This window comes from Balaenoptera physalus (genome assembly GCF_965194825.1).
Source record: "Balaenoptera physalus genome assembly, chromosome: 21".
NCBI lineage: Eukaryota > Metazoa > Chordata > Mammalia > Artiodactyla > Balaenopteridae > Balaenoptera > Balaenoptera physalus.
This window is the reverse complement of record NC_138902.1, coordinates 16,567,267-17,720,699: the sequence shown is the minus strand read 5'-3', so window position 1 is coordinate 17,720,699 and position 1,153,433 is coordinate 16,567,267. Positions and strand designations below refer to the sequence as shown.

General features: G+C 39.3%; 1 protein-coding gene, 3 long non-coding RNA genes and 1 pseudogene across 9 annotated transcripts; 4 read left to right on the top strand and 1 right to left on the bottom strand.

The window, feature by feature from the left end:
• Positions 1–336,440: 336,440 nt before the first annotated feature.
• Positions 336,441–927,310, top strand: UNC5D (unc-5 netrin receptor D). Of its 5 annotated transcripts, none has more exons than XM_082444612.1 (17): positions 336,441–336,925; positions 668,296–668,514; positions 680,316–680,459; positions 713,096–713,199; positions 810,685–810,865; positions 811,702–811,869; positions 813,645–813,809; positions 831,424–831,456; positions 848,278–848,424; positions 852,329–852,706; positions 857,975–858,059; positions 880,697–880,865; positions 882,555–882,782; positions 891,963–892,112; positions 898,960–899,124; positions 912,198–912,376; positions 924,380–927,310. In XM_082444612.1, the coding sequence occupies exons 1-17, from the start codon at positions 336,823–336,825 to the stop codon at positions 924,582–924,584; spliced, it is 2,823 nt and encodes a 940-aa protein (XP_082300738.1). In that variant the 5' UTR covers positions 336,441–336,822; the 3' UTR covers positions 924,585–927,310. The 5 variants fall into 5 exon arrangements, with proteins under 5 accessions (XP_082300738.1, XP_082300736.1, XP_082300737.1 ...); XM_082444610.1 differs by having other exon boundaries at positions 848,278–848,463; XM_082444611.1 differs by lacking the exon at positions 831,424–831,456 and having other exon boundaries at positions 848,278–848,463.
• Positions 468,802–471,636, bottom strand: LOC309651331. The gene is made up of 2 exons (XR_014258006.1): positions 470,179–471,636; positions 468,802–470,125 (listed from the first exon to the last, which is right to left on the bottom strand). It is a non-coding gene; the product is annotated as an uncharacterized lncRNA (long non-coding RNA).
• Positions 481,712–501,884, top strand: LOC309651615. Its single transcript, XR_014258255.1, has 2 exons — positions 481,712–491,166; positions 491,494–501,884. It is a non-coding gene; the product is annotated as an uncharacterized lncRNA (long non-coding RNA).
• On the top strand, positions 632,703–636,053 carry LOC309651769 (transcription factor BTF3 pseudogene; annotated as a pseudogene). The gene has a single exon. The product of its transcript is annotated as a transcription factor BTF3 pseudogene (transcript).
• Positions 927,311–981,860: 54,550 nt separating the features above from the next.
• On the top strand, positions 981,861–994,086 carry LOC309651757. The gene is made up of 2 exons (XR_014258368.1): positions 981,861–984,778; positions 992,604–994,086. It is a non-coding gene; the product is annotated as an uncharacterized lncRNA (long non-coding RNA).
• The last annotated feature ends 159,347 nt before the right edge of the window (positions 994,087–1,153,433 follow it).

Here is a 1,153,433-nt window from a genome sequence, read left to right as displayed (position 1 = left end):
GAGCTCTGCGGCAATGCTGGAAGATGAGGCACCGTGCTGCATCTTTTACTTTGATGGTTGCAAGGTTTTTAAAACACTTTACACATTGAGTGAGTAAAGAAGACTATAATGCTCAGAAACAACACAGTGACTAAATAAATTACTTGCCAGAAACCATAAGTATGGCAGAAATAATGTAGCAAACAAAGCATTTTCTCATTAACCATGTGCATCCAGTGAGGTCAAGGCTTTGAAAAGAACTAGCATGTGAGAGCTAAATATCTTTGTTTTCTTCCTGCCTCTCTGATTACTCTCTTTATGCTTCATAGAAAATTCTTCTTCCTCTACACAGGCATTGAATAATGTGTTGTCTTAAAGTTCAGAATCTCACCTTCCTTTCACTCTACAATATCACTTAGGAATTTTATCCTATCCCGTGCTTTTAAGTAGTATTAATATGCCAGTGACCTTCAGCCCAGGCCTCCCTTCTGAGCTCCAGAACCTTGTGTATAACTGCCTACCCAGGACCTCTACCTGGATACCTCAAGTATACTTTACATACAACATAATCAAAACTGATTCTATGATGCGCTGTCCGTGTACAGGGGGAAAACATCTGGTTCTTGTTCAGTGCCTTTGATCTCGGTAGAATAGCATTATCATTCACCCAGTTATATAAACCAGACTCCTTGGGGCAAAACTTGGCTCTCCCTCTTCACCAACCTACATTTCCCTTCATTGCCGCGGTCCCTTCAGAGCCTTTTTTACTGTGAATATCTTTCAAATTCCATGCCTTCTTTCCATCTTAATGGTTGCTAACATAGCCCAAGCTACCATCTTCTCTCACCTGGAGTCCTATAATAGCCTATTACTAGGTCCTCCAAATCTATAATTTATTTTCCAAAATGAAGCTACATTGATTATCTCAAAATATAAATATGACTGTGTTCCCTCAAGCCGTTCCTGTGAAAAACCGTTTAGTGTTTCCCATTCCTCTAAGGACAAGGAAAACAGAAAGTCTTCATGGGACTGCGGCCCAGCTCCTGACCACCGTTGACCACTCTTTCTCCATATTCTTTGCCTCACTCTCTGGAATCTTGCCACACTAGCCCTTCTGAAATTCCTCCAATGTGCCACATTCCCTCTGTAACAGGAACTTGACTCATGCAGGTCCCTATGTCTGCATACCCTTCCTTTGTTATAAAATAAATTCATAATCACCCCTGACCTCTACTCAGCTACCACTTCCTGAGACAAGCTTTTCCTGACCCACAGGCTAAACTAGATTCCTTTTCTTCAAAGCACCGATCTCCTTTTCACATGTACACCTCGGTCTTCTCACATGTTACTTCGGTCTGTGCCTGTGTCATCTCCACTGCCTCACAAGGTCGGATTTTCCATGAAACTTGGACAGAGTCTGTTGGGAACTTTCCTTTAGTAAGAACTCAATATATATTTTTGTTGTTGTTGAATGGATGGACGTGTGAATGGATGGATGGATGGATGGATGGATAGGAAAGTTTAAAGAGTATAACATCAGGTTCAAAATATGAACAATAAACTGGAACATACTTTTTTTTATATTTTCTTTATTTTTCATGTTTCTTGTTTCAATCAAGCAACATCTTTTAGTGACTTTTTAGTCTCAATTTTTTTCTAGTTAAGAAAAAAAGTGAACTTTTTGATTTTTTTTCTTTTACCTTAATCATTGGGCTTTTTATATAAATTCAGTGTTCTGGAATAACCTTTCATCTCCCAAACCACCTACTTTTCAATTCAAAATTCATAATATCCCACAGCAGGGAAGAAACCTTATTATTTAGTCTAACGAGAATAGTTTCCTTTTACTCAAATCTTTGATGTTCAATAATGGCCATGCTCTTGAAAAGGGAATTGTGATAATTTATTTTAATTCATTTTAATAAATATCACATGCCTACCATGTGTCACAGGGCTTGATTGTGAGAATATGGAAATGAACAGGACCAGATACTTGTTCTGGTATGAAGTTAACAGAAAAGCTGGTGGTCTAGAGATAACAGTTATGTTTGGAGTCATGATAATCATTTATTGTAACATTTAATTACTTTGTTGCTTGAGTTTCCTGGCCTTTCAAAACACTTAATTCAATAAATAATATTGACCAAGAGTGGCCCCTTGTTAGGACCATTCACACTCCCAATAATGATTTTTTAATAAATTTGGGAGTCCTCAGAAACAGACAGATAGACAAATGGTTATACATGACTAGAGGAAGAGAGACATGACTTTAAATTAGTGAACATTTCTAGTAGTCAGTCACTCTTTATGATAAGTCTTTAACCTAAAGTCTGTATCACAGCCACAAAATCTTAAAAATAATAATAATTTATGTTACTAGTATTATTATAAAGAACCCTGGGAGAGACAGAAAATATAATATCCATAATACCCTAAGCTTGAAACATAGTGTCTATCTGTGTGTTCAAGCAAATTAAATTTTGGCAAGACTAAGAAATTAAAGAACAAATAGTTTAAAAATATCAATATCAGAAAACTTGAAAGAAATACATTACCTATTGAATGTCTCCTTCTCCTAACATTTGCTTCTTGAACACCGTATTCCTTAAAGCAGTGATTCCTGTTTCTCCAGTTTTTACCCATTATTACTTTTAATATTGACTGAGACCTTGGTATATGCTAGAGAGACGCTAGGCTAAGAACTTCTATAAATCATCTCATTTAACTCTACAGGGAACTAATGAGCCAGACAGTTATTATCCCATTTCATTAATGAAGAAAATGGAGGTGCAGATAAATTTAAAAACTTTTCTAGATCATATAGCTAGTAAGCAATAGAGCCAAGATTTAAAACCATGCCATCTGACTCCAGTGCCCTTAGTCATTTTAGTATACTCTTCTCCAACAAAATGTTCTCAAGCTGAATTAAAATTCAAAGAAGTGAATAAAGCACGGATTTTAGAAGGAGGGAGGCATGTGGCTTAAGAATCAAATGATAGATTTCAAAATCTAAAATGTTGGAGGAATCACTGCCTTCCTCCTTCCCCATGAAAAGCGAATGGCCGTCTTGGTAAGATCAAAATGAACAGTCTCTATTTTAAATGGCTCAGTGGATCAGAAGCCTCCAACTGGCTTTTAGTACTTTTTCTTTTTCTTACGGTTTTCTTTCCCAAAGATCTAACTGAATTTGTGGGGAGAATAAATCAAACTTTATGGGCCTTCCCTATTTCTTGGGAGGTTTTCTTTGGTTGTTTTTTTGTTTGTTTGTTTTTGTTTGCTTTATAAAAATGTTTGCTACCTTTATCTGTAAATCTAAAATTGAAATCTTGCAACGGAGTCAGAGGCAAGCATCTTGAGTGGGTGGAGTTACACAGGGCTGAAAACTATAAAATGGAGTAAATCACAGACCAAAGAGTGTGAACTTTAACAGCTTGGTTGGGCCTGTATTCAAGGGCAGATTCACATGTCACAGAGAGTGTTTTCATCACTCAGAGAGGCAGTTCTGAAAAGGACAGCTTGCTAGAAATGAGTAAGGGTAGGTGAGGCCTGGGTCATGTGCTACAGTTAACTGTTTACTCATTGTAGCTACCTCAGGGGCATGCGCTAAGGTTTTCAGATTAACCAATTTTGACTTTCCCTTTTTATTTCTTTATGGTCAACAATGAACTCTGGTCCTTATCAGGCATGGTGGAACATGCTAATTGAAGATTAACCTACCTAACCTATCCAAGCATCTGTGTGAGTAATCTTAACTACTTGCTCATTTTTGGCAAAGCACCAAGCGTGTGCACACACACACACACAGGTGTACTTTCTACTGTGGTCCTCTTGGGAGTCGGGGACTGCAATTTGAGGGAGGAAGGGAGAGAGTGACACGTGGTATTTACAATGCAGCATATGTATAACTTCATATTAAATATTCGGCTTCCTCTTTTTAAAAATGTCCTTTATTGACCTCACTATGGGGACACTTTGATAACACATTAAGTCCCAGACTCACTCTATCCCATCATTGTTCTCTTTCTGTTTCTCCTCTGCCCTTTCTTCTTTCTCCTTTTCTTCTCCCTCTCAGGAGCCAAAAAAACAAAAACAGAAACAAACACTAGGAAGGAAAAAGGGAGGGGGGATGGATGGAAGGAGAGAACAGAGAGAGGGAGGATAAGTATACAAATGGACAATGGCCAGACCTTATATAAAAATAGAGTTCTGACCCACAACTTGCAACAACCTGCCCAGAAACCAAACTCCTCATCCACAAGAACCAGCTCAGGATGCTAGCCTGCTACAAGTAAGACTTACAGGAAGTAGGATTGCTATCTGTAGTAACAATCCAGGAAGCTAACCAGTAATTTCTCTAATGATCAACCCCAAATGACCAGGGTTTGGTTAATAACTGACAGCTTCTGTAATTTTTGTCCTCACTTCCGACTTAGCACCAACCAGCGAAAGTCAAATATGCACCCCTACCAACTGCATAGGATGCCCTACTTCTAGTTGGCCCACCTACAGTTTCCTCATGCCGACAGCCTCCAACTGTAGCATACCTGAGGCCTTCGCTTCCTTCCACTGTAAAGCTCTCCCACTCCTCTGCCTGCCCTTGAGTCTCTGCCAAATGCAAGTGACAGTGGCTCCCTTGCTGTAGCAGCTCTGAATAAATAGCCTCTGCTTTTCTCATTTGGTTAGTCTTTGTTTATTTCCACAGAGAAAAGAAAGAAAGGGAGAAAGGAAAAGAAAGAAAATTCAAAAATCCCATTACTGATTGTTACTTTTTATACTTTCTACATATCAAAAAAAATTATGAATTTATTGTGGGTGAGAATTATATTTCATATATATATTTGCATCCCTCGACATTCCTAGCTAAAGGTTTTTAATGTAGTAGATGATAACTTTTTAAATTTATTACTAAATGAAATAAAGCAGCATAGTAATGTGCAGACCAAAAGAACCTTCTAGGAACTTTGATGTGACTTCCATTTCAAATGGGAGAGCTGAATTACAAAAATATAAAGTTGGAGCTCAAAACACACAGCTAAACAGTAACTTTTTAAGACTCCTGAATTTTGTTTTTTTCCTACTACATCATGCTTTTTTCTGCACTTAATCTCTGAACATACATATAGAAATTATATTAAAGGATGTATGTATGTCTTTATCTCTCATATGTGTCAATTAATTCTTTCATAAAATGAATGATTCTTTCAAAAATCACACCCCAGTTTATATATTTGACCTAAAAAGTAATATTTTAGACGTTATGATTTATTTTGAATAGGGTAGCTTTTTTGACTCCATGATTAAACTCCTGTTTCACTCCAAATTCTACTGAAATAACAATGATGATGATAGTAGTAATAATAATAACACTTTATTATATAGCTATTACATAGTATTACTTTTCTTCTTTATACTTCTAGTATATAAAAGTATTAAAGGGAATAACACCACAAGAGTGCTGAAAGTAGTAGAAAAAACGAAGTGTTTGGGCAGGAGATTTTGACCCATTTGTATAAGACAGAAAGCTAATGGGACCAAGTAGAAAATTCCTGAGCACGCCAAAGAGCTTTTGTTTATAAAGTTATATTTATTTATCTATATCTTATTAGAAATTAACAGTGAAAGAAATAAATATTATTGATTTATTTTAAAATGGCAATCATAAGGCCATTAAATTAACATGGAGAGTAACTATGAAAAATAACAAAAAAATAATGAAAAGAGTGACACTGGTTTTACATTTTTGTAAATCTCTTTTATGGCCTAAATAGAAGACAACCAGATTCTCATATTTGCTTCTGCATTTAATCTGTTAGGACTTGGGTGTTTTTGGTTGCTATATATGCATAAAATCTGCCCTCACACAGACACGCAACTGGAGAAGGGAGGAGTAATTTAATAGCCATTTTAGATCATTGTAGATCGTCTTCTTTGATACTACATCAAAATAATTGTAAAAGCCGAGCATGGGGACCACTGCTGTGGATCTGCCTCAGAATGTCTAGGTTCTTTACAAAGCTTTCTTGGAATCAGAATTGCGAATGAATAAAAGCAAGAAAACTAATGACACTCATGTTAACGTGCGTAATGGTATAAAGTATTTGTTTCTATAACTTAGTGTAAAATGCATCAACAAAACAAGATGGACTGCTGTAGAGCGAGAAGGATGGTTGGTGGATGGTATTTAATAAGTTGAGTAAAACGTGAATTGTAAAATCTAGTAGAGAGTACATGGGTGTTGATACTACAAGCCTTCCAACTTCTCAATATATTTAAAGTTTTTTCATTAATAAAATGTTGGGAAATTTTTTGAAAAGTTGCACACAAACAAAAAACATAGTAAAAATAAAATAAATGAAATAAAAATCACCCTGTCCTTGCTATTGACAGAGTCTTTAGTGTCAGCTGTAGGCTCTCTTTTCAACAAAAGGCTCAAAAACTGCCTCTCTTTTGGTTGGCAAAGGAGCAATTTCAGTTCTGAGCAAAGATCTGAGGGGAGGAAAATAGACCTTTCAAAGGCTGGCTCCCTTTTCCAGTGGTGATTTTGTTACAGGGACTTTTTCAACATTTCCATTTTAGAAACTTGCCTTAGAGGTTCTTACAGTTTGCCTCCAAAATTGATTCTTGCTCTAAACACTACATAAAGTTCTTTGGCCTCAGGGAATAAATATTTAATTTATCTATAAAATTGAACATACCTATTTGATCTTTGTTGTCACTATTGTTGTTTTTATGAGAAACCTTAAAATTTAAGACCTGCTTATGAAACAATTACAAAGAGACCTCGATAGGATCTCAGGTTTGGGGGCCAAGAGGGAGGTGTTAGAAATTGGTGTCAGCAACAAAAAGTAGATTATTCAGAAACGTTAAAGGTCATCACATGGATTCATCTCAAGATATTCCTTCTGCTTTCAATTCTTGATTTCCACTACTAGCACTGAGAGACCTTAGGCAAACCATTCCACCAAGAGTAACTGAAACTTCCCTACATTTTGTATCTAATTTTCCAGAAAGGCTAAATAAGAAGAAACGAAATGAATGTAATCATTTTCCAAGTATCTTCCATATTTTAGGGTTCAAACATCCAGGGATTCTCCTCAGGGCTGTACCTGGGTAAGAACTTCTTATATTTTTTTCCTTCAGTCCTGCTCACTCTGACATCCATTTTCACAGAATGAGAAGAGAAATGTGGGTTCTAGACATGCCACAGTTTTACTATGGCCAGCATTCTTTGTACCCACTAAGCAAGACCACAGTAGAAAATACTGCAACACCTCAGTCTTCATCACTGTCCTCATTCAGAGAACTGGGTGCTGAGAGATTTGTTGTTGTTGCTCTTGTTTCTTAACAAATATAAAGTTACAAAACAGCTCAACAGCTCTTCAGCTTTTCCCTTAGTAGTGGAGATCTAAAGTTTTATCTGTTAAGATAAAAATTAAAATTTAGGAAATGCAGCCAGAACCTGCCAAATGATGAGTTTGGCTTTCCTAAGCAGTGCTAAAATATGAGATACATGTTTTGATCTAAGAGAGACTCTTTGCAGACCCTTTACTTCACTCCAGGTATTGTGGACAAGAGTGACTCACTATCAGGACTAAAGGATCTCAGAAGCTAATAGCTTGTTAATACCCAAAGCTCCTCACAAGCCTGCGCAAATCTCCTCAATTAACCTCCATCTTAAAACCCCAAAAGTAAATAGATAAGTAAATAAAAACCAACTGAACAGCATCTCCAAGGCATTAAGGAAACAAATGCAACATGTCATTTTGTTTTATAAAAAAATTGGGAGGGGGAAGAGGGGGGAAAGGGAAAAGGTTTAGACCAGGGTATGGATGGGGAGAGAGGTTTAAGGGTGTTAAGTCAGTAATGTGTATCAACTTACATCAAGAACCTTATTTATGTTTCTGTTATAGATCTCACTGATCCCATAGCATAATTATCCAGTCCATCGTGGCCCTGTTGAATGTGTAATGCCTAGTGTTTATTTTCACCCTTGCTATAGGATGGGTTGGATTGAGTATCCAGGGAACAGAAATTCCTTGAAGATTTTGTCTCACATTCTAACTGAGGTCATATCACTTCTCATGGTTTCTCAGTTTTGGTATCTACCAAGTGGAAGGAGCAAGATTCTCAGATTTAATGCAGAGTTCCAATACTTTGTGAAAGCTTTTGGAACAGGCTTTGGACAGACACTCATGAGGTTTAGTTTTGCCTGTAACACTATCTCATTTGTCTAGAGTAGAGTTTTTCCCTTCCTGGGTAAAAATTCCAAAATTGGTAAGATGGGAAACTCAGTAATGAACTATATAAAGTTCCACCCTCTGTCTTCAGAAAGGATGTTATAAAGGGACTGGGAGGGATGACGATGGTGTCAGCTAACATTGATCAGGCACTAATTATATTTGAACACTACCTTAAATATTTTACAAATAATATTTCACTTCATTCTCACAGAATCCCTACAGATGAGAGATCTAAGGCATATTCTTACATTGGAGAGACGGGTATTACAGGACTTTCAATGATTCATACAAATCTAATATTTTTTTTTACCTCCTTCACCCCAGATCTATTGAGATGTCAAAATAAGTCAATGTATATAAAAATTCTTTAGAAATTGTAAAACAAAATGTAAATGTGAATTACTATTTGAATCACCAGTCAGCACTGCATGCAAAATCTGGGGCCAGCCATCTGCCTCTTTCCCTGATACATTTTAATCTTGATTTCATCTGCTCTCTAGTCATTTGAACTATTCTCTCACTTCCTTCCTTTCATCTATCTTTTTTATTTCATTCTATTCCAACAAAACCTTAGACATTGCTTGGACCCACTACTGAAACTATATTTAATTTCCAGTTGTAAACAAAGTGTAAGTACATTGTTACAGATTATTTCCCATTATAATGGGATGAGTTTTTCAGCAATAAAAATAGCAGCTTTTACCAGCTGTCTCATGTGTCCGCATGCAAAAGGTTTATTTGGGAGGACTCTTAGGAAAAACAACCACTGAAGGAAAGGGTAGGAAGCAGAGTTGGTCAGAGGGAGAAATTGAACTGCAATGTAGACTTGATGGAAGTGGCAACCAACTCCGCAGAGAATTCTGAAGCTGCAGAGCTCTTCCAAGTTGATGTGAGAGGGCCAGTCCATTCTCCTCCCACACAGATCAGTCATTTATGTGGGCAGTCCCTCAGGAGGGGTAGATCTTGGCTCTTTTCAGCAGAGGCAAGCCCCAAAGCGAGCTGACTCCTGAGAGCTGGCTGTCCCAGCAGCTGTACTCAAACATGCATTTCTAAAGAAGAGTTAGATCCGACCACACATCTCAGGGTACCCCACCTAGATTTAGAGGAATACACAGATTCACCTCAGAGCAAATCTTTGTTCAGCGAGCACTCTTGAGTAACCCCCTTTAGTTATGCAAATGTAATTTTAGTAGTCGCCCACCGCCCTGGAAATGGGCAAGAGGACCTTTTGTGACCGGGAAGGCCTCTTTTCCAAATACACTTTGATAAGCAAAGCTGGTCACTGATAAATTTGCTAAAGACTATACTGGAGGGAAAAATTAGAGACCCTGACCCCTTCCCTTTTGAGATTTAATACTATAAGGAGACAATCTTCTGTCGACTCCAATATTCCTAATTGAGATTTGTCAGCAGGAAAGAACCAGCAAGAAAACTAAGGGAGAACTTAGCTGGACAGATATAGGGAACTGGCCCAATAACCCAAGGGTTTCTTGGACTCTGAAAGGTCATACTTACGATGAGGTAGACATATTTTCTCTTGTTAATCTGTCTTTTGTTATGGGAGCCCCAGCCAAGAATTTAGAAGGGTAGAAGGAAAATGATTTTTTCCTCCCTTACAAGTGCAAAAGCTGAGAATGCGATTAGGAAATAAAATTGGCTGCTACTTAGCAAATGTAAGCGTGCAGCATCACTGCAGATGTACAGGGGTGTGGACTAATAAAAGCAGTGCAGCAGTGGGCAAGGATGCTTAGAACTAGATGAGACTTATTTTCACTAGTGATATTGCCTTGACAATTCAGATATTCATTTAATAAATATTTATTGAGTGACTACAGTGTAATGAGATCTCATCTCATCTCCGGGCACTGGGGATATAGCAGCAAACAAAACAGACATAATCTCTGCCTTTAAGGAGCTTAAATTCTAGTAGCAGAGGCATAAAATAAACAAGCAACTAAGGAAATTCGATCATTTAAGATGGGATCAAAATGAGAAAAATAAAGCAGAATAGTAGTATAGAGAGTGGATGGAGAATGCTGGCTCCTGACAAAGACTGTCATACCCACTGAGATTCTTGGATTATTTGTGATGATGGAAAGCATTAGGAGACAGGTGCTGAATATTCCCTTAGTTATACCAGGAGGTGGTATTTTAAGTAATTAATTGGAAAAACTAAAAGTGACCTTACTTGTACCCCAAATGGTGAAACCGACATAGATCTTACACCAACAAAAAACTGTGAGCTGGAGGGCTTGAGTCTCTTTGAGAAACATAGTTTCTCAGTTAAGAGGTCCAGCTTCATCTTCCCTGCTTCCTTTCTCACTCCAAACTTAAATTAATATAACTAGGAGAAATGATACAGAACCACTGAATATTTTATAGACCCGTGAAGGTTAGTCATTATGTATGTTCCTGGATGTGCCTTATTCACAGCCATTTGCAGCTAATTATGAAAGAGCCTTAGAGCTCTGTCTGTGGTGGATGGGAGGTGTGGAAATGGAGGGAGCCTTTAATTGCAATTGAGAGCAAACCTTGTAAATATATATAAATATTTCAGAAGACAGGATTAGAAGAATATCTTCTATAGCGTGAGTCCAATCTCATAGAACATCTAGCATAATCATTTGTATATAATAGGTGCTCAATGACCATTTGTTGAGCAAAGACATAAAAGCCAAGAATAAGCAATGAACATCATGGGGTTCTACCCTGGGAATTATTGTTTCCTGATTTTCCATCCAGGAAGCATATGTTCTTGACAGACTCTGCTTTCAGTTTCTCTCATATCCTTTCCCATTTGGTCTTTGATTGCTTACTACATTGCTCCTCCTTAGATGGAAAAAGAAAACTTGTATCTCTCTTTTTTTGGGAGGAGTTGTTATGGTAGTTTTAGACATAAAAGAAACTGATATAACAAAATAAAATGAGGGGTTGATTTTTTTGTTAGCTGTCCTGCTTTAGCAATATAATTTCAAGGTGGCCCAAGCAATATAATTCGAAGAGAAAAAATTGCTTCAAATTATGCTATCTGTTTCAAGCTGAGTTAAACTTCATTCCATGGTTAGCTAGTTGCTATATGGAAGTAAATACTTTGTAGTTGCTTTAATCTTCTTGCCATGTCTTCATGCAAGAGAAGAGATGATTTATCAAGCCATGGAATATCATCAAAAAAGATCCAGGAAAGTTATATCTTGTCTTTAGGAAAAGTGGTACTTTATGTTAGTGTTTTACAACTACTTTTAGATCATTCTTTCCTTGCCTGAGACCTGACCAGAAGTGTTGGAGTCCTTTATCAGTGCAACTTTTTCTTTCCCTCAGGTAATTTTCCATCCAACTCTTTGTCCAACCAAGTGGCAATGTTCCCATTATCCAGCGAAAAAGACATTCGTGTTGGAAACTGGCTTTATGATGGGTATCTATCTATATTCCAGAGAATTTCAATCAGTCTATTTCTCATGAAATTGCCAAGCTGGAAGGAAGCTCATCTTTCTAGGGTTTGCATAATATCATGGCCCTTTCATGATTGCAGGGAATAATTTGTTATTGTAGGGAGGAAACATTTTTTTTCTCCACCCTCTTAGGGTCCCTGGCTGGGTGTGAAAATTAAACTGACAGACAAATTGACAGGAGAAAACCATATAAATTTATTTAATATAAGTTTTACATGACACAGGAGCCTTCATAAGGAAATGAAGACTTGAAGAAATGGTTAATCCCAAGTATTTTCATGCTAGGTTTGATGACGAATGGACAGTCATGGAGAAATACGATAGGTCAAAGGGTATGGAGTGAGTATAATAAACCAGGGGAAACAGTAAGGCCTGTTTGTTCAAATTATTCTCTGTGTCCCTTTGTCTTTGGGAATAAGGATGTTCCTTTCCTCCAGATGTAGGGAGGGCGCTGCTTACATGAGGGTTTATGACCAGTTTCAGGGGAGAAGGATAGAGGGAAAGTCAGACTAACCTTCCTGCTTCTGCTGTTTTCTCAAACTCCTTCAGCTTAAAATATTCAATATGCAAAGGTACCATATTTTGGAGTAGTGTGTCCCGAACCCTATCACTATCTTTGTGTTAATATATGCCCCTAAAAGCATCCCCTTCTAAGGGTAGCCATGAATAGAATTGACCTCAGAAGTCAAGAACATGAAATTATAATTAAAATGCAGATAGGTTCGCAGCATAGACTTGTGATCATACACAAAAGTTTGTAGGCTAACTTCCCAGTTGATGATACGCTTTCTGAGCTTAGTCAAGAAGTTTGAGGATGTGAAAGCTAGTGTTTTGGATTTGTTGTTGTTATTTTTTGAGAGAGAAGCTGTGTGTAGGTAGAGTTGAAAATGATCCTGAGACATGTTTCTTTAGATCATATGTTCTCAAGAGAGGTAATATGACTCCCCGAGGGACAAAAATCGATTCTTGTGTGGTGAAGAAAGTTACATCTATGAAATGTCGACCAACAAACACAGAAGGCTGCAAATTAGAAAAGAGTTTATTTGGGGTCTTAGGTATTGCAATTCAGGAGACACAGTAAAACCGAAAGAGTGTTCCAGGGAAGAGAAAAAAGTCAGGGACTTATAAAGGCAAAAGCACAAGGTTGTTAAAGTTGTCTGGTAGGAATTATGATTGACTCTGATGCAAGAAAGGAAATATTTGTCCTTAAGGGATAGGCTGACAGGAGTTATTTTAGGGTAAGGGTCTGATAAGTATCTTGTATTTCTGGAACACTGGGCAGATGTTTTTGGATGCCTGCGTTAAGACAATAAGTGGTCAAAGTTCAGATGCTATCTGGGCTGAGACGTGCATAAGTCCGCCTGCCTCAGTGGCCCCCCAGCTCCATTTTGGGGAGCTCTCCCTGCAAACTGGACCCCATTTTGATTTTCCTTTTACACTGTATACACACATATACATATATATGTATGCACACACCTATACATATACATATATATTTATATATGAGTACCTTTTTTCACCACAAAGGAATCAATTTTTGTTGATATACATATAAAATAGTATATATTATATGTATATGTATATATGTTATATGCTATAGTGTATCTGTAGTACTAAAATTTCATAGAGGGTGCAGTTAGGAAAAAATTATCTAAAAACATTCCGTAGGGGGAAAATAAAGTTAAAAAGGGGGGGGAAGGGAGTTGAGAAACACTGAAAATGAGAAAGAGTGTTTAAAAGAACCAAGTTAAAATCGAGAAGGGATAAACCTGGTATCAGACAAGAAAAGACATTGTTTGTCTAGGGAGTGAAAATAATGGAACATCTTCAGTTTAGGGACATAAGTAGGACAGACTAGCAGGTTAAACCAGTAGCTCCAAAACTTAGGGTTAGAGATGGACACTGCTAACAGAAAAACGAGTGAAAGCCAAGAGGGCTCATTTAATGAATTAAGCCTATGCCAAATTAATAAATAACATGAAATTACATTTTTAAATTATTTCAGTTCTAGGTAATGTGTTTTCTAAAGTACCTCCCCACTCTTGTGACAGTAAGTTGTGCATTTAAATTGACCAAGAATGCTGGACTTTAGGGGACGATGGGACAGAAAAGAATATAATATAGTCAGAGCTAGGTTCCTAGATGTGAGACTTGTGCAATAAAGGGGAGCAGAATTTGCCCACAAATATGCCTCTTTGGTGTAAGGCTGATTTTTTTTTTTTTGGCTGTGTTGGGTCTTCGTTTCTGTACAAGGGCTTCCTCTAGTTGCGGCAAGCGGGGGCCACTCTTCATCGCGCTGCGCGGGCCTCTCATCATCGCGGGCTCTCTTGTTGCAGAGCACAGGCTCCAGACGCGCAGGCTCAGTAGTTGTGGCTCACGGGCCCAGTTGCTCCGCGGCATGTGGGATCCTCCCAGACCAGGACTCGAACCCGTGTTCCCTGCATTGGCAGGCAGATTCTCAACCACTGCGCCAGCAGGAAAGCCCCCAAGGCTGATTATTTTTAAGAAACAGCAGAAGCAGGAGAAGCTCTGAAAACTGAGTAGGAGTTACCCTTTTGTAAGAGACATTGACATTTATAAGGGAAATCTCCATTTGTAAGGGTGTCCCCTCTCTGTACCTGGAAGAGGAGGATGACTTAAATCTCTGGAAACTCTTCTTGTTGAAGAAGGTAAGGACTTAAATATGCATAACGAGTTTGCCCTTGTTTTTTGTACTTTTCCTGGTCACCTCCCATAACTGGATACCACCCCCCGCACCCCACCCCCACCCCGGCACACACACCTCTTCTTTTGTCTTTCTTTAGCTGAAGATGGTGTTTAAGGTGGCTTGAACCATTTCAGAGTTACTTAGTTTTCTAGGGTATCTCCCATGTATATAGGAGGTATACATATTATTGTTTGTTTTTCTCGGGTTAATCTGTTCTTTATTATGGAAGGGGGAGGAAGGGTAGAGGAAAAATTATGTTTTCTCCCCAACAGCAGGCACAGGGGGGCCCATGCTCAGAAGGACCCTGTCTTTGGTTGATGACTCTGCTGTCTTGAAATTCTTAATAATTTTGAACAAGGGGACTTATATCTTCATTTTGCACCAGGTCTTACAAATTATGTAGCTGATGCTGAGTGTAGTGATAAAATAAGGGTGATTCCCAGAGGAACAGGTAGGTCTAGTCTTTGGAGGAGACGTTTCTCTTTCCCGATTTAATTTCTCAAGATGTTACAAGAAGAAAGCTTCCCAAGGGAAGCAGTGGGCCAGTGCTTCCTATTTGGGTGCTGTAGGAGCAATGCATCACTGAACATTCACAGAAACAAGATGCTACCCTATCTTCAAATGCCAAAATATATCGCACTTTTGGAAGAGCAATGCTGCCACCAACTTGAGCCTCACACTGTCTAGACTGTGGCCGGTTTCCACCACCTTTATTATATTGGCCATGAAGAGTTGCTGGTGTTGACTTAAAAAAATATATATGCACAATGTGAGAGTTGTGAGTTAAGTTTTATTTGGGGCAAAATGAGGACTGCATTCCGGGAGACAGCATTTCAGATAACTCTGAGAAACTGCTCCGAGGAGGCAAGGGGAGGAGCCAGGATATAGGGGAGTTTTGCCACAAAGAGCCTGTAACTGGGAACATCAAAAGATTATTGTTAAATATAGAAAACCAGATATCTCAAGTTAAGGAATTTAGCGCTTTTCTATGTATGGGAAGATGCAAGAGTCTGGGCTCACTGAAATCATTCCTTTGATATGCACCTTAGCCATCTGGGGCCTGTATTTTCACATCCTGAGTTTCCTCTGCGCTCACCGCAGGGAGTGGCTGCAGTCTGATGGCGGCAGATGGCAGGTGTTCTTTTCAGCCCGGAGTTTCCTCAGGGCTGACCAGCTCACATTGGAGGGCTGCAATCATTGGTGACTGTGACATCCTTTGTTTATTGATATGGCAGGAAATATTCCATTTATAAATATTCCGTTTATCACTGGATAGAAGTTAAAGGAAATAATCTACTAAATCAAATACAGCATATGCTCAATTGGCCTTATTCTTTGCATCTTCAATCACATAAGGTTATATTTTGAAACCAAGGGACAGTCATCAGTTAGAATCTTTGAACTATAACTTCCTTAACAAATAATATTCTATAACCTGCCGTCACCAATCAAGCTTGCCTTAATCGTTCCTGCAAATTACATACCCTCCAAGTGTCACATAACTTAGACAATATGTCACAAGACTCCTTTAACGGCCCCTCTGTAGCTAAGACCTTTGATATGAGTCGCTATACTAACAGTTGCTGAAATTGTTTTTCAGGAACTTAGAGTCAGCTCTTGTCCAGTTCGAGTTCAAGCCAGTTTATTTATTTTTTATTTATTTATTTATTTAAATTTATTTTATTTATTTATTTTTGGCTGCATTGGGTCTTTGTTGCTGCACGCGGGCTTTCTCTAGGTGTGGTGAGCGGGAGCTACTTTTCGTTGCGGTGCACGGGCTTCTCATTGCAGTGGCTTCTCTTGTTGCGGAGCACGGGCTCTAGGCACGCGGGCTCAGTAGTTGTGGTGCACGGGTTTAGTTGCTCTGCAGCATGTGGGATCTTCCCAGACCAGGGCTCAAACCCGTGTCTTCTGCATCGGCAGGCGGATTCTTAACCACTGCGCCACCAGGGAAGTCCCTGAAGCCAGTTTAGACTGGGTGGAACCACCACCCCTCTAACAGGCCTGGGCAGGTGTCCGATGGATGACCTTTTGATGTCAGAGGGACAAAAACCCCAACCTCAGATCATGCTAACATTGCCATTTTCTGAACATGCCTCCCATGAAGAAGCATGTAACTCAGAGCATCAATTACTCACCTTTTTCCTGCCTCCCATCACCTTCCCCTGCACTTCCGACCACCCTATGCTCTTTACTCATAAATATCCGAAGCTCCTTGCCTTTGGGCAGGCGGATCTGAGACTTGTTCTCCTGTCTCCTTGCTTGGCTGCCTTATGAATAAACCCTTTCTCTGTTGCAAACCTCGACGTTTCAGCTTTTGGGTTGCTGCCTGTTGGGCAAACAAACCTGGTTTGGTAACAATTTTATTGTTGCTATCATAAATAAATAAATTCCATGAAAGTGAGGCTATTCCAAGAACTTCACTCCCGCCAATTCTAAAATTCTATCATGTTATGATATAAAGAATGGGAGAAATTATGGATAATTATGAGAGATTTGCTTCAGCCAGTGTGAGAGATACAGATGAAAATTTGTGGGTGGGCTAAGAAGAAGTTTTTGCCTGAAATGTTTTGAAAACTGTCTGCAAAATCAAGCTGGAGCAGCTGTTTGCAAGACAATTGTATTTCAGAAGTGGAGGAACTTTTCATTGCTGGAAGTGTAACCGTGGCAGGGGCAGGGATGAATGCTCACGGAAAATGTTCTCTTTCCTTCCATGTGAATGCATCCTGTCCTGAGGCCTCTCAAGAGTAGAAACAAGATCCTTTCATGGCATCAGCCCTATTCAAAGATGTCAGCAGGGAGTTAGGAAAGAGGCACTCAGCCAGTGGAGCTGCCATTCTCCCTCAGGGAGCCTGCAGCTCTTTGCAGGTGATAAGAAGAAGGTGTGCTTCTCACATTTAATGAAATCCCTGAAATTTGAGGCTTTCAGTTAACATCTGGCCGCGATAGAGAACCTCTTGGCGGGCTGTGCTCCTACTGCTGGCTGGCTGAATGGGTCATGCAGACTTCCTGTCCTCCTCTCCAGTCAAGGTAGCATTAGCGAATGGTTCAGTTCCAATCGCCGCAGCAGGGGGAGAGCAGGCAGAGGGAGCCACTCAAAGTGCGGGAGACTCTCCTGTCAGCTGCTCCTGCCGTCCTCAGTCTGTGCCCTCTAATCAGGTAGCTGTTCAGTTATATGCAACGAACTCTAGCTGAGCAGTTAAAAAAGCAAACACTGGGGCTTCCCTGGTGGCGCAGCGGTTGGGAATCTGCCTGCTAAGGCAGGGGACACGGGTTCGAGCCCTGGTTCAGGAGGATCCCACATGCTGCGGAGCGGCTGGGCCCGTGTGCCGCGGCTGCTGAGCCTGCGCTCTAGAGCCCGCGCACCTACAGCTGGGGCTCCAAGACGAGAGAGGCCACCACAATGAGAGGCCCGCGCACGGCAATGAAGAGTAGCCCCTGCTCACCGCAACTAAAAAGAAAGCCCACGCACAGCAATGAAGACCCAACGCAGCCAAAAAAAATTAATTAATTAAAAAAAAAAAAAAAAAAAAAAAAGCAAACACTTCCCGAGAACGACATGGCCAGAAAAATTGATAAATTTACCTTTGCTTGTGACTCAAGACATAGTGTAAGCTGTTTAAATGTTACCTTGGAGCCCGCCTTAGTTGACCTTTGAAGAGGGCTTACCCTTCCCACAGGGAAGGGGCTGAAATCTACAAAGGACAGTGGGAAATTCCAGTCAACAATTGTCACAGCTCTCTCACCCTCTCATTTTCCCCTCCCAGTAAAAATTGTGTCTTTCTGGTACTGATGGCAGGTAATATTGCAGTTGCTCTGATTGGCTGGTCTTCCTGTAATATTCCATGCCCCACCATATCTCTTTTTTTCCCTTTAGTAATTGGGGTTGCTGTGATTGTAGTACTGATAACAAGGAGGGTTATTTCTGTGGTCTCTTTCTTCTGTTCTCAGTCCTTTTCCTCTCCCCTCTTCTGTCTGATTTCTGTCCACTTCAAATGGCCCTCAGGCTTTTCAAAACAAGAATGTCAAAAAGAAACAATGCAAGCAGGACACAAAGGGAGAGAAGGGAGCCTGAGATTGCCATCCTCTTACTGGGAATGGCTGTGCATTAAAGTAGTGATGGATCTCTGAGAATAGTTTTTCCTACCAGTGGAGCTGGTATAGATATACTTTAATAAAGAAATGCTGTTATATTGTATCAGATCTTTAAAATAATAGTTAGCTTTGACTTAAGAGATATCATGTGCAAAACCACATTCTTAGGAAAGAACCAAAGATGTGTGTAAATATTGTACAGCAAGGGAATATAGCCAATGTTTTATAATAACTTTAAATGGAAGACAATCTATAAAAATATTGAATCACTGTGTTGTACACCTAAAACTCATATAGTGTTGTAAATCAACTACACTTCAATTTAAAAAAAAGGTGTGTGTAAAATACTACATCTTGGGAATCTGAAAACTTTGAAAAATATAAGTGTCATGTGTAAAGGTAAAAAAATAGGGTACAACCTAAGTATTAACTAATAGCATTGGCTAAATAAATCATGGTATGTTCATGCCATGGATTACTAATGAGGTCATTAAAAAGAATTATGTAGATGTATAGTTATTAATATTGGATACAGTATGCTAAAGTTATACATGTAAGAAATTATATATATACATATATGCTACCTTTAGATGGTAGATTAATGAATAAGAGAAGAGGAGGGTCTTCCTCCTTTGAGGCCATCCTTTCAGCTCTGTTACAGGATCCTATGCCTTCATGAAGCTTCGTGCATTAATATCTCTTAGAAACTCCTATACCCAAGATCCCCGTTCTTTACTTGCTGACACACGATAATCATGAAGTAACTGGAAAAGAATGTGGACTAATTACCTTACCTCTAGCCCTCATATTCTCCTTTGTATAATGAGGGGGTTTGACCAGATGATTTTTCAAAATCTTTCTTCCTCTAATAGCCTATGATTCTCTATGTCATAATTATTAATGAGTGACCCTGCTGCAGTTTTGTTTTGTCTTTTTGGTCACTGAGACAGGCATATGATGAATCTATTTTTGGTGAAAGGCTGTCAGCAGCCCTCAAATCACAGGGTACAGGTTGTGCCCTCCCACCTAGTCAGCCCACACCCAGAACTAACCTTGCCAGTGTAGGGAAGAGAGAGCAACCCCAGCAAACAGGCATCTTGAAATCCAGAAACTGTTTATATATAGTATACATAGAGAGTGTTTCTTTGATATTTAGATGATTGTGAGCCGGGTTAAAAGGTATCATCAACTCTATCTCATTGGTGGCAGCCCAAAAGTTTGCTTCTCTTCCAGACAGAGGGAGGCGTGAAGCCCAGGGGAAGGTTAACCAGCGTGTACAGGGTGTGTGGTGGCCGTGTACCTGTATCTGCATGTATGTGTGAGAACTACGTTGTCTTTGCCCAGATACGCTGCACTCACCTCGCCTTCAGAAAAGCTTTCCTTCTCTGGAATTCATTGCTTACATTCCCCGTCTCAGTAAATACAAGGTTTCCCCTTTCTCTGCCATAAACATTGTTTCCTTCAGAAATTACGCTTTGTTGATGTCATGGCCCACTCTGAGCTCCATAGGTGATGCCGCAAGAATAGTCAGAGCTTTAGTAACTGCTCCACCTTGAGGCATTGGCTCCCCTCTTTCTCCAGCTGTTTTGGCTTTTCTAGTAGATTGTAGGCTATAGAATAGACTTCAGGTAAGCAAATTGCAGAGACTTTTATCTGTGAAAAAAAGTGATGGGCTTTTTATTATTTTCAGTTTCCTCCAAATCTCCAAATATTTATTTCTCTAATGACTTTCTGTATTTTTCTTTTCAAATGGGAGGGGAAAAAAAGTGTTCTTTTTTTGTTTTGTTTTTAATCTTTTTTAAAAATCACCAAGTCTACCTGTTTTTATGGCTAGAAGGCAGTGACCGTCCAAATACTAATATAAATGTTAATTCTCATTTCTTTAACACTTTGCCCAGTTGGAAAATAGACAGTCTGGAAACATGCTTTACTTCTCCCCCTAGACTAGGGAGACATGCCTGAATTTTCTTCAGTACTTTAAAGTTCTGTAGCTATTTTTTCTTTTTTTTTGTTTTGGTTAGGTTTGGTTTCTCTCTAGAAACCAAGCATTTTTTCCTTCCCTAAACACTTCATATATTTGATCAGAGTTAAACTGTTTTTAGCAAAGATTTACATTACTTATTCATTCACATGTGCCAAGCTCATGGTTAATAAGCTCTTTTATCATTCAATCCATGAGTAGGCCACTGATCATTCAACTTCTGAGCAGACCTAGTCTTAGACATCTGTTACCCACGGCCTTGAGCTATAACAACTAAGACACAATAGTATTTAAATTAGCACAACCTATAAGATCTCATGTGAAATGTACCATTTGAGGTAAGCCCTGAGTCCATATTCAAAGACCATCACAGATCTAGAAATAAAGTTTTTTAAAAGCGTAGCTCTTGAGAAGCTTATAAATTGAATGCAGAAATGCAGATGTCAGTGAACATAAATGTATAAGTAATACAAAAACATTAACCCTCTGTTATCTAGTACTGTTTAAAATGGAATATTCTGGTTAAATGCTGATATTTACCAAAGAATTATCTTTCACTGGCTTCTAAACAATAACTTCAAAATCCATTCTCTTAATTATTAAGCTATCTGACATTATTATAAACATGATAGTACTGTATATCTTCTGAAATGCCAGTTAAAAGAAAGTTATGATTAGCAGAATATCAGATAATCAAGATTATAGGGTTTGGCATAGAATCATTTAAAGCTGTGCTAAGCCTTATATGAGGAGTTTATATGTATAACTACGCTTGTATCTATATATAAATATGGTCACCAACATACATGCAAATATACTTGTAAAATGGGAACCACATGGTATGTTTGTATATATGTCAGTACAGGAAATTACTCCTTTCAAAGTGTGTAGCCTATGATTTGATGAGGAACTACAGCTACTTTCTTTCCACAAAAGTGTATCATCTCTGTGACACGTTGACTTATCTTCAGTTTGGTGTTGCAATGTTTCTGACAATTCTATTCCTTTACTGTGGTTGTTTCCCAGTTACCATGTTGTACTGTGTTTCTGGAGTCTGAAAAATTAGTAGTTGCCTTTCCTACATGAATGTCATACTACTCCCCTTTATCTTTCATGTCATTCTTGACATAATTATATTGCGATAGGCACCTGAGATATATAACCATTAATCATTAAAATAATATGCTAATTTCAGTTGATATAGAAATTCAGAAAACTCTTAATCCATTTTCTCTGTAGTATAGGACTTTAATGACCATGAAGTGGTCTTATAGTTGTGGCTATAAATAAGTGCCCTGAACTTCCAATATTCTGTGCATTATCACCTTGAATGTCCGTGGAAAACTATCATTCTCTGCACTGCAGTGCCTGACAAATAATATATTAAACCGCTGCTATTATATAGATACAATGAGTATCTCTTTTCCATCATCAAAAAAGAGCTCTGAAATATTATTTGTAGCTTCTCATATATCTTCATAACTTATGAAGATGAGTAAACTTATTCAGGGTGTTTTGGTTTCAGTTTGAACCAGGTCCAGGAGGTAATTGGTCAAAGAGTGAAAAGCTGGCATCACTGGTTTTGGCATATTATTATCTTGGTGCCTGAGCTCTAATGAATGCCATTCAAGGAGGCCAGATGCATCAGCCGAGGAAAGAGTCTGAAGAGGGACATTATTATAATTGATATTCATTGCTGATGTTGATGCAATTATTATGAGGAATAAGGAAATCTGCCAAGTGTGTGGTGAGATCACAAACCGCCATCTACTACAATAGAAAATGTCTTAACAATGAAAAAAAATTAGAAAAAGGATTTTCCTTTTTCTCTGGAAAAGAATAGTGTCTCATCCAAGGGCAGAACTAATAATACAGAGTCAATATGAATGAAACAAACACATTGGTTGAAGGGTGGTGAGCATACTTTTGGAGAAAATGATATAACCCAGGATTATAAAATAACAATGCATACTTACAATAGGTTTCTTTCCCTTTTTTATGGAATAAAACTCAGATCCACAAGGCTAAACCATATAATTCAAAGAATACTGTTAGGAGAGGGCATTGGCTTCTGGATTCAAAAAGCAAAATTCTGATGAAGAAAACTTCTGATTATGATGATGATGGCCGGGAGGCTGGAATCTATAATGTAAAGAAGAAAATATTTTCATTTGTTTCATTTTTTTCAATCATTTTGTATGTAAAAGGATACAGCAAGTTTGTTCCTGGAGCATGGTTAGTCCTTTAAAATGGTAATAAATGAAGAAGCAAACTTAGGTGACATTCTTATCCTTTACTACCTGTGTAACAGGTGGTTTCATTAAAATTTGAATTTGGCATTGCTTTGTCTTCACTCTCCTATGTTTGCTTGGCAATTTTCTAATTTTCTCTATCCCCAGGGGAAACTACTAGGTCTCCTGTTGAGTTCATTAGGATTGCCCAGTAAATTAAAATGTAGGAGACAGTTTGAAAGGGACAAAAGAACACTGTTTGTTAATGAAGCATCTTACCTGAACAAGTTTTTACTAATCAGTCTAGGGAAAACAAAGCTATGTTTAACAAAAAGTGCCCACGCAGGAGAAGGGAAAGAATCACTGATTATGTAAGTGAGAAAGTGGCTGGTATTCAGCCTAGCCAGCAGGGATGGCACTCCAGCTGCATCTGTGTAGGCATCCCTGGCATATTTGGTTGACTGCAGTGTCACTATAGCTTAGTCCATGAGGAGGTGTTACTCAATCTGCTGAAATGCAGACGTACTGAGACATACTAGGGAAAGCGGATTTTAAGGAACCATCTTTTAGTGATGACCAAGGGCAAAGTGAGGGGGTTGCATACTCACATGGATCTTAGTTCAGTCTCTCCTCATTTTTTCTGTGTAATGCTGCCTCAGCCATCTAGTCAGTATCTGATGTTCCTGCCTCCTAGCTGTAGGCTCCCACCCCATCCAAACTCCTCAGAGTGATTGTCTTAAAATAAAAGTCTGATCGTGTCACTCATCTGCAGAAAACCCTTCAGTTTCCCATAACCTAAAGGATAAAGATCAAAATCCTCAGTCAATCAGAGAAATCCCTGTTAGACTTGGCACCAGACGACCTTTTCAGTTCTGTCTCCTGCTGCTCTTTACCTAGTGCACACTTGAGCATCATCTGTGCCAAACCTCCTTAATTCTCCAAACTTGCCATACCTCATCCTACATCAGGTCATTGTACATGCAGTTCATCTGTCTGTGATGACCATTACAATCCTCTTCATCTCTTTTATCACTGGTGAGCAATTACCCTTCCTTTAAGACTGGGATCCAGTACCATCTTTTCTCACAGTAGGTATGTATAGATATATGTATGTCAACTGGGAAAAAAATGCACAACATAAGAGCTGTGAGCTGAGTTTATTCACTGTCTTAGTGAGGACTATATCCTGGAGACAGCCTCACAGATAACTCTGAGGAACTGCTCTGAAGAGGCAGGGGGAGAGGTCAGTGCATGTGTGATTTTGGCAAAGGGGTACATGGACTCAGTCACACATCTCAGTGAAGGTTACTGCTAGTCATGAGGAACAAATATCTCAGTCAGTCATTTTAGTGCTTTTCTAAATACGGGAAGATGCTAGAATCTGGGTTCATAAAAATTTTCTCCTGGAATATTTCTAACTAGCTGAGGACTTGTTCTGCCTGTTTTCCCAGAGCACAGAGCGCCTCATTCCTGATCTTCACCCTGAATTCCTTTCAGGGCACATTGTAGGTTAGTGACTGCAGCGGCTGACTCAGTCCTTGTAGGAGAAGATGATGGGCAACATTCTTTGTTTTACATCTATATATATACATATGTTTTTACATATATACACAGAGAGAGAGACAGTCCTCATTTTGAACAATAGTGCAGGACCATAAGATGACGGTGCAAGCTAAAACAAAACAAGGTTATCTTACTGATCTGTGGGAAAAACTATAATTGTTTCATGAACTTTGAAATTTTTTTTGTCAAAACATTAAAATGCCTCAGTGTCAGTTATAAATGTATAGAGAAGTAAAAAAATAAAACAAATATGTATTTAACACACTATGATTAAAAACATTAGAAATTGAACTTGAAAATATTTTATTTCTTTGTAAAGAAGGTAACAGTGCTTTCCTCCTCCTTCTCATGCTGTAACTTTCAGTACAGAGCAAGCATGTTTTCTATGCCTTGGCAAGTTGTCATATCCTTTCTAAGTTGGGATCAGCTTCCAACATTTTGTTCTTTGAACATTCAAGGTCATGAAGTATCTCGAAGGTTCTCTTTAACAGGAAGTTTCTTTGCCAGGGTCACTTCCTCTGGTACATCTTCATCCTTTTGTTACAATCTCTTTTCTCATTTATGTCGGCAAGTTTGCCTTTATTGAGTTCTTCTGGCTGCATAGCTAGGGTCGCTCAAATGGCAGCCGTGTCAACATTCCCTCAGCCAGCTATTTCTTCTGTAGTTCTGTTTAACTTCAATTCAGTTGTCACTTCCAATGTCATCACTTTTTCTTTGTTGAGATTTTATCTTTGTTAGCCACTTTCCTCTTTTAATTACTCATACTTATAAAATAACACGTGGATTTATAACTAGGAGACAAAAAACAACACAACTGCACACTTTTTTGTCTGTGCCTAAGTGTGCACAGTGAGGAGTCACTGACAGAACGTAAAAGAATTCATGTATTAGTCACTGACCATGATCACATCTTCACATCTGTTATCTACATTATGATTTGTGAATGGAAGAGCTGGCAGTGGAGTTTGTACTTTTTGCAATTACTCATAGTTAATATACTGTGGAAATTAAATTTAAACTGTGTTGTTGAGGGACTAGTGTTATTTGAGTAAACTATGTATCATGGTAACTAAAATTCACATATATTGGAATGGTGCAAAGCAAGGACTGCCTCTGTGTGTGTGTGTGTGTGTGAGAGAGAGAGAAAGAGAGAGAGAGAGAATTTATTTGCACTCTATCTTTCCATCTATAATGTAAATCCCTGTGTATCAGACACCTCTTATGTATCACTTCTGAGGTTTTTGGCTACTTCCTTTACGCCAGCTGGTCTGTGACAGATTTCAAATGAAAAAATTCAGTTGTGCCTAGCCTTATGCTCACATCAGGCACTTCTCACCTCAAGTTTTCCTGTTTTTATGGAGGTATGAGATGTCAGAGGATCTGCTTGATACCTATACACATGCACCCCAGTAGGTGAACCATAGAGAAATTTTTATTTCTTCCTTTAATTTAGATACACTTTTCAGACTCAGGAATTTGTACAGCCTCACAGGACGTTCTTGTAAGATCAAGCAATCTCTTGTGCTGAACCAAAGGCCAAGATTTGGTTCTGAGTCTTCAAATGTTAACACACATGGATCTGGGAACCATGGGAAATAACATTGGCCTTTCACCATCATCTCAGAGACCTACTTCTAGAACTTTGCTTGCTGTCTTAACAGACTTGGCTTCTGCTAGGTTACAGTTTCTCATTCCAAAAAGAGGAATAATTCTTTTCAGAGTAGGGTAAGTATTCCAATGAACTAGATTCTACCACTACCATTGTGGTTACGTTGGGCTGTTCATGCCAAAAGATCAATAGGCAAGGAAAGTGTTTATTTCTGGCTGTGTTGGGTCTTCGTTTCTGTGCGAGGGCTTTCTCTAGTTGCGGCGAGCGGGGGCCACTCTTCATCACGGTGCGCAGGCCTCTCACTATCGCGGCCTCTCTTGTTGCGGAGCACAGGCTCCAGACGCGCAGGCTCAGTAATTGTGGCTCACGGGCCCAGTTGCTCCGCGGCATGTGGGATCTTCCCAGACCAGGGCTCGAATCCGTGTCCCTTGCATTGGCAGGCAGATTCTCAACCACTGTGCCACCAGGTAAGCCCAAGGAAAGTGTTTAATGTACTCATGGGGTAATGAACCCAGAAAAATTAAAAACATATATATGGAATTGGAACTAACTACTGTAGGAAATTAGGAGTATATTTGGATCTTGGGATTTACTGAGAAACATCTCATGATGTTTTCCTGCCCACTAATAACAATAGAGAATTACTGGAACCATGACCCAAGAAAAACAAGTCTATAAGGGCTGAGACCCTTTAGGGATGTGATTTTGGTCATTCCACTAGGCAAGTTACCAGAACAGTCAAAGCACAAAATGCTGGCAAAGGTCGAATACCTATAGTGTGGAGGGTATAGGAGGGAGGATGAAAATCAGCTGCATCCTCAGAACAAATTGTAACAGCAGACAGTACAGCTTGTTTAGAGAAACTTCTTGCACTACCCTCCTTGAGAAAAAGGTGAGGATTATCTTTTTCTCTTGAAAATGGAGGCCACTATTGTAGAGTGGGAGCCAGACGGATTGCTCTTCTGTACCATCAATTGTGGTAGCCTGCTCAATGAGGTACCAGTCATATTGGCTCCTTCCTGCCCTATTTCACAAGTTTTCCCCTTATTTGGGGGGATATTGTGTTTCCTGATAAAGTGAGGTTGTGTGATTTTTTTGGTTTCTAGCTCTGCTTGCTGGGGAGACCTGGTTAAGATACCCTGTAAGGCAGAGAATGTGCTTGCTTGGCGTTTCTTGCCTTTTAGTATGTATTTAGTGCCTACCTATCAGGTGCCAGCTACTGTAGTAGGTATTTAGGCTATGAAAACATACAGACACAGTCCCTTCCTTGAAGGAGGTACAATTCAGTGGGGAGTTGGGGGGATGTGGTATAAGAGGAAATAGAAAGTAAGAACTATCCAAGTTTGCCTGGTAGTCAGTGAAGACTTAGAGAGAAAGTAATACTGCAGGTGAAATTTGAGGGTGACTAGCAGATTTCCAAGCAGACAAGATGGATGAAGTTCTTCCAGGCAGAAAGAGTAGAGCTACAAAGGCATGAAGGCATGCTAGAACACGGCATATTCAGAATAGCCAGTAACTCAGAAAGACTGGCCTGTGTGAAGGATAAAGGTGAGAACTGAGGTAATCTAGCAGTGGAGGCCTTGGGTTATGCAAAGAAATTAAAACATTATCACATGAGCAATAGGTGGCCATTAAGAAATTTTCATCAGGAGACCAACACAAACTGATTTTCTAGTTTGAAGGGCTCTTGGAAGGTAGGGAGAAGGATGGATTGGAAGTAGGAAGCAATTGTAATTGTCTAGCTAAGCGGTTATGAAAGCCTAAAGTAGGCAGTGCCAGTGGGTAAGAAGAATGAAGATGTTGAAGAGACTTTCAAAAGGTAAAACCAATACTGCTTGTTAATGTTTGGGATGGTAGGAAAGGGGATAAAGAAGAAGAAATAGTCTACGATGATTTCCACCTTTATGGCTTAAGCAGTACACCAAATTAGAAAATCCCCAAAAAGAACTAAGTTATTCTACCCTCAAGATCTAGCAGCAGAGTGTTTGGCAAGGAGTTGATGTTTGATAAACTTTAAATTGATTTCTAAATGATCCAGCTTCCTCTAGTACTACTGCCTATGCTACCAACCCTGCAAGCTGATTCCCATTGAGAAAGTCATCATGAACTAATATTGGTTTTTTAAGGAATAATTTAAATGTTTCTCTCTTAAATAAAAGTGATTTAAAATGTTCAGCAATAAGTAAGTAAAATGTTTTGACTATATTCAGGCCTTGAAGCTTAGTTTCCACATTTATGAGTTGAGTGTTCGGCCATCTGGATTTTCCACATGGATCCATTTGAAAAGGAAACTGCAAAGGTTTATAACGCTAAATTAACTTGTTTCAAGGGCCAAGCAACATATTTCCTTCTTCTTGACTATCTTGACAGCTTACTTCTTTGCATTTCATCTGTGCACATATTTGGGGAGAAATGCATCTTTCAGTGTGATTCCCGACAGCCATATTACTTAAGTTTCAAAGTGTGTTGCCTCCTGAGAATGCAAGTCACATTTGTTAATTTTGATTTATAGCTAATGTTTGGTACTCCACTCATGATTTTCACTTAACACACTTAATGAGCATCAGTTCTCACAGTGTCCCATATGTGGTCTGAAAATGTTATTTACAGCCTCTCAAGGAGGGAAATGTCACAACAAGAACTTAGATCTCAGCAGGCAGCAGAATAAGGCAGACTGGGATGAGCTGGGATCCAGGAACTTCACATACGCAATTTCAGTGGGTCACATGCTCAGAGATGAACCTTCCTATAGACAGGATGTGTCTGTTTAGCCAGGTAGGATTAGTATAATTATAGAGTTTCAAAATTCCAAATGTCACATGCAATCAAAATGCCATGTTTCTGTGTTACAGATTGGGGAGTTAAAGGGCATTTGAATTTAACAAGGAGGTCATGGGTGATCGCCACACAGATATGTTTAATAGGTTACAGCGGAAGAGGCCAGAGTGCAGCAGACTGAGGGAAGAATAAAAGTGAAGGAGGATGGACAGTGGTTGTAACTTCTCTTGTAAGAACTCAGTGGCAAAGGATAGAAGAGAGATAAGACTGGATTTTGATTATGAGATTAAGGCAATGGTGGAAAGGTAGGGTTTAACACTGTTTTTGTAATGGGGAATTCTTGAATCAATTTTTTAGTTTGAAAGGAAAAGAGCCAGTAAAGAGAGAAAGTTCGAAGAACAAAGAGAGAAGGGGGTTTGAATAGTGCTGGAGAAATGAGGAGAAATTAAGTCACGTAAAGGGAAAATCACTGCTTGTGTTTACCTATAATATTGAAGCAGGGCTATGGCTTATTAGGTTACACATGACTAAGGAAACCGACTTCAAAGGAGATTTATGGTGAAGCTAATATATATTATCTTCAGGAACTTTGACTTGCACGGGCTTCTTCTATTAGAGGGACCCTAATAATGTTATGCCTGGTCATATATGTTGGTACAATTTCAAAAACATATGATACTTTATAAGTAGCTGGTAAAGACTACTATGTGTTTCTACTCCAGCTTCATTCTCATCATGCCTCTCCTTGTCTCAGGTGGCCAAAGAATGGCTATGGGCATTTAAGGGATCTATCTAAGTGGAGTTTAATTCAGGAATATATTTAGTTTGCTTTTAGTGAGATAGAGATGTGGCTTATAAGATGTGGCTTACTCCCATGTACAAATAAATTTTTGTCCATCATTTCAACATAGAAATATCCTCCAGAAATATTCTTATCATCTACTTGTCTGTTCACTGGGAACCATCACATTCAAGTGCATGACCACAGGTTGTCCAGCCACATAAAGGTAACGCTATGTGTCTGGTGTACCAAAAGATGTGGACAATAGAGCAAAAACAAAATGCGAAATGCGTGAAGCCAGAAGTCAATCTTTGGCAACATTGTCCAAACTATACAGCTTATTTATGAAAAAAAAAAAACTCAAAAAAGGTCCTAAAAGTTGACAGTATTCTAAAAATTTTATATGACTTTATTAATGAGTTGTAAAGCTGATACTTTTTTAAACTATCAATCATTAAAACATAACAAGTTTAGTCAATCATAGCCAATTCAGTTATCTTTTTTTCTATAGGAAATTATATTTTAAAACCCTTATAAGAAGGGGCTTTCAAAGAGTGTGTAGCTAAAACATGTAGAATAAAAAGGAGTTTAGAAGTGTCAAGCAGTTAATTAGTAAAGATTATGCTGTTTTTCTGAATTTTCTGATGATTGTGCTATTTATCATATTTTAAATATATAATTTATTGCCATAGCTTTCTCTTTATAAATATTCGTTTTTGCACTCAATTTTGTATTCGTAACTTTGTAGTCTTTTTTCTCAGAGAGGGCTCCCCAAATTGTACACATTTTGGGTTGCACAGAACCTGGATCTACTGTGGCATGGGGCCTGAGTGTCCAGCTAGGAGTCAGGGGACTCCAGATTTGAGGATAGAAGGGATAAGAGACAAGGGAGCCTGGTGGTTCACTACGGAAGATGGAAACCTGGGTAATATTTGTAGAGCATTGCAGCTTTCCAGACACTATGGTAGACACTTCGTTTATGTTAATTCATTTAGTCCTCTCAATACTAATATCTGACCCTTAGTGAGCATTTACCCACTTACCATATGGCAGGAACTATTCCATGCATTTTACATACATTAACTCATTCAGTCGTCACAACAAGCCTAGGAGATGAGTGCTGTTATTACTCCCCATTTTACTGGTGGGGAAGTTGGAAGGACTCCTATCAGTAGTAGAGCCATGATCATGCATGGGCTCTTTGTCTTCAAAACTACAACTTTAGCCCCTATGGTATGCTTGCCTCATAGTGACGTAAGTAAATCTTTTTTTTTTTCCTCTGTTAATTCTAAGGACATACAAGATCAGATAATTGAAATAACTTGTTCAAGGTCACATAGTCCGTGATGGAACTAAGATCTGAAATTCTTCTGAGTGGTTTCAGAACCAGTACACGTTTCAGCTGCACCAAACTGTCGCTCATTAAGACTAGTTATTCTATGTTGTGTACTCACCAGAAAATCTCCAAATATGGAAATTCGGAAAGAGCCCTTTTCTTGTCTGGTACTCAGTCCTCAGACGGCAGCTGGGTGAGGAGGTTGGAGAGGAAATCCTGAAGCATTTGGTCTGTGCCTGGTAGGACAGTGCTCTCGGGCGAGACAGAGAAGGTCAACTAGATCAGAACTGCCAGGAGACATAACAGAAAAGCAAGCAGTGGATTAAGAGAGGAGTCAGTACTGGTTACAGCTCAGTGCAGGTGTAGTTTCACAAATGCTAAGTGACCCGTTATCTGACTATCAGAAAATAGTGCCATAGATAAATTCTTGTCACCTTTATTTTCAAAATTACTTTCTGTTTTGGGGGGATTCTTTTGTTTGCTTTTTTGTTTTTTAAGTCAAGAGAGAAGTCCTTCTCATTATATTTGTCATTGCAAATCACTTAGTAAACTATTAAGTGTCTGTGACATGACACAAAATGACAAAGTCAATTCTTGTTCCTTGAGCTTTTATCACACAGGACAGCCAGCGCTGGCTAAGGCAAACGGGAGAAAGATTTTTAAAAGTATATTTGTCATGAGTTATCAATAAAGTGTATTCAGTGCTGTGGCCATACTAATTTGGTATAAATTAACTAGATTGTAAATCACCTAGGAATTGTATTCTAGTTTTGGGAACAAACATTCATAAATAAAAATTCTGAACAAGCACAAGGGCTCATGACATGACATAGAAAGTCAGAAAACAGAGTTAACTAACAATGACACTTAATCTAGTTCTGGATAATAGTGATTTTGAAAAAAAAAGAGCAAAATGAGACTAATATTATCAAGAAAGGGGTAAAATGAAAACAGAATGGTATGATGGAAGACTGAGGGAACAGAGGTTTGCTTTTGTTGGAGACTGTGGCGAGTGATATTTGATAGGTAGGTTGGGTATAGATTGTCAAGACCAAACTGAGGACTCTGGACTTCATAAAATAGAGAACTATCAAACTTAAAAGAGGTCAGTTGCTGAGTGAAGTCTGTTGTTTTGAGAAAATTGATTAGGTGCCAATATGCAGAATTATTTGGGAAGTTCAAGAGTTCCAGAAGAGAGATTGAATGCAGGGAAATCTTATAAGATATTAAAAATTTCCAACAGGCAATGTTCAGAAGCAGAAGTAAGGTGAGAAGTACTGGAATTCACATGTTTTAAAGATGAGACAGGACTTGAAGACTCTACAACATAGCTGGTTGTGTGAAGAAGGATGAAAGGTAGATGCTATGTGGGCAGGATATGGTGTCCTACAAGTAGTGAGAGACAGAGACAGAGACAGAGGGAGGGCAAGAGGGAGGAAGGGAGGGAGGAGACTTAATGTAGTGAATTTCGGTGTTCATGGTAGAGATTGGCTATCTGTGGATGTAAATGAAGAGACTGTCTGCAAACGTGTATCCTGTATGCTTAGGACACTCAAATCTCTAAAACATTATCCACCTCCCTTTATTCTGTACCCAAGCTCACCAGTCAAATTTCTAATTGTTTATTTGGTTTCCTATATATATGTGTGTGTATACACACACACACACACACACACACACACACATATATATATCAGGAAAGTACTGGCTAGAGATCATGAATAATACAGACTCTAGAAAGTACTTTCCCCATGGTACAAGAAGCCTTGGCATTCTGGTTTACACATATGTTCCCTGTAGATTCGACTAGATGAATGTGTCTCACTGGGTCTGATTAACTCTGGGGCTTGGACAAGATAGAGGTTCTGAGACCAGTTCTGCGCTGTGCCCAATTAACCAAGATCACGCTTCCTTCTAGGGTCTGCCTTGGTGCTAGTTACACTAACTTTGCAGTTTCCTTATGTGATACACATTTCACAGTGCTCCAAACTGCAATCCTCTACAGAGACAGGACTATCCCTATTCTGGCTAAGATGTAACTTCTCTGTTTCATCCTTGGAGGCTCATTCAAGGAATTGACATTTCACATAAATGAATTGATATGATTTGATCATTTTGGAAGGTATGAAAGAGAAAATTATCCTGACATATGCTCACATTTTGATTGTGATTAAGTAGTCATAAGTGGATGTCACTTTTCAAAGAGAAAGTCTAACAGAATAACTGTGAAAGAGTCCCATGGTCTCAGTTCACGCAGTCTTGGGTGACCCATACTGAACTACCACATCTTCCTTGTCTTCCAGACAATAAGCAGTTGTGAGAAGTAATCAAATATGTTCCTGTTGATTTAAGTTTCCCTTATGAAAGGTGCTTGCATAAGGAAAACAAATACTATAAGAAACAATTTATGATTATAGAGATGTTCTTAAATGACCTACAGGTTTATAGTTTAATGAAGTACAAATGAACATACTTTGGACTTTAATCCAATATGCAGCAGACCATTAACCTATGACCATATGAAAGGCTAAACATTTCTTTCTTTTTCTTTTTTTCTCTCTTTTTCCTTTCCTTTCCTTTCTTTCTCTCTCTTTCTTTATTTCTTGCTTTCTCTGTGTTGGAGTCTATGATCTACTGGTTCATCATTTCTATATCTCGATTACATTTTAAAATAAGAATCAGAAATCCCATATGATCTATGAATGTAGAGAAGATAAGATAGAAAGAAAGGGTAGGAATGTCTGTACATATTTGTGAGATTAAAAAGAAAACAGAACAGTGTATCTGAGGAAAATAGGCAATATTTTAAAAAACTCAAGATGTAACCAGATTTCCATTCAATCTAGCATCTTTTCAAATACTTTGCATCTAATAACAGCAGAAATGGGAGTGCATTACATCAAAATGACATATAGAAGGGGCTCACCCAGCTGGCAGACAGCGGCTCTTAGTGCTTGGGATGGTGTTATTTAATGTGTTCATGACTGTTGCTTAAGCATGTTCAGAATTTTGTATACAGAGATATGAATAGGACTTACTGTATCTCAGTATAACCACATCTGCATAAAAGGCATATGGAGATGAATTCCCTCTGCACACTTTACCCCAAATTACCAGTGTTAATGATGTCCAGAAATTTTACTGGAAAAACAAATACTGGATATAAAAGCAAAGGTGTAGTTTTCAGGAAGATTGATCCTCAGATTTATTAGTAAGGGATATTTCAAATAAACATCTTATTAATTGCCAATTGATGACCTCATGATGAAATATGCTTCTAACATGGCTTCATTTCTCCCAGGCATCAAATGGATATAAAGATCCGTTCCCATGAAATGGGTCCTTTTGAAGTAGGAATAGAGCAGAAGAAATTCCCACTCTTCAATTTAGCCAACAAAGTCAAGAAGGGACTCAAGTGAAGAATGAATTCCAGGGAAAGCTGGGTGACCACATACTTAATGGCAGAATGCTGAGAGATTTTCTAAAGTATATTATAAACACAAGTAATTCTTACCTGTGTCAATGGCTGGGTGGGCGTACCCACAAACTCCTTGGACTGTGTGGAACGGTTTCATTTCTCAGTATTTCTTAGCTTCTGAATTCAGTAGGTTCCCTGTTTTGCCATAACTCTTTTTTCCATGGCAGCAATTTTCATGTTTTTATAGCATTTTTATGACCCACTGAAAGGCCTCTTGGCACGATGTTTGGCAGTGTTTCACCTCAGTTGCTGTCACAAAAGAATTCACAACAGTAGGGAGCAGAGCTTCATCAAGGAATCCAACCTACACTTGCCGCAGGTATAATGGATGTCAGCCCCCCGGTACCTCCCATTACCCTACAGCTAACTCAGTTCTACTCAGTTCCCCAAATCGATGGTAGCCAACTCTGGACGGAAATCAGGAGCGCCTTTCTCATGAGTAGGTGAGTCCGTAGCTTTCAGCCTCGGTGCGAGGGCACCCATGTGAGAACCGGACTGCTGTGTTACGTCCCAGTCCATCTAATTTGTCCTCTTACGTAGTTTCAGGGGAAAATTTAGTTCCCTGCCGAGACTAGAACCTTGGAGTAAACTGTAGATCAGTTGACTGAGGAACTTAACGTCCTACTCATTTCTTTCCATCTAGTTTATACCAGTGTCGAATGCCCCATATTCTGGATCTGAGCCCTGTAGTCTCAGAGGGTGAATGGAGCCCCGCTTGAACGTATCCAAATGCTGATGCCCACCCCTAAGACTGCCTAGACACTGCTGATGCTCTCTGCACCCCATGTTGACTCAGTCCTGATTTCCACCCCCTACCCTTCATCCTCACCTCTGGCTAACAACAGCAGGATAAGCAAGATCAGGTTGATTAGCTTGCACTTGGACTACTGATGTGGATTTCTGAGCCTTCCTTATGAGACAGCCAGTACCCTCAATCTTAGCACACCCCAAATATCATGCCCAGAGCATTACCCTGTTTGGCCGCTCAGGCAGCTGGAAGAGAAAGGTAGGCCCATTTTTCAAGAGGAGAAGGAGGCCATAGGGAACAAAAGTCCAAGGCATCTCTGACAAATGGGGAGCTGGAACAGGGGAAATAATTCTGCCTTCTCCATCCAGTCCCATTATCTAAAAGGGCCTAAATAGTATTGGTCTATTAAGAAGGAAGGGAGGGAGGGAGAAGGAATGATACTAGTAAGCCAGTAGATTAATTCGAAGCCTAGATAAGAAGCAGAGTAGATATGGAGAGCTCCATTTTCCTTTCATCCCTCCTCATTTCTTACTATTTAGTTGACTGTAAATTGGAAGTTGGGAGTGAATCTCTTGCTTTTGAACCTGATGTAGTCTGAATTAAAATCAACCTGAGAAGCCTGCTAAGTCTAGCCAAAGTTGAGTCAACGTTTATCCTGAGGATGCCAAGGAGATTGTATTGTTCTACTTTTTCAGATTCCTCCTCTCTCTCCCCCAACACTGTGCTTTAGTTATACCAAACCATTTTGTGTGTGTGTTCCCTACAATCTATTTTATATCTCTGTGCTGTTTAATGATAATGTTCTCTATCCCTAAAATTCTCTGGCCTTCTTCCTATGCAGGGAGCTTGGATTGATTTGCCAAAGCCAACATTAGATGTCACTTCCTCTCTGAGGCATTTTTTAAGGCACCCATCCCTGTTTCTGTTGTCAGAGTGAACCATCTTCCCCTCAGAACGTGGCACCAATTGGTATTATTTCACAGTATGGTGGGAGAGGGAAATATACAAGTGAATAAGTAGATTGCAGTTGGTAAAGTAGATATAAATGGTAATCAATAATTATAATAGATTATGGTGATTGTAAAAATACAGTACAAATATAGATGAGGTGGTGATTGATGGGTCATATTCAAAAGTATTATTAAATCAACAAACATTTTTCTGGATGACATTTTCATACGGCTTTCCCAAAGGCTCTAACCATACTTCACCTCACTTAACATTTTTGTAGTTGTTGTCTTGAATGAGGTAGATCTCATGCTTATTTTGATTCCCCAATCCATTAAGATTGCTGATGCAGTGGATAACAAAATAAAAGTGCAAATATGTTTCAACAAACTGGATTTGGTGGATGAAATTTAACTTGTGGAATGGGTGCCGGGTCTTCTCATACACTATTGATGAAATTGGAAATTGACTGATACAGTTTTTTTGGAAACTTGGCAACACATATCAAAAACATAAATTAAAAAAAAACCCTTTAAGCCAGACATTTCACATCTAGGGATATTTTCAAAGAAATAACCAGACATGCTGTTTAATTTTTGTGTTTTATATACTCAAATGTTCATTACATTGTTTGAAATAATAAAAATGAGAAATTGAGCACATCAGTGATATAGCTACATATACAAACATACATACATATAGAATGTATGTCAAAAACACACACTTTAAAAATCACATTAAATGCAACTAGAGATGATCATACTAAGTGAAGTAAGTCAGAAAGAAAGACAAATACCATATGATACTACTTATATGTGGAATCTAGAATATGACACAAATGAACCTATCTATGAAACAGAAACAAAATGAGGGACATAGAGAATAGACTGGTGGTTGCCAAGGGAGAGGGGGGTGAGAGAGGATAGTAATGGGAGTTCGGGATTAGCAGATGCGAACTGGTGTATATGGAATGGATAAACCACAAGGTCCTACTGTATAGCACAGGGAACTACATTCAATATCCTGTGATAAACCATAATGGAAAAGAATATGAAAAAGAATGTATATATATGTATAACTGAGTCACTTTGCTGTACAGCAGTAATTAACACAACGTTGTAATTCAACTATACTTCAATAAAAAATAAATCTAAAAAATCACATTATAAATAGTATGTAATTACAAGATAAATAATATTGTGCAAAACTGAAAGACAAAAGCAAAATACAAGATCATTTGAACAGCGTTGTATAAAGTCACATTACGAATGCATATACAACTCAGAGGTCATTCAGGAGCACACTGGCTCTCAGAGAACCATTAAAGCTTGATTTCCATCCTTTAGTCATGATTTGTGGAAATGCAAAACCTCCCAACTTTCTGCTCATTCCCAAGGGCTCAAGCACTCCTGATCCAGTGCCTAAATTTATGGATGATGTCTTTTTCAGGCTTCATCACCTCGGGTAAAATGTCCCACCCTTTTATCAGTTTCCATAAAGTATCCACTCACACTAAGCAAAGGATGAATTCTTATTGAATTCACTGAAGATAAGAGGCTGGGGGTTACAGGGAGGAGTTAACACTGCAGTGCCCTTGAGTTTCCACCACTTCTTTTGGCCTCCACACTTCCTACTCATCCACCCTTTCCCCTCCTCTCACCCCTGGTCCTCACTCCCTCCCTCTTGGTGCCTTGGTGCCATTTGATAACCAGGCCCTGCCTAGGGATCAACTTCTGCCTCAAGGATCAACAAATACAGTGTTGGGGAGGAAAAAAAACTTACCTCTACCCTTTAGGTTCTTCTGGCTGGTCTAAGAATTAAATTGATATAAAACAGATTAACAGGAGAAAATCAAATTTCATTACATATGTACAAGAATCCCACATACATGAGAGGGTTAAAGACAGGTAAAATGCGGTTTGTATGCCATCCTGAGCTAAGGAATGGACTAGGGGCCTGGGGCTTCCAAGGACAGGAGGGTCATTCACAGGACAACAAGAAGAAGAGCAGAAGTTTGGAGATCAGATGTTGTTTGCCCTACCATAGAGATGGAGCCACTTACATAAAATTTTTCTCTGATAATAACTCTTCTCTGGGAAAAATCCCCAATTTAAATTCTTCTAGGTAGCTAAGAGAGGGCAGTAGTTTCTCTTGAACCCCCAGGGTCTCGATTGCCTTTCGCTCAAAGTAATCCTAATCCTCATGCAAAAGTGCCACATTTAAGGGGAGGCTCATTCTGAACGCCTGCAACAGTTATATGTATGTTGGCTGTTACAGTGATAATATTCCCAACTAATTATATATATATTTGTATAGATGAAAGCATGGGGGCCTACCAAAATATTAATAGCAGTTAATTCTTGGTGGTAGAAATGAAAGTGATTTTATTTTTATTGTTATTCTGTAATTCTTAAACTTTCAAAACTGAGCAAGTGCTACTTTTTTATTATAAAGAAAAAAGTATTTTTTTAAAGTGGAATTGTTTGTTTCATGATATAGTGAATTCTCCAAAATTAGAGACAAGACCATAGTTTGGGGGACTATTTTAGAGGTAATGTTATAGGAGGGTCCTTCTAAGTGTACAATTTTATGATTCAAGGGTGTTGTTAAGATAAAATGATATAATGAAAATGAGAGTACTTTGAAAAGTACGAATCTCCATAAAAATACACTATTATTTTGATGTTTTGTAGTGTAGTGATAAGTACAATTGCTGGCACTGAATAGAATCTAAACTTCTAGAATAGGATGGAACAGACGATTTTAGGATAGACATATGCTATAATGGTTCAAATCCCAAAATTCATGTTTGAAAAGACGTCCTATCTCTTCATTTCTTTCCTTCCCTTACTTCCTGAGTCTCTCCTTTATTTTACCTAGGGCAATAGGAAGGAAAGAAGGGACAAAGTTTTACTTCATTATCATGGTAAATGTAGGAATTTAAATAAGTAACTATTGTCCTATGATGTTATGTTTACACCTATAAAACAGAGATATCTAATCCTCTTTTATGTCTTCCGGAATTTTTAATCCTTTAATTGTTCACAGCAGTCAATAAAAAGCAAGCTGATTCATGAATAAAAATTAAAGAAAGCAAAGTTCATAGGTAGGAGGATTGGTAAATATTTGGGGTCAGAAAAATAGGTCTTTTCCGAATGGTCTAAGGAGGGTTAAAATCAAACAAACATATTCCTTGCTTGTTGGACCTGAAAGTATCAGGAAAACTTTTCAGTCATGATGGGCTCTTGCTTGTTTTGTTTCATTTTGTTTTATTTTTTGCTTGTTTTAAATTTTGCTTGTTTTCATTTTTTTTAATTTTTGCTTGTTTTAAATTTTGTTTTATTTTATTTTGTCTTTTACAGTTGTCTAAGAAAGTTTAAACAGGGGTTAGGATGTAGGAAAAGATTTTTTAAAACCTTTAGAAATATGAGGTCCTTGTCATCATTTTCAGTGAGTGGCATCCATGAATATAAAGCATACTTTAAACTCCGTGAAACCTTAGCATTAAGATTATGGCACATGTTATTGGCCTTTCCTAGGCTCTGAAACTAGAAATTCATCTGCCTCTAACCTTTCCACCCAAGTCGACTTCATACATAAATAAAGAGCAAGTTGAAATTACAGGGAGCTGTAAAGAAATGGAAGTTCTCCGCTTTCTTCTTTGAAAACCAATATTAAAATATATGAGGTGCAATTGTCAAGCTAAAATATTGTCAGATGATTCATAAGGAATGAGTGGCCAGCAGGCTGGCCTGACTGATCCCTTACATTACTGATTTTTAATGGGTCTTTGGGAAAGAAGATGGTTATTTCCCATCCCAGACAGCAATGAAGGCGGGGACTGGCGGGCAGAGGGAGGGAGAATGGCCAGATACTGAGCACAAAGGGACGAGGATGCCACCCAGCACAGCATGTTCAGATGTTAAATTTTTCAGTAAACAGCTTGTAAATTAAATCCCAAAGGACTCAATTTCCCCTCTTCCCATGCCTTCTCTCTCCCACCTGACCCCCTCTTATCACCTCCCCAGGGAGGACCAAGCATACATGTCAGGCATCCTTTTAACTTGTCAGGGACTTAACTCTAGCTGAGGCAGCCAGATACTACAGCTAAATGGATTTACACATTTGAGGGTGACTATCTGCTTCTGTTCTCTGAGCTATGACATTTATGTCTGATTTGTTGCTTACCTGTCACAGCAGCATTGATTACTGTAACCAGTCTGTGCAGGAGGCAGGGGTTTGGGGCAAACATGGGATGCTGTCCCCTCGATTTGGCCAGGGGACTGCTTCTCCCTGAAAGGTCCTGGACCAGCATCTACTTGATCTATGTGATAGAGATAGAGTAAATATGTAGACAGGGACGGAGCATGTGCTGAACTTGGAAAGGGAGCAAAAGGGGTATGAAATTGTGCTCCTGTTCTTCAGAGCTCCCAGCTCCGCTTCTGTGAGCATCATGAGCAGTAATGTTTGAGGCCTTCACTTGCTGGTTGCCTTTTACTGGACACTGTTCACTGACTTCATTCATTCATCCAACGTTTATTGAGATTGTTTATAAGTTTCTAGCAACTGTCTTTTAAGACCTTGATTCTTACCAACATGAAATCTGAACTGAACAAATTCCTATGGATCTGTACATCTAGATCCCAGGGGAGAGGGAAAGGGGTTATTCTGCTGGAATTGGGCATCGTGGAGGTAAATTGTTGGAGATTCTCCTTATACAAAGACCTGATAAACCTAATGCAAGGGCTTCCCTGGTGGCGCAGTGGTTAAGAATCTGCCTGCCAATGCAGGGGACACGGGTTCGAGCCCTGGTCCGGGAAGATCCCACATGCCGCGGAGCAACTAAGCCTGTGCGTCACAACTACTGAGCCTGCGCTCTGGAGCCCGTGAGCCACAACTACTGAGCCCGTGTGCCACAACTGCTGAAGCCCATGTGCCTAGAGCCCATGCTCCGCAACGAGAGAAGCCACCACAGTGAGAAGCCCGCGTACCACAGCGAAGAGTAGCCCCCGCTTGCCGCAACTAGAGAAAGCCCGTGTGCAGCAAAGAAGACCCAACGCAGCCAAAAATAAATAAAATAAAATAAATTAAAAACAAAACAAAACAAAAACCTAATGCGAGAAACAGTTAAGGTATATGGTGGTAAATGGCCAGTGCCAGAGTTGGAGCAGTGGAATAACCGTATGTAGTAATAGTCCTTTAAACTCTTGGGAAGTTTATTAGCAGAGAAAATCGCTTCAAAGGAAAATAAAGTTGATGTGTATCGTACGATCTTGAATATCTTAAGAGCTTGTGATCTTATCGTAAATATCAGTATAAGAAATGATTTGACAGGCCAGGAGGATGCCTTCACCAACTTGCTGTGTCCCCTCCTCCCGCTTCCCGTGCCATCTCCACTGGTTTAACCTGGAGGAATGAACCAGACTGTGTCATTCCTCCCACGGTCACGTGCTCCTGGGAGCAGGCCGTGCTGGGGCCTGTGTGATATTAATTAAAGCATTTTGTGACCTAGTCCTTCAGGGAAGACATGCACAGGTTCTGTCTCAATAAACTGAACAAGCAGTATTAAATAACAGAAGTAATACCATGAGTGATGTTAAAGCAAGCAATGGATGTCCAAGCCCCTACTGTTGGCGGTTTAATAAGTAATTCTAACACAGAGGGGACAGAGTCCTTCTCCACTCGAGCATGGTGATTGTTGAAGTGAGACTAGACATTAGTAACTAGAGCAGCACTGGAGGTGACACATGAAATGACACCTACAACCCCTAAACTCAACTTCAGGACCAGCTGAGAGTAACAGACCCTACAGCAGGGAGCAGGAGTGGAGTTTCCGCGTTAGCAGGAGTGTACTCCATTGGGCAGAGAACGCTTCAGAGAGATCATAACTCAAGACAGCAACAGGGGTCAAGTCTTTTCTTGTAAAGGAGTGTTTCTCAACCCTGGCTGCATGGTAGAATCACCTAGGGAACTTTTTTAAAAACACTGATGCCTGATTGCTACTCTCAGGGATCCAGATTCAAATGGTCTGGCATGAAACCTTGTGATCAGTGATTAGGATCCTTAGGAGTTCTAATACGCAGCAGGGGTTAAGAACCACTTAACTTAAAGAAAAGGAGGGACAGCATAGGCTGGTTCAAACAGCTAAGCCATTGTGCCCTGGAGCTAAAGACTAAGGCTCTGATGAGCCACACCCACTCGTTTGAGGGTTCTCCTCCAGGTAGCTGTGGCTGGAGAAATGTAATTTACACGTAAAAGATCAAACAGGTACACGTAGTGTGTCTCCAGCAAGTATATTGGCTAAAATGAAATCATGTTTGTCCTATAATACAAAACAAGCCTTAGTAGACACCTATATCTATCTATATCTCTATGATTAATATAATGTAATATGTAATATATAAATGTAGTATATAACAAGTAATAATGTTATGAATATGTGTATATTCTTGAAACATTCTTAGTAAGTTGATCAATAAATTGTCTATTTCTTTGCAATAAGGCTAAAACATTGATGATCAAGAAAGATTTCAAGAGAATTTTTAACAGCAAGTGAGAGTCTGTGAGTAAAGAAACAAAATATTTCAGATACAGGGCACAGACGTCTGATAATGAGGGTCTGAATAATTAAAGAAAATATTTAATAGTTTGTTTTCAAATTAATCTTTTGGAAATAATCTCTCTTGCAAGGTGATTTTTTTCACCATTTATTTAGAACCTGTGTATCTCTTAAGATGATGCCTCATTTGTAAGGTGGAAAACACAGAAACCGTGAACAAGTATAACATGGAATCCCTCTGTAGGGTTAAATTAATACTTTTTGTTCTTTTTTTACATTAATTTATTTTATCATTATCAAGAATTGAAAATTATTGAGCCTTCTCTGCACATGCAGGATCACCTTAAGTATAGTCAAAATTCTGTCTCTTTTCTGTTATTTGATCTCTAAAATAACTTCTAAAAGATGGTTGGGAATCCATTCAGAATCAAGGTCAGGATGGGCAGTGTTACAATAAAGAAAACTTGGTTATGGTTACCAAAGGGGAAGGGTGTGGGGGAGGGATAAATTAGGAGGTTGGGATTAACATACACGCACTACTATATATAAAATAATCAACAAGGACCTACTGTATAGCACAGGGAACTCTACTCAGTAGTCTGTAATAACCTAGATGGGAAAAGAATCTGAAAAAGAATAGATATATGTATATGTATAACTAAATCACTTTGCTGTACACCTGAAACTAACACAACACTGTAAATCAACTTCACTCCAGTATAAAATTAAAATATTTAAAAGATAAAATAAAGACAACTTGGCAGTATCTATGATTGAAGTCTGATTGTTGTGTCACATATTACCTTCACAATGTCCATGTGAGGTTTACATGAACTTTAGTGTTACTGTTTCAAAGAAAGAAAAACTAAAGATGCACAGTAGATCAAGAATAAGACATTCACACGTTGGCTTTCATGAGAATGTTGCTGTTGAATTTAGATGACTGTTAGATAACAGAAAGACCCCTCAAAGGAGCCATCTGGAAGGAGATGTTGCTTACCACCCGTCTGATTTGACCATGTTAACCTCAGGGTCCTCATCTCAAACACGGTAATAGTGCCTATTTTACAGCATTGTTGTGAAGTTTTAGTGAGATAAGAATGTTAAGTGTGGAGTATAATAAGTGCTCAATAAATGGAAGTTACTATCAGTCTTAATAATTGTATTTTTTGTTATCAACAGGATCCAGTTGATGTTCAAAGTGACAGGCTCCTGGATCAGAACTAACCTTTAAATGGTAGCAATAAAAGAAGGTTTGTGAAGGTAGGTGCCATATTTTTTATTGTGAATGATTGAATGTATTACAATTTAAATTCTGCTGGAGAGGGCAATTCTTTCAGTTCCCACATAAGCTTATCTGGAGGTTGGAATGTGAGAGACAAAGAGGAAGCTGCTGCTGTGATAGCGTGGTGACTGTCCTGGGAACTAGAGCCTTGAGGAGAGGGGCAGAATCAGAGAGTTAGAGCTAGGAGGTTTCTTAAAGATCTTCTGGTACAGGCATCTTCATTATTTTTTAAACAGATGAAAACTCTGAATCTGAGCTAAAAAAATGTACCTAAAATCCTATTGCTATTTCATGGTATAGACAGGGTTAGAACCCAGATCTCTAGATTTTTTCCATCCTTCATTCAACTAAATCATTCTTTTCTTTTTATAAATTTTTGTCTATAATTAATTGCTTTCCAAGCTTAGCATTTCTAGGTTAAATTATTTACAGTCTTGCAGCTTTACTTTCTATGTCTTTAATATACCTTATCTATCCTATGAAAACTTGGGTCCTCTCTGTGGGGATCAGTTTATCACCACGAGAGGTGCTGAGATAATAGGATCAAACCAGTCCCACTAGAAGACATATGGAATGGGGAGACCTCATGTCCTTGGTACGAAACTTCCAGGTCATATTTTAATTGTAAATTCCAATGAAATTACATTATATATTTTCATATACAAGAAGACATTGGGAAACACCTAGACCAGATATGCTTAGAGGTTTCAGTATGTCTATTCACTATCCAACACCAAGGATATAAGAGATTATAATTTTGATTTAATGTGAAAATGGGAAGTGGTAGATAGGTAGACTACAAATCAAGTACCATTTATTTAGGAAATGAAGAAAAATTTAATACACTTTGATATTCATTGACAGCTTACAAATTAATTTTCCAAATCCAATATCATCTGTTCCTCAGTTCCATTAAGGTAGGCAGTGCAATTTTCATCAGAGAAGTTCAGTGATTTACCTAAAGTAACACAGCTCCAAGCTAGGACTCTAGCACCTTAAGAGTGGTTTGACTGCCAGCACAGTGTTCTTGCTAACATACTACTACCTAAGTGCCCCAGAATTGTTTGGAGCACTTTGATTTCTGGAATAAAAATGAAATTTAAAAAAATGAAATAAGTGTAGGGCTTTGAGGTTTTAAGAAATGATTTCCTGTAGCACTTTCAACAGAAACTGTATAGGCAGAATGCAAAGAGGAAACCAAAACTGGAAAAAGAATCTTAAAAGGTCGAATGGTTTGAGAGGGCAGCCAAGGAAGCCATCTCAATTTTAGTATGTTCTTGATATATGGATCTAAACACAATCTGAAAAGACTAACCTAATATATTTTTGACCCAGAGTTGACCCAAACCCAATCTAAACTTGCAAAAGGAGGAAAGCTGAAGTTGAAGGTTTGAGGCCATCAATCTTGTGGCATATCTTAGATGGAAAACATCAGCAAACTAGCCAAGAAAAGGATTACTGACCAAAAGTGAAGGAAAACAGCTAACAGGTAGGAGTATTTTAGATGTACATTAAAGAGTGTGAGTTTAAATATAATGAAGATCCTTTACATTTGAAAAATTCTCTGTATATGAACTGTCTATGTTTACATGCACACACACAGTAATATCTATTTTTTTCCAACCAAGATATTCTGAAATTTACATGGAAAACCAGTGCAGGAGACACTGGAAGATGGAAAACAATGGAATATTGAGGAATGGCCTACCTTCTCTCATGAGGAATCTAAAAGTACAAAATGTGACTGCCTGTATTCTTCAGCATTCTCCAGAGAAACAGAACTAAACAGATGTGTGTACATAAAAGTATGTTACATATATACACATATATCTATATCTATATATAGAGAGAGATTGATTTTTTATTGTGGTTATAATTGACATATAACATTATATTAGTTTCAGGTGTACAACACGAGTCAATATTTGTATATATTGTGAAATGATCACCACAATAAATCTAATTAACATCCAGCCACAGCTAGTTACAAATTGTTTTTTCTTGTGATGATTAACTTTCAAGATTTCCTCTCTTAGAAATATACAATAGAGTATTATTAACTATAGTCACCATGCTGTACATTACATCCCCAGGACTTATGTGAGATTGATTCATTATAAGGAATTGGCTGACTGGCTAATGCAACTGCGGAGGCTAACACATCCCAAGATCTGTAAGGTGAGTTGCCAAACTGGAGACCCAGAAGAGTTGATGGTTTATTTTGAGTACTTGGGGGAGGGTCAGCCTTTTGGTTCTATTCTGGCCTTCAGCTGACTTGAAAGGCCCACCCACAGTAGGGAGGGTAATCTGCTTCACTCAGTTCACCAACTTAAATGCTAATTCATCCAAAAACACCCTCCAGAAACACCAAGTGGAATGTGGACCTTCAATGTTATTTCCTTTTGGAAAAAAAAATATGTTCTTAACAATAATGTGGCAAAAATACTTATATGATGCCCTTAAGTCAAGTGTCTTTGAAAAGGACAAGGACGTCCAAGAAGAGAAATCCAAAACTAAGTTTAGGTGACATGAAAAACCAAACAGGTATGTAATCCAGTTGTCTTGAACTGAGAGTAAAAGAAACACAGAGTAGACATTTTACTCCTGCCGTGGCTTGGGGCATATATATGGAAGGGTTTGTATTGCCATAGAAATATATGTGAGTGTATCAAAATTGACTCTTGCATTTTTTCTTGATTATTCCTCCAGTGGCAGATGAGGCACACATAAAGTAGAATCAAGGCTTTCTTTACCTTTAGAATAGTTCTGGCGATTGCCATTTTCTTGGGAAAAGCACTGAAAAGCATTGTCTGTAATTAGCACTTTTTAAAAGAAGCTGAGCAGGTAAAAATCAAAACAAACAAAAATGTAAGAAGGCTTTAGAAGTAGTTACCTAAGTGATTTTCAAGAGCTCATTTTTAAACTCCTGACACAATACACATAAGAGTTTTCTGATATTTTCTCCCATGTATTAATGTAGTCAGACACTGAATATACTTTACCATCAAATTCCTAATATGAATACAATAATATATAGGTACATTTCAAAACACTTTCAGATCCATTAATGTATTTGATTCTTACAAAATGGCTCTGATGTTGATAGAATAAGTGTCTTATCTCCAATTTACAGATGAAAAAACTGAGACACAGTTCTGGATAATGTATTTCTTAATGTTACACAAAAATGGAGTGGCAGGCAGATCTAAAAAGGCATTAGACTTTTTAACTTTCCTACCACAATCCCATAAATAACTCCATGGTTTTCACATGATTTCTGTATAGATCATTCTGAGGGGTTTTTTTGGTTGTTTTATAAGAGGAGGTGATATGTTTTTTTCCCCTTCTGATTTTGCATGGGCTGAACAACTCAGTTATATCTGGATCACAGGGATCTGCCATTTTGTAGCTGTCTGGCATCCTCTTGTCCCCCCATGCCTGAGAGGAAAGCCTGATGCATTAGCTCGGCTCTTTCCTTCTGTTGCTTAAGCAATGAAGAAAACATTACCCTAATCACACTCAATGTGTGCTATCTCCAGGCACAGCTGTTGTATAGTCTTTCCAAGCTCAGCCATTAAGGAGTCTTACCAATGACAGAGCCCAGTGAGAGCTGCAGCGCCAGACACTTGCCCTCTAATAACATACATTTCTGCTTTCCTAGCTAATTCCCAGGAAAGAGAGCCTGTCGGGCAAGGTTTCACAGTCCATAACTCTCCTTTTATTGTCACTTTCCCTCCTCCCTTTGAGGGGCAGTTTGTGAGCCAACTCGCAAGCATAGCCCATGGAGCAAAAGATTACGCATGGCTTGGAGTCAGCCTCTTTATCAAATGAGCCCATAGAGTTTGAGCAAAAGCAAGCCTCAAAGAGACAGATCTGCTTTGGCAACTGACGCACCAGTGAAGATGACCGTAGGAGAAGCAATTGGTATTGGAGGCTAAAAATGGCAAACGGTTCTGGCTGCCGCGGAATACAACAGTGTCAAGGTGTCTCCTCCTGCCTAGTAAAGTAATTGGAACTGATTGTTCCTGGGCTTTGAAGATCATGCTACTGACCTGCTATGGGTAGGACTGGAGTTTTCTGGAAGTGGGAATCGGTGATGAGATTATTAGATATTTATAAAAAACTTGGTTTATAAAGCACACTCACTTCTATGAACTTCTTTGAAGATATAATGGCAAAAATATGGGTTTTCAGTCAGAGATCTCAGTTCAAATCCCAGCTCTGCTCTTTACTAGTTGTGTTACCTAGAACTAATGCTCTTTAAACACAAAAGTTTCTCTGTCTATAAACTGGAGGGTAATCATGCCCACCTTCCTAAAGTCATTGTTTGGATTAAAATCCATGTGTAATTTAAGTGTTATATCTAAATCTCACACTTCATAGAATATAGAGCTTCTCATTAAATGGTGACTCTTATGACTTAGCAAGAGCCATGTGATTTAGGATGATTATCATTTTATCAGTGAGAACGTGGAGGCTCAGATTTCAGTGATTCGCCCAAGATCCAGAGCTGGAAGAAAAAAAACCAAGACCCAAACACATCACTCAGATATATAAACAATTAGTTCCATCTCTCCAGAACTCAGAAACTGGACAAATAACCAAAAATTTTTAAAAGCCTCCAGTTCTTTGCCTTGGCTTTTTTCTCTGAATTGCATGAGATTTTAGTCCTTAATTGTGCTTACTGTTAAAGAGGTATCAATAGATTGGAGGGATGATGATGTAATTGGTCATGAGTAGCAGAAGAAGGAAGGGAAGTCAGGGGAGGGGGGATGACATAGGAATCAAATATATCCTGCACTCACTTAAATTATTTCGTAGAACAAGCTTAAGATAAACGAATAGAGACATAGCTCTTAGACTGAGAAAAAGTATAAGGAAGGACTGAACACATCATCTATAGAGAGGGGATATGGACATAATATGTGGTTCATTTACCTGAATCAGGAGGAAGGAGAAGAATTATATGGAAAAGGGTTAGAAATAGTTATTCACCTCTGTACCTTAGACCTAGTTAGCTTTTGTACAGCCTTGTTACCATCCATTGACAAGCTGAGATAGGACAGTGTAATTAAACTATTAAACTCTTGTGATATACTTTTTGAAGGGTTAGATCCCTTCAGCATATCAGAAGTCTGTTTCTGGAGAGAATCACTGCGGGATCCATTAGGCTGACAGAACCTTTTTCCTAGATTCCGCCCTCCTGAGTTCTTGTCATGACTGAACTACCTTGCCACAGCCTTGTCCCCTTAGTGTCCGAGGACAATAGGAGCCTCACAATGTACCAGACTCTGTTTTAAGCACTTTAGATTCTCAGACAATCTTAGGTGGTAATACTAATGATATCCCATAATGAAACAATGAAAGTGAAGCACAGAGAAGTTAAGCAATTTGCCTAGTGTCACACCACCAGAAAACAATGGAATTGGCACTTGAACTCATGAACGCCACCTCTATGGCACATGCTTATACCCAGGACAATGTATCTCACGCCAGTTCTTCTCCTACTATCTATGGTCAGAGGTTTATTTTGTTTTATAACATATTGTGAGCAAACACTTTTATAAACTACACTAAAAATCAGTTAGTAGAAAAATGAAGTTAAAAGATATCCAGACTGGAACTCAAATTCTTAAATTACCATTAGATTCAACATGCATGCAGTTACTCTGTAAATTGCTATAAAAATTTCTAAGTGCTTTCTCAATGCTTACTGCCACTTTCTTTATGTACCATGGACCATTAGCGCCCTCCCTCCCCCCAAAAAAAACCCAACACACTTTGAGTGGCACTGCGGTAGGCTTAGGGGACTGGGGATGGGCACATTTTGTATCATTGAAATGAGTGAGGTTGGCAACAAGGTCAACTCTGAAGCCATAAACCCCTAGGCCTGTGTTCTCTAATCAACTAAGTTAACCAGTCATCTACCCTGATTGAGAAATTACAGATGGAGGGGCCCTTCAGAATGGAAATTAGGACTTACTCCATGCCGTACTGAGGGGAGCTGAATGGTCCATGCAGTAACTTATAAAACAACGCTTGAAAAATTTCTTTCTTTAAGAGCTAGCAATCTTCTTTCCCCCAATTGCTCTTGTATCTTAATATGAATTTCCTATTTCCTTATGTTTTCTCATGGCCAAAAGCATTTGACACATTTCCTGAAAAATGAAAGATATCCAATCAATGTTTGTGATTGAAAATTCACATTTATTTCAATAAATACTATTTATATTAAAACTCCAGGGAAGAATGACACCATATGTATACTACACAAGTCTGAAATGATGACACACTCCCTATCTGGAACTGTAGTACTAAAAGGAAAATATTAATAGACAAAGATTTTTTTCATTATTGAAGTATAATTGACCTACATATTGTGTTAGTTCCAGGTACACAACAAAGTGACTCAGTATTTCTACACTTTACAAAATGGTCACCACTATAGACAAACGTTTAAAGTGACAATTTATTCAAATGAAGTTGGGGGGAGTAAGAAGAAAAGAGTTAAATTCAAAAGTGTTTACTACTTTGCATTATTAAAAAATTCAAATATTTTAATATTCATGCTATAAACTTAATGTTCTTGTTATTATAACTTGGAGGCTTTAAGCCGTGCATGATTGCTCACATAATAAAGACTGCCTTCATAATAAAGTTTTGTATAAATGTCTTTAAATCAAGAGCACCAAGTTTCACGTTAGTCTTCAAAAATACAATTAGTCATTATTTTTCTAACAATTCATAAATGTGAGTCACATAATGAGAGCATGCAGTTCGTCACTTGTGGAGACCAATAAATCAATCTCAGCACCTATTAAATGCTGAAAGCTTTCCTAGGTACGACTGGGTAGGGATGGTAAGGGGGTAAAAAAGGAATATAAAATTGAATTCTGCTGAAGTAGGGTATAGGTTAGTTGGGAACACATGAAACAATGAGGCAATAGTCATCCTCTCTTTGTAGAGTGGGGCTCTGTTCCAGCCCTGGCACCCACCCATCCTGAAAGCAGACAATGAGAGAAGAAGGCCTAGGCTTTCATTAAATGTTACATCATTCAGTCCACGCCACAAGGCCTGAGGTGGTGGAGCATAAGCAAATGCTGCATTACCATTGTCAGTATCTCTTCTGTTTCTTAACTATCCGAGTTTTAAACTTATCAGAAATTTTAGAGATCTTTAGCCTAACTTCCCTCCCAGAGAAGAGAGGACTTTGAAGCAGCTTCTGGAAGGTAAGGTACATTGACTCCTCTTCTCCCTCTTCTTTGCTTTTCCTGCTAATATAAGGTGACCGGCAGAGTTTAGGAAACCTTTGGGTCTATAATACACTGCAGTCTACATTGCCCTCTCCCACCCACACCAGATTCAAACCATAAAATTCACCTCCTTTTAGAGTTAGGCTTTAACCTAGTCTATGTATCAGAGTCATAACAGTCTCACCCTATTTCTCATAACCATTAAAACAATTGGGGACTTGCCTGGTGGTCCAGTGGTTAAGACTGTGCTTTCAATGCAGGGAGCCTAGGTTTGATCCCTGGTCAAGGAACTAGATCCCGCATGCCGCAACTAACGATCCCACGTGCCACACTAAAAGATTACGTGTGCTGCAGCTAAGACCTGGCGCAGCCAAATAAATAAATGAATGAATAAATATTAAAAAAAAAAAAAAAAACCTCACGGTTTCTTGGAACAATAAGCACATTTTTTTGTCTGCGTTGGGTCTTTGTTGCTGCACACAGGCTTTCTCTACTTGCGGCAAGCGGGAGCTACTCTTTGTTGTGGTGCACGGGCTTCTCATTGTGGTGGCTTCTCTTGTTGCGGAGCACGGGCTCTAGGCACGCGGGCTCAGTAGTTGTGGCTCGCGGGCTCTAGAGCACAGGCTCAGTAGTTGTGGCGCACGGGCTTAGTTGCTCCGCAGCATGTGGGATCTTCCGGGACCAGGGATGGAACCCGTGTCCCCTGCATTGGCAGGCGGATTCTTAACCACTGCGCTACCAAGGAGGTCCCAATAGGCACACTTCTGAAACTTCTCTTCAAGGAATGTAAGTATTCCTCTCTAGGTTTACTTTCTGAAGTATTTAGTTTTGTCTTTTCAGCATATCTTCCGCCTCTTGGAACAAATTTTCTATTATCGCCTATGTAGATGACTCTTACTTCAAGCCAGACTGAATCATCCTGTTCCTGATATGATGATGGACTTGAAAGAGAGCAGGGACAAAGAAAGCATGTTGTACAGTGATGACTAAACAGAACAGGAAAGTTACACAAAAGTTTATCTCACAACAGGGACACTTTAACGTGGGCATACTTTGAAGAAGAGAGGAGAAATACTCCTACTGATAAAGCTGGTTGGGAGATGAATTATCCAGTAGGCTAGGCTATTCTGTTAAATACTTAAACTCCCAAGTCTTAGAGAGTATGCACGAAAGTAGCTTATTTTTCCCTTCTGTGAAGTTAAGTGTGAAACCTGGCAATTCCCTGCCAAGTAGTGACTCTGGGATTTGGGATCTTTCCACTTTATGGCACTGCTAGCACCCAGGGGAGACTTCCTCAGGGTCCAGGAAAAGCTTAAGACCTCATGACTTAAGGCATCCTTGAATGTAATGAATTAACTTCTCTCTTATGCATCTAGAATACATCTACTAACTAGAATACATCTACTGAATAACCATCCTGGGAATAACTAAGGAAATAGTCACACAAATAATTTTCTGTGGATTTAACTTGCTCATGAAGCCGAATCCAGCCTCTGTACCCTGACACCGAATTAATTTTCAGAGACAGAGTTTTGGGTGAAGTAGAAAAGAATAGCTTTATTGCTTTGCCAGGCAAAAGGGGCCACAGCAGGCTAATGCCCTCAAAACTCTGTGTCCCGACCTGGAGAAGGTAGTGAAGAGTTTTACAGTAATGGCTCAAAGAGGGTGTGATCAGCTTGTGGACGTTCTTCTGATTGGCTGGTGGTGAGGTAACTGGGAGTCGGCGTCATCAACCTTCTGGTTCCAACCGGTCTGGGGTCTGCGTGCTTGTGGGTGGCACACAGTTAACTTCTCCCACCTGGCGGGGGTTTCAGTATCTGCAAAACAGCTCAAGAGATTGTTGTGTGTATCCCTTGAGGGGGAACCAGGACCCTGCCCCAAGGCTGCACTATTGTTTCTTGACTCTTCCTCCCTTGTCTCTGCATCCCCTTCCCTTCCCTAATTAGCAACTGTTTGAACCTGCTCCTTGTAACTGAGGGAAGATCGTGGAGGCTGGATGAAGCCTATTTCCTGCAATCAAGAAACTGGGGGGACGCAGAAAGGCTTTTGTGCCCAGGAGCCCCACAGGGTCCTGCTCAGTGTCAGTACCATTGCACCATGGGAGGTGCTCTAGCAGCTTGAAGCCTTAAGTAGCCGTGACAATAGAGGTCCCAGCCCAGAGTGTCAACAGCAGATGCTAAGAGGGGGGACACAAGACAGGAAGAGTAGGGTCCTCCAGACCAGGGTTTGGGTGTAGGCACTTGGTCTGAGTTCAGGCAGACCATGGCAGAAAGGAGAGAGCTTCTCCTTTCTGTGACACATTTTACAGTATTTTCGCCTGCATCACAGTTCTCCCAAGTGCTCTTTCCACTTCCCAGAACCTTTGGTAAAAGGTTTTGTTTATCCCTTCTCAGTCGATGAAATTTCATTGTCCCACTAAAACATCTTAATTCCCCAAGGGAGCCTTTCTTCCAAGCTTTAGTGCACTCTGGTTAACTCCCCAAACCCTCAATCTCAAGTGCCAGCCATGTGCTACTAACCACTGAACAGAGACTTCCCAGGGCAACACAGAATAGGTTTTTATTGCTTCACACCTCCCACCCCTTCCCCAAGAAAGAAAAAAAAAGAAAAATTCTACATCTTTACTGCTAAAAGGCTGAAAAGATTGGAAAGGTTAGAGACAGAAATATCACCTCACCTTATTGGATTTATCTTGTACTTTTTTGTCCTCTAAGAGTTCCAGTTACTTTGTAGTCATGGATTTAGTTAACATTTAAAGTGCCCCTTTGTTGTCATGTATACACTACTATGTATAAAATAGATAACTAATGAGAAACTACTGTATAGCACAGGGAACTCTACTCAATGCTCTGTGGTGACCTAAATGGGAAGGAAATCTAAAAAAGAGGTATATGTATATGTATAACTGATTCACTTTGCTGCACAGCACAAACTAACACAACATTGTAAAAGCAACTATACTTCAATAAAAATTAATAAAAAATAAAGTGTCCCCTTTGACAGGAGAATGAAGACGATGAAGAAATGGTTTATAATCCACCTTCCATGGAGGAAAGACGACCTGGACACAGTTTTAGAGAGCAGGCATCCTTCTGGACACATTCAGGTATGTTTCTGCCTGGGAGACAAATATGAGGGTCCATTGCCTACGACAGCTGCTATTTCCTCAATGGACCGTTCTTTCCCCTTCTCTCTTATAAAAGTGTACCCATCCTTCAGGACTCAAGGCAAATGCCTCCACCACCTTCTCCCCCCATCCTCTTGCAACTTTCATGGCACTTCACTCTTTCTTCAAGCAGACTTGAGCCCCTACCACCGTAGGAAGCTTTCAGGAATAACATTTGTGTCCGATTCATTTCTGTACACCTTGTAGGGACTGGCACAAATTGAAAGCTTAATAAATATTTTGAGATGATTCAAGCCCGTGTCAGCCATACTGCCTGAAATGAGAGTGAGCAACCAGATCCAGAACGTAGATGTATCACAGGAGAAAAGGTGAATTTGAAAAAGACAGTTCTAGGACATACATGAAATTCAAATGGAATTATATATCTTGATCCTCACTGTGAATGCATTTTTTCCCAAAGAGACAAGTTACACATTTCTACAGTAAAATATTTGTTTAAGTATCAAAATGTATAGAGAAGTGTTTATTTTTATCTCCTGGTCCATAACGTATCCAAAATATCTTACTAGTCCTATAGATTATTAGTAATAGCTGAGGGCCTTCACTACAGTGGGCACCTAAGGATTATCAAGTGGACGAATCTAGACACAGGTAAGAGATAGGATGACGGTACACATGACCTTCCAGGTGTGCGTTTAAAGCCAAGTCTTTTCCTCCACATTTACAAATGTCACAACAAAATTTTACTGACTCCTGACTAGATGCAGGTATTTGATGATAAATAGTTCAGGATTCGCGATGATGAATAAGCCCTACTTTAAAGATCTTCTATTCTACTGAAGAGGAATGAACAAATAGAAAAACAATAACAATGTACAGTGGGATATAATACATTTCATATGAATCATCGAAACAAAATATTGAGGGGTCAAAGGAGAAATCCCATCTGTTCGGATGAATCAGGTAAAAGATCATAGAGGTGGCTTTTGAGAAAGACCTTGAAACAATAGAATTTGATGTCAAAGTAAAGTGATTAGAAATAGGAAACAGTTAACAAAGGGACCAGCAACAGAGAATTCAGGCACGTGGTGAAAGGGTTTTCATCCTCCCGAGGAATTTTTGTGGCAAAAGAATCATGTCATTTTGTTGAATATACTTGGATGTGTGGTGTTTCCTCAACTTTATTCAGATGTTATTTTCTTTAATTGACTCAGCGTAAGTGAGGCTGTGTGAGGGATGTGTGTGTGTGTGCACGCGCGCACACGCGTGTTCCTGTGGGTAGGTACGTATTAGCTGAACTGCAGTGCCTTTTATGATTTTAATCTAAGAGCGACTCTACCCAAGAATCACTGGCTTCAAGAACATGACTGGATGTTTGCTTCCTTTGCTAGTTTCCACCATCTCTAGATATTTTCCTTTGCCTTGAACAATGATTGTTGTCTCTGCCTCTTATTTTTCTGTGATTTGGGAGGTTAACATATGTTTGGTTTCTCCCAAACTTCACTTCCAGCCTTTCCTTTGGATTTTCACTCTTCATCTTATCTCCCTACATTCACTGTCATCCTGAACTGGGAAACCAGGAATGCAATTATCACACAAAAATCAAATACCAATTGATGTGGCAAAAGATAACTTTTGGCACGTGTAAATTGGGGGACTAAATTTATTTTCTTGATTGAATCGAAAAATTTCCTGTATCAAACAAACATTTTTATTATACAACTAGACGTATCTTCCACACATAAGCAAAACTTTCCTGTGCTGACCCTGTTATATTTAAGATATGGAACAAAAATAAACTAACAGATAATAATTTGTGCTTTGGAAGTATGAACAGAACCATAGTTTGTTATTATTTCCCAGTTTATTCTCAATTCTCTAATCTCTGGTAGTATAAATATGGATGCATTATGAAATCATTCCTAATAAACTGTGATATGTTTTAAATCCATGCCAGTCCTGCCCTCTGTCACAGCTGTGCTTTTTAGCATGCCTAAAAGAAAAACAAAAATCAATGTTTGATTCATTCCTATTTGGTCTCTTTTGCAACCTGAACTTACAAATTAATTAATCATGATGATGATGGTACATTATACTTATTTTAAAATACAGAAAACACAGCAACTAGCTACAGGAATTCTTCTACAGGAATTTCTTCCGCAACTGCTGCTTCCCTCAGGCCATATAGCCTACTGCCTCGCCATCTGTTACCATCCCTTTTCTTCATTGCCTCATTCCCCTGTCCTTTTTCCAGCCTCCTCTACCTTCATTCTTTGCCAGGCATTTAACATGAGGCCCTCACAAAGAAAACAAGTTTAAGAGAGAAGGAGATAAATCCTGCAGTTTCATAAAGGTGGTGGTTGTTTGCTGCACTTAGGTAAAAAAATTAATTTTCTCTGTGTACCGACACCACTGTTGTCTGTTTTAGCAGATAAGCTTCTTGTGAGCAGGGACCATGTTTTTCTTAATTAGGTATAGGCTTTTTAAAAGCTTTTCATCCTGGACCAAGGTCTCAAGGTCCCTATTGGCGCTCAATAAATATTAAACACAGACAGTCATTGTCTAATGGCATTTATTAAACATCCCTTTGCACATACTTCTGTTCAGAGAAAGGTTCAGCAGCCGAAAGTCCTGCCTGCTAGGAATTTATGCTGAAAAATGGACAGCGCTGATGCAGCATGGCATTAAACCGATCAAATGAAGGAAACATTTTACATTGTGTTTATATACACAAATAATTGACAGAGTTTTCTCAAGTAAATATTCATATTCTTTGTTTTGACTGGCTTTCAATCAAATCAGCTGTCATTTGAGTGCTGAGTCTCAAGTCCTGTGTCAAGTTCAGAGAAATATGGAACAGACTCCTTCCATAAGAGACATCACAACTTATTCATAATGACTTAAATTTCTGTATTTATAAATAAGTTAACCGCTTGCATAAATGCTCTGACATGATGCATTAAAAGTCACTTGAATAGATGGTTTAAGTGGGGGCTAGGGTTTTAGAATTCTAAGGAAGTGTCATGTGGATTTCTGCAGCTGTCCCTTATTAGACCTAAACATATTTTTAAAAAATATGAGTTATAATTCCTCTAATCTGTAACTGAGAATGTCAATCAGATATCCACCATCTCTCCACCACCATCTACAACATCCTTTTAAACCATAACTATCAAAGAAGGTAATTCCTGATCATTTTCTTTAAAAGATAGAAAGTATACCTTCGTATGGCCCAGGCTGGCATTCGCTCCTGAGATGACTTTGGCACTTTATGAATGAAAAAACTGTTTACATGGTACCATAGCCTTTAAATCATTCGGTAACCAAAAAGTCACTAATATACTAACAACAATTCATATCCAAAAAACATTTCCTATTGGGTAATGATCATATATATATATATATATATATATATATATATATATATATATATGATAAGTGAGGGCATCTTGCTCAGATATTTTTCTAAGGCTTTAATGTATTCATTGATTCCTAGAAATTAACAAAAAGCATTCACTCATTTATTCACCTATTCAGTTATTTCTTGAATACAGATTATATGCCATGCACTGTCCTTTGTACTATGTATACATTATTGAGCAAAACAGACACAATCTTTACCCTTATGAAGCTTTCATTCTAATTAGAGAAGCAAATGAAGCAGGAAAGGGGGATAAGGAATGCTGGAACTGGGATTGCAATTTTAAAGAGAGTGTCAGAGAAGGCCCCCCTGAGAAAGTGACATCTGAGCATGGATTTGAAGACAGGGAGCTGGCCACATGAGTATTTGAGAGAAAAATGTTCCAGGATGAGGCAGATGCATGTGGTAGGGGACCCTGCCTGGCACGTTTGAAGGACTCACTGCAAGAAACCAGTGAGCCCAGAACAGAGTAAGTACAAGTATAAATAGCAGGAGTCTATAGAAGGGGTTAGCAATATGAGGGGGGAGGGAAGGATGTGAAAGGATGGGTACACGTTCCATAACCTCCGCAGGACTTTGGCTTTTACTCTGGGTGGAAAGGGAAGCCTTTGGAAGGTTTTGATTAGAGGTGGGATATAAGCTGACTTGGGTTTTAACACTATCACTCAGGCTGTTTTGATGTTGACATGAACAAGGCTAGCGACAGTGGAGGTAGTAAGAGGTAAGGACTATTTGTATCTATTTTGCAGGTAGAGCTAATAGTATTTGCTTATGAGAGGGAGAGAGAGAGTCATCAAGGATGACTCCACATTTTGTGGTCCAAGGAACTAGAAGAATCAATTGCCATTCAGTGAAATGGGGCAGACAGAGAGCGGCAGTCTTTGATGGGAAGGGCAGGGCCTCCGTACTGGATATAATCAACTTGAGATGCCTAGTATACATCACAAAGAAGATGCCAAGTAGACAGGTGGACATCTGAGTCTGGAGTTCAGGGAGGAGGTACAGCCTGCAAATATAAACTTGGGTGCTAGTAGCATACGTATGACATTTAAAGCCATGAGGTTTGATGAAATCACCAGAGGAGCAAGTATCAACAGAGAGTACGTTCATCATTTAAAAAATGTATGTGGTTGAATAACATATTACTTAGACTAAACAATTTCCTCAACTAGTACAGACGCTGGTCATCATGACTTCTACAAATTATAACACATTATAGTCTGATCTATTTTGTTTAAGTATTGGCAGTTTGCTGTCAAAATTATTTATTTATACAATTATTTTGTTTTATGGCATTTTCTTTATTTGGGGGGAAATTTTACAATAATTAGCATTTTTGAGGTAGGCACTTTAAGTTTTAGTCTAAAAAAAAGGAGACATTAACATGAAGTTTCAAATTATACACCAAAATTAGAGAAGGCCCTCATTGCATCTGGAAGGCACATGATAACTTTAATCATCCTCAGAAAAAGCTGTTTTGACTCCATCATATTTTCTACAGGCAAATTAAGATACAAAAGTAGATGTACGGTTAGATTTTGTAATAGGTGTGGGCTGACCAGAAAGTTAAATAAAGCAGCAGCTAAATGGTTGGAAAAATGGTTCCTTAACTCTAGCCGACATGTCACCCTAAATTGCTAAGGTGTCTCTGTGGAATTTCATCCTTATTTGAATCATGCAGTCTCCCTGTAGAGAGTCCCTTTAATTAAAAACTATTTTATTTAAGTAACTGGAGAGAAATCCTGGGAATGGAGGCAATAGAATTAAAGTTCTTTCTTTGTTACACATGTGCTTCTATGAGCAAGTGCATTACATCTAGCGCTTCCTGGTTCACACGTGCAGATTTTTTTAGGCACAACAGCATCTCATCTGTAAGATGTTCAAAGACAATATCTGGCATCAACAACCAGCATTTTGGACACTTTTTTGAGTTATAGTGGGTGAAATTAATTATTTTCTAGAAAAATCTTAGATTTCCCTGCTGGTAATCACTTTGACATTTCTTTTTGCACCACTCTCTGAAACCAAAGCTGGAACAGCTTTTTAAAATGAAAAGGTGTGAAGTTTTATCCAGAAAGGCTTGCACACAGAGTGTGAGTTCAGTTACAGAGTGATTATGGAGACGGCAGCAGGAGTATAGATCCTTTTCCATTTCCCAAGCTGAAAGCAAATAGAATTTGTTCTCACTGATATTGCTGAAGACTACAGTAAAATCAATAAGATCATTTGAGAAGCAGCAGTGTATGCTAGAATGAGCACAATATTTGGAGGGGAAAAATGAGAATTAAATTCTGAGTTGCTTTCTTACCTCTTACGTGCCTGAACAGTTATCTACGCTCCATGAGCATTAGTCTCCTCATTTGGAATCCAAAAGGGCTGTTGGTAAGCTTAAAGAAAGGATTATGCGAAAGTGCTCCTTATGGGGTAGGCAGTCACTATATTACTCCCTCAATTTACAACATATTTCATTAAAATTTTAACATTCTTAAAAGAAGAGCATCTTGATAGAACTGTTGTTTGTATTTATAAACTTATACAAGGATAGAATGTATCTATTTACCTAATTATCTTATTGTAACATTTGCACTAATAGTACCAAAGAATTACTGAGTTTTACATTTGGATTTCTACATTTAACTTAAAATGTTTTCAGAAAAATGGCACATTTGATGGGCCAGTGATGCTGCATTAAAACGAAAAGTCATTGTATATGCAGAGGAGCAGAGAAACAGATCTTCATGGCATAAATTCATGATATAAAAGTGTACATGACAGGAAAAACAAAGAGAAGACACCCACAAGTAGGCAAAGCTCTATGCCCTTGTCACTGAGTCACATGCAAAAAGATTGCCTGTCCTGGGACTTTCCTGGTGGCGCAGCGGTTAAGAATCTGCCTGCCAATGCAGGGGACATGGGTTCGAGCTCTGGTCCGGGAAGATCCCACATGCCGCAGAGCAAGTAAGCCTTTGCGCCACAACTCCTGAGCCTGCACCCTAGAGCCCGCGAGCTAAAACTACTGAAGCCCGTGCGCCTGGAGCCCGTACTCCGCAACAAGAGAAGCCACCGCAATAAGAAGCCAGCGCACCGCAACGAAGAGTAGCCCCCGCTCGCCACAACTGGAGAAAGCCCGCGCGCAGCAACGAAGACCCAACGCAGCCAAAAATAAATAAATAAATAAATAAATGTATTTAAAAAAAAAAAAAAGAAGATTGCCTGTCCCATGTCAGGCAAAGCAATTAAAAGCTATAGAAATTACCAAATATCTTGGAATAGACCAAAGAATTTTTAGGAGAGGTTATATGAACAAGTCATGACTCATGAAAAATTATCACTTGACTGCCGAACAACATCTGTCTTCAAATGCTTTCCAACTGACTTTCAAGAGTGTTTAAATTCTATAAATGTTTACTTCAATCAAGGCAAAAACGAAACTAATTTGACACTAAGTCTTGAGGTATCCCATCAGGACTAAAGGTTGTCTAGAAGTGAAGGCCTGTGATAAGTAAAGCACCCTATTGATACTCTACTTTCTTGCAAAGGACCAAATGTAATTAAAGTGTGAATGTAAAGAGATCTGAGACATAAGTTTGTTGTGCCTCTGTGGGAGAAAGTAAAATATAATTGCATTGATAAATGCATGTACTATTTTTGTTGGTTGACTATAAAAAAAATGGCGAAGTTTCTTTCCTTCAACAGACAAATGTTATGATAGTGTCAAACGTAATAATTCAAAAATTAATTAAAAGGCTTCTATTTGGAATGGTAAAAATTTAGATTTAAAGAATAATTTTTCTTTCTAAATGGTCAAGTATTCCGAATACAGTTTATTATTATAATTTTATTTAGAAGCTATTTCTGTGAGGTAGGTAAAAGTATGTCATATTATTTTATAGGTAGGAAAGTGGACACAGAGATGTTCCATGGCTTTGTTCGTGTGTTAGTTATCTGTCACATAACAAATCATCCCAAAATGTACCAGCTTAAAGCAACACATATTTATTATCTCACAGAGCTTTTAAGGGCCAGGAATCTGAGCGTGGTTTAGCTGGGTGATTCTGGTTCATAGTTTCTCATGAAGTTGTAGCAAGCTGTTGGCCAAGAGTGCTGTCTCTGAAGACTTGACCGAGGCCACACAATTCACTTTCATGCCCACTCACATGCCCACGTGACTGTTAGCAAAAGGCACCAGTTCTTTCCCACGTGGGCTTCTCCAAAACACTGCAACACAATATGGCTTCCCCCAGAGCAAGTGAGAGAGACAGAGCGGTCAAAACAAACTGTGATGTCTTTTATAATCTCAGAAATGACATACCATCACTTTTTCCTTATTGTATTGCTCACACAGACCTAATCTGGTAGAATGTAAGAGGGCACTATAAGAAGCAGTTGACTACTAAGAGGCAGGACCACCTCTGGGGCCATCTTGGAGAACGGTCTCCGCAGTTAGTGTACCATGACTGGTGACAAAGCTAGTTCCAGTGCTGCCAATCTTACTCTAAGAGTTTAGAAGAATATAGTTCTATTTAGAAACTAAATAACTGCCCTGCATCCTAGAAGGTTAAAAGATTTGGAATCATTTAGTTTATTTCTTTTTTGATGGCAATAGAGTTAATAACTTGATAACATTCACCAAGACTTTTCTGAAAGAATGATATGATCATTCAAGCCACGTGGATGTCCATGTACATGCAAATTGGGGACAGATCAGACAGTGCTTCTCAAATCACGCTAAGCTGAAAGCATGCTCACTAACTCCTCCTAGACTTGCAGTGCAGGGCAGGAGGTGGAGGGAGAGCCCTAGAATTGCTGGCATGGAGGATGCTAAATGGGTTCAGAAAGTCCATTTCCAGCCTGTGATTGTATGAGCTCCAAACTATATAACACCTAGAGGAAAATTCTGGTGGGCAGTTGTCTAATTTGCAAAGAAACTTGCAGAATAATATGAATATCTACAGCTTAGAGTAAAAGGTCTCAGTAGCAGCAGCTACTAAAAATAGCAGCGTATTTGTAAGAATTCTTAATGGTATCTGGTCCTCCATGCTGTTAGACTCCTTCAAGAACTTCTCTGTGGCTCTTACCTCTCCTGGCATATTTTGGCCTCAGTTTATTCAGGATAAATTTCCTAAGGATTCTTCTTTTATATCTCAAATTGTTTCATCAATTCATAGTGAAAACATGTGCCTTAACTAGTGTATAGGAGCTATTATATTTGGCTGTAATCTCATATTTCATCAACTGTATCAAACCACTTGGATTTTAGAGCCTCTGTATCAGAGAATTTTTGTTTGGGGTCAGTGGACTACTGTGGGGTTATTAGAGAAGTACCGTGGGTCCATGGTGCCCCCCCCCCCAAAAAATATATACATTCTCTCAAGTGTTTTTGACACCACCTCCAGTTAAAATACCACTTTATCAAGGCTTATAAACCTTCACAAGAGTTGTCTCCCTAATCTAGCAAACTTCCTTATGGTACACATTTCTAATGCCAGTGAGATTAAAGAGAATCTAATCAGATGGACTTGGTCCAACTAAATTTACAAGTTATTTCTCCCTCTTAAAATTCCATTGAAAAGGCAGAATAAATGAAAATATAAGAATAAACTCATAGTAACATTGGAAGAATGGAAGAATGCTACCTCCAGGCTGAAAGAGTGATTTCTGAAAGATATCAATATATTAGGTAAAATTCAACAGAAAGGAGGAACTTACAAACATATACAAATGAACAGAAGATTCTCCAAAATAAGGTGAGTCTTCTTGGCAGAAACTTGTAATCAGGACTTAGTTACTGGAATCCAGTTCAAAGAATGGGCCATGGGCTAGTAGGCTGGTGTATTAATCAGCTTTTGCTGTGGCAACAAACACATCCCAAATCTCATTGGCTTGCAACAGTTAACACCAGTTTCTTTCTCTTGGATATGAATGTTGGCTAGGGAATCTTAGCTTAGTATGTGGGTTAGGTTCAAGTCCTCTCTAAATGCTTTTAAACTCCAGGACCCAGGCTGGAGCACATCATATATGAATACATAGCACATCCTATCTGGGGTGTCCTGTTTTCATGACCAAAGAATGGAGCACGACAAGGTGAGTGCAAACATGTGATGCTTCCAAAGCTTGTGCTAAGAACTGGGACACATTCCATTTATCAAAGATAGTCACAAGACCAAGCCTCAAATCAGGGGGATGGGAAATATACTCCAGTCCACATAGGATAGGAAGAAAACAGTGTAAGTAGTGGAATAATAAAATCTACCACAGTCTTCCCCTTTAGTCACAAATAGTCCCTTGATTCAAAATATAAAATGCATTCACCTTATCCTCAATAAAGAAACTCCAAAATTCTACTCGAACATGCCATCAGCCTCGAAATCCAGGACCTCAGGATAGTCCTTTTATTGGTTCCAGATATAGGTCCTCTTGATCCAGAGACCTTTGACCTAAAACGTCAAGTTATCTGCTCTCATAACACACAACATACAGTGTTGGAACAGGAACAAGGTAACCACAAGAAACATTCATATTCAGAAGGGTAAGAATGGGAGGCACATAGTATTCACTGATCCACAGTAATTCTGAAATCTAGCCCGACAAACTTTGCAAGTTTCCCCTTTCAGGTGGTAGGGCACTGACTGGACACCATTCTTACTCCCTGGGAGTGACGATTATTCCGTTCTGCTCCATTAGCTCTTGACTCTGCCCTTGGAAATGTCTTCCCTTTTCATTTTTCTCCCTGGACATATCTGAAAAGGGCATCAGAGGATATTATTTCCACGGTGGCTGAACATCATCTCAGCCTGCTTTCTTCCTGTCTAAAGTTTGAGTGCCCAAGGGTCATTTTACATCTCAAAGAGGCATGGTACCTTTTAGTCCAGATTGGAAATGCATTTGTCAAATCTTGGTGTTTTTGTTTGTTTTTTGGTTGGTTGGTTGGTTGGGTTTGGCTTATTCTTAACCTATTTTATTTCATCAGCTCCATATGCAGATGTTCTTAACCAGAATTCTTTGCAAAATATGACTGAGTTTCTGATATGACTTTGAGTTTCTTGGGTGTCTGTGGGAACATGCTCTAAAACCTGTAATAAGAGTCATTTTGACCAGCTGAAAGGATAATCTTGGGTCAGATTAATCCAATCTATGGGTTCTTTAAAAGGTTCTACTGTCATGCCCTTGCTATTTCTTTGCTCTCAGGTCCAGTGTTGAACTTGATCTCACTAGATCTTTCTCAGTCAAGATGTTCTCAGTTTGATCTTTGACCAGTTGACCAGGAGAGGGAATTGCAGCCCTGCAAGTGACAACATTTATAGATTTTCTCTCTTTCTTCTCACTCCTAATTTCAAACAGTTTAAACCTTTTTTTTTTTTTCCTTTGAGTTAATATCATTTTCTTACAGAACCTTCTCAAAACCCTACCAGTAACAATCAACTCATCTACCAACATTCTCGCTTCCTACTGCATCAACCAAAGACAGGAGTTCATCAGACATTTTGAGTATGTTAAAGATATTGCAACAGGCAGTTAAATCAATTGTCTGCCTCTAAAATAGCATGGATTGGTTTTTTTCCCCAACTTTCTATAACAGTTTCCTTGCCATTCACTGTTGTGCCCTAAAGCCAATGACATATATTTTAGTTTAGCTTTATTGGTGTTTGCTGTTGTTGTTTAACAGCATCACCCCATTCCTCATACCAAATTTCATATTAGTTAACTTTGTTGCAGTACAAACAATCCCTAGATCTCAGTGCCTTACAGTAACATACATTTACTTCATGCTCATAGATCTGCAGTGGCTTTTTTCTAAGCTTTGGGGTGGGGAGGGAGGAGTTCAGGTCTGTTATATATGCTTGTTTTCCAAGACGCAGGCTAAAGGAGCAGCATTTGCCTGGGGCATTCTCTTCTCATGCTTGAATGGGGGCGTAAAAGAGCATAAGCAAACAGCGCAGATACATTTAGAAGGTCTCTGTACCAATGCGACATGTCTTTGCAATAGCCAAAGATGTGGCCAAGCCCAACATTACTAGGGTAGGTGAGTATAATTCTCCCACAGATAGGGTAAGACAGAAATGGATAGATACTAAATAATATTTCAATTTGCCATACCCAGGCAGTAATTAATAGCTGTTGTTGAGAAATTGTGTTAAGGATGCATTTTCATATTTGTACCAGTATTTGCCCTTAGGATAAAACTACAAGTCAAGTTTACTTCTCACAGAATAATTAGGAATTCTGCCAGGAGACTCTCAAAGCAGGTTCTAGTGCTGTAGAATTAGAATATTGTCCTGCATAAATTATAGGGACAGGAAAATCCTACACTGGGAAACCAACGCAGACCACAAAGTAGGATTCATTAATGAGACAAGTTAAGAGAGGGTCAGTCCTTATCAATACAGGAGTCTTTTTCATTTGGCCAAAAAAAAAAAAAAAGTTTAAACTTTTTTTTTTTTTAATTTGAAAGAATGTGGACATAATACACTTTACAGTTCTCCCCAGTAGCCAACAATCCTTACTATATAAGATGCTCAACATCACTAGTCATCAGGGAAAGAAAGACAGATACTGTATGTTTTCATTTATATGTGGAATCTAAAGAATAAAACAAAGGAACAACTAAACAAAAGAGAAAGAAACTCACAGATGCCAAGAACAGAATAGTGGTTGCCAGAGGGGAGAGGGGTAAGGGGAGGGGCAAAATGGGTGAGGGGGATTAAGAGGTATAAAGTACTAGGTATAAAATATTAGATAAATTACAAGGATGTAATATACAGCACAGGGAATATAGCCAGTATTTTATAATAACTTTATATGGAATATAATCTACAAAAATATCAAATTACTATGTTGTACACCTGAAACTAATATAAGTCAACTAAACTTCAGTTTTAAAAAATTAGCTTAGAATATTCACTTTACCTACTTGGCCTCTAAAGGCAATGTACTTTCTCCAATTCTGCAAGGACAGTCTGTCTGACACAAATCTCCTCCTCACTCTGCCCTCCATTATGCCAGGGGCAAACGCCACGTAACTGAAATCCTTGTTGACTGCCACGAAAACTGAGATTTTCCCCAAAGTTGAGGAGATTCTCTCTAGTGACAAAAATTGGTCAAACACAGGGACTTCCCTGGTGGTCCAGTGGTTAAGACTTCACCTTCCAATGCAGGGGGTGTGGGTTTGATCCCTGGTCAGGGAACTAAGATCTCACATGCCTTGCAGGCAAAATGCCAGAACATAAAAAAAAAAACCAGAAGCAATATTGTAACAAATTCAATTTTAAAAAGACTTTAAAAAAAATTGGTCAGACAACCTCACTCACAAAAAGTTTGAGAAAAAAATTATTATTACATTTAAGTTTTAAATATAAACTAAGTAGACCTTTAATTCTTAGATAGAAGGTAATGTAATAGGAAGAAAAGGAAAGTGAGAAAAGGAGTGAGAGAAAGAGAAGAGAGGGAGAAAGGATGGAAATGCTGTGAAAGAGCAGTAATCAGTTATTGGAAATTAAATTCTGAAATGATGCTGCAACAATAAAATAAATAGAACTAACTAGCAGAAGGTTCACAGGTTACAAACATTGAAATATGTAAATTTGAGTTAGTTTGCAGAAAGATCAAGCCAAAGTTTTCTTGCAGATTGCCAAGACAAGAGTAAAAAGAATAAAAATTCTGAGATTTAAAAAAAATTAAGAGGTATGGAGTAACTGTGTTGAACATTCAATATCCACTGAAAAGGGAAGATGTTTGCAATATTTAGCAAACCATATGGCAAAGGTACCAGACAATCAGAACAGATACCAGGCCGGTCAGAATGGAAGTCACCTTATACATCACGCGGAGACTTAGCCCACAATTAGCACAATAGGAGACCCTGGAGTAGAAAACAGAAAGAGCAAATGGGGAAACATACTCAAAGTTCTTAGGAAATAAAATTTTAATTTAGTTAGTAAGGAATAAATTGGCTTCAGAGTTCTATACTGCAGTGTGATTGCTGGAATACAATATATCAATATTGTGAAAGTTCTGAAGAAGAAAAATGGTGATGATTATGATGATAATTACTATTCCTTATCAGTGTTTTATTCCTTAATTCTGTACTCATGCAGTACCTCCAGTTACTTTTATCTTCAAGATGCAAGTAATATAATCCTAAAATTATATTACAGATAATCTTAGAATTTTCATAAGGAAGCCCTTGGTGTTTCCTAATACTGAATTTTCTTTCTCTCCTGCCCCTCAGATAGATCCAGCTGGCCTTCCTGTCTCGCATTTGATTCTTTTCTTGGCCCTAAGCATTGTCTCATGTTGCTCTGTGGGGTGATTATCACATCCTATTCCCATTGTAGCCCATGCCAGGCTCTCAGAATATCACAGTAATTGAAAAACCCTAATTTGAAACTTGTGACAGAGAGGAATTTGCTGTTTCCTTTTGATCAGAAATTAAGACACTTTCTTCTTGAGACACATAATGTCAAGCAAGTAGGAGATGATTCATTAAACCATGTTCAGAAAAACCCAAACCATCAAACCAACTTCTCCCATCATAAAAACCAGAAGTTTCTTTCTTAGACTTCATATTGTTTACAACTTTATTTTCACAGCAGAAGATAAGGGAACCAAGTGGTTCAATAGAAAGAGCCTCTCCTTTCAAACAATAAAGACCTAAATTAGAGCATGACTTTCTTCATTTACAGGTTGTATTACTTGAAAATTGTATTAACGTCTCAGAGTTTGTCTCCTTCATGTATAAAATGTGAATAACTGCTAACTTGCAGAATTGCTGGAAGAATATATAAAAACAATACCTGGTACTTTAAAAATCACATCTCTTTTTACTTTTTTAATTATTATTTTACTCCCAAAGGACTCTGATTTTCCATACAATTAGCATAGTTATAGAGGAAGCTTTCTACAGAAGGGAATGCCTTTCCTGTTTTGGCAGCCTGGTCAACAGAGAGATTTGTGAGCTGAGTGATGGGCCAATTTGTTGCCTGGATGAATTATATTCAAATAACTTCACCACATCTCCCCAGAGGACTGTTGATAAGGTTACAAGCTCATCAAGATACTGCCCTGTGTAATAGAAGCTGATTGGATTTGAACTGTGGTCCCTTAAAGCAAAAACCAGGCTGCCAGGGGTCTCACAAAGCTGATTGGAGTTCTGCCCTCCTTTGCCCTCTGCTTCCTTCTACTTTTGACAACTTAAGGTGGCACGAAATGTTTTTGGGCAGCTAATGTTTTGGGGGCTGTGATCAATTCTGGGAAAGAAATTTGTCAAGTGGCAAGTTTTCTCCCTCCTAGGAATTAGCATGTTCACTTGCCCCCTAATGCCATATCAAATGTATATAGAGGTGTTAAAGATGGGGCTGAGACCACACCATGCCTTCTGTGTAGTTTCTGCTAACTCTGATTCTAACATTAGACTTTGAATAGGGTGCTTGTTAGAGTAGTTGCTTACCTTGGTAAATAAATGTTAATTAATAAAATATTACCTAGAAAAAACTTGCATAAATCACGTTTCATAAACACTTCCTATTTTGTTTCTTCATGAAATGGTGGGGAACAATTACTTCCGTTTTTCTTTTTGAGGAAAGGTATATTGTGTGTGTTTCTGTCCATTCCTTAAATTGCTTCCACATGGAGCACCTCTTCTTGGCACCAACTTTCCAGGGTGACCTCTTGCTGTAGGTCATGCAGGAGCGGTGGTGCTGGCAGAGTACAGTCTGCCCAGCAGGATTTGTCTCATGCAGCCTTGGGTTTCCAGGGGGTTATTCTCCTAATCATATCTATTTCCTGTAAGCTCTTTAATCAGCCCTTAATCCTCCCTCCTTCCTTTGCCAGAGCTAATTAAATCCTTTATGGGAGTGGGCAGTCGCCATGATGTCTGCAGGATGGGACCCTTGGGAAGCAGGCCTGGGCTCTTCTGGTGGTGATGACCAGAGAGCCCAGCGCAGAGGTGGTGAAGACTGAGTCATTGATCCCAGCAGGATCGCTGAGCTACCATAATCTTTTGAGAAGGTGGGAATTCTCCATCAGGAAAAAGGGTCCTTTCTGGAAGAGTATTCAATACTGGGAGTTACACAGGAAGCAGGGAAGGACTCAGACGTCTAGCCTGAAGATCTCTGAAATCTTGCTTAGTGATGAAAGGGATACTGATGGTGTTGTACCCAGATCACCTCCACATCTGTCATCACAACTGGAAGGTGTTGATGACATCATTCACACTAAAATGATGCACAGGGCTTTGGTTCTTTCAGTGATCACCCACCCATTCATCCTCTCATTCTTCAGACTTCTTATATAACAATTACAATCCATCCAGCAATTAATCATGTGCTTCCTGATGGCATTTTTTATTTCACTGGCTTGAAGTATTATTTAGTTATTGGCATGTATCTGAATGTTTTAATCTCTCATTTCTCTGTAACCAGGTCATTTATTTTCTTCCTTACGTTGTTTTGCTAATTACATATAATTTCTCAAGATCTCTATAGGTGGAAGGAATGTTTCCTAACTAGAAAATCCCAATGAGTTGCAATTCAGATTGCCAGGACATCAATTCCATTCCTCTGCCATTCATGTATCAGATGGACTTTTTTTTTTCATTTTTAGTTATTTTTAAATTTAAGTATAGTTGATTTATAGTGTTGTGTTAATTTCTGCTGTACAGCAAAATGATTGTTATACATGTATACATTCTTTTTATATTCTTTCCCATTATGGTTTATCACAGGATATTGAATATAGTTCCCTGTGCTATACAGTAGGACCTTGTTGTTTATCCATTCTATATATAATAGTTTGCATCTGCTAACCCCAAACTCCCAATCCATCCCTCCCCTTGACAACCACGAATCTGTGCAGATGAACTTTTATTAAAGTAGGTTTACTTTTTTCACAAAGTTCCTACAGTATACTTATACTAGGCTATAAGGATGCTGTTATTTAAAAGGATTTGAGTCTTCAATAGAACAGAGCAGTGCCATCCAGTAGAACTTCCTGTGACAATGGAAATGTTCTATAATCCATATTGTCCAAATAGGTAGCAATGAATCCATTACAATTGACTACTTGAAATGTGGCCAGTGTGACTGAGGAACAAACTATCCAATTTTGTTTCATTTTAATTAATTTAAATTTAAATAGCTCTAGTATAGTGGCCTCTAAAACCTACCGTTAATTCCTCCCCATCAAAAAAAATAAGAATTGCAAAATGCAGTTTAGCTTGCAAATAAAAACGAAGTCTCCATCTTTTTTTTCCCACTTGGCAATTTACAACGTAAACAGAAAAACAAGTCATGAGGAGAAGGGAGACCAAACCAAGACCATTCTGGAGTTGTAGAGCCTGCTAGAAAAGGGAGAGCCCTGACTGTAAACAGCTAATGAACTAGCACAGAATCCCACAGTGTGTGAGAGGTGGGGAGATGAAAGAACACAGATTGAGTTGTTCAGCGGTGCGGAGCGCCTGTCTAGAAAATAATTTAACCTTTGATCGTTCACTCTGGGGAATAGGGAAGAATGGATTTTACTTTACAAAGAGAAGTGCTTTCTTATAATGGATCTCCATGTAGAAATGGATAAACTAGTAGCTTTTAACTAGATTGCAGATAAATGGAAATGATTATAGAAAGCCACGCAAATTAGGCAGTAACGATGACATCCCCACAGACACCTTTGCAAATACATTACCGCCTGAGACAGCTCTGCTCATTTATTACCGTCTTATTTGTATGCCTCTCCTTTCAGGATAAGTCACACAGGATGCTTACGTTGAAAAAGCAGGGTGAGATGATCTGGAGAACTTTTGGGCTCCTGCTGTCCACGCTGTAGCACAGAACGGGCACTGTGGTGGACTTCCTGCAGGCAGGCTGGGGACAGCTAGTTAGTCATGCCTCTCAGAGAAGTTCCTGTTGGCAGGAGTTGAGGAAGCTGACAAATTACTCTCCTGCTTGGGTGCTCCCTTTCTCTCATCTCTCTGCTCCTCTAGGATTGGGGTTTTGCCCAGCTTGTGGCTGATGAATTAGAATCTTACGTTGTACTCTGGGTGACTGCAAAGATGAAGGCATTGATGATGCGGATGACTTAAATTGTAAAGCTCAGAAATTCAGGTACGGAATCAGCATTGTGAAACTGTACATATTACCGAATGTAAAAACAGAAGTCAAACACAACAGTGAATGAAGTAGTACAAAAAAAACCCTGCAATTGTTCCTACAACATTAATGGTTAATGTTGACACTTCCCTGAGCACATAAAGAGAAGCACTTTGGGGAAACTTTACCCAGGTTTCAGTTCTCAAAAGACAGGTAGCCTATTTTGTGCTAAACCATCTAAACGTATTGTAATGTAATTAGAGCTATTCAGAGTTCTAGGGAACAGTGTGTCAATTCTTCCTGGATTTCATTTTTAATTTGCTTCGGGAGCATAGGACCTACTTCAGAGTCTATTTAAGTAGAGACAATCTTGCACAGGTAGAAATGTAAATATCCCTCCAGGGCTAAGTGGTGATGCTAAAATAAGCTGCTACACATATTTGCCAACTAGTTTGAGCTATACACTTGAGAAAATCTGTTCTCTGGGAAGACCATTTTGAATCTTATAATTGCCTAGTAATTTTTCCTCATTCCTAAATATGCTTTCAGTTCTGTTATTTTTAAATTTGTATAATTTTGGATCTTTTGACTAAGCAATTCCATTCCCAGGTATATACTCAACAGACGTGTGTGTGTGTGTGTGTGTGTGTGTGTGTACTCACCAAAAGACATGTACAAGAATGTTCATATGAGCACCATTTGGAAACAACCCAAATATCTACCAAAAGTAGAATGGACAATACATTGTGTGGTATAATGATATAAAGGAACACTACACAGCAAAGGAAAAGAACAGTTATGGCTGCACACAAATATATGAATAGCATTATATCACTAACATAATGTTGACAAAGGGAACAAATACAAAATAATATGTATTAATGATATATATGTCATTATATATATCTTAAAAACAGGCAGTTTTTGGAGCTTCAAGTCAGGGTAGTACAAGGGGACACAAGGAACTGTTTGAAGTTGTAAGGTGTTGGGAATATTTTATTTCTTGATCTGTGGGTGTGTTTGGTTTAGAAAATTTCATTGAACTGTGTACTTAACAACTTATGCAACTATGCTATCTGATATTATACTCAATAAAAACATACGAAAATAAAACAAGCTTGCTTTACATTTTAATTTTTTACTAAAAAAAAAATAAACTCATTTTAGGTTTTCATTGTTTTACTGAAGTTCAAGTGATATAAAAGCTTGTTTTATATAATTTATTAAAATTTTATTAGTATAAAACACAGATTGAATAAATCATAAACATGAAGTTTAATAAATTTTTAAATAAGATAGTCCCATGTAACCAGGACCTGTGTTTAAAAATAAAACAAACAAAAAATAGTGTAATTTTATACCATTGAGAAATATCCTATCCTTCCTTAAATATGGCTCTATGATAATTAATGAATAATACAGGGTGCTTATTTTATCATATTCATTGGTTCACAATCTTTAACTATGGGTCCATATGAAAGGGTAGTCAAAATGAAGAAGAAATAAAATATAAATTTAGTTTTGCTTTTTATGATTAGATATATGTCAATAACTACTTTAATAATATTTTAAGCTGATGAATTCGGTTTTAAAAAACTGTAAAAATAGAAACTGTCTATTATGCTCACTGCCTGGACATTTCAATAATCTCAACCATTTTTATCTTGTATGTATAACAGTGAACTTCACTGAACTTTATTCATTAGAGATTTGTGTCCTACATCAAACTGCCTGGCTCTGTCATTCACTAGATAAATGATTAGTATATCACATAGCCTTTATATGTTTTAATTTCATGAAGCAAAATTATGTCTGACATCTATTTTGTTCAGTATTATAAGACATTATGTTTGCTGCTATCTTTCTAACTTTTCTTTCCAAATAATTAGTATATTCAACAATTTGTGAATGCCTATTTTACTCTTAGCACTATGATAACAAAAACACATATATAACATAATTTTTCCCAAAGAGTTTATGTGAGTTAGGCAAAAAAATAGGCATGTGATAAACATTAGTATAAATCAAGAAAGGTTTCACAAGCAGTATATGAATGAGGTCGGAGAAGTACAGATTCCAAAGACAGGATGCCCAACACTAAAACGATTATCTCCTTGGCTGGCCAAACATTGCTAAAGCAAAAAGACCAAGGTTTTCCATGAGATGGTCTTTTCTTCAGGATTCTGTAAAGAGTTCCCATCATTAAATGGGTTCAATTAATAATACTCTAGTAATCATTTTAAAGTAAGGTTCTTGGTCCAAACAATATGCAAAACAAAAGTAAAATAAAACCCCCAAAATGTGTTTTATAAAAATTATAAGTGAAGCCAACTTCAACTCTTCACCACTTAACTGAGCTGGAATTGTGTTTTTCTTATATTCCTGCACTGAACTTCAATTCAGGTATTATGCTTTGGTTTCAGATAGGAGACACCAACTCTTACTCTTTTAAGAGTAAGAAAAAACACAAGTTTTCTTCTCACAGCAGAAGAAACACAAGTTATCAACACATACATGAAAAACCTGGCTACTTACTATTAAAATTAAAAATAAAGCAAATATGAGACTGTTTGATTCCCTGGAATCTAGAGCAGACCTGGGTATGTACAGTGTTTATGCAATAACTGTTCCATTAATGAGTATTCAGTTTACTGAATGAGTGAATGAATGATATAATTCCACTCTCAGTCATAAAATGGGCAGAGAATAAATTTTCTTAAGTAATATTTCAAATTTGTGGTGGGAGGATAAATAGGTACAACTTTTCGGAGAAACAATTTGGCAAAATGTACTAAAAACTTTAAGAAGTTCAACTATTCATTTTTTAATAGTTTCTCTATGAAATTAGTGTTTAAAAGTAACCAAAACTGTACATAAAGATTTACATACAAGGATATTCACTTTTGTGTTATTGATAATAGTAATAAATTGAAGATAATTTAAATGTTGAGAGATTTTGGGATGAAGATATTAATTAAATACACAGGATAAAATATGCAGCTATTAAAACGTTATCAAATTATATATTTCACAGTATAATTATTAGTAGAATGATGTTTACAGTGTAATATTTAGCAGGATACAAATCCAGGTATAAATATTATCCCAGTTCTATAATATAGACACAGATACACTCAAAAATTAGTAGAAAAAAATATATCAATTATTAAACAGTGGCTATTTATGAATATCTAGGCTTAACTTGGCTATTATTCCTTTTTTATTTTCTATATTTTTAATATGCACATATTAAAAATTAACAAAACAACGTATTTTTACTTCATTCTATTCCCTTTCAAATTTCAGAACTTAAACTGACTTTATAGTTTTTCTTTCATATATTTCCTATCATACCCTTTGCTCCTGATAAACTGATCTATGCTTCTGTTCTTTCAAAGGAACAATTTAGGAAGACCTACTCCAATATTCTAAGACACAAAAAAATAAGTCACAGTTATCTCTTTAATGATTCTGTTCCTATTCATCAGTATCCGTAACTGAGCTATGCCTTGGATCCTCAATAACTGACTTATCCAATGACAACTGGTTGATCTCTTTGATCTCCATGTATCACCAGCTGCTGAATTGCTATGCCCAGGACCCCCTATTCATTACTAACATCCCTCCATAAAGTCGACCACAACACACAACCACACTTCCTCAGAGTTGACACATACACTCTCTAGAAACCATGTTCCACCTGCTGGAATGGCTGTTCCAACCGAGACCATCTCTCAGCATCTCTCCCACTATGGAGGATAGCGATAGCTCTGGATTCTGTTGCTCCCAGGCTGCTCCAGACAACTGCAATAGACAAAGCAATGGGTAAACATGGCTTTAGATTTGAGAAGGCTCTGAAAAGTCACAATTCTTATTATTAAATTTGAACTTGGGTAAAGATCATTTTTTCTTTTAAATGTGGGCATTTAATAATTTTCTATAGCAATGTGCTCTATGAGCCCTTTACAAACTAAGGTAATAACTTTGACTTTGGATTCAGACGGTCTACGTCTGAAGCCCAGCTCTACCACTCACCGTATGAGTAATGTCTTGAGCAATTAATTTAACCATCCAGTGTCTCTGTTTTCCCGTTAGTACTATGGACATAATCAACGCTAACTACTTCATTGGGTTGTTATAAGGATAAAAGACATTATTATATGTAAACTGCTCTGAACAGTACATGGGAAATAGTGAATATCACAGGAGCTGTAGCTCTTCTACAGGTAGGATTACACAGCCTTGCTTCTTCAGTACAACTCCATAGCCTTAAATAATGATTTGAAAAAACTGAGGCATAAAAGAGCTCTGAATAATGTCAAGTTATCAGAAAAAGACTGAATAGGAATGTGCTACTATTGGAGAAGTTAGAACCCTTGAATAACACGGGTTGTAGGCAATCTCCAGAAAGGGAAGAATCATTATGAGTGTCTCAAATAGTAAATGAGGGTATTTTCTTGATCTGTGTTCTCATTTCAGCTACGATGAAATGAGTGTATTCTCTACTCTCCAACAGGAGGGTCTTATGGGCTTGATAACCTGGAAACTGGTTGAGATCGTGGGGCTTTAGAGACCTTAACAGCGAAGAGGCTTTTGATTCACAAACTCAGGGAAGGTCTATGAGTTATACCCAAGCCAGCCACAGGTGGTGATAAATGAAGTTGTGACTCAACAGTGGTGAAATTACCATTGTGCAAAATGGTAATTCACTTCTGTTCTTCCCTCAGCTCAAGTACTGCTGCTCTGAACATGGAGATATTACTGAGACTAATTCACACTTGCCCTAATTTTTCATCCTTCAACTGCTTGTTCTGTAACCTGTAGCAGTGTATTTCTCAATTCCTGGCTTTTATTAAATCCATCTTCCTTTCATTCAGTTTATTTTGCTCATCAACTGCCACAATATCACTGATATTCAGTGGCAATTTGAATAGAGGTAAAATAATTTTCCTATGCAGATTTTACCTGATAATATTAAAGCAATAAGAAAAATTCTTCTCTTAGTTTCAGCCTATAGGGACACTATTAGTTATGGCCTACTGCAAGGAAAAAATAAAACGAAGACTCTAAAAACTAAACGTCTGGTAATTCTGACATTTTTATGAATTATAAGGCAGTTTGCTTATTTTTTGAAGTAAGATGAAAAATGCAAGACAGTGGGATAGAAATTCCCTGAATGTGTATATCAGTGGACCCCAGATACCAGTAGTTTGAGGAACTGAGAAAGAGTTGGCTATATTAGAGTCAAAGCATTGAAAAGGCAAACTGGAGAAAAGGCACCTGTAAATCATCCTTTTCTCTTTTTTTCTTTACATTACTCACAAAATTAGGATGAATTCTCACATTCAGTCTCTCACTTCTTTCCAGTTCTTTCAAATAATTCTTTCAAAGAAGAGCATTTTTAAGAATATACAATGGAGAAAAGACAGCCTCTTCAATAAGTGGTGCTGGGAAAACTGGACAGCTACATGTAAAAGAATGAAATTAGAACACTCCCTAACACCATACACTAAAATAAACTCAAAATGGATTAAAAAGGGACTTCTCTGGTAGCGCAGTGGTTAAGAATCCACCCGCCAATGCAGGGGACATGGGTTCGAGCCCTGGTCCGGGAAGATCCCACATGCCATGGAGCAACTAAGCCCGTGTGCCACAACTAACTGAGCCCGCGAGCCACGACTACTGAAGCCCGTGTGCCTAGAGCCCATGCTCCGCAACAAGAGAAGCCACCACTCACAGCAACTAGAGAAAGGCTGTGTGCAGCAACGAAGACTCAACGCAGCAAAAAAATAATAATAATAACAATAAATAAATAAATTTATTTTTTTAAAAAATGGATTAAAGACCTAAATGTAAGGCCAGACACTATTAAACTCTTAGAGGAAAACACAGGCAGAACACTCTATGACGTAATTCACAGCAAGATCCTTTTTGACCCACCTCCTAGAGAAATGGAAATAAAAACAAAAATAAACAAATGGGACCTAATGAAACTTAAAAGATTTTGCAGAGCAAAGGAAACCATAAGACGAAAAGACAACCCTCAGAATGGGAGAAAATATTTGCAAATGAAGCAACTGACAAAGGATTAATCTCCAAAATTTATAAGCAGCTCGTGCAGCTCAATATCAAAAAAACAACCCAATCCAAACATCGGCAGAAGACCTAAATAGACATTACTCCAAAGAAGATATACAGCATTGCCAACAAACACATGAAAGAATGCTCAACATCACTAGTTAGTAGAGAAATGCAAATCCAAACTACGAGGTATCACCTCACACCAGTCAGAATGGCCATCATCAAAAAATCTACAATAAATGCTGGAGAGGGTGTGGAGAAAAGGGAACCCTCTTGCACTGTTGGTGGGAATGTAAATTGATACAGCCACTATGGAGAACAGTGTGGAGGTTACTTAAAAAACTAGAAATAGAACTACCATATGACCCAGCAATCCCACTACTGGGCATATACCCTGAGAAAACCAGAATTCAAAAAGAGTCATGTACCACAATGTTCATTGCAGCTCTATTTACAATAGCCAGGACATGGAAGCAACCTGAGTGTCCATTGACAGATGAATGGATAAAGAAGATGTGGCACATATATACAATGGAATATTACTCAGCCATAAAAAGAAATGAAATTGTTATCTGTAATGAGGTGGATGGACCTAGAGTCTGTCATACAGAGTGAAGTAAGTCAGAAAGAGAAAAACACTGTATGCTAACATATATATGGAATCTAAAAAAAAAATTGGTTCTGAAGAACGTAGGGGCAGGACAGGAATAAAGATGCAGATGTAGAGAATGGACTTGAGGACACGGGGAGGGGGAAGGGTAAGCTGGGACAAAGTGAGAGAGTGGCATGGACTTATATATACTACCAAATGTAAAATGGATAGCTAGTGGGAAGCAGCCACGTAGCACAGGGAGATCAGCTCCATGCTTTGTGTCCACCTAGAGGGGTGGGATAGGGAGGGTGGGAGGGAGATGCAAGAGGGAGGAGATATGGAGATATATGTATACATATAGCTGATTCACTATGTTATAAAGCAGAATGTAAAACACCATTGTAAAGCAATTATACTCCAATAAAGATGTTAAAAAAAACTTTTTTTTATAGGAGAATTTCTGGTACATTAAAGATGGCCCTTCATGCTTTGCTACTCCTCCCATTAAGAGGTAAAATCTAACTCCTCTCCCTTTGAATCTGGGCTGCTGGCCTTAGTGACTTGGCTGACCAATAATAATTCCAGTTCTTCTGAAATTAGGTCCCCTCCAAAAAAGCCCTGTGGTTTTCATCCAGGCCTGGGAACATTCCCTCTTGGACCCCTGAGACAGCTCTTCTGGCCTCAAGCCATTGGGTCAGCCATTCCGAGGCCCCAGAAACCACGAAACAGAGGTGAGTCAGCACACATCTTGCCCAAATTTCAGGAGCGTAAAGCCCCATTGTTCTCTTAAACCATCAAGTTTCAAGATTGTTTGTTATACAGCGATAGATAACATGAACATGATTAAATGGTGTATTACCAACTAGCTTGGCCAAGAAACAGGGACATATCTGGGGCATGTACTGCACTCCAGTGCCAATGACCTGAAGAGTATAATGACAGTATTTTTTTTTAATTGAAGTATACTTGATTTACAATATTAATTAGTTAATATTATATTAGGTGTACAACATAGTGATGCAACATTTTTTATAGATTATACTCCACTTAAAGTTATTACAAAATAATGGCTATGTTAGTATGTGCTATTACAATATATCCTTGTTGCTTATCTATAGGGGTATGGGGTCTAGAGGGATGGTATTTTTGAAGCAGTAAAGTGAAAGGGACATTCCAGCTTAGATCAAATACTCATTTATAATGAAATTCTTTATTTGGAGCAGACTGCAGAATAATAAGAGTTGCACACGCAGCTCAGATTGTCTTTTGCTAGATGCATATTTCCAGGGTAATCTGCAGTTAGTGGTTCTACCAGGGGCTGATGATGAGGTTCACAGCGAAGCTGGTCTCTAAAATGATGGTCAAGGTTTGGTGTCTGCAGTCTTCAACCATTCATCGAGTTACAGAATTAGCTTTTTTCTTTGTTAATAAGACTTTGTTTATATTTTATTTTATTTTTACAGTAAGCAGATATTCTAGACCTCAATGCCTGATAACATATTTTAAATCCTCAATACTTCCCTGTCATCTTTACTACATAGCAAGGAGTTCTGTTTTATTTTTTCTCCCTACAGGTTTTTTTCATTCCCATATTGACTTTTGCTTTGAATATATTTTTTTCAACCTTTTATTCACAATCCTTGGCTAAAGTAACAAAATCCCAGCAGCTAGTAGTAACTGCTTGCCAACAAATGCCTTTAAAAATATTTTTCTTATAAAAGTCCCCTCTGATTCATTTTATTGGGATTAAATCAACATTATCTCCCTTTCCCTTATTTTGAAATGAGATATTCAAGAATATGGAAAAATGCTGTTAGATAAAAAGAAGAAAGTAGTTTTAGGACTGTCTAGTGTATACTATATGATCCTAGTTGGAATACAGACACACATAAATATATACCAACACAGTGGAAAAAATTTCCCAATCATTTTTTTTTAACATTTTGAGTAGTGAGTTTAACCGTAACTTTTTAATTTTCTCTTTCAAGATACAGATTTTTAAAAATTTCTTTAGTTAACTTTTATTTCTTTTATAATTTGGAAAAAACACATTTTTCTTTTCATTTCATTTGGCATACATAAAATAATGAGTAATACTTGTGTAATTTCTTACAGTTTACAGAACACTTTCACATAATTTCACGCACACAATCCTCACAACAGTCCTGTGAGATAAAGTATTAGAATCTTTGGACGTGGTTTTTCTGGTCCTCTCACTTCAGCTCTCTGGCATAAGTTTTAGATTGATATTCCATTTTACAGATAAAGGAAACGGGGCTCAGAAATGCCTTCTATAAAGTCCCACAGCTTGGAAGGGGCAGACACCAAAAACTAATGCACACCTAATTCCAAAAGCAGGATTGCAGTATTCTACTGCAGTGTCTCCCTGCCTGCAGCTCACGCCTGTGTTCTCTGCGGCTGCATTTCCTTGTCTCTTTTGGGACACGTCTTGCCGTTCCTCTCTGAGGCATTCATTTGCCCAGATCAGTTTTCCTTGACACCACATGCTCTGAATGTCCGATTCTGGCAGCTTGGAGGTCGTTCCACCATTCCCCACACTCCAGCTCTGGCTCACACCCCGACCAAGACTCACTCCAGATCTCAGCCTCATCCTAACTACTGTAACAGTAGTTAGGTCCATGCTGTGAAAGACTGGCCCTGCTGGCTGAAGATGTTCCTGCAACTTCCAGATTTGAGTTTTATCACGTCAAATGAGAATTATGGACACGCTTCCCATTATTTTTGTGAAAGCTTCATGGGCCCTTTACCAGAAAACTCTAAATAATTGAGTAACACCTTGTTAATTCTATATTAAGGGAGCTATGAAATAAAGAACTTTAACTATATATTATCTGATATTTTATTTAAAAGACATTTAAGTCAACTAGGGAGAAATAGCTACTTCAAATTCATGCTGTTTTGAATAAAACTATATCAATTTAACAAGATTGCACTGCACCGAGAAATGCTGTCATTACATTGTTGCATACATTATGGGAAGGTGTATAGAATTATGTCGGCTCAGGCTACATTTTCATTTTTGTGTTAATCAAAGGTTCTGTGACATTTGCCATCATTTGATAAGTTTTGGGGGTTCTTCCCCCCCCACACCCCAAGCTAGGCCTCCCTTACTATGTGTTTCTGTTTTCCCTACTTGCTGTCTGTCCTAAATGTGATCCTTTAGCCAGTCCACATTGCGTAACACCACATACCACAGCCCATGAAGGCGAATTGAAAAGTTACTAGGAATCACAGCAATTGTCTTGGAAAGCCCACTTCAAAGATTCCTCCCACTGATGGGGAAATCTGGAGCTCGAAACACTCTGCATTGCTCTTCTGCATTCCCTGCGTCTTAAATTTGACATCTCGGGTTGGTCTATCCAGTGCCCAACCCTTGAATTCCTCCTGGGCTCTTTGACTGATACATACCTCATTCCCTCTTTGTCTTATGTTGTCACCTGCTATCTTGGAGGGAGGAGATGAGATGGATACATCTGCTCAAGCTTCATGAAACCACACCTCTACCCTGGCACTCAGGCTTCTAACCCTGTGAGACTGACTGTGGTCCCTCCATATCCCACCTTCCCATGGAGCATTGAAATGTCTGTAGTCCAAGTGGGGCCATGGAGTGAATTTTGGGGCCTGGGGTACTGGATCAAATCCTACAAGTAAGTTCTCCCATGGAGGAAGGGGAGGAAATGGCTGGTGGCCTTGAGAATTTAACCACATTCCTCCAGTACATTGGATTTCCACACTTACAGCTTATAATACTCTCCCTCATTGATCAGATGAGTATTCCTGTCATGTGGGAAGCATTGGTGATCTGTTTTATAGATGGAAAAAATTGAAATTTTGAAGTTTGTCTTACCTAAGGCCCCATGGATATTTATAGAGTCAAAATGTCTTGAAGGCCGTCTTTACACTGTTGCAAGCTTTTGGATTTAGGCTTTAGGGTCTGGGCTAGGGTTAAGATAGAGCTCAGATATCAAGATTCCTTAATCCAGATTTCCTGTGAAGGAAGGTGAAAGACAAAAAAAAAAAGATCTGAACCAGTGGGTTTGTTACTGAAAGCACATGCCATTTCAGAAGGGAGGAATCATGCAGTAGATCAGAAACAAGAGCAGAAAAAAATAAAAAAACAAGAGCAGAGAAGGAGAGTTCATGCAGATGACCATACAGGAACGAGCTGAATAGATGGGAGGTTAGGAACGCAAGACAAAGGTGGAAATGAAGTAGGCAGAAAATATTAAAGCGCAACATGTTTTGTCAAAGAATGATGAGATACCAGTCTTCAATTCTGGGTGCTTGCTGCGAACTTCACTCTGTGGTCAGTGTTGGTACAATTTCTTGGGCTGGAGAACTATCCAAGACGATGCAATCAACGCGATGCAGGTCTCTCCCCAGCTTCACTTTGTTTCTTAGCTTGAGGCTCCTCTGCTTTTCCACTCCTTGTCATTTATACTTCTGTGTTTTCTCTTTAGCACTTGATGGTTTCTGGAGACTAAGATTTGTGAGACTTTTGACAAGAAAAACAATGACAATTCTGAGTCTAAAGCACCGTTTATTGGTCTTGTTTAAATTTTTGAAGTACAGGCTGACAGAACACCACCTGACACTCCTTGAGACCAAATCCTAATACATGACGAAAAGGACTTGCTAAAGTTTTAGACTTCCTTCACTCCTCTTATGAATACCTATCAACTGTCTGAAGGGTCTCTCATCAAGCTCAGTGAGTTTGTTCAGTTTATTATAACCATTTATTTACTAACCCTTCACCATTATAACTCATAGGTAATTTTACAAAGAGGCCCAATTTTCTTGTTTTTGTCCGATTCTTTCCTACCACTTTGGTGCCACTGACCGCAGGAGTGCCAAAAGATCAATTGTTGATGCTTCAGAAAAAAGCAGTGGACTTGCACAGTCCTCAGAGCTCCATGGCTTCAACTGTGCATGACTTTAGGTATTTGTCTCAATCCAAAGTATTATAGACAGCTATTGATTTTGCTTGGCCACAGGGCCACGGACAACGTGAATAAATCCAATGTCCACATCATGCCTCAACTGCTTCTTAACCAAGAACTCACTCCAATCTCCTCCCACACAGATGTTTCCCACCTGAGTAGCAAACACTTGCCCTACTCCAGAGTTTCTCTTTTACTCTCACACTGCTGTTACACTCACAGCACTTCTGACACCAGATGTGTGGATTTTCCCCCCTGCACAAAACAGTTCTGCAATGCCAGCTGGTATACTATGATTTAACTAAATTCTGACACTGTCTACCTGGGTATAGTGTCAGATCCCACAGGTGAACGGCTCAGTGCCACAAGACTGCCCCCTCCCACTTCAGATGCCAATCATAAGTTTAGGTTGTTACTTGTGCTTCAGACTGATGGGCTATAAACCAGGGGTTCCCACTACCCCCTCTTCTAGGTTCAGTTGATTTGCTAGAGGGTCTCACAGAACTCAGGAAAACAGTTGACTTACTGTTTGCCAGTTTTATTAAAATATATGATAAAGGATACAGGTGAATATGTAGATGTAAGAGATGCGTAGGACAGGTATGTGGGAAGGGGCACAGAGCTTCCATGCTCTCTCTGGGCGCCCCCATCCCCATGTGTTCAGTGACACGGAAACTCTTCCAGCTCCGTTCTTTGGGATTTTTATAGGGGCTTCATCACATAGGCATGACTGATCATTAACTCCATTTGTCCTCCCTCTCCCCTCTCTGGAGGATGGGAGGTGGGACCTAAAATTTCAAGCTTCTGATCATGGCTGGGTGTTTCTGGTGACCAACCCCCACCCAGGAGCCCCTCCAGAGTCACCTTATTAGGACAAAAGGCATTCCTATTACCCAGGAAATTCCAAGGGTGTCAGTTTGGTTTCAGGAACTGGGATCAGAGACCAAATATTAGAACAAAAGATGTTCCTAGTTCTTTAATCACTTAGCAAATTACAAGGGTTTTAAGAGTTCTGTGCCAGAACAGAGAAGATATAGATATAGATATATTTTTTAATTATCTCACACTTCCTTCATGTAAGAGCCCCTCTGCCTCACCTTCTGGTGGAAGTATGGGCAGGTATAACCAGAGCTTGAAAGGAAGCTACAAAAATAACTCTAATGAGCAAAATCCCTGGAAAATTTATAGTCAATAATTCTTCCCTAAATGATGATGAGCTAACCAAACATACATATAAAACTCTATATATTCAGATGCATATGTCACGGAAGTTGGTGCTATTTTTCTCCTTTTACCCCTTGATTTACTGTGGTCTCTGATTTGGTGGATTGGACTGCAGTCTTGTATACATTAAGTGTCTGGTTTACTTTCACCGATGTATCCAAAAGCTGTAACATTTGTTTCATCTTTTACTTTTGCAAACAAAACCTCTCAAATTTACTGCAGGGATTTACTTTATTTTTTTCTGCCCTTTGTTTCTTTATTTTTCCCTTCTGTCCTGGCTGGTTAGAATTGGCAGCTGCTTTGCCCATTCCAGAGAGAAAATCTTGGCAAAGCTAATGATGCTGGTAGGGGTTCCATTCATTGCAGGAAAATGTCAAACAAGGTACTTAGGAAGTGGAATTGGCTAGAGAATGTGGCTGTACCTTATTATTTAGAGTGGAGGGGGAAAGGTAGGTCTGTCAGTTCTTTGCATTTAAATGTCATTCTTGTCTGTTTCATGGAGTTTTATGTCAGATTGAATATAACAGATTCAGCTAGTATGAATAAATGGAGCTACTTCTGCTACTAAGTACCTTTTTCCCTCTTGTTTTAGGAGGTTATATGAAAATCTGGGCAGTCTGATGTGAAATCAAAGTGTTTTTATGCCTTATACACACACACACACACACACACACACACACAGAGTCACAAACTCCATGTACTCTCTTGTGTCACTAACTATATGATTTATGTGAGAATCAAATTGTGGCTACTGCCCTATTCTATAAGTATTCATCCAGAAGACATGCTTTTATCCACCATATCATCTTACACTGAACTAGTCTTTCTTCTGTCTTCTCATCTTCCTCCTTGTTATCTCCCTTCACCTATAGAAAATGTCCATCAGTATATTCACTGTCTTTTTTTTAACATATGAAGATAATGAATCTAGTTGGTCCTTGTTGTGGAGTGAATCTTGTTACCCCAAAGAGCATATGTTGAAGCCCAAGCCCCATTGTGACTTTGGAGATAGGGCCTTTAAAGAATTAATTAAGGTTAAATGAGGTCATAGGGTGGGGCCCTAATTCAATAAGACTAGTGTCCTTGTAAGAATAGGAAGAGATAGCAGAGATTTCTCACTCTCTCAGCATGCACAGAAGAACAGCTGTGTGAGGACATAGCAAGAAGGCAGCTATCTACAAGCCAGGAAGATAGGTCCCACTAGAGATCAACTCTGCTGGCACCTTGATCTTGGACTTCAAGGCTCCAGAACTGTGAGAAATATATTTCTATTGTTTAAGCCACCCAATCTGTGACATTCTGTTATGGCAATTTAAGCAGATGAATATAGTTCTCAATAGAATTCATGTTCTAAATTGTCTTCTCTCTTCTTGGAGATGAATATATTTCATGTAAACGGACTCTCTCATAGAGAGTCCTCTTAGAATTATTTTCAAATGTTTTTATATTTTTAAACTCGATTTTCAGAATACTAGACTTACAGAAATTGTAAAAATAGGACACAGAATTTCTGTATAACTCTTCACTCAGCATCTCCTAAGGTTTACGTCATATATAACCATAGTATAATTACTGAATCCAGAAAATTAACATTGGCATATATGGGATATTAGTAAATAATCTATAGACTCTGTTCTAGTTTCACCAATTTTTCAACTAATGTTTATTTCATAGTTCTGGTTCCAATTCAGGATTCCATATTGTATTTCATTATTATGTACCCTTTTCCTCCAATTTGTGAGAGTTCCAGGTACTTGACACATTCGAAGAATACTGGTCAGTTGTCTTCTACAATATTTTAAAATTTAGATTTCCCTATTGTCTCAGGATTTGATTGAGGTTCTGCATTTTTGGCAAAAATAGCGCAGAAATGATGCTGTGGGCTTCTCACTTTATAACAGGGGGCACGTGATGTTGATATGTCTTGTTATTGATGATGCTGATTTTGATCACCTTGTTAAGGTAGTATCTGTCACGTATCTCCACTTTACAGTTACCGTTTTTCCTTTAAAACTGCTAAGTGTCTTGTGGGGAGATACTTTGAGATTATGAAAATGCCCTTTTTTCTCATATTTTTGTCCACTAATCCATCAGTGATTCTTGTCTGCAACTGTTATGACTGTTTTCCTAGTGATAATTTTTCATTTCCATTATTCTTCCACATTGTATAATTGGAATTTTTCCAGAGAAGGGGCTTTCCCTTCTCCCTAAATTACTTATTCATTCAATTATTTATTTATATCAGTACAGTCTCATGAATATTTCCTTTATTCTTTGTGTTATAATCAGTTAGTGTCATATTTTGTCATTGTTCAAGTTGTCACACATTTGGCCATTGAAGGATCCTTCAGGTGCCTCCTTAATTTAAAAATACTTTATTAAAAAAAATACTTTATTGCTAAAAAGTGCTAACCTTCTTGTGAGCTTTCAGTGAGTTGTAATCTTTTTGCTGGTGGAGAGTCTTGTGTCAGTGTTGATGGCGGCTGACTGATCAGGGTGGTGGGTACCGAAGGTTAGGGTGGCCATGGCAGTTTCTTCAAATAACACAGCAGTGAAATTGGCCACATTGATCGACTCTTCCCTTCACCAGTGATCTTTCTGTGATATGCAAGGCTGTTTGATAGCATTTTACCCACAGTAAAACTTCTTTAAAAATTGGAGTCAGTCCTCTCAAACCCTGCCATGGTTTTATCAACTAAGTTTATGGAATATTCTAAATCTTTTGCTGTCATTTCAACAGTCTTCACAGCATCTTTATTAGGAGTTGATTCCATCTCAAGAAACCACTTTCTTTACTCACCCATAGGAAGCAACTCCTCATCTCTACAAATTTTATTGTGAGATTGCAACGATTCAGTCACATCTTCAGACTCCACTTCTAACTCTAGTTCTCTTGCTATTTCCACCACATCTGCAGTTTTTTCTTCCACTAAAGACTTGAACCCTTCAAAATCCCTGAAGTTTGGAACCAGCTTCTTCCAAACTCCTCTTAATGTTGATACTTTGTCCTCTTCCTATGAATCAAGAATGTCCTTAGTGGCATCTAGAATGGTGATTCCTTTTCAGGATCTTTTCAATTCACTTTGCCCAGATTCATCAGAGGAATCACTATCTATGGCAGCTATGGCCTTAGGAAATATATTTCTTAAATGATAAGACTTGAAAGTTGAAATTAGTCCTTGATCAGTGGGCAGCAGAATGAATGTTGTGCTAGCAGGCACAACATTAATGAAAACATTAATCTCATTGAACATCTCCATAGAGCTCTTGGGTGACCATGTGTGTTGTCAGTAAGCAGAAATATTTTGAAAGTGATCTTTTCTGAGCAGTAGGTCTCCACAGTGGGCTTAAAATATTCAGTAAACCATGTTGTAAACAGATGTGCTGTCATCTAGGCTTTGTTGTTCCACTTATAGAGCACAAATAGAGTAGATTTAGCATCATTCCTAAGGGCGCTAGGATTTTCAGAATGGTAAATGAGCACTGGCTTCAACTTAAAGTTGCCAGCTGCATTAGCTCCTAACAAGAGAGTCAGCCAGTTTTTTGAAGCTTTGAAGTCAGACATTAACTTCTCCTCTCTAGCTATGAAAGTCCTAGATGGCATCTTCTTCCAACAGAAGGCCGTTTCATTTACATTGAAAATCTGATGTTCAGTGTAGCCACCTTCATTAATTATCTTAGCTAGATCTTCTGGATAACTTGCTGCAGCTTCTATCAGTGCTTGCTGCTTCACCTTGCTCTTTATATTATGGAGATGGCTTCTTTCCTTAAACCTCATGAACCAACTTCTGCTAGCTTCAAACTTTTCTTCTGGAGCTTCCTCACCTCCCTCAGCCTTCATAGAATTGAAGAAAGTTAGGACCTTGCTCTGGATTAGGTTTTGGCTTTAAGAAATGTTGTAGCTGATTTGATCTTCTATCCAGACCACTCAAATTTTCTCTGTATCATCAGTAAGTCTGTTTTGCTTTTTTTTTATCATTTGTGTGTTCACAGGGGGAGCACTTTTAATTTCCTTCAAGAACTTTTCCGTTGCATTTATAACTTGGTTAGCAAGAGACCTAGCTTTTGGCCTATCTTAGCTTTGGACATGTCTTCTCCACTAAACTTAATCATTTCTAGATTTTTATTTAAAGTGAGAGATGTACAATTCTTCCTTTCACTTGAACACTTAGAGGCCATTGTAAGATTATTAATTGACCTAATTTCAATATTGTGTCTTAGGCAATACAGAGGCTGAAGGACATGGAGAGAGGGGAAAGGCCAGCTGGTGGAGCAATCAGAACACACATAACATTTATCAGTTAAGTTCATAATCTTGTACCGGCATGATTCCTGGCACCTCAAAACTACAATAGTAACATCAAAGATCACTGATCACAGATCACCATAACAAACGCAATAATAAAAAAAAAGTTAGAAATATTGTGACAATTATCAAAATGTGACATAGAAACACAAAGTGAGCAAATGCTGCTGGGAAAAAAAAATGGTGCCATAGACTTGCCTCATGCAGAGTTGCCACACACCCTCAATTTGTAAAAAATGCAGTATCTGCAAAATACAGTAAAGTGAAGTGCAATAACACGAGGTCTGCCTGTTTATTCACATACACGTAGATATAGCCTTGTCCATTTTCTTATCTGTAACTTCTTTTTCCAACATTGAGAAACGTGGCTTTCATTACCTACTATATATTTACTTTTCTCAATCCTAATATATACATTAATTAGTTTTAGAGCCATATCCCCATGAAAATCAGATTTACTAACAAAAATGCCATGTCAGTGTACAGTTCTTTTTGTTGTAATCTTTATAGCATATAATCACAGTCTTCTTTTCCAAAGTTATGTAGGTCAATTCTTCTCTTTCCCTTGCCTTTCAGTGTAATTATCTTATTCAAGTTTTTCAGGCATAACACAGTCAGAGTCATTTGTTACAGTTTGAATTCCATTTGGGATCTCCCCAGCATCCTGGTTGGTTTCAATTATTTATTTATTTTGGAGGAAGGGGATCCCATCACCAAATTCTGATGTGGTGGTAGTAAGGCGAAGGAACCCTCCCCTCAGATCTAGCAAGCAATTCTTGGACAGCAGCTGGATGTCCTACAGTGTAACTCAGCTCTGACACTATCTACCTGGAGGTAGCATCAGATACCACAGTTTAAGGACTCAGTCCTACAAGACTGCCCCCCACACAGTTCAGACACCAATCTCAAGTCTAGGTTGTTACCTATACTTCTGACCAACTGGCTATAAATCAGAGATTCCCAGGACCCCCTTCTTAGGTTCAATTAATTTGCTAGACTGGCTCACAGAGCTCAGGAAACCTGTTTACTCATTATGTTATCAGTTTATTACAAAGGATTTTAAAGGATACAAATCAAGAACCAGATGAAGAGATACATAGGGCAAGGTATAGGAAAAGAGTACAGAGCTTTGTTGCCCTCTCTGAGAGCAGCATTCTTCCCAAATCTCTGAGTGTTCATCAGCCCAGAAGCTTTTCAAACCCCGTCCTTTTGGGGTTTTGTGGAGGCTTCATTATGTAGGCATGATTGACTAAATCATTGGCCACTGGCGATCAGTTCAACCTGTAGCCCCTTTTTCCTCCCCAGAGGTGGGGTTGGAGGCAAGGACTGAAAGTTGCAACCTTCTAATCGCAAGGTTGGTTCTCCTGGCAACGAGCCCCCATCCTTAGGCACTTTCCAAAAGTCACCTCATTAACACAACAAAAGACACTTTTATTGCTCTCATCACTTAGGAAATTCCAAGGGTTTTCAGAGCTCTGCCAGAAACTACACGAAGACCAAATTTTATATATACGTATATCGTATTATAAATCACATGGAGTGTGTTAAACTTTACCAGAGATATACCAAAAAGTATATTTAAACAGGTTTCCCTCTCTCCTCATCCCTTCCACCCTGTTACCATCCTCCCATTTTTTCTCACCCACTCTTGTTAGGTAACTTGTCTCATTAGTTTCTGGTTTATTCATTCTCCTTTTTTTTTTTTTTTTGCATAAGTTAGCAGATACACTCATGGTTTCTTAAATCTCTTTCTTACATAAAGAATAGTATACTTTAGGTTATCTTTTGTAATTAAGTCACATATATTTTGATGAGAAAACAGGGTACATTCCCCCAGTCGTATAAGTGACTAGAGCTTATAAAACAGGACACTAATACCCTGGACTTTGAGGCCAGAAGGACCTGGGTTTGAACCCAAGTTCAATCAAGTACTAATTGTGGTCTTAGAAAACTAACATATCTAAATATTAATTCCTTTGTCTGTAAAATAGAGATGATATTAGTATCCACATTACAAGTCTGCTTAAGGATTAAATAAGCATTACATCTAAAGCTCTCAACATAGTGCTTGACATTTGGTGAAGTACTCAAGAAATGTTAGAAGTATAGTAATATTAGTGTATTAGTACAGTAAGTATGAATTTGTAATTAGCTAATTGCTTATGGCTAGAAATTTTTTTCTGTCATAATTTCTTTCTTTAAATGAAGACCATCAGTAACTTTGCACACAGATTTTTCCCTAGAGAATTATATGAAAGAGCTGATAATACTATTAATTTGGAAGAAAATCCTCAACTCTGCCCTGCTAAAATTGCAGTATTTTTAAAAAGTTCAAATATCCTATTTGTACTAATCTTAATCTCTTTAACTTTATACTATAAGAGTCATAACGCCTCTCTGCACCAACTTCCTATGCTATTTGTGACAATGGAATTTGTAAAAGACAAGATCTTTATGACTAATACAATTTTTGTACTGGAAAAGGTAATGGTGAAAGTAGTTAATCTGTTGTAGGTATGCTGTTGCAGTAATTTTGATACGTTATCATATTTAAATATGAATTTAAAGTCTGTGGATCTTGTGCAAACTGAGCAGTACTGGTTTGAGAGAATCGCACCCTGTGTTGATGGATTTTTAATTTATTAACATTTATTAAGTCCCTGATACAGGTCATGCCTACATTAGGTGCTAGAGGTAAAACAACAGAAAAGAGGTAGTCCTTCCTTCAAAGACCTCACAGTCTAGTCAGTTCCCAGAAGTTATTTGAGTTGGTGGGAAAGTGTGTGAAAATTGGACTTCACATCTTAGATCTTCTTTGACACAGCCAGAATCTGTTTGGACCGTTCAGAATGAGTTGGGGCCATTCAGAATGAATTTAACCCGTTATAATCCATTAGAATAATCTTTTCGATCCTCCTTCATTCTATAAATATGTATTGAGTGACTATTTAGATGGAAGGCACTGTTCTAGATGCAGGATCTACTGCAGTGAAGTCCTCATTCTCAGGGAGCTAGAGGAAGAAGGCAGCTTGGCCATCTATCAATGCAGATCAGTCAGGTGATCATAAATACTAGGGACAAAGTAGATGGAGCATATGGAAAATGGATGAGTTTGACATTTTGTTCAAATTGGTTAGGAAAGGCCTCTCTAATAACAGAATATCTGAGCAAAGATTTAAGAAATGGAGAGTGTATGCTATGTGGTAATCTGGAGGAAGAGAGTTCCCTGAAGCAAATTCAGAGGTCCAGAGTTGGAAGTGTGCCTGACATATTTCATAATGAGCAGAAAGTCAGTAGGGAGAGAGAAAGGAAATGAGAGAGTGAGAGAAATCACGACAGTACGGTAGTGAAGGCCAGTTTCCTATAGGAGAAGCTATCGGAGGAATTTGAGCAGATAAATGGCATGATCTGCCTTACAATTGTAAAAAATTAATCAACAGAAATCTTAATTATTGATAAATAGAGTTGGGAGACCAGAAGGGGGAGCTCTCAATAGCAGAGCCCAACAGGAAGAGGAAAGACTCTGCTTCTTTCCTGGCAAAAACTCAGCTAATGAAAAGCCATGGACTCTTTGTTTACTATAACCCTCCCAACTTCTTTTCCCTCTCTTTAAAAATGTTCTCCTTCCCTTGCAGTATGGAGACTTACCATGGCTCGCCATGTTGCAGACCCTGAATTGCAATTCTCTGCTGATCTCTAAGAAATCCATCTTTGCTGGAGAAATTTCTGGCAGTCTGTTTGCTTCAGGTCAACACAGTTTAGAAGGATCCCGTTGGTCCTTGTGCTGAGAGTAGGCTGTCAGGGCACATGGGTGAAAGTGGGGAAATCTGTTGGAGAAGAGATCCAGCAACTGAAATCCAGTTGAGAAATACAGAGTCTCAGACGAATGTGGGTGCAGTGGAGTGTTGAGGTGGTGGTGTTCTTAAAGTATTTTTTACTTATATTCATTAAGGATGAATCCAAAGTTTGGACCTTAGCTTCCATAAAAATCAAGTCTGAAGCATTAATTATCCATTAAGGGCCCCATGTGGAAGCCATTCTCTCATTCCTTGTGGGGAAGCTGTATTCCATTTCCTGAGAGAAAAAAAAGGATGAGCTTAAATTAAACCATAGGGAAATGTACAATGTTTCAAATGGATGGAGGCCCATGCCCTGAAGTGCTCTGTGTATCACCTCACATAGGAGGACTGAGAAATCGCGCGGTCTTATTCACTTGCATAGAGGCATCCAGAGCTGCAGGGACATTTTTTGATGCTCAAGAATGGGGAAAAAGCTGAGGCTAGTTCAGTGCCATGAAGTCCAGTTCAAACCTGAGTCGGTGTGTCCACATCCTCACTCTGTAAGCTGATCCACAGACCGTGTCCTCTTCAGGGCCAGAAATATGCTCTACCCTCTGACCACTTTAAAATGTTTACTTTATTGGACTGCATATCTTGGGATTTATTTGCAGCTTAGGAATTACCATGCTTGAAATTGTCAGGCATTTACCCCTAAATGAGCTGGGGTCTAATGTCCATGAGATTGTAGCACTTTTTTTTCTTCTAATTATAGAGAAGAAAGGCGCTTTTTCTACCCAGATAGCTTGTCACAATCTAGAAAAATCAGATGTTTCTTCACCAAGGGTGGAGAAATACCAGACATATAATGTTCTATCTTATTTCTGGCTGTGAAAGTTTCCTGTATTCTTTCGATTTTTGAAGGCCATGGTGGATTTATTTATTGTTAGGAACTGTTTCTTGTTTTTTTTTTCTAGTCTCAGATATTGTGTTTTTCTTTTCCCTCCACAGTGTCAGGTTGCCTATGTTTATCTTAGAAAAATAATAAGACTGACTTGAGAAAATGAATTTATGTTGGCTTGGCCCCTACTGCACTGCCATATGCATTTTAAATGACCCAGAGGAATTATCTGTATTAATAAAAATGAATTATTAATTGGGTCTTAAATTTAATTGTTGAGGGCTGATTCTTTTATTTTAGAAAAAGGTTTCATTTAGAACTATACTAATCGCTATTTCAAACCCTGCTTTTGGAGAAGGCAGCTCTAGTTGCAAATCTTACTGCAGAACCAAAGGAGGAAGCAATAGATTCAAAGGAGAATAGGTTTATACATCTAATGTGACACCTGAGCTATGTTACGGAAAGCAGAGAGCAACCCTAAACGTTATTCCTGGCCATTTTGGCAATGAACCCTACTGGTGTAAACCTGATGAGCTTCTTAGGGTCTAATGGAAATGATTGTGCTTATTTACACATGGGCTTTATTTGTTCATTAAAAGCTGCAGGTAAGCAGTGCTCCCACAAGGATTTGGGGCTGGATTCACAAGAGACCATATGCGCTCCTTCTGTTTCCAGGAGTGATTCAGTTAATTCAGCGCAGTTGAATCCAATGATGTTTCAGGCGAGAGCATTGGAAAGAGTCCTGGAGTTAAGAGTGAGGAAACATAAATTAAATGGTATGACAAGTGTCAGGGCACCATCAATTTCCTGAGCCTCAGTTTCCTGAGGCTGAAAAAAAGAAGAGCGGGAGCATTGGAGTAGGTACATTTTAAAACAATTTCCAAATATGAGATGGAAAACATCTTTTTAATGTTTTTGTCCTTCAGGAGGCCATCAACATTTAAATGACTGTGTTAGTAATGAAAAACAAAAAAAGATTATTCATGGCCCAGTGATCATGCACACATCTGTGGCCACTTCCCCTTCAGTGTGACGTAGGGAAGGTTGTGTCATGTGTTGAGGACCAATGTCAGCCCTCCAGCTTTCCACCACATCTGAACTGGGATATGGTTAGCAGCTGCCAGGGATCTAATCCCTCGAACTCACACCAGGAGGGTGCATTACCTGCGTCTGATTTATATTTGACTCAGGAGCAAATGCCTTTTAACTCTAGGCCCTAATAATTTAAAACAAGCTCTGAAGCCAAGATTTCTTGGAATAGGACAAAAGTGGGCAGTTAAAATAATTTGTGTGAATCTCCTTCTGGGAAAAAGAGAATGAAAACATGCTTACTTCAAATTGTATCATCTAGGAGCATAAATCCCAGATTTATGGGAACGCTTTCAATACTAAGAGATTTCTTTTATAATTTTAATGCTGCAGCTTTGTGGGGTTTGAAATGATTCCAAAATCATTTGAGAACTCCCCAAGCCTTAGTTATAACTGGGGTTCGTCTATTGATGTTAGGAAAGTTAAAGGGGTAGCTGACTAACAGTTCTTTAACACCTAACCGCATAGCAAACATTGTTCTGGTTGTTTTACATAATCATTCCTGGAACTGTTATGTACCAGGAACTGTAATAATAACAGCAAACACAGACGTGGCACTCTCTATACCAAGTGTAAAAAGTGCTTTATATATAATAATTAGTTTAATCCTCACTGTGAGGGAGGTATTATTATCACCACTTACAGATGAGAAAACTGAAGCATCAAATAACTTTTCCAAGGTCACACAAGCTAATTTTTGAAACCAGCCACCTAGCACTGTAGTCTCTGCACTTGACTAGGCAAACAGCATATGTGTTAGTTTCTTCAATCCTTACAGCATCCTAATTTAGCAGTACTTACCATTCCACTTTTCATATGAAGAAATAGAGGAACAGAGAGGTTAAGTAACATGAACACAGTTACATAAACAGTGGTTCAGCCAGGTCTATAAAGTGCTTGATTTTTTTCCTACTGCATCCAAAAAAAAAAAAAACCAGAAGTGTACTTAGTTTTTTTTGTTTGCTTGTTTTTTGTTATTGTTGTTGTTCCTGAAATTTGATGGCTACGATTTCAGAATATGTATTTCTAAATAGAATTCCAAAGAGGGGGGTAAATGAGAGTCATGAATTTCTGAGCATTAGAGATATGGCCAACAATAGAAAAAAAATCTCAAGGTTATCAGAGCTTTGTAAGTAATAGTTCAGGCCCTGAAGTCAAACAGCTCTGGATGAAGTCAGCTCCATTGCTGATGAGTATGGACTCTTGGGTGAGTGACTTACACTATCGAAATTCTAAAAATACTTGAATATGAGTCAAGTTAGCAATTCAGGAGCCGAGAGAAATGGAGATCCAGTTATAGGAATCAGAGTGTAAGGTGAGGATTTGTTCTGAAATCCATATTGGAAGGCCTGGTGCTTAAATGTTACTGAAAAAAGAAAGAGGGTATTAGAACTAAGGTTGGCTTGACACTGAACTGAGTCCCTTCAGTTTTTCACTAGGGCTCCCTAAGGCCATCCCTGGCTTTGGGCACATTTGAATCAAGAGCTCATAGTCAGAGATACATGGTATTAGCATTTATAGCTCCAACATTGAGAAGAGGACAGAGAACCAATTAGATACCAAGTCCCCCCATAACAAAGGGTGAAATGCACTGAGGTTGGCTCTGGAGTGGTGTTTAACCATGCTTCTTTTTTATAGTTTGCTTGTTTGTTTGCTAATACTTTTACCTTCCTAGTTAGAAAACTGGAGCAGGTAAATAACTGCCTATTTTCCCCACTGGAAGCAAATAATCACCGAAGATTGGCCTTGTCTCACAAATCCTTTCTCATAAGCATTCATCATACTGAGAAGTACCAAACAGTTAGCTACTTATACCTTGCCACCCCTGAATGAGTGTTCATATGCCCATAATCAGATTAAGGAAGGTCTAAGTCAATCACAGACTGTTAATCTAGGGCCCTACTCATAGTAATAACATGAAGATCGATCTATCATTTGTTCCTCTAAGATCTTCAACTTGCTGAGAATTCCATGGAAACATTGGTGGAAGCTAGACCACCACCACCAGAAAAGAAAAGGTATGAAATTCAAAATTTATATGCGTATATCGATGACCAGCAAGTAACAATTGCCATTTAATAAATACACTGACATTCAAACAAATAAATGATCATGAAAGGCAAATACACCCTCCGAGAGTGGGCTTTCCTGCAACTCAAGGCAACTCACTTGTTTACCAGCCTCAAGGCAGAAACTGATTCATTTTCTTCTTTCCTAACTTTTTCTCTAAATTGAGTAAAACCTGATTATCAACTGTGATATGTCCAAGACATGCCTCAGCAAGAAAGATAAGTTCACCCCTCAGTTTCCACACTGCTCTGAAGTTTTGGGCTTATCCACTAACACTTAGCAGGAAACAGAGGTGATAGGCTGGCTGCTTGGTGGTACTGAGACACATCCAAATATGGAGACGCATGGGGACCATCCCCCAACCTGTACCACATGGCAATCAAAATGCTTGGAAATAACATGACGTGGGCTGTTCCATCGTGTTTATTGGGAACAGAGACCAACTCAATGTGAGAGCAACTTGGCTTACCCTAATAGGAGTTACAGAGTAATTAAATTCTTCCACATCACATGTAAGTATAATGTGTTAATAAAAAAGTAATCACACCTCCATTGTTTCTGCAAGTTCAGCTTAATTACATTGCAGTTAGAACTCTCTCTCTCTCCTTATTCATACTCAGCGAGGACTCCCTTTACCATCTGCTGATATTTAGTTAATATACATTCAACGCCCTGCTCTATTATTAAATGTAATGACTTCCTCTGCGCTCTAAATTCAGAGCAACATGAATGGAAGATGTAATGAAAGAAAATAGCATCTGCTCCCCTTATTAAAATACTATATACATATTTATCTACACATTATTTAATCCAATTTAGGAAAGATATTTTTCAGCTCTAAGCATGCAAGGACTCTTGGAAGCTTCAGGAGTTCATGGATTACTGAGAGCCAAGATAGAATTTTCTTGGTTAGCAGAGTTATGTGATTTGAAAGTAGTCCCCTGTTGACCCTATTGCAAAAGCTTGGAAATTTGAAGAATTGGTCGATGATTAGAAGAAAAACAGGGCTTCCCTGGTGGCACCGTGGTTAAGAATCCACCTGCCAATGCAGGGGACACGGGTTCGAGCCCTGGCCCAGGAAGATCCCACATGCCGTGGAGCAACTAAGCCCGTGCGCCACAACCACTGAGCCCACGCACTGCATCTACTGAAGCCCGGGCGCTCTAGAGCCTGCGCTCCACAACAAGAGAAGCCACTACAATGAAAAGCCTGCACACCACAACAAAGACCCAACACAGCCAAAAACAATAAATAAATAAATTTATATTAAAAAAAGAAGAAAAACAGTGTGTGTTTCTTCCTAGCTAATATTTTCAGTAAATGTTTAATACTAAAATGCTATCATGTATAGACTTCAGAGGTAAAAGAGAATGATGACAGGGCTTAGAGAATGCAGCTGCCCCCGTTACAGAAATTCAGATGATGTCAGGGTTTCCAGCTTAACTTATATGTACTTGGCATTATAAACCAAAGAGTATTAAACTTGCAAGTTTCTAAATGTTATAAATGGGGAAACAGACTCAGGTATTGGCATGCCTAAGATTAGAACATCGCAAAAAATGGAAACCCAAGCCAATGATGTAGGAGGTGGGGCAATTGGGGTGGTCTGCCTCCTGCCCCAGGGGCAGGCAACGAGGGAATAGTGTATGGTCTAAAGAGAAAGTATAAACAATTATAAAACTAATTAAAAGTCAGTCTGCTTTTTATTACCACCATGCAGTGGCAATCTCGTGATAAAATATCAACACCTCTCCCCAAGGGGTGGACTGCTCCCAAATCCCCCTCACTTCCCATTGATAAACCACTGCCCAAGCTCCTAATTCAATAATCCAGTCACACTTTACAACACTGTACCATCTGATCTCAACTCACTTTCTGAGAAAGGTTTATACTAACAATATTTCAAATGGGAGGCAAAAATCCATTTTAGTTATATCTGAGCTAATCCAAATACTGCAGATACCAGATCCTGCTTTGAGGAATTCTGGCATGATACCACTCTCTCCGAAAATATAACTCTCAACGAACCTCCCTGCTTACTGAGATACTAAGAAGTAGGAGAGGGACTTGTATCAGGAATCCCTGCTCTGAACTGTGCATTCCTAAAAACTGAAAAACCCTCCTGTCACAGTAGCAAGAGAAAGCATTCATACTTGAACTTAACATGTGCCCATATGGCGATAGCCTGGATGGTTTTGGGGGACAATGAGAGGCAACAGTGAGAGATGGGCTTGGTTAGCATGTGGTAGACCCTCCCTTAGGGGTCACGGATGGTCTCCCGGTTTGTATGCATCCTCACAGCCCTGTTCAACAGGTCTTGGGGCTCCCATTGTCTATGATGTGGGCAACACACCGTATAATGCCCTTATACTAAGGTTCATTGTTTCCCTGTTGAGCTCACAAGGTGATGAGTCCTGGTAATTCTTCTTCTTTATGCCCCTAGTACTATGTTCAGTGTCTTTCATGTAAGTAACTCTAAGTTCATGTGTATTAAATTGAAATTATTTGATCAGGACCCCTCTTCTACCAGGTGTTACAGAAAAAGTTAATCGGGATTAAATTGTTTGTATAAGGTCCCATGGCAAAAGAGCAAAAGTCTTCCTTTCTACCTCTGAGATTCTCTTTCCAAAGTTCAAACAGTATCCATCTCTCTAGTTCAGTGAGGGTTAAAGATTCGATTTTTTTCTCTCAGGGACTATCTTTCAAGAACTTCTCCCTCTTCCCTGCATCTCCAGCAAAATCAAAATCCCCTTAGGATGAGTAATTTAAAATATATGAGTGCCTATAAATCCCAGTTACCTTTGCAGAGATGCTAAACGGAAGATGCTTTCTTCATCATGGTAGGTGAAGCAACCTGTCAATCATTATTGACAAAAAGGAGCCAGCCAAAGCTATCCTTGGGACCAGCTATTTCCTGCTCCACGGGACACGCTCAGTGAACTTTCCGTCCCTGACGGCCAGTGCATCCCCAGAAGTCATACAAATGCCTCAGTCAAGGTATTGTTATCATTTCGGGGGTGCTTTTACGTTTTATTCAGTTATTTACTTTATTTAAATGATTGGGGAAATACAAAGGGAGAAAAAAACCCAAAGGAAACATTTAACTATAGTTTCTGATCGTAGATAACAGCTCTAGGCAGCTCCGTTTCTGTGTTTGATTTTTTTTTTAATTAATTTATTTACTTTTGGCTGCGTTGGGTCTCCGTTGCTGCTCGCGGGCTCTCTCTAGCTGCGGCGAGCTGGGGCCACTCTTTGCTGCGGTGTGCGCGGGCCTTCCATTGCCAGGGTCTCTCCCGCTGCGGAGCACGGGCTCCAGACGCCCGGGCTTCAACAGTTGCGGCTCGCGGGCCCTAGAGCACAGGCTCAGTAGCTGTGGCTCACGGGCCTAGCTGCCCCGCGGCATGTGGGATCTTCCTGGACCAGGGCTCGAACCCGCGTCGCCTGCATTGGCAGGCGGACTCTCAACCACTGCGCCACCAGGGAAGCGCTGTGTTTGATTTTACAAGGGTGAAATTGAATGCATTCGCTCTTCCACCCTCAGAGGGCTATGGGCAGTCCCACCCTGCTGCCTGCACAGTGATTCTTGTTCAGACAGAGAAGACCAGACATTGGTGTGGTCCAGCCTGGGGTGCCCCCACTGTGATGAGGTGATGGTATTTTGTGAGGCTGGGTATAGTTATTGCCTTGCCCTATGTTTTTCTACCTGTATGTACATGGCCGATCTCTAAAGAGCGTGTCCTGTTAACTTCTAACGTTAACATTTTCTCTTTCTGTAGTAAAATTTCTTACCTCTTACAGTAGCATTCAAACTTTTGAAACATAACCTAGAGTAGGAAATACATTTTACATCGCAATCCTGTAAATACACACAGTAGATTTTTTTGCATTTAAGTACACATCAGTGAAACAGATGTTTTATAAAACAATACTGAACCACACTGAGACATTTTTAATGTTCTATCCATTTTCTTTTCTTTCTTCCCCTTTTCTCTCTTTTCTTTCTTTCAGTCCTTTCTTTCTTTTTAATATGGCATGACCAACTAATGAGTCCCACTTCTTAGCTTGAGAAGCACTGCCTTATGCCACATTAGCAAAATTATTCCTGGACATAACGGTCCATTTTATAACTGGAACTGATTATCTTTTCAATAAAGAAAATATACCTAGCCATCATTTTGGAATGTTTTCGGATGGCTCTTGTCAAATATATTTCTGTGGCCAAAAGATCAATACAGTTTTTATACCAGACAAGAATATGGGTCATAAAACAAGAAAAAAATGTTTGTACAAAGTACTGGTTAGGTCACACTTGGACTAGTATATGTACTTCTGGTTAAACTACCTCAAGAAAGAGATAACGAAACTAGAGAGAGATGCCAGGGAAGGCAGATGACAGGGCTGAAGTCCCCTGAGATTCAGGGTAAAGGACATTGTGAACACAGAGGCTTCCTGCAAAGGGTCCTATTTGCATCTGCCTCGTGACATCATCGCTCTGCTTTGCATGCAGCAGTGAGCCTGGGATTTTTTTTTTTTTTTAACATCTTTGTTGGAGTATAATTACTTTACAGTGTTGTGTTAGTTTCTGCTGTATAATAAAGTGAATCAGCTATACGTATACATATATCCCCATAACCCCTCCCTCTTGTGTCTCCCTCCCACCCTCCCTATCCCACCACTCTAGATGGTCACAAGAGCCTGGGATTATTTTAATCTGATTTTTTTTCAGATTGATACCAAAGAGTTGGTTTGGAAATGAGTGAGTTCTTTTTTTGGACCTAAACAGTATGAATATATCTATGTCCTTCAACTATGCAATCATGTTGCTGCCTTTAAATTCCAAGACTTGTCTTCTCAATATTTCTGTCCTGAGAATGGTGTCCTTGGCATCTCATGATAGGGTTGCAAGTGAAATGACCTCACAAAGAGGTTCACTTCTTACTTTATTAAACACCTTCAGATGCCCAGAGACAAAGATAAAGACAGATCCACTATTTAGATACGCAGGCTGTAAGCCATGAGCAATTTTAGAAACCACACAATTCTTCCCCCTTCTTAACTCTCATTTTTCATGACTTGAGCAAAGGGTACCAAACATTTGTCAACATTAAGATTCAAATTCAGTTTCACTGGTTCTTAAGCCAATCTGTGTTTGTTTTCATTTTTTGTTTGTTTTTGGTTTTGTTGTTTTATTAAACCACTACATCTGATACCTCAAATGTGACCAGAGAATACTGCTATGGACTGGATGTATGTGCCTTCCCAAAATTAATACCTGGAAGCCTTAATCTCCTATGTGATGGTGTTTGTAGGTAAGGTCTTTCAGAGTTAATTGGGTTTAGACAAAGTCCTCAAGGTGGAGCCCCCCCTCCCCCATGATGGGATCAGTGCCCTGATAAGGAGATGAAGGAATCAAAGCTCTCTCTCTATCATATGAGCCTCATGTGAGCAAGAAGGCTGCTGTCTACAAGCCAGGAAGTGGGCTCTCACCAGACACTGAATCTATTGGCTCTTTGATCTTAGACATCCCAGCCTCCAGACTTTGGGGAATAAATGTTTGTTGTTTAAGCCACCCAGTCTGTGGTATTTTTGCTATAGTAGCCTGAACTACTGAGTAAGACAAATATTGTTTTAATTTAATCACTCTCTGGAGAAGAGGAAAAATATCACTTCACCCTCCATAGATTGCTTTCACTTCTTTGTCTTACTTATTCCCTGATTCTAATCTCTGCAACAAAACACCAGCAAGTCAAACACATGGATATGAGCAGGACCACCTGACTGCTGCTCAGCACAGGCATGCAGAGGCAGAGCAGGACAAGATTATGTCTGAGATCTCTTGTCATCTACCATCAAAATGATCATTGTGGGCTTGAGCAAATATTTGGGTCAAGGTAATTGTCTGGAGAATTTATTAATTGCACTGGTTAATGGATAGTTATCAAACCATGCCCAGATGCTCTCTCCTTCCTTTTGTCCCCCACTGGTACACATAATACAGCAACAATTTTTCCATTTAATATACTAATAGGTTTGCCTTATCTTGTGTTTTGCTGGGAATTTGTTTAACCAAGATGTCACTGATGTGAACCGTTGTTTAAATTGAAAAATCTCAATGCCTTCCCCAATGACCTTGATACAAATCTTATCTGTGCATGAAAGTGACAAAGTCACTGTTGTTGAGGCAGTGAGGGGATGAGCTAAGCTACATAGAGAAGTTACTTTAAATCTAGGACTGGAAATAAAGAGAAGGCTTGGTCCTTTCTTAGGGTTTACCTGATTGTCGACACAAACTTGATGTGAATGTGTGACCCTGTCACTTCCCTCTGGAACTGTGTCAGCAGTTTGAAGGGGGAGGGCACCATACTTCTGTAGGAAAAGGTGTAGGTTTGACATGTAGGTTTAAGAAGGGAGAAGACGATGGAGTCTGGAGAATTTTTATGTAGGCTTCGTAACTGTTAATTTCTTATTGGATCAACTACACATTTATAGGAGCATTTCTGATGCATTTTATGAGTTAATAGACTATGTTTTGTGGTAGCCTGAGTTAAGCATCAGGATAATGAACGGATATATTCAGAAGAGCCATTGGCAGTGTCACCAGGTGGACATGGCGTTGTAACAAAATAGCTTCAACCGAAGGCCCGGACCAGCAATCTTGGTTCCATGATAGTAAGCAAAGAATTGCAAGCTACCACATTAAGCTTAAGCACAAAGCAAAGTTTATTTAAGCGTAGGTACACTCTCAGGGAGAGAGAGAACGAGAGAGTGGGCTGTTTCTGAGAGCGGGCTGTTTCAGCGAAGTGAAGCAGGCCCAAAGCAAAGTTTATCAAAGCAAAGGTGCACTCTGAGAGAGAGAGAGTGGGCTGTTTCTGCGAATTGAAAGCAGCATTCCTGTACAGGCTGAAGGGCGCTTTTAAGGAGCATTTTGCAGGGAGGTGGGGTGGGGGGAGGAGTGACAGGGGATCATTATTTGATCAGCAATCCCTGAGCTCTGTAACAAGTTTAGGGCTGTGCATGCTCTCACCCTTGAATTGCTGAGAAACGCCCACTGGGGGGGGGGGGGGCAAAACCACCTGTAGATTTTATTATATGAGTTTGGGTTTACTGTAGGTTATACGCCTGTCTGGTCTGGGCATGCACAGCCCAGGGAAGTCCCCTTGTGTTACTGTGTCCCTCTTTACCAGGATAAGCCGCCCACCACATGACCATACTTTCACCCATTCTGGGCGGGGTCAAGGGAGAGTCCCCAGGTGGCTCTGGGTGTGTGACTTGATTTCTTCTAGTCTTTCTCACCACTGTCACCTCCTTGCTGCTCAAGTCTGGAAGGGTCCCCAGATGGTTGGGTGTGTGACTCGATTTCTTCTTGTTTTTCTCACCACTGTCACCTCCTTGCTGCTAGTGTCTGACTACCTAACAAAAGTGAGCAGGACCCTGTGGTGCTCCTGGGCACAAAAGCCTTTCTGTATCCCCCATTTCTTTCTTTCTTTCTTTCTTTCTTTCTTTCTTTCTTTCTTTCTTTCTTTCTTTCTTTCTTTCTTTCTTTCTTTCTTCCTTCCTTCCTTCCTTCCTTCCTTCCTTCCTTCCTTCCTTCCTTCCTTCCTTCCTTCCTTCCTTCCTTCCTTCCTCTTTCTTTCTCTCTTTCTTTCTCTCTCTCTCTCTCTCTCTCTCCCTCCCTCCCTTCCTTTCTTTGTACTGGAGTATAATTGCTTTACAATGGTGTGTTAGTTTCTGCTTTATAACAAAGTGAATCAGATACACCTAAACATATGTCCCCATATCTCTTTCTTCCTGCGTCTCCCTCCCTCCCACCCTCCCTATCCCACCCCTCTAGGTGGTCACAAAGAACCGAGCTGATCTCCCTGTGCTATGCGGCTGCTTCCCACTAGCTATCTGTTTTACATTTGGTAGTGTATATATGTCAATGCCACCCTCTCACTTCGTCCCAGCTTACCCTTCCCCCTCCCCGTGTCCTCAAGTCCATTCTCTACGTCTGCGTCTTTATTCCTGTCCTGCCCCTAGATTCTTCATGACCATTTTTTTAGATTCCATATATATGTGTTGGCAAACGGTATTTGTTTTTCTCTTTCTGACTTACTTCACTTTGTATGACAAACTCTAGGTCCATCCACCTCACTACAAATGACTCAATTTCGTCTCTCTTTATGGCTGAGTAATATTCCATTGTATATATGTGCCACACCTTCTTTATCCATTCGTCTGTCAATGGACACTCAGGTTGCTTCCATGTCCTGGCTATTGTAAATAGAGCTGCAATGAACATTGTGGTACATGACTCTTTTTGAATGATGGTTTTCTCAGGGTATATGCCCAGTAGTGGGGTTGCTGGGTTATATGGTAGTTCTATTTTTAGTTTTTTAAGGAACCTCCATACTGTTCTCCATAGTGGCTGTATCAAATTACATTCCCACCAACACTGCAAGAGGGTTCCTTTTTCTCCACACCCTCTCCAGCACTTATTGTTTGTAGATTTTTTGATGATGGCCATTCTGATTAGTGTGAGATGATATCTCATTGTAGTATTGATCTGCATTTCTCTAATGATTAATGATGTTGAGCATTCTTTCATGTGTTTCTTGGCAATCTGTATCTCTTCTTTGGAGAAATGTCTATTTAGGTCTTCTGCCCATTTTTGGATTGGGTTGTTTGTTTTTTTGATATTGAGCTACATGAGCTGCTTGTAAATTTTGGAGATTAATCCTTTGTCAGTTGCTCCATTTGCAAATATTTTCTCCCATTCTGAGGGTTGACTTTTCGTCTTGTTTATGGTTTCCTTTGCTGTGATAAAGCATTTAAGTTTCATTAGGTCCCATTTGTTTATTTTTGCTTTTAATTCCATTTCTCTAGGAGGTGGGTCAAAAAGGATCTTGCTGTGATTTATGTCATGCAGTGTTCTTCCTATGTTTTCCTCTAACAGTTTTATAGTGTCTGGTCTTACATTTAGGTCTTTAATCCATTTTTGAGTTTATTTTTGTGTATGGTGTTAGGGACTGTTCTAATTTCATTCTTTTACATGTAGCTGTCCAGTTTTCCCAGCACCACTTATTGAAGAGGCTGTCTTTTCTCCACTGTATATTCTTGCCTCCTTTATCAAAGATAAGGTGACCATATGTGCATGGGTTTATCTCTGGGCTTTCTATCCTGTTCCACTGATCAATATTTCTGTTTTTGTGCCAGTACCATACTGTCTTGATTACTGTAGCTTTGTAGTATAGTTTGAAGTCAGGGAGCCTGATTCCTCCAGCTCCGTTTTTCTTTCTCAAGATTGCTTTGGCTATTCGGGGTCTTTTGTGTTTCCATACAAATTGTGAAATTTTTTGTTCTAGTTCTGTGAAAAATGCCACTGGTAGTTTGATAGGGATTGCATTGAATCTGTAGATTGCTTTGAGTAGTATAGTCATTTTCACAATGTTGATTCTTCCAACCCAAGAACATGGTGTATCTCTCTATCTATTTGTATCATTTTTAATTTCTTTCATCAGTGTCTTATAATTTTCTGCATAGAGGTCTTTTGTCTCCTTAGGTAGGTTTATTCCTAGATATTTTATTCTTTTTGTTGCAGTGGTAAAAGGGAGTGTTTTCTTAATTTCACTTTCAAGTTTTTCACCACTAGTGTATAGGAATGCAAGAGATTTCTGTGCATTAATCTTGTATCCTGCTACTTTACCAAATTCATTGATTAACTCTAGTAGTTTTCTGGTAGCATCTTTAGGATTCTCTATGTATAGTATCATGTCATCTGCAAGCAGTGACAGCTTTACTTCTTCTTTTCCGATTTGGATTCCTTTTATTTCTTTTTCTTCTCTGAGTGCTGTGGCTAAAACTTCCAAAACTATGTTGAATAGCGGTGAGAGTGGGCGACCTTGTCTTGTTCCTGATCTTAGTGGAAATGGTTTCAGTTTTCCACCATTGAGGACGATGTTGGCTGTGGGTTTGTCATATATGGTCTTTATTATGTTGAGGAAACTTCCTTCTATGCCTGCTTTCTGGAGGGCTTTTATCATAAATTGGTGTTGAATTTTGTCAAAAGCTTTTTCTGCACCTATTGAGATCATCATATGGTTTTTCTCCTTCAGTTTGTTAATATGGTGTATCACATTGATGGATTTGTGTGTATTGAATAATCCTTGCATTCCTGGGATAAACCCCACTTGATCATGGTGTATCATCCCTTTAATGTGCTGTTGGATTCTGTTTGCTAGTATTTTGTTGAGGATTTTTGCATCTATATTCATCAGTGATGTTGACCTGTAGCTTTCTTTTTCGTGACATCTTTGTCTGGTTTTGGTATCAGGGTGATGGTGCCTCGTAGAATGAGTTTGGGAGTGTTCCTCCCTCTGCTATATTTTGGAAGAGTTTGAGAAGGATAGGTGTTAGCTCTTCTCTAAATGTTTGATAGAATTCGCCTGTGAAGCCATCTGGTCCTGGGCTTTTGTTTGTTGGAAGATTTTTAAGCACAGTTTCAATTTCAGTGCTTGTGATTGGTCTGTTTTTATTTTCTATTTCTTCCTGGTTCATTCTTGGAAGGTTGTGCATTTCTAAGAATTTGCCCATTTCTTCCAGGTTGTCCATTTTATTGGCATATAGTTGCTTGTAGTAATCTCTCATGATCCTTTGTATTTCTGCAGTGTCAGTTGTTACTTCTCCTTTTTCATTTCTAATTCTATTGATTTGAGTCTTCTCCCTTTTTTTCTTGATGAGTCTGGCTAATGCTTTATCAATTTTGTTTATCTTCTCAAAGAACCAGCTTTTAGTTTTTTTGATCTTTGCTATCATTTCCTTCTTTTCTTTTTCATTTATTTCTGATCTGATCTTTATGATTTCTTTCCTTTTGCTAACTTTGGGGTTTTTTGGTTCTTCTTTCTCTAATTGCTTTAGGTGTACGGTTAGGCTGTTTATTTGAGATGTTTCTTATTTCTTAAGGTAGGATTGTATTGCTATAAACTTCCCTCTTAGAACTGCTTTTGCTGCATCCCATAGGTTTTGGGTTGTCTTGTTTTCATTGTCATTTGTTTCTAGGTATTTTTGATTTTCTCTTTCATTTCTTCAGTGATCTCTTGGTTATTAAGTATTCTATTGTTTAGCCTCCATGTGTTTGTATTTTTTACAGATTTTTTCCTGTAATTGATATCTAGTCTCATAGCGTGGTTGGAAAAGATAATTGATACGATTTCAATTTTCTTAAATTTACCAAGGCTTGATTTGTGACCCAAGATATGATCTATCCTGGAGAATGTTCCATGAGCACTTGAGAAGAATGTGTATTCTGTTGTTTTTGGATGGAATGTCCTATAAATATCAATTAAGTCCTTCTTGCTTAATGTATCATTTAAAGCTTGTGTTTCCTTATTTATTTTCATTTTGGATGATCTGTCCATTGGTGAAAGTGGGGTGTTAAAGTCCCCTACTTCTATTGTATTACTGTCGATTTCCCCTTTTATGGCTGTTAGTATTTGCCTTACGTATTGAGGTGCTCCTATGTTGGGTGCATAAATATTTACAATTGTTATCTCTTCTTCTTGGATTGATCCCTTGATCATTATGTAGTGTCCTTCTTTGTCTTTTTTAGTAGTCTTTGTTTAAAAGTCTATTTTGTCTGATATGAGAATTGCTACCCCAGCTTTCTTTTGATTTCCATTTGCATGGAATATCTTTTTCCATCCCCTCACTTTCAGTCTGTATGTGTCTCTAAGTCTGAAGTGGGTCTCTCGTAGACAGCATATATACAGGTCTTGTTTTTGTATCCATTCAGCCAGTCTGTGTCTTTTGGTTTGAGCCTTTAATCCATTTACATTTAAGGTAATTATCAATATGTATGTTCCTATTACCATTTTCTTAATTGTTTTGGGTTTGTTATTGTAGGTCTTTTCCTTCTCTTGTGTTTCCTGCCTAGCGAAGTTCCTTTAGCATTTGTTGTGAAGCTGGTTTGGTGGTGTTGAATTCTCTTAGCTTTTGCTTGTCTGTAAAGGTTTTAAATTCCCGTCAAATCTGAATGAGATCCTTGCTGGGTAGAGTAATCTTGGTTGTAGGTTTTTCTCCTTCATCACTTTAAATATGTCCTGCCACTCCCTTCTGGCTTGCAGAGTTTCTGCTGAAAGATCAGCTGTTAACCTTTTGGGGATTCCCTTGTGTGTTATTTGTTGTTTTTCCCTTGCTGCTTTTAATATGTTTTCTTTGTGTTTAATTTTTGATAGTTTGATTAATATGTGTCTTGGCATGTTTCTCCTTGGATTTATCCTGTATGGGACTCTCTGTGCTTCCTGGACTTGATTAACTATTTCCTTTCCCATATTAGGGAAGTTTTCAGCTATAATGTCTTCAAATATTTTCTCAGTCCCTTTCTTTTCCTCTTCTTCTTCTGGGACCCCTATAATTTGAATGTTGGTGCATTTAATGTTGTCCCAGAGGTCTCTGAGACTGTCCTCAATTCTTTTCATTTTTTTTTTCTTTATTCTGCTCTGCAGCAGTTATTTCCACTATTTTATCTTCCAGGTCACCTATCCGTTCTTCTGCCTCAGTTATTCTGCTATTGATTCCTTCTAGAGAATTTTTAATTTCATTTATTGTGGTGTTCATCACTGTTTGTTTGCTCTTTAGTTCTTCTAGGTCCTTGTTAAACGTTTCTTGTATTTTCTCCATTCTATTTCCAAGATTTTGGATCACCTTTACTATCATTATTCTGAATTCTTTTTCAGGTTGACTGCCTATTTCCTCTTCATTTGTTAGGTCTGGTGGTTTTTTGCCTTGCTCCTTCATCTGCTGTGTATTTCTCTGTCTTCTCATTTTGCTTAACTTAGTGTGTTTGGGGGTCTCCTTTTCGCAGGCTGCTGGTTCGTAGTTCCCATTGTTTTTGGTGTCTGTCCCCAGTGGCTAAGTTTGGTTCAGTGGGTTGTGTAGGCTTCCTGGTGGAGGGAACTAGTGCCTGTGTTCTGGTGGATGAGGCTGCATCTTGTCTTTCTGGTGGGCAGGTCCATGTCTGCTGGTGTGTTTTGGGGTGTCTGTGGCCTTATTATGATTTTAGGCAGCCTCTCTGCTAATGGATAGGGTTGTGTTCCTTGATAGTTGTTTGGCATATGCTGTCCAGCACTGTAGCTTGCTGGTCATTGAGTGGAGCTGGGTCTTGGCGTTGAGATGGAGATCTCTGGGAGATTTTCACTGTTTGATATTACGTGGCGCTGGGAGGTCTCTTGTGGACCAGTGTCCTGAAGTTGGCTCTCCCACCTCAGAGGCACAGCCCTGATGCCTGGCTGCAGCACCAAGATCCTGTCATCCACACGGCTCAGAATAAAAGGGAGGAAAGAAAGAATGAAGAAGATAAAATAAAATGAAATAAACTAAAGTAAAATAAAATAAAATAAAGTTATTAAAATAAAAAATAAAAAATAATTATTAAAAAAATTTTTTTAAGTAATTAAAAAAAAGAAAGAAAAAAAGAAAGACGAGAGCAATCAAACCAAAAAACAAATCCAATGATAACAAGTGCTAAAAACTATACTAAAAACAAAACAAAACAAAACAAAAAAAACGGACAGACAGAACCCTAGGAGAAATGGGAAAAGCAAAGCTATACAGACAAAATCACACAGAGAAGCATACACATACACACTCACAAAAAGTGAAAAAGGGAAAATATATATATATATCGTTGCTCCCAAAGTCCATCTCCTCAATTTGGGATGATCCGTTGTCTCTTCAGGTATTCAACAGATGCAGGCACATCAAGTTGATTGTGGAGATTTAATCCGCTGCTCCTGAGGCTGCTGGGAGAGATTTCCCTTTCTCTTCTTTGTTCGCACAGCTCCTGGGGTTCAGCTTTGGATTTGGACCCGCCTCTGCTTGTAGGTCGCCTGAGCGTGTCTGTTCTTCACTCAGACAGGACGGGGTTAAAGGAGCAGCTGATTCGGGGGCTCTGACTCACTCAGGCCGGGGGGAGGGAGGGGTACAGAATGTGGGGCGAGCCTGTGGCGGCAGAGGCCAGCGTGACATTGCAACAGCCTGGGGCACGCTGTGTGTTCTCCCGGGGAAGTTGTCCCTGGATCACAGGACCCTGGCAGTGGCGGGCTGCACAGGTTCCCGGGAGGGGAGGTGTGGAGAGTGACCTGTGCTGGCACACAGGCTTCTTGGTGGCAGCAGCAGCAGCCTTAGCATCTCATGCCCGTCTCTGGGGTCCGTGCTGATAGCCGCGGCTCGCCCCTGTCTCTGGAGCTCATTTAGGCGGCGCTCTGAATCCCCTCTCCTTGCGCACTGCGAAACAAAGAGGCAAGAAAAAGTCTCTTGCCTCTTCGGTAGGTCCAAACTTTTTCCCGGACTCCCTCCCGGCTAGCTGTGGTGCACTAGTCCCTTCAGGCTGTGTTTACGCCGCCAACCCCAGTCCTCTCCCTGGGATCTGACCGAAGCCCGAGCCTCAGCTCCCAGCCCCGCCCGCCCCGGCGGGTGAGCAGACAAGCCTCTTGGGCTGGTGAGTGCTGCTCAGCACCGAGCCTCTGTGCGGGAATCTCTTCACTTTGCCCTCTGCACCCCTGTAGCTGTGCTCTCCTCCGTGGCTCCGAAGGTCCCCCCCTCCGCCACCGGCAGTCTCCGCCCGCGAAGGGGCTTCCTAGTGTGTGGAAACCTTTCCTCCTTCACAGCTCCCTCCCACTGGTGCAGGTCCCGTCCCTATTCTTTTGTCTCTGTTTTTTCTTTTTTCTTTTGACCTACCCAGGTACATGGGGGAGTTTCTTGCCTTTTGGGAACTCTGAGGTCTTCTGCCAGCATTCAGTAGGTGTTCTGCAGGAGTTGTTCCACATGAAGATGTATTTCTGATGTATTTGTGGGGAGGAAGGTGATCTCCGCATCTTACTCTTACACCATCTTGAAGCTCCTTATCTGTTCCCCATTTTTTGATTGCAGGAAATAGGCTTCATTCAGCCTCCATGCCCTTCCCTGAGTTCCAACAGGCAGGTTCAAACAGATGCTAATTAGGGAAGGGAGGGGATGTAGAGACAAGGGAGGAGCAGTCAAGAAACAATAGTGCAGCCTTGGGGCAGGGTCCTGGTTCCCCTTCAAGGGATACAGACGACAACATCTTTGAGCTGTTTTGCAGATACTGAAACCCCCACCAGGTGGGAGAAGTTAACTGTGTGCTGCTCACAAGCATGCAGACCCCAGACGGGTTGGAACCAGAAGGTTGATGATGCCGACTCCCAGTTACCTCACCACCAGCCAATCAGAAGAACGTATGAGCTGATCACGCCCTCTTTGAACCATTACTATAAAACTCCACACTACCGTCTCCAGCTCAGGACACAGTTTTGAGGGCACTAGCCTGCTGTGGCCCCCTTTGCCTGGCAAAGCAACAAAGCTATTCTTTTCTACTTCACCCAAACTCTGCCTCGGAGATTTAATTCGGTGTCAGGGTACAGAGGCCAGATTCAGCTTTGCCATCCTGTTCAATTAAACAGAAGTTTCAAGTATTAAATTTCTTAGTATCGATTAACACAACACCCTAGGCCGAAACACATCACACAGATGAGTATTTGTTCTGAAGGAGAAGACATTCCTTCAGTTTAAGAAAATGCCTGGCCATGTCATAACTTGTTTTCCATTGTTATGTTAACGTTTTTCCTTATTATATGTAATTGGAGAAATGGTAAGGCCCCCCCCAGTGTGGAGAAAGAGAACAGCCGTGCCTGTGTCAGTATCTGTTTGTGTGAGCGAGTGTGCGTGAGGGTAAGAGGGAGAGAGGCTGGGAGAGAAGGAGGAATGGTATGGTTGGATATTAAGGGTATAGATGGCCAGGTTTCTAGACCACAGGATATCTACAATTGGATGAGAAATGCTTCTCAGAGAATTACAGCTGCTTCACAGGAATGACACTTGCTGATAGATGCACCCGGAGCGTACCATTTCCTGACAAATCATTTCACAGAAGCCTATTCCCTAGGTGGGCTGTTAAGAGTAGATTACTAGAACTTAAAAAAAAAAAGGGAAAGATCATATGATATATTTTAGGGTCTTACACAGTCTCTCAGCCTCATAAAGATAAAATACAAAAATTTTTAAAAATTTAAAATGTTTGATCTCTCCGACTCAGGAAATGTATAGGTAGTTTGCCTCATTCACATGGAGTGGGCTGGGCTGGCAATAAGAAATTCATTATTATGAGATACTTTGAGATGTCTTTAATCTGTTAAAAAAAAAAACGTACACACACACGTATACTGTTGTTTTTCTGTACTTCTTTTCAGCAGCCAAATCATCCCCAAGAGGGTTGACTCACTGGTTTATTTCTATGTATGTGAATGAAATTTATCTGTGTATAAGAGAGTATAGTCAATGACCTTTACATGATATAAGGAAACACTATGACTCTTAGTTCCTAATCACTCACCCTTCAGCTAGTCTTCAGCCCACAAGGCATTGGTAAAACACTAGCCATAAGGAAAGGAAATTTTAAGAAGTCGGGTAAGGGAATGACAGTAACTAAAGACACCAGGTGCCTATTGGCAAAGTTAAGGGATTTCACACACAGCTGTTCATGGTGGCAGAATTAAATGCTTTTACAGCTTCAGAGCCTTGTCTTTGCTAAATTTCCTTCCATTTTTTTGCCTCCTGAGATTCAATTCATAGCCTGTCAGCATAACATTGTCTTTCAGTTATCATGAGAAATGGTAAAGCTCCTTTGAGGGAATCAGTATTAAAGAAGATGGTCTTGACTCAGACAGAGAGAGAATGAAGGCAAGTAAATCCCACACATCTCCCCGGGGCTCAGGACTGAAGTAGATGCAGACATGATGTCCTCCACTCTGGAGAGTCACAATCCTCACGACAGGGACGAGAAATGAGGGAGTGAAACAGTGGCAAAACCACCACATTAATCAGACACGTATTGTTTGGTTTACTAGCATTATCTTTAACTCACACAATAATCTTTGCAAGTAAATATTCTACCCATTTTGCACATGACTAATATGAGGCTTCAAGAGGTTACTTTATTTTCTCAGGGTCACCCAGTTTGTGAATAATGGCAGAGTCGGGATTTGGTCAGTGGTTAATTGATTCTAAATTTCGCCCTTACTTCACCAAGCCTCTCAGAGGTCAAGCTTGAGAGAGAGGAGCTGTTTTCATCCAGTCATTTGGCAAGAGCTTTCCTCCTAATTCCTAGTGTGTGCTGACCTAGTGTAGGAAAGTGTGCTGAGTATTATGGGCTCACCGTGCCAACACATTGTCATGGAAGAGAAAGAAACAGACACAGCGCAAGGAAATTGTAATACGTATACAGTAGACACACACACACGCACAAGAAAAAAAAAGTAAGTGGAGGAACAGGAAAGAAATAAATTAACTCTGCTTTGGATGATTAAGAACACTCAGGAGAAAGGTTTAAATTTAGTTATGCCTTGAAGGATAACCACACACGGGAAGAGGAACATTATGGCTAAAACAGAAAGGTGAAGATGAACTCTGTGCAAAAGTGTAGGGCAAAGTCCGGGAGTTTCATGACTCGGCTGGATGAAAGAGTACGTAAGGATGAAAGGACACTAATTCCAAAATTAGGAAATTTATAGTTGATTCTGCATACAAAGGGAGCATTTGAATTTTTCTTAAAAAAATATGGTATGATTGTTTTACAAATTATGAAGATAATCTGGCCCCTGGTTGCAGAAGGTAGAATTTAAAAGTTTTTAGGGTCTGGGAGGAATACGTAGAGTGTGATAGAAATAAGAATATCTGGAAAAAATATTTCTGTCTGAAAGCACAGATTTGAAAAGAGTAGCTGAGGGTGTAGCCCAGGAGCTTGACCCTAAGTGCTAATAAATAATGACCCCAGGTGGCACCAATTCAATTAGTCTCCATTCCTTGCACTAAAAACGTGATCGGTGTTACAAGAGGAATGGATTGGATGTACCTGCTCCAGAGAGTGAAAAATAAACATTGCCCCCACTAAACAAGCTGTGGGTAAGCCTTAAGGGCAGTGAACTTCCTGACAAGAGTCTGGAGAACAGTGAAGTGGAGCCTTAGCTCTTAACTGCTAAGGTAAGCTTTGGGCTGACATCCTCTTATAAAAGGTGAGAATCTGGAAAAGACACATCCATACTCTTAAGCGCTCTCTCTCTTGCTTCACAGAGACCTCCTAAATACACTCGGCACAAAGGCCACCATTCTCTCTGAAAAGTAGCTTCCTGTGGCCACAGTCAAACACCAAATAAGCTGCATATTTGCCTCTAAATCTTATGACTACGATCATTTAGGTCTGAAACTATTTAAAGCAGACAAACCCACATGCTGCATCATTATTCTTATTTTTTTCAATAAAGCTCCCAGGGATGCAGGTGGCTATACCAAGAAGCTAATGAGGATTAAGTCTCACTGCTCCTGATTTGCAGGATCCTTGTAAGGCTCTAGAAAGAGCCTGAAAATGTGTAAAGTCTGTGGAATTTGCCGGCCTTTTTTATTCTGAATTGTAATTTGTTGCGACCTATTTTTCTTGTCTAAACATTCACACTTACACCTAACTTTTTATACTATTTTATAAAGAGGGCCTCCCCAAATATTACAAGCTGCCCCTCCATGGTTTCTTTACCTTGGGCCATATAACTTCCTGATGTACTCTCTAAGCTATATTGGTTGAAAATATAAGCCTAGCTAATGAAATGAATTCACTCACTAAATACAATTACAGGTTTCCCCCGCCATTGGAAGGCAGAGTGTTCCTATGAAGCCTCTCCTAAGCTGAAATGGTGCAAAGTAAAGAAGCAATTACCTTAGGACACATCTTGCTAATGACACACAAAATAAATCAAGATAAAGCACAGATGCTCACAGACACCTTTCAAAGCTACGGCGGCTGGATGCTGGGTTGCTGAGTGTAGTTCCCTGGGAAGGAGCTTGTTGGGGCCACCCTCCCTGCTTGGGGTGCCCGCTGCCTCTATAACAGTTTGCTGCAAAACAAACGCTGAACGCTATTTTCAATTTTCACCTTTTTTCATAAAAGTGCAAGTCCTCTTCTGATTTCTTTCAGTTAGAGAAAACAGGTACTGATGCTGGTCTTTGGTAAAAGCAAAGTGGTGAAAAGTGAACTTTCGAAAAGCGAAGGAAACTATATTGATTTCCAGTCACTTAAATATCAGGGATCATATACCCATCATTAAATTGGTTTTGTAATATTTATTTTGCAGCCATTTGTGTCAGCAGTTGACAAGAAAAGCCAGTTGTCTGTTAAGGCCAATCCCTCCTGACAAAAATCTATATAATCCGCATAGAAGAGAAGGTAACATCTTTTTCTTCTCTGTGGTAAGTGACATACACCCATGTTTTTTTTCCTTTGAGTTTCTTTTTTTCTTTTTTTTTTTACATCTTTATTGGAGTATAATTGCTTTACAATGGTGTGTTAGTTTCTGCTGTATAACAAAGTGAATCAGCTACATGCATACATATATCCCTATATCCCCACCCTGGCTTGAGCCTCCCTCCCACCCTCCCTATCCCATCCCTCCAGGTGGTCACAAAGCACCGAGCTGATCTCCCTGTGCTATGTGGCTGCTTCCCACTAGCTATCTATTTTACATTTGGTAGTGTATATATGTCATGCCACTCTCTCACTTCGTCCCAGCTTACCCTTCCCCACGCTGTGCCCTCAAGCCCGTTCTCTACGTCTGCGTTGACATACATCCATTTTATCCAAGAGCGATTTCTAGTTATTAAGGAACAGATTAAAGAATGGAGGTGCAAAACACATCTCCATTTTTTTAATTGCTAAATATTGAATGGTTATCTGATATAGCTCGTCTATTATTATGATAAAGGTTTTGTATGAACAATAATAATTCATAACTAGAGTTTATATTGAGTGGCAGCAGTTTACCTGGCAACAATTGATGTCAACAGAGACAAAGAAAGTGGAAAGGTCAGTAACAGCTATAGCCTAGTTTCTTCCAGCGGATTTCTACGTAGGGTGATAAATAGTGCCATTACCTGGGGGTCAACAGCAATATAACTGTACATCAAGCTTGTTTCCCTCTTGTGCAGAATATCAGCCTTAGAATGAGCAACACAAGGATCAGTAAGAGAATTGGCAAATGTTTTACATGGAATACTTAATGAGCTATGGCAGCTAATTAGGAGGAATAAGGTTGGCTTATTTAAAAATTGATACATTCTTATTTAAAAATAAAACTGATAAGTTCTACAATGGATTCTAGCAAACCAGATGATGTTTGTGGAGTTTTTCAAGGTAAATAAATTGGCAAGGATGTGTGTCCATCAACCATGAAGAGTGGTATTTAGACAAGTGTAAGAGCAGAAAATCAACTCCATATTTTTTTTAAGTTTGTTGAGTTTTCTTCCAATCATGTAAATAAACAAATACTGTCAGCACCTAGTCAGAAGGTGGCTTTAGCTTTATGAAGTTCGGGGCAGTCGGCCTGCTTTGTGAAGCTTGGGAAAGCCAGCTCCTCTGTGTCACTAGGATCTGTACTTTTACATTACTCCCATCCCAGATCTGTTGTCCAACCAAAGTCTTGGGTTTTACTGCATATTGTGATTACACCTGAGGTTTTGTGCTTTTGAGATTTACAATAAAATTTAAGTAGAATAAAAATCCTAGAGGCGTTCTTAGTATTTTGCAGTGTTAATATATATTGTTTTATTACCTGCTAGTTCTTAAACTTAACTCCGTCTAGAACAAAAGTCTCCTGTTGACTGATGTGTTCTGAGGACAGGACTGATTTTAGAGCATCAGCAATCTGTTGATAATGAGTTGGAAGGGAAGCCTTGTTTTCCAGGACCTGAAGGAAATTTTTACATGTTAATGATATTTACTGCATTTTTCCTGATTATAAAGGCACTGTGTTCCTCTTAAAAACATGTGGTTTTTTTATTGTAATTGTCCATATTCCTACTTCACAGTTAACTTGAGATTCTGATTCAATAGGTATGGGATGGGACCAGGACGTCTGTGATTTTAATAAATTCTCCAGGTGATCCTGATCTATACCAATTTTGAGAACCAATTATGAATTACACATGCTGTCTTGTTTTTGTTATATCATTGTTAACAAAGTTGTTACATTGTTAACAAAATATTTTATGAGTGTGTTTTTATTTCATTAATACCTCTTTGAAAGTATGATTTTCGATGGTCTCATGGTTTCCCATCATAGAAATGGACCATAGGGAACTCCCTGGCGGTCCAGTGGTTAGAACTCCATGCTTCCACTGCAGGGTGCACGGGTTCGATCCCTGGTTAGGTCACTAAGATCCCACATGCCAGGTGGCGCAGCCAAAAGAAATGGACCATAAAGGTTAAAATTTTTTTAATTTTTAATTTATATATTTATTCTAATTTAACTCTTACAAATTATGTAGGAGGAAACATTTCTATATACAAACATTTCAAACCTTCTGATAAATTTCTTCAGATAGATTTTTAGAAGTAATATTAGTAGACCAAAAGATGTGCATTCTTTAAGGCTTTAAGTTTATTTTATTTATTTTTGGCTGTGATGAGTCTTCATTGCTGCACACGGGCTTTCTCTAGTTGCGGCGAGCAGGGGCTACTCTTCGTTGTGGTGTGCGGGTTTCTCATTGCAGTGGCTTCTCTTGTTGCGGACAACGGGCTCTAGGCATGTGGGCTCAGTAGTTGTGGCACATGGGCTTCGTTGCTCTGCAGCATGTGGGATCTTCCCAGACCAGGGCTCAAACCCGTGTCCCCTGCATTGGCAGGCGGATTCTTAACCACTGTGCCACCAGGGAAGCCCTAAGGCTTAAAAGAATGTTGCTATTTTCCAGAAAAGTTACAATAATTTATACTGGTAGCTATAAGATTGCTCTTATGACCTTACTCCACCAGTTTTAAATGTTATAATTATTATTATTATTTTTTAATAGTAATCTTTTATTTATTTATTTATTTATTTTATTTTTTATTTTTGGCTGTGTTGGGTCTTCGTTTCTGTGCGAGGGCTTTCTCTAGTTGCGGCAAGGGGGGGGCCACTCTTCATTGCAGTGCGCGGGCCTCTTCACTATCGCGGCCTCTCTTGTTGCAGAGCACAGGCTCCAGACGCGCAGGCTCAGTAGTTGTGGCTCACGGGCCTAGTTGCTCCGCGGCATGTGGGATCTTCCCAGACCAGGGCTCAAACCCGTGTCACCTGCATTAGCAGGCAGATTCTCAACCACTGCACCACCAGGGAAGCCCTGTTAAAATTATTTTTATCACTGCTAATTTGACAGCTGAAAACCGTTATCTCCTTGTATTCTTAATTTGCATTTGTTTGAGTATAGAGAGGTTAAATTTTTTTTTTCTATGTTTATGCGCTCTTGGTCATCTTTCTTTAGTGGATTGTCTATTCATATCCTTTTTCAAGGCAGAGTTAAAGGTCCCCGGTTAAACACAGAACAGGGAGAGAGTTTGAAATTCCCCCAGGACATCTGAATCTTCTCCTTCCTCTAACCTCTCAAGTCTTAACTAATGAGCGCAGATGGATTCCAGGCAGCCATAGCAACGTTACAACTTAACGGGTGGTCTCTATTCCAGACTATTCCTTCTCAGGGTGAAAGAAGACCTGGGAGGGGGGCGGGGATCAATACCTTTCCCTTGACCTCATGTTGCTGTAGGCAGGAGCGAAGTCAGGGCTGCCTGGCTCTGTGCGGCACTCCGTTCCATCTCCTGGGACACTCCCCGCCCCCGCCGCCACCGGGAGAGGAGCCCCTTCAGTCCCTCTGACCCTGTCTGCTACCATCACCCACTGCTACCAAGCAACTCAGCACTTGTAGTTTTTCGCTCACGCTCTGGACTCTGGTCCCGCAACATCCCCAAATCTGAACGCATCTCCCACCCTCTCTCAATGCCTGCCACCTTTCCATGGTGCCCTCTGAAACTCAGGATCCCTCATCAGCTACATCTCCTTTATTTTCAGGCCCTTCTCTGAATGCCTTGGTCCCATTTTGTTCTTTTTGGCTCCAGGAGGAGAGTGCTGCTTCTCTCCGGCAGCTCTCTGCTGGCAGCTGGTCCGTCTCCCACCCATCTTCTCACCCTGGGCTAGGATGTGTACTTGTGTCCTCCTTGCCCTTCAAGATCTTCTCGGACCATAGTCCTCCAGATGCTGTAAAGGCTTTTAGCTTTGACACTCATGCGAACTCTGCTGGTCTCCACGCCTCATAGTTGAGGTCACCTATACACCCTAGTTTTCTCACTCTCATTCCCTGACTGTTTCAGCTCATGGCTCATGCTTATTCTGTCAACCACTAGTCACAGGACGATTTTTGGTGATTTTTAGTAGCCTCAATTCTGACCCTTCCAAATCTCGATTGTCTCAGACCCTGACCTTCCTCTCTTCTGGTGACCTTGCACTTCACCCAGCCTCAGCCACTTTCTCAGATAGTTATACCTTATATCTTGACTTTACCAATCACCACACTCCCTCCATCTCCTCAGTTTCAAGCATCCCACCTTCTGATTTCCACATTCTGTCTTTTGAGCTCACTCCATCTAAACACCCTGATTCTTATAATTCTTTGACCCTACTGGGACCTTCAGTCCATTGAACCTATTAAATTTTCTCAGCAACCCATTCCTTTAATGTCATTGGTTCCTTCCTTACCCAGCTTAAATTCCATGTTCCATGCATGTGTCCTTAACTCCCTGCTTGTTTCTACTCACTTGTTTCTACTCCCTGGCAAAATCCCCAACCTGGCTAAGTGCAACCATCAGGCTAATCATTTGCAGCATCCGCCCAGCTGATGAGCTTAGGAGGAAACACGTCCATGCCGAGCGGTCTCACTTTGAACTTGTCCATGTGTTCAGCTCAGTAGTTGTATTATATTTCTGGCCCATGAATTCTCCCCTTTCCTGGGACCATTGGTATCTTCTCTCTTTCTGCAAGCACTTAAACCATCCTCAATCTTTGCTCATGACTTTGATTCTTATTTTTCTGAGGAAATAGAAGCAATGAGAAAATAACATCTACTTCATTTCACTTACCTTAATCTGTGCCTGCCTACTCTGCCTTCACTCTTGTCACTGTACATGGACGATTGCATTGATGGATTCTTCATCCCTCCCTCTAGACATCTTATTTGATGGTTCCTCTCACTAAGAAGTGAAATGTATTTCCTCACCTTTTGACTCTGGGTTTGACATTGTGACTTGCTTTGGCTGATTGAATGAAGAAAAAGTGACAGTGCCAGTTCCAAGCTTAGGTTGCAAGTGGCCTTAAATTTTTCCACTGGCATTTGTATGCCTCAGCCATTACCGTGGGCCCAGGCTCCAGAATGGGAAACGTCAATTAGACCTGCGCCCAATCCGTGAAGACAAAGCTGATTCACCAAACTCCAGCATAGAAATATTTTTGAATACTTAACTTATGTACATCTAATACCACTACATTGTATTCATCACTGAATACATATTTACTTTTTTAATTAAAAATTTTATTTTGAGATCATCATAGATTCACATACAGTTATGAGAAATAGTACAGAGAGTTCCCATGTACCCGTTACCCAGTTCTTCCCAGTTGAAATATCTGGCAAAACTAAATTATAGTATCACAACTAGGATACTGGCATTGATCCAGTCAACGTACAGAACATTTCCATCACCACAGGGAGCCCTCATACTGCCCTCAGTAGTGCATTCTTTTTCATTGCTGAGTAGTCTTCCATGGTCTGGCTGTACCACAGTTTGTTTGACCAGTTGCCTACTGAAGGACATGTGGATTGTTTCCAGTTTACAGCTGTTATGAACAAACCTGCTGTAAACATTTGTGTACAGGATTTGGTGTGAACATAACTTTTCATTTCTCTGGGATAAATGCATAGGAGTGCAATTGCTGAGTGGTATGGGAATTCCATATTTAGTTTTTTGAAGAAACTTCCAAACTGTTTTCCTGAGTGGCTGCACCATTTTTTTAAATATTTTTTTTGCTGAAGTATAGTTGATTTACAAAGTTGTGTTAGTTTCAGGTGTACAGCAAAGTGATTCAGTCATACACACACACACACACACACACCCCCCGCACACACGTTTTTTAGATTCTTTTCCGTTATAGAATATTATAAAACATTGAGTATAGTTCCCTGTGCTATACAGTAGGTCCTTGTTGGCTATCTATTTTATACATAGTAGTGTCTTTATGTCAATCCCAAACTCCCTCCCAAACTCCCTAATCTATCTCCCTCTCCTCCCCCCAACATAACCATAAATAATTTGTCTTCTGTGTCTGAGGGTCTATCTCTGTTCTGTATACAAGTTCATCTGCATCTTTTTTTTAGATTCCACATATTATCAGTATCGTACGATATTTGTCTTTCTCTGTCTGGCCTACTTCTGAGTGGCTGAACCATTTTACATTCCCACCAGCAGTGTATGAATGATCCAGTTTCTCTGCATCCTTGCCGGCATTTGGTGTTATCATTTCTTAATTTTAGCTTTTCTGATGAGTGATATCTCATCATGGTTTAATTTGTATTTCCCTAATGACTTATGATACTGAAGTTCATGACCGACTTTGATGAGAGATTTTATATTGAAAGCATATCTGTAACTCTCAAATAATGGCTTTTAGGAAATGTATCACTTCTCCTCATCAATCCCCAGTGGCTTCCAAAGCAGAAATTATTAACTCTACCATGGGTTATGTTGGTTAAGTAGTAAAAGATTATCAAAAATCTTATGTTTCACCAGCACTAAGATCCTTAAAAGAATATAACTGTTATGAAAAAATCACCGCTTCATTTGTAGGAAACCAGTTAAGGAAGGGATGAACAGATTCAGGTCATATGACATGGGCCATTCAATGGTAGGATCCTTAAGGATGACAGAGATGTCATATTTTTTTTCCTTGATAGCCAATGAGATAATAAATTCTAAAGTCAGGAGATCAGAATATTAACTGTTCTAAAATCTCACCTCTTGGACACAAATAATATCAGATTTATTGAGAAAACGACACCGATAGATCTTTATCTTTCATCTCTCAACCAATTATCATCTGAGAGAGATAATAAATGCTCTAGGGAGTCTCCTAAATTTTAAAAAATAGAGCTCTTGGGCTTGCTCTGCATCTTAGGTCTTTGAAACCAGCTATTCCCAGCAGAGTACACTGCTCCATCTCTATCTCTGTTCATCTGACCCAAAGTGGGTTTAATACTGGAAATGGGGAAGATTATAGGGTTGTGGGCTGGGTTTGGGTCTTCCAGGTAAGTCAGCCAAAAAAAGTTTTATTCTCAGGGCTTATGAGCACACCAAGACTCACGTAGGCACTGGAGGGGACAGTGGTGGAAACGATATCACTAGGGTAAATCATATGCACCGATGTGAAAAGAGAAGGCTCAGCCTCCAGCTCTCTTGATTTTCTGTGTAAGCTGTGTGACTGACTCAGCCTAACAAGTGAAACGCCTCTAAGGGTGCCTTGAGAAACAGTTCAGAGGAAATCATAGGTTCAGATTCTCATTTATGCCACCTCACCTTCAGCCATCCTCCTGGCCAGTCATTATAAAAACAAATTTAAAAATAAGAATAAATCTTAAAGGAGAAAGACTTACTTTTTACTCTTTAAGAATAATGACTGTATGGTAAATGACCCAATGGAAATTAAAACTGAGATACTGAGTGTAAGGTATGACAGAAGATAAAAAGAATCAAGTCAAAGTGAAAAATAAAAAATTCAAATTCCAATAAAATTAAAAGGTTAAAAGTTAAAAATAATAAGATAAAATAGATGAGATGTAAAATAAAAGATAAAGAGCAAGAAGCCAATGAGATAAAAGGTTAAACACATGAAAGTCAAGAAAATAAAAAATTAAGATAAAAGGCTAAAGTCCAAGAGATAAAAAGTTAAATATGTAAAAGAAAAATGGATTAAGGATGGAGAATAGAATGAGGAACTTAAAATGTAAAGTTGAAAAATGTGAAACTGAAACAAAAGCATTAGGAGGAAAATGTTTTTAAAGGAAAATGGAAAAAAGGGCTTGAATATTAGAGAAAAAGGCAGTCTTAAAAGCTTGAGAAAATCCTCCCATCAGTTGACTAGGAACAAGAATTTGCTGTAACTTATTTCTTAGGGGTATTGTGGCTTTCCTCTTCCTCCAGTGAAATTTGTCCTTTGAAGTAGTAGTCCCCCTCAGGAACTCTACATATAGAGAACTTTTCAGTCAAGTAGCTTTCATGGTAGCGCCTGGGTCTCATTTGTATAAATTAGGATCGGGCCCCAGGTTGATACCAGCAGCATCCAGTTTGGCCTCTGAAAAATTATAGGGAAAAAAAAAATGTGATACATAGAATCAGTACTCATCACATACATTTGCCTTTTGTGTAAATTTGGAAAGCACCCCCCGCCATTTATTATTTCCTTTTGACGTTTATACCAACTTCATGAGGTGAGCAGAGATCATCTGCACCTTCAAGAAGAAACAGGTTCCTAGAGATTGGAGGTTCACAGAGCTGACAAGCGTGGAGTAGATAGCATTACACTCTGAGGAAAGAGCACTGTTTTTCTGAAACCAAGAGGTAAAACCACATGTTTACACACTCCTAAAACAGTAGGCAGAACCAAGGGTGGATAAGGGAAAACCTTTCAGAATTTTGCAAAGAAGCCCGGTTGCTTGACCTGTGCTGAAGGACCTCTGTGAATTGCCTTAGTAAGAAGGAAGTCTCTATAAGGGCATCAATGCCATTTCGATATAATCCCTTTCCTGTTTTCTGCCTGTCCTGCCATATGCAGTCTATCCCACAGCCATTTGTGTGGCCACCTAGTGACCTTGCCACGGCAGGAAAGAAATGAGAAATTTTGAGGACGGCTGCACTCCCCGGATTTTCATGGCCTTGGCATAAAAATATTTAGTGCAGGTGCTGTGTGAGCAGTGAACTGGTGAGGAAGGGTTGCAGCCAACTGTGAGCCTCAAAAATCACCTTTCTGCCTACAAGGGGCTGCCCCAGCCTCGGGGGCCGTAGTTGTCTGTAAATACCAAGACCAGTAGAAGGGGAATTATTGTTTCCTGTCATCATTAGAGAATTTCCACCTTTGGGTGGGGGGATGGGGAGTCGGGGGGAGTGCTTTTCCAGATCTCAGTATAAAAAAAGAGTGGTGTTTTTGTTTTGGATTTTTGCTTTCTGCTGACCCTTGAAGGAGAGCACTTTATAATCAAGGATTAACATGAATTTGGATACCTCTTGGAGTTTAAAAGAAGCATCCTTTCGTGTTGATAAAGCAGGATATTTGACGTTGGAACATGTCTGAAAGGAGTAGGCAAGGACAACCCTTTCCTCTCTGCTTTCTTCTTCCTGCAATTCTGAATGTCCTTAATATGCTGCCTTGATTTTCCTTGCTCTTGAGCTGTTGAAAGATAAAAGCAACTAGGCATGAAAGGGAAAATTTAACAAGGGCAACAAAATAAAGAGAGCAAGACATAGGTAATAGAGGAAGACTCATATAAGACATTTTAATAGAGAGAGCCAAAGCTTTCTACGAATAATAAGTAAACCGTGAATGTCATAGAAAAATCTGAAAAATGTCTCCTTTAGCTCCTGTGTTATGGAGTCATGTTTCTTCTCTGCTCTGATTTTCATGCCTTTTCCCTCTCTTCCTTCATTTTTAAAAATTTTCTTGACTTTTTATTTTTTATTTATTTATTTTTATCTTTTATTGAAGTATAGTTGATTTACAATATTGTGTTAGTTGCAGGTGTACAGCAAAGTGATTTGGTTTAAAATAATATATATATTTTATTATTTTCCATTATAGTTTATTACAAGATATTGAACACAGTTCCCTGTGCTATACAATAAATCCTCATTTTTTTTATCTATTTTATATATAGTAGTATGTATCTGTTAATCCTATACTCCCAATTTATCCCTCCACCTCCTTGCCCTTTGGTAACTGTAAGTTTGTTTTCTATGTCTGTCAGTCTGTTTCTGTCTTGTAAATAAGTTCATTTGTGCTATTTTTTAGATTCCACATATAAGTGATATCATATGATATTTGTCTTTCTCTGTCTGACTTAACTTCACTTAGTATGATAATGTCTAGGGCCATGCATTTTCCTGACTTCTGAAAAAGCTGAACTCGAAGGCTTCATTCTAGCATCTTCACCTCCAGGTAGAAGCAGCATGATGACTATCCATTCATTCGTTTGTCTCTTGTTTGACAAATATTATTGAGTTCCTGTTATGTGCCAGGCACTGTACTAGGCACTGAGAGTGCTAATTACAATAAAGGCTTAAACTGAATATCTGCTATGTGCAAAAATATATACAAGTATTATAGAAAAATAGCCTGGACCGTCTTAAAGAAATGCTGACCCAAACTTGCTTCACTAAGACATTAATTTCCAGGGCAATCAGTTGGCTGCAAAGTTGCTTCAAGTACCATCCCCCTTCCCTGGACTCATGTTTTTCATTTGCAGGAGGGAAAAGTGGCTGATACTTCTTGTTTATTACTTTGTGCCAATTTCTTATTCACCCAAATATCGGCTCTATTGGCAGAAAAGTTATACCTGGCATCTGTTATGTATCTAATGTCAAAATATTAATGACGCCTTCATTTAAAGCAGAAGACAATGCATAGAAAGGGTAACCGTGTGAAGCAGCTCAAGATTTACATACAACTAAGATGGGTAAACAAAAATAATTTCTTAAAATCTTCTTCAATGTCTTTAATGAAACCCATCCTGCTATTGGACCCCCTTATAAAGGCTTGGAATGAAGATTAGAAGTCATTACATTGTGAGATATTTTGACAGCAGAAAATGTGTCATGGATGTTTGAGCCTGGAATAAGCAGCAAGTGCTAATGAGAAACCCAAAGGAAACCGGTGGGACCACCGCATCTCAGACGACATCAGCAAAGAACACCAAGGGATGCAGAGACCCAACAAGGTGATGGATGCCTCCAGAGATGTAGGGAGGACCACGTGTGCGAGAGAAGACCAGAGGCCATTCTCCCCACGTTTCCCCTGCACTCGGTCTCCATAATGGGAAGGGATGTGGAGTTGGTAGAGAATTTACATGCTGAGTTGCCTAATGGGAGCCTTCGTTACTATGACTTAAGATTATTTTTCTCAAGAGTAAGATGCGGTCATGTAAAATATAGAGAAAGTTACAATGTTTTGGACATAAGGGTCATTGTGTTTCAAAGGGTCATTGTGTTTCTGGTCTCCATACATTGACCTTCCTGGCTCTAACTGGGATTCTTTTGAGGAAGGAGAGTTACAAATGTAGATTTGGTGCCAGTTGAGCTGTTACCAGAATGCCAGAGAAGAAAACAGACCAATGAGTGATGTCTACTTTAGAATGAACTTAACCTTACCCTTCAAAAGGCACTCTAATCATGTCTTCTTGGTGACAATCTGGGCTCACACTCTGAACACATGGCAAGAAAGCCAATGTTAGAGGGAATAATTTTTTTCCTTTATAACTCAAATAAAAGACTATTTGATCAAATTCTCTCATATGTCAAATATACTTTTGTCTTCTACTACTAATGTCAGCACACCAAAAATAAAAGTCAAAATTAATAAAGAAAATAAGTTTGTTCTAATAAGTATATCACCGTTAGACCCTGTGTTGAAGCAAAGGTAACTGATGTATCACCTAAGAATTAAAGGAGGAAAGAAAAAGGTTCATAATACTGTTTCTCACCAACTTGGAAAAAGAAAATGTAATGGCACTGGAAATACATTCTGGCCTAATCAGGAAACTTTCATATTTCTTTCATGTTCTTCAGTCAAGCGTTCATTACAAGGACAGTATCTGGAGGTTTAATTAGGGGAGGAGCTCCGCATGGGACTTTTGTGTCTTAGTTGGATGCAAAATCTCATCTGATTTCCAACATTGTTTGATAATAAATATTTAATAGGAAGACATGCAGAGATGGAAAGTGCTCAACTCACAGGAAGATGTAGCACACCAGGCCAGTGGTTAAACCAAATTACTACATTTTGCAACTGGAAGCAGCAGATTTATAAACGAACCGACAGAAAAATTGAACCACCTCCTAAAAAGCATTGAGTCTGGATGGTGTTAATCCATCTGTCAGCCTCAATTATTTTCACATGTATTTCCATTTCATCATGTGTTTTCATTTAACTGTATATTTTCATTTAAACATGTATAAACATTTTATTTAAATATACATAACATTAAGGGAGAAAATTTATAGGTCCAGGTAATAGGGCTCAGAGAAAAGTGATCTTTAGAAGGGCTGTGTCTCACTTCACCACAAGTAAAAACCCCTGAAATGATTGTCTAGTTGGGTCTACACTGTAAATCATACAGGATGAACCCTCCATCAGGGATGAACAAGCTCTTGGTGAGTTTCCTACTCATTTTCAAAATCTTTTCAAATGCTGATATCATCTGTTTCCCTGAATCTCTTCATCATTGCTCATTCAGAAATTTGAAGATAAGGATTCAGGATGTAACAGGGTTTCCAGAGGATTTAGTTATCATTTGATAAGATGACAATGAAATAAATTAATAAATAAAGGAGGGATCTGGAAAGCTGTTTGCAAACTGATTTTCCTGCAATTTGAGTTCTCTTTTAAATACACCTAAGGAACTTTTGCCTAAAAGGCAGCCCTGTGTTGAATCCTATAAAAAGCAAAGATTGCCTTGTATTTGTTTTGCATGCCGGATTTCTACCTGTTGAATTCCCTAGAGAACGGAAATCATAAATAAATACCAATTATAAAACTCATGAAGTTTTTAAGTGATTCAAGCTATTTCTTTTCCTTCTAGCTTTCTTTCATCCCTTTGCTCTGTCTCTCCACACCTTTCTCCTTAAAAGGAGACTAAGTCTGATCTCTTGGGGCCATTATTTTTTCTGAAGACAAAAGAAAAAGCTGCATCCATCCTCCTTCCCATTCCATCCCCCACCTCCTTTTTGTCCATACCCCATGAGGGACCTAACTGTCCAACATGGGGCCAGATATAAATATACTAAAGGTAGATTCATGGGAGGTGGCCTCTTTCCACTTAAAATTCTGAAGCTACATACGTATTCTGGCAGGGTCTTATGAAATAGAATAGCTTCGATTCATTTAAATTAAAATCCTTCTCTTTTCCTCCTGTTAAAAAAAAAGTCACTCAATTCAAGTGACATTCTGCTAATAGTGATCATATCATTCAGTGAATATTTAAAACTCTGTAAGCTACTGACACTATTCTTTTTAGTTTTAAATACTGATTTATTGAGCAATAGGTACACACATTAAATATGCATTGAAAGATGCAATACTTTTCAAAGCATCTAAATAATGAAAGGGAAAAGGAACAGTAAGAATAACAATAACTAACATTTATTAAAAGAAAACTCTGTGTCAGATACTGTTCTAAGTACTTTACATGTATTAACTCAATTAATATTCACAACAGTCCTATGAGGTGAGTCCTGGTATCCTCATTTAACACAGAAGGAAACTCAGAGAGGTTGAGTCTTGCCTAGGGACCCATGAACAGGAAAAAGCCAGCCTTTGAACCTTGATAGTCTTCAGAGCCCGTGTTCTTAATGAAATGAGGAAACGAAGGAAATGAAAACACGTGTTAAAGAGAAAACAGGAAAGCTATCCGGAGGTGGTGTAGTGATCAAGAGAGTAAGAGACGCACAGTTACCCACCTTTTGATGACTGAAGAAGAGACGGCCAGGAATAAATATCATTCAGCACACAGGAGTCTCCCTCAGGTCTCTTCCAGACCAAGTGGAGCCTGGCGCTGCGGAGTGCAGGTGCTAAGACATGATTCCAAAATCCAAGGATAAGAAAAGGAATGGAGAGTAAAACAAGATAGCTTCCTGGGGTAAAGATGAGCTTAGGGAGAGAAGAGTCCATTTTATCCAAGAGTCACATCCATAAAGAGCCTTTCAAAGGGGTAGAAGGGCAGGTGCAAAGCTATGAGATCTGGAAGATTCTAGAGAGGAAACAGAATACAATGCCTGGGAAGCTTTAAAATGTGCTTTTAAGTGAGAGAAACGGCCTCTTCCACAGCGAACACTTACTTTAATGGGGAGGATTAGGGAAAAGTGGCATTAAGTTGAAGAGCCAGTTTCAGCTGTTTTCACAATTGACTGCTACCAAGATTCAGCCTCAACTATTCTCAGAGCAATCTATCAATAAATAGGGTGTTTCTCTACCATCTATTCTCAATAAAGCCAGAGTAATCCTAATGAAATATAAATGGAAACATGTGACTTCTCCACTCAAACTCTTCCAATGACTTCCCATCTGCTGCTGGGAACAAAATCCAAACCTTTGCCATAGCCCACAGGCCCTTCCACACTGGTCCCCACTCACTGTGCTCTGGCCTCCTAACTGTTCTTCAGTTCTGCTAAGTGATCCATCTGCCTCAGGGCCTTTGCACCTTCTGTACCAGTCGCCTGGAATTCTAGTACCTGAAACATCAGTAAGTTTCCTTTTGTCTCTTCTTTATGTCTCTGTTCAAATGGCTTTCTCTTTTGAGGCCTCCTACACAAGGCACTCTATATATTGTCTCTTTGCACAAGAATGCAAGCTTCATAATGCAGGCATTTTGTGTTCTTCGTTGCTGTATCCCTAGCACATAAAATAGCACTGGATCCACAGCAGACATTCAGTAATAATTGTTGAATGAGTAAATACAATCGACAGTGCTGAGAATTTTGAATAATGATAATGAGATTGAAAGGTAGAAAAAAGTCCTTGTTTTATTAGAGACAGTAGCATTTAGTCCTCAACCATGTTTCGTTTTATCCGCAGAACAATTTTTCAACAATATAAACCAATATTTAAATATCAAGAGAGTTCACATAAGAATCCAGAATTGTGGCCCTTGCCAAAAAGTGAAACGATTTGGCATCCACTGGACCTGTGTTCACGTATTTCGACAATTGTTCAAACTTGAATAGCGGCTGCCCTTTCAAGGCCGCCTTCTTCAGTTGGCACACACACCCTACAACTATCTCCCCAACATTGCAGCCAAGTGTTACTTGCCATTTATGATTTTTATTGTACTGTTGGATGGATTATGGGAGAGAAATATTTCTCTGTACCCATGTCTCTGTCAACACCAGGGAAACAAAAGAGCCACATGATTCAAGAAAAATGGGAGAGAATTTATCTCTTTGTAGAAGTGAAGACAGTCCTATATGTTAAAAATGCCAACATTAGGCCACCTGTGCCATATATTTTACCTGTCTGGCCCCTGTAATCACTTGAATTTGCCACACCTGTGCTCTACACAAACTGAGACAAGGAAAATAGTAAGCTGGGTCTAGCAGGCCATTTGATTGGGCTTCATGGTCTTAGGATAAGGAATTGTGACTCAGTATGTGTGTCTACTTGTGTGCTTTTGCGTTCAGTTTTTGTTTGTTTTATTTTTGCCTTCATTTCCTAGAAAAGCTTCTTTGGGAAAATCACAGTAATGCTAATTATTACTCTAATAGATAGGAAAATTGAGACGTAGATAGGAAAATTGAGACACAGATAGGAAAACTATCTTGCCAATAACATCAGAGCCAGTAAATGGAAGAGCCAGAATCTGTCTGGCTCTAAAATTCATGCTCTTAACCATCTCACTGCACTGCCTTCACTGTAACACTACAGAGAGTCTCACAAACCCCCTCACTGTTGACCTTTGTGAGTGGAGGTGCTGTCCTGTGCATTGGAGGTTGTATAGCACAATCCTTGGCCTCTACCCACTGGTTACCAGTAGCACTCTCCCTCCACCCATGTGACAACCAGAATTTCTCCAGACATAGCTGAATGTTTTCTGAAGGACAGAGTGGCCCTTGGTTGAAAACCACTTCACTAAAGGGAAGCTAAGGTTTGCTTGTCCCTCCTTGGCCACGCTAGTTAGGAGGCTCAGAGAGCCAAAAGGAAAGGTGGCAGCAACATTTGGAACTTGAAAGTTTAGATACAAAAAAAAACTGTAGATACAGCCCCAAACGTGGCATGTAAAGAATGAACCATGAGACGTAGAGAGATGTATGGGCACTAGTGATTGTCAATCCCTCCTCATCATGAACTTCCCCCTCTTGAGCAACCTTGGTATAATCAAAAGTAAAGGCGCAACTAGAGATTCTCATACTAAGTCAAGTAAGTCAGAAAGAGAAAGACAAATACCATATGATATCACTTATATGTGGAATCTAAAATATGGCACAAATGAGCCTATCTACGAAACAGAAACAGACTCATAGACATAGAGAACAGACTTGTGGTTGCCAAGGAGGGGGTGGGGGAAGGATGGATTGGGAGTTTGGGGTTAGCAGATGCAAACTATTACATATAGAATGGATAAACAAGGTCCTACTGTATAGCACAGGGAACTGTATTCAAATTCCTGGGATAAACCATAATGGAAAAGAATATTAGAAAAGAATGTATATATGTGTATAACTGAGTCAGTTTGCTGTACAGCAGAAATTAACAACATTGTAAATCAACTATGCTTCAATTAAAAAGAAAAGTAAAGGCGCTCACAGTACTGATCTTTGCTGATTTCAGTGTGAGCAACGGGCAAAGATGAATTGGAAAGTTAAAAGAGCCAAAAAAGAATAGAAATACTAAAATAGCCTAGCAATGCACCAGACACCTAATTAATTTTTTAAACATAGGTATTAATTGATAAGCTGATTGGTTTGCATTTTAAATCAAATGAAACATGCATTTCAAAATTTCACTTTAGGAGATAAATGTGTTTTTCTTCTGTTAAAGTACAATATGGTATAAGAGTGGAATTATGATCTTCCCTGCTCAGCTTTGCTTTAGTACTGCTGCTACTCCTGCGAAGTGCCTCTACTCACAACTGTCATTGTCTGTGCCCTTCGCTATGGAATGGGTGCACCATGGTTTAGAAGGGCTTGCTTCAGTAATATTTCAAGGCAATAAGTGTTATTTCAGTTTGATTGAGCAATGATGTCTTCTGGATTTAGGTATAAGATTTAGATTCCATAGTATATTTATATTTCATAAAAGTAAATATGTGTTGAAATACCTAAAGGAAATGTCTAGCTATAAAATAAGAAAACAATTGATAGGAAAAAAAAGTGAAATATGGCTAAAGCTCCTTTTGGGGTGTGTATTGGAGCACGCCTTCCCTTTAGTGAGGGAAGAATAATAGCATGTGTGTGGCTTAGCAAAATAATATTTATCCCTGGAGAAGTCTTTGACAGGTAGGCTGTGTGCACAGTGCCAGTGGGAGGCATGATGTCTTACATAAGATCCTTGCTTACAAGTCACAGAGGGCACCTCAAACTGGACTATTTTTTTTTTTGGCTGCACCGCGTTGCACATGGGATCTTAGTTCCCCAACCAGGGATCAAACCCACGCCCCCTGCCTTGGAAGCACGGAGTCTTAACCACTGGACTTCCAGGGAAGCCCCCAAACTGGCTTATTCATAAAGGAAATCTATTAGAAAGAGTCTCAGGGGCCACACAAAATCCAAGGACATTATTAATAATCAGGACTCAGGAAGATGGGAACCAGAGCAGCCTGGGAATCTTAACAGCAGGAGTTCACGAACCTTCCCTGAATTTGTGCTGTTCCCACTGTTCGCTGTCAGTTCCCAGCTCTGAGAATCTTGTTGGCCTTTCTTAGGTCAGGTTCCAGTCCCTGGTGAAATCAAATGTGTCCAAGCGGGCAGAATCCCATGGTAGGAAGGTGCTATGAGGGGCACATATCTTGCTGGGAGAATGGGCAGTTCTCAATGAATCAAGTCTAAGCAGTCATGCCAGTAGATGTCTGGGATTATGTTTTTGAAATAGAGAAAAAGCAAATGTAATACAGCAGTAGTAAGACTTCAGAAATCATGGGAGTACAACATAGTGGTAAATAGCATGGTCTCCAAAACAAGTGAGGTTCAAATTCTTGCTCTGCCGCACCCTGTCTGTGACCTGGAGCAAGCACTTAACTTCTCTGTGCCTCAGTTTCTCCATTTGTAAAAGGAAGCTGGTAATAATCTGGCTTATAGAGTTATTGTGAAGGTTAAGTAAGTTAATATATCTAAAATATTTAGATAGTGGCTGACTCATAATCAATGCTAGATAAATGTTAGCTCATATTAAGATGTTGACAACGTAACCCAGATGTGGCTGGTGCCTGGGTAGCCTTAGCTCTTGACTTAGCCCAACTTGAACCCAAACTTTGCATGCCCCCCCTGAAAATTTCCAACTGCAATATATTAGTGTGGTGTCGGGGGAGAGGGAGAGGAGGGATAAATAGATAGATAGACATATAGATAGGTAGATAAAGCTTTCATGGGCAGGCAAAGAGAAAGGTTTTCACATAAATCAAAATTTAATAAAGTATCTCTGATCTTTCCTTAAATTCCTCTACTGCTGCAAGTTTCTTTTTCCCCATGCAAACTTTGAAGACCGCTCTAATGGCTCCAACAATTCAACCTGACTCCAAATTTGAACTCTGCTGAGGAGGTAAAAACAAAAAAGTGCGGCAGTTAAGCAAACTTACACTCCACGCCAAGGGGCCTGTCCGAGGGCCCATACACAAATCATGCAGGCCTTGTCCTGTGCTGGATGCAGTGAGAGGGAAAGAGCAGGAAACTGAAGCAGAGGGATTACACTGCTAAGAAATCTAGGTTTTACGCCAAGTTTTTAAAATTTCAAAACTGGAGATCTAGAAATATCATTTGAAGCAAGGCGTAGGTCAGATAGCGAAACAGTATTTTAACTTATCAAAGGCAAAACAAGGACAACAGGCCTGAACTAAGGAGAGTGCTAGTCAGATGATCTCATTTTAATGGAAATGTAAAGCATGCAGTGGGGAATACTAGTGGAGCTGTGTGTGGAGGACCACAGGGGACACCAGGACCACTGACATTGGATGCCCTGCAGGGTGGGCTCAAGGGAGCCAGGAAAGTGTATGGCCTATAAGGCTTTGGCAAATTACTTGATTCTCTTCCATCATAGTTTTTTTCATCTGTAAAATTGGGATAAAAATAACACATACCTCATACAGTTGTTTCATGCATTTAAATAATATCATATATGTGCAGTACTTAGAACAGTGCCTGTACCTCACAAGAGCAAGCTATTACTAAAATGATTGATTATATTGATTGACTGATCTTGAGGATTGATACTATTATAATGATGCCTTATGATGAAGTTGTCTTTCCATGAGGCAGAAGATGTGCTGGGGAGGGGAAGTTGAGAGGGGGGATTCTGGTATAAAATTCCAAACTGGTTTAAACAATGGGCACTTTTACCTGATATTTGAGGTTATGAAATTACATACTTGTATATTGTTTTTTACCTGTGATTGCAACAAACGATCCTAAAGTAATTTTTCACCCTAGAGGATGAGGGGATGAAAAGGAAGTAAAAGACGTAGGTCACAATCCAGTAAACTGTGGTTTGAAAAGAAGAGTCCCCTCACTTACCTGCTCGTGCCCACTGCTGTCAGTGTGCTGGGAGCCTTGGCCTCAAACTCTGTGTCACAAAGTCACGTGTGGGACCCGGCGCAGGTGAGTCACAGGTTGAAGCCGTACCCGACGCCTCCCACGCGTAGTCATCAGGTTTCCTCATCATCACGATCCACTAGCTAGTTCAGTGCACAGCCCCAGGCATATTTCTTTACGAAAAGACTAGATACTACAGAAGGCATTTCATCCTCTTGACCTTGTGAAGGATGTATTATCATCCACATTTACCGACAATGAAGCTGAAGCTCAGAGAGCTACGTACTTGTGCTGTGCAGCTGAGCACATGCCGTACAGCTGAGCAGTAGAAACAGGGTTTCAGCTCTGACCTTTCTTCTGCTGTCATATGCTGCAACAATTTTTTTTTTTTTCTGGAAGAAGACAAACAAACAAAAAGAAAACCCTCCTACTGCCTCTCATGACAGGAAGAAGTCATTAGACGGACATGCCTGTTCCTACAACAACCTCATACCTGTTTGCCTTTCAAACTTCCTTTTCCACCTGTTTCTTACACTTGTTTTATCTCCAGCCAAGTCAGCCTGCTCTTCCTGAGTTCCTGAAATTGCTGCCTGTTTTGCCTTTGCTCTTGTTTCCACTGCCTGGAACAACTCCTCGAGTCCACGTTTCTTCTCCATGCAGGCTTATCTGACCTCCAAAATGGAAGTGACTTTTTTTTCCTCCTTCTTAACCAGTAGAGTATATTCTTTGTGCCTCTATTAAAACATCTTTAATTTCTTAATTATGAAATGATGATTAATGTGACTGTTTTATCCCTGGAAACTTCTTAAGAGAAGGGAACCACATCTTATACATCTCTGTGGTGCTTCAGATGTATAGTTTCTGCAGCCTCTAACCAATAGTCTTAAACATGGGGCATCCTTGGTCACCATGAACTGAGAGAATGAGTACAGGAGGTCACTTTCAGAGGTGGTCTGGTAGAAGAGTGAAGTGCTCAGCTATGGCACCACCTGGGTTACAGTACGTTTACAGGACTAGATAATGTCCTTCGGGTATGATGTGTGATTTGAGCCAACATGTAGCTAGGATGCATGAGTCTGGGAACCCAAGGGTGGAAATGAGAATGGATTGTCTCACTATAACACATAGTGACCCAGTAAAAGTGTTTTGCTTCTCATCCCCCAAACTTTGGGTTCCTTTTGATTAGAGGTCTTAGTTTCCAAAACCGTTAAGCTTCCAGGTGACACAGTAAGGGTTTCATTGACCTAAAAATTGAGACTGACACCTGGTCACTGTGGGTGCCTCAAACAAACAAAGGAGTTTATATGTTGGCTGGGTGACTAATCCTGATTTTCAAGGGGAAACAGCGCTAGTATTACTCAATGGGGCATAAAGGAGCATGCCTGGAACCCAAGGGATTCTCTGGGGAACCTCTTGGTATCCCCATATTCCATAGTAAACATTACTGAGAAACTGAATAACAAAATACAAGCAAAACTACTAAAAGCACAGATCCGTGAGGATAAGAACCGTACCATCTGGGGTACTGGCTGACTGCAAAGGAAAAATGAAATGAGCAGTGAAGGAAGAAAGTTACACATTGAAGTTATAGCCTATGACCAGTTTCAAAAATGAGAACTGGATTACTTATGCATATTTTTCATTGTTTTGTGTATATATAACACTATTTATTTTTTCCTTCTCCAATTCACTTTCTATCTAAGATGTGTTAATACTGGTTAACTCTATAACCCAGTGCTTAAGTTAAAGGATATCAAAAGGATTGTGACTTATTAGAAGAGTGATAAATATCACCCAGGGTAAATAAAGTAGCAACCAAAACGTGACGTCTCCATTTTTGTGAGAAGCTGAGGGTATGTTTGGTTGTAGTCAGAAGAGCTGCATCATGTCAGCCAGGTGTTGTTCTGGTCTTTCTCCAGAAGTTAAACATGGGTTACAGGGGTAGTATGGATGCGAAGTTGACAAAAGCCTGGACTGTGCTAGACTGTTAGATGCCAGCCTTTCACTAGCCCCTCCATGCAATGTCCATGAGAACAGGTTTCACAAACCTCCAGCTGCAGAGAGCTTCCTGAGGAAGGGCCCCTGCTGTGTGCTCTGAGATTCATCGCCACGTTTGCATTGAGACCACACTTGCCACGAGCTACTTCCAGTCAGTGACTGAGTGTGGCAGGGATATAAGGTAGACGTCTTTCTGGGAGACCTGGGATCCCTCTAGTGACCTACTTTGGCTTGGAGACTCTCTGACACCTTGGCGAACCTTCATTAGACTGCACAGTGGCCTATGTCATTTCCATTCAACTTTCCTTCCCTCTTTATATACTAATCATAATAGCATCATGGTCTGACATCTCTCCCGGCTTTCCCTAGCTCCCAATTCATATTTCTCTTACAGGCATTTCCCCTAATAAAAACTGCACATTTAACCCCATCTTGGAGTCAACTGCATGGAGGACCTGTACTAACACACCCCTACTCTAAGATTGCCTCTGTAATGCAGGGTGGAAGCCAGGAGCTACATTCCAAGAGACTCCTTTCCTGTGTGGCTTTGGGATAGAGTTTACCTATAAAAGTCACTTGCATGACATTTAGAAGGCAGAATGGAGGAGTGATCATTATCCTTTGGGAGTCATTGTGAGCAAATGTAGTGGTTTCTCTGATTTCTCTGTGAGCTATCTCTTTACTACAGTAAGCTGGAAAAATATCTTTCCCAAAGACTAAAAACTTGCAGTGGTTTATCACAGTGCTTTTGAAAAACACCCACTTTAGTGTTTCTAGTTTCTAGTTTTCAATGACTCTTTTCCCAATCTTCTAACTGCAGCCTTCCAGAATGTCATTGTTCGAGATGTGTAAACCCTAACTCTTATATTGAACCCTTTCATTCCAGGAATATTTGAAATAGCTCAATTTTCCTAACCATATCCAAACCGATACAAGAAGAAATTGAGGCTTATGTCTTTATATGATGCTTAAAATACATGTCTCCTCAGGGCCCCCACCAGTATTTGAACATGAAACATGCTCAATAACTATCAATTAAAAGAATGAAGAGAGTGGTTCATATTTATCCAGTTTTAAAACTAGGTAAAATACCTAGATACTTGACTTCTTGGGTTTCTCTTGCCCTGTTCCACCATCTCTGTAGACTTTTCTAGTTGTACTTCTACCCCCTCTCCTACCCATCTAGTTTTTATCCCACTCTTTCCCGCTCCCCTCACTCACATTGGAACCCCAAGCATTCACTGGAACCCTTCCATTCTGGAGTGGACCACAACCTCCCGTTGGCTCATTTTGGCTTCTCTATTAATGATCTACTATTTCCATAGAAAATACCACACATTCTCACACAGAGGCCAGTATGATCTTTCCAAATTACAAATCTGATTACGTCCAGTTCCATGCTTAACATGCTTAAATATCTTCCCCTTGCCTTTAGAATCCAATCCGATCCAATCCAATCCAGAATCCTTGCATTGCCTTTCATGGTGCTGTATGAAATTTCTCTTCTCATTTAAAACACTTTCCCGCTTGCTCTCTGTGCTTTCACTACTCCAGCCCTTTTCTGATTTCTCTAATATATATCCAGTTACTTTCCATTTCACATCTTTTTTTTTTTTTTACATTATGTCACTCTCCCTGAAATATTTTCCTCCTGATACACACTCACTGGCATGTGCATGCATGACGCACACGTCTTTCACTTTACTAATCTTACTCATGCTGCAGGTTTCAGTTTAAAGCTCACTTTATTAGAAAAAGACTTCTCTGACACCCTGTGTAGGTCAAGTCCTGTGTTACACATTCTCAGAAGGGCTGCTCCTGTAAAACACTTGTCACAATTGCATTTTTCATTTTTCTGAGATATTTTACCTCTTTCCCTTTTTCCATTTAAAAGTTCTGTGGGAAGAGACCACTACTCTTATATTTGCCATGATATTCGTGCATGTTAGGCATTTAGTAAATATTTTTGAATAGATACATATTCTTCATGTCAACAGGCAAAGTTCACAATCTGTGTTTTGTCAGTATGCCTATTTTCTGTGTTGGGGACCAAGAGTGAATTAGTGACAGTTCATCACCTTCAAGACAGAATATTGGAATTGGAGAGAATGTTAACACTCTTTATTTTATTTAATTATTATTTATTTTTATTTAACCCATCCTTATTTTACTAGAAATCACTATAACTTACTGGTTTATCAAGAGCCCAGATCATACAAGATAGAGTGACAAAATCATAAGACAAATAAAGCATGTTAATATCCTTAGATAACTTAACCCAATGTTATTTGGGAAAAAAAAACACTTTTATGTTCATAAAAGCAAATGAAGTTTTAAAACAAAGAGATAAAATTAGTAGTCTAGATTGAATTTATTATAAACTTCCTATAGGAAGAGCACCACCTATAAATAAGTTCTGATGAAACAATATTCGAAGAATCGCCCAGATTTGTCTTGGGCCACTAACATAGCATCATCAGATGAAAAAAACGTGCCCCTCCAAATTACCCTCCAGATGCACACTTGCCTCTTTAATATTTTATGAAACAGGCATACATACCCGTGCTTTACGACAAGACTCTCACTCTTCCTGCTGACTTTGAGATGAGCCATTTTATTGTGTACAAAGAAAAATACCATATCTATTGCATTACTAATTTCGAGAAAGAGGCAGTATCTGGGGAAAAAAACAATATTTCTGGCTATACTGAAAATCCAAACAAGCAAAAAGTCGCCCTTGGAAACCTCCATGGCTGGTAAATGGATTGTATTTATGTTTCATGCTTCATTTTTTTACCTCTCAACTGAAACATTAAGAGTTTCTCCAAACAATCTGACCTATTTGTCTAACAACACTTCAGTGGTTATATATCATTCTTTTGGACCTTGACCTTAGAGAAATCTTTTCTTTTCCCTTAGTCTTTTTTTTTTTTAACTTTTCACTTCAAAGTAGGCTAATATCACTGGAGAACGCTGTTCAAGCTTAACACTAAGATAGACTCTAACAAGCTTGGTGAATCATATTACATGCAGTCCTGGGCATCCACTACTTTTGGATGGATAAAGCCAGAACTCAGATGCCTGGAAAGCTAGGAACTGCTGCATTCACATCCTCCAGGATCGTAACTCCAAAGCGTGATCCCTTCACTGGGAAGATTGCAGTGAATCTTAGTGCCACCCTCAAGGGCTTCAAAGGTTTAGAAGTAGGTGGTTTCTGCCTCATTTAACTCACCTGTTTGCCAGGTACAAATCCCAGATGCACCTTAAAGAGTGACTATAGATTGTTATGAATTTAATCAGGTGGTGATCTATGGGGGCTATAGTTTCAGAGGTGGGATCTACTAGCTCAAATCAACCCAGCTCCTGGTACTGGATAATGCAGGTATTGACTCAACAAATGCTTTCTTTTCAGTCCACATCAACAAAGATAATCAAAAGCAGCTTGCCTTCAGAAGGCAAAGACTGCAGTTCAGCTTCATAGCTATGCTCAGAGATAATGAACTCTTCAGTGAGTTGTCTGGAGGACCTTGAAAATCTTGATACCCCATAGGAGACTGTACTGGTTCATTACATTAAGGGTCATTTTCCTAAATTGTCCTGGTTATTTCCAGCCATTGTTGTAAATGCTTAAGTAACACACATTCGCATCAGAAGACAAAAACTAAACCCAAAAAGTGCAGGACCTGCCACATTGTCAAAGTTTCCAATGGCCCACTAAGAGGGGGCAGGTCAATTGGCCCCTTTTAAAGTGGGAGACAAGTCTCTACCCATGTACTACCCATCCAATACACAATACAAAGAGGCACAAAATTTGGGGGGTCTCTTTGGATTCTGGGAGGTAACATATGCCACATTTGGATGTGTTGTGCTGTCCATTTTGTGAGTGACTTAAAAGTCTACCTAGTGAGTGGAGTCTGGAGGAAGGAGAGGCTCTGTATCAAGAGCAGCCTGCAGTGCAGTGTGCCCTGCCACTCCTCATGATCCAGGGGACCCAGTGGTGCTGGAAGTTATCTGTGGAACATAGCAGTGACTTACAGAGCTTCTGGCAGAGCTTCCTAGGGTTTTGGAGTAAAACAGTGCTTGATCCTGCAGATATATCTTCTTTTTTTTTTTTTTTTTTAATTTTATTTATTTATTTATTTATTTATTTATGGCTGTGTTGGGTCTTCGTTTCTGTGCGAGGGCTTTCTCCAGTTGCAGCAAGCGGGGGCCACTCTTCATCGCGGTGCGCGGGCCTCTCACTGTCGCGGCCTCTCTTGTTGCGGAGCACAGGCTCCAGATGCGCAGGCTCAGTAGTTGTGGCTCACGGGCCTAGTTGCTCCGCGGCATGTGGGATCTTCCCAGACCAGGGCTCGAACCCGTGTCCCCTGCATTAGCAGGCAGATTCTCAACCACTGCGCCACCAGGGAAGCCCATATCTTCTTTTGTAAAGCAAATTTTAGGTTACTCTTGAGCCCTGGTAGAGACTGAACACCTGACCATGAGGACAACTAGTAACTTTGCAGCCCAAACTGGGCATTATTTGATACACTGAATCATAAAATCGGATGGTGAAGCTGTTTTCAAATGGAAAATCTAAGAAGCTCCCAAAGTTACAAATCTAAGAAGCTCCCAAAGCTCCCACCTGATAAAGTTGCATTATCAGGTGATCGGATTTCCTAAGTATTCTCTGTTGCCAACTCTCCCTCAACCCACACATATGATCAGTTAACAGAGAAGGAAAAAAAACATGGTCCTGGTTTATGAACAGGTGTGAATAGTATGCTGGTACCAGTAGAAGTGGATAGTTGGTGAATTACAGCCTTACTGAACATTGGCTCTGAAAAAACAATGCTGAAAGGAAATCCTCCCAGTATAAAGAACTTCAAGCAGAATGATTCTGGTTGTCCATTTTCATTGAAGAAGATTTGATCTGAGGTATAGATAAACATTGATTGATGGGCAGTGGCTAATTTAGTGGTCAGGGACTTGGAACAAGACTGAAAGATGGATGATATGGGAGACTTGAGGAGACGTATGTAGTTGGGTTTCTTAGAATGGGAAGAGTATGTGAAGACATTAGTAAATGCCCACCAGAAGGCATCTATTTCAGAGGAGATGGACAAAATGGCCCATTTGCTAAATGTCAGTCAGCCTCTTTCCCTAACCACCCCTTTTTGCTCAAGGCATCTATTTTAAAAGTGGTCATGATGACAGAGATGGAGACTAATCTTGAGCTCAACAACACAGACTTTGTTTTACTAGGGTTGATCACATTATGGTCACTTAGTGAGTGCCCAAACTGCTAACAGTAGAATCCAACACTAAGCCTCAGTAGAGCATTATTACCTAGGAAAAGCAGACATCTACCTGGTGGCAGATTGATTACATTTGATCTTTTTCCATCATGGAATAGGCAGTTATTTATTCCTAATAGGATCCAGGGTTAGAGAGTTGTTTTACAAGGCGCCACATATGCCTTACATGTGTGGGCAATATATATATATATATATATATATATGTCTACCCATTGGCAAAGTGAATTAGTCCTGGAATTGAGGGCTGCGGATGGAAGAGGTCACTCTCATGATAACACCTCATACTGAAAAGATTTCTATTTCCCTTACCCATTAGCTTGTGGACAGTGGCTTTGGAGAGTCTAGTACTCAAGAAAGAAGTGTTCCACTGGGGACTACAGTTATCTTTCTGTTAAACTGAAGCTGAGGCCGGCCCCTGGCCATTTGGGGATTCTCATGCTGCTTAACCAATAGGTAGAAAAGATAATTATTCAACCAAAAGGTATAAAAGGCTGTGATGATTCATCCAGATTACTAAAAGAGAAATTGATAAATCAGGGACTTCACTGAAATGTAGCAAATTAATTTAGATACCTCTTAATCAAGCAGGTCAATCAATAGACAGTGAGGCACTAATAAAATCAGGATCACCAAGGACTCAGTTGCTGTGCAAATTATGCTTTGGTTCATTTCACCCGGTAAAGAACTTCCTCCAAAGGAAGTGTTAACAGAGAGCAAGACGATTATGAAATTGATGACAGAAAAAGAAAACTTTGATTTTCAATTTAGGCATTATGAACAGCTATGGAAGCAGAGGTTGTTGCATCTATATAGTATTTTAATTAATTTCTTTTTCAATAACTCTTTTCCCCATTTTTTACATAATACAGAACGTATTAGTGAGGGCTAATATTTGGGGCTTCATGTGGAAATATGACTGAAATTACACCATTCTGTGATATAGGATCGCTGATGGGACTCTGTCCCCTCTGTGGCAGACACACGTTGTTATCTATATAAAGAAACAAGAATAGATTCTGAGGGGAAAAAAATGAATGGACTATCCCACATACTCTCAATTTCTACCACATTCATCCCCACCAGTTTCACCCTTCATCTTCTCTACCCTTTTTTTTGCTCAAGAAGGCTAAACTCTATGGACTGCTTGAACCCTTTTGCCTCTGTTTGCGTTCATCCAAGGATAGGCAACTATGGGACATCATAAGGCAGAAGATTTATGCCCTTGGATCTTTGCCTGTCAAGCCAGGATTGGTAGAAGCTCCATTCCTCAGCTGAGGGTCATATCTCTTTAGCAACCTTCTCCTACAGTTATATCTCTCTGGTGGCTTCAGTAACCATTCCCTTCCCATAACCCTTTAGGTGGGGTGATAACTACTTTATCATCTCCTGATAGTTTCCAGTAACCTTGTCAACATCTTTGCAAACAGTTCCTTCCTTAAATTATCTTCAATTATACCTTCAGAATGTGCCATTTATTTTCTGCTGTGACTCTGACTTGAACAAATTCCATGCTCCCTCCATTCTGGAATTCTTTGTTTCTTTTCAGTTCTTCTTCTCTCTTACCTCCAGGGTTTACTTAGGCTTTTTCTCTTGCCTGGAAGATTATCCTCCAGTCATACTATTAAATGTACTGTAATTGTGTATCCATCCCCAAACTTGAAGCTCAATATGTACAATGAGTACATCCTTCCTACCCTCCTCTAATCCCCAGCACCTGTCATAGAGCTTGGCATATGATAGGTACTTAATCAGTACCTGGAATAAATGATCCATGCTCTCAACATTTCCTTCCAGAAAAATGTTACCTTTGAACTTTTTTTTTTTTCATAAAAGGGTTTTGCATAGCAGAAGATTGACAATTCATTTACATTCTCTGTCCTGCTTTCATTCAGCATATTCCCACATTTTCTCAATTAAATTCAAATTACCCTATTTGCTCCAGACGTAAATGCTTCTTTATTTTCATGATCAACAGAAGCTTACAGGATAAATAGAATACATGACGATACATGGAATACAAACCAGAATCTAAAGCTTCTGGGCTCCCAAATTAAAAGATAAAAAGTGATACATTGACTCTGGTTGGAAGCTTGGAAGTTGTCACTCCCCTCTTTACAGGAAAAACTGAACAAACTAAAAATCAGTGAATTTTCTTGGACCCATCAGAGAACTGAGTTTGCAGGACAGATTTCCAGTGTGAAATCTGGAGAGATGGGCAAGGCAAGAGGGTCTCTGCTTACCTAGAGCAGAGGTCACTGGAGTCAAAAACTTGTCGAAACATTTAAAGCCAGAACCTCCTGGGCGCTGCACTCTTAAGGGACCCCACCCCCACCCCAGACTTCTGTGGGTTTTACCTCCAGGAGCCTACTAGCTTCTCAAGGTGAAGATGCAAGAAAGATACTCTTGCCATGCCAGGGGCAGAGTAGTCATTGTGAAACATACCTAAGAATGTTCTCTAACAAAGCCTACTCTCCAGTGAAAAAGACTTCAGCAAAGCCTTATCCAAAATGAGGGAAGGGACTGTTGCCACTCCAGGACCTCTAGCTTTCCTGTCTCATCTAAGGGGAACAAAGCTACAAAAATGAAGAAATACTTAAGGAGGTCACAGCCCAGAGACCCAGGTCCTTGAAAGACTGAGATTAAATTATAAAATTGTAAGATGCTTTCTCTTCACTACTTACCACCACACTCCATCATGATAAAAACTCTCAGCAAACTAGCAATAGAAGGAAACTTCCTCAAGTTGATAAAGAACATCCACAAAAAAACCTACATCTAACCTCATCCTTAATGGTGAGGTACTGGATGCTTCCCCCCGCTAAGACCAGTAACAAGGCAAAGATGTCCTCTCTCATTTCTATTCCACTTGGTACTGGAAACCCTAGTTACTTCAATCAGATAAGAAAAAGAAATCAAGGATTTACAGATTGACAAGGAAGAAATAAAACAATCTTTGTTCCCAGATGACAGGATTGTTGATGTAGAAAATTCCAAAGAGTCAACAAGAGTATTCCTGACACTTAATAAGCAAGTAGAACAAGGTTGCAGGGTGCAGTGTTGATATACTAAAGTCAATTGCTTTACTGTATACCACCAATAAACAATTAGATTTTTTTTTAATTTTATTTATTTTTGGCTGCACTGGGTCTGCGTTGCTGCACACCGGCTTTCTCTACTTGCGGCGAGCAGGAGATACTCTTCGCTGCATTGCGCGGGCTTCTCATTGTGATGGCTTCTTTTGTTGCGGAGCACGGGCTCTAGGTGCATGGGCTTCAGTAACTGGCACGCGGGCTCAGTAGTTGTGGCTTGCGGGCTGTAGAGCGCAGGCTCAGTAGTTGTGGTGCACGGACTTAGTTGCTCTGCCGCATGTGGGATCTTCCCGGACCAGGGCTCGAACCCGTGTCACCTGCATTGGCGGGCAGAGTCTTAACCACTGCACCACCAGGAAAGCCTAACGATTAGATTTTAAAATAAAAGAAAAATACCGCACCACCAGGATAGCCTAACAATTAGATTTTAAAATAAAAGAAAAATACCATTTATAAAGCACCCAAAAAATTAAATTGTTAAGTACAAATCTAGCAAAATATGTAGAGGACCTGTATGTAGAAAACTACAAAACTGTGATGGGAAAAAAAATCAAAGACTATCTGATAATAAATGGAGAGATATTTTGTGTTCATGATTGGAAGACTCAATATTATTAGGATCTTGATTTTTCCCAACTTGATCCAGAGATTTAATGCAATCCCAAAGTCCCTGTATTTTACAAATATTAACATAAACTGATTTTACATTTATGTGGAAAAGCAAATGACCTAGAATAGCCAACACAATATTGAAGAAGAAGACACAGTTGGAGAACTCACACTATCTTTAAGAATTAACCATAAAGCTAGAGTAATCAACAGAGTATAATATTAGTGAAAGAACAGACATACAGAGCAATGGAACAGGGTAGAGATCCAGTTGAATATAGTCAAACTAATGTTTGACAAGGGAGCATGGGAGAGTCAATGGAGAAAGGAGAGTTTTTTCAACAAATTATGCTAGAAAAACTGGATGCCCAAATATAAAAGAAAAAAGAATAGCCTAAAGAAATATCTTACACCTTTCACCAAAATTAACTCAAAATGGATCATAGGCCTAAATATAAAATGCAATATTATATAATCTCTAAAAGAAAACACAGGAGAAAATTTAAGTGACCTTAGAATTGGCAATGAGTTTTTAGGTACAACACAAAAAGTGAGATTGAAGAAAAAGTAAGTAGGACTTTATTAAAATAAAAAGAAAACTTCTGCTGTGTGAAAGACACTGTTAAGAGAATAAAAAGATGAGCCACTGACTGGCAGAAAATATTTGCAAGACACGTATGTAACAAAGGACTGTTATCCAAAATATACAAAGACCTCATAAAACTCAACAGTAAGAAAACAAACAACCCAATTAAAAAATGGGCAAAAGTCCTGAGCAGAGACATCACCAGAGAAGATATACAGATGGCAAATAAACATATGAAAAGATGTTCATCATCATTTTTCATTAGGTAATTGCAAATTAAAACAGCAAATGAGATACCCCTAACACCTACTAGAATGGCTAAAATTAAAAAAAAAAAATTTTTTTTAAAGGACAGTACCAAGTGTTGGCAAGGATGTGGAGCAACAGTAATTCTCAGTCACTACTGGTGAAACTGCAAAATGGTACAATCACTTTAGACAATAGTTTGATAATTTCTTACAAAGCTAAACATAATCTTACCATACAATCCCACAATCAGGCTCCTAGATATTTACCGAACTGATCAGAACTTATGTCCACACTAAAAGCTGTGCTTGAATGTTTATAGCAGCTTTATTTGTAATTACCAAAAACTGGAAGCAACCAAAATATGCTTCCATATGTGAAAAGATAAGCAAACTGTGGTATATATCTCTACAATTGAATATTATTCAGCAATAGTAAAAAATGAGCTATCAAGCCACAAAAAGACATGAATGAATCTTAAATACATACTATTAAGTGAAAGAAGCTAGTGTGAAAGGCTACATGTTGTATAACTCCAATTATTTGACATTCTGGAAAAGGCAAGCCAAAAAAGGATGCAAAAACAATAAAAAGTTCAGTGGTTCCAGAGATTTGGGAACAGGGGAGAGAAAGTTCAATAAGTGAAACATGGGAATTTTTAGGGTGGAGAAACTATCCTGTGTGATACTGTAATGGTGAATACATGACAATATACATCTGTCAAAACCCATAGAACTTTACAGGATTTAATGGATGCAACTTACATAAACAACATTTAGGAGGTCAGGAGAATCCCAGGATGGAATGCAGAAAGTGACAAAACAATTGTAACACTATTACAAATGTATAAAATGACTTCATTATAGGGGATGGGGGAAAATTGCTGATATAACTAACTTTGGAAATGAGTGGAATCTGTTAAGCTAAAGGCAAAAGAAACTCTACATAAGAATTGTGTTCTAGTTGATAAAATTGTCCCACAGGGATATGGACTAATAATTCTGATACTTCTTATATACTAGAATTGAACAAATAAGTAAATGGGCAATGAATAATGGAAGCCAGGTTTCTCACTGGTTGAGAAGTGACGACAGATAAGGAAGGGGAGGAGACTGGAATGATTCATGTGGAAATGGATTTGAATTGGAGATATCAGTATGCACTCATGTTTAGCTTAATATAGATACAGATTGTTACATATAGAAATATTTTTAGATATGTGTCTAGACATGGGTTAGCATACACACATGTATTCCCTTGCTCTATCAGTTAAGAGGACCTGGAAGCAAGGAGACACCAGTAGCAGCAAGCATTCCTAATGCCTTGACCTTGGTTTCTAATACCATTCTCCATTAAAGGAATGAGGGCAACTTTGAGAAATGACTGAATCTAGAACTAGGCTAGGAAATAAACAAGATGAGGCCAGAGTATCTTGAAGTGACCAAAAATAAGGAACTGCTAAAAACAAACAAACTAACTAAAAACCAAAAACACAATGAAGGGACATGGGAAAGGGAAGTAGTGGCCAACTGATAGAGCTCCCAATGGCCAAAGCTGGAACAATTTGAGTAACAAAATAATTGAAAAGCATTGGATTATAACCAAAAGTATAAAATAAAGACCCATGGGTGCATACAGATTTAGCTAAATGATAAGTTGAACAAATAAGTAAATGAGGCAAAAGAATTCCAAATGATTTATGTAGATACTCTGCCCTCGAGGAAGTGGAGTATAATTCTCCTTAAATTTAGGTTGCATATGGTGACATCGTTTTAAAGAACACCATATGGAAAGTGGGGGTGGGAGTAGGACATAAACTTTACAGTGAAGAAAGCTGACGAACACTACCTCAGCCAGGTGATCAAGGTTCACATCAACAGTGATGTCATGTTGCTTGTGTGTACCCTTGATGTGATGTGATGAAAATGGCACTTTAGTTCTGTGGTCTTCCTCTCAAGAACCTATACCCCAGTCTAATGAGACAAATTCCAGACAAATCTCAGCTGAGGTACATTCTACAAAATACCTGATCAATCCTTCCCAAACTATCAAGATTGTTAAAAACAAGGAAGTCTGAGAAACTCTCACAAGACAGGAAGACATGATGACCAAATAGAATGTGGTATACTGGTTGGAATCCTGGAACAAAAGAGGACATTCAGATAAGACTAAAGAAATTTGAATAATGTATGGACTTTGGTTAATTAATACAAAACAAGCAAATGATTAATCTTATTAACAAATGTTACAGTAAATTCCACTTTTAAGTCTCTATTCATGTAATCTCCCAAGATGAATGCTATAGCCTCCTCCCTTGCTTATTTGAATTCATTCATTCTTCGAAGTTTAGCTGGAGACCTACCTTTTCCACCGATCCTGGGACTACTATTCTAAATTCCAGTGATCTCTCTCACTAAGGGCTTAGTGTGAGAGTAGGTGTCATACAATGTAGCCCTTATTTATATGTTATGACTTTCCTCCTTATTCTCTTTGTATCCATATCTTAGCTTCTTGAATGATCTCAAGGTAAGCAGATATGTCTTTGTAAACTTCCTTTATATGGTAATCAACTTTGAGTATAATTCTAGGCTTAATGTATGTGGCAGTTAAAATTTGTTCATTAATTTAAAAAAAAAAATAGTAAGTGATGTGCCCCGAGATGTGTTTTCAGGCCCAAGAGTATGTCTATCACTAGTACCAGTTTCCGGAGTGTGTAACCAATTACAATTGTGAAATTTATAGGAATGGCAAAGGCTAACTGATCTTTTTTTCCAAAGGGACTCCAAACTCCCTAATGACTAAAATATAAAATCTCAACTCTTCAATTCCTTCACAAATTGAGTTCTGCCAACAGCTTCAGTCTTATCTCCTGATGTTCTTGCACCCCAAATAGGAGAAATAATTCAGTTTATTTGGGGGAAAAGGGGCGGTGTATGGATTTCCATGCTCTTCCCTACTTCTACATATTTAGAAGTGCTCAAAGCACTTCAGCTGGTCACTCCTAACACCCCAGCTAGTAAGACTTAGGTACTTTTTCCCTGTTCTTCTGTATCATTTCAAAGTATTGAATCACATTATTTAAATGTAACTGTTGCAATACTATATTGATGTAATTATGTTTACTTATCCATCTTTGTGACCATACTGAGACTCTCAGTAATAAGGGCTGTATTTTCTTCATCTTTATGGCCACCGTAACTCATAGTGTAGTTGGCACTTAATACGTCTTCAAATGAAAACTTGTTGAGTAAATGAATGAATGAATATGAATACAGTGTGAAAGAAAAGAAAGTGTTCTAGCAGGTGTGATTCTCAATGGCCTAAAAATCCATAGAAAGTTGGCATCATTGATATATTTCCTGCAATATTTCAGAAAATGCAAACTCTCCTAAGAAATGCCTTGTACAAACACCCACTAACCACCTCAGTGAAGGGTCTGAAGCTTTAAAGCGCATATTCTATGTATGCTAAGCTGTAGATATCACCCTTCTTTATTACTTTATATTGTGTATTCCTTATTATTTTATACTTTATATGGATACTTTATATTCTATAACTCACCTATACTGTTTACTATAAACCTGTCCTATCCCTGGCACAAATCTTGAACCAACTATCTTTCAGTTGCAGGCTCCCTTTGAAATTTATCGATATTTTATAAGAATTTGAACTACCCAAGAATGTGGCCCCATGTTCTGTAAGTTTCCAACCAATCAAATGGAATTTGTAAGCACATTGGTCAAGTGGCTGATCCAAGCCAAGGCAGACACATCAGTAGATCATTGCTTTAAGATGTGAATTGGTGTCATACATAGAATGATAAGGCTGGAAGTAGTTTCCCTTCATTCATTTAGCACACACTTAGAAAGCACACCTACTGTGTGCAGGTGTAATGCTGGGCTCTGGGACCTTATGGCTCCAGACTTTCATTTTATGCAAGTGAAGAAAGAGGTCTAGATGGGTAAGTCAGTTCTCCTCAGTCACTAAGCTAATTATCACCACAGTAAAGATGAGAAGTCAGGTCTCCGAGATAACACCTTCATTGCATTTTCTATCTGTGAAGAGTCTGGTGAAATTCTCTAAAAGGAAAAGTTTACCCTTTCCAGAGCATCCTCAGTACTAAAATTCCACCATCCATTCCTTTTGGCCCCTTCTCTTTCAAATTCTCCTGTGAGAAGTAAGATACTAATATTAAAATCTGTAGTACTTTAGAATAAATTAATTTTTAAGTGTGGAAAAAATTGGAGCGGCATGGAAATTCTGGGCACCTAGCAGGGAAATAGATAATAAAAAGCAAGAATAAGGAGCAAGAAGGAAGGAAAAATCTAAGTGATGCACCGAGGAGACAGATGCCAACTACCTCACAACTTCACCTCAGGCCAACCCGGCCTGTTTCAGAACGGAGTAATTAGCTTGCCGAAGTCGGAGCCCTTGGTTCCTCTGTGAGAAGTTTTCTCCGTCGTTTATGAACTTCATCCTTCTGCCCATGAGTAGGCAGACCTAGTGAAAAATCACCATGACACAAAAGTTGGCTGCTGATTAACACAGTGACTGCAGGAGTGTCCACTCTGGAGCCCAAAGAACAAAGAGTTTCCAGTGTTGATTGCAATGCTCTTCCCTGTTTTGGGTCAGAAACATCAGCAGGAAGAAAGGACACTTAAGAAAGGATTTTTTTTTTTTTAATTGTTAAGACCAGAAGAAATTCTAACAAGAGCACAAGCTCTCTCATAAGAGACAGCCCCAGAATGGCTTAGCTTGGCTGCCTGAATTTTTCACCCATAAATTGATTAGGAACACTAGGTTAGACCCTGGGTGAAAGTAGAAAAGAATCATTCTGGACAGCCCAAAGGGAAAGCTTAATAAGGCCACGCCTGGGCAGGTGGCCAGCTGGGTGAGTGCATGCTGTTTAGAAAAGAATACCAAAGAGGAGGGACCAGGAAGGCTGATGCGCTGCTTCTAAATAAGAAACCATTTTCCTCCGAGTTTCGTCTAAATTCCAGCCACTGAAATCTAGGACCACAGATGATGAGAGTAGACCTATTCATTCTGCTTATGGAAGATCCCATGAGCATCACTGCTTGCAGCTGCCGCCGCCAATGACCCTCTAATTGAATCATTTGGTTGCAGAAAAGGCACCCTCCATGCGAGGACTTTGACGAGTCGATCTTGTGCTTGCCTGGCCTGCCATTCTCACTCAGCGTCCCCGTTTCATCACCACTCACAGCTCCTCAGAAAGAGTCTAGATACATTTACAAACTCTGTCTCAAAGAGGACAACAAGAAAGATGGATTTGGGTACATTTTGGTGCCATTTCATTCAGAATTGAGAACTTGTGTCTCTCAAGGGAGAATCACTTGTCAAAGAGGAGAGAAGATGTAGTCTTGGGAGTCTGTGCTGGGGGATTTCATCAGAAATATAATGCCAGACAACTCTGAATTACAAAGCTGCAAGGTGTTTGGTATTCTGCTGGTGCTAAACCTATACTTCCTTTCTTTTGCCTGTTTCTTTCTTTTGGCTTTTAATTGTGGAAGGATTCAAACGTAAATGTATAGAAAAGAGTGCATATGGGTACATTCAGGTACCCATCACTGAGATGCAAAATAACAATTATCTGCCAGTCTTGTTTCATCTCAGCCTCTTGTAGTTCCACTGTGTTATTTTAAAGCAAATCTCAGACATCATATCATTTTGTCATAAATAGGCCAGTGTGCCTTGCCTTTGTATAACCTGTATTTCTTGAGATGTATTTAACTGGTACAGAATAAGTTGGGGGGCTCTGCTGGAGATTAGATGCTGCATTCTTAGCACACCGTCTTCTCTGTGCCGAGAATGCTTTCCTCCACTGACGATGAAATCTAAGAGTGTCTGATTTGGGAGCTCAGGAGGTACGATTAGAGACAAGAGACCTGGTGACGGCCTGGTAACTGTTTTTTGCCTGGCCCCTCGGGCTGAGTTTAATATCTATGATTTGCAAAAAGACAGAAAGTAGATGGAACAGTTTCCACGTAAGGCTGAGAGTCTGAGTGTGGGGTTAGGGCTAGTGCCTGGAGGAGTTGTTTCCGGAAACTTGAGAACACTGACCAAAATAAATACAGTTTAGGAGCCCATGTGTGAGATGGGGGTTGGCAGAAAGTCACTTTTCTGACTTCTGCATGGAACTCAGCAACACACTGACATGGCGAGATTTATATAGTGATTGGAAATAACTTCACTGGCAGAGTCTTAGGCATTTACACGAGGGGCAATTTCAGCTCTGGCAAGAGCAAATTCCCACCATACATTCATTGATTCTTTCTTTTATTTATTCAAAAATGTATTAAGCCTGTACTGTGTGCTAACTATTGCTCATGTTACTGGGGTCAGTAACAGAGATCAAGATAAGAAAAACTTGCTCACATTTTAGAGGGAAAAAGAAACAATATGCCCTAAATATACAATGTAATGTCAAGGTAGATAAATATTATAACAAGGAAGGTAAACCAAATGAAAAGGAGACTAACTTCAGGGCTGTCTTTTACACACATGGGCATGGAAGGCCTCTATGAGGAGATAACTTCTGAAAAGAAATCTGAATAAATATGGGGACAAGGCGTGCACAGGTGTGGGTGAAGGAAGGCTGGCTTAAAGGAACAGCAACTGCAAATTCTCTGAGATTTAAATAAGGTGGACATGTCCAAGAAGACAAAGCCTGTGTGACTATAGTGTGGTGATCAAGGGGACAGGAAAGCAAGAGGCAGTCAGAACAATCTTATAGGGCTCTGGAGAATGAGTTTGTTTGTTTGTGTTCTTTGCAGGGCCTCTGCATTGCTTAATGACAGAGGCATGAGTTTGGGCTGTGGGCCTGAGGCTAAGCATTTAAAACAAGGGAATAACAAGATCTGTTTAGATTTTTTTTTAAGGACCCTGGCTTCTATATAGGCAAGGGATTGCAAGCAATACAATGAAAGCAGAGACCTTATAAGAAGCCATTGGAGTAATCTGGCAATGGATGATGAGGTTAAGCCTGACAAAGAGACAGTGAGATGTGCTTGGATTTAAGCTACATTATCACATAAAGCTAATAGGACTTGCTGATGGATCAGATGGATGTGGGTGTGAGGTAACGAGACTCAAGTATTTGGGGACCGGGCAATGAGGTGTATGTTGGTACCCTTTACCAAGGTGGAAAAGAGTAGATCTGAAGTGATGTAGACACCTTTAGTTGCTAGCTAATAAACCATATTTGCTCCTTGTTCTCTTTCTTCTGCATTATCAATTTGTCCCTTTTTACTGGTCATTCCTGGAAGTAAAGAAATGTACAGTAACATTTCCCGTATGCTATCTACTGCTTCGACCTCCCTGGCTTTGCAGGGTCTGGCCCCGACGGGCTGTGTTTCCTGCTGGGTTTGGCCAATGAGAGAAAATGGGTGGAAGATTGGAGGACAAGAGGAATGAAAACCAAGATGCTTCTCCCAGGCCCTCTGCCTCAGGTGGCATCATTGGTAGAATCAAGGACTGATCCCTTTGGCACTTTGACTCTACTTAGAGTTTAGGAAGTTCAAGAGGATCCAGAAAAAAGGACTAAGGTGAAGTGACCAATAGAAAAAGAGGAACCCCATAAACCAAGTGATAAAAGCCTTTCAAAAAGAGAGAGTAATCAACTTTTGTCCAATGCTGCTGAGAAGTCAAGTTAAGATGTGACAGAGTATCTATTACATTTCATAATTGATTCTATGAGAAGAACAGCTTGGTTGGATTGGTGAAGATAAAAGATTGATCAGGAAAGATTAAGGCAAAATATGAGAAGAGGAAATAAAAACAAATATTGATTAATTGTAATGGGAATAAGGAGATGTGATTGCAACTTGAGAGGAATGTAGTGTTTGGGGCAGAATGTTCTAAAGATGGGAGATATAGCCAGCAGAGGCCATCCAGTAAAAAGGAATCTCTCTAAGCATTTAAAATAAAGGTAATTTAACCAGAGCTGAGATGAGACACCAACAGGGACAGATGAAGGAGCCCAGGATTAGCACCTGTAGGCCACCAATTCCTTCTGGCCAAAAGAACAACGTTGCGTGGGGGAAAGATGTTACTAGAGTCCAAAATTTAGGATCACCTGCAGAAGGAGAGGTCACATGTCCATTTGAAGCTGGAGCCAAGGAGAAAGCTCAGCTTCCATCAGAGATGTTCCCCATTCAAGATTCTTCTCCCTCATGGCTCAACATTGACTTGGAAAATCTTACAGTGTGCAGTGATTCTCAACAATGTCTGTTCATACGAATCGTCTGGGGAGCCTTTAAGACACACCAGTGCCCAGACTGTACCTCAAACTGATTAAATCAGAATCTATGTGGTGGGGAGCAAAGCTTTGGTATTTTTTATTTTTTATTTTATTTTATTTTATTTTTTTAAATTTATTTTTATTTAATTAATTAATTTAGTTTTGGCTGCGTTTGGTCTTTGTTGCTGCAGGCGGGCTTTTCTCTAGTTGCAGCGAGCGGGGGCTACTCTTCGTTGTGGTGCATGGGCTTCTCATTACGGTGGCTTCTCTTGTTTTGGAGTGCGGGCTCTAGGTGCGTGGGCTTCGGTAGTTGTGGCTCGCGGGCTCAGTAGTTGTGGCATGCAGGCTTCAGTAGTTGTGGCTCGTGGGCTCTAGAGTGCAGGCTCAGTAGCTGTGGCACGTGGGCTTTGGTAGTTGTGGTGCACGGGCGCAGTAGTTGTGGCTCATGGGCTCTAGAGCACAGGCTCAGTAGTTGTGGCTTGCAGGCTCTAGAGTGCAGGCTCAGTAGTTGTGGCGCATGGGCTCAGTTGCTCCACAGCATGTGGGATCTTCCCAGACCAGGGCTCAAACGTGTGTCCCCTGCATTGGCAGGTGGATTCTTAACCACTCCGCCAGCAGGGAAGTCCCACTTTGGTATTTTTTAAAAGATCCCCAAGAATTCTAATGTATAACTAGATTTGAGAACCACCGCTCAAAATTCCACGTGGTAAAAGAGTACCGAATGCTTCCTTGTGGGAAACTGCCTCCAGTGCTTGCATCCAGATCTGAGGACTCCATCGTAGCAGTGAATGGTGAAAGCCCCAAACCTCTCTGTTGAATTAATTTCCTTAATGAAATAGGCTGCCTGAAAGCTCCATCCCTTTAATGCTGTTTTGAGGTTATGAGAGCAAAAGATGAAAAGCCCAGAAGCAACATTCTGTGTTTCCTTTCACCAGAACAGAATAATTAAGCGGTGTGGTTACCCACATGGCACTGAGAGATACATTTTCCAGGATGCTATAGGTCACAGCTGATAGAGGTAGACGGGTTTATGCTAGGCACGTGGAGGGAGGAATTAATACATCTGATCTCTTCCAACCACTAAAATGCCTTTCAAAGTGGGTCCTGTTTGTGCTTCTCTAATTTGGAATATATTATGTACCTCATAATTAGGGCTTCTCTCCTTCTTGGAGCCTGAAACGTTTGTCACTTTTAGAGAATCAAAATCTTGAGTCTGTGGATCAGAAATAAGCTCCTGGTCTTTTACTGAGAATCCTGCATTTTGGGTAAGTAATTTCCCCAAGCAGCTGGGATTTAGTCAGTGTTCTTAGTTATAATTAAATGATAAATCTTCACGTGGAAGGCATCCAACAGCAAGTACTACGTCAGTTCCATCAAAGTGGAATAGATCACAAATACATTTACCTAGGAAAATGATTCCACTTTGGAAAACTATATTCTCTTGTCAGAAGCCAGATGACAAGCCTGTGAATAGTCAGTAACAAAAGGTGCTTTAGTGGCTCGTGATGCATCTTTCACGCTCCGCATCCATGCAGTTTTCTGGAAATGATGAGCGCCTCCCTCTCTGCCTGACATTTCCTTATTGCCATCAGCATCCCCAATGTCCAGATAGGCTTAGCACTCAGCGTTGATTCAGGGATGCTGCACTGCTCAGCTGGGGCGTGAAGCACGTCCCAGGCAGCTCTTCCTGTGGCACTCAGATCATTCTGCCTTTCAGGACTGCTACTTTCAAATCTCTTCACTAAACAAACATTTATTAAATACCTACCGTGGACTGGGCTTGTACTAGGCAACGTGGGAGGTACAACCCTGACTATGACACTTCTGAGTCACTTGTGCAGTCAGGCACTGAGAGTTCATTAAGATGGGGGGAAGCGAAGAGCTTGGAGTTGGGGATTCAAATTGTCCTTTCCAAATTAAAAATTATATGGCTCTCTTTACATATGTGTGTATACATTTATATTTCTATGTTTATATATAGTACAGTTCAATTCATGTTTATATCCCACATGTCCTAGCACATGGCACTATATAAAGAATTCAGTAAGCTTTTGTTAATGTATTGCATGAATGAGATAATTATGATTATTGAAAATGCATGGCATAAAAATTTTAAATGCTAATGCATGAATTTCTTATTATATGAAGAACGTTATTATAAATTATTTAATCCTCACGACAACCATTGGAGCTAAGTAGTATTATTATTTTCACTTTTCAGATAAAAAACAGGAAACACGTAGAGATCAAGGAACTCAGTTCAAGCACACACAGCAAGGAAGGGGCAGAGGTAGGGTGCACTTTCAGGCTCTCTGGTGTCAGTTTTACACCAATAAAACTACAGTCAAGAGAAGTGTGGTAAGTTACGGTTTGACGTGTGCTAGGATTATTTGCAGAGGTAAAGCAACATGGGGTCCTGGAAAGGGCTTTGTCTTTGGTCCGATATACCCAGCTCCACATTTGATAGCTCTGTGTCCCTGGGCAAGTTCATGGACCTATCTGATCCTCAATTTCCTGATCAAAATTATAAGTGCATCTATCTTGTTAGTAAACAGAGTCTGGAATCATACTGTCTAACTGCATAACTGAGCAAGCTACATAACCTCTCTGTTTCTCAATTTCCTTGTTTGTAAAAGGGGTATAGGAATTGCAACTATCTCATATCCTCATATTATTGTTATCAGGGAAACATGTATTTATGTATGAAATGCTTTGAATAACACCTGACACCCAGTAACTGCTAAATCTGTCAGTTATTATTATATTGCTATAGATATTACTACTTTTATATGGCTCTAAATAGTAAAATTTTTTTAAATTTATTTATTTATTTATTTATTTTGGCTGTGTTGGGTCTTTGTTTCTGTGCAAGGGCTTTCTCTAGCTGCGGCAAACGGGGGTCACTCTTCATCGCGGTGCGCGGGCCTCTCACTATTGCGGCCTCTCTTGTTGTGGAGCACAGGCTCCAGACGCGCAGGCTCAGTAGTTGTGGCTCACGGGCCTAGTTGCTCCATGGCATGTGGGATCTTCCCAGGCCAGGGCTCGAACCCATGTCCGCTGCGTTAGCAGGCAGATTCTCAACCACTGTGCCACCAGGGAAGCCCAGTAAATATTTTTATTGCTACCTAAGGTCAGCCTTTCCACTTTGCAATAAACTCTCTCACCTACTCGAGTGTTCATTCCCAGAATTCCTCCCTCTTTGTCCTATACCATCCTCTCTACTGGATCATTCCAATCAGTATTCAAACATAATTTCTCCCATATAAAAATGTAACTCTTTATCCTCTTTCCATCCCAGCTGTCAGGCCCTTGTTTCTGCTCTTTGTTATAGCAATATTCCTTTTAAAAGTTGTCTACATTTGTTATTGCCAGTTTTTCTCCTCTCAGTCTTTTTATTTTTAATTCTTTTTGTAGTATATACAACATAAAATGTATCAACTTAATCATTTTTACTTGTACACTTCAGTGGCATTAAGTACATTCATATTGTTGTGCAACCATCACCACCATCCATCTCCAGATCTCTTTTCATCTTTCAAAATTGAAACGCTATACCCAGTAAGTAATAACTCCCCTATTTACCACTCCCCCTGGCCCGTGGCAGCTCCCGTTCTACATGCTGTCTTTATGATGTTGGCTACTCTAATTGTGACTGGCTTATTTCACTTAGTATATTGTCCTCGTTCATCCATGTGCCAGCTTCATATATTTGGGTGGTCTGCTATGAGGTGCATAAATATTTATAATTGTTATATCATCTTGCTGTAGTAAACCTTTTAATAATATATAATGTCTTTCTTTTCCACTTGAAAGTTTGATTATATTGTGTCTTGGTAATGGTCTCTTTAAGTTCATCCTACTTGGAATTCATTGAGCTTCTTCAATGTATATTCATGCATCCAATTTGTGGATGTATATCTAGGTATTTCATCCAACTTGGGAAGTTTATGACTATTCTTCAAATAATCTCTTCACTCCTTTTCTCCCTTCTCCTTCGGGGACTCCCACAATGCACACGTTAGTTTCCTTGATGGTGTCCCACTGGTCCTTAGGCTGTGTTCACTTTTTTCTTTGTTTTTTTCTGTTCCTCAGACTCAATAATTTGAATTGTACTATTTTCAAGTTCACTGATTCTTTCTTCTGCCTGCTCAAATCTGTCTTTATTTCCTTTTAGTGAATTTTTTATTTCAGTTATAATTTTCAGCCCCAGAATTTCTTTTTGGTTTCTTTCTAGGTTTTCTAATTCATCGTTGATATTTGCATTTGTTCATATATTGTTTTCATGACTTTCTCCACAACTTTCTTCAGTTCTTTGAGCATCTTTAAGAAAATTGCCATCTGGTCTTACTCTGGGACAGTTTCTGTCGGTTTATTTTTTTCTTTTGAATGGGTCATACTGTCCTGATTTTGTTTTTGTTTTTGTTTTTGGTATGGCTTGTGAATTTTTTTGTTGAAAATTGGACATTCATATATAATGATATGATAACTCTGGAAATAATGTTCTCCCCATTTTCTGGGGTTTGCTGTTTTTTGGTTTTGTTTTGTTTTGTTTTAATTTTAGGCTGTCTACATGCTGAGGATCAGCCTGAGGTGTAAACTTAAGGCCTTCTCAGGTCTCTCCTGAGTCTATGCCTTCCCCTGAGCATGTGTGGTGACTTCCTAATTTCCCCTATATATATGGTTGCTTTTGAATGTACTAGTCTTTAATATCTGGTTCCCAGAAGGAGAAAAAGAGTAAATGATGAAGAGACAAAAAATGCATACCAGCCCTTTAAATCCACTGGAAGTCACCTTAGCTGGAGAAGGAGGGGCTTGCAGCAAGGTTGGGAGAACAAAAATGTCTGCTCACCTCATTGTCTGCACCTCTGTGATCAGAAGGAACAATCAGAACGTGGATCCCCAGTACTGGAGGACAGGGTCCTTATTGCCCACCCTGGCTCCCTCAAGCTTTGTGCAAGCTTCTCCAGGAACAAGTGCACAGGGCAGCAACTAATGAGCTAAACACTAAAATTGACCAAAATTAACTGCAGTTTACTGTCCAAGCCTTACCCTGCAAGTTGTAAAGCTTTAGTAGAGTTCCAATATAGTTACATCAGACAGATTCTGCCAATGCAATTGTTGTTTCCATTCTCTTCTTTTTAAAAGTCAGGTTCATTGATGTATAATTCATTAACATTAAAATTTTCCCACTTTTAGGTACACAGTTCTGTGAATTTGAGCAAATGCATAGCTGAGTAATGACCACCATATTCAAAACATAAATCATTTTCACCATCCCAGATGTTCCCTTCAGCCCATTTTTAGTCAATTCCCTCACACACTCTTAGTCCCAGAAAATCACTGGTCTTTTTTTCTGTCCTTTTTGATTTTTTCAGATTGTAATATAACTAGAAACATGCAGTAGGTAACCTTTTGAATCTGACTTTTGTCACTTAAAATAATGCACATGGGATTGCTGAGTACTAATATAGTGTGATATTCTACTGTATGAGTGTACCACAGATTGTTTACCTTACACAAAATGATAACTATTTGGGTTATTTTTAGCTTGAGGTAATTATAAATAAAGCTGCTATAATCTTTCATGTAGAAGATTATGTGTGAACATAAATTCTCATTTTTCTTGGGATTAGGAGTGGGGTTGATGAGTAGTATAGTAAGTGTTTGATTAACTTTAGAAGTTTTCGACAATCCCTTTTCCATTTTGCTTACCCAGCAACAGTGTATGAGTCCCAGTTTCTCTGTTTCTTCACCAGCACTTGATATTGTCCATTTTTAAAAAAAGCATTCTAAGAGGAAAGGACTAGTGCAATAGGCTGAATGTCTGTGCCCCCCCCACCCCCTGCCCCAATTTCCTATATTGAAATTCCAGCCTCCCGTGATGGTATCAGAAGGTGGGGACTTAGAGAAGTAATAAGATCATAAAAGTGGAGCTCTCAGGAATGGAATTAATTTCCTTATAAAAGAGACCCCAGAGAGCTTCCTTGTCCTTCCACCATGGGGAGACACAGCAAGGAGATGACCATCCATGAACCAGGAAGTGGACTCTCACCAGACATCTAATCTGCTGGCACCTTGATCTTGGACCTTACAGCCTCTAAAACTGTGAGAATAGGGACTTCCCTGGTGGCGCAGTTGTTAGGAATTTGCCTGCCAATGCAGGGGACAAGGGTTCGAGCCCTGGTCCGGGGAGATCCCACATGCCACGGAGCAACTAAGCCCACGAGCCACAACTACTGAGCCTGCGCTCTAGAGCCCGCGAGCCACAACTACTGAGCCCACGTGCCACAGCTACTGAAGCCCGTGCGCCTAGAGCCCATGCTCTGCAACAAGAGAAGCCACCGCGATGAGAAGCCCACGCACCGCAACAAAGAGTAGCCCCCGCTTGCTGCAACTAGAGGAAGCCCGCAAGCAGCAACAAAGACCCAACACAGCCAAAAATAAATAATAAATTAATTTAAAAATTAAAAAAAATTAAAAAATAAAACTGTGAGAATAAATGTTTGTTTTTTAGGCCACCCAGTCTACTGGTATTTTTGTTACAGCAACCCGAATGAGCTCAGAAAGAAAAGAGGAGAGCTACAGAGAAAGCCTCAATCTTCTTAGAGAATACTTAAGTAATCCTAAACAGAAAGTCAATGAAAGCATGGATGGTAAAGGTCTTTCTGATGAGGTACCAGTCAAAATGGATGAACATGCTCTTGGACACTGGAGGAAAGATGATCCTTGTGGTAAAGTAGTAAATAACTTTGCTGAATTGTGTTCATGTTCCACTATTTTGTGCAAGTGAGGAAGTTGGAAATTCAGCTTCAGGAAGCCAGCAGCTATTCTCCAAGACAACAGAAGAATCCCCAGAAGGCAATTCAGAGATCAATAGGCCCATCACAGGTCCAGAGTGCAAGGCCTAGGGGGCAGAGCCATTTCAAAGGAGGGACAGCTGGCAATTGTGGACCTGAATATAGGCTGCCCAGTGCCACCTCCCATCATGGGCCACCCTCTACCCACCACAGTGCCACTCTGTACAGGGGTGATGTTGCCACCCTTGTAGGCCTGGAAGGCAGAACATTGAGCCAAAGAGGATTAATCTTGAGCCTTAAGGTTTAAGGTATTATTCTCCCACTTAGGTTCTGGACTTATCTGGGACCTGCCTTTCCTTTCTTCTTTCCTATTTCTCTTTTTGGAAATGAGAATGTCTTTCCTATGCTTGTCTCACCATTGTATTTAAGGAGCACATAACATGTTTGGTTTCCAGGTTCACTGTTGGAGAATTATTTGCCTCAGGATGGATCATTCCTTGGGTCTCATGTTTATCTGATTTCTATATCTAGCTGAGACTTTGAACTAAGACTGGAATGAGTTATGACTTTTAGTGTATTTTGCGTGTGAGAAGGACATGAATTTGGGGGATCAGGGGCAGAATGCTATACACTGAATGTTTGTGTACTTCCAAAATTCATGTTGAAATCCTAACCCCCAATTTGATAGTGTTAGGAGATGGGGCCTTTGGAGGGTAATTAGGTCTTGAAGGTGGAGCCCTCATGAACTGGATTAGTGTCCTTATATAGGAGACCCCCAAAATTTCCCTCTCCCTTGTGCCATGTGAAGACAAAGCAAGAAGATAGTTGTCATTGAGGTAGAAAGTGGGCTTTCACCAGACACCAAATCTGCCAGTGTTTTGATCTTGGACTTTCCAGCCTCCATAACTGTGAGAAATAAACATCTGTTTTTCAGGCCACCCAGTCTGTGGTACTTTTCTCATAGCAACCTGAACTGGCCAAGACAAGCGGTACCACTTTGTAGTTTAAATATGTATTTCCTTGATTAATGATGTTGAACACCTTTTCATGTGTTTATTTGCCTTTTGAATATTTTCTTTGGTGAAGTGTATATTAAAATTTTTTGGCTGTTTTTATTGGGTTTATTATTAACGAGTTGTGAGAGTTCTTTGTATATTTGGGACAACAGCCCTTTAGCAGATAGGTATTTTGCAGATATTTTCTTCCAGACTTGTGTTTTCATTTTCTTAATGTCTTTTGAAAAGCAGAAGTTTTCATTTTGATCCAAGTCCAATTTATTAATTTTTTCTTTCATGATTCATGATATTCCTATTTTATTTGAGATTTTTTTCCCTAAACCAAGACAACAATTTTCTTCTGTTTCCTTCTAGAAATTTTAACATGTTAAGTTTTATATTTAGATCTATGATACATATAAAATTCATTTTTGTTTATGCTGTGAGATTTGGGTGATTCCTTCACATATGGATGTCCAATTATTCCAGCACCAATGTTGTCATATAACACAACATATTCTTGGGAGTAATATCCCATTGTATTTATAGGTCTTGCCTACACTAGAAGTGTGGGGATTATACAAGGGTGTAGGTGACTGGAGGTCCTCTTAGAATTCTGCCTACCACAGTACCCTTGCCAAAACTCAGTGATTATATAAGTTTGGATCAACTTCTGAATAATTGTGTTTTATTAATCTATATGTCTATATTTTCACCAATACCATGCTGATTGTAGCTTTCCGAAAAGCCTTGATATCAAGTAGTATATGAGTCCTCCATTTTTTTCTTCTTTTTAAAAAATTATTTCCGGATATTCTAGCTCCTTTGCTTTTCCATATAAGAAAATATTAGAATCAATTTGTCACTTTCTGCAAAAGAAACCTGCTGAGATTGTGTAAATTTATAGATGAAGTAGGGGATAGTTGACATTATAACAATACTGAGCCTTCCAATCCATTAGGATAGTATACCTCTCCATTTATTTAGATCTCATTTAGTCCTCTCAGCAATGCTTTGTAGTTTTCAACTAAAAACCTTGCACATAATTTACTAGATTCATCTCTTAGCATTTAATGGTTTTTAGTGGTATTGTAATAATAATTTTTTAATTTCCAGTTTTTATTGCTTAATGCATAAAAATGCAAGTGATTTTTATACATTAGTCTACAATCCTGCAACTTTGAAACATTTACTGACTAGTAGGTTTTGGTGCGTTTTTGGGGATAGTATTTTTTTTTTAATTTATAATCTGTATGGCCTTTATTTCTCTTTCTTACCAATACTGCGCTGGATATGACCTCCAATGTAATGTAGAATAGGATTGCTGAGGGCATCCTTGTTGTACCCAGTGTTAAGGGAAAAGCATTGAATCTTACACTATTAAGAATTCACCTATAGGGACTTCCCTAGTGGTCCAGTGTTTAAGACTCCGCACTTCCACTGCAGGGGGTGCGGCTTCGATCCCTGGTTTGGAAACTAAGATCTCATATGCCTGCCGCACAGTGCGGCCAAAAAAAAAAAAAAGAATTCACCTATAGGTTTTTCATGAGGAAGTTATCTTTACTTCCTAGTTTTCTGAGACCTGTTATCTTTTTAATTTGTTTGTTCGTTTATTTATTTATTTGTTTGGCTGCACTGGGTCTTAGTTGTGCACGCAGGATCTTCATTGCCACTTGCAGGATCTTTAGTTGCAGCATGCAGAATCTTTAGTTGCAGCATGCGGGAGCTTTAGTTGCAGCATGTGGAATCGTTAGTTGCGACATGTGAACTCTTAGTTGTGGCATGTGGGATCTAGTTTCCTGACCAGGGATCGAACCTGGGCCCCCTGCATTGGGGGTGTGGAGTCTTAGCCACTGGACCACCAGGGAAGTCCCAAGACCTGTTATCTTGAATGAATGTTGTTTTGTTGAATGCTTTTTTTCCCTTGCATTCGCTGACATGATCATATTAATTTTCTTCTCCAGTCTGTCAATAAAGTGAATTATATCCATTGATTTTCAAATGTTGAATCATCTTTGCATTCTTAGGGTAAACCCCAGTTGGTCATAATATATTATCCTTTCTATATATTGCTGGATTCCATGGCTAATATTTTGTTGAGAATTTTTGTGTTTATGTTTTTGAGGGAAATTGAGTTGTAGTTTTCTTTTCTTGTAATGTTTTTGTCTAGTTTTGACATTAGGGAAATGGTGACCTCATAAAATGAGTTCTGATGTGTTCCATTTTCTTCCATTGTATGGAAGAAATTATATAAAATTGATATTATTTACTTCCTAAAAGTTTAGTGGAATTTATGAATGAAACCATCAGGATCTGGAGTTTAAATTGTTTCAATTATCTAAATAGATATATGACTATTCTTTTCTATATTACTTCTTAGGTGAGTTGGGAAATTTGTATCTTTCCTGATTTATTCATCTAAATTGTTAAATATATTGGCATAAAATATTTGTAATTTTCCCTTTTTAGCCCTTTAATGTCTGTTGAACCTCTAGTGATGCTTCTCCTTTTATTTCTAATATTGCTAATTAATGTTCCTCCACTCTTTTTTAGAAGATTCTAAATTTTATTGCTTTTTACCATTATTGATCATTGTTTCATTGATTATAATCAATTATATGGTTGCAAGTGCTTTCCTATTTGTTCCATTGATTCCTTTGTTCCTTTTTCTTCTTTTTCTATTTGCTTTTGAATTAATTGTTTTTATGATTCTGTCTTAACTCCACTATTAGCATAGTAGGTATACATCTTTCTAAAAATATTGTAGTTGGTTACCTTACAGTTATAACATACAGCTTTAGTTTATCACAGTTTACCTTCAAATAATATTATACCACTTCATATAGAGTGTAAGAGTCTTAAATCAGTGTAATTATAATTCCTCTTTCTCTTGGTTTTTGCTATTGTTGTCATACATTTTGCTTTTACATATGTTGTAAACCCCACAATATGTCATTACTGCTTCGTTTTAAGTCAGTTGTATTTTCAAGTAATTAAAGATAAGGAACAAAATGACTCTTTAAAGTTACCTTTATTTTTGTTATTTATAGGTTTTCTAGATCCATGTTCCTGTCTAATATCATATATCTACTACCTGAAGAACTTCCTTTAATATTTCTTATAGTGCAGATCTATCTCCTACTTTTTTTTTCTAATAGTCTTTTACTTTCACTTTACAAATACTTTATCCCTGGTATAAAATTATATGCTGACATTTTTTCAGTCTTTTTAAATATGTCACTCCACTGTCTTGCTTAAAAAAGATTTTGATCTGAAGTCTACTGTAATATTTATCTTTGTTCATTTGTATCTTTATGAATTTTTCTATAGCTTTGCTTTTCAGAAATTGGAAAATGGGTATATCTAATTACATGTGTGTGCATTTTGGTTTTTTGTCATTTGTTTTGTACTCCATTTGGGGATCTCCACTCTTCGCTCAATGGTTTGATGTCTTTTATTATCTTTGGAAAATTCCCATCCTTTATTTCTTCAAATACTTATTCTTTTCTGTTCTCTCTCTCTTCTGAGATTCCAAGCATTAGTATGTTAGATAACTTGCTACTAGTTAGATCTCTTGGATGCTCAGTTATGTTTTTTCTCTTTCTGCAATTTGAGTGATTTCTATTGATCTATCTTTAACTTCGCTAATTGTCAACTATGCCAAGTCTACTAATCAGCACTTTGAAAGAATTCTTGCTTCTGATATCATTCTTAATTTCTACACTTTCATTTATCTCTTTCCTATAGTATATGTCTCTGCTAAAATTCCTCATCTATTTATGAATATTGTTCATGTTTTCTACTAGATAGATCCTTTAAGATATTAGTCACAGTTATTTTTTTAAATTGCTGTCTTATAGTTCCAAAATCTGAAACAACTCTGAGTCTGGTTCTGTTGATTGCTTTCTATCTTGACAGTGCATTGTGTCTTGTTTTGTTTTGCTTTTTTGTGTGTGTGCCATAATTTTTTATTGAATCTTAGGCATTTTATGTAGAGCAGTAGATACAGGGGTAAATAATATTTATGCCTGAAAGTAGGATTGTTTCTTCCTCTATCAGGCCATTAGAGAAAAGTGTTGAGTCAATCTAGTCAGGAGTTGATCTGTTTGGGTTTCGTTGTTGCTGTGGTTACCCTAAGTGTACCATTAGCTCAAATCCCTCTAATTAAGGACTGTCACTGACTTCTGTTGAGAGTCTGGCCTAGGGTACTGAAGAGTTTTTCTCCGTGTTCCCAATTAGCCCAAATATTTGGCCTTCCCTTCATGACTGGATAACAGGGGGACTCTCTCCACACTCTTCCCCCACCTTAGTGGGGCAGGTGCTTTCTGATTGTCACTCTATGCTTCCTGTACATGGGGCAGGGACAGGGAAGATGCTCTGTTGTCCTGTTGTAGGCAAGTCTTCTAATAATGGGCCTCAGATATAGAGCTTTCTTAGGATTTCTGTTTCTCCTCCATGTGACGGCCAAATTTGCCCTATGTCTGTGATGGATCTTATGCAAAAGAGTTTCTTGCTTCTATCTCAGTAGTAGGAAACCTCCAGTATAGGTTCTTGAACCTAAAACTCATTACTGTTCTTCCTTCAGAAATAGAGGAATTTTTCTTCTATTCATTTCTCTGAAAAATAGGATTCACCACCCCTTCCCAGGAACCTTAAAGCGTTTACTTTGTATGAGAAAAAGGATTCTAACCACTTTAATTATTGCAACTAAATTATCATCATCCGTTGCCTGGCTTACTGTAAGAATTTTTTCACCAATCATCTTCATTCCACTTTTGCCCCAGTACATTATCATCATGCATTAAGAGTGAATTTTGAAAATACCGGTCAGATCATGTCACTTTCCTACCCAAAACCCTCCAATGATCCCTATTTAAGTCAGAATGAAAACCAAAAGAATTACAACAAACTAAAAGCTCTTTCTCTGCACCTCCCTTTTTTTAACATCATCTCTTACTGCTCTCCCCCTCACTCCCTGAGATGAATAATAATCTAGTCTACTAAAATAAATAATAAACTTCAGCTGCATTTGCCCCTTCAAAAATGCCAGGCATATTCCCACCTCATGGCCTTTGCACTGGATTTTCCTTTTCATTGGAACTCTCTTCTCCGAGATATCTATAGAGCTCACTCCTTCACCTTCAAATATTAGCTCAAATGTCATCTTTTCAAAATAATAACCCACCCACTTCCAGTAAGCACTCTTTGTCCTTCTTACTTTGCTTAATTTTCCTTCATAGTACTTTCTCCCAGAGTATATAATTATCACCTTCTACCATAGTACATATTTTACTTATTTACTATGCTTATTGTTATCATTACTCCCATTAAAAAAGAAAACAAGAATTTTTGTCTCTCTTTTTCATTGCTCTATCCCCAGTGCTTCAAAAAGCGTCTAGCAAATAGTAAACAGTCATTAAATATTTCTTGAATGAGTTGTCAATTCGGAGTTGATTGTATGAATTAAATTAGTAACATGTAAAACACCTGATATTCAAGAGGATCTCAGTAAATACTTTTCATGAGTACAACAAGCAGTGATGGGCACATATTATAAATATTCTATAATGAATTAGTGTACATTTTAAATTTTTAAACTTTAAATTTCCTATTCTAAGTGGAAAAAATGAGAAAGTACATATTTGAAAACTAAATCCCCATAAGTGAGAAGGTCAAGGTAGTAGAGGACAATGTGCATTTTACAATTTTTGTGAAGTTTTTAAAGTATGAATAGAGTATTTCTCTAAAAGACACAAAACTGTGTGTAAAAGTAGTTGTCTATGAAGGGGACCCTAGAGCACCAGTGAGGATCAGCATTATATAAGGACTTATTTTCCAGTGAATATACTTTGTTCCTGTTGATTTTTAAAAAATCATATGCATGTATAGCCTATTAAAAGTAAATAAAATCCAGTAATTACACTTACAGATGAATTTGAATTCTCCAGAGAAACAGGAAAAAAAAAGTGTGTGTGTGTGTGTGTGTGTGTGTGTGTGTGTGTGTGTATGTGTGTGTGTGTGGAGAGAGAGAGAGAGAGTTACTATAAGGAATTGGCTCACATGATTATAGAAGCTGGCAAGTCTAAACCTGCAATGTAGCCCAGCAGGCTGCAAACCCAGAAGAACTGATGATGCAGGTGAAATCCAAAGGCTATCTGTTGGAGAATTTCTTATTGCTTGGAGAGGCCAGTCTTTTGTTCTATTCAGGTCTTCAACTGATTAGATGAGGTCCACCCACATTTTGAAGGGCAATCTGCTTATTCAGAGTTAACCAATTTAAATGTTAAATTCATCCTGAAATACTCCTCCATGTTGACACATAAAATTAACCATCATAATAGGTATTTGCCCAAGACAAATTAAACACACATCCAAAAAATGTCTTGTACAAAAATTCATAGCAGTTTTTATTAATAAATTTATTTTATTTATTTATTTATGTATTTTGGCTGTGTTGGGTCTTCGTTGCTGCATGCAGGCTTTCTCTAGTTGCAGCAAGCGGGGGCTACTCTTCATTGCGGTGCACAGGCTTCTCATTGCAGTGGCTTCTCTTGTTTTGGAGCATGGGCTCTAGGCACGCAGGCTTCAGTAGTTGCGGCACGTGGGCTCAGTAGTTGTGGCTCATGGACTCTAGTGTGCAGGCTCAGTAGTTGTGGCTAATGGGCTTAGTTGCTCCGCGGCATGTGGGATCTTCCCGGACCAGGGCTCGAACCCATGTCCCCTGCATTGGCAGGTGGATTCTTAACCACTGGGCCACCAGGGAAGCCCTCATAGCAGTTTTATTCAGAATAGACAAGTCCATCAGTAAGAGAATGGATAAATAAACAGTCATATACTTATAAAGTAAAATACTACTCATGTATAAAAAGGAATAATTTCCTGATACACTCCAACATAGATTAATCTTGAAAGCATTAATCTGAATGAAGAAAGAATTACATAAAACAACATACAGTAAATCCCCTCCATACAAACAAGTTCCGTTCCGAGAGCACATTCAGAAGTCCAATTTGTTCGTAAGTCCAACAAAGTTAGCCTAGGTACCCAACTAACACAATTGGCTATATACTGCTGCTGCTTTTACCCTTGCTTCCAGACATCCTGGGCTTGAAATAAAGATACTGTACTATTGTACTCTATACAGTAAAGCACACCACTTGTAGAGGATGCACACACGTGACAGTGTACGCCAGACACGTGATATGATTGGATGTGCGAATGCACGTTCGCGTGTTTGAAAGTTCGCAACTTGAAGGTTCGTATGTAGGGGACTTAACTGTATAAGGTATAATTCAATTTATATAAAGTTCTAAAACAGGCAGAACTAATCTATAGTGGAAAAAATCAGAATGGTGGTGAATCTAAGGGCAGGTATCGATGAGGAAAAAGCATGAAGAAACTTTCCAGGGTATTAGAAATGTTCTGTATCTTAAAAGGATTTGGTTTTCACAGATATATGCAGATGCCAAACCTATCAAATGGTACACTAAAAATTTTTGCATATACTTAATAAAAATTTTAACTTAAAATAAACAAATGCTGAATACTATTTAATAGTATGTATGCTCAAGTGTTTAGAGGTACTTAATTCAGCATGCATATTATGAAATAGAGTTTAGTATTTGTTTATAGTCTACAACCTACTTTAAAATGCATCAGAAACTTAAGTGGATTTGTGGATAAACAATGGGAAAGAGATAATTGTGTGAGAAAGAAAGCATAGTAAAGTTAATCATATAAGCCATGTAGTAGATATATGGGTATTCATTGTACGCTTCTATGTTTTTCTATGTTTGAAACTTTTTATAATAAAATGTTGGGCAAAAAAGAAAACATAAATAAAATAATTTTTAAAAGTATCTCTCAATGCATTCAGCATAATTGACCCCTTTTTGGTAAAAATGAAAACATACTTTTCTAATTAATTTACATTTAAATAGAAAATCTCTACAGAGAAAAGCTATAATAAATTTTTCATGTACCTCTTTCAATTCCATTTTTTAATGTAGAGCAGAAGCAAACTATAATAAAAACTAAAGCATTGCTTGTGAGGAAATCCACGTGATTATTCCCTTCAACCGGGCATGAAAGGGAGAATTTTAAAAGAGGGTTCATGAAGCTTTTATCTCCCTGCCTAAAATGTATTGTTACTATTGCTATTGCTGTTAGAACTCTAGACCTAGGAGCCATGGCACATTATACTGAAGCTTTGATAACAAAGCATCCTTTGCATCAGTAGAATTCTCTAGTTGAAGGGTTCAGAGTTCTTCAGGTCGAAGGGGAGTGATACCTATCAACCCTTTAGTCTTATCCCTGATAGGAAAATGAAGGTCTGACTTGTACCAGAAGTTTAATAACAACTTGTACCAACCAGGCAGTGATTTTGCAAACTAAGGTTTGGGGAAAATAAATAGTAAAATTTCTTCTAACTTTGCAATGGCAATTTCAGATATGAAATAAAAACATTGCCTATGTCAGAATGACTTAAACTATGTTAATAACTGTACTAATCATGGTGAACTTGACCATAGACACTCCCTATTATCATCAAACAAGGACTCGATTATCCTTCTAAATTGGAAGCCTTCTGGAACCCCTTCCCATTTTTGCTTCTCTGTTATTCCACTTCCATGGTGTCCTCAGTGAAATACACACACACTAATGCACACAGACATAGCCTGGTAATGGTGAAGAAGTATTTTCCAATAATAATACATCAGTGCCCTTTCATTCACCTAGTGCCTTACATTTCAATATGCTTTAGTAATTTAAAGCCCACTAAGACTCAGTAAGGTAATGTCTTCAGCACTAGTTCTCAAATAGTTGTTCAAATAGAGCTGCATGAAAATCACCTAGGTGGCTTATTTTAAAAGCAGGTTTATGGAACCTGCACTACAGCTATTCAAACAGAATTCTGTATGATGGTGCCCAGAATCTTTTATATAGATATTTTCAGTCAATAAAATTTAAGAATCACAGTGTTCATACCAATTATGCTCATTCTTGGCATGAGAATCTTGATTGCAATTATGAGCTGGGGTCCAGCTAGTTGAGATAGCTGTTCATAAGAACACATGTAGACCTTTTTTTTTATTTAACCTGTGGACCTTTTGAACTTGGGAATTAAAAAGAAACAAAAGGATAACTGAAAATGCCTTCATGTCCACGATGGAATAACTTTAGAGTATATGTGTATGGATATAAGAAAGGGATAGAAGTGAAGACATTGAAATAGACAATAATTAGAGTGATATTTAACATGGTTCTGGTTGTAAGACCTAATCCCTTCTTTCTAGAAATTACTAATAATCCTAACCAAATGAGTCTAAAATATATCTTTGCTTGGTCATATTCTTTCTTTTCTTTCTTTGTCATCCTGGGCCACTCTTCTTTATCTCTGATTTTCAGTGCAATGGTGGCTTCATTACAGCAGCTATGACATTTCAAAGCTGGGAGACAATTCTCCATTTGTTTCTCATATTTCTGCCTGTCTTCTAAGCAGAGGCACTGACTGCCTTTGTTCTGAGCTATATTTTCAAGGCTGTGTACATGCAAACAGCCTTGGAAGATAGAGATGGTGTCTTCCTCCAGAGCAACAGGAGGGTTGGCTTAATGGTCATTATAAAGATTCAGGTTTTCTAAGCCCAAGGGTTCTCTCCTGTAATACAACCGATCACACGTACAGGCATCATCTGTCCCTCTTCACATCACCTTGGGGAACTGGGGATTGGGACTCCAGTGTAAGAAAAGACTGATTCTCTGGCTACTGTAAGTAATTATTTGTCCTTTGTGTCTAATCTAGAGGTTGTGTATCTTCTGTCAGCGTCCTCTTCCATAATCTATGGTGGGGTAATTTACTAGCTTGAAGGTAAAGTAAAATCCCAGAGGCTTTACAGTTTTGATAATTAATTGCATAACGTTTTCGATTTCTCTCTATTTACTAAAAGTTCAGACTAAGCAACAAGTCCTCGAAAACTTTGTGCAGTTCTAATTATCTCTGTTGGTAACATAAGATTTCAGGAGTTTTTATCAGCTTCAAAGCAACACTCTGAAAACACTTCCACACAGAGCATCACTCTTTTTACCAGGTCTACACTGGCCTACATTGTCTCTCTTGAGAATTCTGAAATGCGTTCTTCTGGAAGGAAGGGTTGGCATTTACCCCACAATGGCCTCTGCATATGCAGCAGCTTCCCAGTTGAATGTGAACTAAAACATACTCTCCCATTGATTTTATGATTGATTTTCTCAGTGTCTCTCATCAACTTCACCACAGCTGCCTAGGCAGTTGGAGAGGAAGGAGGATGGTAGTGATTCCTTACCAATTACATCTCTATGGTCATATATAGACTTCAAATTATTTAACTTTATTTCATTTTATGTGAGCATAGTATTATAGACTTAAATAATTTTAAAGATCAAAAAGGTCTTAGAAGTCATCTCTATGCAACCTCCCACACAAAGCAGATACACAAGTGTAAGCAGACATTGCTTACTAACCTACAGTGATGGGAGCTGATGGAATTCACAGTCAGTGCTTATCATGATAGAGCTTATTTAATATTTAGAAATGTCTGCTTATACCATCATAAATCAGTTATCTTAATCATCTCTAACCATTAGTCCTAGACCCATCCCCTGGAGCCACCACTGACTTTATCTGCCCTCTCTCAGATATCATAAGCGATCTCCTCCCCAAACTAAGCTTAGCAAATTACCACAATTATTTTTTAAATGGCATGGCTTCAAAATCTTTGGATATTCTGGCAAAACCCATACTAAAATGCATTCATATGTGCTTTTCCACACAACAACCTAATGGCAAAACTCAACACTGTATTGGTCTTTTCTGTGCAGATGCATCATATTGTTGATTTACATTACGTTGACAGTTAACTGGAAGCATCAGGTCTTTTTCATATGAATTCCTGACACACCAGGTTCATCACATTTTAAATTCCGGCAATTGATTTTTTCCTTTTATCTAAAGTAATCTATATGCACCATGCTAAATTAGTTTGGTGGGTTTTCATCCATTGCCATACTCTTAGGATTCTTTTTGACATTTTTTCTGCAATCAAAACCATTGGTAACTTTTCCAAGATTCATCATTTAAAAACTGTGAAACAAATGCCTTTATCCTTTATTTAAGTTATTGATTAAAACATCAGATAGAACAGGACCAGTAACAGAACTCTGTGATCTTTAACTTTAGCACCCTCTCATAATTGACATAATTCTAAAGATCTATATTTTTTATGTGTGATTATTTAAAAGGCTTTAAATTTACCTTACTATATTGACAGCTAGGATTCATACATTTATATTATTCCCAAAGTTACAATGACTTGAGAAAATTTAGTGTGTCTTGCTGAAATTCGAAAAAAAATTTTGATTAAGCTTTTGTTATAAAATGCATAAATATTTATTGTAGAAAATTTCAAAATCACACAGAAAATTTAGAGAGTTCAGTTGACCCTAGTATGAGGGTGGCTGTCAAAATCAGAATTGGTGCACATAGCTTGCAAAAAAACATATATATAAACGGAGAAGTGAAGATGAAAACACACAGAACACACATCTTTAGTATTATTAAAAAACAGATAATCCTACAAGCTTTAAATCACCTGTACCTAGAGAAATCAACCTTACAGGCCAACATAGCTACTATTAGACTTCTCACTGTCACTTCAAGACATTGTGTGTACAGAGTAGGGCTAAGTCTGAGGAGAACACATGGAAAATAGGAAAAGAGAAAAGGAGACACAGACAAAGCCAACATACATTCACCAAAGAAAAATCCAACACTGAACACAGGTCTGAAACCTGATAGTTGAAAGTACTAGATGCGAGTAAAGGATTCGAAAATACATAGGTGGCAGTCTTGCACAGACATTATTTCTGGGGGAGAAGAAGGTAATTAGAAAGGGAGAGACATTCTTTTAACTTGTAATTGTGGAGGCAGAGAAGCAATTAAGAGAAAAAATCAGGCTCTTGAAAAAATAAAAATAAACAACAAGACATAAGAATTATTTCCTCCCACTATCATCACCAACATTAAAGATACACATTAAAAGAGGTAACTTCATTAAACTAACAAAAAATGTACTTTTGAAATAGAAACTTTGTTTATGAAATGGATTGAATAAAATTAGCCTATTTCCATATAAAGCTCCTGTAAGATAAAGACAGAAAATGATAAATGGTATATGTGATAAAAATTCCCCTAAAAGAACCAACCATGAAGTGGAAAAAACTATAAGACAACAATCAACTGAATAAAATATCCTAAAACAAGTGTTTGAAGATAACATTTATATAACAAATGCAAAATTTAAGAACAAAAATAGGACAGCAAGAAAGGAAGTAAGAGTTGATTGAAATCAGAAAAGAAATTAAAGAAAAAGTCATAAAGGAAGATTAAGGGAAAAGATAATTAAGTGAGAATGGATTTAAATGAAAATGTAACAAGGGGAATTGAATAGAGACAGATTAACAAACAAAACAACAAGAAAAAGAAAAAAAAAGGGTCAGAAAGAAAGTGATTAAAATGGAATACAGGCAAAGAAGATCTAAGAAAAATAAATAAAACCCCTGAAGACGATTATCAAACAATGTAATAGACCTTGTATATAAAACTATAATCCAGAGAGTTCTACTTTTGGCCACATGATGTAAACAAGGTCCAGGCTTATATTCCTGTCTCAACAACTAGAAAACTGGAGAAAGACATATGTAAACTATTTTTCAACATTGAAGATTACACAGTGAAGGACTGTATGCAATCCATGAGAGAAGAAAAGCAAATGCAGTGAGCCTTATGATTAACCTTATGATTAGACGTGTTGGGATGTTTCTAGTAGAGTGCTATGGCCTCAGCTGAGCTGAGGCGGCAGAGATTTTAACACTTGCCTAATTTCTTGGCTGACCACAAATTTAGGAGACACGCCCAAGATCACCAAAGGAACCTAGCTTAAACGCAGCAGATGGTAGTTTTAGGAGCAAAACTGAGATACCCACTTTTTCATGTCAGGAAGTCATTTTTTCAGTTTGAATCCAAGCAGGTTAACCAACACTCTTCAGAAAGACACAACGGAATCCATAGTCACTGTAACATATTATCTATAATGTGTGCTTAACAAGAAAAAGTTACAACACATGCAAAAAAACCAAACCAAAAAAAAAAAAAAAAAAAAGACTAGGAAAGTGTGACCCCATACACAGGAAAAGGGAGTCAATTCAAACGTATTCTATGCAGGAGCAGCTGTTGGATGTAGCTGACAAAGACTTCAAATCATCTATTATAAATATGTTCAGTGAATTAAAAGAAAAATGTTCAAAGAGAGGAAAAATTATAAAAGTGAGTGAACAAATAAGGAATATAAATAGAGAAATGAAAACTTCAACAAAATGCATATTATGTAACTGAAAGTTACAATAACAGAAAGTTAAAACCCACTAGATGGAGAGTAACAGTTGATTGGTGCACTTGATCTTGAGACATATACGAAAGCAATAAAAGAGTGAAGTTTAACTTAAGAAAAGATATTTACGTCAATGGAAAAGAAAAGGGGGTCCAGAAGTAAACCCATAGATTTATGAGCAATTGGTTTTTTAAAATTTTTATTTATTTATTTTTTGCAGCCAAAATAAATAAATAAATAAATTTAAAAAATTTTAAAAGAACAATTGATTTTTGACAAAGGCGCACAGGTATTTATTTCCAAGAGGGAAAGAATTAACTTTTCAGCCAGTAGTGCTTGGACCACTTGATATCCATCAGTAAAAAAGTAGATCTCAAGCTTTACCTCCTATCATACACAATATTAATTCAAAATAATGCGTAATAGATGCATAGACCTATTATAAAGATTAAAACTATAAAAATTCTAGAAGATAGCACGGAAGACGATCTTTGTGATCTTGGGTTAGGCAGGATTCAGATTCTTTAGACAAGACCTAGAAAACTAGAAGCATAAAACAAAATAAGAAGTAGATAAAGTGAACTTTGTCAAATTTTAAAATGCCTTTCAAAAGATACTTCTAGGGAAAACTAATAGGCTGCCACAGACTGGGAGAAAATATTCACAATACATACATCTGATAAAGGAGTTGTATGCAGAAGACATTAAAAACTTTTACAATTCAATAATATGAAGACAAACAGCTTCCAAAAACCTGGCAAAAGATTTGAACAGAAACTTTACAAAAGAAGCTATATGAGTATCCAGTAATCACAAAAATAGGTGTTCAATATCATTAGTCATCAGGGAAATGCAAATTAGAGCAACGATTAAATACCACTACATGCCCACTAGAATGGCTAAAATAAAAAACAAATAAACAACAAAAAAGTGAAACTACAAAGTATTGACAAGGAGGTGGAACACCCAGAACACCTACACACTGTTGGTGGTGATGTGAAATGGTTCAGAAACTTTGCAAAACAGTAGGGTAGTTTCTTATAAAGTTAAATGTACATGTACACTTACGTGATACGGCAATTTCACTCCTATTTACACAAGAGAAGCAAAAGCGTATGTTCACACAAAGACTTGTACACAAATGTTCACATACGGCTTATTCTTAATAGCTCAAAAGTGAATCAACACAAATGTGTGTCAATGGGTAAACTCATAAACAAATAGTGATATATACATACAGCAGCATACTACTCATCAATAAAAAGGAATAAACTAGTGACACATGCAATAGTATGGATAAATTCCAAAATGATGCTGAGAAAGAGAAGCAAGACAAAACAGAAGCCAGACATATTATAGTTCATACTGTGTGATTGCATTTGTGTGAATTCTAGAAAAGCCTAATCTGTAGTGATAGGAATCAAATCTGTGCTTGCTTAGAGCCAAGAAATGGATTTTGGAGGTAGTGCAAGTGTATTGGGGGAAAGGCATTGAATAAAAGGGGTCTCAAGGGAACTTCCTTGAGTTATGAAAAAGTCCTATATCTTGATTGTCGTGGTGGCTACATGGGTTATATAAGCACACGTTTAACCAAAGTCATCAAACTCTACGTTTAAAATGGTTGACTCAATGTATGTTAATTACATATTAGTAAAACTGAATCAGGAAAAAAAATGTAATCAAAGAAAACTTTCTTGAAATAAAAGAAGAACTGCATCTACCTAATAAAAAGATCCACTGGGTCCCTCTGGAATAATCGACTTGAAATTCTGACTCTACCACATACACTTCTAAAGCTATTCCAAGTTAAAGATTAAGACAAAAATTCCCAGAACTTAGATACTAAAAGATCAAAGTAAGAAAATAATATTGGCATCAGACCTTTCAAAGTCAGCATACAAAGCAAGGCAAGAATGCAGCAGCAGTTTTAAGAAACTCAAGAAAAGAAAGTATGATCCAAAGATAGTATATTCAACTAAGCTACTGTTCAACTGTCAAGACCACAGATAATAAGTTTACACCTGAAAAGACTCAGGCTGTTCTCATGAGTCTTTCTGGAGGAAGCTACCAGGGGATGGTCTACATCCAACTAAGAGATAATGTGAAATTTTTGGTGAAAGGACTGATGGTGAGCATTCAGTATGTTTAATTATAGATATAAGACTAAAACAAGGATGAAGAAAAGGTTGAAAGAGTAGTGTGTAAGTATGATCTCACAAAGTACAAAGAATTCAACTTTTAAAATGGAGAAAAAAAGGGGATTAAAAATGGGAAAGTAAAATAAGTTCACTTATTGTTCAAGTGGGAAAAAAAAGATAATCATTTAAAGCTGACAGACCAACTACTAAAAGGGAAAATAAGAAAAAGGGGGATTAGGGTGCTTATAAAAGGAAAATATAAAAAGACAACTTCTAGGACAAACAAAACAAAATCAAACCCATTTTTTTAAAAAAGCAAAGAAATTTGTGTGGGAAAAAAAACACACTTATTTTAACTTCCCAGAAATAGTTAATGTTAACTAAAATCCTTTCCAATCTCTCCCTCCCAACCCTCTCTCTCTCCTTCTCTTTCTCTACCATCCATTCCTTCTCTCTCCAGGTGTATTTTCTGGAAACTTGGACTGTCGGATTGTATTTTCATTTAATATTTCATCATGAGCATTATCCATGCCAGCAAACGTTCACCAAAAACTATGACTTTTAATAGATTCGTATATATTTCATGTAATGGTTGAATTAATATATGTTTTCTTTTGAAATCTTGCTGACTCATTCTGTATTTATTATCGAGCACACATCCATTTATTCAACCATTCAACATGTTTATAAGCTGTCTATTGTGTGTAATACATCTATGGGCAGGATGCAAGTATTCTCTGCCCTCCCTAGGAGGGCAGTTAAATAATTATATGTGTGATTCATTTTAATAATGTTGAAGTTCAGAGAGATAAAGGAGTGTAGTTTAAGGGAATTTATCTCAATCTTGAGATAAACTCTAGGTCTAGTTTAGGCATCACTGTGGAAGGACGTGAAGTTTAAAGTGAAGCATAGCAATGTGAAGTGGGCCTGGGATCAGGAGATGGGGACCGTTTGGTTATACTTTCTCATCATCTCCATTTTTCTGTCACTTCTAAAGGTAACATCTTTCTTTGACTTTTTTCCTCTCTCTAAATAGACTGTATCCTTACTTTTTAATTCCAGAAGCCTTTACGTTTTTATAAAACATGTTGAACCTATTTTTTTCCCTCTAATTATGGTGCCTTAACTCTTCCTAACCCTTCTTTGTGTTAAGATGAGTAATTTTTCTTTCCTTCTCTGTTGCCCCGTCTTTATCAAATTTGTTGCTGTTTTGAACTGATTCAGATTTTGTGAATTATAATGTATTTTTCATCATATATATTCTTTAAAGAATTAGTTTAGACATTTGCTATATTTTATAAACATTTTAATGACTGTTAACTCTATGTGTAAATGATTGTTGAGATATTTTATACCACGACTTGTCCATTTTTGAGTTTCTTATCTTGACTAGTTTTATTTTTGGTGGACTGGAATATATCAAATGTTCTTTCTTCCAGAAAAGTGATATCCTTGTTGATATTTACATATATCTTGTGCTTAACATTTTTAAGGGAGATTAGAGTATTTTAATCAACAAAGAATTCAGTATGTTTGGGCAAGATTTATTCTTAAAAAATGAAATGCTGATCATTAAGAATCAGTTTAAATTCCATTTAAAGTCCAGAATAGGCAAATCTATAGAGACAGAGAATAGATCAGTGGTTGCCTGGGGCTCTGGGGCTGAGGAGATCAGATGTGAGGCTAAGTGATACGGTGTGGAGTTTCCTTTGGGGATAAGAAAAATGTTATAAAATACATTGTGGCAATGGAGGCACAACTATATAAATACATCAAGTCATTAAATTGTACAGTTTAAATGGGTTAATTATGTGGTTTGTGAATTATATCTCAATAAAGCTGTAAAAACTGAATGAGCTTATTATTTTCACTGTTTGGTTGTCTATTTGCTGAAATTCCTCTTCTTTTCCTGAAACCGGAGGCATCACCTGATCACCTCCAGGCTTTTGGCATCTCTTCTCTTTGCCATGGTTTCAAACTCAAAGTATGAACTAGATAAAAATCGCAGCATCATAAGCATTTCACGCAGACCCAGCTGGATATAATACTATGGAGTTAAAAATCATTTCTAATATTGACTCTTAGTTCTACTTTGCTTTTATCTGTCTCAATGAAGTCTGATGTTATGCCCTACACACTTTCACTCCTTAGCCAAATAAGCTATTATGAATGGATCTTATCAACTAATTCATGTTCTTGTATAAAGCCTTCCTTATGCTATGACCCCTAGGAAACATCACGTTCTGCAGAAACTTCATCACAATGGCAAAAACCCTCAAGCAAAAGAGCAAAAGTTCTAATGGTGGAATTTAAGGCAGTGGAAGAGATTGGAGAAGCATTTGTCAATATAAAGAGATTTTCAAGTACCCTGAAATCAGGACACGTGTGGGTGGGCTGGTCATGCCTCCCTCTGAGGCTGGCTCTTGAGTGCCCCTGGTTTACACTTCCATCCTCTGCATTATAATTCTGGGGCCATTGAGGCTGGCATTTCTCCAAGAAGTTCCTCTTGCCTAACCTGGGTGGGTTTAATGACACTTTCACATTTAGTGTGCTTTTTTCTCTCCCTCATGGCCGTCTCCCCTGCAAACCACTATAGATGAAAGATGTTTAAGGCCACTGTTATGAGGAAAGTAATAAGTTCAAATAATTATTTTTTTCATTTATGTTACTTTATTCAAACCTTTTATGAACTTTGGCATTTTTTCTTCTCTTCATCTCGAATAATGCTGAAGATACTTAAAATTTCAGACAAGACATTTATGAAGCCTTCGAAAAAGCAATAAGAAAAACACAACCAGAGAAAACATGCTTTTAAAAGATTACCTGTATTCTTCTGGGAATTTTTTGTAGTGACTAGAGAAGGAGAACAGAAGGCCATCCAGGGATATTTTTAAATTAACTCAGCACCACTCAGGAGCATCTGGAGGTCTGTGGAATGAAATCAGTATGGATGACCCTTACCAGTGAACATCAGCTAAAAGAGAAAAGTAGCATCCTTGGGAGCCAAAAGAATGAAGATAGATAGACTGTAGGGCTTTAGAAGAGATTTCCAAGACCCCACCATCCACTGCTCCCCCCACCCCCAATTCAATAATAATTGATAAAGCCCTCACTGGCAATAGTCAAGTCCTTTTTTGGAGAAAGATGCTACTTCAATCCCAGGTAATCTGCTGCTGTTTTACACACTATCAATTAAATCTTTAGCTATTTTTTGGACTATCTTAACATTCCTCTGCTCAGTATAGCCTCCCTTCTTCCTCTTGCGTACAGTGGAAATGAAAGTTTATCATCCTTTTCTGGGTTTCAGTGTTGTTCATTGTGGATTTTCAAATTAAATAATGTATTTTCCTTTATCTGCTTTGTCATTTTTGTAGGTGGGTCATCAGAAACTTCCCTTAGAATTTTATCTCTAACTCAAGCCTCAGAGTTTAAAACTTTCTGTCCTCTTCCAGTAGCAAATACTGTGACAGGGTGATCTCCCAGCACGTCTGTGGTTATACACCCTCGCTCACATCAGGCTTACTGTTTAATGGACCCTTTGCATTTCTGGCTCACATTAGGCTAACAGTCTACCACGCCGCCTCAGTCTTTCTCCCATTCATTTACACATAACTCCTCCTATTCTGATGATTTTTGGTTTGACCTCATAAGAAGAAACTTTTCTAGGGAACCCTCTCCTACACTGTTGGTGGGAATGTGAATTGGTGCAGCCTCTATGGAAAACAGTATGGAGGTTCATCAAAAAACTAAAAATAGAGTTGCCATATGATCCAGCACTCCCACTCCTGGGCATATATCCCGACAAAATTATAATTCACAAAGACACATGCACCCCAGTGTTCATTGCAGCACTATTTACAGTAGCCAAGACATGGAAGCAACCTAAATGTCCATCAACAGATGAATGGAGAAAGAAGATATGGTACATATACACAATGGAATACTACTCAGCCATAAAAATGAATGAAATAATGCTATTCACAGCAACATGGATGGACCTAGAGATTATCATGCTGAGTGAAGTAAGTCAGAAAGAGAATGACAAAAACCATATGATATCGCATATATGTGGAATCTAAAATATGATGCAAATGAACTTGTCTATGAAACAGAAACAGACTCACAGACATAGAGAACAGACTTGTGGTTGCCAAGGGGGAGAGAGAGTGGGGGAGGGATGAAGTGGGAGTTTGGGATTAGCAGATGCAAGCTATTATATATAGAATGGATAAACAACAAGGTCCTACTGTATAGCACAGGGAACTATATTCAATATCCTGTTATAAACCATAAGGGAAAGGAATATTAAAAAGAATATATATATAATACATATAACTGAATATGTTATATATATAACTGAATCACTTTGCTGTATAGCAGAAATTAACATTGTAAATCAACTATACTTCAGTTAAAAAAAAAACAATAACAAAGAAAGTCCCTTGGCCATAGGACTTTCCTACCCTAATAAAAAATTATTCACAAGAAATTTTTGAAAAGAAAAAAAAAAAGAACCTTTTCTTCGTTTCCCCTGCCCTTTTGCAGCTTCTCAGAGAGGCACAAGTGTCAGCTGTTGAGGCAGTTTTTAATTATTGACTCATCAGCCTTGGCCTTCCCCAGAGAAAAGGAATCTGCTTTTTCACATTTGTGTGATTGAGGGCAGTGTCTAAGATATGATAAATAAATAATAGCGCGTGATGAATGTCTGATCCTCTTTAGGCCACAAGAGAAAACTTCTGTCAAAGCAGCCATGCTTCTTTCTCCTTTTAACAAGGCATCCTCACCGAAGCAGCCACAGCTGCTGCTGTGGAACAATAAGCAAGTGCTTCAAGCACCCATTTTTCCTATGTTTGGGAAAAAAAGGTGGCAGCCTTCATAAATCCTAAATTGTGGGGCTTGTCTGTTTTCATCCTTTCTCTGGTTCATTTTAAAGGAAGAAGAACAAAAGTGAGATTTCCTCTCTGGAGACCTAGATGCCTGTCCTTGATTCATCATTGTGGGACTTTTAGCAACCCACTGGCTTTCTGATCTTCAGTTTCCTTTATCTACAAAATAGGAATATTACTTTACTCTGCTTACACTGCATCAGTGTTATGAGACCCTGATGAAATGATCTGCATGGAATATGTAAAAATGTGAATGTTTATTGGCATCATTATTAGGAGGTGTTTTTCTCTTTCACTCATTCTATCATTTGACAGGTGCTTAAGGTCTATGAAAGCTGGGTTTTTGTTTTGCTCACTGCTATATCCCGGTACCTAAGACACCACGTGACACATGGTGAGCACTCGTTAAATATTCAAGAAATAAATGGATGAAGGAATGAAGAAATGAGCTAAGCGTCCACCATGTAGTTACTGAGCCCAGTACTGGCTAATATAAAAGTGAATAAAACAGGCATGACCTCTTTAACAGTACCCCCTCTCCTTCATGATTGATGATTTTGCCCCCCAATTTAACCTCTCTTCCATTCATAATCTCATTTCCACTTTCCTTTTATTTTCTCTGGCTTGCTTTGTTTCCTCCCACGATTTTATCCTGGCACTTCTGAAAAATGTTGATTTAAAGTTTAGAAAGCTGTTTATTAATTCAGTGTGAAATTTGATTTTAGTTTTTGATGCAATCTAATTTTTCTAGTTAAATGTATTTAATTTATGTATATATTTTCAAAACATTTTTATTTTATAGTTTTGTTCTCTGTTATAAATAAGTCATAAAGATTTCTACATGGGAAAAAAAAAACAGGCATGACCTCTGCCTTTATGGGATTTACTCAATGGTTTATCCTTAAGTATGATGTTAGTTGTGGGCTTTTTATAGATGCCCTTTGTCAGAATGAAGACGCTTTCTTCTATTTCCAGTTTGCCGAAGGTTTTTGCTGGAATGAGTGATGGGCTTGTGCCAAAGACTTCTCTGCGTCTAATGAGATGGCAATGTGAGTTTTCTTTATTCTGTTAAAATGTCAAATTACATTCATTGTTTTGGTTTTTTTAAATTTCTTGATGTATAGTTGACTTACAATATTGTGCTAGTTTCAGGTGTACAGCAAAGTGACTCAGTTATACATATATATATTTTTTCTTTTTCAAATTCTTCTTCATTATAGGTTATTACAAGATATTGAATATAGTTTCCTGTGCTATATAGTAAATCCTTGTTGTTTATCTATTTTACATATGGTAGTGTGCATCTGTTAATCCCATACTCCCAATTTATCCCTCCCCCTTTCCCCTTTTCTAACCGTAGGTTTGTTTTCTATATCTATGAATCTGTTTTTGTTTTGTAAATAAGTTCATTTGTACTATTTTTTTAGATTCCACATGTAAGTGATATCTTGCAATATTTGTCTTTCTCTGTCTGACTTACTTCACTTAGTATGACAATCTCTAGGTCCATCCATGTTGCTGCAAATGGCTTTATTTCATTCTTTTTTATGGCTGAATAGTATTCCCAATTTTGCTTTTCTGGAGTAAGCCCCACTTGCTCATAAAATATTATCATTTTATATGTTGCTGGATTTTATTTCCAAATAGATATTTTTAAAGTTTGGCATCTGTGTTCATGAGACATATTTGTGTGTAACATATTTATTGTCAGAATATCTTTGTCAGGCTTTGAAATCAGTATTTTGCTATCCTAATAAAACAACTTGGTATGTGTTTCCTTCCCTCCTTTCTCAAAATATTTGTGTAGGATTAATAGTATTACCTTTTTAAATGTTTGGTAAAATTCATCACTGAAGCAATATGGTCCTGAAATTTTCTTCATGGGAGGATTTTTGATAAATAACTAAAGTATTTTAATGAGTATATGACTCTCAGATTTTATCTTTACCACTTTCGGTAGGTGTTAAATCTCAAGGAAATTTATCCATTTTTGTCCAAGTTGTCAAATTTAGTGGCATAAAATTGTTCATAACATTCCCTTAATACCATTTAATATCTGTACATCTATTCTGATATACCATTTTTCATTGCTGATACAATATTGATAATTTATGTCTCTCCTCTCTTCTTTGAAAAAATGCCTATTCAGGTCTTCTGCCCATTTTTTAATCAGATTGTTTGTTTTGATATTGAATTGTATGAGTTCTTTATATATTTTGGATATTAACCCCTTATCAGATATATCATTTGCAAATATATCTCCCAATCAGTGGTTTGCCTTTTAGTTTTTTTTTTTTTAATTTTTTTTTAATTAATCAATTTATTTATTTATTTATTTTTGGCTGTGTTGGGTCTTCGTTTCTGTGCGAGGGCTTTCTCTACTTGCGGCAAGCAGGGGCCACTCTTCATCGCAGTGCGCGGGCCTCTCACTATCGTGGCCTCTCTTGTTGCGGAGCACAGGCTCCAGACGCGCAGGCTCAGTAGTTGTGGCTCACGGGCCTAGTTGCTCCGCGGCATGTGGGATCTTCCCAGACCAGGGCCCGAACCCGTATCCCCTGCATTAGCAGGCAGATTCTCAACCACTGCGCCACCAGGGAAGCCCTGCCTTTTAGTTTTGTTGATGGTTTCCTTTGCTGTGCAAAAACTTTTTAGTTTGATGCAGTCCCATTTGTTTATTTTTGCTTTGTTGTTGTTGCTGGTGAAACAGATCCTATAGATATAGGATGCCAAGACTGATGTTAAAGAGCATACTATGTTTTTTTCTAGGAGTTTTATTGTTTCAGGTCTTACATTTAAGTCTTTAATCCATTTTGACTTTATTTTTATACATTTTTTGAGAAAATGATCTAGTTTTATTCTTTTTTTTTTTTTTTTTTTTTAAAGTAATAACATTTATTACACTTAGTAAACTGAACAATTATTCTCAATATCATCTAATACCAACTCCGTATTAAAACTTCTCAAACTACAGGACATTTTAATTTTTAAATTTTATTTATTTATTTATTTATTTATTTTTGGCTGTGTTGGGTCTTCGTTGCTGTGCGAGGGCTTTCTCTAGTTGCGGCAAGTGGGGGCCACTCTTCATCACGGTGCGCGGGCCTCTCACTATCGCGGCCTCTCTTGTTGCGGAGCACAGGCTCCAGACGCGCAGGCTCAGTAATTGTGGCTCACGGGCCTAGTTGCTCCGCGGCATGTGGGATCTTCCCAGACCAGGGCCCGAACCCGTGTCCCCTGCATTAGCAGGCAGATTCTCAACCACTGCGCCACCAGGGAAGCCCTGCCTTTTAGTTTTGTTGATGGTTTCCTTTGCTGTGCAAAAACTTTTTAGTTTGATGCAGTCCCATTTGTTTATTTTTGCTTTGTTGTTGTTGCTGGTGAAACAGATCCTATAGATATAGGATGCCAAGACTGATGTTAAAGAGCATACTATGTTTTTTTCTAGGAGTTTTATTGTTTCAGGTCTTACATTTAAGTCTTTAATCCATTTTGACTTTATTTTTATACATTTTTTGAGAAAATGATCTAGTTTTATTCTTTTACATGTAGCTGTCCAGTTTTCCCAACACCACTTGTTGAAGAGACTGTATTTTCTCCATTGTTTATTCTTGCCTCCTTTGTTGTAGATTAATTGACCAGAAGTGTGTGGGTTTCTTTCTGGGTTCTCTTTTATGTTTCATTGATCTATGTGTTTGTTTTTGTGCCAGCACTGTACTTTTTGATTATTACAGCTTTGAGGTATAGTTTGAAGTTAGGGAGCATGTTGCTGGTGCCAGCAGTGGTTTCTGCTTGTGAGTCCCTTTTCCAGTAAGGTGTTATTCTCTGTATTTTCCTGTCTGTCTCACCAGTGTGGGGCCAGTGGTTTGCTCTGTGTTCTCATTTCACTTATGGAGCCTAGAAGAGCTGTTGAGTTTTTTAGTCTGTTCAGCTTTTTACTTGCTGTTAGAAAGGAGTGGCAACTTTCAAGCTCCTTAAATGTGGAACCAGAAACCATGACTCATAATTTTCTTAATGCACCATCCCCACTCACATACACACATGCTGTCATCCTCTTAACTCAAAATCCATTTCAGCTATCATTTCTCATTCCCGTTTACAAGAAAACGTGTTTAAAGTAACATACGCATTGCCTTCAAATTAGGTTCCTTTCTTTTCCCTCGTGTCCACTCCAATAGAGTTTTTGCCTGTAACAATTTACTGAAATTGCTCTTATCCAATTCACATAAGCACTCCATGTTGGTAAACGTACTGGTCAATTATTAGTTATCTTACTTAATGTAACAGTAACGCTTAACATAATTATTTACTCCTTCCCCTTGGAACTATTTCCTTTACTTGAGTCTCAGGGTATCACACTCTCTTCTTTCTTCTCCTTCTCTGGTTGCTGCTTGTTCATTTCTTTGTCGGGTTTTTCCTCATCTCCTTGTCTTCTAGGTAATCTAGGACTCAGTCTTTAGGCCTCCACCCTTTTGTATTTACTCTTATTATTTAGTGATCTCATCCAAGAACCTAGCTTTAAATAGCATCTCTATGCTGATGTCTCTCACATTTATATGTCAAGACTGGTCCTTTCCCATGAATTCCTATGTATTTGCAACTCCCCAACTCTGTTATACTCAGCACATCCTTCAGGAAATAGACATTTCAAACTTAACCTAAACCAAACTGAATCTATGATTTTCCCCTCTAAACATATTCCATCCAGTCTTCTCCATCTCAGTTAATGGCAAGCGCATGCATCTGGTTGCTTAGGGAAATCTGTCGGGAAATTGGTTAAGAAAGCCTGTTACTTCCACTAAATATATATTCAGAATCCTCTGTTATCAAAATCCCTACTATAACCTTCTTGCCCAAGCAGCCATTTTCTCTTCTGTGAATTATTGCCATATTCTCATAACTTTTTCTATCTTTGCCAAACCTGAATCTACTCACAACATGCAACCAAGTAGGTCAGATCCTATTACTTCTCTGCACCAAACCTTCTAATGGCTTTTCTCCCAACTCAAAGTAAAGGTCAAAAAGCTTTCAAGAGCCTGGAAGGTCCAGCACAATCAGTCTCACCCATTATCTCTCAAATGTCATCTCCTGCTACCTCTGCTCACTTATTCTGTTCTAGCCACACTCACCTGCTTGCTTTTTATTTTTCCACATTTTATACACATTTAGGACTTTTGCATGCAATGTTTTTATTTCCTGAAATGCCTTCCTCAGATAGTTGTGTGCCTTGTTCCCTTTCCTCCATCAGATCTTTACTTAAATATATTATCAGTGAGGTCTCCCATGATCATCTTATAATTGGAATCTTCCAACTTCTCTAACTCCCTTCCCTTCCTTATTTTTCTTTTAAGAGTTTATCACCTCTCACCATGCTATATTTGTCTATTTATCATTCTATCTATCTATCTTTCCATTTTTTGTTTCCCCATCACTCAGCTCTATTTGCGGATAGATTTTTGCTTGTTCTATTTACACATTTAAAATTAATATATATTATGGCAAAGTATTACTTTCTGCATGCAATGGAAAATGGATCTGAAATGTAAATAATAAAATGGCCATTGTTTGTTGAGGCTTTAGAATATGCCAGCCTCTAGATTAGGAGTTTTACATGTCCTCTCTCTCTCGTTTAATCTTCACAACAATCCATTGGGGTAAAACTGGTCTTCCCCAATTTTTCAGGTGAGGATACTAAAGCAAGAGAGAAGAAATAAATTCCCCAAAGTCAAACAACATGTTGGCAATGTCAGTTACTATCTGAGCCCAGGCATTCTGATTCTAGAGCCCATACTCTTAGCCACCACTCTAACATTTGATCAATAAAACTATAATTGTGCAGATTAAGACCTTCATAACTAATTAATTAATGCCAATACACTCTTCTACGTTTGTGAGATAGAAAAAGATGATATAAATAAATTGTCTTTCAGTTAACTTTTAAAGATGCCAATAAGATGGTTGTCTTGGGAATTCCCTGGTGGTCCTGTGGTTAGGACTCCACGCTTCCACTGTAGGGGGCCACAGGTTCAATCCCTGGTCGGGGACAGCACAACCGAAAAAAAAAAAAAAAAGTTGGTTGTCTCTTTTTAAACACAAACTCTCTTTAAATATTTTTAATCAGGAAAATAAAAGCTTCTAAAATGTCTTTGAATTAAAAATATAGAACCATCATACTTTTCTTTGGTAGACACCCCGTTATGTGTTACGCAGTTGATAAAGTTACATTTTTTCTGTCTTGGGCAGCTTTGAATTTATAGCTCTTAAAAACTGCTAAAAGGACACAACTAAAAATTTAATGGGCATTTCAGCTAAGTCTTTTTGAATTTTGTATTAGATTTCCCTTTAGCCTTGGGTAAAGCCATAAAAAAAATTGCCTGCTTAAAAATGTAATCATCACACAGGAACCTTCCTAAAGTCAGCATCAAATAGAATAAAGTATATTTTATTAATGATACAATTCACAAAATTACCAGCCCTGCCACTCTCTGCCCTCCGGGGACACCTCCTCCTCCTATTACATGTACACCAGTCACTGGTGTTTGTTCTGTGTAATTTAACTTTCTGATTGCCTTGAATGCTTAATGAACTAGATTAAGTGAAATGCTGATGAGAATTGTTGAATTCTGTTGGCAAAGCGGACCACTTAAATCCTTGTCTTGAGACAAAGCCCAAGGAATGCAAAGTCCTGATTTGAGGAACTAGAATCAAGAAGGGACATGAAAACTGTTTGTTTTCACTTCTGAAGCGAAGTTTCATGAATGAATGGAGTCAATTTTCAAAGATCCAGTTAGGCCTGGGAATCTGGATCCCTCTCATGGAACAGTGGCCCTGTCTCTACTTAAATGCCTTTTTCTTCCTCAAAATGTAAGTCTAGGAAGCATACTAAATTATAATTATAGCCTCTTCCCTCCTGCCTCAATTTGATTGGTTTATTCTTATCTCAAAACTATGTAAGTTTCTTCCTCAAATTTGTCTCAAAGAAAGAGGAGGTGTATCTCCCTGGGAGAGACTACACAATGATGTAATAACTAAGAAATACCAAGTGAAAATTTAAAGTACTACTTGTTATGTTCAACCTTGAGAATTGAGATGCAAAAGATAAAGCCAGGGCAATTTATAATAACATTTTTCCAATATCTAACATGGATTTTGCTATTGAACTAGAAGAAATGGTCAAAATGGCATGCTGATTGCCTGATAGTAAATTTCTACTGGCTAACCAAACTTATGCAGAAAAATAATTTGATTTTTTTAAACTTATTTATTCCCCATTGAAAATATGACTCCACTTCAGAGGACATAAGCCAATGAGAAGGTAAGTTCTTGTTTCTGAGGTGTCTTGGCATGGAAGAAGAAGCAAATTGTTTTCACAAAAAGGAGCTTTTTGTGTGTATGTGTATGTGATGGCTGCTAAGGGATGTACACAGCAGCAAAGCCGTACTTATACACTGGAGCTTGTGGAATTATCATTATTTCCATCCTGTTCAGAAGCTACCCTAAAGATCCAACTCTCCACAGAGCCGAACCACATGAGTTTCAGAAGGAGCTTTTAACAAGCATCACATTTGCTGTAAGATACATACTTCACTAGTGCAGAATGCCCTTACCCTGAGATAATTCTACCCCTGATACAGGGTGGGAAATTAGGGAGTGATTCACACTACTTTCAACTGTTCCTTTATTCTAATGTTCCCAATAAGGTGGCTTTTTCTTTCCTTTCATTTATTTTTTCAGTGTCTGGAGTTAAGAGTACTTAATTGGGCTGAATCATGTACTTGGGCTTTAAAAGAATTAAATAGGCTCTTTGTAAATTGCTCCAGCTGGCCCCAAAACCATTTTGAAACACTGCATTAGACAAAGCAACAATTAAATACATGTCAGGAGGCAAAATACAAGTAGAGAAAGACAGATTTTTCTACTCTACTACTTTATGACCTCTGATAGAATTTTTTAACAAATTGTTTAATCTCCAGTACCTAAATATATATGTTCAGTTAAACATTAATTTGTTCAATAAATTAATTCAAAGGATGGAAGAAAATATCAAAAAAGGCACATAAGAGAGAAGATAATCTTATGACCATGTTTTGATTTTTTAATAATATTTTATTAATAGATGCAAAGAACTCTGATTATTCCAAAAAATTAGAGAGGATACAATTATCTGTACTTTATAAAGCTGTCTATTTTATAGTTGTGCTCAGTGTTGAAGAGCAATAAGATACAAAGTCATATTCAATCACACTTATGATTCATATTCACTCAAGTTATTATCCTAAGCAATTCTTTCTCACTAATACAAAGAAAGGTCCAGTTTCAAAGATGGGTGAAAGATGGCTACAGGTGATTAATTATGATGGCAAGGTTGAAATGTTTTCTGAAGAGTTGAAGAAAAACTTAATAATAGGATGTCTGACATAGATAGAGGTAAACTTCAAGAAAAACCTTCACCTAGTTGCAGTTTCAGGAATAGTAGAGTAGTTTATAACAATTGTAAAATGATATGTAACTATATATACATGATTATATACACTCACACACGTGCTCATTCATATACATACATTTATTGTATACTGGGGAATGACCCAAAACAAGCGAAACTTGAGAAGATTTAACCCTTGAAAGAAGTCTGAGAAGAGATTTCAGCTGATTCCCTTTGCATCAGGGAGAGTTTGGAGTTTGAACTGTGCCAGAAGGAGCTTAGAAAAGAACTCATAGTTATGTTGGAGCCCACCAGGGTCATATCTTAAGAGTAAACACTACATCCCAGGACTAAGGATATACCTAAAAAGAATGGCAAAGCATTAGATGCCCCACACAAAGTATAACCCATCTGCCAAAAGCAGGTAATCAACCAGTAATTTCACTGCTACTAGAATAAAAATGATTACTTTTCAGAGGAAGATAACTGAATTCAGAGTCTCTACCCTGTATCATCAACAAAATTAAGGATACAATAACATTATTACATACATTAAGGAACTGTGGTATTTGAATCATAGTCAAGAGAAAAAGTAATCAAAAGAAAGTGACTCTGGGAGCGGACCTTCAAGATGGAGGAGGAGTAAGGCATGGAGATCACCTTCCTCCCCACAAATACATCAAAAATTCATCTACATGTGGAACAACTCCTACAGAACACCTACTGAATGCTGGCAGAAGACCTCAGACTTCCCAAAAGGGTCTTGGTGCTCCAGCCTGGTGTCAGGCCTGAGCCTCCAAGGTGGGAGAGCCGAATTCAGGACACTGAACCACCAGAGACATCCCAACCCCAGGTAATATCAATTGGCGAGAGCTCTCCCAGAGATCTCAGTCTCAATGCTAAGACCCAGCTCCACCCAACATCCAGCAAGCTCCAGTGCTGGATGCACCATGCCAAACAAGTAGCAAGACAGGAACACAACCCCACCCATTAGCAGAGAGGCTGCCTAAAATCATACTAAGTTCACAGACACCCCAAAATATACCACCAGACGTGGCCCTACCCACCAGAAAGACAAGATCCAGCCTCATCCACCAGAAAACAGGCACCAGTCCCCTCCACCAGGAAGCCTACACAACCCACTGAAACAACCTCACCCACTGGGGGCAGACATCAAAAACAACGGGAACTACAAACCTGCAGCCTGCGAAAAGGAGACCCCAAACACAGTAAGTTAAGCAGAATGAGAAGACAGAGAAATACACAGCAGATGAAGGAGCAAGGTAAAAACCCACCAGACCAAAGAAATGAAGAGGAAATAGGCAGTCTACGTGAAAAATAATTCAGAGTAATGATAGTAAACATGATCCAAAATCTTGGAAATAGAATGGAGAAAATACAAGAAACGTTTAACAAGGACCTAGAAGAGCTAAATAGCAAACAAACAATAATGAACAACACAATGAATGAAATTAAAAGTTCTCTAGAAGGAATCAATAGCAAAATAACTGAGGCAGAAGAACAGATAAGTGACCTGGAAGATAAAATAGTGGAAATAACTACTGCATAGAGGAATAAAGAAAAAAGAATGAAGAGAATTGAGGACAGTCTCAAAGACCTCTGGGACAAAATTAAACAACTTGGAAGAAATGGACAAATTCTTAGAAAAGCACAACCTTCCAAGACTGAACCAGGAAGAAATAGAAAATATAAACAGACCAATCACAAGTAGTGAAACTGAAACTGTGATTAAAAATCTTCCAACAGGGCTTCCCTGGTGGCGCAGTGGTTGAGAATCTGCCTGCCAATGCAGGGGACACGGGTTCGAGCCCTGGTCTGGGAGGATCCCACATGCCACAGAGTGACTGGGCCCGTGAGCCACAATTGCTGAGCCTGCGCATCTGGAGCCTGTGCTCCACAACAAGAGAGGCCGCAACAGTGAGAGGCCTGCACACCGCAATGAAGAGTGGCCCCCACTTGCCGCAACTAGAGAAAGCCCTCGCACAGAAAAGAAGACCCAACACAGCCATAAGTAAATAAATAAGTAAATAAATAAATAAATAAATCTTCCAACAAACAAGAGCCCAGGACCAGATGGCTTCACAGGCGAATTCTATCAAACACTTAGAGAAGAGCTAACACCTATCCTTCTCAAACTCTTCCAAAATATAGCAGAGGGAGGAACACTCCCAAACTCATTCTACTAGGCCACCATCACCCTGATACCAAAACCAGACAACGATGTCACAAAAAAAGAAAACTACAGACCAATATCACTGATGAACATAGATGCAAAAATCCTCAACAAAATACTAGCAAACAGAATACAGCAGCACATTAAAAGGATAATACACCATGATCAAGTGGGGTTTATCCCAGGAATGCAAGGATTCTTCAATATGCACAAATCAATCAATGTGATATACCATATTAACAAATTGAAGGAGAAAAACCATATGATCATCTCAATAGATGCAGAAAAAACTTTTGACAAAATTCAACACCCGTTGTGATAAAAACTCTCTAGAAAGTAGGCATAGAGGGAACTTACCTCAACATAATAAAGGCCATATATGACAAACCCACAGCCAACATCATTCTCAATGGTGAAAAACTGAAACCATTTCCACTAAGATGAGGAACAAGACAAGGTTGCCCACTCTCACCACTATTATTCAACATAGTTTTGGAAGTTTTAGCCACAGCAGTCAGAGAAGAAAAAGAAATAAAAGGAATCCAAATTGGAAAAGAAGAAGTAAAACCGTCACTGTTTGAAGATGACATGATACTATACATAGAGAATCCTAAACATGCCACCAGAAAACTACTAGAGCTAATCAATGAATTTGGTAAAGTTGCAGGATACAAAATTAATGCACAGAAATCTCTTGCATTCCTATATACTAATGATGAAAAATCTGAAAGAGAAATTAAGGAAACACTCCCATTTACCATTGCAACAAAAAGAATAAAATACCAGGAATAAACCTACCTAAGGAGACAAAAGACGTGTATGCAGAAAACTATAAGACACTGATGAAAGAAATTAAAGATGATCAAACAGATGGAGAGATATACCATGTTCTTGGATTGGAAGAATCAATATTGTGACAATGACTATACTACCCAAAGCAATCTACAGATTCAGTGCAATCCCTATGAAACTACCAGTGGCATTTTTCACAGAACTAGAACAAAAAAATTCACAATTTGTATGGAAACACAAAAGACCCCAAATAGCCAAAGCCATCTTGAGAAAGAAAAACGGAGCTGGAGGAATCGGGCTCCCTGACTTCAGACTACACTGCAAAGCTATAGTAATCAAGACAGTATGGTATTGACACAAAAACAGAAATATAGATCAATGGACCAGGATAGAAACCTAGAGATAAACCCACACACCTATGGTCACCTTATCTTTGATAAAGGAGGCAAGAATATACAGTGGAGAAAAGACAGCCTCTTCAATAAGTGGTGCTGGGAAAACTGGACAGCTACATGTAAAAGAATGAAATTAGAACACTTCCTAACACAAAATAAACTCAAAATTGATTAAAAACCTAAATGTAAGACCAGACACTATAAAACTCTTAGAGGAAAACATAGGCAGAACACTCTATGACATAAATCACAGCAAGATCCTTTTTGACCCACCTCTTAGAGAAATGGAAATAAAAACAAACAAATGGGACCTAATGAAACTTAAAAGCTTTTGCACAGCAAAGGAAACCATAAACAAGACGAAAAGACAACCCTCAGAATGGGAGAAAATATTTGCAAATGAATCAGCTGACAAAGGATTAATTTTCAAAATATACAAGCAACTCATGCAGCTCAATATCAAAAACACAAACAACCCAAACCAAAAATGGGTGGGAAACCTAAATAGACATTTCTCTGAAGAAGATATACAGATTGCCAACAAACACATGAAAGGATGCTCAACATCAGAAATCATTAGAGAAATGCAAATCAAAACCACAGAGTGAAGTAAGTCTGAAAGAGAAAAACAAATACCGTATGCTAACACATATGTGTGGAATCCAAAAGAAAAAAAAAAGTTTCTGAAAAACCTAGGGGCAGGACAGGAATAAAGACACAGACATAGAGGATGGACTTGAGGACACGGGGAGGGGGAAGGGTAAGCTGGGACGAAGTGAGAGAATGGCATGGACATATATACACTGCCAAATATAAAATATATAGCCAGTGGGAAGCAGCCGCATATAGCACAGGAAGATCAGCTCGGTGCTTTGTGACCACCTAGAGGGGTGGGATAGGGAGGGTGGGAGGGAGATACAACAGGGAGGGGATATGGCGATATATGTATATGTATAGCTGTTTCACTTGTTATACAGCAGAAACTAACACAACATTGTAAAGCAATTATACTCCAATAAAGATGTTTAAAAAAAAAAGTGACTCTGAGGTGACGTCGTTATTGGATTTAGCACACAAGTGTTTTAAAGAAGCTGTTATAATTGTATTAAAGTGGTGTTAATAATGAGAGAGGCTATACATGTTTGGGGCAAGGGGATAGAAGGGAAATCTCTGTACCTTCCTCTCAGTTTTGCTGTGAACCTAAACTGCTCTAAAATAAGTCTGTAAAAAATAAAATAAAAAGAATTACTAATGATGTTGGGTGAAGGTGAATTACTATAGTCATGTCCTTGGGGAGATGGAATAAATTCTAATCCTGAGAACGCCCAGGATAGTAAATGAGGTAGCTGGACATTGTGGAAGCTTTATTCTGATTATATCTATTTTCTAAGATAATTAGGAAATAAATTATGCACTGAGAATTTAAGAGAGAGGAGAAGGTATGAAACATTTTATAGGACGGTGTTACTTTTTTCTAATACTTTAGTAATTATAATGAGCTATCTTGTGTATAGGAACTATCTACCAAGCTAGCTGATTATCTGGTTATCTCAAAATATTTTCTCTGCTGCTAAGGTGACTCAAAGACTCAGTTTTGCCTCTGTACTGTTTATGGAGAACAACAAGTATTTGTATCTCTGACACCTATTTCAGTGTCTGGCACACAGTGGACATTTAAGCAATATTTACTTAATCAATAAATATTTTAGAACCTTACTGTGTTTGCGTATATTGCTGATATTTTACATATATATGTGTTGAATGTGAATCATGTTAGATCATAACAATTACTGTTACTAATTACTGTTACCCTTTCCAGCCCCAATTATCTACCTATATCCAGAATACTCTTCCTTGTAAAATTAAAAAAGAAATATACTGTCTTTTAGGGAGTTTTTTAACAGCTCACACCCTGTAAATATTCAGATTTGGAAATAGTCTTTTCACTGATCTGTATCTTAGGGCAGATATTTCAACTGTTTCTAGTGTACTGTCAGCACGAATAATTCTGACATGGAAGAAAACACTGTTTGAAATCAGAGAAATTGTCATTAGATATTACAGTCCTGGGCTCCCCTTGTGGCGCAGTGGTTAAGAATCCGCCTGCCAATGCAGGGGACACGGGTTCGAGCCCTGGTCTGGGAAGATCCCACATGCCGTGGAGCAACTAAGCCCATGCGCCACAACTACTGAGCCTGCGCTCTGGAGCCTGCAAGCCACAACTACTGAGCCCATGCGCCGCAACTACTGAAGACCACACGCCTAGAGCCTGTGCTTTGCAGCAAGAGAAGCCACTGCAATGAGAAGCCCGCACACCACAACGAAGAGTAGCCCCTGCTTGCCGCAACTAGAGAAAGCCCGCGCACAGCAATGAAGACCCAACCTGCCAGGAATTTTGAAAATAAATAAATTTATAAAAAAGAAAAAAGATCAGGATTCCTATTTAAAAAAAAAAAAAGAAATTATAGTCCTATTTGGAATGTTGTTTTAGCACTCACATGTCTTATGTCAGTACACTGGGATCACATATTAAATGAAATATTATTGTCCAGATCAAAGTTAGTATATAGTGGGCATTTGATAAGTTGTAGCTAGGGAGCCCAGTATATATATATATATATTATATTCCTAATTTTAAGTCAAGTTGATGTTGAAAGTTGTCCAGTTGAAGACCACAAGTTACCTTGGGCTATATTTTGATCATGGAAGAATCAGTTGAGTGGAATCCCATTATAATATAAATGTGAGACTCATAGGTACCCATGGACCCAGGGGAAAAGACTGTGATCAAAAGGTTTATGTAGGCAGAAGAAGGCCAATCACATTCATTGGATGAGTTTTGAACGAGGAGACAAACTGAAAAACAACGGTGCGTGAATGGACCCACCATTGAAAAACCAGTGAGGCTTCTGTAGGTGTTTGGAACAGAAAGAACAGCAGCACATCAGTGAAGGAGATAGCTGTAAATTGCTTGGACCAGTACTTTACCGATTGGCAAGAGTATGAGAAGCAGCAGTAGAAGAAGCCCTCTAGGGGACTCATTATGCATTTGTTATGATGCGTAATGAGCAGACTAGGCCTCCATCATTTCACAGACAATTCTGCCCAACTGTCAAGTAGGCACTGAAGTCACTTTTAATCTGAGACTTTAAAATATATGTAACCTCTAAATGACAGGGTCCTACTGTATAGCACAGAGAACTATATTCAGTATCCTATGATAAACCATAATGGAAAAGAATATATTTTTAAAAATGTATAGTTATGTATGTATATATATAAATATATATATATATGTATAACTGAATCACTTTGCTGTACACAAATTAACACAACATTGTAAATCAACTATACTTCAGTAAAAAAAATAAAATTTAAAATTTAAAAATGTAACCTCATTTGATATTAACCAGCAAATTAGATCATAACAATTACTGTTACTAATAATAGTAAAACCAACAGTAGGTGACAGTTTCATAGAGGAACTCCAAGGGGAAAACAGAATGGATCACTATTTCCCTCTTATATGATTACCTTGAGTGCCAAGTGTTTCTCTGAAGCTTTTTTATCTCAGGCATCCAACTAAGACCAAGTTTAATCTTCTAACTTCCAACTTCTGAACCCAAGTTTCTACTAATTTTCAGTTAACTCTTCTTCCCTGCTTTTCCAGAATACTCCATGGGCAACAAAAAAAAAGCAGCTGGGAATTTTTACTCCCTCTTTGGAAAAAATGCCAGCATGTCTTTCCTTCCTAGAAAAGCCATAAGCTCCTAGTAGGTAAGTACTATCTGATGCTTGATTTATGGTTCTCTGTAACATCCAACACAATGAGTAGATTTATAATTGATGGATTGGTTAGTTGTAAAAACACATTTTATAGTGGGCAGTGAACCCAGGAATGAAGAAAACTCTCTGTCACAGCTGGAATTTCCAGTATCCCTGTGGTGCTAATCATGACTTCCCTGTTGCTTTACTTATCTGACATCGATTTCTCATCAGCCGTCACCAACTGCTACCACTGGTGTTTTACTGTTATTTACGTTGACTTTCTTAGCTGTCTCCCAATCCCCCCCAAAAAAATCACCCTGAAGACAATTTTGTGTTGCTCTTTGGTGTAAAATGCCAAGTCTGTAAAAATGTAGTTTATACAAAGACCAAAAAGGGAAAACTAAAGGCAATTGGCCTAAAAACTTCACTTGACATGTCCTAACATCACCTCTTTTGAACCTTTCCTCTTGCTTTTGTTATTCTGTTCTATGACAGCAACTATATTTAGTACCTTGTACTATCTCCATTCTTAAAAGTGAAGAAAATGTTAATTGTGTCAAAGGCTAAGCATCATTTAAATTACCCTTTTTAAAGAATGTTAAAGGCATTGAAAATATTTAACCACCAGGTGAACTTCAGAAAAGTAGCAAGATTAGGCAGTACAGTGTTCCAATTCAGTGAGCAGCAGTCTGGGTTTAAAGGATGTAAGTGAATGGAAGAGAAAATGTGATTAAAATGTCAGTCCCGCCAATGGTCGATTACTTTTCCCAAAATATACTAATAGAGTTCCTCAAGCAGTTTATTGTGTCTCTTATCTCCACCATCACCTTGCTTTTTTGGGCAAGTAAGGCCTCCAATACAGTTTCCCAAATAGTTTCTCACTACTGAAACAGAGGTAAGTCTTCAAAAATTACGTAATTACGATTTGACAATGAAACACTTGAATGTTCCATCCCGGTTTATCTTTCTAACAGGAATTTTAGCCCTGAGAGTTTTCAGCCACCCAATTCTCTGCCTCACATTCTTAATGGACTGAAAAAACTGGTGTGGGTGATTGGGTAAATGGGGTAGAAATGACTCAAAAGTGTTAGATCGATAGTAGGGTAGGGTAAAAGTTGATATCCAGATTAAGTTCACGGTTTAAAGAGCAGGTGCTCCCCATCATACCTCTGACTCTGAAGAAGCTCCTCTGATGTCAGGCTCCCCAGCATAACCCACTACCACCATCTGTGCTTTTCTAATCCACCGTCTCTAAGTTAGTACTTTGAAGTATTTGATTTCATTATCTATTCACTTCAACCACACGTGTGTGTGTCTGTGTGTGTGTGTGTTGGGGAAAGAGGATTAAAAAAATGAAATAGCATATGGTCCTTTTCCTAAAAGGCTCAGTCTTCCTAAGACACATTCATATAAACAAACTGAAGCCTGCACCAAATGCACTGGAACATAGAAGAAATAATACCCAACTCTACATGGGGAAACCAGCAAAAGCATCACAGACACAAAAAGTTTGAGTTTGATACAATAAATGATAAGGAAGACACCCCACTAGAGAGAACAGCAAGAACAAATGCACAATGGCATCAGAAAACGCACTGAGTTGGGATGGCGGTAGTGCAGGGTACGTGGGGGAAGGGCAGGGATTGCAACAGTTGAAACTATTAAAAAATCAAGGTTGGGCACAGACCATGATAAAAGATTGTTATCACTGATGGAAAACTACTGAAGAAGAATTTGGTAAAGAAAATTATGTAATTGCTTATTCTGATGGGCAAGTGTAGGTAAGACTCGAGTCAAGGAAACTAATTAGAAGGTCATCTCAAGGGTTCCAAAAAGAGAAGACAAAAACCTTTTGTGAAGGCAATAGCATTGGTTATGAAGAAGAGTAAACAGTTTGAGACATTTGAAATTGAAATTCACATAATTGAGTTGTACAGAAAGATGAAAAAGTATAGTAGAGGGACTTCCTGGTTTTTGACTTGGGCTTCTGCGTCATTTACAGTGCCTTCAATAAAACTGAGAATATAGGAGGAAGAGCAAGCTTGAGTGAAAAAGATATTGTTCAGATTTGAGCATGTTGATTTTGAGGTATTTGTGGGATTGCTCAGGCATTGAACCTGTCAGGCACTTAAATATATGTTTGTAATTCAGGAAAGAGTTCTGGTCTGGAAACTTGGATGTAAGGATCATCAGCAGAGAGGTGTTAATGGAAGCTGTGTCTTGGTATGAGAAAGCGTTCAGGATCCTTACCAACCCAGCTCAACGTACAATTCTAGAATCCCCTATCATTGTTTTTCTAATCAGTTCCTTTCCTACAGAGAGCATATTCTTGTCATTATCTTGACACAAACTATATGCATTTTTACCCCCATGCCCTTGTTCATACTATTGGTAGTTCCTAAAAAGTCCTCTTCCTCCTTCTTGACTTTCAATATGCTATTTTTCCTTTAAAATAAACCCAAGTCTCTCTTAGTCTAGGAATCGTTTCATGGCTAATTTAGTTACACTAAGTATTATCACTACTTATTTTGAATTCCTACAGGATATACTATCTGTCTCAACTATTAGTTACTTATATCCTAGTTAGTATTAATTCATAATTTTATAACAATTTATACTAATGTATAATTTAATGCACATATTCATAATATATGTGCAAATATTTTTTTTATGGTGTGTTAGTTTCTGCTTTATAACAAAGTGAATCAGTTATACATATACATATGTTCCCATATCTCTTCCCTCTTGCATATCCCTCCCTCCCACCCTCCCTATCCCACCCCTCTAGGTGGTCACAAAGCACAGAGCTGATCTCCCTGTGCTATGTGGTTGCTTCCCACTAGCTATCTATTTTACGTTTGGTAGTGTATATATGTCCATGCCACTCTCTCACTTTGTCACAGCTTACCCTTCCCTTTGCTTGTGCAAGTATTTTTTATGTCTTTGCTTGTGCAAGTATTTTTTATGTCTTTTGTAAATTATTATTTTTGAAGACTATAGATTATACCCTATGAAGGCATATGTAATGTACTATATGACATATGTCATAGGTATACCACAATTTTACTATCAGTTTTGTGATATACATATTGCAATAATTATACTACTAATGATGCTTACACAACCTCTTTTAAAAATGGTTGTAAGGGTCAAATGAAATAATTTGTAAAAAGTACTTTGTAATTGTGAAGAATTTTATGAATTTAAGAAAAATTATTACATTATTTAAATGATAAATATATGAGATTTATATACATTGTCACATCCTGTATGCACAATGAATGATCATTAGAAATAAAAAGTTTTGGATCAACTGATGTAATATTACAGACCAGACCTTGTGAAACACGGCTTCAGAGACTTAGACTGTTGGCCTTTAGAAGTAGGATCCTCATTTGGGGATGAGGGAAACTTTTGTGTTCTGAACTAACAAATCAGAACAAAAGAAAAGAATTCCAGATTCTCAGTTGTTCTGGAGAATGTCATGTTAGTTATTTCCTCCTTGTACTCTTTTAGAATTATGTTAAAAAAATAGTGTTCACTTATACACATTCTTTAGAAAGTAGAAATGACCATAGTAAACAACTTTTTAAAATAAGAAGAAACCTGGAAATCCTCTCTACCTGTCTTGTAGACTTATAAAATTTTAGTAATAAAGACAGTGTAGGGCTTCCCTGGTGGTGCAGTGGTTAAGAATCTGCCTGCCAATGCAGGGGACATGGGTTCGAGCCCTGGTCTGGGAAGATCCCACATGCCATGGAGCAACTAAGCCCCTGTGTCACAACTACTGAGCCTGCGCTCTAGACCCCGTGAGCCACAACTACTGAAGCCCACGCACCACAACTACCGAAGGCTGCGTCTCTAGAGCCCATGCTCTGCAGCAAGAGAAGCCACTCTAATGAGAAGCCTGTGCACTGCAACGAAGAGTAGCCCCCGCTCGCCGCGACTAGAGAAACCCCACGCACAGCAACGAAGACCCAATGCACCAAAAATAATAAGTAAATAAAATAAATAAATATAAAAAAAATTGTCAAGGTGAGGGAACACAGAAGAATTTGGTAAGGAATGCAGGAACAGTAAACCATTGGAGAAAGCCAATTTTCAATGAAAGTTAAGAGGTAGAAAGAGCACTAATGGAAAAGTTTAAATCATAGGGAAATTTCCTTGCTTAAAGTACCACAAAGTTTCCCTATAGCACAACTAAAAGGAGCTAGGAGGAGAGATGGAAAATGTGGAGAGCTCTGAAGGCAGGAAGTCTAACCCGAAAAAAAGTAGGAGTGGACAGGAAGGAAAGGATTTGCTCCTACAGTAGTAAGTGTTGATAATTGGCATGAAGGAAGTGTTGTATAAGAACTAGATATCTTAGCTCTATTCAACTCTTCTTTGCTAAATTCATTTCACAGCACTACTCATAGATAATACTTTAATATCGAAAAATAAATCATTGAGGGTTGGTAGAGAAAAAAGGTTAAAAAGGAAAGTGAGGAAGAAATTTAGATTTCAACCAATTTTTACAATAAGGAAAATGAATTTAATGAAGTTAAATAACCTGTCTAAACTTCCTCAGCTTGGGAATAGAATTCATGTCTTTTAACCATACTGCTCCTAATTAACTATCAATCAAAAGACTCATATTTTTGCCCCATCTGTACTGTTAGCTAGCTTTCTTTGATTTATTTTTAATCACTACATGCTTTTTTTCTTTTATTATTATTTTACATATAAGTCACACAAAAAGGCAAAGTGTTTGCCTCTCCCTGTGTCTCCTGGTGTTAGTGTAAATTCAACCTGGGAGCTTATGCTAGCAATACTGCATGGAGTTTCATTTCTTTTCTCAAGTAGAATGGTGAGGTTAACCTTTGATTTTGAATTCAGGATTCTCACATTTCCACTAAGTTTTTGATCAACACGTTATTTTATTAAAATTGCAAACAGCTGTGGGGTTTTCTTTCTGGCCTGCTATTTTTCTTTTATTTCTCATATTCTTTCCCTGTGGAATAGCATGTAACACATTAATCGACTTTGCCACTGACAAATGTTTAAACTTGATAAAGTCAGTTCCTCTTTCTGGTCTGTAAGTCATTTACATGTGAAGTGAGGAAATTGCACTACACTATTCCTCAAGTCATAAAAGAAGATGTAAGAATTTGCTGTGAAACCCTTCATCTATCCTATTTACTGTTCCTTTTCCCCACCAAAGCTCAGTGTTGGATTTTCCCCAACTTCCAGACATTCAGAATTCTGTTTAGTTCTGAAATGTATAGCAGACAGTGTCTACCCTAAGGTCATGCTGCAGTAACAAATAGCCCCCAAATTGCAATTTGTATCCAAAGGAGCACAATGTTTGAGTTATGCAGGATAAATAAGTTCTGCAGATCTGAAGTACAGCAATGTGACTATACAGTTAACAATACTGTATTGTATACCTGAAATTTAGTAAGAGAGTAGATCTAAAGTGTTCTTACCACAAAAGAAAAGAAAAAAAGATGAAGAAAGGTCACTAAATGAGGTAATGGATATGTTAGTTTGTGGCAATTATTTGACAACGTACATGTATATCAAAACATCAGGTTGTATACCTCAAATGTATACCATTTTTACTTGTCAATTAAAGGTGAAGGTAAAGGTTACTCATTCATACAAAGTCCACTGTGAGTCTGAATGAATTCCAGGTTAATTTTCTTCCACATGAAAACTCAACATTCCAGGCTGTTCTAATCTCATGACACCTCCACAGCAGCACATGCTATCAAGATCTCTGGGTGAACTAGAGAGTCAAGCATTGAAAACAAAATGCTTTACAAGAAAGTGACATGTAGTGCTTTTGCTCACATTTTATAGGACAAACAAGTCCTGTGGCCCTGCAGAAATTCAAGGGGTAGGGAAATGCAACTCTCCTAATGTCTCCTGATGAAAGAACTGGCTAATGGAGGATAGTTGAAATACCCACATGAAATAGAAAAGTAGCATTTAAATTCCATTTTTCCCTATTTTAAGTGCTCATAATAGCCAGTAATAATTCAATATTCTAGGTGGTCTTGTATTAACATGCTATTAAAATGTTTATAGTAATGTGCAGGTGCTCTTGTCTTAGTGTAAACACTAGCTTAGGGAAATTGGTTGCTTTCAAAATGGTTATAAACAAAAATTATTTGAGATTTATGAACTTTAAACCGTTAGTGCCCATGAATTTAATTCTCTGTGTACATTTTCAAATTCTGGGGGTTTTATTATTTGCTGAGTTGTTGTTTTGGGTTTTTTTAAATACATTTATTTATTTTATTTATTTATTTTTGGCTCCATTGGGTCTTCATTGCTGCGCGTGGGCTTTCTCTAGTTGCGGTGAGCGGGAGCTACTCTTCGCTGCAGTGTGCGGGCTTCTCATTGCGGTGGCTTCTCTTGTTGCAGAGCACGGGCTCTAGGCGCACGGGCTTCAGTAGTTGTGGCACGTGGGCTCAGTAGCTGTGGCTCGTGGGCTCTAGAGCGCAGGCTCAGTAGTTGTGGCGCACGGGCTTAGTTGCTTTGCAGCATGTGGGATCTTCCCGGACCAGGGCTCAAACCCGTGTCCCCTTCATTGGCAGGCAGATTCTTAACCACTGCACCACCAGGGAAGCCCCTGAGTTGGGTTTTTCTGTTTGCTTTTTTTGTTTTGTTTTGTTTTAGTCTGTAAAAACATGTAGGATCGAAAAGTCACTTATCCAATCTGGAAATCTTTTGTATTAAAATTATAATTATTGGGTGGGCCAAAAGGTTCATTCGGTTTTTTCCATAAGATGGCTGTATTAGCACTTAGTTGTCTTTAACTTCATTTGAAACAATTTTGTTAGATTGTATGTGACAGCTGTCATATCAGCGTGCATTTAAAAATGACTTATCAAAATCGGTAAATGTTTGTGTAGCCATTTTAATATTGAAGACGGAAGAAAAAAAGCAACATTTTTGGCATATTATGCTTTATTATTTCAAGAAAGGTAAAAACGCAACTGAAACGCAAAAAAAGATTTGTGCAGTGTATAGAGAAGGTTCTGTGACTGATTGGACGTGTCAAAACTGGTCTGTGAAGTTTCGTGCTGGAGGTTTCTTGCTGGATGATGCTCCTGGTCGGGTAGACCAGTTGAAGTTGATAGCGATCAAATTTAAACAATAACTGAGAACAATCAGTGTTATACCATGTGGGAGATAGCCGACATACTCAAAATATCCAAATCAAGCATTGAAAATCATTTGCACCAGCTTGGTTATGTAAATCGCTTTGATGTTTGGGTTCCACGTAAGTTAAGCGAGAAAACCTTCTTGACCATATTTCTGCATGCGATTCTCTACTGAAACGTAATGAAAACGTTCCATTTTTAAAACAAATTGTGATGGGTGACGAAAAGTGGATACTGTACACAAATGTAGAACGGAAGAGATCATTGGGCAAGTGAAATGAACCACCACCAACCACACCGAAGTCCGGTCTTCATCTAAAGAAGATGATGTTGTGTATATGGTTGGACTGGAAGGGAGTCCTCTATTATGAGCTCCTTTTGGAAAACCAAACGATTAATTCCAACAAGTACTGCTCTGAGTTAGACCAACTGAAAGTGGCACTTGACGAAAAGCGTCCAGAATTAGTCAACAGAAAATTCATAATCTTCCATCAGGATAATGTAAGACCACATGTTTCTTTGATGACCAGGCAAAAACTGTTACAGCTTGGCTGGGAAGTTCTGATTCATCCGCCATATTCACCAGACATTGCACCTTCGGATTTCCATTTATTTCAGTCTTTACAAATTTCTCTTAATGGAAATAATTTCAGTTCTCTGGAAGACTGTAAAAGGCACCTGAAACAGTTCTTTGCTCAAAAAGACAAAAAGTTTTGGGAAGATGGAATTATGAAGTTGCCTGAAAAATGGCAGAAGGTAGTGGAACAAAAGGGTGAATACATTGTTTAATAAAGTTCTTGGTGAAAATGAAAAATGTGTCTTTTATTTTTATTTAAAAAACTGAAGGCATTTTTGGCCCACCCAGTACAATAATATAAGGATAAAATTCTTAGCCTGTTTTTCCAGTCCTATATTAAAAGAAAATGTTCCCTAGCAGTACTCCTCAAAAAGGGAATTAGGAAGGAATTGCAAGATAAATATCACATGTGAAAAGTTTGGAGTTCTCACCACCTATGTGACAAAATTGCCCCACATTTACTCAGAATTAGGCAGAAATGAAATAGGATGTCTGGATCTATGCTTTGGGATTTTCCTGAAGATGTATCTTACCACTGGCCTCTTTATTTTCCTTGATTTGCACTTTATCTATGGAGAGTGGAGCCCTATACCAGGAGCCTGCCAAGACACAATGGCTATTTTCCCAGAATGCTTCATGGTGAAGTTAGTAGACTAAATAATCAATTTATATGCCTTTCCCAGGCCCTTTCTCATATACTGTGTTCCCACAATGATTGCTAAGTGGACAAGTGGGACTCATGATTCAGGTCCTTTACCCACAGTTAATTGGACCAGGCACAAGGAATCATGTGACCCCCCAAGAAAGTAAGAGATAGAGTCTATGCCTTGGAGCTCCTGAGGGCTTTCCACGTCTGGCTCAGGAATACCCTGAAAACCAACTACTCTACCATCTCTGGGTTCCTTAAGATATTGCTTTAACTTTGAAAAAAAATGTAGCTTTTCAGGTGTTTGTTTTGCTTCAAGTAGTTTCCACACCTTTATGTCCCTTTAAAACCAAATTATCCCTGATGAAGACACTAGGCATATGCCAGATAATAGCAGGTAACAATTTTGAGCGCTTACTATGTTTCAGACACTATTCTAAGCACTTTATATATATCAATTCTTTCAATCCTCACCACTGCCTAAGAGAGTTGCTAATATTATCCCAAATTTACAAATAAAGAAACCAAGGCCCAGGAACGTTAAATTACCTGCCAAAATCACAGAGCCTAAGAAGTGGCACAGCCAGGATTCAAACTGTTACTGAGTCCAAGTTTGTACTGCTCACCACATGACAGGCCGATAAATCAAGAGATGAGGTGTTGGGGCAGGGAATAGTGACTTGACTTGGAAAGCCAGCAGACTGAGAAGATGGACTAGTGTCCCAAAGAACCATCTCACCTGAGTTAGAATTCACGCTTCTTTTATCCTAAAAGGGAAGGGGTGTGGCTGGTGGTTGCGAACTTCTTGGTGCCGGAATCCTTTGTTCTTCCAGCTGTCCATGTGGCTCTGGTCACAATGTTCTATAAACATCTAAACATCTGAAATGTTTAAACATCTAAACAAATGTCTAAACATCTAAAATGTGGCTCTGGTCACAATGTTCTATAAACCTCCAACAAGACAAATGTTATTCTCTGTTCTGCAACTTTTTAATCTCTGTATGAATGGAAAAGTGTTACACATTTAACACTTGAGAATGGTCTTGAGAATGGGCTCTCCTGTATATTTCAGGCTACAGGCAACCTTCTTTTACAAAAAGTGCAGAGCCAGCATGACTCAGCACAGGCAAGAGAGCACAAGGGTTAGGGCTAAATGAATAGATCCAGTATGGAGTCAGGCTTGTTCTTCTCTGTTACAAAACCTATGAAGTCTGATTCTAGAGCACGTGCTTTAGCCTTTGGAGGTAATAGCTCTTGGTGTCTCCCTGCTTGGGTTTGTATTCACTAATGCCAAAAGCAGAAAATGGTAGGTCTGAGAAGTTCCAAAGTAGAGAACCTCCAGAATAAGACATCTGGGAAAGCAGTGGGGTGATGGGAGAGTATGAGATCTGGAGATGCCAGGAACTAGCATACAGTGATCAGAACACTCCATTGAATGCCTGAGAAGTTTGCTGAAATTCTTGCTTGGAGCAATGTGGAGTGGAGTATGAAAGCTGGGCCCGGTGGAGGTAAGAGTGTTGCTTTTGCTCTTGCCTTTTAGCCTCTTAAGAGTTTATAAATTAAGCCACCAGCTTATAAACATGAATCATTTGCTGAGTGACTAGGTTCTGCAAGGTTTTACTTTCCCCAGAACATAACTGATTCAAATGTTTTGAACTATATCCTTTCTATTGCTAATAAACTTTGAGTACTACGGTGACTGGTGAAGATTAAACAAATAAATAATAGAGAGTTTTTTAAATAATTTTATAATCAGGTAACTCCAACAGTTGAATTAGTCTCCAGCACTTCATTACCAGACCCGGTACAGACTAAACATTCTGCTACCTAACAGATTTCTGCACAGATACTGCCACAAGTCATGCTTCTGATTTCCTCCCCCCTGACAAGAGACATCGGATATGTTGTGAAGTGCGGCTGATTTTTATCCCCTGCATTAAACAGAGCAACTTTTTTTTTTTTTTTTTTTAACCTCAATCATACTCCATTCCTTCATGGGAAACACTCAGCATGACTCATGGTACCTGCCGGTGCTTGTTACCTTGGGCTGTGTAAGAGGTAAAATAAAAATGATCAGATTTAAAGGGCCAGAAGTAATGAGAATGTGGAAAGAAAATCATCTGGAATAAATTGTTATATAAGGACATGGTAAATGCCCCATAGCAAAGTGTTGAGCCTTGGCAGTGCTTTCAGGCCCCCACTTCATGTGAAGGTAAAACAACATTTCCTGTATTCTAGGCAGTGGGAAACAAGTCAGTGACCCAGCAGGGAGAAATGCTTGTGATTGCTCCAATACTTACATCTAGAAGTAATCTCGTCAGAATCATTGCAGGGTATAGAGAATACCTTACTAGTAACAGGTGAACACAAAGTTTAGTACCCAGGTTGGGATAAAGGAGATAATGTTGATGAATATGTCTATAAAATGTTCACAAATGGAGGCCACCAAGAAATATGATTCACTTTGCCTTTTATCAGTAAAGTCAACATGCTTTTTAAAAATTTGGAGACTGAAATTATGGACAAGCTACTTGTGCAACAATGTGTCACCCTTTCCGTACCTTAGAGGTACGGACTCCAGGAGTCTGTACACTTTGGACTCTCATTTGGGAATTTACAAAGTACTACAGCCCTTGTTGTGAGCCTTTCACTACTGCACTAATGGCCCCTTTTCATCAACTTAGGGGTTTTTTTGATTTTTTTTTTTTTTTTTGTTTTTTTTGGCAATTTTAGAGGATTATCCATCAATTTCAAGGGGAAAAAGGAGACATTTCATATCAATCGGTTTTATAATCTACAATTTTCTTATCTATTAGGCTCTTCTGTCATTGGTCTGGCTAGGGATTCCCAAACATGAATGAATATGAAAATTACTTGGAGAGATAAAGCATTTATACAGATTCCTGGGATTGTCCCCAGTAGCTCTGGGTGAGGTCTTGAAATCTAATTTTTTTAACAATGACTCAGTTGATTCCTACGTAGGTGCTCCAAGGACCAGCCTTTGGGAAACACGCTCCCAGAATGACCAAGTTTGCAGGGTGCATTGCCTAGGAATAACCCTAGCCTGTGCTCTGCCTAATACCAATGTGGGCTTAGGTTCAGAGAAGAGCTGGAGAACAAAAGAGGATTGAACAGGAGAGACTACCACAGGCCCATGATGCCTCCGTCTCCGTGCCTGGGCTGGCTGCCCTGCAGTGGGAAGTCTCATTTTTGATGAGTAGAGAGGGACTTAAAAGCAAGTTCCCAGGAAGGTGAAGTTTCCTAACATCTTAGATCTATCCATTCTAGTGGTCAGAATCTCACACATCTCCAATGAGATCACCAAGATTATTCAAGGAGATAAGATGATCCATCTCCTTATGGTGATCTGCAGACTCAAAACAGGACCCCTGCTCCTCTCTATTTTATTATGGCCTGAAAATCCCAGGGAAGAATGTCTGTCATTGATGCTGTTCTTTACTTGAGGTTACAAGGCATACCAACACATTTTGATATGGTTTTATTGTCACTGCTATCAGGTCTCCCAAAGTTCCACTTTTGATCAGTAGGAGACCTAAGTCCCAAGAGGAAACCTATGATCGTTCAGTCAGTGGCCAAACAGCTGTATATCACGTGGCTAGCTTTGCTCCGTATGCCACGTACCCTATTTGTGATCAGAATTGCACCTTAGTGCATATGAAAAAAATGGACCTACTGCAAAAATCAAATCCAAAATTTGTATTTTGTAAACATTTTGTGGGGAACTGTTACATTATGTACAGCATTTCACTTAAAAAAATTTAAAAACCTATTTTGCCAAACAATTTAATAAACCCCCCAGTATACACAGTCCACTAAACAAAGCCCTCTAATACTAGTATTTAAGGGAACCAAGTATGAAAGCACAGTGGAATGAGGACCTTGTAATTCGTTAAATTCAACCCCCAACTGCCTCTGTGAATTAACAGGAAGATGTTTCCCTTCTTAATAACCACCAGCTCCTATATGTTCCTTTCCTCTGAAATCTAAAATAAAAATGGGAAATATTTTTAGCTCCTGAATTGATTAACTGCTTGACCAACATTTACAGAAGGTATCCGTTAGGACCTATGAGAGCAATTTCTTAAAATAATTACTTACAAGTTGTCTTCTACTTGCCTAAAGTGATCCTTTCCCTTAAGTGCAGTGAGGTGACTGAATGTCAGTGCTATTTCGTTCATGGCCAACGACGAGCCTTGCTCTAAGGGCAGTGGCCTCATCCATTTTAGATGACATTCCCTGGTAACATGTCATGTCTGACAATTAACCCTTTTACAACTTGGTGAAACTTCAGGCCCCTGCTGTTTTAATGCCTATGGGAGAATCAGATGTGCTCAAGAATGTAATCACTCCTTGTTAAGAGAAATCTTAGCCTTCAAGTAGCCTGTTTTTAATGTTTTTTGCAAGCTCACAGCTGAGAGTAGATAAATCTGTCAGTATATTTCTCACGTTAAAGTTTAATTGTATTATTTTTGCAGAATAGTGGGCTAGTTCATGCAGTTGACTTGCTTTTACACCAAATATGGGAATATGAGAAGCAGAAGTCAAAGACACAAAAACAGAATCTTGGAAGAGTAAAGTATAATAGGGATTTAGAGACGATAGTGTGGAATCTCCTCATTTTACAGATGACGAAAATGAGGTTTAGAGAAAAGTGTCCCTACTCTCCAAATACATCACACTTTCCAGCGACTATTTGTCCTACCTCTACCTGGAACTTCCAGCTCTCATTCTTCCATTTGATCAGCTTCTACATACTCTAAATTCTCAACTCAAGGCTGCAAGTCCATATCACTTTTTTCTTGTGATGTACGTCTACTGTAGCCTAATAATATTTTATTAAATAATTGACTGCATGTTTATCTCTTTGGGGCAGTGTCTTAATTATCTTTTTATTCTCAGTTCCAACTACAATGGATTGTACAGAGAAGTTACTGAAAAGAAATCATCTGAGTGACTTGCTTGAGGTCACACGACTAGCTATTAAGAAGAACCACTGATTCATTGTGTATGTGTTAACTCTATTCGGCTAAGTACTATTTCTATTATACTTTGTTATATTGACTCAAAGATTGTAGAAGAATTGGCTATGTCTGTTATGCTTCTCATTTTATCAGGATACATCTGGAAAAGGTATAAAGTGTTGAAAAGACTTAGGTGCATTTTTTTTGAATGACACTGGATCTCATCTTTATAGAAATGAGAAACAGAACAAGATCTTGGAATTTAAACAGCATAGGATTAAAATTCTGGTTCTCCCACTATTTGTGGAATTATTCAGCTAATATGAACTGTCTGCCTGAGCTGCTATTCAACTCATTTGGATCTCCCTTTCTAAAAGGGATATTGTAAAAGGTAAATGAGATTTATGGGATTATGTTTGTAAAGCACTGAAAAACAGTAGGCATTCTATAGAGGTTACTTCTCTCCTGTCTTTCCCCGTAATTTGACACTTTATTATTTCCAGGTTTTTTTTTTTTAATATACATTATCTCATTTGAGTCTTATTATAGCTCTGTGAGGTGGGCAAAATGGCGTAGGATTACGCTCTAATTATAGACAAAGAAAATGACAAAGAAAATTACTCTCTAATTATAGACAAAGAAAATGACATATTTGAGATATGTTTCTGAGAAAATAAAACCAGGCATTTTTTGCATCAATCAACACAGTGTGTATCCAGCATCACAAATCAATGCTAAATCTTTCCATGTGCTAGAGCAGGGGTGCCCAACCCCCTGGGCCACGGACCAGTACCGGTACCCGGCCTGTTAGGAACCGGGCTGCGCAGCGGGCAGTGAGCAGCCGGAGAGCAGAGCTTCATCTGCCCCTCCCCATCGCTCGCATTACCGCCTGAACCATTCCCCGCACCCCGCCACTGGTCCGTAGAAAAATTGTCTTCCACGAAATCGGTCCCTGGTGCCAAAAAGATTGGGGACCGCTGTGCTAGAGTATAAGATAAACACAAGCTCTCCCTTTCACGGATACCTGTGCTTCCCTAGCAAATTCCAAGGGAATCCATGATGAGCCATGATGGGGTCTCAGAAATAACCACAATCCAATCTGACAAGAACTAATTTAAGTCAGGTATACTATTGATATAATAGGATTATGAAGAAATGCAACTGCAAAATGTAAATGAAACAGAGAGGTGATTATTGTCATTAATTTGTAAACGAAATATACAGAGAGATCTTTCTTCATACCACTGAGATACTTCAGGTTACCTACAGTCAGTGTTTTCCCTGGGTAGGTCAATGTCTTTATTTTATCCCCAGTCTTACTGATGGTTTCAAAAGCATGTGGATAGCTGGTGGCTCGCTCCATGAAGCTCTAGTCATCCCTTGTATAATATAGAAGACGGAGGTCAGATTGCTGAAGTACAATGTTGCCCGTGATTCCTTTAAGCAAAGGCGGAAGGGTAGGGGGTGAATTCACATTCCCCTTTAAATAAGACATGCAGCTAGTAAGTGACCACAGGCCTTTAAGTGAGCTGTTATGTAAAAGGGGATGTGAATAAATATATGTTTGGCTAAAGCTGGGACAGGACAGTGGCTGCAGTTTCATAGCCCAGTTGTCATGCATATATATGGCACTCACATAGAATAGAGTGGACTCGTGCTGAGTGGATGAGGTGGACCCCATTGTCCACACCCTCACTGGCTGTGTGCAGCTCATCTCATTTCCAAGCATTCTCTGTTTCACCCAGATATGGTCAATAAACACATGAAGGTGATTCTAGAGTTGAACACGATGGTGGCCCTCTGTTGGCCAAGCAGGATATAATATAAGGCTCCTGAATGTCCATTCCCACTGTAGATGTGCTCTTTGACTTTCCCCAGGCACTGCCAATAGGAAGAGTGCCCTAGTAAAATCTTTATTCTCTTTTAAGGTATAACATGGCTTTTCTTGTAACCCCTGGTTAAACTCCTCTTCAACTTCACCTTTCTTTGGATTACACCCTACAGTTCTTCTTTCCAGGTCCTGGAATAAACTGTAATTGGCATTGAAAAATATATTTATTTAGACATAGAGTTGGAAAGATGTGGTAACCTTTGAAATGATACTGGAAATCCTGAAGTCTTCTGAATGTGCTAAGTTTCATAGAAACCAACTATTTACCATTTTTCTTTCATTGCCACTCTTCTATGTGTTGCCTGCACCCAGATACTTTTGGACATTTGGAGTAAAAACGGAAGAGTAGGTGACCAGGAGCTTCTGGCCCTGGGGAGATAGACATCTGATATTTGGAAAGGAATCATGAAAACAAATCAATTTAGAGGCATGACTTTGTCATATAATTTCTTTAAATAAACTTCTTATTTTTTAAGAGTTGTAGGTCTACAGAAAAATTGCTAAAATAATATAGTGAGTTCCCTTATACCCCACACCCAGTTTCCCCTATTATTAACATCTTACATTAGTATGGCATATTTGTCACACAAACCAATGTTGATACATTATTATTAAATAAATATTAATACAAATTATATTAAATCAATGTAAGTTTATTAATATTAAATATGTATAATTATTAAGGTTTATACTTTATTAAAATTTTCTCAGTTTTTCCCTAACATATTTTGTCCATTCAGTATCCTATCTAGGTTATCACATTATATTTAGTAGTCCTGTCTCCTTAGGCTCCTCTTGGCTGGCACAGTTTCTCAGATTTTTCTTTGTTTTTGATGACCTTGACCATTTGTAATTTGTAGGATGTCCATCAGTTGGGATTTGCCTAGTGTTTTTTCTCATGGAGTTATTAGTTTGGAGGATAAGACCACTGGGGTAAACTGACATTTTCATCATATCATATCAAGGGTAATACTATCAACATGACTTATCACTATTGATTTTGACCTTGATTACCTGGCTGAGGTAGTGATTGTTAGTTTTTCTACTGTAAAATTACTCTTTTTCACCCTTCCCATACTGCTTCCTTTAGAAACAAGTCACTATATGCAGCCCATATTTAAGAAAGGGGGAGCTATGCTCCTCTCCCTGAGGGTGAAGTATTTGCATAAATTATTTTAAATTTTGCATGAGAGATTTTTTTATACTGCTCCATTTATTTATTTATTAAATCATGTCTTTTTAGCAGTATGGACTCATGGATATTATGGGATATTTATGGAACTTGGGATATTATCCAAAACTACTTTCTTCATTTTGTTGCTCAGTTGTTCTGGCTTTGGCCATTCCTCAGATTTTAAAATAATATTTTCAGTAAATATTTACTGAACATCTACTATGTAGTCCCACTTATTTATTTTTGCTTTTGTTGCTTGTGCCTCTGATGTCATATCCAGAAAAACTGTTGCCAGATCAATGTCAAGGATATTTTTCCCTGTTTTTTTCTAGGAGTTATATGGTTTCAGGTTTTATGTTTAAGTCTGTAATTCATTCCAATTTATTTTTTGCGAGTGATGTAAGATAGGGGTCTAATTTCATTCTTCTGCATGTGGTTATCCAGTTTTCCCAACACCATTTATTGAAGAGACTATCTTTTCTTCATTGAGTATTCTTGGCTGCCTTTTCAAAAAGTAATTGACCATATATGTGACTGTTTATTTATAGGCACCGGATTCTGTTCCATTGGTCTATGTGTCTATTTTTATGCCAGAACCATACTATTTTGGCTACTGTAGCTTTGTAGTATGGTTTGAAATCAGGAAATGTGATGCCTCCAGGTTTGTGATTCTTTCTCAGGATTTCTTTAGCTATTCAGGGTCTTTTGTGGCTTAACACAAATTTGAGGAGTTTTTTCTGTTTTTTAAAAAATGCAATTGGAAAAAAAATGCAATTGGAATTTTCTATGGATCACATTAATTCTATATATGGTATTGGGTATTATGGACATTTTAACAATAATCTTCTAATCCATGAACACAGGATATCTTTCCATTTGTTTGTGTCTTCTTCATTTTCTTTCAACAAAGTCGTTTAGTTTTTAGTGTACAGAGTTTTCACTTCCTTAGTTAAATTTATTCCTAAGTATGTTATTATCTTGTTGCTATTGTGAATGGAATTGTTTTCTTTCTTTATTTTTCAGATGTTTTGTTAATGTATAGAAACACAACTGATTTCTGTATGTTGTTATTGTATCCTACAACTTTACTAAATTTGTTGATTAGGTTTAACAGGGTTTTTTTGTTTGTTTTTGGTGGAGTTATGAGAATTTTCTATATATATCAACTGCAAACAAGAACAGTTTTACTTCTTCTTTTCCATTTTGGATGCCTTTTATTTATTTTTTCTTGCCTGATTGCCCTAGCTAGGATTTTCGGTACTATGTTGAATAGAGGTGGTGAAAATGGGCACCCTTGTCTTGTTCCTGATCTTTGAGGAAAAGCTTTCAAGCTTTCACCATTGGCTGTGGGTTTATCATATCTGGCCTTTATTGTGTTGAGGTATGTTCCTTCTATACTCAATTTGTTAAGCATTTTTATCACAAAAGGATGTTTTAGTTTGTCAAATGCTTTTGCTGTATCTATTAAGATGATCATATGATTTGTATCTTTTATTCTATTAATGTAGTGCATCACATTTGTTGATTTGCATATGTTGAACCATGCTTGCATCCCAGGAATAAATCCCACTTGACCCTGATACCAAAGCCATATAAGGACACCACAAGTAAACTAAATTACAGAACAATAACCCTGATGAATATACACGTAAAAATTCTCAACAAAATATTAGCAAACTGAATTCAGTAACACATTAAAAGGATCATACACCATGAATATTTACTGTGCATAAAAATTATTTTAGGAGATAGAAGTCAAATAAAGTACAAATAATGAAGTAATAATGAATGAAATATTCAAGGAACTTGAATCAAGGAACTAGAATCAGTGAGAGAGAGGAAATAACATATAAATAACCTTCATGCAGGCAAGACAAAGGCAGACAATCCCAAGCTTGAATCCTAGATCTACAAATTAATAGCCTGTGACCTGAGCGAGTCACTTAATCTTTCTGAAATTTGGAATATTCTGACAGAAACTTTAAACTTTACATTTTAGAAGATAAAATGTAAATCAATTTAAATTGAAAAGAAGGTAGTAGATCATTGTGGTTAAGAACTCAGCCTCTGGAACCCTACTGCCTTGGTTCATACTTTGCCTGTCCCATTACTAGTTCTGAGACAAGTTAGGCAACTTATCTAATTGAACAAGTTAGTTACTCTCCTAGTTCTCAGCTTTAATCACCTGTGAAATAGAAAAATGGGAAAAGCAGAAGATTGGGCAGGCTTGAGGGGTTACCAAGAACTTGGATTTATTTACTCTGAGTTTTTTATTCCTTTAAGAGGCAGTGAGGCTATTCCAAGGATAATTTATGACTGGAGATAATAGATGGAGGAGTGACAGGCATACAGGTGATATTGAGAGTCAGTATTAGGGATGGAGCAGAAGGTCAGATAAATAAGTGGGAACGAAAAAGAGCATTCACCTCTAAGGCTCTGTAGCTCTGCCAACTGACCAATGGCTGCTTAAGCCCAACCAGGATCAGATTCCACTTGTAGCATGAAATCTTTCCTTCTGTGACTCCAAAAGTAACAGTGCAGAAGCAGCAAACAGGATGTAGGAAACTCTGTTTCTTGTGGGTTTTTTCAGCTACCAGATCACTGAATTAACATGAAATAGTTTTTGATTTAAATGTCTGTCTTTCCACTGGAATCTAGGCTCCTTGAGGGCAAGGTTTGTATTGTCATCGCCCTAGCTTCCAGCACTGAGGAAAATAGACACCAAGTAAATATTTGTTTAAAAAAATGAAAGATCCATACAGGTTTCTTAGTGTTTGCTGAAATTTAACTTCCAATGCATAGGTGTTCAGCAGTGGAAAAAAACAAATGTTGACATCAAATGAATTACATTTATTATTAAAAGAATCAGAGGTGTAGCATGAAATAGTCAAAAAACAGATTGCCTAGAAATGAGACATTATGCCTGTTTCTCTGGATTCCAGCCTCATCACCTGCTTGTCTTACAAGAGTTAGAACTCTTTGATCCTTGTTTAAGCCCAGTCCTGTCTGAAGTTCTAGGTGAGGTGAATCCGATCCCTACTGGAGGGAATTTAAAGAGTCAGAAGTCAGATTAGTCGGGTCACCCTTTCACCTGAGGACTAGAACTTCTCTGAACCTGACACCTAACTTTCAAAATAGGACTTCTGCCTAGTTCTTGAAGCCCAAACCCCAACTCACTCTCTGGCTTTGGACACAGGGCCCCTGTTTTGTGGAGTATTCCTTACCCAGTTGTAAAGTTACGTTAGGACCAGGACTGCTTCAATCCTGTAAATCTCTAGAACTGGAAACAACATGTTCAAGTCTTGTTGTCACCTTTGAAAAGTAGACTTGAGTCTGAGGTCTACATGCCTACATTTCACGTATTTGATGGTGACCAGTCATCTGTCAGGCAGCCCATATCCACAGCCTATAGCCATCTGTCAGACAGGAGGCTGCATCCAGCCTGTATCCACATGGACCACTCCACAATTCCCGGACACCAATTCTGGATCTTATTACACAAGTTTTATGTGCTCATTGTCTCTGATTACAATGTCGCACCTGGATGAGCTTCCTTAGACCTTGTAGCCAGGGAAGCCTAATGTGCCTGCCCCATCATGGAGCTGCAGGTTTTTTGTTTTTTTTTCTAGAAAGATATTCGCCATGTATTTCTTCTTTAGGTCTCTTTTTTTTTTTTAATTTATGTTTATTTTTGGCTGTGTTGGGTCTTCGTTTCTGTGCGAGGGCTTTCTCTAGTTGCGGCGAGCGGGGGCCACTCTTCATCGCGGTGCGCGGGCCTCTCACTATCGCGGCCTCTCTTGTTGCGGAGCACAGGCTCCAGACGCGCAGGCTCAGTAGTTGTGGCTCACGGGCCCAGTTGCTCCGCGGCATGTGGGATCTTCCCAGACCAGGGCTCGAACCTGTGTCCCCTGCATTGGCAGGCAGATTCTCAACCACTGCGCCACCAGGGAAGCCCTGCAGGTATTTTTTGATCCCTTCTCTTGCAGTTTGCTGTAGCCTGCTGCAAACCCCAGGAGGTCAAGATCCTGGCCCTGACACTCCCTGGCTTTGCAACATTGGACACAGAACCTCTCTCTCCTTTTTGCACCTCATTTTACTCATCTCTAAAATGAAGCAGATGGACTGTTTTACCTTGAGTTTATCAGGCTTTAACCTTCTTGAGACTGTTCCAAAGCACTGATATAGTGTTAATACAAATAAGCCATCTTGACCTTCATCCCATCTTTCCCTGTGCTGCAGCTACTTCCTGTGCAGACCAGCAGATCCACCCGAATCCTAAGTAGTCAAATTTGAAAAATGTTCTTCGTTTCAAAAAGTCATTGGTTGACTGTGCATTCTGATATCAAATAGAAGTCTCTTCTCAAAACAGGAATTTGGCTGCCAAATAGACCTTCTTTCATTTACCATCTCCATTTAAAACTAGTCTCTTCTACACCTCTCCACTGGAAAAAAATTATTTTTTTCTATTCAGATATAATCTGAATCCTACTGCTAACTTCAAGGCATGGTCTTTGTATCCACGAGAAACCAAATGTAGAGGTGAGAATCTTTCCACTACCAAGATTTCCCTTCTTTGCCACAGCATTGACTTTTTATATCTGAAGTGATTCAAAGGCCTAATAGGAAGTTAAAGTAGCAATAGAGACCATTCCTTTAGGAGAGTATCAATGTCAATCTTGACCAAAAAAAAAAAAAAGATTGATTTAAAATTCTAAAAACTATTCTGATATTTTTGCTATTATGAATCCTGTGTTCAGAATTTGAATACCATTAGCATGAACTTTTAGAGAGATGATCAGTTCTTTTCAAGACTGCATGGATTCTGCTGCATATTAAGATTTAGTTACATAAATTATTAAGAGGCCGAGGTAAATGACACTGTAAAAGGAAACTGAACTTGGTAACCTCATTTCCATGACCACATTTCTGAGAGGTTGAGCATACGTGGGGATTGTGGAATTAGGAACGATATGGCAGGGATTCTTTCCTTTTTTTGTTGGTTTTTGTTTTATTTATGCTTTTTTAAAATATATTATTTATTTATTTATTTATTTTTGGCTGCATTGGGTCTTCGTTGCTGCGCGGGCTTTCTCTAGTTGTGGTGAGCGGGGGCTACTCTTCATTGTGGTGTGCAGGCTTCTCATTGCAGTGGCTTCTCTTGTTGCGGACCACAAGCTCTACGCATGTGGGCTTCAGTAGTTGTGGCGCACGGGCTTCAGTATTTGTGGCTCATGGGCTCTAGAGCTCAGGCTCAGTAGTTGTGGTGCACGGGCTTAGTTGCTCCATGGCATGTGGGATCTTCCCGGACCAGGGCTCGAACCCATGTCCCCTGCATCGGCAGGCAGATTCTTAACCACTGTGCCTCCAAGGAAGTCCCTATTTATTCATTTTTTATAAACCTCCTTTTCCTTTTCTTCATCCTTCCTTTTTGTCTTCTCTTCCTCTTCCTTTTTCCTTTTCTTTATTTGTTCTGTCAAAATAAATGAAGACCATCAAACGAGACAGTCAAAGGAGACCGATTCAGAGCTCGCTACAGCAAGGGAGTCAGCCACTGTCACTTGTGTTCTGACGGAAACTTAAAGGCAGGCAGAGAGAAGGAAAGTTTCATAGTGGAAAAGAGGGAAAGGTCAGGTGTGCCTGAACAGAGGCTGTTAGCATGGGAAGCTGTAGGCAGGCTAAGTAGAAGTGGGGCATCCCAGGTGATTGGTTATGGGTGTATATTTGACTTCCTCTGCTTGGTCCTAAGTTGGAATCAAAGACAAAAATTAGGGACGCTGTCAGTTATTAATCAATTCCTGGCCATTAAGAGACAATTGTTACGGAAGTTATTGTTCATCTTTCCGGATTGTTACTAGAGATAGCAATCTGACTGTACCAGTCTGACTTACAACAGGCTCGGTTCCTGGGCTATTCATGATAGATAAAGGGCTTGCTTTACTGAGCAAGTTGCTGTAGGTTGTGGGTCAGATTTCTGTTTTTCTATATGGTCTGGCTATTGTCCATTCATATATTGGGTTTCTCACTCCTCTTAATCTTTTCATCTCCCTCTCTCCAAATCTTTTTCTCATTTTTCCTTATTTCTTCTTAATATTTCTATTTATTTATTTATTTTGTATTATTTATTTTTTGGCTTTGTTGCTGCACGCAGGCTTTCTTTAGGCAAGCAGGGGCTACTCTTCGTTGTGGTTCATGGGCTTCTGATTGCGGTGGCTTCTCTTGTTGCGGAGCACGGGCTCTAGGCACGCGGACTTCAGTAGTTGTGGTGCGTGGGCGGGCTCAGTAGTTGTGGCGGGCGGGCTCTAGAGCGCAGGCTCAGTAGTTGTGGAATATGAGCTTAGTTGCTCTGCGGCATGTGGGATTTTCCTGGACCAGGGCTTGAACCCATGTCCGCTGCATTGGCAGGCGGATCCTTAACCACTGCGCCACCAGGGAAGTCCCTCTTCTTGATATTTGCCTTTTCTCATTGCTCAATAAAGATTGGAAAAGAGGAATGTGAAATGTGGCCAAGATTCAATGTGTAAGGAAATGTTTTCTTCATTCACATCAAACTCTCAATAACTCTTGTCTTAAATAAAGGATGGAGAATTGGGGAAATTTTGTGATCCAGAATGTGCAATAAAGTTTGTTTTCATGAACAAATATTAAATGCCATGTTATTATTTGGCTGTGAACACACATAACATTGAAATACTTCTCTGTATAAGTTTCCCAGAAAATAGAAACTTAAAATCTGAAAACATTACTTAGTATCTTCTGGAAGTGATGTTGAAATGAACATACTTCAGTTTCTCTGCTCTGGACTCGCGAACATATATGGAACCATTTTGAGATGAGTTATCAGAAAAAATAGCATAGCCTTCAGTATGTACCTCCAAAATATTTCATCTTTTTCATTTTAGAGACTCTGACTGGATCTTAAATGTGGCCATTTGGCCTAGCAGTGCTTCCTGTTTGAGATGCATTCAAATAAAAAAGTAGGCTTTAAAGAAAGTAGGTGTTTGTTGTCCTCTTGGCATATTACTCACTGGAGCAGTAAACCTAAGTGAATCAGTGAGCATTACGAGAGAGAAACTCATTTAAATTAAGAGCTAGAACTGATATTTTTATAGGACACCTGTTCCTGTATGCTGCAGATCTATGATCAAAGTGCTAGGAATACAGACGATTTTCATATTCATTGCAGATTTGCTGAGTTTGTGGATCACACTTTATTATGTGAAATTTATTTTTAATGGAATTATTCCTCTCTTCTGGATTTGTAAAGCTAATTAGGCATTGATACCTTCAGCTGTGAACACCTGCAGTGTTTTCTCTGATCCAATCTTTACCTAGGGTAACACTGGGTCTTTCCAAGGGAAATGAATGTTGCCATACGTCTCCAAACCCAAAGAGAAGAGAGTCAGGCTAAGCACCAGATCACAGCAACCTCCTACTGAAAAAAACGTGCCCAAAGCAGCATTTTTGAAGGTGATCCAGCTGTGCAAGCTGAACCGCTGCTCACAGTAATTTTACTAATGCATTCCATCCTGAATTTTAAAAGCCTGATGAGTCAACCTATATGGTCAACTGCTTACATTATTAAGCAGAACATAAAGCCATCTACATACATTGGCATAATTCATTGCTGGATCAACCAAATTAACTCCTACTTTTGTAACCCTTCAGACTTCACATGGACAAAATAAATGGTCCTTTAACCAATGAAATGTGCTGGCAAATATAGAATTAAAATGTCAGCTGTTTTAGTCCATCTTATATTTTGTCTATGTTGTTCTTCCATGAAAGTAGTTAACCAGTACAGGTGAATCTGAAGGAGAACAGAGGATTAGGTTAGGTTGTCTCATATGCTAAAATAATACCCATATGAGGATACAGGACATTTTCCTGGCTTGACTTATCCAGAGAGTCAATTAATTTAAGAGAGGCAGAGAGTGGACTAAGTACTCTCTGGATAGTACATTGAGTCTACACCATTTCCAGCTTTATGAGAACCAGATTTATATGAGGTTTCTTAAAGTCCTTTATAAAGAAATAACAATGTTACTGTGTTTGAAAAGAGGAAGCAACTTTTGCTAGGTAGCAATAGTGTCTCTTCCTGTGGCCATTCTCTACAATTATGACCGTCACTTATCATTTATGGTGCATGGCACTTTTTATCTTCAGAACATTTGAGGCATTTTATCAAATTTTCCACACATCGCCAGGAGGCACAGCTGTCTATAACATTCTGGATATCACACTATACTTTTGAAGATTATATGGGGATTTTATTTATTGAGTCATTAATGATAGGAACAGAACATCTATATTTATGATCATCTCAGAAGAACACAGTCAGTCATTTGTGCAAGACTGGAAAGTATTTGCTTATAGTAATCTCCAAGGAAAAGATGTGATTCTTTCCTATGTTACACTTACTTTGGTCATGCAGTACTTTCTCATTTTGCCTTCTGTATACTTGCTCTGTAACCATATCATGTTATCATGCTGTGTCATCAAACCTCAAGTATGATCTCTAAACATTTTACATGCATTGTTCATTAGATAATTGTCTCATACAAACAGCACAAATGATACAGTGTTAGATACTATTTATGCAGTTTTTGATCGTCTTAAAGTTAAAAGAGTCTTGAGGAATCACCATACCACTTTCAAAGATGCTTGAATATCTCCAGCATTAGGTAACTCACTAACTTGAGCCAGTTTCTGAAGCTGTACAGGAACTAGAATATTAACATGCATGAAAAGGCTAGAAATAAAGCTTGGCCTTTTCAAGGTGGAAAGGGGAAACTGAGATTCCCATATAAAATCAGAACCTCTGTAGAACTACAGACTTAGCAAATAGGTACAATAGGAAAAAGTCTAGACATCACAATAGGAAGAATCACAGAAGTTTGTTTGGGGTCTTCTATTGTTTGTTTACTTTATTATGGCCTACCTTCTATTCTTGGAAAAGGTCCCTTTCACTAAGAATTTATAATGTGCATTTGAGGTTTAAATTTATCATACCTGAATGGTCAAGAACACCTATCCCCAAATTAATAAAAAATGTTAGCATAAAACACATAACCTCTCATACATATCAAAGGAAGCCACCTAGAAATTGCCCCCCAAAATCTTACTAATTCCTTTCATGAACCAAAATATAAAACATATAAGGAAATAATCTACTGTAAGTGAGAGAGAGAGAGCTTTTGAAAGTAAAGAACTCTAAGATCTTTGTATCTTTCTGGAGGAAAGTGAGGTATACGTGAATTGTTGAATCTGAAAGGTCAAGTATGTGTGTTAAAAATTTAAGGATATTTATAAAAAAAAAAATAGAGAATGTATAATGTTAAATCAGTGGTGGTATGTGGGAAAAAGAAATAAACTCCAGAGGATAGGAAAAAAAAAGAGAAACAAGAAGCACCAAAAAGCAGGGAAAATAGCAACAAATAAGATGGAAGAAATAAATCCATGTATATTATAAAATCAGTATTGGAAATTACATTTCTAAGAAGATGGAGTATTTGTTTTCCCTATTTCTCCCACTAAGTACAATTTAAACTTGGACATTATAAGTAAAAATTATCATAAGGACACTCTGAAAGCTGGAGAGAAGGCAGATTGGCTGAGGATCTCAGAACATGAGGAACAGTTACAGTGATGATTTCCCTGAGTTTTCCTTTTTACTTTGCATAGTCCATGCTTAGAGCTGAAGTAGATAGAAACCTAGAAATACCACAAGTACAGAGAAAAGGAGCCCCCCAAAAGCCTGTTCTATCTTCTCAAAGGACCAGGAAAGTGGCAAACTAGAAAGACAGAACATTATTAGACAATAACCACTCTACTCCAGTCAAACACAACAGAAAAAACTGTGAGCAAACCCTCACCCGCATCAGAAAAGGCCAAGATGGGAACCTAGTGTTCCATCCTCATGACACTGTAGGGAGGTGACATAATTGCCTATGTGGTGCCTCACGAGAAACTTAGCAAAATCTCCTAGAATTAATGTGAGCTCAGTAATTTTTCAGGATATAAGATAAACATACAATACTCAATTATATTTCCAGATCCTAGCAATGAACCTGTGGACACCAGTATTATAAATCCAATATCACTTATAATCACACATAAGATATGAAATAGCTAGGTGTAAACAAGGAGAAAATGTACATGATGAGTATTCTAAAAAAGTACCAAACACAGGTGAAAAAACTTAAAGATCTAAATAAATGGGGAGATATACCAGGTTCAGTGATTGGAAGCTCAACAACATAATGATGTTATTTCTCCCCAGATTGATATATAGGTATAACACAGTTTGTATGAAAATCCCAGCAAATTGTTTTTGGAAATGTAGACTGGATTATTCTAAAATTTAATGAAGATGCAAATAAACTAAAAATAATTTGGCAAAGAAGACCAAAGTAGGAGGAATCAACCTACCTGATTTCAAGATCTTTCAGATATTTATAATAATCCAGACTATGTGGTATTGGTGGAAGGGCGTAATCGACCAATGGAACAAAATATAGAAGTCAGAAATAGACACACACAAATGTGCCCAAGTGATTTTTGAAAAAAGTGCAAAAACAGTTCAATGGAGGAAAGGTGGGCCCTTCAACCAATGGTGCTAAAGCAACTGGACATCCATAGACCAAAACACACACACACACACACACACACACACACGCACACACACACAACACCCTTGACCTAAATCTCACTCCTTATTTAATAATTAATTCAAAATTTAAAAAATAAAAAATAAAAATGAACTCAAAATGGATCATGGGCTTATATGTAAAATGTAAAATAAAACATTCTAGAAAAAAATAGATATCCTTAATACTTAGAGCTAGGCAAAGAGTTCTTAGACTTGACATCACATGCCTGACAACAAAAGGAAAAAATTGACAAGCTGGACTTCATCAAAATTTTTTTCTCTGTGAAAGACCCTGTTAAAAGTATTTTTTTTTTTTAAACAATAAAGCTATTCTTTTCCTTTTTTTTTTTTTTTTTCCTAATTTATTTATTTATTTATTTTTGGCTGTGTTGGGTCTTCGTTTGTGTGCCAGGGCTCCCCCTAGTTGCGGCGAGCGGGGGCCACTCTTCATCGCGGTGCGCAGACCTCTCACTGTCGCGGCCTCTCTTGCTGCGGAGCACAGGCTCCAGACGCGCAGGCTCAGCAATTGTGGCTCACGGGCCCAGTTACTCTGCGGCATGTGGGATCCTCCCAGACCAGGGCTCGAACCCGTGTCTCCTGCATTGGCAGGCAGATTCTCAACCACTGCACCACCAGGGAAGCCCCTAAAAGTATTTTTTAAAAAGTTACAGGGGGGTATAGATATTTGCAAACTACACCTCTGACACAGGATTGTTACCTAAAATATATGAGTTCTCACAAGTCAACTATTTAAAACAAAAATCTATTTAGAAAATGGGCCAAAGCCCCTGAAGGGAAATTTCACTGAAGAAGATATTTAAATGACAAATATGTATATGAAAATATGCAAATTTAAGCCATAATGAGATATCACTACACATCTATCAGAACATTTAATATATATATAATATTTTTATATGTATATATAAAATGGCAGCACTATATGCTGGTGAGGGTGCAGAGAAAGTAGATTACTCAACCGTTCTTGGTGGAAATGTAAAATGGTATAGCTAGTCTAGGAAATGGTTTGGAAGTTCCTTTTAAAAACTAAGCATTCAACTACTATATCCAGAAATTCCATTCCTAGGTATTTATTTCAGAGAAACGAAGATTTGTGTTCACACAAAAACCTATAGGTGAATGTTTGTAGCAGCTGTATTCATAGTAGCCAAAACCTGGAAACGTCCCTCCGTGGGTGAATACTTAAGCTGTTGTAATACATACACAATATCAAATACAACTCAGTAATTAAAAAGGAACAAACTATTGATACGTACAACCTGGATGCAGCTCCACATAATTATGCATATGGAAACAGAAAATCTCAAAGCTTACTCAGTTTATCGTTCCATTTATATAACATTCTTGGAATGACAAAATGATGGCTTTCTTACAGTTTATCTTTTCATGATATATCTTTCCCCATCATTTTATTTTCAACGTATCTGTATATTTGTCCATTGAAACCTGGGTATTTTTCTATTGTTATGAAACTTTTGATCCTGTTTACAACTTCTTCTTTATCTGGCTTTCTATGACACGCTCTGGCAAGGAAAAGTGGGATGGGATGGCACTGCATTGTTACTGCCAGATTGGATAAAAGTCTGCATCCCTCTCTTGGCGTTCATTGACCTCTAACTGGGGATGGAGGCTTCTCATTACTGCTGGGCAGGGCTGGGAGTTCCAGCTCCCTAGTACTCCGTCATTATACCACTCCTGCTGGGATGGAAGGGGTGCTTTTTTTTTTTTAATATTTTAATTTTATTATAGTTGATTTACAATGTTGTGTTAGTTTCAGGTGTACAGCAAAGTGATTCAGTTATACATATACATATATTCATTCTTTTTCAGATTCTTTTCTCACATAGGTTATCACAGAATATTGGGTAGAGCTCCCTGTGCTATACAGTAGGTCCCCGTCTGTCATCTATCCTATATATAGTAGTTTGTGTGTGTTCATCCCAAGCTCCTGATTTATCCCTCTCGCCGACGTTTCCCCTTTGGTAACCATAAGTTTGTTTTCCATATCTGTAAGTCTGCTTCTGTTTTGTAAATAAGTTCACTTGTATCTTTTTAAAATTAGATTCCACATATAAGTGATATCACATGATATTTGTCTTTCTCTGTCTGACTTATTTCACTTAGTATGATAATCTCTTGGTCCATCCATGTTGCTGCAAATAGCATTATTTCATTCTTTTTTTTGGCTGAGTACTGTTTACAATAGCCAAGACACAGAAGCAAACTAAATGTCCATTGACAGGAATGGATAAAGAAGTTGTGGTGCGTATATACAATGGAATATTACTCAGCCATAAAAAAGGAGTGTTTTAATATTGCTCCCCATGTAGCTTCCACTGATACACAAGGGGGTGACTTAGCTATCACTGGATGGTGGTGAAAGTCCTGAGTCTCCACTAGGACTCGTCTGATAACATCCCGGAAGGAATGAGTGGGGTTCCTTATTACTGCTGGGTGGGTAGGTGGGGGGAAATGTGAGACTTTCCATATGGTCTCAGGTGACACTGTGGGATGGCGGGGGGATAACATTACCATCTAGAGGGATAGTAGTCTCAGCTTGCTATTCAACACCACAGTGGTAAGGGGTTGGGGTGCTTCCTTTCACCCTGGTGAGAGTGGAAGTCTAGGCTTCTGATTTGGCCATTGTTGGATTGGATGGGAATGTAGTGTTCTCTGTGGTGTTTGGCTGGAGAAGAGTGATTATTGTCCACAATTTTTTCATCTTGTAGTAGTGCTTCTTTCCTGGACCTTTGGCTAGGGAAAGAAGACTTTGATTACTTCCAGTCTGGGATGTATGAGGCAAAATGAAAATCCAGGGAACTCACACGTGTTCTTTCTCAAGTTGAGGACCCTAGACATTCTGCCTTCTTCTTTCCAACCTATCAGAGTCTTCCTGTTTGTTTATACATACTCTCCAACCTGTTTAGTTGTACTCACTGGGAAGAATAGGGAAAAGTTCATCTACTCCATCTTCCTCAAAGTGGAAGTTTTCTAGTTTCCTTTTGAGTCTTCTTGCCCCAGGAATAAAATATATTATATGTTTATAAAATATATTACATATATAATATATAGCCAAGAGAATTTAATAGTTGCACAGCAGCTTTATATGCTCGCATAGTTTTTTTTACTAAACTTGGATTTCTGTTCTCCTGTTTCTACTATAGCATATTTAGTCCAGAAGAGCAATATCCAAAGTAGCGAAGGTTAGAGAAAAAAATTAAATTGTACTTTCTTTATCATACATCAACATTACATTATTGACAACTTCCCTCGCCCCTCTGGGCAGCAGGTTTATTCCTTTTTTGGTCTTATGGTTGTTAATGTAATTTTAAATACCTGTACTTATTGTTCTTAGAATTTTCAGAGGCTTGCATATTTTCATCCTACCTAGTATGATGCTTAATTTTTAAAAATAAGTTCTCATTTTACAATACCATTTATTTAGTGTTCATTAAGTGTTTTACAGGTGACGTGTTTTACTAAGTGACTCTACAATTATTAATTTTTAAATGATATGAAAATGGATTTTTTCTCTTTTTTTAACATCTTTATTGGAGTATAATTGCTTTACAATGGTGTGTTAGTTTCTGCTGTATAACAAAGTGAATCAGCTATACATATACATACATCCCCATATCCCCTCCCTCTTGCATCTCCCTCCCACCCTCCCTATCCCACCCCTCTTGGTGGACACAAAGAACCAAGCTGATCTCCCTGTGCTATGTGGCTGCTTCCCACTAGCTACCTATTTTACATTTGGTAGTGTATATATGTCAATGCCACTCTCTCACTTTGTCCCAGCTAACCCTTCCCCCTCCCCGTGTCCTCAAGTCCACTCTCTATGTCTGCATCTTTATTCCTGTCCCGCCCCTAGGTTCTTCAGAACCAGAAAATGGATTTTAGAGTTACTTCTTCATAAAACATATTTATTCATAAATCATACTGATTACACAGAAAAATAGACATGGCCTCTGCCTTCATGAGTTTTGCAGTCTAGTAAGAGAGAGACTAATACGGAAGCAAACAAAAATATCCAGTGATTGCATATTGTGGTGAATGCTTATAAATGGCTTGGAAACATAAAACAGTGGAGAAAAATAGGGTAAATCAACCTAGGAGGGTCACCAAGGAAGGCTGCACTGAGGAGGAAAGACTTGAAGGAACAGAAAGAAGTCAATTCTACAAAGAGTGAAATAGAGAGTGTTCTAGGCAATGAAGAGCAAAAGAGAAAGAAGACTACATCACCAACTGACACAAGAGATATAGAGAATGGCCCCATCACATTCTGAAAGTCTGTTCCAGGGACCATTTTCCATTTGGCCTTCTTCAGCTTTTCAAGATGCTGCTTCAGCCTACCATCTGCTCAAGCAGAAGGTGGTCAAGCCTCAAGGACACTTGGCAACCCCATTTCCCCTGACACTGCGGAAGCCTCTGGTCACTAGCTGACTACCCATTCCATCTGAATTCAAAAATCTAAAAACAATAACATTTTCTACTTTGTCCAGTCTCCAAAGCACAAGTCACAAGGGCAGGAACTAAATGAAAAGGAGCCTTTTGATGAAACAATCGCAGGCTGGGAATAAAACACCAGGGTTCCAATCCTAACTCTGCCATGCCTCATTTTTTATGTATGTGGGCTATTGCCTTTACTTGAGAAGTTATTCTTTTCTCCCCTGAAGAATAAAAATCTTGGAGGTAGAAAAGACCTTAGAAATTCAGTGGCACAACTCTCTTAGCAGAAAACCGGGTATACACCAATTTCCAGCCTCCACTCGCCAGTGATCCACTCACAGCTGTTATACATAAACCTGCCCTGTCTTAGCTGCCAGGAATTTAAACTAGAATAAATGCTAAGTAATCAGTCTACATGTGTGTGATACAGTATTTGTAAACATAATCTATATATATTTTTAAATACATGTACAAAAATAGTTGCATAAGTGTTGAGTTCCTCAGAATAACTGTATGTATCCAAGGAAATGTTAATGTTACAGAAGATGAAGCCAAGCACTGTAAGTACTTTCCTACCTCCATAAGTATTCCTACCTCTGCTGAAGGCAGAGATGGTTAACTAGTAATTGCCTTGGGAAAATGAGACACATAGAGCATTTTCTTTTTCAGATAATTCTGAGCACCTTTCCAGAGAAGAATAAGACTTGAGGGCTTCCCTGGTGGCGCAGTGGTTGAGAGTCTGCCTGCCAGTGCAGGGGACACGGGTTCGAGCCCTGGTCTGGGAAGATCCCACATGCCACGGAGCAACTGGGCCTGTGAGCCACAACTGCTGAGCCTGCGCGTCTGGAGCCTGTGCTCCGCAACAAGAGAGGCCGCGACAGTGAGAGGCCCGCGCACTGCGATGAAGAGTGGCCCCCGCTCGCCGCAACTAGAGAAAGCCCTCGCACAGAAACGAAGACCCAACACAGCCAAAAATAAATTAATTAATTATTTTTAAAAAGGGTTTAAAAAAAAAAAGGCAAGAGGGAAAAGCATGGAAGAGATTTGTTTTTAAGTGATCCAAACACCAACTGTCAGCCTCAAAGGAAAAGAATATGCAAGACAGAAATAAAAATGAATGATGAGTTAATTGGGACATTATTGGAAATGGCACTGAGAATTTTAACTATGCCACTTATAAATTTTTCTCCTTCCCAGAATCAAGGCATAATCTATGGCCAAACGTAGGAATCTAGCAAGAATTCAGATAAAGTTCACATTTCTGAGATTTAAAAAAATTTTTCTACTTTGGCCATAAGTAATTTTAAATAAACATATTCTGAGTCCAGTAATATCCCCCACCTTGTTCATTGCCTAGTGAGCTCATTTGACCTGACAATCTCCAGTCTACCTTTCCCAGGACCAACATCTTCCAAAGTATCTTCTGTGAGTTCCATTATAATTTCAAAATATATCTCAGAAAAAAAGATTCCATGTTAAGTTAAATTTGAGAAATGTTGAGTGAAACAAAGCTACATGTACATCTTCTTCAGAGCTCTACCAAAATGAGCTACGTTTCCCACATCTGTTTGAGCAAAGAACACCTTTATGCACCAAGAAGAGATACAAGTGTTCCTCAAAACATAACTAGGGAACCAAAATCCTAGGCACTCTAGTCAAGCTGCAATATCAAAGCATAATTCATGGAATCTTTGTGTGAAACAAAAAAGTATTGCTTTCATTTCTCCTTTCACATTGCAAAAATGCTCCACTGAATATGAGTCTGATATGATTTGCCACTTAGGGTGCATATCTTTGTGCAGAAACAAGGAGTGTGCATTCTTTTTACCTCCTCATCTGCCTCAAAGCTTGTATTGTACAACATGATTATCTAATCTTGCTTTCATATAGCCCAGAGCAGACACCAGGAACCTCATCCTCAATACTCTTACCCTTGTTTTTCTTTCTTCTTTTATATATCATGTATCTTTTGCTAGTCATAAATGACAAATTCATGCTCACTGTGGGAAATTCACCAGAGTATAAGAACATTACAATCATCTGATTTAGTATTGTATAAAATTATCTACAAATGTATATTTAGTAATAAATGCTTGAGAATAGCCAAAAAATGATGATTCAAAAAAATGGAAAGATATCCCATGCTCTTAGATTGCAAGAATTAATATTGTTAAAATGGCCATACTACCCAAAGCAGTCTACAGGTTTAATGCAATTCCTATCAAAATACCTATAACATTTTTCACAGAACTAGAACATGTAATCCTAAAATTTATATGGAACCACAAAAGACCCAGAATTGCCAAAGCAATCCTGAGGAAAAAAGAACAAAGCTGGAGGCATAACCCTTCCAGACTTCAGACAATACTACAAAGCTACAGTAATCAAAACAGTATGGTATTGGCACAAAACCAGACATATGGATCAGTGGAACAGAATAGAGAGCCCGGAAATAAACCCACACACCAAGGCAAGAATATACAATGGGGAAAAGACAGTCTCTTCAGCAAATCGTGTTGGGAAAGCTGGACAGCTGCATGTAAATCAATGAAGTTAGAGCACTCCCTCATACCATACACAAAAATAAACTCAAAATGGCTTAAAGACTTAAATATAAGACATGACACAATAAAACTCCTAGAAGAGAACATAGGCAAAATATACTTTGACATAAATTGAAGCAATATTTCTTAGCTCAGTCTCCCAAGGCAATAATAATAATAATAAAAGCAAAAATAAACAAATGGGACCTAATCAAACTTAAAAAGCTTTTGCACAGAAAAGGAAACCATTAACAAAACAAAAAGACAACCTATGGAATAGGAGAAAATATTTGCAGATGATGTGACTAACAAGGGATTAATATCCAAAATATACAAACATTTCATAGAACCCAATATTGAAAAATCAACCCAATCAAAAAATGGGCAGAAGACCTAAATAAACATTTTTCCAAAGAAAACATACAGATGGCCAACAGGCACATGAAAAGATGCTCAACATCGCTAATTATTAGAGAAATGCAAACCAAAACCACACTGAGGTATCACCTCACACCAGTCAGAAGGGCTGTCTCAAAAAGTCTATAAATAATAAATGTTGGAGAGGGTGTGGAGAAAAGGGAACCCTCCTATACTGTTGGTGGGAATGTAAATTGGTGCAGCCACTATGGAGAACAGTATGGAGGTTCCTTAAAAAGGTAAAAATAGAGTTGCCATATGATCCAGCAATCCCACTTCTGGGCATATATCCAGACAAAAATATAATTCAAAAAGATACATGCACCCCAATGTTCATAGCAGCACAATTTACAATAGCCAAAACATAGAAACAACCCAAGAGCCCATTAAGAGACAGTTGGCTTAAGAAAATACACACACACACGCGCACACACGCACACACACACGCATGCACGCACACACACACACACACCATGGACTATTACTCATCCATAGGAAATGAAATATTGCCATTTGCAGCAACAGTTATACTTAATGAAGTATATTATACTTTGCTAAGTAAGCCAGACAAAGACAAATATTATATGATATCACTTACATGTGGAATCTAAAAAAATAACTCAAATGAATCTATATACAAAACAGAAACAGACTCACAAAGAAAACAAACTTACGGTTACCCAGGGGGAGAGGGAGAGGGGTAGAGACAAACTGGGAGTATGGGATTAACAGATACTAACTACTATACATAAAATAGATAGGCAACAAGGATTTTCTGTATAGCACAGGGAATTATATTCAGTATCTTTTAACAACCTATAATGGAAAATAATCTGAAATATATGTATAAATCACTTTGCTGTACACATAAAACTGACACAATATTGTAAACCAAATATTGTAAACTTAAATTAAAAATCAATAGGTAAATGTTTGGCTTTGAGAAACAATGCAGATGACAAACAAAGTGCTTATAATTGTGATGCACAGGGATTCGTTATGAATACAAGATAAATAGAAGCAACTCTAGAGAAAAATTGGCAAAAATAGAAAAAGGCAATTCACAGGATAAAAAATTCCAATGACAAATTTAATGCTAATTAGATAAATTCAAATATAAAGTTATAACTTTATATTTTATGGTTACCTTGATTAGCACACATTTTTTAAAAAACTATTTATTGCTGGAAGAAATATGAGATGGAAACATTAGTTGATACTGTCATTGTAGAATGTGGAAAGAAATCTGGCAAGGGCAAGTAAAAGTAAATGTATACTATTTAATACTTAATTCCTGCTCCTGGTAGTATTTCCCATTGAAAAAGTATCCTCAGTGTGTACAAATGTATGCACATAGATGATTATTGCAGAATTATTTGTGGAGACAAAAAACTCAAATGAGTTTCTCCTCCACTGGGAAGAAGAAAGATGAGAAAAGCATGGATCCCACACTAGCAATGAGAAAAACCTGGATCAGCTAAAAAAGTCACAACTTTTCTTGACATCATCAGGGTAGCTTGAATAACCAGAAGTGGACAGGCCCCTTCGAGGAGAGACAAGATAGGCAGACGGACTTGGTTGTGACAGAACAGAGGAAGAGGAGCTGGTTATTCAAGCTACTCAGATGGGTTCACTTAGAGGCTCTTTTTCATGTAACCTCATCAGATGCTTACAAGAAATATTGGTGACAGGACAGGAGAACAGACGCATCCCCCATACACAGTGCTTTTTAGGCAGGAGGAGATTAGGAGCCACAGCAGAAAAGGCACAGAGCCTCACCACCCCCAGTCCCCTACCACAGACATTTTTCTCATTTGAAACCAAAGCCTTAAGCTTCTAAGAAGGGCTGATAAAATGCTATTACCTGCAGGATGCACATCAAGACTCATGATGGCTGATGGAGAGATAGAAGGAAAAATAAAATACAACAACCCTACTAAAAAGCAAAAAAGCAACATTGGGTTCTAGACCCTATACCAACGCCATGGGAGGTCACTTGCCACTGGGGAATAGGGTGGAAAATGTCTTCCAAACAATATTTTCCACGAAGAAGGCTTTGGTTGCCATGGAGAGGAGACACAAGAAGGCTGAGAAAGCCCTACCTTTAAGGCCTGCCTAAGAGTGAGGCTGGGCCAGAACCACCACCAGCAGCCTGGCAGAGCACTGAATAATAAGAACCATAGTCTAGCAGTGGCAGAGGGGAAAGAACTTGCCTCTGTGCATGTGTGGACAGGCATGAAGGGCTGAATGTAGGAATATAACACAAACACTAAGAAAAGCCCTCTGATGTAAACTTTTATATATAGAATGGATAAACAACAGGCCCTACTGTATAGCACAGGGAACTATATTCAATATCCTGTGATACACCATAATAGAAAAGAATATAAAGAATGTTTATATGTGTATAACTGAGTCACTTTGCTGTACAGCAGAGATTGGCCCAACATTATAAATTAACTATACTTAAATTAAAAAAATAAAATTAAACAATAAAATAGGACTTCCCTGGTGGTCCAGTGGTAAAGAATCTGCCTTACAATGCAGGGGATGTGGGTTCAATCCCTGGTCAGGGAACTAAGATCCCACATGCCACGGGGCAACTAAGCGCACGTGCCACAACTACTGAGCTCGCGTGCCTCAGCTAGAGAGCCTGCGTGCCACAAACTACAGGGCCCACACGCTCTGGAACCCGCGCACCATGACTACAGAGCCCACATGCCCTGGAGCCTGTGTGCCCCAACTAGAAAACGAAAACCCACATGCCACAACTAGAGAGAAGCCTGTGCGCCCCAACGAAAGATCCCGCGTGGCTCAACTAAGACCTGACGTGGCCAAAAATAAATAAAATTTAAAAATAATAATAAAATAAAATACACTTTAAAAAAATAATAATCTGTCTGACATGACATCCCTCTCCCTGAACACAAGGGAACAGCAGGTTAATGCTGGAATTTTTTTTTTTTTTTGATAGCAGCTTTATTGAGATATAGCTCACACAACATGTAATTCATCAATTTAAAGTGTACAATTCATGATTTTTAGTACATTCACAGTTGTGCAGCCATCACCACAATCAATTTTAGAAAATTGTCACCACCCCCCCAAAAACTCTGTACCTCATATATTATCCCCAATCCTTCTATTGCCCCCCTTTCCAGCTCTGAGGCAAGTAGACAGCTCTAGTCTACTCTCTGCCTCTGTAGATTTATCTGTTCTGGACATTTCCTGTAAACGGAATCATATAATTTGTGACCGATTTCTTTCACTCAGCATAATATTTTATATTGTAGCATGTGTCAGTACTTGCTATTTATGTCCAAATAATATACCACATTTTGTTTATCAATTTATCAGTTGGCGAACAGGTGAGTTGTTTCCACTTTGGGGCTATTATGAAAAATGCAGCTATTCTTTTGTAGAGGTATACACTTAGGAGTGGAATAGCTGGGTCAAACCATAATTCTATGTTTAACTCTTTGAGGAACTGCCACACTGTTTTCCAAAGTGGCTGCAGCATTTCCATTCCCACCAGCAGTGTATGAAAATTCTAACTTATCCACAAACTTGCCAAACCTGGTTATCCGTTTTTTAGATTACAGCCATCCTAGGTGATGAGAAATGGTGTCTCATCGTGATTTTGATTTGCATTTCCCTAACGACTGATGATGTTGAATATCTTTATGTATGCTTATTGTCCATTTCTATGTCTTCATTGGAAAAAAAATGTCTCAATAGGTCTTTGCCCATCTTTAATTGGGTTATTTGCCTTTTTTATTATTGAATTGTAAGAGTATTTTGTATATTCTATACACAACATTGTTATCAGATATATGATTTGCAAACATTTTCTTCCACTCTGTGGGTTATCTTTTCATTGTCTTTTCTTCCCAGGTTTCTTGAGATATAATTGACATATCACATAAGTTTCAGGTGTACAGTGTGATAATCTGATACAGGTATATATTGTGCAATGTTTACCAAAATAAAGTTAGTTAACACATCTTTGCCTCACATAATTACAATTTTTTTGGTGGTGGTGTTATAGTGAGAACATTAAAGCTCTACTCACATAGCAACTTTCAACTATACAATACAGTATTGTTAACTACAGTCACCATGCTGTACCTTACATCCCTGGAATTTACTCATATAACTGAAAGTTTGTACCCTTACAAACATCTCCCCATTTCCCCCACTCCTTAGCCCCTGGAAATAATCATTATACTCTCTATTTCTATGAGTTTGATGTTTTTAGATTCCACATAAAAGTGAGATCATACACTACTTACCTTTCTCTGTCTGACTTATTTCACTAAGCATAATGTCCTCAAGGATCACCCATGTTGTTGAAGATGGCAGGATTTCCTTCTTTATTATGGCTGAATAACACCGCGTCATAGATAAATATAATTAGATGGGTAGGTAGGTAAGTAGGTAGGTAAATAGATAGATCATATTTTTTAACCCAAATGTCAGTGGACATTTAGGTTGCTTCCATGTCTTAGCTATTGTAAATAATGCTGCAGTAAACATGGGGGTCTGGATATCTCTTTGAGATGGTAAATTTATTGTCTTTGAATATATACCTAGAAATGGGTTTGCTGGGTCATATGTAATTCTAGTTTTAATTTTTTGAGGCGCCTCCATACTGTTTTCCATAGTGGCTGCACTCATTTGCATTCCTGAGAGCACTGTCATGGTTTCCTTTTCTCTACAACCTCACCAACGTTTTTAATCTCACGTTTCTGTGATGATAACAATTGTAACAGGTGTGAGGTGATAGCTTATTGTGGTTTTGATTTGCATTACCTGCACTGGTTAGTGATGTTGAGTGCCTTTTCATGTACTTGTTGGCCAGTTGTATGTCTATTTAAGTCCTCTGCCATGATTTAATCAGATTATTTGGTTTTTTGCTAGTGACTTGTATGAGTTTCTTATACGTTTTAGATGTTAATGCTTATCAGATATATAGTCTACAAATATTTTTTCCCCGCTTTGTAGGTTACATTTTCATTTCCTTGATGCAGAAAGTGTGCAGAAGCTTTTAAGTTTGATGTAGTTTTAAGTTTGTTGATTTTGCTTTTGTGGCTTGTGCTTTTGGTGTTATCTCCAAAAAAAAAAAAATTGCAAAGACCAGTGTCAAATAGCTTTTTACATATGTTTTCTTCTAGGAGTTTTAGGGTTACAGGTTTTACATTCAAATCTTTAATCCATTGCAAATTCATTTTTTTGAGTGGTATAATATAGGGAGCCAATTTAATTATTTTGCATGTGAATATCCAGTTTTCCCAATACCATTTCTTAAAGAGACTATCCTTTCCGCATTGAGTATTCTTGGCTCCCTTGTCAAATATTAGTTGACCATATATGTATGAGTTTATTTCTCACAACTCAATTCTGTTCTGTTGGTCTGTGTGTCCGTTTTTATGCCAGTAGCATACTGTTTCATTACTATAGCTTTGTAATATAGTTTAGAATCAGAAAGAGTGACACCTCTAGCTTTGTTCTTTCTCAGGATTGATTTATTTATTCAGGGTCTTTAATAATTCCATATGAATTTTAGGATTTTTTTTTAATTTCTGTAAAAAATGCCATTGGAATTTTGATAGGGATTGCCTTGAATGTATAGATGGCTTTGGGTAGTATGGAAATTTTAACAATATTAATTCTTTGGATTCATGAGCATGGAATATCTTTCCATTCATTTGTGTCTTCTTCAGTATCTTTCATCAATGTTGTATAGTTTTCAGTGTGATTTTTCTCATCTTTGGTTAAATTTATTCCTAAGTATTTCATTATTTTTGATGCTATCATAAATGGATTTTTTTAAATTCTCTTTTTCAGACAGTTCATTGTTAGTGTATAGAAACACGGCTGATTTTGTATGTTGATTTTGTATCTTGAAACTTTACTGAGTTTATTTATTAGGTCTAACACTTTTTTGATGGAATCTTTAGGATTTTCTATATACAATGTTATATCACCAGCAAACAACTTTATTTCTTCCTTTCCAATTTGGATGCCTTTTATTTCTTTTTCTTGCCGAATTCCTCCAGCTAGGACTTCCAGTACTATGTTGAATAGGAGTGGTAAGTGGGTACCCTTGTCTTGTTCTTGATCTTGGAGGGAAAGCATTAAACCTTTCTCTGTTGAGTGTGATGTTAGCTAAGTTTGCAGCCTTTGTTGAGTTATGTTCCTTCTATACCCTCTTTATTAGGCATTTTTATCATGAAATAATGTTTTATTTTGTCAAATGCTTTTTCTGCATCTATTAAGATGATCTTCTAATTTTTATCTTTCATGTGATATATTAATATGGTGTATCACATTTGTTGATTTTCATATTTTGAAGCATCCTTGCGTCTCAGGGATAAATCCCACTTGATCATGGTGTATTATCACTTTAATGTGCTGTTGAATTTGGTTTGCTAGTATTTTGTTAAGAATTTTTGCATCTGTGTTCATCAGGGATATTGACCTATATTTTCTTTTCTTATAGTATCTTATCTGGCTTTGATATCAGAGTAATGCTGACCTCATAAAATCAGTTTGTGAGTGGTCCCTTCTCTTCAATTTTTTGGAATAGTTTGAGAAAAATTGGTGTTAATTCTTTAAATGCTTCCTAGAAGTCCCCAGTGAAGCCATCTCTTCCTGGGCTCTTCTTTGTTGAGAGTTTTTAAATTAATGATGCGACCTTTTTACTAGTAATTTGTCTGTTCATATTTTCTATTTCATGATTCAGACATGGTAGATTTTATGTTTTACAGAATTTATCCGTTTCTTCTAGTTTGTCTAATTTGTTGTCATATAATTATAGTAATCTCTTATGATCCTTTGTATTTCTGTGATATCAGTTGTAATGTCTCCACTTTCATCTGTAATTTTATTTATTTCAGTCCTCTTTTTTTCTTGATAAGTCTAGAAAAAGGTTTGCCTATTTTGTTTATCTTTTCAAAAAACTATTATTTTTGTTGATCTTTTCTATTGTTTTTTCTATTCTCTATTTCATTTATTTTCATTGTGATCTTTGTTATTTTCTTCCTTCTGCTAACTTTGGGCTTAGTTTATTCTTTTTCTAGTTCCTTGAGGTGTAAAGTTAGATTGTTTATTTGAGATCTTTCCTTTTTTAATGTGGGCATTTATCATTCTAAACTTCCCTTTTAGCCCTGCTTTTGCTGCATCCCATAATTTGTTGTATGTTGTGTTTTCATTTTTATTTATTTCATGATTTCTTCCTTTTGATTGTTTTTGACTCATTGGTTGTTCAGGACTGTGTTGTTTAATTTACATATATTTGTGAATTTTCCAGCTTTCTACCTGTTATTGACTTCTTGTTTCATACCATTATGGTCAGATTTCTACCTAAGCATTTAAATTTTGAAGTCCTAGTGTAAATGGTGTTGTGTTTTTATTTTTTTAAATACCTTTATTGGAGTATAATTGCTTTACATTGTTGTGTTAGTTTCTGCTATATAACAAAGTGAATCAGCTATATGTATACTTATATCCCCATATCCCCACCCACCTGCATCTCCCTCCCACCCTCCCTATCCCACCACTCTAGGTAGTCACAAAGCACCAAGCTGACCTCCGTTTGCTATGTGGCTGCTTCCCACTAGCTATCTATTTTACATTTGGTAGTGTGTATATGTGAATGCTACTCTTTCACTTCGTCCCAGCTTACCCTTCCCCTTCCCCGTGTCCTTAAGTCCATTCTCTATGTCTGCGTCTTTATTCCTGTCCTGTCCCTAGGTTCGTCAGAACCTTTTTTTTTTTAGATTCCATATATGTGTGTTAGCATATGGTATTTGTTTTTCCCTTTCTGACTTACTTCACTCTGTATCACAGACTCTAGGTCCATCCACCTCACTACAAATAACTCAATTTCATTTCTTTTTATGGCTGAGTAATATTCCATTGTATATATGAGCCACATCTTCTTTATCCATTCATCTGTCGATGGACACTTAGGTTGCTTCCATGTCCTGGCTATTATAAATAGTGCTGCAGTGAACATTTTGGTACATGACTCTTCGTGAGTTATGGTTTTCTCAGGGTATATGCCCAGTATGGGATTGCTGGGTCATATGGTGGTTCTATTTTTAGTTTTTTAAGGAACCTCCATACTGTTCTCCATAGTGGCTGAATCAATTTACATTCCCACCAACAGTGCAAGAGGGTTCCCTTTTCCCCACACCCTCTCCAGCATTTATTATTTGTAGATTTTTTGATGATGGCCATTCTGACTGGTGTGAGGTGATACCTCAGTGTGGTTTTGATTTGCATTTCTCTAACAGTTAGTGACGTTGAGCATCCTTTCACATGTCTGTTGGCAATCTGTATATCTTCTTTGGAAAAATGTTTATTTAGGTCTTCTGCATACTTTTGGGTTGGGTTCTTTTTTTTTTTTTTTGATATTGAGCTGCATGAGTTGTTTATATATTTTGGAGATCAATCCTTTGTCAGCTGCTTCATTTGCAAATATTTTCTCCCATTCTGAGGGTTGTCTTTTGGTCTTGTTTATGGTTTCCTTTACTGTGCAAAAGCTTTTAAGTTTCATTAGGTCCCACTTGATTAGGATCTTACTGTGATTTATGTCATAGAGTGTTCTGCCTATGTTTTCCTCTAAGAGTTTTACAGTGTCTGGCCTTACATTTAGGTCTTTAATCCATTTTGAGTTTATTATTGTGTATGGTGTTAGGGAGTGTTCTAATTTCATTCTTTTACATGTAGCTGTCCAGTTTTCCCAGCACCACTTATTGAAGAGGCTGTCTTTTCTCCATTGTATATTCTTGCCTCCTTTATCAAAGATAAGGTGACCATAGGTGCGTGAGTTTATCTCTGGGCTTTCTATCCTGTTCCATTGATCTATATTTCTGTTTTTGTGCCAGTACCATACTGTCTTGATTACTGTAGCTTTGTAGTATAGTCTGAAGTCAGGGAGCCTGATTGCTCCTGCTCCATTTTTCTTTCTCAAGATTGCTTTGGCTATGCAGGGTGCTTGTGATTGGTCTATTTATATTTTCTATTTCTTCCTGGTTCAGTCTCAGAAGGTTGTGCTTTTCTAAGAATTTGTCCATTTCCTCCAGGTTGTCCATTTTATTGGCATATAGTTGCTTGTAGTAAACTCTCATGATCCTTTGTATTTGCAGTGTCCATTGTTACTTCTCCTTTTTCATTTCTAATTCTGTTGATTTGAGTCTTCTCCCTTTTTTTCTTGATGAGTCTGGCTAATGGTTTATCAATTTTTTTTTATCTTCTCAAAGAACCAACTTTTAGTTTTATTGATCTTTGCTATCATTTCCTTCATTTCTTTTTCATTTATTTCTGATCTGATCTTTATGATTTCTTTCCTTCTGCTAACTTTGGGGGTTTTTTTGTTCTTCTTTCTCTAATTGCTTTAGTGTAAGGTTAGGTTGTTTATTTGAGATTTTTCTTATTTCTTGAGGTAGGATTGAATTGCTATAAACTTCCCTCTTAGAACTGCTTTTACTGCATCCCATAGGTTTTGGATTGTAGTGTTTTCATTTTCATTTGTTTCTGGGTATTTTTTTATTTCCTCTTTGATTTCTTCAGTGATCTCTTGGTTATTTAGTAGCATATTGTTTAGCCTCCATGTGTTTGTATTGTTTACAGTTTTTTTCCTGTAATTGATATCTAGTCTATAGCATTGTGGTCAGAAAAGATACTTGATATGATTTCAGTTTTCTTAAATTTACCATGGCTTGATTATTGTCCCAAGATGTGATCTATCCTGGAGAATGTTCCATGAGCACTTGAGAACAAAGTGTATTCTGTTGTTTTTGGATGGAATGTCCTATAAATATCAATTAAATCCATCTTGTTTAATGTGTCATTTAAAGCTTGTGTTTCCTTATTTATTTAACTTTGGTTATCTGTCCATTGGTGAAAGTGGGGTGTTAAAGTTCCCTACTGTTATTGTGTTACTGTCGATTTCCCCTTTTAGGGCTGTTAGCATTTGCCTTATGTATTGAGGTGCTCCTATGTTGGGTGCATAAATATTTACAATTGTTATATCTTCTTCTTGGATTGATCCTTTGATCATTATGTAGTGTCTTTCTTTTTCTCTTGTAATAGTCTTTATTTTAAAGTCTATTTTGTCTGATATGAGAATTGCTACTCCAGCTTTCTTTTGATTTCCATTTGCATGGAATATCTTTTTCCATCCCCTCACTTTCAGTCTGTATGTGTCCCTAAGTCTGAAGTGGGTCTCTTGTAGACAGCATATATACGGTTCTTGTTTTGGCATCCATTCAGCCAGTCTGTGTCTTTTGGTTGGAGCATTTAATCCATTTACATTTAAGGTAATTATCGATATGTATGTTCCTATTACCATTTTCTTAATTGTTTTGGGTTTGTGATTGTAGGTCTTTTCCTTCTCTTGTGCTTCCTGCCTAGAGAAGTTCCTTTAGCATTTGTTGTAAAGCTGGTTTGGTGGCACTGAATTCTCTTAGCTTTTGCTTGTCTGTAAAGGTTTTAATTTCTCTGTCAAATCTGAATGAGATCCTTGCTGGGTAGAGTAATCTTGGTTGTAGGTTTATATACACACGCGTACATACATATAATCAAATACATCATTGCTATTATTATTTTAAATAAATGGCTGTCTGTTAGATTAATCAAGAATAAGAAAAATAGAAATTTTTATTTTACTTTTACTTACTCCTTCTTTGATGCTCTTTTTTTCTTTTTGTAGATCCAAGTATCTGACCTACATCATATTCCTTCACTGTAAAGTGCAGTTGGCCCTTGAACAACAGGGGTTTGAACTGTGCAGGTCCATTTATATGCAGTTTTTTTTCAATAGTAAGTATTATATTACTACATGATCTGTGGTAGGTTGAGTCCTTAGATGTGGAACCATCAATACAGAGGAACCCCAGATATGGAGGGCTCACTATACGTTATACCTGGATTTTCAACTACACGAAAGTTTGGCACCCTAACACCCATGTTATTCAAGAGTCAACTGTACTTTTGAAACATTTTTTGGAAGGCAGATCTACTAGCAACACAGTCCCTTAATTTTTTCTGAGAAAGTCTCTATTTCTCTATCATGTTTGAGGGATAATTTTTGAGGGTACAGTCTTCTAGGTTGTTGAGTTTTTTCCTCTCAATACTTCAGATATGTCACTCCACTCTCATCTTGTTTTGCATGGTTCTTCAGGAGAAGTCAGATATAATTCTTATATTTTTTCCTCTATAATTAAAGTGGATTTTTTTTTCCTCTGACTTCTTTCAAGATTTTTTCTTTATCTTTGACCTTCTGTAGTTTGAATATGGTAAGCCTAGGTGTATACTTTTCTGGCATTTACCCTGCTTCGTGATCTCTGAGTTTCCTGAATCTGTGGTTCAGTGTCTGGAGAATTATCAGTTATTATTGTTTCAAATATTTCTTCTGTTTCTTTCTCTCTCTCTTTTCCTTCTGGTATTCTCATTATGCATGTTATACCGTCTGAAAACCATAGTTCTAGGATAGCCTGCTCTGGCCTTTCAGTCTATTTTCTCTTTGCTTTTCAGTTTTTCAGAGTTGTATTGATATATCTGCAAGCTCAGAAATTCTTTCCTCAGCCATGTGCAGTCTACTAATAAGCCCGTTAAAGTTAAGCATTCATTTCTGTTACAGGGCTTTTGATCTTTAGTATTTATTTTTTTAGTATTTAGTTTTCTTATAATTTTCACCTCTTTGCTTCCATTTCCCATCTGTTCTTACATGCTGTCTCCTTTATGCATGAAAACCCCCAGCATTTTATTCATAGTTGTTTTAATTCCTTGTCTGACAATTCCAATATCCCTGCCATATCCAGGTTTGGTTTTGATGTTGGCCCTGTCTCTTTAAAATGTGTTTTTTTTGCATTTCAGTATGTCTTATAATTTTTTTGATAGCCAGTTATGATGTACTGGGTAGAAGGAACTGTTGTGTTACATATAATTTGTAATATATATTACCACAATTTAAAAAAATAATGTGATATACCAAATACCAAATACTGTTGTATACTTTACATAGGTGAATTGCATGATATGTGAATTATATCCAAATAAAGCTGTTAAAAAATTAAAATGGCAAAATTATAGAGATGCAGAACAGATTAACGGTTATCAGGGGATAGTGACGAGGGGAGGGTGACTGTAAAAGGAAAGGCACAAGGGGTCCCTTTGTGGTGATGGAATGGTTCTGCATCTTGATCGTGATGGTGGTTACACACATCTGCACATGGAATAAAACTGCACAGAACTACACACACACACACACACATGCACAGACACAAATTTCCTGGTTTTAGTATTTTACTACAGTTATTTAAAAAAATAAGTTACCATCTGGGGAAGCTAAATGAAGAATACACAGGACTATGTTTACAACTTCTTGTGGGTTTGTAACTCATAAACTAGGGGTGGGGGTGGGGTGGGATGGGAGAAAAGGGAATAACTTAATCTAAAAAAAGAGAGAAACAAAAAGAAATAAAGAAATAGGCTAGTATAGCACAGGGAACTCTACTCAATACTCTGTAATGACCTATATGGGAAAAGAATCTAAAAAAGGGTGGACATATGTATATGTATAACTGATTCACTTTGCTGTACACCCGAAACTAACACAACATTGTAAATCAACTACACTCCAATAAAAATTTTTAAAAAAGAAATAAACTAAAATACACAAAATAAGAAATGATACAGCAGAAATAAACCAAAAAACAACATAGATTCAGGAAAAACTCAAATTCTGTGAGTGTTTTTTTCCATCTTAGGGAAGTGATTTTTGAATGAGATTGATAATTGGAATTAAGGGTGTAATTTACTGATTAACATCTGAAATCTACACTTTCCTTCCATCAGAAGCTGCTACCTTCATGCAAGGCCCCATCATTTCTCACCTGCACATTGCCATAGCCTCCCAACTCATCTCTCTGATTCCATCTTACATTTCCCAATCACTCTTCCCACAACAGCCAGAGTAAACTTTTTAAAATGTCAATCCTATCAGGTTGCTGAAAATGTCCCTTTCCTATATTAAAATACAAAAAAATGTAATTCTTTTGGGATACCTTCTATTTCCTATGGTTTATTTTTTACAATTAACTTTTAAAATTTTCATTTTTATGTAAGTTATGGAGTTTATTTTTCTTCCAAACAATTAACTATTTGTCCTAGATTCAGTTATTAATTAAGACTTTCTAAACATCTTTATTTGTGATGTCAGTTTTATCATTCAATAAATCCAATATGCTCTTGCCTATTTCTGAGTTATTTACTCTGTTAAACTGGTCTTTCTGTTAATCCATGGGCCATTACCACATTATTCTATTGTGTTTTTTTTAAGTTATACTATATTGCAATACCTGGTAATATAAACCCCTCATTATGACTTTTAATATTCAAATTTTTGAATATTAATTTTGGAATACTGAACCAAAATTTTTGCAGGATTCTCATTTTATTTTCACAGAATTCTTTACTTATGCTTGCAAGTTCCAAAAAAGAACTTTTGTGATTTTCAGTGCATTTGCATTTAAACACGTAAAGTAAGTTGGCATCCTTAAAATACTTAATTGTCTTGTGCAAGAATGAGATGAGCCTACTGGATTAATTCTCGATCATTTCAATATCTGCACTGGTGATACTTCCAGTATGAAGGCTCTCAGTTACTTAACGTTTTCTCCTCCAGTGATCTCATCTTCTTCCTGGCCTCATTCACCCACTACTATAGTCATATCCTAGGCCTCCTATGTCAATAATCACATCTCTCCTACATCCTCAATTTCAAGTACCACCTCCTACCTTTCCAGTTCACTGCCTTTAGGACCCCAACTCCAAAGTCCTTAAGTCCTTAGATCGTATAATTGTTTCACTTTCCTCTCACACTCCCTGCATCCTCGCTGAATTTCTTAACACATCTTAGATACGATGTTCTCATTATATTAATGATTATTCTCTTCTATAGATACACTCAACTCAGTTGCTTTTCTCTCCATTGATCCTATTCACCTTGAAAACTTTAACCCTGAGTAAATTCATTTCCCCTCCAACTCATACCAGCACACATGCAGCAGAATGTGGCTGGAGAAAAGCATAAACCCTGCAATTATCCTCACTTTACGTTCATGACCATCCTCCTCAAAGGACCTTTAGTGCCCCTTGGCAATTCTACCACATTTCCCTATTCCATTCTATCTCCAAATCACCTAGTAACTGTTTCGTACCTTTGTTACAGTCTCTAATCATCTTGCCCTTCCTCCTCATTTTCAACTGATGATTTTGCTTTTTTTTCCATTAAGAAAGTAGAAACAATTGAAAAAGGACTTTCACATGCTCCTGTCATAGAACTTTCAATTCATCTGTGTTTGTGCCCATATTTCCATTCCATTTCTAGAGTTCAACTGTTTGTGTGGTTTTCTAAGACCACACAATGGCAATATAAATCTAAATGTAAGCTGAATTCCATTCCCTCTTGCCTACCCAAAGACACTGCTTCAGTAAATGTCCCCTATCTTCCCCACATCACAAATTTTCCCCTCTCTATAGACTCATTCCAATCAGTATACAAACTTTTCCCATATTAAAAACATATTACGTTCTTTTATAACCTAAGGTTATGTGAAGGCCACTTTCACCAAACACCCCATTTATCAGCTCCTCTTTGTGACAGAGGAGTTGTCTGCATATGTGATCGCCAATTCTCCTCCCATCCATTCTGTTTGGAACTACTCCAGTTATGCTTTAACCCCCACGTTCCTGCAAGGAAAGATCTTATCAGTGTCACTGATGACCTCTATATTGTCGTCTGCATCTGACTCAATGATTACGTCCTCCACTTTGATTCTTTTTTTTTTTTTTTTTAGGTTGGCTTGTTAGCACAGTTTCTTTCTTCCTCTCCACTGCCCTGCTTCAGTCTCCTCTGCTAGTTCTTCATCTTTCCTCTACCTCCGAATGTAAGACTGTCTTAAGTCCCCATCCTTGGTTCTCTTCTGTAGCTGTGCTATCAACCTTGGTGATCTCTTCCAGTTCCAGAGATTTTTATTAGGTTGAATCATATGAAACTGCTATTACTTTCCATCAAAAAATCATCAAGTCTTGTGAATTGTGTATGGTTTAGCCTATATTCCATCTATATGGTGCCACTCTCAATGCAGATGTGTCCTCTCAGTCCCAATCAGTGTAATTAGATGCTACTCAGCATGTCCCAAAGCTAACAGATATAACAAACCTTGAGTGCTTATAACTGACCTCCTGCTCATTTCCACCAAACCATTCCGTCTTCTGCATAGCCCATCTAAATTGATGGCGATCCCATCCTTCCAGTGACCCAAATCAAAAGTCTTTGAGTTCTTCCCTCTCTTTCTTTTGCTCCCCATATCCAGGCTGCCAAAAACCCCACTGGCTCTACCTTCAAAATACATCAAGAATTTCAAGTCCCCTATTGCTCTCATCTTGGGACCAGTCACCATCATTCCTCTCCTGGCTTATTGCAGTTACTTCCTATGTCTCCCTGCTTCTACCTCTACCCTCTGTAAGACTCTATTCTCAGCACAGCAACCACAGTCATCTTTTTAGAACATATGTCAGATTATCTCACTTCCCTTCTCAAAACCACCCATCCTCCCATGTCACTTAAAATAAAAGCTAAATTCAATGCACTGATCTTCAGAAAACCCTACCAACCTGGCTTCCTCTGACTTCATGACCTCACATTGCTCCCCCTCCCTCATTGGGCTTCAGCCTTGACGTTCCTTCTGCCTGGAGCAATCTCCCCCAGTCAGCCAAGTGGTAGTGTAGCGAACTCCTACACCCACCCCATATCCTGTCTCCATCATCGCATTCTCAGTGAGAGCTGCCTGAGAAACCAACCCTCCCCACCCCCACTCAGGTGCTCCCAACCTCTGCAATCCTGAGGAATTTTTTTCATGATTCCTCAGCATTAATCACCGTAGAGCACACTACACAATTTACTTCTTTTTTATATTTATGGCTGATTTGTATCTGCTCCTGCAAAAATACAACCTCCAAGATTGTCTGCTTTGTTCATTGATTGAATTCTAAGTACATGGAAGAGTGTCTGGTACGTAGTAGGTAACAGACACTGGTTCACACCATAAGTGCTTTTATTCTTCAATTTCAAAAATATTACCTAAATATTAGAAAAATCCACACAATCTTAATTTCTTTATTGATTGAGCTGAACTATCTGCCATACAAAATTGTTGCAGTTTTACTTCTCCAATTAATAGCACCCAGATACTCTTCTCTTAAACTATACACCATCTTCACGTTTCCCCCCACCCCCCTTACATCCACCACTGTCTATTCATGCTTCCTTGCTTTTCCCTTTGGACTCCAAAATGCTGTCCAACATCTCAGCCACTGATTGTGTTGCCATCCAAATTTAAACAGAAATATCACCATATTTACAGGCTTTAAAACCTCTGAGCCAATTCACAATATAAAGTTTCTTTAATAACCACAGGTTTCCTAAACCAGGTTTACCAGAGATAAAATTTCTTTAACTGGTTTTTTCCCCTCTCCTTAAACTTTTCAGCTGACACACTAAATTGATGCACATCATGTGATGTACTGGAATATGAATCTGCCATCCATCTTGATACATCCCAATTCAATGTGTCAGCTGAATTCATTTTCAAAAGCCCTGCAGCTCCACAGAAATGCAGCTTTTTAAAGTCACATAAAGATAATAAAAGATTGCAGGTTGGACGTTAACTTTCTAAAACACCACAAGTAATGAAAGGACCTCCTCAACAGGAAGTGCTCTATACCCATCCCTTACAATGGCTCTAGAGTGATACCCATCTTGGACCTCTTCCATGTACTGTGTCTACAACGAGCAACAATATTTATTTATTTATTTATTTATTTATTTTTAAGTATTTTTTAAAATATTTTATTTATTTATTTATGGCTGTGTTGGGTCTTCGTTTCTGTGTGAGGGCTTTCTCCAGTTGCGGCAAGTGGGGGCCATTCTTCATCGCAGTGCGCGGGCCTCTCACTATCGCGGCCTCTCTTGTTGCGGAGCACAGGCTCCAGACGCGCAGGCTCAGTAATTGTGGCTCACGGGCCCAGTCGCTCCGCAGCATGTGGGATCCTCCCAGACCAGGGCTCGAACCCGTGTCCCCTGCATTGGCAGGCAGATTCTTAACCACTGTGCCACCAGGGAAGCCCAACAATATTTATTTAAAGTGATCTCATAGCGTCTGCAGTCCCACAGACAGGCCTCAAAGCTGTCATAGAATGTAGCATTCAAGTGTAACAAGAAACTCTTGTTCTCTTCTACTTTGAGTAACAACATTCTCTCTTGCCGCCCAAGCTGAGAGACATGTAACTGACAAATGTACCTTGCTATGTGTAATAGAAATAAATGGTGAAATCAGACATTATATCTTAAATGTTCATCTACTGGCACTGAATTTAGATACAGAAGGTAAGTGTCACTTTGCCAAAGGGGGGAAAAATCCTTAGAAGGAATTTTTTCATCGTTTGATGTTTAATTTTATGTGTAAATTTGGCTAGGTCATGGTACCCACATATTTGAGCAAACACTAGTCCAGATGTTACAATGAAGGTATTTTTAGGTGAGATTGACATTTAAATCAGTAGACTTTAAGCAGATTGCCCTTCATAATATAGGTGGGCCTCATCTAATTAGTTGAGGACCTTAAGAGAAAAAAAGACTGTTGGCCCCCAGGAAGAGCAAATTCTGCCCTCCGTCTGCTTTCACCAGCAACATCAGCTCTTTCCTGGGTCTCCAGCCTGCTGGCCTGCCCTGAAGATTTTGGACTTGCCAGCCTCCACGGTCGTGTGAGACTACTGGTTCTGCTTCTCTGGAGAACCCTGACAAATACACATGATGTTTAAGACCACTAAGGAAAAAGTTTCAAATTAATAGGAAGGAAAGTTAAAATTTGTTACTGTTTTCCATTCCCCTTTTTTCTTAAGGTGAACTAAATTTGGTATCAGTAAACCAAGAAGCTTATTTATTTGGTTATTTTTAAGTATCAGCGCTTCTAAGAAGGAAAATATTTCCTAATTTTGAATTTACAAAAGAATAGTATATGACTCTTTCCATGGTGTTATATTTCGTAGATTTAAAAGTTTCTCTTTACTGGTATAGGCTGTTAAGTATCTTTTTATCACAATAGTTATAAAGAACACAACCCTTGGTTGACAGTAGAAAACTTTTCTTAATCAAAATGTTTGAGAAGTTGGGCTTAAAATTTATTCTCAAAAGGCCTTTTTTTCCAAGTAACATAAGAAAAATAGATAGTTTTTTAAATTTATTTTATGGCTGTGCTGAGTCTTCGTTTCTGCGCGAGGGCCTTCTCCAGTTGCGGCAAGCGGGGGCCACTCCTCATCGTGGTGCGCAGGCCTCTCACCGTCGCGGCCTCTCCTGTTGCGGAGCACAGGCTCCAGACGTGCAGGCTCAGCAGTTGTGGCCCACGGGCCCAGCCGCTCCGCAGCATGTGGGATCCTCCCAGACCAGAGCTCGAACCCGTGTCCCCTGCATTGGCAGGCAGACTCTCAACCACTGCGCCACCAGGGAAGCCCCAGAAAAATAGATAGTTTTATGTCAACACATGTTTAATGTGCTTGAACCCAAGGGGTGGGGAGAAGTGAACTGCTTATTTGGGTGAAATACTGTCTTTTATACCATCGGGGATCAAATTTGGCCATCCCCTGCTTTGCTCTCAGCCAAACTATAAGACAAAAAAATAATGTATAAAATATTTTAAATCCCTTTTTGAGTCACAGTTTCACACAAAACACAACCCATCAGTATAGCATCATGTTTACAAATGTCTGAGTTTGAATCCTAATTTTACCATTTCATAGCCATGTAATGTGGGGCAAGTTTTAATATCTCTGAGCCTGTTTCTCATCCACAAAGAAAGAAAATAGTTGTATCTTTCCTTATGCTATTGTGTCACCTAAATGAATTTAATGCATGTAAAACCCTTAAGATGTAAGAAACTCTCAATCCATTTGGTCTTTGTATATAATTAGAGAGGTTCTAGTGTATATTTCTGATTTGTGTCTACACATAAAACTAGTTGAGATTAAGAGACACATCTGAGGTCAGTATAACAACAGGAACTAGTTACTAATTATTTGGTTTCAAAACTTTTGTTCGCTACATATATTTGTGCTTTTCAGCTAATTGAAATATGAGCTCTGTGCCTCCATGCAACAGAGTTATCCCTGTTAGGACCTCATCTGTGGATGCAGCCCGTCGATGGGACGCCTCAGATTTTTGATGATGGTGGCAATCATCTGCTCTTTTAGATACTGGAGGTCCTTCTGAGAAATTTTCTGAAAACCATGCCCCTGGGCTTTAGTCTCATTTTCTGCTGTTTTAACAACCACTTGTAGGCAAGTAATTTATCTTCAAATTCATTTCGGAAAACTTTTCCACGGACTATTTGAATTATTTTTCTTTGTTCTTTCACCTCCAATCCCTCTCCTTTGTTGTATTCCTGATGGGTTGCATTCTTCATTTGCTTTAGATTACGTCTCTTTTTTTGTTTATGCCTTGACTTCAAAGTGTCCTGTTGTGTAGAAGAATGGGCATTAAATGCTTTACTGTCATTTTACTTTGATTTAACTTTAGTTTTTCATTTTGTTGTGTTGTTTTTTCTTTTGTCTAGGGGCAGAAGATAAAACTAAAACCCACATTCAGATACCATAATATGAGCATATAAAACATAATTATCCACTAAACAATTCCCTCGTAAATAAATTAATTGGATCTCTGTTCTTTTTTTAGTCTATATTTTCTCTGTTGTCTTTTTAATTCATAAAATCAAACTAAATTCAGATCCTCCCCCACCTACAAGAGAAAAATAAATCTTCACCTTTTCCCCCACTTGTGTCACTTTTACATAAGGTAGTTGCCATATGGACATGTAAAAATCACATCTAAAATTATATGTATGCAGATGTTGCACAAATACTGGTTTTAGAGAAATAGATTTTTTCTAAAAATCTGGAACATCAGACATGTTCCATCTTTATTTAATGGAACAGTCTAAACCTTGCTAAAATTATAACTTTCATGATTGATTACATCGTTGATCAAACCAAAGCTATTCTGGCATTAACATCTGTTAATCAACCAGATGTTCTCTATGGTCTCAGTGCCTGAAGAAGACTCTTTCCCTGCTGGTTAAGGAGTAATGGGGAAGTGCTTTTTGCAAGGGACTCTTCTCAGTACTGAAGGAGAAACAATATAAATTCTAAAACCGCAAAAATGCGTGATGAGCCTCTTTTGATTTGTACTTGGTACACTGGAGTTGTACACAATCTGTGTTCCTCTTTGGGTTAATAAGTCTGACTCACTTTCTGACATCAATTCCAGTCTTATTTTAAGGGAGCGTATTTTGACTCCCTTTCAGTGAAACATCTGCAATCCACAAAAAAATAAGCTACTTGTAAATAAAAGATCTTTACCTGTTTTATAACTCAATCATCTCTTACTAACCCTTGGCTTGTCCAAGTACAATGTCAATGTGGAAATTTACCTACCAACAGTAATGCCAAACTCTCAGTGAGTAGTTCATAATCAGAATCTCTTTAGTTACATCAATGCCAAAAATTTTTTAAAAATGCTCCCATGAACTTAGCCTTATTGCTTATATATATGTATAACTGAATCACTTTGTTATACACCAGAAACTAACACAACATTGTAAATCAACTATACCTCAATAAAAATTAAAACAAAAAAAGAAAGAGAAAAGAAAGAAGGAAGAAAGGAAGGAAGGAAGGAAAGAAGGAAGGAGGGAAAGAAGGAAGGAGGGAAAGAAGGAAGGAAAACAATGAACATAATCTTTTTCTTATCCCTAAGGATGTCTTAAGTTGATTTAGGGCCCAGAGTTTTCCCTAGGAAGTATAAGGTCAGAGGAAATTTTTACCTTTTTTTTGATCTCCCCTTACACTTCATTCCATCCCTAACATTTATATAAGTTCTGTTTTAAATAAACCCAAAGAGCATTAGAAGTTATATAAGTTGCAGAACATTTTAGCTTTGGAGATCTAAAGGGAAAAGGGCACCAGTAAATAAAGGGAAAAGGCCCAATATCAAGGCTTGGCCTTCAGGTTATGGGAAAGCTAAGGAAATATTTGCACAGTTTTGAGCCCTGGCTTGTTTTAGCTGCAGTTAACAGATCAGCCTCGGCTCTCTCCTCTCCCCTCCGTTTCCTTGCCCATCACCTGCATCTAATCCCTGTCTAGGTAACCTAGCCATAGCAAGGGAAAAGCAGGACTGATCACACCTACCCAAAACAGTGCTGCTAATACCACAAGGAGCTGCGTGATGCCCTTCCCGTCACAACACTGTTTTCCTTACATCGTCTCATTTTCATCCTCACAACAAACCTGTAAGACAAGCATTATAGCATTGATTTCATAGCCCAGGGGCCTAAGGTTCAGACTTGTCAAGTGAGTACCCAGTGCCTACACGTTGTGTGCGGGAACTGCAATTCTAACCCGGTCTTCAATCTCCAGTTCGAGGAGTTCTTTGTCTCCAGAGTAAAGGACGTGGCTCACTGAAATGACAGTGAAAGGTCAGAAAGGATCAGGGTTGAAGAAACTGCCATTTCTCCTTCCTCTGTATCACAGATTCTCTCCAGATAATGTACACAGACCCAGAGATACACACTCAAACACACTCACAAATCCAAGGTGCTGGATCTCAAAAGGGAGGAGGGCAGGACATCTCCAGAGACAGTGGCCTGGCCATGTGACAGTTGTTTGTCTCTTGTATCCATGGAGAATGAGGAATGATGATGAATTTATGCTCACGAACAACCGTTCAAAAAAACAGAGAGTCAAAACCATTCCTATTTGTGAGTGATCTTTGCCAGGTGGGATGATGACTGACCTTTTCTGAAGCCACACATAGCGCTGAGCTGTATACATGTGTGTTTCACCTTAGAAAAGTCACAGTGAGAATTAATAACAGCTTTCTTGACGGCGGGGATGGGGGTGAAGGGACTTTGATTTTACAGCAGGGAGTTGCCAGGCCGTGACCATTTCTGAGCTTCTCATGCATTATGCTAGTGACATAGTATTCCAGAGCCAGGAAAAGCTGGCTTTCCAGGTGAAAGTACCTGGGAGAGAAATGTCTTGCTTTCCCAGCTGAGGGAGTTTCCAGCTGCAGCCAAACCCAGCCGGGACCATCTCTCTTCCTCTTTTTCACAAGCTGACCACAGACTCAGAAGGTATAAAGGAGGAAGGAACTCCACACCCTCATCTGGTCCATCCCACAGCTGAGAAGTAATAAGAATTTCTTCTAGTTCACAATCAGGCCCCTATTCTTCTTCCTATCTTTTGTCCATCATTCGTAAGAATTCTTCAGCCAAGTTGCCTCATGAAAAAATCATTATTCTAACTCCCTTGAAACTTTAGAAGGAGCTGTTCTGGATGGATCCTACAGAAATTTCCAAAGACAAGCTCAGCTAATTGTTGACACATGATTTAGCCCATCCTGAGTCTAAGTCCCTTTAAGAGTAATCCTTTCTTGGGCCTTTTCTTTCTTTTTTTTTAAATCATTTTTTTAACATTTATTTACTTATTTATTTATTTATTTATTTGGCTGTGTTGGGTCTTAGTTGCAGCACACAGGATTTTTTGTTGCAGCATGCCGGCTTCTCTAGTTGTGGCGTGGGCTCCAGAGCGTGTGGGCTCGATAGTTGCCGCGCACGGGCTTAGTTGCCCCACCTCATGTGGGATATTAGTTCCCCGACCAGGGATCGAACCTGTGTCCTCTGCATTGGAAGGCGGATTCTCAACCACCTGACCACCAGGGAAGTCCCTGGGCCTTTTCTTTAAATCTCCTAATATGTGGTCACTGGTAGGCTCTATAGCCCGGTGATTATAAAATGTGTTGGCTTGGGATATAAGTTTGTGTTCAAATTCCAGCTCTGCCGGTTCTTAGCCTCATTTTATCCATGTTTAGTGGGGATTCTAATAACTAACTTTTAGAGTGATTGTGAAGATTACAAGAGTAATATATGCAAAGCACTTATCATGTTCCCTAGCACTTAAATTTAATAAATAGTAACTATACAGATAGCATAGGAATATATGTATACCACAAAGAAAATTAAGGAATACATCATGCATTTAATAAAATGAACTAAAGAAAAAAATCGTTAAAAAAAGATTGTCACCACTGAACTCTAATTTTTTTTAATGTCCTTCTGAAAAGCTTTAATAACTTTAGAAACCTGCATATAGCTATAATAGTTATTGCACTAGGAAGTCCTCCTTACATCTCTTCAGTCTGCTCAGTCCTCATCCCGGACTCCAATGTTAGCTCTGCTAATTGAACTTGCTAATGCTGTTGGCTCAGAGGAACAAGGTAGCAGCCAATGAGGACATGGAAGGCAGGGGTCTCTTCACATTGTCCTTTATCATTTAAAGAACTTGAGTGTCTTGTATACTCAATGCGCAATTCAGAGCAATGTCAGGTTGATTTCCCGAAGGGTGGAATTCAGTGTTATAATCATCACACACGGATTACAGCTTCACATACTTGAAAAAGAGAGCAAAGCTAGAATGTATTCCTTGTTTGAAGTTAATTAAAGTGGTAGTGAAACAGCCCATAAAACACTGTCTGTAGCCAACTAATTCTACTATAGTGAGGACGTTGATTTATCTTGCTGCTGGCGCATATGTTTTTTTCAGTTCGCCTACTCAAGTAAACAAGAGTTTCTTTTTTGTGTGTGAAAAATGACCAGGGATGCTTAAAAGTGGATATTTCAAGTGCTTCCTGCTGGTCTTTTACAGGGTGCCCATTTAAGGTTACAGAAAAAAGGAACAAAACTTTTTTCCCATTTTATTTCCTCTCTGTATTTTAGTAAGTCTTTGGCCTTTAAACACTCACACAATGATTTAGAGAACAAGATCATTCTCCATTGTTTTAAGGACATCTAGGAAACAAACTAGATGCAAGTTAGGCATTTATACAAGATAAATATGGAAAATAGATTTTTTTCTATTTATCTACTTCTCTTTTCCTCCCTGCACCAAGAACAGAGTCCAAATAGATTATAAATCCTCATGAATCTTTGTTGAGGGAATACACAAATTTCCATTCTTGTTTTCTAATCTGTTTAAGCCTACACATGTTCTTTTCTGTATAATCAGTAAGAATCAAGCAACTCCTAGATACTGCAAGCTGATTCTTCTTTTTCCAAAATTTCACATCAAAAACCTCTGAATTCACTCTCTGTCATATCCATCCCAATGGCCTAACTGTTCTTCTATTGTCTTACTGGCACTCACACTTAGAATTATTTACTAAATATCTGGCATTGTGCTCTGTGTTTTATAATCAATAACTTAAAAATCTTTAAACAAGGAGGTAAATTCTATCATTGTCATTTTTACTGAAGCATAGTTGATTTACAATATTGTGTTAATTTTAGGTATATAGCAAAGTGATTCAGTTATACACTTTTTAAAATTCTTTTCCATTATAGGTTATTACAAGATGTTGAATATAGTTCCCTGTGCTATACAGTAAATCCTTGTTGTTTATTTTATATATGGCGGTATGTATCTGTTAATCCCATACTCCTAACTTATCCCTCCCCCTCTTGCCCCTTTGGTAACCATAAGTTTGTTTTCTAAGTCTGTGAGTCTGTTTCTGGTTTGTAAATAAGTTAATTTGTACTATTTTTTAGATTCCACATATAAGTGATATCATATTTGTCTTTGTCTGACTTACTTCACTTAGTATGATAATCTCGAGGTCCATCATGTTGTTACAAATGGCATTATTTCATTCTTTTCTATGGCTGAGTAATATTCCATTGTGTGTATATGTGTGTGTGTGTGTATATATGACATCTTCTTTATCCATCCATCTGTTGATGGACATTTAGGCTGCTTCCATGTCTTGGCTATTGTGAATAGTGCTGCTATGAACAGAACTATCAGTATCATTTTACAGAAAAGAAATGAACTTTAGAGAATTTTAATGGTTTGATCAAAGCTGCATCATAGGAATGAAACTAAGCAGAGTTCATTTCTTCACCTTCACAATAATACCTTATTGCCTTCACTAACAATATGACTCAAATTTGTGAAGAGAGAAGGAACTTGAAAAACATTGAGTCCAGTTGCTGCATTTCACATATGGGAAGCCCAAGTGAGATTAAATGTTTATCCCAAGGTTTCAAGGCCAAGCAGATCTAAATTAGAAATCTTAATCCAAACTCGTCTATTGCTCTTTTCACATTTCTAGAATTTGCAATCTACTATATAATTCAATTTGACAAGAAAATACTCCTTGCCAATGCTTGTATTCATTGCTAATTGATTCCATGCTTGCCCTGTTTTCCTGTCCTTTTACCTCTCCTGCACTTCTCAGCAAATGTTTCTATCTTCACTCGTCCTCATTTCTCCACCTTTCCTCTCCTCAGCCTCTCTCCTGCAGTACATGATGGTTTTCAACTCCTCTTCCTTCTCGCTGTAGTCTGCTTTGGCTACCTTGACTGCCTTTTCTCCATGTTTTCTCTCCACATACCTGACTGGTTTTTTCAATCTCCTTTGCTTGCTTCCTCTCCTCGACCATGCCTTATCATGTGTGGTCCCTAATGCTTCATCTAGGGTTTTCCCTTCTTTATCTCAGTCACAACTTTGTTTATACCATCACCTATATACTCATGATTTCCACAACAGCAATTCCACCCTGATATTCAAACTCAAACTGAACACTCTCTGCAGAATATTTCAACCATCATGAAGTTATACATACAACCCTAACTCAAGATGTCCAACTTCGAACTGACGTTCTTTGCTTCCCATCAGACTTGTTTTTTCATTTTCTTTTTTGGCTCATGGCATTACCATCCACTGACCATTTTAACAGAAACTGGCCAATTGTTCACCAGTATCCATGTTCTGTTCCTTAATATCACACTGCTAGACTACATTTCCTGGCTCCCTTGAGGTTCAGTGGATCATGTGACTGAGATGTGTTTAATGGGATAGAAGTGGAAGTGATGGCAACCTCTTCTGGGCGTGATCCTAAACCTCGTGAAATAATCCTTTCTGTCAGATGCAGAGGCTCTGGGGTAGGAATTCAAGATCCTACAGGGTCGTGGAGCTCACAATGGACAGAGCCTGGGTCCCTGAGTTACCTCACAGAACAGAGCTGGTCAGTCCTCTGTCAGATCTCATTAGAATGTCACTGAGTGTAAAATACATTTTTGTTGCGTTCAGCCACAGTTTATTGGAGTTAGTTGTCACAGAAATTAGCTTACCCTGACCAACATTATCACCTACGTGAATAATGTTATCACAAGTGACCCTCTTGTCTTTATTTCCTTTGCATACCCAATCATTCATAGTGCCCAGGATTCTCCCTGTGTATCTTTTTTTTTTAATCTCTCCATTTTTACCACTCTTATCCCCATGTAATTGTACCCATTTAGTCTCATGCTTTCATAGCTTTTATTAGACCTAATGTAATTTATTCTCAATTGTACTTTGCTTCAAATATCTTGTAAAATTCAGCCCTCTCTTCTGCTGCCTTACTTCTTAAACATAGCCAATATCTAAAATATCAGTGCCTAGAATCATGTCATGGCCTGAGATCATTGCTATGTGGGTAAAGTCCAAATTTCCTATCATGGTACCCAAGTCTCTTTGACAATTTTCTTCTCTATAATTTTGCCACTCCAATGTTTCATATTTTACTCAAAACTATTCACTTCCTTCTTCCCTCACTTTATTTATTCTATTTATAAGTATATAATTATAATGGTAGAGAATTATATATTTTTTCTCTGCTGTAAAAATTCTACTTACTCTTCAAGGCCCAAAGACTTTGTGGTACTGTGGTAGTTTCTCTAATCCCAAGGTCAGACTTAATTCCTGTACCCTTTGTGTATGTAACTATTCCATCACAGTGTTAACCTTGGCTCTAAAAACCCTTTGTCTCCTCATTATTTTGAGGGATTCTAAAAGCCAAGTATCAATGTCTTTTTCCAGTGTTTATTTCCTATTTCATGAGAGCAAGCTTTGTTCTTAAAGGAAGGAGCCAATAAAGATTTGGCAAATGGGGCTTCCCTGGTGGCGCAGTGGTGAAGAATCTGCCTGCCAATGCAGGGGACACGGGTTCGAGCCCTGGTCCAGGAAGATCCCACATGCCGCGGAGCAGCTAAGCCCGTGTGCCACAGCTACTGAGCCTGCGCTCTAGAGCCCATGAGCCACAACTACTGAGCCCGCATGCCACAACTACTGAAGCCCGCACGCCTAGAGCCTGTGCTTTGCAACAAGAGAAGCCACCGCAATAAGCCCGTGCACCACAACGAAGAGTAGCCCCTGCTCACCGCACCTCGAGAAAGCCTGTGCGCAGCAATGAAGACCCAGTGCAGCCAAAAATAAATAAATTAATTAATTTAAAAAAAAAAGATTTGGCAAATGACTGAGAAAATGAATGGAAGTACAAATGCAAGGTCAGACATATTTCACTTATGAAACATGTTGCTAGGTACTGGTGTTTAGATAAATGGCTCACGGTCTGCTCTGCTTTCAAAACAAAGTCTAACGGTTTCTCTCTATATATTCCAACTCATCAAAGATTTGTTGCTGTTGTTTTCTCTGGTTGTTCATTTATCTCAACTCTTTGAAGAGGTTGGAGTTCAAAGCTGCCTTTTAACTTTTTCTTATATTTTATGACATATTTTAGGCTTTTCTTGGATTAAGAAGCATAAACCACTTACCCTAGAAAAGGCATAAGAGATCAAAGTAAGGTACCTCTGAAGAGTACACTTAAGAACTAAGAAAGGGTAGTAATATTACCATATAGTTATTTCAATTTATCTTTCAAAGCCCAAAGAATCCTTCTTTGCTTTTCCAGACCATTAGAGATCACTCCCTCTTATAAACTCATAGAAGATTGTATACAACTGATTTACTAATTAATTAATCACTGCCTTATGTAATGTTCCATGTTGTAGCTTATGCTTCTCCTATTTAATTTTAATATACATAGACCTTTATCTCTTTGCTAGATTTTAAAGTCTTTAGGCATAAAATATCCCTTGGAAATTAATGCTCTGTTTCAGATTATTCAAATAATCACTCCAGTTTTGTTTTGACTTGTTTTAACCCTTAGAACACACAGTGAAATATTCATGCTTATTGTGTTTCATTTGGGTTAGGGGGTGCATTTCTTTTGCTTAGTTTGTTTAATTTAACTGTAGATTATATATTCATCCTTTGCTGTCCCTTACTTTTGTGATGATGATCAAGGCACTTAATTCCAGCAAGGCTCACCTGGTGTATTTTAATTGAACAGTGACTGGTGGGTTGCTATTAAAAGGAATCATCTTGCGATTCACATCATTTTGCTCAGGACTTGAGTGTTGAAGCATACATGGTTCTAGAATTGGTTCTGAGAAATGACAAGACGGAGAGGACCAGATTTACTCTGTATTAATAACAATGGAGTTTAAATGCCAAGTCTGATTTTAACTCACAATTTTTACCCTTTCGGGCCCTGGTATAGTCGCTATGGTTTCATCCATTTCATTGTTTGTGTTTACTTTGTATATACTGTTGGGAAGGAATTTGCTTCCTTCATGGCTGTACACTCACTTCAGATTCTTAGATCCATATATTATGTCAAGGAGGAAGAACTGGAATCAAATGAGGGCCTGAGGCTGGATCCTTGAAGCTATTTAGTTAACATAAATAAATGATCATGGGAGTCATGGTTATATGGCAGCAATAAACCTGCTCCAACTTAGGGTTTGAAAGCACGTAAAAAAGAAATGGTGTCTCTGCTCCTAACCTTCAACCCTGACTGTATCCTGCTTGAATCCAAAATGACCCGTCTGTCACTCTTCACCTCTCATTTTGAATTTGGAGTGGAAAAAAAGGGAAAGTGATCAATCAGAAGCAGAGGGTATAATTAAAGCTGTTCATAAGAAAAGTAGAACACGGGTGTTCTTTCATTTCTAGGACTCCTTCTTTCTCTTCTCCCCATAAGAACAACAACAACAAAAATTACAAGTGATTCCAATTACATTTGGAATGAAGAGTTAAGGAAATATTGGTATTCAATATTTTTCTGAATTTCTGCAAAGTAGCTCGTTTCTACCATCAACATGGCCATAATGCCTTCCCAAGCATCCACCAAAGCAACCATTTACCAGACTGGCATCACCCTGCCCAGGATGCAGAGGATGGACGGTTTTATATCTTGAACGTTAGTGCAGCCCTCTCTCCAAGGCCTCCGAAACCCCTAAGCCAGAAAGTCTGCTTGTGGAATGGAATTCCTTAATCGAATATTCAAAGCTCATTGCCTCTAAGGAGCTCCCAACTTCCTGCCGCACAGCCATCTGACAGATGGAAAAAGGAGAAAGCTCCTGCTAGGGGTTCCAAGGGATGAAAATCTTTGTTCATATTTGTTAGTAAGGCAAGGTCGGAATCCTCAGGCAGCATTTCCCTTCACTGAGTCCGCAAACCCCCTCCCTGTCCTTTTATGTGTAACAGAGTTAATTCCCAGAGCCAGCACTAAACTGACACGCGATGACAGATTCTCCCTCAGCTCAGTCTGGGGAACATGCAGCGTCAGGCTGAAAATGACAGTCCCAGGTCCTTTTGCCTTCTGTTCCCTCGCAGTGAGGAAACAATACAGGCCGAATGGAATGAAATCTGCCTTGAGGTTGATTTGCACTGGTCCGTCCCCTGCCCTGCGTTACCGACAGGTGGCGCTGCTGCAAAGCGGATCGGTAGGCTGGGAGTGCCTGCAGGATTGTATCCAGCGGCTTGGGGCCGGGTGTGCCGCCCGGCTCTGCGCTCTGGCCCACCGCAGCGGACAGCAGAGGGGCCAGCCCTCGTTCTCTCACCAGAAATGATATTTACTCATCACTAGGCAGGTGATTCATTCACAAATTAAAATAGCATATTTGCACAGGACCCAAACTTTGACCTACATTTAAATAAATCTAGGCTTTTCTTTAATCACTGTCAGATTATTTTCCGTAAATGAGCTTAACTCTAGTTTACCTCATTAAGATATCTTTAAATATTCATTACATTACAATTCCCTCGGTAAGTCCCGAGAGTGTTGTTGTTGTCTGTTTTAATATCTGAGAATCAAGATTTCATTTCCCGCCTTTTCTTCCCTTAACCTGGTGCTGTCTTTCTTGGCTTTGAGAGAAATAGTATCTAAGGGTGGCAGGGACCACGGACAAGAACAGAAGCTCTAACTTCAGAAATCTGTCCGTCAGAGACAAGGAAAAAAATCAAAACTGGATCAAGAAGAGATATACACATATACATATATATATGTGTATATGTATGTATTTATCTTCCCTACAGAATTCATCCATGTTTTATTCATTAATGTCTCTTCATATCTTGACAGAAAAAATGTAGTTATTTGATTGAAAGGATGTGCATGAAGATAAAGTGAGGTTAAAACAACAGCAACAGGGCTTCCCTGGTGGCGCAGTGGTTGAGAATTTGCCTGTCAATGCAGGGGACACGGGTTCGAGCCCTGGTCTGGGAAGATCCCACATGCCGCGGAGCAGCTGGGCCCGTGAGCCACAATTACTGAGCCTGTGCGTCTGGAGCCTGTGCTCCGCAACAAAAGAGGCCGCGATAGTGAGAGGCCCGCGCACCGCGATGAAGAGTGGCCCCCGCTTGCCGCAACTAGAGAAAGCCCTTGCACAGAAACGAAGACCCAACACAGCCATAAATAAATAAATAAACAAACAAACAAACAACAGCAACAAGTTGAAAATCACTCCTATCCATCTGAAATGAGTTGCTGATGAGCTAAAGAGAAGCTGCAAGGACATAAATGCTAAATAAGGCCAAGAGTCCTGCCCGCCCTATGCCTGTCCATCTCTTCTTCACAGCTCTGGGGATCATTAACCAGTGAGTGATTTCAGAGCTCAGCTTCCTGGAATTATGATGCCACAGAGAATGTAATAGGGAACTGTACAAACTCTTCCAAATTCACAAGACATTTATGAATTTTTTGCTTCACAGAAACATAACTCTAAGCCTTCTAAAAGGGTTCTGAACGTTTTTGCTCATAATTCTGGCAAAGCATCCGTTTCCACTGATACCCAACACAACTTCCCGCACAAATGATTCCCTTCCCCAAGAAGCTACTAAACCGAATAGTCTCCGGAAGCCAGCTACACAGTCCCTACCTGACTGAGAACCGGCAATTGTTAGTTTCCTGAGCTTAGAGGAACAGTAGTTATCAGGATGTCCGCAGAGCAGACATCAATAGCAATCGTCCATATTACAGTTACTGGAACTCGGTTGGTTTTAACTCCATGTTCATCACCAGTGAAGCTCATTTATCCCTGTCAAGCTCAGCCTTTCTAAGGGGGGGCCAACCCCCCAGAAACACATTTATCACACTCGGGGTTCAGTGCATCTAGAACCTTAGCTGGGCACCATCATAGATTTCTGGACATTCTCAAGTTATATTGTTGGCCAAAGTTCCATGATTAACATTTTAAAATGTCTAGTTTCAGGAAGTCTGTCTCTTCCTAGGTTAGGTAAATAGTGCATTTCTACATAAGAGAAGTTTGATGGTATCAGGAAAACTGCTCTGACACCCTGACCTCCATCCAAATGGAAAATTATTAAATCATAAATCTGATTTTATAAAAATCCATTTCTAAACCCCCTACAGCTAAACATTAAGTTCTTTCCTGCTTTCATGCACGATACTATACGTCTCTCCAAAGGATGTCTTTTAAACTAATTCATAGTTTTCTTTTAAAAAAACATTGTATCGTCCATTTCTAAAGACAAGAATACTCATAACCCAATTGAATTATTTTTCCTTAATAATATAAATATTATTTAAGTCACCTTTCAGTCAATGCAGAGTCTATCTTAGATGACAGTCGAGAAATTCCCTCTATTTCTGATATCCCTCCTCCTCTGCCCCTCTACTCTTTATTCTCCAAATTACATTTAAAAAACAGACAAATAAACTTAAAACAGATGCTCAAGCCCACTTCAAGAGATTCTTGTTCACTTGCATGCAAAGAAGAGATTTTAGAACCAGAGATCCAGTGAAAGGTTTAGTTTATTGAATTTTCTTTGAACAGCACATTTCCAAAACATCATGTCAGAACATCCATGACATATCCATTGGTCTCAGTGAATTTTTAAGTTCTTAGTCAGTGGGGCAAATGAAATTTTAATTCTGTAATTCTTCAAAGTGGTTCATCTCAATCACAGAACAATCGTCTTAATAGTATTCATCACTCTCCAAAATTATTTATTTGTATACACATTTATTTTTCTCTTCCAATTGAGTGAATCTTTATTAAAATACATTGGAATACTGGTTGATCCATAGGGACTCAATAAGTAATTGTGATGAGTAAATAATGTCCCACACGTTCTGGTGTTACAGGTGGAAACAATATAAGAAGTTAATTCTCCTTCATTCAGTGTTGGTAGGAATGCAGAGTGGTTTAGCCACTTTTGAGATCAGTTTGTTGGTTTCTTATGAAATTAAACGTACCCTTACTGTATGACTCAGCATCTGTGGGACTCAGCAATCCCACTTCTAGTTTTTACTTAAATGAATTGAAAATTTACATTCACCAAAAAACTGCACAAAATGTTTATAGCCACTTTTTCCATAATTGCTGAAAATTAGAGACAACCAAGATGTCCTTCAACAGGCGAATGCATAAGTGAACCATGGTGCATCCGTACAATGGAACATTATTCAGCAATAAAAAGGAATGAGTCATTGATGAAACAAATTCATTTTTGCTAAGTATAGGAAACCAAAACAAAAGACTACATATACCCTGGTCCATTTATGTGACATTCTTGAGAAGGCAAAACTACAAGAGTGGAAAAGAGATAAGTATTTGAGGGATTTGAGGAGGGGGAGTGATTGACTCAGGGGAGACACAGAGGAAATCGTAGGGTGATAGAACAATTCTGTATGGTGCGGTGGTGGGGTATACACGACTCTGTGCCTTTGTCAAAACCCACAAAACTATACACCACAAGGAGTTAACTTCATTACATACAAATTAAAACAAACAAACAAACAGAAAATGTTGGAGGATCCCAGATAAAATGCAGACTCGGACAAATGAATCTAACTGTATTACAAATATGGGAGAAAACCTCACTGCAGAGAATGGGGCAAAAAATGAGGTGACCTAAGTTAATGGAGTAAGCAGTGGTGACTAGAAAATAGAATACTAAAGACAAAAAAAACCTATACCTAGGGCTTCCCTGGTGGGGCAGTGGTAAAGAATCTGCCTGCCAATGCAGGGGACACAGGTTCAAATCCAGGTCCAGGAAGATCCCACATGCTGAGGAGCAACTAAGCCCGTGAGCCACAACTACTGAGCCTGCGCTCTAGAGCCCGCGAGCCACAACTACTAAGCCCACATGCCACAACTACTGAAGCCCACGCGCCTAGAGCCTGTGCTCTGCAACAAGAGAAGCCACCACAATGAGAAGCCCACGCACCGCAACGAAGAGTAGCCCCCTCTCGCTGCAACTAGAAAAAGCCCGCGCACATCAACAAAGACCCAATGCAGCCAAAAATAAATTAAATTAAATTTATAAAAACCCAAAACCTATACCTAAACATTGTACTGTAGTTGGTAAGTGTGTTTTTCAGGGGTGCAGGTTAGCAATTCTTTACATGTATACTAGAGTTTAACAAGTCAGTCAGTGGGTTGTGAATAGGGAGCCAAGTGTCTCACTGCCAAAGAGAGAAGTGACAAAAGCAAATGAAAGGTGGACTTGAGTAAGCGCTGTAGTATCTGAGAGAGAAAGAGAGAAGAGAGGGGTGGTACTGAAATACAGAATGAATACATAGTATCCATAGTATCCATACATATATATTACCTAGTTCTCTGCAGTGAGGGGCCTAAAAACAGTGACAGGCCAGTAGCAACAAGCACAACTGGTGCCCAAATCTTTGTTTCTAAAAGCCATTCATTGATAATAGAAACCAGGGCTCCTTGGAGAAATAGTTGATTCTAGGATCCAGGAAATACAAAATGATTCTGGAGCATCTTGAAGTGCCAGAAATTAAAGAAGTGCCCCCTCCCCAAAACAGAGGCCTGTCACAAAGACATACGAGCTTCCATGGCCAACAATGGAACAAAATAAATAAAAAGAATATTGGATTATAACACAAATAATAATATAAAAGTCCATGAAATGATGATATAAATACATGATTAAGTAAATGAATAAATGGGGAAATGGACAAATATTCCTTACAGAAGAATCCCAAATAATAAATACAGAAGGAATGAAGGAAATAGAAAAGCACCACTGGACCACTATAGTAATAATTGCTTCTTGCAGAATCCACTGATAGATGCTAAAATTTAGTGAGAAAAATGTGAAGGAGAAATAGGATCAATGAATAGCCTCAAAGCATGTCTCCCGTAACTTATTAATTGCCATTGTGGTTTTTAATATGTTCCCAGAAAGTCTTTGGTATTCCTCCCTACAGCAGGTGGACCTTAATTCCCCTCCCCTGAAATGTGGACTGATCTTAGTGACTAGCTTCTAATGAAAAGAATATGAAAAGAAAAATAAAAAATAACAGAAAAACCTGGCAGACAATAGCTTAATAAAGCGTTTGAGGCTAACATCACCGGTAATAAGTCACAATGATGTCACGTACCCTCTGGTATAATGTGATAATTAAGGGTATTTCATCTCTTTAATATTTTTCCCCTGAATTTATTACCTCCATCTAACCATGAGAAAACCCAAGACAAACACAAACAGACGTACATTCTACAGAATACTTGTACAGTACCCTTCAAAAGCGGCAAGGTTATACACCAAAGAAAAAAAAAAAAGAAACAGATTGGTGGAAATCAAGGCGATATGATGACTAAATGCAACGTGGGATCCTGGATTGGATCCTGGAACAGAAAAAGGTCATATTTTCATATTTGAAAAGCTGGAGAAATCCAAAGAAACTCTGCAGTTTAGCTAATAGTAGTATTGAACCAATGTGGATTTCTTAGCTTGGATAAACATGCCGTGATTATATAAGATGTTAACGTAAAGGGAAAATGGATGGAGGATATACAGGACTCTGTACTATTTTTACAACACTGTAAATCTGAAATCATTTCAAAATAAAACTTTAGAAAGCAAACAAGTTAGCTAGTAACATATGTCAAATGAGTAATAAAGACCAAAACTGATAAAGGATACCACTGTTGAATATGGACCTTATCAACAAGGGAGCAGATTAGAAATCTGGTGTTGGAGGAGTAGTTAGGACTCGGAGATCTAGAAAGTTAGAGGAAGGTGTAACAGGAACAGAATTGCAGCAGCAGAAGTTCACAGCTGGTTAAGAACGTCCTGAGTGAGCCAGTCCAACCGAATCTTGGGCTGGAGAATAACGGAGGGCAGAGTTAGCAGGACTCTCTTATTGTATAAATAATGGCTTTGCAATGTAGGTACATGATTTAATTACTTGCAACATTTATTCTTCTAAATGAAAATATCTTTGCCTTTATTCCTAGATAAAAGGATGAGTTCCTTACTATCATCCAGACATTGTCCCATCAACTTGTGTGACTAGTAAAAGTGTGTCCGTGATGATTTGGTTTGGGGCATTCTTTTCAGCTGTCAGTTAACCTGTTACTGCCCCAAATAGTTGATGAAACATCTATTTCAGTCAGCGTCTCAGAGGGAGTTTAGGAGGAGACGTTAGATCACAGCATCTGATTGAACTCTTATGAGTGGGTTACAACACTGAGAAATGATGTAGGCTTTCTGGATCACTATTTTTTTTTTTTTTTTAACAATTGTCAGTCAAAGTCTCTCCCAAGTGCTCCTGAGTCGCTATACTCAGATACTGGCTATTTCCCATCACAAGGCGGCCTCTATCCAAAAGTCTTGTCATCTTTGTGCTTGAGGGATTTGAGCCATCTTTACTGGAAATGTTAGTAGTGTTTCTATATGATTTAACATTTATTTTAGTTAAGGAGTCTGCCTGGAATGACTGTGGTATTGTGTATTGTCACATCCCCTATAATATCCACCTAGAAAGCTTTCTATGGCACTCAACAGCCCTCTGTGGTCTTCTTTGATGTGCAACATCTTTTCCACTTCATTTTATGGGAGACATTTTATGGGAGAAATACGAAGCCAAGTCCTCTAGGGTGTCGGCATGCTACTTAGTTGAAGTTCGACTAATGATAGGAACTGCAGATGAAGCACGGAAGCTAATTCCCTTCACTATCTTTGTTTCATTGATGATCATTAAATGCCACTGGCCATGTGTTTCGAAGTATCAATCCCTCCAGCCAAATGCAAGCACAAATTAACCCTTCTCATTGCAATCAGCCATTACACACACACACACACACACACACACACACACACACACACACACACCATAGATTCACACACATACTTAGCTTTCATTACAACAGAGAATCAAGCCTGGAAACAACGGTCTGCTTTGGGAGAGGAAAATTCTGTCTTTTCTGCTGGTAATGAAAAGTGTAAAAAGGTACCCATGAAACCTCTGTCTCCTAGGAATTCATTGCTGCTCAATCCAAGATTTCGCTGATAACAAATTCTGGGTAGGGGGTTAGGGGGTTGCATGGCTGGAGGTGTCTTCATCCAATTCCATGCTAAAATCTGGACAGCACGTGACACACTAACCCTGGAAAGTGAGCATATATTTTGCACCTCCCGACAACATGATCAAACATGGATAACTCTTAATAATTCTCCTTTTGTTCTTAAAATTAATTATGGGCTGGTCCAGAGAGCACTGAGGATCAGCTCTTGCCTGACAAGAGCGTCTCACTGTAGAGGCTGGCAGGAAAGCATTTCCTAGGATATGGACTTAATTAAACTGAAAATATAGAATGTTGAGGTTAAAACCTTAGATTCACAGTGTGGTTTGATTCAGCGAGGGAAAAAAAAAGGGGGAAGAGCTTTAATCCAAGCAGAAGATGATGGTGCAAAAGACTGTGAATTTGATGGCAATGAGGGACCCCAGCCAGAGTCCCAGAGGCCAAGAGAAAGCCCAGGTAGTTGTAATCAAGGGCTCTCACCATTTTTTCCCTACCTGCCTGGCACCTTGGCCATGGCCCAGAGGGGCTCCATTCGTTGTATAGAGCAGTACGATGCCCATTCAGACTTCGACATCACTGTGGAAATTCAAACAAAGTCTTCTTTGCAGAAGTGGTTTTCTTCCCATGGACACCCCATATTCTGAAGGGGAAAAGGACTGTGCCCCAGTCCCAATTTTTCCTGGCTCTGCCCTGCTCATGAATTTGCCTGCACGAACTCCCTTAGCTCTCCCTACGCGCCCAAATCCTTTTTCCCTGGTGCGCGCGCGCGCACACGCGCACACACACACACACACACACAACTCTTTGGAACTGAGTCCCTAAGAAAACGGAGACACAAGCCTCGTTTTTATGCGCAGTGCCAAACAGGAGCAAAAGCTGTCTGCCCCTACTCATAAATTCTGTTTCATTGCAACAAGAAAGCATGCTCTTTCTCTGGCTCTCTCGCACACACACTCACACACATCCACTCCCAGAAATGTTCCGACTTTCAGCACATGATCAATAGGAGGATACCCACTCAGGAAAGTTGCAGTTGCTGGTTGCATCTAGCAGGCAATGGAAACTGGCAAAGCTTCATTCTGGAAGAGCCATCAGAGTAATCAGCATGAAGCCTGGTTTCAGTCTCCAAGAGAGAAAACGAGTGAGCACTGACCAGGGTTAGTTGGTCCCCATGCGGCCACATCATCAGCCCAACTTGTCACAGGGTGTCCTGACATGCTAGCTTGACATTAGATAAATAGATACACAGGATGAGAAATCGCGGAGGAAAATAACTGTACCCAGCAGAGAGGGACAGGGAGACATTTCTGGATCCCTAACCTTCTTTACTAAGAAAATCATTCTCTGGCATCCCAAAATGCCAAAGTGAAAGTCTGATAAGGTTAGGGGATTTGATTATCTCTAAAGAAAAAGGAAACAATAGTCAAACAAAAAAGTTGTGTAATAGGAAAACAATACCCTGGTCTCTTTCACACCTCAGATGAGAAACTCAAAAATCAATTTGCAAAGAAAGTTCTTGCTTTTCTTGTGAATTAGGAACTCTGCAGATGAAAAATTCCTGTTTTTGACTTCAATTTCTGCCGCAAAACTGAGAAGCAGCTCAGTTGGTGTTCTTGAAAGCTCCCCCTGTCAAATTGAGGGCATATGATGTCCAATTTTTTTTTTTTGATAAGTTGGTATTTTCCTACCTCATGCATACCCCTTCCATTTTCCTGGATGCTTCAGCAAATACATGCAAGACCATTCAAGCGGATTTTGTCATCTCTCTCTCTCTAAACATCATGCCTAAGTCCAACCTGAACAATTTTGAATATTCCTTAATGAAGTCATTTTCTTTGCTTAAAAAAAAGCAGTATCAGGCTTTGAAATGTGATAATTCTGTTATCTCGGCTCATTACAATTACCCTCTAAATAATCAGTAATTACCTTCTTTGAACCTTTAGTTCTATCTTGGGCTACAGCTAAAGGATTCAGGACAGAGGAATGAGGGTTCTCACTCTCCATGAAGATATTTGTTCTTAAATATGTCCTTCAATATGCACCCTTTCATCCTTTGCTGCTTTGTTTTCTTTACTTGGGTGATTTTCTCTTCACTAGCACTCTCATTTTCAAAGAATGGTGTTTGTTTTAAAATGAAAAAGGGACTTCCAGAAGGAGGAAGACACCACCCTTTAAAAGGAAGAGAAGAGATACGTACCCGACTCACACTCCATCATGTGTTATTTTGCTTTTTCCTCATCATTGATCTCAAGTCAGTGGTAAGGACACTGAGGTACACAAAGTTTATATAACTCAGGCACGGCTCAGCTGAGAGGTGGAACTCCAACCCAAGCTTTTGAGAGTCTAACTTCCCTGTCCTACACTGTGAAGCTTCCCAAGGTCATGAAATGGGTGTGTGAGAACTAGCAGAAAAGATCTAGGATGTCTGAAACTAGGCATTTTTTATTTGCCTTCCTTTCCAATGAAATATTAAATCCTTAAAAACAGCATTTGCATTGTTTAAGCTTCAGTATTGAATATTAGTGTTGTAAGAGTTTTTGTTTTTGTTTTTTTTGAGCAGTAGTAGGAATCAGTTAATGTAAAATAATCTAAAATATTAGCAACAAGGACTTCCCTGGTAGTCCAGTGGGTAAGATTCCACGCTCCCAATGCAGGGGGCCCAGGTTCGATCCCTGGTCAGGGAACTAGATCCCATATGCATGCCACAACTAAGAGTTTGCATACCGCAAGGAAGATCCCACAGCTAAGACCCGGCCCAGCCAAAGTAAATAAATAAATAAATAAATAAATAAATAAATAAATAAAATATAAAATATTAACAACAAATAAATGTATGTTTTTTAATGCCAAGAAAAATAGAATTTCACCCTTTTAAGCATCTCCTGGATCTTTATAAAGAAGTGCCAAGAAAAGAAAAATGGCAGTGCTGAAAGCCAGAAACGTAATAGAAAGAATCTGACCCTTTAATTACTCAAGCTAAATGGAATTTAGAAGCACATCATGAATGATGAAAAATCTTCCTTTTCCTGTTGGGAAAAGAAATTTTATATTTTGTATTATTAACAACAGCAAGAAATATTTTTTAAATCTAAACTCTTTGTGTAAGGCATCTACAAATAGATCAAAAGGCAAAGAGTCACTTACTACCTACAAATATAAATATAATCTCAGTATCTTTCCCTTAAAAGTCCAACTCATCCAACTTAATTTATTGACAGTGTGAATTAAAACTTCGTTTATAGAGGAAGAAACCTCGGTAATTGTATGCAATAAAATCTATACAATAATGAATACATAATATTTAACTGAATTCTCATTTATTATTTTTTAAATTATAATACCTGTCATAGAGAGTGAATATCAGAGTACTGTTACAAAAACCAGCTGAATATCATACCTGTGTGAGAAATAAACTATATAAAAAGTAGAAAGGAAGTAGTAATATATTGCATATATCTGGTTATAATGTATGTGTATGTATATTGCTTCTATATCAGGGGTTGGTAAACTAAACTCAAGGGCTAAATCCTGCCCCACTGCTTGTTTTTGTCAGTAAAGTTTTATTGGAACACAGCCCTGCTCATTTGTTTACATACTGTCTCTGGCTGCTTTCAGGCACACTCAGTGGCAGAATTGAGCAGTTGCAGCAGAAACAGTCTAGCCTGCAAAGCCTAAAATATTTATTTTGGGGCCCTTTATGGAAAAACGTTTGCCAATCACTGATCTACATCTCATACATAACTACTTAGTTTTTGTGGAATTAATTTTCATTAAGGATCTTTCCTGGATTTACTGCAGTAACAAATTCTGAAGTTAATTGATGAACAGGTAAATTTATATACTTGGATAAACTCTGTGATTATGTTTCTGTTCAGCATGATAAAACTAAGTACATGTATAAACATATATAAATATATAATATATACCGACATATATAAATCCTAGACGTATACATAGAGATGTGTCATATAAACAAATATTCACACATGCAGGCAAATGTTCATATAAACTCTCCAAAAGATTGGAAGCTGCTCTTTGCTACCTGTGAGGCCTTGGCCTTTCTTGGCCTCAGTTTCCCCATTGGTAAAATGGTGATAATAACTGTTATATTATTGCGTACTAGCATAATATTGCCATAATGATTAAAGAAATGAGTGCTGAACGGAGTGCCAAGCACAGAGTAAACACCTAATAAATGTAAGTTACTAATATTTTAAGTTGCTTTATTGACAATCCTTGCCCACAAGGAGGCACCTCTATCTCTGAGAGAAGGTATGTGACCTTTCATAAGGGAAGATTAAAAGTCGTTATCAGAATGTTAGCTTTGCCATGAACCGTATGAAAACCAAAGGATGTGCCTTATCAATGTGCCAACAATCTGAACTCCAGATTCTTGTCAGAGCTTAATCTAGATTAGCTCTTCTTCTACTCGTGCAAAAGGAAAACTCAGGATGATTGGAACATACCTAGGGTAGTATAAGGCAAGCACTAATCATCCATTCTTACAGCCTTTTTAAAGTTTATTTAGCATCGAGTTTGCTAGTGAAGAGAAAACATCATCTAGGATATGTTTCCTTCACCTGGCATCAATTTATCAGGTGCTAGGGAAGACCTCTGGGGCATCACAAACAGTAGCCTAGCTCTATATGAAATTGCTGTAATTGGGCATTTTGTCTATCCAATGTCATTTGGAGTCTGTTTTTTCCTTGTACCTCTTTCTCTCATCAGTTACTGATGCCCCATGTTAATTTCTTGGCTCTATCTCTGTTTTCTCTCTTACATGGCTTTTGTCATCTTCTATATATTTCATGATCTCAGTGTTCAACTCGGTTTTTCCTTCACCACAGGGAATGAATAAGATTAATCTGCTGCTTCTCCAGCAAAGCCCTCACCACCAGCTCCCGCCAATCTTCATCCCTTTGCTGGTATCACACCAGATAGAATAAAATACTTTCACTGATTTAAAATCTAACCTTACATCCTTATTTTTGTTTAGGGTCACTATAAGAAATGTCTGCATGAAGTATGTTTTTGCATCTTCTAGCAAGTTTTCTTTTGAAGGATTCGTCCATTATTAATCAGGAACTCCGATGGCAGGATTTGTATTAGACTGTTTTGCACACAATTTAACGCCAGACACTTTCTCTTCTAAATAACTGAAATGTGTGGTTTTTTCAGACTATGAAGGCACTGTAACCTTTTCTTTCTATTAACTATCTATCTGTTGGCTTAATAACTGGAAGCTCAAGCTAAATATGACATTTGAATGTAATTACTGCCTAATCGAAGTTTCTCTGAGAATTTTTGTGATTTTCTATGAAGTCACAGATCTCTTTTGGGAACCTAGGAGAAATATGAAAACAACCCCCCAAAATACAGTTTTTAAAAAATTTTGCATGCCATGATTTCTGAACAGAATCCTAGAATTAATCATTACACTTAAACTTTTAGTGAAGTGATGAAGGTGTATCTATGGCTATTAGCCATCCTGAATTTTCCTGGAATCTTAGTTGAACAGATTGTCCAAAACTTTGACAGTAGGAAGAGGGGAGGCATATACATTTAAGAACAAACTAAGCACCATTTACAGAGCGGAGTTAGGTATTATTAAATACCATGGCTATTGAATTAGTTCCTCAAGGGGAGGCAGTTTATTTCACTGTGACCAGGGATCTCTAGAAGCTATGGAATCTCTCAATTTTGAGCAGACACATTTTAATTGAGGTATAATTGACATATTACGTTATATCAGTTGCAGGTGTACAACATAATATTTCACATTTGTATGTGTTGTGAAATGATCACCACGAAAAGACTAGTATAAACATCCGTTGCCATACTTAGTTACAAAATTTTTATTGTGATGATGACTTTTAAGATCTACTCTGTAGCAACTTTAAAATATGAAACCCAGTACAACCGTCCCCCTTATGCATCCATGGTTTTGTTTTCCACTGCTTCAGTTTCCCATGGTCAACAGCAGTCCAAATATATTAAATAGGAAATTCCAAAAAGAAACTCTTCATAAGTTTTAATTTGTGCACAGTGCTGATAAAATCTCATGTCATCCTATAAGTCACTTGATAGTCCTCTTGGTTATCAGGTTGACTGTCGAGGTATCACAGTGCTTATGTTCAAGTACCCATATTTTCCTTACTAATAGCCCCAAAGTGCAAGCGTAAGGAGGCTGGCAATTCGAATATGCCAAAGAGAAGTCATATCTCTAATGATTAGTGATGTTGAGCATCCTTTCATATGTTTGTTGGCAATCTGTATATCTTCTGTGGAGAAATGTCTGTTTAGGTCTTCTGCCCATTTTTGGATTGTTTGTTTTTCTGATGTTGAGCTGCATGAGTTGCTTGTAAATTTTGGAGATTAATCCTTTGTCAGTTGCTTCATTTGCAAATATTTTCTCCCATTCTGAGGGTTGTCTTTTCGTCTTGTTTATGGTTTCCTTTGCTGTGCAAAAGCTTTTAAGTTTCATTCGGTCCCATTTGTTTATTTTTGTTTTTATTTCCATTTCTCTAGGAGGTCGGTCAAAAAGGATCTTGCTGTGATTTATGTCATAGAGTGTTCTGCCTATGCTTTCCTCTAAGAGTTTTATAGTGTCTGGCCTTACACTTAGGCCTTAATCCATTTTGAGTTTATTTTTGTGTATGGTGTTAGGGATGGACTTGAGGACACGGGGAGGGGGAAGGGTAAGCTGGAATGAAGTGAGACAGTGGCATGGACTTATATATACTACCAAAAGTAAAATAGGTAGCTAGTGGGAAGTAGCCACATAGCACAGGGAGATCAGCTCGGTGCTTTGTGTCCACCTAGATGGGTGGGATAGGGAGGGTGGAAGGGAGACGCAAGAGGGAGGAGATATGGAGATATATGTATATGTATAGCTGATTCACTTTGTTATAAAGCAGAAACTAACACACCATTGTAAAGCAATTATACTCCAATAAAGATGTTAAAAAAAAAAAAAAAGAGAAGTCATAAAGTGCTTCCTTTAAGTAAAAAGATGAAAGTCCAGCTTTGCCTTCGCACCTCAGACTGCAAAAGATACAGCCACAGTGCATGATAAATGTTTAGTTAGGATAGAAAAGACATTAAATATATACAGTAAGATATTTTGAGAGAGAGAGAGACAACACTCACATAACTTTTAATACAGTATATTGTTACAATTATTCTGTTTCATTATTAGTTATTGTTGCTAATCTCTGCGCCTAATTTATAAATTAAACTTTATCATAAGTATGTATGCATGGGGAGAAACATATGTCGGGTTCACTACTATGCATGGTTTCAGGCATTCACTGGGGTCATAGAACATATCCCCCCATAGATGAGGGGGAACTACTGTATTACTAACTATAGTTAATACTGTACATTACATTCCCATGACTTACTTATTTTATAGCTGAAGTCAGTTCTTTTTGACTCCCTTCACCTATTTCACCTACCCACCCCACCTCCCACCCCTGGCAACCACCAGTCTCTTCTCTGTATCTATGGGCTTGGTCTACATATATATGAGACCATACAGTGTTTGTCTTTCTCTGTCTGACTTATTTCACTCAGCATAATGCCCTCAGGATCTATCCATGTTGTCGCAAGTGGCAAGATTTCATTCTTTTTTATGGCTTAATAGTATTCCATTGTCTGTGTGTATATTTCACATCTTCTTTATCCATTCATCCATCATTGGACACTTAGGTTGTTTCCTTATCTTGGCTATAGTAAATAATGCTGTAGTGAACACTGGGGTGCATGTATCCTTTCAAATTAGTGTTTTTGCTTTCTTCAGATAAATACCCAGTAGTGGAATTGCTGGATCACGTATATGGTAGTTCTAGTTTTAAATTTTGAGGCACCTCCATGCTGTTTTCCATAGCGGCTGCACCAATTTACATTCCCTTCTCTCCATATCCTCACCAACACTTGTTATTTCTTGTCTTTTTGATGATAGCCATTCTAACAGGCATGAGGTGATATCTCACTGTGGTTTTGATTTGCATTTCCCTGATAATTAGTGATGTTGAGCATCTTTTCATGTACCTGTTGGCCATCTGTAAGTGCTCTCTGCAAAAATGTCTATTCAGATCCTTTGTCCATTTTTTAATCAGATTGTTTGTTTTTTTTGCTGTTGAGTTGTATGAGCTCTTTATATATTTTGGATATTAGCCCCTTATCAGATATATGATTTGCAAATATTTTTTCCCATTCCATAGGTTGCCTTTTCATTTTGTTGATCATTTCCTTTGATGTAGTTTCGTTTGTTTATTTTCGCTTTTGTTGCCTTTGCTTTTGGAGTCAGACTCAAAAAATCATCACCAAGACTGATACATATTTTTTATCATGAGATTTTTCTGATTTTTTTATTCTTATGTTTCATAGATGAATTGGTCATAGTATTAACATACCATACATTCTCAATAAGTAATCACTACTTTAAAATGTATGTGATTATGCCTCTATACATGTTGAGAAAAAAGAACCCCTTGGTGAAAATGCATGGAGAGAAAATCAAGCGTTTCGAAATCTGTATATTGTTGTAGAGATCCATTGATATGGTATATTGGTATTTTAGTTTAATAAAAATATAAAAGGGAAATAATAGTCCACCTGTAAATAGTGATTTTTGCATAAGGTAGGGGGCTAGATCTTGTGAAATGCAAAACATGTAATAAGTAACACTTACTTAAAGGGAATCACCATCCTTTTTTGTGGCTTAAAAAAAACATTTATTATCGTCCCTCTTGGTTGTGGGAATTGACCGGGCCCACCTGGATGGTTTTGCTTTTGGTCTCCCATGCTGTTGCAGTCAGATGGCAATGAGGCTGGAGTCATCTGGAGGCTCTTTCCCTCACATGTGGTGTCTGGACTGGGTCGGCTGGAGTAGCTGGGGGCTGGCTGGGCATTTCTTCTCATTCTCATGCTCTCCCCATGCAGCCTTTCCACGTGGCTTCCTTCATTACATGGCAGTCTCAGCATAGCTGAACTTCTCACATGGCAACTGGCTTCCCCCAAGCAAGTGGACCAAGAGCTTAAAATCATTTTCAATGGATAAAATAAAATAAAATAATAGTTTAATGAACACTGTTCCCCATGCCAGATAGTATGAATATATTTTATTTCATTCTGATAACAACCCAGGAAAGTGAGTATCACTATTCCGATATTAAAGATGAGGGACTTCGCTGGTGGTCCAGTGGTAAAGACTCCGCCTTACAAGGCAGGGCACGCGGGTTTGATCCTGGTCAGGAGACTAAGATCCTGCATGCCGTGGGGCAACTAAGGCCCGCATGCCACAACTACAGAGCCCACACGCCCTGGAGCCTGCACGTCACAACTGGAGAAGAGAAAACTCGCACACCACCACTAGAGAGAAGCCCACGCGCAGCACGGAGAGCCCGAGCGTGGACAAAAGAGCCCGCGTGCCTCAACTAAGACCTGATGCAGCCAACCTAAATAATAAAATCATTTAAAAAAATTAAAAATAAAGTAAAGATGAGGGAACTGAGGGTCCAAATTGGTACCTAATTGCACCACTCCACATAGCTGTAAAATGGGCAATCCAGGTTGCTTTATCCCATTCGAATCCAGATTTGCTCTCTCTCTAAAACTCGCAACTTTCCTCCTCGGCTAGCCACCTCTTATCAAACCGTGAAAAGTTAAATGGCAATACAAGAGACAAGTATCAGTTCAGTACACGGAATGTCATGAATCGTATGGGATTAGTAGCCAAATTAAAGTACAGTCCGCAAGTTCTCTAGGACTTCAGCAGAGGCAAGATTCCCTATGAAGTAGGATTTCTGAGGAGCTTTCCTTGAAGGGGTTAAGTGATCTAAGTGCTACAAAGTTTTGTCCACAAACTGAAGATAATTTGACAAGGTTTACATTTTATTTTCATCAGATATTTTTGCTTACCTCAAAAATTCTGTATTTCCCTTATGTAAATATTAAAATTCCAGATATGTAAAAGGCAGAGCAGATACAGTTTTCTTTAAGTGGCTTGGATAATAACTCTTGGTCATCTAGATATTTTTGCTGATTTCCTTTTTACTGTATTAGACTATAAGACCATTATTATTTAAGCCTAAAAGGGAGTCCAATCCACTAATTAAAGCAGGAAGAAAGGTCTATTTCGTTAGAAGAGGCAGTTGTACTTTTCTTTATGGGAAGAATGATGATCATGATACTAAACTGATGGAATATTTTCTCTGCTGGTTGCAGACAGAGAGAGACTGGCCTTGTGAAATCCTAAAATGCACTTCAAACTTTGCCTTATGCCCACTAGATATGTTACCACCAAGTTTAGAGCTTCATGTCTATGTTGGCTGTTATTTCCTACTGTACCCCCATCCCAAGTGAGAGCCCCACTGAGAGACTATTCAAGCAAATACAGGTTCCAGAGAGGGAGAGAAATGACACACCCAGATGGGACATACAGGAGATTCATCTTCATGCTGATTAAATTGCCCAAATCAAGTCAAGTGGATCCATGGCAAATTAGGCAGTGGAACCCTTTGTTGAGTTTGTAAGAGCTGACATCATTTGCTAGAGCTGGGGGAATCAAGTTGCCTGGATAAAGCCTACATACAAGTTGTCCCAATCGTTTTTTTTTTCCTCTCATTATTCTTTCTAATCCTAGGCTTACAAGTGTTTTAAGACTTCTGTGCCACCATCCAGAGTCTTTTGGTTTGGTAAAAAGCAGAATCCAGTGAAGCTATCAGGCATCTAGACTAAGACACTGGAGGCAGGGATGTAGACAAGACAACCAGATTTTTCTAGGCATCTAAGGTAGTGCCTGTACACATTGTATTTCCTTTAGAAACAACTACCTTCTGAATGTTTGCCTGCTGCACACTTTACACTCAAGTGATACCAAACTCTGGCAGTTGGCTTCATACCAAAGTTGGGCTCTGGAACTTGGTTCAGTTCTTTGCTCTATCGTCCTTCACTTCTCTTACTACTGCTTAGCTTCAAGTTCTAGCTCAAATATCTTCTCCTCCAGGAAAATTTCCAGAGCCCCATTCCATGTCATGAACATTTCTGTCATGTCCCAGAAATAGTCCGCTGGAGGCATCTGTATATCATGTCTGTCTCCATAAACTTATGGAGAATAAAGATCATTTCTTATTCATCTTTGCACCTCCGTGCCCAGCTCCATGCTTGACTTGTACTTGGACCTCAGTAGTATTTGTTGAAGTAAAGAATGGATGAGACAGGAACTCAACGAAGCAAACCAGGGAGCTGGATGTTCCAGGCACCAGCAGTGTCCTCTGCATCCCTTAGAAAGGGTCGCTTATACAGGAATTTTGTTCAAATTAACTCCATGTTGCCTCACAGAGGCATAACTCCAATTTTTAACTTTCTAAAGTTCAAAATTGCTATGGAAAACACAATTGGAAGGTTCTAAAAATTGATTGACTCTAGCCTGCTTCCCTTAGGAGTCCTGGGAAGAGCCAAGAGGAAATAGGTAGAAACTCGTGTAACCAGAGGGGTTCAAAGGGTCTCAGAGCTAGAGTGGGAGTTTCTGATTCTCCCCAGAGAGGCACTAAATCCAGGAAAGCAGACAGAATGGAGTGATACCAAAATAAAGTGGTATGCTCTCCTGGCACAGGAGAAAAGACAGCAAGCCAAAGGGGTCAAGCATAAATGGAAAGGAATTCAAGTTAATTTCCTAGAAGAACTGACACTATTTGAGACTTGCTTGGACGTGCCAGATTTTCAATAGCCACAGGCTGAATGGATAGTAATGCTGACTGCCTTGCTGTGCTTTCCAGAGATGGGCAGCATACGCTGGCTGGCTCCATGGCAGATCGGAAATGAGGAACCCTGCGATGTTAGCTGTGAATGATCCCAGCGCCGACCAGCAGATCACAAATTTATTTAAGACCAGCAGGAAATGAAGTGGGTGTCATGGCCCCCTAAGGCTTTCTAATCAGCTTGGAAGACAAGAAGGCAATGAGATACAGTAGACAGTCTTCCAAAATCAGTGAACCTTTATTTGCATCTCCTTAGGAAATAGGAGATGGTGCTGACATGGAAGGACAGGAGGTCATTTCCTTCACTGTCACACTGGAAAGCCCCTAGGAGCTTAGTCCCAGCCTTCCTTGCTCCAATGCTGCTATTGGAATTAGATCTTCTGCATAAGGCTGCTTTTGCAAAAGATGCCACTAATGTTTCCCCTTGAGTTTCAAGAAGAAAGAATCAAAGAATTGTGTCATCTTCCATAGCCTCATCATCAGCGAATAGTATTCATGACCCTGGAGTGAGTGAGGTTTGAGTTTCTTCAGGTCAAATACTGTCCATGAGAGCAAGGCATGGAGGTTGCCCTGAGCTATTTAGAGATTCTTGTGAACAGAAGTGATGAATTGCAGTTCCTAGCTGCATACTGAATGTTTCCTATTAGCTCACTATCCTTTGCAGTAAATCAACTTACTCTCCATGACAATAGATGGCAATAGTGCCTTGCTTGTCAGCAGCAAGCTGCCATAATACGGCTCTTTCAGACAGCCTCTCAAATGCAGGTTGTGATGTCTGGAGAAATAGAACTGCTGTTAAAAAAATTATGAGCCATGGCTCTGTAATGAGGTCGGATCCAGTATTTCAACAGGAGGGTCCCTGAATTTTCTTACATCATGACAAGAAATTTATTGCAGAGAGTGTGATGAAAAGTCATTATTTAATTGAAAACTATTTATGAAGTTGAGGTCCCATTAATTCAGCCACAAAAATATAGCCTCCAAAATGTTCAAAGCCTTACAGAAACCACAAATTATCTGGTGGATTCTAGAAACAGTCAGAAGGCTTGGATTCACAGCTTGCCTCTACAGCTTACCAGCTGTGTGACCACAGGGAGGTTACTTAGACCCTGTCCTTATGTCCCAGGTCTAATGAAGGCGACAATCATCCCTCCTATACGGAATACACGATTGTGGATTAAATGAGATAACATCTGTAATGTGCCTCAAAAACGCCTATAACACAAGTATCTGATCAATGTTATTTAGTATTATCTTATGCCCAATGTTTTTAAGTCTGCAACATTGTAGGGCCAGAAGCTCCATTTAATTCAAGGAGCCGGGGAATGCCTGTTCCTTATCTCTTGCCCTTCCCCTCAAGCCAGTGTTGATCTGAATTCTCAGGAAATATTCCAGGGGGGTTGAATTTTGAGCTTCCCAAAGGAACAAATAAAGAGACCAAAGTCAGCTTGTCCACACTGGGTTGGCATCTGACAAACATTTGAAATGTCTCTGAGGCATCACGGAGAACAGCTGAAAATCACATTGTCAGCCCGAAATGCATCAAAGCCGTCGCTGGCTTGAGCCTCCCCCGGGAACATGCCCATCCAGTGTCATTTGTGCAGGGTCACGCTTGGCCCTGGCAGGATGGGGAGGAACTCACCATCCCATATGGTATCTAGCTTGTAGTAATCACTTGACGAGAAAGAAATAATGACAGGAATAACCCTTCTTCACCCACAAACAGGACCCCGTTAGGGACATCTTGTCACCATTGTCACCACTGACACAAATTCTGATATTACTTTGTCCTGCGGAAAACGTGAGGAAACTCATTGTGTAGCTAATGGGAGGCTATCTTGCCTTAGCAGTGAACAGGAAGGATGTCCACTGATGGTGACAAGCACACCGCCCCAGCTCTCTGTAGGTGTGTTGCTAATACAGAGAAAGAACTGACACATCCACTTCAAGTTATTTTGCTTGTGCTTAATTCTTCTTCTCTAGCTAGAATCTTCCCTGTACCTTAGTATAATCCAGATTCAGTGGTACCCTTATTTTTCCACTCGGCTGGGTAATGGATGTGTCTCCTCCTATCAAAAAGTTCTCTGCAAACTTTGGGAGGAATTTCCATCTAGGAGAACCATGACTGGTCCCTCCCTGCTCTCTGGCTGTGAAAAGCCCCTCCTGTTATACATGTCACATGAGCCTTGAATAAGTCAGCTTCTTTTTTTTTTTTTTAATTAGTTAATTTTATTTTATTTATTTTTAGCTGTGTTGGGTCTTCGTTGCTGCAGGCGGGCTTCTCTCTAGTTGTGGCAAGCGGGGGCTACTCTTTGTTTTGGTGCGCGGGCTTCTCACTGCGGTGGCTTCTCTTGTTGCGGAGCACGGCCTCTAGGTGCGTGGGCTTCAGTAGTTGTGGCACGCAGGCTCAGTAGCTGTGGCTCGTGGGCTCTAGAGCTCAGGCTCAGTAGTTGTGGCACACGGGCTTAGTTGCTCCACAGCATGTGGGATCTTCCCGGACCAGGGCTCGAACGTGTGTCCCCTGCACTGGCAGGCGGATTCTTAACCACTGCACCACAGGGAAGCCCAAGTCAGCTTCTTAGTGACCAGGGTCGACAGGGTCTCTGGATCAGTGGTTTGTAAGAAATATAAAATTGCTTTCAGTTTCCTCATAGGTTTAAGGCTGCGCTATTTCTTTGCAGAAGGAAGCAGGTTAATGATGGGAGGAGGCAGGTTTCCAAACTCCTGAGAATTTGACAAAGGTCAGCCCAAAATGTAGCTTTTTCTTTCTCGTGATTTCTTAGCAAGTGTCAATATTCTGGTTAGCTAGGATGAAATAAAAATGTTCATGCCTGATTACTCCAAAGCAATGAGCAAGTCCAAGTCCAGTAAAACGTCTTCAAGCAGGACCGACATGTTCCACAATGTACGTGATGCGTGATAAACCACATCTCCTGTTGCTTTGACACTAATGTCTTTGGGTTGTACTTGGTAGTGTCTCCAGTTTGACACTCACACATTTTCCTGATAGCCTCATCATTCTGCATAAAAGACTGGGTTAGTGGTAAAATGTTCTGAATCACAAAACCAGCTAAAAAAGTTCTGAGTTAGGTCTTTTGGCTTGTCACTTCAAATTGTTAGCCTACATGAACCCAATTCCATAAAGAACTGCCTGATGCATAGATAACATATTATGCTTTACATATGTTCTAAAGGCCTGAAAATAATAGCTGAGCCTTAGATGAGTAGGTAGTTATTGTTGACTAGTAAGAGACCGAGGTTCCATACTCTGCCTATTATTCAGGTGTGTCCTGCCATCCACCCCTCAAATGACCCAACCCCTCGAAGCCTCCTTTCTCATCTTCAAATGAGAATAATAATATTCCTATCTCCTAGGGCTGTCATAATGATTAAATGAGCTAATCCACAAATGGCACTTACCCATGTGCCCACAACATAGTCAGCCCTTAGCGAGCGTTACCCGTGACAATGGTGATGATTTCTATTTCACTTTGCATTTTACTACACGTTTCCATTTGTCTGGGTCGTTTTTGCAAGCTTAAATGGTTGATTTCCCATCAAAAGAAACACCAGGCTAGGTTAGTGGTGTGCTCTGGACCTGCAAGACTGGTTTCCTTGCATCCAGTCAGCATGTGGTTCCTACAGGATAGGGCTCCTTACGTACTGCTTGTCTTATGACACCATCAATATACTGTAAGTTTCAATATCTTGGACTGATGGGGCAAGTGAAGTCTTGCATTTCTATTCCCACTGGACTGACTATAGCTTTCACAGGATGGTGGTTGAGAGTCTGTGCTCATGGGACTTCAATGAAACATTTCATTGTAGTAAAAACAAGCTGATTCAGACATAGTGGATGAAAGCAGCTGGACTCAAACCTTGCATTGTATACCCACCGCTCCAACTTTATCCACCCAACAAGACTTCAGTTGACAAAGGAAGACATTTTTCCTTTTCTCTCTTCACTTAACATCTCCTGACATGCAGTCTCCGTAATCATTAACACTTGAAGAGATCCTCTTCCGCAGTTCAATGAGCCACTTCTGTGAGAACTGTTGGGTCTCCTTCCATCCATCCCCAGAGGTGCTCTTCAGCCTGATTCTCCTTCCCAGGGTTGTCTTACTCTAAGTAGGCAGGGCGCCCCCAAGTCACCTCTACTTTCACAGTTTTTCGTTTTTTTGTTTTTTGGCATTACTTTTTCTTCTTTTTTTATTCAAACAGAAAGTCACAAAAATTATAATCATCCTCATCAGTTCACTCAGTCCCATGTAATTAATTTTTTTTCATCTTGATCTTTTGTTAGCACTGTTATGAATTCATCAGTTTTCCATTAGAGTTCTGAAAATGCTTATTCATTCAGTTCAGCTGTATAGTCAGTTACCAGAAACCTGTACTTTTCAGTCTTTTCCATGAATTCCTTGAAGATGAAACCCTTTTATAGGAACATTTTTGAAAAAGCATCAGAGTACACCCAGAACTGTCTGTAAATGACAAAAGACTTCAAAATGACCATGGTTAAAGATTTGATGAAAGTTCATAATAATGCAATTGACAAGGAAATTTAGTTATTTCTGAGATATACATTTTAAAATAATAACTAGAAATATGACTTATAACATTATACCAGAACACATAAGATTTTTAGGAATTTCATGTAATGTCTGAAACATTTATATTAACATATTTCCATACAAATAACCCAAAGAAACTTTAGTATTAGTTGTTTTTTTTAATTTTTTAAATTTAATTTATTTTTTTATACAGCAGGTTCTTATTAGTCATCAATTTTATACACATCAGTGTATATATGTCAATCCCAATCTCCCAATTCATCACATCACCATCCCCACCCCCCCGCAGCTTTCCCCCCTTGGTGTCCATACGTTTGTTCTGTACATCTGTGTCTCAGCTTCTGCCCTGCAAACCGGTTCATCTGTACCATTTTTCTAGGTTCCACATACATGCATTAATATACGATATTTGTTTTTCTTTTTCTGACTTACTTCACTCTGTATGACAGTCTCTAGATCCATCCACGTCTCAACAAATGACCCAATTTCATTCCTTTTTATGGCTGAGTAATATTCCATCGTATATATGTACCACATCTTCTTTACCCATTTGTCTGTCGATGGGCATTTAGGTTGCTTTCATGACCTGGCTATGGTAAATAGTGCTGCAATGAACATTGGGGTGCATGTGTCTTTTTGAATTATGGTTTTCTCTGGGTATATGCCCAGTAGTGGGATTGCTGGATCATATGGTAATTCTATTTTTAGTTTTTTAAGGAACCTCCATACTGTTCTCCATAGTGGCTGTATCAATTTACATTCCCACCAACAGTGCAAGAGGGTTCCCTTTTCTCCACACCCTCTCCAGCATTTGTTGTTTGTAGATTTTCTGATGATGCCCATTCTAACTGGTGTGAGGTGATTCCTCATTGTAGTTTTGATTTGCATTTCTCTAATAATTAGTGATGTTGAGCAGCTTTTCATGTGCTTCTTGGCCATCTGTATGTCTTCTTTGGAGAAATGTCTATTTAGGTCTTCTGCCCATTTTTGGATTGGGGTGTTTGTTTCTTTAATATTGAGCTGCATGAGCTGTTTATATATTTTGGAGATTAATCCTTTGTCCGTTGATTCATTTGCAAATATTTTCTCCCATTCTGAGGGTTGTCTTTTCGTCTTGTTTATGGTTTCCTTTGCTGTGCAAAAGCTTTGAAGTTTCATTAGGTCCCATTTGTTTATTTTTGTTTTTATTTCCATTACTCTAGGAGGTGGATCAAAAAAGATCTTGCTGTGATTTATGTCAAAGAGTGTTCTTCCTATGTTTTCCTCTAAGAGTTTTATAGTGTCCAGTCTTACATTTAGGTCTCGAATCCATATTGAGTTTATTTTTGTGTATGGTGTTAGGGAGTGTTCTAATTTCATTCTTTTACATGTAGCTGTCCAGTTTTCCCAGCACCACTTATTGAAGAGACTGTCTTTTCTCCATTGTATATCCTTGCCTCCTTTGTCATAGATTAGTTGACCATAGGTGCGTGGGTTTATCTCTGGGCTTTCTATATTGTTCCATTGATCTATGTTTCTGTTTTTGTGCCAGTACCATATTATCTTGATTACTATAGCTTTGTAGTATAGTCTGAAGTCAGGGAGTCTGATTCCTCCTGCTCCGTTTTTTTCCCTCAAGACTGCTTTGGCTATTTGGGGTCTTTTGTGTCTCCACACAAATTTTAAGATTTTTTTGTTCTAGTTCCATAAAAAAATGCCATTGGTAATTTGATAGGGATTGCATTGAATCTGTAGATTGCTTTGGGTAGTATAGTCATTTTCACAATATTGATTCTTCCAATCCAGGAACATGGTATATCTCTCCATCTGTTGGTATTATCTTTAATTTCTTTCATCAGTGTCTTATAGTTTTCTGCATACAGGTCTTTTGTCTCCCTAGGTAGGTTTATTCCTAGGTATTTTATTCTTTTTGTTGCAATGGTAAATGGGAGTGTTTCCTTAATTTCTCTTTCAGATTTTTCATCATTAGTGTATAGGAATGCAAGAGATTTCTGTGCACACTTTTTTATATTGAACATGTAAATGCACTTAGTAATTTTTTTTTCCTAGTTATTTTGCTCAGTCAACATTCCTTGTCTGAGGTACAAGTTGATAGATAATCCAGGGTTTAAGTGATTTTGAAATAATGAGGTCTCAGGTGATTCCCTCTATGCAGGACAGCTTATACCACCATCAAGCGTTTTTCTTCATTTGTTTGTTTTCTCAGTTCTATTAAGATACCATGGATATATAACATTGCATAAGTTTAAGGTGTGCAACATAGTGATTTGATCCATGTATGTATTAAGAAATGATCACCACAATAAGTTAGTTAACGTCTATCACCTCATATAGTTACAACTTTTTTCTTGTGTAATGAAAACGTTTAAGATCTACAATCTTTGCAAATTTCAAATATACAATACAGTGTTAACTGTAAATCCATTCATATATGGCAAACTAATATATGACAAGGGAGCCAAGAATAGTCAATGGAGAAAAGACAGTCTCCTCAATAGATGATGCTGGGAAAGTTGGATTTCCACATGAAAAAGAGTGAAACTAGGCTCCTATCTTACACAACTCACAGAAAATTAACTCAAAATAGAATAAACATTTAAATGTAAGACCTGAAACTATAAAACTCCCAGGAGAAAACACAGGGAAAAACCTTCTTGACATCGGTCTTGGCAATGATACTTCTTATATATGAAACCTAAAACACTTGAAACAAGAGCAAAGAATGAAGAAGTTGGACTATTGTTTTATTAATAAAATAATAATGATGATAGCTAATGTTTATTTGTTCTTACTATATGGTAATAATATGCTAATTGCTTAACATGCCTTATAACATTCAATCTTCATAATAGCACAATGAAGTAGATGCTATTGTTATCCTCATTATGTAGATGAAAAAAGAATGAGGTTAAGAGGGTTGAATGACTTGCCAAGTGACAGACAAGAAGAGATGGTAAAGTCAGGATTTGAACCTCGGTGGGTCCAAATTCCAGTCTCTATATGTAACCACTATATTCAGATGATACACTGACCTCACATCTTTCTAGTCACACTTATCTTTTTCCATTACTTAATTTCCCTTCTCTACATTGTAGAGAAGGACTGTGGTGGTTGTGATTCATTGTGGCATAAGGCATTCATGTATTGAACAAATATTTATTATGGCCCATGAGTGTGTAAAGGTGATTTCAGCCAGTAGAGAGGAAATAAAGTGGATACATGAAGCATTATTTTCTAAATTCTCCCAGATAATTTCTTTCTCCACATCTTACATGTTAAGTACAATTTCTCTATCCTGCTTTCTCCTATAGAGACTCTGCAGCTTTTTGTACTTAACAACTCCTATTTTACCCTATGCAGTGCTGTGCAAAACAGCGTATAAGATATTTTAAAGACCACCTCAGGTAACTTTCCTGTAATGTTGAATCTGAAATATTTTCCCCTAAACCCTCAATTTTCCATACAGCCACGCTGCTAAATTGCCTCTCTGAGAGAAAGAAATTACTCTGTTGATTTGATTTCCTTTGTTTTCTTAAGCAAGTATAAGATATTACCAATTTCTTTTTAATCCCACCACTATTGCCATGTCTCCCTCCTCCCTTCTAAAACTCTAGACAATTTTCAACATTAAGTACTTGGCAGAAATTTTAACTTTTAACAAATGGGGAAAAGTTATGTGTTCTAATAATTTAATCAGCATCCTTAAGCCTCTTTAAGAACTTTCTAGCCCAGGTTAAAATCAAAAGAGCAGCAACAAACAAACAATCACAACAGCCAGGAGTTGGCATCCTTGTCTTCCTTCTATGCTTCTGTGTCTACTGTTTGTCAAGCAGCTATTATAAGGCTGCCTTAAAGATATCCCTTAAGAACCAGAGACAGGTGTTTTTGGTTTTGTTTTTTTCTTTTTTTAACTTCTGTATGTGGTAATGAGTCAATATGAGAAAATATAGACCTTTGTGTTTTGAAAACTTATCATAGATATGGCACTCCTTCTGGAAAAGATGCATTTGAACTCTTGCTTTCTGTAGATCAGACTTACTCAAACTTAGAAGCAAGCAAGTAGTTAATGACCAGTTCCTTCCCTGAACCCGGATCATGACACAATTAAGTCAAGAGAATATCACGTAGGGATAATTTCTCTCAGTTACAGAACAAGTAAAGTATTATAAGGATTTATGCCACTTCTTTAAATAACTGAATCCAATGACTCAAGAGCTTGAATTTGATTATGTGCTTGTGACTAGAATCCCAGCTCTGTACATACTCTGCTGACTATGCAGCACCTCCTATTATGTTCTGCTTTGATCAGAAGTTTCTCTATGGAATTTGGTCAGATTTTGAATGTCTGTTCACCTTCATTTTAGAATATTCTGCTTATTCACTCTCCGGGTTGGTTTATGATTGAAGCATATGTTGGCGTTGTTCTGTGCAGTCTGATTTGGGCTGTTTCAGAACCTCAAAAGTAAGTATTTCATCAGTTTACATGAGATATATATTAGTGATTAAAAACATGTGCACTGGAGGACCTTCAAGATGGTGGAGGAGTAAGACATGGACATCACCTTCCTCCCCACAAATACATCAAAAATACATCTACATGTGGAACAACTCCTATAGAACACCTACTGAACGCTGGTAGAGGACCTCAGATTTCCCAAAAAGCAAGAAACTCCCCACGTACTGGCCATGTGGCTAACAGGGTCTTGGTGCTCTGGCCGGGTGTAAAGCCTAAGCCTCTGAGGTGGGAGAGCTGAGTTCAGGACATTGGACCACCAGAGACCTCCCAGCCACACATAATATCAATCAGTGAGAGCTCTCCCAAAGATCTCCATCTCAATGCTAAGACCCAGCTCCACTCAACGACCAGCAAGCTCCAGTGAAGGACACCCCATGCCAAACAACTAGCAAGACAGGAACACAACCCCACCCATTAGCAGAGAGGCTGCCTAAAATCATAATAAGTTCACAGACACTGCAAAACATGCCACCGGATGTGGTCCTACCCACCAGAAAGACAAGAACCAGCCTCATCCACCAGAACACAGGCACCAGTCCCCTCCACCAGGAAGTCTACACAACCCACTGAACAAACCTTACCCACTGGGGGCAGACACCAAAAACAACAGGAACTATGAGCCTGTGAAAAGGAGACCCCAAACACAGTAAGTTAAGCAAACTGAGAAGACAGAGAAATATGCAGCAGATGAAGGAGCAAGGTAAAAACCCACCAGACCAAAAAAATGAAGAGGAAATAGGCAGTCTACCTGAAAAAGAATTTAGAGTAATGATAGTAAAGATGATCTAAAATCCTGGAAATAAATGCAGAAAATACAAGAAACGTTTACCAAGGACCTAGAAGAACTAAAGAGCAAACAATGATGAACAGCACAATAAATGGAATTAAAAATTCTCTAGAAGGAATCAATAGCAGAATGACTGAGGCAGAAGAATGGATAAGTGACCTGGAAGATAAAATAGTGTAAATAACTACCACATAGCAGAATAAAGAAAAAAGAATGAAAAGAATTGAGGCCAGTCTCAAAGACTTCTGGGACAACATTAAACACACCAACATTCGAATTATAGGGGGCCCAGAAGAAGAAGAGAAAAAGACAGGGACTGAGAAAGTATTTGAAGAGATTATAGTTGAAAACTTCCCAATTATGGGAAAGGAAATAGTCAATCAAGTCCAGGAAGCGCAGAGAGTCCCATACAGGATAAATCCAAGGAGAAACATGCCAGGACACATATTAATCAAACTATCAAAAATGAAATACAAAGAAAAAATATTGAAAGCAGCAAGGGAAAAGCGACAAATAACACACAAGGGAATCCCCATAAGGTTAAGAGCTGATCTTTCAGCAGAAACTCTGCAAGCCAAAAGGGAGTAGAAGGACATATTGAAAGTGATGAAAGGGAAAAACCTACAACCAAGATTACTCTGCCCATCAAGGAACTCATTCAGATTTGAGAGAGAAATTAAAACCTTTACAGACAAGCAAAAGCTAAGAGCATTCAGCACCACCAAACCAGCTTTACAACAAATGCTAAATGAACTTCTCTAGGCAGGAAACATAAGAGAAGTAAAACACCTACAATAACAAACCAAAAACAATTAAATTGGTAATAGGAACATACATATCAATAATTACCTTAAATGTAAATGGATTAAATGCTCCAACCAAAAGACACAGACTGGCTGAATGGATACAAAAACAAGACCCGTATATATGCTGTCTACAAGAGACCCACTTCAGACCTAGGGACACATACAGACTGAAAGGGGATGGAAAAAGATATTCCATGCAAATGGAAATCAAAAGAAAGCTGGACTAGCAATTCTCATATCAGACAAAATAGACTTTAAAATAAAGACTATTACAAGAGATAAAGAAGGACAGTACATAATGATCAAGGGATCAATCCAAGAAGAAGAGATAACAATTGTAAATATTTATGCACCCAACCTAGGAGCACCTCAATATGTAAGGCAAATGTTAACAGCCCTAAAAGGGGAAATCGACAGTAACACAGTAACAGTAGGGGACTTTAACACCCCACTTTTACCAATGGACAGATCATCCAAAACAAGATGGACTTAATTGATATTTATAGGACATTCCATCCGAAAACAACAGAATACACTTTCTTCTCAAGTGCTCATGGAACATTCTCCAGGATAGATCATATCTTGGGTCACAAATCAAGCCTTGGTAAATTTAAGAAAATTGAAATCATATCAAGTATCTTTTCCAACCACAATGTTATGAGACTAGATTTCAATTACAGGAAAAAAACTGTAAAAAATACAAACACATGGAGGCTAAACAATACGCTACTAAATAACCAAGATCACTGAAGAAATCAAAGAGGAAATCAAAAAATACCTAGAAGCAAATGACAATGGAAACAGGACGGCCCAAAACCTATGGGATGCAGCAAAAGCAGTTCTAAGAGGGAAGTTTATAGCAATAGAATCCTACCTCAAGAAACAAGAAACATCTCAAATAAACAACTTAACCTTACACTTAAAGCAATTAGAGAAAGAAGAACAAAAAACCCCCAAAGTTAGCAGAAGAAAAGAAATCATAAAGATCAGATCAGAAATAAAGAAAAAGAAATGAAGGAAATGATAGCAAAGATGAATAAAACTAAAAGCTGGTTCTTTGAGAAGATAAACAAAATTGATAAACCACTAGCCAGACTCATCAAGAAAAAAAGGGAGAAGACTCAAATCAATAGAATTAGAAATGAAGAAGAAGTAACAACTGACACTGCAGAAATACAAAGGATCATGAGAAATGACTACAAGCAACTATATGCCAATAAAATGGACAACCTGGAAGAAATGGACAAATTCTTAGAAAAGCACAACCTTCCGAGATGAACCAGGAAGAAATAGAAAATGTACACAGACCAATCACAAGCACTGAAATTGAAACTGTGCTTAAAAATCTTCCAACAAACAAAAGCCCAGGACCAGATGGCTTCACAGGCAAATTCTATCAAACATTTAGAGAAGAGCTAACACCTATCCTTCTCAAACTCTTCCAAAATATAGCAGAGGTGGGGGAATACTCCCAAACTCATTCTATGAGGCCACCATCACCCTGATACCAAAACCAGACACAGATGTCACAAAAAAGAAAACTATAGGCCAATATCACTGATGAACATAGATGCAAAAATCCTCAACAAAATACTAGCAAACAGAATCCAACAGCACATTAAAAGGATCATACACCATGATCAAGTGGGGTTTATCCCAGGAATGCAAGGATTCTTCAATTGATTGATTGCAAATCAATCAATGTGATACACCATATTAACAAATTGAAGGAGAAAAACCATATGATAATCTCAATAGATGCAGAAAAAGCTTTTGACAAAATTCAACACCCATTATAATAAAAACTCTCTAGGAAGTAGGCATAGAGGGAACTTACATCAACATAATAAAAACCATATATGACAAACCCACAGCCAACATCGTTCTCAATGGTGAGAAACCATTTCCACTAAGATCAGGAAGAAGACAAGATTGCCCACTCTCACCACTATTATTCAACAAAGTTTCGGAAGTTTTAGCCACAGCAGAGAAGAAAAAGAAATAAAAGAAATCCAAATCGGAAAAGAAGAAGTAAAACTGTCACTGTTTGCAACTGACATGATACTATACATAGAGAATCCTAAAGATGCTACCAGAAAACTACTAGAGCTAATCAATGAGTTTGGTAAAGTGGCGGGATACAAAATTAATGCACAAAAATCTCTTGCATTCCTATACACTATTGATGAAAAATCTGAAAGATAAATTAAGGAAACACTTCCATTTACCATTGCAAGAAAAAGAATAAAATACCTAGGAATAAACCTATCTAAGGAGACAAAAGACCTGTATGCAGAAAACTGGAAGACATTGATGAAAGAAATTAAAGATGATACAAAGAGTTGGAGAGATATACCATGTTCTTGGATTGGAAGAATCAACATTTTGAAAATGACTATACTACCCAAAGCAATCTAGAGATTCAAAACCATCCCTATGAATCTACCAGTGGCATTTTTCACAGAACTAGAACAAAAAATTTTACAATTTGTATGGAAACACAAAAGACCCTGCATAGCCAAAGCAATCTTGAGAAAGTAAAACAGAGCTAAAGGAATTGGGCTCCCTGACTTCAGACTATACTACAAAGCTCCAGTAATGATGACAGTATGGTATTGGCAGAAAAACAGAAATATAGATCAATGGAACAGGATAGAAAGCCCAGAGATAAACCCATGCACATATGGTCACCTTATCTTTGATAAAGGAGGCAAGAACATACAATGGAGAAAAGACAGCCTCTTCAATAAGTGGTGCTGGGAAAACTGGACAGCTACATGTAAAAGAATGAAATTAGAACACTCCCTAACACCATACACAAAAATAAAAATAAACTCAAAATGGATTAAAGACCTAAATCTAAGGAGAGTATAAAACTCTTAGAGGAAAACATAGGCAGAACACTCTATGACATAAATCACAGCAAGATCCTTTTTGACCCACCTCCTAGAGAAATGGAAATAAAAACAAAAATAAACAAATGGGACCGAATGAAACTTAAATGTTTTATCACAGCAAAGGAAACCATAAACAAGACGAAAAGACATCCCTCAGAATGGGAGAAAATATTTGCAAACGAAGCAACTGACAGAGGATTAATCTCCAACATATACAAGCAGCCCATGCAGCTCAATATCAAAAACACAAACAACCCAATCCAAAAATGGGCAGAAGACCTAAATAGACATTTCTCCAAAGAAGATATACAGAGTGCCAACAAACACATGAAAGGATGCTCAACATCACTAATCATTAGAGAAATGCAAATCAGAACTACAATGAGGTGTCACCTCACACCAGTCAGCCATCATCAAAAAATCTACAAACAATAAATGCTGGAGAGGGTGTGGAGAAAAGGGAACCCTCTTGCACTGTGGGTGGGAATGTAAATTGATACAGCCATTATGGAGGTTCCTTAAAAAACTAAAAATAGAACTACCATATGACCCAGCAATCCCACTACTGGGCTTATACCCTGAGAAACCATAATTCAAAAAGAGTCATGTACCACAAAGTTCATTGCAGCACTATTTACAATAGCCAGGACATGGAAGCAACGTAAGTGTCCATCAACACATGAATGGATAAAGAAGATGTGGCACGTATATATGATGGAATATTACTCAGCCATAAAAAGAAACGAAATTGAGTTATTTGTAGTGAGGTGGATGGACCTAGAGTCTGTCATACAGAGTGAAGTACGTCAGAAAGAGAAAAACAAATACCGTATGCTAACACATATATATGGAATCTAAAAAAAAAAAATCGTTCTGAAGACCCTAGGGGCAGGACAGGAATAAAGATGCAGAGGTAGTGAATGGACTTGAGGACACGGGGACGGGGAAGTGTAAGCTGGGACGAAGTGAGACAGTGGCATGGACACATATATACTACCAAATGTAAAGTAGATAGCTAGTGGAAAGCAGCCGCATAGCACAGGGAGATCAGCTTGGTGCTCTGTGGCCACCTAGAGGGGTGGAATAGGGAGGGTGGGAGGGAGATGCAAGAGGGAGGAGATATGGGGATATATGTATACAGTATAGCTGATTCACTTTGTTATAGAGCAGCAACTAACACAACAACGTAAAGCAATTATACTCCAATAAAGATGTTTAAAAAAAAAAAGAACATGTGCACTTCTGTGAATAAAAACAAAGATTAGTTGTAACAGAGAAGAATAAACCTGTCTCATATAGGATCTATTCCTTTAGTTCTAACCCTGTGCCCCTTGCCTGTGCTGAGTCATGCTGGCTCTGCACCTTTTGTAATAGAATGTTGCCTGTAGCCTGAAATATACAGGGTAGCCCATTCTCAAGGCTCTGCCTCACAGGCTTGACCTTGAAAGGTGTTAACACTTTTCCATTCACATAGAGATAATAAGTTGCAGAACAGAAAACAACAAGTGTTTTATTGGAGGTTTATAGGAACACTGTGATCAGACCTGCCTGGACATCTGCAAAAGGATTCCGGCACCAAGGAGTTTGTAACAACCAGCCACAGCCCCTCCCCTTTTAGTATAAAAGAAGCCTGAATTCTATCTCAGGTAAGATGGTTCTTTGGGACACTAGTTCACTATCTTCTTGGTCTGCTGGCTTTCTGAATAAAGTCACTATTCCTTGCCGCAACACCCAGTCTCTCAATTTGTTGTACTGTTGTGTGGGGAGCAGTACCAGCTTGGACTTGGTAACATGCTTAGAGATTTCCGATATAAACACACATGCATTTATATTACATACACAACCTAAACTTGAAATACGAACAAATTTCACTCTCTCACATACACACACACAAAATTTGGGTTTGTTCAGATTAAATTAGAAAGGACTAGAATATATTCTTCAAATAAAGTGATTCTTTCCAACCAAAATGTTTTCCCTGGTTTTCACCTACCTGAAATGATCTTCATATTGAGATAAATCAGAGCACTTAACTAAAGAATGAGTTGAACATTATTGGCCATAATCTCTTATGTAGAATTTTAGACTTTGGGTAATATTTATGTGGATACTCATAACTATGAAAAATAGCCAGAGAAGTTCATTTGTCTTTACATTTTATCAAGCCTTTCTTCTTTATTACTATATAGGCTGAACAGAGCTGTGAATGACCTGTGATTGATGGAGAGAGCTTTAGGTGAAGGCTAAAGTGCCAGATAGTGGCAGACCTTGTAGTTATAGCCTTTTTGAGTACTATAGAACCTCTCACCACCAACACCCACCCATGAACTTCTGCCATTCCTGTACTAATTCTTATCCCTGAGCCTTTCATCTTTCTTTTTTCTCCCAATCTTTTACTCCCAGATGCTAAACATGGAAAGTCGTGAAATTTCCTTTTCTGTCATCTCCTCACTCATCTATCCAAGTTCACTTAGATGCATGGACTGCCCAGAAAAACTTTTATTTATCATTTGTTAACACCTTTAGTATCTCACAGGAGGTGATTCTAAATCCTTTCTGTAGCCTTCGGATGCCCAGACTCATCTCTATATGCGTGACTCTCAAGAGGTGACCTTTTTGTTTGTTTGTCTTCTTCTTTACCTTGGTGAGAAATTCCACTGCAGCTAGCACCAATTCCTAATCTCATTTCCACTTCACCTAACAACAGAGGCTTCCCACCATCTCAGTATCCCCATGGATGTTGCCCTAATCTCTCTTCCCTCCTGTCTTGGAGGACAAGACATCTTTGTGTGTATTGACACTATAGTCTTTTGCATCTCTCAAGAACTTCTTTCTAGTTCTTTTAAAAACAATTTTAGTTTCTAGCTTTCTGTTGGCTTTTTTTCCCTTTTGCTTTTTACTGTGTTCAAGTCTCATCACATAAAAATAACTAAAAACTAACAAATGAAAACCACACTAGTATATACTGGGAAGAATTTAAATTAGAATCTCCTCCTTTCCTCTTGGAAACTATAGAAAGAAATAATGAAAGAAAAAGTGCCAGCAAAAAGGCTCACATACTCTAAAGTGAAACGAATATGGAAAGCTGATGGGGCAGGGTTGTAAGGGAGCTGGCATGGTATTTGACATCAAGAGTAGCAGTGAGCTGTGAAGGAAATGGTAAGGAATCTGAGTGTGGGATCCCCCAGAAAGCACTGGTAACAATCTACTTCCTGAAGATAAAGGGCAGCATACACTAAGGTACAACAGCTGAGAACAGAGCTGGGGATTATCCAGCAGCTTCAGAGATGGCAAGAAAAGTGACAGGGGAGGCTGGGACAAGCCATGGCTGATGTGAGAAAGTATTTTATGAAATATCCGTGAAATAAAGCCCATGGAAAGAGCCACCTGTGAGCCCAGAGCTGGTAGCAGAAACCCTCCTGGACCAAATTAATTTTGGAAAAGGGTGGAGGCCTCTTGAGAAGTCACATAGAGAAACACAAGGAAATGTCATACTGGAGTCAACAGTCTGCATATCTAGCAGCAGAAGATAAACCCTTGCTCTGTAAGGATTTTTCCTTGCCCCACACATCCTCCGTCCCACCCACCATGGAAAACTGCAAACAGCAGGTCCGGAAACATCTAATCCATTTATCCTTGAGTCGTAAAAGAACAGCGGCACAGAATCCATACAAAAATACCATTACAAAGGTGTAAAAAAGCAGTTAAGCTTTCCAACAAGAGAACAGTCACCAGAAAAATATTGCCAAGTTGCAGCTGAAGATTTAGCCAAAGATCCCACCATTAAAGTGAGTTATGAAGCCATCACTGCAAGAAGGAAGACCACAAGGCAGAAAAATAAGAACTCAGGGGCAAATGGCCACATGACGGGAGAGGTGAGCCTGAGCTGATGGAACCCAGAGAAAAAAGAGAAGAATGACGAGAGGATCACGGAAACGAAGATTACTGGAAAGAGTACAAGGAGAAGAGTGACTGTGGCTGTCAGTAGCTACTGAAGGGACAGAGTAAAAATGAGAAAATAAATAACATGGATGGAGAGTTAGAAGGGACACAGAGAAGAGAGGCAAAGGGCAGGCAACATAGTTATATTTGGAATTCTTTTTTTCAAATTGAAGTATAGTTGATTTACAATGTTGTGTTAGTTTCAGGTGTACAGCATAGTGATTCAGTTATACATATATGTTGGAATTCTTAAAAACAAACAAAAAAGCAATGGAATGAAACAAATGTTTTAATATGTAATTCAAAAATAACTTTTCTGAAAGTAGAGAAACTTTGAACCTACCTTTTGGTCCCAGAAAAAAAATGGACCAGAATAGTCAATTCTGTGATGCATACTAGTAAAGTTTTTGAATGTTAACGATAATGAAAGAATTTTCCAGATACAGGACACCAAAAAAAAAAAAAAAAAAAAAAAATTCTAAGGAAAAAAAGTCCTTTATATAATTAAACTAACATCAGACTTCTCTCTCTACCATGATACTCAGTGCCAGAAAACAATGAAGTAGCCCCTGAAAAATACTAAAGGCAAAAAGAGTATAAGTCAAAGATTTTCTATCTATGAAGCTATCCTTTAAGCATATAAAAGATGAAAAGCCATATACAATAACTACAAACTAACAGTTTAAAATGGAAAAATTCAGAGAATACTTTTTCCATAAGTTCTACTTGAAGAAAAAAATTATAGAAATTTTACTCAGTCTAGAAATGACTGGGGAAGAATTAGCAGCAGACTGGTGGTGAACAAAGACTCTGTTTTGCTACAATTAAAATTAAAACCAATGTGAGAATAATGGTAACAGAATCATTGGAAATACAAGATGGCTTGGTAACAGAAAACAGCTAACAAAAAGAAGAAAGTGAGAGGTGCAAGTAAAAACTTGCAGATGCCTCATCGTTAGTAGCTGGGAGGCAAAAGATAGCCTTTAGAGCTGGCAAATCAAATAGTGGAAATATAAGCATATTTAAGGGTGCGTTGGTGAACATAAAGGGGAAATACTGTTAAGTCATTGGCGGAACAGGGAGCAGAAAGGAGGGAGAGGAAGATGGATGAAGAACATAAGACGATATACATTTTCTAACGCACATACAAAGAAACTAAAATAATAGATACCAGGTATGATCGTAGTGGTGATCATCTGAAAATGTGAACTTTTTAAATATTGAAGGATGTACGATTTTTAAAAATAAAAGTCAACATAGTAGAGTCGGCCCTCAGGAGAAACCGGTTAACCAGAGCCTAATCTTCTAGGGCAGTTATCAGAGCCTAATTCACCTGGGGGAAAGGAAATACCCAACTCCAGCCAACTCTCCGCCTCCTCCTCCACCCATGCGAGAGAAAAAACTGAGAAACACTTGTGAATTTCACAGTCCGGAGGGCTAGATAGGGTCAGGAAAAGCCTGAAATCTGATCAAGGACCACAGATTACTTCTCCTTCCACCATACCTCACACCATGTGACTGAGAGCCTATTTACAGCAGTGAACACATATATTCATAGTTGCTTATATTTGCATAAAGAAAAATCAGTAAATATATTCAAGAAAATGATACATGTGGTTACCTGTTGGAGGCCAACAGGCAAAAACCAGAATAAATGAGGCTTTGCCTTAAAGGGAGACAGGACCCTTTTACATTGGTTTGATTTTTTTTTTTAACCAAAATGAATGTCTTACCTGCAAAAAAATGTATTTTTATTATTTAAAATAAAAGTTTAAAACATGTTAAATATTTAGATATAAAATAAATTTTGCTTTCCAAATGCGAAAATTTCATCAGAAAACTGTTCTTTTGGGAATTCCCTGGTGGTCCAGTGATTAGGACTGCACGCTTCCACTGCAGGGGGCGCGGGTTCGGTCCCTGGTGGGGGAACTAGGATCCCGCAAGCTGACTGGTGAGGCCAAGTGGCCCCCCAAAAAAAGGAAACTGTCCTTTGATCCTGTTGTGCCTTCATACTACCATCCTCCTTCTTTTTCATATACACACAAACTTGTTAACAGAGTAATAAATATTATTTCAATAAAAGTGTGAGTAAATTATATCAGCTTTTTTCTACTTCCTCACCATCTTCTGCTTACCACATTAATATTTGCAATTGACTTCCCAATGTCGCCCATGATCTTATGTGGATGAAGCTATAAAAATTACTATCATTAATAAACCTACTTTTACTTAACAGCTGTGTAAATGCTGTAGCTACAGCAAATGGTGGTGAATTGAGAATGTTAGGGAAGCTTGCTATTTAAAGGAAATCAGAAATGAATCTTTTTCTTAGTACATGATATTTAACTCCTAATTAATTTTTCTCATGTTGCAATTTTTGGTAGTTTCAGTGTTGTTAAAATAATGTTAGATGGAATGATTTTGATTTTTGAAATGAAATTTCAGGAAGAATATGAGTTTTTGATTACATTATTTTAAAAAAATCTGTGACTAAGTAGGTGTGTATTTACACAAGGCTTCACAAAGTGTTCAAGGGCGGCAATTCATGCATTACAATTCAGCCACCTCAATTACACACCACGTAGTGTCCATTCATGGAAGCTCCTTCATCTTCCATCCCAGGGTCTCTTCTTAGACCTCCCCACCCATACACCCACCTGTTTTGAAAATGTTTATCAAATCCACAAGCTCATTGGTATGTACTTGCTTCCTCTGGTTAATGTCAACTCCATTTTCCAGACTTAGTGTGCTGTAAAAGAATCTGAAATTGTATTTTGTCTAAGGTAATAGAGGAACACTCATTTTCATGACACAATTGAAAGAAAATGGGTTTTAAAAGTAAAAAAAGAACATATAACCTGAAAAATGGCCTTTGTTTTCCTTTCGGGTGCCAGAGCTTACTTCATTATGTTAATTCCGGAGGGCCAGCAAAAGAAAACTGACTTAAATTGAACAGTAATCCATAGTGAAATTGACTAATCCAGTTTCACTTATTACCAACTCTGTTAAATGCAAAAAGTAGCACATTGAATTGAAAATAACAAAAGTGTACACAGTGTTTCTAAATTGAAATTGCTAGTACATCGGAAAGCCTAGGTCTTTTTGCTAGGGTGTGCATGTATCAATAAGGGATGTGTGTGCAAATGGGAATTTTGCAGGCTGTTCTTATAAAAACCTGTAGGAAATTCCATCAAAATTCAAAAGAGTAATCTTTATCTCAGGCAAATCAAAGAAGCATTTTTATCTGGCAAAACCAGGCACAAACAAAGAAAAGCAAGTAAATAGCGATTAGGAATTTCATTAGGAAAAGCCATAAAACAATACAAATTGTTCACTGTACTATGTAATGAACTTCAGCTTTGTGTTTACCAGATACCTCGCATCCATATATTTCCTGCCCTTCTCTGCACATCAGCTTCTTAGGTACAGACTCAATGCCAATTAAAGAATCATTCTCAAAGGTACAGAAGAGTATGTACAGTTTATCATTTATCTAAGGAGGAAGGGAATACAAATACTTGTGTGTGTGTGAATGTATATATCTGTGTATGTGTAGGTATACACTATATACATATTATATAATATATATATACGCACACACATATATATCTTTGCTTACATTGTTAAGGGTGCCTGCGGTGGGTAGGTGAGAATAAGGTAAAGGGAACAACAATTCAAGCTAAACTTTTTTGACTATCCCTTGTTTTAGAAATTAGACTTTGAAATCATGTACATGTATTATATAATTATAAAACAAAATTAAAATTTTAAAAACGACCTTAGAAATAAACACTAAAGTGAAATAAAAAATAACTGTGTGATTCAAAGTTTGGCATAGCCAGTCAGAGAGGAAATACTCCAAGGGACTTCATAATTTAGCCACACATCCATAGTGGAATAGATCCCAAAGGAAACAAATTGCAAAATAAAAAATGTGGTTGTTTTCAGTAACCATATCATTGGTGGTAATGTTATATTATTCTTATGAGACCTTTGTGTGTATAATGTGAGATAAAGCAAATGAGTAATTAAGGCATTACTGAGAACTAAGGCATTACTGAGAACTAAGATTTGAGGCATGGGATAAATGAGATACTGATGTAAGGTCAATGATATTAAGTAAAATCTCTATAGTCTTGATTTTTAATTGGAAAATCAGTATGAATTCAAAACGCATCTTATTTATTTATTTATTTATTTTTACTTTATTTTATTTAATTTTTTTTTTTAATTTATTTTTGGCCGTGCCACGAGGCATGAGGGACCTTAGTTCCCCGACCAGGGATCGAACCCGTGCCCCCACTGCAGTGGAAGAGCAGAGTCTTAACCACTGGACCACCAGGAAAGTCCCACATCTTATACTTTGTAATGTGTATTTTCTAGTTCTGCCCACTGGAAAGGCCTAAAAACAATGAATGACCGAATAGTGGATTAAAACCCCTAGTGCCTAACTGTGGCCTTGACATACCAAAACCAATTGAAAAAAACCCAGGACTTCTCAAAGCAATAGCTGTTACCAGGCAGGAAAATATATCTTAGATACTTTTCAAAATAACCAAGGAGAGGGTACCTGGAAAAGTGAGGATAAAAGGAAACAAGATGAACATTTCTACACCAGAAAGCAAGGAAGCTATCAAATAGGACCACACTGGGTCAAAAAAACTTAGGAGCCAACTTAAACGGTACTCATGGGTCAAAGATAAGCCAATTTGAGCATCAGTAAAGATAATAATTGCAGTGGCTTGAAAAATATTAAACTATTTAAATCCATGAGTTTATAATGATTCAAAAAAAGTCATCACCTTTGGAAAATATTAAGACTAACTCATTACTTTGAAAACTCAGAGATAAAAGAAAATAACCAAGCATTTAACCCTTAAGAGCTATACCTTAGGGCAACCAAATAGTTGATGAAGACAAGTTTCCCTTTATAGAAGTATTCACAGTAATGATTGAAGAAAGAATGATAGAATTAGACTATTACCCTTCTATAACATCTAATGAATTAATGCATCTAATTAATGATTTTCAGTTGCTACTACTATCATAACGGGAAGGAAAACTGGAAACTATGTACCTTCTGTCGGAGGAATACACCACCACCTATGTATGAACTGGCCTGGAAAAATATCAAACTTGAATATGATAATTACCAATGTACGTGAAATGCAGAGAACAACAGAGCATGTGAGTGTTATGGAGATGAACTCCACAGCACAGTCTGCAAGAAATGCTACTGGAAAAATGATGATTCTATAACAATAACAAAAAAAATGTAAAAACAAAGAGAAATGGAGGATGAATCTGTAAATTAGAAGACACTTAAGAAACAAGTTATTGCAATAACACAACATTGTAAATCAACTATACTCCAATAAAGTTTAAAAAAAAATCTTTACACAGACAAATTTATGGATACCAAGGGGGGAAGGAGGCTGGGATGAACTGGGAGATTGGGATTGACATATATATATTACTATGTATAAAATAGGTAACTAATGAGAATCTACTGTATAGCACAGGGAACTCTACTCGATGCTCTGTGGTGACCTAAATGGTAAGGAAATCTAAAAAAGAGGGGATATATGTGTACATATAGCTGATTCACTTTGCTGCACAGCAGAAACTAACACAACATTGTAAAGCATCTATACTCCAATAAAAGTTTTAAAAATAAATAAAATAAAAAATAAAAAACAGAAAAAAAAAATCTCTACACAATCCAAGGAATATATTTTGTATTAAAAACATGGTATTGGGACTTCCCTGGTGGACCAGTGGTTAAGAGTCCACCTTCCAATGCAGAGGACGTGGGTTCGATCCCGGGTCGGAGAACTAAGATCCCACATGCCACGGGGCAACCAAGCCCACATGCTCTAGAGCCCGCACACCACAACTACTGAGCACACACGCCACAGCTAGCGAGAAGCTCACGAGCCGCAACGAAGATACCGAGTGCCACAAGTTAAGACCCGATGCAGTCAAATAAATAAATAAATAAATACTTTTTTAAGATAAAAATGTGGTATCAATTGAAATATGACTGGAGATATTTAGGAAGAAAATAAATTTAGTCTATTAAGAATCCTCATAGGATATCAAAATTATCAAAGAAATCCATAAAAACATTTATGTGAAATTACATGTGCGTATATAATAAACTCAAGAACATTTATAAATAAAAAATTTTAAGTTTGAAACACTTCAAAAAAAAAAAAGAAAGATGTTAACCAATCACAATGCATGGCCCTTGCTTGGATCCCAATTCAATAGGCAAAGAGTGAAAATAATATAGAATTCGTGAAATCTGTGTGATGTATGGGCTGCTGACTCTGCCCCAGGAACCTTCCTCAGTCTATCCAGGAGGTCAGAGGCAGTAGTTCTTACCTGGGTCTTCCTGAGTAGACCAGAAGTCCCAGGAGGTAACTGTCAACCTGTGAGATGTGACAGAGGATAAATGCCTTGTTTCCTTGACTTTCTGTGGAACTGTTCTGACATTTGCCCCACACGTCTCCAAGGGTCTCCAGCGGGGTTGAATCCTTCCTTCACACAATAGTGCCTCTCCATTGACACACTCTTCCTTGACTCCTGTCCCCTCCACTTGCACACTTCCTCCCACTGGTGTCACAAAGTGACATCCAAGTCTTTGTCTCAGGGTCTGTTATTTTAGGGACTGCCGGCTAACACCCTGGGAATTTTATAATAATAAATTGTTTTTTATTTGTCTGGAGGGTGATTATAGGGTTGATGCTATGCTTTTTAAAGGGGTCCTTTGAGAGATGCTCTTTAGGACATTTACAGATAAAAGTATATGATGCCTGGGATTTGTTTCAAAATAATTTATGAGAGGGTTGCTGGGAAAGTGGGTGGAGTTATAGACATGCAAGATCACCTCTGATTTGATAATTGGTGGAGTTATGTGATGGGTACATGGAGGTTTATTACACTGTTATCACTACTTTTTATAGGCGTTTAATATTTTACATAATAAAAAGCTTTATGAAATTACGTCCACACTAAAGGTATCTTTGGAGGGATTCAAAGAAAGTAGTAAAATTGTTTGCCTCTGGTAAGGAGCAATAAGGAGGTAGGAAAATATGGTGGGAGGAAGGTTTTTCAATGTATAATTTTTTTAATCCTTTAAAGCTGGACTAAGAGAAAGTATTACATTTTCAAAAAATAGAAAAAATGTTATATATAATAATAAAGCTGCAGCATTTAGAAGAGAAAGCAAAAAGCAGTATGATTGATCACAGCAGTTTTCTGCATAAAATCTTTCAAATGTAACCCATTGACCTAAACATAAGGACCAAAATCTTTTAACACATCCTAAAAGTCCCTACAGGATCTCGTCCGTGTCCATCTCTCAAGTTTTAGCTCTTTATAACTTGATCAACATGCCCCAAACATTTCGTTTTTTCATTTTTGTCAATCTCTTTCCCTTCTCAAAACCTTTGCACAAGCAATTTCCTCTTCCTTAGGGAAGCATTTTGTAATCCCAGACTAAGTCCTCATTTCATATACATATACAGTACCCTATGTCACCATTGTCACAATTGTGATTTCATTATTTTTATGATATATAATAATATGTACAGCAGCTATGATTTTAGTCCACGAATCCAGCTGTGTAAGAAACATACCTTTCTTTTTTTTTAATTAATTATTTATTTATATTTATTTATGGCTGTATTGGGTCTTCGTTTCTGTGCGAGGGCTTTCTCTAGTTGTGGCAAGTGGGGGCCACTCTTCATCGCAGTGCGTGGGCCTCTCACTATCACCGCCTCTCTTGCTGCGGAGCACAGGCTCCAGACGTGCAGGCTCAGTAATTGTGGCTCACAGGCCTAGTTGCTCCGTGGCACGTGGGATCTTCCCAGACCAGGGCTCAAACCTGCGTCCCCTGCGATGGCAGGCAGATTCTCAACCACTGCGCCACCAGGGAAGCCCTATACCTTTCTTTAACGTCTCTTTCTCCCCTGTTAGAACGTCATCTTAATGAGAACAGATGCTCTGTCATGGTCCCTTTGGAAATTCCAGCACATGGTGGGCACTCACTCAATATTTATGGGGCAGAGAATGATGAATGGATGGATGGATGGATGGGTGGATGTATGAATTGAAGAAAAAATAAGTAAATGAATGGATGCAACCATGAGCAGAATCTTTTGAATTCCAGCCATCAGTTTTGTTGCCCAAAGATTTGAATTAACATGTGGCTGATCTTTGTATTTCACTGTTTCTGAACCCCAATGAAAGCTTTGGTTGTATGCTATGAATAAGGAGAAGGAGAATACTCTAATTGTAGCAGATACCTCTACACTGAGGCCACTCCACCCCCATGTATCACAGTAAAAATCACTCACTGTCTCTTTTAAACTTTAATACAGCAGGCATTGCGGAGGGAACTCTGTCTCCTCTGCCATAATATGGGAATGTTAAAACTTCTTTACAATTTGATTATCAGTGTCAATAAGTAATAGTATATGTCAAAGTGCTTCGTACATATCAAGGATTTTAAAATCTAAGTTAGTCTGTACTAGTTCATTGTCCAGACTACCTAGAGGAAGCCCCAATTTTATTTTCAAATCATCTTATCTCTTGCATCATGTAAAGCAGCACTAACGTATCTGTTCAAATTCACTCTGAGTTAGCAGGGACATGTAAGCACACAAAACCAAAAGTGGGACTGCCTGCAAGAGCAATCAACTGAAAAAAGTAAATTGACTGAAAAATATATTTAAATAAGCAGACTCTTCTCAGGCTTTCCTACCTGTGGATTCAGTTAAAGGGCTAACTTAAAAATCTCTAGTTTTTCTCAGGCTTATAAAACCCAATTTCTCACTTTAAAAATATGTATATTTATATGGCCATGAACTACCCCTTCATTTCTATGTGGAAAAGGGGGACAGTGTGCTCAGAAATGAAGGAAGATTTTGAAATGTAGGTCACATAGTGGACCAATAAAAAGAAACCATTGATTTGCTGCCAGCAGGAGGGTCTGTCCTACCTTTCAGATAGTTAGAAGTTTTATATGTTACAGACTGATCAGGTGAAAGCAGGAACACGGAAGCAAGCACGTGATGTGTGAAAGAGGTGAATATTTCATCATCAATGGGAAGTAGCTGATGATATCGGGACCTGCTGTTTCAGATCAGCAAGGTCATGGGTGCTTTGCCCTAGTACCTGGACATTCTTCGCTCTGTTGGTGTTGAAAAGGGACAGTTCTTGCTCACACAGGAGTTTCAGCAAAAATGTTAACTCTTTACAGAAGCAAAACTGTCACAAAAGTCACAGAAGAAGCATGACTATTTTGAGCATTGCCTCGGACGCTGTTTGTACTGTCAAAAGTCAGTGAAAACAAGGTCATTTAATTTTGGTGCAAAATCTTTGTGGCAAGTTCTTGATGCTACAAGGTATAATATATGCTCAGGAAAGCTATTTTCTTTTAATAGGCACTTAATCTGATTTTTTTTAAACCAGCATAGCAGGTGCAAATTTATCCTCATATACTAAGCTGTATTTTAGGTTAATTAAAAAAAAATTTCTAAAGAGATTGAATGTGGTGATTCCCCTTTCAACTAGTTACAATGACTCACAGAATCATTCTTTCTCCTTTTTGTATGGTGTTAACCCGTACATCTGACTCAGCTACAAAATCAGTTGATTCATCAAGCTGAATTACACTTTGAGATAATCTATAATCACTGTAAGAAGTTCTTGTTCATCTTAGGATGTTTATTTGGAGTACCTAACCCAGACTCTGTGCTTATGGTGTCACTAATATTTTGACTCTGGTTGAAATCTATTTTTGCTTACTTATTCAAGTAAGGATTTTGATCTTATGCTTAAAATAGCTTCTTAAAATTAAACAACCTTCAAGTCAGCAAATTCTCAATTTCTCAAGATCCTGCTAAGATTAAACCATGTTTTCTTGGATGTTAAGGTATCAAATTATGTCTGGTTTAACTCCTTGCCTTTTATTTGATTGTTCACGAAGCATGAATAGTGTGAGATTGGTCTTTAAAAATTACCAGTTGCGCAGGGTCCATTGTCATGGAATTCCATCCACCTCTATTATGCCATGGAATAAGCATAGCTGTCATTGTATTTGAGGTTCTTCAACAGGACACCACCCTGACATATGGGAGAGATTTTTCTATGAGAACAACCTGAAACCATCATTAACAAGGAGACATGAACTAAATTCAGACAGGCCCAGTTACTCCCACATCCCTAGAACACAGGCTGGAGAAAACCTCAGCATAGCCAAAAGGCAGATCTTTTTAGCAACAACACTACCATTCAACTCAGTTCAACTCCCCACCACACATGATCGTTTATCATTTTGACAAGTTTTGCACGAGCAATTGTGATTGTTCACCAAAGAGTCATGCATACTCTTGAATTATTTTATCAGAGCTTTGCTCTCTGGTCTTACTTGGATCATAATAATGGGATTGTGAATGAGAATACCCTCAAAATATCAGTTGGTACCAAGGCAGAAAGTCAGTGCTAAGTGAGGGTTTAGCTCATGGGACATGTCTGTACTCCTTATTCCTTTTTTTAGATTTTAAATATTTTTTCTTTAAAATATTGATTTTTTTTTAAATTTAAATTAAATTTTATTTAGAATATTTAAAAGTTGATTTACAATGTTGTGTTAGTTTCAGGTGTACAGCACAGTGATTCAGTTATACATATACATGTATATATGTATATATATATATATATATTTATTTATTTATTTATTTATTTATTTTTAACATCTTTATTGGAGTACAATTACTTTACAATGGTGTTAGTTTCTGCTGTATAACAAAGTTAATCAGCTATACGTATACTTATATCCCCATATCCCCTCCCTCTTGCGTCTCCCTCCTACCGTCTCTATCCCACCCCTCTAGGTGGTCACAGAGCACTGAGCTGATCTCCCTGTGCTATGCGGATGCTTCCCACTAGCTATCTGTTTTACATTTGGTAGTGTATATATGTCCATACCACTCTCTCACTTTGTCCCAGCTTACCCTTCCCCCTCCCCGTGTCGTCAAGTCCATTCTCTATGTCTGCGTCTTTATTCCTGTCCTGCCCCTAGGTTCTTCAGAACCATTTTTTTTTAAGATTCCATATATATGTGTTAGCATACGGTATTTATTTTTTCTCTTTCTGACTTACTTCACTCTGTATGACAGACTCTAGGTCCATCCACCTCACTACAAATAACTCAACTTCGTTTCTTTTTATGGCTGAGTACTATTCCATTGTACATGTGTGCCACATCTTCTTTATCCATTCGTCTGTTGATGGACACTTAGGTTGCTTCCATGTCCTGGCTATTGTAAATAGTGCTGCAATGAACATTGCGGTACATGACTCTTTTTGAATTATGTCAACAGATATTTTAGATTAAGCATTAAAAGAAATTTTTAAAAAGAAAACAGTTCAACTGGGACTGATGACATTTGAGATGCCTTCAAAATATATATATACATTATTTGGTAATGTCGTAACACCAGAATACTTTGATGGCTCAAACAACAGCAAAGAAAGGGAATCCATGAATTAAATGATTTGCCATTGTGTTTATATATTTTCCAAAATACCTGGTGTAGAGGATGAGTCTATTGACCAGCCCTGATTATATAGTGGAAAGACCCTAAAATGAAGAATGGCAGTTTATGATGTAATGATAACGTGTCAGAGATATCTCTCAAGGGGCTCCCTCATCTTCAGTTCTATGCCTTCAAAACAACCACTGCCTACAGCATGCGGTTTACTATTCAGAATTCTCCAACATACACGCCACACACCACAATCCCACAGTAACGGGTAGGATTATTTATTTAGATATTCCTATACATTGTAATAATTGAGGATTCTTGTCTGTCAGTTTCCTATGGGCTTGGAATTACAGAACAGCCAAATCATTTCAGGTCAAACCATTGAGAATATGTTCTTGAACCCATCCAAGCGTGACAAGATTTGATTAGCAGTGACAAAAATAAAGTGCAGGTCATCCTTGTAGCCATGCTTTGAATTGAATGCTAAGTTCTTTCTGTCCAATGTAGCAAAATTATTATTTTTGTCACATGCTAGTTAGTAAGCAGTTAATGGAACTACTTACACATAACATGGTTTTTACAAAGCCAGGCCAGATTTTAGTTTCTGTGTCCTCAATTCATTTGTTCAAAAATTATGTCAATATTCAGAAATTTCCCAACAAGGACCTATTGTATAACATAGGGAACTCTGCTCAATATTCTGTAATAACCTAAGTGGGAAAAGAACTGGAAAAAGAATAGATACATGTATATGTATAACTGAATCACTTTCCTGTACACCTGAAGCTAACACAACATTGTTAATCAACTATGCTCCAAAATAAAATAAAATTTTAAAAACTATTCAGAAATTCCTCTAATACCCTATATTTCTTTATGATCATGATCATTATCAAAGTTGTCATCATTACAGTTATACAGACAAGAGGTCCCACTCAGGAAGACACAGGCAAAGAGAAAAAATACTTGCAAAGAAGTACTTCCCTTTACAACAGTGGAATCAAGGCGTTATTTTTTATCTCTAATAGAATGACCATAAGTCCAAGGACTGGTAATTTACACAATGATACAGCCTCAAATATTTAAAAATTTGTTTGACAATAGAATGATGTTGTTTACATAAAAAGAAATAAAATATAATTTTTCAAATGAGTTTTAATAAAAATGTTAACTACATATTAGACATAGTCTTTATTATTTTGTTTAATAATTGACCTCCAGAGTTCAAGATTCTTGCACTGGAATTTACCAGTGGACTGATGTCATGGGAGGTGTGTTGTGAATATTCATACTTTTTAAATAACTAGATAAATTGGCTCTATCAAAGCATGAAGCACCTCTTTGCCCTGTCAGGAAAGATGTAGTTGGTTCTTAGGGCTTGTGAGGAGTGCACTAGTTGTTGTATTAAAGACATAAAAATTACTTTAAAGTTTCACCTCCGTCTATTAACCCATAGGAAAGAAATTCAGAGAAGGTGATTATTTACCCCCAAAAATGGAATATGCCTATTATTCAAATTTATGAATTCATGGATTTTGGGGAACTGGAGCCTAATATATGTTTTTATATTATTTTATATAATATCCTATTACTAATCCTCCAGAACCTGGAGCATTGCATATATTATTAAAATACCAACTTGAATTACTTTCACTGGATAAGAAGCAAGAAACCATTGTATATTTTGAGGCCAGAAAGGAAGATTGTAATTGAGACTTCGATTTACCTGCCAGTTTGTAGGATACAGGAGGGCAGAGAGACATGGGCAAAATCATGCAGTAAAGACATGAGAGCTCAGACTAGCTGGGTTGTCCAGGAAAACAAAAATAAAAAACAAGAATGAAAAAAGACCCCAATACTTATTTGTGCATCTTTTATTGAACATTAAAAAGGGAGTTTCTCATAGTATGAGTGTGTTTCATGTTTGATAATTGCAATCGTTGTTGCTTTTGTTGTGGTCATCCATGTACAATGCTTGGTGTCAGTCTATTTATCTCTTGTAAAAATAAAATACAGTGTGTGTGTGAAAAAAAAAAGAGGGGTCTTTATTCAAGACATTAAACTATGGACAATTCAGAAATGTGTAAAATTAAAACACATTCAGGATATAGGATATAGGACAATGGTTAAGGATATGGGCTCTGAAGTCAAGAAAATCACTTACTGTATGGTTTAAGCTATTTATTGAGTTTTAAATTTTCATTACTAAACGTAAATTTCTGGAAATTCAACTTAGTCCTTTTATTTTTTTTATTTTTAAATTTATTTATTATTTACTTTTGGCTGCATTGGGTCTTCGTTGCTGCACACGAGCTTTCTCTAGTTGTGGCGAGCGGGGGCTACTCTTCATTGCAGTGCACGGGCTTCTCGTTGTGGTGGCTTCTCTTGTTGAGGAGCATGGGCTCTAGGCACGTGGGCTTCAGTAGCTGTGGTTCACGGGCTCTAGAGCACAGGCTCAGTAGTTGTGGTGCATGGGCTCAGTAGTTGTGGCACTCGGGCTCAGTAGTTGTGGTTCGCGGGCTCTAGAGCACAGGCTCAGTAGTTGTGGCACATGGGCTTAGTTGCTCTGCGGCATGTGGGATCTTCCCAGACCAGGGCTCGAACCCGTGTCCCCTGCATTGGCAGGAGGATTCTTAACCACTGCGCCACCAGGGAAGTCCCAACTTAGTCCTTTTAAATTTATAATTTACGTAAGACAATATCCACTTATTTTAAATAAACAGTGCTTTTGAGAAAATGCATGAGGTGGTGTAATTATCATCACAGTTCAGTTGTAGGACAATTCTTATCACCTCAAAGTGTTACCACACACAGGTTTACAAGCAATTCTTGCTCCCACCCTGCCCTCCCCACCTCCAGACCCAAGAAAACACTGAGAAAGCTACCTGCTACCTTTGAGTGAAATTGCTAGATTAGATGGTAAGTGTATTCTAAACTCTTGAGAAAACTGCCAAACGGTTTTCCAAAGTCACTGTATCCACCAGCAGTGTGTGAGGGTTCCAGTTGCTCCATATTCTCACCAAAATTTGGTATCGGCCATCTTTTTTATTTTAGCCATTCTAGTCATTAGGTAGTGGTATCTCATTGTAACTTTAACTTGCATTTCCCTAATGACTAATAATGTTCAATACATTTCCATATGCTTATTGTTCATTCAGATATTTTCTTTGGTGAAAGACTGAACATGAAAATGGACCATGGCCTGACCACATATGACACCCTGACCCACAACTTCTGCAGCAACAAGTCCAGGAAAGGCAAAGAAAAACCTCTGCAGCAATTGGCTCAGAAAAGTCAGGAATTGACCAATAATGGTCAGCTTTCCTTATTTTTGCCTCTGCTTTCAAATCAGGATCAGAGAAAGCCAGATATTCTCCCAAATCAATCACATTGACTGCCCCATTTCAGTTAGCCCACCTCCAGCTTTTCTGTGGCAATACTCTCTCACGAAAGCATACCTGAAACTTTTTCCTTTTTTTACTCTAAAAATTTCCCACTGCTTTGCCTGCATTTGTGTCTCTTCCAGACTCAGGGGATGGTGGCTGATACTCTTGCTATGGCAAGCTCTGAATAAATAGACTCTGTTCTATTTTGGGCTGTCTTCATTTACTTTTTTTTAAATTAATTTATTTTATTTTATTTATTTTTGGCTGCTTTGGGTCCCCGTTGCTTTGTGCGGGCTTTCTCTAGCTGAGGAGAGCGGGAGCTACTCTTCGTTGCGGTGCGCGGGCTTCTCATTGCGGTGGCTTCTCTTGCTGCGGAGCACGGGCTCTAGGCGTGCGGGCTTCAGTAGTTGTGGCTCACGGGCTTAGTTGCTCCCCAGCATGTGGGATCTTCCCGGACCAGGGCTCGAACCCGTGTCCCCTGCATTGGCAGGCAGATTCTTAACCACTGCACCACCAGGGAAGTCCCTTCATTAACTTTTGAATTGGTGAAGTGACTAAATTTTTGTGCATTCTTGGAGACTTTTTGTCCTCTTATTATTAAGTTATAAGTGTTCTTTAATTATTCTGGAGATGTCTATAATCAAATACATAATGTGCAAATAACTTACTCCCAGTCTGTAACTTATTTCATTTTCTAATGGTGTCTTTTGAAAAACATAAGTTTTAAATTTTGATGCCATCCAACTTTCGCAATTTTTATTTGTGGATGATGCTTTTGGTGTTATAGCATAGATATCTTTACCTAACTCAAGGTCACAAAGTTTTTCTCTACTTTCTTTTAGAAATTTTAGAGTTTCAACACTTACAGTTATTTCTATAATACATTTTGAGTCCACTTTTATGTATGGTGTGAGGTGATAGACTAAGTTTTGTTTGTTTGTTACATGTGTATATCCTATCGTTAAAGAACCATTCGTTGAAATTATTATCTTTTCCTATGTGATTTTCTTGGCACCTTTGTCAAATATCAATTGATCAAAATATGTGGTATATACTTCTGGACTCTCTATTCTGTTCTGTATGTATGTCTACCTTTATGCCCGTATCATTGTCTTGAAAAGTAGTGTTATATTAACTTTTGAAATCTAGAACTTTAAGTTCCTCAATTTGTTCTTCTTTAAAAAAATTGTTTCATTTTTATGAGTTCTTTTCCTTCCCATATACATTTTAAGATTAGCTTGCTAATTTCTACAAATAAACCTGCTGGAATTTTTGTAGAAATTGTGTTCAATATGTAGATTAACTTGGGGAGGATTCTATTTTTAGGTTGTTCACTGATTGTACAGCTGACCCTTGAATAACACAGGGCTTAGGGCCACCAGCCCCTGTGCAGTCAAAAATCGATGAATAAAGCTTTGACTCCCACAAAACTTAACTCTATTAATAGCCTACTGCTTACTGGAAGCCTTATTTATAACATAAACAGTAGATTATAACATACTTTGTATATTATACATATAATATAGTGTATTTTTACAGTAAAGTAGAAAAAAAAGTGTTATTAAGAAAATCATAAAGAAGAGAAAATACATTTACAGTACTGTACTGTATTTATTTATTTATTTATTTATTTTTTCACACACACACACACACTGTATTGTATTTTTACAAGAGATAAATAGACTGACACCAAGCATTGTACATGGATGACCACAACAAAAGCAACAATGATTGCAATTACCAAACATGAAACACACTCATACTATGTCATAATATTGACATTCAGTCCAGTAATCCTCCACTGTAACAGCTCCTTTACTTTGCAGTGAAAATTGATTTGTATATTCTTTGCCTCTGAGTCCTTGTGGGATTTTTTTTTTTTTTTAATTCAAACAGAAAGTCACAAAAATTATACTCATCCTCATCAATTCACTCAATGCCATGTAATTAATTTTTTTTTCATCTTGATCTTTTGTTAGCACTTTTATGAGTTCATCAGTTTTTCATTAGAGTTCTGAAAATGCTTATTCATTCAGTTCAGCAGTACAGTCAGTTACTAGAAACCTGTACTTGTCAGAGACTTTTCCATGAATTTCTTGAAGATGAAACCCTTTTATAGGAACATATTTGCAAAAGCATCAGAGTACACCTAGAACTGTCTGTAAATGACTAAAGACTTAAAAATGACCACGGTTAAAGATTTGATGAAAGTTCATAATAATGCAGTTCACAAGAAAATTAGTTATTTCTGAGATATACATTTTAAAGTAATAACTAGGATTATGACTTATAACATTATACCAGAACATATAAGACTTTTAGAAATTTCATGTAATGTCTGAAACATTCATCTTAACATATTTCCATACAAATAACCCAAAGAAAGTTTAGTATTAGTTGTTTTGTTTGTTTTTTTATGCTGCAGGTTCTTATTAGTCATCAATTTTATACACATCAGTGTATACATGTCAATCCCAATCGCCCAATTCAGCACACCACCATCCCCACCCCACCGCAGTTTTCCCCCCTTGGTGTCCATATGTCTGTTCTCTACAACTGTGTCTCAACTTCTGCCCTGCAAACCGGCTCATCTGTACCATTTTTCTAGGTTCCACATATATGCGTTAATATACGATATTTGTTTTTCTCTTTCTGACTTACTTCACTCTGTATGACAGTCTCTAGATCCATCCACGTCTCAACAAATGACCCAAATTCGTTCATTTTTATGGCTGAGTAATATTCCATCGTATATATGTACCACATCTTCTTTATCCTTTCGTCTGTTGATGGGCATTTAGGTTGCTTCCATGACCTGGCTATTGTAAATAGTGCTGCAATGAACATTGGGGTGCATGTGTCTTTTTGAATTACGGTTCTCTCTGGGTATATGCCCAGTAGTGGGATTGCTGGGTCATATGGTAAGTCTATTTTTAGTTTTTTAAGGAACCTCCATATTGTTCTCCATAGTGGCTGTATCAATTTACATTCCCACCAACAGTGCAAGAGGGTTCCCTTTTCTCCACATCCTCTCCAGCATTTGTTGTTTGTAGATTTTCTGATGATGCCCATTCTAACTGGTGTGAGGTGATACCTCATTGTAGTTTTGATTTGCATTTCTCTAATAATTAGTGATGTTGAACATCTTTTCATGTGCTTCGTGGCCATCTGTATGTCTTCTTCAGAGAAATGTCTATTTAGGTCTTCTGCCCATTTTTGGATTGGGGTGTTTGTTTCTTTAATATTGAACTGAATGAACTATTTATATATTTTGGAGATTAATCCTTTGTCCGTTGATTCGTTTGCAAATATTTTCTCCCATTCTGAGGGTTGTCTTTTCGTCTTGTTTATGGTTTCCTTTGCTGTGCAAAAGCTTTGAAGTTTCATTAGGTCCCATTTGTTTATTTTTCTTTTTATTTCCATTACTCTAGGAGGTGGATCAAAAAAGATCTTGCTGTGATTTATGTCAAAGAGTGTTCTTCCTATGTTTTCCTCTAAGAGTTTTATAGTATCCAGTCTTACATTTAGGTCTCTAATCCATTTTGAGTTTATTTTTGTGTATGGTGTTAGGGAGTATTCTAATTTCATTCTTTTACATGTAGCTGTCCAGTTTTCCCAGCACCACTTATTGAAGAGACTGTCTTTTCTCCATTGTATAACTTTGCCTCCTTTGTCATAGATTAGTTGACCATAGGTGTGTGGGTTTATCTCTGGGCTTTCTATATTGTTCCATTGATCTATGTTTCTGTTTTTGTGCCGGTACCATATTGTCTTGATTACTGTAGCTTTGTAGTATAGTCTGAAGTCAGGGAGTCTGATTCCTCCAGCTCCGTTTTTTTCCCTCAAGACTGCTTTGGCTATTTGGGGTCTTTTGTGTCTCCATACAAATTTTAAGATGATTTGTTCTAGCTCCGTAAAAAATGCCATTGGTAATTTGATAGGGATTGCATTGAATCTGTAGATTGCTTTGGGTAGTGTAGTCATTTTCACAATGTTGATTCTTCCAATCCAGGAACATGGTATATCTCTCCATCTGTTGGTATCATCTTTAATTTCTTTCATCAGTGTCTTATAGTTTTCTGCATACAGGTCTTTTGTCTCCCTAGGTAGGTTTATTCCTAGGTATTTTATTCTTTTTGTTGCAATGGTAAATGGGAGTGTTTCCATAATTTCTCTTTCAGATTTTTCGTCATTAGTGTATAGGAATGCAAGAGATTTCTGTGCATTAATTTTGTATCCTGCAACTTTACCATATTCATTAATTAGCTCAAGCAGTTTTCTGGTGGCAGTTTTAGGATTCTCTATGAATAGTATCATGTCATCTGCAAACAGTGACAGTTTTACTTCTTCTTTTCCAATTTGTATTCCTTTTATTTCTTTTTCTTCTCTGATTGCCGTGGCTAGGACTTCCAGAACTATTTTGAATAATAGTGGTGAGAGTGGACATCCTTGTCTCGTTCCTGATCTTAGAGGAAATGCTTTCAGTTTTTCACCATTGAGAATGATGTTTGCTGCGGGTTTGTCATACATGGCCTTTATCATGTTGAGGTAGGTTCCCTCTATGCCCACTTTCTGGAGAGTTTTTATCATAAATGGGTGTTGAATTCTGTCAAAAGCTTTTTCTGCATCTATTGAGATGATCATATGGTTTTTATTCTTCAATTTGTTAATATGGTGTATCACATTGATTGATTTGCGTATATTGAAGAATCCTTGCATCCCTGGGATAAATCCCACTTGATCGTGGTGTATGATCCTTTTAATGTGTTGTTGGATTCTGTTTGCTAGTATTTTGTTGAGGATTTTTGCATCTATATTCATCAGTGATATTGGTCTGTAGTTTTCTTTTTTTGTAGTGTCTTTGTCTGGCTTTGGTATCAGGGTGATGGTGGCCTCATAGAATGAGTTTGGGAGTGTTCCTTCCTCTGCCATTTTTTGGAAGAGTTTGAGAAGGATAGGTGTTAGCTCTTCTCTAAATGTTTGATAGAATTCACCTGTGAAGCCATCTGGTCCTGGACTTTTGTTTGTTGGAAGATTTTTAATCACAGTTTCAATTTCATTACTTGTGATTGGTCTGTTCATATTTTCTGTTTCTTCCTGGTTCGGTCTTGGAAGGTTATACCTTTCTAAGAATTTGTCCATTTCTTCCAGGTTGTCCATTTTATTGGCATAAAGTTGCTTGTAGTAGTCTCTTAGGATGCTTTGTATTTCTGCAGTGTCTGTTGTAACTTCTCCTTTTTCATTTCTGATTTTATTGATTTGAGTCCTCTCCCTCTTTTTCTTGATGAGTCTGGATAACGGCTTACCAATTTAGTTTATCTTCTCAAAGAACCAGCTTTTAGTTTTATTGATCTTTGCTATTGTTTTCTTTGTTTCTATTTCATTTATTTCTTCTCTGATCTTTATGATTTCTTTCCTTCTGCTAACTTTGGGTTTTGTTTGTTCTTCTTTCTCTAGTTTCTTTAGGTGTAAGGTTAGATTGTTTACTTGAGATTTTTCTTGTTTCTTTAGGTAGGCTTGTATAGCTATAAACTTCCCTCTTAGAACTGCTTTTGCTGCATCCCATAGGTTTTGGGTCGTCGTGTTTTCATTGTCATTTGTCTCTAGGTATATTTTGATTTCCTCTTTGATTTCTTCAGTGATCTCTTGGTTATTTAGTAACGTATTGTTTAGCCTCCATGTGTTTGACTATTTTACGTTTTTTTCCCTGTAATTCATTTCTAATCTCATAGCGTTGTGGTCAGAAAAGATGCTTGATATGATTTCAATTTTCTTAAATTTACTGAGGCTTTATTTATGACCCAAGATGTGATCTATCCTGGAGAGTGTTCTGTGCACACTTGAGAAGAACGTGTAATCTGCTGTTTTTGGATGGAATGTCCTATAAATATCAATTAAATCTATCTGGTCTATTGTGTCATTTAAAGCCTCTGTTTCCTTATTTATTTTCATTTTGGATGATCTGTCCATTGGTGTAAGTGAGGTGTTAAAGTCCCCCACTATGATTGTGTTATTGTCAATTTCCTCTTTTATAGCTGTTAGCAGTTGCCTTATGTATTGAGGTGCTCCTATGTTGGGTGCATATATATTTAAAATTGTTATATCTTCTTCTTGGATTGATCCCTTGACCATTATGTAGTGTCCTTCCTTGTCTCTTGTAACATTCTTTATTTTAAAGTCTATTTTATCTGATATGAGTATAGCTACTCCAGCTTTTTTTTGATTTCCATTTGCATGGAATATCTTTTTCCATCCCCTTACTTTCAGTCTGTATGTGTCCCTAGGTCTAAAGTGGGTCTCTTGTAGACAGCATATATATGGGTCTTGTTTTTGTATCCATTCAGCAAGCCTGTGTCTTTTGGTTGGAGCATTTAATCCATTCACGTTTAAGGTAATTATCAATATGTATGTTCCTATGACCATTTTCTTAGTTGTTTTGGGTTTGTTTTGGTAGGTCCTTTTCTTCTCTTGTGTTTCCCACTTAGAGAAGTTCCTTTAGCATTTGTTGTAGAGCTGGTTTGGTGGTGCTGAATTCTCTTAGCTTTTGCTTGTCTGTAAAGCTTTTGATTTCTCCATCAAATCTAAATGAGATCCTTGCCGGGTAGAGTAATCTTGGTTGTAGGTTCTTCCCTTTCATCACTTTAAGTATACCATGCCCCTCCCTTCTGGCTTGTAGAGTTTCTGCTGAGAAATCAGCTGTTAACCTTATGGGAGTTCCCTTGTATGTTATTTGGTGTTTTTCCCTTGTTGCTTTCAATAATTTTTCTTTGTCTTTAATTTTTGCCACTTTGATTTCTATGTGTCTTGGTGTTTCTCCTTGGGTTTATCCTGTATGGGATCCTCTGCACTTCCTGGACTTGGGTGTCTATTTCCTTTCCCATGTTAGGGAAGTTTTCAACTATAATCTCTTCAAATATTTTCTCTGGTCCTTTCTCTCTCTCTTCTCCTTCTGGGACCCCTATAATGTGAATGTTGTTGCGTTTAATGTTGTCCCAGAGGTCTCTTAGGCTGTCTTCATTTCTTTTCATTCTTTTTTCTTTAGTCTGTTCCGCAGCAGTGAATTCCACCATTCTGTCTTCCAGGTCACTTATCCGTTCTTCTGCCTCAGTTATTCTGCTATTGATTCCTTCTAATGTAGTTTTCATTTCAGTTATTGTATTGGTCATCTCTGTTTGTTTGTTCTTTAATTCTTCTAGGTGTTTGTTAATCATTTCTTGCATCTTCTTGATCTTTGCCTCCATTCTTATTCCGAGATCCTGGATCATCTTCACTATCATTATTCTGAATTCTTTTTCTGGAAGGTTGCCTATCTCCACTTCATTTAGTTGTTTTTCTGGGGTTTTTTCTTTTCCTTCATCTGGTATATAGCCCTCTGCCTTTTCATCTTGTCTATCTTTCTGTGAATGTGGTTTTTGTTCCACAGGCTGCAGGATTATAGTTTTTCTTGCTTCTGCTGTCTGCCCTCTGTTGGTTGAGGCTATCTATGAGGCTTGATGGGAGGCTCTGGTGGTGGGTAGAGCTGACTTTTGCTGAGGCGGTCAGAGCTCCGTAAAACTTTAATCCACTTGACTGTTGATGGGTGGGGCTGGGTTCCCTCCCTGTTGGTTGTTTTTCCTGAGGCAACCCAACACTGGAGCCTACCTGGGCTCTTTGGTGGGGCTAATGGCAGACTCTGGGAGGGCTCACGCCAAGGAATACTTCCCAGAACCTCCGCTGCCAGTGTCCCTGTCCCCACGGTGAAACAGAGCCAGCCCCCACCTCTGCAGGAGACCCTCCAACACTAGCAGGTAGGTCTGGTTCAGTCTCCCCCAAGGTCACTGCTCCTTCCCCCGGGTCCCGATGCACACACTATTCTGCGTGCGCCCTCCAAGAGTGGGGTCTGTTTCCCCCAGTCCTGTCAAAGTCCTGCAATCAATTCCCACTAGGCCTCAAAGTCTGATTATCTATGAATTCCTCCTCCCGTTGCCGGATCCCCAGGTTGGGAAGCCTCACGTGAGGCTCAGAACCTTCACTCCAGTGGGTGGACTTCTGTGGTATAAGTGTTCGCCAGTCTGTGAGTCACCCACCCAGCAGTCATGGGATTCGATTTTACTCTGATTGCGCCCCTCCCACCGTCCCACTGTGGCTTCTCCTCTGTCCTTGGACGTGGGGTATCCTCCTTGGTGAAGTCCAGTGTCTTACTGTCGATGATTGTCCAGCAGTCAGCTGTGACTCTGGTGCTCTCGCAAGAGGGAGTGAGAGCACGTCCTTCTACTCCGCCATCTTGGTTAATCTCTGTACTGTATTTATTGATACTGTAAGTTTACTTCCTCTGTTTATAAGATGAATCATCTGTCTCTCAGTGCCTACATGAATATTGTCTTATATGATGCAAAACACTGTAGAGGTTACATGTAATACTAATACAAAGACATCAAAAATGAAAAGATAATGTGAAAAATTCATCTTTATTTATAAGTATAACAACTTATGCATTGATACTGAAGAATCAGCACTATGATTACTTTATGGTAGTCTAGAGTAATCGATAAAACTGCTTCACAGTAGCCTAATATATACACTAATGAATGAATTGTTATAAAATTTTTATGGCATACAGTATTACAGTCATAATTGTAATACAGTATTGGAAACACTGTTATATTTTTAAAGAAATACTTACCTGTAATGATAGTTACATGTTAATGAAAGAAAGGCACACTGTACAATAATGTAATTCTTTGAAAGCAAAGTTATTAAAGACACTAACACGTTATTAATTTTATATTAAATATCACTCACGGGCTTCCTTGGTGGCACAGTGGTTGAGAGTCTGCCTGCCAATGCAGGGGACACGGGTTCGAGCCCTGGTCTGGGAGGACCCCACATGCCGCGGAGCAACTAGGCCCGTGAGCCACAACTACTGAGCCTGCGCGTCTGGAGCCCGTGCTCCGCAACAAGAGAGGCCGCGATAGTGAGAGGCCCGCACACCGCGATGAAGAGTGGCCCCCACTTGCCGCAACTAGAGAAAGCCCTCGCACAGAAACGAAGACCCAACACAGCCATAAATAAATAAATAAATAAATAAAAATAAATAAATAAAATTTAAAAAAAAAAAAAAAATATCACTCACCTTATGACTAAGTAAGGATAGACAGAATAGTAGGATCTACATAAATTTTATGCATTCATGACATACCTTTCTCTTAATTTTTCTGATATTTCTAGGCCATGTGGTTCATCTGCAAGATTTTTTAAATTATTGCAAATCTCAGAAAAATTTTCCAATATATTTATTAAAAAATCAGCATATAAGTGGACCTGCACAGTTCAAACCCATGTTGTTCAGGGTCAACTATATATAAAAATACAATTCCCTTTTTGTATATTGGTCTTGTATCCTGCAAACTTTCTACACTCACTCATTAGTTCTAGCAGATTTTTTTTTTTTGTAAAATCCTTAGATTTTTGCATGCAAGATCATGCCATCTGAATGATTCATCCTTCCCAATCGTATGCTTTCTTTTTTTTCTTTTTATTTCACTAATTGTAACCTTAATTACAATGATGAATAGAAATGGTAGAAGTAAATATCCTTACATTGTTCTTTATCTTAAAGGGAAAGAGTTCAGTCCTTTACTGTTAAGTATGATGGTAGCTGTAGGGTTTTTTTCTAGCTGTTCTGTAACAGTTTCAGTACCCTTTCATTCCTAGAGTGTTGAGATGTTTGATCATGAATGAATGTTGGATTTTTTTTTTTGTTTCTTTTTTTTTAATTGTAGTAAAATATACAAAACATAAAATTTACCCTTTAGCCATTTTTAGATGTACATTTCAGTGGCATTAAGTACATTCATTTTGTTATTCAACCATCACCATATCCATCTCCAAAATTTATTTTCCCAAATTACTCCTTTAAATTATTGATTCAATCTCTTTACTAAATATAAATCTATCCAGGTTTTCTATTTCTTCATGATTCAGTCTTTGTAGATTGTGTTTTTCTAGGAATTTGTCCGTTTCATTTATGTTCATCTCCCATAAGTTTTTGTATATTGTGTTTTCATTTTCCTTTGTTTCAAGATATTTTCTAATTTCACTTATGATTTCTTTGATCCATTTTTTGTTTGAGTTGTTTAATTTACACATATTTGTAATTTTTGAGCTTTTCCTCTGCTATTGATTTCTAGTTCTATTATAATTAGAAATTATACTTTGTATTATTTTAATCTTTTTAAATTATAAAATTGTTTTGTGGCCTAACATGTGGTCTATTCTGAAGAGTGTTCTATATGCACAGAGAAAAATGTACATTCTGCTGTTGTTGGTTGGAGTATTCTGCATATGTTTGTCAGGTCCATTTGGTTTATTGTGTTCATCTCCTCTATTTCCTTATTTATTTTCTGTCTGGTTGTTCTATCTGTTATTATAAATGGGGTGTTGAAGTCTCCTACTATTATTGTAGAGATGCATATTTCTCCATTAAGTTCTATCGATGTTTGCTTTGCATATTTTGGAGCTCTGCTGTTTGGTACATATATGTTAGTAATTGTTATATCTTCTTACTTAACTGATACTTTTATCAATATATAATGTCCTTCTTTGTCTCTTGTAACAGATTTTGACTTAAAGCCTATCTTTTCTGATATTAGTTAGCCACCTCTACTCTCTTTTAGTTACTATTTGCATGAAGTTTCTTTTTGCATCCTTGCACTTTCAACTTATGTGTGTTGTTTAGATATAAAATGAGTCTCTTGTAGACAATGCATAGTTGGATTCTGTCTTATATTCATTCTATGTGTTTTGACTGAATAATTTAATTTATTTACATTTAAAGCAATTACTAATGAGGACTTATTTTTGACATTTTGTTATTTATTCTTTGTATGTCTTGTAGCTTTATTATCCCAACTATATTTCCCATGTTTGTTTTCAATATAGTTTCTATTTCTCCTTTGGCATTCAGTTGCCTCTTTACTGAGTCAATTTATTCTATTTTGATTTAATATTTAAAACACAGTTACCTTGTGTCCTTTGAATAATTTTATAAACTGCTTTAAAAGCTTTTTCTGCTAAATCCAACCTCTTGGCCCACTCAGTCAGTTTCCATTGACTGTCTTTTTCCTTGAGTACAAGTCAAACTTTCCTGTTTTTTTTGGCATGGCTCATAATTTTTTTTTAATAAAAATGGGACATTTAACATAATATAGCAACATCCTGGGTTCTGTTCTGTTTTTTCTTTATTTTGTTTTGTTTTTAATATCTTGCCTAGCCTTAAGCTGTGGAATCTGTCTCCTACTCAGTGCAAGCGATGTTTCTGCTTAGTTTTTTGATTTTTCCATTTTATTTTTTAGCCTGGCTCTCTAGGGTTTGCTCTGGTGTTTACATAGCTTAGTGGTTAGCCAATAATTTCAGAAGAGCCTATATTCAAACACCTGAAGCCCATAAGGCTGCCATCCTAGGCAGTTAGATATCTTTGTGGTTTGGGGAACACATTCATATTTAGAGCCAGTTCCCACATCTCCTTTGACTTTTACTTCTTGCTGGATTCTCTCAGGTCTACTTTGCTCCTGTATGTAGTTTCCCATTCAGCCAGGTAAATACAGAGAACTTAACTCAGCACTTCTGTGGTTCTCACCTTTCCAGAATCTCACATTAATTTCTTCCTGATTGCCTGCTTGCCACACTGAGACCTCAATCTTGGGGTAGCATGGTTGCAGGTGTTTCCCATTCATTTCCTATTGAGTTTGCTAATTAAAGCTGACAAAGCTACAAGATGTCACCTCTGCCCAAATTGAGTCTCCCACTCGCAGCAAATCTGCTAGGATTTTTGGCCAGTTTTATGCTGGTAAAGCTACAGTTCTCACCAGTCAAGCTGGGGAGAAAAGATAGGAGCATCCTGAGGCCAGAGGCTCCAGACTCCTAGTGATCTTGCCCTCAAACTCTTCTCATTTTTGTCTCCTTGATTTGTCTCACTTTCCCCCATTTCAGAGCCCTGAAATGGCTCTTTTTATCCAGTTTTAAACTTGTTTTTTTGTTTTTTTTTTTAGGTAGGATTCACTGACCCTCAATGCCTCCACAGGCTGAAGTTTGTCTTCTTTATCAACTTTGGAATAGTCTGAAATAGTTATTGTATTCTACAGCCCGCCAAAGTAAGTTAGATAAAACAGTATCTCTGTGGATTTTCTTCTGTTTTGCTTCTTAATATTATTTATTTATTTTTTCATAAATTCTCCCCTGCAAAATTCTGTCTTCAGCTTCTTTTGGGGCAGCTATATCAACCACAAACACTTATGGAACAATTCCTGTCTACTAATTTTATGCTGGATTATAGTCATATGGAGAAAAATATGACACACTCCTTGAAAGAGAATATCTTGTGACCCTCCTGAAGGAAATGATATATTTAGTCCTTTTTAATTTAGTTTTTTTGGTATACATCTTGTTTATTTGGTTTTTTTGGTATACATCTTGTTTATTGCCCGTGTTTTCAGTTATTTTGCTTCACTAATACTACAGAAAGCCTTGTTTAAATTTTATTTTAAAAATTGCAATATCTGAATTCCTTAGTAATATGATTCTTTAGCTTGTTGATTCTGGTAATGCACTCTTATTGAGGCTCATTTCCAGGTATTTGTCATAAAGATTGTAAGCTCATATTTGTCTGGGTTTTATGGAGGAAAATCCCTGTGTTCAAGGGTTTGTTCTCCAAAGAGGACATTCTTTTCCTTTGCTATATAGCCCAGGACACTACCCATCTTGTACAAGTTAATTTCATAGTTTTGATTTTCTGTAACCACATAGGTAATATATTTTCGACCCTAAAACCTGTATTTGGAAAAGCCTCATTTAAAATTCTTAAAAACTTTTCTAACCTAGATCTTAGGCCAAGACAAATGAGTCTTCATGTGGCCTCTCTTTGTTAAGTGGATGTATTTCTGGTTCACATTTTCAGTTTTGTTGAAGTACTTTATGGGTCCCTGGTTTGTGTCCAGATCTCAAGTCTACTTCCTCCCCTTCTGAGGCCCCAAGAATTAGCCTCATGTCTCTAGAGTTAGCATTAAAATGCAATCCTATAGGCTGTAAACTTTGTTAAATTCCCCAGGACAACCCCAGCCTCACAGTAAGCTTGTCTTTTCCAGGTCTATTTCTGGCCTGTGCATTTTCTCCGTAATTTGAAGGGAACTATGTACTATAGAGAAGTATATGTTATTTTATACAACATTTCTAGGTTTTTGTTTGTTTGTTTTTCAGATGCCACAAGCAGAAATCTCTGTAGGGGTTTTGGTAATATTTAGAGTTTAGTTCTGGGATTTTCTAATTAGGATATCATACACATATAAATAATGTTTGTTCACTACTCTCCTTTCAGGTAAGTATAATTTTAAAATAACGTATTGCAATGGCTGAATCATCCTGAACGTTGTTAAATAATTAGAGTGATAGCATTCTAGTTCATTCACAGTTTTAATGAGAATGGCGTGCACTTTACTTTATAACTTTGGCTCTGGGTTTGGAATAGTCAATCAGAAAAGTGTCTTACTCTTTATAGTTTGATCATTTGTAGCCTGAATATATATGCAAAATGTCTTGTTAGCGCCTCCTGAAGTGACTGCAAGGTTTCAAGTGTTCAAATACTGTAACGTTTTTGTCTAGCACGTGACAGCTGGCACCACCTCCAGGGCAGGAGTCTTCATCTACCAGGAGCAGCGGCCCCAGGATGCCAACTCATCTGTGGTTTGGGGCTGCAAGAAAGATGTGAGTCACACAGATGTTACAGTGAAACAAGGCTTACTCCCACGGAGAACAGACGGAGCAAAACCAGCTTCAACAGTGGGCGTTAGGCCCCCGTCCAATCTGACACAGGGTGTTGGTCTGCAAGCACCCCTCTCTTTCTGCAAGCAGTAGACCCCGGCCCCTCCCCTGTGGGGTCTTGGGTCATGGGTCCAGAATAGTTGTAAGTGTGCTGGTTGTTCACCCTCGTGACCACGTGGCTGACAGAACCTGCGGCTGTTGCCACTGCCCAGCTTCACCAGAGAGCATTATATTGCATTCCAGTGGCCCCGGAAAAGATCAGAATTCAAAATTTGAAGTACAGTTTCTACTGAATGCATTTCACTTTCACACTCTCATAAAGTCAGAAAATCGTAAGTCAAACCGTTGTAAATTGGGGACAATCTATATAAATAAATGCACTGGCACAACCAGCCAGATGCCCATTGTGTGTGTATGTGTGTGAATGTGTGCGCGTGCGTGTGTGCGTATGTGCACGTACATGTGTAATTTGCTTTCTCTTCTCAGCAGAGGAGTATATTGTCAGTGGCTGAGTGTAAAGGAGTCAAAGGAATTCTACATTTATTTTGTTTGGATTAGTTTCTTACATAAGCACTAATAATGATCATGGCCTTCTAGTGATCCCCCAAATCTACTCTTGAACTAGATTGTCTGTCTCTAGGGAAGCTGGTACTTGAACGGGGTTGAAGTCATCCTTATACCTGACAAGTTGAGTGGAATATGTGGTTGAATTAAACTGTAAATGGTACTCTCTTAAATTTTATTTTTGGTAAAATACTACTTAACATGTAAAGCAGATCTTTCTTCTTCAAAATGTGTGACAGCCATTTACTAATGAATGCTTTTAAATCTACTGCCTGAGCCTTAAGATATAACAAATTATAAATTCATAGTTTTTTTTTCCCTGTAAAGATGGATAAAAGGAAGCAGGTATATGGTAGGATTTGGGTCGGGAAAGTCAAAGCTTTATTTGAAAATTGGAAACGACCCTGTTTGTTAAGCTAGCATTTTCTCTTTGTACAACTTTGATTGGAATCATGCAACAGTTACTTAAGTCCTGCTTTGAAGAATCCACGGGAGTTGTCGTCCTCCTCTTAGTGACAGGGAGTCATTTATGATATCTTATTCCAGAAGAGAGATCAAGGGAGCTGAAGGAAAAATGGAAATGAGAGAAGAAAATTAAAAAATAAAAAGAAAGAAAACTTACGCAGCTTATTTCTTTTATTTTACTTCTCACAGAAGCCATTCTTTGCACGAGTGGCTTCTTACGGTTAAAGGCTCTTTGATAAACTCCTTCAATAGCATAATCCACCCCCTAAATGTGTACACTACCATTCTGTTTGTCATACTTTTTTCCAGAGGCCAGACACCTGTTTCTTCTCTTGGTACTGCTACTCCAAACAGGCAATACAGGCCCTTCTAATCTCCAACTTTGACATACCAACTGCATCCATCTATTCCTTAGCCCTTGTTCTGCAGGAAAACAGGCAGCTTCAGTAAAAAGAAAGCCACTGGCTCTATTCATGTCTATATACTGGAAACTGTGCATCTAACCCTACGTTTCCCCAGCAATTGGCTCTGGGTAGATGTTCCAGTTCCAGAAAAATGAAACAGCTCTGAATCTTGTAATACTAATGAGGAGATGGAGAGGTTGGAATACAAGTTTGTTCCACTTGTTGTATTTTTGATCCTTGAGTCTGTTCTTGACCAGAACCTACAGGGCAGTTATCTCCTCACGCCTTCAGCCTTCTTCTATTTGGAGTGTGAAGGAAGAATGTCACTTACCAGGTCAATAAATGAAGGACGTTGCAGCCATCAAGCCATCAGCCACTGACTGTGCACCCTTAGGGGATTCAGGATGGAGAAAAGCAGGATACTGGCCCTAGATAGTTAGGTGCCTATCAAAGGAATGATTTCAATGAGCCCAGACTCTTGCATCTTCCCATACATAGAAAAGCGCTAAATTCATTAACTTGAGACCTCTGGTTTTTCTTTAATTAACAGTAACCTTTCAATGTTCCAGCTACCTGGTTTTTGTTGCAAAAACTCCTGTATATCCTGGTTCTTCCCTTACCTCTTTGGAGCAGCCCCTCAGAGCTATCCGAGAGGCTGCCTCCCGGGCTTAAGTCCTCAAGAAGAGCGTTGCATAAAACATCATTCTCAACTTCTAGATTGTGCATTCTTGTCCGTTGACAGGAGATAGCTGTGTGGTTTATCTGTGTGGTGTAGTGAAGGTGGCATGGCAGTCATGTGACTCTGAACTATAAATTTAATTATCTCGGGAAATCTCTTGCCTTGTTTTCTCTATTCACCAGCAGGCATAGTACCCACCAGAGTAGGTCAAGAGGAACAAATGAAAACACATACCCCACAGAAGGTTTGGCAGTATCTTCCACTTGACGGTTAAGAATCACAGCATTTTCTCCCAATATGGAAAGATACCAGGCTGTCCCTGAGCTACCATAAAGTGCTGGGATGAGTAAATTGTCACGTTTCTGATGCTCAGTGCCAAGGTCAGGTAACTCAGGGGTTGCATGTTACACTGTCATCAGAGGCTACATCTTTTATGAGTTTACACATCTTGTCTTTTCTCATCCCAGTTTATTATTTTTTAAAGCGCTAACACATTAATTTTACTGCCAAAGAATTGTGTTTCTTGTCATTATTTTTATTTTTATTTATTTATTTAAAACCTTTAAAAAAAATTTTTTTTAAAAAAATTTGTAATTAATTTATTTTTGGTTGTGTTGGGTCTTCGTTGCTGCATGTGGGCTTTCTCTAGTTGCGTCAAGGCGGGGGCCACTCTTCGTTGCAGCGCATGGACCCCTCATTGCTGTGGCCTCTCCTGTTGCGGAGCACCGGCTCCAGTTGCCCGGGCTTCAGCAGTTGTGGCTCACGGGCTCCAGAGTGCAGGCTCAGTAGTTGTGGCGCACGGGCCGAGTTGCTCCGCGGCATGGGGGATCTTCCTGGACCAGGGATCGAACCCTTGTCCCCCGCACCGGCAGGCAGATTCTCAACCACTGCACCACCAGGGAAGTCCTTATTATTTTTAAGTTCTTTCCTTTGTCTGTGTCAGCAGCTACAGCCGAAACTCCTAGACACCTGATTCCGGGAAGTAATTACCGGGGTAGAAAATGAGGAAGGCACGCTTGCGGTGTCAGGAAAAATGTGTTTAGTTAGAGTCTTATTTTGGTGCCCGCTGTCCTTTTTAAACAAATGTATTGGATTTCTGTACTTTATTGCTGCTTCATAGCCCAACATCCAAAATACACTTCTCTAATTTTGTGTGTGTGAGTTTCCTTAACAAATGATCCCATATTGCCTTTAACAGGGACGGTTGTTAACCTGGATTATTGTACCTGGATAGAACATTGCACGGGAAGCACTCAAGGCTTCCCGGCTCTCAACATCATTTTCTCCTCCTGTTCCAGCAGTTTCCTGAATTATGAGTGAGGCTGTGAGCACATAGTGGTGAATTAAATTCTGCCTGCTCTCTGTAAGTTGCATGTATTTCTGAAATGTGCTGCTCTGATTGAACGAGACCTTTCTGGGGTAATGATTGACACAGAGTATTCCCAATGGCAATATCGCTTGTAGACGATCTCATTTAATTGTATTGCCAAGTTCACCAATTGAAGTTGCCAGCTGTTGCTCTTCCGTCGGTTGATTTTTGGTCTTCACCTATTAATTATCATAATTGTATGATTAATAGAGACAGGGGCTTTTATCAGAAACATCCGGTAGTGGCAGAGCTAGAAATAGTTGTGTCTTCAGAATAGCAGTCAGGTTCCCGGAGGAGGAAAGCTACAAACGTGGGAAGATTGCTCCTCTCTGGTGCATGCTTAGGAAAGGATCTGTGTGCAGCCTACAAAGGCCCTAGAAACATTAAAAGAAAGATTCTGACAGTGGTTTTAACTAAAACTACCTATTCAGTCCAGAAGGTTAGGTAAAAGTAAGATGTAAAATTGTATGGTGGAGTTCTTTCCCGCTCTTTCCCAGTAAGTCTTCACCCAATGTTTCTAAGCCTACTGCCTCTCCTTTGCAGCTACAGCTGTGTTCTATTCCCAGGGGTCTTGAGCTCACTGACTTCTGACACCTGGCTTCAGATTTTTAAATAGGCACCTCCTGCTCCTAAAAAGAACTCAGTTCTGTTGTTAGGGAAGCCCTGCAGTGTCTCCATACTTTCTGAAAGCTTCCTTGTCTAAGGTCCTTTCTCTCTGTTCTGAGTTTCTGTTTGTCTTTAGTTATCTAGATTCAAACTATAATTCCTTTGCTCTTTTTTCATAAAGAATTCACTTGCCTCCATAACCTTAATGATGATTTGGATCTCCTGGGAGAAAGGCCACGTGTTGGCAGGTGTGGCTTTCCACCCACTCCTTGGCTCCTGTCCTTCCCCATCTCTTGAATGACAAATTCTTTCCTCTTACTCTTGTAGAATATTTGTACCTCCTTTAATGTCCCTTGGAGTTTTACCACTTACACCAAACAGGTGGGCCAAATCATTTAAAATATGTTTTCCAGGCAAATACACAGGTTTTCGTAAGGAGTTGTAGTAAACCACTTAAAAATAATTCATTGTATTTGGAAGGGCGTATCTCACCATGCAAAGTCTGTATCTCTCCTCCTCCAAATTAGACTCAAACATTTTCTATCTTTTGAGACTGGTTAGAGATGATCAAAAGGCTATGAAAAAAGAAGGAAATCCTACCATTTGCAACAATATGAATGGACCTTAAGGGCATTATGCTAAATGAGGTAAGTCAGACAAGAAAAAGTACCGTATGTTCTCACTTACATGTGCAATCTAAAACAGAAACAGAAACAAAAAATAACAAAACTAACCAAAGTCATATATACAGAGAACAGATTGGTGGTTGCCAGAGGGAGGGGTGGGTGAAATAGGTGGAGGGGGTCAAAAGGTACAAACTTCCAGTTATGAAATACATGAGTCTTAGGGTTGTAGGTATGGCATGGTGACTATATAGTTAATATACTATATTGTATATGTGAAGTTGCTGAAAGAGTAGATCTTAAAAGTTCTCATCACAAGAAAAAAATCGTAACTATGTAAGGTGACAGATGTAAACTAGACTTATTGTGGTGATCATTTCACAATACACACAAATATCAAATCATTATGTTGTACACCTGAAACATATAATGTTATATGTTAATTATTTATGCAGTAAAAAAAGGCAATGGAAGTGGAAATGTTCTACCTCTGGATCTTTAAGTATCAATTGTTAGAAAACAGTCATAGTCAACTCAAGCAGCAAAGAATGGAGAAAAACATTTTACTAAGCCTATTCATTAAATTAACATTACTTGGTTATAGCTAATACTTATAGGTTGGCTATAATCCAAAATCATTTCTCTAGAACACAATGCATTTGTCATATAATTGCCCCAATTTCAGAAGAAGTGGCTTAATTTCCAACTTGGTTGTATTGAGCATTCAAAATTATAATGTGCTAGAGTTGAAAATGATGGATCTTATATAGGGTTGATCTTAAGCTCATCTAGTGAAACACTCCCATTTTACAGATGAAGAAACTGAGAATAGGAGCTGTTGACTTGCCCCAAGCCACACAGTCCCTGGCAGTGTCAGGGCCCAGCACCTGGTTTCCTGATTCTTAGGTCAGTTGCTCCAGGCTGCTCCTTGGCCAGAGACAAGGATCCCAGGTAGTGACTACTCAATGTATTTCTCCAAATGGATATGGACATTTTCCCAAATGCAATGGAGTACAACTCACGCATCTTTTAAAATAGCCAGAATTAGATGAATACAGGGTGTACTGATATGTGAGACAGAGTTAGTACAAGATGTACAATGAATATGTGGTCTGTAATAGGTGTGGTAATACTGAAGACCCAGCCTCTCCCAACGCAATTGCTAAACAGTACTGAGGAGGATGAGGCAGAATGTCTATCTCTGGAAAACCCAATGGAACGGACAGGACTTCAAACTTCATCTTGGGTTTAGAATTGTGCAAACTGGTGCCTCATTCTTTTTTTTTTTTTTAATATTTATTTATTTATTTGGCTGTGCTGGGTCTTAGTTGCAGCACAGGGGATCTTCCTTGCGGCGTGCGAGATCTTTAGTTTCGGCATGCAGGCTCTTAGTTGTGTCGTGCGGGCTCTAGTTCCCTGACCAGGGATCGAACCGGGCCCCCTGCACTGGAGGCACGGAGTCTTAACTGCTGGACCACCACAGAAGTCCCTGGTGCCTCATTCTTAACGTTCAGCCCCTTGGTTATGTGACCTTGGGCGAATCACTTCTCTACTCAGCCTGACTCTCCTTATCTGCCCAACAGGGATAATAGTACCTGACTTCCAGGGTTCACTTCTGCTCTAAAAAACAACAACAATTACATATAATAAATATTTATATGCATAACAAAATATATATTTGTATATGTATATATGTGTGTGTGTGTGTGTGTATATATATATATATATATATATATATATATATATATGTATATATATCCCATTCCTTGAGCAGGGTACGCATTCAAAGGTTCTTAGTTTCCTTCCTTCTCTCTCAACTGTCATCGCAATTTTACTTGACTTATTAATCTCACCTATTAACCTTATTAGCTCATCTATTTCCTAGATATTTTTTCAAAATAAAATTGTTTTTACTTTTGCTCCCCTTTGGAGACAGTAGTAATACTTAAATACTATTTTGGAGAAACACAGTAATTCCCTTTTCTTTCTTTTTTCTTTTTTTTTCTTTAAGAAAATACTCATTTGTGATATAACTGCCACATAGTCTTGAAGAATAAAGAAAGTCAGAGGATGAATGACTATTTTCCAGAAGACAGGTAAAGCATATTTGGTAGATTAATTCCCAATTCACCTTCTCAGAGGAAAAGGACAAAACCCTCATTTACCAAGATTCTAAAGAGATTTTCAGGCGAGTCCCTAGCCCGCCCCACATCAGTCTTTGCTTTGAAGCCTTCATTCCCCAGAGCTTGGTTTTCTTGACCAGGTCCCAAACCTTTTATTGAGGGTAAGAAGCCTGGAGGAAGCAATTGCTGACAGTCACGTGTCTGGTGGCACTCAGGAGAGGGATGGCATATGTGCTTATCAGGGAATCAATCTTTCTGCCTATCATCCTCTTTTTCCTAGGAAGAAAGCGACTTAGCGCAATTACCTCATCCAGAACTATTACCCCACTTTAAACTGTTTATTCTCCAGAGAAAGGTGTTTCGGGTCAGGTGGCACTTTGACCAGAGAGATGGATTTTTTGCAAGTACTGTATTGATATTGACTGTGGGCAGTGGGGAGGTGTTGGGAACGCTGTCTTTCTTTCAAACCAAGATTTCATTTTCTATTGGGGTCCACCAGGCAAAAGGGGACACATATTCTGACCAGCTGAGTTCTGGCATCATTCTGGGGGCTCGAATACGGTGCTCTGACTATGGAGCCTTGAACTCAGGGCCAACCCCCCAAGCGTGTTCTTTGCTCTGAAACTGTGTGGCCCAAGGCAATCTCTCTTAAATGCAAATGGAGAATAAGAGGCAACCGGGAGGTACTTTCAAAAGCAGGGAAATAAAGATTTGACAACCTATTCAAAACAAACCACATTTTAAAGAAAAGTCTTTCCTTCTCCTTACAAAGGCCCAGCACGACTTCCTTTCCCTGATACTTAGGAGGAAGGCAGTTGCTAGGGCCCAGATTTAAACGAAACAGGAGCCATCAGAAACGAAAGAGCTTTCTGAAAATTTGGGGGCTTCCGGGATGATTAGGACCACAGACAAGGGAATTGGGGAAAAAAAAGAAAAAATAAAAATCGATCACATACCCCTCATGCACCCATGAGTTCCCCACCTCTTTATGTACATGCATGCACATTTAGCTTAGTTGCAATAATGGGTTTATTCCAGTGCTATTTTTTTCCCACTTGGCATTTGTCTTTTTTTTTTTTCTTTTGAATTTTTCTGGAGTGCTGTCTGATCTGATTTTAAAAAATGGAAGCAAGAGGGGCAGGGCTGTGAAAGGGCTCAAAGTTGAACGAAACAGTGGTTTCCAGGAAGCAGCAGACTCAGGCTGCCGAGATGCCCACATCTTTCTGCGCTGGGTTCGCCTCCAAGAGGCCCGCAGTCTTTGCTCACATCTTGGAGCGAGCGTGACCTCCGCAAGCCCAGCGGCGGCCCTGCTCCCGAGCTCGTGGAGGCACCTGGGGGCGCGCGCAGCCGCCGCGGGGCTCACCTGCGCCTCCCTGCCGCCAGCCCCGCCCCGCCGCCAGCCCCGCCCCGCCCCGCGCCGCCCGCCCGCCCGTCGCCGGTCGCCCGCCGCCCGTCGCCCGCCGCCTGCCGCCGCCACCGCCGCCGCCCCGCCCCGGCCCGGCTCATTGGTTGCCGCTCGGAGGGGAGGGGAAGGGGCGGCCTCTGGGGGGGTCTCATTAGCGTTGCGGGCTCCTTTCTCCGCTTCCTAGTCCGAAACCCGGCGGCGGCTGCAGCGCCGCGAGCGAGCGGTGTAGCAGGGACGGCGGGCGACTCGGGCAGTGACCGTGGCGGCAGCGGTCGCCCCGCCGTGGGAGGCAATGGGGACGCGCGCATCCTCTGGGTGCCCAGCGCGCGGCGGCTCGGAGCGCCCTGCCCTGCTGCTGTAGGGAGCGGCCGTGGAGCAGTCACTCGCCGAAGACCCCCGGGACCCACTTGCTTCGGCCCCTGCCTCGCCGTGCCTCTCCCGGGCTCCCGGGGCGCGGAAGAGAATCCGTACTCCCGAGCGGGGCAAGCAGCATGGGGAGAGCGGCCGCCGCAAGAGGAGGCGCTGGAGGGGCGCGCCGGTGGCTCCCTTGGCTGGGGCTCTGCTTCTGGGCGGCGGGGGCTGCGGCTGCCCGAGGTAAGCGCGGGGTCGAGCGGGCGGCGGAGCCGGGGGCGAGGCGACCGAGCGGGACCCGCACCTATGGCGTTGGCTTCCCAAGTTGCGCCCTGCACCTCTCCGCGCGCTGAGCGCAGCGGGGTGGGACTCGGGCGGAGGACCTCCGAGGGGACCACTGTCTCCCACCCCAAGTTCGCGATCAGCCGCAGTCCTACAGGTTGCTGGGACCGAGGCCCCTACCCTTCTTTTCCTCTCGTCGCTTTTGCTGCATTTTCCGAGCCCTCCCCAGTTCCTGCAGACCGGAGTCCCCACCTCTCCACTCCAGTCTCGCTCCCCCCAGTCCTCTTCACTTCCTTCCGTGGCGAGATCGTTCACGGGTGGGCGCCCGTAGGGGTGTCCGAGAGTTCCTGGGGAGGGGCGCCGGGTGATGAGAGTCTCTGTAGGGTGCGCTTGAATGGAGAGGGCGCCTTTTCTCTGGGGGAGCAGCACCCAGGCTCAAGTCCGCGAAGCTCGACACCTCTCGGGCGACAGCAGCCCGAGGTCCTGGGCGGCAGTGGGCTTTCTTTCGAGGAGGCCGCGGTGTGCGGGAGCTCGGGAGAGCTGCGTGCGCCGTCCGCGTTTAACTGCGCCGGCAGTGCCCAGCCGGGTTAGCAGTTGGCCCGAGGCCGCTCACCGGCGCCTCCTCTCCCTGCCCGGTGCCGGCTCCAGCCCGGGAGCTCGTGAGCGCGGGGCCCCCTGAGCGGCTGGGAAACCGCTGCTTCTTTCCGACTTAGAAACGTAGACCCCATTTTTCCTGGATCCTGTGGACTCCGGCAGAGTGACATTCTGCACCTGGTTTCAGCTCCACCTTGAGCGAGGACTGGGAGCGTCAAGTTAAAACCGCGGACTTGCTTTGAAGATGATCAGAGGCAGTTTTACACGTAGCTTGAGGAGTGTGGCTTTACCCTGGAAATATCTGGAAGCTGTTCCTTGCCGCTCTTGTTTGCCTTTCTTTATTCCTAGGTGCCATCCATTAGGCTTAGAATTTGTAATTGCCTTAAATGATTTACCTAACGCTTGACTGGCGAGGGGTGAAACTGATCTGCCCACCTCACCTCTACCTTGAACGTATTGCGAGTAGCCGGGAGACAGGAAAGGGTGGAAAGGGTTGAGGACGATCACAGAAAAACCAGTGTAATCTCATTTTTATAAAAGCTAACGGTGTGTTAAAAGCAGTCGTGCTGCCTGGAATGAAGAATTAAAAAAAGAAAAGTGGATAGAGGTTTTTCCCTTTTATGATCCTGTTCAGTGACTATTTGCATTTCATTTCCTGAAAAGTTTTTTTTTTTTTTTTTTTTTTTTTTAATGGAGCAGGCTTTTTAAAACGCAGGAAGGGTTTAAAAATGAGCCTTAAGTGATTGCACACACTGGGTGATGGTGAAGCATAGTTCTTTTCCTCGCTGGGAGAAGCACAAGCTTCAGCCATTTAATTTACTACAGAGAATGCCTCCTTACAAAGTCAGCTCTGAGTTGTTTTTAATACACTGTTAGGGGGAAAAGCGGGCCTTTTCTGAGTGTTGATTTAAATGTCTCAGTTTCCACTTGCTCTTCTATGCTGAATACCTAAGAGTGACTGACTCCACGTCCTGACCTTTGGAATTTGGTTGGTGGGGCTGTCTTGAAGCCAGCTTGAAACAAGAGGTGCGGACCTGCCAAAAGCCTCTTGGATGGAGTTTTGCTGGCTGTGAAACTAAGGCTAGCACCTCTTGTCTGCAAGCTGTTCTTCAAAGGACTCCTGGAAAACACACTGTACACTCCGCAGGCTTATTTACAACAAATGTCTTGCACAGATCATAGTAATGTTCAAGACACATGGACTGGAGTAGTACATCTGACTAATATTTCCCTTGTAGTATTTTACTTTCTGGGGCAGGAAGCCTATTATCTTTAGCACCTGTCAGAGATTTCCCAAGAAATGAGCAGTAAACAGGCTATAAAATCTGTGAAGCCACATAACCTGGCTTGGGACAGGTGGGCACAATTAGGGTTTTCAGAACAAAGGGTGTGTTTCAAAGTTATTTTAAGTTCTCCCAGACCAGGAAGGTGCCCCCTCATTAAAAGCACGATGAGATGCACCCAGGGGACATGTTTGCTGAGTAGTTTCACCGCATTCTCTGCGGTTGGCCCTACAGTGTTCTTACTTATCCAAGTAAATAGTTTTTTTGTTCTACAAGCCTTTTCATGTTGGTTTGAACCAAGGTGCTCCGCCTTCCCGAAACAACAGGATAGACAGAATTATGCCATTTGCTTTGATTATGTAAGAAGATTGAACAATTCAGTAGCCATTTCTTTACAATTAGTTATCATTTATTTGTTTCCAAGATGATTGTACCAACTCCTTTTTTCCCCCTTTTCTTTTCCTCCATACCTGATGTAAAACCCTCTGAAAATTGCAACGAGATTTCAGATGATTGGCTTTGAATGTCCTCAACGAGGAAAATACATGGGGCAAGGGACTGCCTGCAGAAACTAGTAGTGGCCCAAGGAGCCATGTTCTGGTTCCCTCCTTTGTAAGCTAGACTTAATTCTTGAGATTTATGTTCTTGATGGATAGCGTACTTACTGTAAGGAAAGCACTTGGGTACCATGATTACTGTATATTTTAACACCTTCCAAGTTAAAAGAAGGGGGTTTAAAAGTTATTCATGACCTGCCAAGTGCTAATTGAATCCACATCATGTTGTCACACTGATTTGTTTTTGTTCTTTGAAAAAAAGGAGCACTGCTGTTGATCTGGTTGTGATTCCTCTGTTAGATACTGTACATAGATATCCCAGTCTGAAGGCAGGGAGGAAGATGATCTTAGCTGGGCTGAGCTTTCACACAATTCCTTCTTTTAAAAATTTTCGTGGACAATGAAATCTTCCTTATGGTAACCATAGTGATGCATTAAGGGCAAGAGAAATACACATTTGTTTTAACAGGCACAATAGGGTCGCATGGTTTACGCGTACTTAAATCCATTTACCTACCTCGTTCCTGCAGTTTTGTATCTATGTTCACTTTCTCCTTAACGAACATAATTATTGCCTCTGCCACCCCACATTCTGTTTCTTTTTCCTCCAAAATCTTCCCCTCCAAAGGGCTATGAGAAAAGAGCCTTTTCTTGCAATTTCTTGGTGGGTTTTTCTTTTTGTGACTCTTGGGTTGTGCTCTCAATTTGAGCAGTCCAGTGGTATCTTTTTTTCCTGTCCTACAAAGGGTTCCGCTCAAGAAATCTCTTAAGTATCTCAGCTGATGAGAAGAGATTCATTGTTCTCACCTGACCTTATAGTGGCAGCATCTGTCACCCTTTTTCATAATCTTACTACGAAAAATAGTAATGTCAGCCTTCCATTCTTCCTCACTCTTTGAATGACCCATGTGTGGGTCTCTGGTTCCTTAAGTGGTACCCCATAGGTTGGGAAAACCTATGGAACCCCAGGAATCCTCCGTGAGTTCCATCAAAACTATGACTGAGTGGGTCTCGTAGTTCTAGACCCTGCTGTCCTAGTAGTTAGGGAAGAAGCACTTTTCTGTCTGTTGTCTCAATGACTTGTAAACTTTTTATCATCCTCCTTCTTTCTACCAAATAAGGACCCAACTTGAAATATTGCCAACTTTCAAGGTTTAACAAGAAATTGGTTGTTCAGGAGATAATGAATATTTGATATCACTCCCTCGGGTCTTTCTTTCTTTTTAAAATACGGAGGCTGGGGGCCCAGACCATAGGTGTTACAGTCTAATCCCAAAGACCAAGTGTATGAAGAAAGATTTATTCCATAAATCTTTAAGGAAGATTAACCGGCAGGCACAGATGTTCACAGAGAGCCCAGATGTGTTCCCCTCCTTGATTATACCTTTGCCATTAATTCTGATTGTCCCGTACACTGGGCAGTGCCACCTGACCAGCTGTGTCATTGTCTTCTGTCCTCCTTATTCTGCCGCCTTCATGAACTAACAGCATGACCGAATAACCAAGGGGGACTTACCTCTGTCATTCTTGGCCACATACTCTAGGTAAAGACACTTGCTCACCCAGTCATTTGCTTCACGGCCACTGCTGGCATGAGACCTATCATCGTGGTGCTGCCACTCTTTGTATTATGCCTGTTCCTTAAGAGACCGCATTTTTTTTTTTGATTGATTGATTGATTGATTGCTATGTCGGGTCTTCGTTTCTGTGCTAGGGCTTTCTCTAGTTGCGGCAAGCGGGGGCCACTCTTCATCGCGGTGCGCGGGCCTCTTACTATCGCGGCCTCTCTTGTTGCGGAGCACAGGCTCCAGATGCGCAGGCTCAGTAATTGTGGCTCATGGGCCTAGTTGCTCCGCGGCATGTGGGATCTTCCCAGACCAGGGCTTGAACCCGTGTCCCCTGCATTAGCAGGCAGACTCTCAACCACTGCGCCACCAGGGAAGCCCCAAGAGATGGCATTTTTGCAGTCTTGCTTGAATATTAGATAATAATAGTAATGACTGTCTTTAGCAGGTGCCATTCATTACTCTAAAGAGTTTTACACACATTAACTTACATAACCCTTAAAGTAACTTAACATAACTTAAAATAACTCTTTGAGGTGAGTACTCTTATTATCCTCCTTTTGAAGACAGCAGAAGAGCTGCACAGAGAAGGTAAGTACCTCGCTCAAGGCCACGGAGTTAGTATGTGGTGGCGCCTGGATTTGAACCTATGCAGTCCGACTCCAGAGCCCGCGATAAAGACGCTTTTCTAAACTGCGCCGAAAACAAAATGACTCTGATATTTTGGTGACATAAGTACTAAAATTATCTCTCTATAACTATGAGACTCGGAGAAGAATTTAGAGGAGCTTAAATAAATCTATAAATGTATTCAGATACATCGCAGAGATTTATGTTGTACGCAAAGAGCCACCCTCTCACCATTCAGCTTAATATACTTTGGGATCAGATTCACACTTAAAATTCCGAGTGCCAGCTTCTAATACGATCGCTTGCTTTCTTCCCCCCCCCCCCCCCCCCAGTTTTGAATTTCAGCACAAAATGTTACTCTGAACGCGCCATCCGTGGAATGGCAGATCCCAAGGGACTATTTGTTGCCTGTCTTGTATGTTCAGCCGTGTTTGCCGGGGAAACGTGAAGCGTGAGATTTGAGAATAGATCGTTAACACCAGAGGCTGCCGTTTCTGCTGTTTTGCGTATTCCTCCTGCGGCTCTTGCAAGGCAGATGGCTAGATTCATTTCCAGAAAATAGATATTCATTCTATTTCGCATTTCCACTTTGAAAAGAACTTTTAATTGTTTGTACCACATTGCGTTGTATGCTCTTACTGTGAGCGTACACATGCTGTGCGTAGATAGTTTTCAGAATTAGGCGGATGTTAATGAATTCACTTTGGACCGCGTGAGAAATCCACTGCACGCTCTCTTGTGCTTTTGGAGGATTTCTTTGGAAAGTGGGTTTGTGTGTAGGACAGTGTGGACCGCATATGTTTTTCTCAACACCCCTGCCCCCTCTGGACTTCACTGGACTAAGAAATTAGGGGCAGAAGTATTTGGGTTGTGTTGATGGGGCTAAAGTAGAAACCAAAACACGTAGTACTCTTCTCGGCTTATGTCGGACCACAACAGGATGTAAACTATTTCCTAATATTGTTTCCAAGAAGACAAGAGTACAGGGAGGCCTGTATTTTTCCTATATGATCAGTTTCTTCTGACAGTTTCCTTCCTAATTAAGGAAGCTGGAAGCCAAAAGCTGTCTTCCAAGGGAAGTCAGTAACAGCCTCACTTAATGCAGATACTGACTTTCTGCCCCTAAATTTCTGGTTCATCAAATGCAGAAGAGCCTTCCTCCCCAGAAAGAGAGACCTTGGCACTTGAGTGTATGTTTCCACTTGAACCTGGCCTTGTAAGGATGGGAGGAATAATATGGGGTAATTTCACCACAACACTGTGGAACTTGACTCAGAATGGACTTTACAAGATGCATTGTTTTGCTGATTGAATGGTGTAATTTCTCCGTCAGGTAAGTCCAAGGGAAAATGACATTGCAGACATCCCAGAAGGTAAGTGATTGGCAGACACGCACAGGAGGTACTAGAGGCTAAAGCGAAGAAGTCATCCTGACTATTTCAAGGGTCCAACCAACACTGGAATAACTATGTTTAATATCATTCATAGATTTTACTCACTTACTATAAAAGCAAATGTATTTACAAAATATTGGACTAGAAGATTTGCCTCTAAAGAAGTTTGTGGCACGCCTTTTAGAGTTGTTTGCACGTGATTGGTGGTTTCTGCCTCATCACAGTACTTTAGTAGTTAGCGTCTTTATTTGAATTTAATTTAATAAAACCTACTGGAAGAGGAAGGGAAAGCCAATGATCTTGGGTTATGAAAGCTAAGCTGGTAATATTTGAAACACACAAATCAGGGCTTTTCAAATGTTAATGTGCCTTTGAATCACTGTAGATCTTGTTAAAATGCACATTCTGATTTGGTAAATCTGGAGAGGGGCCTGAGAGCCTGCATTTCTAACAAACTTCTAGATGACACCATCTGACCACACTCTGAGTAGCAGGGTTATGGATGACAATAATTCAAGTTTTGGGGGGTTTGTTACTGATTTTCAATATTGATTTTCACTTGGAAGCCAGTACGAAGTGGAATTCTATGTAAGAATATTGTAAACATGCCAGTAGAAGAATAGGCAAAGACAAATGTCAGTTTTAACACACAAAAACCTAGAGCTACTCACAAAACAAATAGACATTCTGGGAGTACCATTCTGATGTACTATAGCGTCTTGCTTCCAGTATTTGTAAAGATGGATGCAGTATTTTCGAAGGCTTGGATTTTATTTTGAAATAATTGAGGACTTCTGTCTGCATCTACTTCATTTCCGTAAGAAAGAGGAAACTGAGTCCCCCAGAAGTTGAACAGTGTGCCCAAAGTCAGATTTTTGCTAAGATTCTACCCCCTTCTATCTTACTGTATCTCTTGACTGGCGCTGCACTTAAAAACGATCCCGGGTTCAGGATATTGAGAGAGTGAGGCTACACCTAAGGAAGAGGTGGAACAAAAACAGTTGGTTAGAAACAAAAGCAGAGGAATGTTCATATGGGATGAGGGTGCTTGCTCGCCAAGGAGCTGGATTCTTGTCGTCACAACATGGTGTGGGACTAGGTTTTGGGTCCTTCTTTGCTGCTGGACACTTACGTCTACTTGGCAATGCCCGTCAATGCTTACTGTTACTTACCCAGCACTTGGCAGTGCTGGTCCCATAGCACATGCTCAACAATCATTTTTACTCTAAGCTTATTGCGTTAAGGTATAAATAATATTGAGGATAACATTTCTAAAATTTACTCAATATGGTGCTGAAACATTCAGGAAAATTAGTTGCCAGAAAAAATTAAATAACTGTAAGAGGGTTTTACATTCCCGCCCCCCAACAGATTGAAAAGCCTACGTCCCTAGATAGATTATTCTACAAAGATGATTAAGTGCAAGATGTGACGCTATCACGGATGGCTCTCTTGCATAATAATTCATTTGCATGGAATTCGACATTTTTCAGGTGCATTCACAGTTTGGATTGTTTTGGATTTTTACATTCACCCTGATGTTGAACAGATGATGAAATTAAGGTTTAGAGGTTTTTTCAACCAAGGCTAGACAGAGAGCCATATCTAGCACTAGGGCCAGAAGCTGAGTGTCCAAATGGTTTCTGGGCCTTTTTGACTATGAGGTCATTCTATTTTATTACCAAATAGATTGGTTGCACTTAAGTTGGACCATACAACATTCCATTCTGCTCACGTTATACTTGAGACAGGGCATGGGTACATGAACACGTGTGACAGAGAAAGAAATGAGTAAAAAATTTCAGTGATACCGTGTTGGCTTCTGGGTTTATGTGGTGTTAGGTTTCTCGTGGTTATGAACAGAAGTGGTCTCATCTGGAAGAGGGGATGGTAGGAAATGTGGCAGCAGTGGTTTGAGGCAAGTAGAATTGTGAATATATGAAAAATGGTATACTGTGGTATGGCCTAAGGGGTATGGAAAAAGTTCTGAGGAACTTGCTGAGCAATAATATTTTCTATTCTTTTTTTTTTAATTCATTAAATTTAGTTTATTTTTGGATGCGTTGGGTCTTTGTTACTGCACGGGCTTTCTCTAGTTGCGGCGAGCGGGGACAACTCTTCGTTGTGGTGTGCGGGCTTCTCATTGCGGTGGCTCTCTTGTTGCAGAGCATGGGCTCTAGGCGTGTGGGCTTCCGTAGTTGTGGCGCGCAGGCTCAGTAGTTGTGGCTCGCGGGCTCTAGAGCACAGGCTCAGTAGTTGTGGTGCACGGGCTTAGTTGCTCCGCGGCATGTGGGATCTTCCCGGTCCAGGGCTCGAACCCGTGTCCCCTGAATTGGCAGGCGGATTCTTAACCACTGTGCCACCAGGGGAGCCCCATGTTTTCTTAAAAACAACAAAGGATTTAAAATTTAGTTCATTAAATAAAAATCACAATTAGTTCTGCAGTTTTATTTTAAAGTTGTCATTACAGACACCAAACACTCTTTAGAAATATAGTACTGGCTTCATAATCTGCATCGCTTTCTAAATACCTTGTCTTTATTATTAACTTTGTGCTTTATTTTTTTCTTTCTGTATATACTTGCGGAACAAGGTTAAAATATTTTAATTGGTATTTGGAAGGTGTGTGGTGGCACAGTGCGTTTGGACTTGCAATAATAATTTTCATCAACGTGTCTTTAAGAATTATCTAATCTATTTTTAGAAAGAAATAGAAAAAAATACAGACCTCAAAATAAAGTTCTTTGCCAGAGAAATATGTGTGTTGTAGGCCTTTTGAAAGGAGCTGAGGAAATTGTAACTGTCCTTCATTCGAATAGGTGACCCTTGTATCCCTCTCGGCCTAGGGACCAGAGGCTACAGTGATTGCCAGCAGCTTGCATCAGGAAGTTTCCAAAGTTGTCTCCTTTAAAAAAAAAAAAAAAAGCAGTCAAGAGGTTCACAGGTTTTGTCAGTGTGAGGTGTGTGGGTGGAATGTAAGTGTTTGGGGGTTTGCTTTAAAGAAAGAAAGGTTTTTAAAATGTCATTTTTTTTTCACCTAGGAGCAAACAAAAACAAAAAAGCAAAAAAAAAACAAACCCACCCACCCCAAATACAAAAATGAAAACTAAAACCCATTGGCTATTTTCTCAAGTTTAGCAGACAGCTTGAAATGTACATCCGTCTCGGATAGCAATGTGAAAAAGACAGCTCTCCCGTATCATATCCTGCATCAGACAACACCATTACTTGTGCAGCCAATTATTAATAATTGTCAAGGGGATAAGTGCTTAATGCATGGATATCTGTGTGTATGTATTATGTATTAGTAGAATGTCATATATCATCATTATTGCAAACTTACATCATTAAACTTCTGTGCTGTTAATTTAAATGCCATTAATAACACTTAAACTTGAGATGGAGACACAGTTTTGACTTGAAAGTTAGCTTCTTAATTTGAGTGTTCCCGTTTCTTTCTCCCTGGTCTCTCCCATCTAACCCCCAACTCTCAGTCTCCTCTTGCTCCCTGTCTCCTCCTCAAGTCAAAACTGCCTTCCCGTTCCAGCAGTGTGGTGGGCTGCAAAGTTCAAGGCTACGTGTCCTCCAACGTGTCACTTTTTTTCTGGTTCTTTTTATTTCTAAAATGAGAAGAAGTAACGAAATGATCGTGAAAGCTCCTTCCTGCTCTAACATTTTATGATGCTGTGTATTGTTTTCAGTACCCTTTTATTCATGGTATTTTTTTTTATCATTTCAGGAAGCATTTCTTGGCATTTTAAATAGGCATCAAAACCTTTGATAACAAATACTCTGAAAGTAGAATTTTCAGGACAAGTTTGCAGGACTTCAGGAAGGAGGCTGGTGAGCCTTGGCTTAAGCGTTTTCAAGAATGCATCATCAATAAAAGAAGTGTAATTTTATGTATCGGTTTCTCTTAAATCAGTGGTTGTACACTAACGCATACATATGCTGCTCCAGCAGCAGAAGCGAGATGAGTGGGAAAGGGCCGCGGGGGCCAGAATCCTCCACGGCAGCCCAGTGTTGCCCAGTTGGGTGCGTGGGCCCATGGTTGCTAGATTGACTTTTTCTTTTTTAGCAGAAACTATCTATATGCTATCTCATGGTAAATTTCCAGATTTGAACTCTTCTCACATCATTTTAATAAAACACCTTTAGTTAAAGCAAGAGTCACAAGATACAGCACTCCACCTTCCAGTTTGTCTCAAGTCAGTGACTTTTTCCACCTTCTGTTAAGAGATCTAAAGGATCAGGGAGTCAGTTGGCCCTCATTTTCAATAATTGTCTTTGAGCTCTGCCTATAAAGCTTTTTCTAGCTTTGTGGAGGAGCACTGTCTATTGTCTTCCCTTCCTCTTTTGTTCTCTTGTGATTTGATGACCATCTCTATAGTGTTGTGTTTGGGTTGCTTTTTCTTTTTGTGTGTGTATCGTAGTTTTTGGGTTTGCTGTTCCCATGAGGTTTTGATATAGTAGTCTATATATGTACAAGTTTGTTTTAAGTTGCTGGTCTCTTTCCCGCCTAGAGAAGTTCCTTTAGCATTTGAGGAGCATTGTCTAAAAGCGGAAGATCAAAAGCATTTGAGTGGCCTTTTATTTAACCTATGAAAAACACTAATTTGATCACTGAGTTTCTATGTGCCTCTCTATGCCATTTGTAAAGAAGAATCATACAATTATATTGCTGGAAAGGGCCCTAAAATTTCTAAGTGGAAGCTCAAATCTCTACATGGGCAACCAAAGTCTTGAGAAGCAGCGTAGCTTGCTGGACTTGTAGGAGGTCATTTCTGTCAGTGTTTGCCCACGAACCCAGATCTTCATTTCTCAATGTTGTTCTTGCCCCTTCTCCTTTTCAGGCCCATAATAACGAAAGCAATTGATAGAGGCACCAAGGTAATCAAAAGAATGATACCAGAAGACTAAAGCCTATTGATCATTTTACACTTCTGTTAGAGGATGCTTTCCTTTTATTTAAAATGTTTATATTTTTCTAGATACCTTTGAAGTAGGATACATTTTTCATCTTTGGCACTGTTCTGAATCGTACAGTGTTGGGGCTGTGATTTGAGGGGCTCAAGTTGGTTCATTGTAGCAGAGCTAATGGATATTGTATTACATTATTATCTATATTACATTATCTACATCTACATTATAGGTTTATTTTGTGTTTTTATGGAATTTACAGTGAGTCAAGCTTTTGTTCTAATTACTTACCTTCTGCATCCTTGGTAACAATTTTGTTCAGTATGAATCTACTAGCAGACCCTAAATACTTTCTAAATATAATTATTTAAAAAAATCTATACATAGGATGAAGATAGTCACTTCTCTTCTCATACTATGGGATGTTAGTGCCATGAATTAGAATAGGAAACCTTATGCTTCACCCAAGGAAATAACTTTAGAATGGTATTTGCCACACAACTCCTGATTCTTATCTGGATAAGTAAATTACTTCCAATTTCCATTTTTCCCTGTTTAAATCTGAGTTTTCATGTGTGATGAGAAGGTAACACTTTCCAGCTGGAATGCTAGGTCTGTTGTGCTGCAGTGGTTTTATTCAAATGGATTCAGTAGTTGGCCACTTAGAGGACCACTAGGTGGTGCAGATTTTAAAGGTGCACAAGCAATTGACTTAGCTTCTTCGCAGAAAACTTTTGATGTTGGCAGCAGCTTGCCAATGATACCCTCAAAAGGCCATGCATCTGCATCCAAAGAGAGTGAGGATAATAATTTTAAAAGCCTCAGTTGCTTCTTCTCATGCATTCTCTATTGTTCTTTATTTTGAAGCTGAGTTCTGCATTTCTGATGGTCATGATAACTTGTAAAATGCAATCCCTGCAGTTGAGCTGAAGCTTATATAAACCCTGGTGACTCTGTAATGATGATTATTCACGTTGAAGTCACCTTACTGGGAAAGTGTTAGATGTGGAGGGTGTCGAAAACTTCAGATTCTTGGAGATTAGTTGTCAAAATATTCAGGGTTTGGTTATTTTTAGCAGTTATCAGTGAAAGATCTTGCTGCTGGAAATGGTGATTAGGTTTTAAAGCTACAAATTCCCGGTCATCACCCAAAGCCATTATTTTTTTTTCAAACTCACAGAAAGGCTGACATCTTTAGTGTTGTCACCCGGGGTTAGGTGAGACGATCACACAGACAGGTGCTTTGAATATGTGTGGCCATCAGCTTTTTAAGTTTAAAATTGATGATTAATATTTAAACAGTTTTATTGAAGCATAGTAGATTGAAAAATGAGCACCAAAAGTTTAATGTAACCCCCGTTTAGAGAAAAATACGTGTGTTTGTAATTTAAATTTTGAAGAGAAGCTGATGCCAAGGGCAGAACAGTTAAGCCATCTCAGAATAGTTGAGCCCAAATCTCAGGGGAGAGGATCCACTGATATATATTTTTTTAAGTTCCTCAGGTTATTCTTAGTTTGGGAATCAAAGCCTGAGAGCCGCTGGTGTAATGGGTGGATTGATTGTGAGCAAATGTAGAAACTGATCTTTTTTTTGAGATTTAGAGACAGCAAAGTGTAAGGGATAAAGGTGACCACCCATGTTTCTCCCTCGCACACCCCTCCACATTAGGCGTTATATTTCCACGTTGGATCTCAAATGACTTGGATGAGTGAAACTTGATAATGGCACTCAACATTTCAGTCTTTAGGAGCTAGACTTTTCCTGCTAGGATGGAAGAACTTAGATATTCATGAAAGAGATGTGATTAAATAAGAAACATTATATAATCATGGAGAAGAGTTTTAAGAACCCAGGGTTGGAGGTTGCACCATATGTTTCCCTTCTGAACAAAAGCACAGGGGCCCACTAATGGACATTCCTGTTAACTCTCATCTAATATGTCTTAGGTCCAGGATGTAAATGATAAGTGATCACATTTATGAGTTAATAACTTTGTACTGGTCTTGGTGTCGGAAGGATGAAGGCAGTATAGTTCCTTACAGAGTAGGGCAGGGCCCCAGTCAGCACCGTTGTTCTTGACTAAGGAGTTGGGCGGGGACAGCTGGTGTGTCTTTGCTGTTTTAGGAAATGTGGCATAGGAATTCCAAATAAAGCAAATGTTTCTAATATGTCTGTTCACAACTGCCAACGGTTCCCTATTTGTGAAATCAAATGCAAGACATTTTGTGACCAGTTGTTGCACATGAGTTTAGTTTAAAAAAATCAATTTAAAATGGATATCTGTGCACTTAGCACCATATTAATAAACCATTACCAACACAACTTATCTGTATGTCTCTCTTTAACTCCCATCCCTCTGGTTCTCCTTCAGAAGTAATATTGCTTGAATTTTGTGCTTATCATTTCCTGGCCTTTAAAACTATTTTAAACAAATATGTATGTATTCTTAAACAGTATTTACTTTTGCTTCTTTTTGACATATACTTAAATTATAGTCTTCAGCGATTGTTTTTTTCACCCAGTATTAGGTTTCAGCTATGTTATTGGATGTACTATTGTTGTATCACTTCCCTCCTGTACAATATTTGATGCTGTGACTAAACCATAATTGACTTATTTATTTTACTCTCAGTAACATTAGGCTTGTTTTCAGGTTGTTTTTTTCTCTTATGAAAAGTGCTACTAGGAACATTCACGTACATGGCAATGGCACCCACTTTTCAAGTGTTTCTCATACATCTGAGAGTAGATTACTAAGACCCAGAGCATGAACATGTTAAGTTTTCCAGATAATGCCAAAGCATTTTTCAACAGTATGAGTTCCCATCACTTCACATCAGCCAACATTTGATATTTCCAGGCCTAGAGATTTCTGCTTATTTAGTGGGTATAATATGATTATCTCCGCATGGACTTAATTTCCATATCCCTGATTACTAATGAAGTTAAACATTGTTTCATTTATTTCATTGCCATTTATATTTCTTCTGTAAAACACCTACTCAAGTCTTTTGCTCATTTTTTCTATTTGTTAATAGAAAATAATAATTTAATTATTAAATTAATAATTTATTGAATTATAGGGAGCTTTAAATACACAATTGTGTATGTGTGTGTGTGTGTGTGTATATATATATATATATATATATATATATATATATATATATATATATATTTTAGTAAGCTTTAATGTGTTAATGTGTGATTGGAATTTCTTCCCCCAGTTTTTTTTTTTAACTTAATGGTATTTTCTGATGACTTGAATTTTTAATGTTAAGTTCTCATGAACTCAAGTTTTAATTTTGATGTAATCAATGTTATCAATGATTTTATGCTCTTTTGTGTCGTGCTTAGGAAATCCTGCCTAAATCTCATGAACTATATTCTCCTACATTTCTTCTAAAATTTTATAGTTTTGGTCTTTCGTATTTATGCCTTTAATCTACCTAGAATAGATTTTTTTTTTTCTGTGTAGAGTTTGAGTTAGGGATTTAATTTCATTCTTTTACGTGAATAACCAATTGTCACAGAACCATTGAGGGGTCCCCCTCCTTTTTCTAATGATCTGCAGTGCCACCTTTGTAACGTGCGAAGATTTCATAGATGCACGGGGATTTTTTAGTCTGGTGTTAAGTGTTCTTCCAATAGTTCCAGCAAACCTTTCTGGTTTTATTTTTTACTGCTTTTTCATATACCCTCTACTCATCTGGACTCCATGCTGTGCCTCAAAATTGTCCCATGATTTCCTTTGTCTTGTGCATTTTGTACATTTCTTATACCTCTCATATCCTGCCTTATGCTATTGTTTCAGGTATATTTATTTCTCTTTTGCTTCACATTGTATATCAGTTTTTGAAACCAGGCTTTATGTTTTGTTCATCTTTGATACTTTTGAGCAGAAACTGGTGTCTTTTACTGAATAGCTATTTGATAAATCATTGACCTAAATTGGGGTTTGGAATTGAAAGGATCTTAGAAATTATCCAGCCAGTCTCACTGTATTTGCCCACCTATGATCATTGGGATTTGCAGAGTTTAAATGCAATGCCCAAGGTCATATACCCTGGTGGGTCCCTGACTTTTTTTCTTGCGCTTATTCCAGAACACCTTTCACTTCAGTTCTTTGCCCATAGAACTGATAATATCGGATGCTGTCCAGAAGTAGGAACTAACATGAAGATACTGGAAAACAGGTGAAGACACACATGTGGCAGGTCCATGACCCCTTGGCTGGTTGAGTCAGACAGTGATGTTCGGACATGCACAGACAATGATGTTCACGTCACATCGAAATATTGAGCATCACGTAAGCATGCTCTGCTGACTCACATCTCTGGGCCTTTGTTCATGCTCCTTGTTCAACAGAACTGTTCTTATGGACCACTGGCCATGAGTCTCTGTACTCCTAGAGATTAATCTCTTCTTGTTGAATGCTCTGTTTCCATGCTTTGACATCACTTCTGTTCCTGCACCAGTCAGACCATATTTTAATTCTTTTTTTAATGTCTTTCACTCTTGATTTTTATCACCTGAGGTCAGAGACAATTTTCTATTCTGCTGTGTCTCCTCAGCACCTAGCACAGGGCTATGTCTGCTCTAAGTTAGGTTTTTAAGATGTTCTATACGTAAAAATCAGACAAGCAAAAAACCAAAACCTTCAAGTGAGCTTATAAATAAGTCCTGTCATTCCACTATTTAGATGTGTAATCTGGATGAAATTGTGCTTCCCCCGCCTAATAACATGTAAAAACTATAGGAAGGATAACCCACTTCCACAATATTAGCTGTTATCACAGTAGTCCAAATTAGCTAAAGAACTTGGAACACATCTTCAAAGATTCCTTGTCAGGGAGATTTTGCTGGGGAAAAAAAGCATGATACGTTTGTGATTGAATGAGGCTGTACAGTTGGGAATTTGTATAATCAGAAGAGAACTTCAGGCCCTAGGTATTTGGACTGAGGGTCCAAAACAGGGATAATTATAGGAAAAAAAAAATGAAGAGAAGAGGGCACCACCTACAGATAGCCCTTTGGCCCAGTGGTTGGTCCTGGAAAGCACATCCTGGGATGATCTCAGTTTTGGAGTGAGCGTTCCAAAGGAGGAAGAGTATGGGGGACTCTTAATGTTTATTTCACCTGACTGTTTACTGCTGGGAGCTTCCGGGCAGGAGAACGTCCAGAAGCTAAGTCGGGGGGCCAGCAGGGCTGACAGCAGAACTTCTTGGAGCGGATGCTTTCTTCTCCACTCTTTTACTCACATGTGGGCCGCATGGTTAGATGAACACAACTAACAAGCCCAGGGGAGCTTTATTTGCATCTACTCCAAATAGCTTTTTTGGATGGAAGTTTTCTTTCTGACATAAAAATATTATATGCTCATTGTAAGAAGTTTGAAAATACAGGAAGGTCTTTTTTGTTGCTGAGGCAAGGAATAGCGACTTTATTCAGGAAGCCGGCAGACCGAGAAGATGGCGGACTAGTGTCCCAAAAAACCGTCTTCTGGGAAAGTTTTAAAGAGAACGGAAATCCCCAACAGATCGTCCAGAAAGGTGCCTCCACCTCAGGGGAGTTCTCAGGGTGCCTCTGGTTGTCAGCAGGTGTCTGCTGTCCCTCCTATCCTTTATCTTTTGGAAAGAGGGACAACCAGTTACCCAAGTACTAAACCAAATACTTTAATTCTGCTCTTCCTGTCTTTTCGGAATGTTCACTTCTTGGTAGCAGACTCTGAGTACCTCTGTGACATACCTTCAGTGCTTTGGAAAATGTGAAATTATCACATATTTGTTATTTTTCAACTACTGACCAAAGATAGTGGACACACCCTTTGTAGTGCCCAAGATCGTGGGTTACATAGTAGAGCTTTGTGTTAACTGAGCCAACTAAATAAGATGCACAATTATTTTTTATCTCTCAGTATGAGAAGGGCAGTGATTGAAGTACTACTTTGACATTCAGAACAGAGTTTTAAAATTTCTTGTTTTTGTTTTTTTTGTTGTTTTTAACTCTCCCAAGATAGCTTTGAAGGATGGTTTTCCTTTTCCCTGTATGTTACCACATACTGGTTTTATCGCCGCATCAGAATGAATCAAACCTTGGCCAATATGTGTTCTTCTGACTATTGTAGATTTGAATAAATAAGGATACATTTATTTAGAATATTTATTGTTCTTATGTGTATGGAGGCTGTCTCAGTTGTGCTAAAGCCTTGTCTCTAGGGAGCCAAGGGCAACAATAGCATTACATATACTCAAATTATATTCTGCTTTTTTTTTTTTCTTCTTGGAGTTGGATAGAAACAAACAATTGTATGGAATTTTCCTAGGCAAAATTAATTAAGATTAGAGCAATTAGTCACTGCCAGGTCCCCTTCCACCTTCTTACTCTAATTTGTTAATAAAATGCATCTGATACAATTAAGATGTAGAATATGAAAATCAGAAGACCGTGTTTTATGGCACGCCATGACTTAACATGTTCTCAGTTCATCCATCCCTCCATCCCTACCCTATCTCCTAGTCAAAGTACTTACCTCCAAAGTGAAAACGTCTACAGTTCCTAACTTTCAAAAGTGTTTCCCCCCAGGTGTGTATATATGTAATGGTATCAGAGTTATGTAGCTGGTAGTTGTTTTTGTAGTGAGTTGAATGTCTGTTTGTGTTTCCTCATAAAATACTCTGATGACAGGGGCTGCTAGTTTTCTGAATCTTTGAATACTTGTTGTTTGGCCCGTTTTAGTAATTCAGGGAATACATGAATAGATGAATGGATGAATCGTTACCAACTACAATGGGTATTTGTGTGTTGGCTGAGCTCTGGCTTGATAATTATATATGATAATGGTAATGTTTGCTGTGTGCCATCCATCATGCTAGAGGCTTAACATAACATGTGCCTTAATTTCTACAGCAATCCTCTAAAGTAGGCGTTATTACCTGCTTTAGAAATAAGGAAATTAAAAGTCAAATATACGTATCCAAGTCCATACTTCCAGTAAGTGGGAGAGTAGCAATTTGGGCCCAGGTCAGTTTTCATTCTAGTGTGTGGATTCTTTCCTACTATCATATCAGTGTACCTTCTAACTTTTAAGATGTGGGGTGTGTGTGTGTGTGTGTGTGTGTGTGTGTGTGTGTGTGTGTTTGTATAGTGTGTACACACACACACACTAGAATATTACTCAGCCATAAAAAAGAATGAAATATGCCATTTGCAGCAACATGAATGGACCTAGAGATGATTATACTAAGTGAAGTAAGTCAGACAGAGAAAGACAAATATCATATGATATCACTTATGTGGAATCTAAAAAGTAATACAAATGAATCTGTATACAAAACAGAAACAGTCACAGACATGCAAAACAAATTTCTGATTACCAATGGAGAGAGGGAGGGAGGGATAAATTAGGAGTATGGGATTAACAGATACAAACTACTATACATAAAATAGATAAGCAACAGGGACTTACTGTAGAGCACAGGGAACTATATTCAGTGTTTTGTAATAACCTATAATGGAAAATAATCTGAAAAGATATATATGTATCTGAATCACTTTGCTGTACACCTGAAACTTAACACAATATTGTAAATCAACTATACTTCAATCAAGTATTACATGAGTAGTACAAGAAATACTATATGTATCCCCCAAAGTAGATTTTTGTCATTATAATGTATTAAAATAAATTTTAAATTAAAAAAATGATGCCCTCCAACTTGATAACAAAGAAGATGTACATGAATATCCAGGATTCTTTGGATATAATACTTCTTTCAGAGCCAGCTACGGTTGGTTTTCCAAAGTAATTTTCCCGAATCACTGTGCTGTACACCTGAAACTAACATGATATTGTAAATCAACTATACTTCCATAAACAACAACAAAGTAGCTTTCCCAACCACTTCTTCGTCACCACATATGATAGGGGTTTCCTAAGCAAATGTGTGTTGAAATCCGTCTTCTTGGTTCTGTTTTTGGCTGCTGTCTCTGGTATCAGCAGTTTATAGATTACGCTTTTTCCTAATGTGTGAACGTCCTTGAATATCAGTCTTGCTTTCACCTTTGATAGTTTAAAACGGTGAGCCTGGAAGTGGCAGCATCTGGCTCTCTGGGGCCTGGCTGGATGACAGACCCACTCTGCTGGTCTTATACTGGTGGGGACCGGACCCTAGCTCATACGGTCCTTGCCGTCCTCAGGGCCTGTCTGTCGCTTCCTGTACATCGAAAGGAAAATCGCAGCAGTGCAGCAGTAAGCCCCCTACCGTGGATACGGTATTGTGTATGACTGACCTTGCTTTGGGCAAAGAGTATGCCTGCGTTGATGTACAAACTAATAATAGTTGGCAATGTTAATTACAGGCCAAATGATCACCTCAGGTAAAATTAGTAACCTGCGTTTCTAACGGGGCTTTCATTGCTGAGATGCACTAATAGAATTGACCCCATTGGTGGGTACTTGGGCAAGGGAACTAACGTGTTTAGCACAGCCATGTGGCTTTCATTGCTGAGATGCACTAATAGAATTGACCCCATTGGTGGGTACTTGGGCAAGGGAACTAACGTGTTTAGCACAGCCATGTGGCTTTCATTGCTGAGATGCACTAATAGAATTGACCCCATTGGTGGGTACTTGGGCAAGGGAAGTAACGTGTGTTTAGCACAGCCATGTGTCATGCTAGCTAGATTATAGGACCTTTTAAATTTAGTCCTCAAAGGGAACAAGGTGAGGTTATAGATAAGGAAATAAAGTTGGAAGGCATTAACTAGCTTTTCTTGGGTCATTACAGATTCTAAGTGATGCATCTGAATATTTAAAAAAACTTCTTCCAAAAAACATTTATTGAGTATACTTAAGGTGTACACATATTATTTTTGAAAGAGGCAATGAAGAATATAGTGGTAAAGCCACAGTCTCTAGCATCAGACTGTCTGAGTGAGAATTCAGTTTTTAGCACTAATCAGCTGTGTGACCATAAGAAAATTGCTTAACCTTTCTGTGTGCCGTCTCCTCATCTGTAAAATGGGGATCAGTAATAGTACCTATTATCTAGGGGTATTGTGAGTAAATAGGGGTAAATCCATATATGCAAAGTACTTATAATAATTCTGATATGTAATATTTTATCTATATTTATTACTACTACTTCCGTGTTGAGTCACTGTGCAAGAAACTGGGATCTAGAAATAAAAGCTCTTGGGATTGCCAGCAGGGACCTTACAGTCGAGTGAGGGAGATGCCGGAATAAACTCTACAAGGCATTGTGGGAAATGCAGGGAGTGAAACATCACAGGCGGCTCTGGCAGCACAGCCAAGAGCCCCCAGATCTTGGAAGGGGGAGTTTACCCAGAGGAAGCGATAACCAAGGCTAGCTGAGTGATGAATTTTGAGTAGGAAGGGTTGGGAGACAGAGGGCATTCAATCAAGGCAGCACAAATCAGGGCAAGACCCCTTCCACTAAGAAATGCCCTTCCCCGTGGCTGGCTAGGCATCTAACAGAAGATAAAACCTTGTATTCCATGGAGAAAGGAAACATACAAACGTCCTTGGAAGAGGGTTCTGTTGGCTTGTTCTGAGGTGTTAAGTTCTGAAATCCAATCCTTTCTATAAAGTAGTTTCTAATAGTAGGGTGGGGAGGAGGGCAGAGAGAAGAAGCAGCTGTGCATTGAGGGCAAGACTTCTGAAAGGAAGGCGAAGGCTCACACCAAGGATGACCATCGGGGAGGGGGAGCTGGTGTTTGGTGGCGGCCGGCTGGCGGTCAGGGTGGCAGGGCTCGGGAGTGGACCTTGGTTTATTGTCCAGGGTGGAAATTAACGCAGGCTGGATGTTCATCATCCTCATCATAGTTTGGAAAAGGGTTGGTTCCTTTGGAAACAGACGCCATGAAGATTTGAGCGGCAGCCGATGCCTCGTGTTTTGTTTTCCAGCCACGGACTCCAGGGTGCTGTATATGTAGCTCCAGATGCTGTAACTACTCCCCGTCACATGGGTAGTTCATTTTTACCTTTTCCAAGTGAACACTTCAGGCAGACTGATTTACTTTTCTTTGTCCTCTCTGAAATAGAGAAGTGCTCTTTAGTACTTTTACCCTTTGAAAATATAAAATCACTCAAGGGCTTTCATATTTCCAAAGGGCAGAAGCAACTTCAGCGAGAGAGAAGAGTGCAGAAAGCTGACTGATCTTTTTTTTTCTTTTTAAGTGCTATAATGAAAACATGTATAAGACATATCCTCCGGGCCTGTACGTATGGACACTGGTTTAAAAGGTGGCCAAGGTAAGGAGGGGGAGAAGGCAGAGGAGGATGTGTATTTGGAAAGTGATACGGCTTTCTCTGTTGCTGGGATTTTATTCTTTTCCTTTTTAACTTACTGGAGAAGGAACAGTCCTTTTCATTTTCCCCCAAGTGCGTGCTAAGATACGCCTCAATATTTTAATTGAGAAAACGATGGCTTCCTTCTTTGACATTGATTTGCCAAATCTCTGACCCCTGAGGATGAACTCATGACCATCAGGAACTTGGCTGTGTTATTCCTGAGTGAGTTTTGCCTTCGGAGTGACAGGTATAGTTATGTCACCTCGAAGAGGCAGAGAGAACAGTTCGCCTGTCAGGTAAGAAACAACCAACCAAGCTACCATCCAGGCCCATTGTCTTAGCCCTGCACCACACCTGCGCACAGCAGACAGCTCTGGAGAGGTCCAGCGTTCAAAAGGGCCCCATTTTATCCAATGAGGTGCTTACTGTGAGCAGCCGTAGAAATGATCTACTGACTCAGGCTTCACTGACAGTCCTGGGTGATGGCATTCTGTGCTAGATGGGCCTCTTTGCCTCCCCAAAGCACAGATAAACAAAGTGTTATCTGCAGGCAGGATTTTACGTATTTATGTTTTATTATTAAATATAAACACGAACAATGGCCTATGGCGTTCGTGGCGGTTGTGGTTCTCAAGTGCCATTTGCCAGAGATGGTGTCTTCTGCTGGGGACCCCGGGGGTTACAGCATTAACCAGCAGGCTGAGGAATTGCCCCGGACTCTTGTTCTAAGAAGACACCCAGGACACTGCTGGCTGTTTCCAGGATGAGCTGGGTTGGGGGTTTGCTGGAGTTTAAAGCCAATAAAGAATATACTTTGCCGTTTCAGTGACTCAGGGGCATCGTGATGCTGCTCTTTTTCTTTTTTTTTAGACAATCAGATGTTTTTATTTATGTATTTATTTATGGCTGTGTTGGGTCTTTGTTTCTGTGCGAGGGCTTTCTCCAGTTGTGGCAAGCGGGGGCCACACCTCATCGCGGTGCGCAGGCCTCTCACTGTCGCGGTCTCTCTTGTTGCGGAGCACAGGCTCCAGACGCGCAGGCTCAGTAGTTGTGGCTCACGGGCCTAGTTGCTCTGTGGCATGTGGGATCTTCCCAGACCAGGGCTCGAACCCGTGTCCCCTGCATCGGCAGGCAGATTCTCAACCACTGCGCCACCAGGGAAGCCCTCTTTTTCTTTTCTGAAGTCAGCCTGCACTGCTGCGGTCCGGAGACAGGGAGACTCTTCTGAGTGGTAGAGTCCCACCCTTCCTTGGCTTTACTGCAGAGAAGTGATTAATTGTGAAACTATGTGAGAGTTCATGATGCTGCCTCAGATAGACTTGCCCATCAAAGTGCCACTTAAAATTCATGCACAGTAACAACTGTGAAGGAATACCTAAGACTCATAAATAAAGCAAACCTACCTAAATTTACGGCCAGGACCTTCTCTACCCATTGAGCTCTTCAGAACTCTGCACAATTGATGTTTCTTTCCTCCAGTTATTTCAATAAAAAATGAACTCTATTTTATGCCACACAAGAATACTAATAGACCAGTGTTTTGCTGCTTACAAAGGCAAACTGTCACCTGTTAAAATATGTAACTGTCACAGAAAGATAAAAAAGGATCATTTAATAATGATGAACAATGTGCGTGTGGCATAAATAGAATCCAAAAGGTAAACAGCAGTTTATTATGCTAGAGCCAGCCAGAGCTGTTCCTCAGGGGAGGGACCCGCCACTCGTCTTCACGCTCTTCCTTTTAAGGGAGATACAACCTGGCTTAACAGTGATGCATGCGCGCGCGTGTGTGTGTGTGTGTGTGTGTGTGTGTGTGTGTGTGTGTGTAACGGAGGCTCATTACTGGTTCAGAATCTGGACCGTTGCTCTCACCATGGAGGGAAAAATGGTTTTCAGACATATTTTCTTAACTGATGAGGAAAATCTTAAGTGTTCTGTTGTTTTCTAGAGGCTGATAATAGGGAATGTGTAGAAGTTTCATTTAGAAGTTCATGTGCTGGTAGGTTTGGAAAGGAGGTTGTTTTTAATGAAGCTATTCAGCTGCTTTTATTTCACTGTTTGAAGCCCAATATATCCCTAGCAAGAGTATATCTGATGTGACTAAATAAAGCCAGTGCTAGCAAACATAAAGGTGGGTTTATTGTAGCTGCCCAGGTTTCTTGATCTCTTTTTATTGACCTGTACGAATAATCCCTCCAAGGTACAGCATTGAAAATTCCAGAATTCTTTCATGATGTAAGGGGATGTTTATAGCCAGTGGACGGTATTAAAGTTGCATTCCTGGGCAACGAATTTTAAGAGGCATCAGAAGGGTCCTTTGGTTTTGATGCAACAAACAAGAGATTATAATGAAGCTTTTTTAACTTAATAAATTGTTCGGTTGTAGTCTATTAAACTTCAGGGAACCAAAAACCAGACCAGACCACAAGAAGAGCTTCTTCTCTTCTGGAGTCATTTCTCCTTCTGTTTCCAGGTAGCATGTATTTACGTTGACTCATGTCTCGGAAATGACGATTATAGTCGGCTGAATAAATATTGAATGTTTTAAAGATTGTGTAAGTATTTGCCCAACAGACAGCGCTACCTTCTTAAATATTTGGCCTTTCATATTAGGTTCAATTTGAAATGATTTAAAAGCTTACTCAACTATTGAACAGAGCCATACCAGCTTAAAACAAAAAAAAAGCCTTTCCAAGCAGGAAACAGATTTTCACCCAAATCAGAGCAGCTAAGACTGTGTTGAAAGAATTTAAGAAGGGCTTCATTGGAAAGCCAGTGTGAGCTAGTTTCTGGGATTGGGAATGACTGTTGCTTTGCGTCCCAGCCCCGCACCCAAATGTCCCCCTCACACTGAGGTTTCTTCTTCTGGAAATTTCATTTCTCAGCACGATGTTTAAAATAACGCTTGTTCGCCAAAGTGATTTGTAGACATAGCAGAACCATCATTTCATAAACTGAAGATGGAATCCTGAATATTAGGTACTGGAGCAAGATTTGGCTACCCTCCCATGTCCCATAGTCTAATTAATCTTCAGTACCAGAAATCTGTTTCTAAAACCCTCATTTTTATTATCCCCCCTAAATCGACAGCAGTTCTGTTGCCTTTATGATGAAGTACAAGCTCCTTGATGTGGTAGTTTGGCCTCAATCTCCTCTTCCAGCTTCATTGCCCACTACTGTGCACAGGGTACTTGGCATTCCAGCCACAAAAACACATCATGAACTTGTCACAGCTCTGCACCTTTGCATATGATTTTTTCCAGGACACGTTTGCCTGACCTCTCTGTCAGGTTGATGAACTCCTGCTTAGTCTTTAAACCCATTTCAAAGGTGAGCACCACTGACGATTCTAATAATTCCACTGCGTGGAACGCATCATTCCTCTCTGAAGCCAGTCCTTAAACTAGGGCATTGATGGTATTCAGTGGCACTGAATAGATTGCCTGTTTCTGTAAGTTTTTTCTAAACTTCAAGGGATTGAGTTTTATTCATCTGTGGGTGGCACGTCATAGATACTTAATAAATTGTTATTTTTCTTTGTGTTGAATAATGGACTTTTTCATTCAACCTAGTGGTGACGAAACTCCATGTCCGTAGCTTTGTATCTGAACATTACGCCTTTAGGCTTTAAAAGAGCATTTGAGTATTAAGCCTTGATCACGGGAGAGTAAATTTAAGAATACAAACAGAGCAAGTGAAGTGACGTTAGGAGTGAGAATTAAGTGGTTTATTTTTTCAGTTCTTCACATTCTTCTGGATGATCGTCCTTTGCCCACTCGCCTTGTGGCTGTCAGCAAATTTCCTAGCCTGTAACTCTCATTTGACAAATGAGAGTAAATAATATTATCCTTTCCTACTGTACCGGATGCAAATTCCAATGATAGAAAATTGACAGAAATTTAACTGAATGATGTTCACATGTGGGGTTTTTGTGGCTATAATTAATACCAGTATTCATTTTAATACATTTCCCAGAAAAAAGCCACGTTTTATTTTTTGAGACTAAGCTTACCTGGGTCATCCTTTATTTGGTCCAGGAACAAACATAATCAAACTAGGTTATATGAGCTCTAAGATCTGGTGGCATTTTGGAGAGTGAAAGCATGGGCTCGTTTATATCCAGCCACAGAATATACAGACCAGACTTACGGCACACGCTGTAGCTTATCAATTCATTGATGTATTTGCTCAGCACTGCAGATGTTGTAAGTGCAAATAAATAGAGTGATAAAATTCCTCCACAAGCCTTTGAAGTGGGTTTTGCAATGTGATCTCTTGGGCTGCAGGAGCAAAATATCTTTTTCTGTGAACTGTTGCAAGTATACAGAATGACATAGAGAATACTAATCCATATATGTCTGTTCCAAGCTTCATCAAATATCTACCTTTACATCTAGAAATTAATTTTAAAAATTAAGTTTTTTAAAAATTTATAAAGCATAAATTGACCCTTTTGCCCACTCAGCCTATAGGCAGGACCATCCTGGGGTCAGGAGATAGCCTGGGAGAAGTGGGGTGACAAGGTCCAAAGGGCTTGCCCTGGATGGCTAAGTGATGCTCCGGTCTTAACTGATCTGCACAAAATGGGAAGATGGTTTGTAAATGTTCCCATGCACAAATAGTACATTGGAAACAGTCCTAATAAGGCAACCACAGAGGAAACTCGAAGAAAATGGCAGAGATGTGCTTCTCCAGGTCTGAGTGCATACCTCCCCGTTATCCATATTGGGAGGAAAAACAGTAACAGTCGTGTCAGGTTTGACAAAAAGTTGCCAAATCGTTTTACAGTGACCTTATTTTGACTCCAATTCATAATAAATTCCACCCCTAGTTTGTAGTAAGACTACTACTTCATCATAGTATGAAGCTGTTACCTAATCATATCGCCGTAATGACTAGCAAGACATGTTATGTTACGTCTTTTTCTTTCTTTTTCTTTTCTTTTTTGTTAAAGATGGTGTATCTTTTAGAGCAGGAGTGGCATGCATTTTCTGAAAAAGGGCCAGATAGTAAAAAAATTTTAGGCTTTGCCATAGGCTTTAGGCCACAGCAGGCTAGATTTGAGCTGCAGAGTGTAGTTTGCTGACCCTTGTGTTAAAGATACATATAGAAATGCTTCTGGAAATGATATGATGTCTGGGATTAGCATTTAAGCACCCCGGAAGTGTGGGGAAAATGTATAGAGGTATGGATGAGGAAAGATGGGCCACGTGTTGATAACTGTGGGAGTTGGGTGATGGATGTATGAGGGTTAACTATATATTTCTGACTGTATGTGTTTAAATTTTCCATAATAAAGTAAACCCCCAGAACATTATGATAGACCTCCCTTTTTTTTCCTTGGAATGTTTAAAATCAGGCTTCAGTGTAGTAGCTTAAAAATTTCACTGTTTTTGATGATAAATGCTTAGAAGCTTATTTGAGGGTTTTTGAGACAAAAGATAGTTTGCTGTATACCATTGGAAGAAAAGTTTATTTCTCTTTTCCTTGTTAAAAATGGCCAAAATTATGTGCCTGAAACATTATGGCATTCAACTGAAATGCACTCCTTTGTTGGCAAGTATTGTTGTAAAACAGATCGTAAATACTGATGAAGACTTGAAGGAACAAGTATTAGAAGAAAGTAGACCACATGGGAAGTTGGCCAGTGTTAGATAAAAGTACAGAAGTTTCAACATCTCAGAGCTAATGTTTGTTAGACTGTATTCCAGTAGTGAAATATATAGAGATCTATGCCAATTACTGTTGTATAATGAACCTCCCCAAATTTAGTGGCATAGGACAACCACCGTTTTATTATGCTCTTGGATTCTGTGGGTCAGGAATTCTGTAGACGTAATGGGGGTGGCTTGTCCTCTGCTCTGTGATGACTGGGGCTTCATCGGGGAAGGCTTGGATGCCTGGAAGTGAGGAGAATGGGTGGGGCTGGAATCATCTGGCGATACCTTCATTCACATGCAGCACCTACACATAACCTCTGAGTAGTTGAGCTTCTCGCAGCATGGCAGCTAGATTCAGAGAGACGGCATCCCAAATGGGGCCTCTGGAGAGTGAGTGTTCCAAGGGAATAGACAGAAGTCATGACCTAACCTCAGAAGTCACTTCTGCCAGATTGTGTGGATGGAAGCCATCGAAATCCCACCTAGATTAAAAAGGAGGGGGCATAGACCTCACCTCTAGATGGGAAGAGTGTCAGGGTATTAGGGGCCATGTATAAAACTGCCATAAGGACTGAATTTTTCTTTTGATGGCCCATTAAGGGAAAGTTGTAGGAGAAAAGATAAATCATCAACTGTAAAAAATAAACCTATGTGAGTATAATCACTGGTGGTGGAGTAGCCACTTTGATGGGGCTAAAAACTTCTCTAGGGTAAGGTTAATGAGAAAGCACCTCATGTGAAGTGTATTTCCCCATCATTCATGACTGAGCTCTCTACAAATGAAGAACCTTAAACTTAGACAGCCACTAAGAGTGGCATCTTGCCTTGATACGGCTTATTGGCAAAAGAGCAAGACTGTTAAATTGTAGAATCTTGACAGTATTTTGTGCTGAGTTGGGAAATGATGGTGTATTTTTTGAACCATATAGAGATTCTCTGGTTATTTAAGCAAAGTAATCTAAAGAGTTGTCAAACTTGAAGATAAATACCACATATTTTTTCCAAAAAGAAGATTGTTCCAAGTTTGCTGACCTTTTCTGTGGTGACAAATGAGTGTCACCAGATTTCCAGCCAAGTTTTTGAAAAATTACATTTGTTGTTTTTCATCATTATAAAAATGAGTGAAAACAGAGGTGATTTTTTTATTAAAACTCTTTTATATTGACATATAGTTGATGTACAATGTTGTGTTAGTTTCAGGTGTATAGCAGAGTGATTCAGTTATACAAGCACACACATTCTTTTTCAGGCAGAGGTGATTTTTAAAATAAACTTCTACAACACACAGAACATTGAAAAATAAGATTTTGGAAGTGACTGTATTAATTTATGATTTTGTTGTCAAATACAATTTGTGTTTCCTATAAATTCCTATATCTATTCATTTAAAAAACTTAAAAGCAGAATTTTATAAACCTGCTTTAAAGTTTTCCAAATGATAACATGTTCAGTGGATTTCAAACTTCTGTTAAAAGTATAAAATTTTAGTGTCTTTCAATTCATTTTAAGAACAATTGAATGACGTCAGTGAAAATGAAAATTTACTGGATGAAACCAACAAAGAAATGACTGAAGAACATGAATAGGACTGAACAGTGATTAAACAACCTGGTAAGTGTATGCAGAAATGTAACTCTTCTTTTTGGTCTCCTGTTTTCCTGGGAGATCTGTTGGAACTCCAGTGGCCATCATCTAGCATAGGGATAAACAGAATTTAAACCCAGAGCCATGAATTCCTTCATCACCAAGTAAACCGAGGTAACCAAATTATTAAAAGCATATTCAATCACATTTCTCTAAAATTATTAGTAATTAATATTTTGTGAGATCAAACATTTTTGTGCTCTTAATAAAATCACCTATGTCTTTAAATATTTACTTCCTGTTTTCTAATTATTTAAAAATTTCTGTTTTGGGATGTATTTTATAATATCCTAATAGCTAACTTTTATTTAGAATTTCCTAGGGTCTGGGCACTGTTTTAAATATACTGCTTATATGAACACATGTAATCCTCGTAACACCTGCTTGAAAAAGATACTGTTATCTCTATTTTATGGAAGAGGAGAATAGGCATAGAGAAGTATCTTATGCAAGGTCCCACAGCTAAGCTATGACGTATCACTGTAAATATTTCATAAATAAATAAATGTATATTTATTAGGGCTGCATTAAAAATTGTTGTTGAGAATAGGTATGCAGAGATAAAGTTTGGCTACCACTGACCTAGAGGGTGATGTACACCCTTGGGCCTCTGCAGCCTGGTTCCAGTCTACAGTGACACTACCCTCTGGTCTAGTCAAGCCCTAAGTGGCCCTGAATACCTATCTTCTTTCATGCCTCCTTATCGGGGAGGTACTCTCTCCTTTCCTATACTGGCCTTTCCAGTCTTACTTGTGCTCACTCATCCCTTGAGATCCAGCTCAAATGCCCCTTCTCCAGGATGTCCTTCTTGACTACCTCTGCAAAATTCACAGCTCTTACTGTTGACTGTTCCCACTTCTTCTATGTAGTGTCAGTGTATTCCTGTATTATTCAGTTTTTAAATTTTTAAGAGTGTGAGCTTATAAAGGCCAAGAACCATGTCTAATTCATCTTTCTAATCCTCACTGGTTGGCACAATACCAGGCACGTTCTATTACTGTTTTTACCGCTGCTGTGCTGCTGCCTTGACGCCCGCTGCCAGTTTATGCATCGGGCACTGTGTTAAGCTCTTGAGTAGATTATTTCATTTAATTTGAACAACAATCCAGTGAGGCAGATCTCGTGGGAGACGGACTCACCCAGACAGGTAGGTGGGAAGATTTAAACATGGGTCAGTGACTGATGTGCAGGTTCGCATCCCCTGTGCTAGATAAAATTCCCTGTGCAGGTCAGCTTTCATAGCACCTTCCAACCACCAAAGTTTGAGAACTCTTTAGAGGTGCAGAAGAGGACTCTTATTAAGGCTTGGGAGTTGGACGGAAAGAGATACTCTATTCTCCCATTTGACATTGAGTGTTTTCTCTTCTGGATAAAATAAGAAACTTAAGGGTGGGGAGCAAGAAATGAAACAGAGGCAATCCAAGATATGATACTTTTCTTTCCACCAGCCCTGGGATTTAGCTCAGTGTCCTTCGGTAGGAAATTCTCCTTATTTTCCTCCTGTGATTTTCATCTCTCATTTTAATCAGTCGCCTCCTGGGTGCTTGAGTGTGGCCAGGTAAACTCAGTATGTGATCGACAGTCCATTTCTCAGGCTTCAGATACAAGATCGCCTGTGGTTGTAGCGGTTTGTAGCATTTGCTGCTGGATGCCACGGTACCTGCTCCATCCAAAACACTGATTTAATTCAGCCAGTGGCCATCATCTTGAAAGGGACTCATTCTTTCCTCCTTTTCTCAGGAGACGAACTTTATGAATTTGCTGATTTTGGTTCTGGCTGTATTGAGTTCCTTTTTGCCTTTTTTTTTTTAATAAATAGCCTTAATAATAACAACAATAATAATAAGAGGCTGTCGTACTTAATTAGTTACTATGACACATGGATAGACTGTATGTAATTATCTTTAGAGAAGTGGTTGGTGTGGTTTAGTATATTCTTCAAATTAAAAGTAAAACCTTGTGTCTTGTCAGATCTTAAATGATAAGATCTAAGAGCTGCACTGTTCATTTATATTTTTATGAACCTCTTAGCTTTGTACAAGTCTCCAGCAGACACCTGCTTCGTGGCCATTTAAAACAGTGGCTCGTAACATACAGTAAATTTATAGGCAGTCATTTCTTGCAGTTGCCAACTTTTGGTACTGTACTTGTGACTGCAATAAAAAAAAATCACTGTCTTCTTAACTTTTAACATCAAAACGTACCCCTAAGGTACATTATGGAGCTACTACTGTACTACTGGGGATGGCTTCTCGCCATTTCTCATCAGAGCACATCTGTTTGGGCAAGCTTTGTTTTTTGAAATATACAAATGTCACAATAAACACCACTGATCTTTTTTTAAAATTTTTATTTTATTTTATATTGGAGTATAGTTGATTTACAATGTTGTGTTAGTTTCAGGTGTACAGCAAAGTGATTCAGTTATACATATATATATTCTTCTTCAGATTCTTTTCCCATATAGGTTATTACAGAGTATTGAGTAGAGTTCCCTGTGCTATACAGTAGGTCCTTGTTGATTATCTATTTGATGTATAGAAGAAACACCACTGAGCTTTTAAGAGAGATGAATGACTTCTGTCCTGTACTTATATTGTAGGAAAGTCACTGTTCTTAAAGAGAGTGTGAAGCTGAATTTCAGATTCTCTCATTCAACAAAGATATGTATTGAGTGCCTGTAATTTGCTAGGTGCTGCTGTAGGCACTGGGGTAAGCTGGACAGGTTTCTCCCCTCATGGGGTTTCCCTTTGCATGGATATGTTTAAAACGAGTTATAACTGTACGGATTGCTTTTTACATGCTTTCGTGTCATTGCTGTACATAAGAATATTGTAGTGAACACAATAAGAATGGAAGTTCTTTCTAGCTGCGTGTGCAATGTAGCCGTGGTTAGGTGTGTCGTATGGTCAGTCTACCTACCACTGAAATAAAAGTCCAGAACACACAGAAGCTGTGGAAAGGAGTTAGTGCTCTGCTGTTTTTGGAATCGTTGGATTTTCAGGGAAGAAGTGAGGTTGAATTGCTGAGTATTTGTGCAGCCCCAAACAAAACTGAAAATGATGTTTAAAAAAATAAATGTTACTTAAAGTGTAATTTCAGTTGTCTAGCTGGGGAATGTGATCTTTTCTTCCATTTAAACATTTTTCCTTTTAAGTGACCATCATAGGTTGGATGCCCTGGGATGAAGCTGTTGGAGACCAGCTGTGGGGTGGGTGAGGGGAGCGGAAGTGGTGGAGGGAGAAATTGAAGGGCAATGTAGCTGTGACAGAGACCTCACAGATTCCACGGAGCTCTTAGACTGGAATGGGCCCTCAGAATTGTCCCAAACTGAGGCCAGTGCCTGCCACTTTAAATATACCCTTCTGTCCCTCTTCCGCCCCCGACAGTCACCAGATCTGGCCTGCCTATGGGGATGGGGGGGAGGTTACTTTGAATGAGTAAGACTTGAGTGAGAAGTCAGCTCAGGGCTGGTTTCCAAACCGTGCACCTAAGTGCCCTTGGCTCCCCGGTGGATTCACAGGGACCCTGCCTGAACTACAAGCTCAAGATAATTCACAGTGTCCACACTGCATTGCTATTTTCCTTTCAAGTCCAGGTTTCAGCAATCAGTAGGAGAAAAAGCAAGTACCATGTAAAAATCAGTGCAAAATAGAAAAGGAGGGTGGTGGTGTATAATCGTCCAGGGCTGGAAATTGTAGTGCCCAATGGGTGCTAAGTGGACTTGAGTACTTAGTAAGTTGTTTGACCTAGTTATAAACGGAAGGTCGGGTTTCTCTTTAATCTGACTGCCATGAAGGGCTCTCAGAAGGAATCATGCTTGAGGGACTTGGGCCTAGAGCACTTGTTGGGAGACAAGGGCTCAGCTGAAAGCTGTCAGCCACTAGTGCTCCCAGCTGGGAGAAAAAGTGTTTTGTCCTAAAGTTGGAATCTGGATGCAACCCGTAGCATTCATTACAGGGAATAAATATCGAGTAACCTTCCTGCCAGATACAAGTCTTAAAAGTCTGTAGACACCACATCAAACAAAACACCACTTCTTAAATTAATCTACTGGAGCCATTTAAAACAATCACGAAAGTGTGGAGATTCGTGTATTCTGTGATCCTTTGGTTGCTGTCTATCATGTTAACACACACTTAACAGTGAGGAAACATGTAGGCGTTTCAAGATGGAATCAGGAGGTGTGATTAAGTGCTGAAGTTCCTGGCTGCAGCTTTGTGCGTTGGATCTTGTTAGGATGAAAAAGCTTATAGCCAGGCTTCTTTTGGGCTTAAGGAATCCAACTTCCCTTGATTGAGGTCTATCTGAATTCTGCTGTGTTAAAAAGAGTTTCCTCTATGTTGGAAAGTTCCCCAAAATGTTGATTTCAGAAATATTTTTCCCCAGGGAAGTTAGAGGAAAAAAAAAACAAAACAGTGAAGACTCAGCAAAAACATACACCAACTTAATTTTGATGTTTTACTTCCACATCATAACCCCTCCACGTGGGTAATATTTGAGAATTTTCCATGTGACTGTTGGCTACTTATTGGTTTATGTAAATCCAGTTGATTTTCCATTGTAATCTCGGGTCAGAAAACTCTTACCAAGTGACCACAGAACCTGAAAAAGTTTGTTAAATGTAAATTTAACATCTTCCACATAAATTTTATTTATAACTCTGGGAAGAACACAGGCCTTAACAACGCACAGCATTTCATGTTTTCATAGGTTTCCTAGTACCATTTTTATGCCTATTATGGACTTTTAATAACTTATTGTCATTTTTTTTTAACGTACTCATGAAGGACTATGCATTTGTCTACTTCAGTTGACTGTGCGTAATTATGGTTTGAATGGAGCTCATTTTTACCATTGAGAACCCCAAATCTTGTCTCTTAAAGTTCAAAAGACCTTGCTCATTCCCAGGTGGCATTTAAAGAGTAAAATCTTTTCTTAGTCATCATTATATATAGGTTTCCTCCGATGACGGTGTGAATGTGAATTTTTTAAAGACACTGTAAAAAATAAAAAGAAAATAAAGACACCATGATGCAAAAGGACTACCAGAGTGAAAAGCTAAGAGCAAAATGGTTTCTTCAGATGATTTAGCAGATCTCTAGAGCAGGATTTGTCCTGGAATCCATTGCCTAAGTTGAGCATAGCAGCAATCATGTCCTAAGAAACTAAATTGTCTCACAAGGGAGAGAAAATGATTCTCTAGCCAAATTGAATTTGTAACCTGTTTACCCAGCAAATATTGGAAGAGGTCCAGCACCTCTGGGGTACAGCGTGTGTGTGTGCATGTGTGTACAGGGGTGCACATGTCCAGCTTAGATAACAGTGAAAGGTGGATGCATGACAGGTGTTTTGATCGGCCTAGAAGAGAACCTCCAAATCTCATTGCTTTGTGAGACACCTGATATCAACTTTAATTCATTATATGTCCCCTAAAACAGGTGGGCCGAGCAACAGCTTTGCCACTTCAAAGTTTGTTTGTTTGTGTCTGAAACATTGAATATGTATATGAACCATAGGTAACCACCGCCAGAGGACATTTTAGTAGGAAAAACGACTTAATATCGTGTTAAAAGTAATTTATATTTATCAATTCTAAAAACCTCTTCTTGATTATAATGAAATAGGAAAATAAATCGGCATGCCTCCTCTTTCACTTTTCTCTCTCATTTTGCCTTTCAAATTTTTACCAAATTTCTCTTTATTCTCATCCTCTGGTTTCTGTTTTTCATGCCATGACTCTTCCCAAAGACCTAGGGTAGAAGAAATGTAATATTTTGGATTGAAAGTTCATAACATATGTCCTCATCTGTTATAAGTAAATTAGTGTGTCCTAATTTCAGGCAAAGTGTTTTGGAAAAATAGTTTCATAAATACAAATCAATATTATTGTGACAAATCAATGTGGCAAAACATGTCTTTCATACGGAAGAATGTGATCTGCATATCTTATCTCTGGGGCAATATAATTGAAAATTGGTATTCCTTCTGTTAGTATATTTTAATTTTCTTTGTTCGTACTTCAGCTCCATGAAATTATGCTTATTTCACTTGTTTTCTTTATGTTTGGAGTCGGAGGTGACAAGAAGTGTGAGCTTTTGAGATCTAATCTCATCTTCAACATTTACTCACTGTGTGACTTGGAGGAAATCACTGTGCCATGGTTTTCTCATCTGTAAAATGAGTATCATGATACTTATTTCCTAGGGCTTGAGGTAGTATATAAAGTACCATTGATTTGCCTCTAACTGCAATTTTGTTTGCATGTCCTACCTTTCACACATCTGTATCTATCAATCAATCTATATTCCAAATAGTTTTCATTTGTAGTTTAAGATTTTTGTCACAGTACCCAGCCCTTTTGTAAGCAAAACAGTGCAGAATTTCTAAGGGATTAGGGGCAGTATGGCCAGAGAAATGGGATCTGTTCAAGGTCTGATTGTATTTTTGGAAGATGGGATAGATAGAGATATAATAAGATTTCCTTTGTGGTTTAATAGATGATCAATTCTTTGTTGATGGTTTCATGGAAATAAAAAATACTGTGCGTATTTGTTATTGGCAATTTATGAAGGTTTCCGAGTATATCCATCGAATCACACCTCTTAATAAATTTTTCAAGTTCTCTGGATAAGTTGTCAGAACAAGGGGTTATACTGATTTGCCTCCTGACAACATGGTTATAATGGCAGTGAGTTTGCTCCCTGAACATTAAATTTTTTTTAATTTTTTTCCTCCGGGGATACATGCAGCCCCTGCCCTCATGAAACTTTAAATCTGGAGGGAGAGGTAGACAATAATCAAATATCACTCAAGCAAACGAAATCTGCAATTTGCATGAGAGTTATGGCTGATGGGTAACTTTTTTTTGTTTGTTTTTTTGAGTATTTGAATTTAATTTAATTTTTTTATACAGCAGGTCCTTATTAGTCATCAATTTTATACACATCAGTGTATACATGTCAATCCCAATCGCCCAATTCAGCACACCACCATCCCCACCCCCCCCACGGCTTCTCCCCCTTGGTGTCCATATGTTTGTTCTCTACATCTGTGTCTCAACTTCTGCCCTGCAAACCTGTTCATCTGCACCATTTTTCTAGGTTCCACATACATGCGTTAATATACAGTATTTGTTTTTCTCTTTCTGACTTACTTCACTCTGTATGACAGTCTCTAGATCCATCCACGTCTCAACAAATGACTCAATTTCGTTCCTTTTTACGGCTGAGTTATATTCCATTGTATATATATGTACCACATCTTCTTTATCCATCCGTCTGTCGATGGGCATTTAGGTTGCTTCCGTGACCTGGCTATTGTAAATAGTGCTGCAATGAACATTGGGGTGCATGCGTCTTTTTGAATTATGGTTTTCTCTGGGTATATGCCCAGTAGTGGGATTGCTGGATCATATGGTAGTTCTGTTTTTAGTTTTTTAAGGAACCTCCATACTATTCTCCATAGTGGCTGTATCAATTTACATTCCCACCAACAGTGCAAGAGGGTTCCCTTTTCTCCACATCCTCTCCAGCATTTGTTGTTTGTAGATTTTCTGATGATGCCCATTCTAACTGGTGTGAGGTGATACCTCATTGTAGTTTTGATTTGCATTTCTCTAATAATTAGTGATGTTGAGCAGCTTTTCATGAGCTTCTTGGCCATCTGTGTCTTCTTTGGAGAAATGTCTATTTAGGTCTTCTGCCCATTTTTGGATTGGGTTGTTTGTTTCTTTAATATTGAGCTGCATGAGCTGTTTATATATTTTGGAGATTAATCCTTTGTCCGTTGATTCATTGGCAAATATTTTCTCCCATTCTGAGGGTTGTCTTTTCGTCTTGTTTATGGTTTCCTTTGCTGTGCAAAAGCTTTGAAGTTTCATTAGGTCCCATTTGTTTATTTTTGTTTTTATTTCCATTACTCTAGGAGGTGGATCAAAAAAGATCTTGCTGTGATTTATGTCAAAGAGTGTTCTTCCTATGTTTTCCTCTGAGAGTTTTATAGTGTCCGGTCTTACGTTTAGGTCTCGAATCCATTTTGAGTTTATTTTTGTGTATGGTGTTAGGGAGTGTTCTAATCTCATTCTTTTACATGTAGCTGTCCAGTTGTCCCAGCACCACTTACTGAAGAGACTGTCTTTTCTCCATTGTATATCCTTACCTCCTTTGTCATAGATTAGTTGACCATAGGTGCGTGGGTTTACCTCTGGGCTTTCTATCTTGTTCCACTGATCTATGTTTCTCTTTTTGTGCCAGTACCATATTGTCTTGATTACTGTAGCTTTGTAGTATAGTCTGAAGTCAGGGAGTCTGATTCCTCCAGCTCCGTTTTTTTCCCTCAAGACTGCTTTGGCTATTCGGGGTCTTTTGTGTCTCCATACAAATTTTAAGATTTTTTTGTTCCAGTTCCATAAAAATGCCATTGGTAATTTGATAGGGATTGCATTGAATCTGTATAGTGCTTTGGGTAGTATAGTCATTTTCACAATATTGATTCTTCCAATCCAAGAACATGGTATATCTCTCCATCTGTTGGTATCACCTTTAATTTCTTTCATCAGTGTCTTATAGTTTTCTGCATACTGGTCTTTTGTCTCCCTAGGTAGTTTTATTCTTAGGTATTTTATTCTTTTTGTTGCAATGGTAAATGGGAGTGTTTCCTTAATTTCTCTTTCAGATTTTTCATCATTAGTGTATAGGAATGCAAGAGATTTCTGTGCATTAATTTTGTATCCTGCAACTTTACCAAATTCATTGATTAGCTGTAGTAGTTTTCTGGTGGCCTCTTTAGGATTCTCTATGTATAGTGTCATGTCATCTGCAAACAGTGACAGTTTTATTTCTTCCTTTCCAATTTGGATTCCTTTTATTTCTTTTTCTTCTCTGATTGCCGTGACTAGGACTTCCAAAAGTATGTTGAATAATAGTGGTGAGAGTGGACATCCTTGTCTTGTTCCTGATCTTAGAGGAAATGCTGTCAGTTTTTCACCATTGAGAATGATGTTTGCTGTGGATTTGTCGTATACGGCCTTTATTATGTTGAGGTAGGTTCCCTCTATGCCCACTTTCTGGAGAGTTTTTATCATAAATGGGTGTTGAATTCTGTCAAAAACTTTTTCTGCATCTATGGAGATGATCATTTGGTTTTTATTCTTCAATTTGTTAATGTGGTGTATCACATTAATTGATTTGCGTATATTGAAGAATCCTTGCATCCCTGGGATAAATCCCACTTGATCATGGTGTATGATCCTTTTAATGTGTTGTTGGATTCTGTTTGCTAGTATTTTGTTGAGGATTTTTGCATCTATATTCATCAGTGATATTGGTCTGTAATTTTCTTTTTTTGTCGTATCTTTGTCTGGTTTTGGTATCAGGGTGATGGTGTCCTCATGGAATGAGTTTGGGAGTGTTCCTTCCTCTGCAATTTTTTGGAAGAGTTTGAGAAGCATGGGTGTTAGCTCTTCTCTAAATGTTTGATAGAATTCACCTGTGAAGCCATCTGGTTCTGGACTTTTGTTTGTTGGAAGATTTTTAATCACAGTTTCAATTTCATTACTTGTGATTGGTCTGTTCATATTTTCTATTTCTTTCTGGTTCAGTCTTGGAAGGTTATACCTTTCTAAGAATTTGTCCATTTCTTCCAGGTTGTCCATTTTGTTGGCATAGAGTTGCTTGTAGTAGTCTCTTAGGATGCTTTGTATTTCTGCAGTGTCGTTGTAACTTCTCCTTTTTCATTTCTGATTTTATTGATTTGAGTCCTCTCCCTCTTTTTCTTGATGAATATGGCTAATGGTTTATCAATTTTGTTTATCTTCTCAAAGAACCAGCTTTTAGTTTTATTGATCTTTGCTATTGTTTTCTTTGTTTCTATTTCATTTATTTCTGCTCTGATCGTTATGATTTCTTTCCTTCTGCTAACTTTTGGTTTTGTTTGTTCTTCCTTCTCTAGTTCCTTTAAGTGTTAAGGTTAGATTGTTTATTTGAGATTTTTCTTGTTTCTTGAGGTAGGCTTGTATTGCTATAAACTTCCCTCTTAAAACTCTTTTGCTGCATCCCATAGGTTTTGGGTCGTCGTGTTTTCATTGTCATTTGTCTCTAGGTATTTTTTGATTTCCTCTTTGATTTCTTCAGTGATCTCTTGGTTATTTAGTAAGGTATTGTTTAGCCTCCATGTGTTTGTCTTTTTTACGTTTTTTTCCCTGTAATTCATTTCTGATCTCATAGCATTGTGGTCAGAAAAGATGCTTGATATGATTTCAATTTTCTTAAATTTACTGAGGCTTGATTTGTGACCCAAGATGTGATCTATCCTGGAGAATGTTCCGTGCACACTTGAGAAGAAAGTGTAATCTGCTGTTTTTGGATGGAATGTCCTATAAATATCAATTAAATCTATCTGGTCTATTGTGTTATTTAAAGCTTCTGTTTCCTTATTTATTTTCATTTTGGATGATCTGTCCATTGGTGTAAGTGAGGTGTTAAAGTCCCCCACTATTATCGTGTTACTGTCGATTTCCTCTTTTATAGCTGTTACTAGTTGCCTTATGTATTGAGGTGCTCCTATGTTGGGTGCATATATATTTCTAATTGTTATATTTTCTTCTTGGATTGATCCCTTGACCATTATGTAGTGTCCTTCCTTGTCTCTCTTAACATTCTTTATTTTAAAGTCTATTTTATCTGATACGAGTATTGTTACTCCAGCTTTCTTTTGATTTCCATTTGCATGGAATATCTTTTTCCATCCTCTCACTTTCAGTCTGTATGTGTCCCTAGGTCTGAAGTGGGTCTCTTGTAGACAGCATATATACGGGTCTTGTTTTTGTATCCATTCAGCAAGCCTGTGTCTTTTGGTTGGAGCATTTAATCCATTCACGTTTAAGGTAATTATCAATATGTATGTTCCTATGACCATTTTCTTAATTGTTTTGTGTTTGTTTTTGTAGGTCCTTTTCTTCTCTTGTGTTTCCCACTTAGAGAAGTTCCTTTAGCATTTGTTGTAGAGCTCGTTTGGTGGTGCTGAATTCTCTTAGCTTTTGCTTGTCTGTAAAGCTTTTGATTTCTCCATCGAATCTGAATGAGATCCTTGCCAGGTAGAGTAATATTGGTTGTAGGTTCTTCCCTTTCATCACTTTAAGTATATCATGCCCCTCCATTCTGGCTTGTAGAGTTTCTGCTGAGAAATCAGCTGTTAACCTTATGGGAGTTCCCTTGTATGTTATTTGTCGTTTTTCCCTTGCTGCTTTCAATAATTTTTCTTTGTCTTTAATTTTTGTCAATTTGATTACTGTGTGTCTCGGCGTGTTTCTCCTTAGGTTTATCCTGTATGGGATTCACTGTGCTTCCTGGACTTGGGTGGCTATTTCCTTTCCCATGTTAGGGAAGTTTTCGACTATAATCTCTTCAAATATTTTCTCTGGTCCTTTCTCTCTCTCTTCTCCTTCTGGGACCCCTATAATGTGAATGTTGTTTCGTTTAATGTTGTCCCAGAGGTCTCTTAGGCTGTCTTCATTTCTTTTCATTCTTTTTTCTTTATTCTGTTCCGCAGCAGTGAATTCCACCATTCTGTCTTCCAGGTCACTTATCCGTTCTTCTGCCTCAGTTATTCTGCTGTTGATTCCTTCTAGTGTAGTTTTCATTTCAGTTATTGTATTGGTCATCTCTGTTTGTTTGTTCTTTAATTCTTCTAGGTCTTTGTTAAACATTTCTTGCATCTTCTCGATCTTTGCCTCCATTCTTTTTCTGAGGTCCTGGATCATCTTCACTATCATTATTCTGAATTCTTTTTCTGGAAAGTTGCCTATCTCCACTTCATTTAGTTGTTTTTCTGGGGTTTTATCTTGTTCCTTCATCTGGTACATAGCCCTCTGCCTTTTCATGTTGTCTATCTTTCTGTGAATGTGGTTTTTGTTCCATAGGCTGCAGTATTGTAGTTCTTCTTGCTTCTGCTGTCTACCCTCTGGTGGATGAGGCTATCTCTAAATATTGATACATAGTAGATCAAAGGTTAGGTATGCGGAAGGTTGCTTCGAGGTTGGGGGGCGGTAGTTCGGAATTGCTTCTGGGCCAGCAAGATTTGACTGGAAGCTGATTGATTAAATTAGCACAGCTAATAAATAACACATCAGAGTGTCAGTCAGACTCCAATGCATAGACAAGTGAGGTCAAGAAGACCCACGTGATCCCTGGCAGTGCAATCACTCTCCAAGCTAGGGTGAGCTTTGGCCAGTGGATTCAAACATTTTTGAGCCATTAGTGTAGCTATGCATATTTTGAGATGGCCATATCCAGCCACTTTAAGCAGATGCCATTAAAGTTTTGATTTATCCAGCTTTTCCCACTTGTTTTGATCCCATACTCACTAAGTAATTTTCTGAGTTCTGATATAATTTCCCATGTTGATCTGTATGCAAGGAGATGCCGTGTGAATTTTGCATGAGGTAGTGCTTGGGACAGTTATCTATCATTATTAATTAATACATAAGCACTGGAGCTATTGGTTTGTCCATCGGCAGGAATATATCCTTAGGACAGTATTTTAAAGACTGGTAAACGGACTGTGTATTTTCAGAGATTTTTCTCAGTGAAGAAGAGTTTTCAATTACTTTCTGCTTTGTTAATTCTTTTTCCGTGTCTGCTGTGGTCTCTGTCTGGTATTACTGTAACGCATATTGGCCGTCCTGTACCTGTTTTCTTTGTCATTTAGCTTTTCTTTTTTGATCTTCATCTCTTTACCCTTCCCCTTGAGTCTTGAGAGACTTTCCTTGAGCTTTTACTTAACTGATTTGATTTTTTCCACAATCCTGACTGCTACTCACTGCCTTTATTGTTGTCTCTAATTATGTAGGCTGGGCTTTCTATTTTTCCCCTGTTCTTGACTGCTTCTTTTCATGACCCTCTCCTCTCATTTCAGCAATGTGGTGTCCTTTTGAGTTCTACTAAGAGAATACATTTAAAAGAAGTTCTCCCATGTCTTTTTGTAACTGTTTCTGAGGAAGGCAGACACTTTGTTTCTTCAAAATTTTGCTATGTACAAGTGGAAACATCTATTCTTTTCAAAGATTGGGCAATTGCAATGTGTTCTTTTAGAGATGGTATTGAATACTTTTCAGTTTCTCAGTCTCTAATGAAAGAAGAAGGGAAGTTTTCAGATATTCATCATCAGAGGCTGGGATGACCCAAACCAAAGGAAGTACCCCAGGCAGCTTGACCTATTTGCCGGTTTCTATATTTGGAGTGGTCTGCAGGAATTCGTTGGACTACTGCCTTCTTCCTTGGCCTGGTCTAGTTCTTCCACTTAGCGGCCAGCCAGGACTGTACTCCATTCTTCATGCCCAGTGAAAGCCAGGTTTAGTGTAGCAGTGACTTCTGATCTCAGAGAGCCCTGCAGCTCCTTGTGTCCCCCAGATACACTGGGAAAGTCACTTGTGCCTCATACTACACCCACACTCATTATCCGCCTTGCCACTGTTACCTAATGGGCATTAGCAAAATTAATTTTCCGGGATCATTTCTATAACCTTCCCAGGTATATTCCTTCCTTCACATTTAAGATGTCTTCATCAGGTTGTGCTTTCTTTAATTTGGATCCATCTGCATTATGGCTATGAAGTCCTTGAAGTTTCTGGTGTGAAAAATATAAGCAGATTATTCTTTATTTTTAAAAATTCCAGTTGATGGTCATTTCAGTGGGTGTCTGAATTAGGGGATGGAGTTTCATGGGATTAAAGGCTGTATATTACCTGGAGAACCAAATGTCTTTGAAAAAAATCCACTAAATTTTAAGGTTTTTTGTTGTTACTATTAATTTTTATTTTATTGGAGTACAGTTGATTTACAGTGTTGTGATTACAGCAAAGTGGTTCAGTTATACATATACATATATTCATTTTTCAGATTCTTTACTCATATAGGTTGTTACAGAATATTGTAATATGATACAAATGAATTTATTTATAAAACAGAAACAGACTCACAGATTTCGATAACAAACTTATGGTTACCAAAGGGGAAACTTGGGGAGGGAGAGGGATAAATTAGGAGCTTGGGCTTAACATACACACACTGCTATATATAAAATAAATAACCAACACGGACCTACTGTATAGCACAGGGAACTCAGTAAATGTTAAGTTTTGTGCAATATGATAGGGTCCAGTTATTAGTACCAGTAGTGAGTGATTATCTGCCCTAAGAAAGATACAGGATTTACAGCCTTGAAGAAATCCAATTTCTGCTCTATCCTGGGCTCCCTGCTATGAGCCTGGGAGACTCTGCAGAGCCTAGCAGAATCCCTCACACCCTACCGAGATACACTGAGGAAGATGAGTATCTCCTGAATTCCAATGATGCGGAAGACGAGTATCTCCTGAATTCTGATGATGCTGTGTGGATTCAACGCCTGTGTGCTCAGTCATTTTGTAAACAGCAACTCACGCTTACAGACTTAAGGCATTATTTCCGCAAGAGGAAGGTAAATAAACTCAAGAGGAATATTTGGGACTTCACTCAATTGTCCTTCCACTGACAACTTGGTGTGTTCGTATTTACCGTGGGGAGAGATGGTGTTGGGAATGAGGGCCAGCTGTTTGTGAGATTTAATGAACTTGTAAACTATTCAGAGAACATAAACATAATATAAATTTTATGTGGGTGGCAAATTGCTCCCAAGCCGAATGACCCTTTGCAGTGAAGAGAATATTTGTCAGCATTTTATTTTCATTGTAGGTCACACTGGTGATTAATGAACATGGTTCCCAAATGTAAAATATGGAGGAATCAGTCCTCCATGGCCAGTAAATAACCAGGTCTCCTGCCACAGTAAACCTCAAAGGATGGTGGTGACTCTTCCTTCTCACCTTTATTCCAACTACCTCCACACACATATATATATATAAATGCTCCGATATTAAACAGTCCTGAAATGACCATGCTTTGCTTCTGAAAGACATTGGCATAGAGACAAGCCCAGGTGGTAGGTGTAGTGGGCTCTCCCGTAGGCAAAAGATCCTCAGCTTCCCATTAGCTGCAGCAAATTGGAGTCAAAACAGAAACAGAAGACAGACTCTATACACTCCGCCTTGTAGAATCAAGAAAAATGCAGGATTCTGGGTACTGTTATAATGGAAATGCAACATTATCTTTTCAATACAGCAGTTAAAGACTCAAACATACTACAGTCCTCCCTCAGTGTCCGCGGGGGATTGGTTCCAGGACCGCCATGGAGACCAATATCTGCAGATGCCCAAGTCCTTTATACTATAAAATGGCATCGTGCTGCGGCCCTTTGTAGCTGGGGGTTCTGTATCAGCGGTTGGTTGACTATGCGGCTGCGGAAGCCGCAAGTGTAGAGGGCCGAAAGTACTGTGTATGAAGAAATGCTACCTTTTCTTTATAGAGGTTGAGCTGTACTTTATCTACTCTGCAGAATACCTGTGCTAGAGGATCTTTTGGGAAAGACTATAGTGAAGTCTTGATATTTAATCATTTAGTGTTCAGTGAGAGTGCATGTCCCGTGTTATGTGTTAGATCCAGAGTTGACCTTCCTAATAATATTTTTTTCCTGCATCTGCATCAGCCTGTGAAATTGCATGTTCGCATGTGTGGGTGGAGGGATTGTTAATGTGAGGGTGTGGGCAGAGTAACAAGGAATGCATCTCTCTAGTTGGTGACTCTCTTTACGTGCTGTCACCCAGAACAGAGTTCCTACTGGCTAGGCAGTACTTGAAAACACGCCTGTGCTTCTTATACAAATTATATCTTTAGAAATCTGTATATTCTAATTTAGCACTGCCCTTTCTTTTCTTTCCCATTGCCATCTAGTTTTCTCTTGCCCAAAAGACTGCATTTAAGTGGACGTCTCTCCTTGGTGCTTTTTCCCCCATCAATTCATTCTGTCCTGGGTTGCCAGGTTAATCTTCCTAATGTTCAACCCGAATAATGTCTCTCCCTTCTTAAATTCCCTCTCCATTTCTCTGTTGCCTAACAATTAAAGTTCCCAAATGATATTTATTTACAGCATACGTGTGTCTTTCTCCGCACTCATTATCTCTCTCAGCTGGATTCTTTTTACCTGTCGCTCCAGGCACAAAGCCTCCTGCCTCTGCTTCCCCAGCCAGAGCTCGCTCAGTTCTTCAGCAGCTCTTTGCTTTGCCTCAGATCTCTGTTCTGTGATCATATTTCTGTGTATCCTTCTCCCTGTGGGCAAACTCCTCTCTATACTGAAGCCCTTGTTTCAAATCTTCTTCCGACTCTTTGCCTTCATGAAAATTTACCCCTTTCCTGACACTGCTGCATTTCCTCGTTTTCTCGTGGCTGTCAGTGCCCTGATTGAAGGGAGGAGAGATCCTTCCACGGCCAGCTCCACAGCTTCTCTGGGGTACGGGAGGGGCGCCGTTTATCAAAGACCCATCCCTCTGTCGCCGTGTGTGAATGTTTCTTGTGCTAAGTGAGTAATTACAACTCTTTCCTTTGAATATTTTTCTTGGCCAAAGTTCTCTTATTTTTGAAACTCTCACGTTGCTGTACCGTCTAGCTAGAAGACACTCTTCCGAGTCACGTACAGGAGGCTTTAGAGTGTCCCCTGTGGGCATGCCTTATAGCTGAGGTCTAGGATAACCCCATTCCACTGCCCCCTGTGACCTGCATCTAAATTATCACAGGAAATAAATCCTGCTGTGCCTTGATGCTTCTCAGTGGATACTATTTTTCCATTTCTCGCCTACTTGCTTCATTTCGTTTGGTGAATGGTGTCATGATAGTATCTTAAATTTAGGTATCCCCTTCTCACTTTCATAGTCTCTGTTTTATGAATTGCTCTTATATCACTTCTTGAATATCCGCATTTAATGACCTGTCCCCTCACATGTGCTCCGTTATTCCTTTAGGTACTAAAATATTACATTATTTTCTATTAATATTCATCTAAGCAGGATTCCATTGTTAAAAAAAACAGTTCTAAATGTCCAAAGGCTCAGAGCAATTTGCAGAGGCAGGAATTTGGTCTCAATTTTCTTTTGCTTTTCTTAAAATAAGTAGGAAACACAAACCTAGGCATAGTTGGTCTCTTTTTAAAATATCTCTTGAAATGGTGGCCAGTCTCTGAATATTGCTGCTGTCAGTGTTACTGCAGCACCCAAATCCCAGGACAGTGTGCTCTGGGCTTGCTGGTTACCAGCCCTTTTGAATAACCTTGGTGCATAATTTTCTCTTCTTCTTTTAAAAATTAATTATTTTATTTATTTTTGGCTGTGTTGGGTCTTCGTTTCTGTGTGTGGGCTTTCTCAAGTCGAGGTGAGCAGGGGCTACTCTTCATTGTGGTGTGCGGGCTTCTCGTGGCGGTGGCTTCTCTTGTTGCGGAGCACGGGCTCTAGGCACGCGGGCTTCAGTAGTTGTGGCACGCGGGCTCAGTAGTTGTGGCTCGCGGGCTCTAGAGCGCGGGCTCAGTAGCTGTGGTGCACGGGCTTAGTTGCTCCGTGGCATGTGGGATCTTCCTGGACCAGGGATTGAACCCGTGTCCCCTGCATTGGCAGGCGGATTCTTAACCACTGTGCCACCAGGGAAGTCCAATTTTCTTTCCTTTATACCTGTTTACTGCTAAAATTTAGTTGCAAATTATGTAAATGTAGTAAGTAGCGGCCTCTTACAGGAGCCAACAGCTCAAACTTGACTATACAACTCCATGACCCTCCTTGATACCGATTCTAATGACTTTCATTAAATGGATTATCAGACATTTTGGTTACATATGAGGTTTCTTCAGCAAGGAGGAGGGGTTGTTGGGAAGAGGGTAGGATTTCTCTATTTTTGTCCCATGTATATGATTTTGTGTAAACACCTCTATGTTACTGAAGTTGATATACGAGAAAGTTTACAAAACTTGACTCAGCATCATAATTTCTGAGGGAAAGATGCTCCCCATGTTCTTTAAAATGTGTTATTTCTGTACTGAACTTTATTTTGCTACTCTTAACGGGTCAGAAAAACAACAACAACATATTTCCTCCGTGGCGTCTCATCCTGGACTAATAGTTTTTATCAGCTAACATAAAATCAACTACTTGAAATAATCCTAATGGAAGTTTAAATATATTGATTATGGACTTTTATTTTTGAAATTTAGAGTGAAGCACTTTATAAATGATTCCCCTCTTTTTTGGCAAATCTTACTATATGGAAACATTAGTATGTTAATCTTAGTAGACTTTCAGTCTTGATACATGCTTTCGATGTTTTACGAATTCTTAGGTTGACTAAAACTAATACTGTCACTTTCCATGTGGCCTACACGAACATTACTCATTTGATGATTTAATGTTCTTGGGAGGTTATTTGGGGAAGGTTTTTCTCTTGAGGTTGTTAATGGCAGAGAATAAGAAAATGTATTTCACAAAGCTATGGAATAGTCTGCAGTTAAGAAAAGATTAAGATAGAGTAGGTAAAACTAATTTGTGTTTCTTTTAACTACAAATCTATTTACAAACAAAATTGAATTTCTAAATATAAGTTCAAAATAGTTCAGTAAAAATGTTTCTGAAGATAGTTTTAATTTAACACATTAACGTGAAACTACCTCATCATGTGCAAGGGAGAATAACTTTTACATGAGAAAATATGCTTGTGTAATCTTTATTTTTTTAATAGAGCATTATCTGTTCAGAGGTCCCTTGGACTCCCTTTGTCCCTATTATACAAATATAAGGGTTGATTTCTAACTATTCATAATAAGTCAGTGTCTGCCCATCAGCATTTAGTAGTCTGTTTCTCTGTAATACGGTCTGGGATGTAAGATGAAACATTAAAGAACTCTGTTCCTGAGATGTGCCATGTCAAGTCACAAATGAGCCTGGGGCCAAATTTTCAGATGCGGGTTGAAATCATTTGGGGAGGTTTGATTACTGATTCCCAGGCCCTAGCTTCAGAGGTTTTTATTCAGTTATGCTAAAATGGGGCCCAGAATAAATATTTCTTAAGAGTTCCCCAGATAATTCTAGCAGAACCAAGGTTGAGAACTACTTATATTAAGAATCATTCAAGTACCAAGACTCTTAAAAAAAAACTTGAAACCTTTTAACGGAAGTAATTTCTGTAGGTGTAAAAAGGAAGTCTTACTGGGGACGAATTCATTTTAAATTGAGAAAGGATTTAGTGACAGTACCAATAGAAGCTTGGTATTGGCCAGTTCTACGAATAAATAGAAAAAGACAAAGTCCACAGGAAACTACATCAAACTATATTATGCTTGTGTGTACTTTTTGCTGAAATAATCATACTGAGTTTAGAAATTGTATGTGCAAAACAATGACAGACTTACAGAAGGTATAAGCAGCTTTTATTAAACTAATAGCAAATATTTATCTCTTTAAAATATAGTTTACAAAACCTTCTTTTAACTAATTTTTTAAAATTCACTGCTTTGGTGATAGACATTTTCTTTGCACAAGAATGGCAAAAATACCACCTTTCTTTGCCACCAACAGCATCGTCCATCTAAACTCTAGGGTTAATGCAGTGAGTTGGAGATAGATGACCTTCTGGCAGTTTCAGTTATCTGTACCAGTTATCTCTGGTAAACAAACAGTTTATTTATTTTCGATGTAGCAGTAGAAAATGTCTGGGAAAATTATTTAAGAATATAATGTGTATTTTCTATAGTAAAACATTTCTAGCTCTGAGTTAGATACCCCACAGTTATCAGTTTGCCTCCCCTGACCCAGATCGCATTTTTCCTTTTTGATACCTTCCTGACCAGTGAGTTTAAAATAGACCCATTCTGGTTGGCTTTGAGATAGTTATTAACAGCTGAGTGATACACTCACTAAACAGTGACCTTCACGTTTCTGATTTTTTTTTTTTTTTACATTTTTGCTCTCATATAATAGCACTAATTGTATAATCATAAGACTTTCACCTCTGTGCCTACAAACCCCAAACTGTACCCAGACAGACATGAAACTGTTTGGCAGTGTTCATAGCCTCATTGTCAGGTTCACGGATGAGGAAAACGCCTGTGGGTTTCCCAGCTCCTTCTCTGCAGGAAAAGACCAATTTATCTTCAGGCACATACCTTTCCCTGGGCCTCCCTAGGGGGATTATAGCACTCATGCTAGGACATTCTGTAGCATAGGGAAGGTAACCATTATCGTTTGGCTGTAGAAGTAGTTACTGGTTTCACATGAAGCTTTGAGTAAGTTATGTGTTCATAGTGTTCTATGACTCTGTAAATAATATTAAAATTTCTCCATAGGAGATGATAGATGAATCTGAGTGAGCCTCTGGGTAGCGTTCACTTTGCTATTACATGAAATGAAGGAGAAAAAAAAAAAAGATCAAGCTAGTTGATCAATTATATTTATTTAGGAATCTGGAGTAAGCAATTTGTTCTTTTGCTCCCAATGACAGAATGGTAAAGAAAATCACTGTTCCACATCAAGGTAAGCTTCTTACTGAGGAAACCTTCCTGGGAAAATCCCAGCAGAAGTTACCGCACTGAGGGCTGGTGGAATCACAGATCTATCCTTCATCCATGAACTTGGCAATGAGGCTTCCGGCATTGTCCAGAAGTTTCACATCTGCCTACCTACAGTTTGGAGTTTGTAGACCACAGAGGTAAAAGTCTTGTGATTATACAGTTAGGGACTTTTATATGACAGTATATATTGGGGTGACGGAAAAGTTCGTTTAGGTTTTCTGTAACGTGGAAAACCCTGAACGAACTTCTTGGCCAACCCAATGCTTAAAAAATAACATTAGAAACATAAGTCACAATTTAGTGAGCGTGTCATTTTTTTAGGAAAAAATTCAAAGTGATAACTATTCATGGGGCCCCAAAGTTTTATATAAAGATGAAAAAGCTGTTTGGGAGTTATGAATTCCTGTAGCCTTCTGTTAAATCTGTCTTGACAATTGTTCAGAGTCATTATAATCAGAAAAAGGGCTGCATTTCACTGTCTGTCAAATATAACCCACATAGAGGACTTTAAGAAGGTGTGACAAGAAGGTGTGTCAAAGGAATTGGAAGAAATCACCAAAGATCAGCTACTTCTGGCTACTCTTGGGGAGAGGTTTTAGAATAACGCCCCCCAAACCAGCGCCAAGGACCCTAAGTGCAAACTAAGCTGTTCAGAATGATCATTCGTAAGCTGAGAGCAAAGAGAGTGAAGGAATTGGAAGCCACTTCTTTACTGTTGTACACGTCAACCTACCAACTATTCTAAAAATAAGTACCGTAGAAGAAACATCTCTACAAGTTCTCGTGGCATCCTTGGTGGCCTGAGGCTCGTTTGTAGCCAAATCGGGCATATCCGGCGGCCTTGGAGCTGCTGGTGGGAAAACACTGGCTTTTGCAACAGAAAAATCATTGAGCTGGGAAACTGAAGAGTTGGCTCTGGACCCAACTTCACTTGTCCCTGTGGTTGGCTCTTAGATACTTGGGTGACTTCCGGGCTGTTTTCTTTTTTATGCTTAACTGAGGTGGGCGGTGGATCCTGTGACCTTTAAGGCCATTCGACCTCTGATAGGCCTTGATTCTAAATTCCGTTTCTTCCATTCCATTCTTCCATCTCTACCTTTTGTGTTGCTGAACTTCAGCTAATCAGTTAGAGGTGTAGCTCACATTTGTTGTAATGATGGGGTTCAATTTGAAGTCTAACTGGGTACTTATTTTATACTTAATATATTAAATATTACCATATTAATATATTGTAATACAGATATTCAGAATTTAATATAGTAAATAATAAACACGTATAACACTACATTATTTATGATACATATTTATTTATAATATAAATATTTTTAATATATACATAGGTACACGTATATAAAATATAAAATCAATACTCAGACTTTAAATTAAACCTCATCTTTATAGCAAATGTATCACTTTTATATTTGGTTAGCTGAAGTTTAACAACACAAGAAGTATATATATAAAACATTATAATACTATAAATATTTATTATGTAACCTATTTAATTATATAATTATGTTATATAATATAGTAAATATTTATAATATATAGTATATAAAATAAATATAACTAATTAAATATACATAATATGTAAATAAATCAAATATCTATATTTATATAGATATATATGTATATAAAATATGTCATAAAACCAAATTTATTCTTCATGTACCAAGGAGAAATATGTACTTACTTGAAATGATGGCTGTTAGTTATGGAAAGATTTGTGCAGCCATGTCAAAAAGGATACATTTTCCCTAAAACATTTATCCACTGGTTTTCTTTTAGTTCCTGAGACCATCAGTTGTCTTCTGCATTTTGGCTACCTAATTGAAGTTAGGCTATTTCTAAGCAGTGAGATTCATTAAATTGTAGGTTGGCCAGTTTCTTGGGAGATTTTGGAAAGTCAAAATAGTTGGAAGGATTTTAACAACTCTCAAGCCCCAAATCCCTTTATGATTGTTACAATTCGATTTTTCTCTTATTCTTTTCCTGATTTGTCTTATTTCCTCCCTTCGCTAATTTTCCATTTCTGAAGAAGGAAATAAAGTGTCCGAATTGCATGCAGGGCATTTAAAAATAATTTGTTCTGCATCTCTAATTACCTTTATCTATTATGTTAGGATTTTACTCACTTTGCCAAATTGCATTGCTACAAAGCCCATTAGGGATTTTAAAAACCAGGATTAGTGCATGCTGCATATTCAGAACTTTAGTTATTAATTCAGTTCTAGTGGAAAAATTTTGTTCTAATTATGGTAGCATTGCAATGTTGGACATTGGTCAAAGCTTTCAGAGATGGTTATAAATAACTTGAATTTATTTTAAAATGAATTAGATGATTATATTCTAGAGTCAAAAATAAGTATGACACACCACTCCCTCATACCCCACACAGTATACTGTAATACCCATATTTTTAAGTCTATGGGAATTTGGCAAATAATGTCATACCAATTTGTGATATTCAAAGTCAACCACATAATAATAATGATATTAGTAGATTCCTTAGAGTTGAAACTCCTATAGTGAAATTAGTTCAGTTAAAAACACAAAAATATTTTATAAGTCATGGGAAAAACAGATGTCTAGGTGATGACCATCCCTGGGAAGCTTATGTTTGTCTCTATTCAGTTGAATCAACAGGGTTGACCCCAGACAGAGTTGTGAAGTATATCAGTAACTGCTTCTATCTGACCACTTCTTTTATGCCTCCGACAAAAATTAGTGTTTTATATCTCTCACTTTCCTTTTTTACTTAGAAAATATTCTCATAACTAATCATACAGATAATTTTTGGCTGTTGGATTAATTTTTAAGAAAACAATTTACTCTCAATTGTGGTTTAACCAGCCTTTCCATTTTTCAATAAATTGTAGGCATCTAGATAGCAGAAAATAATTTGAGTAGGACGGTGGAGGTGCCTCTGAAATGATGTTGTGTCCAGTTACTGGGACCTTCCTTTTCAGTGATTGTGTAGCGGAGGATAGAAGGAGCTAAATGATGGAATCACATCTCTCTAGGAGGTGGTTCCCCTTAATAGGTTGGCTGAGGCCACCTTGGGTAATTGAAGAGCCAGAGGAACCTAGAATTCACTCCAGCAAGTCTCCTGTCCTCCCACTAAGGACATAGTCCCAGACTGTCCTCCCCAAGGCCTAATCTCAACTCCCTTCATGACTACTTCAGAGGACTTATTGATGAGGGACATAGAGAAGTCCCAATCCTTGTTGCTTTAGCGGTTAATAACTGTGACAGGTGTGAATTGTGTTCCCTAGTATTCTGCTGTAAGATGTCTTTATTTTTTCTAATTCTGCATCAGCAGATGCTGAGTACTAAGACCCTGGATTTATTCAAGTTTGGAGGGCCCATGCCTTCCGTTGGGAGAGTTCAAAAACTGGGGAGCTTCCTTGGTGTCTGGAGCAGAGCATATATGCGCCTGGTCTTTAGTTGGTGGGGTTCCCCCTTAGCTGTACAGTCAGCACTGGTTACTGGTGTTCTTTCCGGTCAGTCTCAGAGATGTTGCTCGCAGGGCTGCCTTTCACGTGGGTCTTCAGCCTTTCCCGTGGGCTGCCTTTCACATGGGTCTTCTCTGCAATCCATAGGCTCAGCCACAGGGCCCTCCTCTGCTGTTCTGGAAAGTGCAGTTCTAGGGAGCAGATACGCCACTGTCTAGAGCCTTTTCTCTTTGATGGGGGCTCTGCATATAAGCAGGGTCCAGGCTCTGTAACAGAAACACCCGCACATCCCCTGGCTCCTTCCTAATCTCAGGAAAGCCAACCTTTTCTTCCAGGTTGAGCTCCTCTGGTCATCTCCTACCCTTGGACATTCCCTACCCAACTCACCCCTAACCTTGGCTCCATGGCCTCTTTGTGTATTAAAAAAAACCCCAAAAAACAAAAAAACACAACTGTTAGTTCTCACTTGGGAACAGAGAAGGTCCATTTCTCTTAGATCCAAAGGCTTGGGTATTCTCTTGAGAGTGTCTGTTGGAGACAAGGGGATCGGGAGGGATCCTATGGCACCACAACAGAACACGCATTAATATCTCAGTAGATGATACTGTTCCCGAACTCTTTGTCAGAGTGAATATTAATTGCTTAGACTGGTACAGAATGGCCATCATTAAAAAGTCTGCAAATAATAAATGTTGGGGAGGGAGTGGAGAAAAGGGAACCCTCCTACACTGTTGGTGGGAATGTAAATTGGTGCAGCCACTGTGGAGAAGAGTAGGGAAGTTCCTCAAAAAACTAAAAATAGAGTTGCTGTATGATCCAGCAATCCCACTACTGGGCATAAACCCAGACAAAACTGTAATTCGAAAAGGTACATGCACCCCTATGTTCACAGCAGCACTATTTACTATAGCCAAGACATGGAAACAACCTAAATGTCCATGGACAGATGAATGGTTAAAGAAGATGTGGTATATGTATACAATGGAATACTACTCAGCCATAAAAAAGAATGAAATAATGCCATCTGCAGCAACATGGATGGACCTAGAGATTATCATACTGAGCAAAGTAAGTCAGAAGGAGAAAGACAAATACCATATGATATCACTTACATGTGGAACCTAAAATACAACACAAATGAACTTATCTATGAAACAGAAACAAACTCACTGACAGAGAACAGACTGGTTGCCAAGGTGGGGGTGGGGCAGGGATGGAATGGGAGTTTGGGGTTAACAGATGCAAACTAGTATATATGGGATGGATAAACAACAAGGTCCTACTGTATAGCACAGGGAACTATATTCAGTATCCCGTTATAAACCATAGTGGAAAAGAATATAGGGGTTTCCCTGGTGACACAGTGGTTAAGAATCTGCCTGCCAATGCAGGGGACACGGGTTCGATCCCTGGTCCGGAAAGATCCCACATGCCGCAGAGCAACTAAGCCCGTGTGCCACAACTACTGAGCCTGTGCTCTAGAGACCATGAGGCACAACTACTGAGCCCACATGCCAGAACTACTGAAGCCTGCGCGCCTAGAACCCGTGCTCCGCAACAAGAGAAGCCACCACAATGAGAAGCCCCTGCTCGCCGCAACTAGAGAAACCCCTCGCACAGCAACGAAGACCCGACGCAGCCAAAAATAAATTTATGAAAAAAAAAGAATATGAAAAAGAATGTATGTATAACTGTATCACTTTGCTGTACAGCAGAAATTAACACATCGTAAATCAACTATACTTCAATAAAATAAATTAAAAATTTAAAAGAGATGGTGGGAATAAAGAATTTGTAGAACACTATGGGGTATCTTAAATGCAAACCTGTTTTGAGGAAGCAGGATTAACATTTCAGCTTGAAGGGTGAATGGAACTAAGGCATATCAGGTAAGTGGTATGGGTGAAAGCGTGGAATTGCAAGTGAAAAAAAGTATGGGCAAAGCTATGAAATTGTGAACTGATTGTGGAATATTTGAGGAATGGCAAGTCCTTTGATGGAATGAGCATTAGGAGAAAGTTGCTGAAGATGAAGCTAGTCTCAGACCTCTCTGGAGGGAGCCTTGTAGGCACTTGCAAAAGCGTGGGAGCTTCATTTCACAGACAGTAGGAAATTATCTACTATTTTTAAGCTGGAAAGACCTTTGTGTCAGTACTTCTTTCTTTCCTCCCTCCCTTTCTTCCTTCTAGATGATTTATGTGCTTTGTGGAGTATGTGATAGAAGAAAAATAAATATGTGGAGCCTGGCACTGTCACACATTGCTGCTGGGAATGCAAACTGGTATGGCCCTTCTGGAGATGAAGTTGGTAATTCAGGATCCCACTTCTAGGAATTTATGCAAAAGGTCCACCTCCAACAATGTGAAGACACATAGGAATAAGATTATTTATTGCGGTATTGTTTGTAAGCGCAAAATACTGGGAAGAACCTAAATTTCCACAGAGGAGCATGATTGAATAAACTATATTACATCCACACAATGGAGTGCAGTGCAGCTGTGAAAAAGAATGAGGATGATTTCTGTGAACTGATTGCTATTGAGTAATTCCCAGGATATACTATTAAATAGAAAGGCAAAATACAAAGGTTATCTATGTGCAACCTTTCATTCAAGAAAAAAAGAATACTTAAAACGATGCATGTATCTGCTAATTTGTGCCAAAGAAATACAGGAAGGATAAATTAGAAACTAATGAGATTAATTACCTATAGGAGGGGGTAAGGGAAGAATAGAAAGAAGGGAACAGGAATGAAGTAGTAGAAATGAGGAAATGACACTTCGCTGATTATATTTTTAGTTTGGCTCTGCCTTTTAGAACCAGAGTAATGTTTCATATATTAAAAAAATAATTAAAATTAACCAGGATGTGGGTGGAACCCAAAGGGGATACAAGCAATAATAAATGAACCTAACCATCATAAATGACTTAAACAACCACCTGAAGGAAAAACAACTAACCTAAGTAACTTTGGAGAACAGCATTTTGACTGGATACTGTAAGACTAAAGTCAAAAGAAGTGTACACAAAGGTAATGCTCCATTTAGTGAATTTGTTTCCCTTAGAGGTATGGTTAGCGATTGTGAAACTGCTTTGAATATTCTGGGACTGAAAAAATAGGTAACTATTTTGTAGATACTGGAGAGCTGGATTTTTCATTATTGCAGAAATGTTACAAATAAGAAAAGGGCAAAGTATAGAATAAATGCTGTGGTATTGGATTGGAATTGGAGATATCAATATGAGCACATTTTTGGGGATGGGAGGGTAAAATAGATGATAAATTTTAATGTCATCCATATCATTAAAATCAAGGAAAAATTAGTGGTTTTTAATATACGTGCAGATAGATACACACCGAAACATAGATATGTGTGTGTGTGTGTGTATGTGTGTATGTGCATATGTATATTTACTAGCTCTGTTCGTTGAGAGGGACGGACAGAAGCAGTGCCACCTGGGTAACAATGAACACTCAGCACCTAGATCTTGGTTGCTAAATACCATTTTTCAATAAAAGAAACTATATTCCAGAACTGGAGAAGAGAAAATATAAAATGACCCTGGAATATCTTATAGTGCCAGAAAGTAAGGAATTTTCAAAAGAAAGGCATATGTTGAAAAGACACAGGTGCCAACCTGAAAGAACTCCCAATGGCCAAAGCCATAACAACTTGAGCAAATAAATGAGCAATAATAGGATAAATAAATATCCCCAAGTCCATACTGATACAAATATAATAAATATTTTTAAAAAGAAAAATGGGGGAGAAGGGACTTTTTCAGAGAATTCCATTTAATAAATATAGAAAGAATGAGGGAAATAGAAAATTGTCACTGGGCACACAATGCAGTAATAATTGATGCAGATTGGATCCAAGATTTGTGGGTGAAAATTTGAGTCAAAACAGGATATTTGCAACATATCAGAGTATCTCCTTCAGGGTATTCATTGTGTTACAGATGGAAAAATAGAAAACTTACAGTGGAGAAATCCTGAAGGTACCACTTTCATGAAGTGATTAAAGTTAGTATCAGCAGTAATAAGACATTAGCATCATGTATACCTTGATATCCCTTGCATTGAAAAGGGCCCAACATCATTTTTGTGCTATTCTTGCCCAAAATGTGTAACCTCAAATCTAATCATAACATTCACAAAATTACTGACCAATTTTGTTTTTCGGTTTTTTTTTTTTGCAAAAGTGTCAAGGTGATGAAGTGTAAGGGAAGCCTGAGAACTGTCTTAGACTGTAGGAGACTAAAGAGTCATGACAACTCAGTGCAATGGGGGATCCTGAACTGGCTTCTAGACAGAAAGAGGACGTCCATGGGGAAACGGGTGCAATTCTAATAAGACCTGTCGTTGAGTGACTAGTGTTGTGCCAGTGTTAATGTCTTGGCTTTCATAATTGTGTAATGATTTTGTAAGATATTAACACTAGGGAAAGATGAGTGAGGAGTGTAGAGGAACCCTCGGTGCAATGTAAGCTTAAATTATTAGAGAGAGAGAGAGAGAGATGGAGCCTGAGACGTAGGTTGAGAAATTCAGCAATGGTGAGAAACCCATGAGTTTGAGAGACATAAAATGTGCCTGATTAAGTGGATAGGGTGAGAGATAGTCGGGGCTGGGGGCAGAGAAAAGGGTAAAATTTGACTCTAGTTAACCCAGTTTGGATAAATTCAGCAGCTCACCCTTCTGTTTGAAATATTTATTTGCCATTGAGCGGCTCAGCGGTGCCATTGGGTTTCAAAGAATGAGAGAAACCCTGACTCTGCAGTGGAGATGGGCCGAGAGCCAGATATGGAAAATCCTGTCTTGGGAGAAATTCAATCTCTCCACTATTTCCTTTTCTTAGGATTCTGGATGTTTCCTGTGTTATAAAAGGGGAAAGTTAACCCAAATGCAACTGAAATGTGGCGCAACCAAATGACTTTATTACCAGATGGAAAAACGGCAGGGCTCTCTCTCTACATATTTTCTTTTCCTTGGGTGCTGTGTGCCACCCAGACTTTTAGAGGATTTCAGAAGCTGCTTTAAAGAACCTTTTTTTTTTTTGTTTAACATCTTTATTGGAGTATAATTGCTTTACAATGGTGTGTTAGTTTCTGCTTTATAACAAAGTGAATCAGCTATACATATATATATATCCCCCATCCCCTCCCTCTTGAATCTCCCTCCCACCCTCCCTATCCCACCCCTCTAGGTGGTCACAAAGCATGAGCTGATCTCCCTGTGCTATGTGGCTGCTTCCCACTAGCTATCTATTTTACGTTTGGTAGTGTATATATGTCCATGCCACTCTCTCACTTTGTCCCAGCTTAGCCTTCCCCTTCCCCATGTCCTCAAATCCATTCTCTAGTAGGTCTGCGTCTTTATTCCCGTCCTGCCCCTAGGTTCTTCATGACCATTTTGTTTTTAAGATTCCATATATATGTGTTAGCATACGGTATTTGTTTTTCTCTTTCTGACTTCACTCTGAAAACAGGCAGAACGCTATGACATAGATCACAGCAAGATCCTTTTTGACCCACCTCCTAGAGAAATGGAAATAAAAACAAAAATAAACAAATGGGACCTAATGAAAGTTAAAAGCTTTTGCACAGCAAAGGAAACCATAAACAAGACGAAAAGACAACCCTCAGAATGGGAGAAAATGTTTGCAAATGAAGAAACTGACGAAGGATTAATCTCCAAAATTTACAAGCAGCTCATGCAGCTCAATATCAAAAAAACAAACAACCCAATCCAAAAATGGGCAGAAGACCTGAATAGAGACATTTCTCCAAAGAAGATATACAGATTGCCAACAAACACATGAAAGGATGCTCAACATCATTAATCATTAGAGAAATGCATAAAGAACCTTCTTTTCATGACCAGGTATAATAGTGGTAGCTCTACGTATATGAGTATGTGAGAGAGAGAGAGACAGAATACACATGGTAGAACAGAGAGTGGAAATTTTGAAGGGATGCTATGTGAAGGCAGGCCGGAAGATGAGATAATTTTTAAAAATTCCTTCACTTCTTTGGAGAACACACATTAGGCATTCATGAAGATCTTATATTGCCAAGTATTAAAGAAAAAAATAATGGTCTAGGGAATTCAGAAAATCTGATAGTTTATTAAGATTTTAAGGTATAAATGTTGTTCAGGGGACTTCCCTCGTGGTCCAGTGGTTAAGAATCTGCCTTCCAATGCAGGGACACGGGTTTGATCCCTGGTTGAAGAACTAAGATCCTACATGCCACGGAGCAACTAAGCCCGTGCGCTGTAGAGCCCATGCTCCACAACTAGAGAGAAGCCCGCGTGCCACAGCTAAGACCCGACGCAGCCATAAATAAATATATAAATAAATATTTTTTTAAAAAGTTCAAAGTAAGTAAGCCTTCTTCTGTACTGGGTAGTAGAATTAATAAAAATTACCGTTTGCTGAGTGGTATGCCAGATGCTAAGGAATATGATTTATTTATGTGCATTTTACTTTTATAAAACCCTACGGTGTTCTTTACTATTTGACGGATAAGGAATCTAAGGTTTGAAGCAGCATTGCCCAATAGGAACATAATGCAAGCCACCCATGTAAGCCACATATGTAACTTTTAATTTTTAGTAGCCATGTTAAAACAGGTAGAAAGAAACAGGTGAAAATTAATTTTAGTAATATGTATTATTTAACTCAATTCATCCAAAATATTATTTCAATAGGTAATCAATATAAATACATTATTAATGAGATATGTTTTACATTTTTTATACTAAGTGTTTAAATTGGAAACTTTTTACAGAGAACACATCTCAATTTGGATGCTGGATTTTCATTGGAAATACTTGGTCTGTATTTAGATTTCATGAAATGTACAGATTTACATACCCAAGTTGTTCCAACATGCTTAAAGGTTGTTTCAATAATTGAATTGAGTATCTGCTTTTAAATTTAAATTTTAATTAATTAAAATGAAATAAAACTTACAGTTCAGCCCCTGAGTCATGCTTGTCACTTTTCAAGAGCTCAGGAATAACCTGTGACTGCCCAGTGGCTATCATAGGGTATGGTGCAAGTTTAGAGAATTAAAATTAATTACCCCCGGCCTGGGAGCCCCTAAGTGCTGGAAATGACATTTCAATCTGAGTTAACACGACTCAGAATTCCATGATCTTAACTCTGACTTCCAGTATGAAAATGTTGTTGCTTCGAATGAATTGGTTGAATGCATGTCTCCTCTGCTTTTTGATAATTGTACTTAAGCTGATGGGCCTGAGTGCCTACAATCAGTTGTCTCCTGTGAGGCAGCTTGTTTATAAGCCTGAGGAAAAGCTGGCCTCCAGAGCAGTGTATACACTTCACAGGCCAAAATGCTAATGTATTTCTTAGTTGTTCTCAGTCATTGCCACAGTGAAATGGGGATGGGAATGCGAATGGTCAGCTGAAGCCATTTAACTCTGAGGCTGTTTCTGTCTTACCAGCGTTCCCTAGTTGTACTTCATTAACAGTCTGAATTGTTTGTCCTTGTCATAGTGCTTTTAATTTTGTTTTGTACATTTTGGGGCTCTTTCATGTTAAAAAATACAAAAGCCATTAGACTGCTCTTCTCAAGGGGCTCACATTGATTTCCCCAGAGAGGAGTTTTGGTTTCTAAAACAAGAGAAATCTAGACAGAATCCTTTGATTGGCAGGGAACATTGCCATGGCTTAATTTTTTTTTTTCTCCTTCAGCATCACTAGAGAATCATTTTGATGTTTTCGTATTTTTCACTAATAATATATTAAGAAAACCGTAAACACACTGGTTTCATTTCTTAATGCTGGCCTGTTCCAGACATGGTTCCCAGGTAAGACGCTTGCTTGTTAGTGATTTACATTTTTCAGAGCCCATTTTCCTCTACTTAGAAAAAAAAAATGTGCTGGGCAGTATCTGTCGATGAAAGCAGAAAACCCTGTTTCTTGACTTTGACCATTCTTTAGATGGTGGTTAATTGTTTTTGTACAGAGGGAAGGAAAAGAGTAAAAGGAGAGAAATTGACATGCCGGCAATTTTAGTTAATTTCATAATAACTTAATCTATGTCAGACAAAGTAAAATGAGTCACAACATAAAAGGAAATGAGTTTTTAATGAAAATTGTTCAGGCATGTCATTTACACTGTGTGTGTATGTGTCTGTGCCTGTTTCAGAGAGAAAAGCTGTTAAAGAGGAAAAAAAAAAGTGAATATTAAAAGGCTATAGTAATTTTGTAAGCCAGTGTTTTATTTTTCTGTTTCGCTTTCTATATGAAATGTTGGATGCATATTATATGGGATAAAATAATTGTTCTCTCCCTAACTATAGTCACAGTGTGACCTATTGGGTTTGCTCTGTTTACCGTGTCTGCAGCATAATTATGAAGACTTAGCTGCTCTCCCAAATAGTTACAGATGTGGGAGAAAAATAAATTACTTTTGCATGCTAACCCTGGAAGTCATGCTGTTGTAATATAATGTAATCAGCTATGAACAAAAGGAAGTTATTATATTCATTTATATTAGTTTGAAAGCCACAGAAATGTATTATTTTAGGCTGAAGAATTGAAGCAGGACCATTGATGATTTTTTTTTTCCCCTGGTCATCCGGCTTTCCTCTGAAGGTCCTCTTCATGAAATGTGATAATTTCAGCCTTTTCATTTTACTTAAGATATAAGCACATCATGATAGCTGTCATCAAATATTTGAAGATGTATGGAAAAGGGGTTATATTTGGTCTATATGACTTCAGGTGGGGAGAAATAGGATCAGTGGCTGAAGTCACAAGACAGATTTCAATTGAACATAAAGAAGAAATGATCTTGGACAGAATTATCTAAAAGAGAAGAGAATTCCTTGAGAGATGGTGAGTTTCTAGAGTCTTAACGTCCTACTTGTAGGTCCCTTCCTGGAGATGCTCCAGAGTCAGATCGGTGGATTTTTAAAAAAGCAAACAAAAAAATCATCTGAAGTCCTTTTCCTTCCAACCCAGAGACCCATGAAATCAGAACTCTAGAAGGAGCCTGGGTTTGTAGCAAAATATTGTAGAATTGTGAGTGAGCCACCTAGGTGTCATGATTTGGGAAAATTTGGGAAAACTCCTCCTGCCACGATTTCTGAATTTATATATATGGAGACGATGGTGATACTTACCCCCTTTACATGCAGAAATATGATTAGGTTAATATGGCTTTCTGTGAGATGTATTGATCTATTTACTGAACTTTAAATAAGTAAACCCTGCTTCAACATAAAGATAGTTAACTGTTTCATTCTTTACTGGAAATGAAGAATAATAGTAAGTTGACTTAAATTACGTGGAGTAGTGAATACATGATGCAAGTTAGGCAAAAAAATATATATAAAATTATGAACTTTGGAACAGGTGACAGATTTTTTACATTTTTTTTTCCATTTATGAGATGACTTACATATATTCTTACCTAAGGATCACCGTATGACTTTCTTGCTTAAAAATAACCCCTGAATTTTTACTCAGTTTCTCAAGGTTACTAGTTATATTGTTAGATTTGAAATAAAAATTTTTAAGCATAATTTTAATTATTTCTTCAAGGGAGAGATACTGTAAGTGGTGAGGTTTTACCTACATACCAAGAAAAGTATTTATTCACACAAAACACACACACACACAGAACAGGGCAGGGGGAGAACTATTCCTTCTGAGGGATTACTTTTAGTGAGCTTTCTTCATTATTTAGGTTTTAAAATTCTTATTGAAATGTTAGTAACTTGTTACTAACCAGCCTGGTAACTTTTATGAACTACCTTTGGAAGGGGGTTAGATTTATATAGGGCGATTGGAGGAAGAAGACCTTCTGTAATACATCATCACCATAATGAATTATCTCGGAAATTTGACATTGAGGTATTTCCACAGACCGTATCTGCTTAAGTTGGAGTATGCTTCTGGGATCAGTAGACGTTGTTCCAAGGCTAAAGTTCCATTTATGTTTCGAACGGTTTCAAATTGTTTAATTGGGAACTTGAAAACAGTATTGATCGCATTCATTCTGCTGTTGTCATTTTCGTTGTTTTTTGTCATTTGACATTTCCAGTTGAAAGACAATTTGGCAAATCTCAAATTTTGTTAGCAAAAGGTATTCACAGTCGGGAAAATAGAAATGATGGTTAACACCATAACATAGAATTCAAACCCAGGACTTACCTTGAGGTGAATGATGTCCTTTGCATTGACTCATTACTACTAAGTGATTACAGATCATCTGGACAAGATTCCTTATCTGCCTGCTGTCCTTTGATGTAGATTCTGCTCTTTCCCAGGGGACTCGGGTGAGGCGGCGTCATTCATCTAAGCTGTAGGGAGTCTTCAGTATTCCATGAGATCGTGTGACCCTGCCATTTGCCTGGTACTAGTCACTAATGGGACAGTCAGGAGACCTAAAAGTTCTTCTTTGGTTAAGAGAGGAGAGGTTCAAGAGAGTAAGAAGAAGGGATGAGTAGGGGGAAGGGAAGTCCCCAGTAGTGTAAAATCATGTAAATTGGCTTAGATTAAAATGAGAGAGTTTGAAATAGAAGGAAAAGCCAATGCACCATCATCTGCCGTGTACCTGGTTTAATTAACCTTGCATTTCCACTTGTGCAGTCTTTTGGGGGAGGTGCCGAGAGAATGCTCTGGGATAAAATTGACCTTGCTTTCCTCCACATGCATATGGAAATGTCAGGCAGGGGCTTTACAATTAATATTGATTCTGTGTCAGAAGCACAACATTGATTGCAATGGAAAAGCCTGGCAGGGGGAGAGTGGGGGGAAGGGGGGGCGGGGGACCTCCTGAAGCTTTCATTTGGGATGTGTAGAAGTGCAAGCCCGCATTATTGACTTTGGTGGAGATATCGAGGGTATTTGCTGAGGCCTGTGATCACTCACTTCTCATTTGCTATGGAGGCAGCTTCTTCTTCGTACCACTTCGATTATGCCTTATATATTTCTTACTCAGAAAGAAGGCCTTGTTTGCGATGGAAGCAATAGAGTTACCTGCCTTAAGCCTTTTTTACATAACAATGGAGAACATGCATCTCTAAATGTCAGCTTAGAGAGAGGGCAGCTTTATTCCAGCACATGATCTTTGTGTCTCATGGGTCTCTATCAAAAGGACATTTTGTCAGCAAGTAATTAACAAAGCCTTACATTGAGTAGACAGGCAGGACCAAATTCTTATTGGTTAATATAATGCTATATTCTCACCTTGGGACCACCTTTTGTGACATGAATCCAAGGACATTCTTAAAATGAAACTATAGACATGTTTTATGGCCACATAGTCCTGGCTTAACAACTACCATAGGGAAGTCCAATTAGCAATTTTTTTCATTTGGGCCCTATTTACACTTCTGCTGTCAAGTCTAATTACTTCTTTTCGAAATAAAAACTTTGGCCTTCACTAGGGTCTCTGGTGCCTGTCAGTGAATGATCATCTGTTTGCATCTCCTCAGCTATATTTGCATTTCACAGGTCTGCCATCTGGTCGTAGGAACCAAAACTCCAGCAATATTTATACATACAAAATGACAGTTCCTGAGAAGGGATGGTTTCAACTTAAGTGAACGCGTTGTTAAAGTTGATACTAGAATTACACACAGAAGCCATGATTTGCCAATCAATAACGATTATTCCATGCCATGGATGTTTCATCTTTATCAGGAAAGAGCCATTATGCTGTAAAACTTACAGGACATGAAAACTGTGCTTTTAGTGCTTGAAGGGGGAAAAAGAGGAGGGAGAGAGCCAGGCTGGATAGATGACAGCCCCCAGCAACACAGGGGTACTGATGGCAAGACAACCATGTCTGTGTATCATTTGTTTTATGCTTCCGGAACAAGTGCTCTCCGCAAGGACACTGGCCGAGAGCTGGTCCCTGCTCAGCTGGGCTCTCTCTCCTTCCTCAACAGGGAACAATTCTGGGACAATCGAATGCTTGGAAAGTTCCCCCACAATTTTTGGTCTTAGCAAGCAATAATGTTGCCAGTGAACCGAGCTCTATTTCAACCTATAGATTTAGAAACTTGAGGCATGACTCAAATTGATGACCTTGCTACCCAAAGTCATATTTTCAGGTTAGAAGGAACCGCGGTGAAAAGCCCTGCACACTCATGTTGCAGATGAGACACTGAGTGCAGAGGAGTTAAGCTGAGCATTAGATGGTGTGGTCACAGCTTCATTTGCTTGGGGACAAAGCCCAGAATCATTGCACGTTGCATCTTTCCCCCATAGCTCGTTCAGGTTCTTCTTAACCTTTGTGGGTCTTTGACTACATTAAATGGGAAATATGCATCTGGGAAAATAACTTTTCTTTGTCAGTATAAATACTGTTTAAGAGTGAATCCCCTGTGAAACAGACCAAGAACACTAAAACATAAATATTAATCCAAAAGGTTGATTGTGGATACTTATTAATAGTAGCTTTCAAAAATTATTTGTTTGGCAGTATGGAGGTTCCTTAAAAAACTAAAAGTAGAACTACCATATGACCCAGCAATCCCACTACTGGGCATATACACTGAGAAAACCGTAAGTCAAAAAGACACATGCACCCCAATGTTCATTGCAGCTCTATTTACTATAGCCAGGGCATGGAAGCAACCTAAGTGTCCGTCAACAGATGAATGGATAAAGAAGATGTGGCACATATATACAATGGAATATTACTCAGCCATAAAAAGAAACAAAACTGAGTTGTTTGTAGTGAGGTGGATGGACCTAGAGACTGTCATACAAAGTGAAGTAAGTCAGAAAGAGAAAAATAAATACCGTATGCCAACACATATATATGGAATAAAAATTTAAAAAAAAAGGTTCTGAAGAACCTAGAGGCAGGACAGGAATAAAGACGCAGATGTAGAGAATGGACTTGAGAACATGGGGAGGGGGAAGGGTAAGCTGGGACGAAGTGAGAGAGTGGCATGGACTTATATATATATTACCAAATGTAGAATAGATAGCTAGTGGGAAGCAGCCGCATAGCACAGGGAGATCAGCTCCGAGCTTAGTGCTGACCTAGAGGGGTGGGAGGGAGACGCAAGAGGGAGGAGATATGGGGATATATGTATATGTATAGCTGATTCACTTTGTTATAAAGCAGAAACTAACACATCATTGTAAAGCAATTATACTGCAATAAAGATGTTAAAGAAAAAATTTATTCGGGGGACTTCCCTGGTGGTCCAGCAGTAAAGAATCCGCCTTCCAATGCAGGGGATGCGGGTTTGACCCCTGGTAGGGGAACTAAGATCCCACATGCCTCAGGGCAACTAAGCCCACGTGCTACAGCTGCTGAGCTCACTCGCCTCAACTAGAGAGAGAAAACCCGCACCCCACAACTAGAGAGAAGCCCATGCACCCCAACTAGAGAGAAACCTGAGCAGACCGCACACCGTAACGAAAGATCCCGCATGCCTTAACAAAGATCCCGTGTGCCACAACTAAGACACAACGCAGCCAAAAAAAAAAAAAAAAAAAGAAAATAAATATTTTTAAAAAATTATTTGTTCGGGACTGAAATAACCAGAATTCCTATGAGTCATTTCTCTCACATTTTTGTCAATAGAACATACTGTTTTTACCTGATAATTTAGAATGTTCTCCGACTTTAAAAGACATAGGCCTCTTCTATGGACCTTATTGAAGATACAGATTCTATGCTTATAGTCCCCAGAGATGGCTTTTGAGCAGTTCTTGGGCCCAAGAAGTTACATGTTCAAAGATTCCAGGTGGTTCGGTTACAGATCATCAGAAGACATTTTGGTTCTCATCAATGAAGTATGCTAATTTTGAATTCTGATTAATTTTAATTTAGTCATTGTTTTTTGAGAAATTATATATTAAAGGTATTGTCTTTGAATGAACTGTACATAGGTGTTTCTGTAGTTTGGGTGCTATTGAAGATTTGTCATGTCTCTGCCTCTATTTTGATGACTTGATTTTTATACTTAGACACGTTATTCAAATATTCCTTGAAAGTTACAAGTGTCTTTTTTTTAGAAAGACCACAATGCCATAGCAGTTAATACTGAACTTTTAAATTTTGTTTATGCTCTAGTATATAATCCATTGTGAAAGTAAAATTCTGTTTTACATCTTTTTAAAGAAATCTCAGTAAATACATAAAATAAACAAAAGGTGAGGAATAGAGGGGGAGCTATACTTAAATTACATGAAATTATTAGGCCTTCAAGAATTTACCGCTAATTTCCAAACTCTCTATGGCATAAGAGCATTATGTAGGTAGCAGTTAGAACAGCACTCGTCACAGAGTTTTAATAATAATTAGAAAAAGAGGGAATAAGAGACTAAGGGGGAAGGAGAAAAAGGGAAAGGAAGGGAAAAAACTATTAAATAATTATATACTGCAAATATATTTGCATAGAAGCTTGGCTCTCACTATATATGGAGTATGTCATGAATATGTTGCTGATTTAATTCACTAAGTGTTGACAAGTATCTACTGTGAATGGGACAAACTACCACGGATGTATTAGTTTGCTAGAGGTGCCATAACAAAATACCACGGCTGGGTGGCTTAAACAATAGAACTTTATTTTCTCAAAGTTTTGGCTGCCGGCAGTTCAAGGTCAAGATGCCTTCAGGGTTGGTTGTCCTGTGGCTTCTGTTCTTGACTTGCAGATGGATGTTTTCTCACTGTGTAATCGCATGACCTTTCCTCTGGGGGCCCACCCACCAGTCCTCGGTAAGTCTCTGTGAATTCTAATCTTCTTCTAGGGTCTAGACAGGTCGGAGTAGGATGCCATCCTTATGACCTCATTTAACCTTAATTACCTCTTGAAAGGCCCTATCTCTCAATCAGTCATATTGGGGGTTAGAAATTCAACATGAGTTTTTGAGGGTACACAGTTCATTCTGTGACAAAGGGTACAAAGGTAAGAGTAAGACAGAGGTACAGATACATAATTTAATGGGCTAACTGGACTAAAGGCAATGTCCATTCTAACAAATAATGTGAAAAATAGAGCCTCTGAAAGCCTGGGGAAGAATGATAGGACCCAGGGAGAAATGCTTCACGGTGGAGATTATGTTTGATACAGATCTGTGGAGCTGAACCCAATTATGGGAAAGGAAGGGAGAGGTGGGTGGGGATTGAGGCAGGATGCATGGCATACAGAAGTGAGCATGCAAGCATGTGTAGAGGGAAGTAGTGGCTCATGAGACTGGAAAGGTTATTTCAGAGAATATTAGAAAAGTTGTCAATTCTCTGCCCAGGAGTTTGGACCATGGATGTTGGTATTCTTTTTGTGCATTGGATGGTAGGTCCTACAGTGATGATAGTCAAAAGTTCCAACTCAGATGCTGGGCAGGCCAAGGTTTTGTATGATCTTGGTTGGACAGATTACTGAACCTCAGGAAACTTTTGCTTCCTCATCTCTAAAATAGAGATAACACTCTCCCCTTCTTCACTGGGCTGTTGAGAGAACTAAATAAGATAATGCACACGAAGTGCTTGCTATACTGCAGACTTTCAACCTGTGCTAGAGTGGACAGTATTTGTTTCATTCCTCAAATAACTCAGCAGATGTGTGGTATGGATTTGGTGCTGGGGCTGGGGTTTAATAGTATCAAAATGAGGAAAATTGTAAAGAATATAAAATAATAAACAACAAGGTCCTGTTGTATAGCACAGGGAATTATATTCAATATTCTGTGATAAACCATAATGGAAAAGAATATGAAAAAGAATATACATGTATGTATAACTGAAATTCTTTGCTATATAGCAGAAGTGAACACAACATTGTAAATCAACTATACTTCAATAAAATTGAAAAAATAAAATAGAATACATTGTTATACCGTCAGCACCAACCTGCATGGCAAGTAATTTGAGGAATTGGGGGGAGGAAAAACTAGTGGGAGTGCTGGAGGCAAAGAACAGATCAAAGCTATTTGAAAAGTACAAGGAAGAGAACCTTCTGTTAGGTCCTCCAGAATTAGTGGGATATGTTTTATTTCTTTCTTCTTTTCTTTTTTTAAAAAATTTATTTATTTTATTTATTTGTTTTTGGCTGTGGTGGGTCTTCGTTGCTGTGCGCGGGCTTTCTCTAGTTGCAGCAAGCTGGGGCTACTCTTCGTTGCGGTGCGCGGGCTTCTCATTGTGGTGGCTTCTCTTTGTTGCGGAGCACAGGCTCTAGGCGCGTGGGCTTCAGTAGTTGTGGCACATGGACTCAGTAGTTGTGGCTCACGGGCTCTAGAGCGCAGGCTCAGTAGTTGTGGCGCACGGGCTTAGTTGCTCCGCAGCATGTGGGATCTTCCCGGACCAGGGCTCAAACCTGTGTCCCCTGCATTGGCAGGCAGATTCTTAACCACTGTGCCAACCAGGAAGTCCCAGTGGGATATGTTTTAAGCTGTCGTAGCTGCACTCCTTGTATCAGCACTCCTGACTCCATGTCAGCGTCATTTATTTCCATCTGTTTCCTAGAGCTTTTTTTTTTTTTTTTAAATTCCCTCATTCTTTTTAAAATTCTGGGCTTTTATGCTAGTCCTGTACTCCATTCAATCAGTATTTCCTCCTCGGAGGTAAAGTCATGTTTCCCAAGCTAACATTGTTTTTCAATTAATTAAAATCAGTTAAGAACAATTTAATTGAATGCTGTCACCAGCACCATAAATCTCTGTGATGCTTTGCTTTTAGCACCCTGCTTCTGAAAACACCTCTTGTGGCAAGATCTGACACAGTTTATAGTCATATCTCAAATGTTTAACCAGGATGACATAATTGTCAAATCTGTAATTGTGCTTTTACTGCCTGCAGCATTCACTACTACTGGAAAATGTCAGGAATGACTACTGCAGGCAAGTGGAACGTTTAGATACAGGTCCAGAAGCAAATCCTCTGCCGAGATTAAAAAGCATCATGACTCCTTGGTGTCTTTAAAGTTGAATGCCCTAAGTATCATAAAGTGTCTTTCGGTGTGTTCACATGGCATTTCAAGTTTGGGAAGAGTGCAGGGGAGTCCAGCCCTGTCAGTGCGACGAAGAATTATTAGGTGTGGAAATTGGATACAAGGATCTTTTGAACGGAGTAAGGATGGGTTTGTCATACTGGGTCATATTTCGGAATGAATTTTGACATGTTCAGTAGGCTTCATAACACATGATTAGCATCTCAGACTACTTTATGGACTCTGGTGACCCACTGTGTTAGCAGGGACATCAGATCAGAGCACAGATTCACGGATGTCAGAGGAAGTGTTGAATTGGTGTTGAATTTTCTCCTCTGTTTTAGCATTGGGCGTTTCAATTCAGGACCGTATTCCATGATATAAACTCCCACTAAATTGTCACCATTGTTTAGCCTTCATTTACTCTTTTGCTTTATAACCTAAATTGTCAAATTAGTACCGCGCACCCTGGCCAACTTCCTCCCCCCGCTAGCAGCATCCCTAGATATATCAACATGCACTCACTTGGCAACTGTGTATCAGATGACAAGAGGGTTCTGTCAAACAGCTGGGTAACCACATTAAAATAATTCAGCAGGTCCTTTGAAAGGAACAATCAGTTCAAATTCAATGGAAATTTCCACTTAAAGGGAGTACAGCCGTCACCACCGGAATAGATATTAGTCCACATTTATTTGATTAGAGCTCACCCATGATATGTCTGTCATTAGTATGAACTGTGCTTTTCTTAAACTACAAGGAGTGCAAGCTCATGTAAATTGCAAATATGATGCATCCATTCAAATATTTATCTGGAAGGATATAGTTCATGGAAATCGTTTGTTTGACATTGAGTATAATGCTCTTTAATATCATGGTGCCTTGTTCCTGTGATCTTGCATTTGACTGTGCCGAACTGCCATACAGAAAACATTTGAGCAGACTGTAGACCACTCATCAACTTTTCTCTTCTTTGGAGCCGTGTCGCATGTGATAGAAAATTACTACGATTATCCCGTTCCACGTGGAAGTTCTGTGATTATTTGCGGAAAGGAAACCTAAGAACCTTTCAAGCCAGAGATGGGCAGATTCTTTTATTGGTCTTCCACTGACATTTCTTCTAAATGGAAGAATGCAGATGGGAGGCTTGATTGATAACACCAGAGACTTACTTGAGTTGTCTCTCTTTGTTGCCCCCTACGGTAGTTAAGAGGATGGATGCAGGATAGGGCTGCCCTGGTCCAGGTCCTGGCTCTACCACTTAGGAGCTCAGTGACTTTGGCAAGTTACAACCTTTTTATACTTCCTTCTTCATCTGTTGCATAGACATAATAATAGTACACCCCTCATAGGATTGTTTTGAAGATTGAATGGGTTTACGTACCTAATAAGCTCACAGCAGTGCCTGGCACATAGTAAGAGCTGAGTAAACTTTAGCTATTATTTTTTTTTTTAACATCTTTATTGGAGCATAATTGCTTTACAATGATGTGTTAGTTTCTGCTTTATAACAAAGAGAATCAGCTATACACATACATATATCCCCATATCTCCTCCCTCTTGCGTCTCCCTCCCACCCTCCCTATCCCACCCCTCTAGGTGGTCACAAAGCACCGAGCTCATCTCCCTGTGCTATGTTAGCCATTATTATTATTATAACTTTTGTTAATATGAAGTGATGTGTGGAAGTTAAGTACTGTTAAAATGTTTCTCTTGAGCACGAGAAAGGTGTCATGAGAATGGAAATGTTTTAATTTTCTAAATTGATGGAACATTTGGATTCTGAAAATAATAGATTGTTACAGTTTCTCCTTAGGAAAATTTTGGTCAAAATTACTAAACAGATGGCTTTTGAGCACTCAGAAGAAACTGTGATGGTCACTAACCATCATGATGTGTTAATTAAAAGCAAGTCATTCCAAACTAGCCTGATCTCATTTTTTTGGAAAGAGTTACTGGGTTGTTGGAATAAGAGATGCCTTATCTGGATCTCTGCAAGGTATGTGGATTCTTTCATTTTGTACTTTGATCAAAATGAAGAAACATAAGCTTGATCAAGTGGAGTTACTATTTCATCGGTTGAATACCATAAGAGTGACTTATTCTCATGAGGGGTCCCTCAGAACTTAAAAAAGTACAGTTGTTTTGTCTGCTTCCATTCAACATTTGTATCCATGGTTTCCGAGAAGACTTGGAAAATATGCATATGTGAACGATACACATTTTGGAGAGGTAGTTAATGTTGGTGCCAAATGTAAGTTTCATAACAGATATACACTATTATATGTAAAATAGATAGACATCAAAGACCTACTATATAGCTCAGGGAACTATATTCAATATCTTGTCATAACCTATAATGGAAAAGAATCTCAAAAACTATATATATAGATATAGATATATAGATATATGTATGTATGTATAACTGAATCACTTTGCTGTACACCTGGAACTAATACAACATTGTCAATCAACTGTACTTAAATTAAAAATATATATATAAGTTTCAAAAACATAGTAAGAACAATGGTTGCAACAAGTGAGGTAACATTTAATAGGAATATAGTATATGTAAAATCATATTAGTATATTTTTAAAAACTCATGGTAGTAAAGTGGATTAGGTTTAACAAAAGTTTATTTAAACACATTTTGAACCTTGAAACACAATTTTCTTTTGGAGAGTCAACTCTGATGGGTTAGATAAGGTTGACTTAAGCACTATGCTAAGGAATCGAAAGTAAAGCAGTAGTTAACACCCAGTAGTGACATAGCCCCTACCCTTAAGGAGCTTGTAAAATAGTGTTGATAATAAAGCTATGAGTGAGAGCTGTACACTGTGGAAATAGTAACAACAGGGTAAGCACAGAGTTCTTGAGAATTCACAGAAGGGACATTTTTTTTTTCCTGTTTAATGCCTTTTTAAAAATTGAAGTATAGTTCTTTTTCAGATTCTTTTCCATTGTAGGTTATTAGAAGATATTGAGTATAGTTCCCTGTGCTATACAGTAGGTCCTTGTTGTTTACCTATTTTATATATAGTAGTGTGTATAGGTTAATCCCAAACTCCTAACTTGTCCCTCTCCCCCTCCACTTTCCCCTTTGGTAACCATAAGTTTGTTTTCTGTGTCTGTGAGTATATTTCTATTTTGTAAACAAGTTCATTTGTATCAGGGATATTGAACACCACACAATGGTGACAGGAAATGATTCTCAAAAAAGGATATAGTTTAAGCTAAGAGGGTTAGGAGTTTGCCATGTGAGGGTAGGGACAGTGGTATTCCAGGTTGATAAACTGTAGATGGGGATGTGAGAACATGTATATTTCAGGATTGTCTGTACCAGTGATGCAAGTGACAATGGCAAGTGAGGCAGAGACCACTGAGTTATAATAGCTAATGTTCATATATGCCTGAGTGAAACTTTTATAAGTGCTTTACGTATATTAACTCATTTAATACTGTTGTATCCATTCGCTTTTGCTTATTTAACAACCGGTAACTTAGTGGTTTATGTTAATAACAATCATTTACTGTTCCTTATGAGTCTAGGAGTCAGAAAGGTAATTCTGTTGGAATGGGACAGGCTTGGACCATCTTGACTGGATTTTCTCATTCATTTGTGCTCAGCTGGTGGTTCATCTAGTCTAGATGATCTAGAATGGTCTCACATGTTTGGCATTTGTTTTGCTTTTGGCTGGGGCAGTGGAGATGGCGTGGCCCTGTGTCTGGTCATTCAGCAGGTCAGCCAGGCTTGTTGACGTGACAGTCACAGGGACTCAAAATTAGCAAGAGGACAAATCTCAGTGTTCAAGCACATTCCAAGCCTCTGCTAAGGTCCAACGCAAGTCACATGGCCAGAGAGATATAAGTGAGATATAAGTAACTGCACATCTTGAGTGAAAATATGTGTGACCAAGTTTGTCATCTGTACAACTTAAAAAATCTCAGTGAGGTACAGGGAGATTTAACTTGGTCAAGGTCTGGGTATGAATGGCAGATGGGTCTGGGATTTTGCAACTAGACAATCTGATTCAGGAGTCTGATTCTTACCCACTCTGCTCTGCTGGTTCCTTGGGGCAGACGTAAGATAGGTACAGACCATGAGGAACACTGTGTGCCATTGCAGGAAGCTGGGATTTTATCCTGAAGACACTGGAGAGCCATTGAAGAATGATGATCAGAAGATTGACATGATCAGCTTTACTGCTTAGGAAGCTCACTTGAGCTGCATGATGGAGAATAAATTATAGGAGGGCAGTATTGGAAATTGACTGATCAACTGCTTAATAGCATGCTGATAGAACACTGCTCTAAGGTAGTGGTAGTTGAATAGCTATATAATTTTATCTAAACTAAGGAAACATTAATTTTTTTTCATACAAATATGACACTATTGACTGGGTGTCAGTAGCTTGGGGAAACTAGAATTTTGAGCTTGTAACACATTTAGGGAGGTACAATTTCTTTATCATTTGTTAGTCAGTAATGAGTAATAGAGGCAGATGATTTGAGTTGATATAAATAAATGATTGGACTTGACAGTAGAGGTGTGAAAGGGATTTTAATGAATACATTTGCTAATTGGCATTGTAAAGATGCCTGTCCCCGTTCCGTCTCCTTAAGTGAGATGTATAGATGGTACTTATCCAGTGAACACAGAACTCCTCTGTGATTGTCCGTCTGCCAAGCTAACTCACAAGGTGTGAAACAAATATTTCTACAGAATACTGACTGACTCAGCAGCTTAGAAAAATCAGATACGTTGCCCTAACTATTTGAGAATGAAATAACTCTGTTATCTTATTTGATTTAGCGATTTCTGGCCTCTCGGTTTCTGGAATGGTTCATGTGAGCCTGAATGAAAATGATTACAGATTTAATCGAGAGTATAATTATTTAGGTTAAGTTTTTATCGAGGCTACCGTTCGCTGTGATGAGTAAGTAAGGCCACAGATAATGCAGAAACTGTGGAGATGAGTTTTCCTCATTGCTTATAATACTTTGCGTTCTTAGGAAATATACTGTCAGATGGGTTGGCGACATTAGGGGCCACCAGAGGACATTCATGTAATCAGTGAGAGCAGCCATGACAGCCCAAAAGCTAATCTTTGAAAGAAAGTCAAATCATACAACATAAAATAATTGTTCGGACTTTTAGAGGACAAGCTCATATCTAAACTTATAGTGAGAGAATATTAGAGCTTGCAAAGTCCTGAGACAGCATATATTTCACTTCCTCCATTTTATGGATAAAGACATGAGGCTCAGAAGACTTAAGTCACATTTCCAAGCTTATGTAGCTAATTAACAGCAGAGTTGGGAAAATAACCCAACTTTCTAGTTCCCGTCTAATGCGTCGTCCATCATCATTTGCTACTTCAGTGGTGTCTAATAGTTATGAGTAATTCACCCCCAAATAGTATGTGTCAGAAGGGGGTTGGTGTACCTGTTACTACTGTAATTAAAAAACAAAACAAAACTGTCCATTCACTGATAGAGAACATCTCTTGAATTGCTCCATGGGGTCCGAAGATGTTTACAAGTACGGGGTTTTTGGTTGTTCTGGTCGCCAGCTGATGACCAGCTGACTCCACCGGCTACAAAGGACATTATAACAATATCTTGGTAAATTTATCATGGTCAAAGGTATAATTTGTAGCTTACCAGCCAAAAATTAAATGATAACAATATCAGGATGAACACAACTAAGGATGCTGAATCACGTTAAAGTACTTGAAAGAGACTAACAGATCGAAAGCGGCGTGCCCGTCAATCAACGATGAGAAGCACAACGAACAACCTGTCAAAGTAGACGTTCCCTTCAGCCTACTGTGTACTCTTCTGCTTCCACTGAGCTGGGAAAACCAGGTTACTTGGTGAGCTCGGAGTTAGACTGAGAGTAGGTGTTGGTAATGGACAAATATTTCATGGTTCCAAGCTAATATTGCCTACCGTGTCCATGTTTGCTGTAGGAACGCCTCCTGCTGGGACAAGGCAGCTTAGCTTTGGGGCGTGTGTGACACAACTTCTGGTCAATAGGAGGACAGGCACTGCCGAAGCTTGTTTTGGTGGCCCTCTTTCCTTTTACTCAACTTCTGACTATCCTCTCTTCTGGTTGATACTCTCTCCACCTCCCGACCACCATATATATTAATACATTTTCAAGTCTTGTTGGGCAGAAGAGATAGTCTCTCTCTGAAAGGGGATTTTACATATCTCTGGTCTAATTTTACTATTTCACTCTCAGAAGACAGCCTAATTCGCTTTATTTCACAGTTCTTAGAAGATATCACATCACCTCGCTGTCATTTCCATGTTCCATGTGTCCAGCCTGTAGGTTGGAGTACAAATTCTACATCTGTGTCAAAATACTTTGACAGGGTTTAGATGGACTGATACATAAAGAGCAGTTTTTCTTCCTGGTGCCCAGTAAAGAACCAGAAATACTAGTTGTCTTTTACCCATTAATAGTAACGAGGCAGACAGATTAGGTCACTTGTAAGCAGTAGAAGAAGTAAGCACATGATAAATGCATGAATCCCTAACGTAGAATCAAAAAGCATAGGCTTGGAAATCAGATTCAGGGTTTGAAGTGAGCCTCACTTCTTACCAACTGTGTGATCTAGGGCAGGTATTTTTGCGAATGATTCTGTTTTATCACCTATTACATTTTAATGATACCTGCCTTTTAGGGTTGTTTTAAGATTTAAAGCAGTTTTGTACATTTAATGCTTTATTGATGTGACTAACACCACATAGGTGTTTAGTAATTATGTGTTTTCTCTTCATCTGAGAACTGGAGATTGTCAATATTTAAAGATGGAGAAAGTCACTTCCCATTGGATTACACTTTATTATCCTAAGCAAGTTATAATAGCCTGAACACAAATCAGGCTGGGCCCCAGTGTGGCATATTCTCAATAAGAACACAGATTTCACCAGTGACCTTTGGATACCAAAGCTGCAAATGTGTGGGTTTACGGAATAGCTGTAACCTATTCATTCAGAGTGTATCTGAGTACACACTCAGATCCTTAGAATGCACAAAAATGAATACTCCCTCAGGAGGTTCATGTAACAGAAAATCTACCCAAGTACATAGAATCTTAGAGAAGGATCTCACCAGCGTTCACCAAACCAGGCATCTACTCTTCCTTCAGGTCTTTGGAAAAAGAAAAAGGGATTCTGGGCTCTCCCGTGGTAGCATTTCATAATCATAACTCGTCTGCATGCCATGCTTTAACCTGATAAAGCATCTTCGAGCTCGGCTGCACTAGTATGGTGACCAAGTCTGGATTTTCTCCCCATATGAGGGGTACAACCACATTTTAGCTTCCTATTAAAATATACCCTTCAGGCCAACTTAACTTCTCATTTATGGAAACATGGGTGTATCTCCCTTTGCTGTGTGTGAGGCTGTCTGAATCCTTGATCCAGTGTGCATTTGGGTAAAGGTCAGATGAATCTGTATTCCTTAATAGGATTTTCTCTTTCCCTATGACATAATAGGTTCTTGTCTCTCTGAAACGTGTTCTTCGGTGAAGACCATTCCACTACCACTTACTTTCCACGAGCTTCTGCCTTTTTCTCTTTTAAAATAGTGTTTTGCTAAGAGAATCACTAGACTGAAATACATTGATTTCCATTTCCATAGTGAGGAAGCCAGAAAAGAACAAGACGCTATTTTGGCTATAAGTTTCTGACGTGATCAGAACTTTGTAAAGTGACCACATACAAAATGTTCCATCACAATTGTCATGTTCTCCCGGGAAATAGCAGCAGCACCTGGAGACCAAAGAGAGGTGAGGACTGTATATTCTCGGCATCACAATTTGCTTTTGGGAAGTGGGCCATAGTGATAGCAGGTCTTACACCAAACTGTGTTCAATACATGAATATTTGTTAGCAGGCAGCCCCAGACTGCCATACTGCCTTTCCATAAGCTCGTGTAGAACCTGATTCTGTCCTCGGGACTGCAACGGGCATTGTACCTGAAAGGTGAACTCTGTAGCAGGTTCAAGAATATGCTGATCCACTACTCACAATAGCCAAGACAAGGAAACAGCCTAAATCTACACCGACAGATGAATGGATAAAGAAGATGTGGTGTATAATACAATGGAATACTACTCAGCCGTAAAAAGAATGAAATGATGCCATTTGCAGCAACACGGATGGACCTAGAGATGTTCGTACTAAGTGAAGTAAATCAGAAAGAGAAAGACAAATACCGTATGATATCACTGATATGTGGAATCTAAAATATGACACAAATGAACTTACCTACGAAACAGAAACAGACTCACAGAGAACAGACTTGTGGTTGCCAAGGGGGAGGGGAGGGGTGGGGGAGGAATGGATTGGGAGTTTGGGATTAGCAGATGCAAACTATTATATGTAGAATGGATAAACAACAAGGTCCTACTGTATAGCACGGGGAACTATATTCAGTATCCTGTGATAAACCATAATGGAAAAGAATATGAAAAAGTATGTAAGTATGTACGTATAACTGAGTCACTTTGTTGTACAGTAGAAATTAACACAACACTGTAAATCAACTATACTTCTATAAAATAAGTTTTTTAAAAAAGAATATGCTGATCCTAGGACCAGCCAACTGCAAAGGCAGATCAGGGGCCAAAGTCTCCCGTGAAGCTGGGGGTCCCTGGGTGACTAGGGTTTCAGATTGCAAGTGCTGCCTAGAAGTTACTAGAAAGCTGCTGCTTTCTGTGTCTTTTAAATTTATTTTATTTATTTTATTTTTGGCTGTGTTGGGTCTTTGTTGCTGCGGGTGGGCTTTCCCTAGTTGTGGCGAGCGGGGGCTACTCTTACTTGTGGTGCGTGGGCCTCTCACCGAGGCGGCTTCTCTTGTTGCGGAGCACGGACGCTAGGTACGTGGGCTTCAGTAGTTGTGGCTCGTGGGCTCTAGAGCGCAGGCTCAGTAGTTGTGGCGCACAGGGCTTAGTTGCTCCGCTGCATGTGGGATCTTCCCGGACCAGGGCTCGAACCCGTGTCGCCTGCGTTGGCAGGCGATTCTTAACCACTGCGCCACCAGGGAAGCCCTGCTTTCTGTGTCTTGATCACCTCTCCTTTCACCATCCCTTATGCTGATTAACAAACATCGTGGTCCAGTTTAAGAAAGTCTTTTGAACTGCTCAGTGGATATTTTTATCCCCATTTTATAGGCAGAAACCTAAAACCCACAGTACCTATTTCACAAGTTTCTTATGAGAAATATATTAGGAACGTGTATGTGAAACCCTCAGCCCAGTGCCGTAAACATCGCAGATGTAGCTTTTATTATCCTGTATATGAACAAGAATCGGTTGTTGGAGGACAAATATTTTTAATGACAACTATGAATGAAGTGCGTAATATTATATGAGCAGATTCTGGTGTTAAGAGTTACGCATATTGAAGGGGTTATTTATTTACTACTTGGTCAAGGATTTCTTTTTTCTTTAAAGATGGCACATATTAATATTTATTACCTGCTCATTTCGTAGACGTGCGAAATTGCACAAATTAATGGTTCTTATTCCTTATGTAAAGAATTGAAAACAGATAGGGGTTTTCTTTTTTCTTTTTTCCTTCCTTCTTTCCTTCCTTCCGTCTTCCCTTCCTGCCTCACTGCCACCCTCCCTCTCTCTTTCTTTCTTTTCCTTTAAATTAGAAAACTGTTCTTCTGCAAGAGTACCCCTTTAAATTGACTAAGACACACAACATGTGTAAATCTTCATTTTACAAACTCACCTTCTTAGTTTCTTGGGATTTGCATCTGCTTTGGATACATCCCTTTCCTCCTGGTCTGATACTCCCTGCTTCAATCCGTTGCTTTCACATAATATTTTTGGATTCCCCCAGGGGACTAAGTGAAACATTATGCTTTAATCCCCTCTCCGATTCTGCCTTCTCAAGAGGATTTAATCATGATGGGAATAGGCAATAAGTGTATGCGAACGTCCCTCATTTGCAATGCATGTTGTGTCTGCCTCTTTAACTAAAGTAAAGGTTAATATGTTGATTTCCTATTTATAGGTAACTTAATGCTTCTAATTTTTTCTAATCATGGCACAAGGTTTTGGCTCAGTACTACGACTTCTTAAATGATCTTTCTAAATCGCTGTAATGATATGATGAGTTTACTACTCTCCCAAGAGGTTGGATTGACAGGTTTAAAGAGAGAAATCATATAGTACTTTTTTATTTTTGCCACATAGTATCTAGTTGTAGCGGCAAGTCCTTCCATTAAGCAAGCTGTATTTCTAAATCATTTATCTTTAGGCTTTTTTATTTTAGCCCAGACATTTCTGCTTTGGCAATCCAGATTTAACAGTAGGGCTAATATGACCTTCACATATATCAGAACAGAATCAGACAATATTTAACCTGAAAGCTGAACTAATACTCTCCATCAGAGGAAGTGGATATTAATTCATTACATGATTTCCATTTCTGACATTAAAAAAAAACAACTTGACATTTTACTGTTTTCTCTTTCTACTTTCCTTTTTTACATGGATTACACTTTGGAAAAGCCTTTCTTCAGTCGGTTTGAGACCTGGGACCATCTTGAGGATGTAATCAGTACTAAACTATACGTGGTCTCTGAAAGGGAATGGGCTGCCTAATTGGTGGCTTTATGTTTTTGTTGACTCTACTTGACACACCTTTCCTCGGAGTCACTTGGTTTCTAGGGAAATGCTGTGTACCACCTTTAATGAGTTTCAAAATCACCTGTGTGCTCCCCTTCCACTCTGTCCTTTATCATCTTTGAGTGATTCCAGAGACTACAAACTCTGAAAAATAGACATTTCTTCCAAGTAGAAACAAGTCTGAAGGTTCATTCATTTGTCCAACAAATATTACATTATCAGCTCTTTGTGGTAAGCATTCTGTTAGGTGCTGGAACGGAACTGGAAATATTACTCCTGTTAACTCCTAACACATATGTGGTGCCTATAGTGTATGGAGCTCTAAGCATTTTTCCGTATATTAATATAGTTTTCTTTGGAACATCCGTATGGGGCAGGTACTCTTATTATTCCCATATTAGCGATGAATAAATTGAAGCCCAGAAAGTTTATGTTACTTGTCCAAAGTACTCCTAAGTGGTGAAGCTGAATCTTACCCAAGCAGTATATCTTCAGAATCTTCTTTCGAACTCAATATACATTTAACCACTTGTACAAAGATGATTGATAGCAAAGTCATGGGCTTCCTCAGGCTCGCAGATTGTCAACTTGTCCATTTTTGTTAGGCAAAGTCCCTGTTCAGTCTCTCAAGAGCATGTCATGTGCACACAGGTTCTGGGTAAACATGAGAATAATGACGAGTCATTCCATCATCTATTCATTTAATGGATGTTTATTGAGTACTTACTATGTACCAGGTACAGTACAAGACACTTGGAGACAAAAAGAGGAATAATAAAAATCCTTTTCCCAATTTCCTGTGCCATTTAAGTTGTCCCTTACGTCATTTTCATCTTTTGTTTTCCTGCTGTTTTCAAGTATTTAAAATGGGTAATGTAGATATTAGAAAAGCACTTAAGAAGTTCTAAACTGCTATGCAAATTTTCACTTTTATTTTTATCATTGCTTGTTATATTGAACAACAATATAACGTATAATATGTGCCCTCCTCAGAGGTAACTTCAGCCATTTGTTAATTTCATTTATATTCCAGCCGAATAATTCAACTTGGTGTTTGTGGTTACTGAGTAAAAGACACATAGTCAATTAAAATTTCAAAACTAATATTCAGCATGAGATGACCAAGTTGCTAAATGAAAATGAATATGATATGATGAAGGGAAGCTTCAAATTTACTTAGGTTTTTCTATCAAATTAGCAACTTGCTTGTTACAGAAAATGAATGCTAATTAGTTCTCTGTGCTGCAGAAGGCATCCTGTACTTGTCCCAGGACAGTGTTTGTTAAGCAGTCTCATTTCTTTAAGGTCTTGGCCCCTTTTTTCTGGCACTGACATGAGAAAACAGCAGGGGAGGACCAATGTCGTGTGCCAGGCACTGTGTTGAGTGACACCACCCATCCCCTCTTTTATGGGCAGCTGATATAGTCATGTTTCTTGAAGTAGAAGCAAACCTCGGGAAGACTGTAGGTTGTTCCCAGCCAATGAAAAGTTGAAAGTGATAAAGACCAAGAGATGGGAGACCCCTGGATTCAGGCCTAAAGCAAGTACATAGAATCCAGGAGGGAAATGACACAGCAGTCTTGTCAGCCTTTGAGGTTAATGGTAAAGCAACTAATTCTTCAAACACATACGTTTAAAGCACATACATTAAAAGGCTGGAGGTTGGAGATGAATAAAAATTTCTTCTAGTGATTGTTTTAAAAGGACCTTACCTTGATAATGCTCCTCAAATGCGTCTAGGTTGAAAATCTGAGACCACCAGTGAAAATTCAACAGGAATATCCATGGTTTTGTAACAAAGGGAGACAGATACAAGCACCAGGACAAGGAATACAGGCAGAAAAGTAAGATTGAAAAAACTTAGAATCACCTGGCAAGCGGGTGGTGGCAGAGAGAGTATTGAACCTGAGTCTGTGTTAAGTGAGCAGGTGGGGTGTGTAAATCAGCACAGTTCTGCCCCACACTGGAAGGCACGTGAGGCAATGCATTCATTCTGGGTACCATGTTACAAACAGAATCAACTAGATTTGGAAGCAAGAAGCTGTTTAAGGAAGGCGTCATGGCTTTTCACGCTTCTGAGAGACTGACTTGCATGTGGAAGAAGCAGAAACAGAAAAGTAAGAGCATCTGTTTAATGTCCTCTGTGCTCTGGTCCCTGGACTAGATACTAAAACACTGCAGTTAATCTTCACCACCTCCCCCCAAATCATAGCTTGGTGGTTCGGTGTGTAGTCAAAGAAAATGATGCTTGTCGAGTCTGGGTGTTATGCACAAGCTCACACAGCAAGTATTGGGTTGGCCAAAAAGTTTGTTCGGTTTCAAGTAAAAATAAAAGACATTTTTCATTTTCACCGAGTACTTTATTGAACAACATATTCATTAACCAAACGGACTTTTCTTGGCCAACCCAATACCATGGTATTACTACGATCCCAAATTGGATCTTTTGGTCATCAAAGTCCATATTCCTTATCCCCCACTTTGTTCTGTCCTGAAGGGTTAGAAATGAGACCAATGAGTACAGACTTTTAACAGTGATTTATATTCAGTATAATAAATACTTTCTACTATATTCTTTTACGGCAGAATAGGTTTTTGTAGGAGAAAGGAGGTATTCAGGCCTCAGCAGGGTGTCCCCTTGACTGAAATGTTGTAGGGTGATTGTGAATGTCCTTTAAGATTCTTTCCAACCCTGAAAGCATGTATGTCTTGATTTTATGAATAAACCGATAGAACATCAGAGTGTAGTGACATATCCCTCATGTCCCTAAAGAGGGAAAGTCAAGGCAGGGGGTGAGAAACCAGAAGACTCCTTTAAAAGGCAAGACAGGGAGAGCTCAGCTGGTAGTTAGGACGCAGGAGAGCCCGTGGGACCGCAAAGATCAGGGTTTCAAGTGGAAAAGAAGTAAGATAGAAGCCATCAGCACCCTTAGAACATTGATCCTGAGGTGAAGTTCTGCAGAATCAGCCACCCCACCCCCCAACCCAGTGACAGGCACGATAGTGGGGCGTGTGTGATACAGGACCCTGGATGGTGGCCAGTCTATAAATGTGTTCAGCTCCCAGAAGTAGCATCATTTTAATTTGTTTTTAAGGTTCAGCTGCAGTAGAGTTGTAATGAACATTGCCCCCAGTTGGATTGACTTGTGGAGGGGGAAATTTCTCTGAATGAGTGGAAATGGTCAGATATGTATTTCTAAGAAGGGCAAAGCCACGAAGGTGCATTATCCCAGTACCTCTGCAGAGAGATCAACGGGAGGAACGGCCGTGAAAATTAGACGCCCACTGAGTTCTGAAACATACAGCCGTAATGATATTTTCTAAAGCATGTTTCCCAAAGGATATTTCAGTGACGAGCATGCTTGAAACTATGTAAGTCATTAAGTTTTACATGGACCAAATGGCCTTTGCAAATGATCACAGGGATGATCTTGGCTCTGGAATGCACTTTCTGCACGTGTGCTTCCCACGTGGGGCATGTTTGCTGACCCATCTCCTGCCGGTGACCTGGACATACAACTGGCATCAGTTCATCCCAACATCCCAAGATCGAAGAGAGAATTCCCAACTTATGGAAATTGCCACATAGGCTGTATTTGGCAGGAAGACTGTTTCCTTTCATCCAGACCTCTGTGATGGCAAGTGGGGCTTGGCAGGGCTCCTTTGCCAGGGCGAGTGTCCGAACTCCGTCGTCTGCATTTACTCTCCGTGTGTCTCCTTTAAAACAGAGGCTTATCTTTTGCAGGAGGAACCTGGGAAGTTGATTCCTTACCTGCTTAATTGACTGCCACTGCTCTTTCTGAGTTTGGCAAGCTCCTCGGTTTGAGAGCTGTGATTCTCTTCCAATCCACAATGATAGATTGAAGGTGACAGCCCGAGTTAAAGTTCTAAGCTCCCAGCTGGTCAGTGGATTTCACAAGTACAATGTTGCAAGAGTCATTTATCAGAAGTGTGAACCCAGAGATTTGGATGTTTGAGGTGACAGCTGTTAGACACACTACTTAGAGAAATAACTCACGGAAGATTAGGATAAGAAGGTCTTTGATTTTTCGTCTGTGTGACTGGGAAATCAGGGTAAGGAAAGGTCTCCATGGACATTTCTACTGTTCAAGTGCCAGGAAAGATTTGGGTGACCTCAAATCTCCGTTGATGGAACCTTCATATAGTGTATGTTGTATGTATTTGTAAATAAATTTAAAACCCTGGAAAAGATACCCTGGAAATCATTTTTTTTTTTGTTAACAGAGATTTACTTTTGTGTATGTACCTAATGCTGGTATTAGCAGTGGGAAGATAATCCCTGTACAAAGTCACAGATAGTAGTGGGCCCAATTCTTTTAGTCACAGACTGTAAACTCCCTGACAGTTTTGTGCTTTAGACAACGAATACGTTTATCCTCCACAGGGAAGTAAAAGGAAATCATCGTTTGCAATGCTGTTTGTTTTTGTATTGTCAAGTCTAAACACTGGCATTCAGCAAGACATTCATTCACTTCCTGGCAGGGACCCAGGTTCACCTGATTCTTGTGACCTAATAGCTTCAGTCCAGACAAAGGTTCAAGTGCTTTCTTTTCTTCCCACTGTAAATAATTCTCCAAATTCCATTTCAAAAATAGGTCAACGGACCTCTTTTTCTTGTAACCTATAGCTGGTATTGGGCCTCCTGATGTGATATAGTAATTCCCAAGGCAGACAGGACTCAGATTTCAGAGAAAATTTTAATGTGCCAGCTCACACATCACATATAAATTTTAAAAAGTTAGATTGGCCCAATGTGAAAACTCCTTCTTCTGAGGCAGGCCGTCTATATCAGGAGCTGCCTTTTACTCTTGGAGGCCCCAGGGGTATCCTTCCGCTTATGACCCTTGAAGTGAATTGGTTCTTTCATAATACATTTTGGAAGGATTCTATTTCTGTTTCTTCCCCAGTCACATACCCACATACTTTTTACACTGTCTTTCTCTGTCTTTTTTTGCATCTCCTTGCCCCAAATCCCTGCTTTAAAGCACACACTCCTGCCCTGGCCTCTTATCTCAACTGTATTTTCTGAGATACTGATGAGTGAGTTGGTAGCGTCCCTTTACTCATAAGGTCATCTATTTCTCCAGGTTTTCTTTTATAATTTTGTGGGTAATAGACTTTTTTTTTTTAATCTCTTTTGTGTATTACATCCTCTAATCATCACTGGCCCCCATACAGTAGATATGATTCCTCTCTTGTATAGGAAAGTGCACTCAGAGAGGTTAAGTAATTTGCTCAAAATCGGATCCAAAATTTGATTTTGGAATTGTTCGTGTCCCAAGTCCTATTTTTTATTTTCCATGCTGTAGTCTCCAGTGCTTTGGCCCCTTTTACATCATATAGGAAGACTGCATATTTCTGATCAAAAAAAAAAAGATAGGACTCTTTCAGCATATAAAAGTTGTATAGGTAGAGAATATTCCCAGTTTCTTGGTTTTTATTGGGGTGACTTATATCTGAAAAAAAAAGAAAAGAAACATGAGATGCCAATCCTAAAAACATTAAATTAGATTGGAGTTCTAATAAGACCAGAGAATAAATCACCAGGAAAATGCTGAACATCATATTAAATTCTGTTAATAATGGCTGACGTCTTGCCTGTTGTTATTATTGTTTTTTAATGTTTACTGCATTTTTTTTTGGCTGTGCCACACAGCACGCGGGATCTTAGTTCTGCGACCAGGAGTCGGACCTGTGCCCCCTGAAGTGGAAGCACGGGGTCTAACCCATCAGACCGCCAGGGAAGTCCCTTGCCCGTTATTTTAGTTGTGTTTCAATATTTCTTCCTCCCTGACTCCTTCTCCTGTATTAGGCCATGATTGGGTTTGCTGTAAAACTGAATCAGTAAAAAATAAAATAAAATTAAATTAAATAAAATTAAAAAGTTATAAAAACAAAAAGTCTGTACCTGAGGCCCAGCCCAGCTTGCCCAAGGATGGCATTTCCATCAACAGAATCGGTGGCTCTGTGCCCTTCATGCAGGCCTCCAGGATTGCACTGAACTCAGTACATCATTATTCACTGTTGCCCTGCATGTCTCTAGATTTGGATTTCTAGCACTTGAGCAGGTATGAGCAATGCTTTCTTCAACTTACCATCATCGTAATAATAATAATAGCTAACATGTAATGAATCCTTAATAAATTCCAGGCACGGGGGCTGAGCACTTTAGTTACATTATCTCATTAAATTGTTCACACTTATGAAGGAGAGAACTAAATCCCATTTGGAAATTTAGTAAGTTGTCTGAGCTTCCACAGCTGCTAAGTCATTTGTCCAAAGGCACAGAGATAGCAAGTAGTGAAGTCAGATTTAAACCTTTAGTTTTTCCGACTCCATCGGCCAAGTCCTTAACCCTGGTTCATACTCGATTTCCATGATCGAATGCGGTATTTGTCACATACTGATTGCTCAACAAATGCTTCTTGTATTGAAAAGTAAGACAGAGGCTGGATGCTATTGAAACACACACGAGACTTATAATTAGTGGATGAAGGATTGAGTTAGATGGGTACCGCGTTTAGCTTCGTGACCTCAACAGTTGACATCACCTGTCTGGACTGTTTTTTCTTCATCTGTAAAATGAGAGGGAAAGGGTTAAATGAACTCTAAGATCTCTTCTAAACTCTGGTGAATAAAACCACAAGTGGCGACTAGCGAATAATTCAGAGCCGCTCGCTGATGCACCAGTTACTGGGCAAATAGCTATTGCATTATTCCAGTTGCTCTTCAGTTCAGCTGTAGTGGTATAATTCCATTTAGATCCAATCTAGATACGTTTTTGCAGGGCCTCTTTCATTTTTCAGACTGTTTGAAAGACAAAATACATTTAGGCTTCTAACCCTGAGTTTGGAAATCTGAAATATACATAAGATGATGTGAAGGAGACTGACTTTGATTACCATAGAGTGGCATCGCTGGGGGCTGCAATAAAAAAACCTATAAAATTGAACTTGATCTGAACCATGACTGGCCTCCTTAATGCACGGACGCTTTGGCTTGCAAGTGGATCCTTGCACTGTAGTATACAAAATGTGGATAAAGTGATAAGTGAGTTTAAAAATGATTGTATATATATATAAAAAAAAAATGATTGTATAAAGTGAAGTGCACTGTCGCATAGGGAAGCGTTTTGCCCCAGGGAGACCAAAAATGTAAGGCAACCTCATTTCCTTTCTTTTAAGGACTTTCTGGGTTGCTCAGGGTTGCCAGGGTTGGGTGGGTTGGTTTGTTGTTTGCCAAGTTAAGATAATCTTCGTCTTGATTTTTTTTTTTTCCCTGAGGAATTGTTACCCAAAAGGGATTTTTTAAGAGAAACTGAGAAAGAGCCAGAAAAAAGAAGGACCAGAGACAAAGAAAAATGTGTGCGTGTGTGTGCGTATGAGAGAGATTAATTCAGAAGCCTATATAGATGTTTGAAACAGTTTAAAGACACAGGGCAGTTATATTGGGGAGGCCTTTGAGTCCAATGATCCAAAAAAAATTAAAACACAAGTGCAGTTGCCTTCTCTAGCAGTTTACAGACCTCCCCCCCAAGCACTGATATTGTCCCTCCCCCAGCCCCAATGGCATGACTATTCAGCACAGATTCCTATGCTCCCTGCCTATGGTGGAATGCCTCATCCATGCAGGACCTTCGGACTGATGCAGCAGGCGAACGCTGTGTCCACTTGTCTTATCTTTATCTCTCCTGTCGTTTGCATTGCTCGTCTGCTGGTTCAGGAGTTAAGCAGAGAGAAAGCAGCGTGAGCTTGCATTACCAGTCGGGTCCACTAGCCTTTGAATGTGGACCAACTTTAACATATACATAATTCTCATGTTTCCTTTGTATTGTGAACCAGTTCTTGTCAAGAAGGATGATGAAAGTGCAGTGAACACAGTCAAACTGCTTGATATAAAATAAGGTTGGGCTACGGATTCAGCCTTACCTCCTGCTTCTGTCACTATGACCTGTAGGATATTTGCCAAATGCTTCTACTCTCTGTGCCTCAACTGAAAATAGGAAACCAACATTTCCTTTGCCCAGATCTCAGGAAAGGTGGTGACAACAGTTATAGAAGGTATGGTTCCTGGCATAAAGCACGTGTTCACTATTTGATGGTCATTATTATGATTTTGATTGCTCTTGTTTTCTCGCTTGCCTGAAGGTAGTAAACTTTTCTTCTCCTGTTAAGTATGCTGTCCATTGACCCATATAATACGTGGTCAGGCTTCAGCATGACTTGGCGAGTGCCCCCTATGGAGGATAAAATCATAAGCTTTCTGATTCAGGCCAAAATTTGCTAAAATTAGGGTGGACGCTAGGAGTATACTAACTTAACAGTGTTTTGAAATAATAATGTTAGATCAACATTTAACTTTCAGTCTGAATCCATTTTGGAGGCTTTTACCATTCTACTTTAATGCAGCACAGCAGGTTTATTAAAAGCTCAGGTTCAAAGTTCTTGGTCTGATGTTCTCAAATGCAAATCTTCAGGTTCAAGTGAGGATATTGGCCTTAACAACCACAATGAGAAGCTATCTCTTTCCTTTGTTTCTTAGGAATACCTTGCGAAGCATTGTTCGAAATGCAAAGATTTCATCTGAGCTCTGGTTGGATTTTGACAGCTCTTTTGTTTTTGTTGCTACAGTTAAATATGTTGAATTCTGGTGGTCAGAACATTGTTATAAAGAGGATCTTGTGGTTTTAAAACATAAAATATTGTTATTTGTCTTTCTCTGTCTGGCTTCACTTAGTATGATAATCCCTAGGTCCATCTATATGGCTGCAAATGGCGTTATTTCATTCTTTTTTAAAACATAAAATATCGGTAATTAGACAATACAATTATACCCAATCAACCATCAGTTATATAGAGGCAGATTAGTCATGGTTAAGACCAAACAAGTTCTAGACAGTTTATTTCTGGGCCAAGGCATTTGATGATGGGGCCACAGGTGATTAGTGCTAAATGCTCCCCTCTGCCCACCCTCACACGTTAACTGCAGTGGTGTCAGAAGGAGGAGGGAGTCTAGTTTGAGGTCTGGGCAGTTGGAGTGTGGAGACCACGAAGAGAAAGCCCTGGTCCTCAGTTCAGCATTAACTGAGCTGACACAGTCACCCTCAGAGCTCCCAGCCTTGATTATGCTTCTGAGTGGGGTTAATACACGGTTCTGATCAAGTGCTGACTGCATAATTTTCCAGTCAGCCGGGCAGAGGAACTGTCCCAAGTCTCTGATGCCCTTATGAATAAGCTGCTCTGAGATCAGAGGTGGATTTTCCATGTAGCTAAAGACATGTAAGCTTTAAAGCTCTTCCTTGTATGTGCCCCCTTCCAAATTCTGATTTGTGTCTGACTTTTAGCTCTCTCAGAAACCGGAAAATTAGTATTTGTTTCAGTTGTGACTTCAGGGTAAATCTCTTCCTACAAAACTAAAATTAGAACAGGAATAAAGACGCAGACGTAGAGAATGGACTTGAGGACATGGGGAGGGGGAAGGGGAAGCGGGGACGAAGTGAGAGAGTGGCATGGACATATATACACTACCAAATGTAAAACCGATAGCTAGTGGGAAGCAGCCGCATAGCACAGGGAGATCAGCTCCGAGCTTTGTGACCACCTAGCGGGGTGGGATAAGGAGGGTGGGAGAGAGACGCAAGAGGGAGGAGATACGGGGATATATGTATACGCATAGCTGATTCACTTTGTTATAAAGCAGAAACTAACAAAAAAAATATTTGGAGACTTGGAAAAATTATGTATGTATTTGAAAGTAAAAAAAAAAAAGAACATGGCATGCTTTACTGCAGTGTTTTAAAATGTTAATACTATAACTTGTATCACTAAATTACCAATTACCCAGCGTTCAGATCTCGGAAACTTTGGGAGTGTCTCAGACTCAGCTCTAAGTGCTCTAAGTGAATTAACCGTCAGTGTCAATAAAAATTCCTCTAACAGAGCATTTTCCTCCATAGAAAAGGTGTAACAGAAGCCCTTCTTCAGCACAGAACCTTTTTGATATTTTTTTACTTAATTTTATATGCAGTGTATGCTTGCCACTCTTATTTAACTTCACAACCCGAGGGATTAGAATAGCAGACAGTGAAGAAAATAGATGAAAAGAATAAGTAAGAAAAAAAAAAAAAGAGTCTTACCTAAACAAGCAAAAAGTAACTGGAAAGATCAGAGACAGCTGGGAAAAGACAGAAGCCGCTTCAGTGAAAACAGCAGGAAGGTGGGACCATTCAGTGTAGGGCAACAGGGATCAAAACTGAATTTGTCCTTCAGGATTTAATTTGCAGGGAGGGGACAAAATCACTAATTAGAACAATAGGCATCTATTAGCCCTTTATAGCTTATAGACTAAAATAAGTGATGTTGCACTAAAGTAAAACTGAATTAAAGTCAATATTCTTTTTCTAAGTAGGACATTTTATAACATCTGAGGCCATATACTCTGGTGGTTAAGGGCACAGACTTTGGAGTTGGACTGCCTAGATTTTAAAACTTAGGTATAATTAATGTACAGTGAAATGCACATCTTTGAAGTATCCACTTTGATGAATTTTGACCTACATGGTCACATGTGAAACCATCACCACAGTAAAGATAATAAACATAACCTTCACCCCCAAACATTTCCTCATGCCACTTATGAATCCACCTCTCCCTTTTCTGCATTCCCTTTCCAAGCAGTCATTGATCTGCTTTGTGTTACTATAGATTAGTTTGCATTTTCTAGAAATGTATATACATGGAATCATACCGTATGTGTTTTTTTGTTTGTCAGAATTCTTTCACTCAGCTTGATTGATTTGAGAGTTTTTTCCATGTTGCGTGTATCAGTGTTGGTTGCTTTTTATCAATGAGTAAGTATCTCATTGTATGGCTTTGTGACAGTGTTTATCCATTCACCCGTTGATGGACATATAGATTGTTTCCATGTTTTGGCTATTACAAGTAAGACTGTTAAGAACTTACCCGTGTGGGTCTTCATGTGTACATGCTTTCAGTTTCTTGGGTAAATATGTCAGAGTGGTATAGCTGGGTTATATGCTTGATGTATGGTGACTACTTGGATTTAAATCTCTATTGTACCATCAACTGCCTTATGACATTCTGTTAGTCACTTAACCTGTTAGATGGTAACTAAGGCACAAATTTGTTGGAATAATTAAATGATATGATGCATGCAAAGCACTTGGCACTGTGCCTCGCCTGTCGTAAGCATTTACAGTCTTAAATAATTATTTTTTTAAACTTTAACAATTTAAAAACTTTAGAAGATTTCAGTCCTGAAATACGTTTTTCTTCTCAGGAAAGTTTGTTCATGTGAAAAGTGATTATTCCATCATACTGCATCGTAGTGGGTCTAACTCTATTTCAAAGCTATATTTGCTTAGAACATGAAGTGTGTGCGTGGTTACCAGCTAACAACATACAGAGAATGATAGGCAATCGACCTTTGAAGTGACAGGTTGAAATGAGAAATTTCAGTTTCTAAAAGACTATTATATATGGAGAGTCAATGATAAAAGAACTAAGATAAAGAAAATGCAATTCTGAAGCTTCTCCTTTAGTGTGTAGTAAATTGAGGAGTGATCTCTAGATTGAGGGCTAAGACCGTTTTCCTTATCAGCTATGTTGCTTTGGGGACATCATTTAACCTCTCTGCCACTTAGAAGAATAAGCCTCCAGCTCAAAAATCTATGATTCCGTGACATATGATGTGACAAGATACCTCCTTAACCATTCTGGCACTCCCTGAAATCTAAATATTGAGTTGAATCGCTGTTAATTATGCCCATGGAGAGGTTTATGATTGCTAAGGAGACGCGTAGTATCTTAATGCATTTATGCAGGGGTCTTCACTGGTCTCCAGATTTAGTGCTGTTATCTTTTTGGTCTGAATGCTGAGGACCAGGCAAATATCACAAGTGATGTAGCCGAGCTCTCGGGTTATGGAGAGGGTCAGAGCTGGGTAGCTACCGCCCTGCTCCATGTCTGCTTGAAAGTAGACTGGACCTGGGTAGTATGGAGACCTCTTTCTTTCCTCCCAGGAGTACTTGAAGAAAGGACTCTTTCCCGAGCATGTGGTTTTTCAGACACAAAGCCCAGAGAGATTCAAGGACATGGTGATTTTTCTTTGACTTTATTTTTAGTTTTACTGTTGTTTTGGATATTCTTTTCTTTTCAGCCCTGCCTTATGTGAAATTAACTTCAGTGCTGCACTGAAATTGACACCTGCTTTCTGTCTTTTCAGCTAACAGCTGGATGAACAGATGCCTGTAAGCCATTGCCGTTCAGTAACCCCCCTGAACTATTTTGTCAGGCTGATCACATGCATTTTTCATATTTATTTATTTATTTATGTATGTATGTGTTTAGCTGTTTTTCCGTGAGTAATATTCAAAATGCTGACCCCATCATAGGAGAGTAATGATTTAGAAATACTGCAGTGGTTATAAATTCTGATACAATACATCATGGGCTTCAACTGCTGAGTGATCTTAATGTTGTCTTTTTTAGGCATACACTTGAGGAGACATCAGTGTCTTTAATAAATTTCAATCTCCCTGCTCCCCTCATCGCAACATCACCACCTAATAGTATGCAGGAGAGGATTTTTGATTGGAGTTTCCAAGATTGATGCTAATAACTCTTCAATTAAAATTTGGTTATTTTCTTGGAGGAATCCTCAGAGGCAGGAACAGCTTATTTGGCAGTACCTTATTTAGATCTTGCTTTTAAACAGAATGCTTTCTTTCCATTCTTCTTTTTTCATATATAAATTTATTTATTTTTATTTTTGGCTGCATTGGGTCTTCGTTGCTGCACGCAGGCTTTCTCTAGTTGTGGTGAGCGGGGGCTACTCTTCGTTGCGGCGCGCGGGCTTCTCATTGCGGTGGCTTCTCTTGTTGCAGAGCATGGGCTCGAGTCTTGCGGGCTTCAGGACTCGTAGCACGCGGGCTTCAGTAGCTGTGGCTCGCGGGCTCTAGAGCGCAGGCTCAGTAGTTGTGGCGCACGGGCTTAGTTGCTCCGCGGCGTGTGGGATCTTCCCAGACCAGGGCTCAAACCCGTGTCCCCTGCATCAGCAGGTGGATTCTTAACCGCTGTGCCACCAGGGAAGTCCTTTCTTTTCATTCTGACATAAGGCAGTAATGTTTTGGGTCACTACTGACATTTTATTTAGGCATTTAGCCTATGCAGTGGGTCTGCTGGGATGGAGCGTGTGTATTTACTTCAGTTTTCAATCATCAAGGAAGCAGTCAGCTTTTTCTACTGAGTTAAGAGAATCTGCCCCAATCTGTAGGCAGTTCCTCTTAGCATTCTGGTATGGTACACAGCACACATTGAATTTTACTCCCTTCAGTAAGCCGCTAGAATGGTTTCTCTTAGACAAACTCAACTTCCAGTTGTCTTTGTTGGAAAAACTGTAAAAGGTTCATTCTATGCAAATATGGAAAAACTATTCTCTTTCTATATTCCGAGGGGAAAAAAAAAAAAGCAAATCAGATAGCCAAGAAAGTCAATTGTTGGTCTAATTTCAACATTTCCCAAGTGGTAATCATATTTTTAGTTATTACTGTCAAACTTATAAATTATTAAAGGTTTGTGTTTGTGATGTTTTTTTCACTCCTGCATTATCCAGATTGATTGGCATGCGGTAAAAGTTTAATTTGCCTTTTGCTGTCTCATTGCTTTAAAATGTTTGCAGAATGCAAATGATTATATTAAAATTATTGTGCAGTATTCCTAATCGGAGTTCTAGTTCAGTGTTTTAAAAGGAAACTTGAGAGGAAACCTCCCAACGTTCATCCCTTTGTTCTTGAATCTCTATATTTTTCCACTTAATTTCTGGAGAGTTAAATGATCATTTAACACAGAAGTAATATATTCTCCTTTAGAATGTAGAAATTTCTCTGGACTATATTCTCACAAGATAGGCTGCCAAAGGCCAGTCTTCCAAAGGGGAAATTTGCCCACATTTTCAAATTTACTATTCTTTAGGTTTTTTTTTTTTTTAATGCTTTTAGCAACTAATAACAATTCACAGGAGTGACTTTGTGTTTAAAATGTAGTGATACCTTCAGCAATATTCATTTTAATCCAGTTTGGCTTTTTGTTTGCTTGTAAAACAAGAGAAGCCAGTGAGATGATCTCCCAAAGAACAACATTTGATTCCCTAGGATAGATTAAGAACCGGATCATCTGAGCTGAAGAGCAGTGGGTGTATAACTCGTATTCAGATTTTCCAGCAACCCTGGAGATTTTCTGTTAGAGACCAGCTTACTGGAGACACATTGCAGTGTTGGCTTTGGGCCAGTGGGGCTGAGGAAAAGTTCTGGAGGGGAAGAGGTTCTCTTCCCATCTCTGACTTCAATACGATTTTCTTCCTGGCTCATTTAGAAAAGACATTGCAGTTTCCTCACTGCTTTCATGCCTGCTATTCACCCTTCTCTGGCCTCTGCTCCAGTCCTTTGTCTCCATGCCCCAGCCCTGTCCTGCCTTGTTAAATGCACTGTGACCTACTTCTGCCCCAAGTCCCATTCCCCACCTTCACAGGATCAAGCCCTTGAAAGCCACCAGACAGGCATCCCATTCTAGGTTCCCTTGATAGAAGTCTGTATGTACCTTGGGGATGCTGTTTTCACTCTTTTAGGGCTTTTTACTGAACATCATTTTGTAAGGGATGCTTTCATGCCTAAAATGGCTTTCTGATAAACTAGTTGGAAGGGAAAAGAATGAGAACATAGGAAGAGATAAGATCCATCTAATAGTGTCATAGAGTGAAAAGCATTTTGCCATTTGGCCCTAACTCTACCTTTGAACTCCAGAGTGCTGTACAGTGGTATGAAGGAATTTGCTTACTTCTCCTTCCTCCCTCCCTTCTTCTTTCCTGCCTTCAGTAGTTATTGAGAGTCAACTGTGTCCTTAATAGTGTGCTAGATCAACGAGTAAAAAGACAAGAAAACATTTATTTCCTCAATACCACCCGCTACTAGGAGGTAATAAAATAGTGTGACAGAGTGAGATATATAAGCAAAACATTACTGTAAGGTGCGACCAGTTTTCATATCATGAGGCTGTGCACACAGCGATACTTTGAGTAACAGAAGATGGTGGGACTCCCAGTTTCCTCTCCTTCTGTTTATTATCCATGCTTGCAGTGAAGTCTGCACAGAGAACATGACGTTTGATTTGGGATTTGAAGAAAGGGTAGGAATTCTCCAGGGCATCAAGAGGTGAAAGAGAATTCCAGGAAGAAGGAACAAAACGTGCATAGAAATGAAAGCCTAAAAGTTCATGGAAGGTTTAATTATACACTGTTGGTGCAGCCACTGTTGAGAACAGTATGGAGGTTCCTTAAAAAACTGAAAATAGAGTTACCTTTTGATCCTGCAATCTCACTCCTGGCATATATCCAGAGAAAACCATAATTCGAAAGGATATGTGCACCCCAATATTCATTGCGGAACTATTTACAATAGCCAACACATGGAAGCAGCCTAAGTGTCCATCAATAGATGAATGGATAAAGAAGATGTATGTATATATACAATGGACTATTACTCAGCCATAAAAAACAATGAAATAATGCCATCTGTAGTGACATGGATGGACCTAGAGATTATCATACTAAGTGAAATAAGTCAGACAGAGAAAGACAAATACCATATGATATCACTTATATGTGGAATCTAAAAAAATGATACAAATGAACTTATTTACAAAAAGGAAATAGACTCAGACATGGAAAACAAACTTACGGTTACCAAAAGGGAAGGGGGGGGGAGAGATGAATTGGGAGTGAGGGATTAACAGATACATACTACTATATATAAAATAGATAAACAACAAGGATCTACTGTGTAGCACAGGGAACTATATTCAATATCTTATAATAACCTATAATGGAAAAAATCTAAAAAAGAATGTGTGTATATATATATATATATATATATATATATATATATATATACACACACACACACACACACACACATATATACATATATATAACTATCACTTTGCTGTACACCTGAAACTAACACAACATTGTAAATCAACTATACTTCAATTTTTAAAAAGTACATGGAGGGTGTAGGAAACCTGGGGTAGTTGTGAGCTGCTTTAGCAGAGAGTGGGTGACAGATGGAAGAATGCGTCTAGACCGGAAGACAGGGACAGATGATGGGGAGGGAATTTTCAAACCTCCATTCCCACAAGATACACACAAAGCACTTTATCACGTTAGTACAGATACTTCTCTGTGTGATAGCAGGGATACGTTTCTAAATAAAAATATTCTTGGGAATGCCTTGGTGCTGGATACCCTGTACAAGATCATGGACAAATACAGCGAACTGTTGAACGACAGATACAGCAAGTAGCAAATTGTTGTGTGTGGACCAAAGTAATTTTCACTCTGTGGGTTTTCATTTAGTAACTACTTGCTTTATAAGTAGTTGCTTTACTTGCAGTGTGGTCACTCGTTTGGTACGTTCGAGGGTTTCCGTGGGCATTATAATATGCGGGTAGAAATGCTAAGGCAGTCGATGGGCTTGGATAAAGTGAAGATCCCTGGGTGGTCACTGGGATGATCTGGGATCTCCCATTTGCAGCTTACAGAGAATTAATCTCTCCTTCGTCTCTGGTACCCAGGTCCCATCTTCACAATGTGTTTGGTCATTTGGGATGTATAATTGGGAGAAAAAACTGAATTTGTATTTTTGTGTGCTGTGTGCAGATAACAAGTAGCACTCTGATTGGTGACCCCAGAGTTGAGGTTTATATAATAGCCACATGAGGAAACAAAGATTTGTTGACTTATTACTAGCTGTGAAACTCAGGGGCCAAAAATTTCCAGTCAGATGTTAGGTGGGTGAAAAGTATTTTGGTCAAAACTTTGCTCTTTGACACTCACTGTCCTAAGAGTAAAGTATAGTTTCAGGGGAAGAGAATGACTTTCTGAATCTAATATTCTATAGTTTAAAAATGGTTGATTTCAGAACCTAGGAACATACCCTGACCTGTGACTACTGTAATAGTGGTTATCTGTAATTAGTCGCCTGTTATAACTATGTTGACACAAAGTAATCACAAAGATAGGAATTTTCAGGAACACTCAGAGCAAAATCCTTAAAATTTTCTACTGTATACATCATATTGGAATGATTCGTATTTTTTCCATTATAATCTAGTCATGATTTTGTAAGTACTAAATGCTAATTATGCCAAATATTGGACATGTGTCACCCACTTTTTTTTTCTTTAACATCTTTATTGGAGTATAATTGCTTTACAATGTTGTGTTAGTCTCTGCTGTATAACAAAGTGAATCAGCTATACGTATCCTCATATATATATATCCTCATATCCCCTCCCTCTTGCGTCTCCCTCCCACCCTCCCTATCCCACCCCTCTAGGTGGTCACAAAGCACCGAGCTGATCTCCTTGTGCTATGCGGCTGCTTCCCACTAGCTATCTATTTTACATTTGGTAGTGTATATATGTCCATGCCACTCTCTCACTTTGTCCCAGCTTACCTGTCCTCAAGTCCATTCTCTACGTCTGCATTTTTATTCCTGTCCTGCCCCTAGGTTCTTCAGAACCATTTTTTTTTTAAGATTCCATATATATGTGTTAGCATACAGTATTTGTTTTTTCTCTTTGTGACTTACTTCACTCTGTATGACAGACTCTAGGTCCATCCACCTCACTACAAATAACTCAAATTTCATTTCTTTTTATGGCTGAGTAATATTCCATTGTAGATATGTGCCACATCTTCTTTATCCATTCATCTGTCGATGGACACTTAGGTTGCTTCCATGTCCTGGCTATTGTAAATAGGCGTCACCCACTTTTGATATATGCCTAAGGTGAGGGTTACTTACACATCTGTTTTCTTTCAGTAGAGTTGCGTGTTACATGGATTTTAATTCTTACTTGATCTATTACCCAGATAGCCTTCCACGTAGAAAGGTAGTAAACAGAGCAGCCAAACCCAAAATGGGGCAGTGGGGGTGATGAGGGAGAAGCCTTCATTTTTAGAGGAGACACATTTAAAGCTGTTTGAACTAACAGCCATTGTATTTATTTCTTCCTCTTCTTTTTACCCATTTTAAAACATTTTTGGCCTGTCATCTTGATATAACCTTTACACAAGTACTCAGAATAAAGTTGAGATGCTTAATAATCATGCAAATTAGGCAGAACAGACACATCTTTGATAGGAGAATTAGCTAATAGCAAAACTTGTCATTAACAAGTGGCCAGTGAAGTGACAAATACTTTGTGTAAATGGAATTAATAGTGAAACATGCAGCAGCCAGCTTTTATTCTAAAAATGAGAATATCATAGTTAACTCAGCTTTATGAGACAAATGCATATTAAAAAGATGTTGTATTGATGACTTATGCAATAGCATGCAGTTTTTTTTCCAGTTTTTTATATTTGGGGAGAATAGGGCAAAATGTCAAACACTGCAGTTTTACAGTAGCCTAAATATTTCACAGTGTCAGTACTGTAGAATATAGGTTTTATTTTCTTCTTTTTTTCCCCATCTTCAAGACTCTTGGCTATCAATCTTCATTCTGAAAAATTTAACTTGCCATTGATGCATTGAAGTGATTTTTGTCCCAGGTTATTTGCAATCTAAACAAATCCGTTCATGGATGTTTTAGGGCTCAGTGGAGCTCACAGATAGGAGTCTTATAAATAATATAAAATTCAACCATCCAAGTCTATGAGTTCTGACCTTTCCCTCTGACCTCAGAATCCCAAGTAAATTCGATCTTGTCTTGTGGACAGACAGGAAGAAGGAAAGATGCTCTTGTATCCCAATACTCATTCATTGTATGAGACTTGATTCTCTATTGAGTGACCACATACTGGGTTTATAAAATTGCTTGCCATGTTGCCTTCTGAATCAAAAAATGTTGAATCCACAGCATTGTAAATCAACTATACTTGAATAAAATTTTAAAAAAGAAAAAAAGATGTTGAATATGATCTTCTGTGATATATGCAGGAAAATAGGAACCGTCAGGAAAATTGTAACCCACTACCTGCAGATAATGGGCATTGTGAGTAAGAGAAACAACCCCCCAAAAACCATCCACAGGTTTGGTTTGTCAAATAGAAGAAGAAATTGGGGGATTGATGGCTGCTCTGCCAAATCCATCATTTACTAAGAAATACAGAAGATGTCTAGAGCAGTGTTTTTTATCAGTGTTTTTTAAAGTGATGTAAACCATCATCCTAAGGAAAACACAGGATACTTGGCAAAAACAAGTATTGTAACACAATCTCTGGGGCGACTGTGTGTCATATACTCTCCACTTAGATTCTATAATTGTTAGTATTTGCCAGGTTTCCTTTATATCTCTGTGTACGTCTGATATAGAGGGGGTGCTTTAAAGTAAGCTGCAGACAGTATGACACTTCACCTCTGTACAGGACCATCTTTTTTTTTTTGAATTTTATTTTAGTTTTTATACAGCAGGTTCTTATTAGTTATCTGTTCTATACATATTAGTGTATGTATATTGTACAGGACCATCTAGCAACATTTTATTGCATACATTTGAAACCAGTCCTCCAGGCAGTGGTTCCCACGTTGTAAGATGCATGAGAGTTGCCTGGAGGTCTTGTTAAAACACAGACTCTGGCCCCACCCCTGGAATTTCTGATCCAGTACCTCTGGGTGAGGCCAATGAGTGTTTGGTTTGAACAAGCTCCAGGTGATGTTGATGTTGCTGGTCTAGGATCCAGCCTTGGAGAAGAGAATCGCTTGTTGTAGTGTGTTGAGATACAAATTGTTGTTTTTATTAAAGAGTCCAAAAATCCTGTTTCTTATCCAGTCTATCAAGTTTCTCCTCTTTTTCTTTCCTGCCTCAAGTTTCTCTAAATGAATGAGAAAGGGGGGGGGGGGTCACACTTTCAGTTACACCATAAGTTTTTATTCCCATCAAATGCGTTCCTTCTCTTGTTACTTCCTGAGGTCATCAGATGAGAGCCAGATATCCTGGATGACAACACCAATTAAGACCAAGTACAGTGGGTAATGTTCTGGTTCTTCTCCAAGGGCTTGTGTTCTAAGGGCCTGAGATGTAGGACCCAGATGTGTTGGGTGAGATTAGTGTTAGAACACTTCTTTTTCACTTTGAGTGCTACTATGGGGATGGGGTAGCAAAGGAGGGAACTTCGAGGACAGTGTATGGCATTGTCACTCTGTAGCTGATACGTCATCATCTCCAAAGAAATGGGAAGACTGTGCCCTGCAACCTGCTCACGGGGGCATTCTCTGATGACCTTACTGGACCTGAGGGGCAGGTATGCTGGAAATGGAAATGCCAGAGTTGGTGAATAAGTATTCCGAGACAGGGAGAGCTCTGAGAGCACCTGACAGCCTCTCCCACGGGTCTCTGGCAGGACTGGGCCCCAGGGTCAGGGTAACCTGCTCAGGTATGTTCCATGTATAGACTTCCTTCCCTTCCCTGTATCCCTTTGCTCACGCTATACCTGCAGGCGTTGACATCGTCCATTCACGGCCCAGTGCTTCCTAGCAATATGTCTCAGAGAAACCGACTTTCACTTAAATCCCTGTCACATGGGTTGCTTTGCATGGGGGGAGGAAAGACAACCAGTGCAGCTGAAACTTGAGTACCACTGGGAAACTCAAGTGAACATCCATCCAGGGAGCATTTACGTAACAACTCGGGCTTTTAGTAACTTTTTGTCAAGTATACTTATTTTATTAGCGATGAGTGTTCTTACAGAAGAATTAGAAAATTCAGGTCACCCAAACCTAAATGTCATCTAGCATCTAGAGGTAAATGTAGGGTAAAATCTTGCACCAACACGCATCCCTGGCCATGACTCACAGGGTCCATCCAGGTTCAGAGCAGCATTATATTGAAGAGAACACATCCATCTATGGAGAGGAAATTCAAAGTAGCACAGATTCTTTAATTTCTTGGAGTATTTAAAGGTTAAGTGTGTGAAGCATGGTCATTTACCTCTAACATATTATAGGTGTCTCCTGTTCACACCCATCAAATACTGGGGCAGCTCCTGCATCTTTTTTTTTTTTTTTTAAATACAACTTCTCCCCAAATAAAACTCCCGCTAAAAAACCCCACCCATATCAGATGGGTATCACTTATCCTCCACTTCCTTCCTTTTTCTTCCTAAATTACAGGATACTAGAAATCTAAAAGCAAATGCCTGACTCTCTGGGCCCCTCTTTAGAAGGCTTAGGAGAGAAAGAATGCAGGAGCTGGGCCCCGGTCTCCCTTAGCAGGTTGGGGGAAGGCAGATCTGAAGACATTAATTAATAAATAATGTGTCCTATTACAGATACTTTTACCATGCCTTATTTTTCTTTGACAGCGTTTTTTTCACTTAGCAACACATTATATACTTTGCTCTTTAATAATTCTGTGTGCACAGTCATCATTACTTTTGGATTTCATAGATTCAGGTAAAGAGTATAATTTATTTGCCTAGTCTGCTATTCCTGAATATATATGGTACTTCCACTTTTTCTCCTGTTATAAGCTGCTGTGTGTATATATTTATGTACTAACTTGCTACTTTCCTTAGGATCGTTCACAGAAGTGGAATTACTAGGTTGGAGATAGCAATTTTCAAATCTTCTGATATATGTTGCTGTCTTATCTTCCAGCAATATATGGGTATGGTGATTTTGCCAGGACTTCAAAAACCCAAGAGGTCGTTATCCTATTTTAATCTTTGTCAATTTATAGGCAAATAACAAATAGATACATCAATAGCAGCTTGTGAAACATCTGGTTTCTTTTTTTGTTAATTAAATTTTATTGAGGTAACATTGGTTTATCACACTATGTGGGTTTCATGTGTACAACCTTGTATTTCTACTTCCGTATTCACTATAGCATGCTCACCACCGAAAATTTAGTTTCCATCTGTCATCATATGGTTGATCCCCTTTACCCATTTTGCTCTCCCTCCCTGCCAACCCCAGCGCTTTGGTAACCGCTACTCTGTTCTCTGTATCTACATGTCTGTTTTTGTTTTGTTCCATTTGTTTATTTAGTTAGTTTTTTATATTCTACATATGAGTGAAATCATACAGTATTTGTCTTTCTCCCTCTGACTTATTTCTTTTAGCATAATAATCTCTTGCTATTATCACAGATAGCAAGATTTCATCTTTTTTATGGCTGAATAGTATTTGTGTGTGTGTGTGTGTGCGCGCGTGCACACGCATGTGTGTGAGCATGTGTGTATCATCTTTATCCATTCATCCATTGATGGGCACTTAGATTGTTTCCATATCTTGGGTATTGTAAATAATGGTGCAGTGAACACAGGAGTGCATAGAATGTGCTTTCATATTTTTTGGATAAATACCCAGAAGTGGAGGATAGCTTGGTCATCTTTTCATGTGCCTGTTGGCCATCTGTGTGTCTTCTTTGGAAAAATGTGTGCTCAGGTCCCCTGCCCACTTTTCAATCAGGTTGTTTGTTTTGCTGTTGTTGTTGTTGAGTCGTATGAGTTCATTATATATTTTGGTTATTAACCTCTTTGGATGTTAACCCCAGATATATGATTTGCAAATATCTTCTCTCATTTGGTAGGTTTCTTTGTTTTGTTGATGGTTTCCTTTGCTGTGCAGAAGCTTTTTAATTTGATATAGTCCCATTTATTTATTTTGTTTTTGTTTCCTTTGCCCGAGGAGACATATCTAGAAACATATTGCTAAGACCTGTGTCAAAGAGCATACTGACTGTGTTTTCTTCTAAGAATTTTATGGTTTCAGGTTGTACATTCAAGTATGTTGAGTTGATTTTTTTGTGTATGGTTAGAGATAGTGGTGTAGTTTCATTCTTTTGCACGTAGCTGTCCAGTTTTCCCAGCACCACTTATTGAAGAGACTATCCTTTCTCCATTTTATGTTCTTTGTTGTAAATCAATTGTCTGTACATGTGTGGGTTTATTTCTGGACTCTCAGTTCTGTTCACTTGATCTAAGTATCCATTTTTCTGCCATTACCACACTGTTTTGATTACTATGGCTTTGTAATATAGTTTGAAATCAGGGAATGTGATACCTCCAGCTTTGTTCTTTTTTCACAAGATTGCTTTGGCTATTTGGAATATATTGTGATTCCATATAAATTTTAGAATTTTTTTGTTCTTTTTCTGTAAAAAATGTCCTTTGGATTTTAATAGAGATTGCATTGAATCTGTAGATTGTTTTAGGTAATGTGGATATTTTAACAATGTTAATTCTTCCAGTCCATGAGCACAGAATATCTTTGCATTTATTTGTGTCTTATTCAGTTTTTTCTCACAACGTCTTACAGTTTTCAGTGTACAAGTCTTTCACCTCCTTCATTAGATTTATTCCTAGGTATTTTATTCCTTTATTTCGGAGTTGAAAATGGTATTGTTTTCTTAGTTTCTTTTTCTGCTATCTCACTGTTAGCATATAAAAATGCAACAGATTTTTGTATGTTGATTTTATACCCTGAAATTTTACTGTATTTGTCTATTACTTCTATTAGTGTTTTGATGGAGTCTTTAGGGTTTTCTGTATATAAAATCATGTCATCTGCAAATAGTGACAGTTTTACTTCTTTCTTTCCAATTTAATGCCTTTTATTTCTTTTTCCTGCTTAATTGCTCTGGCTAGGACTTCTAATACTGTGTTGAATAAGAGTGGTGAGAGTGGGCATCCTTGTCTTGTTCCTAATTTTAGAGTGATAGCCTTCAGTTTTTCACCAATGAGTGGGAAAATCTGGTTTCTTTAATCACTCTTAATATTGTTAGGGTTTTTTTTTTTTTGTATGTTACAAAATCCTCTTTTCATTCCATAAACTGCTTTTCATTCTGTAGCTTACTTTTTTCATTGAGGTTTTAGTCTCGATGTTTTGCAGGAGCGCTTGATAGATAAAATAAGTTAGCCATTTGTCTGGGAAATATTTCCCAGGGTAGTGTTTTCTTTGTAAAACATTAAGCTGTTACATTGGCTACTTGAAGAATTACAGTCTTAATTAACAAATTAAAAATGTTCTTTGCTAAATGATTCCCTTTTACCTTGTGGCTGCTACAGGCCTCACTTCTTTAAGTCACAGCACATGTGGTACCATCTCACCTGTTGTGGCCCTTTTTCACAGCCTCAGAAACAAGAAGCCACTTTATATAATTCTGTAGCATTGCTGTGTTGAATATAAATGAATGTGTTTGCAAATTCCACTTAAGGATTGCATTTATCATTCTCATGGCTTAAAGTTACTAGGCTGCACAAGAATTTCATGAAGGATCCATCTGAAGGTTATATGAGATTGCCTATCCAAAGTGGTGTTACTGACAAATGCTGGAGAATTTCAGAGAAGGCTGTGACCAGGGTCAGCCTGAGCAGTTGCTGCTTGTGGGAGGCCCTGACTTGAAATGGCTCTGTTGTGATTTCAACAGGCAGAGAGAGAGAGAAAAAGACATTGTGGGTCTTGCTCTATCCTTGTAGAAGCAAGAAAAGCCTCTTCCAACACAGAGCAAGTAAATAAAAATAAATGGCAATGTCAGTACCTGGGCCAGCTGCTCACCCACAATTGAATTGCCCAGTAGCAAGATTCTGCTGCATGTGTAAGCCCAGATGACCTTCTGGGCTACTCTCTACACGCTAAGCACACAGTGGCCTTGAGTCTTGGATCAAACTTGGCAGTAAAATTACATGATCTCCATGCTTCTGCTTGGAGAGAATTTTGTTCTGTTCTGTACCTTTATTTCAGGTTCACATGCATGGGCTCAAATAGTCACACTGTGTAACCATAGAAGACTGTAAATGATATTCCTCGATATGCCGAATAGCCGTGCAGGAATATAAATGATATTTATGAGGAGTTGGGAGTGCTTTAAATATTGTGAAAATGCTGACTTTGACACATAGGGGATAATGATGCAGAAACAGTAGGCTTTTTGTAAACTGTTTAATGGCAACAATTTTCTAAATCAAAGCAATCTACACTTCCCCATTTACAATTTCATCTCCAACTACTACAGTCTCATAAAGAGGTTTAGTACACAAAATCTTTTGCTTTTCTGAATGGTTATCCAGTACTCCAATGCTTCAAAGTGTTTATATTTTATCTTTTAAAACTTAGAAATGTTTCATGGGGGGTTGGTAGGGTATGTCATTTTGGCTGAAATATGGTATTGTTAATAGATACAAAATTTAAGGAGCACAAGTTTTAAACATGTGAGATGATTTCCTTCTATAGTGTTTTATATCCTAGATAAATAATACTTAACAAGTGGGTTTGTGTGCTTGCATAGAAATAATATAGTGGTAATGTAAGTAATGGGTGTGCAGTTGTTAAATGCCAGAAGGATTACACTGTGCAACTCAATTTTGTTTAATTTTTCAAATATGGCAAAGTTTAATCTGTATATTAACTTCTGTATTTGCTAAATTATAGACATTTACCTTTATATGCACATTTTTCTCCATGTGTGACCTGAAAAGAATTCTTGTAATCTAATTATATTTGATTGTAGACAGTGCTGTTTACATTTCATAATGTCTGTGTTTATTTCTGACCTGCTGTATCTTCATTTAATGAGTTTCCTCTAGAATTTCCAGTGAACCCCCTTTGCTTGCATCAGATGAAAAAATAAGTTAATAAGAACAGAAGTATGAGAGAAAAATACCTGCGAGAAAACACTTGAATGTTTCTAAAGGGACCTAGAAAGAAGTTTCCTACTGTGTTTTCTTTTTGTCATACGGAACATTTCTAGAAGTAAAGATTCTGCTGTATTCTGCTCTGAGTACATTTGAATCACACATCTCGATGTTAGTAAGTTTTCTCTGGTTCCACTTTTCATTTTCATTTACAGGAAGAGATTTCTTTTATTCAGCAGAGAAACTTACATAATCTCTGTTGGTGTAAGGCATGAGAGGAAAAGTAAACCTAGGTTTGTGCTCAGAAACACAATATGCCAACTTTATATCTCTGGGACTTTGCAGTAAACTTTTATTTTAAATGTTTTTCCGCGTGCTCACAAAAATTTAGAGGATATGAAACACATACTACATTTTTTTTTACCGTCAAACACTGAATAAAAACTCATGCATGGAAGTGCCTAATAAAATGTATAAAGTCCAAAGGAAGGAAGAGGGATTTTATGAATCTGATACAGACCTGACAGAAAAAATTAGGTTAAAAAGCAGAACAGTCCCTTTGTGGGGAGCGTCACTAACCAATGGAAAGATGAAGAAGATTTGCACATTTAATTTCTGGTGGTCTTGACTGTGTATAACTTTTGGTTCATGATGTATATTTTCTCTGGAGGATTTCCACATCATTTTTATCATGTTGGAATTCTTAAAAGAAAAAAAAATTCTCTAAATTGAAAAACTCTTTGGCTTTACCTGATTCTCTCTTTCTACTTTGCATATTCTCCTGGGGAAAAAGAGGAAATGAACTCTAGCTTGGGGTATGGGAGGTAAAAACTGTCAGTGGAAGCCATGATATTATCATTATTTAGACTAATAGGAAATGACAGGAACTGTGTAGAAATAATCATTGTCTTTGTGAGAAGTTGCAAATCAGATTAGAGACTTTCAATCATAGTGACTAATTAAATATATATTTATATAGAAAGTAATGAAAACTCATTAGGACTGCAAAGATTTTTTTTCATAAATACGTTTGAGGAGTCAATTTAAAACACTGGTGATGTATGGAATTTCAAGGTGTATTTTCCTCGTTAATCATATGTGCTGTTTTACTGCTTTTTTTTTTAGTATATAGTTTCAGGATCAATGTATGGATTGTAGTTGGAGCAGGGTTAATTGTCAAAAAGAAAATGGAGGGAAAATATAGAATAGGGGAATTTTCACAGAACATCTTAACTTCAGGGAAAATATAAAACCAGGAAATGAAAAGAGTCATATATATTTACAAATATATGTAAAATTTGTATAGATATTTGTATATGTATACAGTTTTATATGTATAAATATTTTATTACATTTTCATATAACCAAGAATTTTTAAGCATAAATATTCATCATTTGATATAATAAAAAGTCAGATAAAAATTTGTATAGTGGTCTTCAATGTACCATGGAATCAGTGGCTCATTTGGACAGTAGATAATGGAGGGTCACTATTCTAAATATTTATTTCTTTATTAGCGTTATGAGTGTAAGTATCGTGAGAGGGCAGAAAGATTTCACTACTCCTTCACTTGCCCAGTTTTATGTTTTCTAATGATTCCATGTGTCACATGTTGGCATTCACAGCAATGATTTCGTCTTTGTGTTTGTTTCTGTAAAACCACGTTGGACCTCTTCAGAGTAACACAGCACATCACTGCAGACCAGAAAATCTATGCATTAGAGCACAATAGCCATTTTTCTTTAGGTTAATTGAAGCTTGATAGAAGTTGAACTAAAATTAAGCAAATATAAGAGAGGGATGCTCACCACCATATTAAAAGGAGAGTGAAGAACAACTTAATGTTTTAGAAAATGTCCTTTGAGGCTTGTGACGTGAGTATGGTCAACAGATCGCACCAATTGACAATTTAAAATAATTAACTCATTGGACCAGAAGTAGGTTCTTTGTGCGAAGAGCCAAAACAGAGGCTGACCCCTTGAGCAGCAGCTGTGGTAACTCAGGAGACAGTAACCTACCTACCCATGGAGTAGGTTTTGTAGGGCATATATTCAGCCAGTCTCCTTTAGAGGATTTGTAACCCATATATTTTTGAGATATTTTGAGAAGGAGATTGCTTAAACTGTGTGATGGAAATGTGGCATGCACCCAGTCGTCTTTAGTCTTCTCAGTTAAATCCAAAAAACATGTGGTCACTTTCATTGCAACTGACATGCGTTCTCTGGGATGAAGTGAGAGTTCTCTTAAGAATATTGTTGAAAGTTTTTGTTAGAGTCGTCATCATCGGTATCATTTTTTCCCCAAGTATGCTTAGAGCTCATTCTCCTAAACTTGTGACGTGATGTTTAGGATTTGGTTGGAAGGTATATGCGTGCCATCATGCATTGTTCATGCTCCAACACATTCCTCCTTGCTAAGTTCACTGCTAGGAGCCTTGACATGGTCACAGGTAGCAAAGAGAGAAGGCGACCTGGCCTCAAGGTCAGTGCTCCCAGCACTTTATGATTGCCTTCCTAATTTGTGATTTGTGTGTGGTGAATTTCACTCTGTAGAACTCTCTAGAATTCAATTTAAATTTATAATGTATAGCCAAAGAGGTCACATGATGGGAGACCAAGGATATTGACTAAAGACTAATGAAAGTCTAACATGAGCAGAGCTAAGGATAACCTGGGAACTAAATGCAAAGGAGAAATATTAATATTTTATCTTTCTTTATTTGGAATTCTTCAGATTACAAAAGTGATACCTCCTTGTCTGATCAAATGAAACAAGACAATTGAAAGATGTATAAAGGCAAAGCTGATTATCTTCCTTTCCTCCTGACTTTATCCTAATTTCCCCACCTGATAAAAGCAGTATTGACAGCTCAGTGTCTATCTATTATTTTTTTTATTTCACATTTTTGTTGGAGTATAATTGCTTTACAATATTGTGTTAGTTTCTGTTGTATAACAAAGTGAATCAGATATATGTATACATATCTCCCCATATCCCCTCCATCTTGAATCTCCCTACTCCCCTCCTTATCCCACCCCTCTAGGTGGTCACAATGCAACAAGCTGATTTCCCGGTGCTATTCAGCTGCTTCCCACTAGCTATCTATTTTACATTTGGTAGTGTATATATGTCCATGCCACTCTCTCACTTTGGCCCACCTAAAACTTCCCCCTCCCTGTGTCCTCAAGTTCATTCTCTACATCTGCATCTTTTTTTATTTTTAATTTTTGAATTTTATTTCATTTATTTTTTTATACAGCATATTTTTATTAGTTATCCATTTTATACATATTAGTGTATACATGTCAATCCCAATCTCCCAGTTCATCCCACCACCACCCACCCCCCGCCACTTTCCCCCCTTGGTGTCCATACGTTTGTTCTCTACATCTGCGTCTCTATTTCTGCCCTGCAAACCGGTTCATCTCTACCATTTTTCTAGGTTCCACATATATGCGTTAATATATGATATTTGTTTTTCTCCTTCTGACTTATTTCACTCTGTATGACAGTCTCTAGATCCATCCGCGTCTCTACAGATGACCCAGTTTCTTTCCTTTTTATGGCTGAGTAATATTCCATCGTATATATATACCACATCTTCTTTATCCATTCGTCTGTCGATGGGCATTTAGCTTGCTTCCATGACCTGGCTATTGTAAATAGTGCTGCAATGAACATTGGGGTGCATGTGACTTTTTGAATTATGGTTTTCTCTGGGTATATGCCCAGTAGTGGGATTGCTGGGTCATATGGTAATTCTATTTTCATTTTTTTAAGGAACCTCCATACTGTTCTCCATAGTGGCTGTATCAATTTACATTCCCACCAACAGTGCAAGAGGGTTCCTTTTTCTCCACACCCTCTCCAACCTTTGTTGTTTGTAGATTTTCTGATGATGCCCATTCTAACTGGTGTGAGGTGATACCTCATTGTAGTTTTGACTTGCATTTCTCTAATAATGATGTTAAGCAGCTTTTCATGTGCTTCTTGGCCATCTGTATGTCTTCTTCAGAGAAATGTCTATTTAGGTCTTCTGCCCATTTTTGGATTGGGTTGTTTGTTTTTTTGGTATTGAGCTGCATGAGCTGCTTGTAAATTTTGGAGATTAATCTTTTGTCAGTTGCTTCATTTGCAAATATTTTCTCCCATTCTGAGGGTTGTCTTTTCGTCTTGTTTATGGTTTCCTTTGCTGTGCAAAAGCTTTTACGTTTCATTATGTCCCATTTGTTTATTTTTGTTTTTATTTCCCTTACTCTAGGAGTTGGATCAAAAAAGATCTTGCTGTGATTTATGTCAAAGAGTGTTCTTCCTATGTTTTCCTCTAAGAGTTTTATAGTGTCCGGTCTTATGTTTAGGTCTCGAATCCATTTTGAGTTTATTTTTGTGTATGGTGTTAGGGAGTGTTCTAATTTCATTCTTTTACATGTAGCTGTCCAGTTTTCCCAGCACAACTTATTGAAGAGACTGTCTTTTCTCCATTGTATATCCTTGCCTCCTTTGTCATAGATTAGTTGACCATAGGTGTGTGGGTTTATCTCTGGGCTTTCTATCTTGTTCCATTGATCTATGTTTCTGTTTTTGTGCCAGTACCATATTGTCTTGATTACTGTAGCTTTGTAGTATAGTCTGAAGTCAGGGAGTCTGATTCCTCCAGCTCTGTTATTTTCCCTCAAGACTGCTTTGGATATTTGGGGTCTTTTGTGTCTCCATACAAATTTTAAGATTTTTTGTTCTAGTTCTGTAAAAAAAAATGCCATTGGTAGTTTGATAGGGATTGCATTGAATCTGTAGATTGCTTTGGGTAGTATAGTCATCTTTACAATATTGATTCTTCCAATCCAAGAACATGGTATATCTCTCCATCTGTTGGTATCATCTTTAATTTCTTTCATCAGTGTCTTATAGTTTTCTGCATGTTACAGATCTTTTGTCTCCCTAGGTAGGTTTATTCCTAGGTATTTTATTCTTCTTGTTGCAGTGGTAAATGGGAGTGTTTCCTTAATTTCTCCTTCAGGTTTTTCGTCATTAGTGTATAAGAATGCAAGAGATTTCTGTGCATTAATTTTGTATCCTGCAACTTTACCAGATTCATTGATTAGCTTTAGTAGTTTTCTGGTGGCATCTTTAGGTTCTCTATGTATAGTATCATGTCATCTGCAAACAGTGGCAGTTTTATTTCTTCTTTTTCCATTTTTATTTCTTTTATTTCTTTTTCTTCCCTGATTGCTGTGGCTAAGACTTCCAAAACTATGTTGAATAATAGTGGTGAGAGTGGACATCCTTGTCTTGTTCCTGATCTTTGAGGAAATGCTTTCAGGTTTTCACCATTGAGAATGATGTTTGCTGTGGGTTTGTCATATATGTCCTTTATTATGTTGAGGTAGTTTCCCTCTGTGCCTACTTTCTGAAGAGTTTTTATTGTAAATGGGTGTTGAATTTTGTCAAAAGCTTTTTCTGCCTGCATAGAGATGATCAGATGGTTTTTATCTTTCAGTTTGTTAATATGGTGTATCACATTGATTGATTTGTGTATATTGAAGAATCCTTGCATCCCTGGGATAAATCCCACTTGATCATGGTGTATGATCCTTTTAATGTGTTGTTGGATTCTGTTTGCTAGTATTTTGTTGAGGATTTTTGCATCTATATTCATCAGTGATATTGGTCTGTAATTCTCTTTTTTTGTAGTATCTTTGTCTGATTTTGGTATCAGGGTGATGGTGGCCTCATAGAATGAGTTTGGGAGTGTTCCTTCCTCTGCAGTTTTTTCGGAAGAGTTTGAGAAGGATAGGTGTTAGCTCTTCTCTAAATGTTTGATAGAATTCGCCTGTGAAGCCATCTGGTCCTGGACTTTTGTTTGTTGGAAGATTTTTAATCACAGTTTCAATTTCATTTCTTATGATTGTTCTGTTCGTATTTTCTATTTCTTCCTAGTTCAGTCTTGGAAGGTTATACCTTTCTACGAATTTGTCCATACAAATTACCTTGTATATTATTTGTTGCTCTTCCCGTGCTGCTTTTAATATTTTTTCTTTGTATTTAATTTTGTTTTTAATTAATTAATTAATTTATTTATTTATTTATTTTTGGCTGTGTTGGGTCTTCGTTTCTGTGCGAGGGCTTTCTCCAGTTGCGGCGAGCGGGGGCCTCTCTTCATCGCGGTGCACGGGCCTCTCACCGTCGTGGCCTCTCCCGTTGCGGAGCACAAGCTCCAGACGCGCAGGCTCAGCAGTTGTGGCACACGGGCCCCGCCGCTCCGCGGCATGTGGGATCCTCACAGACCAGGGCTCGAACCCGTGTCCCCTGCATTGGCAGGCAGATTCTCAACCACTGTGCCACCAGGGAAGCCCCTGTATTTAATTTTTGATAGTTTATTTAGTATGTGTCTTAGCATGTTTCTCCTTGGATTTATCCTGTATGGGACTCTCTGTGCTTCCTGGACTTAATTGACTATTCCTTTCCCATGTTAGGGAACTTTTCAACTATAATCTTTTCAAACATTTTCTCAGACCCTTTCTTTTTCTCTTCTTCTTCTGGGACCCCTATAATCGAATGTTGGTGCGTTTAATGTTGTCCCCAAGGTCTCTGAGACTGTCCTCAATTCTTTTCATTCTTTTTTCTTTATTCTGCTCTGCAGTAGTTATTTCCACTGTTTTATCTTGGTCACTTATCCGTTCTTCTGTCTCAGTTATTCTGTTATTGATTCCCTCTAGAGAATTTGTAATTTCATTTATTGTGTTGTTCATCATTGTTTGTTTACTCTTTAGTTCTTCTAGGTCCTTGTTAAACATTTCATGTATTTTCTGCTTTCCTTTTCCAAGATTTTGGATCATCTTTACTATCATTATATTGAATTCTTTTTCAGGTAGACTGCCTATTTCCTCTTCATTTGTTTGGTCTGGTGGGTTTTTACCTTGCTCCTTCATCTGCTGCATGTTTCTCTGTCTTCTCATTTTGTTTAACTTACTGTGTTCGGGGTCTCCTTTTCACAAGCTGCATTTTTGTAGTTCCTGTTGTTTTTGGTGTCTGCCCCCAGGGGTAAGGTTGGTTCAGTGGGTTGTGTAGACTTCCTGGTGGAGGGGACTGGTGCCTGTGCTCTGGTCGGTGGGGCTGGATCTTGTCTTTCTGGTTGGCAGGGCCTCGTCCCGTGGTGTGTTTTGGGGTGTCTGTGAACTTAGTATGATTTTAGGCAACCTCTCTGCTAATGGGATGGGCTGTGATCCCGTCTTGCTAGTTGTTTGGCATGGGGCGCCCAGTACTGGATCTTGCTGGTTTTTGAGTGGTGCTGGGTCTTAGCATCAAGACGGAGATCTCTGGGAGAGCTCTTGCCGATTGATATTACATGGGGCCAGGAGGTCTCTGGTGGTCCAATGTCCTGAACTCAGCTCTCCCACCTCAGACGCTCAGGCCTGACACCAGGACGGGGCACCAAGACTCTGTCAGCACACGGCTCGCGGTGCAAAGCCGGCTTTGTGCTTCCCTCCCTCCTTCTCTGAGGCTGCTGGGGCTGCAGCAGCCGTGCTGTCCTCCACCGCCGCCTCTTAAGAGCCACATGGCTCCAGGGTGGAGGGCACAAGGGGAGGGGGCGTGCAGAGGGATGGACCTGGGTGCCAAGCCCTGTGTAGCAGGAAGCGGCGACACCTGGGTCGCGATGCCTCTTGATCTCTCTCTGTTTTTCAAAATATAATTTAAACCCCCTTATTTCCCCTCCCGCCCAGCTCCCCTGCGATGGTTACTGGCAGGCGGCTTGCACGTGCGCTGGCCGGACTGGCCGAGTGCCTCCCGAGCATCCCCTGGCCCCACCCCTATTTTTTTTTTTTCCTTTTTTCTTTTTGGCCGCCCCACACTTCATGCAGGATCTTAGTTCCCCGACCAGGGATTGAACCCGTGACCCCTGCAATGGAAGTGTGGAGTCTTAATCACTGGCCCACTGGGGAAGTCCCAGTGTCTATCTTTACACCGTTTAAAATTGCTTATACAGATATATTAAAGCAGATGTAATCCCCATATCATTGGTGTTGTTTTACCAAAATAAAAATCATTCTGTATACATTAATTTGCTTTTTTCACTAAAGAAATGTGGAGTGAACAAATTGTGAGTACAAGGCATGCAGTCAGGGGAGCAAGTTTGGGAGTGTCTGGAATATTGTTACGCACAGTTGGGAGAGAAGCAAGTTCAGTGATTACAAAGGCTGTTGCACGCTATAGGATAAGATAGATATGCCAAATGTTAATTAATCAGTAAAGATTAGTTTCTTTATTTCTAGCAATCATAGATACAGACATGCTAGTTGGAGCTTTAGATTAGCCTGGGAAAATCAGTGTGGAGTTACCACACTGAGAAGTTCTCATCTATCCATGAGAAAAGGAACTTTAAGACGGCAATGAAATGCTGTTTCTCTGTGATCAGAATGACAAACATGAAAAGTTCTCATAATTCCAAAAATTGGATAGGATGTAAAGAAGAGTAACACATGTGCTGCTAGCTGTAAAAACAGGAAAATATTTTTTTCATTATCTAATAAGTTGAAGGTTATGTGTATCCAAATCCCTCATATTCATTCTAGAAATGTACTTGAGAACAAACGTTCTCAGATAGTTTTGTCTCAGGACCCCTTTACAGTCTTAACATTTATTGAGAACCCCAAAGAGCTTTTGCTTCTGTAGGTTTTATCTATGGATCTTTACCAGTATTACCAATCTTTACCAATTTACCCATCTTTACCAATATAAATTTTAGACCATTTTAAGGTATTTATTATTACATTTAGAATAACAAAAATATACCCAATACATAAACAGCATATTTTTATGAAAAATAGCTATGCTTTGCAAAACAAAAACTTACTAAAAAACATGATGTTGCTTTTCATTTTTGCAAATCTTTTTAATGTTTGGCCAAATAGGAAACAACTCATATCTGCTTCTGGATTCAATCTGTTGTGCTATGTTGTTTTGGTCCCAGTATATGAGGAAAGTTTAGCTCCACACTGATGTATATTTGACAAAGGAGGGGGTGTTTTAATAGCCTTTTTAGATATTTTGGGGCATTCTTTTTGATACTACATGCAACTTGACATGTGGTAGTTTTGTAAAGTTTAGTGGCAATGTAAAACAATGTCAAAGGAGATTTATACTCTGTTTCTATTCTGGTAGCTTGCGTTTTGGTTGGGTGTTTATCCACAATAATCTTGTGATATCATGCAACAGTCAATTAGAAAATATTGATTCACCGAGTTCTGCAGATCTTCCAAATGTGGACGCATTCATAATGCAGTAGAAAAATCGTGGGATAGGGAGGGTGGGAGATGAGGCTCAAGAGGGAGGGGATATGGGGATATATGTATACATATAGCTGATTCACTTTGCTATACAGCAGAAACTAACACAACATTGTAAAGCAATTATACTCCAGTAAAAATGAAAAAAAAAATTGAGACGCGAAGGAGTAAAAGAAAAAAAAAATTCTAACAATGAAGATGAATCTATGTTACATCCAATTTCAATACAAATCATAAAAATTAAAAAAAAGAAAAATCGCTTTCATTAATATTACTGCTAATTTCATCTGAATGGTCTTTGAGTATTAGGAAGCTATAAATTCACAGTGGCAGATAAAAGTGTTCAACAATTCTAATTTTCAAATGAAAGCACAAATTTTGTTACTGGCAATGAGTACTGTCAGTTGTTTAGTTTTGTTTGAAATGATAATCTGTTTATTTTCGAGAAAATTTCTGCTAAATACTCAAATTTGAATAATAGTTTTTTTTTTCAGTCTTTCTTCCAGTTTAACAGTGTTCCGTGAAAAAAAAAGCTAGTTTAGTTTATAACTCAGTTACACAAGGGCTTTTCTACTTCAGTATGCAAGAGGAGAGCTTTATGCATAATATTTGTTATTTAAAAAGCATGTACTCAAGAATGGAGACCTAATAAAATAAACGATTTTTACTGCTTCATCAAAGTCCTGAGGCTGACACTTTTTTTTTTTCTGTTGCAAGTGTGTGGCAGTAAAAGATGCAGTAGAGTATGGTGCCGATATATCAGTTTTGCCCTCAGTTTACTCACCATTGGTTTTCCACCATCAGTTGAATGTCAACGCAGTGGAAACAGAAAATCACACTTTAGTAGTATTAGTAGACTAGATTTTTCTTCCTGGTTCTGTGGTTGTTGGGAATTCTCAAGGCTCTGTGGATCATGTTTTGAGAATAATTATCTTAGAAAAACTTGCACGTGTTCACCACATTATAGGTACAAGTATGTTTTCAGTTTAATTGTGTGTAATACAAAAATACTTGGAAATAATTCCAGTGCCTATTAACTTGAGGATGGAGAAATACATTGTAGCGCACAGGCATACCTCACTTTATCACACTCCAGTTTATTGTGCTTCGTATATAAGGCATTTTTTTAAAATTGAAGGTTTGTGGCACCCTTGCATCAAGCAAGCCTGTTGACATCATTTTTCCAACAGCATTCGTTCACTTTGTGCCTCTGTGTCCCATTTTTGGTAATTCTCATAAGATTTTGAACTTTTTTATTATTATTATATTTGTTATGGTAATCTGTGATCAGTGATCTGTGATATTACTATTGTAGTTGTTTGGGGGACCCACAAACCACACCCATAGGAGAGGCCAAACTTGATTGATGAATGTTGTTTGTGTTCTTATGGCTCCACTGACTGGCTTTTCCCCTCTCCCCTTCTCCTCCAGCCTCTTTTTTCTGGGAGGTGGAAAAATATTAAAATTAGACCAATTAATAACCCTTCAATGACCTCTAAGTGTTCAGATGAAAGGAAGAGTCCCATGTCTCTCACTTTAAATTAAAAGCTACAAATGATTAAGCTCAGTAAGGAAGGCAAGATAGACGGAAAGCTAAGCCTCTTGTACCAGTTAGCCAAGTTGTAAGTGCAAAGGAAAAGTTCTGGAAGGAAATTAAATGTGCTACTCCAGTGAACACACAAATGATAAGAAGGGAGAACAGCCTTATTGCTGATATGGAGAAAGTTTGATTGTTCTGGTTAGAAGATCAAACCAGCTACAACATTGCCTTAAGCCAAAGTCTAATCCAGAGCAAGACCCTAACTGTCTTCAATTCTGTGAAGGCTGAGAGAGACAAGGAAGCTGCGGAAGACAAGTTTGAAGCTGGCAGCAGTTGGTTTGTGAGGCTTAAGGAAAGAAGTTTAAGGAAAGGAGGTTTAAGGAAAGAAGCCATATTCATAACATAAAAGTGCAAGGTGAAGCAGCCAGTGCTGATGTAGAAGCTGCAGCAAGTCATCCAGAAAATCTAGCTAAGATCATTAATGACGGTGATACACTAAACAACAGATTTTCAATGGAGACCAAACAGCCTTCTATTGGAAGAAGATGCCATCTAGGACTTTCATTGCTAGAGAGGAAAAGTCAATGCCTGGCTTCAATGCTTCAAAGGACAGGCTGAGTCTCTTATTAGGGGCTAGTGTATTTGGTGACTTCAAGTTGAAGCCAATGCTCATTTACCATTCTTAAAATCCTAGGGCCTTTAAGAAAGATGTTAAATCTACTCTGCCCGTGCTCTGTAAATGGAACAACAAAGACTGGATGACAGCACACCTCTATACAACATGATTTACTGAATATTTTAAGCCCACTGTGGAGACCTACTGCTCAGAAAAAAAGAGTTCTTTCAGAATATTACTGCTCATTGGCAAAGCATATGGTCATCCAAGAGCTCTGATGGAAATGTACAACAAGATTAATGTTGCTTTCATGCCTGCTAACACAGCATCATTTTGTAGCCAATGGATCCAGGAGAAATTTTGACTTTCAGGTCTTATCATTGAAGAAACACATTTTGTAAAACTATCGCTGCCAGAGATAGTGATTCCTCTGATGGTTCTGGGCAAAATAAAGTAAAAATCATCTGGGAAGTATTCAACATTCTAGGTGCCATTAAGAACATTTGTGATTAGATATGGGGATATATGTATATGTAGAGCTGACTCACTTTGTTATAAAGCAGAAACTAACACACCACTGTAAAGCAATTATACTCCAATAAAGATGTTTAAAAAAAAAAAGAACATTTGTGATTCATGGGAAGAGGTAAAAATATCAACATTAACAGGAGTTTGGAAGAAGGTGATTCGAACCCTCATGAATAACTTTGAGGGGTTCAGGACTTCAGTGGAGGAGGTAACTGCAGATGTGAGGGAAACAGCAAGAGAACGAGAATTCGAAGTGGAGCCTGAAGATGGGACTGAGTTGCTGCAATCTCACAATAAAGCCTCAAAGGATGAGGAATTGCTTCTTATGGATAAGCAAAGAAAGTGGTTTCTTGAAAGGGACTCTACTCAGGCTGAAGATGCTGTGAAGATTGTTGAAAAACACCAGGGATGGGGAATATTATACAGGCTTAGTTGATAAAGCAGCAGTAGGGTTTGAGAGGATTGACTTCAACTCTGAAAGATGTTCTACTGTGGGTAAAATGCTGTCAAACAGCATTGCCTGCTCCAGAGAAATTTTTCATCCAAGAGTCTATCCGTGTGCAGACGTCACTGTTGTCTCACTTTAAGACATTGCTACAGCTTCTTCAAAATGCTGCAGCCAGCAACATCGAGGCAGGACCCTCCACCAGCCAAAAAAAGATTATGACTTGCTGAAGATTTAGATGATGGTTAGCCTTTTTAAGCTATAAAGCATTTTAAAGTAAGGTATGTACATTTTTTAGACATAATGTTATTTCACACTTAATAGAGTACAGTATACTGTGAACATAACTTTTATATGTACTTGGAAACCAGAAAACTTGTGTGGCTCACTTTATTGCCATACTTGCTTTACGATGGTGATCTGGAACTGAACCTACAATACCTCCAAGGTATTCCTGTAGTCATATAATGGGGTTCTATCTCAAGATCATAATGTTAGGTGAAAAAAGAAAAATGAAAAAATTATGGCACACTACTAAACATGCCTCTACTAAAATATGATCTCTGTGAGATCGAGTGTCTTCGTGTATTTAATTCACGTTTGGACTGTAAATAAATACAAATTCCTAGCAAATAATAGGCACTCTATAAGTATTTTTTTAAATGAGAAATTTTTACTAATAAAATCCAAGGCCATGCAAAACTCAACAATATAATGTTTAGAGAACAATAATGGAATAATAAACTCCTTCACCACTTGTGGTTTCAAAACTTATTTCTAGCTTTAAAATGGACCCCAGAAGTGACCTTACATTTTCCAAGTAACTATTTTTGACATAATTACTTAAAAACAGTCAAATTTCCTATCCTCCATCTTCATTCTAAGTCTTTTTTTAACATCTTTATTGGAGTATAATTGCTTTACAATGGTGTGTTAGTTTCTTCTGTATAACAAAGTGAATCAGCTGTACATATACATATATCCCCCATCCCCTCCCTCGTGAGTCTCCCTCCCACCCTCCCTATCCCTCCCCTCTGGGTGGACACAAAGCACCAAGCTGATCTCCCTGTGCTATGCGGCTGCTTCCTACTAGCTATCTATTTTGCATTTGGTAGTGTATATATGTCAATGTCACTCTCTCACTTCATCCCAGCTTACCCTTCCCCCTCCCCGTGTCCTCTTGTCCATTCTCTATGTCTGCGTCTTTATTCCTGTTCTGCCTCTAGGTTCTGCAGAACCTTTTTCTTTTTAGATTCCATATATATGTGTTAGCATTCACTATTTGTTTTTCTCTTTCTGACTTACTTCACTCTGTATGACAGACTCTAGGTCCATCCACCTCACTACAAATAACTCAATTTTGTTTCTTTTTATGGCTGAGTAATATTCCATTGTATATATGTGCCACATCTTCTTTATCCATTCGTCTGTCGATAGATAATTAGGTAGCTTCCATGTCCTGGCTACTGTAAATAGAGCTGCAATGAACATTGTGGTACATGACTCTTTTTGAATCATAGTTTTCTCAGGGTATATGCCCACTAGTGGGATTGCTGGGTCATATGGTAGTTCTATTTTTAGTTTTGTATGGGACTTCCATACTGTTCTCCATAGTGCCTGTATCAATTTACATTCCCACCAACAGTGCAAGAGGGTTCCCTTTTCTCCACACCCTCTCCAGCATTTATTGTTTGTAGATTTTTTGATGATGGCCATTCTGACTGGTGTGAGGTGATACCTCATTGTAGTTTTGATCTGCATTTCTCTAATGATTAGTGATGGTGAGCATCCTTTCATGTGTTTGCTGGCAATCTGTGTATCTTCTCTGGAGAAATGTCTATTTAGGTTTTCTGCCCATTTTTGGATGGGGTTGGGTTTTTTTTTGGATATTGAGCTGCTTGTATATTTTGGAGATTAATCCGTTGTCAGTTGCTTCGTTTGCAAACATTTTCTCCCATTCTTAGGGTTGTCTTTTCATCTTGTTTATGGTTTCCTTTGCTGTGCAAAAGCTTTTAAGTTTAATGAGGTCCCATTTGTTTATTTTTGTTTTTATTTCCATTTCTCTAGGAGCTGGGTCAAAACGGATCTTGCTGTGATTTATGTCAAAGAGTGTTCTTCCTATGTTTTCCTTTAAGAGTTTTACACTGTCTCTCCTTACATTTAGGTCTTTAATCCATTTTGAGTTTATTTTTGTGTATGGTGTTAGAGAGTGTTCTAATTTCATTCTTTTACATGTAGCTGTCCAGTTTTCCCAGCACCACTTATTGAAGAGGCTATCTTTTCTCCATTGTATATTCTTGCCTCCTTTATCAAAGATAAGGTGACCATATGTGCGTGGGTTTATCTCTGGGCTTTCTATCCTGTTCCATTGATCTATATTTCAGTTTTTGTGCCAGTACTATATTGTCTTGATTACTGTAGCTTTGTTATTGTCTTGATTACTGTAGCTTTGTAGTATAGTCTGAAATCAGGGAGTCTGAGTCCTCCAGCTCTGTTTTTTTCCCTCAAGACTGCTTTGGCTATTTGGGGTCCTTTGTGTCTCCATACAGATTTTTCTATTTTTGTCCTAGTTTTGTAAAAAATGCCATTGGTAGTTTGATAGAGATTGCATTGAATCTGTAGATTGCTTTGGGTAGTATAGTCGTTTTCACGATATTGATTCTTCCAATCCAAGAACATGGTATATATCTCTCTATCTGTTTGTATCATCTTAAATTTCTTTCATCAGTGTCTTACAGTTTTCTGCATACAGGTCTTTTGTCTCCCTGGGTAGGTTTATTCCTAGGTATTTTATTCTTTTTGTTGCAATGGTAAATTGGAGTGTCTCCTTAATTTCTCTTTCAGATTCTTCATCATTAGTGTATGGGAAGTGTGCAGGTAGTCTTAACAGAGACGCCAATTCCAAATCCTTGAGACTCACTTTTTCCCAAAAGATTGTTGAAAGTCCTCTTTTCCTTTTCTTTTTCTTGCCCACCAAGTCCCCACATGGCTCATGAAGCCTTTAAACAATTGTAAACTTTTAAAAGTTATAAGTGATCTTATAGCAGATTTTCTAAAATATTCCTGATAGTGATATTTAAAGCACCTGAACTCATAGTATTAAATGTATCTATACAGTTTGATTGCGTTTTATAAAGGTAGACAAGTTGGCATATGCCAGTGTAAGTATTTTTCAGTCTCATATATTATGGAAAATGGCACCATCAGGATAGCATCTTCCTTGATAAATTGTAGTCAGGGCCATCCTACCTTTGGTGTTTTTCAAGATTATAGAAGCAAAGAACTGATCTTCTGCACATGGAGAGTGAGACTCGTTATCCCCTAGAAAATGTGGCATTACATAATATCGTGTTCAAAGGAGAAAATTTAGTGATCTCATTGCTCCCAGGGAACATTCATTCAGCTGTTGCCTAATATGAGAAGTTGTTTGTGTTAGTGGAAGTATAAATGGTAAGACTTTAATTTTATTTTTAATAGTATTGATAAGAAAAATTCAAGTTGAAATATGGAAGTGCCATTTTTCCCCTTTTAAGATTTAGAGAGCCTTAAAAGTTTGATAAAAACTGGTGCTTAGGGCTTCCCTGGTTGCGCAGTGGTTAAGAATCCACCTGCCAATGCAGGGGACACAGGTTGAAGCTCTGGTCCGGGAAGACCCCGCATGCCGTGGAGCAACTAAGCCCATGCGCCACAACTACTGAGCCTGTGCTCTAGAGCCCACGAGCCACAACTACTGAGCCCACGCACCACATCTACTGAAGTCCGCGCACTCTAGAGCCCGTGCTGTGCAACAAGAGAAGCCACCGCAGTGAGAAGCCCGCGCACCACCACGAAGAGTAGCCCCTGCTTGCAGCAACTAGAGAAAGCCTGCGCACAGCAACAAAGACCCAGCACAGCCAAAACTAATAAATAAATAAATAAAAATAAATTAATTAATTAAAACAAACAAAAAAAGTGGTGCTTATATCCTTTATTTATTTATTTTTTAATTAATTAATTAATTAATTTATGTTTGGCTGTGTTGGGTCTTCGTTGCTGCACGCGGGCTTTCTCTAGTTTCAGTGAGTGGGGGCTACTCTTTGTTGTGGTGCGTGGTCTTCTCATCGCAGTGGCTTCTCTTGTTGCGGAGCACAGGTTCCGGGCACATGGGCCTCAGTAGTTGTGGCTCGCAGCCTCTAGAGTGCAGGTTTAGTAGTTGTGGCGCATGGGCTTAGTTGCTCCACGGCATGTGGGATCTTCCTGGACCAAGGCTCAAACCCGTGTTGCCTGCATTGGCAGGCAGGTTCTTAAGTACTGTGCTGCCAGGGAAGTCCCTGGTGCTTATATCCTTGAAATATAACTTTCTTACAACCAAAAGTTTGTATACTTTAATTTACATATCCCTATCTCCCCTCATCCCAGCCCTTTACAACCACCAGTCTGTTTTCTGTTTCTGTGAAATCAACTTTAAAAAAATATTCTTCATGTAGTGATAACATATATTATATGTCATTCTCTTTCTGGCTTATTTCAGTTAGAATAATGCCCTGCAGGTTCTTCCATGTTGTTGCAAATGACAGGATTTCCTTATTTTTAATGGCTGAATCATTACACGTGTGTGTATGTGTGTAGATATGTGTGTGTGTGTATCACATTTTCTTTATCCATTCATCCCTCGAGGGAAATTTAGTTTATTACCATATCTTGGCTATTGTGAGTAATGCTGCATTGTACATGGGATTGCAGATATCTCTTGAGATACTGATTTCATTCCCTTTGGATATATACCCAGAAATGGAATTGCTGGATCCTATGGTAGTTCTATTTTTAACTTTTTGAGGAACCATTGTACTGTCTTCCACAGCGGCTGCACCAATTTACATTTCCTGTAACAGTGAACAGTGTTTCTCTTTTATCCGCATCCTTGCCAACACTTACTGTTTCAAGTCTTGTTCTTATTTTATTTTATTTTATTTTACTTATATATTTGGCCGCATCGGGTCTTAGTTGTGGTGTGTGGGCTGTTTCTTGTGGTGCGCAGGCTTCTCTCTAGTTGTGGCATGCAGGCTGAGTAGTTGTGGCGTGCAGGCTTAGTTTCCCCATGGTATGTGGGATCTTAGTTCCCCGACCAGGGATTGAATCTGCATCATCTGCATTGGAAGGGGGATTCTTAAACACTGGACCACCAGGGAAGTCCCTCAAGTCTTGTTGATAATAGCCATCCTAAAAGATGTGAGGTGATATCTCATTGTGGTTTTGCTAATATTTTAAAATTTATTAAGACATGTATTGTCACCTAACCTATGATCTATCTTGGAAAATGTTCTGTGTGTTCTTGAGAAGAATGTGTGTTCTGCTGCTATGGGATGGAATGTTCTGTATATATCTGTTAGGTATATTCGGTTGAAAGTGTAGTTCAAGTCCATTATTTCTGTATTGATTTTCTGTCTGCGTGATTTATCCATTGTTGAAAGTGGGGTATTGAAGTCCCCTGTTATTGCATTGCTGTCTGTTTCTACCTTCACATCTGTTAATAATAGTTTAATACGTTTAGGTGCTCCGATATTGGGTTTGTATATATTTATAGTTGTTATGCCCTCTTAATAACTTGACCCCTTTATAATTGTATAATGACCTTCTTTTTCATTTATTACAGTTTACTGCTGCTAAATTTGCTTCTAGCCTTATCAGGGTTCCCTTGTATGTGATTAATATTTTTTTCTTGCTTGTTCTTGAAATTCTGTTTCTGTCTTTGATTTTTGAGAGTTTGATTATAATGTGTTTATGTGAAGATCTCTTGGGGTTGAACCTATGTGGAGATCTTTGAGCCTCGTGTATCTGTATGGCTGTATATTTCCACAGTTTTGGTAAGCTTTCAGCTCTTATTCCTTTAAATAAGTTTTCATTTCCTTTCTCCCCCTTCTTCTTTTTGGGACTCCCATAATGCTAATATTGTTTTCTTTGATGGTATTCCATAATTCATGTCAATTTTCCTAACTCTCTAATTCTTATTTATTTTTTCTTTGCTGCATGATTTTGAGAGATCTGTATTCAAGTTCTCAGATTTTCTTTTCTTCTGCTTGATTAAGCCTGCTTTTGAAGCTCTCTGTTGCATTTTTCATTTTATTCATTATATACTTCAGTTCTATAGTTTCTGTTTGTTTGTTTTTTTTTTAATCATTTATGTCTCTTTGTTGAACTTCTCACTTTGTTCACACAATTTTTTTCTGAGTTCTTGGTTTTGCATTCATGCCTGTGCATTTAAGGGAACAGTTACCTCTTCCAGCCTTTTTTGGATTGGCTTTGGTGGGGAAAGAAAGACTTTTCCTTGAATTTGGGTACAAAGGCACTAGCTGGGTGGGGTTCAATGTCTCTCGTGTCTGGGAGGCCACAGAGGCATAGTCTCTGAGTGTCTCCATCAGCTGAGATCATCTTCTGATAAAACTACAGGAGTTTTCTGTGGTCAAGACTGCAGAGGTTCCCTGAGTGGCAGTGGCAGCTAGAGCTATTGTCATCCTCAGAGGTGAAGACTGCTGGGCTCTTTTTGGTCTGCGTTTTTATTTTGGGGAGGATATTTTATTTGAGGTTATCTCTCTTGTCCCCAGGTCTGGTGTGCTGGCTGTTAGTGCAGCAGCAGAGCTGGGATCCTGGAATCAGGTGCTTTTAGAGCTACCACAGCCCCTGGGTCCTGGGACAGAGATACACTTTTTATGGTGGTGGTGTTGGTGTCTAAGGTGCAGGCCTGTGCATATCTCCTGTGGAACCAGGACCTGCATCTCCAGGGCTCAGGGCAGTAACTTGGGCCTCGTGTGTGTGTGTGTGTGTGTGTGTGTGTGTGTGTGTGTGTGTGTGTGTGTGTGTGTGTGTGTGTGTGTGCTGGGGAGACTAGCAGTAGCACAGGCCTTGGGATGACAGGGTACAACATCGGCTTTGGTTCAGGGGCAGGGTATAGTAGTAGGCTCTGGGAATGGTGGGTCAGAGTCCCAATTCTGGCCCCCCAGGGGGTAGTTGGAGATAGCAGCAGCTTGGCTCTGATGATTGCGGGTCAGTGCCATGACTTAGAAGCCTGGGGGCGGGCACAGAGCTACTGCAGCACAGCCCAGTGATGGCAGGACAAAGCCAGGTGTTAGAACCCAGGGGTGGGTTGCAGAGCAGCATTAGTGCCCCACCCCCTACCTGTGTAATGACGAGTCAGAGCCACACCTTATAACCCTTGGGCTGGGGCACAGGACTGCGGCAGCACAGCCCCAGGATGGCAGGTCAAAGCTGTGATTTAGGAAGCACAGTGGGCAGTCACAGAACAGTAGCATGGCCCTGGTGATGGCCCATGAAAGCCTCATGGCAGGACCCAGAGATGGGGATAGAGCTGCAGCAGCTCAGTCCCAGTGATGGTGGGTCACAGCAGCCAGTGACTTAGGACCTGGGGTCTGCAACTGTGACCCTAAATGCATAAGCATCAGCAGCGCAGGCCTGGTTATTGGGAGTCAAAGCCCGATTGAGCCCCGGAGGGCAGGTACAGAGCAGCAGCAGCTCTGGTCCCGGGAAGAGACACGTTTGTGTGGACTCCAGGTGGCTCTGTCAGCTGGGTTCAGTGCTAGTTAAGACTGTGGGGTCCTTGGTAGCAAAGGCTGCACATATTCATGACCTCCTTTTCCCTCTGGGGTGAAACCCCTCTGAGTGGATCCCTCCTGGTGCTAAGCAGCTCTGGGTTCGGGGATGGGGTGATGCATGTAAAATGCTTCCTACATCTTTCTATGCAGCAATCCTTGGGTTTTGAGCTCTGCAGGGTTTTGAGCTCTGCAGGGTTTTGAGCTCTGCAGGGTTTTGACTGCTTTCTATTGTAGTCCAGAGCCTTCCTAGAGCTATTTTCATTGATTTGTAGTTGTTTGTTTATTGTTTTTGTAGGAGAGACGAGCATTGGGATCCTCTAGCCCTCCACCTTGCTGACATCGCCTTCTGAATAATTTTAGAAGTAAAAAACTTCCAACATCAAAAATTATAAGTAAAATTTTATTGTCTAGTGAAAGCCAAGAAATTGTCCCTGTTGTTTTTTTTAAATTGCACTATAATTACATTGATTCAAATGTTGCTGGAAAAAAATAATTCACTAATAAGGATCCTAGGAGACATTTTTATCCTATAAAGATTTTCTCAATGATGATAGCTCCTAATGACACTTGACTAATATCTTTTTGCAGGATACTGGACCCATTACAGCAAAATAGATCAACAAAGTGGTCTTTGCAACTATGCCCCTAAATGCGTAAGCCATTGGGGAAAAGTTTAAGAAATTCACCTGCGTTAAGAAAATTTTCATGGCAAAACCTCGATGAGCAAATTCAGAAGATGATTTGGGAAAATAATTTTCAGAACTCCTACCAGAGCCAAAGTGATCATTTCTTTAAAATAAAGAATTCCTAGAAATCAATAGGAAAAGGACCAATAACTCATTAGAAAAGTAGGCAAAAAATATGAGCCAATGATTCACAGAATAGGAAGCACAAAATGGCTCTTAAACATAGACAGTACATAAAAGAATTATAAAACACACCAAAACCCAATTTTTCACCTATCAAATTAGCAAAAATCTAAATAGTATTAATAATACTATTAATACTATTAATAGTATAGTACTGTATATGGTATAGTACATAGACAACATATATAATACTGTTGTCATATCTGTGGATAAAATCAACCATTGCCTTTGGTATTGTAACTTTATACAGTCTCTATGTAGGCAAAATTGAGAGGAATTATCTAAATTATAAATACATACACCCTCTTACCCAGAACTTTTACATCCTGGAAATGTTATATGTCGTGTGCTAGCAAATGATGGTTAGTCAACACAGCATTGCTGGTAAGGAGCAAAGACTACAGGTCTCCTAATGTTCATCCATAGGGTGCTGATTAAATATAGAGCAGTATACTAGACGTTACTCTAAAAATGAACATGATACCTCTATATGTATTAACACTGAAAAACCTCCAGAATATATATTGGGAATAGGAAGATGCAGGACAGTGCAAAATGATTGTGTAGAATAGGGGAAAAATCACACACATCTGCACATCCCTACTCACGTGCATAAAATTTTTAAATAAAGTGTACATATATGTACAGATATATATGGCATGTATTTAAGTACAGTTATATAAAAACATATGTACTTTCATTGAATAAAATATTTCTAGAAATGTTACAGGAAACTGAATATACTTGTCATCTCCAGGGAGAAGTACTGAGTGGCTGAAGGTAGGGTTGGGAGGGTGACTTTTCTCTCTATTCTATTTACAAAGTTTGGAGTTTGGATAATGTAAATATATTAGCCAGAAAATAAATGAAATATTTATTTTAAATACCATATAAATAAAATATTAATGTGACTCTGCATAGTTTGTTCCGGGTATATTTGGTAATTATTTTCAAAGTTGTGTTGAATACAGGAAAATTTATTGGAATCACAGAGCACTATTATTTTTTCTTTCCTTTTTTAAAGTCTGAATCGTGTTTTATACTGCAAATAGAATAAAATAAGTGGGTCATGTCTTTCGGTGTCGATACATTTATTCTTTTTTTTTCTCCTCTTATTTTTTCTCCTGATATACTGGGCAAAGCAGGAACAATACTCAAATACATGAGTGACAGCTTGTCACTGGAAAAGTTCATTGTGGGAATTTTTATGAGTTTATGACATCTTTGTTAATAAGCACTTAAAATTAACATCTTACAAGATGTTAACAGAGGGATGTAGTGAACTCCAGTGCAACTTGAGCTATTTCATATGCATGTGTTTTCAAGGTAACAGAGGATTTCCTTTCTGTTATGCAAAATTTACTTTATTTTGCCTAGTCTATATAGTAACTCCCATCACTGGCCTGGTCACTTTTTATCCTGCCAGTATGCTTTCACCAAGGTGAAGGAGAGGTTCTCTTGAGACCATAGAGGCAGTTTTTTACTTAGGATCCTAAAATGGTGGTTTTGTTTTCTTAGTTCACTTATAATTTCCTCCCAATTATCCTTTACTGCATAACGAACTACCTCGAAGCTAAATCGTTTTATGTAGCTCATGATTTTCTGGGTGAGGATGTTAGGGAGAGCTGGCCTGTGTCATTTGGTTTGGAGCCAGAGCTGGGGCTGAAAGATCCATTGCTACGACGGTTTCCTCACTCAAATGTGTGGCATCTCAATTCTCTGCGGCTTCTCTCCCCACACAGCATGTTGTCTAGGGCCTTTCTGTGTGGCTCGTGATTCCCACAGTACGGTGGTATCAGGATAGTCACTCTTCTTCTACGGCAGCTGGTTTCCAAGAGACAGAACTGAGAGCTGCCTGTCTCTTTAGGGCTGGACTGGAAACAGGCATTGAGTCACTTCTGCTAAATTCTGTTAGCCAATGAGGTCACGGAGTCTACTCAGATTCAAGGGGAGGGAACATGGACCCAAGCTCTAGAGAGGAGGTGCGTCAAAGAATTTGAGGTCAATTCCTTATTTTTGAAAAACCTGGACAAGATCCTGAGGACTCTGTTGGAAACTTATTGAATGAGATCATTCAGCTCAAACCCCAAAGTGCGCCTTCCTTCCTCCTTAACCCGAGCTTCTGGGCCAAGTCAAAGCAATTTAACTTTCTTTATCTTGTTAGGAGATACCTGCCCAGATGGGGACTCTGAACATTGAGTCAGCCTCTGTTCTTCTTCTTCATCCCAGCAGCCTGCAGCCTGACCCTCAGTCCCAAAGCTCTGATTCTTCTTTCCTGATAAAAAGCCTCTTAAAAACAGCTTTCTTCGTCTTCCATCTTGATATGGTAAGCAGATTGACTTAGCCCCTGGGAACCTTGTAATGCAGTGCCCCCATCAACAGGACCAGGAGGCTTGTTTCCAATTCCTTAACAATCTTGTTGGGGCTTCCCTGGTGGCGCAGTGGTTAAGAATCTGCCTGCCAGTGCATGGGACACGGGTTCGAGCCCTGGCCCAGGAAGACCCCACATGCTGCGGAGTAACTAAGCCCGTGCGCCACAACTACTGGGCCTGCGCTCTAGAGCCCGCGAGCCACAACTAGTGAGCCCACATGCCACAACTACTGAAGCCCACATGCCTAGAGCCCGTGCTCCCAACAAGAAAAGCCACCACAATGAGAAGCCTGCCCACCTCAACGAAGAGTAGCCCCCGCTCGCCGTAACCAGAGAAAGCCCACGCACAGCAACGAAGACCCAACGCAGCCCAAAATAAAAATAAATAATAAAATAAATAAATTTATTTTAAAAAAAATCTTGTTATTTAACCAATGTATGGGTATGCTTTGTATCTTATTTGTGTCTGTTTCCCCAGCACCATGCAGCTCTTAAGAACATGGTCAGTGCTGGCTGTATTAGCTATGGAAATGAATGGTGATAGACAATTATTCTTTCTTTAACCTCCTATGATCCTAACCCACCTTTTGTCCCTTTCCCTTTTACTCTGCCCTACCTATATTTTGGCTACCTTTATATCTTACCTAGTTCATCCAAAGTCTCCCAATCGATTTCCCCGATACCGGTCTTGCCTCCCTTCTATTCTTTCCTTCTCGTTGCAGCCGAGGTGAGCATCTTGATGTGAAAGTCTCACGAGGTGATCTCTCTGCTTGGATTTCTGTAATGGCTCTGTTGCTGCAACAGCAAAGTCACATAACTTACAAGCCTCTGAGTGATTGTCCCCTGCTTTCCTCGGGCCTCATTGTGGCCGAGTTCCCCTTCTCACCTGACGTTCCAACTACAGGGGCTCCTTTTGACCCTCTAGTATGCTCTGCTTATCCTTAACGGCAAGCCTTTCCCCATGACGATGTTCTGCTCGCATCCCTCTCCCCTTCCCTTTTTCTCTCTGTCCCCTCTACAATTTCCTGAGTCCCAGAGTTAAGGACAGTTCTTCCAAAGCCCTTACCTGATCCACCAAAGCTGGGTTAATTCCACTTCTGTGTGCTCTTTTTCTGCCCCCTTTTTTCCCCACAATAGATATCATTCCATGTTACTACATTCGCTTTGCTCACTTGCTGATCTATATCTTCTCTTAGTCTGGGAGCTTGGGGGGATAGAGACTGAGTTTTTTGAGAGTTATTGCCGATGCCTAGAACAGTGCCTGGTGCATCCTGAGCCCCACATAAAGATCAGTTGTGCGAATAAGTACATCTGATGGCAGATAGGCTGTGGATCTTTGAGGAAAGCAATTTAGCTCATTATCCTGACATGATTTTTGCAGACCAGAAGCTAGCTAGCTAGCTGTTTTTTCCCTCCCCTCCTCTCTCCCCTCTGCTTCTCTTTCTTCTCTCTCTCTCTCCCCCCCTTCCTTTCTTTTCCTTTCCTTTTCCCTCTCTCCTTCCCTCCCTCTCCCTCTCTGTCTTTTATTCTTCCCTCCCTCCCTCCCTTCTTTCCTTCCTTCCTTCCATCCATCCATCCATCCATGTTTTAATCTACATGATTGAAATTTTCATATGACTGACTTCCAGATGAATGGGATGTTACTGTAATTTGTAACAACACCTTTTCATATTTATGTCAGATTTAAGCACTGGGAAATTTTTCTCTGGACCCAGATCTTTGCTTACCATCCAGGTATTTTAGAACATTTTTTTTTTTCTGTTCTATACCTGCTATGTCATGTATTTAAGTCAGAATTCAATATCCATCTCTTCTTCAAGAAGTGTTTTAACCCTGAATCATTCCATTTCGACTATCATTTTCTTATGAAACATTCTTAAGTTTGTGATACACACAATTATGTCCAGTGACAGTCATTCTTGCTTTCCTTTTTATAGAATAAAATTTTAGGAGCTGGCAGTACATCTATCTTTTGGTATTTCTGTAGCGCTGGTAATACCTTAAGCCTTTATTGGGTTAAGTGGAAACTGGATTTTTATAGGAATCAGTCAAAAACTAACCTATATTAAATCATGATTTCTTATGAATATGTAAGATACAGTTGCAAAATGGACTTAGGGATTGTAAGTCTCTTTAAGCAGAAACTGTAATACTTTTTGAATGCACATATTTTTCTTTGGTTTTTACATCCTTGCTTTTACACGGTCTGAACACGTCTGGGACCCTTTTGGGGGGGTTTGTTTGTTTGTTTCTTCATGCACTTGGGCTATCAGTGCTCTCAAAACAGAAATTCTTTACATAGCTACCAACTTCCATATTTTTGCCAACTCATGGAATGAGGAGAATCCTTTGTTACTCCTTTAGAATACACATCCCATTGCATGTATCTTTATTTGTGGACATTCACAACATTATTGAAGTCCTTGTAGGTCAGGTGGCAGTCATCTGTAAACTCTATTCTTTGATATGAGTTGTTCTGATGAATTGAATATCCTGATTAATGAATTTACCATTTATACCATACGTGGATCATCAGGTTTAAAAAAATACAGTACAATATCACTAGGTCTCTCCTTTCTTTTAATTCCTACATTATGACCCTTATATTTTCTGGTCCCTCAGCATTGAGTTCAGTAGCTTATTCAAAGCATGCCCTACATTACATTCATTAAGTGGATGTGCTTCTGATGATCTTCTGTGATGATTCAGAGAGTAGTATGGGTTCTAAAATTATGAATACCAATTATCATTATATCATAAAAGCTTGGAAGTGAGGGTTAATGGAGAGTTTCTGTACATTAGCTGACTCTCTGATCACTTTCCTTTTTTTTTTTTTCTGAATTAGTTGAAATTATTCTGGTTCGTATGCAAACTCAAATAATACTGCACTGGAAATCCGATCTGTTCTAGTGGTTTTTTTCTTTGTTTGTTTCCATGTCCCTGCACCATTCCCAGATTCTTGCCCTGTCCTTGAAGGTTCTATCTGCTGCCCGTTTTTCAAGCCCAGGTCAGTGGCTAAGCGTATCTCGTCAGGTCCCTACATCAGCGTTGTTTCCTGTTTCCTCTGACCTGTAAATGTATATATCCCTTCCAAAGAGGAGTAACATGTTGAATTCCTGTAATTCACACCAGAAGCTTTCTCTTCTGTAGGAAGTGCTTTAATTAGAGGATCTCTGTACCCTAAATTTTGTCGAATGCATCTTCCTTTCAAGCAGCTTTTGTGAACTTAATTAAATCAGAGTTAGGGAAGATGTGGTCTCTGATCTTGGGCTTTGCTGAACTGCTGATTGGCTTGATGTGCTTCTTGGCGTTTTCTCTGGAATGCTGTGTTGGAGGATTCTGTAATCTGTCTTGTTTAGTGCACTGTCGATAGGTTACCGGTCGTTACTCAGAAAGGAAATTGTCCTCTCTGTTCCACGTATCTGAATCTTAACTGCAGGTCTGTTAGAAGTCAAGTATGTGCATTTCTGAATTCAATCTATTAATTCCTGCTCTCTGAGTACATATTTCAGGGGTAAGGAAGACTTTGTGGGCATGGTGGTAGGTATAAACTGTGGCTATATTCATATGAATATATATTCCAAGCACTGATATAAAATTGACAGTAGAGTTTTTAAAAAGCTCCAACTATAGGTACTGACAGTAGTTTAAAACTCCGACTGTGTTCTGGTTGGTCTCCCCAGATGGGAGACTTGTGATTGGGATACTGTTGCCGAATTGCTGTTGCTTCAGACAGCTTTATTTTTATACAAGTTACTTTAAAAATATTTTAAAATATATATACTCTCGAACATCAAAAGCACATTTGGACTCTTTTTTTTCAAAAAGAAAATAAATTTAATGGATGCCCAAATATCTGAAAACTAACATGTTTGCCAGGATTGTGATAATGGTATGTGGACAGTGGAGGAGTTTCAGGGTAGTTGCAAATATTAAACAAGCTTCAGTCCTCTACATGATGAAATGGAAAGAGTATTGGACCAGGAGTTAGAAGACCTGGGTTCTGGTCTGGGCTCTGCTTGAGTCTCGCTCACTTCCTTTTCTTTTTTTATTGTTTTTAATTGTTTTATTAAAGTTTAGTTGATTTACAGGTTTGTGTTAGTTTCAGGGTGTACAGCAGAGTGATTTGGTTACGTGTGTGTGTATATATATTCTTTGTCAGATTCTTTTCCACGATAGGTTATTACAAGATATTGAATATAGTTCCCTGTGCTCTACAGTAGGTCCTTGTGGGTTATCTGTTTTATATATACTAGTGAGTATATTTCAATCCCAATCTCCCCATTTATCCCTACCCCCTTCCCCTTTGGTAACCATAAGTTTCTTTTCTGTGTCTGTGGGTCAATTTCTGTTTTGTAAATAAGTTCATTTGTATCTTTTTCTCACTTCCTTTTCTTATGCACATGTTCTCACCTCTCACTGCTTCTATCTCCTTTGTGGTCCAAAGTAGCTAGACTTGAAAATATGAAATCTCATGGCCACCCTTGATTTTAACGTAGACAGTAAGCAATTAAGGCAATAAATAGGGCAATTGGACCTTATGTTATCAGACTGTGTAACCTCTAAGGAACAACAAACATTCAGGACAGAAGTCACAAGGAATTAGCCACTTATTCCAATGTCTTCAAGATGCCAACTCTGAATGTTAAGAAATCAGCGTAATGGGCTGATTTCTTTCAGGTGAGATATTGACTGTCATTGATACTAGGAGCAGAGCACGGATAGAAATGCAGAGACGTGGGAGAAGGTCAGTAGCTTGCGGCCTTACAGCACCTGTGCTGGAGGTCATTTGGGTTCTCAGAATCACTTGTGCAAGCTTCTTTCCTTTGACAGAGCTGAAATTTTCCAATCTTGACCAGCATTCCCATTAATATGAGTCTTAGTAACAGTTTTAACTGGCCATCTATTTTAGTCATTATTTTTCTTGGTTAAGTCAGACCTGGGATATCATTCTACATAGAACAATCCAAATTAGTAAAAGGTACTTCCAAAAATATATGAGATTATCATATGAAGTGAAGTAAGTCAGACAGAGAAGGACAGATATTGTATGATGTCACTTATATGTGGAATCTAAAAACATGATACAAGTGAACTTATTTCCAAAACAGAAGGAGACTCAGAGACACTACACAAATTTATGGTTACCAAAGGGGATAGCAGGTCGGGACAGGGGATAAATTAGGAGTTTGGGATTAACATATGCACACTACTATATATAAAATAGGTAAACATCAGGGGCCTACTATATAGCACAGGGAACTATACTCAATATCTTGTAATAACCTATAATGGAAAAAATCCGAAAAAGAATATATATGTATAACTGAATCACTTTGCTGTACACTTGAAACTAGCACAACATTGTAAATTAACTATACTTCAATTAAAACAGAAGCAAAAAAAAAAAAAAGTGTTGCTGACCATATACTGAGTACATGTTATATATTGTATTTCATTCAAAGGCATACATTTTAATCTCTCTGAATTTGAATTTGAAGTGTTTATAATTGATGACATTTTCCAATTAAAATGGGCAAAACGTTTTCTTTTAGGGGAAAATAAAATACGGGTGCATCTTGCAATCAATGATATCTAACATTTGATGGATTATGGCAGCAGTCCCCAACCTTTTTGGCATCAGGGACTGGTTTTGTAGAAGACAGTTTTTCATGGACAGATGGACGTGGATGGCAGGGGGGTGGGGGAGGGGTGGGGTGGGGGAGGGGTGGAATGGGGAGGGGTGGGGTGGGGGAGGGGTGGGGTGGGGGAGGGGGTGGTTCAGGCGGTAATGTGAGTGATGGGGAGCAGCAGATGAAGCTTCGCTCACTTGCCCGCTGCTCCCCTCCCGCTGTGTGGCCCGGTTCCTAACAAGCCACGGACCGGGGGGTTGGGGACCCCTGGATTATGGTATTAACCTTTATCACCAGCCGTGATAGCAGTCCCTTTATTCAAGCAGTATTCATAATAAAGTAGAGACAGAAAACCTCCATTAATATGTTTGGGATGCTGGGCATGGAGGGATTTCGCTAAAAATAACCCTTTTACAAGTTGCAGTTGAGCGCTGAGTCGCTATCTGAGGTTGGTCCTCTGTAGTCCTTGTTTGCTTACTTTACTATCTACTAAAACGTTTTTTTTTTAATGGAATTAGAAATCTCCAAGTAAATGGATTTTCCTTTTTGCAAATACACTTCTTTACAAGAAAATAGGTGTTAAGCACTTAGCCCAGAAACTGACACAGAATAAATGGCAACCATAAAGTGCCTTCTGGAAAAGAGCATTTTCGGGCTAAGTGCATGGATTTTGCATTTCCATATTTAGTCCTCTCTGAGAGTAGCCACCAGAGGCAATGAAGGGCCAAACTTCAATGGATGAAGCCAGGGAAGAATCCATCTTATAAATGACTGGACCACTCTGACAGTGGAAATAACTAAGCTCTAAGGTATACATTTATTTTTGAATTTTTCATTTTGAAACATTTTCAGACTCACAACACAGTGGCAAAAACAGGTTTCTTATAAATCCTTCTCTCAGATTCCTCAAACTAACATTTTTAAGAAAAACAGTGCAATTATCAAAATCATGAAATTAGCCTTGATCCAATATTATTTTCTTCATGTATTTATTTATTTACTTTAAACATGTTTTTATTGAAATATAGTTAATTTACAATGTTGTGCTAGTTTCAGGTGTACAGCAAAGTGATTTGGTTATACATATATGTATAAATATCTAGTCTTTTTCAGATACTTTTCCATTATAGATTATTACAAGATGTTGAATATGATTCTCTGTGCTATGCAGTAGGTCCTTGTTTATTTTATAGATCCAATATTATTTTCTATTCCAGAGTTTAGCATATTTTTTCAATAAGGGGCCAAAGAATAAGTATTTTTGGCTTTGTTGGCTATAAGGTCTCTGCAGCTACTACTCATCTCTGCCACTGGGCAAGAGCAGCTGTAGACGATACTTAAATGAATGGTAATGAATGTGTTTCAAAAGGTTTAATCCTAACCTTTCGCAAAAATTTGACGAATGACCTTTCTGTGGTCCAGAGTCCAATCTCAGATCAGGTGTTACATCTAATTATTATATCTCTTGGTCTCCTTAATTTGGAATAGTTTCTCAATCTGTTTTTATATTTAGTGACCTCAAAACTAGCATATTGGCCAGTAATTTTGTAGTTTAGATGTCAATTTGGGCTTTTGTGGTATTTCTTCATGGTCATATTCAGATTGTACTTTTCTTTTTTTTTCTGCTGTGCCTCTCGGCTTGAAGGATCTTAGTTCCCCAACCAGGGACTAAACCTGGGCCCCCTGCAGTGGAAGAGCCGAGTCCTAACCACTGAACCACCAGGGAATTTCCAGATTGTACCTATTTTTTTTTTTAACATCTTTATTGGAGTATAATTGCTTTACAATGGTGTGTTAGTTTCTGCTTTATAACAAAGTGAATCAGTTATAAATATACATATATTCCCATATCTCTACCCTCTTGCGTCTCCCTCCCTTCCACCCTCCCTATCTCACCTCTCGAGGTGGTCACAAAGCACTGAGCTGATCTCCCTGTGCTATGTGGATGCTTCCCACTAGCTATCTGTTTTACATTTGGTAGTGTATATATGTCCGTGCCACTCTCTCACTTTGTCCCAGCTTACCCTTCCCCCTCCCCGTATCCTCAAGTCCATTCTCTAGTAGGTCTCCGTCTGTATTCCCGTCTTGCCCCTAGGTTCTTCATGACCATTTTTTTTTGAAGATTCCATATATATGTGTTAGCATTCGGTATTTGTTTTTCTCTTTCTGACTTACTTCACTCTGTATGACAGACTCTAGGTCCATCCACCTCACTACAAATAACTCAATTTCATTTCTTTTTATGGCTGAGTAATATTCCACTGTATATATGTGCCACATCTTCTTTATCCATTCATCTTTTGATGGACACTTAGGTTGCTTCCATGTCCTGGCTATTGTAAATAGAGCTGCAATGAACATTGTGGTGCATGACTCTTTTTGAATTATGGTTTTCTCAGGGTATATGCCCACTAGTGGGATTGCTGGGTCATATGGTAGTTCTATTTTTAGTTTTTTAAGGAACCTCCATACTGTTCTCCATAATGGCTGTATCAATTTACATTCCCACCAACAGTGCAACAGGATTCCCTTTTCTCCACACCCTCTCCAGAATTTATTGTTTGTAGATTTTTTGATAATGGCCATTCTGACCGGTGTGAGATGACATCTCATTGTAGTTTTGATTGCATTTCTCTAATGATTAATGATGTTGAGCATTCTTTCATGTGTTTGTTGGCAATCTGTATATCTTCTTTGGAGAAATGTTTGTTTAGGTCTCCTGCACATTTTTTGGATTGGGTTGTTTGTTTTTTCGATATTGAGCTGCATGAGCTGCTTGTAAATTTTGGAGATTAATCCTTTGTCAGTTGCTTCATTTGCAAATATTTTCTCCCATTCTGAGGGTTGTCTTTTCGTCTTGTTTATGGTTTCCTTTGCTGTGCAAAAGTTTTTAAGTTTCATTAGGTCCCATTTGTTTATTTTTGTTTTTATTTCCATTTCTCTAAGAGGTGGGTCAAAAAGGATCTTGCTGTGATTTATGTCATAGAGTGTTCTGCCTATGTTTTCCTCTAAGAGTTTGATAGTGTTTGTCCTTACATTTAGGTCTTTAATCCATTTTGAGTTTATTTTTGTGTATGGTGTTAGGGAGTGTTCTAATTTCATTCTTTTCCATGTAGCTGTCCAGTTTTCCCAGCATCACTTATTGAAGAGGCTGTCTTTTCTCTACTGTATATTCTTGCCTCCTTTATTAAAGATAAGGTGACCATATATGTGTGGGTTTATCTCTGGGCTTTCTATCCTGTTCCATTGATCTATATTTCTGTTTTTGTGCCAGTACCATACTGTCTTGATTACTGTAGCTGTGTAGTATAGTCTGAAGTCATGGAGCCTGATTCCTCCAGCTCCGTTTTTCTTTCTCAAGATTGCTTTGACTATTCGGGGTCTTTTGTGTTTCCATACAAATTGTGAAATTTTTTGTTCTAGTTCTGTGAAAAATGCCACTGGTAGTTTGATAGGGATTGCATTGAATCTGTAGATTGCTTTGGGTAGTAGGTCATTTTCACAATGTTGATTCTTCCAATCCAAGAACATGGTATATCTCTCCATCTATTTGTATCATCTTTAATTTCTTTCATCAGTGTCTTATAACTTTCTACCTACCTAAGGAGACACAAGACCTGTATGCAGAAAGTTATAATTGTGTCTCCTTAGGTAGGTTTATTCCTAGATATTTAATTCTTTTTGTTGCAATGGTAAATGGGAGTGTTTTCTTAATTTCACTTTCAGATTTTTCATCATTAGTGTATAGGAATGCAAGAGATTTCTGTGCATTAATTTTGAATCCTGCTACTTTACCAAATTCATTGATTAGCTCTAGGAGTTTTCTGGTAGCATCTTTAGGATTCTCTGTGTATAGTATAATGTCATCTGCAAACAGTGACAGCATTACTTCTTCTTTTCCAATTTGGATTCCTTTTATTTCTTTTTCTTCTCGGATTGCTGTGGCTAAAACTTCCAAAACTATATTGAATAATAGTGGTGAGAGTGGGCAACCTTGTCTTGTTCCTGATCTTAGTGGAAATGGTTTCAGTTTTTCACCATTGAGGACGATGTTGGTTTTGGGTTTGTCATATATGGCCTTTATTATGTTGAGGTAAGTTCCCTCTATGCCTACTTTCTGGAAGGTTTTTATCATAAATGGGTATTGAATTTTGTCAGAAGCTTTCTCTGCATCTCTTGAGATGATAATATGGTTTTTCTCCTTCAATTTGTTAATATGGTGTATCACATTGATTGATTTGCGTATATTGGAGAATCCCTGTATTCCTCAGATAAACCCCACTTGATCATGGTGTATGATCCTTTTAATGTGCTGTTGGTTTCTGTTTGCTAGTATTTTGTTGAGGATTTTTGCATCTATGTTCATTAGTGATATTGACCTGTAGTTTTCTTTTTTTGTGGCATCTTTCTCTAGTTTTGGTATCAGGGTGATGGTGGCCTCATAGAATGAGTTTGGGAGTGTTCCTCCCTCTGCTAAATTTTGGAAGAGTTTGAGAAGGATAGGTGGTGGCTCTTCTCTAAATGTTTGATAGAATTCGCCTGTGAAGCCATCTGGTCCTGGGCTTTTGTTGGAAGATTTTTAATCCCAGTTTCAATTTCAGTGCTTGTGATTGGTCTGTTCATATTTTCTATTTCTTCCTGGTTTAGTCTCGGAAGGTTGTGCATGTCTAAGAATTTGTCCATTTCTTCCAGGTTGTCCATTTTATTGGCATATAGTTGCTTGTAGCAATCTCTCATGATCCTTTGTATTTCTGCGATGCCAGTTGTTACTTCTCCTTTTTCATTTCTAATTCTATTGATTTGAGTCTTCTCCCTTTTTTTCTTGATGAGTGGCTAATGGTTTATCAATTTTGTTTATCTTCTCAAAGAACCAGCTTTTAGTTTTATTGATTTTGCTATTGTTTTCTTCATTTTTTTTTCATTTATTTCTGATCTGATCTTTATGATTTCTTTCCTTCTGCTAACTTCGGGGTTTTTTGGTTCTTCTTTCTCTAATTGCTTTAGGTGTAAGGTTAGGTTGTTTACTTGAGATGTGTCTTGTTTCTTGAAGTAGGATTGTGTTGCTATAAACTTCCCTCGTACAACTGCTTTTGCTGCATTGCATAGGCTTTGGGTCATCGTGTTTTCATTGTCATTTGTTTCTAGGTATTTTTTTTAGCTTCCTCTTTGATTTCTTCAGTGATCTCTTGGTTATTAGGTAGTGTATTGTTTAGCCTCCATGTGTTTGTATTTTTTACAGATTTTTTCCTGTAATTGATATCTAGTCTCATAGCGTTGTGGTTGGAAAAGATACTTGCTACGATTTCAATTTTCTTAAATTTACCAAGGCTTGACTTGTGACCCAAGATATGATCTATCCTGGAGAATGTTCCATGAGCACTTGAGAAGAAAGTGTATTCTATTGTTTTTGGATGGAATGTCCTATAAATATCAATTAAGTCCTTCTTTTTTAATGCATCATTTAAAGCTTGTGTTTCCTTATTTATTTTCATTTTGGATGATCTCTCCATTGGTGAAAGTGGGGTGTTGAGCTCCCCTTCTATGACTGTGTTGCTGTCGATTTCCCCTTTTATGGCTGTTAGTATTGCCTTACCTATTGAGGTGCTCCTATTTGGGTGCATAAATATTTACAATTGTTATATCTTCTTCTTGGATTGATCCCTTGATCATTATGTAGTGTCCTTCTTTGTCTCTTGTAATAGTCTTTGTTTTAAAGTCTATTTTTTCTGATATGAGAATTGCTACTCCAGCTTTCTTTTGATTTCCATTTGCATGGAATATCTTTTTCCATCCCCTCACTTTCCGTCTGTACGTGTCCCTAGGTCTTAAGTGGGTCTCTTGTAGACAGCATATATACGGATCTTGTTTTTGTATCCATTCAGGCAGTGTATATCTTTTGGTTTGAGCCTTTAATCCATTTACATTTAAGGTAATTATCAATATGTATGTTCCTATTACCATTTTCTTAATTGGTTTGGGTTTGTTATTGTAGGTCTTTTCTTTCTCTTGTGTTTCCTGCCTAGAGAAGTTCCTTTAGCATTTGTTGTAGAGCTGGTTTGGTGGTGCTGAATTCTCTTAGCTTTTGCTTGTCTGTAAAGGTTTTAATTTCTCCGTCAAATCTGTATGAGATTCTTGCTGGGTAGAGTAATCTTGGTTGTAGGTTTTTCCCTTTCATCACTTTAAATATGTCCTGCCACTCCCTTCTGGCTTGCAGAGTTTCTGCTGAAAGATCTGCTGTTAACCTTATGGGGATTCCCTTGTATGTTATTTGTTGTTTTTCCATTGCTGCTTTTAATATGTTTTCTTTGTATTTAATTTTTGATAGTTTGACTAATATGTGTCTTGGCATGTTTCTCCTTGGATTTATCCTGTATGGGACTCTCTGTGCTTCCAGGACTTGATTAACTATTTCGTTTCCCATATTAGGGAAGTTTTCAACTATAATCTCTTCAAATATTTTCTCAGTCCCTTTCTTTTTCTCTTCTTCTTCTGGGACCCCTATAATTCGAATATTGGTGCATTTAATGTTGTCCCAGTGGTCTCTGATACTGTCCTCAATTCTTTTCATTCTTTTTTCTTTATTCTGCTCTGCAGTAGTTATTTCCACTATTTTATCTTCCAGGTCACGTATCCGTTCTTCTACCTCAGTTATTCTGCTGTTGATCCCTTCTACAGAATTTTTAATTTCATTTATTGTGTTGTTCATCACTGGTTGTGTGCTCTTTAGTTCTTCTAGGTCCTTGTTAAACGTTTCTTGTATTTTCTCCACTCTGTTTCCAAGATTTTGGATCATCTTTACTATCATTATTCTGAATTCTTTTTCAGGTAGACTGCCTATTTCCTCTTCATTTGTTAGGTTTGGTGCGTTTTTACCTTGCTCCTTCATCTGCTGTTTCTCTGTCTTCTCAGTTTGCTTAACTTACTGTGTTTGGGGTCTCTTTTTCGCAGGCTACAGGTTCGTAGTTCCCGTTGTTTTTGGTGTCTGCCCCCAGTGGCTAAGGTTGGTTCAGTGGGTTGTGTAGGCTTACTGGTGGAGGGGACTGATGCCTTTGTTCTGGTGGGTGAGGCTGGATCTTGTATTTCTGGTGGGCAGGACTGTGTCCGGTGGTGTGTTTTGGGGTGTCTGTGAACTTATTATGATTTTAGGCAGCTTCTCTGCTAATGGGTGGGGTTGTGTTCCTGTCTTGCTAGTTGTTTGGCATGGGGTGTCCTGCACTGTAGCTTGCTGGTCATTGAGTGGAGCTGGGAATTGGCGTTGAGATGGAGATCTCTGGGAGATTTTCACTGTTTGATATTACGTGGTGCTGGGAGGTCTCTTGTTGACCAGTGTCCTGAACTTGGCTCTCCCACCTCAGAGGCACGGCCCTGACACCTCGCTGGAGCACCAAGAGCCTGTCATCCATACGGCTCAGAATAAAAGGGAGGAAAGAAAGAAAGAGAGAGAGGGAGAGAGGGAGGGAGGGAGAGAGAGAGGGAGAGAAAGAAAGAAAGGAAGAAAGGAAGAAAGAAGATAAAATAAAATAAAAGAAAGTTATTAAAATAAAAAATAACGACTAAAAAAAATTTTTAAATAATTAAAAAATAAAAAAGAAAGGAAGAAGAGAGCACCGAAACCAAAAAACAAATCCACCAATGATAACAAGCGCTAAAAAGTATACTAAAAAAATAAAGAAAGAAATGGACAGACAGAACCCTAGGACAAATGATAAAAGCAGAGCTATACAGACAAAATCACACACAGAAGCGTACACATACACACTCACAAAAAGAGAAAAAGGGAAAAACATACATATATCCTGATCCCAAAGTCCCCCTCCTCAATGTGGGATGATTCCTTTTCTATTCAGGTATTCCACAGATGCAGGTACATCAAGTTGACTGTGAAGATTTAATCCGCTGCTTCTGAGGCTGCTGGGAGAGATTTCCCTTTCTCTTCTTTGTTCGCACAGCTCCCGGAGTTCAGCTTTGGATTTGGACCTGCCTCTGCGTGTAGGTCGCCTGAGGGCGTCTGTTCTTCGCTCACACAGGACGGGGTTAAAGGAGCAGCTGCTTCGGGGGCTCTGGCTCACTCAGGCCGGGGGGAGGGAGGGGGATGGATGTGGGGCAAGCCTGCGGCGGCAGAGGCCGGCGTGACGTTGCAGCAGCCTGAGGCGCGCTGTGCGTTCTCCCGGGGAAGCTGTCCCTGGATCGCGGGACCCTGGCAGTGGCGGGCTGCACAGGCTCCCGGGAGGGGCGCTGTGGAGAATGAGCTGTGCTCGCACACAGGCTTCTTGGTGGCGGCAGCAGCAGCCTTAGCGTTTCATGCCCGTCTCTGGGGTCCGCGCTGATAGCCGCGGCTCGCGCCCGTCTCTGGAGCTCGTTTAGGCGGCGCTCTGAATCCCCTCTCCTCGCGCACCAGGAAACAAAGAGGGAAGAAAAAGTCTCTTGCTTCTTCGGCAGGTCCAGACTTTTTCCCGGACTCCCTCCCGGCTAGCTGTGGTGCGCTAACCCCTTCAGGCTGTGTTCACGCCGCCAACCCCCATCCTCTCCCTGCGATCCGACCGAAGCCCGAGCCTCAGCTCCCAACCCCGCCCGCCCTGGCGGGTGAGCAGACAAGCCTCTCGGGCTGGTGAGTGCTACTCGGCACCGAGCCTCTGTGCGGGAGTCTCTCCGCTTTGCCCTCCGCACCCCTGTGGCTGCGCTCTCCTCCGTGGCTCTGAAGCTCCCCCCTCCGCCACCCGCAGTCTCCGCCCATGAAGGGGCTTTCTAGTGTGTGGAAACCTTTCCTCCTTCACAGCTCCCTCCCACTGGTGCAGGTCCTGTCCCTATTCTTTTGTCTCTGTTATTTCTTTTTTCTTTTGCCCTACCCAGGTACGTGGGGAGTTCCTTGCCTTTTGGGAGGTCTGAGGTCTTCTGCCAGCGTTCAGTAGGTGTTCTGTAGCAGTTGTTCCCCATGTAGATGTATTTCTGATGTATTTGTGGGGAGGAAGGTGATCTCCACGTCTTACTCTTCCACCATCTTGAAGTTCCTTCTCTGTACCTTTTTTAAGAGCAACACAGAGATGATATTGTGACCTTCTCTGTGCGTTACATCAGGAGGCATGTTATATCTACTTTTCCCATTACTGGTGATGCTAACATGGGTCATTTGGTTATTAGCATGCTGTCTGCCACATTTTTCCCCTTTAAGGTTATTCTTCTTCCATCTGTAATTTAAATGTTACTATTTTTACCTTTGTAATTATCATACTTTGAGACTATATACTCATACTTCTGCCCATCAGTTTTAGTGTTCATTAATGTTTCTTTCTTTAACCAGTTAATAATCTGTTGTGTGCCATATGGTGACTTTTTAGTTCCATTATTCCATCTACATTTATTAGTTAAAATTTTACAGTAAAGATTTGCTTTTCCCTTATTCCTTATTTGTTTATATTAATATTAGCTCATGGATTCTTATTTTATACTTTGGGCTAAGTTCCATTGCTGTCATGATTTATGTTGGTTTTCAAAACTATCCTAAGTTTCGCTTCTGGGAGGCCCCTGAAGTTAGTTGTGTATCGTTTTGAACGTCCCTGTCATTTCTTTAAGTGCTTTCTTATATTATGGCACCCCAAGATATTCCTGGCTCATCTTGTGCTTTGCTTGCCCCAGTCCTGAAATCAGGACATTTTATCACGGAGTTCTGGTTCCTTTTATTAAAGAATAATCTTCAGAAACCGTGATCAAAAGAGTTAGGCATTGTATTGTCCTGGAGGGCCATTGACTCCAAGCCCTCTCAGTGAACAGAGCAAGACAATGTATGCACAAAGTGTACACACACACACACACACACACACACATACACACACATTTGTATCTATGTATCTGTGTGTCTATATCAGTATGTATGTTAAAATCCGAGAGTATACCAATGCCTCTAATATCAATCCAACATAACAGAATTCAACCTTTCCCTATTCCTTATTTTTTAACAGTCTTCTTTTCCAGTGAGAAAGCTGGCTCTCATTATCCATGATATATTTAATTATTTGTTCAATCCTAGAATAACACAAGGTACGTTTGAAATTGCTAACCTATACCCCTGTGAAAACAAACCTATTATTTTTGTGCAATTCTTTGGCTTAAAAAAAAAAAATTATTGGAAATTCCCTGGTGATCCAGTGGTTAGGACTCGGCGCTTTCACTGCCAAAGGCATGGGTTCAATCCCTGGTTGGGGGACTAAGGTCCCACAAGCCATGCAACGTGGCCAAAAATAAAAATTTAGTGAAGTACAGTTGATTTACAATGTTGTGTTTACTTTCTGCTGTACAGCAAAGTGACTCAGTTATACATATATATTCTCTTTCATATTCTTTTCCATTACGGTTTATTACAGGATATTGAATATAGTTCCCTGTGCGGTACAGTAGGACGTTGTTGTTTATCCATTCTGTATATAATAGTTTGCATCTGCTATCCCCGAACTCCCAATTCACCCCTCCCCACCTCTCCTCCCCCTTGGTAACCACAACTCTGTTCTCTATATCTGTGGGTCTGTTTTTGTTTCATAGGTATGTTCATTTGCATCGTATTTTAGATTCCACACATAAGTGATATCATATGGTATTTGTCTTTCGCCTTCTGACTTACTTCACTTAGTATGATAATCTCTAGGTCTATCCATGTTGCTACAAATGGCATTATGTCATTTTTTTTAATGGCTGAGTAATATTCCATTGTATAATATACAACATCTTCTTTATCCATTCATCCGTCGTTGGACGTTTAGGTTGTTTCCATGTCTAGGCAATTGTAAATAGTGCTGCTATGAACATTGCAGTGCATGTATCTTTTTGAGTTATAGTTTCATCTGGGTATACGCCCAGGAGTAGGATTGCTGGATAATATGGCAACTCTATTGTTAGTTTTTTGAGGAATCTCCATACTGTTTTCCGTAGTAGCTTTTTGTGCAATTCTTTTTGTCTTGAGCCTTGGATTATATAGTCAATATATTAACTCCCAGGTTGCTTAGGTTATGCTTAAGTGTGGTTATGCTGTTCATTTATTATAAAGTTAGTTTCATTTGTTAATGTCTGTCCACCATTCTCCCATATGTATTTTAGTTATTTGTTCCGTAATACATGAAACATTGTCATAGTTCTAAAGTCAGAAGTATATGAAAAGTTATGCTCAGAGAAGTGTCCTTCCCCCATCCCTTGCACCTCAATCCCATTTACTCACTTCTTTCCATTCTGTTCCCACTTATTATTCCTTTGGTGTAACTTAACCCATTAGTTCCTTGCATATCCTCATATCCTTCCTATGTTTCATTGTATACAGTTGAGCAGATACATGGATATTTTTATACACTCTTCTATATCCAGCAATAGGCACATTTATGTATGTGTGTATGTAAGTATATATGTATATATAGTATTTTGTGTGTGCAGCATTGTTTGTAATTGCAAAATAATGGAAACAAGCTCCATGTGTACACAGAGGAGAGAGACAGAATTAACTGTTGTACATTGTTGTACATGCACACGATGAGACGCTGTGTAACTGTAACAAAAATGAAGATGATCTCTATGAACTGATTTGGAGATAATTCTAAGATACATTGTTAACTGAAAAAAAACTACATAAGGAATAGCTTAAGAGTGGGTCCCAGCAGGAACCCCCTAGAGCACTTGTGTCTCCAACACAGTTCTTTCCCTACCATTGTTTGTACCCAAATTTTCTCCTTGGAGGATTCTCTCTTTAGCTTGTAGTTTTCATACAAAAAAAAAAAAAAAAAGCAAATGTGAGGGATGAAGCGATGACACAGTAACACAGTTACCAGTCACTCACAGTTGAGGAGATAGAGGGTTTGAGAACTGCCTTGGTCAAAGATGGAAGGAAAAAGTCCTGCAGGTACCAGGCACTGGAGAAATGGGGAATGGGATCCCTGGAGGGGAATAGAATCCCAGTAGTAAGTGTTAACTGTTTTTCTTTCTAGACGCCAGCTAGGTTTAGGCTTAGGCAATGCTTTGCATGTACCCTACTGGGAAAAATAAGAGTTTAATGAACAAGTAACTGTGCAGATGCCCTAACCTAAAACTAGTTTGTATTAATTAGGCAATGAAAGAACTATCCTCAGTTGTTTGGGGAAGAAAATGTAAACATAACAAAATGTAATTAGATCTCTCGCCATAATAAGCCACTGAAACAAAAATTGTATCATTTCACACTTTATTGACTACCCCCAAAATGTCATGATTTTGGGTAGAGTGGGGAAGAGAGAGAGGAAAGAAGAGGGGAATCTTATATGGGCTCCTGGGGCGCTTGACCAAAACGTACTCATGCTTGGAATTGAATCCCATTTTAATTAACGAATTGCATTTGTTTTCCCTAAAGCAGGCAGACACCGTGGAGTGTGTAAGGATATGCATGTTGTTATATAGTAGACCCTCCGTATCTGCAGGCTCCATGTCCATGGGTTCCTCATCCGTGGATACAGACGGCCAGCTGTATACTTTTCTCACTCTTTATTCCTCTTACCTTTGCCCCTTCCTTGATAGAGATGCTAATGAACTTCTTCCAATTTTCCCTATTGTTCCCCCTCCCTATAGGCTCATGCTCATGCACTTTACCTATTTCCCTCCCCCCAATACACACACAATCACCCTTATTTTGGCTAATTCTTCTCAGTCTTCAGCTCTCAGTTAGATGTCATTTCTCAGGTAATTTTTCCCTGACCATCCAGAATTGGTGAGGTTTTTCTTTTATGTATTATTTTGTCTGTGCATCTAGAAATCTTACTGATTTGCTTACTTAAGTGTTCATTTACCCTTCCTCTAAGGTCTTTGAATAGTAAAGCTAGTCTGTCATCGACCTCTGATTATATCCCCCTAGAGCAGTATTTACCACCCATGACATATTTACTAAGTGAACGGATCCATCCGTGGTCCAGCAATCCAGGATGTGAGGTAATGTAAAACCTGGGTTCTCCTCTCCCTGAGTCATTTAGAGGCTATAAATATAATTGGAAATGTATTGAAAAACAGTTAATAAAAGACAACAGGGTTATTAAAGCATGATTACCATCATTTAAGATATAGTACATATTCTACTTTATCTCTTGATAGACAGCTTCATAAAAAGCCTCATCACCTAAGATTAATGGAAATTATTTTCTTAGCTCATGTCATAATAGAGATCATCAGCCTGGTGCAGTCTTCTTTTGCACAACTCCAAGTGGGATATAATAAAATAATGTGAAATGTGGAGCTATTTGACATGCCTGTAGTGGTTATAATTTAGTTAGCAGAAGTAACAACAGGGTGCAGATCTATTGACTTAATGGTACTAGTAATTTTTTTATTGTAGAACTTCTTAGAGCCTGTCATATACTACTCTTCACTGTGAATCTTGCAGAGGATATATTATACAGCATTTCCAAAATGATTATGGAGTAGTTTTTCTTTCTCCCCATAAATGAACATGTTCTAGAATTAGTGATTATTGGGACTTCCCTGGTGGTCCAGTGCTTAAGACACCACACTCTCAATGCAGGGGGTACAGGTTGGATCCCTGTTTGGGGAACTAAGATCCCATATGCTGCATGACACAGACCAAAAAAAAAAAAAAAGAATTAGTGATTATTACTATCTGTCTATCTATCTATATCTATCGTCTGTCAACTAATCATCCATCTACCCACCTACCTACCTATTGAGAGAATGATTATTGAATTCTTACCTCTTCCTCTCTCTCCCCCTGCTTTTATGCCATTCCACAATTCCTTTCTGCCATTATACTTTTTTTGTTTGTTTTTCTAACTTCTCATTTCTTCCTTATATAAAAAAAGAAATATTTCAGATACACTCCACTTTCACTACAGCAGGAACCTCGCCCTCCCCAGCTGACAACCTGATTATAAATAAATCATGTTGGGGGTCCATGTGTGTGGGAATATGCCCCTACACTTCCCCAGAGGGGAGAAACATTCATAATTATTAGGAACATAATAGAACTAATGAATATGCGTATCTCAACTATAAACTCTAAAATACTTCAGTTCTGATTCTATAACAGTATAAAAGAGCAAATAGAAAAATATTGAAGTCAAAAATGAAAGCAAAAAATATGACATTAGTCAGAGATAGCCATAAAACAAAATAGGCAAGAAGTGTGAATTTATCCTGGCAGTACTTTGGGCCTTGAAGTTTGCTCTCACAGGCTTGTCTGACCAAATGAGCCAAAGCAGTTAATCATTCTGTTGTGTGACGTGTGGTGTGGGACAGAACAAAAAGATTGGAGGTTCACGAGTCATTTACAGTCATTTCCTTCAGTATGTGCACATGGCCTTCCCTCCATGTGTACATACTGAGGGAAGGCCATGTGAGGAAGCAGCAAGAAGGCGGCCTTCTGCACACTAGGAAGAGAGCCCTCACCAGCACTTGACTGTGCTGGTAACCTGGTCATAGACACAGACGTCCCGTCTCCAGATCTGTGAGAAAATAAATTTCTGTCGTTTAAGCCACCTGGCCCATGGTATTTTGTTACAGCAGCTGGAGCTGAGTGAGGCAGTATTATACAATATACTGTATAACATATTATAGTATAAAAAGATCATATGTTTAAGATATATCTTAGTCCTACTTTAAACGTGTTTTATGTAATGGTGTAGGGATATAAAGTTCAGAAAAGCAGTGTTGGCGATTAGCATGTAGTAATGACAAGACCCATCTCTCCTGTTGTCTCTTTCCCTAGAGGGTGAGGTCTTCAACGTCAAGAGTCACGTGTAATTCAGGATTCCCATGCTTTTTATCTTTGTGTTCTCAGCAGCTAAATAACACTGAGTGGGTGCAGAAGATGTGGTAAGTTGAGCGATACGTTGAATTACAGTTGACCCTTGGACATTGCTGGGGTTAGGGCCCCCGACCCCCATGCCGTCAAAAATCCATCTATAACTTCACAGTCAGCCCTGTGTCCGAGCTTCCTCCGTATCTGCCTCTGTTCCATATCCTTGGATTCAACCAACCACGGATTGTGTAGTAGTATAGTATGTATCAATACTTATTGAAAAAAGAAATCCATGTATAATTGGACCCATGCATTTCAAACCTGTATTGTTCAAGGGTCAGCTAGTTTTATCTAAATTAACGGGTAGAATGATATTCCCTAAATAGTAAGGCTTTAGGGCTTTTGAAATAGAATTCAAGTGTATACACACTTCAGGTGATAGCACTTTTATAGTTAAGTGGAAAACCCTAATACGGGATATTTGTGAAGGGGGTTGGGCAGGTACTCTTGTTCCCTCGGATTTTTCTTGCCTCTGTCAGAGAAGGCTTTATCCACATTAAGGGTGTAAATTTAATTTCTCGAATGTTTCCACCTCTTGGCCTGGTCAGGTAGTCCTGAGAGTTTGTCTGGTTGGCTGTGTCCATCCGTAGGTGTGTCCTGGAGAGCTTTTCTTTCTCTTCTGGTTTGTATTCACTGTTTGCAAACAGCTCCCCTGGCAATAGGCATGATGGTTGCTGTGGGATGGTACATGGACAATTCCAATTTTTCCCTGTATAATTGTCTTCTTTATTTTCCCTCAGAATAGACTATAATGAGCAGACCTATGTCTCTGGAGCTTTTGTTTAGCAAAGATTTTATTGGACCTTGCTTATCATGCTTTCCTTGTATGTTCAATAATTATATTGTCAGTGGCATAAGGACACAGTTTCTGGGTGGCAATTTTCTATCTTTTTGCTTTACATTTGGAATCTGTCTCCCTCCTACTTCTTTGTTTCCCATTCTTAGGAGTATTCCAGGTATGTTTCCCTTTCTTCATTTTTCTTATGACTTGAGACCAATTTAATGATAAACTTTTAATCCAGAGTTTCTAAGAAGCTAACACACCTTCAGAGGGAGAAAACTTTTTCTAGTTAAATTGTATCTGTGGTCTTCCTAAAATGACCTAGCGAAATATGACTCTGTGATAATCTATAGTGCAGTATAAATGGTGTGTATTAACCATGGCCATTCGTGTCCAAGGTGGGTTTTCAAATGGAAAATTTAAAAAAAAAAAGCTTGGGGGCTTCCCTGGTGGTGCAGTGGTTGAGGGTCTGCCTGCCGGTGCAGGGGGCGTGGGTTCGAGCCCTTGTCTGGGAGGTTCCCCCATGCTGCGGAGCAACTGGGCCCATGAGCCACAACTGCTGAGCCTGCGCGTCTGGAGCCTGTGCTCCTCAACAAGAGAGGCCGCAACAGTAAGAGGCCCACGCACCGCGATGAAGAGTGGCCCCCGCTCACCACAACTAGGGAAAGCCCTCGCACAGAAATGAAGACCCAACACAGCCAAAAATAAATAAAATTAATTAATTAATTTAAAAAAAGAAAAGAAACAAGAAAAATCTCAAATAAACAACCTAACCTTACACCTACAGCAATTAGAGAAAGACAAACCCCCTCCCCCCCCAAAAAAAAGCTTGGATTTCTGTCATGACATATGGCAATGCTAAGATAAAGAAAAAATACAGTTTGTAGTAACAGATGGATTCGAACCACACTTGGTTCTGTTGAATACTTTTTAATATTTAATTTACAATGAATCTTTAATATAACATTTAACTAAGTGTTCTGTCACATTCTTTTTAAATGTATGAAGCCTTTTCAATGTAATTGTGTCTAGAAAATTTCATAAGAATATTGACTGTTTAAAATTAAAACTGTCTTCGAAGGAAAAAAAAAAAACAGTAGTTTTCCTGAGATTTTTATAGTTCCCTTTTAATTGTGCTGTTTTAAATGTTGTATATATTTTTAAACAGTCTGTCAGCCTCTTCTTTATTTTCTGTTTGCTGAAAAAAAATGGAACCAAATAATGAAAGTAACTTTCATCCAAGAAAATGAAACATACATGAAAGCCATGCTGAGGCCATTCAATCCATTCTGTTTGTTGGTATGGAGCCAAATACCACAATAGTTTTCTAACAGGACTAGAAATTATGGTGGTAGTATAATCATGGTTGCTGTCTCATGGAGATAATCTGAATAAATAAATCCCTAAGTAAGTGGTAAAACAGCCTAGTCAATCACATCTAAAGAAACCCAAGGAAAAAGTCTGTGGAGTTACTTATAATGTAGTTGTTAAAACATTTCATACAAGGTTCATTTTTAATTTTTTTTCCAAAAGTGTATTAGACAGTAAAGATGAAAATGGTAGCAATTAAGATGTGTTCTGATTTATACCTCATGTTACTTTCCATTGGATTGTTACATCTTGATCATGACTGTAACACCTTGCTCCCATTAATGTGGAAGAGAGGAATGTAAAGCTGTGTTCCAGGCCAATAATTATTAAACTGTTTCTTCCCTTGCATTTGATGATACTCTCTATAGGGGCAAGTGTTAGGTTGACATTATCTTTTTTAAAAAATTTAGGAGATGTTACAGACATGCAGAGTTTATTGAGGATTATATTTGAAAGTCAAGCCTTTGTTTGGTAAACATCTGTTATAAGAGGGAATAACACTGACTGAAGGTCTATCCATTTCTGGTTTGGTGAGAGGAACTTGAATCTAGTTACAGAGTGCTGTCTTGATAGCTGTTGTCACTTCAGGCAAAGCATTTCTTTCTTTATTTACTTATTTATTTGGCTAGTTGCTCCGCAGCATGTGGGATCTTCCCAGACCAAGGCTCAAACCCATGTCCCCTAAGTGGATTCTTAACCACTGAACCACCAGAGAAGTCCCTGTCGTCACTTCAGAAGACTCATACCGGAAAGAAAAATTGGTGCAGGTCATAATTCTTGAAGTCTGTATCTCTGGACATTTCTTATACATCCTTTTTTAATTCTAGGTCCTTGAGGTTTTTTTATTTATAGCTTTTTTTGCCTCACTGTGTATTATGGTGAGTATTTCTGAACAGTGTCCCATTAGGAAGTAGATGTTTAGGTTTGAAGACAGTTTTATAACCCTTCCTCTTAGCTAGGACTTGTGGGCTTATGGTCTTTTCGAACAGAACAAACAAGGAGGAACAATGAACTGTTGCCTAACCGGGTGGGTTAGGAGGAGTCATGGTGTCATAATGTCATCTACTCTTTGGATCCTTGATCTTAGGCTCTGATCTGAGTCTGCTGTTTCTTTCACTCTCCCCCCTTCCCAGACCATTTGATAATGACATGATAACATGTATTATTTAATTTGGTGCACCACTAGTTTTTGGCTCTTTGACGCCGTGTTAATCTTGTACATTTTTAGGGGTTAATATACTTTTACAGGGAAGCAGATGGGCTTTTCTACCATAGCCATTGTTTGATATTTGAAGCTGAAACTTCCAAATGAAAAGGAATAAGCCCCTGAGTTCATAATGGGTCAGACAAGCTGAGTGTTTTAATTCCCCCATCCCACTCATCTTTCCTTTAGTTGAATAGTCTCTTTCACCACCCCAGTGAGTGCCATAAGATGTTTAGTCCCAGAGCCCATGGTTTGCTTTATTTTATGTGCTAGGTAAACAGAATCTCAGTTCTCTCTGCCTGGTCCACTCCCTTTCTCTCACATTGGCTAACTTCGATATCCTTCCAGAAGGATATCCTTTCCTTTTGTATTTCTTCAGTGGCTTCATATGTAACAAAGAATAATTTCAGTAGTACCCAGCCTGTGCTGGTTCTGAGGGACGTCAAATGGCAGTGCTGCATCTCAGGACAGTTTTACTTTTTAAACAAATAAGAGTACAAAGTGTCATGAATTGTGTGTTATTCGTGCCCCACTGTTTAGTGACATTACCGCACCATATGGTGCTGCACTGAATGATTCCAAACATACTGGGAAATGTTACCTACTCCACAGTACAATAGGCATTTCTTTAAAAAATACATGTAGCAATAAAGCCTGGACATATTTATCCTTTTCCTGTCAGGCATATTCTTTTTTTTTTTAAATGTAAGTTTATTCATTTATTTATTTTTGGCTTTATTGGGTCTTCGTTGCTATGCACGGGCTTTCTCTAGTTGTGGCCAGCGGGGGCTACTCTTCGTTGTGGTGCACAGGCTTCTCATTGCGGTGGCTTCTCTTGTTGCGGAGCACAGGCTCTAGAGTGCAGGCTCAGTAGTTGTGGTGCACCAGCTTAGTTGCTCCATGGCATGTGGGATCTTCCCAGACCAGGGATCGAACCCGTGTCCCTTGCATTGGCAGGCAGATTCTTAACCACTGGGCCACCAGGGAAGTCCCAGGCATATTCTTATAACACGGCTTTTATTTTCTAGTTGATAAGCATCCCATACTATGAAGCTGCATACTTGTCCTGCTTGCAGTGGGCTATACACCTAAGCTGGTGAAGGTTTAATTCCTCTCTCTAGTGCAAGAAAGCCAACAGTTCATGCAGCCGAGGAGCCCACTGATAAGGCAGATGTAGTTATTTTGAACATACCCTGTCTTGAGAATGTATCAGCAGTACATTGAGGTTGGCTTATCCCAGGAGGGGTTTTGAGAGTTGAGAGAGAAGAAGCCAGAATCAACTATCGGCAGTTGTACATTATTTGAAAGTTTAAATCCCAGAGTTAACTCAGAATGCACGTGTCTAAACTCCTCTTCATTTTTTTGGATATCATTATAGGGAAAAAAAATAACATGGATGAATACATCAGTACAGACCCATCTTTTTTTTTTTTTTTTAATTTTTTAAAATTACTTAATTAATTTATTTATTTTTTTGGCTGTGTTGGGTCTTCGTTTCTGTGCGAGGGCTTTCTCTAGTTGCGGCAAGCGGGGGCCACTCTTCATCACGGTGCGCGGGCCTCTCACTATCGCGGCCTCTCTTGTTGCGGAGCACAGGCTCCAGACGCGCAGGCTCAGTAGTTGTGGCTCACGGGCCCAGTTGCTCTGCGGCATGTGGGATCCTCCCAGACCAGGGCTCGAACCCGTGTCCCCTGCATTGGCAGGCAGACTCTCAACCACTGCGCCACCAGGGAAGCCCCAGACCCATCTTTATCTCATTTGAGCACCAGGGTTCTGGAAATCAAACTGATTTTCCTTTCTCCGGCATGCTTTATTTTCCAAAATGGGTTGGGAATTATTTTGTCTTAAGGGAAGGGATAAGCAAGTATGTGAACGATATAGATTTACAGAGACGATTTTTTTTTTATACGATGGATTAGCTTCAAACAATACAATGAACTTTGCAGAGAAATCGTGTTTTTTTTTTGGTGGCATGCTCATCGTTTTATGTACATCTTCAATGTGTACTGATGATATTGCATTTCACTCGGAGAAATTACCACCATGCCTGTACTTGGCTTTTAACATAAACCGTTCCTTTGCTGTTTAATAGAAGAAGTAATTCACTTAAATGATGACAGAAGTATGTGTTTTAAATAGAGTTTGTCTGGTGTTCCGAGCCAGGTGTCCAAGGAGGATGATGTAATGTTAGGGGTTGAAAGTTGCACCGGTCAAAAGAAGTTGGAGGAAAGACATACAAGTGAGAATGATTTTGTGAAGGGTATTCCCCCATTTCCAGTTGAAAACAGTCTTCTGAGGGGTTACAAGAAGGTAATATACAGCTTAGAGAAGGCACAAAGCTTTTATGTATAAAGAAGGGACTAAGTATGGTAGAGCTAGGTTGGGCCCATAAAGAGACCAAACCAAAAGATGCTATTAAAAATTAGGGACTTCCCTGGCAGTCCAGTGGTTAAGACTCCGAGCTTCCACTGCAGAGGCTGTGGGTTCAGTCCCTCCCTGGTCGGGGAACTAAGATTCTGTAAGCCGCATGGCACCGCCAAAAAAAAAAAAATTAGCAACCTTGGTCCCTCTCCACTTCCTTCCACCCACATTCACATCCCTGTTGAACATCAGCAAACTCCCAAGTGCTTATTTGTTACTGTCTCAAAAGGACACACTGAATTCTTATTTCAGTTATACTTAATTTTCCTCTACCTTCTAATAGAGATTACAGACGTACCTCTGGGATCTTCATTGGTTCAGACCCTTTGTGAAAGAAGTGGAATTGGTGATAACTTTGGATAGTAGAATTTAAAAACACATTTTTATTGCTGTGTAATACATTGCAAATTAAATGCTCCCTGTTTTGTCTGAGATTCTTTGAGGCTCTGTTTTAATACAGAGGTAAGACGTGTTTTACTTAGCTTAGCAGGATCACATTTTAGCATAGAAATGAACCTAAGAAGAATGAGAAAATTTGTTTTACTCTAAGGAGCTAATTGTTCTTTTTATAACCTTTTTATTGTTTATTTTTGTAGTTGAGTTTTTTTTTTTTATCATGTGTACTATAAAGATGGAATTCAGCTAAGGATTGTACCTAAATTATTAGAGACTGTCATGAACAGTCGAAAGTAATGAGGTTGTCTTATGGAGGAAATAGGTTAACTACAATCTAGAATGAAAAAAAAAATTATTTATACATCAGTCTATGCCATCTCTCCCACCTGGAAAGGTGAGGGGAATCAAAGCTCTGTAAGTTTACTTTCAGTGTAAGACTGTCCACGGAGAACCACAAAGTATTTAAAGTGAATGGTGTCTCTTGCCGACACTTTGTTAAAGGGACCACGATGATTAGTAGGAGTCACTGAAGTACGCCTTACTAATGTTTCATACCTTGATAATTGCCACACTTGCTGGGTGCTGGTGAAGGAGAGGGATGAAGAAGAAAGTGTTTGTGATGAATTCCACTACAGAAATTAGAGATGGTCAAGAAACCCTCCTCCCACAGTTGAGCTCTTATCTAAGAAAAAAGACAACATGCACACACAACATAAAAGTTACAGTTGAGACCACGCGCAGTGATGGCAAACCAATCCTCATACAATAACAATAATAACAAATAAGATTAATGGTAGCGGCTTTACAATCTATATTTAATTTTAACTGTGGGAATTCCATTTGTTAGAAATCACCAACATTTTAGAGAAAGCAATAGAATAAAGAAAGGTCATTGAGAATTTTCTTCTCTAATCCAAACTACTGATTCAGCTGAATTTCATGGAGTCGGCAGTTCCTAAAGTTATAGAGAAATGGCTGGGTAATTGAATTTGTCCCATTTGTTAAATTGCATTTTTGAAAAGCGGAATTATATTTTTAATCCCTTGAGAGTAGGAGCCCAGGGCGGTATATGAAATCCTAAATGCTGATTACTTTTAGATTCTCTTACAGTATGAAAATTCCAGGTGAAGCCACCTCTTTATACCCTCCCACCTCCTGAAGCTCAGAAGAAATGTGGGACATTATCAGAAGTTCGTTTGTGCCAACTATCGTCTGTATCTCAATTATGCTGAACAAGTTCTTGGATTGTGTAATTTTTTAATCACAAAAAATCTGACCGCTTTCTGTCTTCAGTAAAGTTGAGGTTACAAAAATGAATTAAAATGTGCTTGAGTGGAGCTGAAATGGCATAAGCAGAGCATACTGAGTACCACCTTCTTGGGGAACTCTGATTTGGTGTGATCCATGGTACCGTACTTTCTCCTGGCACTAGGAAGCATGTAGATGCCAGTGATTGAGGTGAAGACGGGCACATGTGAATTTTAAGCCTCTCCCAAAAGCCCTCTGCTGAAAAGGCTTCGCTTATCATAACCTCTGAGAATAGGCCAGAGAGAGTTTCTGCAGAATGAAGTATTAGGTGAAGGAAATGACAGTGGCCTGTGACATGTCCTTTGCGAGACAGAACAAATGTAGGGCACAGTAGTAAGTGACTAAGACCCAAGGGATGGTGGCTGGGGAGCTTCGTTGGGAAGAATGTGGGACTAAGAAGCTCAAGTGAGATGTGTGTGAGGGAGTGTGGCTCTTTGGAGGGGAAGGAGGGAAGGCAGATGCTTTTTTGCAAGTTCATGCCATTGATACAGAGAGAGACAGTTGATGGAAATAGATGAGAAGACTCTCTTGGTTCTTCTTGAAAGTCACGATCCAACCAGGTCATGGAGTCTATTCAAAGCCTTTTCTACACTGTGGTCCCAACCTGCTTCTACAGGATCCAGTTGCTCTCCAATGTGTCTGTGCTCTATAACCAGCCACCCTCCTCCTCCACCTCTGTTCATAGTATTCCATCAGCCAGGAACAATCGCTCCCAACCCACCGTCAATCCCCGTACTTACCATCTTCTATGGGCAGTGAAAACCATACTTTTCTCATAAAAATGTCCCAACTGCGTCATAATGCTTGTCCTCTTTTCTACATGGCCTTTGGTAAACTGGGGTTGCCATCCATGGTGTCCTTACCTCTCCTTATGTACTTATTTTATGTGCGTGTCATCTTCTCGGGCGAGAATGTGAGGCTCTTCCGTAAAAGCATCACACGCTGTATCATTTGTCTTCTTCTCAGATCACATGCTGCCTGGTACTTTGTTGTCCAGCACATATTTTTTGTTCCTCCACACGGATCACTGCAAACCTTGATCACAATACTGCCATCCTTATCTGGGGCACAGGAGTCCTTTTAGGTTTGTAACGGAGATGCTTTCTGGTAGAACCCTGCCCTGGCTCAGGTGTGGAGTGACTATTGTCCTGTGCTGGGGAGCACTGGTGTCCTATTTGCATTTGAAATCTCCCGGGAACAGCTTCCTGCGGAGCACAGCGGGAGCACGAGGGCAGAGAGTGAGTGGTGTGCCTCTGAGGCTCCTGGCTTTGGGGTTATTAAAGCAGAGTGTTGCTGTAATTGCAGCACAATGGGAAAGCTCCCCACGTCACCTTCCCGGCTGCTGACCCCAGCCTCCTGCTGGGCAGCCTCGAAATACATTAATAAACCTCTGTGGGACCACAGGGACAGCTGGAGTGCCTTTGATTCATCTGCCCTTGTTCCTCTGGTTTATCTGTGTTTACATAGAAAGGAGGTGATATTTACTAGCAGAGTCTCCAGGTGAGCCACGGGGGAAGACATTCCGTATCTGTGATCCCTGAGACACAGCGGGTCACTTTTCTGAAGGCTTTAGCAAAAGGGTCACATCTGGCCTTTTTAAAAATGTGCTCTTCTTCTGAGCCTATCCATTTGCTCTGAGCTTACAGTTTTCCTGTGAGAGAAGTCGTCCATTTCTATTATATATACTTTATTTGTGTTTTCCTTTTTATGCGGTGCATCCTTTATTTTCTCACCATATTACAAACACTCTAGTGTCATCAGGGCTCTTGCTGCCTCTGTGTCTTCCTCCCCAGAACTCCTTGTGTAATACTTGGTGCATAGTGATGAGGTGATTACGAATCACTTCCAGCAGCTGCCGTCTCCTCACTCACCTCCTGTTCATCTCTACCGCCAAACTTTTACTGTTTTTTAAAAACTTTACTATGAGGATAAACAGGCTGGCTTCCTAATCCTGTCCCCTGTCTCCTCGCCTGTGATATCTTGTGACAGCCCTTTCTACAAGGGCGTGCACACGTGGTCCTTAAATACATCTCCTTAAATACAGATAGAATGACCTGTATGAATGCCGTTTTCTGCCCAAACAGGGAATTTTACCTCGTGACTCACTTTTCACTTGGTCTCAACCGTCCAGGTCTCTTGTAGTATTTCCCTGAAGCATCCAGCCTCCTGCATGGGTTCCAGGCAGAGCAAAAGGATTTGAGGAAACTGGCACAGTTCTGGTTTTGTTTTAAACATCTTTATTGAAGTATAATTGCTTTACAATGGTGTGTTAGTTTCTGCTTTATAACAAAGTGAATCTGTTATACATATACGTATATCCCCATATCTCTTCCCTCTTGCGTCTCCCTCCCTCCCACCCTCCCTATCCCACCCCTCTAGGTGGTCACAGAGCACCGAGCTGATCTCCCTGTGCTATGCGGCTGCTTCCCACTAGCTAGCTATTTTACATTTGGTAGTGTGTATGTGTCCATGCCACTCTCTCACTTTGTCCCAGCTTACCCTTCCCCCTCCCCATGTCCTCAAGTCCATTCTCTAGTAGGTCTGCATCTTGATTCCCATATTGCCCCTAGGTTCTTCATAACCATTTTTTTTTTTTTTTTTAGATTCCATATATATATGTTAGCATACTATATTTGTTTTTCTCTTTCTGACTTACTTCACTCTGTATGACAGACTCTAGGGCCATCCACCTCACTACAAATAACTCCATTTCGTTTCTTTTTATGGCTGAGTAATATTCCATTGTATATATGTGCCACATCTTCTTTATCCATTCATCCAATGATGGACACTTAGGTTGCTTCCATGTCCTGGCTATTGTAAATAGAGCTGCAATGAACATTGTGGTACATGACTCTTTTTGAATTATGGTTTTCTCAGGGTACATGCCCAGTAGTGGGATTGCTGGGTCGTATGGTAGTTCTATTTTTGGCACAGTTCTGAAGAGCAAGGCAAGCTTTGCATTACATGTCAGGCTGAAAAGGATGGGAAACATCACATTGGAAGCAGAGGCTCCTGTACTTCAGAATCAATAGCCAGGCCCCGGGTGTGCTGTTTGTCCCAGGTTCTCTGGCCTGCCAACCCCATGACCCAGGCTGTTTGAGACTGACTCCTGCTCCTACCCTTGAACTCCAAGCCCCAGAGAGTGTCGAGAGGTTCATCTCCAGTTTGCCCCATATCTAAACCCTGTCCTACCCTTTAAGGGTGCACATTCAAAGTCTCCTGCTAAAAGTGGGGAGCATACTTCCCCAACCTCGGTGCCCAGCCCCTGTTTTTGGCTGCACCTGCCTGATCCCGGCCTGGTTTCAGGTTCCCAGTTCTCCTGGAAAGCCCTGTGACCACCCAGGACATGGTGCTTATACCGTAAGTCCCTAAGTTTTTCTCACTTTATTTATTTATTTATTTATTTATTTTATTTTACTGAAGTATCGTTGATTTACAGTGTTGTGTTCGTTTCTGCTGTACAGCAAAGTGATTCAGTTATACACACACACACACACACACACACACATATTTTTTTTCATATTCTTTTCCATTGTGGTTCATCACAGGATATCGAATATAGTTCCCTGTGATCTACAGTAGGACCTCCTTGTTTATCCATTCTCCATATAATAGTTTGCATCTGCTAATCCCAGACTCCCAATCCATCCTTCCCCCATCTCCCCTGCCTCTTGGCAACCACAGGTCTGTTGCTCAGTCCCTAAGTTTTTGAACTCATTCTGCTACATTGGCTAGTGGGAGTGATAGAGAGCGCTGAGAAGTCTGGGGATTTCTGTTCCGCACCTGGATTTTCAAGGTGCTGAGGATGATAGAGCCCTGTGGAAGGAAGGCTGAGGAATGGCTCAGGTGTAGCCTGGAATCGTAGCGCTGGGCTGGGGGCTTCCCACCGTGGTCCCAGTCTAATCGCCTTCCCATCACTGTGCCTCACTGGCTTCGCTAAAGAGCAAAGGGCCAAGTCCCTGCTGGTGTCAGGTTGCAGGTGTGGAGGTGCTCTTTGGATCTGGGGGAGAGCCCTAGAAAAAAGGATGGAAGACATTTCTCTAGTCTTATTTTAGAGCTCCCTTCCGTGTCAAGGAGAATACATGTTTCTTTTGACTTCCTATATTGCTGATTGTGGACATGGGAGTGATAGATAACATTTGAGCTGTAGTCTCTTGAGCAGAGGAAAGAATACAAGTCATCTAATTCAGCCTGCTCATTTGACAGGAGATAACCGAGGCCTGTGGCGATTTACGTGTCTGCCAAGGTCACACAGCTGCTCGGTGAGGGCGCCTGACTCCCTCCCCAGTGTCCTTCCCATTGAGAATGACACTGCCCAGTTTGTTTAGCTCCATTTCAGCTAATTTCCCACCAACCCCATGAAACAATCCACCTTCCTCTTTTCCCCTTTGTGTAAATGGCGTCACACCAATTCCTTAGGCCCCCAGGATGGGGATCTTGACGTCATCACCCTTTCTCTTTACACCGTCCATCACTAAGCCTGGTGGATTCCACCATCTCTGGATCTGGTGTTATCTGTTCTGTTCCTTTCCTTCTCTTTGTATTCTTTGTACTTGGCATTTATGTCTGCATGACCCTTTCCCACCATTGCTCCCAGTGGGTTTTCCTGACTTCCTGGGGGGCATCCTGCCCTAAAATCTGTCTTCCAGATCCACCTCCGAATGCATGGCTGCAATCCTATCTATCTTCGGCATCCCCTGTCATCTAAGTGTCCCTGGACTCTCTGTTGCCTTAGAGTCTCCATCTGAGATCCCAAGTTAGGGAAGCCAGCGACTTAATGAGGAGAAAGCAAACACTGCGGCTCACCTTTACACAAAGGCTCTGTGAGGAGAGACGCAGGGGCTATCGGGGCTTCATAAGGTTAAGGCTTCCTCTTCTAGTAGCCTGAAGAATGTACACTTTGACGTGTTATATTATATACTTGTCTATATTTATATATACACGCACACATAAATATGTCTGAATATATTTGAATATATTATAACATGGGGCACACGAACACTCCATCCTGTCTGAAAGAATGATGTTGTTTTCTAATGCGTGATCTTTTATTTAGGGGAATGTTGAAAGCTTTTCAGGAGGAATACCGCTGAAGGATTCCTTGGGTATGATTTTTTATTAATGTTGATTATACTTTTTAATTATAATTTCATGCTTGTAAGAATCTGGCTTCCAGATTAGAAAGTTGAAAGGAAGGCTTATTTGAACTTGAGCTCATAAAGCAGAGGAAGCAAAAAGTTTTCTGTAAAATTACAAATTAGATGAGGAAGGAAGATTTGGGATCTTAGGCAATTAGGAGTGATGTACACTGACAGTTACAGCAATATGTCAGTTCATCTGTGTTTGTTGTGTGGAAACTGATAGTGCGTATATATTTGTGTCAAAGTTCTTATCTTAAACCTATAGCAGTTTTCATGACCATTTTAAAGAGAAATAAAAAAGTCCTGAAGATTATTGATTTGTCTCACATTGTTTGCCATCCTCTTGCTCTAGACATTACCTTCTGATCAACCAAAAGATGTTCACTGGATAATGAGTAGAAGGAGGGTATTGTGTTAAACTCTGTGGATAGACACAAAGAGCTGTGTGTACGTGAAAAAAAATTCTGCCAGAGAAATTATTGATCTAGTTAAATAGAGTACCTTATAGGTACTCAAATTAGTATGATAATCAGCATTAAAAATCAGCTTCCTAAATATTCCAAAGGAGTGGAAGAGAAAGCTTCTAGGAATTAGAATGAGATCTGTGTGGGTTGACTGGGGTGATCATGAAAGATTTTATGGAGCAAATGACACTTAAATTTTGCCTTTCGAGTCCAAATAATTTATCTTGTTCTTTTTACCTCTGCCTGTTCCAGGGCCCTGAATCCTAGGTGATTTAAAACTGCAGACCTAGGAGCCGGGCCAGCTCTGCCAGCTCTGTTAAGAGATGCCTGCCAGCTATTTGCCCCCCACAAGCCCCTCACTCAGTTCTTCAGCTTTAGTGAGATCCTCACCTAATCACCAGCTCTGCTACCCAATCTTCCACCACACTCAGCTGTGGGCCATTTGGATGTTTTTTAACTATTATTATTTAGAGTGAGTAATTTAATTCCAGAGATGATGATCTATATTCTTTTAAGTTTCAGTAAGTAGTCATTAGAATGCTTAATCTCAGGCATCTTTTTTTTTTCTCCAGTCTGAAGCACTGCCATGCGTTTAGATAGCGCTTATTAAATTTTTAGCCCTGCCAAGCCACTACGATAACAGGAAATATTGAAGTTTTGCTCCTTTGATTTTAGCCTAAAGCCTTATCACAAAGCATATAGTCACCCTGTGTTTGCACACTCGCCTGGGCTTGATTTAACAGAACCGTTGCTTCCTTTTCATGCTTTCTTGTCACAGATTTCTGCTGCTTTTGTTTTGTGCCGGAGTTTTCATTTCATATTAAATCTTTATTAACTTAAAAGGTGAGTGGATGTAGTTCAGCCACAGCGGCAGGACCACCTGTTTGAAGGTTGGATGTGATATCAAAATGAGTGTTGTAACGCTTTGAAGGGATACATTTGCCTTTGGGATTTTAATAGAACTTTGTAATTATGGATTATTTCAGTGCAAATACATTTTTAAGTAACAAGTTCCTGCAACTCTTGACATCATACGCCCAACATAAAGCAATCTCAAATAACCTTGAGGAGTTCTTCACAGCTCTGCAGAGGCTAAGATAAAATCTGTCAAGGTGAATTAAAAGGCATCTAGAAGCTTCGAATTTAAGGTTCTGTGTTTTCCCCTACAGGAAGTTGATGGCGTTTTTTGATATGTAATTGATTGATATGTAACTCAGGCCAGGCAACTGTATTTCTTATTCTCCTTTACATGTCTGTGATATCCTTAAAGAGAAAAGAAAAGAACATTGGCGAGACTTTCAGAATTGCCTCAAGTCACTTCTTCTAAGAGAAGACAGAACTTGTTCGGGGTCCTTAGCTTACACAATTATGAACAGAGATGCCCCTTTTTATTTTTTGATTTTAAAAAAGTAACGTTTCCTTTTGTTTATTTGGGATTTTACGGGATCTATTATTTACTTAAAAATATACAGTTTTTTATTCAACTTAGAATTTACTGGCTAAAGTACTTTATCTTTTGTGTTGTCTTGAGACTGAGCTTTAATATTTTATTGGTAATAAATTCTAAAAGGTGAATGAGAATTGCAAAGGAGTTTTTTGCTTTGTAGATTTATAGTGATGGTGACTGGACTTGGTTCCTACTGTCACATCTCAAGAAGGACATTCACACCTGCCAGCTTAAACATTGCTTGTTTACAGAGCCCAGTATACTGCGGAGGTTGTCTGTGCCCCTGTGCTATGACTGTGACTGTGAAGCTTCTGTGAAAGTTTGTGTCTCACTTTTATATCCTTGATCATAATCACTCTCTTAGTTTATAGATATTATAGACATTTTGTTAATACTTACATCATCTCCTTTTGACTGAAAGTGCCAGGAATTTTGTGCCATAAGACTGCAAAGGCCCAGTAACTTCAGATTTGGATGGAACCTCGCTTAAAATATTCCCCATTGGGAAGTACCAGAGAAGATCATGCATTTCGTGATGGTTTGATAGCCCGTTATAATTTAAAGAACACTTTCATATCAATGATCAGATTTAAGAAATTCAGTAAGAGGGCAGTTTATTATCATAATGATTTTCTGGACAAGGACCTTCATCACAGTGACCTGACCAGCATTTCACCCCCAGGAGAACCAGAGCCCAGGCTGGGACCCCCATGCCTTTTAACTTAGGACTAGTGTTGCTTTCACTAATCTGCACCATTTCCTGCAACGCTTGTCACAAACAAGTGTTCCAGTTAAATGTCCTAGTTAAGGGTGGGGAAAATCTGTATACATATTATAGTAGTTACATATTGCCTTTGAAGAGCCTGCAGTCATATAGAGGGGATGAAAATTATAGGACAGGTTGAGAAGTGCTATTAGAATTAGATAATTTTATACCCATTCCTTTGAGTTCATAGAGGGAGAACTGACGTATGTTACCTGAGAGGTTTCCGGGAGAAAAGATCTTTCCAGACGAACTAAAGGATAAATAAGTAGGTAAAGGACATCTCAGGAAGGGGGATGGTGTGGGCAAAAACATGGCGGCATGGAAGAGTGTAGCCTGTGTCTGACTGTAGGGAGAAGTAGAAACTGCGGCTGAACAGGTGGGATTTAAAATAAATTATAGACTAAAGCTTAGCTTCCGGGTTATGACCTTGTTTTGCAGTTGAAATGTCCTTAATTGTTTTTGTTTTTTAATTTTAATTTTTTATTTTTTACGGTAGCTCCTTGTTGGTTATCTGTTTTTTTTGTTTTGTTTTGTTTTTTTAAATTAATTAATTAATTTTTTTATTTTTGGCTGTGTTGGGTCTTCGTTTCTGTGCGAGGGCTTTCTCCAGTTGCGGCGAGCGGGGGCCACTCTTCCTCGCGGTGCGCGGGCCTCTCCCGTTGCGGAGAACGGGCTCCAGACGCGCAGGCTCAGTAGTTGTGGCTCACGGGCTTAGTTGCTCCGCGGCATGTGGGATCCTCCCAGACCAAGGCTCGAACCCGTGTCCCCTGCATTAGCAGGCAGACTCGCAACCATTGCGCCACCTGGGAAGCCCCTGGTTATCTGTTTTAAATATAGCAGTGTATACATGTCAATCCCAAATGTCCTGATTTTTTAATAAAGCTAAGTCCATCAAATATATGTGTGTGCGTGACAGCAGAAACACCCAACAACAGGAAAAATGTTGTCTTAGAAAATTATGGGTGTGTTTATAAATTAACTCTATTTGCCACAGTGTTTAGAATAGGCTGGGCACGTAGAATAGGGATTCAGTGAAGATTTGACACATGCGTGTACTGTCAGCGTAGAGGCATCTGCATCTGTACATTCAGACACGCCTTGCTTGTGTCCCCTTCTCTCTCCTTCCTCGCCATTTAGCTTGGAAGCATTTTGTATCTTTCAAGTCCATGCTGGCAGAGTCAACTCTCCAAAAGCCCCTTCTGTTGTTAATGCCCGTTTATTTGGTGGAGTTTTGCTTTCCAACAAGTCTGCTTGTTCCTTGAGTGCTTTGGACTGCCTAATGAAATGCAGGGCTCTTCATCAAAGTTACAGATGGTGGCAGTTGCACAAACCCAAACTGGGACAAAGGGAAGAAAGAGGTGAGCCATTGACCCACATTTATAGATCATGCAATTAATTATCAGGTAAAAGTGGCACTTTATTTCTTTCTGATTTTTTTAACTCTGACAGGTGCGTGGAGATATTTGCGCCCCCAAAGGAAGGCTTTTATCTACCTACCATAAATGGAGCCCTGGAGTTCGGTCTGACTGGAGTTTACATTTTTTTTTAGGTCTGTGGGGTTGGTAGTCTGGCAGCAGCTAGACCAGTCTAGATGCCCCAGAAGGCATGGGGCTTATCTTTGGAATCTGTGGGAAAGAACGGTAAATTACGTGGGAGCCCTTTGGGAGAGGCACTGAAGCTGAGGTGGTGAAGAGAGCCGTGTGTTGAAGTCGCACCCCAAGTGGTCTCCTGAGAAGGCCAGTGTAAGATCAGAGGAGACCTTGGGGAGCAGCCACGGCTCAGCACAGTTACCCTAGTGAAATTGGGTTTGCCAGTGCTGTGGAATCACAGAAATTAAGATGGGAAAGGTCTGTGCAATCTCATCCACACCTTCCCTGCCTGCCAGCCTAGGGAATTGCTCTTTACAGTTTGAGCCTCTAGGTCTTTGTCCAGTCCACTTTTAAACAATGCAAGTGATAAGGTATTGATCTTCCCTGGTGCTGAACTTCTTTTGATTTGTTCAAGCTGTCATTCTGCACACAAAACTCTTGTAGCTCCTCGTTAAGATTCTTGCACCGCCTGAAACCTACATGCCACCGAGTTTCCGGCGGGGATGGTTACTCTATTAGACAGGGTCACCCTAGTTGCTTTGTGCTCACATCCTTTTGTCTTCCTGTTCTCAACAAAGACAACAACAGTAGGTACCCTTTTCAGCTTTCGTGTTCCATTGGTCTTATCTTACCCTTTTACTGATACTGCATTCTCTTGATTACTGTCCTTTTATAGTAAGTCTTGAAACTGGGTCGGGTGTGTCCTCCAGCTTTGTTCTTTTTCAGAATTGTTGACTATTTAGTGCCTTTGCCTTTCCATACAAATTTAAATTCAGTGTGTCAATATCGACAAAAAAGTTGCTGGGATTGGGATTTTGTTGAATCAAATACAAAGGGATGGTCTTCTTTCTAGATGAAAATTTTTCTCATGTTTCGCAAGAATTTCTGACATCTCTAACCATATGCCAGCAACAATTTTGTATTTGGTTGTAGTAGATGGCCTCAGTTTCCTCTTCTAACCATGATTCAATGATGTCTATAATTGGTTTATTTTATTAATTTAGTTCTCAGGCATGTCTGGTAGCATAGAACAATTGTTGTATGTACTCAGAGTTATAAAAGGGATTATTCTATATTTGAAATGTCAACATTCAGGCCTAATATGACTTTTTTAACTTCTTTCTCCCTAGTTTTTCTTTTTTAGCAAAAATTTCTAAGTGGAAAAAGAAGAAGAAAGTTAGCTATCACTGATTTTCAAGCCATTTAACCCAAACTCTCTAAGAGCATCATGTGTTCAAAATTAAAGATGGACTTTCTAATAGAAATTATTAAAATTGCTAGCTAAAAGCAGAAATAGGGTATATCTTTCTTTAGACACACACACGATTTAAATAGGGACATCACTCAGCTCTGAGAGCCTGTACATTAATTGCTTGCCTTTCTAACCATAGTACCTCATTGTATTTTAACTGGAAGATTGAGTGATTTCTTCTGTTAATTATTTTTTTTTGTAAAAGGAGACTCAGTGCTGTGAAAGGGAAATCGATGAAAAGCCTGAGGAGGGAAAAAAATCGTCTAGGTTATAATTTTCGAAGAGCTCTCGCTGTATTTTTAACCAAACTCCGGCTGCATCGAATCTGTGACCTATGAAAAATTGTTTGGATTCCCCCCATTTATCGTGTTTGAGCAGTAAAGAAAATATAATTGAAGAAATGGCATTGAAGAGTATCCTGGGGTATTTGTTATCAAAAGTGACTCGCGGGAGGCTTTCCACATGAAATTTAAACATAAGAAGTGGTTAAATCTGTGACTGTGGAGAAGGGACAATTTGAGTTTCCTTTTTTATTTTTGAAAGTTCTGGTAGAAACTGATACGGGCAGAGTTAACTTTTTTTTTCCCCCCTTTAAAACTGAGACTCTTCTGAAGGAGATGATGAGGGGGAGTCAGACTGACAATGAGAAGTCACTTCTAAAATGTGATTATTGGAATTTGCAAAATGATAGCGAGAAAGAACCCGCCCCTCCCCCATAGCGGCAGCATCAGCACCACCTGGGTACCTGTTAGAAATGCAGATTCTCAGGCCCTCCAGGTCTGTCTGACACACACTGATGTATGAGAACCTCGGGCCTGAGCAGTTTTCAGAGATATGTCCCTTCTCTAGTCTCCTAATTACCTTCTTTGCCTGCTCAAAATGCTTGTATTTGGGACTTCCGTGGTGGCACAGTGGTTGAGAATCCGCCTGCCATTGCAGGAGACACGGGTTCAAGCCCTGGTCCGGGAAGATCCCACATGCCACGGAGCAACTAAGCCCGTGCGCCACAACAATGAGCCTGTGCTCTAGAGCCTGCGAGCCACAACTACTGAGCGGGCGCGCCACAACTACGGAAGCCCGCACGCCTAGAGCCCGTGCTCTGCAACAAGAGAAGCCACCGCAATGAGAAACCCGTGCGCAGCAACGAAGAGTAGCCCCCGCTCGCCACAGCTAGAGAAAGCCCGTGTGCAGCAACTAAGACCCAACAACGAAGACCCGATGCAGCCAAAAATAAATAAATAAATTTATTTAAAAAAAAAAAGCTTCTATTTGCTAATGCAGCTAAGTTCTTCAATATTAAGTAAATAATTTCGGTAAATAAAAAACAGTAGAGAGAAAAGCAGAATTGAGATGCAGCGTGAGGACCCTGGAGCTGATTCTCTAGCTAGGCCACATGGTGGTTGTGCAAGTCTGGATAACTTCCTCAGCATCTCTGATCTTTAGTGTGTTCGTGGGCAGGATGAGGGTGATGCAGTGACCATTAGATTATCCATCTAAGTAGATTTTCTGAGTACATATATTTAGAGAGGGTGACTGGGACCTAGTCAGTATGCAATAAAAGTCAGCTATTATTTTCATTATGACTAACACTAAAAATAATTTTTGAAAGGGTGTTCTATGTATTTGGGAATATAATAGTGTGTAAATGAATGCTATCTGAGTTCTTTTCTGAAAGCAGGCTGTGAAGGGATAAGTAGTTAGGAAGAGAAATAATACCAGATTTCCAAAAGAGTAGCACACAAAAGTATGAGGAAAGGGCCAAGAGTGAGTAAGGAATAATACTGACAAGGAAATTCTTAAGTCCTGTTCAGGAATCAGCTTTCTCTTAAGAGGGAAGGAAGATTTGGAAATGGAAGCTAATTCACAGCTCTTTAAATTGTCTCCTTTTCCCTAAGATGCTGAGCCCTGAATCTTCTGTCCGCCACACTTTGAGCAGGTTCAGTGTGTTTCCTCGTTTGCACAGCCTCAAAGGTTTAAATCAGTGTCCTACAGCCTTGGAAGAGTAGCCCAAGTAAAAGGGTTGTAAGATCAAATAGGTGCCTGGCAAGTGCATGGCGTGACTCTAGTGTTTCGATGGGAGTTAGTACTCATACCAATCAGTATGCATGCTTTCAGTGAATTCAGTTAAACACAAACATTCTTCCTATGTGTAATCCCCATGCTCAGTGCTGTAGATACAAAGATACATGAAAATTAGCCCATGCTATCAAGATTCTAACATGTTATTTTCTGCAGTGGCTGTTCTCTTTTGTTTGTTTGTCTGATTTTATGAATTGAGAGTGACTGATTTGTTCCAGAATGTGTTTGAATAAATTATCTTTGGTGGTAAAATTTGGGCATTGCTAAGAGAGTCAACATTTAGAAGTTGAAAACACACTCTTATGTTGAAAACCTAAGGTTTCCCAGCTTAGTAAAAATGAGTAAGATGCTTTTCTTTTTTAACATCTTTATTGGAGTATAATTGCTTTACATTGTTGTGTTAGTTGCTGCTGTATAACAAAGTGAATCAGCTATATGTATACATAAATCCCCATATCCCCTCCCTCTTGCGTCTCCCTCCCACCCTCCCTATCCCATCCCTCTAAGTGGTCACAAAGCACCGAGGTGATCTCCCTGTGCTATGCGGCTGCTTCCCACTAGCTATCTGTTTTACATTTGGTAGTGTATATATGTCCATGCCACTCTCTCACTTCGTCCCAGCTTCCCCTTCCCCCTCCCCTTGTCCTCAAGTCCATTCTCTACGGAATAACACACTTTTTAAAATAGATGTCAGCATCTCTTGGGGTGACTGGTGTGGTTCCTCTCACTGAATCCATTCATAGTTTATTTTGGTTGCTTTTTATGTTTTTTTCAGGAACTTCAGAGCTGACAAGTAGACAGAGGAACATTCGGAGTGTGTGTGTGTGTGTGTGTGTGTGTGTGTGTGTGTGATTATTTCTTAACTGGGTGGAAATAAGATTGTTTAAACTTTTACCTGTGGTTTTCAACAGTAATGACACATCAGAATCACCTGTGTGGAATTTTCTTTACAAATACAGAAACTCGGGGTCCATCGTGGAGATTCTGACTTTGTAGGTCGTGTTCTGCCATGGTGTCTAATAGCTAGGATTGAGTAGTCCTGCCTTTTTTGTTTGATTCCTGTTACTTATGGCTTTTTCAAGCTGTAAGAGAAAAGAACTAGGGCTTTGCTATCAAATTTTAATGTGCATGCAAATCACCTGGGCATCTTGTTAGAATGGGGTAAGGCCTAGAGCTCTGCACTTCTGAGAAGTTGGAGGTGATGCAAATGCTGTAGGTTCTTGGCCCACATTTTGAGTAGAAAAGAACTGGATCAAGATTTGCACTGTGGATACCATACCATGACTGTAATTAGGAGAATCTGATGCCCACTGTTTAACCTGCAAAAACCCCCATGTTCTTCCCCTGCCTATTTTATAATAAACAGAAAGGAATATTATGACTTGGTAAATGAGTTGCCCTTTCTTCCTTTACAAGGTGAAATATACATATTACCAAGCCTGAAAACTACTTTGTGGTATAGAAAGGATTTTGCAACCACGGTTCGCCTCCTTAATGTAATTCTAGAAGTTAATGTTCTGACTGATAAGAAAAAATCAGTCTTATAGGGCGATATATAGAAACAATGAGAAGTTAAAGGAAATGAGGAAGAATATGTATGTGGCTGTCTAGATACAGTTATAATCATCATTGCCTGTTAAAGGAAGGTACTTAGTTGTTATACCTACCTGTTAAGAGCATTAACTTAAAGTAGGTTTGAAAAACCCACCATACATAGTAAATCCTCCATAAATAGTAGTTATTGCCAATATTACTATTGTTGTGGCTAGCGTTATCATCAATGATGGCAGTGCTCATTTTTCGTAAGATCCTTTTAAGAGAACTCTCTTGGTGTTGAGTACGATATAAGGAAAAAATAATTCCGAAGAGAAGAATTCTGAGAATCAGAATCTTTAAGGGATAGGATCAAAGTGAAATATATAAAACCTTTAAAAAAAAAAAAGCAAGACCTACCTCAAACTCACCCACCTAACTAGGTCTTCTATCTTACAAATATTCTCCATCATCTTCCTCCTTTTGCAAGGCTACTCCCCAAGTAAGTATTCTTCTTTACTACAATAAGTCTACTAAACTTATTTTTGTTAAGTAAACATGCAAAAGAAATATTTTTCCTGTTCATTGATAACACTCTGGCACATTATTAATCTTAGCAAAGTCTCTCTAAATGTACTGATGCATGTATTCCATTTTCAAATATCTCATTAGTTCCTCCTTATTGATTAAATGATCATGTTTTCTAGGGAAAATCAGGTTCCAAATGATAGATATAACTTGGATGTAATGGATGATAACTCTTCTTCATTGTCATCTGAACTGGTTAAACCAATGCACTAACCTCCTCTCCTTATTGTTATGAGAGAGTTTAAAAAAAAAAAAAAACAGCACAAGAACAAAAACTAAATTCCATATGCAGAAAAGCAATTGGCTTTTAGCCACAATATCCAACTGCTTTAAGGCATTTGATGAGTCTTTTTGCTTTGTGAGAAGTTGGAGCTTATATGGATTCAGTCTCTGTCCTTTCATCTGTCACCGGCAACCAGGCACAGACTGGAGGGAGTTAAAGCTGGGAGAGTGGCATTAAGCATGTCTTATGCCTTAGGCATAGTTGGAACCGTCTTGATAAAGACGTTTGTGATGAAACTGGACCTCATTCTGTTGAGGTTCATTCAACCTTAATGTTGTAAACTACAAGGTTATGGAGGGGAGGAAAAAGCCATCTCATATGCTCCCCCAGGTAGATTCACAGGAGTCTTCTTCTCATCATTCCTCAGCTCCAGATCTGTTCTGTCCAGCACAAGCCAACCAAGTTATTCTTTGGAAATGGTCTTGTCCCAATATGAGAAACAAATACATCCAGAATTTGAGTGTATAATTAAAAAAATTCAACAACACACAAATGAATAAATGTAATATTTAATCAATGTACATTTTCATCTCTGGAATTTCATTGTTAAATTTCCTCTCTCAGCTTAGTAGGAGTCTAAAGTGTACTCTAGATCCACATGCCTTTGCCTTTACAGCCATATAAAGACATTTTCAGGTATACCCATGAAAGAAATACCCCATCTGTGTGTATCCTTCTCCAAAATAGGAAAATCTGTTGATTAAGCAAAATAAGTTTAGTAGACTTACTGTAGTAAAGAAGAATACTTACTTGGGGAGTAGCCTTGCAAAAGGAGGAAGATGATGGAGAATATTTGTAAGATAGAAGACCTAGTTAGGTGGGTGAGTTTGAGGTAGGTCTTGCAAGGTGAGGAACTGGTCAGGATTGGGCATTTCTGGGTATATAAACTGGTGTGGAGGGCACAGTGAGATCAGGGTGTGAGTATTGGTGAACAAGTCTTGATGTTGAGTCACGTATTTTACATGGTTTACAATATTATTTCCAGAAACAAAAACAAAAAAAGGATTTCCTTTTGCCTGGTTCCAGTATTCGTTCGTTACCACAGGAACTGGAGTATGTCATGGTTTCAGTTCTCAAACTTAATGATGGAGAAATGGTATGTATTAGTGTCTTACTGCTGCTGTAACAAACTACCACCATCTTAGTGGCTTAAAAAAATACAGGTTTATTAGTTTACCATTCTGACGGTGGGAATTCTAACATGGGTCTTACTAGGCTCAATTCCTGGAATCAGAAGGGCTATATTTTCTTTCTGGAGGTTCTCCAGGGAGAATCTGTTTCATTGAACTTTCCAGCTTCTAGAGGTTGCCCACACACCTTCGCAAGTGGCCCCTTCCTCCATCTTCAGTCAGCAAAGTTTCATCTTTCTGACCCTTCTTCTCAAAGTTATTGATATATCTCCATCTTCCTCTTTAAGGACCGTTTTGATTGCATTGCGTCCACTCAGATAATGCAAGATCTTCCTCCTACTGCAAGGTCACATCTGCAAAGTCCCTTTTGCCGTGAAAGGTAACATATTCCCTGGTTCTGAGGATTAGCATGAGGACATCTTGAGGAATAGAGAGGCTGCGTTTTTTGGCCTACCACATGGGAGATAGATTCCACAGCAGTTGGGTAAACCGTGTCCTCTTGCAGCCTTTGGCTACCAGAGTTACCTCATGGTACAGATAATTCTTTAGTAATTCTTGAAGCATTTATTTACATTCATAAAAAGCAAGAATTGTAGAGCTTCTCCTTGTAATAAGATGGATGTCAATGAGATCTATTTGATAACATTTATATATTTTGTTCTTTAAAAAAAAGTTTTCTTTTTTTTGGGGGGGGTGGTGGAAACTACTATTCTTTGTATGCTAGTTAGCGCCAACAGGACACTTAAGGTGATTATACAAATATAATAAATATCGAATACCTATTCCTGCTTTTTATCCTCTGTAATCTAATGACTCCCTTGACACAATAATATTTCAGATCATCTTCAGTGAGGAACGACTTGCATTTAGCTTTTTATATCACACTGTCATATAGATCATTCTCAGCAATGCTTTACGTAAATTAGGAATCTTTTCTGTCACATTGCAAATAGTACTCACCAAATTAAAGACCTCTACAGTGTAGTCTTTGCATAATATGAAAAGCACCAATGAAATGCATGGATTTGAGTGCCTGACTTTAATTACCGAAAATGAAGAGCACCTGTGATTCAGGGGAGACATGCCCCCCCCCTTCATTACCATAGGGTCTTTCAGACATGGATGCTATTCTCACCTCAAACCACCTCGTGACAATTTTGTGGCTCTGATGGGAAGTATTTAAGGGAAGGGGAAAGAAATTGAATTGTAACTGTCCAAAGAGGCATTTTTCTAGTTTTATAGAAGTTTTGCATTAGATTGGAATAAGCCATTGTAGAACTTAAAGTTGATCTCAGCTTTCAACTTTCATATGGCTAAAGGAATAAATATATATCTGGTTTAGGAATTTCTTTTCCTTCCCTCTTTTTCCTTCTCCTCCTCCCTTTCTTTCTTCTTGTTCTCCCTCCTCCATTTCTCCTTTCTTTCTGTTTCTCATTTTTTTCTCTCTTTTTCTTCTTAGCCCTAGATGTTTAAGTGAGGTAGGTATATTTTAAGCAAACCACTTGACCATTCTGTCATGGAACTAATGAGGTTTTCACAGAACTAGTTCTCCCTATGCAGAAGAAAATTCTATGTATAAGAATATTTATTTTATGAATCTTTACATGATGAAAAATTGGATATTACCTAAATGCTCACCAAATAGAGTTAAGTTAAATAATTTATGAAAGCAGTGCAATGTAGTCACTATATGCTGACATGGAAAGTTGTAGAACAGTAGAATTGGATTTGCGGTGGATTTATGTTTCTTCTTCTGGGAACTATTTTACAGACTTTGTACACTAACACAAACAGTTTGTCCACTAATGACAAGTGACTTTTGTGTATATACAGATTATTTGAAATAATATTCAAAAAACCACGTATCTCTATGCTGAGAAGAAGAATATGGAACGATACATTAAAAATTAAGAATAGTATTGAAGTAGTTTGGGGGGTTTTATTTCCTACTTTTTATACATCTGGATAACTTGAAATTTATGAACAACATTTATTTTTACTGTCTAAAGAAGGAAATGAAAATTAAGGAGACAAGTGAATTTATGGTTTATAAAGTACACCTCAATAAAGCTGTTTAAAGCAAACATAAAAGCGAAAAGTATGATGAGATCCTACACCAAAAAAAAAAAAAAAAAGAGATAAACTAATGCCAGCTTCTGTGTCATCCATAGAGTATGAACATAAAGGAAATAGAAGAATTTCTGTGTGAGTATGAAGAGGTATTATTTCTCCCATTGCAAGAAATCTTGTCATTATAATTGTCAGGTCACTGTAGTAATGAGAAAAGCACAGGGGCCAATCTTTATTTAGATCAAGGGTAATGTAAGTTGGGTAAGTATTCTTTTTGTATCTCCAGAATCTAGGTGAGAACCTGGCACTTGCCTCTAATGCATTAGTTGGATGAATAGGTGGATAGAGAAATGGGAGTACCTCAGCCTACCCTCAGCTTTCTTTGGCAAAATATTCATTTGTGTTCCCTTTAAAGTGCTTTAGGTATTCATATTTATAAACAAAAACAAAATCCCCAAAATATAGAGCTATTCTTCTTTCTTCATAGAACTACTGAGAAATTACATGGATAATATTTTTGAGCACTTTGGGAACCTCAGATCAGAAGGGAGACCTTTTATTCAAAGCAGTGGTGGTCCAATGTGAAAATGTTACAGAACAGGGACTATTTCTATTTTTACTGCTTTCTGCTAATATCTAGTACTCTCACTTGAATACTTGGACAGTTCATAATACTACTTAATTATGAAAATGAAGTAAATATTGTTTTTCCCTAAAGATATGGCTATCAGTAATAGAGGATTTAACCCAATAAAGTATTGGCATATCTGATAGAGTAAAAGACAGCATTCATTTGACCAGCCTTTTCAAGATCATGTAAAAGAAAAAAGAAAAAAAAAGAGGAAAAAAGAAACGTGGCCAGGAGAGATTAGGTAGTCAAGGCTATAAGATAATTATCTTTTTTTTAACATGTTTATTGGCATATAATTGCTTTATAATGGTGTGTTAGTTTCTGCTGTATAACAAATTGAATCACCTATATGTATACATATATCCCCATATCCCCTCCTTCTGCATCTCCCTCCCACCCTCCCTATCCCACCCCTCTAGGTGGACACAAAGCACCGAGCTGATCTCCCTGTGCTATGAGGCTGCTTCCCACTAGCTATCTGTTTTACATTTGTAGTGTATATATGTCCATGCCAATCTCTCACTTCGTCCCAGCTTACCATTCCCCCTCCCCGTGTCCTCAAGTCCATTCTCTACTTCTGTGTCTTCATTCCTGTCTTGCCCCTACGTTCTTCAGAACCTTTTTTTTTTTAGATTCCATATATATGTGTTAGCATATGGTATTTGTTTTTCTTTTTCTGATTTACTTCACTCTGTAAGACAGTCTCTAGGTCCATCCACCTCACTACAAATAATTAAGTTTCGTTTGTTTTTATGGCTGAGTAATACTCCATTGTATATATGTGCCACATCTTCTTCACCCATTCATCTGTCGATGGACACTTAGGTTGCTTCCATGTGCTGGCTATTGTAAATAGAGCTGCAATGAACATTGTGGTGCATGGTTTTCTCAGGGTATATGCCCAGTAGTAGGATTGCTGGGTCGTATGGTAGTTCTATTTTTAGTTTTTTAAGGAACCTCCATAATGTTCTCCATACTGATTGTATCAATTTACATTCCCACCAAGAGTGCAAGAGGGTCCCCTTTTCTCCACACCCTCTCCAGCATTTATTGTTTGTAGATTTTTTGATGATAGCCATTCTGAATGGTGTGAGGTGATATACCTCATTGCAGTTTTGATTTGCATTTCTCTAATGATTAGTGATGTTGAGCATCCTTTCATGTGTTTGTTGGCAATCTGTATATCTTCTTTGGAGAAATGTCTCTATTCAGGTCTTCTGCCCATTTTTGGATTGGGTTGTTTGTTTTTTTGATATTGAGCTGCATGAGCTGCTTGTATATTTTGGAGATTAATCCTTTGTCAGTTGCTTCATTTGAAAATATTTTCCCCCATTCTAAGGGTTATCTTTTCATCTTGTTTATGGTTTCCTTTGCTGTGCGAAAGCCTTTAAGTTTCATTAGGTCCCATTTGTTTACTTTTGTTTTTATTTCCATTTCTCTAGGAGGTGGGTCGAAAAGGATCTTGCTGTGATTTATGTCATAGAATGTGCTGCCTTTGTTTTCCTCTGAGAGTTTTATAGTGTCTGGCCTTACATTTAGGTCTTTAATCCATTTGGAGTTTATTTTGGCGTATGGTGTTAGGGAGTGTGCTAATTTCATTCTTTTCCATGTAGCTGTCCAGTTTTCCCAGCACCATATATTGAAGAGGCTGTCTTTTCTCCATTGTATATTCTTGCCTCCTTTATCAAAGATAAGGTGACCATATGTGTGTAGGTTTATCTCTGGGTTTTCTATCTTGTTCCATTGATCTATATTTCTGTTTTTGTGCCAGTACCATACTGTCTTGATTACTGTAGCTTTGTAGTATAGTCTGAAGTCAGGGAGCCTGATTGTTCCAGCTCTATTTTTCTTTCTCAAGATTTCTTTGGCTATTTGAGGTCTTTTGTGTTTCTATACAAATTGTGAAATTTTTTGTTCTAGTTCTGGGAAAAATGCCATTGGTAGTTTGACAGGGATTACATTGAATCTGTAAATTTTTTTGGGTAGTATAGCCATTTTCACAATGTTGATTCTTCCAATCCAAGAACATGGTATATCTCTCCATCTGTCTGTATCATCTTTAATTTCTTTCATCAGTGTCTTATAGTTTTCTGCATACAGATCTTTTGTCTCCCTGGGTAGATTTATTCCTAGGTATTTTATTCTTTTTGTTGCAGTGGTAAATGGGAGTGTTTCCTTAATTTCTCTTTCAGATTTTTCATCATTAGTGTATAGGAATGCAAGAGATTTCTGTGCATTAATTTTTTTTTAAATTAATTAATTTTATTTTTGGCTGTGTTGGGTCTTTCGTTTCTGTGCGAGGGCTTTCTCTAGTTGTGGCGAGCGGGGGCCGCTCTTCATCGCGGTACGCGGGCCTCTCACTGTCATGGCCTCTCTTGTTGCGGAGCACAGGCTCCAGATGCGCAGGCTCAGTAGTTGTGGCTCACAGGCCCAGTTGCTCCGCGGCATGTGGGATCTTCCCAGACCAGGGCTCGAACCCGTGTCCCCTTCATTGGCAGGCAGATTGTCAGCTGCTGCACCACCAGGGAAGCCCTGTGCATTAATTTTATATCCTGCTACTTTACCAAATTCATTGATTAGCTCTAGTAGTTTTCTGGTAGCATCTTTCGGATTCTCTATGTATAGTATCATGTCATTTGCAAAGAGTGACAGTTTTCTTCTTCTTTTCCAATTTGTATTCCTTTTATTTCTTTTCTTCTCTGATTGCTGTGGCTAAAACTCCAAAACTATGTTGAATAATAGTGGTGAGAGTGGGGAACCTTGTCTTGTTCCTGATCTTAGTGGAAATGGTTTCAGTTTTTCACCATTGAGAACAATGTTGGCTTTGGGTTTGTCATATATGGCCTTTATTATGTTGAAGCAAGTTCCCACTATGCCTACTTTCTGGAGAGTTTTTATCATAAATGGGTGTTGAATTTTGTGAAAAGCTTTTTCTGCATCTATTGAGATTATCATATGGTTTTTATCCTTCCAATGTGTATCACATTGATTGACTTGCGTATATTGAAGAATCCTTGCATTCCTGGGATAAACCCCACTTGATCATGGTGTATGATCCTTTTAATATGCTGTTGGTTTCTGTTTGCTAGTATCTTGTTGAGGATTTTTGCATCTATGTTCATCAGTGATATTGCCCTGTAGTTTTCTTTGTCTGTGACATCTTTGTCTGGTTTTGGTATCAGGGTGATGGTGCCTCGTAGAATGAGTTGGGGAGTGTTCCTCCCTCTGCTATACTTTGGAAGAGTTTGAGAAGGATAGGTGTTAGCTCTTCTCTAAATGTTTGAGAGAATTCACCTGTGAAGCCATCTGGTCCTGGGCTTTTGTTTGTCAGAAGATTTTTAATCCCAGTTTCAAGTTCAGTGCTTGTGATTGGTCTGTTTATATTTTCTATTTCTTCCCGGTTCAGTTTCAGAAGGTTGTGCTTTTCTAAGAATTTGTCCATTTCTTCCAGGTTGTCTATTTTATTGGCATATACTTGCTTGTAGTAATCTCTCATGATCCTTTGTATTTCTGCAGTGTCAGTTGTTACATCTCCTTTTTCATTTCTAATTGTCTCCCTCTTTTTCTTGATGAGTCTGGCTAATGGTTTATCAATTTTGTTTATCTTCTCAAAGAACCAGCTTTTAGTTTTATTGGTCTTTGCTATTGTTTCCTTCTTTTCTTTTTCATTTATTTCTGATCTGATATTATGATTTCTTTCCTTCTGCTAACTTTGGGGTTTTTTGGTTCTTCTTTCTCTAATTGCTTTAGGTGTTAGGTTAGGTTGTTTATTTGAGATGTTTCTTGTTTCTTGAAGTAGGATTCTGTTGCTATAAACTTCCCTCGTAGAGCTGCTTTTGCTGCATCCCATAGGTTTTGGGTCATCGTCTTTTCATTGCCATTTGTTTCTAGGTATTTTTTGATTTCCTCTTTGATTTCTTCAGTGATCTCTTGGTTATTTAGTAGCATATTGTTTAGCCTCCATGTGTTTGTATTTTTTACACAGTTCTTCCTGTAACTGATATCTAGTCTCATAGTGTTGTGGTTGGAAAAAATATGTGATACGATTTCAATTTTCTTAAATTTATCAAGGCTTGATTTGTGACCCAAGATATGATCTATCCTGGAGAATGTTCCATGAGCACTTGAGAAGAAAGTGTATTCTGTTGTTTTTGGATGGAATGTCCCATAAATATCAATTAAGTTCATCTTGTTTAATGTATCATTTAAAGCTTGTGTTTCCTTATTTATTTTCATTTTGGTTGATCTGTCCATTGGTGAAAGTGGGATGTTAAAATCCCCTACTGTTATTGTGTTACTGTCAATTTTCCCTTTTATGGCTGTTAGCATTTGCCTTATATATTGAGGTGCTCCTATGTTGGGTGCATAAATATTTACAATTGTTATATCTTCTTCTTGGATTGATCCCTTGATCATTATGTAGTGTCCTTTGTCTCTTGGAATAGCCTTTTTTTTAAAAATAAATTTATTTATTTATTTTTGGCTGCATTGGGTCTTCATTGCTATGCGCGGGATTTTCTCTAGTTGTGTTGAGCGCAGGCTACTCTTCGTTGCACTGCTCTGGCTTCTCATTGTGGTGGCTTCTCTTGTTGCTGATTCTGCAACTCTAGGTGCGCGGGCTTCAGTAGTTGTGGCTCGCGGGCTTAGTTGCTCCGTGGTATGTGGGATCTTCCTGGACCAGGGCTGGAACTTGTGTCCCCTGCATTGGCAGGCAGATTCTCAACCACTGTGCCACCAGGGAAGCTCTCTTGGAATAATCTTTATTTAAAGTCTATTTTGTCTGATATGAGTATTGCTACTCCAGCTTTGTTTTGATTTCCATTTGCATGGAATATGTTTTTCCATCCCCTCACTTTCAGTCTGTATGTGTCCCTGGGTCTTAAGTGGGTCTCTTGTAGACAGCATATATATGGGTCTTGTTTTTGTATCCATTCAGCCAGTCTATGTCTTTTGGTTGGAACATTTAATCCATTTACATTTAAGGTAATTATTGATATGTATGTTCCTATTACCATTTTCTTAATTGTTTTGGGTTTGTTATTGTAGGTGTTTTCCTTCTCTTGTGTTTCCTGCCTAGAGAAGTTCCTTTAGCATCTGTTGTAAAGCTGGTTTGGTGGTGCTGAATTCTCTTAGCTTTTTCTTGTCTGTAAAGATTTTCATTTCTCCATCGAATCTGTATGAGATCCTTGCTGGGTAGAGTAATCTTGGTTGTAGGTTTTTCCCTTTCATCACTTTAAATATGTCCTGCCACTCCCTTCTGGCTTGCAGAGTTTCTGCTGAAAGATCAGCTGTTAACCTTATGGGGATTCCCTTGTATGTTATTTGTTGCTTTTCCCTTGCTGCTTTTAATATATTTTCTTTGTAGTTAATTTTTGATAACTTGATTAATATGTGTCTTGGCATGTTTCTCCTTGGATTTATCCTGTATGAGACTCTCTGTGCATCCTGGACTTAATGGACTATTTCCTTTCCTATATTTGAGAAGTGTTCAAGTATAATCTCTTCAGATATTTTCTCAGGTCTTTCTTTTTCTGGGACCCCTATAATTCGAATGTTGGTGCGTTTAATGTTGTCCCAGATTTCTCTGAGTCTGTCCTGAATTCTTTTCATTCTTTTTTCTTTATTCTGCTTTGCGGTAGTTATTTCCACTATTGTATCTTCCAGGTCACTTATCTGTTCTTATGGTTCAGTTATTCTGCTACTGATTCCTTCTAGAGAATTTTTAATTTCATTTATTGTGTTGTTCATCATTGTTTGTTTGCTCTTTAGTTCTTCTAGGTCCTTATTAAATGTTTCTTGTATTTTCTCCATTCTATTTCCAAGATTTGGGATCATCTTTACTATCATTACTCTGAATTCTTTTTCACGTAGACTGCCTATTTCCTCTTCATTTGTTTGGTCTGGTGGGTTTTTACCTTGCTCCTTCATCTGCTGTGTATTTCTCTGTCTTCTCATTTTGCTTAACTTACTGTGTTTTGTGGTCTCCTTTTTGCAGGCTGCAGGTTCGTAGTTCCCGTTGTTTTTGGTGTCTGCCCCCAGTGGCTAAGGTTGGTTCGGTGGGTTGTGTAGGCTTCCTGGTGGAGGGGACTAGTGCCTGTGTTCTGGTGGATGAGGCTGGATCTTGTCTTTCTGGTGGGCAGGACCACGTCTGGTGGTGTGTTTCGGGGTGTTTGTGAACTTAGTATGATTTTCAGTAGCCTCTCAGCTAATGGGTGGGGTTGTGTTTATGTCTTTCTAGTTATTTGGCATGGGGTGTCCAGCCCTGTAGCTTGCTGGTCATTGAGTGCAGCTGGTCTTAGCGTTGAGATGGAGATCTCTGGGAGAGCTTTCTCCGTTTGATATTATGAGGGGCTGGGAGGTCTCTGGTGGACCCGTGTACTCAACTAGGCTCTCCCATCTCAGAGGCTCAGGCCTGACACCCGGCCGGAGCATGAAGACCCTGTCAGCCATACGGCTGCTAGTGTTGGAAGGTCTTCTGAGGAGGCAGGGAGTGGCTGTGGCTCACCGTGGGTACAGGGACACTGGCAGCAGAGGTTCTGGAAGTGCTCCTTGGCATGAGCCCTGCCGGTGTCTCAAGATAATTACCTTAAAGTTTTTTTGGATTCTCGTTTGCCTTTGTTGCTGGAATTGTTATTTCATACTCTGTGTTCAGTGCTTCCTTCTAGAATAAGTAGGTGATGGCTAATTCTGTATTTTCACAAGGTAAGAAAGCACCTTTTGGTCAGAAAAAAAAAAAATCCGCAAACACTTCCTCAGCCTCTGACATTATTTTCCTCTGACATCAGCAAGTACCCAGTCTCTCCCTTCTGTCACTTCTCTGTGGCCCACAGCTGAAGATTTAAACTTGATTCTTCAGCTCCGTGGAGCGGCCAAGGCATGGGAACACTGGGAAATTTACTCTGAATGTCAAGAATGTATTGTTACCCGTTATTTCTTTCCTTGGTATGGTGACTTTATCTCCCTGAGGAAGGGAAAGCAAAGCCCCAGTACATAAGCCATGTGAACGCCTGTTTGGAGAGCATGTAACTTTGATAGTCACTAGATAAAGTGGTCCCTGCAGTCATATCCCTGAAGTATTCATCCTGTATCATCCACTCTCCCTTCTTTGATCTCCTGTTTTACATTAAGTCCCCTACATACGAACCTTCAAGTTGTGAACTTTCAAAGATGCAAATGTGCTTTCACATGTCCAGTCACCTAAGTTAGTTCACGTGTCAGTTGTACATTGTCACATGCATGCATCCTCTGCAAGTGGTTATGCTTTTGTGTACTTTACTGTACAGTACTATATAGAGTACAGTAGTACAGAGTCTTTATTTCATGCCCGGGATGTCCAGAAGCAAGCGTAAAAGCAGCGGTAGATAGCCGATTGTGTTACTTGGGTACCTAGGCTAACTTTGTTAGACTTACAAACAAATTGGACTTATGAACACGCTCTTGTATGTAGGGGACTTACTGTATTTTAGTCTACATTTTGGCATTTGATCATTGTGCCAAGGGTCCACCCTAGGTTTCAGGATTCCCTAGAAGGATGCACAGGACTGAGCATATGGTGGTACTCATGGCTGTGATGTATTACAGTGAAATGTACAGAGTGAAACTGGCAAAGGGAAAGGGGCGTGGTGGAGTCCAGGGCCACCAGACATCAGCATTCAAGAGTCCTCTCCCAGTGGGGTCACGGAGGAGGCACTTAATCCCTCCAGAAACAAATTGTGACAACACGTGTGAGGTATTGCTGCTCAGGGGGGCTCACTGGAGACTCAGTGCCCAGGGTTTTCACTGGAGGCTGGTAAGGTGGGCACCTTCTGGCTGGCATGAACCAAGATTCCAGACTCCCATAAGGAAAGTAGATGTTCAACATAAACCATGTTGTTTATGTTAACAGTCTAGCCCAAGTGAGCCATGGTATCAGTTCTGGCAGTGTGGGAAACCCTCTTGAAATCCAGGTTCCCAGAGGCCAGTTAAAGGCTGACTTTGTAAACACGCCTTTTAAAGGATAGGTAATCTGGCCTGCGAGGTGAACCCTTTTCTACACAATCTATGTGTTAATATACAATCTTTTCAACTTGTGTACCAGAGATGTTGCCACTTGATATACAACAGGCACTTCTTGAAGACTCAGATGATACCTAACATCTTGCTGAAACTAACAGTTGCTTTCCTTGCCTGCTCCCTTGTCCCAGCACACAATCATCTAAAAGATAACCGGGGTTCACCCAGCTGTGTTCTCTGCCTGCACTGTCCTAGTTCATGCCACTCTCATCTCTAGATGACACTGCCACGGTAACCTCCAAACTGCCTTCTCTGTTCAGCGTGTGCCCTCTGCTAATCCACACGCCACAAGGCAGCCTGAGACTGTTTCTTACAAGTGGAGAATGTTACTTCTTTACTTAAAATTCTTCCTTGACTTCACATTGTTCTTAAGATGAACTCCTGTGTCTGGAATATGACATCAGCTAGCCCCGACTCATCCAGCTCCATCTGGAACCGTTCAGTCTGTTATTTTGCAGCTACGTGGGTCCTTTCTGACTTTATCAAATTCACTGAGCTCTCTCCACCCTCAGGCTCTGAACAAGCTCATTCAGACCCCAGGAACACTAGTGTTTCTTTCTTACTGTTAGGCTAACACCTATTAATTATTCGGAGCTTACTTTCAAAGGAGGACAACCACGTAATTTGTCATCCAAACCAGGACACTTTTTAGTGTGAAAAGGGGTGTTATTTATAATTATTCGTGGTCCACAGGTGTAACCTTGGAGATGTAACCATCCTGCTAATCAGTCCCTCCCCGGAGGGTCCTTTCTCGAGCACATCCTTTTAAATTGGATCACCGTCTCTATAACAACCTGCCATTTTCTTTCCTGCTGCTCATCTCATAATCACTAATTTTATACTAATTTATGTGATTATTTGTTTAATATCTTTTACCCCATAATGCTATGAAGTTTCACAAGTTCATGGACAATATAGCCAGCATTCGGCAGGGCCAGTAGACATTTTATAAATAGTCCCTAAATTCATAATTAGATAATAGCAGTGCTTCCAATCAGGCATTTTTTGATCTGTCTCTTCTTCATTCTACTTGCTTTATTTTTTCCCGCCACTGTTGTTGTATTTGGGAAGCTCTTCATTAAATTCTTGGGTTTATCTTTCAGCTGCTGTCTTACTGAATGTATAAAGAATTAATCTGGTTATGTGTTGGAATGTTTCACTTGTGCAAAAACTCTCAGGCATATTGGTTTGCTAGTGATTTGTGTGTTTTTTAAATTAAATGGGCATGCTGTGAATTTCATTTCATTCATTTTTTAAAAAAACAGGAGTACTATTTCATAAAAAAAAACCAATTTCTCTTTATATCAATTAATTCATTCACCTTATAGGAATGAATTTGCTCTGATCTCCTGGAAGTGGTCAAGCACAAAATAGGTTTCTGAACAAAGCAATATACTCCAGATGCTAGGAAGACCCTCTGGCATTTCCAGCCCTTCGGTGGGGTGGGGGTGGGGGGTCCAGACAATGCCGCCTTCTTTTTCTTCAAAGCCCTTAATAGTCAAATAGGTCTTACAAGTTGTGGGTTAAACTAAAAGTTTGGCTCGACTGCTATCATCCTGCTGTTATGATGCCATATTCTCTAGAGAGTGAGAGCTTCTATTTTGTTTTAGATTCAACCCAAACTGAAGGGTTTGCCCATCAGTTTTCAAGCCACGTATTTTCCACTATCTTTGGAAATTTGTTTAGACACTGATTTCCACATCTGGGCATCACAAATTTACATGCATACGGATGTCAAAAGTTAGTATACTTAACATCTGTGTCTCATTAAAAGATAGGAAATGAATGAGAATTGGAACTGAGACTGCTTTAATTACAGAATAAAGGCTTTTCATTGATCTTAATTCAATATAACGATTTAAATTTTAATCATCAAAGCTGGGTGTAGACACAGTTGATTGCCTACCCACTAGGGTTCCTCTTTGCCAGCAGAGCTCTTCTCAACTCTAGGGCTGGAAGGTGAAATACTTACTTCTTTTGAAGTCCCAGCAGCCAGGAGCACCTCATTTCTGTTTGCATATCTCCCATTAAGCCTTTCTACCATCAAAGGTTTTCTTTAAAAAAAGTTGCAAGAGGGACAGAGGCATTGCTTGTTCCAACTTCATTTTTCTCTTTTCCTACCCTGAAAGGTGGTACAGCAGACATTGGACGAGAAGGGAGAGATATCATACTAAATCCCTGTGCAGGCTAAGATCATCACCTGAGTTCATATTCTAGAAGAAATTAAAGAGAAAACATGTCTGATGTTTATGAGCCTTCTAGCATACTGCCTTGAATGAAAATAGCTGACAAAGACCCTCTTAGAAGCCTTCGAAAGAAACCAGCAAAGTTGGCATTATCCTGTACAAATACTGCCATCCTTTATGTTTACTTTCAATTGCTGGACTGTCCTCTTAGTAAAATGCGAGAAATATTGATCTTAATTTTGCCTTGTCAATTATGGATTTGACCTGGACAATTTTTGCTCAGTTGCATACCTGTGCACTCTCTGATTGGTCTTTGTATGATTGCATTTCTGCCCCATTATTCTCCTTCCAGGTGGGTCATTGAAAGGCCCCTGCCTTTCTGAATGTTAAAATATAACCTGCAAGAAGTTTGGTCTGGTAATGTCATGTTGAGTGGCTTAGAGAAAACTGAATCTTTATCTGATGGGTCTGTCATTATCTCCTATCCTTCTAAGTTGGAATTTGAGATTTATGCAAACTCTCTGTTCTCATGAGACCTTAAGAGATTGGTTTTCGTGGGCCATCCACCAACTTGACCTTTGCGTTTGCCTGGTAATGGCTGCCATCTTCAACTCTCCAAATGGAGGACGCATTAGGATTCTCCATCAGGAGCCTGTATGATTACCCTTCCTTTCTCCCTACTACTTACGCTTCTATCTTGGTTATCCTTACCCCTTCTTTGCCCCCAAAGAATAGTGAGAGGTTGAGAACTATGACCCATAAGGCATTGGGGGCAGTTTGATGCCCTTCAAATTATTCCACCCTGTTCTCTGTTCACTTAGGGATTCTCCATGTGTGTATCCCCCCTGGATTTTGAGGGTCCAGTGCTCAATTCTAGTGCCACCCCTATCTTGGAAAACCACACCCTCGTGGGCATTTATTTTGCCTCATAGACCTGTTCTTCCAGTGTCATCGTCAGATCCTGCAAGGTCGTTGAACACTGGCATTATCAGATCCTAAGAGGCAGGGAATACATGAGTTAACATTTGTAAGGTTTTTGCTTTTGCTGCTCCCTGTCACCTGTATTTATTAATCAGGCCGGGCTGTCACATTGCACTGTGTAAATCAAGGAAGTGAAGCGTAAGCCGTTTGTAATGCTCTCGCCTGTTGCCGAGACCTGTTGGTCAGGCACCTGTTGTCACCGTGTCACATTTGTAAAAGCTGCATTCAGGTCACCTCCTCAGCAAAGACGCCGTGTGTTAACACCTTTGAGTTGCTGCCTGTTCTGGGCAGCGAGGACGGATGGAGGAGGGAGCTTCTGGATCCAGCCTGTAGCTTCCTCCTTCTTGCCACTCCAAGAGCTGTCCCGTTGCATCTACTGTGGATGCCAATAAACTAAATAGTGGAAACAGTCTTGAGAGGTACTGGAAGCAGAAGAAAGTACAAATACTTCAGTGCCTTGAGTTCAGCTACGATAAGAACATTCTGCTGCTCATGTGGAAGGTGATCTAAGAAAGGACAGTCGTCACCATCTTCTTCAGCCATCCTCAGAATGACTAGACCAAGCTAAATCCAGATGGGCACTTCTGGTGGGGCCAGCATACCCTGTTCCGGGACAGTGCTTCCCGGACCATCTCGCCCTTTGTTCCCTCCTCTGGCTTTTCTCCGTTCCTCCCACCGGATCTTATCTCACGCCAGCTCTCTGGTTTGCTTGCGTGGAGATTGCCGTGTGGGTGTTGCCATGTGCTGCCTGCACTTGTTCTGCTAGGATGAGGTCCTGCAGATGGTGTTCCCTTCTCCAGGCCTGGCTCCCTGGGGCCTGAGACAGCCTGGGGGAGGTCGTGAAGTCCCTATAGCCTCTCTCCTATTGAAAACAGAAAGACAATCATTCAAATAAATGGTAACTTTTGGTAGGTCTATTAGAAAACACAAGGGTTTGTGGAGGGGGGCGTGGAAGAGAGGGTTTGTCTAGCAGGGTTAGAAATTTCTGGAGGAATCGGCCTCTTCATGGTTGGGGAAGAGGCCAGGAGAGCCGTTCAAGATTGAGTCCCCTATGTGAGGTACGCTCTACCATCCTGATGCCCTGCAGTGGGTTTGAGAAGGAAGAGGAGAAATAGATGCTAGTTATAAGGGGAACAGGGTTCTGGGGTGCTTGGACTTGGGAGAAAACTGGGGTTCAAGGTTGTCTGTGCTTTTGCTCCTCAAACTATGACCTGAGAAGAGCCGTTGTCGTCGCTGTCATCATCATTCTTAGAAATGCAGATTCTTAGGCTCTATCCCAGAACTGTATCAAATTAGAATGTGAATTTAAAAATATTTTATTGGAGTATAGTTGATTTACAATGTTGTGTTAGTTTCAGGTATACAGCAAAGTGAATCAGTTATGCATATATTTGTATCCTTTTTTTTTTTTTTATTTAGAATCTGCATTTTAGCAAGATTTCCCAGATGACTCTTAGACACTTGCAAATTTGATACACACTGGTCTTTACTAATAGTGGCTCAAGTGACTTTATATGTTAGACTCTTGTGCCTCATATTCTTATCTACAAAATGGGAATTGTAGTAGCTGCTTTACCAGTGTTGTAAATATTTTTAAGATAAAGAACTTACACAACTAGAAGCATTTTTTTTAAGTTTTTTTTAAAATTTTAATTATTAGCACCTTTAATTATTATTTATTTATTTATTTATTTTGGCTGTGTTGGGTCTTAGTTTCTGTGCGAGGGCTTTCTCTAGTTGTGGCAAGCGGGGCCACTCCTCATCGCGGTGCGCGGGCCTCTCACTGTTGCGGCCTCTCTTGTTGCGGAGCACAGGCTCCAGACGCGCAGGCTCAGTAGTTGTGGCTCACGGGCCCAGTTGCTCCGCGGCACATGGGATCCTCCCAGACCACGTCTCGAACCCGTGTCCCCTGCATTAGCAGGCAGACTCTCAACCACTGCGCCACCAGGGAAGCCCCCAGAAGCTTTTTTAAAAACAGTATTTGAACAGCAAGCTGTCAAGAGTTCAGAGACTTCCTACAAGGAATCTCATTTTCAACCCCGGCAGCAATTCCAACCCAAGAGATGGTAGCTGCTTTCACCCAGATGATGGAGAAAAGAGGAATCGTTAGAAGTCAAGGTTGGGAGTGAACGGGTGGTGTACATAATAGAAATCAGGCAGTATATGGTAAGAGTATATGGGCTCCCAACGAAAATATACCCTAGACCCTAATTCATATGTTGCGTTGTTCTGAAATTCTAGCGATCCAATGGCCCAAACCTCAGAGATGCTTGTGGATTCACGCTGAGTGTGGAGTTTGAGCCACTGACTTTAAATTGCATAGAAAGCTGACCTTGCGATGACAGTATATATTTTATGATAATTGGAAATAACCAATGTTAGATGTGCAAAAAGTTTAAAAAAGATTCACCCCACGTTCTTTACTTCTATAAAGATGCATGTTCATTTTGGTAATGAAGGTTCCCCTAATGTTAAACTGTTTTCAGGAGTTGACATTCTCTGTTCACAACTTCTTTTATAGGTTCTGAAATCACATTATCACAGTTGATTCATTTTCTAATTTTCAGCTTCATTTCTAGTTACAACTCTGACCAGCTTTTAGCACTTCTTTCCTGTAGGAAAATATTACGTGTGACTGTATCTTTCCTTTTGGTGTACTGAACTGGAGTATATAAAAATAATATCCATATGAATATAATTCGCTGAATTTAGAATTCTGACATACGTAACTCAGAGATGTAGCTATATTCTAGGTTTGCAGATTTAAATGGATTAAAAAGAAGACAAATGCAAAATTAAATGTTTCTGAGCATTCTATATTTATTAATAGAGCATTCATTTAGTTTAATTATGGAGTACAAATTAATTCAGTGAGGGTTTACCTCTTCTTCCATTTTATTATATTTTAGGCTTGTTAGTAAAATAGTGCCTCCAATAAGACTAGGGATAACAAACTTTGATCCTCCAGATTATAATTACCTTTCATTTCTTTAAAAAAAGCGATCATCATATAAGTGAAGTAAGCCAGACAGACAAATATCATATGATATCGCTTGTATGTGGAATCTAAAAAAATGATACAAATGAACTTTTTTACAAAACAAAAATAGACACACAGACGTAGAGAACAAATATATGGTGACCAAAGGGGAAATAGGGGGAGTATCAATTAGGAGTTTGGGATTAATAGATACACACTATTATATATAAAATAGATAAACAGCAAAGGACCCACTGAATATAGCACAGGGAGCTATACTCAATATTTTGTATTAACCTATATGGGAAAATAATCTGAAAAAAATATATATGTATGGGTATGTGTGTGTATGTGTATATATATATATATATATATATATATATATATAAGTATATATATATACACACCTATATATATATGTAACTGAATCACTTTGCTGTACCCCAGAAAGTAACACATTGTAAATCAACTGTATCTCAATTTAAAAAATAAACAACAACCAAAAAAAAAAACCCACTGAATCTTCAACAGTGTAAGTTGAACGCTGTACAGAAGATGACAAAAGTTGGTAAACCTTAATTATTTTTACATTGCCTACTGGGGTATTGATAAGTTATATATGTTCTTAAGAATTATGAGAAATACTTATTTTCAAGGATATCTTTACTGTGATAAAACTTAGCTATCTTAATTTTCCAAGACTTAGCTATCTTAGTTTTAAGAGTGAAGGACACTCCTAGCCTCGGCTTCCGAGAGTGTGTTTCCCAGAGAGCATTTGGTGCTGGGTGAGGAGAGAGGCAGGCTGGCAGGAGAAATGAGCAGGAAGTGCTTCAGTTCCCTTGAAGGGCTTTGTCAGGACTTTGATAGGATTTCAGAACTCGAGATGACCTTCTAGATTTAGGAAACTGAATGGTAAGGAAAACAAATGTCTTGTCCAAGGTCCCACAGCTGGTCGGTGGCAGTTAAGATCCTAGTCTTCTAGTGTATTAGTCTTGTGTTCCAGTATTATTTTCACAGCACTGCAAAATTACACATCCACCATTACATGGAACATACGGTATATTTTATGTACTGTTTGTGTATGTGTATGAATTAACATGTATATATGGATGTATGTGTATATATATGTAAAAAGCATATATATAAGTTAAAAACATTTCCTAGTAATATCTTTGAGCATAAACTAGTTTTGATTGTCCAGTGGGATACTTTCAGACACACACACACACGCACACACACACACACACACACAAACACACACAAACCGTTATGCTGAATTGATCACTTTCTGAGAAAAATCCCAAGGCCACATGGTAGAAATATGGGTTTTAAAATGGAAGACTAAACTATAATTATGCCTCTACTTTTAGGTCATTTGGCATCAACTCCCTGGCTAGGAAAGTTTGCAATCATTCATATCATTTTAACAAACTTTTAATGAAAATATTTTAAAAATTGTTATTTGGAAAGAAACCAACAGGATCTATTTTAAGCATGTTCACATGTAATGATTTGGTTTTTGAAAAATAAATTTATTTATTTATTTATTTTTGCCTGTGTTGGGTCTTTGTTGCTGCCCACGGGCTTTCTCTAGTTGCAGTGAGCAGGGGCTACTCTTCGTTGCGGTGCGCGGGCTTCTAGTTGTGGTGGCTTCTATTGTTGCAGAACACGGGCCCTAGAGTGCGTGGGCTTCAGTAGTTGTGGCACACGGGCTCAGTAGTTGTGGCTCACGGGCTCTAGAGCGCAGGCTCAGTAGTTGTGGCACACGGGCTTAGTTGCTCCGTGGCATGTGGGATCTTCCTGGGCCTGGGATCGAACCCATGTCCCCTGCATTGGCAGGTGGATTCTTAACCACTGTGCCACCAGGGAAGTCCTGTAATGATTTGTTTTCAGTGTTTTTCTTTTTCTAGTTCACTCAGCTTTTAAACATTACAGAGCTATTTTGTTCTCCTTCCTTCTTTGTAATTGCTTGTGTTCCTGAAAATTCTTTCATGTATTTTTAAAAATATACAATGTATAAATGACAATTCAGGTATAAGCATTCTTATTTTAATAATGATAGAGTCTTACCTCATCAGGCGAAAAGGACAGAGTGTAAAAGTTCATTACAGTAACCAACAACCTTTGTGTATATGTGTATGTGTGTGTGTGTGCGAGCGTGCGTGTATCTGTGTCATTTGTCACGTTGTGTTAATCTACAGTTACACTGGGAGTTAGCCCCAACGATACTTCTTTCTGACAGTGTTTGGCTGTTCATTTACATGGCTGCTGTCAGTGCTATCCTGGAGTAGAAAGAGGTGGTTTTATTTCATCAGGGCACCTGTTTTCCCAATGAAATCTTACCCAGACATGCAGTCAAAACAGGTAAAAGCAGAGCTGCTCAGGCTGAACTAGACTCTGCAGAGATATTTGAAAGCCTCATATAATGACTGCAGTGAGGAGAAAACTGAGCCTCAAAGAGATTATGTAACTTGCCCAAGGTCACACAACAGATTGTTTTAGAAGCGTAAATAGAGTTGCCATCTCCTGATTCTTAGGACAAAGCTCCAAATGACTGCCTTTTTAGATTTTACTCAAACTGGATTATATGTTTCTATGGAAACTGTTTTTTACTTCCTTTGTCCGCTATAATGAGACATGGGACTGGACTTGATCTTAGCTTCAGTATTTGATTGAGAGGAGGATGGCTTGAGGCCCCTCCCCCATAGTGAAGAAGCCCTCATTGATGGCTAAGTCTCCATGATTAGTATTTTATTATTTTATGTTATTCCTGTGATCCGGGTGGAAAATACTGACAGACTTGGGAGAGAGATTACTGAAAACTAGGTGTCAGAATAGTTTAACGACCCTTCCTGGTATAGGACAGCGCTTTTCCAGCTGAGACCCCTGGCACCCTGGGCAGCAGTGCTGGTGCCTCAGGGCTTCCAAAGTTTGTTTTTACTTTGGAGTAAAAGGTCTCCTGCTATCTCTGAATGGATGAAAGGTCATTTTAAGATATAGCAGTTAAGCTATTTAAACTGCTTGCATTTGTGATTCTTTAATCACAACTGAAAAAAATGCACAACCTAAAAGTTGAGAATTGTGTTTTATTCGGCAGACTTTCTGAGGGCTTAAGCCCAGGAGGCAGCCTCTCCTATCGCTCTGAGGGACTGCTCCCAAGGGGAAAGGGATGTAGTGGATATAGAGGGCCCAGGATATATAGGAGTTTTTGCAACAAAAACCAGGTAGTTGGAACATCAAAGATTATTGTTAATTAAAGAAAACCAGACATCTCAAGTTAACGGATTTAGCTCTTTTCTATGTATGGGAAGATGCAAGAGTCTGGGCTCACTGAAATCATTGCTTTGATATGCACCTTAGCTCTGTAGGGCCAGTATCCTGCTTTTCTCCATCCTGAATCCCCTCAGGGTGCAGCGTTGGGAGCAGCTGCAGAGGCTGACAGCTTAGTGGGCGGGCAGCCTGTTTGTCTCCCTCCTGAGTTCCCTCAGGGCTCACCATCAGGGGCAGCTGTAGCGGCCGATGGCTTGATGGCCGCAACATCCTTGGCTGACATGGCAGGTGGCATTCCTTGCCACAATGTAAATTGGATTTTCTTGATATTTTGTGAAGAAACAAAAGAACTACAGACATACATTGGATAAGTCTTACAGAAAACTGCAAATACCATTCCTGATTGCAGAGAAGCAGTATTATCTCTTTCTTTTCCTACCACTAAATATTTCTTACGGAGCAGAGGTTTTGTGAATGCCATTTTCTAATGCACAGTACTGGGCACATCGTAGACAGTCATCAAGTTTTTGATGAATTAAATGACTTGAATGAATGAAATAGTTCTCATTTAGATCTCAGGTCAAATGCTACCTATTTAGAGAAGTTCCCCCTGGCCACCTTACCTGTAAACACAGCCCCTGTCACTATTCCATTAACCAACTTTACTTTCTTTAAATCTCATCTTAGAAATAGCACTGGCACTGTAGTACATCTATATTTATTTATTGTCTCTCTTCCTCCTCTAGACTGTAGAGGGCAAGAGCTGTGTTTGTTTTGTTTACCAATGTGTATCCGTAGTACCTAGAACAGTCCTTGGCGTGGTGTGTTAAAAAGTGTGCCATAGGTGTTCCTTGACTGAATGAATCTAATGATTCTTACCTGCTTGGAAGGATTCTACTCAAAATGAAAGAGTAAATCACAGGTCACCTTGTGTCCTGTCCTATCCCTGTGACACTAGGAAAGTATTAAAGAGAGGGAAGGGGGTGGTCTTTCACAATCGCAGAACATCTTTTATTGAAAAAACTTTGTTATGTGCTGTTGTTTACCTCCTTGTTTTTCCTGATGGTTTTTATACCTCTGTTACTTTATTGGTGTCTAAACAGCCTCTGATAAATGTCAGTGTTCTGTTTTATATCTACTTCAGTATAAATGCTTCAATATTGAATGCAATATTGGCTTTTAGGGTTCCCTGAGCTCCTGCCGTGTCCTATTTTTAGAACTCTCCAGTGGGCACCAGTGAGGAATATCCTTAAATTGCCCACACTGACAGTAATAGGGACAAAGTGTTTGGCTCAGATGGGTGGTACTGCCTCTTCTGATCGGATCTTATGCTAAAATTGTAAGCACTATTGCGTTAAGTGAAAACAAATGATTTGGCAGAAACATCAGAGATGTTCCCCTGGGCTAAGGATGCTCCCTGTTTTCAATGACTACATCCTCTGCTTTTTGTATGCAATAACAGAAAAAACATGAACCACAAATCAGAAAGATCTGACGTCTAATCCCAAATACCAAGGGTTCTTTATGACCCCAGGCAGGATACTTAACCTCTCCCTGCCATGGTGTTATCATCTTTAATATGACAAAAAGGCATCTTTTTTTTTCCAGAATGGGAGTCCTAAAATAATGAATCAATCCATGCAAATAAAGCACTCTGAGCCTTTTAGAAAGGACATTCTCACAGTAAGACAAGACATTGGTAGAATGCCATTCAGTTCTGATGAGCCTTTCCTACTGCATAGACTGCTTGTTATCAGGTTTGGGAAACTGTCCTGGTGTATCCCTTCCTGTTTATCATGCACAACTAGTTAGATGTTTGTTCCAACTCCCATGACTAGTAATCTAGAAATAGATCCAAACCCTGACTCCACTGAGAGCTGCAGAAAACTATTTTAAGAAGAAGGCAGGTATGCAGTCTACAGAGAGAGAGCTTTTTAACTCACATATGGGTCTCGCTGGATTCCTTTTCAGCATAGAAAATGACCTGGTTCTATTGAATTTCACTGTCAAGGTAGTTTCTTGTTTACACTGAGCAGCTGCAAAGTCACTGGGTAGTGGATTAGTGCCAGGAGCTGCATACAGAGTTTGCCAGTACTGGTTTGTGTATTTCGAGGAGCAACCATGAATTAGTCTGTGCAGTCAATGCAAAACAAATCTACATTAGTCGTGTTCCATATCCCTGCCTCCTAGATTTCTGAAGATATTCCTCTTAGGTTTCCTAATTAGGGGCTGTGATTTTTTGCCCCCTCTTCTTTGCAGTCTTAGGCGAATTGAAGATGGACGTCTGGAGACTAAGATTTTAACAGACTTTGCCAAGAAAAAAAAAAACTCAAGCCATTCAGCTGTTTGTTCCTTTCCCTCTTAAACTCATTAAGAATGTAGCCAGAAGCCTGATGCTACCAAGAGCCTTTGACTGCACCATTCTAAGTGTAAAAATAGCAGCTATCACGGTACTGATAACAGGCATTAAATGGGCTGGTGATGATGATGATGATGATGATTATGATGATGATGATTACCCTTTGACTTTCCGCCATCATCTAAGTCACGTGACAAAATGTAACGGTAGACAATCTGATCTTGATGAAAGGGTCTCCCTACCCAGGGAACTTGTAATTGTGTGAAAAGCCCAAAATACTTATTTCAAGTTCTTCAAATCATCCATTCAACTTAAAGAATGGCTAAGATCTTTTCAAATACTATATGACAGTAGTGAGGCTGGCCTAAGAAATCACAAAAAGTGGAACTACTTTAATCCGTCTCTTAAATTGGGAGCAGAGAGTTCTTTTCTTTTTCTTCGTAGTGGAAAAGGTCTACACATTTTTTGAAGTATAGAATTTCATAGAGTATAAACTTTACATCAGTGGGTCTTAATGCTAGCTGCCCATTAGACTCATCTGGAGAGCTTTAAAAATTACCTGAGTCCTATAGCCATCCTCAGATTCCTGACTGCAGTGTGTTGTTTGTTTGTAAAGCTCCTCAAGTTGTTTTAAAGCACTGTTAAGGTTGAGAATCACCTGTTGTGGCATTAATTGATCCTACCAGCTCAGTTTCCCTTTAGCTCTGTTATATTAATCTCACTGGAAGGTCTGCAGTAAAGATTCCAATGGAAATCCAAAAGAAATCCAAGAACCTTTGCTGAAATTGTGATTCTGAGTTACTCACTGGCGGGAACTGTGTCTTATGTCTTCTTCGTGTCCTCTTGAATATTTATGTTGTATGTTATAGGGGAGGAAACATTTTTCCTCTATCCTTCTAGCTTCTTTTGGCAGGTGTAATAATTAAATTGATTTAAGACAGATTAGCAGGAGAAAGACAAATTTAATTACATACGTATGGGAGCTCCATAAGAATCTGAGACCCACAGGCAGTCTTGGCAGTTGAGGCTTATATGCCATCCTGAGCTAAGGAGAAGGGAGGCAGGGGTTTGGGGCTTCAGAGGGAGAGGAAGGCAGTTCACATGGAGATGCAAATGTTTGCCATGCCCTGTAGAGACCATGGGACTCGGAGAAATTTGAACAGACAGGCCCTGTGAGCTCTCCTGATGCACCACACCTAGCTCACACTCTTTGTAGTTATAACTGGTGATAACTCTCTTCCTGGACCAGTTCCCCTGTCTAAACTCTTTTAGGCAGTTAAGGGGAGGCAAAAAGCTCTTCCTGAGTCTTCTGAGCCTTAATTGTCTTCAAGTCAAAATAATCCACATGCCAAAGTGGCACTTTTGGGGGAAGCTTATTCTGAACCCCTTCCATTTCTTAGTATAGGACTTTTGTTGTCATTAAAGTTTAGAATTTATGGTGATGACTTTGTTGTCATGTAGCTATAACACATGATATCTGCATATATTCTCAAAGCGTAGCCTTCTTTTTCTACCTTTGATATATTATATATCCTTCTTACAGTCTTCATTTGTCATATTTAAAAAATCTTCTAGCCTAGCTGTGAATCTGATGGAGGTCTTCCAACTCCTTATTTACCAACCTAAAACTCTAGAATGAAAGCAAACACTATGAGTTACCATCATTCAGATTTCTTTTTTAAAAAGGGATTTAAGAACCAAAACTTTAAAATGACCATAATTGCAGAGGAAGTTGAACTTCTTGAAAAATAATACATTGTTTTTTTGTCCCATCTTACCAAAGACATGCAAGCTCTGACCTGGATGGAGACGTGCAAACTCTTACTTTTGAAGAAATTCTCTTGTGCATCACACTGGTTGTTTCATTTATTCCTAGTTTTCCTCCATCTCCTTAAGGGTCAGTTTTCCAAATCATAATAAACTTGATCTCTTTTTCAATCTCAGTAGTGAACATGGAAACATGCACTGGGCCCTGAACAGGAAGACTCATTATTTTTCTCTATCTCTTGTCACTTATTAGAAAATGCCCTCTAATAAACCGCCACAGTGCAGTTTATGGAACTCAACTAGGACTGTGAATCCAATTTATGCCAGGAATTTCTTCAAGGAACATATGGCTAGACCTCATCTCAGACCAACTAAATCAAAATTTTGTTTGGGGAAGGGAAGGTCTGGGATTCAGATGAGTGTATTAAAACAAAAAAATTATCTGAGATATTCTGCTTAGAAAAATGTTGCTTCTCCCAATATCATTACAAAAATTATTTTAGATTTTCTGCTGATAGTTTTACAGTTTGTTTTTGTTTCTAAGTCTGTAATTGATCTTGACATAATTTTATAGGTTTATGGTCTGACAAACTTGAGGATCTTGCTTTATTTTTCTTCCAAATGGATAGTCAAGTAACTCAATATTACTAGGTGATTCTGATGTGAAGTCAGGGTTGAAAAGTAAATTCCCAAACCCTCTTTGACCATGCAATCCATCTGACTTATTTATTTTTTCCTTTTAATTTTATTTATTTATGTATTAAATAAGCAACAAATGCACATCATGAATTATTTAAAATCTATTCAAGGTTAGCAGAGAGGAGAAAGTCTCCCTCTCTCCTGTTCCCTGGCCACTTAGTTTTCCCTAACCTTCCAAAGCAATCACTCTTAGGTTTCTTGAATATTCTCCATCTGACTCCTTTTTCAGCTAGGCAGCTATATACTTTTCTTACCCGTTGATCATGGAGAATGCATGCAGCACCCTCTCACTTGCTACTGGAGAATTATCTAGGTCGTTATTTTGAATTTCCAATCATCAGCTGTTTCTGCTACTCCCCTGATTTTTGTGTCCGCTTTTAGTTATACCATTTCAGCACTAAGTATTTCAGAAGACACACCACTAGTCACGAAGGCCATGATAGCTCTCCCTCTATGTCCCCTACTTTCTTAATCTCAACTGTGTAAGCAAGGACTTCCTTGGTGGTCCAGTGGTTAACACTCCACGCTTCCACCGCAGGGGGTGCGGGTTCGATCCCTGGTCAAGGAACTAAGCTCTTGCATGCCACATGGAGCGGTCAGAAAAAACCAAAAAAAAAGCCAGCGATCCCCAGGTTTAAGAAAGCTTCAACTATTCCACCCATATTTATAAAGAAGAAAAAAAAAACAAATCAACTGTGTGTAAGCTACATCAAATTTGGAATGGTTTTATGGATCAAAAATGTGAACAGCAATGGAATAGGAAGACAACTGAGCTTATGTTAAAAGATTTGGGTTTGATTTCCTCTGGGAATGCATCTTGCAAACTGTTAAGTATTTAACAAAGTGGAGTTTTGTTACCGCCACTGCTTTTGCCATCACCCTTATATGATGTGAGATTCCAGGGTACCAAGAAGGCTCAGGCATAACCATAGGAAGATTGATTTGGTCTAGGGGTTGCACCTGCTGGCTACATTGTTAAATTACTCACTAAATCAGAAAAGGAGAACCAGATTTTAGGACAGAAAGGAAATGCAGAGAGTAAGATAAAAAAGCAGACAGCCCAGCCAAAAAAAATTATTTTTGTATTGTACTCTACTGACTTTTTTGTTTGCACTTAAAAATGACTAATTGAGAGCACATTTGAATCTGGCATTTGCTTTAATCAGTGTTTCATAAGCAGGTTGATCTATAAAGGCCTGGACAACGTAAATACAAAAAATTAGTAGTTAGCCGTAAGAGGGAAAGTTGATGATGGCCCTCAGAATTTCTAATTAGGATAAATTCCTGAAGAAAATACAGGTGGCCTCACTGTGTTTAGCTTTGTGCTTTAGCAAGTATTTGAGTTTATGACATTCCGTTTCTCATAATAAGAATCAAGTCCGAAGTAACTCTTGTGATTTTCCAACTGGGAGAGAAGAAAATGTGCATGACCTTGATTTACAAATGATGACCTACCATATACAGGTTTGTCTCAGTTGTAGGCAAACTTCATCTGAAAGGCAGCAGATGAATATATAACAGTAATTGTATAGGTTTTTTAGAGTGAGTTTTTAAAAAATTGTTAACGTATAGTTGCTTTACAATATTGTGTTAATTTCAGGTGTACAACATAGCGATTCAGTATTTTTGCTGATTACATTCCATTATAGGTTATTACAAGATAATGGGTATAATTCCCTATGTGATACAGTACATCCTTATTGCTTATCTATTTTATATATAGTAGTTTGTATCTGTTCATCCCATACCCCTAATTTCTCCCTCTGACTTCTTTCTCCCCATTGGTAACCAGTTTGTATTCTATGTCTGTGAGTCAAATTGGTGCAGCCATCATGGAAAACAGTATGGAGGCTCCTGTAAAAACTAAAAATGGAACTACCATATGACCCAGCAATTCCACTCCTGGGTATATGTCTGGAAAAAATAAAAATACTAATTTGAAAAGATAGACACACCCCCATGTTCATAGCAGCACTATTTACAATAGACAAGATATGGAAGCAGCCCAAGTGCCCATCAGCAGAAGATGTGGTATATAATTGTATAGTTTTTAAAGTCCATGATTATCGAGATGGAACTGGACCATTTGAGGGTTCTTTAAAATGAACTGTTTGAATGTAAGATCTGCTACTGGGAGTTAATATCCAGAACTCGGCAGATGTGCCAGCTGATTTTGACATCAGATTCAGTGGGGCAAAATGAGTTTGGGGACTTGTATTAGGTTTGGATATACATTTTAAGTAGGATTGATGTGGCTGAGGAGTGGGCTGTCCAAATGATTTATTTTCTCCAGCAGAACCATTTGAAAAAAAAAAAAGGTGTGCAGAAAAGCAATATAACGTGGAATGAATCAACCCTTCTTATTTTGCTTGAAGTAACAGGTCAAACATAGAGATTTTTTTTTTTTTAATGACATGAGTCTAAGTGTTGCACAAATAAATTTTCTCTTTTAAACATGCTAATGCCTTTTCATTTGCTTATTTATTATGACATATGTTCACCTCTTGGTTATTGAATTTCCCTGTTGAAATGGAAACTGTCTCTTCATTTTAAAAGTGATTGCCAAAGAGACATCCCGGGCATGTTTCTACGTCCATATTTCTAAGCCAACCAACAAAAGAATCATTAACCCAGAGTCACAGATGTGAGAATGTCCAAGGCAGCGTATTTGTGTCACGCTGTATGGGACTTTTGACTCTGATTTCTGGATTTTAACTATGCGCATTTCCAACTCCACTGAACACTGCTTAGGTGAGCTAGTGTCAATCAGGTGAGTGCATTCATTTCTTTTTGAAAGCCCTGCGCTTTCCTCTTTCCAGGTGCCGAGCCTGCTGCAGAGCTGAGTGCTGAGTTTTGAAAACAGAGTTGGGGATCAAACCGCTTTAAAGCTAATTGCTGTTACATATTATTTTTATTTAATTTAAAAAAAGTCTGTCCTGTTCCTTTTGCCTCTCGCTGCCCAGGGCCCACATCAGTGGTGTTCGGAACTAATCTCAGAGGTTTATTGTAGTCACCTCGGCCTCCCTTGGTTTGCTAACTGCAGTCTCGCAGCCTCTGGGGAGCAGTTGTTATCAGAGATTCAACCTGTTCCCTCCCAGGGCTGGAGAGTCTCTGCCAGCGTTTCATTTCATTTTTGTTCCATCTGCAGGGGCTAGAAGCTGGTATCATACTTGACATGTAAAGGCATTGGGGGCAATATTGTTCATTTCAATATACATTAATGATGATTTTAAAGCCTGTATTGCAATCCGGCCTTTCCACATGCTGTAGACCCCCATTACAGGCTGATTGAACACAGAAGTACCTGTGTTGAGTTGGACAAATGCTAAAAGCATATTGTCTCCTGTCTTCAAAATATCTGTCAGAATGCCATTCACAGTCTGGTCAGGATTCCTGATTGTGAGGCCGACAAACAAACCAAAAAAAATCAAGAAAAAGTGGAAACTGATTGGAAGGAAAGCCCTGCCCCAATGTCATTCCATATCTCATTAATAGTATCAGGTCCTACATAAAGCTAACATGGTAAATAGGCTTAGTCTCATCAGCAGACTCTGGAATATTCAACTCTTCCCTCTGTCTCTACAGTGTCTTAAAAGTGGTGTTCAAAACTGTTGAACACACATTTCTAGAACTTTCATGGTTGAGTCAAGGAAGTATTTGGAAGGTTGGAAGGATGAAGGTGCACAGGTGTTAATATTTTCATATTTTTTTCTTTTGTTGTATTTAATTTTTATAGGAGTATAATTGCTTTACGATGTTGAGTTAGTTTCTGCTGTACAGCAAAGTGAATCATATATCCACTATATATAGTGGATATACCTATATCCACTCTTTTGTAGATTTCCTTCCTATTTAGGTCACCACAGAGCACTGAGTAGAGCTCCCTGTGCTATACAGTAGGTTCTCGTTAGTTATCTATTTTGTATATAGTAGTGTATGTATGTCAATCCCAATCTCCCAATTCATCCCACCCCTCCTTCCCCCCTTGGTAACCATAAGTTTGTTGTCTGCATCTGTGACTCTATTTGTGCTTTGCAAATACTTTTTGTGTGGACACAGTCTGAAAACCCATGGGATGCTTCCTGACTTCTGCTAGACATTGGGACTTTGAAAATCTGAATCCCCTGTTTGGATGCAGTGGCAGAAGCAGCCAGAAATCTTCAAGAATCACTTGTTAGTAGAAGAATTCACAGCTCTGCATGGTTCCCAAAATACAGTCTCGAGGAAAACAACAAACTGGCTCATTAGCACCTACTTTTAAACCCCTGCACTTAAGTGGCCTCACTGCCTTGCAGTGAGGATGATACAAATCACCTGTGGATTTCTGTGTAGCCGGGAGCTCCAGCTCCACAAGTCATGCCAATTAAACAGCTGACCGGACTTCCTGCGGGGAGGAATCTTTTGCATCTTTGTGGCCAGCTAATGAAGGATCCTTTGAGCAACTATTTTTTTCCTTTTACTCTTTTTTTTTTCTATAAGAAAAGAATTTGAAATTAAAGAACCCCCTTGTAGAAGCTGTGCAGTTTTTATTAATATGTATATAATTTACTAGCATTCACAAACCTGGTGAGTAACTCACACATATCCTCTTGATATTGAAGAACAAGATCTGACCTCCTAGGAAACTTCTCATTAGAATCAACTGACACAGTATCTTCTCTTCCTATTTCTTTCGCCTGCACTTAGGCCCTTCTGGCTGTTCATAAAGCTAGTTGCCAATATGGTACTGTACCAGCTGCCTCATGGTATATCTTAAAGTAAGATGTGAAAATGGAACCCAGGATGAAGTGTCTGTTGGCTCCATCAATTTGAGTACAATTAGTCTGGAGTCGGTAGGAGCCACAACTCAAGAATAGACTAGCAGATGTATTTGTGAAGACACCAGTTCCCCCCTTAGGGAGCAGAATGTCCTTCCTGCCCTCCCCTTCCTCCTGTAATAGCCTACAGTTCAGGGTGTAAGTGAGTGGAAAAATCATACTGATGCCATATTAATTAGATCCATTAATACCGTGGGTTTTTCCGGAGAGGCTGCTATTTCAGTGCATTGGAAGGGAGTGTGTGTCATTTCTCTCACGCCTTAGTATAGAAAGGGTAGACCCGGGAGAGCTATAAAAATCACCATTATATAAAGTGTCTGACAAGTCAAGTAGGATACAGGTCAGAAATGATGTGTGACTCCTTTGTTCTGGAATTACCCGAGACTGACTTAAGTTATAACTTGGTCGCTGCTATCTTTCTTTGCAAGGCTGGGTCTAGGCTACATTGTGAAGGTATAAAGCGTCCCCTTTTCCCACCTATGTTGTCCCACTTCTTCACCCCCCATCTAGGGACTATTTGCCGCAAAGCACTACTTCACCCGCCCCCGGCCCCGCCCCCCGCCCCCCCCCCCCCGCAAAGTTTGCTCTCAGGAAAGGTTATGACATTAATCTAAGTATGCGTCAGTGTTTTCTTCTCTCAAAAGCACGGTAGGAGTAGGTGAGAGAGCCGTGGCCTTTGGGGACCAAGCATGGCTTCTCTAGGTACATCTGCAATGGCACAGGCTGAAATGCAGTATCGTCCGCCCCTCTGTACTGGGAGGGGAGACTTGCCCCCGATCTGCCAGCGTTGCCTGGAGAGTCAGCTGTGACATTGGCCTCAAGACCTCACCTAATAACTGTACTGGAAAGGGGAGAAGAGAATTCCTAGTATTGGGGAATAAATAGGGTTTAGGAAGGAAGGCACTTTGTTGACAAATATACATCAGATTCCTACTGAAGCGATTCATAGAATGAGTACATCTCCTGTTTTTAGAGACTTTTAAATTATGCTTTCAGAGTGGGAATTTTTTTGTCATTTATTCATTTGTTACTTGGCAGCAGTTTTGTATACAAACTAGTGTTGTAATTTGTACGCTTCAATATTGATTGTTATTTGTTTCTTATAAGCATGTATTTTTACAGCTGAAAAGATTTATTTATCAGATATACATATATACGTATATAACCCCGCCCTTCAGTTTTAGATCACTTTTGACTAAACTTTGCTTAATACCATCATTTAGCTTTTAAAATGGTGAAAAAGAAGACTTAAACTCGGCATATATATAGCTCTCTCTACCTATCTGTAGTGGGCCTTTCTGAATAAAGAAATTTTCATTGAAGACCCGTGGAAGATACAAGATAAAAATCAAACTTTGAACAGGGTAATGTACCTTCTGCCTTCTTCATGTCCAGTAAAAGAACACTTTTTCAACATTGACTTTCTGGCTGTTTTACCTCTGCAGTGGTTATTTGTGTGTGGTTGAGTGTATATGTACCAGGATTGTCGGAGCCGTTTCAAGTATAGCGACCCATGCCCTTACACTCTCCAAGTTACCGCCAGTTATAACAGATCTCAGTATGGCCCCTTTCCCGTGAGTGTGTGACACACAATGATGGCTACAGTTGGGCCGCTGTTATTAGAACTCTGTGGAAATGGCAGAACAGAAGAATGTCTCATAAACACGTGTCATGCTTAGAAAGAACTTGGAGCGGACTGAGTTTCATCGGGAGACCATTCTCTCAGTTACTCTTTGTTTTGCTGAACAGAGGGTGTTCAAAGTGGTCCTGATGTGAGCCGGGGCTTGACCGTTCTCTAAAGAACCAATCTTCCATTGTCAGTGACGGTCTAGAAACTTAGTTGCCGTGCCTAGAGGGAGACCACTCATTGGACTCAAGCACTGACGAATGGAAGAATCGCCTCCATAATATACAGTGACATGCTCCCACGAATGTTGCCATTCTGCTTCCCTATAAGTTTCAATATATAGTCACACAGATAATTATTTGTTCATATTTGACTAAAACCAATGCTAATTTTGTGTGCATATAAATTTGAATGCGACTTGACATCACTTGGAATAATAACAATAGGGAGAAGAGCCCTGTTATTTATTGAGTGCATACTATGTGCCAGGTGCTTTATACAAATGATCGCATTTAATTTGCATAACAACTACATGAGTTACATGGTGTTTTCTCTCTTTTGAAGTTTGGGAACCGAGACTGAGAAGCAGTGGTTTACTTGTTTACCTCCAATGTCCATGCTCCTTCATGTCTGCTGTGCTGTGATCCTAGGAAATTAAAGTGGTGAAGAGTGCAGATGTCTTATTTGAGGCTCTCAAACAAATATCCCACAACGTGGACACAAAGCTTCCATGTTTTAGTGGCTTGCTTTGGATTATACAGTTACTATTTGAATGGCTGGCGCTGCAATCCAGGTCTTGTCACTCTTCCTTCAGTACTGACCTCCCGGACTTCCCTGATGGTCTAGTGGTTAAGACTCCGCACTTCCACTGCAGGGGGCACGGGTTGGATCCCTGGTTGGGGAACTAAGATCCCGCACGCTGTGACACGGCCCAAAAAAAAAACCAAAAAACTGACCTCCATCAAGTGAAAATGAATGACACTTTTGCTTCTGAGAAGCAGCCGCAGTGTGACTTTAGCCAGTGGTTTGGTGGTTTAGTCACTTTTATGGCAGGAGGTAATTCCACCTGCATGGAGACCTGTGTTTATAGTTGAGTTGGTGATGCAAGAACATATAAGGTGATTGTACTGAGCAGGGCACCACCTCAGATTGTACTGATACACACACACACACACACACACAAACCACTGTCACTGCTCGTGTGTCTTTAAGTACATTCACAGGAGCGAGGCTGGCCATGTCGTGCCCTACAGGTGCCATTATCACAGCAGCCTCTGACCTTCCCTCTTAACATTTCTTCTCTCTGAAATGTCCTCTCTCCCCCTGTCTTGTCAGCTGCTCCTACTCTAGATGATAGAGATCATCTCTTACACATATGAGCAGAGGTCTTCTTCATTCAGGTTAGAAACCATATAACTTATTTCTTTCCTTCTGTTGATTAGTAGACCCATGGGCATAGAAATTGACTCAAATTGTCAATGATTGGGTACAATACATAGGAAGGTGACAAATACTTGAGCTAACACCACTTTAGGCAAGTAGCGGTTGATCGCCAGATTTGTAATTATGACTAATTTTTAATAGGTGCCATATTTTGGAGATACAGCCATTGGAAAATATCTCCTGAAGGATGGAAAACTAGGTAGCATCTTTTCTACAGAAGTATGAAGGGTGACTGCTGTTGGCTTTAATTGAAACTAAAGAGCTCAAGCTGGAGTCAGTTAAGACGTAAAGTAGCAGCAAGGTGTTTATAAACTGAAAGAAGTTAATAAAGAGGATAGTACTGAGTGAGCTTGAGTGATTTCCTTTGGTTGAGCTTTTGTATGGATAATGTGGCAAGTGAGACAGTGGATGGCAAAGCACACACTTTGAAAATGCAAAAGTCTGTAGGAATGTAAGAGATCATTAATACAGCACCTATATAATTAGGTAATTAATACAGTACCAGTGTCATATATGTAATTTTTAATTTTTTATTTACCCCATTAAAAAATAAAAAGGAACAAGAGGAAGTAATTTTAATGATATATTTTATTTGACAGGATATATCCAAAATATTATTATCACTTCAACATGTAATCAATCTTTTACAATCTCCTTAGTACTAAGTTTGGGGACTCTGGTGTGTCTTTCACATGTACAACACATCTCAGTTTGGATTAACCATGTTTCAAAGGCTCAGTAACTCATGCGGCTATCATATTGGACCTGTCAGACCTAGGGTATCTGTCTAGGAGTGAGATACAAACCCCGGGATTCTTGTGTGAGCTGCAAAATCATCTATAAAGCTTTTACAAAATAAGCTTTCCTAGACCCCATTCGTAGAGGCTTTGACTTGGTAAGCCTGGGATGAGGTCTCAGCACCTGTTTATGAAGCTCTGTACGTGATTTTTGGCAGTGACTTTCAGGTTCAGCTTCGCACATGAGCCTCCTGAGGGGGGGCTTAGGCCTCACGCCTCTCCCCTACTCTAACTGCTCTTTTTTTTTTAACTCAGCAGATAACAAATTTGTTTTTATATTAAGAAGGGATTGACATATTAGCTGCTGTAACTTAAACAGTGAATTTTATAGGAGTGCTAACTTTTTCTCTCCGTTTAACCCTTGGTTGTGGGATAGAGGTTAGTGAGGCTATTTTTGGGGGGGTGGGGTGCATCCTGAGGCATGTGGGATCTTAGTTCCCTGACCAGGGATCGAACCCGCGCCCCCTGCAATGGAAGTGCGGAGTCTTAACCACTGGACTGCCAGGGAAGTCCCGAGGGGCTATTTGTTTAGAGTGTGGGTGGTCAAGTACAGAGTTGAAACTGCCCCTCTTCTAGCAGAGGTGAGTGCTGGGGAAGTTGTCTTCACTCTGTCTTCTGCCCCCTTGGATGCCCATTACTTGTTTAACTCTGTGTCGCAACAGAGTCAGTAAAAAGGCAGAAATCTGGGAAGGTTCTGTTTCAGCCCCTGGCTAAATGCATTATTCTTTTAGCTACCCTTTTAAGCTTCTTGGTGCTTCTGTTTATGCAGCCACAAAATGTGGTAAATGCTGATATATATACACTCGGAGACCCCCAGGTTAAAACACTGCTGTGCTCTGTATACCATGTTACCTCAGGATTATGGTAAGCTACCCAGCATGCCCGTGAGTTCAGTAAGTGTTTATAGAAATTTGAACAAGGCTGTGCTTGAGAAGGTCAGATTGACTTGCTCAAGGACAGTGCGTTTCTCTAGGGCTCTGATTCTTCTGCCTCAGAACCAGTTGACTTCCTCCTATTGACTACTATTCTAGTCATCGGCTTCCTTTTCTTCTACCCCTGCCCCTGCTCCCCACTTCAGAGAGATTAGATGGGCAGGCTGTGTGTTTGTGAAGATTTGCTCTCTGGTGACATTACCATGACCTGTTTTCTAACCCTCTCAGGGTTGGAAGAGACCTCAAAACCATTTAGTTAACCTCTAATGTGATTTTTGCACATCCTTTTGAATATCCTGACGTTTAATCCTCTAGTTTATTTTTTAGCAACGCCAATGATAGGAATCTCACCACCTCCTAAGGCAGTCCATTTCATGTCTAAATGACTCATTTTCCCCTTTAATTTAACTGAAATGTTTATTTCTGTAACTTCTACCCTTTGAAGCTGTGTAGGACATCTAAACATGACAACCCTTCAAGTATTTGAAAATAAGGATTTTGGCCATGACACCCCCACCTCCATCAATATATTCCACCTGCCTTTTCTTTTTAGATTGAGTGATTCTGAGTTCTTCCAAGTGTTCCTCAGAAAACATGGTTCTAAGTTTCTTTACTTTCCTCTGAATGGACTTCAAGGACTATATATTAAATGTGATACTTTAATTAGCATGGCCCCTGTGCAAGTATGACACGCAAATTCGTGAAGCGTTCCATATTTTTTAAACATAAACAAGACGAAAAGACAACCCTCAGAATGGGAGAAAATAGTTGTAAATGAAGCAACTGACAAAGGATTAATCTCCAAAATTTATAAGCAGCTCATGCAGCTCAATATCATAAAAACAAACAACCCAATCCCAAAATGGGCACAAGACCTAAATAGACATTTCTCCAAAGAAGATATACAGATTGCCAACAAACACATGAAAGGATACTCAACATCGCTAATCATTAGAGAAATGCAAATCAAAACTGCAGTGAGGTATTACCTCACACCATTCAGAATGGCCATCATCAAAAAATCTACAAACAAAAAATTCTGGAGAGGGTATGGAGAAAAGGGAACCCTCTTGCACTGTTGGTGGGAATGTAAATTGATACAGCCACTATGGAGAACAGTATGGAGGTTCCTTAGGAAACTAAAAATAGAACTTCCATACGACCCAGCCATCCCACTACTGGGCATATACCCAGAGAAAACCATAATTCAAAAAGAGACATGTACCACAATGTTCATTGCAGCTCTATTTATAATAGCCAGGACATGGAAGCAACCTAAGTGTCCATCGACAGATGAATGGATAAAGAAGATGTGGCACATATATAAAATGGAATATTACTCGGCCATAAAAAGAAATGAAATTGAGTTATTTGTAGTGAGGTGGATGGACCCAGAGACTGTAAGACAGAGTGAAGTAAGTCAGAAAAACAAATACTGTATGCTAACACATATATATGGAATCTAAAAAAAAATGGTTCTGAAGAACCTAGGGGCGGGACAGGAATAAAGACGCAGACATAGAGAATGGACTTGAGGACACTGGGAGGGGGAAGGTTTAAAAAAAAAAATGTGATACTTTAAATATAATCTGACCAGCACAGATTTACAAAATATGGATGAAATAAGGAAAATAAAGGAGCAACGGAAACCTCTGTGAAGGTTTTCTTTTCTTCTCTGAGTGATCATAGAATTCACAATGTAGAAAATAATTGTGCAGAAAACTTCTTGCATTACTTTTGTGAAACCAAGTAGGAGAACAGTGGGATCTTTCCTTTGCTATATATTGCTTTCTGGTATTACACTAGCACACTTGTTTTCAGGTTAACTTAATATATTAATATAATAAGTAAACCATCCTCTGAAGGTCTTCTATAAGCATCCACATGCTTGTATTCTTACCTTGAAGGCATTTATGTCTTTCTTGTTCAGGGAGCAGACTTAAAACTATTAAAAAGTGGTATTTTTAACTTCTGAGTCTTGTTGCCCCTGCATGCCCCTTTTTAGTGTTTGAAATTAAACAGCAGGGAGATTTTGGCTGAATGGTCCAGGACCATTATAGTGAGCTAGACCTCTGAGATGCATTCCGCTGTGCGGAGCCAACAGACTACTTAATCCACATCATTGCCTGGCCTCTAGGGTGCGCACCCAGTGGAAGGCATTTATTTACCAAATTAAAAGCACAGCAAGTAAAAGCCAAGATATTATGCAAGCCCATTTATCGACTCCTATTCTGCTACTGTTTACTAAATTTCTCAGCGATGGAACATGATGGACGAGTTGATTCTTATAGTCACTTGGCTCCACTAAAGATGAAATACATCTTCCCTGCTTTATTCCTCTTGCATTGACAAAGCAGCTTATGGTAGAATTGGCGGTTATCCAGCTCCAGCTGGAGAGAGTATGTAGATTTCAAGGTTTGTTTTTGTTCTTGTTTTTCATTTTTGAATTATTCTGTCAAGTCCGCTAGATGCAACTACATACAAAGAGATGCTGGCATGCCTGGGATTCAGTGCCTGGTTCTCACGTCTGCTTACCTAAGTCCCTTCTTTCTCTTCTAGTGGATGTTCGTATATACATAGGTGAGTACACACATACATGTACACGCATGGGTGAACATGGATCTCTGAAAACCCACCTGTAGCTACCTCGGGTAGCGTCCACCCAGTCAGTAAACAGAATGAGAAGTCCAGGGATTTTTCAGACTACCACTGTATTGTGTGTTAAATTCTACTTGCTGAAATGCTTTCATCATCAAAGAACCGCTCAATTTTTTTAGCAGGATGGATGACAGACAGAGCTGGATACCTTTGCCCACCATCAACCCTGAGAGACAAAGGGATTTATGCTGCTCTTTTTTTAAAAAAATTTATTTTATTCAAGTATAGTTGATTTACAATGTTGTGTTAATTTCTGCTGTACAGCACAGTGATTCAGTCCATTATGGTTTATCACAGGATATTGAATATATTTCCCTGTGCTATACAGTAGGACCTTGTTATTTATCTATTCTATGTATAATAGTTTGCATCTGCTAATCCCAAACTCCCACTCCATCCCTCTCCCACCCCCCTCCCCCTTGGCATATGCTGCTCTTTGAAGAGTAGGATATTAGATATAATAGTGATGAAATGTGGGTAGACAAGGGAGAAATTGTTTATGTCTTTATTTCAGTTAGGATCTTTCTGCACTATGCTTTCCTAACCCCTGCCCTTTCTTGTATACTGACCAGGCTGGATTAATTTCTTCTTGGTTCTCTTTGACAATTTTGCCCTCACTGATAATCTCCAGTATGAAGTCAAATTGATCAAACCAATGTTTTCTCTGGAATGCTCATTCATAAGTCACAGGCTTCTGGGATACGTTTGCCCTTTCCTGCTAATAAAATTGCAAGGCACTCTATGCCAGGGCAACTTAAAGCCTACGCATCGAAAACTCACGGGTACCCTGGGTCTGGTGAGTGTATCATGGAATTGTAGTTTACAAACACTTTCAACAGCAAACTTGTTTTTCAAACTAAATCTTTTCTGGAAGCTCAATATTGGATATAGATAAATGAAGTGTAGTTCTCAGGTGGAACTGAGGATGGATGGTCCAGAATCGCATGGCATGATATGCTGAGAAACTTGCTTATGTGGTTTCCTCCTCGTTCACTGACACAAGACTGAGGGACTCAAAGGTATGGCACATCATATTTTTAATCCTACTTCTTGCAGAATAACGGATGGTGCTTCTTCCTGGCACATTTGCGCCCCACTTAGGACACATTTTCTGTTGTTCAATATAAGGAAACCATGCTGGTGTTCAGAAACTATGACATACACACACATATAGACCACACACACACACAGTAAATTTTTGTTGGATATCCATGTATCTCATTGGATGCCTGAGGTCAGTTAACAAGTTACTGTTGAAACCTTGATCATCAAGGACTCAGCTATCAGTTTTCTAACATGGCTTAACTTGTGCAACACAAAACAAAAGAAAAATCTGTAGTAGTGAGGAAGTAGCTCACTCATGAAAAACAACAACAACTGCAGAAACCAACCCTCACTGGGGAGATAGTGGCTACTCTCCTGACCATTTTAACTTTTTGTTAAAGGCTTTAGTGCCTTCAAATAAACAGTAAATAATCACTGGAAAAGTAGGAAAGGAATCTAATATGGTAACTGATTAGTCACTGAGAGAATGGGAGATGTTGCTAACCTGTAGTGAATCCATCTCTTTGCCCCAGTTTGCTAGTTAAATGGAAAATATGGTAGCAATGAAAGTGAAATCTGTTGGCTATTTTATGCTTCATTTACATTGTATAAAACACACATCATAGATGATTGTCAGCATGAGTATGGACTGTGTTTTTCAAAAGTTACGTATCCCCCTTTCTTCTTTGGTGATGCAGAACAGGGTGTAGTGGGGGTTAGTGGCATTAAGAGGTCAAAAAGTGTTGTACCAGAGATTTTTAACTATAGATTTTTCATAGAGATGGCAGTAAACTGAGGTTATAAATTGAGCAATTAATTAGATTTTTCTCCATGTAACCTGTTCTTCCTGTATAAATACTTTAGTGGATAGAGTATTACTAACTTAATGTTTTGCCTCTGTAGTGATGACCAAGGTGAATTTATTCAAGCCCATTTGTTATTTACAATGTCAATGTCAAAATTTTAGATACTTTTGCCACAGTATCTCTAATGTGTTGAATTTTAACCTTTCCTGAATTTATTATGACATTGTGATTTTTTATTATTTAACCTTTTAGGTTGAAAATATTCCTTGGAGAAGTGAGTTTCATAAGCTTATTCTACATGTTATAAAATAAAAATTTCCCCCCATTTTGTCAATGTTATCACAGTATAATTTATGTACAATAAACTATATCTATTTAAAGAGTACTCTTTGATGAGTTCTGATACCACCACAATCAAGTAAAGAACATTTCCATCACCTCCGAAAGTTTCTTGGTATCACTTTTTGGTCTATTCCAATCCCAGCCCCAGCCTATGACAACTACTGATCTTATTTTTTGTCACTATAGAACCTAATATTTTGTTTGAATTTGCCTTAAAACTACTTTTTAAAATGTCAAGACCTAGTTTTTTTGCTGTTGGCAAACAATGGTAGAAAGAAAACTATAGTAAAAATTATATTGTTTGGCTTTTCATTTGGGAGGTATAAAGACTCTGTAAATATAATGGATTATTTGTGAAGAAGTGCTTGAAGATAACACCCTAAAACCTCTATTATGTCATCATCTAGAAATAGCACACAAACATTACAAATTTATACCAAAGGATTTTTTATGAATAAAGTACAAGACTCCTAAACATCAGATATTGAAAACAGGTTTGTACTATTTTGAGACTGTAGTACATAGTTAAGTTTCACTCTATATTTTTATAATGTTTGTTTGGTTTCCAAACTTAATACAATGTAATATTTAATTTAAAAGTCATTTATAAATTGTGCTTTATCTGAAATAATAATAGTCATAATAAATTATGCTTAAAATAAAGTGGCACGGACCACTTGTTAAATAGAAGAAAGAAAATAATTTTCTGTGCAAGTTATGATTAACTTTAAATACATAGAGTATTAAAAGGAAGTTTTTGATAAAATATTTAAAAACATATTGATTGTAACTTAAACTGTCTTCCTTATTATGTCACAGAGGTATGATTAAGAGCATAGGTTCTGGAGTTAGGATATCTGGCTTGGAATCCTGGATCTGCAGTGTACCAGGTGTGTGATCTTGGGCAAGTTATTTAATTTCAGTACACTTATCTATAAAATAGGGAAAGTAATGCCAACCTACATCATAGTGTTGTTGGGAGGAGTAAACAAGTTTAGCCATGTAAAATGTTTAAAATAGGATCAGACACACAGGAAGACGTCTATTATTATTATCCCTCCCCAAAACAGTTAATTCTCCCAGCTTTGAAAAAATAATATATTATTATGTCACAGTTCAACATTTCAGAAAAATTTGGGAAACACTCCACTGGAAGATTTCTCATTTTCATTCTCTTATGAAATATTTCCTCTCTTTCTGGCCCTATGGTACTGTCCCAGGTGCTGAAAAGTCCCAGGCCCTTTTTGCTATACTACCCTTTATACTGAATACTTTAATTCTAACTAGAATCCCTTGGGTTACAGCATCCTGAGGCTGGTGCATAATTCTATGAAATTAATGTTGTCTGCTTGGTAGTAGAAAAGCAAGGAAAAAATGTTTGATGATGGAAAGACGTGGGAAAATGGGTCACTTGTCAGTTAAATGACAAGCCATCTCTTTATCTCACTTGCATTGAAACCACATTTTGTGTATTTTTCATATTTACATGAGAGTAAAGGTTCCCAATTTCTTAATTTAATTTGCCAAATAGTTGGCTGTCCTGCCTAAGTACTTTTGATCTGCAATCACTTTCAAGGCCAAGGCAGCTTTGTCTAGTGCCAGGAACAATTAATTTCTCATGACTCTAATAAAGAATGTTTCACTTGGTTGCGCAGGTAAATAGTGAGTTTGTAGTCAAATAAACAAACACACAAACAAACAGAAAGGATATTCACAAACTACTTGTGAGATTTCTGGAGGTCAGTCAGTGTCCATGTCTCATACATTATTATATCCTTGGCAATCAATAATGTTGGCACATATTAGGCACATAAACTCTTGAGTAATTGAATTGACTTACTTGATTTCCAAGGCTAAGTCTGAAAGCTGAAACTTATCTTCATTGACTATCTTTTTCACATGAAGATTTGGATGATGAATTTCTACTGGCACGTCAAATTTCTCTAAAAATAGCAATAAGCAAATTGTAGGATGGATAATCTAATGTAGTGATGAGGGCTAGAGATGAAATTGTTCCACTTGGTCAGTAATATTCACAGGTAGCTTGGAATCTCCTCTTTCATCTCAAAATGTATATATTCTTAGTCCATTTGTTAAGGATATAACATAGAGCCTTAAATTATATATATTTTCCATATGGATTTTCTAAAATTTCTTTCTTGGTTTATGATGTGAATGATATACAAGAAGAAAAACTCACCAATTAATTCCTAAAGAAGGAAATAGTAGTTTATACATGTTTAAATGTGTAAATTCTATCAATCCCTCTCAACAAAAATATAATCATAAAAGTTTACTCAACTCTGTTGTGAAAGACTAGTATTAAAAATAGTTGTGTAATCGCGTTGTCTCCAGGGGGCACATATGCTGAGTTTATTATTTCAAGTGTCCTAAAGGCAGTGGTGCCAGATTTAATATGAGGCTCCTCCAAAGATACCAATTCCTATTAGGAGAATTTTGTATATTCTAATTTTGTTTCCCTCCAGATTTCTACTTATTGTACTAAAAACAAAATAATTCCAAAAGAAAAATAATAGTTGTGTATTTTATTAGCATAGGATATGAACAGAAATTTAATTGGTTTATAAACCATCAGTATTCAGATGCCATAAGAATAAAGAAAATCCTGAAACTGTTTATATTGTAATATAAAATCATTCTTGGGTTCATGTTAATGAAGAGAACCATTTTCACTGACAATCACCCTATATTCTAATTTATATCAGTGAAACTTTATCAGTTAAATTTTATTTAACAGGTTATCTTTTTCTGAATTCTAGTCTGTTTTGTTTGCAATATATTCTATTATTCTCACTTTATTTAGAAGATAATTTACTTTTTAAACTAGCATTTTTTTTCATTAAGGATTTAAAATACGTCTTTGGATAAAACACTAAAATCTACTACCTGACTTGAGAAAGGAAGAATTTTAACTTTTACTGAAAAACCTAATGACTGTTATGAAATTTTAGGATTTCATAGTAAGTTAAATCTAAACAATTCCATATGGATTTTTGTATATTAGCTGACTCATAATACTGAATTATAGAAATGAATTTAATAACATTTTAGTGAAAATATAGCAAGTTCTACTAATAAGAATCAGTGGTTCAATTTTGATTTTAAAAGCCATCAATTGTTGCCTTAGAATTGTTCCAAAATGAAAATATCTTTACTGGGGGCAGGGGAAATGTGGAAAATTAAAGGGAACGGTTTTAAAATTATTTTAATTTTAAGTAATAGCTGTGTAACAATAGAAATCATCTCTTCTTAACTTCGTAAATGAAAATATAGAACAGTTGCTTTTAGCTTTTTTAGATAATTTTGGTTTTTTTGAGAAGGAAGTGTTTCCCAGAAATAAAATTATCATTTTCCTTCCTCCTCTTCAATTCCCCCCGCCCCCCACCTCCTTGCATAATTGTGATTTTCTTGCTGTAAATCTTAGGTGGTTATCTAACTTAGAAGTGACTCATATACCATTTATTAGGAACCATGTATTTTTTTAAATTAATTTTTATTGGAGTATAGTTGATTTACAACGTTGTGTTGGTTTCAGGAGTACAGCAAAGTGAATCAGTTATACACGTACACATATATCCACTCTTTTTTAGATTCTATTCCCATGTAGGTCACTACAGAGTATCGAGTAGACTTCCCTGTGCTATACTGTAGGTTCTTATTAGTTATCTATTTTATATATAGTAGTGTGTGTATGTCAATCCCAATCTCCCAATTTATCCCTCCGCCCCTTACCCCCTTGGTAACTGTAAGTTTGTTTTCTACACCTGTGACTCTATTTCTATTTTGTAAATAGGTTCATTTGTACCATTTTTTAAAATTCCACATATAAGCCATATCATATGATATTTGTCTTTCTCTGTCTGACTTAACTTCACTCAGTATGACTGTCTCTAGGTCCATCCATGTTGCTGCAAATGGCATTATTTCATTATTTTTTATGGCTAAGTATATAGCCATATATACTCCATTGTATATATCTACCCCATCTTGTTCATCCATTCTTCCATTGATGGACATTTAGGTTGCTTCCATGTCCTGGCTATTGTAAATAGTGCTGCATTGAACATTGGGGTACATGTATTTTTTTTGAATTATGGTTTTCTCCAGATATATGCCCAGGAGTAAGATTGCTGGATCATGTGGTTTTATTTTTTTTTTCTGTTTTTAGTTTTTTAAGGAACCTCCATACTGTTCTCCATAGTGGCTGTACCAATTTACATTCCCACCAACAGTGCAAGAGGGTTCCCTTTTCTCCACACCCTCTCCAGCATTTATTGTTTGTAGACTTTTTGATGATGGCCATTCTAACCAGTGTGAGGTGGTACCTCATTGTAGTAATTATCTACTACAGTGCCACATTTAACTTATATACCCATTCATTAGGAACCATGTATTTTTAATGATATACCAAAATTCGAAAGCAAGTTAGGTACCTGAGAACTGTCATAAAAGTTCTTTACTAGATCAATTTCCATTAAATAAAAAAGCCTATAATTTATGTTACAGAGTTAAAATATTTTCTCTGGCAAATGATAGACCAAGAGCAATGATGCTGTCAATTATTAATGAAAGGATGGGAATCAGCCCTTGGTCTCTTCAAGTTGTGTGTGTGTGTATGCATGCACATGTGTGTGTTCACGTGTGTGTGTGATTTTTGTTCGGTTTTTCAGTACCCTTCATTATTCTTTTACATTAGCTAGTGCTAAACTTATTTTTAAAAATGTCAATGACCTTTAAAACTGGAAAGACTGTGGAGTATTATTTTTTGAAGGGGGTTCAGTAATTTGGGTCAAAAATGCTTTTTACTTGAGTTTATGGGGGCATCTCTAAATCATTTTATCTTTATTTTACATATGATCAACCATTTGGCAGATCCTTAATTTTGTTTTGGATATCTTAAACATGATAAACAGATAAATTTAAAAAGAAACTCATTAACAATTAAATATGATCCAAATACTAATACAGACAGTAAGGATTACATTTCACTTCAGGAATAAGAGGAGTGGCAATGGTATAACTTTGCAGTAGTAAAAATATATTTTCTGACTTTACTCTTAAGTTTTAGTCATTTCTTTCATGCATTTCTGGGGAAAACTGGAAAAATAAATTGCCTTAAAATGACTTAGGAAGAATGGCCTTGGAGATTGTGACAACACAGTTGTGTGTTGTGTGATATCCATGTGTGATGACCATAATACAACTGGATGTATCATTATAATGTTTCTAAGCATCTGAAACAGTAAAAAAAAAAAATCTGTACAAGGGGAAACAAACTTTTTTGAAGATAAAGTGAAAATATGTCTTAAGGGCCAAATAAATTTAAAATCCAATCATATGATATATCTAAGTCAGCTGTGAGTGGGGAGATACTGTAAAACTTGAATTTCAGGTGTTGGAACTTGCCTCTTTTGGGTTATAAAGTCATAGACATGGAAAGTATAAAGTGTTCGGAGTTCCTCTGAGGGTAAGTGTCAACGGTGCAGTCAGCCTCTTAGCTTGAATTTCTGGTCATTTTGAGAGCTGTAGAACACTGGGAAGTCAACTCCAAGGTTACATTGTGGGGACTGAAATAATTATTTCCTTGGGAGTAAGCATTTGTCAAACACTTAGAAAGTTTTATCATGAAGTAAAAGAGGTATTTATCTCTTTGTATTAATATTTATATAAAAAAGGATTTGTAAAATATCATACCTACAATATTTAATATTTGGATTATTATAAAAAAATAGATTAGCCTGTGACTTTAATTCTAACTTAATTATTCAAAAATTTAATAATTAATGTAGAACCATGATTTTTTTAATGACTAATAATTTATTTATTGGAGTATAATTGCTCTACAATGGTGTGTTAGTTTCTGCTATATAACAAAGTGAATCAGCTATACATATACACACATCCCCATATCTCTTCCCTCTTGTGTCTCCCTCCCACCCTCCCCATCCCACCCCTCTAGGTGGTCACAAAGCACTGAGCTGATCTCCGTGTGCTATGCAGCTGTTTCCCACTAGCTAGCTATTTTACATTTGAGAACCATGATTTTAAATTGAGTCTTAGTAAGCTTGTAAACATTATCAGAGTGCTTAATATATAAATGTTTTATTTCTTCACATTATAATTTAAATATATTTGATTTTAACAGGAATTTAAGTGCTCACTAAGGTCTATCTGTAACAGTATTAAAGTATTCAGAATATTAAATATATAAATAAAGTTTCAAATGTTTGAAGATGTTTAAATCTATGGTGAATATAAACATTATCCAGAGCACCATTAAAGGTAATATGTTTTGTAGATTTCTAAATAGGAAATTAAGATTCGTTTAGTTGTTTAAGAATTTAAGAAAGACTTAGGTTTGGAGCTTATAATTTTGTAAATTGAATTTTATTATAGAAACTAAATAGAGGGAATTCCCTGGCAGTCCAGTGGTTAGGACTCCACGCTTCTACTTCTGGGGTCCCGGGTTCAATCCCTAGTCGGAACTAAGATCCTGCATTCCATGCAGTGCAGCCAAAAAAAAAAAGATGAAACTAAATAGAGCACTGAATAGCCTTTTCTGTACTCAAAAACTATTCTTGAGAACACCAAAAACATGTATTTAGCTGAGAACGTTCCTGGTATTTTCAACAGTTGGCATTCAGTGTTGTTGACTAATGAATTCACCCAGAAGTCTTTGGAACTAATGCTGGATATCGCCAATCATTATCATTAATCAAGAACTTCACGTATGCGTCACAGTAGAAAAGAATCCCAATGTGTCCAGGTGTTGGGGAGACAGAAGTTTCTGGTAACTCAAACTGTTTAGGGACTATTACCTGAAAGTAATGACTACTTAGAGTTCAAATCTCTACTGTGTTTTCAGATAAAAAGAAAAAAAAAAAGCCTAGAGCTTTTTTCGTGAAAGAAACATTATATGCTAATTGGTATGTGATTTTACATTGGGGAAAAAATGGGGAGTATCTAGAAACGATTTATTTGTATTTTATATTTTGCCATTAAAATATTTTATTGTGAAATATACATACAAGAGTATATTAATGTAAGAATGTAACAAAAGGAATAGTAGTAAAATGTATATATATACCTAAAAGTAATAGATCTTTGATGTTCTGCTGTTACAACAAAATTTGTATGGTTGTGAATTTCTCTGTCTTATTTGAAATTTATTGTGCTTCTTAGAACTGAGTTTTGGTGTCTCTTAGCAATTCTTGGAAAATGCCAGCCATTATTTGTTTGAAGCGTCCCTCTGCCCCTTTATTTCTACAATCATCTCTCTGGAACTCCAAGTTATATATGTTAGACCTCCACACACTATCTTTCATGTCTTTTAACTTAGCTTGTTTTCCATATCTTTGTCAGGACTTCCTATTGGATTGTTTCTTAAGAATTATCTTGTTGAGGTCTATCCTGATGGGGCTTTTTCTGTAAACCTACACTGTTGGAAATGCCTCAGAGTAACTGTGTACTTTCCTTTACTTTAGAACTACCTGTTAGATCTGTGGGAAAGAACTACAAGACAGAGCTGCCAAGTAAACTATGAAAAACCTAACAGTCAAACTTTTTTTAAATCTTAGGTATTGGCATATCCCAATGATCTGTACTGTTCTAGGGTGTGATGGCTTAAGAGTGAATATGATTTGAACCTTATACATTTTTAGAGGATGTCAAATTCAGAACCAGGCAGATTGATCTCCTGACCCTAAACATGGTCCTAAAGTAAATTGCTTGAGGAAATTGGATCCCGAAGGTTACAGGTGGGGAATTTTGAAGTGTGTCCATATTCCATTGGAGATCAAAGAAACCTAACTAAAAGAATTGTGGGCTGACTCACATGACAACTTCTTTTTGAAAGGGCTATTTTATCTTGAAGGTTATGAGTTTGGAGTAACTAAGGTGATTGGCAGTGGAAAGAATCAGAACATGTGAAATTCCTTAAAAATTTATTGACTTAAGTAATTTTGTCTATGTTACACATAATTTAAAAAAAAAACCCTTTACACTTTGTGCGGAAAGTCAGCATATATTTTTGGCTCGAAGTTTCTCTGATGTTTTCTGTGGAAGGAATAATACCATTTATCAGTTAAAAAAAAAAGAATTTTTAGTTCATTAATTTTCTCTTCAGCTGTGTCTAATCCATTATAAATTCATCCACTGGATTTTCCATTTCAATTATTATGTATATTTTTCCTGGAACTTCTTTCTGGTTCTTTGATAAATCTGTATTAAAAAATAGAGTTCTGTACTCATATTTTCAAACCTTTCTTTTTTTATTGAGGTATAATTGACATATAACATTGTATTATTTCCAGGTGTACAACATAATGATTCAATATTTGTATACACTGTGAAGTGATCATCACAATAAGTCTTGAAAACATTTGTTAAAATACATAGTTACAAATATTTTTTCTTCTAATGAGTACTTTTAAGATCTACCCTCTTAGCAACTTTCAGATATGCACTATAGTATTATTAACTATAGTCACCATCCTGCGCATTACATCCCCATGACTTAATTATTTTATAACTGGAAATTTGTACCTTTTGGCCCCTTTCACCCATTTCTCCCATCCTGTCTCCTACCACTGGCAACCTCCAATCTGTTCTCTGTATCTATGGGTTCCTTTTGTTGTTTTTGTTGCTGTTGTTTAATTCCACATATAGTTGAGAACATACAGCATTTGTCTCTCTCTTTCAGACTTATTTCACTTAGCATAATGCCTTCAAGGTATATATATGTATATCTCACATCCATTCATCCATCATCAGACACTTAGATTGTTTCCATATCTTGGCTACTGAAAAAATGCACCTGGAAATGGAATTACTGGATCATATGGTAGTTATATTTTTAATTTCTTGAGGAACCTTCATACTGTTTTCCATAGTGGCTGCACCAATTTACATTCCCACCAACAGTACATAAAGGTTCCCTTTTTTTTTTTTACTTCTTTGCCGACAGTTGTTATTTCTTGTCTTTTCGATGGTAACCATTCTAACAAGTGTGAGGTGATATCTAATTGTGATTTTGATTTGCATTTCCCTGATGACTAGTGATGTTGAGCATCTTTTCATGTACCTATTTCCCATCTATATGTCTTCTTTGGTAAAATGTCTCTTCAGATATTTTGCCCATTTTCAAAAAATTGGATTTTTTGTTCATTTGTTTGTTTTTGCTATTGCATTGTATTGAGTTCTTTATATGTTTTTGGGTATTAACCCCTTATCAGATATATGATTTTGCAAATATTTTTTCCAACTCAGGAGATTGCCTTTTCATTTTATTATTTCCTTTGCTGTGTAGAAGATTTTTGGACTGATGTAGTCCCACTTGTTTATTTTTTGCTTTTGTTGTCTTTGGTTTTGGAGTCAGATTCAAAAACTCATTGCCAAGACTAATGTCAAGGATCCTACATTCAAGGCTTCAATCCATAATTTTTGTGCATGGTATAAGATAGTAGTCTACTTTCATAATTTTGCATGTGGCTGTCCAGTTTTCCCAGCACCTTTTATTGAAGAGACTATCCCTTCCTCATTGTATATCCTTGCCTCCTTTGTCATAAATTAATTGGCCACAGATGTGTGGGTTTGTTTTATTTGGGGAATCTCTTTTCTGTTTCATTGATCTATATGTCTGATTTTTGTGCTAATACCATACTGTTTTGATTACTGTACCTTTGTAATGTAGTTTGAAATTAGGGTGCATGATGCCACCAGCTTTGTTCTTCTTTCTCAAGATTACTTTGGCTATTGGGATATTTTGTGGTTCCATACAAACTTTAGGATTGTTCATTATATTTCTATGAAAGATGCTATTGGAATTTTGGTAGGGATTGCATTAAATCTGTGGATTGCTTTGGGTGATATGGACATTTTAACACAATTAATTCTTCCAGTCCATGAGCACAGACTACATTTTTATTTATTTGTGTCTTCTTTAGTTTCCTTCATCAGTGTAAGTTTTCAGTGTGTAGGCCTTTTACCTCCTTGGTTAAATTTATTCCTAGGTATTTTATTCTTTTTGGTGAAATTGTACATGGGATTGTTTCCTTAATTTCTCTTTCTGGTAGTTTGTTGTTAGTGTGTAGAAATGCAACAGATCTTTGTGTATTAATTTTTGTATCCTTCAATTTGAATGAATTCATTTATTAGTACTAACAGTTTTTTGGTGAAACTTTTTTTTTTTGAAATACAGTTGATTTACACTGTTGTGTTAGTTTCTGATATACAGCAAAGCTATTCATTTAAATATATATTCTTTTTCATATTCTTTTCCATTTAGGTTACTACAAGATATTGAATGTAGTTCCCTGTGCTATACAGTAGGACCTTGTTGTTTATCTATTTTATATATAGTAGTTTGTATCTACTAATCCCAAACTCTGAATTTATCCACCCCGTCCTTTCCCCTTAGGTAACCACAAGTTTGTTTTCTATGTCTTTGAGTCTGTTTCTGTTTTGTAATTAAGTTGATTTGTGTCATATTTTAGATTCCACATATAAGTAATATCATATGATATTTGGCTTTGTCTGATTTATTTCACTTAGTATGATCATCTCTAGGTCCATACATGTTGCTGCAAATGGCATTATTTTATTCTTTTTTTATGGCTGAATAATACACACACACACACACACACACACACACACACACACCTTCTTTATCCATTCATCTGTCGATGGACACTTCACTTAGGTTATTTCCGTGTCTTGGCTATTGTAAACAGTGCTGCTATGAACATAGGGGTGCATGTATCTTTTCAAATTAGAGTTTTCTCCAGATATATGCACAGGAGTGGAATTGCTGGATCATATGGTAGCTCTATTTTCAGTTTTTTGAGGAACCTCCATACTGTTTTCCGTAGTGGCTGCAAGTGAAACTATTTTAAAATACATGTTTAATAGCAATACTTGAATGTTGTTCTATTTACTACTGTCAGTGACTATAACAGAACTTCATTAAGAATATTTCCTTTTCATGCTTGGTTATTCTTAGTGACAAAGCATGCCCTCATGGTCTTAGGATGGATATTGGATATATCATTTTCATTATAAAAATCTAAACATATGGCATGACTGTTAGGTGTTTCCTTGAAAACTGTCACATTTTGCTACTATCAGTGGCTTCTTGATGTGTTAATGTATTACATTCCCTCTTCAGCATTGAAGAAATAGATGATACATCTGTAAGATAGAGCTGCAATGAAAAAAAAAGTAATCCTTTTGATCTGGGTAGAATGATCAACAAAGTTCTTTTCTGGCAATAGATAGACAAACATATTTTTCCCAGTATCTATCAGTGTGAAGGGAAATAAAACAACATTTATAGATGATTGCCTGATGAATACCCATTAAATGCTCCAGACCATTAAGTGTGCTAATATCTGTCCCAGGATTAGACTGAACCAACATTCACATACCTGAATGGTATGTTATTAGCTTCCTGTAAAATCACTCACACTTTCCTCTCTTCTGAATTATGCTTTGGAGTGGTGCCATTAGCCAATATCAAAAGATGCTATAAGAAAGAGACCTGTAGAAAAATTTCAAGTCTACTGTAAAGATGTTGTTATGATCTTTGTTCGCGGGATTGCAGTACCCCTTTTATGATTTCCCTTAAGGAGAAATGGTTTGCTGCTTTCTGAACTTTAGTATCAGGAACAGTTGGGTTTCTTCTGAGCAGTTGATTTTTTTATCTTCTTATGGATCCTTGGTTTGTAAACTGAGTAGCTTTCTTTCACGGGAAGCCAGAATACTGAATCATATGTTAACTTACTTGATATTATAGTTATATCTGGCTCCTTTTAAGTCCTTACTTTATTTTTCAGTACTTTTTTTCTCATTTCTTCAGATTTATGTTATCTTGGTATATTTTGTTTTTTTTTTTAATTGAAGTATAGTTGATTTACAGTGTTGTGCTAGTTTCCTGTGTACAGCAAAGTGATTCAGTTATTCTTCTTCAGATTCTTTTCCCTTATAGGTTATTACAAAATACTAATTGTAGTTCCCTGTGCTATCTAGGCAAAGATGTATGGTGACCTTATATATAGGAAACTATAAATGCCTTTTCACTCACATATGCTATCAAGTATCTATATGTATGTGTGTGTGTATATATATATATATTTTTTTTTTCTTTTCTTTTTAAAAAATTTTTTTGCTGAGACTATTTAACATAAGACAGACAAACCACCTTTACTGGGAAATTTGCTTTGACCCTGGCTTTTGCATAATTTGCCTTTGGCAAAGTCTTCAGCAAGTAGCAAGATTTAAAGTACAGGGTTGAAGTTCAGGTTAAAACTCTAGTAAGTTAATGATCAAGAATGTACAAGGTAGAGAATCAGAGATAGAGAATTTGGGATATCAGTTTATCCAAGTGTAGGGAACATTTAACAGAAGCACATTTACCAGAATTAGGGCATGAAGTTATAATCAGATATTGGGAAATTCTGAGGTCAGGTCTGGCTTTAGAGAGGCGGGGCTAAGCTTGTATTTGGGGCTAAAGAGAGCTCCATTTACAGAGAAAAGGAGACAGAGGCTGGAAATCTGAAGAGGTAAATGAGTCAGCCCAGGTGCAAGGACTGATTTTGCCACGCTGAGTGACCACGGGCAAGTGAATTAAACCATCTGAGACCTCTTTCTAGTTTGGGTAATGTAGATAATAATACCTACCTCACAGATTGCTTTAAAGACATGAAAAGTACTTAAAATAGTGTCTGCTCTCCAGTAGGCTTTCAGTAAACAGTGATTGTCATCGTGTCCCAGTGCAGTGGCTGCATTCTGCAAGCTGATCCACTGTGTGCCACTGTGAATAAAATAGCACGAGGGTAGCCTTTTCTTAATTTGCAGGGAACCCAATTTGGTTGGGATATTCTCAATTGGCAGCTTCCCTGAGATCGATGTTTTCACCCTTTGGTGTTTACTGCTGCCTGCCTGCCAGTGGGCGGCAATAGATGACAAAACAAATGAATGAACAGTATCAATATTTCTTGCTTTTCTTCCCAAATGAACACATTCCAAGTGTTTCACTGATTGGGTAAGTTTAAGAACCAATGCCTGGTTTAGAACCCTGTATCCATGACGTAATGCTGCTTGTTTTAGCAGAAGTCTCTTGGGGCCATGGGAAAGCATCTTCCTAAATTCTCAGGTTCGTTTTTTGCTAGCTGCACGAGGAGTGGTTGGACAGAAGTATATCTGAGATCCCTGTCATTCCCAGGAAGGGTGTCATTTGCTAGCTCTGGCAAGTATCTTTTCCTAGGACACTTGGCTATGCTGAAAAAAGAAATCTATAACTGTACTGAACTCCTCACTAAGTCAAAGTGTCAGAAATCTCTCAGGCTGTCATAATTCGCCTTTTAAAGGTAAACAAAAGGAGAGAGAGCAATTATTTTCAGTTGGAAGAAGATAGATCCAATTGTATGACACAGGGATGTAAAGGTCACAAAGCAGGTATTTGCAGATCGAGTACTCTTTTTCCCCAACCTGCTCACTTGTTCTCACTGTTTTCTTACCACAGTTGTCCCCAGGTTCACCTCTGTCACTCCGGTGACCCGTATTGCTAAGCAGTAGCAATAGACCCCAGAGGCCTCTAACTAACTCCATCCTTTCATCTTGGAGAAATGTTTCTTGATAGGTAAGAAACTAAGCATCGCCATATGGGCTTATCTGAGATCCTAAAAGCCCTCTGAATGTGTGTTGCTGACCTCATTTTAAAGTCCCTGGTGCATCATTGGAGCACATCACAGGTACATAAATCACCCTTAGAAAGTACATTCTTCCAAACTCTGTCAGCCTATGTCTCTCAGAAAATACATTCACTTTTGGCAGCTTTTTATGAAGGCTGCTTTATGAAAATTAATAGTAATAATAAAAGAGGAATTTAAAGATTTTTGTACTCTCTGTTGGGTTTTTTTTGGAATTTTTAGCTGCCATCCAGGCAAACAAATAGTCTAGTGACTGCTTCTGTTGGTGCCTTCATGATGCATTCAAGCCTTTTGTTAAATTTGAACCACACTGAACTTAGAAGCCCTTTGAATCTCACCTCCTCCACACAGCCTTCCTTGGCTACTCTTGTCCTGATTAAAGACAAGGAATATTAATGCTTGTGGAGGTAGTATGCAAATGTTACTTGCTGTTGCCAATTTTTATCTTCCCTAAACAGCTCCACCACATAAAACATGCATCACAAATTAATTTGTATATATTCCTTGATTAATGGGTGCTATTTTTGTCTTCCTAATATTGTTCCTGATCTGTGTGTTTTCTAATATGTTGTTCAGTGATTCATACATGGTGATCTTATCTCCATGGCTAGACTCTAAATGTTCTCAAATGAGGCCAAGGACCAGATTTTATCTGCTCCCTTAACTAATGTTTAAATAAGGGTCTGCTGTTTAGATGTTTTCTAAAATGTTGGCTGGGGAAAGATGGCGGGTCTTCAGGACATGCAATTTCCTGTTGGTATAACTAACTTCCACTCTCTGCCATGAGCATTGGGGTTTCTTGTACAAGAATATCTTTGTCTTCTTAATCACTTTATTGAGGTATGATTGACATGTAAAAAGTTGTATATATTTAATGTGTACAGGTTGATGTGTTTGGGGATAAGTATATACCTGTGAAACCATCACTGACATCAAGGCCATAGACATATCCGTTGCTAGTAAATGTTTCTTTGCATCCGTTTATTATGATTGTTTTATGTGTGTGAGTTTGTGTGTGGATCTTAATGTAAGATTACCCACCTGGCAAATTGTAAGTATACAGTACAGTATTGTTAGCTATAGGCACTATGCTGTATAGTAGCTATCCCTTATTTATTGATCTTGCATAACTGTAACTTTGTACCCTTTGATCATCGTCTTCCCATTTCCCCCTGTGAGTTTAACCATTTTAGATTTCACATATAAGTGAGATCATGCAGTATTTGTCTTTCTATGTCTGGCTCATCTCACATAACATAATGTACTCCAGGTTCATCCATGATGTTGCAAATGGCAGGATTTCCTTCTTTTTTAAGGCTGGATATTGTATATGTGCACCACATTTTCTATATCCATCCATCCTTCAGTGGGCATATAAGCTGATTACATATCTTGGCTATGGTGAATACAGAGCAGTGAACATGAGAGGGTAGATATCTCTTTAAGATCCTAATTTCAATTCCTTTGGATAAATACCCATAAGTGAGATTGCTGGATGGCATGGTAGTGCCAGCTTTAATTTTTTGAGGAACCACCACATTAATTTCCACAATAGCTGTACCAATTTACATTCCTACCAACAGTGTACAAGGGTTCACTTTTCTCCACATCTTGCCCATACTTCTTATGTTTTTATTTTTTAAAAATAGCTATCCTCATAGGTGTGAAGTGATATCTCATTGTAGTTTTGATTTGCCTTTCTCTGATGATTATTGACATCGAGTACCCTTTCATATACCTGTTTTCCATTTGTATGTCTTCTTTGGAGAAATGTCTATTCAGATCCTCTGTCCATTTGTTAATTGGGTTATTTGTTTTGTTTTGTTTTTGTGCAGTTGAGTTGTATGAATTCTTTATATATTTTGGATGCTAGCCCCTTATCGGATATATGGTTTGCACATATTTTCTCCCATTACATAGGTTGACTTTTAATTTAGTTGATTATTTCCTTTGCTGTGCAATAGCTTTTAAATTTGATGTAGTCCCACACTTTTATTTTTGTTTCTGTTGCATGTACTTTTGGTGCTGTATCCAAAAAGTAATTGCCAAGACCAATGTCAAGGAGCTTTTTCCTTATGTTTTCTTCTAGGGGTTTTACATTTTCAAATGTTACATTTAAGTCTTTAATCCACTTTGAGTTGATCTTTTTCTGTATGGAATAAGGTAGGGGTCCAATTTTATTCTTTTGCACGTGGATATACAGTTTAAGCAATAACATTTGTTGAAGAGACTGTCCTTTCCCCATTGTATATTTTGGTGCCTTTGATGAAATTTAATTGACCATAGAAGCATGGGTTTATTTCTGGGCTCTCTGTTGTGTTCCATTGGTCATTGGGTCTATTTTTATTCCAGTACCATAATGTTTGGATTACTGTAACTTTGTAATGTAATTTCAAATCAGGAAATGTGATGCCTCCAGCTCTTTTATTCTTGCTCAAGATTGTGTTGGCTATTTGGGGTCTTTTGTAGTTCCATAGGAGTTTTAGGATTGTTTTTCTCTTTCTGTGAAAAACGCCATCGAAATTTTGATAGAAATTGCATTGAATCTGTGGAACATTTGGACAATGTGGACATTTTAAGAATATTAATTCTTCCAATCCAGAAACACAAGCTATCAAAAAAAACCAAAAACCCAGTTTAAAAAAATGGGCAGAAAAGCTAAATAGACATTTCTCCCAAGAAGACATACAGATGGCTACAGGCACATGAAAAGATGCTCAACATCGCTAATTATTAGAGAAATGCAAATCAAAACTACAATGAGGTATCACCTCACACTGGTCAGAATGGCCATCAACAAAAAGTCTACAAAGAATAAATGCCAGAGAGGGTGTGGAGAAAAGGGAACCCTCCTACACTGTTGGTGGGAATGTAAACTGGTGCAGCCACTATGGAGGACAGTATGGAGGATCGTTAAAAAACTAAAAACAGAACTACCATATGACCCAGCAATCCCACTCCTGGGCATGTATCCAGAAAAGACAAAAACTCTAATTTGAAAAGATACATGCACCCCAGTGTTCATAGCAGCACTGTTTACAATAGCCAAGTCATGGAAGAAACCTAAATGTCCATCGACAGATGAATGGGTGAAGAAGCTGTGGTATATATATAATGGAATATTACTCAGCCATAAAAAAGAATGAAATAATGCCATTTGCAGCAACATGGATGGACCTAGAGATTATCATACTATGTGAAGTCAAACAAAGACAAATATCCCATGATATCACTTATATGTGGAATCTTTAAAAACTGATACGAATGAACTTATTTACAAAACAGAGATAGAGTCACAGACATAGAATACAAACTTATGGTTACCAAAGGGGAAAGAGGAGGAGAGGGATAAATTAGGAGTTTGGGATTAACAAATACACACTAATATGTATAAAATAGGTAAACAACAAAGACCTACTCTATAGTACAGGGAAGTATATTCAATATCTTGTAATAACCTATAATGGAAAATAATCTGGAAAAGAATATGTACATGTATCACTGAATCACTTTGCTGTACACCTGAAACTAACATAACATTGTAAATCAACTATACTTCAATAAAAAAATGGATGAAGAAAACCAGAAAAAATAAAGACAGAAGCAACCAGCAAGAAGGAGAAATTCTTCAAGGGCTTTGGTCAAGGACCCTGCCATGTGCCAGTAAACTTCTGATTCTAGGACCTGTTTGATTTACAGAATGATAACAAACTAATATTTTAGTATTGTCTATTACCAGGTACATAATATCACCTCTCGTCCTTACAGTCCTATATATCCTGTAGGTCCTGTATATCCCAGTAAAATATAAAGTTATTTTTGTCATTAATTATTTTTCTTCCTATTTTTTGTAAATTGACTTAACCAAATTTGGCTGTTCATAATCATTAGGTTTTTTCTGGTACTGGTTATTATTGTTTTTAAATATCAGGAACCTGCAGTCATTATAGGTAGGTGAGGGTTATATATATCTTTCTGCATAACCTTACTGCCACATACAAAGTTATATTTTGGACCAAATCTTGTTACAAACGCACATATTTTTTAGAAGGAAAGTATGAAATTAATCATAATCATGTTACATAAATAATAATATCCAGTGCTCTGTTCTTTTATGAGTTCTATCCACAGCTTGCATAAAAAAATGGTTGTAACAAACACAACAGTTATTCTAGAGACAAGAGTTCTTTAATTTTATAATTGGCCTTGGTTACCAGAATCTTATGAAATAGTGACTAGATTCAAGACTTTTTAAAAACCAAAGTTCAGGTCCCATTTCAAAGGAAGTCTTTGTACAACTTATTCATGCAAGAATATATATAAAATTTCTAGCCTATCCACACTATTTGAGGACCACAACATTTGAATACCCACTTCAAAAATAGTTTATGATGTTTAATAAAACCTATTTTGCTGATCAGAGATAAAAAGTGTTTGCAGTAGCTACTGTAACCTTTAGATTATACGAGAGCCAACACAATTTAGGCAAGTAACTATCTTTGATTGTAAATTAAAACTTTATTACACATTCACACACACACTCACAACCCCCCACATTATGCTTAAGTATTTTAAAGTGTATTATAGACATCACAACACCATTTTATAACAGAAACCATTAGGCTCAGAGAGGTTAAGCAATTTGCCTCTGGATTTACAACTATTAATTGGGAAAGGAGAGAAATGACCCCATGGCTTTGGACTCCATATCCATACATATTCTTCATACCATACTGTACATCCTGGGCTTATTCTTTCTCTGGGTGCTAAAAACCAAAATCTCTGTTTATTTGACTCAGAACGACCTACTGCTTGTTACCAAGAAGGAAATTCTAAGAACACTTGTAAAATATGTCCCTACTGCATCTGCTTTCTTGGGGCACGTAGAGACTTCTGTATTAGTGAGTCAGTTCTCTGTGTATGACAATGAGGTACGTTATCTAGGGGAAGAACATGGAGAAGATTCAGCAGGGGGTACAGTCTCAACAGATCACTAAATTACTGCTGGCAGGGGAAGCAAGCTGCAGAAGCTGGCATGCTCAGACTGGAATAAATGGGAAAAAGTAAGATGAGATGGGAGCATAAAAGCTCACAGCCAGACATGTTCTGACTCCATCACGATGCAGGTTTGTATAAATGATGGTGAATTTAGTGCTTTGGTGATTCTCAAAATATAGATGATGGATTCTAGTGAGAGCGTGGTAAATATCTAGTTCTAATCAAGAAAGCAAGCAATGCATTAATTCTGCTCCCGATCTTTGCCTGCCGATGGTAATAGCTTCACACTAGAAATAATTCTCATTTCTAACAAATTTTGGTTAAAAACAGCACTTTTTTAATGAATTGGTGCTTTCTGAAGTATTACCTTGAGGTTTGATTGTTGTCATAAAGTTAAGACCTGGAATGTAATACAGAATTCGATTTGCATATAAAAGTCTCTATGTAAACGTATCTGAAGGGGGATATATTAGAAGCTGATCGTCTTTCATCATGGGGAGAGAAAGTGGAGTTGTATGCTATTTGTAGATTCTCTTAGAATAGAGATATAAGAAAGGGTACAGCAGAAATTAAACACATTTTAAATCAACTATACTTTAATAAAATTTTTAAAAAGTTGTAATACCAGAGAAAAAGGATCACTTTCTTCACTGCTTCTAATGTGGAAATTGATGATATTTAGTGTTGTATTTTTCCTCACTCATTTTTTTAAACACACATATTTTGTTGAAAAGAATTCAATTATTTGATATAGCCTAATAAAATAATTTGATTTGTTATTATCTCTTATCCAATGTTCAAAGGCATTTGAGGGGACCTTTCCTTAACCCATCTCTGAATGTGCATCCTCTTGACAGAAGGTGACTGAGTTTGGAGGCATTACTGGAAGAAACATTAACTTCCCTATTCTCCTTTCTGCCCTACTTAAGTGCAGATGTGTTCCAGTGCTTGCTGGTATGCTTAGTTTCATACCCTTTGCATATTCTGCTAGTTCTTCCTACTGAACCAAGTGATAACCTCTTTGGGGGACTTAGCTAATTTTAGTTTGGAAGCACATTCAATCTGAGATTACTTGAAACATTTAAAGAATGCTTACCTCCTGGAAAGTAATCAGTCTATTGTAGTAGATTTCCTCTCAGTCTTTGTGGAAGGGCCTGATTTTCTTTTCCCCTTTCAAGTAACACATAGAATGCGTATTTTTCCCAATTTATTCATCTTCTAAACTCAAATAAGAGGAGGTGAAACTCTTGCCTTAAATAATCCCAGCCTTTGGAAGATCAATGACAACAGAAATTTAGAATTACATGTATATAAAATATAAAATTCTGACCTGGTCCACCCTGAACCTGGGTCTCTCAAGTTTCTATTCTTTTGTAGGGGAGAAAATCTTTTCCTTTTTTCTCTCGTAGGTTCTTTGGCTGGTCCAATGATGAAACTGATTTAAGGCAGATTAATAGGAGAAAAGTTTAATTTGTATGTGTGGGAGCTCATAGAAATATGAGACTCAAAGAAGTGACCAAAGCAGGAAGCTTTTATACCTGTTTTAGACAAATAAGCAATACATTTCTGAAGAACTGACAAGACAAAAAAGTGCGGATTTGGGGTAGTAAATTAGTAAAGAAGTGGACTTCCCTGGTGGCGTCCGGGAAGATCCCACATGCCGCGGAGCAACTAAGCCCGTGTGCCGCAAGTACTGAGCCTGTGCTCTAGAGCCCACGTGCCACAACTACTGAGTCCGCGTGACACAACTACTGAAGCTCACACGCCTAGAGCCCATGCTCTGCAACAAGAGAAGCCACCACAATGAGAAGCCCGCACACCACAACGAAGAGTAGCCCCCGCTCGCCGCAACTAGAGAAAAGCCCGCACGCAGAAACGAAGACACAACGCAGCCAAAATAAAATAAATAAATAAATAAATAAATTTTTAAAAATTAGTAAAGAAGTAACAAGGTTTGTTTATACAGCATTCTATGTGAATGGCACCTGCCTTCAGGGGGTAGAGGAAGGTCAGAGTGACCTTCTTGCATCAGCTGTTTCTTAAGCAGTAACTCTGTTTTGAAATAATCAGTATGCCAAAGTGGCATATTTTAGGATGGCCTGCCCTGAACCCCATCACTTTGAATACAGCATGCTTTCTCCTAAGACTATGTCAGAATCCCAAGTCCCCACAGTCATACAAACCTCATAAAAACTATCCTTTTTGACTATAGGAAAAAGGAGAAGGAATTTTTATTTGGTGATTTTGGAGGGTACTATAGCTAGAACTCTCATTTATGCCTTTTGACCCATTGTAACAACTCATATTACCTGCCTCTGCTCACTTTTTAAGTGTCCCAATTTGTATGAGAAATTATGAAGTCATCCTAGGTATGGGTGATGTTTTCATCCTGGGGTAACACTGTATCATTTAAATTATTTACGTTTCTCCTGACCCAGTGACTTGTATATCAGTCCTTGAACGTTTCTCCTGTTGACTTCAGAGCACAGCTCCCCAACTTCCTCTCCCTTGTGCCACCATCCAGTACTTCATAGGTCCAGTACTCAACTGGCCTTCCCTCCGACCTTATTCACTACCTGCCCTTCAGTAAACATAATTCTTTTGAAGATTCTGAATGACTTTATGGCAAGTACTTACAAAAGAATTGAAAAAAAAAGGAGTTATTAATAAATATGAGTAAGTTCCAAAATGTGATAGAAATTTTAAAACTGTTACTTGACATTGTTAGTGAAATAGGAAGTGATAGATTTGCATTCCTTCTAAAACAATGCATATAACATTTACTCTGTAATAAATGCTATTCTGAGTTCCCTTACATCTGTTAATTCATTCAACTTATAAATGAATGCTATAAATCTTAGAAATCTTATAACAGTTCTAAGGGGTAGGTACTGTTATGTACCCTCTCTATTTTCATTTTACAGATGAAGAAACTGAAGTTCAGGGATTAAGTACTTTACACACTTAGGAAGCATCAAGGCTGGGATTTAACCCTAAACAGTCTGGCTCAGAAGTCCATGATCTTGTCTGTTACGCAGTAGTTTAAAGCGTGGTCCAGGAACATCAGTGTCGCTTGAGAAGCTGCTAAATCAGAAACTCTGGATGCGGCCCAGTGGCAAACCCTACTGGTTATTCAGATGCCCCCTAATGTTTGCCTTCTTTTAGAGTCTTTCATTGATTGATCTCTCTGATCTCTCAATTATTTTTACTTTGCTTTTTAACAACAATAACAAAAAGTCTTAATTCTGTAATCGAGAGTTAATTTAGAAAATTTGGAAAATACATAAAAGTGTAAAAACATTGAAATCTAAGCAGTAATAATTATTGTGTTTACAGCTTTATAATTTGCTTGTACTCATGTAGAATACTGTGAACATTTTTTTCAGTCATTGATAATTCTAAAATACCATTAATCACCATAAGTGATTCCTTGCATTTTCAATATGCAGAAATTTTACTTGTGTTTTTTTTTTAGGTTCTTACATTTTTGAGAATTTTTTTATTGGCATGTAATTCACATATCATATTACATCGTCTTTACACTAAAAAGAGTCTACAACTCAAAATCAGATAAGCATTCACTTAGATTTTCGAGTAGCTGCTTCATGAATTTGATGTTTACATTTAGTTCTTTAACTCACATAGAATTTTTCATTTTGATATTAGATACAGAGATCAAATTTTGAAAAAGTAAAAAGCAAAACAAAACAAAACAAACAGTAATTACATTAACCCGATATCATCAGTTGACTAATTCTTTTTTTCTTTAAATTCTTTAAAGGTCCCTGGCAAAATAACTGGATTGGCTCGGTAAACATTTGTGGAATTCTTGAATAAATGAATGAGTTTCATTCGACCTCTCTGAATTTCAAGAATTTCTTATCTTTTTAAATGAAGATCTCTATTTCTTACCTCATTTCCTATCTTTGTAAAGTCTGAGGTAGGATATTAGTTGATGACTGAAAATGGTTCAACTTACACAGGAAGCCCAATTAGTTCTTCATATCTAATGCCTTCTTGCCCAAGACAGTGAACGGATGGTCCATTTTGGCTAGATCACTTCTTGCCTGACAGAACTGCCATTGCCTATAAGCTTTACCTTGAGGGTAAATGGGAATTACTATCTGTGTACTGTTCTACAGTTCATGCTTTCACAAGCATAAGTCTCTTTTATCTTTACACAGAGACATTGGGGCTGGATTGATAACACTTAGCATCGTCACCGTCACCTGCACTGTTATTATTATTATTATTATTATTATTTTTAATTTATTTATTTATTTATTTTTGGCTGTGTTGGGTCTTCGTTTCTGTGCGAGGGCTTTCTCCAGTTGCGGCAAGCGGGGGCCACTCTTCATCGCGGTGCGCGGGCCTCTCACCGTCGCGGCCTCTCTTGCTGTGGAGCACAGGCTCCAGACGCGCAGGCTCAGTAGTTGTGGCTCACGGGCCCAGTTGCTCCGCGGCATGTGGGATCCTCCCAGACCAGGGCTCGAACCCGTGTCCCCTGCATCGGCAGGCAGACTCTCAACCACTGCGCCACCAGGGAAGCCCTGCACTTTCATTATTATTACCAGTATCCTCAGAGCTAAGAATGAACATTATGGTGTGATTACTTTGTGCCAGCCAGGTCATTCTAAGTGCTCTCTATATAATAGCTCATTGAATTTATATATATATATATATATATAAAAACTCTATGAAGTAAATACTCTTATTTTTCACAATAGCAAAGAGGTGGAGAAAAATTGCCTAAGGTCACATGACAAACAAGTGGAGATGCTAAGTGTTTAGTAGATATAAGTATCTAGTAAATGCTTATCGCAAAACGTACTAAATGCCTACTAAATGCTTGTTGAATTGATGAACTTTTATATATGAGGAATGTGGCATCCAGAGGGGTTATGTGCTTTGCCCAAGGACAAATCGCGAGCTGTTGGTTGAGAGCTTCAAGTCCAACCAAGAAGTTCAGATTATAGAATTCTTGTCAGCTGCATGAAGGTATGGGTCTAGGAGAGCACAGATCTGAGAGTCCAGGCTTTGGAACTGTTCCTTGAGTCCTTCTACTAACATGTATTCCTTTTTGATCTACAAGTCATTTCTTCAAGTCTTTCTAAGCTTGTTACCTCATCTGTAAAATGGAGAAAATACTAGTATTTTTTTCTGGAGATATTGTAAGGCTTAAATGACATTTAAAGTGGCTACAAATGTGTCTTGTAGGCAATAATACCCAGTAAATGGGCATTTGCAATTAAAACAGTAGGTGGTTTGGGTGAGCTAAACTGTGGATGCTGACATAGCAGGGAGAGAGAAAATTATCCTAGAGGATTTATTATTCACTCCCTCCGCTCCATCTAGTGTTGAGATTTTCAGAAAATCTAGCTCCAAGTGTTTTCTCTGATGCTATAATTACAGTCTTAAACTAGTCACAGGAGAACTTCAGAAGATAGGGAAATTCAACAATATTCTACCAGGAAATAATACTCCTCTGTCTGAAAGTTTCTGAACTTTTCCCTTTAAACGTCCTCTCGTATTTGAAGGTCTTGGCCAACATTCTCCAAAATCTCCCCCTCCTGCCACCTCCCCGTTTGCTTGTTTCAGAATTTTTCAGCTATAGCAGCAACGCTTTTTGTCATCAATTTAGCAAATTAATTGAACCCAGGGAATGTGTTGGGGGGAACCTCTGATTTATCATCATTTCATCAGGAGCACAGGGAACAACGTGGACTTGTGATTGCCCTCTGAATTGGAGGCATTCTTGTGGGACTGAGCCCTTACCCTGTGGGATTTGATGCTGTCTCGGGGTAGATAGTTGTCTGAACTGTAGGACACCCAGCTGGTGTTGGAGAATTGCTTGGTGGTGTGGGGAGACATCCATAGGGATCGACATTGGTCCTGGAATCTTTTATCTTTCTTCTCCACAAAGCTTTTTTAGACCATTTTGACTCGTACTGATTTCTTTCTTATGAAATACTCTAGTCTGGATATTACTCTGTGTTTTTCTAGAACTATTTAGTGACACATTTTTGTTAAGTTTCTGTTATACTAGACACGTACCTCAGCTAAAATTTAAGCTCCTTGAGGGCAGAAAATGCCAATGTTTAGCACTTAGTAAGGTGTTTTGTTGATTAGTGCTGAATGAATCTGGATTGATGAAATGCACACTAAGGCACTTTGATGGATCGTTAAAAATTTAATCCTTGTTATTTCTGGTGACCATTAGTTTACATGTCCTGTGCCTTGCCCAAAACAGGTAAGTACTATCCTCTATAAATAAAGAAGATAATCTTCCATAAGATAGCCGACCATATACTTATCTGGGTTTTCCTATTCTGGGCTTACTCTTACCTGTTTATAATATCAACATCTATAATAATATCTCAGTTGGTTCTTTAGCTTAGAATTTAGGAAGGCAAAAATGCTTTTGAGCATGTCTAATGATAAAGTAATGATTCTTATGATGGCTTATGACACAGGTACTATACATTCTCTAGTGAGAGCTGTATAATGGTATCAAATATCCTTACAAACAAATGAAGATTAACTATAGTCGTTTCTGAAAGCAATCTGCTTTTCCTCAGTAAGACTCTAGTAATAATCTGTATAACCTAGGTGACTAAGTAAATAGTTCATTTATTAGCAGATCCTTACTAAACACTGTCTAGGCACTAGGCATGATTGTAAGTTCTTTAGATTCATTAAGACATTAGTCTTTACCATGGTCCAAAGCAGTAGGCATTATTATCTCAATTTTATAAATGAAGTTACAGGGTACAGAGAGGCAAGATGCTATGCCAAGGTCACATAGGCGGTTGAGCTAAGATTCCAATCCCAAGAGAAACCTTCTGGAGTTTTCATCTCTTAACACTTTTTTTTTTTAAGATGGGCTGGGGTGTTATTTTATTTTTTAAAATTTTATTGAGGTGTTGTTGATTTACAATGTTGTGTTAATTTCTTCTGTACAGCAAAGTGACTCAGTTATATGTATATACATATTCTTTTTCATATTCTTTCATATGGTTTGTCACAGGATATTGAATATAGTTCCCTGTGCTATAGAGTAGGACCTGGTTGTTTATCCATCCTCACACCCTTAAACAGTATGCTGCTTTGTAACTTTGGTCCTCCCCTCTTCTTGTCTGGGTGTCCCAAAGGATCTGGGCCCTGCTATGATGCTTCTTTCCTGTTATTACTGAATATAGGTCACTGTACGTCTGCACTTGTTGCTGGAACTCTCTAGGTCCATCACTGAGTGTTCTGTGCCTTTGGTCTTTCTGGTAGCTGAGTTCTCTCTGCAAATTCACATTGCTCTACACACTGTGATATTGAGAGAAGAAATCTGAAGTTCCTTTAAATAAGGGACAGCCATTTCCTGCTTGGAGGCAAACCGAAACTAGAGCTTTCTTTTGTGAAGCCCCTCACACTTCCTGTGAACCCTTCTCTCCTTCCTCCCCACTCCCAGGCAGTGAGCACTAGTTTAACAGATTTGTTTAATTCAAGATTGTATAAGTTACTTCTCCCTATACTGTAAGCTGTTTATTGACAAGGCGGTACCTACCCAATTGAAAGTGCAGTGTTCAGTGCCTGGCACATAGCAACCACTAAATAGTTAATGAATTAGTGTGTGAATCGATGCTCTGAGTCACTGGTGCATCATACGAATTTGTTAATTGCTTCGAGTTTCGGTGTGTGTGAGTGTGTGTGTGTGTAGAGAAGAGAATTCTAGTTTCCTTCATTAACCCATGTTTTCAAGTACCTAATCCACATGCTGCTATCCTAGTTACCACCCAAAGTTAGCTGAAAAGACACACAGTAGTAGCTTTCTTTGAATTCTTTAGGATTTAAGGCACAAAAAAACAGTGTTGCTGATGAATTTGCATAAAACATGCAGACAATGAAGGGCATTACATAGAAAAATTAATGGATATTACTGACTACCATTCCGTGAGCCACAGGTATTTATTGTCCAGATGGACTTATGTGAAAGGTTTCTAATGGAAAGATAACTTATGACTTATGGCCTCTTCAGATGGAGGCATTAGTATTCTGATCCAAGAGTTTCAGAGGCATTAGTTTACTTTGAATATTTTCATATCTTTTTACCACTGGGGCCTTTAGTATTGGAACAAATTGATGTCTAGAGTCCAAAAAAGCTGTTTAGTGTGTGATAGTGGAAAATTAAATAATGCATTTGTCCTGCACGCTTCTGGCTCTCACACTTATGCAGAATCAGAAAACCCACAGCCACTTTTTTGAATGCTGGATGTCTTCATTGGAAAGTGAGGAAATCTATTTAATTACTGACCTCAAATGAAGGGCATGAGGATGAAGTTGCAGGTTTCTACTTGAATTTCTGTTCTTGTGTCCAGTAGCATTTGCTGGTACTGGGAACAGTGAATTATCATCCCAGAATTCCAGAGGTCTTTTTGAGTCATCACCAGTGGTGCACATTCTACGCCCCGTCTCCATCAAAGTGGAGATTTGAGATTTATAAAGCAAATGTACCGTATCTTGAGGGTCTTGAAAAATGGGAGCATTACAGAGGCAAAGTTAACTTGGAAGTGTGTGGCATTGCCCGTGAAAGTTCCAATTTCTGGCAACCCCTAGTCACAGCCATCTGATTTAGTCTGATATAATCTGATAATTATAATGTGAGAGATGTATGGGGACCATCTTGAATAAAGAGTCCTAGGAACAGTTAAGAGAGGAACAAATCAAATAAGAGAATAATTGTTTCTTTAGTATTTAGTTGTAAAATTCTATTGGGGGAATGGAGAAAAAAAGAGGATAAAGTCCTCTGGCATTTTCTCAGTTAATTTCTACTCCTAATTGTGGTTTGGCCTAGTTCTTTTTTTGTCTGTGTTCCCTCCTTGCAGGCCTCTGCTGCTTTGCATCCCGAGGGGGTAGCACATTCAGGACTCTGCTTTCCAACATGTGTTTCTAAAAGGCAGAGTGAGACATCTGCCACCCGCCCACTCGCCTGCCTACCAGGACATTCCTCATCCTCCTTTAGCTGGAGCGTAAAATTAACCTCCTGCCCACACTCAGTACAAAGGGCTGGCTTTGATTTTTGTAAGCCATCTTTTTCTCCTCTCGCGCTCCCCACCATTTCTCCTTATAGCAGAAAAATACAGAATCAGAGAAATAGATGAAAGCATAAAAGAAAATTGTGAATACTGAAACTGTTTCCCTATAATTGCACACCACATTTAACTGCACATGATATACTTGGATCTTGGAGTCTTGGGTTTATGACCTACTATGTGATCCACCAACCCGACAAACCCTCCCTCTTTTGTCTCCCTTTTTCATGTTATATAGAACAGGGGTAGGAAGGAGTAGCCATAGTTGTTCTTGAACCTTCCCAGCCTGGACAGGCAGGGTTCTAGATTTTAAAAGAGGTTGCACACAAGAACATACAAGAGAATCAGCAAGTAGAGGCATTCTCTTCCCTCAACTCAAAGATTCAGGTGAAGGGGATCAGAATAGACCACCCGCAAATATGCCGCTGAGCTGAAGGCAGTTGAGAAGAAGAAAACCCAAGAAGAGCTTTGTGCCCTCCCCCTGTCTACCTAAAAGCAGAGCATCGATTTCCCTGTGTGAAGGTGTCCTCCTCCCCTCTCCCAAACCAGGAGGACAGTCACCATTATCAACCAGAGATGGAAAGTCAGCCCTGAGAGAAGGCTGCACAGACATGATTTGAATAATTATTATCTTGCAGTAGCTTCCTTATATACTTACCTTTTCACAGTTTACTGCATCTAGAAGCTCACTCAAACCCCTTTTCCCTTGTCTAGTCACTTCGACGCAATTTATCACCCTTTGTTAAAATGGTATATAAGCTCTCAAGTCTAACAGCTTCTTTGAGGTTTCACTTCTTTTCTGTGAAACTCCCATGCACATAAAATTTTAAAACATCAGTAAGATTTGTTGGCCTTCTCTCCTGTTAATCTGGCTTTTTGTCAGTTTAATCCACTGATCCCAGTTTAGAATTTAAACGTGTATAGGGAGGGGCTTCCCTGGTGGTGCAGTGGTTGAGAATCTGCCTGCCGATGCAGGGGACACGGGTTCGAGCCCTGGTCTGGGAAGATCCCACATGCCGCGGAGCAGGTAGGCCCATGAGCCACAACTACTGAGCCTGCACGTCTGGAGCCTGTGCTCCGCAACAAGGGAGGCCACGACAGTGAGAGGGCTGCGCACCGCGATGAAGAGTGGCCCCCACTTGCCACAACTGGAGAAAGTCCTCACACAGAAACGAAGACCCAACACAGCCAAAAATAAATAAATAATTAAAAAAAAAAAAGTGTATAGGGAAAGTTCTATGTCTCCTACCCTGGGAAAGAATCGTCTGTCCTTTGGCAGCTTCTCTTTTCTGACCCAGGAAACCTTCTTGAGCTCATTGATAAGTCTGAGTCTCAAATGAAAAATACCCCACATCATGGATTTCATTCTTTCATTCAACATTTGTTGAGCACCTTTATAAATAAGGCTTACTTCTTACTCTCATGTAGTTGACAAGGTAGCAGAGGCAAAATTTTAGGGTGTATAGAGACTTTAGATTTGCTCCAGTGAAAATTACTATATAGACAGAAGGTACAGTGCTGTCCATCAACCTACCATCTACCTATCTATCGATGTATCTATCAGTATGCATCTCGTCCTGCTTTCAGATATAAAGTAACTATATTTTATAAAGTAGTAATAAATGCGTGACCTTCCTAACTATAATTTTATTCCCTAAAATAAAGCTTTTACACTAGAGATGGACATTCTAATATCATGTACAAAAATACAGGATGGCTTCTGTGAAAGAAATACACAAAACAGCCAGGTATTTAGAGACTGAATTTCCTAGCAGTTAAGGTAAATCCCCAATGGCCTGCATAGTTTAGATGTTGTTTTATTTTAAGAAAGAGAATCCATTTATCAAAATAGGCAATCAGAATTCCACGTTCTGGAAGGAATTTCATTAGAAAATTACCTAGTATTATAATTCAATGGATCTTCTTATTTTTTTTCCCTCTTATTTAGAACCTGGGTTACTAGACTGTTGTTCTCTTTCGGTTGGCGGTTTTCAAACTTGACTGTGTATCAAAAACACCTGGAGGGTTTGTTAAACACAGATTGCTGGGTCCCATCCCAGCCTTTCTGATTGTTTAGGTCTAGGATGGAGCCAAGTATTTGCATCTCTGGGTGATGCTGAGGCTGCTGATGAAGGGCGCACACTTGGAGAGTCACTACTCAAGGACGCAGGAAGTCACAACAATTAGATAAGTTTGGGTGAAATTAGCTCCTGTTTGTGGATCCCTATGGGGTTTAGTATTTACTTGCAGATCTTCACTTTTACCTAACACTTATCATCGTGTCCTTAAAGCACTCTAAGAATGGAGGGGTAATGCTCTTTCAGAAAACTTTCAGTGTGACTTATGACAGCATCACTTTGCTTAAAAGTACCGACACCAATGTGCCAGATAAGGCAGAACCTGCCTAACCACAGTGGGCTACCAGAAAAGGAGTTATTGCTGTAATTGACCTTAGCTCTCAGAATGTTTGTTATGAGTTGTTAAATTCAATAGCGCCTCGCTTCATTCCATAGGAATCTGGACCTTAATGCTGCACTCCTTAGTAATGTTCTCTGGCTTGTTAGGAAAGGACAATGGGAAACATCACTTATTGGGCGAACACTCACCGGGGGTATTGCAAGATCACACCCACTAAACATATATCTCATTGTCAACGTCCTTAGGAGCTATAATTTGTGTAATGCATGAAACGTCTCTACCTGTTTTACTTGTAGGGCATTTAGACAAGGTTTTGGGTTATGGCTCAGATTTATTAACATATGTTCTTGAGCGAGTTTTTTCTTATTTTCTCTGACTGCGCCTCATTTTCCGCCTCTCTTAAGGGGATAATGATGTCTACCCTTAATTAGGGTTGCTCTGAAGATTGAATGGTGTAGCTTGTAAAATGACTGGCAAAGTAATAAACACTTAATTCTTCCCTTTTCTCTTTTCATCATTTGCCTAATAAATTTTTTTAAATGAATTGATGTTTCCTGATTCTAGTCATAATTGGAAAGATGCTTGAGTCTCATGGTGTCTCAGTTTTCTTCCAGCCTGAGACTGGAGGCCGTTCCAGTTTAAGAATTGGTAAACTTCCAATTCTGACTTTTGACCTCTTCTTCCTCCTTTGTTTTTCCTTTTCTGTCCTAACAGGATGGCAGTGGCCAGGGTCTAACTGTTGATTCTTATCATACCATTATCATCCCCAAGGTAACAAGTTTGACTATACCTTCGCAGTTCTGATAGGTACAGATAGCTTATCAGGTTCTATTGGAACAGAACCTAGCATTCCCCATTTAAATGAGTCTTTCAAGCTGTTTGAATATATCCATCCTTTTGGTTTAGGTGCTACCTGCAGGCAGGAAATGGGGCCTGATTCTCAGTGGGTAAATTGGAGATGGAATGGTGTCTAGCGTCCCAAATCCATGGGGCAGGGACACGTCTGTCATTTTAATAAGTTTCCTGGGTACTTATCTTTCGAGTCCCTTAGGAGCCCAGTGGAAAAATGAATCGGTGTGAGAACACAGACTGGGTCTTATTTACTTTCTTACTCTCAGTGCTTAAGTGTCTGCCCAGTACGGGCTCAGTCATTACTTTTGAATGAAGGAGTTTATTAAAATATCAATGTTCTTGGAATTCTTACACAATCCCAAGACATCCAAGAATCTCATGAAAGAAAAATGGCAAGCGTTTTTTCCAAAGACCTATTCAAATTGGCAGTAAAGCACAGAGCATCCTGTAAAGACCTTGTGAAGCCTTACCAGTTGATGAGCTCTATGGTGAACCGGGCATTGAGCCTTACGGGGATTGCTTAAGAGCATCGCTGCCTGCTCTGCGCCTTCACAATGTGGCTGCAGGAGAGTCCCCACTCGTACAGAACAGAATGTGAGAGCAGGGCCTTGGAGAGTGCCCAGTGCAACCCCTTCATTCTACGGAAGAGGAAGCTCACTGCCCGCATGGCGAGACCATTTTCTGGCATAGGAATCCCCACCGGTATCTTTCCCTACCTTGTAATGAACCCAGAAATGAGTTCTGTCATTGAGCACAAGTGATCGTTGGGATACGTTCCGCAAGAAGCACTGCTGACGGTGGTTATCCATGCTGTCAGCTAGTTGCTGCTGGAGAGGGCGCACCGCGAGTGGTAGTTGTACAGCGCTGCCATTTCCTGAGGCCACCAGCACTGACTCGTTGGCCATGGGATTCGGTCCCTCTTCACTCCAACACGGAATCTTTGATTAGTAGAGTTTAAAGGAAAACAAGAGAACAAGGCTGGCATGGAAAGCCCTTGCTTTATGCCACTAGGGAAAACTATGATGCCCATTTTAAATAACAAGACACTTCCAGATGTATGAAAACAGGTACGCCAAGAGCAGAGCCCGGGGATGTTGGGGACGGTTGGTACTCATCCAGGGTCAGAGGTGTGCTCCAAGAGGAAAGCAGTGGGATGAAACAGTACGAGCAGCCTTTTTAAAGCCAAGGTACCTAATGCAAGCTTCAGGCTCTATTGGGTTTTCCCGTTATGTCTTACTCTTATGCAAATAAGTAGCAGTTTCATCATCTAAGTACAAAAACTTTTCTCCCTTCTGTTTTCTGTACTTCTTTCCCCCCCCCGCCTCTTTTGGCCTCCTCTCCCATGCATGTGTGGGGAAAACATTTCAGAAGGTCCATGAGCTGGTAGAGTATCTCAGTTGAAGTCACTGCTTGATGTATTAATAATTCATTTTTTCTAGCTCTTTTGCAGGGTGGTATGAGGAGGGGGGAGGGTACAACTGGAGAGGCTAATTCTTCTGATTTCACTGAGGCTAATTCATCTGGTTCCCTCTGAATGACACCCTTTGGTTCTTTGTGCGCACGAGACACTGTTCCATTCATTCCATTGGGGCATCTTCCTCGGTTAGTTGAGGCTGGAGGATTTCAAGCAGCAACGCTGAGCCTCGAACCAGAGACGGTAGTGTTGCCAATAACGAGGAGAAGCAGGGTAATAACATTTCAATTTTTAAATTCTTGGCCCCATTATTCTTTCATGCTGAAATGTTATCGAAGTATAACTGCTTGTTGAACACACATTAATTCCGGAATTTGTGGTGAATCCAATCACACGTAGCTGAATTTGCCGGGCTCGCTGCACAAGCCTTTTGACATTTGAGGCCAAATGTTCAAATCACAAAGCTGAAGGTCGTGGCATGTATTAGACAGGGAGGAATTAAGAAGACGCGTGGTCCCCACAATCTCTACCAGAGTCTTTCCAAACCTGTCACCATCACCAATGCATTATTTATCAGATTAGGTGAAGGAAATGTTATCTTTTCTTTTTTTTTTTTAAACGGGGCTTATTAATAGGGGAGCGTGGTGTCCACATATACTGTCAAATGGGAAAGCATCTTATTTCAAACCTAGAGCCTTCCTGTTGCACTAATGAGCCTTCTGTTTTGATTTCTAACACACTGTTGCAGATATTTTTAGCTCGACTTTATGCCATTGGACAGTCTTTCTGTAACTGACAAACATTTGCATGAACATAGGCGTCACTAGGTATTTTTAGATCTGCCATGGCCTTTGGACAAGTGTAACTAAATGGGAAGGCTCTTTCCTGTAGGGTTCAGCTCAGTAGCTCATTAACATTGGCAATGGTGAGAGTAAGTAGCAATACCACCAGCTTATCTGAGCAGGAGAGCTGGTTTCTGAATAGTTTGAAAGTTCGGAGTGAAGGGAAAGGAAAAATAAGCTCATTTTTACATATACTAACTGCAGATTTACAAAACTTGGATTATCAAATTGTTTTTACTCCCAGAAAAGTTAAAAAATTCTGAATTGGGCAGTGAGATGGTAAATGCTGGCTCTGCCGCTTTCTGAGCAAAAGAGGGGTAAGCATTCCCTTTTTCAAAATATTCCTGAGGGTTGCTTTCCCTAAAGGAGGTTATAATCTCCCCAGGGAGACTGTCTTGACAGCTTGAGAGATACCAGATTCAAGATTCCTCGTGGAAATGTCGGTTAAAACAAACTCCCCATCAGGAAATAGTCCAGATGCTGCAATGAAATGCAAAGCCTGGATTTGCTAACTTGAAATTACACCAGGACCACAAAACCTCTGAAACACACATGGCTTCATCATATTACTCCAGATCCCCTGGGTAGATAAGGTTTAAACCAAGGAAATACAATGGCTACAGTGCAACACCACAATGCCAATTAATTTTTATTCATTGATCTTTGAGGCTATGTTTTATTTATCACACCTGCATCCTCCCCCCTCTTTGTTTAGCCTGTGATACAGAAACCTTTCAAGGTCTGCAAGCTGCTCAAAGCCTTTGCTCCCATACTGGAGACCATTTTTTTCCTTATCGGTCTCTTTCCGGCTGTTTTCCTCCCTTTCTTGCTCTGCTCCGTGTCTATGCCCTTCAGGCTAATTTGGATCACCCTTCCCTTTACTTCAACACATTTAGAAGGCTCATTTGTCCTCACTCGCCATCAGCAACAGCGAGTTATACTATTTATATTTTCCAGACTTTGTCCACCCAGTGGTCTATTTATTTGGAAAGCAGAACAGAAAGTGTGGTCAGGATGAGTTTCATTATTGGTTCCTGAGCAGATCTTTGCCTTATTATTATTCCACTTTTGCATTTAGGTGCCAGTAAAGCAAGCAGATGGGCTCTCTATGCTTGGGAGTTGCCGGGTGTGACACTGTGGTTTGAGTGTGAGCTGTGGTGGTTCTGAGAACAAGACCCCCCCCAGCAGAGGCTACTGTATTGTTGACTTGGTTGATGTGATGAGTTAGTTACCTGGGTAGTTAAAACAAAGTCACGGTGCATTACACTCTTGGACAGGAGTGGTGATGGGCGAGTTGGGTTGAGAGTGGACGTTTAATGCAGGAGATTTGTTGGCAAATTCATAGTCCACTGTTTCTGTAGATAAGCTGAGGCCTTTTAATTCCAGAGTTCTCGATCTCTGGGTTTATATCTCACGCTTCCACGTTGCTTTACGTTCTGCATCTCTTACTTCTGTGCTACACCCCGATGAAGAGGAATGAATGCTCAGGGTTGCGTCTGGAAAGATTCCGTGAGCTGAAGCAAAGCAGAGCTGTGTGAGGTGATGGCAAGCCCATCCATCACCTGGAGGAGGTGAAAAACTCCCAATATACGGGACCATTAATAGATCGTAACACATTGTAATAGCAATTCCATTCCTGCTGGAGAAGACCCGCATACATCCCGCCCTTTGGACGTTGTTTACACATGTTGTTCAGTATTGTAGGAGCAAACAAGAGAACGGAAAGTTGTTATGAGCACATCTTGGAGAGATACAGTCACTACATAAACGAACAAATCTTGCCTCATTGGTCCTCACGACAACCCCAGTAAGCAGGTGCTGGGAAGTCTGCTTCTCGCGGGAGTAGGAGAAATATCTTGCTTAAGGTCATAACTATGGTTCTGTGATAAGAATTGAAATTAGACCTGGTTGCCCTTTGTAGAAGACTATAAATATTACCTGCTATGGATAAGCTAACAAATTGCCCAGCAGGCCAGACACAAACCTTCAGATGCTTCGAAGGAGCTGGAAGGGATTTCAAAGGTTCTTTAATCCAGACCTTTCATAATAGACGAGGAAACAGACACTCTGGGTAGTTCGTGGTGTTTGGGTGAGCTTTTCGGTGTCCTTAAACATGGCTTTAATGCTTAGAAAGATTATTTAAGGGCTACTTTCATTTTGAATAGTAATATTCAATTTATTAAAATTACAAATTTAAAAACTGAGTTCTTTCTTAAGTCTTTAAATTCAATTTACAAATCTCATTATTCCTTTACTAAATCCAGCAACTTTAGCAATTGCTTTGAAAGGGTTTCTTTTTTTACCACCTAGTTACTTAAATCAAATTATTTTAAACTGCTTATAAATTTAATATATTCGATTTTCTTTTTAAGTACTTAAATTGTCTAACAAATAAACTTCCCCACGTGCTTAAATAACACTTGTAAATCTCATAAATTAAAGTTTTAAATATGGTAGTTCTTAATTCTTCTGCGTGTTACAATATTACTTGCAGCTTTAGAAAAACTTTCGTAGTGCTACCAGCTTAAATTTAGTTTTAAAAGTTACTCAGTTATGTACCATTTAAAACTTAAAGATCATAAAGATGGTGTCGTGTATATTCTACAATGTTGAATTCTCAAACGATACAAATGGTGTATTTAAAATACCAATTACACACAGACTATTAAATTTAACAAAAAATAATAATATGCTGGAAATGATTTATTTCATTATTTGTGTACTTTATTTTGTATTTCCCTAGGATCAAATGACATTTTCACTGAGAGAAAGAAAATATCATACCTAGGGAAATGGGGTCCCTATCCTACCAGAGGTGACTTATGGACCCAAAAGAATAAGATAAAACAAACAACTTGATTCTTGCTAAAGACGCTGCCCTAATGATGGGTGCAATAAAGTAGAGATTCCAGAACTTAAAAAGAGATTTGATCTCATAGCTCCAACCTCAGATAATTTTTTGGTCTCCTCTCTCAATGTTGTAACCACCTCTAGGTGTGTCGCTAACACAGGTGGCTTTTTCACTGTAGGTACTTTCTTAAGACAGGGCATGTCTTCCCCTCTGAAATACCACACCCTTATGTAGTGCTTCCGATACCTCTTTGGATTGGATAGATGTTCTATCTGGATTCTTGATGAATGTTTCCTTCCTGGCAGGACTACAACTTATATAGATAGTAAAAGTATTTCTGACTGGATTTGCATATGTCATGGCATTCATTGCCTGAATGTGTTCCCACCAACTAAAATGAAGTCCCATTTCTAGCACAAAGCCTGCCCCAGCCTCTATGCTGCTGGTTGAGGAGTCCTGGGATTTTTAAAAAATTGGTATAGCTACGAGCATTAAAAAGAAAAAAAGTTACAAAGAAGTACAAAGGCAAATAGTATTTACGCAAATCTGGAAAGTCGCTAAAGCTAATATGGAAATATAACTGTTTTTAAAAGTCTGATAGGAATCACTTTTTCACACTGGGCACTGATTATGTAACACGGCAGTACCTGCCGTGGTGATTCTGAAGCCAGACCGCCTGGCTTCGCTTCCTGCTCTACTTCCCATGGCTGCGTCAATAATACCTGCTTCCAGTTACTCATCTAGAAAACAATAGTAACAAGACCTGCCTTAGAGGACTGTTGGGTGAATTAAATCCATTAGAATGGAAGCTTTAACAAAGTTAGCAATTTTGTCTGTTTGATTATTGATATATTCTCAGCACCTAGAAAGGTGCCTGGATATTATGTATGCTCAAAAAAATTTGTTGCACTAAATACACAGTGCTTCTGACAGTGACTGCAATGTAGAAAATGCCCAATAAACGTTAGCTGCCATTATGCTTTGGTGACAACTTGCCCATAGTCACTTGCAGATTCTTAATTTTACACTGATTTCTTCGGAAATTGTTGACTAATGATTCCCATGCCCGTAGTTTCATACCTGTATTTATTTGTGATGTTACTTTCATCCCAAGAAAAGCCTTGGGAAAGCTGAATGACTCCAGCGCTTGGGTGCCCAGCTTATTTGTAATTTTCTGGGTTTGGAGGTCTTCTTTCTTATCTTGCTCAGCATTTGCGCACCTCTCAGTTTTCCCATTTGTTGTTTTCTTTAAGTGATCTCGTCCTTGAGTCTTCCTTGACTCTTAGCCTTTTTCCTGTGTTTTTTCTTTGTGCACCCTTTAAGTGGAGGTAGTCTTTGAAGATCCGTTTTTGTCTATTTCGGTTCATAGTTCATCTAGCCTTCCTGGCCGATCTCCCTGACATCTATAGCTTTAAGTAAACCTCCCTTTATCCCTACCTCTGACCGTCTCCTAAGTCACAGACCCTCCACCTAAGAAATACCTACTATGTTCAAACTCTGACAACAGAATAATATTTCTCTCACATTTGAAATTTGAGTGATGTTATTAGACTCCTCCATTCTCCCCTCCAGAACCCAGATTATAGTCAAAATCTTGTCTGTTCTTCCTTCGGAGTGTTTTGCACATCTGATGTTTCCTTCACACAATCAGTATCAGCTGAGACCCGTATCAGGAACCACCTGGGCTCTTTGATCTCATCTAGCTGGCCTCCCCAGCGCCGGTAGATACCGCCTTTGACCCCTCGTCCATACTGCTGCCAGGGTTATATTCTTCAGAACAAGCTCAAATCATATTTCTCCATGCTCAAAAGCCTCTGAGGAACCGCAGTTCTCACATTTCCTGTTGTATCTTCCCTTTCATCCTTCCTTTGTTTCTTACGTTTCCTCCTTCTTTTTGTTTCCCATCTACCCTCCCCCACCATTGTCTTATTAAATTCTTCTCCCACTGTGATTAGGTAGAATAATACCCTTCCCCCTCCTCCCACCAGGTCCTAATCGCTGGAACCTGTGAATATGTTAAGGTATATGGAAAAGGGGAGTTAAGGTTGCAGGTAAAATCGAAGACGCTGATCAGCTGACCTTAAATTAGGGCGAGGATCCCGGAGGGCTCAGGTGGGCCCAATGTAATCTCAAGTGTCTTTAAAAATGGAAGAGGGAGGCGGAAGAGGAGGGTCGGAGTGGGTGCGGCTATAGGAGGAGATTCCAGTGAGGAGATGTGAGACGAACCCGGCCTGCTGTTACCGGTTTTGAAGACGGAGGAAGGGGCCTTAAGACAAGACGTGTGAGTAGCCTTTTGAATCTGGAAATAGCAAGGAAACAGACTCTCCCCTAGAGCCTCTAGAAAGGAAGGTAAGCCTTGCTGGCACTTGGCTTTAGCCTAGTGAGACCCATGTCAGACTTCTTAATTAGAGAACTATAAGACAATGAGTGTGTGTTTTAAGTCACTAAGTTTATAGTAATTTGTTAACAGCAGCAGTAGGAAACTATTATACCCACCTTCATGCTTTTACTCAAGCTGATCATAATGTTGGGAATAAGCTGCTGCTTCACACCGACTTACTGAAGTCTAATAAAGACTTCAAGTTCTAGTATAAATCTCACCTGCTCTGAAACTGCCCAGATTCTTGCAGTCAAAATTCATCTCTCTAACCCTGCTTATTTAAAACCTTATGTCCTATATCGGCACTTTCTCTCTTTTATTAGATATGTGTATGCCTCCCTCTTTTAACTTGGATTGTGGGTGTTCAGAAAAAGACCCATATATTTCTTTTTGTCCCCCCATAAAAGCTTTACATTCAAGTCAGTACTTTTTGAATCAAACTGTAAAAATTCAACACATTGAAATGGTGCTAAATATGAGTCCTAAATGCCCACAAGATGGAGATATTCCCTTAACAAAAATTTTCATTATCCCATGAGATCATTTCTCTTTGACCCCTTTCAAAACCAGAAATTCAGTCCTTTTTAGTTGGAATTTCAATCCTGTATTGACAGTCACAATTTAGGATTTTTAAAAAGTTTATATACCGAAAATGTCCTTGACCATTTTAAAATGAGGATTGGTATGGACATATATTAGAACTAAGAAAAATCTTTGCCTAACAGGACTTCTGTAAACAGCATAACTGCACGTTCACAGGTGCAGTGTGGGTTGTTGTGTCTTGTGGAGCATAGTTGTATTATAGTAGTTTTGTGTGTCTCCTTTAGCGAGAGGTCAGGAGGAAATGCGGAAATTGTCTTGCTTGCTGCCATCTAATTTCACCTTTTCAATTGGAATACAAATTAAAGTCAAGGATGCTCTCTCCTAGAGATTCTTGGACAAGGGGTGAAATTCCAGGTTGTGTAAACATGTAAGACTGGAATAATATTAGCATGTGAAGCCACTTACGGTGTGTTCCGAAGCTTCTTCTGACAAGCAGCTTTTGAATATGTTAAGTTCAGACATTTATATGCTCTCATCAGTTCTTCAGATACCGTCCTTAAAAATTGCCTCTAACTCAAGTGCTAGTTGTCTTTCCATTAGGTAATGGATGGCTGGTCTCGAATACCTGAGAACCCAGCTGAAACTACCTGTTCTTTCCAGTACCAGCTTGGTCAGGGAAATGTGGTCTGGGAAGATTAAGTGGGGGAGGGGTGTGGACACAGGGAGTTAGTTGGTTTCAAACTGGGTGGATTGACAGTTTGAAAGAACAGGTTAAGCTATGAAGGCAGGGTAGAAGATAACTTAATTCAGCTGAAACACATGAGATTGCTAGATCCATCCCCTTAGGTAAGTAGCATTAATGTTCAGAGTCATCTAGGGCCATTTTATATCTGAAAGCATCCAGTCATATTGACACTGACAGGTCAAAAAATCAGGCTTGTTTGAGTAACCTATCAATAACCGTATCAAAATATTTAAAGAACTTCATATAGATAACAGAAAATTCATCTCCTTCAGTGTGGCATTTTAGGGTAAAGGTAGAACTTACGGGCAGGTGTTGTTAGGAGGTAGAATTCATTCACTATCACAAAGCATTATCTTACAACAAGAGCTGTGTAATGATAGAATAAGCTGCTGATAACCAAAGCCTTTCCCCCAAAGGCTGGGTGGTTCCTTTTTAGCAAAACATTGGGTGGGAAGTGGTATCGGATGACCTTTGTTCTTTTTCTCACCAAATCTAAAACTCTGTGATGTTATCAAAAGGACACACACTCACACAGAGACTTCATGAATTTGTAAGCTTCTTTAAAAGAAATCCAGAAATGTGCCTACTTATTCCTTAAGGATAATAACCCTAATTTAAATTAGTATTAGAGCAGACCTTACCTACTGTTGATTTTAATCAGAAATTCCTTAGTATCAAAATCAAGATGGCGCTCTTAACTCAATAGTTGATTAAACTAACTTAACCTGGAGGCACAGAGTTTGCCAGCTAGAGTGGTGAATAATCATTGAGAACACCTGAGAACGAACCCTCAGGTAAATGGAAACAGGAAGGTGCTTCTGACCATCATAAAGAAAAAGATCACCAGCTCCCTTTACCAGTCAATACTTCTGTTTATTTTGCCTGCACTCTTTAGGAAGCCATAATCATCCTTCATATTGGGTAAAATAACTCATAGTGGTAAACGTTGTATTTCAACGCTCTTTTTTCTTAAGAAGAAAAATGAGTTGTTTAAGTTGGATATTAAGTGCTGAGCTCTTTTGCACAGCCGTGATTCCCCATGTTGGTAGTGCTATTGTCTGTGGCCTCTTCTTCCTAGAGGGATTGTATTGATGGAGGTCAAGATTCTTCATTCCTTCAAGTTACGTCACCACCCAGAATGGTTTCCAGCACTAATTGGCTTCTCATCTGGCCAGTGGCAGCAAATTGCTCTGGGCCTTCCAATCTTGCAAAGTGACTAGAGTCCCATTTTGCTGTCATTCCCAAGGAACAACACATAGCGTTTCTGAACACCTCCTGGCAAAGTAGGTGTAATCTCCACGGGATAGTGCTGAGGACTTTTTAATTAGGATTCTTCTCTTCAGCACGCTGTATTCACAGGTGGGCTAGAAGAAAAGTGAGGGGGTAGGAGTGCTTGGGAAATGGGAGAGCCCTTGTTAATTGGAGTTAGAAATGGGCGAAAAGTGGTCAAAGGAGCCTCTGCAGAGAGAAAAAGAAAACATGCATGCCGTGTGCAAGGTGGGAGTTGTAGGGGGTGGTAGCTGATTATCTCATATTATCTATTATTACACCTTTCTCAGCAAGTTAAAAGTGCTCTAGTGATGTGATGGGAGCTATTAACCTATTCTGATCAAAGAGAAAACAGGTTTTATGAACATTCATTTTCAGACTGGCGTACGTAAAAACTTCTAATTATCAGGATAACATATACTTGGTTAAAGTTTGGAGCCAACCAGATTCGACTTCAACTTAGGCGATTCATTTAGGCTCCATGAAGCTCATTTTCTTCATCTTTGAAGTGGGAATAATACTTGCCTAATTGTATTATCTTGCAAGTTGGAGTCAGTGAAATCATGCAGAGAAAGCAGTTGGGCTAGTATCTATTCATAGGTGGTATTCAAAGAATGTGATTAAAGAGTGTTTTCTGGACCTAAGCTAAGGAGCCTGTAAGTTACCAAAAACAGTGTCACCTTTTACTGGAACAGCCCATATTGACCGCATAAATATATTTGGGGGTGGGGGGAACTGTGCAGCCTTGATTTAATAACTCAGAGTAACTCAACTTCAGATTCCCTGTTTATCATTTCTATACCTTAATTTGCCTACCATTCCAGGAGCTCGATAGCATTCACTACTCCCTTATCTGGCAGAGAAGCCAGAAATGTAGATGTCATGAATCTGCATAATAGTTCCATTCAACCGAAGAATGATGTTTAAAGGAAACTATAATGCTTTCTCCCAAGAAGACCTGAATGATCAATATAAGGTTTTCAGCTCAAAATCAGATCTCCCAACCCCATTATTACACTTAATGCCTGACATACATCAGTTTTTGCACCTTAAGAAGAAATCTCAAAATATGATGGGAGAGATTTAGGGATATGGCAGAGGCATTTTCTTGGGGAATGGGAATGAAGGAAAGAATGTTGGAACTTCTTGCCCTTCTTGAATGCGTGATGGATACATAACTGCTCACCCACTCCTTCCCTGTCTTCTGGGTACCACTGATGAAGGATGTTGTGAACAGTGTTGAGCAAATCACTGGTCTCAGTAACTACGTTTTGGGTTTGATTTTACAGTGACTTTCCAGCGGAACATTAAGTAACATCAGGAACAAATAATCAGCCAGGAGCTAAGGACAAAAAAGTAAATACATGTAGCTAGTAATCGAGAAGACAAACTTCTAATAATTATAACTGAGACGTGTATTAATGTAGGCCTACACAAAATGGTTTGGAGACACCACAAGGTGGTGTGCAGGATCTTAGGGAAAGACTCTACTCCTTTAAATATGCTTTTGTGACCAAAACATGTCTATGTAATTCTTTTCATAAATACAGCGGACATTTTTTAAGCATCTTTTCTTCTGGTTATGGCACTCCGGCCTGGGGGAAATCGACTGTGGACTCTCATTCAGGAGGTTATGGTTTAGCTGGGTAAGGAAGACAGACAGACGTATATTTAGTGTAAAGACTTAGCGGGGGGTTGGTATGGCATTGACTGAAGCACAACTTGGCAGCTTTGAGAACAATTCCCCCGCCCTACCCCCTCAAGGACTTTTGTCTTCTGTGTGTCATTAAAATGTGCTTCCATAGAGATTATCTCACTTAAGTTTGCAACAACTCTTTGAGTTCTCATTTCACAACTACAAAAACTGACTCAAAGGTTTCAAGAACACGCTTAAGTTCACACTGCAAGCTAATAGAGGTCCCAGCACTTGAACCTGGATTTCCCGTTTCTAGTAGCATGGAGCCCATTCCTTGATCACAGCTGTCTACCCAACTCACGCCCCTCCTTCGGAGTTCTTGGCTTGAGAAGGACTATTTGGTGACCTTCCTCTGCATGTAAAAGTGATAGATAGTGTTTAGACACTAATAACCTCATCACCTCACAGTTATTTCAAACACTCGATATCCAAGGAATGACTATTCCAAGAGATTCCTGAAGTTACCAGATCTTTCTTGATTTGTTTTATGCTGTAGTAGATTTGATTAAAATGTTTCACCAAGAATAGAGAATTCAGGAAGTAGGCAAAGCACCTCGCCATCCCCATCCCTGCAACTGGAAGGCATTGCATAAAATTCATCATGTTTTAAGAAAGCATTCAATGAAAGCTCTTATAATTAAAATGAGTTGCAACCCAGCCTTGCAACCCAACATAAAAAACATTGGGGAAGACACTACATAGTTTTTTACTGTATTAATTCAAGTTCCCTAGTGGACCTTAAAGCAATTCATACCGAAAGAAGCATAGTAAAAACATCCTACTGATGCTTTTATCATATAGTGTCATATTACATCTTTCTGTTGCTAGTGTGTATCCCTGTTTCCTCCATCTAATATTCTGGGATCTAGGGATGTTATTGGAGATGCAGTAGACAACCACTGTTTTTGTTTTACTTAATAAATTAAACACATTTACTGGTGGACACATTTTTGCCTGATGGCTACGGTACCCTGGAGTGTTTGGTTGAGTATTTAAGGATCCACTGAGTTATCAAAAGAGGAAGCTGCCATTACAGTGAAATATATTGACGCCTTATGGTAGATCACTGCCAACCATTTAATGGCTATATAAACTAAAACAAAACAAACACTTCAGTGTTTGCTCTGTGATTCAGTGCTGGACAAGGAAAGCTGTCGAATTTTCATAGTCTCTGTCCTTAAGGAGTGAAGGCAACAAGAACAAAGTGTAAAGAGACCGTAAGACAGACCTCAAGTATATAGTGTTCAAATGAAGTTTTCCACTGAAGCAGAAACTAGGGATCGAATCTACTATAAGGAAGCAAAACGAGTCTTGAGATTTGTGTAGTTCGACAAGAGGATCACCTCAAGGAACACTTCACTATTCCCACAGGTCGGGAGAAGCTTCACAGTGAAGGAGAGGGGATGTCGGTGATGTGTAGGCCTTGGCGTAGTCGGGGATGGGGTGGTGCCAGTGCAGGAGTAAGCAGTAGTTTATTTTTTAAACATTTATTTTATTGAAGTATAGCTGACTTACAATGTTGTGTTATTTTCTGCTGTACAGCAAAGTGATTCAGTTACACATATACATATATTTTTCATATTCTTTTCCATTAGGATTTATCACAGGATATGGAATATAGTTCACTGTGCTATACAGTAGGACCTTGCTTATCCATTCTATATACAACAGTTGGGCAGCAGTAGTTTTTTTTAAATTTATTGACATATAGTTGACTTACAGTGTTATGTTAATTTTCTTCTGTACAGCAAAGTGATTCAGTTATACATCTATATATTTTTCATATTCTTTTCCATTATGGTTTATTACAGGATAGTGAATATAGTTCCCTGTGCTGTACAGTAGGACCTTGTTGTTTATCCATTCTACATATAATAGCTGAGCAGCAGTAGTTTCGAACCTGCACTAATAAGAGAGAGAGAGAGCGCATTTGGTGAGCATCGGACCAGGAGATCAGTCCACAAATGAGGGAATATGAATAATTCCTGGAGACACGAGTAGGATGGCAGGATTGGCAGTAAGTTGACACGTGGTCTTAAGTTGAGATGAATGGAGTGGGAAGAAGCTAGAAAAAGAACTATTTAGGAAAAAAAAGAAAAAACAACTCTGAGCAAAGTGTGAAACTTTTGATCTGAATATAGAATGCCTTGGTAAGCACCTTATGAACTATAACTTGTGTTTTTAATGGAAACTAAGACATAGTCCGACAGGAGTGATAAGCATGCTTATGGGAAGGGATGTGGGAAATAGAGACCATTCTGGGGAAATTAAAATAGAGCATGCATTCTCCATCACCATAAAGCCCCTTGGTAAACAAAAGAGGGAGAAAATGTTCTTGGCTCAAATTCTGCACCAAGATTCCTCTTGAAGAAAAAAAAAATAGGAAAAGTGACTTGCTTAAAGTAGCAAGTATTTAGTTGCCAAGATAAGTATAGATCCCAAGTTTCCTCTCACCCTGGATCTTTCCATGATAAGTTACCTACCCTGATGTGAAACTCTGTGAGTAGAGATTTGAGAAAGAATGAAAGATAGTAAATAGTGACACTGGGATGGAAGGCATTGCATAAAGGTGGAGTGTTGGAAGCCAACTTTTCCACGCAGGTTCAATGGCGCAGGTGTGTGAGTAGCAAACAGAAATTAGAGGCGAACCTGAGTTGTCGTCCTGTCAGGCTGACAGAGCAATGAGCCAAGCAAAACAGGATGTGGAAAGAATATTCAAGTTGTCCATTGTAGCATGTAGTGTTTCGTTCAGTGTGATTGCCCTGACAGTTGGTGACAGAGCCTCCAAGAAACGAATGTGCTGATGACCTCGATTACAGGGAAAACGTCAATCTCAACTGACAACATGGGAAGAATAAGAGGGTGTAGGAACTGGAAATAGGCCTATCTGGTTCCCCTGTGGGGGGTTGGGAAGAAAAGGAAGATGAAAGGAAATGCCCAACTAGAAAGGTGTCTTATAAACTATGGAATCCAGATTTATTCTAGAAGGTGAATTCCATGAAAACAGGGATTTTTGTAAGCTTTAGTCACTGCTGTATCAGCAGACTTTAGTACCTGGCCTAGGGCAAGCATTCAACATTTGTTGAATGTTTAGTTGGATGGTTGGATGGATGATGAGAAGATGGTTGGGTGATCTGAGCCTATTCCTTAGATTCTTAGTGTTTCCCAACCATTGCACAATAATGGGCACTCATCCAGAAGTTGAAAGAGTTCCCTTCACAAGCTCAAGAGCCCCCTACAGCTCTAAGAATGATGTGAAGGACATCTAAGCTTTTTAAGTCAGCATTCTCAACTAAGGACCCCGATTGGTGGAGATTAGAAACCACCAGGATAACAATTAGATTGCATTCGCTTTGGAGTATTAAGAGCCTGCCATATGAGCAAACAACTGACAATGTAACAGTGGTGTTTTGGGGGCGTGTGTGTGTGTGTGTGTGTGTGTGTGTGTGTGTGTGTGTACTTGGACCCTAGGAGATTTACATTCAGATGCAAATCCATGTGATCTGTTCATCAGAGATAATACCACTTGGGACTTTTCCTTTTATGTTCTACTCACCCCTTTCCTGATTGTTTACCACAGTTCTTTTGTACTTTCTGGTCCTTAGTACATGCATAAACAAGAATTTCTTTCTGTTTGGCATTGTTTTGGTTGGTTTGGATTTCTTAAATGATTTTCAACTTACCCACACCTCATTAGAGCACCAGAAGAGAATGTCTCCTAGCTCCCAAAAGAGGGATGACAACTGTTGAGATGTGGGTTATGGGACTATGGATAAAAGATCCTTCCAGATATGATGTATATGCTACTATTATATGCAAATAATTACTGCTCTCTTAGGGTCTGTGCACGTTCAATAGTCCATGTGCTTCCTTATTTTTACTGGTCTCTCTTGCAATTAGGGTAAAGCCATGGGACTAATTCTGGCCCCTGAACATAAATATGATACCCTACTTCTGGGTGAAGGTAGTTAAAAGCCAGTGGGATGCCTTCTCACTTTCCCTGCCTCAGCAACCTTGAAGGCCCCCTGTTGAGATGGTGGCCTCACAAGATGGCAGGATTATGGGTCCCCGAGTCCGGGATGGAGGCTCTCCCCCACTGACCTGCTTTGGAGTTTATGTGAGCAAGGAATAGCCCTTCATTGTAGGAGGCCCCTGAGATTTCATGGCTTGTTGCAGTAGCTAAGACAAACTATCCTGACTAATAAAGTTTGTTTTTAATTAATTATTTTATTTTTGGCCGTGTTGGGTCCTTGTTGCTGCACACGGGCCCCCTCCAGTTGCAGCGAGCCGGGGCCACCCCCCCATTGCAGCGCGCCGGCCTCTCACCGCAGTGGCCTCTCCCGCCGCAGAGCACGGGCTCTAGGCGCACGGGCTCTAGAGCGCAGGCTCAGTAGTTGTGGCGCACGGGCTTACTTGCTCCGCGGCATGTGGGATCTTCCCGGACCAGGGCTCGAACCCACGTCCCCTGCATTGGCAGGCGGATTCTCAACCACTGCGCCACCAGGGAAGCCCAATAGAGTTTTATATAAGGCTCTAGTGAACTAAACTGCTTTACAGTGGTGGAAAGGAAGCCCACCAGAAGGATGAATCACAAAAATCTCCGTAGGTGGTTGGAGTTGATAAGCTGAGCCCCGGTGGGTGACGTCATTCATTATGTGAATTCCTTAAATCATGGGGGATTAAATTGTAGGGAAGAAACAGACTGAGGTCAGTGTCCCCCCCCCCCCCCCCCCAGCCCCCAGTGGGGTTTGGGAGGCTGAATCTGGACTTTCAACATTTGGAGGAATAAGAAAGAATATCCAGGAGTAAGGAGTAGAGTGTGTGTGTGGTTGGATTTGCTTTTGTTTTATTTTTCCTAAGCATTAATAAAAATGTTAAATAGAGGAGTTTAACTCGGGAGTCTCCCCTTGATGCTAACAGTGGCCATCAAAATGAGAGCACACCGGGACTTCCCTGGCGGTCCAGTGGTGACGACTCAGCACTTCCATTGCTGGGGGCACGGGTTCGATCCCTGGTCGGGGAACTAAGATCCCCCATGCCGCAGGGCATGGCCAGAATAAAAATAGCACCCCAATGAGACGATGAGACAAAAGAGGGTGAGTCTGGGATGGTTGCACGCCTAGTTTTCTCCATGGCCTGTTCCTTTTTGCTAGGCATGCACACACACCAGTCACACGCAGGCCCAAAAGGTGACATAAGAGCAGTGACCACAGCCACCCAGAGCCTGGCCGCCTCCTTCCCTGTGCTGGCTCTGTCCCAGGACTCGAATGTCGTGCTTGCCTGTGCTTCTGTACTTGGTGTGTGGGGCCTTGAGCCTTTTAAAGAGCTGCAGGCTTCTCTTGACTAGCTTTGAACAGCCCTTCCCAAAGGACCCAACCATAGCCCAGGCCTGGCCCCTCTGAACAGGTGTGTGGGAGAAGGGGGCGGGGGAGGCACATTTGGCACCTTCTTTTGGAATTACAGAACCTTCTGTTTTGCATTTTGTTTTAACAGGGAGGTGGGGACGAATTGGTCTAGGTCCTAATTTCTTGTTCTTCAAGTTTTTAAAAACTGTGGCGTAGATTCATGCTGTTGACACTTTGCTTACGGCCAGACCCATCCTCCTTTCTGTGGTGAGCGTATGTAGGGGGTTTGCAACCCGTATTATGCTTGGAGAGGTAGCCTTTGTTGCGACTGTGGAGCGTGTGCTGAGCACCAGTTGGCAGGTTCTAGCAACACCATTTTCAACTTCAGTTTGTAGAGCACGCACTGGATGCTTGGCCTGAAATAAGTGTGTTACTGGATTGGAAGCTGTTTGAAGGCAGTGTTTTTCCATCAGTGACTCCATCATCAGGCAGCATCTTACACACAGAGACCTCAATTAACATCTCTCCTGTTGGATTTCAAGTAGTGATGCTGTTAGCAACCAGGTTTCTTGGCCTCCTTAATCAATAGAAATTGGTCAGAGGCCAGACAAGAAATTCAGCCAAGGCTTCATTGGGGGTGCAGTAGGGGGAGTGAGAACATGTAACAGGTTCCCTTGCTTGCTTGCTCCCCAAGGGGGGTGAGCTGATTACTTAAATGGGGTGAGGGTAAGGATGCGTCCAGGGGCTGGGCTGGAGGGGTGGCTTAGGTGTTTTGCCCACCCCTTTGGTGGTGTTGAGTGCAGGTGGCATGCGCGGTACCCTGCTTTTGCTCCAGACCCCCTGCTTTTGCTCCTTTTGTTCTTCAGAAGTGGCAGTTGGGCTTTTTGGTCTCTTCGTATCTTTTCCAGAATTTGCCCCAACTGTGCATGCACACAGTTATTTTCAGTCCCTTACCGTTTCTTTGTATTTTGTTGCATGAGGAGATGTTTGTCCAGGTGCAAGCATTGCAGCACTGCAGCTGAGGGTCCCATGTCCCAGCCTGTCTCAATGCTGTGAGAGCTGGAGTTGTTCTTCCTGGCTCAGGCCTGCGTGCTGTCTCTTGCTGTTGCCTCAGGACCAATGTTGCTGCAGTTCCCTTTAGACAAGCGTCCAAATGACTCTGCTGCAAACACAAATTTTGAGAACCACTGAGTTGGGGCGTGGGCCTTGGCAGGCATACTGGAATCCACAAATCCCATCCTTGAGGAAGCGATGCCTGAGCTCTAGTCTTGGCTCTGCCGTGACATCAACTAGACACCTCACCTTTCTGGGTATTAGTTTATTCATCTAGCTATTAAAGTGTCTTACGAAATGCTTACAAAATTTTCTTCCAACTCGAAAATTGGATGACTATCTGATCTTTCATGTATATCAGTGTTTTCCCAGGAATGTAACTTGGGGAGTGTATATGAAGGCAGATGGGAGAGAGGGTATTTTCTGTGACAGAACTTGAACACGCTCTGGTCTTAACTTGGAACCTCGTGACAAAGGCTCAGAGCCACGTCTGTCCTCAGCACCACCACTGACAAGTGTCTGTCTTCCCTTAGTTTGTTTCCAAGCCAAGTTTCCCTTCCGTTTTCTCCCGCCCTGCCTTCTTCAAGACCTCTTGTTGTAGCTGAGCCTCACGTGAAATTCATGCCTTCTCCTGAAAATTAAGACAGCCTCCATTGATAGAAGTTCTTTCCTGTTTGTTTTTCTCCAGACTCAGGCTGGAAAAATAAATGAAGGATTATACGTATGTATCTTTTCATTTCTTTCAAGGTTCACAGCCCAGGGTCTGGATGCTTTGATCACCCATTCTGGCATTAATATTGACTTCCATTCTGCTCCCCTTTTTTGTTATTATTTTTCCTCCCTTACTGCTAGAATTAGGCCCATCTCTCCGAAGTCTGCATCTCATTCCTTCTGTGATCGTTTTAGGAGGGCATTCATTTGAATGGTTATGAACATCCATTTTGTTGACCAGGCAGCCCCCTTGTGGGTCCTTCTGGTTCACCTGAAGTGCTGCAAGACCCTCCTGGTCTTCTAAGATAATTTTCTTTGTACTTTAAAAGATATTTGTCTGTGTTTGTGATTGATTTCACTTAATTTTGAAGTTATTTGGGGGCCTAATTTTGTTAAATCTTAGAATGTAGCCTTTTACTTTTTCTCTTTGGTAGGTTTAAGAGTTTCCTTTTCACTTTCCATAATAATTATTCCTACTGTATATATTGCTCCCGTAAACTGAGACTCATCGTGTTTTTATCTTTTTTGTCTTTTTTCCTCTTTCTCATCCATTGCATTGCATTTGAGTATTTACCTGCATAATTTCAAAGTCTGTATCACATCATTGAAAATCAGCTGCTTTTCTCTTTCTTCACAGATGATTTTTATGATGCTCATTGTTTAAAGACGCCGCTGCTAATGATGTCGCTTTTTGCTCAGAAAGAATTATTCTTGAATTTGTGTTTGGGGGGGGCGGGATTTGAATGGAGCTATAAACAGGGTATTCTGATGCCCAATCAAAGATAATCATGGGTGGCAGTTATGCAACAGGGAAAGAAAAAGAATAGTAAAAACTAAAAACTAGCTATATTCACAGTGGACCAGAAACTTAATACCTTATTGTTCCTCTGTACTTTCTACCAAACATCCATTTATCAACACTCAGTGGTAACATCTGGATACACAGTGCAGCTTATAAAAATCATTACTCCACTATGTCCTGAACGTTTGCTGGTGACCACACAGACGGAAGTGATTAACCACTTTTATTGTTTCTATTTATATTTCTATTCCCCAAACTAGTGGTTTAAGTAGGAAGATAATCTTTGAACATGATCATTGATAAAGGTAAATATTCATAAGGAATTTTGAATTCCATGCCACAGAGCTGACATCACTAATGAAGATGGATAAAGGGCCTTATTTAATCAACAGATAATTCCATTTTAAGAAGGACCTGGGCGCAGACTTCATAATTCATGCGCTTAGCAATGCTCTTCCTCGCCATGGCCCTTAGATATTGACACATCTTAGGGCAATATTGAGAATCTCTAGTTTGGATTTTTTCTTATTTTATAATAATCAACACAGACGGGTTCACCACTTAAAGTTTTTGAATTTCTATTTAGCTTACTGCACAGTGTGATAGAAACTGAGTGAGCCTCCATGAGAAAGCCAACACAGGGGCCTTAGTTTACGTGCTGATATACAGACTTTGTTTAGTCGACAACCTAAAAGTACAATCTGTATCCAGATAACAGTCCATAGGTTAGAAGCACAAATATGAAAGCCCCCTTTCCTTTAGCAGCTTCTACAAAAAGTGAGTTGTTAGCATAAAATTGTTGCAACATTGTACTTTAATGTTCTGATAGAAATATATAAGCAAACTTAGCCTTCAACATCGGTTCTTAGTGAGATTCTTATTCCAAAGGCCTGTGGTCCCCATCCCTCACTGCTTGCTGCTAAGGTTATTTGTCCATAAGGGAATCACACTTAAAAGACCGTGCTTGACTTAATAGGCATATATCTGTCTCTGAAAGGATAGACCGAGTTCTGATCCTTAGTTTGGCTTTATTTTCAGTGTTTTTGAATATCAGCTCTGAAGCTGTACTGGTATTGCGATGTGTTAATAACATTAAACATTTTTGATCAAGTGTGAGTGAGGTATCTGAGGAAGCAAAAAGTCAAGTACAACTTTTTTTTTTTTTTTAACCTGCTTTTAATGAGGTCATTAGGGAGTTAAGGCTCTATTGGTTGAATTATACTGCAGTCTTCACTCTTAGCTATTGAGTTTATTTAAATTACGTCTCAAACTAGTCATTGTAGAAGACGGTTTTGGAGAATGTTCGGAGTGAAATAAAGGGCAAGGCTTTGAAGAGCATGATGTCTCTTTAGAATGAGAGACTTGGAGAAATGGTATTTGTGTTTGTAGCTCAGAAAGAGGAATGTGGTTGATAGAAACATCTTCAGTACTGGGCTGCTGCATTTTCTATCAAACCCAGACTGTTTGCTCTCAGAGGCTTCGAAAAGCTTTACTTGTGCCTTCTGATGATGAGGATACAAACACACAAACCAGTAAGCCTGCTTAGCCTCAAACCTGGGGCAGAAAGTCACCGGGGATTTCTAATAAATTAGTTGCTAGTCTTTGAGAGGCTTTGATTCTTAAGGTATTTTCTTTTGTTAGAGAAGGAATACAAAGGAATTGAAATCAGCTGATAACTGGGGCCAGAGTGTCAATTCCATGGCTGTGGAAGCCTCCATTAACAATATATGCATTAAAATGCGGCGAATCCATCCCTCTGTCCTCTGGAAGGCACTAGTCACTGACTCACTTGTAGTCAGTTTCCTAAAGGTGATCCCTGACAAACTATTACTGTGTCTTCTGAGTTATCAGTTAAATGCTAAAAGTCTATTCAAGATCATTTCAGCTTCCAGTGTTGTATTGTGTTTTATTTCAATAATAATGATTTAAATGTAGACTGTTGAACCCATGGTCTTCATAGACAAGAGATTTCTTTATATTTGCTCTTCAAGGTATGTGATTGCACTATCAAAACAATGTTCTTCCGAAGAATAGGGAAACCAGAGTTATAAATAGCATTTTGTCACTTACAAAATAAATTCTACTAAGTTAGGGAAAAATCGAAACTACAGAAAGCAACCCTGAGGCACTTTGGAATCTCTAGAAGAAGAAAGCCTTTGTTTTGTTAAAGTTGTCAGCGAGGCGAAGAACTCAAGCTAGATTTTGCGAATTATTTTGTTTAGGAATTACAGGGATCTGATCCTTGTTCTTTGGAGTTCCTGAGGAAACTTGAAGAGGTTTCTTGGTAGCGAGAGAGAAAGACAAAATCTTCACATTGTTCAGTTCTTTCAATTCGGGGTGGTATAGTAAAACAAAACAGATCATTATTAAACAATATTTTTTGTCAGCCTAGTAGATCTGGGGGTCTGTTCTAGAATGCTAGGATACATTGCTGATTAGATACACACAGATGTCCGTTCCTGTAGGGCTTACATTCAAGCAGAGGCAGGGCAGAAAACATATAATAAACCTTATAACTAAGTGAATTATAGAGAACCCCAGGGGTGGTAAGTGCTATTAAAAAAAAAAAAAGAAAAAAAGAAGGCAAGGTGAGGGAGATCAGGAGAGGCGCCACTTACTTGGAGTAGATAGGGTGGCCCTTATTGAGAAGATAATCTTTGAACCTGAAAGGGGAAGTCAGCAATGTAGGTATCAAATAACCCTCAAGGAAAAGCTCAAGCAGAGCCTCTACAGTAGGAGAAGTAAGTGGGGTTATAGGAGAGTTCAAGTAGGGGGAATATATGGGAATGAGGAGTTGAGGGTTTTGAACAAAGTATGAAAGGATGTGCTTTACCTTTTCAAACCATCACTCTGGCTTCTGTCAGACTGTTGGAGCCCAAGGGAGAAAGCAGTGGGACTAGTTATGAGGCTATTACAATGATTTGTCCAAGCAAGAAATTATCAGTGCTTTGATCAGAGCAGGAGCAGTGGACGCGCGGTAAGAAACAGATCCAATTTGGATGTACCTTGAAGGGAAAGCCCACAGGATTTCCTGATAATTGGATTTGAGATGTGAGAAAAAAGTCTACCAACAGTGACTCCAGACAGCTTTTTTAAATTTAATTTTTATTTTATGTTGGAGTATAGCTGATTAACAGTGTTGTGTTAGTTTCAGGTGTACAGCAAAGTGATTCAGTCATACAGATACATACATCCACTCTTTTTTAGATTCTATTCCCATATAGGTCATTACAGAATATTGAGTAGAGTTTCCTGTGCTATACAGTAGGTCCTTGTTGATTATCTATTTTATATGTAGTAGTGTGTATGTGTTAATCCCAAACTAATTTATCCCTCCCACCCCACCCCCCATTTTCCCCTTTGGTAACCATAAATTTGTTTTTGAAGCCTGTAAGTCTGTTTCTGCTTTGTAAGTAAGTTCATTTGTATCAAGTTGGATGGGGGATCTTGCTGTATCATCTTGGGTTGGGGGGTTAGGGCTTTCAGTTGTGGATATGTTTAAGGTGACAACTAGACTTCCAGATGGAGAGATGCCATGTGGGGATGTAGAGTTATGTCAGAATATCTGTAATTTTGGTGAACGGAGAGCCCGAGAAGTTAATAAGATCTGTGACAAAGTTTCTTGGCTGATTGTGTGGATTAAATAATCTTTGTCGAAAAGCTGTGCGCACATTTTGTCGGGCAAACATATCCTACCAGAAAAGGGGATTGACCTTTAACACTGAATAAAGTGCTCACAGCCCATCTGACGGGCAGAGGATTAGGAAGCCGAAGGCACGGAGTAATATCGTTCCTGGTATCAGCGCTGAGGCATTGTGTGTATGCTCTTAACGCCGCAATCAGCGTAATGAAAAACTACCATGAAAACATAAACATTAAAACAAAATCCGCATCTTACATGGTAGATTTGTAATAGCCCTTCAACCCCTACATACTTAACACTTGATGACATATTTGTTTTTCTGCATAATGTGATACTAAATTCTAGAATAAATACTCAACTCTTCACTGCCCATATATCCTTGTCGATCTCTGAATTCAGGTATAAAATAAGGAATAGCTTTTTGAAAAGTGTAATATTGAAAAAGTGTTAAAACAATGGATTTTCACCACCTTCTTAAAAACAAAAGAAGGTTTCATTAAAAAAATGCTACCTTCTAATAATCCTCCATATGCATACGTAATAATTGGTCTTTATGTTAATATGGATAGAATTTTGTTTGTGGGTTTTTTTTTTAAAATTTAACTTTAGAATATACTAGAGTCTTTTTGTTCGGTTGGGGTTTGGTTTGGTTTTAAATATCCCATTCCAGCACCTTCCAGTTTCCAAGATAACCAGTCTTAACAATCTGATGTTTAGCCCATCACACCTTGTATGTATAGTGTTGGGTATATGTGAAAGAGTAAGTCAAAAGAATTTCCTAAAAAATTGGATTTAAATATGTAGGTAGGTAGGTAGAGTATATATAAAACCTGTAGTTTTAGGGTCATACTATCTAAATTTCTCTGTAGCTAGACTGAATAGCGAATTTCTCTCCAGGCCTATAGATACAGATGTAATCACTGTTTTTAATACCCAATATTCCATATTATTTACTGTTTTAATTGTTCCTCTATGGATGGACAGTCCAGATTTTTTTTTTGGTACTGACCATAGTGTTCATAAAGCACTTTATGCAGCGTCTGACACAAAGTAAGCACGCAGTAAATGTTAGCTGGGATCCTTAGCCAAGTTGACACAAGCCACGGTCAGAACAGTTTCCATCTTCTAAGCCTATGGTCTAACATTGTTACTACACCTCTCCTGCTCCCTCTCTCTCCTTCCCTCCTTGTTTTGTAACAGCTGTAGCATTTACTGAGTTCCAAACTCGCCCTTGGATTGGAGAGCAACATCTTACCTTATGGTGGATATTTCCATATGCACAGTATTCACACTAAACTTACGATTTCAAGATCAAACTTGAGCTTTTCCTCCAAAGCTAGTTCTCCCCAGCATTGTAAGATTCCATCAATCTTTGCAATATACCTCTCCTCATTTATGCCCAGAACTTGATTAGCATCCTGTACCGTTTGACCCCTTCACCTTCACATCCAGTTAATCACAAGAATATGTGGATTAGATTCCTTCCATGTCCCTCAAATCCTTTTTTCCCTATATATCCTCACTTCTAACATCCTCGTTAAAATATGTATGACTTCAAACCTAATTCCTTGCTTTTGTCTTTATCCCATCAAATATATCCTACCGTCTACCAAATTAAGCAGTTAGAACACGCTGTATATATGTCGCTTTGTACCTAAAACAAGCCAAAATGCATCTTTTAATCTACAGATTAAAAGTCACCGAATTCTGACGTTTTAGGAGGAAGCGACATTCTTTCAAGGCATCTTCTCTTTAGCATCTCAGGTGGCCGTGGTCTTTGAGCTGCGGTTTTGATGCACCTATTAGAGGAATCTGCACTTCTTCCCAAGGGAGAGGTTTAACTTTTTAGATAATTCAGATTATGAGCATCTTCTTCCTAACCTTGAGTTAATGCCTTTCATTGCTTTCCCCACATTTTTTCTGAATTGTGCCTTTTGAAGTTCCAGAATAAGTCGAATTTCTCTAAAATATAACTTTCAGATCCATAAAGAACTCTGCTACATCGCCATCCCATTCCTAGATGGAACCGCTGACTTTTTTGTTGCTGGTATAACGAGCTTTCTAGTTTGCCAGTTCTGGGCACACTAAAAATCCTCTTAAAGTATGGACCTTAGAATTGAAAACAGTTGTCTAAATGAGGCCTAAGAAAAAATTCATTAATTCAGCAGTATTGTTTTTTAAGAACTTACTTGGTGCAGATTCAATGCTATGTGCTAGATAATGAAATAGAGAAACTAACCTTATGAAAGTTAGGAGAGACCACAGATGCAAACATTAAATCTAAAAATGAATGTAATTTGCAAAGTGACTACATTGGTAAATGAAGAATTCCAATTTTGGGGGGCTGCCGTCCAATCCTACAAGAATTAGGAAAGAGACGCTGCTCATCTGGAGTTTTGGATCTTGGTGGACAGGCCTGTAAGTCTCAGATTCATGAGTTGACAGTCCAAGGTGATACAGATCTCCTTGAAGGTTTGTGAACTAATTAGGTTCCAAAAGACCCTTCCCAAGTTCAGAAAGACATCTCAACCACCAACTACTAGTGCTGTTTACTGAGGGTGGCCAAATTAGAAGCATTTGTTTACCTGCTAAGTTTACCTGTCATAAAGGGATCAAGATAGTCAATCTTCATAATCCTCAGTCATCAGTGGGGGTGTGTGTGTGTGCGTGTCAGACGTAGGTCCTAGTCTTATGTCACACACCAGGCTGGTCTTCCTGAAGCATAGATTGGATTGGGTCACTCCTAAGGTGGGCTTATGTTGAGGGAGTTTGGCTTGAAAGGTGGAAACTTATCTAAGAACTAGTGCATTTTGCTTACCTCCTAATAGCAATATATAGCGTATGGTTCTTCTGCCAATGTTTAACTCCCTACCGACACAATGACCCAATGAACATTTATCCCTCCATTCATTGTAATAGGTCAGTTGGCACAAAGAAAAATTAAGGTTTTTGTTTTCTTTTTTTTGTTTGTTTGTTTAACCTACCTCCAACCTCCATGGTCCCAGGAGATACTGATTCATAAACACCATTCACAGGAGCAGTGGTTAAATCAATATATTAGCCTAGGATGCGTCTCAAGAACAGATAAAAACGTTTTAATTAATTTTGTCTTTAGGCAGTCACTTACACTGGTTTTCTGACATCAGAGGCTCAGAATGTGGTTAAGACAGGGCAGCTGGAGTAGAGATTCTAGGCAGGAAATTTGCACTGCATCCAGATGAGGGGAGGTGGGGCGGGGCTTGCGAACTAGCCAATCGATCGCTACCTCCAGAGACCCGGCTTCAATTTACACTATAATCTTATCTAGATAATGACCCTTAAGGGGAAGCTGAGTTCCTTTATCTCTGCCTGTAATGAATTAAGCATATTTATATTCAATCACCAGGACATCAGTGTCAAGCTCCTTGTCAAAAGCCTGCTAAGAAGGGAAAAGGAAAGAAAAATAAAGGAAAAACCCTGCAACCCCACAGAGCTGCTCTGCTCTTGTCAAAACATTCCCACTGAGCCAAAACTCGGGTGTTGCTTCTACTCACTGCCTGGGCTTCCACTGGGGCTGGCTGACCAGCTCGTCAAGCCAGAATCTCTAGTTACCCTCGTTTTCTCTTTTCTTCACTCTACCCCAATCTATCAGTAAGTTTTATCACTTATGCTCCAAAACATATTTCTATTACCTTTTTTATTTCTTCATCTTTACTACTGATTTCCTGTGCTGGGCACCATCTCTCCTTTCCTGTCGTTGAAGCAGCTTCCTAACTGGTCTCCCTCTTCTCACCTGGGCACCATCAAGGGCCATTCTTCACCCAGTAGAAAAGTGATCTTCTTAGAAGGTAAATGGGGTTGTATCACTCCCTGCTTAGACCCTGTGATGGCTTCTCCTGACCTTACAGTGAAAGGCATACCCTGTCCCTCAAGGGCTGCATGATTTGGCTTCTAGGATACTAATATGGCCCCTTCTTGAGTCGCTCTTCTTCCCTGTTGATCACTCTAGTTTTTCATTGCTTTGAACACACTTACCTCTCTCCAGCCTCAGGACCAGTGCCCTTTCCTCTGCATTGAATGTTTTTCCCTCAACTGTGTATAACAATCTCCCTCTTCCCTGTCTTTCCGGTCTCACTTGAAAGACCACCTATTCAGAGAGGCAGCCTTGACCTTCCTATTTAAAATAGGTCATCCCAACATTCTTTACCTTGTTTGCATCTCTCTACCTTGTTTCCTTCACACCATTCATTGCAAACTAATTATTGTTTCTTAATCTACTTTTGTTTCAGTCTCCCCCCCCCCCCCCCCCCCGCGAATAGAATATATATATATGTATTTCGTGAGATCAGGGACCAAGTCAGTCTTAATCATCGCTTTCCCAATAAAATGTTTATGGATAGACTTTTCAGTGGTAGAGATTTTCTTTGCTCTTATCTACAGGTAGAGCCAGAGAGAAGAATGAATTTAATGGTACCTCCCATGAGAAGGCAGGGCAGTTCTGTTTCCTGCCTCAGAATCTATGGCAGAATCCTAGTACAGCTTCTTAAGCAGATGCCACATGTTGCGTGTTTGATCCCAGCCTGTTTTATGGGTCCACGGTGCCAGTAAGGCAGCAGTCCCCAACCCTTTTGGCACCAGGGACCGGTTTCATGGAAGATAATTTTTCCACGGATGGGGTGTGGGGGACGGTTCAGGCAGTGATGCGAGTGATGGGGAACAGCAGGTGAAGCTTTGCTCACTTGCTTGCTGCTCACCTCCTCCAGGTTCCTAACAGGCCAGACGGGTCTGCAGCCCGGGGCTTGGGGACCCCTGCAGTGAGGTGTGATTTGGGCAAGGATCATCCTAGAGATCTTAAAGGCTCTCCTTGACTTAATTGACATGGAGTTTAGTGTTACGAGAAGGTAGAGCTAACACGTATCAGGTACATACTATGTGCCTGACACCATGCTAAGCACTTTCAATCCCTTGCTTAACACTTATAACAACCCTTTGAGTTCCTTGGCCAGCTTGCTCAATGTTAATAGAGCTAGCAAAGCCTGGATTAAAACCAGGTGGTCTGATTCCAGTTCTCAACATCTTAACAGCACTCATGAATGTATTTGCCTTAAAGAAAGAGACTCCTCTTTGAAATTGTTTTGTTTTTACTGAAGCAAGGATGTTATGATTGTAGCACTCTAAGTCACCAACATAATACTTTATGTAATTTCATTGGATTACTTTCTGATACGACAGGAAAAACCCATAAATTCATGAGAGAAAAACCCTGAGACGCTAAATGCACAGAAAACAGGAGGCAGGAGGTTAGTGACGTAATAAGTAAAGACTGATACCATGTATTTTTTGCTATTTGCCTTAAAGTTCATCCTGGTGCTGATGGTCATAAACAACAGTAATGTCTCCTACAGCCCTAGGACTGAGCCAGTATCTGTTTCTAGAATACCTTCAGGACAACCTTACTGAGAGATGGACAAATTGATTATTGATATATTTAAGAGAAATATATTCTAATCTCAGAATTTAGAGTTAGAAAGAAATCTTGTGGTTTATCATATTCTTACTGTGGGTTACACACTGACTTGTTGTGAAGAGTATCATTTAATTTCTATAACATAAGGCAAATAATTACTCCATTATATGGTAAGGTACTCTGCATAGAAAGCTTTAGGTAATTTTATATTTTAGATCCTGCATTAATGTCCAGTATGTTGACCCACTTCCCTTGCTGCTTTGTGGTACCATCCACCCAAATAGCTCTAATCTCCCAAGTAGCATGGGCAGTATGAGCAGTGAAAATAACGAAGTCTTTGAATTCAGACAGACTTTGCTTGTCAATCTTGATTCCCCCTTTTCCTAGTAATGAGAACCTGAGTACAGTTTTGGTTTTGCTGTGGTCTGGTTTTCTGATCTGTAAAGTGGACATGATCAGAATCTGAGTTGTTCCAAGAATCAGATGAAATAGTATATGTAAAAACCATAGTAGACACAGGGGAGATGACCAAACGATGGTTGCTCACCATGGACCCCGTTGTTGGCATTGATGTCTCAAGTATGAGCTGCACATGACCTGCCCCAGCTCTGGTGCCACCATGATGCTGATTTCACCCAGGACTGTGTGTACCTTGGAGATCGCATGGGGAAACTAGCTATTTCTCAGTGCTTTAAATGTCATACTGCTTTTTTAATTTTTTTGAGGCAGTAATTTACCTTTGACAGTGATGGATTATTATTCAGCTTTGATTCATAGCAGGGTTGCCATATTCAATGAGGAGAGGTGCCGTTTTAAATATGGGAAATATTTTCAGTAGTTTCCTAATTAGCATGAGCAGATAGAAAAACCATTTGCTGAGCTCTGTGAGGGGCACGTTCTAATTCCTGTTATGCATACGTAAGAACGAATTCCTTCTGCTGTAGTGATTCATCCAGTGCGTGCTGTTTCACGGGATCCATTCCCTAAACACAAACTCTAGTGCACGGAGTGGGGGGCAGGGAGCCAGAAGAGGTTCAGTCCCTGTATTGATGCTGATTCAGAGTGGGACCCAAGGAGACATGGAGACATCAGAGCTCTCGCTCTGAGCTTCTCCTCGTGATAAATATGAGAATGGTCTTTGACCCTTCCTACTCCATGGGAAACTTAAGAGGATTTGAATCTGAAAAAAAAATTCAAATTTAGAGTTGAGGTACAACAACAGAATGATTATTAACTTGGTTTTGTTTTAATCGTCGTCATTGACTGGTTTGTTGCATGAGATCAAAGCCAGCGGTAGTCAGAATGCCTATGCTTTGTCACCAAGGAATCAGGTTAAGGATATGTGATTGAATAATGTCTATCTTTAAAACTAGAAAAAAAAAATGCAAAATGAGCACCTACTTCAGTGAATTTAGTATCGTTATCGTCCATATGAAAGTATCATGTATGTCCAGTTTCTAACTCATGGAGATTCCCCAAGATGTCTGAAGAGGCTACCCTCAGTATTAGCCTTGTAGAGATGGATGAAACCTTATCTTCTAATGCACCCTTTGAGCAGTTAAGGAAATCCAGGCTGAATGATGTGAAGGGACTTTCTCTGGGTCGTAGAGCTAGTTGCTTTTGAGGTTGGATACTTTGTCTTAATATTGCTAGCCCAGGACTCTTGCAGAGAACAGTGACAGAATCCCAGGCCATACTATCCAACCCCAGGTCACAACGTTAGAGCTAAGATTCAGCAGATGGTTGTTATTATGCTCGATGACTAAGCAGTTATAGTCTAGTTACTCTTCTTAGAAGGTGAAGATTATCAGAGTCTTTGGAAGCTCACCATCATTGCTGATCTCATGATGGATCACGGCACTGCACCTGACACATATGCCTTATAAAATTGAAAGGATACTTGGTGTCATGGGTAATTTTATGTGTTAACATAGCTGGACCGTGGTGCCCAGATATTTGGTCAATCATTATTCTGGATGTTTCTGTGAATCTGTTTTTGTTTGTTTACTTGTTTAATGAAATTAACATTTAAATTGATAGACTTTGAATAAAGGATATTACCCTCATAATGTAGGTGGGCTTCATTCAATCAGTTGAAGGCTTTAATAGAATAAACACTAACCTCCCCTGAGCAAGAAAGAATTCTGCCAGCCGACTGCCTTTGGACCCAAACTGCAATTTGTCCCTGCATCTTCAGTCTACTCTCTATCCTTGCAGATCTGGGAGAACTAGCAGAGAGCACATATACATCCTGTTGATCCTGTTCCTCTAGAGAACCCTGATTAATAGAGATTTTGATACTGGGAAGGTAGGGTTCTGCTGTACCAAATGCCTAAAAATGTGGAAGTGTCTTTGGAACTGAGCAGTGGGTCGAGGCTGGAAGAGTTTTTGAGGTACGTGTTAGAAGAAGCCTAGTCTGTCTCGGAGAGACTCTTGGTAGAAATGGGGACATCAAAGGGAAGGATGCTCCAGTGGTGATTCCTCATTTCAGTGAGTGAGGACTCAGAAATGAGATACATGCTGTTGAAGGAAAGGAAGTCCTGGTTATAAAATTGCACAGAACTTGGCTGAATCGTGTTCTCGTGTTTTGTGGAAGGCAGGATTTGTACATGTTGTTGGGGATTAGTTGAGGACATTTCTAAGTAAAGCGTTGAAGGCATGACTTGGTTTCTCCCTGCTACTTAGGGTAAAATGCCAGAGTAGAGAAATGAAAGAAAGAATTGGTGGGACTTCCCTGGTGGCACAGTGGTTAAGAATCCGCCTGCCAATTCAGGGGACACGGGTTCGAGCCCTGGTCCGAGAAGATCCCACATGCCACGGAGCAACTAAGCCCGTGCGCCACAACTACTGAGCCTGCGCTCTAGAGCCCGCGAGCCACAACTGCTGAGCCCGCGTGCCACAACTACTGAAGCCCGCATGCCTAGAGCCCGTACTCTGCAACAAGAGAAGCCACCACAATGAGAAGCCCGTGCACCACAACGAAGAGTAGCCCCCGCTCACCTCAAGTAGAGAAAGCCTGCATGCAGCAACTAAGACCCAACAATGAAGACCTAATGCAGCCAAAAATAAATAAATAGATTAAAAAAAAGAAAGAATTGGGAAGCAAGAAGAAACCAGGACTTGGATACTCATAAAATCCTCAGCCTATCCGTGTTGGGAAAAAAATGAGAAAGCATTTTCTGAAGAGAACACCAAGGGGGTGGCTGGGCAGTCATTTGATAAAGAGATTACATGTGCGACTCATAGATCCAGTTGGCCATGTCAGCAGAAGTTAGGAATAGAGATGGGGTTGGACCAGCAGAAATACAGCCAGCTTGGGCTACAGGGGACAGACATGGGATAAAAATGAAGGAAGACTTGTCAGATTTCTGAGCCTCTACTGGATGAACAAGAGCTATCTGGCAGTGACCATGTCTTGTCCTTCAAGGAAAGGGAAGGATGGATGACTCCAAGGTGATTCAGAGTGGCAGAGGTGCCACCACCAGTGTGGGCTCAGATGACACAGGCCCAGGGAGTGAGTCTGTCCCCTCCTTGGTTTCAGAAGGCAGGGCTACCGCCTGTGTTTAGTGGGACAGGGTCAACCCTGTCAACCCAGTGAACCTGGGAGGTGGGGCCGCCATCTTGGTGGACCTAGACCAGAAAGCATCAAACCAAAGAGGATTATTCTCAAGCCTTAAAAATCTAATGGAATTTGCCCTGATAGGTTTCAGACTTGCTTGGGACCCGTGATTTTTTTTCCCCCTCTTTTCCTTTTTCTCCCTTTTGAAAAGGAAATGTCTATCTTATGCCTGTCTCACCATTGTGTTTTGGAAGCAGATGATGTGTCTGGTTTCAGAGGTTCATAGCTGTAGGGGAATTTTGCCTTAGGAGGAATTATACCTCGAGTTGTTCCCACATTTGATTCAGATGAGATTGGAGTCTTACATATGATGCCCATCCCATATCGGATGGTTTAAAACTTTAGGAGTTGTTGAGGTGGGCATGAATTTATTTTGCACACGAAAACATGCATTTTGGCGGGCCAGAGGGCAAAGTGTTATGAGCTGAATTGTGTCCCTCCAAAATTCATGTATTAAAGTCCTGGCCCCCAGTACCTCAGAATGTAACTATATTTGAAGATAGGACCTTTAGAGAGGTTAAGTTAAAATGAGGCCATTAGAGTGGGCCCCAATCCTATCTGAATGGTGACCTTATAAGAACAGGAAGTTTGGACAGACACCAGGGGTGTGCAGTACAGAGGGAAGACCATGTAATGATACAGTGAGAAGGTGGCCGTCTGCAAGCCAGGGAGAGAGGCCTCAGGAGAAAGCAAACCCGTTGATACCATGATCTTGGTCTGGAATTTTGTTAAGGCAGCCCTAGGAATCTAATACACTTGGGAACTTTTCCAATTATATAATTCTGAACTGTTCACTTATTAAAGAGTCAGTTGTATCTATGATGTCTGCTTCCACAAACATGATGCTTTGAGTTACTGCAAAAGTTAAACATTGCAATCCAGGGTATTCCATCTACTCTGGAATCATGAGACATCACCTGAGGTGTGTGCATGAAAGATTTATGCTCAGTTAAAATTACGTGCAGCTTTGATTGTTTTTATGTTTTTTTTGTTTTTGTTGAGGATCATTTTTGAGTTTCCACAATTAGTAAATATTGCCCATTTAAAAGATCACTATTCATACAAACTTCGACTTGACTTAAATATAACCTCAGGGGAAAGGATCCATTATAAGGATGTTATATAGTATGTTTTCTTAAAATTGTGAGTTGGTTGTTATTGTAACCAGAGATTTCCTTATTTAGCGATTCTATGTTCTCCCTTTTGGCAGCCACCAGAAACATGAGTATAGAAATCCCTTATTTGTTTGCTTCATTAAGGATTTTGGAGGCTCGTGGAAGAGAAATATCTAGATGACTGAAGTTTCCTTTGTACCAAAACTGAAACACCAGATAATCTTGGATAGAGATGTCTTTAAAGCACATTATATGAATCCTTAGCTTGGTATATCAGAGAGTGGCTCGGCATTAGACGTTTTGGGTGATTTAGGGTTTCATTATGAACATTATTCTGCTGGCCTCTGGAAGAGAGGGGGGCGCCTAGGAGACATTAAAAGGTTTAGCTCGGCTTGTCATTTCATTAAAAGGCTTCACGTGGCTCTCTGTACCTGGAGTTCTTAGGAACAGTTTTATCACTTTTATTATTTTTTTAACAAATTTTGTTAACTCTTTTTGGCTGTTTCTTTTCCTTTCCGTTCACTCACCTATAGCATTCCTTTTCCCCATTCCTTACTTGATTATTTTTTTTAATCACTGGGTGCTTAAATAATTGAATTAGCTATAGTTGCTTGCAAACTAAGCACATGTAGGCTGTGGTGATAGCCTAATTCTTAGTGTATGAATTTTGCAGCATTAATAGTAGTTTTTAAGAGGTTATCAGTGCTTTCCATTTGCTTGTTTACATTCAGATAGTTGAGGCTGCTGAGTGAACTTTAGGTAAAGAAAGTATCTTTATAATAAATATCATCAAGCCAAGGACACCTTTCTGGAAAGTATCTCTTTATGATGTTTGAAACCTTTGTGAAAGTGAAATAGAGATGCTCTCTTTTAGAAAAGGTATGATCATTTATTTACCATGTGTAATTTTTCAAAATAAACATTAACTGACTTAGGGAGATACTGACTATTAATGACCATTATTATGACAGACTTGGCTTTAAACAATCGGCTTAGGCTTGATAAATTGTTTCACTTGACTTAAACAGGAGATGTCATCATTTAAAGATACCTCAACTCTAGATCATTCCATCACCATGTCCTTCCATTTTAATTAATTTTTAAAAACTGGATGTTTTATATGTTTGTTTCCATAAAATAAGGAACCCCCAGCATTATCATCCTTGGTGGCTAGTAACATAACATACTCAAAATGTACTCCAAGAAGGCAACACTTTAGAAATTATTTCCTTGTGGGAGGGGATCCACAACTCAGTTATTTCTGTTTTGAAGCCTCTAGGAGTGGTATTTGGAGATAGACAAAATTGTTACAGAAATCAGGTTTGGCTGCTTGCCACTCAAAAGCCAATAACTGAGGGACAAGTGTTGATAGAAAGGACAGATGCTTTATTCAGAAAAGCCAGCAACCTGGGGAGAAGGTGGACTCTTGTCCAGAGACCAACTCTGAAGATTCTGCTCAGCCATGACAGTTTTTAAAGGGAAAAAGGGGAAATGACCTCAGTTCATCATTAAGGTAGGAGGTCAGATTCTTCATCATTTTTCCATTGCATGCAGACTCCTGGCTTCTCCTGATCTTTCTTTGGATGCTGTCTTGCCAGAGTGGTCCACCTGCACATTTGCTAAGGGGGAAGTTGGGGGTAGAGAAGCAGTCGTTCTTTTAACTACTTATTCTTCATTCTTACTCCTTCTAATCCGGGAAATGGATCAACAAGTTGGGCAAGGCATTGTGTACATTCAGTAAAGCAAACATCAGGAGTTAGGTTAAATGTTAAGTAGTGATCTCATTTTTATGATTAAAGTTTAAGGGCAACAGAAATAGACAAACAGGAAAGGGAAAAAAGAGCTTCCAAAATGTTACTTTGTGACATATGTATCCTTTGGTCTGATCCCCCCCCTCCCCAGCCTGTCATATGCTTCTAGTATTTAAACTCCTTTTTCTTATTTATTCTACACTCAGACTTTTATTTGCCAGACACTATGTACATTACTCTCATTAGCTTATGTGGGAATACTTATTAATCAAGTCTCTTGTTCCTTAGCTTTTTTTTTTTTTTTTTTAAATTTATTAATTAATTTATTTATTTTTGGCTGTGTTGGGTCTTCGTTTCTGTGCGAGGGCTTTCTCTAGTTGTGGCAAGCGGGGGCCACTCTTCATCGCGGTGTGCGGGCCTCTCACTATCGCGGCCTCTTTTGTTGAGGAGCACAGGCTCCAGATGCGCAGGCTCAGTAGTTGTGGCTCACGGGCCCAGTTGCTCCGCGGCATGTGGGATCTTCCCAGACCAGGGCTCGAACCCGTGTCCCCTGCATTAGCAGGCAGATTCTCAACCACTGCGCCACCAGGGAAGCCCCTCCTTAGCTTTTTTAAAAACCCGTTTCCTTCTCATCACTCTTGTAATGCTATAAGGGGACAAGAGTGCCCATCCACTTCCTTTTGGTAGATGGCTTTGCATGAAGCAAGTACTAGATAAACAAGAATTAAATCTTCTCAAATACTTTGATAGCTAATTTTCTTTAATTTCCATTGTTTCCTGAATGCTGCACTTTTCTTTTTTGGCTTTCTTTCTAGAGTCTGAATATAAGTTTACACTTTCTTGTCATTGGTAAAGAAAGAGCTTCAAGTTTAGGTCAAAAGAAACAGATTGCTATGTTATTACTCTGCTTCAGAGCTTAGATTTCTTTTTCTGATCTTTCATCTTTTTTAACTGACAAGATGTAAGGTAAAAGAAATGAACTCGTCAGGGTGCAAAGGAGGGAAATATAAAGGGACCACTAGCATTTTCATCCTTAATCTAGGAAAAGCTAGAGTTGGCCATCAGTGGTTGAGAACTTGGGGTCCCAGAAGCTGTCATATGCGTGACTGAAAATTTGCTCTTATCTATACTCGAATTTCATTAACAATTAAGATACACTTCAAGGAATCCTGTGACAAAAAAAAAAAAGGCAGTTCACTTTGTAGTTAAGTGTCTGTTCCTAGTCTTGAAAATAGGAATCTTGTTATCCGTCTCTCTGAGAGGGAGTGTCTAGGTTGTGTGTTGTATGAAATGTTGTGTCACAGTGTGTCGGGGAGCCAAATGCTTTAAAACTCACTAGAATTTCCTTACGTTGTTGGTCCTATGTTTACAGTTACTGAATTTGCTTTTCCAGTTGGCAAATAATTTCAAGGTATCTTTAGGTTGTTTGAATCATGAAACAAGAATTAGACAAACCAACAAATTCCAAACCCACAAATGGCATTAAAAAAAAAAGTTGTGGGTGTTATTACATTTTTTCTTTTTTATTAATACTGAGATTTTGTTATTTTTGAATTCAACAGAATATTAAGTTATATTAAGTTTGTAGAATTCTTTAGAAGGGGTTTTAATGGAGACTTATTTTCTTTCTTTAATTGATAAACTTTCTACCATATTTCTGTGAATAGGAGACCCTGCATTTCTAGGTTTTACTAGTTTATACCGGGAAAAAAGTTACTGAAAACGATACGTGAATTTTTTCTTAAGCAAAAGGAATATCCATGAAAATATTTAGAAAATTAACTTGATTTTTGATTATTTTGTTTTTAAATAACTGACATTTGAATACTTTGAAAGATGATTTAAGTCACCTTTTACTAGTAGATGGATCCCTTTAGTAAAATGGATGCCAAGTAAAGAGTCAAATTCTCAAAGTGACCTTTCTCACCTTCTCTCTCTTTCCTGTCTGTTCTAAATGTTTAAAGTGTCCCTGTAGTTGGTTTTCCCTCTCCTGAACTCTCAACAAATATGCAAACTACCTTCTCTGTGAGATTATTGGTGCTTAGTATTATAAAGTTAAGTATAAAATTATGTGTTTTCCAATAATTACAGAATCTAATTAAATGTTTCTCTTCAGAACAGCTAAGAATTGAGTTCAGTATTTTTCTAAAGAAAATGAAATAATGTATATTAAACATGCTGTTATGCTCTAACAATATCTTGCATTACTCTGAACTTTTTTGACATGCTAGGTGTGTTTACCCTAATTGGGTAAATGATATTGACAATATATTTTTCCTAAACTCCTAGAAACTTACACTACAATATTTTGGTTACTGTTCGGAAAATCCTATGAGAGCGCCAAGTGTTATGTTTATTTTAGAGAGACTATAATCTCTGGAAAGAATTGATTTCCTATGAATTACAGGTAGATAGTGACCGTGGTCAAAAGTGGTATTCTCCATTCACTATTTGCTATTCAAACCATTTGTACACACTGGCAGAATTCTAATTTCTAAAGTGTGAGCCTTGCATAAGTTGAGTCAAATGCTTGGAATATTTATTTAGATGTCATTGTCCAGGATGATGCTGACAAATCAGAATTTTGTCCCCATCCACAACATCAAAATTTGTCAGTTAAATTTTTGTGATTTTAGTTCTTCATCTTTCACATGTATTTTTTTTTTTAAAAGGAACTTTCCTTTGTCCTGTTTTCATTGTACTTTTCAACGATTTTATTTTAAAAAGTCTCTGATAGAAGAATCTTAGAAACATAGTTTTGGCACTTTTCCTACCCAGCATTTCAGGTTTCTTTCTCAGTCTGGTCTCTTAAGGGCTCCTGGTTTTGGATTAGGGGGTGGTGCTCCAGGAATGGGCCCAGTGAGGCTCAGAGCTCTGCCCAGGGCATAAGAAGAGTGTCTGAGTTGGGACCAGACGCCTGACAGCTAGCCTTATTGCCAGGTGATGGTTGGGAGCTTATTTTTAATCACAGGGAAAAGAGAGGCTGAGGAATCTGGCCTTGCCGGAGGTGCTGTCATACAGAAGCTTCAGGAGAAGTCGGTGTATGTAGAGATAAGGAAAGGATGTCAAAACATTTTTTTCCTAGCAGAATTTGAGGAGTGTGAAATTTCTATTTGGCTGGCAGAGGCTCATTCTATTAAATAGAAGAAAAGTCATGATTTAGAGACAAGCTTTAAAAGTAATTTCTGCCGGATATTTATGTGCTTGGTCGTATCTCCATTTAGCTGCTCCTCTCTGGGCCTCTGGGACCAGCTAGCTTGTTCATTTCAGTCCTCAGTTTACCTGGGTTCAGTGAAGATCAGGAAGCTAGATTATTTCACAGGTGTATTAAGGATTGTGTGTGTATGAAAATATCATTGAAATACTAAAAGTAACAGCCATGTCCTACCCTTTGACTGTCTTAAGAAAGGAATTATATATTAATACAAGTTGTTGATATTAACTATTACTATCAGAGAAGCTAGTCTTTGAACTAATTGTTTACATCCAAGTATTAGTCTAGGTGCTAAAGATACAATGGTGACCACAAGGGCAAATACATATGTACTCCATGCTTTCATGCAAATTCCATGGGTGGAAAAAGGGGCAGATAGTAACCCAAATTGTCACAGTGGTGGATGTTTAATTACAAACTGGAATTGGTTTTCTTTTTGTTTTTTAATTTTTTATTGAAGTATAGTTGATTTACAATCTTGTGTTTCAGGTGTATAGCAAAGTGATTCAGTTATACTTACATACATATCTGTTTTTTTCATATTCTTTTCCCTTATGGGTTATTACAAAATATTGAGTCTAGTTCCCTGCGCTATATAGTAGGTCCTTGTTGGTTATCTATTTTATATATAGTAGTGTGTATATGTTAATACCAAACTCCTAATTTATCCCTCCCCCCTTTTCCCCTTTGGCAACCGTAAATTTGTTTTCTATGTGAGTCTATTTCTGTTTTGTAACTAAGTTTATTTGTATCATTTTTTATATTCCACATATAAGTGATATATTTGTCTTTCTCTGACTTCACTTAATATGATAATCTCTAGGTTCATCCATGTTGCTGCAAATGGCCTTATTTCATTCTTTTTTTTATGGCTGAGTAATATGGGATTAGTTTTCTGAAGACAAGAATCATGGTTCTAGGAGGGCAGTAACCAATGGTTAATTTCCCTCAGGCTAATTCTTGGGCTGCTACCCAGAGGGGGAGTTGGAATTGAGCAGGTGAAGGAGGGGTGGAAGAACACTGCAGATAAAGACATGTAGGTGACCCAGCAGGATGTGGGGGAGGAGAAACTGTGGTGAAAGGCTGGAGAGGGGTCAGCTGGCCAGTCACACTGGGTCTTTCAGGTCATTTAAGGCATGTGGTCTTTATCTAAGGACTTCTGGGAGTCAGTAAAGGATTTCTAAGCAGAAAAGATCTTTCTGGCTGAAGTGTGGAGAACACTTTGTTATGGGTGCCAGAACTGAAGGGAGACTCTGGTGAAAAGTCCATTGCAATAGTTAGGGAAAAGATGATGCTCGTTTAGATTAGAGTGCGATAGAGAGAAATGAATGAATTGAGTAATATTTTAGTAGTCTAATGGGTGGGACCTAGGAATAGGTTGAAAATGGAGGTGAGAGAGAAAAGGGGGGAAAGTCAAATATAATTCCTACTTACGTAACTTTTAAAAACTGTTTTATGGAGGTACAATTTACATGCCACAAAGTTGATCCATTTTTAAGTGTACAACTCAATAAAATTTAGTGTGTTTTTAGAGTTGCACTGCTAACATCAGTCTAATTCTACAACATTTCTGTCACCCTAAAAAGAAACTTTATGCCCATTTTTAGTCACTCCCCTCTCCCATCTCTGGCCCTAGGCAACAGCTAATCTACTTTTTGATCTCTATAGATTTGCCTTTTACCGGCATTTCGCATAAATGGAATCACAGAATCTGTGTTCTTTTTTGTCTGGCTTTTTTCACTCACCAGACTATCTGAGGTGCATCCATATTGTAGCTGACCTACCCAATTTGAAACCTGGTGGGACCTTTCCTTTAGAGGGGCAGCACCAGAGGTGAGGCAGGGTTGGCAATGAGGAAGGGAGAGATGAGGGAGGTTTTGGACATGTCAAGTGTCAGGTGCCTTTTTTGTAAATTGAAGCTCAGAACATGGATAGAAAGAACACAAGAAAAAAACATGACCTAGGACTGGACCTTGGGGTGTTCCAACATTTTAATAATCGTGTCAGGGATGGATTTGAAGGAAACCATGAAGAAACATCCTTTGAGATTAAGGACAAACAAGAGCAAAATAACATCTGAAGAACAAGGGAGTTGTTAAATGTGTCAGATGTTATAAGTTAAGTTGGAGGCTGAAAATGTCCATTGGAGCTATCGTCATGGAAACCGTTGGTGATGTTGGTGGGATCTGTGTTGGTTGACTGTTTCTAGACTGAGTAGGTTACAGGTTGAGCATCAAGGAACCGTGAATGTAGGTCACTCTCGTGAAGGAGAAGAAAGATAGTGGAGTGTAGATCTTATACTGTTTTTGATTAACATGATAGAGATTTAATCACAGCTAAATCTTGACCAGAAGGATCACTACAGGGAAATGGGAAAGCTGTATACTATAGGAAAGAAAGGAAAATGTGATTAGGCAAGCGTCCTGGAAAAGCAGGAGGAATAGGATCAAATGTACCCTTGGAGGAAGAAGAAGATGGACCCCCTCCAGTATCCTGGGAAGAAAATGGGGCGAGATGTGAGCAGATATATGTTTAGTTTTAGGACTTGTGTTTCAGCCATGTTGGCACATCTCGTATTGATGTGGCTGGTTTCTCTTAAGCTGGTTGGCTGGATTTAGTCATCAGGCATGACCACAGAGTCGTAGTTGAGTGCACATAGATGCTCCACAAACCCAGCTTCATTAGCTTGAAACTCACAACCATGTGATGGTGAATCACACCATCGTTGGCAAAAATTTAGTATTTACGAACTTACCCTCTATATTCTCATTACTTTCATCCACATACTCTTCTTTCCCTGGGTAGATCCTGTTCCCCCCACACTAGCTTCCAAGCATTCAGCAATTTTCTGAGACTTCCTTGCTTGGAAACAAGAACTCCACCAGCTTAGTCTAAAGCATGATGTGAGTAACACTGCTGTAAGCACCTGGAATGTTTGAATCAGCATTTGGCTCCTTCAAATCCCTTTACTTTAATCACAACAATTGATCTACAAATCAAGTTGAGGGAAGAGCTTGGGGATTGGTTCAGACCAACAGCTTCCATAAATGAAGTGTTTTCTCTAGCAAAGAATCAACACCACACACCACAGGTGCAATTATGATCAGGGCAGGATTCACTTTCATTCAATACTGTCCTGCTGCCAGTTTGCAAGTCCATATATTAGCAGACAATTCAGACCGGAGGCCTGATAAGCACCTACCTTAAGTCTATAGTTGCATTTGGGAGGAATCTTGGTTTCAGTTATCCTTTGTGAAAGTTGGGTATTAGCCTTGCTGTTGGTTAATTCTCCCCCATGGAAGTTTCTTTCTTCGATTTATCGTAACTTAACTGACCAAAGTGATAAGTTTTGCCACCAAAGAAACCACATGTGATTCAGTGACTACACTGAGTTTAGTGGTTGGCAAAACTTTGTTCTCTGGGGTGAAGACTTTAAAATAACTGTTGTAAATATATTTTAATTATATCTGTTCTGGCACCATCTAGCCAGAGGAAGCAATTTTTCAGGAGCCTATTTCATCTCCCTTGAAAGTTTTGGTTTTAATGTTGAAAAGCTTTTAAGAAGAGTAGCTTGGAGGGAGGAACGGAGCAAAGCAGAAGCTGCAGGAGCATATAAGCTGTTTATAAGCAGCATGTAAAAGGCCTGTTTTCGCTCTCAAGCAGCAGGGCATTATTAATATGTAACAGTGAATAACCTATATTGCTTCTCAGCTGTTACTCATTAGTGGGAACATTGCATGATACTGGAAAAAAAAAATGTGAATCATGGCAACTCAAACATGTCATTTTCTCATCCCCCTCCCCCTGCATGTTTCATTAATGTCCATGCTGGAAATGCAAAACATCTGATATTCTAACTGAATTTTTGTGCAAGTGAAAATATCAAATTGGGAAGGCGTGAACTTTATCTCGCACCACTCAAACCCAAGACAGCATTAAACAACAGACAGATGAGTACATCACCTTTCATTTTAAAACCAGTTGGCCCTCTGTATCCGTGGTTGGTTGAATCCGTGGATGTGGAGCCTGTGAATACAGAGGGCTGACACTGGGGCTCGAGCATCTGTGGATTTTTGTATCCATAGTAGGTCCTGGAATCAATCCCCCGCAGATCCCGAGGGTTGACTATAATTGATTTCATGTTTTGATGGCATTAAGCGATGTATTCTAATAATATTACTTAGTTTTCAAGGATATTTGTCTTTATCTCTTCTATTGACTGATGTTAGGCTTGTAAGATGTGAAATGCTTCTATTATGTTTCTAGTCAAGCTGTGTATGCATGAACCAATGACTTAACTACTCCACTGTGAAGTAGTCTCTGGCATCTTCTCTTTTTAACATCTTTATTGGAGTATAATTGCTTTACAGTGGTGTGTTAGTTTCTGCTTTATACAGAGTGAATCAGCTATACATATACGTGTATCCCCATATTTCCTCCCTCTTGCGTCTCCCTCCCACCCTCCCTATCCCACCCCTCTAGCTGGTCACAAAGCACCGAACTGATCTCCCCGTGCTATGCGGCTGCTTCCCACTAGCTATCTATTTTACATTTGGTAGTGTATATATGCCCATGCCACTGTCTCACTTCATCCCAGCTTACCCTTCCCCATCCCCGTGTCCTCAAGTCCATTCTCTACGTCTGCGTCTTTATTCCTGTCCTGCCCCTAGGTTCTTCAGAACCATTTTATTTTTTAGATTCCATATATATGCATTAGCATACGGTATTTATTTTTCTCTTTCTGACTTACTTCACTCTGTATGACAGACTCTAACTCCATCCACCTCACTACAGATAACTGAATTTCATTTCTTTTTATGGCTGAGTAATATTCCATTGTATATGTATGCCACTGAACTTCCCATTATACTACTCATCAAATCGTACTCACTGAGTGTCTCCACCTTGCCTACTAGGCTAGGAGCCTCTTGAGGGCTGGTGGTTATCTTCATGCTCAGTACAAAGCCCGAATACCACAGATGCTCAGTTAAAGGATTGGTGATTGATTGAATGCATGCATATGAATGAAATTGAAGCAAACGATTGGGCAAGATCATTGTGAAATTGACCAGATATTGTCTACCTTGGGGAGTGGAGGCGGCTAAATATGACCTTTTAAAAATGGGTTAGTTAAAAATAAAACCAAAAACCCTATAATAGGGGTTCATGAAACTGTTATAAAAAGTGGTGGGGCCGGGGGAGTAGTGAGAAGGATCCCTTTCGGCATTTAGAGGACCACGATTCTTGGTGCCTCTGTGGGTGCTTTACCATAAGCTCGGGGACATCAGGGAACATGTCTGATTTGTGCACCGGTGCCTAGCACATTAGCTGGTATATGGTAGGTGCTCAGTAAATGTGATGTCTGATGACCGGAAGCAGGCAGACAGTCAGGCATGAAAGTGCTCTGTGGAAAAGTTTACAGGGTTCATAAAATGTGATTACCAAGGCAGACAGAATAAGTCCGTCTGTATAGAGGGGGCTTAGTGTCAGAAATAAATTCAAAGAACTCCATCACTTCTGGGCGCTGCCTGACAAAGGCTAAAAGCAGAAGTGCCCTCACTGGCTAGCCTGCAGCCTGCTTGTCCCCTTGATGTTGCTTTTGTGCTGATGGCTGCTTGCATTTAGGTGTCTGTACAAGAGATCTTAAACTAAGGAGAGGAGAGCTCTCAAAAGCAGATCACAATGGGCTGTGCCCCAGGTAGCAGTGGCTGAGTGTTGTGAGGGAGACAGAAATGAACTCCCTTTGCGGGGAACCTCTCAAGTTACCCAGAACCAAAGCTTCACTGCGTCTGTCTTGGTTTTTGAAGTCTCTGTGCAAGGGCAGACAGAAGACAAAACGGAAGGGAAAAAGAAACGTTTAGTCACCTCTTTTCTCATTCAGAATTAAACAATTTGGATTAAATTACCCCCATTCTTACCACCATTAGAATCTATTTGAATGAATGTAGAATTCCCCTGAGCTTATGGACTTCCTGCTTTGGTATTTTACCTATGAGCAAACACCATCTTGTGCTTTATTTGATGTCTTAACAAATAAAACCTTGTGTTTGAGGGACTGACTCGTGTCATTGGTGCGATTTCCTTTCTTAACCTCGGCATTAAATAAGTGTGGGAGACATGATTATTTGTTATAACTTGCATTCTACTTAATATTTAAAAATTGACTTTTGTAAATATATATGTAGGTAAAATATGGATTTAAATACAAAAGAGACTGCAGTGGAATAACGCTTTCTTCTCAGCCGGTGAGAGAGAGACAGCTGCTACTGGTGTTTTATGAGCATATTAATCCTCATTGGTAGATATAAACGTGTTGGTCTCACATAGCCAATTATAAACATGTTTTATGGGACGTTCCCCCTCTTCATTTCTGCAGAGCCTCGCTGAGGTAAGGACATCATGGCATAGTTTACCTAAAGCACAGAGAGAACTAGATAAATAAAGAGTCCCAGGGTGGGGTGAACTTGGAGATAAGGGCAGCCCATAAAGTTATCCTTCCTACAAGCCAAAGTCATCTTTGTTTTTATTTATTTTTATTTTTGGCCGTGCCTCAGGGCATGTGGGATCTTAGTTCCCCAACCAGGGATTGAACCCGTGCCCCCTGCAGTGGGAGCTCGGAGTCCTAACCACTGGACTGCCGGGGAAATCCCCGAAGTCCTTTTTAATATAAAGACTAGGTACTGTTCAGATCTAAGCAGAATGGTCACATATGCGTGTGAGCAGGAACAAATTTCAGGACTGCCCTTACGAGCTTGGATCAAAGTGAAGGCTCCCTGAGCTTCAGTGCTCCTAACATTTAGTAACTAGCCTTTCACATATACGGTTGACCCTTGAACAATGTGAGGGTTAGGTGTGTGCCCCCTCCACACAGTCAAAAATCTCCACATAACATATAGTCAGCCCTGGGCATCTGCGGATTCAACCGACCTCGACTTGTGTAGACTTGTAGTATTTACAATTGAAAAAAATCTGCCTGTAAGTGGACCCTCGCAGTTTATACCCGTGTTGTTCAAGGGTCAGCTGTAGTATCAAGAACTCTATGAGGTAGATACCTCTATTTTCGTTTTTCTTTTTTTATTAACAGATGAGGAAACCGCTTAAATTCCTTCTCAAAGTGGATCTGTAGGCCATTCACATATTACTTCGGAGTTTGGTAGATAGACAAAATGTCATGGCTTTCCCCAGAATGGCTTCATCAGAACGTGCATTTTAACAGCATCCCCGGGTGATTTGCAGCAGTGCCCAAATTCACACAGCTTAATAACGTGGCAAAGCCAGGACTCAAACAAAGGTATAGCTGGCATCAGAATCTGCCCTTGGGTGAAATGACTTGCCCAAGATCAGAGTTGGCAAATGTCAGAGATAGAGTTTGACCTCAGCTCAAGAATTTGTGTATTTCACTCTCTCTGTTAGAGTTGTGTTCTCTTACGCTACTCATTACTCTTAACTTCTCCATAAGTTTTTGTTAATTAGAATGCTTAAAGGCTGTGCTGGAAGTTTTCTCAATAGAAAGGGAGTTAGAATTTTAATTGCCACTCCCACCCCTAGTGTTCCTCCCTCTGAATCATCATTACAGAAGAGTGTATATTAAAAATGCCTCCTTGTTTGGCGCTGTCTTAGTATCTAAAGAAAGAGAGTGGGACAGTGAAAGGAACATTAAATATAGCTACCTGTCACCTGCATGCTACCTGTGTGCCCGGCAGAGTGTTCATTAACATTGAACACATATGACTTACATTCAAGAAACAATATTTCCTACTTTACAGTTTTATCTCCTGTGATTTTTAACACATGGAACCGTTGCCATGTTCTGCTGATCTTAATTAGCTTTAGTTCTCGAAGGATGGATAAGAGGCAGAAAGATAACAAAGATATGAGGGTCTCCTAGGCTGGGGAGGGTATGAGATCAAGTTTAGAGGGAGGTTGGGTCACATGTTCACAGGACTTTCTGGCTGGAAGGAAGCAATGGTTATTGATAAATTCTCACTTAGTTCTGGTGTTAACGACACTGTTGTTAAAGGGCACTGACTGTGGACCCAGACACCTGGGTCAAAGCCTGGGTTAGCTATGACCAGCTGTGTGGCCTTGGGCAACTTACATAACCTTTCTGTTTCGCCCTTTGTCATATGGAGAACTAACAGGAAGGTAGTACTGTATGGGTGATTAAAAGAGCTGATATACATCATTGCTTGGGCATTGCCTATCATAGATGATCTATCAATGCTAGCTGTTAGTTTTCAAGCCACCTTGGGAATACCAAGAAGTATTACATATAGTTGCTCTAAAACTATATAGCTAAGGACTCTGGTCATGGTGGTTTTGTGATGGCTCTTCCTTCCTCACAGGAAAGCAGAATCCACCTTCCCCCCACCATTCAGCAACCTGTTTCCATCCTCAAGTGCCCTCTGCAAATAGAGGAACAACTAAGCCAGATTCACAGAGGCCACTAAGAGATAGAAGAGTCATTATTCTAGACTGGGTAAGGATGGGATTATATGAACGTATTCAGGATCCAATTACTTGGGAATGATGGATAAGGATGTCAGAAAATTAAGGGAATATTTAGAAGACAAAAAGGAAAATGGGTCCTAGTACCACTGAATGTCCAGAAGCTACTCTGCTAAGCTGGCTTGAAGAGACTAAATCAATTGTTCAAAAAATAATTTTAAAAAATCAATGAAAAAATTGGGAGTCCAAGTGGCATGTAACGTTGGAAGCTCCAGAGAGAAGAAAAGCCAGCATTGAGAATCAGGCGTAAGTCGGGGCTCATTTGTGACCAGTTTGATGATGGGGGTGTAGACCATCAAGAAACCACTGGGAGGTTTGTGGTGAAGGTCAGTGCAAAAAATAAACTCAGATACTGGGGGATGAGATGAAGCAATTACAGTGGGTGAGGAGATTGCTGATACTGTCGGAAGCATATGAAACACATCATCATTAGTACAAAATTACCAGCATATTTAAGTTCCTCCAAGTTTGCATTAGAGGTTGTCTAGATGACTTTATTTTTAAAGCTAAGCCTATTATCCCCATATGTGATAATGTATGTAAGTAAGGAAAGAGATTTTGCACAGTGGTTGGCTCTGACCCGGATCGCCTGGGCTCAAATGCCTCCTTTTCTGCTCCCTACTAGGTGAATTGAGCAGGTAACTTAACTTCTCTGTGCTATTTCCTAACAGCCTGAAAGGATTGTTGTGATAATCAAATAAGCTAATATACTGACATGTTTCAAATAATACTTGATATTGAGACATTTGTTGTTAGGTATTGTCATAATTATCATTTAATATGCTTTCTGCCAACTTCAAGTGGTAGGAAAAAGCCCTGACTCAGATGATCTAGATTATAAGAATATTTATTATTCGATGCAACTTAAGTGATTAATTCAGCCATTCATTGAGGATGTCAGAAAACCGGGTACTTTGGAACATTATAATCCTCAGCGAGTTAACTGAATGTATACTCAGGCTGACTCTACTCATGGTAACAAGATAGCTGTAGCTGTTCCAGCCATCACATCCAGACACAACATTGTCTAGTTAGTAGAAGAAAGGTCCTTTCTACGTGAGTGTATCTTTTTAAGCCTCAAAGTCCCCTAGCATACTGTCATTCACATCTTAATGGTCGAAATTGTTTCCCATGCCTGTTACTGGTAAGGCAAATGGAATTGGAATTATCCAGATTGGCATAAAACGTTGCAGAGCCTTGCAAAGGAGAGTAGTAGATGGGGTTCCTCTTCAAAAAGAGGAAGAAGCTCGTAAGCAGTGGTATCCACTAGAGATGTAGGTAGAACTATTCAGCATCGGAGACAGAGTCTGAAGTTTGAAGATTTAAATAGTTTGCCTAAGGGACTTTCTTGGCAGTCCAGTGGTTAAGAAGGTTTAAATAGTTTGCCTAAGGGACTTCCTTGGCAGTCCAGTGGTTAAGACTCCAAGCTTCCACTTCAGGGGGCACAGTTCAATCCTGGTCGAGGAACTAAGATCCCGCATGCCTCGCAGCCAAAAAAAAAAAAAAAGCTTGCCTAAGGCCACACGGTTAGAAAATGATGGGCCAGTTGTTGATTCTAGAGCTCACAAAGTAAAGATTATAACTTACAACCTAATTCAGAGACCTGTTTGCTTTGGGTAGGACTCCCTTCTGTTGAGGAGTCTGAGAGCGCCAGTGAAGTCGTTGCAGGGGATGTTATCAGGGGGATTCGGAACAGGGCAGCTGTGGTCCAGCACAGGCTAATGACTCTGTAGGCATTCAAGGACTGTGGGATGGAAGGGACCTGTGGATCCCGAGTGGGACAGGCATGATTTTGTAGATCAGCACTGTTGAAAGAGGGCTGTCAACCTCCAGAAGTAGACGAGGGGCCGTATTGCTTTAACTGATTAATTTAATATTGTCCTGAGTTTTCAGAATCATGTTGGTCAGGTTAATCCATCCCTTTTGAAGGTGTTTTTGTAGGGCTGAGCCTTTCGGGCACCTCTCCATCAGGACCTCCCTTCCCATCAGCCCCTGTTGACAGACCCGCAGTGTGGGTGAAATGCCGCGGTTATCGGTGCCGTTAGACGCAGTCCGTCCTTGTTTGTGTGATTAAGAATGGCTTTGTGAACAGGGTTCTGGAGGACGGTGACAACACAGTCTGGCAGATGGAGAAATTGTCATGGGTCTCAGTTATTGATAAAACACAAATCGAGAAGAAAAATACATAGGAACCTTTCTTTTGGGACTGAATAGGTTGCTAGGGCTCTGGTTTGATGGAAAAATGCTGAAGTTGAAGTCAGAAGCCCTTGTTCTTGGCACTCACTGGTCCTGAGATGGCAAATTGGGCACTAAAATTTTCTTAGTAAAATGAACTTGATAATGACATCTCCCAGGGCTGTTATAAGAAACCAGTGGGTTAACACAGGGGGGAATGATTTAAAAACTTGAAACTTCCATCTGGAAACTTCTTGACACCCTGATGCTGTTTTCTCACTGTGTGGACTCCAGTGCATTTGTAAGGCAGTGACCTTGGAGGGTCTTTAGTTTGTTCTGTTTGAAGTTAATGGTTATTTTCAGATGCAGCTGGGAAGAGAAGTTGAAACTCTGACCTAGGTCTAGATCGTTTCAGTTTTTTAAATTATCTTCATCTGCTTAGGGCCTGACATTCTGACTTGATCAGGGAGCACCAGGAGTTTTCTAATGAGAAAGATTGTCACTCATTGGACTCTGAAAAGAAATACAGAGACAGGGAGAGTTTCTACCGAGCCACTGCCTTTGAGTCTTCTCTTGTAATCCCTAAACAGGCAAGTCAAGAGTGAGCCCTCCAAAAAGACAAATGGCACACTTCCCGCTGGGAAGTAGAAACTGGTTCTATGTCTTTTCCAACTTCCTCTCAAAAAGAGGCTTTCAGAGCAGGAAATGGCAGAAAACAAATTCTGATAGATTGCCAGGTGGCACCGTGGCAGGGGCTGTGCCTCTCAGAATGGCAGCCAAGCACTAAGCCCCTTAATTACACACACTGGTGATAAGCTTAGGCTGAGCAGAGAGGGAGAGCGTTGGAAAAGAAAGATGTAGGGCTTTGTCTGTAGTCTAGAAGTGAATCGGAGGTATATGGCAGAATTCTGCCACCTTCTGAAAATGAAATATAGCAGTATGCATGCCTCAGATTTGATTTTTTTTGTAAGCATATTTTTACCTCTTAAATAGTTTGAATTAATAATAGCTAATGTCTGAAATACAGAATTAGTTACTTAGATTCTTGCCACCGTTCCTTAAGGTGGATATCACCAACTCCATCTTAACAGGAGGAGGATATGATGCCCCAGGGAGGCTAAGGGACTAAAATTGTGCAAGTTCAGGTGGTGTCTGGCTGATGGCACATGCTCTTTCCTCCTATTTAATACTGTGTCGTAGGATAAAGGTCTATACGCAGAAATTACGTAGACACAGGGAAGTTGTGTAGGGTGGAGTGTGGGGGCAGGAGGGAGTAATCAATATCCCAGGAGGAGCACAGCTTCATTTCTTGTGGACTGATCAAGGAAAATATATTTCTTATTGCGTCAAAGTAGTAGGAATAAGGGCAAGTGGCCTTCACGGGAAACAGGGTGATGTACCAGGGCCAAGAAGTGGGAAAGGAGGTCCAGGAAAGGGTACAGATGAGTAGGGCCCTGCTGTTAGAAAAGGGTGCCAAATATAGAGCCTGTGTAAAGATCTGTAGCTTGGCTAGCTTGCCAGGGAAATTAAGAATTTTTTATTTAACTTATTTTTATTTTTTTTATTTTCTAAGAGTACGGTTGATTTACAATGTTGTGTTAGTTTCAGGTGTACAGCAAAGTGATTCAGTTATACATATATTCATTGTTTTTGAGATTCTTTTCTCATATAGGCTATCACAACAGAGTATTCAGTCAATAGAGTTCCCTGTGCTATATAGCAGGTCCATGTTGGTTATCTATCTTATATATAGTAGTGTGTATAAGTTAATCCCAAGCTCCTGATGTAACCCCCGCCCCATGTTTCCCCTTTGGCAACCACAAGTTTGCAAGTCTATTTCTGATCTGTAAATAAGTTCATTTGTGTCATTTTTAAAAATGAGATTCCATGTATGAGTGATATCATATGATATTTGTCTTTCTCTATCTGACTTAATTCACTTAGTATGAAAATCTCTAGGTCCATCCGTGTTGCTGCAGATGGCATTACTTCGTTCTTTTTTATGGCTGAGTAATGTTCCATTGTATATAATTGAGGCAAATGTGGCTCTTGGAGACCCTGGGACGTAGCACATGCTGAATTTCCTCCCTTGTATTCTTCCCCCGCTCTGGATACTTTCTCATCAGCTCCTAAGCTGAAATAGGCATCACTGGTTGGGTGGTTGCATGTGTGCACACCTGTGACCAGTTACCAGCTCCTGGCTCTGACTCCTTTAGGGAAAATACAGCCTCATTGTTGAGGCTGTGACAAATAGCCTCTTACAACCTCTGCCCCGTGTGGTTGCCCGGAGCCCAAGAAACACCACCATAGCTTCACCAGTGAACTCAAACACAGTTTGCCCAGCATCTTGGCTTGGCAAGACAAGTCAGGTTTGCAGTCTACTAATTGGAACCCAGTTCCTTGTCTTTTTTCAGGAGGTGATTTTTGCACTGTTTTTGGGTCCGTGTGGTTCACAGAGGTCCTGCAAAACTTCCTCCTGATCACCTGGCCTGCTCTTGCCACTCTCAAGGACTCAACGGGAATATTGATGTATACCGAAGATGATACACGTACATCAGTGTCTGGTATTTATGTAATGTCACACTTAACTTATTAATTCATTCTTGACAGGGACAAATGTACAGTAAAATTTACCAATTGGGACTAATTGATAGAAAGGCCAATTAGATAGTGAAGTCTCTATTCACTGGAATCCAACTAGCAAGACCCCAGTTCATCAATTGTTGAGTCTTCATGTGTAAGGGAATTCACAGCTCTTAGGAAAATCAAGCTTTCAGGGACTTTTCCTCTCAGAAGTGATTTCTAGATTATTCCTTAGGGTCAGTATATGAGCAGCGCCTCTTTCACTGAACTCTGGTCTTTCTCGGTAACCAGGCTTCATGGGGTACCAAGAAAATAGATGAGTCTTGTATAATTCTAATTGACATGATTTCCGGCTAATTCTCATTGTCCCAGTGTGCAGAATGATGATCATAACAATAGCAAAAACAGCACTGATTTCAATATCCTGAACACAATAATAAGCATTTTATATGGTTTAAATTCTAATTTTTGTGACCACCGTAGGGAGGAAGTTCTTATTTTGCATATAGGAAAATGGAGGTTTAGGTGTTAAATAAATGACTGAAGATCTCACAGTGATATGGGGTTATCTGAATCCAGGCTCTCTGACTCCAGAGCTGATTAAGCTTAACCACTGCCAGAATCTTCTGGGCCTCTGACTCGTAGAAGGAAAAGGACACTGAGAGACAATGATTGCCTCCTCATCTGATGTGCTTTGGCAGAAGATGGACAATATGTTGATAGAAGTTCAAGCCTCTGAAGGGTGTTGAGATAAGGTTATATTTAAATTTTATTCCAACTCTGAGATGCTATAATTCTAACCGGAAAACACACCCAACCAGAACACCTCAACCCCATACAATCTCAACTGTTATCTATGTACTACGGTAAGGCAAGTTACAAGCATAAAGCATAAATTAAAAAGACGTTTGATAACTTTCTCAATTCATAGCCATGCAAATACAGTTGAATTCTCTGAACAGATTACTAAGTGGATTTACTTAGCCCTCATGTAGAATGGAGGCTTCTGAAGTCCTTGAAAGATAGGAGTTTTTAAGCTAGTTTCAACAGTTTCTTCCTCCAGTCTTATTTACATTTTAAAAATTTACTTGGCAAACTCTCCTGTTATAGAAAATTTAGAGGTGTATCTGTATAAAGTATCGTTTCTAATTAGGGTATAAATTAGGGATACTCTACTACAGAATGTGTATGTCTACTAAGTTATCGAATGTGAGAGCAGATTGCAGATGTGTTTGCACTGTATCTCAGTTCACCATGTATTCTGAGGACTCGTTACTCAAAGACACACAGAAAAAATGAATAAGGGAAGGAAGTCTGTCTCTCCGCATATTAAAATATTAAAAGAGTAATCAGGCCTGAGGTCACTTCATTAGTTACCTGGCTGCATTAACCTTGGTTCTTAGAAAGTTTTACCATTATCTATTTTAAAAAAACTAATTGAATTTACTAAGAACTTAAATTGCAAGGGAAGAAATGTAATTTATGCGGTAGGATTCTTATAATCTGACCAAGAGCAATTTCTTGAACTTTGGAGGGTATTACAATCTTTTTTTAAAATTTAATTTTATTTATTTTTTATACAGCAGGTTCTTACTAGTTATCTATTTTATACACATCAGTGTATACATGTCAATCCCAATCTCCCACTTCATCCCACCACCAACTCCTCCTGCCACTTTCCCCCCTTGGTGTCCATACGTTTGTTCTCTACATCTGTGTCTCTATTTCTGCCTTGCAAACCAGTACATCTGTACCATTTTTCTAGATTCCACATATATACATTAATATACGATATTTGTTTTTCTCTTTCTGACTTGCTTCACTCTGTATGACAGTCTCTAGGTCCATCCACGTCTCTACAAATGACCCAATTTTGTTCCTTTTTATGGCTGAGTAATATTCCATTGTATATATGTACCACATCTTCTTTATCCATTTGTCGATGGGCATTTAGGTATTACAATCTTGAGGAGAAACACTGGCAAATAAATTATTTTAGTTTCTTTCTTACAGTGACCCATTTAAGGTGAGGACTGTTGACCTTTTTCTACCCTTTGTCTTCTTCCACTTCACAAACCTAGATGATTAAGAACTACTGATTTTTTCTTAGTACCTGCTTTTCCCCATATTTCCCCTTATCATTCAGGATAGAATAGCTTTCTAGAGCTGTTTGGAAATCATCCTTAGCATCCTTAGCAGATCCTTATATCAGCTTTCATGACTCAATAAGAAGAACGTATAAGGTTTGCAGCCTTACTGAGCCAGAGTTTCGTCCAGGTACTTGGGATTTGCCAGTGACCTAGAGACAGGTCCCTGCCTTTGTGTACCTGACATCCTAGTAGAGAAGCAGGGAATAGACTATGCTTTATAAATAAGAAAAGTGATTTAGAAACTTAGAAGGTGAAAATACTACGGAAAAAGAAAAAGTCAGGGCATGAGGGAGTGAAGAGGGGCATGGGTTTCAGGATTAAACAGGGTCGTCAGGGTTGGCCTCAGAGAAAAGGTAACATCTGAGCCGATGTAAAGAAGGTGAGCTCTAGCTGCCATCTTGCGTCCCCACGTGTGTGCGCCTTATCTCAGCTGGTCTGCCCGAGACCCCCTGAGCGCCAACCCTAGTCCCCCGGCGTGGCCCCATTTCCGCTCCAAAAAGATACTAAAAGGCTCTGGACACCGGCATGGGAGGAGGATGGGAATGGGGGTGGGAAGTGCCCGGAAGGAGCGAGACAGGGAGGGACAGGGCAGGAGAGGAAGGCGATGCTACGGACAGGCGCACCCACTCAGGCTGACCCTCGGGGTCGAGGTGGGGCCAGGGGTGGCCGCCCTGGGGGCGAGGCGATGCTGTCTCTTGTCTCTTCTTCCACCTCGCGGCGGAACCCGAGGACAGCAGCCTCGGAGGAAAGAAGTGATCATGCATCAGGAGAAACTCGCCAAACTGCAGGCACAAGTGCGCATGGGTGGGAAAGGAACTGCTCGCAGAAAGAAGAAGGTGGTTCATAGAACAGCCACAGAAGAGGACAGAAAACTTCAGTTCCCTTTAAAGAAGTTAACGGGCAAACGATATCTCTGGTATTGAAGGGGTGCATATGTTCACAAACCAAGGAACAGTGATCCACTTTCACAACCCTGAAGTTCAGGCATCTCTGGCAGCAGACACTTTCACCCTCACAGGCCATGCTGAGACAAAGCAGCTGACAGAAATGCTACCCAGCATCTTAAACCAGCTTGGCGCAGACAGTCTGACCAGTTTAAGGAGACTGGCTGAAGCTCTGCCCAAACAGTCTGTGGATGGAAAGGCACCACTTGCTACTGGAGAGTTGGAGGTTGATGAAGTTCCAGATCCTGTGGAGAATTTTGATGAGGCTTCCAAGGATGAAGGAAACAGAATTGAGTCAGCTTCTGACGAGGATAAAGCTCGAAGTTCCTGGGAGCTGCTATTTTATATTGTGACTGCTTTTTAAAATTTTGTTTACGGATCTGATAAAATCTAGATCTCTAATACTTTTAAGCCCAAACCCCTGGACACTGCAGCTCTTTTCAGTTTTTACTTATATACAATTCATTCTTTGCCACTAACTAAGGTGAAGAACCCTGGGAATAAAGTTTGAAACAAAGGTTAATAAAGTTTCTTTGCCTAGTTTAAAAAAAAAAAAGAAAGTGAGATCATGACTCGTCTGTCTGGAAATGCCAAAGGTTCGTCATCTTGCTCAGACTGAAACTCAAAAGTCCAGGGGCCTTAAAGGGCCTACACGTGTGCTGTCCCATTCCTTCCTTACTATCATCTCTTCCTCCTCTCTACCCTTTGCCACCTCCCCACCCTCCCCCATACACACCTCTCTCCACATTTGCTTCCTATGGTTTCTCTAGTATTAAAGGCACACTGTCGCCTCAGGACCTTTGCATATACTATTCCCTGTGCTTGAAATGTTCTTTCCTAAATATGCATTGCCTTCTTACCTCCTTGGCCATCCTAAGCCCTTCTAGCCGCACTGTCATCAATTGTAATTCCCTCTTTACCCAACAATCTCTTCCCTGCTCTATTTTTTCTACAGAACTTTGTCGTCATCTAACATGCTATATATTGTTATATGTGTTGAAAATGTGTATATTGTCTGTGTCTCCCTGCCCTAAAAACGTCAACTACTTGAAGGGGAGGGATTTTGTCTCCTGATACTCACTCAGTATTTCACTCCTAGCATGGTGCAGAAGCAGAGAAGGCATCAAAGAAATTGTCCTTGAGCCACTGAATGGTGTTGTGTATAATGGTTACTTACCTGTTAAATAGGTTCTTTTAAAACCTCTGAAAAGAGTTTGCTTTTTAAAACTAAATAATGCATGCAACTGGTCATTTTGTTTACATCATTCACTTAACATTTTCAAGCATTGCAAAAATACACTTCACCGACGGATTGCGTAAAATTCCATTTGAGGAAATTGGAGTCAATTGCTTATCATTACAAACACAAGCCACAGAAATAAGAAATCTGTTGGTGAAAAGGGTGTGGAGGTAGGAAGAGCCTCCAAATTAAAGTAGATTGAATTAATTTGTTCAGTATTAGTTTGTTCAGTATGGTGTTTCAGTAGAACCCTCACTCCCCACCTATCCTTCAACTGGATCCATCATGCATCTCAGCAGCCAGGTGACCTAAGAAGCGTAAGCCCCACACAGGAAAGAATGGTTAAACAGTTCATGTGCAAGACTGAGGACATGGAGTGCTGGTGTGCAATCCTCTCTCCATCATTAACATGCTGCAGACCCTTTTAGCCTCCCCTGCCATCACCTACCCACCTGCCAAGCTCTTACACAGTTAGGGAGTGAGCAAACGAGGGCTTTCGAGAGAAGCCTTGAAGAGACATTATCAGAACACCAGAGTGATCCAGGTCTGCATCACAGAGCAGATGGAACTTGTTGCAACCACCCAAGAAGGGTCAAACCCGACATCCATTTCCAGCCTGGCTTGTGCATAGCATCCTAATCTGAGCAGATAAGCCCCCGTTGCTGGGAACGAGGTAGTGGTAGAAAATGGTCTTTTGGTCCTTGCATCCCGACCTGGGAGATGCTACTAACCGAGTACAGCTTTCAACGTGCCTTTACTTTGTTTGAATGTAGCATTTCTTTGGCTTTAAAAGTCAAAGTATTTTCTTCTTCTTTAGTGGCCATTCAAACACAAGGCGAAATCAACATTTTAACATTCAGATAAGCAAGGAGTTCGTTTACAGTTCGAGATTTGGAGGACGCTGCTTTTGTGTGAGAATATTTGAAATTTCCACAAGTTATTGCACATTCATTCCTGGAGTTTTCATTGCAGAAAATTGCCAGAAGGAATGGATTTTGTCTTCTTCAGCTGGCAGGACAATTTTCCACCCGTCGCCCAAATATTTGATGAGAAGGGTCATGTTGCCGGCTCTGAAAGTTTATACTGTGGATCCTTCGGAAGTGAGAAGGTCTAATAGAAACTACTACGCTGATATGAGAGTCCAGCTTGCTAAAGCGTCTGTGAAGTTGTGGATGGATTTCTGATGGTTAGGGCAATTTCTGAAAGACTAGCTTCAATGATGCACACACACACACACACTCAACTTGCTGCCTGGCAAATGATGTTTTTCATTTTTTTTTTTTTTTTTTTGCTGTAACGATATTCTTGTATTCAGCAAAGCTCTTGTTTGGCCTTTCCAAAGATCTGAATTAATTGCCTGAAATTATTGTTGTTCATCTTCCTGGTAAATGGAACCAAAAAGAAGCACCGGTCCATGGGTGTAGATGAAATTGTCACTTGATTTCAGGTTCGAGTAATGTATTGTCTCCGTTGAGTTTTACACTCCTGTGTTGTTGGTTAGGTATGTTCAGCACAGTCAGTACAATCAGCAGAAACAGATTTCAAACTTCCGTGCGTAATGGCAGCAACCTTTTAAGCTGTCAGAGTAAATATAAGACTGTTCTTCCCTTGTTTCTTCAAACACTTTATGGACTTCGTAAGTAATAATATTGCTGCTGTCAGAAGAATTTTTCTGGAGCATAGATTTTACTGTGCCATGTCAGGACTCCACAGTTGCCACAGAGGGAAGGCTAAAATTCTTGGGCTGGCATTCCTGTCCCTGGCTAATGAGGCTCTGACTTAGCTATTTTAACTTATTTTTCATTCTCCCATGTACCTTACAAGTGAGTGAAACTGAACTACTATTTCCTATGCATTCTTTGTAGATTTCCTAATCCCCATACTTTTTCTTTTTTTTTTAAAGACTGAAGATGGTTTTTTTTTTTTTAAGTTGGCAAGCTTTTTTGGTATTTAATTAATTAATTAATTAATTTATGGCTGCATTGGGTCTTCGTTGCTGTGCGCAGGCTTTCTCTAGTTGCGGTGAGCGGGGGCTACTCTTCGTTGCAGTGCGAGGGCTTCTCATTGCGGTGGCTTCTCTTGTTGCGGAGCACGGGCTCTAGGCTCGCAGGCTTCAGTAGTTGTGGCTCGCGGGCTTCAGTAGTTGTGGCTCACAGGCTCTAGAGTTCAGGCTCAGTAGTTGTGGTGCACGGGCTTAGCTGCTCTGTGGCATGTGGGATCTTCCCGGACCAGGGCTCGAACCTGTGTCCGCTGCATTGGCAGGCAGATTCTTAACCACTGCGCCATCAGGGAAGCCCATCCCCATACTTTTGTTTGTGCTGTTTCTCATCTTTCTTTATCAAATTCAAATTTTACCTACCCCTCATGACCTAACTCAAATTCTACTCTCCCCAAAAAGCCTTCCAAAAACTATGCAGCTGGAGATAATATATTACTTTCTGAACTCAGACCACTTCATAGACATGGTTTATGAAATCTTTCCGTTTGTTTTTTATTCCCATCAGTTGCATACAAATCTCGAATAAGATAGATTCCATCGTGAAAAGCATTTTGTTGTGTTGTTAACATGAACATAATAGCCTTGCTCCAAACGGAATTGCGTGTTTCTCTTCTGAAAGTCTGCTCCGGTTTGTACTGGGTGTTGGTACAGTTGACACTTGAATCACACAGGTTTGAACTGCGTGTGTCCACTTATATGCAAAATTTTTTTCAATATTAAATGCTGCAGTGCCACATGATCTGTGGTTGTCTGAGTTGGCAGATGCAGAAACTGCAGATACAGAGGCAGTGCTTCAGTGGGGGGGCAGACGCAAATTATACCTGGATTTTCGATTTCACAGAGAGTGGGCGCCCCTAGCCCCCATGTTGTTCAGGGTTCAGCTGTTACCTCTCACAGCTCATTAGTGTCAGCTGGCTGGTCGTTTGGCATTTTGCCACCCCAACAGAGCTTCACCAATCTGCAAACAGCCACTGTGTTGATCATAATCTTTCCCATATGATGTTTTCAACTAATGGGAACAACAGCATTCACACCAGGAACACCCGAGACAGAACCGAAAAGCTGATCGTAAATCAACCCTTCAGCTCTCTTCCTCGCTCTGTCTCTGCTGCCCACCCCCACCCCAGATGCACCTACCCAGACCTTCCCCTTCAGGCTCAGCCCCTGCAGGGGCTGCTTCCTCCTCCCTCTCTCTGGGCACAAGTCCTTGAGGATACCTTTACTTTGTGCCTCCCAAGAAGAGCTGTGCCATCCTGTGTAAGTGGCGGTGTGCAAGTGTATAAGGAGCCCCAGGTTGGACATGCCACGTCTTCTTCGAGTGTTAATTTTACTTGAAAATATGAGGTCATTATTTTTTTGCTTTGGTTTTATTCACGAGATGTATTATAAAGCAAAACTCAAAATCTGGCTGAATTTTACGATGCAGTAGATACCGGAGAGATGTCTTGTTCGTGGTCCTGCTGTTCTCTTCGCCGACACTCTGTAGAGATCTACATTCATTCTTCTCTGCCAGCAGGATGATTTCAGTACAATAATTGAAAACTTTGATGTCATCAAGCCTCTTTAGTTGATTGATTTTTGTCCCCTCTCTTTGCCTTATTTTCTTTTTTAAAAAAAATTTATTTTATTTATTTATTTTTGGCTATGTTGGGTCTTTGTTGCTGAGCGCGGGCTTTCTCTATTTGCAGCGGGCGAGCTAGGATTCTCTTTGTTGCGGTGCGGTGGCTTCTCTTGTTGCGGAGCACGGGTTCTAGGTGTGTGGGCTTCAGTAGTTGTGGCTCGTGGGCTTAGCTGCTCCACGGCACGTGGGATCTTCCCGGACCAGGGATCGAACTGCGTTGGCAGGTGGATTCTTAACCACTGTGCCACCAGGGAAGTCCCTTTGCCTTATTTTCTAAGATTTTTTCTTTACTTCTCCCCCAAACCAACGGTTCTGCCCCAACTTCATAAATGTGCCTACCTTTAACTTCTCTGTTTGAGGCAGCCAGAAGGCTAATAGAGCGTCTAGATTGTCATGCAGTTTGGATCAAAGAATTTGGGACCCAGATTTATGGATGGAAAAGAGTGGAAAGGGTAGGACCTAGTTCTTGCTGGTGTCATGGCAGATCTGTAATAAAGCAGATCTTAACATGGGGGACAATAGGCGATATTTTTGTTTCCATTCTCTTTTAAAGAGAGGGAAGTAAGATTGCGAAGGTACACTTACTTGTTTGTGTGTGGATCTGTGCTTCTCTACAGCTGGGAGAGATTAAGAGAGGGGCTACCATCTGCTGAATTTTAACCTAGGGTCCTAGGATGTAGATTTGTAGAGCAATTGGGGGTGTGCACTACTTTCAACAGTTCACAAAGCATAATGAAAAGTGTGCCTTTACTCACAATGCATTTTCCTGCTTTTGGCTGGAACTTTTGAAATTCGGTAGAATTATATTGGTAATGATGGATTAATCAGAGATTCTGACTGTTGTTATCTCTGAGAATTTTTAAAAATACAGAAAAAACAAACACTTGTATACCCATCTTTCACCCTGCTGTTTCTTAATTATTTATTAATCATAAGTAGTATTTTCCATATCCGCTTGATAGATTTTTAACAAGAGAAATAAGTAGTATGGATAAAATTAAAGTGCTTTTTCTTCCAAACCCCTTTCCGTCTTCTTTCCCTTCACCATCTTCCCAAGAGCAGCTTCTCTCAGTAATTTAAGAGCCTTCTATTTTATTTTCATATTTTAGCATACATTTATATACTTGTGAGTACATAATTTTCATTGCATTGCTTTATGACTATAATTTATAAAAATTTACAGAAATGGAATCCTACAGAATATATCCTTCTGTAACATGTTTCATTCTTTTTTCCTCTCATGTAACATAAATTGAGATTTATCCATGTTGGTAGATCGATTGATGGTCCCTGCTGACTACAGTATAGTAGTTTATTCCATGAATACACCTTATTTGATTTGTTCTACTCTCATTAGATATATTTTATTTTTTCTCTAGAAAGCATCTAGAACATAATGTGTACTTATCTGGGCTCATGTCCTGATGGAAATTTCTATATTTCTTTAATCACTAAAAAGCAGTGGGGGAAATTATTTAACAAATGTCCTCTCCTAGGCAGAATCCTTTAAATCGTGGACTTCAAAGGAAGAACTAGTCAAAGGAATTGGTTGCCATTGATGTAATGCACCTCTCTGCCCATGAACAGGGCTCAATTTAAGTCCTCTTACAAATTTTCTCTCTACCCTTTGAAAAAATACCAGAGTATGGGTCCACAAATCCCTTTGGTTACATATTTTAGTTTCTCCGGACACTAGAGTTCAGAAGTTTTTCGTAGCATTTGACCTAAATTCCTACTTCTGTCATTGAAGCCCCATTGCCTCTTGCTTTCTCCACAAGTACTGAAGACCAGGTACTTAACGCCAGTCTTAAAAATAACCCTTTCTATCCCGATATGCTGATTTGAAATTCTTTTTTCCCTTAGCCTGCAGGAATGCGGTCTCTTTAAATCCTTCTCCTAGGATTTCTTCCCCTAGATCATTTGGGTAGTTCTAATGCAGGCCTTTTTTAGACTTATTTATATCTTTAGCTTTATAGTGCTTAAAGCTAAAAAAAAAAAAAAGAGATCTTATGATGGCCTTGAACAAGACTGCTAGGATCACCTCATAGCTTTTACATGTGACTTTCTGTGTTTATACTTATGTATACATGCATATGTATTTGTCTTCTTATTTAGGAAATGATATATTGTGTTCCTTCTGCTTAGCAAGCCTTACACATTTACAACACACATATACTCTCACACACACACACACACACACACACACACACACACACACACACACACACACACACACTCATAGTACTGCCTGGCTAGATTATACTTAGCATGTGGCCTGTTAGGTTGGCCAGTTATGTATGCCTTTTGATATGTTGCACAAAGACAGTTGTTACAGTTTTTACTATTTAGGCATTTTAGTTGATTTAAAAAAAAAAGAGGGGGGTGACTAGAGCATGCCAGAAAATGTGTAAAGAAAATTCATAGCAGGATTGTTTTCAATAGCAAAACAAAATGAAGTAAAATGGCCATTAACAGGAGAATGGATAAGTAAATCATGATGTAGTCACACAATGGAATACTTCAATGAAATGTATGAACCTCAACCACATACATTGGCAATGATGAATTTTTAAAAACAATGTTGAGGGCAAAAAGCAATCAAAAGAATAAGAATGGCCAATAAACATATGAAAAGTGGCCAGCAGCATTAGCCGTTAGGGAACTACACATCACAACCATGAGAAACTACTTCATATTAACACTAGGATGCCTGTATTCAAAAAGAAAGATAATAACAAAGCTGTATTCAGTAACAAAGATAATAAGAATGAGAGGATATGGAGAAATTTGAATCTTTATACATTGTTGGTAGAAATGTAAAATTGTATAGCCATTGTGGAAAAGAGTTGGTTGTTCAGAGTTAAGCATAGGGTAACCATACAACCCACCAATTTTACTCCTAGATATACCCGAAAGAAATGAAAACATATGTCCGTGCAAAATCTTGTTTATAAATGTCCATAGCAACATTATTTACAGTATGAAAAGGTCCCAGGTATCCATCAACTGATGAATGGATAAACTATTGTTTATCCATGCAATGGAATATTCCTTGATAATAAGGAAGGAAGTCTAGAGATACGCTACATGGATGAACCTTCAACGCAACACAAACGATCACATACTGTATAATTCAATTTATGTAAAATGTCCAGAATAAGCAAATTTAGAGAGAGAAAAATTGGATTAATGATTGCCAGGCGCTGGGGTCAGGGGAAGAGGAGGAGTAGCTGTTAATGGGTACAAGATTTCTTTTGGGGGGGTGTGATAAAAATAGTCCAAACTTAGATTGTAGTGATAGTTACACAAATCTGTGAATTCACTGAGACTACTGAATTGTATACTTCAAGTGGTGGATTTTGTAGAAGGGGAATTCTATCTCAAAGATTTTTTTTTTATTCAGAAGAATGAGTGTACTCTTCCAGTTTTTATAAAGTTCGAAACCAGTCAACTAAACAATATGTTGTCTAGGGTTGTATACCCATATGGTAAAAACATAAACAGAAAGGGGGAAATTATCTGAAAAAAGAAAGGAAAAAAACCAATAGCACAGAATGGTGGTTGTTAGCACTGAGTTTCAGATGGTATCACTGCAGAAAATTACAGAGCCATGGTGTTGGGAATATTCTGTTTTCTTAGGTTGAATAGTGTGTTCCTTTTACTGTCATGCTTCATTTCTGATGTTTACATATATTGTTTTAATCAGTGTGTATTACTAAAAATTTTATATGCATCAAGCACTTTATAGTAAAATTCTGAATGCATCCTTCTCTGCCTTATGAAGGACGTATATTGTTCCACTAATGTAACGTGTGCTCTGTTTATACTCTTTCCATTCCCTCAAAGAGACTAGTTAGGGAGGGCCTGTGGGTGGGCATCCAGTTGAGGTGGCCCATTGCTTAGCTGGCACATTAATGAGCTTTTGGTTGTTTTGAATTGTTATGTATTAGAAAATGGAGGGAATGCAAGTTTTTTCCCCTAAAAGTCAGTTTTGTTGTTGTTTTGCCCTTTAAGAAGGAATAGGCAGAGGAGCAATAGGTGAGGGTAAGAAGTGAGAGAAAAAATGACAAAATTACATGGGGGAGTAGACAAGTTATTTTCATGAAAATGGCAATCTGATACCCAATTTAAATTATGTTTTCCTGAAATTTAAATGCCATCCAGCTCTGGGAACATTAATATAATCCTGCTGTCTAACAAAGACTTTGTGTAAGTAAACTTCATTGAGCATTTATTTTTAATGTTTTGGTGGTTTTTTATTGATATAGTTTACATATAACATATTTCAGTTGTACAACTTAATAACTTCATATTTGTATCTATTGCAAAATGATCACCATAAACCTAGTTAAGATCCATCACCATCATAGGTACAAATATTTTTTCTTGTGGTGAGAACTTTTAAGGTTTGCTCTCTTAGTAACTTGGAAATGTGCAATGCAGTGTCATTAACTGTAGTCACCATATGGTACATTACATCCCCAGTGTTTATTGTATAAGTAGAAGTTTGTACCTTTTGACCCCCTTCATCCATTTCACCCATCTTCTACCTCCTGCCTCTGGCAAACCCCAATCTATTCTCTGTATCTGTGAGCTCAGTTTTTTGTTTGTTTGCTTTGGTTTTTAGATTCAACGTACAAGGGAGATCCTAGTGTATTTGTCTTTCTCTGTCTGACTTATTTTCACTTAACATAATACCCTTAAATTTCATCCACGTTGTCATAAATGGCAAGATATTCTTCTCCATTTTGGCTGAATAATATTCCATTGTGTATGTATATGCCACATTTTCTTTGTCTATCTGGCTATCAATGGACACTTAGGTTGTTTTCATATATTGGCTATTTTAAATAGTGCTTTAATGAAAAACATATTTTTTTGAGTTAGTGTTTTTGTTCTCTTCTGATAAATACCCATATATTGCTGGATCTCTTTTAAATTTTTGAGAAAACTCCATACTGGAGTTTTCCATAGTGGCTGCACCAATTTACATTCCCACCAACAGTGCACAAGAGTTCCCTTTTCTCCACACCCTCAACACTTGTTATTTGCTATCTTTTTGATGATGGCCATTCTAACAGGCATGAGGTGATATCTCACTGTGGTTGTGATTTGCATTTCCCTGATGATTAGTGATGTTGAACACCTTGTCATGTTCCTGTTGGTCATCTCTATGTCTTCTTTGTAAAAATGTCTATTCAGGTCCTCTGCCCATTTTAAATAGGAATTTTTTTTTTTTTTTGCTATTGAGTTGTATGAGTTCTTTGTATATCTTGAATATTAGCCCTTTATCAGATATATGATTTGCAAGTATTTTCTCATTTGGTAGGTTGCTTTTTCATTTTGCTGATGGTATCTTTTGCTGTGCAGATTTTTTTTTTTTTTCTCTTTTAAGAAATCATGGAAAAGAGCTATGTTTTAGGACTGATTATGTCAAGAGGAATGGCATCAATGACATAAAGATTTAGCTGATAAACTAATTTAGGGAGGGGGGAAAAAGAGCTAAGAAAATGCTCAGTCTCCCCGACTTCTCCCATAGGTTCCTTACAGATATTAGCAACAGTTGATCTTAATTTGTGATTTCCAACCCCACGAATGCACTCAGTTTGGTAGGTGAGAACCTCATTTGAAATCCCTTTTGAATCTTAAAAAATAGTAGTATATCCCTGGGTTACATGATTATTCTTCCATCTGAAACATCCCTATTGACCTCTTTTATATGTCTTTCTGTTTTTATATGCCCCCTTTTCAAAATTGTAAAAGTTACGTGACATTTTTAGTGGCTGCTCTAAGGTTGTGACACACTTATCTAAATTGCGTCTCATCAGCACCTTAATGAACCAACTCTTTATTAACCCAGCCTTAATCAAAATGTTTTTAAAAATTAGAGCAGTGATCAACCATCAGGCTCTGTGTGCTTAGATCAGATGTTAAAACTTCAGATTCCCTGAGGAACAATTCACATGATTGTTGGAGTATCCAAAGTCTTAAATCCATTCTCCATGTTCCCCATCCCCCAAGACACTGTACCCAACACCCCCACTAACCCTAATATCCTCATATAATATCTGCTAATTCTGATAATTAACATTTTAAAATGTTTATTTTGTTCTGTGGCTATTTTTGGAATAAATTCTGTGACAATGCTCTAGCTAAGTGGCATGGTACTTGGATGCCTAAAATCAGATTCAAGGAATCACTTTTCTAATCAGTTTTGTACCCACTTCAATAATCTGATCCAAACTCAATTCTCCTAGTCTTTGATGAGCTCTCATGTGGAGCCAACTCTAAATTCCCTCAAAGAGAGACGTTTCACTTGCCCTTTTTCTGATCAGTGGAGCCCTCACAGAGCTCCAAGAGTTTTCAAAGATGGTTACAATGAGCACCACGATTGCAACCAATTCCTAAAATGCCTTGGGATATTTTTACCCTGCAAGCTATTTATGCAAAGAGAGGAAGTTTCATCTAGAAGGAATGAAATAGTTTAAGGCATCTTTGGGTTTAAATGTCAGATTTTTTCACTTGAATCTCAGTATTCCATGATAGAAAGAACTCTGTTTCTTAAGAGAGGTGTTTCCAGTCCCCTAATCTTGACTCTGCCATTAACTAGATCAGTAAACTTGGACAAGTTACTTAGATTCCACGATTGGCACTTTTCTTGTCTGTAAAATATGAGTTAAAATGGATGATTTCTAGAATGCCTTCTAGCATTAACATGCAGTGTTCACAAAGATAGATTTAGACCACTGTGCCCCTTTCTGCTTTTTCTATAACAAAGACACCCCAACTATCCATCTAAAGTTTTTTTCTTAAGGACATGTGTTTTCAAAAACACAGCATGATGTTGACTTTTACCTTTGCTCTAAATACTTACAGAAACCTGGTTAAGAGCATTTACCAAGTAATGATTCTTTGCTGTCTACCAGCTTATCATAGTAAAGTATATTAAACAGATCTAGAAAGAGTTCCTTCTTTATCTACTTTTGTGATTCAAGACCTATTTTTACTCATAATTACAATGGCATCGTTGTTTTGGCTTATCTAGAACATTAATTCACAATCAAGAAAAGCAACTATGAAGAAATATATCACATCTGTGTCAATAGATAATTATGTATCAATAGATGATTTTTAAGAACTGACAGATCTGATTATTGGAGGGTCCCATGGGTAAAATCAAGTTGGAGTTTCAGAGCAACTTAAAATTCCTTTTGGAACTTCTAAAATTAAGAATGTACTCTTTCAGCTCTTTAACTTGTTTTAATTGGGCAGAAAGGCAATGTGTTACTTCCAAAGTTTTTAGTCATAGTAAAATCCAGTTCAGCTATTAAAAAAGAAAATCTTTTCTCTCCTGCCCTAGAATGTTCATAGAGTCTACAAATATGGTCTTATTTTGTGTGTGTCCCAAATATAAGTGGCATAATTATCTCCATATTTGGCTCATTAAACATTACATTCTTCTGTGAATCACTGCAGCGTGACAATGCCCCAGCCATGAAACAGTTGCCTGTGAGACAAAGGGAAAAAGCACACTTCTGTTCTAGTAGTTTTACCTTTAAGTCTATTGTTGTCATTTGAGAACATTGCTTTGATGTATAATTAATCTTACTGAAATCTAGTGTCTTCCACTAACTAATAGAAAACCCATAATCTGCATTTGTGGCAAGCCCAGACCTTCAACCAAACCTGGGGTCCACATTGATCTTGAAGGTTCGTGTTGTTCCCTGCAGTCATAGGGAGAGAAGTACATTCTTTAGAAAGCGGCCCCTAGAGTCCTTGGACACCAGAGTTATATAGTAAGAGCGGAAACTTGTCTCATCCATCTCGCCATGTTCTGTAACGCAAGACACAGCCTCAGAAGCATTTATTACTTTGGAAGCCAAGTGGACTCCTAGGTAGAGGAACACACCACCTGACTTGTTGAGCTTGTCACAGCTGTTTCATCTGGGATTTGTGTGGGGTAGGATGGGGACCTCGGGGTGGAATGCGAGATGAGTGAGTTATTTTGGTTTTTTGGAATGTTAACATCTTAATCTCTGCAGAATTATTTCTAAGGATTTTAAATGTTGAGAGATGAAGAATTTATTGTGTCTTCTCATATGAAGAAGATATTTCTACTTTCTGCCATGCAGGAAGTGGGAATTAATCAGTAAAGATAAATGCTTACCTTAAATATGTTGATATTTTACTGAGTACTCAAATGTCCCTCCCTCATTTTTTTTAATGACCTGTGAATGCCCAGTTTGCTCCAGTTAAGTGTTTGCATGTTGTGATATATCTCATCTTTCAGTACGCTCCGTGTCTGCCTCCGTCCTATAACCATGTGGCCAGGCACACTGGCTTTCTCCCTGGCTCGGTCTTCAGTCTGAAGAGTAATTCATTACTTTTATTCATCATCGGTCAAAACTTGGTGTGCCTTCACTTTCTTCACAGTTTATTCTGGGTTTCTCTTTGTCATGGGAAGTCACTTGGAGAAAAACTTAAAGAAATAAGAAACACCTTGTAATTTGCACTCTTGAGACCTTGAGTAGTAAACAGTTGTAGGCTCCTTGGTTACTTTTTTTTGCTCTTTGTTCCAAATTGAGACTTTTAGGATCTTCTCTTTTCCCTTTAAGGACCTCCAGAGCTATTCTGTTGTCTTGCCAGTGGCGTTGCATAGAGCAGATGACCAAGGAGGTGGTGTTTTGATTTGAGTCCCTCCTATGTGGTGATAATCACTGTACTGCAGTGGCTCCTTCCCTAAAGATGGACAACACCCAGTGAGGTTTACTGGATTTCTGGAATTAACTAGTCATTCTAAGAGTTGACATTATCATCCGTTCAGTGGAAAGAATCATTTCCATGTAGGTTTCATGATGCCACATTCCCCACCCCTAAAACGTTGTACACAACCCCCCACTAATCCAAATAACCTTATATACTTCTAATTCTAAAAATTAGCATTTAAAAGTATTTCGCTCTGAGACTCAGATTTGCTTTTTCAGTTTTGCATCCTAGGAATTATATATTAGTGATGAAATGGTACCATAGCGCTTACCTAGGGTTTTTTTCCAATGAGCAACAGCTTGTAATGTTCTTGTTAGCTTCCTCTGGCATTGCTGTGCTTTGTGTACATCGTACTGTCAACTCTAAGCACCGTCTTAACACTGATTTTTAATGTCTTGATATTGTTGTCTTCAGATAGAGGTACTAAGTGTGCTTTATTTCTGTTTTGCAGTTATGATGTTGAATCCTAACCCTAATCGACTGTAAACACCTTTGGCCTCCTGTTTGAGAGCCTTTGGGTTGATGGTGCTAGATTTTTTTTTATTGAAATATAGTTGATTTGCAATGTTGTGTTAATTTCTGCTGGACAGCAAAGTGATTCAGTTATACATACATATACATTCTTTTTCATGCTCTTTTCTATTATGGTTTATCGCAGGATATTGAATATAGTTCTCTGTGCTATACAGCAGGACCTTGTTGTTTATCCAGCCTATATATAATAGTTTGCATCTGCTAACCCCAAACTCCCACTCCATCCCTCTGCTATCTCCCCTTCCCTTTGGCAACCATAAGTCTGTTCTCTATGTCTGTGAGCTTGTTTTAATGTATGTTAGGGCTACAGAAAAGATGGAGATGGAGGAAAAAAATGATAGTGCAATGATGTTATTGACCAGGGTTCTTGGCACTCTTTAATCAATAGAAACTGATCAGAGGCCAGACAAGAAATTCAGGCAAGGCTTTACTGAGGCTTCTGCTGTAGCAGGGGGCAGTGAAAACAAGCAACAGGTTCCCTTGCTCCCTCCCTGAGAGGGGGTGAGCTGGTTCCTTATATGGGATGAGAGTAGGGATGTATCCATGGGTCAGGCCGGAGGAGTGGCTTAAGTGGCTTGCCCACCCCTTTGGGGGTGTTGAGTGCAGGAGGCATGTGCAGTATACTGCTTTTGCTACAGACACCCTGTTTTTGCTCCTGGCTCTTCAGAAGTGGTAGTTGGGTTTTTGGTCTTTTTGTATCTTCTTGTCTATAGTTTGCCCCAACTGTGCATGCACACAGTTATTTTTAGTCCCTTAGAATTTCTTTGTATTTTGACGCTAGTGGAGATATTTGTCCAGGTGCAAGCACTGCAGCAAAGGGTCCTGGGTCCCAGCCTGTCTCAACATATCAATACCCATTCTTTCCTTTCCCTTCCTATCCCAACTTACCTAACAAGAACATTGTGTTCCGCTCTGGACTGCCCACTGCTGCTCTGGAAGTCACCTCTAAATGTTGGGGAATGTCTCATTCCTTCTAGAGCACATGGCCGCATTTAACTGATGGTTTAATATCTGCCGCCAAAGTACCAACTCTAGTGTTGGTTGTTTCTTTTAGTTTTAAAACTTGTTCCATAGTAGCACAGGTAATTTCTGCTCTCCTCACCCAGACCCTAGGTACCAAGAAAGCTAAGTGCTTGCTATAGGCTATAGGTACCTGCAAGCTATCCACCTACTGATGACAAACAGCAAAGAGGAACGGCCTAACAATATTCACATGATTGACTCATGTTCATTTGTACGTGGAAGAGGATGCTGAGACAGCTGAATTAAATCACATAAAGTAATTAAACTTCTCTGTTAAGAGTGTTCTTTTTCTCCCATTCTTCTTGCTGACAGTATGCATACCAGGCTTCACCCTAGTGCAGTTAAGCTGATTAGGTAATACTAAGCTGCTCAAGTATGTAGTAGGCTTTTTTGTTGTTGCTTTTTTCCCCCCCTGAAATTCCTTAAATCAAATGCCAGGTTCTCAAGGTACAACTTCAGGTCTTCAAACGATGTACGTAAAGCTCTTGTCCAAACACATTCCAGCAAAGACGAGTGACCTTAATCTTCCAAGGACATCCAGGTCCCCAGTATTGGCCACTGGGTTTCGATCTTAGATATAGCGTTGTAAGGAAAAGGTATGTAAAATTTTCGGGCATTTCTTGAAGTGCTACTGAATAGACTGGGCTCTTGCTCTGACAGTTTCTTCTTCGCAAACAAAATAATCGACAGGATGAAAACCTACTACTTTTTCATCCTCTGCCCATCCATCCATCCCTTAGTTTCTGTTTAATAATTATAGTAATGTGCTAACAATAATTTGTTATTTATTGATTGCCTAATATGCCATATAATATCCTAGTAGGCTTATAATACTATATTATTCTCTTTCTACATGAAATAATATGAAGGATAAAGTAGCTTACAGTTAGATTCAAATCCACGTTTTCTTACTAATGAATTATATGATCTTAGGCCAGATACCTAACTCCAAAGCCCACATCAGTTTCCATGCATCAGGCTGCCCCTTGATAAAAGTTATCAGGAGGAACAGTATTTTGTGCTTCCAATACAACTTGGTATAAATCTGTTTCTGACGGTGTCTAGCAGCTTGTCTAAGGAGGATGAAAAAAGTAAGCCCCCGCTATTGTACAAGTTCCACCTCCCAATCAGATAACTGTCACATCAAATCAGGACACAGCTTCTATTGTTGGTCACTAGTGCCATGTGGTGTATTGTCAGTCTTTGCTGAATCCCACATCCCAGCAGGCTCAACTAAATCTGTGTATTAGGAAAAATAACAAAGGCATTAAAGCCTTTTACATGAGCATCAAAATTTCATCCTCCTATCAACGTCTTAGGTGATTTCCAGAAGGAGGACTTTGTTGTGCAAAGAAGGTCGTCTCATTAAGAAATGGAAGACAAATCCTGTTCCTTTTGCTATTCTTTATGGATCTCGTGCATAAAATACTGATTTTTTGTTTTAAAGGTGTCAGTTTTTTTCCTGCATAAGACCATTTTTTTGGTCTAGAGCTAGCCATTCTTGTCAATGTTGTTGATTTTGGAATAGTGAAACTGATCTCTTGATTGCTGTAACTCCAAATTGGAGATGAATAAAGGAATTAATGGATGGGAGGAAATAACATAAAAAGTAAGGTGTTATTGGTATTGCTTAGCACTTGATACTAAAACAATAGAAGCTATACATTTTTGAGATTCAAGTTGTTTTACTTTTAGAGATTATACAGTTAAACTTCCTAAAAATCTATAAAACATAAAATCAAAATGGTAAAAAAAATGAATATGCAATTCATAAAAAATAAATGAAAATAGTTGAATATTCTTTAATAGTCAAGTTTGCTAGTAATCAAAAAGTATATTTTAAACAATATTTGTTTTACCCATCAATTAACAAATATCCCCCAAACACGTTTCGGTGGTGAGGATGAAGAAAATTGGTAAACTCCTGTAATGCTGGTGGTAATGTCAGTTTGCATTGTCCTTTTGAAAATAAATTTAGTCACACGTGATATGCACTTAGTACATATTTATTGCAAAGATAATGGTCAAAAGTTTCATCACAGTTTCATTTATCTATGTAATTATTTATTTAGAATATCACACTCTTTGCCTTCATGCAACTTAAAATCTAGAGGAAGGTGCACTGATATATATGAAAAACTATGTATTAGTACAAAGCATTATGGAAGGACAGAGAAAAGGAAGGTAACCCAGAATTTTTGTTGTTCCAGAAGGGCTTCATATATGATGTGCCAACTAAGCTAAACCCTGAGGATAAGAACGGGCTATTAAGCAAAAGAGGGCCAAAATAGTACTTTGGACAGAAGGGGAAACTTGGATGCCAGTTCCAGATGAAGAGCATTTGACCCCTGAAAGAACTGAGCAATAGTCCCTCTAGCCTCCTTGTGGTGAAGTGATTTGGCATGAAGCTAGAGACGTAAGCACAGACCAGATGATGAAAGGTCTTGCTTGAAAACCATGTCAGAAAATAAGAATCTTATCCAAAGGATTGGAGGGTTTTTAAGACAGAATGACATGTTTGAATTTGCATTTGGCAAAGTTCATTCTGCTTGTAGGATGGATTGAAGGAGGGCAATCAAGAATGATGATGAAGACAGGACCAGTTGTAGTGAGTGAGGGGAATGATGGTGGTGGCCAGCGTAGTGGGAATAGGGATGAAGAGCTGGTCGTGAATTTAGGAGACAGAACCAATAGAGCTTAGTGATAAGTTGGATGTGGGAGAGTGAGCAAAGGAAAAGTAGGTGACCTCCAGGTTCTAGCTTGGGGGACTTAGTGAATATTAGGACTATTCTTTGACTTAGGGCATCTGGGCCAAATAGTAGGTATGAGGGGCTAAGCCATAAGTTCTGTTTTAGGCATAAGAAGTCTGTGAGATCTATGGGGACATTTAAGTGAATACATCTAGAGGCAATTTAATGTACAGGTTTGAAACTGCAGAGAGAACTGCTAAAGATATATATTCATGTGTAATCAGGATATAGATGATAAGTGGAGAATTAAAATATCAATGCTATAAACCTAACACTTAGAAACAACGAAATGTTAAAAAGTAAGGAACTACCAAGAACAGAACTGGCATATCTACTCTCAGTCATTAAGGATTGGTTTAATGAAAAGTTAATAATACCATGACAAAATGAGATACTATCTTGAAGTATACATACATATATATATCCTATTCACAGAAAGCCAAAATATTAAATATACATCTGAAAAAAGAAAGATGAGAGAATGAAATACACCTAATTATTAATAGTATTAGTCTTTGGGAACTTGGTGACTATGGATAACAATGTTCTTTTTTAAATACATATATTATTTGTACTTTTCTATAATTTAGCATTGTATACTAAGCCATGATTTTCAGTAGAAAATACATCATAAAATGTTAGATTTTTTTGCATTGTATTTGATTTTACAAGAATATTTGCAAGTTACAATGTCATCATAAAAGAGATTTTACAAGATTGTTTGCTTGGTAGAATTTCTCAATAGACAGTGATACAAAATGTAGTTGTAAATTTAATCTCTTGTGTCCCACCCAGACAAAAGCAGCATATATAATGGGGAAAATACTCTAGTAGATGTCAGTAGAGAGATTTCAACCAAGTCTGCTCCTTAGAGCTCTTTAGCAAGTTGTTGAACCTCTGAGGGCCTCGATTACTTCTAGGATAAGAGAGTTGGCCCAGATTTCATCGAAGATGAACTCCCACTTTACTTTGCCTGAGTCAAGGTCACATAGAAAAAGTTGTATCAAACCATGTTTCAGTTAAATCAGCCCATATTTATTCAGATATATGACTAAATGGTCACAGTCTGAGTTTGTTTTAAATGTGACCTGACATCTAATGGAAGTGTATTTATTTCGAAGAGAATTTAGTGTCTGTTCCTTATGTTTTTGTTTCCCCTCTTTTGTTGCTTGTTTTTGTCATAAAAAGATTGAAAGTCCCTACTGTGTTAATGTGTAGAACATAAAACACCAAACTCTTCCTGAAAGGTAATTTTCCAAGAATGAAAAATACGAGAATGGTGCTGGATTGTTTGGTTTTCTGTCATTCAGTGTTGCATTAAAAACAACCATTCTTCCATAACTGTGAATGGCCTCACTCTTGAAAACTGTCAGTTACAAATGAAAAGTGATAACACTCTGAAAGCAAAGCCTTTCCCAAATCCCACTAGGTTTTCAGATGAATTTGAAACCTAATCAATGGCCCACACTCATACTTAAATGTATCCATTATGGGGGGAAAACTTAAACAATTTTTAAGCTCCATCTTGAACACTGTTTTCAGTAAAATATTACCCTTTTATTTTTACATTTTAAAATGAATAATTTTTATCAACCTTACAGTCTAATTTTTTCTGTTCCCCCCCCCCCCAGGGACATATTTGTTGTTTGTTTTTGTCCTGATTGATTAATTTCAATATACTAGAACTTAGACACCATGAAGTAAAATCTAGATGTTGCCATAGTTTAGTTTACAGAGCCTTTTATATTCCTTCACTGGAATAGAAAAGTGTGTGTGTGTTCTGATTCTAAGTGTTTATTTAAGAACACATTTAAAAATGTTGAAAACGCAAAACAATAAAAATTTAAATCATCAATAATCCCACCACACATAGAAAACCATTGGGCTAAATTTGGCCTCTTACTTTAGAATCCCTTTGGACAAACTGTTGTTACGGGAACAAGCGTCTCATGCTGAATCTGACTGCACGTTGCTTGTTTCCACTAAGGGACAAGGCACCATCAGAACCAGTATAAAATCTCTGGCTTTGACCCAATTTCAGAAGTCAGTTTTGCAGATGACTCAAGCAAGAGCTGAAATAGTGGATGATTTAAAAAACCAAAACAAAACAACTTCCCCTGTGGTCTTGGGAGAAATGTCAATTGTGTTAGTGTGGCTAAAAAAAAATAACTCCTTCCTCCATATTAGAACAAACATCGTTTCTTCCTCATTGAAAGCATGCACATGGAATTACTTTAAACTGGCCTTAGGGCTCATGCTATAAACCAAGACAGCTGTCTTTCTTTGATATGCTGATTACTCTGTGTCTGCATCTCAGAAAACTTAAGGTGCATAGAAATAAAAGATGTTAGAGCCAAGTAGCTCCAATAGTTTAGTACAAATGTCAAAGTCAACTCTTCCAACTGTGAGTTCTAAGGAAAACGATATTTAACTCTGCGTAACTCTTCAACTGCCATTCCATGCCCTCATGGCACACGTGTGCACGTACCATGACCTCAGTTGGAATGCCTTCCCCATGTGTTCTCCTTTTCAACTCCTACACCTGAACTATGCTGAAATGTAACCCTCCCCGGGATGCCTGCTGCAGACCATCCCAAGGAAAGTTAGGCTTTCTCTCCTCTGTGCCCTGTGACATTTTGTTTATACTTCCAGTATACTGGTAGCATGCTTGTCATTGTTCTGTAATTATTTGTCTCTAATTTAATCTGAGAGCTCCTTGAGGAAATTAACTGTGTCTTAGTGTTTGTTGTTGTTTTTTGGCTGTAAAACAGTATACTGGTAGCATGCTTGTCATTGTTCTGTAATTCCAGTATACTGGTAGCATGCTTGTCATTGTTCTGTAATTATTTGTCTCTAATTTAATCTGAGAGCTCCTTGAGGAAATTAACTGTGTCTTAGTGTTTGTTGTTGGTTTTTGGCTGCGCTGCGTGGCATGCCGGATCTTAGTTCCCTGACCCAGGGATGGAACCCGTGCCCCCTGCAGTGGAAGTGTGGAGTCTTAACCACTAGACCACCAGGGAAGTCGCCTTAGTTATCTTTCGACTCAATGTCCAGTACCTAGAACATGGTCTAACCTGAGTACGCATGTACCCATATAAAAAGATTGAATATATTAAGGTAAATTGTGATAAGCTGGGGAATAATGAATGTGCTTTTATAAGCTCTACTGAATTCTGAAGTTTCTTGTGTGAGGAACTAAGAAGGGCTCTTCAGATTCCTTTGAATGCAGTGAAGTGTTGTTTACCATCTACTCTGCAGAATTTAAGATCTGCTCAATGGAACAATATCTTAGACCATGTATGAGAATGACACAGGTGACATGAACTACGCACATGCAGTGATATAAAACATTTCCAGTTTTATTAGAGGTTGGGAAGAAGGCAGATAATTTCTGAGTTTAAAAAAAAGGTTTTATTGGGGCCTAGGGGAAGAGTCTGTTTCATAAATTGCATTAAATATTTGGTACGTAAAATTCCGGCTGTTCTGCATTAAATGGATACAGTGCATCCCCCATCTAATTAAGTAACCATATGGAGACAAGTCATACTTACATAAACAAAAGCAGAGAACCCAGCTCTATTGTGTTGTCTTCGATTATGTAACTTGGTTTCCCTGGTATGGCTTTCTGCTCTGACTTGGATATTGCCGTGGACCAAATATGCTCCCAGACATTGAATGGAATTTAAAGAGCTATTTCTAAGGTGACTTGCTTCATTTAAATATTGCAGTGAGGGGGGCCCTGGAATACTATGCAGTTTCCTACGTTTAATAACTGCTTGCCTGTTAAAGCCAGTAGTTTTGGGATCTGGCCAACAGGAAATCCGTTGTGTATTATTACACTGCTTTGCAGGATAACCATGTGCCTGTTGTATGGTTTAACCATTCACTACGTGTTTACTGAATAGATAAATGCCTCACAGCGTGTTTTCCGAGTTTTTGACCTAACACGATTGCTCTAACATACATATGGGTAGCAAAGAGTAAAGATAGTTTATAAACAGTTCATATCATGAGGGCACTGGGATGAAAATAATAACCATCACAAAAATTGAAATATAAATTTTAGGGTAATAAGTTTTAGAATGGAAATCTAGATCATAATTATAATTCTCTCTCCTTTGTTTGCTGTTCTTTATCCAGGCAATGATGCTGATGGCGTTGGTAGTGGTGGCAAATTAAATTTATGTAACATTTTATCATTTACTGTATTTTTTTACATATATTATCTCACTTTACCATCACAAAATACTAATACATTTTTATCACCCATGTTATGGATGAGAAAAATGGAACCTCAGTATTAAGTTACCCAAGGTAATAGAGTTGAACCAGACTTTAAATCATGTTACTTGATCCTAAAGTTCTCTGGTTTTACCAGATTTAGACTTTGCTTTATGGCCGGGTCATTGGTTGGACTTGGGAACAAATCTGCGTGTTTTGTACCAGTGAGAAGATAAAAGTACTTCGGAGGTAGAAGAGAAAAAAAGAAATGAAATGTATTTCAAAGTACTCTTGGCAAAAAAGTATGAAAATAATTTAGAATTCCTCAAAATCTGTTGAAGCTCAACATCATTTATACTCTAACCCCATGGAGTGCCAGCACCCTTCACTGATGGTCCAAGGGTTTATGACTCCCAATTTGGAATGACTTTGGGCTCCAGGGTACCCAGTCCCATTACAAATTTCACATTTCAAACAGTCCAACATTGGCAGTTTTATATGGTTAAAAACATGATGGAATGAAAAAAGCCCCAGTTCCAGTTCCTTTATTTTTGCTGAAGTTCACTGTGTCCTGGTATATTCCTTGTATTTTAATTGGAGTTTTAGTGGTTAAATATTCCTGCTTAAAAGCGATGAAACTATTTCTAAATGCAACGTTGAAAAATCCTTCTCATTATTTTATTCTCAAACAGGCTTATTCTTTGACTTCTTTTTCTGTTCCTGACTTTAGCAAGGATGCCTAGTCAGTTGAATATAATTAGTTGAGTACTTGCTGTGCGATTCTCTCCAAAATATTTTCTCAAGACCTTCTCTAGGTGTGTCCATAACACACCCATGCTGACCTGGAATTACAGTCCAGCCAAAGGGATCACTGAGCGATCTTTAAGATGAATGTTAGACTTTATCTTGTGGGTCCTCACCACTTACATTATGTCTCATTTTCTCATTTTCTTTTGGTTTTATGCACTGCGCATAATTGCCATAAGGCAGGCACTCACTATATGACCCTATTCCACTTCTAAGGGTCCATTCACTTGAACTGAAATGGAATTGTGAGGTGTTTCAGTCAGATCTGCGTTCAGATTCGTACTAAGCTGCATAACGTTAGACAAGACATGTAATCGAAGTGTTTTCTCAAATGCAAAAGGGGGTCCTTGTGGTCCCCACCTTGGAGTGACGGTGTCAAACTTAAATGACTTAATCCATGTAGAAGCCTCATTACCATAACCTGTAACCATTCAATAAATGGCAGCTCTTATTTTTCTCTCTGCTAACATAGTTTCCGTGTTGCTTTAGCTTCCCCAAAACTACTTAACACTGAGTGCATTGGGATTTAATAGTGAAGCTTGGCGCTCTGGCTTTAAGAAGGGAGATCTGGGTGTATCAGTGAGGAGTATTTTCTGCAAAAACAGAAAACCTGATTTAAAAAAATAACAAATTATCTGGAGATAGATGCTTCTTGGTGTGTGTTCAGCCTCTTTGTTGTCAGAGCTGGTATCTGTGTCCCTCTTCAACTTTTCCTTGTGATCTTCCCCAGTTAAGACAGGAACAAAAAATAGAAAAGTCGATACCCACCACATTTATTCCTTTTATCAGGAAAATAAAAGCTATCTCAGAAATTTCTGTTTATAACTCATTTGCCATCGAGGGGTGTCACGTGGCCATTCCCACCTGCGAAGAAGGTCCGTGACTTTTCATACCTCTACCAGGTGGGAGAAGGCAGTTGGCAGGTCAGTCATCAGCATTTCTCACACCAGGTTTAAAACTATAATCTGAATTATAGAGTAGTAACCAATGTATTGAGATTACAAGTACATTTACCTTGAAGCCCAAAATACCCATGCAGTCTTCCATAAAACCATTTATTAAAGTAAGTCATCACCACTACCCCACACCCCACTCCCCTCCAAAGGATGGGATTTCTCAGCAACTTTTTAAAAAAAATTTTATTGAAGTATAGTTGATTTATATTGTTATGTTAATTTCTGCTGTACAGAAAAGTGATTGTTACACATATATATATTTTTTCATATTTTCAATTATGGTTGTCAGCAAATTTTTTTTAATTTTATTTATTTTTTTATACAGCAGGTTCTTAATAGTTATCCATTTTATATATATTAGTGTATACATGTCAATCCCAATCTCCCAATTCATCACACCACCACCCGCCCCCCGCCACTTTCCCCCCTTGGTGTCCATACGTTTGTTCTCTACATCTGGGTCTCTATTTCTGCCCTGCAAACTGGTTCATCTGTACCATTTTTCTAGGTTCCACATATATGCGTTAATATACAATATTTGTTTTTCTCTTTCTGACTTACCTTACTCTGTATGACAGTCTCTACATAGATCCACGTCTCTACAAATGACCCAATTTCGTTCCTTTTTATGGCTGAGTAATATTCCATTGTATATATGTACCACATCTTCTTTATCCATTCATCAGTCAATGGGCATTTAAGTTTCATTAGGTCCCATTTGTTTATTTTTGTTTTTATTTCCATTACTCTAGGAGGTGGATCAAAAAAGATCTTGCTGTGATTTATGTCAAAGAGTGTTCTTCCTATGTTTTCCTCGAAGAGTTTTATAGTGTCCGGTCTTACATTTAGGTCTCGAATCCATTTCGAGTTTATTTTTGTGTATGGTGTTAGGGAGTGTTCTAATTTCATTCTTTTACATGTAGCTGTCCAGTTTTCCCAGCACCACTTATTGAAGAGACTGTCTTTTCTCCATTGTATATCCTTGCCTCCTTTGTCATAGATTAGTTGACCATAGGTGTGTGGGTTTATCTCTGGGATTTCTATTCTGTTCCATTGATCTATATTTCTGTTTTTGTGCCAGTATCATATTGTCTTGATCACTGTAGCTTTTTAGTATAGTCTGAAGTCAGGGAGCCTGATTCCTCCAGCTCTGTTTTTCTTTCTCAAGATTGCTTTGGCTATTCAGGGTCTATGGCGTTTCCATACAAATTGTGAAATTTTTTGTTCTAGTTCTGTGAAAAATGCCAGTGGTAGTTTGATAGGGATTGCATTGAATCTGTAGATTGCTTTGGGTAGTATAGTCATTTTCACAATGTTGTTTCTTCCAGTCCAAGAACATGGTATATCTCTCCATCTGTTTGTATCATCTTTAATTTCTTTCATCAGTGTCTCATTGTTTTCTGCATACAGGTCTTTTGTCTCCCTAGGTAGGTTTATTCCTAGGTATTTTATTCTTTTTGTTGCAGTGGTAAATGGGAGTGTTTCCTTAATTTCTCTTTCAGGTTTTTCATCATTAGCGTATAGGAATGCAAGAGATTTCTGTGCATTAATTTTGTATCCTGCAACTTTACCAAATTCATTGATTAGCTCTAGTGGTTTTCTGGTGGCATCTTTAGGATTCTCTATGTATAGTATCATGTCATCTGCAAACAGTGACAGTTTTACTTCTTCTTTTCCAATTTGTATTCCTTTTATTTATTTTTTTCTCCGATTGCCATGGCTAGGACTTCCAAAACTATGTTGAATAATAGTGGTGAGAGTGGACATCCTTGTCTTGTTCCAGATCTTAGAGGAAATGCTTTCAGTTTTTCACCATTGAGAATGATGTTTGCTGTGGGTTTGTCATATATGGCCTTTATTATGTTGAGGTAGGTTCCCTCTATGCCCACTTTCTGGAGAGTTTTTTTCATAAATGGGTGTTGAATTTTGTCAAAAGCTTTTTCTGCATCTATTGAGATGATCCTATGGTTTTTCTTCTTCAATTTGTTAATATGGTGTATCACATGATTGATTTGCGTATATTGAAGAATCCTTGCATCCCTGGGATAAATCCCACTTGATCATGGTGTATAATCCTTTTGATGTGTTGTTGGATTCTGTTTGCTAGTAATTTGTTGAGGATTTTTGCGTGTATATTCATCAGTGATATTGGTCTGTAATTTTCTTTTTTTGTAATATCTTTGTCTGCTTTTGGTATCAGGGTGATGGTGACCTCATAGAATGAGTTTGGGAGTGATCCTTTTTCTGCAGGTTTTTGGAAGAGTTTGAGAAGGATGGGTGTTAGCTCTTCTAGAAAACTTTGATAGAATTCACCTGTGAAGCCATTTTGTCTGGACTTTTGGTTGTTGGAAGATTTTTAATCACAGTTTCAATTTCATTACTTGTGATTTGTCTGTTCATATTTTCTATTTTTTCCTGGTTCAGTCTTAGAAGATTATACCTAAGAATGTGTCCATTTCTTCCAGGTTGTCCATTTTATTGGCAGAGAGTTGCTTGTAGTGGTCTCTTAGGATGCTTTGTACTTCTGCGGTGTCTGTTGTAACTTCTCCTTTTTCATTTCTAATTTTATTGATTTGAGGCTTCTCCCTCTTTTTCTTCATGAGTCTGGCTAAACGTTTATCAATTTTGCTTATCTTCTCAAAGAACCAGCTTTTAGTTTTATTGATCTTTGCTATTATTTTCTTTGTTTCTATTTCATTTATTTCTGCTCTGATCTTTATGATTTCTTTCCTTCTGCTCACTTTGGGTTTTGTTTGTTCTTCTTTCCCTAGTTCCTTTAAGTGTAAGGTTAGATTGTTTGAGATTTTTCTTGTTTCTTGAGGTAGGCTTGTATTGCTATAAACTTCCCTCTTAGAACTGCTTTTGCTGCATCTCATAGGTTTTGGATTGTCATGTTTTCATTGTCATTTGTCTCTAGGTATTTTTGATTTCCCTTTTGACTTCTTCAGTGATCTCTTGGTTATTTACTAACGTATTGTTTAGCCTCCATGTGTTTGTGTTTTTTACATTTTTTTCCCTGTAATTGATTTCTAATCTCATAGTGTTGTGGTCAGAAAAGATGCTTGATATGATTTCAGTTTTCTTAAATTTACTGAGCCTTGATTTGTGACCCAAGATGTGATCTATCCTGGAGAATGTTCTGTGTGAACTAGAGAAGAAAGTGTAATCTGCTGTTTTTGGATGGAATGTCCTATAAATATCAATTAAATCTATCTGGTCTATTGTGTCATTTAAAGCTTGTTTCCCTACTAATTTTCTGTTTGGATGATCTGTCCATTGGTGTAAGTGAGGTGTTAAAGTCCCCCACTATTATTGTGTTACTGTCGATTTCCTCTTTTATAGCTGTTAGTAGTTGCCTTATGTATTGAGGTGGTCCTATGTTGGGTGCATATATATTTACAATTGTTATATCTTTTTCTTGGATTGATCCCTTGATCATTATGTAGTGTCCTTCCTTATCTCTTGTAAGATTCTTTATTTTAAAGTCTATTTTATCTGATGTGAGTATTGCTACTCCAGGTTTCTTTTGATTTCCATTAGCATGGAATATCTTTTTCCATCCCCTCACTTTCAGTCTGTATGTGTCTCTAGGTCTCAAGTGGGTCTCTTGTAGACAGCATATAAATGGGTCTTGTTTTTGTATCCATTCAGCAAGCCTGTGTCTTTTGGTTGGAGCATTTAATCCATTCACGTTTAAGGTAATTATCGATATGTATGTTCCTATTACCATTTTCTTAACTGTCTTGGGTTTGTTTTTGTAGGTCCTTTTCTTCTCTTGTGTTTCCCACTTAGAGAGTTGCCTTTAGCATTTGTTGTAGAGCTGGTTTGGTGGTGCTGAATTCTCTTAGCTTTTGCTTGTCTGTAAAACTTTTGATTTCTCCATCGAATCTGAATGAGATCCTTGCTGGGTAGAGTAATCTTGTTTGTAGGTTCTTCACTTTAATCATTTTAAATATGTCATGCCACTCCCTTCTGGCTCATAGAGCTTCTGCTGAGAAATCAGCTGTTAACCTTATGGGAGTTCTCTTGTATATTATTTGGCATTTTTCCCTTGTTGCTTTGAATACTTTTCCTTTTCTTTAGTTTTGCCAATTTGATTACTATGTGTCTCGGCGTGTTTCTCCTTGGGTTTATCCTGTATGGGACTCTATGCACTTCCTGGATTTGGATGGCTATTTCCTTTCCCATGTTAGGGAAGTTTTTGACTATAATCTCTTCAAATATTTTCTCGGGTCCTTTCTCTCTCTTTTCTCCTTCTGGAAGCCCTATAATGCGAATGTTGTTGCGTTTAATGTTGTTGCAGAGGTCTCTTAGGCTGTCTTCATTTCTTTTCATTCTTTTTTCTTTAGTCTGTTCCACAGCAGTGAATTCCACCATTCTGTCTTCTAGGTCACTTATCCATTCTTCTGCCTCAGTTTTTCTGCTGTTGATTTCTTCTAGTGTATTTTTCATTTCAGTTATTGTATTGTTCATCTGTTTGTTTGTTCTTTAATTCTTCTAGGTCTTTGTTATACATTTCTTGCATCTTCTTGATCTTTGCCTCCATTCTTATTCCGAGGTCCTGGATCATCTTCACTATCATTATTCTGAATTCTTTTTCTGGAAGGTTGCCTATCTCCACTTCATTTAGTTGTTCTTCTGGGGTTTTATCTTGTTCCTTCATCTGATATGTAGCCCTCTGCCTTTTCATCCTGTCTTTCTGTGAATGTGGTTTTTGTTCCACAGGCTGCAGGATTGTAGTTCTTCTTTCTTCTGCTGTCTGCTTTCTGGTGGGTGCGGCTGTCTAAGAGGCTTGTGCAAGTTTCCTAATGGGAGGGACTGGTGGTGGGTAGAGCTGGCTGTTGCTCTGGTGGGCAGAGCTCCGTAAAACTTTAATGTGCTTGTCTGCTGATGGGTGGGGCTGGGTTCCCTCCCTGTTGGTTGTTTGGCCTTAGGTGACCCAGCACTGGAGCCTCCCTGGCTCTTTGGTGGGGCTAATGGCAGACTCTGGGAGGGCTCAGGCCAAGGAGTACTTCCCAGAACTTCTGCTGCCAGTGTCCTTGTCCCCACGGTGAGACACAGCCACCCCCCACCCCTGCAGGAGACCCTCCAACACTAGCAGGTAGGTCTGGTTCAGTCTCCTATGGTGTCACTGCTCCTTCCCCTGGGTCCCGATGCGCACACTACTTTGTGTGTGCCCTCCAAGAGTAGAGTCTCTGTTTCCCACACTCCTGTCAAACTCCTGCAGTCAAATCCCGCTAGCCTGCAAAGTCTGATTCTCTGGGAATTCCTCCTTCCGTTGCCAGACCCCTAGGTTGGGAAGCCTAACGGGCTCAGAACCTTCACTCCAGTGGGTGGACTTCTGTGGTATAAGTGTTCTCCAGTTTGTGAGTCATCCACCCAGCAGTTATGGGATTTGATTTTATTGTGATTGCGCCCCTCCTACCGTCTCATTGTGGCTTCTCCTTTGTCTTTGGATGTGGGGTATCTTTTTTGGTGAGTTCTGGTGTCTTCCTGTCGATGATTGTTCAGCAGTTAGTTGTGATTCTGGTGCTCTCACATGAGGGAGTCAGAGCATGTCCTTCTCCTCCTCCATCTCGAACCAATCAATCTGGTTGTCAGCAACTTCTACGCCCCAGCTTGGAACTTCTGTTGGCAACTTCCCAGCCTGGTGGGTTAAGGAAGGGCCTACTTTCCTGGGGTAGCAGCCTTCTTGTTGCAAGGGAGGCATGTGAAGGGCAGGGCACTGCTATACCAGCAATTCAAGTCTGAGCATGGTGAGGATCCTGGGGAGGGGAAGGGGGGAGAGGGATCAGTATAAGGCAAACAGCACTCGTAACCCTTCACTATACATACGAAGCAAACAAACAAAAAAAAGGAAAATATGTAACTTTTCTATTTTCACTTACTGTATTTCATTTCTTAGGATGCAAGTAAATGGTAATACATATAGAAATGTATACCCACAGTGTCTCACCTTTCCACTCTTACCCTCATAAATTGATTTTTTTTGTTATTTTTTGCTTTCCTGGACCCTGGCCTGTTTCCTATACATACGTTATATTAACGTGGCTTCAGTAATAGTTAAGATAGAATGTTACATTCTGCCTCTTTTTTTCCTCCTCTGAACATTGATTGGTTCTTTTGTAAATTGTTTTTCCTTTTTTTAAAATTGAAGTATAGTTAATTTACAATGATGTGTTAGTTTCAAGTGTGTAGCAAAGTTATACATATATATTTTTTGTTTTGTTTTGCTCTGTACCTAGATTTCTTTCCATTATAGGCTATTACAAGTTATTGAGTATAGTTCTCTGTGCTATACTGTAGGTCCTTGTTGCTTACCTATTTTATATACAGTAGTGTATATATGTTAATCCCAAACTCCTAATTTATCTCCCCTCACCCCATATTCCCTTTGGTAACCATAACTTTGTTTCCTATGTCTGTGAGTCAATTTCTGTTTTGTAAGATTGATTGATTCTTAATGGAGGTCCTTGAGATAGCCAGGACACTTACAGCCAGTTTTCCCATTCCACTCTCCTGCTCTCTGTTTTAGATGAAGACTGAACTTGTTATTTTATCTAATGGGGATTTACTAAAATAGCAGGAAGGTAACCTAATTGCTTTCAGATCTCTCTGTTTTGTGACTCAGATGGTTAAAACTCGATTTATCTTATCATCCAATACCTTTGTATGTCATTTTACTTAAGCTGGTTAAATGTGGTCTCACTATTTACTTACAAATTGGTTTTTTGTGACTGCCACCCCATGTCAGTAGTTACTTCTGACATTTATGCATTGTTACTAATTAAGCAAAAACACCTCATTCAGCATTTAGCACTTACACCCGTGTTCACTCAGGCTACCACCATGGGGCTCTGCATATATTCTTTATCAGGTGACCCTTTTCTGCAACAGTGAATTACTTTGGACAAAACTCAAGCCCCTGATGGGAGTGTGAGCTGTTTGATGCCCACATAAAATCTTCTAATACCTTTGTCATTTCCTCTAATGCATGGATTTATAGAAGCCTGAGGGGACTTGGTATTTATTGAAGATGGAAATTGCTGTGAGCAGTCAGTAACAAAATGAGTTAATATATGATATATTTTATGAAGTCCATTGTAAATATAATTTAAAACATTAAAAAAAAACACCTCTCAGATTCTATCTTGAAACCCTTCTTATTCCATGTGATATGTACACATTTTATTTTCTGAGGGAGTTTATCTAACTTTTATAACTTAAACTGGTTTGCTCTCATTATTTGGAATATTTGCTTTATGATGCTTTTTTGGACCTTCTGTGAGTTAGCTTTTCTATTAGCGTGACTTAACTTTTCTATTACAAATGCACTTGAAAGCTTATAAATCTCAAACTCTTTAATATGTGAGGCGTTTCCCCCACCCCTTAAGTTGATACAGTTAATGAAAAAAAAAAGTTTGGAGAATCAAACTATTGTGTTTAATTCATTTCAGTGGCATGACATAGTGCTTATGTATTACAGTTGGCAAGCAGTCTTTTTCATAACTCAGTGTCTTTTATTTTCTTCCTTACGCAAACATATAATTATAGGCAGTCATTCCTTCTGTGTCCTAGTCCCCCCTCTTTTACATTTACTAATTCTCTCTACAGGTTCTTAAAACAGGACATTCCTCCTAATATTGTGAATTATGTTTATCCTTGACAGTGCTTACTCATTTAGGTTATTGACTTGAGTGGGAATAATAAGAGGCTCTGTTTGTTCAGAATTGCACTGATGGCACCCAGAAAGCCGGGTTAGGACACAGAATGCACCTGGTCTCCAGGCTCTCTCCTGTTGAACTAGATTGTTGTTCCAGTAGTTTCATTCGGTCCCTTTCTCCAGCTTAGCCCTAAAGACTGATTTGCTTTGAATGGGAGTAATCCTCTTTGGGGCATAGTTGATCTGGTTATTGAAATCTTTGCTTGCTTTGTTCTTTCTCTGGAATGGCCATGGGAAGGCACAAGATAGGGATTCTCTTGGCTATGCTCCACATTGCTCAGCAGTTACATCTTTCTTCCCTTGACTTTGTGCTAGTTTCCTGGGACTTAAGTCCTTGCTAAATGGAGTGAAGAGACAATGAAGCAAAGTCTTGGCTTATGCTTTTTCCTTTTCATATTGTTTCTCTCCACTCATCAGTTCCCTATACTTGGGGAGACACATCTGTTTCTTACCTTTGAACAGATGTAACTATAGATATTAAACTAAAAACTTACAGCTTGTAGTGATTTGTTTTAGTTCTTAGCCTTAAAAGTGAGGTAGCTTTTGGGGTCAGGAGTGCTGGGTGTAAAGAATGATGGTCAAAGACAAGCAGAAGAAATGTGTATTCCTTTTAGAAGGTTTAGTAAATTTTGGGAAGAAACGCTATCCAAGGTAGAATACCAGACAATCTCCACAGTTTCATAGGTAAAGAAAGTGGACAGTTTGGAATCTTTTGGACATGTCTTATGATCGACCAACGTCACCATTATTTACACTCATTTATGGGAAAACCAAATCTATTCCCTCCATTATTTCAAAGTTTTGAGGCAGCTTCGGCCCCTCATTGAACACTTCACCAGACTGAATCTTAAGATTTAGCCTGTCACCCCACAGATGTTTATCTCAGGTCTTTCAGCAAAGGCAGATTCAAAACTGTAGTTTGAGGGGGTCTCCTATTCATTGTTTTCACTCGTACAGTAATACTGAATGTGTGTCTGTCTAAAGGTACCATATCATGCTGATTCAATCTCTAGAAGATAATTCATCTGCACAGGCCTTACAAGCATGCTGTGTTAGGATGCAAAGTTTTCCAGCACAGATTATTAAAGCAGGTTGTTCTTTTTGGCCTGATGTATGTGCTGCCATTGTAGACTGTGTTCTAATATCTTCTTCAATTTCACAGGAACTGACAATGGCGAAGTCCTCCCTGAATCCATCCCATCAGCTCCTGGGACACTGCCTCATTTCATAGAGGAACCAGGCGATGCTTATATCATCAAGAGCAACCCCATTGCACTGAGGTGCAAAGCAAGGCCAGCCATGCAGATATTCTTCAAATGCAATGGCGAATGGGTCCATCAAAATGAGCATGTCTCTGAGGAGAGTCTGGACGAGAGTTCAGGTAAGAATGGGAAGCAATCAGAACCAACTACAGTAGCTTCTCAGATTCTCACATTGTTATATGACTGCTTAAGCCACCCCCATTACCTCATTTGAATGAGGTCACAGTAACATCATCTTTGGAATATCACGTACAGTCATATCTTTAAATGACTCCACAGCTCCCTTGCCTAGTGTACTCCAATATGGTAGAGTTTTTTGTTTTCCTGCTCTATATAATTTTAAGACCTAATTTTGTATGGAAGTTAATATTCTCACTGGAAATAAAACCAGCATTCACTGTTTTCATTTTTCTGAATTCTAAATACTTTTTCAAGACATAAATCTTTCACCAAACACCTTTTGAAGCAGCATAAATTCAGTTTCTCTAATCTTTCCTCCTGGATATTAGTTTTGTGTGCTTCATTCTCCACAGTTGGTGGTTTCTGTGTCCTCTTTAAGTTCTTTTGATTACTCTGTAATGATAGAGCCCAAATTAGAAGACCAAATTTGGATAGGATCTCCAGTATAAAAGAATTTCAGGACTATCTTTATTGGCTTGGCTAATTTGGCTGATGAGGAATTATGATGAGAATAGTGATCATACTAGCTAATGTTTGTTGAGCACTTACTATATACCAGGCCTTATCTAAGCATTTGATAGACATTATCTTACTGTCTTTTCAATTGCTCTCTGGGGCAAATAATGCTGTCACTGCCTTCTTATAGGTAAGGAAACTGAGGCTCAAAGAAATTAAGTAAACTATGGGCTTGTGCTGGATCTGAAAATAAGATCATTTGACTCAACTTTAAAGAATTATAACTTTTATATTTTAACATATAACAGAAAGAGTATATGCTTTTGAACTTTGTCTCCTCAGACTAACTGAAAATTTAGCCTCATCCTAAGTCCAATCTGGTGTCACCCTAGATTATTGATTTTATTAGTTCTGAACTTATTCACTAGATGTCAGATTTTGAATAAGTCAAAAAGCCTGAGTATAATTAAGAAGTTTCAAGATGGCTTAATTTATTAACTGTATGCCAGTGCTGTTTAATACACTAGGCTAGGCCTTTCAGAGTATTCCAAGAAGGGTAGGAGGCAAACACTGATCTCTAGACCTTCATAGCAACTAATAGGTATAAGACCAATACACCTGTAAGTGCAGTACAAATGAAGTTATGATAAATGTCTGAAGAGAGGTAGATGGCGCTAGGGAGGATTTTACAAAAAATCATGTCCAACTAGGACTCTTAGGAAAGGTGTGGAAGCTATAGTATTTGAAAGGGACATTGATGAATATGTAATTCAATTAGGCATAATTGATGCTAAACCCTATGGGGGAGTGAAGAGTCTCAGTGGCCAACATTAGCGATTGAAAGGTCAACATTAGCAAATGAAAGAAAGCTGAGTGTATGTTCCACTCAGCTTGGTTTGGTTGAAATATGAAATAGATGTAGGAGACAGCAGCTGATAGCTGGAAAACAGCTCAATCAGTGGCATAAAAGACCTCAAATATCAGAGCAAGGAGTCTTTTAATTAATTTTATGGCTATTTTGCTAATGGGGGGGATTGATTATATGGACACATGGGAATGCAGTGGCTTTGAAGCTATGCTTCAGAAGATGAATCCAGCAGAAGCCTTTGGAATGGTAAGGAGAAGTAGGAATGGGGAAGTTAGGAGACTGGGATAATTCAGTTGAGAAAGTAAGGTCTGCTTCTCGAGCAATGGCCACAGAAATAAGAACTAGATATCTGATGTGAGAAACTTCAACAAATCAGACTTAATAGCTGAATGAATAAATGAGTGAATGGAGAAATAAAAACTAATCTTTTAACAGAAGCAAAAGGGTAATGCAGTTAATATTAGTAATCACATTAGCAAGGAGAAAAGTCTAAGATCATTGTTTGGGGCTGTGTGTTTTATCCTCAGACATTGCTGCCCTAGATTTTGCCCAGTAATGAACTTAAAATAGCAGAACCCCTTAGGGTAAACTGCTCCAAATAAAAGATAGGAAGAACATTGAAAAATGATCAACTATTTTTTTATACCACTGCTAGAAAATCCTATATCCGTTCTCATTTAAAGACCTCTTGATAAGTATTGCAGGCCAATTTAACACTCTACCCTCTTGTAATTTCACAACATTCTGTTTTGTTATTGCTTCTCCCTTTTAATTCCCTTAGCATTGCTGGGCAGCTCCATGTCTTGCAGATAGCAGCGCTGATTACATTCTCTGCCTCCATGTAAAAGACTCCCCTCTTTGCTTCCTGTAAAAAAATAAAATAAAATAAGACCAATAAAAGTCACAAATTTCAAAGGAACTGGGAAGAACAAAAAAAATCATAAACGACAAAATCTGAAGAGATTATACACCGATTTTAAAAATAAGCTGTTGAGAAAGAATTTTAACAGCTACCTTTTGGAAAAGAATTTAATAAGCACAACCCTTTCTTCCAAGTCATTTTGACTGAATCAATAGGAAAGAAATGTCTCTCCCTAAAACTGTTTTTCTTCTGTGTGGTTAATGAAAATCACTGTCTACCACACACTGCAATTATGTTTCCTAAGCTCTGTAGTAATAGTGGAAAAATGGAAACTGGAGCAAGATGAGTGGAGATATTAGACCCAAAACTAATGCATAAGTGTAATTAAGGTTGGAAACGAAATGGCCTCAGGTATTGAAAAATAGATGCATTACTTCCCCTGGGTTCTTCAGCGTGGCGCTGGAGCATAGGGATTGACTACCTTTACAGCCTTAATGGCTTTTGATGGGGTCTGAAAAATAATTCCTGCCATTCCAGTGGGGAGTGCATGATACCGAGAGACCAAGGATAATGGGACCACGTTTGACCAGAGGTAGAGAATGTTCCATGCTCTTTTAAGAAGTTGAAAGTAACTGCTTCAATATCTTTGGCCAACATGGTCTCTATTTCTAAAATCCTAGGGAGCTTTGATTCCTTTTACTTACAGGTTTTCTTTCTTCACAGAACTAATGGGAAATACATAGGACCTGGGAGTGTTGGGAGTCGACACAGAATCTTTTGTATTTCCAAATTGGAACAATAAGTCCTCTCACTTGTTAAAGGCTGCAAACTGCCTTTGGTCTTTCTGGCAATTTGGCCCCGTCATCTAACAGTTCAAATAAGAAGAAAAAGGATTGTATGTTTTCATGCAATTTAGCTTGGAAAACCCAGAGCTAGAGTTCTTTCCTGCAGAAAGCACAATTTATTTGACGTGAGTTACTGTGTTTGCACAGACATGGCTATACCTCTTAGTAATGTACACTTTTAGTTCTCTGCACAAGCCGAGCGATCCTCTTTCATTTGTTCTGCCTCATTTCATTTGGAAATATGGGAAGTCTTCTTCCTTGTATTTTTCCTCTGTTAACATCTGGAGTTGAGAGGCAATCCCAATTCAGGAATCATGCCCCTGAGAAAGGGGTGGATTGTTCAGTAATGCACAAACGTGTACACACACACACACACACACACACACACACACACACACACACACACACACACACACACACACACACACACACACACACACACACACACACACACACACACACACACACACACACACACACACAGAAAAACAGCAACAACCGGCAAAACCCATCCTTGACAATCAGGATAATGTAGCCTGTGGGAAGCTTGAGTTATCAATAAGCTAAACCACTTCTTTACTGTTCAGTAAAAATGGAGTTCCCTTAACAAGGCTCCAAGGCTCCATGGTTTTTATTCTACCTTGGAGATACCGAAGTCTAATGAGTGAAATAATGCGTATTTCAACGTGTTACGGGAAAAGTCTCGACTCCAGTAAACTAATTTTTCTTCTTAAAGAATACCATTTCAGGGATTTCATTGTGTGTGATTTCCTTAAACAACTGGAGTCACTCTCTGGGAAGAAAAGGTTAATGGATTGTGTTGAGAAAAGGGAGACGGGTAGAATAAAAAATGTATTAAATCTTTAAAGTTTGTATCTAAGAACTTTGCTGGTGATGGGGATGTGAATATAGTATCCTCCAGAAAACCATTAATTTGAAGTTACCTTCAAAGATTCACAAATCACCAAGGTGCATTTGGGAAGCATATATTTGGGACCACAGAACACAGCAGTAATCCGTCTCTGAAGTGTTCCATTGACAGTTTGTGGGTTTAAAACCCACAACTGTAGAAGCATTCTCCGACCCCCACCCCAGATTTCATACTATTCGTCACTGCTGCTCAGAGAGGACTGACATATTCTAACAAGGTTTTCAGGAAAATATTATGAATTCCTTCCAAAAACTTGTGACAGAGCATGAAGACCTTGTGTCTAATTTAAGCCTTTCCTACAAAAAGGTAGAGACCGTTTACTATCATTTCATTCATAGCAGAGATAGAAGGCAGCTAACCACTTTATGCAATTTTGTAACTTCCTGATATTGGCCAGAGATTTGTTCTAAACCCTAAACTCTTGAAGAGTGTCTTTGGACTTTTTTATAGTCTTTTTTGTTCATACAACATTTTAAATGTTTTTTTTTTTTTTTTCTAATTTGAAGTGGGAATTATAAGGATATTAAAAAAAAGATGGTCTGGTGGTTAAGAGCATGGATATTAGTGCAAGATGATACCTCCATTTTTGAGATCTGGCTCTCCATTTACAGACGTGTTAAGGTAGATACGTTCCTTGGCATCCTTTCACCTCGGTTTTCCCATGTATGAAATGGCAGTTACAAGTATATCTACCGCATGGAACTATAGCAGGGGTCGTAGAACCTAATATACATGACATACCTTGCTCAGGGTCTGGTGTATAGCAAGTTACGCTATCAAGGTTAGCCTTCAAAATGATAAATATAAAACTGCAATTTTTTTTTAAATGGGGTAAGTGGCTGGTGATTATGCTTCCAAAAACAAAGAGAAAGTTATGAACTTTTACAGTTCCAAAAAGATGAAGGGACTAGTACTATTAACAGGTAAATCATTGTCTTTCGTAGAATGACATTTTATTTGCCTGTGGTTCACTCCCTCAGTTTACATTTCGTCTTTGTTATTCTCAGAGCCCCTGGTGTCACCATGGGAGATAGAATTGGTAGGATGTATGCCCTGATCTCAGGGGATGATCTACTAACAGGAAGTAGTTTTAGTGACTGCAGGAATGGAAAGCCATTGATTGGGGCAGCAAGGTTGGAAATCATGAGTGTGGTTCCCACAAGTTGTGAGTATGAGGTCTGAGTGAGTCATTCAGGGGATGCTGTCTTCTAACTAACCCTCCCCTCTCCACTTCCGCCTTTTGAGTTGCCCTGCTCTCTGTTATCAGACGACACTACCGAGTTAATTTGCTTTCCTCTGCCAGACATCTCTGTGCTGATTAATTTTAATCTCCAGTGAGGACGAAACTGGAGAGCTTGGGTGTGTTCTTAGTTTCTGTACTTAAGACTGAACTTGCAGTGCTTCTGAGGAATATGTGGAGCGGTTATTATCCAGGGGAAACTAAAGAGTATTCATTAGGCATTGTGCACTTTCAAAGGAGGACTATTTTTTTTTATCAAAATACATTTTAATCTTGTTGCTAGGATGAAGTGGCAAAAGACGTTTAGCCCTAATTAAGCATCTGCCGGTAAAATGAAATATGGTTCTGCCTTTTAATTATCTACATTTAATTTGCTACTTTCAGTAGCATGTTGGCTTGAAGACATCTAAGCTCCCCCAAGAAATGGAGGCACAGTTCCCTGAAAAGGTTTCTTGTATCTCAAAGTTTTTAAAACTCCAAATATGGATCAGATTCATGTGTCTTTACCAGAACCTCGCCCTAGACACTGAGCTAAATATTGGGTGAGGACGGAGCCTTCGAGTCATAGGTAGGATGGCAGCCATTCCCAGAAGCTTTTGGTGATGCTTTGGAGAGGTTAGAAGCCCCTCTTGTGTGATCTTATAGCAGTCTGTCCTCTGTCATAGCAACTGTCACATCACATTGCGACAGGTTGAAGTGTCTCCTCATCTAGCCTGCAAGCTCCTTGAGGACAGGAATATTTATCATTGACTTTGTCACAGTATCTTCAACACCTGGCAAAATGGCAAGCACATATGAGGCACTCACTATAACTTTTTGAAAATAATATACGTTGTAAACTGTATGACATCTTTGATCTATTTCCTATGATATGGAACCTGCAGCAAAATAATAATTATAATCATAAGAATAATAATAACATGGTTTTAAGATGAAATAAGATAATGTATGTGATGACATTAATAAAAGTAAAGGGCCATACAAATGGTATAATAATTAATCAGTAATGGTAATATGTTATTCAAAATATGGGGGAACTTATTGTTCAAGCCTATTTTCTAGGCTCTAAACCTGGGCCAGTAAGAGACAAATGAAAAACATCTCCTTATGTAAGTGGTGGACTCACTTCTTCCAGCTGAGTGGACTGTTTTCCGTCTTCTTAGGAAACAGTGGAGTAAGGTGGGGCTATCTCAGAGCCAAATCCAGGCATCAGAGGTACTGACATACCTAAGGAGATGACGGTCTATTAGAGAAGGCTCTTGAATAGGAGATGGTTGCTTTTCACGGGCTGTTTGATTTTTTTTTTCTCTCTCCCCAAATTGAGCAAGGCCCCATGCTACTCAATGAAGTTGTATTAGAATAGTTCTTTGGGGCTTCGTCTGTGGAAGCTAATTACATAGACTCATTCTCTGGGTTAATCCCCAATCATGAAACATCACAGTGCAAAAAAAAAAAAAACCAGGCACGGAGTAGGTCTAACACTGGGCGAAAATGGTCCAGGGAGACAGGCGCAGCGATTAGGGTGAGAAAACAATTCACCAAAGCCTAGTCTGCTAGCCTCTTACTGCTTTGGTGTGGTTTGGGAATACGACAGGAGGAAGAGGGATACTCATCTTTTTTCTTGAATCGAGTTATTTACTTTAGTAAGCCGAGTATCCTACTACAGAGAACTTCCAAAGATTGGACATCAAGTTGTGACGCGTCTGAGAACTGGTTGGCAGCAATAACCACGGCACGGTGCTCCTGATGGGCTTCGTAGACGTGTGATAATAAGCAGTAGCTCAAAGGCAGGGCGACAGCTGTTAGTGGGCACTCTTCTGCAGCTGGCATGGTGCCGAATATTAAGTTCTATTCCAGCACTCTCTTCTTTTCTACAGAATAAGTTAGGACTAGGACTAGAGCCCTTTTATTAGAAGTTGACCAGAAATAAATAATTTTCATCCTCTTTCTCTCTCCATTTCTTTCCTCCTTCCTTCCGTATTTCTCTTCTTTGAACAGTGAAACATATACCTTCAATTAGTTTGAAAATTCCCTTTTATTCTCCCAACAGGATTAGACCTGCTAAGAGTAACTGGTGTTTCCTATCTGATAAATAAGGGGATTATAGCAATAAGTGCTGTCAGCATTTTTCTCATTTAAACAAATAAAGCTGACAAATGATGAAGTTCTGTGCTGCTCTGTTCTGTTTAGTACATGCAGAGCAATTATTCATCCGTTGCCAACATTCGTCTCTCTACAACTCAACCATCCACAGCGTAGAAAGCTTATTAGCATTTCGGTTCCATAGTCATATTTTTATCTTCTGTAGGACTCTCCTCCATAACAAAGGCTGATAGTTATAATCGCACAATAATTTAAAGGGTTGGACTTTTCCGTGCCTATTAGTTACACAAGTTATCAGGTACAATGCTAGTCTTATTTATGAGATGCCATCTTCTATTTGCCTGGGGTTTTTGTTCCCCTGCAGCATTTCCTATGAATAAGTTAGCTGCCATCTCTTGAGATGGAGAAATAGATGGTTATCTCTGTAACACTGTTGGATGCACTTCGTTGTAGGACGGTGGGTGGAGGTGTCCTGAAATAGAGCCATTTTAAATGGATGCTTCTCAGGTGTGGTTTCTCGTGTGTGTGTATATACACACACACATACATTTTTACGTGTATATATATATATTTATGCATATATATAATACATCACCGGAGAGAGCAATAGTGAAGATTTGCAAGAGAATATACTATTTAAGATTTTTATTTTAATCAATAGTTATTTGTTATAGTGGAGAAAAGTATAATAGAGACAAAATATTTATGATTTCCCAAAGGTTTTCCTAGAGGGGATGGTTTCACGAGGCTAAAGGCCTCACGTTAGAAGAAAAAGACCTAATCCAGAGAGACACTATACTTTTTTGGGGGGGTGGGGATGGCGGTGGCGGGGCGGGGGGGTAGTGAAGTCACTTGTGTCCTTTTAAAGAAACCTGATACGCTGATGCTACCTGAAGCAAAATACACTGTGTTTGGATGATACTTGGTTGATATTCATTCTGCTTCTCTAAACCCATGGGGAACCTCTGTGAGGGACTTGAGACTGAGCCATCGTCATGCTGAAACCGTGACTTCAACAGTTTCCTTTCAGCTGTGTTTAGTCTGAATGAGAGGTTGCCAGACTTCCTGACATGAATGGGGTGAGATCAATTTTGACCTTCGTGGTGGGGGTCTGTGGCCTACTGTTACGCTTTCCAAAACAATTGTGTGGTTGTCCATGTGTAATAACCGTATTTTCAAGTGTTTGTATTTGATGCTCTGACATCTTAGGGTCTTGCTGACCCTGGAGGGACTGCCCTGCCCAGGGCTGATTAATTCCTAGAGATAGCAAACAGCTGGCCCAAGAGCATGCCTTTCATATGCAAACCAACCGATCCAGAGCTTTATCCCCAACCACTTCTTTCATTAAGCTCTTATACTGCTCACCCATATCCCCCTGCCCTAACCCAGTACCAGACAAGTAGGGACAGCTTTTCTGTCCCGGAGCCCACTGAAACGATGCAAACTTGCCAACTCTAAATCTTTTTACCCTGCCTCTCTGATTCCTTCCCGTGGAAACCACAATAAAGGCTCTTGCCCACATTCCCCCCTGCCCCCTCTGCCTCCTGACCCTGGTGCTTCCCCGTGTGGTCCTGGGTGCTTTGCCTCTTGTTTCTAGGGATCTGCGAGTGTAAACTTATTCTTTCATGATGCGCATTTCTGTTTGAGTATCTTACCTTAGCTCATTAAAACAGGCCCCAGGTACCCTTAAAACACTGTGATGCCTAGATTAAATCATAGCACATTTTAAGGTTTGGATGGGGAACTCTCTGCTTTATAAATATGATGATCTTGAACCATTTTGAGATGGTGTTTATCTTCATTTGCAGCCTAGAGAAAGCTGATGGGTTTAGATATTATAAGACACATGTATAAGTTGTGTGTGTATGTATATATATATATATATATATATATATATATATAAATTCCACATTAGCTTGAACACATTTCTGACCTTCTAAGCTTATCATGCTTCTTCAGTGAGACCTGATTCCCACATGATTGGTGTATTTTGCTTCATAGGTCTCTCCATCACATGACAGGGGAGCTCAGACATATCAAAGTTACTCCACCTGGAACCTGAATGTGCTGATTTAGGGTTTTCTCTCCTCTCTTGCACTATTCAAAGTAGATCATCCACGATTTGTCTCAAATCAAAGCTGTGAAATATAAACCAAGTCCTCTTATCTACAGCCTAGTTCCTTATTTTTGTTTATGCAGCCTAACTTTAAAATGTCCAATATGGGTGTCACGCTCCAGTCTGCTTTCTGTCCTCACAAACTTTTTTGTAATCTTACTTCCTTTTCCCTTTCCCTTCACCTGCCAGCTCCCCCTTCTCCTGGTCCTCTCATTCCCTCTTTTATTTAAGTGCAAATTTAAAAAAGCAGCCACAACAAAAACAATAAAAACCCCTCTAAGCCTTCTTTCCTATTCGATGCAGGAGGTGACTTTCAGGACTCTTACGTCTCTGACAGGTGAAAGGCATGCTTCTGCATTCTGCAGAAACAGAAGAAATGTGAACTATCAACTGTCATCAAGATGATTTTCTATATGCGGTACCTCCTACAAATTTAGGAAGTCTAACTCAGATTGTGTACACGGTGATTGATGTGGCCATAAAACTCTCATCACACACTATAAATAACATGTTATTGATTGGATAGAGGGGAATGTTTCCCCAGCCTGACTAATCCACCTCCGTTCTTGTTCTTTAAATCCTACCAGCACCCGGGATATAATCACATTCCACCTCCTCCACCAAGAGTCCCTGGCTCCTTTTGACTATACTGATGGTTCTGTCCCCTGAATTCCTTTTGAACGTAAAGGAAAAACCATAGTTATGCACCTAATTTTTCCTTAAATGTTCCATGCATTAGTCTTATTTCCATAATTATGTATAAGTACCTAAAGTACCAGGACAGAGTCGAATTTTTATGAGGGACCTGTGCAAAGTGCTGGTTTGGGTGTAAAACAGATCTAGCTTCAAACCCTGGATCTTGCATTTACAGGCTGCGTGATTATTGACAAATGACTCTCTAAGTCAGTTCTCTTTTCTGTAAAGTGGGGATACAGTAGCCTCTGCTACGTCAGGGCACTGCGGAAATGTAAAGAGGGAATAGGCTAAAGGCTTATCATGATGCTGGGCACTTAGTGGAGTTCAGTAAGCATCGCCTCCTTCTCCCATGCTGCCTGTCTCAGGGCAGGGCACAGCCTCGGCAGGTGCCCATTAGCTGGAGAGAGCATGCTGATTATAAAGGCTGCTCCCCTGTTTGTGGTGATTTAACTGATCCTGGTGAGGAGGGCGTCCTTTCCTCCTTGGCACCTTATGTGAGGTGGCTATCCTTCCCAAAGAAAGAAAGGCTGATAGTCCATGGCTGGAGGTTTGGAAGAAACTCAAACTCCTCAGTAAGAAACACCAGGCGAATTTTTTAACTATTAGATGGGAATGCAAAGATGTAGTAATGAAACGAAGACCTTGACCTTGTCATTTTTTATCTCACTTCCCAGATGTAGCCTTAACCGCTCTTTCTGTGAAAGCCTCTCTTTTCTTCACCTCCTCATTCTCTTGCTCCAGAGACCTTCCTGGGTTTTCAAGGCTTCAAGATCAACTTAGTTCAACTTGTCTGCATCCCATTTGTTGTCGGGAGTTTTTGGCTTTTCCTTGGATTCCCAGCCGTTCACCCGTCCCATGCATCTTTGCTGTCCTCTCGTTATTCTAAGCCACTCGTCTATAGTGACCCTCTCCTGCTGCCATACCCAGGGGTGGGAGCACTTTGAAGCACTTGGAACTATGTCCCTGGGGTTGGTTTGTTGAGGACTGTTTAGCCTCTAGAATCCCAGAAATTAATTTGGTGCTACTTTCTTCATGGTAGATGTTACACCAAGAAAGACAAAGAGGGGGGAAGCAGTGGGGAGAGATAAATTGGGAGATAGGGATTGACATATACACGCTACTATATATAAATAGATAACTAATGAGGACCTACTGTAGAGCACGGGGAACTCTTCTCCGTACTCTGTAATGACCTATATGGGAAACGAATTTTAAAAAGAGTGGATGTATGTATATGTATACCTGATTCACTTTGCTGTACAGCAGCAACTAACAGAACATTGTAAATCAGCTATACTCCAATAAAAATTTAAGAAAAAACAAAGAACAAAAAATATTTATAAGAGCTAAAAAAGAAGACAGAAAAAGCATGGTGTCAAGGTACTGTGAAAATGATTCTATTGTATGGGAACCACATTGGCCGATGATACTTTACACTTGTTCTTTCCAGCCTACTCAGCTGTTGGAATTTAATTAGCTGTAATATATTATTGTCAAAGTAATTAAAACTTCACCTTGATTAAAACCAGAATGGTTTCATTAACAGGAAGAGGTTGGGCTGGCCTTAACTTTCCGTTTGAGAAATACACCAGCCTCAGTGGATTGGTTCTATCTCCTCTGCAGGCTTGAAGGTCCGGGAGGTGTTTATCAACGTCACCAGGCAGCAAGTAGAAGACTTCCACGGGCCCGAGGACTATTGGTGCCAGTGCGTCGCGTGGAGCCACTTGGGGACCTCCAAGAGCAGGAAGGCCTCCGTGCGCATAGCCTGTGAGTATATTCTGGGTGACCTTCTTGTCCTGTAGGAGCACAGACTAGCCTTGCATAGAGCCGAAGAGCACTTGGACAGGCCAGGTGCTTCTGCAGAACAGGGATGAGAGGCTAGCAAGACACCAGCAGAACTGTCTCCACCTCTACTCAATGCACTCTTTTAAAATTGTATTTTAAACGTTTGATAATTTCCCCTAGAGAAGACAATCAGCAAATCAGTTGGGCTAAGAGATTCTGCCTAGGTTGCCAGAACGCAGGTGCCTCCACAATACCAGGAAAAATGGTTTCCGAAAAAGAAAAAAAAAAAACCCACACAAATGGATTCTGCTGTTCATCATGAATGACACAGTTCAAGGGGCGTTGATGAGAAAAGTTGAGCAGTGACTGTTTACTGTACTTTGCCAGCAAATCTGTAAAAATAAGACATTAAAGATTAAGGGAGTTTTATAGCCTCCTGTTAAACCTCCTTCCTCTGAATCTTAAAACATGGAAATGGGCTTTAAAACTGCATTTTTTTGACCCAAGTAGGAATGAAAAAAAAAAAAAAGATGCTTGAGGAAAAAAAAAAAAGAAAGAAGATTGCCTTTCAGGAGAGTCTAAGATTTCTTTATCATGTTTCAGCATCAGCGTTTTTATCATCTCAAACATGTTTAGAAATACACCAACTTCCTTTCTCCTCCTTAAATGTATCTTACCCACCCCATGGGTCCCCATAAAATCTCCTTTGTGAGCCCAGGAGTGTTACCCCTCCCCCAACAAAGAGATGGAGGGCAGAGATGGTTATTGTTTTCTTTTTTTTTTAATGCTGCTTTTGAGAATGCCGTGAAGAATACGGGACAAGGGGGATTTATTTAAGGACTCAAGGAATTCTTTGTAGCAGATGTTGATGGTTTAGGGATTAAGAATAGGAGTGAATTGCTCTTTGCAGAGACGTTTATGTTTCTTGGGAAATGAAATCTCCTTGTCAGCATATGCGTTTCACCTTCCTTATCCTGGTGATCTGGGAGGCTCTTTCCTGGCTGTTGACTGGGTCCTAGGAGACCAAGGAGGACCTTGCAAGCTGTGCTCTTGATGTAAGAGCCATGGGAAATATTTTTCCTATTGTTATTTAGTTAATTTTAGCCCACAGATGCTTTCTGACAGGTCAGTTGAGAAAGGGAATGTGTTTGATTTTATTCTTCCTTAACAAGTCCAGCTTTGTGCTCCTGGCATGGCCTCGCCTAGGCTAGCCGAGGTATTGTATTGTAACATCTTATGGATAAACCTCAACAAACTTTTTGGCCAACCCAGTATTTGATCCTGGTCAGGGTGAGGCAGATTATCCTCTGGATCCTGAAGAAAGGAGAGGCAAAACCGCGTAGGGAATTTCAACACAAGTTCCCTTGATTTCCTTCTCCTCAGTGTCACTTTCCCCTTCTTCTTTTTCCTCTACTTCTTTGAGCCCCACATGACCTATTCTATGAATTCCTACAAATAGCATCTCATTAATGTGTCGTCTCCAGTCTCTGTCATCTCCATACTTGCTCACTTCATTCCTGACTGTCACGTGCCTGCTAGAAACCTCCAGAGGTTTTCTCCCTGCTTATAAAGTTTGGCAAAGAATGGCTCAGACCCATTTTGTTAACTTCCCATAGGCTTTGATCGTGTACACTCTACTTCATCCTTCTAAACACTTGAATGTTCTGTGTTTCACCCTCACTTCTCTGCCATGCGCCTTTGCTCCTAGAGTTTCCAGTTTGATAAGTGTGTACCCTGGGGGCTGAGAACCCAGATACTGAAGTCCTGTTGGTTTCCAGTTCCTAAATCCACTACTTAGTGTTGTGATGGTGGACAATCGATTCATCTCTGTGTCTTCATATTATGATAAAAGAGTGCTGACTTCATAGTTATTGGAAGAGTCAGAAGTATTGATAACTATAAAGTGTTTAAAACCACACCTAACACGGTGTTAACTCTTATCAATCATTGGCTATTATTTTATGGCATACTTGATCCTCTGTAGCCCAAGCAACATTCACCAGTAAGTGTGTTAATACTTAAACTAATTGAACTGAATTACATTTCAAGTGCCTTAGTGATTTTTCTGTGGCTCATGGATATATAGACTCTAAAAGTCCATTCTAGGGCAGCCCTAGGTATCCAGCTCTCCCAAGTATGATAGGATCACAGAATGTTTTAAAAAAACATGGAAAACACTTTTCTATCACTTCCTACTTTTTTAGAGTCAGCTGATACTTTTGTGGTACTAATCTTGCAAATCTCTTCAGGGTTTAAAAAAATCATTTTGTCATTCTTATGTATGATATGCACATCTGAATATGATAAAGATGTGATTTTTAAATTAAAAAAAAAAGAATATCCTTAAAGCCTGTATTATGCAGTTAGCTTAATATAATCTCTAATATTTACAATATATTTTTAATCTCTTTCTATGTAGCAAGTGACAGATTCTTTATTTAAAATTATTTATGCAAGTCAAGATATAATTTGTCATTAAATATTGCATTTGACTTGGGGACCAGTATACATTAAAACGTACACTGAAATTTAACTATGTTTATTGGCATCGAAAGTGGAGAGGAAAAACTGCCTTTAGGACCTTGCTTGGAATTCTTTTGATTTGCTTGCAGGAGGGAAAAAAAAACACCACTTCTTATTTTTGTATAACTTTCATGTTTTCTTGAAATAAGAGATTTTTCGCTGCTATTTGCAAGCACTTCCCAGCAAATAACACATTGCACATGAGGATAGCTTTTATTCCCAATAAATGAAAAGCCAAATTGGACATAATTGTCACGATATTTCTGCTTTTTAAGATTGGTGTTTGAAGTGCTAAAGACATCTTCATGTGCTAAATAAGGATTTTGATATATGAATGTAGCTTACGAATCTGACAGTTGTCGTGAGGGGACTTTGCAAAATTAGTATCAGTTTTATATGATTCATTAAATTACTGTAGTTCAACATCAGAGCTCCTTATGCTTACTGCATTTAACCAATGATCCATTAAGAATTTAACAATTTCAGAACTGCAATGGGCAAAACCTTCATGGCATCTGGGCCATCAGCTGAGGGATGTCTTGTCATGATCATGTTAGCTCATCTCTATAATAACACCAGGAAGCTCGCTGGCATGGTATCACTCAGAGATCATTCGATTTTAAAGGGAAACAGTATAGACACAGTTATTTTATTTATGTCACTCATATTTTTATTGAAATGGACCCACCTGGAGTATCAGTTAACTATGCAGATTCCTGGCTTCTACCCCAGACCTGAGGAAGGACCAGGGAAGCTGTGTTTGTATGAAGTTATCCAGGTGAGTCTATGATCAGGTATCTTTGGGACAGCTTGGCCAGGAGCAGTGTTTCTCAAATTTTAACACGTATGCAAATCAACTGGGTTCCGATTGAAATGTAGATGATTCAGTTAAAATGATTTGGTGTGTCCAGTCCAAGGTCCGAGGTTGTGTCATGTCTAAGGGTTCCCGGCTGATGCGGATGCTGCCAGTTGTGGGCCCTACTTTGAGTAGCAAGACCCTTAGAACACCTTTAGGAGGCACTATTTGGGAAATACGGATTTAACCCATAGCTCCAATGTCATCATTAATAGCTGAGAAAGTGATATTCAGAAAGGGTAGATGGCTTGACCAGAGGTCCCCCAGCAGACATGGAACCAGATCTTATATTCATCCATTCACCCTCCCTGGGTGCTCTTGCTACCAAGCCGTGTTGATTGCTTTCTATTAAAGGGGAGTTTGAGAACCATCATAGAAAGATAAGTTCATGTGCCTTTGAGCGTTTCCTTGAGGAAAGCAGTGATGGCTTTCCTATTCTGTTTCTGAAGAAATTGAGTTCCTCCACGTGGTCAAGTTATTATATATATACACACATATACATACACACATATATAATACATATGTATAATATATATACTTTATATATATGTTATTATATATTATATATATATAATATATATTTTTATATATAAATCATGACTCATTGCTGCCTTAGTGGCCACAAAAAAATCAGTACAGATTTTGTTGTGGTAGCCAAAGTGCCTGTCATCTTAAACCATTTTCTTTTCCTTAATAATTCCACCCTGTGTCGGAGAGATGCTGCCTGCCCATCCAATCGCCTGGGGCTGGAAATAGCTGAGGCTCCATTTCAAAGTGATTTTCTGGAGGTAAAATAAATAAATAAAGCAACCCACATTCACCCCCAACAAGCTGGCAGAAGTCCACGTGCAGGGAGTGGCTCCCACAGGCCTCCTCTCATTTGTCTGATTCAGTCACGCTGGAGGAAGTCGGGTTGCTCTGGCATCTGTTATTTCTGCCGCTGGACAGTTGTCAAAAGGAGGAATATTCAGTTATTCGTAGTTGTTTATTCTCATGGGTGAACATTTGGCTGCTTAGCTGTTGCCGTTTTTCCCTCTTCTTCATCTGCGTACAAAATGTTTGGCCTCTATCATCACCCCTTGGTCGGGCAAACTCTTTTTTTTTTTTTTTTAATACATTTATTTATTTATTTATTCATTTATTTATGGCTGTGTTAGGTCTTCATTGCTGTGCATGGGCTTCTCATTGTCGTGGCTTCCCTTGTTGTGGAGCACGGGCTCTAGGCGCACGGGCTTCAGTAGTTGTGGCACGAGGGCTCAGTAGTTGTGGCTCGCGGGCTCTAGAGCGCAGACTCAGTACTTGTGACGCATGGGCTTAGTTGCTCCGCGGCATGTGGGATCTTCCCGGACCAGGGCTCGAACACGTGTCCCCTGCGTTGGCAGGCGGATTCTTAACCACTGCGCCACCAGGGAAGTCCCCGGCAAACTCTTCTTAACACCTGAGCCTTTTCTTCAATACGGGAGTTGGGGTTGGAGGGATGAGGGAAAACTTGGACTGTTATAGTCACATAGCAAGTTGGCCACTTGGGATAAAACGCAGCAGGAACCCATTGTTCTGCTGATTTTTTAAGAAAAGGAATCTATAAAACATGATGCATCCTGAATATAATTTAAATAGATGGCTTATTTGAGACACTCCTAAAATATCATACAGTCGTGCCAAGAATGAGTGAAGAACTTAGAGAATCTCATTTAAAAGCTATGAAACTCCCTACCTAATTACAGGCCCATAGCGAAAACAGTATTATTTTAATTTGCTTTGGTGGGGGAGGGCAGTATCTTTTTTGAGAACTTAGAGGAGATATCCACCTAGACCTCAGTTATGGATCTTGGCTTCATGGCTTTGATAAATAATTTCACCTGTTAAAAACTGTCCATAGCCCCCTGTTGATGGCAAAATTAAATATAAAAACAAACATCAGCACGTCTGTCTGGTGTTCAGTCAGCCTTAACCTCCGTTTTCCGTCTTATTACCCATTATATCCGTACAAGCGTGCTGGGCTCAAGCTGAGTTAGGACAGCTTAGATTCTGGGACATGGACTTTTCTTCTTCCTTGATGTGCTCATATTCTTTCTCCTTCCTGGAGTGTATTCCCAGCCCCATCTCGCACTCCTGCCTTTCCCCACCTAATTCCTACATCCAAGGTCTGTTGTGGATACCGTGTCCTTTATGAAACCTAGTTTAGCAAATCCCTTAATACTAATTGACCTCAGCAGCCTGACGTACCAACTGAGCCCTTAGAAAAAGGTCCCCTCCAGCATCTCCAGCTTCCAAATTGATAAAACCTAGATATCCACCTTTGAGCTCTCCTAGCATTTCTTTAGCGCTTCTCCCATGGTACTTATTATCATTTTCCCAGAATCATGGTTATCTTGAAGTTATTTGTGGATTGATTTTCCCTTGTTAGATGGTAACCTGCTTTAAGATTCCGTTGCATTACTCTCATTGTCTCGACCTCTGAGCCTAGTAGGAAGCCTTATCTATCACCTTTGTATTATAGATGTTTGTTTGGTTTGAAAGGCAACCCTATCAGTGCTGGGTATGGTTCTGTGAAAGGGCATTTGTGAGCTGTGTGTCATGATTGTGCCATGGGACTAACATGGCAACTGGCTTTTTAGCCAATCCATAGCTCACAAGGATGCTGTTATTACAAGGACCGTCTTTGTCCTCCCTGGCTTGTGTGGTACTCCTAATGTTTACTGCAATAAAGAAGAGGTCTAAAGGGAATCGGGACTAGGTGAGTCATCACAGCCCTGCCAAGTGCAGCATGTGGCCCTGAAAGCCCCCAAGGCTTCCAGGTTTATCTGCACTTTTCCCTTCCTTCCTTTTCAGAACATGGAATTTGTTCAGAGGTTATGGAAAATATGTTATGACCAATTCTCAGCACCTGGTAGCAATTGCACAAAAGTTTAAAATCCTCTTTCCTCTTCTCTTGGAAGAATGTGGCCAGAGTGAAGAGAAAATAAAATACTATCTACTTGGCCAAAGGTTGATCTTTCTTCCCTTTGGACTGAAATTAACTTCTGTGAATATTACTGAAAGATCTGAGAGTCCAGGCCTCCTGATGGAGTTGCACACTACACAGGAGCATGTAGCCAAGGAAGGGGGTTGGTGTTGAAATGCAGCCCGCATTCCACCAGGCAGGAATGCCCCCCAGAACATGGCTACAACCACATGAGGGTAGGGGCTGGTTTTTCTTGCTGCTGTTTTATAGCCAAGACCTGTGTTCTCACAGGCGTCCGGTTTCCACAAAGGTGCCACATAGGTTGGTGGCAGCAGAACAGGGTACAGAATTTGTGGTACTGAGTGCAAAATGAAAACTGTAATTCGAAGACACATGAACCCCAGTGTTTATTGCAGCACTATTTACAATAGCCAGGTCATGGAGACAACCTAAATGTCCGTCGACAGATGAATGGATAAAGAAGATGTAGTACATATATACAATGGAATATTACTCAGCCATAAAAAGGAATGAAATTGGGTCATTTGTAGAGATGTGGGTGGACCTAGAGTCTGTCATACAGAGTGAAGTAAGTCAGAGAAAAACAAATATCGTATATTAACACGTATTTATGTGGAATCTAGAAATATAGTACAGATGAACCTATTTCCAGGGCAGGAAGAGAGATTCAGATGTAGAGAACGGACGTGTGGACATAGGAGGGGAAGGGGCGGGTGGGATGAATTGGGAGATTAGGTTTGGTATAAATACACTAGTATGTGTAAAATAGATAGCTAGTGGGAACCTGTGGGATAGCACAGGGAGCTCAGCTCTGTGCTCTGTGATGACCTAGATGGGTGGGGTGGGTGGGGATAGGAGGGAGGTCCAAGAGGGAGGGGATATATGTATGCATATAGCTGATTCACTTCGTTGTACGGCAGAAACTAACACAACACTGTAAAGCAATTATACTCCAATAGAAAAAAGAAAAGAAAATGTGGGTCCCCTTGTTCAAAAATTAAGCATTTCAAGACATCAGTATTAGACCATTAAATCAAGCATGGGGCCCCGTGTGACCATACTGGTCCCACACCCATGAAGGTGGCCATAATGGCAGTAATGGTGATGATTCAAGAAATCACTTTATATGTGTAGTGCTACTATAAAAAGGAAATAATCGGCCTAGAAAGGCTAGAGACATATTCAAATTGATTCCACACGGAATTAGAGACAAGATTATTCTGTTTTTCCTCCAAAGCCAGAGGCAGTATCACGGGAGCTAAGTTTTAAGATGGCATATTTGGGGTCAAGCTGGCAACTAGAAATGCCCATTATGGAACATTATTTCTATGGCCACATTCTCCTGCAGTCTGTACAGAGGCAAGCGAGGGATGTATGTCTGGTGGTGGTGATACTGAAGAAGGAATTACTGCATTGGGTGAGTAGGTGACTAATAGGGTTTTCTTTAAAAAGCTATTTTGACATAATTCAGACTTGCAAAAAAGTTGCAATATAGTACCAAAAAATTCCCTTAAGCCCTTTACTGACAATCTTCAAATGTTAACGTTTGACCATATTCGCTTTGGCATCGTCTCTTTCTGTGTTTATCAGTATATGTATTTGTATGTAGACAATTACGGTTTATTTTTTGACTTGTTTAAGATTAAGTTGCAGACATGATGCTTCCTTTCCCCTAAATACTTTATGATGTATGTTTTTAAAAAACATGCCTTCTGACATTACTGTAGTATATTTATCAAGGAATTAACATTGATACAATTCTGTTATCCAATCTAAAGACCTTATTCATCTTTCATCAATTGTTCAGTAAAGTCCTTTATAACAGTAACAAATCCTAGATCATGGCTTACATTCAGTTGAGAGATCTCTTTCGCCTTCTTTAATCCAGATAATTGCTTGGTTTTCTCTTATTGTTCATTACATTGAATTTTTCAAGTGTAAAGTCAGTTATTTTATATAATGTTCCTCAAATTGAACATGTAAAAAGGAAATAGCAGTCACCTCGAAGGGGCTGCCACTGGTCAAAGAGATCATCGTAATGGTTGTAACTCATTAAATAAGAACCCATGAATCTACACTGGTATATTTTTAAAATGAATATTAAAATAAATGGAGGTTTCGAAAGAGAAAGCTCTTCCTTACAATAAATGAATAAATGTAGAAGGAATGATGGAAATGGAAAATTATTTAGCATCTATCGTAAAGTTAATTAAGACAAGTGTCATTGGATGCTAAAACCAGTGGCTGAAAGTTTTAGGAGTAACAGGATGTTTACAGGATCACAGAGTATCTCTCCACAAGATACTGACAAATTCCAAAGGGGGAGTTAGTAATTTAGCAGTAGAGAATCCTGCCATATACCACCTTAATCAAGTGGTCACAGTTGACATCACCAGCAATGGGACAAATCCACAAATTACTCCTGATGGGATAGAATGAGAAGATAGCATCACTTCAATGATATTCCTTCCAAATACGGTTCGTCTGTATTTAACCATAGGAAAACATTGGACAAGCCTAAAATGAGGACCATTTTACATAATTGGTCATTTTTAAACTACACACGTCTTTCAAAATGCCAGCCTGGTGTAGGCACACTGCTGGGGTGTTCTGTGGATATAAGAATCCATAAGCTAGACAAGCTACATCTTTTTGAAAATCAGTGGTATTCCCTTTGAGGTCAGTAAAATATAAACATGAACACAATTACGGAAAAAAATTTTCTTGTGAAGATGCAACTTGAAACGTCAAAGCCATTTTGTGCATTCCACATCTTTTTAGGCTCCATCTATAAATGCCTTGGGGATATGAATTTATCCTCTTCTGCCAGTGGGGGCACTTCAGTAGAAAGTATGAGTAACGCTGAACTATAAGAGATTGTGATTCTATGAACAGAGTAGGGTTATTTCTATGGAATTGGTATAAATTGTGCTACTTTGCTTAACGTGTACACAGTTGAGTACATCAGCCTTAAAGATGAGAACTGCTGGGTAGTAGTGCATTACTTTACAACATATCCTACAGTGGTGATGAAAAAATTCTCCAAATAATATTCCTTCATGTTATGGATTGCCAACTATTAGTTACTGAGAAGAATTTGTAGAAATATGGCCACCACCTTTTTAGGAAATCTCAGTTTATTCAATCTGCCATTCTTGTGAAATAAACCTTATTAAACTTCCTGGAAAATGGCCCTTTCTCTAAAAACCTCAGTGGAAGTTTAACAGGAAGAGGATATAGATTTTACTTCAATTCAGCTCTCATTTTCTCCACCGAAGAAACCTTCTGACAGATAATATGAGCAGACAATAAGCAAACAAAACAAAATGAAAAAACCCAAAACAGAAATACAACGTATCTTTGTTCATCTTTGAGGACGTTTTGAGCCTAGTGATATTATTCTTAAATTAGTTTAATATCCCTCTACCAGGATAAGTAAGGACAAGGGTGTGCATTCTAGAAACTTGTTAAGTGTCAAAGAAATGCTAACTAAGATGTGGAAGTGCCGGACAGCCATGAATAATTGTCTACATGTTCTAGATAGCATAGCAATAAATAAAATCCCATCCTTTCTTTTGAAGAGTTTATACTCTGGTGAGAGGATAGACTTATCAAACAAGTTTTTTTGAGGGAGCACGGTTAGATAAGCACAGTCTGTTTCAGGAGCTCACCAGAGGTTCAACTTATGGATCCTCAAGGTCTGTGATATGCTTCCTGAGCTAATTCCTTAGGAAGAAAGAGGGTTAACTTAAAGACCCCATGTTCAGGTTAAGGAGAGAGTTTGAGTTGCAAGCACAGAAAGATGGGAACAGTATGGAAAAACTACATGGAACTATGTGGGAAAACAAGGAGATGGAGCTACCAGGGAGAAGTAGGTCAGGTTATAGAGGGTGTTTGAATTCTCTGTTAAGATTTAGATTTATTCAGGATGTGGTCTAGGGCCACTGAAGTGTCATAGCAGGGTGGTGATGTGGTCATATCTTCAAACCCTCACCACACCTTCCCATTCAGCCACAGAAATTTAAAGGCAAGTAAAACTCAAGGCAAGGAAGCTTCATGCCAACCTGTGAAACTGCTGACGGGACTTGAACTTTTGCTGGGATGGTACATGTTAAAGGGGAAAGAGCAAATTGGAGATTCCAGGAAGGTGAAATTACCAAGGCTGTGTGGCTTCTTGCATGCAGAGGTGAGGAGAAATGAGGTAGGGATTGAGGAATTACCCCACGTTTGGGGCTTTGTTGATTTTGGGCTAAAGTGACTGAATTAATGGTGATTTCATTAAATGAGGTTATGATTAGAGTAGAAGAAACTAGTGTGCAAAACAAGATACTGAGTTTGGTTTTTGATCATGTTATGTGGGAACTACCCATGGAACATTCAACAGACTCTTTTCATCCTGCAGTTGTGTTTATGAGCCTAAAGCCCAGGGATCAGCATCAAACATTAGAATTGAAGGTCATTGGCAAGTAGGTGGTCATTAAGATAATAGATCTCCATCAGGAAGATAGGAGGATTTTATCTGAAATACTTAAGATGGTGTCAACTGAAAAAAATACACAACCTAAAAGTTGAGAGTTACGTTTTATTCAGCAGACTTTCTGAGGACTTTAGATAAATGCTGAGAAAAGTGTTCCGAAGAGCCAAGGGGGAAGCCAGGGTATGTAGAAGTTTTTGCAACAAAAGACCAGGTAGTCGGAACATCAGAGGATTACTGTTAATAAAAGGAAACCAGATATTTCAAGTTAAGGAATTTAGCGCTTTTCTGTGTATGGGAAGATGCAAGAGTCTAGGCTTACTGAAATCATTCCTTTGATATGCACCTCGGCCCTCTGGGGCCAGTATCCTGTGTTTTCTCATCCTGAGTGAGTTTCCTCAGGTGCACCATTGGGGGTGGCTGCAGCGGCTGACTGCCAGATGTGCTTGGCACTGGGCAGCCCATTTGTCTCCATCCAGAGTTCCCTCGGGGCTCACTGTCTGGGCAGCTGTAATGTGATGGCTTGATGGCTGCAACATCCTTTGTTTAGTGATATGGCAGGCAATATTTTATTTCTCAGTGGTTTTCCACACTACACGTTTTCTATCCTACCCCCCAGCACCCAAACTGCTGGGGAAGAGAAAGAGCAACAGACCATGAGTAGAATTCTGCATGTGGTTAAGGGGTGGACAGAGGGGAGCCATTAAGAAAATTAGGGAGAAAAAAATTGAAGAGGGACTGGGAGATTGAAGAGAGTGGAGATTTGTTTGAAGGAATAAATGGTCCATGGTGTCAGTGTGATCACCAGGTTAAAATAAGAAGTGGGAAGAGTGGATTGATTTGCTTCCACTGACCAGAGCAAAGCAGTGTTAATGAGAGGGTGATAGGAGGTAATGGTAGGTCTAGGAATCAGTGGAAGGTGAGAAAACAGAGATGGTATGGACACCCCTTTCCAAAAATGTGACAGAAGACAAAAAGTCTAGAGCACTAGCTGGAGTTAACCATTTGAGGAATGGATGGTATTTTAATACAAGCATGACAATTAGATGGGCTCATTCTTTAAAATGAGAAGGAAGAGGAGCAGCAGAAAGAGTGAACAAGTAAAGGTCAGAAGAGCTGGGTTTGCGTTCTGGGCTCGACTAACTGTTACTGACCCGGGTTCTTGGCCTCCTCAACCAGTAGAAATTGATCAGAGGCCAGACAAGAAATTCAGGCAAGGCTTTACTGGGGCCCCTGCTGCAGCAGTGGGGAGCAAAGGTAAGCGACAGGCTCCCTTGCTTGCTCTCACCGAGCGGGGGGGCGAGCTCGTTCCTTATATGGGCTGAGGGTAGGGGTGGCTTAGTTGGTTTGCCCACCCCTTTGGCGATGTTGAGTGCAGGGGGCATGCGCAGTACCCTACTTTTGCTCCCACCCGTCTGCTTTTGCTCCCAGCTCTTCAGAAGTGGCAGTTGGGTTTTTTTGGTCTTTGTGTATCTTGTCGTCCATAATTTGCCTCAACTGCACGTGCACATGGTTCTTTTTAGTTCCTTATACTTTGTTTGTATTTTGTTGGTGGAGGAGCTATTTGTCCAGGTGCCAGCACTGCAGCAAAGCCTGTCTCATAATCAGCTTTGTGCTCTTGTAATAGCGTTTCCTAAAACTTGCAGCACAGGTGAAGCACACCGGGAGCTCTTTAAAAATTAAGGTTTACTGGGCTTTGCTCAAGACCTGTGGAATCATAATCTCTGGGAGTGGGGTCCAGGGATGCTTTTGTGATTTTGCTGTCTTCTGTTTCTTCTCCTTCCCACTGTCCACAATTCAGTTTTCTCTGCAGATTCCTCCTTCTCTTCCCATTTCTAAATATAATACTCTAGGTCTCTCCTTCACGCACAGGTTCTCCCCAGGTGAAATCTCTTACTCCGTAGCTCCAATACTGGCTATATACTGATTATTCTCAACCTTGATCTTGCACCTCATCTCCGGATGACTTTATTCACTGCCTACCTGATATATCCACTTGGCTATCTAGTAGGCATCTCAAACATAATATGTCCCAAAGAGAACTCTCTTGGTTTTCACCCCAGCAGCACTGCTGCAAACCTGTGTTTATTCCCGCCTTTCCCAATTCAGTAATGGCGCCTCAGGGCTCATGACAAGACATAGGTGTCATCTTTGACTCCTCTGTTTCTTTCAGTCACATCCCATCCAGCAACAAGTCCTGCCCCATCTATCTCCAAAACACATCCTGAATTTGCCCACTTCCCTCCATCTGGTTTTTTCTCTGCTGTGATAATCTCCTCACTGCTTCCACTCTTGCCATCTTAAAATCCATTCTCCACACAGCAGCCAGAAAGATTACTTAAAAAAAAAAAAAAAAAAAAAGACAAATCAGATCATGCTATTCTCTTGGCTGAACTTGTCCCATTGGATTTCCAAACTCCATGATATTGGCCCCACAGGAATAACCAGCCCCCTCTTACCTTCCCTTGCACCAGAATGCTCCCCTTCACTGTGTCAGCCCTGGTGACTTCTTTTATTACTCAAGTACCCCAGGTTGTCACTACTTCAGAGCCTTTGCCATTCTCTTTTCCTGGAAAGCATCCTCCAGACCTCTGAGTGGTTGGTTTTTACATGTAAGCTTTAGTTTCATCTGCATTGTTGGTTAGGTCTCTGTAAGATTTCATATGAAATATGGAGCTTGCTACCAAAAAGGTGAACAACTTCTGGCTGGAGTGATCTCTTAGATTCTTCCTGTTCTGGCAAGATTGATTTAAAAGGCCAGGCAAAATGCCGTTCACCTTTCTTCCAGCCACTTGCCATGTGGGCCAAGCAGTAGGCTGAGTGTTAGCTGCTTAGTGGCATATTCCAGCCTTTACATGCTCAAGACACGTGGCCATGTCTTGTCCTGATCGACCTTCCTGGCCTCAAGGAGACCTGGAGTGAGGGGAGAATCAAAAAACTAATAATGCAGGATAAAAAATATTTCTTCCTGCTGCTAGGTTGGCTTTTTCTTTTTTACTCTTTCTCCCCTCTTTTTTTTGCCTCCCATCTCTCTCTAGTACTAGTACTGAATTACAATGAGATGGTGGCTATTGAAAGCTTAAGGTTATTTTTAGGTCATTTCTTTTTAAACTTATTGCTAGTTCACATCCCTCTAATTTCCTGGGCAGGGCTGGGAGGGCACCAGGGAAAGTCCAGAATGATTCTTCGTGTCTCTGTTCTTGAAATTGTTCTACTGACCATGTAGTTTGTTGGTATTCAAGTGTTCTTCAGGATGCTAAGCCAAAGATAATCTCCAGGGCTGCTTGTAGGGATGTGGGGTTTAGGCAACACCATAGATGGAGAATCCTGACAGTAGAAACATAAGGAGTGTAACTTTTCTATATACTTCTTGAGAACTGAGTTGACTAGTCTAGTCAATGGCTCCTGGGACTGCACTTCTTTTTTTTCTCTCCATCAAAAGCACTTTGGTTCAAGACTTGTGGTTGCCAAGGGGGCGGGGGGAGGGGAGAGATGGATTGGGAGTTTGGGGTCAACCAGGTCCTACTGTATCGCACAGGAAAGTATATTCAATATCCTGTGGTAAACCATAATGGAAAAGAGTTTTTAAAAGAATATGTATATGTATATATAACTGAATCACTATGCTGTACAGCAGAAATTAACACAACATTGTAAATCAGCTATACTTCAATTAAAAAGCACTTTGGGGGACTTCCCTGGTGGTCCAGTGGTTAAGACTCTGTGCTTCCCCTGCAGGGGGCACGGGTTTTATCCGTGGTCGGGGAACTAAGGTCCCACATGCCACGCGGTGAGGCCAAAGAAAACAAAAACACAAACAAAACAAAAAAAGTACTTTGGTTCAGTGGCTATTTCTGCATTCACCTAAAACTCAGTTTTCCTGTTAGAATCACAAGTAGAACAATAGTATTCTCAAACATACAGAATATGGAACTTCTGAGTATTTTATTTCCATAGCTTTCAGTGGAATGTGATGTAAAGATACAGAATGTGAGTTAACTTTATTTTAATATGATTTAATACCGTGAAAACAAGGTAGCAGAGAACTCCTATATTTTCACCTAATTTTTGTCAAGATGTGCTATTTAGGTCATGCTTCACCTATTCTTTATGTACTGACATAGCCAAATCAATATCATCAATACACAGAAAGAGCCTTTTATGGAACTTGGAGATAAAGCAACCTTCGAAATCTTTCTACAGGCATGGTTTCGTTATGGAATCCCCACCCCTAGTCCCTGCTGAGGGGAGTGGTGCTGAGTGCCTTCTTAAGCATAGGTGGCCATGCTGTGTACCACATATGTCCACTGGCATGTCAACTGGACCAAGAATGCACACCTAGGTGGGTTAGCTGCTCATGAGTAGACTCAGAGTGAGACTTGCCCAGGAAGGGTGAGGTGATTGTGTACTTGTGGATTCTTGCTCTTCTGAGTATGGCTTGATCCTAAAAGAGAATCAGCAGTTGATAGAGGCACCAGAAAAGTAAAGACACAAAGAAGCAGGCAGTAGTGACCGTGAGATATCAGAAAACATGAGTAAATGCAAGTAACGGATAAGCAGAGGCCATTAAGACAGAACGGAGCGAGAGGCAATTGGTTAGGAGGGACACAAGTGACAGAAGCAACATGTGTGCTAAAAGGACGATGAAATAACCCACTTCAGAGAATTACATTGGCTCTCTTGACCCCCTTGCTTGGCCATGTTACAGTCTCCTTAAGACCTACTTACTTTGTGATCCTTATTGTTTCCTCCAAGCCTGGTGTGCGGTCTTTCTTGGTTTCTAATCAATCCTGGCCTCAGAATTAGGATTGTCTTCCGAATGTTCAGTTAATCCTCAAATTTTGATAGAATCTGAATGAATTTTTGCGTGTCCTTGTAAACAAAAGAAGAAACAAATACAATGGAATGTATTCAGTTGGGAATGACTCGATACAGAGCAGGTTAAGTTAGTACTCAAAGCATTTTGTGAAACTGCAGCTATTTCTTCCCACTGTCATGTGTGTCCCTGCTGCTGGATGCTGTCTTCCCAACCACTGTTGCCTGACGAACTATGCTACTTGTTGTGAAAGGGATAATGATACACCGTGCTAGTTATGAAATGATTTATTGACGACAGCAATTTAACAGCAGAGGAATGGCCGAGCACAGGGGATCTAGCAAAGCCCCAGCGTTATTCTGTGGCTCAGAGAGACAGCCTTGAGGAGACTCTGCACAACAGGACCTGCCTGGCATCATCCAAACTCCTTGATGTCCCAATAAACAAAACCTGCGTGTTGCCTGGCACCAAGGTGGAGTCAGAGGGAACATGGAAAGGTTCACACAATCCAGCTATGATCAAAGTTGCCCCTCCTTCACTGTTGCTGCCAGATTTACTCAGCAGGAGTTAAGGCTACAGAATTCAGAAATCTTAAGAGAAATCTACAGAGGGATTGGTTCAAGATGGTGGGGTAGAAGGACGTGCACTCACTCCCTCTTGCGATAGCACCGGAATCACAACTAACTGCTGAACAGTCATCTACAGGAAGACACTGGAACTCACCAAAAAATATACCCCACATCCAAAGACAAAGGAGAAGCCTCAAGGAAACGGTAGGAGGGGCACAATCACGGTAAAATCAAATCTCATAACCACTAGGTGGGTGACTCACAAACTGGAGAACAATAATACCACAGAGGTCCACCCACTGGAATGAAGGTTCTGAGCCCCACATCAAGCTTCCTAACCTGAGGTCCGGCAACAGAAGGAGGAATTCCCAGAGAATCAGACTTTGAAGGCTAGTGGGATTTGATTGCAGGACTTTGACAGGACTGCGGGAAACAGAGACTCCACTCTTGGAGGGCACACACAAAGGAGTGTGTGCACTGTGACCCAGGGGAAGGAGCAGTGACCCCGTAGGAGACTGAACCAGACCTACCTGCTAGTGTTGGAGGGTCTCCTGCAGGGGTGGGGGGGTGGCTGTGTCTCACTGTGAGGACAAGGACACTGGCAGCAGAAGTTCTGGGAAGTACTCCTTGGCTTGAGCCTTCCCAGAGTCCACCATTAGCCCCACCAAAGAGCCTGTGTAGGCTCCAGTGCTGGGTCACCTAAGGCCAAACAACCAACAGGGAGGGAACCCAGCCCTACCCATCAGCAGACAAGTAGATTAAAGTTTTCCTGAGCTCTGCTCACCACCAGTCCCTCCCATCAGGAAGCTTGCACAAGCCTCTTAGATAGCCTGGTCCACCAGAGGGCAGACAGCAGAAGCAAGAAGAACTACAATCCTGCAGCGTGTGGAACAAAAACCATGTTCACAGAAAGATAGACAAGATGAAAAGGCAGAGGGCTATGTACCAGATGAAAGAACAAGATTAAAACCCCAGAAAAACAGCTAAATGAAGTGGAGATAGGCAACCTTCCAGAAAAAAAATTCAGAATAATGATAGGGAAGATGATCCAGGACCTCGGAAAAAGAATGGAGGCAAAGATCGAGAAGATGCAAGAAATGTTTAACAAAGACCTAGAAGAATTAAAGAACACAAAGAGAGATGAAATGAAAAATACACTAGAAGGAAGCAGTAGCAGAATACCTGAGGCAGAAGAGAGGATAAGTGACCTGGAAGACAGAACGGTGGAACTCACTGCCATGGAACAGAATAAAGAAAAAAGAATATGAAGACAGCCTAAGAGACCTCTGGGACAACATTAAAGGCAACAACATTTGCATTATAGGGGTCTCAGAAGTAGAAGAGAGAAAGGACCAGAGAAAATATTTGAAGAGATTATAGTCAAAAACTTCCCTAACATGGGAAAGGAAATAGCCACCCAAGTCCAGGAAGTGCAGCAAGTCCCACACAGGATAAACCCAAGGAGAAACATGCCGAGACACATAGTATTCAAACTGGCAAAAATTAAAGACAAAGACAAAGTATTCAAAGCAGCAAGGGGAAAATGACAAATACCATATAAGGGAACTCCCATAAGGTTAACAGCTGATTTCTCAGCAGAAACTCTACAAGCTAGAAGGGAGTGGCACGATATGTTTACAGTGATGAAAGGGAAGAACTACAACCAAGATTACTCTACCCAGCAAGGATCTCATTCAGATTCGATGGAGAAATCAAAACCTTTACAGACAAGCAAAAGCTAAGAGAATTCAGCACCACCAAACCAGCTCTACAACAAATGCTAAAGGAACTTCTCTAAGTGGGAAACACAAGAGAAGAAAAGGACCTACAAAAACAAACCCAAAACAATTAAGAAAATGGTCATAGGAACATACATATCGATGATTACTTTAAACGTGAATGGACTAAATTCTCCAACAAAAAGACACAGGCTCGCTGAATGGATACAAAAACAAGACCCATATATATGCTGTCTACAAGAGACCCACTTCAGACCTAGGGACACACACAGACTGAAAGTGAGGGTATGGAAAAAGATGTTCCTTGCCAATGGAAATCAAAAGAAAGCTGGAGTAGCAATACTCAGATACAACAGGCTTTAAAATAAAGAACGTTACAAGAGACAAGGAACGACACCATATAATGATCAAGGGATCAATCCAAGAAGAAGATATAACAATTATAAATATATATGCACCCAACATAGGAGCACCCCAATACATAAGGCAAATGCTAACAGCTATAAAAGAGGAAATCGACAGTAGCACAATAATAGTGGGTGAATTTAATACCTCACTTATACCAATGCACAGATCATGCAGACAGAAAATTCATAAAGAAACACAAGCTTTAAATGACACACTAGACCAGGTAGATTTAATTGATATTTATAGGACATTTCATCCAGAAACATCAGATTACACTTTCTTCTCAAGTGCACATGGAACATTCTCCAAGATAGACCATATCTTGGGTCACAAATCAAGGCTCAGTAAATTTAAGAAAATTGAAATCATATCAAGCATCTTTTCTGATCACAGTCTATGAGATTAGAAATCAATTACAGGGAAAAAAACGTAAAAAACACAAACACATGGAGGCTAAACAATATGTTACTAAATAACCAAGAGATAACTGAAGAAATCAAAGAGGAAATAAAGAAATCCCTAGAGACAAATGACAAAGAAAACATGACGATCCAAAACCTATGGGATGCAGCAAAAGCAGTTCTAAAAGGGAAGTTTATAGCAATACAGTCCTACCTCAAGAAACAAGAAAAATCTCAAACAATCTAACCTTACACCTAAAGGAACTAGAGAAAGAAGAACAAACAAAACCCAAAGTTAGTAGAAGGAAAGAAATCATAAAGATCAGAGCAGAAATAAATGAAATAGAAACAAAGAAAACAATAGCAAAGATCAATAAAACTAAAAGCTGGTTCTTTGAGAAGATAACCAAAATTGATAAACCTTCAGCCAGACTCATGAAGAAAAAGAGGGAGAGGCCTCAGATCAATAGAATTAGAAATGAAAAAGGAGAAGTTACAATGGACACTGCAGAAGTACAAAGCATTATTAGAGACTACTATAAGCAACTCTATGCCAATAAAATGGACAACCTGGAAGAAATGGACAAATTCTTAGAAAGGTATAACCTTCCAAGACTGAAGCAGGAAGAAATAGAAAATGTGAACAGACCAATCACAAGGAATGAAATTGAAACTGTGATTAAAAATCTTCCAAAAAACAAAAGTCCAGGACCAGTTGGCTTCACAGGTGAATTCTATTGAAATTATAGAGAAGAGCTAACACCCATCCTTCTCAAACTCTTCCAGAAAATTGCAGAGCAGGAAACGCTCCCAAACTCATTCTATGAGGCCACCATCACCCTGATACCAAAACCAGACAAAGATACTACAAAAAAAGAAAATTACAGACCAATATCACTGATAAATATACACACAAGAATCCTCAACAAAATACTAGCAAACAGAATCCAACAACAGATTAAAAGGATCATACACCGTGATCAAGTGGGGTTTATCCCAGGGCTGCAAATATTCTTCAATATATATAAATCAATCAATTTGATACACAATATTAACAAATTGAAGAATAAAAACCATATGATCACCTCAATAGATGCAGAAAAAGCTTTTGACAAAATTCAACACCCATTTATGATAAAAACTCTATAGAAAGTGGGCATAGAGGGAACCTACCTCAACATAATAAAGGCCATTTACGACAAACCCACAGCAAACATCTTTCTCAATGGTGAAAAACTGAAAGCATTTCCTCTAAGATCAGAACAAGACAAGGATGTCCACTCTTGCCACTATTATTCAACATAATTTTGGAAGTCCTAGCCACAGCAATCAAAGAAGAAGGAATACAAATTGGAAAAGAAGTAAAACTGTCACTGAAGATGGCATGATACTATGCATAGATAATCCTAAAGATGTCACCAGAAAACTAGTAGAGCTAATCAATGAATTTGGTAAAGTTGCAGGATACAAAATTAATGCACAGAAATCTCTTGCATTCCTATACACTAACAACGAAAGATCAGAAAGAGAAATTAAGGAAACAATCCCATTCACCGTTGCAACAAAAACAATACAATACCTAGGAATAAACCTATCTAAGGAGGTAAAAGCCCTGTACTCAGAAAACTATAAGACACTGATGAAAGAAATCAAAGATGACACAAGCAGGTGGAGAGATATACCGTGTTCTTGGATTGGAAGAATCAATATTGTGAAAATGACTATACTACTCAAAGCAATCTACAGATTCAATGCAGTCCCTATCAAATTACCACTGGCATTTTTTACAGAACTGGAACAAAAAATCTTAAAATTTGTATGGAGACACAAAAGACCCGGAATAGCCAAAGCATTCTTGAGGGGAAGAAACGGAGCTGGAGGAATCAGACTCCCTGACTTCAAATTATACGACAAAGCTACAGTAATCAAGGCAGTATGGTACTGGCACAAAAACAGAAATATAGATCAATGGAACAGGATAGAAAGCCCAGAGATAAACCCATGCACCTATGGTCAGCTAATCTATGACAAAGGAGGCAAGGATATATAATGGAGAAAAGACAGTCTCTTCAATAAGTGGTGCTGGGAAAACTGGACAGCTACATGTAAAAAATGAAATTAGAACACTCCCTAACACCATACACAAAAATAAAATGGATTAAAGACCTAAATATAAGGAGAGAGAGTATAAAACTCTTAGAGGAAAACATAGGCAGAACACTCTATGACATAAATCACAGCAAGATCCTTTTTGACCCATCTACTAGAGAAATGAGAATAAAAACAAAAATAAACAAATGGGACCTAATCAAACTTAAAAAACTTTTATACAGCAAAGGAAACCATAAACAAGATGAAATGATAACCCTCAGAATGGGAGAAAATATTTGCAAACAAAGCAACTGACAAAGGATTAATCTAGAAAATATACAAGCAGCTCATGCAACTCAATATCAAAAAAGCAAACAACCCAATCCAAAAGTGGGCAGAAGACCTAAATACACATTTCTCCAAAGAAGATATACAGATTGACAACGAACACATGAAAGGTTGCTCAACATCACTAATCATTAGAGAAATGCAAATCAAAACTACAGTGAAGTATCACCTCACACCAGTTAGAATGGGCATTATCAGAAAATCTACAAACAACAAATGCTGGAGAAGGTGTAGAGAAAAGGGAACCCTCTTGCACTGTAGGTGGGAATGTAAATTGAGACAGCCACTATGGAGAACAGTATGGAGGTTCCTTAAAAAACTAAAATTAGAATTACCCTATGACCCAGCAATACCCCTACTGGGCATATACCCAGAGAAAACCATAATTCAAAAAGACACATGCACCCCAGTGTTCATTGCAGCACTATTTACAGTAGCCAGGTCATGTAAACAACCTAAATGCCCATCGATAAACTAATAGATAAAGAAGATGTGGTACATGTATATAATGGAATATTACTCAGCTATTAAAAGGAACAGAATTGGGTCCTTTGTAGGGATGTGGATGGCCTAGAGAGTGTCATACAGAATGAAGTAAGTCAGAAAAACAAGTATTGTATATTAACGCATATATGTGGAATTTAGAAAAATGGTACAGATGAACCGGTTTACAAGGGAGAAATGGAGACACAGATGTAGAGAACAAATGTATGGACACCAAGAGGGGAATACGGCGGGAAGCGGGTGGTGGTGGGATGAATTGGGAGATTGGGATTGACATGTATACACTAATATGTATAAAATAGTTAACTTATAAGAATTTACTGTATAAAATAAAATTTAAAAAAAAACAAAACTGGGATTCTCCTAATCCAGAAGAAAAAAAATCTGCATGTGGAATTGTCCTTTATTCCTTCAAAGAGACAACAACATCAACACCAGACGATCCACAGCAAACCCATGAAGTGACAACTAGGGGCAGCCTGGCATCAGCAGGGATTAGTGGGTCAAGCAATGGGCAGAATTCATAGACGTAAGCGAGGCAGAGGTTTTAAGCCAGGCTGGCAAGAGAAGCATTGGTAAATGCACCAAAGACGAGGAGATTATCACCAAGGAAAGCACTGACCTGACAGAAAGCCTTTTATATGCTTCCTTTGGGAACTAAAGTTAGGAGCTGAGACCTCAGGTTGTAACCCTCCGGGGCTGGAGGATTTAGGCAGAACCAAATGGGGGCACCAAGCCTTGACTTTCATTTCGTTGGCATCCAGCTGTTCTGCATTTGAACCAGCCCTTTTATTACAACAAATGATCTGTATTTGGCTGAGTTACAAATTCCTTTTATGTATGACAAATGGGGTCTGTTGTTCCTTTGGTCATATATGGCTGGGAAAGATTTGACCCTGATTTGAATACCAGTGTATTTGAGCACTAGTGGTACATTGTACCATCCTCCTGCAATCTTAACAAATGACTATGACTACTAAAAAAAAAAAAAGACTATGATTTTTCACTGGCTGATTTGGTTTGAATGAGTAAATTATTTTTATTTCATTGCATTAACTGCCAGAACATTGAGTGAGCCGATAACTCCCTGGTGTTTCTGAGCTGCAAAGAACTATTATTTGGAATTGAATTTTTATTGATTTTCTTGTGCTACAATGACTTTTCTAACATAGTAGCATGAAAGGAAAATGAGAAAAAGGCCAAATAGGGAATAGGGTGAGGAAAGGGAGGCTGCCGCTTCCCATGGCCCGGCCCCAGATGAACTACTTATTGGCAGGTACTGCTGCTTCTGGTTGATCCTGTTGCTGATTAAATGATTTACAGGTTAGCCCAAATACCTGGCTTCATCACCTTCCCCTCCTCTTCCCGTCTGCTTTGTTTCTAGTCATCATGTGCCTCGTTGGCATTCTGCTGTGGAACTGAGCAGGGGGACGGTGAAGTGGGTGCAGAAGCAAACAGGGTCATGCTCCAAATCGGTCAGTGTTGATGATTGTTAGTATCATTCATACTAGCAATGAAGATGAGAATGAATAAGTGTTACTTTAACATCACTGTAGTACATTAATCTATTGTTGTTTTTGCTTCTCCTGGTCATTTTAACTACTGGAGACTTAGTTGTATATTAGTTTATAATAACCGTTCAGATGAGCTGAAATGGAAACTCACTGACTTATTCATTCCTTCAACGAATATTTATTAAGTGACTACTGTATACCCTTCCGGGTACTAGAGGAAAGGCAATGAACAAAACAGATGAAAGATTTTTTTCTCATGTGCAGAGATTTCCCATACGTAAAATCAAAGAAGACTATCTTAGCACTTACTAAAGATTGAAAAATATAGTTCTTCTTGCTTCCTTTAATAGATATCGTAGGAGTGAAACTTGATAGAATAAAATGAAACAAAATGTACTTCTTCCCTGGCTTCTGATTCAGTTTGGTCTAGTTTAGAGAATCTTGACAACTTGTAGGAAAAGTGGGTTTTTTTTGGACATTATTTTTTCTGGCTATAAAAGTAATCCACATTCATCACAGAAAATTTTAGAAAACGCAGAAACAGATGCAGAAGATACTGAATATACCCGTATTCATACAGTAGCAAATCTTTGAAATGCTGAGTGATTTCTCTTTAGGGCTTTTCCTATGACATATGTATAGTAATCCCATACCAGTTGCTATTTAAAATTTTTTAAATCTTCAATCTTGATGTGTATGTATGCAGTTTGGTTCAGTTCCCTTATACAAAATAATGTGAAATTATTATTTTTCTTCTTTCCATAGACCATGTGAGCATAAGTGAGATCGGAAGGTGGAAATCTATTTATGTTCCACCCTCTCAATATATATGAATAGAAGACCAAGTGTAATAAAAGAGTGTCCTTATATGATGTGATAACTTATGGAAAGAGAGGTAGCTAGGCAAGCATTTTGCAGAGACTTACAAGAAACAAGAGAGCCTCTATATGCAAAAAAAAAAAATTTTTTTTTAAGCCAGTAAAAGCCCTATTGAAACAGTAATGAGGTACAGAGAGATAAAGATTCTTATTAAGTCAAGGTGCTAATAAGTGGCAGACCAAGAATTCAAACAAATACAGGCATACCTTGTTTTATTGTGGTTCGCTTTATTGCGAATACCGCGTTTTTTACAAATTGAAGGTTTCTGGCAACCCTGTGTTGAGCAAGTCTATCAGTGTCATTTTTCCAGCAGCATTTTTTCACTTTGTGTCTCTGTGTCACATTTTGGAAATTCTCACAGTATTTCAAACTTTTTCATTATATTCATTATGGTAATCTGTGTAGTGATCTTTGATGTCACTATTGTAATTGTTTTGGGGTGCCATGAAGCACGCCCATGTAAAATGGTGAACTTAATCCGTGAATTTTGGTCCACCAACCAGTTGTTCCCCCATCTCTCTTCCTCTCCTTGAGTCTCCCTATTCCCTGAGACACAATGATATTGAAATTAGGCCAATTAAAAACCCGACAATGGCCTCTAAGTGTTCATGTGAAAGGAAGAGTTACACATATCTCACTTTAAATCAAAAGCTAGAAATGATTAAGCTTAGTGAGGAAGGCATGCTGAAAGCTGAGATAAGCCAAAAGCTAGGCCTTTTGCATTAAACAGTTAGCCAAGTCGTGAATGCAAAGGAAAAGTTCTGGAAGGAAATTAAAACTGCTACTTCAATGAAAACACAAATGATAAGAAGCAAAACAGCCTTATGACTGACGTGGAGAAAGTTTGAATGGTGCGACCAGACGTAACATTCTCTTAAATCTAAGCCTAATCCAGAGCAAGACCCTACGTCTTTTCAATTCTGTGAAGGCTGAGAGAGGCAAGGAAGCTGCAGAAGAAAAGTTTGAAGTAGCAGAGGTTCATTCATGAGGTATAAGGAAAGAAGGGCATTTTCATAACATAGGTGAAGCAGCAAGTGCTGAGGTAGAAGCTGCAGCAGGTTATCCAGAAGATCTAGCTGAGATAATGAGGGAGGCTGTGCTAAACAACAGATTTTCAGTGTAGATGAAACAGCCTTCTAGTGGATTTGAAAATTTTAAGTGGTTTTTATTGTCCACCGCCAGATTTTCTTTTTAAATCATAACTCAAATACTTAATTCATTACTTTGTCTTCTCATTAGTTTATATAAAAAGGTAATGTTTTCAGAAAGGATATATGGCTACCTACAATCTCTTGAAACTATCATGTCTGAGACTATATTGTTATTAGTTTGCTCATGAATAATAACTTATTTGGGAATGGAAAATTAGTTCCCGTGCTTTTTTGCTAAAAACAAAAACATAGATTTGGTTACATAATTAGAGACTCTGGTATTTGCTAATACAGGGAAAAGTTTCAGTTGTAGCCTGCTTTTTGTTTCATTGTCAGTTCTTTCTTTATTACAAATTTTATTTATTCATCGAGCTTTATGGAGAAGATATATTTGACAAATACCATTGTGTAACTTTAAGGAGCACAATGTGATGATTTGATATATCTTTATATTGAGGAATGAGGACCACACTAATGTTAATTAACAGTATCCATCACCTCACACAGTTTTATATGTATAGTAGTGAGAACATTTAAAATTTACTCTCAATAAATTTCACATATACAATACAGTACTGTTAACTATATCCACTGTGCTCTATGTTAGGTCCCCAGAACTTATTCATCTTATGACTTGAAGTTTTATCCTTTAACCACCATCTTCCATTTCCCTCACCCCTCAACCCCTGGCAACCAACAATCTACTCCTTGTTTCTTTGAGTTGAGCTTTTTTAGATTTCACATATGTGGAATCATACATTATATGCTTCATCTATGTGAGCTCATGCAGTATTTGTCTTTATCTGATTTATTTCACTTAGCATGTGTGTGTGCATGTGTGTATCATATTTTATTCATCTGTTCATCCATCTGTGGACACTTAGGTCATTTCCATATCATTGTAAGTAATGCTGCAATGAACATGGGGGTGCAGATATCTCTTCTAGATAGTGATTTTCTTTCCTTTGGATATATATGCAGGAATGGGATTGCTGGATCATATGGTTGTTTTTTTTTTTTTTTAATTTTAGGAACTTCCATACTGCTTTCCATAGTGGCTGCACCAATTTACATTCCCACCAACAGTGCACAACAGTTCCCTTTTCTCTACATCCTCATGAAAACTTAACTCTTATCCTTTTGATATTGGCCATTCTAACAGGAGTGAGGTGATATCTCACTGTGGATTTGATTTTTGCATTTCTCTGATGATTAGTGATGTTGAACACCTTCTCATGTACTTACTGGCCATTTGTATATCTTCTTTGGAAAAATGTCTATTCAAGTCCTTTGCCCATTTTTTAAATTGGATTATTTGATTTTTTTTGCTACTGTGTTGAATGAGTTCCTTATATATTTTGTATAGTAACACCTTATCATATAAATGGTTTCAAAATATTTTCTCCCATTCCTTAGGTTGGCATTCACTTTGTTGATCATTTCTTTTGCTGCACAGAAACTTTTTAATTTGTTATAGTCTTACTTGTTTATTTTTTTCTTTTGTTGCTTGTGCTTTTGGTGTTATATGCAAAAAAATTATCGTCAAGAAGCTTCTTTTTTTCCCTTTGTTTTCCTCTAGGAGTTTCACAGTTTCAGACTTTATATTTAAGTCTTTGATCCATTTCAAGTTAACTTTTCTGTGTGGTGTAAGGGAAGAGTTCTTCTCTTTCACATTTCATTCTTTCACATGTGCATATATCCAGTTTGTCCAGCACCACTATTGAAGAGACCATCCTTTCCCCATTTGGTATACTTGTATCCCTTGTCAAATATTGAACCATACATATGAGGTTTTATTTCTGGGTCCTCGATTCTGTTTCATAGATCTATTTGTCTGTTTTTATACCTATACCGTACTGTTTTGATTACTACTGCTTTGTAGTACAGTGTGAAATCAGGAAATGCAGTGCTTCCTGCTTTGTTCTTTTTCAGGATTGTTTTGGCTCTTCAGGGTCTTTTGTGGTTCCATGCTAAGTTTAGGATTTTTGTTCTGTTTCTGTGAAAATGACATTGGGATTCTGATAGGGATTTCATTGAATTGGCTTTGGATAATATGGACATTTTAACAATATTAATTCTTTCAATCTGTGAAATTTTTAGTTACTTCTGTTTATTTACTGTAAAATACTTGTAAAATTATTTTTACAATTTTAAAAAATTTTGTTAATTCAAACTTTCAACTATGATATGTCCAGGAACTTTTTTTTCTTTTCAGAATTATTTTGCTTGTATGCAATGAGCTCTTTTGTATGCTGAAGTTGGTTTGTTTTCCAGCTTGGAGAAGACATTGTTAGCATTATTAAATTAATTATCATTTATTTTCTTTGAGCTTGTTGTCTCCTTCTAAATTTCCAATGATATTTAAATCATATTTCTCTATCTCAACATTATCTTTTGTTATTTATTTCATCTTTTTTTCTGGTAAATTCATTATCATTTTATCATTTTCCTCTTAGCTCACTTATTCAACGTGTATTTATTAAGAACCTTCCCTGTATCAGCTGGTTAGTAGGCACTGGGACTATAAGGGTGAACATCTCAGTCATAAAGCCCACATTCACTGAACTGATGATCTAGTGAGGAAAACAGATACGGAGTAAGCAATTATTAGAGCCCTACTAGAGGACATTTCTTAAACTGGGTTTTGCTGGATGCTAAGCCATTGCCTTCTATCTCTAAAACCACTGGTTTGTAAATTTGTGAAGCTAAGGCTGGGACTTCCTTGCCAGATCCCGGCTCCCTGTAAGGTTCCACCAATAGGGGGTGCCACAGGAGACTGGACAGTGAAATAGGGAAGAAGGGTACTTCTTTCTGTTCATTTTCTGTCTTTGTCACCATCATCCCAGCAGAGTTTCTTTATCTTAGAAGTGGCAGCTTCTTCTTGTTTCGCACTTACGTTTTTTAAGTACTTCCAGATCCAGCTTTATTATGCTCTCCCTCCATCCCCTTCGCCCAAGAGATGCCAGCGCCAGTCTGGTGGACAGTCTTTCTTCAGAGGTCTAGGTCTTGACGCCTTGGGTCTGTCTTCCAAGTTCCTGAGGTGCCAGCACCAAAACCCAGTGCCCTCTCCTTGGAGAACTGAGCCATCTCTAAGCTTCAAAGTTCTATAACCCCAGCCTCTTCCCTTCGTTCCCCCATTCCCCATCCTTAGGGTGGGACCAGTTCCTAGCAGTTCCCCCTTTTGCCTTTTTAGTCCTTCAATTTTTACATTAATATTTTCTGTTAAAACATCTGGTGTGCTTTCTGTTTTCCTGTCTGGATCCTGACTGATAAATCTGTCTTCTGTTTCACTAGTTCAGTTTTCAGCAGTCTTCAGTCTGCTGTCTACCATCTCCATGATATATATATATATACATATATATATATGTATGTGTATATATATATATATATATATGTATATATATATTTCTAATTCAGCAGTTATGTTGTTTTTTTCTTCTTGCATAGTGGCAGTTTTCTTGATCTCAGATGTTATCCTATTTATAAATCCCTACTCTAGATCCTCAGTTACTATTTCTTTTTGATTTTAAAGAACTTAAATTAGAAGTTATCTAAAAATGCCTCTTGTTTCCAGTCTTAGAGGAAGCCATTTAATTTCAGTTCTATGGTTTGTCTCCTTCATTTGTAACATAATTCTTTTTATATGGCTGGGGATGTTTTTCCTACTATTAGAAGTTACACAGGTTCCTATCTGAATCTTTCAAGCCTTGGAACTAACATAGGTTATAAAAGTATCTAGTTTGCCAGTTCAGAAACTAATTAGGTTGGGAATTCCCTGGTGGTCTGGTGGTTAGGACTCTGCACTTCCAGTGCCAGGGGCCTGGGTTCAATCCCTGGTCAGGGAACTAAGATCCTGCAAGTTGTGCGGTGTGGCCAAAAAAAAAAGAGAAACTAATTAGGTTGGGTAACCTATTGTGAGACTCATAGGTAGAGTGGAAAGCATTTCCTTCTATGTCTAAGAATTTATTTCCATAATTTTTACTATTTTCAGTAGCTTTCTGGAATTTGTCTGGTGTATTTGCCCTCCTTGGGAATCAAAAATGCCAGTGTTCCTGCCACTAGTATTAGGCACAGGCCAGGACTCAGTGTCACTTGGGTTTCTCATTTGGTGTGATATCTAGTGTGTGGTGGGCTGCCTATGATGAGTTGGATCCATATATATGACACCCCAGTTGTTGCCTGACCCCCTACTCTACTGCCTTTAATCTTTAATCTTTGTATCTCCACATTTAGAAGTGTCCATATACTTCTTGTTGGAACCCTTCAGTGGTGATTGCAAATGTCAGTTGGGAAGATCAAGAAGTTGTGTGGGTCCTTTCTTCAATCTGATCCTGGCTGTATGAGATCTACCAGAAATTTCTCAAAGCTTCTTGTTTATAGACTATACCCTTTCCTACATCCCAGTGTCAGTACAGGGTTTTCCTTCTTTATATACATATTTGCTTAGCTAGTTCATTGAGCAGGTGGGAATGGGGAGGAAAAACGACTTCACTCTAGTTTTTCATCAGCCAATGTAGTTACTGTAGGGGAGTGTGGAAGTACCCGAAAACTCTACATTTTGTTACCTTTTCCATTTCTAGTGAGCAAAGAAAGGAAACAGAAGATAAAATAGAAATAGTATAAGGCAAAATAGAAATTCACGCTCTTCTTTTTCTGTGCTTCATTTGGTTGAATGCAGATTATTTGGTGTTGTCAAAACTGCAGTCATCATGTAGCAGCCCTGGGTAAGACTTCCTTTAGAAAACAAAGCAATCAAAGAAAAGAAAAACATGGCAAACAAACCAAACAAAATTAACCACAAAAACACAACCCTTTCTTTCCATTAACAAACTGATGTGTCATGTAAGAGTCACTCACACTCTACAATAGATTCATTTCAATATAGAGTCATCCCCTTTATCTGTGGTTTCAGTTACCCATGGTCAACCTTACTCTGAAAATATTAAATGTAAAGTTCCAGAAATAATTCATAAGTTTTCAGTCACATACCATTCTGAGAAGCATGATGAAATCTCATGCCATCCAACTACATCCTGCCCAGGAGGTGAATCATCCCTTTGTCCAGAGTAAATCGCCCATTAATCTCTTAGTAACCATCTCGGTTATCACATCAACTGTCCTGGTATCACAGTACTTGAGTTTAAGTAACCCTTCTTTTAATTGATAATGGCCCCAAAGTGCAAGGGTGGTGATGCTGGAAATTCGTATATGTCAAACAGGTGCTGGAAAGTGCTTTCTTTAAGTGCTTTCTTTAGGTGAAGGTGAAAGTTCTTGACTTAATAAGGAAAGAAAAAATTGTATGCTGAGGTTGCTAAGCTCTATAGTAAGCACAAATCTTCTATCCGTGAAATTGTGAGAAGGAAAAAGAAATTCATGCTAGTTTTGCCGTCATACCCCATAATGGCCAGAATACATGAAGAGTACTGAGTTAAGGTGGAAAAGCATTAAATTTGTACAATAAGATATTCTGAGAGAGAGATTACATTCACATAACTTTTATTACAGTATATTGTTTTAATTGTTCTATTTTATTATTAGTATTATAGATCTCTTACTGTGCCTTATTTATAAATTGAACTTTATCATAGGTATGTATGCATAGGAATAAACAGTATATATAGGATTTGGTACTATCTGTGGTTTCAGGCATCCACTGGGGTTCTTGGAATGTATCCTCCATGGATAAAGGGGGGGTTACTATAGTCCTGATGAGTATATTAGTCATACAGAAAGGGGATTTCTGACTCAAGGATCCCTTGGGGGAGAGCAAAGGAGAATCTGTGGTCACATTTTGCAGGAAATGTGAGATTTTTCATTCTGGGGGTTATTCACATTTTCATCACTTGTAGTTTTGTCATCAGTTATGTGAACTTCCTCACACTTGGAGTCAGAAATTCTGAATCGTAAAGGCTGTGGCAATTTACAGATCTCCAGTGGAACGAAGCTTGGCTTTACAATTTGGGGGACAGCAGAGAAATGGGAAAATGGATCCTGCCACCTGCCTACAGTGTGGGTCCTTGTAAGATCCTTTGCTTCAAATACACTCCCGAAGGATCTCCGAATAGACAGCACTACCAACAGAAGACGTCAGTTGCCTCTGGGAGGGAAACCATTAATAGTAAAATTCCGAAGAAAGTGAATACATGGATTGCTGTTCTTTTTATTCATGGCGTGTTTCTGACTTGCTAAAAGCAAGTTTAATGTATTTATACAATTTATAAAGATGTAACTGATTCTGAAGCTCTGCTCTTTACAGAGAACATATTTCATGTTATTGTAAGCGCTAAAGAAAATTAAATCAATAAATCCACAGCCTGTAATTTGAGATTCTCGATTGAAGAAAAATACATTGTCCAGGAGGGAGGGGGAAACCTTCGAAAGACTTGTAAAACTGTCTTCGCTCCACCAATCCCAGGCCTTCAAGTGCCAGTGGGAATTAAGCTCGTGCTGTAAAATTATCGAAGTGTTGTTATGACACCTCAAAAAGAAGCAAAGGCCAACTCCCACTCTTGTTAATGAAGCATATGCTTAAGTGGAAAGCTGTGCAAATGATGCTCTTTCTCTCTTTCGAACTGTCCCTGTATCCTTTTCCCTGAGAAAGCTTTGCTGGCGAGCAGTCAGATACTGATGTCTAGACACTTGGTGAATTTTTCCCCATCACTGGCACTAATACTCTCCATGACCACTGGCAAGCCAGTTAACCTCTCCGAGTGTCACCCTTCCACGTGTAAAAGGTTAACAGTGCAGCTTGTTTGCAGAGAGCCTGGAACCTTCCATGAAACGCACTACATGGATACCCAACATTGCCGTTGGACTGGAGAGCGTTGTATCTTTTAATTATATGTTTGGTTGGATAGGTTATAGATTTTGTTGTGGTTGAATGTTGCCTCTTCTCCCTGGTTACAAATAAAAGACTAATAGGTAATCTCACTCTGTTACCATCTTCTAGAGCTCCCTAGAGGGTTAAGGGAATGGCAGAGGTTACAGGTTAATAATGCATTCTTTAGTTAATAAAATAAAAAATCACATGCATCTCAACTGCATAATAGCTGTGGATGGCAATTTATTAGGCCAAGTGCTTTATCAGATACTAAGTAGGTAATGCTGGCACAGACTCATGAAATAATGAGGTTTGTTTTTTTTTTCCTGCTTCCTCCAGGAAATCTTTTATCCTTCACCTCAATATAGAACATTAGGGACAGTTTTGTTAAGATTTCTTTCTTAACAAAAATGCTTGTGAATATTTAGGAACTCCTGAAACCAGTGACTTGTGTGTGTATCTAGGTTGTGACGTTCAGCTCACTATTTTGTAATCTTTGGAGCAAATGTGGATCCTACATGCCCCAGAGCAAAGTGTCATATCTTTCACGTTCTTTGCAGATTTACGGAAAAACTTCGAGCAAGACCCGCAGGGAAGGGAGGTTCCCATCGAAGGCATGATCGTGCTGCACTGCCGCCCGCCCGAGGGAGTTCCTGCTGCCGAGGTAAGATGAGGCCTGTTCCCAAGAGGGAGGGCCCGAGTCCTGTGTGCTACAGGTGATGAAAGCCAGCCTGGGGATGGCCTTGTTGCTGCCTGGCCCCAGCTGCTAAAGATGGTGAAGAGACTGATGGAAATAAGTTCGAAGAGGAAATTGTCTCTCCTCTAATTTCTTGTTGACACAAGCTCTTGCTAGGCAGCCCGGGTAGGAGTTGTTCTGTGCCTTTGCTTTTGGGGACCTCAGTGGTACAGGCAACATCTTCTGTGTCCTCCATCTGACCTTGGCTTCTGGATCAATCTAACAGGCAAATTCACGTGAAAAAGTGCAGAGAGAAGGAGGTCAGGCCCTAGTGCCAAGTTTCATGGATGTCTGCAGTTACTCATCCTTTATTTGCTTACGGGACAAACATTCCAGGAGTACTTGTTGTGTTTTAGGTGCTGCGCTGGCATGAGGGATACAAGAAGTGTTGAAGTCACAGGTTTCTGATCAGTTATCCATTGTTCACAGTGAGGCAGCAGGAATCCAGAGTTACTGTGGTTTTTGCTCCTTGCTTGTTTTCTAGAAACTTCTATCATATGGTTAGAATGTAATTATCAGCAATAACACATTGTGGTAGTAGAGATGGTGTCCTTTCAGTGACTATTAAAAGACGTTCTGTTGGACTAGTAATATGGTTATTAAGGCAGTATTGTGCGGGGGTACTCAGAGGTATAAAGAACGCTTGGTAGAATCCTGTGTTTATAAATGTAGGCCTGAGTCAAGCAGTAGATAGGCCAGCTGTGGCTTCTCTCTGGGAAGCTAGGAAACTGGCCTAAGAGCCGTGGTGGTTTAGTCACTGAGAAGTAGAGATATTTAAAAGACGAAAAAAAAGGATCCTTTGCCTCGCCTTTTAGCAAACACTGCTATGGGATTTTGCATTTGGAAGGAAAAAAGAGTGGAAAGTATCAAGGGGAATGAAAAAACATACACACTTGTCAATCTAGACGGGAAGCCTGCAGGGTGGACACTACTCAAAGCTCAAATGCTTCCCTGTAATGAAGTAAACGGACTTGAAAATTAAAGTGAACATTCCATGCATGATGTGAAATGATGAGAAAGGAAAATGCTTTTTTTTAGATTTGTATTGGGTTGGCCAAAAAGTTCGTTTGGGTTTTTCCGTAGCATCTTATGAAAATCCCAAATGAAGTTTTTGGCCAACCCAATATTTAATGTGAAACACTGTAGAGTGTGCCCTGGATTCCCGGGCAGGGGGGCAGGCAGCGGGGCGTTAGTGCCCAGGTGAATGTCAGTCTCGTTGAGGATGCCCCTGGGGTCTGACTTGGGTATCAGCAGTTTGCTATAGCCACCACCGGCTCTCATAACCAGGCTTCCTTCCCGGCCTGGGCTGGGTCACTCTGTCACTTTTGCCAGCATCGGAGAGGACTGAAGATGGAAGGAAGGTCATGGTTTTATTAGCTGTCCTGTGGGAACCGAACATTTCTCTGGATGTCTAGAAATTAATTTTTACAACTGGAAGAGAACTTAGATATTTCCCTGGCACAGCCTTTGCATTTTAGAGGCAAGAAAACTGATGCTCAGACCAGTGACCCACCAAAGGTCTTGCACCTATTTAAGCGATAACTGTTCGGTCTTCCAAAAGGTCCCCAGAGCACTCAGAGTAAAAGTCTATTTTATTTTGGCACCTTATGTGGTCCAGCATAACCTAGCCTGCTTTTGCCTCTGACCTCATCTTCTCCTCCTTAGCTTCTGACCCTGCTATAGCCACACTGGCCTCCTCACTCTTCCTCAGCTGCACCAGCCATGCATCTGCCCCAGGGCCTTTGCACATGCTGTCGCCTCTGCTAGAACACTCTTCCCCGGTTATTGCATCGATTCATCCCTTCCTTCAGGGCTTGCTTAGGTATCACCTGCTCAGTGAGGCCTGCTCGGGGCACTCTGAGGAAAATGTCACTTCCCTACCCTATATGTATAGTTTCAAGCCCCTTTCTCTGCTTTATATTAACTCAGCTCTTAGCACAAACATACTAAATTTATTTGGCTTATTTTCTGTCTATTAGAACTTATGCTCCACGAGGGGAATTTTGTTCATTTTTTATCGCTGTATCCCCAGAACATAAAACAGTGCTTTTCATATCCAGGTGTTCAATAAATATCTGTTGAATATGAATGAAAAATTGTTTCCTGCCTTTATTCCTGAATATTTGAGCTTGTACCAGGACTAGCCCCAGACAAAACTGTGAAATCCACTAGACTCTTGTTTTTTTTTGTTTTTCTCCTATTCTGGGTACTAGAAAATGGGTAAGACCTTCTTCACTCGGTCTTTGAAGACATAAATAGAAACAAAGAACAAAGGAGAGAAGGGTAAAGAATGTGCAGTCTGGAAAAGTATATAGAATAATAGCCAAAGGGGAAAATACACCTTGGTGTGTAAATGCGTGCATGAGTGTGTACACATGCATGCACACCCACACACACGCATTGAAGCATCTTCCCAGAGACTGCAAGGATTTAGGAATTATAAGGACTCTGAGGCTGTTTGGGGCCATGGTTGGGAGGGAGGAGTCCTGTGGGGAAGGGGGTTAGCCTCTAGGAAGTAAGCAGCCTTCCTAGCTGTTCACCTACTTGGGAAGAGCTGAACTTGGGTTGAAGTTGAAGCAGCTCTCTGGACATCCCTGCGAAGGTTTCTTGCCCCAGCACCCTGTTCTTGAAGGCAAATGAGTCGTGCCTATTGGCTCAGTTCATTTTCCATCTTTATTTGCTTCTGATATGCTTTTCAGCTGTAACCACGGGAGCAGAACAGGATGTGAAAAACTTCCGATAGCCACACACACTGATGTCAGTAAAAACATTTGGAAGAGTTGTTGAACAGTGGAGGAGGGAACACAATAAATACAGACATGTCAGTAAGAAAGTATATTTTCTTTTCTGGTACCTACCCTCCTGCCAGATTTCCACACTGTAGGTATTTACTTCCTGTATTAGTTTCCTAGGATTGCTGTGTCCAATTACTACTTACTGGGTAGCTTAAAACAATAAAAGTGGCTTCTCTCACAGTTCTGGAGTCTAGAAGTCTGAAATCAGGGTTCAGGCAGGGTTAGTTTTCCTGGGGGCTCTAGAAAATGAGCTTCTCTCTTAGCTTCTGGTGGTTTCTGGCAATCCTTGGTGTCCTTGGTTAGTAGACACATTACTACAGACAGTTCACATGGTATTCTTGTCTCTGTATCTCCACGTGTCTGAATTTTCCTCCTCTTATAAGGACATGAATTACTGGATTAGGGCCGACCTCAACCCAGTAAGGCCTCGTGTTAATGTTCTGGGTCACAGTACACCCTTTTCCAAATAAGGTCACGTGCACAGTTTACGTGTGGACATGAAATTTGGAAGGGGGCCACTCTTGGACTCAGTCCACTCCCCATTCCCCTTTTGACATCATGTCACTCTTATTTTTAGGCATGTAGATGTCATTAGAAATAAATTTCAGAGCCAGGCTGGCTGAAAGTAGATAGAGGGCCATTTCAAGGAGCAGCTGTGGCTGTAAGATGGTTTAAAACAGAAATTCTGAGCTGAGGTGGGAGGTGGAGGAGAAAGCTTTGTTTTCTACATTATGTATTATAGATGAAAATAGAGAGTGTTTCAGCTACACTGTGGGTTAATGGCTGTTGTGAGGCCCTAACAAGCTTTTATAGCGTCATCTTAAGGCGGGAAAGCATCTGGGTTCCAAACAACTTGAGTTACTTTGAAATTTCACTTATTTGTGAGTTGGATACTACCTGTATCTGTGCACCAATATTTACAGCTGTTTTAGTTTCAGTAATAGCTTACACACCTGTTATTACCACCAACATCTGTGTTTTTGTTGAAGGGAAGGCAGACCCAGAGAAGAAAGCTGTGAGAGAGACGGACACAGAGAGGGAAGGAAGGTGAAAATGTTCATACCTTCCACAGTCGGGGTCTCGCAGGGTGGAGAATGTCTACCAGTGCCTGTCAGGGGGTCTTCAGGTCTCAAAGAGTATTTTGGTGCTTACTGACCTCATAGTCATGCGAGGAACCTACAGTCATGACTCTTCTGAATGGCGGTAACTGGGAACTGTGCTTGGAAATTGATTAGTTGTGAAATTGTCACTGTGAAATAGCATCCGTCAGAATTATCTTCTCTGAGCAGACGGTGTTCCACTCTCTCCACTGTACCACTGGTTCCCTTCCTGCCCACCTCCTGTGGGACCCAAGGGGTCATCACCAGAAGGAGTTGTGGCTGGCAGGGCTACTGATGTACCAGCTGGTTTTGTCCTGCAGTGGCATAGGAGGTGGAGGTCTCCTTGGCACATTGAAAGGAACCTTGGGGGCAAGTCTTATTTTCCCAAGACATATACGATTGTCTTCTCTCTGCAAGGTAGAACTTACTTGGCAATTAACTAACTCCATCTATATGACCAGAGAAGGTAGTTTGTATAAGAATAGAAAGAGCCACCATGTATGGAGTTATCTCCGTGTGCCAGGCACTGTGTTTAGTAGTTTCTCTGTGTTACTTGATTTAATTTGCAGAAGACTGCTGTGAGATGCTGGAAAGCTATTGGTACTTCGTCCATCTTACAGAACTTGTCCAAGCTCTCAGATCACCGAGAAGCCAATTGAACCTCAAAGCTCAGATCTTTCTTTTCTTTGATAGTTTGTGTTTCTTTCTAGTGAGACGGTGGGTTTTGTTAATTTCCCCCAAAGCCTTTATGAAACTTGGGAGCCCCTAGGCCAGTGATAGCATATCTGCTTGTTCTGCTGCCTGACATTCCACCCACCCTTAGAAATAGAGTTTTTTGTTTAAAATCTCTTCTAGCTAATTTGCTAATCCTAAATCTGCTATAAATGCTGTGTTTCTTTCTTTGAAATAGGTAATCTGGTGATAAAACTAAGAACAGAACAGAGAGAATAGAGACTTTGGGAGCTGAGGATAAAGGAGCCTGGAGCAGGGCAGCCCTGGAGTCTCTGCGCTCCCAAGGACCAGGAGCCTGGGTTGGATGCTATCTTAGGAAATGCAAAGTACTGAATGTCTACAGTTACAGAGAGGGTGCCTTGGAGGGGAAGAAAAGGGGGCATATGAAGGGGAGAGGATAAGGGTAATCTCTACTCTCATTACAATTTTCCCCACATTTGGCCATGGCCCCGACAGATCTCCTTGTCGTGAAGGGCCCTGGATATATTCTGATGAGCACATACTGACGTCTGTATCACAGGGGTCTGTCTCCTGGGATACAGCCATGGCGTCTGGAAATGGTCGAAAGGGAACTGAGGATCGTTAGTTTGGCATCGTGGGGGGAAAGTATGAACTTCAGAGTCGAACGGACTGGGGTTCGACACTGACTAGCACTTCCTAACTTCTAGGACCTACAGCAGTTCTAGCCACCCTGAACCTCAAGAGTCCTTATCTGAAAATAGGAACAGTACTTTTCCTGTAGGATTGCTCAAACCGAAGAAGAAGGAAACCCAAGAATTTGCAAAGCATCTAACACAGTTTCTAATACTAAATAAATAGTAGAGATTATTGTGACTTCTTTTCTTCCTCCTTTTCTAAAGCATCATGAGCCTTTGATTCTCAGAGGAAGACGTAGGGCTCCGTTATGGTTGGGAATCCAGATTAAAGCTGAAAACTCTTGCAGTTTCTAACACATTCTGAGCCCCATGAAGAAGGTTGCTGCTAAGACCATCCCTTGTCACCGTGGGCTCCCCAGCTTGTGCCCTTTGTTCTTGCCTTTGAAGCTCATCAGAGAATGAAGGCACCATAAAGTTTCCTGCTTTCCTCTCTTGTAATCTTGTGCGTGGAGGAAATAAAAGGTTATTTATAGAAGCTGGTGACTATCAATGTTTTTCACCTTGCTTACCCCGTGAAAGAGTCTTATGAATGGCATTATTGTTACTAAAAACACTTTTCGAAAAACGGTATAGGAACTCGGAGGTTCTCACCAGACTCATATAGACACAGGTTCGATGAAATAATTGGTCGTACACTTTTCCTAAAATACCTGAAATGGGAACAGATGATAATTCAAACTTTTCTAAATGCTATGAGCTCATCCTATCACTAGATGTATTAGAACGTATTTGTTACTGCAGTTGCTTTTAACCTTAACCTTGGGGCAGTTCTAACTAAAGATAGCCAACTTTTTAGTGTTTGACACCGTTGTTTAGCTAAAACCAATTTGCTTTTTTCAAAACAATTCATTATCCCACACTGCACTTTTTTATACTCCCCAGTTAAATGAAAAATCTATCTTTCATAAAAGTTAGAAATTATGTCCAATGAAAATCCGACATTTTAATGCTTTTCCACAGATTAAAATTGTAGAGTTCTCAATAAACCCTGATTTACTGATGTTGGTTGTAAAATGGTTATTGCTGTTAATAAAGTCTGTAAATCTTAATAGGTTATATTTGCCTTGGACAATAAAACTTGCCCTAAAGGCTTAGTGTCTAAGGCTAATTCTGCGAACATCGAGGTAAACAGCTTCCTCAAAATAGTTCAATGTCTGAGAATTAAAGCCCAAAGCCAAGCAACTGACAGATTCTAGCCTTGAGCCACTGCATGCCGGGCAGTCTTCTTGTTTTTATCTCGTCAAGGAGTCAAGATGGTGCTGGAATTAGGTCAAGAAGGTCAAGGGCCATGTCTTGGCTATTGTGAATAGTGCTGCTATGAATATATGGGTGCATGTTATTTTTTTGCATTATAGTTTTGTTCAGATATATACCCAGGAGTGAGATTGCTGGATCATATGGCAACTGTATTTTTAGTTTTTTGAGGAACCTCCATACTATTTTCCATAGTGAATGGATAAAGAAATTGTGGTACATATATACAGTGGAATACTACTCAGCCATAAAAAAGAATGAAATAATGCCATTTGCAGCAACAGGAGATTATCATACTAAGTGAAGTAAGTCAGACAGAGAAAGACAAATTCCATATGATATCACTTATATGTGGAATCTAAAATATGACACAAGTGAAGTTATCTATGAAACAGAAACAGACTCACAGACATGGAGAACAGACTTGTGGTTGCCGGGGGGAGGGGAGGTGGGGGAGGAATGGATTGGGAGTTTGGGATTAGCAAATGCAAACTATTATATGTAGAATGGATAAACAACAAGGTCCTACTGTATAGCACAGGGAACTACATTCAATATCCTGTGATAAACCATAATGGAAAAGAATATGAAAAAAGAATGTGTGTATATATATAACTGAATTACTTTGCTGTACAGCAGCAATTAACAACATTGTAAATCAACTATACTTCAATTTTAAAAAGTAATTTAAAAAAAAGGTCCAGAGCCTTAGTCAATGTAGTGTGAGCTTGGAGAATGTTCTCTTCTGTCTGCTGGCCACCAAGTGGGCTTTGGCATTCTTGTGTAAAAAGGGGAGGTCCCAGGAGCGGAATGAAAAAATGTATTTTCTGTTTTATAAAGTGTGTCAGAATCACACAAGTGTTAGAAGCCAAATTACTGTGGAAGGGGGAAGTTTAAGGGAAGAAGATCATTTTCCTTCCGGATGCCCATGTGGAAATAAAAGTTTTTTAAAGAAGCTCTGTTCATCTTGGTAGACTTGGTGGACGTTTGTCCTCTTTTCTAATGTTTAGGCAATTTCTTTTTAACTCTTACCTCCCTAAGGTAAAAGCTGAAAAACTAATTTTCTAGTCTTCTTTGTGGTGTGGCCCACTCATCAGGCGTTCTCACTCAAGATGGGATGGAGAAATGAGCAATGTGAGGTGGTACTTGTACAGAAATCCTTCTCTGGATAGGAGGATGGTGGTGGCGGAGATGCCCAGCCCTTAGGGGCAGCCAGAAGAACTGGCATCTCTCCCAGGTCTCATGGTTGCGAGCCGTGCCAGCGTCATGGTTTTTGAACCGTGAGGGTGTTGCCAAGTGACTGTCCCTTTCCCTATGATGCGGTTGGTCGTTGTTGCTGGCTTCTTGGCAGCCCGGTCGGGCTCTTTGGCCCTCCTGGAGGTTCTGGGCACTGCTAATATTCTTTAATAAAGTCTTTTCCTGACTGAAAAAGCCAGAGCAGAGTTAGTTGCTAGCAATCAAGAATTCTGAGCATGGCAGTGCTTGTGCCCTGTCTTACGCTTTCAAGGATGCCTTTGACGAATACCTGAAAGTGGCCATTGGAACCAAGCAAGTTACTGTAAGCTAAAGGCTGTTTGTGGGCTGTGATCTCTCTTTTTTTTTTTTTTTTTTTTAATCTATAAAATAAGGAGAGGGGCTAGAATCCCCCTAAGGTCCCTTTCGTATCTCTCATTATTCCTGATGTATAAACAGTAGGATCTGCATAAAATATCTCTGACTTGTTTTAATAATTCTGCGAGACTGGTGCCAGACAGTTTTCAAGTCAGAAGCCCTTTCCCCTTCTTCCCTGCGAGGGTATTCTTAAAAGTTCGTTTGTTTCAAATGTGTTCATCACCATAAAACCCAGGAGAGAATCTTATGACATTGAACTGTTTCATACAAGAATCATTAGGCTATTATGTTTAACCTCCAGCAAACAGACCATGAAATGAGGATTTTATTTAAAAAATGAGACTCTTAATAATCCACTGGAGAAATGTGGAGATGCCCAAGTTCTGAAGCGGTAGACCTCAGGTATAAATAATTAATCTAATTTGGTGCAGCCAAAGCAGAGTGAGAATGTCTAATAGTCCAGATAAACTTTGCTTTGAGGAGACTGACAGTGAAGACCTTTGCAGAAAGTGACATTTGATTGGAATGTATAATATTGTAACAGAAACCTAATGGACTCTTAGAAAAGAGAATGTTGAATTGGTTAAATGCTAGTAATTAAGTGCCCGTAAATTACGTCTCTAAAAACATTCCTGCAAAAAGAAATTTGCTATCATAAGAGAGATGGGAAAATGAGGTTAATATAAGTTATTTAAAAAGTGAATGTCTACAGCCCAAATACCCCCATCATTAATACTGGTCCTTAAGTAAATCTTATTAATGGACTGACTTTTACCACATCCTGATCTGAGAAGCTCTGGTTCCTTACCGAGGAAGAAAAGAAGCCATCTAAAGCTCCTGATTCATATTTATTTTCTTTTTTCTTCTTGTTCTGTATTTCTGGAGTGGGGGGGTGAAACATGGAAGATAGAATTACATTTTTCAAAGCCAAGGGTAGAGACACACAATGAGATGACAAAGGTAGTGTAGTTACTGGTCTTGCCTCCTCTTTACTTTCTTCTTTGACATTCTTCTAGGTCAGCTTCACACGCTCAGCTTTCTTTCTTTCCAAGCACTGCTCTCTGGCTGTATTATTTACAGTCCTATCTCTGTGTCCCCGTAACCATTTCTCTTTGGAAGGTCCTTGACAACCTCCATCTGTCTGTCATTTTCACAGTCTGGGAGGATCTGTACTAACCCAGCCAATCTCTGACTTCATCCCTGGCCGTCCCAGGTGACACTCATTTTTCTTTCTTAGAAATACCTAATTTAATTGGTGCGGCCTGCTCAAGTAAGGACAGCAGTTTCTCCCTTTCTCTAAACACTTATTTTTTTATTTTTATTGGAGTATATAGTTGATTTACAATGTTGTGTTAGTTTCAGGTGTACAGCAAAGTGAATCAGTTATACATATACATGTATCCACCCTTTTTTAGATTCTTTTCCCATATAGGTCATTACAGAGTATTGAGTAGCATTCCCTGTGCTATACAGCAGGTCCTTATTAGTTATCTATTTTACATATAAATAGTAGTGTAGGTATGTCAATCCCAGTCTCCCAATTTATCCCTCACCCACCTTATCGCCTGATAACCATAAGTTTGTCTTCTATATCTGTAACTCTATTTCTAATATTATTTTATTTTTTTGGCCATGCCACACAATTTGTGGGATTTTAATTCCCCGACCAGGGATTAAACCTGGGCCCTCGGCAGTGAGAGTGCAGAGTCCTAACCACTGGACCACCAGGGAATTCCCTAAACTCTTTCTTTCTTTCTCTTTTTCTCTTTCTCTCTTTCTCTCTCTCTCTCCCCCTCTACTCCTCCCTCCAGGGAATTCCCTAAACTCTTTCTTTCTTTCTCTTTTTCTCTTTCTCTCTCTCTCTTTCTCTCTCTCTCTCCCCCTCTACTCCTCCCTCCCTCTCTCTCTCTCTCTCCCTCCCTCCCTCTCCCTCTCTCCTTCTCTCCCTCTCCCCTTCTCTCCCTCTCCCCTTCTCTCCCTCTCCCTCCCTCCCTCCTTTCTTTCCTCCCTCCTTTCTTTCCTTCCTTCCTTCTCTCCTTCATTCTTTCCTGCGTTGGGTCTTTGTTGCTGTGCGCGGGCTTTCTCTAGTTGCAGCGAGCGGGAGCTGCTCTTCGTTGTGGTGCGCGGGCTTCTCATTACAGTGGCTTCTCTTTGCTGCAGAGCATGGGCTCTAGACGCACGGGCTCAGTAGTTGTGGCATGCGGGCTCAGTAGTTGTGGCTCATGGGCTCTAGAGCTTAGGCTCAGTAGTTGTGGCGCACGGGCTTAGTTGCTCTGCAGCATGTGGGATCTTTCCGGATCAGGGCTCAAACCCATGTCCCCTGCATTGGCAGGCGGATTCTTAACCACTGCGCCACCAGGGAAGCGCCTTCCAAAACACTTTTATAGCGTAATGCTATGAACACATTTTGTTTGTTTTCTTTTTTCTTCCCCCTACCTCTTGTATTTAAATTCTATGACGGTATGTCATATTTCCTCAGGCTAATTCCCTTCAGGATAGGAAATGCAAATGATACTTTTCAGTATCCTTTTCCACCCCATCCCTCCCACCTCCCACCTTAGCAGATAACACCCAGGCTTCTGGGAATAGTCTGGAAGCCTCTGTGTCTCAGTGGATGAATATTTACACAACCGCTCTTTGGTATACATAATAATAAACTGTTAAATTCAAATGATCACTTTCAAATTTACAAAGATTTTCATATATATTGACTCATTTGATCCTTAAAGCTACCATCTGTGGGTAGCCAAATATAGCAGTATCTCTGTTTTACAGAATCATTGATTCCATCTATAACTTCATGGAGAAACTACTCTATTGCTAACATTTCATTGCATTTGCACTCCATGCCAGGCACTGTTCACTGAATTCTCCCAGCAACTTTCTGAGGTAGGTGACAATGACATGCCAGTTTTATAAATAAGGAAACTGAGGCACAGAATAATTAAGCAGCTTACTCAAGGGCACAGTTACTGAATGATTAAGCCAATCGTTGAATCCAGACAGCCTGGCTTCCGAGCCTGTTCTCTTAAACTCGACCTGATGAAGCTTCTTTTTGTGCTGGACGTTGTATGCTGAGCACAAGCTGAGTAAGATAAGAAGCCTGTCCTTTACTTGCCCACCATCTCATTTCATGCATATGCAGCTAAGAGTATGGGCACAAGATAATGGCATAAGTGAATGCATATATGTATATGCACACACATGCAAGCCTACTGCTTTTCCTCAATTTCTTTTTTTTAACCTGTTTCATTGAAGTATAGTAGATTTATAATGTAGTGTTACTTTCTGCCGTACAGCACAATGATTCCGTTATACATATATGTATATACACACACACACACGTTCTTTTTCATATTCCTTTCCCTTATGGTTTATCACAGGATATTGAACAGTGTTTACTGTGCTATACAGTAGGACCTTGTTGTTTATCCATCCTATATATAATAGTTTGCATCTGCTAACCCCAGACTCCCAATCCATCTTTCCCCCGCCCCTCTCCCCCCTTGGCAGCCACAAGTCTGTTCTCTATGTCTGTGAGTCTCTGTTTCTGTTTCGTAGATAAGTTCATCTGTGTCATATTTTAGATTCCACATCTAAGTGATATCATACGGTTTCCTCCCTTTCTTTACTCTTGGCTGTGATTCCAGGGCTGAGCCTTACTGTTCTCCAATTGCAATGAAACCCCAGCATTCGATGGCCTTGGAATCTGCCTTGTTTTCAAGTCCCAGAGATGCACTGGCAGAGTTGCTTAGTGCCGGTGACCACTTTGAACAAACTTTGATGGGATGCAGAAGCAGTTGACAAAATATCTCTTTATCCTCCTCCCTCTCTTCCCCTCCTCTTTTTTTTCCCCCCGGCAGAAAATTACATGCTTTATCCTTTCAAAATATAAAATTTTTGTATTGTGCTTAAGGTTTCTCAAATTGGGAGCACAAACAAACAGATCAAGAGGGAAGGCAGTGTGGAGGAAAATATGAGAAGGTCAGCAGTCAATCAATCAGTAGTAAACATTGAAAGAAAAACACATAAGAAAAGGAAATGCGTAATTTCTGAGTTAACATAACGAAGGTGTAGAGCGATTTCTCTGTCCTGTGCCACCTTACACAGTTTAGCAGCCATAAACAGTGTTTATATCTTGAATTATGCAGACGTAAAAGCAGTCTGGGAGGCTTCCAGTAAAAAGCTGAGGTCCTGTAATTCACCAGTAATGCTCCATGGGCATGAATCAAGAACTCCGTCCTGATCCTGCTGAGGGAGCATGGATTTTAATGCTTCTCTGAAGCACACTACACGCCATCCTGATACACTTAGCAAATGTAGACTGCCTTTGTTTTTTAGGCAGAACTTATTCAAATAGAAACCACCAACCAGTGCCATCACAGCTTCTCCTGGTAATCCTTTGCTGTGATTCCCAAATTCTGATGGCTATCTGTCTGGTCTCTTGGGGAAGAAATGCCGCCTTCTCTAATGCTTTTTGTTTTTAGTTAACTTTGGGCAACTGAAAGGTACACCAGCACCCTGCGTGGTTTTTCACGTAACTGCTAGTCAAATAGCGTGCCCGTTTCTCCTTCATGGGGTAGTTAGAGACCCACAGAATAAGCACCTGCCTCCAGGGACTGTGGAGATACGCCCAGCTCATCTTATGACAAGTTAGCTTCAGATCCAGGATTTGTGTCTGTTTCAAGAACCCTAGATGGCCTCTTTCATCGCCCTGTACAGCTCTCACGCTTCTTCACTCTGTAAAATCTTAAGAAGCTGCGATCTTCCCACGGAGCCACCTTAGATTCAGCGCAGTAAGTACCTTGAGTGCAAGACCAACTTCATGAAACTCCCAGAGCTTCAGCTGGTGCGAGTCACAGTGGCTTCCACACCATAAATGACAGGCCTGCCACTCTAGCTTAGTAGCATAGCTCACATCTGCATATAACTCCAATTCACTTGGCTCTGTCAGTTAAGCTTCCAAGAAAAAACATCCAGCATTCAGAGCCGAACAGCTGATCATCCCCTGCTGTGGTGAATTTTGATTTAAATATAACTGAGTCTGTCTTGGCTAGGGCTTAACTGAATTGGAACTGTTCTTTTAATTGTTGATTCAGTCTTGCCTTACAGACCTGGCTGTCGATCATCCCAACAGATTCTCTCTCTAGATGTGTTCATTCATCACGTGTGAAAGTTGTCATCCTCCGTGCACCACCAGCGCTGGCCCTTGCTAGTTACAAGTGATGGTGTAAGCATCGATTTCTGTGTGCAGGAAGTGTCAGATGGGTGATTCGTGTGCCAGCTCCGTAGTATCATTTGGAGATCACCTTTGGGAGGCAGCTGTGCCACAGCAGGGGAAACAGAAGAGCAGATCTGCCTAATACCACCCCAACTGGACGGGAGCTGTCACTGGTCCATAAGTTCTGTATGAGGCTAGGTGGTCAGTTGGACCTTTCCTTGTCATCTGTGCACTGCTTGAAATACCTTAGCTACCATATCCGTGTATGTTTGGAAGGAGTAGAGTATTACGTGGTAATGAACGTCATGCATTTGCCCGGAAAAATGTGCCTCCTTGATAGGCAGGGAACTCACATTCTCATTTTTAATTAACTCATTCAAATAATCATTGATAGGAATTGGCGCTGTAGAGGGGTGATGGTAATGACAGATAGAGAAGAAAGATAACAAAGCTAATGGGGAGAAAAGACCTCAAAGCAGATGGGAGCTGACAAACGCTGGAGTGTGTGTATAGGTCGTTTCACTCAGAGCCACGATGCTCGAATCCTCACGAATGGGCGTGGTTGTCAGCTGCCATATACTGAGGACCGTGTGCCAGGCCCTCTGCTAGGCACTTGTCATATGTCATCCTATTTCATTCTCACAGCTGAGTTAGGTACCGTTATCATTTTCATTTTACAGATGTGGAGATTGAGGCTTAAATTAAGTAACTTCCCCAAAGTTCCTCTGAGAGTGAGGGGCCTTAGTTCTCTTTGATTTCAAAGCCCACATCTTTAGACAGCCCTACAGTGTCTTGCTGTTTAACCGTGTGCCCTGTGCTTGGTAAGCGAGGAAGCAGTGATTCCAGCAGAGGTGTATCCGATTCCCATGTTGGATCCTTTCTGTTACATCACACGACCCTCCCATTGGTGCTGGGTCAGCTTTGTTGTAACTGACACCAGAGCGTGATTTAAAGACAGCTCATGGACAAGTCTCTTGCTTGGTCTAATAGAGCTTTAATCTGTCACTACTTCAATAGATGGCTTCTTTGCCTCAAGGCGTACCCAGGAGTGAGGCACAGTCTCTATTCCTGACAAACCCAAGCATCCAATAAATGAAATGAGTATGTAAATAACTATCTAAAAGAGAGTGTGCTACCTCTAATAATAGAACATTAATAAAGTAGGAGGGACATGATTATTTCTCTTGGCCAGAGTGGTCAACCAAGACCTTGCCGAATGTAATTCCCATAGAGGTTTTGAAGGATGAATAAGAGGTCACCATGGTAGAAAGTTACACAGAAAGCTCAAGGTGCCAGATCAGCTTGATTAAAAGCAGGCAGGTGTCAAACAGCATGGTTGGCCAGGAAGTACAGTTAGTTTCGTTTTGAGAGAGCCTAAAGGACATGGGGGAGAATCACTGAAGTGAAGACTGATAGAAAGCCTTGTTGGCCATCTAAAGAACTTTGATTTTTTTTCTTTTTTAAATTTCTAAAAAATTCTATTGAAGTGTAGTTGATTTACAATATTGTATTAGTTTCCAAAATGCAAAATGATTTAGTTACACGTATATATGTGTATATATCGATATTCATTTTTTTCCATTGTAGTTTATTACAAGGTATTGAATATAGTTCCCTGTGCTATACAGTAAATCCTTGTTGTTTAGAAAAACTTTGCTTTTTTGCTCACAGGTGATAGGGAGCCAGTGAAAGATTCGAATCAGAGAAGTGAGATGCCAGATTTATGTGTCCGTCTGTATTTTTCAATGTCCATATATATTTTAGTTCAAGGACCCAATAGTTAGGTGGCAACAAGGAAGCGTGTAAGAAGTTGTAAATGTGTGTGTCTCTGTGTCCTCATGGGAAGTGACTTTCTGAAAATTCTTTATTTGTAAATAAGTCACTTCAAACTTGCAGAAGAGTCTCAAGAATGAGACCAAGATCAGTATCAGCTGGCGGCGGCGGTGGTCGCGATGCTGGAGTTCCAGGTGGACGAGGGCGGCGGCGTGGTCGTGTACCAGGACGACTGCTGCTCTGGCTCGGTGATGTCGGAGCGGGTGTCGCGCCTGGCGGGCTCCATCTCCCGCGAGTCCGAGCGCCTCATCCACTGCTGCGACGAGGAGGTGGTCAAGGAGCTGATGCCACTCGTGGTCAACGTGCTCGAGAACCAGGCGCACGAGGCGGAGCTGGAGCCGCTGCGCGAGGACGACGAGCAGCTGCTCCCCCAGCAGGAGCCGGAGAAGGCGCTGCGCAAGCCGGCCGAGGAGAAATTTATCGAGTTTGAAGATGCCTTGGAACAAGAGAAGGGAGAGCTACAAATCCAGGTGGAACACTGCGAGTTTCAGACCCGCCAGCCGGAATTGAAGGCCAGAAACTCTGCAGATCAGGTTTCCCGGCTGGAGGAGCGGGAGTCGGGGATGAAGAGCGAGTACACGCCCTGCACCAGCGGCGCACGGAGATGACCCAGACCTACGTGGAGCACATCGAGGGCTCCAAGATGCGGCAGGTCGGGGGGAGCGGCCAGACCGAGAGCGCTCTGCCGGGGAGGAGGCGGGGCGGGAAGCCGGGCGCCAGAGCCTGCAGCCCTCCCCCCAGAGGAGCCACGGCCCCCCGACTCAGGCAGAGAGGGCTGTCCGGTCGGAGTGTGTGGCTTGCGCCGGGGTGTGTGGTGAGGACGGCGCCGAGCAGGTGGGGGGCTGTGATGGGCCTGCTGCGGGCCCGCAGGCCGTCACGGAGACCCAGGGAAAATCGCATCGTCCATCCTAATACCTGCAAGTTCCGTGTTTCTGAATTCGCCTACTCTGTAAATTTATTTGTAGCCTCAAAATCACCACTCACGGCACTTTCGCAGTCATCTGCAGATGTGCGCAGAGCGGTGAAGAATTTGAGTCACCCGGTGCACGGGGTGCCAGCCGAGGCGGTGCCAGGCGACGCTCCCCCGCCTGCAGAGATGCCTGGGGATGGGGCCGGCGGGTGGCGCGGTGTCTGCGAGACGCTGGGGTCCGGGGGCTGGTCAGTGGGGGCTGGACGGAGCCCAGCTCTGGGCCCTGTCCTCTAAGACATGTTAAATACTTGCGGCACCTCGTTTTCTGTTTTGTAAAATAAAGGAAACAGAATGTACCAGGATGAGTGAGGAATGAAGATTCTAATCTGCATGAGATAATCTGCGTGAATCTGCTTATGTACCTGTGTACATGTTTCTTCTACGACGAGCAAACGCCGTGTTTGCGGTGACTTTGTAGAATACAACCAGCTGGACTCGCGAGGATCGACTCTAGGTGGTGGGGAGGCCCGCACACCTCGGTGACCAGCAGACGCGCCCCGCCGTGCTGGTTTTATTCCGGGAGCAGAGAGAAGCCTGCAGAGGCCAAGTTCCTGCTCTATCTTCAGTCAGGATAAAACCGCACCTCTGTACCCCGGGAGCAGACTGGCGGAGATATTCTCCAGGGCGTTGCCGTGGGAGGCCATGCCTCCATCAGGCTGGACGAGGGAGGAGGCACCGGAGGCCGGAACCCCAGGTCCAACGGATGGAGCTCGCCGTTCGTACCTCTGCAGCTGTGGCCCCTTGTTCCTGCAGCGAACACCCGAAGCCCCGGGTCTGGTCACGAAAAGGCTCTGTTTTCTCTGTACATGTCTCCTTGGTGGGTGATGTCTGTAAACAAGGAGATTCAGGCCCTTCCATGCCGGGCATCCTCTGCTACTCACTGGGCCATGGTGGGCGGAGCTGTGGAGTCTTCCGATTTGAAAACGGAAAGTGTAGTATGTCAGGGGAGGCCTAGCAGGGCCTAGGAAGGGCGGTCAGCCAGGGGACCACTGGCATGTTTTTAGACAGTCTTGCTGCTTCCAGTGGGGAGTAGGGGATACAGCCGTTGTGGATGCTTTCTTTCTGTAAATGCGTGCGCCCCAGGAAAGGGTATCAGCGGGTCCTTAGCTGACCCCCGCCGCCCCCCCACCCCCGGCTCTGTGAGAATTAAGTGAGGGAATGTGGATCAAAGAGGGTGTTAAACTACAAAACCCTTTGCAGATATTGTTTTTGGGCCAGTTTTATCTGAAGGTAGGAAATACCCATCTTCAAGCCACCGTTTCCCGACACACTATGAAAGCCTCACTCCTGGCCCTCAGAAGTCACCGAGGGAATTTCCAAGGAAGTGCACCGAATGCCAACATGGAATCGGGAGCTCCTCGTGTTGTTTTGGGGCTGCAGAGGCTGGCTGTTTGGGCATTACCTAGATTTTGGGCTCCGGCCCAGATTCCCGCCCAGCCTTGTGTCCCCACGTGATCCTCCTCAGGGCGTCCCCGAGGCCGAGGTGTGCGTGGCTGTGTGTCCGTCCTCTCCAGGCCCTGGGCGCGCTCTGCTGAGACACCGTCTGACCCCAGGGGGGTAGAGATGCCTGCCCGCAGGAAGGAGGAGCCTGGGGCTGTCAGCTGCAAGCTCCTGCGCCTTGGCAGTGAAGAGGCGCCTTCCTGTGTGCGTGTGTTGCAGGGAATGTGGCCGGCGCAGCGCGTGTTTGGGAAGCAGAGAGGCAGGGCCGCGTCTGGGCTGCCTCCATCGCTCTGCCAGCTGGCTGGCGACATTGAACCTCACACTGGCGCCCAGAATCGCTTGCCCTGCGGTTGCTGCCACAGCGTATGAGACTCTGGGCTTCTGCAGGCCCTGCAGCCGCCCCTGCCCTGCCAGCACTCCAGATCCTTTGGGCATAGACGTGTGTCTGCCCATCTCCTTAGTTCAGACTCTCCAGCTTCCCGAGGAGGCTCGTCCTTAGTGCCGGGGAGCCGCTGAGCCCAGACAGGCAGAGTTTTCCTTCAGTCCTGGCTTGGTTTCGTGAATCTGTGTGTGTTTAGAATAAAACTGGTGGTGAGGGCTTCCCTGGTGACACAGTGGTTAAGAATCCGCCTGCCAACGCAGGGGACACGGGTTCAAGCCCTGGTCCGGGAAGATCCCACATGCTGTGGAGCAACTAAGCCCGTGCGCCACAACTACTGAGCCTGCGCTCTAGAGCCCACAAGCCACAACTACTGAAGCCCGCACGCCTAGAGCCCGTGCTCCGCAACAAGAGAAGCCACTGCAATGAGAGGCCCGCGCACCGCAATGAAGAGTAGCCCCCGCTCGTCGCAACTAGAGAAAAGCCCGCGTTCAGCAACGAAGACCCAACGCAGCCAAAAATGAATAAATTAAAACAAAACAAACAAACAGAAAGAATGAGACCAAGAGGTCCATAGAGGAGCCTCCTTTCAACAGTGCCCTGCCCAGTGCTGGGACCACCGTCCCTGCCTCCATTGTCTGAGCAAGAGTAGGCCTGTCTCTCCAAGCTTTCTTGTCATTTCTGCTGTGGGGGTCACTTGGACCTGACGGGAAGAAGTGGACCTGATGTGGACGTCTGTGTTCACCAGCCTTGATGCCGTGCCTCAGAGCAGGATGGCCTTGACTCACTCCGTTCACTCTGCCCAGCTCACCTCATGGGCGCCCTTCTCTGATCAGAACAAAAGTAGGAGCTGAAGAGAGGGGTCAAGCATCCTAATGTCGTTCGATGCCCCGCACCAGCCCTTCACCTCTGTGTTCAGTGTGGACTTCCCAAACAATCTGACAGGACCTTTGAAGGTTTCTGTTGCCTCCTTTGTATCTGCTCCTCACTTTCCTGGAAACGTGCTGCGATCCCGCTATTTCCCAGTGACTCTGAGTCCATTAGAAGCACGCGTGAAGCACTGGCTTTTCAGGCTCCCCCAGTTATGAGGGTATTTCACGAAAGCCTGGGTTTTGGACAAAGGACAGTGGAGTGTTGTCATTCTTGTTTCCACGAGGCAGGAGCTTTTCATCCAGGTAACGTAGATATCCTCTCAAAGGCTCTTCGGTACCACAGCCAGGGGAAGAGCTTTTGTTTTCTCTCTCTCACCTCTGCGACCGACTCAGCGTGTGAAGTGAGTCTCTCCTCTCATCCTCCCCCGCAACTGTCCCATTGTCTCAGTTACCCTTTGTATCTGCTTTTACCCCGTAGGCACTTGTTCAGTGGGGCTTAGTCAATCAAGCCTCCCTCACGCTCTTCTGGCTTCCCTGATCTCCTGCGTTCAAAGTGCTGGGGCCATTATTCCTTTCATTTGCCTACTTTCAAGTCTGAAGTTTTGCTCACGTTCACTTCTGTACCTGGGCGTGATCATGCTCTCATTACGGGGTTTTCATCCCTGCGTTTCCTGGTTTCTGTTGCCTCCCTGGCTCCCAGTAGCAACTCTGGATCTCTAAAGAAACTGAGGACAGCTTCTATCAAAGCTAATCCCCTTCCCTTTTGCGGTACTGGGCAGTCAATACTTGACTCGGATTCAGACTCCAAGGAACATAACACAGAGCTGGGGTTCTCAACTTCAACACAGTTGACCTCTGGGGTTGGATCCGCCTTGGTTTCGGGGGCTGTCCTGCCCAGTGTAGGAAGTTGATAGCATCCTCGGTCTCTACCTATCAGATGATATTAGCATCTCACACCTCATTTTGTGACAACCAAAAATGTCTCCAGACATTGCTAAATGTCACCCCTGGTTGAGAATCCCTGATCAGTGTCTTTGTTGTATTTTAGAATCTCACAAAGATGCTTTACATGGTGTCTAATACAGTGGCTACTACAAAGCAGGTGCTCAAAATTTTTTGTTGACTTGAGCCCAACATCAACAGATAGTTGTTAATGTATGCCTGCTGGCCTGGGATCACGCTGTAGGCAGTGGAAATCATTCCGTATCCATCTCCTTATAGCCAACCCTGAGCAGAGCACCTGGCATGGAATAGGCACTCAGAAAACACATGTGGAGGCAATGCTTAAATGAAAAGAGGAAGCAAAAAGCTCCAACAAAAATGATTGTTAGGGACTTCCGTGGTGGCGCAGTGGTTAAGAATCCACCTGCCAATGCGCAGGGGACATGGGTTTGAGCCCTGGTCTGGGAAGATCCCACATGTCACAGAGCAACTAAGCCCGCGAGCCACAACTACTGAGCCCATGCGCCACAACTACTGAAGCCTGTGCACTGCAACAAAGAGAAGCCACTGCCATGAGAAGCCCACGTACCACAACCAAGAGTAGCCCCTGCTCGTTGCAACTAGAGAAAGCCTGCGCACAGCAACAAAGACCCAACGCAGCCAAAAATAAATAAATAAAATTTAAAAAAATGATAGACTGATTCATCAAGGAGTTACATGTGTTGGGTGGACATGACCTGGGCTCTGGAGGACATGATGAATCCATGTAAGAAGAGCTGGATAAAGAGAAAACCAGTATGAGCAACAGGGTGAGGCAGGCAGACAGAAGTTCTGTTCCCAAAAGAGGTGGTCCTAGTCTACACTCCGCCTCTACTTCTCCACACTGCACAGCTGTAGACCGCATTCGTGACCTTGAACCAGTGGGTCAAAAATGCACGCCATGGATGAATCACGTGAGACCACCACCCTGCTGAGGAAGTCGCCTCCAAGTAGGAAGCCTGCTGAACTGTATCAGAACCCTGAAGAGACACAGTGGGGGTGTGTGTGGGGGGGGACAACCTATTCTTGGAGCTTGTACCTCATTCTCCACCAGGGCAGACCCAAGATGGGCATGCTTATTCCACAGCTTTACTTGACGGGACTGTCAAGGGACTGTCACATGTTGAAGGTGGTAGACCTGGATTCTAGACCCCTTTCTCCACCTCATAATTAGAAAAGCTAAATCCCTTGTTTTGTTTTGTTTTAATGACACCGTTACCTTTTCTACTTGAAAAGACAGGGGGCTGGGAAAAAAGCAATCTTTGGGGGGGCCCCCTTAAAATCCAAGGGAGGCATTATTTACTAAATCACATTATTTAAGAACATGGACCTTGGAATCATGAGTCAGGTAGAGTTCAATCCAAGCCCCTCCTTTTATTAGCTGTCTGATCTTGGGCTAATTCTGTAACATTTCTGAACTTCAGGGTCCTTATGGGCGAAATGGGATACTAATGTCTCATAGGGATGCCGTGAAAATTGATTCAAATGAGATCATGTGGTTATAACATTTACCTGAGTTCCTACCACGTAGCACAGTAAGTGGTTATTGTTAATAGTAGTTGTGTTAGATAGATAATAAAATCCATGAACACTTTATTGCTTTATTTTTACCATTTCTCCATAGTGTATGATTGGGGAACCAGATCTGCCTCTGTGATGTTCTCCACATTGTTAATATGTTGTTGATGTGAGGTCATGTTGAGGTTTACATCCGCTCTTCTCTCTTCCTAAACCATGTCGTCCCACTTCATCCCCACCCGGCTTAACCTGTTTTCACCCTATTTCCGTCCGGGCTAATGCCTTCTTTCCAGGCGACCGTGATCTCCCTCGGTTTTAGGGATGTAGAGACAGTGGGAGTCATGTGTTCTCAGTGACAAATTCACTTATTTTCAAAGTAAAACAGTGAGGCATGTGAACAACTTGATTTTGTCATTGGAAGTGCTCTGTAGCAGTCAAGGTGGGAGAATCAGGATCAATATGAGGAATGGATCTGAGCTCCAAGCGGTAGAGTCAGCAAAAAGGATAAAGTATCACCCTGCCTCTCGGATGGTAATCTCTTCTCACTGTCTCATCTGTGATGGCCAACGCTGTGTTTGCCACAGCAGCTGTCAGACCAATCACAAACCAAGCCTGGGAAGCATTTGGTCAATACATCCCGTGCATCAAACTCTGAGTCATTTTTATGTTTGTTTGTTCCCCTTATTACTTTCTCTGGCTGAGTAAAATCTCTATTACTTTGGGCTCAGGAACAGAGAATGTGCTGTGAACACCCGAGGCGCACATTCTATTTTATTTTTATTCTTTTTTGTGATGACTTCATTATTCCCTTATGTGTGAGTTTTTCCCCAAATTGTTTTTCTCCCTTTTTCTTTCTTCAGTGCCCTCTTCTTTTGGCTTCGCTATTTATTTAGTCCAGCTGCATGGTAGTGAGCTGGTGCCATGGCTTGGCTTTCCTCCTTCAGAGCCGTCAGTGGCTCCCAGACTTCTGGATTTCACAGACCAATCAAATTAATCCCCTCCCCTCCCTGTAAGAGGATGGAGTAGCCGAGTGTTGCCAACTTTTTTTGTTTTTTTCAAGGAAGGACATTAAGACCTAAGAGCCATTTTCCATAACTGTTATTTCATTCAGAAAAGGGCATTTAACAACAACATACAATCACAGAATTATACATTTATTTTATTTTTTTAATTGAGGTATAGTTGATTTACAATGTTGTGTTAGTTTCTGGTGTACAGCAAAGTGATTTATATATACATATTCTTTTCCATTATGGCTTATTACAGGATATTGAATATACTTCCCTGTGCTATGCAAGTAGGTCCTTGTTTTTCTATTTTATATATAGTAGTGTGTATCTGCTAATCCCAAACTCCTAATTTATCCCTCCCCCACCCCCTTTCCCCTTTGGTAACCTTAAGTTGGTTTTCTATGTCTGTGAGTCTGTTTCTGTTCTGTAAATAAGTTCCTTTGTATCATTCTTTTAGATTCCTCCTATAAGTGATATCCTATGAGATTTGTCTTTCTCTGACTTTACTTCACTTAGTAGGATCATTTCTGGGTCCATCCATGTTGCTGCAAATGGCATTATTTCACTCAGAATTATACATTTTAAATTAGCTTTATAATGAATTTTACTGTTTTCGTTTTTCCTCTACAAGATTAAAAGAAATGTCATTGTAGTCCATGCGTCTTGTGAATGAGTGATACAAGGCACCTGTCACCTTCCCTCGGACAGCCCTGGTGGATTAGAGTTAAGAATAGTGCTCAAGGCTATCTATAATAGAAGGAGCAATCAAAGATCTCTTTAGTTCTTTAATCAGTTCCTCTGCGTTATTCTTATTTTCAGGAATACCTTTCTCCACATTTTGTCCACGTGTTTGCCATGAAATCAGTACTGCCCCAAAGAGAAATGAGCTTACATTTCCATTAGAAGCTACAGTCGTGAGTAAAGCATCAGAGTGCGTGTAGATATTTGCCAGAACACGGAGAAAGAGCCAGACCTTGTGTTGCCCACTAGTGCTCCGTGAGCGAACATGATGGCCCTTGAAAATTGCTGTCGTATATCATCCATTCACAGCATGCATGCACCGATGATGATGGTTTTAGTTTTCTATGTGATTTGTACCTTCCTGCACAAAAGCCCTGGGTTCTGGAATCAACAGCCAGGAATTCAAACCCTGCTTCTGTCCATCACGGGCTGTGTGATCTTGGACGACTTCCTCCTCAGCTGATTTTCTCACTTATAAAAACAGAAGAGATGCTAATAATGCCCACCTCCAGGTAGTCCTAAGATTTAAATGAAAGGACGTAGTAAGAATGACTGGTACAGTGCTTGGCACAAAGCCTTTGGGGATACAGAGGTGTTCCCTTATTCTTTTTCATTGCAACCCCGTGTAAAAGGGAAAACCTAAATAGGGCATCTCAGAGCCGTTCACGGTCTCTCTCTAAATTAACTAATTGCTATGGTTTTTCCCTTTCCTCCATCAGCCACCTGTTTGGAGTCGTGTTCTATATACGTATTTGCCTACATACACCTCCGTGTTAATTTATTCTTTAAAATAGGGCCTTTTTCAATTACAAGGATGTTAATTATTATTTATCACCCTTAATTATTGTAATCTGCTACAGTCTTATTTTGAGTGTGCATGCGTGTGTGTGTGTGTGTTTTAACCCAGTAGTCTGTGAACTTCAGCAGCCTCCGGTAGCTTTTTATCTGCTTTCTAATAACACTTGTTTCATTTCCAGCCCTCACAGGGCATTCCACGGTGATGAGCTATACAGCCGCTTTCTGACAAACATAAACTTCCCTTGATTTTTGAGTGTTCTGTAGAGGTTGGTACCGTATTATAAAATATCTTTAAAACTCTATCCCATGGAAAAAATGTTAGAAATGTGCCTTATAGGTGCTCTTTTATCAAATGTTTAACACAGGGTCTGGCACTTAGATGGTCTCCCCTTGATGTTCCACTGGATATCTACATAAGCTGTTATGGTTTATTTACTACTATAGCTTTTAATGGAAATGTAAAATAATTTCTCTTCTGGGCAGTACCGAATTTCATTGCAAACGCATCAACAAAATGTGAAATTCACATAAAAGCCAAGTTGCAAGGATCGCCAAAGCTGGGAGAGGCGTTGCTGCCTACTGTAGATGGGCTAGTCTATTAACGGTTCTTGTACACATACTGTAAAATGTAATGTGGCAGGATTGCTATATTGTAATAAAACAATGTGGTGCTCCTGGAAGGAAGAAAAGGGGTTGGTGAATTACAGCAGTCATTGTACCTTGTTTCCCGTTATTGAAAATGTAGTATGATTATTAAATGTGTGCAGTGTGCATTTTACACACTTCGTGATACGTCTAGGTTTTCATGTGTGCCTGGAATATCAATATTTGCTTTACTTTCAGGGAACATTAGTTACAAATACAATAAGCGTGTTTCATTTTTCATTGAGGACATACTGGCTTCAGTTTTCAAGGCGGAGTGTGCAATCGATGCCGATGATTATTGATCTAGAAACTCGGTTGAAAGTAAGCAAGACTGGTTGTGTGATAAGCAAACACGGATGCCGCTGCTCACTGAGATGCACGAAAGTGGGGTGAGGAGCAGTAAATAAGAGTTTAATTAAATTGCTCCTTGGCAGATAGTGGGACTATTTCTCAGCCTTGGTTTAGAACCCGTGGGGTCTCTTTTTCCTTTTGTTGTATGTCTGGCCTTCTCATCTATACTAATGGGAACTGTATGCAATAAACGGGAGGCTGACCCCATGTCCCACGGTGTCTGTAAAACACCACATGGATTTTTCCCCCTTGGGCTACTCAGATTTTTTTTAAATGCAAAAAAAGAGAATCAAATCTCAATGTATAAGAGAATCTCAAGTTATAAATTCTATGCGGTACTCTCAGAGTATCTTATAAATGCTAAAATAATAATCATAATATCTTAGAAACTCATAAAAGATCCATATGTGTGTTGCATAGGACTTTGTTTCAGATTGTAATTATAACCAAAAGATCAAAATATAGCCTCCCCTTGGAATTGAACTCTGATTAGCTATATGCATAGACGTGATTATGGTGCTTGGTAAACCATGCTCCTAGGCTAGAAACGAATGAAAATGATTAATTAGATTCTGTAAGGTATTGCGTTGATAGCAGGGCACACGAAGCCTTCAGCACATTTGGGTTCAAAGCCATCCGAAAGATATGAGTGCTTGAAAATGATTAAAGCAGAGCTCGCAAGGTACGATTTCCATTTGCTGTGTTGCTATTCCTTTCCCTAGAGCACAGACTGGGAATGTGTATCATCCAGGCAGCCTCAGTGCTCTAGCAAAAGGGATGTTTCATTATTTCTCAGTATTATCCAAAATATGTTTGAACTGGTACAATCAGGCAAACCTGTGTATCCATGTAGGGACCAAATCTGCTTATGAAACTGCTTTGCTAGTTTGTAATTGCTTATGTTTTCTGCCAGACATTGCATTTGTTGGTATTGGAGGTTATTTCACTTAGTAAAACTCTAGACTGGCTCTGACCACATTGCGGAACACTTAGTACTCATAACCTAGTATGCGCTCACTCTGCTTGTCTGTAGAAACCGACGCCTCTCTCCCACCGACCCCTCAGCACCCATCTACTAAGAAATGGTTAGAGTCGACACTTTCGTTCACCTTTCTAAATTAAACACAGATGTCAACAAAATGTATTCAGGGATTTTTCTTTTTTCTTTTTTTATTGAAGTATAGTTGATTTACAATGTTGTGTTAGTTTCAGGTGTACAGCAGAGTGATTCAGTTATACATATACCCATTATTTTTCAGATTATTTTCCCTTATAGGTTATTACAAAATATTCAGTAGAATTCCCTGTGCTATATGGTAGGTCCTTGTTGATTATCTGTTTTATATATAGTAGTGCATATATGTTAATCCCAAACTCCTAATTTATCCTTCCCCTTATTCAGGGATTTTTTTTTTTTTTTTTTTTTTTTTGGCCCCGCTGAGCGGCTTGTGGGATCTTAGTTCCTCAACCAGGGGTTGAACCCGGGCCCACGGCAGTGAAAGTGCCGAGTCCTAATGGCTGGACCGCCAGGGAATTCCCCAGGGATTTAAAAATATAAAACAGAAACAAGTGAAAAAAAGGTTTTCATAGAGTCCATCATATTAGCCTCTTCCCCAATTTTTCTTATCAGTTTTGTACACATCCCCTGGAATAAAACCCAGTGACCTTTAAGATAGAGTTAGAGTTCTAAACAATAACGTTCAGACATAATCACCTGGTTTAATTAATCTAGTAATTTCTGCCCTAATTTGTTTGATTCATCATCTTGTGAAGACAGAGGAGCTGGGGGCGGGCGTTGGGGGCAGACGCTTAGTACATTCAGGGCACCTTTATTATATTGATTTGTCACCATTCCCTTCATAGCAAAGCACGCAGTCTTTTTCCCTGGTGAATAATTTATAGTCTGTGGGTCTTCTGTCTGAGAATGCAGCCATCTTTACTTAGCGAAATCTAGCCCTCCTGTTTCTGTGGGAAGTAACCCAGGATTTTCAAATAGTCATCATGGCAAAAAACTCCAAATGCCATTGCCATTCTCCAGTTGATAGCACTTTATTTAAAAAAAAAAAAAAAAGGCTCTCTTTTTGTACTTACTGCACTGTCTTTTTTTGTTGTGGTTGGAAGAAAGGTGTGAGTCTGGTGTCTAGGTGACAGGCAATACTGCATTTTATAGACTTTAAGATGCCATCAGCTGTGAGAAGAGCAATTACTTTGTATACCACTAAAAGCCAGTTTTTAATTTTAAGATGTTATCAAGTATAAACACAGCCAGATTTCCAAGATGTCAGTGTGCAAAGTGCGCTTGTATATTTTAGAATCCGAGAAATATTTCTGTTCTTCTTTCTTTGCTTTTCCTTGGTATTATATTTTAGAAACTTTCCAACGCACAAACAATTGTCTTTTAAAAAGATACTCTGAACTTAATGTTTTCAGAAATGGATTACGTATTAAATGACTATGTCCTACATAACCCTAGAATGATAGGTTTCATAGGTTCAAACAGAAGTTAGGTTTAGGAAGGGGATAAAGAACAAGCTTGTTATCATAAGCACTATGAAGAGCTGGCTTAATGCTGTATCGCAGTATGAGACTCACTCTTGATGATATACTAATTAGAGATTTCCCACAGGGTGGCCCCTTCTAGAAAATATCTGTATACATCATAGAATTAGCGATTGTTAAATCTGGATAGGATCATAATGATTATCCAGACTTGTCCAACCCCTTGTTTATACAGATGAGGAAATCAACCTCAGAATGCAAACACAGTCAAATTCCAGTCTGGTGCTCCATCATTGCTGTGGATATTCTTGTGGATTTCTTTGGTGCAGAAATGGGGAGCAGACCCAGGGTACAGTTTACATCCAGAGCGTCTATCCTCTTGCCTTTTGCATTTTCCATTTTTCTCCCAAACTCCCAGCGCTGTTTCAATAGCAAACCTATATTTTCCGCTAAATAATGGTGGCAGTGTTTTTTTTGTTTTAAACCAAAGAGTGAAAAGCTACCTAAATATGGGCACTTTTTAAATCACTCGGTCATCTCATAATTAGGAAGGGGTATGTTTTAGTTTCACAAAAGTGCATACAAATTTTAGCACACAGCTGTAACTTCTGTGCTGTAATGTGTTGTCTGTTTATCAGTCTTAAGTTCCCCTCCGAGTCATAAAAGTGTTGAGATCATTATAAATGAGCTCATCTGTATGATGCCTAGACCCAGAATTCTTTTAATTTGGGGGTAACCATAAGATTTTGGTTTTCCCAGCTTTTTTGATTTCCCTTTCTTATTGAATTATTTGAACCCTTTCTTACCTGGCAACCTTTTTTTTTTTTTTACCTTGAAAATAAGAAATATGTAATATAGTTACATGTGGAAAAGGCTTTAATTTTGTCTTTTATTTTCTGGATTTAAGTTAATGAATCCAATGAAGTAAAGGTAATGAGTCGCTTCCCTGACAACAGAACTCTGGACCTTTTATACTGGACTTTATCTACTTATAGGAAAGGTTGTTATGATTGGAATTCGTGGTAAAGCTATTTCAGCAACTTGGAGCATCTACAAACACTCTTGCATTCACTGATCCGTACTTTTTTCCCCCCCTGCTTGCAATTACTTTGTACGATCAGTATATGATCAGGGATTAATAGGCCCTCATTTGAATTCTGAGCAGTCCTGATCTCAGAAAATAAGGCTAGCATTAGGGATGGTTTACTGTTCCTCTGACACTGGCTGAGTCGTCCAGCCTGGTTATACCAGGAGCAGAGAAAAAGCCAAAGCTAAGTGTTATTAGCCCCCAAGAAGCAGCAGAGTCCTCTGTTTCTGTGTCATCAAGCCAGAAATATTGTGGCAGTTAAGTGTGTTGAGAACGGTCTGGCTCTCCCTAGGGACTGCCTTGCAAACTCTTGTCTTGTAGAATTTCCCAGGATTTTCTCTAGAATTTTAGGACTGTACCATCTGATCCAATTTCACTTTCATCTAGTGATTCTTAGAGAGAGAAAAAAAAAAAAGGCTAGTTACATCGTCCCCATCTAATTCTGTTAACTGGTTTAAAGTGCTACCAAAGATACGATTAAATCAGAGCCAGAATAGTTTCCAAGGGAGAAAAAAATCTGCCAGAATGTTGCCAACTTCATCCCTACTGTAAGCCAGGCTTCTCCCAAGGGCATAATTTTGGGTCTCAAGGATTCAAGACAGCACCTGCATATCTCTGCTCAGCGATCCTCATTTGTGAACGACAGCAATTTCTCTGGATGGTGGGTCTCTGATCTCTGCTTTGTGAAAACTCAGACTATTTGATCTGGAAGGAAGGAGCCTCGGAAACCATTTGACCTGACTGCCTCACTTTAGGGACGATGAAATGAGATCCAGAGACGCCTGATGCTTTACTCAAAGTCACACAGCGAGTCGGTGTTTCAGCAGCCACTCCACACACCTCTTCCTGGCTCTCGGTCGAGTCTTCGTTCACCTGCACCACTCACTGCTGGATGGCTCCACTCTCCACTGTTGGAAAGTTGTTGACCCAGTGCCCGCAGATCATTAGGTGTTCAGCCTCATTCGACTTGGTCACCCCAGCACACGTACGGACCAGGGGAATTCAAGTTTATGGAAGCAGAAAAGTGCTCAAGATGTTCACTTCCGTGCCCAGTAGTCTGAACAGGGCAGATGAAGAGGAACTTCCTCTGATTTTGCTTAGAGCTCTTATTCAGTATACTTTACCTCCCTGGGACTCAATGTCTTCACCTGTACTAGGAGGATATTGATGACGGTCACCCTTAGGCCTGACCTTATAGGATTATGTACAGGGATTATGTATAGTTGCGATAGAGCTTTGGGATCCATGGTCCCTCACTCTTGTACTTTCTTCAGAGGGTGTTTTAACATGACTAACTTATTTTCCTATTTAATATGATTTCATATTAGCCAGAAAAAGAATTCCTCTGCATCATTTATCCAGTACTCTAAGGACAAGGTGAATTCCTAACCGGGGTCCGTGTAGGCACTGCAGTCTGCACGTGTCTGGCATCACCCACTATTCCATCAGGCTCATATCGAAGCCTTGCTTCCCAGACTCAAGCACAGAAATCAGCTGCGTTGCCACAGAGCAATCAGGGCCTCCTTGCACTTAAAACCAAGATCCAGCTGAAACTAGACGACTGACTGATATCTGCATATGTGAGATGCAACCAGTGGCAAATCTATAAACCTGTCCTGGATCTGTGATCCTAGTGGACAGAAAAGTTTTCTGTTTTTCTCCTATTTGGGGTGAGCTTCAGTCTCTTTTCCACTCATGCTTTCTTCTCAGTATGTGAGTGAGGAAAGCCTACATTATTTGGGAAACAAATCTCTTTAACATGGCATTGATTCCCTCCAAAACTTGGAGCTGAAAGACCAGCGACTTTTATTTTGTTTGTTATATGGAATGACATAGACAAAGAAATGAGTTCTTTGTGACCTCAGTGGTTATGAAGGCTGAGGAGGGGGGCCTTCGATCCCTGAAGGCTGAGTGTCATTTGACTTCAAATCCACCTTGGTGGTCCTCATTCTGTCCGGGTCACCTTTATCCGAGGAAATACGAGAACCTGCCACCAGCCACGGCCTCCTCCCTGTGCTGCTATGGCTGCCACATTCAGAGGTAGGAGGGGACATGGAATTCTTCTCTGAAGATCACATCCCTGCTCCCCTTTCACTGCAGTCTCGTCCACTGCAGGACGGTGCACAAGGAGGTCAATCCAAGGTCTCACCTCGCCTTTATGCCGGTGTCCTCAGACTCACTGTGGGCATTCTGCCCCTCCCAGCTGTTAGCCATCTTCAGGCCAGAAAGGCTCAGATGGGTCTAGGCTGACTCATCCTGTCGCGCCACGTGTGTGAGGTCTCTCCTCCTCCAGTAGCCCTCCTAGTTCTCACCTACTGGTTGTGGTTCCTTTAGAGCCCCTTTCCTAGTCCAAAACTAGCCCTTGACGTCCCACATCTCTACAAACTGCCTGGCGATGGATTCTCACCTCCTTTGTTTGGACTCGAGCTTTTAAAAAATTTTTTTTATTTTTATACAATTTTTAAAGGTTACTTTCCATTTATAGTTATTACAGAATATTGGCTCTATTCCCCGTGTTGTACAATACATCCTCGAGCCTGTCTTACCCCCAATAGTTCGTATGTCCCGCTCTGCCACCCCTGTGCTGCTCCCCCGCCGCTGATAACCACTAGTTTGTTCTCTGCGAGTCTGCTTCTTGTTGTTATATTCACTAGTTTGTTGTATTTTTTAGATTCCACATATAAGTGATATCATACAGTATTTGTCTTTCTGTCTGACTTATTTCACTTAGCGTAATGCCCACCAAGTCCATCCATGTTGCTGCAAATGGCAAAATTTCATTCTGTTTTATGTCTGAGTGGTTTTCTGTGGTGTGTGTGTGTGTGTATATCTCACATCCTCTTTATCCATTCATCTGTTGTTAGGTGCTTAGGTTACTTCCGTATCTTGGCTATTGTAAATGATGCTGCTATGAACACAGGAGAGCATGTATCTTCTCGAATTAGTGTTTTTGTTTTTGTTTTGTTTTTTTGGATCTATACCCAGGGGTGGAACTGCTGGGTCATATGGTAGTTTCCAACGAGAAACTATTTTTAGTTTTGTAAGAAACCTCTGTACTGCTTTCCACAGTGGCTGCACCAGTAGACTCTAGCTTTAGTAATCGGCTCCCTCCTTACAGAAGAGAAGTTGGTTCTCAGGCGCCAGCTTGCAGTTCGGATGGTCTGGGTCCCAGTTAATTCCCACGGAGTCAGTGTGCCTGGGGTCCCCTCTGCGGGGTTCACCACCTCCCTCCAATAGTACCGTTGACAGTAGAGCCTGCAGCCATGCTGCCTGCCGTATTCCTTGGCATTCTCTGCTCCCCTGGGGATATGACTCAGTGTGCAAAACGCTGGGATCCCAACTCCCCAGTGTTTAGGTAGACCAGTTGTCTCTCTTTACATGCTTGTTAACTTGCTGCCAGGTTCAAAATCTAAATACTCCCTTGTCGGTGGTCCCCTGTGTCCCACCTTTTTTCTGATTTACAAAGACTTTTTCTAAACCACAGTCAGTAATTATAGGTGTACATACCCCTTCTAGTCCAAAACTAAGCAATTTATTTTATGCTCTTTTTGTTCCCTGAGATGAAGAATTATTTTCTGTTTCGATCCCAGGTATAGCATTTAAAATATCTGGTCAGAATGGCTAGACCTACATTTTCTGGTATCCAGTACACACTTCCAGGCACACGGAGGCCCAGAGCAGTAAGTCCAGGCAGCAGTGTAGTGTCACAGAGCCTGGGTTAGGCATGAGGCAGGGTCACTTACCCACGGTTAGGAATCCACAAGAATGGTCGTGTGGAAGGTAGAATCTTGACAAGAAGCCAGATCAAAGCCCGGTGGTTGGTCCAAACCAGTCATCCATTGGAATGTACAGAGAAGAACACAGGCTTTGCAGTTCAAACAAACAAAACCCGGCACTTCATTTTAACTCTACCACTCATTGACCTATGTGATCTTAAGATTTCTGAATCTCAGTCCAGATAACATCTATCGCCCTATGTTGTTGTTAACATTTTAAATCAGGATTGTTTGGAAAATGGTTTATAAACTCATAAGTGAGACTAAAACAAAAAACTAAAAAACATTCACTATTTTATTTGTGTTGTGCTCTTAAGCATTTTTCCAGAATCACAGAGAATTTCCATTCAATCAAGGCCTGTGTACATGGTGCTCATTTTCGCTAAGAAGCAAGAAGCCTGCATATTTTTACTTCAGTGTTAAACTGTAAACTAAACTAGGCAACACACAAAGGAGTAGCAAAGGTTACAGAACAGAGACACTGCAAAACACATCCTTACTAACGGGATTGCTAAAATGAGAACGATTTCCATCCCAAGGTCCTCTGGCACTGGCTAGAGAGCTCCTGGTAGAGCTGTGTGAATTCATTTCCTGGGCCTTGGGTGACCTAAATGGATCTATTTGATAGAATTAAGAGCATTAGAAGAAGTATACTGAGTTCCAGGGTACAGAGAGACAAGTTATTTCGTTTTGAAAGGTTACACATTGTGATGCAGGGAAAAAACCAGATGACGTGACGGCATATGTTGATTTTAAAGTGCCTTTTGTGCAATTATAAGGTAAATGAAGGAACAATTCTTACGGGTTATTTTTTTCCCCTCTCTGGATTTTTCTACAAAGTTACACAAAACAGGTACACACTTCTTAGAAGAGTCCACTAGCGTTTTATTTTTTTTCCCTACTGTCCTTTGGCACCATAATCTACATCCCATTGTGGGGAGTATTTACCCCCTCATGCTCTTCTTCCTCCTGACTCTCCCTCCCGATCTGAGTCCCAGGGTGTATTTGCACCTAGGTGTGTCCTTTGGGTTCCAGTGATGTAGCTATAGAGTGATACCTCCATTGCTATCACCCACCACATCCATACACACAAAAAATATTTTGACTTTGAAAGGGATGCACATTTTATCCTAATGCATTAAGTGTGTGGCTTCCACTTCACCTGTCACTCATCTAGGGTCTACTCACCTACCCAGGAAACTAGCTCTAGCTCTGAGGTGGTTCAGCTCTTAATAAGAAGTCAAGCAGAAGTTATAATAACTCATTGCCTTGCCTGCTTGGAAAACATGATAATGCTCCTTGGTTGTAAGAAATCATTTTAACAACACTGACTTCTGGCAGTTTATTGATGAAGGCTGTGTGAAACCTGCTATAAATAGCACATGATGCATGTAGTAAAGGGTTCTTCTGTGTGGCATTTATCTATTTGTAATTTATACCCTGCCTACATTCACAAAAGGATTTGAGCTGGCTGACAATAAAAGACGCATATACAATAAGATTGTTACGTATGTAAAAATGGGAGATCAAGAATCATATGGAAAGGAGAGAGGAAGAGAGTTAGGCTTGTAGTGTTTTCCTCGTCATCAAGGTGATAGACGTAGGTTATCGTCTTTAGTTTCCCTCTCTCAGACTCACTGAGGTGCCCTGAAGAGGAGACATGCAATTCTTCCCTCACGGAAATAAACCCAGTAAAATTATATGGTGGACGCAGGGGAGGAAATTATATTTAGAAAGAAGAGAGTAGAAATCTCTCTCTCTTTTTCTTGTCATTTATATTGTATTATTGGTCTTTTGATGGGAAGGGATCATGAGCTTTCTCAAAGCCGGCTTAGTGGCAGTGTCAGAAAGAAAATGTGGATTAAATTTCTCAGACTAAGAAACCTCTCATACAGATTTAAGGAGTTCGATTGAAGCTAATTATAAATCCATGACATTTTATTTATTTACCACGGCATAAGAAATCATCCATTTCCTTCCTCCCTGAACCAGTGATATTCTACACAACTAATGAATTAATTTGAGAACCAATGCTTCATCTGAGACAGGGTGATGAAGGACATATAGGAATCAGTTAGGTGGCAGGTGTCTAAACAATGCCTGATTAGATGAAATGTGTTTTCCTTCGAATGTATTAGCATAAAGTGTCATGTAGCCTCAGAAGTCAAAAACATCCAGGCAGTTATAAGAACTAATGAGTGACAGGATTTTTCCAGGGTCCCTTCATTATAAGCATGAATGATTACTTAGTGTGGGGTGAACAACCAGATTTATTTTTTCATTTTTTAATTTTTTTAATTTTTAATTTTTAAACAGCAGGTTCTTATTAGTCATCCATTTTATACAAAGTAGTGTATATATGTCCCAATTCATCAGACCACCCCTCCCCTGCCACTTTCCCCCCTTGGTGTCCATAATTTGTTCTCTACATCTGTGTCTCAATTTCTGCCCTGCAAACCGGCTCATCTGTACCATTTTTCTAGGTTCCACATATATGTGTTAGCATAAGGTATTTGTTTCTCTCATTCTGACTTACTTCACTCTGTATGACAGTCTCTAGATCCATCCACGTCTCTACAAATGACCCAATTTCGTTCCTTTTTATGGCTGAGTAATATTCCATTGTATATATGTACCACATCTTTATCCATTAGTCTGTCGATGAGCATTTAGGTTGCTTCCATGACCTGGCAACTGTAAATAGTGCTGCAATGAACACTGGGGTGCATGTGTCTTTTTGAATTATGGTTTTCTCTGGGTATATGCCCAGTGGTGGGATTGCTGGCTCATATGGTAGTTCTGTTTTTAGTCTTTTAAGGAACCTCTATACTGTTCTCCATAGAGGCTGTATCAATTTACATTGCCACCAGCAGTGCAAGAGGGTTCCCTTTTCTCCACATCCTCTCCAGCATTTGTTGTTTGTAGATTTTCTGATGATGCCCATTCTAACTGGTGTGAGGTGACACCTCACTCTAGGTTTGATTTGCATTTCTCTAATAATTAGTGATGTTGAGCAGTTTTCAAGTGCTTCTTGGCCATCTGTATGTCTTCTTTGGAGAAATGTCTATTTAGGTCTTCTGCCCATATTTGGATTGGGTTGTTTGTTTTTTTAGTATTGAACTGCATGAGCTGTTTATATATTTTGGAAATCAAACCTTTGTCTGTTGATTTGTTTGCAAATATTTTCTCCCATTCTGAGGGTTGTCTTTTCATCTTGTTTGTACTTTCCTTTCCTTTGCAAAAGCTTTTAAGTTTCATTAGGTCCCATTTGTTTATTTTTTTTTAATTTCCATTACTCTAGGAGGTGGATCAAAAAAGATCTTGCTGTGATTTATGTCAAAGGGTGTTCTCCCTATGTTTTCTTCTAAGAGTTTTCTAGTGTCCGGTATTACCTTTAGGTCTCTAATCCATTTTGAGTTTATTTTTGTGTATGGTGTTAGGGAATGTTCTAATTTCATTCTTTCACATGTAGCTGTCCAGTTTTCCCAGCACCACTTATTGAAGAGACTGTCTTTTCTCCATTGTATATCCTTGCCTCCTTTGTCATAGATTAGTTGACCATAGATGCGTGGGTTTATCTCTGAGCTTTCTATCCTGTTCCATTGATCTATATTTCTGTCTTTGTGCCAGTACCATATTGTCTTGATTACTGTAGCTTTGTAGTATAGTCTGAAGTCAGGGAGTCTGATTCCTCCAGCTCCGTTTTTTTCCCTCAACCCGCTTTGGCTATTTGGGGTCTTCTGTGTCTCCATACAAGTTTTAAGATTTTTTGTTCTAGTTCTGTAAAAAATGCCATTGGTAATTTGATAGGGATTACATTGAATCTGTAGGTTGCTTTGGGAAGTACAGTCATTTTCACAATATTGATTCTTCCTATCCAAGAACATGGTGTATCTCTCCATCTGTTTGTATCATCTTTAATTTCTTTCATCAGTGTCTTATAGTTTTCTGCATACAGGTCTTTTGTCTCCGTAGGTAGGTTTATTCCTAGGTATTTTATTCTTTTTGCTAATGGTAAATGGGAGTGTTTCCTTAATTTCTCTTTCAGATTTTTCATCATTAGTGTATAGGAATGCAAGAGATTTCTGTGCATTAATTTTGTATCCTGCAACTTTACCAAATTCATTGATTAGCTCTAGTGGTTTTCTGGTGGCATCTTTAGGATTCTCTATGTATAGTATCATGTCATCTGCAAACAGTGACAGTTTTACTTCTTCTTTTCCAATTTGTATTCCTTTTATTTCTTCTCTGATTGCCATGGCTAGGACTTCCAAAACTATGTTGAATAATAGTGGTGAGAGTGGACATCCTTGTCTTGTTCCTGATCTTAGAGGAATTGCCTTCAGTTTTTCACCATTGAGAATGATGTTTGTTGTGGGTTTGTCATATATGGCCTTTATTATGTTGAGGTAGGTTCCCTCTATGCCCACTTTCTGGAGAGATTTTTTCATAAATGGGTGTTGAATTTTGTCAAAAGCTTTTTCTGCATCTATTGAGATGATCATATGGTTTTTATTCTTCAATTTGTTAATATGGTGTATCACTGATTGATTTGCGTGTATTGAAGAATCCTTGCATCCCTGGGATAAATCCCACTTGATCATGGTGTATGATCCTTTTACTGTGTTGTTGGATTCTGTTTGCTAGTATTTTGTCAAGGATTTTTGCATCTATATTCATCAGTGATACTGGTCTGTAATTTTCTTTTTTTGCAGTATCTTTGTCTGGTTTTGGTACCAGGGTGATGGTGGCCTCATAGAATGAGTTTAGGAGTGTTCCTTCTTCTGCAATTTTTTGGAAGCGTTTGAGAAGGATGGGTGTTAGCTCTTCTCTAAATGTTTGATAGAATTCACCTGTGAAGCCATCTGGTCCTGGACTTTTGTTTGTTGGAAGATTTTTAATCACAGTTTCAATTTCATTACTTTTGATTGGTCTGTTCATGTTTTCTATTTCTTCGTGGTTCAGTCTTGGAAAGTTATACCTTTCTAAGAATTTGTCCATTTCTTCCAGCTTGTCCATTTTATTGGCATAGTTGCTTGTAGTGATCTCTTAGGATGCTTTGTATTTCTGTGGTGTCTGTTGTAACTTCTCCTTTTTCATATCTAATTTTATTGATTTGAGGCCTCTCCCTCTTTTTCTTGATGAGTCTGGCTAATGGTTTATCAATTTTGTTTATCTTCTGAAAGAACCAGCTTTTAGTTTTATTGATCTTTGCTATTGTTTTCTTTGTTTCTATTTCATTTATTTCTGCTCTGATCTTTATGATTTCTTTCTTTCTCCTAACTTTGGGTTTTGTTTGTTCCTCTTTCTCTAATTCCTTTAGGTGTAAGGTTAGGTTGTTTATTTGAGATGTTTGTTGTTTCTTGAGGTAGGCTTGTATTGCTCTAAACTTCCCTCTTAGAACTGCTTTTGCTGCATCCCATAGGTTTTGGATCATCGTGTTTTCATTGTCATTTGTCTCTAGGTATTTTTTGATTTCCTCAGTGATCTCTTGGTTATTTAGTAACGTATTGTTTAGCCTCCATATGTTTGTGTTTTTTACATTTTTTTCCCTGTAATTGATTTCTAATCTCATAGCATTGTGGTCAGAAAAGATGCTTGATATGATTTCAGTTTTCTTAAATTTACTGAGGCTTGATTTGTAACTCAAGATGTGATCTATCCTGGAGAATATTCTGTGTGCACTTGAGAAGAAAGTGTAATCTGCTGTTTTTGGATGGAATGTCCTATAAATATATCAATTAAATCTACCTGGTCTATTGTGTCATTTAAAGCTTGTGTTTCCTTATTAATTTTCTGTTTGGATGATCTGTCCATTGGTGTAAGTGAGGTGTTAAAGTCCCCCACTATTATTGTGTTACTGTCAATTTCCTCTTTTATAGCTGTTAGCATTTGCCTTATGTATTGAGGTGCTCCTATATTGGGTGCATATATATTTATATATCTTATATCTTCTTCTTGGATTGATCCCTTGACCATTATGTAGTGTCCTTCCTTGTCTCTTGTAACCTTCTTTATTTTAAAGTCTATTTTATCTGATATGAGTATTGCTACTCCAGCTTTCTTTTGATTTCCGTTTGCATGGAACATCTTTTTCCATCCCCTCACTTTCAGTCTGTATGTGTCCCTAGGTCTGAAGTGGGTCTCTTGTAGACAGCAAATATATGGGTGTTGTTTTTGTATGCATTCAGCGAGCCTGTGTCTTTTGGTTGGAGCATTTAATCCATTCACGTTTAAGGTAATTAGTGATATGTATGTTCTTATTACCATTTTCTTAATTGTTTTGAGTTTCTTTTTGTAAGTCCTCTTCTTCTCTTGTGTTTCCCACTTAGAGAAGTTCCTTTAGCATTTGTTGTAGAGCTGGTTTGGTGGTGCTGAATTCTCTTAGCTTTTGCTTGTCTGTAAAGGTTTTGATTTCTCCATCAAATCTGAATGAGATCCTTGCTGGGTGGAGTAATTTGGTTGTAGGTTTTTTGCTTTCATCACTTTAAGTATATCATGCCACTCCCTTCTGGCTTGTAGAGTTTCTGCTGAGAAATCAGCTGTTAACCTTATGGGAGTTCCCTTATATGGTATTTGTCGTTTTCCCCTTGCTGCTTTGAATACTTTGTCTTTGTCTGTAATTTTTGCCAGTTTGATTACTGTGTATCTCGGCATGTTTCTCCTTGGGTTTATCCTGTATGGGACTCGCTGCACTTCCTGGACTTGGGTGGCTATTTCCTTTCCCATGTTAGGGAAGTTTTTGACTATAATCTCCTCAGACATTTTCTCTGGTCCTTTCTCTCTCTCTTCTCCTTCTGGGACCCCTATAATCTGAATGTTGTTGCCTTTAATGTTGTCGCAGAGGTCTCTTAGGCTGTCTTCATTTCTTTTCATTCTTTTTTCTTTATTCTGTTCCGCAGCAGTGAATTCCACCATTCTGTCTTCCAGGTCACTTATCCATTCCTCTGCCTCAGTTATTCTGCTATTGATTACTTCTAGTATATTTTTCATTTCAGTTATTCTACTCTTCATCTCTGTTTGTTTGTTCTTTAATTCTTTTAGGTCTTTGTTAAACATTTCTTGTATCTTCTCGAGCTTTGCCTCCATTCTTTTTCTGAGGTCCTGGATCATCTTCACTATCATTATTCTGAATTCTTTTTCTGGAATGTTGCCTATATCCACTTCATTTAGTTGTTTTTCTGATGTTTTCTCTTGTTCCTTCATCTGGTACATAACCCTCTGCCTTTTCATCTTGTCTATCTTTCTGTGAATGTGGTTTTTGTTCCACAGGCTGCAGGATTGTAGTTCTTCTTGCTTCTCCTTGAAGAGAGTAGAAATCTTGGATGATCTTATTTTTGACTGAGAAGAGGTGTTGCAGGAAGGCCACAGAATAAGCAAAATTCTGTAGTGATTAGATTTTTCCTAGTCATTTAGAGTTCTGATTACCTACTGCCCAATTCTATATTATGCTTGCCTGGCTTTATGCAGGAGCTATTGATCTACACTCATTTGTGTAAATTGATTTCGGTGGTGGGGGGCATGGAAAGCAGGGTGTAACAATAGGTTTTATACCTACAATAATAGTTTTTAGTAACTGAGCATCTGTCACAAAGGAGATGGTGAATGACCTAAAATTAAACAAAGGGTACAGTGTTTTTTCTGTGTGTGATTTGATGTCACCTTTTATTTCTTTTTTAATTTAATTTTTTATTTTATATTGGAGTATAGTTGATTTACAAAGTTGTGATAGTTTCAGGTGTACAGCAAAGTGATTCAGTTATACATACATCCATTCTTTTTCAGATTCTTTTCCCTTATAAATTATTACAGAATATTGAGTAGAGTTTCCTGTGCGATACAGTATGTCCTTGTTGTTTATTTTATATATAGTAGTGTGTATATGTTAATCCCAAACTCCTAATTTATCCCTTCCCCTCACCTTTCCCCTTTGGTAACCATAAGTTTGTTTTTTAAGCTGTGGGTCTGTTTCTGTTTTGTAAATAAGTTCATTTGTATCAAGGATACATTCTTTTTACTTAGGTTGGTTTTACCGAACCTCAGCACTATTGATATTTGGGGCCCAGTGCTGTTGTCAGTGGGGGGACTTGTAGGAAGGTTAGTAGCGTCCCTGGGCTCCACCCATTCAATGTCAGTAGAACCCCCTCCCACCTCAGTTGAGCCAATCAGAAATGATTCCAGACGTTGACAAATGTCTCCCCTTGATTGGTGGGCAAAATTGCCCCCAGAATAACCATCGATTTAGGTAAAGACCTATATGGAGACTGCCCCATAGAGCATGTGACACCACAGAATCCTTCCTTGGCTCTCGCATTCCCAGTGAGGGAATTACACTGCCAAGGAAAGTGCCTGAAGGTGTGGAGATTCCCATCGGGCCCCTAGTAGGATATCCTTTCCTCCTGTTCTCAAGAGGTCTTTGTTTATCTTGCCCATCCAAACATTTTGGGAGACCCCTGCTGCACTCCTGCTAACTCAGCAAGAAACCCCAGTACCATTGAAAATAACCCTGGCCACCATCCTGTGTGTTTACTCTTGACAGTCGATAAATCACAAGTCATTTTCACAGACTCTGTTCCCTAGTGGGAACAGTTCTACATGTCTGCCTGAGGTCTGTTCCTGTAGTCATTCTGATTTCCTATGGGGAAAACTCTAATAATCTTCTCCCATTCAACTGTTACGGAAGAAATGTTTGAAACATAGAAGGTTAGATTATAATAGTATCATACCCAAGCATATCATATAATGAATTGCTTAGTTTTCTAAGTAAAGGTCCAATAACTAGTTTCCTAACATGGTTCCTAATTTGTAGCACTCTTTGTTTTTATGTGAAGTCTATAAACAGAATTGTACTCTGAAGGAGTTTACCTGTTTTGTCTTATTTGTTGTAATCACACATTTTCTATATGATTGAGTTGCAAATGTATTCTAGCTCAACTCAGGTTCAATCGTCACAACAAACATTGTTTTATTTAGATGTCATGTGGAGGTCAAGTTTCCCAGGTGCATAGAATAAATGAGTTTGTATGTAGTCCTGCCTCACCTTTCATCTAAAATCCCCAAAGCACTTTGTGGAGTAGCCCTTTTATCTTTATAATACATCTGTAAAATTGAGAGGGAGCCGGTGATACTGAGCCCATTTTAGAGATGAATGTGACCGATGGGATTAGGGTTCCCACTTTCATAATCCTCTCTAATTGGTCTGGGGCAGTCTAGGATTGGGCAGTACCAGTATATTAAACCCTCTTGGTGAAATAAACACACACAGATCCTATCTTAACAGGAGAATTCAGCCTACTCTGTTGGCACTGGTGTCTCTTGATGCTAATTGGAATTTTTCACAGGTTTAAATCAAAAGGGTGGGGGGAAATGGTGTGCTCTATTTCCCTGGAGAGAGCTTCTTCACTCTTGCCTGGTAATGAGGATGCTTTTGAGAGACACTCACCCTCTGATATTATTCAAGAGCTGCTTTTTGAACTGGGTTTTACTGGCCCTGCTCTTTATTCCTCATGCACCAACCAACCAACGTACAAAATGGTGGATGAAGTCCCTTCATTATGTTTCTTTTTTTTTTTTTTGACTTTTAAAATAATTTTTTATTTTGAAATAATTTCAGGCTCAAAGAAAAGTTACAAAAATAGTGCAAAGAATTCATGTATATGCTTCACCCAGATTCCCCAGATATCATTATTTCCCATATTTACTTTATCATTCTTTTTCTCCATATATATATATTTTCTGATATATGTGTATATATATATATATATATATGATCTTTCCTCAATTTTTTAAAAAATATATATATATATTTTTAATCAGTCATCAATTTTATACACATCACTGTATACATGTCAATCCCAATCGCCCAGTTCAGCCCTTCATTATGTTTCTGATTCGGGACCAGCTGTCACTCATGGCCTTTGCCCTCTATTGTGGCTCTGAGACAGTGTTCTGTAGATCTTGAGATGGATGAGAAGGAAAAAATGAAAAAGCCTGTGATACATCCTTGCACAGAATCTTTCCTTCATATATTTTTATTCCAAGAACTACATGTGTACCAATGTGAGGTTTTGCAAACTTTTTTCATCTTTAAGAAAAGGCAGTTATTTGCTTTTTAATCCATAACAGTGAAAGAAGATATTTCACCTACATTTCCTGCACATAATTTTGTTGTAAGATCAAATGCTTGTTCTATAGCAATTAAACCATAAGGCAGAGTAGCTTAAATGGTAGGCTTTGAGAAAGATGCTAATGGGAATCAGCTAATATAGGTACAGTGTGTGCGTGAGAACACCAGTTTAGGTACAGAAAGAGTTCCCTCAGTAAGGATTCAATGCCGGCAAATGGTATCTAGCACATAATAAATACTCAATTTGACTAAATGAACGACAACTACAGAGATGGCGTATATCTTCTGTATTTTTTTTTAACATCTTTATTGGAGTATTATTGCTTTACAATGTTGTCTTAGTTTCTTCTGTATAACAAAGTGAATCAGCTATACGTATACATATATCCGTATATCCTCTGCTCTTGTGTCTCCCTCCCACCCTCCCTATTCTGCCCCTCTAGGTGGTCACAAAGCACTGAGCTGATCTCCCCATGTGATGCAGCTGCTTCCCACTAGCTATCTATTTTACATTTGGTAGTGTATATATGTCAGTGCTACTCTCTCACTTTGCCCCAGCTTACCCTTGCCCCTCCCCTTGTCCTCAGGTCCATTCTCTACATCTGCAACTTTATTCCTGTCCTGCCCCTACATTCATCAGAACCTTTTTTTTTTAGTTTCCATATATATGTGTTAGCATACGGTATTGGTTTTTCTCTTTCTGACTTCACTCTGTATGACAGACTCTAGGTCCATCCACCTCACTACAAATAACTCTATTTCATTTCTTTTTATGGCTGAGTAATATTCCATTGTATATATGTGCCACATCTTCTTTATCCATTCATCTGTTGATGGACACTTAGGTTGCTTCCATGTTCTGGCTATTGTAAATAGAGCTGCAGTGAACATTGTGGTACATTTCTCTTTTTGAATTATGGTTTTCTCAGGGTATATACCTCATACTGGGATTGCTGGGTCATATGGTAGTTCTATTTTTAGTTTTTTAAGGAACCTCCATACTGTTCTCCATAGTGGCTGTATCAATTTACATTCCCACCAACAGTGCAAGAGGGTTCCCTTTTCTCCACACCCTCTCCAGCATTTATTGTGTGTAGATTTTTTTAATGATGGCCATTTTTTTGATGATGGCCATTGATGATACCTCATTGTAGTTTTTTTTTTTAGAAATTCACGTTCTTTTATTTATTTATTTATGACTGTGTTGAGTCTTCGTTTCTGTGTGAGGGCTTTCTCTAGTTGCGGCAAGTGGGGACCACTCTTCATCGCGGTGCGCGGGCCTCTCACCATCGCAGCCTCTCTTGTTGCGCAGCACAGGCTCCAGACGCGCAGGCTCAGTAATTGTGGCTCATGGGCCCAGTTGCTCCGTGGCATGTGGGATCTTCCCAGACCAGGGCTCGAACCCGTGTCCCCTGCATTGGCAGGCAGATTCTCAACCACTGCGCCACCAGGGAAGCCCCTCATTGTAGTTTTGATTTGCATTTCTCTAATAATTAATGATGTTGAGCATCCTTTCATATGTTTCTTGGCAATCTGTATATCTTCTTTGGAGAAATGTCTATTTAGGTCTTCTGCCCATATTTAGATTGGATTCTTTGTTTTTTTGATATTGAGCTACATGAGCTGGTTGTATATTTTGGAGATTAATCCTTTGTCAGTTGCTTCATTTGCAAATATTTACTCCCATTCTGAGGGCTGTCTTTTCGTCTTGTTTATGGTTTCCTTTGCTGCGCAAAAGCTTTTAAGTTTCACTAGGTCCCATTTGTTTATTTGTGTTTTTATTTCCATTTCTCTAGGAGATGGGTCAAAAAGGATCTTGCTGTGATTTATGTTATACAGTGTTCTGCCTATGTTTTCCTCTAAGAGTTTTAAAGTGTCTGGCCTTACATTTAGGTCTTTAATTCATTTGGAGTTTATTTTTGTGTATGGTGTTAGGGAGTGTTCTAATTTCATTCCTTTACATGTAGCTGTCCAGTTTCCCCAGCATCACTTATTGAAGAGGCTGTCTTTTCTCCATTGTATATTCCTGCCTCCTTTATCAAAGATAAGGTGACCATATGTGCATGGGTTTATGTCTGGGCTTTCTATCCTGTTCCATTGATCTAGATTTCTGTTTTTGTGCCAGTACCATACTGTCTTGATTACTGTAGCTTTGTAGTATAGTCTGAAGTCCAGGAGCCTGATTCCTCCAGCTCCGTTTATCTTTCTCAAGATTTCTTTGGCTATTCAAGGTCTTTTGTGTTTTCATACAAATTGTGAAATTTTCTGTTCTAGTTCTGTGAAAAATGCCATTGGTAATTTGATAGGAATTGCATTGAATCTGTAGATTGCTTTGGGTAGTATAGTCATTTTCACAATATTGATTCTTCCAATCCAAGAACATGGTATGTCTCTCCATCTGTTTGTATCATCTTTGATTTCTTTCATCAGTGTCTTATAGTTTTCTGCATACAGGTCTTTTGTCTCCTTAGGTAGGTTTATTCCTAGGTTTGTTATTCTTTTTCTGTCAATGGTAAATGGGAGTGTTTCCTTAATTTCTCTTTCAGATTTTTCATAATTAATGTATAGGAATGCAAGAGAGTTCTGTGCATTATTTTTGTATCCTGCTACTTTACAAAATTGATTGATTAGTCCTCGTAGTTTTCTGGTAGCATCTTTAGGATTCTCTATGTATAGTATCATGTCATCTGCAAGCAGTGACAGTTTTACTTCTTTTCCGATATGGATTCCTTTTATTTCTTCTCTGATTGCTGTGGCTAAAACTTTCAAAACTATGTTGAATAATAGTGGTGAGAGTGGGCAACCGTGTCTTGTTCCTGATCTTAGTGGAAATGGTTTCAGTTTTTCACCATTGAGAATGATGTTGGCTGTGTGTTTGTCATATATGGCCTTTATTATGTTGACGTAAGTTCCCACTATGCCTCTTTTCTGGAGAGTTTTTATCTTAAGTGGGTGTTGAATTTTGTCAAAAGCTTTTTCTGCATCTATTGAGATGATCATATGGTTTTTCTCCTTCAATTTGTTAGTATAGTGTATCACATTGATTCATTTGTGTATATTGAAGGATCCTTGCATTCCTGGGATAAACCCCAGTTGATCATGGTGTATGATCAATTTAATGTGCTGTTGGATTCTGTTTGCTAGTAGTTTGTCGAGGATTTTTCCATCTTGTTCATCAGTGATATTGGACTGTAGTTTTCTTTTTTTGTGCCATCTTTGGTTTTGGTATCAGGGTGATGGTGGCCTCGTAGAATGAGTTTGGGAGTGTTCCTCCCTCTGCTATATTTTGGAAGAGTTTGAGAAGGATATGTGTTAGCTCTTCTCTAAATGTTTGATAGAATTTGCCTGTGAAGCCATCTGGTCCTGGGCTTTTGTTTGTTGGAAGATTTTTAATCACAGTTTCAATTTCAGTGCTTGTGATTGGTCTGTTTATATTTTCTGTTTTCCTGGTTCAGTCTCGGAAAGTTGCGCTTTTCTAAGAATTTGTCCATTTCTTCCAGGTTGTCCATTTTATTGGCATATAGTTGCTTGTAGTAATCTCTCATGATCCTTTGTATTTCTGCATTTGTTATTTATTTCTTGTCACTTGTCACATATATATTTCTTGTCACTTGTTACTTCTTTTTTCATTTCTAATTCTTTTGATTTGAGTCTTCTCCCTTTTTTTCTTGATGAGTCTGGCTAATGGTTTATCAATTTTGTTTATCTTCTCAAAGAACCATCTTTTAGTTTTATTGATCTTTACTATTGTTTCCTTCATTTGTTTTTCATTTTAGTTCTGATCTGATCTTTATGATTTTGTTCCTTCTGCAGACTTCGGCGTTTTTTTGTTCTTCTTGCTCTAATTGCTTTAGGTGTAAGGTTAGGTTGTTTATTTAAGATTTTTCTTGTTTCTTGAGGTAGGATTGTGTTGCTAATAAACTTCCCTCTTAGAATTGCTTTTGCTGCATCCCATAGGTTTTGGGTCATCGTGTTTTCATAGTCATTTTTTTCTAGGTATTTTTTGATTTCCTCTTTGATTTCTTCAGGGATCTCTTGGTTATTTAGTAGCATATTGTTTAGCATCCACTTGTTTTGTATTTTTTTTTTTTACAGTTTTGTCCTGTAATTGATATCTAGTGTCATAGTGCTGTGGTCAGAAAAGATACTTGATATGATTTCAGTTTTCTTAAATTTACCAAGACTTGATTTGTGACCCAAGATATGATCTATCCCGGAGAATGTTCCATGAGCACTTGAGAACAAAGTGTATTTTGTTGTTCTTGGATGGAATGTCCTATAAATATCAATTAAGTCCATCTTGTTTGATGTGTCATTTAAGGCTTGTGTTTCCTTATTTATTTTCATTTTGGATGATGTGTCCACTGGTGAAAGTGGGGTGTTAAAGTCCCCTACTTTTATTGTGTTACTGTCGATTTCACCTTTTATGGCTGTTAGCATTTGCCTTATGTATTGAGGTGCTCCTTTGTTGGGTGCATAAATATTTACAATTGTTATATCTTCTTCATGGATTGATCCCTTGATCATTATGTAGTGTCCTTCTATGTCTCTTGTAATAGTCTTTAGTTTAATGTCTATTTTGTCTGATATGAGAATTGCTATTCCAGGATCCATTTGATTTCCATTTGCATGGAATATCTTTTTCCATCCCCTCACTTTCAGTCTGTATGTGTCCCAACGTCTGAAGTGGGTCTTTTGTAGACAGCATATATTTGGGTCTTGTTTTTGTATCCATTCAGCCAATGTATGTCTTTTGTTTGGAGGGTTTACTCCATTTACATTTAAGGTTGTTATTGACATGTATGTTCCTATTATCATTTTCTTAATTGTTTTGGGTTTGTTATTGTGTGTCTTTTCCTTCTCTTGTGTTTTCTCCCTAGAGAATTTCCTTTAGCATTTGTTGTAAAGCCTGTTTGGTGGTGCTGAATTCTCTTAGCTTTTGTTTGTCTGTAAAGGTTTTAATTTCTCTGTTGAATCTGAATGAGATCCCCACTGGGTAGAGTAATCTTGGTTGTAGGTTTTTCCCTTTCATCACTTTAAATATGTCCTCTCACTCCCTTCTGACTTGCAGAGTTTCTGCTGAAAGTTCTGCTGTTAACCTCATGGGGATTCCCTTCTATGTTATTTGTTACTTTTTCCTTGCTGCTTTTAATATTTTTTCTTTGTATTTAATTTTTGATAGTTTGATTAATATGTGTTTTGGCATGTTTCTCCTTGGATTTATCCTGTATGGGACTCTCTGAACTTCCTGGAGTTGATTGACTATTTGCTTCCCCATATTAGGGAAGTTTTCAACTATAATCTCTTCAAATATTTTCTCTGATCCTTTCTTTTTCTCTTCTTCTTCTGGGAACCCTATAATTCAACTGTTGGTTCATTTAATGTTGTCCCAGCGGTCTCTGAGACTGTCCTCAGTTCATTTCATTCTTTTTTCTTTATTCTACTCTGCAATAGTTATTTCCTTTATTTTATTTTCCAAGTCACTTATCCGTTCTTCTGCCTCAGTTATTTTGCTGTTGATTCCTTCTAGAGAATTTTTAATTTCATTTAGTGTGTTGTTCATCATTTTGTGTTTGCTTTTTAGTTCTTCTAGGTCCTTGTTAAACGTTTCTTGTATTTTCTCCATTGTATTTCCAAGATTTTGGACCATGTTTACTATCATTACTCTGAATTCTTTTTCAGGTAGACTTCCTATTTCCTGTTCATTTGTTTGGTCTCCTGGGTTTTTACCTTGTTCCTTCATGTGCTGCCTATTTCTCGGTCTTCTCATTCGCTTAACTTACTGTGTTTGGGGTCTCCTTTGCGCAGGCTGCAGGTTTGTAGTTCCTGTTGTTTTTGTCTTCTGCTCCCAGGGGGTGAGGTTGGTTTAGTGGCTTGTGTAGGCTTCCTGGTGGAGGGGACTGGTGCCTATGTTCTGGTGGGTGGGGCTGGATCTTGTCTTTCTGGTGGGCAGGTCCACGTGCCGTGGTGTGTTTTGGGGTGTCTGTGAACTTAGTATGATTTTAGGCAGCCTCTCTGCTAATGGGTGGGGTTGTAGTCCTGTCTTGTTAGTTGTTTGGCATGGGGTGTCCAGTACTGGAGCTTGTTGGCCGTTGGGTGGAACTGGGTCATCACGTTGAGACGGAGATCTCTGGAAGAGCTCTCGCCAGTTGATTTTACGTGGGACTGGAAGTCTCTGGTGGACCAATATCCTGAACTTGGGTCTCACACCTCAGCAGCTCAGGCCTGACCCTTGGCCCTAGCACCAAGACCCTGTCAGCCACACGGCTCAAAAGAAAAGGGAGGGAAAAAAAAGAAAGAAAAATAAAATAACATAAAACCAAATAAAGTTATTAAAGTAAAAAAAATTATTAACAAAAAAATTAAAAAGTAATAAAAAAAAAAGGAGGAGCGCACCCAAACCAGTAAACAAATCCACCAATGAGAGCAAGTGCTAGAAACTATGCTAAAAAAAACCCCAAAAAACCGACAGACAGAAACCTCAGACAAATGGTAAGAGCAAGCCTATACAGAGAAGATCACCCAAAGAGGCATACACATTTCCACTCACAAAAAGAGAAAAAGGTAAAAAAAAATAAAAAAAAAAAAAAAAAAAAATATATATATATATATAAAACGGACGAGAGCAACCAAATCAGTAAACAGATCCACCAATGATAATAAGCTCTAAATACTAAAGTAAGATAAACATAAAACCAGAAACAAATTAGATGCAGAAAGCAAACCCCAAGTCTACAGGTGCTCCCAAAGTCCACTGCCTCAATTTTGGGATGATTTGTTGTCTATTCAGGTATTCCAGAGATGCAGGGTATATCACGTTGATTGTGGACATTTAATCTGCTGCTCCTGAGGCTGCACACAGAAATGTCCCTTTCTCTTCTTTGTTTGCACAGCTCCTGGGGTTCAGCTTTGGATTTGGACCCACCTCTGCATGTAGGTCGCCTGAGGGCGCCTGTTCCCCGCCCAGACAGAACGGGGTTAAAGGAGCCGCTGATTCGGGGGCTCTGGCTCACTCAGGCCGGGGGGAAGGGAGGGGTATGGAATGCGGGGAGAGCCTGCGTTGGCAGAGGCCGGCGTGACGTTGCATCAGCCTGAGGTGCACCGTGTGTTCTCCCGGGGAAGTTATCCCTGGATCACAGGAACTTGGCAGTGGCAGGCTGCACAGGTCAGGCATATTTTTAAATCTGTAATCTACTAAACAGAAAATGTGCAATAGATCAGAATTTAGGAAACATGCCAGTTAAGTTGACAAGTGTGAAAACATCTGAGCTTCCAGAGATTTTAGATTTTGGAAGACACAGTTATTTGGAATGAGCAGAATTTTTAGTTTCAACTTTGACTGCTGTATCCTTCTAGGGCATCTTTCTCCAGGTAGGTCTGTGATAATGGAAGATGCCTAAGATTTTTAACACCAGGCCTTCTTACTCGTGTAGAGTGACTCATGACAGCTTTATGTAATCCTCTAAAGATCAAAGTCCAGAAGCTGAATTTAAGCTACTCAGTCCATAGAGCAAAAGCAGTTTGACCTCATATGAATTTCCAGTTACTTTGTTTTGGGCACATGAACTCTTAAAGGGTTATATGCTTTTACTCCACAACCCTGAGGGCAGACATCATAATTAGATCAGAATATAAAAATTAAAAGCCAGGGAGTGAATGAATCCTCAATTTTGTGTAACTGAGGAACTTTGAGAGCTGGAAAATATTTGGCCTAGCTTGGGTTTAACCTCATTACATATAAAATAGGAATTAAAGTATAAGTGAGAACTGGGCTTGTATAATTGCTATAGGACTATTTTCAATTTCTTTAATTTTTTTGAATTTTATGAATTCTATGCAATATCTTAAATATTTTTCAAAAGAAGAAAGTGCACCATGTACGTAATTTTAAAAGTCAAAAGATTTTATATGATTTAAATGAAAAAGACTAATTTCCCTCCCCAACTCCTCCCTACTTTTGAGTTTAACTTCTAGGATTTATATCAATAGGTAAAAATAACGTGCTTTTCTGGGTATTAGTTGGATTTTAGATTATAGTACTTATCTATTTGTTTCTCGCTACCGAGGAGGAGGATTCAGTATCATACTAATACCTCAGCAACATATTTCTCAGTCACTAGCCTACCAGTGTAATAAATATATTACACATTTGATTAAATTAATATTCAAGGTTTACAGTATTGGAAATATTTAGCACTGTTTGCACTTAAGTTACTTAATTTGCTGTGATTACTTTTCTTTCCTGACGCTTTCTTCCCCCTGGAGTTAATAATTCCATTAATTTTTGATGCAGGCAATTTTTCTTCCAAATTCAGTTCCAGAAGAACTGTAAACCTCTCAATATGTACAAATGAATTACGTTATGTAAGGATTCAGAACAAGCCTCCCCTAAATATGGCACTTTTGTATGAGGATTATTTTGGGCTAAAGGCAATAAAGTTACTGTGGGTTCAAGAGAAACTACAGCCTGTCCCTTAACTACCTAGAAAAATTTAAATTCGGGATTTTTTTCCAACAAAGACTTATTACCAGAGAGAGATTTTATCTAAGTGGCTCCATCTCTGTGGCAGGGCAGATATCTAATTACCAAACATCTGCTCTTCTTCTTACTGTCCTGTGAATGACCCTTCTGTCCTTGGAATCCCCAGGCCCCTCGTCCATTCCTTAGCTCAGGATGGCATACAGACTTCATTTTACCCTTCTGTCTTTGAACCTCTCATGTATGTGGGATTCCCAGACTTACATAATGAAATTTTATTTTCTCCTGTTAATCTGTCTCATGTCAATTTCATTCTTTGACCAGCCAGAAGAATCTAGAAGGATGGAGGGAAGTTTTTTTCCTTCCTGACAGTAACCTACTGTTCCATTTTCTTCTTTGAGACATTCTTTCTGGATCTCCCTATCCCTAAGTTCCAGTCAGGCTATACTTGCCTCAGGGCCTGCTGCACAGACCATTTCCTTAGTCATGGTCTTTGGGTTTCAGTCACCATAATTCTCAGAAGTCAATTTACCTCTCTCTTATACTGGATCCAGTATGTGTTTGAAAATTTTTTATTTCCCCTTATACTTGAAGTTTGCTTTGGGTACACAATTCAACGTGGGAAGGGTATATTTATCATGATACCTACAGCATCTTTCCTGAATCTGACCTATAGGAGACTTAACAAATGTTAGTAGGAAAAATGGAATAAACCAGAGTAGGTATAACTCGTATACCCTCTATTGCTTTTACCTTGTCTTAACTAAAATACATTTCCATATTAAGAGTGCTCATTTCACAAACTCACAGACATAGAGAACAGACTTGTGGCTGCCAAAAGGAGGGTGGTGGGGAAGGGATGGATTGGGACTTTGGAATTAACAGATGCAAACTATAATATATAGAATGGATAAACAACAAGGTCCTACTGTATAGCACAGGGAACTATATTCAATACCCTGGGATAAATCATAATGGAAAAGCATATGAAAGAGAATATGTATATATGTGCAACTGAATCACTTTGCTGTACAGCAGAAATTAACAAAACATTGTAAATCAACTATACTTCAATAAAATAATTTTTTTTTAAAAAAAAGAGTGTTCATTTCAGTACTCTTTACCTCCTCCTGATACTGTGACTGAGGCTAGTCTCAGGATACATTACATTAAGTTGTCATCCTTTCCTTATTAGAGGACAAAGAACAAACTGTAAAAAAAAAAAGTAAAGATAGGGACCTTCAAGAAGGCCGAGGAGTAAGATGTGGAGATCACCTTCCTTCCCACAAATACATCACAAATACAGCTACATGTGGAACAACTCCTACAGAACATCCACTGAACGCTGGCAGAAGACCTCAGACTTTCCAAAAGGCAAGAAACTCCCCACGTACCTGGGTAGGGCAAAAGAAAATAAAAACAGAGACAAAAGAATAGGGACAGGACCTGCACTTCCGGGAGGGAGCTGTGAAGGAGGAAAAGTTTCCACACACTAGGAAGCCCCTTCACTGGCAGAGATGGGAGGTGGGCAGGGGGGAAGCTTCAGAGCCACAGAGGAGAGCACAACAACAGGAGTGCGGAGGGCAAAGTGGAGAGATTCCCGCACAGAGGATCGGTGCCAACCAGCACTCACCAGCCTGAGAGGCTTGTCTGCTCACCCGCCGGGGTTGGCAGGGGCTGGGAGCTGAGGCTTGGGCTTCAGAGGTCAGACCCCAGGGAGAGGACTGGGGTCGGCTGCCTGAACACAGCCTGAAGGGTGCTAGTGCGCCACAGCTAGCCAGGAGGGAGTCCGGGAAAAAGTCTGGACCTGCCTAAGAGGCAAGAGACCACTGTTTCAGGGTGCATGAGGAAAGGGGAATCAGAGCACCGCCTAAACAAGCTCCAGAAGCGGGTGCGAGCCATGGCGATCAGCTCGGACGCCAGAGACGGGCATGAAATGCTAAGGCTGCTGCTGCCGCCACCAAGAAGCCTGTGTGCGAGCACAGGTCTCTATCCACACCTCCCCTCCCAGGAGCCTGTGCAGCCCGCCACTGCCAGGGACCCGTGATCCAGGGACAACTTCCCCGGGGGAACGCACGGCGCGCCTCAGGCTGGTGTAACATCACCCTGGCCTCTGCCGCCGCAGGCTTGCCCCGCATTCCAGGTATAACTACCGTACCCCTCCCTCCCCCCAGCCTAAGTGAGCAAGAGCCCCCTGATCAGTCACTGCTTTAACCCCATCCTGTCTGGGCGGGAACAGACGCCTGAGGGTGAGCTCCACGCAGAGGCGGGGCCAAAACCAAAGCTGAACCCCAGGAGCTGTGCGAACAAAGAGGAGAAAGGGACATTTCTTTGTGCAGCCTCAGGAGCAGGAGATTAAATCCCCACAATCAACTTGAGGTACCCTGCATCGTGGAATACCTGAATAGACAATGAATCATCCCAAAATTGAGGTGGTGGACTTTGGGAGCAACTGTAGACTTGGGGTTTCCTCCCTGCGACTGACTTGTTTCTGATTTTTATATTTATCTTAGTATAGTTTTTAGCACTTGTTATCATCAATGGATTTGTTCCTTGGTTTGGTTGCTCTCTTCTTTCTTTTTAACTATCTTATTTTTTTATTAATTTTAAATTTTTTTATATTATATTATTTTATTTATATATTTATCTATTTATTTTTAATTATTATTTTTCTTTCTTTTTTTCTTCCTTTTCTTCTGAGCTGTGTGGCTGACAGGGTCTTGGTGCTCCGGCCAGGTGTCAGGCCTGAGCCTCTGAGGTGGCAGAGCCAAGTTCAGGACACTGGTCCACCAGAGACCTCCAGGTCCCACGTAATATCAATCGGCGAGAGCTCTCCCAGAGAACTCTGCCTCAAAGCTAAGACCCAGCTCCAACCAACGGCCAGCAAGCTCCAGTGCTGGACACCCTATGCCAAACAACTAGCAAGACAGGAACACAACACCACCCATTAGCAGAGAGGCTGCCTAAAATCATACTAAATTCACAGACACCACAAAGCACACCACCAGACACAGACCTGCCCACCAGAAAGACAAGATCCAGCCCCACCCACCAGTACACAGGCACCAGTCCCCTCCACTAGGAAGCCTACACAAGCCACTGAATCAACCTCACCCACTGGGGGTAGACACCAAAACCAACGGGAACGACAAACCTGCAGCCTGCAAAAAGGAGACCCCAAACACAGTAAGTTAAGCAAAGTGAGAAGACACAGAAATATGCAGCACATGAAGGAGCAAGGTAAGAACCCACCAGACCAAACAAATGAAGAGGAAACAGGCATTCTACCTGAAAAAGAATTCAGAGTAATGATAATAAAGATGATCCAAAATCTTGGAAATAGTATGGAGAAAATACAAAAAGAATGTTTAACAAGGACCTAGAAGAACTAAAGAGCAAGGAAACAATGATCAACGACACAATAAATGAAATTAAAAATTCTCTAGAAGGAATCAATAGCAGTATACCTGAGGCAAAACAACAGATAAGTGACCTGGAAGATAAAATAAAGGAAATAACTACTGCAGAGCAGAATAAAGAAAAAAGAATGAAAAGAACTGAGGACAGTCTCAGAGACCTCTGAGACAATATTAAACACACCAACATTCGAATTATAGGGGTCCCAGAAGAAGAAGAGAATAAGAAAGGGTCTGAGAAAATATTTAAAGAGATTATAGTTGAAAACTTCCCTAATATGGGGAAGCAAATAGTCAAGTCCAGGAAGTGCAGAGAGTCCCATACAGGATAAATCCAAGGAGAAACACACCAAGACACATATTAATCAAACTATCAAAAATTACATACAAAGAAAAAATATTAAAAGCGGCAAGGAAAAAGCAAGAAATAACATACAAGGGAATCCCCGTGAAGTTAACAGCGGATCTTTCAGCAGAAACTGCAAGCCAGAAGGAAGTGTCAGGACATATTTAGAGTTGAAACTGAAAAACCTATAACCAAATTACTCCACCCAGCAAGGAACTCATTCAGATTTGACAGAGAAATTAAAACCTTTACAGACAAGCAAAAGCTAAGAGAATTCAGCACCACCAAACCAGCTTTACAACAAATGCTAAAGGAACTTCTCTAGGCAGGAAACACAAGAGAAGGAGAAGACCTACAATAACAAACCCAAAATAATTAAGAAAAGGATAATAGGAACATACATATCAATAACAACCTTAAATGTAAATGGAGTAAGTGTAAATGGGATGGTGGGCCTCATCAGATCTTTGCCAACTTTTAATTTTTATTTTAATAAAGTTATTTATTTATTATTTATTTATTATTTATGTATGTATGTATGTATGTATGTATGGCTGTGTTGGGTCTTCGTTGCTGCGTGCGGGCTTTCTCTAGTTGCCGCGAGTGGGGGCTACTCTTCGTTGCAGTGCACAGGCTTCTCATTGCGGTGGCTTCTCTTGTTGCGTAGCTTGGGCTCTAGGTGCGTGGGCTTCAGTAGTTGTGGCACATGGGCTCAGTAGTTGTGGCTCGCGGGCTCTGGAGCTCAGGCTCAGTAGTTGTGGCACACGGGCTTAGTTGTTCTGCGGCGTGTGCTGTCTCCCTGGACCAGTGCTCAAACCCGTGTCCCCTGCATTGGCAGGCGGATTCTTAACCACTGTGACACCAGGGAAGCCCCTTCCCAACTTTTTAAGTCAGTGGCTCGCAGGAGTGTAATTATGTCTCCCTTGGTGAGAACACATATAGCTTTCATTTTAAAAGAAATGCTAGCCTTCATTAGAGAGTGTCGTACACTATCGTTTGTAATATCTTATGACAGTATAACACATTCTGTATTATTTCATAGATAGAAAGGAAAGGAGAAGCTAGGACTCAAATTCTTGTGTGCCATTCTCAGAGCCTGTGCAAAAACAGCGCTATTTTCAAGGCTACTTGGGAAAATTGGAATGGGACCTCTAAGGAGATAGACCTTGAAAACGGTATTATTTATCTGAAACTCTGGTCTAACAGATCTCAGCTCCAAGTGCTGTCTAAGATTTTCATAATCTAAACATAAAGGGCTGGCACAATCTCATAGGGAGCTTATTTCTGCAGGTCCTTTCTCAGGTACATATGGTGGCATCATCTCACATTTTAATACCCTGAGAATCCTCTCAAACACTCCAAGGCATGTGGTCAGCAAGGAGCTGGGGCATCTCTGTAAAGCCCACTCCCATTAGTTTATATTTGCTGTCTGAGACTTTTACCTTTCCCCTGACTCACTGGCCTCAGAATGACTTCTCTGGCCGAGATTCTGACCCTCCTACTCCTGGAGCTGATTTTACTCTTGCAGAGCTACAGAAACGGCAGATCTAAGCATGATATGCTCACATTAATATAGCAAGAATTAACATGAGTGCTGAGGCCTTGCCTTGTTTTATGGCTGTTAAATTAAGCACGTGATCTGTGTGTTACTAAACACAGTTTTAGTTTTAGTAAAAGCAGTTTTAGAACCCAGGTCCTGGGATCAAGAGATTTTTATTTTACTGTATCTTTTCTCTTTGCCCATATTTTGCTAATGGTATAGATTGTATTCTTGAGTTTTCACAGTTCTGTTATCACACAAAAGCAATAGAAACAACATGACAACAGCATTTTTTTTTAGAGATTTTTCTGCCTTCTCACTTACTCCAGGTCTTTCAGTGGACAAATCATGGTTATCCACCTAGATTGACACTCAGACTTTAACCAGTAGGCTTATACTTTCCCTGATAATCCAAGGGCCCTGGCTAGCAGTGTTCCTTTGGACCCCACCAAGTCCCAGTCAGTTCAGTCTACCCATCAAATCGATCAGAAAAGGAGGCATATCAACAGATTGCTTTCCTAGCTGGGCTCCTGGCTAATCTCAAAGCATTTGCTAAATTTAAATAGTACATACTCTGCAGATTACTGGAAAGTACTGGTTTTTGGCAGGTACAGATTTAATTTTAATGAGGCGTTAAGCACCTATAAGACATCTTAATGATGAACTAAGCTCACAGAAGATACATCTTTGCATAATTACAAATGACTTTTCCCCCTATCGTTAGTTACAAGGAATTGGTTTTTTTTTTTCCTCTTCTCCCGCCCCAAATCTGGTAAAATACGTGTCCTTTGTTGAATTAGTGTAACACCCACTGAGTGGTTCAATATCTCAGGTTGAGAAAGACGCTACAAAGGCATCCGTAATGGAAGAGACAGAGTGCTTCTGGTCATCCTGCTAATTCTTGGCTATGGGAAAGTGCAAGTTTTTAGTCTCCCTAATTCAGGGTTTCTCAAGCTCGGCGCTCTTGACATTTGGGGTCACATCAGTCTGTTTGTCGGGGGCTTTCCCTGTGCACAGTAGAATGTTTAATAGCATCCCTGGCTTCTGTCCAGTAGATGGCACTAGTACCTCCCGCCGGCTGAGACAACTAACGATGTCTCCAGACATTACCAAGTCCCGTGGCGTGGCTGGGGAAACAGTTACCTGTTAGTTGAGAAACAGTGCCCTAATTCTGTCCTTTTCTCCTGACTCTCCTTCATGGAGGCCATATCTGTTTTAAAAGCTCTACAGCTGAGTTTTTTGAAGCAGATTGGTCCTTGCATAGCTTCAAAATCATTGAATGGCTCCTACTTGTCTAAAAATGTTGTGGAATGCTGATGGGTAAGGAAGGAGAATGGGAACGAGAACGAAGTCTGGAGAGGCTGTTTTACCATTTTAATTTAGCTGCATCAGCAAAACTGAAATATGATAAGGAATAAACCCCTGGTCTTTATCAGGCTGATAATATCCTAAGACCTTCATCATTCCCCAACCTCAAACGCAGCCCGTCATTTTCCTCATGGTACCTACAGGAAACAAGGGGGACCAATGAAGCTGTCCCAGGTGTTGGGCCATCTGCTACGTTTGTCACAAGTTGAAAGATCCACTCCTGCCCACAGCTTCACGATGCACATTTCAAATTAGAAACTGCAGTGCATCACTGGCATTTGTAGTCGCTAACAAATCGTCACACATCCAAGCTCTGCTGGTTTGAAACTGAGGTTTGTATAGCGTCAGGGGTTTTGATCTCCTGATGCTTCTCCATAAGAATAGGAAGAAAAGGTTGAGATGCAAATGGTTAACAGAGAAAGGGGCGATGGGGTTTCCCTTGGGTCTATTGCAGACAGATCTATGGCCATCCTCTGAGCATTTAAAGAAAACCCTTATTTCTCATCAGCACCTTTGATGTCAGTAACCCATCCACAGGGGACCAAAAAATTTGTCTTCACTGTAGCTGTGTTGATTTATGCTGATTCACCATCTTCTTTCTCCCTCCTTCCATCCCCCTAGTTATTTATATGACCTTGAGAATTAAAGTTGATTATGGGCTTCAGAATGGAAAGCTTCTCAATCACCCTCAGCTCCTGGGTCCACAACCTAGAACCATTTTGAGCATTTTTAAAGCTCTCTGGGCTAATTTCTCATACTGAGAATGACTCAGTGAGCAGTCAGTGGGTGCATGCTGTCACCCTTACTCAGGTGGTCCACCTGTTACCAGCCTATTTCTGCCCTCATTAATGAAGACCATCTGAGATTCTAGTTCAAGAAAGCATAGCATTTTCTCCCTTCCTGTGAAAGTTCTTCTTGGATCATCTTGAAGGGTTATGGTTAATCACATGTATGCCTAGCTAGCAGAAATGCATGCAAACCGCAAGATTCCTTGAACCCACTTGTAACATTTCTCCATCAAAACAAATATATTTAAGTGAATTCTCACTCGCTTCTAGTACTGTTCCTCTTTTCAGTTAGTGTAATCTAAGGGAGGTGAAATCACTCAGTCAGATGTTCTACACCGGGAACTTCCCTTGACACAGACAGATGTCTAGCAGAGAGACTTGGAACAGTAACTAGTGGAATTCTGGACATGGTTTCTTTTTGGAATAGCTGATATAAATATAATAATATCTTGGGACTCTAAACAGAGGTCTTTGGAGCTAAAAAAGGTCCATTCCATGGATCTGTTTGAGCAATTTAAGAATCCAAGCAATCAGACAATCAGAGAGTGACTTTTGGGCAGGGTAGTTCCAATATCCCCTAGCTGTGTTTAATGCCTCCCACGTCTAGTTTCTTGAGAGTTCTCTCTTTCTCTCTCTCACACACACACACTGCAACCTACTCACCGCCCCAACTCTTCGTTCTACACAAATCTGATTTTGCTTTCTTAATATAAATGTCTCTTGCTGGCACTTTGGAATCCTTGGACAAGCTTGCCTGAGCTAGCTACATAGAGGAATGTCCTCTTGGTGGGTGACAGAGCCCTTATTTGGGCTTAATTTACTGTTTTGGAGGAAGCTGAAGCAGCACTTGGTCTCCCTAATTAATCAATTATTGAATCCATTGGGCATGCACAGAGTTCTGTGAAAAAGATGCATGCATGCTGCCTGCTTGCAGCTGTAGCCTCCAGGTGACCCTTTAACAGAACAATGAAAGAAACCGGAGAAAGAAACACATGCAAATCGTTAGATTCCTTGAACCCATGTGCAACATTTCTCCATCAAAAGAAAAAAAAAGAAGGGTGAACTCTTGCTTGTTTTAGTATTCCCAGCCTTCTGTTAGCATATGTCACTTAAGGGGGAATGTTTTTCCTGGGCAGAAATCCTGGAGTCTTATTCCTTGTGGAAGCATTATGTGAGGGTCTCTGAACTAGGACACCTCCAAATACATATGGGTGTTCTTTGGAAAATTCCTAATGACAAGGCAGAGGAATGACATTATTCTCTTGAGACTTTTGTTTTCTTTTCTGCCCTCCTATACTCTTGCCGGTCAAGGTCAAGACAGATGAGACATTGATAAGACTTAGACCCAACTCCCTCTTGTCTTTAGCCCACTGGTCCTTGATAAGAGTGAAGACTGTGTTCTTTCAGGGCTTGAATTCCTTAAAATCATTTTACTTTTTAGAGTTTTATTTTAAGAATATCTGTATATGTGTGTGTGTCTATTTCCTTGACTGAAGGATTCCCAAATTAAACCAATAGTATTTTCTCTCTGTTGAGTTCAGTAAAGACTGTTGACCCATGTAACGTAAATGACATGAGAACATGTGGGGAAAAAAAAGATTAGAGTAATATTAAGTGAAGTTTTTATTTACGGCAGGGCATTGGCTTACAATTTAGCAAATTTAACACTTTCTGAGCACTTACTACCTGTCAGGTATCGTGCTAGGTTTGGAAAAGGTAGATGAAACAATCTATGCTTTAAACTCAGATAATTAGGGGATAAGTGAAGTTGAGAAATAGTTTGAATCAAGAAAGACTCTGGAATGAAGCACCGAGAGAACATTGGAAAGTGGCCAGGAGCCAGTTAAAATCGGCTCACCATTGTCGTCTCTGTTTTTTCCTGATGTCATCTTTAGTTTGGACAGTATTACTAATACACTGCTTCAACCCAGTCATTGAAATAATCAGGATTGTAAAACTAGAGTCACCTGTCTCATGATTGGTATTTGTCAGTAATGCACGGGGAGGGGGGAATTAAATGATGGTATTTAGTACTTTAAGACTAATACTACCATATGTACATATACCTCCTCTGCTGCTGCAAGTAGGGGTACACATGTACATATAAATGAGTTTGTGTATCTGTCATAAAAGATAGATAGCATAGACACCAAAATTATAACCGTGGTTATCACTGAATGATGGGATCATTGATGATGATTATTTGTCCTTTATTTATTACATTTTCTTTTACAGTAAACGTGTTACCAGTGAAAAAGAGTAGTATGAATTTTAAAGTAATAACTCTGACTTGATACGTATACTTAACATAGCAATATAAGTGTGTATTGGCTCAGGTGAACATGGAATACTACCATTGATGTACTGTATTTTTTCTAGCACAGAGAGCCAACGCTCGCTTCTCGTTAGTATTCATCCAGCCCTACCATCTAAATGTAACGCATTTGTTAACCAATGATTGTATTTCTTCAAACATGGATTTAGCATTGAGTTCAAACACTTATTACCAGTGCAAACAGGAAGATGATTCATTAGCAGACCTTAATGATGTTTCCATCTGTCTGACTTCACCTGCATCTTATAAACATACAACAAACGTACCCTTTGAAAGTCACTGTTTATCAAGAGAAAATGTCTGATATCTGTGCCTTCCTGGTTAGCTATAACTCTACACATAATCACACGTAGACTCTATTGCTTTTATACACAGTGAAGAAATATTCAAGTTGCTGCTGTAATCAAAAATACGGACCGCACAAGCCAGCGGTAAAAAAATAATTTATTTCTTGAGACCATGGTACATTTATCAAGATGCTTCATTATCATTAAAAATCCTGGTTTTGAGCTCCTGTGTGTGTGTGTGTGTGTGTGTGTGTGTGTGTGTGTGTGTGAGAGAGAGAGAGAGAGAGAGAGAGAATGCATGCAAGAGCTTGTGTTTGTGTACATCCAATGATGTGTCTTTAGGAACCTCCAACATTATACAAGTATTACATTTTTTGTCTAAATTTTATTGTCTTTTTAATACTTAATCTTCATGTTAGGGGAAAGGAGATCTGCAAGGAGAAGTTCACTGGTTTATAGCATTCGTTTTCTATGATTATTGTCTGGATGCTAATCTTTGAAATGAGTGCTGTAGAGACAGATGCCCTCTTTGTAGATTATACAAAAATACAATTGCCACATTTTTATCTACAGTTGTCCTTTGGCCTGGTTTATCTATTGGCAACATGCAGGCACTTCCTGGTTAATTAGAAATGAAAGCGAACTAGAAATAAGTATAGACAATGGGTTTGGAATTCTTTTATCTTTTGCTCTAGATTCAAGAAATCTGCTTACCTAAGCATTGTGGAAAGGAAGGCTTTGTGTTTCTCTACATCTTTACTTCCCAAGTTAACAAGATAAAGTAGTATCCCGGAGACAACTCGGATAATTTGCTGTTCTTATTCCCATGAACTATATAGTCAAGGGATCCAGAGTTTCCGCCATGGTCGGGTCATTTATTTCTTACTAGAAAATAATTGAAGTCACCTGATTCGTATGTTGTACATCACTTCAGAGTGTATCACATACACCTACTGAACCATCTGGAGTCCCTTCTGCCAACAGTGAATCCTAGGACAGCATCTACAGAAAGGAAAGAATGAGTGAGTGTTCCAATTAAAAAAGAAAAAAAAGTCCAATAGCTCTTCTTTATAGACTGGTCTTCCATTAGCTGTTTGATCTCATCTTTAAAGTACAAAATTATTATTTAGTCATGTGGCCTAAATCTAGAACTTGAACCCTTTACCCTGAAATAACATTTTAGGATTGTTAACCATCATTAACAGGTGGGACACGAGTACCTGTTCCCACAATATCCTCATAGGTCTGAATTCTTAAGGGAAATTAAAGATCCCCAGCTCCTTCTAAAGTCAATAGTGAGAGAAGCTTCAGAGAACAAGAGTCAAGATAACTTGTGGCAATATTCCAGTCAGGATCTAATAATGTAAAGTTATGTCACTGACAGATTGAGTTCATTATATTTTGGCATGATGTGGTGCTAAGGAAGTCTACTGAATACTGAACAAGGCGAATGATGCCTCTCTAGCTAATAGATTATAATCTAAATACCGAACGCAGATTTCAGCATGCATAGAAAGTCCAAGCAACTCTCTGGGATCTAGTAAGGCAATGCAATGTCAAGAACAAGAATTATCAGAAAGGGATGATTTTGCATTTTCGTCACATAAGTTTTAGCTTATCTTTGAGATTATGTTCTTAGAGAAAGAACAAAGGAAAGGGAGCTTGTCATATTTTCATAATCACATTTAGACATCAGATTTTTAGAATTGTTGGATGAGACTATTTCTGGAATGGGGACAAGTTCTCAAAATAATATAGAACTATTGTAGTTAACAGGGAAAAGAAGTTGCAAACCTGCAACTCAGACCATGAAGACTGAGATTTAAAAAAGCAACCACTGAACCCATATCTAAAAATTAATTCCATCGCACCAGGAATTTAGAATAGAGACTAGTTGATGATTAAGACTCTGGCTTCTGCTCCATTACCGACTTGATGTGAATCTTGTGGTCACTTAGCCCATCTTATTGTTTTCTCTCTGAGGGAATGTTAACTTACAGTGGGTGTCCGGAGCCTCCGTTACCTTAGATGAAGCAGTTTCTAATATGATAGATCGTTGAGAGGAGGAGTATTTTTATTCCTCCTTAATCATCACGACCCTGGATTACAAAGAGGAGGCACTGTAGAAAAAAATTGTTCTGTTTTGGTGCAGTACTGGGCTGGCAGTTGCAGCAAAGAAGCCAGAGAACTTGAATTTGCATTGCTTAGTACTCATGAGCATCTTTGCAAATCATGATTTTTAATGAGAATGAGATACCTTGTCAAGAAATAGGCTTTAAAAAAAATCTGTTCCTTTAAATCCCTTCAAGATCTTATATTCTCATCCTGTCAGGTTTTTGGCTCTGTGGTCAAGTGACAGGTCTGCTCATAGAACCTTCCTTATCTATCAGGGATAGTGGGGTGTCCCTGTGGTCTGGCCCCTGTTGTATTTATTGTTCCGCACAACAGGGTCAGTGTGGGTGTTTTTTTTTAATTCCTTCTTTCCTTCCTACCTTCCTTCCCTCCTTCCCTCCCTTCCTTCCTCCCTCCCTCCCTCCCTTCCGTCTTTGTTGCTGCGCGCGGGCTTTCTCTAGTTGCGGCAAGCAGGGGCTACTCTTTGTTGCGGTGTGTGGGCTTCTCATTGTGGTGGCTTCTCTTGTTGTGGAGCACGGGCTCTAGGTGCATGGGCTTCAGTAGCTGTGGCTCGCGGGCTCAGTAGTTGTGGCACACAGGCTTAGTTGTTCTGCGGCATGTGGGGTCTTCCCGGACCAGGGCTCGAACCCGTGTCCCCTGCATTGGCAGGCAGATTCTTAACCACTGCGCCACCAGGGAAGTCCCAGTGTGGTTTAAAGGATGGCCCTGGGTGGGGAGTAAAGATACACAATCTTTATGTTTCTGGTACCTACATATAAGGTGGGCCAATCCAGGTAGGATTTTCCATGGAAACAGTATATGTGAATAGGACTTCCCAGTTGCCAGACCAGAGCAGGAAGGTTGTGTGTAAATATAGGGGACCAAAGAAGAAGAAAAGCATGGCTGGAGAGACCTAAGGTTAGAAGCTAAGAGTCACCATACAAGATGCACAAAGGATGAGAATGATGGAAGCAGGAAATGGGAAAAAAAGGGAAGAGAACAAGGTCAAGAACAGAAGTGGAAGCTAGGTTTGGAGAGGATGAAACCAGACAGTTTGGGAAATCAAATTCTAGTTATGTGGCTTGAATCAAGATATGCTTTACTTGAGAAATATAAAAGAGTGTATATAACTTACAGTTTTAGCTTGAATGAGAATAAGAAAATTCACCAAAACAGTTTAAAAAATGAAATACTGCTGGGTGGACCCCACCTACCCACCTTAGTCCCTGTCTCTCCCCGCTAAAGATCATTTCGATTTTGAAATTTGGGCTACTCATTCCTTTACTTTTCTGTTTTTTTTTTTTTTTCTGTTTTACCTAGAAGATACATCCCTAAATGATGTGTTATTTAGTTGTGTCTAGTTTTGAATTTTACGTAAGTGAAATAGTACTCTTCTATGTCTTATCTAATGTAATTTTAAATGATTGAGATGCACCCAAGTTGATGTGTATAATTCTGGTTCATTCATGCTCACTGCTGTGTACGGTTTTCCTATGTGAATATGTCACAGTTTATTTAGTCATTCTCCTACTTAAGGACCTTTGGATTGTATCCAGGTTTTAGATACATGCAAACAATGCTTTTATTCCCACTCTTGACGGACTTCCTGTACAGATGTGCTGGAGTGTCTCTAAGGTACAGAGGTAAGATTAGGCTGGATAATACAGTTTGTGCATATCCACCTTTGCCAGGCAATACCAAATTATTATTATTATTTATTTATTTTTTTTAAAGGGACTGGCGGGGGGGGCGGGAAGGCTCCAACTTTTTACTTATTTATTTATTTATTTATGGCTGTGTTGGGTCTTCGTTTCTGTGCGAGGGCTTTCTCTAGTTGTGGCAAGCGGGGGCCACTCTTCATCGCGGTGCGCGGGCCTCTCACTATCGCAGCCTCTCTTGTTGCGGAGCACAGGCTCCAGACGCACAGGCTCAGTAATTGTGGCTCACGGGCCCAGTTGCTCCGCGGCATGTGGGATCTTCCCAGACCAGGGCTCGAACCCGCGTCCCCTGCATTAGCAGGCAGATTCTCAACCACTGCGCCACCAGGGAAGCCCCCACCAAATTATTTTTAAGAGTGGTTATATAAAAGTAAACTCTCAGCAGCTCTGCCTGATCTTTATGGCTCCTCATACTTGGCAGACACCTCTTATTTTCAAACCTTCCATGTTTTGCCAGCAAGCGGGAAGGTAAACTGGTCTTTTATAAAAGTTAAACATGCTTGCATTTATTTAAAGAGTCAACTAGTTTAAGAAAGCTTGCTATAAAGAAACCATATCCATTGCTCCTCAGCATTGACTACTTATAACCATTTTAGATTTTTTTTTTTTTGCTATTTCCATCCATGTTTCAATTGCTGTCTTGATTTCTCATGTGGAGATACTGCTTACTGTATTACTCATAGAAAAGGAGGATCTACCTTTCTCTTTCCTTTTGACCCTCATTAAGTACTTTCCAGCCACTTTCTTCCCAATCTAGTTACAGTATACTTTTTGTTAGATCATCTTATGATAATGTATATGAGTAGGAGTGTATAAAATCTATTCACAAATGTGCAAGTTATAGCATGATTACTTTTATTACACAATGTTCTGTTTTCCCTGGAGAGTAATCATTAGATTTTTTTTTCATTTTCTTAATTTTCTATGTGGTTATCAGCTATTCACACACACCCCAATTTTTGCCAGGTATGAAAATCTTCTCTTTATATATTCAAGAATATTAAGTGTTGAATGTTTAGTGAATGTTACTATCTTGAAGAAATCTTTCCTCTAGCCTTATCTGCTTTTAACTGGAGTGATCTCTTTCTGGGCTAGACTTTATTCTTATGGTCTCCTATGACTCTAGATTGAATTTCATCACTGACTGCTTTTAAGATCTTCTTATTGTCTTTGGTATTCATTTTCACTGTAAGTGAGGATTTCTTTTTATTTATCCTGTTTGGAATCCATTGAATTTCTTGAGTACGAGGGTTGGTACCATTCATTAATTTAATGAACTTTAACTATTGTTTTTTCAATGTTACCACTCCAATATTTTATATGTTCCCTGTTAGAACTTACATTAGCGCTACATTAGGCCAGTGCTTCTCATATTTAGCCTACAAAAAAAGTCACCGGGATGACTGGTTATGGAACAAATTCCTACCACATGGTAGGTTTGCATTGTGTCTTGAGAATGTGCTGGTAAGGATGCTATCAGTCTTTGGACCACACTTGGAACAAACTCTGTTAGAACCTCTCACTCTCTTTCCCCATGCCTCTTAACCACTTTATCATATATGCCATTTTTTCTCTCTCAGTGCTACTACTTTGCATGTCATTTCTGGATACGCATGTGTCAGTTTACAAAGTTTTTCTTCAACTATGTCAATTTTATATTTTGAGTTTTATTCATTTGTTTTAAATTTGAATAATTTTCACTTCTATAAATTCCATTTGTTTCTATTTCAGTGTTTTCTGATCAATTCTAATAGACTCATTTTCATGTGTTATACATACATATAATTTTTATTTGAATAGATTGGGACTATTTTACACTCTGTACTTGTTAATTACATATCATCAGTCTTGTGAATCTGATACTTCTTTTTTTGTTGTTTCTGCAGATTGATTCATAGGACTTGTTTGCTCATGTGCTCTAGAGGTATTTTTTATGATGAGCTTGTGTTTGTGGGATTTCATCAAAAGGAATTCTTTGTGACCTATGCTTGGAATATGTTTCTCTAGATAGGATTTGGAGATTGTTTTTACTAGGTACTTCAAGACACTGCTTATTTGATACTTAAATTTTTTCTTGAGATTTTTCTTATATGGATCCCAGCCTCACTCTTTGGAAAATGGACCTTGGGTGAGGAACTCTCAAGAGAGACTTTTATTTTCCCTGTTCCACTCAATGTCAATTCCAAGAAAAGCAAGTTTTCTGTGGACTGCACTTTTTTCTAGTGCATCTTCTCTGAGTTGTTGCCCTCCGTTGCTACCTTCTTTGTGCAGGGTCTCTGATGACCTCCTCTTCTACTTAAATGTCAGGCTTTGTCCCTCTCCTGTGTGTGTGTCTCACTACCCCAGGGATTGGAAGGCATACTGACGCAAAATGCCTACTCCTAGGCTCACTTACCCAGAAAACATCTTGAGATGTCTGGCCTCTAATTTTTACCTTACTTTATCACCAGTCTAGCCATGCTTTTAAAGAGTTTTTTTTTCCCACATGCTATCAAGCATGTTATTCTGTGATAGTAAGAATGTCTTTGCGCATCTGCTCTGTCTAATTTACAGAAACAGTATTTCCAACCTTTTTTTGCGGGGGCAGGGGTGGGGGACAGAGCTTGATATATCTTTCCATGGTGTGAGTAGCTAACTTAAGTTAATATACGAGGCCAAAAATTACAGATTGATTGTGTGATTTCAAGTAACTTGCGTCACTCCTTTGCCCCTGGGTTTCTCAGATCAAAAGCAAGGGAATTGAGCTACATCAACTCTAAGTCTCTTCCATCTCTAAAATCCTATGATTTGACAGTGGTGAAAATGATGCAGAAAATCTACTTCGTAATGTCCCATGACATTCAACAGAAACTAGTGGCCATATAGAATATGCTTGCTCATAAAATTAACCTCTTCAGTTTTTCTTTTTTCTAAAAAGAAAAATAGTAATAATGCTACAAAAGTTTCTTCCAGCCTGCTTCCTATAGCCATTTTTTAGGAGTTCATTGGATCATCAATTGTTTCACATGGATCCTAAAAATGTTCAAGCTACCATTCTCTCCATAATTAAGTTTTTCACATTCATGCGGTTTTAGCCAATTATCACATGGATATTAGCCAAAAATCTTGTCATCTTCTCTTATTGAGATGAAAGTCTCCTGGTTATGTAACCAAGTCTTCACACACATTGTTTTCTCAGTTGGTGATATTGGGTGAGTGCCCATTTCTTTAAGGTATTTAATTGGTATCTATGGAGTCATGCCTAGAAATGATAGACTTTATAACTCTCTCACTCCTTGTGTATTCCAGCTGCTCTATTAGAATGACATTGATCATTTCTGTACTTATTCTTAAAAAGAAGCCTCGTGGTCATCATTTTAATAATAACTACTTCATAATAAACATAGCTAGGTATTAGGGATCCCCAGAGATCGATTTGATTCCTTTAAGAAGTTTCTAATGTAGTCGAGGAGACAGAATTTATGAAAAAGTATTAACAATAGAAGACAGAAGATGCTAAGGCCCAGTTTGGGGTGTAGGACAGGAAGTGCTCTAGAAATTTTGAGGAGGATGATAAAATAGTCTGATACAGATGAATAAATAATCATGAGGAAAAATAGTCCCTCTCGCCAGTGTTGTACAAACAAGAGAAGAAAACGTGCCAACAGCCAAATTATAATAAACAGCTATAACGTGTAGGCTTTTGTCTAGAATTCACAGATTTTGCTAGGTGTAACTTTATATTCTAAGTTTGAATATTTAAAGCTGGGCCCAACTTTAGTCATATATTTATACGAAATGCTATCTGAGTTTGTGTGCGAATAATACTCGGCTTAGGCACTGTTGATATTAACCCTTTCTTTGTTCAGCAGGAAGAACAGGTACTGTTTTAAGTTATATTTAGGTGACCCAAGTGTCGGCCTCCTCACTGAATCACCTTCTTCTTTACCTGTTAGAGCCAGGATCTGTCTCGTAGCCACTCCTGAGCCAGCTGCCTCTCAGCTGATGTGAGGGTGCAGTGCGTTCCTGCTGCCCACTCCGCTCTCAGTACAGATCGCTGCTTGCTTTGCTCTTGGCCTCCTGAACCTGTCCCAGTACGGTCAACTTCAGGCCAAGGGATGTGTGTTTAGCAGGACACCCTTGATTTCATCATCTCCAGCCTTTCCTCCTCCCAGTATCACCAGCCAGAGCTAAAAGGTGTATCAGGTTTTCCTGAGACGTCCAAGGTTAACGCAAAGGGAATTGTAGCATAGAAGCAAAACATCAAATACAGTAGATGAAATAGGGCTTTCCTCACCTTTCAAGAGAAGAGGATTGAGTTAACCCCATCACAGGTTTCCCCTCTGGAATATACCCCGCTTCCTTTCTTTCCTTGTTCTCCTCCCTCCCTCTCCATAGAGAGACCATCAAGTCAGACCGTAGAGAGTCAGTTTCTTTGAATTTCTGTCATGCAAGCCTTAACCATCTTCCGGCAGCTGCACCCCAAAGCTCCACCACTGTAGCCTTGAGCCCTAGTCCAGAGTCCGCCTCCCTCCCGTTAGTTTTCAATCGCGGCAGTGCAGGTACCAAGAACAGTACATTCCCTGAAGTCTGGGTTCTTCGCCCTGGACTGCACACAGGGAAGCTTTAGCAGCACAGCTCAGAGTGGAGTGGGTGACACGGTGTGTCCATTTCTGTAAAGAGTAAAGTGCACATATGCCTCCTCATTCTTTCTAGCTTACAGCAGCTTTTTAATAATAGAACAAACAGTCAGACACACACTCACACACACACACACGCTTCTCCCAAAACAAGTATTACTTTTACGATAGGTTAGTCTAGAACCAGATTCAGCCCTTTATCATATTATATATATATTTTTTTAATTGAAGTGCAGTTGATTTACAATATTGTGTTCATTTGAGGTATACAGCAAAGTGATTTGGTTATACATATATATGTATAAATCTATTATTTTGTTTCTGATTCTTTTCCATTGTAGGTTATTACAAGATTTTGAATATAGTTCCCTGTGCTATACAGTAGGTCCTTGTTGTTTTTCTGTTTTATATATGGTAGTGTGCATCTGTTAATCCCATACTCCCAATTTATCCTTCCCCCCTTTCCCTCTTGGTAACCATAAGTTTGCTTTCTATGTTTATGTTTATTTCTCTTTTGTAAATACGTTCATTTGTACTATTTTTTAGATTCCACATATAAGTGATATCATGTAATATTCGTCTTTCTCCGTCTGACTTACTTCACTCTGTATGATCATCTCTCGGTCCATCCACGTTGCTGCAAATGGCATTATTTCATTCTTTTTTATGGTTGAGTAATATTCCATTGTGTATATGTGTATGTATGTATATACACACAATGGAATATTACTCAGCCATAAAAAAGAATGAAATAATGCCATATATGTGTGTGTGTGTGTGTGTATACACACACACCACAGATGATACTGTATTTTTAAAAAATAATAGAATCAGTTGCTCTTTGATGCCCATTCTCTGTCCACACAAAGATCTGGCTGAAAGTTTGAAATTGCTGGGAATTTTGTGTTGTTTGCATGCATCTCAGGCTGGATTAGATTCTCAGGTACAGTAGGTACTTACACTAATCTCCATATGCAAAAGAGGGGCAGTACAAAGGTTTATGGTTCTTATCCAAGAAACATGAAGGGCTAAGTAATAGTTACACATTATAATTCTTGAACATTTCCAGCATTTTGCCTGAGATTGTGATTACTTTTTACAGTACTTTAAAATTAGCAGAATTTCTACAAATCTGACATCAAGAGAGGGGAATTTTTCATCTTTAAAGAATTATTAAATCAACCAGGCAGACTATTATGACTTCATAAGTAAAATGGAAATTTAAATGAACTTGGGAAAGTCAGGCAGCAAGCCGAGAACGGTTTGAAATAAAATGCTCTGTAATTTGTTACCATCGAAGACATAATGATTACATACGTGTGACATAAGAAGGCATCTTAACATTATGTGTGAGTTGGCAAATGTGTTTTTTTTTTTTTAACATCCTTCTAATCCTTAATAGAATTCACATCTTCTTAGGTTGACTTTATTTCTCTTTGGAGCTGAAACATGGCATGGCCTCAATAGACTAATGATTTTTTAAGGGTTAAAATATTACAAAAAGGAGACACAACTTCATTTTGTCTGTCTAGGAAATTATTAGTTTTAAAACTTTTTAAAATGTTTAAAATGTTAATTAGAAGTATATTACATCCATCCTTATAGAGGTATTTTATAAGTGATGTCTATTCATTATAGTTGTATCAGCATATACATACCAACATTTAGAAAATCACTTTAACTGGGATTAAAACTAGGGTCTTTTTTTCCTCCAAATGTATTACATCATCTTTGGAGCTAGAGAACATATCTTTTACTCTTTCCCATCCCATTTAACACTGGACCAAGTATAAGACACACTTGTAGATGCTCTATAAATAGATATGTTGGTGGTCTGAGAGTACCCAGATGTTGCATGATGTTATAAAAAAGGAGTAGCTGATGTGATTAGATGGAGGGAAAATTAGGAAGTGACCTCTCGGAAAGATTCATGAGTGAAATATTTTTTAAATGTCTGATTGCGCGGAAAAATGGAAGTCCGTGTGATAGCCCATGTGGCAGTAGGACTAGGGTGCATCAACAAGAGAATAAGAAGTGGAATGGCACCGTGGCATTATCTGAATGGCTAAAATTATACTATGCATTTTTATCACACTTTGTTGCTTTCTTTTTTTTCTTCCTTGGGCCTTAGTAACAGAAGTAGAAGCTGATTTATGAGTTGAGAGTCAGTACAGAGTGTCAGATTTCTATAATAAGATTATATATTAAGTGTAATGAAGGGAAAATATGCTTACCCAAACCAAATAACAGCACTGTGATTAAACGACTCAAATCCCGCGGTGGATTTGTTTAGACAATACAGCAGGTAAAGTGACCTTCCCTTCTCTTAGGTTTGTGGTCAGTTCTGTGAAATGAAGATGTATGTCCGTTATTATTGCAATGACATAGCAATATGATCATAGAAGCAAACAGGAACAAGATGGAAGTAGTAAACCGAGTGATGTGCTGTGGGTATTGTGGAGGTTTGTATAGATTAATCACCTATGCTCTGTTTTATGGTGACTGCTGACTTCCTCAAAGCAGTTTGGTCGTGCGCCTCTGTTTATTCATGCGTTTGGAGTTCAAGGTACATCTTTGCAAGCATGTGCGTGCACAGGTGCCTGCACACCCACATATACATACACAGAAACTTGAGCTCATGCTTTATCTTGAAGGTGATGGCAATTTAAATGGGTATTGGCCTCACCACAACTACAAGTTCAACAAGAATAGCTTCTGCATGGTACCTCCGTGTTGCTGGAGCAATGGAGGGAGTTTTGTGAAAGGTCTTAGTAGTAACTGGACTTCTAAAGGGTCAATACTTGAAAACTTTGGTAAATCCCAGCTCTAATAAAACTTTGGTAAATCCCACCACACCACCCATTCTTGAAAAGGATAAAAATAGAGTTAGAGAAGAAGTCAGCCCTATGGAAAATGTCACGAATGAAGAAAACCATTATGGGGGAATGAGTTAAAGGAGATTTCATTTCCCAAAATGTCCATCCATTTCCACCTCGCCTTCATTTTCCCATTCTTGCCTGAAATTTCACTATTAGAGAGTCATTTCTTAGATTAATCTTTTTGTTCCAATTAAAATGCAAATATTCAAGGGCTATGTCATTTATGTACTTTCCAAATAATTATTTTCAATTTGGGATTAAAATATACACACTACTATATATAAAATAGGTTACTAAACAAGGACCTACTGTGTAACCTGGGGAACTGTACACAATATCTTGTAATAACATAATGGAAAAGAATATAAAAAAGAACTTTATATATATATATATAAACTGAATGACTTTGCTGTACACCTGAAATTAACACAACATTGTAAATTAATTATACTTCAATAAAAATTTTTTTAAAATAATTATTTTCAGATCCTATCTCTGTGGGCAGAACATGATAGAAATGGAACAATTAAGGAGCATAAAAAGAGAGAAAGGGTAAAACAGTGAATCTAGAACAAAAGGTTTTATCTATATTATAGTTTTGCCTAGAGCTGGCTGTGTGAAAGGCAGTTAGCCTGATGAATGTGGTTTTCTCTTGGTAGCTTCCTGCACTCACTTCTAGTTGCTCCGCTGCTGTTTTCTTCTTTAATATTCATGCATTGGAGGTCTGTGATCTCTAACCGAGACGTCATGGTACTTAGCATTGCCACATACGAATACTTTTAAGAGCAACTCCATTAAAGATCATTTTCTCCCGGAGCATTCTGTGCTCTGTGGTGGTGGTTTTCACCCAGCATTTAGTTTTGATCCCTGTAATGTATGCAGAGCCAAAGACACCCTTCATCACTCTGCTTCTGTTGCAAGTTGGTTTATGTTGTAAAACAGGGGAAATAGGAAAGAAGGGAAGCAGAGTTGCGTATATATAGTAATCTATTGAGATAAAATAACACCATGGGACTAGACAATTAGAGAGGAGGGGTGGGAATAGATGGATTCTCTCTCCCCAGGGCTGTCTATTTACAGCAAATTCTGGCTAACAATAACCTACTGCCTACCGCCCAACTCTGCTGGTTCTAATTTCTCTTATTCCGTGAATTGAGTTTAGACCAAGCCACCATTCCCCTCCCCCATACAATTCTAGGCCTAAGGTGTGTATTTAGGAGTTCTGATCACTTGGTGACTAAGGATGACTTGTAAATCCTCTGACACTCCTCTCAGGTTAAATACTGCAAGGCATGGCATTATACACATAGAGTTGCCTCAGACAAGAAATGTTTATGAGAATCATTGGTGTAGAGAGGAGCTTATTTGAACGATCCTGTTGCTTATTTCTAATGGTTGAAATACCGAGACCTCTTTTGGTGAGAATAGAGAAAACTCAGGATCTTAAATCTAAATTTTGGGTTAGGCTTAGGTTCTAGGTTCTAGATGTCTTAGGTTAGGTTCACTAGGTTCTAATATCGTCTTTGTTTCTGGTTTAATTTTTAGTTTAAAACACTTTTAAATTTAATTTTTAAAATATTGTTTGAGTTTAATTTTTTATTGAATGTAGTTGATTTACAATGTTATGTTAATTTCTGCAACTAGAGATTATCGTACTAAGTGAAGTAAGTCAAAAAGACAGATACCATATGATATCCCTTATGTGGAATCTAAAACATGACACAAATGAACTTATCTACGAAACAGAAACAGACTCACAGACATAGAGAACAGATGTGTGGTTGCCAAGGGAAGAGTGGGGTGGGGGAGGGATGGAGTGGGAGCTTGGGGTTAGCAGATGTAAGCTTTTATATATAGTTTAATTTTTTATTGAAGTATAGTTGATTTACAGTGTTGTGTTGGTTTCAGGTATACAGCAGGGTGACTCAGTTATACCTACATATATATCTATTTTTTTTCAGATTCTTTCCCTTGTGGGTTATTACAAAATATTGGGTATAGTTCCCTATGCTATACAATACATCATTGTGGGTCATTTATTCATAGATAGTAGTGTGTATCTGTTAATCCCAAACTCCTAATTTATCACTGTTCTAGTTTAATTTTTAATTTCCTTGTTTCTGGTTTAAATCCCCAAGGAGGTATTTGTGGCTAGGACGGAAAGGCTTGGGAATGGGCCCTGATTGGCTGCGTATGAAGGAAAGAAACCACCGAAAGAGAGATTCTCCTAGTGTAACATTTGTATCTGCAATGACTAGCTTTCCTTCCTGCCCGTATACGGCTTTTGACTTAATGCTCAGGACCCTACCCCGACTTGTAGGTTGATCTTTATGTCAGGTTCTAGAACCAATCCTCACAGATAGCCAACAGGCACATGAGAGGATGCTCAACATTACTAATTATTAGAGAAATGCAAATCAAAACTACAATGAGTAGTTCTCATTGTTCTCTCACACTGGTCAGAATGGCCATCATCAAAAAGTCTACAAATAATAAATGCCAGAGAGTGTGGAGAAAAGGGAGCCCTCTTACACTGTTGGTGGGAAAGTAACTTGGTGCAGTCACTGTGGAAAACAGTAGGGAGGTTCCTCAGAAAACTAAAAATAGAGTTGCCATATGATCCAGCAATCCCACTCCTGGGCATATATCCAGACAAAACTGTAATTCAAAAAGATACATGCACCCTATGTTCATAGCAGCACTATTTACAATAGCCAAGACATGGAAACAACCTAAATGTCCACTGACAGATGAACGGATAAAGAAGATGTGGTATATGTGTATGCGTATACACACACAATGGAATATTACTCAGCTATGAAAAAGAATGAAATAATGCCATTTGCAGCTACATGGATGGACCTAGAGATTATCTTACTAAGCAAAGTAAGTCAGAAAGAGAAAGACAAATACCATATGATATCACTTATGTGGAATCTAAAATATGACACAAATGAACTTATCTACGAAACAGAAACAGACTCACAGACATAGAGAACAGATGTGTGGTTGCCAAGGGGGAAGGGGCAGGGGAGGGATGGATTCGGAGTTTGGGATTAGCAGATGCAAACTATTATGTATAGGATGGATAAACAACAAGGTCCTACTGTATAGCACAGGGAACTGTATTCCATAGTCTATGATAAACCATACTGGAAAAGAAAAAGAAAAAGGAAAAAAAAAAACAGAAGCAATCCTCTGCCAGGTTGGGGATCTCTGAGGAGCCCTGGCCAATCCAAGAGACGCACAGGGCACATCAGCCTTCCCACCAGCCCAGAGTAGAGCTTATCTCCACTTCTCTGTTCCTGTCTTACCACAGTGACTACTCGCCTGTAACCACCCTCAGTCCCAAGTGAGGTACATGTAATTTAATAAGCAAACATTCAAACCAGTATCTGTATTTTGTTAATGATTTTCTCACGCTAGAAGCTTCTAGTCTGGGACTCCTGAGCGCCCCCCCAGCAATGAAACCTGAGGCTATTCTGACTGAGGGAGAGGAGCAGTCACTCATTTCCAGCTTCACGTGCTTTCTTTCCGCTTCTCCACATTCCGTGGCTGAGGAGCTAGCATCATTCTGCCAGCATTATCTTCTCCTAGGAAAGACGACAATGGGTTGCAGAACACATTTTCTGCTGCCAGGCCTGAGGATCCTCATAGACCTGTATCAATTCCAGCACTTTCTCTGTATGAACTTTCTAGGAGGCGTGCTTGCTCGTATCTCTTGCTTTTAGCAGAGTCAAAAGGGAACAAAACAAAAGCTTAAAAAAAAAAACTTGTGCACTGTAGTTTAGACTGATGTAAGTGAAATCTGGTTCTATAATAAGATGTGGTCCAGCAGTTAGAGTTACAGACTAGCCTGGTGGAGTGAAGGCAGGCCCTGTGCTTTATTGAACCTGCAGTAGTTCCCAAAGCACTTGATGCCCTCTGTTGATAGTGCATTACCGCCAAGGTTGATAGGGATTGCAGATGTGAGGATGAGAAAATGAACAGCTGCGCTCGGTCTGTGATTTGTGTAAAAAATCATGAGCCTTTTAGAGATGAGTCTTGCTTTAAAGCAACATAAATACAGAGTAAGGGAAAGGGTTGTATAGCTCCAGGGTCCTGCGGTGGGGATAGGAGGAACCCAGAGCAGGTGACCCCAAGCCCTCCCTTCATAAATCTATCACACCCCTGCTCACATTTTCACACAAGCAAATCCAGACTAAAAAAGAACAGCCCTAAAAAGGAAAAGAAGTCATAAACGGTCAATCTGCAGCCACAAGTTTGCTGGAAGAGGAGAGGCAGTTACCATGCATCTCCTTTAGGGTGTCCTTAAGGGGATTTACTTATTACCAACCAGTGTATACAGATACATCAATGAATAGATGGGCTTGAGCTAATTGACGTGTACCGATACAGAGTCAGGGCGGAGGAAAAACAGCTGACACATTCCTTGTCTTTAGACGGCCGGAGCCTGGTAGAAAATGATTGATCTTTTTAGCACCTCCTGGCCAAACAGCCATTCTGTCCTTATTCCAGTTCATTGTAGTCTAAAGACAGATCTAGTCAGCTTGCACTCTTGCTGGTCTTAAGCACTAGACAGATTGGTACTATTAATTGCAGTGGTAGCTGTAGTGTATTTGGTGGTTTGAGCCTTTTGGCCTAAAGGTAAAATGAGTATTCATGACAAGCTAAAAATCCACAGGAAAATGAGGAAGGCACCCCTTTCAGGAATCACATCTGTAAGTCTGCCTAGACGACTCGGGTGCCAGTGATGGTGGCAGTGGCGGTGAAGAGGGTGGTATGTAGGGATGAGGGTGAATATGTGTAGATGTGGGAGAGAGACAGAGATGGGGGAGAGAGGATGTTTTTCAAAATAGGGAAAAGAATCTGATGATGATAATTGTCCAGTCGAATGCCCTCATTTCGATCCTAGGTGCTATGTACTTTGTAAAATGATTGAAAGAAGTATGGAATGGTTGTTTATTTGGCTGTGTCCTACTTACATTAGAAAATACAGATGAGAAGTGGTTGGTTGAAAAATAAAGGGTAAAGAACCTTCTACTTTTTAGTTTTTTAACAAGAGGATGACTTATAAACTGAAAAGAACAGGCTCTAAGAAAATGACCTGTGACCACCAGCTAGCTGTTGACCTTTTTTATATTAAACTGGTTCCAGTTTTATCTTGTATCCAGAGATTGATGGACTGCTGTTTTCAAGGAGTGCCGATATTCTGCATCTGGATGTGATACATCTTCACTCAAGAATTGTAACTTTATTTTATCATTTGACCTATGAAATGATCGCCACCAACCTGAAGCCCACAAACAAACCTTGTTTTCATTGATGAGGACTCGACAGTGCCTGGTATAAAATGTACTTTATCCTCAAATCAGAGACACCGGTGGTTGCATGTTTTGGGGACGTCTGTTTCACTGGATGGGTCCAGTTGCTTAAATCAATGATTAGTTCTTGAAAGCGTCCCACAGCACCTTAAGGATAACATGTACAAAACAGATACTTGACCTTGAAACTCTGGGACCCCTTGTCTTAATTAAGGGTACCAGTTGCCCAAGCTGGGAACTTGTGAGTTATGCACGTTTCCTCAGTTCCTTGATTCACCCTTCCTCTCATTTTCAATAATGGCTACTTATTAACTGTATTCATTCTGCTTTATGTCTTCTCTATCTTTACTTCACTGCCTTATTCATCATTTCTCCCCCTTAGTGGAGTAATGACTTTCCATCTTTCTTAGTGGAGTAATGACTTTCTAATCCCCAGTGTCACCTGGCACCTTCCACATGGATGCCAGAATGATTTTTCTTCAGCAAAACGCCTTTAATTAAAATCTATCACTTAGCCATAAAAAAGAAGGAAATAATGCCATTCGCAGCAACATGGATGGACCTAGAGATGATCATACTAAGTGAAGTAAGTCAGACAAAGACAATATCATAAGATATCACTCATACGTGGAATCTAATTTTTAAAAAATGATACAAATGAACTTATTTACAAAACAGAAAAAGACTTACAGATATTGAAAACAAACTTACGGTTACCAAAGGGGACACGTGGCTGGTAGGGAGGGGGGAATAAATCAGGAGCTTGGGATGAACATACACACACTACTATATATAAGGTAGATAACCAACAAGGACCTACTGTATAGCACAGGGAACTCTACTCAATATTCTTTGATAACCTATAAGAGAAAGGAATCTTAAAAAGAATGAATGTGTGTATATGTATAACTGAATCACTTTGCTGTACACCGGAAACTAACACAACATTGTAAATCAACTATACTCTAATAAAATTAAAATTTAAAAAGCAACAATTGGAAAAAAGAATCCGTCAGTGGCTGCTCAGTGCCTGAAGGGTTAAGTTCAGCCTCTCTGAGTGGCATGCAGGGCCCATGTTCAACCTGCAATTGTTCTGGTCTCATGTTTTTGAACTGTTGACTCTGCATCCTGAGTGAAACCACGTGAGATGATGTGTTCCTGGAATCTGCGACCACATTACATTAATTTACTGCTTCACCCTTCCACAAAAATCCTTTTGTTCAGGTTCATTTTCAAACTCCCAAGATCCCCATGAGGCAAAGGAAAGAAGGTACCTTTCCTTCTCATTTTACAGAGTAAGAATACAGCATTAACTCCACGCTGACATAATAATAAATACTACACAGAACCAGCACTCGATAATACTTATGTAGATTATAGAATTTTTGAATTATTGGTGGAGAAAGTGTGATGTATGCTTTTACCATCTAGCAGACTACTGGTCTTCTGCAGCTTACATTCAGCTGATTTTTTAAAAATTTATTTTACTGAAGTATAGTTGATTTACAATGTTGTATTCATTTCTGCTGTACAGCAAAGTTATTGTTATACATATATATACATTTTTTCATATTCTTTCCATTATGGTTTTTTAAAAATATTTATTTATTTATTTGGCTGCATCGGGCCTTAGTTGCAGCATGCGTGATCTTTCGTTGTGGCACGCAGGCTCTTCATTGTGGCACGTGGGCTCTAGAGCACGCAGGCTCAGTAGTTGCGGTGTGCGGGCTCTCTAGGTGTGACTCACAGGCTCTAGAGAGCACAGGCTCAGTAGTTGCGGTGCACAGGCTTAGTTGCCCCACAGCATGTGAGATCTTATTGCCCCAACCAGGGATCGAACCCACGTCCCCTGCATTGGAAGGTGGATTCTTAAGCCCTGGACCAACAGGGAACTCGCTCCATTATGTTTTATCACAGGATGTTGAACAGTGTTCCCTGTGCTGTACAATAGGATCTTGTTGTTTATGCATTCTATATATAATAGTTTGTATCTGCTTACCCCAAACTCCCATTCTATCCCTCCCCCAGCCCCCTTCCCGTTTGCAACCACAAGTCTGATCTCTAAGTCTGTGAGTCTGTTTCTGCTTCGTAGATCAGTTCATTTGTGCCATATTTTAGATTCCACATATAAGTGATATCATGATATTTGTCTTTGTCTGACTTACTGCACTTAGCATGATAATCTCGAGGTCCATCCAATGTTGCTGCAAATGGCATTATTTTCTTTTTATGGCTGAGTAGTATTCCATTGTATATATGTACCACATCTTCTTTATCCATTCATCTGTTGATGGACATTTAGGTTGTTTCCATGTCTTGGCTATTGTGAATAGTGCTGCTGTGAACATAGGGGTGCATGTATCCTTTTGAATTATAGTTTTGGATATATGCCCAGGAGTGGGATTGCTGGATCATATGGCAACTCTATTTTTAGTTTTTTGAGGAACCTCCATACTGTTTTCCATAGTGGCTGTACCAATTTGCAGCTGATTTTTTAATGAACTGTATACCCATTTAAGATACACATATGTACATTTATTTTTCCCAAAATAAATAATCAAATATTTAGTTCCCAAGTAGGTTGTACTTTCTTTTTTGGCAATTTCGATCATGGTTTTCCTTTGTTGAATGTGTTAATAAGATCAACTCTCCAAGTGTTCTGAAGTAAATCTAGAATCACCACCTCTTTCCCAACACAGTTTATGGTATACCAGGGCTTGCAGAGTAATTTTGGTTTTTGGTAAACATATGTCCATGAAGCAATAAGTAAGATGGACAGGTGGATTTTTTAAGGCAAATAAACTGCTAAATATGTTATATACAGGCATTGTAAAGTGATAGAACAAAGAAAGAAAGGAGTGGAGAGAATTGCAGGCTAATCTCTACATTGCGTAGGAAACAAGTGTCTCCCCTAGTGATATTAATGGAATATTGTAAGCTCATTTTAGTACCAAAATTTAAATTAAAAAGGGAGGAGGGGGTTATGGAGTAAAACCTTTTGAAAAATCTCATTTTCAGCAAGTTTGAAAAAAAAGTCACTAAGGCAATTTAGGTTATTTTTTAAACATTCCCTGTAGTGTTGTGAAGACCAAACAGCAGCTTTGAGCTAGTTCATAAAAAACAGCATGCAAAAACAAGGAGGATAAACTGGATAGAAAACAAATAGGAAACTGTCCAATTGAATTGACCAGGCTGATTAAAACAAGAACCGTAAACACCCTCCCCAAATGAGAAAATGTTGGATGTACAAAGTCACTTCTTTTTAGATTCCCCTTGGAATGTTTGTAATCTATGAAACTACTTATGTTATTTAAAAAATAAAAACCCAGTTTTGTTAGTGAAATTGTATAGTCAACTGAAGTTAAGTATGACATTTGAAAGTAACAATTTCATTTAAATTTCCCTCCATGGATTTGGAGGTTAGAGTTTTAACACAGTGACTTATTATCCGTGATCTGCACAGTGTGAGATTATGCAGAAGTCAAGGAGTTGTCTAACATAGCTGGGTAAAGACAGATGTGAAGATAGAATACGATATGGGACAGTCACTTAGTCTGCTAGCCATCTAGAAATGGATTGTTTTTCTAGTTAATGTATTAGTTTAGGAAAAGAAAGATGCAATTTAAGACAATTTGTTTCATCTCTCAGAGACCAGGAGTATTAGAAACCCTTTGAGGACAGATATTTGTTTGTTTAATGAAAATAGCTTTTTTTTTCCTGCTTAGAAACATAATATAGATGGTAGTAAATAGGGTAATGTACATTATGGTAAAGTTAACAAACAACCTGGAAATCTCAGCGGCTTTAAAACAACAATTTTTTTTCTCTGTCACGTTACATGTCCATCACACCTCAGCTGGTGAGGTGAGGTGCTCATGGACACTCCTACTACAGTTCCAAGGTTAATGGAGTAGCCATTCTTCAAAAACCTATGAGCTGTTGTGGCAGAGGGAAAAGGAGAAAAGGCGAGAGCATCTCAATGCAGGAAATTAAACACTCAGGCCTGGAACTGACAAAGTCACTTCTACTGACAACTCATTGGCCCAGAACTAGTCACATGACCCCACCAAACCAAAAAGGAATCTGGAAGTACAGCCATACTTGTAAAGGAGATGGCCAGATATATTTGGTGAATGGCTCATACTGAAAATTAAATCAATCTAGGAATCTATAAAGAAGAAAATTTTGATCACTGAAAATTCCAGTACCCAAATAACAGTTGGTGAACTGCCTTCAAGATAGTTATGAGTGTCTTTGAATGTAGAGGTAATAAAAATATAGTTTTATGATCTGCTTTTAACACTCAATTATGTCTCATGGAACTGCATCATTCTTTTGATGGTTGCATAGTATTCCGTTGAGTGAATGTGCATAATTGACTTAATCTGTTAATGAATGTTTAGGTTGTTTACAGTTTCTTCATTATTATAAACAAGGCTGTAATTAACATCTTAGTGCATATCTCTGGATTTTTACTGATGATTATTCAACTGCAACCAGTGGAAATTTACATTAGATGATATCAGTATTTTCAGTTTGGGTAAAGATTGCAACATTGTCCCACAAAAGGATGTACTAATTGTACTAATTTTTACTGTAACCTAAAGTCACTGAAAACATCTATTTCTTTACACTTTTGCCAAACCTATATAGTTTCACTATTTGCCAAAGTAATAGGCTAACAGTAATATCTCATTTTCATATTCATTATTAGAGCAGTTGAAAAACTTTTCATATGTTAGTCCTCCATTTGTATTTTTCTCCTCTAAATAATCTGCTTGAGTACTCAGCTCATTTTCTGTTGCAATGCTGGTTTTCTATTGATTTTAGCATGATCTTTATATATTAGAAACCAGGCTGGTATTCATTCAGTACATTCTGGTAGAACATAATAACCAACATCCGTTTCTGTTGTATGGGCATCATGCTGCATAAGTTGCAAAATGTATTTACTATCTCCCTTGATTTTAGTATAATAATACTTTGTCAATACTTTGTCATATGTTACAAACATTTTTTCATGTTTATCCGTGTGTATGGCATCTTTTTGGTATATTGAACTTTTACACTTTAATAGTCAGTCTTTATGGCTTTTATATCATGCAAGAAATCCTTCTCCACTGTAAAATTACAAAAATATTCACCCATGCTTTTTCATGGTACTTTTGTGGCTTCACTTACTGTATTTTTAATATTTTATATGCCTGAGGTTTGTTTTGCTGTAAGGAGTGAGCTAGAGATACCACTTTATTTTTCAAGTGTCCAATTAACTTCGGGGAAGTTTCAGTGAATATCGAGGAAACTGAACAGAGGGGGACAGTGTAGGTTTATTATTATTATTATTTACATTAAAAGTAACAAAGATGAGTGGAGTCCTTTAATTAACATGCTGTAGAAGGAGCTTCATGTTGAAATGGAGCCTGGGACTTGACATACACTCACCTTTTACTTCAGTGGTAATTTTAAGTCCTTAAAATATTTTTCTCTCTCGACTTCCATGATACATACATTTCTACTTTCTCTCTTACCTCAATGTCATCAATGTATTTCTGCAGCCTCTTTTTCCCTTTTCTGCTGCTTTTCTTCAGTGTTGTATCTTAAACTTTTTTTTCATCTTTCTGCATGCTTTCATATATGCTTATAGCATTGGATACATATTATCCTGAAGACTGCAGTAAATATACCCAAAAAGTTGTTGATGGAAGTCTGGAGCTGAAGAGAGATCTGGGTTGAAGTTGTTTATTTCAGTTACTATATACATCTTAAGTTTAACTAAAGGCATCACTGAGTTAATTATTTGAGTACTTAGCCTATTTTGCGGTTGCAATGTTTATTTGGTTTTTCTTTCTCTCTTTCTTTTGATTTCAGAATGTTCTTTTTATATTAGGGCCCAAGGGGATATTCAGTCAGCAAATATAAGTGCACCATCCAAAAATGACCTTTTTACCTGGTGTTCTCTATATCACTTACCCAAGTCAGATATATGGGTGCCAAATTTTGATTGCCCTCTCTTGAAATATTTTATCAAATCAACCACAAATTTCTATTAATTCTATTTTACCCCTTAACTTGTTGTTAAGACTCTTTATTGTACAGACATACCTGACGTTATTGAGCTTCACCTTATTGCAGATAGTGTGTGTTTTGTTTTTTGTTTTGTTTCATTTTTCTTTTTGCAAATTGCATGTTTGTGGCAATCCTGTGTCATCAGATGATGGTTAGCACTTTTTAGCAATAAAATATTTTTTAACTAAGGTGTGTACATTGTTTTCTTAGACATAATGCTGTTGCACACTTAATAGACTACAGTATAATGTTAACATAACTTTGATATGCACTGGGAAACCAAAAAATTTGTGCGACTTGCTTTATTGTGAAATTTGCTTTATTGTGGTAGTCTGGAACCAAACCCTCAATATATCCAAGGTATGCCTGTATACCCATCATAATTTCCAGTTCATCCCACCACAATCACTCCCCAGGGTTATGGTCACAGCCTCCTAGTGATCTTTCGGCTCCTCACTTTGCCTGCCCCGCCCCACCCCACCCCACCCCACCCCACCCCACCCCACCCCATATATTCTATACATCATATCCAGAGTCGTCTTTTTAATGTGCAATTATTATGTCACCAACCGTCCAATCTTTTTCAATGAGTCCCTATTTTCAGATGATGAGATTCATATATTTTAATGTCAAATAGGTAAGGAAATCATCTATCACTTTCTGAATTCTGCAAGAAAAAATTCCAAAGCCAATTCCACCTGTTGAACTTGAAGCATCTATGAAGCTTACAAAAATAAATTCTGAGTAGATGTCTAAATACAAGAGGCTGTAACTCAAGAAGGTCAGTGAACTAAAGATAATTTGGGAATGTTCTTGGGCCCCCCAAAAATACTTCATGTTTGGATAGAGAAGATGCCAACACAGAGACAGAGCAGGGGTGGCCTGAGGCTACAAAGAGAGAACACGTGGCATCATAAAAACCAATGGAAGACACAATTCAAGAATGGTTCTCATTACCCCTGAGAGTCAAAGAAGAAGACAAAACAGTTTGCACTGAATGTAGCAACCTGGGGAACATCGGTGACGTCAGCAAGAGCAATTTCAGTGTGTTGATCGGGTGGAAGCCCGATTGAAATGTAATGATGAGGAGTAATTGCTAAAGAATTCAAGAGAGATGCCTGAAAAGCAGGGAAAGGAAGGGTTTTGTGTTTGCTTACTTGTTTAAGGTGGCAGAATTTTGAGCATGTTCAAATATTTCAGCTCTTTCATGCTAGTTATTTTCCTAACTGTAAAGACGTAGTTAACAATGGCCACCTCACCAAGTGGTTTAAGATGTGAAAGAGCCTAGAATAGCCTCTGACATGTAGCAGTCTCTCTTCCCTTCTCCTCCGCTTCCCCTGATTCAGCTCCACTGGGCCTATCATTCTATGTAACAGTAAAACCCACTGCATTTAGTTACAGTAGAAATTCTTTTTTGTCTTTCTTACTAATCTGCAATCTCTTGAGTATCTCTTTTTCTTTAATTTTTTTATTGAAGTATAGTTGATTTACAAGGGTATGTTAGTTTCAGGTATACTACAAAGTGATTCAGGGATACGTGTGTGTGTATATTCTTTTTCAGATTCTTTTCCATTATATGTTATTACAAGATATTGAATATAGTTCCCTGTGCTATACAGTAGGTCCTTGTTGGTTATCTATTTTATATATAGTCCTGTGTATCTGTTAATCCCAAACTTCTAATTTATCCCTCCCGCCACCCATTTCCCTTTTGGTAACTGTAACTTTGTTTTCTATGTCTGTGAGTCTATTTCTGTTTTGTAAATAAGTTCATTTGTATCATTTTTTTAGATTCCACAAATAAGTGATATCATGATATTTTTCTTTATCTGACTGACTTCACTTAGTATGATCATCTCTAGGTCCATCCATGTTGCTGCAAATGGCATTATTTCATTCTTTTTTATGGCTGAGTAATATTCCTCTTTCGTGTGTGTCTTCCTAAGTGCTGGGCACATTCTAGTATATATAAGTATAATCTTAACTGATTAAATTGAATTGCCTTTTCAGCTTTAAAATTAGGAGACTAAATCTGTTGCCTTCTGTACAAAATATGTTTGACTCTCCTATACTTTTTACAGGTTGGCAACGATTAACAAGGCAGCAGGTTCTATTTTTAACAGGAAAGCAACATGAAAACAACAGGAATAGCAGTGGAGTTACCTTTGCAAAACAGCAGCATTACATTTTTGCACAAAGAACTTTTGTTTGGAGCAGGTAATGACAGGCTTACTCACAGTTTTATTCCTAATCAACATTTTGGAGAGAACACGAGAGGTGATGTGAATTACTGTCTAAAATGTAAAAGCACTGCCTGAACCACTGATCTAGAGAAGTCATCCATACAAGACTTCAGAGTTTGAATTTGGCTATTTTGCACTTGAGTTATTATACTAAGCACGACTTTTTTTTTTTTTTTTGTACAGCATGTATTTTTTCTTCTTTCGTGGTGGCTTTGTGTCTGTCAGCTAAAAGGAGACTTGTATGGAGTATACGGTCATCAAAGGAATGAAAGATGAATGAGCATAGAGCCTTTTTTTTTTAAGCACCATTAACTCAGTGGCATATACCTGGGCTGTAGATGCACTTTGCTGATTTCATTTTGAAAATGCTGTAAGCTGGGCTCTGATAATTGCCTTCTGTAATTGGAACAAATTTATGATTATGCTAATTCATTCTCAGCCACCCAGTATATGGAAACTGAGCTCATCCATATCTGTCCCTGCATTTCCTTTGTAGATCATTACACGATTAGCCTTTCAATGTAGCTGATAGAAACATTTTCATTCTGAACAGATCTGGTTTCTCCAGTGGTTTGTGTGTATGCACGTGTCAGTGATATGTGTTTGCATTTCTTTATCTAATCGTATGTAACTCAGATACCAGCTTTTAAAACCAGTTATGATATGAACATTTTGAGTCTTTAATCCTTACTAAGATGGCTGTTTTCTCAACACTTGAGTATATATTACCTGGTTGTAAGGAACAGAAAAAGGGAACTGTTAATTAATATCCCCTCACCACCACTTTAAAACCTGATTTACATGCCAGAAATTATGGGAGGAAATGTGAATGCAGAAACTGTTTTGAGTCTCTCTGAAAGCCAACTCTTTGTAATGTTGTTAAAGAGTTCTTCCCATCCTAAAATAATCCCTTTAAATGAAGAGGCACATGATACTATGTTTTAGGTCACTCTTTGGGATATCGAATCCAATTCAAAGCTTGAGAAGTTTTGGAAGCATCTCCTAGGGGTTGCTTTATCCAAGATTCAAAAACCAGCATTCCTTTTCCCTTTTCCCGTAGCAGATGGGAATGAGCAAAGGTAGAATTAGCGAACAGCAAGATTCATTGCACTAGGGAAAGCACAGCTGAAAAATTAATGGTGGCAGACACCCTCCCTTACGGATCACCTTTTGATTGCACATCTCTCCCCATTTTTATATTTCTGCTTCATCTGTTCAGTGTTGTCTTTTCCCTCTCATCATCATTCTCATGAATGCTTTACATTAATGTAAACGTGTCTCATTTTTCACTCATGACAATGTTACAGTTTCAGTAAACAGTTGATCAGGGTGTTTACTTTCCGAGACCATTTACCGGTCAAAATGAATTTAAAAAAAAAAAACAAAAATATGAGGCTGCACCTGACTTTCATAACTGAAACGGGGAAGTTAAAGGACAACACTGATCTGACAAGAGGCATACAATGTCAGAACATAGAGTTCCATAATCGGAATTCAGGCTTCTACAAAGGAACTCCTGTCTGTCATTTCATTCGGCATCAGTGAGTGTGATTCTGTCTGTGATCATTAGGTTTCTCTCGTTTGCCCGGTTCTGCAGCTGTGGCTTCACAATTAAGCTGAATTTCTGCTTCCTTTTGTGATGCATAATCAGATAAGTGGAGCTAAATGGCAGCAACTGCAGTATAGGTGGCTTTAAAGTCAATCTATCCAGTCTGGAAAGAAAAGACCAAAGGGGAAACATGAGAGTACTGTTATAAATAACTTGAAGGAAATATTATCAAGGAGAGCAGAGAGGACAGATGACATCTAATCTGAAAATAGCAAAACAAGTGATGGCCTCAACTAACATGAGAAGATAATTTGCTCCGTTCTGAGTAGAGGCATGTCACTCTATTGCAATAGTTACGTCCCAGTTAAGACTTACTCTGGAATGCCGAGCCAAATCATGGGAAATATTAAGGAGTGGCCCTTCATGTGGTCAATAAGAGACAAGAAAATGGCTGATGTTTTGTGGCAGGAAAATGATTTGAACGCTACCAGTTTTAGTTCTACCATTTTCCGAGTATGTTGCCTTAGGTGAATCATGTAATCTGTAAAATGGGAAGGATAAGATTTTCTTTGCCTACCTTGGTGTTGTTGTGAGGATCAAATGAGATAAAGTATTGCATATTAATGTGTTCATTTGAGAGTGTAAAGACAGTGATCAATATCTCTGTGGGGTCCTTTGCCTTTTCTTCATGGTCACAAGATGCCTGCCCTAGCTTCACAATCACATCCATGCCCAACCAGGCAAAAGGCCAGAAATACCTATCCCTTTTCTCAGGAAGGCAAATGACTTCCTGTAAGTCACCCAATAGACTTAGATACAGTTGGCCTTCTTGAGTATTTTAAGACTACAGGCTGTCATCACAGAGATTTCATGGACTACTTGTTCCATTCATTTCTGCCCATTGCTCAAAAGCAAAATCAAACACCAGATAACTTGGTGAGGGCTACCATAACTTCTAATGAGCTCTACAGGGACAAATATTAAGTTTGAGTAATTTTTTGATGTTAAAATAGTTCTGGTCACATTCTGAACGTCCTGACATGCTAATATAATATAACCAAAATGTGTGCATTCAAATGAGAGCTGGCCTTTAAATCAACCCTCTGGGAGACAATATACTTATTCAACAATGTTGCTTTTGTCAAGATATTTTTTGCACCCCGTCCTTAGGAATGATTGTAAAATCCCCAAATACATTTTCAAAGTTATGTTTAATGTAATTTTGCAAATGGCACAGGGTCGTTCCACCCAAATCTGGCGCATTATATGGATGACCGAACACAGTGGTTAAAAGCAAGACTTGGAGGGACTTCCCTGGCGGTCCAGTGGTTAAGACTCTGCGCTTCCAATGCAGGGGGCGCGGGTTCCATCGCTGGTCAGGGAACTAAGATCCCACATGCCGTGCAGTTTGGCCAAAAAAAAAAAAAAAAAAAAGCAAGACTTGGAGTTGAAACTTGGATTCAAATTCTGGCTCTACCGTTAACTATATATATGACTTTGGGCAAAGTACTTAACATCTTTGTTTTTTTATTTGCAAAATGGGGGTAATGAAAATGGTGTCGACCTCATAGAGACTTTTAAAGAGTGAAATTAATTAACAGATGTACAGTGTTTAAAAGAGTACTTGGCACATAGTGAGTACATAAGAAATGCTAGGTGTCATTTTTTAGGCTGGGAAATACTCATTTGATCAAAATTCATGATGCGACTTTAAGTAAATAAGAAACATTGGTTAGACTAATGTCCTAGGGTGTGGAAGTCAGGGGCTTCCTCAGGGTCCTGTGGAACCCCATCTTTACTTCTGCCTGGTCCCCTCCTCCCCACCCCTGTGTCCTTGTGTACCATCTCTGATTAGCCCCGAACAGCTAGAATGCGTGTCACAGCCTTCTCTTATTTTTCCGCAGAAATCCAGTCACACTTGTTATTTGGTAAGGTGGTAACTTTACAGAAAAGTTTGAGAGGTTATGTAGGGAATGACCACATTGTGAATGGTTGTGACTTTACAGAAAAGTTTGAGAGGTTATGTAGGGAATGACCACATTGTGAATGGTTGTGACTTTCCAGTGTTTCCCTGGCTTTACCTCTCTCGTACACCCTAGTGTAGCCCTATCTCTCCACCCTGTTCTATCAGACAAGGTTGCCTTCCCAAGACATTCTTAGTTGTAGTGAGGAGAAAAAGCATTTATTACTCTTACATAGCTCATATCTTGAGCAAATACATGAAATTCAACATGAGACCCTTTTTAGCCATTATGAAATATTAGTGGTTCCCAGATTATAGTTAAGAACAACTACGCTAAAGATGTCTCTCTTCTAGATCATATCAATGCTTAATCCTGGAATTTAAAGCAAAGAATAATATCCCCTCCCTTGGTCCAACCCCTAAAATGCAGTTTGAAGTTGTATTGTATGTGTGTATGTATATCACACCAGTCTCTAAACTTGCAGGTATATCAATTTGGGCTAAAAAATTTATTCAACAGGTGCCATTGAATATCCTCAGAAGAAGGTTCTGTGCAAGATATAGGAACGTTTTAAAATACTGTTTTTGTTCTTAAGGAGCTTGCCACTAAGTTGTGCAAGAAGAAAGTGACCCCAAGCAATGAGTAGATGAATTGAGAAGCTTCTAAAGTCAGAAATCTGAGGTTACCTCTTTAATATATATGAGCAACTCAATTTTATATTTCATCTAGCAAATCCCAAGAGGACTGGAATTGGGGGTGGGGGGGATAAGAACACTTGGTAGATGATGCCAACAAATGGCCCCCATTGGCATTTTCTGTGGGATACGAGGGGAGAGAGAGTTCCAGCTTGATACTATCTAGAATTCAAAAGACAACAGGCTTGGGATCCTGTGTGGGAAGAGACCTGGCCTGTTAAAGTGGCTTTCTCTTTCTAGTCTAGCTTTTACATTTCTAAATGATTAATAACAGCACTCACCTTCTCATGCTCTTATGGAATATTAAGAACAAGAACAGGAGCATTAGAACCTGACATGCTGTCAGATGGAAATAAACCTTTAGGTGTAGAGTTTATGTGTATACCTGCAAAGGACGTCTTTGACAAAAGGTCAGAAGAAGCGAAATGTCAGGACTCATGCAGAGATTTTCAAATGTAACCCATGTCTCAGATAAGATAATCTCCCATGAAGCATCACGCTTCCAAAGGAGGCTGCCTCCCATCCAATTACACCATGCTGCCTATTGTTGAGGAAATCTATAGGGTCGTCAATTACATACCTTCTGTCCCCAGCTAACCAGAATGACTGAACAGGAACCTGCTGTTGGGCATGAAATCTAATTGTCTTTGATGGTCTGCTTTTCCAGATTTGTTTATAAACTGGAAAAAGCTACAAATTGCAGACCATCTGCACATAACACTATGCTAATGAACTCATGCATCCTGAAAATCCATTAGCTCATTACCTCTAAGTAGCTGGTTTCTTCCCACACTCCTAACTGGGATTATCCATCTAAGCTAAATAAGTAGCAACCAGATGAAAAATTCTTTTCCTCTCAGGGCGTGAATGCCTCCCATGACATTCCAGAAAGTTAAGCCTCTCTGTCAAAGAGATGACCTGTTAGTATGAGGTCATTTGGATCAGTGATTAAAAAAATGTCCATTAGCCTCAGGTGATCACTGTATCGATCCCATAATGCTAATTTGAAAATGTGAATTGCTTTTGTTAAGAGCTTAATGGGGACTTTCCAGTGTTGACAACCTCTTATAAAATCATTTCTGAACTCAGTATTCATGCCCTTATGATACTTGTAGGATACTGTATATAAGTTCAGAAATTCTTAGGTGCTTGACATGAGAAAGCATTGAGAATGGGCCCTGATACCTATGAACCAGAACATTCTAGGATGATGGGGGAAGCAGACTTACCAAAAGGAATTAACTTCAGTGAAGGGCATTGAGCTCCTCTTTGTGATAACGCTCACAGAGGGCCCGAGAGCTGGTGTGTTGTAGTATCTGGAGAAGAGGGAGTTCATGGACATGTTTTGTTTGACCCTCACAATCTATTTTGTAATATATGAGCCATCATGTTGGAATCAAGAAATAGTACATGAAAATACACAGCCGTGGCTTCTCAAGAAAGACGGAAGGATCTGGTTACACTGGTCCCAGTAGTGTGAACCCAACTGGTGGCTGCATATTTATTTGCACAAACCATGGAATCTACATTTTTGTCGTTATCAGCACCAGGTCCCCGTACATCCTGATACTGAAGCTACATACTCCGTACATGTGAACACCACTGTGATACATTAAAAGCAACAGAAATTTTAAAGCAAAAATGAGTTCACGGTCATTTTTCATTACACTATCATTAATTTTTAAAAATACTTGTGTCTCTATCTAAAGTGGGGAAACAAAAGGAGAAAGAAAATAACATTTTTTAAGAAAAATGAGCGTGAGCTCATTCCTTCGTGGGCATGAAGAATAGCCCCTTGTCTTTAGTATGCAAGCAACGCACGTGGAGGTTTGCCCCCAGCTCCACTTTAGTAGTTTACGTTACCTCGCTGGCCCCCAGGAACATTCGAGTTTGCAACTGCTGCTGTAGGAAATGCTTTTTTTCTATTATTTATTAAACTATTCTACATTAGGAGCACTTAGCTCATCAAAAATGTTTTAACTTTTCTCTAAGCGACAAAAGCATAAATCAAAGAGCAATTTGTCACTTTTATAAGCCCAGAAAATACCAAACTGATTTTCTCATAAAGATCCTGCCATCAGTTAAATGGATAAACTATTAGTTTACAAATAAAAAACAGCCCCGCAGTTAGGTGTCTCCTAATGTGCCGATTGTTTATAGACATAATTGGGTTGATGGACCTGAGTCATGACAGCGTAAACACCAAGTAGACCAGAATGTGTATGTACCTGGGATACCTCATTCATCCTGTATTGATGGTTTTCAAGCTATGATCTGGGGAGACCAAGTAGCAGACCATTGTATGTGTTCTTAGTGCACATGTAGGTGGGTGGCGGTAGATTGTATGGCAGGGTCAACTTATATGATGGTACAGGTGTGCTGAACATCTCCGTTGGGCATGATTGACATAGACAGGGAAGGATGTGAATTACCTCTCCTGGAATTTTACAAACAGTGGCCCTGGGTGTGGGCCATTGCAGCTTAGGGCGCCTCATTTCTGTAACTCAAATACCCTCACTTCTGCACCTGTTATAAGAGCTTTCCATATTTATCTGTTTTTCACTTGGGGCTTTCTGAAAAGCTTTATTTTTATTTATTTAATTTATTCATTGAAGTATAGTTGATTTATAATGTTGTGTTAGTTTCAGGTATACAGCAAAGTGATTCAGATATATATATATTCTTTTTTACATTCTTTTTTCCCTTATAGGTTATTACAAAATATTGAGTAGAGTTCTCTGTGCTATACAGTAGGTCCTTGTTAGTTATCTATTTTATATATAGTAGTGTGTATCTGTTAATCCCAAACTCCTAATTTATCGCTCTCCCACCCTTTCCCCTTTGGTAAACATAAGTCTGTTTTCTATGTCTGTAGGTCTATTTCTGCTTTGTGTATAAGTTCATTTTTATCATTTTTTTACATTCCATATATAAGCGATATCATATGATACATATGATTGTATATATCATATGATCACATAAGCTTTAAATTGAGGAAACAGTCTATGGTTAAATATAAATTTGAATACCACTGTGCTACATAAGTAAAGGAGTTTTTTTAAGCTAAAGTGATTTTTTTTCAGATTACTAAATACTTTTTCCTTGAATGTTCCACAATTAACCACCAAGAAGAAAAACAACAGTTACCCCAAGTCTTCTCTTAAAAACCTCTGCAAACATACTGCATTTTCTTCCAACCATTTTTTAAGTGTATGTATGTTTGTGATTTCGTTTTTTTGTTGCTTTTACAAATTTATGATAACAATGAACATCGTTTCGCATTTTGACTCTTCCATATATTATGAGCATTTTCAGTGTTTTCACTAGTTGAAATCATGACTTTTAGTGCTATATAATATTATATTTTATTACTGAGTCATTTATTTAAACAAAGGTCTGTTATTTGGCCTGTAGCTTTGGCATACTTTTTTTTGTTTTCTTTCATTCTTTTTTGCTATGAAAAATAGTTTATTTTGTTTAAATCCTTGTTTGTAGCCCTAATAATTTCCTTTGGTAAATTCCTGGGATCACAATTACAAGAACAGTAGGCTTTTACTATCTTTAAGCCTATTAGATGGAGATAATATTAGGAAGAAAATTAAAGCAGGACACCGGGAGTGGAGGGGCCTTGCTATACTAGAAAGGATTGTTAGGCAAGACCTCTCTAAGGAGGAAATATCTGATTAGAGACCCGAATGAAAAGTAGGGTTGAGCCGTAGGGATAATTGCAGGAAAGGCCTTCCGGGTAGAGGCACCAGCAGGTGTTAAGGTCCTGAGGTTGGAACTGGCTTTGAGTTTTCTCGAACAGGAAGGAGTCCAGTAGGGCTGGAGTAGACTGTGCAGAGGTTACTTAGGGAATCTAAGGTGGGGAATTAACTCTGGGCCAGACCAAGATGGGCTTTGTTAGCCATGGTAAGGATTTGCAATTTTGTTCTTAGTGGGCTTCAAGGCTGTTGAAGGATTTGGACCCAGGAAGTGATATTACCTGATCCCTTTGTGGAGAATCAACTGTAGAGGCAGGAACAGAAGCACCAGACAGACCAGGTAGTTAAGAGGCTATTAGTGTCGTCCCAGAAAGGAGATAATCGCAGAGCAGCAATAACAGAAATGCCCCGTGCTCTGTAAGTTCAGCAAAAAAAAAAAAATACTATATGTATGTGTGTGTCTGTGTATGCTTGTGTAATTTTAGTCTTTGCTCTTTGGGTAGGAAAAATGTCATTATATTGTTGTTCAACTTTTTTATTAGTGGTATAGAATATTTATTCAATTGTTTAATTAGCATGTGTTTTTTCTGTCTTGGATGGCATTTTATCATCAACTGATATGAGAGCTTGAGTGATTCAGATCAGTATCCCTCAGATCATCATATTATTATTGTTTTATATATCAAATTTCTGGCAAATATCTTCCTAGTTTGTTGCCCACTTAATTTTGTGTATGATGTATTTTTATATAAGTTTTCAATTTGAAACCAGACCTCTCCTTGACGATTGTGGCTTTAATTTTCTCTGGGCCAAGATTTGTTTATGAAAGTTTTCTTTGATTTCCTGGTGCTGGGACTCCGTTTCTGTTTCCAGGGTCTCTGCCCCCAGGGCTCTTTCTGGTTATTTCCTCACTAGGAATTATTTACTTATGGACCACGGCCAGACTTTCCCGACATCCTGACCAGCTTTTTTAGGGGAAAGTATGGAAAAAGAAGATGACTTGAGGTGGAGACAGGAGAGAACGGCTTTGTAGGTGCTAGAAGTAACAAGGATAGGAAATTAACAATCAGAAAGTCAGGCAATTTACACTCAGAATTTCTGGACCGGGAGGAGAGTGGAGTGGAACCAAAGCTCCTCAGACTTACTTTAAGCTGACCAATTTGTTCATTCCAGTGACACGACAGTGATGGTGGTTTAAAAAATCCAATCCTGTTGGCTTTACAGTGTTTCATCCCAAATATTGGTGACAGCTCTTATTTTCTGGTGGTGTTGTGGATTTAACTTCTTTGTTCCCATCTTGTCCATTAAAAGTTAGATCCATGAAAGAAGAGACTATGCTGGTTTTGTTTATCTCACTTTACTCAACTCTCAGGACGACCTCCAATGTTCAGTAAAGGTTGGAATATTTGTCAGATGAATGAATGAATGGCTGGCAGTGTTAGTGGGGAGTGAAGGATATTTTGTCATAGGCTGGTGGTCAGATGTGTTTTAAAATTGGCTCCACTGTCCTGCTTTGTTAAACAGAGCAGTGCTTTTGGGCTCTGGGTCATCATTAGCTCTTATACCACCGGGCTGGCACGTGGTGATGCCTTGAGGAACTCCTGGGGTTGGTAGTCAGGCTTGCTTCCTTACTTCGCGGTCCTGTACCATGTTGCTTTCTCAGCTCTTCTTCATGTTTTAAAACAACTCTCAGATCTCTTTTGGCTATTTTGGCATCATTTTCTCTTCTAAAAATCGACCTCATCTAGGTTAGATTTTGGATGGCTGATGACTTTTGGTATTCTATACTCTCATTAATGGGATGGTACTTAGGATAAATATTGAAGGATCATTATAGGTTTTCTTCTGATAAATAAATCTCTTTATAAAAAAATTTTTTTTAAATTTATTTTTGGCTGTGTTGGATCTTCATTGCTACACGCAGGCTTTCTCTAGCTGTGGCAAGCGCGGGCTACTCTTTGTAGTGGTGTGTGGGCTTCTCATTGCAGTGGCTTCTCTTGTTATGGAGCATGGGCTCTAGGCATGCGGGCTTTAGTAGTTGCGGCACGCGGGCTTTAGTAGTTGCGGCACGCAGGCTCCGTAGTTGTGGCTCGCGGGCTCTAGAGCGCAGGCTCAGGAGTTGTGGCGCACGGGCTTAGTTGCTCCGCAGCATGTGGGATCTTCCCATACCAGGGCTCGAACCTGTGTCTCCTGCATTCGCAGGCAGATTCTTAACCACTACACTGCCAGGGAAGTCCCCAATAAATCCCTTTTTATAGAAGCCAAAAATATTTATTAGACCAAATTGCTGTCTAACAGACGTCACTTGATTATTGGCAATAAATTAGAATTCTTTAGGTATAAACATGAAATGAGCCAACTAAAGCCAACTTTCAATTTTCTATGCTAGTGGTGGGCAGGGAGGGTGTGGTGAAAAGAACCCAGATGCATGTGCTTCCATGTGGTGTCTTTTTGTTGTAGTCATTGCCGTTGCTTTTTTGTGTTGAATTACCGTTTTGATGTGTCTGTTAAATTCCTGTGTGTAACACATACTGATAACTAGAGGTAAATGGTTATTGTCAAACAAGAGCTGCATCTGGTGCTACCAAGATGGCATGAGAGAGTGGTGACGTTGTTTAGATGTGGAAGCAAAGGACAGAATGGGGAAGGAAGGCAGTTAGGTCTGGGAAGACTGGTCTGCTTGATGAAATAAGAGATGTAGGGATGGTGCACCCCAGCTGTGGGGAGGATCAGGATTCGGGGAGCAGAAGATCTCATCTGGGTCTTCCTCAGGCGTCCGAGGAAAGAGACCTTTGGACCAAGGATAGGATTAGGGTGGAGATGGAAAGAGGGAAATAGGTTCTCTAGGAGCAAGCTAGACAAAACAAACCAAAGATGGGACTAGCCTACGCTCAGAGGATGTGAAAAGTGAGCTCCTTTGGAAGGGAGACTGAGGCTTAGATGTCTAGGGTGCCTAATCCGACCTAAATGTCTGCTGAATCACTGAAGTAGTAACATAAATGATCACCAAAGAAACATATCCCCGAAACCATGGACTATTGAGATCTGAGTTTCATTAATGTGCCTATGATTACCCAAATCTGTGTTACATTGGCCTGTAGACATCATCGCACCTTTATTAAAATGTGTTTAAATGGAAACATATTGACTTCAAACCCTGTCTGACAACATAATATCCTCTCTGCACAAACTACAAATTCTACATATACGTGTTGATTTTTCTGAGCTCCATCTTGGGCCAGTTATTAAAATATCATCATCATCATCGTCAGAGCTGTAACACGATGAAATATAATGAAATGACCTAATTACAGTCTTTCCTCTCTCCCACTGCATTTTTAGAAAATAGGTCAAAGTCAGTAGGATATTTACGTCCTTTTCCGGCCTCCAGTTTATGAGCTTGAGTGTTCATGTCCTGAATATACCAAAAAGGATGGGATATGGAATAAAGATTTTTAAAAATCATTGTTGTTACTCTGTATGTTAGGTACAGCGCTCTCCCATATGCCGTAACTGCTCACTTTCCAACTCCAGGAAAGCTCCTTTTTTTTTTTAATGACTTATAAACATTGCTGTCTTCTGATAGGTGGAATGGCTGAAAAACGAGGAGCCCATTGACTCTGAACAAGATGAGAACATTGACACCAGGGCAGACCACAACCTCATCATCCGGCAGGCGCGGCTCTCGGACTCCGGAAATTATACGTGCATGGCGGCCAACATCGTAGCCAAGAGGAGGAGCCTGTCAGCCACAGTGGTGGTTTATGGTAAGACCAGCCCAAAGGCCAGGAATGGAGAGAGAGGACGGAAAGCAGAGAGGCAGAGGGAGGCGCATTTCATTAAAGCTTTCAGTGTTTAGAACGGAAAGGACTGGGGGTTATCCATTATGGCGTTCTCTCCTGCCTCGTCCCTTTGACAGGTGAAGGCAGATGCCTGTTTCCCTTTCATCCAGAATTGGACTTCTGGAGATAGTCAGTGACATTTTCGATCTCTTTTCAAAATAATCTAAAAAGTTGTTTGTTTTCTTCCATTGTGTTTATATTTGAAATGAAATGAGGTGGGCAACTTCTTCCCACTCTTCCCAAACCCAACATCCACCCCCCATCTCCCCCAGACCTGCTGTCGGCACCTCCTCTCCTGGCATATGAAATCCACCAAAAACAAACATGACTATTTGCTGAATATCTCAGGTATTGTATAAATGAAATTCCCAGCTACTGAAGTAAAGGCACTCCCTTCCACGATAGAAGAGCCCTGGGATTTATTTTTGAAGAACTTAAAGTTAATAGAAATTCAAATGCTGAGATTTTCTTCTTATACTCTGGATTTTCAAGTGCTTTAGAGATAGGTTGATGAGTTCTTCCAGTGGTTCATCATTTCCTTGCAATGCAAATTCTCTGCATCCCTCCTGTATCAGAAGAGTAGACTGAGGGGTGGAGACTAGATCAGCCCTACTGTTGCCTCACGATGGGGCAGCCGGTGAGGGTCCCCGCCAGTCTCTTGGTACTCAACTCACAACACCTGGCAAGTGGCTTGCACATAGTAGGCAATCAGTACATGCCTCTTTCCTTTTTTTTCTCCCCTCCCCGTTTTTCTCTCTCAGTGAATGGAGGCTGGTCTTCCTGGACAGCGTGGTCAGCCTGCAATGTTCGCTGTGGTAGAGGATGGCAGAAACGGTCCCGGACCTGCACCAACCCAGCTCCTCTCAATGGTGGAGCCTTTTGTGAGGGAATGTCAGTGCAGAAAATAACCTGCACTTCTCTTTGTCCTGGTGAGATATATGTAGATTCCCTTTTCCCTTCGGATCCACCAACATTATTGAGCTGGTGTGAAGCTTTCAGTAGAACCTTCCTTTCCAAAGTTACCATCTTCCAAGTTCTTCGAGTGGAGCCTTGTCCAAAGTGCTAATGTGGAACTCACTGTAATAGCAAGAACATGGGTGAAATACCTCTGTTTGGGGGCATAATTTTTTTCTTAATGCTCAGATGACCCTAGACGCTCACCATCAATAAGCCAAAATACGTTTTGACGGATTTTTATACTACCAGTGTTTGATTGGGCTAAGCCATCCCCTTCTCTCCTTGGGTTCTCCCATTTTGTAGCATTCATCTGTATAATAGGGATTAAGTGAGTTGTCCATGAGCACAAAACAGGCACTAAATCCTTGACCTTTTATCATCAGTCACCAATCAACTCACCTCATCAGTTTTACCTTTGTATTTATTGGCAATATAATTGACAGAGATCGTATCACAGCAGTTTCCATTTCGAATTTGGGCTCTGCCTGCCTTCCTTTCTGAATAGAGGGAGGCTTCATTTACCAAATATGGCTTTTATGAGTTCTTTTGCTCATCTTACTGGCTCTCACCCAATTTATACAATGAGGAGTAGCTGAGATGGAAGATGACTTTCTGAATGGAAAGCATATCCTCCCACTGAGAAATGAATTGATCCTGGGTCTCACATGCATGATCAAACATTACCTCCAAGGACACTGGACCAGAGACTCGTGTCTTTAAAATTGCAAGTCTAGTTCCACTCAAAGCTAAGGCCAGGCTCTCACCAGCAGAATATGCTTGGAGCTTTGTTTTGAATTTGTATTCAATATACATTTATTGAGTGCTTACTATGTGCCAGGTACTGTGCAAGATACATGTATACATGTAATGTCATTTAGCTCTGTGTTGTGATTTTTATGACCCCCAGCTGACAGAAATAGTGAGGTCAGGCTAAGTGCTTGCTTAGGGTTGCTCCACCAAGAAGTTGACAGAACCAAGATAAGGACTCAGACATTTTGCTTCAAGTTCAGTATTTGTATTTTAGCCTACTCTTGACTAGCTGCTCTAGATTAAAAATGGCAATGTCTTCAGTAACCCACATAAGCATGGTTGGCCTCTTCCTGGGAGATAGTGGGACACTTGTCTCCAACAGCTGCCATAATCTCTAGGGTGGTTTTTTAGAGGAATTAGATTCAGTTTGTTCGTTTCTACATACAGCAGCAATGCACGACCCAAGAAACGGTATTTGTGTAAGTCTTGGCATCTTGGGGTTTGGCTGACCTGTTTAAGTTTAATACTGTCAGTATATATGGGTTTAACTTTTTATTATTGAGGGGCTTTTAGGACTTGAAGAGCATTTATTCTACTCTCTGTTCTAAACTATCAACCCACAAGGAAGCGGTGATTACCAGTGGTTCTTGCACATAGTGTATCTGTCCGTCTAAGATGCATTTGGGCATGAAAGATGGGGAAAGAATGGATAATAACATTATTAGCTAACCCAAGGGCACGGGTAATTCAAATGTTTGCCCGAATTCAGTAAATTGGTCTCATCCTGAAATAGCAAGAGAATTACGCCACTGCTTTTGTTAGCCTGTCTCTTTAGGAAAGAAACCACGGAGAGAAGATAAACACATATATTATTTTGTTTTTGTGGTGGTGGTGACGGTTTAAAATCCAGCTCTAAGAACAACAGCGGCCCTGGGGTGAGTCTCCCGATGGCTGCCAGATTCATTCTAACGATGGTTCCCTCTGTTTCCCTTTGAAGTGGACGGGAGCTGGGAGGTGTGGGGTGAGTGGTCAGTCTGCAGCCCAGAGTGCGAGCATCTGCGGATCCGAGAGTGCACAGCCCCGGCCCCAAGAAACGGGGGCAAATTCTGCGAAGGCCTAAGCCAGGAATCCGAGAACTGCACAGATGGTCTCTGCATCCTAGGTAACACCTTCTGTTGCACATCTTCTGTGTCTGTCCAGCATAGGAAAAGAAATGCCATGACCATTAATTCGGTGAAATAAGTTCACAGAAAACAAAATCTCCCAGAGCAAAGAGAAAATGGGTGAAAAGTGTCGAAAAGTAGACAAAGAGATGTTTAGTAGATGGGGTCGTTTTAAACATCGTTATCACTGTCAGTTCCACAAATGCGTATATTTATGATGGACGTAACCGGATATGATTTGAAGAGACATGATGAAAGAAAATGAGTTAGACTCTTGAGCTTAGCAAGTCTTTTCTTTTAGGGGCCAGCATTTTTAGGTTTGGTGAAATTCTGATACAGATCACCAAATGCTTGTATTTCGTCCAGGAATTTTACAGCACTATAAAGTGTTTCATGATCCTCAGAGACCATGGTTCTGGGACAAAGGGACGTGTTGTGACTGTTACCTTACAAAACTGAGGAGGTGGGTGGGTTTTGTATCAAATTGGTCTGGCAAGGCAGGAAATAGAATGCTCATTTCAGAACTCCCAAGCCTTTGCTTTATTCCTGAGATTACATTACAACCATCTTCAAGTGACTGTCTGCCTGGGTATGAAAGTATGGGAGGGTCAAATAGAGACACATAGAGACTGGTTTTAATTTGGTGCTGTCCTTTACTAGCTTTGTGATCTTGGGCAAGTCATTTAGCTGCTTAACTTCTCTGACTGTAAGTACCAAAAAAGTACCTATTCTTGGTTATTATCAAGGCTCAGTGATAAAAGAATGTATTTGAATATTTCATGGAACAGAATAGGTGCTCAGTAAATATCAATTCCTTCTCTACTTGCCCACTCAGATGTGCTAAGGTGTATTGATTTTTCTTAGATCCTTCAAAAACAGGAGATTCAGGGCATACCTCTTCTCTAGAACCAGGTTGCCTTCTTGGAAAATATCCAGCAAAAAAAAAAAACAGTGTAGTTCAATAGTTTGTCATCTTTTCAGGAATATATGTCACTTTTTATTTGGGAAGATTATGGTATGAAGGAAACATCTAAGTTGCATTTATTTTTCTCTATCAATATGACTAGCTATGCTTGAAAGCAAGCCTCTACGAACAGTTGTATTTTCACAATAAGTCTAAATGGTTAATACACTGAAACATTGAAAGAAGAACTTTCTCATAGCCCATAGTTCCTTTATTTGCTGGTACTAGTACTGAGTAGCCTGCGTGTGTCAGATACAATACAAGGGTCTGTAATTAAAGGGAACTTACCCACCAGTCTCAGTGATGAAAGGGCCTGCTCTCGAATAAATACATTCCGTCCCCTTCCTAAATGTAAGGAAACATTTTTTTTTAATCAGCTTTATTGATGTCTAATTTACATATGATACAGTCCACCCATTTTAATTGTGCAGTTGGATAAATTTTGACAAACATGTACGATTGTATACACCATCACAAAGAAGACAGAGAACATTTCCATTAATCCCAAAAGTCTCCTCATTGCTCTTTTGCAGTCAGTCCTTTCCTCCTACCCCAACCACCTTCTACTTTCTTTCACTTGACATAATGCTTTTGACGTTCCTCCATGCTGTTACCTCTGTCAGTAATTAGTTCTTTCTTATTCTTACGTAGTACTCCATTTGATGGATCTACCACAATTTGTTTATCCTTTCATGAGCTGACGGACATAGGGTTGTTACCATTTGGGGGCTACCATGAACAAAGCTGCTATGAACCCTTGTGTACAGATCTTTGTGTGGACATGTATTTTCGTTTCTTTTGGGTAAATACCTAGAAGTGGGATTGGTGGGTCATATCATAATTAGATATTTAACTTTATAAGAAACTTTCCACAGTAGCTGTAATCATTTAAATTTTTACCACTAAGATGTAACTGTGCTAATTGTTCCACGTCTTTGCCAGCACTTGGTATTAGTCTTTTTAAAGTAAGTCATTCTAATGAGTAAGTAGATTTGAGATTTTAATTTGCATTTCCGTGATGGCTAACGATATTGAGCAAATTTTCATTTGTTTATTGGTCATTCATCTGTGTTGTTTGATGAAGTGTCTTTTCAAATGTAAGGAAGCAACACAAACTCATTAGCAAGAAGTTTAAGGAAATATGTCTCTGGCCACCCTTGACTACCACCAGATTTATCTGAAATATACCTGTAAGGTATGACTATTTTTAACGTTTTTTAACATATTTTCCATTGATTAGGACTGTAGTTAGGACTCTAATCTCATATATCTTCTAAAAATCTGTTGACAGTATAACTATGTGGCTACTGATTATAGTTTAGATGATCATTAGACACTTTTGAAATATTAGAAATAAGAAAGTACTGGTTGGATTTTAGATAACCATAGTAATAACCTTTCCTAACAACCACCAATTGAACTTGGGCTTGGGAAAAACTCTATGAATGTCAAGCTTCTACCTTGGTTGACTGACACTTAGTCTTAGAGTTACTGATTGAAGACAGACAATGGTTAGCTCCTAATGTGGGAAAGAATTGTTATCAAATATGTGAATATTATTCATTCGCACTTGTATTGCAATATATAGTTATTTTTTTAGTTGAGTAAGAGTTATGTTTAGGGCTGAAAGGAATTACCAGCACGAAGAGGATAGTGACCAGTCTAGATACCAGTTTTAAAATCTGAGATACTGTATTCATCAGGGTTCTCCAGAGAAACAGAACCAATAGGATACGTAAGATACAGGCCATAAACATACGTACGTACGTACATACATACATATGTAAAGAGATTTATTATGAGAAATTGGTTCATGTTATTATAGAGGCTGGCAAGTCCAGAATCTGCAGAACCAATGTTCCAGTTCAAGTCCAAAGGCTGGCAGGCTGCTATAGAACCAGGAAGAGCCAATGGCCCAGTTCAGAGGCTTTCAGGCAGGAGAAGTCTCTCTTACTTGGGGAGGATCAGGACTTCAGCTGATTAGATGTGACCCACCCACATTTTGGAGGGCAATCTGCTTTTCTCAGCCTGTCAGTTTCAACGTTAGTCTCATCTGAAAACACCCTCACAGACTAATGTCTGGCCAAATATTTGGGCACCTCGTGGCCCAGTTGGGTTGGCACATAAAATTAACCATCACAAACGCATATGTATGTGTGAAGTTCCAAAGCATAGTTCTTTCCTTGGAGGCAGTCAAGCCAAGGTTCAGGCAATTGCTTTAATTACTGAATGAAACCCTCCTATGGACATTGGCCATGTGTGGTTTTAGTCTTACATGTGCAGTTTAGTGGATATTCTGTTTACATTTTCCAATAGTGGAAATAAAACGGATCGGGAAACAGTGAGGTTTAGAATATGTTCAGCACTGAAGGTTGAGAGCTCTGTTAAATCCCCTCTCATGAGTTTAAAATGCTGTGTAAGCCTTTCCTTTCTGTTCAATCTATTCATTCCCCTATTCCCTTTTCTACTTAAGCATGGGTTTTCCTAGCATTCTTTGCCTCTGTAATATGCATATTAAGATGTCTGTCAGACATGATCAGAGACTCTTGATGGCTACAGTGACTAAGCTTTGTGATGGAAAAAGAGTGAAGCCTGTGAAATCATAGAGGTGAATGAGATGTATTTATACATCAGTGGGAAAGGGGTATGTTTCTAAGAGCCCAACAACGGGGGTATATTCTGCCCTTTTAGACAGAGAGTGGCTACCTATGTCAACAAAAATGAATAGCATTTTACTATCTCTGCAGGAATCAATGAACAGCAGTCTAGTTAGATGATGCCAACATCACTCTGTGCTTCTAGCTGGTACTTCGCCAGAGTGCTCTTGGTGAAACTTAGCTGTGCTCTCAGGATAGAGATCCAGTGAAGGCTTGGTTTGATGAAAATAGCATTTGGCAACAGCTTTATGGAGCAGTCGCTTTGTGAAAGATCTAGGTCATGTTCCAATTTGGGGATTTCCTTCTTTTAAATTTTTTTTCCCTTTATGCCAGATACGACCCTAAAGCAAGTCCTCAATTCCCAACTTCTCTTGGCAGTTACACAATGACATTGCTTGGCTGTTGGATGACCTACAATTCTTTGATTTTATTTAGCTCTCAACAAAGCATCTGGATTCCTTTTGTTGTCCCTGAAGGCTGCATTTCTCCTAGAGATGGAGCTGCCAGCTCTGAGTGATCACTTTAATATTGGGGTATGATCGTTGCTAGGTCAGTTGTGACTGGAGCACAGGACCTTAGTGTTATGCTATCACAGATGGCCACACCTAAATGCCCTCAACAAGGAAATAAATGCCCCAGGACCGGGGAGTGTAAGATCAGGCAGTTGGAACCAATAGCAGTGAGTCCGAGGTTCCAAATTACAAGCATAAACTAAACATCCAGTGCCTTTATGCCAGAACAGTTCTTTTCGCGGAAGATAATTACGTGGGATGACCGTCGAGAGACAAGAACTTGTGGATCCATGTTTTCTCAGCTTTAACATCAAAATCAGGTAGTTTTCTGACCACCGTCCTTTCTACTTGCTGAACTTAGCTGCTTCTGTGCCAGAGGATCACAGAAATGTCCATGTAAATGACATGTACATTCCTCATTGGCAGGAACAGAAGGGTGAAAATAGTGGGGTGTTTAGTTTGAGCCTGAGAAGTTAGGGGAGCCTGCTCCCTCTCCTTTTTATTCCAGCAGATGGAAAACTAAGGGCTTTGGCTTCAGAGGATTGAGTGAATCTGCTTCAGAGGGGATTAGTGCCCAGATGTGCAGTGAGAATGAAGCCAGAGAAATGCCACAGGGACCCAAAAGAGAGAGGAAATCTTCAAGGCTGAGCTACCTGATAGCTAATCCGTCCCTCTTGTCAGGATGTGAGATAGGTCATTTCAACATTGACAGTTCAAAAATGGAAAGATCAGTTACATGGTGCTTTGTTTTCATTTCTCCTGAGTACACTGATAAGAAAAGTTGGAGGTGACAGTTTGGAAACCTCATCAAGGATAAAGATGTCTGTACAATAGCAGGTTCAAATAAACATTCCCCAAGCTACATCTCATAATCTAACTGCATTGTCTGTTGAACTATCTACTTAAGTGACCTAAAGGAAGCACCTGAAAAGGTGAGCCTGTAATCACATCAGAGTGCAGGTTGCCTTGGTAAGCATTTTCTCTTGAATCATTCTAAGCCTCATTGTTATCCATTACAGTAATTACCTGGGTCCCTTCCCTGTATTTCTTAGGGCACTGAATAAGAGAATTTTCACTCCAGAGTTAGCTAAGTGCATCTGAAACAACTCTTACTTTTTGCTAGTGGTTTACAGAATGTCTGTTTCATATATAAGATTATAACAGAGGGATGTCCCTTTACCAAAATGAAAACCGTCATGTCCTTTCTTTGGGCAAAGAGTCAGGAATCATATTGAACTCTGCTAAAAACTTTTTGTTGGATAAGGTCATATTTCAGGGCCCGCTGCACTACATAATTGGTTAATTATAGCACAGTAAAATTCTATATAGCAAAGAAATAAAAATGGCATCAGCAAGATAACATGCTAGCACAATGCATTACGTTGTCATGAAGTTTCCTACTGCTTGTTAATTCTCCCAAGTAGTTTTAATGTTAAAAACCCATTTCCATTCCATTTGTAGTACATAGTAGGTATTCCTTTTTCCATAAAGATTTTCCCTAGAAATACCCAATGGCTGCCTTTCTGCATAACAAACAATTGATTAATTCAGAGTTGCCTTTATGTATACTGCATAGAAAATGTGGATATAATATTGCAGACCCACAGGAGTGGTAAGAATGTAGATTTGGACATATGTGGTGTCATTAGCAACTTAGCCACAATCTCTCTCCCATGCCCCAATAATGCTTTCCCGTTATGAGACCCAATAAGAAGACCAGTGAATAACAAGCTTTAACGAGACAAGAGTGAAGTGGCTCATAACAGAAGTTTCCGTTGTGCTTAGTTAAAAAAGAAAATAGAGATAGCTCAATACTCATGTGTCTTAGTGAAAGCATTTTTTAAAAATTCTACAAGGCTAAAACTTTTACTTTTGTGCCTTGTGATAAGAGGGTTTGAACTCTAGTGCCACATCCTGAGTGGAATTGAGCATAAAAAGGAAAAAGAATGAGCCATATACAGCGAATTACCATACAGTGTCTCTGCTTTGTTATCCACCCGCTATGGACTTTTCTACACTTATGCCTTGTTAACAAGAAGATAAAGACATCTGATTGTCTTTTTGAGCATAATCCGCCTCCCAAGTAAGGACTGACCTTCATCCATTGGCCCATGATGATTGATAATGTATTTAGTAAACCGTTAAAAATCTATGGCCTCAGGCATAGAAAATAAACTTATGGTTACCAAAGAGGAAAGCAGTGGGGGGGGGGGGTGGAGGGATAAATGAGGAGTTTGGGATTAACATACACACACTACTGTATATAAGATAGATAAGTTACAAGGACTTACTGAATAGCACAGAGAACTATACTCAATATTTTGTAATAACCTATAAGGGAAAAGAATCTGAACAAGAATATATATATAACTGAATCAGTTTGCTGTACACCTGAAACTAACACAGCATTGTAAACCAACTACACTTCAATTAAAAAAAAATCTGTGGCCTTTCTTTTCAACCAGCTCTGAAACAAGGACTTAAGATGCCTTTTGTGATGCAGGAGATTTTCCCTCTGTCATCATCTTCTCTTTATTTCTTCCCAGATGTGTGCCACATGTATGTAGTCATGACAGAGTAACCTACATAAGAATTTCCTTCTTAGCTAATAGAAATCAATGCAATTATTCTGTTTGTTTCTTCTTCTTTTTCCTATTCCTATCAACTCCCCCTGACCCACCACCACCATATTTCCATATGAACGTTTACACTGTGCTTACATTCTTTTGGTGGGATTGGACAGGAAGTGCTGTCATACTCCAGAAACATGTCTGGAAGATTGTTTATCTCTGACGCATCTTGTTAACTTTGTTCATTTTATGAGAGGAATTGAAATAAAACATCTCTCCTGTAAATAAGAAGGACTTTAAAATTAAATTTGGGCAGCTGGAGAACAGGATACATAACCTCCAGATCACATTACTTAGAGAGGGTACACACATCACATTAGAGAGAGAGGAAGAAGACTAAAACAAAACAAAACAAAACCAAAAAAACCCAAGAAAACCAGATAGACAAATAAGAACAGATCCCCATGACAGTGTAAACTGGAGACAGAAAACCCAGTAGAAAGCTTAAAAACATTTCTTAAGGACGGGAAATTTTAGCCACAGGGCCAGATAGTTGATGGGAATACAAATTCATTACAAAGAAAAGAGAAATATTTTGTAGATGGCATCCCCAAGAAGCACAGGGAAGGCACTGGCTCCGAACTGGGGATTGCGAGAAGGTACAGAGGTTGAGTTTCCATGAGGGCTGGTCCAGGATGGGCCTGGGTTGAGCTGGCATTGAGAGCAAAGGCTGAATGGCCTTCCAGGGTCCTCTGTGATTCTGAGTTGAGATGTTATTCTCTTTCTGAAAAATTAGGAATGGACATGAACCTAGAATTGAGAGAAATGAATGAGCTGAGCCTATAGGATTTGAACATTTATCCTATAGATAACAGGTTGAAGAATCTGGGCTCTGGGGTCAGATTGCTTGAGTTTGAATTTCGGTTGCAATGCTCTGAGCAAATTTCTTCATTTCTCTAAGCCTAAGTTTATTCCTCTATAAAATAAAAGTTATAATAGTGCCTATTACAAAGGGTTCGTTTTGAGGAGGAAATGACCTAAACCATGCAAAGCATTTGACATCTATAGTAAGCACTCCATTTGTGTAAATAATAATAATAACGTGTGTGTGTGTGTGTTCTAGTAAAGGGATTCCTGTGGCAGAAAAAGTGTGTTTTCCATGTTCTGTGGAAGAATTGACAAGTGACACTTTAGATATTTTGTTAAAACATCTCCTAATATGTCTGACTAATATAGTGTCTAATGAAATAAAATGTGCTTCACATTAAAATCTATGGGACACAAATTGTGTTCTTTGTATGAACCAGTTCTGAGGGGTAATTTGAGACATACCGGTAGTTGGAGGAACACGGTTTACAAGGACCCTAAGAACTCATGAGGATTCTTCAACTTGGTGTCAGACCAGAGTGTCAATATCCTTTCCCAGAAATGCCTGATAAGTAGCTGAGAGAACAGCTCTTGATTTTCCAGTCTTCCTTTGCAGGGGGGATTTAGTTAGGAGGAGGAGACAGACCAGGTGATCTTTGAGGTCCCAACAAGTCCTAAAATTCTATGATTGTAACAACTAATTAAAAATAACTCAAGGGGAAGGCCCAGGAGAGAAGCCTGGATGATCCCCAAGTGAGAAAATCATTCTTCATTATACTGAGAGTTTCCCTCGTGTTATGAAATACACATGTTCTAACAATTGTGTTAGAAAATAAATTTTCATAAAGCAAGTTCTAATTTGTCGACACACATTTAAAAATCCTTTCTCACTGGTGGGGGAAAAAATCCACCATACGCACTACTAGATCATACACATCTCCAGATCCCAGGGTTATCTTTCTGGTGCCAGCTTTTCTGGATCAATGATATTTGTTACATGTCAACACTTCCATCATTCGACATTCCCATATCCCCAAATGAGCGATTTTGCCATATTTTTTGTATTTTTAAAAGATATCTAATAGATTTGGTCAGTAACTAATGATATCCAGAGTCAGGAAGTTTCCAAAATTTAGGCTTCCTGTCATATAAAACAAACTCTCCCCATTTCAGCAGTTCTGTGTCTTCCAGATCCTACCTCTGCAGTATATTTAATCAGGACTCAACAAAACCCTGGGTAAGAAATATTAGTCTGGACTAGAGAAAGATTTAATGTCTGAGATCATAGAGTGGACCAGCCATAAAAGAAATGGCAAGAACCCAATCAGGGAAGTGATTTAAAACAGAGTAATCTACTCCTGTAAAGAATTCAGTGCCCTCTGGGGTGTGCTGAACAAAGTGAATTAATAGAGATGGCGGAAACGTCTTTGTTTTGATTCTATCTTTTCTCCTTACGTTACAAATTAAATATGTGTGTGTCTTCACGAGCATTGAGACATGTGATCCAGGAAATGAAGATGATGTGAACATCACCAACGTGCATTATCCTTCACCCTGACCTTGTCCTTTTTCCAGAGAAGTATCAGAATCCTCCTAAGAGCCCTGGCCTTGCATACATGTGTTTGGGAGAGGACAAAGTTAGTGTGCAGTGGAATAGAAAATTGCCGTGATCATTTAGAAAGAGATCACGGGGTAGGGAAAAGGGCTCTGAACCGGGAGTAAGGAGTCCTAGGTCTTAGTTCAGTTGTTTTGTTACTAGCGTGTGACCTTGACAGATCTCCCACCATCCCTTTGCCTTCTGTCCATAACTATCAAACGGCGGGGGCAGGAGACGGGGTGCTGGGTGATCTCTAAGCTTCATCTCAGTATAAAAACTTGAAATCATTATGATTTTAAATCTTAAATGTGGCTTTCATATACAGGTGCATATATATCTGTATGTATATACATTTCATATTTTATACATCTATACATATAAGATTTAATGATACCTCTGGCATGTGAGTGCTGTCAGATATTTGTTTTTTAGCTAGCTTTGGTCTAGTTCAGTCACACCTAAAATTAACCGTTTGGATGATGAATATGCAGGGTGATAGGGGGACATCTTTTAGATCTCAAACAAAGGTAAGCCCATCCCCTACCCAGCAAAGCCGGTTGCCAACCACCCCTAAGAACTGAGTCATCAAAGCAGGCCTCTAGCATCTGCTCCATTCCCTTCATTGAGAAGCTACAATGTCCTAGGAATTCATACAGAATTTAGGAAATTTAGGGACCCTGACTTTGTAATGCTTGTGATTCAAAGTACATACAAGGCTGAGTAGCACTCATCTGTTCAACTAATATTTATTGAGTACCTACCATATTCCACTTACTGTTCCAGGCACTGAGAGTAGATGAAAAACACAGATATAGACTCTACATGCCTGAGGCCTGAGGAAGCTTAGAATAAATCTACAAGTCAAAGATTCACAATTCACAGTTTCTTTTGCAGCATTTTTTTTTTGGTAAGACAGAACTGATGGCCTGTGTATATCAGTTGCTAAGTATTTCTGTAGCAGTCAGTGAATAGTCATCATAACAAACACCTTCCCCAGCCTCACCACCACCACCCCCAATCCATTCCCTACCCAGACCTCCCTGTGACCCAGCAACTAAAGGGACCGCCCTGGACACAGCAGAAACTTACCATGACCCTATGTCAGGGCTGGTCCTTACACTGACAGGATGCTTCTAAACTATTTTTAACTAATTTGAATATCACTCCTCCCTTAAGGGAAGTGATCATGATGACGTTTATCAATAGATTATTCCCTTAAGCTTGAATTATAGACTCTGAACATTTATGGTTAGTTTTGAGTGAGTGTGTATGTCTGTATACACATACATATATTTTTCTGTTGTGGATGGAAGGGAGGGAATCAAAGCAAAACAATTTACAGGATAGAAGGATTTTAATATGTACCTTCCCTCGGAGCAGAATTGGAAACAGTGCATTTTATCACTTTGAGGCCAACTGCCGACAAGAAAGTCTTTGCAGACAGATGCTTAAACATTTTTGCTGTAACCCCAAAGCGTACTGTACCCTGTATATCCGTCATAAAAACAAACTAACCCACCGTGAATCAGTGGGAATGGACAAAGGTGGTAAGAAATCTAGACGTTGAAATGATTTAGTTCAAAAATGAAATATGCAAATGGTCCTTGGGAGTGTGGTCATTATGGATACTTATTCGTCTGAGTTTAGGAAGTACAAAAGACATTCCTATACGAGACGTCAAATTTGAAAGAAGGAAGAGGGAAGACGACATCATCTCATGCACACAAATTGTGTGATTTGGCTGAGGGGCAATTGTGGAAGGTTTTTGTCATCAGAAGTCATATCCATGAGCTGTCTCTTGTAGTACCCATCTGATTTCCCCTAATTAATGGGATCTTGAACAGTTCTTTGGTAGAAAATATTAATAGAGCTGATCTTCATTTACTGATGTACATCTCAGATCTTACGGGTTTTTATTCAGGTGGGGGGTTTTGCCATTCAGTCCTGGAATTTCTCTAATTACCCAGATATCTCTGAGGAAACCAGTGATTCCTCTAACAGATGTAGCCAACTGGAAAACCCTGGGAGGACTCTCTCAAAACCACCTATTTTCTGTACTTGTCCTGCATGGATGGATGTCCTCAGAGTGCATTTTTTAAATTTTTATTTTATATTGGAGTAGAGTTGATTAACAATGTTGTGATAGTTTCAGGTGTACAGCAAAGTGATTCAGTTATACATATACATGTATCTATTCTTTTTCAAATTCTTTTCCCATGGGGACGGATAAATTGGGAGTTTGGGATTGACATATACACACCACTATATTTAAAATGGGTAGCCAACGAGAACCTACTGTATAGCACAGGGATCTCTGCTCAGAGTGAATTTTAAAAGGGGCAGTAGATCTTATGATGGTCTATACAGGCTGGGAAGCGGGGAGAGGAAGCAAGAATTGAATTAACTCGGTAACGTGGGGGTAAATACGGCCTCTGAAGAGCCATTTCTGAGCAGGATCCTTTAAAAAAAAAAAAAAAAGAACCCGAAAGAAAAACGCAATGCAGAAATTAACAACCGAAAAGAGTAAAAAACGAGAGATGCGCTGTGTTTTATGCTCTTGTGATTTTGCTGTGTTTTCCATCGCCGGAAGAATTTCATGGTTTTTACAAGAGCTGGTGGTTGTGTTCCTGCATGTCCTACAGCCTTAGTGAGCTCTCGCCATCCACAGGAGAACAGAATAGAATCCCTGCTTGTCATCTTCAGTGTCTGCCTGACACGTTCAATCACGGTGGTGTTGCCAGTGAAAGCAGACCTCGTGTTTATCTAATTATCTGCCAGTGCTAATACAAAGCAGATCCACCAGATCCTGGGATTTCCTGCAGCTTTGGAGAGCATTCAGACGGCGTAACACTGCTTCTTAATTATTTCTGGTTATGGGGGAAGAGGGAAAGCGTGAGTAAATGAAACACACTGATAATCAATAACTTCAACTTTTTTTTCTTCCAATCAGTAAATAATCAAGCAAATAGCTTTTCATTTCACTTCTCCCGCCACTGTTTTTCTTGCCATGGTCCTCTGTTGCAGTGCCAATTATTTGTGAGCTCATCATATAAATATGATTTTCATGTTAGGAACCCATAACTAGTGGTCATGACAAAAGTATAAAATCAATCAAATGAACACAAAGTAATATATTTTGAAAAAAATTGCATAGTATTTTAGTGAGTATAAGTAAGATAAGCTGTCTAGAGAAGGGAGAGGTTTGTTCGAACAGAGTAGGAATCACCAAAGATTTCATGAAGGAATCAGAAGTTGATCTAGGCATTGGAGAGAGGACATTCTTCTATAGGAGGCTTGGAGCAGGGAGGGTGTCCTTGGAGAGGCAACAGCTTGGGCAGAAGCTCTGAGAGTTCATGGATTGATCAGACTAGAATATGGATTTTTGTTGCGGTGCAGCGGAAACTGAGTCACATTTGGTGTGGTGGGACCAGTTAATAGAAGACCATAAAGGTAGACAGAGAAATTGGCCATGACGTGGAGGCTGTGGAATCATGGTAGATTCCTACATAATGATGCTAGAGAATTCTTCCAGCAAACAAGGAACTAGCCAGAGAGAATGGGCAGAGAAGACTGAGTCTGCCACACACTTCAGAATCAGCTCCTAAATAATTTGTGATTACAAAGACTGTAGAGGGTAAATTAAAATAAAACTGAATTCAAGACATATCTTTGGCGGGGGGGGTGGTGGTGAAAAAGGTTCCAAAGCATATGATCTATGAAGAAGGAAATAATGAAAATGGTCTTTGGAGATGAAAACATGGGACGTGTCTGGTATAGTGAAAAGAATGGCGATCATGAACTCTAATGACATGTGTCAACTGTTGCCCAGAAGGAGAGAGCTGTCCCGGCTACTGTCCTGGTGGATATTTAGTCCACACGGAGTGGCTTGATGCCTGCGTCTCAAGAAACGTATATGTGTGGTATCCAAAACCCATAGAAGCCGATTTCAAATAATCACAAGGCACAGGTTTTGAGGGCAGCCCCTTGCCCGGTCTGTGGGTTGGAGATGGAATCCATCCATCCACGTGTGTCATCTCTCCTTAGTCCGGCTCGCTCAGATCCGCGGGATGTGGGCTGCGTGCAGCTGGCCACATTTGTTCCCTGGCAGAGAAAGGATAATAAGGCTGGTTGTGGGTGGGTGGGTGGGAAGGTAGGAATGCAGCCATAAATAGTTTCTAAGAACAATGGAAATGCTTTGGGAGCATCCCATATAAAAAGGAAGCCAGAATTTAAAGAAAGGTGGAAAAGAAATGAATCACCACCAAAAATAAAAAGGTAGATTGTCCTCTCTCTCTCTCTCTCCCTCCCTCCCTCCCTCCCTCTCTCTCTCTCTCTCTCTCTCTCTCTCTCTGCCTCTGTCTCTCTCTCTGCCTCTGTCTCTCTCTCTCTCTCCCTCTTCTCTTCCCTTGCCTCATATATAAATATATATACCTCTGTGGACACACTCACCACGCGCACGGCAGACACAAAGCAATATTTGCAATACAGTGCTAAGAGACAAAAGCAGATTGCGGAACAATATATAAAAGACAATTCCATGTTTTTGTAGGTGAAAATGATTAATTACTGTCAATTTCATGTAGTAGTTTCCTGCTAATATATGTATAAGCATATATGTGTGCACGTAATTGTATATATGTATAAAATCACAGGGGAAAAAAGCCTAGACTTGTATATATAACTTAACATAATAGTGGTTATCTCTTGGTAGTGGAATTATGGGGGGTTTTTTTTTGCACTTATCTGTATTTTTTTGATAAGTGTAAATAATAAAAATGATTTTTAAAAGAAAACACAATTTAAAACACTATTAAAAATAAAATTGAAAAAACACTTGCACACCTTTAGCCTGTAAATACACAAAATCGCTATAGGACTGAGTTATAATTACCACCAATTTCCATTTACCCAGAAGGTACCTCTTGGTGTATAAGTTAGACCCTGGGAAAACTGTTGTGATTCTCCCAGACTACAGCTCAGCTGCCACTGGCTCAGAATTACATTTCTCTGCCTGCAAAACCCTTCTGGGCCCTTCTGTACACTCCAGCTACCTCCAAGCCTCTTGGGAGGCAGAGAGGAACTGGAGTTGAGTACACAGAGCCCCAGGTTTGTTGCCGGGAAGTGGTGGTGCCCTCAGTAATCACAAAAACACAAACCCCGATTAGGAGTTCTTGGAGAGGGGCCTAAGCGTGGGTATTTTTTTTAAAAAAAAGCTCCCCAGGTAATTTTAATATGCAGCCCATGTGAAGAACCATGGCCCTAATGGATTAATTTACTAAGGGGCCATTTGAACATGGCCTTGGAGAGAGGTGAAATTAAAACAGGATTTGGCTGACCAAGGCCCGTGACCGCATGGCCCTGAGCCTTGTGAGAAGATGATTATGCAAACAGAACAAAAGAACATGAACTGTGGGTGGGCCATTCCTGCAAAACACAGCGAGGTTGGTCGTAGCCCTCTCCTGAGCTCACGGTAGAACAATCTCTAATCAGACATTTCAAGTTGGGAAAAATGGTCTATGAGAGCAGCTTGCTGACAAGATACTGGTATTTCACAAAATACAGCAGAACCCAATGTTGATGCCGATGCCAGGGGACTAAAGCTCTTTTGGGCACCAGAGACTTCCAGCCTTTTCCGTGAGAAGACGCAGGCTCACACACGTACTGGATCTCGGCATAACACACGCGATGGTAGAAGAGTGGCCCTTTGGATAATTTTGACTCTGCTTTCAGAATTCATTTCAGGTGGATCTCTGTGGAATGTCTTTGGTAGTTATTCTAAAGATTTATAGGAGTGAAAGCAGGGGAGCCCAGGGGTCTTCTGGTCCCTGCCCTTCTTTTTACATGGCAGGAAAGGGAAGTTTCGACTTGCCCTTGGTGTCAGCAAGCAGAGGACAGGACTAGGTACATGTTTCTTAACTCCCGTTCAAGGACCCCTGAAATTCACTAGAATTTCTGATTTGGAGCTGTGCCTTGTCTCCACGCAGTGGGACATGAGTCATTTTTGTCCTCTGAACAAGTATGATGATCATATTCATAACATGTTCAAGTTTTGATTCATCAGCTGCTATTTATTGATGGCTGAACGTGTGCTAGCCTGATGCTGCATGACTTCATGGTTATCATGTTTAACCCCTGGGACCAAGCTTCAAGGACATTTTTATTCCCATTCTACTGTGGGGAACACTGAGGTCACAGAGATAGATGAAGACAATCCAAGATTTAAATCCATTTCTGATCCTGAGAGTCTGCACTATTCCGCTGGCAGTAATGACGACACTAGAGCTGGGTGTCATCAGGTCAGAGCAGAGGATGTCCTCCTCTGCTGCTCTGTGTGTCCATGTGGCCCCCGCCCTCTATCTGGGGACCTTAGCCCTGGGATTTTCAGCCCCATTCCCTCTTTCTTTTTTTCAGAGCTGTACCGGGTAGAACTCTACTACCCCACTTTTTTCACATCTTGGCTATATTCAATTTATTTTTTGGAGGAGTAGTTATACATCTCACCTGTTTTTAATGGAGTTTCATTTTGCTACCTGGCATAATCTTTGTTCCTGTGGTTTAGAAGGAAGAAAATACTGTTAAGCTCAGCCGGAGTTCTAAACAGATGTTCTGCATGTCTCTTTGTGTTGTCCTAGCAATGCATCACTTTCAGATGTCTTAGCCTTGGTCTGCCAGCATGGCTCTGCCCATGCCAAATGCTTATAGCATGCAATAAGCAAAAACTGAAGTCAGGTTAAAACCACCAAAGTCGTTTTGTTCTAGTTCTTGAGTGCATTAGCATCTGGACTTTGGGCAGTACCACCTGCTCTAAGGAAACTAGTGTGGCATTGAATCTGTGCAGTAAGGGAAATGCAAGGTTTTGGTTTTAAGAAACCTGACTGTGTAAGAATCTGAATATGATCATATCAACTTGAACAAATTATTATATTTTACGAGGATTTCTTTTTTAAAGAAGGATTTGTCAGATATTACCCTTTGCCTGTTAACTTCCCCTTACTGTAAGAAAACAATGGTGGCCCCTTGGCAAAAGTGTGATTTACACACAACTTTTATAAACTACTTCCATCACAAATCAGATGGCAAAACACACAAGAGTTGTATCTAAAGCACACGGCAAGGGTTTTCTGTCAAAATCAGTATTAAGTGCAGGAGTGGGTTAGGGTAAGAGATATTCTGTGAAGGATTCGGAACCTAGCTGTGTCTGTCTGCCTGGGAGGGGTTACGGTGCAGTCAGCCAGATAATATTTATGAAGTTCTCAAATGTGTACTGTGCGAGATTTGATTCAGTTAAAAACATAATCCAAAATGACAGTGTCTCACCCTGCTTGGCTCGCCTTCGGGCAAAGAGAGGAAGGAGGCTACACAAGGTGACTTTTCAAGGTCCCCTGCCTTATGGGAGTCTGTGAATGCTTAGCAACAGCCCCGGTTCTTGTAGTCTGACTGTGTTCCATCTACACCCTAAGAAGCCGCGAATGAGAGGGGTGACGCACCCTGCAGATCCTCTGGAATTTGACAGGGTGTCAGACCTGGTCTTCCCAGGTTTCTGCATGGTGGTGGAGTTGTGTTGGCCTGGGACGGGACCAGGGGCAGGAAGAATGGTTAGTGGAGGGACTGTAGTGTAAGACAAAGCAAGCCATAGGCACCACGTCTCCAAGTGATTTGCAAGATGCTTGCAAAATATTTGGTGATGGAAGATGGCAGGGGGTGGTGGATGAACCGCCAGCCATGAAGAGAATGGATAAGAATGTCTAACTTGCTTTAGAAAAGACCGACTGTCTTTTCTCTGTATCCATCTCATCTGACCGCTGCCCTGCTCAATAGCATGATTAAAAAGGACACCTTTCCATTAAGAGAGATCATCCACGTTTTAACAGATGAGCAAGATCTGAAACAAAAAAGTGTGATTCCTTAAAAATAAACCTTCAACACGCTTACAATACCGTAGCACCTATACCCAATGAGAACGGAAAAAAAGGCAGAGTTTGGAACATTTTATCCAGACCATGATAACTGCAAACCAATGCAGGATCCCTTTAAATATTTATTCATGGTTCGTTTGTCTATCATCATATATAGTGAAATAGCATCCCTTACCTGAGCAGTCTTCTGGCGGTATATAAAAAAGGGACAGGCGGCAAGCTCACTGCTCTCATCGTGCCGATAAGAATCTAACAAATGCAAGAGAAAGAAACTCTAGTAAGCCTGAGGGATTTTTTTGTGGTTTTTTTTTTGAAGGAATGAAGCAGTCATCCTAGAAAAATATTGCAAAAGAGAAAAATTTTAAAAATTAGAATGAAAAGGATAAATATGAATAACATAATCCGTATTGTCTGCAGAAAGAGAGAAAATGTTTCCTTTATAGAGGTAGACGTAAAGGGATATACGAAATATATCTGCTCCGTGTAAATTATTAAATGCAACTTTCTTTTTTTCTCTTTCTTTCTTTTAGATAAAAAACCTCTTCATGAAATAAAACCCCAAAGTAAGTTATTTTTCCTCTTGTGAATATCATTTATTCTCATATTTGCTGCTTTACTGTGGTATTTGTTTAGGAGCCAAACAGAATTGAAGTTCCTTCGAAAGATCCAGGGCTTTCGGGGGGCTTCTTCTCATTGGGTTTGGAGTCACTGTATCAGAGGTTTAAATGGAACAGAAATATGCACACCCCCTCCCCCCATTCAGAGTAAAAGTAAATCTCTCCTCTTGATTCTGCCGGCCAAGAGCAGTCCATTTATCTGCAGATGTCATCTAGGACTCTTATTTCTGAGGAGATTTATCCCATTAAAATTAATAACTATTTGTCAGTACAGGCTTTCATGAGAGCAGCCTTGGGCAATAGCCTGATTACAAGACTCTCCACCTAGGAGGGGGCAGGGGGCGCCTAAGAGAAGAACCCTGAAATCCATGGCAACTGGGTAGACTAAGAACCGGTATTCCACAGTGAAAAGGCCAGGAATTGAACCTGGTGGGTGGGTGCTGGCTCGAGGTCTCTGTCCACTGGCTTGCTTCCTGGAGAGGCCGTTGCATTCTCTCCATCTTATGCATCCAGTAGATTTGGGGGACAGAGCACAGCTTGAATGATTGGCAGCTTGGCATTCAACCCCAGGGTGCTCAGCCCCGGCTGAAACTGAGGGCCACCTGGAGGCCGTTTATAAATCCCAATTCCCGGGCTGTACCCCAGTGAAATCAAAATGGGAAGAGGGGATTTAGAACACAGGAATCCCTAGTATTAAAAGCTCCTCAGGTGATTTCAACGTGCAGCTTGGATTGAGAACTATTTTTCTTAGAAAAATAGTTCTCGAAACTTAGATAAGCGACCACATGCATCAGAATCTTGGGTTACGGTGGGAGCTTGTTAAATATGCCCCCCCACCCCAGAATAGAACAAATTAATTTGAACACCCAGCGCAGGGGCAGCTCCTGAGAATCTACATTTTAATATGTTCCCCCAGTGATTCTCAGAAATATGTAAAGTATACTAGGGCATCATATAGACGTCAGAGTCCATATAGAAGGGCATCAGCATTGCAGCTCTTAGCAATGGTAGAAAGAGACAGCTCCCTAGCCAGTTTGGTTTGTAAAGCTTGTGAAAGACGTTCTTGACCAGTATCTCCTATTTTGGTCGAAAATGAATGGCTTTTGATCTTTTAAATCCTAGGGTATTAAAATTCAAGTAGCGTGGGAGAGTTAACAGCTTCGATTAGCCACCTTCTTTGAAAGAATTAAGACCCTGTGAAGACAGACAGAAATCGGTGCCTTGGGATGGGGGTCAGGTGACATGAGAGAAAGATACAGTAAAGCTGTGATGTTCATACTTCAGATGTTGCTTCAGGCAGGCTTGAGATAGAAAGATGCCATGACTTCTGGAGCCTGAGAACTTTACAGAACAACAAAAACAAACCTTCTTGTTTTCCCTGCTGTCTGCTGCCCATAAAGTCATTATTGGGACTTAGGCAGCGGCCCTCCGGAGCCGTGCATGCTGGATTTGGAACTCATGGGAAGACTGAAGGTGGGGAAGCCTGATTGGGGGGTGTGCGTGCGCGCACGCGTGTGAGGGTGGAGGAGAAAAGGGGGCACTGAGTGTTCGGCTTGTGTCTGGGCCAAGGCCTCAGAGGGACTGCTGGAGTAAGTGGTCCCCCAGGGCTTCCTGGTCACAGAGCCCTCACCATCCACTGGCCCCTGTGTGCAGCCCAAGCAAGATTAGGGGTATCCATGTGGCGGCCAATCGGAGAGTTCCTCAGAAATGCATGTGTGTTTTTTGAAAATTAATTTCACGCTTAGTTTGTGAGTCCTGTGCCATTCTAATTTGGGTACAAATTTGGGTACATTTCAGCCATAAGCCCCACAGTAGCTAGTTCTGGTCCTCGGGGACTCTTGAAGGAGGTTTTGCTTGGGGCTCTCACTCCTCTACACCATGCTTAATTGCTGGATACTGCCACGGAACCGCTTAAACTGTTTTAATTTGTGATTTCCTAAAAATAAAACCTTAACAGAATCAATGTGATTGCGAAAGGCTCCCAGAGGCATCGGATCCGGGTTCTGGAGGCTGCACGGTTAGGAGTGCATTATATGAAAGCGGGCTGCGGTTGTTCGTTGAAAGAGAGGGGCTTCGCTGAAGATTCCATGAATCATCACTGATGCAAAATCAAAGTCAATTATGAAGATAATTGAGAAACAACCTGTTCCTATATATAGCTGTGCACATGATCCTCTGCCAGGCTGGTTGGATGGGAAGCATCCCTCGGAGCCTCCCGGGCAGATCCGTGTGAGACGGGCTGAGGATCGGCTTTGAGTTGCGGGGAGGTGTGAAAAGAAAGTGAAGTCTTAAGATGCCTGTTGGCAAATCTTAATGACAAACGGGGGGAAATATGTGCACAGCATCGCTCCTGAAAGCACTTATTGTAAATGAGATAATTTAATCAATTACGTTTCCTAATGTACTAAACTGAATGTTTCATTTTCTGCTTCTGCGCATCTTAAATTATCTTCAGGTGTTTTAGGAGATTTAATCATAGTTAATAGAAACTTCATTACCATCAAATGTGCTTTCAATAAATGTTGTGTAACAATGTCAGGAAGTGCAGTAAAATATAGGAGGTTCTGAATGGCAAACACGTACCCCCAGAGTCAGGCTGAAAGATGGATGGTCGTGTGCAGACAGACTCCTGGAGGCTTGGGGATGAGGCTTTCTGAGGGGCTGTGAGCTCCCAAGGAGCGACTGCTTCAGTAAGTTCACCTTAGGGATGAAAAGGATTCGGCTTCCCCCTAGAAAATAACTCAGAACATATTCTTTCTCCATCTCCTTTCCACGTAGTTGTTTTGTGACTAGTAGAAACGCACGCTACACACGAATCCCATTAATCGTTCTAGAGTCAGTTGCCTCCAGGACTTCGCCAGTTGAATGTCTCCCAATAACCTGAATCTCAGCTTTTTCAAAATTGAATGTGTCCTTTTCTGTCCCTGTTTTTAACCCAGGCCTCTTCCCATCTTCTCTAGTTCAGTGAATACTATGCCTTTAACTCAGCTGGGTCCCACACTTGGACAGCCTCCTAGACCCCTGTCTTTTTCCTCTCCCTTCTCCAGCTCAGTACCCAATGAATCACTACCATCTAACCATTCTGCCACCTACATAGATCAAGTTCACTGACTCTCTCCATTTTCCCTCTTGCGTATCCACCCCTCCTTTCATTCAGCAGCTATTCATCAAGTGCTTCCCATGGGCTAGGACATGTTCTAGGTGGTGGAGAATTAACACTTGAGCCAGACAGATACAGTTTCTGCTCCCACAAAGCTTACAGTGAGGGGAGATGGAAAAAACAAACCAGAAAATAAGAGTGCTCAGTGCTGTGGAGGTGGTGACGTGTCGTGAAGAGAAATAAAGCAGGATGAGGGGCTCAGGCGGGGATGGAGGGAGTGTTGCTTTTTTGTATAAGGTGTTCAGAGAAGGTCTCTGTAATAAAATCACATTTAAGAAGAGACCCGAAAAAAAAACAAGGACAAACATTCTAGGTATCTGAGAGGAGAACATTCCAGGCCAAGGGAACAGCAGGATGCCAAGGCTGTGTGGTGGGAGCTTGTTGTGTCCGAGGTACAATTAGGGCAGGTATCTGGAGCAGAGCGGTGAAGGGAAGAGTCGTAATAGCTCAGGTCAAAGAAGTGGGGCACAGGGAAGAACTGCCAAGTGTATCATAGGCCATTGTAACGACTTTGACCTTTCATGTGAGCGAGATGGAAAGCCGTTGAGGGTGTTTATTCATAGTGATATGACCTAATATTTTCAAGGATAAACTCTACCTGCTGTGTTGAGTGTAAACATACAGGGAACCAGAGCAGAAGAAAGAAAATCTGTCACAATGATCTATTGTAACAATAATCTATTAAAATAATCTAGGCTGTTACAATACCCAGGCTATTATAATAACCTAGATTCAAGAGGACTGTGGCTTGGGCCAGACAGAGTGCATTGGAAATTGTAGAAACGGGCCGTGATCCGTTATGGATATCTTTTGAAGGCAGAGTCAAAAGGATTTGCTGATGGATTGGATATAGAGTTTGAGAGAAGGAAAAGCATTAGGGATGATTCCAGAATTTGGGCTATGCAACTAGAAGGATGGACTTCCCATTACCGATCTGGGGTAAACTTGGTTTAGCACATCTGGAGGGAGACTCAAGAGTTCAGTGTTATAAATGCTAGATTTGAGATACTTCTTAAACATCTAAATGGAGAGGTTAAACAGGCAGCTGAATATATGAGTCTGGAGGTCAGAGGAGAGTCCTGGCTGGTGACATAAATCTGGGGTTTGTCACTGTCCCGATGATATTTAAAGCCATTAGGTTGAGTGAGATCACCGGATAATGAGTGTGAATAGAGACGGTATCTGAGGACTCAGCGCTGGAGGACATCAACATTTAGATGTAGAGAAGGTCAGAAGTCACTGCAGAGGAGACAGAAAAGTAACAGCCAGTTGTAGTAAGAGAAAAACCAAGTGAAAAGAAAAGGGTGTCCCAGACAAAAATGTTTTAGAGTTCAGGCCATCTTTCTTCCTAACCAGGATTTCTACCATTGCTTCCTATATCCAATCTTGGCTGACATCAATTTATCTGACCTTTTGAAAACATCAGTTCTGGTCACATGACCTCTGTGTTTAAACCTTTTCATTAGCTGACCATTATTTTTAAGATAAAGTCCAAAGTACTTAATGTTTGTGATCCGGTCTCAGATGGCTTTTCTTAAGCGTATCAACTTCTCTCAAGCAGCTGAGTCATTAGGTATTTTCCTTCCTACCCTCTCACAGTTTCTCATATTCTTCAGCCAAACAAAGCTTCTTAGTTGTCTGAATACCCTGGGCCCATTTTGGCATAAAGTTCCTTATACATTCTGTTACTTCTGCCAGAAAACTTTCTCTCCCCCTAATCTTAACCTGTTGAATTTATCCTTCCTCCAGGTTTTGGCTTGGGTCTCACTTCTGCAAAGCATTCACCATCTTCCCCCCAGCCCCCCAAGTCTGAGTTAGTTACTCCTGTAATTGGCTCAGTATCAAGCAGTTTCCCTATTTCTACACCATATGTTCATTGCCTTTATCCCAGGCTGGATTCCCTCTCTGCTAGACATAACTCCTGCCATCTGGTAGATGGTATAGGATCTTGTTCACCCTTATGCTTGTGGCGTTTACCACTGTGCCTAATATGTATTAGATGTTCAATTCATACTTGTTATTATGGTCATACATCTTCCTGCTAACTCTGCACGGAGCCTTTTATTGTTAAGGTGAAAATAAAGACTTTGTTTCTTTATATTTATTTTAACTCATTCATGTAGTAGATATTTATTGCACAATTATTCTATATAAATAGTCCTGGCCCAGTGAAGTGTGAAGGAAACAGTAAGAAAGGCTTCTTCCCCACAACTTCAATACAAGGTAGAAGATAATAAAGGATTTGAGAAGAGGGGAAGTAAGGAGATAGTTTTTAATAATCATCTATTCTGTGCCAGGTGCTAGGTTAAAGTCCAAGCTGGATGCTTCCCAGAATCATTTCTATCAAAGAATGACCCAAATGTGTCCTTACAGTCTGAAAATTAGGTATTTCTCGTCTCCTTACTAACACTCCATTCTACATCTTTTCCCCAAGTACGCTGCTTTCATCCATAGTGGAATAATGTGGATTCTGGGGATACACATTCTTTATGATCTTCATAGGGTTAGGGAACTCCTCAGAAGATGCGCAGTCTACACTGGCAATTTGGACCATTCTCTTTCAGGCTGTGTAGACCTGAATGGTACCTTGAACCCATAGAACGATCGGCGACTTTGAACCATAATATCTTTAAGTTCTCAATAGATTTCTAGATTCTTCTAAATTAACATGAGGCAACTGGCATCAATGCTAATCTTCTAGCCATGATGTAAAGCACATTTTTTTTCTATCTTACCCAGCATTTTTCTTCATCTCCTGCTGATTATTTTCCATTACATAAACATAGCACTTCCCACAAATTGCATGACTTGCTTTGTCCTTCAGAATCATTCCAACTCTGAATCAATTCAACCCATGCATATGTGCAACATTTATAATTTTCTTACTACTTTCAATCTTTATATTACCTAATTTTTATTCCATTGTAAGTGTATACCTTTTCTTATTACCATTTTCAAGAATATCATTGACCTTACTGGACATGATGGGATTTCGTTCATTAAATACTTCGGAACTAAGCACAGACACAGTGAATAAGTGATGGACCAATATTTTCATCAGCATCTGAGTAACCCAGGGTACTTGCTAAAAATGTGAATCCACAGGCCCCATCTTTCCACGTGTTAGTATATTCAAAGTTAGAGTTTATATCTTTAATTTCCAGAATAGAAAATGAAAGTGAAGTCATTTTCTCAAGGACTGGAGTTAAAATCCTGCTTTTTGACTCTATTTCTCATTTTACCTTGGTCTTCGTATCTGTTGGGAAAAAACACAGTTCTTTTTGCGGTCTGAAGGTAGACTTACCAGATAAAATACAGAACCCTTAGTTATATTTGAATTTCAGATCAACAGTGAATACATTTTAGCATAAGCATGTCCCAAATATGGCATGAAAAATACTTCTACTAAAGTTATTCATTCTTGATCTAAAATTCAAATTTAACTATGTCATATTTGTATTTGCTTGATCTGGCAACTTTACTCAGAAGGAAGAATAAAACGTGCGAATGTGCATTATCAAGAAATATTTTTTGGGCTTCCCTGGTGGCATAGTGGTTAAGAATCCGCCTGCCAGTGCAGGGGACACGGGTTCAAGCCCTGGTCGGGGAAGGTCCCACATGCCACAGAGCAACTAAGCTCGTGCGCCACAACTACTGAGCCTGCACTTTAGAGCCCGCGAGACACAACTACTGAAGCCTGTGTGCCACAACTACTGAAGCCTGCATGCCTAGAGCCCGTGCTCCTCGACAAGAGAAGCCACTGCAATGAGAAGCCCGTGCACCACAACGAAGAGTAGCCCCCGCTCGCCGCAACTAGAGAAAGCCTGCGTGCAGCAACGAAGACCCAATGCAGCCAAAAATAAATAAATTAATTAAAAGGAATATTTTTTATAGAATAGATTATCTTTACTGTCAATCTTGGAAGAATGGTTAGAATTAAAACAAATATTAGAGGAGAGAGCCTTTCAGTAAAAGCAAAACGTCTGAACAAAAAGAAAGAAAAGTCTACTGAAGTACAAGTTCTACTTGAAAAAAATGGGTATGGGCAGACCTCATTTTATTGTGTTTTGCTTTCTTGAGCTTTGCAGATATTGCTTTTTTTTTTTTTTTTTTTTATACAAATTGAAGATTTGTGGCCACCTTGTGTTGTCAGATGATGGCTACCACATTTTAGCAATAAAGTATTTTCTAGTTAAGGTATATCCATTGTTTTGTTTAGACATAATACCATTGCATGCTTAACAGACTACAGTATAGTGTAAACATAACTTTTAACTGGAAAACCAAACAATCTGTGTGACTCACTTTATTACGATATTTGCTTTATTGTAGTGGTCTGGAACTGAGCCCATAATATCTTTGAGTTATGCCTGTAGTCAGATTTAGCCAAAGAGTAGGGTCCCTATGGATGAGAAATGGTTGAAAGCAGTTGAAAAATAGGATGGGGCAGAGCAGAAAGTGTCTTGAGCTGTAAGGAAAGTCCCTGTTGGAGTGAACTCAGCACCTACTAGAGTTATTGAAAGGTATTGGAGTAGCAGTGCCAGAACCGTGTTTGGAGAGAGTAATCCATGTGTAAAGCGGTTCAGAGTGAACAAAGACTGGGGCCTGGGTACCAGGTAAGATGAGACTGTGCAATGTGGGTGCCTCCTGTTGAAACGGAGATGAGAGAGGCACTGGGGATCTGATCAGTCAGGCGTGTCAGTGGTCTGGGGAAGGGGTCGATGGAAAGAAGAGGAAAGATGACTCTCAGTCTCAAGCCTGGTCTCTGGTGATGTCATTACTAGAAAAAGGAAATTCAAGAAAAGAAAGTATTTGAAGAGATAAGAATGGTGAATTCATCAATCAGATGACAAATTTGAGATGTTAGCGCAACACACAGTTGTGTGATGGTTTTATCTATCGAGCAGGAGGAAATGTTGGATGAGGTCTTCACATAGGCAATGAGGCAGGAGATCTTGGTTTGAGACTGTTTGTCATCGGAGGAATAGTTAGCGCTGTCTGCGTGTGAGTGATGATCCGATTAGATGAGCAAAAGGGGCCAAGAACTGAGCTTTAAAGATCTTTTATAGAACTTTGAGAAGGAAGGGTAGTTCCTAAACAATAAGAAAAGAGAAGTTAGGAGAATCAAATTTAAGGGACTTTTTTTTTCCCCTAGAGGGAGGGTTGGCTATTCTTGTGTTTCTACTGCAGAGCAGTGGAAAAGAATAAGACAAAGAACATTACTATTAATGGAGTGGTTGAGACCAGTCTTCAAGAGGGAACAGTGGTTTGCGCAAGAGCCAGACTTTACAAGGGTAAGAGAACAACCAAATAAGACAGAAATAGTGAACGAGTTACATCATTATACAGCCTGGCAATGGGCTTAGGCACATGTAAAAAGAAGTGAAGCAGGTCTGTAGGTTCTGATAGAGGAAAGATCTACAAGATACTGTACATGGTGGGGAAAAAGAGCAACATACAGGAAAGGAAATATAATATAGAAATATAAGGATAATAGAATTTTTAGAGTAAAAATGGTTAAAAAAAAAAAAAAAAAAGGAAATTTACTTTTTTTTTTCCTGAAAGATCTCAAAGATACTATCAAGAGTGGTTACTTTTATTTTCTTCAATTTTATTTATTTTTTTATTGGAGTATAGTTCATTTACAATGTTGTGTTAATTTCAGGTGCACAGCAAAGTGATTCAGTTATATATACATATATATCAGGGTTTTTTCATATTCTTTTCCCTTATAGGTTATTACAAAATATTGAGTAGAGTTCCCTGTGCTATACAGTAGGTCCTTGTTGGTTATCTGTTTTATATGTAGTAGTGTGTGTATGTTAATCCCAAGCTGCTAATTTATCCCTCCCCCCCTTCCCCCTTTGGTAACCATAAATTTGTTTTCTATGTCTGTGGGTTTATTTCTCTTTGGTATATAAGTTTATTTGTATCCTTTTTCTTTTTATATTCCACATATAAGCGATATCATATGGTATTATATGTCTTTCTATATCTGGCTTAGTTGGAGGATAAATTTTCTCTTGGTGTAGTGTAACTTTTTATAGTTCCTAAAACATTTTCTCATCATATGCATGTATTCTATTTACTCTTTTGTTTCAGCAGGACAGAGGTTAACTGGTTAGGGAAATTATGGAACATGGATCACGAAAGGTTTAATGATAAAAACAAATGCTTTAAGTTCTTTTCGACAAAGAGCTAAGGATTTCGTGGATGTGAAAAGACACTGCATCTTTGCGAGGTTTGTCAGAGAGTCGGGAGAAGGATTTGGGGGGGAGGTGATTAGGGAGACCAGGCTGTGTTTGCAGGCAGAAGGCAAGGCTCAGGTGTGGAGGCAGAGTTGAAAGATGCAAGGCCAAAAGGGAATAATGAATGAAGCCAGGGCCCCGCGGACGCAGGAGAGGGTGGATCAGAGCTGGCCTGACAGAGGAGAAGCAGCTGTTCAGGGAACAGGGAAAAGGAAAGGAAAAACGCAGGAAGGAGCACAGGAATTCTGAGCTGTGGAGGAGGGAACTCACATAGGAGGGCCTCTGTTTTTTCAACTAGAAAAGGGGCCGGTGAGAAGCAGGGGTGTTGAAGAAAGGAAACAAACTTCAGAGTAACTGTTTTGATGAAAAGTGTCATTTGGTCATAGGACATGAATCCAATAATTACTCGGCGGCAAGGAAGGCCCCGGTGAGTTTGCAAAGCATCTGATGTTTGATGATACCCACCAGTCTAGTTGGTGAGTTTCTCCAGCGGGGCAAGTTGACCTCAGTGCAGGGAGCCGCCCTCTAATGGTTAAGCTATTTGGGAGTGAAGACAGATGGGTGTCCAAATGCTGCCTGTGCCATTTTCTCATGACAAAGCCTTGAGCAAGTCTCTATCTTATCTGCACCTAAGTCATCATCGTGAAAGAGGAAATATAATACCTCCCTCAAACAGATTTGGTTGTGAGGATGAGAATGTGATCACACCTGTAGCTCTCAGAGAAGCAAGCACAAGCCTAGTGCTTCTTTACTGGGTTACCTTTGCCAGCAAGAGGTATTGTTGCCGAAATTCGGCCTCTGTACACTGGTGCCGGATGAAATCTCAGAGACAGAGTTTGGGATGAAATAGAAAGAGCGAGCTTTTTTGCTTTGCCAGGCAAAGGGGACCACAACGGGCTAACGCCCTCAAGCCTGTGTGTCCCGCCCTGGAGGGGGCAGTGAGGAGTTTTATAGGAATGGTTCACGGAGCAGGGAGGGATTAGCTCGTGGACGTTCTTCTGATTGGCTGGTGGTGAGGTAATTGGGAGTCGGCATCATCAACCTTCTGGTTCCAACCGGTCTAGGGTCTGTGTTCTTTTTTATTTTTTGGTGGGGGGGGGGGTGTCTGTGTTCTTGTGCACAGCAGTCTTCATCTGGTGGGGGTCTACTTCCTAGAAAAGCAATTTAGGAATGTGTGTCAGGCCTTTATCTGTATCTTTCAGGGAACTGGGAGTTCTGCTATGTGGCAGAATTATCATCTAAATTGTTACCAGTTCCCCAGCCCAACAGCTATTCTTTATTTCTACATCTTAACATTTCCCAATCATTAACTTTTGAGTCCAACTTTTACTTCAGAAGACAAGGACACAGGGGCTGGTACACGGTTTCAGTATCAGGCAGTGTGACCAGGACAGAGGTTAACAGCTGGATAGAGAATGAGCCAGAGAATCGATTCTGGAGCCAACTGCCTTGGATTGAACCCCAGCTCTGCTACTTACCAATCGTGAGGCTTTGGGCAAGGCAAGTGATTTTCTGGCCTCAGTTTACACATTTAAATGGGCACACTTTTACAAGGTTGTTGGAAGGATTAAAATGAGTTAATAAGTGTAAAGTAGTAGAACAGTGCCTTGCACGTAGTAAGTGCTATTTAAGGATGTGCTGCTGTTGTTATTAATGACAACAATAAGGAGTTTTGGAGGATGGCAAGTTGGAAAAGCGAGATGCTGATTGGTGACGGGATTTTGAGAGTCCAAGCAATGCAGACATAATCGGAATTGCTTACCATGGTTGACCATAGCTGACCATTTAAAAGCTATTTTCTGATGTGTTAAAGAAAAAAAATGTTGCTTCTCAATGACAGCAAGTATAAACAACTCGAACAATAACTTCTGTTATGTTTCCGCGTGCAATTAAATATTTGGGCACATGACTCTGTACCTACGTAGCACTGCCTGTGCTGGATAAGGAGGGACTGGTCCAGAGATGGCTGTTTCCTGGGAGCCCAGCACAGCAGCTGGGTCTTTAGCCTCCTATTTATTTGGCCTCTCTCAGCCCTCTCTTTGTGAGTATTTATTGTGTGAATTCCTTAGTAATTCACTGCCTCACATATATACCAATTCAAGTTGCTGAGTTTTGTGTTTTTTTTTTTTCCCTGAAACGGGAGCAGTGGTCATTTTATGATATCTAATGAGATAAAACAGAATAGCATCTTTTTTTTTAACTTTTTATTTTACATTGGAGTAGAGTTGATTAACAATGTTGTGATAGTTTCAGGTGTTACAGCAAGGTGATTCAGTTATACAAACACATGGATCTATTCTTTTTCAAATTCTTTTCCCATTTAGGTTGTTACAGAACATTGAGCAGAGTTCCCTGGGCTCTACAGTAGGTCCTTGTTGGTTATCCATTTTAAATATAGCAGAGTGTACATGTCAGTCCCAAACGCCCTAGCTATATGTTTCGAAAGGCATTTTGTCGTCCTCCTTTGTTCATTTGATGTACCTATCTAATCCTGTAAAATGGATTCTAATCTGATATGTAGTTAACCTCATACCATGGGAATTGAGCTGAATTTCCATGAATAAGTGGCATTAGTATGTTTTGCCAGTGAGAGTCCTGAGGAGAGTGGAAGGCAAACTAAGTAAACAGCCCTTCGCTTTATTCCTTTGGGGACATAAGCTACTATGAATGACTCGGTGTGATTATAATTCATGAAGACAGGAACTTGCTAATACCCAGTCCTTGAACTCTGAAGTTCGAAGGGGCTTTGAAAGGTCACTTAGCCTTTCTCGCCAACTTTGCCCAAAAATGAAATAACCGCAGACTACTGTCAAGTCACGCCGGTTTTGAGAGCCTCTGAAAGGAGATTTCATAAGCTCCCTCAGAAATACAGTGTGGCTTTTTTTTAACAACCCTCCTTGTAGAAAAGGTCATTCTGATATCTAAGCAGAGTCCCAACTGCTATAACAAAAGGCCACGTGTCCTCCTTTTTAGCCCTTGTTAGAGATGGTGGAGAGCTGGTTACTAGCTTCATCGTAAATGAAGGTTCATTGGGCACCTACTGTGGCCTCTTCTTAGAGCAACGCTTTATGCGTGAAAGAGCCCCCCACAGGCCACTTTCTAGTTCTGCTTTCTCCAGGCCAAATGAACCTGTAAACATCCCCTTTCCAGGGTCCTAGTTTCCAACTATTCATCTTTGTAGCCTTTCTCTGTAGATGCTTCACAATCCTTCCGGCAATGAAAAGATTCCTCTGTAGTTTCGGACTAATTTGGAATATAAGAGATTTCCCAGTCCTTGTTTTTTTCTTTTTGTTTTCTTTAGCCTATAGATGACACACAAGTTTTTCTGCCACATGTTGGCTCCTCCTGAGCTTGGCCTAAAACTTTCGCAACTCTCGGAGAGAGGAAAATAGGGCTGAAGACACAGGAAAGACGTCAAGCACACGTCGATACGTAAACAGAAATTCAGAGAAAAGTACCCTGTGCCCACAAAAGGCAGAATAGCCTGATCAGTCATGGGGTATCAAGGCTTTTGTTCAAAATCACTTGGAGGAAACAAACCAGCACCACATGAGTGTGAGAGCGAGCAGACAGGTATAAACATGTATGTGTGTGGATGTAAAGGAAGAAGAGAGTCTCTGGGGCAGGGGTTCTACAATCAACCTCAGACCGGGATTTCCTTCCTACTTCTCTTCCCACAGTCTGAGACCAGGCAAGCGATCAACACACAGTCGCACAATGATTCAACGCAAATTTCTGTGGGAAATGATAGAGATAGAACTGCTTGTGAAGAACTTAAAGCAGTTATACAGAATGCACTCAGATCATTAACCATCAGAAGATCCAAAAAGAGTTCTAGGAACCGTAAGTGATAGAAGAGTTTAGAAGACCATGGGTTGGCAGGGTTGGCTGGATTGGCTAGGACAGAGTCACTTTCTTGGAGGACGAGGCCCTGCGCTGGCACCTGGCAGATGGGTAGATAGAGATGGGTAGGGCCTAGATGCCTAGTGGTATGGGGCGGGTATAGGGCAATGTCCCGTCATTATAATCTGAAAGGTGAACGGGGCTTTTCGCTAGCAGAGGTCCACCTAGCCGGTAAGTTAATGACCGTTGAATCTGGGGTGTAGGCAGTGTGGAGCGCAGGAGCGCAGGGCTGGACGTAGAGAAAGCTTTCCAGTCCTGGGAAGAGCCTGCACCCTGTGGGCATGTGACCGGAGCTGCTCCCCTGGGAAGGAGCGGCAGTGGCTTCTGATGTTCTGACGAGAGCTGAGTGTGTACTCTTGTGCACACGTACGCACACGCATTCACTCTTGGGGTGATTCTGCAGTGGCACCCCTCCCAGTGCCCGTGTGCTCACAGACACCTACACCTAGCCTTCCCCTTCTCCCATGAAACTGTGGTGAAAAACCTGGAACTAGACCTCAGGTTCTCCTGGGGCCTGTCCTGAACACACATGAAAAGGGAATCAATTACGTTTGTGAGCACACAGGAACCCTTATAGGGAAACCCACTCCACTGTCCTGGAGAAATAGATTAGAAAATGGTGGGGCAGAGGGGGAAAAGAAAAGAAGAAAGAATGAGGTGAAGTAAAAGCAGATAGATAGAGAAGAGAAAAAAAAAAGAGGAAAAAGAAGCAGGGTGACCCAACTTTAGAAGAATGTGAGCTATAAGGATGACTGATTACATCTCTTGAGACGCACACACGTGGCTTTGAGGACTTGTGTCTACCTCTGTAGCTGCACCTGGATACCAGGATCCCATCACCACCTTGACTTTTACCAGTTTTAAACAAGAAACAACCGAGAATACGGACCACATGTTAATTCACCCCGTATCCTCATGTCCGCTGCATGGTTGAGCCTCCACAAGTGTGTGTTGAATGAATGAAATTATTAGATCCTGAACCTTCGAATTCCCCGGACAGATTGTTCTTGTGAAATAAATCCCACTTTGCTTATCTTTCTGTAGGAGTCCATGGACTTCTGCTTTTAGATCAGACTGTCCCACCAAGTGCCAGGGTCAGCCTCATAAGGAAGCAGTGCTCTCCGAACAAACCTCTCTCCCTTCTTTCCCTACCCTATCCCCTAAGTCCCCACATTCATTTTTTAAAATTCTGTAATTCAGTATTTCATTCTCTTAAGTCAAATACATTCTGCACCTATTCCTGGGAAACACAATGAGCTATATCCAACATCCATACCTCCGTGTGAAGGCATAAGTAGGGTCCTTCCCTAAAACAGGACTTGTATCCGGAGGGCAGAGAATTCTGGTTACCTAGGTAGCAAGAGGGTGGACACATAAAGAACAAGATAGGAATCCAGGGGGACAAAGACAGCTTGTTCCTGCTACTTAGTTTTGTTTCAGGATTTCGTGTCCAGTGATGTCCATTTTCAGCAGAAGTACTTTCACCCTGGTCATCCTCTGGCTCCTGGTCCTATTTTAGTACCTGGGAAGCTAAGGATGCCTTTGCGTCTACTTCGCCCACTCAGCAAGAGAGCAACTGCATTCAGGACCCTGTCAGCCTCTTGCTCTGTGTGCTCAGTTGCCGAGCAGGTGTCTTCTCCCCAGATACACCTTTTAAGATGGTGGTGTCATCAGTCGGCAGCGCCCAAGGACCTGGAGGGGAGGGGTAGGCGAAGGCTAATTGGTTCCAACCCAAAGTTCTCTCACTGCTCCTGGTACCCTGGCTTGCTGCACCTGTTGTGTTCTGTGTCCTCTCTCTGCTCTAACGACTCCCTCCAAGGAACTTAATTGAGTAGCGGGAGGGTGAGACTGTAAGTGGGGTGATAGCTGCCGTCCTTTCTCCCCACATGACATAGGTAGACATTTGGGGTTGGTATCAATCATCATCCCCATGGTTCTGGGTGTCTAGGGAAGACCACCACCAATGCCCCATCCCTCTCCCTCTCCCATTTGGTCCATCATGAAGTTGAACTAAAGCCTAAATCACACCCTGTTTCTCCATACCTCCCAGGCTGTTGTGGTTATGAAAAGTGTCTGATAATCCTCTGACCTTTCAGTTACTGTTCTTTGGGATGACTGTTCTTCTCCTCGCAAATTATTTTTATGTGTTGACCGCCCTATTACTGAACCGGTTCTGCTTGATTTCCTTGTTCCCTCTTTAATTTGGTGGCATCTTATTTTATAGTCCACTAACTTTGTTGAAAATAAATGGACTTGTATGGTTAGTGTTACTCAGTTGGTAACGTAAGTACCATATTAGGGTGCAGTGAATGCAGAGTAAGTGCCGTGCAATTACAAGGTAAATATATGATGGGTTTATTTTATCTGCTAAGCCCAAAAGGGGTGACATAGTAATTACTTTTGGACCTATTAAGTATACCTACTGCATAATCTGTAGGGAAATCAATTATGTAGTTAGTACTTGTCACCTTCCATTTTTACACACGTTTTTAAGATGATGTGGTCTTGGGTAAATGTCATGCTGAGTTGCAGTAGCCATTATGAATCTCTTCCGGAATGAACCACACCCAGTGTACATCTAGCAAAAGGGTTGGGAAGCAGCTACAGCTTACCTTGGGGTATGGGGAGACACCCACAATCTAAATTCAAACTAACGCTTTTATTTTTGCTTTGCCCATGCATTCAATAGGATGGAGTAGGAGAGGTATGGGAGAAACAGCATGTGCCCTTTTAGAGACCAGTCCTCTTCCCCAAAAAAAGTATTAGAGTCGAGCATTTAATTGGTGCCAGAAAACATTTACCGTGGACATAAGAGCGCCTGGGACCAAACCCTTTTCATATCTCACAACAGAAAGTCGCTCATATTGATTGTAAATACCCTGATGTCTGTCACTATTCTGATGAACTGAGTGATGTGCCAAAGCTCAAGTTCACACTTGTGAGCTCTGGTCTCCTCTCTCGACTCATAGACCATGCGTTACCCTCTCACCCTAGACCGCTCTCTGTGAATGCATGCGCCCCAGGTCATAGACAAGCAGAGCAATTCACCTGTATCTTGTCATTGTACGTGGGTCTCGTGTCTTCCAACAAAAATAAAATATAAAAAATACTTGGCAGGGCACTAGGACTTCCTAAAACAAGCAAATTAAGGAGTTGCCTGTTTTTCCTTGAAAAATATTACATTCTTTGCAAAATTGATTCTGTTCCAGATTCCATTATGTGGTGAGCTACCTTAATGCAGTTACATTATTTGACTAGCATCCCTTTGATTTATACAAGGTCTTCTAGAAACATGATTATTGTGTGAAAGAGAGTCCAACTCACAGCTAGCTACATTTGTCATTTCGTCTGATCAGTACCTCCCAAAATTCCGATAGCATTTCATTCTGTGTCCCGGGGTGGGTCTTTGGCCTTGTGCCTATGTTGGCCATTTAGGATTTCTCTTGTGTCTTTCAGGCATTGAGAATGCCAGCGACATCGCTTTGTACTCAGGCTTGGGCGCTGCGGTCGTGGCCGTCACGGTCCTGGTCGTCGGCATCACGCTTTACAGACGGAGCCAGAGTGACTACGGCGTGGACGTCATCGACTCTTCTGCATTGACAGGTGGCTTCCAGACCTTCAACTTCAAAACAGTCCGTCAAGGTCAGCGGCATAGGGCCCCCCAACACTGCGTCCCCAGGACCATAGACTACATTCACGCAAGACCCTGGCGCTCTTTGGTCCTGTGTGAGGGTAGCTCTTGGCACTGGGAGCCGCTACCAAATTGTCTTCACTCCTTAGGACACCAGGTTCGATGGAGGAGTCTGCCTGAGTCCTTGGCTGCTGTGAGGATCAATGGGTCTCGATTTACTCCTACCGACATTTTATATGAGGCATCTCATTGAAGTCTTTGATATGTAGTGAGCCTAACAAGTTATTTCATCTCAGATCACCCAACTTTCTATTTTAACCAGCCTGCTTTGGGGATGTATATTTAGTTAACTAAAGTACTGATTATTCAAGGCTAAGGGCCAACGACTATACCAGGCATAGTTATTACACCACTTATTAGGTGGAGTTATTTTTGTGGCTTCTGTTTTAAATAAGTAAAAGGATTTTCAAGGATCTCTGATGGGCCAGTTAGCCAGGGAAAAAATGAAATTCCCAGCCTAAATGACTCTGCTGTTGCCAAGTTAAGGCAGTCTTTTGTTGTGGGGAAAGAAAATGTATCATGTCAAACTAGAGCAATATTCATTTTTAAAACACAGAGTCATTTAATTCTCTTATCCGAACCACTCTATTCCTGATTGGGAGATGGGGGTGAGACGGATGGCTTTTATTTTACAAAATGAAATTGTCTCGCTTCCGTGGATGAAGTTTTCTACCTTGACCCTCGTGGTCAATATTGTCACTTTTATCTCTGTTTACTGCTTGTCAGTAGCACCTGCAGCACACGACAAGAAGTCTCAGTGCTTGGCAGTGATGGAGTAGGGACAGGATAGCGAAGCAGGAGCCCAAGCAGACTAGAGATTGGGAGCTGGCCGGGAGAGACAGGATGCGTGACTGACTGCTTACCACTCACTTCTGGCCCCTCGGCTTCAGGTCCGGGTCTGAGTCTGGTTGACCTCAGATGAGAACACATCCCCTCAATGTGGGTATAGAGCTTAGTATATGTGATTTAATTAGAAATACATCCAATGAAGAACTGATCTTTTTTTTTTATTTATTTTATTTTTATTTTTGGCTGCGTTGGGTCTTTGTTGCCGCGCGCGCGGGATTTCTCTAGTTGCGGCGAGCGGGGGATACTCGTCATTGCGGTGCGCAGGCTTCTCATTGCAGTGGCTTCTCTTATTGCGGAGCACGGGCTCTAGGCACGCGGGCTTCAGTAGTTGTGGCACGCGGGCTCAGTAGTTGTGGCTCACGGGCTTAGTTGCTCCGCGGCATGTGGGATCTTCCCAGACCAGGGCTCGAACCCATGTCCCCTGCAATTGGCAGGCAGATTCTTAACCACTGTGCCACCGGGGAAGCCCAAGAACTGATCTTTTTAGTGTGTAAGAAACTAGAACTGTATTTCCATCAAATCATAAGATAGCAATGTCTTTGACCCTAACACTTGAAAAATAGAGACTATACAATAGTGTGAGAGGCAGCTTTGTGCACAACTTCAGAGGCTTTGAAATCAGATAGACTTGAATCCAGAATTGCTGTAGGACCTAGTGAATCAATTATTCTCTCTCAGCCTCAATTCTTACAGCTGTAAAGTGGAGATACTAACATCTATCTCAGGGGGTTCTTGTAAGGATGAAACCACCTGGAATAACGTGGGTCATAAACCCTTGGCTTATGGAAGGGCCTCAGTAAATGCAGTGAGTATCGTTCTAGAAGCCAGTTGTTTCCTCTTACCTTGGTACAGGACACCGCTGAGTTCCATAGAGCACCAGGCAGCATGTGAGAGGAATGGTTCCCTGACCTGAACATTTGGGGAAGGCTGACTTGGATAAGCTGAAACACATCTCGTTACCGTGACGCTTCTCAGGATGTACTTGCACCGTGAATTGCTAGGAGAGGATGTAGCCTTTCCAAACTTACTTTACCATTTTCTTTGACTAAGAATTCACAAAACTAGTGATACAAGCAGAAACCCTTTATTAAAGTTCTACTCTCCCCCATATTCATGGTGAGGCTACACCGTACACTGATGGTCTGTTGTCTTAGTGACATCCCTTCTTGAACAAATATGGCTGGAGCCCCAGCAAGGTGAACGGTGAGGCTTCAATCGAATGTCATACGTAGAGTAGATCAGGGACCTCGAAGGACATCTAAAGAAGAACTTGGGGTCACTGGGGGATTGTCCCCGATCAAACTTGAATCAAGTTGGCTGCCAACTTTCTTCAACCGTGGACTCTGTCATATGTATATATTATGATAATCAAGCATTTTAGACTTGAGTTTAACTCTAGGAAATGTTTTTTGCTTCTTGGCTTTACATAAGATAGGAGGGTCTTTTAAGAGTAGCCAGAAATTAAACTCCAGAAGGTAAGACAAAACAGCCATGAGACTCAGAGATATGCTTTTTCAGGTATCGGGTATCTGGCTCCAAACTCTTTTCAGATGTGAGATGGTTCTTCAGTCCCGCTTCTTGCCTGGGAAAACCACAACCCAGGGTAAGGCTGGTACCTATAGAGTTCAATGCAGTTCTGTTACAAAGCTCAGCTCCTTATTATGCCTGTGTCTTAGCACAAGAGGCTCAAACATGAAAAAAATGCCTCATCAAGGTGCCTTTAGATCTATAAGGTCATTTCATCTCATTTTGAACCTCTTCTGCTATGATTTTGGATTCTTAGAGCATCAGAACAAAGAGGTGGGGAAAGTCAGGGTTATAGATTTCCTGCTGGCGTTGTTACAAATTATGAAAATGGAAAAACAATAGAGGCTAATATGCTATGGCCTGCAATTGCAACATTTTCAAAAATATCATACTTGAAACAGTTTTGTCAAGCCCCAAAGGAAAATGGTTTAATATGGTTTGGGTTTCAATTTGAGATGTCACATTGACGGACTGATATGGGTGGGAAGTTTGGAACTGAGGGTTATTTTGTTATTTACTAATAAATGAGATTACTTCATCACAAGAAAATGTCACAGCATTTCTTTTTTTATACTTGGCCAAAAAAAAAAAAAAAAAAAAATATATATATATATATATATATATATATATATATATATAGGTAAGTCCCAACAGCTGAGAAAGTCCAATTTCTCATGTTTTTGTAAGGATTATTTTTCTCCATTTGTTTTGAGTCAGTCAGAAAGGAAGCCATTCTAAGATGCTCCCCGTGTGGAATCTGAGTCTCCCTATCCCTGTGTGGTACCCTCTTTGCCTCTCAGAGTGACATACATGCTATTAGAGCCAACTGGCTACTCAGCCATGGAGCGATTCGTGAAGTCCCCAGACGCTTTTGCTCTGAGGACACATCATGTCCTCCCCCAGCCCCAGAAACTGCCCAGAATCCCACGTGAGACGTGCCGGCACCCACGCCACCTCGGTTATAAACAGCACCCCCTCGTCACCACGCTGTGTCATCTCTTGCCATTTAAAATGAACAGATGTTACTTTTGCTCCAAACTGGCTTGCAAAACAGCTTTCTCTCCTTCTTATTTTTTGGAAGCTTCTCTTTGCCAGTTAAAATAATCCCATAAACCATCATACCTGAGTGAGTTGCCTGGTGGAGTGCCAGAAATACTTGTTTTGAAAAGATGATAGCATGTGAAGAACTCTGGAAAGTGATGCATTTGGTCAGTGGCATTCAGGGAACTGACTGTGAAAGCCAGAGCTCCTGATTCCAAGGCTCTGGGCACTCACGATCAGCCTATTAGAGGTGCTTTAGATGCCCAGGGTGGGTCTGAAGGGCTAGCCTTGACCGGAGCAGCTGGCGAGCCTTTGTTGCGCAGTTAGGAGAAGCAGATGTAAAGGCCTGACTGTGATGCTTTCCGGTTTCTGAGTGACAGATCAATCTTCTTTGACCAGGTAACTCCCTGCTCTTGAATTCCTCCATGCAACCAGACCTAACAGTAAGCCGAACATACAGTGGGCCCATCTGTCTACAGGACCCCCTGGACAAGGAACTCATGACGGAGTCCTCACTCTTTAACCCTTTGTCGGACATCAAAGTCAAAGTGCAGAGCTCATTCATGGTTTCCCTGGGAGTGTCTGAGAGAGCTGAGTACCACGGCAAGAATCATTCCGGGACTTTTCCCCATGGCAACAACCACAGCTTCACTACAGTGCATCCCAGAAATAAAACACCCTACATCCAAAATCTGTCATCACTTCCTACAAGGACAGAACTGAGGACCACTGGTGTCTTTGGCCATTTAGGAGGACGCTTAGTCATGCCAAATACAGGTGGGTGGTAAGTGTGCGTTTGTGTATTTTCTCACGTTTGTTTGAACGTGTCATATTTACACAATGATGTCCCGTAAGATTCATTTATAAGATGTTGACTGTTCCCATGTCAGAGTGACAAACACCGTGGCTCCATAAGTTGGCTTGATTTACATGGCAAACCAGAACCAGCACTGAGATTAGATTTTGCCATCTTCATCTCAGCATGGACCGTACACTCCATCAGATGCTCTGTTAGGGTTGACAGCCATATTGGCTCAAAAGCTTCGGGTGGTCCCCAGAGTTTAAGCCCCCTTGAAATATATTTCCTAGAACATGATCAGGAAGCACTGAAAACATTCTTTGACGTGACTGAAAAATACCATTTTTATAGCGAAGCATGGTTTATGCACTAGTCGATAATTTACTGCAGTGACACTCAAACGTCCTCAGTAACTGACCTAATAAACACCATCGGTGTCTGTCAACCTTACTGTAATGTTGCTGTATGATGCGCAGTGATGAGGGTTCCCTATGAGGTTGCTCTTTTGAATTCAAACTTCAGATCCATGGCCATATAGTTCTCAAGAGTGTTTTCTTCCTTTGGGTTGGAACATTTTCTTGATGTTTTGACAAGGTGTACAGCCCAGGTCACTTTGAAAATGACACCCTACCTATAGATTAGTCTTCAGAGTTGCCATCTAAGACCTAACTGGATGGAGGAAGAGAACCATCTCTCCTCCGATTTCTGAGCAACGAGATTTAGGGAGTGCTCTGAATCATCACTGTTGGCTGAGAGGAAAGGGAATATATCAGATCTACAAGTGTTTGTTGTTAAAGAACTGGCTAGCGTTGAGTCAGGACCAGCAGGGCCTTGGCAGATTTCTCTGTAGGGTAGAACTAACCCACCTAAAATATCAAACATTTTCTCTAATACAATGAATTCTGTAGTAGAACTAGTCTGATGCTACTATTCCACTAACTGACCATCTAAGTAGCTTAGTGACTTGCGCCTGCAGTTTGTTTCAAGCTGATGATTGTTTGGTTTTCCTATATCAGTCGCTTCCTTAAAAACTTCATTTCAGGCAAATAGCCCTCCAGTACAGCCCCAATGATGATTTTGTTTTCTAAACTTCCAATTCTCTAAATCTTCCTCGGTCAGTGTTCTCGGATGTGGTAAGAAAATGTGTTTAAGTATGTCTGAGTGTCAATGTGTGATGCCTTCCGCCTGGTGAGATTTGGCAGATAGGAGATTGATGGGACATGAGCAGGCGGCCATATTAACAGGTACTGTTCTTGTAAGAATCTGTAAATTGGAAGTGTGGGATCTGGAAAAGATACAAACCCTGCCCTTTCAAAAAGAAGAGTGTGTATATATATATATATATATATATATATATATATATATATATATATATATATATATATATATACACACACATCAGAACTATATGAAGTTGCATGTTGAGTTTGAATACTTTGATTTCCACTTTCTTACCTAGTGCTTGGCACTTAGGTGCCTCTCAGTAGTTACTGGTTGAATAGATTGGCCCACTCTTCTCTCTTCCCATCCTTGTGTGTCTGTGTGTGTACATTTACACACACATGGAGGAAGTGCCAAGATCCACCCATTTACTGGCTGTTTGTTTAACGTTCATCAAAGAAAGTGAGATGAAATCACGATGAAACAGATTTTTTTCTTGTTTCCCTTCTGACTTGAGAGGCACTTGGGTTGAAAACTCAAAGTTCTGATAGCGTCTTCTATGATTCCCAAACGGTTCCTCTGTGAAGGCGCATTTTCAGAGCTCTGAACAAGAAGCCCTAGACAAGACTGAAGCTGTTCACTGGGAATGAGTTTGAGGAAAAATTAGTGTGGGGAATTGAAACATATGCTCTGTTATTTGCAGAACATAAATGTAAAATATGCCCTGGGGAGCTAAAGTATAAAGAAGCAAGGCACAGAAATTAAATTGTTGTAATGTCATCATCCATCCCAAATTATTGTGGGGTGCCTGGCAGTGGTCCCCACACTCTCAGAATCATTTGTTATGCAAAACATGAACTAAAAAACTCAGGTGGTTCTGTTGTCCTATCAGATAAAAGGCTGTCAGGGTAGCAGGTGGAGTTCGGGGGAGAGTATATTTTTCTTTAATCAGAGAGAACTCGTGAATGACATGTTGAAAACAGATACGTCTTTAGGGGACCACAGGCATAAAGATTCACAGAGCCGTTCGTTCTTCGTAAGGGGTAACTTGCCACAAGCAGTACCACCTCCCATGACCTTTGCCTCTGTGTTAGTTAGACTATCTGCAGTTGCCACATACAATTTACATGTTTGGGTGGGGGGAGGGAAGTATGTTTAAAGGATAATCGTGCAAAATTGTTTAAAGTTCCAATGATCCCATACATTCAGGTTGAATTTAGGAGTATTATGAATAATGTTTCACTGTAAACACAAGAATTAAGCCAACTTCAAAGGAATGTGATAGGATCTGCTCTACAAACAGCCCTTTCTCAAAAGTCCACATGCATATTTATTCTGACTCGATCTGGGAGTTGATTGTCAGGCCCTGATGGTCTGCAGAAGACAGCATGTCTCAAAGCCTGGCTTTTTTTTTTCCCCTCAAAATACTGAATCCTGTTCATATAGTCATGATTTATTTTTTGAGCGCTTACTCTCTGCCAGGCATTGTGCTACATGTTACTGAGGTAATAAGCCATTAGTGCTTTTTTTTTTTTTTTTTAACCCCATATGATTTCACTTATTTGAGAGTTTAGAAAAGACAAACTAATCAACATGTCAGAAGGCAAATAAATGATCATTTGGGCTGGCGATCAAACTGACTTCTAAAGGGCGTGAGGGAACTTTCTGAGGCAGTGGAAATGTTCTGTATCTTGATCGCGATGGTGGTTACATGAGAGTATACATTTGCCCCAAAACTCATCAATTCGTATACCTAACATGGGTCCATTTTTAAGCATGTGAATTATACCTCAATCAAGGGGAAAAAAAGGAAAAGAAAAATGGGAAACGGGAACACAACAAAACTCTTATCTTGGGTTAATTGCCTAAGATGGCATTATTTCTTGATGATAACCTCCTATGCGTTTCTGTGTCTAAAGAATAGGGTCCAAATGTCTCTGCTGTCATCATAGTCTAAAAGAGAGGCAACAGAGAGAAACTGCGATGCCAAACTAAGAATACACAATGTCTGGTGTGTGTATTCAAGTTGACATCCACACACACTGAATACCCTGTATTACAACTTCTGCTCCCCAGCAGGGAAGGATGTAATGGAGACCCCTTCATTCGGCACCTACATGTAAGGAAGAATGGGCAATTAAGGGAGGAGCCAGATTGGAGGCCACTAAGTATGGCAATTACAGTTCTCCTACTGTTGACATGAGGGTCCAGAATATAAATGAACACCCTCGCTGAAAAGCTGTAAGCAAGATTTAAATGGGCCTCATTCTTAGTATTAGTGAAGGATACTGACGGTAACTAGCGTCTTACTGAATAATGTTCATAAATGTGAATCACAAGTAACTTGTTTTGCCCTGAGTCTTGCATTCTTGATTCTATAGCAGCTAACAGGCACATAGAAGGATATCGGCAAAGCCTGCCATCTCTAGGTTTAAATTACCATCAGCAACCTGAAAGCTTCCTGTGTGATCACATTAGCTCTAATGAAAGGAGAAAAGGTGAGTGCTGCTTTATTCAAAGAATGGGAGACTACCCTGAGATTTTATTTTGTAAAGATCTTACTGTGTCTCCATTTCTTTTTGTAAACAAGAAGGTACATTAGAGAGACTCTCTGCCTGCTCTAGACTCTTCCCTCTTGGCCAAACTGAAATATTTAGTTCACAGCATTCAGGAGGAAAGGGGAATTTTCAAATGCAGTGTGATGTGCCCCCCCCTTCCCTTCATTATATGATTTTACTGAAGTAAGGCTACTGAGTTTTTTTTTCAATTTGACCTTGAATGAATATGGTTAAGTCACCTTTTCTAGCTTCTCTTTGCAAATATGGGGCCAAAGAGTGGCTACACAACAACCTATAAGTTCCTAAGCTTATCCATGCTTTTTCCTTCTCCAGTTTTCTTGACAAAATGCACTACTCCATTGGTCACCTCCCTAAACTGACTTCAAGATGCACCATTTAGAAGACAATTACACACCAGGCTCTAGCAAAATGTTAGATGGCTCACCCATCATCCCAGATACCTTTGTAGGAAATGAATGGATAGAGACAGAGAAGTACCTTTTGAAATTTTAGAGTCGATTAACTGATAAACTCATATATTCTCAGATATGTTTGATAGTGCCAGGTCTCAGGACACCAAATCTTATAAGAGAATTTTTAAAATGCTAGGAAGACTACTTTTTTTTAACTTATTTTATTGAAGTATAAGGTGACTTACAATGTTGTGTTAACTTCTGCTGTACAGCAAAGTGATTCAGTTAAACCATAATGGAAAAGAATATAAATATGTATATCACAGGATACTGAATATAGTTCCCTGTGCTATACAGTAGGACCTTGTTGTTTATCCATTCCATATGTAATAATTTACATCTGCTAACCCCAAACTCCCAATCCATCCCTTCCCAACCCCAAGTCTGTTCTCTCTGTCTGTGAATCTCTTTCCTAGGTTCATTTGTGTTGTATTTTAGATTCCATATATAAGTTATAGCATATATTTGTGTTTGTCAGACTTACTTCCCTTAGTATGATAATCTCTAGGTCCACCCATGTTGCTGCAAATGGCGTTATTTCCTTTTTTATGGTTGAGTAATATTCCATTGTATATATGTACCACATCTTCTTTGTCCATTCCTCTGTCGATGGACATCTAGGTTGTTTCTATGTCTTGGCTATTGTAAATAGTGCTGCTGTGAACACTGGGGTGCATATATCTTTTCAAATTAGAGTTTTGTCCAGATATATGCCCAGGAATGGGATTGCTGGATCATATGGCAACTCTATTTTTAGTTTTCTGAGGAACCTCCATATTGTTTTCCACAATAGCTCCACCAATTTACATTAGGAGGACTTTAAATAAAAATCTAATTTGAGTACACAGTTGACTAATATGCAGTTCTTTATGTCACTTTAGGAAACAATGTCTTCTTCATTATCATTTTGGACTTTATAAACTTTGCCAGGACTGGAATTTCATAAAGTGCTGTGAGGTGGTCCCTCTTTGAGGGCAGCTGTAAGCTGTTCAACTGAGGTGCTTCAGGATAATTGGAGAATCTACAAATGATTTCTTGGCTTTTTCTGTTTCAGGGGTGAGTTTACTGATACCACATGGTGCCATCCCGGAGGAGAATTCTTGGGAGATTTACATGTCCATCAACCAAGGTGAACCCAGGTAAGAGACAGAGAAGGATGGTATATTAATGAGATCTTAAGTATGAAATGGAACTTCTGCAGAAAATCTGAAGTTATTAAGATAATGTGACATGGTGGTGTGTGGGTGAGACAGTGAGCTACTTGACTATATAGAGGGAAAAACTAGTAGCAAAACTGTTGGCTGTCCATTTTGTAGGCAGCTAACCCAAGTCACCAACATCTAGACAGCAGACACTGAAACAGTAAATCCATAGGCAAGGCATAATCAGGGTCTCTCCACAAACAGTGACTGCGTCACAGAGCCTTCCTCTCAAAAGAAGAAAATATCATCCCTGGAGGTACCCTTTGGTGCTACACATTATGAAAATGCAGAGAATAACTGACCTGTGACCTTTTAATATCAACAGAAGACCTGCCCTAAAGCCGAGAGACAATTTCTTAGGCAATTTTCCTTAAAGAAAAAAATAGTCTATACTTCAATAGCTTTCAGGTCTGACAAATTTCAGCAGCATTAAATTCAATTACATGAACAAATCTTGCCGCATACCCTTAATGAAAGCAGTTGGTTATTTTCCTAGTGCAACTATAATATTTGTAGAAATGTTGCCTGCCTCCACACAAGATAAACCAAACTCCTCTTGAGAAAGCAATTTCTCTTATAAACTGGGTCTGTATACCTCTGGCATTTTCAGTCATAACATCTTGGTTATTTTAGAATAGATTTTGTCATTGTTTGTTAGCAAAAAAAAAAAAAAAAAAACACACACACGAAGGAAAAACAGTGGAAGGAAAAACAGTCAGAGAAACAGATGGTTTGAACAGACTTTGATAGCTATCTCCATAAGAGGATTTGTTGGTAACCAGTGGTTTTAACTTTCTGCTCTACGGCAGTTGAGAAAAAATGGAAGAAAAGGCTCTGCTAGTTGGTTGCTGGGGAGACTTTCAGAGGATTTGCACATAAGCTGTGCTATGTCGGGCTCTTATGTTATTTCCCCAGTTCTTCAGTTCTGTAGACCTAGGTCCTTTACCTGTGCACCTGAAAACATGCCAGTGTTTAAATATCTCCACTTGGCAAAAAGGGCAAGAGGTTTTATTCAAAATCTCAACTAAGCAGCCCTAAAAATGGAGCTCTCTGGATGAGAGTCACCTCGTTTTTCTCTCTTTGGTGGATTTATTTAAGCAACTGTACCTGTTCAAAATTGAGGTCATGGTCAGTTATACATATGCTTTTAAATGCATCACCTTCAACAATCAAGTCTGAGGCAGAATCCAGTCAACCTTGCCTGAAAATCATGGCCTCCTGCAAACCCTCCTCCCCGCTGCATCCTGCTGCCTTAGTGGTTTAGTGGTAATGAGTCCACGGAGCCTGTGTTCAGCTCCTTCCTCTCAAACCCACCCCCAGGGTCTTTCACGTCATTACGCAAGAACCAGCCTAGGGCTCATCCACATTTTCAAAGGCATCTAATGCACAGCTCACCTCAATCCCCATGTCTTACTAGAACTTTCTTTTTAGGAGGTCAGAGCTAGAATGTGTCCAAAGGCATCAAACATACAGGGACTTAAATAAAATGGCTCAAAAATGAGGGAAATATTACTTGGGACATCCTGCAGTTGAAAAATAAGAAAGAGAAATACATAAAAAGTCACCAGAGCTCAAAGACTTTGAAAGACGGCTTTGGCCTCCTGGGGTCACCCCCTGCTAAGCTTTGTAAGTTCCATGTTAATCAGTTTGGTTTATCCATCTGTATCTGAGGTGCAGGTTCATTGCTGCTGTTCAGGAAGGTGGGTGGAAACAAGAAGAGTTCCTCCAAGACTTCAGATCTATGAAGTAAGCGTGTTCTTCTCTGTTTAACAGAGGATGAAATAAAATTGTAGAATGCACACATTTTTTTCCACGTTGCTGAAACCTTCCCAGATGTTCCTACTTCACACCACTAGACTACAGCCCACTTAGCTTCCTTGGCTAGTCTCACTCCTTTTTGAGGAGCTCCAAACTACATACTTCCAAAAACACTAAAAATAGTAAATGCCTTTTAGTTACTTTTTCTAAAGCTCAGGTACATTTTTTTTTTCCATCCTTGCCAGGAGGCTGCTTGCATCTGAGTCCTGCTTTTAGTCCTGTGATGAATCAGGGGAAGAAAACTGATATAGCTCTTCAGTGTCATCTTTTCTTTGTAAGGTCACTTGGAAACCCATTTTCATCTCATGCTGTCTGTCATTCTGAACTTGTGTCCAGATTAAGGCCCATTTCCTCAAAGTTCGTGGAGCTGGAACGGCACTGCTCTGGCTCTTTCACCTTTGCCTCTAGAGCCATCTCAGTTCCCTCCCTCTTGGGTCACAGGTGTGAGAACTGAGTTTTCTGAGTCTCCGTCACCTCCACACACACAGAATTACAGCGGGATTCTCTGAACACCATCTTTATGCTGTGTGGAAAGGCTGTTCCATTTTGCTGTTGATGATTTATTTCTGTTGCTCCTTTCTGAGTTACACCCCTGGTGTAGCAGGGTGATGATTTAGTGGAACCATAATGGATATCAAGGATCCGAGCTCTGTACCAGATTTCCAGGGGTATGGGTGTGTGGAGTTAGACTCAAAACAAGCCCCTGTATTCAAATAGTCTCAGATGGATATATTTAATATTCTGGTAAGTTTCAAGGGAGGTTGTTCATTGTTTGAATTGAATGTGCCCTGTCTCTCTTGGGACGTCCTACTTGCATACGTGGGAAGTCTGTAAGAGGACACTGTACTTTCCATTAAGTGGAATGATGTCACTTTCCTTCCTCAATGTCCCTGCTTTGTCTACACTCTCAGACTTGAACAACCATCCTAATGAATCTTTTCTAACCTCCTCCAGGAATCTGGACTTTTGGTTGGTTATAATGCTGAGGGAATTAACTCTGTTGACTTTTTGTACATAGATACACCTTAAATGGTTCGCTAGAAGGGGACTTCGCATCCTTGGGAAAGTAATTACTTACCTCTGTTTCAGTATAACTTGCAAAGGTGCTCTCACATGCTTAACTCGTTTAATCTCCCCCGTTATGTTCCAAAGAAGGGGGTTTTGTACCAATTTTTGAGATGAGAAAAAAAGATGTAAAAAGGGAAGGTTCCAAGAAGTGAGGCTGCTTTGCAAGGGCCTGTTACTTACCGGTGAGCTGGGATTTGACTTCAGGATATCTGACTCCAATTCCGGTGCTCACGGACTAAAGGATGCCACCTCTCCTTGACGTCGGAGACTTTAGGGAAACAGCTTTCTGACGTTGCTTTTCCAAGGTTCGGCCCCTGTAAAGAGGCATCCCCTGGAATCGCTCTGTAAGAGCACTGAGAATTAGGCAGGACCAGGAGGCAGGATGAAGCTGAGCATTTCTTAGACATCTACAGAGGTAACTGGCTGTCGTTACGTCATCATAGTTGAGAGAAAAAGGTCTGGAAACAGGTGTCACCTCAGTGCTGAAACTTAGTGGACATGATGTTAGGAGACATTTGAGTTCAGGGGCTAAGAGTGTACACTCAGGCATCTGAGCCCTGGGTTCAGACTTAAGACTCACTGGTTTTATTCATGTGACCTTAGGTAAGTTAATGAAGCTCCTTGACCCTGTGTCCTCATCTGAAAAACAATAGTAGGTACCTACCTCCTAGGGATGTTGTAGGAGTGCATGATCTACAGTGATACTACAATTTGAAAGATAAAATAAGAACACCTAATTGATACATTTATATTTGATAAAGTATTCTACCTCCAATATTTCCTTTAATCTTCTCATCCATCCTGCTGTGGTAAGTAATAATAATTACCCTAATTTTGTAGATTTGAAAATTAATTAAGACCAAAAAAAAAGTTAGTAGGTTTGCCTACGTGGTAGCAGGACTGGGTACCAAAACAAAAGTTTCTGACTAATAATGTATTTTTAGACTATGTCACACTCCCCACTTTAAGGAATAATTAAGTGTATTATTCTTGAGTCCAGTAAGACATGTTTGATGAGAGATGGGGCTTATGCCTAATAATGGAAATACACCGTGAAACATACAGAATGGGGCCCAGATTTGGCAAAGACAATAACTTTATACTTCAATGTGGAATTACACTGCAATAGAGGATTTCGCAGAAAACAATGGGAAAAATAGAGGAGGCCCTTAATCTATTCTAAGGATAGATTCACAGAGGCATAGTAGGGAAGGAAGGTGGCTAAAAGATCAGTAGAAATTCACCAGACAAAGAAAGGTATAAGGGTTATTAACTCAGTGATTTCCAGCTCCAGGATACATTTTCCAGTATTTGTAAGGTAGGAAGGGGGTATAGAACAGTAGGTAAATCCAGGCTTTTTTATTTTTAAGTGAGGTATATTTGACTTAAAATGTTAGTTTCAGGTGTACAGCAAAGTGATTCAGTTACACATATATTTTTTCAGATTCTTTTCCATTATAGGTTATTACAGGATACTGAATGCAGCTCCCTTTGCTATACAGTAAATCCTTGTCATTTATCTATTAATCCCTCCCCCTAGCTTTCCCCTTTGGTAACCGTAAGTTTGTTTTCTATGTCTGTGAGTCTGTTTCATAAATAAATCCATTATTTTAGATTCCACATATAAGTGATATAATATTTGTCTTTGACTTCACTCAGTACGATAATCTCTAGGTCCATGCATATTGCTACAAAATGGTAATATTTCATTCTTTTTTATAGCTGAGGAATATTCCATTGTGTATATGTACCACATCCCTCTTTATCCATCTGTCTATTGACGGACACTAGGTTGCTTCCATGTCTTGAATGTTGTAAATAGTGCTGCTATGAACATTGGGGTGTAGGTATCAAATCCAAGCATTTATTCTCTGCTTTGAAGTCACTCTGATGCCCGAATATTGCCTTAAGCAGCTTCCTTCCAACTCAACCCTTCTGTCTGTCTGTGGCTGGGCCTGGGGTAAAGTTTCAGGCACTGCTCCACTCACAAAATAGAGGATGCTTCGTGATGTCACAGAAGCTAGAGTAGCCTCACCGAAAGGCAATGGCATAAACTTGGAGCTGCCAGAAGTATTTGCTGGTGAGAGGCCCTTAGGATTCTCCTGGATCAAGTGTATTTAAGACGCTAAGTCAATGCCAAATGTGGCCGCCTTAAACCAGCATAGTGATCACTCTCAACAAGGCTGCCTCTTTTCCCAAACTTTAATTTGAAAGAATTTGGGTCTTTTCTTTCTAACATTTCTTCAGGAGCTTTGGGGGGATGTGGATTTTTCATCCTCTCTAAACAGGTTTTGGTAACTTTTATTAAACAAGGGTGTTTAATAGAACTGCCCTATGATCCAGCAATCCCACTCCTGGGCATATATCCAGAGAAAACCATACTTTGAAAAGATACATGCACCCCAGTGTTCATTGCAGCACTATTTACAACATCCAAGACATGGAAACAACCTAAGTGTCAGAGGAATGGATAAAGATGTCATACATACACAATGGAATATTACTCAGCCATAAAAGAGTGAAATAATGCCATTTGCAGCAACATGGATGGACCTAGAGATTATCATACCAAGTGAAGTTAAGTTAGAGAAAGACAAATACCTTATGATATCACTTATATGTGGAATCTAAAAAAAAAAGTACAAATGGACTTATCTACAAAAGAGAAACAGAGTCACAGATGTAGAAAACAAACTTATGGTCACCCAGAGGGGAAAGGGGGGGATAAATTGGGAGACTGGTATTGACATATACACACTACTATATATAAGATAGGTTAACTAATAAGAAACTACTGTATAGCACAGGGAACTCTTCTCAGTACTCTGTAATGACCTATATGGGAAAAGAGTCTTAAAAAGAGTGGATAGATGTATATGTATAACTGATTTCACTTTACTGTACACCTGAAACAGCACTGTAAATCAACTATACTCCAATAAAAAGAATTTTTTTAAATTAAGGTATTTAAACAAGAGGATTAAAAAATCAATTGTCTCCTTTCAGAGATTTCCCCCACATACACCCCAATAAGAAAATGATACGGATGTAGCACAATCATCCCACTACCCACTCCCACCTCTCGTTTTGTACCCCGCTTCCCACCCATGGGTGGTGAGTAGAGAAATGGACCAGAACATTACTATATGGAGCTTTCTTCTGAGAAGCAATAAAATGAAACCAAAGGCAAACATTCATTTCTTTTTCCAGTTACACTGTCATGTGGATATTCCTGACCAAATGCTTAGACTAGAGCTGGAAATGTAATCTTACTGAAGAATTTACAAAAGGACACATATTTGGAACTTGGGCTCAACCCAGATGGAATATTTCAACCACTGTTTTTCTACTGTGCTTTTATTTTCTCTCAAATGGTATGGTCTTCCCACTGGGTACATCTTGGGGTGAGGAGTGGGAAGGCAGACATGGTGGTGTTAGGAAACATTAACTTCTGGGGGGAGTGGTGCCTTGATGGTGCAATAGCTTTGATAGCAAAGCATGAAATAAGACCAAATACAAGACTAGGAAGACAGAAAAAGTAGGCCTGAAATGGAAGAGAGTAGACAATTTCTTCTCTAGTAACAGGTTCACCATTCAGCACCACACTGTAGCTACTTCTAGGGAATGGCCTCATGGGGCCTTTCCTCCATGGTTGCAAGAACGACACACACAAAATTATAAACACACACTTCCTCACCTACCATGCCTGATAGAGGATACAAGCACTCAGAAATGTCCTTAGGCTCTTTGGGAGGACCTCATTTCTAGAAGGCTAAAAAGAAAACAGATATGTATGGCCATTCTACTTGTAAAAATGGTTTTAATGAAATGAATCTGTTTCTAGTAAACTACGCTTTATGTCAAAGCAGACATTTGAGGCCATTCTAAAAGCACCCATCCCAGTAAAATATGGAAGTGAGTTCATATTTTATGAACTGAGTTCATATTTTATGAATCAGAGCCTCCAAGGGTTCTGATTTCACAGAAGCTAAGAAACCCCTGCCATCAGGCTACTGCAATTAGTGTAGTGGTCCCAGTCAAAACCTTACCTCTTGGGCTTCCCTGGTGGTGCAGTGGTTAAGAATCTGCCTGCCAATGCAGGGCACACGGGTTCGAGCCCTGGTCTGGGAAGATCCCACATGCCGCGGAGCAACTAGGCCCGTGAGCCACAACTACTGAGCCTGCGCATCTGGAGCCTGTGCTCTGCAACAAGAGAGGCCGCAATAGTGAGAGGCCCACGCACCGCGATGAAGAGTGGCCCCCGCTTGCCACAACTAGAGAAAGCCCTCGCACGGAAACAAAGACCCAACACAGCCATAAAAAAAAAAAAAAAAAAAAAGACTTTCTATTTCACTGTCTTTAAAAAAACAAACAAACAAAAAAACCTTACCTCTTGAGCATAAAATAAGAGCACCTGCCTTTGGCTCTACCCTGACACCAGGTGACGGATCAGGACATTACTGCAGGGAGGAAACCTGGCCAAAACCTCTGGGATGATTTGCATCTCTGTTTGCCTTCTCCAGCTTGGAGGACTTACCCACTAGGTTATGTCTCAAGCCATCCTACAGCAGCTCAGGCAAAAAACAACAACAAAAGAATACTACACCTTCTCACTGCAAGAGTTACGAGCTCAGTTCAGTCAGTGACAAGGGCCAAATGTACTCAGTACTGTGAACCAAGAAAAATAGGACCCCTTATATGTAAGGAGGTTACTCTGGTGGAGGTGTTGGTTGGAGGACAGATTGTGTATATGTAGGAAGATCATGTCTGGAAGATCTCTCTAATTTCAGAGATTTCGCCAGGGTAATGTCAAGTCTAATTTTCCCACCTCCCTGCGGAAGCTGCAGAGAAACATCATTTCATCAGAATGGGCACCACCACTCCCCCGCCCACCTACACATCATGCCTTATCCCTCCCTATTGATGTAAGAATTGCACATGAAGTGAGAAAAAGAGAAGTCACATTTTGGAGAAGTATGGGGATCAAAGATGGCTGTCCCTCTGCTCGCCAAAGCCAGGGAGAGTAACCCCAGGAGAACTACTCATAAAATTCAGGTCATCTGCAGGAAATGGATATCGATACCTGATTTTCTCATTGTTTATCAGTTTGTTGACTTGTTCAATGCTTCCAGGGAAGAGGGAAAAAATAAAAAGCTTTGAGAAGAGAGGGCATGCTGCCAAAGCCCAGGAGAGAGGGGCAAAGAGCTCTTGTGTAATTTCCAGTTCCCCACATTCCCAAGAGGTAGAGAAGATGAACCTAGGCCAGGAAGTGGGAGCCAGAGAGGTTAAGTGAGATGGAAAACAGGTTTGCCAGAGGCCACTTCAGTGCCAGGAAGAGGGGCTCAGAGAGTAGGTAAAGATGCTGCCAGCTGGGGGCTGGTTGGCAGGTGTACCTGAAACACACAAGGAACAACAGATGCTTAGGGGTAACTGCTTGCAATCCAGTCACCTGCACCCTCTGTCGGTGAGGCCTTTTGGAGTCATCACCTATTTATACTGAATTCATTAAGGATTATCTTAAGAAACTTAAGCCATCCAAGAAAAATACGCCACAGTTAAGTAGGAGATGGTGTATATTTTCCTTTTGTCTACAGAAATAAGCTCGTGGAAGAGGGAATGCATGAGGGAACAAGTTGTCTGCTTCAGACCCAGTAGCTAGAACCTTGTGTGTGTTCATGCAAATATGCATGAGTGTGTGGGCACAGGTGTGTCCGTGTGCATGGCTACTGGGAGTGGGAGTGGAATTTTGAATCAGATGTGAGATTAAAGTTTTTACATGAGCAAAAATCAGTCCAAAAAACAAACTATTTTAATAATTCAATGTTACTGAAAAGTTATGGAATCAAAATTAAATATCTTCAGGGTACCCTCCTACCATGGACAATTCCATGAAGCACAACTATTAGAGTGACTACTAGGAAAACTAGAACCACTTCATACCATAATAGATGAAACCCCAAAAGCAAACCCAGTTAAATGAATGATGATATTGCAGTGTGCTACATGTGGTGACAAAGATACCCAAATATTAACCAGGAGTGAAGGGTTGAACCCTGGGTAAAGGCTCAGGGAAAGTTTCAAGAGGAAGTGACAATTGACTTAAAAACTGAAAGAGAGTAAAGGGCATTCCAATCAAAGGGAACAGAATGTGCAAAGGCACAGAGGTATAAATAGCATCACATAGGGACATCCCTGGTGGTCCATAAGAATCTGCCTTCCAATGCAGGGGATGCGGGCTCAATCCCCTGGCCAGGGAACTAAGATCCCACGTGCCACAGGGCAACTAAGCCCGTGCGCCACAACTACAGACCCCACGCACTCTGGACCCTGCACACAACGACTAGAGAGAGACGTCCACGCACCGCAACAGAAGATCCCACATGCAGCAACTAACACCCAAGGCAGCCAGAAATAAATCAATTAAAAAATAAATAAGTAAAAAAATAAATAAATAGCATCACATATTTTGTAACTAAGCAAACCAGAACAAAATATGAAAGGAAGAGTGATGAGGAATGCAGCTGAAAAAATAAAGATTTGACCATGTAGAGTGTTGTTTGCTGCCTAGGGGAAACTGAAATGTACTTGATGGGTAGGGATTGCTGAGGCTGAAGATTCGGGAGACCCGGTCATATTTACACTTGAGATGTATTATCTTCTGCTTCATCTCCACTGCCACTGGCCACGTTCAAGTCTTCATCATACTAGTATCCTTCTGAGAACAGTGAAAAGATGCCTCATTTTGCCTAGTACAGATATTAATAGCCCTCCTTTTCACACTCAAAAGTATCTCAATTTGGGCAGTAAATTATATTCACTCTACTTCTGAGTGTCCTTGTCTCTAGTTGCGAACGTTTTAAATCCTTTCTCTAATCCCCACGTTGCTGTCAATGGGGATTTTTTTTTTTTTTTAAGTGAAACAAGTAAAGTGTTTATTAGAAGGAAAAAGAGGACAGCACGTGTGGATAGACACGTGGGCGGACTCAGAGAGAGAGAGAGTCGCACCCTCGTGGCAGTTGAATCACTTTTATGGGGCATTTCTTCTTGATTTCCTTTGACCAATCATCTTGCTTTGCCGGGTTGTGAGTCCGTATTCGGTTTATCTCAGGGTCCTCCCCTGTATGCGTCCGCATCTCTTGGCCAAGATGGATTCTAGTGAAGAGGCCTATGGGTAGTTTTCATCACTTACTATGAGGTGGCACCCCTCCCTTTTTTGACCTCCAGGGAACCTTTCTGCGCATGTGTAGTTGGGGAGGTCTCCTTGACTTCAAGAATAAGGAATATGTGGTCTTTTATCTTCTACCTGGGCAGGGCCCAGCCTCCCCCATCATCCTGCTTTTATGGAGTTTCTGCTATTATGGAGTTTCTGTCCACAAGGGAAAAACTGTTCAGCCTGGGATCCATCTATCTCCTGCCCCAAATCCTCCCTGAGAGACACGAACCCCAAGAAATCTTTATTGGGAGGAGGAAGGATAAAGGTCTGTCTTCTGTAGCTTCTTCAGGTTGCCAGGGGGCTTGTAGACCCTACCTAGTTGGGGGTCACGGAGCTCTCACCCAATGGGGAGCTTTGAGAGATAGACTTGGGGAGAAACTTGGCCAGGTCCGCTGGTGTGCGCATGCGTGTGTTAATGTGGGGTGAGAGAGATGAAGGACTTGGAGATAATTCCCAGAATTCTGGCTTGGGAACTGATGATTAATTAGTAGAGAGAGACTTGCCAGCTGAAGTCACCTGAGAGTTTGTGATAACAGCTGCTCTGGGAGCAGCTCTGGATTTCTTTCCAGGGAATAAACACAGCTCTTTGACTTAACAAGAAAAGGGATAGGAAGAAAATTGATTAAAGAATAAATAAATAAAAGACGAAAATAATATGCAATATATTCAAGAAAACAGACAACTGCTGAATTGAAATCCCACATTTGGCCAGAGCATGTGACGACAATGCTACTTACAGCAAAATGTCCCAATATTGGGCATGGACCATGTTTGTATGCCTCATGCACAGTGGGATCTTCTGCCTTCCTTTTGTTTTCTTTGCCTTCCTAGCTAGGTAAGACTCTGCCAATCCTGAAGTAAACTAATGGCATACATAACTTGTCAGGAAAGTAGTACAGACTTAGTCATTGACACTGCATGAGAAATAAAGAATTATCAGAAATGAGATGGTATAGCAGAGTAAGGACAACACAGGGATCCAGAAGGCTTGAGTTCCAATCCCCTTTGCCACCTCCAGCCTGGGTGACTTTGAGCTAGTCATTTCCTTTCTCCAAGCCTCAATTTTATCATCTATAAATTTTGTGTATTATTAACTGCATTCCAGGATTTGAGTGAGGACAGTAAAGTGACTTTAAATATGAGAAGTCCTGTGCAAACTACATGCTACATTTTGATATTATTTTGTCTATCTTTTTTTAATTACAAAGATACAAAATCCATGGAATTTGCTTGAGCTCTGACTCAATGATACTGAGTCATTCCCATTTAACTACTAACACATGCCTAGACTCAGCAGAAAGTTTAATTCAGTGATAGCAAACATAATAAGTGTTCACTCTAAAATCAAGAGCTTTGTCTTGCAGACTTAAACATACGACATGACACCATAAAACTCCTAGAAGAGAGTGTAGGAAAACATTCTCTGACATAAATCATACCAGTGTTTTCTTAGGTCAGTCTCCCAAAGCAATAGATATGAAAACAAAAATAAACAAATGGTACCTAATCAAACTTACAAGCTTTTGCACAGCAAAGGAAAGCATAAAAAATTTTTTTAAATTAAAAACAAAAACGAAAAGACAACCTGTGGAATGTGAGAAAATATTTGCAAATGATGCGACTGACAAGGGCTTAATCTCCAAAATATACAAATAGCTCATACAACTCAACAACAACAAAAAAACCCAATTGAAAAATGTCCTTAATAGACATTTCTCCAAAGACAACATACAGATGGCCAGTAGGCACATGAAAAGATGCTCAACATCACAATTATTCAAGAAATGCAAATCAAAACTACAGTGAGGTACCACCTCACACCAGTCAGAATGGCCATCATTAAAAAGTCTACATATAACAAATGCTAGAGAGGGTGTGGAGAAAAGGGAACCCTCCTACACTGTTGGTGGGAGAGTAAGTTGGTGCAGTCACTATGGAAAACAGTATGGAGGTTCCTCAGAAAACTAAAAATAGAGTTACCATATGACCCAGCAATCCCACTCCTAGGCATATACCTAGACAAAACTATAATTCGAAAAGATACATGCACTCTAATGTCCACAGCAGCACTATTTACAATAGCCAAGACATAGAAACAACCTAAATGTCTATTGACAGATATAAAGATGTGGTACATATATACAATGGAATACTCCTCAGCCATAAAAAAAAGAATGAAATAATGCCATTTGCAGCAGCATGGATGCAACTAGAGATGATCATACTAAGTGAAGTAAGTCAGAAAGACAAATACCATATGATATCACGTATATGTGGAATCTAAAATATGGCACAAATGAACCTATCTACAAAACAAACAGACTCACAGACATAGAGAACAGACTTGTGGTTGTCAAGGGGGAGAGGGGGAGGGAGAGGGACGGACTGGGAGTCTGGGGTTAGTAATGCAAACTATTACATTTAGAATGGATAAACAACAAGGTCCTACTCTATAGCCCAGGGAACTATATCCAATCTCCTGGGATAAACCATAATGGAAAAGAATATTAAAAAAATGAATGTATATATGAGTATAAGTGAGTCACTTTGCTGTACAGCAGAAATTAGCACAACATTGTAAATCAACTATACTTCAATAAAAAATTAAATTAAAAGTAAAATCAAGAGCCTTGTGATGATACAAAGGACATCCTGCATCAATTCCTTTGTCTACTTCTGTTTCTCGTAACATTCTGGCCTATGATTGGTACTTTAGAGGTATATCCTATGGGTCCAAACAGTGGACTCTGGGCGGGCTGGTATTTAGATTAAGAGATCAATGACCAGTCAAGCTGGGGTGGGTGCTTATGCCACCTTAAACAGGCTTTGTCCCTCTCCACTTTGCCAGGCTTTCCGTGCTAGATAGTGATGGATATAAATGAACGAATTATCCCTGTCACTGTTTCTGTTTAGTGGTCAGTCATGGATTTGAATTTGGTTTGTTGCTTTGAGTTTTAGAAATCTTTATTGGAAGAATCAAATTAATGGTGTCTAGCTATCCCTTTGAGGAGATTTGGCATTAATTAACTCTGTAACAGGCATAGGGGACCACTGAGGAGGAGAGAGGCTCTGAAGTAACAAACAAAGGTACTACTTGTGCTAGTGAGGGGGAGTACATTGCTGCCATTTGGGAAACACATTAATTCTTTCAGACTGCCAGTGTCATGCAGTGTAATAAAAGGGGCAATTTATCAAATGGTACCTTAATGGCCTAGAAGGGTTAATGCAACTTTAGCTGAAGATTGTGCTCTTTTCCGCAGTAAAATCACAATGGTTTCTTCACAAAGTCATTTAGGTTAGAATGTAATGCCATTAGCCCCCAGAATGAGGAGGGGAAGAGAAAAGTAGTGAAAGAGGGAAAAGAAAAGCGGGCGGTGGGTTGGGGGGGGGAGATTCTCACATTGTCATTTTATGATCTGCTCTTTTTGGAAAGGAGAATTTCCTCATATCAAGGCCTTTACCCATCCTTCTACCTCACACCCCCTTGGTCCACAAACAAACACGCATAAATAGAAATTGCCGTCATTCTAATAAAAGTGCTTCTGAAGCCCATGTGAGCTCACAATGCGAAGCGATTAGAGTGGTCCAGAGGAGTCTTTAATTAAAGATGCCATTGACAAGATAACAATGGTTTGTGAACATGGCTAATAGGTCTGAATGGAAGGGGCACCTTAATTCAATAAGAGGAAAGTCATTGGTTCGTGAGTTTGATTGCACATTGTAAAGGAATAGCACATACTATAATTATTTTTATTTTGTATGTGCCATCTCTTTTATTGCCCATGCTGGAAGTAGAAATAACCTGTCCTATTAAGATATTTAAAATATATCATCCTTTCCACTTCACTTAGTTGTAGCCTAATAAAAATGCCGAGAGAAGATGCCAGCCCACACTGAGGCTGCCCTCCTTGCTTACTAAAACACGCCCTTTGAAAACCTGGATAATCAACCGCCTCACTCCCTTGGTTACAGTCTTTAACAACTTCCCAGGACCCCATAAAGTTATATGCAGATGTGGAGCTTTACTCTGCAGAGAAACTTGTGCAGCTGAAGTGTGAAGATAACCCAAAAGTCAACCGACACCCCCAAGATTGTGTGGTGTCTGGGAGACGGCTGTGGGTCAGGAGGCAGCGACAGAGGGGTCTTTAGGTCCTAACTTTAAAGTGAACAAGCCATGAAAGTCCCGGTGGTAGAAGAGTGGTAGACAGAAGAATGGCGCCCCAAGGATGTCCACATCCTAATCCCCGGAACCTTACGTGGCAGTAGGGACTTTGCAGATGTGATGAAGGTTAAGGACCTTGAGAAGGAGAGATTATCCTGGATTATGCAGGTGAGCCCACAGAAGGATCCTTATAAGAGGAAGGCGGGAACACCAGACTCACATAAGGAGACTGATGTCATACCGCTCACAGATGGAAGAAGGGGTTTCCAACCAAGGAATGCAGGCAGCCTCTAGAAGCTGGAAGAGGCAGGGTAATGGATCCTTTCCTAGAACCTCCAGAAAGAACACAGCCCCTCTGACACCTTCATTTTAGCTCTATGGGACTTCTACCTACAGTACTGTAACATTATGAATTTGGGTTGTTTTCATCCAGTAAGTCTATGGAACAGCAATAATAGGAAACCAACACAGGCCTCTGTGACCACTCTATGCCTCTCAAAGCCCTATTTTCCTAAGGCTTTCTCCAGGGTCTATGAAAACAATCTTAGCAACTCTCATGCCAACATTACACACCTTCGAAGTTCCAGGTTTGGAGACCATGTCCCAGGGAACATCTGTCTCTCCCACTGCCTGTTCCCCCCCTGCCCCCCACCACACACACCCCAGGACCACCACAGGACAGGAGATTCTAATCCCAGCTCTGTCACAAGTGGGTGTGACTTCGGCCATGTCCCTCCACCCCGTAGCACGCCCTTCTGTTTCCTCATCTGAATGGTGATGGTGTTGGCCTGATTACTCTTAGGTCCTTTCCCAGCCCCGAAATGAAATGATTCTATGACATAGGACTCAGGTTCCTCCAGGGAAGGCTGTTTGGCTCATTCAAAATGCCAATGAGTAAACCACTTAGCAGATAATAAAAACTGTCAGAGCAGCATGCTGCCTAGATCTGCTCTTCTCCCCTCCCCTTCTTTCACTTTAAAGCACTCTCCCTGAGCCATCATTATTCCACTTCTCATAGTAAACAAAGCTAAAACGCCAACACTGCATGAAAGATGAGGTTTAAGTTGTGTCTAGGAACTGGTGATTTACACAGGATTTGCGATTCCTTTAGTATATTAATTGGTAAACACCCTATGAATGTGTGTGTAAACTAAAGCCGTTGAACATAGGCAAACAGTTTAATCTCTCAGTGTGGTGTCTCTCAAACTTCAGCAAAGTCAAATCCTCATTCCATCCCGTATGTAATTGCCCTCCCACTCCAAGCCCCTTGTGCCAACTCCCTTCCCGTGATCCTACTGCAGATAATACCAAGTGGGTGACACAGATCTTTAAACCCTTTAATAGCAGAGATGTATGCTTCCATCCTCAGTTAACTGGGCTTGTTGCTTATTGTAATCCACTCTTCTAATTGGCTCCTCTCCCGCCCCAACTAATGGCATAGAATGGCTTGAAGAGCTGTAACGTTATTTCCAGTTACTGCTAATCAACCACCCAACCTGAGAGCCTTCCATATTAACACACGTGCTACTTAGAGAAAGAGGATGTAGGAACAGTCCCCATGCATTTGCATTTTCTACTATAGTAGCATCATCCAAAGCCATAATCGTGAGCATTTCAACTTGACCGGCATCTGAATTCCATTTCAGAAGCCTACCCGATGTATATCTGACAGACCACCGAGCCCCCGCTGCGTGAGGCTTTGCTTCGGATATTTTCCCAAGAACCACACAGCTTTTCTCAAACGTTAGCGCCAGGGCTAACTTGCAAGCAAGGAACGCAAGTGAAAAGCATGAGTTCCCAGCTCCTACCTCAGAAATACTGAATCCAAATCGTCATGGGTGGTATCCAGGAATATAATTTTAAACAAGCTACCCAAGGAGTTTGAAACCACGTTACAGTTTTAGGGCCACTTAAAAGACTGAAAGAGGAATCAATTGTGATAAAGAGATTTTGCTCAACGTCTCTCTTTTCTCCTGTTCTGCTCCTGATGCCCTATTCTCCCTTTCCAGAAGTCTATTTTCTTAAATCATACATAGCAGTTACTAGAGTTAAATCCCCCAGGAAACCTAGCCATGCTATTGGGATGGACGGATGAGCCACGCTGGCTTTCTAAAGGGCCCATATCTCCGAGAGATTCTGTGATTATCGTTTCCTGGGACTGATCTCAAAGATCTGGTCAGAGCTGCAGAGTGAGACAGGTATCTGACTCGCGTAAAACGAGAAATCATAAACCGCAAACGGATTTTTATCCACAGCAATGTTAGCACTCTAGGTCGGTGTACGAGGGTTTCAATGAAAAGAGAATAATAATAGTAAAACCATGTGTCATCTCAGGTCCAAAACTGTAGGAGGCTGGAGCCAGCTTGCTTTCAGAGCTCTAATTTTAAAACTAAGTACAGCTTCCATCCATCGGCCTTTTATGTCTATTCCATTAAAATATGCTTTAATTATGGATCGACCCAGGGTCTGGCATAGTAAAACTATCATTACTCTCCTGCCCACGTTCCTGAGTGATGCTCTGGGTAAAGGTGATCAAACCTACATTCATCTATAATACGGACCACAAGGAGGAAAGGAGGGAACGATAATTACCAAGCACAGCATGGCAGACGGCAACAACAGTGAAAATCTCGTCTTTAAGTATGGAGCTGATCGTTTTGCTTGAAGAGAGTGACGTGCTACAAGCCTAGAGTCAGGTCAAGAGATATCGAGAGCAAAAGCAAAATGTGCCCGGACGCATCTCCAGACCTGCCGTGGTTAGCACTTGCCACCTTGGAGCTGACCTTCACCATGACCTTCTGTTGTGACCTTGGTGTGCAGATGGGCGCTGCAGAACGTGAGTCACGATGTGCCAAGGTTTGGACCATGACCTCACCACCACCAAGTGCAGAACGTTCATCACCTCCACCACACATTGTGTGCAGCCGTCAGCGACCCTGCTGACTTCACTGTAAGAGTTCCGGACAGATTCTCCCTGGGCCTCTCTTCATTCATTCATTCATATTTTTTTGTTTGTTTGTTTTGACGGAATTTCAAACTTAAGGAAAAGTGGCAAGAATAGTACAGGTGACTCTTGAACAACATGGGTTCGAACTGCGTGGGTTCACTTTTTAATAGTAAACACTGCTATCTGTGCTTGGTTGGCTCCATGCCTGTGGAACCACGGATACGGTTTTCGACTGCACAGAACGTTGGCGCCCCTAAACTCCCGTGTGGTTCAAGGGTCAACTGTATAAAGAGTTCCCAGTTCTCCCACACCCAGATTCACAAATGTCAACGTTTTACTACATTTACTGTGTTCTACTCTTTCTCCGCATGTGCATGGAGAGAGACATGCACATATGGAGAGAGGAATTAATACACATCCACATATATTTTTTTAACCATTGTGAACAAGACGTCCCTCTTCCCCCAGATGCTTCAGTGTGTATATTCTAAACACAGTCTTACATAATCACAGCACAATTATCAAAATCAGGAAATTAACATTGATACAATACTATTATCTACTCTGCAGACTTGGTTCCTATATCACCTCTTATCTGAATAGTGTCCTTTATGGCAAATGAAAATCCAGTTCCATTCACTTCGTTTTGTTGTCACATGCCTTTGGTCTCCTTTGATCTGGAGTAGTTCCTGAGTCTGTCTCTGGTTCATGATATTGACTACTTTTAAGAGTGCACATCAGCTATTTTGCAGAAATGTCCCTCAATTTGGGCTGGTAGTTGTCTGATAATTCTCATGATTAGATTCAGGTTATGTATTATTGGCAGGAATGTTACGGAAGCGATGCTGAGTTCTTTTCACTTTTTCTTATCGGGAAGTATGTTCTGAAAATTCATCCCATTACTGGCAAGATTAACTTTGATAACTTGGGTTAGGTGGTGTCTGCCAAGGTTCTCAAGTATAAAGTCATGTTTACCCTTTGTAATTATTAAGTACCTTGTGGGAAGATACTTTGAAACCACGTAAATAGTTCCTTTTTGTTCTTAAAAATTTCACCAATTATATTAGCATCCCGTTCATAATTCTTAACTGAGTCAGTTATTAATATGATTGGTTGTCAAATGATGACTTCCTACATTTATTAGTTGGCTTCCTATTGTATGGAAGAGTTTTCCCTTCCCACTCATCCATTCATTTATATCTGTATCTTTCGTGGGTTCTTATGTTATTCAGTGGCTTATCATCATTTACTACCATTATTCAGTTTGATGCTCAAGATGTTCCAGATTTGATCAGTGGAAACCACTGGCTCCTAAGCTTGCTTCAACAAATATTTGTGAGTGCTTGCGGCCTATATGAGGCACTGGGGCGCGGGATATGGGTACAACAATGACCAAAACACACACCAAAAAAAAATCCCTGGCCTCATAGAGCTTACATTTCAGTCTGTGGAAGAGAAAAATAAACAAATGGTATAGTGCATTGGAGGGCAATGAGTGTGAAGTCAAAGAAAAACAAAGATCAGCTTTTGATGTAGGAATGTTGCAGTTCCACGGCTCAGGCATAACTGGGGAACGCCTTGTTAGTAGGTGTCATTGCAGCAAAGGTCTGAAGGGCACGAGGGAGATAATCATGGGGATGTCTGGAGGAAAATTCCAGAGCAGCAGAAACAAATGCAGTTTCTCGAGGGGGAACAAGCTGGCATTTTTAGTGGGATTCCTCAACTCAGTATCATGAGTTGAGGACAGACCATGGAAGGGAAGCATGAAAGCCCTGCCAAGGTGCCTTCATTTCTTAGAGTGCACATCCCTAAGGCATTGGGGATTCTCTTAAAGCACGTACTGAGATAAGAACCATCTATTGAATAAAGTAGCCATCTCAAAAACACAGTTGCTATAGAAATAAGACTCATAAAAAGGTAGGAGAGGTGGGAGGTTCAGAGTTGAGAAGCAGAACTTTTATGCATGGAGCACATACTAGGCGCTTTTTAGGCTCTACTTCTTTTAACTCTAGAACAATCTTAGAGTAGGTATTATGTTGCATGGGAGGCAAGTGAGGCTCCGAAAGGCTTTCCCTTCTGCCACCATGTCTGGTTTTCATGCCACAGAAAAGGTCACACGAGGGGTGTAATATCAGGGATGATGCCACAAAGTGAGGACACAAGAATGTTCTTTTCATCCACCTTCTATGTTATCTGCGGCTCCTCTTAGTTTCCCCTGCTGGTAACTAAACAGGGTTAGTCACGTGGGGCTTTCTGTCTTGCCAGATTCCCAGGCAAGACGCTCCCAGGCCCTTTACCAGCACCCTTTCCTGCCATGAATATTTATTTTGCGGTTGGGGGCATCAAAGCTGCAAAGCTGGCAGAATTTTCTCCAGAATTCTCAGCTGCACTGCGAGAGCAGAAATTTGAATTCACAACCATGTTTCCATAGAGTTACTCAACAAGCCACCTGCTTACACAGACCTGGCTCTTAAATTATTGATCTTTTTGTATCCGTAAGCATTCGTAAACATGCACCGCATATATATGGAGAAAAAGGCAGGGGGGTGGGGGACACAATGAAAAAATTAAATAGCAAAAGTCTCACGCCACCAGACTTTTCATACAGGAGGGTGTGTGATGCACTGACGTCGTTCATATCACGGTCCTGAAATCGCTGCTGTTATTAGTTCCCAGTTATTATTAGCTCACAGCTATTTTAGAAAAATGTGTTGCCTTTTTTCTTTTTTTAACACCTAGCAAGAGCGCGAATACTTCCTTGGCATATACTGTATAATGTGGGCAAACTTAAATGCCATCCGTGCTTTCCTCACAAATCTTTGGTTTTGCCCAATTAAAGCCTTCTCTCCTCTGCTGTCTTGTCCCTAGATGTCCTAGGTCTGTATTCATGGCTACACTTGCACTACATCTTTTCCTCCATCTGTACTTGGGATGTCACGAGAGCCAGCAGTTTGACCAGCAGTCTCCTAGTGCTAACAGAGAAACAAAGTGCATCTGTTCACAGGGATCAGGAGCCTGGAAGTCAGAAATGTGTGGTGATTTGGCTGCCATCTCTTTGATTGACTTCTCTGTGACCTTATGTTGTTACCACCTGCCCACACAGGCGTGTGGAGAGCTTTAATTAGTATCTGTAAATCTCCCTGATTGCCACAGATAGAAGGTGGCAGAAAAGGGCAAATTATTATTAATTGTCGGGGAAAAAAATGGAGAGATCAAGTTTTGTTCCTTCACCAAAGAGATACCTACATGCACGGACACCCTTTTCACAGTAGGAGGATTAGATGTGTCTTAATTTACTTCCTTTGCACTTCCGGAAATGCCCAATGGCTGCCTAATGCAAGGGCCCACCCCAGTCCCCACCTACGTTTCTCCGGGCACCATCTCTGACTCCTCATGCTGCTTACATTATTACCGAAAGGAGCCCTGCTGTTCACAATGAGTGTGAGAGTTCACCTCATTAGCTGCTTTCCATTCACTTGGCATTAAATAATTCCCCCAATTCCCATATGTTTGAATAATATGTTCAACAAGGGGGGATCATTCTCTGAAAGCGATTTAACAGTTCTTTTAGGAGAGCTTGTCGTTGGTCACTCAGAAGCACCCCTGCTATCCCTGTCTGTGAAGGATGCAGGCGGCAATTACACAGAAAGCACTTAACCCTCTCCAGTGGCGGCGGGCAGGCAACCACACGCAAGCTGCCACCTCGTGCTGGGTACAGCTCACGCTGCAATTTTACATTTTTTTCAAACCTCAAGTATAGCGTTCTAGGCTGTTCACAGAGCATTTGTCATTGCTAATACAGGACTTTCCAAACCCACCCATCTCCCCGACTTGCCTGCCCTGCTGCGACATATAAATGCATAAAAGACATTTTCAGTTTAGTCTGTGCTTTGCCTGTATGGGAAGAATTGATAACTTTGGTTTGCCTACGTGAAAGGCTGAATTTTCAGAAGGCAGCTCCAGTGCTTCTTGGGGAGGGCAGAAGACCCTGTGATGGTGTTCAGGTCTATTTTAGATACAGTAGATACAAGATGCTCCTTCTAGCTTATAGGCCCCCCGTGCCTTTTATCGCAACAGTGAATTATAGATAATGAGGTAAAGTGCGGCCATGACCAACTGGGGAGGGAACAAGCAGTGTCAACAAAAGCAATTCAGAAATTAACAACATGTTAGGTGTACTCACAGAAAACCTGTTTGTTTACACAAGATCACAGACAAGGTAGTATCTTTCAGTACTGATTCCATCCTGCTCAAAGGGTTGCTTTTTTGACCAGGGATGACATTTCTTAAATGTCCTTCCTAGGCGAGATGAGAGAAAGCTTAGGTAATAATACCAGTCCTAGCTCTCATGTTGCGTTGTTCGTCTGAGAGTCCTAAACTGCTTTATGGACTATATTCTGTATCAGTGTATTTCTTACAAGTGAAAATAAAGGGGAAAAAAATCAACTGGCTTGTTCAAAAACATATAAGCAGTTGGGGAAAATGAGGAGACTTCTGGGTTCTCATTGACTGCTGTCCTGTGAACTACCCCATTTACTCTTTGGGGCAGAGATTAAAAACAAAAGACACAAAAATAGAAGAGGGAGGCATTCAGTAAGGTGGTATTTATTTCCTTTTAGTTAAATTTCTTTGATCTGTTTCGTGGCTCTGCCTTCCTATTGTAAATTATTCACCATACAGAAAAATCTGAACACCAGGTTTAGGTAGAATGATTTTAAATTTAGAGCTAAAATAGGAAAGAGATGAAACATATATATTTATGTATTTGATTATGCCGTTTATAACTGTCTACTGTGCTATTGCTATATAACTTGTGTATTTGTGCATTGGCAGAAAATAAATGTTTTCAAAACCAGAAGAGACATACTCAATCCTGGTACGTTTGAAGTGTTGCTTTGTTCACAAAAATAATTTGTTTTGTTGCTGACTAGCATTAAACATATTTATAGAATGTGTTGTTGGGAGAAAGGAGTGTGATGATAGTAAGATTACCAGATCGGTCATTTCTATGAAGTCCTTGGCTTTGGTCATTGATAACGTTATCAATGAGAATAAGGATTCAGCAGCTGGTGTGTGACCCGCCAGCCAGGTCTTTGCTTTCTCCTGCTCTGCCCTGTATTTCTGAAGAAGCATTTGTCATTTTGTTTTTCGAAACCTAGATTTGAAATCTAGGCTCAACCTCAGTCTGTGTGCTTGAGCAGTTCAGGATAGATGGCTGTGGTCCAGAAGAGCAATCCTCCAGGAGGTGGTGTTACTCAGGAGGGAGTCCCGGGAAAGGATTTTGCTAAACCTGCAACTAAATTCTCATTCACATATGCCCCGCTCCTTTACCTGCTTCTCTCTTTTATCCTTTCCCAACCGTACAGCCTCCAGTCAGATGGATCTGAGGTACTCCTGAGTCCAGAAGTCACCTGTGGTCCCCCCGACATGATTGTCACCACTCCCTTTGCCCTGACCATACCCCACTGTGCAGACGTCAGTTCTGAGCACTGGAATATCCATTTAAAGAAGAGGACCCAGCAGGGCAAGTGGGAGGTGAGACCTGAGTCTTTCTTTTTTAAAAAACGGGGTTTGGGTTCCACCCGTGGAATGGATTTAACTTTTACCCTCTCCTCACACAAGTCAGCTGTGAAATTTGTGAGCATTTACTTGTTTTCCAGAGGGTTGGTGGCAAGTGTTCACAGCATCCTCGAGGTATTGGCTAGTGTTTTGGGGCAGGGTGTGTGAGTGTGTGTGTGTGTGTGTGTGTGTGTGAGTGAGAGAGAGAGAGAGAGAGAGAGAATATGGAAAAGAGAGGCCAGAGAGGATACAGAGCTTTTTCTTTGGGTTTTAGAATACACTTGTAATTACCCTCATAGACATGTACCCTGTGTATCTGCCTTTGGTACATAAGACTGTGACTCCTGCCTTTGTTCCCAGGCCATGTCCCTGTCTGAACTGACTTTCCTCTGTGGCTTCTGTGGGGTTAGGGAAGAGGCCCAGGGCAAGCAAGCTGGATTCATAAAAGGAATCACTCTGTCTGTTTTTGCCATCATAGAGATTATAACAAATCTATGTTGAAGTATTCAGAAACAGAGTAGCTGCTAAATAGATGTTCATGAATTAATGAATGCATTGAAAATCATTCTATCTTGCCCTGTGTGTACGAGTACATGTAAGAAACAGTACAAGGAGAGAATAAAAGGGACAAAATGAGAATCCACAAGAGGAGAGTAAAGACAAGGGAGACGGCCATAGCAAAGAAAGATGGCAGTGGAATGACTATTCTTAGTGAAACCTCTGATTTATCTGTCTGATAGGGATTCCTTTGGTGTCTGAGGTCAGTTTGCATGAAAGCAGGTGAATTAACTTGCTGGAACACAATGACCTGTTCCAGCCCTGGGATCTTACCTCCCCAGTCGGTGCTTCAGGCAAAAGAAGTAAAAGGAAAATGATGTTTCTTGAGGAGAAGAAAATTCCCAGTTGCTTCAGTGGATGACATTTACCCTGCCCAGCTATGTCTTGAAACTCGTCGCTATTCTTTATTGAAAATGCATTCTGCTATTTATTCAGTTGTGGTACAACCACAGGCAAATTTCCTGGGGTGTCAAGTTCCATGGGTTCCATAAAGGGGCCGGGTTTTGTTCTCTTTTCCATTACGTCTTGCTTTGCCTTGATTTTTACCATCTTCGTTTTTCTTCCCAGCACTTCCTCACGGTCATTTACATCCAGATGGTGTTAGATTCATGCTCTATCACATGTCACACATACCTTATCACGGAGGGTGAAATATTCTGATACGTCTTATCCAAACCATTTATTGAATGGTCCCTCGTGAATGACTTTGATGGAATGAAAGAGGAAAAAATAATTTGGAAGAAAATAAATATTACCTTAAGGATAGGGAAAGAGGTTTTCAGAAATAGACCTTTATAAAAACATAAAAGTTTGCTCATTGATATTAATGTTCAAGGCTGTTTTGTTGTTGTTGTTGTTTTTAATTTGGCCTTGAACAAATTAACTGAAAATTGGAGAACTTTGAAAGTGACGTTTGTTATAATCTACTAAATCGAATCCCAACACCCTGAATATAGCCATTCCTTCGGTTCCTGATGTCAGCAGTTATTTTGAGAAAATGAGTTCAATAAAAATATTCTGAAAAAAATGTCAGGTCCTTGCAAAGTGACTGTTAAATCACATTTGATTTCCCAAGCTGAGAGACTTCAACAGACCTTTTCCCAACAGGAAGTGATGTCGGTAGAGGATGAATCCACATCCTGTTACTGCCTTTTGGACCCCTTTGCGTGCCACGTACTCCTAGACAGCTTTGGGACATACGCCCTCACTGGAGAACCAATCACAGACTGTGCCGTGAAGCAGCTCAAGGTTGCGGTTTTTGGCTGCATGTCCTGTAACTCTCTGGACTACAACTTGAGGGTCTACTGTGTGGACAATACCCCTTGTGCATTTCAGGTCAGCCTTTTCTCTGTAATTCTTCTTGGGGTGTCATGAAAGCATGGGGTTTCCTGAAGATTGGTATCAATAGAGAATCCGATCGCAGAGGGTCTGGAAAATGAACCCACATCACTGGCTCAATGGGGAAACCTCTCTCGAAACAAGAGCTGTGTTACTATGTGTCCAACAATGTGCTGAGGGTACAAGGTACTTGGCAGTCAAGAAGAGAGAAGAGTTAAATGAACACATAAGGAACACTGTGTGCTAAATGAGAAAACTGACTAGAAGTATAGTTGAGATTCAGAAAACAGAGACCCAATGGCAAGAGAGGAATTGGGGAAGAGTTTTGGAGGACCCTCAGGGTACTTTCTTGCGTGAATGAGATTTAAGAGCGAAAGAGGAAGGGATACCATGTCCAGAAAAGAGAATGGTGTGAACCACAGGAACAAGAGTTATTTGATGTACAGCAAGCAGTAAGAAAAGTGCTTGATCACCTGAAGGTTGTAGTTGGGGAACAACAATTATAAAGCATACCTCTCAGCAGGCTGTCACGTGACATCCTGGACACACAGTCTATTAATTTTTAGGGTTACTAGGGCAGAGATGGTTCCTTTCCATTTTTGGTCCTTTTAATCATGCATGATTCCTTTTAAATTAGCTACTCACAAAGAGTGCAAGTTTATTAATAGCAGCAAAGATAATGCAGAAGTGCCTGTGTAAGCTCTGCCCCTATATAAATAGCTCTCCTGACACGTCCCAGATGCCAGCTATTCCAGTTCTGGATCATTAAGTCCACGATGCAGAGCTTTTCCTCAGGAACTAGCTTTTAAGACACTGAGCTGGAAAACTCATATTTACCAACAGAAGAGATACAGTGACCTGAATCCTGAATATAAACCAATAAAGGTGACACAGTGCCAACCTACGTGCCCAGATCTTCCCTGACTACCTCTTCAGTAGCACAGGTCATTATAAAGGGCACGCTTCATATTTGGCTGTTCACAAAAGGGACCTTTTTCATAAGGGGTGCCATTCTGTAAAGAACTTCAGTGTAAGCAGTTAAACCTCATCCTAGGAATGGCATTTTAAACTCTTCATCTGCTTCTGAGACACCCTAATAAGAGGATTTCTCCAAGATAAAATACCTGACAGACATTCAGTAATCAAAACTAATAAATTGACATATGATATCACTTGTATGTGGAATCTAAAAATATGACACAAATGAACCTATCTACGAAACAGAAACAGACTCACAGACTTGTGGTTGCCAAGAGGATGGGGGGAGGGAGGGATTGGGAGTTTGGGATTAGCAGATGCAAACTATTATACATAGAATAGATAAACAACAAGATCCTACTGTATAGCACAGGGAACTATATTCAATATCCTGTGATAAACCACAATGGAAAAGAATATAAAAAACAATGTGTGTGTGTGTGTGTATATATATATATATATATATATATATATATATATATATATATATATATATATATATGTATAAACAATCACTTTGCAGTACACGGTTTGCAAGGCAGCAGAAACAGAGACGCAGATGTAGAGAACAAATATACGGACACCAAGCGGGGAGAGCAGGGGGTGGTGGTGGTGGTGGGATGAAGTGGGAGATGGGGATTGACATGCAGACATTAACAGGTATAAAATAGATAATAAGAAAAAAAAGTTTGCGGTACAGCAGAAATTAACACAACATTGTAAATCAACTGTACTTCAAAAAGAAAATTGAGGTTACTGCCACCACTGAATAGTTGTAAAATGCACCATCACACAAGTTGGATGTTTAGTAACTCAGCCAGATTTTGAAAGCTGAGTAAACATGGAGGGCGGGGAGGATTTCCAATCTCCTGGGCTCATATGAGTAACCCACTGCTAACTAGGGTTACTGTTGACGATCTGTTCATCACAACTGCCTTGGAAGTCAGCGATCATAACCAGTTTGGAATTTTCTTTGAATAACAGTCTCACTGCTGATGTATATACCAGTGAGTTAGACATTTGCCCAAGGAGTTTCTTCTAAGGGACTTGCAGATAATGTATTTACATTCCCATTCATTGCTCTCAGATTCTAGAAGAGCTCAACTGTTAACAGCTGAATTGCAGTGGGAATCATGAAAGTGAGGCTCAAACCACAGCTTTTCAAACCACTATCCATCCCTGTGGCTAGTAGACCCTTCTTAATCAATGCTCGAGAAACTGGTATTCTCCTTCTAATTGAATATAAATATCTTTATTTCATCACTGAGAGAGATTTCTTAAAATTCTTTAATTTTGCTGTAGAGAAATGTTTTTTCCAGTGGAGATACCTTTGGCCCCATTGGTCGGAATCTGATTACCTCCAGTGATTCTTTCCCTCTCCTATTATGTCAAATAAAGCTGATTTTAAAGTTGAGTTGGGTTGTACTTGTTATTGACAGGATGTATGTGACAGCTGTCGTGAACAGCAAAGGGCATGCTTCTCCCCTGGGCTTCCGAGAGACCATCAGCCTTGGTTGAATAACTTTTCTGGCCCACAGAAAGATTAGAACATAACTTGTAGTTTTCTGAACACAACCGTTTACTCCACGGTCTTAGTCTCTGAGTTTTGTGCAAGAAAGGAATCTTGCTTTCTGGATTTTTACCTTGCTAAGTGAATGTGTTCAGGACCTCGTCCCCAGGTTCATTTAAATGTCCTTCATATCCCAAATCATCTATGTCATATTTTTCATGGCTTCATATATGGTATTTAATTAGAGGGAAATAGTATATAGTTACTAACCCACTAAAACAGTTCCACTTGAAGAAAGCCGTAGCAACAGGACACTTTCGGAACCTCTAAAAGACTTCACACGTTAATATTCGCTCCCCCCAACTTGTGTGGTGTTAGCTGAACATCTCGTATGCAGCGATGACTCACCTTCTATAACTCGAATAGAACCCTAACTTCTTAATCAAAATTCATAGGTAGTTTTTTTTTTTTTTCATGAAGCATTTCTGCAGAAATTGCCTACCCTGGAATTTGCCTCCGTTATCACTGTAATGAAAATGTTTGTTGTGATTTGGAAATAGAGACCAAGCGTGGCTGTGACAGTTGCTGTATTTATTGTAGTACATCTTTCATAGCTCAAAGTAATGATACATATGAGCCCAGCTAGAACGGGGCTTGTAACCAAGAAGGAAGCCTGGTTAAAGGACATGGTTGCATTTTCACCCCGTTTCCATCTCCCTGGGAAACTATGTCCCCGCAACTATTTAAAAGCCCACCCTCCCTCTCACTGGAAATCCTTGGAAGAAGGGCAGCTTCTAGACCCAACTCTCCTGTCCTCTTAGAACTAGGTGGGGACCTGGCAAGATAGTAGCCTCACCAAAAAATATTCCTTTATAGGATTTTAGTAATCGAACAAACATTCCTTCATTTTTTGCCGTGCCCTCCTTTGCCTCCTGCAGGGCTGCTTCCCATTCGCTCTGGGGATATTTCATCTGAATCCTAGTAGCAATTTCTTTGAATGACAAAAACAAAATGCCTCATGCGCCTTGGTAAGACATAATTAATTTGGTTTCAGATTTTTGAAGCTATGTTCTAATAAATACATCTAAAACCATCTCTATGGAAAATTAAATCCGCTCAGATAGGCTTTTTGAAAAAAATACAAATGCCATCTGCCTGAAGGTGAGAAAGGGACCAATGACTTGTCCTTCCTGCTCCTGGTATTTCTGTAGTAATTAGAGCTGCAATTTTATGTTTGTGTTTGACATTGGCGCTTTTGATGAATTCAAACCAAAGGTTGAGGAATGGTGATATATTTTCAAAGTTGTAACATGTTAAGACCTAGGTTTTTGTTATTGTATTTTATTACATTCTCTCTCTCGCTCTCTCTCTCTCACACACACACACACACACACACACACACACACACATAGTTCAAACAAAGCTTAACATAGGGAAAGGAAGGAATTAAGCACTTGCCCTATCTTAGAGGGAAAAAAACCACAACTAATTTTTTTCTCCATTGCTCCCAGCACTCCTATTCAGTACCTCCGGGTCCTCATTACTTACTTGGCATTAATGGAGATTTAGAATCTAATTTCAGAGGATTTCCTCCAGATGTAGCTCTTGTGTTTATCAATAATACAACCTTGGAAAATATCATTCACGTAAAGCATTTAAAGGAAAACACCACAGCGACATAACTTCTGTGTGTGTGTGTGCGCGCACTTAAGTTCAACAGTTTTGGCTCATAAATATGTAAATTCAGCCTGCTTGTTTTAGTATCCCTGAAGCACACCTGAATATCACTGCCTGTCTCATTAAATCAACATAAATGGCTCAGTGAGGCACAAAGCACAAGTTTCTCCTGGCCACAACTCCTAGCCCTGGATGACTAGCAACCGCCAATGTGAAATGATGAAATAGAAGAGACAGAAAAACCACCAACCATAGCCTTTAGGTACATCTTATATACAAGAAACCAGCCAGACCCTACTTTCTACTTTAATTAATACAGATATCAATTTAACAGTAGACTCAGAGGTTTAGCCAAGGGCCCTTATCACATAGGAGGCAGATAGGAAAAAATCAGATGGATATCAGATTCCACTCTCGGGGTGACGCATCCGTGTGAATGACTCCGAAGGAGCTCAGCAGAGTTGTTTGTACCACTGATTCCCAAACCCGGCTGGACATCAGCATCATCTGAGAAGTATTTAAAAATACAGTGTCTAGGCCCAGCCCGAGCGGAATACAATAGGTTGAAGGGGCGTAACTGGGAATTCTGTGTTAAGTACAATTTATCCTATTTGGAGAGGGTTTTAAGCTTGCACTCTGAAGCCAGTTGTGCCTTTACAAATATATAAATACAGTGATTAGTTCATTATTGGGCTTCTTCATTTTAATAAGTAATTGTTTTGTTACAAAATAGCTATAATTGCTTAATATTTTGTACAAGGTTACAAGACACTGTTAATTGTATGTAGTTGGTTCAGTATGTGGAGATTAAAGTAAGCAAAAAAAGAAAAAAGTAAAAATAAATTATGGTTGTATTTAAATTGGGGGCCCTAAAGCAGAAATCTTTAAGAGGTGCCATTTTTCTCGGTGATAATTGTAAGTGGATATCCATTTTAAAAAATCCTAATATCCTCCATTCTGTATCTCAGGGATGGCTTAGATAGTATATATAACCACAGGGCAAAAACTGACTTTTTTTTGTTAACTTTTTATTTTATATTGGAGTCTAGCCGATTAACAATGCTGTGATAGTTTCAGGTGCACAGCAAAGCGACTCAGCCACGCTATACACGTATCCATTCTCCCCCAGACTCTCCTCCCATCCAGGCTGTCACATAACATTGAGCAGAGTTCCCTGTGCTCTACAGTAGGTCCTTGTTGGTTATCCTTTTTAAATATAGCAGTGTGTACATGTCAATCCCAAACTCCCTAACTATCCTTCCCTCCACTCTTCCCCCCGCACCCCCGGTAACCGTAAGCTCATTCTCGAAGTCTGTGAGTCCGTTTCTGTTTTGTAAATACATTCATTTGTATCATTTCTTTTTAGATTCCGCATATAAGTGATATCATACGATATTTCTCTTTCTCTGTCTGACTTACTTCACTCAGTATGACAATCTCTGAGTCCACCCATGTTGCTGCAAATGGCATTATTTCATTCTTTTTTATGGCTGAGTAGTATTCCATTGTATATATGTACCACATCTTCTTTATCCATTCCTCTGTCAATGGACATTTAGGTTGCTTCCATGTCCTGGCTATTGTAAACAGTGCTGCAATGAACACTGGGGTGCATGTATCCTCCCGGACCATGTTTTTCTCCAGATATATGCCCAGGAGTGGGATTGCTGGGTCATATGGTAGCTCAGTTTTTAGTTTTTTAAGGAACCTCCCATACTGTCCTCCATAGTGGCTGCACCAATTTACATTCCCACCAACAGTGTAAGAGGGTTCCCTTCTCTCCATACCCTCTCCAGCATTTATTGAAAAACAGACTGACTTATGTCATCTTTACATATATCTTGCACCAATGAAAAATTACTTATGGGACAGTGTTAATAGCAGTCTGACCTTCACATGACTCTTAAAAACATCAAGCATAGTATAGGAAAATGCAGGGAAATCTAGTAGAAAAAATACTAGACCATGAACAAGTACTGATATAGTAGCTCTGTCACTAGCCATGTGACTTCAGGCAAATCACTTTCTTGGGGGTAAGGAGGAGGGTCTCCATGTTTTCCTCTGTAAATAATCAAGTTTTAAATCACTAAGTACCTTAAGTTCCCTTCAAGTGTGATGATGCTATGTAGTTTCTAAATATTAAAATAGACTAGCTCTACACCAAGTAATTCATGGCCTTGAACAAGTCACTTCATCGCCTGACCTCGGTTTATTTCGCTGTACTTTCAGGCAAGTCAGATTTAAAGAACAGGGATACACTTCAGAGAGCCTACCCAGTCAAATATACTTTTTTTTTTTTTTGAATATAAATTTATTTAATTTATTTATTTATTTTTGGCTGCATTGGGTCTTCGTCGCTGCACACGGGCTTTCTCTAGTTGCCGTGAGCAGGGGCTACTCTGCGTTGCAGTGCATGGGCCTCTCATTGCGGTGGCCTCTCTTGTTGCCGAGCACGGGCTCTAGGCACGCAAGCTTCAGTAGTTGTGGCTCGTGGGCTCTAGAGCGCAGGCTCGGTAGTTGTGGCTCACGGGCTTAGTTGCTCCACGGCATGTGGGATCTTCCCGGACCAGGGCTCGAACCCGTGTCCCCTGCATTGGCAGGCAGACTCCCAACCACTGCGCCACCAGGGAAGCCCACAGTCAAATATACTTTGACAAGTCAACACTGTTGTTATTCCATGGCTTTAATATGGTTTGAATAAGCAGATTTCTTATTTGTCCCTGTTTCTAACCTTGAATGGCAAAAAGAAGTTAGTATATTACCATGCTAATGATTTTGCTTGGCTGTGAATAAACCCAAGTAAAGAACTGAAGCCTAAAGATTAAGTGACTTGCCCAAGACCATGCAGAAATGTGATTAGAAGGCTGTGCTTCCATTTTTGGTTTACAAGATGAGTGCCCTCTTGAGTATATATAACCCTCAGAAAATTCTCATACCCCCTTAAACCCGAACAACATTACTCTAAACAAAAATACAAGTGCCTAGCATGGTAAGGCAGAATTCGTGATTGGCCCCTGCCCTATAATGTTCATCACCTCCAGCCATACACTTTCCACCCTAACCTTCTATCCCAGCTCTGTCTGGCCTCCGTGCCTTTGTGCAGAGCCCATTCAGTGTCTGGAATGCACTCTCCCTCCCTTTCCCATGAGTAGCCCCTATATTTACTTCCAGGCTCAGTTCAAATATCACTTCCTCTATTAATTTACCAATTCATTTCCTGGCCTCTCTGCCCATCTGGGTTAGGCACCCTCTGTCTTGCCTTAACCTTTGGGAATATACATATTTGTAATAGTTAGATGCTATATTATACTCATATGCTTGCTGTTCTGACCCTCTCTCTAGACTGTGAGCTCCTTGGTGTTTCATTTCTGTTCACCCAGTGCCCAGCTCAAGCATTGCTCCACTGGACACTCATTAAATCTCAAAAGAGGGAACAGACCAGCATCTGTAAAGACCTAAAAGTCAGCGTCTGGCATTAACTCCCTTTCCTCCCACCCTGCCTCTTTCCTTCCACTGCTTGCAGCCCTCACTAGACACTGGCCACTGTGTTATTATGTCCAACGCTTAGACCCACAAGGTAATGAATTATCTAGCACTGCCCTGTCCAGTGCAGTAATTGCCAACCATGTGTGTGTTTCTACATTTGAATTAACTAAAATGAAAATCTTAGTTCCTTAGTCATTCTAACCACTTTGGCTAGTGGATACCATATTGGAAAGCACAGGCATGGGCCACTTCCATCATCGCAGCAAGTTCAGTGCTGACTCAGGGCCCCAAGACACACCCCTTCCACACCCCAAGAGCTGGAGAAAATGACACTGGAATGGAATCGTTTAGTCCTGAGAAGAGACATTAGCAACCTTTAACAGTTTGTGTGTACATGAAGGATAAAAGCTGGAAAGCTGCTTCTTAGAAACACTTTCATTAATGTTAATCTATACATAAACAAGAGATGGGAAAGATAACTTCTGAAGCTGCTTTCACTCCCTGATAATTGAAATGTAAGTTTTATTGTATTTATAAACCTATTTGCCTGGCTTCTTAACAACCTTTTTTAGACTCTGGGAAGATTATAGGACATCATTAAAGGATTTCAGTTTTCCTATTTATCCTAGCTCTGCAAGGAAATTATAAGTCAATTAACGGTGATTTTTTTAAATGGGGATTTAGGGAAATCTTTCATCTCCACTAACACTGAAAACCTCACCCCCTACAGTAGTTTGACATTTTATAGCATTCATATCTGTTCTATTATTTCACTTGTCTTATGGAGATGATTCTAAACGCCACAAATTTGGAACCAGTTAAATGGTTTGCTTAATAGAATGTATGTGAATTGTGTTTGTATGAGATATAAAGATTTGTCAGTGAAAGATAAAGGAGTATTTATCTCAGGAATTTGATTTTTTTTCTGAGCTGAAACTGACCTGACAACTTATTTTTTCTTGGCCTTTTGGCATAACTTCTGTGAACATTACTACAAATAAACATGATACATGCACTTTGCAACATTTATTTTGAGCTAAAGGATAAATATTGGATGATGCCTGTGTTAGTGACAAACAAGGGAACCAGAGTGGAGGAGGGGCTGTGTCTCCCCTTCTCATGAAATATGATGATGTGTTAGGTTAAGTACAAATGCATCCCTTGATTATGGTGATACCAGGATGAAATTCACACAGTTCTGGAAACTCAACAGTATTACAGTTTGCTTGGGGCAAAGGAGGTCTTCCAGTTTTAAAGACAGGCACAGTGTGTGTAAAAGCCTCAACAATACAGTAATGAAGAACAATTGTTTCTTTGTGTCCAGATCCTTAGTTCTCAGCAGCCTGTAGCCCCTTAGCCCTAACCTTGCAAGGATGGGGGCGGGGCGTAAAAGTAGAGTGCGCTCATCATGCTGTTCGGCTATTCCTGGGAGACACTTGAGAGGGAGTATACGTATCTATGGAAGGAAAACGTGGAGGAAATTGGGTACTTCATTGTTGTGCTTCTTTCTTTTTCTTGCCCTATAGGAAGTGGTTTCAGATGAAAGGCATCAAGGCGGACAACTCCTTGAAGAACCAAAGTTGCTGCATTTCAAAGGGAATACCTTTAGTCTGCAGATCTCTGTCCTTGATATCCCCCCATTCCTCTGGAGAATTAAACCATTCACTGCATGCCAGGTACTGGCCCATTGGGTTTCTGACAGAAATAGCTTTGCTTTAACCAGCACGCATATCACAAGCCCTGGTGAGGGTACTCTTGACTTTCCTCCTCCTTTAAAACTACGGATTTAATTTCAAAACTGTCACAGACATGTAACAGTTTGCACTACACCCAGGGAATGAAACGTATTGTCATAAATCCATGGGTTTCTAACACGTGGGGGAAAAAGGGGCTTGTGTGTCAGGTAATGTGACATTTCTCCTCTCTCCTGCTTAAATCGCCACTCGGGATAGGTTGAAGGTGGTCATTTAACAACTTAGAGCAGGATGTGTTTGTGGGTTTGTTTTGATTCAGATCAGTTCATTATGAGACACAGTTTTAATCCTGTTCAAGTACGAATGAACTGGATGTCAGGGAGAAACCTTTTAAGGGTGATAATTTTGAGTTGTAGAGCGCTCTGGCCAACCAGATGGGAACAAGAGAGTTTGTCCTGAATATATAAAGTGCTTGCTGCCAGATGAATTGAGCAAGATGGGAAGAAGAAATCACATATTGAAAAACAAAGAAATGTCAATGCCTCTTTGGGTTTTTTAACCTTTCCATCTTTACAGCATTCATTTTTTAAAAACCATGCACAAGATATACCGGCTTGTCAGAATGGAAATAAGCCAAATCTCAAAGAGAAAAACCTTGCCCATGCCATGAGAGTTAGAAAAAAGTTAGAAAGAGAGTTAGAAAAACACCTTACGCTTCTAAAATTCAGAATTTTCAAATTGGTTAAGGCCATATTTTTATATTTACTTTTCAGATTTCTCATTACCTTGGGAATTGCCCCCTCTATGTATAATTTTAGTGCATTCAAAGCAACAAGAATCTCTCTCAGGGCCCTGTACAATTTTTTTTTTTGAAAACTTTACCATTTTTTTTTTTTATGGAGAGAGGTTTTCTATGAATAAATGTGTTATTTATGATGTTCTAGACCTAGGTGTCTCTGTTTCCCAGAAAGCAGTATTCAAAGTTTCTAGTCCAAATTGAACTTCAGGGTATTATTAAAACAAATCCTGATAGTCATGCAAATTCCTCTGTGTATTAATCTTTATTGATTTAAGGGCATCATTTCACTGGATCTGGTACAAGTGACTCAGTCCAAAGTAACTATTAAGTTTAATGCTTGGAGATTAAAAAAAAAAAAATCAGATGAAAGAACCATAACCTCTCAGTGGCACTTAAACAATTCCAACACCAGGGATTCCAAAGAGAGCCTCAGGTACAAAAGGCTTGGTGGGGGTTAATGCCTGCCCACCCCAAAGGATGCAACAGGGCCAGCCAAAGGCAAAAGGCACTGGCTAGCAAGAAAACCCAACCAGCTTTACTGCCAGGGTGGGTTGGATTACGTAGAGGTTGTGAACATGTATAAGCATTTGCCTTCTGTAATTAAGCATAATTTGAAAGAGTCTTGGAAGGCTGAGAAACAATTTAATTTTCTCTGCACCAGGAGGCTTGCCACTGAGTTTTCATTTCCACTTCATTTTTCTTCCCCACAAATGGCTTTCTGCTCTATTCTTCCTTTCTCTTCGCCACCCTTAGAACCAATTTCTTTGCTCCTGTGATCACTGAACCCCCAGCAATATGCCTACATGTTGTGCTTGTCTTAATGGCCATGCTGTGTTTGCTCCAGGCATCAGATTCTCACACTCTGGGGAGGGTTTGTGTTCAGCCTGCTTGAACTTCATGGAGAACATCATGTGTGCTGACAAACTCGGTGTGGATAATAGAGAATGGCTTTTTGTTAAGGCTTAGTGGATGAGAACTCACAGAGCACTATTGTGGAGACAGAAAACCTCACTCCTCCTGACATCATTTATAGGTCTCTCCTTCAGCTGGTAAATGTTCCTGTCATCTTCTGTCATCTTCCAAGTCAGTGGGTAGAAGACCTCTGGTATTCTCGTCTTCTTATTCCTCTCTCCCTTTCTCTAACTTCAAATCAGGAATCTGGGAAGTGATATATTCCAGTTGGTACCCAAAGCTTACTCTCCTAAAAAACCTTCCTTTTTTCTTCTGGGAAAGGTGGAATTTCTCAGGGAGGTATCAAGTGCATAGAATAGTTGCCCTATCAGACACCAACCAAGAGATATTTTTAGAATGATGTGAGTTCAAGATTGGGTCCAGAGCTATGTGATGAGAGCCTACATATTAGGACCAACTAGATTTTAAATCTTGTTGGTTTCGATTCTGGAGGATGACAATTTATAAAATGCTAGGCTACAACCCTTATTGCTTATGAAACCAAGTATGATGGGTGAAAGGGAAGGGTATGTGAGGGTATGTGAATTCTTAGGAGATCTGGTTACCATAGCCCCCACTAACCTTGATTCAAAGAAAAAAATGAGGCCCACAACACTAGTCCTTCCAAAATAAACAATTAATTATGCCCCCTTTTCTTAAGACTCTACCACAATTAGTGATATGCTATTGTCCCCTTGGAAGACTTAGCAACCCTCCTTTAGAGGGAAATAACTCTGCTCTCAGTAGGTTCCTGGGACCTGAGAGCTACTTAATCATCGTTTCCTTTATTCCTTGCTGCCCGTGGGGTGAAGAAGCTGTAATGAACAGTATGCAATAAAATATTAATTTGTTTTCTAAATCCTACAAAACACCAAGCCAGGCTGTCACCTCTGTAGGATAAAAGCAGCTGTCTTACAGCATGCTATGTATCTTGGAGAACCCAGTGTCTGTCTCCTGCTAGGATATGATTTACATGGTCCCCATCTGCTAGGAAACTAATTATAATGGGACTCAAAATGAAAACATTTCCAGAATTCTTGAAACCCCCATAACTTTGCTACACTTCATCCTCTTGTATTACTTTCCACATAATTCCTCTCCGCTCAGTGAGCATCTTGGTGTTTTGTTTTGCCTTTTTTTTTTTTTTTGAATAAATGAAAGCAAAGATGATTGCCCTGAAAACACACTAATCACAGTGCTTCTAATTCTATTATTTTTAAGTGTTTTGTTGAGCACTACCGGCAGCTGCTACTCAAGTCAACAATTAAAAAATATTCTTTTGACACTGTCTTAATATCAGATTTTTAAAATGTTTTGATTGTGTGCAGTAGAATGGAAAGAGAAAAGAGAAGAATTTTTTTGTGTGCCGATTCTCACGTCTTTCTGCAAGAAAACATTATCTCTGTGGAGGGTTTTTCCAGTGTTCTCAGGAGAAAATATACAAAATTTAGCAAGTGACACCACAGAAGATACTTTTCAATAAGTGGTCAGTGCCTTTTTTTTTTTTTTTTTTTTTAATTTAAGGAAGGTAAGCATTACCAGGGATTCAAAGCAACTGCAGAAAAAATGTAGGTTTAAGATCTGGACCTTGAATTCAGCTCTGTCTAGAGCCCTGAAGTCCAAACATTTATATTACACTGTAATGACTCAAATTTCAGATTTAGAAAACGAAAACCTCCTTAGTTAGCTTATTTAGGCAAAAACACCTATGAACCGTGGAGCCCTCTGTTATAGTTACTTTCGTTGAAGGGGATGGTGCAGAGTAACTCTATCAAAACGTACTGGCTTGGGGAAGAAAGTGAGTTTGAGGGCTTGTACGTTGAGACTGGAGAGAGTGAGGATGAGGTGACAGAGGATGGAAGAAGCCCTTGAAGGCCAGGCAGGGGACTGTGTTTGTTTTGTTTTGTTTTGTTGGCCACACAGCATGTGGGATCTTAGTTCCGCCTGCAGCAGAACCGCGGAGCGCTAACCACTGGACCACCAGGGAAGTCCCAGGGGGCTGTGTTTATCACGCAGGCATCCTGGGGCCATTCTGGTCCCCCAAGCAGAGGAATCATGTAATGAAAGCAGAGTTCCCAGGTGATGTGGTCACATCAGTGCCCCCCCCCAACTCATGATTACAGGTAAAAGAGAGACCATAAGCTCTTCCCTAAAGAATACCAATCAACTGCTTTCTGTTTCCTCCCCAGTCAAGCCTCAACCCCCTCATTAACTCGCGTAGTAGAGACTGAAGATAGGAAGGTTGCCGAGCAGTTTACTCCCAGTTAGCTGTGATGACGTCAGAGAAGATTATGTGTGGAGATAGAAAAATTGGAGGAGAATGACGATGAGAGAGAGATGGTGATAATCCGTTTTCAAAAGGTAGACCTATCTGAGAAAGGAAAGGCCAACTAAAATTGTTTCTACTGATTAGGGGTATAATGTCAGTGATGGATGGTAATGAAATAAAAACCAGAGATGCAGCTGTTGGGGTTCTCCACAGAGAAATGGCAATTAGGCGTATGTGAGCAGATGGGGTTTTGAAGAGTTCAGGAGACAGAGACACAAGAGCTGGAGGCTGAGATATGAAGTGAGAGTTACCCGTGGTTTACTAAACCACGGAGCAGCGTGAAAAGAGTCGGATTACACAATAAGGAGAAACGGCGGACCTTGTAAATATGTATTATTACTGTTTTATCTGGTATAGGATTTGGTGCAGGTGAAAAGTCATTTTTGAGTGTTTTAGGGAATGACTTCCTCTAAAGGTTGCTGGGAGGCCACACCGATCTGAAGTGCCTGCTGCTGCTAGGAGGGAAAGGGAAGAGCTCATAAGAAAAACTCTCAGTTTAGGAAGAACGTGGGTTGGACCTGTGCTGTCCTGCTGGTGACATAGCAAGCTATGCTGCAGCCACATGCTTCCTTAGTGTCCATTAGCTTCATGCTTCTCCCAGAGTTTCCCCTGGCTGAGAGCCTCTCTGTGGAACCCACTATAGTGAACCTTCCAGCGCCGCCCAGCTCATCTTAGTTTCTAAGAGAACTTCTTCTAAGCCACTGGTGTTTCATTAGAGAATGGTTTGGGTCAAGAAAAGATATTTCAATCCAGGGGAAATGTAATCAAAGGATTTATGTGCTTATAACGCCTTTGGAAAGCCTAGGAGAGCCAAAGTCAGAGAAAGCCACTAGCGATATAAGGAAACTGGCAAGTTTGGTGAGTTCAGGAAAACACAACAGCCCTGAAGCAGATGGTTCTCAGAAGCCCCTGCAAACCTCACACGTGCTGTCAGCTGAAGCCTCTGGGTTTGCTCGCTGCTGTCAGAGGAGCAGCGAGGACGAGGCTTCCGCTCCTTCTCTTCCTTCCAAGTTTAAAACAAGTACTTCTCACGGGCAGAATGGACATGTGAACTCCCTGCTGGAGAGAGCTGTGAAATGTAGTTTTCAGGCTTCCAGCCCCTGCCACGTAGGGGAGAACTGAGGATGGTGGAGAGAGAGTTGCCTCCTAACAGCCCGCATTCTGCACAGGGATAAAGTCAATGAAAGTCTGCAGTGTCAACATATAGACCTTCTCTGAGTCCTTGTCTCTACTTCTTGAGACAAAGATCCACTGCCTTTCCCTTGGCTCAGGTTTCAGAACAAACAAAACAAAAACACGACACCCTTACATCCCTTGCTGGGATGTGTGGGAGGGGTTAACGTGTGAGTTCCTTCCTTCGTAATCCCTAAAGCTGGCTCTCTTGTACTCAAGTCTGCAACAATCTAAACTCCATCCCTCCCTGCTGGTCCCCCCCCCCAGCAAGTATCCAAAATCAGGGTCTGTGAGACTTCCTATAGAGAAAATGAGGAAACCAACAAGTGTACAGATTGGAGCTCAGGGATAACGAGGTAACTCATAGTTCCTCAAAGTGGGTAGATTGAATTCTCATCATGGCCTTTGGTCTTAAAACACCTGCTGAGTCCATCACCAGTCACACTTCAGAGACTCAGACTTCCAGACTTGATACATCTTTTGCTGCCTTTCAGCATCAGTATTGGGGGAAATTGTATTTGTAGCAACAGGTGAAAGAGCAAATGAATGGGATGCGGAAAAGAGAAAGAAGGGAGAATGAAGATTACTATAGGCTGGAAATAGGAGGTCATTGCCAAGGACCACAGCCTGATCTGAGTAGGAATGAAAGACATTTTAGTAGATGGAAGATTACCAGTGACTGACCTCTACTTCACATTAGTGTAAAGCCACGTGCCTGAGCCAATTGGTGGCAAGCACCAGCTGGTCATGGGGGAAAGGGGAATGTGTATAGATTTTATAATTTCCCCCCTCATTTAGTGAAAATTGCTTTTGCCACTCAATTGTCTATAAGTCCCTTGAAAGTGGGGACCAGACCTCAATTCTTACTGTTCTTTTCTTGTTTATCTAGTACAGTGTCTGGTTGTTAGTAGGCATTGTATACGTAACTGAGAATGGATGAATTGAACGAGTGAGGAGTTGGCAAACTAGACTGTTCTGGGGTAGCCTGTTGTGTTTGTGTGTCTCTCTCTGGGGTGTGTGTGTATGATTCTGCAGTAGGTATAATTTTTATGCTGGATACATTTAGCAACATTATGTTTATATAATTTGGCATGAGTTTGTGGTATGGGCATAAGTTCTGGCCAATCAGTTCTTCAGCATAATTTTCATTTAAGTGAGAAGATATCATCCTACCCCGGGCTTAGGTAGAAGGATGGAGTAGGCATCTAATCCTAGGAGTCTACCCATAGGAGTCTTTTAGAATATTTCTGTCATGGAAAGACACGACGATTAACTTTTGATGGTATTCTTTCTAACTGTGTGAGTCACCAAGTGAAAGCTGAGCTCTTGCAGTGTGGTTTTGGAATTCATATGTTATCGATTGGAATTGACGTTAATTACTTTTGTGCTGCTTGGCATATGCTGGAACATTATTTCTACAACAGTTCCACCAGAGTCGCTTAGGCAATTACCTCTCCTGCCATCACCGTCATCATCATCATCCTAATTATTGTGATTAGGTCCCTCCTGCTCTCTGCTCACCTCAGCCGGGCTCTGCACACCATAGCCCTCTTCTCCCCCCCCCGTCTCCCCCACAGGAAGTCCCATTCTCCCGCGTGTGGTGCGGTAACCGGCAGCCCCTGCACTGTGCCTTCTCCCTGGAACGCTACACGCCCACCACCACCCAGCTGTCCTGCAAAATCTGCATCCGGCAGCTCAAAGGCCATGAACAGATCCTCCAAGTGCAGACGTCAATCCTCGAGGTGAGTCCTTGGTCTACAGGTCATCTGACCCCGTTTCTAAAGGACGTTAAGGACTGTATACCTGTCTCAGTTGTGCTACACATATAGCATGAAAGAGCTTCGAAAGGCACTCACTCTTTGAATCCTCATTACTGATAAGGGAAAATTAACTTTTTCTCAGGCTGAGGATGGAACTGAGCTGCCCACTGGGGCAGGGAAACGCAACCCATCAGAGCATAGGCTCTGTGGAGGGACCTTTGGGGAAGGAATTTGTCCAGGGCTTTTTACACACAAAACCACAATCAATCTAACAGTTCATGGCAGACATGGAATATCAGCTGAGATTTATTATTGAACTGAGACACATACCCTAAGAAGACACAAGGTCACCAGTGGGCTGCTTTTCTGCCGGTTCTGACTAGTTGTTCAGAAGTCAGTTGCCCAATCTGTGTTATTTCATTTTCAAGGCCTTGGTTCCTGATTGTCTTACAATTTCTCTTACACCCCAGGATCAGGGTTTCTACACATCCTTATTTCCATTAAGCCTAGATTTCATCAATACAATAATATAAGATAGAGTAGATAATAATCTCATTCTACACAGTAAGGACATAGCAGAGCAAAAAGAGATAGGACTTCCTCCAAGGTCATATAACTGAAGGGCAGAGTTAGAATGGGAGTCAGAGGAGAATTCACTTGGGAACTTTTGCAAAAAGACACCTGAAATGCCATGGCTTTGGATTGGCCCTAAACCACTGAATGACTCCATGGCTCTGGACTTGAGCTTATCAAGTAGACAATGGCATTCCCTCCTGAATGGTTATTTGAGGGTGGAGGGAGAGAGTAGCTGAGGCGAGAATCAGGGGAGCTGGTAACGCGTTGTTTAGCAATTCCAACGTAATCCCTGGCTAGTTTAGAAAAACACACATACTGGATTGTTCACCTTAGAACGTGTATGTGTATATATACATATACATACATACGCACACATACATATTCACATATACATATATAAGTAATATATAAGCTCAGCAGAAGGTTTAATGCATTTTGTATCTGTACAACTCAATTTCAGGTGCGGTTTTTTCTCAAAACTTGTAGCCTACAAGCATTATCACTTCCCTCCTTTCTCATTGCGGTTCACTGTTTATGCAAAATGAGTGTGGCTAATTCCCCAAATAGTTTTCTCTAAAGTGCGGATGGCTTTCCAAAGAAGTGTGCCTCAAAATTGATAGCTGTCTTAACTGACATGTTTCTACCATATTTGCATTTGTTATTGCCAATTAGCATTATGTGCTAACATAGTTCTGATAGGAAAGGTAGATCCAGAAACCTCAGGCAAGATATTTTTAGAGTCTCTTTCTTGAACAGTCATGGCATATTTAAGACAATTTATTTCAAAGTAAAATACAAATCGTATGGGAGTTTTAAAATTAAAACAAAAAAGAAAATCTAAGAAGAGCTGCACTTCAGAAGAAAGAGTGAAAAGGCAGGACATAAGATGCCTCTGTTGAAAATTGCCCTAAATACCTGTCAACAGGTCGACAAAAGAATTCTAGGTTTAAAAGGTTTTTACTTTCTAAGGCACCCAGATATTGAGGATCAATTTCAGCTATTACAGGATATTTGTGTGAAAGGAATGTGATAAGGTTGACACATCCTGGCACCTTTGCTCCTTGCTTAATAAACCCTTGAAGTGCATGGAAAGAAAATGAGCTAATAGGGGCTGCCCTGGTGGCACAGTGGTTAAGAATCTGCCTGCCAATGCAGGGGACATGGGTTCGAGCCCTGGTCTGGGAAGATCCCACATGCTGCGGAGCAACTAAGCCCGTGCGCCACAACTACTAAGCCTGTGCTCTAGAGCCCACGAGCCACAACTACTGAAGCCCGCGCACCTAGAGCCCGTGCTCCGCAACGAGAAGCCACCAAAACGAGAAGTCTGCTCACCACAACTAGAGAAAGCCTGCGCGCAGCAATGAAGACCCAACACAGCCAAAAATAAATAAATTAATTAATTAAAAGAAAAGAAGATGAGCTAATAAACATAACCTTCTTTACTCTCCAGTTCCTTTTCTAATGCTTAACAAAGTTTACGATCACTTTGGAAAACCTTAAAGAACATGACATCACAGTACCTCTTGGTAGATGGAGGCAGAATAATATTTAGACATTCAGTGGTGGACTACAGCAATCTAAGTTGTAGGCTGCTGCATTTTGGAAGCTTTATTAACTTGTTTGATCCTGTAAGGATCATTTAATTAATTGCTTTAAGTGTCCCTGCTGAAATTTGGCCCAGTGCATCCCCATTTCTTTGTACCAAACTCTTATTTCTTAGGCAAATCTCATTGGCCATCATTTTCTACGTCAGAGGAAAATTAATAACTTTCGAAAGCCACTATGTTTCAGGTACCACTTCATGTGCTTTCACATATAACCATCACAGCTCTGTGGATTAGTATTATATCATCACAATTTTACATGATGTAACAGTCTCCAGGAAGTCAACCTTCTTATCCAAGATCATAGAGCTAATAAGATGGGTAGCCAGAGTTTCCAGCTGAGATACTAAACTTTAAGACCAAAGTCTGGATTAATATTCAGTACCACTCCAGGAACTCAACCGAGGAGGTTTAATTTATTCGTCCTAACCATGGGCCTTGTCCATAATATAAGCCCTCTCTTTGGGGACTTAGGCACAAGTGACAAACATCACAGCATCAGCAATTTTGCCTTTGAGTCTAAAAGTAGATGAAAATTGGGAAGTTCTTTCCTCAAGACTGCAGAAGGATGAGATGTACCTTTTGTGTGTTGGGCTAGAATAAGTGTTCATTCTATACATCTTCACAAATAGAATCTATTTCCTACATGTAGATCTGCCTGCAAAAGGATGTCTTGATTGAATGATCACTCAAGGCCCTTCCAACCCTGGGATTGTTTCATTCCTGGGAAAAGCATATATCTGGTGATAAAAACCATCTTCTTCTCCCTAAAACTGACTTGGTTTTTATGGTAGACAGTTCGAGAAAACTGAAGATACATAAAGCTCTGAGAAAGTGGGAATACCTGGAGAGAGGAGGCAGGATATATTCAAGACATGGGTCTATATCAATCACTGAGTCAAGAATAACAGATCAGTTATTAAAGATCATCATACTTCATGGCCACTACGCTGAAAGATTCTGCTTTAGGTGGTTTTAATAAGTTAGTAATAAAGTGTCATTGTTTAATAATAATAAAGAACTAAAATTTTTGAAACTTTCAATAGATATCTTTGAAATATGTATTTTAATATCTCACCCACCAAAAAAAAAAATCCTCACATATCTGGGCTCACAGCTCCCCCTTCCTACCTTACTTTAAAATGGATTGCCTTAGTCTCACTATATTTCGAGATTTTAGCAATGGAACCATGAGAGGTAAAATATATATGTGTGTGTATGTGTGTGTGTGTGTGTGTGTGTGTGTGTGTATATATATATAAAATACAAAACATTGATTTTAAATTAATTAATGCAGTGAGCATCCTCATTGAAGGCATTTGGTTCTTTATGTTCAGCTCCACATCCATCATATTCCTTCATGCCTCATATCTAAATGGTTTTCCAAATAACCATTCATATCATTCTCAAATTTAAAAATTATTTCAGTGGTCAAGGTAATATATCTTTTCTGTTCTTTAGAGTAGCCATTATTGTGTCAATCTTTGGAAGCAGGTTGGTCTCCTTAAATTTAACCCAACTACATTACCTAATGATGATAGCCAATTGATACTCTGTAAAGCAACAGTATTGTGGACTAAAGCAAAGTAAGTCTGCTAATATTGAGCAGAAGGGAAGAATCCCCAAGTCATTTATTTCCTCCTTCCTTATTAATGTAATAATATTAAAGAATCTATCTTTTGGTAGAAACAACTTATAATGGGAATCTTGCATGTTAAAATTTTCCATTCAAGAAATTCTCTTATCTTTCTTCTAAAAGTGGTAGAAGTTGGGGGATGATGTGTCTGTTACAAAGTAGACAGAATACTTGGAATTCCTCACTGATTTACAGCTCCCATATTAACCAGGTAGCAGCACCTTATCTCCTATGTTCAGAGCATGAAAATCTACTGTTCCTCTGCATATTTAATTTAAACAGAAGATGTGATGCATCCGCTGGATTCTTATTACTCGGCCCAGATGTCTTTTAGAACATATCATAAATTTTATATAAAGTGTCATCCTTACACATGGGAAATATTTAAATTTGGAAACTTTCCAAGGGACATGGGAGCCCATTTATTAAAGTGTAGTAAGTAGAAAAAATACATATTTTTACAAGTCAGTCTCATGTAATACTTTATTCACCTTTAAATCATACCACTCTGTCCATTTAACAGGAAAGACAGAGCTTGGTCGAGTTGGTCAAATCATAGATGCCATGAGGGCATTTGTCTGTGTCTATTGCCATCTTTTCACGTGGATACACTGTGTTTTCAGTTTCACTGGCAAGCCACCTTTTCACATGTTAACACCTTTTAGTGCCATTTTACAATGACCATTACCATGTTATCCTGTACAGAATTCCTTTTATTCTCTCTCTCAATGGTTTTTTACTATTCTTTTTAAGGACATTACCATGCCTTAAATCAGGAAATTTTTAAAGAAATGATTCCTACTTGATTTGTATTTTTAAAGGCTAGAAGAAATTTTACATACCATGATAAAAAATGATGTATCTTGTAACCTATTTTATGCAGTGAGAAGCCTGAGGTGTTTTATTTTATGAACATCTTATATATCAGAAAAGCACTGGGCTCATTGGTTCAAGATGGCGGAGTAGACAGACAGGCGCTCACTCCCTCTTGTGAGAGCACTGGATCACAACTAACTGCTGAACAATCATCAACAGGAAGACACTGGAACTCACCAAAAAAAATACCTCACATCCAAAGACAAAGGAGAAGCTGCAATGAGATGGTAGGAGGGGCGTAATCACAATAAAATCAAATCCCATAACCACTGGGTGGGTGACTCACAAACTGGAGAACACTTATACCACAGAGGTCCACCCACTGGAGTGAAGGTTCTGAGCCCCATGTCAGGCTTCCCAACCTGGGGGTCTGGTAACAGAAGGAGGAATTCCTAGAGAATCAGACTTGGAAGTCTAGAGGGATTTGATTGTAGGACTTCGACAGGACTGGGGGAAACACAGACTGCACTCTTGGAGGGCACACACAAAGTAGTGTGCACATCAGGACCCAGGGGAAGGAGCAGTGACCCCATAGGACACTGAACCAGACCTACCTGCTAGTGTTGGAGGGTCTCCTGCAGAGGTGGGGGGTGGCTGTGGCTCACCACGGGGACAAGGATACTGGCAGCACAAGTTCTGGGAAGTACTCCTTAGCATGAGCCCTCCCAGAGCCTGCCATTAGCCCCACCAAAGAGCCTGTAGCCTCCAGTGCTGGGTTGCCTCAGGCCAAACAACCAACAGGGAGGGAACCCAGCCCCACCCAACAGCAGACAAACGGATTAAACTTTTACTGAGCTCTGGCCACCAGAACAACACCCAGCTCTACCCACCACCAGTCCCTCCCATCAGGAAGCTTGCACAAGCCTCTTAGATAGCCTCATCCACCAGAGGGCAGACAGCAGAAGCAAGAAGAACTACAATCCTGCAGCCTATGGAACAAAAACCACATTCACAGAAAGACAGACAAAATGAAAACAGAGGACTATGTACCAGATGAAGGAACAAAATAAAACCCCAGAAAAACAATTAAATGAAGTGGAGATAGGCAACCTTCCAGAAAAAGAATTCAGAATAATGATAGTGAAGATGATCCAGGACCTCGGAAAAAGAAAGGAGGCAAAGATCGAGAAGATGCAAGAAATGTTTAACAAGGATCTAGAAGAATTAAAGAACAAACAAACAGAGATGAACAATACAATAACTGAAATGGAAAATACACTAGAAGGAATCAATAGGAGAATAACTGAGGCAGAAGAACGGATAAATGACCTAGAAGACAGAATGGTGGAATTCACTGCCATGGAACAAAATAAAGAAAAAAGAATGAAAAGAAATGAAGACAGCCTAAGAGACCTCTGAGACAACATTAAACCTGCCAACATTCGCATTATAGGGGTCCCAGAATGAGGAGAGAGAGAGAAAGGACCCGAGAAAATACTTAAAGAGATTATAGTCAAAAATTTCCCTAACATGGGAAAGGAAATAGCCACCCAAGTCCAGGAAGCGCAGAGAGTCCCAGGCAGGATAAACCCAAGGAGAAACACGCCAAGACACATAGTAATCAAATTGACAAAAATTAAAGACAAAGAAAAATTACTGAAACAAGGGAAAAATGACAACATACAAGGGAACTCCAGTAAGGTTAACAGCTGATTTCTCAGCAGAAACTCTACAAGCCAGAAGGGAGTGGCATGATATATTTAAAGTGATGAAAGGGAAGAACCTACAACCAAGATTACTCTACCCAGAAAGGATCTCATTCAGATTCAATGGAGAAATCAAAAGCTTTACAGACAACCAAAAGCTAAAAGAATTCAGCACCACCAAACCAGCTCTACAACAAATGCTAAAGGAACTTCTCTAAGTGGGAAACACAAGAGAAGAAAAGCACCTACAAAAACAAACGCAAAACAATTCAGAATATGGTAATAGGAACATACATATCGATAATTACCTTAAATGTAAATGGATTAAATGCTCCAACCAAAGCACACAGGCTCACTGAATGGATACAAGAACAAGACCCATATATATGCTGTCTACAAGAGACCCACTTCAGACCTAGGGACACATACAGACTGAAAGTGAGGGGATGGAAAAAAGATATTCCGTGCAAATGGAAATCAAAAGAAAGCTGGAGTAGCAATACTCAGATAAAATAGACTTTAAAATAAAGAATGTTACAAGAGACAAGGAAGGACACTACATAATGATCAAGAGGTCAATCCAAGAAGAAGATATAACAATTATAAATATATATGCACCCAACATAGGAGCACATCAATACATAAGGCAGCTGCTAACAGCTATAAAAGAGGAAATCGACAGTAACACAGTAATAGTGGGGGACATTAAGACCTCACTTACACCAATGGACAGATCATGCAGACAGAAAATTCATAAGGAACCACAAGCTTTAAATGACACAATAAACCAGATAGATTTAATTGATATTTATAGGACATTCCATCCAAAAACAGCAGATTACACTTTCTTCTCTAGTGAACACAGAACATTCTCCAGGGTAGATCACATCTTGGCTCACAAAGCAATCCTCAGTAAATTTAAGAAAATTGAAATCATATCAGGCATTTTTCTGACCACAATGCTATGAGATTAGAAATCAATTACAGCAAAAAACTATAAAAAACACAAACACATGGAGGTTAAACAATACGTTACTAAATAACCAAGAGATCACTGAAGAAATCAAAGAGGAAATAAAAAAACACCTAGAGACAAATGACAATGAAAACACGTTTTCGTTGGGATGCAGCAAAAGCAGTTCTAACAGGGAACTTTATAGCACTACAATCCTACCTCAAGAAACAAGAAAAATCTCAAACAATCTAACCTTACACCTAAACGAACTAGAGAAAGAAGAACAAACAAAACCCAAAGTTAGTAGAAGGAAAGAAATCATAAAGATCAGAGCAGAAATAAATGAAATAGAAACAAAGAAAGCAATAGCAAAGGTCAATAAAACTAGAGGCTTGTTCCTTGAGAAGATAAACAAAATTGGCAAACGATTAGCCAGACTCATCAAGAAAAAGAGGGAGAGGACTCAAATCAATAATATTAAAAATGAAAAAGGAGAAGTTACAACAGACACCTCAGAAATACAAAGCATCATAAGACACTACTATAAGCAACTCTATGCCAATAAAATGGACAACCTGGAAGAAATGGACAAATTCTTAGAAAGGTATAACCTTCCAAGACTGAACCAGGAAGAAATAGAAAATATGAACAGACCAATCACAAGTAATGAAATTGAAACTTCCAACAAACAAAAGTCCAAGACCAGATGGCTTCACAGGTGAATTCTATCAAACATTTAGAGAAGCACTAACACCCATCCTTCTCAAACTCTTCCAAAAAATTGCAGAGGAAGGAACACTCCCAAACTCATTCTATGATGCCACCATAACCCAGATACCAAAGCCAGACAGAGATACTACAATAAAAGAAAATTACAGGCCAGTATCACTGATGCGTATAGATTCAAAAATCCTCGAGAAAATACTAGCAAACAGAATCCAATCACACATTAAAAGGATCATACATTACGATCAAGTGGGATTTACCCCAGGGATGCAAAGATTCTTCAATATATGCAAATCAATCAATGTGATACACCATATTAACAAACTGAAGAATAAAAACCATATGATCATCTCAATAGATGCAGAAAAAGCTTTTGACAAAATTCAGCACCCATTTATGATAAAAACGCTCCAGAAAGTGAGCACAGAGGGAACCTACCTCAACATAATAGAGGCCATATACAACAAACCCACAGCAAACATCATTCTTAATGGTGACAAACTGAAAGCATTTCCTTTAAGATCAGGAACAAGACAAGGATGTCCACTCTCACCACTATTATTCAACGTAGCTTTTGAAGTCCTAGCCATGGCAATCAGAGGAGAAAAAGAAATAAAAGGAATACAAATCGGAAAAGAAGAAGTAAAACTGTCACTGTTTGCAGATGACATGATACTATACATAGAGAATCCTAAAGATGCCATCAGAAAACTACTATAGCTAATCAATGAATTTGATAAAGTTGCAGGATACAAAATTAATGCACAGATATCTCTTGCATTTCTATACACTAACAACGAAAGATCAGAAAGAGAAATTAAGGAAACGATCCCATTCACCACTGCAACAAAAAAGTAAAATACCTAGGAATAAACCTACCTAAGGAGGTAAAAGACTGTACTCAGAAAACTATAAGACACTGATGAAAGAAATCAAAGATGGCACAAATAGATGGAGAGATATACCATGTTCTTGGATTGGAAGAATCAATATTGTGAAATGACTATACTCCCAAAAGCAATCTACAGATTCAATGCAATCCCTATCAAATTACCAGTGGCATTTTTTACAGAACTAGAACAAAAAATCTTAAAATTTGTATGGAGACACAAAAGACCCTGAATAGCCAAATCAGTCTTGAGGGAAATAAATGGAGCTGGAGGAATCAGACTCCCTGACTTCAGATTATACGACAAAGCTACAGTAATCAAGACAATATGGTACTGGCACAAAAAGAGAGACATAGATCAATGGAACAGGATAGAAAGTCCAGAGATAAACCCACGCACCTATGGTTAACTAATTTAGGACAAAGGAGGCAAGGATATACAGTGGAGAAAAGACAGTCTCTTCAATAAGCGGTGCTGGGAAAACTGGACAGCTACATGTAAGAGAAAGAAATTAGAACACTCTCTAACACCATACACAAAAGTAAACTCAAAATGGATTAAAGACCTATATGTAAGACCAGACACTATAAAACTCTTAGAGGAAAACATAGGAAGAAAACTCTTTGACATAAATCACAGCAAGATCTTTTTTGACCCACCTCCTAGAGTAATGGAAATAAAAACAAAAATAACCAAATGGGACCTAATGAAACTTAAAAGCTTTTGCACAGCCAAGGAAACTATAAACAAAATGAGAAGACAACCCTCAGAATGGGAGAAAATATTTGCAAATGAATCAAAGGATTAATCTCCAAAATATATAAACAGCTCATGCAGCTCAATATTAAAAAAACAAACAACCCAATCCAAAAATGGGCAGAAGACCTAAATAGACATTTCTCCAAAGAAGACATAGAGATGGCCAAGAGGCACATGAAAAGCTGCTCAACATCACTAATCATTAGAGAAATGCATATCAAAACTACAATGAGGTATCATCTCACACCAGTTAGAATGGGCATCATCAGAAAATCTACAAACAACAAATGCTGGAGAGGGTGTGGAGAAAAGGGAACCTTCTTGCACTGTTGGTGGGAATGTAAATTGAGACAGCCACTATGGAGAACAGTATGGAGGTTCCTTAAAAAATTAAAAAGAGAATAACCATATGACTCAGCAATCCCACTACTGGGCATATACTCAGTGAAAACCATAATTCAAAAAGACACATGCACCCCCGTGTTCATTGCAGCACTATTTACAATAGCCAGGTCATGGGAGCAACCTAAATGCCCATCGACAGACGAATGGATAAAGAAGATGTGGTACAAATATACAATGGAATATTACTCAGCCATAAAAAGGAACAAAATTGAGTTATTTGTAGTGAGGTGGATGGACCTAGAGACTGTCATACAGAGTGAAGTAAGTCAGAAAGAGAAAAACAAATACCATATGCTAACACATATATGTGGAATCTAGAAAAATGGTACAGATGAACTGGCTTGTAAGGTATAAATAGAGACAAAGATGTAGAGAACGTATGGACACCAAGGGGGGAAAGTGGGGGGGATGAATTGGGAGACTGGGATTGACATATATACGCTAATATGTATAAAATAGATAACTAATAAGAACTTGCTGTATAAAATAATATATAAAATAAAGGCAAAAAAAAGAAAAGAATTGACTACTCTGCCAGAAATGACCGCTTATCTAATCAATTTCTGTTCACTCAATAGCTACCCATCCTTCAAGGTCAACTCAAATGCCTCCTCCATGAAGCTCTACTACTCTTAATTCTTGAAACACAATGCTAATATCACTCAGAGAGCATTTTTCTGGACCACCCTGCTCTGTGGATTTTTGGTACTTGTCTTGATGCAGGGTGATGTAGTGAAGTGAGTCCTGGTAAAGGTATTAGGGTATCGGAATTCTAGTTTTAGCTATGGCACCAATTACCTGGGTGACTTCTACCAAAGTTTATAACCCCTGTGGAGTCTATAAAAAATGTCAAAGACTGATTAGGAAATTGAGGCTGAGGGAAGTCCTGTAGCATCCAAGGTCATTGAGCTATGAAATGTGAACTTCAAAGCAAGATCTTTCTGACTCTGAAAGCCACACTTTTTCTGTTAGTCCATCCTAACCTCCAAAACTGGAAGAATTTTGATGAGCGTTGTTCTATAATAGTCAAGGGAATAGAACTAAAACCAGTAAGTAGAATCTGTTTAATCTGATAACATGTACTTTGAAGTTCCAAGAGTAAGATATAACGTGCAGCATTTCTCAAAAAGTATTTGACCATGTGACTGCTTTTTCTTGGAACATCTTCTGAGATACCCTGTGGGAATACTGGGTTAAGGCATTATGTTTCCAAAACATCCCCCCATATGTAACTGTGTGAAATGGTTACAGAAAGACAAAACACATTATCATTAATTAATAAGATCTTTGCATGAACTAGTTTCCTCAATTAACAGATTTTTGGAGATGTAAGACATACCAAGTCTGAAGGCTTATAGCTCCGTGAGCCTGGACACTAGCCAAGAAGGGCTTCCATGGCTGTGGTGTCCACAGAAGGAGATGTGTAAATGTCAGGAAAACATCAGGGGAAGCTCACAGGGGCAGTTCAGGAAGGGCATGTGTTGACTTAAAGGACAGCCCAAGTCGACAAGTTCCTAATGCAAAGGATAGTTTCTTGGGGTCTAAACAGTGCTAACTAGTCCCTTAACCCGACCTCAGATTTGTGTTTTAATTTCCCTTTGCATTAGTTTTCTTCTCTTGCATAACAAATTACCACAAATCTAGCAGAAAAAAACAACACCCGCTTATTGTCCCACATTTTTTGAGGGCAGAAGTCTAAGCATGGCCTAACTGGGTTCTCTGATCAGGATCTCACAAGGCTGAGGTCAAGGTGGTGGTGGCAGCAGTACATTCTCATCTGGAGCTCAGAGGTTTGTCCCCAAATTTATTAGGGTTGTTGACAAATTCAGGTCCTTGTGGCTGTAGGACTGCAGCCCCCAATTTCTTGCCGGCTGTTGGACAGGGCTCACTCTCAGCCCCTAGGGGACACCCTCAGTTCCTAGCTTCACCCCCTCCCGCCCCCAACCATAAGCCGTTCACAGCGTGGTTATTTGCTTCCTTCCAGGCCAGCAGGAGAGATACCTCCAGTTAGGAGCTGCATCTTCTCTCTTTTAAGAGCCACTTGATTAGGTCAGGCCCACCCCGGAAAAATCTCTCTTCGTCAATGCATCGTCAACTGATGAGGGACTTGCAGAATCCCTTTTGCCTTGTATCCCATCATGATCACAGGAGTGATTCAACTACCTTTCAAGCCTTAAAATTCTGTTAGTCCATATAAACTGTCAGCAACCATTCTGATATGATGGAGGGATGTGTGATTTCACATTGGATATGATGATCTAATTGTTATTGATGTATAACTAATCCTCACTGGACGGCTCTTAAGTCAGAAGAGTGGGCAGACAGCAGGCAGAAGCTCTCCAGCCTGCAGCACTCCGCTGGCTAGTCCAGGTCTCATCGCTGACTCGTGGCTGCCTCCCATTTTACAAAAGCAATTTAATTCTGAAACAAAGCCAAAATATTTACTAGAGAATCACACTTGAGGCCTGGGAGAAACACACACTTGAAAATGATCAACATACAATCAGGTCCCCTTTGTAGCTTTCCTGACACGTGGCTTCCCAGCCAGCTCCTTTGATCAGCGCATTCTTCTCTGATCAGCTCTGACTCTCAGAAGGTCTCCTTACAGTGAACTGAAATCTGTCATCTGGTAGCTTCTTCCTACTGATTCTAGATTTTTTTTTTTTTTTTTTTTGAGAAGTAAAAAAAAATCTAATTCTGCTCTCACCTGACACCTCCTTGGATGTAGGAAGCTGAAGATTGTGACTCCCCTGAGTGGAAGAGGCTTTTGTAAAGCTCCAGTACACGGTTTCCTAGGCTACTAGAGACATTATTTACTATTTTGGAAGAGAGGGGAACTTGTCAGTGTATTTTGTAGACTCCATCACAACAGGCAAGCATTTTTTGCATGTGTGTTAACACAACTTTTCTTAAAAAAATAAAAGTGTTGATCAGAAAGGCTTCTACTTAGATCTGATCCTGCTTTCCTTATTTTGTTTACAGAATGAAAGAGAGACCATCACTTTCTTCGCACAAGAGGACAGCACTTTCCCTGCACAGACTGGCCCCAAAGCCTTCAAAATTCCCTACTCCATCAGACAGCGGATTTGTGCTACATTTGACACACCCAATGCCAAAGGCAAAGACTGGCAGATGTTAGCACAGAAAAACAGCATCAACAGGTAATTGGGGGCAACTTCAAAAAGAGGGTTTTACTAAAAGAGCTTGAAAAAGAAAATGGGGCGGGTGTATCCACGTGGTTTCCAGGCCCTGATATCTGTATGGATTTCTCTGGCTGTATTTCATGTGAAATCTGGACAAGGAAGTGGGAAAAGAACAAAAATATGACACAGTGTGTGGCCCTTCCTGCCACCCCCCCTCTGCCTTTGGGGACGTTACGGAAAAGTCCTACTTTAGTCCTGGTCCCATCTCCAGGTTTGCTAATTGGGCCCCCATAATGGAGGTTTAGACTTTGTCATCTTGGTGCTGGTGAGGGATCCCAGAGTCTTGAGACAGTGATGGAGAAACAAAGAAGCAAGTTTCTCACACCTCATCCCTCCCATCGGGTAACCTTAAGTGTTATTTAACCCCTAATAAGGATATGCTCAGCCTGAAGAAGTGGGTGTGTGAATATAAAAAAGGAAGTTTGAGATACCTCTCAGGTCTGAAGGCAGAGGGCATTAAACAAGCAAAAGCAAAAGTCTGCTGCTTAAACTGACACTATTCATTACTGGGCTACTGTTGTGGTTGAGTTGAAAGGGGAATAGAGAGATTCATAGTGGGCGCTCATACTTTGATGAGAAAAAGCAGGGGTAATGCTATTCAGAGCAGCAGTGATGGGGAGGCCAGTTAGGGCTCAGCTTGAGGGATGACTGGTGGGGAAAAGGCATTGACAAACAGGATCTCCTCTCTCCCTAACCCACGCCGCAAACCCCAGAATGAAAAGAGAACAAGTTTTCCCAGCACCCTTTTCCTTCCCTTTCCTTTGGTACTTTTTTTTTTTCTTTTGAGACAAAGCCTTATTTTTCTTACTGTTTGGCTTACTCTGTCATTTCCATTTTTTTTGTTCTTTGTTTTCACAGACATCCTACCTGACTCTTTCTTCTCTGAAAGGAAGGTAGATGTCTGCCAAGAAAGGATAGAGGGCTGCTCCCCATTTCAAAAGGGATCCAGAATCCAAGAACGAAGGGCCCAACTAGAAAGCAGTCAGACTCAGAGAGGAAAATCAAGAGAGAAGGCATGGCTGTAAGAGAAAATGGCATTTACAGACAGGCAGGCCCAAAAAGAACACATTCTTGAAAAAGGCAGATAGTGAAAATGAGAGAATACAAAAATGTCTGAGTGTATAGGGGAAAAAATATTAGGTTGAATTTTTCCCAGCAACTTTGATAAAGGATGAGACGTGTCGTGTATAACCTATGAACACCATGACTATGTCAGGTTCACTTTCTGATCAACCTGGGGACAAGAATGAAAAACTCAGCCAGAGGACAGAATTTGGTCTCAAGAAAGAAAAATGAATGTTGGGCAGGGACTCAGAAGTTCTGTACAGCAGCCCTGGTTCTACAGCTAATGCCAGTCTGCCCAAACACATCACTTACCATCCCTATGTTACTTTTTCTGCAGATGCAATTCATAGAATTCAAACTACATTAACTCTCTAATCCATTCTGGCAATAAGAGTTGATGATTTTTAATTCACAAGAAAACAATTGCCACAAAATATCTACCTACCCATGGATGCTGGCATTAATTTGCTAAAGAAGCACGTGCATGTTCCTGCCTTGTTCATTTTATTCTCCACTTACAGTGAACATACGAGAACTACACAGGCCGCCTCCAAAGCCATCAGTTTCTGACCTTGCACAGTAGGGAAAATGCATTTCAAACTGGGAGACTAAGGCCAGCATCCTTTTGTGTCTGGGCTCTAATGAGCAGTAAATAGCTACACAGGAGCACGCTTGTCCCCTCCAATGCCGGGGTCAAAAAAGGCAACCATTTGATGTGCCTGCTTGTTTTTGCTTGCTTTTGTTTCTCCCTAAGACCCCTCTCTCCAGGAAAGCCTAAAAGTCCTTAGTATACAAAATTCAAACAACCTACTTTATGGAAAGTTTCTAACATGGTTCTAAGAAAATGTCCATTTTAAATAAATGTTAGTTAGTCCCTTTGAAATGTTCACAATTAATAGCAAGTTAGAATAGCATGAATGCACGGAATCTTTGTATTTAAATAAGGTTTAATCTTTAAACCTTATTTAGCTACCATATTCAACTTCAGTGAATGGCATTTCCTTCCTCTTTATTCTCTAGCTTAACTCTCCAACAGTAGTCTCATTATGGAGTAAGAACGATTCAAACTAGGGGTTAGCAGGCTTTTTTCTGTTAAAGACCCAGAGACAGTAAATAGTTTAGGCCATGTATGATCTATTGCAACTACTCAGCAATTATTCAACTCTGCTTCTGCGGTGTGAGAGCAGCCACAGGAAATATCTAAACAAACAGGCGGGGCTGTGTCCCAATAAACATTATTTACGAAAGGAGGCAATGTATTTGGCCTACAGTACGTGGTCTGCTGACCCCTCATTTAAATGAGTCTGCTCTCATTTAGTAAAACTTTCATAGGACCGGTTGCTGCAGTCAGAGTTACACCTGAGGCTAAGCTAAGGCACAGGATAAAGTCCCTTTCTGCAAGCTGGTGCTGTTCCGGCAGAGATGGCCACGAAGATATTCAGAGAAGCGAAAAGAGAAAGATGATGGAAAATCACCTCGCACCATGTTAGCTAATCCTTACTCTCATTTTGCAGAAATTGTCAAGTTCATTATACGTTTTCACTACTGTAGCAAAAATGTATCTTCTCCTACATGGGAAGAAACCTACGTGACAGAGATGAAGGAGATTTTCAGATGTAATTTGTCACAGCTTCTTATTGTGTGATCCCAAATCACTGGTCTTACTCTCTTAGGGCTACAAATAATATAGTACTTACTATACTACATAATCATCAGTCGCTAATGTGATCATTAATGTGTGTTAAAACACAGAAATCTGACGTTGTCAATATGCCGGTATTATTGGGTAAGAAAGCTGTTGGATAGCTTGAGATTTCATCAACCCTGGGATCACGAGAGAAAGATGATCACAAAGCACAGAGTCGGTCTTCTATTAGGGAATTCACCTACCTTGATCTTGTGACAGCACCTTTACCTGACTCTCCCCTTCCTTTCAATTTCCAAAAGTGAAAAGCTAGTAAAGCAACAGCCCTCAAACCATGAAGAAAGCATTTTCAAAGGGAGTGGAAGGAAACAGTCACCATTATCGTGTTGCCAGTGAAAATGTTCTCCTCCTTTTGGTAAATGCAAATGTCACTGATGATAATTTGCCTTTTTGCCTAACAAGTTTCTACTTAGATCTGAATAGGAGAGAAGATACATGACATAGGAAGTTAAAGGCTTAGAATGTGAGACATGTCAGTGGGTGCGCTTAAGGCAGCAACGCAGGTGGCCTTGCAACTTGCTTGGCATATGGATTATGATAAATAAACCACATGGCCTAGCAAAGAATGTCATAGTTAACAGTTGCAATTACAGATTCTTTGGGCAAACTGACGATTACTCAGAGCCCATACTTGCTGCATTTTAGAGCTGAGATTGCACATTTATTCTACAAATCCAGCTGCAATAACTCTCCTCTTCAATGCTCTTGGTCACAAGGTGATTGGTAGGTAGGTGGGACTAATAAAGAGTTGATCACATAGGAGTAGATGGTGGGGAGCTTTGCTGAGAACTAAACAAATTAAATGATATCAGCAACTAACTGCTTCAGCTAGAAGTAATCTTCCATATCTAAACTTCCATAGCACTTTGTATTTTTATGATACTTCTTTATTTTTTAATTACAGTTAGACTTACCTAGATAGTACTATCTAGTTCGGGGAAATTCAAGAAATTTGTCTTGAATGAATGACATGAACTTTTTCTTTGGATAGTATACTTGACCTTAAAAACTTGCCTCCTAATAGAATGGAAAGGAATAAGTGTCAAAGGATTTTGAAAGTTGGTCTCAGAAGAGAGCAGGTTACATGGCTGACACTGTGGAGGATTCCTGTCTTTCAGTACCTGAAATTCTACTACTGGATCATTCTTCCTTAAGACCTCATGATTTTCATATTCCAGAAGCCCTTGTGAAAACATAGCCAGCTTGACCAAGTTGCCGTGGGAACAGATGCTGGATAAAGTGCATGAGATACAAGAGGATGAGGAGAAGGGAAGTGACCAAAATGGAAGAAAGGATTCCAAGATGGAAAGGAGTAGATAAACCACACCTTATTAACAGTTTCTTATAATAGTACACTTGTTTGAAACTGCGTCAGCACTGCCAGAGAGACATATTTATTATTGGTCAGCTGGGTAAAATAGTTCAAATGTATTTTGGATGTTAATGTTTTTGGGTGATGGTATAGAAATCATGAGCAAATGAAATTTCTCAAACTTCGTGGCTGATCAGCGGTGCTACAGTAACTTGTTTTTCCACCAAATCTTTTAACAGGACCTCTAATGAGAAGCAGAATCTTCTCACGTTGAGGTCAAATCCTTTTATTCCCTCTGTCCCCCCTCTTAATTGGATACACAGGAACAGTGAAACGGCCAGAGGGCAGTGGGAAAGGACAGAGGAAGGTCGCAAGACAGTTTATTAATCTGTCTCTGAGTAACTCTTGAGAATTCACTAAAAGTGGAAGTCTCGGGGCCAGCTTTCTTTTGGGGTGAAGGAAGGAGGAGGAAAAAAGAGAGAGAAAGTGATTACAAAACATATACAAGATGCCTGCTTCACAGGCAGACCACCAAGGGTGGTCACTCAGGGACCTGTGAGACTAGATATTTTCACTCTTGTGTTTTGGGATTTGCTAGGATTACACCAAATGAAGCTGTCTGGGCTCTGCAGACTAGAGGCTAGAAAACACATCCTAACCTTTAAATAATAAAAATGGATGTGAGGCTGCCATTTCCAAAAAACAATATCCATGACTCTTCTAAGGAGAAGTAATGCACAGGAAGATAGCATTCATTACACAGATCCTTGGAGGCAAAATATGATGCAGCTCCAATCAGATTTTCTGGTTCTGGCCCGATGGACTTGTGCAGAGTCTGGATTTGAAGAGCCCTCAGTGTGAAGCCAGAGGGACCCAGCACAGCCAAGTGGTGGGTGTTAGGCTTCATTCCGCTTAAGTTCGGGACTCATGAAACTGCCTACTAATACGAATCTGAAAACAGCCTACGGCCAGTTTAGCCGTGAACAAACTGTCTATGGTTTATAAGTGGCAGGTGTTTCTCCTAAAGGCAACAAGGGAGAGAAGCTGTTTCTATGCCTCCAAGAGAACCAAAGTCGCGCTCCCACTCTAAGCTGCAGGGGTGGTGACAAGGGGCGAGTTTGCATTGGTCTTTGAAGGACTAGGTTTCCCTCCTTTAAGCTAATGTAGTTTTCAGAAAAGATGGACATGCCCAAGCCCCTTTATAGCCGAAATAATCCCCTTCACGGGTCTGTCTCAAAGAGACCTGGAAAAGCTGACAAAGTCACAATCCCTGGATGTGATGTTTTCATAATTTGAGAAAATGAAATTATGGAAAGGATTCTGCCTAATAAATTAGAGAGTCTTTTAATAAAGTGCTTAACTATTTCTTTGTGAGGTTTTATTGAAACACACTGAGTATTTTGCAAAAGGAAAGGTATCAATATTTCTCCCTTTCCCCCTTCAGGATTAGCACTGTGGTCTTTTCTCTTGGAACAAATAGTGGCCATTCTCCTTTACCCTCAGGATTCTTGAAAATGTCTCAACGTTATTGAAGAGGAACATTAAATGAGACGTATTTTTCTATGCTATATCCCATTCAAAGAAAAGTTGAGATCTGATTTTGCAGTTTTCATTGCCTTTCATTGCCAAATATGAGAAATTGTCAGAGCCTTATGAGGAATGAAACTGGAGAATTGAAAACAAGAGTCTACAACTGGTTTTATTCCTGTTTGGCAACTCACAGAGGGTCCTGAAGGCTCCAGGGCTAACATACATTTTCCAAAGAAGGAAGAATCCTTGCTAGTCGCTTTCAGGAGCCAGATAATGAAACAGGCAAAAGGAAGAACTGTGAGGGGAATTTTACTGCCAAATTAATTGGTCCAAAAGAATTAATGTACCACCTTTAGGGCATGGCAGAGTGGAACTCAGCATGTTTTCAACTGCCTGTATCTTTTCCATTTGGGTTCCCCATACCAGCTTCCTTTCATTTGAAGGCACAGAGGGGGCAATAGGCAGAGGTGACATAATGGCAAGAATCTTTTGCTTGTTCTTTAGGAAATGAAACAGACTTGCTTTATCCTGAAAGCTGCTCTGCTGTTGGTTGAGTACCCAGTGAGGATGAAGTTTGGGGATGAAAGCTTGAGGAATGGACCAAATGCTTATGCTGTGGTCCAGTCACCGCTATCCAGTATAAGTGGCTTTTCTCTTCTATTTGCATTTAAAGAACCATAGGGAGGGTTGGTTTTGGTCACATAAGAGGCTTTCATTAAATGAGACAATTACGATGATAGTGGGGATATTAATATTTTTTTTCATTATGACTATGTTTCAATTCCCTATTTGGTACTATACAGTAGGACTATGCACCGTCCTTATAATGATGTCTCCCAATTTATTATAGGCAGCTTAACTTAGTTTTCACTTTCTATGCTGCCAACCTACCAGGAAGATATTTTTCAAATATGCTTTTTAAAAAAAAAAAAGTTGACTTAGATATAAATGGCAACAGCTTATAGAATATAAACATACTTGCTGCCTTAATGTTACAGGTGCAAGTGCTCCCTTGTACTTGGAAGTGCTGGGTGACATCCTAAATTCTGAATGAAAGTATGGCATGTACCTGGGATGAGGCGTCTTCTTGTGCTAAGGATGTTAGGCTGCAGTGCAGATGTGGTCCCCTGCTAGGTTTTATTACAGAGGAAATTCATTCTCACCATTAGTTACAAAGAAGAGCTTACAGCTTTCAAATAGGCATGTCAGCCCCCTGGTAGCATGGCCCTGAGTAACTAAGATAAAAGCTTTGTTATCTGGAATTCAGAATGAAAGGGAGTCCCTTATAGGCCACACATAGTCAGACAGAACTAAGACCCTAAGCAGGCAGACTCCAGCTTTAAGTGCACGTGCCCTTGGTAGCTCTTCCTGCGTGCATGTCCCCAGGGCTCAGATAGAGTCTCAGACCTGTGCCCCATCGGTTACTGTTATCTAATCTTTTTGTTAACTGATTGAGGATTTAGATGTTACTATTCCCTGAGACATTTGTATTTGAATACTGCTTTCAAGTACTAAAGAAGGGTGGTATCTTTCAATTCACACTGGACACCTAGACACTTTTCCTTTCCATAAAATGAGCCCTGCATTGCAACAGTATATAAAGACTTATATGGCAGAATTTTATCATGGTCCTCAATTCTCTCTTCCTCTTTGTACCCAAAAAAGAAAACAGATGGCACAATAACTATTTCCAGAAATTCTCGAAATAACCTAATTTTCGTTATTAGTTTAACGCGGTCATTCATTTGAAGATGTGTTTTGAAAACTGAGATTCTATATAAAAATTTGGTGGTTGACCCATATTACACCATTATAAGTTGGCCTCTGATAGCTAGTGAAATTGCTAAAGATTCATGTTCCGAATTCTGCCCTGGCTTCACATAAAGAATGGAATTTTAATTGGGCTGGGGGACAGCACAGATAAGGAAGTCTCAGAAAGAAGAAATTAATCATAGTAATAAAACAACTCAGGGGCTCAGGTGAATAGAAAGCATGTAGGCTCAACAAAGCAAAATTAAACTTAATAAACTATTGCTACTCAATGAATTTACATGGATAAATCTATACAGCTGTCTTAGCATGTGGCTTTTTAGTTTATCTGGACTCTTCCAGTGAGAGTTCCAAAGAAAAAGATGGGGTCACTGAGTCTACAGGACTTAGGACAAATAAACTGAAGACATAGGATGATTCTAAAGTAAATTCTTAAAATTTAGAGAGTAAATAATCTTATGTACACAGTATGCAGCATCTTTATGAACCACAAAAAAATAAATCTTATTTTTCAGAATTACCTCAGTCGATCAGAATTTGAAAAGGCTATGACAAAAGATTCAGTGCATAAAGAAGTAACAATATGAAGCATCTAAGGCAAGCATAATAAACATTTACTTCTTTAAACATTTTTCAAAGAGAAAGGAAAACATTGTTTTGTTTTGAGCCATCCACCTGAATTTCAAGATGACTGTTTTTGCCAAATGTTCTTTATTCATTTCAAAAAAAAAAAAAAAAAACCAAAAACTCAGGAAATCAACTATTGCTATGAATTCTGTTTTCTAGTATTAACAATGTTCCCTGAATTGTGTGTGCATTTACCTGCTGGTGTCCAAATGCACCAGCGTTATTATGAAGAGAAATGGGTCACCCAGATTGGGATCAAAATAATTTCAAAAGGGAGGTATGGAGATAACCAAATGGGTATAGGGTATACCAATTTTCAAAAAAATCATAATGCATTTGCACACATGTAAGCAGTAAAACAATCCAACTAAGTTTGAGAAATAGCCTATAGCATTAGCACTTTAGTGTCTTTTGTCTATTAATTCTTCTGGTGTAGACAAGTAAGTGTAGTTTAATAGGATGTCTGTTTATGACAAAGCTGACTGAATCATTTTTAATAAGGCTGATATGCTCCTACGTGTATTTACTAAAATTAAGTGGAATTTGAGATTTGTGTGTGTTGCCGAGTGTACTTGTATAAATTCAGAGCATCAATCTGGAACATGCTTTGGGGAGCACATTTCACTTGCTACAGTATGTTCAGAGATCCATGCCAAGGGAGAGTTCTACTTCTGCCTCTTTGATCATTTAGCTTCCTGTAGCCCTGGGTGCCTAGTCTACAAATCAGGGCATTTGCAGGACTTCTCAGAACCAAGTGGCTAGCAAAAGTCATCCTCCAGCTCTGCTCTTCTTCCTCTAGGCAGGTGCACTTAAAACACCTTCACACTGCAACTGGATTCATGAATATTTTGAATAGCATGTTGGGACAAAGATTCATCACAACCTGCAAAACATAGTCTGTATGCCTCTCCTAAAGTTTTGTTTTTGCGTTTTCATGCCCAGATCTTCTTCTCATGTCCTGAAATGTCAAAGCTCCCCAAACGTTACCAAGGATAAAGGTCTCAGAGTGCTTGGGGCAGGACATGTAGCTTGAGGACCCAGCAACTTTCACCCTCTAGGTGCTTATTTTCAGATGCAGCACAAAATGAAAGTTCAATCTCATCTTCTCTGAAATGGCTACTATGTCTGGAAATCTAGTTTGGGTTATAAGACAACATGGAATGTGGTCAGCACCATGACCTAGGGGCTAAATCCGGCCCAACACCTGCTTTTCTATAGCCCCAGAGCTAGAATGGTTTCAGGAGGATAAACAAAACAAGAGTGATAGATATGGTGTGACATGTGAAAAGTGTATGACATTCAAATTTCAGTGTCTCTAAATAAAGTTTTACTGGAACACAGACATGCACATTCACTTATGTATTGTCTATGGCCATTTCCCACTACCATGGCGAAGTTGAGTAGCTGCTACAGAGACCAGATGTGGCCCCTACGGTCAAAAATACTTGCTGTCTGGGCCTTTAAAGAAATAGTTTGTCAACCCCTGGTATAGAATAAAGGGTAGCTTTGGGGTTAATAGGATCACAAGGATCCAGTCACTCCAAAAGACACTAGTCCATTGTGGTTCAGTAGGAAATACAAAATATAAACCTTCAATAATATGAGAAATCTGTGCTTCTTTTTGTTGTGCTTGCCAGCATTATTTTTCTTTTGAAATAACAATGGAGAGCATAAAGAATTATTTCCCCACTCCAGGAAACAATGTGTGTCAATGGTCATTATTCTCATAAATTACATGGAAAGAGATTATCACACAGCCCACCCAGAATCCACTCACACAGTCTCTCAGTTTTTGCCTCTTTTCTCAGCTATTCCTCCAGTTTGTATTCTGCCTGCACATTGGTTGGGGTGTACCAGGAGATACAGCAGCTTTCCCCACAAACAGCTCCCTACAACTAAAAGGAAGTGGCAGTATTCAAAACAACGTTTTGAATAAAAGGAACTAGGATCCCTTCAACTACAGAAGCAACATTTGCTTTGCCATTTCTATTAGTGTAGAAAGAAAGAACTATATTTGATTCCAAGGCCAGCTATGGAGGGGGCGGCGATGGGGAGAAGGAAGGAAAGATAAAAGGAAAAGAAACTGGAGAGAATATTTTTAAGCTGGCCTTCTCCCTCTCTCAACGAAAGATTCAGATGTAGTGGAAAGCGTATATCGTACCCTGATATTTGTGCTATTTGGCAACCAACTAGCTTTAAGTAGTGTCGTAAGACCTTTGAATAAAATAGCACTTTATTCACTCAGAATTACTATGTGTGTATGTTGCTTGTAAATGATAACGTGCCCTTGAAAGCTTGTCTTCTCTTCCACTTGCTCTTGGCTACATGAGTCTGCTTTGTGATTATATGCTGAGTCTGGTGATGGAAAGTTGTACCATCCTCAAAATAGGCAATTCTTGGTTGACTCTGGAAAATCTTTTCAACTCATCAGAATTTTATCAGAGGTGACATTTCTATCCCTGCTGCAAAAGTACCTGTGAAAAACTGTGACCTTTTAATCCTCTGTGTTGTCTCAGTCTTCATCAGAGCAAAGTCATTGTCCAAAAGGTTATCATTTGTTTTCCCTGAAGATCCTATATCATCTGGAACAAGCTCCTAGCAATCGACTACTCAGTTGATGGATATGGAATAAATACCTGTCACAGTATTAAGTGTTGTTGTAGAATCAGAAAATGATTAGCTTATGACCCTTCTCTTTCAGGTGTCTGCAATCACACTGAGAAGGCAGAAGTCACACACATGGAATATTTAACCGTTTTACTCACATGAAAATTTAAGCAGAAGCATAAAAAGAGTTGAGAAAAGAAATAAATTACTTTGAGAGAAGAGGACATGAGAATTATCTACAATCCAGGCATTGTAGGAGTATAGGATCTTGATAAACAGAGGGGAAAGAGGGCATTTCCTAGTGAACAGCATACACTGGATGAAAGCAAGAACAAAGTATTAACCTAAGTCAGTGTTGATGTCTCAAAGGAGAAAAGAATATTGAGGGAAAAAATATATATATATTACCAGAGCTGGTTTGAGGCCAGACCAAGGCAGGCACTGAAAACAACTGGAGTAGATACATGATGATTTATGAAATAGAACACAAGGTATATTAGAGAGTTTGGAGAAATAAAGAGCTATAAGGCTTCTGCTGGAATTTAGTCGTAAAATGATAGAGCATAAATTAAATACAAATAGTATGAATGGAGAGGAAGAGTGAAGCTGATGAGTTTGTCAAAAAGAAAGAAACAAAGAGAAGACTCAGAAATAAATGTCCTAGTGTGAGAGATTAGAAGGATGGTTGTAATTACTGGGATATTTGTTATAGTTAGAATGGGGGCCAATGGAGGCCTGGAGAGTATATTGATTCCTGATGCACCGAGTCTGAGGAAGTGGAAAGCTATATCTAACTGGAGCAGTCCCAAGGTCATTTAAAGATCTGTGACTAGTTCATTATTAACTTATAAGACAGGAGATGCCGACTTAGACACTGTCCACTTGGAGTTGATAACTACTCCATTTAGTATATGAGCCCAAGAAGACACAGATAAAATCTTGACAGCCCTTAGGTTTACCATGAGAGACATAAAGAGGGGTCAGATATTTTGGGGGAAAAAAAAATAGGAATGAGTTATATCATCACATAAGCTAATGAAGTAGAGCTTTTCAAGAGGGTGTTCAAGAGAGAAACACACGTCCATGTATACACACACAACTCAAGGAGAGTGAGGACTAAAAAAGACATGGAGGATTAAGGTCATTGGTAACCCTCCAAAGTACAGTTTCAGTTTAGTGTTGGGATACAAACTGGACTGTCCCCAGACCTGCCTTAGTGGAGCTCTTTATTCCTATTTTAATAATATCTGTTCCAATTCATTTTTAATTCCCTTATAGTGATTTGTATTTGTTCCTTTATTTCTATTTTTATTTTGTCATTTTGTTTATTTAACTCTCTGTCTAGGAATTTATCTTATTTTGCTACACAAAGTAGCCCGTCTGCTGTCATTTTGAACCTGTGGGAAGCTCGTCATCAGCATGATGGTGACCTTGACTCCCTGGCCTGTGCCCTTGAAGAGATTGGGAGGACACACACGAAACTCTCGAACATTAAGGAATCCCAGCTCGATGAAGCCGACTTCAGCTACAGCAGGCAAAATGGACTCTAGTTCCACTTCCTCTCAGGAGAGAGTGATGGCCAACTTCGGGACATTTGCTTTACAGGGGAAAGAAAGAGGCGGCTTTCTGCCCAGTGGCATTTGGAGAATTCAGCCTTCAATTACAATCAGTGAACATCCCTGATTGAAGAAACTGCATTTTGTATAGGTAAAATATGTTAATAGGGAAAAGTACAAGCTCTCTTAAATGTATGTGTCTCCTCTGAAGCCACACTCCGGTTCACAGTTGAGGAACTTCTCAGATTTGGAATGGCAAGGATAAAAGCGAGGGTGTATCTAGATAGAAGTAACTGTGGGAAAAGATGAGCTACAGCAAAGCTGGGAAGGCAGAGATTGAATAAGTGCATGTTTTGCAACAGATTTTTAATGATGTGCCCCAAAGGACCAGCTGATTCTGGCACTAGATTGCCTGAGTTTTCTACCAACTGGCATCTGGGATGCCGGCAATCATTGTCAACTGGCTTTTAGAAGTGAAACACGGTTGCCAACCCATCTGTAGGACTTCAACAACGTCAAGGAGGGCATTTAGAATTTCGAAGCTGAGTACACCACACCAGCACCAATTCCCTATCTATCCTAGCCACTTAATGGAAACAAGACCAAGAGGTAGAGAGATCACAAGCTAGCTGTAGCAGCGTACCTACCCCTCCTTCATTTTCTCCAAGGACCAAATCTATCCACATTCTTTCTTCCCCTTCCTTACCCATTACACTAGGGGGAAGGTTTCAAGGAGCATAGACTTTTCAATATGGAAATTTATTTTTTTCTAACTCAAAGCAGGACCATCTCCATTCCCAGCTAAGCCACGCAAATTGCAAAAGCTATCAGAACACAGCTTATCATACAGATTTAGAGACCAGGGAGGTCAAATCAGGTCCAAGGAAACATGAACTGCAGATGCCATAGGCCTCAAATAAGCTGTTATTCTAGGATGCAGGTGTTGATTTAGTTCCCCAGTACAGTTGTTATGAAGGGATGAGGGGGTTTACTGTCCTTCACAATCCAGTTCTTGAATTTTCTAGCCTTTTGGTACTATGTTATCACAAAATCTCTCCATGGGGCTATATAGGTCATCCTCGTTTTGCCTCTTGGGAAATTAGCAGATGGTCTTTGCTCTAAATGATATCCGAGTACATAGACCTGAGGAATACCTCTACCACAGTGTCTCAGAAACCATATGCATTGTTCAAGGAGCCTTCAAGCTCCGATAATTCAACCTCACCAAGTATGCTTTCTTTCCAGGACCATTAATATATTGTTTTACATTTTAAATGAGAGGCAGTGATACTGTGGAGAATTGAAATCCACGGATAATACATGACCCCCATCTTAACACTTCACTCCATCTTTTATCCTATTTAATCATTTTTGACAAGATGTCCTGGTAGACTACAGATGAACAGATTTGCTCCTGATTATCTTTTGGTGGATGTTTTAATTAGCTGCCCAGAATCAGGACAACCAAAGTCAAGGACCTAGATTAACCACAAAGTTGATTAGCTACTTAGAGGTTGGCTCCATTAGAATAAAAATAGTCAGGGAATGGGGGAGGTAGGGAGTACTTGGCAGTAGGTATGTGATCAACTTTTTAAACAACGTTTTTGTAGATCCCATGTTTAAAAAAATGTGAATCTCCACCTAAGTGAAAAATACTTAAAATAGGTTGAATTTATATCCTGGGTAAGGCATTGAAGAAGTAACTCTTGAATGTGTTGGCCATTCTCTCTAATGAATGTGTGGTATATAAGGTCCCCTGTAATTGATGGAAGGCTTTGCTACATGAAATTCAAAAAGCATCTTGCTTTTCTCAGGAACCAAAGGCATATTATACAGAACAAACAAGTCCTCTTAGAACTGTTGAGCATATTTTCAAAATACCATAACTAGATCAGGAAAATACCCTTTTTGCTAGTATACTCTACTTGTTTATTCCTTCTAGGGAGCAAAAGACAGAAAGCATCAAAGTGTTAATCATTTAACATAATGATGGGATATAATTTCTGAGATAGAAGTGGAAGTAGATGGTCGTCCACCCAAAATAAACCAGAGGGTTGATTGGCATGGGTGGTATGCGGAAAGAATCTGCATTAAACTGTTGAATAGGAACTTACAGAAAGTACAGTGGAGAGCATATGTTGTTATCCATCTTGGAGGATTTTTGTTTTAAACATCCTATCCTTTTTTCCTCTTCCCTTCTAATTGGCCTTATAATTGTTTTTATCTATTCTGTGAATCCACACAGATCTTTTTTAGATTTTTGATATATTTTTTATATTTTAAAACAGATGAAAAATGTTAATGTTTCCCCTAGAATCTATCCAGATTATTTTAAGATAAGAATTTATTATCAATCCCTGACTGTCTAGAATTTCCTCCCATGTGTTTATTCTTTTTTTTTTTTCTTTGGCCTGGGTTTTATAAATAAATGCACTTGATCACCGTATCACTTGGAGTGATAAAGGAAGCAAAGGAACATGATTCATCTCGGATCTCAGCCCAAGGTTCAAATCCATCTTTCAGTCCATTTTGTTTCCTCTTTACATTTCTCCTACTTATTTCTGCTAGGACTCCACGTAGGATTTCTACAGGTTTTCTACAGCTTGAGACTCTATGGCTATTGCAAGTCAGGATTGTGCAGTATTTTACAAAAGAATTCCAAAGAGAACCCATGTTTTTGAGATTTACAGACCAAGATATGTGTGTGGGGGGGGGTGGGGGGGGTGGGGGGGCAGGGAGTATGAAACTGCAGATCAGATAGACTTAGCTGGCACTTGAACTTGTGCTACTCACTGTAACCTAAACCCTGGTTCAGTTTTAATATTTTCATATCACAACACAAATGCCTCTCTTGAAAGAGATTTACTCATCAGCCTAAGTGCTTACTTTCGAAGTCTTATTGTCCTAGTGCAAAATGAAAAAAGAAATTAAAGGTGGTCTTTCATACTTGGTAGGTTACTTAAAATTTTTACAGAATAGCCCACTTAATGCCAAATCTTTCAGTCCTCAGAAGCATTTAAGTCTAATAGTCCTGCTTTAAACATGACTTAAAAGGATGCCACCAAAATGGTGCCCTTCCCAGCTTAACCAGACTGCAGTCTCATAAAGTTAATTTACAGTTTTTACAGTGTCGCTTGTGCAGTCCTCCTAGTTTACATTAAAAATCCTTTAAGCCAAAAGGAAGCTCTCTCTCTCTGGATTTAAAGGCAAACATCCCTTACCGGTGCAGGAAGTCTCATAAAATTCAGATGTACTCCCACAAAAATTTTACCTGCCTTTTTGTAAGAGATAAATAGGAATTGACACAGTTCTCCTTAAGGAGGGGGAACTTCTCTCTTTTGTTTGTTATTTTTATCTTCAGCTGCAGGTGTTCTCCTTTGCCACACCCCTTGTCATTTTCCTTTCAGTTGACTTTGAGAGAGGATATGAAATCCAATCACTAAAACAGGGTTCTCTTTGGATTAAAAGTTCTGGATTTATTGCAGCTGTTTCCCTTGATAGAAATTCTCAACATCCGAATTGATAAGCAAAGGTAGAATATTAAAAGGACAGTTGGTTGAAGATGGTATTCTCCACTTGTCAAACGTCTGGCCAATCTACCTGTGAATTTCAAAACATTACAGAATCTTTTGATGTGCTTTTGGTTTTCCTTTTTTGCCATTTTCTCTTCAATTTCTTAATCCCTCTGTAAAGGTGTTGAGTCAGATGTGTTGAAGGTGAAGTTCTCTCGAGGGTCTTTGTTCCAGAACCCTGAAGGTCACAGGAACCCTGAAGGAGCTGAGAAACGTGCTTTTCTGGCCCATTGTGTGGCTCATTTTCATTAAGTTTCCTCATGAAACATTGCAGAGTTCTGAATCCTTGGTAACTCCCATTGACTGGACTAGGGGGTGACATCCACAGCAAATGGGAGAACAAAATATACTGTCCTACAGATAGTGACACATTTTCTTATCCCTCTGGTGTTAGCTACCATAGCACTGTATTTGCAAAATCGATGCTTTAGCCAAACGCTGAATGGCCACCGTTTCCGCCGTTTCCACTGTTTCGTCTGCATAGAATTTTCCTGAACTACAAGCAAAAATGTATTTTGTCAAATGTCACAAAGTGAAAATGTTACTAATCTTAGATGTGTTGCATATTTTGTGTTTTTACTTTCCAAACTCTTTCAAAAGCTGCAGTTATAAAGCTGTTTGGCTGTGTTGACAGCATGTGGTGTTTTTTTGCAAAAGTAATTCTAGGAGAGCCAGTGTCTACCATGGACTCCTCACATCCCCAGCTCCAGTCTCATCAACAAAATCGAGATGGCAATTTGTATGCTGTGATTTTTTTCAAAAGAGAAAAGGGGATGGAAATCAGACCTGGCCGTTAGTCACTAGTGTGTAGTACTGTGATCTGAAGTAGGAAATTTAACTCACATAGAATAATTGTGGTTTTTGAAGCAGCTACTTTGATTTTTCCTTTTTCTGTGAAGATCATGGATTTGGAATGTCTTCACGAGGTGGATTTAAGACAGTAACACTAAACTCTAAGTCTTAGAACCCACCCTCCATCTGAACCCAAAGATGAAAAAGGCAGTAAGCTTCATGTTTAGGCCTAAGCTTAAAAATTTCCTCCCCCCATCCCTATTATTGAGTTCGGCAAGGGGTACTTTTTTTTCCCCAAAAAAAAGTTGAATTAGAAAATATATACCTAAATTTGGTAATGTAGTTCTTTGCATGAATGGAAATGCGTGATAAATAATTTTACAAAAGGCATGATTACAGTGAAAATGTCCTTTTGCTTCAAATTGTACTCACCCCAAAGGTATTTCCCTATCTCAAGCATTACTTACATCCAAAATGGACGAATTATACAATTCCATTAAAATTGGATATATAGGATAGAAACTTGACTGTGATTCTATTGAATCATGATATTTGAGGGGAGTTTGTAAGCAGAATATCATGCCTGCTGTCCCATTACTGGAACAGATATTGCAATCAGAAATAGATCTAATAATTCTAATATCCCTCCATTAGCAGCTCTGATGATACTGAAGGGAGATTCACCCCTTAGCAGGAGGCTTCCATTTAAGCCTTAACAGAGGGTGACTAAAATATTTCCATCAGAAACACCTTCCAAGGCCTGCCCTAGATGATGCTGGCCGCTCCCATTCAAAACTTCTCTATAAGAAGGTGGGAAACACTCCATCTGTGGGAATTTTCCAGTAAGGAAAACAGTATTCTCCCTTTCTAAATTGGAATAAAGACTGACTTAACATTTCCCATTCTTCAGAATTGTATCTAATTGGTGCATGCAATCCAGTAAGTCTCGACCTAGAAATATTGCAAATATAAGCAGTTAGAGGAAAACTGGCTGATTCTCCTGACCCAAACTCCAAAAAATATACATATATATATGAGTAATGCTTTACCTCCATTTCTGTATGGAAGAATTTTAAAAACAGACTTCATTTTGTTCTGTTTATTTTGGGAAGTGTGTGTGTGTGTGTGTGTGTGTGTGTGTGTGTGTGTGTGTGTGTGTGTGTGTGTGTGTGTGTTGGGGATGGGGAGGGTGGTTCTTTCAAGTGACTCATATCTCAAACCCATTCCACCCTCAACTCTCATTTGATGTGTTCAAAGCCGAAAAAAAAAAAAAAGCAGAACTGAATACTTAATTTGACGTGAAGCTGAAGGAGTGAACAAGCCAGAGGAGAGAGTTTGAATAAAGCATGGCCTTGGCTTCATACCACACTTTTTGTGCCTTGTATTATCAATGTAAATTCTGAATGTTGTACAGTAAATACTTGGATGGACTTCTTAGAAAAGGCTGCACTGGCTTCTTTTTCAGCACATGTACATATCTATAAATATATATACATATATATTTGGTAATGCCAAACAGCTGTGTTATATTGTATTGAACAAAAATGGACGGTTTGGATGTTTTATGTAGGGTTTGCAAAAAACCTGGATGATTACAGACTTTTCAAGATAAATGTACAGACATAAATTACTGCATATCAGTTATTTATGAATAAAGAGTCTTTTATTGACGTTTTAGGATACTCCACGAGTGGAACTTTGAACTGCCAACGAGGATCCCCTCTACACACCTCCTGCCACAGTCGGCCAGGGGCTGGAGTGCCCTTCACATCAAGGTCAATTTCCTAATACCTGCTATATATTGAACCTAATTTCTCCTTCTGTCCTCAAGAAGGAGTTTAAAATGAGGCAAATGGAAGCAAAGATATGATTTTTTTTTTTTTTTGAGATGATCTTCTAAATATTCCTACTCCACTCCGACACACACACATACCACTATCCTTGGGATATAGTTTAGTATACTCTGAGATACCCGCCATACCATGAGTGGGATACCATTCATCTTTTTCCTCAAAATGCCTGCATTATTTTTACAGACACTCTAGAAAGTGTTCTGCCTCTCCATGGGAAAACGTTAAGAAAATAAGTACAATGCTGCACATTTCAAATAATCTTCACAGACTGAATGTGTTTTGAATGGTTTTTCAAATGCCAAAGGTTCCCAAGAATTCGATCATAACTACTTACAACTCGTTGGAGCCATTTTAAACAGTATGATTTACTAGAAGATGGTTTCTGATCTGCTTCAACTAGTTGGTTATCAATGAAAAGGTCAAAAGTTGGCTTAAACCAAGTGTTTTCCAAATTTGGTTTTTTAAACCATTTTCACAGAAAGGTAACAGGTTTTTTCCCCCAAGTTGGAAATCTACAGAATAAAATGAAATATCATTCTCTACTCTAGATTTCTGAAAACCTTTATGTGTATGATGGAGCTAGTGTATATGATGGAGCTCTAAGAGGGGAAGAGTACAGGCAACATTTCCTCAACTTTTGGGGGATCATCTGATGGGACTTAGCAGGAATGGGTATGAATATTCACAAGTGGCTCTGAGTGGTTTCAACTGTTCTTTCTGACATTTTGAGGTAGGCAGCGCTTTCAAGCTGATTAAAATGTATTTAAGTTACTGATAGAACGATAAGTGATTCTAATTAACTTAACCTAGGTAAATCAGTATGATTAGGCAGAACACCACCAAAAATTTCAGAATTACTTGTATCATTAGAGCAAATAAATCCAATTTGAGTTGGTCAGAACAAGTTTTAACTAGGTGAAGGCTGTGGGCTGGCATAAAGATCCAGATATAACTAGCTCATCCTGATGAAAATTCAATAGATCAGCTTCAACCTGTAATAAACTGTTCCAAATAATTTTTAAAAATTATAAAAATGTTTTATCTGGTTAAGAACTAATTCTGAGTGGATTAAAGCTACTTTGGGCTAATCTAGGTTTGTTTGATGTAGCCAACATTCATTTGTTAGAATTTGATCAAACTTACTCTGATAGGGGTTACTCATTAATTTAAAAAATATTTATTTAGCATTTTCTATAGATAACAGAGTCCGTGATCAAATTCTCACTCTACCAGTTAGCATTTGATATCAAGCAAGACACTTGGCATTTCTACTTTATCTATAATACAGCGATGATAATAGAAGTTTAGATTCTTTCCAAAGTCTGAAGATTAAACAGGGAAAAAAAAATACATGTAAAGCCCTTAGCGCACTACATAATACTTGGTAAGCAACCAATGAGTGTTAGGTTTTGTCTTATTTTAGAGAGGCAGTATGCATAGTAGTTAACAAGATGTGTTTGAGATCAGCACAGTCTGGGGGAATAATCCGGATTCTGCCATTCTCTGGATACATGACCTTGGCCAAGAAACTATCATTAAAAGGAGATGATCATATCAAGCTCATTGGACACAAAGTAAATGTTCAAGAAATAGTGTAGTGATAAAAGCATCTCTACCTGTCACTGGCGAGTTCAGGCTCTGAACAGAGATGTCCTAGAGTGTTCATTTTAAAGTTGTCCCTCAGTATCCATGGGGCTTGGTTCTAGGACCTCCGGAGATACCAAAAATTTGTGGATGCTCAAGTCCCATATATAAGATGGCGTAGTACTTGCATATAACCTACGAGCACTCTTCTTTAAATCATCTCTAGCTTACTTATAATATCTATACAGTTGACCCTTGGACAATATGGGTTTGTACTGTGTGGCTCCCACTTAATTCATGGTTTTTGTTCAGTAGTAAATGCTACAGTACTAGGTGATCCATGATTGGTTGAACCCGTGAATGCAGAAGAACCATGGATGCAGAGGGCCGGCTATAAGTTAAACATTTTCAACTGAGCCCCTGAGCCTCTCGTTATGCAAGGGTCAACTGCACAATGTAAATACTATGTAAGTAGTTGCTGGTGTGCAGCAAATTCAAGTTTTGGTTTTTGGAGCTTTTTCAATCCTTGATTGAGTGAATCCACAGTTGGGGAACCCACAGATACAGAGGACCAACTGCATAAACATAGTAAAGTAACAACAAGGGCCAAAGATGTACTCAACTTTAGTGTCGTTCTGATACCTGAAAGCTATTTAAGAAAAAAAAAACCATGTCTTAAACTATCCCTGAAATAAGTGAAATGAAATTTGTTTTCAAATATAAACGTTAAGGCTTAATACAATGAGCTTAAAAAAAAAAAACACTCTACTAAGGTCCCATTTTCCACCCATATAGAATGGTTTGAGGAGAGAAAGAATGAGGCAAATCCATATTAAAAGGATAGCTATCCTGAAGACAAATAACATTTTGTTTAAAATGATAGTAATATGGCATAGAATAGATGCTCCATCAGTGAGATGACCCATTTTCTGGTTTTCAAACAACACAAGGGCCTTAAAAACATGACAGTGTTCACAATTTCAACATCAAAGAGTTACCTGGGCACTGTCATCTGTATGTGCCAACCCCTCTTCTACAAGTTGGGCATTCATACATGAAAGACATTGACTCGACCTTCGAGAAGCTCACACTCTCTGATAATCCAGAAGATTATCATACCATCAAATGAAAGAGGTGAGTGTAGATTGTTAAGGGAGAATTGGGGAGGAGACCAGGGTGTGTTGTGTGAGGGAACATTACATGGTCAAGTTGCCACTGGGCTAAGATTTAAAGATGGTGTATTAATATAGCTCTTTCAATAATACTTGGTAAAATCCCTATAATTTGTGGCTTAAAATAAACATTTCTTATTCTTCCAAGTTTATGGGTCAGCTGGGGGGTCCTACTGACCTGATCCCGGCTTGGCTGATCTCAGCTGGACTCATTCATGTATGTGCAGTTAGCAGGGAGGTTAGCTGGGCTGGCTCTTCCAGACTGGACTCCTGACATGTCTGGGCCTTGGCTAGAATAGAACCAACTAAACTCTGCTCCATGTGTCTCATGATCCAATAGGTGAGGCTGGCTATGTCTCACAGTAAAGGCAGAGGAAGAGAAGCATGTCAAGTCTTTGGAGACCCAGTCTTGAAACACCACCATTTCTATAATATTCTCATGGCCAACGTAACTCACAAGACCAGCCCATTCAAGAGATAGGGAAATAGAATCCACCTCTTGATGAGAATTGCTGCAAAATCACAGTGCAAAGAGTGTGGATACAGAAAGGGGTGGAGAATTTGGGTCATAGTTTCAATTACTCCATCAGAGATGAGTAAGAATTTGTGAGACAAAAAATAAAGGAGGGAAAAAAAAATAAAGGAGGGGAGACATGGAAGCAACCTAGATGTCCACTGACAGATGACTGGATGAAGATGTGGTACATATACACAATGGAATGTTAGTCGTTAAAAAGAATGAAATAATGCCATTTGCAGCAACATGGATAGACCTAGAGATTATCATACTAAGTGAAGTAAGCCAGACAGAGAAAGACAAATATCATATGATAGCACTTATATCAATATGTGGAATAAAAAAATACACATGAACTTATTCACAAAACAGAAAGAGACTCACAGACATAGAAACCAAACTTACGGTTACCAAATGGGGAAGGCATGGGGGGTGGGGGGTAAATTAGGAGGTGGGGACTAACATATACACATTACTACATATAAAATAGATAATCAACAAGGACCTACTGTATAGCACAGGAAACTATACTCAATATTTTGTAATAACCTATAAGGTAAAAGAATCTGAAAAAAACTGTATATCTGAATCACTGTGTTGTACATCTGAAACTAACATGATATTGTAAATCAACCGTACTTCAATAAAAAAATAATTAAAAACATAAAGGAGGGAGACCTTTCAAACAGGAAGATTAGCATTGATAAATATATAATAAGCATGTTATTCAGGAGAGGCTGTCATACTGTTTTTCATGCCTCTAGTCCTTAGGACCCACTGGATTTTCTACAGTAGCACTTTCCAAACTTCTATGCTGTTATTAGGTACTGACCCTATGGTTAGCCATGTTTGGGAAAAGCTGAGTTCATCACATTTAGACATTTCTTTATTGTGAGACCTCTCAAAGGTTTTTGCATAATAATAGTAATCAACACTTTCTGAATACTTTCAATGTGCTAGGCACTTTACGTGGATTCACGCATTTAATCCCCTAGCAACCAATGAAGTTTTGCTCACATTTTGTAAGTAGGGAACTTGAAGAAAGAAGTTATGCTAATGTGCATTTTTAATCACTCAGCCAAGGCTATTGTCTACAACATTTTCCAAATATATATCACTACTAACTCCCATTTAATGAGCATGTAGTAACATCTCACAGTTCACATTTTGGATTCACTTTTCTAAAGAAATATATGAAATACATTGGGTCCTCCATCTTAATTTAGTCCAGATTATCTTTTATTTTTTCTCATCTATCAACCCATTTCTTTGCATTTTGCAAAATTTCTTATCTCCAAACATGTGATAAACCCATGGCAACCTTTTTAACATTTTTATTCTTGCCTCTGAATGCTTGATTTAACTAAGTTCCTCTATAACTAATTAAAAATGCATCCTTAAAACTGATGGGGATGAGTTCTATTTTGTTCAGTCTTATAAAGATCACTTTTAAAACCTGGAGGCACCTTTACAAACAATTAAATGATTTGTATCAAATAACCTTGGTTTCTTTAAGCTCAGAGAAAAATTCAATCTATATTTCCTTTCAAAAAAGGTGAGTGTTTGGTGTCCAGCCATGGATGAGATGCTGTGAAGTTAAATGGACAGAGCCCAGAGTAGATTAAGAAGGCACTAACTACACAACATTGTAAATCAACTATACTTCAATTAAAAAAAAGGCACTATCTGAAGAAAATTCTACTCCTAGCTCTCAGGCCTACCAGTAGAGTATCAGACAATTCATTTTACATTTTGAGTCTCAATTTCCGCATCTGTAAAATCAGCATCATGAATATCCTGTCCCACTTCCCATATATGTCTACAGCAGGGATCAAAAGAAATATTGCATGTGAAAAATAACTTTATATTCTAGTAAATGCTATGCAGGTATTTTAACAGAATGAGAACTGCATACTTACTGTCAATGATAAAAGATCTGAAATGAATATTTTTAGACCAAATTATTGTTAGACATGCAGGTAAAAAATTCTAAGTGACCCATACTTGTTCCTTCATCTTTGCTGATACCTAGGGTTAAATAATTTGGTTAAAATGCCCAGAAAAACAGAGATGATCTCTTCTCCTAGCATCACTGCTCTCAAAATCCAAATACTTTGGGAAGGATTATCAATATGAACGTATTTTGACAACATCATAAGTGAAAAATTATATAAAATGCGAAGGTCAACTCTACATTTATTATCATCCCTGAAAGAGGTTAATACTTCTCTTCTGTCTTTTATGGGCACAAACTATCATTTCTTTTTATCATCCTTTACAATGTTGGCAAAAAAAGGAAACACAACTTACCATTTAATTGTGCCTTTTACTGGCTCACTACTTTACCCAAATGTTGGGTTTATTTATTTTAAAAGATATATTTTAAAAATATTTAAGATATTTATTATTGCCTACTATCAGGGAAACACTATATTAAGCAGTGGACTACAATGATAAATAAAAGCTAAGTACCCCACTCTCACAGAGGTTTCATTCTTTTGGAGGGGGAGACAAAGAATACAAACTAAATATAGAGTAAGTTACACACAGGAAAGAGGAATGGGATTTCTGGGGGTGAGATTCGAGTTGTATTTTTAAATATGGTTGTCAGGCAGGGTCTCACTGAGAAGGCAACTTTTGACTAAAGAGCTCAAGGAGGTGACAAGTGAATCAAGATCATCCCTGAGAGAAGAGGACTGAAGACAGGGGAAACTTCAGTTCCAAAGTCTTGAGGTGGAAGTATGCTGGTCTATTCAAAGGACAGCAAGGAAGTCTGTGTGGCTTGGAGCAGTCTGAGTAAGGGAGTAGGAGGAGATGAGCTCAGAGAAGTCAGGGGGTGGATCAGATATGATCTCACAAGGTTTGGGCTTGTAATCATGTGAAGTGTGAAGACACTTGAGGGATTTGAGCAGTGTTGGCGTGGCTTGAGAATATGTTGTAGGGACAAAAAGGTAGATGCAAGACAATTACCACTTAGTTGCAGGATGGGGAGTGGAGATGATTGTGGGTTGGTTCAAAGTGGTTGCTTACGTGTGATGAGAAGAGTTTGAATTATGGATATATTCTGAAGGTACAGCTGGCAGAACATGCTTATACAATGGATGGATGTTGGGAAAGAAAAGGAAGAAATCAGTGATGACCCCAAGGTTTTAGTCTGAGTAACCATGTTAAAATGTACCTAGGGACATTTTAATACAAAAGTTTATAGGCAGTGAGTTTGGAAGCAGGGTGCAACTTAAATTTGTTTTCTTCATCTAGGCAATTTAGCAGTAGTTTTCAAAGTATGAGGCCTCTGAAGTAGAATCACTTAGAGTGTTTATTAAAAATGTAGGTTTCTGGGTCTTACACCTCAGATTGAATCTCACAATCACTTTAGAATGAATACTAGAGATTAATAATCATACTGATCTTGCATTTCCACAACCTTACCCTGAGATCTTTAGGAGCAATAAAATCTAAGAGCCACTGCATTAAAACAAATAGTATGTGTGCTTCTGGAAAGACTTACTCCACATTTCACCGTGAAGAAAAGATCAGCTATTTCTGCACTGAAGGACAGAAAATGATTGACAGGCCTGTATCCCTTCTTTGTCACCAACATCAATAACTCAACATCTGAAGCCACTAGGGAAAAATACAAGTCTCCTATCTCCATCCTTGTCTAAATCTAAGCAGTTGCCAATCCTGAATTTGAGGATTGTTTTTCATAGTTAATATAAAGTGGTGAGCCTGTGGTGGGGGAGGGGGTCTGTTTCAATGTGTGAGGCTTCATTCATCACTGACATGTACAATTCCCCTCCTTTTCTTTCTTTCCTATTTTCCCCCCATTTTCAATATAATTAGACTCAGGGGGACTTGAGATTTGTCTTCAAATATTTGAAACTCTGTTATATGGAAGAGGGATTAGACTTGTTCTACTTGGTCCTAAGAGGTAGAAATAGGATAAATTCTGCAGAAAATACAGGGAGACTTTTTAAAATTATTATTCCTTTTAGGGACCATAATTTTCATAGAGCTGCTTAAACTTGAGATAAGCTTTTAAGGAATCTTTAAAGATTCTGGTCATTTTTTATTCATGACTTTCATTGAAACATGCAAATAGTGTCATGCTCTCTTTGTTGACACTTTTTTTGTTTTGGGTAAGTCCCTCCCTCCCAAGGCACCACTCAGATTTTTTTTTCTCTTTTCCTTTAGATCGAGATTTTTGACTCCTCTCACTAACCAGATCTTCATTCCCTAGTCCAGGGATGAGCAAACCATTTTGGTAAATCAGAGGGTAAACATCAGGTTTTGTAGGCTACAAGGTCTCTGCTAAAACTACTCAACTCTGCCATGTAACAAGAAAGCAGTCACAGACCATGTTTAAACAAGTGAGTGTGGCTGTGTTGCAATAAAACTTTATTTATGGACACTGAAACTTGATTTCCATATAATTTTTATGAATCACATAAGAATGATTTAAAAAAATTTTTGCAACCATTTAAAAATTTAAAAACTATTCTTATGCTCAACATCACTAATTATTAGAAAAGTGCAAATCAGAACTACAGTGAGGTACCACCTCACACCAGTCAGAATGGCCATCATTAAAAAGTCTACAAATAACAAATGCTGGAGAGGGTGTGGAGAAAAGGGAACCCTCCCACACGGTTGGTGGGAATATAAGTTGGTGTAGCCACTGTGGAAAACAGTATGGAGGTTCCTCAAATATCTAAAAATAGAGTTTCCACATGAGCCAGCAGTCCCATTCCTGGGCATATTATCTGGACAAAACACTCATTCAAAATGATACATGCACCCTTATGTCCATACCAGCACTATTCACAATAGCTGAGACATGGAAACAACCTAAATGTCCGATGACAGATGAATGGATAAAGAAGATGTGGTACATATATATACAATGGAGTACTACTCAGCCATAAAAAAGAACAAAATGGGACTTCCCTGGTGGTCCAGTGGTAAAGAATCCACCTTCCAATTCAGGTTCTATCCCTGGTGGGGGAACTAAGATCCCACATGCTGAGGGGTAACTAAGCCCATGTGCCACAACTACTGAGCCTGCACACCCCAAACTACAGAGCCCATGTGCTCTGGAGCCCGTGCACCACAACTAGAGAGAGAAAACCCACATGCCACAACTAGAGAGAAGCCCGCGTGCCACAATGAAGAGCCCACACGCTGCAGCAAAATATCCCCCATGCTGCGACGAAGACCCGACGCAGCCGAAAATAAAAACAGATAAATAAAATTTTTTAAAGTTAAAAAAGAATGAAATAATGCCATTTGCAGCAACATGGATGGACCTAGAGATTATCATACTAAGTGAACTAAGTCAAACAGAGAAAGACAAATACCATATGATATCACTTATATGTGGAATCTAAAATATGATACAAATGAATTTATCTACAAAACGGAAACAGACTCACAGACATAGAGAAGAGACTTCTAGTTGCCAAAGGGGAGGGGAAGTAGGGGAGGAATGGACTGGAAGTTTGGGATTAGCAGATATAAACTATTATATATAGGATGGATAAATAACAAGGTCCTACTATACAGAACAGGGAACTATATTCAATACCTGTGATAAAACATAATGGAAAAGAATATGAAAAGCAATGTATATATATGTACATATATATATAACTGAATCACTTTGCTGTATGGCAGAAATTAACACAACATTGTAAGCCAACTATACTTCAATAAATAAATAAATATGTAAGTAAAATGTTTAAACCTTAAAAAAATAAATAAAAAGTAAAGAAACTATTCTTAGCTCAAGTTGTGCATAAGCAGGTAACCAGCTGGATTTGGCCCAAGGGCTATAGTTTACACCTCCCGCCTTAGCTTCTCATTATAGACCCTAAGGAGGGACAACCTGTCAAAAAGACACAATCAGATGCATTGAAATCTGAAAGGAGAAACTACAGGCTGAGAATCTGCTGAGAGCTGGGGGACAGGAGCAGTCCTAGGGTTCAGTCAGAAGTCTTCATATCTCCACATTTTTATCTAAGTGGGTAGTTTTAAAAGTGGTTTCAGTTGAAGATATGATGATAGGTGTGCATGTTTCGAACACGATACCTGGAATAAAAGTCAGAAACTCAAGTAGGGAAGTAGGAAGAAGAACTAAATCTGTTAACAAAACTTTCTGAGACTGATCACACCTCTAGAGGGTTAGCAGGTCTATATTTGTCAGAGAGGCAGGCTTTGGGCTAACCTACTCTGCTATCTCCCTCACAATAAAGTTTGACTGCTCAGACACCACATTATTGCCTTGTAAAAACAGAGCATCTCCTATTATTATCCATTTCAGGCTTAAAGTATAATAGATGACAATAAACATTCCGGTAATAAGATATGTTTAAAGATTATTTCCCAGTCCATTTGGTAGCACTTATGTTATTACCGTCAAGGTAAGTCTCCAAAAGGTAGTAACAAAGAATTTCAATAATGCTTACAAGATTTCCTCAAAGGGAGGTTCTGGAGACAGCTTTTCATTTTGGAGCAACTAGTAGAGGGGAAGTTCTAAGGTACTCATCTCTTCTTCTACCTGTTTCAAGGTGTGAGGCTTCATCTATCACTGACATGAACCAATTCTCCTCCTTTTCTTTCTATTCTTTTTTTTTTTTTTCCATTTTCAATATAATTAGACTCAAGGGGACTTGATATTTGTCTTCAAATATTTCAAAGTCTGTCATATGGAATAGGGATTAGATTTGTTCTGCCTGGTCCCAAGTGGTAGAAATAGGACCAATTCTGCAGAAACTCCAGGGAGAGGTTTTGTTTGTCTGTTTGTTTTGTTTTTTAATTCCTTATAGTGAGCATAATTTTTACAGAGCTGTTTAGAACTAGGATGAACTCTCAGAATTTCAAGTCACTGAAGGTGTTCATACAGAGGCCAGACTACTACCTGGAGGGGATTTTGTAAAGAGAATTCAACTAAAATAATTCTAAGATTTTGAGTCAATGAATTGTTGGCCATATAATATGATAATAATAGCAGCTCCATTATTTGACTACATAATATTGTAAAATACTGTACTGAAATCTACATATTTAGTTAATACTCACAATGACAGGATCTGCACTACTTAGTATTTGAACTTTATAAATGATGATACCAAAACCCAAGAGGTTAAGTAACTTGCCCTAAATTACAGAGCTAGTAAACAAAAGATTCTAGATTTGAATCCAGATCTACTTGACACCAAGGTCCAGGCTCTTAAAACTATGCTGCTTCTTTGTAGTGGTGGAATGCAATGAGCTTTAAGGACTTGATTTGTGCTGCATGATAGCTTTTAATCTAAGACAAAAATAAAGGATACAGGGGACTTCCCTGGTGGTCCAGTGGTTAAGACTTTGCTTTCCAATGCAGGGGGTGTGGGTTCGATCCCTGGTTGGGGAGGTAAGTTCCCACATGCCTCATGGCCAAAAAACCAAAACATTAAAAAAAATATATACATATATTGTAACAAATTCATAAAAGACTTTAGAAATAGTCCACATCAGACAACTAGGGCACCTACCAAGTGCTGGTGGGGGACCTTGGACACCTAAGGGGATGAGAGGAACCCCCAAGCGACTAGGCCAGGGGTTGGGCCTGAGCGCCTGTGGTGGGAGTGCCGAGTCCAAACCGCTGGACTAACAGAGAACCTCAGACCCCAGGGAATATTAATTGGAGTGGGGTCCCCTGGAGGTCCTCATCGTGGCAGCAAAACCCAGCTCAACCCAACTGCCTGCAAACTCCAGGGTTGAATGCTTCAGCTTAAACAACCAGTAAGATAGGAACACAGCCCCACTGATCAAAAAAAAAAAAAAGACAACAGAAAATTATGTTACAGATAAAGGAGCAAGGCAAAAACCTACAAGACCAAACAAATGAAGACAAAATAGGAAACCCACCTGAAAAAGAATTCAGAGTAATGATAGTAAAGATGATCCAAAATCTCGGAAATAGAATGGAGGTATGTATCGAGAAAATACAAGGAATGTTTAACAAAGATGTAGAAGAACTAAAGAACAAAGAAACAGTGATGAACAACACAATAACTGAAATGAAAAATACTCTAGAAGGAATCAATAGCAGAATAACTGAGGCAGAAGAACGAATAAGTGACCTGGAAGATAGAATGGTGGAAATAATAGCCAAGGAGCAGAATAAAGAAAAAAGAATGAAAAGAAGTGAGGTCAGTCTCAGAGACCTCGGGGACAACAACTAAATGCACCAACATTCGAATTATATGGGTCCCAGAAGAAGAGAAGAAAGAGAAAGGAACTGAAAAAATATTTGAAGAGATTATAGTCGAAAACTTCCCTAACATGGGAAAGGACATAGCTACCCAAGTGCAGGAAGCACAGAGAGTCCCAAACAGGGTAAACCCTAGGAGAAACACACCAAGACACATATTAATCAAACTAACAAAAATTAAATTCAAAGAAAAAATATTAAAAGCAGCAAGGAAAAAGAAACAAATAACATACAAGGGAATCCCCATAAGGCTATCAGCTAATTTTTCAGCAAAAACTCTGCAGGCCAGAAGGGAATGGCAGGATATATTTAAAGTGATGAAAGGGAAGAACCTACAACAAAGATTACTCTACCCAGCAAGGATTTCATTCAGTATCAACAGAGAAATCAAAAGCTTTACAGACAAGCAAAAGCTAAGAGAATTCAGCACCACCAAAGCAGCTTTACAACAAATGCTAAAGGAACTGCTCTAGGCAGGAAACACAAGAGAAGAAAAAGACCCACAAAAACAAACCCAAAACAATTAAGAAAATGGTCATAGGAATATACATATCAATAATTACCTTAAACGTGAATGGATTAAATGCTCCAACCAAAAGACACAAACTGGCTGAATGGATACAAAAATAAGACCCATATATATGCTGTCTACAAGAGACCCACTTCAGACCTAGGGACACATAGAGACTGAAAGTGAGGGGATGGAAAAAGATATTCCATGCAAATGTAAATCAAAAGAAAGCAGGAGTAGCAATACCCATATCAGATAAAATAGACTTTAAAATCAAGAATGTTACAAGAGACAAGGAAGGACACTACATAATGATCAAGGGATCAATCCAAGAAGATATAACAAGTATAAATACTTATGCACCCAACATAGGAGCATGTCAATACATAAGGCAAATGCTAACAGCCATAAAAGGGGAAATCAACGGTAACATAAGAGTGGGGGACATTAACACCCCACTTACACCAATGGGCAGATCATCCAGACAGAAAATAAATAAGGAAGCACAAGCTTTAAATGACACTATACACAAGATAGATTTAATTGATACTTATAAGACATTCTACCCAAAAGCAGCAGAATACACTTTCTCAAGCGTACATGGAACATTCACCAAGATAGATCACATCTTGGGTCACAAAGCAATCCTTGGTAAATTTAAGAAAATTGAAATCATATCAAGCATCTTTTCCGACCACAACGCTCTGAGATTAGAAATCGATTACAGGAAAAAAACTAAAAAACACAAACACACGGAGGCTAAACAATACACTACTAAATAACCATGAGATCACTGAATATATCAAAGAGGGAATTTAAAAAACCATAGAAACAGATGACACCAAAAGCACGATGACCCAAAACCTGTGGGACACAGCAAAAGCAGTTCTAAGAGGAAAGTTTATAGCAATTCAATCTCACCTCAAGAAACAAGAAAAACCTCAAATAAACAACCTAACATTACACCTAAAGCAACTAGAGAGAGAAGAACAAAAAAAAAGCAAAGTTAGTAGAAGGAAAGAAATCATAAAGATCAGAGCAGAAATAAATGAAATAGAAACAAAGAAAACAATAGCAAAGAGCAATAAAACTAAAAGTTGGTTCTTGAGAAGATAAACAAAATTGATAAACCTTTTACCAGATTCATCAAGAAAATGAAGGAGAGGACTCAAATCAATAAAATCAGAAATGAAAAAGGAGAAATTACAACTGACACCTCAGAAATACAAAGGATCATAAGAGACTACTACAAGCAACTCTATGCCAATAAAATGGACAACCTGGAATAAATAAACAAATTCGTGGAAAGGTAAAACATTCCAGACTGAATCAGGAAGAAATAGAAAATATGAACAGACCAATCATAAGTAATGAAACTGAAACTGTGATTAAAAATCAGCCAACAAACAAAAGCCCAGGACCAGATGGCTTCACAGGTGAATTCTATCAAACATTTAGAGAAGAGCTAACACCCATCCTCCTCAAACTCTTCCAAAATATAGCAGAGGGAGGAACGCTCCCAAACTCATTCTATGAGGCCACCATCACCCTGATACCAAAACCAGACAAGACATATCATAAAAAAGGAAAATTACAGACCAATAACACTGATGAATATAGATGCAAAAATCCTCAACAAAATACTAGCAAACAGAATCCAACAACACATTAAAAGCATGATACACCATGATCAAGTGGGATTTATCCCAGGGATGCAAGGATTCTTCAATATATGCAAATCAAAACAATGTGAAACACTATATTAACAAATTGAAGAATAAAAACCATATGATCATCTCAATAGATGCAGAAAAAGCTTTTGACAAAATTCAGCACCCATTTATGATAAAAACTCTCCAGAAAGTGGGCATAGAGGGTACCTACCTCAACATAATAAAGGCCATATATGACAAACCCACAGCAAGCATCATCCTCAATGGTGAAAAACTGAAAGCATTTCCTCTAAGATCAGGAACTAGACAAGGATGTCCACTCCCACCACTATTATTCAAAATAGTTTTGCAAGTCCTAGCCATGGTAATCAGACAAGAAAGAAATAAAAGGAACACATATGGGAAAAGAAAAAGTAAAACTGTCACTGTTTGCAGATGACATGATACTATACATAGAAAATCCTAAAGATGCCACCAGAAAGCTACTAGAGCTAATCAATGAATTTGGTAAAGTTGCAGGATTCAAAATTAATACAGAGAAATCACTTGCATTACTATACACTAATAACTAAGATCAGAAAGAGAAATTAAGGAAACAATCCCATTCACCATTGAAACAAAAATAAAATACCTAGGAATAAACCTACCTAAAGAGGCAAAAGAACTGTACACAGAAAACTATAAAACACTGATGAAGGAAATCAAAGATGACACAAACAGATGGAGAAATATACCATGTTCTTGGATTGGAAGAATCAATACTGTGAAAATGACTATACTACCCAAAGCAAGCTACAGATTCAATGCAATCCCTATCAGATTACCAGTGGCATTTTCTTTTTTCTTTCTTTTTGTTTTTTTTTTTTTTTTTTTTTTACAGAACTAGAACAAAAAATCTTAAAATTTGTATGGAGACACAAAAGACCCTGAATAGCCAAAAAGCAGTCTTCAGGGAAAAAAACGGACCTGGAGGAATCAGACTCCCTGACTTCAGATTATACTACAAAGCTACAGTAATCAAGACAATATGGTACTGGCACAAAAACAGAAATATAGATCAATGGAACAGGATAGAAAGCTCAGAGATAAACCCATGCACCTATGGTCACCTAATCTATGACAAAGGAGGCAAGAATGTACAATGGAAAAAAGACAGCCCCTTCAATAAGAGGTGCTGGGAAAACTGGACAGCTACATATAGAAGAATGAAATTAGAACACCTAACACCATATACAAAAATAAACTCAAAATGGATTGAGGACCTAAATGTAAGACCAGACACTATAAGACATAGCAAGAATACTCTTTGACATAAATCACAGCAAGATCTTTTTTGACCCAGCTCCTAGAGAAATGAAAATAAAAACAAAAATAAACAAATGAGACCTGAGACTTGCCTGGTGCCTCAGTGGTTAAGAATCTGCCTGCCAATGCAGGGGACATAGGTTTGAGCCCTGGTCTGGGAAGATCCCACATGCCATGGAGCAACTAAGCCCCTGAGCCACAACTACTGAGCCTGCGCTCTAGAGCCCACAAACGACAACTACTGAGCCTGTGTGCCACAACTACTGAAGCCCAAGCATCTAGAGCCCATGCTCCACAACAAAGAGAGGCCACCACATTGAGAAGCCTGCGCACTGCAATGAAGACCCAATGCAGCCAAAAATAAATAAATTAATAAATTAAAAGACCAGAAAAACAAATGAGACCTAATTAAACTTAAAGGCTTTTGTCCAGCAAAGGAAACCATAAACAAGACAAAAAGACAACTTTCTGAATGGGAGAAAATATTTGCAAACAAAGCAATGGACAAAGGATTAATCTCCAAAATATACAAACAGCTTATGAAGCTCAATATCAAAAAAACAAACAACCCAATCAAAAAATGGGTGGAAGACCTAAATAGACATTTCTCCAAAGAAGATATACAGATGGCCAAGAGCACATGAAAAGATGCTCAACATCACTAATCATTAGAGAAATGCAAATCAAAACTACAATGAGCTATCACCTCACACTGGTCAGAATAGCCATCATCAAAAAATCTACAAAAAATAAATGCTGGAGCGGGTGTGGAGAAAAGGGAACCCTCTTACACTGTTGGTGGGAATGTAAATTGAGACAGCCACTATGGAGAACAGTATGGAGGTTCCTTAAAAAACTAAAAATAGAACTACCATATGACCCAGCAATACCACTACTGGGCATATACCCAGAGAAAACCATAATGCAAAAAGACACATTACCCCAATGTTCATTGCAGCACTATTTACAATAACCAATTCATGGAAACAACCTAAATGATCATCAACAGATGAATGCATAAAGACGATGTGGTACATATATACACTGAAATATTACTCAGCCATAAAAAAGAAATTGGGTCATTTGTAGAGATGTGGATGCACGTAGAGTCTGTCATACAGAGTGAAGTAAGTCAGGAAAACAAATATCGTATATTAACGCATATATGTTGAATCTAGGAAAATAATACAGATGAACCTATTTCCAGGGCAGGAATAGAGACACAGATGTAGAGAACAGACATGTGGACACAGGGCAGGAAGGGGAGGGTGGTATGAATTAGGTTTGACATAAATACACTACAATATGTAAAACAGATATCTAGTGGGAACCTGTGGTATAGCACAGGGAGCTCAGCTCGGTGCTCTGTGATGACCTAGATGGGTGGGATGGGGAGCATGGGAGGGAGGTTCAAGAGGGAGGGTATGTATGTATACGTATAGCTGATTCACTTCGTTGTACAGCAGAAACTAGCCCAACATTGTAAAACAATTATACTCCAACAAAAAAAAATGGTCCACATCAAAAAAAATCTAAAAAATAAATAAAGGATATAGAATATACCCACAGAATGCCTTACAGCTGTTAAAATGAGTGCATCAACATGTATACATCACTAAAATATGTTCAGTGAAAAAAATTTATGGAACAATAAATACAGCATGACACTACTTACACAGACTTTCAAACAAGCAAGATAAAATCACAAATTACTTAGGGGTATATACATGGACATTAAGATATAAACATGGATGGGAATAAGTTATACCAAGTGAGTTTAGAGTATCTGCCTCTGAGGAGTGATGGAAAAGACTGAAATTGAAGAATGTTAAGAGACTTTAACTATACATCTGTGTGATTTTTGGTTCTTTATAAATAAAAGAGGGAGAGAAAGAGAGAGAAATCCAAAGCAAAGATGACTATGATAAGACTTTTCAAAGATGTGGATACGTATGTTATTTTCTATATTTTATCGATGCTTGAAATATTTAAATATATACATAATTATGACAAAATTAAAGCAGAAAATCTATGTATCTATGTGGCAGATTAAATACATATTACTCTCCATCTCTCCTATCTCCAGTGCCTACAGAAATGACAGCAAAGGAATAAATAGGCTATAAATCCCCAAAGACAGGAAGAACAAGAAAAGATCAAAGAGCAGTAAGGAGAAATTACTCTGGGTAGAGGAGTGGTAATTGAAGTAGTCTATCTGAGAAGCTGAACTCTGGACCTATCAAGTAGGAGTCTACAATAATACATTATAACTGTTGCCTCTGATTGCTGAGCATTTTTAAAGTCATTTATTTCATTAATTCAACAAATATTTAGTGAGTGCTTAATATGTGTCAAGTCCTGTTCTAAGAGTAGTGATACACAGTGAACGAAGAGTAAAAGTGGGGATGCAGAGTAATCAGCAAGCAGGATTGGCTTTAAACAACCCCTAAAACAGGATTTAACAATTGCAGGTTGACTCCTGGATACCTTCCCCATCACACCAGTTGGCTGCCCTGTGCCCACCACACAGAGGTTGCTTTTACTTTGAAGAAGCTGAAACAAACAAGCATTAAAGAAAAGAGTTCATGTACAGCTACTGAAAGGAGTGTGCACCATGCTTAGAACAGTGAGAGTGACAGTGACTATATTGAATAGTGGGACGGCCATATACCCCTCCCGCTCCCCTCCTACAATACTTATATCACCCAGGGAGGAAATTGGTGGATTCCTTGATGGGGAACTGGACAAGGCTGAGAGAAAGGAACACTGGATACTGACATTTGGAGGCCCTCAAACAAGACAGGCAAGGGCAACCTGATTACCCAATCATGAAGCTTATCAGTTGACAAGCCCTGCCCATTCAGAGAGCTTTTGAGTAGGGTTTTCTGTGTTTGTGTGTGTGTGTGCCTGCCTCATTTTAAAATATGAACAGAAAATCATTGATGACCAGACATTTGATGAAAGCCTCAAGATACCAAAAGAGGAACACCAAAAGTGAAAGAGAGTATAGAATAACAATAAGAAAAGACAATCTATGGAGAAGAAAATCAAGACTAAAAAGAAAAATAAAACTTTAAAAATTATGATTAATCTTTATAGAGGAATAAGAAATGAAACTATGAAACATGAAAGATTCTATTAAAAAAATCAGAGAACAAAAGAGTTCTGAGGATGAAAAATACGACACCAAAATTAAAATAATCCCATAGAAATAATTGTAGTTTCAACCTAATGGTTAAGAAAACATCAAATCTCAAACAAAACATATGAAATTAGAGATACATTAAGGAATTAAACTTGGAAATTAGTATTCAAAGAATAGCAATTACAGAGAAAGCAGATAAAACATTAAAAAGAACTGCCAAAGGAACAAAAGAGAAAAAACACAACTCAAATTGCAGACCGTGAAATAAATTGAGAAGACTTGTGAAATACTGTATAAAAGAAAAGATCCACAATTAGACATATTACTTTGAAATTTCACAACACCTGAAACAGAAGTTCTTAGATGTTCCCAGAGTAAAAAAAAGACAAAAGGACATCAGAAAGGAATTCACTGGACTTCTCTATCATAAGGGAAATGATTTCTAACCTGGCATTTTATACATAGCCAAGCTATCAACAAATTAGAGGATATTCAATAAAAAATTTTAAATAAATCAGAGGATAGAAAAAGACATTTTCAGACAGAAAATGTCTCAAAATTTTCCATTCTTAGGGAAATCCAGGGAGATATGCACATTGAAAACAAGAGAGAAAACTAGAAAGAGAAAAATCTGGAATCTAGAAAACAAGAGAAGTGAAAGAGATTCCCAGGATGATGAAACTTCTAGGATGACTGCTGTGCTTCAGACACATCACAAAGAATAAAATACCTAGGAATAAACCTGCCTAAGGAGGCAAAGACCTGAACTCGGAAAACTATAAGACACTGATGAAAGAAACTGAAGATGATACAAACAGATGGAAAGATACACTGTGTTCCTGGATTGGAAGAATCAATATTGTTAAAATGACCATACTACCCAAGGCAGTCTACAGATTCACTGCAACCTCTATCAAAATACCAATGGCATTTTCCACAGAACTAGAACAAATAATTCTAAAATTTGTAATGGAAGCACAAAAGACCCTGAATTGCCAAAGCAATCTTGACAAAGAAGAACAAAGCTGGAGGTATCATGCTCCCTGACTTCAGACTATACTAAAAATCTACAGTAATCAAAACAGTATGGTAGTGGCACAAAAACAGACACATAGATCAATGGAACAGACTAGAGAGCCCAGAAATAAACCCATGTACTTATGGTCAATTAATGTACAACAACAGAGGCAAGAATATACAATGGAGAAAAGAGTCTCTTCAGTAAGTGGTACTGGGAAAACTGGGCAGCTACATGGAAAAGAGTGAAATTAAACATTCTCTAACACCATATACAAAAATAAATTCAAAGTGGATTAAAGCCCTAAATGCAAGACAAGGAAACCATAAAACTCCTAGAAGAAAAATAGGCAGAACACTCTTTGACATAAACCATTAGCAATATTTTTTAGGATCTGTCTCTAGGGCAAAGGAAACAAAAGCAAAAACAAGCAAATGGGACCTAATTAAACTTAAGAGCTTTTGCACAGCAAAGGAAATCATCAACAAAACAAAAAGACCTCCCACTGAATGAGAGAAAATATTTACAAATGTTATGACTGACAAGGGGTTAATATCAAAATATATAAACAACTCCTACAATTCAATTAAAAACAACAACAACAACAACCTGATTAAAACATGGGCAGAAGACCTGAATGGACATTTTTTCCATAGAAGATACATGAAAAGATGCTCAACACTGCTAATCATCAGAGAAATGCAAATCAAGACCACAATGATATATCACCTCATACCTGTCAGAATGATTATCATCAAAAAGAACACAAATAACGAATGTTGGTGAGAATGTGGAGAAAAGGGAACCTTTGTACTCCATTGGTGGGAATGTAAATTGGTGAAACCACTATGGGAACCAGTATGGAGGTTCCTCAAGAAACTAAAAATAGAACTACCATATGATTGAGCAATTCCACCACTGCGTATATATCCAAATAAAACAAAAACACTAACTGGAAAAGATACATGCACCCCAATGTTCACAGCAACATTATTTGCAATAACCAAGACACGGAAGCAACCTAAGTGTCCATCTGCAGATGAATGGATAAAGAAGATGTAATATATATGTGTGCATATATACACACACACACACACACACACACACACACACAATAGAATGTGACTCAGCCATAAAAACTAATGAAATTTTGCCATTTGCAACAACATGAATGGACCTGGAAGGTATTATGCTAAGTGAAGTAAGTCAGACAGAGAGAGAGAAATACTGTATATTATCACTTACACGTGGAATCTAAAAAGTAAAATGAATGAATATAGCAAAATAGAAATGAACTTAGAGATACAGAGAACAAACCTGTGGTTAGCAGTGGGGAGAGGGAAGAGGGGAGGGGCAAGGTAGGGGTACGGGATTCAGAGGTACAAACTAGCAGGTATAAAATAAATTATAAGGATATATTGTTCAACACAGGGAATATAGTCAATATTCTATACATAACTTTAAATGGAGTATCATCTCTTTTGAATCACTATGTTGTACACCTAAAACTAGTATCATATTGTAAATCAACTATATCTCAATTTTTAAAAAATGGAGCAGAATATCTGTGGGTTCCAGAAGCAATAACTCCAGTAAGAAAACAAAACAGATAAAATACCTAACATATTTGAATATATTCAGGGGACATCGTCAAATCTGTTAGAGACTGTAGAGATAAATTTGTAATTGATACAGAGAGAACTAAGCAAAATTAAATTGTGATAATGAGGGGATCTCAAGAAGGACTTACTCTCCAAGAAAGAAAATGTGACTGGGATGTATGACACTGTTCAGCTGTGAATGTTTCATAGTCTTAGTAATATAAACATAATACTGATCTCACAAGAAAAATGTGATGTACGTACATTGGAAGAAGAGAATAACTATATAGAGAGAATAGTTTATGAGTGAATGTGATTGCATTGTATGTGTATGTCATTCTGTATGTGTGTGAGTGGGTGTGTTAAATATTTAAGAGAGTTAGTTTCTCATGCTTCCTACTAGGCATTCCACAGAGAATATATACAGCTTTAAAAAATTCAAGAAAGAATAGTATAGAAACAGTATTTGCAAATACAGAAGCAAATATAAAAGAATAGGCAGCTTCCCTGGTGGTGCAGTGGTTAAGAATCCGCCTGCTAATGCAGAGGACACGGGTTCGAGCCCTGGTCTGGGAAGATCCCACATGCCGCAGAGCAACTAAGCCCGTGCACCACAAGTACTGAGCCTGCGCTCTAGAGCCCGTGAGCCACAACTACTGAGCCCACGAGCCTAGAGCCTGTGCCCCTCAACAAGAGAAGCCACCGCAATGAGGAGCCCACACACCGCAAGGAAGAGTAACCCCCGCTCGCCTCAACTAGAGAAAGCCCACACGCAGCAACAAAGACCCAATGCAGCCTAAGATAAAAATAAATAAAATAAATAAATTTATTTTAAAAATTTAAAAAAAAGAATAGCTTAAAAAGTTGAAAGGGGTTTCCTCAGGGTAGCGAGAATTAGGATTGAATAGGATGGAAAAGAAAACTTATTTTTCAGTATACGTTTGGAAGTACTATTTAACATTTTAAAATTTATATTTATATTTTACTGTGTAAAGAAAGAGAAAAAAAATGAAAAACAACTAATACGCGACTAGACCATGAGACATTTTCATAGAAAGAAAAAGATTTCCATGGCAAAGGCAATTCTTGGTAGCAGGAAAGACTGAGTGCCTAATTGAAGTAGAATGCCCGCAATGTGTTTGTTCTCTTTAAAGAATGGGGGGAAAAGGAGCTTTCCAATCATGTCAATACACTTAATCTTGATTGAGCGAAGCAGAAACCAGCAAGAGACCAAAGATTAACTGTGTGATCATCTTTACGCTGAGGTTTTACATGCTTCTCCCACCACACTCAATGCCAAGCCCACTTTTACAGATGCAATTAAAATTAGAATTATCCCCAATCTACATGATGTTCTTAGGATTTGTTACATGTATTAAACCTGATTAAAAATATTCTAGGGGTAGATAGCTTTTTCCGACACACAGAAGATTCAATCCAAGTCAGATCAATGATGTAACATTACTTCTGGCTGTAGGAGCTGAGACAGGTAAGAGCTGGAATAGCAGCAAGAAAAATAAATTGCCTAAAATCACATGGAGCTATAAACCAGAAACAAAAACAACTGAGTATCCCATCATACATCAAACATCTCTCTGTTCTGAACTATTTGAAAAAGGTATTTCAAGCCCCAGAAGGTGAATGCTCAGGTAGTCTTAATCAAGAGACATGAGCTATGCAAGAAATTGGATCATGCACCAAAAATCACCTATATTCTTTCCACCTGTGCTAGGTTCTTTGTGAAATACAGAGGAAATATAAGATACGGTGCTTGCCCGCAAGAAGCATGCAGTCTATCGGGGGAGATATGACTAGAATGTGTGAAATGTAAAGAAAGGATTTGGAAATTCTAATGAATAAGAGGTAACTGAATTCAAAGGCAAATGTGTATGACACAGGACTCAGAGAAAGGGAATTGGGAGCAAGAAGATTCATAGAAAAAGTGGCTTTGGGTGAGGCTTTGAGGAGGGGGTAGGGATTTGGGCTGGTAACCGGAAGAGGTGTGAATTATCTGTAGTTTAGAAACTGGAATTTGTAGTTCAGAAATTAGAAGCAACCACATTGTTTGTGGGGGGAGGCAGGGGAGAGAGTGGGGAAAACAGTGAAGTGGTCAGAATCAAGTGTATCATGTTTACTTTTATCAATTTACTCTAGATTTTGGATGTATTTCCCTTCCCTTTCTTTAACTTTTAATTTGGGAGACAATGACCACATTAATTACCTAATACCCACCAGCTGCCACAAGGTTGACATTGCATTTGTCAATGTTGTTTTAGTTTTAACTTTCCTTTAGTGCAACAGTGATTTTTTTAATATTAAAATCATCTCCCCAGTAAAAATCACTGCTCATTGCAAATACGTTCGTTTCTCTGTATCCACAAGGGATTTGTTCCAGGAGCCCCCAGGTATACCAAAATCCATGAACGCTCAAGTCCCATAGTTGGCCCGCTGTATCCACGAATTCTGCACCTGTGAATTCAACCGACCGTGGATGAAAATTTCCATCCACAGTCGGCTGAATCCGTGAATTCAAAGCCCGCTAATATAGAGAGCCAACTGTATATTTATTGAAAAAAAATCCAAGTATAAGTGGAACCACACAGTTCAAACCTGTGTTGTTCAAGGGTCAACTGTACAGGCTTAAACACACCACTGAATGGTTCATCTAGGAGAAAGTTGGGGGTCAGAAAGTCAAGAATGCATTGAGAGTGTTCAGCCATTAATTTTAAACAAAATAGATGGAAACTAACCACAATTTGGGAATGTCACTTCTCCAAGGTCCAGCTATTTCCATTAGCAACATGTGTACTACCTCCCCTGGGGCTTTTGCGGGATTATTCTGTAGAAGTTAGAACTTTGAGACCCTAGTAGGTGAGAATGGGCCATCATGACATCTCCCAGAATCCAATCACTGCTCACATTTGCAGACAACTGGAAGAAATCATGGAGTCCTATAGAAGTAAATCATGGGTAGTTCTATTTTCAGATTAATCAGACAAGCTGAGTAAAGAGAGGAAAGATAGATCTTTCTCTGAACCATTTCAATCCACTTGTTCTTTGATTCTATGTGCTGTTATTTAAACCATCTATATATTAGTTAAAAATGGGTGGCAGCTAAATAGGAAAAAAAAATGATACACTTCTACTGATTTGCTGCTAGTCTATAAATAACGCAGATTCAGAGTTCTGCCCTCTGTCACACCCAATTTTATGATATTTGAAAAAAGAGATTTTAAGATATTTGCAAAGATTAGTCAAGTGATAAAAATAAAATGGCTTCATGGAACTATCCTGATGGCTGGAAATAAGGGGCTCTGGAGAGAGGCATCCCACACTATCCCTTTCTTATTAACTGGGTGAGTATATCTTGACCCTATGAAACACTTGCCTGGAGTTTGTGGTCATTGTAACTTTTATTTTGACTTCTCTCAACTACACAGTCCCTCAAACTGCCTCTCAGGGTATCTCAGGTACTTTCATTCCTGTCTTTGCCCAGGTAAGGTTGATAATCTAATTTAGGTATGAGCCTTAGGGGCCTATTTAGGTTCTCAGATCTGCTTAAGGTACAGCCAGAGACATTAAGTGTTAATAAGTTTCAGGCAAGAAGGGGGAGGGGGGTAAGGTAGGGAAGGAATGGGAGTTTGGGATTAGCAGATGCAAACTATTATATATAGGATGGATAAACAACAAGGTCCTACTGTATAGTACAGGGAACTATATTCAGTATTCTGTGGCAAACCATAATGGAAAAGAATATGAAAAAGAATATATATATATATGTATAACTGAATCACTTTGCTGTACAGAAGAATTAATACAATATTGTAAATCAACTATACTTCAATAAAATTAAAAAGTTTCAGGCAAGAACTCCTACCTAAAAGGGGAAGTTGTATACATGGGGTTTCTTTCAATGCGAACCTGGAAATTCTTATGATAGGATAATGATGATTGTTTTAATTACCAAATTTAGTAGTGGTAAAGGAAACCTGGGGTAGCAGGGGAACAGTAGATTTTCCAAAGAATTTAACAATGTCTGCTGCATGGTAGACAAAATCCAGCAGTACAAGCTATCTGAGCAAGAGTGACCGTCAGAGAAGAAGCCCAATATTAAGCCAAGGACGATAATACACAAAATACACAATACACAAAATGCTGCAACGCCCAACAAGGAATATCCAGCACGGAGGGATATTCAATTCTGACACTAATTCCAGTGGGTGGGTTTCTCCTCACACCACCATGCAATCCTCTGACACCAGCTGGGTGTCCGACAGTTTACCTCAAGGCCGAACCCACAGGTTAAGGGCTCAGTCTTACAAGACGCCCCACCTCCACCCTTGCAACCCGATACACATTTCAGATGCCAATCGCAAGCCCAAATTGTCACCTGGGCTTCTGACCAACTGGCTACAGGTTAGAGGTTCCCATGACCCCCTCCTTGCGGTTTATTAAGTTGCCAGAGCATCTCACAGAACTTAGAGAAACATTTTTCGTACCTTATTTCTGTTACGAAGAGGAACAGCCCAATGAAAGCGATGCACAGGGCAAGGTCTGGGGAAAGAGCGCAGAACGTCTGTGCTCTGAGAAAACCACTTTGCCCCGGCCTCCAAGTCTTCATCAACACAGCTGCTCCTTTTGGGTTTTTATGGACGCTTCATTACGTAGTCACGATTGATGAAGTCATTGGCCAATAGTGATTGAGCTCCACCTCCAGTCCCTCCCACCCCTCCCCGCCCCTCACCCCTGCCCCCAGGAGGTCAGGGATGGCGCTGATAATTCCAATGCTCTAATCACCTGGTAGGCTCCACTGATAACCAGCCCCCAGCCTTAGGTGCTTTCCAGAGGTAGCCTCATTAACGTAACAAAAGGCACCTTATCACATTCATCATAGGAAATTTCAAAGGTTTTAGCAGCTCTGTGCCAGAAACCAGGACGAAGACCGAATATTGATATATACTATTTTTATTATAAATCACAATATCACAAGGAATACAGTAAGCAGATCCTCATTTCACCTTAGTAACAGCTTAACAGGACTAGATCAGAGCAGGGTAAAGTCAGTGTAAATGAAGAAGTATTGAGTTTTTAGAGGGTGGGTTTGGAGGTGGATGGTCACCTAAAGACACCTGAACTGTGTTTTCGTTAGCTTTCGTAGAGCAAATCCATGAAGATTAGATGACTGTGTCCCAAAAAACGTGGAAAATCAAGAAAAGGTTCAGGAAATCTAGCAGAGAAATTTGAACCTATATAGCATTTTTAGTGGGGATGTTGCTTAACAGAAATAAAGTAGGCAGGAAGAACTAGAAATTAGTTGTTTCAAGACCCTGGGTTTTGTAATTGAAAAAACCTCCATCTGAGTTCCCATCCCCTCCCACTTACTAAATGTCTCACCTGGGGGAAGCTATTTAACCTTTCTAAAAGTCCTATTTCTCTTCTACAATTTGGGGGAAATAATAGTGCATGCCTCCATGAGGTTTTGTTTTATTTAAGGACCTGCTAAGAGGATGTATCTTGCCTTGCATAGCGTGCCTGGCATAGTGATAGGCATCCAGCAAGTACTCAATAAACGTTAGTTGTTATTATTATCATGAGGCCCACAGAATACCCAGGAATTGCACCATGGTTGTCTTTCTCCTGTTTGGTGGCTCCAAGGTATAATTTAAAGATATTATTACCTCTATGACGTAGAGGCAGAGCTTTCTAACACAGTTATATTTTTAATAACATAAAGTTGAGCATCATATTGGGGTGAAATTAGGGCTAAGGACAATTTTTGTCCTAAGTCTTGTTATTGCATGTAGAGATCATTATAGTTCCAAGCACGTCTTGCAGCTAGAGGCCGCAGAACCTGGAATATTGTCACACCCATGTGCCCTGCCAACAACATAATCTTATAAAATCTACTTATCCTCCTAGCACCTCAACTTCTCCATCAGCAAAATGGAAGTGTCAGGAGATCCACCTTGCTTATTGGACGGTTGTAAGGACTTGGTATTAATATATATTAATTATTAATATATTAATATTAATTAATTAGTTAATTAATATTAACTAATATATTAATAATATATTTTTAAAAGACCTGAAAACACATGGGCGACTGAGCACAGCTGCGAGTACTGGGATGGTATATACAAAAATAAATAAATAAATATACTTTATGGAATGCCTAGCATATATCAGATACTATGAAAAACATTTAGAGACATCATTGATATCCCCACCATCATCTGTGTAAGAGAACACTAAGAGGGTCTGAGACAACCATATAATATACACAGAAGTTAATTTCTAAAAAATAAAGCATCTCTACAGACCTCATGAAACAGAATCATTTACACAGTCAGTATATTGTGTTTGGATTTCTCTCTCTTCAGAAAAATGTCATCCTTCTGTTCCAGATGGTCGATGACGCCTGAAATCTGATTTCCTAAGTGAGGCATTACCCCATTATTTTTATGATTAATACTGATACGTAATGAGTTGATTTACGAGGTGAATTTCTTGGGTGTCCTCAATTTCAAATTTTATTTTATATTTGGATCATTTCAGTCTATCAGGCTGTCTTCCTCTCTGCTCTGTCTATTTTTTTAAAGCTGTGTTGTCAGAGATTTTAACGACTTGAAAACTATTCATGTAGTTCTGGAAAAAACAAAAGCAGGTTACAAATTCCTATTCCAGTGTTGCAGTACACACACAGTTAAAAGACCAGGAGGGAAATTCCTCAGCATGCTAATACCATTAATGGTGTCATCTCTGGGTGGTGGGATCCTATTGATTTTTATATACTTCCTGATATTCTTCAATATTTTCCAAAATATTTACAATAAATGTGCATTATTACCCAACCTTGAGCCTATTATCAAAATTCTATGTTGCATCAAGTAACTGTCAAGCATGCCTTCAAGTTAGCACTCACTGGTTACAATGAGTGTCTAAAAGATGGCCTTCACATGGGCCGCTGAGCATAGCTACACAGGTTGTGTGCTGTGTAGTCTAGGCAGTGAACGATGCCCCAAAGCCATGCAACTGCATACACAACTATGCTGGGCAGGCCTGGTCTTTTAGGAAGTGCGGTTTCTGAAGCCGAGCAGGACCCTGTGGGGCTCCAGCGCATGGAAGCCCTTCTGTGTCCCCCGTTCCCTGTTTGTAGGGAACAGGCTCCAGCCTCCATGACCTTCCCTGAGTTCTAAAGGGCAGATTTGAACAGTTGCTAATCAGGGAAGGGAGGGAATGCAGAGAAAAGGGAGGAGTAGCCAAGAAAGAATAGTGCAGCCTTGGGACAGGGTCCTGGTTCCCCCTCAAGGGATACACATAACAATATCTTTGAGCCCTTTATAGAACGAAAACCCAACAAGTGGAAGATGTCAGCATTCTTCATTCCAGAGAAGCCCACCTGAGGCCAGATTAAAGGAACCAGAGAAGCTCATCAAGAGATTACCTGAGACCAAATTAAAGGAGTGCAGGCCCTGCACACACCCTAATCTTATCAGCAATTCTGCCCTGGAACCATTGCTTTAAAACTCCTCACCAAATCCTCCCGGGTTGGGACACACAGTTTTCAAGGGCAGGAGCCTGCTGTGTTCCCATTTGCCTGGCAAAGCAATAAAGCTATTCTTTTCTACTTCACCCCAAACTCTGCCTCTGAGATTCGATTCGGCACCAATGCACAGAGGCCCAGTTTTCAGCATCATTTCTGGCAAAGCATTATCTGGAAGTGTGTGGTTTTAAAAGTCAAGATCCTCTCGAGGTACATATCACAGATGAGTGGTTCACACATCCTTTAAACACCTCAAGCAGTTGGTGAACTAATATTAGTTGTGAAAATCATAGGACTGTTTAACTCTATAAACACTGAGAACCAATATATAACCAGGAAAAAAAAAAAGGCAGATGCCCTTTGTCAAACTAGAGAAAACTGAATAACACACAGTTCCAGATGTAAGCCTATTGGCATTAGGTATGTGACACTTTTCCTTCATTATGAGTATAGGTCCAAGGCCCATCAACATCAGATACGTATATGCTCACAATTGTAAGATTCCAAATATATCCTACTCCTTCCAGCATTTCTCCATTGATTTAAAACAAAAACAAAAATGAAAAGGCAATGAAGGAGGGGTCTTATAAAAACTTTTTTGATTGACAACAGATGGTTTTAGTTGACAACCCAACTGACTCTGCTCTGTTCTTCCTTACCTGCAGGGCATCTGTTGCATCTGGGTGTTCCTCCTCCTTCCCCCGTATAACCCAAGGCTAATATCTGATTAGTCCAAGATAATCATGGTATCTCATTTCTTTGCCAGCAACTGGTTTAAAGATGGGTAGCTGACCAGTTCTAGACACTATGATATGAGAAGAGAACTGCAAGGGGCTTTCTCGTTCCTCACTCCTAAAAAAGAGACACAAGGAAAACACAATCCTTTTTCTTCCATTGTTCTGTATTTCTAGAACTATAGCATATTTTGTAAATGGAAACCCTTACCTTCCCTTTCTTGAGGCTTTTCGAAAACATTTTAACCTACTTTTTATCAAAATATATGTAGGTACTTGAAAAAGATCTGCAACAATTAGTCTAATGATAAACAGAAGCTCCCTACACACTCATTCCCAATCATTCATTCAGTGGAGGCAGCTTCTTTTAACTCATTTAATTTTCTTTTCTTTACTTCCATGTTTCTAAATATTATTGCTATTTCTTCAATTTTCAGTTTTAGACGTTTTAAAATTCCCTTGATGAAAGATGAGGATTTAACTCTTACACTAAACTTTCACACAACTTTTACCACCACCTCTATCTTCCCAATATGTTTATTAATTAAATAAGTATTTGGTGTTTACAGCTGAGCTGAGTAAGACAATATATTACATTGTCTTTTTATACCACTTGTTTTACCTGGAGTTGAAAATCACCTTAGTTTTTTCCTTTGTGTACTTTTGTTTTAAGATATATGTCACTGCTTCATCTCTAAGCTCTCTGCCAAAACTGGAAAACCTCTCAATATAGTCAGACTCAAAATCTATCAGCTCAATTTTTTTTTTCATCCAGCATATCAATGTTGGCAAAGGAACTGATAGCCTCCATAGTGGAATTTGGAGGAATGGCAGCATGTCCCTCTTTGCACCCCTTTAAATGCCTACCTTACTATCTTTATTGATATTTTGGATTTTACTTTCAACTATTCCTTTCCTCCTATTAGCTGTTAAGTTCTCCTGATGAGCTTCTTTGAAAATATGTGCACGTGTAATAGAAGGAACAATTTGAATAACCCACATGGTAGCGTGACTGGATTATGCGTACCTTTTCCTCTATGGCAGAGGAAGCGGGGAGGCATGGATAGGCTAAGAAAGGGGCCAGCAGCAATGGTAAAGAAGGTAGCTCCTCACTTCAATACTTAAGGCAAATGCTAACTGCCATAAAAGGGGAAATCGACAGTAACACAATCATAGTAGGGGACTTTAACATCCCACTTTCACCAATGGACATATCATCCAAAATGAAAATAAATAAGGAAACACAAGCTTTAAATGATACATTAAACAAGATGGACTTAATTGATATTTATAGGACATTCCATCCAAAAGCAACAGAATACTTTCTTCTCAAGTGGTCATGGAACATTCTCCAGGATAGATCATATCTTGGGTCACAAATCAAGCCTTGGTAAATTTAAGAAAATTGAAATCATATCAAGTATCTTTATCCAACCATAATGCTATGAGACTAGACATCAATTACAAGAAAAAAATCTGTAAAAAATAAAAACACATGGAGGCTAAACAACACACTATTAAATAACCAAGAGATCACAGAAGAAATCAAAGAGGAAATCAAAAATACCTAGAAACAAACGACAATGAAAACACAATGACCCAAAACCTATGGGACGCAGCAAAAGCAGTTCTAAGAGCGAAGTTTATAACAATACAATCCTACCTCAAGAAACAAGAAACATCTCAAATAAACAACCTAACCTTACACCTAAACCAATTAGAGAGAGAAGAACAAACAAATCCCAAAGTTAGCAGAAAGAAAGAAATCATAAAGATCAGATCAGAAATAAATGAAAAAGAAATGAAGGAAACAATAGCTAAGATCAATAAAAGTAAAAGCTGGTTCTCTGAGAGGATAAACAAACTTGATAAACCATTAGCCAGACTCATCAAGAAAAAAAGGGAGAAGACTCAAATCAATAGAATTAGAAATGAAAAAGGAGAGGTAACAACTAACACTGCAGAAATACAAAGGATCATGAGAGATTACTACAAGCAACTATATGCCAATAAAATGGACAACCTGGAAAAAATGGACAAATTCTTGGAAAAGCACAACCTCCCGTGACTGAACCAGGAAGAAAGAGAAAATATAAACAGACCAATCACAAGCACTGAAATTGAACTGTGATTTAAAATCTTCCAACAAACAAAAGCCAGGACCAGATGGCTTCACAGATGAATTCTATCAAACATTTAGAGAAGAGCTAACACCTATCCTTCTCAAACTCTTCCAAAATATAGCAGAGGAAGGAACACTCCCAAATTCATTCTACGAGGCCACCATCAACCTGATACCAAAAGCAGACAAAGATGTCACAAAGAAAGAAAACTACAGGGCAATATCACTGATGAACATAGATGCAAAAATCCTCAACAAAATACTAGCAAACAGAATCCAACAGCACATTAAAAGGATCATACACCATGATCAAGTGGGGTTTATCCCAGGAATGCAAGGATTCTTCAATATATGCAAATCAATCAATGTGATAAACCATATTAACAAATTGAAGCAGAAAAACCATATGATCATCTCAATAGATGCAGATAAAGCTTTTGACAAAATTCAACACCCATTTATGATAAAAACTCTCCAGAAAGTAGGCATAGAGGGAACTTACCTCAACATGATAAAGCCCATATATGACAAACCCACAGCCAACATTGTTCTCAATGGTGAAAAACTGAAACCATTTCCACTAAGATCAGGAACAAGACAAGGTTGCCCACTCTCACCACTATTATTCAACATAGTTTTGGAAGTTTTAGCCACAGCAATCAGAGAAGACAAAGAAATAAAAGGAATACAAATTGGAAAAGAAGAAGTAAAGCTGTCACTGTTTGCAGATGATATGATACTATACATAGAGAATCCTAAAGATGGTACCAGAAAACTACTAGAGCTAATCAATGAATCTGGTAAAGTAGCAGGATATAAAATTAAGGCACAGAAATCTCTTGCATTCCTATACACTAATGGTGAAAAATCTGAAAGAGAAATTAAGGAAACACTCTCCTTTACCACTGCAACAAAAAGAATAAAATACCTAGGAATAAACCTACCTAAGGAGACAAAAGACCTGTATGCAGAAAACTATAAAACACTGATGAAAGAAATTAAAGATGATACAAACAGATGGAGAGATATACCATGTTCTTGGATTGGAAGAATCAACGTTGTGTGAAAATGACTATACTACGCAAAGCAATCTACAGATTCAGTGCAATCCCGATCAAACTACCAATGGCATTTTTCACAGAACTAGAACAGAAAATTTCATTTGTATGGAAACACAAAAGACCCAGAATAGCCAAAGCAATCTTGAGAAACAAAAACGGAGCTTGAAGAATCAGACTCCCTGACCTCAGACTATACTACAAAGCTACAGTAATCAAGACAGTATGGTACAGGCACAAAAACAGAAATATAGATCAATGGAACAGGATAGAAGGCCCAGAGATAAACCCATACATATATGGTCACCTTGTCTTTGATAAAGGAGGCAAGACTATACAATGGAGAAAAGACAGCCTCTTCAATAAGTGGTGCTAGGAGAACTGGACAGCTACATGTAAAAGAATGAAATTAGAACACTCCCTAACACCATACACAAAAATAAACTCCAAATGGATTAAGGACCTAAATATAAGGTCAGACACTATAAAACTCTTAGAGGAAAACACAGGCAGAACACTCTATGACATACATCACAGCAAGATCCTTTTTGACCCACCTCCTAGAGAAATGGAAATAAAAAGGAAAATAAACAAAGGGGACCTAATGAAACTTAAAAGCTTTTGCACAGCAAAGGAAACCATAAACAAGATGAAAAGACCACCCTCAGAATGGGAGAAAATATTTGCAAATGAAGCAACTGACAAAGGATTAATCTCCAAAATATACAAGCAGCTCATGCAGCTCAATATCAAAAAGACAAACAGCCCAATCCAAAAATGGCAGAAGACCTAAATAGACATTTCTCCAAAGAAGATATACAGATTGCCAACAAACACATGAAAGGATGCTCAACATCACTAATCATTAGAGAAATGCAAATCAAAATTACAATGAGGTATCACTTCACACTGGCCATCATCAAAAAATCTACAAACAATAAATGCTGGAGAGGGTGTGGAGAAAAGGGAACCCTCTTTCACTGTTGGTGGGAATGTAACTATGGAGAACAGTATGGAGGTTCCTTAAAAAACTAAAAATAGAACTACCATACGATGCAGCAATCTCACTACTGGGCATATACCCTGAGAAAACCATAATTCAAAGAGTCATGTACCACAATGTTCATTGCAGCTCTATTTACAATAGCCAGGACATGGAAGCAACCTAAGTGTCCATCGACAGATGAATGGATAAAGAAGATGTGGCACATATATACAATGGACTATTACTCAGCCATAAAAAGAAATGAAATTGAGTTATTTGTAGTGAGATGGATGGACCTAGAGTCTGTCATACAGAGTGAAGTAAGTCAGAAAGAGAAAAACAAATATCGTATGCTGACACATATATATGGAATCTAAAAAAAAAAAAAAAAAAAAGTAGTTCTGAAGAACCTAGGGGCAGGACAGGAATAAAAGATGCAGACGTAGAGAATGGACTTGAGGACAGTAGGAGGGGGAAGGGCAAGCTGGGACGAAATGAGAGAGTGACATGGACATATATACACTACCAAACGTAAAATAGATAGCTAGTGGGAAGCAGCCACATAGCACAGGGAGATCAGCTCGGTGCTTTGTGTCCACCTAGCGGGGTGGGATAGTGAGGGTGGGAGGGAGATGTAAGAGGGAGGAGATATGGGAATATATGTTTATGTATAGCTGATTCACTTTGTTATACAGCAGAAACTAACACACCATTGTAAAGCAATTATACTCCAATAAAGATGTTAAAAAAAAAAAAAGGAAGGTAGCTCCTCCTATTCCAGACTCATCCTGCCCAGCTCTACCATAAGATTCTATATGCTTGTTGAAGCACCAGGCAAAGGAGGGAGTATTAGTCAGGTTTAAGACAGTAACATTTATGGCACCTTATCCTCTGGAAGGCACAATAAAATGGATTTTGACTTTAAAAGCCACAATTTTTAGTCTCATCTCTCTTTGAAGATTTCTCTTCATGGGTGAATGTCACCGATGATTCAAGCACACGTGCACACACATACACACAAATACACTCATGCATGCACATACAAACATACCTCTACACACAGAGAGCCATTCAAGAAGAGGTGAAATGGACATGGGGCCTTGATTGTGGCCCACTGAGTAAGAACTCATTCTGTATCCTGTCTTTCTCCTTTTATGGCAGTGTTGTTTCCAGTAGTGAGTTAGTAGAATGAAAAAGCTGAAAGTCTAACATTGAAACAGTTTTGCTTTCCTGGCATCCACCTAGGTACCTTCAGACATATTAAACAAAGTTGGATCGTCAGGTGAAAACAAACAACTTGTATTTCCCTTGGTCCCTTTTTTTTTTGGTTAAATTTGACAAATTTGAGAATGCAACATCCCCAAAGTCAATATTGACATCATCATTAGGTTAAGGTTTAACATCACGCAGCTAACATGATCACATTTTCCCCTGTTTATCTTGGATCTTAATATATCACTTAGTGACTGTCCAGATAAAACATTTAATTTCAGGGCTAGCTACTTCTAGACTCACTCGCTCTATTTGCTTTTCCTCTATGCCCTCTCCCCATCTAGTAATGCCTGCAGTTGGATACATCTCAATCTAGGATGTGCAAGAGTGTGGAGTTAAGGAAACATTCTCTTAAGCCGCACCCCTAAGAATAGCCACAACCCACGATTTGCCTGGGATCAAGGAGCCAATGGGTAAGAATGTAAACCCTGACCACAGCTGGGATTCAGTGTAGTACAGATATTTATGAGAAATTAAATAGAGCCTGATAGAAACCAGATTGCAGGGAGGCACTACAGGCCTTTGAGGAAAAAACCATCCGCATAAAGAAGGAAGTAGCCTGGCCCAATAATAGGGGCACAACTTGGAGGGAAGAGTATTTCTGAGTACACTACGTTGGAAAGCATCTCAATTCAGCACCTTGAAGGTGACTCAGCTCCCTTGGGAGGAGAGGTCTCTGTGTTAAACTTCTGACTGTGTCCTTTGCAGGTGGTGGCAAGCACCTGTGCCGGGAGATGCCCTACTGCTTAACCATCACCCACGTCCTCAGTAAAAATGACGATGCTAGAAAAGAAGGAAGTTGCCTGTAAGCCAGAAGGAGATGAACATCAGACATGTGGAGAAAAGAGATAAAAATTCCAAACAGTAGAGAGGTGAGCACAGAAGGCCAGAGGTCTGTGAATAGGGAGTGTGAGGAGGGCTGGGGGGATGGAAAGCCAGAAGACCGGCACTGCCCGTTTTGAGCAGGTGTAGGTGGTATCACCTGGGGCAAGCACGAAAGCATAGTGGGCTGGCAAGAAGAGCCAAGGTATAGTCCAGGGCCCAAATAAAGGTCAAACAAATTCCATGTCCTATTTACAACTGTCTTTGAACACCTGGAGAAATACAATTAACAGCTATTCAGCAAGAGGAGATTATTGATATTATGGACGTAGGGTCTGATGACTACAGGAATCTGATTTAGGACCCATAAGCCGGTGAGCTTACGGGGCATTAAAGAGTTTTATCTATTACTTATACATACACACACACAAATAAATATATTACTTAGATATCATTTACAATAAAAACTACGCAGTTTATATATGAGCCTCATCTAAAACAAAGGCGAATGTTTGCTCTAAAACTAAAAAACATAGAAATTTGAGAAATGGTAATATGTGCACATAAATGTCAAATATATTATCTTTCTTTGACAAACAAATCACATCCAGGAGGAAACAAAATGCATGTACTTGCTGAATGGAAAGTGATACTTTCCATTCAAGTGACACTTGAATGGCAGTGATACTTTTTCTCTGGAAGCTTTCATATCACATGGTTTTCATAGCTAATACTGAAATGGAGAATCTTGGTTTGTCGGGGGGGCCCGAACCCTTGCAACACCCCTGGGGTCAGATGGCTTTAGGCCTCTCTGTCAAATAGCTCCCACCATATGCTGCTAGGGAAATGGTGTTATTTCCATTTCAATGAAGCGGATACAAAGAACTGGCAAGCACAGTGAAAGCCTAAACGGCCTACAGTTCATTAGTTTTATATCATATTTGGGTCACACACATGAACTCCGGGGTCCCCTCACAGTCACCGTCTTGAGATCCGAGGACTGCTAATCGTTCCCACGGGGCTGTGTTCCGGCAACAATGCCACCCAGAACTAGGAAGAGCTAGGCATCCGTTGTCTACTGCATCTCCCCTTTGTAATTGGGTATATGTTGAGGAAAGCCGGAAAGCCAGGGCGAGAGCTTCCCCCTTCCCTTTTGGTGAGATAACCGGCTCATTAAATCTACATGTGAAGGGCATTTTATTATGAAGAGGTAAATCCAAAGATTTACTTGCCCATTTTTCATCTGCTTCCCCCCTCCTGCTTATTCCTTTGTGTTCACTAATGGCCTTTCTCTAAGTTATATAATCCTGTCACGGGGTATAAAAATATCACTCCAAGGCTGCTCATTGGGTCTAAATCATTCAGCCATTAGTGGTATCAGGGCGGGTGTCTGAACCACACCAGAGTCAGGAGGGCAATTGTCCCACTCTCTACCTGATGTCACTGGGCTAAGGAACGCTGAGATTTTAATAAGATCATAAAGTAGAGTGACATGGGCTGGCAGGATAGGCAGATTTCATTAGCATTCAGAATGCCTGGGATAATAAATTAGAGCAATTGAGCAGAAATGGGCAATTTGATTATTCACCATTTTTCAACACCAGCCCAAGCAGCTGGACCTGGAGCAGTTCCGCTGACTTCTCCTCACGCAATCTGGCTGGCGGGGCACAGGTGAATGCACAACCATCATTTTCTCCCACCCAGACCCCGGGCGTGAGAGCCTTGCAGGGAGTCTTATGTGCCTGGTGAGTATAAATTGGTGATCGGGAGGAAGAAGTCTTCATATATCTTTGTAGTGGAGGTGGCAGTTTGGCTGGCTGACGTTCTTTTATTGCAACAGGCAGATGCTGATTGAGGGAGCCCTATGTGCAAAGAGAGAGAAGCCCCTAACACACAGCATGCTCTCTATCAACATGCTTTTCCTGTAGAAACTCTAATAAAGTGTGAGACTAGCCTTTAATTTAATTACTCTGGCTAAGGGGCCAAGGAGCAACTTTTCCAGAACTGTCATCAAACCACATTTATATTACAATTATAATATAAAAATATAATATATATATTTTATATTACATTGTATGGGTTACAATCATTGTATATAAATTGGTGAGAAAAGACAGTATCATAAGCAATCGTAGAATTTTATATTCAGTGAGACACAGGGTCATCTGAACCACTATACAATTCTTATTGTTCGTTTGTGCTTTCTTTTTAGTTGATAGTCTATTAAATATAATTTTTTTTTTTGGCTGAGCAGCATGGCATGTGGGATCTTAATTCCCCGACCAGGGATCGAACCCATGCCCCCTGCAGTGCAAGCACGGAGTCTTATCCACTGGATTGCCAGGGAAGTCCCCCCAAAATTATTTTCAATTTAAACTGTTTGTTAATAAGAAGGTGAATGAAGAAGTTTATCAGAACTGATGAATGGAGAATGGCTTCCTTAGATATTTCCACAGGTGTTTTTGAGGAAGTTTGACATTATATTCAGAGTCACGTCATGTCTTTATGAGTAACTGACTGACAAAGTTCTGTTTTGAAATCTTACCGTCTTTGTGCTTTAATGAATCCTGCAGTAAAACTAGGTATTGGACATTGTGTTGGTTCTACTGCTTTTGAACAGAATGCCCTTTGGTTTTCTTACTTTGTCATCTCATGTATGTTAGATACTTGGCCTCACACTCTGGTGTTATGGAGGGATCTCATACTTCTAGCTTAAATAGTAAAAAATCTCCAAAGTGTTCAGTGCTGAAATCGATTCTGATGTCATAACTTTAAAAACTTACCAATTCAACTATAGAGACTCTACGTATTGATGTATAATGGGGTATCATCATCATCCTTCAGTGCCTTTTGGGGTGAGGTATCAGTATATATATATATTTGTGTATATGTGTGTATTGCATTTACATGCAAATTGATTTCACCTGTAGTATAGCTTAATTGAGAAACTACCCACTCATCCAGTGACCATGCAAACACATTTTGGAACCACTCTTCACAGATGTTTTAATAGTCATGTTATAAAAATTAGCATTATTACTGTAAGTTAGAGAGCATGCTATTGTAACCAAATATTTGTTTTCTATCTTTCTCCTCCTTTCCTTGTTTCTTTTCATTAATTCTGCTTCCTTTCACACTCAGTTCTTCAGTCGACAGCCTAAAGAACTCACAGAAGGTGTGTATTGGAGCAGAAAAAACACCAAGAGACTCAGGGAGAACCTAAGAAATGAGGCTGGGGAGTAGCAGACCCTGAGGGTCCTGCCTGGGGTTGTGAAATGGCAAACCTTACAGGGCAACAAATGGGCTCTGAAGTTCGGAGTCAAGTTCAAATTCTAATTGGAATACTCATAGTAGCGTGACTCTTGACTAGCCTGACCTCTGAACAATAGTTGACTTATCTATAAAGTAGGGATAATATAACTTAGTGACATCATGGGATTATTGTGAGCATGAATTATGTATAAAGCTCTTAAAATGGCCGGGAGCGGGATTTAGACCTCTTGTCTCCTCTGTCTACACTAAGTCCCATAGTGGTCTTGGGTAGTCTCAGGGCTTCAAATATCATCTGTATGCTGATGACTCCCAATTTCTCTCTCTAATACAGGGCTTGCCTCTGAACTTCAGACCTGTATATTGAACAATAGACACCGCCTCTTGGATGTTTAGCAGGCATGTAAAATTTAACATATCCCTAACTGAGTTCTTTGTCTTTACCCCTTCATCAACCGCTTTCCTCTTGTGGTCAACCTCATCTGGGGCAAGCCCGCCTTCCCGTACCTCAGGCCAACATCCTTGGAGGCGTCCTGGCCTCCTCACTTTCCCTCAAACTCCAGATCCAACTCATTGGTAATCACGTGGGGTCCAACTTCAAAATAATTCCAGAATCCCGTTATTTCTCACTATCTCCTCTGCTAACCATCAATTTGTCATAGTTGACATTTATAGGATACTTCCCCAAACTATAGAAGATGCTTTTGCATGGCTCCTGAAGCATTTACTAAAATAGACCATACACTGGAACATAGAACACGTCTCAGCCATCATTACCTTGTGCCTGAGGCACTAGCTAGCTTCCCTTCACTCATGATCCACTATCTACCACCCTTTCTGTCGTGTTACCCTGGAGGCAAATTGGTGGGGGTGATCAGGGGTCGACAAACCTTTTCTGTAAAGGCCTGGATGGTAAATGTTTAAGGCTTTGCAGGCCAAATGGTCTCTGTTGCAACTCCTCAGTGCTGCTATTGTGCTCTGAAAGCAGCTGTAGATAATAAGAAAATGAACGAACGTGGCTATGTTTCAATAAAACTTTCTTGATGAAAACCAGTGGTGGACCAGATTGGGCCAATGGTTGGACTGTATCAAGGATTCCCCTTGTCTGATGGATTCCATTGGGTTTGGTCAATGGGGAAACATTGGCAAGAAATGAGAGGGAGAGTGGAGAGAAGGTTGGCATCTGTATTTCGCAGGCACCTGCAGGGTCACCGCAGCCTGGCTCTATCCCTCAAGCAAAGGCTCAGCTGACATCAAGCGTCTCACTCTAGGCATGGCTCTCCATCTCTGGGTCCTTGTGACAACTTTCTCCCTCATCCCTTCAAGCTGAGGGTGGTAACAGCAAATATTCTATTCCTTGTGGTTTCCCAACATGCAGTCCATTGTTCTGTAATCGTCCCTTTACTAAACTGTTCTTCAAATAACCCACTTCAGTGTGCCACAGCGTCCTCTGGGATCCTGACTGCTACGTGTAGATTATCGCAGTAGCCCTGTGCCCACCCTGCCTCCGTCACCCAGTCTATTTTTAGCACAGCAGCTACAACGATCCTGCTAAGATGGGCGGCATCCGCTCATGTCACTCATCTGCTCCAACCTCCAGTGGCTCCTGTGTCCCTCCGAGTGAACACCAAAGGCCCTGCAGTGGTCTGTGACACCTGCCCTCTGCTACCATCGGTCTCACCTCACCTCCTGCCGTCCTCCCCTCACTCCACCCCAGGCCCCTGAGCTTCCGCATGGGCACTGCCACCCATCAGGCTTTCTCCTGTCATAGGGCCCTTGCTCTGGCGATGCCTCCTGCCAGACGCTCTCCCAAATATCTACAGGACTCCCTCCCTCGCCACTTGGCTTACTGTCTCACCTTTACGCAAAAACCGATGAGCTCCCTGCTTAAGACTTTATATCCCCCTTCCTCCTTCATTCCCAAGCCTGCTTTCCCAGCTATTTTATTTCATAGAACACTGGATTCCTTTTCTTTTTTTTTTAGCAGAAGAATCTATTTTTTGAATTTTATTTATTTTTTTATACAGCAGGTTCTTATTAGTTATCCATTTTGTACATATTAGTGTATACATGTCAATCCCAATCTCCCAGTTCATCCCACCACCACCCGCCCCCCGCCACTTTCCCCCACTGGTGCCCATAGGTTTGTTCTCTACATCTGTAGAACACTGGATTCTAATGTACTATATAACTTACTATTGCCTATCATCCCTCTCCCCACTACAATTAAGCCCCATGAGGGCAGGGATTTTGGTCTCTGGATACCTACAGCAGCACAGACATTCAATACACGCTTATTGAACAAATAACAGTTATTTATGAAAAGTACTCTGGACTTACAGTTGGGGAACCTGTTCTGGAATCCAATTTCTGCTTCATTTTTTTAATCATTCCTTTCCTCCCTCCCGCCCTTACTTCCTTTCTCTCTGCGATAGCCCTTGAAATAAGTGTTTGTTTTTATAATGGCACAGAAAAATTAATAGAAATCTACATGTAACAAAACAAACACTATTCTCACCTGCTCAACCTTTCCATATTGATTTCAACATCTGAGGTTCCTTCCCAACCATTATTCATATGCAGATACGATCTTAAAATCATGAACATAACATAGATATGATGTTTATGTTTCACTTTTTGGCTTAGTTTTTCCACGATGAAACTGGCTCCCCTCTCCCCCCCCCCAACCATTATGCTTCTTGAAAAATAAATGAACGGCATATATAATATGAAAAGAAAAATAAGGGCTTCCCTGGTGGTGCAGTGGTTGAGAATCTGCCTGCCAATGCAGGGGACACGGGTTCGAGCCCTGGTCTGGGAAGATCCCACATGCCGCAAAGCAACTGGGCCCGTGAGCCACAATTACTGAGCCTGCGCGTCTGGAGCCTGTGCTCCGCAACAAGAGAGGCCGCGATAGTGAAAGGCCTGCGCGCCGCGATGAAGAGTGGCCCCCGCTTGCCGCAGCTAGAGAAAGCCCTCGCACGAAACGAAGACCCAACACAGCCAAAAGTAAATACATAAATAAATAATCCTTCTCTCTACTTTAAAAAAAAAGAAAAATAAGAGATATTAAAATCTCATCACCTAAGGTACCACATCAGCATTTTGGTGATCAGCCTTATATGTATCTCTTTATGCATTTGTATATGTGTGTGTGTATGCATATGTGTGTATATACATATATTATAATTTTTTTACAGAAAGAGGATAGCATGATAAATGCTATCTTTATCATTGGATCTCTTTAAAAATAAATTAAAATGTGACTTCTCTAACCAGGGTATTAATCTGGTATATAATATAATAGTTTATCCATAACATTCTTCAGTTTGCTTCATTTTCAAGTTGAGATTCCAGTGCTTATTTGTTTTTTTCCTAAGGGAAGCAGTGCAATCTCTCTCAAACTCGAGTATTATGAATCTATTTTGAAGTAAAAATACAATTACTGTAAAACCTGAGTACTGACTTTAGTGATTTTGTTAAAATGTAACTTGATATATACTAATGTATAACTTAATAGGTTTCTTATGTTTATCACCCCCATGTAAAACCAAAGCAAGTTTATAAATTAAATATAGAAGCAACACTGTAAAATCAATAAAATTCAAATTAATAACATTAATTTAATATGATGCATGGTGCTATTTTGATGAAACTAAATTACTAACATTTGGTTTAATGATTGAATGATATAGCCTCAAGTTTCAGCCTAAATTTAATTTCTCTCAGCATTTTTACTTCAGTACTACAAAAAATGTTAATTTGTAATTGTGTTTTACAAATGAGTATTAATACCTTTAAGGTATTGTTGGCTAGCTCAAGTTAATCAGACCACATACTTAAAACTGCCACCAATCAATTCAGGATTGCAAATTTTAATGAAATTTCATTTTGTAGAGTTGTCTTATTCAATTACAGATCCCGGTAATCGTAGCATTGCTGCATTATTGAAATCTACTTTCAAATAATCAATTTTTGCTAGGCAGAAATAATCACCATTTCATTTTTACTACTACCTTACGTTACTGTGCTGATACACAGACATGGGCATCTTTTCAGGTTGTTGGCCAGTCATCTGCCTGTGGTCCTGACAGCTTTGGTACAGCTTCAGGTGTATGAAGTTGCAAGGCTTGGGATGGCTCCATTTGTTTACTCCTTTTCCCTATTTAAATCAAAGTAAAATACTCATTTGTAAGGTGTTTCCTGACATTATTTGATTATCACTTGGCAGGAATATGCTCAGAAGCTCGGACTTTGAAGTCACATGGTTATGTAGATGGACAAAGTGATGATAAAAGGGCCTATGTTTTTTCATGCAGACGATCACTATAACTAAACCCCAACTTAACAAATTTTATTAAAGATCTCACTGGCCTGAGGGAATAGGAGTCCTGTGCCCCAGATTAGAAAACATAGATATAATGGGGTTTTAGAACCTACATAGTTCTGGGCTTAAACGATAGCTTAAACAACTTACAGGCTATGCACACATGGCTAATTTACTCAACCTTTCTGAACCCCATTTTTCTTTCTTGTAAAATGATGACCGTTCTCACTGTTCACATGAGAACATCAACACTGTGGAGTGTGGTAAGGACTTAATGAATTGAAACAGACCAAGTCCTGGCCAGATCCAAGCATTATGAAACTCTCAGTTGCCATTACAAGCAGTGCAGCTGGTGGAGCCTCTCACCCCAGCGAAAAAGCCTCAACAGTTAGGTTTACCAAGTTCCTAAATCACTGCACTGAGTGGGCAATTATAGACTTAATCACCAGCCAGATATTAAGACCCACTTTTACAACCACAACATTACATAACTTTCCAACAAGCAAGGGGGTAATCTTTTTGCATAGGACCAGTCCCTGATTTAAGAAAAGCATTTTTCTTATCTAAGGTTAAGACCCAAGCTCAGTCCAGAGACAGCAGGACAGTTAAATAGGCATTCAAATGTGTTGCAACTCTCTTAAGGAGCAGTATTCAGGGCAGAGGAGGATACAAGGCAATTAAACAACTTTTGTGGATGATTAAGTGTTCAAACATATGCTGTGAACAGCTTTCCATATATCGGAAGGTAGTAAAAAGTAAGGACTAGGGTTGATTGGGATGGCTTATGCACACAGAGACATCTAAAGAGATTCTTTTAAATCATTCAGTAGATATTTATTCAGACCTCTTTTTAAATTCCAGGCACTTGGAACTCCCTGGAGGAAATGGTAATATACTAGAGGGAAACATGCATAGACACATAAACTCAATACAATGGGAGATGTGCTTTCTTACTGATATTTACCAAATGCTGTGAAGGGGTTGAGACTTAAAATACATCTTTACAGATGAAGCAGGCTTTCTTTTAATTTCTTCCCCTGTATACTTTGTGAAGCACAGTGCACTTACTACCTTCCTAGACCACTTGTGTTTTCTCTAGGGTCAAAAATAAGGTGGATAATTGCTTTGTGTAGCAGTCCACCTAGATGCCCAGTAGGATTTCCATGGAGACAGGGAACGATAAGTCCAAGAGCCATAGTGCCCTGGACATAACAAGGAGCTAGGAAAGCACCGCTCTCTTTTCCTACAAGACACCTGCAAATTTGCTTTTGTCTTAGAATGCATATTTCCTGAGTCAGTGCAGGGAATGAGCCAGCTTTAAAAAAGCGTCGAGTTGGTGGATTTAAAAAAAAAAAGGAGAATAAGAGAGCTGAATATAAATTGCCAGAGGAGGCTGGAAACCAAGAACTGACACTGACTGTTATCCGTGTAGTAACAGGGCCCCTAAGCCTGGCACCAACTGCCAACAGCGTGCTGTAAGCCAGGGATTAGATCCAGCGCCAGGGCAGAGAAATATTCCTTTCTCTCCCCATTGGAGCTCTGGCCACCCACTGTCATTATTTCCATTATCTCTTCTTCCATGAAGCCACCTGGCCACTGCTGGCTTTTCTCAGCTGACTGTGTTGACTGTGTTTATTCAAAGTCTGTGTGTCTCACTCTCCCTCAGTGTTCCCCCCCACTGGGCTGTGCAGGACTGTGGAGCTTTATAACTTTCTTTTCAACAGCTGGCAGCTACAAATTAACTTTTTGACTTCATTAGGCTAATATGCTGAATTCGGCCCATTTTGGAGCACCGGAGGCCCTCCCCACCACCTCCCTCTCCCCTCCGACCACCTTCTCTCATCAGTCAGGGGCTGAGGAGCAGGGAAACAGCATGTGAAGCATCTGGCAGGCTTGTTCAGAGCCCTAAGTGTGTTTGTCCATCCCTGCAGGACCACGGAGGGCTTGGACCATTCCGATCAATGCATCCCGTTTCTGCCGTCAGGGCTGGCGTGAATATGAGATGCCACCACAGTCGTAAGAAGAGTGAACGTGACCAGAGAGCTCAATCATCCCTCTGTCTTTGGAGCACGTGCCTCTCCTCAGCCAGCAACTTCCATCCTGGACAGTCTGATTCAGAGCTGCCTTTGGCACCGGTACCTTTGATTTTCTCCAGCATTTCCAGGAAGTCAGACTACTAGATGTTTTCATCCCCTCCCCGTTTTCCCAGCAACCAGAAGACCAAAAGCTTTCACTTCACTTACACAGTCAGTGAGAAATGAAAAACAAAAAACGAACAAACAAAAAACCCCCCAAGTTTTAGATCTTTCTTGAATCACACCTGATAGAGGCTCTTCGCTAGCTCCCTTCCAGCTGGATTTCCTTAAAGACCCCCAAATAGTTCAACACACTCTATAAAGTTGAACAAAGATCTTCCCACTATCCTGTCAGGCTCAAGTGCCAATTTTTTGCCCAGAGAGTTTTCCCCAGAGCGCACCGAACCAGCACAAACAGAACTCTTAAAATCTCTTTCAGATCCATGGTGCAAGCTTCCCGCAGTTTCAGTGGTTAAAGCTCTTTTCAACCTATGGTTGAAACCTCCCCTCCCTAAAAGCTTGTCCTGCAGAATGAGGCTGGGGAGATGGGAGAGGCAGATAAACAAGATTTGCTAGAACAAAAAAGCCAGAACATCCCTGACTTAAATCTTACATGGAGAGTTACACTCTGTAAAAGCAATTCAGATGCACTTTGTACATGCAGCAGTAGTGGAAATAGTTTCTTAGAGATAGAATTGGAGCACAGAAAGTGAACATCGATGCCAGAATCTTCAATTGGACATTTCTTGATTTTGTCCCTCTTAGGTTTTGTTTTCTGTAAGCTTTTATTTTTTTATAGTTTGTAGTTCAGGCAACCATATGTCCTTATTTTCCTAGGACAATTCTTGTTTACACGTGTTATCCTGATATAATTCAGTAAAGCACTTTCTTCTATTTTCAAACATATTCCAATCAGATCATACTAAGTGAAGTAAGTCAGAAAGAGAAAGACAAATGCCATATGATAGCACTTATATGTGGAATCTAAAATATGACACAAATGAACCTATCTACAAAACAGAAACAGACTCACAGACATAGAGAACAGACTTGTGGTTGCCAAGGGGCCGTGAGGGGGAGGGTTAGATCAGGAGTTTGGGATTAGCAGACGCAAACTAGTATATATAGGGTGGATAAACAACAAGGTCCTATTGTATAGCACAGGGAACTATATTCAATATCCTGTGATAAACCACAATGGAAAAGAATATGAAAAAGAATATACGTATATATATATATATGTATAAATGAATCACTTTGCTGTACAGCAGAAATTAACACAACATTGTAAGTCAACTGTACTTTAATAAAATATAAAAAAATATTCCAATCAAAATTAACCTGACATTGTAAATCAATTGTACTTGAATAAAATAAATTTTAAAATGTCCTAATCAGGATAACAAGTTATAAGGTCATTCTATTTGCTGTGAACTCTCCAATAACCACAGCTTTACCTCTGTAACAAAACAGCTCTTTAACCTTGGACAAGCAAGCCAATTTCCTCCCCTGAGTTTAGGTCTTGCCTAAATTGCAATTTCTTTCTTTTAATTGTAAGATGAAATAACGCTTATGAAAAACTTTACAGAGGATAAGTGGATAGAAGCCTCAAGCGTCATCCCCTGGACGCTCTATCGGTGAGTGCTGATTGGGAGAGGATTGCTACACGTTGTGAAAAGGCGTTTGATGTTATAATCTAAGTAATGGAAGTCTTGAGAATGAGGGTCCTGGTTGTGAAGCTCCAAGGTCTGCCAGGAGCGAACTGCAAGCTCAAGTTACTGGGTGAAGGCATACACCCAGTATGCCACGGAGGAAAGAACTGCCTAACAATCCAAGTGATTGGAGACACAATACCTACCCTGTGTGGCTGACACAGTTGTTTACCCAAGAGCCACCTTCTCTTATTTTCTGTCAACAGACTCCTGATTTTTAAGATAGAAAGAGGCCCTCTATCCCAGTGGAAGTCAGCCCTGTTCCTAGTTCTGGGGATGAACCATGCTTGGTCTAACTCAGGCGTGGCGATCCCATCCCCCGGTCCAGTGATCATCCTAGGTATGGGCTCAAGGGCCAATTCTGGCCAACGAGGCATAGAGTGTGGTGTGGAAGATGCGGGGACTTCACTTCCAGGATAAAAAGACAGACCCTTTCTTGGAATAAGCCTTTCCCAGTTCCTATGTCCTGCCTTGACTTTACTGTAGAAGGAGTTTGGTAGCTGTCATGCAGTCAAGAGACCACACACATGAGGCTGAGTAGCTAGAATGGTGAAAACAATCCCATTGCCCCTAGGGAAGTAACAATCAGCCCAGGAGTGTCTACCACTAGATCACTTAAAGGAGATCATATAGTATATGTACTGTTTGTTCCACTCTTAGACATACAACCAGAAGCATTCCCAAGTGACACATCTCCATAAGGTGGAATTAGATCAATGAATCCAAAGACTATTTTAGAGTTTCTTTTTTTCAGTGTTTTCTTTCAACTGTCTTTTGTGATTAGTAGTTTGACTAAATATCATGCTTGGGTCACGTGAAGAAGAAAAAATATCAGCTGTAGATGGGACTCATATCTTTATGTATTTCTACTTATTTGCAAGAGTAAATGTGGAAATTATTGGGCAGCAAAAGTATGTTGTTCTCCAAAAGGAAGGGATTTTCAGACTCTCAATCAGTGCATGCATAAAATCCTGCTGTGATTAAACCATGAAATGTAACTCACTCAATTGGTCTGAACATTTTGAATTTGTAGTTTTGGATTTTGGCATCTTTTATGTCTCCAGATCACATGATACGCATACAAAAACTAAGAATTAAAAATAACAAAGATTTGAAAAACCACACTGGGCTTCCTTGTCAGCGGTGGTTCCATTTTTATGTGTCAGGATTAATATTTCACACATACCAGCTCATTAAAAAAAGTAACCTTGGAACACAGTGTCAGGTGGAGATTTTTTTCTTTAAGATGTGCTAGAAATTATGCAGCCACAAAGAGCGTTCCCACTTATTATCTTGGCACTCACGTTATGCTGACCGGTTTGTCACCAAGTTGCGGGTGGTGTAGAGAACCCCTTCCAGGCTGTCTCATGCATTGCTTTGCTCCATTTTCTCTCCAACTCATTTACTTGATGCTCATATTTATGCAAAAGAGGGTAATGAGGTAGCCAAAGGTTATAGGGGGCGCAAAGGGCTTTTGGATGATTAGAGCATTGGAAACTAGGGAGGCTAGCCTCAGGCTGCCTGAAATTGAAATTTGGGGCTAAATTAATAACTCAAACTGAGCATATGCCGTTTTACAGTAAGTCTGTCTCCTCTAGGGTTGAAACTGTGTAGTTTGACATAAAAGGATCTCTAGATATGACAGAAAAAAATGTTTGAGACTATTCCATTGCAAGTATCACCTTTTGTTGGGGGGCAAAAAATAAGGGGTTGGTGAGACAACCACTATTCAAATTTTGCCCAGAATGTACTTGCATATTTCAGTCCATAGAATGTGTGTGCCCGTGTGTTGTCTCAAAAAATTAATAATGATCTTGCGCATATTTATATGTGCAAACAAACAGGCATCTGTTCTATAGTTACTCTCCTCATGATTCCCTGCAAAGTCAGTGTCAGCTAGGTAAAGCTCAGGAGCAGAGCAAGATGCTAATTGGACTTATGACTGTGCTTTTCTTTTACTTTATTTCTTTGCATTTCAGGACCAGGAATATTGAGATAATTTCCCAAAGTCAGGTTAAAGATATGGTTGACTATTTACCTGTATTTTTCAGTGTACATATGTTAAAGGAAGGCTCCCGGGGGGTGGGGGGAATGTCAAAGAACGACAGTAAAAACGATACCTTGGAGACATAATAGATCGGCCCCGTGAAGACACTAGCTTACAGCTGTTCTGTAGACTGAAAGACATGGAGATAGGTTAGCCTGAAAATAGAAAACAGAATCCTACATTTCTCCCAAACCATGTTTGCCTTTCCTGGATTGGATGATGTGTTTGATTATGTTTCAAAATAGATATAACCTCTTAATAGGATGAAGAGAAGGGCACTAAATTGATTGGAAGAATTAAGAGGTTGCTCTAAGATGGCCAACGAAAATTCATTGAACTGTATATTGTAGAAAGTCATGGCTAAAACATGACTCACTGGAGGCTGCACTGGGGATAAAAGCAGCGATTTAACAACATTTGCAATTTAAAGTACTCAAAATTGGACGAATCAAAAGATTCCTTTGTACAAATGAGGAAGACAGGATTTAAGTGATCTTTTTTCACCCCCTACAGAAAGTGCTCCAGAACCCTGATCCCGTGATGCAGGCTGCAGTGGGTTTTCACTTCCCAGCAGTGCCTTGTGAGCTGGGATATGCAGTCAATGAATGAAATGGTCTCTAAGTTCTGTTCCAGCTGTTGTGATGGTACCATCTGATCATCTGTGATGGACATTGATAAGGACCATCTCCATCCACTGATGATGCAGAGATGTGAGGTGGTCTATGTACTTTTGCAACAAGAGGTGCTCTGTGATTTCCTTTCTTCCAAGGATTACGCTCAAGTCCAGAAATAGCACAGAGTGAAAGACAAGAGCTTTTCCTCTCCCTTAGCACAACCAAGACGCATAAAGGCGTTAAAAAAAAAAAAAAGGATCTCCTTTATTTAAGTTAAAAAAAGTAGCTTTGGGTTACATTTCCTTTCCTACTTCTTCTCCAGTAAGGCAGTCAGAAGCTGAAGGGCAGGCATGCTGAGCTTTATAGCCAATGCCCGTACAGTTTTGCCCTGATTTTTCCTCCCAATTTAATTTCCCACAGCTCAAACCCTGAGCCAAAATGAACTGCATTTTTCTTGCCACAAATGCCCAGTGTCATGCTCTTCAAACCTCTTACGGCATTCCCTTTCTCTAACTTTCTTTTTTTACCATCAGGAAACAATCTGGTCTCCAATTTCACAGAGAAAAAACCCACAGGTGTCACCTCCCGCTGGTGAAACCGCCAACGCTATGCTCAGGTTCATCTTCTTTAGCTTTTCTGGTTTTTTTTTTTTTTTGGTTTTTTGGCTTTTTAATCTAAAGTCATCCACATTCTCCAGACACCATTCTTTTCTGCATTTTATGCGATAGTAACCTATGGTTACTTACTCTTTCATTTGTATCTTAACTTTATCTTCTAGATCCCTGCTATCAGGATTAGAACACACTTAGACTTCATCCATTATAAAAAATCCCCTCCCTCAATCTCACTCTCCTGATAAGCCTGACATTCCTCTTACCTATAGTATAGAGTATCTTTATGATTATAGGTAGATAATAATTATAAAATTAGTCATATAATGTTTTTCTTTTCTCGTAGTAAAAGTCTTATGGAGCAAGGACTGAGTTTGTTTAACTCAATACTGAATATCCAGTGCCTAGCACAGTGTCTTACCCATTGCAGGGAGGTATTCAATAATTTTTAAATTGAAGTACAGTTGATTTATAATGCTGTCAATTTCTGCTGTATAGCGAAGTGATTCAGTTACACATATATATACATTCTTTTTCATATTCTTTTCCATGATGGTTTAATCACAGGATGTTGAACATAGTTCCCTGTGCTGTACAGTAGGACCTTGTTGTTTATCCATTCTACATATAATAGTTTGCATCTGCTAACCCCAGACTCCCACTCCATCTCTTCCCCACCCCCCTCCCCAACCCTTGGCAACCATAAGTCTGTGCTCTATGTCTGTGAGTCTGTTTCTGTTTTGTAGATAGGTTCATTTGTGTCATATTTTAGATTCCACATATCAGTGATATCATATGGTATTTGTCTTTCTCCTTCTGACTTACTTCACTTAGTATGATAATCTCTAGGCTCATCCATGTTGCTGCAAATGACATTATCTCATTCCTTTTTATGGCTGAGTAGTATTCCATTGTATATATTAACTGGAAAACAAGGTTTAAAAAACTGGAAATAAGTACATATCTATCAATAATAACCTTAAATGTCAATGGATTAAATGCTCCTCTCAAAAGACATAGAGTGGCAGACTGGATTAAAAAACAAGAACCTTTAATAATTTGTTGATGATTGATTATTAAGAATGAATAATATTTGCATATTATGAATGAATGAAGGAATGTATGAATAATGCTCTTCCTTTGAGTCTTTGCTCATATTGTTCCTTCTCTGTAATCAGAATGCCCTTCCCAGCCCCCTCCTTTTCTTATCCAAATCTTACATAACATCAGTTGATATTCAAATGAACTGTATCAAACTGCCCACCTTCTCCCACACCAGAGGATTCCTTGGTGTCTCCAAGTGAAAATAACTGCTTCCTCCTCAGAACTCTCATTATTAGAAACTTTTGGTGCCTTACACTCTAGTAACTTGAGTGCATGACTCTTCTCCAGGAAAATGCTGAGTGCTTATTGAGGGTATGTTCCAGGAGAGTGATACACGAGTCCTCCACAAGAACATAGCTTTGTACAGGGAAAGGGCTCAAGAAGTGCCAAGCTAATCAAATCATTCATTTGTTCATTCACTTAACTATTTATTGAGCTCCCAATAAGGCCCAGGCAACTCTTCTGGGAATAAAATGGTGTGTAAGACACAGTCTCTCTCTTTACAAAACCTATAGTAAGTGACACAGAAGAAGTAGCCGGCAATCGTGTTAGGGTGACAGGTTACAGTAAGGTGCAGCAAAGGGGCACCTACGGCAGGCTTATGGATTCAGGGAGGGCTTCTTAGAGAAAGGGGTACTTAAGCTGAGTCCTAAAAGATGAGTAGAAATTAGCCTAGGCTAAGGAAGCAGAAGCAAAAGCTTGTAAAAATGCTCAAAGGTGAGCCAGAGAATAGCAAACTCAAGGAACAGAAAGGGTCTGGTGTGGTGAAGAGTAAGTGGGCAGCTGGAGGGGAAACCAGAGATAGATCTTCAATTTAAAGGCAAAGGGGAACCACTGAATTGGAGAATTACATAACTGGGTTTGTGTTTTAGAAAGTTCCCTCTGTTTTGTAAATAAGTTCATTTGCACCACTTTTTTTTTTATATTCCAGATGTAAGTGATATCATGTAATATTTATTTCTCCTGTCTGACTTACTTCACTTAGTATGATAATCTCCAGGTCCATCCATGTTGCTGCAAACAGGAATAGACTCACAGACTTAGAAAAAAAACTTAAGGGTTACCAAAGGGGAAAGGTGGGGGGAGGGATAAACTGGGAGTTTGGGACTGACATGTACACACTACTATATTTAAAATATATAACCAACAAGGACCTACTGTATAGCACAGGGAACGCTGATCATTATTCTGTAACAAGAACTTGAAAAAGAATAGACACGTAAAAAAAAAAGTAAAGTCAATGAGACCATTAAAAAAAAAAAAGAAAGTTCTCCCTGGCTGGAAAAATGAAAGCACAAATAAATGAAAAAAAAAAAAAAATGAGGATTTCCATGTAGAATGTGGAAGTTAAACTCCCTCACCTTGCATTTCTCCCTCTGTGTATACATTTTCTGGGATTTACCATTTGTCCCCTAGGTAAAGTATACTGTGAATCTTGTCCTTTGGTCAGCTTTTTCTATGAGACTTTAATAGTCTTCTCAGGTTGTTTAGAATTAATGAGGCAAATGTCCTCAAACAAGAAGCAATTTAAGAACATGCTGCTAATTTCAATGAGTTCTGTAAATGAACTAATTTAATACCAGTTGACCTTTTTATTTAGGGAGAATGATTTGTGGCTGTATTTTCCTGATTTGTGTCTATAAGCCCTGGCAGTCTGCATGAGCGCTCTGAGCCCAGGGGTAAACATTAATCATGGTACAAGGATGGTGTATTTTCAAGCAGAGCATAGAACATTCACTTCAGTAAGTGAGTGGAGGCTGTCTTTTAACAGGAAGGTTTTGACTGTGTTTATTAAAATAGAAAGCCATAGAATAAAGAATACTCTCTGGGTATTCTCAGGGGATTGGTTCCTGGACCCCTGTGGATACCAAAATCCATGGATGCTCAAGTCTCTTATATATTATAAAATGGCATAGTATTTGCATATAACATGCACATTCTCTCTTATACTTTAAATCATCTGTCGATTATTTATAATACCTAATACAATGTAAATGCTATGTAAATAGTTGTCAGCATGTGGCAAATTCAAGTGTTGCTTTTTGGAACTTTCTGGAGTTACTTTTTTTCCCCTGCAAATGTTTTTGATCCCAGGTTTGGTTGAATCCACTGTACTTCTCTGGTGATAAAGAACAGGTAGACAAATGCTGAATGATAGTATGAAATTTTAAACATGTCCTAGAGATTTTGCTACTCTATCTTAAGAAAAAAATTTTAACCTCTATAGAGCTGGGATGGTACCAATTGTTTTTTAATTCATTAGAATAAAGGAAAATCTCACTTCCTGAATAAAACTGAAGCACACTGAATGATACTATAATGACCCTGCCATTTCTTCTGTCTTTTACCACTGTCTAGCAAAGAGCCAATATTTCTGTAGCATTTTCTCTAAGATCAAGCTATCAGTAGGAATGTGTCTTTTACTGATGATTTTTGTATGAAGGGTTTTGCCTTAAACCAGCAAATCTTCAGGTCTATAATCAATGAGAACATTTGACAATGCCATCATACCAATAAAAGGAGAAAATATTATTTCTGCCACTGAAGCAGTTTCCGTTTAATGGGAAAGTATTGTTCTAAGTGTGGTTTAGCACTGTCGAACCAAGGCTGAATCAGCAGCTTTCAATCCCCTGATAAACTCAATCTTCTTAGAAAACTGAGGGGAAGGAGAATTGAACTGATAATATCAGGATGGGATAGAATTTCTTTTAAAAGAGGTAAAAATCACTAACCATAATGGAAATGATTAATACAGTGACTACATTAAAATTATGAACTCCTAGTCACATAAAACATACCAGAAATAGAGCAAAAAGACAAACCCCACAATGGGGATAAAAAGAATATTGGCTCCACACACGACTACCAAAGGTCTTGTGTCAAGAATAAGAACAGGTCCTCGGGAAGATGGCGGAAGAGTAAGACGCGGAGATCACCTTCCTTCCCACAGATACAGTAGAAATACATCTACACGTGGAACTGCTCCTACAGAACACCCACTGAACGCTGGCAGAAGACGTCAGACCTCCCAAAAGGCAAGAAACTCCCCCCGTACTTGGGTAGGGCAAAAGAAAAAAGAAATAACAGAGACAAAAGAATAGGGACGGCACCTGCACCAGTGGGAGGGAGCTGTGAAGGAGGAAAGATTTCCACGCACTAGGAAGCCCCTTCGCGGGCGGAGACTGCGGGTGGCAGAGGGGGGAAGCTTCGGAGCCACGGAGGAGAGCGCAGCCACAGGGGTGCGGAGGGCAAAGCGGAGAGATTCCTGCACAGAGGCTCGGCGCCGAGCAGCACTCACCAGCCCGAGAGGCTTGTCTGCTCCCCCGCCGGGGCGGGCGGGGGCTGGGAGCTGAGGCTTGGGCTTCGCTGGGATCAAAGGGAGAGGACTGCGGTTGGCGGCGTGAACACAGCCTGAAGGGGTTAGTGCAGCACAGCTAGCCGGGAGGGAGTCCGGGAAAAAGTCTGCAGCTGCCGAAGAGGCAGGAGACTTTTTCTTCCCTCTTTGTTTCCGGGTGCGCGAGGAGAGGGGATTCAGAGCGCTGCCTAAACGAACTTCAGAGACGGGCGCGAGCCGCAGCTACCAACGCGGATCCCACAGCAACAGGGGCGCAGAGGGAAAAACGGAGAGATTCCCGCACAGAGGCTCGGCGCCGAGCAGCACTCTCCAGCCCGAGAGGCTTGTCTGCTCCCCCGCCGGGGCGGGCGGGGCTGGGAGCTGAGGCTCGGCTTCGGTCGGATCGCAGGGAGAGGACTGAGGCTGGCGGCGTGAACACAGCCTGAAGGGATTAGCGCACAACAGCGGGCTGGGAGGGAGACCGGGAAAAAGTCTGCAGCTGCCGAAGAGGCAAGGGACTTTTTCTTGCCTCTTTGTTTCGCGGCGCGCAAGGAGAGGGGATTCAGAGCGCCGCCTAAACGAACTCCAGAGAAAGGCGCGAGCCGCGGCGATCACCGCAGACCCCACAGCAACAGGGGCGCAGAGGAAAAAAACGGAGAGACTCCCGCACAGAGGCTCGGCGCGGAGCAGCACTCACCAGCCCGAGAGGCTTGTCTGCTCCCCCGCCGGGGCGGGCGGGGCTGGGAGCTGAGGCTCGGGTTTCGGTTTCGGTTGGATCGCAGGGAGAGGACTGGGGCTGGCGGCGTGAACACAGCCTGAAGGGGTTAGCGCACCACAGCTGGCTGGTAGGGAGTCCGGGAAAAAGTCTGCAGCTGCCGAAGAGGCAAGAGACTTTTTCTTGCCTCTTTGTTTCGCGGCGCGCAAGGAGAGGGGATTCAGAGTGCCGCCTAAACGAACTCCAGAGAAAGGCGTGAGCCGCGGCGATCAGCACGGACCCCAGAGACGGGCGTGAGACGCTGGGGCTGCTGCTGCCGCCTCCAAAAAGCCTGTGTGTGAGCACAAATCACTCTCCACATCGCCCCTCCCGGGAGCCTGTGCAGCCCGCCACTGCCAGGGTCCCGTGATCCGGGGACAAGTTCCCCGGGAGAACGCACGGCGCGCCTCAGGCTGGTGCAACGTCACGCCGGCCTCGGCCGCCGCAGGCTCACCCCGCCTCCTCTGTACACCTCCCTCCCCGCGGCCTGAGGGAGCCAGAGCCCCCGAAGCAGCTGCTCCTTTAACCCCGTCCTGTCTGTGCGGGGAATAGACGCCCTCAGGCGACCTACACGCAGAGGCGGGTCCAAATCCAAAGCTGAACCCCAGGAACTGTGCGAACAGGGAAGATAAGGGGAAATCTCTCCCAGCAACCTTAGAAGCAGCGGATTAAAACTCCACAAACAACTTGATGTGCCTGCATCTGGTGAATACCTGAATAGACAACGAATCATCCCAAATTCAGGAGGTGGACTTTGGGAGCAGGATATATTAATTTTTCCCCTTTTCCTTTATTTGTGAGTGTATATGTATATGCTTCTGGGTGCGATTTTGTCTGTATAGCTTTGCTTTACAATAGCTTTATTTTACTTCACTATATTATAGCCTCTTTCTTTCTTTCTTTCTTTCTATTTTTTCTCCCTTTTACTCTGAGCCGTGTGGACGAAAGGCTCTTGGTACTCCAGCCAGGCATCAGGGCCGTGCCTCTGAAGTGGGAGAGCCAACTTCAGGACACTGGTCCACAAGAGACCTCCCAGCTTCACGTAATACCAAACGGCAAAAATCTCTCAGAGATCTCCATCTCAACATCAAGACCCAGCTTCACTCAACGACCAACAAGCTACAGTGCTGGACACCATATGCCAAACAACTAGCAAGACAGGAACACAGCCCCATCCATTAGCAGAGAGGCTGCCTAAAATCATAATAAGGCCACAGACACCCCAAAATACACCACCAGACGTGGACGTGCCCACCAGAAAGACAAGAGCCAACCTCATCCACCAGAGCTCAGGCACTAGTTCCCTCCACCAGGAAGCCTACACAACCCACTGAACCAACCTTAGCCACTGGGGACAGATACCAAAAACAACAGGAACTACGAACCTGCAGCCTGTGAAAAGGAGACCCCAAACACAGTAAGATAAGCAAAATGAGACGACAGAAAAACACACAGCAGATGAAGGAGCAGGGTCAGAACATACCAGACTTAACAAATGAAGAGGAAATAGGTAGTCTACCTGAAAAAGAATTCAGAATAATGATAGTAAGGATGATCCAAAATCTTGGAAATAGAATAGACAAAATGCAAGAAACATTTAACAAGGACGTAGAAGAACTAAAGAGGAACCAAGCAATGATGAAAACCACAATAAATGAAATTAAAAATACTCTAGATGGGATCAATAGCAGAATAACTGAGGCAGAAGAAAGGATAAGTGACCTGGAAGATAAAATGGTGGAAATAACTACTGCAGAGCAGGATAAAGAAAAAAGAATGAAAAGAACTGAGGACAGTCTCAGAGACCTCTGGGACAACATTAAACGCGCCAACATTCGAATTATAGGGGTCCCAGAAGAAGAAGAGAAAAAGAAAGGGACTGAGAAGATATTTGAAGAGATTATAGTTGAAAACTTCCCTAATATGGGAAAGGAAATAGTTAATCAAGTCCTGGAAGCACAGAGAGTCCCATACAGGATAAACCCAAGGAGAAACACACCAAGACACATATTAATCAAACTATCAAAAATTAAATATAAGGAAAACATATTAAAGGCAGCAAGGGAAAAAAAACAAATAACACACAAGGGAATCCCCATAAGGTTAACATCTGATCTTTCAGCAGAAACTCTGCAAGCCAGAAGGGAGTGGCAGGATATACTTAAAGTGATGAAGGAGAAAAACCTGCAACCAAGATTACACTACCCAGCAAGGATCTCATTCAGATTCGATGGAGAAATTAAAACCTTTACAGACAAGCAAAAGCTGAGAGAGTTCAGCACCACCAAACCAGCTTTACAACAAATGCTAAAGGAACTTCTCTAGGCAAGAAACACAAGAGAAGGAAAACACCTACAATAACAAACCCAAAACATTTAAGAAAATGGGAATAGGAACATACATATCGATAATTACCTTGAATGTAAATGGATTAAATGCTCCCACCAAAAGACACAGGCTGGCTGAATGGATACAAAAACAAGACCCATATATATGCTGTCTACAAGAGACCCACTTCAGACCTAGAGACACATATAGACTGAAAGTGAGGGGATGGAAAAAGATATTCCATGCAAATGGAAATCAAAAGAAAGCTGGAGTAGCAATTCTCATATCAGACAAAATAGACTTTAAAATAAAGACTATTACAAGAGACAAAGAAGGACACTATATAATGATCAAGGGATCGATACAAGAGGAAGGTATAACAATTGTAAATATTTATGCACCCAACATAGGAGCACCTCAATACATAAGGCAAATACTAACAGCCATAAAAGGGGAAATCGACAGCAACACAATCATAGTAGGGGACTTTAACACCCCACTCTCACCAATGGACAGATCATCCAAAATGAAAATAAATAAGGAAACACAAGCTTTAAATGATACATTAAACAAGATAGACTTAATTGATATTTATAGGACATTCCATCCAAAAACAACAGAATACACATTTTTCTCAAGTGCTCATGGAACATTCTCCAGGATAGATCATATCTTGGGTCACAAATCAAGCCTTGGTAAATTTAAGAAAATTGAAATCGTATCAAGTATCTTTTCCGACCACAACGCTATGAGACTAGATATCAATTACAGGAAAAGACCTGTAAAAAATACAAACACATGGAGGCTACACAATACATTACTTAATAATGAAGTGATCACTGAAGAAATCAAAGGGGAAATCAAAAAATACCTAGAAACAAATGACAATGGAGATACGACGACCCAAAACCTATGGGACGCAGCAAAAGCAGTGCTAAGAGGGAAGTTTATAGCAATACAAGCCTACCTCAAGAAACAGGAAACATCTCGAATAAACAACCTAACCTTGCACCTAAAGCAATTAGAGAAAGAAGAACAAAAAAACCCCAAAGCCAGCAGAAGGAAAGAAATTATAAAGATCAGGTCAGAAATAAATGAAAAAGAAATGAAGGAAACAATAGCAAAAATCAATGAAACTAAAAGCTGGTTCTTTGAGAAGATAAACAAAATTGATAAACCATTAGCCAGACTCATCAAGAGAAAAAGGGAGAAGACTCAGATCAATAGAATTAGAAATGAAAAAGGAGAAGTAACCACTGACACTGCAGAAATACAAAAGATCATGAGAGATTACTACAAGCAACTCTATGCCAATAAAATGGACAACCTGGAAGAAATGGACAGATTCTTAGAAAGGCACAAACTGCCGAGACTGAACCAGGAAGAAATAGAAAATATGAACAGACCAATCACAAGCACTGAAATTGAAACTGTGATTAAAAACCTTCCAACAAACAAAAGCCCAGGACCAGATGGCTTCACAGGTGAATTCTATCAAACATTTAGAGAAGAGCTAAGACCTATCCTTCTCAAACTCTTCCAAAATATTGCAGAGGGAGGAACACTCCCAAACTCATTCTACGAGGCCACCATCACCCTGATACCAAAACCAGACAAAGATGTCACAAAGAAAGAAAACTACAGGCCAATATCACTGATGAACATAGATGCAAAAATCCTCAACAAAATACTAGCAAACAGAATCCAACAGCACATTAAAAGGATCATACACCATGATCAAGTGGGGTTTATCCCAGGAATGCAAGGATTCTTCAATATACGCAAATCAATCAATGTGATACATCATATTAACAAACTGAAGGAGAAAAACCATATGATCATCTCAATAGATGCAGAGAAAGCTTTCGACAAAATTCAACACCCATTTATGATAAAAGCCCTGCAGAAAGTAGGCATAGAGGGAACTTTCCTCAACATAATAAAGGCCATATATGACAAACCCACAGCCAACATTGTCCTCAATGGTGAAAAACTGAAACCATTTCCACTAAGATCAGGAACAAGACAAGGTTGCCCACTCTCACCACTATTATTCAACATAGTTTTGGAAGTGTTAGCCACAGCAATCAGAGAAGACAAAGAAATAAAAGGAATCCAAATCGGAAAAGAAGAAGTAAAGCTGTCACTATTTGCAGATGACATGATACTATACATAGAGAATCCTAAAGATGCTACCAGAAAACTCCTAGAGCTAATCAATGAATTTGGTAAAGTAGCAGGATACAAAATTAATGCACAGAAATCTCTTGCATTTCTATACACTAATGACGAAAAATCTGAAAGTGAAATTAAGAAAACACTCCCATTTACCATTGCAACAAAAAGAATAAAATATCTAGGAATAAACCTACCTAAGGAGACAAAAGACCTGTATGCAGAAAATTATAAGACACTGATGAAAGAAATTAAAGATGATACAAATAGATGGAGAGATATACCATGTTCCTGGATTGGAAGAATCAACATTGTGAAAATGACTCTACTACCCAAAGCAATCTACAGATTCAATGCAATCCCTATCAAACTACCACTGGCATTTTTCACAGAACTAGAACAAAAAATTTCACAATTTGTATGGAAACACAAAAGACCCCGAATAGCCAAAGCAATCTTGAGAACGAAAAATGGAGCTGGGGGAATCAGGCTCCCTGACTTCAGACTATATTACAAAGCTTCAGTAATCAAGACAGTTTGGTACTGGCACAAAAACAGAAATATAGATCAATGGAACAGGATAGAAAGCCCAGAGATAAACCCACACACATATGGGCACCTTATTTTTGATAAAGGAGGCAAGCATATACAGTGGAGAAAAGACAGCCTCTTCAATAAGTGGTGCTGGGAAAATTGGACAGGTACATGTAAAAGTATGAAAATAGAACACTCCCTGACACCATGCACAAAAATAAACTCAAAATGGATTAAAGACCTAAGTGTAAGGGCAGACACTATCAAACTCTTAGAGGAAAACATAGGCAGAACACTCTATGACATACATCACAGCAAGATTCTTTTTGACCCAGCTCCCAGAGAAATGGAAATAAGAACACAAATAAACAAATGGGACCTAATGAAACTTAAAAGCTTTTGCACAGCAAAGGAAACCATAAACAAGACCAAAAGACAACCATCAGAATGGGAGAAAATATTTGCAAATGAAGCAACTGACAAAGGATTAATCTCCAAGATTTACAAGCAGCTCATGCAGCTCAATAACAAAAAAACTAACAACCCAATCCAAAAATGGGCCGAAGACCTAAATAGACATTTCTCCAAAGAAGATATACAGATGGCCTACAGACACATGAAAGAATGCTCAACATCATTAATCATTAGAGAAATGCAAATCAAAACTACAATGAGATATCATCTCACACCGGTCAGAATGGCCATCATCAAAAAATCTAGAAACAATAAATGCTGGAGAGGGTGTGGAGGAAAGGGAACACTCTTGCACTGTTGGTGGGAATGTAAATTGATACAGCCACTATGGAGAACAGTATGGAGGTTCCTTAAAAAACTACAAATAGAACTACCATACGACCCAGCAATCCCACTACTGGGCATATACCCTGAGAAAACCATAGGTCAAAAAGAGTCATGTACCAAAATGTTCATTGCAGCTCTATTTACAATAGCCAGGACATGGAAGCAATCTAAATGTCCATCGACAGATGAATGGATAAAGAAGATGTGGCACATATATACAATGGAATATTACTCAGCCATAAAAAGAAATGAAATGGAGGTATTTGTAATGAGGTGGATGGAGTTAGAGTCTGTCATACAGAGTGAAGTCAGTCAGAAAGAGAAAAACAAATACAGTATGCTAACACATATATACGGAATCTAAGGGGAAAAAAAAAAAAAAAAAGAGGCCATGAAGAACCTAGTGGCAAGACGGGAATAAAGACACAGACCTACTAGAGAATGGACTTGAGGATATGGGGAGGGGGTGGGGTGAGATGTGACAGGGTAAGAGAGTGTCATGGACATATATACACCACCAAATGTAAAATAGATAACTAGTGGGAAGCAGCCGCATAGCACAGGGAGATCAGCTCGGTGCTTTGTGACCATCTAGAGGGATGGGATGGGGAGGGTGGGAGGGAGGGAGATGCAAGAGGGAAGAGAAATGGGAACATATTGTATATGTATAACTGATTCACTTTGTTATAAAGCAGAAGCTAACACACCATTGTAAGGCAATTATACTTCAATAAAGATGTTAAAAAAAAAAAAAAAAAAAAAAAAAAAAAAAAAAAAAAAAAGAATAAGAACAGAACTCCTACAATCTTGTAGAAAAATGGCCAAAGGCTTGAATAAGCATTTTGGGAAAGAGAAAAATCCAGTGGTCAAAAAATATTTGAATAAGAGCTCAAATCCCTTAGCCATCAAGGCGATGCAAATTAAACTATTAGACGTCATTATATGCCTACCAGTTTTGCAGAAATTAAGAGATTAAACAATGCCATCATGTTTGGCCTGAATCAAGAGAAACAGGAACTCTCACATCCTGCTGGTAGGACTAAAACTGTTAAAACCACGTTGAAAAACAATTTGGCATCACCTAGAAAAGCTGAAGATACGTGTAGCCTGTGACTCAGGATTTCCACTACAAAGTGAGAAAGCCATGCACATATATTTGCTCACATGTTGTTTCACTTAAAAAGTCCGGAAGAGAGTTGTGTTTTGTTTTGTTTGGATGTGAGAGAATCTGGAGCAAATGTAGGGTGGTGGAGAATTAGGGAGGGAATAAAGGGAGTTTTGCACAAAAAGATAGAAAGAAAGGAAGGAAGGAGAGGGAGAAGGGAAGAAGAAAAGAAAGATGGAAAGAACAAAGGGAGGAAGGATGGAGGGAAGGAGGCAGGAGAGAAGGGGGGGAGGGAGGAAGGGAAGACGTTGGTGACATGCTTTGCAAAACGAACTCTCCCCGAAGAAACTGAAAAAGTTTTTGATTTTGATGCTCTGCAAAACACATGATTTTCTTTCATTTTTATGAGATACTAACTGGAAAGAAACTATTTCTTGAATTAGATGGTGTGTCTTTTTAAAAAATATTAAAGTATAGTTGATTTACAATGTTTCAGGTATGCAGGAAAATGATTCAGTTATACATGTATATATCTATCCTTTTTTAGATTCTTTTCCGTTATAGGTTATTATAAGACATTGAATATAATTCCCTGTGCTATTATACAGTAGGACCTTGTTTATCTACTTTATATACAGTAGTGTATATCTTTTAATCCCAGGTTCCCAGTTTATCCCTCCCCCTCACCCTTTTCCCTTTGGTAACCATAACATTGTTTTTTATGTCTGTGAGTCTATTTCTGTTTTGTGAATAAGTATCACTTTTTTAGATTCCGCATATAAGGTGCTGTGGCAATATAGTCTAATGTTGTCCCCAAATCTGGGAAAGAATAGATGGAGCCCTCATCCATCTTGGATTATAACAAAAGAAAATCCAATATTTATTTAACACCTAGGTTCTCTCAATGGTACAAAACCCTCTGCATGTAAAAATCTCATTTAATCACCATATTGTATAAATTCTCAACACAACTCAAAATTTATCTCTAAACCGAAACTCTGTAAAGTATCCTTATTTTACACAAACAGACACTTACGAAAGAAAGTTGTCCACGATTACAAAACTTGTAGGAGGTAGAGCTGGAATTCAAATTCAAGTTTATGGCTCCTAAATAAAACATACAGGTGTGCACAGCCTTTCTGCCTTTGAACTAGAGGCCAAAACCATAGAAACTTAGCTGGAACACTTTAAAACCCAGCACCGTGCCCACCACCAAAAAAAAAGTCAGAAAAATGTCTTTTTTGTTTGTTTGTTTCTTGCAAAAGTTATATCTGTTAGGCATTGCCTCTCCTACCCTCTCTTCTGTTTAGTGACTTTAAGGGAAATGCAGTCTTTTTGCCATGCAGAATAAGGAAAATGAAGGAGCACCTGGCTTGGCCACATCTCTTCTCTATGAGTCTTGCTTTCATTCTGTCACCTCTCCAGGTGGTTCTCCAGGTGGGGCAGAAACACAGGAGGAATTCATCATTGTCAAGGTGAGAAGATTACCTTCAAGAACTGGATTACTTACTGAAGGGTACAAGGCAGGTCAATATACAAGTTCTGACAGTCCGGTTTCTAAGTTGGACCTGGGCCAACTCCAGCTAGTTTCGGAACCCAGTTTGGAAAAAAAAATGCTCAGAGTCTGAAAGCTCCTGAAGCAAAGCTGCTGAATGATGATTGGAATCCTAGGGGAGGTCCCCACACCTCCAGAGGCAGCAAGAAGGCAGCAGCTGCAGGGGCCTTAGCAGCCGTGTTGCTGACAGGGTCTTGGTGCTGGGCTGGGTGTCAGGCCTGAGGCTCGGAGGTGGGAGACTGGAGTTCAGGACACTGGACCACAAGAGACCTCCCGGGCCCACATAATATCAATTGGCGAAAACTCTCCGAGAGATCTCCGTCACAACGCTAAGACCAAGCTCCACTCAACGACCAGCAAATTCCAGTGCTGGACACCCCATGCCAAACAACTAGCAAGACAGGAACACAACCCGTCCCATTAAAGAGAGGCTGCCTAAAATCATACTAAGTTCACAGACACCACAAAACACACCACTGGACTCGGTCTTGTCCAACAGAAAGAAAAGATGCAGCCTCAACCACCAGAACACAGGCACCACTCCCCTGCACCAGGAAGCCTACACAACCCACTGAATCAACCTCACCCACTGAGGGCAGACACCAAAATGAATGGGAACTATGAACCTGCAGCCTGCGAAAAGGAGACCCCAAACACAGTAAGTTAAGCAAAGTGAGAAGACAGAGAAATACGCAGCAGATGAAGGAGCAAGGCAAAAAACCCACCAGACCAAACAAATGAAGAGGAAATAGGCAGTCTACCTGAAAAAGAATTCAGAGTAATGATAGTAAAGATGATCCAAAATCTCGGAAATAGAATGGAGAAAATACAAGAAACGTTTAACAAGGACCTAGAAGAACTAAAGAGCAAACAAACAATGATGAACAACACAATAAATGAAATTAAAAATTCTCTAAAAGAAATCAATAGCAGAATAACTGAGATAGAGGAACAGATAAGTGACCTGGAAGATAAAATATTGGAAATAACTATCAAAGAGAAGAATAAAGAAAAAAGAATGAAAAGAATTGAGTACAGTCTCAGAGACCTCTGGGAAAATATTAAACGCAACAACATTTGAATTATAGGGGTCCCAGAAGAAGAAGAGAAAAAGAAAGGGACTGAGAAAATATTTGAAGAGATTTTAGTTGAAAACTTTCCTAATATGGGAAAGGAAATAGTCAGTCAAGTCCAAGAAGCACAGAGAGTCCCATACAGGATAAATCCAAGGAGAAACACGCCAAGACACAAACTAATCAAACTATCAAAAATTAAATAAAAAGAAAAATATTAAAAGCAGCAAGGGAAAAACAACAAATAACATACAAGGGAATCCCCATAAGGTTAACAGCAGATCTGTCAGCAGAAACTCTGCAAGCCAGAAGGGAGTGGCAGGACATATTTAAAGTGATGAAAGGTGAAAACCTACAACGAAAATTATTCTACCCAGCAAGGATCTCATTCAGATTCAAGGGAGAAATTAAAACCTTTATAGACAAGCAAAACCTAAGAGAATTCAGCACCACCAAACCAGCTTTACAACAAATGCTAAAGGAACTTCCCTAGGCAGGAAACACAAGAGAAGTAAAAGACGTATAAAAACAAACCCATAACAATTAAGAAAATGGTAATGGGAACATACATATCGATAATTACCTTAAATGTAAATGGATTAAATGCTCCAACCAAAAGACATACACTGGATGAATAGATACAAAAACAAGACCCATATATATGCTGTCTACAAGAGACCCACTTCAGACCTAGGGACACATACACACTGACAGTTAGGGGATGGAAAAAGGTATTCCATCAAAATGGAAATCAAAAGAAAGCTGGAGTAGCAATTCTCATATCAGACACAATAGACTTTAAAATAAAGACTATTCCAAGACACAAAGAAGGACACTGCATAATGATCAAGGGATCAATCTAAGAAGAAGATATAACATTTGTAAATATTTATGCACCAAACATAGGAGCACCTCAATACATAAGGCAATTGCTAACAGCCATCAAAGGGGAAATCGACAGTAACACAATCATAGTAGGGGACTTTAACATCTCACTTTCACAAATGGACAGATCAACCAGGATGAAAATAAATAAGGAAACACAAGCTTTAAATGATACATTAAACAAGATGGACTTAATTGATATTTATAGGACATTCCATCCAAAAACAACAGAGTACACTTTCTTCTCAAGTGCTCATGGAACATTCTCTAGGATAGATCATATCTTGGGTCACAAATCAAGCCTTGGTAAATTTAAGAAAACTGAAACTGTATCAAGTATCTTTTCTGACCACAATGCTATTAGACTAGATATCAATTACAGGGAAAAAAAAGTAAAAAATACAAATATATGGAGGCTAAACAATACGCTACTAAATAACCAACAGATCACTGAAGAAATCAAAGAGGATATTAAAGAATACCCAGAAAAAAACAACAATGAAAACACGATGACCCAAAACCTATGGGTTGCAGCAAAAGCAGTTGTAAGTGGGAAGTTTATAGCAATACAATCCTAACTCAAAAAACAAAAAAAAAATCTCAAATAAACCACCTAACCTTACACCTAAACCAATTAGAGAAAGAAGAACAAAAACCCCCCAAAATTTGCAGAAGGAAAGAAATCATAAAGATCAGATCAGAAATAAATTAAAAAGGAAATGAAGGAAACAATAGCAAAGATCAATAAAACTAAAAGATGGTTCTTTGGAAGATAAACAAAATTGATAAACCATTAGCCAGACTCATCAAGAAAAAAAGGGAGAAGACTCAAATCAATAGAATTAGAAATGAAAAAGGAGAGGTAACAACTGACACTGCAGAAATACAAAGGATCCTGAGAGATTACTACAAGCAACTATATGCCAATAAAATGGACAACCTGGAAGAAATGGACAAATTCTTAGAAAAGCACAACCTTCTGAGACTGAACCAGGAAGAAATAGAAAATATAAACAGACCAATCACAAGCACTGAAATTGAAACTGTGATTAAAAATCTTCCAACAAACAAAAGCCCAAGACCAGATGGCTTCACAGGCGAATTCTATCAAACATTTAGAGAAGAGCTAACACCTATCCTTCTCAAACTCTTCCAAAATATAGCAGAGGAAGGAACACTCCCAAACTCATTCTATGAGGCCACCATCACCCTGATACCAAAAGCCGACAAAGCTGTCACAGAAAAAGAAAACTACAGGTCAATATCACTGATGAACATAGATGCAAAAATCCTCAACAAACTACTAGCAAACAGAATCCAACAGCACATAAAAAGGATCATAAAACAAGATCAAGTGGGGTTTCTCCCAGGAATGCAAAGATTCTTCAATATGCGCAAATCAATCAATGTGATACACCATATTAACAAACTGAAGAATAAAAACCATATGATCATCTCAATAGATGCAGAAACAGCTTTTGACAAAATTCAGCACCGATTTATGATAAAAACTCTCTAGAAAGTGGTCATAGAGGGAACCTACCTCAACATAATAGGGGCCATATACAACAAACCCACAGCAAACATCATTCTCAATAGTGAAAAACTGAAAGCATTTCCTTTAAGATCAGGAATAAGACAAGGATGTTCACTCTCACCGAAATTATTCAACACAGTTTTAGTAGTTTTAACCACCGCAATCAGAGACAAAAAAGAAATAAAAGGAATCCAAATTAGTAAAGAAGAAGTAAAACTGTCACTGTTTGCAGATGACATGATACTATACATAGAGAATCCTAAAGATGCTACCAGAAACTACTAGAGCTAAACAATGAACTTGGTAAAGTAGCAGGATACAAAATTAATGCACAGAAATCTCTTGTATTCCTATACACTAATCATGAAAAATCTGAAAGGGAAATTAAGCAAACACTCCCATTTACCATGGCAACAAAAAGAATAAAATACTGAGGGATAAACCTACCTAAGGAGACAAAAGACCTGTATGTAGAAAACAATAAGACACTGATGAAAGAAATTAAAGATGGTTCAAACAGATGGAGAGATATACCATGTTCTTGGATTGGAAGAATCAACATTGTGAAAATGACTATACTACCCAAAGCAATCTACAGATTCAGTGCAATCCCTAGCAAACTACCAATGACAATTTTCACAGAACTAGAATAAAAAAATGTCACAATTTGTATGGAAACACAAAAGACCCCGAATAGCCAAAGCAATCTTGAGAAACAAAAATGGAGCTGGAGGAATCAGGCTCTGTGACTTCAGATTATACTACAAAGCTACAGTAATGAAGACAGTATGGTACTGGCACAAAAACAGAAATACAGATCAATGGAACAGGATAGAAAGCCCAGAGATAAGCTTACGCACATATGGTCACCTTCTCTTTGATAAAGGAGGCAAGAATATACAACGGAGAGAAGACAGCCTCTTCAATAAGTGATGCTGGGGAAAACGGACAGGTACATGTAAAAGAATGAAATTAGTACACTTCCTAACACCATACACAAAAATAAACTCAAAATGGATTAAAGGCCTAAATGTAAGGCCAGACACTATCAAACTCTTAGAGGAAAACATAGGCAGAACACTCTATGACATAAATCACAGCAAGATCCTTTTTGACCCACCTCCTAGAGAAATGGAAATAAAACCAAAAATAAACAACTGGGATCTAATGACACTTAAAAGCTTTTGCACAGCAAAGGAAACCATAAACAAGATGAAAAGACAACTCTCAGAATGGGAGAAAATATTTGCAAACGAAGCAATAGACAATGGCTTAATCTCCAAAATATACAAGCAGCTCATGCAGCTCAATATCAAGAAAGCAAACAGCCCAATCCAAAAATGGGCAGAAGACCTAAATAGACATTTCTCCAAAGAAGATATACAGATTGCCAACAAACACATGAAAAGGTGCTCAACATCACTAATCATTAGAGAAATGCAAATCAAAACTGCAATGAGGTATCACCTCACACAAGTTGGAATGGCCGTCATCAAAAAATCTACAAACAATAAATGCTGGAGAGGGTGTGGAGAAAAGGGTACCCTCCTACACTGTTGGTGGGAATGTAAATTGATACAGCCACTATGGAGAACAGTATGGAAGTTCCTTAAAAAACTAAGAATAGAACTACCATGTGACCCAGCAATCCCACTACTGGGCATATACCCTGAGTAAACCATGACTCAAAAAGAGTCATGTACCACAATGTTCATTGCAGCACTATTTACAATAGCCAGGAAATGGAAGAAACCAAAGTGTCCATCGACAGATGAATGGATAAAGAAGATGTGGCACATATATACAATGGAATATTACTCAGCCATAAAAAGAAACGAAACTGAGTTATTTGTAGTGAGGTGGATGGACTTACAGTCTGTCATACAGAGTGAAGTAAGTCAGAAAGAGAAAAACAAATAACATATGCTAACACATATATATGGAAACTAAAAAAAAAAAAAAAAAATATATATATATATATATATATATATATAGTCTGAAGAACCTAGGGACAGAACAGGAATAAAGATGCAGACATAAAGAGTGGACTTAAGGACACAGAGAGGGGAAAGGGTAAGCTGGGATGAAGTGACAGATTGGCATGAACATATATACACTATCAAATGTAAAATACATAGCTAGTGGCAAGTAGCCACATAGCACAGGGAGATCAGCTCGGTGCTTTGTGACCACCTAGAGGGGTGGAATAGGGAGGGTGGGAGGGAGATGCAAGAGGTAAAGTATATTCGGATATAAGTATATGTACAGCTGATCCACTTTGTTATCCAGCAGAAACTAACACAACAATGTAAAGCAATTATACTCCAATAAAGATATTAAAAAAATATAAAGTTCCTGAGCTTTTAAAGATGAGTGTATATAAAGATCTATATGTATATCTATACCTCCTAGATATATATGAAGATATATCTACATTTCCTAAATGTATATAAAGATATATATATATATCCTAGTTAGACAGATATATCTTTATCATATACATATTTTTGTTTGTATATATGTATCTATATATCTGTTGGAGCTCCAGAATCTTCTTCACTTATGCCTGTGTCTTCTGGGTTGGCTTTTATTATTTTGTTAGTTTCTTCTTGGTCCTACATGTGCTTTACGTGCTGTGTTGCCACAGCAAACCCTATATTTGGCCATGGTTCTGTGATGCCAGGCTGGAACCCATAGCCCCTGGTGGGGATGACTTCTGTCTCTATCAGTTGATGTAATCTTATCCTCACCTGTACCAAACATCCAGAAGAAAAATGATTTTTTTCTTGCTTTAATGTGAAAAGTCAACAAGTTCATTGGACACACAAAATTTGCTCATTTACTCACATTCTCTGATCCCAAACTGGTCAAAACCCTGAGCTAGGTCTTACCAAGATAGAGATACAGGAAAGATATAGTCTCTGTCCTTTGGAAGTGATCAAACAAGAAAGCAACTAAGGCAGTTTTGACACTATATTAAGCAGATGAACACAGGAAGTGAAGATCTTTGAACGCTGAAAGCCACCTTTGGTGAAGATGCAAAATTTACACATTGAGCACCAATTTAATTGCCTCCAAGTTTTTTTCTTCTTCTTCTTTTTCTTTTGGGCAGTTCATCTATCTTTAAAGTAACACATGTCACTCAAACTAAAGGCCTTAACTGTTGTCAATGACAGAAAGTTGTCAGCAACATCATTTTAAGTGCCTGATACAACCATGGAAAACGTACGAGGGAAAGCTAATGCATACCCTTTATAAAGGAATGTCTGCAGCATGGGTTATTTGAAGATGCATCTTACTTCCTCGGTAGCATGAATGGAAACTTTTGAGGATAATTCATCTAGCCCCTCTGTCTTAATAAACTCCAATTTTCCTCCTACTCAGCAGGAGAAATATCTCAGTTACTTGCACTCACCAATCGTGGGCAAAGTATCACAAGTGCATGTAGCCCAGAGTCAGTAACATAAACAGAACAAAAGGCAAAGGAGAGCATAGGAGTATAAGAATAAAGAGGATAAAGCCTGCTTTGTGAGATTGGTTCAAGATGGCAGAGTAGAAGGACGTGTGCTCACTCCATCTTGCGAGAGCACCAGAATCACAACTAACTGCTGAACACTCATCAACAGGACACTGGACACTGGAACTCACCAGAGAAGATGCACCACATCCAAGAACAGAGGAACAGCCACAATGAGATGGTAGGAGGGGCGCAATCACAATAATATCAAATCCCCTGGCCACGGGGTGGGTGACTCACAAACTGGAGAACACTTATACCACAAAGGTCCACACACTGGAGTGAAGGTTCTGAGCCCCACGTCAGGCTTCCCAACTGGGAATATGGCAATGGGAGGAGGAATTCCTAGAGAATAAGACTTTGAAGGCTGTGGGATTTGACTGCAGGACTTCGACAGGACTGGAGGAAGCGGAGACTCCACTCTTGGAGGACACACACAAAGTAATGTGCGCATTGGGACCCAGGGGAAGGAGCAGTGACCCCATAGGAGACTGAACCAGACCTACCTGCTAGTGTTGGAGGGTCTCCTGCGGTGGGGGTGGGGGGGCGGTGGCTGTGTCTTACCGTGAAGACAAGGACACTGGCAGCAGAAGTTCTGGGAAGTACTCCTTGGCTTGAGCCCTCCCAGAGTCCACCATTAGCTCCACCAAAGAGCTGGGTAGTCTCCAGTACTGGGTTGCCTCAGCCCAAACAACCAACAGGGAGGAAACTCAACCCCACCCATCAGCAGACAAGTAGATTAAAGTTTTAGTGAGCTCTGCCCACTAGAGCAACACCCAGCTCTACCCACCACCAGTCCCTCCAATCTGGAGGCTCTGGTGATAGCCTCTTAGATAGCCTCATCCACCAGAGGGCAGACAGCAGAAGCAAGAAGAACTACAATCCTGCAGCCAGTGGAACAAAAACCACATTCACAGAAAGATAGACAAAATGAAAAGGCAGAGGACTATGTACCAGATGAAGGAACAAGATAAAACCCCAGAAAAACAATTAAGTGAAGTGGAGATAGGCAACCTTCCAGAAAAAGAATTCAGAATAATTATAGTGAAGATGATCCAGGGCCTCGGAAAAAGAAGGGAGGCAAAGATCGAGAAGATGCAAGAAATGTTTAACAAAGACCTAGAAGAATTAAAGAACAAACAAACAGAGATGAACAATACAATACTGAAATGAAAAATACAGTAGAAGGAATCAATAGCAGAATAACTGAGACAGAAGAATGGATAAGTGACCTGGAAGACAGAATGGTGGCATTCACTGCCATGGAACAGAATAAAGAAAAAAGAATGAAAAGAAATGAAGACAGCCTAAGAGACCTCTAGGACAACATTAAACACACCAACATTCACATTATAGGGGTCCCAGAAGGAGAAGAGAGAGAGGAAGGACCTGAGAAAATATTTGAAGATATTATAGTCAAATACTTCCCTAACATGGTAAAGGAAATAGTCATCCAAATTCAGGAAGCACAGAGAGCCCCAGGCAGGATAAACCCAAGGAGAAACATGCCGAAACACATAGTAATCAAATTGGCAAAAATTAAAGACAAAGAAAAATTATTGAAAGCAACAAGGGAAAAATGACAAATAACATACAAGGGAACTCCCATAAGGTTAACAGCTGATTTCTCAGCAGAAACTCTACAAGTCAGAAGGGAGTGGCACAATAAATTTAAGGTGATGAAAGGGAAAAACCCACAACCAAGATTACTCTACCCAGCAAGGATCTCATGCAGTATCAACAGAGAAATCAAAAGCTTTACAGACAAGCAAAAGCTAAGAGAATTCAGCACCACCAAACCAGCTCTACAACAAATGCTCAAGGAACTTCTCTAGGCAGGAAACACAAGAGGAGGAAAAGATCTACAAAAACAAACCCAAAACAATTAAGAAAATGGTAATAGGAACATACGTATCAATAATTATCTTAAATGTGAAAGGACTAAATGCTCCAAACAAAAGACACAGACTCGCCGAATGAATACAAAAACAATTTATATGCTGTCTACAAAAGATCCACTTCAGACATAGGGACACATACAGACCGAAAGTGAAGGGATGGAAAAAGCTATTCCATGCAAATGGAAATCAAAAGAAAGCTGGGGTAGCAATACTTGTTTCAGATAAAATAGACTTTAAAATAAAGAATGTTACAAGAGACAAGGAAGGACACTACCTAATGATCAAGGGATCAATCCAAGAAGAAGATATAACAATTATAAATATATATGCACCCAACATAGGAGCACCTCAATACATAAGGCAGCTGCTAACAGCTATAAAAGAGGAAATCGACAGTAACATAGTAATAGTGGGGGACATTAAGACCTCACTTACATCAATGGACAGATCATTCAAACAGAAAATTAATAAGGAAACACAAGCTTTAAATGACACAACAGACCAGATAGATTTAATTGATATTTATAGGACATTCCATCCCAAAACAGCAGATTACACTTTCTTCTGAAGTGCACATGGAACATTCTCCAGGATAGACCACATCTTGGGTCAGAAATCAAGCCTCAGTAAATTCAAGAAAATTGAAATATAACAAACATCTTTTCTGACCACAGCGCTATGAGATTAGAAATCAATTACAGGGAAAAAAAACGTAAAACACACAAGCACATGGAGGCTAAACAATACGTTACTAAATAACCAAGAGATCACTGAAGAAATCAAAGAGGAAATAAAAAAATACCTGGAGACAAATGACAATGAAAACACGATGATCCAAAACCTATTGGATGCAGCAAAAGCAGTTCTAAGAGGGAAGTTTATAGCAATACAATCTTACCTCAAGAAACAAGAAAAATCTCAAATAAACAATCTAACCTTACACCTAAAGGAACTAGAGAAAGAAGGAGAAACAAAACCCAAAGTTAGTAGAAGGAAAGAAATCACAAAGAGCAGAGCAGAAATAAATGAAATAGCAACAAAGAAGGCAATAGCAAAGATCAATAAAACTAAAGCCTAGTTCTTTGAGAAAATAAACAAAATTGATAAACTTTTAGCCAGACTCAACATAAAAAAGAGGGAGAGGACTCAAATCAATAAAACTAGAAATGAAAAAGGAGAAGTTACCATGGACACCACAGAAATACAAAACATCCTAAGAGACTACGACAAGCAATTCTATGCCAATAAAATGGACAACCTGGAAGAAATGGACAAATTCTTGGAAAGGTATAACCTTCCAAGACTGAACCAGGAAGAAATAGAAAATACAAACAGACCAATCATAAGTAATGAAACTGAAACTGTGATTAAAAATCTTCCAACAAACAAAAGTCCAGGACCAGATGGCTTCACAGGTGAATTCTATCAAATATTTAGAGAAAAGCTAACACACATCCTTCTTAAACTGTTCCAAAAAGTTGCAGAGGAAGGAACACTCCCAAACTCATTCTACAAGGCCACCATCACCCTGATGCCAAAACCAGACAAAGATAAGAAAATTACTAAAAAAGAAAATTACAGACCAATATCACTGATGAATATAGATGCAAAAATCCTCAACAAAATACTAGCAAACAGAATCCAACAACACATTAAGGATCATACACCATGATCAAGTGGGATTTACCCCAGGGATGCAAGGGTTCTTCAATATATGCAAATCAATCAATGTGATACACCATATTAACAAACTGAAGAATAAAAACCATATGATCATCTCAATAGATGCAGAAAAAGCTTTTGACAAAATTCAGCACTGATTTATGATAAAAACTCTCCAGAATGTGTTCATAGAGGGAACCTACCTCAACATAATAAAGGCCATATACAACAAACCCACAGCAAACATCATTCTCAATGGTGAAAAAGTGAAAGCATTTCCTCTAAGATCAGGAAAAAGGCAAGGATGTCCACTCTTGGCACTGTTTTGGAAGGGGATTTGATATTATTGTGATTGCGCCCTTCCTACCATCTCATTGTGGCTTCTCCCCTGTTCTTGGATGTGGTGCATCTTCTCTGGTGAGTTCCAACGTAGTTTTGGAAGTCCTAGACACAGCAATCAGACAAGAAAGAAATAAAAGGAATACAAATTTGGAAAAGAAGTAAAACTGTCACTGTTTGCAGATGACATGATACTATAGAGAGAGAAACCTGAAGATACTACCAGAAAACTACTAGAGCTAATCAATGAATTTGGTAAAGTTGCAGGACACAAAATTAATGCACAGAAATCTCTTGCATTCCTATACACTAATGACGAAAAATCTGAAAGAGAAATTAAGGAAACAATCCCATTCACCATTGCAACAAAAACAATAAAATACCTAGGAATAAACCTACCTAAGGAGACAAAAGACCTGTACTCAGAAAACTGTAAGACACTGATGAAAGAAATCAAAGATGACACAAACAGATGGAGAGATATACCATGTTCCAGGACTGGAAGAATCAACATTGTGAAAATGAGTATAGTACCAAAAGCAATCTACAGATTCAATGCAATCCCTATCAAATTACCAATGGCATTTTTTACAGAACTAGAACAAAAAATCTTAAAATTTGTCTGGAGACACAAAAGACCCCAAATAGCCAAAGAAACCTTGAGGGAAAAAAACAGAGCTGGAGGAATCAGACTCCCTGACTTCAGATTATACTACAAAGCTACAGTAATTAAGACAATATGGTACTGGCACAAAAACAGAAACATAGCTCAATGGAACAGGATAGAAAGCCAAGAGATAAACCCATGCACTTATGGTCAACTAATCTATGACAAAGGAGGTAAGGATATGCAATGGAGAAAAGACAGTCTCTTCAATAAGTGGTGCTGGGAAAACTGGACAGCTACATATAAAAGAAAGAAGTTAGAACACTCCCTAACAGCATAGACAAACATAATATCAAAATGGATTAAAGACCTGAATGTAAGACTGGACACTATAAATCTCTTAGAGGAAAACATAGGAAGAACACTCTTTGACATAAATCACAGCAAGAACTTTTTTGATCCACCTTCTAGAGTAATGGAAATAAAAACAAAAATAATCAAATGGGACCTAATGAAACTTAAAAGCTTTTGTACTGCAAAGGAAACTATAAACAAGATGAAATGACAATGCTCAGAATGGGAGAAAATATTTGCAAATGAATCAGTGGACAAAGGATTAATCTCCAAAATATATTATCAGCTCATGCAGCTCAATATTAAGAAAACAAACAACTCAATCCAAAATTGGCGGAAGACCTAAATAGACGTTTCTCCAAAGAAGACATACAGATGGCCAACAAGCACATGAAAAGCTGCTCAACATCACTAATTATTAGAGAAACGCAAATCAAAACCACAATGAGGTATCACCTCACACCAGTTAGAATGGGCATCATCAGAAAAATCTATAAACAACAAATGCTGGAGAGGGTGTGGAGAAAATGGAACCCTCTTGCACTGTTGGTGGGAATGTAAATTGAGACAGCCACTATGGAGAACAGTATGGAGGTTCCTTAAAAAACTAAAAAGAGAATTACCATATGACCCAGCAATCCCACTACTGGTCATATACCCAGAGAAAATCACAATTCAAAAAGACACATGCACCCCAATGTTCATCGCAGCACTATTTACAATAGCCAGGTCATGGAAGCAACCTAAGTGTCCATTGACAGATGAATGGATAAAGAAGATGTGGTACATATATACAATGGAATATTACTCAGCCATAAAAAGGAACGAAATTGGGTCATTTGTAGAGACGTGGATGGACCTAGAGGCTGTCACACAGAGTGAAGTAAGTCAGAAAGAGAAACAAATATTGTATATTAACGTATATGTGTGGAATCTAGAAAAATGGTACAGAGGAACTGGTTTGCCAGGCAGAAATAGAGACACAGATGTAGAGAATAAACGTATGGACACCAAGGCGGGAAAGTGGGGATGGGGGCGGGCAGGTGGTGGTGGGATGAATTGGGAGATTGGGATTGGCATATATACACTGATATGTATAAAACGGATAACTAATAAGAACCTGCTGTATTAAAAAAAAAAAAGTCTGCTTTGTTTTGGGATCTTAACCTATTTTTCTTGAGGCCTGAGACTGATCTTTCTTTGAACGGTGATTTCACAAAGAAGATAGAAAATGACATATTGGTGACTTTATTATTTTATTTTAATCCATTTTTTAAGATCTCCAAGGTTCCAGTAATTTTTATTCCCCCGAATTCTTTCTTTTTTCTTTTACTGACTTCTAGCTCTGAATTTGATTTCTATGTATCTTATTGATCTATGTTAGTCATATAGAAAGAGTTATAGCCATTTTTTTATTTCCAAAGGAAATTATTATAACTATCAATGATGGACTAGAATTAAATCAATAAACTAATACGCTGAGATCTTTATGAAAAAGGAAACAACTTTATACAGTCTTTGCTTTACTACAGTTTTAAATTTGGCTGATGTGCTTATCTAAGAATGCTTACAACACATTTATATTTAGTATTTATTGCAGCATCCTATCTGTCCTTTTTTTTTTTCTTTTCTTTTTTTTTAACGGTGGGGATAAACTAAGTGAACGCTTGGCTATGGAAGGCCATCTGGTGTCGATAGGGAGTAACTATGGGCTTATGTGGAAGCTTAGGAAATGTGTTTCCTACCTCATTCTGCTTTCGGGTGTGTGTTTTTTTGAAAAGGGCTCTGCACATCCAGACAAGTCTGTACAGCCTGCCTTTTCTTATCCCTGCAAACTGGGGGCAGTTATAGTACCTTTCTGGTGTTGCTTTCATTATGTTATGGTATAATTTTTATAGGATTTAGATTTGACTTCAGAATACATTTGAAGGACCATTTCGCTATGGATATAACTGATAATTTGAGATCTTATCATATATTTCGACCACGTTACATAAGGTTCTGCCTCAGAAGGCTCTAGCAGGTCGTTCCATTTTCCCACTGAGTCTTCTTGCTCTGCTCTTCTTTTCTGCTCCTTTGTGCAGATCAGGAATATCTTGACCTCTCCTAACTCCTTTTGGAAAAATGTAAGGCCTATGTGTTTTACAAAGAACAAGGTGTCTGCTTTTCGAGTGATGGAAACATACAATTAAGTATTCTAATGCAGTAATTGTGGGAGGTAAGTCGCAGGCACCAATATCATGGTTATTTTTCATATTTTAATATGGTCAATATGGTAGGCACAGAACAGATAAAAGTCACCCTTTACCCTTGATGAAAAGTTTTAAAAATAAAAAAATTCAGAAATGGTAATGGTAGAACTTATCATAATTTATTTTTTAAAGTGGGAACAAATGGACTCATTCAGTTTCTCTCATCATCTCATTTGTTTGCTTAGACACCCAAAAGGACTCACTCAGGATAGATTTCTAAAAAGAAGTGACTTGGAATTTAAATGGACCTGAAATTAATGTTCTCTTTAGCAATTTCCTTCTCTCTCGGGGGTGTAGTGAACGATGTTGTCAATGAGTCACTCAGTTTTGGGAAAAAACTTTTGTCACCTAACCTGTTCTTCTCAGTGCTTTCTGCTTCAGGCTGATGAATACTGAAAAGATAATGGAGATGCCTAGTTATAAGACACTGGATTTGAGGGCATCCCTCTTTGCTCTTTGTCCTCCCGTGGAGAGTTCTGGAAACTTGAGTGGATCCATTTCCTGTGGATACTTTCAGGTGTAGGACAGACAACATTAGTGAGAATCAAGGGCTTGACCTCTCCCTTTTTGGGTGATCTCGTTAAATTTCTTAATGCCTCAGATTTGCCTATTAAGCATGAGATAAAATGGGAAGTGAGAAAGTGATAAAAATATTTTTTTTTAAGTTGTGGCTATTCTCTAATGGCTGATGCTGCTGGAAGTGAAGCATTTTGCTTCGAAAATGGATGGGATGCTTTCTGCCTTGCTGGAATCTCAGGAAGTGTAATTCATTAGTGGTTTGAAAAGTGCTTTGAGCTAATGGAATGAAAGGCACTGGAGAAATTCAGACTAATATTATTAAAAATGAAAAATTGCAACAGAGAAACTGATTTCCCCCAGAACACAGACATAAATATTGCATCTACTCTTGCCCAGACAACCAGTTTGAGAACGGAAAAAGCCAGTCACTCATCTGGACGTTTCATCCACGTCTTTAAATTACCAATTTGACTGATTTTATTTTCCTACTTAATTGTATAAATTCAGTTCTTCTCTGAGAGCCTAGATTCTTGTTACTATTTAGGGTACAATAGCATTTTTAGGTATTTCAATAGTGTATTGAAATCTATATATACTATTTGGTATAAATTCTTCATTTATACTACCTGTTTTTTTTCCTCAGTGACTCTATCTTGACCTCGAAGGTCACATATATCCCTCCTACCGCTCCCCATACAACTCTTGAAAGTCATATTTCAAATCAATGCCTGTCTTCATCTTTAGAGACTGTTGCCTTCATTATACTGCTATAATAATTAAGATGGGACATTCCAAAGTAAATTTAATGGATGGCAAGCATTTGTGCAGGTTTCTGAGAATATGAGGCATCTTATTGCTTTGTTCACATTTAGTTTTCCCACAGTAATGTTGGGCTGGGAATTAATGAACACAATTAGGGCTTTTTTTGATATGGTACACCTTTGAAACTCTTCATTATTCTGATAACAGAACCTTGCTAATTTTCTCCTAAATGAATGTACTCCTGCTGTAATGTAGATTATATTTTATAATGCAACTCAGTAGGTTTTCACTTTCCTCCCTTTGTTTGTTGATTTCAGTTTCTTTGTTCATGGTGTCATTCAGGTGCATAATAAACTAGAATAACTTTCAATACTCTTTTTAGGGAAGAAACATACTTTATCTTAATGATAATTGTTTATCACTGCATCTCCCTTTTAATATATCATCCAAATGCAAAGACCAAACAAACTAATAATAGGTATTTTAAAATGCACCTACTAAGGTCCTTTTGAAGTAGTACAGATGGTCCTAACCCTTCCCTTCCTTTGAAATTTTTATTTCATGTTCTCTGGCAAGACTTTGAACACAACTCATATTTTGTCGTTATGTTGTAATGCAATGGAAAGTGCCAGCAGCAACCAGAGAAGGTGAACGTCAGGGAATAGAGACATATATTATATTGATGCTTCTAGCCTAATTACCAAATAACTCTACTTGAGGAACGGAAGGGAGCAAAGGTTAAGTGTTTGCGTTTCAATAAATTTTAAACCTGGGGAACTACTCTGAGCCTTAATTCAAAAGCAGGGTTGGCTTGTGCTAATTCACAAATATGCATGTTAACAGCACTATTTTCTTATTATTTTCTTATATTTCTCAGCTGCAGAGAGAGAGAACCTCTTTCTCATTAATGGAAATGAAAATCAGAATTGAATTGAACTCCGAAAATGAATGACTGCTTAAGTTGTCCTTTTTAACGGGATGCATTAAAGTCGACCATTCAAGGAGATATTTCCTTTGCTCTTATCTCATTCTTGAATTTTAAAAAATTCTATCATTTACTCATTGGCCATTTTCTTTTCTTCCTTATTTCTTCTCTTGCCTTGTCTTCCTTCCTCTCTCCCTCCCTCCTTTCTTCCTTGCATCTTTTCTTCTTGGGTGGGGAAAAATAAAATACAACAAAATTATCTGCCACATGAGAATCCACATAAATGCAGAAGGTCAAAACTGCCAAGTTCAAACCTTGAGAATGCTTTGCAAGGTTTTCAAACAGCTCGATTTTGTGTGTGTGTGTGTGTGTGTGTGTGTGTGTGTCTCTGTGTGTTGATCCATTTTAGACAGCTTTAATGTCTCGGGATCTCCTTTGCCTAATCAAATTGGAGTTCGGTCTAATAGAAAAGTCCACAGAGGATTAAGTTTAATGCACTATAACAGGTAACTGAGATTTTGTTAGTGCACATTTTATAAATGTGACTCTTAGTAAGGACCCAGAAAATTAGGTTTATAAGCATCTTGGAATGTTTCCTGTTGGCCTTTTTGCATCCTTCTTTTTATGCGGTGATCTCCAAAGAGATCATACGAATGTTGGAAATACCAAGTAAAGAATCAGAGAAAGGAGAAAATGAGAGAGACTTTGAAGCCTGGTGTTTGGAAACCATTGTTTCAAGAGACTGATGGTGAGATTAAATTGAATTGATTTACACGACAATTGGATACAGAGTACCAAGTAAAATGTCAAACGCAAAGGAAGAACTATAAAATCTGTAAGCACAATAATTATGCAAAAAGTAGTAATGGTTTTCACAGCAAGGGGCTAAGTGTGTCTGACTTTAGCTTATTTACCTCTGAGGCAGAACGGAAATTAAGGACCAGCGAAGGAAGCATGTCACCTCAGGTTGTATTTGATAACCCAAGAAACCTGCTACTACCAGTGAGGAAAGAAGTGACCACCTAATGTGTTCAGAGTGTTACACTTTTCAGAGTACTTTCACTTCCATATTTTAAATTAATGTTCCCAAATATTTTGAAAAGCAGGTGATGCTGGTATCCCATTTTAAAAGAAGAGAATACTAACACACAGCAAAATCACCAAAACAAGGGCAATTTTTGTCCACTTCACTAACACAAATGGGTAACTGTTACTCAACCTGTGTTCACTTAATGTTCATGAATTTGAAGTTTACGCCTTAGGCAATGGTGACCGCTGAAGATTTCTGAGTAGAGAAATATCAAGATGAGAATTTGGGCTTAGGGAAATATCCCCAGTGGATCTAATGGAGGAGATGGGGGTGGTCCCTGGGAGGGCAGGAGGCTGAACTAGTGGGATTTTGCATGAAGAGAAAAGGATGGTTGATTTTGACTTCAAATGAGAAAGCGCAGATGCGCTGGAGAAGAACCTGCTTGTGATGAGGGAGGGCTTGGCACTGGGAAACGTAGGGGGAGCTCCCTCTAGGTTGGCAGAAACAGGTTGTTTAATTTTAGAGGCACCTCTATTTTTTCAAACTCATTTTCCGTAAGTTCAGAAAATTAAATCTTACATGAGTAATTGTCATGATGGAATCTGAACTCTATTCCTCCAGAAACAAATCATCCTGGCAACGGAATAAATACTCTGATAAACTCATTTTTACTAATTTGAAATCTGTGATCACTTGAAGAGGTCTATTAGTTAGGAATTTCTGTACCATCTCTATTAGTTAGGAATTTCTGTACCATCTCTATTAGTTAGGAATTTCTGTACCATCTGTAGAAAATAATTACTCCTTAGGCAGATTACTAATAAAGGCAGGCCAGCATTGTCCTTAAAAAATATCTCAAGGAAATATTGTTTTCATGTATTCTGAAGCCCCTAGAACAACAGTCACTGGCATATGGTTAATATTAAAAAATACAGAAGTTTCATTAATATTACAACTAGAGTATTTCACAGCCTCCCGTTGGAAATAGTTTAATTATATAATACATTAGATATATGTGCTTGAATAACGTGAACATTTCTGTATTCTGGATATTTCACTTCTGCCTAATTATTCTAAATTAATGTTCAGAATGTTTAGAGTTTACTGACACTGCAAATCTATAGATCAAATCCATAAAATATTTTTATTTTTCCTAACATTCCACATACTCAAGCAGTCTTGTGTTTAAGCAAAGTTAAACAAGTTTAAACAAGTTCAGACTAACTGTGGAAAGTTTTCACTGATTTCAATTTGTCTGGATATGTTTTCTATTATGGGATGATACAGAAGGAAAGTAAAGCAAGCCGTTGATTTTCAAGGTTGTTGAATTCACTTAAGCATAGCTAATTCTGCTCCCCAAATAAAATGCAGCTCTTGTTGAACTCTAAGGCCTTGTGATTTGATCTACCATGGGACCTGGGGTTGTGGGGAGGGTCATGAGCTCACTCATTTATGAATGACTTTCTCCTGGATTTCTGTTTGTACATTTGTGAAATTAGATTGAAACAAACGTCAACCACCTTTTTGTTTGGCGATGCTTCCAGGGTATCGGGACTAATTTTATACATATGTTATAGAAAGGAGCTTGGATCCCCGATGGGGTGGCCCTAATTCACTATGCCTATCACGGACACATTCTTAATTGAACCGTCCGTGATCTCTGCTACTGTTGTATTGAATACACAATGCAGTTGGTTTCTGTTATAGCAATTTGGTCGTGGGAGGGGTGGGCCATTCTATGTTAAAAAATAATCAAGTCCCTTGATTCTTCATGTGCATAACCAGCTTTTTGATGGAATGTCATTTTTTTTTAACATCTTTATTGGAGTGTAATTGCTTTACAATGGTGTGTTAGTTTCTGCTTTATAACAAAGTGAATCAGCTATACATATACATATATCCCCATATCTCCTCCCTCTTGCGTCTCCCTCCCACCCTCCCTATCCCACCCCTCTAGGTGGTCACAAAGCACAAAGCTGATCTCCCTGTGCTATGCAGCTGCTTCCCACTAGCTATCTATTTTACATTTGGTAGGGTATATATGTCCATGCCACTCTCTCACTTCGTCCCAGCTTACCTTCCCCCTCCCTGTGTCCTCAAGTCCATTCTCTATGTCTGTATCTTTATTCCTGTCCTGCCCCTAGGTTCTTCAGAACCTTTTTTTTAAATTTTTTTTTTAGATTCCATATATATGTGTTAGCATACGATATTTGTTTTTCTCTTTCTGACTTACTTTACTCTGTATGACAGACTCTAGGTCCATCCAGCTCACTATAAATAACTCAATTTCGTTTCCTTTTATGGCTGAGTAATAACAAATGTCATTCTTATATGGTAGAAATATCCAAACACCTGCTTGCTAACACATTGGAGAATAGCTTTATTTTCTCATATATTTATTTTAAGCTTTATTTTTGGCTGCCTCTTTTGGTCTGATCCTGACAACATGTGGCACATAGGAGCATGTGAATGTTCACATTCAGTCCTTCTGTCCCTTGCAGAGGTAAAAATGGAATTATCCATTTCCTCTGGCTTAGCTTGTGCCTTATTTTAATTGTACCCAGGAATTTCTATGAAAGCACGTCATGTTGTCAGAAATGGCCTCCCTATCGAACTTTGCCTTGTCAAAATAATTTTATCATTAATAAATATTTCAGTGAAAACCAAAGACTGCTCATAAATGATTGATTCTGTAGAGTTCACTGACCTTTCCTATGAAGCCTTTTATGAATATTAGAATAACCTATCCTAAATCTGACCATTAATTGTTAATAATGGGCTGACTGAAACCTAGGTTTCTCTAGGTTTGAGAAATTAAATAGGTAGTTATAATGATGTATTGAAATTAAGGAAGGTCATTACAGTTCAAAGCTCGTTCTCAAGCTGAGCACTATACTATAGTGTACTCTGATTTCTAAATTAAATCAGGCAAACTTTGCACCTGGAAGTATTCTATATTATCTGGAGGGATCCAGAAGCAACAAGGTAAAGAACACTTTAGAGGCTGGAAATTAACATGGATGGGTTATTTGTGTCATCTGTTCAATCTTACCATTTCTTTTCTTTGTTGAAATATGGCATTATTATTTTAGGTGGGCATACAAAGTAATTATCACTTATATAACCAAACACTATGTGCCCTGAGAGTTGAAACATTCTGGTATTAGACAGATCCAGTCATGGATATAGGGCTCAATTACATTTTAAGAAGGAGCCTGTTTTCTTGCTTTCATCATTGTAAGACAAGTAGATTAAAAACATGACTCTTTTTAGACTTTTCAAATTCTCTAAAAAAGCACATACTGCTTTTATGAAAAAGTTAAAAATAAAAGAAAGCAAAAGCAAAAACACAAAACAATTCCACCAGCCATAGTTTCCATTTTAAAGAGCATATTTCCTTTTAGTTTTTTCTATACTTAATTTTTACAGTATATGCAAGACAACAAGTATTTGAGGAACATTACTGTGTGCTATGCCCTGAGAATAAAATACGCTAGTAAGACAGAGGCTCTGTTCCACAGAAACTTACAGTATAGTTAAGAAGACAAGTCATTCATTGCCTTATAGAAGCAAAAAGGGTGCCGTAAGTTCTGAATGGGAGGTAGAGACAGTACTGTCATGGGAAGAGTTTGAAGAAGATGAAGATGCTTGGCTGTGGTGGTGAGGAGACCCCTGATGGAAGCGGTAGGTCCCCTTCCACCCAGTGGCTCCCTAGATTAATGCAGCAAGCTGCAGGATGTGTACATAACACATCACAGGGCCCTCAAGTGCTACCGTAAGAGAAATGACTTCCTCTACAGCAGATGCTCTCGGTGTTCCCATTCATCCGCTCGACCTCAACATTTCCATACAGGCTGGCTGACTTCTGAGGGTTAGTTTATAACGGTGATAACTAAGCACTAATTAATAGCACCCTGTTTATTGGATGTGTCTTTCTCCTCTCTCATCTCCTTGTAACTTTATAATTTTTCCTGGGATAACCTCCCAGCTGAACAAATTCTACTTGAGTCTCTGACTACGGGTCTGCTCTGGGGAACCCAAACAAAGACAATAATTTTACCAACTTCCTACCGCCTACTCTTTTTTTGCCTTCTAAAGCTTACTGTAGAAAATTCTAAAGATGCAGTGCAAGATCATTCAGTAATATCCCTGTCTGTTAAGTAAGCTTTCAGGGATTGAAAGCATGTTAGAGGTCACTGAATCCAATTACCTTCGAGCAGATGCCATTGGTACCCTGCCTGCATCTCCTTGGCCCGCCCTAGAGGCAGTTCTCTTATGCTCAGATGATTTCTTGCTACTCTCTGGTGGTGGAAGTATGCTTGGTCCATATGGAATAAGATGAAGTGTCCCAAGAGTAACTGGCAAGCAATAAGGGATGGGTGGTGTTGATGAATAAATACCCTGGTGAATAATTCTGAGAAGTGATCATCTCAGAGGGTCTCCAGCAGGACTTGTCTCCAGTTTTCCACAGAGTTAATTACAACTCATTGGTTAACACCCTTTTTCTTTTCTGAATCTCACTTTTTCACCCTTCACTGTGCTTCCTGGAGCCACAGCACTAATAAGCTACTTGTATTTAAGCCCTTGATCGGGGTGTGCTCTGGAGGCACTCAAACCTGGCTACCTCTCATTATAGAAAAGAGGAAACTGATCATACAACTCAACAACAACAACAAACAAGCCCATTGAAAATGGGCAGAAGACCTAAATAGACGTCTCTCCAAAGAAGACATACAGATGGCCAACAGGCACATGAAAAGATGCTGAACATCACCAATTATCAGAGAAATGCAAATCAAAACTACAGTGAGGTACCACCTCACACCAGTCAGAATGGCCATTATTAAAAGTCTACAAATAAGAAATGCTGGAGAGGGTGTGGAGAAAAGGGAACCCTACCGCACGGCGGGTAGGAATGTAAGTTGGTGCAGCCACTATGGAAAACAGTATGGAGTTTCCTCAAAAATCTAAAAATAGAGTTGCCATATGATCCAGCAATCCTACGCCTGGGCATATATCCAGACAAAACACTAATTCAAAAAGATACATGCACCCCTATGTTCACAGCAGCACTATTCACAATAGCCAAGACATGGAAATGACCTAAATGTCCATGGACAGATGAGTCGATAAAGAAGATGTGGTACATATATACAATGGAATACTACTCAGCCATAAAAAAGAATGAAATAATGCCATTCGCAGCAACATGGTTGCAACTAGAGATTATCATACTAAGTGGAGTAAGTCAGAAAGAGAAAGACAAATGCCATATGATAGCACTTATATGTGGAATCTAAAATATGGCACAAATGGACTTATCTATAAAACAGATACAGACTCACAGACATAGAGAACAGACTTGTGGTTGCCAAGGGGGAGCAGGTTGGGAGAGGGATGGAGTGGGAGGTTAGGGTTAGCAGATGTCAGCTTTTATATATAGAATGGATAAACAACAAGGCCCTACTGTACAGCAGAGGGAACTATATTCAATATCCTATGATAAACCATAATGGAAAAGAATATTAAAAAAGAATGTATATATATACATATATGTATAACTGAATCAGTTTGCTGTATAGCAGAAATTAACACATTGTAAATCAACTATACTTCAATAAAAAATATTAAAACTAAGAAAAAAAAGAGGAAACTGAGACCAAGAGAGTAAAAGTCACTTGCCTATAGGTCTATGAAGTTTTGTTAGACAGTAGAGATTATGGTACAAATGCAGTTTGTATCATGCTTTCCTATTTTCATAACACTTGAATTTAAGTAAACATATTGTAAAATTATAGTCCATGATGTAAAAGAATGACAATTTACTTAACTAGTCCCTCATGTGGGGCATTTGGGTTCACGCATCTATTGAAGGAATCATGGAAACACACTGAGGGAAAAAAAAAATTGTTTTATCAGAGAAGCTCCTGATTCCACCTGAAGATATTTTCAGTTGCATTTATAAATGTCAAAGTCCACCCTCCTCTGCATGTATTTATGAATACCAGATGGGCTTTTTTTGAATGATAGCACAGTAAAATAATGGCAACCCGCTAAGGTCATTAAGGGAAGACGGTGTGGAATTTATGATCAGTCGGCTGCCATTTATGCAACCAACTAGGATCCATAAACTACAAGATAATCTGACATGGATTTGATTTCTCATCTGAGTGAATGCATAGGAACCTCTATATCTGGACACACTCAGTGTTTTCTGAGCTGTTTTCCAATGCTGTCCATTTTTGTCCCACTGATTATCATTTCCACTGCATTATTCAGGGATAAAGTTAACTGCTAACTGCTAGGTTTCCTGAGCACAGTCAGTTAATGCACAAGCCTGTTTGCTGCGTGCCAGATGGCCCCAGTTACTTGGGGATGGACGGATATCGACAAAACAGAGTCTTTGGTACAAAATGATGCCACCAAATAGTTCTATATAATGGGCATCTGAAGCTGGGGGACTTGGAGAAAAGACCAGCTTCCTAAGTAGTTGCAGATTCTTTCTTTCTTTGAAAAATAATCAGGCCTGCAAATACCTTATTCTTTAGCCCCCAAAGCTCTGCATAACAAAGAAGGATAGATTTCTTGGATATCTTTAAAACTGCGGGTCCTATTATCATGCCGCCACTGTTAAGATCCTGGAGAATGAGGGGTAAAGGGGTGGTGCCAGGGAGTTTGCAAAGTGGGGGAGGGTCAGAGTAATGGCAAATGAACCCCTGAAGATATTTCTGTTCTCAGCCCTAGCAAATTTTGGTTTAGGGCACTCGAGAGTGCACGCTCTTCTGAATCCTCCTGCCCTGGAATTCATACCTACTGAAGGTGCTTTTGGGTTGGGACACCTGCACCTTTCATCAGACATAGTGACTGAGGGGCACTCACTTGGCAGAGCTGTCAGAGCTCACATACATGCAGACTTCTGCCAGGTGTGCTTCCCGGGGATGCTGTGTTTGTCCAGAGGCTGTCACCTGAACAGTATGCTTCTGCTTCTCCAGTTGGACTCACCATTGCAGAATAATTTTGAAGAGCTGCTTATTGATTTTTTCATATTTCAGGAAAAAGGAGGTAGAATGAAGTTGCTCTTCCTGCAAGTGGTTGGATATAAAATGGTTTCTGTGAGTCAGCCCTGAACTCTATTAAAATCAGCAAATAGCATCTAGAGGATGTTCGGTTTCTCCTTGACATGAAAGCCCCGGAAGCTCAAGCAAACATCCAAGTATGTAAGCATGTTGCCTGGGAGGGGAACCCATGAAACTCTGATGAACTGTTAACATGTGCAGTGCATGCAGATGAGATTATTACAATCATGTGAGCGTTGCAGCAAGCTGTCTGGGGAAGAGAGAGGAAGGGAAGCAGAAGGCATGGCACATTATATAGCCAGCTCTGAGTAGTAGTGGGCAGTGAGGGGGAGGTTGCCTTTCACCTGGTTGATGAGGTAGGGGCGGGCAGGAGGAGAAGGTCCCTAAGGGCACACTTTACTTCCTGCATGATACTACCTTTACAGGGACGATTCTGCATCGCCATCAGGTCTCTGTTCGGTGTCTTGAAAATTATAAACATGTCTACGAATATTGATGAAGAATGATGAAGCAGGTATAAAATGTTACAGGGTCTCTGGAGAAATTCAAAGAGCCATTTCTTGATCAGATTAGGAAATAGGATGCCCATTAACATTACCACTTTGGAATTACCTTGTAGACAAAACATTAGCATTTAGTCCAAATTAAAGTTATATTTCTGCCTTTAGAATTTGAATAATCCTGTCAATTCGGGAAATAAAAGAAAATTTGTCATCTTTCAGCCACCCAATAAAGAAAAGGTGATAGGTGTACCCTGTAACATCCTAACTTTCTTCTTAATAGTTCGGTTGAACTCAGCGCTGGAAATCCACCATCTACATTCAAAGGATTGATGGCAGAGCATTCCCTGCATCAATATAAGCCCAATAGTTTAAAAAGAAGGTTGAATTAAATGTCGCACAGGGCTTGTCAGTTCTGACACTTGACAACCTAATGGAATACAAACAGAAGGAGTGACTCTCCCTTTCTTTTCTGTTCTGTCTCTCTCTCTGTCTTCTTGCTTCCTTTTTCTCCCTTCCTCCCACCCCCCCTCCTTCCCTCCCTCCCTTCTCTCTTCCCTTCCTTCCTTCCTTCCTTCCATCTTTCCTTCCTCTCTTCTTCTCTTCCTCCCTCCCTCCCTTCCTTTCAGTGACAAGTTGTACCTTTTTATGACAAACTTTCCTTTCAGTTAAATGATTTTTTCTGCTTCTTCATACATACAACTTCTTTCTGAAGGAAGATGGCGGACAGAGGACTTGCGTGATAGTCAGAAATGACTGCTTAGAAGAACTGACTATTCTTCTGAGTTCAGTCACACATGTAAGTATTGTACCTAACTTGACATATTTTAATGTTATCTTTAAAAAAAAAATCTCGTTCCAGAAAAAAAAATTCACAGAGAAAAGTCGATCTGCTGGGCCCACAAATTTGACTGGAAAAAAAATAAACCTTGACTCTTAGGACAGGAGGTGATATTCCCCAAGTTTGACTAATGAGAGTTGAATCAGGCAAACCGTGTTTACTGCTTTGTGTGTATTTCAGCATCCCTGAAAATCAGCAAGTTCTGCCTGTGGTTGCTTTGGTTGCAGAGAGGGCCAATTAGTGCAAGCTAGACATGATAACCCCGGGCTCCTTTTCACACTATTCTCTGCCATTTTACAGAAGCTGGTAATTCAGAAGTGGAAGTTTCTCCAATCAGGCGCTTCCCACAAAACTGCCAGAGTTTTAAGTTTCATATGAATGATCTCACTAATTTAAATATGGGGCAAAATATAGTAGAATATGAGACTAATTTCTGAAAAACTAAGTCAGTAGGTTTTATAACATCTGAGAGCTTCAGTTTGTTTCTTTTTCTTTTTTTTTTTTAAATCTTAGTGCATAGCTGCTGTTCTTGGACCCAGAGAAGTAGATTCTTGCTCTTCAGTATTATACTTACTCCAACTAAATAACTGTCAAAAGTGTGTTAGTCGGTAATGTTGAGGAACATTAGCTCTGAGAATTGCAAACCATGTCCTGATGATTACATTTACCCTGATGAGCTGGACACAGTATATAAATGCAGCCTTGCAGATACTCAGAGAAAAGTTCTGGCCTTGAGATTCAATAATGAAGCACATTTCAGCCCATAATTGGTCAAAAGTCAGAGAATATATATGCTGATGGAGAGTTCAATCTTCGGATTATGAGGCTTAAAAAATTACCTGCAGTTTTAATAGCACTCACATCTGTAGCACAAGTATTTAATTTCCACACTAATGGTGGAAAAGGCAAAATAAGGTTTATAAAGATATCCTGGAGAGTCAGTAATTTCTTAGATAGAAGAAACACAAGTTTAGCTATCATGAAAAGCTTGAACCAGGTAACAGGGATTGTTTATGAGTACAGATCACATCTCCTGCAGCTAGCTGTTTTTTTCTGGGAAGCTTAGAGAGGCAAGAAAGAGGAAATGAATTATTTTCCTAAGAGCTATATTGTTAAAAATTATTCTACCACTAAAAGAAGTTTCATTTTATGCCATTGTTAGTTTCCTTGAGGTCTGGAATTCTGTTATGATGTTTAATACCATGCCATAAATATATTTATTAATGGTATATTTTGGGGGGAACAGAAAGGGAGATAATATTTACTGAATGTGCTGCCTGGAACTTTAAAAATAACAAATGAATTCTAACAGCAATACCTTAGAATTGGTATTACCATCAGGATCTTACAGATAGGGAGAAACTAAGGCTCAGAAAGGCTCAGAAAGCTTCTATGAGGCGGAGCTAAGATGTGAAGCCCTGATGTCATTCCATTTCACTGCAGGGAGAGAGCTACCTGACCATCCAGGGTCCCTGAGGGGAGATCCATCTGCATAGCTTCATTGCTCTTGTGATTGTGCTGACAGGGAAAAAATGAGGATATGCTCTATAGCAAATGCGGGGAAAGAGAGAACAGATCCAGAAGGCAGACATTCCTTGGCAACCTGTGAAACTACTAAAGATACAGGACTTCTATCCAGGATTCTCCAAGACAGACAAGGAGATGGTTAAATAACCAGGTGGATGATTAGGCCAGTCTTCCGGGTCAACAGACTGCTGTTGAGTTCAGTTGTGGGCACAGGATAGGACATCAAACCCTCCCAATGTGGTTCCACTTCCCCCAAATGGCTGTTTTAGTCCTTTGGTTCTAGAAGGCTCTGGGTCAGAAAGAAATTAAAAAAAATATCCCTGGAGTAAGTTAAATGTGTTCAGAAGAAAGCAAGGAACTTGGATAGAGTTGAGGCCCCTGAGTATTTCCACTGGGGACAGTGGACAGACCAGAAAGATCTAAGGAAGTGGAAGTAAAGGGATTTCAGATACAAACCAACGTCACATTGTGTTCCTTGTTAAAATGGGCTACCAGATTGTTTTAGAGAACAAAATTAATGTGTTTGAATGTGATTGCCTTTCCCAGTTGATTTCGTACATGTTATGGACATACTTTTTCAGATCTCTGGTCTGACAGGAGTGAACAAACAAACACCATCTTATTATGATGATAAAATTCTCTGAGCATGAGAAATTATTGCCAAAACCTACAAAACAGTAAGGTCCATCAACCTCTTCTAGGCTGAATTGAGAAAACTTGGTGAAAGATCCAAATATTAGTGGTAGGTGACAGAATCTTTCTCAATAGCCTTAGAAAAATAAGGAGAGCAAAGGAGATACTACTGCTATCATGTTACAGATCATGTCTCACGTGGAGAACGCGGTTCTGTAATGCAGCCATTAAGCGCTAGGATCAGAGGCAAGATTCATATATTCTGCAAAATGACTTAGTTCAGTCATTCAGAGTCAACCCATTCCCTTAAGACACAGAACAGCTGGCAAATGAAGGAAGTTCTTTGCTGCTGTCTTTGCCTGTAGCACTCATGGTAATCTTGTCAACATGGTGAGTGTAACAAAGTGCATCTGCTTATTTTTGTTGTTTTCTAAAGGTGGGAGAAGAGATTTAACTTGAGATCCATTCTCACTTTTTTGCTCAGCCTGCAAACCTTTTCTGTAGTTCTCAGATCAAGGTACTCATAGAAGGTCTTGAGCATCACCAAATGTGCTGGGCAGAGAAATCAGGTCTCTCAGAAGAGAGAATTGGTGGAAAATAAACACACAAGCAAACAAAATATGAACTTAGATTCCTTCAGATGGGCAAAGCAATTTGTTTTGGAATTTCTTTCTTTGTATCACCTTTCCCTTTAAGTGTGTGTGCACATGGGGTGTGTGTGTGTGTGTGTGTGTGTGTGTGCGCGCGCGCGTGAGAGAGAGAGAGAGAGAGAGAGAGAGAGAGAGAGAGAGAGAGAGAGAGAGAGAGAGAGGGAGGCTATGTGTGTGTATCTAATCAAATGTTACAATAAAAAACTTAACTCCTCCCTGACCCCCTGCTCAGACTTGCAGTCAATTTTAAATGACACACCACTTCCCTCAAAATCACAGCTAGCTTCAGGCCCCCAAACTCTACAACAGACATGAAGGAAAGGAGAGCTGGATGAGAAAGAAGGCAGGAGGTAGGAACATTTTAATCTGCCAGCAGGAAGTTTTTGAAAAAAAATCTAGAGTTAAGTGTAAGAAATGAAAAATGTTGTGCGAAAAGAAATAGCCAAAATAAAAGGTAAGAGTAGGTATTTCCAACAGGGGCATATCCAAAAAGAAAGGGGTATGAATTCAGGGGCACTCAAGTGCCTTCCCAACTGAAAAGATGCCTACTGGCTTTTGCCAGAAAGAAATTAGAGGAAATCTGTATGAAAGTTCTGAACTGTTTTGACTATATCTCTGGACATCTGAGGGAGAGACAAGCTCATAAGTAATGGTGACTTGTTATGACAGCAATTCAAGTGTGTGGGTGTGACAGAGAGAGAGAGAGAGAGAGAGAATAAAAGGGCTTAAAAGGACATTGCAGAATGCCTGCGGTTTGGAGATGCATGATGTGAAAATATTCCCTGGGTACCAATTGATGATTTTCCTTCTCAACCCCTTAGCAATGCAGATGGTCCTTGACCTTAGATGATTTGATGTAAAAAATTTCAACCCTATGATGGTACAAAAGCGATAGGCATTCAGTAGAAAGTGTACTTGGAATTTTGAATTTTGAGCTTCTCCTGGGCTGGCCGTATGCAGTACGATCCTCTCCTGTGATGCTGGGCAGGGCAGCAGCCTCAGCTCCCAGGCAGCCCCGCCGTCGCGGAGGTGAGCAACTGACACGCTCACAACCATTCCGCCACTGGTTTTCACTTTCAGTACAGTATTCGATCCATTAGATGAGATATCCAACACTTCATTATAAAACTAGCTTTGTGTTAGATGATTTTGCCCAACTCTAGGCTAATGTAAATGTTCTGAGCACATTGAAGGTAGGTGAGGCCAAGCTATGATGTTCGGTAAGTTAATGTGTATCAAACGCATTTTGGACGTAACAATATTTTCAACTTGCGATGAGTTTATCGGATCATAACGCCATGGTAAACCGAGGAAGATCTGTAATGATCAGCAGTTCTCAAACCCAGCAGCCATCAGAATCGTGGGGCGGGCTTGCTTAAACACAGGTCGCTGGACTTTTCCCCAGGTTCCCAGAGCTTCTGATTCAGGAGGCCTGAGGTGAAGCCGAGAGTTTACATTTCCATCAAGTTCACAGGGTATGCTGATTCTGCAGGCTGATCTAATCCAAGTGCAGCATTACACTGTATGTATTTATTTTCTCTCCACTTTTTATAGATGAGGAAACAGAAGCTTCTGTAAAATAAGCAGCTCAAGGAGCTGTGATTCCAGTTCCAGGCTACATGATGCAAATCAAGGTGGTGTTTAGAAAGGAGATCTTTCTCAAGATTGGCCCTAGTAGGCCTGTCAATCATTTACAGCTAACCAGGACTTGGGTCAAATGTATTCCAGTCCAGAGACATCGTCATCCCAGGATCTGATGAACAGATCTTTCATATTGATGTTTTTCACCACAAATGGCTCTCTTTGGCGTGGTGAGAAACTTGTTATATTAGCCAGTTTTTTCTTACATTTTAATCATTTAAAATAACGGTTTAATTTTTTTCATTTTAAAACTAGTATTTGTGCATGTTGAAAAAACAGTAGCCATGTAAAGAAGAAAATAACAACTTTTAGTTTTATCACCCAGAAATAATCATGGTCAATATTTTAAAGATTTTGAGGTTAAGTTTTTGTTTAATAGAGTTGTGTAAATTTTTTTTCTTTGCTCAAGTCTCTTTTTAAAAGCAGTTTTATTGATTCATATATTCATATGAGTATATAATTCACATACCATTTAATTCACCCATTTAAAGTGTACAATTCAATGGCTTTTCATGTATTCACAGAGCTGTGGAAACATCACCACAATCAATTTGGGAACATTTTTTTCACCCCAAAAGAAGCTTCTCTTTAGCAGTCACTCCCGTCCCCTCCCCTCTCCCACCCAATCCTCCAGCCATGGAAAACTACTAATATACTTTCTGTCTCCACAGATTTGCCTACTCTGGATGTTTTATAGAAATGGAATCATACGATACATCTTCTTTTGTGACTGGCTTCTTTTACTTAACCTATATTTTTTCAAGGTTCGTCCATGTTGTAGCATATATTAGTACTTCACTACTTCTCACTGTTGAATAATATTCCATTGTATGGATATACCATGTTTATCTATCCATCCATCAGCAGAATATTTGGGTTGTTTTCACCTCTTGAATACTGTGAATAATGCCTTCAACACTTGTGTACAAGTTTTTGTGTGGATGTGTTTTCTATTCTCTTGGATATATATATATATATATATATATATATACCTAGAAGTAGCATTCCTGTAGCATATAGTCACTCTATTTTTAACTTTCTAAGGAGCTGTCAAACAACTTTCCAAAAGCTGTACCACTTTACATCCCTACAAGCCAGGTATGAGGGTTTTAATTTCTCCACATCCTTGTCAACGCTTGTTATCCAACTTTTTGATTGTAGACATCCTAGTGGATGTGAAGTGGTATCTCATGGTGGTTTTGATTTCTATTTCCCTAATAATTAATGATGTTAAGCATCAATTCATATATGTGTTGATTATTTATATAGCTTCTTTGCAGAAATGCCCATTCAGATCCTTTGCCTCTTTCAAAATTTGTTCGTGTATCATTTTCTGAATAAATTGTAGAAGTTCTTTAAATATTCTAGAGACAATTCCCATATCAGATAAATGATTTGCAAATATGTTCTCCCATTGTATGGGCTAACTTTTTACTTTCTTGAACGTTGTCTCCACTTTCTTTGAAGCACAAATTTTTTTTATTTTGATGAAGTTCAAATAATTTATTTTCTTCTTTATTCACTTGTGCTTTTGGTGTCACATCTAAGAAGTCTTTGCCTAATCTAAGATCATGAAAACTGACTTCTGTGTGTTCTTCTAAAAGTTTCAAGGTTTTAGCTCTTACATTTTGGTCTATGATCCATTTTGAATTAGTTTTTGCTTATGATGTAAGAAAAGGGTCCAACTTCATTCTTTTGTATGTGGATATTCAGTTGGCCCAGCACACATTAAAAAACTGTTCTTTTCCCCATTGACTTGCATATAATTTTCTACCATGCATTTATATATGTGGAATTTTTCGGGACATTTCTCTATTGCTTTAGATATATTCCCTAATCTATTTTAAATGACAAGTTATTATTCCTTGGTAAATGTATCTTCCTACCTGCGCTTAGGAATGAATTTAGGAAACGGCCCTTCCTACCGCCTGCACTGAACCAGATGTTCTATACTGACCATGTGACTTCATATCCCTTGATCACATCTGATTGACTGAGGTGTTGGGTTTATAGGGAGGTCTCCTCTCCACAAGTTCAGAATCATTGGAAAGACAGAAGCAGGCAAAGGCAGATGTTAGCTTTTTTACTGATAAGGTGATTAGAAAATGTGACTCTAGAACATTGGTCAAAAGAGTTTTGTAACATTCCCTCTCACCCTTGTCCAAAGTCTAGACTTTGGGGAAGCCAACCTGAGGGAAAGATTGGTTCTATAGAGCAAGACATCTCACAGATCCACGGTGGAGAGAGAAGCAAAAGGGAGAGTCATCTGGTTCTTAAAGTTCCACCTGAGAAATAGAAACAAGTGAACATCACCTACATGGGGAAAAATAACAGGAGGGAAGAGATCAGGGCTGTAACTCTAGAGCACTGACTTTCAAATTTTAGCGTGCATTAGAATCAACTGGAGGGGCTGCTACTGCTATTTATTTTTATTTTGAAATAATTTTAGACTTAGAGAAAAGTTGAAAAAATAGTTCCCATATACTGTCCGAGTTATCCCTGATCATAGCACAATGATCAACACCCAGAAGCTAACACTGACATAGTAATATTGCCAATATACAGACCTTATTCAAATCTCACCAATTTCCCCAATTATAGTCCTTTTTATTTTCCATTCCCAGGATATAATTCAATGTCTCACATTGGATTTAGTTGATATTCTCCTTAGTACCCCCAACTCTGTGAGAGTTCTTCATTATTTCCCTAATTTTTATAACCTTGACACTTTTGAAGGGTACGGTTCAGATTTTTGTAGAACGTCCTTCACTCTGCAAATACAGATAGTTTTACTTGTTAACCCCCTTCCTTTATGCCTCTGACTGGTTTCCCTTGTCCAATTGAATTGGCTAATATCTCAAATACAACGTTGAATAACAGCAAGGGTAGCCTCCTTTACTTGTTTCTGACTCTAGTGGAAATGCCTCTAATGTTTGCCCATTAAGTAAGATACTGGCTTTAGGATGAGGTACACCTATTTCATGATTTTTTGAAAGTAGCCTTCAATCCCTATTTTCTTGAATGTTTTTACCATGGATGGGTGTCAAATTCTGTAAAAGGAGGTTTTAGCATATGTGGAAATATCATATAATTGTTTCCTTAGATATATTAATATATGATATCAATGGATTTCCTAATATTAAACCTAAATTGCATTCCTGGAATACATTCCACTTGGTAATAGTCTATTAATTCTTATTGTGGTATTGAATTCTGTTTGTTAATATTTTACCTAGCAGTTTTGCATTAATATTCATAAATGATATTGGTCTTTCTTTTTCTTTTCTTTTTTCTTTTATACTGTTTTTGTCAGGTTTAGGTGTCAATATTATAGTTGCTTCATAAGAATAACTAGGGAGTTTTTCTTCACTTTGAATACACTTGAACTATATATGGAACACTGGAACTATCTGTTCTTTAAAGATTTGGTAAATTTCTAATATGAATTCATCTGAATCTGGTGGTTTTTTGGTAGCATAGTTCCTTAATAACTTTCTCTATTTTTTCCTTGGAAATTAGTCTGGCTAGTCTTTCTAATTCCAATGGGTTCAAATTTGGTAATCTGTATTTTCCTAAGAAATGATCTATTTCATCTAGGTTTTCAAATTTACTTGCATAGGTGTCTGCACCTTATGAGTAGTAAGTATCTTATGAGTTTGTTTTAAAATTTCTGTGATTGTATCTCCAGTTCATTTGGTATGTATCTTATGAGTTTGTTTTAAAACTTCTGTGATTCTATGTCCAGTTCATTTTGTATTTTGCATACAGTGATTTCTCCCCTTTTTTTTTCCTTCCAATTTGGCTGGTAATTTGACTATTATTTTTTTAAAAGGGATTTTGATTTGTTAATTAGGTCTATGGTTTTAGTTTTCTCTACCTCACTAATTTCTGCTTTTATCTTTATTTCTTCTCTTGTTATTTCTTTTATTTTATTGTATATTTTTTCTAGTTTCTTGATTTTGGTAATTGGATTCTGAGGCAAATTAAAGTTTGAGGGACACTGAGCTAAAATAATAGAAGAGACTTAGCATGGAAGAGGATCTTAGTGGCCAACTAGATTCTAGAACCATGCTAGAGCAATGGTTCTTAACCCAGTCTGTACATCAGAACTACTGAGGAAAAAAATATCAAATACCAAAATTAGACTTCAGCTCCAGAAATTCTGATTTGTTTGATGTGGGATGAGCCCCAGGAATCAGGATCTTTAAGAAACCCCAGGTGATTCCTATTGAGACCCACAGGGTGTTAAACCATTTTATTATGCAACTGAAAAAGGGGCTGCCCTGAGAAATTAAATTGCTTCCCAAGGTCACAGAGCTAATTTGAACTCCGACCCTCTTCTTAAGCCAGTTTATTTTGTTGTATTTTACTTTTTAAATCATGTTTATTTTGTTGTATTTTATTAATTAGGTTTTACAATCACTTCTCTTTGGGAGTGCAACAGAGCAAAGATATTCCAAATATTTAGCTGTCTAATATGTTTGCCCAAAGAATGTCCAAATTTGTCTATATTAGGAGGTTATTGATATTTTGTTTTTCATTTTATCAATGGTTATCCATATATCTTCTTACACACACACACCACCCAGCGTTCCAGTTTCCTATATAAACATGGGTATGCTGGCTTGTTCATTTAGGACATCAAATACACTCCCTTATAAGCTAACATTTAATAGGATTATAACAATGGAAAATTGAAAATAGCAATCCCCATGTTGACAAATTTCAAAGAAGTGTGTCTCAAAGGGAAATATGACAGACCTATGATCAGTGGGTCCTTAGCATCTACTAGACACAACTCACTGATGACTTTTGGAGTCACTTAATTAGCCAGGATAATTTTTTTTTTTTCAGGATAATTTTTTTAAAGTGAATTAATAGCTCTGAAGTTACTTTGCTCTAAAGGGAGTTATAGGAAGACGTTGTAACTGCAATCAAGTTAAACCATTACAGACACTGCTTCGCAGAAACTTTAAGTGAGATAGACTGTGCCATTCAAACTATGCTTATTCCTCAGAGGTGTTTTTAGGTTCCACAAATGCTTCAAATCTCCTTTTCTTCCTTATTTCAAACTATTTAAAAACTTGAATTAAAAAGAAAAAAATGCGCATTCAAATGTGTTATGTGAACATTAACTCATTGCAGATAAACCATGCATTAACTTGACTACCTATTGATTAGCTTTACAAGTATATATTATAAATTTGAATTTAATACTTGCAATGTAAAATGTACTAATAAATACGCTTTTATTTATTTATTGGGAGTTTTTATGTATTTTATTACAAGATATGATTATATGTCTACAAATTTTGAGAATCACTGGACTAGAAAAAGATAAATAGGGGGGCTTAAGAAGTATCAGAGCTACTGGCCACCATCTAAATAAATAGCCACTTAGAAAGAAAATATTTTTTTAGGTGTTGAGGCATAAGGACATCCACTAATTTATTTGGATGGATTATTAGATGAACTTTACCATAAATGTATTGTATGTTTGTGTATGTGTCTGTATGGGTGTGTGTGTAGGGGTGTGTGTGTGTGTGTGTGTGTGTGTGTGTGTGTGTGTGTGTGTGTGTGCACCATGGATTTTACAAAATTATCCAGGCTTTCTATTAGAATCAAATTCTGCAGATCATTTTCTCTTTTCCTTTTTATAGGATCCTGAGTTGGTGATAATTTTTTCCTCCCTAGAGTGGCCTATAAATAAAGGATCCATTAAACTTAGAAAATGATCCCTTTACAAAGTTTCTTTTCTTCACCATGTGTAATCTATATCCAAGGACTGAAAGTAGGAATATGTTCATGAACAGTTAATCCATCATGGCAAATTTATGAATATTTAAGAAATGTTTCTGCTCTCTTATTTATTGTATCACAGATTTCAATGGCTATGATCTCCCACAGACTATGAAGAGAACTAGCCATTGCCTGGATGAACCAAGGTGTGTTTTAATAGGACTGAGTCCCATGTCAGAATTAAATGAAATAGGGACTTCCCTGGTGGCGCAGTGGTTAAGAATCTGCCTGCCAATTCAGGGGACACGCGTTCGAGCCCTGGTCCGGAAAGATCCCACATACCGTGGAGCAACTAAGCCCGTGCGCCACAATTACTGAGCCTGTGCTCTAGAGCGCACGAGCCACAACTACTGAGCCCACGTGTTACAACTACTGAAGCCCGTGTGCCTAGAGCCCTTGCTCCGCAACAAGAGAAGCCACTGCAATGAGAAGCCCACGCACCGCAACGAAGAGTAGCCCCCATGCAGCAACGAAGACCCAACTCAGCCAGAAGTAAATAAATAAAATAAATAAATTTATTATTTTTTTAAAAAGAAGTAAATGAAATATACCTGACACTGTCTCTCACTTCTTATGTTTACCACTGGCTCAGTTAGCACCACATTTTAAGGTCTATAACTTTCCCTTTCTTTCAGGCAACTTTTGTGCCAACAGTAAAGAGTCTGCTAAGGGGAATGGCCCCTAACAGAAAGCCCTGCTCAGTGCCCTTCTAAGCCATGAAAGATAGTGGCCAAGAGAAATTCTTCCAAAGAATAAAACTCAGGGTCACCAGGTTATTTCAACAAGAAGTTTGTGCTTTTCCTAGAAGGCAGGATATGGGACTAGATATTATTTCCCATGTTCCACTTTTCTATATTGGAGTTTTTAATGTGATGGTCCTACTTTTTCCATACCTTGTAAGTGGACAGTATTAAAGATAGCTGCAATTTTAGCTCAAAGATTGCAAAATCATGAGGAATGCAAACAGATCTGATTAAGTTTGAAAATAGATGCAGAACTTATGTCCACATAAAAACCTGCATACAGATGTTTACAGAAACTTTATTCATATTTGCCTAAACTTGGAAGCCACCAAGATGTCCTTCAGTAGGCAAATGGATAAATAAACTGTGGCACGTCCAGACAATGGGATATTATTCAGTGCTAAATAGAAATGAAATACTAAGGCATGAAAAGACATGGAGGAACTTTAAATGCATATTACTCAGTGAAAGAAGCCAGTCTGAAAAGACTACACACTGTATAATACAAACTATGTGACATTCTGGAGAAGGCAAAACTATGGAGACAGGGCTTCCCTGGTGGTGCAGTGGTTAAGAATCTGCCTGCCAATGCAGGGGACACGGGTTCGAGCCCTGGTCCAGGAGGATCCCACATGCTGCGGAGCAACAAAGCCCGTGCGCCACAACTACTGAGCCTGCACTCTAGAGCCCGCGAGCCACAACTACTGAGCCCGCATGCTATAACTACTGAAGCCCATGCTCCACAACAAGAGAAACCACTGCAATGAGAAGCCCACGCACCGCAATGAAGAGTAGCCCCTGCTCGCCACAACCAGAGAAAGCCTGTGCACAGAACGAAGACCCAACGCAGCCAAAACAAAACAAAACAAACTATGGAGGCAATAAAAAGCAGTGGAGCACAGAGGATTTTTAAGGTAGTGAAAATACTTGTATGATATGATAATGATAGATGCACGTCATTATACATTTTTCCAAACCCATAGAATGTACAACACCAAGAATAAACCCTAAGATGAACTGTGAACTTTGGGTGATTATAATATGTCAATGTAGGTTCATCCTTTTAAAAATGTACGATTGTGTTGAGTGAGGTTGATAATGGAGGAGGCTATGTATGTTTGGGGGTGAAGGGTATATGAGAATTCTCTGTAATTTCCTCTCCATTTCATTGTAAACCTAAAACTACTCTAAAAAATAAAGTCAAAGAACAGTAAACACACACACACACACACACACACACACATACACACACCTTTCACAATCCCTCCTTTATCACCAAACAAACAAAAATCCACTAAAATATCTAACAGGAGAGGGGTAGTTAAACCAGGACACTTATAAAATGCCCAATATTATAAAAAAATCTCTTGGTTTAGGCACTAAATAGGCTCTATTAGAGAAACTTAAAAGAAAAAATCAACTAAATAGGATCTATGGCCCCATAGTTTATTGCCCTTCTGAGAACGCATGTTTTTGATGTTTTTAGAGTAAGAGCTTAAGAAAAATCCCACAAGCAGGAGAAAAACATTCTGAACTTTGGTACTCACTGTTCATTGAAAGACAATTCTTTATAGGTCCCTCATATTTCTGTACATCTTGCAAAGTGACACATTGACCAGCCTTTGTTCAAATTATCTTTTAAAAGATGCATGCACCCCTACATTCATAGCAGTACTATTTACAATAGCCAAGACATGGAAACAACCTAAAAGTCCATCAACAGATGACTGGATAAAGAAGATGTGGTTTATATATACAATGGAATATTACTTAGCCATAAAAAAGAATGAAATAATGCCACTTGCAGCAACATGGATGGACCTAGAGATTATCATACTAAGTGAAGTCAGAAAGAGAAAGACAAATACCATATGATATCACTTATATGTGGAATCTAAAATAAGACACAAATGAACCTATCTATGAAACAGAAACAGAATCATGGACATAGAGGACAGACTGGTGGTTGCCAAGGGGGAGGGGCTGGGGGTTGGGGGAGGGATGGAGTGGGAAGCTGGGGTGAGCAGATGTCAGCTTTTATATATAGAATGGATAAATAACAAGGTCCTACTGTATAGCACAGAGAACTATATTCAATATCCTATGATAAACCATACTGGGAAATAATATTTAAAAAAAGAATGTATATATATGTATAACTGAATCACTTTGCTGCACAGCAGAAATTAACACAACATTTTAAATCAACTATACTTCAATAAAATTAAAAGGAACAAATTATCTTCTTACTGATGTTTAAGACTGTATATAGCAAACAGTCTTAGAAGATGGAGTATCTCCCTCTGGAGTAAAGGCAGATTTGATTAAAGCCTTGGATGGTAAAGAGAGGGTTTCCCTCCAGAACAAAGGGTGAACATAATTATGCCCATTATAGAAGACTGGCTTCCCAGAGCTCTGCGATCCACGGCATGTGATGATACCCCATGTTCCTCTTAGTAGCACCTCGTGGGAATAAAGCCTTGGGTAACTAGAACAAATTCTGTTACTCTGCCTAGTGCTATTACCTGGAGTGACAAACCGTCCTTTGTCTCTGATTTAGTGAGCTCTTTTCTTCTGCCGACAACCATGAAAAGGCAACAGGCTAACTTTTTAGCTTGTAAGTAAAGTAAAATTTCAGACTCTTCATACTTACAGACAGGTACATTTATAAAATCATGAAACTTAGAGCCACCGTGGTCAGAATCTAGGCAATCTGTTACCATATAGGCTGATTCACTTGGGAGAAGGAGGGCCAGGCATGTAACACTTGTGAAGGAAGAAAGGTAACAGCAGGCCCAACTTAGGGCTCAGCCCTTCTTGCAGCCTGTTATGCAAACCTTAGATCAACTTGAAGATGACAGTAAAAGGTCTTGGAGTTTTTTTAACAGGAAGACTTGGCAGGCATAAGGGTGTTTAGCCTCCTCGGGAAGATTTCCCTGAGAAAGACAAAATCACGTGGAAAACCATAGATAAGGCAGCAGGCTCTTGCTGCCCCAGATTGAGTTTCAATGGTGATGAAAGTGACCCATTGGAGAATGAGCAACTGTCCCCCCAAAATTCAGATACGTTACTGTAATTAGGCTCATTGTCCTAGAAAACTCCTTTAATCCTTGTGTTGAAATCAGTTAAGAATTTACGAGGTGTCACCATGACAGTGGGGCAGAAAATGCTCTGGATTAAGGTGAACTCCTTAACAAAATGTGCTACTGTGGTGTAAGAACGGATCAATGGAATAAAATCAAAACGCCAGAAATAAACCTTTGATTTATGGTCAACTGCTTTTCAACAGGGATATCGAGACAGTTCAATGAAGGGAAGTATAGTCTTTTTAAAAAGTGCTGGGACAACTGATATCCACGTGTAAAAGAATAGAGTTGGATCCTTTCCTTATACACAAACAAAACTTAATTCAAAATAGATCACAGAACTAAATGTAAGTACTAGAATTTTGAAACTTTTAGAAGGAATCAAAGTAGTAAATCTTCATGACTTTAGGTTAGGCAAAGACTTCTTTGATATAACATCACAAGAACAAGGAAGAAAAAAGGGTTAATTGGACTTTGTCAAAATTAAAATCTTTTGTACCTCAAGGGACTCCATCCAGAAAATGAAAAGACAACCCACAGGACGAGGTAAAATATTTGTAAATCATATGCTTGGTAAGGGATTTGCACATCGAATATATAAAGAATGTCTGAACCTCAATAATAAAAGCATAAACACTCCAATTAAAAAATGGGCAAAGGATGTAAATGGACATTTCTCCAGAGAAGATACATAAGCACACAAATAAGCACATGAAATAATGCTCAATATCATAGGTCATTTGGAAAATGCAAATTAGAACCACAATGAGATATGATTTCATACACACTAGGATGGCTATAATCAAAAAGGCAGATAACAACAAGGATTTGGTAAAGATATAGAGAAATGAGGACCCTCATACGTTGTTGATGGAATGGTAGAATGGTGCAGCTGATTTGGAAAACTATTTGGTAGCTCCTTTAAGAGTTAAACATTAAGCTACCATATGACTCAACAATTCCACACCTCGCTACCCAATATTACCCAAGAATATTGAAAACATATGTCCACACAAAAACTAGTACATGAATGTTAATAGCAGCCTTGTTTATGATAGCTACAAAGTAAAAAGAACTGAAATGTCCACTAGCTAATGAATGGATAAACAAATTATGGTATTCATATAATGGAACCTTTGTCCATAAAAAGGAATGAAGTACTGAAACAAGGTATAACATAGATGAATCCTGTCAAGGCATGGAGGGAGTGAGGAATTGGGAGTCCTGCTAACAAGTGTACACAGTTTCTCTTTGGGGTGATGGAAATGGTCTGGAATTAGATAGTAGTGATGGATGTACAACGCTGCAATTATCCTAAAAAACACTGAATCATACACTTTATAACGGTGAATTTTATGTTGTGTGAATTATATCTCAATAATAAAAAATTGCAAAAAAAAATACATGGCTGAACCTTGAAATCATTATGCTAAGTGAAAGAAGCCAGACACAAAAGGCCACATATTGCATAACTCTGTTTATATGAAATGTCCAGAACTGTCAAATCTGTAAAGACAAACAGTAGGTGAGTGGTTGGCAGTGCTGGGAGTGGTGGTGTTGGTGGTGGTAAATGGGTAGTTACTGCTAATGGTTATGAGGATCCTTCTGGGGGTGAAGAAAATGGTTTAAAATTGATTGTGGCAATGGTTGCACAACTGTATGAAAATAAGAAAAACCACTGAATTGTATACTTTAAAAAGGTAAATTTTATGGCATGTGAATTATATCTCTATAAAAGTACTATGAAAAGGACAACAATTTTACCTATTTAAGAAGTAGAAAGTTATGCAGTACCCATAAATCATAAAAGTGTTTGATAAATCTTTATACCTATTATCTAGTAAAAAAAAAAAAAAAAGGTGCTATTATGAAAGTCAAGCCCAAGTTCACAAAAAATGTAAACGCTGTGGTCCTAGGCAGACAATAATGTGCCTACGGTTGCTGAGTCAATGGGTTCCCAAAACCAATTTTATTTGGTTGAGCCACAAGAAGACGCCATATTGCTCAAAACTGAAAGTAAACATACCTTGTGATTGGTGCCACCTGATTCCTTCCTCCTCTTCTACCCCAACCTCAGCTGCTTTAAGAAGATGACCAGAGGTAGGGCTGAGGTCTCTCTGTCCCCAAAGACTACCAAAAGCCATATATACCAGAATAAACATGCTAGGGAACTTCTGGGAGGGAATGGACTTAAACTCCTACGGTTCTGTTGGATATAGGCATCCAGGTCTCCATCCTACTCAATCTTGCGAAGGGAGGGGGCACCTGAACTCCAACCACGGGTCTCAGTGGGAAAGAAAAGCCAGCATGACCTTGTGGGTAGGGCCTTGGGCACATTCAATGTACTGATGTTGTTTCTACATCTGATGTAAAGGAAGAATTAATGTGTTATATATGCTTTTAATTCTCTGTCCCATAAATGCCAGACAGGATTATTCTGATCAGAAATTGTTGCATGTCGAGAGGTAATCATGCCTTTGGGGTCCTTAATTCTGAAGACCACTTTGAACTACAATTCTCTATGATTTAGGATTTTACCAGTTGGAGCCTTTGGCAAAGGGAGCCAGCCTCTATCTGGAAATGTTCCTTGGGATTTTATTATCTATCTATTTACATATCTATCTATCTATCTATTATATATTTTTGGCTGCACCAGGTCTTAAGTTGTGGCACGCAGGATCTTCGTTGTGGCGGGTATCTTTTTTTTTTAGTTGCTGCATGCGGATTCTTAGTTGCGGCATACATGCAGGATCTAGTTCCCTGACCGGGGATTGAACCTGGGCCCCCTGCATTGGGAGCAGGGAGTCTTACCCACTGGACCACCAGGGAAGTCCCTCCTTGGGATTTTTTCCTTGCCTCCCTTTTGAAAAGCAGCTATTGGCTTGCTGTTGGGCTTTTGTCAACACTGAACCCTGAACTCATGGAGGATTTGATACTCTGTTGCCTGATATTTCTATTTTGGGGTGGATCATTTCCTACTTACCGAGTGACAAGGTAGGAGGGCCCAACAAGACTCTTTTCAATGGAAAATGGCATATTCAACAATGAAGAGGACCTGGCTCCAGCAGTGTCTGCAAAAAAGCGACAGCTATTTCATTTGGTGGGAATTTCATTCCCAACTTCAACCTGTAGCAGAGTCACTGGCTCAGTGGAACCGTCGATTTCCAGAGCGTCTCCTGGATACTGGGAAGTGGTTATCAGATGGTTTGGCCAAGCTGATATTTGATGGTGTCCACTCAGCTACACAGCAGTGAAAATGGATGCAGTTGTGCCAGTCAGTGGACAGAACACAGCCTTGTTCTCATAGCTCTGGCCAAAACCTGCCTTCATAAACTGTGTTATATTTTTACTCATTCTTGAGCTGCTGCCAATAGTCTGGCTGTTTGGTCTGTCACTTGGAAAACCAAAGGCAGGTAGATTAAAGACAAACTTTGGGCAAATTAAAGGCACCCTTTGGAGCAGATTAAAGGTACTTTGGGGACTTCTGATTGAACCATCTATGTCACTCACAAAGATGCCCATGGTAAGGGCTGTTCTCTGATGAGACCAACTGTAATCTAGCTGCTCATGGAGCCTGAACTACACAAATCCACACATCTGCCTGGGTCCCTCATCATACCATATGCAGTGACGCACCAGTCTCCGTAGACTGGGCACAAAGGACTTTACATTGCTGATGCAGGTAACCACGTTGTGTACCAGTCCAATCAGCTGACTCTGGCCATACTATGTGGACTCTGAAACTAATTGTGCCATCTTTTCAGCTTTCCAGATCATTTTTAGACTGAAAATGAGGTGCATTGTTACACATTGCATTGCAACAACCATTCAACAGTGGTATAGTAAGGATATTTGATGGACTTCCCACATTGCTTGTCATACACACGCACCTGCTATTACCAAGCTTGGAATGGCTCCTCAAAACTTGCCAGAAAAAGAGTTCTGACTCCACCCCTTACCTGCTTTGCACCTTAGTAAGGCATTTGTTCCCCGAATGACTTCTCCCAGAGAGAGTTCATCTTCTCTTAGCTGCTTCCTTTGATTAGGATAAAAGGACTAGAAAATAACATAGACCTATTTTGTAAATCTCCCTGACTATTCTTGGGCATGATGTTTTTCCTTTTCCCTAATGACAGCCCCAGGTCAGCCCGGTTGGCCCATACGCTGAATGACAGGCCAGCCTGAAGGGGACCTAGGAGATTGAAACTTAATTCTGGTTCAGGTTTTGGAGACTCGTTTGACTGAGAGGGTCTAAGATCTTTAAAGATAAAAAATTACTTCTTGGTTGTGTGTACTGCTCACAGAATCCCTGATGGAGGCCCACATGGGCCAAAACTGGGGGCATAACGAGTCTCTGTGAGATTTATAAAAATTCACTTTTCCCTCTTGCACCTGACTCTCTTAGACAAAAGTTCTGAGTGCAGGTGGGGACCAGGCCACATTTGTGGCAGTGGAATGAGAACAACAATCTCGGGGGTAGAGGTGGGGAGGGAAAACATTAGACCCTGGGAGATGTGACGGCGGGCAGATATTATGATCTCTGTCTTCCAGAGTTACCATTGGAGACTTTCTCAAAAAAAACAAAAAAACAAAAAAACACCACCCTGTTGCATCTCTCCCACGCTATTGCAAGTACCATATATTTAACACAGTGTTGGGTCTGCCATTCCCAACCAGAGAGTCCTGACCATGATTTGATCACATTTCCTCTTAACCTTGCTGCCAAGTCTACTAGAAACAACAGGGGATGGTCCCAGGGTCCACCTGTCATCACCTTCTGATGTCTTCCCTACCCTGTTCTCCATCATTCCATGGGGCAGGCAAATGCTACCCAGTGTGTGGTGTGGATAAACATGACAGATTGGATGGATTGCTCTTTGGAAGTCCTCCAAGACAATTATTCCAATTGAGCTGGAAAACCTAAGACCTACCATCTGACTAGGAGGTCATGCTGAAGGGACTGTCAACCTCTGTCATCAGACTGATGTGGGTTCCACTTGGCAGGCCCGAGCAATTATAAATTCTTTCAAGTGGTACTATGGGTGACCTCAGGACTGTATTGTGAGAAAGCCTGACATTCATTGACTTGTCTCTCTCTAAAAACATAGTGACTTGTACTTTACAGGTGTTCATAACAGACCTTCAAGTATTTAAGGAAACACCAACAATAAATCATGTAGCCCCAGATGACGGCAAGATGTCTCTAAAATAAAGCTACCCTTAGATATTGGTTGGGGAGACTTCTTGGAGGCATAACCGATTCATTATTTATGCTCACTCTATAGACATTTATGCATATGATGTAGAGTTATTCATATGATAGGCACCATGCAATTAGAAAAGTTGGTAAGAAATTTGTCTCTGACATGGGCTGATGTCATCAACGATGAAAACTTTACCCTAGAAAGTATACATTTTAGCCCCAGTTCACTGGCCAGAGTTGTTATGGATGATGCAGTCGCTCTAGTCTTCCTCCTTATGGGCCAAGGCACAGAGTCTGGGCAAAGGTTCATACATCCTGCTGTGCCTGGGTGTCTCAGGTCAAGTGGAAAAGTCAATATAGAAACGTAGAGAGAAAGCTACTTGACTTTCTAAAGTAGACCCTGGTGGCTTATATGGTGGGTTCAGCTGGCTGGATCTGGGATCCTGGGAGGAATAGTTGAGGTCACTATTGCAGGTTGGCCTTATCCTGCTGCCTGGAGTCCTGTTCATTGTAGCCGTTATTAAATGCTATACGATACAAATTGAATGGACTTTGCTCCAGACTCTGTTGGTCAGATTAATCAGAGTAGCATTGGCATGAGATACTCATGGCAAAGAAATGAGAAGCAGGGATGGCATAGATATGAGGGGTGGATATTGTTGGGAGACAATTCTCCATGGGTCTCTTGTGTTTCTGCACAACTTAGGAAGCAAGCCCTTAATTCTAGATTTGCACAACAAACATTCTTGGAAGGGAGAGGTTGTATTCCCCTCCACAGCAAAGGACAGATTGACTTACAGTCTTGGAAGACAGTGATAGTGTCTCCCCCTGGAGCAAAGGGTATGTATGCATGCTTTCTGATCATTATAAAAGACTCCAGTGTCCTAAGCTCAGGGTTCCTCTTTTGGAATGGAACCTACTGCATGTGATGGGTTCATTTGGCCTTCTTCCTGTCCCTGTGTCAGAGAACCAGCACAAATGCTAAAATGCTAATATTCTGGCACTTGCTGTTGCTGTGAGTCATAAATGTCCTTTGTCTCTGGCACAAGACACTTATGTTTTCTATCAGCAAATCCACGAAAATGTGGCAGGCTAACTTGTTAGCTTGCAAGTAGAGTACTATTTCTCAGTTCTTGATACTGTTCGGAGGAGTTCCATGCCAGAACTAGATCACACCCAAGACTTATGATACTAAAGATGCTGAGGCCTCGGCAGGTATTTCTCTTGCTGGGGTGGAACAGGAATTTTGGGGGGCAACATAGAGTGAACCTACAGAGCAAACAGGAAGTCCACTGTCCGCGTTGGGCTGGCACTAAGAAGACTGACGTTAGGTGACAGTGCGGGGGCGGTGTGCTCGTGAAGATCATAATGCCAGAAAAAGTATGATGAGAACAGGTTGTTAAGGTACATTCATCCGTTAGCATTTTGTAAAATGGACTGTGAATCAGTGAAACAAATTCAGTTCGACAAATATGTTGAACACCTACCGGGAGCAAAGCCACTAGGCTGAGCTCTACAAATGACGCAGTGATGACTAAGAAGAGAAATAAGAGGCAGCTTATACTTTGGGTGGGAAACATTTTGTATCAAATCATATTGCAAGTTTGGATAAAGTAAGTTAAATAAATTGTATAAATGCTGTAAAAATAAAGAGGCGCCAAGTACTAAGGGATTAGACATTTTGGAGGAAGGAAGGTAGGTGTGTGCAGCGTTTTACCGTGGCTCCATCTGTGTGAGTTCCACATCTCTGGTTAGTCTGCACGTTTCCAAAGAAAAGTTCATGAAGAAGCCTCTCTCTGAAGGAAGGTCAGAGCAGGGACCTTGAGAGAGCATTCATTACAGTATCTAAACACCACCAGCCCTTCGTGGCACCGGCCTGGATTGACCTAACTTAGGTCTTAGAGTTGGGATCACTCATCGTTCATTGAGAAAAACACTATAAGAGATGGGGAGAGAGCAGGAGATGGTGGATGAAGGAAAAGAGGAGGTATACAAAGAAGAAGCATCCTTCATCTTCTGTGTACAGATGTCCTGTGCCTATTTATAGACGTGGAGAGACTAAAACCTACGTCCCTGCTTCCATCTCTACGATTACTCATAGCAACACAAAGGCATCTCAGAACAATTCTTTCACTGGCACACACCGTGATGTTTTTTCTCCTCAAGCACCTCTACACATAGATTGTGCCAAGTAAGCCTAGGATAGAGTGAGTTTTTTTAAATTTTATACTTTTGAATAAAACACTTGAAGAGGGAGCTTTACCTGCTAGCAAATTTTAAACTCACAATTTATAGTTTTACTCCAGCAATAAACTCCTTTGGGACCACTTACAGGGCGGTTGTAAGGATTAACCAGAGTTAATATATGTGAAAAATGCTTGGTAAACAGTAAAATGGTAGACACATTTATAAATATATTTATGTATGTCTCTGATAATCCATTTCTGTCTTAGAATATTTAGAAAAGAAAGGCAATTGGAAAAAACTGAAAATTATCCTTACAGATAATCATTGTTGACATTATTGTACATATTTCAAATCCTTTTTCTAAAAATCATATATATTGTTTGAGAGTCTAAATTTTTTTTCACTTAACAATATATTGTAAACATTATATTATGTTCATAATATTCCTCAGAATCATTTTTAATTATAAATTATCACATAGTGATCCATTTGGAGATAGCATTAATTTACTTAATTGTTTTTTGTTTAGGTAGTGTGAAAATTTTCTCTTAATGAGTTAAACATACACCTATATAATACAGCCATTCTACCCCTTAGATATTTACCCAAGATAAATGAAGCATCTGTCCATACAAAGACTTATATGTATACAAATATTCATAGCAGCTTTATATGTAATATCCCAAACTGAACATAACCCAAATGCCCATCAACAGGAGAATGAATAAACAAAATGTGGTATATATACATATACTGCGATACTACTTAGCAATAAAAAGGAAAGAACTACTGAAACATAAAACAACATGGGAGAATCTCAAAATCATTGTGCAGACTGAAAGAATCCCGATACCAAATAACATGTGCTGTATGATTTCATTTACGTTAAATTCTACAGACTACAAAGTACCCTACAGTGGGAGGTGATAGAAATATTCAGTATCTTGATTTTTCTCACTGTTTCATGGGTGGAAACATAAACTAAAATTCATTGAGTTGTACACTTTAATTATGTATTGTTTAGTGTACATATATAATACCACAGTAATCTTAAAACTCCACAATTAGGTATGAATATAATGTGTGAATACGGGATGACCAACTGAATTCATAAATAGATTTTTGCAAAACTCTGTTTCCTTTAACATATTCCTAGAGGCTATTTTCTTGGGGGAAAAATGGTATGAACTTTTTAGGGAGTTGAGCACATATTGTATAACTGCCCTTACTATTTAGAGTCCCACTAGCAGTATACATGTATGCTTGTTTTCTGACAATTGGGAAGCTACTTTCATCTGGGCATCCTTTTATACCAGTATGAGTTAAACTCACTTTACCTGTACAATTCTTTTCTGGGTAAATTAGTAGATAGAGCAGAACCAATTAATTCTCAAATTGGACAGTGTCTGGTTCTGGGAATTAGTGCTTATGGGATTGAAGATAAAAGAAAGGATTCATATGCAGGACTATCTATATTATTCATCATTGGTCAAAACCTACCAATTAGAATCTTCTTTGAGTTATCTAAATTGGTACTTAACACAAATTGCCTAGTCTCATGGGTAGGTCAGGAACTTGAACCCATCCACTAACGCAGGAAGCTGGCATGGAAATCAGGACAGGAATTTCATTTGCACTTGGTCATATAGTGAAGGGGAGAATCAGAACCTGGGCTAAGGACCCAGCAGATCCCCATGTTCGGTGAAACCCCATCTGTCCCTCCCCATAGCTGACCTTAGGGACATCACTACATACGAGGAACACTGAAATACCACTACCCTGTGGCAGTAGTCCTTTTTAGAAAATTCCTACAGAAAATATTTGTTATAAATTGTCTGTATGATTTAGTAGAGGGAACACAGATGTTGGAGTTGGCTTGGACTTGGGACAAGTTACTTCATTTCTCTGAGGCTGATTTGGGCAGTAAAATTTATCTTGAAAGGCTGTTGGGAGGAGAAATTAGAATATATATATATAAATTTATACATGTAATAAATATATGTGCATATATACATATAATACAGATTATATGTATATATAATAAACAGATATGTATATATAAATATATAATTACTATACTATATATTTATATATGTATATCTAATTTTATATGTATTAATATATATAACATATATGTATATATAAATTTACCACAATATCTAGGACAATGTTAGGTAAATATTAGCTTCCTTCCCTATTAAAAAAAATGTGAATGTGTATAAGTCCTATCACCCAAAATAGACTGTTACTGTCTCTAATACTCTCTAATCTGTGGCTGGAAGGAAAACACGACATCTATAAAAATGCTTCACAAACTAGAGTGCTGTGCGTATCTAAAATACCATCCTTATGTGTCCTTTTGCATCCTGTAACACCTGGATCAACATTAGCTCCCCAGAAACAAACAGAAAGTCTGTAGTCATTGATTGATAAAGAGCAAAGAGAGCAAGTACTCAAACAGTTCAATGGATGCCAGGATGCCAAACTACTTTTTTTTTTTTTTTTTTAATAACAAAGAAAAGTGCTGTACCAACTATGTCCACTGGATAATTACCTTGAGGGTGCCAGGGCCGGCTGTTGGCAGTGGTTTAGAGTCGCTGTGAAAATTCTGGAATGGAGCCAGGCAATTTTATTTAAGGAAGGAAGGAAGGTTGTTGGATGAAATATATTCACAAGAGCAGTGATGGCTAGGGTTTCTAACAAAGGGGAGACTTCAAGAAAACCAGGCTTGAAATAAAGCATTTTCTTACCCTTGATAACGAGGTCTGTGTTGATAGCCACTGCGAAGTTGGAACAGCTGACCTACTGTTAGCAAAATGCTTACACGGACTGCAAGGCTGGGAAGAAAACCAGAGAGCCTGTTTCCTGAGGGGCGATGAGCAAGCCGACACACGCTCTCCAAACCTTTTGACAGCTTGGGAAATCTCTGAAGTTACCTTGTATTTTCGGAAAGTGAGAAGCCAAAAAAAAAAAAAAAAAAAGTCCTGGGAAGTCATCCAAGTTTTAAAAGCATCTTTTCTCTTCGTGGTCCTCCTGCTGTGATTTCAACTCTCTGCAAAGAAGGACAATCAACAGTTACTTTTAGATATTTAACACACCGTGAGATTGGTAATTAACCAAGGTGATGTTTCTGAGAATAGTTTGCTTCTTTATATGAAGGTAATATTTGCATAAGGGTTTTTCTCCCCTACAGCAAATGTTTGTTAGCTCATTGAAGACTTTAATCCCTGCCAGCCACGTACAAAGGTCATGATTATCTGTCTTTCTGTAAATTGTTTCCCTTCCTTGTACCCGACCCCAAGTGGCAGAATGAAAGGGAAGGGATCAGAAATCTTCAGCAAATAGAGCGGCTAAGAGTAGGTGTCCAAAGGCACCTAATCATTGCCTTCCTCTTTTGGAATAAAATGAAAGATGATGTAAATGTAAAAAACTAAGAAACACCTAGAGGAAAAAAGATAATAGTTGGTAAGACAGTTCTATTAGCAGGTAAAAGAAAAATAAGATAATGTTATGGGCCATTACATCTAAGAACAATACCAAAGAAGGAGCTCTCAAGCAAGAAAATCGTGCCTATTTTATTCTAAACAAGCATATAGGAAATAACAAAGATGATTATCCCATGTTTAATAAGCAGCGAGCTGATTCCTTGTTTCCATCCTCCTTGAAGATATAATCTTTTAAAATGTTTTTTGTTTTTTTCCCCCCCATTGAAAGTGGGAGGTAGTCTCTCTACAACTCTCCATGTTCCCTGCTGGAGCTACATCATTTTCTTATAATTGCAAGATCTGCTTCAGAGACATGAAGAGATGCCAGGACATTAGCACATTGTGAACATCTGACCTCTGATTTGAGGAAATGATGAAAAATTAATGGGTGCAGATGTGCCCATCCTGCGGTGGACAGATGCTCTCTTTACACACCATTTAGAATTCCCTGGTGTGTTTGACTACAGGATGATGAACGCAATGGCTAAATGATATGAGGACCGACAGGAGTGTTAGGAAAACAAAAGTTTATGCCAGAGGCTGGCCACCTTGTTCCCCACCAACTGGCACTGGTGTAACTAAAGCGCCCTGCTGGGACGGAGACGGCTAGTCTAGGGGCGGAGGTCCCACTCAAACCACCACCAACACTGTAGCTAATACCCGGGCCTCTGCAGCGGACAAGTCACTTTTTTGTGTCTAGCCAGAATCCAGGACAGGTGAGCGTCATGTAGTTACGTAATTAATTTGGTGACCTCTGGTTTCCTTCTGCGACATTTATCAAACAAGTTTTATAGTCAGACTAGGCTGTGCTTCTTGTACCATAGTTCCTGAATATTTTTCAGAAGATATTATGTAAGATACAGATATTATGTAATATATTTTTCCAATCAACATGCATTAAAATAGGCTTTTTTTCTTGTATAACCTTTACAAATGAATTTATGTGAAAACAATTTCCAAGTGGGAAAAAGTCTTCTGTGAAAAGATTTGTACCCATTTGTTTAAAGCCAAACCAACAAGAGTTTCAAAATAAGGCGTAACAGTGGAAACATTGTTTTATTGAAATATAGCTGACATACAATATTATGTTAGCTTCAGGTGTACTACATAGTGATTTGACATTTACATGCATTATGAAATGATCACCACAAGTCTAGTAACCAGCTGTCCCCGTACTAAGTTCTTACAATATTATTGACCATATTCCTCACGCTGCATTTTATCCCCATGGCTTATTTATTTTATAACTGGGAGTTTTCACCGCTTAATTTCCTTCATCTATTATTCCCCCCTCCCCACCTTCCTCTGCTCTGCCAGCCACCTGTTTGTTCTCTGTATTTATAAGTCGTTTTTTTAAAAAATAACATTGAAAATCTTTATTATTCAGTAAGTATTCGGTGAATACTTACCGTATGCCACAGAATGTATTCAGGAGAATAAGAGTTATATATAATGTGCAACATCTAATATATAATGCATAATATAGTATATACAATATAGTTATGTATTATTATCTAAACTTGTATTTTGGTGCATTTCGTATATAGCTACTTCGGTGCATTTCATATATAGTTACTTATGTTCCTATATAGTTATATGCATGGTGTTTGTATGTTGTCTGAATCTTCAATCCCCAGTTACATAACAGAATCTATGTTGCTACATATGAAGTACTCTGAAAGAGAAATTCAGATAATAATCACAGTAGGATTTCAGAAAAATGGAGAAAAATATGGCGAAACAAATAAACGTGGCTTCATGGTAGAGGGCAGGTAGAGGGATACAGGATTAAAGAGGGTGAGAGAAATGGGTAGGCTATGTGGAGACACAGCTCTGTATGTGAAGAAAGCTCTGTAATTAAGAATAGCCTCATGGCTGTTTGGAGGTCAGGGGGACATAATATCTCAGGCAAGAAGAGGTCATTGGACATTTTGAACAGTGAAGAGAAATGACGAAGCAAGTCTTAAGGAATCACTTCCCCAACTCAAACTTCCATCTGTTAGTGTCATATCAAGGGAAACACAGATTAAATGAAGCATAGGGAACAGTTTTGTTGTAGGCGGTCCTGGATATGATCTGTATCCTTGGCTGAAGCAGTGATTTGAGGCCATCTCCAAGTGGCTGAGCTTTGCATGCTGAGTTTAGATCAAGAACTCTACTGTTTTGTCCAAATGGAGCACTCGTACGGCAAGAGGGAGTACTTGAGATGTCTCAGAAGAGGTCACTTCAGCAAAACCAAAGCTTGGAAAATAGTAATGATATCTAAAGTTTAAATAAAGAAAGTAAACACTTGAAGAACAGAAGTCCTGCTACGGAGATAATAACAGTTTTTAGGTCCCCTACTAAAACTGAAAAACCCAGATAGATGCTTAAATTAAGCAATGAGGAAACTCAAGGTAAACTCAAGGTCACGACTAAAGACACTTAAAACCTAGAATAGAAAAAAATAGTATTTGGAATCTGTTTCCTTTAAAATAGGACAGACATCCCTGTAATAGAAAAGACTTATGAGCCAAACTATCTGAAGAGAGAGAATTAGAATGAATTAAACACTGGAGATTCCTTCCAGAAATGAGATTCTTATGAGACAAAGGAATGAAGGCATCCAGGTAAGCCCATGATATAGTTACTTCCTACATTTCTTTTCCAATCACACTATCTGAAGTTTTCTCCCCCACCATTCCTCAATAACCCATAATATCCCCCTTCATTTCTTTCACAGCCCTTAGGCTAATCTGAAATCATCTAGTTTATTTTGTTTAGTTAGTATTGTGCCTCTTCCCCCATAAGAATGTACAATCTGTGAGGGCAAAGACCTGGCTATTACCTACCCAGCATATAATGCCTTGTTTTGTATATAGTAGGTGCTCAATAGATATTTGTGGAAAAATAGAACTACATATATAGTTGCTAAAGTGATGGGGAGAATGAGGCAGGATGGGATGAGAAAATAGTATCCTCTCTCTTAGTGTCTAAACTATTCACATCAGAAAAGGCTTTCTGGAATTACTTCAGTTTTCTGCTGCTTTTTGCAATGAGTTGGAGGGCAGAGTGGCTACGAATGTTCCTCTGATTGAAAACTCAGGCACTGTACAGACTTAGCTCTTTCTCGGGTTTCTTGAAGATCATTAGGTACCTCCTGGTCTGATCCTTTTTGCTTGAGGACTTGGCCACCTTTCCTGAAATTATTATTTTCTTCTCTTCTATTATGCTTGTCCGATGTGGCACTTACACTTTAATGCCTTATAGATAAAATAGTCTCTGTCAGCCTGTACTTCTCATGCCTGGAGAAAGTTTTACTGCTTCATAAAATCCTGTAATGCCCCACTGTTTAAAAAAGATCTATCACTCTATCAGTGGGTCTTTATGGGATCTATGTACATTTTTTTTGCAATGCAAGGTTGGTTCCTTAAGCATAAAAGGGGACAGAGATAAATGGACCTGTGTGTGCTAACGAATGTCAAGAATTCAGCTCAATTTTATACTGAGGTGGTATTAAATAGTGAAAGCAAATTGTAGAACATCTCACACACAATAGCATTAAGCATCACGAAAGAACGGTAATAAAAGATTTTCCCTTCATAAGTGGCTACAGGAAGAGGACTATTTTTTTTTTTTTTTTTTTTTTTTTTTGCTGGTTTGGGCTGGAGAGTCTTGATGGTTGCTGTTTCAATTTTTTTCCCTCCTGACAGATGCTCAAAGGCCTGATGCTTGTGGAGTGTCGTTGGTGGACAGGGGACATTGGGCACAATGTGTTTCTACCACCTGTTCTGCACCAATCATCACTGTGTGGCCTATAAAATCTCTTAAAGGTATCGTTTCAAGGTGTAAGCTGGAGGAAGATCTGTCCCATTTCAGGCATGAAATATATCTCTCTAATCTGTTGTTTTAGGACTGCCTTAGCCACACATTGGCTGATATCTGTCAAGAGTAGGTGTATGCCTCTGTGTGTGTGTGTGTGTGATCACCCACACAGACATGTGGCACCGGGGCTGTGTTCGTCCCTGTGCAGGTGACCCAGAGTGGCCTGGAGGAAATGTGTGTTCTCCAGGGTGCTGGAAGTTCTCAAGCTGCTTCTTCCCTCTGCGGTGCTACTGAGCCACTTCTGGCTGTGTCATGGGTGAGTGTGGTGATTCAGTCCTGCATCATCCCAGCATTTGCAGTGAGAAGATGAGCTCAGCATCACCTGCCCTGTGGCCAGGTGGTGGGAATGACCTGATTCCCTGTTGATGGACACTTGGGACAATTAGACTTGTAACTCCACTTCCCATCCGTCTACCAAACAGCTACTCCTCTCCTCATCCTTCTATCATGGGGCACTAAACCTTGTGTTCAGAAGCTCTCAGGGAGTAAATGAGCATCTGATTCCACACCGCTGAACAATTTTTTGTGTTAGTTTCAGAAAGTATATACTAAGCAATTTGTTTATGCTCTGTGCTTTGATAACAACTATGGCACATAAACACATAGCAACAGTTACTGGAAATGGGACCTGATGCAAGGGTACTTGGGTAATTTAAATTAAATAATACAAACAGATAACACAGAAAACTAGCAAACAGGAAGCAGACAGCTCCTCCACAGATATGCCCTTTATTTTATTTTTTTTAACATCTTTATTGGAGTATAATTGCTTCACAATGGTGTGCTAGTTTCTGCTCTATAACAAAGTGAATCAGCTATATGCATATATATATCCCCATATCTCCTCCCTCTTGAGTCTCCCTCCCACCCTCCCTATCCCACCCCTCTAGGTGGTCACAAAGCACCGAGCTGATCTCCCTGTGCTATGCGGCTGCTTCCCACTAGCTATCTATTTTACATTTGGTAGTGTATATATGTCCATGCCACTCTCTCACTTCATCCCAGCTTACCCTTCCCCCTCCCTGTGTCCTCAAGTCCATTCTCTACGTCTGCATCTTTATTCCTGTCCTGTCCCTAGGTTCTTCAAAACCATTTTATTTTATTTTATTTTTTTAGATTCCATATATATGTGTTAGCATACGGTATTTGTTTTTCTCTTTCTGACTTACTTCACTCTGTATGACAGACTCTAGGTCCATCCCACCTCACTATAAATAACTCAGTTTTGTTTCTTTTTATGGCTGAGTGATATGCCCTTTAAATCTGATCCATTGCACAAACTTTCTGCATCTCTGCAGCTGGTCAATCGTATATTAAGCAAATGCACATAGAGTGCCTACTTCTTGTCCTACCCAGGATAGAGGATCAAAAACACAAATCATAAAACACAAAAACCTGCCAAAGAGTTTATTTTTGACTTCAAAGATGTGATTTTAAAAAGGAAAGCAAAGGAATGGTCTGTTAGTGTTGAGATGGTCAGAAGCATCCCTCCCATTCCATTACAACTCAACAAAGAATGCCTTCTTAAAAGGGCAGATAAAATACTATGAACAGTTATATGCCAACAAATTGGACAACCTAGAAGAAATGGACAAATTTCTAGAAATAAAATTTTCCAAGACGGAATCATGGATAAATAGACAATCTGAACAGACTGATCACTAGTAGTGAAATTGAATTTATAATTAAAAAACTCCCACCAAACAAAAGTGCAAGACCAGATAGCTTCACAGGGGAATTCTACCAAACATATAAAGTATAGCTAATACCTATCTTTCTCAAACTATTCAGAAAAATTGAAGAGGATGGAACACTCCCAAATTCATTCTGAGTCCACCATTACCCTGATACCAAAAACCAGACAAAGTCACTACAGAAAAAGAAAATCATAGGCTGACAGCTCTGATAAATATAAATGCAGAAATCCTCAACAAAATATTAGTAAAATAAATTTAACAATATATAAAAAAGAATCATACACTATGATCAAGTGGGATTTATTCCAGGGATGCAAGGATGGTTCAATATTTGCAAACCAATGAATATGATATAGTACATTGATGACAGGAAGGATTAAAATCACATGATCATTTTAATAGACACAGAAAAAGCATCTGATAAAATTCAAATCTACACTTGATAAAAATGTTAATCATAGTGGATATAGAGGGAACATATCTCAACATAATAAAGGCCATTTATTACAAACTCACTCCTAATATCATTCTCTAATGCCACATACAAAAATAAACTCAAAATGGCTTAAATACCTAAACGTAAAGCTGGATACAATAAAACTCCTCAAGGAAAACACAGGAAGAAAACTCTTTGACATAAATTGCAGCAATATTTTTTTGGATCCATCTCCTAAAGTAAAGGAAATAAAAGCAAAAATAAACAAATGGGACCTGATTAAACTTAAAAGCTTTTGCACAGCAAAGGAAACCATCAACAAAATTAAAAGAAAACCTACTGAATGGGAGAAAATATTTGCAAATGATATGACCTATAAGTGGTTAATACCCAACATATATAAACAACTCATGTAACTCAACATAAAAAAAAACAATTAAAAAACAGGCAGAACTAAATAGACATTTTTTGCAAAGAGGACATGCAGATGGCCAACAGGCACATGAAAAGGTGTTCAACACAGTTAATCATCAGGGAAATGCAAATCAAAACCACAATGAGATTTCTCACCCACATGTCAGAATGGCTATCATCAAAAAGAACACATAACAATGATGGCAAGGATACAGAGAAAATGGAACCCTCCTACACTGTTGGTGGGAATGTAAGTCAGTACAGCCACTTTGAAAAACAGTATGGAGTGTTCTCAAAAAACTAAAATAGAACTACCATATCACCCATCAATTCCACTCCTGGGTATATATCTGAAAGAAACAAAACCACTAATTGAAAAGATACATGCACCCCAATGTTCATAGCAGCATTATTTACAATAGCCAAGATACAGAAGCAAACTAAATGTCCATCAGCAGAAGAATGGATAAAGATGTGGTATATATATACAATGGAATACTACACAGCCATAAAAATGGGGGAATTTTGCCACTTGCAACAACACAGATGGACTTGGAGGGTATTATGCTAAGTGAAATAAATCAGACAGAGAAAGACAAATACTATACAGTTCCACTTCTATGTGGAATCTAAAAATACAACAAACTAGTGAATATAACAAAAAAAGAAAGTGACTCACAGATATAGAGAACAAATTAGTGGTTACCAGTTGGGAAAGGAAAGGCTGGAGGGGCAATATAGGGGTAGAGGACTAAGAGGTACAAACTATTATGTAAAAAATGAGCTACAAGGATATATTGTACAACACAGAGAATATAGCCAATATTCTATAATAACTATAAATGGAGTATAATCTGTAAAAATCATGAGCCACTACATTGTACACCTGTAACTTATATAATATTATACTTCAACTCTATTTCAATTAAGAAAAAGATAAAAGAAAAAAATGGGCAGAACACGTGAATAGACATTTTTCCAAAGAAGAGATGCAGATGGCCAATTGGCACATGAAAAAATGCTCAACATCGCTAATCATCAGAGAAATTCAAATAAAGACCACAGTGAGGTATTACCTCATACCTATCAGAAGGGCTATCATAAAAAAATACCACAGGCAACAAATGTTGGCAAGGATGTAAAGAAAAGGGAACTTTTGCACACCATTGGTGGGAATGTAGATAAATTGGTGCATCCACTGTGGAAAACAGTATGGAGGTTCCTAAAAAAAACTAAAAATAGACCTACCATATAATTGAGCAATTGCACTGCTGGGTATATATCCAAAGAAAAGGAAAACACTAATTTGAAAAAATACATGCATCCCAATGTTCATGGCAGCATTATTTACCGTAACCAAGATATAGAGGCAGCACAAGTGCCCATCAACAGGTGAATAGATAAAGACTGTGGTATGTATATACAATGGAATATTACTCAGCCATAAAAAAGAATGAAATTCAGCCCTTAGCAACAACATGGATGGACCTAGAGGGTGTTATGCTTAGTGAAATAAGTCAGATGGAGAAAGAAAAATTCTCTGTTATCACTTGTATGTGGAATCTAAGAAATAAGACAAACAAATGTATATAACAAAACAGAAACAGACTCACAAATATAGAGACCCAGCTAGTGGTTACCAGTGGGGAGGGGGAGGGGCTAAATATGGATACAAGATTAAAAGATACAAACTACTATTTATAAAGTAAATAAGCAACAGGATATATTGTGCAGCACAGGGATATATAGCCTTTACTTTGTAATGACTTTAAATGAACTATAACCTATACAAGTATTGAATCACTATGTTGTAAATCAACTACCCTTAAATTAAAAGAAAAGGCAGATACTGGGGAAGGAGGAAGCAACGTTAAGGAGAGGATGTATGTGAGGAAGGACACAGATTCCAGTCACCACACAGCTGCCACACTCATTGTGTTGTGTGACCTTACTCATTAAGTCTTAGTTCCCTCTTTCGGAAAAAAAAGGGGTGTGTGTGTGTGTGTGTGTGTGTGTGTGTGTGTGTGTGTGTGTGTGTGTGTGTGTGTGTGTGTGTGTGTTGAGAGCTGGAGTGGGAAAGGATAAGAGATGGTTATACTGTGTACTTCTCAGTGTTGCTGTATTAAGGAAGATGCTGTGTGTGCAAGGGCTTTGTAAACTGTATGCTTCCCAAGTTAGTCATGAATCGTTAGGCATGAGCAATGCCAACTCAAATGACAGGTGGGAGGTTGACTCAGGTGTAAGTGCTGCTCACAGAGAGTGTACTAAAGAGGACAATCTCCTTCCTGTGAGCATGGCTTGGGAGCTACTTGGTCTTGACGCCCTTTGCCCAGTGCTCTCCCTACTCTCCAAAGCACCTGCACAAAGCAGGGACCCAATAAAAGGTAACATCTATTACTATTTTAACTTTACCATTATTTTATTATTACTAATTTTAAGATTATATTAGTATTATTTTATTACTCTTTTAATTCTTAATATCCAGTAAATACCTTGGAACCCATCAAAAGCAGTATCAGACCTCTAGCTGAGGGTCGCTCTGAGGTGTTACAGAACCAATGACTTTGGAATGGAAGTATTAACTTACAGGCTAGTAGAGGCACAATCCAACCATGAAGGATGCTGAAAACCACAACGCAAATACTGCTGTCTTTATACAATACCATCTGGGTATTGGCGAGGGCTTTTCCTCACCTGTGAGAACAAGTTCAGTTCTGATTGCTACATGTCAAAGAGGGTGTGACACAGCTGGAGGGTCAGTCCTTGCTTAAGGACCACTAGTCACAGAGGAGGGTCAGAAATCTGCAGTCTTAAGTGTGAGTTAATGAACGCTGAGCCTGGGTAGACCCTTTCCAGGGATGGCCCCTCCCACTCTTCCCCAGGGGAGGAGTCCAGTCTCTGTGCCTGGGTTTCTCTCCTGGCTCCTGGCTTGTATGCTGGCTCCCTTCAGTGGCTGGAGCCCAGCCCAGTTTTGTGACTTGGCTCCTCTCTCTCTTCCTCTCTACAGGGAGTAGATCCTGCTCATAGTATCTTAAGCTCAGTTCAAAAAATGGAACCTTCAGGATTCAAAGAATTCTCCATGGTGATCCTGTTCTGCAAGGTGACCCTGTTCTGGATTCTGATTTTTTTCTTGAATTCTAGATTAGTAGACACTGAAAAATGTGTTGCTTAAAAGCTCCATGAGGGCTTCCCTGGTGGCGCAGTGGTTGAGAATCTGCCTGCCAATGCAGGGGACACGGGTTCGAGCCCTGGTCTGGGAGGATCCCACATGCCGCGGAGCAGCTGGGCCCGTGAGCCACAACTGCTGAGCCTGCGCGTCTGGAGCCTGTGCTCCGCAACAAGAGAGGCCATGATAGTGAGAGGCCCGCGCGCCGCGATGAGGAGTGGCCCCCTCTTGCCGCAACTAGAGAAAGCCCTAGCACAGAAACGAAGACCCAACATAGCGATCAATCAATAAATAAATCTTAAAAAAAAAAAAGAAAACTTGTCCTTGTAAATTCTTAAAAAAAAAAAAAAGCTCCATGAAAATGTCCTGCTTTTTCAAATATGGACGTTTAATTTTCTTTTCTGTATAACTAAGAGGCTCAGTTATTGTAGATTTCCCCCAAACACTCTGCTAAAATAGTGGTATTTAATAGCTAATTATTAGAGAAATGCAAATCAAAACTACAATGGGATACCACCTCACACTGGTCAGAATGGCCATCATTAAAAAGTCTACAAATAAATGCTGGAGAGGGTGTGGAGAAAAGGGAACCCTCCTACACTGCTGGTGGGAATGTAAGTTGGTGCAGCCACTGTGGAAAACAGTATGGAGGTTCCTCAGAAAACTAAAAATGGAATCCAGCAATCTCACTCTTGGGCATATATCCAGACAAAACTAGAATTAAAAAAAATACATGCACCCTTATGTTCATAGCAGCACTATTTACAATAGCCAAGACATGGAAACAACCTAAAAGTCCATCGACAGAATGGATAAGGAAGATGTGGTACATATGTACAACGGACTATAACTCAGCCATAAAAAAGAACAAAATAATGCCATTTGCAGCAACATGGATGCAACTAGAGATTCTCATACTAAGTGAAGTAAGTCAGAAAGAGAAAGACAAATGTCACATGATATCACTTATATGTGGAATCTAAAATATGATGCAAATGAACCTGTCTATGAAACAGAAACAGAATCACGGACATAGAGAACAGACTGGTGGTTGCCAAGGGGGAGAGGTTGGGGATTGGGGGAGGGATGGAGTGGGAGGCTGGGGTTAGCAGATGTAAGCTTTTATATATAGGATGGATAAACAACAAGGTCCTACTGTATAGCACAGGGAACTATATTCGCTATCCTATGATAAACCATAGTGGAAAAGAATATTTAAAAAGAACGTGTGTGTGTGTGTGTGTGTGTGTATATATATATGTTTAACTGAATCACTTTCCTGTACTGCAGTAATTAACACAACATTGTTAATCAACTATACTTCAATTAAAAAAAAAGATATGCTACAATAGTGATGTCTAAGAATTCTGATCCAAAAGGAGAGACAGAAAATTGGTATCTAGGGGAGATCATGCTTTTGGGGAGACACTTATTAATGTAAGCTGAAGGATAAAGAGAAAAACTTACACTTATCTCCAATTCTCTTTCTGGTCCATTGGACTGGGTTGGGAGCTCCATGATTAAGAGACAAGGTCTGTTAATTGTAACACTATTTATGAGAACATGTTGGGTCTCTATTCTTAAGCAAAGCTGCTTTAGGTACCAGGTGACAAAATGTAGCTCAGAGCTAGAAAGGAAGATGCTCCCTCTGCTTTCTGCACAGAACCCAGCTCTGTTTTGGCTCCCTGAGAAATGGCAGCTTTGGGACCACTGGAGGCTGTATGCCTGTCTCGTGTATTGGGGTTCTCATGACAGTCTGAGCACTTGTGTCAGGGACACATCATGGACGTGACAGCTGGGAGCCAGGGTACATAAGGGCATATGTCGTGTGATGCTTATAACCAAATGAATGATCTTTGGGTACATTTGAGGTATTGTTTTGGAAACTATCGGAAGACAAAACAAAACTAATGACACCAGAGGGGACAAATGTCATTCTGTTATATATTTGGAGGCTACTGAGCCCAAGAGAACTTGTGTTGCCCTAGAGCCACAGTTCTGCCACCTACTTAATGAAGAAGGATTGCTACTCTTTGGTAAATCCTGCTTCTCATTAAGTAGCACTTCTAGATTGTCAGGACCAGTTTTTATCTACCTGGAGCCTGCCTTGGACCTGCTGATAAGCACTTCTACGGGATTAGTTCCTTGAACCATGAGCGAAATTAGTCCTTTTTTTGGGATCAAAAACTATAGATTCATGATATGAAGAAATTTGATGAAATTTGACAAGAGTTCGTAGGTTTGGGGGTTGCCATGTGAAGGGAGATAGATGGTGAAGAGTCTTAGGTATAGAAAGACAGGGCACAAGGTGATATAATAACATATCTATAAAAAAGCAAAGTGCATGGATGAAATGGACATACGTCTACCAAAGCATAGGCTAAAAGAATTAAGGGGTATCATTTAAAAGTTACAAAAAGGCAAATAAGAGAGAATAGTCAATCAATGTTTCTATTTTTATTGAAGTATAGTTGATTCACAATATTATATTAGTTTCAGGTGTACAACATAGTGATTCAATATTTTTAAAGATTATACTCTATTTAAAGTTACAAAATATTGGTTATTTTCCCTGTGCTGTACAATATATCCTTGTGGCTTATTTATTTTATACATAGTCATTTGTTTCATTAGCGTTTGACATAAGAAGTGATAAATAATATACCAAATTCTTTATAGAGCTTTTAGCCAGTATTATTTTTTGTCATTTTTGAAAATATAGTTAAAATTTTTTTAGGTAATGAGTGAGTGTAGATGTTTATGATCTGAGGATGTCCTTAATGGCTAAGGTTGATTCCTTGGAAGATGACCATTTTCTCTCCACATTGTGCCTGATGCAATTGTCATAGACGTAATCTTAGTTGGATGAATCACAGAAAGAATCAGGGTTGGTCTTTACAATTTTTTAAACTTTTTTTTCAGCACATCTAAATAACCCATAATCTTTCAAATGTCCAAAGGATTAACTTTTTTGTGAATATAATTTGTTGAAACAAACTAAAGCCCCATCTTGTTGAGGAAAACCACATTGGTTACATTAATTCATCTGGTTAATTCCTCAAATATACTTCTAAATTTCCTAGAAATAAACACTTTTAGTGTATTTTTTTAAGTGTTGGTATTTCAAGCCAACAAACGTCTGTTGAAGGAAGGAAGGAAGGAGGGAAGGAAGGAAGGAAAGAAGGAAAGAAGGGAGGGAGGGAGGGGACAAACAAGCTAGATATTCTGCGCACTGTACAGATTCTGGGTGCTGGCAATATTTAATGAGAACAACCTTCAGAACTTTCTATGTTTTTAGCAAAAGTCAATTTAGATGATAACCTTAAAAGTGAGCATCTGTCTATACTAGAAACATAATCTAATGTCAAGACAAGAAATACCAACAATGTTGGAGCAGTTAAGTTAGTGTCTAAAATGTTGTAATAAATACTGTATGATCTCATTTACATATGGAATCTCTAAAAACAAAAAACCCAAAACCAAGCTCATAGGTACAGAGAACACATTGGTGGTTGCCAGGGACAGGGGGTTTCGGGTGGGCAAAATGGATGAAGGGGGTCAAAAGGTACAAACTTCCAATTATAAAATAAAAAGTCATGTGGACATATAGTACAGCATATTTGGTTATAGTTAATAATACGGTATTATTGAATACTTGAAAGTTACTAAGAATAGATTTTAAAAGATCTCATCACAAGAAAAACATTTTTTTCAAACTATGTATGGTGACAAATGTTAACTAGACTTATGGTGGTCATTTCACACTGTATACAAATATCAAATTATTATGTTGTACACCTGAAACTAACATAATGTTGTAAGTCAATTATGCCTCAATTAAAAACATAAACTTAGTGTCAATAAAAAATAAAATAAAATGTTGTGAATGCATTTCCTAGTTTAAAATATGATAGTAGGAAATGTATATTTACAACTGAGACTAGCTTACGTAAAAGGAAGTTCTGTCAAGTTTCTGGTAAAAACTAGTTATCCTGAATCCCATTTAAGATTAAGGAGGTCTCAGTACAGACACAGAGAACAAACACATGGCTACTAAGGGGGGAAGGAGGGGTGGGATGAATTGGGAGATTGGGATTGACACATATACACTACTACATATAAAATAGATAACTAATGAGAACCTACTCTATAGCACAGGGAACTGAGGTGGCCTAAATGGGAAGGAAATCCAAAAAAGAGGGGATATGTGAATACGTATAGCTGATTCACTTTGCTGTAGAGCAGAAACTAACACAACATTGTAAATCAACAATACTCCAATAAAAATTAATTTAAAAAAATATTCAGGAGGTCTCAGAATAACATATATTGGAATTTAATAAAATGGACTAGATTTTTAAATTAGATATTATACGATAAGTAGTAAAATTATTTTTAACACAAGAGGAAAATGGTGAAATGGAAAAGTGATCAGAGACAGGACTGTTGATTAACCATTCCTAGTGTCTTTGTGCTAGTTCCAATATGTAAATTATTGAAACAATAGCTCAGAATCCCCATTGTTTCTTAGGGTTGCACTGAACTTAGCCAAGGCAGGAAAAGGGAGAATTTCCCCAGGTAGCACTGTGCCTATAAGCTTGGAAGGAAATGGGAGAACCCTAGGGAGTATTTTCTAGGCAGACTGAATGGAGGGGAGTTTATACTGTTACCTCGAAGAGAAATTCCTAGAGCCTCTACCAGCTCTAAAATTCGAAGTGGTAATAGCTGATGTTATCTTTTTTTTTTTTTTTTTTAACATTGAAAAAATGTACTCTCCTAAAATAAACAGCTGGTTGGGGAAAGAACTCCTTACCACCAGCTCAGTGCGTTTTCCACTCTACTCACTGCCATGTGGATGGACAAGATTTACTCACACATGCTGAAAAATATTTCTTGAGAGCCAACTTAAAATCCAGTTAAACTGGCTTTTAAGTTAGCTGGTTAAGAAAAGTCAGTTTGGGGTCAGGTATGTCTCAGGAAAACGAAATGTTGACACATCACACATGTACTCCACATCCTTTCAGAAGAAGGGTGGAGATGGATTCTGTGTAAACCAAGAGCCAGGGTGTCCTATTTTGATGTAAAGTCAGAATCTCTCTTATTCCTTCTTCCATGGCCACTCCAGAGGAAAAGTGGTGATAGTCAACACAGAGGTATGAATGCCTAGGCTTTTGATTTAGATGAACCTCCGTAGGTTCAAACTCCAAACTTATTGCTAATGTGTAAGTGACTCTGAGTGATTTGCTTAACTTATTAAGGCCTCTGCTTGCATATCTCTAAATGAAGTTCACAGTCTCAGCCTCATAGGATTACTGCAAAGATTAAATAAAATAGCCTGTATGGTACACTGGGATAAATGACTGACTCATTAAGGAAATATTTAATAAATGAAAGCTTCTGTATCTTACTTTCCAATGCGAAACAAATATTAATTGCCTGGAGGATTTTTTTTTTTAACAGATTGATGAACTTCTTTTGGTTTTGTGCAAGGTTTATCATAGGGAGAAACCAATTTTAACACATGCATTCTTACACACAACTGTTTGTACCACAAACTAATTTATGAAAAGAACAGGGATGTCGATGGGACCCAGAAGATGCTTTCATCAGCTTTGTCACTAAATGCACTGTGGACACAATCATGCCTCACTCAGCAGGGGCCCAGGACTCAGGCCAAAAAACACCCAACAAGTGCCAGCACTGGCTGAAGAAGTTCAATCAACATTAATCTCTGAATATTACTTACAGAGTTTATGAGGAAGAAAATGTGATTAATCCACACAAAAAGAATTTAAAAAAACCCATTTCTCAACTGAAGGGGAAAATTCCTTTGAGCATAAACAGATTGCACTATTTATACATGAAATATTTTCTGCATCTATAAACTTACCATGCTCAAGTATTCTAATTAATCGTGGTGGTTGCCAGGGAAACCAAACTAACTCAATTATAGGTCTGCAGGAATGTGCAGTGTATTTATGACTATGAAGCAGGTACTTTTCTGTGCAAAAACTAAAACTGAGCAGATGCTTAAAGATTTCAAATGTTCTAGAGAACACAGCATTATCAGGATGGATTTCCTTAAAGAATGTCTTGATTTTCTTTCTTTATAAAAACTTGGTTTGGTGACGTGGACCAAGATGGATCAAGAAGAATTAGGAACATGATCAACAGTAAAACCTAGGTAATGATTGAAATAGGAAGCTGTGATTCCTACTGAAAGAGAATCTGAATTCTATATACCATTTGTGTTTGACTACCTCATTAGCTAAATAACCGAGGTCTAAACAATATAAGAAATAAGAGGGAAGCAGCTGGCAGTGAGAAAATAATTTTAAATATCCCATAGAACCAATAAATTTAACTAAGTAACTGTTAGAGGAAATTGTGGGAAATTGATGGCATTTGGCTAGAGGACCCAGGATTTCCTGCATTTTTCCTACTAACAATCTGTTTTCCCATGAAGATGCTGAAAAGATGTATACAAAGAACTAGTGGCAAATGAAATAAATAGAAGGTGTGGGGGGAAGTTTAATCAGGTTTGAGAAAGTTTCTAACATGCCGTACTCATTAAGTCAAGTTGTTAAAATTACTTAAATCTACTGTTTTATTTTTATAACTCAGATGCCCCTGGTATTTCCTCACTACATTATTAAAATCTATAATTATAGTTTAAAAATCTGCAATTATGTATTCATTGTCCAGGAACAGTATACTCTTATTTATCATGTAGACAATATATAATGCTTTTCTGAGGCCCAACCTGACCATCCACCCATCAATCCCATCCATCCATTTATTCAATTAAAAATTACTTATTGAGTTCCTACTCTGTGCTCAGCTCTATGCTAGATCTTCAGTATACAATAATGAATAGAATTTCTATCCTTAGTGAGACAAATTATGAACTGATAATTATAGAAACAAATGTTTAATAAGTTATAACTTTGTGAACTCTTGAAAAAACTTGACAGGAACTCAAAGCTCAATCAACTATTCTATCTTCATAAAAAAATCCAGCCTCTGGGTGAATTGCCACTTTCATCATTAATTTCATTCATTATCTCTAGTAACACCCCTTGCTTTAAAGTCTACTTGTTTATACTATTGATCTGCTCTAGTTATCTTTTGGTTACTGTTATAAACTTTCTCTGTGTGTGTGTGTATATATACATTTTTTTTTTTTTTTAATTTAAGGTGTGTCTCTGATAGGTAACATATGCTTGAATGTATTTTAGAATCTAGCTTGGTAATCGTAGTTTTTAAATTGGAATACTCATTCTACTTAAATTTAATTACTGATGAATTTGGTTTTAAATCTACCATTTTATCTGTTTTCTTTTATCCCACCCATCCTATTCCTTTCCTCTCCTTTTCATCTTTTTTTTTGGATCAATTAGTATTCTTTTTATTATTCAATTTTCCCACTCTATTAGTTTGCAAGTTATATTTTTAATTCTTCATTTTGTGTTATTTTAGAGATGACAGAATGAATGCATGGCTTATTAAATGTGGTATAAGTTGCAATATTTACCATTTTCCAGAAGAGGCAGGAACCTAGGAACCCTTAATTCTTTGCTCTTCTTAACTTTTGTGCAATTTTGTCATGTTTTGTATTTCACCTATATTCTACCCCCAAAGACTGATCTCATAAAATCAGTATTTATGTATATTTATTCACGTATTTACTCTTCCAGCTGCTCTTCATTTTTCCTGCAATTTCACATTTTCATTTGGGACTGTTTTCCTCTGGCCTGAAGTAGTCACTGTAATAGGTTCTTTTCATGCAAGTCTACTGGTGAAAAACATCACCTGGTTTTGATTTCTGGTTATTTGAAAACATTTTTTTTGGGTATTCATTCTTTAAGTATATTTTTATACTTTTACTGGATATAGAAGTCTATGTTGATAGTTATTTTTTCCTCCATCCTTATAAAAATACTCCTTTCCCCATTGCTTTGCTTCTGCAAAGGATATATATCTTTTTTCCTTGGCTGCTTAAAAAATTTCCCCCTTTGTCTTTGCCCTTCAGGAGTTTTACTACACTATGGCTAGGTGTGGCTTTTTAAAATTAACCCACTTGGGGAGAGTAAAGAGCTTTCTGCTTTAGTGGCGTGATTTTTTTTAAATCAGTTTTGAAAAAATCTTGGTTGATAAATTGCTTTCTCCCTGCTTTCCTCTCTGATTACACATATACCAAAGCTTTTCATTGTGTCACAAGTATCTTTTACATTCTTTTTTTTTCTAGGTCCTTTTCTTGTTCTATCTTGAGTTCACTCTTCTTCTGCTGGGTCTAATCTATTTTAAACACATTTATTAAGTTCTAAATGTTATTTGTTTTTCAGATCTAGAATTTCTATGTGACTCCTCTTATAGATTCTAGTTTTCTGGTGAAATTCTCCAACTTGTTTTCTATTATCTTGAACATATTAATAACAGCTATTTTATATCTCACACCTGGTAACTATAATATCTGGATCACCTAAGAACCTGCTTGTACTGAATATTTTTTTACCCTGCTTTCAGTCATTTGGCACTTACTCCTGGCGTATCTAATAATTTTTGACTGAATGCCAGACATCATTATGAAAAATTGTGTGGATGTCTTGAGACTGTGGCTCAGGTTGTCCTTCTCCAGAGAAGACTTACTTTTGTTTTGGGACAGGCAGTTTGAGTTTAGGACTGTGCTTTTTCAAGTTAATGTTTTAGAATTTGTGATCCTTGGTCTGTTCAGGTGTTCTTACTCCTAGGATGTGGTCCTTCTGGGTCTTAGCTAGCAGTCTGTGATATTTACCAGCCCTTCCACAAATTGGTAGGCTCTGAAATATATCTCTGTTACTCTGTTTCCATGAGACTTCCAAAAGTTCTGCTAAGTTTCCTAACCTCTTATCCACTGATATTTCCTTAGCCTCTTTGTCTTTTTGTCCTGGATCCCTGATAAATGCCTGAAGGGAGAAGAAAGAAATGAAAAGAAAATGCCTTTTCTCTGGAAGCCCATGCCTTCAGGTCCTGGCTGTCATGGTAATGCCATAAGGCCTTCAAACACAATTTTTAAAAATTGCCCGGTTTTTCTAGTTTTTATTAGACAGACATTTGATCTGCAACAAACTCCACTACTACCAGAAGGGAAAATTCTTCATTACATTATTTCCATTTTCCTAACTTTCCACATTTATTTAAGTTTCACTGACAGGTCAGGACCATATGCATTTTTTTTCTAACTTCCCCCGTCCCCACTTTGTGTTCTTTACTTCAAGAGAAGCCATAACTTCTACTATGTTTTTGGTTTCCTCAAGATTCATCATTCATTAATATGTTGGCAAAAATATTTTTGTCTTATGGGACCTCCCTGGTGGTCCAGTAGCTAAGACACCATACTTCCAAGGCAAGGGGCGTGGGTTCAATCCCTGGTTGGGCAACTAAGATCCCACAGGCCACGTGGCAAAAAATAAATAAATAAATAAATAAAAGATCATCATAGATCACTCATATTAAAAAAAAAGAAGATGAAGAATCTTATTAAGAATAAGAAGGGCTTCCCTGGTGGCGCAGTGGTTGAGAATCTGCCTACTAATGCAGGGGACACAGGTTCGAGCCCTGGTCTGGGAAGATCCCACATGCCACGGAGCAACTAGGCCCGTGAGCCACAACTACTGAGCCTGTGCGTCTGGAGCCTGTGCTCCGCAACAAGAGAGGCCACGATAGTGAGAGGCCCGTGCACCGTGATGAAGAGTGGCCCCTGCTTGCCACAACCAGAGAAAGCCCTCACACAGAAACGAAGACCCAACACAGCCAAAAATAAATAAATAAATATATAAACTCTGTGTTCCCTTAAGAAAAGTAGTAGAATCTTTGTAAATCTCTTCTTCATATGGCAAATTCTCTTCCTCCTGTTGCATTTCTAATTCATCCTTATAAAAAAAAAAAAAGAATAAGAAAAATATGGACTTCCCTTGTGGTGCAGTGGTTAAGAATCCACCTGCCAATGCAGGGGACATGGGCTCTATCCCTGGTCCGGGAAGATCCCACATGCTGCGGAGCAACTAAGCCCGTGTGCCACAACTACTGAGCCTGTGCTCTAGAGCCCGTGAGCCACAACTACTGAGCCTGCGTGCCACAACTACTGAGCCCGTGTGCCACACTAATGAAGCCAGAGTGCCTAGAGCCCGTGCTCCACAACAAGAGAAGCCACCACAATGAGAAGCCCATGCGCCGCAACAAAGAGTAGCCCCTGCTCGCCACAACTAGAGAAAGCCCGTGTGCAGCAATGAAGACCCAACACAGCCAAAAATAAATAAATTTACTTTTAAAAAAAGAATAACAAAAATAAAAGTTAAAAAAATATTTTTGTCTTTATTCAGCACCTACTAAGGTAGCTTTTTGATAATCTCCATAGTAAACTAGGTCATTGAACTGAAAAATAATTTTGATTCTAGCTTTTACATGAACATCTCTTATTCAAGTCATTTGATAATTATTTATGTTTCTCTTGAATCTTTTAGCTGCCTTTATACTGGAACATGTTAACTATATTTCTGCTCCCACCCAAGCAAATCACTGCAGACTATGGAAGGCCATTCTTGACAAATGCATGAATCTACCTAGTTGCAGGACAGTTTTCTATTGTGCAGATTCTTCACCTGAAAAACAAATTATTTGCTCAATAGGGAAAATTTTTTTTAAAAATGACTTTTAGCAACCTCTGTGGAGCTCGATTTTCTGCATCCTCCAGAAGGGTTTCTCTGGTGAATTATTCTAAAGGAAGAGAGATAAAAATGAATCCTAGACATTGCTGGTATGCTGTGAGACAAGTGGAGTCCCTATGAGATGCTCCTTATTTCAAGAATAGTATCCAGAGAGGAGATTTTATTCTGTGCAGCTTGACCAATCTGGCTTGACAGCACATCACACAGTGCCTCTGACAGCACCAAGGACTGGAAAATGGAATTGCAACTATCAGGCATCGAGTTATGTTTTAACATTTAGTTATAAAGGCCATGTCATGCCCTCAGAGATGAAGCGGGAGTATTAGGCCTGACATTTCGAATTTCAAATGCAAATTGGAAAATCCAACCCAAACTAGGAAAGGACAATGCATGTAAATGGACTAAGTTCAGGATTCTGAAATGGCTCCTGGGTTAGGCTAGTCAAGTCTCCCCAGGGTTCTTGTTTTACTCTATTGCTGCAGGTATTAATAATAATACCTGAAGAGTACCACCTGAGTATCTTATTTCACAAAGATTAGTAGCAAAATGTATCCATATGATACAAGTCAATATTATGCCACACTAATATAGTTTGTTTCACAACTAGATTATTACACAGATTTTTTAAAAAAAACTTAATGGTATTCAAAACATCCCAATATAATAGCGCCCATATTAAATAGATTTATATTTTTCAAAGACCTTAAGTTAGCTTTTTAACACCATTTTCCAGAGCAGTTAAGTGACTTGCTCCAAAGCACATTTTGAGGAAGTAATTGGGGCTGGAACCTGTCTGTCTGATTTCCATTTCACTGCTTTTGCTCCCACTTCCACCCACTGTATCCCACCTACAAAATAGTTACAATGAGAAACGGAGAGAACACATAGTTCTGTTGAAACATGAGTCCATTCTTTTTCCTTTAATAAGCACAGGTGTGTGTGTGTGTTGGAGATAAGCATTGGCTAAAAATGCATGGCTTTCACAGTGGGCATTAGGCCCTAGAAACTTACTATGTTCTCAGTGTTGAAAAACACAAATTTGCAGTTCCTTTCCTTACACCTTAAATACCTTTAAGCCATTAAAGCCCTTGAATGGCTCATTGTCTAGGATAGAGTCCAACTTCCACAGCACAGCTTACACCTGCCTGTCCCCTCTCTTCTCCCTTCTTGCAGTTCCTTGATTGTTCATGCTCTCTTCACATCTGGGTTTGCAAATTTGCTGGCCCCTTTATCTAGAAAACTCTCCTTGTCTCCTGCCCTTTGCCTGACTAATTCCTTCCATTCTTCTGGTTTGCAGCAGTTGCCACTTCCTCTAAGAAACATTTTGTGTGTCCCAGATCTAAATGAGATTCACCTCCTATGTTTTCAAGCACCCAGTATTTGTCTTATCTAAGGCATCATAATAGACATTGGAATTGCCTATTTGTTGTTCTTTATTATCCATTATTCTCTATGCACCGTGTGTGTAGGATCCGTGTCTGTCTTGTTCTTCATTTTATTTCTGGCATTTAGCACCCTGCCTATCATATAGCAGACACTCCATATATCTGAAGAATGAATGAATAAAAATCATTCTGACACTTTGAGAAAGGCCTTCGATGGGCAAAGATTTGCACAAGGACAAATATCACACTGATTTATTATCCATTATGTACAACCATTTTCTGTACATTATCTCTCATTTAATGATCTTTTTATGGAAAAAAATTTAAAAAAACAATTATCTTGTGATAGATTGTTTTATTGGCTAATATTCAGTGCCCCCTTTGAGGGTATTGCCCTAGTGAATTCACGTATGGTCATGTGAAATAAGAACAGAAATGACAAGTATGACTTTGATGCAGTAGCTACAAAGCAATGCACAGTGGCTTGCCATTGTGTAATTGATCATTGATATGTTTCAAAAAGAACTTTCTTTTAACTGAAACCTTAGATACCGTGGAACAAGCCCCAGTTAACTTGAACAGAGTGAGGAATAGAAATGTTTGTTATTTTAAACCACTGAGATGAGCATACTGTAGTCTATCCTGATTGCTGGAGATCCATTCAGCCTAGTTCACACAAAGGGGAGTTCAGTGAAAGGATTCAACATGGAATCTTAGGCACAACCTAGATTAGAACCAAGACCACTTAGGTGTCACTGGAACAAGAAACTAAAATGTCAGAGACCGGTGCTATTTTATTCACATCTTAGAAGCTGCCTCACATTTCTGCTTCTCAGTGTTTACATGCTACTTCTTTCTTCCTCCCTCAATAAACTTTATATACGAAGCAATCATAAATTTGACCCAAATGAAGATGATCTCAAGCCTTTGTGTCCATATGATCTTCTAGCTTGGAACCCACTACCAACTGCCACCTCTCTCTGAGTCTCTTGGTTTATATTATTGAGAGAGATATTTATGATTTTAGTGAATCTTTTTGAACCAGGTTACAAGCCAGATGTCACTGGCTGGTCAGGGTTACTGGCTCTTAGTCTAAAACTTGTCCATCAGTCGTGTCTCTGTGTGAGTGTGCTGGGGAGGGTGGTGGTAGTTCAGTAACAAGCCATGTGCTACAAAACATAGTTGTTTGGCACAGCAAAGACTATGTGGTTGGGTTCTGTGTCTTAAAAAGTAGATAGGAAGAAGAGATGCCTTAAAATATGTCAATTTGCCACATCGGTTTTATGAAGAAAGTATTATTATTACTATTATCAGTATATCAAACTTCAGATTATAAAACTAAGAACAGTAAGTTAATTTGGCTAAAATTGCACACTAATAAGTAAAGGGCAGAGTAGATTTAAATTTTAAACATTGGTATGTTTTGCCGGCCCCAAATTTCATGCTCTGCAATATAGTAAATCATCTCAAAGACTGGAACTGTCTCTATCAGTGAAACAGGAATAAATAACTTTACAGCAAAAATGAATAAAATAAAAATTGTTTAAAGGTGTAACACGTAGGATTATTTTTGAGGGGAAGGAGGGATAATTAATATATACCATAGGGGGGAAAGTGTTTCAGATTCCCCAAAAGGTTTTCTTCCTAACCCATTTTTCCAATATTTTATTGTAAAAAATTTAAACGTATAGAACTTTAGAGTGAATAGCCATATATCCACCTAGCTCTTAAAATTTATATTTTGCTATAGTCTTGCTTTATCACATATTTATATAGCCATCTATCAGTCTGTCTTATTTTTTTTTTATTGGAGTACAGTTGCCAATCTATCGTATTTCTGATGCACTTCTAATTGAGTTGCTTGGCCCCCTGTCTTCAAAGATTTAATTAGTTTGTTGGGGTCTGGCAAAAATATTTTCTTACAAGCACTCTAAGTTACTCAAGATATGTCCCCTGACTACCAGCAGCATTGGCATCACCTGAAACCTTATTAGAAATTTGGAAACTTGGGACTTAACGCTAGTTCTACTAAACCATAATCTGCATTTTACTAAGATCCCCAGGTGATGTGTGTGCAGTAAATATTGAAAACGACTGATATGGATGTTTCCAATGAGCAATGAGGGTTGAGAAGTACTAAATTAGATAAGTAGTTTCATTATATGTTTCTTCCACTTCCCAACACTATGATCTTAATTTGAATCTCGGGATTTTTATCTCTGGTATGGGGAGAACAATACTTTCCTTTGCAGAGTGATAAAGGTCAGACGTGATCCTTAATGGAGCAGGTCCTAGACATAAAAAACTTGCTGTTTCCATAGGCAAATGCATGTCTACATGGGGACACAAGCAGTGGCATCCAATTCAATAGCTCCCCAAACAAAGTTGTCCTAAATTAGTCTTCTATTATTACCCAATTTTGTAGATAACAATGGAGAAAATAATCTGGCTAAGATCTAAAGAGAACAGATGGAACAGGGTTTGAAGTAAGTTAGATACAAACCGATTAAAGGCCTGGATAGCTAGAAGCAGGGGTCTGGGCTGCAGGGAGAAAAGGGAGTTCTGAGGCTCAAAAAAGTGAGAAAGGATAAATTTCTTTGTCATTTACAGTTAAGATTTACTGGGATGGGGAAGGACAAATACGGTAGGGTCACTGATTCAGAGAGGCCAAGAATTCACTGAAAGGGTAGAAAGTGACCTGGTGGTTTGGCAGTGGGTTTACTGGAAATTAGCCAACATTTATTAATGAGTAGTAGCCATCACACTGAGCACACGTTCTTTGCTGATAAAAGATGGTAGAGAGAAAATCACAGATCCAAAAAGATGGGGCAAAAAGTAGCATGCTCGAGTTGTGAGAAAGAAATGAGAGAAAGGAGAAATAGATCACACAACCCCAGAGCTCAGGACATAAAGAAGAGTGAGCTACACTGCAGAGTAATGAAATTCAGAAGGAAAACAAAAGAGTCCTCTTGAGCATTTCCATGGCAAATGCATGCTTATCTGCACCCCCAGGTAGCACCACCACATTCAATAGCCCTAAACAAAATCCCTAGAGATCTCTAGACTTATTACTCAATTCTGTGTTACGCCAGTGCCCTTCAGGTCTAGAGAACTCACACTGCAGCCTCCAGAACTGGGTCACAGTCATTCCAGGGACTATTACTCTTACCTCACCTCCTAACCTCCTTGTTGAGTCACTAATTACCCTTTCTTTGTATGTGTTTCTGTATGTTTCTCGCCTCTCTCCCCTTTAAGTTCCTTAAATTAAAGGCACAATGAAGACAGAGGAAGCCTTTCACAGGTAGAAAGTCCCAATACAACAGGACAGAAAGCTAAGACCATTTACATCATACCCTCAATATCATGAGTGATGCCAAGCCTTTGTTCTTTTTCTGTTCCACCTTCTTAGGGGCATTGTGTACTGGTGTGGTTATGATGTCCTAAATGTTTTAAGCACTTTCTCAAAAGTGTCACCTGATAAATACATTCTTTCTACCAGATGTTTCTCTTGCTCATCAGCAGTTATGGATTCTATTTTTAACCAGGGCTGAGTTTTATCTTTCCAAGCAGGGCTGTTGCTTCAGTTGCTTTTATTTTACTTTGCTTCCATTTTTTTTTAAAGACTTATTTCAAAAAATTTCCAAAGAAGCTTTCAGCAAATTTCAATGCTATTTTTTCCTAGTCACCTAAATAGAATAGGCCAAAGAATGTAGCTTCTAGACATTCTCTTAAAGGTTAGTATTTGATTTGGGGAAAACAGTCTCAACAGTAGTGATTTAAAGTAAAATAATTCAAATCACCCAAGGACTGAGTATTTTTATTTCAAAAGGAAACAAATGACCAACAGGCAATGGGAAATGAAAGTCTGAGATGAAGTTTCTAGCATAAATGAAATTTACCTTGTAGAGTAAATGTATGCTAATTTCAAAAGAATACTTTTGTTCTATCCATCCTATAAAATATTGTGAGAGAGGGTAAAAGCAGATGTCCAGGACAGTTTCCATTTTCCTTTCCAGTTCATTTTCCAACCTTTCTTACCCTGCTCTGTGCTTGGGCACTGACTGTTTGGTGCTATATCAACAGCCTTCCTGGTCCATGACCTGCAGTTGGGTTTGGCCAATGGACGGCATCAGCAGGATACATGAGGCAAGAGGAAGCAGAGGTCTGGGTGTCTATCTTCCAGGCTCCATTTCTAATGGGTCACCTCTGATTGGCTGCATCCCTCAACTGAAGTCTACAACTCCTGCTGGGCAGACTTTTCTTACAGCTACTCTCTTCTTATTCTAGCATCTGATTCCTGCCCTTGCTCCTTTAGGTACAGAGATAACAACACCACCCCATGGTTCCTGGCTCTTGGGTGTTTCACCATCCTTATTAGTCCCTTCCATGTTGTAAATACTCCCTTCTTTAAACTTACCTAAATTTCCCCATTTGAATTTTCCATTTTCTTCCTGCTGGTGCCCTGACTGATACAGAGAGTTTAGTTATATTCATTCATTCATTTACTCATTCATCTAATCCTTTATTGATTTATTTATTCAACACGTATTGAATGTCTACTATGTGCTATGTGTTCTATGTTATTCTGTGCCTTAGGAATATAAACACTGTGCAAAAAACCCAGCAAGAAATCTCTGCCCTTACGGAGCTTAGGTCTAGTCAGGAGAGACAGACAATACCAAAAAGAAGTAGCTGAATTATGAAATGTTAGAAAGTGGAAAGTGTTATGAAGATAAAGGAGGGAAAAGGGTAGGAAGAATGTGTGTAGGAAGGGACATGATGTGATTTTAGATAATGTGCTTAGGGAAGGTCTCACTGAGAAGGTGGCATTTGGGTAAAGATTTAGGAGAAGAGAAAAAAACAAGGTAGATATGTGGGCGAAGCATTCTAGGCTGATTAAATCGAAGCTGCAAAGGCCTAAAGGCAGAGAATGCATGGTTGTTTGAGGACAGTGTGGCTAGAATAAAATGAGAGAGGGGGAGAGTTCTGGGAGATGATTTCAGAGAGCTAAGGGGTTTGCCAGAATACACAGGGCAGATAAACCCTTAGAAGGACTGACCTTCACTGGGGTAAGTCAGGGAGCCTTTGGAAAGTACTGAGCAGAAGAATAATATATGAAACTTCTGTTTTAAGAGGATTACTCCAGAAGTTGTATTGAGAATAGGCTATAAAGGAGTGAGTGTGGGATCAGGGAGACCAATTAGGAGACCGTTGTTGCCATAATCAAGTGCAGAGATTTTGTGGCTTGGAGCAGGGTGGTGGCAGAGGAGAGAAGTGGTCATCCTCTGAATACTCTGAAAGAAAGCAATTGATAGATTTACTGATAGATTGGATATAGTGTGTTATATAGACCAAACATTTGTGTCTCCCCAAAATTCATATTTTGAAATCCCAGCCCCCAATGTGATGGTGTTAGGAGGTGGGGCCTTTGGTAGGTGATTAAGTGTGGAGGGTGGAGGCTTCATGAATGGGATTAGTGCCCTTACCGAAGATACCCCTGAGAGCTCCCTGGCCCCTTCCACCATATGAGGACACAGCTAGAAGATGGTCGTCTGTGAACCAGGAAGCATGCTCTCACCAGACACCAAATCTATCATGACCTCGGAATTCTCAGCTACCAGAACTGTAAGAAATAAAATTCTGTTGTTTATAAGCCATTCAATCTATGGTAGTTTGTTATAGCAGCCCAAATGGACTAAGACAGTGCCTGAATGAGTGCATTCCAGAATAACTCCAGGGGTTTTAGACTAAGAAAATGGAAAGAGAGAATAGTCATTAACTGAGATGGGAGAGACTGTAGAAGGAGAAGATTGGGGAATGAAGAGCTGGATTTTAGGTTTAGATATAATAAGTTTGAGATGCCTGTTAGACATTCATGTGTAAATTTTGCAAAGGTTATTGGATATATGAGTGTGGAATCCAGAGGAAAGTGCTGGGTAAAAAGTATAGATATGGTTGTCATTAGCTTTTATATTGTTTTGGGGGCCATACAAGTAAATTTATCAAAGGAGGAAGGCTCGATAAAAGAGAAGAAGTCAAAAGAATGAATCATTGGGTACTCCAACAATAAGGCATTATCAAGATGAGGGGGAACTGGTAGAAGAGACTGAGAAAGTGTCCAATGGAGTAGAAGGAAATCCGGGCTCCTACGGAGTCTTAGAAGCCAAGTGAATTCAGTGTTTCAAGAAAGAGTGATTAACTGTGTCAAATGTTTCCTTTTTTTTTAATTTTTAATTTTTTAAGTTTTAAAACAGATCTTTATTGGAGTATAATTGCTTCACAATACCGTGTTAGTTTCTGTTGCACAACAAGGCACATCAGCCATGTGCATACACATGTCCCCACATCCCCTCCCTCTTGAGCCTCCCTCCCACCCTCCCTATCCCACCCCTCTAGGTCACCGCAAAGCACCGAGCCGATCTCCCTGTGCTATGCTGCTGCTTCCCACCAGCCAACTATTTTACATTCGGTAGTGTGTATATGTCGATGTCGATGCTACTCTCACTTCACCCCAGCTTTGCCCTCCTACCCCGTGTCCTCATGTCCATTCTCTATGTCTACCTCTTTATTCCTGCCCTGCAACTAGGTTCATCAGTACCATTTTTTTTTTTTTTTTTTAGATTCCATATATATGTGTTAGCATACGGTGTTTGTTTTTCTCTTTCTGACTTACTTCACTCTGTATGACAGACTCTAGGTCTATCCACTTTTCTTGTATTACAAGATGAAGAATGAGAATTGTCTACCGGATTTAGTAACATGGTAGCCCTTGGTGAACTTGAAAAGAGTAGTTTCTCAGGAGTGGAGAAGATAAAGCCTTACTGGAACGGGCTCAAGACTAGATGTGGTTGGACCTAGAGTCTGTCATACAGAGCGAAGTTAAGTCAGAAAGAGAAAAACAAATATCGTATATTAACGCAGGTATGTGGAATCTAGAAAAATGGTACAGATGAACGTATTTGCAGGGCGGGAATAAAGATGCAGACCTAGGGAATGGACGTGTGGACACTGGGGGTGAGGGTGGGATGAATTGGGAGTTTGGGATGGACGTACGTGCACTGCTGTGTATAAAACCGCTAGCTAGTGGGAACCTGCTGTATAGCGCAGGGAGCTCAGCTCGGTGCTCTGGTGACCTAGATGGATGGGATGGGGGTGGTGGGGAGGAGGGAGGCCAAGAAGGAGGGGATATATGTATACATATAGCTGATTCACTTCGTTGTACAGCAGAAACTAACACAACAATGTAAAGCAACTATACCCCAATTTAAAAAAAAAAAAGACTTATTACAATATATGAAACTCTGTATTTCCAGTAGAGACTCTTGCTTTTCTGCTCATCTTGGCAATCCAAGACTGTGGCAGGGAACTATGGATGGTCTCCAGTAGCTGAGGGCAGCCTCTGGCTGATAACAGAACAAAGCTGAAGCTCTCAGGCCTACAGTTTCAAGGAAATAAATCCTGCCAACAACCTCAGTGCAGTCTGGAAGCTGATTCTTCTCCGGTCAAGCCAGGGGAGAGTGCTAGCCTTTAAAAGAAAGGAATGGGTCATGTTTGCAATCCCAGAATGTCCAGGGAAATCTGGACATTCAAAAATTTCAAATGCCCATATGTTCCCATCTCATCTCAGAGTCACATTATTTCCCAATCAAGGCCTTAACCTTGGTGTAGCAGACTTGCCAGATTTCAGAATTAAACCTTATATGATACTCCACTACCAGTTAAGTCCTGGACCTGATCTTTTGCTTCCTTTTTTCTCCAGCTGCAGCAAATGAGAGATTCTTTGCATGTTGCCAAGGAAGCTTTCACTGTTTGCCTTAAATTGGTGGTTTATTACCCTCGGCCTTTCATTATCTTTCTACAATGCTGTAACAACCCCAAGTAGCAGCTCTCCAATTCTATATTCTTATAATTAGTATTTCCTATAGCTGTCAAGTGCTTGAGACATCGTGTCTTTCATGGTATTCTCTTCCATGGGTATACCCTATCAAAGGTAGTTTAACAATTGCACCATGGCAACATGATCAGGACCCATAATAACTGCACTTTCTACCTGTGATGCTGTCCTTCGGGCCAACTTGGAGACTGACGCTCCAATTCCAAGATCTGACTTTAGAATCTGCCCTCTAGCACCACTCCTCACACTAACTGTTTAAGTCTCCTTCCCTGCTAAACAGACTCTGAGATGAAGATGTGTGTGCAGGTGTTTTCTGGGGCAGCAATCTGGGGAATAAAACTGCATGGGGGTAAAGGGAGTAGGATTAGGCAGAGGGTGAAGTTGAAATGCAAAGTGTTTGCAACAGAGCAGAGTCCTTAGCTGATCTCACTGGGACAACAGAGTTGGGATGGCCATTCAGAGATGTCTCTGAGGCAAAAGAGACATCTGGGTCTTTGTACCCCTACATCCATCAGTCATTGGACATAAGACCCTGGGGACAAGGTGTAATCTTGGGCAAGTCAGCTCCCTTTCATAGAGGGCGATTCCTGCGGGGAGCAACTCAATTGTGGGCCAAGAACAGCCAGCAGTCTTAGCAGTTGGGTGACTGGATGCATGTGTCCTGAAGCAGGGATCTGGACGTGGCTCTACAGCAAGAAAAGGTGAAGCTAGAGAGGGTGAGGTAGCTCAGAGAGACCATGGAATTTAGACAGGTAATGAGAAAAAGAGGACATAAGAGGTGAAGAGGTGGTAGTTCAGTGGATTGTAGGTCCTAAGGAGGTCCATAGATTGTTGGAGTCAGCAAATCAGAGGTAGCAAACTAGAATAACAGAAGATGGCATTTGAAGTGTGGGATGTTTGTAATTGAGATTTTGAAAAGCTTCATCCTCAGATCCTTACATGTCCATTTATTCTAAAGATTCAATCACTCAATCAGAAAGTCTCATCATATATCAAATTACTTGCCAAATGAAAGCTTTTCTACATATATCAGTGTACAATTCTATGAAAACTGTATGCATTTAAACACACCCACATATACAGTCTTAAGAGCATGAAGGCTACAGTCATTTTTGCTCCAGTGCTGGTGACAAATTACATTGAAAAGTTTGGTGATAACTAGTTCAGCAGTTTTCAAATTATCTCAGTGGAAATAAATGGTGTTTTTGCATCAGAAGCAGCTATCACCATTTTCCCCTCAAATCTAGTTAAAAAATAGATATTAAAACATGAGTAACCAAATATTCTTCTTTGTCTGTCTTATGCTACAAAAGCCAATTCTCTTACTTCCCAACCTCTGAAAGTCTTTTTATCACAATTGAAATACAGGGGTTCCTTGGCAAGGAAAGCTTTATTAAAAAAAAAAAAAAATTGAAGTAGAGTTGATTTACAATGTTGTGTTAGTTTCAGGTGTACAGCAAAGTGATTCAGATATATATATATATATATATATATATATATATATATATGTATGTATGTATATTACAATTTTTCAGATTCTTTTCCCTTTTAGGTTATTACAAAACATTGAATACAGTTCCCTGTGCTATACAGTAGGTCCTTGTTGGTTATCTTTTTTGGTTGGTTATCTTTTTTATATATAGTAATGTGTATATGTTATCTTTTTTATATATAGTAATGTGTATATGTTATCTTTTTTATATATAGTAGTGTGTATATGTTAATCCCAAACTCCTAATTTATCCTCCTCCCCTTTTTTCTTTGGTAACCATAAGCTTGTTTTCTATGTCTGTGGGTTTATTTCTGTTTTGTATATAAGTTCATTTGTATCATTTTTTATTTTTAGATTCCACATATAGGTAATATCATATGATATTTTGTCTTTCTCTTTCTGGCTTACTTTACTTAATATGATAGTCTCTAGGTTTATGGCAAGGAAAGCTTTGAAAAAGAAACAGAAGTTTGTAGACTTCAAATACCAAAGAAAAGTTTGCAGACTTTTAAACTCCAATGAGAATATGCTTCATTAGGAACTTCAATTTTTCACTCATTTCCAGCAGAAACTCACTATCCTTCACTAAATTTTGACGGCTGCCAGAATAATTCAGGATGAAATGGCTACTTGCACACAGACCTAAGGCAAAGGTGTGAACTTTAATCAAAATTAGAGATTGAAAAGGATATTTGAACTATTTCTGCCCAAGGGGTAGATATTTCCTACAGTCCAATAAACTTTTATTAAAAAAATATTCTACCTCTAATTCTGTAGCTGTACTTATAGATGCAGACATACATTTGTATATGAACAACTGTATTCTGGATAAAATCAGGTAAACCCCAACTGTTTGACTTTTTTCAGAGCCCTGTGAATGTTTTCCCTTAATATTCATGACTGATTTTTCCATTTGTGTTGAGGAAGTATTGTGTATCTCAAAACCAGGGTCCCAAATGGCATGACCAGGAAAAGCAGATAATCTCACAAATGTGTGTTAAATACCAAGTAGACAAGAGGGATAAAAAGAGAAAAACTTTATATAAACACAAAGCCAATAATGAGAAGAAAGTAGAACAAATTAATGATATTAGATCTATTTTATCACCTACTTATCTGAAGACGCTGTTCTCATTCTACTCTTTTTTTTTTTTCATTCTAATCTTAATCCTTGTTTCACAAGTTTTTGAGACTACCTGACAAAAGATGGTTGAGTGGTTTGGATCAGTGTGAATATTCAATCAGATAACTTTAGAGCAGCCTTCAGTATTACCTTTGCCCCTTCCCTCCACCACATATGATAGGTTGTTCTAAGGCTATTCCATTTTTTGAGTCGAATCTAATTAAACCAGCATACAAAATATATTTTTCATGAAAAAACTGATGCACAATGGACAAAAAGAAACTACATATTGGTCTTGCTTTCATGGAAGAAAGATAAACTTGTGTCCAGTTAGGAAGCTCTAAAATCCTAAAGAATATTTTCTATAGCTCCCCAGGAGAGGCTGGGATTGGGAAAAGTGTACAACTGTATTGTTCTGGTTATTTAAAAACTATCAAAAGGAAATATATTACATTATTGATATATTTGATAAGATTGGTGGTAGCTACATGGATTTTCATTATAATCTTCCCTTTTTTGTATCTTTGTAATATTTCATAATAAAATATTATAGAAGATGTTTATGGAAAGAATCATAATATTAAAGTTGAATTATATGGAATTCATTGTCTTCAATTGTGTTTGTCCCATGAAAAATAGCTATTTCCTATGGTTCAAGGTAATAACACAGACATTTGAAATAGCTTCTTCCTGTGACCACTCATGGAACACATTTTTCCTGATATTTAATATTTTAGTTAGTGTGGCCCAAAGAAGGAAAACGTGTTTACAAGGTAATAGATTATTATTTCAGAAATACAGTTTCTCTGGTGTCAGTATTTATTTTGTAACCAGTAATGTCTAGTGCATCCGTATTATAGAAAATCTCAAAATATGTTGATTCAGTTCCTTAATATCAATGTAAAACATTAAGGGTGGTTATAATATGACTGCTTTCTAGGGTGAAATTAGGGATTTTTAGGCTATTCTAAACAGATCAAATTAAAATTATTTGAAGTGCATGAAAAATTGAATAATGGGTTTCTAAAGGTCTTAATTTCCAGAACCTGTGAACACGTTACCTTATGTGGCAAGACGGAATCTGCAGATGTGATTAAGGATCTTGAGATGGGGAAGTTATCTGGATTATCTGGGTGGATCCAGGGTAATCACAAGGGCTTTTATAAGAAGAGGGAGGTGGGAGGGTCAGAGTCAGAGATGATTTTGTGGATGGAAGCAGAGGGAGAAAGTAGATGTGATGAGGAAAGCAGTGGTCAGAGTGGTGTGGAGCTGTGAGGCCCAGGACTAAGAAGAGTCTCTAGAAGCTGGACAAGGCATGGAAATAGATTCTCTTCTAGAGCCTCCAGAAGGAACACATTCCTGCTGACCCATGTTAGATTTCTGGCCTCCAAAACTGTAAGAAAATAAATTTGTGCAGTTTTAAACCACTAAATATGTGGTAATTTTTTACAGCAGTAAGAGGAAACTAATGCAAAGTATTTTTAAAAAGGAAGAATTTCTATTACCAATTTCCTTTACCTATTTAGTGCTCATGAGCTCAGTGGCATATACACATGCTGAAAAATCTGTTTATATTTTTGTTAAGCTCATTTCTGGAAGTATAGGTTTATAGTTATCTCAAAGGCCTTTTGAATCAACAAACCTTTCAAACCTTTCAATGCTTGAATTTCTTCATCCTTATACATCGCTGATGATAGCAAATCCAAAATACTTAGGGAAATTTGCACAGATGTATGAAGAAAATCTTTCCCCCTATGGGTTTCTCCCATTGATCTTAGTTCTACCTTTGAGAATAAGGCCAATGTATATTTCACTAAAATGTTTGAAGACAGCTATTGGGCCCTTCCTCTCTGTAACATCACAAAAAATACTTGATATTCTGGCTCAACAATCATTCCTCATTTTCCCCCGTTTTATTTAGATACTGGATTTCATCATATTCAAGAATTTCCTGGTCTCTGGAAACAAATCATGATTGTTCCAAGCTCGTCATGGTTGCTTTATGCTCTGGATTCTAGGGTGGGTATCTACACATGTTCCAACAGTGGCACATACAGGGTATTCTGCTATTTTTTCCCAATTAAAAACCAATAAAGGCATACGAAGAGAAAGTCATTTTTCTGATTTGGACGTGAGTATGTGAAGAGATAAAGTAGCAGCCACCTTGCAACCATGAGGGGCCAAACCACAGGATAAAAGGCAGAAAGTTGAGGATAATGGAGCAGAATTATAGAATGAATTTAGATCCCTGATAACATCATTTAAGAACTGAACCAATGCATGAAGTACCAACTTCTAGACTTCTTTTTTTTGGAGATAATAAAATACCGTTTTTGTAGTCAGCCTGGACTGCTATGACATAATACCACCGACAGTGTGGCTTAACAATAGGAACTTACTGTCACATAGTCCTGGAGGCTGGAAGGATGAAATCAGGGAGCCAGCATGGTCAGGCTCTGGTGTGGGTCCTCTTCCTGGTTTGCAGACGGCCACCCTCTTGCTGTGTCCTTACATGGTGAAGAGAGGGTGAGCTCTGTTCTCTTTTCTTATAAGGACACTAATCCCATCATGGAGGCTCCATCCTCATGACCTCGTCCAAACCTAATTACTTCCCAAAGGCCCAACCCCAAGTACCATCACACTGGGGAAAAGGGGATAGGGCTTCAACATATAAATTTGGGGGATACAAACATTCAGTCATGACAATTCTTTTTTTTTAATTTATTTATTTTTATGGTTGTGTTGGGTCTTCATTTCTGTGCGAGGGCTTTCTCTAGTTGTGGCAAGCGGGGGCCACTCTTCATCGCGGTGCGCGGGCCTCTCACTATCGCGGCCTCTCTTGTTGCAGAGCACAGGCTCCAGACGCGCAGGCTCAGTAATTGTGGCTCACGGGCCCAGTTGCTCCGCGGCATGTGGGATCTTCCCAGACCAGGGCTCAAACCCGTGTCCCCTGCATTGGCAGGCAGATTCTCAACCACTGCGCCACCAGGGAAGCCCAACAATTCTTGAAGCCACTTTTAGTTGAGCATTCTGTTACTTTCAGCCAAAGGAATCCTAACTCTTACACTTCTACTCCAGTTCCTTCAATATTCTCTATTTAAATTGGGTGCAAAACTTTTCACAGCCTTGGTTAATGTCCACTTGTTTTTCTTACATTGATCTATATCTCTTTTTAAGAGTGAGGGCATGAGTAGAGGCCTTGGTCCAGGTTTAGTCTGACGAGACAGATGGTGAGATTATGTTATCAGTAACGTTAGATTTTATAGTTCTATTAATTCAGATTATGATTTCACAATTTTTTCAGTAGCCACAGCCTTTTGTTGACTCCGAATGAGTTCACCATTGATTCTCTAGCATTTGCTAAGCTATGTCTCATCTGTGATGTAATTATGCAGTTGGTTTTTGGGACCCAGGTATATGATCTTAGTCCTGTTGATTTTAGGCCTATTGGATCTTTTGAAGATTTATCTTATTTTTTATTGTGTTCTAATATTCTTGAATTTTGATTTAAATTATTGCAAATATACAAAATTTTTTTAAATTAATTAATTAATTAATTTTTTGGCTGTATTGGGTCTTTATTGCTGCGCAGGCCCTCTCCAGTTGCAGCAAGTGGGGGCCACTCTTTGCTGCGGTGCGCAGGCCTCTCACTGCGGTGGCCTCTCCCGTTGCAGAGCACCGGCTCTTGGTGTGTGGGCTTCAGTAGTTGTGGCTTGTGGGCTCTAGGGCACAGGCTCAGTAGTTGTGGCACACGGGCTTAGTTGCTCCGCAGCATGTGGGATCTTCTTGGACCAGGGTTCGAACCCGTGTCCCCCGCAATGGCAGGCAGATTCTCAACCACTGCACCACCAGAGAAGCCAGTCTCAGATAATCCACAGATGTGATGAATGTTAACTTTTTTTTTTTCAGTCAAGTCATTGTAGAAGACAGAGTCTTGTCCGATGCCATGAGAAGTCCCCTTCAAGTCCATAACGGCTTGATTATCCAATTGGTTACAAATGTAAATAGCTGCCCAAATATCCCTTTTAGACTGTGATTACCTTTAAAGCAGGGACCAGAACTTATTCATCTTCGCCAGATGTTGGGAATGCAGAGCATCTGTTTCTCAGTAGGAACCAACAGAATGTTTAATGCACTGGTCCTCCACCCTGCCAGTCTATTAGCACAGCCTGTGTAGCCTTTAAAAAATACCTGTGCCTCACCCTAGTCCAACTGAATCAGATTCTTTTAAGTGTTAGGCCCAGGTACTGATAATTTTAAAAAGATCCTCAGGTAATTATAATGTATTCTTATAGTTCCAAACCACTGATTTATTGAATAATTACTCTGTGACTATGACTCAAATTCTTTTAACATGTCTATAAAGTTATCATATGTTAAGTATGCTTTTTGTGATTTTTCCTCCATCACATTTTGTTTGTATTTATAATGTATGTAAATGTCTGCCTCTCTTCTTACATGGTAAATTACTTAGGATCTCAGACCATAGTTTGTTCCCCGTTACAAAGAGTACAGTACCTTCCATGCAGTAGCTACTCAATAGAGGCTTAAACAGAATTAAAGAATGATGTTTATGAACAAATATTGGAAGTGATTTGCCTGTTCTTGGAAGAGGTCACTGATGCTGTACTGTTTTTATTTTGGTTTTAGTGACAATACACTCCTTTTGGAATTTATTTCTTTGGTGGTTTTTTAGATGGCTTTCTATTAGAGTTTTTTGTTTTGTTTTGTTTCTTGTTTGTTCGCTTGTGCTCCCAGCCTCTTGCTAAATTGATGGGGAGAGAACAGAAACTAGCCAGTATTTGGCAGAGCTATTTTTAAGATAGAGAATTTCACCATGTGTTTGTCATATGCATGTCTGATGTTTATATAGTGGATATTCTATGTAAGAATTAAGATTATTATGTCCTTGCTGTGAATCCTTCTTGGCCATGGAAACTGTGAATATCAGGGTATTTGAAGGCATATAGGAAAGTAAGAAATGCTACAGGAATGTATCAGAATGCTACAGTGACTTAGAATCGGGGAAGTCCAGAGTAAAATTTTTTCAGTAATGGAGTCATACATAGTTGATGCCCTGCTTGCTTTCTCTATTTTGTTATTACTGACCCAAACATCTGATTATTATGCTTAGATGCTCTTGGATAACCTGACCACAAAATGTGGAGGAAAGAAAATTCTACATATTTCTGACAATCAGTTGAAAATTGCCCTCATGTTGGAACCAAATAAGTTTTCTATATAAAGGGCTTGCTTTGGTATCTATTGAAGAACGTAATGTCATCAAGCTTGACTTCCTGGATTTATGTGTTGAGAGATTTTTATTTTACCTTGAAAGAGCAGAATAATAATGTTGGAAGACACCATTTAACCTCACTTATCCTCATTTTCCTGATTAAAATGAAGGAATTCAACTAGGTAAGTGACTTTCCAAGGTCATATACCCCCTTAAAAGCACTGTCAGAGTTACATCTGCATTTTTATATAAATATTTTTCCATCTACATTATTTGGTTTGCTTTTAGAAAAGAGAACAGACCTTAAAAGGAGGCATATAATGCTCTGTTTAGTTTATGAAATCCTCTTACAATGCCATATTGAGAAATCTATCTTTTCCTACTTTCCTTAGATTTGACATTTGATCAACTTTTGAAATTACTGAAAATTTCCTCATCCTCAGCATGAAAATTTATATTATACAAAAGAAATCACTCACATGGGCAAGACTTTGTTTCTTCTACTGCTGGGGTTTCTACCAATACCAAAATTGCAGTGGTTTCTTGAATGGCATGTTTTGGAATCACAGGTTGTAACTAAAGCCACGACAGTCTTTTTTTTCATAAGGTTTATAGACAGAATAAACAGTCAAACAACTTAAAAAATATCACTGTCAAGATGATATCTAGGGCCTCCCTGATGACACAGTGGTTAAGAATCTGCCCGCCAATGCAGGGGACACAGGTTCGAGCCCTGGTCCGGGAAGGTCCCACATGCTGTGGAGGAGCTAAGCCCGTGTGCCACAACTGAGCCTGCACTCTAGAGCCTGTGAGCCACAACTACTGAACCCTCGTGCCACAACTACTGAAGCCCGTGTGCCTAGAGCCCGTGCTCTTCAACAAGAGAAGCCGCCGCAATGAGAAGCCCGTGCACTGCAACAAAGGGTAGCCCCCGCTCACCGCAACTAGAGAAAGCCTGCGTGCAGCAATGAAGACCTAATGTAGCCAAAAAATAAATTAATTAATTTTAAAAAGATGATATCTGAGCTTTAATCCATCATAATAAGAAAAGTTGTAATTATTCAATACAAAACACATATGCTGGATGAAATTTCCATGCCTCTTCCAAATGATATAATAGAAGTGAAACAGTGAAACATCTGCTTTGAGCCAAAGTTATGTTTATCTTGAAGGCAGCATGATCCAGTAGAAAGACTAAGAAATTCGAAGCCAGATTGGACTTCAGGAATCCAACCTGCATGCTGCCACTTTCCAACTATATGACATTGGAATAGTTGCTTGACTTTTCCAAGATTTACTTTCTTCATCTGCTAACTGAGAATAATAATACCAGGGTTATATTTAAAGTTAAAAGAATATACAAAAAATACTATGCATGAAGAATTCACTCAATGTTTCCCCAGAGAGACTTGATAGATTCATATTGACTATGACCAACTTCCAGGAAACAGATTCTGATAAGATTCTCTGCAGGTTCCCTGAATGCCTTATTATATTCATCAGGCCCAAGAAGTAATTTGTTCAGCAAAACAGTGGTTTTTTTGTTGTCCATTCAAAAGTTCAAAGAACGAGTTGTTTTAGTTGCAACCTACTTATTTTTTGTACATGTCCATCTTATGTCACACATAGGCATGCTGACAGAACAAGCTTCTATGACTGAGAAAAGGCAGGGAAAGAAGTGGCTAGTGCTTTCCAAAACTTAGTTCTCTTTCCATGAAACTAGGCTGACTGAAAATGTATTTTACATTTCAGAAAGTAGAAAGGAAAGCATCTTAAGAATTAATGACGTTTTCACAGTGACACCTAACTCAACCAATGTATTCACTAACTGCTTATGATGGAGTTACTTAAGTAATTTGAAAATGCACCGAGAGAGAATATCTGAATTCCCTAAGTGTTGGCTTAGTATATAAGAAGATAGACATTGGCCCTAGAGCCATCTATGCTGGTGAAGAGAGTCAGGACTCTAGGAAAGTTCAAGCCATGGACAAAAATTATAGTTACTATACACCATAGAGGAAATCCTCATCTTCCTTATCTGACCTATTTTTTTTTTGGTTATGAAGAATATTACTAAAAAGGCCACATGCCAACGATTTCTGTTTCTGGTCAAGATATAGTGACAAGAACCAGATTTACCCTCCTGCCTGAATCAACCAAAAAATGAACCAAATATATGAAACAACAGGTAACGAAGTCCTGGGATGAGGTGAACTCTACAATTGTCCCAAATCATTGCCTAGAAAATGTTTTCAGGCCACGGTGCTAGAGGAGGAATCCAGGCAGAGCCTAGGAGAATCCCTGAGTTGAGGAGAGAGAGCTGCAAGTCTGGAAAGACCAAAGCAACTCGACAGAGTTCCAGAAAGGTAAAAACTGCATAGGATAATAATTTCAGAGAGCTGTAGAGGGTTCCAGTATTCAGTGGAGTACTAATAAAAACGTGTTTGAAAAAACTACTCAAGTTTGGAGAAAGACCCACCCGAAATGATTAGAAATAATAGAACTTCAAACAGAACCAGAAATAGTGCCTGTTTTCAATAGCCAGATTGGAAAACTTCATAATCCATGAGGCACTGAGGAAAATACACAAAAGAGTCTAGCCTCGGTCATGGAGCATAAATTGCCCCATACTAAGCACTGCTCTTATCCAGTCTTACAACTTAAAATGAAGACTGAAAGAATCACACTGATTCCAAGGAAATTAAATTCATTTTAGAACAAAGCTTTAAAATATTTGTAGGAATACAAAAACAACCAGCATGTAAAATATGCAATGTCTGGCTTCTAATAAAAATTCAAGGCATGCGAAGAAGCAGGAAAATATAAAGAGATAAAAATTAAAATTAACTCCATGCAAGCACAAATGTTAGAATTAACAGAAAAGAACATTAAAACAATCATCATAATTTTATTCCATATGTTCAACAGTTCAGCAGAGTCATGGAAGATACATCCAACTCCCATAATGAATTTGTAAAGACTGAAAACTTCAATGTGTAAGATAAAAAATACACAGGATAGGATTAATGGCCAATTAGACAATACAGAAGAAAGTATTAGTAAAGACACAGTGATAGAATATATTAACATTGAAACACAGAAAGAAAAGAGAATATTAAGAAAAAATAATAACAGAGCATCAGTGAGCTGTGAGAAAACTTCAAGCAGCCTAATATACATGTAATTAAAATCCCCCAAAGAGAGACAGGTGGGTGGGTGGGTAAGCAAAAAAAGAAATAATTGAAGAAATATGAACAAAATTTTCAAAATTTTATAAAAGCTATAGTACAGATCCAAGAAGCTTAATGAATGCCAAGACAAGAAACATGAATAGGGGCTTCCCTGGTGGCGCAGTGGTTGAGAATCTGCCTGCCAATGCAGGGGACACGGGTTCAAGCCCTGGTCTGGGAAGATCCCACATGCCGTGGAGCAACTAGGCCCGTGAGCCACAATTACTGAGCCTGCGAGTCTGGAGCCTGTGCTCCGCAACAAGAGAGGCCGCGATAGTGAGAGGCCTGCGCACCGCGATGAAGAGTGGTTCCCACTTGCCGCAACTAGAGAAAGCCCTCACACAGAAACGGAGACCCAACACAGCATAAATAAATAAATAAATAAAAATTAAAGAAAAAAAAGAATAAAACTATACCAAGACAGATTATAATCAAATAGCAGAAACCAGTGATAAAGAGAAAATTGTAAAACAAATCAGCAAAAGAAAGATGTTATATATGGATTAACAAAGACATTTATTTGCAAACAGTGCAAGTGAGACAACAGTGAACCAACATTTTTAAAGGAAAGACTTATATACCCAGCACAACTTTCTTTCAAAAACAATGGCAAAACCAAAAAGTTTAGACGTACAGTAGCTAAAAGAATTCACCACCAGCAGACTACTACTATAGATATTTTAAAGGAAGTCCTTTAGGCTGAAAGAAAAGGATAGAATGGAACCATGATATTCACACAAAGGAATGAAAAAAACACTTAAAATGGTGACTACATGGATAAATATAACATATTTTATTATTTAAATATCTTTAAAAGATAATTTTAAACTGTTTAAACAAAATAACAATATAGTGTGTGCTTTATAATTTACATAAAATTAAAATATATGACTACAATAGTGCAAAAGTCAGGACAGGAGAAATGAAAGTCTGCATTTGTAAGGTTCTTATAATACAGGTGAAGTGTTATAGTACCACTTGTAGGTAGACTATGATGCATTCAAGTTTTATGCTAAAAGGCAACCTAATGAATGGGAAAAAATATTTGCAAATCATGTATCTGGTAAGGGGTTAAAATCCACAATATATAAAGAATTCATACAACTCAATAGCAAAAAAACCCAAACAATCTGATTTTAAAAATGGGCAAGGACCTGAATAAACATTTTTCCAAAGAAGACATAAAAATGGCCAACAGGCACATGAAAAGGTGCTCAACATCACTAATCATCAGGGAAATGCAAACCAAAGCCACAAGGAGATATCACCTCACATAGAAAGATAGATGGCTATCATTGAAAAGACAAGAGATAATAAGTGTTGGTGAGGATGTGGAAGAAAGGCAACTGTTATGCACTTTTAGTGGGAACGTAAATTGGTGCAGTAACTATGAAAAACAATATGGAAGTTCCTAAAAAAATTAAAAATAGAGCTACTACATGATCTAGGATTCCCACTTCTGGGTATATACCCAAAGGAAATGAAAACAGTATATTGAAGAGATGTCTGCACTCCCATGTTCATTGCAGCATTATTCACAACAGCCAAGATATGAAAGCAATGTAACTGTCAATGGATGAATTGATAAAGGAATGTGGTATATACATACAATGGAATATTATTCAGCCATGAGAAATAAGGAAATTCTGCTATATGCAGCAACATGGATGGATCTCAAGGGCAGTATGCTAAGTGAAATAATCCAGACAGAGGATGATAAATACTGTATGGTATCATTTATATATGGAATTTAAAAGTTAAAAAAAAGTCGAACTCATGGAAACAGAGTAGACAAGTAGTTGCCAGGGACCAGGGGTTGGGGGATTAGGAGAAGTTGGTAAAAGGGTGCAAATGTTAAGCTATAACATGAATAAGGTCTGAGGATCTAGCACAAAACATGGTGACTATAAATGATAACACTGTATTGCATAAATGAAATTCCTAAGAGAGTAGAATTTAAATGTTTTCATCAAAAAAAATAGATTAATATGTGAGGTGCTGGACGTGCTAATTAATCAGATGGGAGGAATGTATGTCAAGTATGTCAATGTATATGTATGTCAAGTCACCACGATGTACTTTTAAAATATCTTACAATTTTATACGTCAGTTAAACCTCAGTAAAGCTGAAATAAAAATATATATACTATAAACCCTTAAAAAAACACTAAAAATGATTTTTAACTAATAAGCCAAAAATGGAGATAAAAAGAAAAAAAAAAAGTCCAAAAGGAGATGGGAATGAAAGGAAAAAAGTGAATAAAAACAGCAGGATAACAAACAGATGGAGAGATATACCATGCTCTTGGATTGGAAGAATCAATATTGTGAAAATTATTATACTGCCCAAAGCAATCTACAGATTCAATGCAATCCCTATCAAGTTACCAGTGGCGTTTTTTACAGAACTAGAACAAAAAATCTTTAAAAATTTGCATGGAGACACAAAAGACCCCGAATAGCCAAAGCGGTCTTGAGGGAAAAAAATGGAGCTGGAAGAATCAGACTCCCTGACTTCAGACTATACTACAAAGCTACAGTAATCAAGATAATATGGTACTGGCACAAAAACAGAAATATAGATCAATGGAACAGGATAGAAAGCCCAGAGATAAACCCACACACCTATGGTCAACTAATCTATGACAAAGGAGGCAAGGATATACAATGGAGAAAAGACAGTCTCTTCAATAAGTGGTGCTGGGAAAACTGGACAGCTACATGTACAAGAATGAAATTAGAACACTCCCTAACACCATACACAAAAGTAAACTCAAAATGGATTAAAGACCTAAAGGTAAGGCCAGACACTACAAAACTCTTAGAGGAAAACACAGGCAGAACACTCTATGACATACATCACAGCAAGATCTTTTTTGATCTACCTCCTAGATTAATGGAAATAAAAACAATAATAAACAAATGGGACCTAATGAAACTTAAAAGCTTTTGCACAGCAAAGGAAACTACAAACAAGACGAAAAGACAACCCTCAGAATGGGAGAAAATATTTGCAAATGAATCAACGGACAAAGGGTTAATCGCCAAAATATATAAACAGCTCATGAAGCTCAATATTAAAAAAAAAACAACTCAATCCCAAAATGGGCAGAATACCTAAATAGACGTTTCTCCAAAGAAGACATACAGATGGCCAACAAGCATATGAAAAGCTGCTCAACATCACTAATCATTAGAGAAATGCAAATCAAAACTACAATGAGGTATCACCTCACACCAGTTAGAATGGGCATCATCAGAAAATCTACAAACAGCAAATGCTGGAGAGGGTGTGGAGAAAAGGGGACCCTCTTGCACTGTTGGTGGGAATGTAAATTGAGACAGCCACTATGGAGAACAGTATGGAGGTTCCTTAAAAAACTAAAAATAGAATTACCATATAACCCAGCAATCCCACTACTGGGCATATACCCAGAGAAAACCATAATTCAAAAGGACACATGCACCCCAATGTTCATTGCAGCACTATTTACAATAGCCAGGACAAGGAAGCAACGTAAATGCCCATCGACAGACAAATGGATAAAGAAGATGTGGTACAGATATACAATGGAATATTACTCAGACATAAAAAGGAATGAAACTGGGTCATTTGTAGAGACGTGGATGGATCTAGAGACTGTCATACAGAGTGAAATAAGTCAGAAAGAGAAAAACAAATATCGTATATTAACGCATATATGTGGAACCTAGAAAAATGGTACAGATGAACCAGTTTGCAGGACAGAAATAGGGACACAGATGTAGAGAACAAACGTATGGACACCAAGGGGGGAAAGTGGCGGGGTGGGGGGGAGGTGGTGGTGGGATGAAGTGGGAGATTGGGATTGACATGTAGAGACTAATATGTATAAAATAGATAACTAATAAGAACCTGCTGTATAAAAAAATAAAATTCAAAAAAAAAAATAGAAAATAAATAGCAAGATATTAGTTTTAAACTCGTGCGTATAATTAATCAGATTAGACATAAATGGTCAAATTAAAATGCAGAGATTATCACGTAGGATTAAAAAAATGTAAGATCCAATTATATGCTGTCTAGAAGGAATGCATTTCAAATATAAAGACACAAAGAGCTTAAGAGTAAAGGATAGAAAAATATCTACTGTTTTAACACTAATAAAAAAAACCTGGATTGGCCACATTTATATCAAGCCAAGAAAACTCCAGAATTTCATAACAGAAGTGTCAATTATCAAGAGAGATTTTAATCCCTCTCTTGATAATTTATCAACCAATTAGACCAGAAAAATCACTAGAGATATAGATTTGAACAACTTCATCCACAACTTCATCTCATGAATGTTTATAGAACACTCCACTCAGGAGAATACACATATTTTTCCAGTGGCCAGAAAACATTTATCAAAGTAGACCACAATCTGGGCAATAAAACAAACCTCAAAAATTTTAAGTAATTCAAATCATACAGATCTGCCCTCTGACCAAAATGGAATTAAATCACAAGTCAGTCACAGAAGTAATTTCTAGATTCTAGAAGACATATGGAACTGCAAAAGATTTAGAATTGCCAAAACAACTTTGAGAAAGAACAAAGGTGGAGAACTAATCCTGCCTGATTTTAGGAATTATTATAAACCTACAATAATCATAAAAGAGTGATATTGGTGAAAATATAGACACATATGAACAGAACAGAATAGAAATTTGAAAAGTAGACTCACACATATATGGATAACTAATTTTCAACAAAGTCACAAAAATAATTCAGTAGAGAAACTAAAGTCTTTTCAACACATAATGCTGAAACTACTGATTATCTATATGAAAGAAATGAGGAAAGGAACAAAGCACGAACAAAAAACATTGAAACATACTTCACACCATATACAAAAAAGTAACTAAAAATGAATCATAAATCTAGATACAAGACTTAAAATGACAAAACTTTTAGAAGAAAGCATAGAGGAAAATTTTTATGGCCTAGGGCTAGGCAAATATTTTTCAGATATGATACCAAAGCCTGATCCATAAAAGAATAAGTTTATATAGTGAATTGCATCAAAATTAAAAACTTCTGCTCTGTGAAAGACGTTGTTAAGAGAATGAAAAGACAAGACACAAACTGGGAAAAACATTTGCAAATCATATTTGATGAATGACCTGTATCCAAAATACATAAAGAACTGTCAAAACTTAATAACAAAAACCCCATTGTAGAATAGGCAAAAGATAGGAACAAATACTTCATCAAAGAAGACATAGAGCTGGCAAATAATCACATGAAACATCATTAGTGTTTTGGGAATTGCAAATTAAAACCCAATGATATTTCACTACATGTTTGTTAGAATGGCTAAAATTATAGACTGATCATATCAAATGTTGGCAATAATGTGGAAGGATTAGAATTCCTAAACACTGCTGGTGGTAATGTAAAACAGAATAACCATTTTGGAAAAGTTAGGTATTTTCCTTACAAACGTAGGCATATAACTATCATTAATCCAGCCATTTCACTCCTAAGTATTTCTCTAAGAGAAATGAAAGCATATGTCCATAGCAGCTTTATTCCTAATAGACAAAAATCGGAAACCACTCAGATGCTCATCAACATGTAACTAGATAAACTGTATCTGCATACAATGCATACAATGTATCCGCATACAACGCGATGCTTCTCAACAATAAGAAGAAATGAACTACTGATAACCATAAAAACATGAATGAATCTCAAAATAATTGTGCTGAAAGAAGCCAGAAAATAAAAGAACATATATAGTATGATTCTATTTATATAAAATTTGAGAAAATGCAAACTAATCTATAGTGATTGAAAGATCAGTGTTTGCCTAGGGGAGGGCAAGACAGGAAGGGGTAAAAAGGGAAGGAAACTTTGGGTGACCATGGGTATATGTTCATTATCTTGATGTGGTAATTATTTCACTGATATATACATAGTTCAAATCTATCAAGTTTTATACTTTAAGTATATGCAGGTAATTGTCAATTCAAAAAACAAAACCAAAAACAACCCACTAAACACACACGCTTCTTTATCCCAAAGAATAAATGCCTAAGCACTACAACAGCATTATCAAATTGTATTTCTTCAGCTTTCAATATAGAAAGCATATAGAAGCTCACAACTGTTTCATATATTTCATTAAATCTTCAAGATAGATCAATGATATTCTGTATATCTAGTTTCTAACATCCTCCCCCATCTTAAATCTCACAAATGTATATAAAACTTGGAAATAAGAGATTCCTCTGAGGCATGTCTTTAAAATCAGCATATAATCAAAGCAAAGGTATGCAAAATCCCCACTGAGCGTCAAGAATGTTTCCAGGTAGAAACACTTGATTGCACTTTAAATATCAACTTGACTGAATTTCTTAAGGACAGAATCTGCCAATTGTGAAGAGATTTGCCACCAATGACAGAAGCCTAGGCAAAGGAGCATTTCTGAGGCCTTCTTTGTCAGTGACCACTAAGCGCTATCCAGGAGAGAGAGACCCCAAGAACTTGACCCATCCAATTTTTGTGGCAACTATATCCTTGTTATGAGGTTGGGTTCATGGATCTGAGTGTATTGCACTAAAATATCTAGACTCAGATAATTAAGAGTTCTGCATCTTCAGAAAGCACCCTTCTAATAATAATGCAGCTTCTGATCGACCCTGCCTTCAGGGAGATAGTGCGCTGGTCAGAGAACCCCAGGGCCCCTTGGCTGTTATAGTTTCAATTTAAATGAAACACAGGCTTTCAGGAGTTACACCTTCATCACTGTGTGAATGGCTAATGTGAAGTTTCACTGGGAAAACTGTCTTTCTCTTTGTCTCTGAGCCTGCAAGATGGAGATGGAGAATGAGACTTTGTAACTCTCATCATAACAATGCAACTTCATGGGGACCTGGCTGCAGCAGTCTAAATATTTTCTATGAAAACTTTCTTTGGCTATATTCCCATTTTAGAATTTCTCCAATTAGGTATTGTTATAGGCATTTCATAGATGAAAAAACTGAGGCTCTGTGATGTTATGTTTCTTCCTCAAGTTCACCCAACTGGTAAAGGAAGAAGCTTAAAATCATACTCAGGACTTCTGACCTTGAGTGCAAACTCCCTTTGTTGCTTCCTGCTAATAAAATGTGGTCACTGTCCAGAGATTTAACTTTGTGATACCCGCAGGCTCTCTGTAGGTGCTGGGAGAAGGCCCTGGGGGCTGATGATCGGGTAATGGAGGTGGAACAGAGAGGAAACATTTCTTACAAGGCACCTGCCAAATGCAATAAAGGCATTTAAGCCTTAAATTGTCAGCCTAAACCCTGCCTTTCTGATAGCAAGAGCATCCACCGCCAAGATTCAGCTTCATGGCATTTGTTGACTTGTTCAAACTCTGCAGGTCTAGGTTTTGACTCGAGAATAACGTGTGTGCACGTGTGCGCTCCATCTGTTCCCTGTATGCAAATGGAGATGACTAGGTGACTGTTGGTGATTCTCTTTAGACATGGTTGGTAACTGGAAATGATTTGACTTCAGGATCAAATGCTGAGCTGGGATCTGACTGAGAGTTAGTCCATGCTTCACAGCTGGATAAATCTCAAGGGCTGGGATTATCAGGCTTAGTTTAGCAGCTAGCTCCATTACAGTTCATTATATGTGACTGGATGTCTCGGGGGGCCTGGAGGGCCCTGCTAAGGCATTCAGGATATATCAGCCCGGATGGCTTATATGTAAAAAGGGAGGAGTGAGGCAATTTTTTTCCATTGGGCTAAAGTTAAAGTAATTAAACTTGACAGAGCTAATCTGTTGTTGGGATCAGTATGACAGTTGGTTATTTCTGCATATTTAAGGATGACAGCCTCACCTCAGACTGTCTTCTTCCCAAATGGAAGAGTCAGCATTTACCTATCTTGCTTAATAAAATGCAGTGCACAGATCTACAATCAACCCACCATCCAAGGGAGGTGAGGGGCTGGTAGTTTGTAAGGAAGTGAGAACTAGAATGTCAAAGTCTTTAGTGAAAGGAAATCAACTCTCAAAGTAATTGTCCTTTACAATGGAATTAGGGTCCAAATTCCTTGAGGGCAAGAACTGTATTCTTTTTTTCATTTTTGTATCACAGAAGAGTAACTGGTACATAGTAGGTACTCAATAAAGATTTGCAGTATTTCACTGAAGCATGATTTCGAAAAGAAAGCCAAATCACAATTCAGAGTTGTAAGAATTTTGTTCCATGAACTTGTTTCAGTACTGTCCAATTCAATCCCACCTCCCTGTGCTTCAATACCCACAGGGATGAATTTACAATGGAAAGCTTGTTCTGGGCGGCTATCTTTACTTATATACATTTATTTGTATTATATTTTATTTATATATTTTACATATCTGTATATTTTAAATATTTTATTTATATAAATGTAAATTTATTATTAATTCATAAATATTTATTTATATTGCATTTATTAAAAAAATTTTTATTGGAGTATAGTTGCTTTACAATGTTGAGTTAGTTTCTGCTGTACAGCAAAGTGAATCAGCTATTTGAATATTGCATTTATAAATCAATGAGTGAAGCAGTGCAAATCAAAAAGGAAGTCTGTCTTAGGAGGATGTTATAGAGGAAATAATTTTCAATTTCTCAAGAAGCTTGGCAGATTATGCAACAATTACAAGTTAGCTGATTAGTTTTAAATCTTTAAGACCATACCACTGGGTATCTAGACTTTGGTTTTATTTCAAAATTCTATAAAACATACAAATAAAATTTAGTCTCCTAGCCTTAACTATATGGTTTAGATTTTGTACACCTTATTCTATTACTTTGCTTATTTTTTTATTCTTATATTTTATGCCATTTTTCATAACATTTTGGTATCACAGTTAAATTGATACTTTTCAACAATAATTCTTACAAGGTGAGTTGTTTTACTTGAGCATTTATCTTCTCATATTTTTATATTCTTGAACTGATTGTTACTATCAATTATAATTATTATGTGCTATATAATTAAATTACACTTGTTGTATAGCACAGGGAGCTCAGCTCGGTGCTCTGTGATGACCTAGAGGGGTGGGATGCGGGGGGTGGAAGGGCAGCTCAAGAGGGACGGGATATATGTATACATATAGCTGATTCACTTCGTTGTACAGCAGAAACTAACACAACGTTGTAAAGCAATTATACCCCAATAAAAAAATTACATTACACTATAATTATGTTGAGTCTATGTGACTCTAGTATGTTGTTATATTTTAAAGCAGTTACAAATTAAGTCACTCGTGATGCCTTAAATAATATTATACATCATATATTTGCACAAGTGTATGTAATACATAAATATATTCGATACTTACTTTAAAAAATTTAATCTATGAGAACTAATGACATGAGCATTGTTATAAAATTTTGAATATGGGATTTCAGGGACATGGAATACCTTCCAAAAAGTAAAGTATCTGACAAAACGATAACTTATTTGCCTGAGACTTCAGAGATAGAGAAGGCTAATTCATTTTTGATTCTGTGCTGATAGTAGCTAATAGCTTTGACCCTTTAAGTTTGAATTGTTGGAAAGTGAGAGGAAAGTATAGGTGTTTCTGTACATATATTTTCACCTGGGAGCAACACAAATAATCTCAAAAAATGTACTAAAGGCTTTTGATTTTTCTCTGAATTAATTCATCCATCAATACATTTATCAATACCAACTATGTAGAATTCATTATGGTAAGCAGAAAGGAAAACACACAAAATAAACAGCACATTATCTGTCCTTACAGAGTTAAGAGCTCATGTGAGGAAAAAAGTTCATGCAATGTACTTTTTTGTTTTGTTTTGTTTTGCACTACCATGTAGAATGTTTTGATGGCTATAAAAAAGATTAAAACACAGACCTTATGCCCATGGCATATGGAGCCGGTTGGTGGATAGATAAGCTGAGGCCATTCAGAAGGGTAATAATCAGGTTGAAGCTAAATCCTGTGTAGTGTAAAGAATATTTGAAAGGCCAGTAGGTGTTTAGCCTGAAGGACAGAAGTCTTAGGAACACAGGACCTCATTGATAAGAATTCTGATTATTTTGGACGTGAATAGGAATAGAAATTATGGAATATATAGGCTGAATTACTCAAGTTTAAAATAAAGAGGTATTTTCTGAAAATGTTGTCCAAAGGAAAGGTAACTTTTTCCCTTGGAGGATACCATTTATTCAATAAATGTTTATTTAATGTCTACTATCAAATAAAATTTCCCATAAATTGCTGTATCATATCACTTTTCAATAAATCTAATGCAGGATGAACTTTTGAACTGTTTTGAGACAGACTTCTGTTTGATCAAGAGGACAAGTGAATAATAAAAATGAACATTTGTTGAGAAAAAAAACCCAAAAAAACCCCCACTGACCTTAACTCAAGAGGCTTATGGTCTAGTAGAAGGGATAAAGCAAGCGTATAAACACATTTAGTGATGGAGTATGAAATTTTTTATAAAAAAGGTCTAAATAAAGTGTTATGGAATTTGAAAAGCAAAGTGTGCATATGTAATAATGGTTTCATTGAGCAGGTAGCCTTTCAAATAAAGTTTGACAGACATAAAATACCAATTGCTTTCTAGTTACCTTCAATGTTTCTAAGACACCTAGGAGATTTTTGACAGCCTCTCTATCTCTCTGAATAGTTATAATTCCAGATGGCTCAGGAGAGAAGTCATGATAGAATGTGATATACTTGCGTGCGTGTGTGTGTGTGTGTGTGTGTGTGACATGGAGAAATGGGACCTTACAGGATACTGACAGATGACATCTACTTTTGCAATCTCTTCCGTGTCTGTGAAATTTAAATACAATAAGTTCCCTACATATGAATGAATTCCGTTCCGAAAGTGTGTTCGTACGTCCAATTTGTTTGTGAGTCCAACAAAGTTATCCTAGGTACCCAACTAACACAATCGGCTATATACCGCTCCTTTTACGCTTGCTTCCGGACATCCTGGGCTTGAAATAAAGATACTGTACTACTGTACTCTATACAGTACTGTAAAGTACACAAAAGCACAACCACTTGTAGAGGATGCATGTATGTGACATGAAAACAGCCAAAGACAATATGTGAAGAGTACGTAAACAAATGAGTGTATCTGTGTTCAATAAAACTGTATTTACAAAAATAGGAGGTGGGCTGGATTTAGCCCATGGGCCATAGTCCTCTGATCCCTGGTCCAGATAAGCATAGATTGTACTTCTTTGTGCCCTTGAAGTTTGGTGTGGTCATATGACATTGCTTTGTTCAATGGGATAAGAGCAGAAGTGACATGAATCACTTCCAAGTACAAGTCTTTTAAGAGCTGCTATAAAATTTGTCATATTCCCTTCCATCCTGCCAAAGAAATCACTATTTCAGATGGTGGAGATGTCACCAACTTAGTTTCCTACATGAGTATGTCACGGAACAGAACTCCTGTCTAACCTGAAATGGCCATGTGGTATGAATGAGAAATGAACCAGGTTTTTAACAACTTTTTTGAGGTACATTTCACGTACCATAAAATTAATTCGGTGGTTTTTAGCATATTCAGGGTTGTGTAGCCATCAGCACAATGTAATTTTAGGACATTTTCAATACCTCCAAACAAACTCCATATTCATCAGCCGTTATTTTCTGTCCCCACTTACCCCAATCCCCACCCCCAGTTCCAGGGGATCACTAATCTGCTTTCTATCTCAGAACCTCCATTATCTACATAAGTAATAATTGGATGCTTGTTTTTGAAGCATAACTGAGCTGATGCATTCACTGGTCTTCTAGTGCTATTTATCTTTATAAATAACACCCACCACGACAAAAATCAGAAATGTAGAAGTTATTCGTGACACTACTCTACCTCATTCCCCACATCCAGCTAATCTATAGCTCCTATTAAATTTACTTCCTGGATATTTCTTGAATTTGTCTATATTTCTCCCTCTCCATTGCTACCACTATAGTTCAAGATACTACCATCTCTTTCTTGCACTTTTGCTAGTGCTTTAAATTCCTGACAGATATTAAACTTCAGGATTTAGGAATAAGAAATCAGAATTCTGGGAATTCTTTGGAAATCCTGAAATCATAAATTATTCTTTATTTTTCATAACAATTTATGTGTTTTTTGGTAAGGGAGTTGTAATAATACTTTTTAACAACATTGGCATGTACTTAAAAATAATGAATGGTAATAATAATAAAGCATGCATCATTTTTCTGTGACAGGATTATAGTAAAAGTTTCAGAGATTTTCTATAAAAATATAATAATAAATGCATGCTTTATCATTTTTATGAGCCAACATATTGTGACAGGATTCTACATTTCAATAATATATAAAATTGATCTCTGCCTGATAAAGACATTTAGTAACAGAAAACATTAAATAAAGGGATGATTATTACAAATTAAATGCCAAATAAAAATCACTTAAAAATTGAAATATGAAATCTTAAATATTAAATACGTTATTCTTCAAGTGAAATTTAAAAATAAACAAAGCATTAATTGCCCTGTTAGCCTAGATCTTTGACTCATGACAAATACTACAGATGTAGAAAATTTTCTTACATTGTTCACTGGCAGTCAAAGAGTTTGTCCAGGAGAATTCTAAGGTGGGCATTAAGGTACATGTTGCTTCCTATAAACTCATTTCCTTTTTTATCAATAAAAGTATTCTGTTGCTTGCCCCAATTTTGGTTTTGCCATGAAATTCATATTGCTTTTGCTAGTTTAGACTTTTAGATCAGTTTCTAATTTTGTGTTGAAGTGTCTTCAACATCCTCTTCTCTTTACACAGCCTCTGTTAAAGTATTTACATTGAAATGTAACCCATAGTAAATATTCAAACACTAGAAAACACTAGTGAATAATTTATTGCAGAGTATTAAAATAACATGACTACAGATCTCCTAGCAAACTTAATACTACTACTCAGAATCATGTGTCAAAATTGCCGTTAAGGATTTTGCATCAAAAACTTGTTATTTTTTGGAACATCAAACATAGGATTTGTATAAAGGATACTATGTGAATAAATTTATTAATTGTTTTTATTTGTAAGAACAACTCCCCCCTTATCAGCATACAAGGCAACAGATACACCCTTGCAATGTGACAAGAGCTACAACAAGACTGACTGATCAGACTGTGACCACTTCTCTCCCATGGGCTCCTGTCTCAGTTCCTAGAAATGTTGCCCTTTGCCTTCCACTCTGCGTGTCCCTGTCAGCGTTTCCTGCTCTGGCTTTGTCACTTGAGGTCAATGGATACTTTCAACCCAGCGGTCTCTATGTGGATCATGGAGCTTTAATTCTATCAGTAGGGTTTTGTGACTTTTTCCTGTTTTGCTGACCTCTTGGTACTGATTATTCTTGGGATTCAGAAAAAACAAATGTCCTGAGAAATTCCCATATGGAGATCCTAACTCTTACAATAGTCTCCATGTATCTTTCCAGCTCTCCTTTCATCCTTCATCAGATTCAGAATTATTTTCTAAAAACACAAACCTGGTGTGGGCTTTCCCATGTTGAAATGTCTTTAATGGCTTCCCCATTGCTCTTAGGATAAAACCCAAATCCTTAAAATGGTCTTTAGGGTGCCTACAAACCTCTCTGGGCTCTTCTTACACTATTCTCCCTCTCAGCATCTGTGTTACACTTGAGCTACCCAGGTCTCCTTTTAATTCTGTGCTCTTCCCATCATAAGACCTTTGCACTTACTGTTTCCTGCATCTGAAAATCCTTCTCCCTACTCACCCTTCTGATCTCAGCTCAAATGACATGTCTTTAATTAAGTTTTCTCTACCTCAAGTTATGTCAGGTTTCTTTGTTAAATGTCCTCTAAATCTATCCTCTTTCCTACAAAACACTTAGCTCAATTCATAATTATACAGTAATTTGTGTGGGGTTATCTGTCAAAGAGTATTCATAGCACATAGAAGGCACGTAAAAGCATGTGTTGAATGAATGCTAAATGAATAAAATCATGGTTCAGGAAGAAACAGAACAGGATATGTAAAATTTATAGTTTCTGGCAGATCATGGTTAAAAAAAAGATGTCCCATAATCACCTTTCAACAGTATAATTGATTAGCAATTATATGCCAAGCACTGTGTTAATTTCTGGAATATAAGGGTGAACAAACCAACAACAAAAATCCCCATCTCCATTGGAGCTTACATATTCTCATGGGAGGATACCTCAATGTGCAGAATTAGTAAGTGTACATGACATACTAGATGGTGATAAGTACTATGGAGAAAAATAAATCAGGGAGGTGGACACATTTTATGGGAATGGGAATTTCACATTTATAAAGGATGTCCAGGAAGGCCTCACTGAAGTTGACAAGGGTGCAAAGACCTAACAGAGAGGGACATAACAATCAACTATAATTCAATAAAAAGTAAAATAAAAAAAAATTAAAAAGAGAGGAACAGAAAGAGTTAAGGGAATACTTAATTCTGTAATTCCACAGCCAGTCACTTCCTGGAGGGTCAGTAGAGCACACAGCACAGGTACTCAGTAAGGGAGGAAAATTGGATGGGGGACTGGGCAGTGGGTTTTAGGGGAGAGGCCATCCCACAGTAAATATATCTAATTGGCAATTAGAACTAATAGGAATGACTACTCACAGTTACATATGCAGCCGACTTTCATCTTACAATTACCCCATTTTGTTTGTGGTATTGCCCTCATCTTACAGAGGAGGAAAGTCGAACATAGTGTTTAAGTAACCAGTCAAGGTCACTCAGGGGGAAAAAAAAAGAGCTGGTTACAGAATTTAGGAAGGGCTTACACTTTTTCTTTCAGAGCTGATTTTTAAAAAAAGAATGATATTAAAAGGAGAAAAATGCAAAGTTGATGCCTGACAACTGAACAAGCACAGTAGTTTATGCATATATAAACATTTCTTGTAGAACAGTCATTGAAAATATCTCAAGAGCACAAGGCTATCTTTAGCTGGCAGCAAAACCACAGCAAAAATCATTGAGAAAAAGGGTACAGTCCCATCAAGGCCTGTCTGACATTTAACACTTATTTGCCTCCTTTGGAAGAATAGAACAGTGAGAGGAGAGAGCTTAGAGTGAATGAAAATGTATTTTGTTCACAATCAAATGAAATGTTTTGGGCTTAGAGCCAAAAAAAAAATTCTGTCATTGAATTTTTTTCAGATGCCTAAAACTAACTTGCTCAATTTTCTTTCCGCCCCCTGTACCCTTCGTCATCTACAAAATGAGGGCTTTTGACGAAATAATCTCTATGTTTCTTTCCAGCTCTTAAATTTCATGACTCTATTCAATTTATTAGTTAAGGGGGAAAAAGAGAGACTTTAACTTTTAGTAGGAAAATTCTATTTCATCCGAAAGATAAAACAACATGCCCTTGACTTAGTAATTCTTCATATAAAATAGTTTTCTCTTTGTACTTTATCCTTAACACATCAGTAAAAAGAGATTTTAAAAAAATTCATTTCAAGCCTGATAGAGGTGGAAGGATCATAAGTATAAAAGATAAAACATCTACTCTCAGAATTTTAATCCTAGATTGGAAGGATTCTCAAAGATATTTTAAAATTAAGAAACAATGAGAATTTCTACATAATGAAAATAATCAAAATTCATCATCTTGAATGGTTGTTTAATCGGATACTCTAATGGTCAGTTTGATATGTGGAACAGCTAATTGATTGTGTTGCAGAATTAATAGATTGATAACATCAAATCTATAAGAACATTTCACAAACATTTCAAGTAGAGGTTTAAAATCATCTAAACATTTTAATGGCAATATGTACTATTATTTAGATACAAAAAGTCAAAGACAAGTTCATCATGTGAAATGCTAGGCCTTGGGGTCTCTCAAATCCTTGAGAGTTTGTCAAAATATCTTATCCATTACAGGATGTTATATAATCCTATTAAGCTACAGAAAATTGAGAAAGAAGTATGTTCACAGGATTCCCATTACTAAAGCAAAGTGAAGTGTGTTATTGATAACAACACCAGGTTAATTAAGAATTATTAGTGATAAGAAAATAGGTACTTTTAAAATTCTGACACGACTGAAAATGTAGATATATCAGATGCTGGTTCAACAATACAAAATAATCTTAATGTGACAAGTTTTAAAATCTAATGCCACTATATTGTGTTAATCAGTTAAGTTCTTTGGGACTTAATTTTTTCATCTGTAAAAGGAACTTGGATTGGATGAATCCTTTCAGACCCACGAGGGCACATAATAAAAGTAAATGTTAATTGGACATTAACTATGTGTCAGGAATTTTTCTAAGTGCATTTACATGTGTAAATTCATCTAGTTTTTAAAAACAACAGTATGAGGTAGTTAATATTGTCAATTCTGGTTTTATAGAGTACAAAACAGAGTTTCAATAAATTGCTTAAGATTTGACAGCTACTGAGTGACAAGACTGGGATCTGAAGTCAGGCATCTGGCACCATAGTCCACGGTCTTAACCATGATGCAATACTGCTTGCTTTTCAAATAACATGTGCTACTATGCTCTCCCCTCTCTTGAGAACATTATCTGTAGTGGGCAGAATAACGCTCTTCCTCCCTTAAAAGGTGTCTAAATCCTAATCCCTGAAACTAGTGGAAATGTTGAAAAAGGGACTTTACAGATATGATTAAGGTAAGGATTTTTAAATGGGTAGATTATCCTGGATTATCTGGGTGAGCCAATGTAAACACAGGGTCCTTATAAGAGGGAGTCAAGAGTGTCAAAGTCAGAGAAGGGGAGGTCCAAGGGATGTCATTACTAGGAGCCCAGGAATGCAGGCTGGGCAGCCTCTAGAAGCTGGAAAAAGCAAGGAACAGATTGTCCCCCTGGAGTCTCCAGGAGGAATGCAGCACTGTCAACATGTTGATTTTTAGCTCCATGAGACTCATTTCAGACTCTGACATATGAACTGTAAAATAATAGGTTTGTGCTATTTTAAGACACTAAATTTGTGGTAATTTGTTATAGCAGCAATAGGAAACTAATACACTACCATGGTGAGTTTCTGTTGATGGTCAGTGTGTTTCTCAGGTATGCTGAGTGAAATAAACATCATAAACCCATGGATTAGACAATCTCTAAGGTCTGCTTAGCTCTATGATCATATACATAGGTATGATATGTATTTTGTAGCAACATGTGGTAAATCCCCATCTTAACAGATAGCCTTACAAGAATGTACAATGGGAAAAAGGCAGTCTCTTTAGTAAGTGGTATTGGGAAAGTTAGACAGCCACATGTAAATCAATGAAGTTAGAACACACCCTCACATCATATATAAAAATAAACTAAAAATGGCTTAAAGACTTAAACATAAGACATGACAACATACAACTCCTAGAAGAGAGCATGGGCAAAACATTCTCTGACATAAATTGTACCAATGTTTTCTTAGGTCAGTCTCCCAATGCAATAGAAATAAAAACAAAAATAAACAAATGGGACCTAATCAAACTTACAAGCTTTTGCACAGCAAAGGGAACCATAAACAAAATGAAAAAAACTACATAATGGGAGAAAATATTTGCAAATGGTGCGACTGACAAGGGCTTAATTTCCGAAATATACAAACAGCTCATACAACTCAACAACAACAAAAAAAACCCAATCAAAAAATGGGCAGAAGACCTAAATAGACATTTCTCCAAAGAAGAAATACAGATGGCCAATAAGCACATGAAAAGATGCTCAACACTGCTAATTATTAGAGAAATGTAAATCAAAACTACCATGAGGTACCACGTCACACTGGTCAGAATGGCGATCATTAAAAAGTCTAAAAATAACAAATGCTGGAGAAGGTGTGGAGAAAAGGGAACCCTCCTACACTGTTGGTGGGAAAGTAAGTTGGTGCAGCCACTATGGAGAACAGTATGGAGCTTCCTCAGAAAACTAAAATTAGAGTTACCATATGATCCAGCAATCCCACTCCTGGGCATATATCCAGACAAAACTATAATTCAAAAAGATACATGCACCCCTATGTTCATAGCAGCACTATTCACAATAGCCAAGACATGGAAACGACCTAAATGTCCATCGACTAATGAATGGATAAAGAAGATGTGGTATATATACACAATGGAATACTACTCAGCCATAAAAAAGAACAAAATAATGCCATTTGCAGCAACATGGATGCAGCTAGAGATTATCATACTAAGTGAAGTAGGTCAGAAAGATAAAGACAAATGCCATATGATATCACTTATATGTGGAATCTAAAATATGACACAAATGAACCTATCTACGAAACAGAAACAGACTCATGAACCTATCTATGAAACAGAAACAGACTCTAAAATATGACACAAATGAACCTATCTACAAAACAGAAACAGACTCATGGACATAGAGAACAGACGTGTGGTTGCCAAGGGGGAGGGGGTGGGGGAGGAATGGTGTGGGAGGTTGGGGTTAGCAGATGTAAGTTATTATATATATATAGAATGGATAAACAACAAGGTCCTACTGTATAGCACAGAGAATATATTGAACTATATTCAATATCCTATGATAAACCAGAATGGAAAAGAATATAAAAAAAGAGAATGTATATATATGTATTACTGAATGACTTTGCTGTACAGCAGAAATTAACACAACATTGTAAATCAAATATAGGTCAGTAAGAAACAAACCAAAAAACACCCCAAAACAGCCTCTAAGATGATGCTTTAGAAATGACTTTGATAAAAACAGGAGTAACAGATTCCAATTCTATGTATGAGACAATGCCAGGAACTTACAGTAAAATTAAAGTGATATATAGGTTCAATATTTTTCATGTTGCTTCATATATTCCACCAAATTATTTAAAACACTAAATTAGCAAATGTTTCAACATAAAGGAATAGATTAATGAGTTTTCTTTATGGGAAAAAAGAAATACCTAGTTGAGTTTATTTATGAATAAACTCAATAAAAGAGTTTAATGAACTCTGAGTTAGAGTCAGATGCTATTAAATGACAGTCCTAATTCAATATGTGAATATAGTCGAGAAACTTTTTGTTTTCCTTTTAAAATACTTTTTTCCTTTTAAAATACATTTTTTCTTTAAAGAGTTAGTTACAAGTTATAATATTCCTGATTCAGACTTATTGTGTGCAGGAGTGTATTAATCTAAGAAGACTAATTGGTACCAAAACAGACATACATGGTATCAAAGGTAAGGTGGGAGAGATGAAGATGAGCTGATTAAGACAGTTTCAATCTATCTCACTCCTAAGCAAAATCTGAGTCATGCTATTATAAGAAAAAAACACAGGATTATGTAAAGTTTACAGAGGGAAAAATCTATGTGCATAATTCTTCATATAATCATTTAATGGACCTAAAATTTCAAAATATCAGAAAATTCAGAGCTGCTCTGAAGACAATATTTAGCTGATACAACTAATTTTGATATTGTCTTATACTCAGGTTGCATATGAAGGGATTTTTCTCACTTAACTTCAGGGATATCAGAAGCAGGTTCTGAAATGAACTAATTGGTGAACATTTTTAAGAGGCACATGCTCAGGAGCATATAAGATACAGTGTTTTATAATGCCTTACACAATGCTGAAATGATTTAGAGCATTATGGCAAGAATCTAAATCTCAGTGGAGCTTTTTAAATTTTTTTTTTAAACATCTAAGGATTTCCAGTCCATGTAGAAAAGTGGATTCTATTTCCTAAAGAGAATGTAATAAGTATGTGAGTATTAGAACAGAGTTGCTTGTGTAGCTCAGCTGGTTTTACCTGGAACTTATTACTGTATAAATTGAAAACGATTGTATGCATTTTACAAAAACATTGTGTTGTCCTGAAGTAGCATCTTCCATCAGATGTGTGGGGATAGGAAAGTCATATGGGTTAGCAGTTGTTTACGAAGCAGGGATTTATAAAGTGCATGTTGCATAATTACCTTTAGGGGCAAAAGAATGGTTCAAAAAGAGGGAATATGGTTTCTCAAGGATCTAATTAGACAAATATGACACAAATATATGAGCAAGATGGAGAAAAATGGAGCACACAAACAACTATACAATACTGTGATGTGGGCTGTGACCAGGAGTGCCGAGGAAAGTCAAAATGAAGAAGGTCAGTGTGAGTCTCAATTAGTGAGGAAAGGCTCCTGGGGGGGACTAGTCTTGATTGGCTAAGTGTGGAGTTAATTCAGGATTTAGATGGCCTGAGGCAAGAAAGAAGAGAATTCCATGCAGATAAGGATGAAGAAACTAACCGACAGTTCATTTATTTGTTCAACAAAACGCTGAATGATGCCTACATGGCAAAAGTAGTCCTAGGTGCTAACAATACAGTGAATAAAGCAATAAAAAAAAAATCACTTCCCTTATAGTTTACATTCCATAAAAAGAAGTAAAATGAATGGTTTGTTAGATGATAAGTGCTATGGATGAAATAAAGCAGAAAAGATGATTTGGGACTATCGTGAAGGCAACTTTAAATAAGGTAGTTAGGGTAGGTCTCACCTAGAATGATATTTCAGTAAGATCTGAAGGAGGTGAGGGAGCAAATCGTATGGAAATCTAAGAACAGAGTATTGAGGCAGGAGTGTCAGGCCCTGAGGTACAATCACACGTGGTATGCTGGAGCAAGATTGGGCAGGGGAATGTGTCCGGAGATGAGATGAGATCTCTGTAGAGATGAGATCAGGTGAGTGTAGGCTCATGGGGGTCATTTTAAGGAGTTTGGCTTTTACTCTGAGTGAGATAAGGAGGAGTCATTGGAGGGTTAAAATAGAAGAATGGTATGAACTGGTTTATGTTTGACAGGATTACTCTGGATGCTGTGCTGAGAATAGACTCCAGGGGGCAGGAGTGGAAGGAAACCACAGCTGGGAAGTGAGCTACTGCTGCAAGGACCCAGGAGACAAGGGGTGGCTTGGACCACAGTGATAGTTGTGGAGCTTGTGAAAAGTGGTCACATTTTAAATGTATTTTGTAGGTGGAACAAACATTTTGCCAATAGATTAAGAATGTGGGAAGAAGGAGGAAGGAAATGAGGGAGGGAGAGGGAGAGAGAATATGAATGAGTTCTGAGCAGCCAGAAGGATGGTGTTGCCGTGACTGGAAATGGGGACGGTTGTTAGAAGAGTGTGTTGGAGGTGAAGGTCCAGTGCTCAGTTTAGGGCAAGTGAAGTGGATGATTCCTGTTAGACACTGAATGCAGATGGGTTGGGTATGAGTCTAGAGTTGAGGAGGAATTACATGAGGGATCTGCACTGTTATAAGTGCACATGGTACTTAAAGACTTGGAGTTCCATGATGTCTCCAAAGGACTGAGTAGATAAAAAAAGAGGTGCAAGGCATGAACTCTAGGGCTCCAACGTTATGAGGTTGGAGAGATGAAGAAGAAGTGGTACATGAGATTGAAAGCAAGGAGCTAGATACAAGCAGGAAGAAAACCAGGAGGGTATGATGTCGTGGAAGCCAAAAGAAGAAATTGTTTCAAGGAGTAAAGAGAGGTATCCACTATGCCCAAGGTCACTGAAAGGTTAAGTAAGATGAGGACTGAGATTTGTTCATTAGATTTAGCTATGTAGAGTGTATTGGTAGCTGAAATCCTTGGCAAGTTCTGATTATGTTAATGTAGTCATCATTTTCCTATGCCATGTCTCCCTAGGGGTACAATACGGTTTCAATATCAATTATAAAATAGTTCCCAGCTTCTGGTGGTTTAAATATATGACTAGTAATTCTTTGATATACTCTCCTTCAAAATATGGGGCTTAGGGGCTTCCCTGGTGGCACAGTGGTTGAGATTCTGCCTGCCAATGCAGGGGACACGGGTTCGAGCCCTGGTCTGGGAGGATCCCACATGCTGCGGAGCAACTAGGCCCGTGAGCCACAACTACTGAGCCTGCGCGTCTGGAGCTTGTGCTCCGCAACAAGAGAGGCCGCGATAGTGAGAGGCCCGCGCACCGCGATGAGGAGTGGCCCCCGCTTGCCGCAACTGGAGAAAGCCCTCGCACAGAAACGAAGACCCAACACAGCCAAAAATAAATAAATTAATTAATTAATTAAAAATATATATATATATGGGGCTTACAAAAAAATGGGGCTTAATACCCTTCCTCTTGAGTTGGGGGCTGGACTTAATGACTTGTTTCTTGTGTATGTGACAGAAATGAAAGCATGTGATGTCAATTAGGACATTAAATATTGTGGCTTCTTCCTGGACTTGACTGCAACCTCATGAGATACCATCAGCGAGAACCACTCAGCTAATGCCATTCCTGAATTTATCACTCATAGAAACTGTGAGATAATAAGTGTTTATTAAGATTTGGGATAACATGTTATGTGGCAATAGATAACGAATACAGATTTTAGGACCTGGGAGTGAGCTGCTGTCATAAATGCCCAAAAATGTGAAGTGACTTTGCAACTAAGTCCAGAAGCTAGAAAGACCTTGAAGAGAATGTTCGTGAATACTTACGTACCTTAAACAGACTGTTGTAGAAGTTGGGGCTGTCAAAGAGCCTCAAAGGAAAGTGAGAACTATCTTATTGGAAACTGAAAGGAAGGGATCCTTGTTAAGTATTGTCAGGGAGGTTAGAGACACTGTCACCTACAATAACATGGAAGTAGAAAATGACTTAATGAACTGAGTGAATAAGCTAAAGTAATTTCTAGAGGGAATGTTGAAGGTGCTTCTTGCTTTATTTCTACTTAGAGTACAATGTGAGAGGAGAGACATACATTTATGCAAGGTCTGCCAAACCAAAGGAAGCTAGCGTTCTGGTTTTAAAAATTCCCAGCCTCTCCAGATGGTGAAAGATGTTAAAATGAAGAAATAGCTTCTGTATAAATATGAAACCAAGGGCTCTGCCAGGTCTGATGTTGAAGCTGAGGATGTGGCTATAAAACCTCTTAAGATTTCAGAAGGATCTATGGTGCTACCTCAGAAAAAAAGGGTCCCTGAAGACCTGTATGTCTCATAACTCTCCTCAAACAATATGGCTTCTAAGAAGCTTAAGGACTTTGTCCCTCAGCAGAAGCCCTAGATAGAGAGGAGCTTATTTTGATTTATAAGTGTAGATTTATCTAATGATTTGGAGCCCAATAACATTCACAGGAGACCCACAAAGTTTAAAGAATTATGTCAGCAGAAACACTGTCAGCTTGGACTGAAACAGACAGAGATAGCGCTAAATAAAAAGAGGTCTTTGAGCCCCCCACCCCCAAATTCTGACAGGAATCAGGCTCAGAAAACTACTCAGCTACAAACACATGTTGCCTTTCATGAAAAAGGAAAGATGGCTAAGAAGGCAAAAACAAGAATAGGACCAAGAGCCATGGAGAATTATTCCCAGGCTTTGAGTCCCAATCAAGAAATTGCCAACCTCTGTTAGATTGGATTTCAGAATTGGTAGGGACCAGTGACTCCTGGGTATCTTCCATGTCTATAGCGGTTATCACGTGTCTATCCCACCACTGAGTGTAGGGCAAGGGGAGAGAGCTACAATTTGTCTCTTTAGTTTTCAGGTCTTCAGTCAAGAGGAACTGTACTCAAGGATCTTACAGGACGATATCTGCGAACCTGCATTTGTGCCTCGATCTCATTTATATGACATCATCTTGGATTTCAAGCTAACACTGCATTGGGGTTCTTGGGAGGGGGCAGTAAATGTGGGACAAATGTAAATAAATTATAGCCAGAGTATAAATTGTGGTGGTTTTAAAACATGTCTATGGATTCTTAATATGTCTCTCTCTAACACGTAGAGCTTAATACTCTTCCCCTTGAGTGTGGCTGGACTTTAGTGATTTGTTTCTAATGAATTGAGCTAGGTGAAAGTGACAGTGTGACTCTGTGATGAGGATATAAAAGGCATTGTAGCTTTCTCCTTTTTCTCTCTCTTGGATTGCTTGCCTGGGGAAAGGCAACTGCCATATCATAAGGACACTCAAGCAGCTTTATGAAGTGAGAACTGAGGCCTCCAGGCAAATACCACTGAGTGAGCTTGGAAGCAGGTCACCCAGCTCTAGTCAAGACTTCAGATGGCTGAAGACAACTGACATTTCTATTTCCACCTCATGAGAGACCCTGAGCCAGAACCACTCAAATTCATGATCCACAGAAACTGTGGGATAATAAATGTTTGCTGTTTTATGTCACAAAGCTTTAGAGCAAATATACAGTCATAGATAACTAAAAGAAGACTCATCACCCTCTAGCAGGATCCCTGGAAACTTGGCCTCTAAATTCTCCTTTAGGGGTATGTGCATGTGCGGGACGGGGATAGGGCAGAATTCCACGGCTCATGAATGGTGCTATTTCTCATTTTTCCATCTGGCTTTCCTCTTATGATTGCGGGAGGCCGTGTCCTCTGCCACGCCCCATATGCTGCTGTCATAGTGATATTCTTTTATTTGTGTCAATACTCGTCACGTTGAGCTGGAGAAAGTTTCTTCCTTCTCACCTGTGTTACAGTCTATCCCTAAAGCCATGAAAGACACTTTTTAAAATGTATTTAATTTATATCCTGGCCTCTAAGAATGTCACTCTTACTTACCTGTTTTTGGTTTCAGCCCCTTCTTTACTAGGAAGCTAACAGTTTGTTCCTGAAGGGTGAGGCTGGAAGATAGTCCGAGAGACAACACAGCCTAAGGCATTCACGTCCGCTCTACCCTCTGCTTACAACCACTGACCGGGTCAGGTGCCTGTATATCACCTCTCTCTGAATAATCCAATTAAGTGTGTGTTATCTACAAGCTTAACACATGTACAACAATATGACTACGAGGGGAAAGATATTTTTTACATTTAAGAACTTAATAAATGCACAGTGTGATATGATCTAAAATATCTTACCAGATGACTTCTTTGAAAGGTACATAAAGTTTAGGATTGCCATAAATGGTTATTTATAAGGATATAAAATGTCTTTCCTCAGTAGAAATTGTCCTGAAGGGACCAGTAAGCTGATAAGCACTCAGAATGGCATAGATACATGTTAAATACCATCTCCAAGCCATGAGAGCAAATTGACAACCTCAGGTCTCCTTGGCAAAATGACCAAAGTTAACTCCTTCCACACATGTTATCAAACTTTGAGCCGCTTGACTCTGCCACGCTGCCCACCGAAGATTATGCCATGGGTTGAAATTCTGTCACAAGCAATCACCTCTTGCGGCTGCCCAGCAGTCTGAAGCAGACCTGAAAAGTCTACTCAGTAGGGAAGGTCTATCTAGACAGTGACTGAACTTTCTAAGAGAGGATCTAATTTTATCAGTTACACCTGAGACACATAGAGAGATGATAACATGCTAAAGAAAGGCACAGATTCAGAAAGGGAAAGGGAACGGCAAGGGGAATATTGGACTCTGTAGACCAGCACGTGGCCCCTGCAGAGTGAAAGCAGAGCAGAGAGTACGGAGTTGGGCAAAGATGGACTGTTAAACTCTGTGGGGATCCTGGGGCCGCAGGGGCGTCTGAAAGTCCCAGGTCTCTACGAGACTCTATTGCACTACCAATGAGACTGATTACCCTCCTTTCCTACTTCCTATGTGGCTTTACACTACACTCCTACCACTAGAGAGAACCAGATTATTTGGTTCTTTAGATGACTTTTACCAGACACGGCAGTCTCAGTTTTTAGGGCCAGCTATTTACCTCATTGTGTCCAGTTTGCCTTCCCACGAGCTTCCTCATGTCTTTATAAAAATGACCTCTGACTGTCCAATCCTCTCCACCTTATATCCAAATAACAGCAATGGTTGCCCTTTACTGAGCGTGGCATTGTTTATAACACATACCATTCCCAACCCTACACTGACCTGAGAGCTCCATTCACTGAGTCAAAAAATATTTATTTTAGGATTTATGATCACCATTTTAAAGTGAGGAAATTGAACCTCAAAAAATTAAAGACTAGCCCAAGGTCACACAGGTAATCATTGCCAGAGTTGGGATTCAAACCAAGGACTATCTGACTTCAAAATTTCATCCACCGATCCAATAGTTTCCAAACCTGGCTCCAGAAAAGAGCTCATTCATTCGACAAGTAAATATTGAACAACCAGTATGTGTCAGTCACTGGTCTGGACACTGCAGATTTAGCAGTAAACAAAACTGACAAAAAGAGTCTATATCCTAAAAGATGGAGACAGACAAAATGGTTAACCAAAGGGCATAAAAGCAAAGATTCCCAGGTATTAGCCCCAAAGATCATGCTTTTGTAGGTTATGGGGTGGAGCTTAGGTATCTATATTTTTAAACAAGGATCCCAGATAGCATTTTGGTACTTGGTGTTGACTTGACTCCACTGTACTAGAGAATGCTGACTCCTTCTAAACATGTTTTAATTCATTTTGGTTATGCTGTTTAAGTCCTGCTTGGTTATGCTGTTTAAGTCCTTAATATTCAAGAATATTAAGAAGTATATTCTTGAATACTTCTTACATAGTGTTTTCTTAAAGTTTAATTTTAAGAAAATCTTATTTCTCCCAAAATTTGAGATTAACCCTGGGTAGTGCAAGGTTTGCCTATTGATAATAGGGCTCCTGCAATGCACACATGTCTACATATCTGATTAGGACTGGAGAGAGATTTAGAGAGCCTTATTAACCCCCTAGCAAGGAAAGCACTGATTTTAAAGTTGCAATCATGTTTTTTTTGTTGTTGTTTTTTTAAACAAAAGTATCTCTATTGATGACTACTTTAGAAGTTTTAGTTTTGTAGGCACAGTACCTAAAGAAGAAATAAGGAGATTGGGAGACCTGACCCTGGAAATTCTAAGTCTCTAGAAAGGGCATGAAATGAGGAGAGAGGGGCTTGAATCCATTGACTACTGTGGAAGGCATGTGGGAGGGGGAGGGGCAGGAGTAGGACAAGTGGGAACATTTGTTACAGGCCACCAGATGCTGACACATGCTTCGATTTCATATGGGAAGTGATGGGGAGATATTTCATTCCAAACTGGGAAGGAGGAAATAGGCAATTAGAGCACATGTCTGGTCTGGAGAGAGGAATAGCAACTGCCCAATTAATTCATTTGCTCAGGGAACGAGGGACTGCTGGTGAGTCACCAGCCCTACGAAGGGCTCGCTTTGTTGTAAAGAGATAATTCCAAAACCCAGAGTTGAAGGCATGAGCCTTTAAAAATGACTTCACCCATCCTCTAATATTGTTCTTTAAATTTCCTGGGTCTCCAGCCTTCCCTGAGTGGCCTGGTATTATGGAAATGTGCTTAGCCTGTTCTAACTGTGCCCTGCCTATGAGGTGTAACACCGCCATGCTCAAATTAGGTTAGCGCCATGGAGAGGCTATTCTCAAACCCAGATACTAAAAGACAAGCTGTATTTCTCATTGTTTCCCTCTCCTTCTGCCTGGAGTCTAGAGCACATGTTGAATAATAACTATGCAAGAAATTACCAGCGTGAGTCAGTCTTATTACAGATGAACAGTTCATCGCTAATGTATTTAACTCAAGTTCTTGTTCTAATGAATTAACTGCACTTAAGTGGCCTCTGCAGCTGAGAACTTGTTTGGGGGATAATGGCTTGAATGCAAATCCCATCTGTAATCACCCCTTTAAAACATTTAATACTTGTGCAATATTTGAGTCAAGGATTCTTTCCAAATCCATTGTCAGAACATCTTAAAAGGAATGTAAACATCTTGTGATTAAAAAAAAAAAAATACAGCAATATGCAATGCATGCAGATGACCATTAGGGAGAAGTAAAAACAAATGTAAAAGGCCCTATAATTGGGATCTCTTTTCCCCTTTAGGCTGTGAATGCATATTCCCGTGCAGCTTATTTTGCCAGAGAAAATTCCAGCCGATGAGTATATCGACAAGGCACAAAATCATACTGTGGATCAGCTCTAAATCCTGTGAAGTCAAACAACCTTTATTTGATTTATCCACAGTCTATCGAAAGAAGATACACATGTCTAAAGTGATCCTTGGGAGTTAATATCAGAAGTGCCATAAGATCATCTAATGTACAGTTCATCATGCAGTGATTTGAGCAGCATTTGGGAGCCTCATGTCACTTCATTGAAGAAGAGCCTATAAATAAACACTGCTTAAGGTCCTTGGCCAATGCGCTAACAATGTCAGTGATATCTAGAGAGAGCCTGAGTTTCTCTAAGAACCCACAGCAACTTCCTTGGTCAGTGAACACAGATACAGAGTTCTCACTTCCACTATTCATGTTTGAAGAGGACTCAGCCAGGCTATACTGACCTTGAGCATGAAAAGGACTCATTGTCAATGACTCTGAAGTTTTAATAAGACACAGAACAGAGATGCTATTCAAAGTTGTCCAAGACCTTAACAGAACACTGCACCAATTTTAATTTCAGTATGTTAAAAGAGATGTCTGGAAATTGGATAGAGTCCAGAGGCGAAAACAAGAGCGATGATTAGATGGTAGGGAAAATACTAGTTCTTAGAAAAGTCTAAAAAGATTGGGATTTTTTTTTTTTATTCTGAGGGAGAGGGGAGCTGGAAAGTTTTTTTTAAAAAATCATCTTCCTTTTTATGACAAAATATTATAAAGGTAGATTGAGAAGTTGTACATGGAGACAGTATATAATATCTGAGTTTAGATATAGGGTAAGGAAAATGTGTTCTCTGGTGTGAAAGTTTTTCAAACGCCTTATCACTGAGGGTGATAAGGATGCCATTTTTCCCCTAGTGTTTGAAAATCACTGGTCTCAGAGGCAGGACTGGCACTCTGGGTCATCTCAACAATTAACTTTTGGCCTTTTGTCAGTCTTGGTGTAATTTCCTCCAGATACTTATTCATGGTCTCTACCAGACTCTTACTGATTAAAATTTTTTTTTCTAGTCCTGCGTGAGGGACTTTTTTTTTTTACTAATTTTACATCTACTTAACAAATTAGATTTAAAACATCTGATGGAGCTTTATAAAGTATGGGACTCTGAATTCTTGCTCAGTCCAAACCATACACTTATAAACATCAATGTCCTTCATTTTATATTACATACTGCAGACAAGCAACAAAAGTATCTTTAATTTACTGGCCAACTGCATTCCCTCACTATTCTTGCCAAGGAGATAGCTACAGACTGTAAAAAGTATTAGTGATTAATTCTGCCTATTTCACATAATTGAATTCTCACCTAGGTATAGGTCTTTTGACAAAACCATTATATAATGTAATTAGTCAAATAGCTTTATAAACAGAGAAGAGATTAATGTATCTCTTTGACTGAATGAAAGATGTGTCAAGATCACTCTGAATAAAGGATATATATGTATTTATAAAACATTTGTTGAATGAATGAATAGACTGTTTTAAAGGTAGTATCTTAAATATGCAAATTACTCTCAAATCACCTACTGGTGAAAAGTTCATACTGGCTAATGTCCTGATTTCTACCTTTTCTCAGTGGGTCACCAGATTATTTTGAGTTCAATGAAAACATTTTTTTCCATCTTGAATTGGTAATCAACTCCACCTTCCCTCTATCCATAACCATGAGCCATAGCAGTCAAGAATATATACCTACCATTGAAAAATCACTCTATAGCCATAGCTCAAGAGTGATTTCTATAAATAATAAATCCAAGACTCCCACCGTGTCTCCCGTACCTTATTGAATCATCACACACTTTAAACTGCTCTCTGGTGTGTTTAACAAATCTTTCACCATGTCCCAAAGTATTACTCATAATTTAGTCTGAAACATTTAGCAATTTCATAAAGTTTTGCATTCTGGCTCTACAGCGAGCCTTAAGAACAGAACTGAAATGTTAAATGTGTTTTATGTAAGTAGAAGTGATGTGAATTCATACATTACTAAACGTTTTTATACTTCTTTCCATTTAACCTTTAATGCTTTCTTCCTGCAGGGCCATTAATTTTTGTTGTAACCAACAGATATTAAGCCCCTTCCTGCTCACTTATAATGGAGCCCATAAGACACGATAGGATAAAAGAAAATAGAAGAAGGTTTTAGACAGACCTATTTGGTGTCCTGAAATGGCTGAATAACCTTGCAGGGGCAGAACTCAGCATGTGAAGGAAACTGCATAGTCACCACTTGCTGGCGAGGCAAGGTCTCCCAGGCTGGTTGGAAGAGAGTAAACGGCGAAACCATCATGAACTCATGTGTCTATCGAGTAGCCATGGAGCTGATGCTCTCCTCTCCTTCTTTTGTCTCTGTTTCCCTTTCTGCCTCTTTCTTCTCATTCTCAGCCTCAGCGTCCCCAACGAACTTCACTTAGTCTTTTACCCGCCTCCTCACCCAGCTTCCTTTCCTGAGTCGTTGATTGTCAGCAGATCCAGCCCCTCTGACTGGACACACCTGTTTCCTTTGTTTCTGCTCCATGCAGACAAGCTGGCTAAAGAGGAGTAGGAGTGATGAGAATTACGACTGAGATCTGTCCCATTGTTCTATAGCCATATACTGCACGGCTTGCTTCCCTTGCTCTCATCTACAGTCTTAATTTAGAAACCATCTCATGTTTGTCTCTGTGAGTACAAGTTTAAGGTGAAAAGAAATATTTGAAAACTTTTAAAAATAGAAACTTACACAAGGTTTAGGAAAACACTTTAGTCTCTTAACATATTATATTGAACATGGTATATTAGCAATATTTTCTTTTTTAAATTGGTGTATAGTTGATTTACAATGTTGTGTTAGTTTCAGGTGTACGGCAAAGTGAATCAGTTATACATATACCTATATCCACTCTTTTTTCTTAGATTCTTTTCCCATATACGCCATTACAGAGTATTGAGTAGAGTTCCCTGTGCTATACAGCACGTTCTTACTAGTTATCTATTTTATATATAGTAGTGTGTATATATCAGTTCCACTCTCCCAATTTATCCCTCCCCGCCTTACCCCCTGGTAACCATAAGTTTGTTTTCTACAGCCGTAACTCTACTTCTGTTTTGTAAATAAGTTCATTTGTACCATTTCTTTTTAGATTCCACATATAAGCAACACCATATGATATTTGTCTTTCTGTGTCTGACTTATGTCACTCAGTATGACAATCTCTAGGTTCCTTAAAAAACTAAAAACAGAACTACCATATGACCCAGCAATCCCACTCCTCGGCATATACCCAGAGAAAACCGTAATTCAAAAAGATACATGCAACCCAATGTTCATTGTAGCACTATTCACAACAACAATATTTTCTATTGCTGTGTAACAACTTACATTTATCTGTTTCCATGGGTGAGGAACCTGGGCCTTGCTTAGCTGAGGCCTCTACTCAGAATCTTGCAAGGCTACAAACAAGGCATGAGCCAGGGCTGGCGTTTTACCTGTGGCTTGAGTACTCTTCTAAGCTCATATGGTGGTTGGCAGAATTTATTTCCTTGTGTTTGTAAGAAGGCAGTCCTTATCTCCTAAATTAGGCTATTGTCCCACCCTTGCCCCGCTCATTGGCTCATTGGAAAGTCATCAGGAGGCTCTTGGCTTCTCAATGGCCAGCAAGAAACTGTTTCCCTGACTTCTCCATGCCTGACCTTTAGAGCCTCTTTTAATGGCTCACCTGAAAAGTCAGGCTCACTCGGGATTATCTCCTTCTTAATTAACTTAAAGTCAACTGATTAGATATATTAATTACATCTGTAAAATCCCTCATCTATGCCATATAATTTAACAGAATCATGGGAATGATATCCCAATACCTTCGCATGTTTTTTGGTCGGAAGAAATTATAGGTCTCATCCACACTCAAGAGGGGGGGGGTTCTACCAGAGTGTGGGTCATTGGAGGCAACAAACTATCCTCACATATCTTTCATTTACTCAATTCTAAAAAATTTTTTCTTAGCACCATTTAAGCCATATGCTTTGCTTGACCTAATCTTCATTACCAGCCAGAAAGCATAACTGGACCAAATCAGAAACCGTTAATGCAAATATTCCATGCTCTAACCTCAGACTCTGATCAATCATACTTGTGTCCTCACTCCAACTATGCCTACTCTTCCACTGCAGATGGGTAAGCGCCCCGGGACTGCTCCTTGCCTTCCAGATTACCAGCAGCCTCCTGGCTCACTCATTTCTCTAACTAGTCTAAACTACTTACCTTATTCAATCACTTTCTCACTAACGTCCTCACTTACCTTGAAACCCAGTACTTCCACTGTGCCCTCCTTCATAATCCCGACGTTATATTCCCTCCCAACCCCCTCGCTGCTTAGCATTGGCGCCACATGTGCTTTTCAAGTCATTACAAACTCATAGTGAGCAAGGCTCTTAATTACTCACAGTTTTAACATATTTGTTCTCTCTCCCACTTCTCTCAGAGACTCTGTGTCTTTGGCATTCTATTCAAGCCCCCTACCCAGCTCCTATACCCTTTCATTGAAGTGAACATCCCACATTTCACATAGAAAGTTGAAGCCTTCAGGAGCAAACAGCCTGATCCTTCTACCACCTATGAAATGTATCCTTAACTGCACTTACTGCCTGCCATGTCCTCTAAGATGATCAATTATCCTCTTTTCAATATAGTCAACGTTCTTCCCTTCCTTATCCTTACCGTCTGTATACGAATCTTTTATCTACCGAATAAGAATACAACACCTCCCCATCTTTTCTTATTACAACATACCCCCATCTTTCCCTAGCTCTAGATCATGCCCTTATCATCATTCACTGAGTCTGTGGAATAATGTCCCAACTTGTCTCCCTGTATTTATCATTGCTAGAATACTGCGTATAAACTAAAACATATCACTATGTCACTGCTTAAAGACCTTCGATAATTCCCCTTTGCTTCCAACACAAAAATCCATCTTTAGCATTGCGTATAGCACCTTCCAAATACATGTCTCATCTAATGTCATCTAATGTATTATCTTCACCATTCCTGTCCTCTCTTTTCATGATTTACTGCTGCTGAATATCACTCTTCCACTTAAATTTCATGGGAGATGGCAGTATTTGTTTAAAATGTTTGTCGCCCTTCCTTGTGAGAGGCTAGTACTCCCCTACTTCATTATGTTGGGCTTAATCATATGATTTTCTTTAGCCGGTAGAATGTGGGTGAAAGTGACAATTGCCACTTCAAGCTAGAATCTTTGAGTCGCTGATTCGTGTGACCATTCACTCTTTTACCCTCTGCCATTAGGTTGGCATGTCCCACATGGGGGCTGCTCCTACAGCTTTTGTGCCAAAATAAAGAGGATGTGGAGCACAGCCCTAGCTAATTAACAATGAGTATTAGTGTGAGTAAGAGACCTTTATTGTTGTAAGCTATTAAAGTGCAGGTGTTGTTTGTTATGTAGCATAATCTAGGGAAATCAGACTAATATGAAAATTGGTGCCTCCATTTAAAGAAGAAAAACTAAAAAAAAAAAGAGAAAGAAAAACTAATCCAGAGAAATAGTGTATGACATCGCTTATATGTGGAATCTAAAAAAAAAAAAATGATACAAATGAACTTATATACAAACAGAAGTTGATGCACAGACTTAGAAAACAAACTTACGGTTACTAAAGGGGAAAGTGGGGGTGGGGAGGGATAAATTAGGAGTTTGGGATTAACAGATACACACTACTATATATAAAATAGATAAACAACAAGGACCTAATGTATAGCACAGGGAACTATATACAATGTTTTGTAATAACGTGTAAGGGAAAAGAATCTGAATCACTTTTTTGTATACCTGAAACTAACACAACATTGTAAATCAACCATGCTTCAAAAAAAATAAATAAATAAAATAAATAAAAAGAGAACTAAAATATATAGCTTTGGCTTCTGGGCTACATAGTGGCGTTTGGTGAAATGAAGGAAAAGTGTTTTGTCATTATTCTTCCAGCCTCCATTTTGTAAAACCATCACCTGTATGAACTCCAGAGGCAAATAATATACCTAATGAATTTGTGGCTTTAGGGAAATAAAGAGAAAAAAAGAATGTTGGTAACATGTTTGCTATTGGCTGTATTTGACAAAGTACAGTAGGGGAAAAATGAGCTCAGAAAAGAACCAATTGATTTACACAGAATTTTAAAAAAATATAAAAAATTCAGAACTTACGAGACTTGCAGAATTTGAAGACGTAACTGTCATTTCCAACTAGTAAAACATAAAATCTAAGTCTGTGAACACCAAGGACCAGTTAATACAGACTAATGGCACAGTCCAAATTTAGGGTACTGCCAACAAACTTTCTCTTAACATTTCTGAATTGATAGGGAGAACATAGTTAATTTTAGGCCCCAAAGATTTTACAGGTAGGAAGCAGGCTTAAAATGCTCTTGAGGGCTTCCCTGGTGGCGCAGTGGTTGAGAATCTGCCTGCCGATGCAGGGGACACGGGTTCGAGCCCTGGTCTGGGAAGATCCCACATGCCGCGGAGCAACTGGGCCCGTGAGCCGCAATTACTGAGCCTGCGCGTCTGGAGCCTGTGCTCCGCAACAGGAGAGGCCGTGATAGTGAGAGGCCCGCGCACCGCGATGAAGAGGGGCCCCCACTTGCCGCAACTAGAGAAAGCCCTCGCACAGAAATGAAGATACAACACAGCCATAAATAAATAAATAAATAAATAAATAAAATAAAAATAAAAATAAAAAAAATGCTCTTGAGCCTTTAAGATGGGCGCATTCTCCAGTGTGATCTTCAGATGTAGCCAATGACGATAAAAGGAAGAAAAAGGATCTTCTGAAGAGTGGATCCAAAGGTTATAGAGGATGATAAACTGAAGAGCTATTCCTAGGTTATAGAACTTGGGCAAAATCAAGAAAAGTTTCAGAACTCCAGGGTAGGGACCCCTTACAACATCTACTCCATGGAATTTTTGGATTGCTATTGAACAGCAGCCAATGGATGTCTCCTTTCTGCCTCTTTCCAAATGGGAGGGTCTATTTTAGTTACATCTTCCTGTTCCACTATTACACATTGGATATATGAGGAAACATCACTTATCTTTGTAGTTTACAGGTCATTGAATGAAGAAGCGGCACATCTAGATTTAACAAAAAGGCTACCAAAAAAATCCTAGATTTTGAGTCTAATTGAGACTTTTGGGTTGTCTCCCTTGGAAAGAGGGAGAGTGAGTGAAATTAGTGTACAAAAGTGAAAAAAGTAAATATTTGTGATCAAGACACTGATGTTTTACTTGTTTGAAATATTTGCTACCCCTCCTTTAGATGATTATATATTCCTTCGTTGAAGTCAAGCTTGCCCATGTGACTTTCTTTGGCCAAGGAAATATGAGAGAAAATGAATTCTGTAATTTTCACAAGTAGCTTTAAGAGCCATTGTGTCATTTGGCTATTCATTCTTTTTCTTCTCCCTTAAGACAGGTATGTCTTATGTGAGGGCTGCTTTTTCAGCCTGGGGCTTGGAATGAAGACTAAGAGAGATGGCAGCCAAATGCATTGAACATTAATGTGAGCAAAACACAACCTACATTGAGATTTTGCAATTTGTCATAGCATCAGCTAATGAAACCTGACATATATACCCCCTGTGTGTTTGATGCTTTCTTTGTCTGAGACTCCATTCTTATCATTCTTTGTGTTCTTATTTCATACATATTGTTTAAGACTTAACTTAGTCTAGAAAGTTTTCTTTGGACTCCCAGGCTGAGAGAAAAGCCTTTATAGGCCTCGTAGAGACAAGTGTATACCTTTACTGTTAAACCCACCACGTGATATAAAAATCGTCAGTTATGCCAAGATAGGAAAGATGGTCTTAATCTTCACAGTACTCCCCCCAAATAGCACCATGCCTCTGATGGCTTTGTGATGTGTCAGCATGGCTAGGCTGAACTACATTTTCCAGAATTTTCTTTCTAGTGTATTTCCCGTTAGGGTGGGCCACAGGGGAGATTCTTGGGACGTTCGGAAGGCAGAAGAGCAGCAGCACCCATTTTGCAGCTTCCACACATTGTCGACCTGCTGACCCACCTTGTTGGCAGGAAGCAGCAGCTGGGCCTGTGATTGCTCTGCCTTCCCCTGGATCCTCCTACAGCTGCTCAGTAGACTCCTGGGCCAGGTGTGAGTGTGACAGTGTGTGTGTGTGTGTGTGTAGCTCTGTGATGAAGGGTACTGACTTCTATAAGATCCTCCTGTAAACAAGGACAGAGGAATAAGACAGACATGGGAATCAGTCTGTTCTTATGGTGTTCCAGCTCTTCATGCTTGTGGATTCCAGTCTACCTGTGATCTTCCCTTCCTGACTGTCCTCTGAATTTCAAGTTCCAGCATCAGATACAGAGACAACATTCTTATACAGACTTGACTGCTTAACCAGCTCCCTAAATTTCATTAGCCAGATTTTTCTAACACACACACACACATTATATAGATATCTAGATATATCTTCTACTGATTCTGATTTTCTGGTTAAACCCTGAGTGATAGAGTTCCTGGAACAGAGCTAATTTGTTAATTTTACTTGAATGTTTAAAAGGCAATTCAAACTCATCATGGCCTGGAAATTTTTATTGTTCACCCAAACTTAGTCATCTCAGTGAATGGCAATACCATTTATCCTATTACACAACTTAAAAACCAGATGTTGACCCACCAATGTCATGTGACTTTTCTGTACTGTTAAACTTCATTGCAATAAAATGAAAGAAAAAAAAGATGTCTTTTTTGGCATCTCCTTTTCCTCTATCCTCCATGTGCAATCCATTGCTAAATCCTATCAACCCTACCTCTTAATTATCACCCAAATATTCACCATTCTCCATGTATACTACCAATAGCTTGGCCTAAGCTACTATTATTCCTTGAATGGATGACCTCAAGAGCGACCTAATTCTTCTATTTGTACATATTGTGCTAGTCATCAATTAGTTCTCTATTTTGTAATATAGTGATGTTTTCTAAACACATCTATGATCATACTGACATCCCGCTTAAAACACTATAATGCCTTCCTATTGGTCTTAAAAGAGAGATCAAAATCCTTAACACATATAACAAAGTCGTTTGTGTGCTGCTCTTATGCAACTTTCCATCTGCAGCTCTATTTTGTTTGACTTTCCCCTTTTTTTCAGTTCTTTGAAAGTTTCACTCCCCCCAAACCAATCAACTCAGGGCCATTATACATGCCAGCTATTTCAACCACCTATAATGCATCTCCACCCCTGCCACAACCAACTTAACTTCTATCCTTTCGTACAAAATCAGACAAATCACCACTTTTGATTGTTAGATAGGCAACATATCAAAATTTGAAACAAGTGAGAAATTTACAGTACTGTCCCCCAACACACATTGACATTACAAAATTATTCTTTATGAAATTTTCTATGAATCACCTCTCCTGGACTGAAATTCAGATAACTGATTGGATTCTTAGATTTAAATTCAGTTAATTCCTCTCTTGGATTTAAATTCAGATTTGCATGCAACGCCTTTAAAATTTAGCTATTGTTTATTATGACACTATCATATATGAACTTTTTGTGGAAGACATTTTACGGAATTGAGCTTAGAGATAAAACCACATAAATGATCATATGCAAAATACTTTAACATGAACAAAGGGATTGGTGATTTGTATTTTCCTACACTTCTGTATGCTTCTTGAGGGCAGGAATGTGATTTTGTTATTCATTACTGTGTTCTGAAAGCACCCAGTACATTTTTTTGCACATGATTTATTGATAGATATTCAATAAATGTTTGGCATACTCAGTTTATTTCCAGTGTAGTATATTTCACAGTCTCTGTTTGTCTTTATTTGCTTACTTGTTCATTTGTTGCCTCCCACAAATAGAAGGCAAGCTCCATGAAGGAAGGAAGCTTGTCTGCCTTGTTTATAGGTATACCATTAGTTCTTTCAACAGTGTCTGGCACTTAACAGATATTTGTTAAATGAATAAATAGCATATGTAAAAATATCTGGCATTTAGTAGGTGCTCATTAAATTAAAAAATATATTTTGGGGGCTTCCCTGGTGGCGCAGTGGTTGAGAATCTGCCTGCCAATGCAGGGGACACGGGTTCGAGCCCTGGTCTGGGGGGATCCCACATGCTGCAGAGCAACTAGGCCCCGTGCGCCACAACTACTGAGCCTGCACGTCTGGAGCCTGTGCTCCGCAACAAGAGAGGCCGCGATAGTGAGAGGCCCGCGCACCGCGATGAAGAGTGGCTCCCGCTTGCCGCAACTAGAGAAAGCCCTCACACAGAAACAAAGACCCAACACAGCCAAAAATAAATAAATAAATAAATAAATAAATAAATAAATAAATAAATAAATAAATAAAAAAAAGTGAAATTCTTTTAAAAATATATATATATATATTTTGGGATACAGGCAAGTTCAAAGTGAGAGAAAATTTAGTCAATTTCCTTTCAAATCAACTTTTCTTCCCTTTTATAGAGAAGAAAGTTCTATGCAAGAAGAATATATTTCAGGACTTGAGAAACATCCATCAGAAAAGTTGCACAGACATTGCTATTTCTCTGGCTTTTTACAAAATCTAATGCCACATGAAAAAAACATCTCATTGAATGACACAAAGCATTATCCAAAGCACAGGGGGTGTCTTAGAAGGTAGGTTTAGACATACCATAATATGATTACATTGTTTTGAAGTTTCATTATTTTTTCATCTGAATGAATATGAAACCTAGACTATTCATACAATGAAGATTGGCAGTTGATGACCCTACAGAGGCTGCTCCAAGTTGCTGATCAAACATGGAATGTGGTACCTTCCAATCTCAGAGTCATTTGTAGGTGTCTTGTCCGCAATCAGGATTTGCGAGTGATGGTGTGTGAACTGTTCTCTGGTCATTGTTATTCAATGCCATCACCTACCATTGTCTGCGATCTTAAATGGGCTGTCTCATCTATCAAACCTCCCGTCCTATCCTCACAGTATCTGAGATCAACAAAGCATGTAAAATCAGCACTTCACTCAGTCCTTGAGAGGATGCTACTTCCGAAGTGAGCATTCTTCCCTCCCCCACCACTCCCCATGACAACTTACAGCCAATTCTGCATTTGACTTTTGCAAATACCTTCCCCCAGATATAATGAGGCCCCCTGGGGTTGAAAGGTGAAAGGGGTTCTGAGTAATGCCATTTCCTTTTCTGATGCCTTCTTGCCTGAGTGCCATGTGGAAGATTTAATACCAACTCTATTCCTCTGATGCATATGACAATATAATATCCTCTAATCGCATCTGTTATGTCTTTGTACAAGGAGGAAAAATATTCTTTACGGCAGGACTACAAAATTACACACATTACAACTGAATTAGAACTAGGTATTAGAATAGGTTCCCTGCTTGTTAGGGAAAGGAAGAAACTGGAAATTGTTTTTGTTTTTATTTGGCATTTCAGGTACCGTGGGCCGGAGGGAGCTGGACTGGGTCATTTTACAGGTGTTTTAAAATGCATGGCTCCTGGATATTTGAGAGGAATACCTCGGGATAAGGATGCAAATGTTCCTTCAAGTGAACAATGAGTAAATCCATGTTACATCATTTTTAGTGCTCTTAAGGAGAAAATTAAAGGGTGATTGAATCGCCTTTTTTAAACCAAAGTCTGGTTTGCTTTTTACCACTTTTATTCATCCAGAGTTGACCTGAGTTGTGCTCAATCCAGGTAGTATTTGGTTAAGTGTATTTCATAGGTATATGAAATTATCTGGCTGCTTATCTGTCCAAATTTGACCATTTGCATGAACAAATCCAGTTAGAATCCTCACACATTCTTTTCCTTTCCCAACCAAGGTGCCTAACATTTTGTATCTGATTATACAAAAAAATCTATTAACTTGTATCTCTGAATAAACACACACATACACACACGGAAATAATAACTTAGAAAAAGTTGCTTTCTCACTAGCTTTGTTACTGAGTTTACTCTCAGCCTTCAGAACTACACAGAAACAATATGCTTGAGAAGGGGGAAATACAGTTCTGCTTATTTGTATCTTCTTGGTCCTAACAGAGCTTATCAGTAATAGTATGTGGAGCTCTAAATAGATTTCTCTCGGTCTTGGTATGAAGCATTAGGTTAAAACTAAGTGACAGAAAAGAATGTCAAATGTAACAAGTTTTACAAGTAATAATTAAAATCAAGTTTTTTTGAGCCTGTGATGGGTGAGAACATTAATTAATACTCTTAGAAAAATAGTGGACAATGACTTCACCCATCCTTATTCCTTTCCTTCATGTTTCTTAGCCATAACTAAAGAGTGAGTAAATGGCAAATTAAGAGCTTTCACACTCGAAATCAACAATTAGCTCTGTTATATAGTCCATTTGAAATCATTGGAAAATTAATTGGTTTCCCTGTATTCACCATAGGCAGACTATATCTATGATATCTATAATGAAAATCTATGTCATTGTGTAAAAGCCTTCAATGTTTTCCTTTTTCATCAAAACTAAAAGTACAAGATCACTTGCATGGTGTACAAAGCCTTTCTAATATATGTTCCTCCCCGAATCCACCTCTTGACTGTTGACTTTGCTGCTTTATAAAATAAGTACAGAGACTGAGGTTCAGGCCTCGAGTTTTCATGTCTCCTCTATGTGCAGGCCCAGATGAAACAATAAGATAAACTCAGTCTGTCCTTGGTGTTTTCTTTCCTTCCAGAATCTTACTTGAGATATTTCCCTATCACCTAGGTTCACCCATTCCATAATGAAGTCCCCACCTTCAGCTGTCAATTTGATACAGTGGCAACGGAGTAAAAGAGTCATAGACTTTTAGAGCCAGAAGAAGAATTAGAGACTATCAGGCCCCTCATTTTCAGATGAGGCTGTCAAAGTCTAGAGAGCTAATGACAGCTAGTACTAGAGTCAAGATTAGAACTTATGTGTCCCAACTCCAGGACAAATGTGGCATCTGTTAAATGATGCAGTCACGTATGACCCAGTGCAACAATGGGGTTATGTGCTCTTACTAATTTTACTAAGTCAAAAAGATTTTGTATTTAGCTTTGTTCTATTTTATTTTATATTATTATTATTTTTTAGAAAAAATATTTTTCCTTGTGATGAGAACTTTTAGGATTTAGTCTCTTAACAACTTTCATATATATTGTAACATACATCCATGTTAACTTTATTTGCCATGTATATTACACCCCTAGTACGTACTTATCTTATAACTGGAAGTTTGTACCTTTTGGCTGCCTTCATCCAACTCCCCCCCGCCCTACTTCTCATAACCACAAGTTTGATCTCTTTATCTATTAGACTGTTGTTTGTTTTTGAAGTATAGCTGACCTACAACACTATATTGGTTCCTCTTATACCACATAGTGATTCAATATTTCTATATATTTCAAAATGATCACCACCGTAATTCATTACCATTTGTCACCATACAAAGATATTACATAATTATTGACTATATTCCCCACACAGTATATTTTATACCTGTGACTCACTTATTTTGTAGCTGAAAATTTCTACCTCTTAATCTCCCTCACCTATTTCTTTCCTTCTCTCACACTCCCCCCTGGCAACCACCTTCTTGTTCTCTGTATCAATAACTCTGTTTTTGCCTAGTTATGTTTGTTCATTTGTTTTGTTTTTTAGATTCCACATATAAGTGAAATCATACAGTATTTGTCTTTCTCTGATTTATTTCACGTAGCATCATCCATCTAAGTCCATCCATGTTGTCAGAAATCACAAGATTTTATTTTATTTTTATTCTAAGTACATCTTCTTTATCCATTCATCTTTCAATGGGCATTTAGTTTGCTTCCATATCTTGGTTATTGTGAATAATGCAACAATTACATTAACATAGCATGTATCTTTTCTATTTAGTATTTTTGTTTTCTTTGGGTAAATGCTCAGGTATGGAATTGCTGGATCATATGGTCGTTCTATTTTTAATTTTTTGAGGAACCTTCATACTGTTTTTCATAGTGGCTGCACAAATTTACACTCCTACCAATAATTCTCTTTTCTCCACAACCTCACCAACACTTATTTGTTGTTTTTTGGATAACAGCCATTCTGACAGGTGTGAGATGACATCTCATTGTGGTTTTGATTTGCATTTTCCTGGTGATGTGAGTTGAGTGACGTTGAGCATCTTCTCATGTGCCTGCTGGCCATCTGTATGTCTTCTTTGGATAAATGTCCATTCAGATCCTCTGCCCATTTTTCAGTTGGGTTGTTTGTTTGTTTTTTGATGTTAAGTTGCATGAGTTCTTGTATATTTTGGATATCAACCCGTTAGTGAATATATCATTTGCAAATATCTTCTCCCATTCAGTAGACAGCCTTTTCGTTTTGTTGATAGTTTCCTTCCCTGTGAAAAACTTTTTAGTTTGATGTAGTCCCATTTGTTTATCTTTGATTCTGTTTACCTTGTCTGAGGAGACAGGTCCAATGAATTATTGCTAAGACCAATGTCTAAGAGTGCATTGCCTATGTTTTCTTCTAAAAGGTTTATGGTTTCAGGTCTTACCTTTAAATCTTTAATCTATTTTAAATTTATTTCTCTCTATAGTGTGAGAAAATAGTCCAGTTTGATTCTTTTTTGCATGTAGCTAACCAGTTTTCCCAAAACCATTTATTGAAGAAGTTGCCTTTTCCTCATTCTTTCCTTCTTTGTTGTAGATTAATTGCCCATGTAAGTGTGAGTTCATTTCTGGTCTATTTGTTCCATTGATCTGTGTGTCTGTTTTTGTGCCAGTGCTGTACTGTTTTGATTACTGTAGCTTTGTAGTATAGTCTGAAATCAGGAAGCATGATACCCCCAGCTCTGTTCTTCTTTCTCAAGCTTTGTTCTATTTTAGACCACAGATCTGTCGAGTACATTTACATTAGTCTTTCCCATTTCTGCTAATAAAGTTTGAACTGCCCATTTGCTGTTGTTCATTATTCAATCAATATATAACAAATGTCTACCAGAAAGTGTACTAGGTACTGAAAATAAATAAATAAATAGGGCAAGAAATGCTTTTGATAAGTTTGTAGTTAAGTGGATAAGGAATTGAAATAATCCATGTCTGATGGAATCTATATATTTTTAAAAATTTTCAATAGAAAATATGTGGCCTTATGCTAAACACTAGGATATAATTGGAGGCTTGAGGAAAGAGGAGAATCTGTTTTGGAAGGTAAGAAAGAACACATTAGGGGAGAATTAAAAGATTACTAAGCAGAGCTGAGATTCTAGCTGTGCTCTCTACCCTGGAACAGGAGAAGAGGAAAAGAATATTGTCTTTGTAAGGTCTAGTACATTGATAGTGTAAGTCCAAGTACATTGCCAAAGTAAGCCCAATGTATAGTCAGGTAACAAAGGAATCTTTTAAAAACCTGAGAGAATGTGTTGAAATGTTTAGTCATGAGTTCCAAGCAAGTGTGAGAGGAAATGGAATTTAAGGGATTTCATAGGAAGTAGAAGAAACAGGATTCAAGATCTAAACTCAGTAAAAGCTTCAAGGAAAAAAAACATTATGAATTGAGAAAGGGGTGTGGTAGAAAGATAGATAATTGTTGTCTAAGAGAGGAAGGTTTTAGAAGTTTGAGATGATGGAAAATTATGGTTCTGAGAATGGCTCATTGAGCTAGAGTAATGGTGAAATACATTTAAGGAGAGGGATTTACAGAACCGTACAACAGGGCACTGGATAGGCCATTAATGTGACCTGGACACGCACTCAGAACATTAAGATCACAGTGAGTGATCTGGAAGTTGGTGGATGTTGACTATGAGGATGGGAAGGAAGTGCATTTATTGATGCACTAGGCGCTGTCCTGGGCCCTAGAATATGAGGTGCATGAAAGCTACATTCTAGTAGTAAACAAGTCAACAAACAAATAACATACTTTAAGGTAGTGACAACTGTTATCAAAATGAAGCAAGGTAATGGAATTTAGAAGGACTGAATGAGGGACACACCAGAAAAGGAACGTCTCCCTAAGGAGGTGGCATGTGAGCTGAGACACGAGAAGACAACCATGCTAAAACCTGGGGAAAAGTATTTTTGGAGGAGGTAAAAATGTGTATAAAATCCCTGAGACAGGAAAGAATTTGTTGTGTTTAAGAACAAAGACAGCCAGCATGGCTGAAATGTAATGAATGAGGCAGAAACTGATAGTACGTAAGGCTCAAGAAGAAGCAAGGGTCAGACGTTTGGGGGCATGATTATCCATAATAAATAATTTAAATGTCATTCTAGATTCAACTGGAAGTCATTAATGGCTTTCAGTGGATGGGATTGATTCCAAAGTAGGAGAGATTATTAAATAGAAGTGAAAAGTCATATTCTCAAAATGATAGGTAATAGCCAAGAAAATGCTGCACCTTCTACTGGTCACAAGATATTGAGGGAGGGTAAAGGGAGAGAAGTGGGGAGACACAGGAAAATTAGGACTCAGTATCTGTTTCCCATAACCTTCTTGGATTTAGAGTGTCAAAAAATCAGCAACAATCAAGCCTTTATTCATGTACCTCAAAGTGCAAGCAAGAGCCAAAAAGAGGTGTTGGCCCTCTTGTTTTCCATTTTTCTCCCCAGAACAGCAAGGGGCAAGGGTGAGGTGGAAAATAAGGGAAATCATCTCATTGTTGAGAAGCCCCAAACAGAAGGCTCTTGTCTCTGTATGGACCCATGAGCCGGGGGGAGGCCAGGAGTAGAAAGGTACAGAGTCAAAGTGGAAAAAAGTGCCTCAGCCCAGGCCCCTGGGAAGTTGGCCTCTGAGTGGAGGTACCTGGGTTAGGCAGGCAGATATGCATACGGGCAGGGCTGGGCCAGGGCCAGATATTTGAGTCCTGGACTGCAAATCTCTCCAGGAAACTACAGTGCATTGACCGTGCACCAAGTCTGGACTGGGGAGGGCAGTTTCTCCCTGTGAGGCCTGACAGACAAAGCCTCATTGGGCCTAAAAGTTCACACAAAAGATTTCGGCCTGGAGCCTCACTCCTCAGAGAGAAATCTATTTTTCAGTTAAGATGGAAAAACAAATCTGAGATATGAGAGCAAGAAACAAGGAAGGAAATATTTAATGATAAGTTTGTATGATGGCATCTCTGAAATGTACCCTTCTGGGGGAGAAAAGAAAGCTGTTTGTGTTAAGCCCAAGGGTCCTCTGGATATGGGACTCAGACTTTCTGTGACAGCTCCATTAAATGTCCAGCTTCCGAGGAAGGGACTTCTTCATCTTTGGTTCCCTGGCGTGAGCCCAGTTCATGACAAATGCTCAATTCACAAGAGAAGAAGCAATGAATTATGACTTTGGCCTCTGTAATACTGAGGATGGCTTTGGCCTCTGTAATATTTCTCCACAGAGTGGTCTTTAAAGTGAAATTAACAGGGTCACAAACTCAAATGCCTTCAAGAACCAGGCAGGCAGGTAAGGTATGTGTAAGTCAGCCAAGTATAAGACATGGGAACGCAAGTAGAGTGGTGAACAGTAGCATCTATCACCTGCCTAAAAGGCATTTAAATTCAATGAAAACAACACCAGAAACAATACTATGTGAACAGAAGACCATTCTGCTTACCTTTTCAGTCTGGAGGCTGCCACTGTAGAACTCATTACCCTAAAAGTTAATCTCTAAGATCAGCAGAAAAATAAAGACTTGCTGAAATCCCAAGGTATCCTAAGCTTTTCCTCTACTCATTAATTTCTCATTCATTCGCTCATTTATTCATTCAACAGCTATTTTTTGAGTGTCTACCTTGTATTATTCTAAGTGCTGGAGATACCACCGCACAGAACAGACGAAAATTGGTGCCTTCACAGAGGTTACATTCTAGAGAGGTGAGACAGACAATTAACAAAATAAATAATATGAGATGAGAAGATGATGGATGATAATGAACATTAGATAAGAAGAATGGAGGAAAATACAGCACAGAAAGATAGACGGGGATTGCAGGGGAGGTAAGACAGGAAGAGGTTTCCATCTTAAATAGAATTTCTGGAGAAGACCTCACTGAGAAGGTGACAGAGAGAAAAGGCCAGAGGCGAGGGGGCAAGCTATGAGAGTCTGCAGGAGAAAGGGTATGCGGCTGAAGAAACGGCAAGGGTACAGCGTTTGAAGATGGAAGAGTGAGGGGCATGTCTGAGCAGCAGGAAGAAGGCCAGTGTGATGAAAGCTGAGTGAGTGAGGGAAGGAGGGCTAGGAGATAAAGTTAGAGAGGTGGGGGGCACCAGCTCAGGTGTGGCTTCCTGGATTATTGCAAGTACCTTGGCTTGTGAGCAAAGAGAATCAGGAAGCTGATGAAGGGTTTTGAGCCGAAAGAGATGAAGAGATCTGACCTATGTTTTAACAGGATGATTCTGATTGTAGATAATAGATAATAGACGGATGGGGACCAAATTAGTAGCAGAGAGACCAATGAAGAAGCTATTAAAATAATCCAAGAAAGAGATGATGGTGGTTTGGATTGTGGTACAGGTGATATAGGAACTAGTCAGATTTGGGACATATATTAAGGCTACAGCTGACGAGATTCACTAATAGACTGGTTGTGGAGTGTAATTAAAGGAGGGGAGCAAGGGCAAGTCTAATTTTTTTTGAGCAGTTTTGCTGTTTGGCACTAACCAAGATGGGGAAGATTTAGAAGGAGCAAATTTGGGAAGGAAGGCAGCTAAGGTGTACAGTTTAGTGCAATTTAAGTTTGAGCATACACTCAGCCCTCTGTTATGGATGCGTCTGTACTTGGAACTTTAGCCAGCTGGTAGCAGCCAAAAGCCAAGAGACAATGTCATTCCCTGTGTCTTAAGTCATCAAAGGACCCAGGCATCTACCCATCAGTGGAATAACTTAAAGTTCACTCTATTCCAACTGCTTCTCCATGGCTGATGGAAAGGCTAACTGTTGTCAAGCAGATCTGATATGTTTTTAGAATGTGTTTCTTATTAAGTAAGAACCTACAACATGCTTACTTTTTCCCTATACATAAGGTAATTTTGTTCTCTATAATGTTCATATGTACTGCACATAGAAGGCAATGCATGGTAGCTTTTGTTGCTACATCTACCCCAAATCTCCACCCCTCACATACACAAAAAGTGAGCAACTATATTAGATGACATATGCTACATTCAAGGACATAGATGATGCTTTGGTAGTTGCAGGCACAGAAACAACATCTGCAAGGTTAAGGATAAATAATGCTATTTTAATTTTTGCTCTTCAGAATATTACTGCTCTCTGGATGGCAGAGAGTGTGCTGAAGTGAAAAGCATCCTGGACAAGATGTCTAGAGATCTGGATTCTGGTGCTGACTGTCTGATATTGCACAAAGTATTTCTCATTGGGCCACATGTGCAAAAGGGGAGGGAAAAAAAAAAGAACTAGATGACTTCTAAGATTCTTCAGCCTGAATAGTATGAGAATAGGCTAGAGTTTGACTACTCCTAAAGGTAACCTATGCATTTCAATAAGGGACTCATGGGGCTCAAAACCACCATGTATGTTGGAGAAAGAATTGGACAATTTTGTTGCCGACATAGGAAACACTTTAGAAACTAGGTATCCTTTTTTGCTTTCCTTGGATTAAATCACAGAAGTTTGCCCTTAATTCACTTACTGCTGTGACTGGTTGGCCTTATGTTTCTCTTGGATGCTTGTTCTTGGTCAAGACGAAGTGGTCGTCCTGGCAAGCAGCCAGGTCCTGGCAGCAGCCAGAGACTTTCCTGAGGAGTTGACTCTGCCTACTGTCATCCTGGAAAACTGTCTCAGAGATGTTTCTTGGTCCACAATAGTGCCCTTGTTACCTGTCTGCAGTAATCTCCTTGCTTACTTCTTCTCAAAACCCAAAGTCAAACAAACAAAACCAAATCCTGTTTTCAGGAAGGAATTTGATGAATGCATTCACCACTAAGTGTCACTGTGGTCACCAAACAAACAAACAAAACTAAGCAGGGATAAGAACCAAAAAAGCCATGACTACCTCCTGGTTGCATTTGGAAGTCAACTGCCCCCATTGCAGAGAATAGGTCTGGGCTGTGGCTGAGGCACACTGGGATGGCAAATGGGGTAGTAAAAATGTATTTTAGGAGACCGTACTATGTTGCCTCAATTTACAAAAAAATAATGCCTTATGTCATACTTTGTATGTTTCAAAACTTTGATATTTATATTCTTTCACTTAATAGCCCCCAAAACTGTGCTAAAGGGAAGGATAGTAGCCCTCTTTCAGAGATGAAGAAACTGAAGCCATGAAGTTCAACCTATGAGTACTCAATTTCATTAGGGTATATGAGGCAATCTGTGTTAATAGACCCTTAAATCCAAGTAGCTTAATATATAAAACTTTCACATTCACACAGAGTTCAACGTATATGTTTGCAATCAGGGAGAGGCATTCCACGTGGCCATTCAGGGACCCAGCATCCTTCCATCTGACCCTTCTCCAGATGATCGTCACAGTGTCTTCTTCATTCTGTAGATAGGGAAAGAGAAAGTTCATTTTTATGAGCCAAGCATGCAAATGGCAAATATCACTTCCACTCACATTCCATGATTCCATGGGCCAGCACTCAGTAGTATGGCCACTTTTAACAGCAAAGGAGGCTGGCAAATGTAGCCTAGCCTGTGGCCAGGAGGGAAATGAGACCAGTTTTGGCGAGCACATGGCAGTCACTGCCACAATCAGTAACAGAACACAGGATGTGCCACCACAGGGTGTTCTTTACATTGGACTAGTCACTCTTGACAGCAGTCACTCCTTGCCCCAATTTTAGATTTAGTTTGTTCAATTCCTCAGCGTAGGGAACATCCCTAGAAGAGAGGGTATATTCATAAATTCCATTTATTTCACCATCCACCAAGTCATTGTAAAAGTCACAGCTTCTCTCAAGGGGATTTCAGAAGCAGCCAGATAACAGAGAAGCAAAATTAGCTTTGACAATATCTGGGAATTTGAGTTCCGATGGGGACACCTCAATGCCATAAGTTTGTCATTGCTCTACTAAGTTTTGTGATCATAATTTAATACAAATTCTAGCAAGGTGCTTTGCCCAGTTCTGTGATTTTGTAGATAGGAGCTCTAGTAGGTGAAAGGGAAAAAAGTGCTCCCTCTCTTTGCCATTTTAGTCCCAGTACCCACTTGCTGCCAGGAAAGTGCAGGGAACCCACAAAGGGAGCCCCAGAGCAACTGGGTCACTGCATTTCTCACTTTCCCTGGGTTTCTGTGTTCCCTGAGCTCCTCCCAAACTGGAGTGTTTCCTCCCTATGGTCGCTCATCTGCTTTCCAATTTCAGGTCTCATGCAGGTGTGTGTAATTTTACCCAAGGCTTTCTCTAAACAGAACTTTCTCCTAATTTGTGACTTGGCCAACTTTGTCTTTCCTTTTCACTGACTTTTAAGAGCGCTGGGACTCAAAGAATGAAAGTAGGGTATTCAGATGAGAAGCAGGGTAGCAAGCCACAGGGGTAAAGTTCACATATATATTTTAGGCATTTTTCAGGAGGAACCAACTTGTCTTTACCATAGGTGAGGACCCTTTCAATTTTCACTCGCCTTGGTCAGCTGGGCAAGTGATTATCTGCAAAGTCAGATAAGATTTAAGGGGGGGGGTCTGGGCAAGATGGCGGAAAAGTAAGACGCGGAGATCACCTTCCTTCCCACAGATACATCAGAAATACATCTACACGTGGAACTGCTCCTACAGAACACCCACTGAACGCTGGCAGAAGACGTCAGACCTCCCAAAAGGCAAGAAACTCCCCAAATACTTGGGTAGGGCAAAAGAAAAAAGAAATAACAGAGACAAAGGAATAGGGACGGGACCTGCACCAGTGGGAGGGAGCTGTGAAGGAGGAAAGGTTTCCACACACTAGGAGCCCCTTCGCGGGCGGAGACTGCGGGTGGCGGAGGGGGGAAGCTTCGGAGTCATGGAGGAGAGCGCAGCCACAGGGGTGCGGAGGGCAAAGCGGAGAGATTCCTGCACAGAGGCTCGGCGCCGAGCAGCACTCACCAGCCCAAGAGGCTTGTCTGCTCACCGGCCGGGACGGGCGGGGCTGGGAGCTGAGGCTCGGGCTTCGGTCGGATCGCAGGGAGAGGACTGGGGTTGGCGGCGTGAACGCAGCCTGAAGGGGCTAGTGCGCCACGGCTAGCCGGGAGGGAGTCCGGGAAAAAGTCTGCAGCTGCGAACAGGCAAGAGAATTTTTCTTGCCTCTTTGTTTCCTGGTGCGCGAGGAGAGGGGATTCAGAGCGCCGCCTAAACGAGCTCCAGAGACAGGCACGAGCCACGGCGATCAGCGCGGACCCCAGAGACGGGCATGAGATGCTAAGGCTGCTGCTGCCACCACCAAGAAGCCTGTGTGCGAGCACAGGTCACTCTCCACACCTCCCCTCCCGGGAGGCTGTGCAGCCCGCCACGGCCAGGGTCCCGTGATCCGGGGACAACTTCCCGGGGAGAACGCACGGCACGCCTCAGGCTGCTGCAACGTCATGACGCCTCTGCCGCCGCAGGCTCGCCCCGCATCCGTACCCCTCCCTCCTCCCGGCCTGAGTGAGCCAGAGCCCCCGAAGCAGCTGCTCCTTTAACCCCGTCCTGTGTGAGTGAAGAACAGACGCCCTCAGGCAACCTACACGCAGAGGCGGGTCCAAATCCAAAGCTGAACCCCGGGAGCTGTGCGAACAAAGAAGTGAAAGGGAAATCTCTCCCAGCAGCCTCAGAAGCAGCGGATTAAAACTCCACAAACAACTTGATGTACCTGCATCTGTTGAATATCTGAATAGACAACGAATCATCCCAAATTGAGGAGGTGGACTTTGGGAGCAGGATATATTAATTTTTCCCCTTTTCCTTTTTTTGTGAGTGTATATGTGTATGCTTCTGGGTGAGATTTTTGTCTGTATAGCTTTGCTTTCACCATTTGTCCTAGGATTTGGTCCGTCCGTTTTTTTTTTGTTTGTTTGTTTTTTACTTAAAAATTTTTTTTCTTAATTAATTTTTCTTAATAATTTTTTCCTTATTTTTTATTAAAAAAATTTTTTTCTTAATAATTTTTTTCTTAATTTTTATTTTAAAAGATTAAAAATTTTTTTCTAAATGAATTTTTTCTTAATAATTTTTTTCTTATTTTTTATTATAAAAAATTAATAAATTTATTTTAAAAAATTAAAAAAAATTTTTCTTAATAAATTTTTTCTTAATAATTTTTTTCTTATTTTTTATTATAATAGCTTTATTTTATTTTATTTTATCCTCTTTCTTTCTCTCTTTCTAATTTTTCTCCCTTTTATTCTGAGCCATGTGGATGAAAGGCTCTTGGTGCTCCAGCCAGGCATCAGGGCTGTGCCTCTGAGGTGGGAGAGCCAACTTCAGGACACTGGTCCACAAGAGACCTCCCAGCTCCACGTAATACCAAACGGTGAAAATCTCTCAGAGATCTCCATCTCAACATCAAGACCCAGCTTCACTCAATGACCAGCAAGCTACAGTGCTGGACACCCTATGCCAAACAACTAGCAAGACAGGAACACAGCCCCATCCATTAGCAGAGAGGCTGCCTAAAATCATAATAAGGCCACAGACACCCCAAAACACACCACCAGATGTGGACGTGCCCACCAGAAAGACAAGATCCAGCCTCATCCAGCAGAACACAGGCACTAGTCCCCTCCACCAGGAAGCCTACACAACCCACTGAACCAACCTTAGCCACTGCGGACAGATACCAAAAACAACAGGAACTACAAACCTGCAGCCTGTGAAAAGGAGACCCCAAACACAGTAAGATAAGCAAAATGAGACGACAGAAGAACACACAGCAGATGAAGGAGCAGGGTCAATACACACCAGACCTAACAAACGAAGAGGAAATAGGCAGTCTACCTGAAAAAGAATTCAGAATAATGATAGTAAAGATGATCCAAAATCTTGGAAATAGAATAGACAAAATGCAAGAAACATTTAACAAGGACGTAGAGGAACTAAAGAGGAACCAAGCAACGATGAAAAACACAATAAATGAAAATAAAAATACTCTAGAAGGGATCAGTAGCAGAATAACTGAGGCAGAAGAACGGGTAAGTGACCTGGAAGATAAAATAGTGGAAATAACTACTGCAGAGCAGAATAAAGAAAAAAGAATGAAAAGAACTGAGGACAGTCTCAGAGACCTCTGGGACAACATTAAACGCACCAACATTCGAATTATAGGGGTCCCAGAAGAAGAAGAGAAAAAGAAAGGGACTGAGAAAATATTCAAAGAGATTATAGTTGAAAACTTCCTTAATATGGGAAAGGAAATAGTTAATCAAGTCCTGGAAGCACAGAGAGTCCCATACAGGATAAACCCAAGGAGAAACACGCCAAGACACATATTAATCAAACTGTCAAAAATTAAATATAAAGAAAACATATTAAAGGCAGCAAGGGAAAAGCAACAAATAACACACAAGGGAATCCCCATAAGGTTAACATCTGATCTTTCAGCAGAAACTCTGCAAGCCAGAAGGGAGTGGCAGGATATACTTAAAGTGATGAAGGAGAAAAACCTACAACCAAGATTACTCTACCCAGCAAGGATCTCATTCAGATTTGATGGAGAAATTAAAACCTTTACAGACAAGCAAAAGCTGAGAGAGTTCAGCACCACCAATCCAGGTTTACAACAAATGCTAAAGGAACTTCTCTAGGCAAGAAACACAAGAGAAGGGAAACAACTACAATAACAAACCCAAAACATTTAAGAAAATGGTAATAGGAACATACATATCGATAATTACCTTAAATTTTTACCTTAAATGCTCCCACCAAAAGACACAGACTGGCTGAATAGATACAAAAACAAGACCCGTATATATGCTGTCTACAAGAGACCCACTTCAGACCTAGGGACACATACAGACTGAAAGTGAGGGGATGGAAAAAGATATTCCATGCAAATGGAAATCAAAAGAAAGCTGGAGTAGCAATTCTCATATCAGACAAAATTGACTTTAAAATAAATACTATTACAAGAGGCAAAGAAGGACACTATATAATGATCAAGGGATCAATCCAAGAAGAAGGTATAACAGTTGTAAATATTTATGCACCCAACATAGGAGCACCTCAATACATAAGGCAAATACTAACAGCCATAAAAGGGGAAATCAACAGCAACACAATCATAGTAGGGGACTTTAACACCCCACTTTCACCAATGGACAGATCATCCAAAATGAAAATAAATAAGGAAACACAAGCTTTAAATGATACATTAAACAAGATGGACTTAATGGATATTTATAGGACATTCCACCCAAAAACAACAGAATACACTTTTTTCTCAAGTGCTCATGGAACATTCTCCAGGATAGATCATACCTTCGGTCACAAATCAAGCCTTGGTAAATTTAAGAAAATTGAAATCGTATCAAGTATCTTTTCTGACCACAATGCTATGAGACTAGATATCAATTACAGGAAAAGATCTGTAAAAAATACAAACACATGGAGGCTACACAATACACTATGTAATAACGAAGTGATCACTAAAGAAATCAAAGGGGAAATCAAAAAATACCTAGAGACAGGGGGTCCTCGGGAAGATGGCGGAAGAGTAAGACGCGGAGATCACCTTCCTTCCCACAGATACAGTAGAAATACATCTACACGTGGAACTGCTCCTACAGAACACCCACTGAACGCTGGCAGAAAACGTCCGACCTCCAAAAAGGCAAGAAACTCCCCCCGTACTTGGGTAGGGCAAAAGAAAAAAGAAATAACAGAGACAAAAGAATAGGGACGGCACCTGCACTAGTGGGAGGGAGCCGTGAAGGAGGAAAGATTTCCACGCACTAGGAAGCCCCTTCGCGGGCGGAGACTGCGGGTGGCAGAGGGGGGAAGCTTCGGAGCCACGGAGGAGAGCGCAGCCACAGGGGTGCGGAGGGCAAAGCGGAGAGGTTCCCGCACGGAGGCTCGGCGCCGAGCAGCACTCTCCAGCCCGAGAGGCTTGTCTGCTCCCCCGCCGGGGCGGGCGGGGCTGGGAGCTGAGGCTCGGCTTCGGTCGGATCACAGGGAGAGGACTGAGGCTGGCGGCGTGAACACAGCCTGAAGGGATTAGCGCACAACAGCTGGCTGGGAGGGAGACCGGGAAAAAGTCTGCAGCTGCCGAAGAGGCAAGGGACTTTTTCTTGCCTCTTTGTTTCGCGGCGCGCAAGGAGAGGGGATTCAGAGCGCCGCCTAAACGAACTCCAGAGAAGGGCGCGAGCCGCGGCGATCACCGCAGACCCCACAGCAACAGGGGCGCAGAGGAAAAAAACGGAGAGACTCCCGCACAGAGGCTCGGCGCGGAGCAGCACTCACCAGCCCGAGAGGCTTGTCTGCTCGGCGGGCGGGGCTGGGAGCTGAGGCTCGGGTTTCGGTTTCGGTTGGATCGCAGGGAGAGGACTGGGGCTGGCGGCGTGAACACAGCCTGAAGGGGTTAGCGCACCACAGCTGGCTGGTAGGGAGTCCGGGAAAAAGTCTGCAGCTGCCGAAGAGGCAAGAGACTTTTTCTTGCCTCTTTGTTTCGCGGCGCGCAAGGAGAGGGGATTCAGAGTGCCGCCTAAACGAACTCCAGAGAAAGGCGTGAGCCGCGGCGATCAGCACGGACCCCAGAGACGGGCGTGAGACGCTGGGGCTGCTGCTGCCGCCTCCAAAAAGCCTGTGTGTGAGCACAAGTCACTCTCCACATCGCCCCTCCCGGGAGCCTGTGCAGCCCGCCACTGCCAGGGTCCCGTGATCCGGGGACAAGTTCCCCGGGAGAACGCACTGCCCGCCTCAGGCTGGTGCAACGTCACGCCGGCCTCAGCCGCCGCAGGCTCACCCCGCCTCCTCTGTACACCTCCCTCCCCGCGGCCTGAGTGAGCCAGAGCCCCCGAAGCAGCTGCTCCTTTAACCCCGTCCTGTCTGTGCGGGGAATAGACGCCCTCAGGCGACCTACACGCAGAGGCGGGTCCAAATCCAAAGCTGAACCCCAGGAACTGTGCGAACAGGGAAGATAAGGGGAAATCTCTCCCAGCAACCTTAGAAGCAGCGGATTAAAACTCCACAAACAACTTGATGTGCCTGCATCTGGTGAATACCTGAATAGACAACGAATCATCCCAAATTCAGGAGGTGGACTTTGGGAGCAGGATATATTAATTTTTCCCCTTTTCCTTTATTTGTGAGTGTATATGTATATGCTTCTGGGTGCGATTTTGTCTGTATAGCTTTGCTTTACAATAGCTTTATTTTACTTCACTATATTATAGCCTCTTTCTTTCTTTCTTTCTTTCTTTCTTTCTATTTTTTCTCCCTTTTACTCTGAGCCGTGTGGACGAAAGGCTCTTGGTACTCCAGCCAGGCATCAGGGCCGTGCCTCCGAAGTGGGAGAGCCAACTTCAGGACACTGGTCCACAAGAGACCTCCCAGCTTCACGTAATACCAAACGGCAAAAATCTCTCAGAGATCTCCATCTCAACATCAAGACCCAGCTTCACTCAACGACCAACAAGCTACAGTGCTGGACACCATATGCCAAACAACTAGCAAGACAGGAACACAGCCCCATCCATTAGCAGAGAGGCTGCCTAAAATCATAATAAGGCCACAGACACCCCAAAATACACCACCAGACGTGGACGTGCCCACCAGAAAGACAAGAGCCAACCTCATCCACCAGAGCTCAGGCACTAGTTCCCTCCACCAGGAAGCCTACACAACCCACTGAACCAACCTTAGCCACTGGGGACAGATACCAAAAACAACAGGAACTACGAACCTGCAGCCTGTGAAAAGGAGACCCCAAACACAGTAAGATAAGCAAAATGAGACGACAGAAAAACACACAGCAGATGAAGGAGCAAGGTCAGAACATACCAGACTTAACAAATGAAGAGGAAATAGGTAGTCTACCTGAAAAAGAATTCAGAATAATGATAGTAAGGATGATCCAAAATCTTGGAAATAGAATAGACAAAATGCAAGAAACATTTAACAAGGACGTAGAAGAACTAAAGAGGAACCAAGCAATGATGAAAACCACAATAAATGAAATTAAAAATACTCTAGATGGGATCAATAGCAGAATAACTGAGGCAGAAGAAAGGATAAGTGACCTGGAAGATAAAATGGTGGAAATAACTACTGCAGAGCAGGATAAAGAAAAAAGAATGAAAAGAACTGAGGACAGTCTCAGGGACCTCTGGGACAACATTAAACGCGCCAACATTCGAATTATAGGGGTCCCAGAAGAAGAAGAGAAAAAGAAAGGGACTGAGAAGATATTTGAAGAGATTATAGTTGAAAACTTCCCTAATATGGGAAAGGAAATAGTTAATCAAGTCCTGGAAGCACAGAGAGTCCCATACAGGATAAACCCAAGGAGAAACACACCAAGACACATATTAATCAAACTATCAAAAATTAAATATAAGGAAAACATATTAAAGGCAGCAAGGGAAAAAAAACAAATAACACACAAGGGAATCCCCATAAGGTTAACATCTGATCTTTCAGCAGAAACTCTGCAAGCCAGAAGGGAGTGGCAGGATATACTTAAAGTGATGAAGGAGAAAAACCTGCAACCAAGATTACACTACCCAGCAAGGATCTCATTCAGATTCGATGGAGAAATTAAAACCTTTACAGACAAGCAAAACCTGAGAGAGTTCAGCACCACCAAACCAGCTTTACAACAAATGCTAAAGGAACTTCTCTAGGCAAGAAACACAAGAGAAGGAAAACACCTACAATAACAAACCCAAAACATTTAAGAAAATGGGAATAGGAACATACATATCGATAATTACCTTGAATGTAAATGGATTAAATGCTCCCACCAAAAGACACAGGCTGGCTGAATGGATACAAAAACAAGACCCATATATATGCTGTCTACAAGAGACCCACTTCAGACCTAGAGACACATATAGACTGAAAGTGAGGGGATGGAAAAAGATATTCCATGCAAATGGAAATCAAAAGAAAGCTGGAGTAGCAATTCTCATATCAGACAAAATAGACTTTAAAATAAAGACTATTACAAGAGACAAAGAAGGACACTATATAATGATCAAGGGATCGATACAAGAGGAAGGTATAACAATTGTAAATATTTATGCACCCAACATAGGAGCACCTCAATACATAAGGCAAATACTAACAGCCATAAAAGGGGAAATCGACAGCAACACAATCATAGTAGGGGACTTTAACACCCCACTCTCACCAATGGACAGATCATCCAAAATGAAAATAAATAAGGAAACACAAGCTTTAAATGATACATTAAACAAGATAGACTTAATTGATATTTATAGGACATTCCATCCAAAAACAACAGAATACACATTTTTCTCAAGTGCTCATGGAACATTCTCCAGGATAGATCATATCTTGGGTCACAAATCAAGCCTTGGTAAATTTAAGAAAATTGAAATCGTATCAAGTATCTTTTCCGACCACAACGCTATGAGACTAGATATCAATTACAGGAAAAGACCTGTAAAAAATACAAACACATGGAGGCTACACAATACATTACTTAATAACGAAGTGATCACTGAAGAAATCAAAGGGGAAATCAAAAAATACCTAGAAACAAATGACAATGGAGATACGACGACCCAAAACCTATGGGACGCAGCAAAAGCAGTGCTAAGAGGGAAGTTTATAGCAATACAAGCCTACCTCAAGAAACAGGAAACATCTCGAATAAACAACCTAACCTTGCACCTAAAGCAATTAGAGAAAGAAGAACAAAAAAACCCCAAAGCCAGCAGAAGGAAAGAAATTATAAAGATCAGGTCAGAAATAAATGAAAAAGAAATGAAGGAAACAATAGCAAAAATCAATGAAACTAAAAGCTGGTTCTTTGAGAAGATAAACAAAATTGATAAACCATTAGCCAGACTCATCAAGAGAAAAAGGGAGAAGACTCAGATCAATAGAATTAGAAATGAAAAAGGAGAAGTAACCACTGACACTGCAGAAATACAAAAGATCATGGGAGATTACTACAAGCAACTCTATGCCAATAAAATGGACAACCTGGAAGAAATGGACAGATTCTTAGAAAGGCACAAACTGCCGAGACTGAACCAGGAAGAAATAGAAAATATGAACAGACCAATCACAAGCACTGAAATTGAAACTGTGATTAAAAACCTTCCAACAAACAAAAGCCCAGGACCAGATGGCTTCACAGGTGAATTCTATCAAACATTTAGAGAAGAGCTAACACCTATCCTTCTCAAACTCTTCCAAAATATTGCAGAGGGAGGAACACTCCCAAACTCATTCTACGAGGCCACCATCACCCTGATACCAAAACCAGACAAAGATGTCACAAAGAAAGAAAACTACAGGCCAATATCACTGATGAACATAGATGCAAAAATCCTCAACAAAATACTAGCAAACAGAATCCAACAGCACATTAAAAGGATCATACACCATGATCAAGTGGGGTTTATCCCAGGAATGCAAGGATTCTTCAATATACGCAAATCAATCAATGTGATACATCATATTAACAAACTGAAGGAGAAAAACCATATGATCATCTCAATAGATGCAGAGAAAGCTTTCGACAAAATTCAACACCCATTTATGATAAAAGCCCTGCAGAAAGTAGGCATAGAGGGAACTTTCCTCAACATAATAAAGGCCATATATGACAAACCCACAGCCAACATTGTCCTCAATGGTGAAAAACTGAAACCATTTCCACTAAGATCAGGAACAAGACAAGGTTGCCCACTCTCACCACTATTATTCAACATAGTTTTGGAAGTGTTAGCCACAGCAATCATAGAAGACAAAGAAATAAAAGGAATCCAAATCGGAAAAGAAGAAGTAAAGCTGTCACTATTTGCAGATGACATGATACTATACATAGAGAATCCTAAAGATGCTACCAGAAAACTCCTAGAGCTAATCAATGAATTTGGTAAAGTAGCAGGATACAAAATTAATGCACAGAAATCTCTTGCATTTCTATACACTAATGACGAAAAATCTGAAAGTGAAATTAAGAAAACACTCCCATTTACCATTGCAACAAAAAGAATAAAATATCTAGGAATAAACCTACCTAAGGAGACAAAAGACCTGTATGCAGAAAATTATAAGACACTGATGAAAGAAATTAAAGATGATACAAATAGATGGAGAGATATACCATGTTCCTGGATTGGAAGAATCAACATTGTGAAAATGACTCTACTACCCAAAGCAATCTACAGATTCAATGCAATCCCTATCAAACTACCACTGGCATTTTTCACAGAACTAGAACAAAAAATGTCACAATTTGTATGGAAACACAAAAGACCCCGAATAGCCAAAGCAATCTTGAGAACGAAAAATGGAGCTGGGGGAATCAGGCTCCCTGACTTCAGACTATATTACAAAGCTTCAGTAATCAAGACAGTTTGGTACTGGCACAAAAACAGAAATATAGATCAATGGAACAGGATAGAAAGCCCAGAGATAAACCCACACACATATGGGCACCTTATTTTTGATAAAGGAGGCAAGCATATACAGTGGAGAAAAGACAGCCTCTTCAATAAGTGGTGCTGGGAAAATTGGACAGGTACATGTAAAAGTATGAAAATAGAACACTCCCTGACACCATGCACAAAAATAAACTCAAAATGGATTAAAGACCTAAGTGTAAGGGCAGACACTATCAAACTCTTAGAGGAAAACATAGGCAGAACACTCTATGACATACATCACAGCAAGATTCTTTTTGACCCAGCTCCCAGAGAAATGGAAATAAGAACACAAATAAACAAATGGGACCTAATGAAACTTAAAAGCTTTTGCACAGCAAAGGAAACCATAAACAAGACCAAAAGACAACCATCAGAATGGGAGAAAATATTTGCAAATGAAGCAACTGACAAAGGATTAATCTCCAAGATTTACAAGCAGCTCATGCAGCTCAATAACAAAAAAACGAATAACCCAATCCAAAAATGGGCAGAAGACCTAAATAGACATTTCTCCAAAGAAGATATACAGATGGCCTACAGACACATGAAAGAATGCTCAACATCATTAATCATTAGAGAAATGCAAATCAAAACTACAATGAGATATCATCTCACACCGGTCAGAATGGCCATCATCAAAAAATCTAGAAACAATAAATGCTGGAGAGGGTGTGGAGGAAAGGGAACACTCTTGCACTGTTGGTGGGAATGTAAATTGATACAGCCACTATGGAGAACAGTATGGAGGTTCCTTAAAAAACTACAAATAGAACTACCATACGACCCAGCAATCCCACTACTGGGCATATACCCTGAGAAAACCATAGGTCAAAAAGAGTCATGTACCAAAATGTTCATTGCAGCTCTATTTACAATAGCCAGGACTTGGAAGCAATCTAAATGTCCATCGACAGATGAATGGATAAAGAAGATGTGGCACATATATACAATGGAATATTACTCAGCCATAAAAAGAAATGAAATGGAGGTATTTGTAATGAGGTGGATGGAGTTAGAGTCTGTCATACAGAGTGAAGTAAGTCAGAAAGAGAAAAACAAATACAGTATGCTAACACATATATACGGAATCTAAGGGGAAAAAAAAAAAAAAGAAAAAAAAAAAAAAAAAAAAAAAAAAGGCCATGAAGAACCTAGTGGCAAGACGGGAATAAAGACACAGACCTACTAGAGAATGGACTTGAGGATATGGGGAGGGGGTGGGGTGAGATGTGACAGGGTAAGAGAGTGTCATGGACATATATACACTACCAAATGTAAAATAGATAACTAGTGGGAAGCAGCCGCATAGCACAGGGAGATCAGCTCGGTGCTTTGTGACCATCTAGAGGGATGGGATGGGGAGGGTGGGAGGGAGGGAGATGCAAGAGGGAAGAGAAATGGGAACATATTGTATATGTATAACTGATTCACTTTGTTATAAAGCAGAAGCTAACACACCATTGTAAGGCAATTATACTTCAATAAAGATGTTAAAAAAAAATAAAAAATAAAAAAAAAAAAAAAAAAAAAAAAAAAAAAAAATACCTAGAGACAAATGACAATGGAGACACGACGACCCAAAACCTATGGGATGCAGCAAAAGCAGTTCTAAGAGGGAAGTTTATAGCAATACAAGCCTACCTCAAGAAACAGGAAACATCTCGAATAAACAACCTAACCTTGCATCTAAAGCAATTAGAGAATGAAGAACAAAAAAACCCCAAAGCTAGCAGAAGGAAAGAAATCATAAAGATCAGATCACAAATAAATGAAAAAGAAATGAAGGAGACAATAGCGAAGATCAATAAAACTAAAAGCTGGTTCTTTGAGAAGATAAACAAAATTGATAAACCATTAGCCAGACTCATCAAGAGAAAAAGGGAGAAGACTCAAATCAATAGAATTAGAAATGAAAAAGGAGAAGTAACCACTGACACTGCAGAAATACAAAACGATCATGAGAGATTACTACAAGCAACACTATGCCAATAAAATGGACAACCTGGAAGAAATGGACAAATTCTTAGAAATGCACAACCTGCCGAGACTGAACCAGGAAGAAATAGAAAATATGAACAGACCAATCACAAGCACTGAAATTGAAACTGGGATTAAAAATCTTCCAACAAACAAAAGCCCAGGACCAGATGGCTTCACAGGCGAATTCTATCAAACATTTAGAGAAGAGCTAACACCTATCCTTCTCAAACTCTTCCAAAATATTGCAGCGGGAGGAACACTCCCCAACTCATTCTACGAGGCCACCATCACCCTGATACCAAAACCAGACAAAGATGTCACAAAGAAAGAAAACTACAGGCCAATATCACTGATGAACATAGATGCAAAAATCCTCAACAAAATACTAGCAAACAGACTCCAACAGCACATTAAAAGGATCATACACTATGATCAAGTGGGGTTTATTCCAGGAATGCAAGGATTCTTCAATATACGCAAATCAATCAACGTGATACATCATATTAACAAACTGAAGGAGAAAAACCATATGATCATCTCAATAGATGCAGAGAAAGCTTTCGACAAAATTCCACACCCATTTATGATAAAAGCCCTGCAGAAAGTAGGCATAGAGGGAACTTTCCTCAACATAATAAAGGCCATATATGACAAACCCACAGCCAACATTGTCTTCAATGGTGAAAAACTGAAACCATTTCCACTAAGATCAGGAACAAGACAAGGTTGCCCACTCTCACCACTATTATTCAACATAGTTTTGGAAGTGTTAGCCACAGCAATCAGAGAAGAAAAAGAAATAAAAGGAATCCAAATCGGAAAAGAAGAAGTAAAGCTGTCACTGTTTGCAGATGACATGATACTATACATAGAGAATCCTAAAGGTGCTACCAGAAAACTACTAGAACTAATCAATGAATTTGGTAAAGTAGCAGGACACAAAATTAATGCACAGAAATCTCTTGCATTCCTATACATTATTGATGAAAAATCTGAAAGTGAAATTAAGAAAACACTCCTGTTTACCATTGCAACAAAAAGAATAAAATACCTAGGAATAAACCTACCTAAGGAGACAAAAGATGTGTATGCAGAAAATTATAAGACACTGATGAAAGAAATTAAAGATGATACAAATAGATGGAGAGATATACCATGTTCTTGGATTGGAAGGATCAACATTGTGAAAATGACTCTACTACCCAAAGCAATCTACAGATTCAATGCAATCCCTATCAAACTACCACTGGCATTTTTCACAGAACTAGAACAAAAATTTCACAATTTGTATGGAAACACAAAAGACCCCGAATAGCCAAAGCAATCTTGAGAACGAAAAATGGAGCTGGAGGAATCAGGCTTCCTGACTTCAGACTATACCACAAAGCTACAGTAATCAAGACAGTTTGGTACTGGCAGAAAAACAGAAACATACATCAATGGAACAGGATAGAAAGCCCAGAGATAAACCCACGCACATATGGTCACCTTATCTTTGATAAAGGAGGCAAGCATATACAGTGGAGAAAAGACAGCCTCTTCAATAAGTGGTGCTGGGAAAACTGGATAGGTACATGTAAAAGTATGAAATTAGAACACTCCCTAACACCATACACAAAAATAAACTCAAAATGGATTCGAGACCTAAATGTAAGGCCAGACACTATCAAACTCTTAGAGGAAAACAAAGGCAGAGCACTCTATGACATAAATCACCGCAAGATCCTTTTTGACCCAACTCCTAGAGAAATGGAAATAAAAACACAAATAAAAAAATGGGACCTAATGAAACTTAAAAGCTTTTGCACAGCAAAGGAAACCATAAACAAGACCAAAAGACAACCCTCAGAATGGGAGAAGATATTTGCAAATGAAGCAACTGACAAAGGATTAATCTCCAAGATCTACAAGCAGCTCATGCAGCTCAGTACCAACAAAAAACAAACAACCCAATCCAAAAATGGGCAGAAGACCTAAATAGACATTTCTCCAAAGAAGATATACAGATTGCCAACAAACACATGAAAGAATGCTCAATATCATTAATCATTAGAGAAATGCCAATCAAAACTACAATGAGATATCATCTCACACCAGTCAGAATGGCCATCAACAAAAAATCTACAAACAATAAATGCTGGAGAGGGTGTGGAGAAAAGGGAACACTCTTGCACTTTTGGTGGGAATATAAATTGATACAGCCACTATGGAGAAGAGTATGGAGGTTCCTTAAAAAACTACAAATAGAACTACCATACGACCCAGCAATCCCACTACTGGGCATATACCCTGAGAAAACCATAATTCAAAAAGAGTCATGTACCAAAATGTTCATTGCAGCTCAATTTACAATAGCCAGGACATGGAAGCAACCTAAGTGTCCATCAACAGATGAATGGATAAAGAAGATGTGGCACATATATACAACGGAATATTACTCGGCCATGAAAGGAAATGAAATGGAGGTATTTGTAGTGAGGTGGATGGAGTTAGAGTCTGTAATACAGAGTGAAGTAAGTCAGAAAGAGAAAAACAAATACAGTATGCTAACACATATATATGGAATCTAAGGAAAAAAAAAAAAAAGGTCATGAAGAACCTAGTGGCAAGACGGGAATAAAGACACAGACCTACTAGAGAATGGACTTGAGGATATGGGGAAGGGGAGGGGTGAGATGTGACAGGGTGAGAGAGTGTCATGGACATATATACACTACCAAATGTAAAATAGCTAGCTAGTGGGAAGCAGCCGCATAGCACAGGGAGATCAGCTCGGTGCTTTGTGACCACCTAGAGGGGTGGGATAGGGAGGGTGGGAGGGAGGGAGACGCTAGAGGGAATAGATATGGGAACATATGTATATGTATAACTGATTCACTTTGTTAGAAAGCAGGAACTAACACACCATTGTAAAGCAATTATACTCCAATAAAGCTGTTAAAAAAAAAAAAAAGATTTAAGGAATTTGGCCTTTTCTTTTATTGGCTGCAGAGCCCTGAGTCCTGCTCTGGCATTAATAGTCTGTTATCAAGGTAAAGGAGGAGAGAACGTTCCCGCCCCCGTCATACGGTGCGAAGCAAGGGAGGTCTCCATAAGCTCCTCAGACTCTGCTTTTTATGGGGTCTGTCAGGCTGTTTCAGTTTTGACTGACTTAAATGATAACATTCTTTTTTATTATTATTATTAGAAACAACAACACTTTTTAAGGGAGAGCACCCTTAAAAACTGTAGCAGAAACAGTGGGAATTAGAAATATTTTAAGGTAAGTTATTATTTCCTAATTTCCAGAGGATTCAGTCTCAATTGAAGTGAAGATTTTCTCTTATTTGCTTCAACTGTGTAGTGAAAATAAATCACGCCTTCCGCAGGAGATTCATTACCGTTGGGGCAGATTCTGCGTTGGGGCAGAGGGAATGGTCAGAGTAGGATAGATAAAGATGTTCCAAAATATGAAGGTCTCTGGAACAGGCCTTTTTATGTTGTCTCATGGTGTGATGAGTGTAGGAGCTACAAAGTGATCAGACAGTAAATTTAGAGCCAATAAAAAGGAGACACTTCACAGGGCATGTATCTTGCTTGTAGGAATCGCTGACACGGAAGGTCAAGGAATTAAATACTGGAGTTGGATTTATATTAGAGCTGACTGTTTTTATGGCCAGTACAACATTTACTGGTATGCTAAGATAAAGTTAATCAAGTCTGCGCTTCATGGTGGGGAAGCAAAGATTACCTCTTGAGAGTTCGGGAGGCGTCTTTCCCAGAACCCCTCAGCATACACACTTGCACAGCCACTTAGTTTTCACTCCTCACTGGGAGTTATTAGAAGTTCAGAGAGTATTCGATGAACCTATGGGCTTTAAAGAAAAGGTGAGCGTCACTCTGAAGCTGTCACATTTTCCGGGGTGCATTGTCCAAGCATTTTTCGTCTTTAAACAATTTCTCTCAAGGCAGAACTTAAACTTTAATTCTGTACCTACATCTTTGCATAGTCAATGGCCAATATCTCAAATTCTCTCGCTCCTTTTTTCTTCTTTAAAAATGGGTTGTCATACATTTTAGGGGTGGATGGGCGGTTGGATTAGGCTAAGGTTTATAATCTGTTGTTCTTGAAGTATATCCTCCAATCCAGTGCTCAGTGATTCATGACCATTTTAGAGGGTAGTGTTGGTACCATGTCATGTTGACAATTAGCCACACTGATAATTCAGTATTTGGGGAAGGCACAAGCAATTTATAGTTTGGATTTTCACAAAGACATAAAAAGGTCTCATCACATGGTTAATTACTGGTTATTTTGAGCCCAGTGTTTCACAGCTTGAGTTAACTGGATTAGAAATGGTTGAAAGTTGAAGGCTAAAGAGGAGTAGGGTAGCCATTAGTGAGTAGATTCATGTCATGGAAAAAATAACTAGCGTTCAAATCCTGGCTTTGCCACTTAGTCTCCGTGTGTCTTTGGCCAATGATTCCTATTTTGATCTCAGCATCTTTCTTTATGAAGTAGGGGTATTAAACATTAACTTGGACTGTTGTGTAAAGAATAGGTTTAATGCATGGTTCTCAGTGGGGACCGTTTTGTCCCTCAGGGAGGATTTGATGATGTTTGGACACGTTTTTCGCGGTCACTACGGGGGATGAGGTAGGTAGATGCTACTGGCATCTAACGGGTTGACACTGGCATCAGCCAGGGATGATACTAAACATCCTACAATGCTCAGGGGAGCCTCCCATCCAACACCCACAAAGAATTATCTAGACCAAAATGTCACTAGTGCTGAGTTGGAGAAACTGTGGACTTAATTTATGTAAAGCAACTAGAATCATACCCAGCAGAAATGAAGACTGGTAACTGTAATAGCCTGAATTGTGTCCCCTCAAATGTATATGTTGAAGCCCGAGGCCCCAGTATCTCAGATATAACTGTATTTGGAGAGAAGGTGTTTAAAGTGGTGATTAAGTTAAAAGGAGGTCTTTAGAGTGAACCTTAATACAATACGACTGGAGATTAGGACACAGACAGACACCAGGGGCACTTGCTCACAAATATCATGTGAAGACACAGTGAGAAGGTGACCATCTGCAAGCTGTGGAGAGGGGCCTCGGAAGAACCAAACCTGCTGACGCCTTGATCTTGGACTTCTAGCCTCCAGAACTGTGGAAAAATTAATTTCTGTTGTTTAAGCCACACGATCTGTGATATTTTGTTATGGTAGCCCTAGCAGGTTAATACAGTAACAGCTATTATTATCCTTATTATTAAAAAGTAAGCATTTGATTTGGAAAAAAATTACCACAAAACTCAGAACTAGACTACCAACTCTGTATTGCTATTTTAATAGCTTGTAGCCCCTTTAGAAAAACAGTAACTTGAGATGGTTAAAGCAAATTAAAAAATGGAAATGCTTAGCTTACAGATGTGGCAAAGTGCAGTATTAGCAGGAATCACAGCAGTAAGACTTTACCCAAACAGAGTTTACACAGATAATGCTCTTTGAGTACTTTTATATTTTTTGAGCCCAAACTGACCAGGATCTGATGCCATGAACCTCATAGGTGTCTGCTGCTGTCACAGACTCCTGAGTGAGTTCTGCACAGGGCACAGAGCCAGCAAATGAATATTCTCATGAAAAGCTGATTTTCTGGTCCCAAGCGCTATGTGGAACCCCAATCCTGATCCAAATCTGGGCATCTGCTGGGCATGAGTATTCTTTGTGCCTTGCTATGCTCTTCATGATCTTGTTCCTCAGCTCACACCTTCATTTGGAATGCTAAGTTCTTACTGCTCTGATGATAAAAAGCCAGAAAAGGCACGGAGGCTAGAGTGTTTCTCCTGAAGACTAGAGCAGAAGTTGCCCGACCCATGTTTCCCTAAACATGCCCTTCAGGCCTTCTCTTGACTTGTTCCTTCCAAAGGGAAGTTGATCTCAGACATCAGGCAGAAGGGGGGAGGATGTCACTAACAATTAGTGAACATTAGGTGATGTTTTTATGAGGATGAAGCATGGCTGCTGTCACCATGTGCTTGTACTCAATTAGAAGGAAGTGGTAATTATGTGAACGCACAGTTCAAGAGGAGAACATAAAACATGGACCAGTCTCACTTCCATTTTACTAGAGACAGTGAGTAGAGATCATTTAGGGCAGTACAAAGGCTAACAGTACGGCAATATACGAGAATTAAAAAAGGCATCCCTTTTGGTAGGCATGTGGAACACTCATATTCTTATAAAA

What these genes read in the sequence shown, in the direction of transcription:
- UNC5D (XM_082444610.1), top strand. Translation starts at nt 336,823, where the DNA reads ATGGGGAGAGCGGCCGCCGCAAGAGGAGGCGCTGGAGGGGCGCGCCGG. An exon ending in GAGTCTGGACGAGAGTTCAG is followed by an intron (nt 668,515 to 680,315) that starts GTAAGAATGGGA and finishes TCTCCTCTGCAG; the next exon opens with GCTTGAAGGTCCGGGAGGTG. An exon ending in CTGCACTTCTCTTTGTCCTG is followed by an intron (nt 811,870 to 813,644) that starts GTGAGATATATG and finishes TTCCCTTTGAAG; the next exon opens with TGGACGGGAGCTGGGAGGTG.